This window comes from Leptopilina heterotoma, unplaced genomic scaffold (assembly GCF_015476425.1).
Source record: "Leptopilina heterotoma isolate Lh14 unplaced genomic scaffold, ASM1547642v1 Lhet_163, whole genome shotgun sequence".
NCBI lineage: Eukaryota > Metazoa > Arthropoda > Insecta > Hymenoptera > Figitidae > Leptopilina > Leptopilina heterotoma.
The window spans coordinates 592,051-1,745,483 of NW_025110879.1; the positions used below are offsets into that span (position 1 = coordinate 592,051).

A 1,153,433-nucleotide genomic window follows, 5' to 3' on the forward strand; every position below is an offset into this window, starting at 1 on the left:
AGAAATTCAACAATTAATTAGCTTTATTAATTCAATTAAATAAATAATAATAATAATAATAATAATAATAATAATAATAATAATAATAATAATAATAATAATAATAATAATAATAATAATAATAATAATAATAATAATAATAATAATAATAATAATAATAATAATATTATTATTAACATTAATAAAACATTAGCGAATAATATAATAATAGCAACGTAAGGGCTTGTCCCTTTAATAAATAAATTAATAAATAATAAATAATAGAACAATAAATAGTAAGAATAAAAAAAATAGTAAAATAATAAAAATGAAATAAAAATAATAGATAAATATAATAAAAAATAGTTTATGTATTCTAAAAAGAAGAGGAAAATAAAAAAATTTTAAATACGTACCTATGTAATATATTTTAAAAAAAACCGCCATTTGCAATAATTGAAGCAAAGAAATTTGGTTAACTAAAAAAAAAAGTAAACCTCTTCTTTTTTTGATCGAGTCTAGCTAATCCAGTCTCTATATTCTCTGGAGAAACGTTTTCATGGACTTTTTGATTTGCAGTCGACGCAAAAAAAAGAAAAAAAAAATGAAAAAAAGAGGAGAATGAGAGAAGAGGATAAAAGTGTTGAAAGTGAAAGACGAATGTCGTTGTTAGAGACCTATTGAAGCTTTCCATCAATTACGTATCCTGACCTATTCTAACCGCGAACGAGTGAAATCAACGAATCAAAAGATTTTCACCGTCTCGAATAAATTGTCTCTCTCTCGTTCTGCCCAAAAAAAAAGAAAAGAGAATAAAAAGTGTGCCCCTATAGTGTTAATAGACTGGATACGTTTATTTCCTCTATAAATTTGCCAATTCAAAAAGGTCAAATAATGTCAATTCGAGTTAATTATCGATATTACTCGATTATTCACTAGTTTTTTTTATTAACATTAGTCTATTCGTTAATTAATTCATTATTAATAATTTCATATATCGATTTTTTATTTTACTTAACAATTTTATAAATATTTTATTTTTAGCAACTAATTTGTATCTAGGGGAGACTGGGGCGAAAAGTTAAACTGCCAAAACCGTTAAAATTCATTATCTTTCGAACGAAAATAGTTAGAGCATTGCAATTTTAATTATAGAAGGGTGTTATCACCCTAAATAAATGTCCGGAGTTGTGTGCAATTCTGTTCATTTTTGTGGTGTCTATATTGAAAGTTTTTTTTCAACCTACTTTTGAAAATTTTTCCGAAAAAGAAAATACCAACTTTTAAGTATATTTTTTGCATTTTTTCTCACCGCGATTTTTTTACTTCATTATTTGGGTCCCCTGAAGAGATACCTACATGTATTTTCTAAATATCTTTAGTCAGATTTTTTATATTTGTTGTTAAAGCCAAAAACGCACCCTGGGGCGAAAAGTTAAATAATGGGTGGGGCGAAAAGTTAAATGTATTTTTACATGTTGTTAAAAAATTTTTTTTTATTTTTCGTTTTTTTGGGTTTATTTGTTTAAACATTATTTATTTGACATTTGGCAAGTACTCTGTCAAAAAATAAGCCGGTTCACGTGAAGTAAACCAAAAAATTTTTTTTTTTTTTTGAAATTTCAATTTTTTAACTTTACAACTATTCTAAAGCTTTTGTCAAATAAACAAAGATCTTTTATTTACTAAATTACTTGTTTACGTATACTTTAACTTATCTACTACTTATCACCTGTCAGAAAATAGTTTTAGTAGGCTAAAAATAGAATTTAACTTTTCGCCCCAGCCTGGGGCGAAAAGTTAAAAAAACAAAATTTTCAAAAAAGGACAAAACATGTATTTTATGCTAAAATATCAGAAACTTTTTTATTGAAAGTTGTAGGAGACAAGTGGCCCTACAATATTGATATACAAATATTTGCATCTAAGCGGCTTATATTGCCAAAAAAAAAATCATTTATGCAAAATTTAACTTTTCGCCCCAGTCTCCCCTATCTTTTTATTTTATTCGGTATTATTATTATTATTATTATTATTATAAATATTTCAAAATTATATTTTCCTTTTGTCCCCCATGCAATTAATATCCTGACATAGTTTTAATTCCGTGTTTCTTAGTTCAGTGACGCCACCGCTAGATGGTTCCAAAAATTAACATTTTTTGTTCAGTAAATTAATTTCATCTATTTGCATTTAATTTGTATAAACTAATTTATTTATTTTTACCTACAATTACTATAATTTAATCAGATTTCCTTTATTTAGTAATTTTATTTATTTTTCATAAACTAATTTCCTATTTATTTATATTTACTTTTTATTTACTGTATATTAACTATATTTTTTTATTTTTAAATATTTGACTATTTTTTTACTGGACAATTTATTTCCATCTAATTAAGGGGAGGGACCCGTGAAATTTAAACCCTTTGATAATTACGTTGTTAAAAGAGGCCAATTTTTTTACAGACATTATTGAGGATCTAAATTTATTCTATATAATTAAAATAGAAAAAAAAAATTTTCGGCCATTTTAAAAATTTTATTTTTTAAAAAAATTAAAATTTTTAAAAATCCATACGATTAATTATTCAGAATCGTGAGAAATGCCTACAAATAATTTGGCAACGAAAAATAATTAAAAATGTGGAAGTTGTTGAACTTTTTAAGAACTACACTGGTAACATTTGAGCCAATCAAAAATGATCATTTTTTTTTATTTTTCAAAAAATTTAATTTTTTTAAAAAAGTAAAATTTTTTGAAAAAATCAAAATTTTTAAAAATCTATACCATAGATTATTCAGAATTATGAAATAAGTATATGTTACGGTCATTGTCGATTATTGGGCATTGTCGACATTGCCAGGGTACTTTTAACAAAATTCAGTAAAATGTGCCAGTGCCCGGGCACTAATTAAATTTATTTTAATTTTTCAAAGCATATTATAATTTAAAATACTTAAATTTGTTAGAAGAAACATTAACCACCTATAAGCATAAAAAATTTAGATAAGTTGCAATTTCACCGGTCCCTCCCTTTAATTAAATCCATTAAATGCAAATAGAGAGAATTAATTTACAAAGCAGAAAGTAAATATTAATAAATAAGCTAATGAAAAATAAATACAAATAAATAGCAATAAATGTAATTTATTTAATTAAATTAATTACATGTATAAATGAAAATGAAAAAATTTTATTTATAAAGAAAATTTTATCGAGAACAGAAATAATAAAAAAAAAACCAAAAAAATTGCAACTTTTGGAACCATTTAGTGGTGGCGTCACTGAACTAAAACACGGAATTAAAATTATATTAATTATATTTATATATTTACTTTCAACAATTTTATTTATTTTCAATTTACCAATTTATTTAGTTTTTTAGTTATTAACATTTATTTGTGTGTTTATTTTATTTAACAAATTTATATTTTACTTTTTTGGTTAATATTTTTTCCTAATTTACATATTATTGGAATTTTATTATTAGTTATGTATTATTAGTATTTTATTCATTATTATTATTTTATTGTTAGTATGTTGGTAATATACTTACTAATTTATTTCTATTAACTTTTAATAATTTTGATAATTTTCTTTAATAAATTTAAGAATTTTACGATTATAGCGATTGTTGTGATAATTGGGTCATGGAAATAGTTGGAGGGGTAAATAGTTGGTTTTCATAGTAACTGTTACCATAGCAACCGAGGGCTATTGTCATAGTAACGGTTACTATAGCAACCGTTAGTGAGGGGTCGTTGTCATAGCAACTGTTACCACAGCAACCGCTGGTGGGGGAGCGTTGTCATAGTAATAGTTACCATAGCAACCGTTGCTAGGGCGACTTTTACTACCGTAATAATTTCCATAGATACGCTTAATATGATAATCTATATTTACAAATACGCCGGAAAATAGTTAGATAATATTTACTACATTTAATTATTTTTAATTTTAATAATTATTCATTTTCTTTTTTTAAAATTTATTTTTAATTATCGAGTTATTTTTTAAAATCAGAAGGATTGTCTTTTTTTGTCATTGCTTTTTTTCCATTTTAGCAACTAATGCCAAAATATTCACCGAGATCAAAAATAACTCTCCAAACCATCATTATTAAAAATGTATAATAACAAAAAAATGTTCTCCTTCCACTTTTATTGTCTAATTTCATCACTATTATTCTTCAATCCTGACCTATCTAACCGAAATTCGTCAGTGTTTTTTCTTCTCCCTCCCACTTGTTCTCTCTCACTCCTCGCGGTAAAATTGTGTCATTTTGGTCCATAACGTTTTTGTGTCCCAGTTGTTTTGCGGCACGGACGTCATCCAAGCGTCGAGAGAAAGATTGTGTGCGTCAGTGTGTTTGTAAATAGTTAATTTATATATATTTTAACAAAAAAGAGTGGGATCTCCCCAACCAAAAAAGTTATCTCGGAAAATTTTTTTCTTCTCGAATATTTTTTTACTATTTTTTTTTTGAGGGGAAAAAGTCAGTGGTTGGTTTTTCGAATTGATTCGACCCGGTGTAAAGTCGAACTTGAGTGGGTATTTTTAGCCAAGTGCTATTTTCAGTTTAGTGTGTCGAGCAAGAAGGAGAGTCTCATAGTCAGTAGACTGGAAAGCCTCGGCTTGATTCCTCTTTTCTTCTGATGGGCGCCGTTGTCGACGTTGCCGTCGCCGCCACCGCGTGTACAAACCTTCGACATTCCATTTGTACCCTCGAAAAACTTTTCGCGACTTTTTTAAATCCCAGATTAAAGGCTTTCCCAGCAAGTTACTGCGGTCGAACAACTCGCGGATAGAGACTTTTCGAAACTCACTCTTTCTCTCTCTTTCACTGTTTTTCTTTCTCTTTTTCCTCTCTCTCTCTCTCCCTCTCTCTTTCACTCTCTTTTTCTTTCTTTCTCTCTCCTTCTTCCCCTCATTTTCTTTCCTCCTCTCTTTTTCTCTCACTCACTCTTTCACTCTCTGATTTTACAATTTTCCTCCAACAACAAAAACAAGCCAAACTCGTTCACAATAGTTTTGCCAAGTTAACAGGAAATTTCAGTGTACGATTTTTTTTTTTTTGCAAAAGAGGATCAAAAAAGTTTATTTTCACATTCCTGTATGTATATATCTATATTTTTTGTATAAATAAAAATTTGGAATTAGTTTATTTTTCTGGGGGAGGTAGGAAAAATAAAAGAAAATACATTTCCGCAGGTGCTGTTCTCTCCTACGTGACGTTTTACACATATTAAGTAAACACAACTGCCTCTCCCTTTCTCTCTCTCTCTCACTCCACAACAAATATTCACTTCCTCCGAAAAGTAGCATTTCAATTAAACTGACATCACATGCAGTCGGCAGTGTAGAAACTCACGTCAAAAAGTTTCTTCATATTCAGCGCAAATGTTGGGGAGAATTTTCGTGAAAATTGTATGTGTGTGTGTTAAATTCACCGACCGACGTTGCGCACAGCCACTTATTAAGATAAACGGAGCCATTCATCAAGATTCAAGACAAAAGTAAGCTGTTGAAAAAGAAAATTAAAAGAAAAACAAATTAAAAATTAAAGACTAAAAGAAAAGGTGGGGAGGGGAGGAATTAAAGAAAAAGCGGGAAAATGAAAGAAAATGGGGTGAAATTAAAGAAAATAAGAGGGGAAAATTCAAGAAAATGGGGAAAAGAAATTTAAAAGAAGGAGGGAGATTAAAGGGAAAGGGAAAAATAAAATATAATTAAAGAAAAAGAGGGTGAAATTCAAGAAAAAGGGGAGAGCAAATTTAAATGAAGCAGGAGGGGAAATTAAAGAGTAAGTGGAAAGCAAATTTAAAGAAGGAGGGAGAGTTAAAGAAAACGAGGTAAAAAAATAAACACTAGGAGGGAGATTGAAAAAAGGGAAGATAAAATAAATACAAGAAAGTAATTAAAGAAAAGGGGAATAGATATATTTAAAAAGAAGTGTGACATAAATAAAAATATTAAATAACAAGGGATGAATATGGTTAAAAAGAAATGAAAGCGGAAATTAAAGAAAGAGGGTAAAATAAAATTTATAGCAGTCATGAATAATTAAAGAAAAAGGAATAAATAAAATATCAAAAAAAATAAATTTAATATAAAATATTAATTAATTATATAAGTAACTTCAAGCGGAATCAATCATTAAAAAATTAAATCGCCGATGAAAGTTCTTATAACCACAAAACGAGAACAGAACTTTCGTTTGATTATTTATAATACTTTTTTATCACTCTCGAAACTGTTTTCCAGTAAAACATGAAAGTGGCCTGGACAAAATGAAAAGATAAAAGCTAAATCCCTTTAGAGTAATTTAAAAGTGTAAATTTCCCCTCTGAAGAAAACTTCGTGTTTCGGTACTTAGTGCAATTAAAAAAGTAAAAAAAAACGAGAGAAAAAATATCGATTCTGCATCTCTGAATAGTAGTGACCTAAAGAGAGAATCAAGTTTTAAAGGAGCAGACGAAGGAAAAAAAACAAAACAGGAAGAAGCGAATTATAACAGAAATCTGTAGTTAAAAAAAAATCTCTTCTCCACTCTTTTTCCCTACTTAATCTCTGATTCGAATTAATAATCACTTTTTGCAATTTTTCTTTCTTTTGTTGTATTTTTCCCAATCTGATGTCTTTCTTTTAATTGCGTCATTTATCAACTTGGCTCTATCTACACTTTATCCCCACTCTTTTTTTTGGTTTTTTAATTTTCTTCTTAATTACATTTACCCCTTTCTTTATAATTTTATTTTCTTTTTCTTTCTAATTTTATTGAAAAGAACAGAAAAAACCAAAAAGAAAACTAATTAAATTAATTAATAATATTGATAAAGGAGAAAAAAATACATTCTCATACTTTTAATATTTTCATCTTAAGCATTAAAAATAAAATTAATAAACAGAATATTTCAATAAATAAAATAGAGATTAAAATGCCGCTAAAAACTCCAAAAAGAAATATAGAAAATATTGAAATACAATAATTGAATAGTATAAGTAAGTAAAAAGAGTAAAAAAAAATTCTAATTGGTAACGTCTTTTTGGCAAAAATACTGTTTTCAATTAAAATCGTGAATCGTGCTGAAAAAAAAGAAGTCTGCTTAATCTCAAGTGTAGCTTAATTTTCTCTAATTTCGATCCAGTGGGACTTTTTAAAAACAGGTGGTAATCGAGGGAATAATCACTCTTGTTAATCTCCAGAGCGCCCCATAATTTTATCTCTTGTAAGCACTTAAAACAGTTGTAGTTTTTATTCTCAATTAAAAAAAATTTCATATTCACAAACAAAAAAATTCTTTTGTTTTCCATTTTTAATAATCTATTATTTTATTAATAAACCGCATTTACATAATATTTTTGCCATTTCACAATTTTAACATTTTTTCTCAATTTAAATTTAAACAATAATTATTTTATTGACTTGACAAGAAACTATAACCTTACACCTTTAATTAAATATATTCAGCCACAAGTCGAAACTACAACTACATCTAACTATTATTATAATAATTATTTCATCTCAAATGAACTAAAAATTGTAAAAATTTACTCGTTAAATAGTAAAAATTTATCACATGAATAATAAAAACTGACAAAAATGGACAGAAATAGTAAAATGTAATGCGTAAATAATAAAAAAATTATCAGAAATAATAAAAATAATAACTTTTAAAATAATAAAAATTAATAAAAATGTCAAGAAATATTAAAATTTACTCTGTAAATATTAAAATTTAAAAAAGGGACAAAAATAATCAAATTTATTTTCAAAATAATAAAAATAAATAAATTGTCATAAAAGGTAAAATTTACTCTGTAGATAGTAAAAATTGACAAAAAGGGACAGAAATAGTCTGAATTTAATCCATAAAAAGTAAATATTGACAAAAATAGTACAATTTACTCCACAAATAGTAAATACTTCCTCTATGAGGAAGTAGAATTGATGAAATGTGTAAAATTTTACTTGGGATTAGTAAAAAAGTCGAAAAGAGTAAAATTTACTCAGTAAAATAGTAAAAATTGACAAAAATGGACAAAAATAATAAAATTTACTTTGAATGTAATAAAAATTAATAAAAATTGTTAGAAATAGTACAAATTGATAGAAACAGTCAAATTTAATCGTAAATACTGACAAGAATTGACAAAAAAAAGGAAAATTTAGGTACTTGGATGTAGTATAAAAATTCGAAGGAAATGAGTATGAATTGCAGAAAGTTAATGTTTAATTTTAAAGTGAAATTTATTATATTCGAAAAAAATTTTACTGTAGAACTTAGTAAAATTTACAAAAAAATGGTAGTAAGTAGTAAAATGTAGTAGTCAAATTTGTAAAAATAAATTTAATTTATAGATATTATTGAAATTTACTTACAAAGTATTAAAAATTGATTGAAATGATTAGAAATAGTACAAATTTACTTTCAAAATAATAAAAAATATTGATTAAAATGGCCAGAAGTAGACAAATTTACTTTGAAAATAATAAAAAATTGACAATATTCATTCATTCTTTTTGTCCACATCTGAAGTTTGATTGTTGTGTATGCTTTTGTTTTTTTTCTTTACAAAATATTGTTTGACAAATCGAAAATACGCAGATATTTTTTATGAGTCATAATAAAATAATATTTGAAATTGGAAAATTAGAAAATTTAAAAAAAATTATTATGATTAACAAATGAATTTTGTTTTTTATACGCTTTTTTATAACAAATTTCGTTTGACTGATCTAAATTATGCAAATTCTTTGCTTTTTATTTATAAAAAATATTATAAAATTGTTAAATAGGAAATATATCAAATTTATGCATAATTTTTATTTCTCAATAACAATATTGTCCACAAACTCATTCTTTTCTTTTGGGAAAAAAAACATTACAACATATTCCCGTTTCTTAATATTTTTGTAAAAAATTCTCAATTTTCAGAATGAAATAATTTGCATCATTTCTATTTCCTAATTACCTACAATTGCTTTAATAAAATTCAATGTTTTTTTAAAATAAAGGAAACAAATGTTTATAAATTCTATTTGTCAATTGCAAATTTTAATTGAAAATTAAATTGAAAACTTTAAAATTTTTGGAAAATAAAGAAAAAAATTTTACTCAAAAAAATGTTCTGTTAAATTTATTTATGAATTTCTTTAATTGTAAAATTATTCAAAAAAATAAAAATATTACAAATTTTTTTTAAAGTCCTTTAAGAATTTTTAAAACCATTTGTTCACAATTTAATTCGACAAAATTACGATTATTCGGAAATTTTTCAATTAAATACACTGTAAGAATAATTTTGGAAATTTTCTCAAAAAAATTTAGGAAGCAAATTCCATTAATTATTTAGAAAAATTTACTAACATAGATAAGAGAATTTTTCTAAAAAATTATCGAAAACTTCCAATGAATTTATTTCTCCTGAAATAGAGTAGAAAAAATCCCAAAAGTTTTGAAAAATTCTCTTAAACGTTTAGGTAAATTTTCTTATGAAAATATGTGAAAATTTCTGAGAATTTGGAAAAATTCCCATGTAACTTCAAATTATTAAAAAAAAAAATTAAATTAAACTTTTTTAAAAAAATAATTCTTCAAAATTACTAGTTTAAAGTATAGAAAATTCTTATTTATTATTGAATTCTTTTGACAAATTTTTATCAAATTTTTAAGAATAATTACATTTTTCGAGGAATTTGATTAAAATTGTATTAAAAATAATTAAAATTCTGCGATGAGCTTTATTATTTATGAGAATAATTGAATTTCTAAAACAAATTTATTATTCATAAAAAAATTAAATTCATAAAAAAAATTTATTATTTATGAAATTAATTGAATTGTTGAGAAGAAATTTACAAAAAATTTGTTAATAATATTGAATTCTTGTGAAATTTTTATTATTTATGAAAATAATTTGCAAATGTTTGAGTAGAATTTTATTAAAAAATTGATTTCTTTTAGGAAAATTAAAATAATAGATATTGAAAATTATTAAAAACAGGAAAATTTTTTTAAAATAATTGAATTTTGGAGAAGAATTTTGTTATTTCTAAAGGTAATTGTGATTTTGAGGAATTTTTTTTTTTAATTTTGAACATAATTGAACATTTGTAAGAAGAATTTTATTACTTTTGAAAATAATTGAATTTCTGCAATCATTTGTAACTTCTCCAAAATTCAATTCTTTAAAATTTTTTTAAATAAACTTTTTCTATAAATCCATTGTTTTTAATAATTAATTAAATATATATTGACAAATTTAACTAATTTGAAGAAGAATTTGAATTATTAACATTTTGCAAAAAGTTAATTAATATTGAAATATTTAAGTAAAATTATTCATTAAATAATTTATAAGTAAATAATTATATGATAGTTTTTCAAGAATAAAGTTATTTAAAAAGAAATATTACTGTCAGAAATAGAAAAATTTGAAGGTTTTGTATTAGAATTCGTGGCGATTTCGTAGCAAAAAAGACACCGAAATTAAGAATTTTCTTAGGAATTCTAAGAATCTAACTTTTTTCAGTACTTTTAATCAAAATGTCTGACTTTTCCTTGAATCTCCTGTCTCAGAATATATATGATTATTGTAGTTATAATAGTAATAATTTTTATTCCAATTCATATTTTTCATTTTTATGAAAAAAAAATTTGAATTAAAAATTTTTAAATTCTATTTTTTTTAAATTGCTAATTTTATTTAAAAAGGTATGCCAGAAGTTAGTCAAGCGAATGGTTGTTAGTTAGATATAATAAATATTGCTTTAAAGTTATGCCATTTGGCCCATTCTTTGCATTTACACTCTTGTTTTGTTTAGAGTCAAATTTTTTTCGACAACGTGCTAAGAAAAATTTTTCGCAATTTTTGCAACTTTGCAGAAAATTTAGCAGAATTTTTTTTGCAATTAAAATCACATAGGGTGATTCACAGAGATGCTCTAGTTCAAAGGATTTTTAAAAATATTAATTAAGTAAAAACCCGTGCAGAAATTTTGACCGGGGCCATGGCACTTTGCCCGATCTGGCCGCCCTGTCGGGACCCGGTCGGGGCCATGGGATTTCCCCCGATCTTTTCGCTACCCAGGTAGAATTCCAATACTGACTGCATTTTATTATATTAAAGCTTGTTATTTGATTATTAAAGAATGGGGAGTATTTACTTCAATATTAATAATTATTATTAATATTTTTGTAGTAAATAAACTTTTATGAGTGTCATTAAAAATGTAAATAGTTATTAGAATTGCTTTTATTGGACTAAGTTTTTAAAAAAAATATTTTTCTTATTTTCTTTCATTAATTTAGACAGACTATCTTATTTAAATTAATAATTATTTATAATTATTATTATTGTTAATAATTATTTAAACCTATACTTTATGTAACATTATTAAGAATTATACACAAAACACTTAAAACTAAGACGGAAAAATATCGCACGCACGGGGGACCGAACCCTAGACCTCGAGGACGCAAGTCGAATACACATACCGCATAGCCACGCAAGCTTGGAAGCGACCTCGCTTAAACTTCCTTTTGAATCATGGGACCGTTATATACAGTGTTATCATAATAAATTGACTGTATCATATTTATTTATAGAAAAATTATTAAAAATGTATGTTATATATATATATAAATTAATATGTTTATCATAATAATATGGTAAAAATTATTAATTTAATTATTTATTCTATATTATTTATAATTTAACTATTTTTTAAAATAATAAAAATTTTTTCATTATTAATAATTCACAATAATACTAAAAATTATTAATTAATAATAATTTATTTTTTTTGCCTTAAACATGGAATTTCAATTTAAGTGTGAAAAACAATTAAGAGTTTTTAAGAGTTATAAATGTCAAAAATAATATGTTAATATTATAACCACAAAAAAATTTAACATTTTAGGCAATATTTTTGGTTATCACCATGATAACATCGACAAATGGTTCACCTTCGACAATTGGTGCGTTTGTCCTATTGTTTTAAATTAAAGGAGAATAAATTCTTAAGACATCCCTCGAGGACAATTTTTGAGTTTTTAATTGTTTATAATTTTTATTTTCAAATTTCAATCAAAGTTAACAAATTAACACAATTTTTTAAAAACGGACGTTTATTTTCTTATTCCGTTACTGCACATGCTCTAAATCAGTTCAAATTAATCCAATATTACCAGCAGACAATTAAAAACCCATAAAGTAATATATTTCAATTGTCATAAACAACATTAATTAACAAATAGTTAACTTATGATCCTGTCCAACAGAAAATTTTTGTTGCAAATTTTCTTTTTTACTTAGGTTCTTTTAAAGAATATATGTCTTTTTTGCTTATAATATAACTTATTTAAATATTTAATATTATATATCCGTGGTCTTTTAACATTATCTAAATAAAAAAGTAAACGTGAAAAAAAAATTTTTGGTGGAAAGGAACAAAAATTAACTATTTGTTAATTAATATTATTTGTAACCATTTAAATAAGTTATTTTTTAAACAAAAAGGACACATATTTTTAAAATGAACTTAAATTAAAAAGTAGACGTGAAAAAAAATTTTTTTGGTGGACAGGAGCATAAGTTACATAACTATTTGTTATTTAATATATTGTTTATAACAATTTAAATAAGTTATTTTTTAATCAAAAAGGACAAATATTCTTTAAATAGACTTAAATTAAAAAGAAAATGTGAAAAAAAAATTTTTAGTGGAATAGGAATCAATGTTAACTATTTGTTAATTAATATTGTTTATAACAATTTAAATAAGTTATTTTATAATCAAAAAGGGCAAATATTCTTTAAATGAACTTAAATTAAAAAGAAAAGGTAAAAAAAACATTTTTTAGTGGAAAGAAATCAAAGTTAACTATTTGTTAATTAATATTGTTTATAACAATTGATATAAATTACTTTCTGTTTTATTAATTATATGGTGGTCATATTGTATTAATTTGAACTGATTCAGATCATATGCAGCAACGGAATAAGAAAATAAGCCTCCTTTTTTGAAAAATTGTATTAATTTGTTAACTTTGATTGAAAATAAAAATTATAAACAATTAAGAACTAAAAAATTGACCTTAAGGGATGTCTTAAGAATTTATTCGCCTTTAATTTAAAATAAAGAATACTGAAACCGGTTAAGAATTGTAGGCTGTAGACAGTTTTGAACAGTAAATTGTAAAAAAAATCCCATTGTGCGCTGTTTGTAGATCCTTGGGCAAACCCGGTCTGGTCCTGGTCGGGGCCACGAAGTCGGGGCCAGATCATGAAATCCCGACCGGGGCCAGGGCGGTAATCGGGAACAAAAGTGGCGATTTCTGCACGGGAAGTTATGGATTAATTTAGAAAAATTTTTTTTTCGAAAAAAGATTATTATTGATTAAAATCACAATAAATATTCTAATTATTATAAAATACTTATTATATTATTTTTTACTGTTTTATCATTAAAATAAACGATAAAAGTAAGCACCACCTAGTGGTGGCGTCATTGAACTATAATCACTTTCACCTAAATACAAATAAATACATTAAAATAAACATTTAAATAAACTATAATAATTATTATTGTTAATTATATATTAATATTATATTTACACTACTGTCCATGAGTATCAGGACGCCCCTTTTTTATGAGTCGAAAAATGCTTAAAACGTAGAAAATAAGAATTACAAAAATTTTTCGTATTTTTTTCCTGCAAGCTAATGAAATTATGAAAAGACTGACACCTGATCGAAGAAATTTTGTTGACTATTCTGTCAGATACAGAAAAAATACTGGATATAAATTTTTCCAAAAAAATTTAAAACTGTGAAAGTCGGATAAAAAAATTTTGAAAAACAGATTGACACTTTTTCAACAAAAAAAACGTTTTTTTAAATTAAATAATTAAGTAATTAAAAAGCTACTTTTACGGTTTCAAATTTTTTTGGAAAATTTTATTTCACAATACCATTATTTAATTTAGATTCTACATTGAATAGAGATTGAAACAAGACCAAGAACGCTAAAAAAAGTTAATTAATTTTCGAAAAATTAAAAAATTACGAAAAGCATGCAAAATCTAGTATTTTCTCTGTATCTGACAGAATAGTCAACGAAAATTCTTCGATCAGGTGTCAGTCTTTTCATAATTTCATTAGCTTTCAGGAAAAAAATACGAAAAATTTTTGTCATTCTTATTTTTTACGTTTTAAGCATTTTTCCACTCATGAAAAAAGGGGCGTCCTGATACTCACGGACGGTAGTGTATATTATTTTTAATTGAGAGATAAATTATCTGACAAAATAATAAATAATAATAAAATAAACAATAATAATAGTAGAAATAAATAAAAATAGTTATAGAAAGAAAATGAAAATTCCAAAATACAAAATTGATGAAATTGATATTAATTATTATAAAAATAGTGAATATATAATAAAAGAATAAAAATCATTAAAAATGAAATAAGAAGACAAGAAGAAAGGACAAAAAAAACTGAAAGCGTTTTAAAAATTTTGTAATTTTTTTGTCATTCAAGTAGTGGACCATGTCTCTGGCATACGTGAAGATTGGAGGTAAACATTTGAGAGGATGGTGTATTCTAAAAGACGCTGGCCGTGCCTCTTGCGCTTAATTCTCTAAAGATAGGTGGCTGGGGGTTGGCCAGAGCTTTTATCCTTTAGAACCCTCTGTATAGATCCACACGACTTGAACTCTCAACACACACATACATTCACAAGAATGAGACACACAACTACTACTACACTGAAAGAGAGAGAGAGAGACGAGAAATATATATATCTCTATAACTCTACACTAAAGGGTGTAGAGAGGAGAAGATGCTTTGGTATAGCCTCGAGGGTCAAAAGGAAAAGGGGTGGCGCCGCTCCGACGAGCGACTAATTGCAAATTACTTGCGATTCAGTGTCGGTATGCCACATACAAAATCGCAGAAAAAGAGAGAAAAAAAATCAAAAAAGAAAAGACGAGCCGATAGCAAAACGAAAAAAAAAATTCAAAAAAAGAAGCAGAGAAATTTTTCAACGGAAACCTTTGACGTCGTTACACGCGTAAAAGGTGAAAAAGACCACCTTGAACTTTATGAATCTTATTCAGTTTCCTACTTCCGTCTTTATCGTCAGGGAAAAAGGAAGGTAATTTTAAAAAACGGGGGAGAAACTCTTCTAGACGAAAAAAAAACGACGACGACGACGACGAAAAAAAGAGTGAAATAAAACATGACTGAGAATGAAGATCTTCTCTCGAAATGTCAGGAAAATAACTGTCAAAGTTCACGAGGAAAAAAGCTAAAGAATGTTTTTTAAAATCCTCTTTTCATTGAAAAAGGAGTGAGAGAGTGAGGGGCGGGGGGAGAAAAAAAGTGACGCATCTCTATAATGTCAACTCTTCCTAAAGATCAAAATAATGGGAAAAGGATTACGTAATTTGATATTTAGATTTAATCTTTTCTATATATATAATAAGAGTCCTTTTGCAAATTAGAATTCAGGAAAAACTATAATTTTCATTTTCGCTTTTTAAATTTAAGGAGAAATTTCATTGGTATATCAGCTTTGATCATTTATTAAAAAGGGAAAATTTTTTATATATTTTTCTACATTAAATAGTGAAAACTTTCTCTTGGGAATTTGATAATATTCGAGAAGAAATTTTCTCCCTTTAGAAAAAAAAAATTTAGACCATTTATATTTCTTAATCACAATTTTTTCAAAAAAAAAAAATCTTCCGGGTTTTTCGTAATAAATAAAAAATATTTGCAATAGCTGCCCACAAAAATTACCTCAAATACAGAAATTAAATTTAAACGTCTTTTTCCCCAAATTTTGATTTTCTTCTAACGTCGGATGTGGCTGCCTATGACTTAAAAGTTAAAATAAAATAAAATTTATTTCTTAGCAATATCCCAGCCAGGGCCGGATTTGCTGTAGGGCAAAAAGGGCAAGTGCCCTGGGGCCCCCGGTCGTCAGGGGCCCCCAATTTTTAAGAGGTCTTCTTGTCACAAGAAGTGTATATGTGTAAATGCTCTATCAGGGTGTCTAACGGTCAGGGAAAAGTCATGGAAAAGTCAGGGAATGTCAGAGAATTTCATTGAAAGTCAGGGAAATTTCTAAAAAAATTTTGTGAATAAAAAATTTTTTTAACCTAACAAAACTTAGAAGATTTTTATCACCGTTTTTTTCTATCATTAGATATTAATTTATTGTTAAATATGTCAGTTACTATATTTTTTCTCAAGAAAGCAAAAATAAAATTAGTAAAAGGTCAGGGAAAAAGTCAGGGAAAAGTCAGGGAATTTTTTTCTCAATCCTTGTTAGACACCCTGTCTATAATAGTAAATCAGTTTCTATATGTAATATAAATTGTAATTGATTTGCAGTTCGACAATTTTTGAAAATTGTCCGATTTCAAACAATTACAATTCAAGCTGCATGCGAATAATGACGGTTTGCGCAGCTATCGTTGGCTATTTTATCAATTGAAAGCGAATTATTAAAAACAGTGGATACCAACAAAATAATTGAAGAGTTTCTTTCTAAAAAATCAAGAAAGTGTCGTTAATATGTGAAAAATGTTTGCACAACATTGTTGATAACCATAACAAATTATTTAATTGAATAATTTGTAATAGTCTCAAAATAAATATATCTATTTTTGTTTTTACGTTTTCAAATATATATTGTGTTAAATTTGATTGATTTTGCTCCCGGGTAAGAGGGCCCCAGGGCCCTAGTGCCCTAGGGCCTCTGACACCCTAAATCCGGCCCTGATCCCAGCGATAATGTAGATAAATTTCAATCCATTAAAATTATATTAGGATTGAAAAAATAATTTGACATTAAAAAAATTTCATAAATTAATAACTTTTTAGTAATAAATTAATTGATAATGTATTACTATTAATTATTAACAAACTTTGGTTACTTGAAAAAAAAATTATTCCAAATATACACTGAAAAGAAAAAATAGTTTTTCGAAAATTAAACAAAATTTATCTCTCCAGGTGAAATATTTATAAAAAATTGTAAATAACAGTAGGTAATAATTTTTTTTAAAATCATTTAAATATAATTTAATTATTAATTAATTAATTACTTATAAACAGAAGAAGAATTAACGAAAAAGGAGAAATAAAGAGAATGGGAAGATTAAAAAATTAAAGATACCCAGTGAGAAATTTCTCACCGGTCCAATATCGGTCCAATATTGGGAGCCAAGAGACCGATCATCGGTCCAATAAAGGCTCCCAATATTGGACCAATATGGGCTGATGCTTGGGATGTAACGGCATCGCCAATCATCGGTTGTCAATATTGGTCCAATATTGGCCGAATATTGGCAACCAAGAGAAAAAAATTTTTTTAAATAAATTTTTTTTAATTAAATAATAATAATCAAAAATTAATCTTTATAATTTTTGTTTAATATATTTATTTGTTTAATTACTTATTTTTAATAATTCATGTAAATAATAAATAATTTATTATTTATAAATTATAATTATTTAAAAATGCAGCAGCTATTAGGAAATAGCATTCTGCAAAAAAATTCTATCATTGAAAAATCAATGATAGGCGAGAGAAATCCGCGTCTTTAAATAGATTCGCAGATGATAGACAAGAGATATCCGCGTCATTAAACGGATTCGCAGATATACTCTGGTCTCGCGACGAATCTCTCGATACTTATATACACTGGAGTCGCCGTGTCAGTTGCGAGAACGGTTACAGCGTCCCTCTTGCGGCAGAGATAAGAATTTTCACGTAAACTGCGGGTATAATAATCAATAAGGCGGTCGGTAAAGCGATTTAGCAGTTTACGTGACAATTCTTATCTCTGCCGCAAGAGGGACGCTGTAACCGTTCTCGCAACTGACACGGCGACTCCAGTGTATATAAGTATCGAGAGATTCGTCGCGAGACCAGAGTATATCTGCGAATCCGTTTAATGACGCGGATATCTCTTGTCTATCATCTGCGAATCTATTTAAAGACGCGGATTTCTCTCGCCTATCATTGATTTTTCAATGATAGAATTTTTTTGCAGAATGCTATTTTCTAATAGCTGCTGCATTTTTAAATAATTATAATTTATAAATTATTTATTATTTACATGAATTATTAAAAATAAATAATTAAACAAATAAACATATTAAACAAAAATTATAAACATTAATTTTTTATTATTATTATTTAATTAAAAAAAATTTATTTAAAAAAATTTTTTTCTCTTGGTTGCCAATATTCGGCCAATATTGGACCAATATTGACAACCGATGATTGGCGATGCCGTTACATCCCAAGCATCAGCCCATATTGGTCCAATATTGGGAGTCAATCGGCGCCCAGCACGGCAACCAATATTGGACCGATATTGGACCGATTAAAGTCTATTGGCAATTTCTCACTGGGTATTAAAAAAATATACAAAAATTTAATAAAAATTAAAAGATTAAAGAAAACAGGTGATATTAAATAAAATGGGGAAATAAAAAGAGAAAAACTTTAATTGAAGAAGAAAAAATGGGGAAAACAAAATGAATAAAAAAGGGGATTAAAGAAACAAGAGGAAATAAAATTAAGAAAGAAGAAATGGTTAAATTAAAGAAAAAGAGGAAAATTAAACTGTCAAAGTTAAGAGAAGGATTAACGAAAAAGGGTAAATTAAAAAGGAAGAGCAAAATCAATTTAAATAATAAGTGAGGGGGTTAAAAAAAATAAATTAAATAAAAGGTGAAAATTAATTTCAAAAAGAGAAAGAGAGAAAAGAAGTTGAAGCAAAAGAAAAAAATAAAATTAAATAGTAGGGGGGAATTAAAGAAAAGGGAGAAATAAAATTAAAAAGTATGGGAGTTTTAAAGAAAAAAGGGAAAATTAAATACAAAGTGGAAAATTAAAATAAATAAAAGGAGGTATTAAAGAAAAAGTGAAAAATAAAAAGAAAGAAGTATATTAATGAAAAAGGCGTAAATAAAATTTAAATGTAGAGGAGAATTAATGAAAGAAGGAAATAAAAAAGGAGTAAATAAAATTTAAATGTAGAGGAGGATTAACGAAAAAAAAGAAAATTAAAAAGAAGAAAGAGGAATTAAAAAGGAGAAGAAAAAATTTAAAAGAAGGATAAAAATGAAAGAAAAGGGAGAAATTAAATAAAAGGGGGGATTAAAGAAAAAATGGAAAATTCAATACAAAGGAGGAAATGAAATAAACAAAATACGGGATTAAAGAAAAAGGGGTAAATAAAATTTACAAGAAGAAGAGGATTTTTAAGAAAAGTGGGAAATTTAGTTTAAAAGAAGAAAGAGGAATTAAAAAGGAGGAAATAAAACATAAAAGGGGGATAAAAATTAATGAATAAGGGAAAAATAGAATCAACAATAAAGAGGTAAATTAAAGAAAAAGGGAAAATCAATATTATAAAGAAGAGAAGGAAATTATATATCTCTCAAATGAAAGAGGGGAAATAATAGAAAAAGAGGAAAATTAAATTAAATAGTAGGGGGGCGGGAATTAAAGAAACCGAGGAAATAAAATTAAAAATTAGGGGAATTTTGAAGGAAAAAGTGAAAATTAAATTTCTTTTGAAAAGAAATATTAAAAAAGAGAGAAAATTTTTTCTCCTAAATTTCTGATTCTTTTGTTTGACAGTGAAAAATACAAATCAAAAAAGAATATTTAAATGCAACAGTACAAAGGGTTTTTAATTAATAAAAAAAAGAAAGAAGGAAAGAGAGAAAAGAGAAGAGAGAGAGAGAGAGAGAAAGTGAGAGGAAACGTGTGGATAATTGTGACGATTCGTTTAGCGATGTACAGTGAGAGAAGGGTTGAATTCGTGTGGTGGTGGTGAGCGAAATGGACAGTAACGATAATTCGGCCTATTCGTCAGTGATTAGAGAGTGGCAAGGTGGAAATTTTCGTGGTCGTAGTGGACGAAGAAAGAGAAAACGACGAAAGCCATGGTGTGAAAGAATTGCCGATTGGACACGAGCTTTCATTGCCTTTCTATTTAGTAATGTTGGCATCGTATTTCTCGTGGTCAGTTATACAATTGCCGGCGCATTTCTCTTTCAATTTATTGAGGGCAAAAATAGTCTCGATAGAGCCAGTCACGTTCTTACATTAAGAAATGATACTGCCTTTCGTCTTTGGGAACTCACATGCAAGGTAATTATCATTATTTTTTACAATTATTTCATTCTGCTTTTTTCATTCGCTTTCTTTCATTTATTTTCCTTAATTTTCTTTTCATTTTATTTTAAACTGTAAAATTGTTGAAAAAAATGTAGAAATAAAAAAACAAAAAAAACTGTGTCTCCATAAGAAAATATTATCCCCAGTATTATCAGGGGGATCAGGTGGAAATAGAGAGAGAGAGAGAGAGAGAGAGAGAGAGAGAGAGAGAGAGAGAGAGAGAGAGAGAGAGAGAGAGAGAAGGGAAGTGGGTGTAGAGGGGCTTTTTTTACACCTCCTTCTCTTTGAGGAAATTGTTGGGATAAAAAAAGGAAAAGAGGTGTGTATTTTCAATAGTCGTGAAGAAATCCCTGAGGCGTATAAAAGTGAGAAACAAAAAGTTTCGAGTCTCTTGATTGCTATTAGACTCGTGCTCGAAGAAACAAACCAACAAGAAACTTTCGTTTTACACTTGAAAATCCCAATTGGAAGTAAGGGGCTTTTAGAAACATTCTTATGAGAGATTGCACTTGACAGAGTAATTTACGATCAGATATGGGAAGTTTTAATGTTGAAACTCGTTCTATAATTGTTGTTCAAATAAAAAAAAAAGAAAAAGAGCCAAAAAAGAAAAAATTAAATACTATTATCGTATTCCATCTGAGAAGTTCTCCGTTTGATAAATACGATAACAATTTATACTTTTCTTTATTCTACAATTTATTTTTACCCAAAAAGTTTTCGGCAGAAATCACTTCTTTCTAAAAAAAAGTAAAAAGGAGAACAAATATTTTTTCTAGCAAATTATGAATTTTCTCTCTCTCTCCATCTTTCTCTCAAATTGTGCAACTTGGGAAAATAAAAACTAATCGTCAATGTGTTTGTTGCGAGGAAAAAAATAATCACTTAATTTCGTAAAGATTAACTGCTCGGAGAATGTGTTTGTTAATGGGTCTCTTTTGATTCTTGTTTTCCGTTGTATTTGTTTTTTCAGTTAAACGTATTTTCGGAGAGGACCTGGAAGGCGAGAGTTCGTGCAGAGCTTGCAAATTACCAAAAAGAGATCGTGAGTGCAATAAAAAACGGATACGACGGAGCTGATTCATCGAGTGGTAGCAGCAAGCAATGGAGCTTTGCCGGTGCTTTCCTTTATTCACTTACAGTCATTACCACTATCGGTAAGTTTACCATATATTATAACCGTGATTTTATTTTTTCCTCTTTTTTTATTTTTAAATTTTTCAGTTTTCATATATACACACACATATATACATATATATATATATCCATAGCCAGCAGCAATTAAAGTTATTTACCTGCAATATAGAATGGTCAACCGCAGACCACTCCATCAAATGGGATTAAACCCACTCATTTAACATTACAATTTGATCTTTTGATCTTTTTTTATTTATTCTCTGATGAAAAATTACTTTTTAATGGTATCGCCCTGTTTAGGGAATGTTGAACAAAATCGCAATTGTAAATTATTTTTTAAAATAAAATTTTAAAAATAACAAAATAATAATAAAAAAAAAGAATTTGTAATCATCACAATCGAAATTTGTTGAGTGTGAGAAACAGTATGTTGTCAGCCAACGAGAGATTCAATAATTGTTATTAGAAGCTTATTATTCTCGTTTGGTACTAATTTTTATTTTTTATTTATTTAAAAATATAAAATAATGCTAATATGAGAAGAACAATGAAGAAAAATTATTTGTAATCAGCACAATAGAATTATTAATTAATTAATTAATAAAAATTAATAAGAAATAACTAAAAAATGAAATATTTTTCATGCAAATAAACTTTTCTTAATTATGCGCTTATCATCGTAAAGTTTACCAAATTCCTCATCCAACAAGAGTAATTTTAACTATACTTTATAAATAATTGTTAAATAAATAAGTAATTGATTATTTATTTATTAATTTTTTTGGAAAAAGGACATTTTTTTCTTTTTTTTTAAATAAAGCTTAATATGTATACTTTCAATACCTGAAAATAAAATAAATGCCGTTTTTTTCGAATTATTAATTAATTAATTAATAAAAAATAGTAAGAAATTACTAAAAAATGAAATATACTTTACAAACAAATAAACTTTTTTTTTAACTTTATTTAGTGCTTACCACCATAAAGCTTATCAAATTCCGTATCCAACAAGCATAATTTTAACTTTTTTTTATAAATAATTTGTAAAGTATTTCATTTTTTAGTAATTTCTTACTATTTTTTATTAATTAATTAATTAATAATTCGAAACAAAAAAAAGGCATTTTTCTCTTTTCGGGTATTGAAAATACACATATTAAGCTTTATTTAAAAAAAATTGCCTTTTTCCAAAAAATTAAATAAATATTTAATAAATTAAAAAAAAATTTATAATTATAAAAAAAAATAAAAAATTAAAAAATTAAAAAATTATTAAATTTAAATTTAAAAATTTAAATTTAAATTTATTTTGAATTAAATAAATAAATAATGAATTATTTATTTATTTAACAATTATTTTTAAAATATAGTTAAAATTATACTTGCTGGATGCGGAATTTGGTAACCTTTACGATGGTAACCCCAAAAAAATTAAAAAAAGTTTATTTGCTTGAGAAATATTTCATTTTTTAGTAATTTCTTACTAATTTTTTTTAATTAATTAATTAATAATTCGAAACAAAAAAAAACGGCATTTTTCTCTTTTCGGGTAATGAAAGTACACATAAGTAAGCTTTATTTTAAAGCAAAAAAAAAGTCAAAAATAATTTTGATTTTGAAAAAATTAAGTTAAATTTTAAATTTAAAGAAAATTTTTTGCACCATTTGAAAGAGGAGGAAAAAACCTTTCGAAAACATATAGGTCAAAATTTTGTCCACTCTACTGTATTTTAGCTACAGCAGCTAATAAAATCCATTTTTCACACTTTACCAAAAACTTTATCCCCCTCTACAATTTTTAATAAAATTTCTGAATATTTCATGGGTAAAGTTCTCTCCCATAGTACTTAAAGTTTTTGAAAAAATCAGCACGTTTTGAAAACTTTCGATTTTAAGTTGAGACACTTGAGGAATCTGCCCCATACATAGGGTAATGTCACCTTGAGTGGACCGCCTAAGCTTTTTTTCGAAAAAATTCTTTATGAAAGCAAATTAATGGGAGGTTTCTATTCCATGCTTTAGTTTAGATTCCTAGGTAAGTGTTTACACCATAATAGCTTTGTTTTATTTTTATTTGGGAAAAACAATTGACTTTAAAAAAATAGCTAATTTTTAAGGAATGAAAAAAGTGTAACCTTGAGTGGACCACTCTTAAAAAATTGTAAAAGTTATTCTAAATTCTTTAATGTATTTAATATTTCTGATATATTAAAACAAAATTTATGCTTATGCAGCTTCAGACCATGATTGTGTCGCAATGTTTACAAGTGAAACCACTTTTAATAATTTTGGCACATATCACATCAATATCACAAAAAAATTAATAAAGAACATAAAACATAGTTTCAAACTAATTTATTGTCAATTTATTTTCTTAAAAATGGTAAACTAACATTAAAAATATAAAAAACAGGCAGTCCTCTCATGGTTATAAACAGTGGTCCACTCATAGTGAAATACAACTTTTTATGGCAGCCACCACAATTTTTTTTTAATCAAAATTATCACTTAATTAAACTAAGATAATCAATTTCAATGTCAAAAGTAGTAGGGAAAAAATAAGTTACCTTTTAAAATTAAATTTTACACTACTTTTACACTTCTGAATCACTTCACTCACTGTAAGAGCGACTTCTTTTTTGGTTTGTATTCTTAAAAATGCGTTACATCAAACAATAACGTAGATGTTTATCGCGGAACTTAATTTCTTACGGTTTCTAGGTGCGGTGCTGCTATTCGTTTTATTTATTTCATGTTTCCGCTGTCAGATAACTTAAAAGCTCAGGTGGTCCACTCAAAGTGGCGGTCCACTCAATGTGACATTACCCTATAAATAAATAAAAAAGCAAAATAAATATGTAATGAATTAAAAAAAGTAGGGGAGAGTGGTCCTAAGTTGGCCACCACTTTTTTCGCTTGTGCATAAGGAAGAAATGCATATTCTTTTCAATTACGCAGAAATATTACAAATTTGATACATTTAGGAGAATAAAAACGCATTATTGAACTATTTTTGTTCAGAAAATAAAGCATTATTTTATTTCATTTATTTGCAGTGGTGGATGGCTGTGGAGACAGGCGTTTTTGTACTATGTCTTTTCTAATGTTTTTTAAACCATTTATTTTTTGTTTTTTGTCTTTGTTTAATTCCTAAGTTACACTTTTACGGCCTTTCTCGTGATGAAAAACACAAAAAAGAAGCAAAACATAAATAACAAGTTGTAAATCCAGATGTTCATTACATGAACATTTTGCTTCCTCTTTACGATCAGCAAAAAAATTTGCTTCCTCGTGGAGGAAGAATTATCAATAAGTATATTTCATTTTTAAATCATTTTTAATACTAATTAATATTTATAAAATAAAGTTCATTCGTCTTAATAGAAAAAATAAAATTTTCTTATACAGAAATATAAATCTAAATAAACAAAAAAATTTTTAGTAAAAAAGTGAATTTTTTAACTTTAATTGTAATTAATTCTATAAATTTCAATAGAATATATACTTTATATACATGAATCGATTCGTCTTGATGCAAAGAATAAGATTTTTGATTTATTTTTCAATAAATAACATTTTATTGTTCAGCAACATGATTTTTAAGACAAAAAGAATTTTTTTAAAAGTGAAATTTTTTTGTCTATAATTGGTTTTAATTCTATAAATTTAAATACAATATATTTATTTATTTATTTATTTAACAATTTATACGGGCTTACAAAAGAGAACGCCCTTTTATTAAAACTAACTTAAATCTAAATTGCATGAATTATCTAACTAAGTGTTATCGCTCGCATTCTAATCAACGGTTTTCAAATAAGTGGCCAAACCACGCAGAAACATTAATTTTGAACTCGCGAAAAAGTCGACATCTTTCATGACGTGAGCACTATTTGCCTCACGACAAATTCGTAAGAGAGGCGAATTACCTCCAAGATTTGTGCGTGAATATTGGACCTTGAATGTCAGTCTATTTGATTGACGGTTTCTTAACCAAAGATGAGGAGTCATAAACGAGATCTGAGACAACAACTCTGGACAATCAATTTGACTATTGATAATATTATAAAGAAATTGAAGGTCCAATTTTATAAATCTACTATGGACAGTTGGGATTTTAGTAATTAAGTACAATTCAGTATAATCATGTTTAATAAAATCAAATGGTATATTCAACTGTTTTGCGACAAATCTTAAGAATTTATGTTGTATTTTTTCTAAATTTTCTTGCTGATAAAGATATTGAGGATAATAAATGGTTGATAAGCATTCAATATGGGGTCTAACAAGAGAAAAGAATAATATTTTAAGGACTCGAAGGTTATGAAAAACTGTACCAAATCTTATTATTTGGCCAAGTGCTTTTGATGTTTTTTTAATAACCTGATCAATATGAAAGTTATAATTTAGAGCAGGGTCCATAATTAATCCCAAATCTCGCTGCTGACTCACCCGTTCAAGTACTGTACCAGATATATTATAATAAAATTTGACAATTTTTAATTTCCTATGAAATGACATTATGGTGCACTTGGTAATATTTAAAGGCAGACGATTTTTGGTGGACCACTGGGAAACCCTATCAAGATCCTCCTGTAGTTCAAGGGCACAAAAAATTGAAACTATGACTTTAAATAATTTAAAGTCGTCAGCGTAACTTAAAAATTTACTATTCTGAACACAATTTCTTATATCGTTAATATAAATTATAAAAAGAAGGGGACCAAGATGGGAACCCTGTGGTACACCAGACGAAGAAAAAAATTCGTTAGAAAAGGTACCATTGACTCGACAAATCTGCCTTCTTTTATGAAGATAAGAAGAAAGCCACCTCAAAGTGGGATTCGAGACACCATAAGCCCTAAGTTTATACATTAATATACTGTGATCGACTTTGTCGAATGCTTTTGAAAAATCGGTATAAATTGTATCCACTTGTAGTCCTCTATCCAATGAGGTTGACAAGTACTGAGTAAAAACGCATAAATTCGTTGATGTGGAGCGTTTCCTTCTGAAACCGTGCTGCTCCTCAATCAAAACATTTTTAAATGCCGAGTAAATTTGATCATATATCAAACTTTCAAAGAGCTTAGGTATTGCACTAAGAATTGTTATCGGTCGGTAGTTTTTAATATTAGATCTATCACCACCCTTATAAATGGGTGAAATAATACCCAGTTTCCAACACTCAGGAAAATAACCTGATATAAGAGAAGAATTAAATATAATAAGAAGAGGTTTAATAATTGAGGAACAGCACGATCTCAGAAAAGAATTTGGAATGCCATCGCAACCAGCTCCCTTCGCATTATTCAGAGTTCGAATCTTTGCCTCGATTTCCCTCTTAGTTATTAAATTAAGATTTAAATCAACCTCACAATTGCAATCGAAAGAAAAATCATTCATGTCAATATATACTTTATATATACCAATCGATCCGTCTTGGTGCAAAGAATAAGATTTTAGAAATAAATGAGTAAGATTTTCTTATACGGCAACATAATTTTGCGGAAAGAACTCATTTTTTGATAAAAATGCGAATTTTTCAGCTTTAATTGTGATTAACTCTGTAAATTCTCATACAATTTATACTTTGTATATACCAATCGATTCGTCTTGATGCAAAGAATAAGATTTTATTATATATTCACTTCAATAACCAACTTAAAAAAAGATTTTTAAAAAAAAAATTTTTTTTTTTTAAAAGTAAAAAAAAAAATTTTTTTGAGAATTTTTTAAAGTCTATCAATCCATTTCGAGATATTTTTATGATAAATATACCTGGTAAATTTTAGCCAAATTTGTTAAAACCTCTTCGAGTTATCGTGTTCACAAAAATCGGGATCCACACACACACACACTCATCCATACATACATCCATACATACATCCGGACAATTGTTCACAATGCGTAGAAGAATCTTAGATTATAATTAGGTCCATAAATTATATCATGGTTTATCAATATATCATACCACAAAATTATAGATTCGTCCAGTATACCATATCTGAGAAATGCAGGGTGGCCAACTTAGGACCACTCTCCCCTATTAATAAAAGAACAATAAGAATAACAATAATAGAATTAGGGATAATAAAAAGTAAAGTAAAAACCTTCTGTCCTTCAGGAAAATAAATTGGTTACTACATGCAAACATAGATTAATTTATTTTTAGAAATTAAAAAGACAACAATAAAACAACAATAAAATAATCCTATAAAAACAAAAAAACTAATAAAATAATAATAAATGAAATAATAAAAAAGCACCTTAAATTTAAATTTATTTTCAATACATCGTCAACTCTAATTTTCATCATCGACTGCAGAAACTTTCTCACAGAGTTGAACCTCTATTTTAATACAGTTTTCTCCCTGTATAAAAGAGGAAATAAAATTACGTCTTAAAATTTAAGTTACCGACTCGTTTCAAGTGGATTAAAATTAAAATGCACAGCATCCTGATGCAAAAGATGAAGGTTTTTTTCTCTCTCTCTTTAATAATAATCCATGTTCTTAATAAAAATGGATTATCAAAGAAATATCTAGAGAGAAAGAGAGAGAGAGAGAAAAGAGCGAATCAGTGCTGTGTTGTAATTTAATATTGGCAATCGCAATCTCAGATGCTTTTAGGGGGAGGGAACACTGGGGGTAAAGGGGAGTGAACCATAAAGTCGCGATCGAGCGTTAGCCTCCCAAGTTTATTTGTGGCACTAGTGTACAAAGCTGACAGCCGGCGCTTACGTTTGTTTACTGCAAATTTTATGATGCATTTACTATCGCGCATACGTACGCCATCCGTTTATTATTGTGAAAAGGCGTCTTATATTCTCTACATTAAAGCCTAACTCTCCCTCTCTCTCTCTCTCTCTCTCTCCTATTTTTTTCTTTTTCTCTTATTTTCTCTCTCTTTTTCTCTATATGCCACCGTACTACATGCGCGCACCTCTGCAAGAATCGTTGCCTGGAGGATATATGCCGGAATAATAGACCAAATAAAAAAAAGGAGAAGAAAAAAAAAGAAAAGCTCGAAAAACGCGAATTCGCTTTCCACGCTCTAGTGAATAAGTAATTCAGAGTTAAAAGGGGCTCGGAAAAAGAGTTTGTTGGTTCAGCTTTATTAGATTTCCCGTGTGTAGTGATTCAGACTTTTCGCATATATAGAGAGAGAAGGAGAGATAAGATGTGATAAATAAGGAAAATGGTGTTACTTTTCAGAAAAAGGATTTTTTTCCTTTAATTTCATTTCACTAAAATTTTGCCGGAAATTTTTTTTCTGTTTAAATATTTTCAAAAATTAGTATATTTAATTAAAAAGTACTTTTAAATGAATGTAATAATTAGTATCTTTAATATTTAGTTGAGAATTAAATTTTTTCATAAAGAGAATTATATTCTTTAATATACAGAATATTTAATATTTTAAACATATTTTAATATAGGTACTAAGTAATTAATAATATTATTAATAATATACAAAGTATTTTTTAATTTGCAAAAAGGTAAATAAAATAAAAAAAAGTATTGATAATCATCACAATCGAAATTTAATTTACAAAATATTACTTTCTGCATTTTTGCAATTGTGCATAAGATTATTATATAAGAATTACAATAATTTTTTTCAAATTTATAAGAAAATATAATATATAAATTATATTATTATAATTATATATATAAATAACAAAACAAATATAAATAATGAGAAAATTTAATTTTTCACGGCAGTGGAGTAAAAGAATATTTAAATTTTGGAAACTATTTCTATACCTTACAACTTTTAATTTAAGAAAAATGCATTCTCTCCATTGCGAAGAAAAATATTTTTCCCCAAAAATAATTTAGTTGCAAGTTAAAAATATAATTTAAAAAAAATCCGTTTCTACTTCAAAATTAAAGTCTTCATCTTCAAAAAGCGAACCCAGTGTCGGCTGCATTTAAAATATGTGGTCCCTTTGAAGTTTTGTGAGGAATTTACTTAATATACTGCGAGACTTGCACTATCTTTATAAAGGATAAACAAACTTTCCATTAAAAAATTATAAATAATTATAAAAATGTAAATTAATTAAGTATAGTTATAAATTAGTTAGAAAGTAATAATAATATAATTTAAAATGATAAAAATAATATAAAAATTAATAAAAATAATAGAAATACCGTAATACAATATTAGTAAGAAGAGAAATAATAGAAAACTTTCTAATGAAAAAAATACAATATACGATAATAATGAGAATAGAAATAATATCAATTTTCAAAATAGAAATAAGTGTCATTTTGCAACAAAAGTGCAAACTATATTTAGTTGAATATAATTTAATGGCGCAAAGAATGAAAATTGAGAAACCTGTAGAATAAATCTTGCTGAAACCTCGTGCGCACGTCTCGTAATACCACCACCGTGCGCGCTCCCGGATAATAAAATCCTCTGAAATGGAAAATGCATAGAGCTTCCATTTTCCACTTTTTTAAAAACGTATATCTGTCAAGTTTGTCAAGTGTAATTAACAGCGTGCTAAAATCCACGCGGAAATTTCATTACACAGCCTTTCGACGTCGAAATTGTCCAATTCTGTTACTCTTCAGTGTTGCTATTCACTAATTCTGCTTGAAATAAAAACGCGCGTTAAAATGAGTTACGAAAGGAAGATTACTTTATCACTATTTTTTAATTCGCGTACCAATATATGTATTTGCAGAGAGAGAGAGAGAGAGAGAGAGAAAAGAGGCAAATCGAGATTATTTACAAGCATCAAAAAAGGAAACGACGAAAAAAAATATAAATATATTTCCCACTAAGCGTCCGTTATAAATCGAATAAAATGCAGATTTTTCGACCGCCTCTTTTTTAAACAATAGAATTTTTAGATGCCTCTTATATTAATATCGTGTCCATTATGTTTTCAAGTATTCCACTTTTTCTCTATTTTCTGTCTTTTAGTTCTTTTTTCTTTTCTTTTAGTTCCTTTTATGCTAATAAATTTTTTCATCAACCAAAAATTTTTTTCTTTAAATATTGTGATTACAAATATTATTATTCAAATTGTTCTTTTATGAATACTTTTGTTAATTTATTACATTTTTATTTATTTATATATTTATCTACTGAGATTCATTTTCGCAGTCTACGAATTTCGATTGTGATGATTACAAATCATTCTTTTGTTTTTATTAGTATTAGTTTATATTTTTAAATAAACAGGGTGTCTACAACACTTGGCAAACCGGGAAATTTCAGGGAATTTTTTTCATCATCACTTTGAAATACTCTTCAACAAGATTTTTAATGTCCTCAATTAGTTTTAAAAATTTTTAAGTAAGAAAAAAGAAAAAGATTGACCATTTAAAATTTTAAAAGATAAAAAAAAGAGTGAAATAGAAGAAGCTACCAAAGAATCTGCACGAACTGAAGCAGAAATAATGAGATTGAAAAAATTCGTTTCTTAAAATAAGTCGATTTGTTTTTGAAATACATAATTTTTAAAAAAATTTCATTTTATACCTATTCATAATTTTTATAACGTTGGTGACGTTCAAATACGATTTAGAAGAAAAAATAATTTTCTATTCAAACTTTTGTCTTAATAAGAATTTTACAATGTTTCTTGAACAAAAAGTTAAAAATGAAGATTTTGTAAACGTACCTAAAATATTGTTTTCGTTGGTGATGAACGTTGTGAACTTCACCCACGTAATTTATAAGTGTTATCAAATAAAATTTAAGCAGTGAGTTTTTGTAACCTCTTATTATGTCTATTCTTAAGAACTGGAAAATTTTTTAGAAGGTCTGGAAAACCTGGAAATGTCAGGGAAATTTTTTTCAGTTTAGTTGTAGACACCCTGATAAATAAAAAATGAAAATTAGTTCCAAAGGAGAATAATTAGCTGCTAATAATAATTAGTGAATCTATCGTTAGCTACCAAAATACTGTTTTTTTTTAAACTCAACAAATTTCGATTGTGACGATTACAAATACATTTTTAAATAAATAAAAAAGTTATTCATATTTTTCTATTATTTTTATCTCTATGAGGAAGTAAAGTGTAACAAATACTATTTCACACACTTAAAGAATTTCGATTGTGATGATTACAAATATTATTATTATTCTTACTGTTCTCTTATTAATACTTTTTTTAATTTATTACATTTTTATTTATTTATATATGTCGTAGGCAAATAGAAAAATCCTTTGTTTAGCTTAATTCCTAGGCTTTAAGCTAAACTCGGGCAAATAGGAAAATGTTCAAGTAAATGACAATTATTCTTTTCGTCGCCTGAATTAGTCATTTAGCTTGATGCCTAGGTGTTAAGATAAACGCCCAAAGAGCGCCAGGAGAATAGAGAAATTGATCTCGATTGATGGATAATAAACATTGTAAAAAATTTTTGAGAATCGGTCCAGTAGTTTCCGAGAAAAACATCATGCAGCATGGAAAAATGTGGTTTTGAGAAAAACGCGTTTAAATTTGTGTTGTATACTTACATAGCCGTGTACGCGGCTACGACTCCAAATACACCGATTATTTCCCGTTTTTTCAATTGCCTCTTTACATTTTTTCTCAAACTCATCTCTACACTCAGAGAAAAAGTTTATTTCACTTAACCAAACTGTTTAATTAACCTATTTTATTTGTCACGATAAAACAATTTTGTTGATTTAAATAAAAATTTGGTTCATTTTAATAAATACGTAAAATTTGTTTGGGGACCATCCATAAACCACGTAGCTCCGATTTTTGAACTTTTCGACCCCTCCCCTCCCCCACGTAGCTTAACGTAGCATATTACCGAACCCCCTCCCCCCTACCTAATGGAACGTAGCTTTTTTCTTTTTTTGAATATTAAAATCTCTTTTCTAAAAATAATCAATAAAATCGTATTGAAACATATAGTAAACAATATTAACTGTTTTTAAATCACAGTTTATTTTTATTTTTTTTACAAGTAAGAGTTTGATACAAGACTAATTCTTAATTTTAATCAATATATATATATATATATTTTTTTTTTCATCACTATATATTTTTATCAATATATTTGGATCATGAAAAGGGCCTATATTGTCGGTTCTAGTTTTCGAGATAATCGCAATTTAGTAATTTTGGAGCAAAATCTTAATTTTAAAAAATTTTTTATTACACCCAGAGAAATTGTATATTTGTCTCAGAACCAACTAGACTTTTTATTTGTTTAAAATAAATTTTATTTGGCTCAAATATATGTTTTATTTATGCCGAATAAAATTTTTATATAAAACAAATAAAAAGTCTAGTTGGTTCTGAGACAAATATACATTTATTTAACTCAAATAAAATATATTTGGTTTAAATAATATTTTTCTCTTGGTGTATCAATGTACATGTTTTGACAAGTCGAATCATGCGGTTTTAATTAATTTATCGATAATTTAACTGTTTGATTTCATTGGTTCTTTAGAAAAATGAAAAGGGCCCATTTTGTCGGTCATTTGCAAAAGTAATCCGTATTGTAAAAATGGAGGTGTGAAAGAAATTTAAAACCTCTTGATTTTTCATCTTTAAGGTGTCCTGGACTGTAAACAATTCTTATCTGAATAACTTTCCAGAAGAACCAGAGATATTGATGTTAGAGTCTTTTTTTCGTAATTGTCGAAATGAAAATTTGGATATTACGTTAATTTTCTTATAATAGAAACTGTCAAAAATTTTTAAATAAGTTTAATATCTATTCTTTTTCTTCAAATGACACAATAAAATTGTACCTGATCATTAATCTTGTAAAAAAATGGTTCTTTAATAGAAAAACTGTCCTTTTTAGAAAAAAAAAGTTTTTCGTATTTTCAAAATTAAGAGGGGGGGGGGGGGAATAGTTTTAAAAATTTAAATCCTGTTGGTTTTTTATCTTCAAGGTGCCCTGCACTGGAAACAATTCTTATCTGAATAACTTCCAAGAAGAACCAGAGATACAACGATTAGTTTGTATCGCAATCTTTAATTCCGTTTTTCTCGAAATGAGGTTTGTGGAGTTCTAAACTTTGAAATTTCGTAACTCAGCGAATTTTTAACCAAAAAAGTTCTAAGACCACTCAAAATTTTTCAAATTTTGCCAGGAATACGCCCATATAGATAACCCCAATAGTGCCAAAATGGGCCCTTTTCATGTGGACGTCCACATATATCTCTCGAATTGACTTTCAAGCTGCCCGCGTAATTTAAAAAAAATGTATGTCAAATAAAAATACAAAGCTACGTTGCTCAGACTCAAAACCCTCCCTCCCTCCATGTGGTCTAACGTAGCACATTACCGAACCCCCTCCCCCCCAAAGCAGGCTACGTGGTTTATGGATGGTCTCTTGGTTATTCTAAAATCTAAAGAAATTTTTTATTTGAAGTTGTTTGTTTCATTTAACCAAATTTGTCTTTTGAATAAAGAATATTGTTTAGTTAAATACAATTTGTTCGACATAACACACAAATTTGTTTGATTCAACCAAATTATTTTATTTGAATCAAACAAAAATATTTGCTTGTCTCAAAAAGTACATGTGTGAATTTAAAAATGACGATCTCACTTGTCTACAGTCCGCGTTCGCGTCAAATTCATTAGATAAATTGAAGAAACAAAATTATATAAGTGTCGCTTAAATAAATGCATTGTGTTTACTGTAAGACTTACTGCATATTTAATTTGTAGCAGTGAGAAGAATATTTACAAAAAGGTTTTGTGAAGTTTTTAGTTGGTTGTTTCGAATAAACTTTTTTCTAAGTGCATGTATAAAAATCATATAATATGTTTAATGTAATATTTTAAATGTTTTTTTATAATTAAGTAATTTTGTTTATATGAAGAAATATATGATATTTTACTAAATTGTTATTTATTTTCCTCTAATAATGTTTGAATTTCCTAATTTAATATTTTCTAGTATACATATCATTGGTTAATTTATGATTTATTATATGTATAATTTTAAAATATCAATAATTATATAATAAATTATAAATTAACCAATAATATGTACAAGAAAATATTAAATTAGGAAATTCAAACATTATAACAGGAAAACAAATTACAAATTTAAGTAAACAAAAATATTTATTTAAATGAACCAAATACATTTACTAAAACTATTTATTTGAATCAAACAAATCTTTTCTCTTAAAATGAACAAATTTTTTAGTTAAATATTAAATAAAAATTTTTGGTTAAGTGTAATAACCATTTGGTTAATACAAATAAACGTATTGGAAGAAATTATTTGGTTGAATCAAACAAACGTTTGGTTGACTGTATAGCAATGCATTTATTTGGTTGATTCAACCAAAATTTGGTTGTTTCGAACAAATTAATTTTATATTTTTAAATAAATAATAAATAAAAATTAGTACCAACCCAGAATAATAAGCTTCTAATAGCAATATTAGTGAATCTCTCGTTCGCCGACAACATACTACTGTTTCTCACACTCAACAAATTTCGATTGTGATGATTACAGATTCTTTTTTTTTTATTACTATTTCTATGACAATTTGAGTCTCATAATAAACTTTGTATAATATTTTTATTCTTTGCTGATTAATAATAAAACAAAAGAATTTTTGAATGTTTGGATGCCAGAAAAAACTGATGTCAAAATTCAAGTGAAATAAGAAAAAAATAAATTTATAAATTAATTTAACCCTCCGTCACAAACCTTAGAAAAAATTACACCATTACACACGTTTAGAGGGAATCCCTCACCACATTGTAAAATAAGCGACATTACAACAAAAACAAAGGAATCAACAAAAATTTAGTTTTAACATAAACTTACAAATATGTAGTAAATTATTCTAAATTACAAAATTAATCAAATTAATTTTCGGTCTCAAAAATAAAAATTAATTACACGAATGCACATCTTCGAAGGAATTACACTTTACATGTAAAAATAATGTAACATTAACAAATAAGCAAAAAAATCATTAAATAATTTATTTTAATTATATAATTTATAATATAGTTTTGTCATTAACCAACAGTGGAACAAAAAATGTTTTGAAAACTTGATTTTTTTATTTAACATAACCTCACTTTTTCGAGTTTTTTCTGGCTTTAAAGCTTCATAATTAAATATTAATTATGTTTAAACTAAATGTTTTTTTTAAAAATGTGTTGAGGAGTAAATTGTCGAAAGGTATAGAAACTGATTTTATTTTGCAATGAGGAAAACAAAAGTTATTTAAAAAATAGTGAAACCGTAGAGGGAATCCCTCCCTAGGTGTGTGACGGAGGGTTAAGTAGTTAATTATTAATCATTAATTATATTTATTTAATTAAAACCATTTATTTGGTGCGCCAGAATTGTTTTATTTCTCTGTTCATAACCATTATGAACTGATAAAAAATCAATATTATTTATATATTTTTGATTAAATATATTAATTTTAATTAAATATTATTTGTACAATACTATAAACATATATTTATTATTATTGTGGTTATATGAATTGATAAAATAAGAAATTGTGATGCACTAAATTAATGTTTTTATTTAAATAAATATTGTCGACAGTATTAATTATGAGTGTGTATTGTAAAGAGTGGGGACGAGTTCGGAATCCTTTAAAACTAAAGCATAAGCAGGTGTGGTTAAATTACTTATTTGCTACTTAAAAAATAATATTAGTTGTTTCTTACGGCGACAACAATATAATAAATTATTATAGTATTTAAATAATAATTATAATAATAAATATATGTATATGGTATTGTACAAATAATATTTAATTAAAATTAATATATTTAATCAAAAACATATAAATAATATTGATTTTTTATCAGTTCATAATCATAATGGTTATGATAATAGTACATCATAATGGTTATAACCTCATAAATAATATGTATAATTCTGACGCACTAAATAAATGGTTTTAATTAAATAAATATAATTAATGATTAATAATTATCTACTTACATTAATTTATAAATTTATTTATTTTCTTATTTCACTTGAATTTTGACATCGGTTTTTTTGGCATCCAAACCTTAAAAAATTCTTTTGTTTTATTATTATTAATCAGCAAAGAATAAAAATATTATACAAAGTTTATTATGAGACTCTAATCGTCATAGAAATGTTAAAGTAATATTAAAATTAAAAATTTGCAGAATTTCCATGGAATCTCCATGGAAATTACACGGAATTTCCAGGGGGTACTTCCATAGAATTTTTCGACGAGGGGATGCTCTCGTACGCTAACAACATTTCTGTTTCACACACTAAAAGAATTTCGATTGTGATGATTACAAATTCCTTTTTTTATTATTATTTTTTTATTTTTATATTTATTTTAGTTTCTTAATTAGAATACTACATAATATTACATTTTATTTTTATATTAACTTTCATTTGAATATTATATTATAAATATACATATATTATAGATAGCTTTTTTAATTATTTAGTTTTTCAATTAATTTTAGAAAATTCTTTGACGACCAGAATTTATAGGGAATTAATATTAAACTGTTTTGGTAATTAAGAAAACTATAGTAATAATAAAATAATAATCTATATAGTATAGACGATAAACTATAAAAGTGAAAACTGTTTATATCAGTGAATGAATTTAATATGCTGATGCAGTTTAGGAAAATGGGAGCTATGGCGTTAATTATTCATAACATTTCGTGATGAAATGAAGGAAGTTGCGCGAGAGTCAGGGAGTATAATATGTACGTGAGACCGCAACAAAGATAATGCTTTTAGTGAGTTTTGTGGGCCGTGTTCATTTCATCAGAGGTGGAATTAATCATCTCACATTTACAGTCCTATATATATTTACCATTGCTAAGGTATGAATAAGAAGGGGTAAAGAGAGACAGAGGGGGGGTTAAGGTGAATTTCTGAAATTGCCACCTACTTCTCCTCCTTCTCTCTCACTCTCTCTGTCTCTCTTATGTCACCATCGCGAATCATCTTTCTCCCTCAAACCTTAATACTTGCCTCCCTTCCGATTTCTCCAGGGTGTCGTCTAAAATTACTTTCATTCTCGACTCGTCGTCAAACTGCCTGCTGAACCGTTCTCAAGTCTCGTTAGGTCGGAAATTAATTACTCTATAGGACGACCAACATGTTATTAAATTTTCTCCAATATATGAGAGATGGCTGATTTGACCTATTTTTTCTTTGTTGTTTTTTTCGGGGGGAGGACTTTATTGGATATACTTTTTTTTGTTTTTTTCACTTTCCTTTCGTTGTATTATTCGATACCGCGCACATTTATTGGATCATATTCTTCACGCGCGCTCTACAAAAAGCAACTATGATAATGTCATTTGATCATAAAAATGCAGATATTACACATACACGGATCGTCAAATTTTTTCTCTTTTTTTCAAGAGATCAATAAATATATGGTGTGACTGGAAAATGTTTGCAAGGAAGAAAAATAATGAATACTCATTGATATTAAATTATTGATCAGAAAAAACTCTAAGAAAATATTAGTTAATCTTTAACATTGAGATTTTTTATAAAACAAAGTATAATTAATTTTTTGGAAATAGTAAATTAAAAAAAAAAACAGAGAAATTTAATGAGATTTTAGTAAAATAAAAGAATTGAGGAATTGAAAGCACTCGAAAATAATAAATGAGAGAAACCTAAGGAGGAGGAAATGAAGAAAATCAGAAATAGAGCAATAAAAAAATGTTACGCAGAAAGAAAGTAAAGGAATCAGAAAAAAATTCAGAAATTACTTTTCAATGCAATTAGTTGACGTTGGAACAAAGAAGATTAAAAAGCGTATTTTATCTTCCCACAATTTTAAAATTCGTTTTTGTTAACTGGATCAAATTTTTTTTCATTAAAAAAGTGAATTATTTTATACAGTCAAAATTGAATGTTTTTAAATAAAACTTTTCTTTTTGAATAAAATAATATAGAATTGGCAAAAGAGTATTTTTCAATAGAAAAAAGAAGTGATCTTTCACTAAATTGGAAATTTGGAATTTAACTTTAATATTTTTGAAAATCATTTTCTTTTTTTATATTCATTTGTCAAAGGAACTTTTCTCATCTTGTTATAAGAGAGAGGGCGAGAAAAGGAGAGAGAAATGCAACTTCAAATGTGAAGATAAAAGACGCGACTCTAAAACTCGTCTTAGTTTCATCGGTAATTAATTGCATCGACAAGTAATTGCCAGCTTTGTTTCATTAAGCCGAGCACTGTAATGATCAAAAATTAACATCCCTTCTTGAAAACTCACTGGCAAATGAGAAAAGCAATTTGACTCTTAATTGAATAAATGCTCTCAAAAGATTCAATTTAAAATCTTCAAAAAAATTTTTTCTCTCTACAACAAACATTTTTCGCATAATTTAAACTCCCCCCCCCCAAAAAAAATGCATCTTCTTTTTAATTTCCGTTGAGTCGAAATCTTTTTTAAAAAACATTGCAACACTTGCCGCACTTCTTTTGACATTTAAATGAAATTTAAAAAAAATGTTTTATAAATTAAAATTATATACCTAATTATTAAAAGCTGCTTATTTTTTATATTTTTTACTAATTTTATTGAATTTATTTTTTTTAAGAAATAGAAATAAATAAAATAATAATAGCATTAGTAATCAATTTTATTTTCATCACAAAAAATTGCCAAAGAATATAAAAACAAAAAAGCAAAAGTTTCCAAAGAAGATTTGTAGTTTTTAAATTTATTAAATACTGATGCATTAAAATATACAAGGAAACTATTTTGAAGTGATTTTTCAAACGATAAAAAAACTTTTATTGCACCCGGTACTAGAGGAAAGCTTAAATTTTTATATATGGCTGACCTAACGTGACATTTACTACTGAAATTATTAATGATCTCCCTCCCATTTTTTTTTGCTCTCGACTTTTCTAACGTATGGCATTAAAATCTACTGATTCATGGCTACAAATCAATTGCCGGAGACTGAAATTAGAGAAAACTCGAGTTCGCTCAGGAGTTTTTTTTCGTTTTCCCGGAATCTGACTTAACGTCGACGTTTACTACTTTTTCAAATAAAAAAAAAATTAAAAAAAAAATTTATTAGTGAATAATATGAGAATATTTTTCATATTTTGTATTTTTTTTAATACTTTTATTATTAAATCTATTATTAGCAACAATTCGCGCGCGGCTAACTTTTTAATCACTTTTTAAAATAAAATTAGCAATTTTAAAAATAATAGAACGTAAAAATTTGAAATGTTATAAAATTTAAATTTTATAAATTTATAATTAAAAATTTTAAAGAACTTAAATTTTTGAAAAATTTTAATAATTCAAAATCTTTTAAAATTAGTTAAATTTAGCAATATAAATAAATTAATTATTATCAAAATAAATAAATAATATATTTATAGAAAATTTTAGTTAAAAACAATAAAAAAATTGAATTTTAAAGAAGTTACAAATGTATGCAGAAATTCAATCATGTTCAAAAGTGTAAAAAAAATTTCGTCAAAATTTCAATTATCTTTATAAATAATAAAATTCTTCTCCAAAATTCAATTATTTTCATAAATAATAAAACTCATCGGAGAATTTCAATTTCTTTTAATACAATTTTAATCAAATTCCTTGAAAAATGTAACTATTCTTAAAAATTGTATTAAAATTCTTCAAAAGAATTCAATTATTTAAAAATTTGGTAATAAAATTCTTTATAAGAATTAAATTTTAAAGACAATATTCAATTATTCAATAAATAATTTACATTTGTATTTAAATAATTCAATTTTCTTAGAATTTTCTAATAGAAATTGATTTAAAAATAAATTTTAGCTAATAATTGAATATGAAAATAATTTTGAAGAAGTTACAATAACAATATTTTTATAATATAGGTAAAATAATTATTTTATCTCTCGATCATCTTTAATTATTATAAAAAATGAAGTAATCGATCACTCCAAGTTGAAGACTCGGAGTAATCGTTATCTTTATGTTTTATAACAATATTTTTAAAGTTGATTAATTTCAAATAGGTTTGAATTTAAAATTTTTGAAAATCTTAATTTCTGTTGAAAAATAATAATAATTAAATATTTAAAAAAGAAATTATTGTTTTTGAATAATTTTACAATTAAAAATATTCATAAATAAACTTAACAGAACATTTTTTTTAATAAAAAAAATTTATATTCTAAAAATTCAAAAATTTTTAGTTTCATTTTTAATTAATTTTTCTAATTGACAAATATAATTTAAAAACATTAATTATTGAATTATTGATGCAAATTATTTCCTTATGAAAATTGAGAATTTTCTACAAAAATATTAAGAAACGGGAATATCTAATGTTTTTCTTCCCAAAAGAAAAAAATGAGTTTGTAAACAATATTTTTATTGAGAAATAAAAATTATGCATAAAATGGGTATATCTCCTACTTCTTAATCAAAATTTTTTTACAATTTACAATTTTCTAGTATTTTTTATAAACAAAAAGGAGAATAATTTGCATAATAATTTAGATTAGTCAAACGAAATTTGTTATAGAAAAAACCATATAACAAAGAAAATGGGTATATTTCCTAATTGTTAATCATATTTTTTTTAAATTTTCTAATTTCTAATATTATTTTATTATAAATCATAAAAAATGCCTGCATATTTTCGATTTGTCAAAAAATATTTTTTAAAGAAAAAAATTACTTAATTGACTTTTTTATACAGTGACGCAAAATTATTGTAATAAAAATTTAATTTCAGAGAGCTCAGAAGTTTGGAAGCATTAAAATATCTAAAAATATTAAATAAATATTACTAAAAACTAAATAAATAATTGTCATTAAGAAAAGAGGAAAGTGTTTGAAGCGTGTCTGACTAAACAAGAACATTCTCCACTGAAAGGCCGCGTGACACTGTTAATATTGACAAGTAAACTAACTTTATTTCTTATAAAACTCTACATATACTTTAAAATTTAGTTTTTTAGGTCATCAAAGAGTTGAAAGGGAGAGGAGGGGTAAAACTTTTTAAGAAAGTATGGAAGCGAGACTAAAATATCTAACATTGTCTGACTTAACACGACATTTATCACTGAAATTACACGCGCGAAAGGCATTTTCTAATTGTCTTTGGTTGGGGGAAGTGTACACGCGCTTAAAATCTATTGTATCCACAACATGTAGGATACAATTTCACAGTCAAAATTGAGAAAGTTTCAAGGGAGATTTGAATTCAACGCTGGGAGAAATGTCTGACCTAATTTTACCTTTACTACTTGAAGCACATATACACACACACAGACAAACAAAATAATTATAAACATAAATAGACTATTCCTTACAAAAGTTTAAGCATTTATATTGTAATAATTTGCTTATATTTAATGCAATTTAATTTTTTAATTTTAAGGAAGAAAAATTTTCTTTACTTTTATTTGTTTATTTATATAGATTTAAATAAACAATAATTTTTTAATTTATAACAATTAATAATTCGATTTTTGACTTTGAAATTGAATAGAAATAAAAACTATTTTATTCTATGAAAAAAAAAATTAATTAAATTTATAAATAAATAATAACTTATAAAATAAATATCAATTTTATGTTTTTTATCATTTCCCCTATACTTGTGACGGAAATTTACTACTCAAATATAAAAGCTGATGTTTTTTCATAATATAAAATTGCAGGGAACAGTTTTTTATTTTTGTCATTTTTATTGAAAACATTTTTTAATGCGACATTTTCAAGTCTATTTAGAGCGATAAAACTTTGATCGTGTATATCCAATGGGGAAACTTAAATTTTTATACGTGTCTGATCTAACTTGACGTTTACTACTGGAATAATGAATGACCCATCCTGTCAGTAAAGTCGTTTAATATTCTACAACCAAAATGTATGAAAAGTTTTTTTTTTTTTTTTTTTTTTTTTTTTTTTTTTTTGAAGGGTAATTTTTGTTACAATTACCAATTTTTTTTTGCTTTATTTTGTATTTGTTGAATTTCATATGGTTTTATCGTGAAAAGAAATGATACACATAGTTGATATGCTACATTAAATATTGGCAGGGCTCATTTACATATCGAATATGTTTCAAAGCAAACATGATTATTAGTTTCAATTGGATTTAACTGGCATGGTAAATACTGAAATATTCATAGCGAATGCAAGTTTACCGTAGAGAAGTTATTCAATTATAATCAATATTATAGATTATAACTTATTCTATTCATTCGTGAAAAATTTTTGATTCTTTTTAATTTAGTTTTTAATTTTTTAATTTGACAATTTTTATTCAATTTTTTCTTTAATTTATTTTTTGCTTATTTTTTATTTTTTTTATTTATTCAATTTATAATTCTGTACTGCAATTAATTTTTTGTTATGCAATTTTTATTGGCAGTAAATAAATTCAAGTAAATAAATAAATGAACAAATTCGAATACAGAAATAAATAAATAAACAAATTCAAATAAAGAAGTAAATAATTGGAATGACGGGGAAAAAATTGCCCCTTCATTATTATTATATTTACATTTTTCTGAAAAAATGCGTCGAAAATTCAAATTTTCCTGCAACATTGTACATTTTAAAAGCTAATTAAAAAATTCCCAGTCACTTATTTTTTTTACTAAATTGACAAGCATTTGTCTTTTGCACAAAAAAAACTCTCTTCAAAGTATTTTCCACTAGAAAATTCATTAGGATCCACTTGCTTTTACGAGACACACTCTTTTTTTCTACATATCTAAAAAAATGTAATCACATAAAAAAGGTAATTAGATAAAAAATGCAATCAAAAGCTACCTAGAATTTAGTTGTAATTACAATTTTTTTCTTGTCCCTTCTATTATAATAAAAGTTTTGTCTTCATTTGCACTTCTCCTAAAAAAAAACAACAAAAATGTGCAAACATCAACTTAGAAAATAAATGCAAACAAGGAAAAAAATGTGCAAACATCAGAATACTTAGAAAATGCAAAAAAAAAATGAAAATAAAAAAATTAAAAAACGAGGATATATTTATTAACGTTCTAATAAGCACAATGAGAAAAGGGGACTTTACATATTCAAATTTTGAGTGCTGGAAAAAGATTACAACACGAACGCACACAGTCTGTGTGTATAAAGTTGAACAATAGATAAGGGGGGAAAAAAGAGATGGTGAATGTTGGGAGATAGAATGAGAGAAAGAGAGAAAGAGAGAAAAAGCAGCAAGTTTTAAAAGAGACGAGAATTCCGTGTACCGCAGTGATGCGCGCTTTAAACCGCTTTAATGAAGTAATCAAGCGTAATCAAAGCGTTTCGCGTGCTTGCGCTACTAGTTAGCCTGTGTAATACCCGACGGAGTGTATTCAACTTCACTACTGTGAACGCGCATCAGAGATCACGAGATACGAATCAAGTAAAATCGTAAATTTAGATTTCATTGCAATAATAGAGACCTTACAAAAAAAAGGAAAACAAAAACAAACAAAAAGGAGAGGAAAAATTATAAAAACAATTAGAAATGATTTTTTAAGTAATAAAAAATTTATAACAACTTTTTCTTGAAGTAAATATTTTGTAACAAAAACAATTAGAAATTTTGTTGTTGTTGAAAATTTCTAAATTTATAGCAATTTTTTTCAAAGTGCAAGTTAATACTTTGTTTAAAATTAATATAATGAAAATTTATAAGAATTTTTTTCCAAGTTAATATTTTGTTCAAAATTAATAGTATACAATAGCAACAATTCGCGCGCGGCTGACATCTCACTCACTTTTTTAAAATAAAATTAGCAATTTTAAAAATTATAAAACGTAAAAATGTTTAATTTAAATTTTTTTATAAAAATAGAATATGTGAATTGGAATATATAGTTGTAATATTATTATAATTATAATAATTAATAATCATATATTCTGACTTAGAAAATTCAGGGAAAAGTCAGGAATTCTTATCAAAAGTACTGAAAAAAATTAAATTTTTCGAATTCATAAGAAAATTATGAAGTTTTGTCTTTTTTGTTTGACTCATAAACTATAAAATTACCACGAATTCTAATACAAAACCTTCAATTTTTTCAATTTCTGATAAAAATTTCTTTTTAACTAACTTAAATCTTGAACAACTATCATAATATAAATAAATTATTTAATGAATAATTTTACTTAAATATTTCAAAATTAATTCAATTTTAAAAGAGTTGCGTTTACAATTTTCATAAATAAATCAACTTCAAACGGTTTCAATTTAAAATTTTATAAAATTTCAATGTTGAATGAATTTAATTAGAAATTTTAATGAACTTCGATTTTAAAAAAATTTTAATAATTCAAAATCTTCTAAAATTATTTTCATAAACAATAAAAATTTCACAGGAATTCAAATATTTACAAATTTTTGATAAGTTTCTTCTTAATAATTCAATTATTTTCAGAAATAATAAAACTCATGTCAGAATTTCAATTATTTTTAATGCAATTTTAATCGAATTCCTTAAAAAATGTAACTATTCTAATAAATTTTATTAAAACTCATCCAAAGAATTAAATTATTTAAAAATTTTTTAATAAAATTCGTTATAAGAATTAAATTTTAAGAAACATTCAATTATTCAATAAATAATTTACTTTTGTATTTAAATAAATGAATTCTCGTAGAATTTTCTAATAAAAATTGATTTGAAAATGAATTTTAGTTTAAATTTGAGATAATAATTGAATATGAAAATAATTTTGATGAAGTTACAGTAACAATATTCTTATAATATAAAATAATTATTTTATCTCTCGATCATTTTTAATTATTATAAAAAATGAAGAAATCGATCACTCCGAGCTTTTAAAGTTGATTAATTTCAAAAAGGTTTGAATTTAAAATTTTTGAAAATCTTAATTTCTGTGAAAAAATAATGATAATTAAATATTTAAAATATTTTAAAAAGAAATTGAAAAGAATAAATAATACAAAGCTTTTTGTAAAATGAAGCATTTGGGGAATTGTGGGCCACTTTTTTTAGGGAAGTATTTATTGCTTGTTTTCGGCGATTTAATTGCACAATGCAAGTACATATTATTAAAATCACTCATAGCTATAGTCATTTAACAAAAACAATTCCGTTCATTGCGATTCATACAATAAAGATGTTCACTTAAAAATTTGTAATTAATGGAGCATATTTTACTTGTCCAAATTGTGATTCCGATTAATTTCATTTTCTTACTTTTTCTTTTCTAATTTTGAACTAATAATTAAACATTTATAACATTTTTAATATTTCTAACCATTTAATAAATATATTTCATCGTTAAAAAAAAATTTTGTGTGTAAGATATTGAGCTAAAAAAAGTGTGGCCCACAATTCCCCAATCTCCCTTACATAAAACTTTTGTATTTTTTTATATAAACGAGTATGTTTTCACTTTGTAATTTTGTTTACAGAATTGATTTCGAAATTGTTTTTTACTTACTTAATAAGCAATTTCTTTTCTTTTAATATTAATTTAATTAATTTAATTTAATTAATTAATTAATTAATTTCTTTTAATATTATTTTCCTAAAATATTAAAATTTTTTTTATTTGTTTTTCTACATAAAAGTGAAAAATCTCAATAAAAACTCTATTTCTTTCTTTTTGCAAATCAAAAATTTTTTACTGCTATATTTATAATAATCAACATTAACGTCAAAAAAATCAAAATCCAAAAAATGTAAAACTTTATTTGAGAAAAATTAAAATAAAATAGATAAATTGCAAGAAAAAAGAAAATAAAATTAAAAAAACATGAAATTGAAAGGAAAGAATTACAAAAATTGCATTGAAATAAAAGAATTATTTATAAAAAAATTGAATATTGAAAAATAGAGTTCTAAAACAATTAATTTCTAAAAAATTAAAATGTCAAAAAAGTTGATTTATTGCAAAAAAAGCAGAATTGAAAACCGAAAATTGAATTTTCAAAAAAGTAGAATTGAAAACCAAAAATTGAATTGCAAAAAAATAGAATTGAAAACAAATATTGAATTTGCAACAAAATGTTGAAAAGTAAAGAAAATATAAATTCAGTAACAAAATTAAATAGTTTTCTCATTTACAAAATGGTTTCTTCGCTTATTTTTGTTTTCAACAACTTGGGAGTCGACTTTCTAAAAGATCAAAAACACGTTACTCATTCTGAAAAAAGGAATGAGAAGAAAAAACACAGTAAAAATAGGAGCGCGTGCGAAAATCCCCATAGGATTTGAACCAATTATCGAGGATTGTCGACTAATAGAAATACAAGGATAAAAAAAAGTCGAGAGTTTAATAGAATCGAAAGTTTCACTTTGATTCTATAAACTCTTCGAGACTGTTATAATACGATTTTTCAAATTAATTTCAAACTCGAATATTAAAAAGCAAAAAAAAAAAAATAAAATTCCTTCAAGAAAAAAATTTATAATTTTCTTTTTTTGAAAACTGTTGCTAACTAAAAATAAGATTTTTTTTTTTTTTTTAATTTATTTTCTCGAGAAAAAGTTGCAAAAAACTTGAAAATTTATTAATAATTTGAAATACTGCCAAACTTGAGAAATTTTTCCATCGAAGAAATTTTCCCATTTTCCCCTTCAAAAATATGTATTATAATATTGAGATGGATTATAAATCTAAATTCTATAAAGAATCTAATACGAAAAATAACTGATACACAACAAGTCACTTTTTCCGATACATTAATCTTCAATGTAATTTATTTTTTAACATATTATGTCAATCATAAAATTTTTCATTCATATTTCTTCAGTTTTTTATTTTTTTATTTTTGAAAATTTTAATTAAACTTTTTAAACGTCAAAAACAAAATATTTTATTAAGTATTCACAATTGGTAATTCGAACAATTTTTTTTTGTTTTCTTTTATAATATAAGTTAATAAAAATAAAAAAGAGAAAATAAAAATGGAAAAAACAAATTCCAGCAAATAAATGTTTTATTAATTTAATATGTATTCAATTTTTTGATTGTCAAAAAACCGATTTTATTTCAAGAAAATGTTATAATTTTTTTTTCATTACTTGTACTCACTTTTTTTAAACAAACTCAAGTCTGGCTGTAAATTTACCCGAACTACTTACACTACTAAAACAAAATTTTCAACACAAAACAATGGGATGTCTGATTATAATTTAATTTTACTATATACCCAATGGGAAATTTACAACTGGCGTAGTACTGCGCCAGCACTGGCAGCACTGGCGGCAAGGCTGAGAGCCAGCACTGGCATGGCGCTGGGATGATAACGCCGTCTGGCGCTGCCGAAGTACTGTCTGTCAGTGCTGCCAGACAGCGCTGGCGCAGCACTGGACCAGTGCTGGCTGAGAATATTGCCGCAATAAATGCCGTATTGTTATTAATTAGTCGTAAATTAATAATTATAAATAATTTAACAACAAAATGGTAAATAATATTAATAAATAGTTATTATTCATAAAATATTTCTCTTCTTAAAGAAATTGTATTAAAGATGGAGACTAACAATGAATATAGTAAATGAAGTAGAAAAAAATTGTTTATAACATTTAAAAATTAAATAATAAACAATTACAGTAAGTGTGCATTAGATTTTCATATTTTAGTACCTAACGATTGGAATCTAGAAATATCGCAAACCTATGAAAATAAACAAAATTGCTGACGAGGGGAATCGAACCTACGACCTACGGACTAACAGACTAACGCTCTAACCACTAAGCTAACGACACATGTGTACTGTAAAGTATTAACATCTCAGTATCATTCAGACATACAATTATTGAGTCAAAGATGAGAAAAAAATAGGGATACGTTAGAAATAATAAATTGAAATAAAATAAATTAAACTAAATTTTTAATAATTAAATTAAATTACTTTACTTATTGCATTTAACATTTTACGTAATTCTTAAATTACGTCGTAATTTTTTAATAATTTTTTATTCATAGTAAGAAGTATAATAGTATCTTAATGGGAACCAAATTATTATTGAGATTAAAGTTTAAATTTTGTTTATAATTTTAATTTGTTTAAATAATTTATTATTTACAAAATTAGACAATTGTGTTAAATTGTTATTATTAAATTTAATAAGAATAAAAAATGAACAACTGAAAAGTAAAATATTAATTTTTTTCAATAAATTTATATTTATAAACATTTATAAACTTTTTTTATAATTTTTTTCAAGTTTATGTCAAAAGAGCAATGTCGGCAAAGAGCGTTGTGAACAATTTTTCTATACTCAGCCAGCACTTGCCGCCGTGGCTTGTCCAAGCTTTGGCGAAACAAAAATTCTGTACTGCGCCAGCACTAATTGTCGAGGCTCGGCTAGACTACGCCGAACAATCGTCTGAGTACTAAGCCAGTGGTGAACATCGGCACTACACTGGCATTTCCCATTGGGTACTTGTATTAATTTTTTAAAGACACAAAAGTAATTTTCCTGATTGTAAACTTACTTGTACTACTTACGCTAACCAAACAAACTTTATAAGGCGAAAAAAGTATTTTTTCTGACTACAATTGAGTTTTACTACTTTCATCAAGGTTGTTATGACAAAAAATGTCATGTCTGACTACAATTGACTTTTACTACTTATACCATCCACGTGGAAAGATTCCCTGGAAATATCAATGTTTTTAAGAGAAAAATCATAATTTGTCCACCAATAATTGAGTTCTACTCCTTCTACGAATATTTCCAATTAAGAAAAGTGGTGCGTCTGACTATAATTGACTTTAACTATTTGTGACAATTTTTTAAACAAACGAAATAGAATTTCCTGACTGTAAAAATACCTATACTTCTTGTTATGTATGAATTCGATTATTCTGATTATAATATTATTAAAGAAAATCTATATATTAAGCGAATTCAGACTTAACTAATTAGTTAAGTAATTAGTACTAATTTTTTAAGCTGGAAAAAGTGAAAATCGTCTTACCTACACTACTTACACTATCATAGTCTGTCTGACTACACTTGAGTTTTACTACTTATATTATTATTCTATTAATATGTTCAACAAAAAATTTAAGTATTTCGTCTGACTACAATTTACTTTTACTACTTATTCGAATTTTTTAATCAAATAAAATTGATTGTAAGAAATCGTTTCTCAATGAGATAAGGAAAAAAATGGTAAAAGTTAAAAATACTTTTATAATTTTTTGAAAATATTATACCTTAATAACTTAAGAAAAAACTATGGAGAGTTAAAATTATTATAAAAAATTGAGTTTTTGTATTTAATAATTGAATTCTAGAAGAACTTTTGGAAAATTATTTAAATTAATTGATTCAGAGATGAAATTTAGTTGAAAATTGTAGAAAATAATTGAATTCAAGAAAGGTTATAATTGTAATTTTTAGAAATTATTAAAATTTATAAATTTTACTCATTTTCCGTAAACATTAATATTTTCCTGTCTCTAAATCTGGATGAGTGAAAGACTGCGAAAAACAGTGACTCTGTTCCCGCGATTTGAATTAGTGGAATTTCACTGAAAATCAGTTGAAAATTACTGAAATATCAGTCAAAGAACAAAAATTCAAATTGATAACAAAAGAAAAGATAAAAATCGATAAGAAAAAAAGAATTTTCTTCCTGTCTAGTTTAGATAAAATGGTATGTAATTTTTTTCCCCTCTCTCTCTCTCTCTTTCTCTTTTTTTGATTCTCTTGAATGAATAGAAATCTCTTTCTGTTTTGCGTTTAAGGTTATGGGAACACTTGCCCTAGGACCAAATGGGGTAAAGTGGCAACGATAGTGTACGCCATTGTTGGAATGCCACTTTTTCTCCTCTACCTCAGCAACATTGGCGACATTCTCGCCCGGAGCTTTAAGTGGACTTACGCCCGTTGTTGCCTTTGCAGGTGTGCATAAAAGCTCCTCTCTTTGATACACGACCAGAATAACACAACACTGGATATAAACGGTTAAATCTAAGCTTTTCAACCGTTTAAGTAATGGCAAAGCTTTTAATTATGTTTCTTGATGAAACTTATTCTTCACTCGCAAAACAAATTGCTTCTCTTCATATTTATTTTACAATTTTTTTAATAATGGTGAAAATAAAATACAAAAAAAATAATTTATTTTTATAATATAATATCTTTATTACTACTACTATAATAATAATAATAATTATTATTATTATAATTTTTATTAAAAATACTTATGGAAAATTATTTTTTTAATTTATTTATATTATTTTCATTTTTTAATTAATTCAAATAAATCTTTATTATTCTAAAAAAATTATTAAATGCTTTTATTGATTATTTTATATTTTTGCGTTTCAAAGAATTTTCAGTTTCTTTCGGAAAATTTCTATTTATTAATTAAAATTTCAACGAAATATATTAATTTTTTTTAATAAATGAAAAATTTTATAACGTCTAAATAATAAAATACTTCTTATAATCACAATTATTGTTGTACAAAATTTTCTGTTTTTTTAAATATTACAAATACTTTTCACATGTGACAATCACGTGCACCTTTTTTTATTACATAAGTTTTCGCACTTATTTAATTACTGAACATTTATCTATATGAAAATTTCAAAAATTGAATTTTGGCAATTGTGCTTTATGTTTATTATTTAAAGCAACCTCTTACAAAATTTCTGAACACGATTTTAAAATTTCTAGAGCTCGATTTTAAAATTTACGAAATCATAACTTTTAATTATTTGGATATTTATCGATTTATCTTATTTTGCTAACTAAATCATGAGTTTTTTTAAGAAAAAGAATAAAAAATTTTGCAATATTCCTATCTCTAATCACGATTTCTTAACAAAGTTCTGTTTTTTTAAAAAAGCAAGTAATTTGCATTATTTCTATTCCTCAATTACAATTTTTTAACAAAATTCGAAGTTTTTTTTAGGAATAAAGGAAAATTATTTTTATGAATCACATTTTCTTAGAACATTTTAAATTTCTTTTCGGAAAAAAGGAAGAGTATTTCCAGAATTGTTAATAGGAATTATTGTTAATTGTCTATATTAAAATCAGAATTATTATTATTATTATTATATAATTATAATTATATTATTATATAATTATTATATAATTATTATATAATTATTATTATTATAATTTTTAATAAGTATTTTCCATAAACTAAAAGGAGAACACATTTATTTTCGATTAAAAAAAAAAAGTTTAAAAATAAAAAACAAAGTTTTCAAGAAAAAAAAATAAAACTTTTGTGGAAATAACCTTTTTAATGTTTCAGAAAAAAATAGTAATAAATTAATTTAAGAAAATTGTCGTTCTTAAATAAGAAGTTTTTGTAAATTGTTTTAACTTCGTTAATCATGAATTTTCCCTAATGGTTTCTTAAAAGTTTTTTGTTTGAAAAAAAAGTAACTTCGTTCCTTATAAAAGGAACTGCATAATCAAGATGGTTTTGCCTGTAAAGTGAGTTTAAAAGCTTTCAATGATTCCCCAGAGTTTTTAAATTCAAAACTATATTTATTATTAATTATTATAATTCCCCCATCTGAATTCTTATTTCCCTATTTTTCTCTCCTCATATTCAATTTTTCTTCCCTTTTTCTTCAATTTTTCATTTTTTTCTTCAAAAGAAAAAAAATACAAATAAATTTTGCAAATTTTAACAATATTTTCACAAATACAAAACAATTAATTTAAAAACAAAAATAGAATAAAATATAATTATAATAAAAATATATACCCAGGTGCGAAAAGTTGGTCGGGCCATGGTCGCGCCGACCAAGTGGATAGTCGTGCCGACCTTGGCAACCAAAGGTCGGCCGAACTAGCGAATTGTAACACCCGCCGTCCAGTGGCTGACATGGTCGGGCCGACTATGGCTGCCAAAGTCGGACCGACCAGGGGTGCCAAAGTTTTGCCAACCATGTGAAAGAATGTCGGCTTGACTTTGGCAACCATGGTCGTGCCGACCTTGGCAGCCAAAGGTCGGCCGAACTAGCGAATTGTAACACCCGCCGTCCAGTGGCTGACATGGTCGTGCCGACTATGGTTGCCAAAGTCGGGCCGACCAGGGGTGCCAAAGCTTTGCCGACCATGAGAAAGAAGGTCGGATTCACTTTGGCAACCTTGGTCGTGCCGACCTTGGCAGCCAAAAGTCGGCCGACCGATTGCAAAAAATTATTAATTATTTATTATTATTATTAATTATTATTATTCATTATTTATTTGTTTATTGTATACATCTTAACACTAAACGCAATCTTACACATAAATACAAATTAAAATTTCTAACGCTCGCAGGAATCGAACTCGCAACCTAACGCACCGAAGTCTAACACGCTAACCATTACGCTACGCTTACATGAAAGCCTAAGAACAAAAATGATTTTATAAGCTGCAACTTCAAACTGACCATCGGCCCGACTCTGGCCAAAGTCGGCCCGACCAAGTGAAATTAGGTTTTTTGCACTCTGGCTGCCATAGTTTTACCGACCGTCGGCCCGACTCAGGCCAGAGTCGGCCCGACCAATTGAAATTAGGTTTTTTAAACTCTGGCTGCCATAGTTTTACCGACCGTCGGCCCGACTCAGGCCAGAGTCGGCCCGACCAAGTGAAATTAGGTTTTTTGCACTCTGGCTGCCATAGTTTTACCGACCGTCGGCCCGACTCAGGCCAGAGTCGGCCCGACCAACTAAAATTAGGTTCTCTAAACTCTGGTTGCCATAGTTTTACCGACCATCGGCCCGACTCAGGCCAAAGTCGGCCCGACCAACAGAAATTAACCTTTTTAAACTCTGGCTGCCATACTTTAGCCGACCATCGGCCCGACTCAGGCCAGAGTCGGCCCGACCAACTAAAATTAGGTTCTCTAAACTCTGGCTGCCATAGTTTTACCGACCGTCGGCCCGACTCAGGCCAGAGTCGGCCCGACCAATTGAAATTAGGTTTTTTAAACTCTGGCTGCCATAGTTTAACCCACCATCGGCCCGACCAACAGAAATTAACCTTTTTAAACTCTGGCTGCCATACTTTAGCCGACCATCGGCCCGACTCAGGCCAGAGTCGGCCCGACCAATTGAAATTAGGTTCTCTAAACTCTGGCTGCCATAGTTTTACCGACCGTCGGCCCGACTCAGGCCAGAGTCGGCCCGACCAAGTGAAATTAGGTTTTTTGCACTCTGGCTGCCATAGTTTTACCGACCGTCGGCCCGACTCAGGCCAGAGTCGGCCCGACCAATTGAAATTAGGTTTTTTAAACTCTGGCTGCCATAGTTTAACCCACCATCGGCCCGACTCAGGCCAAAGTCGGCCCGACCAACAGAAATTAACCTTTTTAAACTCTGGCTGCCATACTTTAGCCGACCATCGGCCCGACTCAGGCCAGAGTCGGCCCGACCAACTAAAATTAGGTTCTCTAAACTCTGGCTGCCATAGTTTTACCGACCATCGGCCCGACTGAGGCCAGAGTCGGCCCGACCAACTAAAATTAGGTTCTCTAAACTTCGGCACCCATAGTCGGCCCAAACTTGGGTGGAAACAGTAACCAAAGTCGGCCCGACTTTGGCTGCCGACCTATTGGCAGCCATAGATGGGCCGACCTGCGCCCGACCTTCCAACTCTGGCGGCCGACCAAAATTCGCACCTGGGTAGTAAGAATAGAAACAGAAAAAAACTATTGTTAAATAGTTTTTTTTCTGTTGCTAAATAAATTTTTGGCAAATTTAGTTGGCCAATAGATCTTCAGTTACTTCAACTTGACAGAGAAAATTATTGACAATAAAATTATTAAATTAAAAACTAAAAGTGGAAAATAAATTAGATAATAAAAATTTAAATATTATTTTTAGTTTATCTTGAATGCGAGTATTAAAAACTTTGTCATTTCAATTTCATTTGGAAATATAATACAATTACAATTTGCAAAGAAGAAGAAGAAGTTGAAACTCTATATTTTCCTTTTACAATCTTCAATTTCCTTAATTCTTTAATTTGTAGTTAAAGCAGAACCTGGCATAAGTAAAAAGTTGAATTGAAACTCTCATAAATTTTAATTTCTCTTTTAGATGTCGCAAGAGACCTCGAGGACCTCCGCCTCCTCGAGAACAAATAGCAAAGAAAAACCATTGGCAAGTAAGTATATAAAAATAATTTTCAATTAATCAGCCCCCCCCCCTATTTTTCCTTATAAGTTATTTTACAAAGAACAAATTTCCAATTCATTTACAAAACACATTTTTCATTTTCAATTTTATTATTTTATTTATAAAATTTATTGATTTATATAAATATTAATTTATAAAATTTATTTATTTATAAAATTTATTAAGAACAGAATAGAAATAATAAAAATAAAACAAAAAGTAGTTTTAATAAATAATTTGAAATAAAAATATTTTGCAGATGGTAAATTTGCATGGGAGTGAAATGGACACTTCAAGTCTGGATCAGGAAAATAGTTCCCATACGGGAGAAATTGGAGAAGGGGAGGAGGAAGAAGGCGAAGATGATGATGAAGACGACGATGACGAAAGTGATGGAAAATATGATCCACAAAGGGTCACTGTTCCCCTCACTCTTTGTTTTGCCATTATGGTGGGGTAAGTTTCAAAATTAGACTACATTTTTCCAGCTTTAAAATATTTTTCTAATAAAATTGTTCTCATTGAATTTAAAAACAAAGTTTTTTATAATTCAGAAGAATTTAGACAATATTTTTCATATTTAACAACAATTTTATTTCTCTATTCAATTATTTTTCTATTTATAAAAGAAATATTTCAATAGAAATATATATTAATATACCTAATACTCTTTAAATTTGAATTAGTGACTGACTTTTTGCTTTTGAAACCGTAAATTTTACTAATAAATAAAATTAGTAGAAATTACTATTTACTAGTAAAATTTACTGACTTTTTTCTATTGAAATAGTAAATTTTACTATAAAGCAAAAATTCCGTCACTAAGTCAAATTAGTAAAAATTTTTATTAATTCAAATTTATAGAGTAAAATTTAACTGTTTGTTTACTCAGGGCTCAAACCGGTAAAAGTATTTAAAAGTACGGTCCAAGTTGTTCCATTATCCAAGTCCAATTATTTTTAATAATTTTCGAAAAAATTTTGTTAAGAATTTTCAAATACATTTGTTTACAATATTGAATTTTACGAAATTTCAATTATTCGTAAATTATAGGAAGTTTTTATTTCTTAGTAGATATTTAAATCTATTAAGAAATAAAAACTTCTAATAATATAAAAAAAATTCAATTAAACTTTTTCAAAAAAATTTATTTGAAAATTCAATTATTTCTAAAAATTTACGCTATATTATTCTTAATATTCAATTATTATTTAAAATTTTAATTGCAATTAATTTTTGAATCAATTTTTATTACAAAATTCTACTAGAATTAAATTATTTAAATACAAAAAAAATAATTTATTGAATAATTGCATGTTTCTTAAAATTAAATTCTCATAAACAATTGTGTCAACAAATTTTTAAATAATAATTGAATTCGTTTGACGAATTTCAATAAAATTTTTAAGAATAATTACATTTTTCGAGGAATTTGATTAAAATTGTATTAAAAATAATTGAAAATCTGCAATAAGTTTTATTATTTATGAAAATAATTGAATTCCTAAAAATAATTTTATTGTTTATGAAAATAAATGAATGCTTGTAAAACTTGTATTATTTATGAAAATAATTGAATTTCTGTGAAATTTTTATTATTAAAAAAAAAAAAATCATTAAATTATTGAATTCAGAAAAATTTTTAAAAAGTAATTGAAATTTTTTCAAGAATTTTACTAAAATTTTTAGAAATAATTGAATTTTGCAGAAGAATTTTATTATTTCTAAAGACGATTAAAATTTTGAGGAGAATTTTTAAAAATTTTTTAACATAATTGAATTTTTGCGAAGAATTTTATTACTTTTGAAAATAATAAAATTGAATTTCTGCAATCATTTGTAATTTTTCTGAAATTCTCTAAATTATATCGTATAATTTACGAATTTTTCGTCCTTTTTCAATGAAATTACGGACTTTACGGACCTTTTTTTTAAAAAAATGACTTTTTCGGATTTCAAGCAAAACGGACCTAGGTTGAGCCCTGTTAGTTAATATTTATTAAATAAATATTAAAAAAATATTTATTGAATAAATACAAATGAAAATATTTATCAAATAAATATAAAGAAACATATTTTGTCAAATATAAATACAATTCAAAGTATTTACTAAATAAATATAAACAAAAATATTTTTCAAGTAAATACGAACGAAAATATTTATTAAATAAGAAAATAAAAATAGTTCTCGCAAATGATCCAGCAATTAAAAATTATAATTTTTTCAAATAAAAAATATTTTTATACTTAAATTCTTCAAAGAATAAAATCAATCATAATTTCACTATATATTGGAAAATTAGGTTTTTAAAAATGATTAAAATCTCTAAAATACTGAAAGTTATATACGAAGAAATATTTGAAAATATATTTTTCCTCTTTTGGTATTTATTTTATAATGAAAGTTCCTTACGTATGTATAGGACAGTTTGTTGTAAACTCTGTTGGAAGTTGAAAAAGAGAAATTCAAAATATATTATTAGAGGGAAAATCTGCTTAGCATAAAAGATGAATAAAAAATCTCTCTCTCTCTCTCTCTCTCTCTTTTTCTTTATATATAGGAAAACGATTTTTTTTCTCTTTCTCTCTGTGTACATGATCGTACATATAGGTATGTATGCGGGGGAGCTTTTCTCTTTTCCGAATGGGAGGAATGGGATTTTCTCGACGGCTCCTACTTTTGTTTCATATCCCTATCCACAATAGGCTTCGGTGACATTGTACCTGGTGATAAGATCACAGGGCAGGGCCAGGGCTTCGAATTGTCTTTCGTTTTCTGCTCTATGTACCTGATGCTGGGTAAGCACTTTCGATAAATTCCATTTTCTTTTTAAATCGTATTGTCCTTTCTCTCTCTCTCTCTCTCTCTCTCTCTCTTTCGCATATTTCTCTCAATCAAAAAACAATATCATATGTATATTTATAATAGTATTGTATTATAATTAAAATATTATTTTTTCTTATTTTATTATTTTTCTTTTTATTTATTTTTTTTCTATTTTAATTAATTTTTGCATTTTTATTCAATTTTCCTATTTTTATTCATTTCTTGTTTATTCATTTTTTCTATATTTTTCTATATTTTTGAGTTTTTAATCATTTTTCTATTTTTATTAATTTCTTTTATATTGATTTTTTGCATTTTTATTTATTTTCGCGTTTCTAATCATTTTTTCTACTAACTATAATAATTTGAATGTTCTTTCATTCTTTCATTCATTCACTTTTTCTGCCCCTCACACTCTGAAGTTGTCTTTTGTTTATACTTTTGTTTTTTGTTATAACTTTAGATAGATTTTATTATTATGTTATAATTATTTTTATTTTATAATTAATTCAAAATTGTAATGACAAATAGAAATCATCAGAATTTTTTGCACTTCTTTTCATTAAAAGACTAAAATTTTGTTAAATATTATAAATGTTTTGTCAAATTGAAATTATGCAGATTTTTGTTCTTTACTTCTAAACAAAATTAAAAAATTGTTAAACAATTGTGATCAAGAAATAGAAAATTTATTTATTTTGCATTATTTTTCTTTATGAATCACAATTTTTTTTAACAAAATTATTATTTTGTTTTAGAAAAAGAAGAAAAATATTTGCACAATTCCTATTTTTAATCGTATTTTTGGAACAGGATTTTCCACAGGAATTAAGACATTCAAAAATTTCAAATTCAAACCTCTTTTAAATTAAACAATTTATAAAAGTTGTGTGATCGATTTCTTCATGTTTTCTAAAATAATTAAAGATGACCGAGAAATGAAATCATTATTTTATATCATGAGAATATTGTTACTGTAACTTCATTAAAATTATTTTTATCATTTTAATTCAATTATTATTTTCTAGAATTTTAAATTATTTTTTATGAAAATAATAATTGAATCCCTGTGAAATTTTTATTATTTATAAAAATAATTTAATGTTTGCATACAATTTTATTAAATTTCTTTTTAAATAGGGGAGACTGGGGCGAAAAGTTAAACTGCCAAAACCGTTAAAATTCATTATCTTTCGAACGAAAATAGTTAGAGCATTGCAATTTTAATTATAGAAGGGTGTTATCACCCTAAATAAATGTCCGGAGTTGTGTGCAATTCTGTTTATTTTTGTGGTGTCGATATTGAAAGTTTTTTTTCAACCTATTTTTGAAAATTTTTCCGAAAAAGAAAATACCAACTTTTAAGTATATTTTTTGAATTAATTCTCATCGCGATTTTTTTAGATCCTTATTTGGGTCTCCTGAAGAGATACCTACATGTATTTTCTAAATATCTTTAGTCAGATTTTTAATATTTGTTGTTAAAGCCAAAAACGCACCCTGGGGCGAAAAGTTAAATAATGGGTGGGGCGAAAAGTTAAATGTATTTTTACATGTTGTTAAAATTTTTTTTTATTTTTCGTTTTTTTGGGTTTATTTGTTTAAACATTATTTATTTGACATTTGGCAAGTACTCTGTCAAAAAATAAGCCGGTTAACGTGAAATAAACCAAAAAATTTTTTTTTTCAATTTTTTAACTTTACAACTATTCTAAAGCTTTTGTCAAATAAACAAAGATCTCTTATTTACTAAATTACTTGTTTACGTATACTTTAACTTATCTACTACTTATCATCTGTCAGAAAATAGTTTTAGTAGGCTAAAAATAGAATTTAACTTTTCGCCCCAGCCTGGGGCGAAAAGTTAAAAAAAACAAAATTTTCAAAAAAGGACAAAACATGTATTTTATGCGAAAATATCAGAAACTTTTTTATTGAAAGTTGTAGGGGACAAGTGACCTTACAATATTCATATACAAATATTTGCATCTAAGCGGCTTATATTGCCAAAAAATAATCTTTTATGCAAAATTTAACTTTTCGCCCCAGTCTCTCCTAATAGAATTCTTTTTGGGAAATTTTATTAAAATAGATAGATATTGAAAATCATTGAAATTAGAAATAAATTTTTTTTATATGCTTGTTCATAACAAATTTCGTTTGACTGATGATCGAAATTATGCAAATTTCTTTCCTTTTTATTTCTTAAAAATATTATAAAATTGAAAATATTTACAAAGAAAAATTATTAAAAAAAGTTAAGAAACAAAAAAGCAAACAACTTACTTCAAACTGCGAACAGATAACCGGAATATACAGAAAACATACAACTATTATTAATATAGATTGTTAATTGTTTAAAAATTATGACTAAGAAATAGGAAATATATCCATTTTATGCATAATTTTTATTTCTCAATAACAATATTGTTCACAAACTCATTCTTTTCTTATGAGGAAAAAAAACTTTACATATTCCCGTTTCTTAATATTTTTGTAGAAAATTCTTAATTTTCATAAGAAAATAATTTGCATCATTTCTATTTTTTAATTTATTTAAAAATAAAGGAAAAAAATAAAAAATGTTTATAAATTATATTTCTCAATTGCAAATTTTAATTTAAAATGAAATTGAAAATTTTTTAATTTTTAGAAAATGAAGGAAAAAATTTTACTCAAAAAAATCTTCTGTTACATATTTATTTACAAATTTCTTTAATTTTAAAATTATTCGAAAACATCAATAATTTCTTTTTTAAATAAATATTCATTTTATTTTTATTTTTCCACAGGAATTAAGATTTTCAAAAATTTAAAATTCAAACCCTTTCGAAATTAAACAGCTAATAAAAGTATTAACATTATTTTATATTAAGAATATTGTTACTGTAACTTCTTCAAAATTATTTTCATCATTTCAATTCAATTGTTATCTTCTCTAAATCAACTATTTTGAAAATTGGCAAATACATTCGTTTAAAATTCAATTTTACGAAATTTCGATTATTCGCAAATTCTTTAATTATATACACTGTAGGAAAAATTTTGGAAATTTTCCCAAAAAAATGTAGGAAGCAAATTTCACTAATTATTTAGAAAAATTTACTAACATAGATAAAGGAATTTTTCTAAAAAATTATAGAAAACTTCCTATGAATTTAGAAAGATTACCATGAAATAATGTAGACAAAATTCCAAAAGTTTGGAAAAATTCTCTTCAACGTTTAGGAAAATTTCATTATGAAAATATAGGAAAAATTTTCATGTAACTTCAAATTATTTTTAAAAAAAATTAAATTAAACTTTTTCAAAAAAATTAATTCTTTAAAACTGCAAATTAAAAGTAATAGAAAATTCAAATTTTCAAATATTTTAATTGGAATGTTTTTTTAATTTTAATTCTTATAAAGAATTTTATCAACAAATTTTCAAATAATTGAATTCTTTTGACGAATTTTAATCAAATTTTTAAGAATTACTACTTTTTTCGAGGAATTCGATTAAAATTGGACTGAAAATAATTAAAATTCTGCGTTGAGCCTTATTATTTATGAAAATAATTAAATTCCTAAACCAAATTTATTATTTATAAAATTAATTGAATTCATAAAAAAATTTATTATATATTTATAAAATTAATTGAATTATTGCGAAGAAATTTATACAAAAGTCGAGCAGATTTACAATTTTTTTCATTGTTTGGTTTTCTTGCATGTTTGTTTGCATTTTTATTAATTTTTTCTATTTCCATTAATTTGCTTCTTTATTAAACTTTTGCATTTTTATTCATTTAATCATTTACTTATATTTTTTCTGTTTATTTACTCTATTAATTTTTTTATCTGGGAATTTATGTACTCCCGAAAAATTTTTAATTTTTTATTTAAAAAAAGGAGTTTGGATTTAACCGATACAAGAAAATTCTAATTTTATTTATAGAAAATGGAAAAAACTACTGGAATTTTTTTGAAAAAAGGATTTTTTGTTCTCTTTCGCAGGCATGGCATTGATTGCCATGTGTTTCAATCTGATGCAAGAGGAAGTGATCGCCAAGATGCGTTCCCTCGTTCGCACAGTAAAACACATATTCAGGTGTGACAGGTGACGAAGAAAAAGTGGTTGCTGTGAGAGGCTCTCTCCAATGAAAGATTTTGAACCCTCAACACGTCAAAGGCTATCAGTAAGTTACGTTTCACATTCTCCCTAAAATGTCAGAACCACTTTCATTCCATTCTGTTTATATATATATGTATACCTCGTACTATATTCCTATTCCATTTCACATGGCGCAATAAAACAGTCATGGTGTCATAAATTTTTTTACAACCATGTAGAAAAAATCAAAAGATTTATCTTTTATCTTATTTCGATCATAATATTCAAAATCAGAGTTTTACATATATTTAAATACAAAAATAAAATTATTCTCTTGAAATTATTTTTCATTACATAATTTTTCTTTACTTTTCTTTACATTATTTTTCTTGAAATAATTTTCTTCTGTTAATAAGTAAATAAAATAAAAACACCAATAAGGAATGGGAAAAATTATGTCTGACCTGAAATTGACATTGACTACTTTGTGTCGCGTTAAATTTAACAACAAAATTAGAACTGCTTTGGCTTACTGAAACTGGTTTTAACTACTGATAACAAATTTACAACTACTTAGAAACTTTAACTGTGTAACTGATATTTACTATTTACAACATAAACTAATTGTCTGAATGAAACTTGCTTTTACTACTGATACAAAAACGTAAAATGACATTAGAAACTTTTCTATGACTACATAAAGAAACTTTATATTTTATATGATGATAAATTTACGACACCAAAACTAAAAGTGAAATTCACAAAGAATACTTTATGTCTGACCATATAACTTGTCTTTTACTACTTTAACAGAAAAATTTCCGCGAGAGGATAAAACTATTTTTTTGTCTGACTAAAACTGACGATTACTACTGAGGGATACTTTTTTTTAACGGGATATTCAAAATGTTTTGTCTGAACCAGAATAGGGTCGTTACTACTGAGGGGAAAAATTCTCAAAACAAATTAAATGTTGAATAAATTCAATTTTTTTAAAATAAATTCAAATTTTTTTAAGATAAACTCAAAACAGATTTAAATAAAATAAATTCATATTTAATATTACTTATCTGACTGAAAATCCTTTTTACTACTAGATTTTAAACTCTTTGATTCGCTACTGATAAAATTTTAATTCCACTTCCGAATATTCTTGTCTGACTAATTCTGAATTTTACTACTTAAAGGAAAATAAAAGAGTTAAAATATATGTCTGACAATATTTTGATTATTACCACTGATTTCATTTTTTTCAAATTTTCCAAATTTCATTAAAAAAAACATCAATTTAGGAAAGAAAACGACTCCGTTGTCTGCCAACAATTGACTTTTACTACTTATAATTTTTTAACAAAAACAAAGAAGTCTCACCTTGACTTTAACTATATACTTATATCAATTTTTCAAGTGGTAAACGTGTTTTGTCTGACTATAACTATTTTTCACCACTGACACCAAAGAAAAATATTTTTATTTCCAAACAAAGTAACTTAAATTAATAATATTCTTATCCTAAAAATTAACCCAAATTTAAGAGGGGGGGGGGGATTTTAAAAATACAGTTTAAAATTTTGAACTTAACATAATTTATATATAAGTTCACAATTTTGATGACATTATCCAAAGAGAGAGGAGAGAACCGCGCGAGCGTTTCATCATGTCAATGGAAAATTGGCTGGTTTTCATAAATTAACTGAAACTCGTTTCACGTCGATGAACCTTAAGTACATCTAATTCCAGGAACTAGTTTGAGTTACTTGCCGAGATTTAACTTAAGTTCGTTCTCTCCTTACTCTCTCACGTACAGACACACAGAGAGAGAACTGAATTCCTTCCTTTTACGGTATAATAATAAAACTCATGCAAACGCAAGAGAATTCTAAAGATATAGAGAACTACTATAGAATGTAAATGGATGCTTTATACAAGTTTGACGCCCTAAAGGGTTGCCGGGGATATATTATATTTTCAAACTAAAAATATTATAGCTACACCTTTTTTTCTTATTTTTTTTTTTTTTTTTTTTTGAAAACGGAGAACTTTGAACAATGTGCGAGAAAACATATGAATGTTATAGAATCATAATAATTCACCTAATATATATTTCTTGATATTATTTTCTATTCTTTAGTGTATGTGTACTATACACTATTGTATACTATTTTATTATACATATTTTTCTTCTGAAATTTACTACGACACATATATATTGTAAATGATTTTGCACTTATTTGTTTTATTTTGAATTTTTATTTATTTCCAAATTTATTTCCAAAAATATAATGCCCCTAAAGTTTCGAACTTTCAATACCTTAAATAATTTAAATTAGATTTGAAATTATTTCTAATTCCAATCTATATTAATAATAATCGTTCTATTCCGATAATCTGTTCGCAGCTTGAAGTTAGTTGTTGTTTGCTTTTTTGTTTCATAACTTTTTAAATAAGTTTTCTTTTTAAATATTTTCAATTTGAAAATTAATCAATTTAAAATAAGAATCATCGAATTGTTGCAAAGAATTTTATCAAAAAATTTGATAATAAAGAATTCGTTAGAAGAATTTTTTTTATTTAGGAAAATAATTGAATTCTCGTGAAGAATTATGTTAAAATTTATAAAAATTCTATAATTAAATTTTTTTTGAAGAATTTCTTTGAATTTTTTTTACATAATGGAGTTTCTTTAAAAATTATTAAAATAATTGAAGTTTATGAAAAATTTCTTTTAAGTTTTTCAAATAATCGTGTTTGTTAATAATTGAAATTTAACATTTAATTATTGAATTTTATTAAAATTTTAGAAAATAATAATTGAATTTATTAAAAAAATTTATAACAAATTACACTGAGAAAACATTATACTTAATTCAATTAGAAAAATAATTTTAAGTGATTTTTTTTATAATTGAAATTAGTTTGTAAGCTTAATCCCAATATACAGAAAATTTCTACTGCTTTGGTTCAAAAATATTATTTGTTTGAATAATTATGTTTAATTTAAATATATTTTCTATTTTGATTTAAACATAAATTATGTTTAAAAATTTTATCTTTAATTCAAACTTAAAAGTTGATTATAAATAATTTAAAATCAGCTATAACTTATGTTTGAATTAAATATATTATTTCTTTAAATGAACCACAAAATATGTTTTAATTAAACTTAAATATGTTTGACTGTATATCAAAGATATTTTAAGTTTCCCGTGTAGAAATCACCATGCTATGCCTAAAATGATTATTGGCCCTAGCTTGGACCTAACTTGGCAACCCCTTATTATATATCCTAGGCTGGTCCTAATTTGGTACTAACTAGGAGATCCAGTTATGACTTAGAAAAATTTTTAGGAAAATAAAGTGTCAAAATTGATACATGAAAAACATGTAAAAATTGATAAATATTCTCAATTAATATTTATAAAATTAATTGATAATCATATTTGTTTAAACAATTTATTGTTTGACATAAATCAGAAAATTATACAAATATTATAAAATAAAGTTAATTTATTAATTTATTAATTCAGCAATTGTTTAAACAAATAATTGTTATTTACTAACTTTTCACACAATCAACCTAGAAACTAGCAGTTTTTTCTAATTTTACAATAAGTAAATACTCAGATTAGTTAATTGCAAAATTTTAAAAGACTACAAGTGTCTAGACGCTTTATTGTCTCAAGAGTTAATAAATAACAACAATTTTTTGTTTAAACAAATGCTGAATTGTTAAAATTATAAAATATCTCTATTTCATACTTTTTAAATTAGTTTATTGCAAAATTAGGAAACACTGTAAGTTTCTAGGTACTTTGTATCAAGAGTTAATAAATAACAACATTTATTTGTTTAAACAAATAACTGAATTGTTAAAATGATAAATTATCTTCATATTTTACTACTCAAGTGTAATAATCGCGAAATTAGAAAAAAAACTGCAAATTTCTAAGTAATTTGTCACAAAAGTTAATAAAACAGTAACATTTATTTATTTATTTAAACAGATACAGACTGCAATATAATTATCATTAGTAAAATATATTTTTAATTTCGTTCGCTGATTTTAAGTTTCGTATAAGTTGGTGCTAAACACTAAGAGATATTGCAATTCGAATGTGGGCTGACCCACCCAGGTCCAACCCAGGACCTACCTGGGCTTCCTAGTTTCATTAGCAAAAATTTCTAAGTCCAAATTTAAAAAATTTTTTGCAACAAAAAATTAATGTTTAAACTTTAAAATGATTTAAAACAATGAAAAACGTGTTTTTAACATAAATTTTTGACAATTTTTTAAAAAGTGGATCACCCACTTAATTAATTAGCAAAAATTTCCAAGTTCAAAAGACGAATATTTTTTTAGACCAACAAATTAATGTTAAAAATGATGAAAAACCGGTTTTTAACAAAAAAGTAAAGATATTTTTTTCTTGATATAATATAAAAATATTAATTTTTGAATTTTTATATTTGAATATTATTTTATTATTATTGTTGTTGTTAAACTATTTTTTTATTTATTATGGTGTATTAGTGTCAATAAATACTATACTGAATCATCAAAAGCAAGTCAACAAGTCACTGACAATAAGACGTCGATGTTCAGTTAGGCTCCGCAGCATTGTGGTTAGGGCGTTAGTCTTGTAGCCCGCAGGTCATAGGTTCGATTCCCGCGTGCGTTAGATTTTATTTGCTTCGTATAAGTATGCAATTTAAAGATTATATATAGGTACTGTAAAATAATTTAATTAACAAATTTCTAATTATTATATAATTTTTAATGTAAATATTAGAGGAATATATATTAATCTCTGCATATACTAACATTATTTATGAATTCGCTTTTGGTCATCATTTAATTGAAAAAAATAATAATTAATTAAAACCCGTGTGGAAAAAGCCACGTTCGAGCCCCACAGCTCCGAGGCCCCCGTTGGGGGCCCACGTGGAAGATCCATGAGGAGAAATCCACGAGGGCACCAGCAGGGGCCCCGTTCTTTGCCCTTACGGTTGCCCTGCTCAAAAATTTATCTAAGTTTCAAAAAAAAATTTTTTTTATTAAAAAACTTTAGTTCAGATTGCATTGAATTACATTTAAAAGCACCTGAAATAAACATTAAGTGACATACTTCCAGAAATCCTATCACAAAGTTATGGAAATTTACGAGGGCACCAGCAGGGCCCCTGCTCTTAGCCATTATGAATGCCCTGCTCAACAATTTTTCTAAGTTCAAACAACGAATATTTTTTACAACAAAAAATTATTGTTTACAATCATTTTAAGCAATGAAAAACACGTTTTTAACAAATATTTAATGTAACTTTTTAAAAAATATAAAACTCACATAAGGGCAAACCCTTGAGGGCCCACGCGAGGGGGCCTCATGGATTGACCACATCATTAACTAGAAAAAATTTCTAAGTCCAAAAAAAAAAATTTTTTTTATATAAAAAAATTTATGTTTATAATGATTTTTAACTATAAAAAACGCGTTTTTAACACAAAAGTTTTGACATTTTTTTTTTTTGAAATGATAAAAATATTAATTTATGCTAGGACCAATTTTCATTTTTCACACATTGATTTAAACAAAATATGTTTGAAACAAATAAAACGTTCTCTCAATGTAGGAAAAAAATTGAATTCTTTCGTGAAATTATTTTGAAAATAATTACATTTTTGCAAAGAATTTTACTATTTATATAAATAATTGAATTGTTTCGTAGGATTTATTAAAATTTTAGAAATTAATTTTATTTTTTAAAAGAAGTTTACTATTTATAAATATAATTGAATTTTTTCGAATAATTTATTAAAATTTTAGAAAATAATTGAATTCTTTTGAAGTTGTTTATAACGAATTAAGAAAAAAATTGAATTCTTTCGTGAAATTGTTTTAAATATAATTGAATTTTTGCAAAGAATTTTTTATATTTAAAAAAATAATTGAATTGTTTCGAAGGATTTGATTAGAATTTTAGAAAATAATTGTATTCGTTCCTGAAATGTTATATTAAAATTTTATTATAAATAATTTAATTTTTGCAAAAAATTTTACTATTTATAAAATATAATTTGAATTCTTACGAAGAATGTTATTATTTATGAAAATAAATAATTTGTTAATAATTGAATTTTTTTAAGGTTTGAATATGAAATTATTTAAAAATTCATATTTGAAAATAAAAAATTTTTTAATTGGCAGAAAAATTGAACATCACGTTTTGCGCGTAACTTTTGCTAGTAACTTTATAATTTTCATAAGTTTAAAATTTCAACAACAGAAAAAGAAAAATTGAGTTAATATACCTAAATATAAAATTAAAATCGAAGAAGGTTCAAATTTGAAAAAACAAATTAATAAAACTATAAAACTATATTAAACTATATAATTTAAAATTAATTATATAAAAGAAATAAAAATTCAAAAATATAAACTTGAAACTCCAGTTTTACATAAAATATACAATATCAAAAGTATTGATGTAAACTTATACTGATATTCGAGAAGAAAAAATTTCTCAATTATTTTTTCTCTTCGTCTACTTTGCAAAATCCTCTCAAGTTGAAAATTATAATTTTTCTCTTTCTAAAAATAATTCCCCTCGAACGTAAAAAAATTGAAATTGATTTTAAAAATACAGAAAAAAATTCAATCCAAGAAGAAGAAAAAAGAATCAATTTCAAGTAAATGCCATGAAAAAATAATAAATCTTTTTCACAGTGTTTTCTAACACACTTTCAACGAGAGTTAATCTTTTATAGAATCGTATCAAGTTATCAGCATGACTGTGCTATTTCTTCCACCCCTTTAACCCTCCTCCCCCCTTTCCTTACCCTCTGGATATTGCTACATAAGAAGTAAAAACCTAAAAAGAAATTTTCATTTACACACTCGAAAACATTAAAGTCAAAATGAACTTGAATAAAAAGTAATGTTTTATAAACTTTTGGAAAATAATAAAAAAAAAATTTTACGTTGCTCGTGTGTGTATAGGTACATTTATACATATATTTATATAAAACAAAGGGAAATTTCTCTTGAAAATAAATTATTCCTCTTTTTCCTCCACTGGTATTTAGAGATTTATCCCAACATTTAACTTTTTGCATCTTCCAACGAAAGAAATGTGTACAATTATGCTAAATACGTTGTTATACGGATTTTACGCAGAAATTTACCTTTCAAAATAAGCACGAGTTGAAAAAGGGTTTATTTTTCACTTTTTATTTTTAAATAATGTCATTTTCATCTCTGTTTGAAATAAACATTTTCACCTCTGGAAAACTTTCGAATATTTACTTTTGTATTATTACAAAATAATTCAATTATATAAAAAATTTTTATATATTATATAAAAAAATATTAATAATAATAAGAACAATAACAAAAATAGCAATAATAATGATTATAATAATAATAATTATTATTATTCTAATTTTTAATAATAATAATATTAGGAATAGAAAATATTGAAAATATTGAAAAAACTATTCTATAAAGGATAATTAGCTAAATCAAATTTAACTGAAAAAAAGTAAATTAAAATAAAAAATTTTAGTTTTAAATAAATAAAATAAATTAAAAATTTTGTATAGACGAACATTTCGCTAAACAAAATTGATTTAATTCAACAATTGGCTTAATAAAAATTCTGCAAAATAAAAAATTCTTAGAATTCATGAAAATCATAAAATGAAAATTTTCCAAATTCGTCAAAAATACAAAATGGAAATTAGACAAATTAAAAAATTTTTCCTAATGAAAATTCTCTTAAATAAAAATTTAGAAAGATAAAAATTTGGTCTAATGAAATTAACTTTATTTGAAAAATCGGCTTAATAAACTTTCACCAAATTCATCAAAATGTCAGAATGAAAATTAAAATAATTAAAAAATAGTTTAGAATAAACTTCTGCGTTCTATAGAAATTTATCAAATGAATTTATAATTCCATTTAATAATTCCATAAATAAAAATTCTCCAAACTTAATATCAAAATTCCAAAACGAAAATTAAATCAATTAAAAATGTTTTTCAATCTCAATTTTCAAAAGAATAAAAATTCTCCAAAAATGTAATAAATTCCCAAAACGAAAATTACAAAAATTTGAAAAAGCGTTTCCAACTGAAAATTTGCTTGAATAAAATTCTTCTAATTAAACATTAATTACTAAAACGAAATTATAATATGTAGGCTATGTAAAAATATTTGAAGATTAAAACTAAAAATATTGTTTACAAAATTTGTAATATTTGTAAAATTAAAAAAAAAACGAGAATTTTTTCATTAAATTATCAATTAATCTCCGAAGCCTTTTTTATACTTGACAGGCGTTTTGTTTTGTTTTTAATTTTTTCATTAATGTTTTTGAATATTTAACCTTCAAATTAAATTATTTATTAAATAAAAATAAAACATACAAGTAAGAAGTGTAATAAATTAAAACATAACATATTAATAAATTAATTTTTTCATTTTTGAAAGACGTATAAAAAGGTAAAAGAAAAGAAAAAATTTCTGAAAATTAAAGAAAATAATTTGATTTTTTGGTAATTTTAACAAAAAAGGGTCTCTTCCCAATGGGAAATTTACAACTGGCGTAGTACTGCGCCAGCACTGGCAGCACTGGCGGCAAGGCTGAGAGCCAGCACTGGCATAACTCTGGGATGATAACGCCGTCCGGCACTGCCGAAGTACTGTCTGTCAGTGCTGCCAGGCAGCGCTGGCGCAGCACTGGACCAGTGCTGGCTGAGAATATTGCCGCAATAAATGCCGTATTGTTATTAATTAGTCGTAAATTCATAATTATAAATAATTTAACAACAAAATGGTAAATAATATTAATAAATAGTTATTATTCATAAAATATTTCTCTTTTTAATTAAATTGTATTAAAGATGGAGACTAACAATGGATATAGTAAATGAAGTTGAAAAAATTGTTTATAACATTTAAAAATTAAAAAATAAACAATTACAGTAAGTGTGCATTAGATTTTCATATTTTAGTACCTAACGATTGGAATCTAGAAATATCGCAAACCTATGAAAATAAACAAAATTGCTCACGAGGGGAATCGAACCTACGACCTACGGACTAACAGACTAACGCTCTAACCACTATGCTAACGACACATGTGTATAGTAAAGTATTAATATCTCAGTATCATTCAGGCATGCAATTATTGAGTCAAAGATGAGAAAAAAATAGGGATACGTTAGAAATAATAAATTGAAATAAAATAAATTAAACTAAATTTTTAAAAATTAAATTAAATTACTTTACTTATTGCATTTAACATTTTACGTAATTCTTAAATTACGTGGTAATTTTTTAATAATTTTTTATTCATAGTAAGAAGTATAATAGTATTTTAATAGGAACCAAATTATTATTGAGATTAAAGTTTAAATTTTGTTTATAATTTTAATTTGTTTAAATAGTTTATTATTTACAAAATTAGACAATTGTGTTAAATTGTTATTATTAAATTTGACAAGAATAAAAAATGAACAACTGAAAAGTAAAATATTAATTTTTTTCAATAAATTTATATTTATAAACATTCATAAACTTTTTTTATAATTTTTTTCAAGTTTATGTCAAAAAAGCAATGTTGGCAAAGAGCGTTGTGAACAATTTTTCTATACTCAGCCAGCACTTGCCGCCGTGGCTTGTCCAAGCTTTGGCGAAACAAAAATTCTGTACTGCGCCAGCACTGATTGTCGAGGCTCGGCTAGACTACGCCGAACAATCGTCTGAGTACTAAGCCAGTGGTGAACATCGGCACTACACTGGCATTTCCCATTGGGTTTCAGGAGAATCACCCATATATGACGGGTTCCACGTTAAGTGACCCAGGTCAAAATTTTAAATGTTTGGGATCGGGTTAAAATTTTGCAGAAACAGTAGTCCTATTAGATACAATTAAAAATACCAAATATTATTAATTTATTTAAACAAATATTAAAACTGGAGGGGGTCAAAGTTTAAATTTTTGGTCTAACATGGAATATTTGAAAAATTTGTAGTTTCTTTAAAACAAAACGAAAATACGTTTTCTATTTTGGGTTTTTCTGCTGTTTTTCAACACTCTCTAATGGTGTAAACAAATGTAGAGAAAAAAAATGTTTGACCTTGAAAAATTAAATTAAAAAATAAAATTTCATTTTTTCATCAAATGGACAGTTTTTATTTTTTAAAAAAAATTTTTATCATAAGGGTGAGGTTTTTTCCTAAAAAAAATGTATAGGTCAAAACGTGGGACAAGAACTTTTAACTAGTCAAAATAAACATTTACTTCTGCAGTACACCGCCCCTGCTCGTTGTTGGGCTATATATTGTTTATAACAATTGAAATAAATTATTTTATGCTTTATTAATTATCTGGTGGTCATATTGGATGAATTTAAATTGATTTAGATCATGTGCATCAACGGAATAAGAAAATAAACCTCCTTTTTTTAAAAAAGTGTATTAATTTGTTAACTTTGATTTTAAAAAAATTATAAATAATTAAAATCTCCAAAATCTGCCTCGAAGGATGTCTTAAGAATTTATTCCCCTTTAACTTAAGACAAAGAACACTCAAATCGGTTAAAAATTGTAAGCTATATTTAAAAAAATACAAACTGCCCATTTGATAAAAAAATGAAATTTTATTTTTTAATTTAATTTTTCAAGGTCAAACAATTTTTTTTCTCTACATTTGTTCACACTATTAGAAAGTGTTGAAAAACAGCAGCAAAACCCAAAATAGAAAACGTATTTTCGTTTTGTTTTAAAAAAACTACAAATTTTTCAAATATTCCATGTAAATTTTTGACCTGGGTCACTTGACGTGGAACCCGTCATATAATGTATGAATAATATCAGTAAAATAAAAATGAATAATTGCTTCCTCATAAAGGAAGCCTTATAGTGATGTCGATTTCCGAATTTTTTAGAATCAATTATTTTTACAAATATTCAAGTGTAGTATACATAATTCGTCGAGAGGAACAAATGTCCGGATGTATGTGTGTATGTATGTGTGTATGTGTGCGGACAAATTTTCTCTTACACGTCTTGACGGATTTTGATAAAATTTTGTAGGTGTATTACGGTCACGAATACCAAAAATCAGACAGAAGGATTTTCAAAAATATATAAAAAAAAATTTTTTTCAACAATTTTTTAATTTTTGAAAAAATAATTTTTTGATTTTTTGAAGTAACTTTTTTCTTTATTAAAATTTTTATTAATTCTTGTCAAAATTGCACTCCTGACATGAAAACGAATCGATTGATCTATATAAAGTATATATTTTATCAATATTTATAGAACTAATCAAAATTTTAATTTTTCACAAAAAATTGAAATTTTGTATTTTTTGAAATTTTACCTTAACACTTTAAAATAATTATTCTAAAATAAAAAATTAAACGATTAGTATATATTATATTGAGGAAGCTTAATGATCATGAAATGAACAACTTGTTTTACAGTCATATTAAAATAATTCTCTACTCTCTTAAATTCAATTAAATTCAAGAAATATATTTAAAAAAAAAGTAAAACTTTAATTTTTAACAAATTTCTATAAAAGTTACAGGCTTTGACAGTTAAAGCAATATCAATAAAATTTAAAAAGCAAAATTTGTTTAACCTAATTTTAATTTAATATTTTAAGAGTAACGAAACAAGATGTCTACTGATTCTGAATATCTTAAAAATATCCTGAAATTATAACTTTTTCGCTTATAATAATTATGTCTTTAATGATTTTATTCTAATTCTAGTCACGACTATAGTGACAGTCAAGATAAATTTAGTTTTTATTGTAACTTATTATTTTTAAACGTATTTATTTATAATATGTTATGTTTTATGCTGTATTACTGTCTGAAATATATTTTTTTCAATTATTTTTTGAGGGCAAAATCTTAGGTTCTTACCTTTCGGTTTAAAAAATTCGTACAAGTGTTTTGTCTGACTCGAGAAATACATATATATATATGTGACAGGGACAGTTAAAAGGGACCTACGGTTCGAAAAAACCAATTTTTTATTAATTAGTGATTCTGATAGAGACAATTTTTTTCTATCAGATTCACTAAGTAATTTTGGCCATAACTATTTTTCACCGCACTGATACCAAATTTAGAAAAAAAGAAAAATATTTCTCTGTCAAGTTTTCTTGAATCTCAAATTCACTAAAAAAACAACTCAGTTGAATAAAAAACTGAACCAATTAAAAAATGTCTCCTAATCGAAATTGCCAGCAAAATAAAAACTCTCCAAGAAAATATTTATTCGAGAAAAATTTCCAAATCTCGGAAAATATGAATCAAGTATACTTTCGTGTGTCACTTTCAACTAAATTTCTCAAATGGGTGTTAACAAAAGGACATATATAAAGAGAAAGAGAGAAAAAGAGAGGGAAAAAAGAGTGAAAAATCGAACTCGATCCGAATGAGAAGATTGAAAGGATCGTCTTTTAAATTTCAATACACCCCCCTCGAGTGAAGGTAGAAGTCAACAAATCTTCGCCTCAGTCTTTTTCATTTGCCTCGATCTCTTTTTCTCTTTCATCCCCTCATTCCTTCCTTCCTTCCTTCCTCTCTCTTTCTCTTTTTTTCTCTCTTTCTCCTTCTCCTTTTGCCTCTTTTTGGACCAGGCGTGTCGTGTCCTTCCAAGACGAAATCGAGATGAAACGATGACTCTCTGCAATTTCAACCATATACGGATTTAAGGGAGATAGTGCTCATGCGTCAACCCCCCCAACCTTTTTTGTCACGATTCTGCGCATTTTCATGAAAACGGGGTGCGACCGGTTCGCTCCTCGCATTCAGCACAGTGTGCTTTACCACTAAAGGGGCAGGTTCACTCACAAACCTGTATAAAACGCGCGAAATATATCCCATTTCTCTCACTTTCGTCGCCAAAGAAAAAAAAGGAAACAAAACAAGAAGAAGAAGAGAAAAAAGTTCGTGAATAAAAATTTCCCCTTCATTTTCGCGCGATACATTTTATTCAAAACAAACAAACAAAAAAAAGAAAAAGGTACACAACCACTTTAACCCTTTACTCCTTTGCGTCCCCCCCCCTCTTTTTTCAACTTGAAAGTTCACACCCAAAATTGACTTATCGAGAGTGCCACACTTTTTTTTTTGGTAGATCGCTTCTTTTAATTTCTTATTCACTCCAGTGATCACGATCACATTTCGGAACTCTTTTTTGCTTTGATATCAAAATAATAATAAAATAAAATTATTATTCAATTAAAATGTTATCAAAATTACTAAAATATTACTCAGTTAAAATATTATTAAAATTATTATTAAAATATTATTCAATTAAAATAGAGTATTAACTGAGTATTAAATTCAAATCGCAAACACTCCAAGGAAAGAATTTTTAAAGAACAAGAAAGTTTTTCGCAAGCCATTTTTGCAAGAAGATGAAGAAGAAAAAAACAAAAATTTGTGATTTAGAAAAACTTAATACCGCGAGTAAATAGAATTTCTCGAAAAATAATCGTGAAAACTCAAACTTTTTGGAAAGTAAAAGATAATCTAATTTTCTAGTCTTTTACCAAAATGGAAATTTAATTACAAGAAAAAAATTAAGAACGATAATATAAACAAAACCGACAATTAGCAAAAATGATTTCCGATTGTTAAAAAAAATAATTATAAATAAATATTTCCGGTTAAAAACTCTTAAGCTCTATAAAAATAATAAATATCACCAATTAGAAAATAGCTTTATAAATAAATTTCATAAATTTCATCAATTAAAAAAATAGCTTTTTAAATAAATTTTACTAATTTAAAAACCGAAATAAAAATAATATAAAAATTGTGAAAGGAGAAATTGTGAAATTGAAGACTAACGGACCAGAAAATACAAAACAAATTGAGGATAAAAACCGAAAATTATTTTGGATTTACAAAGAAAAAAAAAGTAGAAAATAAATTAATTATCGATTGAACAACGAACTAAAAATTGTGAAATTAAAAAATAAAACCGAACATTGTGTAATTAAAAATGAATGAAAACATTGTGCGAGTTGAAAATTCAAAGGGAATATTGTGAATTAAAAATGAAAGAAAATATTGTGAATTTAAAAATAAATGAGATAATACTGTGAATCAAAAATAAAAGAGAAAATATTGTTAACTAAAAATAAACGAGACAATATTGTGAATTTAAAAATGGAAAATAATTATAAAAAAAAGAAAATTAAAAAAAGATGAATAAATAAGTATTGTTTGTAATAAAAAAAATTGAAAAGAGGGTGAATAAATACAAAAATGTAAATAAATACAAAAATAGTAAGTAATACAAAAAGGGGTTAAAATATAAAGAAGGTAAATAAATGTAAAAAATAATTAATACCAAAGGGGTAAAGAAATAAAATAGGTAAATAAATACAAAAAATATAAATAATTACAAAAAAATGAAAATAAATTCAAAAAAGTAAAGAAATTCAAAACGGTGAATAAATCCAAAAAAAAGTAAATAAATACAAAAATAAAATGCAAAAAATGGAAATAAATACAAAAAAATAAGTAAATGCAAAAAGTCTATAAATACAAAGAAAGTAAATAAATAAAAAAGAAATTAGTATAAAAAGGAAAATAAGTTGTTAATAAATACAAAAATTCAAATAAATGGAGAACAGGGTAAAATAAATACACAATGTTAATTAAAATAAAAAAGGTAAATAAATAAATAATGGTAAAAAATACCGAAAGAGTAACAAATAAAAATGTAACAAATACAAAAAAGGAAGTACATAAGAAAGGTAAAAAATGCAAAAAAGGAAATAAAAAAAAATTAATAATCCAAAAAGATAAATAAACAAAAATAGGAAATAATTACAAAAGTAAAGAAATACAAAAATTTCAACAAATACAAAAAGAAAAATTTTAAAAAATGAAATAAATTTTTAAAATATGAATAAATCAATTAAAGTCAATTTAAACAATCCAAAATGATCTTAAACCAAAAAATAATTCCAAAACTGAATAAAAAAATATAGTGCAAAAAAATCTAAAAGGAAAAAAAACCACGTGAATCAAAACGACAAAATAAAGTGAATAAAATTTCAAAATGAAAGAAAATCCCCGTGAATCGAAATATGTATATATAACAAAGTGCAGTGAATAAAATTTAAAAAGCAAAAAAAAAATAAATAAATAAATAAAAAAGGACTCACAGTGAATACACAACTCACAGTGAATAATATACTCGCAACTGGAATTAATATCGAAGAGAATATCTATATAAACATAAAAAAGAGTATACGACAAGATAATTAAGAAAAGATGAGAAAAGTATTACGCGCACGAAAAAAAAGAAAAGAAAAACACAAGAGGCGAAAAACAATAGGAAACATATAATCTGAAAAGCAAAAAGACAACGTGAAAACCATTCATTCAAGATTCATTGAAAACGTCATTGAAAGAGGAGTAAAAAAAATCAACACACATTTTTTTTATATACAAATAGAAGAAGAAGAAGAAAAATTTAATGAAGCGTTTAATTATACTATACGATATTATTGATTTTGGGAGATAAATTTTTTCTCCGCAATAATATATATAATATCTAAATGAAATTTGGAATTGGAGCCAAAAAGAGACTTCCAAACACAGAGTGAAAGAGAGAGAGAGAGAGGGAGTCCAGTTTATGAGGAAATAGTGGAATCAGCAACAGAACTGGGGGGTTATCAGCGAGATGGAGATTTGATGGCGTAATCAAAAGTTATAGCTCTAACCAAAGTGCATCAGCATTAGTATAGCACACGGCGCGATTATGAAATCGATTCTTCATATATATATACACAATGTTACTGGGAGTGAACGAATTCAAATAATAATAATAATAATAATGATAATAATAATATTAATAATATTCGCCTTAATTAAATTCACGCCTTAATTAATTTTCCTTTTGTGTATAAATGTATGTGTATGTGGATTCTCGCGCCGCGAATTTATGAGTCGAGTCACATTTTTCATCTGTGTAATTTATTCCTTCGATAAACAATTCTTTTTCCTCTAAATATTCAATTTTTCCTTTTTTCGCAGTTCCTCCATTTAGAGACCAAGTTTTTTCACCAAATTTTCATTCATTTGAATGAATTTTTAATCAATTTTATAATTTTTACTATTTTCTTTAAATTTATCTTTCACTTTTAAATTCGAATTCTAGTTTCGATTTATTTTGAATTTAATCTCCTTTGGGTTTTTTTAATTTACCTAGATTTCAGTTTTAATTATAAATTTTTTTCTTCTATTTTTTTAAATTCCTATTAATTTTAATCGAATTGATTTATTACTTTCTCGTGTTTTCCGAATTTTCAATTCTTATATTTTTTTATTTCTTTAATTTTGGTAAATTTTTTCTTTCTTTTAATTCAAATTCGTTTCGATTTGAAAGATTTTCGAGTTTAAAATTTTTGATTTTAAATATTAACAAGTTTAAGATTTTTAACTTTAAATATTTTCTAATAACAAATTTCTCACTTTAAATATTTTCATGTTTAGAATTTTTGACTTTAAATATTTTTAAATACTAAATTATTGACTGTAAATATTTTTAAATACAAAATTATTGACTTTAAATATTTTTAACTTCGAAATTTTTCATTTTAATTGTTTCGTTATTAACATATTTTTTTATAGTTTGAATTGTTTTTGAATATTTTCAAGTTAGACTCAAGTTTAAAACTTTTGACTTGAAATATTTTCAATTACAAAATTTTTGACTTTGAATATTTTCAAGTTCGAAATATTTCATTTTAAAGATTTCCAAATTCGAAATTTTTTACTTTAAATACTTCAAAATTCAGCATTTTTGACATTGAAATATTTTCAAGTTCAGAATTTTTTATTTAAAATTTTTTCAAGTTCGAAATGTTTTACTTTAAATATATTCAAGTTCGAAATCTTTAGATTTTAAATATTTTCAAGTTCGAAATCTTTTGACTTTAAATATTTTCAAGTTCGAAAACTTTTAACTGATGTAAATATTTTCAAATTCGAAATCTTTTGACTTTAAAATTAAATATTTTCAATTTCGAAGTTTTTCATTTTAAACGTTTCCTTTTTACACTTTTCTCGAGTTTAAATTGTTTTCAAATGTAATCGTCTCGATTATAAAATTTCTCCAATTTGAATTTGTTTACAATATAAATTTCTTTCGATTTTCAATTTCTCTCATTTAGAATTTTTCCCGAATTTCCACTTCTTCAATTTTCGAAGATTTTTCCTCTTTTAATTTAGGTTTTTATTTTATTTCAATTTTGAAATATTTTCTCTAGAGAAATATTTATAAAAGAATTAAAGAGGAGAAAAATTCACTAGATTCCCACGCACCTTTAATTTCTCTTCAATTTTTTTCATTTAAAAAAATTCACTCTATTTTGCTTCTTCATAGAGCAAGAATTTTCTTCTTTTCGAGGAGTAGAAAGAGGAAAAAAAAATCACCACAGTTTTAATTTCTAATTTTAAATTTTGTTTTACGTTTTTTTTGCGTATTTCGGAAAAGTAAAGAAAAAGGAAAAAAATTGTCTATGTAAAATAAAAGAATATTTTTCGTTTGATACATGCATAGAACAAAAAAGACGGGGGAAGAGGACAGCAGAGATTGTTGTGTGCAAAGGAGAAAACGAGTTAATATAAAAAAGAGTATATATGTATATACGTATATATAGCGGAAAACTGATGCATCCTCTGGCACCCTTGTGAGAAGTTTTTGAGGGGTGCAACACAAGAGCGCGAGCATAAGGGAAAGACAAGCGAAAAAGGAAGAGGAGGAAGAAGCGGAGAGCATTCAGTGTCGTCGTCGTCGTCGTGAGTACCAAGTTTTTGAATCTTTCCAACTTCCCTATTGCGAAATACATTGCATGCACGGGTTTTTGCATCTTGTCTAGAACGACAGGTGTCAGCCGTCTATATACTTCCTATCTGAACTTCGTTCCCTTCATCTCTCTTACTCTCTCTTTCCCTCTAATCTCTCTCTTACTCTCTTTTCCTCCATCTCTCTCACTTTTTCCCTCTCTTCCCCTTCATCTCTCTCCCCGTCTGTCTCTCTCACTCCAGAGTATGACAAACTTTTCAGAAAGTACAAGGATACAGTGAGATTTCGGTGGAAAAAAATTCAGATGAAATATTTTCCGAGAAAAATGGTTCTTTACGCGAATCTTGTTTAGCATATTTAAGATTTTTATCTCAATAATCCGTTTTGTTTTCTATCTTAATATCCAATTTTTAAAAACAATATCGTCGTTCATTTGAACGTTATAATAAAATATAAAAATATTTTACTTATAAAGCCAGGTCTCGAACCAGTGAAAGTATACCTACTTAAAAATACAGACTTTATGGACCAAAAACGAAAATTACGGACCAATTACTGGCAAAAATATAACCAGTTCAAGTCAAATAAAAGAAAATTTTACTATAAATTAAATTTCTTATAACTATAAAACATGAAGATATCGATCACTACGAGTCGAAGACTCGGAGTGAACGATTTTTTCATGTTTTATAATAATTAAAGATGACCCAGTGATAAAATCACAGGGTCACTGGGTCACTTTTTCATCTATTATTAGAAAATATTAAAGAAAACACAAAATTTACTATGAAAACGTAAAAAAATTATTAGAATTTAGTTAGAATGACTTAGTTTATTATTATAAATTGATGGAAACAATTAATAATAAGAAAAATTAAATGAAAAATGATTTTAAAGATCACCTGGCAAATAACCTAATTTTGCAAATTTCATTCACTAAATGTGAGAAGGAGAAATCATTAAATTGAATAAAACCTTATGAAATATAAAGTACCTGTGATTAACTTTTACCTTTTCTTATCACTTTCTTCCTTTTTTTCTTCATAAATAAATGTGAAAGAACAAGCAATTAAAATTGACACTTTGCTTATTTTCACGATTTTCATATGTACATAACTTCTTTCCAGAACAATGAAAAATTACGAAAATTGGACAATTAATTGATCACTAAATACACACACTTATTTTCAAGAATTCTTAACTAAACTTCTTCATCAAGAAGACATCAACATTTTTAACATCAACTATTTTTAATAATTTTCGAAAAAGTATTTTTTAACAATTTTCAAATATATCTGTTTACAATATTCAATTTTACGAAATTTTAATTATTCGTAAATTCTTTAATTAAATATATATATTAAAAGATAAAAACTTTTAATAATAGGTATAAAAAAAAAATTCAATTAAAATTTTTCAAAAAAATTTATTTCCAAATTTAATTATTTCTAAAAATTCACGATTTATTGCTTTTAATATTTATTTATATATATTCAATTATTATTTAAAATTTTAAGTAAAATTCATTTTTAAATAAATTTTTATTAAAAATTTCTACTAGAATTAAATTATTTAAATACAAAAATAAATAATTTATTGAATAATTGAATGTTTTTTAAATAATAAAATTCTTTGCACGAATTTTAATAAAATTTTTAAGAATAATTACAGTTTTGGAGAAATTTTATTAAAATTGTACTAAAAATAATTGAAATTCTGAGAAGAGTTTTATTATTTGTGAAAATAATTAAAACCTCAAGAAGAATTTTATTATTTTAGAACATAAATAATTTTATCAACAAATTTTTAAATAATTGAATTTTTTTGAGGAATTTTAATAAAATTTTTATGAATAATTACATTTTTCGAGGAATTCCATTAAAATTGTATTAAAAATAATTGAAATTCTGCAATGAGTTTTATTATTTATGAAAATAATTGAATTCCTAAAAAGAATTTTATTATTTACGAAAATAATTGAATCCTTGTAAAAATTTTATTATGTATGAAAATAATTGAAGCCTTGTAAAAAATTTATTACTTATGAAAATAATTGAATAATATTTCTATGTTTTAAATAATTAAATTATTTTGGAAAATTTTATTAAAATAGTAGATATTGAAAATCATTGAATTCAGGAAATTTTTTAAAATAATTCAAATTTTTGGAAATAATTGAATATCGTAAAAGAATTTTATTATTTCCAAAGACAATTGAAATTTTGACGAGAATTTTTAAAAATTTTTGAACATAATTAATTTTCTGCGAAGAATTTTATTACTTTTAATAATAATTAAATTTCTGCAATCATTTGTGATTTCTCTAAAATTCTCCAAATTATATCGTATAATTTACGAACTTTTCGTCCTTTCTCAATCAAATTACGGACTTTATGTAAATTTTTCAAAAAAAACTGAGTTTTACGGACTTCAAGCAAATTTACGGACCTTACGGTATTTACGGACCTACGACCTAGTTCGAGCCCTGCTTTAAGCAAATAAATCCTAAAAAATAGGAAGTAGAAATTTTTCTATTTCCTATTTTTTATGATTTATTTGCTTCGACTATAATTCAATTTTTTACAAATAGTTTTTGATTTTTTAACTAAAAATTATTTAGAATACACTTTTTAAATATATTTTTAAACATATTTTTAAATATACTTTTTAAATAAATTTTTATCACAATTCGCGTAATTAAGAGAGGGCATATTTATTTATCTATTATTTATACACTTGAAAGTTCCATTACTCGAATAGTGAATGTATGTCTTCGAGTTGGAAGATGTTTGACGTCTCTCGAATTCTGTGACTAATTTCGCCAAAGTTCCCACTTGTGTTCCTCAATTAATAAATAATTACACTGGGAATTGCCACAGGGCTTGGGACTTTGTTAATATATTATAATTGTCAACTGAAATATAATTGACCGCAAGCATCTTATTCTTAATTGAATTTCAAAAAAGTATAATAAAAATATAATATTACAATTGTAATAATTAACAGCAAGAATTTCTTTTTTATAATTAGATTTTTCAAAGAAAGAAAAACAAGAAGAAACAAGAAAATATTTTTATTTTTTATATATTTTTTTTATAATTATTATATAATTTATATTAATTAATATAATTATCATTTATAATTATAATATTACAGTATTTTCAATTATTCACAATAATTACAATTATTAATTAATAATAAATCGTGGAATGAAATTAGAAATTGAAATTTAAAAAAAGTTTATCATCCCGTGTATTGAATCCTATTTACTGTATATTTAATACGAAAATCTCAGTTCTACCTCTGAAAAAAGGGTTTTGCAGGAAGGAAACAAAACGTTTGGGAATTTAATTAATTTTTTTTTTTCGTGAAAAAAAGTCGATGAAAGGATAAAGAACGTGTCTCGAGTGGTGAATTTCTCCCAAGTTTCTCTATTTTTCTACAGGACTTTTTCTCCTTAAAAATTTAACAATTCTTTAAATTTTCACGATTTGGAAATTGATTCAACTCAAAATACAATAATGACACTACAATCTGTATCATTTTTAATTATCCAAAAATCTTGTTTTCTTAAATATAAAAGTTAATTATTAGATATATTTTATATTGATCTTATAGAAATTATTAACTGATATTAACTGTTCATTCTATATGTTTAACATAGTTTTTATACGATAAAACTCATGTATTATTTTATAATTAGTTAAAAATAACTGTTAAATTTAAAATTTTTATTTTTCTTATAACATTATTTTTTTAAAAAATTCAACACATTACATTTTATAACTTTAAAATACATATGTATGGTTCATTTCATTACAGACAAAATAAAAATCATATCACTGAAGAAGGCACACACTCGATGCCGAAACGTATGAAACAGAAAATTTGCTTCTCTTATTTCACGAACCCAAATGCCAAATTTCGTATAAAATTAAACAATCATATAAAAGTTAAATATATAAAAGTTTCACTCAAAATGAAACAGTAAATAAGTAAATAAGAATTTAACAATAGAAATAGAATATAAAGAAAGAAGGAATCAATAAATAAAATAAAAAAATATAATAATAGTAATAATGAAAAATAACAGTAATAATAATAAGGAATAATAATTATTATTAATACTATTATTAATACTATTATTATAAAAAAATGAAATTACTAATAAATAATCAAGAAGCAAATAAAAATCCAGTAAATTTGTAAAGGCAATTTAAATTATATAAAACATTTAATAATACAGAGGAGAAAAGTCTCGAATCTTTAGAATTCTGAAAATCATTTGATCCATTGTTCAGCCCGGAGTAATAGTTGTAAGAATAAAATATTCTTTTGTCAAAGGATTCTGATTGAAATAATTATCCCTCATTTTATGGAAATTTAAATCCAAAGATAATAGCTCACGATATATTTTTAGCTTTCGAGTATTTCTTTCGTTATAAAGTTTCTAAAATAATACTCAGGAGATGATGATGCGATAATAATGAACCTACACTTTCGAAATTAGGTATTTTACTTTTATTTCTTTTTAATTTAAAAAATTTTTTCGTTTCCTCTTAAAATACACTTGAAATATATATTTTTTTGTTTTGGAAACTGCGACGAGAATATTAGACATTTTTTTTATGAGCTTCAACTTTTTTTCTAGTATTCCCTCTCTCTTTCGCGACCTTTTATACTTTTTCAAGTCATTCATCTCTTTCTTCACTAAATTTCTCAACCACTAAGACTACTAACTGTATACCCACTACTACCTACTAATACTATACTACTAGTTCAAGTCTGCTTCTTATTTCCATACTCATATTTTTTCCGATTTTAATGTTTTTTTCGAACGGTTATTTTAAGTTGAAAACTATTTTCCTCTTAAACAATTTTTTTTCTTTTTAAAACTATTTTTCTTCTGAAACGAATTTTTCTTCTAATTTATCAATAAAAATAATTTCCCCCTAAACACTTTTTAAGGAAGAAAAAATTTTTTAGTGAGAAAAAACTTTTTATTTCAAAAAAAATTTTTTATTGCACTGAAAATAAATTGTTCCATCACTTTTGAATATTTGATATTCGTATATATTTAATCACCGCGTGATGGAGAAAAAAAATTTCAAACGTCAGTCATATATATTTCAGGGATACCAAATATACATTTATATAGGCGCATAGAAAATTAAAAAAAAAAATCAAGAAACAATGCTTTTAAAATTGACAAACTATTTCGGAAAAAAATTTTTTTAAATTCATTCAATGTCAATGTTTAAACTTTAAATAGAACAAAATATAAAACTTTTCGTCTCCATTCTTTCTATATTTTTCTGAAAACAAACAATTACAAAATGTAAAAAAAAGTTCCTTTTTTTTTGGTCAATATCACAATTTTCTTTGTTTTTTGAATACTCTACTTTTTTTGTTTTAATCGACATTGTGTTTCATTTAATTTTTCATAAACGACAAACAATCTGGGGGGAAAACCTTTTTTTATATATTATAAAAATATTTTTGCACATATAGAAAAATGTTTTATACTTTTATAAAAGATTTATCCAAGTATTAATTTTTTTTGCACGGAAAAAATTTCATTTTTTCTCCTCTTTTTGAAAAGAATAATTACAACGATCAAATATTTTTCGATAACAATTTATTAGAGAGAAAAAAGAAAAGGAAATTTTAGAGTAGAACGGGGTAAAAAAGCCACATTTTTACTTTTGATGCTGTAAAATCTGTATTTAAAATTTTTTTCTCAAATTTCCAATTGTTATTGAAAGTTTAGTTATTAAGCTTGAAAATTCTTGACGGAAATATTTTTTATCTCATGAAAGGTCTAAGTTATAAGAGTTTTACGAAACCTCAAATGGCTTTCTTGTACCACCTGGTGGGGGGAGAAAGCCACCTCGCGATTTTATCAAAATATGTTATTAATTTTGGTATTTTTATAGTTTTCCTTTATTTACATGACAAATAATCTTATTTTAAAAATATTTTAATAAATTTTAAGGAGCTTTTATCAAGGAAAATTGAATTTTATGTTAAGTTTACCTGTTTTCGATTTACACTGCCAAGTTTTTGTACCTTTTTTTAAAGTTTTCTTTAAATTTCACCATAGATGCCATATTTTGTTGCAACCGTTTTTTCGTTGTTTATTTTCTAACGCACTTTATACTATTTTTTGGTCGTGTTTAATTAATATTATTAAGTAAACACGCGAAAATTTTGTAAAATTAGAAGGTTAGTTTAAGTAGAAAACAAATGAATTTCACATAATATTCAATGGCTTTCGTCCCTGGCTTTTTCACCCCCAAGACCAGTTTTTCTAAAAGCTAAAATAAATTTTAAATTCAGTTCAATTTCCAAAAATTAACATTGTGTACGTTTTGAGTATAGTTTTCTCCTTATGTACAAACATTTACTTTTGAGGCGCATGAAAAGTCTCCAATTTTTATTTTCCGAATCTTTATTTTATCGAAAATCTTTTTATCTAATAAGAATTAATTATAATTTCTTTTAATCGAAAGAATAATTGTCAAAAACATTATTTTTTTGAATGACTAATTAACAGAATGTTTAATACTGCGAAACAAAATTTTTTATAATTTTCAAATAACTGAATTATCATTTCTAAAAATTATTATTTTTTATATTTCTTATTTATACTAATATTTTTATTTTCGAAATGTCAATTTTGATAAATATTATTTTATAGATTTGTTAATAATTATAATAATTATATTCCCGAATTATTACTCAATATAATTCAAATATTACCGAATTACCAATTCTTAAAAAATTTATTGTTCCTAATAATATTTTTTTAATATGTGTAAATGTTCTAAATTCTAAAGTCTCTAAGTTTTATTTTATCGAAATATCATTTGTTACAGGGACCGTCACGGAAATCAAATTTTGATTTCGTTACGATATTCCAAAACAAAACGAAATTATTAATGTATTTTGATTTTGATTCGGTAACGAAACAAAATTCACTTCATATTTTGATTCCGATACTGTAACGAAACAAAATTCACTTCCTATTTTGATTCTGATGCAATTCGGTTTTCTTATAGAAACAGAAGTCGATTCGAATTCTATTTCAGATTTCGTATGTAAAAACGATATTATCTTCTGATATATTTGACATTTGCAACAAAATTTAGGTTCAATGAGACTTATACATGCGCAGTAGTATTTTATGAAAATTAAAACAAAAAAGAATTTTGATTTTGATATTGGAATCAAAACTAAATAGAATGGAATTTTGATTTTGATATTGGAATCAAAACTAAATAGAATGGAATTTTGATTTTGATATTGGAATCAAAACTAAATAGAATGGAATTTTGATTTTGATATTGGAACCAAAACGAAATAGAGTTGAATTTTGACTTTGATATTGGAATCAGAACTAAATAGAGTGGAATTTTGATTCTGATACCCATATCCGAATCAAAACAAAAGTATTTTTTAATTTTGTTTTAATTCCGTGACGGTCCCTGTTTGTTATAAAACTTTTTTCTTATAAATGTTTTTCAAAATAATTTTAACTTTTTCAAATTAACATTACTCATAATTTTCTTTACTCCTAATCATTATTCTATATATAATTACTACATTTTCTAACTTGTATTTCTTCTAACTATAGTTAGTTATATATAACTTTACCGAATTGTCACTTCTCATAATTATTATTATATCGAAATAGTATTTTTCAAAATTTTTGTAATATCTAATTACTTTTTATACAAATTTCTTATTGTATAATAACCAGTTTTAATAATTTTATTTTATTCGAATAATTATTTCGTATAATTTTTTTCTTACCGAAATTACCTATATTTATTATATTTATTATTGTTTTTATGTATCTCAAAATCGAAGCATTTACTTTGTCAAGCATATGCCTAAGTTGCGGCTTAAGGCAATGCTTATTGCACGACTATGAATCTAGGTGGCAGCTTAAGTCGCTGCTTAAGAAATAAGTATCGACTATGAATACCGCCCCTAATTTTATTTTTTCATAAAATGGATGCAACGTAAATATTTGGCGCAATTTTTAAAATTCACCAATCAGAAATCAGAATTTTAAAAACTGCGCAATATTTCTTGCAAATATAAAATCGATCGAATTGACATTCTGCCAAATTATAATTCGGACAATTAAATATTCTACTAAATTAGAATTCAAATTAATAAAATGTAGGTAAAGTGGAAATTCCAAACATAAAAATTAGAATAATTTCAAATTTTTGAGAAAAAGAATTAGTGTAAACTAATATTCTTCATTATGCAGAATATATTAGATGATTATTCTCGACTGTTGAATTTCATTCAATATATAATTTAGTTTATTGAGGATTCGCGTATCTAGTCATTTCTAAATTATGTATTCGGCATAATGAGCATTCGGGACTTATGTTTTTGGTACAGACGGTCGCACCCCATTCTGTAGGTGAAATAACTATTCGGTGCAATTCTTATTATGACACTTATAGGTTAGGAAAATAATAAATTAGAGAATTTAAATCTTAGAAAAAATGTATGTTATGCAAAATACGAATTAGGAAATATACAAAATTATGAAAAAGAATCATTTGGAAAAATGAATATTAGGAAAAATAAAAAATCGATTAAAAATACTATTTCGATATAATAATAATTATGAGAAGTGACAATTTGGTAAAGTTATAGTTAGAAGAAATACAAGTTAGAAAATGTAGTAATTATAAAGAAGAATGATTAGAAGTAAAGAAAATTATGAGTAATGTTAATTCGAAAAAGTTAAAATTATTTTGAAAAACATTTATAAGAAAAAAGTTTTATAACAAATGATATTTCGAAAAAATAAAATTTAGAAACTTTAAAATATAGAACATTTACACATTATAAAAAATATTATTAGGAACAATAACTTTTTTAAGAATTGTTAATTCGGTAATATTTGAATTATATTGAATAATAATTCGGGAATATAATTATTATAATTATTAACAAATCTATAAAATAATATTTATCAAAATTGACATTTCGAAAATAAAAATATTAGTTTAAATAAGAAATATAAAAAATAATAATTTTTATAAATGATAATTCAGTTATTTGAAGATTATAAAAAATTTTCTTTCGCAGTATTAAACATTCTGTTGATTAGTCATTCAAAAAAATAATGTTTTTGACAATTAATCTTTCGATTAAAAGAAATTATAATTAATTCTTATTAGATAAAAAGAATTTCGATAAAATAAAGATTCGGAAAATAAAAATTGGAGACTTTTCATGCGCCTCTTACTTTTATTACCCGTTCACTTAAACAGGTTGTAATATGTTCGAAAAGTTCATCGAAATATTATACGCAGAGCAACTCAAAAATTAAAATTACAATAAAAATTATATTAATATAGGTACAACATCCAAACTAGTATCAAAAGTTGCGTATTAACTGATAGTATTTATATTCTAAATAGCTGATAAATCGGTTTAATAGTTTTCAAATAAAAGTCAAATGGCTTTTTTGCACCATGGCTATTTCACCCCGTTCTACTCTACTGGTGATTGAATTACGCAATTTATTATTTTACTTACAACAAATAAATAAATAATCTAGACCCGTCAATAAATAAATTAATAAAAATTATTTTACTTATTATTTGAATTATTCTATTTATTATTTATTTACTGTTTTATTTGTTATTTCATTTATCAATTAATTTATTATTTTATTTACTATTTTATTTATTAGTCTATTTACTATTTTATTTGTTATTTTATTTATTAATTTATTTACCATTTTATTTATCGATTTCTTTAATTTTGTTTATTATTTTATTTATTACTTCATTTATTATTTCTTCAGGAATTAATTTCGTGAAATAAAGGAAATTATTTTTAATTCCAAAATACATTACTGTGGGAGTAATGTTTTTTTAGAAATATGGAAATAAATGTAGAAAAGAATTCTTTTATTCAGGGCACAACTAATTATAAAAATAATTCAATTTTCTTTCTGGGTCAAAAACACTCTTTGATAATAATTGGATCAAAAATCAATTAACTTCTCTGGTATGTAATAAATGATATATATGTTATTTTTCGTTTCAATTTTTCGTTTTCAATTTCTTGTTTTCAAATAAATATAATAATTAGCAAATAATTATATAACAACTGAAAAATAAAAATTATAAATGAAAATTATTTTCTTTTATTAATTGTAAGAACATTTTCAAGTGAGTAAATAAATAAACAGATAAACAAACTAGTAAACAAATAGTCAAATAGATAATTAAACAAATAAATAAACAAACAAATAAATAAGTAAAAGAATAAATAAACAAGCAAAATAAATAAATAATTAAACAAATAGTTAAACAAATAAATAAACAAATGAATAAATGAATATATAAATAATTAAATAAACAAACAAATAAATAAGTAAACGAATAATTAAACTTGCAAAATAAATAAATAAGTTAACAAATAAATAAGCAAATGAATAAATAAATATACAAATAATTAAATAAGTAAATGAATAAATATATATAAACAAGCAAATAAACAAGTAAACAAATAAGTAAACAGAGAAATAAATAGAAAATTACATGAAATTATTATACAAACACAATTCCTATTTGTACAATAAATATTTACATTTATTAACATACAAATTTATATTTATGTAAATAATTAAAAGTCCATTTATTTTTCTCCCATATTTATTTGTATTTAAATGTACAACATATGCATATGTGTAGTGATGCATTAATCGGACGCTATTGACTTCCTATCGATATAGAGGTAATTTCGTTTGCACACTACTCTCGAAAGCGATTGCCTGGAGTAATCAATTTTATATTAATGAGTAATATATACATATAAGTTAGCTGCTGGTCCATGTCAATCTGGACTTCAATTTTTTTTACCCCTTCCCCTCATCCCAATTTCAAATATCGATGGAAGCAAATTTAATTGCCTCCTACATAATTTACTGTAATAATTTGTTTCATTAAATATTTCATTACCTTATCATGTAACCATATATGTAAATTACATATATTCATTACTCACACATTATATACACTGACATAACATGGACACATTGTTTTCTCCTAAATTATGTGCATACATTCCATTTTATTCGTCTAGTTTACTCTATTTTCTCTATTTATCCCTGCTCTTTTCAACAATTTTAAATATTTTAATTTAAAATTTAATTTAAAAATTTTATTCCATTTTATTCGACTAATTTTCTATATTTTTTCTATTTCTCCCTTTTTTCTCAACAATTTTAAATATTTTAATTTAAAAAATGATTTTAAAAAATTTAATTTAAAAATTATTACAAAAAATTTTTTTTCTATTTTTCCCTTTGGGACAGTTTTAACTTTCAAAAATTAACAAAATTCAATATTTATTAATTTCAAGTCAATCCCTCTAAATAAATAAACCTCTTTAAATAAGTTTAACTCCTTCTAAATAAATATTTAAACAAATAAGCAAATCCCTCCAAACTTCGTTAAATAAAATTACTGAATAAAATAAATATATTGAAGTAAATTTTTTTTTTAAATTCATAAAAATATATAATTAAAAAAGTTCCCGAGGAAAAAAATTTAATTAAATTTCTAAATTTATTTTACATTTTTTTCTCCTCTTAATTTTAACGTTTTAAATATAAATATATTGAAGCAAATTGATTGAAATTCATTATAAAAAATGTAATTATCGTAATTTCCGAGGCAAAAATTGATTTTTAACATCCTCCCCCACCTTCATTCCTTTCATTGCAACATATTAATAAATTTTAAATTACGCATAAAAAGTAATTAAGGGGACATTCCAGTTCAAAACAGGCAAAAAGAAGGCTTTTTTAGTATATATTATTAAAATAACTATGACATTTATTTAAAAAATTTCTTTTACATGTAATAAATAATTTATTTAAGAATTTGTAAAATTTTTTTTTTTTTATTTCAAAATGGCGGCGATATACGCCATTTTCGAAAATGCCCATTTTCGGTGGTAAGATCGATTCCAAACTCTCTAAAATAGATAAAACCAAAAACGAAGTGACATTCTTTTTGTTAGATATTTCTTTAGGTGTGGAACCTCAAAAAAGTGGAATTTTCTTCCCCCCCTTTTTTTAGAGTACTTTTTCCCCATAATATGCAAAAAAAGGTGTTTTTATTCAGAATTTCTCTTATAAAAAGAAGGGGAGTTGGAAATTTTCCAGTTTTTGAGGTTCCACTTATAGGCATGATGACGCTGAATCAAAAGCCGTTTGATTTTTTAAAATCGCTTCAGAAGAACTCGAGATATCACTCTTACCAGATCAAAAAAAGACATTTTGAGAAAAACGCATTTAAAGTTTACATTCATAAGTTTCGAAATTTTTTTTAAAAAATCATCGGATTTGCTTGAAAATCTTTACTCGGGGGTTTTTGAGGTCGCTAATTACGAATATGGAATCAGATTTTTAAAATTCAAAATGGCGGATCCAATATGGCGGACATTTTTTTTCAAATTCATTGAATTTGCTTGAAAATCGTTACGGGGGGGTTTTTGGGGTCGCTGATTACGAATATGACATCATTTTTTTAAAATTAAAAATGTCGGATGCAATATAGTAGACGAAAAAAAAAATTAAACGAAAAAAAATTAAAATAAAAAAATTTTCTTTTCCGCCATATTGGATCCGCCATTTTTAATTTTGAAAATTTGATATCTAATTTGTGGTCAGCAACACCAAATACATTTTTGTTTGTCTTTTTTAAAAAATGCAAATGAGAAAACATTTAAATCATTCGATTGCTTATCCGCATACAAAAACATCTTTGACATGGCGAAGAATAAGGATGTATAACTTTTGTTTTACTTCGAATTTTGCAATAATATTTTAGGAGAGTATTCTTGACACTATAAGAAATCTGAAAATAAAAACAAAAAAAAATCGATTTTTTTTACATTTTGAACTGGAATGTCCCCTTAAATAAAAAAATTAATTGAATTTCCATATTTATTCCAAACATTTTTTCCTTCCGAGTGTTAATAATTTTTGTAAATTTTAAATTCCATGAGAAATTAATTAAAATGGAAAGAAAATATGTGAAAATATATATTCGTTTTGCATAATATTTAGTTTCTTTACAATTTATAATTTTTTTCCAGTGAAAAATAAATATAAAAATGGTAAATGCTAATAATTGTAATAATTATTAATTTATTCATTATTAATTATTAATTTATAACAATAATAATTGTTGTAATTAATGATTATTCAAATCGTATTTATTTCAAGTAATGTCCTCATGTTTTAGTTCAGTGACGCCACCGATAAATGGTGCTTTCGTAAAACTCTTACAATTTAGTCCTTTAGTGGTTTATAAAACATTTCCAACCAGGATTTTCAAGCTTAATGACTAAACTTTCAGGACAATTTGAAAAAAATTTTAATTTCAATTTTATAGGGTAAAAAATAAAAAAGTGTCTTTTTACCATATTTTACTCTAATATAAAGTATTAATATAAAAAATAATATAGAAATAAATAAAAAATAAAAAAATATAAACAGAAAAAATTCACATATAAAGATTAGTTTAACAATAACTCTAATAAACTATAATAGGTCAATATAGGGGGGCCTAGAAAAAATGAATAATCTCCACGTCCATTAATATTATACGTACCAAACATATTTCCTTTCAACGAGAGCGCGAAAAATGTACAGCCATAAATGAAAACCGTGCTTTGGATATACTGGCTGATTAAACCGTAAAATTTTATTTATAAAATTCATTGTTATTCCTCAAAGCGCGTTATTAACGTAACGGGGCAATACAATGAGTCCAGAACACACCTATATACAGGAGAATAATCGGTTGTAAAAAATACCAACTTCGTGCGTTGGGTAATAAATTATTTTGCATTTTAGCATCAGAGTAGTGCGCGCTTATATGCCCCCTCCCCTCACATTATATATAGATATATAAATACACTCTGTGTATGCGCAGCTTATATGCACTTACACCATATACATACATACATACATGATAAAACATTCTTATACATTCTAATTAGTACACTTCTAATTTATTCACTTTCAGTTTAATGGCAATTTTGTCAAACGAGAAAAACGCTAAATAAACAAATAATCAATCACCGAAAACCATAATTGAATATATATAGTACCTAAAATTTATTATGTTTATAGTTAAAAGTCTACATTTTGTAAATGAATAAATAAAATAAGGAGTTTAAGAGAAAATTCACCGAAACTTATTTACTGTAAAAAATAAATTTTCGGATACATTTAAAAAATAGAGTTTATAGAATAATAATAAAATTTATTAGAAAAATTAAATGATTTTTTGTATTTTTTTGTGTTAAATAAAAAACATGACGAAAAGAAAAATATTTCGAGAAAAAGAATAAATAAACTTGCGAATTTAAAAAAAAAAATCCAAAGGACTAATTTAAAGTAAAAAAAAAAAAAAAAATAAACGGGAAAAAAATTAATTTTCAGAAAAAATAAATAAGTGAATAAATTCTTGTCGAAAAGGAAAATTATAAAATACAATAAATTAGATAAAATAGAGAAATAGATAAAATTTTTAGAAAAAAATACAATAAATGAGAAGTAATAAAGAAAATAAGAAAATAATTTTGATTGAAATGACTTTCAGAGAAAAATACACAATAAATTAGAAGAGACAAGAAATTAAAATTAATTTTTCGAATAAAATATACAATAAATTAGAAGAATCAAAGAAACAATAAAATTTGAGAAAATAACTCCAGTGAAGAATAAAATAGACTGTCAAAAGAAAAATAAACAAACACGTAAAATATATTTAAAAAAACATAAAAATACTCAAAATAAATCAATTTCACTTAAATTGACAAATTTTAAAGAATATTTCCCAAAAAAATAAAATAAATTATTAATTACTATAATAATCTTCGTATTTCATTCTTTCATTAATTATGTCCACACTTTGAACTTAGTTTTCGTGTATGCTTTTGTTTTTTTTTCTTTTAAAAAATATTGTTTGACAAATTGAAAATACGCAGGCATTGTTTCATGATTTATAATAAAATAATATTTGAAATTAAAAAATTAAAAAAAAAAATTATTAAGAAATAAAATTTGTTAATCTCTATATGATTTTGTTATAAACAAATTTTTCTGCTTTTTATTTATAAAGAATAGAAAATTGTTAATTTGTTAAAAAATTATGATTTGAAATAGGAAATATTTATACCCATTTTATGCATAATTTTTATTTCTCAATAACAATATTGTTCACAAACTCATTCTTTTATTTAGGGAAAAAAAACATTACGCATAGTCACGTTTCTTAATATTTTTGTAGAAAATTCTCAATTTTCATAAGGAAATAATTTGCTTCATTTCTAATTCTTAATTATAAGTGCTGTAATAAAATTCAAAGTTTTTTAAATATAAAGAAAAAAAATGTTTATAAATTCTATTTGTCAATTACAAATTTTAATTGAAAATAAAATTGAAACTTTTTAAATTTTTAGAAAATAATGGAAAAAATTTTTACTCAAAAAAATGTTCTGTTAAATCTATTTACGAATTTATCTAATTGGAAAATTATTCGAAAACAAAAATAACTTCTTTTTTAAATAAATATTTAATTATTCTTATTTTTTCACAGGAATTAAGACATTAAAAATTTCAAATTCAAACCTTTTTGAAATTTATCAATTTTTAAAAGTATTGTTATAAAACATGAAGATATCGATTGCTCCAAGTCGAAGACTCGGAGTGATCGATTTCTTCATGTTTTATAATAATTAAAAGATGACCGAGTGATAAAATCATTATTTTATATTATAAGTATAACAATAATGTTACTGTAACTTCTTCAAAATTATTTTCTTCCTTTCAATTCAATTATTATTTTCTAGAATTTTTAATTATTTTTTATAAAAATATAATTGAATTATTATGAAGAAATTTATAAAAAAATTTGTAAATAATTGAATTCCTGTGAAATTTTTGTTATTTATGAAAATAATTAAATGTTTGCGTACAATTTTATTTAAAAATTTGTTTAAATACCTAATTAAATTCTTTTTGGGAAATTTTATAAAAATAGTAGATATTAAAAATCATTGAAATAAAAAAAAATTACGTTGGTGAAGTTCACAACGTTTATAATAAACAACTAATTAGAAATAAAATTTTTCTATTCAAATTTTTGGCTAATAACTTTTTGTAACAATATGTGGACGTCCACATGAAAAGGGCCCATATTGTCGGTTCCAGTTTTCGAGATAATCGCAATTTAGTAATTTTGGAGCAAAATCTTAATTTTTTTTTTATTTTTTATTATCAATCTACATGTTTTGACAAGTCGAATCATGCGGTTTTCATTAATTTCTTTAGAAAAATAAAAAGGGCCCATTTTGTCAGTCATTTGCAAAAGTAATCCGAATTTTAAAAATGGAGGTGTAGAAAATTTTAAAACCTCTTGATTTTTCATCTCTAAGGTGTCCTGGACTGTAAACAATTCTTATCTGAATAACTTCCGAGAAGAACCAGAGATATTGAAGTTAGAATCTTTTCTTTGTAATTTTCGAAATGAAAATTTGGATATTGCGTCAATTTTTTCATAATAGAGACTGTCAAAAATGTTTTAATAAGTTTAATATATATTCTTTTTCTTCAAATTACACAATAAAATTGTACCTAATCATTAATCTTGTAAAAAATGGTTTTTTAATAGAAAAATTCTCCTTTTTAGAAAAGGGCCCATATTGTCGATTTTTAGTAGGGGAGAGTCTCCAGTTGTGAGACGGGTTTTATTTTTGACCCGTAAATTGTAAACGGGTAAACGAAATTGTAAATAAAATACACCGTTCGAAAGGTAACAGAAATACGCAACTTTTATTAAAAGAAAGTATAGTGATTCGATGAACTCAAAAAATTTTACGATACATTTTCCGAGCACATCGCTTTTTTCAAAAAAAAAAAAAATGTCTCCAGTTGTGAGACACTCATTAAAAATTGCTAAAATTGAATCAGTTTGACATAAAACGTTATGTTTAGTATAAATAATTAAATATATTAATAATATATAATTATTATTATATACTAAATAATAATATTTATTCGCCAAAATATGACTACCAAATAAACACAATTTAATAGCTTCAACAAGAGCATTAAAATTGATTTCTTCTGAATCAATTGACTTTTTCCCACTTGACATGCCTAAAAATACTAGAAAAAAAAATCAAAACAACATTTAAATAGTATGCCTGCAAAGTCGTATTTTTTATGCTGCCCAGATGGGTGTTGACACCGTCTCACAACCAATCGGCTTTTTAATATTGCATGTTAAAAAAAATTGACTGTCTCACAACTGGAGGTGTCTCACAACTGGAGACTCTCCCCTACTTAAGTACGAAATTTTTGAAAATTAAGAGGGGGGATAGTTTTTAAAATTTAAAACCTGTTGGTTTTTTATCTTCAAGGTGCCCTGAACTGGAAACAATTCTTATCTGAATAACTTCCAAGAAGAACCAGGGATACAACAATTAGTTTGTATCGCAATCTTTAATTCCGTTTTTCTCGAAATGAGGTCTTTGGCGTTCTAAACTTTGAAATTCCGTAACTCAGCGAATTTTTAACTAAAAAAGTTCTAAGACCACTCAAAATTTTCCAAATTTTGCCGCAGGAATACGCCCATATAGATAACTCCAATAGTTCCAAAATGGGCCCTTTTCATGTGGACGTCCACATATTTCTTCATTTACAATTCAAAAGACAATATTTTTTGTTGATAAATTTTTGATCATCAACAAAAAATATTGTTTTTTTAAATGAAAAATATTTTTTTCTTACAATCGTATTGGATCATGAACGTTGTGAACTTCACCGACGTAAGAATTGTTTAAAATAATTGAAATTAGGACAAGAATATTATTGACATTTTTGAAAATAATTGAACTTTGAGGAAGAATTTTGTTATTTATAAAGATAATTGAGATATTGACGAGAATTTTTTTCAAATTTGGAATATAATTGAATTTTATGAGAAAAATTTTATTAGTATTAAAAATAATTGAATTTCTGCAATTATTTGCAATTTCTCTAAAATTGAATTTTTTTTAGTGTTTTCAACAAAAAATTGAAATAAAAAATTTTAAATTCTATTATTTTTAAAATTGCTAATTTTATTTAATAAAGAAAGTAAGAAGTTAGCCGCGCGAATTTTTGCTAGTAGACAAATAAAAAAGATGAGAAAAAGAAAAATAGAAAATCAAGTAAAACATTTCAGTATATGAAAGATCATCGTGCTTTGAGAAACAGCTAAAATGAGGCGTAAAATAAAATATTTTTCGATTTTAGGATATCATCGGACTTAACAGGGCATATGATTGAAAATACAAACTATGGCAGGTACTTTCTTATCGCTTAGAAAGCAGAGGGATTTTATATACCTGGGGAAAGTGTATAAAGATTTTTTTTCTGCATCTTTCTTTTCTCTTTCTCTCTCTCTCTCTCTCTCTCTCTATCTCTCGAAAAAAAGAGAAAAGAAAAAAAATGAGCTTAGGAAAAGAAAATGGCCCTTTTCTTTGCGGCTATATACCTAAAGCTCACATACGAGGAAGATCCGCTGTCTCTCTCCCTCTCTCTCTTTTTGCTCGCAAATGAGGCGCGAGGGGCAAGATAAGGATAAAACCCTTGGGCTACAGATGCCCCCAAAAGGAGGAGAATAAAGGGTGATCAAACACGATAAAACTTCTGAGGAGCGATAAGCTCTAATTGAATGTCACTTCGCTCAAATTCTTTTCGTATACAATGTACAACCGCGCTTACGACGACAAATTCTTCTCTCATTTATTTTCACACACGGTCCGTTGTTATTACTATGTTTTTTTTGGAAAAAGTCTCTATTCTCGTTTATTTTAAAATAGAATTTTTGTTTACAAATTTTTAATGTAAAATAAAATATTGAAATTTGGGTGAATTGTTTCAGAATCGCAAATTTTCTATTCCTATTATTTATTTGTTTATTTATCAATTTACCTTTTTTTATAATTCTTTCTTTATTTACCAATTAATTCATTCACCTATTTATTTCATTATTTATCTCCTTATTTATTCACCTATTTATTTATCTATTAATTTTTTTATTTAAATTTTCTACTCTTTACCTATGTGTATATTTTTTGTTTTACCTATTTATTTAGTTATTTACCAGTTAATTCACCTATTTACCTATCGAAATATTTATCTCTTTAGCTATTTTTTCATTTTTTGTTTACCTGTTTATTGAATAATTTATTTATTTAAATATTTATCTATTTACCTGACTGTTTTATTATTTACCTACATTACCGGTCAAAATTGAGAGACCACCCATTTACAGGTGAATGAAAAACATTTTAAAACATAAAATATATGGAAACTAAAATTTTTTTATTTTTATTTTTTGAAAGATGATATAATTTTGAAAGAACAAGATCTTTCAGAAGTCATTTGGCCAATATTTTATTTAGATATACTAGCTCCTCCGACGGCCGCAAGCGGCCGTCTACGGTGCTAGTTTTTATATGTCCATTGTCCAAGTCCATTATTTCATTAATAATAATATTCAAATTCTTTCAGTTAATAATTTGCTTATTTATATTTGAAATGTTGACGTTTTTTTGACAATGCAAAATAAGATTTATTATGTATACTTTCTCTTAACAAAAATAAAATTTATATATTCGCGCTCTTTTTAAATAACATACGACTGCAGCGCCACCTTCACATGTACAAACAATTTTAAAAACACCCTTCTATTAAGATTTTACATTCTCATTGCCCATTCTTTACTTCGATACTTTTCGATACATTCGACCTTTCCACTCCATGTCTTTTTTAAGAAAGGATTTAAAAAATCGTTATTTTCAATGTTTTACAAAAATTTGAATATAATTATTTGTTAATACAAATACTGTATTTTAATCATGTTTTTATGCTTATTGCATTTGTTTAAACTATTTATTATTGTAAAATCAAATAATTTTTAAAAATCAGAGAGATTAGCAAATTTTTGACAACTTTTTATATTTTTTTAGCTTCATTTAGTATTAAATCAATAAATTAAAGACAATATTTACTGAAACTAGTCAGTCATTAGTCTTATTAAAAAATTATTTAAACAAATGATTGTTGTTATTTACCAACTTTTTACAAAATGTACCTAGAAAGTCGCAGTTTTTTCCTAATTTTGCAATTTATTAAATTATACATGATTACAGATATAAAGAATAAAAATCGAATTATTATTTAAACAATTTTTAAACAAATTTATAATTTGTTTGATAATTGTAATCACATATAAGATTTAGTAAATTGCAAAATTAGGAAAAAACTGCAACTTTCTAGGTGCATTCTGTAAAAAGTTGGTAAATAACAACAATCATTTGTTAAAACTAATAAAATATCCATTGTAACATCAAAATATATTGTATTTATTGACATAAAACAATTTTACTGTAAAACTTTGATGATTTTATTTTTTGGCAGTATACAAAATAAACACCCGTGAAATTTTTAGTAGTCTCGTACATACTTTTATAATTGTTATAAATAAACAAGAAGAAACGTAAAGAAATTTTTATTTTTTTTATTTTTCGAAAGTAGAAAACAATTTTCAATATTATTCATTGCTTGGTCACCCCGGGTGATCGCTCCGAAGCGCGAAGGTTATAATAAGCCTAATATTATTAAAAAGCGTTCATTATTTTAGAAGTTATTTAAATTTTTGTAAAACATTGAGAATCATGATTTTTTAAAAATATCTAAATAAAATATTAGCCAAATGACTTCTGAAAAATCTTGTTCTTTTCAAAATTTTATCATCTTTCAAAAAATAAAAAGAAAAAAATTTTATGTTTTAAAATATTTTTCACTCACTTGAAAATGGGTGGTCTCTCAATATTTTGACCGGTATAGTGTATCTTAATACAGTTTGCGGAAAGTTATCAAATTAAATTAAAATTATACCAAATTAATCAAAAATTACTTTTTTATTACAAAATTTTGATTTTTTAAAGAAAATCTTTTTGAATTTCAGTTCTTTTATTGCATTTTACAATGCGTACAATTAAAAATTCTGATTAATAAGATAACAGCCTAGTAGAAATTTGTCCTAGTTATTATAAAGGAACTGTCCAGTCCCGCTTGAAATTGTCTAGTTACTTTACAAGCCAACTGGCTAATAACTGGAATGGAGTGTCACGCTTTTTTCATCAAGTTATTATCTAGCCCAACTTTATAAATTCTGTTCAACGGTTCTGTACAAAAACTTGACAAATTAATTCTTTTAAAATACTGAAAATTTGTTTAATATTAAGATTTACTGTAGTTAACACATTTATTTCATGCAATTAATATAAAATTTCTATTTAGCATTAAAGAAATTCAATAAAAAATATTTTTGGATAATTTCTGTATCCATTATAATATATACATAATAAATTGAATAGAATAAAAAATTATATAATATTTTATAATTTTTAATTAATTAGTTGAATTATTATATAAAAATAATGTAAATAGTAAATTATTACATGTAATTTTCTACATTACTTTTTGATTTTTAATTCATTTAAAAAAAAATTCTAAATTCGAATATCCTAAATATTTACTGTTTTCAAACAACTTTCATTTTTTTAATGCACTATTATTAACCATAACACTGAAACAAATATTTTTTATTAGTATAAACAATTATAATCTATATAAACCTTAAAACGATAACGCAATTTCACCGAAAAAATCTTGGGGGGTAACGGGGAGCGAACCCGGGTCCCGCTTGACTAGAGTCGCACCGCTTAACGCACTCGGCCGTTTAACGCAATGGATACTGAGAATTAATAAACACTGCACATATGTTTCAGTTTAGTGCCGTAACCAGAGATTTTAAGCAATTGGTATATATACACGGAGAGAAAAATCAAGCGTTTGTAGTATGGACAGTTAAGCTTCCCAAGTAGCACGTAATATTGGGAACATTCCAGCAATATGCCACAACATTGAGGCAATATTGGTAATGTTAAGGCAATGTTCCCAATATCGCTGTAATATTACGTGCTACTGGGGTTATTTCGTAAAAGAATGCACATGCGCAATATGCGTAAAACTTCTGCTGTATTTGTATAAATTTCTACGTTATCAGCATAAAAGTTCTACCTGTAACGCATGGGACGTCAGTATACTACGATTGCAAGAGATCCATGCTTTTTTAGTATATGTTTCATGCAACTGAGGTATAAAAACATGCCTCTTTAGCAGGACGTTCATACAAAATTAGCATAGGAAGTCTCCATACTACAAACGCTTGATTTTTCTCTCCGTGTACTTTTGATATTTTCTATGTAATAAAACATTTCAGATGATTTTTTAATTATTATAACTTTTTAGTAATTTAATTTGCAACGTTAACAATTAATAAATAAATTGATTACTGTAATTAAATTTTTAATTATTTTTATTAATTTATTATAAATTATTATAAATATTTATTAATTAATTTTATTATTTAATATGATTAATTGATTATTAATTAATAATAATAAATTCATTAAATTTTTAATTAATAGAAAATTATAATTAAACTAAAATGGAATTTCAAAAAATTAATTTTTAACTAATTTTATTATTTTTATATTTATTATAAATGATTGTAAATATTTATTAATTAATAAAATAAATTAATATTATTAATTAATTTTATTAATTAATATTATTAATTTATTTTATTAATTAATATTGTAAATTAATTTTTTTGATTAATTTATTTTAATAATTATTAATGTTATTAATTAATATTATTAATTTATAATAATAAATTAATTAAATTTTTAATTAATAACAAATTAAAATGAAAAGTTTTAAAATATTGGAAAGAATAAGAACAAATTTATCTCTAGCAAATAATCAGTCGAGCTGTCTAGTTATTAGACATTATTGCAGTGTCATCGACACGACAAACTTAGAACTATAATTTCTAGGAGTACTTTAAAGTAACATTAAAAAAACTAGACAGAAGTTATGTCTAGCCAATATCAAATTCACCTTGAATCTTTGACGAAGAGCGTTGGTCAGTAGCAGTAACTTCACAGTTATTTACCAGTCCGCCTAGAATCAGCATCCGTGACAAAAACTGTCCAGTAACTTGAACAATCGAGTGGCTCCATGACAAATTTCTACTAGGGCAATAGTAAAAAAAATTCCACAACCTATATAAATAACGAAAATACTTTTTTTCGAACCCAAGAAGGAAGCAATTGCAATATAATAAAAGGAAGAAACTAAATAAAATATATTTCTCTTTCAATTTTTTTTCCATTCTTCAGGGCGAAAAGTGAAAAGTTGGTTGTCACGTAGCAATTTTTGAAATATCTCATTTGGAGATATCCGTTTTGAAATGGTTCTCGAAATATATATATATATATATATATATATAAAAAAGAAAAAGTAAATAACGATGGAATTTCGTCGTGAGAAGAAAATGTCAAGTTTTCTCTCTCAACAGTATGTATATATATATATATATATATATATATATATATATATATACTGTTGCATCGAAAAACGCGAAGGGAAAATTCTTCATCTGCACAATCCGTGCATTCTTGAGAAAAATCGATGGTTACCTAACAGGGTCAAAAGACAAAGATGCCAGCTATCATTAGGAAGGGGTTGTGCATCGCCCAAGAGAGATTTCAAATACGTGTGCATACTTCTACACATAAATCTTGTACGGGCACACCGGATGGAATTTCAAACAGGTCACTATCACCACTTCCCAGGCTATTTTCCTTCTCTCTCACTCTCTTGTGCTTGTAAAATCAAAGAAACGCGCGCTCGACGGAAAAGGAGGAATGCATTTAAGACCCAGGGAGATATCGCTCACACACACTTTATTCTGTACATGTGAATCGCTCTGCACTGGAATAATGTTTTTCTCCAAAGAAGACTTATTAAACAATCAAGCAGAATGCAAATTCACTTAAACTCTTCTTTTGAGGTCTTTAACTCCCGTTTAAAGATTCTATTTAAAGGGAGTGCAGTCGTAAAGAAAAAAAGAAGAAAGAGAGTAAAAAAGGGAGTGAGAGGGGGGAGAGAGAGAAAAAAGTCAGAAAAAGAGAGGAAAAGAGAAAGAGAGAAAAGAGAAGGAGAGAAAAAAATAGAGAGGAGGGAGAGAGGAGACTATAAATAAAAGTAATAAATTTTCAACTCGAGTAGAGTATAAATAACTAGTTACGTACCAGAGAGATATCCAATCAGTACATCGAAATTGAGTGGGAAGGGTAAATCATGGGAGAGGTTATACCTATCTTAGTGATATTACTCTTAAGCTGATCAAATTACATTGACTCAGCGAAATGAAATAAACCGGAAATCTAATCAAACGAAAATCATTTCCAAGGTTTTGGTTCTTCTTCTATTTTTTCTTGCTCGTATTCTTTTTTTTATGTTTTAAAGAGAGGTCATTAACTATAAATATACAGGAAGACTAGCGCTATATTTTTTTGAAATTTATTTTCACATCTCAGGGAATTAACGTTGAATTGTTTTCGCGCTCTAAGCACCGCCAGTTTTTAAATCTGCAAAAGCAAAAAAAATAAAAAGGAAAAAAAAATTTAATTAAGAATTTCTATTTTTACTTTAATTCATCCTTTTAGTATTTTCTTTTTTTTAAATATAAACTTTCTCGTTTTACTTTCTCCTTTCATTTTCATCTAATTAATTTTCCTTCTTAACTGTTTGTATACTCTCTTTGGTTTTGCTAAATTTTTATTTATTCTTATTATCATTTAAACCCAATGGGAAATTTACAACTGGCGTAGTACTGCGCCAGCACTGGCAGCACTGGCGGCAAGGCTGAGAGCCAGCACTGGCATGGCACTGGGATGATAACGCCGTCTGGCGCTGCCGAAGTACTGTCTGTCAGTGCTGCCAGACAGCGCTGGAGCAGCACTGGACCAGTGCTGGCTGAGAATATTGCCGCAATAAATGCCGTATTGTTATTAATTAGTCGTAAATTTATAATTATAAATAATTTAACAACAAAATGGTAAATAATATTAATAAATAGTTATTATTCATAAAATATTTCTCTTCTCAAAGAAATTGTATTAAAGATGGAGACTAACAATGGATATAGTAAATGAAGTAGAAAAAAATTGTTTATAACATTTAAAAATTAAATAATAAACAATTACAGTAATTAGCATTAGATTTTCATATTTTAGTACCTAACGATTGGAATCTAGAAATATCGCAAACCTATGAAAATAAACAAAATTGCTGACGAGGGGAATCGAACCTACGACCTACGGACTAACAGACTAACGCTCTAACCACTATGCTAGCGACAGATGTGTACAGTAAAGTATTAATATCTCAGTATCATTCAGACATACAATTATTGAATCAAAGATGAGAAAAAAATTGGGATACGTTAGAAATAATAAATTGAAATAAAAGAAATTAAACTAAATTTTTAATAATTAAATTAAATTACTTTGCTTATTGCATTTAACATTTTACGTAAATCTTGAATTACGTTGTAATTTTTTAATAATTTTTTATTCATAGTAAGAAGTATAATATCTAGTATTTTAATAGGATCCAAATTATTATTGAGATTAAAGTTTAAATTTTGTTTATAATTTTAGTTTGTTTAAATAATTTATTATTTACAAAATTAGACAATTGTGTTAAATTGTTATTATTAAATTTAATAAGAATAAAAAATGAACAACTGAAAAGTAAAATATTATTTTTTTTCAATAAATTTATATTTATAAACATTTATAAACTTTTTTTATAATTTTTTTTCAAATTTATGTCAAAAAAGCAATGTTGGCAAAGAGCGTTGTGAACAATTTTTCTATACTCAGCCAGCACTTGCCGCCGTGGCTTGTCCAAGCTTTAGCGAAACAAAAATTCTGTACTGCGCCAGCACTAATTGTCGAGGCTCGGCTAGACTACGCCGAACAATCGTCTGAGTACTAAGCCAGTGGTGAACATCGGCACTACACTGGCATTTCCCATTGGGTAAGGGTCTCAATAGTCAAAATCACTTCCCAGGTGCGATTTTTTGGTCGGCCCATAGTTGGGCCAACTTTTACAAAGTCGGTCCAACTTCTCGTGCCAGAGGTTGGGCAAACCATACAGATGATAACGGCGACCGTCTAATGGCGACGATGGTTAGCCCGACAACTCATAAGGAAGTTGGCCCAACTTACAATGCATATGTTGTGCCAACTATACATTTCAATGGTTGGTCCAAAGACTGACGCCAAAGTTGGCACAACTTTAGATGCGTAAGTTGGGCCAACCACAATTTTCAAAGTTTGGCCAACTTCAACAGCCAAAGGTAAAAAATTATTAAAAAACTAAATTATTTAAACAATTAACAGGTTATTATTAGCGGGAACATCAGATATAACCTTTACCTATTATTATTAAACACAATCTCATACATACATTTTCGAAAATATCTATCGCTCGCTGGGATCGAACCCCTAACCTAACGCACCGAAGACTTATACACTGACCACTACGCTATGCTCACATGGGAGTGCATAACGCAAAATGTATATTAAAGCTGCAACAGTCGGGCCAACCGTGGCCCAGAGTTCGGCTAACCAAGAAAGTTTAAGTCAATTAAACTGCATTTGACAAAGTTTTGCCAACCGTTGGGCCAACCGTGGCCCAGAGTTCGGCCGACCAAAAAACTATAAGTCAATTATACTGCTTTTCTTGAGTTTTGCCAACCGTCGGACCAACCGTGGCCCAGAGTTCGACCAACCGAAACTGAAAGTCTTTTAAACAACGTTTTGATGAGTTGTGCCAACCTTTGTCGCCAAAGTTGGCCCGACGGTTGGCTAAACTCTGCATTTAATGGTTGGCTTGCAAAGTCGGGCCAACTGTGGGCACTAGTACTTGCCAAAGTTGGGCAAACTCTGGCAACCAAAACTTCGCTTGCCAAAGTTAGGCCAACCTTGGGCCAACCTACAAACTCTGGCGGCCAACCTAAATTCGCACCTGGGTTACTGATTATTAGGGTGCCCAAAAAAATATCCGACTTTTAATTTTTTTTAATGCTACCTCGAAAAATTGTTCTTCAATGAAAAAAATTGAATACGTATTTTTTCTTTTTTAAATAAAATCATTTTTAAAGGTCGCGCTAGTCCATTTTTCATGAAAAAATTGATTTTTCCAGCTTTAAGTTCTGGAATAGATAAAAACAATGTAAAAATTAGTTACTATGCACATAAAATTATTTACATACTTCTACCTTAAGTTTACAATGTTTCCAGCAAAGGAATAAATTACTTACAAGGCATAAAGGACCTTAGAGTTGGCCATATTTTAGTTTTTCCGTAAAAGTATTTCCAAAATACCTACAAATAAATTTTTTAAATGACAAATATTGGTGGCATTTTGTGGTGGGATAAAAATGCTTTCTCTAAATACTTTGGATAAATAATTAATAAACTTTCAATAGACATAAATCATCAAAAAGTGTAAGAATTCATAGTTTGAAAATGAAATACAAATAACACTGGCCTGCAAATTTTGACTTAATTCTGTTACATAAAAGATCACATCTAGATTAAATTTACGCATTTTCGATGTAGAAGACGAATCTGACCATCAAAATGACCCATCACGTCAGGTTTTCTTGTAATATTGGCCTAAATTTCCAAAAAATGGCTAACTTGCCCATTTCACGAAATTTTTTTTGGTTAACAATTTTTTTTTTCATTTTAAAAAATTGCATCGTATAATACTATGTCTAAGCTTTAAAACCCATTTTTTAAAATAGTTTTACGATTTTTTCAAAAAAAGTTACGTAGACTTGAAATTGTTTTTATTTAAGCAAATTTGAGGTATGGGTCAGAATTCCTCAAATGTTTTTGTCAAAAAATGAATTTTCTCGAAACTTTGCTAAAATGTCACTATTATTAGTAGAACTCCGTACACTGTAAAAAATTTAGAGAGTTAACGGACTCGGGAGTTGGGAGTTAAATTTTTCGAGTTAAAAATCAACTCCAAAAGAGAGTTAATTTCTAACTCCCTTCATTCAACACCCGCGCGAGTTATTTTTTCCATGGGGAGTTAGCATTTGGGTGTTAAATTTTAACTCTCTTTATTTAACTCCCCTGGCATTAACTCTCCAATGGGTGCGACTTTTATAGAATCCCCTGGGGAGTTAAAATTTAACTCCCTTTTTTTACAGTGTAAGTCAAAAATCATTTTATTAAATTCAATAATATTTATATTTACACTTCCACTTATAATAGTAACATTTTGGCAAAGTTTCGAGAAAATTCAACAACATAAATTTTTTTTGACCTGGGCAGTTGAGAAATTTGCCTTAGGTATATAAAACAATGAAGGATGAGGTGAGCATTTTAAATTTTGAAATAATTTTTTTTAATAAAAAAAGGATTACCTGGATTTAAACGTAATGAATGTTTTCCTTGAACAAAAAAATGTATAGAATAATGTAATGAATGATTTAAAAAAATAAAGTTATATTTTCTAATTTGTGTATAAAAACTTGTTTAAACAATTTTTTTTAAATGAATTACCAATATAAAAATTGATTATATATTTTTGTTAAAAATTGTGTTATTTTACCTCTACTCCGTTTCATATACTTACCTTAAACTTCAAAAGTTTGATATACCTACATTTATCTAAATGTAGCCTAAATAAAAACAATTTCAAATCTACGTAACTTTTTTAGAAAAAATCATGTAGCGATTTTTAAAAATGGGTTTTAAAGCTTAGACATAGTATTATGCGATGAAATTTTTCAAAATGAAAAAAAAAATTTGGTTTCAAAAAAAAATTTCGTGAAATGGCTAAATTAGACACTTTTTGGAAATTTATGTCAATATTACAAGAAATCCCGACGTGATGGGTCATTTTCAAACTATCAATTTTTACACTTTTTGATGATTTATGTCCATTGTAAGTTTATTAATTATTTATCCAAAATATTTAGAGAAAGCATTTTTATCCCACCACAAAATGCCACCAATGTTTATCATTTAAAAAATTTATTTGTGGGTATTTTGGAAATACTTTTACGGAAAAACTAAAATATGGCCAACTCTAAGGTCCTTTATGCCTTGTAAGTAATTTATTCCTTTGCTGGAAACATTGTAAACTTAAGGTAGAAGTATGTAAATAATTTTACGTGCATAGTAACTAATTTTTACATTGTTTTTAACTATTCCAGAACTTAAAGCTGGCAAAATACGTATTTAATATTTTTCATTGCAGCACAATATTTCGAGGTAGCATTAAAAAAAATTAAAAGTCGGATATTTTTTGGGCACCCTACTGATTATGTTCCTAAAGTTTTGGACAATATAATTATAATTTGACCCAGAACAAAATTTATAATGTGTTTGAATCTAAAATTATTATATTTAATTCGAAAATAACTTTTGGTTTACTGTATAACAAAAATAATTATGTTTGATTCAAATATATTGTTTTATTATGAAGAAAGACTGATTCTGGACTACACAGTTTTTCTAAAACGTATTTTCTAAACATTTTTTTTCTTATAAAGGTGAATTTCTACAAAACTTTTTTCCAATGAAAGTGATTTTCTAATTTTCTTTCTTCTAATAAAGGTCATTTTATAAAAAATTTTTTTTCTAATAAAGATAATTTTCAAAAAAATATTTTTCTAAAAATATTCAATTTTTGTAATGACGATTAATAAGTATATTATATTATGATTAAAAAATTAAATTAACGAAAATTTTTTAATTCTTTAAAAAAAATACTTGAGATTTCGTTCAAAAATTATAATAAAAAAATAGAAATTATCCAAATTTTATAACAAAATTTTTAAATAATCTAGTTAAAAGTCGTAATATTAACAAATAGAAATTATATGAATATTTCCCTAAAGATAATTAAAATTTTCTAAAAAAAGTGTTTTATAAATAAATTAATCTTTATAAATAAGATCAGACTTTTGTCTGTACATTGCATAGAATTTGAAATTTCATGTTTAGTTTTTCTATTCGAGTAGTAAGAATTCCAAAAATGACAATAAAAAAATTATGTATGTATGTATGTATGTCTGTGTGTATGTATGTATGTAGGGGAGACCGGGGCGTAATGGCTAACTTTTCACTCTTTGTTGTTTTACTCGGACATTTTTGTTCTAATTGAATGTTTATCTTCCAGAAAATTTACTCTGGTATCTCAGCTTTCTTTTAAGACTACAAACGTCCCGATATGACTCTTACTTTTTATTCTACAACAGTTTTTCTGGAGCAATGCAGAGCTCCAAAATACGGCCCGAGTCGGGGCGTAATGGATAACTCCCGGGGCGTAATGAATAATGATTGCTAATTATTATCTACAGTTTCCAATCTTATTGCATATTGTAAATTAAGGTTCCTGGGTATTCCGTGAATGCTATTTTTATTCAGCAATACTTCAACTATCGCTTTTTCAATAATATTCTGTGATATTGGCACTCTCTCAATTTTTTTTGTAATTTCTCATTAAAATCGTAGCTTGAAATCTACTATTTGTAAATTTTAGACCAAAGCTTTAAAATTTTGTTAAAAATACCTAAACATACTTAAACTAAGTGACAAGCAATCGCGAAAACAAACCTACACTTCGCCGATATGGTAGGTTGCTTTTTATACATAGCGTATTGCATTAGCCAACACGCCCCGGGAAAAACTAGCCATTACGCCCCGGGGGTACTCGGCAAATATTTGGCTTTTTTTTAACAATACCGGAAGTGTGAATCAAAAATCTCGAATTGTCCCTTAAAAACAAACGTGTCAAGATCGAAACCTCATTTCAGTTTTTTTTTTAAAGCTATTTTTGAAAAAAATAGAACGAAAAAACGAAAATTTTGAAAAGTTACTTTCGTATGTCAAAAATAGTTTTTCTACTATATTTCTTACAATAATGAATAAATATTAATGAAACTTCCGACAAACTTGCAGTATACCAAGTACAATAACTTGTCTATTGTGCGAAATTATTCCAATTTACGGTTTTTAAACAAATTACAATTATTCATTACGCCCCTTAGCCATTACGCCCCGGTCTCCCCTATGTATGTCTGTACGCAATATTTTGTCCGGGATAAACACAAAGACTACTTGACCGATTAAAACGAAACTTTACAGTCTCTTTGGTCTGAGTCTAACTTAAATTTATAGCCATATCCGATTGAAAAATATTAAGCTGAACGAAAGTTATAGCTTTTTTCACAAAATTCAAAAAATCAAAAAAATGCAAATTTTTTAAATTTTTGTCAAATTGATGTGACACTTTTTGTAGCTACTTTTTAATGTAAATACAACTAATTTTTACTATAAAAATGAAATATAAATAATTAATCCGAATTTTTAAGCCAAAATCATATTTTTGATTTTCGAAAAAATTTTGAATTAATTTTTTTTGTTGAATATTGTTTAATTTTTTATTAAGTTGGTAGTGATATCGATTGATGTTTTTAAATTTTTAATTACATTCATTACATTTATTTTATTAAAAAGTTTAGAGTCATGAATTTGATGCCGATTACAAATTTTCTAAAATCAATTAACGTGAGAGTTTGCAAACAATTTCTATATTGATATTTTCAGGTTTTAAGTTTGAAAATTTCATAGTATATATTATCATATTTAACGTAGAAAATAAAATATTTATGTTCAATATAAAGGGTATACAGTAAAAGTATCAATAATACTGAAATTTGACTTCAGCGGGCACTGGGACACAGAAAGTCCTTAAGATGCCATTAGGGCAAATTGGGATTTATGAATCAAAATTTTTTTTTTGAATTCAAGAAATGTTTTAGAAATGACTTTGAAAATAAATAACAAATTCCTATTTATGAATTAAAATTGTTCTTCTTGAATTTTAGAAAAGTTTGAGGTATGTTGTTGCTTTCTAAAATTCTATCCGGGCATTACGCAAAAACGGGTAAAATGTAAAATCCCATGTGGAAATTTTTAATAGGGATATGGAAAAATTATACCATACGGTTTTACATAGGAATCAATATGGTTTCCGTTATAAAAGTGGATCCCATGTAGATTTCCCATGTGGGAATCAAAAACGTGTTATAATTTCTACGAATACATATAACAGAGTGTCTATTAATCGCAAAGGTATTCCGAGAAATAGCCAGGAATTTAATTCGACTAGAAAAATAGGGAATTTTCTTATCTAATTAAAAAAAGTTTTATTATATTAATTCATTTTTAAAAAATTGTTTTTGCTTTAATTTCTATTGATGTAATATTTTTATTTGTCAAAATTTAAGACCTACTTTCAGATTACAATATAGGTCTTATTTTTGATTTTAGCAGTCGTAACGTGGGGCCTACTTGCGATACAATTAGTTCGAATTAGACTCCTATATAACTCCAAAAGCTAGTGGAAAATTATTATTAATTATTAATGCATTAATTAAAATACTACGAACGCATAAAGTACTACAAATTGACAAATACTGTTCTGTAAATCTGAATTAGTTGAAAATACTATTTGATAGAAAAAGTCATTTACTGATTCAAATGGTAATATTTTGATAATGAAATAGTTAATGGTAACTAATGATTAGTTTTTCCCAGTCAAATTAAATTCCCAATTGGTAGACACCTGTTCAAATATATTAGTAGAAACTAAAACCCGTCGAAGACGGGTACGACAGCTAGTTTTGGTATATAAATGATGCAAATTATTAATTCTTTTTTTAAAAGAGGAACTGAATTTTGTTAACAAATTGTGATAAGAAATAGTAATTTTTAAAAAATTTTCTTCTTTTTCAAAAAGAAACTTATAATTTTGTAAACAGAAATGTATATATAGTGATTGAGAAACAGAAAATATGCAAAATAGTTTCTATTTCTTATATTTTTATAACTTTAGCTTTTTAACAATTTTCTAACTTTTATCAAAATTATGGAATTTTACGAAATTTAGAAAAATAAATATTAGACATCATAAATTTTTATGAAAAACTTTTTTTTAGAAAACATAGAAATCGCTTTTTTTAGACAAAAGGATTAGAAAATATTTTTTAGAAAAAATGAACACCTATTTTCTAAGGATATGAAATTGAGATAAAAAGCGTATCAAAACGTTGCATTAGACATCATAAATTTTTAGAAAAACTTTTTTTTAGAAAACATAGAAATCGCTTTTTTTAGACAAAAAGGATTAGAAAATATTTTTTAGAAAAAATGACCACCTACTTTCTAAGGATCCCATGCAGAAATTGAGATTGGAATTTTATGGGGTCCTAGCCAGAATTCCCTATCTGTAGTGGGGAACTGATTAGAGAAAATCGTTAGAACCCAACTACTTTCATAACGGTCGGCAGATGGGGTATAGACTAGAATATCTAGTCGGGAACTAGTATTAAAACTAGCTGTGTGTTGATAGGGCCCCGACTAGAATTTTCTAGTTGACTTTTAAAAATTATTATTTTTCAACTTAACCTATTTATAATTAAATTCTTCATTCATATTAACGTTATTAATGAATGTTGTACACGAAAAACCTGAAACTTGAGTTGAAAAATCTCGTGCCCATGGGGGATCGAACCTTGGACCTTGGGGACTCCAGTCGGATACACATACCTCCCGGCCGTGATAGCTTGGAAGCACCTCCGCTTAAATAACATCCCGTGCAGCAATTCACCATTTGCCCCTATCTCTAGTAGGGCTCTCGCTAGATTCTAACTAGAATCTCTAGTCTAGAAAAACTAGTCGGGTTCCAATCAAATTCTAGTTAAATAATTTTTACCAGCATTATTTTTTAAAAAATTTTGCATATTATTTAATTATTTCATTTTTTAACATATTTGAAACCCAATTTTTAATATTGTAGAACATTCTTACATAAAATTCCAATAAAACAATTTTATTAAATAAAAATCTTTTATTTAATAAGTAAATTAAAAGAATAAGACACAAATAAATATTAATTATGTGAGTATAATTAATTTTTATTACCTAAATATTGTAATATTATCCGTAAAAATAATTATTTAAAAATATATGTAAGTGCAATTATACTTTAAAATGTTTTTGACAATTCATAAAAATATTTATTTATAGAAAGACAATTTATGTATATTACTTGTACACTAGTTTGTCGCTAGTTGGAAATCAATAAGGTCCTAGTGAGTTTTTCTAGTCTGAATTATCTAATAATTTCAATTAATAATAATTCTTTATAATCTAATAATAATTTAAATTAAAAAATTATAAAGTTATTAAATTATTTAAATTATTAAAATAATAAATAATAATATCAATTAATAATAATTCTTTATAAAACAAAATTAGTAATAATAATTCTTTAACTAGAATTTGATTGGAAACCGATTAGTTTTTGTAGACTAGAGATTCTAGTCAGAATCTAGCGAGGTTCTTGACAGATTTTTCTAGACTAGATTTTCTAGGATGGTTCTAATCAGAATCCAACATTTGGTAGGGACAAGTAGGGAAATTTCTACATGGGATATGAAATTGAGACAAAAAACGTATCAAAATTGTTGCGAAGCAACGTTTTGATACGCTTTTTGTCTCAATTTCAAATCCTAAAAGAAACTGTGATAAGTAAATGTTAAATAATTAATTTAAATTATTTTTCTTTTTTTGTATAGTAATTTTTAAAAATAATTCAAACAGAAAAAAATTTCGTTTAAAATATTAGGAAAATTAATTTAAATAAGTTAAAAACTTAAAATTTTAACTTTATTCCGATTTTTTTTTCTGCATTTCATTTTCAATTTTCGTTTTTCTTTTTTTTTTTCTTTTATTGGTTTAAACTTTCACCTTGATTTCACAATATATAAAATCTCAACTTTGACACATGAATTACTTGCTTTTGTTATTTCGATTCATGCATTTAATTTTTTTATTTTTTTCAATATACGCTTTTATAAATTCCATTTTTTACACATTTATATAAATAACTATTCGCTTTGAATTTTAAATTGTTATATTAAAATTTCATTTTATATTTCTTTAATTGACATTTTATATTGAGTTTTCAATTAACTCCCAATTTTTTTGTCTTCTTTGTTTTTTGATCTCCAATTCACATTTTAATTACTCCCATTAAATTCATTTTTATAACAATAGAAAAATATTCGTTTCATATTTTATAAATCCTCTTTGTCGAGAAGGAGAGAAAGAGGGGAGGGGGGGGTTTCATACTTTTATTAACCGAAGGTATTTAATAACCATTGTTATAACATTTATTAATAACTGTTATTCTACGAAGTATATACACCTACACACATATACTATATACATATTGACATACATATACTATACATGTACTATACATACATAATACATAAAGTTTTCAATGTATAGAAGTTATTTGAAACATAAAATATGAAATGATTGAAAACGTGATATTGCAAGGGTTTTTTGAAATTAAAGAAATATTGAAAGTTTTATATAGATTTTTTTTCCAGCAACAATGAAGTTTAAAAATTGAATGGCCAATTTAACGGCATTCAACATTGGCCACTTTCAACACATAAAGAATTGATGTCAATTTTTTTTTATCTTTTTTTCATATTCAAGTTTTCCAAGTACAATAAAAGTTAAAAAAAATATTCTTTTCATCTTTAAACAAAAATTTTTAATTTAACCATTAAATTCTAATAATTAACATTGTAATTCTACTCTCTAAATCTAAATTAGAACAATGAGGTGAATAAGCCATTTTTTTACTTTTGACGCCACAAAAATTACAAAAAAATAATATTTTTCGTTACATAAACGAATCAGAAATTTCAAATTATAATTTACTTTTAATGTAAAACAAGCAACAATTCTAACTTTTTACTCCCTTTTTTAAAATAAAATAAATTAGCAATTTTTAAAATAATACAACATAAAAATTTTTAATTCAAATTTATTTTAATAAAAATAAAATATGAATTGAAATATAGTTTTAATATTATTATAACTATAATAATTATATATTCTGATACAGGGAATTTAGGGAAAAGTCAGGGATTTTTTATTAAAAGAACTGAAAAAAATTAAATTTTTAGAATTCATAAGACAATTCTGAATTTTTGTGTCTTTTTTGTTTGCCTCATAAACTATGAAATTGACACAAATTATAATACAAAACCTTCAATTTCTGAGAATACTTTCTTTTTAAATAACTTAAATCTTGATCAACTATCATAAAATAATGACTTATCAATAATTAAATGAATAATTTTACTCAAATGTTTCAAAATTAATTCAATTTTAAAAAAGATTCACGTTTACAATTTTCATAAATAAATGAACTTCAAAAGGTTTTAATTTGAAATTTAATAAAATTTCAATTTTTAATGAACTTATAATTAGAATTTTAATAAACTTAAATTTTGAAAAATTTTAATAATTTAAAATCTTCTAAAATTAGTTAAATTTTGAAAAATATATTTAATTAATTATTAAAAATATTGAATTTATAGAAGAATTTTAGCTAAAAACACTAAAAAATTGAATTTTGAAGAAGTTACAAATCATTGCAGAAATTAGATTACTTTCAAAAGTAATAAAATTCTTATCACAAAATTCAATTATGTTCAAAATTGAAAAAAATCTCGTCAAAATCCAAATTATCTTTATAAATAATAAAATTCTTCTTCAAAATTCAATTATTTTCAAAAATTTTACTCATTTCAATAATTTTCAATATCTCTACTATTTTAATAAAATTACCCCAAAGAAATCAATTATTAAAAAAAAATTTAATAAAATTGTACGCAAACATTTAATTACTTTTATAAATAATAAAAATTTCACAGAAATTCAATTATTTACAAAACTTATCGCAGAATTCCAATTATTTTTAATACAATTTTGATCGAATTCTTCGAAAAATGTAAATGTGCTTAGAAATTTTATTAAAATTCGTCAAAAAAATTCAATTATTTAAAAATTTGGTAATACAATTTTTTATAAGAATTAAATTTTAAGAAACATTTAATTATTGAATAAATAATTTACTTTTGTATATTTAAATAATTGAATTCTCGTAGAATTTTCTAATAAAAATTGATTTAAAAATGAATTTTAGTTCAAATTTTAGATAATAATAATTTAATATGAACAAAATTTTGAAGAAGTTACATTAACAATATTCTTATAATATAACATAATTATTTTATCTCTCAAACATCTTTAATTATTATAAAAAATGAAAAAATCTATCACTCTGAGTCTTCGACTCTGAGCAATTGATATCTTCCTGTTTTATAACAATATTTTTAAAATTATTTAATTTCAAAAAGGTCTGAATTGGAAAATTTTTGAAAATCTTTATTCGTATAGAAAAATAATATTAATTAAATATTTACTTAAAAAAGAAGTTATTAATATTTGTGAATAATTTTGCAATTAAAGAATTTTGTAAATAAATGTAACAAAACATTTTTTTGAGTAAAATTTATTGTTTCCTTTATTTTATAAAAATTTTAAAAGTTTTAATTAAATTTTCACTTAAAGTTTGTAATTGACAAATAGATCTATATTGTAAACATTTTTTTCCTCTATTTTAAAAAAAACTTTGAATTTTATTAAAGCAATTATAATTAAGAAAATAGAAATGAAGCAAATTATTTCCTTATGAAAATTAAGAATGTTCTACAAAAAAATTAAGAAACGTGACTATACGTAATGTTTTTTTCCCTAAATAAAAGAATGTGCTTGTGAACAATATTGTTATTAAAAAATAAAAATTATGCATAAATATATTTCCTATTTCTTAAGGGTATGTGGAATCAGCCAACTTCAATTAATACATGTATTAATATTCCCACCGGTTTTCTAAAAAAATATTTAATAAATCTTGACAAAATATAAGAAAAATAATATTTTATTTATTGAGACATGGATCTCTAGTCCAATTAATACAAAAATCCATAGAGAAAATAATAAAATCAATATAACTTGTACCTCATTTAAGAATGTGTTTATGTTTTGGTTCATTGACTTCTCTCACGTGTTTCCTGGTTTGACTTTGTAAGATAATTAAATTTCTTTTCAGTTGACAGTGAATCGCTGTGTGAGAATGTCTTCTCTCTACTTTAAATTTTATTTTTATAAGTGTGGAGTGATTTTTTATTATATTTTGACAGAATTTTAATCTTTGACGTGTTAGCATGTGTTCGATGTTCTAACGAAATTTAGGTATATCATTATTGTTAATTTATTGAAATAGTGCTTTTAGACCTTTCCAAAGAAATACTGATGTGTAACCTATCTATTTAATAAAATTTTAGCCTGATGAGGTTGGCAAACCCTAGCCAACGAAACGTCGCTCTTTTAACGACACACTTTTGAATTTTTTATTCAAATCTTACCTTCCCAAGATCATATACATTATCAACATTATCAAACTATGGAAGGATATATTTCTAATAACTTACTAAGTACGAGTCTTGGATCGGAGATAGACTCAAATTCACTGGCAACATCTTTTTTCACACACATTGGTATAAAATATGGTTCACATCTCAAAGGTCTTCTTAAAAAATGGACATCATTGAATAGACATCTGGCTATGGCACTCTCAAAAAAGGTTTTTCTTCTCAGCTGCAGAAACAATGATGTTGTTCCGCAACATATTGCCAACTTCCAAAAGCGCTTAAACATTGTTTCTTTTCATAGTAAGTTTTGCAAAAAAGCCTTTTTTAAACTTAATGATTTCTATTTAAAAAAATTATTAAATATTGAAATTAATGATATTCATCTTCATGTCACCTTTTTAAATAAATCATTAAATATATGTAAAGAGCGTATCTTAAATTCGAATTTTGATGTTAAGTCTCGTGACAGGTTCTTTGTGCTATCCCGGGAAAAATTTGTTCGTATTCTGAATTCTAACAATGACTCTCATAAGAACAAATTTAGATTACTAACAGATAAACAAACAATGAATTCTCAATGTAATCGAGATAATTGGTTTAAAAACTTGACAGACATTGATGTTCCTCCGGAAGTCGTTGAAATTGCATCGTTAGGTCCTAATTTCAGTTTCTCTAATGACATTTCAAAAAAGGATATTATTAATTCTATAAAAAATTTGGAGTCTTCTTTATCTAATCTTGAAATTGACGATACTTTTAAAAATTCTCTAAGAGGAAAATTTTCCAATATTTTGACTAATAATTTGACTAATAAACATTTACCAAAAAATCAAGATAGATCTTTTTCTAAAAAATCACAGAAAACAAAACTTTTTTTAAAAAATAATCCTGAAGTCTTTTTTACTCCTGCAGACAAAGGGAATGTTACTGTTCTCATAAAAAAGTCTGATTATAAAAATAAAATGTCGAACTTATTTTCCGATGCTTCAACGTACGAACTTATAAAAAAGAACCCTCTTAAAAAACTGATTAGAGAGACATCAGGGATTCTTAAACACCTAAATGAAAGTGAATTTCTTGATAAAATATACCATCCAAACCAATTGACCTTGACTGACTCTGTGTTGGCTAAAGCGTATGGACTTCCAAAAATACATAAGGAAAATGTTCCACTTCGTCCAATCATTTCTCTAATTAATAGCCCTACTCATTTTCTAGCCAAAACATTATATAATTCCTTAAAAAATTGTATTACTTTACCACGATCGCATATCAACAATAGTTTAGAATTAAAAAACAAATTATGTAACCTTGCCATGGACGATGGCTATACTTTTCTTTCACTTGATGTAAGTTCTATGTTTACAAACATCTCCTGTGAACTAGTCATTCAGAGTTTAGATCGACGCATACGCTCTATAAATCAAAAATGTAAAATTCCATTCTGCGACATCATCGACTGCACTAAGTTTGTATTCAATAACACGTATTTCTCACTCGACGGAAAATTTTATAGACAGATTTACGGAACGCCTATGGGCTCACCAATCTCGGCCTTTGTTTCCGACCTTGTTATGGATGATCTGGAAAGTGATTGTCTTGAAATATTAAAAGAAAAATATAATTGTGTTCCACTATTCTACTTCAGATATGTGGATGATACAATTTTGGCTGTAAGAAGAGAACACGTCGATCTTGTAATTGACACTTTCAATTCTTATAACCAAAAGTTACAATTTACTATGGAAATAGAAAAGAACAATTCCATTAACTTTCTTGACTTGACACTCATTAGAGAAAATAATCATATAATCACTGACTGGTATCAAAAACCTACTTCTTCCGACAGACTAATTAATTATTTTTCAGATCATCCAATTCAACAAAAAAAGAATATTGTGTACAACTTAGTTGATAGAGCCATTTCATTATCCAATAAAAAATTCCATTTTGACAACTTGAAGAAAATTAGAAAAATTCTAAAAAACAATAGTTATCCTTTAGATTTTATTGAAAAACATGTTGGTATTAGAATGAACAAATTAAAATATTTGAATGAGAATAATAACGATCAAAATAGAGTTAGTATATATAGTCAAATCCCCAAGGTTGCTTTGCCCTTTAATGAAAAATATTTCTTTAAGTTGTCAAATGTTCTTAGGGAATTTAATTGTACCTCTATTCCCATCGTTAACAAAAACTCTAATTCTATTATAAAATTGGGAAAAGATACAACTAAAAAATGGGATAAAACGAATGTCGTATATAAGTTTGATTGTAAAGACTGCCCAGCAACTTATATAGGAGAGACAAAGCGATCACTACAAACTCGCATCAACGAACATAAAAAAGTAAATGATAATTCTGTGGTCTATCGACATCGTTTAAATTTTAATCATGATTTTGATTGGGAAAATACAAAAATATTGGATAATGAACCTAATTTTAAAAAAAGACGAATATCTGAAATGATCCATATAAAAACAAATCATTCCACTATCAACAGAAAGGAAGATATCTTCACCTTAAACAAAACATTCTTTCCTTTACTTAGACGTATGGACTCGTGTCCATAGAGAAAATAATAAAATCAATATAACTTGTACCTCATTTAAGAATGTGTTTATGTTTTGGTTCATTGACTTCTCTCACGTGTTTCCTGGTTTGACTTTGTAAGATAATTAAATTTCTTTTCAGTTGACAGTGAATCGCTGTGTGAGAATGTCTTCTCTCTACTTTAAATTTTATTTTTATAAGTGTGGAGTGATTTTTTATTATATTTTGACAGAATTTTAATCTTTGACGTGTTAGCATGTGTTCGATGTTCTAACGAAATTTAGGTATATCATTATTGTTAATTTATTGAAATAGTGCTTTTAGACCTTTCCAAAGAAATACTGATGTGTAACCTATCTATTTAATAAAATTTTAGCCTGATGAGGTTGGCAAACCCTAGCCAACGAAACGTCGCTCTTTTAACGACACACTTTTGAATTTTTTATTCAAATCTTACCTTCCCAAGATCATATACATTATCAACAAAATATTATTTTTCATTTAATAAAAAGTTTGATATTTTTTGAGAAAAAAAGACAATCAAATACAAATTAATATTGAAAAAGATGAATAAATTTATATTTTTCTATGTTAACATTCATTTTTTTCAATGGCAATTTGTATTCGATTGTCTTTTTTTCTCGAAAATTGTCAAAAAAATGAAAGTTTGAATAGAAAAATATAAATTTATTCATTTTTTTTTAATATTAATTTGTATTTGATTGTCTTTTTTTCTCAGAAAATATCAAACTTTTTATTAAATGAAAAATAATATTTAAAAGCAAATTTTTGTATTAATTGGATTAGAGATCCATGCCTCAATAAATAAAATATTATTTTTTTTATATTTTGTCAAGATTTATTAAATATTTTTTTAGAAAACTGGTGGGAATATTAATACATGTATTAATTGAAGTTGGCTGATTCCACATACCCTTAATCATAATTTTTTAACAAATTAACAACTTTCTATTTTTTACAAATAAAGAGCAGAAAAATTTGTTTAATTTAGATCAGTCAAACGAAATTTGATATCAAAAAATCATATAGAAAACAAAATTTATTTGTTAATAGTTTTTTTGTAATTTTCTAATTTTTTAATTTCAAATACTATTTTATTATAAATCATGAAACAATACGTGCATATTTTCGATTTGTCGAACAATATTCTTTAAAGAAAAAAAAACAAAAGCATACATAAAAACTAACTTCAAACTGGGGACAGAATGAATGAAAAAATACGAAGATTAATATAGTTAATAATTGTATACATTTCAACATAATACTTATTTACTTACGAATTAAACTCGACAGGAAACAATTGATCGCACCTGAAACAAAAAGAGTAAAAATACTCTTATTACTATCAAAAAAGAATAAAAAGTGAGAACAAATATTAATTTCTATTAAATAATTATAATATATTATATTAAATAATATTATTATTGCTATTAATCCCAATCAGATTATTCGAAAATTAAAATACAAAAGGAACTCTATAAATATTAATCTTCTTTTCTCAATAGAAAAACAAAGAAAAAGGGGTTTTTAACAAAAATTTCAAATCTTATTTGACATAAAAACTTTTTCAATTAAAAAACTTTTCAACGAAACTTTGGTGCAAAAATTATCACACAGTATCTTGTGCGGGTCAAAAAAAAAAGAAGAAAAAAGAACTTGACACCTTGGCGTAAAGAAAGTGATAATGAATTAATCTGTGGGTTTTGTTAAATATTTGAAGTTTGATTTGTGAATAATGGATGTCAATATTATAGACTTCAAGGGGTTTGTGAGAATAGAAAAGAGAAAGAGAAGAAAAAATTTCCATAGTTGATTTAACATTTCGTGTTTTATCGTCTTTCACTTTTCTCCTTCTCGCACACTCTTTTCCTCTCTTTCGCGCGAAATGGCAAACTTCTTATGCGGGTCACTTTTTTTTCAAGCGTCTTATATATATTCTCTCTCCTTCTCTCTTTCTCCGACTCCCCATTCTTTATCCCACCGATAATCCGACTGCCAGGGAGATTACTGCTACCCTCGCTATTTTGAGGTCCTGACTTCTGACTGCGTATATATGGTGTTGAAATATTTGAATATACGACCATCCTTTTCTGGGTTAAGTGACATTATTCAAATGGACTGCTTGCGAAAGTGGAATTATTAAAAAAAAAAAAAACCCCCCACATACACGTATGTGCCTTTCAATATATGTATAAATTACGAAATAACTGAAAATGAGGAAGAAAAATGCCCTCATATTAATCCCCCTAATGGTCAATTTAATAAAAACCTCATTCTCTTATATGACAAAAAGAAATTTGATTAAAAAAAGAAATTTTTTCGCAATTTCGTCGAGGAAAGAAGTAAACTTTTTTTTATTAAAAAAAACTAATATAATTTGGGGGGGAGGTGAAAAATTATTTTCAAATTTATGTTTTATTAGTAAAGACTATAAGAGTACAAAAGAGTATAAAGATTTAGAGAGAACAATAATATTTTAAAAATCATTTTAAAAAAAACTTTACTCAATAATATTTTTTGTTCTTTTACGATATTTTTGTAATCAATTCTTTTATTCTACTTTTTACCGTATCGAAATAAACATAAATAATATTTCTCTCAAATGCACACTGAGTTTTTGATACACATTCACATTTTATGTTTTGACTATAATCAAGAGGAGCGCCGCTTTTTGTTTTCGCATAAAGATAATTTTATACGATCAAGAAAATGGAAGAGAAAGAAGGAGAGAGGGAAAGAGAAGGAGAGAACAAGAGAGCCTTAAAACTGTATCCCCCGACGAGTTAGCGTTTAAGAAACAGAGAAAATATATATCCAGTCTAATGCTTGTTTCAATGGACAACTTTAGCTCGTTATGCGGAAGAGAAATGAGATAAGAACCTTACTGAAAACTTTCCAACCTTTTCAAGCATGTTTCTCTCTTTTTTCCCTCCTCCTCCTCCTCCATCCCCTTTTTCTACTACCACTTCTTCTTCTTTTCTCTTAAATAGAATACTTTTTTAAATTGTGTATCAACTTTCATAAAAATTCAAAGCTCTTTTTTACTTTTTTGCAAAAGTACAAAGAAAACGATACTAATTATATAAATGTTTTACAGATGTTACCTACTCTCTTTATTTATTTATTTGTTTTCTTTTTGAATTTTTTTTCTTTTTTTTCATTAAAAAAAATAGTCCAATTCAAATTGTAATATAATATTCGAAAATAGAAGGATAACAATTATTGCAAATGTTTTGGGAAAATAGACATATATTTGTCATAAATGAATGATGAAGACTTAATAAGCATAATTATCTCAAATTGAATTATTATGTAATTAATATCATTCGGGGTAGTAACTACAAATAAAATACCACAATTACAGCGAATTGATTATATTCGATACAGGAATGAATAAAATAATGCGGAATGTCGTAAAAATGTATTTATAGTTTATACTCATAATATTAATATTTTGAAAATTATAATTATTTATTTATTTATTTACATTCTTTTTTCTAATAACTAATAACTACCAAAATATCATCATAATAAATAAATAAAACTACGCATGTTCTATGACTCTAATAAGAGCACTAACATCGGAGATTAGTTGATGAGCATCGCATTACAAATAATTGAGCTATAAGAGATGAATACAATATGTATATAAATAAGTTTAACCGCAGTATACATCTGGACACAAAGAATTTTGTTTATTCAATTCAGTTCAAGAGGTCCTACAGAATGGAAGACAGCAAATTTATAAATTTTTTAATAATCTTAACATCTTTCGTAGATAAAATTTGCAACCAAAACAAAAGTCGATCCCCTTCGTTACATAATTTCGGAAAAGCATTTTCCCATAAGTGGGCACACGCAGGACAATCAATTAAAACATGAAACAGGCTATCCTCCTCCCGTCTGCATGAAAGGCAAATTTGATTCGGTTTAAAAACGTATTTTTTACGGTCCCAAGAAATTCTACAAATAAAGCCATTAAGCAATCTAATTTGGGCAAAAAATTTTTTATAATATAAAGGTAAATTTGCTGTAAGATAATCTTGAGTTCCCTCTTGGATTGAAAGCTGGGGATATACTAATAAACTTTTTGATAAAACAAATTGATTTCTATCTTGGGAAATAAGAAAATTCGCGTAATTTTTAAGTATGGCCTTCTTGTTTTTACATATAGAATCTAAAGATAATGAATTCCATATATCTTGTTGATCATCCCATGCAAAAAAAGTTTTCATTTGCGATAACCAGTTAGATCTAAGGTCAGGCCTCTTCAATGCCAAATTTACCATTCTACGAGAAGTCAATAATAAATTAATCTTTTCTGCCGATACCTTCACTCCATCAACCAAAATATTTTCTCCTTTCAGCTTAGCGTTATGACCCTTTCCTCTTAGTTTATGGATTTGGTCCAGGCAGCTGCGACGTTGATCTCTCTCTTCCTTGCTCCTATCATTAGCTATGGCATAACCGGCCTTGGAAATTTCAATTACCTTAGTAAATACCCTTCTGACCCATTGAGTTGCGATAAATTTTATTAATACAGGACGGGAGCGGGCTTCCTTATTTTTGCCAATCCTGAAAATGTCATCAACAGCTACATCGGGGATCTTCAGTCCTACTTTATTGAAGATAGATAAGATAACATTCAATAAATTCTTATTTATTTCATCAGAGTCTTTTAATTTAAATAGGATTAAATTTTTGGACCTCATTTGTTTATTTAAAATTGTAACTGTTCTTTCGATCTCAGAGATTCTATCGTCGTGCATAGTCATTCTCAAGTTAACTGATTCAATTGCCTTTGTAGAGGTATGGATTTCTGTGCGAAGTACATCGTGTGAGTTTGTAAGGCTGCTAATAGATGATAGAAGTTCGTTCCATCTTTCCTCATTAATTACGAAACTCATGTTTGTTTATATATTAGGCTTCAATCACAGAAAGTATGTAACACAAAACAATAGGCAGTTATCACTTTTCAAATTAACAATGAAAGACACTCAGCAAAAGAGCAATCTCGAATCAATAATTCTGATTCGAAAGCTCCAAATTATAACAACAAAAAACAAAAAACAAAAAAAAAGTTCAAATATGAGTGCACTTCAAATAAAAATAAATCCTTAGATTGACCAAACTCATAAAGTCACATTGAGCACTTGACTAAAGTCAGGCGTCGACAATGACGGTTGCACAATACGAGACAGAGTAGGCACAAAAATAATATAACAAAAATGTTCACAGTAAAAAAAACCATATAATAGGCACTGCTAACAGTTTCACAAGTCACACCAGTAAACTCCAAATAGGCACAGACTTGAACAAACAGATATTGACAGTCCGAAATAAAATAACTTCTCAAATTTTATATACAAGACAGACAAACAAATATACGTCTGATCGCTACGACAGCTCATCGTCAACTCTGAAAATTATAATTATATTGTAACTAAAATATAACAATATCAATTATAATTATAATATTAATACACTGAAAAAAATATTTTATTTTATTCAAATAACCGAATACTTGTCTATTATCAAATAAATATTTACTTCAATCAACTAGTTTTTATTCAAATTAACTAATTACAGGACAAAAAATCCAATTCAAAAAATACAGACCAAAAAAATCCAAGAAAAACAATCCAAAGTACAAAAAATCCAAAATAAAAATGTCCAGAGTCAAAAAATTCAAAATAAATAATAAAACATGTGAAAAAGCCATGTTTTTACTTTTACGCTATAAAATCGTAATTTAAAATGTTTTTAAAATTCTACACAAAAATTCAATTATTTTCAATAATAAAAAAATTCTTCACAAAAATTCAATTATTTTCATAAATAAAAAAATTTCTAGAAGAATTTAAATTATTCTATAAAATTTTTAAAACAATTATTACAAGAAATACAAATATTTTCAACAATTTTGATCAAATTCTTTAAAAAAGTTTAATTAGTTTTTTCAATACAATTTTGATAAAATTCTTTTAAAAAGTTCAATTAGTTTTTTCAATACAATTTTGATAAAATTCTTTAAAAAATTAAATTAGTTTTTTCAATACAATTTTTGATAAAATTCTTTAAAAAAGTTCAATTAGTTTTTTCAATACAATTCCAATTAAATTTCTCGATTAATTTAATTATTTTCAGAAATATTTATTTGATAATAGACAAGTATTCGGTTATTTGAATAAAATAATTTTTTTTTCCATATATAGGTAGTAATTAAAATATTACATAAATGTAAATATTCGAAAATAAATTTCTTTTCTCCTTAACTTAACAAGTCAGCCAAGTTACAAACAACTAAATGCAAAAAGAAATACGCATTAAAGCAGAAAATTAGAAAGAAAATGAAAGAAAAATGAAGTCATGAATCGTTCAACATCAATTTAATCTTGGCTTGTTATTACTTTTTTCTTTTTTTTCTTCTTTAAATTGTTTTATATCCCCGCTCGCTTGTTCTTCTTTCTCTTTCTACACCTCTTTTTGCCAGATAATGATGAACTATAAAGGCATGAATATTGATTTTTAAAAATCCAGGGGAGTTAGTACAGTAATGTGAAGGTGAGAAACTCATAACTTTATCTAAAACGATATTTTGCTTGAAAAGAAAACAAGAAGTTATTTTCCCTTGCCTTCACTACTTGAAGGAAATGTGGAGGGGGGGGGGGCGAAGGAGAAGTTGACGTCAATCACCTTTTCCTGTAAGAGGAAAATGGTGTTTCATACTTTTTTAAAAAGAAGTTATACTTTTTTATGATCATATGAGAGGGGGAGGGGGAGAAAAAGGCAATCCTTCGCAAAAGTAGATGCCGTTGAAAGATTTCGCGTTATTTTCCAGTTTAACGAACAGACAAGTACCTCGATTTCAATCATGTCAAAAAAGATTCCGACTTACATGTTTGTACTATAAGTATATACAGAATGTATGTACGTTATGTAGGTACGAGAAACAGCATAAAAACATTCTCATGAAACTTGTGTGTAAAAGCTTCTATAAAATAAAATGTCTTGACCTTCTTTCTCTCTTTTATATATTATTTCTCTTTTCTATCCCTTTTGGAATATTCTTGTACTTTTTTATGTTCTTATTATTCTTTAAAAAATTCTTTAACTCTAGTTTAATTAGTTTTCTTTTCCCTTTTATTAATTCTTGCCTTCTTGGGTATTTAGTTAATTGCTAGCTTTATGACATAATTTGATAATTAATATTTGCATTATTTACCACCTATGTTATTTATTTTATTTTTATTTTATTTACTCGAAAAACCATTCTTGAACTCTATTATTTTCCATGTATATTTTTATAGAATACAATAATTCATATTTTCTAAAATAAAATTTCTTTATTGATATGTATAATAATTAAATACTGCTGTAGATAAACTTTTTTAATATTATTAAGTAAGAAATAAACAAGTATAACACTTACGTAAAACTATATTATCAGTCAGGCAAAATGTTTAGATTTCCCATATAATTTTGTTGTAAGTGGCAAAAGTCAATTCCACTCAGAAAGTATAGTTGTTTAACTTTTTTTTTATTTTCCTCTCAAGTTGTTACAAAACAGTTTCACTCAGATAGAACATTTTCAACTTTTTTTTTAGTAGTGAGAGTCGTGTTTAGTCAGACAGTAATTTTCTAAAACTTTTTCTTTTTATTTTAAGTAGTAGAACATAGTTTTAGTCAGGCAGAACGTTTTTAACTTTTGTTAGTCTCTTTCAAGAGCATTCTAGTCAGACATATTTTTGTTAAATAATTCAATTTATTTATTTCTTTGTGAAAATGCTACAAGAAGTAAAAAAACAGTTTTGTTCAGACGGGACGAAAACTTAATTTTTTCTAATTTCCTCTCCAGGAGTAAAGTTTATTTTTAGTCTGAAAACATTTAGCTTTGTTATTTTTATTTATTTTATTGACAAAAATTGCTTGAATTATCAGTAGAAAATATTAGTTTTAGTCAGACATTAACAAACGTTTTTTAGAAAATTATTGTAAATAAATTTGTATCCGTAAATTTTTTAATTCAATACAACAAAATATTTGAAATTTTTGTCAGTTTGCTATATATACTGGTAGAAATATAATAGTAAAGGTCAGTTTCAGTCAGACCAAGTTTTTTTTACCATTTTTATTCCGGTGTCAGTAGTAAATATCAGTTTTAAATTTTAATCATACCGAGTAGTTCTAAGTAGCACAAGAGCGGTTTTGTCAAAAATCATATCTTTATTTATTAATTCAATTTCTTTCTCTCTTTGAAATATTGCTAAAAAAACAGTTTCGGTCAGACGGACATAATGTTAATATCGCGATTGTAATAATTTTATTAAATTCAGTAATAAAGGTCAATTTTAATCAGATCAAGTGTTTGTAACACTTTTTATTTCGATGTCAGTAGTGAAGGTCCGTTTTAATCAGACAAATGTTTTAAATACACTGTAAAAAAAGAGAGTTAAATTTTAACTCTCCATGGGATTCTATAAAAGTCACACCCATTTGGGAGTTAAAGCGAAGGGAGTTGGATGAAGGAAGTTAAAATTTACACAGTAAAAATAAGAATAAACTACAAAAGGGAGTTAATTTAATAATTAACTCCCTTTTGGAGTTGATTTTTAACTCGAAAAATTCCACTCCCAACTCCAGTGACCGTCAACTCCCTAAATTTTTTACACTGTACTTGTTATAATTTGCACTCAGTAGTAGAAGTCAGTTTGTAGTCAGACAGAAACAGTTTTTTTTTAATTTTCTAAATGAATTCTTTTCTATCAAAAAAAAAAAAAAAAAAAAAAATAGAAAATAATAGAAAAATCAGTTAAATTATCTAAAAAGATTACTAAATTAAAGTATGAGTACAATAATTTATTAACGTTAGTAATGACTCTTGGTCAGACGGGACTTAATCATGAATTTTTCAAATTCTTGTAAAAGAATATTATTCTTTTAATATATTATTTGGACATTTATCGTTTTGGAAATTTCAAAAATTGATTTTTGGCAATTGTGCTTGGTTTACTAATTAAAGAACACCCTTCAACAATTTCTGAAACCATTTTGTAATTTTTGACCACTATTTAAAATACGCGTTTTTTAAAAAAACCAAACAATTACCGTAAAACCCCGATAAAAAAACCTTCCAAAATTTTTTGCACATAGAGAAAAACATTTCTACTCAATTTATTCGTATTAAAACAAAATTCCGCGGAATTATACTAAAAAAAAGAACTCTGCACAATTAAAAAATAAAAGAAAATTTAATATTATTTTCAAGAGCGGATATGAAAAAATTTAATTTCACCAAAATTGACAAATAATAATGTTTCTTTTATGAGTTACTCAAAAAAAAAATATATTCTCTACGTTTGAAAATGAAAGAATATTCTACATTTTTGTTTTGTAAAAAAAACAAAAGTACATAATAAAAAAATAGCTTCAGGCACATATTCGAGCGCTTGTTTAATTAAAAATATTTTTATTAATGCATTTCATCCATGAAGCGTAAAATCAATTAATGTAAGAGACGTTACATACACATATATATATATATATATATATATATATATATATATATATATATATATATATATATATATATATATATATATATATATATATATATATATATATATATATATATATATATATATATATATATAGGCAAAAGAAGTAAAATAAAATATTACCTTCTATTTTAATTTTTTCAAATATTTCACAAATAAAAAACCATTATATATACACACGTATCACATTTCGACAATGTACAAAAATAATGTCGAAATCTATCTTTTCACCATTCCACTAATTAGTTTCACTCGTTTTGTACGTACAGTAACTCTAAACATATTCGTTATCATTTCCTTAAAATTAAAATTTTTCCCTTTCAACCAAAAAAAGAAAAAATTTCACCCTATCTGTATAATTAATATTAGAATGTAATACTCATTTGCGAAAAAATTGACTAAAAGAATGTATAATATTCCTAAAAAGAAATTACTATAACAAATGAGGCTTGAGTGGTTTCATATACCCATGCAGAAATTGAGATTGGAATTTTATGGGGTCCTAGCCAGAATTCCCTATCTGTAGTGGGGAACTGATTAGAGAAAATCGTTAGAACCCAACTACTTTCATAACGGTCGGCAGATGGGGTATAGACTAGAATATCTAGTCGGGAACTAGTATTAAAACTAGCTGTGTGTTGATAGGGCCCCGACTAGAATTTTCTAGTTGACTTTTAAAAATTATTATTTTTCAACTTAACCTATTTATAATTAAATTCTTCATTCATATTAACATTATTAATGAATGTTGTACACGAAAAACCTGAAACTTGAGTTGAAAAATCTCGTGCCCATGGGGGATCGAACCTTGGACCTTGGGGACTCCAGTCGGATACACATACCTCCCGGCCGTGATAGCTTGGAAGCACCTCCGCTTAAATAACATCCCGTGCAGCAATTCACCATTTGCCCCTATCTCTAGTAGGGCTCTCGCTAGATTCTAACTAGAATCTCTAGTCTAGAAAAACTAGTCGGGTTCCAATCAAATTCTAGTTAAATAATTTTTACCAGCATTATTTTTTAAAAAATTTTGCATATTATTTAATTATTTCATTTTTTAACATATTTGAAACCCAATTTTTAATATTGTAGAACATTCTTACATAAAATTCCAATAAAACAATTTTATTAAATAAAAATCTTTTATTTAATAAGTAAATTAAAAGAATAAGACACAAATAAATATTAATTATGTGAGTATAATTAATTTTTATTACCTAAATATTGTAATATTATCCGTAAAAATAATTATTTAAAAATATATGTAAGTGCAATTATACTTTAAAATGTTTTTGACAATTCATAAAAATATTTATTTATAGAAAGACAATTTATGTATATTACTTGTACACTAGTTTGTCGCTAGTTGGAAATCAATAAGGTCCTAGTGAGTTTTTCTAGTCTGAATTATCTAATAATTTCAATTAATAATAATTCTTTATAATCTAATAATAATTTAAATTAAAAAATTATAAAGTTATTAAATTATTTAAATTATTAAAATAATAAATAATAATGTCAATTAATAATAATTCTTTATAATACAAAATTAGTAATAATAATTCTTTAACTAGAATTTGATTGGAAACCGATTAGTTTTTGTAGACTAGAGATTCTAGTCAGAATCTAGCGAGGTTCTAGACAGATTTTTCTAGAGTAGATTTTCTAGGATGGTTCTAATCAGAATCCAACATTTGGTAGGGACAAGTAGGGAAATTTCTACATGGGTAATTAAAAATCAGTCCAGAAAAAAAGGAGAATAAATTTGATATCGAGTGAATGTGAAGGTTTTTTCTTTTTTTATTCATGTGCGGCAAGTTGAAAGAAAAGTCCTTGAAAGAAAAAAAAGGGGTCCATACACTTTAGTCTCAACGAAAGTGGCAAGTGTAATGTTATTAATGGCCGCCTGTTGGTGATAAAAATTAATGAAAGAGTAATTAATAAGGGATTAAAGTAAAGAAGCAAAGGGGATGTGCTAAAATAATTATAAAGCTTAACGACTTGCTAGTGTGAAGGAAGTTTTCCAATGTAAAAGAAATAACCGATTATGAGTCCTTCAAAGTGTGCGGAGTAAGGGAATAAATGGGGAGGGTGAGAGGGAACGGATGAACACGTTCTTGATGAAGTCAGATAACGAGTTTCCCTCGAGTGAGAGAGAGCGGGCAAGGAGAGAAGATAAAGAACACAAGATCACGTAACTCTCCTTTCTCACTATTACTTTGACCATCAAAAACCACATCTCTTAATTCTATCAGCGCGCGCGATCTTTCTGACCCGATGTACTTTATACTGGAAATGTTATATCTATGTATTAATAATATAATGAGAGGAAATCTTCAAAAGAAGAACTAAAGAGAAAATTTTTTAATCATTTCATTTTATAATAGAATTTTTTTTTACTTTTTAATTTCAAATTTTGTTTTCTAATTTTTAGGGTGCACGGTAGGAACCCAATTTCATATAAAAACAATTTTTTTTAAAAAGAAAAATTACTAAAAAATATAAAATGTTTCAAAGTCGCAACAATGGTGAAGGTTGTCTGAATAAAATTATCTCCTACTACTGATATAATAATAGAAGTTTTCAACAATTCGTCTCGTTAAACATTTTTTTTACTACCCGCGTTAAAAAGACAACAATACGAAAGGTAGTCTTTGAAAACTGAGTTTTAGTGCTGATGATAAAATTGCAAACATTTGAAACACTTGGTCTGATTACAACCGACTGTTTCTACTGTGTCAATGGAATAAAAAGAGTTTAAAACACTTGTTCTGACTAACACTGTTTCTTATAACCCATGTAGAAATTTCCCTACTTGTCCCTACCAAATGTTGGATTCTGATTAGAACCATCCTAGAAAATCTAGTCTAGAAAAATCTGTCAAGAACCTCGCTAGATTCTGACTAGAATCTCTAGTCTACAAAAACTAATCGGTTTCCAATCAAATTCTAGTTAAAGAATTATTATTACTAATTTTGTTTTATAAAGAATTATTATTAATTGATATTATTATTTATTATTTTAATAATTTAAATAATTTAATAACTTTATAATTTTTTAATTTAAATTATTATTAGATTATAAAGAATTATTATTAATTGAAATTATTAGATAATTCAGACTAGAAAAACTCACTAGGACCTTATTGATTTCCAACTAGCGACAAACTAGTGTACAAGTAATATACATAAATTGTCTTTCTATAAATAAATATTTTTATGAATTGTCAAAAACATTTTAAAGTATAATTGCACTTACATATATTTTTAAATAATTATTTTTACGGATAATATTACAATATTTAGGTAATAAAAATTAATTATACTCACATAATTAATATTTATTTGTGTCTTATTCTTTTAATTTACTTATTAAATAAAAGATTTTTATTTAATAAAATTGTTTTATTGGAATTTTATGTAAGAATGTTCTACAATATTAAAAATTGGGTTTCAAATATGTTAAAAAATGAAATAATTAAATAATATGCAAAATTTTTTAAAAAATAATGCTGGTAAAAATTATTTAACTAGAATTTGATTGGAACCCGACTAGTTTTTCTAGACTAGAGATTCTAGTTAGAATCTAGCGAGAGCCCTACTAGAGATAGGGGCAAATGGTGAATTGCTGCACGGGATGTTATTTAAGCGGAGGTGCTTCCAAGCTATCACGGCCGGGAGGTATGTGTATCCGACTGGAGTCCCCAAGGTCCAAGGTTCGATCCCCCATGGGCACGAGATTTTTCAACTCAAGTTTCAGGTTTTTCGTGTACAACATTCATTAATAACGTTAATATGAATGAAGAATTTAATTATAAATAGGTTAAGTTGAAAAATAATAATTTTTAAAAGTCAACTAGAAAATTCTAGTCGGGGCCCTATCAACACACAGCTAGTTTTAATACTAGTTCCCGACTAGATATTCTAGTCTATACCCCATCTGCCGACCGTTATGAAAGTAGTTGGGTTCTAACGATTTTCTCTAATCAGTTCCCCACTACAGATAGGGAATTCTGGCTAGGACCCCATAAAATTCCAATCTCAATTTCTGCATGGGAACTAACATTGTTAAATTATTATACTCACTTTAACTTTTAGTAATCTTTTAAAATATTTTAAATGATTTTCTATTATTTTCTATTTTTCTATTTATCTACAGGGTTGCCACGCTTTTGCTCATTTCAAATTCCCTGACTTTTCCAGGTTTTCCAGGTTAAAAAACGGAATTTTTGCAGGTTTTTAAAACTACATTTATATTTTACAAAATTTTTAATTATAACCTTTTTGAAATAAAACAACTTATAAAAAATTGTTGGACTGATAAAATCATCATTTTATACCTATTATAAGAATATTGTTACTGTAACTTATTCAAAATTACTTTCATTATTTTAATTCAATTATTGTTTTCCACAATTTTTAACTAAAATTCTTCTTTAAATTAATTATTATTAATAATTTCTAAAAAACACAATACACAATTTTAAGTTAAAAGTACAAAAAATTCAAAAATTCAAAGATTATAATTTGAGACCTGCTTTTCAAAACTCAATTATTATCTAAAGTTTTAACTGAAATTCATATTTCAATCAATTATTATTAGAAAATTCTACGACAATTCAATTATTTAAATACAAAAAAAAATAATTTATTGAAGAATTGAATGTTTTTTTAAAATTCAACTCTCATTTAAAGAATTTTATCAACAAATTTTTAAATAAGTAATTAAAATTCTTTTCACGAATTTCAATAAAATTTTTAAGAATAATTTCATTTTTCGAGAAATTAGATTAAAAATGTATTAAAAATAATTGAATCCCTGTAAAAAAATTTCATTGAATTGAGAAAAGTTTTTGAAAATAATTGAAATTTTGTCAAGAGTTTTATTAATTTTTTTTTAAATAATTGAAATATTGCCAAGAATTTTATTAAAATTTTTGAAAATAATTGAATTTTAGAGAAAAATTTTAATATTTATAAAAATAATTGAAATTTTGACTATAACTTTTTTTAAACTTTTGACCATAATTGAATTTCTGCTAAGAATTTTATTACTTTTGAAAATAATTGAATTCTTGAGACGAATTTTTTAATAATATTTCTTTTTAAATACCTAATTATTTTTAATACAAAAATAAATAATTTATTGAATAATTGAATGTTTCTCAAAATTGAATTCTCATAAAGAATTTTATTAACAAATTTTTAAATAATTGCATTATTTTGACGAATTTTAATAAAATTTTAAGAATAATCACATTTTTCGAGGAATTCGATTAAAATTGTATCAAAAATAATTAAAATACTGCAATGAGTTTTATTATCTATGAAAATAATAATTGAATCCCTGTAAAAAATTGTATTACATATTTATAAAACTAATTGAATCTCTGTAAACATAAATTGAATATTTTTGAAAATAATAGAATTATTGCGAAGAAATTTATAAAAAAATTCATTTCTTTTGGAAATTTTTTTAAAAAATAGTAGATATTGAAAATCATTGACTGGAGAGGAATTTTTGAAAAAAAATTGAATTTGTTAAAAAGAATTTCATTAATATTTTTTGGAAAATAATTGAATTTTGGAGAAAAATTTTAATATTTATAAAAATAATTGAAATTTTGACGATAACTGATTTTAATAAAATTATTATAAGTTTTATATTAAGATTATGTCCCGTCTAACCAAAAACTGTTTTTATTACTTGTAGCAATATTTCAAGGAGAGAAAGAATTTGAATTAATAAATAAAGATATGATGTCTGACAAAACCGTCCTTATACTCCTTAGAAAGAGGACAAAGGAAGTTATAAACTTTTTGTCAGATTAAAAACTTATCTTTACTACTTGATTGACAAAATTACAATTTGAAATACTCGGTATGATTAAAACTGATATTTACTACTGACAGTGGAATAGAAATAGTTAAAAAATTTACGGCTACAAATTTATTTACAGTAATTTTTTAAAAAACGTTTGATAATGTCTGACTAAAACTGATATTTTCTACTGATAATTCAATCAATTTTGTGTCAATAAAACAAATAAAAAACCGCTGCCAAGTTGTATATTTTTTTTATAATTTTGGTGCTCATTTCATGAACACTTTACTTCCTCATGGAGATAAAAATAATAGAAATATATGAATAACTTTTTATAAATATGGTAAAAGTGATTGAATTTTGGGTCAATCGATGTATTTTTAAATACCCTACAAGATAGTTACAATAATTTAATAGTTAAATAAAAATTTTCAAACAAAAAAGTTGAGAAAATGTCATTTTTCACAATTTTTGGTTTTTAAAATACCAATAATTTCGAAATTTATTATTGAATTAGGTTCAAAAATAGGTCAATCGAAGCGTTTTTTAATGCTCTACAAGTTGATAACGATAATTTTAAAGTTACTTCTACGTTTTTTAACAAAATTTGTAAAAAAGTCTTATTTTCAAAAATTTTTGATTTTTAAAAGTTTAATAACTCCGGTTAATATGGACGAAAAATGTTCAATTAGGGCTCAAAAGATGCGTATAAAAAAACTATACAAAATTATGGAAAAATATTTATAGGTGTCCTAACATTTTTTCAAAGTTATGGGCAAAAAACGTTTTCTGAAAAATTAAAAATAAAAAAAAAAATTTAATTAAACTTTATTAATATATCAGAAAGTATTCTCACTTTATGTCCACAAGTGAGATCTACAATTAAAAAAAAAATTCAACCCAAAAGCTCTTCATGATTTCGAGATATTTATGAAAATGTGATGTTTACACACACACACACATACGGAATGACATAATGTCTGACTAAAAATAAATTATACTACTGAAGAGGAAATTAGAAAAAATTAAGATTTCGTCCCGTCTGCGATTAAAACTGTTGTTTACTACTTGTAGCATTCTCACAGAGAAATAAATAAATTGAATTATTAAACAAAAATTTGTCTGACTAAAATGCTCTTTTACTACTTGAAAAGAGGCAAAGCTAAAGGAAAGTTAAAAACGTCCTGTCTGACTAAAACAAGGTTCTACTACTAAAAATAAAAACGTTTAGAAAATTACTGTCTGACTAAACTCGTCTTTCACTACTAAAAAAAATTGAAAATGTTCTTTCTGAGTGAAACTGTTTTGTAACAACTTGAGAGAAAAATAAAAACAAAAGTTAAACAACTACTGTCGGAGTGAAATTGACTTTCGCTACTTACAACATTATTATAGGAAATCTAAACATTTCAGCTGACGTGAGGGACTGTTATACTACTAAACGAGTAAAATCTACCAAAACCATGATGTTGGTAGATTCTTTTTTCCCGCAGAAAAGAGGAAAAATTCGACTAAAAAAATGTCGACTACTACGAAAATTATTGTATCTTCTGTAAAAATCTAGCTTTAAAAATTGTAAAACATAATTGAAAATACATTCGAAACGATAATTTTTACTATATATACAAAGTCATATATATAAACGTGCGCAGATATACAGCTAAGGTAGACTGATTAGATTGACCTGAAGCATAGCAGACGGAAAGTTCTAATTTTCCTCCCTCCTCCCTCCTCACTTGCAGTAAAAGCCAGCAGCCTCGATTCTCGACGAAGAAATAAAATTTCTTCAAGAACCTCCCCGAGAAACGAAGTTAGGCATTCATTGCCCAGCATCAGGAGGTGGAAAGAGATTCTGTGCTCTGAAAAGCGTTCGAACGAAGTTCCGGCTTCACTTCCGAAGGCAGTGGCATAACTGGCTTGAGAACAGCCGATAACTGGGTAGACTTTTATCCTCCAACTTTACCCCGTTTTATATCTGACTTACACTAGCACACCAACTCTCAAAAACACATCCTTCACTCACTCACTTACTCTCCCTCTCTCCCTCTCTTGCTCTCTTTCCCCTTCTCTTCCTCTCTCCTTCACTCTTTAAAAAGATTACTTTACTTATCTCTCAACTACTTAACTACATTATCCCCAGCAATATGTTTCAACACCCAGAAAAAAGGAGATTAATATCGTTAAGAAACTATTTCGATGTGAATTAATTGGACTTTTTTTTACTGTTATACTTCTACTATTATAATAAAATTTATTTGGAAAATTAGTGATTTTTATATGAATCACTGGAAACTGGTAATAAATCAGTGTTCTGAATAAAATATACGACAATTGTCTTATATTTTCATTTGTAATTGTTAATTATTCATTTTCATTCTTTAGAACCATTTATTTCTTTTTAGTTGTTATATTATCACAGTTTTTCTAAGGATATCAAATTAAGACAAAAAAACGAATCAAAAGTGTTGATTATAAAGTAAGAAATAAGTAAATAACAAATAAAAATAAATAAGAAAAATTAAATAAAAATATTATGTCTGACTAAAGTCTACTCGTACTACTTAGAAACAGAACAAAGTTTTTCTAAAGATATCAAATTAAGACAAAAAAACGTATCAAAAGTATTGCGAAGCAACATTTTGATTTGATTTTTGTCTCGATTTGATATCCTTAGAAAAACTGTGAATCAAAATACATACTTTAAAATATTCTCTCCGACCATTAGTAATAATCATGAAACAATTAAATCGGCTATTACTATGTCATAACACAAATTCTATAAAACCATATTACCAGACAGATTAAAATATGATTTAAAAAAATATCTCCAAAAAAACATCTAAAAATATAAACTGATTAAAAAAAAATTTTTTCCTATCCTCCAAATTCGAAACTATAAAGAGTTATTCATTTGATTTAAATACATTTATTTAAATTCTTTTTTTTGGTAATTTTTTTTCTTTTTTTTTAAGCGATATTGTTAACACGCAAAATGGAGATTTTTAATTAATTTTATACGCGAAACGTGATAAAAGGTTCATGTATGAAAAACAAAGTAATTACCTACGATGCAGAGTAAACTGGAAATTTTGAATCTGATACAATTATAGATTTATCAAGTGCAATCTACTGTGAAATTGTTCAAAGAGACAGAATCATTTTTATATTTTTTTATTTATGTGCTATGAAAAAACAATAAAATTTTAATTCCAATTGAAGATTTTAAAATCTATTATAACTTTAAAACAATTAAATAATCTTTAAACAAAAATAATTATTTAATTTACTTTTTATTGCGTCAATTTTAACAAAATGGAAAAAAGTTTTTCACCTTCAGGTCTGACTAAAAATTGTCAATACTTAAACTATTCTTCAAGTAGTAATAGTCAATTTGATAAAATATTATTGAAAAACAATAATTTAAATATTTAAAATGTTTGCGATAATTATGCTTTAATTTTATTTCAATCGCGCACTATTTAGTCATTTTTACTGCGTCAATTTTACTTCAAAATGAAATTGTCCCCGTTTACGTCTGACTTAAAATTGATTGTTGCTACTTAACAAATTTTTTTCTGAATTTCATTTAAAAAAAAGCTTTAATTTTATTGAATTGCACAATATTTAAAAATAATTTGTATTGTGGCAATTTTATTGCAAAAAATTTGTTCATGTTTACGTCTGACTACAAATTGACTATTACTACTTAAACTATTGTTTAAGTAGTAATAGTCGATTTCATATTTTTTATATAACAAAAAATAATAAAAACAATAATTTAAAATGCTTTTGCTGCGTTGTTATAACGACTGACTAATATTTGACTGTTACTACTTAAAAAATATTCATCTGAATTTTAATTTTTAAAATTCGCTTTAATTGTACTTAATCGCGCACAATTTAGGAATAATTTTTATTGAGGCAATTTTATTGCAAAAAGAAATTGTTTGCATTTACGTCTGACTACAAATTGACTGCTACTACTTAAAAACTGTTTTTCTAAATGTATATTAAAAAAAATTAATAAAAGACGAAAATTCAAAACGTTTTTACTGGATCAATATTATTGCAAAAGAAATTTTTCGTCTTTATGTCTGACTAAAAATTGACTATTACTACTTAAGGGGTTACACCACTCTAGAGCCCTAAAAAAGGCCTAACTTTGACAATTTATTTTAGGAGTATGGAAAAAATAATTTAATTTCTCTCTTTTAGGCTTTATTAAACATGTATTTAAGTATATAAAAAAAATTTTATTTTCACATGTTGATAAAAAATAGCGGCTTTTAAGCCAATCTTTGGAATCACCTTCTTCAAGAGGGCCTCTACGGGCGACCGTGATTCCAGGAACTCGTGATATCTGAATCAAAATCAATAACGGGATCTTAATCTACAAAAGATTTGCTAGTAAAGTACGTACGATTTTAGCTTTACATCAATTTTTCGCAAAATGGCGGATTTTTTTAAAAAATGTTCAATTTTTGACCAAAAAAATTAGCATTAAATTGTTTATAAAAAAAAAAGTTACAATGATAACAAAAAAATCGTACGTACTTTACTAGATTCTGTTACTGTGAAGCTACAGTTAAAATTTCAGGTAGATATGTGCTATAGTCTCCGAGTACCATGGTCGCCCGATTTGAAAAATGCAGTTTCGAGAAAAAGTTATTTCAAGTTTTAAGTGTTGAAAATTTTGTTATATGTGATGCCGTTTTTCAGCTGACTGACTCACACATACAGCAGTATTGATGAACAAGCACTTCATAGCGACCTTTTGGAGAACTATTTGAGTATTAGAGCCCTCAGGCCCTGTTGATGCATTAGTGCAGAGGGGAAAGGGGTAGAAAGGGGACACAAACCGCTCCGAACCCTCCGACACTACAGCGGATTAGAAAGGGAAAAAATTATTTTTTCACCATCCTACTAATCGAATTATGTTTTTAGGACCCTAAAGTGTACTTTAAGCAAAAAAAAAATTTTTCGATTTTTTGAAAATCCTAGAGTGGTGTAACCCCTTAAAAAAATATTCAACTGAATTTATTTCAAAAACGCTTTAAATTTTATAGAATCGCACCCTGTTCAGGAATAATTTTTTCTGTCTTAACTGTACTGTAAAAAAATATTCCCACTTACGTCTGGCTAAAAATGGACTGTTACTACTTAAAAAATATTCTTCTAAATTTAATTTTCATTCTTTTCTTCCTGCACAATTTATTTTTAAAATAAATTTTAGTTTAATTTAAGTTTCATTTAATTTTATAAAAGAAATTATATTCGAAAATCTAATTTTTAAATAAATAAATATTGAACTTAAACTATTTTTCTCCCTTGTAGAGTAATTTTAAAAAACCAATTTAAAAAAAAAATTTCCTTTATTTGAACGTTCAAAACTTCAGGCAATGATTTTAGAAAATCAAAATCTATAAATAATTTCCAATATTTCAAGAAAAAAATCCGAAATACTCACTAAAATCAAAGGAAAAATCACACACACACACACACTCACACACGAGATAAAAATTCTGTAATAACTGAAAATTTAGTGTACAATTTCAGTTTCTTTTATATACATATATATATAGTGAATATACGTCATTTCTTGCAAGTTTATTGTTCTAAGGAAAAATCTGATTGGCGGGGATTTAGAAAAGAAGAAATTGGTCCCTTAAGGACCCTTGCAAGAGGTTCGAATCCCTCTTTATGTCGGCAAGTATATCTTTCAGTTACTCCAACACACACTGTCCGTTATAGTCGAAGCTTTTACTCTACATTTTTCTCACACCCTATTTACTCCTCACCACCACCACTAACTCTCACTCTCTTTTCTGGCTCAGGGATTTTGTCAGCAGAAAAATGGTTTTTGCTCAACGCAAGAACGAAAGATTTCAAGTCATCTCAAGTCGAAGATCAAAGGATTTGCACGCCTTTAAATCTCTTCATTTTCCTCCAAACCCCCCCCCCCTCCAACTACTTCCCCCCTTCTATCTACTATAAAAAAAAAAAGAAATTGGGAAAATAAAAAAATTTTTTTTTATGGAAAATCGATTTTTTTCTGCCATTATATTATACCCAATGTCACAGTATTAAAGTAAGAGAAATATTCTATTTTCATCGCAATTCAATAAAAGAGAATATTTTTGGGGTCCATATATTAGATTTTATTGCAAAATTATTTTTATATAAACTATTATATTATATAAATATCGAATTCAATTTTAGATTATCTCTCTATATTGCGAGAGTAATAATTTTCTTTTTGTCATCGCAGTACGATTTATTCTCTGAATTAAAAGAGTCGAATAAAATTTTTTATAAAATTTTTTTTACTACTTTTCTCTCTCAATTTCTAGATATTTTTATTTCGATAACAAAATAATACCTATTATTGTTGTTCATTAAAAAAAATGTAGATTCGATAACAATTTATTAAAAATTTCACTAAAGTTTTGAACGTTTAAATGAACGGAATTTACTTTTGTATTTAAATATTTTCGAAATTTTCTTTCCTAAAATGTAAAAAATAATGTAAATTTAATATTTATGTAGTTAACCATTTATTTTTTTAATTTACACGAAATAATTTTTAAAATCTACAAATTAAAAGAAGTAACAAAAATATCGTCGTTTATTTAAACGTTAGAAACTTTAGAAACATATTTAAAAATATTAATTTGTTTATTAGTTATAATAATAAAACAATGTTATTATCGTTTTATTAATATTATTATTTTTATTATTATTGTTATTAAAATTTAGGGATTTTGTTTTGTCTGACTAAAAACTGATTTTTACTACTAATAACAATAATATCATTATTATCTTATGATTATGATTATAATTTGTATAACAATAAAATATTTAATATATTTTAAACGCCTTTACGACTTTTTTTAACAAATAATTTTATATTTTTAACTTAGAGATTTGTTTTGTCTGACTAAAAACTGATTTTTACTACTCTCTAAATCTGAATCAGTGAAATTCCACTGAAAATCAGTGAAATTTAACTGAGAATTAGTGACTCTATTCTCGCGATTTGAAACAGTAGAATTTCACTGAAAATTAGTTAAAAATAATTGAAATTTCAGTCATTTTTCACTGATTTGCCAATTAAAAAATTACTGAAAACTGTCACTCATATTGAAAATTTCAGTTATTTTTTAATTGGCCAATCCGTGAAAAATGATTGAAATTTCAATCATTTTTAACTGATCTTCAGTGAAATTTCACTGATTCAGTTTTGGAGAGTACTGATAACATATAATAATTAAGTAATTTCAAATTTTCAATAAGTAATTTTTATTCCCAATGCCATTGATTCGTCTGGAGAACAAAAATTGATAAAAAAGGCAAAAAAAAAAATTTTTTATCGCGATCAGAAAGTATGTTTTACATTGAAACAATTTTATAGAACAATTTTTTATTGACCGTAACTTTTTCCGGTGTTCGAAACACCGAGGATTTAAATATTGTTGGATGGAAAAGAGTTAATTACATTCAAAACATACAAACAAATCTAGATATATAAATTTTTTTCCATATATATAAAAACATATTTTTTTATCTCAATGACTGCAGAAATATACAATATTTTAAATGAAACTGGTTTATTATTATACACTACGATAAAGAAAGGGAGAAGAAATTAAAAATTAAAAAAGAGTGAAAAAAATTATCTATATCGGTGATTATATAAATAAAATTTAACTACTTTTTTATGTTAAAAATCTGATTATAAGTAAAGAAAATGTTTAATTATAATAATGCTAAACATTTAATTATAGTCAACTAAAATTTAAAAATTATAAAATAAAATAAAATTATATACTAAAGTAATTAGGGTCAGTTGGGGTAAATGCGGACAGTTAGTTTTATGCGATTAAAGCTTATCTAAATTTTTCTATGCTCCATAAAATTAATCTAGGGAACACATATTGAAAACCCTCAAAAAACACGTTTTTGGACTCTTTATCCTCACTTTCCTCTAAATTCTTAATTTTTTTATTTGGTCTTGCGGATATGGTTCTTAAAGTGCTTATTTCAAGCTTTAATTTAAGTCCTTGTGGAAGTCTCTAGCACGTCTGATTAATGAGAAAAAAAATATTGAAAATCCTCTGAAACACGTTTTTTGGGCTCTAAACCCCCCACTTTTCTCAAAATCCTAACGTGATGGGCAATTTTGGGACTCGGGATCGTGTTCAGCAGACAAAACTACGTAAGAAACAACTTCGATATATCAAAAAAAAACCTTGCAGGCCTGTGTTATAATTAAATTAAATATTACACATAATTATAATTTAATTTAATTATTTTTAACTTTCCATGTAAACATCAAATTATAATTAAATTAGAAAATGAACTAATTGCGTATAGAGTATTATAATTATATTATAATTAAATTATAATTAACTAAATATTTAATTATGACTTCCAATTTGCCACACAGTGAAATGTGACAGATTTGCAATCAATTTCAATTGTTTCAAACAATACGTAACGGTCGACTGGCGAATTAGTCGAAATTGATTGATTACTTATAAGTCATTTTATCTCGCATGTAACACATTTGATCGCTTTGATACAATTAGTAACTCTCACTTATTACATCACATACTTTTGAAAATAATTCCTTTTTTCAAAAAATTATCAAAAAAATTTCCTTTTCGGCAAAAAAGGTCAAATATATTTAATTTTTTCAACATTTGCATTTTCCTCCTCATTTTTTTTGTTAAAAATATGTTTCATCAATTACAATTTAATCAATAATTAAATTATAAAAAATTCTATCAATTGGAAAAAAGTAAAATTTTTCAATGATACTGTTACAAAAAAGAAAAAAAATTATTTTAGTTTTTTCAAACATAAAATTTAATTAAATCAAATTAAATTAAACTCAATGAAATTTTATTAAATAAAGTTAATTAATTCAATTAAATTAAATTAGTTAAATAAATAAATTAATTAATTAGGGTCAGTTGGGATAAATCTAGACAAGAGGTAAATGCGGACAAGAGAAGTTGGATCTTAATTTACAAATTAAAAATTAAGTTCGACGTCAATATTTCAAGCTCAGATCACCTACAACAGATTCTGAGTACTGCCAAGTTTTTATCTTGACAATTGGCAACAGGATAATTAAGGTTATCGCTTAATCCAAAAAAAGTTGACATCAATTTTCAGACTGGTTCAGTATTTCATCTCGCATTTCAAAATTAAGAAATTTAAAAATCATACACAAATTTTTTATTATTCCTTATGACTCCCGAAAGAGAAATTGACTTGGATTTTTGATTTTTGTCAATTCAGTTAATAATGACAAGCTGTCCGAATTTACCCCAAGAATTCGAAAACTTGGGGTAAATCCGGACAGAGCTTCTATTACATTTTAAAAAGTAGAGAGTGTAAGAGAGAGTGAGTGACTTCAAATTTGTAATCAGCGACCCCAAAAAGCCCCAATAAGTAACAATTTTCAAGCAAATCCGATCAAATTCTTAAAATGTCGCCATATTGGATCCGACATTTTGAATTTTCAAAATCTGACTTTAGATTCGTATTCAGCGACCCCAAAATCCCCTCAGTAGCAAGATCCAAGCAAAATTTTCTTAAATTAAATCAATTAAATTAATTTATTTATTAGAAAATTTTTACGTTTATCCGCCATATTGGATCCGTCATTTTGAATTTTCAAAATCTGACTTCGGATTCTTATTCAGCGAACCTAAAAACATTTCCTTAACAAGTTCAATTAAAATGCATTAAAATTTGTTAAAGTTATTTAAGTTTTCCATTACACTGTAAAAAAAGGGAGTTAAATTTCAACTCCCCAGAGGATTCTATAAAAGTCGCACCCATTGGGGAGTTAATGCCAGGGGAGTTAAATAAAAAGAGTTAAAACTTCACACCCAAATGCTAACTCATCAAGGAAAAAATAACTCGCGCGGGTGTTGAATGAAGGGAGTTAGAAATTAACTCTCTTTTGGAGTTGATTTTTAACTCGAAAAATTTCACTCCCAACTCCCGAGTCCGTTAACTCCCTAATTTTTTTACAGTGTACTACTTTTTGAATGGTTGATTCCTTAACTTTTATAATACTATAACACTCAACTGATTTAACTTTTATACATCTACTATGAATTTTTTTCAAGTTGTTCCATCCCTTAATACAGTAGTATAATTAAGGTAACTTTTTTTTAAAACCTTTCTTAGAAACTAAGCTGTCCGGATTTACCTCAAATTTTAGGAAATTTTCAAAATCTTGGAGTAAATCCGGACAGTTAGTTTTATGATCTAAATTTTTGTATGCTCTATAAAATTAATCTAGGGAACACAAGGAAGAAATAAATGCAATATAAAACCGGAAGTATTGCCTTTTATAATAAAAAACTTACGTGATTTGTGAAAAATAGGTATTTTGGCCAGATTTACCCCAACTAACCCTAATATAATGATAATTTTATTTATTAATGATAATAGTAAATTTATTTATTAAGAATAATAATAATTTTATTTATTAAGAATAACAGTACATCTTTTAATTAATAATATTAATAAATAAAATACACATTTTAATTAATTAAAATTCTAATAAAAGATGAGTATCGTATGAAATCGAATTTCACATTAAAAACAATATTTTCATTTGACGAATAATATTTTTTTTCCGTTCACAATCACCAAATAAATCAATACAGTATAGAGATTTATTATTTCTGATAAGGATCGGTTCGAGCATTACGTAAACATCTAAAGTTGGAGATGATAGAGGACTGAGGAGGTGGGGATGGAGGGAGTCGATTCTTGTTTGCTTACTATTTCATGCATACTAGAATGGAGGTTAGAGGGTAAATAAAATTTTTCGTAACATTAATTCTATCATGGCAAAATTTAACAATAAAAGATATTTTACATAACCGTATATAGGAAAAATATATGGTGCACGCGTTTGACTTTAAATTAACTCTCACTACTTATGCAACAAATATTCGCAAGAAACTCAAACGTTCTGTCTGACTAAAACAGTATTTTATTACTTGAAAAAGAGTTGAAAACGTTCTTTCTGACTGAAAACATATTTTACTACTTAGAATACAAAAATTATATGAAATAAAGAATAACGAGGATTGAAAAATTAAAAAATTTACCGTCTGACTAAAACTAGTGATTTACTACAAATAAGGGGAAAAAACTGCCGCCTGACTAAAAGTAGTGTTCTACTACTTAAAATTGACTTAAAAAACTACTCGTCTGATTAAAATTCACTCTCACTACTGAATAGAAAATGTATAGAATAAATACGACAATTGTGTCTGACTAAAACTAGTGTTTTACTACTAAAAAAGTTACCAACTGAAACACAATTGGATTAATATACAAATCAGCTTATTACTCATTATTACTATATACCTTATTTCGAAATTGTGGAAATAAATCACCAGATTTCGAAAATTTACCAATTATCTAAAAATTAATCATATAGTGAATATCAGACTTTTTGCCATTTGTGAAAATAAAAAAAACAGATGTTGATCAAACAAATACTCGATTTATCGAGATTTATATCCACGAATGTACTTTAGTTAATGAGTCAACCAACATAAATTTCCTGAATGGAGCGTCGATCTTTCTCTCTCTCTGTCTCTCTTTGCCTCTGTCCTTCTCCCTAAATATATACATACCCAATGGAAAATGCCAGTGTGGTGCCGATGTTCACCACTGGCTTAGTACTCAGACGATTGTTCGGCGTAGTCTAGCCGAGCCTCGACAATTAGTGCTGGCGCAGTACAGAATTTTTGTTTCGCCAAAGCTTGGACAAGCCACGGCGGCAAGTGCTGGCTGAGTATAGAAAAATTGTTCACAACGCTCTTTGCCAACATTGCTTTTTTGACATAAACTTGAAAAAAATTATAAAAAAAGTTTATGAATGTTTATAAATATAAATTTATTGAAAAAAATTAATATTTTACTTTTCAGTTGTTCATTTTTTATTCTTGTCAAATTTAATAATAACAATTTAACACAATTGTCTAATTTTGTAAATAATAAACTATTTAAACAAATTAAAATTATAAACAAAATTTAAACTTTAATCTCAATAATAATTTGGTTCCTATTAAAATACTATTATACTTCTTACTATGAATAAAAAATTATTAAAAAATTACCACGTAATTTAAGAATTACGTAAAATGTTAAATGCAGTAAGTAAAGTAATTTAATTATTAAAAATTTAGTTTAATTTATTTTATTTCAATTTATTATTTCTAACGTATCCCTATTTTTTTCTCATCTTTGACTCAATAATTGCATGCCTGAATGATACTGAGATATTAATACTTTACTATACACATGTGTCGTTAGCATAGTGGTTAGAGCGTTAGTCTGTTAGTCCGTAGGTCGTAGGTTCGATTCCCCTCGTCAGCAATTTTGTTTATTTTCATAGGTTTGCGATATTTCTAGATTCCAATCGTTAGGTACTAAAATATGAAAATCTAATGCACACTTACTGTAATTGTTTATTATTTAATTTTTAAATGTTATAAACAATTTTTTTCTACTTCATTTACTATATCCATTGTTAGTCTCCATCTTTAATACAATTTCTTTAAGAAGAGAAATATTTCATGAATAATAACTATTTATTAATATTATTTACCATTTTGTTGTTAAATTATTTATAATTATGAATTTACGACTAATTAATAACAATACGGCATTTATTGCGGCAATATTGTCAGCCAGCACTCGTCCAGTGCTGCGCCAGCGCTGTCTGGCAGCACTGACAGACAGTACTTCGGCAGCGCCGGACGGCGTTATCATCCCAGAGTTATGCCAGTGCTGGCTCTCAGCCTTGCCGCCAGTGCTGCCAGTGCTGGCGCAGTACTACGCCAGTTGTAAATTTCCCATTGGGTATATACAATTTTTAAAATAGTTCAAAGTTTACCGTCTGACTAAAATTGCTTTTAACTATGTACTAGCAATAAAAATACAATAAATCTAAATATTCTGTCTGACTTAAATTGGTTTTCACTACTTAAAACAAAATTATGAGAAATTCAAACTTTATATTTGTTTAAAAGTAGAAATTAATTGCAAAAGTCTGACTAAAGCTTGTGTTTTACTACTAAAAAAATTAAAAATCTACCATCTGAATAAAGCTTGTGTTTCACTGCTGAAAAAATTTAGAATCTACAGTCTAACAAAAACGAGTATTACACTACTAAAAAAGTTGAAAAACTACCGTCTGACTAAAACTAGTGTTTTACTACTGATAAATTTAAAGTCTACGTCTGACTAAAAAAAATATTCAATTATTAAGACAAAGACCACCGTTTGACTTAAATTGACTTTCACTACTTAAGACACAATTACAAAGGTTTTCTGCAAAGAAAATTATGAATCCAAACGTCTAACTAAAAGTGATTTTAACTACTGACAACAAAATTACAAGAAAGTGACTTTTTCTACAGAAAAAAAGGATATACTAAGGGATATAAACGTGAGACAATAAACGAATCAAAACTTTGCTTAGCAACTCGATTTACGTCTCACTTTGATATCCTTATGTGTTATTATTGCGAAACCAAAATCAAATGAATTTTCTGACTAAAACTACTTAAAAATTTGAAAATCTAGCGTCTGACTAAAATTGAGTTGAACTATACTGACAACAAAATTACAGGAAAATGACTTTTTCTACTGAAAACAAAAATTACAAGAAATTGAAATAATCCGTCTAACTAAAACTTTGGTTTCTACTACTAAAAAATTTAAAAATACACCGTCTGACTAAAATTGACTTTACGACTGCACTACCAAAATCAAATGAAATTTCTGACTAAAACAACTTGAAAATTTTAAAATCTGGCGTCTGACTATAATTGGCTTGAACTACTGACAACAAAATTACAGGAAAATGACTTTTTCTACTAAAAACAAAAATTATAAGAAATATAAATAATCCGTCTGACTAAAACTATTTTACTACTGATATAAAAATCAGACGATTTCACATATTCTGTCTAATTAAACCTGCATTGAACTACTTACTAACAGAATAAAGGAACTAAATAACTTACAAATATTATAAAATATAAATTATTTAAATTAAAATGAGAAATATAGATAGAGAGAGAAATAAAGAAAGGAAGAGAGAGAGAGTATAAAATTGACTCTTTGCGTAGTATATACAAAAACACGAGTTTAAAAAAAAAAGGAAGTAATTGGATTATTTCAGTTAAAAGAAAGTGAATGGGTGAAATAGAGAGAGGGAGAGGGGAGAAGAAAAAAAGACTCGCAGTTGAGTACACAGAATTGAAGCGGAAATAATCGGAATAAGCGACTATTTGAGTATCAGTTTAAGGAGCTGTTAGTGTATTAACGACATAATAGGTGCTTGAGCGTAACAGTGAAGAGAGAACGCTCGGTCGTCAAAGAGATTGGTGCAGCAACCAGCATCCAGTAACTGCAACGCAATGGAGCTTTCGATCGACAGGAGTTGATGTCAAGAGGTAAAGTCAGTTTGACACTCATTCTCTGAGATTCGGTCATTCGGTCCTTTGTGTTCGTCCCTCTCTCTCTCTCTCTCTCTCTCTCTCTCTCTCTCTCTCTCTCTCTCTCTCTTACTCTCTCTCTCTCTTACTCTCTTCCTCCTTCTCTGTCGCTCTCTCTCTCTCTCGTTCTCTTCCTCTCTCCCGTTTTCTGTCTCTCTCTCTCCCTCGCACTCGATTCCTCTCTCTCCTCTTTTCCTTTCCGCTGTTCACTTCCGCCCTTTAGCTACCCACCAACCGCTGCTTGCTCGCCGACGGTACAGCTATTGATTGCAAGCTGCCAGGGCCACAGGCCCTGGGTTTGGCTTTACTAACCCGTTCCAGTGCGTTACGATGTGTCGCAACGACGTCAACTACCATCACAGATTAAAGATCTTCGAAAATAACCACAAAAGAGAAGCAAAGAGAGCGAGCGAGCGGGAAGGAGACAGATTCTTCTTGCGCTAAATCTCCTTCAAATTCACACAATAGAAAGGAAACTTTCAAAAGCTCTCTTACATATGACATGTCAATATTACTTCCTTCATGGAAATTGAAAATGAGATTTTCATGGAACCAATTCAACTCCTATACTCCCTCTCTCTCTATTTAGCCTCTGCGATTTTTATAGGGTCAACAATATTTTTCTTCATTCAAAAAAAAAAAAAAAACAAGAAGAAATAAAAATAAAATAACATCCCCTATGACGAGATTTATTCTCTCTTTCTCTTTTTTTTCTCTCTCCTCTTTTACTTTCTTTCTCTCTCTCTTTCCTTCTCTCTTTTTCTCTCTCCTTTTTACTTTCTGTCTCTCTTCCTTTTTTCATCCTCTCTTTTTCTCTCTTTCCCCCCCTTTTTTCCCTCTCTTTTTCTATAATAAGAGAGACAATTTTTACAGTCGAAAGTCCCGATAAAAGAAAAATTAAATATCTACGTTCTAAATTGTTAGAATTTAGAAATTTTATACTTTTGAGAACACCTTTTTCCCGACAGGCAGAAAGTTTTGTAAAATTAAAAATAATTAATAATTTACAAAATTAAGAATAATATTTCTTTTTTGTATTAAGTTTTCCTTTCTATATACATATACTTGATTCAAATAATTTTTATTTAAAGGGTAAAAAAATCTACGGTCTGACTAAAGCTAGTGTTATACTACTTAAAAACTTAAAAATCTACCGACTGACTAAAGCTAGTGTTATACTACTAAAAAACTTTAAAATCTACCGTCTGACTAAAAGTAGTGTTATACTTCTGAAAAAACTTAAAATCTATCGTCTGACGGAAATGAGTATTTCACTATAAAAGAGTTGAAAATTCACCTTCTGAATAAAACTAGTGTTATACTACTGAAAAAATTTTAAATCTGGGCCCGTTCAAAAAATACGTAACGCTTTTTGGGGGTCAAGCTGTTTGTTACGGTTAGTAGAAAAAATGGCGCTAAAGTATACAACATTGCGTTACATGGGGGGAGGGGGGGTCCAAATTTCCGAAAAATAGCGTTACGTATTTTTTGAACAGCCCCTCTTAAAAAAGTCTTACTAAAGCTTGTGTTATACTACTAAAAAAATTCAAAATTCAACAGTCTAAATAAAACGAATATTTACTTAAATCAAAAACATCGTTTATTTGAAATCAAGTAATCTTTCTAAGTGTGTAAATTAATATAATCTCTCTTTTCATTTGTAGAAAATGAAATATATAATCCTTTGTAGAAAAATATTTTTTTCTGTTTATATTTTACCTATATTATATGAAAATATTTTAACTGCTATTAAAAAACAAAAAATAAATAATAAAAGATTTGAAAATTTGTTTTTCTCTTCAAATTTTACGAAAATGTTTTTACCAGTATTGTAAATATTAAAAGAATATTCTTCTCTTTAGATTTTATAAAAATATTTTTACGAATATTGATAAACAATTTAAAAAAATATTTTCCTAAAATAAAGGAAAATTATGTATTTGTTTACATTTTGGTTAAAAATATTTTCCTGTCTGAAATATCTCTAAATAAAGAGAATAAATAAAAAAATAAAATTCATCTTTTTTTTACTTTTATTGCAGTCAGTAATTATTAAAAAAAATATTCTACATCGAAAATTTTCAAACAAAAATAAAAATGTCCTTTCCTTTAAATGTTCAGAAAATTTAAATTATATTATTATATAAGAATATAATTATTTCTTACAAGTTAAAAAGAAAAATTCTCCAAAGGAATAAGGTTTGAAATAAAAAAAAACAGCAAAATATTTAATTTGAAATCGATCAGATATTTTAAAAATGAAGTTATTAATAATTTTAATGAAAGAGGAAGAAAAAAATGACGATACAGTCGATGCATAAAAAAAGCAATTTAAATATTTTCCGGATATTATCAACTCCACAGTGGATTACGTAAATAAGTAATTTTTTTTAATTAAATTTCCGTCTGTTTGATTATATATATACACTTTACAAAAATAGAAGTAATATAAACTGAAAAATCATTTTTTTCAAACATTTTATACAATTACTATTATTAAACATTTAAATACAAACATAAAAATTTACAAAAAACTTTCAAAGAAATTTTCCATTCGCTATAATTTTTAATTAACAAAATTGTTTATTCTCAAAAGGAAAGAAATGTTTATTAAAAAAAAAATATTTATTGGAAAAAATGTTTATTTAAAAAGTTTGTATTTAGAAAAATATTTAATGAAAAAATACACTTTGTACACTGTAAATAAAAACAAACCATTTTTTTCCTCCCCGTATAGAAAGTACACCAATTTTTATATTTTTTCCTTTTTGTAAATAGATGAAGGAATTTTTTATTTCGATACTTTCCTTTTCGTGGAAACAAGATGAAACACAAAAAAAAATGTTTAACAGAATGTTTTGAGTAACGAAACGTAAACAGAGAGTGAATATCGACAGAGGAGAATAGAAACAAAACGAAAATAACGAAAGTAGATTGTTTCGTTTCCGACGGATTCCTCGTTTAACGATTTTTATTTAAATGCAACAGAATATCTACTACGTGATTTCGTCAAAAAAACGAAAAAAAACCCTCTTTTTCCCAATGAACAAAATCATAGGCACCTTTTTTGTCAAACGTTGACAAATCGACACACACAAAAAAAAATCATTTTCTCTCACAAAATTGAAAAATTAATTTCAACACTGATAAATGACAATATGGAAATAAATTATTCATATAAATATTTTTTCGTCAAACTTTTATAATACACGAAAAATAAATTCTTCTCAACTTTTCGCCACCAGCGAGAAAATCCATTATCATACACAGAGTGAAAAATGAATTCTAGAAAAAAAAAGGAAAAAAAAAGTTGGAGAGTTTGAAGGGATATCACATATTGTAATATTTTTTTTGATTGAAATTGAATAGTGGGTTGAACAAAAAAACAATAAATTACAGATTTTAGGGTGTAAACTGTCAAAATTGAGATAGATAATATCTTCAATAAGTTTGAAACCACTTTAGAAACCATCAGTAGGATCGACAACCTGCCGGCAGTTACTACGTAACTAAACGCAGCATCAACAGTATAGTTACTATCGATAGTAGTTACGATCGGTTTTAGTGCCGTTACTCCCCCAATGTGCTTTAACCACAATAAACGATGTAGAGACCATTTAAACGTGTCCGAAATGTGATATAACATTTCCGTTAATAAATTTCATTTGGTAAAATAAGAAAAAAAATACAATTCTCTCTCACAATTCTCGTACAATCAAATAAGTACCGAATCTTGTGCCAAAAATATTATTTTATTCCTTTATCTCCGAAATAAATTCTCATTATCAATTTTTAATGATCCACAACTTCTGATCTTTCAATTGAACGAAGTTTTTTCCATTATAAATATTTTATTTGAGCCAAATCGGTTCAGCGGTTTTTGAGATATCGTATACACCGACTTAAAAAATGAAGTTTTGAGAAAAACGAGTTTAATTATGTCTGTAACTTCAAAAATATTTCTCGAATCTTAATAAAAATTGTTTTCACAAGAGTCAAATATAGTACCTATATACTTTAAGAAACTGCAAAAAAAAAATGATTTTTTGAAAATCGTGATTAAGTATAACCCCTTATAAATTTTTATTTATGCCAAACTTCATAACTATAATAATCAACAAATAAGAATTAAAAAAATATTCTTCGGGGTCTCCGTATTCTCAAGATTTAAATTCAATTATTTTCTAAAATATTTAACTAAAACCCTTTTCCAAATCAATTATTTTTAATAATTTTTCTTTCCAGAAATTATTTGCAACATTTTAATTCAAATACTTTCTATAATTATTTATTTATTAATACATAGTTTAATGCATTTCGGTTTTGAACGACCTTCCGGCATTCTCATTTAGGAAATATTTTCTATAATTTGTAACTAAAATTTTTTATAGAATTTTTATCTAAAATTCTTTCCTAAATCAATTATTTTTAATAATTTTACCTCAAAAGTTGTAATCCAGATATAAACTCAATTATTTTCTGGAATATTTAACTAAAATACTTTTCTGAATCAATTATTTTTAATTATTCTTCAAAATTATTCTCAAGATTTAAATTCAATAATTAAATTATTGACAGAAAAAAAGAAAGTTAATTTATAATAATATTGAAAATTTAGTATTGTTGAATATATCACTTGGTAAAATTATATTAGTATAAATAAGAAGTTATCAATCCTCTAAGTCAATCAATAAAAAAGAAAAAAAGAAAAAATCTTTTCTTTAACGTTTCGATAGCACAGCTATCCTCTTCAGAAACTGCAAAGTTTATTTCATATTACAAACAAAATACAAAAATAAAGGTCACAAAAATATTAACACTATTAACACAATTAAAAAAATATATAAAATAATTTTTTAGAATTACCGTAAGAAAAATTATTAAAATTATTTACAAAGACATGGTACGAGCGTTTTCATTCATCGAACTCAACTGATTTGTTCAATTTCTAATTACCTTTTAGTTTGTCAGTTGAGTTCGATGAATGAAAACGCTCGTACCATGTCTTTGTAAATAATTTTAATAATTTTTCTTACGGTAATTCTAAAAAATTATTTTATATATTTTTTTTAATTGTGTTAATAGTGTTAATATTTTTGTGACCTTTATTTTTGTATTTTGTTTGTAATATAAAATAAACTTTGCAGTTTCTGAAGAGGTTAGCTGTGCTATCGAGAAAAGATTTTTTCTTTTTTTCTTTTTTATTGATTGACTTGGAGGATTGATAACTTCTTATTTATACTAATATTGAAAATTGTTTACGAAATCAAGTTTACGAAATTTCGATTATTTGATTATTTTACAATTAAATTATCATTAATTTAAAAAATTTAAATAAAATTTTTTCAAAAACTAACCTTTTTAAAAATTTTTTTAACTAAAATTATTTAAATTTCAAATTTTCTAAAATTTTTTCTAAAATCCAATTATTTTTGGAATTTTTAAATTATTTAAAACAAATATATATGTCAGAAGCAGAAAAAACTAAAAGTTATCGAAATTCGTTTTATAACAATATATATATATATATATATATTTCAATATATATTTACTTACGAAATAAACTCGACAGGAAGCAATTTTAACTCACCTGAAACAAAAAGAAAAGAAAATAATTTATATTAGAATTTTAAAAAAATCAAAACAAACAAAACTAATAATTTATAAATTTGATTTTTTTTTGCCTGCACATTTCTTTTTACAAATTTTTCATGTATTTTTTAAAAAAGAAATATTTTTGTCCAAACTTCATAATGATTTAATTTTTCTCCCTTTCTTCCCTTCTCTTAATTATTCTACTCTTAAATTTAATTTATATTTTCTAATTTTCTTTTCATTTTCTTTTTTGAGGTATTATAAATTATATTCATTCAATAACATTAATTTGAGTTTTAAATTTCTCAATAATTGAAGTGAAAAAACAATTTCTGCTATTACAGAGAGTGAAATATAATATAATTATGTTGCTGTAATTACAAATTTAACAAATTTAAGAGAATGTTGAAATTTCATAATTAAATAGGAAAATTTCCATCCCTGATATCGAAAACATATCAAATTTAATTAAAGAAAATCAACAAAATTAAACAATATTAAAATACTTTATAAATTTAGAAATTTCGAGTAAAAACTACAAATTTAATTTTCATTATATCTACAATGCAAAAAACAATTATTTCATAATTAACAAGTAATGATTGCTAATTAGTTAAAATTAAACTATTTTTTAAAATTCTTCTCGATAATATTTTTTAATAGAATTAATATTAAACGAAATTAATAATATTAAATATATATTTTGAGCCGACACGTCTGTCAAATTATTTAGACATTAAGTTGGGGTAACCCTCTTTAGAATTGATGTCAGGGAAAATGTTAAATTTTACATAAGTAAATCATTATTAACGAGATTAAATTCGTAGAATAAATAACGATAAATAAATAATGAACAAATAAATCATGAATATTAAAATTATGATAAAAAATAAAAATACGACTCTGGAATTCGAAAGTATAATTTAATGTCACTAATTAACTATAATATTATAATTATAATTATATTGTATTAATTTTACTTAAATAATTACATACATCGAAATAAATTGCTTAAATAATTAATTAAATACTTTCACTTTTTTTGCTTCTAAAATTAATTAAATTCTTTAAATTAATATTTTCATTGGAGATTTATTGAATTAATAGAATATTAATTTAAATATATCCCCAAAAAAAATTTTAAGTCAAGAAAAGTAAATATCTGTCAGTTAAAAAAAAATGTTCACAAAATACATAAAAAACAAAAAACAAATAATCATATAAACTAAGTTCCTTAACTTTTCGTGAGATTCAACATTTTCAACATCTATAAATCCATAAAAATCCTCTCGTAAAAATCCAGCAGTTCATTTGTGCTAAAAGGCATGAAATGTTGAACGTGAATAAATCATAAAAAACTACAAACCATAAAATCTAGAGTTTCGAGACCGAAAAATTGTAAAATATTAGAAAACTGTCATTAGTAAATTTTAAAAAGTATCAAATTTTCTTATTAAAAAGAAAATGAACAAAAAGAACAATTTAATTATTTTCTAGATTTTTTACTAAACTATTTTCTAAATAAATTTTGTTTAATAATTTTTCTCCAAAATTATGGTCAAGATTTCAATTCAATTATTTTCTAGAAACTTCATCTATAAAATATTCTTCTTTTAATCAATAATTTTTTAGTAATTTTTCTCTCATATTATCGTCAAGATTTTAATTAAATTATTTTCTAGAAATTTTACCTATAAAATTCTTCTCTTAATGAATTATTTTTTAGTAATTTTTCTCCAAAATTATTCTCAAGATTTCAATTCAATTATTTTCTAGAATATTTAACTAAAATTCTTTTCTAAATCAATTATTTTTGATAATTATCGAAAAAGTTCTTTGAGAATTCAATTATTAAACGAAAAAAAGTTTACGAAAAATAATTCTGAAAATCACTTTTTTACATTTCAATTTCACAAACTTTTAATTACTTGAAAATTTTCCAATTAAATATATTTGAATGAATATTGAATATTGTTTGTTATATTTTTCTAATATTACAAAATTATTATTACAAATTCAACTAATTTACAAAAAACTTTTAATAAAAATTTTTCAAAAACTAACCTTTTCAGCATTTTTAATTAAAATTAGTTAAAAATAAAATTTTCCAAAATTTCAATTTGAAACCTTTTGAAATTCAATTATTTATAAAAATTGCAGGCCTGATAAAAATCATGATTTAAAAAAAAAATCAAAAACAATCCGATTTTTTTGACAAATCATGTTTTATACTATTTTTTAAATATTTATTTTTAAGTAGTTCGTTTTTTTTAATATTAAAAATTATAAAATTAATAATAATAGGGTGGCTGCAAAATTTCATTTTCAGAATTCTCTTACTTTTCCTGACTAATTTTTCGTTTTCCCTGATTAAAAAAATTTTAAATTATTAAATACTCTGCATTGATAATTAAAAATTTAATAATGCTTTTTAGCTAACAATTTTATTTATAAAGAAAACATATGAGATAATTAAAAGTTGTTTGTTAAAAAAATTTATAATGTGTTTAAAACTTGTATTATAAAAAAAGTAAATGCAAATTTACAATTTAAATCGTGCTTAATAAGCTATGTTTATTTATTTATTTATATATAAACGTCCAATGCCCGTTTATCAAATATTATACAAAAGAGTCTAAATACAAAAACTAAATTGACATTTATAAAATTTTTTTAATTTGTGGTTACTTTCGATTAAATTCCCAGACTTTGACTTTTTATTTTTTTGAATTCAAAACTTTAAACAGAATTTACTAATTTTGCAGCCTTTTTGGTTCCTAATGCATTTTGCAGTTTGATTTAAATCATTGCAGCCCTGAAAAATTGTAAACGCTACTCTTCTAAAATGCAATTATTTTTGGAATTTTTGAGTAAAATTATATTCGCTGAATTATTTATAAGTAATAATTTTATATTAATTCTTCAGCTAAGATTTTGGCTATTCTAAAAAAACTTTTCTCTCTGTTATAGGTAAATTTTTTTTACATGCAGAAAAAATAATAATAAAATAAAATACCAAATAAAAATAGTAATAAATAAAATATAATAAATAAAAATAGTAATAAAAAATAAAGTAGGTATAAATCAAATAAAAAAATAATAATTAGGTACTATTTTTATATTATATTATGTTATATTATATCGTATCATATTATCATAATTTTTCAAAATTTATATAAATTCGATAAAATATAATATTTCGAATGAAAAAAATTCAATTTCATTGTCACTCGGAGCATTCGACCAGAAATAAATGAATATAAGTAAGAAAATGGAAAGTATGCGGAGTTTTTCCTCCAAGTTTATAGAGAAAATAGCCAAAGGGGATTTTACTTGAGAGAAGATGCACTCTCTTTCTCTTCTCTTCTCTTCTCTCTCTCTCTCTCTCTCTCTCTCACTCTGTGGTTATTGATATTAGAGGAATATATGATATCACTTATCACTATAGAATTGCTCATATCGTGCCAAGTTTATGAGATTTAGCCTTTTGAGTTGGAAAATGGAAGCAAAGTGCAGAAAAGTGAAGGAAAGAAGGTTTCACGAGGAGGAAATGAGCTCAAGGATATCATCATTTGCATAACATGGGGGGAGGGTATTATATTACTCTTACATGCAAAAATTTTATTTAAACACTTGAGAAATCCTTTTTGGAAAGCTTGGAAATTTTTTCCTTTCTTTTCTCTATTTTTTATACTTTATATTCATAGAACAAAAAAATTATTCATATCACTTTATAATTAAATTGAAAAAAAGGGAGAAAAGGAAAAACTTTAATCTCTGTATATTACTGGAAAAACATACTGTTCCTGCAGATTTTTCGAAAAATTTCGAAATTTACGAAAGGAAAAAAAATATTCTATGCTCGAATTATTTTAATTTTTAATTAAATTCTATATTGAAGAACGAAATTTAGTTTTTAAATTTACAATTTTTTTTTAATGAAAAATTAAAAAGCTTTGATACTTTTTTAATTCATTTTCATTTAATTAATAATAATATGAAAATTAAAATTCTATCTATGTATTAAAATTCAAAAAATCTTATTAAACTAATAATATTAAATTATTAAATAAGCAAATTTGAAAAAAATTTGAAATCAAAAATAATTTTTTGATTAATAATAAAAAGAGTTCACAGTTTACACACTTTAAAAAAAATAGAACCATTTTTTCAAATCAAAAAATTCTGCATTAAATCAAAGAAACACTTTTCCGCGTGCGTCATTAATGAGTTAAAAATAATTATACAAAAAAAGAAGAATTTTTAAATATTGGAGATTTTCTTTCATCCTTTTTATATATTAAAAGTCAAGTGGCGCAAAGATATGTATTAAAAAAAAAGGAAGAAATTATGTCACGACTTTTATATTCACTAATTATGCATGTTTCAAACTACAAGTGTAAATGTAGGTGCTCCTTAAAATGTAAGGTATGGTAATTGCATTTCCTCATTATGAATAGTTCCTTCCAACCATTAAATACTACATCTCCCCGTTTCGTTATGTTAATTAATCGTATTGACACAGTCTACAATGTGGATCAAGTGGATATTCTAATATTCTTCAATTGTCCTGATTTTACATAAAATTATATAAAGAATTCATAAAGATTTCATTTACTTTCATCTTTAAGTAAATTATATTATTAATCTTCATTAATAAAAAATATGATAATAATATTTTACTACTTTTTTTATTATTTTTTTATTTCTTTATTTTTTTACTTATAAATTAAAATTTTTTTATTTATTTTCAAATTTAAATTATTTATTATACTTTCGTTAATACTATTCTTATTATTATTATTTTTTTATAAATATTATTTATTATTATTATTATTTTTATAATTATTATTTTTTATTATTAAAACAATTGCAATTAATTTACTGCTAAATTTTCATCAAATATTCATTGAAAGAAATTCGTTTCCCACAATGAAAAAAAAATTATTTGATTCAAAAAATATTTATTTGATAATTAACAAGACAATTTGAATTAAATACATTTTTTTCAGTGCAAAGGTTCTTGATACTTTTATCAGTAATTAGTTTTCTGAAAAAAAGTAATAAAGAAAAAATAATTACAAAATCAAAATATGTAGAAAAGTAAAAAACCTTTTAATGTTAAAAATGAAGTTTCAAAATCATATTAAATATTCTAGTAAAATTTCATTAAAAGTAGACACAAAGTTCATTCATAAAATATCATTGAGTAAAATTTGTAGTTTTTATTATTTATTTTTCAAAATTTAAAAGTTTTTTCATTTCTTCTTTAAACTCTAAAAATATTTATTTATTTTAATTTGCTCCAATATTTTGAAAAATTATCAGACTAAAATGAAAAATATTCTAATAAGACAATTATTTATGGTAAAAAATTATTTGTTTAATTACAAAAAAAAAATATTTTCTAAATAGAATTCAAATTAAAAGAAGTAATAAAAATATCGTCCTTCATTTGAACGTTCGAAACCTTAGGCACGTAAATTAGAAAAAAAAAATAAAATAAACGGAAGAGTCACAAGAGTCGGATCAACTTTTTAACTAAAGTTATACCAGTTAAAATTTCCTAGAAAAATTTTTTTCCTCTTTTTCTTTTAATTATTCAAGGAAAAATATATTTTTTGCTGTACCAATTTTTATTTTATTCTTTTTTGTTTTTGCCAAAATAGCCTCCAGCATTGAGATCTCGTGTATTGTTATTCTTAGCACTTACAACGTTTGTTTGCGTTCTAAATATTTTTCTTCGTTTACTCAACGACTGGTAAATATTCATGACAAATATCAACCAGCTATCGTAAATATTGCGGGAGTCGGGAACGGCAAACGAAATTGAAATTGAAATTTTCCTGTAAATAAGATAACCATTTAAAATTTTCGCTTCCTTTTTTCTTGGTTACAGGACATTCCTTTTTTACTCTTTTTAAAAAAAATACGACACTTTCACCTTTTCTCATTAAAAAAATAAATTAAATAAAAGTATTTTTTTTATTAATTCTTTTATTAATTAATTAAACTAAGTAATTAATTAATCAAAAGTAATTAAATATTAACTGCAAATAATTATAATCCAAAAATTTTGAAGACTAAAAACGAGAAATTTTTCACTGTTCGCAATGTTTACAAATTTTTCTTTTTGAAGAAAAAAAGATATTTTTTTTCAAAAAAAAAATTGTAAGTTGATGCAATAAATTGTAAAATTTTGTAATACAAAAATTTTAATGGAAAAATACTTCTTTCTCCAAAGTCATTAATTATAAAAGCAGCGGAATTTCAACAAAATTAAAAATTAATTTAAAGAGAAAAATTTCCCAAACTATTTTATCAAAAAAATTAAGAAAACAATTTTTCAAAATCCCCATATACTTTTTTCGCAAGATAAAAATTCCACACTTGTAAAATTCATTACTAATTGGATCAGTAAATATGCATTCTCAGCGTATATTCCATTAATAGATAAAAACCGCTAATTAAGATGTAGAGAGCGAAAAATGCAATCAGGAGAAGAATTTTTGTATTTAAAGAGACGAGAAGGAGAGAAAAAGATGGAAAGAAAAAGAAAAAAACAAAAAAAGAGAGAGAGAGAAAGAAAACTCTCATCATTGCAACTCGTCAGAATATAAAAACCACAATTTTGTTCCCGCGGCCAATATTTGATTTACATGCTCGAAAGACTAACTATTGAAATGTGTGACGAAACGTATAGAGAAAAAAGTCATTATTTAATATTGACGTGGGCAAAAATCGAAGACTATATAGTAATATATTGTTCAAACGATTTCTCTCGTTGAATCTGTACATTTTCGAATAATACGAAATTTTTTTTTTTTTGCCCCAAATATTGTAATCCTCTTATTTCGATAAGGGAAATTTTATTTGGCGCCAAAAGAGAGAAAGAAATTTGGCTCCTGGAATATGTACACTTTCGAAAAATGTTTAATCTTCATGTTCAGTGATTATTTTTTTAATCTCGTTTTTCCTGGATCAAATTTTTCAAAAAAATCGATTTTGGCAATCTTTGTAGAATGTGTTTTAATATAAAATATTTTACGCATGTACGTAAAAATAAAAAATAAGAACGAAAAATATTATTACAAATTTTGCAAAATTATAAGCGAATTTTTCTTTAAAAGCACAAAAAAAACAAATTTCTAAAATTTGAAACCTAAACAATTTTATTAAAATAATTTTCGTCTGAATTTGTGACTCTTAAAAAAATGCACGTTATTTCTTATTATATCAAAAATGTTCTTTATGTCTTTAATTAAAACTTAACGAACCTAATAATTAAACTGAGTCTATTTTAAGATTTTTTTGACAATTTTTTTTTCACTTAATACAAAATTAGGGTGAAAATAAAAGAAAAAGTGATCGTTAATTTTTTGTCGATTACAGTGCAAATGATGGAAAATCTTTCAAAGAATTTTCAAATTACGATTATTGACGAGACTCATTCCTTGAATTTATAGTTAATTAATAATTAAATTTTTGATCAATTGATTTGAGAAATTAATTCACTGAATGGAATCAATTAAATTTATAAATTAATTCAATTAGCAGATTCTGCGATTATTTATTTTATTAATTAATTCAATTAGTAGATTCTGAGATTACTTATTTTATTAATTAATTCAATTACTTTTATAATTAATAATAAACAAGAAATCTGTTTACAGTAACAACAACTTTTAACCTTCGGAGAACACACCTCTTTTTTAGATCATTTTTCAATGCTCAACCAATTTTAAACTGTTCATCTGATTAACCTAAAGATTTTTTAAAAATATAGTTTAAACTCTGTAAAATAAGTCTGTGTACTTTAAAATCCTTATAAAAAATATTAAACAATAGATAAAAAGCTTTTCGCAAAAAATCGTGGGGTCAAAATGACCCCATGTGTTCTCCGAGGGTTAAGAAATATGTTATTTGAATTAAATACAAATTTTTGTTTTAATGTAAAATTATTATAGTGAGAAATTTATTTTTTAACGAGTTCTTTAATATTACTCAGGACATATATAATAATTATCAATTCTCATTGAAAGAAGGAAACGAATAAAAATTAAATTAGTTTCGTCTTTGACTAAAATTTACATACGGTATAATTTTTTCCTTTGTGCGATAATATATTCTCTAAAAAAATGCCGACTTATTATTATCATTATATTATAATTATTATTAGTATATACTAGCTAAAACAAACAATGTCAATAATAATAATACAGGGTTGCCACGCTTTTGCTCATTTCAAATTCCCTGACTTTTCCAGGTTTTCCAAGTTAAAAAACGGAACTTTTCCAGGTTTTTAAAACTACATTTATATTTTACAAAATTTTTAATTCTAACCTTTTTGAAATTAAACAACTTATAAAAAATTGTTATAAAACATGAAAATATCGATCACTCCAAGTCATCGACTCGGAGCAATCGATATCTTCATGTTTTATAATAATTAAAAATGTTGGACTGATAAAATCATCATTTTATACCTATTATAAGAATATTGTTACTGTAACTTATTCAAAATTACTTTCATTATTTTAATTCAATTATTGTTTTCCACAATTTTTAACTAAAATTCTTTTTTATAAAGTGTATATTAATTAGTATAATTAATAATTTCTGAAAAATTGCTTTCAACATTTTCAAATCCTTTTGCTTACAATTCAATTTTACGAAATTTCATCGATTATTCAGGTATTCGGAAATTTTTCAATCAAATATATATTAGAAAATAAAACATTGAAATAACTTAAAAAAAAATTCAATTCAACTTTTACAAAAAAATAAATCTACACAATTTTAAGTTAAAAGTATGAAAAATTCAAATATTCAAAGATTATAATTTGAGACCTGCTTTTCAAAACTCAATTAGTATCTAAAGTTTTAACTGAAATTCATATTTGAATCAATTATTATTAGAAAATTCTACGACAATTAAATTATTTAAATACAAAAAAAAATAATTTATTGAAGAATTGAATGTTTTTTTTAATATTCAACTCTCATTTAAAGAATTTTATCAACAAATTTTTAAATAGGTAATTAAAATTGTTTTGACGAATTTCAATAAAATTTTTAAGAACAATTTCATTTTTCGAGAAATTAGATTAAAAATGTATTAAAAATAATTTAATATCTGTAAAAAAATTTCATTGAATTAAGAAAAGTTTTTGAAAATAATTGAAATTTTGTCAAGAATTGTATTAAAATTTCTGAAAATAATTGAATTCTAGAGAAAAATTTTATTATTTATAAAAATAATTGAAATTTTGACTATAATTTTTATTAAACTTTTGACCATAATTGAATCTCTGCTAAGAATTTTATTATACTTTTGAAAATAATTGAATTCTTGAGAAGAATTTTTTAATAATATTTCCTTTTAAATACTTAATTATTATTAATACAAAAATAAATAATTTATTGAATAATTGAATGTTTCTCAAAGTTGAATTTTCATAAAGAATTTTATTAACAAATTTTTAAATAATTGAATTCTTTTGACGAATTTTAATAAAATTTTAAGTATAATTACATTTTTCGAGGAATTCGATTAAAATTGTATAAAAAATAATTGAAATTCTGCAATGTGTTTTATTATCTATGAAAATAATAATTGACTCTTTGTAAAAAATTGTATTTACATATTTATAAAAATAATTGAATCTCTGTAAACATAAATTGAATACTTTTGAAAATAATAAAATTATTGCGAAGAAATTTATAAAAAAATTTTTTTAATAATTCATTTCTTTTGGAAAATTTTATTAAAATAGTAGATATTGAAAATCATTGACTGGAGGAGAATTTTTGAAAAATAATTGAATTTGTTGAAAAGAATTTCATTAAAATTTTTTGAAAATAATTGGATTTTGGAGAAAAATTTTAATATTTATAAAGATAATTGAAATTTTGACTATAAATTTTTTAAACTTTTGACCATAATTGAATTTTTGCGAAGAATTTTATTACTTTTGAAAATAATTGAATTTCTTTGATGAATTTTACTAAAATTTTTAAGAATAATTATACATTTTTCGAGAAATTCCATTAAAATTTTATTAAAAACAATTGAAATTTTGCGATGAGTTTTATTATTTATGAAAATAATTGTAAATCTATAAATTTTTTTATTATTTAATTATTTATGAAAATAATTGAATTATTGCGAAGAAAAATTGTAAAGGCAACTCTTAAAATTGAATTAAGAAAATTGAATTAAAGAAAAATTATATTTCAAGAATAAGCACAATAACTTTAGAAAACAATAATTTTCCAGGATTCCAATCAAAATTCCCTGACTTTTCCAGGTATTTTCAAGGTTTATAAAAATTCCCTGACATTTCCAGGTTTCCAGGTTATATTATAATAATAATAATAATTCTTGGATTCTGCAGCGGCAAAATTCATCTGCACATATACAAAATAAAACAAAATTTCCTTTAAATCATTATATTTCCTTAACAGAAATAAAACAAGATGGGCGATGTTTATGACATGAACATTTTGCTTCCTCTTCACAATCTCCAAAAAAATTTGCAAAAAAAGAATTTAAAAAATTAAAAAAAAAAAAAAAAAAAAAATTTTTAATTTAAAAAAAATTAGAAATATTACAATTTTTTTAACTTATTAAAAAAAACTTAAGATTTCTTTAAAAAATTGTAATGAATAGAAGTAATGTAAATTTTCTAAATAATTTCGTTAAAAATCGTAATTAACAAATATAGAAATTATTAGAATAAATATTAAAATATTAGAAATAGAACAAAATTTTTTATTCTTTTTCTTAAAAAAAACTCATGATTTAGTTAGCAAAATAAGATTTCAAATTGATAAATTTCCAAATAATTAAAAATTGATTTCGTAAATTTTAGAATAGAGTTCTAGAATTTTAAAATCGTGTTCAGAAATTTTGCAAGAGTGTGCTTTAAATAATAAACATATAGTACAATTGCCAAAAATCAATTTTTGAAATTTCCATATAGATAGGTAAATGTCCAGTAATTAAATAAGTACGAAAACTTAATAAAAAAAGGTGCGCACATGTGAAAAGTATTTGTAATATTTAAAAAAAACAGAAATTTTTGTACAACAATTGTGATTTTAAAATAGACATTATAAAATTTTTCAATTATTAAAAAAAAATTAGAAATGGGCATTTTGCAAAAATTTTCTTTTTTTTAAAGGAAACTCCTAATTTTGTGAAGATAATTGCGATTGAGAAATAGAAAATATGGAAAATATTTTCTATGCCCTAATATTAATTTTTTAATAATTTTCTAATTTTTTTTAAAGATAAGAAAAGAGGAGCTGCTCAAATTCGATTTGCAAAAAAATAAGTTTTTTATATTAAAAAAATGAAATTTTTTTGAATCATTTCTCTTTTTAATGACAATTTATTAACAATATTCCAATAGTTTTCATTAATTTTCTGAATTTTTGTTTTATAAGTTTATAATTTGTAACTCGAACGCAAAAAAATAAATTAATCAATAAAAGCATTTAATAATTTTTTTAGAATAATAAAAATTTTTTTGATTTAATTAAAAAATGAAAATAATATAAATAAATTAAACAAATGAAAGTAGTATAATATTTTCTATCAAAACGTATCAAAAAATAAAAGCATAATTATGACTGACTTCAGGTGTGTACAGAATGAAAGAATGAATAGGATAGGTAATTACTACACAGAGAAAAAATAATTGTTAACATAGAACTATCAAATTTCGTTTGTTGTTATTACAAAATTTTTTCTTACCTCAACAGATTTATTGTTATTAAAAAACGTTTAAATTGTTAGGACAACAAAATAAATTTGTTAGTTCTATATTAACAATCTTTTTGTCAACGTAACAATCCTTTTTCTCCGTGTATTATTACTATTGTTGTTATTAGGTTTATTATTACTGCTAAATTTGGTACAAAAAACTTTGAAACTCACTTTTCCCTTGTAATAAATAAATAAATTTGAGATCCATATAAATATAATATCGCAAGTTTAATGATGCATTTATGGCGAAAGAGGAAATTGTCTCTCTTTTTAGATGATAATACCCCTTTCTCTGTCTCTCTTGCCATCAGAAATTTTATCCGCGGGAAAATTATATATATGTGTGGAAAATTTCGCAATTTGAAATGTTGAAAAGGTTTTTCGTCTGTATGGGTATGTCATTGACAAAATCTGTGTTAACCACTTGTGTGCAAACTCTCTCTCTCTCTCTCTCTCTCTCTCTCTCTTTAAATGTATACATATATAGGTATTGCAGCGTACATATACAGACGTGGCTCGATTATATTCTTTTATGCTATTGTACTGGACATTGGTACTATATACCGCGAGCGGAAACCGGCCAGCTATTTCCCGCAAATCGGAGAAGGATCTTGAAGGCCGATTCATAAACGGGCCATGTCCAGTTGGAACTATCTTTCACCTTTGTGTATGCGTATATATGTGTATGTGTATGAGAACATATATATAAATTTCGTATATATATATACAGAGAGACAGACACAAATATAGACAGACCTATATTTACACGTCTATATATACATTTGTAAGATATATATGTATGCTTACGTGTTCCATTGTATAATAGACTTGGGTATATAGATGTATGTAGGAGAGAGAGAGAGAGAGTGTGTGTGTGTTAGGGGATGCGAGACGCGATGAGGGTAGAACCGTGCCGCGAAGGCGGATTCAGTCACTGCCCTAGTTGAGGTATTGTACCTCGGCTACCGGAGATAAGGCATGAAATTAAATTCGACGGAATGTGGGTCGGCTTGGAATCTGTTTTCCCATTGCCCCTACGTTTATTCAGTGAGTTTTCAATCCAATACAATCTTTCCCTTTCCTACCACAATTTCTCATTCTCTGTTTTCTAGTTTATACGTACATACACCTTCAGGTGCATTATAAGCAATCTTTTATTTTACCTGACAATGTTTTTCCTCCACTCCTTTTCTTTTTTCTAATTTAGTTTTTAATATTATTTATCATTTGTTCATCATTTTTTTAAAATACGATACTCTCTAGGATTAGTAAATATGTTTACTCTCTAAATCCGAATTGATTTTTTCTTAAATTTTGTAAGAAATAATGAACTGTTTCTACACTGAAAAAACCTAGTCTCAAAATGAGTAGCGTACGCTACTCATTTTGAGTTGCAACAAAAATGAGACTCTTAGGTGGTGCCACGTTCTATGACGTTTAACATAGTCTCATTTTGAGATGCAACAGAAATGAGACTAAGTTTTTTGTGTGTATTTACCCCTGTAAATTTGAGCAAATTTGAAAAATTTAGGGGTAAAAAGAAACAGTTAATTATTGCGATTTAATGATACCCGTATTTTCTACTACCCCATAAAATTGTTCCTCGGAAGTGAAATAATAACTCAATATACAGAAAAACCGAAAGTATCCCGATTTAAAAGAAAAAACTTATGTTATTGGTGAAACTTAGCAAATCTGTTTCTATTTACCCCAACTCACCTTACTGACTTTTTTCTTTTGAATTCGTAAAATTTACTAATAAATTAGTATAGAAATTACTATTTATTAGTAAAGTTAACTACTGACTTATGCTTTTGAATTAGTAAATTTAACTACACTGAAAGAATTTTGGGGAGGCTGCAGGCTTTACATGAGTGCCGCTAGAGCTCGCTACCTCAAACTCGCAGTTAACCTCAAAAAGGCGAGAATCTCCTCCCGAAAGGTAAGCAGCAACTCCTCAGGGGCAGCTGCTCACCTTTCGGGAGTAGATGCGAGACCTGCGCAAGGAGCACTAATTTCGGACATGAAAAGCCAGCAGCCTGCCTAAAATTCTTTCAGTGTAATAGATATAATTTATTAGTAAAATTTGTAACAAATTCACTAATTCAAAAGAAAAAATTCAGTCACTAATTCAAATTTAATGTAAAGAGTAAGAGGTGAAAAATTAACAGGGAGTTCTGAACTTATTCTTCATACCCAGAGAACAAGTTTATTTAAACGAAAAATAATTTTTTAGAGAAAAAAGTATTTTTCTTCTTCTTTGGAGTAAATATTTTAATGAATAATTAGAAAGGAAACGTTGTGGTATATTATATGAAATAGGAATATTTGAATCCGGGGGTTTTAAAGTTTCGTATAGACTGTAATTAATCTTGTTATACAACATTAGTTGTTAATCTCTCTGCTTTTCCGATGTTTATATATATATAGAAAACTAATACCAAAAACGCGCTGTGGAATAATTTAACTTTTCTCTTCCTCTCACCCCCCCTTCCCTTCTAATGGCAAGTTTTGAAACTTAAAGATTAATCAGATTATGGAAGATTCGAAAGATAAGTCAGATGTAACTCCATTAAAACTTATCATTTTGGTTATTTAGAAGTCACATAATTATACTCATCGGAAAACGAAATTTCAGATGAAAGACGCTTGTGAAATATATTGGTTTTAACTTTTAACCTGAAAGTGCTTCTTCACGGAGAAAAATGGTGCTGAGTTTCTAGTAAAAGTTCCTATGGAATAGTAATAATTCTACTTTTATATTAAAAATTACTATTCATAGTAAAATGTACTTCGCATGAAGTAAAAATTACTATTTTTGGTAGTAAAAATTACTAATAGTAATTATTACAGTAGTCACGTTTAAAAATTGCTTTAAGAATTTTAATTTTTACATCGTCATTGTAAATTTTATAAAATTTTGTATTACTTTTTACATTCGATATGTTGTAAATATTACTTGTAGAAATTCTAATAATTAATACTGCGGAAAATAAAGATTGCTTCTGCAAGAAGCAACTTTTACTATTGCAGAACAAACTTTTTACTCGTAAAAGTAGTAATCCGTACCACTACTGTTACACACCTATGTGTGTGATCACGTCACTACTGTCATGCGCAGCGACCGTCAAAGTGATCCAACATTTCTAGGTTACAAGAAGCACGTGTAGCACGGTTCAGTTATTTGGACAATTTTGTTTATATCAGTGGTGCGATCATTAATTGCTATATATGGGTGATTCTCCTGAAAGGGACCACTTCACGTGTCTCCAACATGAGGTTCATTATTTAAATTAATTTTTCATTAATATTTTATCAAGTTTAAATTTTAAAAAAAATTTATTTATAATCTACGAAGATTTATCTATCTTTATATAATCTTCTATTGCTTATATTTAAAGTTCTTCCTATTTAAAAAACATATTTAATTTTGTCATCGAATTTTGGTTAAACAGAATGTATATTTTATAAATATATTTTAACGTATATAAATAATTTCAACATATTTATGATATATATCAAATTAAAGTTCAGAACATAACGATTATTTTTTACTTACATTTGTTTAAAATAAGATAAAAAAAGTTATTGAAATTATTAATTAAAATAGTATTATCAATGAGAGTAAAAATTAAATTCATCTCCGAAGCCTCGTTTTCTATATAACAACATCATATTTTTTAACGTTTTAAACATAATATGTAATCTATGTGAAAATATTTGATGTTAAAAACTAAAAATATTGTTAAAAAAATTGTAATATTTTTAAAATTAAAAAAAATGAGAATTTTTTCATTAAATTATGAATTCATCTCCGAAGCCTTTTTTTATATTTGATATGCGTTTTCTTTTGTTTTTGATTTTTAATCATTGTTTTGAAATATTTAACCCTCAAATTAAATTATTAATTTAATAAAAATAAAATATAAAAGCAAAAAGTGCAATAAATTGAAACATAACAATTTATTATTTAAAAAAAAATATTCCTACCGAGTTTTTTTTACAAAATAATTAATTTAAAAGTTATAATTAATTATACTTAACCTCTAGAACACATGATAATAAAATGTTCTTGGAGGTCTTATTTCTGAAAATTAATTTTGCGCAGCTTATATTTTTATCTTTAAATATTTTCTAAATTTAATTATGAAAAAAAAGTAACAAAAAAAGAATAATTTGATTTTTTGGAAATTCAACCAAAAAAGGGTCCCTTTCAGGAGAATCACCCATATGCATTTTGATTATTTATCAATTTCCAAAGTATGCAATTCATGTATAATCACTTAATAATTAGTTAATTAATTTTTAATGAATTACTAATTAATTAATAAAAAATATATAAATAAATAAAATCATTAACATTATAATCTAATAATTTAATAATTAAAATAAGTAATTTTAAATTAATAATACTGTTTATTATTATTATTATAAATGTTTATATTTTAATTCAGTAACTTATCTAAATAAATATAATTTATGATTCACTTTATCGAAAAGAGATATATGCGGGTAACATGAAATTTTCTCCATAGCGATTGCGTAGCCGAGAGGCTTAGTATAAATGCGTGCGATTTTAGGTTGCGTTAGATATAAGTTAGGTAGGGTTCGAAACTGTATAGATGTTTAAGATTTTCCGATATGTTAAGTTGTTAATTGTAAGTAAGAATGTGAAAAAAAAGTAAAACTTATGAATAATGAATAATAATACACATGCAGAGTGTTAATTACTTGAAAAAATATTTTTTTAACGCACTGATTATTTTATTTTAATTTATTAAAATAAAACGAGACAATATAGCTCTCTACACCAGCATTTTTTTTCGTCACGGCGTGGACAGACGCGCAGGCGCGCCGGCATTCGTTTCGCCCGTCGGTGTGAGGCGCGTCATTGTGTGGGTACGGATTACTACTTTTACGAGTAAAAATCTTTACCGAAATAGTAATAATTGCTCTGATTCGTAATAAAAGTTGCTTCGCTCAGAGTATTAATTGCTCGGGACATTTTAAATATTACTCGGCTTTTAATAAAATTTAGATTCCTTGAAGTAAATTATACTTTTTCAAAAAAGTAAAAATCGTTTGAATACGAAGCAAAAGTTACTATTTTTCGAGCAGTTTCAAAATTACTACTTAAAAGTAGTAATTTTTCATCGAAAATAGTATAATTATTACTATTTATTTTTCTCCGTGTTGCTTTCTGAGAGATTTATTTTTCATTCTTTAATTTTAAATAATAATTATTATTTATATTATATTATTGAATATTAATTTATTTTTTCTATTCAGTCCATTTTTTCATACTTTTAATTTTCAAAACTTAATTTAAATTGCAAAAAGTAAAAATTGAAAAAGCTCGATAATAAAATTTATTCATTACACAGGCCTACAAAATTTAGAATTTTGTCAGACCCAGAAACGAGATAAGTCATTTCCGATGTAATTTGTCACCCTGAATCCAAAACTGGCAGCAAAATTGCTCTATCACGTCAGGATTCTGAGATATTCTAACCTAAAAGAGTAAAAAAAGGCCATTTTTGGCAACATTCGACTCTCAATAAAATCTACAAAAATTTTTTTTTTATCATTGGAACAAATTTTAAAAGAAAGTACAATTATTTACCTTTCAAAATATTCTACACCCGATCCGATCCGACTTTTTTCACTAAGGTACAACAATTTAAAGTTTAGGTTACACGACCTAAAAACTGAAAAAAGGAAAAAAAGAATAATTGGAAAGTACTTTAACTTAAGCATCTGATTCTTAATATTTTGGGATCGTTGATTAGAAAACCTATGTCGGATTTTCAAAATTCAAAATGGCGGATCCAATATGGCGCCTGTCAAAATAAAAAATTGATCGGATTCGCTTGAAACTTTTTACTCGGGAGTTTTTGAGGTCGCTAATTACGAATCCGATGTCAGATTTTTGATATTCAAAATGGCGGATGTAATATGATATTGTATGTTAATAAAATCGAAAAACGTAAAATTCGAACATTTAGGGCATAATTTATACACTCTTCTAGTAAAGAAAATTAAAAGTTTTATTTTTCTTTATGAACCTTTACACATTTTTCTTCAAAGGATCTTCGTATAGTTGGTTTCGTTTTTAGAATATAATACAGAATCACTCCTTTGCTTATATCTGGACTTGTAAATACATCTTTTCTCAATTTAGATATCTATAGGTGTGGAAATCTTTTTTTCAAGTACTCAAAAGACTTCGAATTTCACGTTTTTTGATTTTAGTAACATATAATACCATATTAGATCCACAATAATTTTAAATTTCGAAAATGTGACACCAGATTCTTAATAAGCGACCTCAAAAACACCCGAGTGAAGAGTTTCAAGCGAATCCGTTAAATTTTTTAAAAATATGTCGCCATATTACATCCGCCATTTTGAATATCAAAAATCTGACATCGGATTCGTAATTAGCGACCTCAAAAACTCCCGAGTAAAAAGTTTCAAGCGAATCCGATCAATTTTTTATATTAACAGCCGCCATATTGGATCCGCCATTTTGAATTTTGAAAATCCGACATCGGTTTTCTAATCAACGATCCCAAAATATTAAGAATCAGATGCTTAACTTAAAGTACTTTCCAATTATTCTTTTCTTCCTTTTTTCAGTTTTTATGTCGTGTAACCTCTATAAACTTTAAATTGTTGTACCTTAGTGAAAAAAGTCGGATCGGATCGGATGTAGAATATTTTGAAAGGTGAATAATTGTACTTTCTTTTAAAATTTTTTCCAATGATAAAAAAAAATTTTTGTAGATTTTATTGAGAGTCGAATGTTGCCAAAAATGGCCTTTTTTACTCTTTTAGGTTAGAATATCTCAGAATCCTGACGTGATAGAGCAATTTTGCTGCCAGTTTTGGATTCAGGGTGACAAATTACATCGGAAATGACTTATCCCGTTTCTGGATCTGAAATTTGTAGGCCTGTGTTACCTTCTCTCATTCTTTCTCATTATTCGACTGAATAGAAGAGAAAAATGATACAAAACAGATTATTCCAGAGAATAAATAATGAGTTTTATATCCCAAACGAGAATTAACTTTGCAAACCAAAAAAAAGTGAAAAAATTTTTTTTCCTTCCCTCCTGGTAATTATTTATTGGTTCCTGAAGTAATTGTCTGAAAAATAATTATTCAATTATCAGCAAGAATAAACCATATATTTCCAAAATGGAATATATAGTATAATAACGGAATGTTGCAAGTTGCGAATCTTTAAGAGAGAATTTTTATTTGGTCTTGCGGCGGAATTTATTAAAGAATTTAAAAAATTTATTTGGAATCTATGGAATTTTCTTTCATTGAAAAACTTGCACCATTCTTCAAATGATGATGGGTCAATTAAGAATTTATTTAGTGCCTACAAATTCTATCTTTCATTTTTCACTTAATTTAATAATACAATAATAAATTAATAGATAATAAATCAATAAAAAAGAAAAATTGATTTATTGTCGAATGGTAAATAAATAATAATTAAATAGTAATAAATTTAAATCTAAAATAAAAGAAGAAGAAAATTAAAACTAAAACAAAAAATCAAAACAATTTCGAATTTAGTTTATTATTTTGAATATTAAATTATTGTTAATAATTAGTGTAACAATACAATATTAATATTAACTGAATAATTAAGTAATTTTGTGAGACAATTAAAGAAATATTTTTAATCAAATAATAATTTTAAAAAGAAGAATAAAATAAAAAATGTAAACAAAATAAAGAAAAACTAGTCTTATTTATATAAATAAATAATACATAACTTATCAACGAAATATAATTTATAGAACTTTACCAGTATTTCTCAACAGAGAGTAAACGATTTTGGACCAATTCCAATTTACCTAAAGATAGCTAAGATTGATTCGAAACTGTTTTATTGTGGCTATTATATGTATGTATAAATAATATTGAGGAGATATATAAGCGGAAACAGATCACATAATTTAATTTCTTTTTTGAGAGAGAGAGAGAGAGAGAGAGAGAGAGAGAGAGAGAGAGAGAGGAATTAAAATTAAAAAGAGAATTATTGGTACCATTTTCAATTATTTTATTTTTCACTTTGCATACTTTTGTCTAAAATAAGCTCTCTTTCTTTAAAATTACTCTTCTCGTAGATTTTAATATTCATACATGGAAATTATTATACACGCCTTTTTAGAATAATATGCCTCAGTTCTTGAATGGAATTCATAATTTCTCTGGACTCTCTGCGCGCAAAATGGAATTTTCAAATGTCGGACAAACTTTTTAACTTCGTTACATTCTCCTGAGAGTATTTCTATTTGATCCATTTCGACCAAAATAGCAAACTCGTTGACTTTTGAAAGTCTCTCTTTCTCCCTCTCTCTTCTTCTTTCTCTTTCTCTCTCATGTAAAGAAACTCTCCTTTTTAATAAAAAATTATAATTTATTTTCAAAATAATATTCACTCCATGATTTTTTTATACTTCTTTTCAACTTTTGGCAATTACTTTTATGTACAAAAAAACATTTTGGCCTAATTTTTGTACCGAATTTTCAAAAATCGTCCCAAAAAATTGTTTTTAGCTCGGAATTTTCAAAAATACAAAAAAATATTTTTTGTAATCTAATTTTAAAACCAAATTTTATACATTTATCTACACATTTGATGATTATTTTTATATACAACAAAAAATTTTGGTCCAATTACTGCCAAGGAAAATTCTTATTTTTGACCCGAATTTTGAAAAGCATAAATTTATTAATATTAAAATTCTCCTTAACAAACTAATTACGAGACAAAATTTTTTATGATAATTTTCTACTTTTGTCGATTATTTTTAAGCTTAAAAAATGTTTTGGTCCAATTTTGTCCCGGAAAATTGTTTTTTGATCTGAATTTTTAAAAATCGTAAATTTATCATTAAAAAAATTTTCTTTACCAAACTACTTACGAAAAAAAAAATTTTATTCATTTTGTTAAAAACAATTCTTTTCTAAATCGATCATTTTTAAAAATTCTCACCAAAAAAACAATTCTTCCCGACAGCAACCAAACCAAAGTATTTTCTTCTCAATTATTGAAACAAAAGTAATGTAAAAATCCTGAATTTTTTTTAATTCCACAATTAACTCCAGAGTTGAGGGTGATTACTTTTTTTCTCCCTCAAAATATATTACTGCAAATTGAACGAAATTTTGCTGAATGAGTCATTTAAATATATACTGTGTATGATGATACCAAAACCACACGGAATACCTATATCCAGAGTAATAATTGTGGTCGAAGTTGACTACATACATTACACACAGTGCGGTAAAGGGTGTGATTTATAACCGTTTTATCGGTACATATTACATTATAATTTATATTACTGATAATATTCAATGTGTGTTCATTAGATTGCGTAACAATTCATTTTGAAAACCTTCTGTTACCAACTAACGAACTGTAACGAACAAATTGACGCCCCCTTTGTCAAATGAAAAAGAAAAGAACCAATTTTTGAGTAAAATTTATTTTTATTTAAAAAGTAGGTATAATTTATAACTATTAATTTGGAAAATTACTCCAAGACAATCTTAATATTTTTTTGTTTTTGTCTTTTTTGTTTGTAGTCGGAAAAAATTATTACTACACACTAAAAAAAAAGTTTTACTTTCAGCCTCTTTTTGAGGCTGAATTTAAGATGTAAACGGAGTCAGTCCCGTTAAACAAGGACAGACTTATGTGAAATACATGGGCTGAATTTAAGGTGTAAACGGAGTCAGACTTTTTTTTTCCTGTGTACTTTTATTTTTATTATTTTTATTATTATTTTTACTATTTTTATTATTTTTATATTTATTTTTAAATTTATTTCTACTATTTTTACTATTTGAAATTTTTTTTTTAATAAATTCAAAATTTAAATTAAAATTAAGTTAAAATTTTTTTTATTATCAACCAGAATTTTCTCAACAATGTTTTGCTTGATCATTCATTGTCTCCTCAATTTCCTAACGAATTCGAGTTGTTTCTTGGAAAACAGAGTTTAAATTTGAATTCATAACCAAATTTGTAGATTCTCCCTATTCCACTTCTTTATGAACTAATTAAATATCGTGAATTATTCACTACATTTAACAACAAAGACCTTTTTATTACAGTTTTTTAACATTTCTTCATTTTATTTTACTCCACTTTATTTTCTCTAATTTTATCCACACAATTAAAAACAATTTACAATTTATTTACTACTTTAATTTTTCCAAGACGATTTATAATTCATTATCAGACTTCGCACTGGATAATTTATTTTAAAAAAGTATGAAAAAGTAGCTTTCAAACTAAAAAAAAAGTAGTTAAACAGTAGCTATCGAAAAATTAAACTTGACGACCAAAAAAACTCGTTTTAGAAACTTCACAAAACTGCCAAAAATTCCATTCTAAATTTTATTTTACTGAGTTTATCCTAATTTTCATAAAAATATTAACTTATTTCTTTTTCCGCCAATAAATTGAATTCCTGCAACGAATTTTATTATATTCATCAAAGAATGTAAATATTATTTGTAAAAATAATTTAATTCTTGCGAAGAGTTTTATAAAAATGTTTAAATAATTGATTTCTTTCGACTAATTTTATGCAAATTCTAATTTAAATAATTGAATTCCTGAGAAATTTTTATTATTCATAAAAAGAATTGAATTCTTACGAAGATTTTTACAAAAAATGTTTTAAATAATTGAATTCTGTTTGGAAATTTTAATAAAATAGTAGGTATTGAAAATCATTGAATTGCGAAAAGTTTTAAAAAATAATTCAATTTTACAAAGAATTCTATTGAAATTTTTAAAAATAATTGAATGTCTGTGTGGCATTTTATTAGAATTTTTTAAAATAATTGAATTTTTCAATTAGAAATTTATGACTTTAAAAAATAATTGAATTCTTGTGATGAATATTGTTATTTATGAAAATATTTGAATTTTGCAAAGAATTTTAATAAAATGCCTCAAAATAATTGAATTTTCGGGAATAATTTTGTTATTTATCGACATAATTGAATTCTTTCGAAGAATTATTTATGTCAATAATTGAATTCTTGGAAAAAATTTGATTACAATCTAAAAGAATAATTGGATTATATCAAAAAATTTAATTAAAATTATATTTAAAATAATTGATTTCTTTCCACCATTATTAAAATATTTGCAAATAATTGAATTCCTGTGAAAAATTCTAATATTTTTGTAAATAATAGAATTCTTCCAAAGAATTTAAAAAAAAAACACTTTTTTAAATAATTGATTTTCTCCAACACTTGCTCTGAAAGGAGTACTTTTCTTGGTAGAAAAGTGTGGCGAAAGTAGAACTTTTCTCAACTGTTCTGAAGAGCGTGGCCAAAGTAAAATTTGGCGTGGCGAAAGTAAATTTGGCGTGGCGAAAGTGAATCATGAATTTATTCTTTTTTCTTGTTCTTTGACCGAGATTTATTTTGTATCTAACTTCTTCCCCACTCAAAACATTCGTCTTTTATTATATTAAACATAAGAACATTTTAAATTAAAATTATACGAAACTCACGAAGAAACCTTTCCTCGCAAGTCGTTCGAGAAAACGTAGTGCACAACTCGTGGTGAAAGAATGATTTTTCGAGAGTGAAGTTTGCGGCTCGAGCGTAGCGAGAGCAGCAAACTTCACTCTCGAAAAATCACACTTTCGCCACTAGTTGTACAATGTACTATTTTCGAGGAATTGAAATTAAATTTTTAAGAATAATTACATTTTTTGAGCAATTCCTGTAAAATTGTATTAAAAATAATTGAAATCCTAAGAAAAATTTTATTATTTATGAAAATAATTGAATTATTGCGAAAAATTTTATTAAAATGTTTAAAAAGAATTAAATTTATGCAAAAATTTTTTTTATTTTAGAAAATAATTCAATTCTTTATAAGAATTTTATAAACATTGTTTTAATTTTAAATAATTAACTTTTTCAAAATATAATAAATGTTATAAAAATTTTATTTTAAATAATTGAATTCTTGTGGAAAACTTTATTGGTGAAAATAATTGAATTTTTCGATTAATTAATTTAAAATAGTATTAAAAATAATTGAAATTCTTTTATGAGTTTTATTATTTATGAAAATAATTGAATTCTTCTTTAGAATTTTATCAAAAATTTTTTTAAAAAATTGAATTTCCATGAAAAAAGTCATTGAAAGTCATTGAAATATTTTTTTGATTTCTAGTATTAACGAATTCAAAGTAGGTAGTGGAAATTCTAAAAAAAACAGAAATAGTAGTTTTTAGTGGCTGAAATTTAAAAAAAGTACCCAAATAGTAGCATAACGTAAAAAAGTAGTAAATAGTAGGTTTTAGTAGATAAGTGCGAAGCCTGCATTATTGTAATTTATAATTTAACTTTATAACTGAAACGAATTTTGCTTTATTTCGTTTGTGAGCGAATTTTCATGCCATCTAGGCTGCAGTTTAAAGAACTATTTGGCGATAAATTTGGAAAAAAAGGAAAAAATTAATTGTATATTAACATTAATATTAACAATAATATATAAATAATTTCTAGTTAACTATAAAATTTCTAAAATTCTACGGAAATTCGAGTACGGAACTAATTTGAAAACATCAAACGACGATCTTCCCAAACCGAACGCGTTCTCGAACGAATGACACACTAAATATTTATTACTTAACAAATTTTTTAATATTAACCCCTGTCAATGTATCTTAGTTTTTTTTCTCTTCCCTTCTTTTTTTTATTGTATGACTTCCCGTCGCTGCAGCAGAGGAAACCCGAGCTCCGTTCAAAATTGCAAGAGACTCAATAGTAAAAGCCAATTTAGTGCGCCATTAGGGATACGATAAATGCGGATAGCACGTTTCAGGAATGGGTTTCGCGTCTCAATTTACAAAGTTCTCAAGTATCGCTTTGATAAATTCTTTACTGAAAAGCAACCTGTATTTTCCCATCAAACTGAAATAAAGTACTTACAGCGAATGTTTCGGTTACGTTTTTTAACAGCGCGCCTTCCTTCCTTCCACCAACCTTTCCTGTTTTTCATGCTTTCAACATCATTTTTATTTCATTTTATTTAAAATTTTAAGAGATCTTTTTTCTTTTATTTTTTTATTTTTATTATGTTTTTCTATACTCATTTATGCAAATTATACAAAATTGCGTTCGTAAAAAAAGAAAAAAAATTTTTACGGAAAAAATAGAAATAAAAATGTAAGCGAGAAGTATATCAAGTTATAACTAAGATATCAAATGAAGAAAAGAAAATAAATAGTTGTTTGGGAAAAAAATTAAGTGAAAATGCAAATTCTAAACTTAGAAAGTAAAAAATAATTTACAAAATAAAAATATTTTGTAAATTATGTAAATTTTTTTTCTATTTTCTTAGTTTTCTATTTTATTTCTGTTTATTTTTTACTCTCTTTCTTTTCGAAAAATGTGACAGTAAATTAAAAATTTATACTCTTTATACAGATAACGGATTACCAGTTGTAATTAAACGTGTTTTCTTTAAAGAAAAAATTTCTATTCAAAATGCAATTCTTAAGGAGAGTGAAAAACATTAAAAGACCTTTTAGTATGTTAGTGATTTTCTCGTCAAAAGTAGCGTGAAATAAAACATGCTCAACACTTAAATTAAAGATACAGTAATTACGAAAAATAATATATATAAGAAAACAATTTTTTCATTCAAGGAAAAATTTCACTATATTATTTTTAAGAAAATAATCGATTACTTTAAATTTTTACTTGTAGTTTATTTTAAATATTAGCTACGTAAACATGAAAGAACCATATTGTTGGAACACGATTTATTGCATACTTAAGGGCTCATTAAGGGTTAATTCATGGTTCATGGTTTTTCTGTCATCGGCAAATCACATGATTTCTAGTAGAGACTGTGCCTTACAGGATCCTGAAGAATAGAATATTTTATTTCAACTTTTAAGTAGTTTCATCTCCATCCGCCATTCAGCAAACAATCAAAATTTATTGAAAAAGACATTAAAATATATTTCTTCTAATTTTTAATATTTCTCTAATCGGCAAACCACCTTATTTCTAGTAGGGATCGAGCCTTACAGAATCCTGAAGGATAGCAAATTTTATTTCAACTTTTAAGTAGTAGTAGGTCCACCCGTACGCTAAAGTACGCTTAAAAGTTCAAAACATGGCAACCTTGATTCTTGAACGATTTTTTGCAATATGAAAATTTTAAATATATTATTTATTATATTTTCTTTCTTATTTTTTTTACTTCATAATTTTATTATTTTTTTGTCTTTTTTATATTTTACGTTTTTATAATTTTTTTTATTTTGTCATTTCAAATATAATATTTTTTTCTCTATTTAACAAGTAATAAGAAAAGGTCATTTCAATTTCAATCTCTGTCAAGTTTCCACTGGCGGAGAAAGTCTAGAAAATGAAAAGCATGCTTTAAAAATAAAAATATAAATCTGTCGGAACAAGGTAAATGGATATAATTATAATATACTATATAAGAAAACTCGGAATTAAATTGACAAAAAAAAAGAAAATTGCAATTTTCCTTCTCCTTTTTTAATTAAATTTAATTCAATTTATTCTATATAACGAATTTTGAAAGAAAATTTCAACTGAATTATACGTATTTAATTCTACTCTAAATTCAAAATAACCTGTTTGCATTAAATTGGAATCGAATTTAAAATAAAACTATGAATAAAATTTCATGGTTTGTTACAAATAAATCGGAAAAAAAGCATTTCAAAATTACTCTGCTTTTGTATTATTCATTTTATACATTTTAAAACTACTAATTTAAAATATACAAAAAAACAAAAATATTTATTTATATTCAAGACTTTTTTACTTTTAAAAAATAATAAAACTGATGGACCGATGGTATAGCTCGGTTGGTGGAATCCCGTTACTTGCGATCACAGAGGTTAAGCCACTTTGAGTGCGGTTAGTACTTGGTGGGTGACCCTCTGTGAATATCGCTACAGTCTCTCCCCTGGCCAAATGTCCAGGCGAATGCGAGTACTCCTAACTTAAGTCGGCTGCAGCCGCAAAAGTAGGGACATGGAGGAAGAGTTTGTGAGTTAGAAGAGTTTAGTAGTGATGTGGAGGAGATTGTAAAGACCCGAAAGGGTATACAATGAAATCATACTTTACTTTAATAAAACTGATATGGGAAAATAAATAAATAAAGAGCAAAAAAGCTCGTGAAAAATAAACAACCCGATACAAATTTACCAGCTGAAAATTAAAAACCTGAGAGAAATAAAAATCCTGATAAAAATAAAAAACCTATTAAAAATTTAACTGACAAAAATTAAAAAAACCTTCGACAGAAATAAAAATCCTGCTAAAAATAAAAAACCTGATAAAAAAAGTCTCAAATAAAACAATATAAACTTGATCAAATTTTTAAATACAAATTTAATATAATTTCGTACAATTTGCAAAAACAAACGAAAAATTATTAAACAAATAATAAAATAATGTCTTAAATGTTCTAAAATAAACGAATTTCTAACAAAGAATAACAGAGAACATCTTCAGAAAAGAAAGTTAGTCAGAAAATGAAAAAAAACATTAATAACCGAGACTATGAAACGATTTCCGCAGGTGTGTTTCGAGAGAAGGGGAAAAATATGAAATAACAAAAAGAAAAAAAAAAGAAAAATTCGTCAAACAAAAAGAATGCGACGGGAAAATGAAAGAACAAATTGAGAGACGGTGAATATGCTAATTTATACAATCAAATCAACCAATTAGCATTGCGGAACAACGACACGTTTGGTGCTTCAAACGACACGATACCTGGAAAACGAAAATTGCATGTCTGGCAAAGAAATACTTGTTCCACTTTATATACACCAGAGGGTAGGAAAAAAATAATGGCTAAAATAAACTAAGAAAAAAAGAGAGAGAAAGAAGAAGAAAGTTGAAAAGAAATAAAAAATTTCTCGCACTGTCTTGTCCTTATGTTTCGAAAAGCAAATTCCAAATAGTGTGTTGTCTCCCCTTATATGTAATGTACTTTTTTTTCTTCCAACTTTGTCATGACAGATTCTTTTTCTCTAGTAATCGAAGTGAAAAACGTATATTCTGATCAGACACATATTTTACGTTTATAGAATTATGCAAATCATATCAACACCACACATATTGCAGAAATGGATTTCATAAGTTTCCCGCTGGCCACTTTTTTTTACCCGGTATTATTTTTTGCTAAGGGATCTCGGAAAAAAATTTATCAGATCCGACTGACTGTAAATTACATTTTCTACTTGAGTGACGAAATTATTTTTCTAATTTTAAAAGAACATATGGCTAATAATTACAATTCTAATGACGATACATATTATTACAATTATAACATAACAATATTTATTGTTGAATTAAAAATTTTTAACAAGCTTCCAACATTTTTTTTCAAAAAAGAAAATAATTCAACAATAAAAAAATTGTAATTAAAAAAAAAATTTTTTAATTCAACAAAATTAAATAAACAACGGAGGTTAAACTATTTAGACAACAATATATATTATTATAATTATAATAACAATATTAATTTAATAATAAACAACCCTACTCTATAGACTGTGGGGTGAAAGAGCCCCTATTTTAATTTTTACTCCATAAAATTGGAATTTCCAAAGTTTTTTTTTAAATTATACTTAAAGTTTATAAACTTTCAGTAGTTTTGATATAAAACCCAAATGTCTTTTTACCCCATGGTATTTTTACCCCACTCTATTCTATTAATTATGAATTGTAAAAATTAAAATATATTTTTTTTAGTTTAAATTTTTTAATACCTATAATATAATTTTTTGATGCCCTGAAACAAAATTCTCTCAATTTTTCCTATTTATATTATGTAAATATTTTTCTATGTACTTTATGGAGAAGAATATTTTTCACCCCGCTTGTGGTAATTATGTACATAAATTGTTTGCAGCAATTATAATAATAATTATTTTAAAACATTTTTCTTAAAGCAATGAGTGTTTGATTTAAAAAAAAAATTTCCTTTGAAAGTTAAACTTGAACTAATTTTCTTTCCCTACTGCTTTTTTTCTATTTCTCCTGAGAGAGAGAGAGAATACAAAGTCAGCCTTAAATAATCTAAATAAAAGTTTGCTAAAGTCAAATAAAACTTGTTTACTGTACATCAATCGGTTGCTGCTGGTTTAAAGTCCAGGTTTTTTTCTCTCTCTCTCTCTCTCTCTTTTAAAAGAGAGCTAAAAAGTTAGTAACAAAATGTAGGCTACAAAAATTCAACGCAAACTGTATTTAAAAAGAATATGTATTTCAAAAAGAAGAATTAGAAAACTAAAATTCATCAGGGTTAAATTATTCCTAAACGGTTCAATCTTACTTAAGCTTGTTAAATATCAATTTATTATTTGATTTTTAAAGTAAATATTATTATTTATTATTTTTCAAAAATTTCTATAAAATTCTTTGTAAAATTTAATTATTTTCATAATATTAATATCTATATTTTGATAAAATTCATCGAAGTAATTCAATTATTTTCCAAAATTTCAATAATTCAATTTTTTCAATTATTTTTCATAATTTTCATAAATTTTAATAAAATTATTCGCAGAAATTCAATTATTTTCAAAAATTTTAATAAAAATCTTCGAAAAAATTCAATTATTTTCAAAAATTTTAATAAAATTCATCGCAGGAATTCAATAATTTTCAAACATTTTACTAAAATTCTTCCAAGGATTCAATTATTTTAAAAGATAAAAAAATTTTAGTCAGGAATTCAATTATTTTCAAAAATTTCAATAAAATTCTTCGCAAAAAATTCAATTATTTTCATAATTTTCATAAATTTCAATAAAATTGTTCGCAGGGATTCTAATATTTTCAAATATGTTAAGTGTTGAAAAATAAGTAAAAATAAAAAATCCACTAAACTATTTAAAACTTTTATTTTGTACGTAACAACAAATTTACTCTTTTCCTTTTTATCCCTTTTTTCAAGGGATAAAGGATAAAACTTTATATTTTTTTGTATAAAATTCGTCACAGAAAGATTCGGAAAAAATAAAATCCGAAAAGTACTCCCACCGGTGTGTAAATTTCACTCCCTTCGAATTTTACACACTGCGGGAGAGAGAGAGAGAGAGAGAATAAGTGCCAAGTTGAAAATTTCCTCCGCTTAAAGAATAAAAAAAGCGCTCTTTAAATACCAAATGACAAACTTGGGAATACTTGAATTTTCTATTAGAGAGAAAGGAAATAAAGGGTTAAGCGTCCTATATATGAGAAATAAAAACAAGAACAGAGACAATACAATGAGAGTGAGAGATAGAAAGAAGTACAGAGACAGGGCCCGTGTAGAAATTTGTCGTGGCCTTCCTAGAAATAGACTACAGCTAGATAGCATTTGTCGTGGAAAATTATTCTGAAAAAACTGTCCTGGCCCCGAAATGTTAATGTACAGTTTTCCCCTTTATTTTCTTCGCTATGAAGACAGTCTAGAATCTGGCTAAAATTTGTCTAGGATACTGAATTGAAAATTCAGTACAAGTTCGTATAGCAGGTTGTCCAGGAATTAGCTAGGCACTGTCTAGGACGCTGACTTAAGAATTTAGTACAAGTTCGTGGAGAAGGTGGCTCTGAGAGTCTACTAAGCTAGCAGACGAAATCAGTTCTTGACGTAGTGCTTGATGAAAAGAATCCAACAGTCTACAATTGTAACTCATCTTGTTGTGAAGATAAAATCAAATTTATAAATCTAGTGAAAAGTTTTCAGTTTTCCATTTCTGAACAGGGACAGTGTACAAGTTTAAATATATTACAGCGAAAAGAAGATTTATTAGAAAAAGGACATGTGATGTCATCATTCATAGTCTCAGATTGTTTTTCATATTATAATGTTCATAATAAGTAACCCAGTGGGAAATTTGCAACCGGCGCGGATCCTCGCCTGTACCGACGCCGGAGTAGTGGTACTGGCTGGGAACCGCCTGCCTACCGCCCGAGAACTGGTATTCTACCGAAAGATGACTTGGCCAGGAGCTGGCTGGCCATCCGTCTCGGAACTGGCATTCTACCGCCCGGTAACCGGCCGCGAAGAGCCGTTCCGTGTATAATTCAACCGGCTGGGACCCGGCACTGTACCGACTGCGGATCTTTCATTTCCTAGCCAGATGTGCGCTGGCAATGCTGGCATTCTACCGCCTGACAACCGGCTCGGATCAAAATGATAATTTCAACAAATATCAATAAAAAAATAATAATTAATTGCAAAAGATAAATACTGATGACAATTCATTGACAGTTCACTTATCACATTTTTTTATTTCTTTATACACTTAAACGCAATTTTTTATTACATACACATTTGAAAAATCCTAACGCTTGGAGGTACGAACCTACGCCTATGCTACGCTCGCATGGAACTCTCAAATCTTAAATGCTTTCAAGTCTCACTAGCTAAAATGAAAATTGTAAAATTACTACGCGGCAATAAATAATAAAATATTTTAATATTTCGTTTAAAAAGGAACTTGTTAAAATTGTTATTTTATTATTAAATTTTTTAATATTTTATTACTTAATTATTAATAATTGAATGAAATTTGAATGCACAACACATTTTTTTAATTATTTAATTTGCAGAAAAGTGTCAATAAATAATTACTTGATATATTGTTTAAATTAAAAAGAGATTATTAATTAATTAACAATAAATTAATTAATTAATAATCTGTTTTTTATATATTTATTTAATGTGTTATTGTGTTATTTATTGTAGGTATTATTATATATTGAACACATTTTCTTTCAAGTTAATATATTATTTATTAAAAATTATTTATTTAATTGCACATTAATAAAGTTGGATTTTTATAAACATAATGAAAAATTTAAGTTTTTTATATTCTTCCTTTGCATCAATACAATTAATTTATTTATTGGTTAAATAATAATAATAATATTATAATAAATGCAATTAGTTATTGTAATAATTAATTAGTTATGATATATATAATAAAATAAATTTATGATTATACTGATAATGTGAACTATAACAATAAATGACGAGATCTGCAGTCGGATCCGCCCTAGCACCGAGCCAGTACAGACCTAACATCCGTCATTCTTCCGACGCCCGTAGAAGAATGAAATCCGCAGGCGGAACAAATCCAGTACCGCGCCAGTACTGACGAAAGTAGAAAGGCGGATCCGAAAGTCGAAGCCTAATCTGTTCCGACGAAGTTGAAGTCCACAATGTTGATCAACGAAAAAAATTTATTTAATGCAATCAAGTATTATTTTTAATTGAATATTTGATTGTAAAATAATTATTATCAAAAGCGTAAACATCAATCTTTCTTTTCTAAATATTTTTGTGTCAATATTGCTGCGTAATTTTTAATTAATTTACTTAGTGAAAAATTCTTTTTCGTTGATCAACGTTGTGGACTTCAACTTGATTCTGTTCCGCGCCGGTTGAATTTTGGGATCCGAATCGGTACAAAACATCGGTACTGGCGGTCCGCACGGGCGCGGATCCCAGGCGGTTGTAAACTCCGACATTCGTCCGACTTTTCCTCCTGGGAATAAAACTTTGGTAATTTTAAGTGAATTTTTTGTGATTGCAACAATATAATATACAATTAATTTTATTATCGGTATACAAGTACGAATCTTTATAGTGAATGTGTTTGTGTTTTAAAGAAAAAATACAATGTAGCAAAATATGTTACAATTAATTTCAAAAATAATTGTAAGAGAAATTGTGATAATAACAAATACTTTTGTATTACTCTTTTGTTTGTTTAAAAGTTAAACAAACAAAAGAGTAAAGTTGAAAAATATTTTTTTATTATTTATAAACCTAAAAATTATGCCCAGTATGTAGAAACTGCTTATTTTAATATCCAGGAACTGGCTAGGAATGATTTATTTTACTAGACAAGGACTAGACAAAATAACTGTACAAAATCTTGACGTTGCTAGCGTTACATCCCTCGTTCAAGCCTGTCCATTTTTCCCATCTAGTTGCTAGATTGAATCTAGCGCAACTGGACAGTTTCTCATACACTTCCACGCTAAATTTCTACACGGGGGTGGTCACAAGATTCAGTTTATCAATTTCCCAGACATTTCCCTGACAATTTACTGACATTAAAATTATTTTCCCTGACAAAATTCTTTTCACAGGAAAATATGAAAGTTTACGGAAAATGAAGAAAATTTATGAAATTTAATCATTTCTAAAAAATTACAATTATAACCCTTCCCGCATTCAATTATTTTCTATATAATTTTCAACTATAAACTTCATCTTTAAATCAATTATGTATTTTAAATAATTTTCTAAAAGTTCTTCGAGAATTAAATTATTTGAATACGAAAATTCAATTTTTTATAATAATTGTAACTGTCCAAGTTTTTTCTTAAGTTTATTAAGGTATAATATTTTCAAAAATTAAAATAATAAAATTTTTGAAGAATTTTAATTATAAATATGACCATGATTTCTCCAAAATTTTAACAAGTCCAAAAAAGTAAATTCTTTTTTGCTTTATTCGAAGACAGTTAAATTTGAAATAATTACTATATAAAAAAATGCTAAGAATTAAGTAGTTTTTAAAAATATTTTAATGTAATTTTTCCAAAACAATTGAATTTCTTAAAAGAGTTTTTATATTATTAAAAAAAGGTAATTCATTTTTTGATGAATTTTAATGAAATATTTTGAACATGATTTTTTTAACCAAAATGTTAAAAATGATTTTCAACAATTTTAATGTTATTATTTTTATTGTCTGCATTTGAATTTTTGGAAATATATGTAATTAAAAATCTTTAAAATAATTGAATTTTAAAAAATTAAAATTAATTTAATAATTTCAAAAATTTCCAATTAAAATTGTTTAAAAGTTGATTTTCAAGAATAATAAGGGAAAGGCTTGCAAGTTGTCCGGCTAGCAGGTTGTCGCACTTGCGTTATTTTTTATTGTAGAAATGCCATAATTAAAAACGCGACTGATATTGTTGTCAAATGATTAGTTATTACTTTTTATGATCTTTTGGAGCAAAAAGAAGCAATAAAAATGTTATTGTAAAACAAATTCTGAAATTGACTTGTGGAAAGTTGAAGAATTAAAAATGTGACTTTATCATTTGCTTACAAATGAAATATTTTGATGGATAATTTAAGTTACAATTTTTTTCTGAGTTGCTTTTTTAATCAATTTTGATAATCCAAAAGGAATTTTTAAAATATCATGAATTAATATTTTTTTCTTCGATTTAAAAATTGAGTTCAAAATTGCAGGTTGACTCACTTTACGGTTTGCAGGTCCAAAATGCGAATCCGCAATGATAATTTGAAGTAAATTTACACGATTTCCGAAATTTCAGTTTTTTTTTCACATATCTTGCTTTTCATTTAATTTTCAATTGAAAAAAAAATTTTATTTTTCAAAAATATTTTTTATTTAAAAAAAATTTTATTTATTAATAAATTGTTTAAAAAATTTATTTAATGTTCAAAAACATTAAATGTAAGTGAAATTTAATAAATTTATAGGAGTTGTTCCATATTATTATCAATTTTTCAAGGTGGGTCAACCTGCAAGCCTAAATTTCGAAACGTTGATTTTACATCATTTTTAAAATTTGATGTAAACATTTTATTTTTTGACAATTTGAATTATCTGTAGGTCAAATTTGTAGCTTTTTAGGTCCTCTTTCCGATGGTATGTTCGTATAAATTATTAATTATTTTTTTTTTAATGAGTTATGAACAAAAAAGCTTAGGTATAACAACCTGCAAGCCTTTCCCCTAATTAAATTTAAAATAAAATTATTTTCAAATATAAAAAAGTCGAATAATTCATATAGAAAAAAATGAATGAAATATTTATGTTACAGAATCGCACACTGCCAATGGAGGAAGAAAAAAGGTCGACAGCGGAGATCTGTGGTCGCTAGAAAAGCTGCTAGCTGCAGCTGCAGCTGCGGCGACTGCACATGCAGCGGTCCCTGCAACTGCGGCCAGCAATTGCAGCGCCAGCACAAAATCAACACAATCCTAAAAGAAATCGGCGATGCAGAACGTGGCCGGCGATTATTATCAACGTGCGCCGAGATGCTGTCCGCCAAATCGGTCAATTTCATCATCATCAGGAACGGACAGAATCAAACTTTCAAATACAGGAGGTGGTGGTGCTGGTGGTGGAACTCGTGGTGGCGCGGAATTGCTTTGCTGTTGTTGCAGCTGCAGCAACTCAACGTCAACAAAAACACCAGGTTTTCTTGCGAGTCTTGGCGTTTGCATTCTCGTACTTGGTTACACGTTACTCGGAGCTTTCGCCTTCATGGCCCTCGAGGGCGGACTCAAGTCGGTGAGTGAGTCTTCTTTTTCATATCGATCCTTCTTCATCCCTCCCTCGTCCCTTCATCTTGTCTCTGTGCGTTTTTTTCCATCCCTCGTCTTCTTTCACAATACTTTGCTCATTCTTCTTTTTTATTCTCCCTTTTCCCCACCAACGAACTCTATCTCGTGTAATTTTCACGTAGAAAGTAAAAAATAAAAAAGAAACACAAAATGTACGAGATACGTTATAGCAAAGTCAGAGTCCTCTTAAAATGAGAACACTTCAATAATCCACCATTCCTCTCCTCCTCCTCCTCTTCTTCTTATTCGTCTTCCTTTCTCCCACCGCAGTCCTCAATCCACAATTCTCGGCTTAGCAATTCATTTTCCCCGGTAATCGCGTTTTGCAGATGAAAAAACACTGCTCTCAATTCGCCCAAGCTTTCTAGTTTTATATATATATAGAGAAAGTAGTAAAACAAAAATTATAATGGTACAAGGTAAATAAGGTATAAATAGTCAAGTAGGTTTCATTTTCATTTGTGGAAATTTTTCTGTTCAACTTCTTCCCGCCCATTCAATGGTATACGGTTACGAAAAAAATATACAATTTCGCGTAAAATTGAACCAATCTTGGGGGAGCAATTCCACCGCAAGATTGGGCCAATATTAGTCCACGTCTGGGAATTTCAGAAATCAATGAAAAGCCTCGAAATTCAAAAAGTAAGAAACAAGTTAGAGAAAAGAGGAAAAAAATGGAAAAAGAAAGAAAAAAAGAAGAATGAGATATAAAGAAAGAAAAACTAAATAAAATTACTATAATTATTTTGGTCAATGTCTTTATTTAAATTTCAAACAAAAATTCTTAAAAAGCGGACATTCAATTTTTAATAAGCAATAAAAATAATATTCTATTTATTAACTGATGTTAGTAAATACGAGCAATAAATACATATCTTCAAAAATATTTTCAAGAATTTTTAACTAAAATTCTTCTCTAAATCAACTATTTTTAATAATTTTCGATTAAGTTTTTTTAAGAATTTTCAAATACATTTGTTTACTCTCTAAATATGAATTAGTTAAAAATATAAATGATTTAGAAGCAGAAAATCAGTCACTAATTCAAATAGTAATATTTCTACTTTCAATTATTCATAAATTCTTTAATTAAATATATATTAAAAAATAAAAACTTCTAATAATGTAAAAAAAATATTCAATTAAACTTTTTAAAAAAAAATTTATTTCAAAATTCAATTATTTCTAAAAATTCACGCTATATTGCTTTTAATATTCAATTATTATTTAAAATTTTAACTGAAATTCATCTTTAAATTAATTTTTATTACAAAATTCTTCTAAGAATTAAATTATTTAAGTACAAAAATAAATAATTTATTGAATGATTTTTAAAATAATTAAATTCTTTGGACGAATTTTAATACACTGTAAAAAATTTAGGGAGTTAACGGACTCGGGAGTTAGCATTTGGGTGTGAAATTTTAACTCTCTTTATTTAACTCCCCTGGCATTAACTCCCCAATGGGTGCGACTTTTATAGACCCCCCGGGGGAGTTGAAATTTAACTCCCTTTTTTTACAGTGTAAGATTTTTAAGAATAAATACATTTTTCAAGAAATATGATTAAAATTGTATTAAAAATAATTAACATTCTGCGATGAGTTTTATTATTTGTGAAAAAAATTTAATTTCTAAAAAGAATTTTACTATTTTAGAATACCTATAATTAAATTTCTGCGAAGAAATTTATTGCTCTTAAAAATATTTGAATTTCTGCAATAATTTGTAATTTCTCCAAAATTAAATTTAGTTTTTAGTGCTTTTAACAAAAATTCTTTCATAAATCCATTATTTTTAAGAATTCTTGAAAAAGTTCTTTGAGAAGTTAAAAATATGCAAAATTCAGATATTTAAAGATTATATTTTGAAACGCTTTTCAAACTCTTAATTATTTAAAAAATTTACGCTATAATGCTTTTAATATTTAATTATTATTTAAAATTTAAACTAAAATTCATTTTCAAATCAATTTTTATTAGAAAATTCTACTAGAATTCAATTATTTAAATACAAAAAAAATAATTTATTGAATAATTGAATGTTTCTTGAAATTTAAATCTCATATAGTATTTTATCAACAAATTTTTAAATAATTGATTTCTTTTGAGAAACAATAATAAAATTTTTAAGAATAATTACATTTTTCAAGGAATTCGATTAAAATTGTATTTAAATTAATTGAAATTCTGCAATGAGTTTTATTATTTATGAAAATAATTGAATTCCTAAAAAGAATTTTATTATTTACGAAAATAATTGAATCCTTTTAAAAATTTTATTTGAAAATAATTGAATTTCTGTGAAATTTTTATTATTTAGAGGAGAACGGGGCGAGGCAGCCAATTGCTTCTTATCTCCGCATAATTTTTTCAAATCGTGCGCTATTGATAATGTAGACTGCTTATGGTAGTTTACTTTAGTTGCTAACAGATGGGCATTATTGCTGCAGCAGTTTAGCAATGACAGTATCATGTATGAAAACAGACTTTTTGGATGTAACTTTTCTAAGAGTTATTTTGGTGATTTTAGTTAATAGAGTTACACGAATAAAATTCTTGTATAGTGATTTTCAATGCAGAATTTAGTGCCGAAGACGATGGTGTTAATAGAATTGCGATATTTTTAATATTACGGGTTTTGTGAATGTTTTCTTAAAAAAGTACTCGTGGGGTTAGGCAGCCAACGCTAAATTTTTCGTCTTTTTGTGTTGATTTTATTGGTTCTTCTAAATGTTTTCTCTTTTTTCCTACTCCAATACATTTTAAAGTTAACATTGAATTTTATAAACCATTTTTTAAGAATAACAAATTTATATTTCCTTAAAATGTTAAATTGAATTTAATTAATGTTATTATTATAATATTATTCAAATGTAAATTTTTGAAGTTTACTAACAAAATAAAAGTAAGTTAAGTACAACTACCTTGTTATGTTTCATTAATTTTAACTTTAAGTTATGTTTTTTTAACTATTAAAATAGTTGCGGCCGCCTCACCCCACGTTTTTGCAAATATGCCAAAATGTGGTCCTTTGGGAAAAGAGTTGTAGAAATTTTTAAGTGCAACCTACGTCAAAATGTTCTATGGCGATTTTTTAGCCAAAAAGACAAGCTTTCTAACGCGATATTAAAATTGAAAAAACCTATTTAAATAACTGCCTCGCAAACCAAAATGTGACGTCTTGGCTGCCTCGCCCCGTTCTCCTCTACCCAAACAGCACATGATATTTCCTAAATATTTCCTGAATATTTCACTGAAAGATTGAAATATTTCAGTGCAAGGTCCTTGAAATATTTCTGCAAACAGGAAAATGTCCGCCTATGTGGAAACATTGAGGCAAAAGTTGAGAATATATTTCATTGAAATATTTTGGAAATATTCAACTGAAATGATGCGCACTGGTCGAACTCAGTTTCTATGGCCTGTAGATGAGCTGCGCAGTAGTTTTTGGCTTACTATATCCTATGGGTTTTAAAATATTTCAGAAAATTCCTATTGGTTTCAGGTGTTTAACAAATTTTTTAATTTTTTCCACCGAAATATTTTCACAATATTGCAGAATCTTTATGTATAATATTGCAGGAATATTTCAATGAAATATTTTCTCAACTTTCGCGTCAATATTTCCACAGAAGCGGACATTTTCCTGTTTGCAGAAATATTTCAAGAACCTTGCACTGAAATATTTCAATCTTTCAGTGAAATATTCAGGAAATATTTAGGAAATATCATGTGCTGTATGGGTATAAGAAAATAATAATTAAATGTTTGCGTACACTGAAAAAAATATATTTATGGTACTGCCAATAAATATGGTCAATTCTCACACATTAATATTGGAGGATATGGAACAGCCATACAGTATTGCTGTTTCAGCCATACGCAGTGTAGAACAGTTATATGTATGTGAGAGACAGTAATATGTATGTAAAGAACACCAATACTGTATTTGAAGAACAGAAATACGTATAACCATAAGAGTATGACAAAATCGACAATATCATTTTTTTCAGTGTAGAATTATATCAACAATTATTGTTTTAAATAATTGAATTCTTTTGGAAAATTTTATTAAAATATTAGATATTGAAAATCATTGTTTGAATTCACGAAAATTTTTAGAAATAATTGAATTTTGGAGAAGAATTTTATTATTTTTAAAGATAATTGAAATTTTGACCAGAATTTTTTTTAAATTTTTTAACATAATTGAATTTTATTACTTTTGAAAAAAATGAAATTAAATTTCTGCAATCATTTGTAATTTCTCTAAAACTCTCCAAATTATATCGTATAATTTACGAACTTTTCGTCCTTTTTTCAATCAAATTACGGACTTTACGGACCTCACTGCAAAAATAGGTGTCTTTTTTGATATCTGAAAATAAGATGTAAGATGGAAAAATGGTATCTTACATCTTAAAATAAGATATTTTATAAAGCATCTTACTGATATTTAAGATGCTTTATACGTTTTAGCAGTGATGAAGATATTTCTTCCATCTTAGAAAAGTAAGATACTTTTGTATGCTCTTTAAAGTATCTATTAAATTAAGATGTTTCTGTTGCAATAAGATGTTTATAGCGATAAGTTACTTGAGAGTCGTAAGATGCGCCATAAGTGTAAGTTACTAAAAACTAAGATACATATAAAGTGTTTTCCATAAGAGCCCATAGTTAACCTCAAAACTTTTTGCCTAAAAAATACCATAGAAAATGTGTACGAAGATACTTTTAACATCTTAAATTAAGATGTTTCAAGTAACTAAAAAGTATCTACCAAAACATCTTAGAAATGACTACCAGAACATCTTAAATTAAGATACTTCTTTTTGCAGTGCTTTTTTAAAAAAAAACTGACTTTTACGGACTTTAAGCAAATTTACGGACTTTTACGAAATTTATAGACCTATGGAGTATTCGAGCCCTGCAAGTTATCATTTATATTTGCAGTATATCATTTTATAAAAGTAATTTTAAAAAATCAGATTTACGAAAATAGTTTAATTGTAGCGAAGAATTTTATTACTTTTTTATATTTGTATTTCAGAGAACTTGTAATGAATCAACACAATTTTTAATCGAAGACTTTTCTTCAAAAAGTTATATTCGAAACGAAAATCGTTTCTTAAGAGCAATATATTTTTTTTTTGCTGATGAAACAAGTTTTGTTGAATTAAAAAAAATTTTATTGACTTTACAAAGAAGTGTGAGCTTTGATGTTATATACGGTCAGAGAGGGGGTTTGGCTTGAGCCACGGTCATGGACTGACGTGTTTATAAACGCTCTGTAAATTTAATGATTCGTTTTATTCTGTATACATTTTCACGCAGTTTTCGTGGTTTTTGTTTTTTTTTAATTGTGTCTGGTCTTGTTTGTGAGTGTTCCTTTCTGTTTGTGCGGAGTGGCAGAATATCACTTGATCATGGAGTCCAATCTTGCTAGTGTCATCACTCAACTGTCGACCGAGATTAAAGCATTAACGGCTTCACAAGCAAAGTTGATTTTGGACGTGAATGCATCTTGTGCTGCATCGGCTGATGTAGCAAAAAACCTGGGTTCTTTTACGGACAAGATTAATTCTATGGAAAGTGATCTTGAATTTTTCATGCGAAAGGAAAGAGCGAAAAACATTTTAATTTTTAATTTAACCGACAACGATGAAAATAATAGTGATTTGTTCTCAGTCGTTTCCTCGACCTTTAAAAGTGTTGGTTTAACAATACCAGACTTGGCCTTGAATGAGGTCTATAGACTGGGAAAAACAATGAGTAATCGTCCCATTTTAGTTAAATTTATTTCTTCTCGGTGGGTCAAAACTGTATTTACGAAGGTGACTAATTTCCGCAATCTTAATATTTCTATCGCAAATGATCGTTCCCCTCAGGAAAGAAAAAAGAGGAAGGAAATGCTAAGTCGTATCCATACTCTTAAGGAAGCAGGAATCACAGCCACTATGAAAAACTCGAGTATCTTTGTGGATGGAGTTCGTTTGTTGGATGATGACCCCAGATTCAATAAAATTTCGAAAGAAACTGATTTCACAGCAGAGCAGGATAAACCACGAGATGATTTTCCTCCGAAGAAGGCGAATAAACCGGGCCGTCAAAAAAAGTTATCCCTAGCAGATGAGACTCCTAATAGGTCAATGGATTATTTTCTCAGGAACGCAGAAGACACGCCCAAAACCACGAAGACCGTGAGAGAGCTTCGATCTCAGAAGGCTTAACAATTATTTAGTCCATATGCTAATCCCGGGCTCAGTAATACATATCATTCATCTCATTCAATAAATCTCGAAAGGCTAATTTTTTGGAATCTGCATGGTGCTGAGAATCTGGAAGACATCAAGACTACCTTCAAAGAGGGGGATATTCTGTGCCTTTGCGAAACCTGGGCGGAGTCTACCAGCGGTTTTTCGGGGAGATTTTCCAAGGATTTGCTGGTGTTCTGTTCCCCGGCTGTTAGGAGAGAGAAGAGGGGAAGAGCTGGTGGGGGACTTGCGATTGTGTTAAGTGGGAAATTTTATTCAACTAATTTAATAGCAGCGAAGCAAGAGTATATCATTCTACAGGTAACCACAAATCATATGTCTTTCGTCATTTGTACAGTATACATTACTCCCGACAGCGACTTATCGTGTTTCCTCGATGATCTTTTCATTGTAATTAACTCTATTCGTTCGTCCTTTCCACATTTCCCTTTTTTCATCGGAGGCGATTTTAACTGTCGAATTGCCAATCTCAATTCTCTCAATGATAATATTTTTTACCCAAATACTTTTTTCTCTCCCAATCGTTTGTCAACTGATAATTTTATGGACTCAAGAGGAAGAACTTTAACACTATTTATGGAAACCAACGACTTTTTTATATGTAATGGAAGATCTCGCAGTGACTCCCCTGCCCAGTTTACATTTAACTCCATTTTGGGAAAAAGTGTAATAGACCATGTGTGGTGTTCCTTTAGCGGTTTACCCATTATTTGCGATTTTAAAGTTTTGCAAATTGCCACTCGCTCTGACCATCTTCCAATTGTAACTTACTTCGATATCTTTAAATTAGAACCAACATCTTCTAGTTGTAGGGAATCACAAGGTGGCATGTCTAAACTTCGATTTAAAGATTCAGATTTAGTGAACTATAGAAATATTTTAAGATGGAAAGATGAAGTGGCACAAGTTGATGGGGAGATCAGTGATATGAATGATATTTTAATTTCTACAATTAAAAGTGCCGCATTTGAATTAAACATGTATTCTCCTGCTGTTTCCGTTTCAAGAATTGTTTCTCATAACAAACCCTGGTTTGATACTGAATGTCGCAAAATGAAAAAAAATACTCGTCTATTATATCATCTGTATAGAATCTCTAACTTTGACAATGTTGCGGGTGAGACTTACAGAGTGGCAGAAGCGGATTATAAATGTATGATTCTCTCAAAAAAAAGATTGTACGCGAAATCCCAAACCGATGAGCTGGCAGCGGCCAGGTGTTCTTCAAAATTTTGGTCTTTGATTAACAAATTTCGACGCTTTCCGAAAGCTTCAAATAGCATTGACAGCAACGCTTGGCAGGACTACCTCCATGCCGCCTTTTCTCTCTCCTCGGAAACTTTCACTCCCTTACCGGACGAATTTTTGACTCACCCCCTGCTTGATGGTTGTGTAACTTCGAATGAAATTCTTTTAAGTTTAAAAAAATGTAAAGACGCGAAATCAGCAGGGTGTGACGGAGTTGGCTACGATTTTCTTAAAAGACTTCCGGAAAACTGGTTGATATATCTGGAAGAAATGTTCAATAAAATTTTATGTAAAGAAGAGGTACCAAAATCATGGGGAAAGATAAAAATTTTAATGTTGCATAAAAAGGGAGATGAATCCTTGGTCGACAATTACAGGCCTATTGCCTTGATTAACTGCATAGCTAAAGTTTTTACGCAAATTCTTTCTCAAAGACTTTTTCTTTGGTGCGAGGAGTACAATGCATTACCTGAGTTTCAATCGGGATTTCGAAAGGGAAGGGGATGCCTCGACAATTTGTTTACTCTCTCATCCTTATTACAAATCCACCTCAGATTTCCTAGGCAGGCTGTTTACGCGGTCTTCATTGATTTTAAAAGTGCTTTCCCGTCAGTATCTCATCATTTACTTTGGTTAAAATTAAAAAAATTAGGCCTCAGTTCTAAGTTTTTGGAAATAATTAAGAACTTTTATGAAAATGCTTCCGCCTGCATCTTCTGTGCCAATGGACAAACAGATTTTGTTAGAGTTACGAGGGGGGTTTTGCAGGGGGAAGTATTAAGTCCACAACTTTTTTCCCTATTTTTGAGTGATTTGGAAAATTTTCTAATTGAACATGATTGTCGGGGCATATCTATTAACAGTGCTTTGGAGGTCCTCCTGCTAGCATATGCTGACGATTTGGTATTATTATCTGATACACCCGTAGAATTATCGAGAAAACTAAATGCCTTACATTTATACTGTCAACGCAATTTATTAAATGTCAATGTACAAAAAACTAAAATTGTTATATTCCATAGAGGTAACAACTCATCGGTGAAGCGATTTAAATCTTTTAAGTTTGGAGACAGTAGGATTGAGGTCGTCGATCAATATTTGTATCTCGGTGTCATTTTCAAAAATAATTGTACTTTCTGGGAAGCTGCAAAGAAAAATATAGATTCGGCTACCGCAGCAATAGGTGCGACTCTAAGGGTAATTCATGGTTCCGGGGCTGATTCGTGGTCTACTTTTTTAAGGTTGTTCATTAGTCTAATATGCAGTAACCTTTTTTACGGAATGGAAACTTGGGGCTTGGGTCTTGATGACCTCTTGGAGCGGGTGCAGCTATCCTTCTTGAAGGGCTTGCTTCAGTTGCCTAAAAATACTCCTAACTACGCTCTACGTCTGGAAACAGGCAGATTGCCATTGTCGTATTCGGTCCTCAGAGCAGCATTGTATTGGTTAAAAAAAATTTCTCGGATGTCTATTTCTCGGTACCCAATGCAATGCTCTTTGAGGCTGATCGAGATAGCCAGGGTGGATGCAATTGGGGCGGGCTTTAATTGGTTTGAGCAACTGCGGCAATATTTTGTTAAGGGGAACATGGAGAGATACTGGGATCCCGACAATTTACTTACATTAGGTAATAACGCTGAGGAGATTCTTTTGCAATATTCACAAAATTTATTAAGGGAGGATGAGAATTCGCGTGCCCGCTCTACGAGTCTTCAGGTCTGGCCCTACGTGCCGTTACATAACTCGGTTCAGCCTTACTTAAGAGGTCGATTAAACTTAAGATGGATGAGGGCTTACGCGCAAATTCGCATGGTCAATAATTTTTATTCCTATTTTGTTTTTGGTCGGTCTAGTTATAAGCTTCCCTCATCTAACAACTGCACTCACTGTGAAGAAACACGTGAAGACTTTCACCATTTCTTGGTGGAATGTCCATTTTATTTTACAATAAAATGCGAAAGCTTCCCGGAAATTCAGTCCTTGGACAACCATGAGTTATTCTGGGGTGAAATTTTGTCAACCCCTGATACGGCGACTTTAAAGAAATTTGTTAATATGATTCACAAGATGCTAATTGTACGAGTACCAGGAGGTTGATAGATGTGTATGTGTGCTATGTTTACCGTATGATGTGTGAGATCTGAGTTAATTTATAGATGTTGTCCGCTTCTGAGGGACCGAGCATTTCTTCGTTTTTGTTTTTTTTTGTATTTATCATATTGTCAGTATTTTTTTCTCTTCGTCAATTTTTTCTGTCTATCATTAATATTCGTTATTTTATGTATATGGACTGTTAGATCCAATAAAGAACTATAATATACGGTCAGAGATTCGCAAAAAAAAAGTTTCATCATCAAAAAGAAAAAAGAAGTTTCGTTATTTTTCAAATAAAACTTTTAATTAAACTTGTTTGGAATCAAGGAAATACGTCGATAAAGAGATATTTGCAATTCAAGAATATCTTTTTTTGTATATATCTATATAAAACTCTCTCTCTCTTTCTCTATCTCTCTTTCAATATCAAGAAAAACTGCCAGTAAAACTTTTTTCTACTTCCAAGGAAGGAAGAATATATAATAAACATTTAATAACGCTACTAATAATAATGAGAAAAATAATAATTCATATTTAGTATTCGCTCAATAAATTGATGATAGTAGTAGTGTAAATTTTAATATTACCTTATTAAGCTCAAGTATAAAAAATTAAAAAAAATTTTTACGCACTCTTTACGTTTTCTCGTAAACTTTTTGAGCGTTGGGAATTTAAATTATTCAAATTTCATGTACAGAATATAATTATAAATACAGAAATTTTTCAAAAAGAATTTTCCCCAGCTAAATAACTCTAAACATAAGTGTAGCATTAGTGTGCAAGACACGTTGCATATTTTCTACTAAGTTTCAACATAATTAACTTGTATATATATATAAAAGCTCATATTATAACATTTTACATCCAATTTTTTACAAAATAAAAATAAAAATAAAAAAAAAATAACATTATTACAAAATACGTAAATTTTTCTTCTAATGTCTTCTGCACCACACACAGTTTTTCTAAAATATTTTTTAATTTTTTAATTTTAACTTATAAAATAATAAATGTTTATTAAATATTAAAAAAACATTATAATTAAAAAACATTTTTTTAAACATTTTATTAAATATTAAAATTTTGTTTAAAATATTTAATTAAACACCCTTTTAAACATTTAATTGAACCAAATTTTATATTAAAAATTTAAATTTAATTATAAAATTATTTGTACTACGCCAAATTTTAATCTCATTTAAAAAAAAAGAAAGGTTTGTTAAAATACTCAATTAGTTAACATTCTGTATAAATTATAAAAATATTCGTATTACAAATTTTTATCTCCCATTTAAAAGAAAAATATTTACTTAGTTAACATTTTGCATAAATTATAAAAATATTTGTACTACGCTAAATTTTAATCTCATTTTAAAAAAAAGAAAAATTTAATATTTACTTAGTTTACTTTTGGCATAAATTACAAAATTGTTTATATAATTTTTTTCATATCTCCAAACAACAACAAGTACTAATATATTTTATTTTTATAATTTAATAGACGCACACATGTATATAAATATATTCCAACTGTGCACTTATGTCTGACCGCAAAAAGTTTGTTCTACTTGATGTGAAGTGGAATATATATATATATATATATATATATATATATATATATATATATATATATTTATATTTATATTTATATTTATATGAGAGAAAACTATAAATTCAAGTGAAAATAAAAATAAAATATAAACATGTGTGCGAGTGTATGAAATAAGAAATAAATAAAAACAAATGAAAAAAAGAATGATATAAAGTGAAAATAAAATGATAGATAGAGAGGAAATATTGTTGTCATTGTTTATTGTACAACATTATGTGTATGGGGAAAACTCACGATATCGTGTCTGGTTGTGATCTACTTTCTCTACTTTGACTGACAAAACCTCTCATTGTTAGACGAACTGTGAAACGTACACGTTGATAAGACATGATTTCTCTCTCTCATTTTCTCTCTCGCTCTCACTCCCCAGGCCATAAAATTATGTAAATTACCTCTGTTTTCATCAAATCAATTCAATCTATTTACTTTGAAAAAGAGAAAAACTAGAAACTAGAAAGTCTAGATTAAAAAAAGAATGTATATTACAAAAATTTTTTATTACAAAACTTTCTTTATTAAAAAAGTTTTTTACAGCACAAAACTTTTATTAATACACAATATTTTTATTCTTTACTAAAGACACTATTTTTGTTTCGTAATAAAAATAATTCAATTACAAAAACACTGATTTTTATTTATTTTTGTTTTTCCTTGACTTTTCCCTGATTTCCAGAAAAAATTTGGATTTTTTCCCGAAAGAATATTCTGTTTGACTCTAAAAATGATTAGATACTCAGAAAAATGTTCTATTACATTTATTTACAAACATCTTTAATAATTGTAAAATTATTCAAAAACTTTTTTAAAAAAATATTTAATCATTAATATTTTTCCATAGGAATTAAGATATTCAAAAATTTTAAATTCAAACCTTTTGAAATTCAATAACTTATAATAATTAAATACGACCGAGTGATAAAAGCATTATTTTATATTATAGGAATATTCCCAATGGGAAATGCCAGTGTAGTGCCGATGTTCACCACTGGCTTAGTACTCAGACGATTGTTCGGCGTAGTCTAGCCGAGCCTCGACAATTAGTGCTGGCGCAGTACAGAATTTTTGTTTCGCCAAAGCTTGGACAAGCCACGGCGGCAAGTGCTGGCTGAGTATAGAAAAATTGTTCACAACGCTCTTTGCCAACATTGCTTTTTTGACATAAACTTGAAAAAAATTATAAAAAAAGTTTATGAATTAATATTTTACTTTTCAGTTGTTCATTTTTTATTCTTATTAAATTTCATAATAACAATTTAACACAATTGTCTAATTTTGTAAATAATAAATTATTTAAACAAATTAAAATTATAAACAAAATTTAAACTTTAATCTCAATAATAATTTGGTTCCTATTAATAGTATATTACATTATAAGGGCAGAAAGTTCGAAATTCCTGCACTGCGCGAAATGATGCCCGAGGCGAAGCCGAGGGCATTATCGCGTAGTTTAGGGCTTTCGAATTTCTGCCCGTGTAATGTATACTATTTTTCTTTATATACGGTCGAAAGTACGCTGGGTAATTTATTTTTTTAGAAAATTGCAATCGAGTTTCATTTGACAGCCGGCCATCTTTATTTACTTTTGCTCCTCGCTTCAACGCCTCTAGCGGACACTCGTGAAGCTCTGGTTTTTTCTCTGTCTCTCTCTTGCAAACAATATTCGCCTGCCCCGACATTTGATGCACGAGCGAAGCGAGTGCTTCTGGTCGGGGGCAGGCACGAAAAAAAATGTGAAAGATAAATTAATATTATATATTTTCAAAAGAATTTTTCTGGTGGTACAAAATTAATTCTATGTTTCTAAAATTCTAAACATTCTAATGAAAACACTTTCATTATTTCTTAAAATTATTACAATTTTATAATAACATTTTGGCACGTATTAAAAAAGAAATTACAAAATTATTAATTATTTTATTTTTGATTTTAATGTTTATTAAAATAATTTTTGAAAATAATTATATCAGCAAAAGATTTCGTTCATTTCAATATTCAGAGCTTGTGGATAATAAATTTATAAAGTATAAAAAGTTTTCTTGATAATTTTTTTCCTCATTTTATATTGCGATAACAATAATTACTCGTTAAATTGTCATTGAACTCAAAATTTTCTTATTTACCGACAGTGGTGTTTTTACCGACAGAGAATTCTTTTACTCCCGATGTAATAGAGGTTGGGTATGAAAATCAACCAAAGCACAAATGTTTGACTTTCTGCTGCGAAATCGCAGCGGGAAATACGTACTTTCGACCGAGGTATGAAGAAAAATACTATTATACTTCTTACTACGAATAAAAAATTATTAAAAAATTACCACGTAATTTAAGAATGACGTAAAATGTTAAATGCAATAAGTAAAGTAATTTAATTATTAAAAATTTAGTTCAATTTATTTTATTTCAATTTATTATTTCTAACGTATCCCTATTTTTTTCTCATCTTTGACTCAATAATTGTATGTCTGAATGATACTGAGATATTAATACTTTACTGTATACATGTGTCGTTAGCATAGTGGTTAGAGCGTTAGTCTGTTAGTCCGTAGGTCGTAGGTTCGATTCCCCTCGTCAGCAATTTTGTTTATTTTCATAGGTTTGCGATATTTCTAGATTCCAATCGTTAGGTACTAAAATTTGAAAATCTAATGCACACTTACTGTAATTGTTTATTATTTAATTTTTAAATGTTATAAACAATTTTTTTCTACTTCATTTACTATATCCATTGTTAGTCTCCATCTTTAATACAATTTCTTTAAGAAGATAAATATTTTATGAATAATAACTATTTATTAATATTATTTACCATTTTGTTGTTAAATTATTTATAATTATGAATTTACGACTAATTAATAACAATACGGCATTTATTGCGGCAATATTCTCAGCCAGCACTGGTCCAGTGCTGCGCCAGCGCTGTCTGGCAGCACTGACAGACAGTACTTCGGCAGCGCCAGACGGCGTTATCATCCCAGTGCCATGCCAGTGCTGGCGCAGTACTACGCCAGTTGTAAATTTCCCATTGGGTTGTTACTTTAACTTTTTCAAAATTATTTTCATGATTTCAGTTCAATTAATATTTTCCAGAATTTTCAACCAAAAGTTCTTATTTAAATCAATTATTTTTAACACTTTTTAAAAAAGTTGTTTGAGAATTTTCAAATCCATTTGTTTACAATTCAGTTTTGCGAAATATTATTGATTTCTTTTGTAGGTACACAACAAATATATATTATAGAAAATGAAAACTTGAATAATTTCAAAAAAAATTCAGATAAATTTTTTCAAAAAAATTAATTCAACAGAATTGTTAGTTAAAAGTATAAAAAATGCAAATTTTCAAAGATTTTAATTCGAACCCTTTTAAAAATTCAATTATTTCTAAAAATTCACCCTGTATTATGCTTTTAATATTCAATTATTATCTAAAATTTTAACTAAAAATTCATTTTTAAATCAAATTTTATTAGAAAATTCTACGAGAATTCAATTATTTAAATACAAAAAATAATTTATTGAATAATTAAATGTTTCATAAAATAGTACATTGTACAACTAGTGGCGAAAGTGTGATTTTTCGAGAGTGAAGTTTGCTGCTCTCGAAAAATCATTCTTTCACCACGAGTTGTGCACTACGTTTTCTCGAACGACTTGCGAGGAAAGGTTTCTTCGTGAGTTTCGTATAATTTTAATTAAAAATGTTCTTATGTTTAATATAATAAAAGACGAATGTATTGAGTGGGGAAGAAGTTAGATACAAAATAAATCTCGGTCAAAGAACAAGAAAAAAGAATAAATTCATGATTTACTTTCGCCACGCCAAATTTACTTTCGCCACGCTAAAAATTACTTTCGCCACGCTGAATTTACTTTCGCCACGCCAAATTTTACTTTCACTACGCTCTTCAGAGCAGTTGAGAAAAGTTCTACTTTCGCCACACTTTTCTACCAAGAAAAGTACTCCTTTCAGAGCAAGTGTTGGAGAAATTAAATTTTATTATAAAACTAGTTTTGGCAAATGTCGATTTGCCAAATCTAGTTTTGGCAATTTAAAACGGACAATGGCCGAAGTGAAACGTCCAAACCTAGTTTTGTCAAAACTGCACTTGCCAAAACTAGGTTTGGCTGTTCTTTCCGGCCATTGGCCGTTTTCGGCTTTTGAGCCTAACATATACCTATAAGAAAATAAAAACTTCAAATAATTACAAAAATCCAATTATTTCTAAAAATGCATGCTATGCTTTAATATTCAATTATTAACTAAAACTTTAACAGAAATTAATTTTCAAATACATTTTTATTAGTAAATTCTACGAAAATTCAATTATTTAAATTGAAAAATAATTAATTTACTAAATAATTGAATATTTCTTAACATTGAATTCTTTCGACGTATGTTAATAAAATTTTTAAAAATAATTTCGAGGAATTCAATTAAAATTTTATGAAAAATAATTAAAATTCTGCTATAAGTTTTATTATTTATGAATATAATTCAATTTCTAAAACGAATTTTATTATTTTTCCAAATGATTGAATCTCTATTTAAATAATTGTAATATTTATGAAAATAATTGAATTATTATTGCAAAGAAATTCATAAAAAATTTGTAAATAATTCAATTCCTGTGAAATTTTTATTATATATGAAAATAATTAAATGTTTATGTAGAATGTTGAATTTTATCAAAAATTTTTTTTAGTTATTGGTATAATTGAATTCATTTGAAAAATTTTAATAAAATAGTAGATATTGAAAATCATTGTATTGAGTGAAATTTTTGAAAATAATTCAAATTTTGCCAAGAATTTTATTAAAATTTTTGAAAATAATTGAATTTTGGAGAAGAATATTGTTATTTTTATAAAGATAATTGAATTTTTGACGAGATTTTTCTTAAATTTTTTAACATAATAATTGAATTTCTGCGACGAATTTTATTAGATACTTTTAAAAATAATTGAGTTTTTCCAATTATTTCTAACTTCTCCAAAATTAAATTCTTTTAGTGTTTTTAACTAAAATTCTTCTATAAATCCAGTATTTTTAATAATTAATTAAATTCATATAGAGGAATTTAACTAATTTCAAAAGAATTTGAATTGTTAATATTTATTTCAAATATCAAAGTTCTTTATAATTTCTAATAAAATTAACAAAAAAAAAATACCAAAATTTAGAAATTTCTTATGAATTTTAAAAATTAAATTTATTTCAGTACTTTTAATAAAAATTCTTTCCTGGCTTTTCCTTGATATCCCTTACCTGTGGCAACCCTGATAAAAGTTTTAGTGAAAAACTACTAGAAATTAGTAGAAATTTTTAATAATTTCAACTGGTGAACAACTTTTCACGAATTCAGAGAGTTAAACAAAGCAAAAAAAATTATTAACATTTATTTTATTATTATTTTTTCAAAGTTATCACTTGGTCACTATTTAATATAAGTGCGAGGGGTTTCTCACTCGTGAAATAGGGCAATATTCTAATTCAGATCTTGTCATACTCTGATTCAACAAAACTATAATTTATTATATGTTAGATTTCGTGAAAGTCTGTCAAAGTCTGTCACTAAACGCGTGCGCAAGGTACTAGATAAAACGTTCAACATCGCATGAATTTGTAAAAATCTGTCAGGCAATGTTTAAATGAATCTAACGGAATCTTAAGTGAGAAACCCCTTATATATTAGATATCAAGTATTTCCTATTAAATATTAAATATTTCCTATTAAATATCAAATGTTTCCTGTTAAATATAACGTATTTCCTATTAAATATTAATTATTTCCTATTAAATAACAAATATTTACCAACAATCATTATAAAATATTAAATATCAAAAAGAAGAAATAGAATATTTTAACGTCAACTTTTAAAAGTGAATTGTTCAAATGTCTCCGAAACACTTCACTTTCAAAAGTCCGGGGGAGAAAAAAATGGTACATGACGCGACGAGTAGCTTCAGATAAACGAAATTAGAAGAAAAAGCTTTTCGAGAAAAAGCTCTCTTACGTGAAATATCAATGGCATTGAGAGAGAGTGAAGTAGCAGGTCAGGGGGAAGAGAACAGAACCGAGTATAAAGAGAACACAAAAAGATAAAGTAGCAATAGTAGTAGTAGTAGTAGTAGTAGTAGAAGTAGCAGTTAATTGTCTATTTTTGTTAAATAAAACGTCCCCATTGTTATAGTCCGAGTTTTGAAAAGATGAATTGTTCATTGTTGTACAGGATCCACCAACTGAGATAGTGTCATCCTCAAACCAGAAAACCGACGCCTCAGGAAGTGGCGGATTATCTTCGCTGTCGTCGTCTTCGTCTTCTTCAACTTCGTCCGCGTCCTCTTCTTCCTCATCCCAATCATCCTCCTTGTCATCATCATCATCATTATCGTCGTCATCTTCAGCAGCAGCAGCAGCAGCCGCAGCATCTTCATCGTCGTCTTCACCATCTTCGCTAGTTCCAATTATTGAAGAGGATAACACGGCGGTACAACTGAGAGCACAAACGGTCGAGAGGCTTTGGAGTTTGACCGAAGATTTAAACGTCCTCTACAAGGAGAATTGGACTCGATTGGCCGCGCACGAAGTCCTCAAGTTTCAGGAGAGTTTGGCACGTGATTTGAGAAGTCCTCTTTCCCATTCTGTATACGAATCCGTCATACCAACACGGCGTCGTGATCTTAACGAGAAACGATCTCACTTACGGAGATGGACCTTTAGTAGCAGCCTCCTTTACTCTCTCACGCTTATCACAACAATCGGTGAGTAGAGTCGCGCACTATATATATAACTCTCCATTTTCCTCAAAACTTTATACTCAAAAGTAATTCAATCTCCATTAGCTTTATGTATATATGTAGAATATTCTCTCTTTCTCCCTCCCTCTCTAACATCATCAACATCTCAATTTCAATATTGGCTTTATTATCAATTTCCCTATTAGCATATTGTATTACTTACCGCTAATTAAACTTTTATTATTAAACCGAGAATACCTGCTTTTTATTAACGATTTTAATAGAGAAATGAAAATCAGAACAAAGTTGTTTCAACTTTATTTAGTAAAGATGACTTTTTGAAAAGTGTTATTTGGTTCAATTGCTTTTTCTTATTGGGGTACCTTCCTTTTTTCGATTTAAATGAAAAATTATTTAGAGTATGAGGAAAACATTTACTTCATTTCAGTAAATAATTACTTTTCCACTGATAAATTAATATTAAGCTCAATTTTTCTTTTTAAGTTGCAAACAAGATTCATGGTGTCTACTATTTTCGTTCAACAAAATTCCCCGTTTTTTCCCGGCTTTGTCCTATTTTTTCTCAATTTTTTTTTCTTATCTTTAAATTTATTTGATTTCGAACATAAATAAATATATACAAATGGCTTCAAAAATTCTTATTAGAGTTTCTATGAATAATTAAATTCTTTTTACGAGTTTCTTTAAATTTTTTTAAAATAATATTTCTTTAATAATTTTAATTAAAAATTTGGAAAATAATTGAATTAAACAATGAATTTTTTCAATTTTGCTTCCTCATAAAGGAAGCTTTGTATTAGCAAAATTTTGGATTGTCATTTTTTGACATATTTATAAATTTTTTTTTATTATGCCTAATACTTTAGTACTTCATATATGCACAGGAACTCCCCGTATATAAATGTTCCAAATAAATAAAAAAAAATTTCGACATATTTTGACCTCCAAAGTCCAAAAAACGGATTTTAAAAATTTGTCCCGATGTGTGTGTGTGTGTGCTAACATTACATTTGCCTCAATATCTCAGAACGAGAAAAAGCTAAAGACCTCAATTTTTTTTTAAATTGTAGGTCTCCCCGGGGGACATAAAATGAGAGTATTTTCAGCCCGATTCATGAAGTTTAACTTTTTTTTTTGCATTTTTCATTTAGTAAAAAAACGTTTTTTGGACATAACTTAAAAAAATGTTAGGACACTTATAAATCTTTTTCTTTAGTTTTTTAGAGTTTTTTCAGACGCATCTTTTGAGCCCTAATTGAACATTTTTCGTCCATATTAACCGGAGATATTAAACTTTTAAAAATCGAAAATTTTGGAAAATAAGACTTTTTTAAAAATTTTGTTAAAAAATGTAGAAGTTTAGTTTTGTTTTGTATTTAGTTTTGTAGAGTTTTTTCAGACGCATCTTTTGAGCTCTAATTGAACATTTTTCGTCCATATTAACCGGAGATATTAAACTTTTAAAAATCTAAAATTTTGAAAAATAAGACTTTTATAAAAATTTTTTTAAATTATGTAAAAGTAACTTCAAAAAATTATTACCAACTTGAAGAGCATTAAAAAACGCTTCGATTGACCTATTTTTGAACCTGATTCGGGCAGAAATTATGAAATTATTGGTATTTGAAAAATCAAAAATTGTGGAAAATATCATTTTTTCAACATTCTTGTTTATTAATTTATGTGTAATTATTAAACTATTATTACCATCCTATAGAATATATAAAAACACATTTTTTAGACCAAGATTTAAAGATTTTTAACCCTTTAATAAAAAGTAATTCTTATATTTCAATTATTATTATTTCTATGAGGAAACAAAAGTGTTCATGAAATGAACACCAAAATTATAAAAATGTACAACTTGGCAGCGGTTTTAAAATAATCTTATCCGTTCATAATTATAATTGAAAATTTGATTAATTCAATTTTATTAAAATGTATTGATAAGTACTATAATTGAATTTCTGAAAAGAATTTTAATATTTATAAAAGTAATTGAATCCTTCAAAAGAATGTTATTATTTATGAAAATAATTAAATGTTTGCGTAGAATTTTATTAAGATTTTTAAAAATAATTGAATTGTAAAGAACAATTTAATTATTTATAAAGATAATTGAAATTTTGAGAATTTAAAAAAAATTTTAATATTAATTGAATTTCTGCGAAGAATTTTATGGAAATTTATGAAAATAATTGAATTCTTGTGAAGAATTTTTTCTAAAAATAATATTCTAAAGAATTTAGTAAATCAGAAGAATTTTGCTATTTATGGAAATCATTGAATTCTTAAGAAGAATTTTTTTACAGTTTCTAGAAATAATTTAATTCTGTCGACGAATTTTAATAAAATTTTAAAGAATAATTACATTTTTCAAGGAATTTGATTAAAATTGTATTAAAAATAATTGAAATTCTGTAATGAGTTTTAATATTTATGAAAACAATTGAATATATTGCAACGAAATTTTTAAAAATAAAATTTTAATTACGGTGACAAACTTCCCTTGATTTTTTTTCAAAAAATTTAAATATAATTCTTTAAAAGAATTTAATTATTTTTAATAGAATGTAAAGAAATTTCAATTATTTGTTTATAAAAATTCAATTATCTTGAAACGATAGAATTGAAAAATTTCAAAAATCTTATTTTTCACAATTTTCAAAAAAACTTTGCGAAAATTCAATTTTATTAAAAAATTTTAAGTGTGTACCTTTTTTTAAATTAACAAAGAAAAATGTTAATTATTAATTTTCGCACTAAGAAACATGAATATATTAGAATGTGACTCTTTATAAGAACACGGGTCATTTTTTCAAAAATGCCTATATCCAAAATTTAAATCATAAACAAAATTTAAGACCATTTTACTTTTTTAAAATCCAGAGATTTTTGACAATAAAGCTCAAAACCATTTTAATTTTCAAAGATACAATTTCAATACCTATTATATATTATAAAATATAATACTTTGTACGATTGCTAATTAGTTATAAGGCTGGACGAGAAAATATTTATAAACAATGTTAATTATTAATAAGAATTGTCAGCAGTCAAAGTTTAGTGTAAGGAAGGGAACTTTTTAGACAAAACAAGAATTTAAAAAGTCTAAGGGGGAGAAAAATACAAAACTTTTAGGATTGCTTATTAATTATAACTTTGACTGTTGTCAATTTTTATTAACAATTGACATTGTTTATAATATATTTTATTATTATTTATTTTTCCTCACTCAGCGTTAATTAATAAACAATCCTAAAAAGTTTTGTCTTTTTCTCCCCCTCCTCTCTAGATTTTTTTTAATTCTTGCAAAAAAAAATTTCTTTTCTTACGTTAAAACTTTAACCGCTGTCAATTGTTATTAATTTGGCATTTTTTATAATTTTTTTTTCTGAACAAGCTTTAATTACTCTCTACATCTGAGTTAGTAGAATTATACTAACAAATAGTGAAATTTTACTAATTGTTATAGTAGTTTTCATGCGGACGACTTTTCCCTTTTCAATTAGTACAATATTTTTAATTATATTATGTGAAATTTTACGAATTTTTTAGTAAAATTTCACTAATTGCTAGTCATCTATTTCACCAGATGAATTAATAAACCTGTTTTATCTACTATTATGGCAGACTAAAACTTATTATTAAAAATGATCAAATTTGTTTAAATCTTGCCACTTGGGGGTTTTCGGGGTCGCTGAATACGAATCTGAAGTCAGATTTTTAAAATTCAAAATGGCGGATCCAATATGGCGGATGAAAATTAAAAAATTCATTGGATTCGCTCGAAAATCGTTACTCGGGGGTTTTCGGGGTCGCTGATGACGAATTGGGCATCAGAGCTTCATCATTCAGAATGGCGGGTACAATATGATACACAAATTTCATAAAAATTCCTCCAGTTTTAGAAATTTTAATCCGCTTCTTTTGATTTTTAAGTGATTTTTAAATTTTGAGAAACTGACTTCAAATTCGTAATCAGCAACCCTGAAAACCCCCGAGTAACGATTTTCGAGCGAATCCAATGAATTTTTTAATTTTCGTCCGCCATATTGGATCCGCCATTTTGAATTTTAAAAAACTAACTCTAAATTCGTAATCAGCGAACCTGAAATCCCCCGAGTAACAATTTTCGAGCGAATCCAATGAATTTTTTAATTTTCGTCCGCCATATTGGATCCGCCATTTTGAATTTTAAAAAACTAACTCTAAATTCGTAATCAGTGACCCCAAAAACCCTAGAATACTAAATTTTATTAAGATCCTGAAAAACTTTTTTCAACAAACCATTTGGCAAAAAAAGTGGAACACTCCTTCGAGAGAACAGAGATTAAGTTTCTGCTTATTAATTACTAACGAGGATACATATAGAAAGAAAAACTTTTTTCTATGTACTTTTATAATGTTAAAATAATAGTGTAATCAAATAAAAACAATTTTGTGTGGCTCTGATATAAGAAAAAATTATTGAAAATACCGTTCGGATTTACCCCGGTTTTTCAATTTTCCGGGGTAAATACGAACGGTCTGATATTATTAATAAAATTTAACAGAAGGCAAAAATCAAAAATAGTTTTTGTTCTAGTATTCATAACAAACAATTATAAATAATAAAATGAATTTTTAGCTTCTTTTTCTTCAAATACGAGACAAAGTACTGAAAGAGTGTCATCTTTGATTTTCAATCTTTTTTGCAATACTCGTTATCTTTGTTTATGCTGTTGCTAATTAACAAACGAAAAATGGGATAATACTTAGAATCTCTTGAAGAGGATCTCAGGTAAAAATTCTCATGTCTAACTTATTTTTAAAAATTTTAATTAAGCTGAAATAATTAGCGTTCGGATTTACCCCGGCTGACCCTATCTACTATTTTAATAAAATTTTTCGAATGAATTCAATTATACACCTACTAAAAAAAATTTATTATAAAATTCAACATTCTACATAAACATTTAATTATTTTCATAAATAATAAAAATTTCACAGGAATCCATTTATTTACAAATTTTTTTATAAATTTCTTTGCAATAATAATTCAATTATTTTCATAAATAATAAAATTTTTTAAGGGGTTATACTACCTAGTAAGAAGTAAGGAATTAATAAGAATTCGAAATTTTTAATTCTTTTGAATTTCGTTTCTGACCAATTCTTTTTATTTTCATTTGGAGAAGCCGAAAAGAAACTAAGTTTATTCTTTTGAATACCGTTTTAATGTTTTAAGCGGAAAAAAAACTTGTCGGTTCGAAGATTTGAACCCTCAAGTATCATTGTCGGAGACAAACAGCTTGTCCGCTCAGCTATTTAAACTGTACTATGGCTAGCGAATTTTAGAAGCACTTATCTCAAAGTGTTGCAAACTTCAGAGGAATTAAAAAATTACAAAATATTAAAACGGAATAGACAGGAATTGAACTTACCGAGTATCACACAGTATTTCGGAATTCACAAAAATTCAAAAATTAAAGAAATATTAAAACGGAATTGATTGGAATTCACTTTCAAGAAATCTTTGCCTCAAAAAGAAATACATAGGAATTGGACAGAAACGGAATTAAAAAAAATTGATAATTTAACATATTCTGTAAAAAGTTAAAAATGTTCAATTCTTCTCAATTCCTTACTTCTTACTGGGTACCCAGGCGCACTAAAAAGTAAAAAATGAACGCTTTTTGGGGAATTTTTTTCTTGGAAACTATTCTATGGATCAAAAAAAAATTTTGAAGCTTTATTATACACGTTTTGAGGTACAGAAAAAAATTTTCATTTATAGCTTTTGATACAAAATAGGGCCTTAACTGATGATAAACAGAAAATGCGTTTTTTTCGAGAAGCAAATCTGCGTACAACATAATAACATTCTCCGAACAGCACCAAGAGAAAAAAGCAAAATATGTCGTTAATCTACATTACTTTTGCTAGAGAAGTACCCACGATTATTTGTTTTTATAAAAAATTTACAAATTGGCATCAGTTTTAACATTTTTAAAAAATTTTTTTACTAAAAATCGACTTTAAATTGTTTATAACAATGTTAATTATTTATGAATCTTAAAAAGCGTGCGTGTAGATAATTTATCTGAGAAGTTACAGTTAAAATTCCAAATGAATCCGTCAAAAATTAAGCGAGTTACATTGTACGCAGTTTTGAAAAATGTAGTTTTGAGAAAATCGCATTTAAAATTTCAATTTTTCTTTGCTTTCCCAGCACCATATAACTACTGCTTTATATTTATGATTAATATTTTATATTATAATTAAACTGATTTGTACCCATAAAAAATATCAACAAACTATAATACGTTTAAAATTTAAAATTATCATGTTAAAAGTAGTTTATTATGTATTTTCCCCGGCAAAATAGTATTTACATATCATTCTTGGACAGTTTATGCATCATTTAATCGAATAAAAAAAATTGAAAAAACATCTTTTTGCTGATTAGTATAACCCCTTAAGGTCATGTTATTCAGTGGTCACGTGTTCCCATAGTAAAGTATATGGGGCACGTGACCACTGAATAACATGACCTTAAATAGAAATTCCAATTATTTAAAAAAATAATAAAATTCTTTTTAGGAATTCAATTATATTTATAAATAATAAAACTTATAGCAGAATTTCAATTATTTTTCATAAATAATTCAATTCCTCGAAATCATTAGGGTTCCGTACACCATAGGTGTACTGACGGAACCCTTATGAAATCACTCGTGTGTCCGTCCCAGCCACGCAAAATGGGCTGTCCCCCCCCCCTTAACTTTTACAAATCTCAACCTGGTGAGTTGAAATTCGGCAGGGATCTTCAGTTTTAAGTGCAGATTACAGGAAAAATATAGCGAACCCAATTGACGGACATATTTGCGAACTAGGAGGGAAAGAAATTCAATTTTTTGAAAAAAATGCTAAAAATGACCCTGTCCCCCCCCTTAACTTTTACAAATCTCAACCTAGTGAGCTGAAATTCGGTAGGGATCTTCAGTTTCAAGTGCAGATTACAGGAAAAATATAGCGAACCTGATTGGCGGAGTTATTTGCGAAATTGAAGGGCAAGAATTTGAATTTTTCGAAAAAATTACACTGTCCCTACTTTAACTTTTATAAATTTAAACCTGGTGTGTTAAGATTCAGCTTGTATATTCTTTTTCAAGTGCAAATTATAGAAAAAATAAAGAGAATGTGATTGGCGAAGATAAGTACTATAAAAGAAAAAATATAAAGATTTATTAATAAAATAAAATAATAAAAATATTTATTCGAAATTTAAAAAAATATATTACTATTTTTTTAATTATTTTTTTCAAATTTTGTAAGAATTTTTGAAATAATTTTTTTATAAACAATGAGTTTTATTTTGGTGTACGGAACCCTCGATCTTAATGCGAGTGAAACTCGCACTTGTTTTTAAAAATTTTATTAACATTCGTTGAAAGAATTCAATGTTAAGAAATATTCAATTATTCAGTAAATTAATTATTTTTCACTTTAAATAATTCAATTCTCGTAGAATTTACTAGTTAAAATTTATTTAAAAATAAATTTCTGTTAAAGTTTTAGTTAATAATTAAATATTAAAAGCATCGCATGAATTTTTAGAAATAATTGAATTTTCAAAATTATTCCAAGTTTTTATATTCTAATATAGGGTCAGATGGGGTAAATAGAAACAAGGGGTAAATCGAAACAGTAGTTATTTTAGATAAATCAAAAATTTTAAAAATAAATACGGCCTTACATCTTGAAGCTTATATCATCCCCAACAAGTTCTAAGTATTTTCCCATTTTCCGTTTGTCAATTAGCAGCAGTATATATCAAAATATTTCCTATTGCATAACAGATTGAAAATCAAAGAAGACACCCTTTCACTTTTTTGACTCGCATTTGGAAAAAAATAAAGTAAAAATTCATACTAAAATTTATAAATATCTCTTATTAATACTACAACAAAAATCAACTTTGAATTTTTCATTTTGCAAACTTTATTAAAAAATAGGAGACTATTTCTATTTACCCCTAAAAACTGGAAATTCGGGCCTTTCTACTTTCGTCAGTACTGGCGCGGTACTGGATTTGTTCCGCCTGCAGATTTCATTCTTCTACGCGCGTCGGAAGAATGACGGATGTTAGGTCTGTACTGGCTCGGTGCTGGGGCGGATCCGACTGCGGATCTCGTCATTTATTGTTATAGTTCACATTATCAGTATAATCATAAATTTATTTTATTATTATAATTAATTATTACAATAACTAATTGCAATTATTATAATATTATTATTAGTTAACCAATAAATAAATTAATAGTATTCATGCAAAGGAAGAATATAAGAAACTTAATTTTTTCATTATATATATAAAAATCCAACTTTATTAATGTGCAATTAAATAAATAATTTTTAATAAATAATATATTAATTTGAAAGAAGTAAAATATATTTAACTTGAAAGAAAATGTGATCAATATATTATAATGCCTACAATAAATAACATATTAAATACAATATATAAAAAAGAGATTATTATTAATTAATTTATTATTAATTAATTAATAATCTCTTTTTAATTTAAACAATATATTAAGTAATTATTTATTGACACTTTTCTGCAAATTAAATAATTAAAAAAATGTGTTGTGCATTAAAATTTTATTCAATTTAATACTATTACTTATATGTTATAAATTGTTTTGCAGTGAAGTTATGTTCATATTATTCGATATATTATGTAATAAAATATTAAAAAACATAATAATAAAAATAACATTTTTTTTAAACGAAATATTGAAATATTCATAAATACACATTCAGTAAAGTATTGAAAATATACCGGTATTACATCAGTTCGTATTTCCAAATTGCCTATTGCCGCGTAGTATTTTTACAATTTTTATTTTAGCTAGTGAGACTTGAAAGCATTTAAGGTTTGAGAGTTCCATGCGAGCGTAGCATAGTGGTTAGCGTGCGAGATTTCGGTGCGTAAATATTCGGTTAGGCGTAGGTTCGTACCCCCAAGCGTTAGGATTTTTCAAATGTGTATGTAATAAAAAATTGCGTTTAAGTGTATAAAGAAATAAAAAAATGTGTAAAGTGAACTGTCAATGAATTGTCATCCGTATTTATCTTTTGCAATTAATTATTATTTTTTATTGATATTTGTTGAAATTATCATTTGGATCCGACCCGGTTGTCAGTCGGTAGAATGCCAGCATTGCCAGCGCACATCTGGCTAGAAAATGAAAGATCCGCAGTCGGTACAGTGCCGGGTCCCAGCCGGTTGAATTATACACGGAACGGCTCTTCGCGGCCGGTTACCGGGCGGTAGAATGCCAGTTCCGGGACGGATGGCCAGCCAGCTCCTGGCCAAGTCATCTTTTGGTAGAATACCAGTTCTCGAGCGGTAGGCAGGCGGTTCCCAGCCAGTACCACTACTCCGGCGTCGGTACAGGCGAGGATCCGCGCCGGTTGCAAATTTCCCACTGGGTACACAAAAAAACCGAAAGTACCCAGGCGGAAATTTCCAACCGGCGCGGATCCTAGCCCGTACTGACGCCGATGTAACTGTACTGGCTGGGAACCGCCTGCCAACCGAATGTGAACGGGCATTCTACCGAATAGTGACTAGGCCAGGAGCGCGCTGGCAACCGGCTCGGAACTGGCATTCTACCGCCCGCTGACCGGTCGGGAGAAGCCGTTCCGTGTATAATTCAACCGGCTGGGACCTGGCACTCTACCGACCGTGGATTTTTCATTTAATAGCCAGCCGAGCGCTGCCATTCTACCAACTGACAACCGGATCGGATCCAAATGATAATTTCAACAAATATCAATACAAAAAATAATAATTAATTGCAAAAGATAAATACGGATGACAATTCATTGACAGTTCACTTTACACATTTTTTTATTTCTTTATACACTTAAACGCAATTTTTTATTACATACACATTTGAAAAATCCTAACGCTTGGAGGTACGAACCTACGCCTAACCGAATATTTACGCACCGAAATCTCGCACGCTAACCACTATGCTACGCTCGCATGGGACTCTCAAATCTTAAATACTCTCAAGTGTCACAAGCTGAAATAAAACTTGTCGAATAACTACGCGTCAATGCTACAGCTATATTTTTATTATTATATAATATATTAAATAATTGTATCTCAATATAATAATATTGAACATAATAATATTAATAATTTTAATTAATATCACAATAATAATAAATTTATTACTATTGAGATATTATTAAATAACATTAATATTATTGAGAATTAATAATTAATTATTAACATGGATATTAATATTTATTAATATTTATTAATATTAATAATTTATTATTAATTCTCAATAATATTAATTAATAATATCTCAATAATAATAAATTTATATTAATAGTATAAATTTATTTATAATAATTATAAAGTATAAGTGCACAACAAATTTTTTTAATTGTTTAGTTTTGAAAAAAGTCTCAATAAATAATTACTTAATATTTTGATTAAATTCATTTATTAATTAATCATTATTTTCTAAAATAATGCAATTAATTATTGTAATAATTATTTAGTTATGACACATTTATTGAAAATAAATTTATAATGTGATTTATAATGTGACAATAAATGACGACATCCACAGTCGGATCCGGCCCAGCACCGAGCCAGTACAGACTTAACATATCCGTCATTCTTCCGACGCGGCAGAAGAATAAGATCCGCCGGCGGAAGAAATCCAGTACCGAGCCGGTACTGACAATAGTGGGTAGACGGTTCCGACAGTCGGAGCATAATCTGTACCGCGCCGGTTGCTTTTTCAGATCCGATTCGGTACAGACCGTCGGTACTTGCGGTCTGTACGGGAGCGGATCCCAGCCGGTTGTAAATTCCGACATTCGTCCGACTTTTCCGCCTAGGTATTCCGATTTAAAAGAAAAAACTTATGTTATTGGTCAAACTTAGCAAATCTGTTTCTATTTACCCCAACTGACCCTATATTTAATTGAAGCATTTCCGAATTATTACAATTTAAATTATTTTTAATAAAATTTTAATTGAATTCCTTGACAAAATGTCATTATTTCTAAAAATTTTATTAAAATTCGTTGAAAAAATTCAATTATTTTAAAATTTGTTTATAAAATTGTTTGTAATAAAATTCAATTTTAAGAAACATTCAATTATTTAATAAATTTTTTTTTTGTATTTAAATAATTAAATTTTTGAAGAATTTTCTATTAAATTTGATTTAAAAATGAATTTTTAGTTAATATAACAAAAAATGTTTGCTTTTGTTGTATAGATTATGAAATATAATTTTCCATTCCTTATCAAGAATTCCAATTTTTCCAAATTTCCATAAAGAATATTATTTTGTAAAAATAAATTTTCTTTTTTTTGCATTTTTATATATGAATTTTATATTGAAAGCAATATCTTCCGCGCGAATTACACTTTGGAGACAGATACAAAATAAGAGAGAGAGAGAGAAAAATAAATTTAGATAAATATATTACGGTGTGAGAGAGTGGATTTTAAAATATCGACTCACCATTAAATGTGCGTTTTCACTATATATATACACCACTACTAACCACTGCTGTCTCTACTACTACCATGACCACCAACTCTACTATTATACACTTTGAAAAATTCTTTTAAATCGCGTTATTTTCATCTATTTTTAGAAATGGTCCCAGGCTACGTTTTTGACCTAGTTTTTCCTTTGTTCGGAAAATTTCGATTTAACTCTTCAATCGTTATACGCGAAAAAAACGTCATTCAAAGACCAAATAAAATGTCAATTGCAACTCGTTAGATCTTGTTATCTTTAATTGTCTTACAAAAAAAAATTATTTCAACAGAGACAATTCTACGAGCAATTATTCACAATAATAATAAGGATTAATAATAATAATTTTAAGCAAAAGGGAATCGTGAATCAATTTCTTTTCTGGGAATTAAATATTTTGAAAATATTTTTAAGTATTTTTAATTTAAAAAAAATACCTAATTTAAGATTCAAAGAATATCAATTATCTGTAGACATTTACAAATTTTTAGGAAAAATGAATTCAAATAATTTTCTAAAATGTAATTTTGTATAAATTGACTTGCCAGTATAGATGACTCACTTTTTTCAGCAGTAGCATCACTTCTCCTCCTCCTTTGGACTATCCTTCCAATTAAATCTGCAAAATAAAAACAAAAATCATGTACAAATTTTATAAAAATTTTAATTGAAAAATTAATTAACAACTTAATACTTTTCTTAAATAACACAATTACGAATCAATAATTTCTGTGTATTTATAGCAAACATAATATTATATTTAATTGATAAAATAGAAAATAATTGAAATTAAAATTGACATGATTAAAATAAAAATGAATTTTTAAAAATCTGATCAAAATAAAAATTGTCTGAAATTAAAAATGATTCATTAAGGGTCCCATGTAGATTTCGATGTGGGAATCTGAAAAAAAATATTCTTAATTTAAGAATATATACTATAAAAAAGGTGACAAGAATATTCCATACTTAAATTAAGTGGAAATATTCTTATAATGAGGAATCACCATCTCCTGGAGTCAAGAAACGACGCCATCATTAATGGCGATGAATTTTTCCGAACGTAATTTTAATTCACTACCAAACGATCGTGATTTAAAAAAAAATTTTCGAACACTTACGATAGAGAAAAAAATGACATTCTATAAAAGTACTTACTCCAAAAAGAAAATTCCAATCAAAAATTTATAATGCCACGTGTTTAATATTCACGAGAAGAACATACTTTGAAATGAGAATTTATTTTCAAACTGCGTACTATAGAAATTATAAACTTTGGAGAATTAAAATTCATCAATTCATCGACCACGTGGTTTGAAAATTTTCACACTCGCGTCGTTTATTTTAGAGAGTTTCCTCGTTTATTCACGAACACTTTGTCGATAAAATTTAATTTTAAATATATAAACTTGGAATGAATTATTAATTAAGTCCACGTATAGTTGAAAAAGTTAAACAATTTACTTTTCTTAAGACACGAGAGAGAGAGAGAGAGAGAGAGAGAGAGTCCTGACTTGCGGAGCAGACAGGAATGATGACGCGCACACGATTATCAAGTCATGCCCGTCATGGCAATTCTCAAAGTTTTTGAAACACGAAAATGAAAAGAAAATTAGAATATTTCAATCAAAAATGTTTTTTGTACATCGAAAAATGAGTAAAATTTACTTTAGCTGATATACTTGGCGACGACAATGGAAAAGATGCGCGCGTATCAGTGAGAGGAATTTTCTCCCATTTCGACAATTGTTTTTTACTTTGATATTTTCTTTCAATCGGAAAAGTATAGGAAAAAGGCTAGTTCGGTGTGTAAAATACAGTAAATGTTGGAATTTAGTATTCGCCTGTAACACTCGACAAAATGTGACAAAGAAAGTGAGGTTAGGTTTCGCACTTTCGTGTCAAAAATCGAACACCTGAGGAATTTCCCACCAATTTTTTACGAGTGTCTTCTAAACCTATTTGTTACGTTATCAACAATGTTTAAGTCTCACTGTGAACTTTTAGCATTTTACATACGGAATTTGTTGTTGAAAAAATGATAATCGACGCGAACCACGCGAACAGACCGTATCATAAATGCTCCGCGCGCACTGTCGGTAAAGTAGTTTCTATTAATTTCTTCCGGTTCGCATTAAGTCTGATTCACACTTCTGAATTGTCCAAAATTGAAAAGTTGTCCAGCTGGTGCATAGAAAAATTTAATTTACTATCATTAATATGATTAATATTAATTTAATGGTATTTATTTGTATATAATATTGGCAGTAGAGCTGTTCAAGTACCTTTTAATATGTAGCATTTGTGGCAAATGTTTGTTTACAAAATTTACAGAAAAATTTTTTTTTTTTTTTTTATTTTTGTATTCAATGTTTTTAAAAAATTTCCATTTTACACTCTTTGTTTTTGTTATTTTTTAAATCTTTAAATATATAGCCACTATAATAAACAAAATAACTACTAAATAAAAACACAACGTCGGACCGCATTTACCACAGTAAATAGAAATTAGTAAAAAAAACTTTTATGTATATTTTCAATAGTTAATCCAAAAACGATTGGAGTAAAAATAATAATTGGATAAATAGGAAATATTTATTTAAAACGAAGATAATTTCTCAAATGGTAGAAAAAGAAAAACACAGATACGTGTATATACAGAGGTCACTTGCTTACCTTATCCTATGTATCTTCTCTGGGAATATGACCTGCATATTAAATTACTGTACCAAAAGAGGAGAATCAACCATTCCCAAAGCAACGGTCGTGCATTTCATTCTGACAAATATCTTATCTTTCCTCTAAAGCTGCGCGACAGTTATTATTCAAGAGGAACTTTTCCCTATAGAAAAAAAGAATAAAACTTCTTTCTTCACGGAGAAAAAGGAATAGTTGACACATCCAGATACATGGATATCACAGCCATATTATATTGAAAAATACGGGACATCCATAGTTAAGGTTGCTGCATCCATATTCTATGGCTGGCTGTATATTGTTGGAGCAGCAAAAGATCTATGGTTGGGTGATCCATAGTAATGGAAATGGGAAACAAAAAAATTTGAATCACTCAATTAATTAAATTCCATGTCACTTGAGATATTTTATACACATTTTTGTTAATTAATACACACCACTTATTGAATAACCGCATATTTACGAAATAAATTATTAACCGATGGGGGAGACACGAACCCTAGACCTAACGCATACTAAACACTAACGCTATTTACTACACTATACACGCAACTACAATATTTGAGCATATAATATTCCTTATATACTCTACACATATTTCATGAAAATGAATTTACATAAACAGCAATAGACAATAACAATAATAAATAATAAACAATTATAACACTATTTATACACAATAAACTCACAACGTGATTATATAGACGTGACAGGAAACCGACGCGACGGACAAATTGAGACGACCATTTTTAAATGGATGCCATGATAATGAATTGAGCGCAACATGTATCGAAATTTTGAACTAACTATGGATCTCCCAACCAAAGTTTATATGGATGAGGCAGCCATATGTGAAAATCCATAGCATGAATTGTAAGCCCAACCATGCCTATGGATGTCAAATCCATATTTGATTCAACAATATAATATGGCTCCCTCATCCATTGAATATGGAATGTGCTTAAATTCTGAAAGTTGTCTCTTCCATTGAATTGGATAACACAACAATATTCTGCTCAACAATATTTTTATGGATATCTCTTTCAGACCTTTTCTTTACGTGTTCTCTTCATATTGCGAAAATTCTAGTATTTTTTTTTGCCGAAATATTTATAAAAAAGATATTTTGTAAAAAAACGATATTTATAAACCAAAACGCGCGTACGGATTATTTTCCTTTTTTTTTGCCGCCACAACGATTTAGTTAAAACAATGTCATTCTAATTGAGTATTGAAATGGATCTGTCAGAATAAAATTTAATGGAAAAAGAGATATCAGGCATAAAGTTTCGAAAGCATATTTTACATTTCAATACATCAATCTAAATCAAACATGTATTTGTATTGTAAATTTTATCGAACGCGAGGCAAAATATATGACGTCGGAAGATTACTCGGTCATTCAGAGGAGTATTTTTTTTTAACCAATAAACACAAAAAGTTCTTTTTTTTCTGTCGTTACAGAGAACGAAATTACAGACTCTTTTCTAGCAAAGAGCCATTTCTCTCTCTCTCTCTCTCTCTCTCTCTCTCTCTCTCTCTCTCTCTCTCTCTCTCTCTCTCTCTCTCTCCTATATAGAATATTAAATATTTATCCTTTCCTTTTTCTCTCCCGATATTAAAGTGCAATGCTAATATACGAATTCAGGAACTTGTTCCATATCTAGAAATCTGTTTTCTAATATATAAAGTTGATATGTGATATAATATACTTTTTTTCTATATATTTCCTTCATCGTCATTGTTATGGAAAAGCCTTCGAGAAATGTTTGAATCGATGTGTAATTTCTTTCTTTTTTTTGCTCGTCGCTCTTCGCTTCTTGAAGCGAGAGAAACTGAGATCCACTTTTACATGAGTGGATAATACAATGTAGATTAATTAAAAGTTGCTTCGGTGCTTTATAACGTTTACTCTCTACTATATATGTGTATATACGTACGGCTACATTGTGTAATACAATAAAAATCCCCTCGAAATGGTTTGCTTAAAACACCATAAAAAAATCTATTTTTCTTCATACTCAATTTTCTCCTTTATTATTTACTTTTTATATCAATACCCATGAATCGTGAAATTACTTTGACACTCAATATTAATTGCGCTGTAAAAATCTTGAAATTGATATTGAGAAATACTAAAGTTTTAATGTTTTGTTCATTAAAGACAATTGTTTGTATAATCGAATATTAAACGAACAACGAACATAATATAATGTATTTTTAGGTTATGTTGTAAAATGTCAAAATGTGTTTTACAACAACAGTGCTATCAACCATATGCCAATTAATACCAACTTAAATAAAAGCGGTAAATTTAAAAACCAAAATAAGTTATATTAATTAAGTTATATTTGTCATTTACATGACAAAAATCGTTTTAAAATATTTGTTTATTAAATAAATAAACAATTGTTCTTATTTTTTATAACAAAAAATTATATTTTTACTGTTTTCTATACAAAATCGAAAAAAAATTGTCAACAGATTTAAATTTAAAACTTGAATGAAACAAAAATAATAATAAATAAGAATAATAAAATAATAATAAGTAATATAATAATATGTAAAGAATAATAGATAATAATATAGTAATAATTAAAATATCGTCTTAACATTACAAATTTAAATCTAGAATGAAAATATCGAAAAAATATATTTTTATTATTTTTTGTGTACAAAATAAAAAATCGAACTAATAAATATTTGAATAAACAAAAATATAAATAAATATGTAATTATAAACAAAATAAAAAAGAGCCGGGAAAAATTATATTTTATTCTAGATTTTGAGCAGAAAACTGTCCAGTTACTGGTCAGTTACTTGCCAGTCACTGGCCAGATAATCTAACCAGTGACAAGTCATTGTAGAGTTGAAATTTCTACCTGGGTACTTCCTCTATGAGGAAGCAATAATAAATAAAAATAAAGTTGAATTAAAATATTGTCTTAAATTTACAATTTAAAAAATAATTTTGCGGAATAGAAATAGTGAAAAATTATATTTTTACTCTTTTTTATACACAAAATAAAAAAAAATCTGACTAAAAATAAATGTAAAAATTGAATTAATAAAAAAAATACAAAAATAAATAAAATAATAAATAAAATATCGTCTTAATTAAAAATTTTAAATTATTAATAATCTTACTTCTATTTTTACATTTTTCCTAAATTTAATTTTTACTTTCACCACTTTTTATTTAATTTACATCTTTTTTTCAATTTTTTTACATTCCTCTTTATATTTCCCCTTTTTTCTATTATACTTTTATTTGTTTTTTTACTTTATTCATCGTTCATTTCGCTAACATTCTTCTTCGCCTTGTTCCACTTTTACATTTCCTTTATTTTTATTTTCCCTTTTCTACAACCTCTATTTAAACCTAAAAATCGTCGAGAAGAAACCATCATCAACAGACTTAGAATTGGACACACAAACTTTAGTCATCTACACTTAATCACCAAGGAACAACCAAATAAGTGTTCAAGATGCAACTCCCTACTTACAGTTCAACACATCTTAGTAGACTGTAACAACTACAGAAGTGAAAGAAACATTATAAATTTACCAGTGCAATTAAGAAACATACTTAATACACCTGACGGTTGTGAAAAAACAATTAAATTCTTAAAATCCTTAAACTTATTAAAAACAATTTAACCATTTATAGAAAAAGCTAAACTGTTATTGTTATATTTCAATTTTCCTGTATTTTACTATTGTAAAGATTATTGTAACATAATTATATTTAAATGTTAATATGAACAGTCGCTTATGACCCACGTTGTTAAAGCGACTTTAAATAAACATATTAAAAAAAATATGTAATACTCAAGTATAGAAACCTTAAAAGCAATCCATAAAAAAATAAAAAATTTGGAAATTTTCGATTTTTGAATTTTTTGAAAAAAGTGAATATCTCCCGTTCTAATTAATATTTTTTAAATCTGTAAATTTATAAACCTTCCTTGGGTAAATACCTAATACACACTAAAAAAAAAGTTTTACTTTCAGCCTATTTTTGAGGCTGAATTTAAGATGTAAACGGAGTCAGCCCCGTTAAACAAGGACAGACTTATGTGAAATACATGGGCTGAATTTAAGGTGTAAACGGAGTCAGACTTTTTTTTTCCTGTGTACCCTACCGAGTTGAACTTAAATCAATTAACGTTTTTTTGTGTGATTGGAGTATACAAAGTTTTTAGGACATACATACATACATACATTAAATTTTTTACGAATATTTTTGGAATCTCTGATGTCCATAATAACTAATCATGCTAACATTTTGAAGTTTTAAGCAATGTACAGACAGACGTCTGATTTTAATAATAAGGATAAAGAGAGATTCTTTTATAATTAAAAGAATTAATTTAAAAATTAAACAAAAATTTTAATTAAAAAATTTCTTCTTAATTTAAAAATATATATTGTTACGAAATAAAAATAAAATAATTATTTAAATGTAGGTATAGTAATTTTTTATTAATTTATCACGGAAAAAAATTTTTACTGTGGGGAACAGCTAATTTCAAAAATAAATAACATGAAGAATTTATTCAACTAATTCAATGAATGATTTCCAATGCAGTATAGTCAAACTGTTTCTCTGATATAGAGAAAATGAATTTCACTGGTCAGCCATATTGAAAATATTTGACAGTTTACCATTCTCATAGAAATTTCTCTAAAATCACAAATGTCAAATTTACATTTCTTACCTCTAAATACGTATTAATTTACTAATTTTACATTTTATTAGTTATAATATAAAAAATATAATTAATAGAATTTAAATATACGCTTTGAACATTAATTTAAAAATGTTTTCATTCAAGTGTTATTTTGAGGTTATGTTGTTTTCAAAAGGTAACGCAAGAAATATCATTTTCGCTAGATCAGCGAAAATGGATTATCGATGGAGCCAAATCAGTGAAACTTATAGCTATTATAGTGATTGTTATCTCTACTTTAGTAGAACTTTTTTTAGCGTGATGTTATTTATTTTCCATAAAAAAATATTTTTTGAAATATAATTTCTAATCTTTCGAAGTGAATTATTTATTAAAATAAATATTTTTCAATTATATTTCTTATTAAATTCTATAGGGTCAGTTGGGGTAAATAGAAACAGACTTGCTAAGTTTGACCAATAACATAAGTTTTTTCTTTTAAATCGGAATACTTTCGGTTTTTTTGTGTATTGAGTTATTATTTCACTTCCGAGGAACAATTTTATGGCGAAGTAAAAAATATAGGTATCATTAAATCGCAATAATCAACTGTTTCTATTTACCCCTAAATTTTTCAACTTTGCAAAAATTTAGGGGTAAATAGAAACTAGAGCTGTGCAAAATTCGAACCGAACCGAGTTTTGTTCCGTTTTGGGGCGCCGAAATGTCGAATGTCGAATATTCGACATTCGAACTGGGCGACTGAAATGTCGAATTTTAGAATTCGACATTTTAGCTTACTAAAACCGAACACAACTCGGTTCGGTTCGAATTTTGTAGTAACTCGAATGTCGAATATTCGACATCTGAACTGGGCTAGTTCGAAAGTCGAAAAACCGACATTCGAACTAAGCTAACTCGAATGTCGAATTTTCGACATTCGAACTAGGCGAAAAAATTCGAACAGTTCGGTTCGAATTATTTTGCACAGCTCTAATAGAAACAGTTCATTATTTCTTTAAAAAATTTAAGAAAAAATCAATTTTAAGCATGGAAATGTTAAAAGACACAAAGAATTACATAAAAAATTGTGTTATTTATAAAATAATTCAAACTAATAAATAATAATGCATTACATAAGTTTAAAAATAAACCATGGCAAAAATTGAAACACATTACACAAATAAAGGTTTGTTCTCTCTTTTTCTCTTCTATTCTCCCTCATTTTCATATATAATGCTGAAAATAGTGTTGTAGTGTGATAGAAATAATTTTCTCATTTATATTATAAGAAATATTATTGAAATTTCTGCTGTTTCTATTTACCCCGAATTTCCAGTTTTTAGGGGTAAATAGAAATAGTCTCCTATTTTTTAATAAAGTTTGCAAAATGAAAAATTCAAAGTTGATTTTTGTTGTAGTATTAATAAGAGATATTTATAAATTTTAGTATGAATTTTTACTTTATTTTTTTCCAAATGCGAGTCAAAAAAGTGAAAGGGTGTCTTCTTTGATTTTCAATCTGTTATGCAATAGGAAATATTTTGATATATACTGCTGCTAATTGACAAACGGAAAATGGGAAAATACTTAGAACTTGTTGGGGATGATATAAGCTTCAAGATGTAAGGCCGTATTTATTTTTAAAATTTTTGATTTAACTGAAATAACTACTGTTTCGATTTACCCCTTGTTTCTATTTACCCCATCTGACCCTATTTAGTATAAATTTATATTATTTTAAATTCAAAACCTTTACGATATAATAATTTTTTCTTTCTGAACTTGAAAATGAAAAGAAAAAAAATCCTTAACGTGCTTTTAAAGAAAAAAAAAGTTTGTCTTACCACTTTTAAAAGCTCTCTTAAAAATCTACAATCTACACAGGTTAAGTCTTTGATATAATAATAACTCGCGAGACATGAACGAATTTTTCTCTCGCGAAAAAACATACTTGACCGAATTTTTCTTTTAAACTTTTTCTTTTTTTTTAAAGCAAATAAAAAAGACTCTCTTTACACAATATGTAACATTTTTAATTGACTATATTTAATTAATAAAAAATTTCTCCAATAGAAGCTTTTTTTAAAAAATATACTAAAACTATAGCTATAAAAATATATAGAATTAACTTAAAAATCAATCATCAGTTTTAATCAAATCGAGTGGTTTTCAACATTTTTTACCTTATTTTATATGATAGGAAAAAAAGGAGGATTTGAATTTTAAATTTAATCAATATATTGTACTTGAAATTGTTCCTGTTTGGCGTTACTTTACTTGGAATTGTAAATTCCAAGACTCCATTATTATTAATAGGTAAAATTTTTTTTTAATTAATAAATATTATGTACGTAAGGAAAAAAAATTTTATACTATAATAGGAAAAGTTATTGCGGTAAAAAAATTGAATAAAAAGCTACTATTACCCAAAATAATAATAAAAAGTAGAGGGGTGAAAATGCTACTTTCTTTCTTTTAACGACGAAAAATCGAAATTTTTTTTTTTAAATTGTACTGAAAGTTTAGTTCCTACTCTAATTATTAATTGAATTATTAATTATATAATAATTTATATTTATAATTTAGTATCTAAGATATAAATTTTAAATACGCAAAAAAATAATAATTAATACTAAATTAAAATAAATTAAATGTTTCTATACGTTTTATTGAAAAAAAATATTGGTTGAAATTGTTTCATCAACGAGTTATTGTTAATTGCTGCTAATTTTAATTGGATATTGTCCCAAGTGTATGTTATCCTGAAATCACAGTTATTTCCCTCTTCTCTTTTTTTAAATTCGTTAACAATTTTATATAGAAAAAGAGGAATTTTTATGCTCCTCTAAAACTTGATATATCGCGTTAAAAGAAAAAGCTTGGTGTATATCTTAATTCCCTTTGATTAAAAGGAATATGTAATTATATAATTAAATTTTTTTAATCTCTTCTAATTATTTTCATTCCCTGACATTTTTTAATTCTATTATTTTTAGACTTTTAGTATTTAGTATTTATTTTTTTTAGTATTTATTATTATTCTTTTAAACCCCTCAATATATTGTATTTTATTATTTAAAGTTTTATCAACAACAAAAAATTGTTTTCTCGAAAATTCTAATAAAATTTAAACCTATAAATTAATATAAGGAATTAATTGCAACTATTACTTTGTTTATTGCTAAATTAATTTATTTTAAACTCATAAATTGTTAGAAATTTTAATTAAAAATTTGAATTTCAGGAAAATTTTATTTCACCATATTTTTTAAATTACACTGGGAAAATATTGAATCACATAATTATGAAAAATAAAGTTTAGTTTCATAACGATAATGAGTTTAAGGAAAAAGTACGTAATGAGGATAAAAAAGTTGAAAATTAATTAATTCTTTCATTTCAATTTTCGTTGGTAAATTAAACATTAGAATTTTAAATAATTATTTTCCAATAAAGCACAAAAACTATTGTTCAACTTTTTTTTTAACTTTAAATTTACTTTTTTGCATAATATTTATAATTATTTATTTATTTCAAGATATACATTTATTTTCTGTTGAATATTAAAAAAAAGCAATAGAAAAATAGTAAATGATATAAATATAAAGAAACCTTCAATTTTTTCTATTTCTGCCAATGATTTCTTTTTAAATAACTTCATTCTTGATGAACTATAATAATCATAAAATTATTACTTGGAAATTATTTAAGGCATAATTATATTTGAATATTTCAAAATTAATTGAATTTTAAAAGAGTTGTGTTTACAATTTTTATAAATAGATGAACTTCAAAAAGTTTCAATTTGAAATTTTAGAAAATTTCCATTTTCAATTAATTATTAGAAATTTTAAAAAAACTTAGATTTTTGAAAAATAATAATTTGAATTCTTATGAAATTAGCTAATTTTTTTTATACATAATATAATATATAATAGGTATAATATAAATAACTATATTAATCTCCGTATTCTTTCATTCATTCTGTCCGCAGTTTGAAGTTAGATTCTGTGTACGCTTTGTTTTTTTTTCTTTAAAAAATATTGTTTGACAAATCAAAAATATGCAGGTATTTTTTTAAGATTTATAATAAAATAATATTACAAATTAGAAAATTTAAAAAAAATTATGATTAACAAATAAAAAATATACCCATTTTGTTATATGCTTTCTTCTATAACAAATTTCGTTTGACTAATCTAAATTATTATGCAAATTATTCTCCTTTTTGTTTATAAAAAATACTAGAAAATTGTTAATTGTTAAAAAATTTTGATTAAGAAAAGGAAATATACCCATTTTATGCATAATTTTTATTTCTCAATAACAATATTGTTGACAAACTCATTTTTTTCTTTTGGGAAGAAAAACATTAGATATTCCCGTTTCTTAATATTTTTGTAGAAAATTCTCAATTTTCATAAGGAAATAATTTGCATCAATTCTATTTATTAATTTCAATTGTTTTAATAAAATTCAAAGTTTTTTAAAAATAAAGAAAAAAATGTTTAATTATATTTGTCAATTAGAAAATTTAATTGAAAATGAAACTGAAAATTTTTGAATTTTTAGAAAATAAATGGAAAAATTTTTTTGAAAAAAATTTTCTGTTAAATTTATTTACGAATATCTTTAATTGTAAAATTATTCGAAAACAATAATTTATTTTTTAGATATTTTAAATATTTAATTATTATTATTTTTTAATAGAAATTAAGATTTTTCAAAACATTCAAATTCAAACCTTTTTGAAATTAATCAACTTTAAAAATATTGTTATAAAACATAAAGATAACAATTACTCCGAGTCGAAGACTCGGAGTAATCGATTGCTTCATGTTTTATAATAATTAAAGAGGATCGAGTGTTAAAATCATTATTTTATATTATAAGAATAGGTATTGTTACTTTAACTTCTTCAAAATTATTTTTACATGTAAAATTGCATGAAATTGCGTGACAGGGGGGAGGGGGGGGGGTCTAAAACCCCAAAAAATTGCGTGACATCATTTGTGAACGCTCCCTTAGAAAATTCAACGACAATTCAATTATTTAAATAAGAAAGTAAATTATTTATTGAATAATTGAATGTTTCTTAAAAATTAATTCTTATAAAGAATTTTATTACCAAATTTTTAATTAATTAAATTCTTTTGACGAATTTTAATAAAATTTTTAAGAATAGTTACATGTTTCAAGGAATTCGATTAAAATTATATTAAAAATAATTGAAATTCTGCGATGAGTTTTATTATTTATGAAAATAATTGAATTATTGAGAAAAAACTTATAAAAAAATTGGTAAATAATTAATTTCTTGTAAAATTTTTTATTATTTATGAAAATAATTAAATGTTTGTGTACAATTTTATTAAAATTTGTATTTAAATAATTGATTTCTTTTGATTAGTTTTATTAAAATAGAGATATTGAAAATTATCGAAATGAAGAAAATTTTTGAAAATAATTGAAAATTTGACAAAAATTTTATTAAAATTTTTAAAAACAATTGAATTTTGAAGAAGAATTTTATTATTTTTGAAGATAATTGGGATTTTGACAAGATTTATTTTTAATTTTGAACATAATTGAATTTTGTGATATAAGAGTTTTATTACTTTTGAACGTAATTGAATTTCTGCAATCATTTGTAACATTTTCAAAATTCAATTTTTTAGTGTTTTTAACTAAAATTCTTCTATATAAATCCATTATTTTTAATAATTAATTAAATATATATTGACAAATTTAACTAATTTTAGAAGACTTTGAATTATTAAAATTTTTCAAAAATTTAAGTTCTTTAGAATGACAAATTAAATTCATTTAAAATTGAAATTTTATAAAATTTCAAGTTGAAACCGTTTGAAGTTCATTTATTAATGAAAATTGTAAACGCAACTCTTTTAAAATTAAATTAATTTTGAGATATTTAAGTAAAATTTTATTAATTTAATAATTTATATGTCATTATTTTACAATAGTTTTTCAAGATTTAAGTTATTTAAAAAGAAATTATTGTCAGAAATTGAAAAAATTGAATGTTTTATATTATAATTTGTGGTAATTTCATAGTTTATGAGTCAAACAAAAAATACAGAAAAATTCAGAATTTTCTTATGCAACATTTTTAAGGCAGTCAATGCTGAATTTAAGCACTGGATTTTGTATGATTTAACATCAGAGCAGACAGTGCTGAATTTAAAACTGATCTTAAATTAAGATTTACTTTTTACTGTGTAATTTTATTTAAATAAGTGCGAGTAAAAAGTTAGAATTTTTGCTAGTTTAATATAATATAAAAAATTATTTCGATAAAAATTTTTAATATTATTTTAATAAAAATGGAAAATTTCTCTCAAAATGGAAAAAATCTTTTCGCAAAAAAAAAACGAAAATTATCACCTCATTTGAATTAATTTTAATCGCCATGAATTTTCCCTTAATCAACTATACAAAAACGTTCTATTATTCGCAGTAGTGAAATTTCTCTTAAATTCCGCTCGAATTTAGAACCGAAAAAATTGATTCTAAATCTTTAATTAAATTAGAGAGAGAGAAAAAGAGAGAGCGAGAGCAACTTCAGCAATTCGATTGTTAATTTTCTTTTTTTTTGGCTAATGTTTCAGGTTACGGGAGTGTCGCACCGCGTACAGTTTGGGGCAGATTAATCACAATTGTCTACGCCCTCGCCGGTATTCCTTTAATGCTGGTCTATTTGAGTACAGTGGGTGATGTTCTGGCAAGAAGTTTTCGCCGACTTTATGGCCGTTTATGTCGTCGTCCACGAAATTGTGCACGAAAACAACAGCAACAACAGCAGCAACATCACCATCAACAACAACAACATCAACCACCACCTCCACCACCGCCAGTCTCGGGTGTCATGGGTAAAGCATCATATCGCTACGACAATCATATTGAGACAAAGGGAACTGGAAACTTTTATGCAGCAAGTAAAGAGAGTTCTTGTGACGATCTTGGCACTCGCAGTACGGGAAGTGCGATTTTACTCGATTGTGGAAGCGAGGGTCTTCTTCATCCAACGACAAGTTCCACCATGGCCCTCCAGGTACTAGATTACCTACTATTTTATGCTTTTAAAGATAAAAGAGAAACTTTCTTTTTCTTATTTCTGTCTCTTTCCTTCATATTCTCCCTCATTCTTTTTCTTCCATCTTCTTCGTTTTTTTTTATTGCGAGCTGAAATTATCAAAGAATTCTCGAGAAAGTTGATCTGTTGAGAATTTTTCTTTCTCCTTTTTTCTAATAAAAGATCTCTTTTTTATTTTGGTTTACTCAGCAAAGACATTCTTATTGTCCCCGCAGTGACAAAGTATTTTTATTTAACATTTTTTTCCAAGGAAAATATTTCTCCTTGTAGGTAAATATTAAATAAATATTACAATAGTGATGAATTCTTTAATTATTTACTTTATTTTATTTTTTTAATTTTTTATTTTTATTCATTATTTTTCTATTTACATTTATTATTATATATATATATTATTCATTTATTTTAATCTTTATAATAAACTAGCAAATGTTACGCGCGGAACGTGATATTCTATTTATTATTATTATTACGCAACTTCAAAAATTTTTTATGTTCAAATTTAAATTTTGAAATAATTTAATTAAAATTTAAAAAATTCACTTATTAAGTACATAATTAATTATTATTGTTTAAATTTCCAAGAAATTTAATATAATTATTCTTAAGAATTTAATCATTTTCATAAATAATAACATTCTTCGTAAGAATTCAAATTATTTTTTATAAATAGTAAAATTTTTTGCAAAAATTAAATTATTTTCAAAAATATTTCAAGAAAGAACTCAATTTTTAAAAAAATTTCAATATTTTTCAAAAAAATTTTATTATTTTCCAAAATTTTTAAAATCTTTTATAACAATTCAATTGTATTTATAAATAATAAAATTCTTTGCAAAAATTCAATTATATTCAAAACAATTTCACGAAAGAATTCATTTAAAAAAAATTTTTAATATTAAGTATGTCAATTTTTTAATAAAATTCTTAAAAAATTAAATTTCTTTTTATAGAATTTAAAAACTAATTTTTCAGAATTTTAAATACAATTTCTTTAACCCTCCGTCACACACATGCGGGAAAAAATTACGACTTTACACACGTTTAGAGGGAATCCCTCACCACATTGTAAAATAAGCAACATTACAACATAAACAAAGGAATCAACAAAAATTTAGTTTTAACACAAACTTACAAATATGTAGTAAATTATTCTAAATTATAAAATTAATAAAATTAATTTTCGATCTCAAAAATAAAAATTAATTACACGAATGCACATCTTCGAAGGAATTCCACTTGACATGTAAAAATAATGTAACATTAACAAATAAGCAAAAAAATCATTAAACAATTCATTTTAATTATATTTATAATATAATTTTGTCATTAACCAACAGTGGAACAAAAAATGTTTTAAAAACTTGATTTTCTTCACAGAAAAAAGTGAGTGTTATTTTAACACTGAATTCGGTGTTAAAAGTGTCTGCATCAAACTTTAGCTCGGAAGTGTTATTTTAACACTGAAAATAAGGTAAATTTTCTATTATAGAAAATTTATCCTCACTAAAATTACCCTACCAAAATTTACCCGCATCAAAAACAACACTCGCTTTTCTCTGTGTTATTTAACATAACCTCACTTTTTCGAGTTTTTTCTGGCTTTGAAGCTTCATAATTAAATATTAATTATGTTTAAACTAAATATTTTTTTAGAAATGTGTTGAGGAGTAAATTGTCGAAAGGTATATAGAAACTGATTATATTTTGCAATGAGGAAAACAAAAGTTATTTAAAAAATACTGAAACCGTAGAGGGAATCCCTCCCTAGGTGTGAGACGGAGGGTTAAAGAATTAAACTACATATATTTAATTAAATTCTTCACAAAATTTCAATTATTTTCATAAATAATAACATTCTTCGGAAGAATTCAATTATTTTCAATTCAATTTTAATAAAATTTCACGAAATGATTCAATTTTGAGAAAAATGCAAAGAAATTCTTCAAAAGAATTTAATTATTTACAAAAACTCTAATAAAATTGTTTGAAAGAGTTTAATTTTCTATCAAGAATTTTAATAAAGTTTTAATAGTAAAATTATTGATAGAAAATTGAACTCTTTTAAACAATTTTATAAGAGTTTAACAAAATCGATTATATTCAATAAATTAAAGAAACTTTTTGAAAGAATTTAATTATTATCAAAACCTTTAATAGTATCTATTCCTCAGAAGAATTTAATTATTTTCTATATTTTAATAATATTTCCTGAATGAATTAAATTATTTTAGAAATGTGTAATAAAATTTTGAGAACAATTCAATTATTTTCAAAAATTTTTTTTAAATTTTAATAAGTAAGTGTTTAATTTCAATTATTAAGAAACGCGATTATTTTTAAAAATTTGAAAATAATTCTTTATTAAAATTCAATTACCTACTGTCAAAATTATCAATTAAAATTATTAAAGAAATTAGATTATTTAAAAAAATTCAAAGAAATTCATCAAAAGAATTTAATTAGGATTTTTAAAATTTTTAATAAAATTCTTCGCAAGAATTCAACTATTTTCATAAATAATAAAATTCTTTGAAGGAATTAAATTTTTTTCATTAATAATAAAATTCTTCGGAGGAATTTAATTAGGTATTTTTAATTCAATTTTAGTACCTAAAACAAAAAAGCAAACAACAACTAACTTCAAACTGCGAACAGTTTACCGGAATACAATATGATGATATGAATAATAATGATATAATATATTTATTCTGTAATAGTAATAATAAGAATAATAATAGTAGTCATAGTAACAATAATAATTACACAGTTTTTCTAAGAATATCCAATTGAGACAAAAAATTATCAAAAACGTTGCTTCGCAACATTTTTGATGATTTTTTGTCTCAATTTGTTTAAATAAAAAAAATAGTGAGATAATTTAATAGAACCGTAAATATAGTAAAGAGACAAATAGAAAAATACTGTAAAAATAATAATGAAACAAAAATAAAAAAATAATAAGAAAAATTGAAAAATAAAAGGAAATAAAATACTGTAAAAATAAATTATCAATTTACAGAAATAAAAATGCATTTAAATAATGCGAAAAATTATTTTCCTTTTTAAATAAAAGTATATACAGCTTTTAAAGTGAAAAAGAGTGAAAACAGTATATGTCTTGCCACAAAACACATTTTCTACTTGTGTTGACATGAGAGTGGAAAACGAAAATTGCATGTCTGACCATAAACCACTTGTTCCACTTGATATGATACGAAAGTGAAAAATTGTAGCCAAAATAAACAGAAAAAAGTACTAAAGAATGTTTTCAACAAAAAAAAATAAAAAAAAATAAACCTTGTCCTTTGTATATAACAGTAGAAAGGAATTCAATATTATATACTTCATATCATTTTTTTTCCTTTCGATAAAAGAGAATAAAGAAATATTTGTTTTAATCTTCATTTCACATTTTTTTCTCCATTATATAGAGCGGTATATATATATATATATAAAAGAAGTGTGATATGAAAAAAATTGAAATATACACGAATAATTGATCGACTATTTACTGGGAAAAAATCAAAAAGCAAAAATAATTTAATTAACTGTTTTCGAAGTAAAAATTAATTTTCTAATAGAAAATCCTCTTATTTTTCAATTTTATTTATTTTTTCCTATTAAATTTCTATTAAATTTTCTATTTAAAAACTTTTAATTTTTTACTGTATTTCTTTTCAATCCGCTTATTTTTTTCTGTCAAAAAAAGATTTTAATTTTTCCAATTAAAAATCTCCTTTTTTTAATATTATTTATCTTTATAAAATTTTTTTCTATTAAATTTTTATTAAATTTTCTTTAAGAAAAACATAAATCTATACTATAAATTTTTTCACTATTATTATAATTATTATTGTAATGTTTCAGTTAGTCTTTAGGTATGATATTTTTTTCATTAAAAATTTCAAATTATAATTTTTTAAATATTTTATTATTATAAATTTTTAATTTCCTTGAAAATTCTTTTATTATTAATTATTTATTAAATTACAGTATTTTTTATTAATTAATAACTAAAACTATATGTAAAAATATAATGACCAAAAAGAAAAATTAAATAAAACACTGCAAAAAATTAAAAATGAGTAATAAATAAAATAAATAGATAAATATAAAAAGTAAATAATGAATAGAATAATGTAATATCTAATAATATATAATATAATATAAATAATATAAATATAATTAAGAAAATTAATAGAAATATAATAATGTATAATTAATTATTAAATAGATAAATAAAATATCGATGTTTTTTATAATACTTTGAAGGAATTTAAGAAAAAAAGAGAAGAAAAAGAAAATTAATTGTTGGGTGGAGGAAAAAAAAATTAATTTGTAAAATTCATTCCGAGAAGAATGAGAGAATATTTCTTTAATTCTGCACTCTTTTTCCACTGGTTCTGCCAGTGAAGAGAGTCAATTGCACGCCTTACTATAAACTTCTTTTTCTACTGAGCATGGACCGGAAAAAAAACCAGTGAATAGAATAACATGAAAATACCAGCAAAAAAAAAAAAAAGAAAAAACAGGGAAAAAGAAATTGCTCAAGTCGTCTTTTGAATTTTAAAGAAAAATTCCAATGATACGTCTTACTATAGTTTGCTTTTACTACTCATACTGTAAAATAACCATTTTTTTAATAGAGAATATCATTTTCAGCGAAGAACAAATTATTATTGTTGTTATTATTATTATTAGTATTATTGTAACTGTTTTTATAATTATTATTTTTATTGTAATTATTATTTTTTTCTGCTTTGCATTATTATCAGAATATATCAATATTATGAACACTTTTTCAAAATAAAAATACAAAAAAATACTCCAGTGATAAAAAATAAAGAAAAATTTTACCGTTCTGTTTAAAATTTTATTTTAGATTTAAATTAGAAAGTTAAAAAAAATTTTATAATTTTTTCAACAGTTTTTGCAAAATAAAAATACTAAAAAGAATTTCATTGAGAAAAAAATACAGAAAAATTTCAATGCTTTGTTTCAAATTTCTTTTAGATAAAATTAGAAAGTTAAAAAAAAATTTATACTTTTTTGAACAGTTTTGTAAAATAAAAATACAAGAAAATACTTCAGTTATTAAAAAAATTAGGAAAAATTTAAGTATTTTATTCAAAAATTTGCTTTTAGATAAAAATGAGAAAATGAAAAGAAATTTTTTCTCATTTTTATCTAAAAGCAAATTTTTGAATTTAAAAAGAAATTTTCATCCTTCTTTTCTCTGCATGTATATATATATATATAATTATAAATGAGCGCTAAGAGAATCTCTAGAGTGTTATATAGTGTTTTTTTCTCCTTCTTTTTTAATGGGAAAATAGTAAAACCTGTTTATTGCAAAATTACGTTCACATATATGGTTTCAATGAAAGACTCTTCAATAATAAAAAAAACAACTTTTTTCCAGGACATTAAGGGTATGTGGAATCAGCCAACTTCAATTAATACATGTATTAATATTCCCACCGGTTTTCTAAAAAAATATTTAATAAATCTTGACAAAATATAAGAAAAATAATATTCTATTTATTGAGGCATGGATCTCTAGTCCAATTAATACAAAAATTTGCTTTTAAATATTATTTTTCATTTAATAAAAAGTTTGATATTTTTTGAGAAAAAAGACAATCAAATACAAATTAATATTGAAAAAAATGAATAAATTTATATTTTTCTATGTTAACATTCATTTTTTTCAATGGCAATTTGTATTCGATTGTCTTTTTTTCTCGAAAATTGTCAAAAAAAATGAAAGTTTGAATAGAAAAATATAAATTTATTCATTTTTTTCAATATTAATTTGTATTTGATTGTCTTTTTTTCTCAAAAAATATTAAACTTTTTATTAAATGGAAAATAATATTTAAAAGCAAATTTTTGTATTAATTGGACTAGAGATCCATGCCTCAATAAATAAAATATTATTTTTCTTATATTTTGTCAAGATTTATAAAATATTTTTTTAGAAAACCGGTGGGAATATTAATACATGTATTAATTGAAGTTGGCTGATTCCACATACCCTTAAATCAACTAATAAAATTATTATTGACTGTTAAGCCCTTTTAATGGCAGTTAACCTTTTATATGGCTTTATTTAATTAGCTTTGACTTGTTTATTGCGCATAATTTTTGCAAAAAAGAACAAGTGAGAAAAAATTGTAAAAACAAAATACATCCAAATATCTTTATTATTAAACAAAAATTTTTATAATCTTCATAAAAAAACTAATAATAGATCACGCTTTCAATAAAAAAGTGTAATAAATGTAAATGGACAATTAAAAAATAATTTTTTTCAGTGAAAAAGAAGATTAAAAATATTTCGAATCATTTTTTTTTTTTTTGCCGGTGGAAATAATAAAATAAAGATTAAAAAGAATTTAATTTGAAATCATTTTTCATTTTGTTTTTTCATGGAAGAATAAAATAAAGATTGAAAAAAAATTAATTTTTCTAGCAAAGCGATAAATTTTTATTACGAAAAAGAAAAAAAATCCCAATGTTCTTTTCATTTTGATGATTTATAATATTTTTCCTGTTAGCTTCACTAATGGGTGTGAGACGTGTTATAAAAAACCTTTCATAACTTTTTATGCGATGTAAAAATAGCTAATAAAGTCTGCAAGGATTTTAATAAATTTCCGTTCTTCTTTTTTTTTTGTTGCTGGAAAAAAAATTCAATTCACTTTCTATTTTGTTTATAAAATAAATTTTCTCTAAAAAGGAAAAAAATTACTTTTTTGTTTTAAAAAAGTTATATAATACGAAAATTATTATGAATCATGAAGGTTGATGAGAGTTCAAAAGAGAAACTAAAAGAGAGAGAAAAAAAAGTTCAAAAGAGAAAGAAAAAAGTTCAGATAAAGAAAAAAAAATTTAGAAAATAAGAAAAAAGAGTTTAAAAAAGAAAAAAAATGTTTAAAAAAGAAAAAACAGTTTAAAAAAGAGAAAATAGTTTAAAAAAGAAAAATTAGTTTACAAAAGAAAAAAAGTTTAAAACGATAAAGGAAGTTCAATAAATTTAAAAAAAACTATTTTGCTCGAAATTTTTATCCGACAAATTGCAAACGAAAAACCGTGCGCACCACGAATCATGTCTTTTACTTGCAAAGTGACTTTTCAAAAGGAGATAGAGAAGAATGAAATTTAAATTTTAAAAAGAAAGAATATTTTCTACATACGTGGTTTCTGATCGATGAATAAATTCCTCATCTAATTTTTTTTCTCTCTCTTTTTTTTAATATAATTCTCTCGTGAAACGGAATAAATGCGGTTAAATTTAAAAATAAAAACCAGAAATTTTGGAAAAGCAGGGATGAATTTTTTTTTAAATTTAAAGTGAAAATAAAAATGAAAAATCATAATAGTAAAAATTTAGTAAATATTTTAAGAATTTCGAAAAAAAGTATTCTCCGACCAAAATCTTACAGATTTTATTAAATTATAAACTCGAATAGAAACAAAATTTACTATAATTAAACTTTTCAGATTTCAAATTGAATTTATTTGAAATAATTTATGATTTTGAAAAGCTATTGAAAAATTATTATTTATAAATTATTTTGCAAATAATTTTCCTTAAAAATTCAAAAAATAATTGAATAATTGAAAAATTCTTTAACGAAATTCAATTATTTTCATACATACAATAAAATTTTTTTCAGGAATTCAATTGTTTTCAATATTGAATTTTAATAAAATTTCTCGAAAAAATTCAATTATTTTTAAAAATGTTTCTTACATTTTTTATAAGAATTCAATTAATGAAATGACGAAAAGTCTTCCACCAAATGATTTAGTAATAATTTTTCTAACTTAGTAGAATTCTACTAACAATTAGTAGAACTGTTTTATTAATAATCGATAAAACAGTTTCACTAATTCATTTAGTAAAAAGTGACTTTCAATTAGTGAAATTCTACTAAAACATTCGTAAAAAATTACTAAAAATTAGTAATATTCTACTAATTGAAAAGGGAAATAGTCTTCCATGAAAACTACTAAAAATTAGTAAAATTTTACTATTTCTCAGTAGAACTCTACTAATTCAGATTTAGAGAGAATATTGTGGAAAATAAATTAATTTCTAAATTTTTTTTGCAATAATATTATCACAAAACTTATTCTCTAAATTTGAATTAGTAAAAATTCCAACTAATCAGAATAAAAATGATATAAATTTTCTGAAAATTAATTTTTTAATATAGAGCAAGACATGAAAAGAAATAAAATTCTGTTTTTCTTAAAAAAAAAAATTTTTAAAACCGTATATAGTCAAAATTATTATTTTAATTAAACATAGTAATTTTGATTCAACACATAATAGGATTGATTAAATAAAAATTACATTTAATTCAATTATAAAATATGGTTAATTCAAACATATTTTTTTGGTTAAACTTATTTTTGTATTAAAAAAAAGTGTTTTCTCAGTGACGTATATTTACATTTAAATTTTTTTGTGAATCTAATTATTTTTAGAGTTAATTAAAATATTCTTTAAGAATCAGTGAGGAATTCAGAAAGTTATCTGCCTGGATATCAAGGGAAAAAATAAAATAAAATTTTTCGTTTGCAATTATTTTCTCATTTTTCTTCCCTTTTTCTCATTGTCTTTTTTCAGGATGCCTTCAACAATGGAAAGAGACACTATTATCCATGTACACTGTCATTAAATTCATCGTCAATGTGCGGAAATGATCTCACTAATCCAGTTAAAGTGCCAATAACTCTTTGTCTATTAATAATAATAATGTACATATGCGGAGGTGCAGTGATGTTTAATCGTCTCGAAGGTTGGACATTACTGGAGGGTGGTTATTTTTGTTTCACAAGTCTTGGTACAATTGGTTTTGGCGACTTATTGCCAGCTGGTAAAAATGCCCAAAATCCAACACTTGAGGAATTAAGTCTTTGCGCCTGTTGCCTCTACATTCTCGCTGGAATGGGATTAATCGCCATGTGCTTCAATTTGGTACAAGAAGAGGTGGTACGCGCGGTCAGAGTCTTTGGTAAATCTTGTGGAATGTCGAGCGGAACGATGGTCAGCGTCCAGATAGGAGGTTCAGGTATATCTCAAAATGCAGTAAAAAAAACAGAGAACGAAAAAAAAAATTAAAAAAGAAAAGCCGTGCTTTAGAGCTTTTAGTTTTTATCTCTTTCAAATTATATTTTTGCAATTTTTTTGTAATTGTGCTTATTGCTTTACTGGGAAAAATTACTCTTCTTAATTTTGTTACTCTACTGATTTTTTTTTTATTTATTTTCATATAGGAGTTATTAATAAAAAAATAAATATTAATTTGATAAAGAAAATTATTTACATTTATACTTAATTAATTATAATTAATTACTACTTTCTAAATTTGAATTAGTAAATTTTACTAACAAATAGTAATTTCTACTAATTTAATAGTAAAATTTACTACTTATTATTTTACTTATTAGTAATTTCTACTAATTTATTAGTAAATTTACTAATTCAGAAGTAAAAAGTAAAATTAGTAATTTGAATTAATTAGTAGTTTGAACAAATTCAAATTTAAAGAGTATAATAATTTCTTACAATATAATTATATTATACATATTATTTATATTAAGAATATTATTTATTTATTGATACAACTTGTTTGCATTAGAAATATTATTTATTTAAAGGAGTACCTACTATTTATTAATTAATTATTATCATTCAAATTCTTTGAATTTGAATTAAAATCTTTGAATTAAATAAATTAATTATTAATTGTTGCTAATGTAAATAATTATTCTTCATTAAGCCTTATTTATTATTGCAAACGAAATATTTTATTTATTTATTTATTATATTTCATTTATTTATATGTTGCATTTATTATTGAAAATAATATATTGCATTTATTTTTGCAAATAAAATATTGACATTTATTACTGGAAATAAAATATTGCGCTTATTATTGCAGAATAAAATATTGCTTTTATTATTGTAAAGAAAATATTACATTTGTTATCGCAAATATAAATATTTTAATTCATTTTACTAAAAAAAAAAAATTACTTTTAATATCAAATTAAATTGAAATTAATATTCTCTAAAACTAAAAAAATTATATTATTTTATAAATATTAGCAAATCAGTATTTTTTCATTATTAGACTATAAATATTATAAATTTAAAAAATTAAAAATTATTTTAAAATATTATAAATAAGTAAATTTAGTGTTTAGTCCTATAAATAAATCAATTTCAGCTGCGCGGTTTTGTATGTTGTTTTTTTTATCACTTTTGAGTATACCTGTACCTGCACATGAGGATTCCCTCCATTGTGGCGCTTGACATTTAGTTTCTCACTTGGCAGAGCTGGTTTCATATTATAAAATATTTTTCTCGTTTTGCAAAAAAAAAGAAAAAAAATTCAATAAAATATTTCTGTTTTTCTGTGGAAAAATTTGTATTTTATGTTTATTATTATAATTTTCTATATAGAAAATATTTCTCTTTTTCAAAAAGGGCTTTTCAAGACTGTTCAAAGCATATTTTAAACGATTTTCACATTTTTCACTTTTCTTTTTGTTATTTTCTATTCAATAAAGAATAAACATTATGTAAAAATTTTTCTACGCGTAAATGTTCTCGAGTTGTATGAAGAGAAAATTTTTCAAATTTTCTTTTTCAATTTTTGAGATTTCAATGAATTTTTATTTATTCTAAATTTTTTGTATTAATTTAATATTTAATAATAAAAATTTAAATATTTAATCTTTTATTTTCTAATACAAATTCAGTTAAAAGTAATAATTAAAAAACACTGAAATTTTAGAGTTAAAAAGAATTTAAAATTATTTAACGGCTTGTCCTGTTAATATTCAAATAAATAAATAAAATTTCCCAATTTTGGATAACTGTAAAGAAACTCAGAATTTATTTTTCCAAATGAAAAAAGAAATCCAAAGTAATATTTAAAACAATTTTTTTTCTCCAGTCGGCACTTTTTTACAAATATAGGTAACAATTGAATTTTCGTTTCTTCATATATATTTTTTTTATGAAATGTAAGCAATTTTATTTTTTCGGTATGTTTCATCAATAAAAATAATAGATTTTTCCGACTCAAAATCGATAAAGGTTTTTTTTTCGGAGCACTTTTATGTCACTTTTATTCGTTTGAAACTTTTTTACGGCTCATTTTATTTGATATAAAACTGTCCACACTTCAATCATAAATCTTCAAATTGAACGAAACGAAAAAAAAAACGTTTACTTCCCAAAAATTGAGAAAATGAAAGCTTTTTGATTAACTTTCTCGACAACTCGTGAATTTATTGCCTATTATTAACTCGCATTTTTTTCTCTCATCGATACATCGAGAAATTCAGAAAATATATTACACAAAATATATAGCTGTCAATTTCAAAAGCGAAGGAAAGAAATTTTTTTTGTCGGAGAAGAAGAGAAAAATTTTTGGGGAATTTAGGAATTGGAAAAATCTAATAAAAAAAAAATTATTTGTGAAAAAAAGATTTAGGGGAAAAATATTTGAAGTAACAAAATTTGAGGCAAAAATATTCGTGGAAAAGACATTTTTTGGAAAATTAAGTATTTCTGGGGAAAAATATTTGAAAAAAAACAAAAAGTTGGGGGAAAAATATTAGCAGGCAAAAGAATGAAATTTCTTGGTTTCTTTTCGTTGTGGGATAAAAATATCAGTCGAGTTTAAAAAAGAAAGAAATTCGAGCAAAAAATATTCTAGGAAAACAAAATATGTTGGGAAAAAAGATTTTATAGGGCGAAGAAAATTTCATGATCTTGTAATTTTTCTTTGGGATAAAAATATCTGTCACTTTTAAAAAGGGAAAAATATTTTTTCGGAAAAAGGAAAATTTGTGTAAAGAATATTTTTGAGGAAAAGAAAATTTGTTTAAAGAATATTTTTGAGGAAAAAAAAATTTGTGTAAAGAATATTTTTGAGAAAAAGAAAATTTTTGGGGAAAAGAAGTTGTGATTGTCTTGTGAATTTTCATTGGAGTTAAAAATTTCTATTTACTGTAAAGTTAAAAAAAAGGAAAGCAAACAAAAACCAGCCTCTGTCAATGAAAAATCCAAACTCTTAATTTATTTGAAATTTTTTATCAGGCGGTGGAAACGGCATCAAATCCGAGCCAGATGGTGGCCTTGGAGCATCAACAGATTCAAGATTATCGGAGCAGAATGACGAGGCAATCGCAATGTCAGTGGTGTCAACATCCTGACAACAGCCAACCAGGAGTTCAGCCGACTCGTCGAAACTCCTGGCGCAACATCAATTAAATAATACATTAAAAACATCATCCCCAGGACATCATTCGTTACCGAGGAAAAAATCCCCCGATTTTCGTAGTAATTCAACAAAATCACATTTTCAACGTAATCAACCATTGAGACGTAGTGCAATGTCACCGATACAGCATCAACAACAGCAGCAACAACAACAACAAGAAGCCTCATTGCTTTTTGAATATTTTGTGCCACGAAGTGTTAGTGAATTTAATCTCGCGGCGGCAATTAGTGAAATTGCCGTCCCCCCACCACCCCCTCCATCGGTATTAAGGCCCCAAATGACAATAGTGACCCCACCAATAAATTCAAATTCCCTGACAACAAATTCGACTGTTGGTAGTGCGGCGACCGTCACGAGAAATCGGGAGAAAATGGTGACATTCGAGGAGGATGTTAATAATTGTTCTTCAATGACGAGAAAACATTTAAGTGTTGCCAATAATGTCTTTATGTGACGTTGCAGTGCGGGTTAAAAATAGACTATATATATGTATAGAAATTTAGACGATGAAAAAAAGAGTGAAATGAATTTTTGAGCAACTAAAGAAAAAAACAAGTTAACTGAATTTTAAAGAACTAAAGAAAAACAAGAGTGAACTGAATTTAAGGAACTAAAGAAAAAAAAGTGAAATGAATTTTATGGAACTAAAAAAATAGTGAAATGAATTTAAGGAACTAAAGAATCAGAAAAAAAGAGAGTAAACTTATTTATGGTAGTAAAGAATTAAATTCAAAAAAAAGAATATATATAAAGTGACTGGAAAAGATTAATACATAGAGGGACAATAAAGAAGACAGATGTTTAAAAGCAAAAAGGTAAAAAAGAAATGAAAAAAAAGGATAAAAAAGGATCGAAGAAAATAGTAATTGGAAAGGAAGAATAACATCGAGAAGCACGAGTTGGAGGAAAATAAAAAAGAAGTTGGTACATCTCGTATAGACTTTGAAGCGAGGAAAAGCATCGAGAAAAGTGGAGAACTTGTATTGATTGCTGAGAAGCTATACAAAAACAAGTGATACAGGATTGACGAAAAAAAAGAAAAGAGAATACAACAAAGAGAAGGAGAAGAAAATAGAAAATCCGTGAAAAAAGAAAATGGGAAATAAAGACAACAAAAAAAGCAAAAAGAAAAGAAAAATTGGAAAGATCGCGAATGATACCGGAAGAGAAAACTTATCTTGAAAATTAAGATACAGAAAGAAAATTTTAGTAAAAATCAGGGAAAGAAATAAAAGAAACGAGAGTAATTTTTTTCTCAAAAACAAGAAGAAAGAAAAGAAAGGAAAAGAAAAATAGAAGAGAAAAAGACAGGAGAAGAAAAGAGAAACAAGAAAAATAAGAAAGGAAAAACAAGAAGATAGAAAGAAGAAACAAGAGAAGGAAAAAGAAGATAAAATTAACTATTAAACCAAAAAGAGAAAATTAAGTGAAAACGAAAAAAGAAGAAAAAAAGCGAGAAAGAATAAATAAGAAGGGGAAGAATATGAATAGAAAGAAGTGGATAAAAATTAAAAAGAATAGAAAGAATTGGAAAAGAAAAAATAAGAAGAGAAAGAAGTAATTAGAAAAGAAAGAATAAGAAAAAGAAGAATGTAGATAGAAAGCATAAGAAAAGGAAAGATAATGAAAAAAATGAAAACTAAAAATTATGGAAAGATTAAGTAAAAAGAAAAGAAGAAGAAAAAAAAAGAAGAAAGGGAAAAATTTTGAAAGAGAGAAAAAAGAAAATGGGAAAAGAATAAAATTGCATAAAGAAAAAATATAAGGAAAAAACAACTATGAAGCATTAAAAAAGAAACCAAAACGAAGGAATAAGAAGAAAGATAATTAATAAATTCTGAAAAAGACACAAATTTGAAAAGCAAAATTAAAAAATTAATTAAAAATTAACAGAAATAAAGGGAAAATAACAAAAATTGATGAAAAGTGTAAAAAAAGCGAAAAAGAGAACATAAAAGTTAATAAAAGAAATAGAAATAAAAAATAAAAAGACCGTTTGATAAAATAAAAAATATATAAATTTTAAAAAGAGAGAAAAAATTCTCTTTAAAAAAAGAAGAGTATATAAGAATGAATAATACAACAGAAAAAAGAAGAAAAGGAAGAGAGAAAGTATAGAAAAGTAAAAAAGAAGGGAAAAGAAGTAAATAGAAAGAAGACATGAAGATATAGAAAGAGTAAAAAAAAAAAAAAGTAGAAAAAAGAAGAGATAATTAAGAAAGAAAAAAGGAAGGAAAAGAAACAAGAAGCGTAAAAAGGAAGAAGAGAAAACATTTTTAATTAAGAAAAGAAAAAGGGAAAGAAGTAGAAAGAAGAGAAAAATAAAAGAAACAATAAGATTAAAAAGGAAAGAGAAGTAAAAAGAAGCAAGAAAGGAAAAAAAGAGAAAAAAATTAAGACCAAAAAGAAGGACAAGGTAACAAAAGAGAAAGAGAAAGAGAAAATAATAAATAAAATAAGAGAAAAAAGAGAGAAAACTAAAAAAAGAAGAAAAAACAGAAAGAAAATAGAAAAGAAAATGCAGAGGAAGGAAAAGAAAAAAAACAAGAATAAAGAAGAGAAATAAAAAAAAGTAAAGTAAAAAGAAAAGAACAAAGAAGAGGAAGAGGAACGTCAAAAGAATGAAGAAAAAGAAAGAAGAAAGAAGAGTAAGAGGAGCGGAAGAAATGTAGAAAAGAAGGAAGAAAAAATGGCGAAAAATGACTAAAAAAAATATAATCAAAAATTTCACCAAAAAAAAGAATCATAAAACATAAAAGAAACAAACAATACAAAAAGAAAAATAAAATATAATCGCCTATAAAATTTCACATGGCCAATAAAAAAAGAAGAAATACCAAGAAAAAAAAATCTACGATTCCTATAACAGAAAAAAAGAACCAATTTAAAAAAAAATAATTTTATAAGAAAAAAAAAGAATTAAATTTTGTAAATATCATCAAGGTTGTTACATAAAAAAATTTACCACAATTTTTACACGCGATTCTCATTTAAATATTCCAAGTACGATATACATAATATAATAACAGGGACACTTTTTGAGAACAAAAAACAATTCAAAACTCGTTTCACTGCCTTTCTAAAATTACAAAAAAAAGAAAAACAAATTTACTTTCAGCTATAGCAGAATCAAGTTAGTGTGCACTTTTTTACCATCACTCCAAAAAAAAACATTAATAAAAATATCTTCAGTCCCAAATAACGTAAAAAGGAAAAAAAAATTGTGAAAATTCATTACTAGACAAAAATGTAGCATAAAAATCGTTGAATTCATAATGTAAATTGGTTATAAGAAATTTACAAGAAAAAAAATTCTATTATAATTGTAATAAGACATTTGTCCCATAAATCAATTTGTATAAATTGCGCTATATTATAAATAAAGAAAAAATTGTAAGAAAAGACGATTAAGAAAAAAAATCGATTCTTAAAAATAACTAATAGTGGCGAAGACCAGAAATTAATTACTATTATTATAATATAAATAATTATGATGTAATATTTTAATATTCTATCACAATATTGTATTTTAAATTTCTAATATTGTATTCTATTTTACAATATTGTATTCTATTGTATAATATTGTATTCTACACTAAAAGAATTTGGTATTTGCTTCAAATACCATTTAATTGACTAAAGTAAAATTTATTTGGTTCAAGCAAATATTTCTTTGATTACAGTTAATATTTATTTGGTTCAAGTAAATATTTCTTTGATTCTAGCTTATATTCATTTGGTTCAAGTAAATATTTCTTTGATAATAGACAAGTAATTTAAGAACTAAAAAAAATTAAATTCGTTTTTTTCTAATTTTTTTTTATTCAGTGTATTATACAATATTCTACTCGATTCTACAATATTGAAATATAATATTCTATCCTCATATATTGCATTATAATTATATTATATTATACAAAAAATATATTTATATATAATTATAAATATTATAATATATTAGAAAAGTAGAATATATTAATATATATATATATATATCTCACAATTTATTTGTACACCAAAATATATCAATACATTCTACTCGACAATAATATATTATAGTATATAATTCAAATATATAAATTTTATAAATATTAAGTAAAATATCATTTAATGTAGTTAGAGGATATAACTGAAGTTTCGAAATTTGTGAAAAGAAAACTGTTGTCCATAATAAAAATGATTTTCATGGAGACTATAATGACTTGAAACTTCTTTGCCTTTCCATTTTGCAATTTTTATTAATTCTGTACATCATTTTTTCGTTTTTGTTTTTTATTTCTATAATATAATATTAATCATCATTTTATAGAATACATATTAAATATACTACGGAAAAATTCATACAAACGCAGGTAAAACGCAATTTTCTAATAATCACAGCTCTTCAATTATACTCGCAAATAATCATCATTCAAAAAGTGTTGGTGAAAAATAATAATTTTTTCGGAATGTTGTAAAATCATATGTAAATTAGAATTAGTACGTAATTAATTATTCACTATTAAAGACTAATTAGTTATAAACTATTGAGAATTAATTAATTATTAATTAACCTTTACCAAATAATTAAAAATGAATTATTAATTATTAGTAACTAATTAATTATTAATTTACTCTTAACAACTAATTAAATACTAATTATTAACTATGGAAAATTAATTATGAATTAACATTCAACAAGCTAATTAACTACTAATTATTAATTAGTAACTATTAATAACGAATAACTAATTAATTGTTAAAAATGAATAATTAATAACTAATAACTAATAACTAATTAATTATTAATTCTTAACTACTTATAACTAATTAATTATTAATTATTAACTACTGATAACTAAGTAGTTGTTAGTAATTAACTGTCAATAACTAATTAATTATTAATGAATTCTATTCATAATTAAATTATTAAACGTAAATATTAAAAGCAATGATTTTACAATAATCATATGAAAAAACTTAAATATTAAAAATAATATTTTTAAATTAATTAAGTAAAAATAAAAGTTAATATTAAAAAAATAGTTTCACAATAATTAGGTAAGATTTCTAATAAGAAAAAATTGAAAACGCAATTAATTGAATATAATAATATTAATATATAGAATAGTAATACTGTATTATAGTATATACTATTATATACTTATTTATATAATAGATAATAGATAATAATAATAATATTATAAAGAAAGAAAATTAATTGCACTTATTGATATGAAAAGAATTAAAATTTATTTTTTGAAAAGCAGAAAAACAACAATTATTGACACTAATTTTTTTGTTTTATCATCATTGGGAAATTAATTAATCAAAATCAATTAACTTTAATTTCAATAATAAAAATAATAATTAATTATAATAAAAATGGATTTAAATTAAATAAATTGTTGAAATTATAGTAGGACACATCTTTTCTCACTTGTCAAAAAATAATTATTATTATTAAAAATATAAAATTTTTAAAAATCTATTTTTTCAATAGAAAAAAATAGTATCAGTAATTGTGAATTTTTCTCGCAAATATATTTTTTGTTAAAATAATTGTAGTATGTATAATGTATAAATTTCTCTCGAATGGAAGTTTTTAATGAAAAAAAAATTCCATTTTTTCTTATTATACAATAACAATAATAATAATTAGAGCAGTGTGTGTAAATTTTTTTTAAAATACAAAAACAAAGCTAATTAAAAATAGTGTGATTATTAGGGAATTTCTAATATTTGTTTGACTATTTTTTGAAAGTCCTTGCTGATTTGGTTCATCGATGTTGTTACCACCAAAACTTCCTGCCTCTGGGAACCAGGATTCAGTCACTGGAATCTAGGGAAAAAATTATTTTTTTTTGTATTTAATTAACAAAATAACAATAATTAACTAATTAATTATTTGAGTTGAGTTAACAAAATAATAATAATTAACTGATTATTTATTTGTACTGAATTAATAATATAATAATAACTAATTATTTATTTGCCTTGTATTAACAAAATATAATATAATAATAATTAAATAATTATTAATAATATTTATAGTTCAATTTATAGTTTACAATTTATAATTTTTTTCTACTATAAAAACTCGTTTTAGTTTAATAACTTTCTTTCGGGAAATTTTTATAGTCTTTTTTAAACAAAAGTATTTTTTTTCTGAATTAATTTTTACATAATTATTTTTTCCCTACCTGGTTTGAAGCTAACCAAGTGCTCGTTGCCCAAGCGGGAATTTCTGTCGAAGTTTTCGTTGTTTGCGTCGTCCAAGACATTCCACGTCCATAATTTGGTGATCGTTGTGTCACAACAATAGCAACTTTTGGAGAAAAAGAAGAATAATTTACAATTAAAAAAAATAATTTATAATTTAAAAGAAAAATAATTTATTATTTGAAAAAAATATATTCTTTAATTTTTTTAATTAAAAATATCAGAGAGAAATGAAAATTAATTTCTCTTTTAAAGAAGGAAAGTAATGACAAAATTATAAGAAAAATTTCAAATTTTACCTGATTCGTCATTGTTAACATTATTATTATTGACATTATTGTTAACATCAACTATTGTTGTCGTTGCTCTTTCAGTTGATTTTTCAGTCTTTGATTCCTCGACAGATTTTTCTGTACTCAATTGTGATACAACATTCGATTGAGCTGAGGATGGTTTCAAGTCGTTCGCTATTCGCGATTCCGAACCTAAAAAGGTAAGTTTTTTTGTTTAATTTTCCTATTTTTTAATAATTTTATTTTTCTTTCTTGTCACATATATTTTTCTCTATTTTTATTTTAGATAATTTTATTTTGCAAAAGCAATTTTTTTGCACTAGTAATTTTTTGTAATTTAATAATTTTTTTCCCTAGTAGTTTTTCACCATTTAGTAATTTTTTCGAATTAGTCATTTCTTTTTTTTTGCATTTGTAGTTTTTTGAAATTTAGTAATTTTTTGCAATAGTAATTTTTTGTAATCGTAATTTTTTGTAATAGTAACTTTTTGTAATAGTAATTTTTTGTACTAGTAATTTTTTGGACTAGTAATTTTCTTGCATTAGAAATTTTTTACACTAGTACCTAATTTTTCACATTATTAATTTTTCCAAATAGTAATTTTTCACAGGAGTAATTACTTTGAAATCTTAGTAAAAAATTAGCAAATAGTTCAGTTAGTAAAAAATATTAATTGAATTATTAACTGAATATAAAATAATAATATATAGAATATAATTAATATAAATACGATATATTATATTATCATATTATTATGAAACATTGTAATAAAAAATTCTCAAAACAATTAGTTTAAAAAAATTAATATTTAATTATCAAGTAAACAATTAATTAATAATTAGTAAAAAATAGAATTTTTAGAAACTGTTAATTAGAAAAAATGTAATTATTGTTAAAAAAAGAGTAAGATTTATGATAATAGAGAAAATATTTATTCTTTCTCTTATTCGGTTAAAAAGAATTTTCCCATTAAGAGATAATCTTTTATTCATTGTTGTTAATACGATTTTATTTCCTTCAATAAAAATTCTGGATAATTGAACTTTGCTGAGGAGAGTTTTCTTCTATATGTATGTATATATATAAAGCCGGAACTTTTATCTCAAAAAGTTCGAGAATAAATTTAGACTCTTATCTTCCGAAAAGCTAAAACATAGAAGAAAAGAAAATAGATAGAAACCGACCGCATAAATTTTCTACTTTTCTCTTCTCTAGCTTTTTTAAATTCCCATACAACTTTTGCTAAACAATTTTTCGTTGATGTCTAAGTAACAAAAGAAGCTCTATCCAGTTGAGTATTTTTTTTATTTCTTTCTTTTTCATTATATACCTTGTTCCTGTCTAGTTTTATATAGAATATGGTGCTTCTTTTTTTTCTAAATCCATACCACCTGCTCTGGTTTAATCTTGTGTATGAATTTATAATAAATTTGCCTCTTTTTTTCAAAATGAGATATGAAATTTTTATATTATTTTCCATTCCTGTCTATTTTCTTTTTTTGGAAAATTGTTTTCTTATTTTTCTTTTTTTTCTTCTTTTATGTAAAAATATTGACAAAAACATTTGTCTGGCTAACTCAGTCTTTTTCTACTAAAGCAAAAAAAAATCAAATAACTTCTACTACTACTTTTACTACTAATAATAAGAATTATCAAAAGTAAATCATAAATTATAAACAGTATTTTGGCTGACTAAAATGATTTGTACTACACGGAGAAAAATTCTTTTTTAATGATTACAATAGTCTACATTACAGCTCGGATATGTGACCACTTTTTGGAATGATTACGAAGACTATGTAATGTGTTAAGAATTGAGTAGGAACGATTACTATAGCTGTTGTAAGGGATACCTTCATGTTTTAACTCCTTACAACAGCTATAGTAATCATCACAAAAAGTGGTCACATATCCGAACAGTAATATTGACTATTGTAATCATTATGAATAAATTTTTCTCCGTGTACTGAGAGAGAAATTATCAAGTTTTTTTCTGACTAAACTGACTGAAGAATTTTTAGGGAAAAAACTTTTTATCTGATTTAATTGATCTTTACTAATGATTTTAGCTTTCTATTAAAAATAATAAAATTATTAGAGTTGACACGAATTGTCTGATTGAATAGCGACTTTTACTACTAGGCTACTACTTTTTAATTCAAATAGAAAAATTAAGAGTTAAAAAATTATCTGACTAAATTGAATTTTACTACTGATAGAAAAATTATAAAATTAAAAAAATATTTTCTCCAACACTTGCTCTGAAAGGAGTACTTTTCTTGGTAGAAAAGTGTGGCGAAAGTAGAACTTTTCTCAACTGCTCTGAAGAGCGTGGCGAAAGTAAAATTTGGCGTGGCGAAAGTAATTTTTAGCGTGGCGAAAGTAAATTTGGCGTGGCGAAAGTAAACCATGAATTTATTCTTTTTTCTTGTTCTTTGACCGAGATTTATTTTGTATCTAACTACTTCCCCACTCAAAACATTCGTCTTTTATTATATTAAACATAAGAACATTTTAAATTAAAATTATACGAAACTCACGAAGAAACCTTTCCTCGCAAGTCGTTCGAGAAAACGTAGTGCACAACTCGTGGTGAAAGAATGATTTTTCGAGAGTGAAGTTTGCGGCTCGAGCGTAGCGAGAGCAGCAAACTTCACTCTCGAAAAATCACACTTTCGCCACTAGTTGTACAATGTACTATTGTCTGGCTTAACTGACTTTTACTACTGATTTTAATTTGTTAATAGAATAAAAATAGAAAAATGATAAGTTAAAAAAATGTGTCTGACTATAAATTAACTTTCATTACTAGATCTTTCACTGTCGACTGAGAAAAAATTGATTTAGAATATTAAATGTATTTTGTCCTACTAAATTAATTTTTACTACTAATTTTAATCTGTCAAATAGTCTTTAATCGAAAAATCGAAAAACTACCCTTAAATGTACAAATTAAAAGTTTAAAGTAAGCAAAATTGAATAACATATTGTGTTGTATAAGAGAAGAATAAATTTATGCACTTTTCTTACAACAACTCGCAGAAACAATGTCAGAATTGTCCATTACCCTCTGTATTTTTTAAACTTTAGTTAAAAGTAATAAAAAATGTAATAACAGATTGTTTTTTAAAACAGAACAATAAATTTATGTACTTCTCTTTCAACAACTCAGAAACAATGTCAGAATAAAAACATCACCTTCTTTTTTTTAAATCGAAAAAACTACCCTTATAATTGTGAATATCCAAACTTTCAAGTAAAAAGAATGAGATAATAGATTTTTTTAACCAGAACAATAAATTTATATATTTATTTTTCAACAACTCAAAAACAAGGTCAGAATTAGTGGTGAAATTCAGATTTTTCATACAAAAATTTAAAAACATTTTTTTTTTACTTCACCTTGTTTTAAAAGAGTGAAACAAATACAGATCGAAGAAAAAGAAATCCACTACACCGATCGTTTGAAAATAAGATACAGAAATATATAGTTTTTAATGGTTCTTTTAAAAAACTCATTTAAAAATTTTTTTTTCGCTTTAAAGTCTGAGATTATCCATATAAGGGTAGTTTTTTCGATTTAAAAAAAATTAAAGGAGATGATTTAATTCTGTCTCTGCTTTCTAGTTGTGAGAACAAAAATACAGAAACGTATGCTTCTGTTTAAAAAATTAAATTTTTTTCTAGTAAACTCCGGGTTCATCCTTTTAAGGGTACTTTTTTTATATAAAAAAATTGGAGGGCAATTGAAAAAATTAGAAGAAATTCTGATCCTTTTTTGAGCTGTTAAAATAAAAATACAGATTGGTGTGTTTTTGAGATGTTATAAGAGAAGTACATAAATTTATTGTTCTGTTTTAAAAAACAATCTGTTATTACATTTTTTATTACTTTAAATTTTGAATTTGTACATTTAATGGTAGTTTCTTTGTGTGCCTGTGAAATCAAAAAGTAAGTAATATTTCAGAAAACAAAAATTTATTGAAAATCTTTTTTCAATTTTTTTCCGCAAGTGTTATAACATATTGTTTTTCCATTTTCAAAAACCATATATAGATTAAAGAAAAATTTTGCTTTTCTAGTGAAGAAAAATTACTCTTCCAAGACACGTTTATACGATTTCGTAATCTAGCTTATTGTATAGACATTGAGGATCTTTTCTTTCTCATTTTTTTCTCCTTTTCTTTTTAGTTTTATTTTTTTCTCCGCCCTTGAGAGTTTTATTAGCAAAGTATTATCTGAATCGGTGTACTTGAGAATAAAATCCCTTAAAGCTACATTTCGCAGAAATGACTGCGTGTTATAACAAGAATATATAGTGGAAAACGAGTCACGACTCGCAAACACAATGTCGTTTATAACATTTATATATATATATATTTCTTTCCTCAGTGTATATTTTTTCCCTCAGTTTATATATATATATATATATATATATTTTTTTTTAGTGTATATTTTTTTCGCTCAGTGTATATTTTTTTCCTCAATATTTTTTTTTGCTCAGTGTATATTTTTTGTCCTTAGTGTATATGTACATTCACAGAGCGAAAAATGTATATATATGAAATACGTATATAATGTTAAGAAAAACGTACCTGATGGTGAATTCAGTGCACGTCCGGTACTTTTGAATGCCGTGGGGTAAGCTGTATTAGGAAAGGCACTGTAAAAGTCACTGGTTTTACTTGCATAAGTATCAGGTGATGCCGTTCGTTGATATGATCGACTTTGTTGTCCACCACCTGCCCCTCCTCTGCCGCCCCCCAATGATAATGCATTTGAACCCTCGCCAAGTGGACTCACTGACAGTGGCACAGAATTATCCATCATCGATAGAGGACAATTGCCACTATTCGGTCTGCGAACAAATATATTAAAGAAACATGTATAGCTGCCGTATATCGATAGGAAATGGGACACAGTTGCATTATTTATATTAACAAACGATAAATCTTTCATGTGCCTTTCAAGAGATTTTTCTATTTCTTTTATTCTTTATACATTCCTTTTCTTTTTTTTCTTCTTGATATTCTTTACATTAACTATAATAATCTTCGTATTTCATTCTTTCATTAATTCTGTCTGTCCACAGTTTAAAATTAGTTTTTGTGTATGCTTTTGTTTTTTTTAAATATATTGTCTGACAAATCGAAAATATGCAGGTATTGTTTCATAATTATTATTATTATTAACTATAATAATCGTCGTATTCTGTCCAGTCTGTCCACACTTGAAGTTAGACAACAAAAAACGTTTCCTTATATTCTATTAATGAATAAAATAATAATAATAATTTGTTTAAAACATAATAAAATGATAACCTATGAAAAAATCTATAAAAAATATATATTATTAGTAACATAATTTTAAAACGCTTAGAATAAAACGATGCCAATTCGACTGTAAACAAAAAAACAGTTCATTTGTTAACTTAAATTGTTTATATCATAAACAAATTATAACTTTTAAAAAAGTCTATAAAAATATTATTGGTAACATAATTTTAAAACAATTAGAAAAAAATGATGCCATATCGACTATAAACAAGTACAGTACAGTTTATTTGTTAACTTTACTTTGTTGATAACATTAATAAATATTTTTTTAACAATATTTATGTATAGATGTTAATAGTGACTAAATCTAAAGGCTGTTAGAAATATCTTTGCGATTTCTAAACGAGTTGTTCAAATAATTAAATTTTAAGTTAGAAAAATTATGTTTTTTAAAAAATGCAGAATTTTCATTAAATTGCAAAAAGCAAATTTTTTAAACTAACAATGCCAACGAAAATTTCACGCGCACTGGCGCGCGTGTAGTTTTGCTATTACAATTGTATTGATAAATAATTTATAATAAAATAATTTTGAAATTAAAAATTTTCACTGAGAAAACTGGAGAGTCAAATTCAGATGTTCAAAAAGTGTATGTTTCCTTTGCTTATGAAGAGAGTTAAATAGTCCTTCTAAAATAAATTTTGAATTGATAATGGAAATCTACTTGTATATTCTCTCCCATTATATCTGAGGGTTAAAAGTTGCGGAGAAAATGTGTACGATCTGATGCGCGCGAAATTATTTTTCTGACATTTTATGTATTTAATTTAGGGGTTAGGTTGCCATATTTATTCATTTCGCGCCGGATAAGGAAGGGATTTCTCAAGATGGTTAATTTCTCCCTCTGTTAGAGAAATGGCACGAATATCTGTCAATGGTGAATTTGAACATTTAGATTGTTATCCAATAGCTAACTCCCAAATATCAACGATTTGTCCCTCCAGATGTTTAGTCCCCCGTGTAGAAACCCGTGTGGAAAAGTGAGGTGGGCCCACGGTGGGTCCCAGGTGGGCTTCCCAGGTTCTAGGTGGGTCCCAGCAGGGATGGCCCAGGTGGGCGATTCCTTGGCTTGTAACGGTGAATCCAGCCACAGCCCACCTAGGAAAAATCCAGCTGGGGCCCATAGATTTAGTTTTCATTCAAATTAATGAATAAATTGTTTATTAATAACAAATAAGTCGAATTATAAATAAATAACGTTATTATTTAACGATTTTTACTTTTTTTAATGAAATTGTGACCAAAAGCAAATTCATAAATAATGTTAGCATATATATGGGAATTAATATATATCCTTTCATTCATAAATTAAAAATTTATAAAAAAATTAGAAATTTGTTAATTAAATTATTAAACGGTATATATAATCACTAAATTGCATACTTATACGAATACAATGCAGAAAAATCGGAATAAACGCAAACCTAAGAAACAAATAAAATTTAACGCACGCGGGGATTGAACCTACGACCTACGGACTACTAGACTAACGCCCTAACCACTATACTACGGAGACTAACTACTGAACACCGACGTTTTATTGTCAGTGACTTGTTGATCTGCTGTAATGATTCAATAAAGCACTTACTGACACGAATACACCGTAACAAATAAATAATTTAATAATAATTATAACAATATTATTAATGTAATAAGAACGATAAATATTCTTAAAATAATATTTATATTATTATGAAAAAAATATATCAATACATTTTTATTAAAAATGTGTTTTTTATTGTTTACAATCATTATAAACATTAATTTGTTGGTCTAAAAAAAAAAATTTTTTTTAGTTTGGACTTAGAAATTTTTACTAATTAATTATGTGGACATTACATAAAAAAAATATTGTGAATACATTTTTGTTAAAAACACGTTTTTTCTTAATCTAAGTCATTATAAACATTAATTTTTTGTTGAAAAAAAAATTTTTAGGTTTGGACTTAGAAATTTTTACTTATATAATTATTGATGTGGGTCCTCAAAAACTGGGAAGCCCAGGTAGGGCCCAGCTCACGCCCACTTATAATATTATTTCGCCTGACCGGAACCCACCGTGAGTGGGTCAATAGACAAACTCTAAAATGCTTCCGTAAAATGTTAACATGTTTGTCAATTGTCAATTCATGTACGAAGATGACCATAATTACATCAAAGTTTTATTATTAAATGTTAAAGAAAAACTAAACTATTTAATAATTTTCACTGTAAACGATTTTTGTTATTATATATAATAAATTTTACTAATGTTATATTGCAGTCGTTATTGTTTAAATAAATAATTGTTGTTAATTAGTAACTCCTGACACTAGCTTCCAGAAAGATGCAGTTTTTTTCTAATTTTGCAATTAACTAATTCGAACCACATGAAATAAAAATAATTTAAGGTTTTAACAATTCAAAAATTGTTTAAACAAATGATTGTTGTTATTTACTAATTTTTGACACAAAGCACCTAAAAAAATGCAGTTTCTTTTTAATTTTATATTTAACTAATCTGAAAAGTATGAAATAACAGTATTTTATGATTTAAACAGTTCAGAAATTGTTTAAACAAATAATTGTTATTGTTTATTAACTTTTAATACAAACAATCCAGAAACTTGCAGTTTCTTTCTAATTTTACAATTACTACTACTCTGATTAACTAATTGCAAAATAAGAAAAAACTTCATTCTTCTAGATGCTATGTGTCAAGAGTTAGTAAATAACAACAATTATTTGTTTAAACATTTGATAAATTGTTAAAATTAAAATCATAAAACATCCGAATGATTTACTATTTACATTAGTTAATTGCAAAATTAGGAAAAAACTGCAAGTTTCTAAGTTATGTGTATCAAAAGTTAATAAATAACAACAATAATTTGTTTAAACAATTTCTTAATTGTTAAAACCATAAATTATCTTTATTTTATGTTGTTCGTATTACTTAATTGCAAAATTAGGAAAAAAATTGCAAGTTTCTAAGTTATGTGTATCAAAAGTTAATAAATAACAACAATCATTTGTTTAAACAATTTCTGAATTGTTAAAACCATAAATTTTCTTTATTTTATGTCGTTCCTATTAGTTAATTGCAAAATTAGGAAAAAAAATTGCAAGTTTCTAAGTTATGTGTATCAAAAGTTATTAAATAACAACAATTATTTGTTTAAACAATTATTAAAATGTATTAAAAACCGTTATACCTTGATGAGTTAATTATTAAATAAATAAATTCAGCTGGAACAACTTTAAAATTTCAATAAAACTAAATGTCTGTTAGTGTAGTACAATAAAAGTTTATAATTATTGACAATAATAAATTGTTTAAAATAATAATGATTATTATTATTATGAATTAATTGTAGAATGATTTATTGTGAATAGTTATATTTAATTTTCAGACTTTTTCTATTATAATGTTAATATTTTTATGAAAATGGGAAGCCCAGGTGGGGCCCAGCTGGCTCCCAGTTTTTAACTGGGCTAACTTGGGCAGATTTCCACACGGGAATTGAAAATAGGACTTAGTAAGGCCCTGAATAGACGCCCTTTCGTTTAGTGAGGCGCAAACTAGGAAAATTAGCCAGGACCCGTCTAATTTCGTCACGCTTGGAATATCAGGTGATGATGTGGAAAAATAGAGAGGTTCTAACTAGATTGCCTTGTCACTGCCTGAATAGAAAAGCAGAATGTGGGGATTTAACTAGAGGGCCTCTTTAGCGCCTCATTAGTTTTTCTAAATACCAAAGCAAAAATTTACGACAGGCGTAATATTGCGCCAGTAATACTGAACAACCCAAGCAAAAATTTCTGTCAAATGCCAGTATTCACAACAGGCGCAGTATTGCACCAGTACTGACATGCCAGCAGTTGGCTTGCCAGTACTGGTTCAGTACTGGCTTCAATAAAATTTCTGTACTACGCCAGTACTGCCCTTTAAGACTGGTATGCCAGTACTACGCCAGTACTGTGCCAGTATTGCTAACACGGTAAACTGACAATAGTAAGTTAGGAACTAATTAATGGAAATTTATGCAGTAATTTATAGAAATTTTTGCAATAATTTATAAAAATATGTTCCACATAAGTTACAATTAAAAATTTTTGCTGTAATTTATGGAAATTTATAGAAATTTTTGCAATAATTCGTAAATATATGTAAAGCAAAAATTATCATTAAAATTTTGGATTTCTGTCATTTATGGAAAATTTGCGGTAATTTATGGAAATTTATGCGGTAATCTATAAACATTTTGACGATAGTTTATAAAACTATGTAAAACACAAACGAAAACTAAAAAAATTAACATTGGAAATTTTCGCGGTAATTTATGGAAATTTATGAGATAATTTATAAAAATTTTGACGATAGTTTACTAAAATATGTAAAACACAAATTAGACCTAAAAAATTGAATGTCGGTAATTTATGGTAATTTATGGATATTTTAGAGGCAATTTATGGAAATTTATTAGGTAATTTACTAATTTGACTTTTTTGAATTTAGTTCAATTAAATAATAATTTAACTAAATTACACAGTTAAACGCTCTTTATTAATTCTAAGTGTAAAAGGTGTCAAAAATTAAAATTTATTCTCCTGTAGCTTCGATAGGGTAGTGGTTAGAGTGTTAGGCTAGAAGTCCGTAGGTCATGGGTTCGATTCCTCGCAGTGTCAAATTTTATTTCGTTATAGGTTTGCGTTTATTCTGTGTTGTAAACATTAATTTGATTAAAAGTTAAAAGTTGGGAACTATTACATGTTTATAAATATAAATTAATTTTTTTTTATTATATCAACATTGAATTTAAATAAATTTTCCACTAGATTGGAAAATAGACGGTCTGGTCTGATTCAGGCCAGCGCCAGAAGATTTTTCTACACGTGTACTAAACCAGTACTGGCTGCCAGTACTGCGCCAGTAACATCAAGCCAGTACTGAAAAGCGTTATCATTTCGGTCAAATGCCAGTACTGATTCAACCATGGCGGCCAGTACTGGCGCAGTACTGCGCCAGTTGTCAATTTTTGCTTGGGAAGTTACTGAACAAACACACATGTAAACAACACTGTTTCGACCAATCAACCTATTACTAACTTAACACTAACACTAACGCATACCTAACACTAACTCGCACGTTATGAATCTACTTTCTCATCGTCCTTATATACTAAACAAAACATTTCTTTACCGCTTGTGAGAAAAAGTGCAATATTTTTAAATTTAAAAATAGCAAATATTTTTGCTCAAATAGTTTTTAAACTTTAAATAGTACTTTAATATGCGTTTAGAACTATTTTTCTGATAATTTTGTTGCTTATTATTTAGAAATTAGGATTTTTCAATGAAATTGAAAATTAATTTAAATACCTAATAGGGTCATAAATAGATACCAGATAGATTTCTCTGTTTAGACAAAAAGGGTATTCTAGTCAGAGCCTGATTGAAATATTTAATAGGGGCATAAATAGATCTAGTTAGATTTATTCCTATTTGAAAAAAGAAGGCATTCTAGTCAGTGCCCGATTATCACCTATCTAGACATTACTAGTGTGGTTGGCCTCACTAAATCCTCATCAGTGCCCTCTTTTAAATAAGGCGAAGTCGGGCAATTTCCACCCAATACTCCAGTTTTCTCAGTGTTCTTAATTTTTAAAAGTTATTAAAAAATAAATTTTTTTTTATATGATCTTTTTAAAACAAATTTCATTTGACTGATCTAAATTAAACAAATTTTTCTGCTTTTTATTTATAAAGAATAGAAAATTGTTAATTTGTTAAAAATTATGATTTGAAATAGGAAATATTTATACCCATTTTATGCATAATTTTTATTTCTCAATAACAATATTGTTTACAAACTCATTCTTTTATTTAGGAAAAAGAACATTACGCATATTCCCGTTTTTTAATATTTTTGTAGAAAATTTTCAATCTTCATAAGGAAATAATTTTCATCATTTCCAATTTTTTATTACAATTGTTTTGATAAAATACAAAATTTTTTTAAAATAAAGAAAAAAAAGTGTTTATAAATTCTATTTGTCAATCAGAAATTTTAAATGAAAATGAAATTGAAACTTTTTAAATTTTCAGAAAATAAAGAAAAAAATTTTACTCAAAAAAATGTTCTGTTAAATTTATTTACTTTCTTTAATTTATTGTAAAATTATTGAAAAACATCAATAATTACTTTTTTAAATAAATATTTAATTATTCTTATTTATCCACTGGAATTCAGACATTCAAAAATTTCAAATTCAAACCTTTTTGAAATTAAACAACTTTTAAAAGTATTAAGATGATGAAAAAAATCGATCACTCCGAGTCAGGATTCAAAAAACAAAAAAGAAGTAATTTCTTTTAACGTTTCAACAGCACGGCTGTCCTCTTCAGAAACTATAATTTATTAAAAAGAATTTTTTGATGCGAATTATAAACATTTTTACAAAAATTAATTTACAAAAAAATAAAATACAATTATTACCGTAAGAAAAAATTATAAATCATTTAAGTCACACATTGCTTATACAAGACGAACGTCTTCGTCGAAGCAAGAACGATTAGACACTAGTTCAAAATAAGCAACGCAAGTAAAATCGATGAAGATGAGGTGACTGACCCACCAGTAAACAAAAAATAAAAATAATAGAATAGAAGAAATACCAAGGTTAATCAAAGCAGATAAGAGTCACACGTGTTTCTTTTCATTGAGAAAATGGATGTAGTATAGTAGTTATTGAGATTTTGTGTATCATCTTTTTTGTTAACAGAGTTTTTTTTGCAAATTAATGTGGATCATTTCTGATATTAAACGTTTATTATAATTAGACTCTTCGTCGAGTATTAAAAAATTATTCTAATCGAAATTGTGATTTAGCTTGTTATTATGATCAGCAATTACATTAGTCGTAGAGTTTTTATGTTCATTAATAACGTACACCAACATTTCTTTTTGACTGACCAATATAAGAAGCAGAGCAATTACCACAGTTAATTTTATAAACGGTGTTAACATTTTCAGTTTTTTTGCTTTTGTCCTTAGCTTTTTTGACGAGGTTATGACTCATTTTTTTATTATCTATCGATTGCTCCGAGTCGAACACTCGGAGTGATCGATTTCTTAACGATGGCCAAGTGATTAAATCATTTTTTTATATTATAAGAAAATTGTTGCTGTAACTTCTTCAAAATTATTTTCTTCACTTCAATTCAATTGTTGTTTTCTAGAATTTTTAATTATTTTTTATGAAAATATAATCGAATTATTACGAAGAAATTTATAAAAAAATTTTAAATAATTGCATTCCTGTGAAATTTTTATTATTTATGAAAACTTATGAAAGTCAATCGTCTGACCCTGCATTGACTTTTACTATACTAGCTGTTTAATTGTCGAGAAAATAATTATAAATATTTGAAAGTACCTACCTATTTTGTCTGACTAAACATACTTTTACTACTGATTTTTATTTTGTGTAATTCAAATACAAAAATTAAAAGTTAAAAAAAATTGTCTGACTTAATAGACTTTTACTACTGATTCTAATATTTTTAATTCAAATTGAAAAATTAAGAGTTTCTGTTTATAATTTCTGTAATTAAAATAAAATTCTATTTTCTATTTAAAAACCAGAAGAAAAGAAGACCATTGAAGAGAATCATGAATTGTGGCGATAGTTTTTTTTTATTTACAAAGTGTGTAAAAATAAAATTTATCCCCGTTTTCTTTTAATGATAAACTGGAAATCGTAAAAAATGATTATCTCTTATTGATTCTTCTGACATGTATTCGATATCTATGTATGTAGGACAAGCTTTTTTACTCCGAATGTACATATCATTTTCGAAAAATACACACTCTTTTTGCCCGAGACATATTATAGTTTATATGTCGGGTCAGTATATCCGTCAATCTCTTTTGTCAATTTAAAAAAAATAAAAATAACCACAATCACTATATATTTTCTCTCTCTCTCTCTCTCTTTCTCTCCCTCTCTTTTGTTTCTTCAGGGGATTTTATTTTTATTCCATCAAAGATTTTTTTTCTATTTAAAAAAAAATATATATTCAGTAAACTGTGGACTCTATGTTTTTAAATAAATTTAAATACACAAATATTGAAATAAATATTTAACAATCGGGATAATTTTAATCAAAAAGTGAAAAATGTCGAGAGAAAAGAATATTTTTAATCTCTCGTGCTTTATTTAGCAAAATTAATAAACAAATAACAAACTAATAAATATTGTAAACAAACAAATAACGAACTAATAAATATTACCTATAAATAATAGAAAGGAGAATGCATTTTTATAAATAATATGATAATATTTTTTTTATATTAAATAATTTTAATTTTAATTTTAATTAAAATCCCCCCCCCCTTTTTTTTTGAGGAGGAGAAACCGGGAAAAAGAAAAAAATACTTACATGTAATTTGCACATTGGTCTTGTAAGAAACTGAGAGCCTTATCCAAGATTTGCCTTGAGAATTTTGCAGCTGTTCCTTCGGGTTGATTCCCATCACATCTTTTTCTCGTTTCCATTATGACGCACGTTCGAAAGTGATAATGTGCACTGTAGCAATAAATTGTACTCATTAATCCTTTTAAAGGAAGAGGTGAGAATTTTTTTTTTCACCCATCATAGACTCTCTTGTATTGAGGAAATATCGATACAAAAAAAGAGAGGAGAGTTGAAAAAGAAGAAAGAAAAGAAAATTATCACTCGATATTGCAGTGAATCTATATTTTATCTGCGTGTGACGAGAGAATAAAAAATGTGATGCAAGAGAGAACAAAGTGAGCAAAAAAAAAAAGAAATTTAATTACATATTGCAAAAAATGAAAATAATTGATAATAAATAAAAAATACTACTCTGTAAATTTGAATTACTAATTTGAAATAGTGACTGATTTTTTGCTTCTAAGTTGGTAAAAATTACTAATAAATAACTATTTCTACTTATTTATTAGTAAAATTTAGTAATTCGAAAGCAAAAAGTCAGTCACTAATTCAAATTAATAAACATTTTTACTAATTCAAATTCAGAGAGTAAATAAAAAAATAAAAACAATAAATAAAAATTAAATTAATAATAATATCTAATAAAAAAAAATTAAAAATAAATAACAGCCAATAATAATAATAATAATATAATACCTAATAATAATAATAAATAATTAAAATAAAAAAAATTATAGGTAAGAAGAAAAAATTAATTTAAACTCACCAACAGAGATTTGGTTTTACTACTTCTCTTCTCGATACTTCGTTAACAAGTGCTGCATACTGATTACCACAGTGCTCTGAATCAATTACCGTTGACTTTATGCAAGAAGCATGTTGCAAGTACTCTGTTCAAAAAAATTATTTTCCAATTATTTTCACTATAGTATTATTTTTATTTTATATTTCAGAATTGTTCTCCTCTGATCTACTGTTTCTTACCTCATTTTTTTTTACTGTTTAGTAGAAACTTTTAATAGAAAATAATTATAGTGAAAATTCTTCTGCAATTTTCTAATATAGTGTATATTTTTTATTTTTTTGAATATTATTTATTATTTATTTATTTTTCATAAAATATTTATTTACTCCAACGTTTCGAAATCGTTTCGATTTCAGTTTTAAATTTGACTTTGCAGTTTGCAATACGTTTTTACTTAATTTGACAAATTATTTTTATTTTATTTTATTTTATTTTATTTTATTTTATTTTATTTTATTTTATTTTATTTTATTTTATTTTATTTTATTTTATTTTATTGTGAATTATTGTATTGTGAACCGTTATTTATTTAATTATTTATTATCTATGTGTTATTTATTATTTATTTATTGTTTTTATTACCATGACGGATTATTTATTTATTTATGACTCTACTCCATCGTCAGGGCATAAAAAAAATTCAAGTCTTCGTATATTTTAATTATTATTTTTTGACTCCCTGAAGAGGAAATCATTTAGATTTCGAAATATTGGAGTAAATAAATATTTTATTCATTGTCCGAATCTTTTCGTTTAATTTGCCTTAATTTATAAAGGATCTCGGACGTTAAAGATTATTTAACTAATTATTTATTTTTAAAATAAATAGAATTTTTAATTTAGAAATATAATAAAAGAAAAACAATCAGATGATAAATGAAATAAGAAAATAGTTATAAAAGAAAATGTGATAAAAAATTATGAAGAATTCACAATTATTGTCGGATTTAAAATTGGTTTTTACTACTTAGAAAGAAATGTTGAAAAGAAATGTAAAAAAAATTACTTTTGAAATTAATATTTAAAAATAATTTTTGTGAATTAAGAACTCATTTTATTTTCACGCATACGAAAAATGTTGAAGGAGGGGAAATAAACTTTCTGACTAAACATGACCTTTACTACTGATATCGAATTTTTTTTCATTAAAATTGCAAAATTACTATACTGAAACTAAAGTCTTTGAAATTTCGTTTACTATATAACAAAAGGAACGATAAACATTTTTTCTTCAAGTTGTGATAGTAGAAGAAAATAATGTAAAGAAAGAAATAATTTTGTCTGACTTGATACGGTTTTTACTACTGAGGGGGAAAATCAAAAAAGAATCTCTACTCTCCTAAAGCCAAATGGCTAAATCCAACTGGTGTTACTACTGATGAAAATTACAGAGAGTGTATTGTCTGACTATAAATGCCGTTTACTACTTGTATTCAAAATTAACGAGAATTAGAAACGTCTGACTAAAATAAACTTTTATTACTGACTCTTAAAGTTAACCGAAAACGTCTTGTCTGACCTTAAATACCTCTTACTACTAACTCCGAATTTTATTTACTTTATTTTAGTTTGTTCTTTATTATTTATTTATCCAAACCTACGTCATATGTACGTACGTATCTTATAATATGTATCTTACGTATTCGAGACATGCAATTTTATTTATAAAATTAATTTAATTACTTATTCAATTATTAATTTATTAACTTATAAATATTTATTTGTTTAAACATTTCGTCTGACTGAAAATACCTTTTACTAGGTACTGACACAAAATTCAATTTATACTCATGTATTTACTTGATTACTCACTTAATTAGATCTTTATTTGTTTATCTATTTGATTACTTAATTAAATAATTATTTATTTACAAAAAAGAAAATTTAACAACCTTTTTCTATTTTTAGGCAAAAAAAGAATAAAACCAGAAATACTTTTGCTCATTAAAATTATGTAATTATGTAATAATGAATTAATTACCAGTTTGATATGAAGAAACCGAACACATTTGATGGACGGATTCTATTGAAACTTCAACGGCTGAATTAAATTGCTCTCGCCTCTCTTTGGAAAAGCATTTATCAGTGTACCTTCTAATACAGTCCACAAAATTGGACCACGCTCTGTAATTTGAAAACACAAAAAAAAGAACAGAAGAGTAAGTAAAAGAATAATAATGTTTACTATAATTACCAAAAAAAAATTACTCTCAGAGATAGTGTAAATTAAAATTTTTATTTTCTAAAATTTCTCCCCTCTAAATCTCAATATTGACTAATTAAACATTACTAAATATTTTTCCTAATTTTAGAGAATTTCGTGATTTTAAAGTTTATAATAAAGTACAACCACTTCATAAAAAATTTTAACGACAATAGTGTTTTCAACCGAAAGTTTATTATAATAATAGTATAATTTTTTAAAATGATTAATTATTAAAAATTAACAATTTTAACAATAACACTAAACAACAATTTAACAATTTAAACAAATTAAAAAACAAACAAAAACAACAATTTTAACAATTTAACAATTAAAACAATTTAAAAAAAAAACAATTTAACAATTTTCAATAAAACATATATTTAGTCGTAAATAAAGATACATTTTATCTTTACATTGTTATTAAAATATAATTACATGTGATTTTGGACGACAGGGAGGTAAAGTATACTTTTCTCTCCCCGTTATGACGTCATAGGGAGGTAAAGTAACATTCCCTTTCTCTCGTCGGAAAAGACATATTTTCCACCCTCTACACAGGTAAGAAATGATGTACTTTCCGTGCGTGTGTTAGAAAAAATATATTATTTTCTAGAAATATCCTAAATCTATTTAATTTCTTTTTGGAAAAAATTTAAAAATTCTCCATTTATAGAGTACCTAATAAAATAAAATACAATATTTTTTTTCCATGAAGGTTAAAAATTGTTTCACGAATAAAAAAAGAAAATGCAAAAAATAAAAATATAGAGGTCAAAGTGATTGTAAAATTTTTCTCTAGCTCTTGATAAAAAAAAACTAAAAGCAAAAATATGAAAAGAGAAAAAAAAGTATAAAATAAAAAGAATGGAAGAAGTTAACAATCACCTTTTTTAATTTTTGAATATATAGCCGCGAGAAAGTATTATAATGAATAATTAAATAAAAATAAATAAATGAAATAATAAAAATAAATAAAAAATACTAAATTTAATATTAAAAAATATTTTTCAATTATTTTCAAAATATAAAATAAAAATTTGCATGGCTTTTTATTAATTTAGGAATATACGGCTGCGAGGAAGTATTTTAATGAATGTATAGAGTAACTATTTATAATAGAGAAGAAAACTATTTTACAAGATGTAATATATTATAAGGCGCGTGTATTACAAAAGTTTTCCTCTCATTCCCCATAGCGAGAGATATAAAGGTTCTTATAATACACACAACTTGCTCAGTTTAATATTTAGCACGTGAAAGGCAGCTAGTAATTATTCATGCATATTCATATAACGTGCTTGCATTTTTCACATTAAGAGAGAAAGAGATAGTTGGACGTAAACTTTAAAAAAGAAAAGAAGAAAGGAAGAAAAAAGGACGAAGAATTAAAAAAAAAGGAAAAAAAGTAAAAAGAAGAAAAAAGATAGAAAAAAAAGAAAAAAGGAAGAAGAAAGAAAAAAAAAGAAAAAAGGAAATAAGAGAACTTTAAAAAATAACTTCATTTATTCAGGTACTTTTTTTGTTTCAGTCTTTTCTTTTTCGCTTGTCCATTTTCTCTCCATCTTCCTGCTCTTCTTTTTTTATTATTATTATTATTATTATTCTTATTATGTTTGTAAACTGAGTGTGTCATTTCTCGAGAGAATCATATTTCGTCGACTGCATGGAAAATTTGAGAAATGAACTTCTTTTTCCTGGAGTGAACTTATTCTTATCTCTTTTTCTTTTTCTCGAATAAAATTAAAATTCTTCACACCCTGCTAAACTCCATTACTTTGTTGAGAGAGAGAGAGAGAGAGAGAGAGAGAGAGAGAGAGAGAGAGAGAGAGAGAGAGAGAAGAGTGTATATATTACAAAGCAACCAGAAGCATTGTCTTTTGCATTATGATAAATTTTAAAGTAAATTGATATTAATATCCTCATTGTAGACTCTTTTCGTTGGAACAATATTTGCATTTAAGAAAATTTCATTTGAATAATCACGACACAAACTTGTCGGCGAATAAAATGCGAAAATAGTAACGAAAATATTCTTCTCCCGAAATTATTGTGTAAAATATTTTAACTTTTATAAAGTTAATTATTTTTATTCCATAAATAAATTTTAATTATTCGTTTATTCATTTATTTATTCAATTATTTATTTATCTATTTATTTCTTGATTCATTCATTTATTTATTCATTTGTTTATCTATTAATTTATTTGTTTAATTATTTATTTATTTGTTTTGTTTTAATCATTTACTTAAAAATAAATAAACTTTTTGTAATTAATTTATAAATTGACATAATTAATAAAAAAATAATTGTAAATCGGTAAAAATAAATACTACCTACTAATAAATTTTCAAAACAAATAAAATAGTAAAAAAAAATTTTCTCTTCCTCTCTCTCTCTCTCTCTCTCATTCGGTCTACCTTTGAAATGTCAAATTTAAGATAAATGGAATTATGTCGTCGTTCTCTCGTTTTCTGGTCTTGAACTTTATTACTCACATTTATAACCGACTAGGTGAAAAATAGGAGCATCTTGTTCGGAATCGTTAAACCTTGACATAGGACATAAAAAACTATAGTCTATCACCTTCATACATTTTATACATATAAACAAAAGAACCTTCGTGTCTATACGCATAAAAAAAACAAGTTGCAAAATGGAAAAAATTTACAAAATAAAAAAAATTTCCTACGAGATAGAAAAATGTTACACAAAAAAAAGGTATCACAAAATAAAAAGAAGTTTACAAAATAAAGGGTCTATAGTTTCTTATACGACGAATTTAATTAAAATAAATAAAAATAAATGAGTAAAATAAAAAACTGTTCTGAAAATAAAAAAAAGGTTACAAAAATAAAAAACGTTTATACAAAAAAAAAAAGGTTTGCAAAATAAAAAAGTTTACAAAATAAAGAACACAGTTCCATGAAACTACGAATAAATAAATCAAAATAAATATAAGTATATGAATAAGATAAAAAAAAATGTTTAGAAAATAAAAAAATATAAAATAAATGAAAAAAAAAAAAATTCTGAAACAATCAGACAAAAAAAAGGAAAATAACGATTTTTATCTTAGTTACTTTCTCGCAATTGTAATAAACGCAAAAAAAACATAGAAAAAAAATGTTTTAAAAACAAATAATGATCGAAACAAACAGAGCAGGAAAAATTGTCAAATAATAATAATATATGTGTGTGTGTGTTTATTTGAAGTTTCCTAAAAAAACTTTCACGAATAAAAAGTAAAATGGAATTTTTCCAGGTTCTACTTATAGACCTTAGTGAGTTAAAATAAATATATATGTATAATATAGAAATCAATCTTCTTGACGTGGTTTTTTAAATAATAAATAACAAAATCTATTTTGTATATAAAATACTATAGACAATTACCTGCAGACATTATCAATGTCCTTCATATTGTCTGGAAAAATTAATTGTGGATCCTTAAGTAAAGGATCGGCTAAGGCTATGCATTTTTGATGTTCATCTTTCATGCAATTTTCCCCCGTCACCATTATCAATTGATGTGCTGAAAACGAAAAAGAGAAAAAACAATTCCATCAGTTTTGCTTAATTTGGAATTCTTTTTATTTTTCTAATTTTTTTTACTTTCAGTTTCATTCATTTTTTAGTTGGTAATTTTTTTTAATTTTACTCTCTGAATTCGAATTAATGAAAAGTTAATTAAAAATTTCAAAATATTCATTAATTTCTAGAGTAGAATTTTTCACTTATTCTTCCGTAATTAATTTTTAGTTTTTGTTTTAGTGAAAAATTATTAAAAATTTAAAATTAATAGGAAGTTTTACTAAATTCAAATTCATCAATTTAATCAAATTATTTTTATTTTTACGTAAAAAAATTATTTTTTTGTCATTCATTCTTTTATAATTAAATTAATTATTAGTAATATTAATATTATTATGCAATAAAATGTTCTTATTAAGTAAGAAAATAAAAATTTGCGAGGTAAAAAAATAATTCACCCAATTTCATGTTTGAGGTTTAAAAAAATTTTTTTTCCTATATAAATATTCATGACGTTTATCTACTGGGGGTTTAATAAATCCTAAAATAGATTTCGTTTAAGCATGATAAAAGCAAAAAAAAAGGAGCAAAAAAATGGTGGACCATTAAAATAAATTTATTCAAAAAGACAGATCAAAATCTGTCTTTTTGAATATGAGTAAAAAAAAGAAACAAAAATTATTATATCACGCAACTCACCTAGAAACAATGCTCCAAACATTAGAATCCATGACGTCATTTTCCAAAGTGTCTCAAACTCGATAAATTTCGTTTGTGAATATCAAAGTGGAAATTCAATTTTGTAATTTACGATCTTTTATTGGATTATCTTCCAGATTTCGTAATTGAATCGACGGCAACTACAACATAAATTATCAACGAAAGGATATCAATAATAAGGAATTTTTATTTTCCTCTTTTTTTATCCCAAAAAAAGAAAATAAATTTATAAATTTATTTATTCTATAGGAAAAAAATATAAAAGAAAAATGTGTTTTAATCATTTTTTTTATTTATTTTAATATGAATTAATTTTTTAAATAGTAAAATCTTTGTAAAAATTCAATTATATTCAATAAAATTTCACAAAAGAAATCAATTGTTTTCTTATTTCGTTATAAAATTGTTTGAAAGAATTCAATTATTTTTTAAAATTTAAATAAATCCTTCGAAACAATTCAATTATTTTTATAAATAGAAAAATTCTTTGCAAAAATTTAATTATTTTTAATAAAATTTCATGAAAGAATTCATTTTTTTTTAAATTTTTAATCATATATTTATCGAAAAAATTAAATTTTTTAATAAATTTTTCGAAGCAATTCAATTTTTTTTTCTAATTTTTAATAAAAATTTTCGAAAGAATTCAGTTATTTTCTAAAATTTCAATAAATCCTTTGAAACAATTGAATTATTTTTAGAAGTAGAATAATTTATCGCAAGAATAAAATTATTTTTTTAAAATAATAAAATTCTTCTCAGAAGTTCCATTATTTTCAATGCAATTTTAACCCTAGAAGGAGTACGTTAGTTTACTCACCCTCTAAGGAGTAACTGGGGTGTCCCGACACCCCACCCTTATAACTTGTTTTATAAGGTTTATATTTGACGTAAAAAGAATTCATTATAAAGAATTGATTGGTTTTTTAGTAAGGAATACAATAATATTATTTATATTTTGATAAATTAAAAAAATTTTGAAGAAGAACAATAAAAACCCCAAAAAAACACCAAAAAATTGCAAAATTGACTTTTTCACAAAAAACGTTGTAGTTTCTTAAAAATTTGACTAATTTTAAAACTAGTTTAGGTTTTTAAAGTTAAATAGATACACTTTTAGGGGAAAAAATTAGTTTTTGTATTATTTCCAAAAAACATAATTATTTGAACATCTGAAGTGAAAGAAATTAAAGACAATTGACGAATAGTGAAAATCATAAAAATGAATTATAAAATGGACTTTTAAACAATTAATATTTACTAAAAATGGTGTTATAAATTTAAAATTTTACAAACTTAATATATCTGAATATATTAACATTAAAATAATTAACTTATGAAATGATTCTGTAAATTAATATTTAATCAAAGTTTTAATTAACAATTCTTAATAACTCTAATATATGTTAAAATATTATTAACAATATAGAATTTATAATTTAAATTTGACTGTCATATACTACATTTTTCTGTATTAGAATTTAATTTCTGACTGTAGAGAGAGCACAGAAGTTTTTAATAAATCTTAACTCAAATATCATAAGTTGTTACAAATACAGAATGTCTATTTTTCATAAAAATAGAATTTTTGTATAAAAATGTTTCTTTTTTATAAAATACAACTGTTTCATGCATAACCTATCAATTTATACTTTATCAGATGATTTTAACTGATTAAAAACGATTTTTTAAAAAAATTTGAATTTACTTATCTTGACAATTTTTCTAACGTTAGGGAGTAACTGGGGTGTCCAGACACCCCAGACGTATTTTAACAGGAGATAGAGCTCTTCCTAGAGCAAAACTTTGGGCGGCACATACAGGTGTCAAAAGATAGAGGTTCAAACTAAATTATCAACAAGTTTTGAGCGTAAAAAAATTATTGGTTAAGCCATGGGAATACTTTGAATTTTGCTTGGGGTGTCCAGACACCCCAGTTACTCCTTCTAGGGTTAATAAGCTTCAATAATCAAATATTTAATTACAATTATTAGCAGACACAATTATTTTAAAAACTTGAAAGAAATTGTTCATAAAATTCAATTAATTTTCTTTCAAAGTTTTCAATTAAAATTATTAAGGAAATTTTAATAAAATTCTTCTCAAGAAATCAATTAGTTTCATAAATATTAAGTCTTCCAAGGAATTCAAATATTCTCAAATTTTTAGATAAAAATATTACCTAATATAGATGATTATTATTATTATTATTTTAATATATGTAATAATATTAAGCAAATATGAAAAAATATGAAAAAAATAAATAGAAAAAAATTAAAAATAATAATTATTACTGTATATTATTTAATTAATAATTATTAATTTATTATATACCTACAATTAACAATAAATGTCGTCTATTATCGTAAATAATTATTTTTTCTTGATTATTGTAAATAATTCATTATTATTATCAATTACCATAAATTAATAATTATTAAGTTAAAGAAAATTGTTACCGCAGTGTAAATATAAGCGGAAATTAATAATTTAAAAGTTAAAACTTTTTATATAAAAATGTGATGAACTGTACGCCATATATTATAATGAAAGACAAGAACTAAACTGACGGAAATAATAAAAAATATAATAAAAATCATTTCAAAATTCTCAAATATAGGAAATGAAAAGGAACAAAAAAAACAAAAAGGAAGAAAAAAGAAGACAAAAAAATTAATACAATCACAATAAAATTAAATTTCGAAACTTGAAGTCGGAAGAGAAATAAAAAAGCAAACGATTACAATGAAAACAAAAAAAAAATAAATTGAAAAATATTCCAAAAATTCGTTTACTTCCGTTTTATAATAAATATATATGTATATATATTTATAGTAAAATTTCGTCAACCACGATAGAATGAGGATATGACTGTATATATGGGGTCTCCTCTATCTGACAATGCAGAAATGTTCATCCGGGATTTCCATGCTTACATTGTACAATGAGAGTGTTACACCTGAGTGCACCTACGTAATCAGTGAACCGAAATAATGTTGCGTGAATACTCTCCTATCTCATTTCTCCTTTTTTTCGTTAACTCCCTATGCATATATATATAGTATACAACGTGTCAAAAAAAAAAAAAATTGTCCCCTAGTTATAGTATTTCCCCCATTCTTTTTTTTATGTGTGCGTCTACACGCCTCGAATGAATAATAATTACAGTAATTGACACTTCACAGAATTCTCTCACTTTTCAACCTGTTTATTTGCTTTTATTTTATATTTTTTGTCAGAAAAAAAATTAAATAAAAATAATAACATAAGCAACACGTCATCATTTTCACAATTTTTTTTTTTTTTTTTTTAAATAAATAACCGAAATATTATATAAATTAAATGACAATAAATAATAAAACATTATTTCGGTTCACTGATTACCACTAATAATAAATAAAATTCCGGGACGGAAAAAATCCGCAGTCGCAAAGAATCGAACCCTGACCGATGCCGCTTTTGCCACTGAGCAAAAGTGGCTTAAAATCACGTGGCTTAAAATAATAAATTAATAATTAATAAAAATAGTAAAAGTAATAATAATAATAATAATGACACAATGGTAAATTTTTGTATAATTTCGTAGAATTTCGTAATTATAATAATAATAATAATAATAATAATAATAATAAACCTAATTTTTATTAGAATTAAAAAAATAGTTTGTTGCTAATATTATTTTTAATGCTATTTTCTATTTTGGTTTTAGGAAGTTAAAGTTGACTTGAACTTGAACTGACTAAAAAAAGGAAAGAAAAAGGAAAAAAATAACTTGAAGTATTCTTCGATAAACTACTGACTCAGTACGTTTACATGCATGTCGTACTTTTTGCAAGTCTTATGTACGTACATATTTTATGAGAGCACAAAAGCTATAATCAGAATTCAGCCTAAGGCTAACTCTTCGCTTCTCAACACAAAGGAATTTCTTTATGTTCAGAAATCAACTATAGAGGATATAGAAATAAATAAATGAACTGTGGAATGTTTTAATTTTCACAAAATTTCCATACATTTTCTTTCTCTCCTTTTTTCTTGTTTTATTGTATTATTTGCATTTTTGTATAAAATGGCATTTATAAATATTTTGCTATTTTAATTATAATATTAATTATTTTTATATAATATTTATTTATTTAAAGATAAATAAACATAAATGAATAAATATTAATAAATAAATTGTAATAGTACAAATTTATTGATTTATTTTCAATATAATATAAACATGAATTAAAAACAGTTAAAAAAATTTAAGTGAGTAAATAAAGTAAAGTACCTAATAATAAATTATACTAATTTCTCTTTATTTTTGTTAATAAAATTAAACAAATAAAAAATAATTATTAATTATTCACTATTTTTTATTTATTATTTGTCGACCGTATTCATATTAAATAATTATAAATAATTCATTAATAGTAAAAAATAAATTATATAATAATAATAATAATAATAATAATAATAATAATAATAATATCAAAGGTAGTTAGCAAAGGTAGGAAGTTAGCAAAAGAAAAATTAGCAATAATAATTATAAATTAAAAATACCTAGTGAATAATTAATCATTATGTTTTTTTACTTGTTTATATATAGGTATTTATCATTTTTCTCTATTTGTTTAATTTTATTGCTTATATAATAAATAAATAATCAATCATGAATAAATAATAATTAATAAGAAATAATAATATTGAAATAGTAGCAAATAACAAAATAAGAAAAAAAACAAAATCCAACAAAAAAAAAAAAATAAATATCAAATAAATAATAAAATAATTCCTATATTTGTGTGTATATTATTGGCGTAATTACAGGGATCAGTGATGTTTTTACTCATTTACATGCACTTCTACGTGTAGCTTTACAAAGTCCACGGATTATTCGAGATTATATTGTATAAGCTTCAAGTTAACACTAATTGGTATAGTAAAATTCCAGAATATTTAAATTTGTACAAGTTATTATTTTTTTATATAATTTTTTTTTTGGTTTTACAAATATTTTCTTTTTAAAATTTCAATACAATGGCTAAATTTTTAGTTGTTTCAGTTAAAACTTTCGGTATTTTAAAGAAATTTTTCCCCTGAAAAAAAGGTAAACTTTTTTTCCGTATATTTATATAGTAATAATATCGAAATATAATTATGAAAAATAGTAATAAAAATAAAAGAGTAGTAAAATAATGATAATAATAAAAAAAAATTGAATAGAAAATGATATAAATATAAAAATAGAAATAAAAAAACTAATGATTAAAGAAATAATAATAGCACTAATAAAAAGAAGTTGGTAATTTGTTACATGATCGATATAGATAATTTTCTTTCTATATATTTGCGTATATATATATATATATAGAAAAGGATACCTTTATTAATTTTAAGTATTTGTGGAAAATTTAGACATTTTATTACTCAAGAAACTCCAAACACACGTAATATGGCTATTTTTAATAATTAAAAACAAAGTTGTTATAAATCATCTTTTTTTAATTTTTATTCGTTATGTACTATATTAATTAGTCGAATTAATTATATAAAGTAAGCATAATATTTGTTACATATGTACAATACGAATAATTGTAATATATTATGCTACTTTTAAGAAGAGGAAAAATTTTATATATTTATTTATATTTTTTTAATTTTGTTTAATTTTATTTAATTTTTAATATTTATTTTTAATATTTATTGTAAATAATATTCATTAGTCATATTACTATCATCCCAATGGGAAATTTACAACTGGCGTAGTACTGCGCCAGCACTGGCAGCACTGGCGGCAAGGCTGAGAGCCAGCACTGGCATAACTCTGGGATGATAACGCCGTCCGGCACTGCCGAAGTACTGTCTGTCAGTGCTGCCAGACAGCGCTGGCGCAGCACTGGACCAGTGCTGGCTGAGAATATTGCCGCAATAAATGCCGTATTGTTATTAATTAGTCGTAAATTCATAATTATAAATAATTTAACAACAAAATGGTAAATAATATTAATAAATAGTTATTATTCATAAAATATTTCTCTTTTTAATTAAATTGTATTAAAGATGGAGACTAACAATGGATATAGTAAATGAAGTTGAAAAAATTGTTTATAACATTTAAAAATTAAATAATAAACAATTACAGTAAGTGTGCATTAAATTTTCATATTTTAGTACCTAACGATTGGAATCTAGAAATATCGCAAACCTATGAAAATAAACAAAATTGCTGACGAGGGGAATCGAACCTACGACCTACGGACTAACAGACTAACGCTCTAACCACTATGCTAACGACACATGTGTACAGTAAATTATTAATATCTCAGTATCATTCAGACATACAATTATTGAGTCAAAGATGAGAAAAAAATAGGGATACGTTAGAAATAATAAATTGAAATAAAATAAATTGAACTAAATTTTTAATAATTAAATTACTTTACTTACTGCATTTAACATTTTACGTAATTCTTAAATTACGTGGTAATTTTTTAATAATTTTTTATTCATAGTAAGAAGTATAATAGTATTTTAATAGGAACCAAATTATTATTGAGATTAAAGTTTAAATTTTGTTTATAATTTTAATTTGTTTAAATAGTTTATTATTTACAAAATTAGACAATTGTGTTAAATTGTTATTATTAAATTTGACAAGAATAAAAAATGAACAACTGAAAAGTAAAATATTAATTTTTTTCAATAAATTTATATTTATAAACATTCATAAACTTTTTTTATAATTTTTTTCAAGTTTATGTCAAAAAAGCAATGTTGGCAAAGAGCGTTGTGAACAATTTTTCTATACTCAGCCAGCACTTGCCGCCGTGGCTTGTCCAAGCTTTGGCGAAACAAAAATTCTGTACTGCGCCAGCACTGATTGTCGAGGCTCGGCTAGACTACGCCGAACAATCGTCTGAGTACTAAGCCAGTGGTGAACATCGGCACTACACTGGCATTTCCCATTGGGATATTGTAAATATTTATTTATATTATATTACTTTAAAAAAGTTGGTAATATTTTTGAAGATGAACAAAAAAATCTATTTTGCTATAATTTAGATATTAAATTATTAATATTGTTATTAATATTAATATTTTTAGTATAATTATTTTTACAATATTATTGTACTATTTTTACCACTTCTATATTCCTATAAAGTTTCGAACAATTAAAACAAAAGATGATATTTTTTTTCAATAATTTTAATTTGTATTTTTTTACAGAAAAACAATTATTAATTTAATTAAATTTAAATATTTAAATTTAATTACTTAGTTAAAAATTAATTACTTTAAGAAATTAATTTTTAATTATAAGTAATTATATTTAAATTTAATTACTTGTTTCTTCTTTGAATAGTAATTTTTAAATGTATTTAAGGGCATTTGAACCTTGATGACGTTTCAGTTTGTGCAAAGCATGTGTGACGTCATCAAGTTTCAAATGCCCTTAAGAAGACAAAAAATTCCATTCACTTGAACTTCCAAAAATGAATGAAAATTTAGTGTTTTTATTTTTAATTATAATCATTAAAATATTATTATTATTATTAGGCATTTTTATTCGTGATTATTATTAACATTTTTCATTTTTTATATTTTTATTCTGTTATTTTTCTTTTTATTCATTTATTTTTAGATATTCTTCTTGCTATTGTTACTTTATTATATTACAACTTTTTCATTAAAAATTTATCACCTAATTTTATATCAAGCTAAAAAAATATCAAAATGTAATTAATTTTATTTTTATTAAAAATAAGGCAGTTGCTGGAAAGTAAATGAAATTTATTAATTATTATATTTAATAAAAAAATATCAAAGTGTAATTGATTTTATTTTTATTAAAAATAAGGCAGTTGCTCGAAAGTGAATGAAGTTTATTAATTATTATATTTAACTACTTTAAATTCATTAGTTTATATTATTAATTAATAATATATTTATTTACTCTCTATGCAATTTTGCAGGGTTCGAGGATCCTCATACTATATTATTAATTAATATTTATTTTCATGGTAATTTATTATTAATTCAAATGAATAATTATGATAATTTTTTTGGTTTACATATATTATTAGTTTATTAATTATTGTATAAATTATTATTACTTTACTATTATTAAATTATTATAAATTACTATTAATTTATTATCAATATTTATTATTATTATTGTTATTATTATTATTTTTAATTTTTTAACATTCATTATTATCAATTAACATTAAATTTAATTATTAATAATTGATATTAATTGGTAATTTACTAAACAATACTTTCTAAATCTGAATCAGTGAAATTCCACTAAAAACCAGTGAAATTTGACTGAGAATCAGTGACTCTATTCTCGCGATTTGAATCAGTAAAATTTCACTGAAAATCAGTTAAAAATAACTGAAATTTCAGTCATTTTCCACTGATTCGCCAATTAAAAAACTACTGAAAATCTCTGTCACACATATTGAAAATTTCAGTTATTTTTTAATTGGCCAATCAGTGAAAAATGACTGAAATTTCACTGATTCAAATTACGAGAATAGAGTCACTGATTCTCAGTCAAATTTCACTGATTCAGTTTTAGAGAGTAAACTAATAAACAAATTAAAAATTTGTTATAAAAAGACATGAGTATTAGTTTATATTATTATTTATTGTACTAACTAACAATTACTAATTTACTAAATACTGACTAATAATTTTGTATGAAATGACATGAGTATTAGTTTATATTATTAGTATATTTTATTATTTTATTATTATTATTTTATTATTATTTTACTATTAGTAATTTATTGTAAATTTATTATTAATTTTTATTCATATTAATTAATATTAATTGTCATTTTTTTCTAATAAGAGAACAACGAAATTTTTATCAACGTTCATGTGCCATTCATTATTATATATACACATTGTTGCAAACACGTGCACCGGCTTCAGTATATTATTTCCCGTCGCAATATTAAATGTAAAGAAATGAATTTTAATCGCATTTCCATAAATAATTAACAGAATTTAAAAAGAAACACCACCTCTTCATTTTGCCAACTATTTTTGTGAAAATTAATTAAAAAAAACCTCCCTCTTCACTATTTTCACTATATTTATTACTTAGAAGAAAAGAAGAAAGATGGTGTTGAATAAAATAAGAAAAAAAAGGAAAATTTCCACCAAGGTGATATATTTAATGAGTAAAATGGAGTGCAGAACCGTAAAAAATGCAATAACTCTTACCCACAACATAGCATTTTTTTCTTCTACTTTCACTATATATATGTATATATATATATATACGTAGACTAGAAATTCGCTATAGAATTCCTTAACATTTCTTCTTTCATATCAGTCTCAATATACAAAAATAAAGGGCGAAGATTATTAATATTTTTCGACTTTTCCCATCACATGCGTAGTAAACACTTGAAATATTTCATGGCAAGCACTTTGAGTATAAAAAGAGACAACCAAAAATTATAAATTCTAGAACAAAAAAAAAGAGTTGAAAATATTTTTGAATAAAACTTGTTTTTTTTTCAAAAACAAAACAGCGGAAAAAATTTGAACTTTTTGCGCGCGTTACAAGAAATAGACTGAATTGTATTTTGTACTTGTATACTACTATATGTATAAGTGTGTGGGTGTATATATATGTATATTTTCAGTATGTTTTGTTGATTTGAAACCTGAACGACTCGCGTTGCACTGGTCTACTGCTTTACAACCAACGGATCTACACCCTGTGATTCTTTGGTTCTCTGAACCTATTGGCAAAAGTAACGTCCGACACGCGCGCGCACACACATTCACACATGCTGTGCAGGTACAATTTCTACTGACCGCATTAAAACAACTTGGAATTCAATTAATCTAAATGCCGCCTAACAATCAGAATAAAACGAGATGAACAGAAACGCGTGAAAAATCACAACAGTTTTCCATAGGAGAGAGAGGGGGGGGGGGGAGGAAAAAAACACTATTTTCTTTTTTGTTCGTTATTGGTGTAAAATTTGTCGAAACAATTCATTGATGTAAAGTTTACACTTCTTATAATGAAGTTCGAACTTCTTGAAGTCAGATTTTTACTCTTGAATATATTCTTCTGCACTCATAAGAGGAAGTTTAAACTATTTAGAGCAAACTTTACACTCTTAAGTAAAGTTTACGCCTCTCAAGGTAAATTTTACACCCCTCAGAGTGAAGTTTACACTCCTTTGAGTAAAGTTTATACTCTACAGAATGAATTTTCTACACGTATTTAGAAAAATATAAAGTAACTTTTACTACTTTTATAGTACAGTGGAACCTCGATTATCCGAACCTCTGTTATCCGAACCCTCTATTATCCGAACCGAAAATCATTTTATCCGAACTTCTATTATCCGAACTTTTTTTTGGCCTCCCGAATCTTTCAAAGGAAAATAACGAAATTTATGCCAGAAAAATCTTAAAAAATTCTAAATTCTATGTTTTATTAATATATATTTACGTATATAATATACTTATGTATATTTAAAAAATGGATTAAATGAAATATATATAATTCAACTGTCGATTTTTTTACTTTAATTATATAAAAAAATTAAAATCTCTATTATCCGAACTTTCGATTATCCGAACCCGGCCTTGCCTTGGTTAGTTCGGATAATCGAGGTTCCACTGTAAAACATTTCTGTTAACTTCTACTATACTGTCGGAGAAAATTTTGCCACGTTCGAAGTAAATTTATTCCGAAAGTAGTGAAAGTTATCAGAAATGCTTTAGGGTCAAAATTTGTGAAATCTTTACGAGTAATAAAAAGTATTTTTTTTAAATCTAAATGTTTAAAAAACATTTCTGTTTGGCCTTAGGAATGTGTCTACCAAAGAACAACATTACAGTCGTTCAAAAGATGGGTGGTGGGTGGTCGCCTTGGGGCCCCTTACCCTATAAACAATTAATTTTTTTTTAATGTTCTGCGCCTTTTAAAAATTTGGAAAAAAATCTCAACATACAATTAAAACTATAAGGAATCGAAATCCGTTGAGAAAATTTAGGAGCGGCAATTATTTTAAAAGTTTATTATTTTCAACTACGAAATGAACAAAACACTGTCGAATTAACATTAGCATTTAATTATATAACCATAAAAATGATCAAAAACTAAGTATAGCATTTAATTTTCATTATAACTTTTAAAATAATTGTTTATAAAAAATTTATTAAATAATTATTAAAAAATAAACTTTTTCCCTTTATATTCCCACTTGGTTCATTCAAGTCGGTTAATTCATTCAGGAGAAATAAAATTTTGTTTAAAAAGTTTCAAAAAAATTCATTTTTCAATAACTTTTATAAAAAAATTTTTTTTTTGTTTCTTGGTAGACACATTCCTAAGGCCAAATAGAAATGTTATTTCAACATTTCGATTTAAAAAAAATACTTTTTATTTTTTGTGAAAATTTTACGAATTCTGATCCTTTACCATGGTATTTTCTGCAGAAATGTTTTACTGTGAAAGTAATAAAAGTTACTTTATATTTTCCTCCGTGTACTATTGAATAAAGTTAACTTTCCTTAAAGTTAAGTTTGCAATCCTGTACTGAAGTTTTACACTTTTCAGTAAAGTTTACTCTGCTTAGAGTGAATTTTTCACTACTGAATAAAGTTTACTTTTCTTATAGTGATGTCTACAATCCTGAACTGAAGTTTGCACACTTAAGAGTAAATTTCATACTTTCCAGTAGTTTATTCTGCATAGAGTGAAGTTTGTACCAATTAGAATAAGATTTACGCCTATTAGAGTAGATTTTACACTTTTCATTTAAATTTACTATCCTCAAAAGGTTAAACTATTTAGAGCGAATTTTACACTCTTGAATAAAGTTTACTCTATACTTAGAGTGAAGTTTACACTCTATACGGTGAACTTCCTACTATTCAATAAAATTTACTTTTCTCAGAGTTAAGTTTCCAATCCTGTACTGCAATTTAAACACTTTAGAGTAAATTTCACACTATTCATTAAAGTTTACCCTAAAAAGAATGCTACTTAATACTTAGTGCTACACCTATTAGAGTGAATTTGGCATTCTTCGGAGTAAATTTATCACTATTAAATAAATAGTTCAAACTTTGCCTAGAGAGTAAATTTAAATGAAGAGTGTAAACTTTACTCTAATGGGTGTAAACTTCACTCTATGTATAGTAAACTTTACACCCATTAGAGTAAAGTTTACACTCTTCATTTAAATTTATTCTACTCAAGGTAAAGTTTGAACTATTTAGGGCGAATTTTACATACTTGAGCAAAGTAAAAATCCTCTAGGTAAAGTTTACACGCTAAAAATATGAGGTTTAAACTCTTTATTGTAAAGTTCACTCGCCTACGGGTAAAGTTTGCCATACTAAACTGAAGTTTTCACACTTTGGAGTAAATTTCATACTTCTAAGGAAAGTTTACTCTACTTAGAGAGAAGTTTACACTCTTCAGTAAAGTTTACTATCCTCAGGGTAAAGTTTACACTCTTTACAGTACAGTTTATACTGTAAGTGTAAAGTTTTCTCTCTTCAGAGTAAATTTTACACTCTTTAAAGTAAATTGGTTACCATTGAGTGAAGTTTTAAGTATAAAAATGAAGTTTAAGGTCCTAAAATGGAAGTCACACTCTCTGAAGTAAAATATTGAATCTTGAGAAAAGTTTACACTCTTAACAGCATGTGATTGTTACAGAATTCAAAGTTAATTTTTTCGACCACTTTTCTCTTAAAATATTAAATAAATTAAGCTAGTTTTTTGTGAATAACTCTAAAATATAATAAAGAAGAGCAGTGATGTGCAAAAGTTTTAATAATTCTAAAATAAATTATAAAAAAATACTTTGAAATCGGAAAAGACGAGAAATTGATTAAAAGTGATTTTGAGAACTGATAATTTTAAAGTTATTTTTTAATAAATAATTTTAAAAATATTAAAACTTTTTCACATCACTGCCCTTCTTTATGATATTTTAGAGTTATTCACAAAAAACTAGCTTAATTTATTTAATATTTTAAGAGAAAAGTGGTCGAAAAAATTAACTTTGAATTCTGTAACAATCACATGCTGTTAAAATGAAGTTTATGCTCTTTTGAAATGAACTTTACACTTTTCAGTAAAATTTACTCTACTTAAAGTGAAGTCTACACCCATAATGTGAATTTTGCACACTGAGAAAACATTATAATACTAAATTCAAAAAGAAAAATAATTTTAAGTGATTTTGTTTAATTGAAATTAGTTTGTAAGCTTAATCCCAATATATATAGAAAATAACTACTGCACTGTAAAAAAAGGGAGTTAAATTTTAACTCCCCAGGGGATTCTATAAAAGTCGCACCCATTGGCGAGTTAATGCCAGGGGAGTTAAATAAAGAGAGTTAAAATTTCACACCCAAATGCTAACTCCCCAAGGAAAAAATAACTCGCGCGGGTGTTGAATGAAGGGAGTTAGAAATTAACTCTCTTTTGGAGTTGATTTTTAACTCGAAAAATTTCACTCCCAACTCCCTAAATTTTTTACAGTGTATGTTTCAATTAAACTTAAATATGTTTGACTGTATAGAAAAGATATTTTAAGTTTGATTTAAACAAAATATGTTTTAATCAAATAAATCGTTTTCTCAATACACTCTTCAGAGTAAATTTATTTTTTATTGAATAAAGTTTACAATTCTGAACTGAAGTTTAAACATTTTGGAGTAAATTTCACACTTTTCAATAAAGTTTACACTCTTCAGTAAAATTTACTATTCTCGGGGTAAATTTTACAGTCTTTTTAGTGAATTTTATACTCTTCGGTAAAGTTTACACACCTCAGAGTAAAGTTTACACACTTTGGAGTGAATTTTACACAGAGAATGAAATTAAAACTCGTCATTAAATTTTATATTCCAAAAATTAAGTTTATACTTCTTAAAAAAAAGTTTACACTCTTTAGAGTTAATTTTTTCACTTTTATGAAAAGTTTGTTTTTCTTCAAGTGAAGTTTCAACTCCAAAAATGAAGTTTACGCTAATATCATATCAGCGTGCGGAAAAGTAATTGAGTTAAAAAAAAACCTTCTGAATATAACAATAAATTACAAAAATGAAAATTGTTCTTAAAATCGCAAGAAACTTAAACAAATTCAAATCTCAGGTAATTAAGAACTTTTATCGCAAAAATGGACAATATACGTTAATAAATCAGTGATCCATTTAGAGAGAAAATTCGATGATATATTTATATACATAACTCTGCGGCTCGAGTGGAGCGCACAAGTTTTATATAAGTGGCGGTCTAATTTTTTTTTCTTTCTTTTTGCGCACAAGTGGCAGAATTAATTTGATGCTCCTGGCGATGGGATAAATTTAACAGAAGGTGGAACGACCAACCCTTTTGCTTTATACCGTATGTTAAGACGGTCAAGCAGGGTCGATAATCTCTGGGTCGGCCGACTCGTCACGCAATGGCAAAACCTACCCTGTAAGACGACCATACACTCGAATAAGTGACGCTAAAACTTTCAGATTTGCCACACATTATATACGAACATTGATATTGAAAACAACTTCCCTTGAATCGACCATTAGGTCATTTTCTTTTTTCTTTTCCCTTGGATTTTAATATATATTTTCTTTTCTTGTTGCTTGATTTTTATTTATTTAATTAACTTTAATTAATTACTACTTATGATTGTAGAGTTCAAAAAAAGTGTTTTTCTATACTTTAAATAAGGTAAAAATTATTTTCCCCTTTGTGAACCAATAAAACGAATACAAACTATAATAAAATTCTTCTGTAAAATTCAATTATTTCCAAAAATTTTAGTAAAATTCTTCAGAAAATTTCAATTATTCTAAAAAAATTTCCTGAATTCAACGCGATTTTGGACAAAAAAATTCAAAAAATTTGAAATAATATTATTAAAAGAAAAATAATTTTTGAAATTCAAACATATTTTTTTATTAACTTTTCTTTAAAAATCTTCACCATATCATGTTTTATATATGTTCTAGAATAGTTTTTAGTACAAAAAATTTATTTCAAATTTTTCCAATTTTTTTGTCCAACTTTGACGTCATGCTTATTCCAAATTAGAAATTACAGGTTAATGCCTATAAGTAATTCTTATTCCGTAGAAAACGACCTTTAAAATAAGCCTAAGATTATTAAAAAGCGTTCATTATTTTAGAAGTTATTCAAATTTTTGTAAAACATTGAAAATGACGATTTTTAAGAATATCTTCTACAAATTTTGGCCAAATAACTTCTGTGAGGTCTTATTCTTTTCAAAATTTTATCGTCTTTCAAAATATAAACCAAAAAAATTTTGAGTTTTCATAAATTTTATGTTAAAAAATTTTTTTCATTCCTTCGAAAATGGGTGGACTGACAATTTTGGCCGGTACTGTATTCAATTATTTTCATAAATAATAAAATTTTTACAAGGATTCAATTATTTTCGTAAATCATAAAATTCTTTTTAGGAATTCAATTGAGCTGGGGGCCTACTGGAACGGATAACTGCCTGCAACGCATGGTCGAAAGGGACTATACCAGTTAGACATCAGTGAGAGGCCTAGAGGCGCTCACTATTGTCTAACTGGTATTAATTTTGAAAAGATTTCAAATTAAAATCTTTGAAAATCTAAATTTTTCATATTTCTAACTTCTCAAAGAACTTTTTCAAAAATTATTAAAAATAATGGATTTATGGAAAAATTTAAATTAAGAGCACTAAAAACAAAATTCAATTTTGGAGAAATTACAAATTATTGCAGAAATTCAATTATTTTTAAGAGTATAATAAAATGCTTGGCACAAATTTAATTATGTTCTAAAATAATAAAATTCTTCTTAGGGATTCAATTATTTTCACAAATAATAAAACTCATCGCAGAATTTCAATTATTTTTAATACAATATTTTAATCAAATTTCTCGAAAAATGTAATTATTCTTAAAAATTTTATTAAAATTCGTCTTAAGAATTTAATTATTTAGGTAAAAATCATTCATTTTCTTCATATTAAAAGGTTAAACTTTTTCAAAACTGATTCGATTTAAGTCTATGATGGATTTTTTTCTTCAGAAAATTATTCTCTACAATTTGACCGCTCAGATTTATAAACAAATACACCGTTTTGAAAAATGCTTATTTTTGTTTAAAAAAAAGTGATTTAATTTGAAAAATTATTTTTTAAACAAATAAGCATATTTTCAAAACGGTGTATTTGTTTATAAATCTCAACGGCCAAGTTATAGAGAACCATTTTCTGAAGAAAATAAGCCATCAATGACTTAAATCGAATCAGTTTTGAAAAAGTTTAACCTTTTAATATGAAGAAAAGTTTGATCATATGCAAAATGACTAAATAAACAATTTTTGTAAGTTTCAAATTTTTTTTTGAAATTTGATATTTTTTCTTCCAGAAGATACGAATAACAATATATTATTCTTACAATAAGAATAATATTCTTGGCGCATATTTAAGTAGAATTTTCTTAAATTTAGAATTTAATTTTTTTTCATATGGTTTTTTAATTATTTTTAATTAAAAGTCCCAATTACCGGAACTATAGAAAAAATCGTTATAGAACTAAATAACTATTCCTAAAGAACCCAGAACTCATGAGATTTTTTTCATTTTTTGAAAAAGTGGTGCTAACTTTACATGACTAAATTGTTCTCTTATTTGACTTAGGACTGGTTCTATTTTTGACAGTAATTGGTCCACAATTTTTCATTTTTCATCCGTAAAGTCCGTATTTTTAAATACTTTCACTGGTTCGATCCTACAAAAGAAATAAATTTAATTTCTGATTTAACAAAATTGAAACCCTCCTTCAACAAAATACACATTCCCTGGTTGATTCCAATCAGAAACTTACTAATGTGCACTTCAATGTTGAACTTTATTGGAATTTAAGAGGAAAATAGAGAACCACAGAGAGAGAGAGGGGAAGAGGAGAAAAAAAAATAATCTTTAACGTAAAACTTGCTTATCAAAAGCAATTTCGTATGCTCTAATTTAATTTTCCTTAAATTAATTAATTCCATTTCTGAGTTCGAAGTTTAACAAGGTTCCAAACACAATACACATTCCCTAGTGATTATAGTATCATCTCGACGACCTTACCAAATATATTTCTAAAGTGGACAAACCTCCGGCAATAATAATGAGTCGTTGGAGAGAATGGGAGAAGAAGGACATCGCGCGATAGAGACGGGAAACAATAATTTCCACCAAACCAAAGGGAATATCCGCGAATTACCATAACAAGTAGGTTGCCGGAAACAACATAACGTTAGTTTGCCGTACCACACTGCATTCACGTCTATATAATAATAAATATTTCATAAGCATTTCACCAAATGGAGAAAAAAAAATTAATGGAAAACTTTATTTTCAGTATTTTATTGATGGCATTTTTGTAAATTATTTTTATTTCATTTTACAACTAAAAGCGAAAATTTTCTTCGGGAAATAACAATTTTCAGAATTAATTTTTTTTTATTTTGTTATATATTATATATTATCAATATTCTAAATTGTTAAATTATGTAACAATTATTTTTGCCGCTAATATAAATTAATTTATTTTCAATTTTCTCTTTATATTTTACAGCGAGAAATTTTTAAAAACAAATTTATTTTTACTTACTAAATAATTACTACATTTCTGGACTTTTTTTGCTAACAAATTTTGAATAACAAGTTTATTTTTCTTAAAAATTTACTACATTTCTGGTCTTTTTTTACTAACAAGCTTTTAATAACAAATTTATTTTTACTTAAAAATGTACAATTCCAGCCTTTTTTTACTAACAAATTTATTTTTATTTAAAAATTAACTGAATTTCTATTATTTTTTAACTAACAAATTTTTAGTGACAAATCTATTTTTATTCTTAAAAATTTACATTTTCTGCTTTTTTTTATTAAAAAATTTTTAATAAATTTATTTTTACTGTAAAATTTATTGCATTGTTGGTCTTTTTTTTACTAACAAATTTTCAATAACAAATTTATTTTCCTTAAAAATGTACATTTTATGACTTTTTTTATTAAAAAATTTTTAATAACTACATATTTTTACTTTAAAATTTATTACATTTTTGGTCTTTTTTTACTAACAAACTTTTAATAACAAATTTATTTTTACTTAAAAATTTACAATTCCGACCTTTTCTTAGTAACTTATACTAAATTTCTATCCTTTCCAATTTTTTTTAATTCCTCGTAATCTTCTTTACCCTTTTTCATGATTTTTCAATACTTTTTAATCTACTTTTAATTTTTTTAATTATAAACTTTTAAATAAAAATCAATTAATTAATATTTTTTCTAGTTTAATTTTAAAATGCCAAAAAAGGGAAAAATACCTTTTAGAAGACAATATAATGGCCTTTTCTTACTAACAAATTTATTTTTACTTAAAAAATTACATTTCCGGCCATATTGTACTGACAAATTTTTAAAAACAAATTTATTTTTACTTAAAAATTTTAATTTTTGTCCTTTTTTTACTAACAAATTTTTAATAACGAATTTATATTTACTACTTTTTTGGCCCTTTTTGACAAAAAATATATTTTTACTTGCTAAATATTGTTAATCCCTTCCATAATTTCTATCAAGTCCTTTTTAATCCTTTATAATGATTTTTTAATACTTTTTAATCTATTTTTAATTATTATGAATATAATAAAGCTGTAAATCAAATAAAATAGAAATGAAATAAAAATTAATAAAAAGCAACTAATTAATAATTTTTTTATATTTTAACTTAAAAATAAAAAAAAGGATAAAAACTACCTTTCAGAAGACAATTCACTGAAGTTATTTTACTAACAAATTTTTACTAATATAAATTTATTTTTATTTACGGAATTAACTACATTTACTGAAATATCTTGTGCTAATAAATTTTTAATAAACCAATTTATTTTTATTTTCTAAATTTATTATACATTTACTGACATTTCTATTTACTAACAATTTACCAACAAATAAAAATCAAAAATCTATTTATAAACAAATATAATAAAATGTATCTATATAATTTTATGTCAATTGGAATTAGCATTAAAAGTTAATTGGCGTTTAATTTCCAAAATAGAATTTGCATGAAAAACATTTTCGATTTTGAATTAATTCAAGAACATGAAAAAATTCTTTCCACTTTTTCTTTAATTATGTAGTAAGTGTAAAAAAAATGTTTTTCACCGTCAATTTTTGATAAAATATTAATGATAAATAACGATTTTTTTTTCTTTTCTTCCTACCCATTTTTTTCTCTTATTCTTTGTTCGTTTCTTTTCTTCGCTCCACAAAGCGAAGGAAACTTTACCTCCCAACAAGAAAATGGAACGGTAATCAGCAATCGCATTGTATATTTTGTAAGTAGCGATAAGTGCCAAGAAACGTGAACTGACGATCTTACATAAGTTCATAACCCCTTTACCTTTCGTGTGCAATTTGTGCGAGCGCGCAAAAATGGAAGAAAAAAAAACTTGAAAAAAATAAAGAAATTAAGGGTAAAAGAAAAGATTTGTCTGGAAATAGTGTTCTTTATTTTTAATTTCTATTTTCTACAGTAATATACATTTTGCGCTTGATTTTGAGCAAAATATTATTTATAATAATAAGTATGTTAATAATTCGTCAAATAAATTAATCCCCAGAGATAAATTTCAATTCTTTTTTGTAAAATCTTAAAAAGCAAGAGAGAAGACAGATAATTTTTTTTTTATTTTAATCTTCCTCGTACGAAACACCAAGTTGTTTTCGCAATTCATCTTCCAATTCAGCAAGCAACAAAGAGTCTGCGTGAGAGACTCGTGGACTCTCCTTTAATCCTGAAAAAAAAACAAAAAAATACGATTTTTAAAAGGAAATTATTAATTATTATAATAATCGTGGTACTTATAATAATAATAATTTTAATAATAATAATTTATTAAATATAACAACTTTACTCAAAGAAGATAACAATTTATTCAATATAATATAAAACTAGCAACAATTCGCGCGCGGCTAACTTTTTACTCACTTTTTTAAATAAAATTTTAAATAAAATTAGCAATTTTAAAAACAATACAATTTAAAAATTTGTAATTTCAATTTATTTTCATAAAAATAAAATATGAATTGGAATATAGTTTTAATATTATTATAACTATAATAATCATTATATTTTGACACAGGGATTTTTATTAAAATTACTGAAAAAAATTAAATTTTTAGAATTCATAAGAAAATTCTGAATTTTTGTCTTCTTTGTTTGACTCATGAACTATAAAATTACCACGAATTCTAATACAAATTAAACCTTCAATTTTGTCAATTTTTGACAAAAATTTATATAACTTAAATCTTGAACAATTATCATAAAATAAATAAATTATTTAATGAATAATATTTTACTTAAATATTTGAAAATTAATTTAATTTTAAAATAGTTGCGTTTACAATTTTCTTAAATAAATGAACTTCAAAAGGTTTTAATTTGAAATTTTATACAATTTCAATTTTCAATTATGTTCAATTATGTTCAAAATTGAAAAAAAATCTCGTCAAAATCCCAATTATCTTTATAAATAATAAAATTCTTCTTCACAATTCAATTATTAAGGAAAAATATTTTTCTCATTTCAATAATTTTCAATATCTCTACTATTTTAATAATACTACCTAATAGAAATCAATTATTTAAAAAATTTTTTTAAAAAATTGTACGCAAACATAATTTAATTATTTTCATAAATAATAAAACTCTTCGCAGAATTTCAATTATTTTTTAATACAATTTTATCGAATTCCTTGTGGAAAAATCGTCAAAGAATTCAATTATTTAAAAATTTAGTAATAAATTTTTTATAAAAATTAAATTTTAAGAAACATTCAATAAATAATTTACTTTTCTATTTAAATAATTGAATTCTTCTAGAATTTTCTAATAAAAATCGATTTAAAAATAATTTTAGATATGAAAATAATTTTGAAGAAGTTACAGTAACAATATTCTTATAATAAAAATAATAATTTTATGTCTCGAACATCTTCATTTTTTATAACAATATTTTTAAAATTGTTTAAATTTCAAAAATGTTTGAATTTGAAATTTTTTAAAATCTTAATTCCTATAGAAAAATAATAATAATTAAATATTTACTTAAAAAAGAAGTTATTGTTGTTTTCGAATAATTTTAAAGAAATTCGTAAATAAATGTAACAGAACATTTTTTTCCATTATTTTCTAAAAACTCAATAATTTTCAATTTCATTTTCAATTAAAATTTGTAATTTTGGCAAATAGAATTTATAAACATTTTTTTCCTTCATTTTTGAAAAACTGAATTTTATTAAAACAATTGTAAGGGGCCATTCAAGTATTACGTAAGCATATTTTTCAGGTTTTTAGACCCCCCCTCCCCCATATAAGATTTTTTATATGCATTAGCGCCACTTTTTCTAATGGAAATAAGCAATAGCTAGACAGTTTAGCTATCAGTTTATGTGAACAATATTGTTATTGAGAAATAAAAATTATGCATAAAATGGATATATTTCCTATTTCTTAACCATAATTTTTTAACAATTTTCTATTTTTTATAAATAAAAAGGAGACAAATTTGCATAATTTAGATCAGTCAAATAAAATTTGTTATAAAAAAAGCATATAATATACAAAATGGGTATATTTTTCATTTGTTAAACATCATTTTTTTTAAATTTTCTAATTTCTAATATTATTTTGTTATGCATAATAATGCATAATAATTCATGAATCATGAAAAAATACCTGCATATTTTCGATTTCTTAAACAATATTTTTTAAAGAAAAAAAAACAAAAGCATACACAGAAATTAACTTCAAACTACGAAAAGAATGAATGAAAGAATACAGAGATTAATATATAGTTAATGCAGTTTCCTTTATTTTAATCACAGTTTTTCTAGGGACGATATAAAATTGAGACAAAAAAATGTATCAAAACGTTGCAACGTTTTGATACATTTTTTTGTCTCAATAATTTGATATCCTTGGAAAAATGTGAATTTAGTAAACAATAAAAATAAATGGAAATTAACAAAAATAAGTAATTTAAAAATACAAAAAAGCGTAAAATAAACAAAAAGTATACCTTTTAGAAGACAATTACGACATTCATTAGCTTCAAAACTGAGTCCAGCGCTATTTTTGAAATTAAATTTATGACCACCTTTTGGCAATTTTATTTCAATGACACGCTGTGGCAGTTCAATTTTCGTGGGACACCAAAAATTTGGTATTTTAATACTTCCCATGGTGCCAATAATTAATGCCTCATTAGGTAGCATCACTTCGGAATTAGTTAAAATTGTTGCATTTCGATTGCCACTGTATTTGAGTGTTGCCGACATTGTAACATCAACACCATCATTGTTTAAATGACCGACTGCTTTAATAATTTCCGGCTTCTCACCATTAAATACAAAATTCACTAATTGCAGTGTATAAACGCCCAAATCAAGAATCGTACCGCCACCCATTGTTTTGGCGCTGAAAAAAGAAAGGCAAAAATTATTCTATTCACATTTTTTTCTCTTTGTAATTTTTTATATTTATAAACCCACATATTTCTTTAAATAAATAAATAAATATTAGTCGGAAAAGTTCTAAATGAAAATAGAATAGGCTTAAAAAAATTATTAATTAAATTATTATTTATTTTAAAAATTAAAATAGAATGCTTCTACAGAATAAATCTACAAAAATTCTAGTGAACATTCTTTAACATAATTATAATAATTATTAATAATTAATAATAATAATAATAAACTGGAATAATTCTATAACAAAAAGAATAAAAAATATTATTATATTATAATAATCGACATAATCTGTCCTCCACTGAAGTTAGTGTTGTTTTATTCTAATTTTTTGTTTTATAGTTCGAATTGTTATGTCAAAAGTTTGACAGTTAATTTGTAAATAATAAAATATAAGAGGAGTAAGAAAATATAACCCCAATTTCAAAAATTCAAGAAAGAGGTACAGTTGCAATTTTTTTAAATAATTAATTATTCTATGAATTAGGTATTTATTGTTGTATTTAAATAATTAGAAGTGTTAAAGTAGGATTCTTTAGAAATAATTAATTATCAAAAAGTTTTTAAATTTCAATCTTTGAAAAATAATTTCCCTTATGGTTCCTCATTGCGTTAAAATTTTAGAAAATAATTGAGTATATTTAAGAAATATAAGAATTACTTTTTATTAAAGGGTTAAAAATCATTTAATCTTGGACCAAAAATTGTGTTTTTATATATTCTATAAAATGGTTATAATAGTTTAATAATTATACATAAGTTAATAAACAAGAATGTTGAAGAAATGATATTTTCCAAAATTTCTAATTTTTCAAATACTAATAATTTGATAGTTTTTGACCGAATCAGATACAAAAATAGGTCAATCGAAGCGTTTTTTAGTTCTCTACAATTTGGTAATGATACTTTTAAAGTTACTTTTACATTTTTCAACAAAATTTTCAAAGAAGTATTATTTTCGAAAAATTTAGATTTTTAAAACTTTAATATATCTGGCTAATATGGACGAAAAATATTCAAAGGATGCGTCTGAAAAAGCTCTACAAAACTAAAGAAAAACATTTATAGGTGTCCTAACATTTTTTTTAAGTTATGGCCAAAAAACGTTTTTTTACAAAATGAAAAATGCAAAAAACATATAGTTAAACTTTATAAATCGGGCTGAAAATACTCTCATTTTATGTCCCCCGGGGAGACCTACAATTTAAAAAAAAATTGAAGCCTTTAGCTCTTTCTCGTTCTGAGATATTGAGACAAATGTGCCCATTCGCACATAAAGTACTAAAAGATTAGGTATAATGAAAATAAGTTTATAAATGTCGTGGCCACTTAGACGAATCCGACATTAAGCTAAGTGTTCAGACAGTTAGCTAACTGCTGACAGTTAGACGAATACACGTCGATATCGTCTAATTGTCTAAGCAGTAAGCTAAATGTCCGACACACTTAGCATACTGTCCACCGCCATTTGGACATTTAAAGTAAAATAGCTAAATGAATAAATTCATTTCATCTATACCGAAATAATTTATTTAATGCGGCCAATAAAAAAACAAATTTTACATTTATTATTAGTCAGCTTAATATCCACCGCCATTTTGTCATTTACAGTAAAATATTTCTCAATGAAAAAAAAAATTATTTATTGTGATAACAAAAAAAATTAACAAATTATTTATTTTTGCACGGATTGGCATGGTCAAATCAAACGATTGCTTACAATCACGTTTAACTTTTCGGCAATTAAAACTTATAATTAAATAATATTATAGAAGTATTACAAATTAATTTACATTAAATACACTGAAAAAAATTCTTAGTAGATTTGACTACTTTTTAACTACTTTCCTTAGTTCAATAAGTCCCCAAAGATAATTTTGAACTTACATTAATTATCAGATATGTAGTTGAATGAAGTGATAATACAGTTGCATTAACTACTTTTCTTAGTTAAATAGGAACCAATGACAGTTTTGCAGTAGAATCAACTGCTGATATGTAGTTAAAGTTACTAAGATATTTTTTTTACTGAAAATGGTAAAATAAAATTATTTATAATTTATTATAAATATTAACGAGTTGTATTTTTTTATATTTCCCCCTACCCACTTTTGTTTACCTATACCTTATTTATTTAATGTCTATATACCTAACGGAGAAAAATCTCTAAACGTCGGGAGTTGAACGCTCGACCCTAACATTCGTAAACCGATAACCTAACCACCTAACCACGCTCGCCCACTACGATGAGTTGCTTAATACTTAAAGGCATTCCTGACACAGTTTAACTGATATAATTTTACTACTTAAAGTAGTTGCATTTACAACTTTTCACAGTTGATAATCTTCTATAAAAATCTATAACATAAATTACATGGAAAATAATTCAACTCCTAGAAGAAGTAAAAACTACTACAAAATTAGTCTATCGAACTACTTTAAGTAGTAGAATCTACTACTTTCTGTAGTCATTTCTGTAACATACCTGCAGTTACAAAGTTAACTATAAAATTACATTAATTTAATTAATAATTTTTAACTACATAAAACAGTTAAAATAAGTATCAAAAGTAGCCAGACTAACTAAAAAAGTAGTTCGTTTTATTACTTTTCACTCTACTAAGGGGATGTAGTTGAAAATGTCTCATGTATTTTTTTCAGTGTAAAATTCTAAAAAAATAATTGAATTTTGAAAGAATTACAATTGCAATTTTTAGAAATAATTAAATTTCACGAGGTTTTTCATTAAAATTATTTGAAATTTTAATTCCTGTGGAAAAATAAATAAGAATAAGTTTTTAAATTTTTGTTTAACAAAAGGTAATGAAGTTTTGAATAATTTAATTCAGCAATTCCGAAAAATTGTTTCTTGACAAAATGTATTAAACATTTTTTAAAAATAATTGTATTTCCGAAAATAATTTTAAAAAATTGAAACAAATTGAAAATTTTGTCAAATTTCATTGAAATGAATTTTATATTGTAATGAATTTTATTTGTTTACTTTTAAGAAGTATTTTGAAATATAATCTTATTTTTGAAGAATTCTAATTTGAAATTTTGGAAAATAATTGAATTTGAAAAAAATTTAGAAGAAACTTAATACCGGGATAGTTCCAGTGTTACTCGAGTAGGTACCACTGGAAAGTTCAATTATTTAATCAAAAATATCTTACATTCAAGTTGCTGTTAAAAATATCTTGTCGATTTCTATACGAGTTGTTCAAATAATTAAATTTAAAGAAAAACTGTTAGAAAAATTATGTTTTTTAAAAAATGAAGAACTTTCATTAAATTTCAAGAAGCAAATTTTTTTAAGCAAACAATATAATCAGTTAATAAAAATATTAATAATATAGGTACAATTAATTAATAAAGAAAATAATAAATAAAATAATATAAAAAAATTTTTACATTTTTTTATTTTTATATTTATTAGAATACGTGTAAAAATTCTATTGAAATATTAAATCAAACACTTTATTCTATAGTAAAATTTTTTAGAATTTTTTCGACTGGGTTTGTATATATATATAAATTCAATTGATATTTAATTGAAATTCGATAATTACTTAAGCCTCTCTATATTGGTGAGAGGAAAACCGAATGAACAAATTACTTGTTTAACGTTTCCGATACAACCAGAATCCAATTCCTTCTTAACTTCGATGTAAGTTGGAAAACAACGACTCCAAACGGCTTCCATTAAGAAAAGTCCTTTACTTTTTGCGAGACTGATTAATTCTGACGTTTGCTTTAAATTTAGAGTTAAGGGCTTCTCGCACAAGACGTGCTTGCCTGCATTCAACATCATCTTTCCAATTTCCAGATGAGATGGATTTAATGTGCCAATGTAAACGATCTCTGCGACAAATTATTATTTCTTCTTTTTTTCTTCCTCTACTTCTTCTTCTTCTTTAGTAAGCGATTAATAGTTATTTATGTATAGAGATTGTAATTTTTTTCTTCGTTTTTAATTACGTTCAAGAAAGAAAAAACGAAAGAAAACAAACAATTTACTTTAATTCAGTGGCAGATCCAGGGGGGGCACGTGTGCTTGCCCCCCCCCCCCAAGAGTCAAATATTCCTATGAGATAGAAAGAGATAACATTATATTGATTTTTTTAATGGATGCCCCCCGCCTCCAAAAAAACCTTGTCTGGATCCGCCACTGCTTTAATTATTATTATTATTACTTTTACTATACTAATTCATTAAAGTAAAATTTACTAATAAATTAGTAGAAATTATTATATTTATTAGTAAAATTTAGAGAGCTATTTATAAAATTAATAACAATAATTATTATTGTTTAATTAATTTTTCAAATTAATTTAACAATTAAACACAACGGTTCTAAATTACAACAATAATAATTATTGATTAATATATTTAGCTAAAAATATTTTCTAACTAAAAGTATTTTAACTCAAAAATATTCTTAACTAAAAGTATTTTCACTAAAAATATTTTTAAGCAAAAGTATTTTTAACTAAAAATATTTTACGTTCTCTTTAAGGGGTTACGCCACCCTGAAATTTTCAAAAAAATTTATTTTTTTTTTTTTGCTTAATTTCAAAGTTTATATTCTAACGAATATTTTGAGATGTCGCCGAAGACAATGTCTCACTAATTACAAAAGTTATGGTCATTAGAAGTCAGCGCAGTGGGGACGCGCCGAGAGCTGCTGGAAGCAGCGACTTTCTATTTTCGAATGGTCTAGGGGGCCCTTTCATGATTTAGGAAGGGTCCTTTTCATTGTATCCCATCCACTCTTAAATAAAAAAAATTATGGCCCAGGAATTGCTGATTAAATAGTAAATTGAAAAATTTTCAAGTTATAATACACTAAAGTTCATTTTTTTCTTCTTTTGCGTTTTTCTCGAAACCACAATTTTCGAGACGGTGTACACGATAACTCAAAAACTATTCAATCGATTGACTTGAAAATTAATATACATCTTCCTAAATAGATTTTCCACAGAGTGACGTGGGATTTTTTTGATTGAATAATTTGAAAATTTTTTATCCAATTTTTTATACGGTAATTTTAGCCAAAAAAAAAATGTCAATTTTTGAAGTGCTTCCATTTGCGTAAAAAATTTTTTTTTTTTAAATGGCTTCGTCACTCTGTTCAAAATTTATCACTTTTTAAGAAAAATATTGTTTTACTTGTTTCTGACAAAAATTGAACTGCCAATCATGTACACCATCAAGGAGTGCTCCGGAAAAATTGATCCACGCCAATAGTTATATCTCCGCCATTTTTAATTAAAAACCATTTTTTTTTAATATTTAAAAAGCTCAATATATGTACTAAAGCATCAATAAATGTAAAGAAGTCCTACCTGAAACAGTTTTATCAAAAAAATTCCTAAAAAACCATCCGATTTTCATGCGTTCAGGGTGGCGTAACCCCTTAAATTTAAATTAGTAAAAATGTGTACCTACTAATTTGAATTTTAATTAAAATTAGAAAACATTTTTACTAATTTAAATTTAGGGAGAAAATAAAATATATTTTGTTTTAAATTTTATTTTATAAAATAATAATTAAAATAATAATTTTTATTTTTTTTTTTTGTAAATTAAAATTTAATCTCAGAAATCGAATAAGGAGAATTGAAAATTGAAATTTTTTTTGCATATATATACAATACCAATATTTTTGTCTTGTGACAATTCCAGATAACTTCCATAAGCTTTTTCTATTTTGTGAAGATCTGCAAATTTTTTTGCTCTTCCTAAATCTCGTGCAGCAACTCCAATAACACGATGTTCTGAGCTTGATAAAGTTCCCAAAGCAGTGGCAAAATCGTGAGAAATTAATCCAGCGCCAGCAATACCCCAACGAGTCGCCATTTCTTTTACATAGAAAGAAAATAAATAATAAATAAAAATTAATAATAATAAATTGCTAAATTAAATAAAAATAACGAAAAAAGCAAATAAAAAATAAAGATTACAATGATAATAATTATTAGGTATTATTATTATTATTATTATTATTATTATTATTATTATTATTATTAATAAAAAATAATTTTAAAAATTTTCTAGTTTTTTAACTTATTTTTTTAAATTTATAATATAAAAAAAATAAAATTAGCAATAAAGAAAATGTAAAATAATATTAATAACAATTAACAAAAAATTAATTAATAAATAAAAAAATAAATCTAATTATAGAATCGCCAAATATAATAATATTTGTCGATTCTATACTTAGATTTATTTTTTATTGCGTAATTAATTACATAAGTTCTACAATTTTTACAACATTATTGTTACAAAAGGATGTAAAAAATTAAATTTTACATAAGACCGAATTACTTAATATTCATACTGTAAATAATATAATAGTATTAAACAATAAAAAAAGTAATAATTATTACTATTACTTCCTGATAGAGGAAGTATTGTAATACCAAAATTTTTCGAGTTCGATTTTTTGACATATCTTTATGTTATTTGACCTCAGGAGTTCAAAAATGACATTTTTAAAAAATGTCATTCCGTATGTGTGTGTGTGTGTGTATCTAAACATCACATTTTCATAAATATCTCGAAATCATGAACAACTTTTGGGTTGAATTTTTTTTTAAATTGTAGATCTCACCTGCGGACATAAAGTGAGAGTACTTTCTGATATATTTATAAAGTTTAACTAAATTTTTTTTTTATTTTTAATTTTGCAAAAAAACGTTTTTTGGCCATAACTTTAAAAAAATGTTTTTACATAATTTTGTTTTCTTAGAAGCATCTTTTGAGCCCTAATTGAACATTTTTCGTCCATATTAACCGGAGTTATTAAACTTTTAAAAATCAAAAATTTTTGAAAATAAGACTTTTTTAAAAATTTTGTCAAAAAACGTAGAAGTAACTTTAAAATTATCGTTATCAACTTGTAGAGCATTAAAAAACGCTTCGATTGACCTATTTTTGAACCTAATTCGATAATAAATTTCGAAATTATTGGTATTTTAAAAACCAAAAATTGTGGAAAATGACATTTTCTCAACTTTTTTGTTTGAAAATTTTTGTTTAACTATTAAATTATTGTAACTATCTTGTAGGGTATTTAAAAATACAATGATTGACTCAAAATTCAATAACTTTTACCATATTTATAAAAAGTTATTCATAGATTTCTATTATTTTTATCTCCATGAGGAAGTAAAGTGTTCATGAAATGAGCACCAAAATTATTAAAAAAATATACAACTTGGCAGCGGTTTTTTTATTTTTATTTATCATATGGTTATAATGTAATTTATTGTTATTATAATATAAAAGCATTGTTATAATAATATTATTAAAAGTATAAAAATAAATAAAATATTCTATGAAAATGGAGCAATTTTAATTAATTATGTAAATTAAAAATATAAAAATTGTTTAATTTGAACTAAGTAAAAATTAATATTAAATTTTCAAATATTTCCTACATTTTAATTTGTAATTATACTAAAGGATAGGTATTTTAAATTATAAAATAATATCTATACTACTTTGATTTATTATCTAAATAAAAAATGCATAGTATATAATGTAAAAAAAAATTATTTTTAAAAAACTCAAAATCATTTTTAAATAAACTATTATCTTATCTAAATTTCACATTTTTTAAGTTCTTTATTTTTAACCTTCTATTATCTTTAATCGAACGATTAAAAATCCAACTTTTTTTAATTTAATAATATTTAATTAAAAAATATATTTAAAATTATTTATGAAAAGTATATAAAAAAACATGAAAATAAAAAATAATTTTTCAATATTATTGTTTGTCTTTTTTATTAATCAAATTCAGTAGATGCTTTTTATAATTAGTTTAATTTTAATTAAAATGAAAAATTGATTATTTGCTATTAAATTTTCTATTAGTAAATATTTTACATATTTACTATTCAATTTTCAAATTGTAAATATTTTACACTATAGTAATTTTTAATTGTAGTAAATATTTTTGAATATTTATTATTAAACTTTTTAATAGTAAATGTTGTAAAATATTTTTCAGTAAATTTCCTATTAAATGAATAAATTTTTTATTATTTAAAACTTATAAATTTACTTTTATTTAAAAAAAAAGATTAAATTTTTATTATTATTATTATTAATTTATTTAATTTTATAAATTTTTTTGAATATATATTAAATTATTAATTCCATTCATATTTCGTTAAAATAACTACTTCTTAAATAAATATATAATAATATATAATATATAATAATAATAATATAATAATATATAATATATAAATAATTACTTCTTTTAATATAATTTGTCGTTATGATTTTTAAAAGCAGCCACAACACTTGATTGCTCTTACAGCATCGAATATTGTTAACACTACTGACAAGCCTATCTAGTTAACATTCTTAAAGTCATTTTAATTGTCACTGACTTAAGTTACGTAAATAAAACTATATTGATATACAGGGCCGGAGAAATGAATATTTCTGACATTTTTATTCAAAAAAAATTATTTTCATCAAAATGAAAGCAACAAAAAGAAAATTAATATTTTTACTTTTTTATTCAGAAAACAAATTATTTTTCATAAAAAGAAAACAAAAATATGCAATTTACATATTTTTCTAATAATAATTTTATATATATATATATATATAGTTAGTAATTAAATATAGTAATTTAACTTAAATAATAAATAACTTAATTTAAATAGTACAGTAAAATTAATTGTAGAAAAATAATAAATAATTTAATTTAAATAGTACAGTAAAAATAATTCTAGAAAAATAACAGTAAAAAAACAACAATAATTAAAAAAACTAGAAAACAAATATAAAGTATAAGAAAATACTAATCACTGAATTATTAACCATTAATAAAAATCATTTTTCCCCATAAATCCATTTATAGAGTAAATAAATTACCAACTATAATTTTTATCCAAAAAAATAATGTTCAAAATCATTAAATATACAAAAAGAAAATTTAAATATTTATTTTTCCCGCCAAAGTGCCTGTTGATGATCTATTCGCCATACACGGAAGTAAATCAAAATGTCAACATTTTTTAGCGGGAACAACATTTTTGTACAATACACTAAATTGAGCATTATTTAAATATAAATGTAAGTGAAATAAATTAAAATAAATATTTTCCATTTTTATCGATATTAATAAAATTATAAAATTATCGTAATTATAAAAAATTTATGAAAATTCCCTATGAAAAATTGCCATTTCTCTGCCATCTATCGGTACATAACCTTAAATTACAATCGTTTCGCGCTAACCTTTTCTTTCCTTTCTCCCCGCGATATTTGCGCATTCAAAGTGCGCAGATTTTTCGAGAGGAAGAACGTATTCCGTCATCGTCACAGCGTTTATGGTCAAGTGGCAACTAATACCGCATTTTATAATCGATTTCCCCATTTTAATAATTCTTTTTTTCCCCTCTTTGGTACAAAGTATAAAATTTTTCTAATAACCATTTTAAAAAGAAGTTTTTTTGAAAAAAGTAAGTGTGAAATTTTACTGTGTTTTGTTTTTACTATATTTGAATTTAAAGAAGGAAAGATAGATAGAGAGAGAGAGGTTGGCTTTAGAAAAAGAATTTCTTCTATTTCAGAAGCCACGTGTTCGGTCGTTATCATTTTATAACATTTTTTACTGTTAGTGCATGAATTTTACAAAATGTAATAGAATAGAATTATTGTACATTTGTAATTTAATGGGATAGTTAATTTTTTATTTCGTTTTACATGATATTGTCAGTATTTATAGGCTAATTGTATATATGTAACGCAGTATGTCTTGTGACCATTAGGAAGGAATCCCGCGGAAAAAAGAAATGAGATTTCTTTGTGTCGGCAAAAGGAGATGCTGAGTGATGATGACGGAATTTGTCGACGGTTGGCTTCTTGGGCATACCCTGGGCGAAGGTGCCTATGGAGAGTGAGTATTTATATATTTTTTTAATTTATCGAATTATAGAAATTAATTTTCAGATTATTTTTTTTAATTTTTGTATATTTTCAAAAATTATTCTTCTGTTTAAAAAAACAATTTTTTGCTGTCTGGAATTTATAAAAAAAATTTTGAAATTATAAAGAGAGAGAATTTAAATAAATTCATAATTTTTGTATATTTGATTCGTATTCTCTATTTTCAAAATTCAAGGTCACCACTTGTAGATTCAAAGGTAAACAATGATTTGACTTTCTTTGTGTTCTTTTCGTGTATAGAGTTAAACTTGTAATAAATAAAGTAACCAGGGAAGCTGTTGCTATGAAAATGGTAGATTTATCAAAACATCCAGACGCACGACAAGCAGTCAAGAAGGAATCGACAATTCATAGAATGTTGTCAAATCCGAATATAATTCAATATTTCGGACAACGTAGCGAGAAAAATATGGAATACATATTTTTAGAATACGCATCAGGAGGGGAACTATTTGACAAAATAGGTAAGTCCACCAACGCTTTTTTTATAATTATAATCCGTTTTTTTTTTGTTAGAAAATACGAAACAATTTTTTCAGGCCTCGGATATTATGATTTTTTCGACTTTTTTCGACTATTTTCAAATAATGCGACTTTTATCGACTTATATTAAAAAATTGCGACTTTTTCGACTTTTCTTCCAAATTTTGCGACAAAATACCATATTTTTTAGTATAAAATTGTGCCAATATGTAGATAAATCTTTCAAAAATTATTTTTGAAAATTTTTTCTAATTAAATTTGTGAAATATACCTACAATTAAAAAGATTTTGAATAATTGAAATTTAGTAAAATTAATTGAAAATAAATCCTTTTTTTCAAGTATTTTATTATAATTTTTAAAAATTAACTATTACAGAATTTTTATTGAAAATTTTGGAAATAATTGAATTTTTTAAAATTTTAATGAATAATCTTCAAGTGTAAATTCGATAAAAAATGAAAATATTAGAATAGTTTTGAAAAAAGTAATTCTCTGACAAAGTAATTTCAAATTTTTTTAAATTTACTATTTTAGAATTTTTGAGAAATTATTTATAATTAAAATTCATCAAAAATTGATTATTTATTTAATATTTTTTAAAAACTCAATTATTTATTTGCTTAATAAATTTTTTTGCAAAATTTAATTATTTTAGAGCATTTTATTAAAATTTGTTGCAAAATTCAATTATTATCATGAATTTAAATAAAATTTATGTCTAAATTCCATTTTTTAGAAATTTTTAAAAAATTTATTGCAAAATTCAATTATTTTCAGGAATTTTAATAAAAATTTTTATTTAAATTCAATTTTCAGGATTTTTTTTAAAATTTATTGAAAAATTCAATTATTTTCATAAATTTTAATAAAACTCTTTGCAAAATGAAATTTTTTCTGGAGTTTTATTAAAATTCTAATTCATCTATAATACTATAATTTTAATAAAACTCTTTGCAAAATTCAATTATTTTCAGAAATTTAAATAAAATTTTTGTCCAAATTCAATTTTTAGGAATTTTAAAAAAATTTATTGAAAAATTCAATTATTTTCATGAATTTTAATAAAACTCTTTGCAAAATTTAATTATTTTCAGAAATTTTATTAAAACTTTTGCCAAATTTCATTATTTTAAAGAATTTAATTAAAATTCATTGCAAATTTTAATTATTTTTCAAAGATTTTACTAAATTTAAAGTATTTTTTAAAAAATTTTTTAATTGTTATGTAATTGTAAAACTATTGCGTCTTTTAAAAATTATTCAGAAATATTTTTAAAAAGTTAATTTTACGAATTTATTTATTAAAATTTTTTGAATATATTCTACCTTAATATCTTTAAAAAGAAAAATGAACGGTTTCAATTATTATAAAAATTGAATATTTGTATTTAAATAATTGAATTCTTGAAGATCTTTCGGAAAAATATTAAAAAGTAATATAGATAATTGATTTATAGATGAAGTTTAGTTAAAAATTGTAGAAAATAATTGAATTCTTGTAAGGGTTATAAGTTTTAATTTTTATAAATTATTAAATTTCAGAATTTGAAATTTTTTAAATTTTATTTCCTGGTAAAAAAAGAAATAAGAAGTATTTAAATATTTTATTTAGCAAAATTATACAAGTTTTGATTAATCGAATTTATAAATCAGTGAAGAATCAGGGAAATAGAAAATAAAATATTTGTGACAACACTAAATTAAATAATCGACTTTTTTTCTATTTCTAATCGACTAAAGCGACTTTTTTTGTTCGTTAAAGTCGATCCGAGGCCTGTTTTTTTACTACAGAAAAAAATATTTTTTTTCAGAACCTGACGTTGGTATGCCGATATGGGAGGCACAAAAATATTTTCAACATTTAATTTCCGCTGTTGAATATCTTCATAGTCGTGGTGTTGCCCATCGGGATTTGAAACCAGAAAATTTACTATTAGACGATAAGGATAATCTGAAAATTACCGATTTTGGATTGGCGACGATTTATCGTATGCATGGACGTGAAAGAAATTTAGATACAAGATGTGGAACACTGCCTTATGTAGCGCCAGAAGTATTGGAAAGACAGTACAGAGCAGAACCTGCCGATATTTGGTCCTGTGGAATTATTCTCGTTGCTCTGCTGGCCGGAGGTGATTTTCTTTACCTTTAACTTCTTAACATTTTTTCAATTTCTTTTATACGCGTATTCAACACTAGATTCAATGTTTTTTTTCATTTCAAAAATCCATTTGTTAAAATTAATTCCAAATTTCAAAAATTCATTTTTTAAATGAATTTTTGAAATTTGGAATTAATTTTAACGAATGCATTTTTTTTCAAATGAAAAAAAATTGCAATAATTGTAATTATAATTAGATGTTAATGAATTAATTAATTCTTCAGTATTTAACGAGTCCCTGTCTGAAATACAGAACTGCCTTGGGATCAGTCCTCGGCAGATTGTCCAGAATATGAAGCTTGGAAAAATGGGAAATATGTGTCGATGACACCGTGGAAAAAAATCGACACCTTGTCATTGTCGTTGATTCGAAAAATTCTCGTTCACGAACCAATGAAGAGAATTAAAATTAGTGAAATTAAAAAACATCATTGGTTCATCAACAAATTTAGTGAAGGTATTTTTCTATTTTTTTGTTATCACGTCTTAATGTGTTTACAAGTTTCAAAAATATTCTTTCTAAAACTGTATAATTTTGTATAAAAATTTTAATCATTTAGTCTCTACTTGGGGGCGAAAAATTTTTATTTGGAATTTGATGACTTCCTGGACAGGTACTGAGTGACTCTGAGTTTAAAAATAATTTCTCAAAGCGACTCAGTACCCAACTGGGCGCTCACTGACAACATCATTCAGATTCTAATCATAACACGATCAGTTGAAAATATTTTTTGTCTTTTTGCGGATTTTTAAGTTGTATTCATTTTTATATCTATTTATTTATTTATTTACTTATTTTTTCACGAATTTTTAAATTATTTATTAACTTTCTAAAGTTTTGAACGTTCGGATGAACAACAATATTTTTTTTTGTACTTTTAATTTTTATTCTACAAAAAAAAAATTGTTAAGAAAATTATGATAAAGTTAAACGTCCAATTTTTATTATTTACATATTTTAATATTTAGAAAAAAAAACTCGTTCATTTTAACGTTCAAAACTTGAAACTTTTATCTGTATCGACTTTATTTATTTAATTTTTGTTTCGTTTGTTTCGTTGGCACTTTTTGTCAAGTATTTGCAGGCTAACAGGAGAAAGAGAAAAACTCTGGCCTCTACTTTGGTAACACAGCTCTATGATTTTAATGAAAACGATTCATAAAGCTAGATTACCAAAGTACAGACTAGATGTTTGTGCATCTTGGAAAACATTTCTATCATCATCATCATCGTCAAAGTTATAATAAACTGTTGTCCTTTCTTTGGTTATTCAGCTGTATGATTGCTAAACTTTCATAAAGCTGAAACACCGAAGCCAGGAAGGCGGTTAATGCGACACAATTATAATTGCATACGTTGACTAATTATAAGCTGTTTCATTGTAATATGAGCTTTAACAGATAAGGCAAAATCTTTGAAATTATAAACAGTTGGAATTTCATTTGACGATATTGTTCATTGTCACAATCTTTTGTCGCCTTTTCTGTGTTTTGTAATTTTCAAAATTTTAATTTTTTGAAATTTCCACCAATTTTATTTATTTATTTACTTCATTAAAAAATTTTCATTTAAATTTGATTAATTTACATGATTAATTATTATTTTCCTTTGAATTTTTTAACCGAAATCTATGATTTTTAGACGGGAATCACGTGGATCGTGACGTCGTCGATGGATTCAGATCGAAACGGCTTCTCATTGAGGACGAGGATAGTTTGACGAAAATATGTTATTCACAACCAGAAATAATAGAGAATAATATAAATTCAAATACATTTACGTCGACGGAATATCCCAATTTCTCCTTCTCACAACCAGCTCATATGGAAGATCTTTTGCTTTCCACTCAATTGCCCAATACACAGCCTAACACTCAAACTAGTCAGGTAATTAACTATTGTTCAACTGTAAAAAACTGCCAACTATTTTTTTTAATTAGCTAATTTCAACCTTTTTCCTCCAATTCAAAATTTTCAATTTAAAACGAAACTTCAAAAGTTTTTTTTAAATACTTATCAATTTTCGACAAAATATTAATTGTCGGAAATATTACAGAAAAAAATGCCATAATAAAAAAAAAGAATTTTTAAATTTTCATTTTAAAACAAGACTTAAAACTTTTTCTTTGAACTTAATATTTTAATTTAAACTTAACGTTTAAATATCAATTTTCCAAAGACTAAAAATATTAATTGTTGGAATTATTTCGAAAGAAGAAAAATTATTATTAATATTAATTAAAGTGTTGTTAATATTAATATGATTATTATTAATACAAGCGTGATTATTAACATTAATTAACGAAATTCTTTTCCAGAATTCCTTCCAGAGACTTGTTCGTAGAATGACCAGATTCTTCGTTTCGACTGAATGTGATTCGACTGTACAAAAACTAATGAATAGCTTAATGAAGTATAATTATAATCATCGCATGAATGGTGGAATAGTGCGTATAATTTATTAACATTTTTTTAGAAATTTTATCCTTATTTTGGCATTACTAAACAATTTTAAAATTCGTGAATGGTAAAATTGTTTAGGTGCAATAACATTAAAAAACACTATTTTAAAAAAAATATAAAATAATATCTTATAAAATTATAAATTATTATTGATAGTTATTAATAACAATAATAGTAATCACAATTATTAATAATAATATAAATATTTATAGAATTATAATAGAAATAATATTATAATTAATAATTATTATAATTGATGGTAGTAATAATAGTAGTAGTAGTAATTATTATCATTTAATGATAACTACTATCATTAATTTAAAAAAAGGAATAAAAGTACATTTTCGCTAAAAGAGATTTTCTAGGAAATTTCTATAAAAAAAAGGAAGTGATTCTAAATACTCGTTTCTTTTCAGATCACCATTTCGACTGTTGATAGAAGAAAAATGCCTTTAGTATTCAAAGCGAGTATTCACGACATGGACGGAAGAATCTTGGTTGACTTCCGTTTATCAAAAGGCTGTGGTCTTGAATTTAAGAGAAGGTTCTTAAAAATCAAAGCTGACCTTAAAGATATTATTACGAGAGGGCCAGTTCCACTAACTGACATTGCTCTCAGCTCATAAAATGAATTTTTAATTGTATGTAAATTCTCAAACGTGTTTTCATGTCCAATCTTTTGATGTTGTATTTCGAAGTGAGATTTTTTTTGTTTTTTTTAAACATATATTTATTTTACCCAACACGTATAGAATATTGATTCATTTCATCGTAGATCAAATAAACAAGGTATTTTTTAAACATACAAGAATTTATTTTCATCTCATAGAAGCAACATTTTACAATTTTTTTTTTTATTTACATTAGATTTTAAAAAAATTTATTTGTGAAAATCGATTTTTTTTATTGAAAAAATTTGTTTTACATATAGAATTTGTTTTTAAAATCGGCAAATCGTAATATTAAATTTAATTTTATAAATAAAAAATTTGATTTTAAATACATAATTATTGAATTTAATTTTAAATAAAAAATTTGTTTTTAAATATACAAAATCTATACTAAAAATCAAAAAAGTATATTGCTTCTAAAAAGTATTCAATTTAACAAAAAAATTGAAAATTTCGACGATAGAAAAGAAACTCAAGTGAATTGATCACTTTTTTTATTTTAATATCTAATTTTCATTCAAAACGTTTTATTAATAAAATTGTAAATCGATTAAATCTAAAAAAAAAATCCTGGAGGAGTAAAATGCGAATTTTACAAAACCTTTGAATTTCGGAACTAAAAAAAAAGCGTAGGGGGTAGACACTTTCTTCACTTACCTTATATACAATTCGAGAATATTGAATTTTTAGAAGAAAAAAAATTTCCCTCTCAGTAGGAAATTTGCAAAATTCTCGTTTAAAAGTCTTGTGTACTGATAATAGTTTTTTGGAGATAAAAAGAGAGGAGAATTTTGGTTTTATACCAAGAGTGTTGGCAAAGGCTTTTTTCCAGGCCACGCTTCTTTTGCGTACTTCTTCTTTTTTGGTTCCATTGCATGGCCCTCGACTGATCCAGGCATTTCAGTTATGTTGGTTGTTTCTATTTGTATTTGATTCTGTGTCATCTCAACTTCAGGAGCAGGATTTGGAAGAGCAATCCCAAGACGAGATGTTAACGATGTTAATCCAACGGTGAATGGATTATTAGAAATACTAGAAGTATACTGCTCCGGAGGTAGATCATTATATAAATTTGGAGTCGTGGAAGTTGGCTGTAGATGCTTCATTATATTATGATTGTCTTCCGATAATGATATCAAACCCCCCTCCATTCGCATTCTCTGTTTTGGAGTAAAAAAAAAGAAAATTGTATTGAAATAATAAAACAAATAAACAAGTAAAATTTATATGATTTAAATTTTAATGAAAAAAATGAGGACTTACTTTGCTAGGCACAACAGTGGTTTGTATCAAATTACGAAATTTGCCAACAGACGGATCAACGTCTTCGGGATTAATGACTTCCTCGTCGTCATTAAATGAAATTCCCTTTTTCTTTCGTTTTCTCGTCGATTTATGAACCTCGTCATCGGTAATGCCCAACATTGAAATTCGTCGATTATGCGCAGTATTAAATTCCGTAAGATTCTAAAATAGAAAATAATGTTCTTTACTACGTAAATATATTTTTTAGATTAGAATTAAAAATAATTACGTCGAGTTCGGTTTCCGTTTCGGGTAAACCCAACAATCCTCCGGCTTCTGCATCCTCTGACGATTTTTCGAGTTCATCTATTATTGTCCGATTGCCCGTTTGCGGCCGTTCTCTTATTATATAGTAACGAGTGGAAGCTCCAAAATGAAATGTACTATCAATAGGTAATTGAGTTGGTTTATTACTTTCCAATCTCATATTCCCAATATAAGTTCCATGAGCTGAAAGTAATTATTTAAAAAAACATTTTCTTTTTCTTCACACTAAATGCAATTTTCAAAAAATAAAATTGTAAATTAAAACAAAACTGTAAATTAAATACTCACTACTTCCTAAATCAACTAGGAAAGCTCTATTTAAATGTTTATGATAAACAAGAGCCGAATGGACACGGGAACAAGAAGCATGATCTATGCAAAAATCATTCATTTGCTGATTGCGTCCAAACAAGTAACATTTCTTCTCATCCACCATTAATTTCTGCAAAAACGATTTATGTCAATAATTTTAATTCGAATTTAAAAAAATTTCAAACCTTTAACCATAAGTAAAAATAAACTTGATAAAAAATTATTTTAAACAAATTTCCGAATATGTTTTGACAGATTCGACACGACTTCGAAGTCAAAACAAATACAAATAAAAAATCTATTTATTCGAAACAATAAATTCGGTAAATGAACAAAAGTTAAAATATTAACGAAATATGAATAATTACCTGTATTAATTTATCTCCTTTTAATACATCTAAATGTAAACCAACTGGAGGTTTACCAGCCCTAAAATCATAACCTAGGTTACAGTAAACCAACTAATATTCACAATTCTATTTATTAACACCGAAAATTGTGAATAAACTTACCAATTGGGAACTTCGTAATGATTCGCCATATTTTACATCTGAGTTTAAATAAATATTCCTCTTTATTTGTTTTCCAATTGTATAAAAACAACAAAAGGACATTTATGAGTACAAGTGCAAGTGGTACAAGTTCACGTAAGCGGCCATTTTAAATTTCGCAAAGCGCATGCGCGCACAATTCGAAATGGCGCTTATTTCAAAATCAGTTTACAACACAATTTCTATTATCTTCTTTCCCTTCAAACACAATAATTTAAATTTACAAAGACAGTTTTTCTCAAATAATCCTCATAAAATATTTAATTACATTTTTACTACACTTTCAATTTTACTATATTTTCAGCATTACTATATTTTATGATTTCTATAATTTCTATTGAACAAGCAACAATAGAAACACCCCCATCAATTCAAGTGCGCAAAATCAAAACGCGTTTGACAGCGCATTCGGAATTCGACCAGTCGGCGAGTTAGTCATTGAAAAATGACAACGATGTTCAAAATTTCCGATAAATAATTAAGTTTCTAAACAATTGGTTTTTTTGGCAACCATTGTCACTTGTTTACGCAAGCATCAATGCGTTTTTGTGTCAAAAAAAGAAAAATGTGTAATTTTAAATAAAAAGTAAAAATAAAAAAAAAAGAAGCCACATCGTGATTCACAGGACGAATTCCCTCGTCAGCGTGTGTGAGAGAGGACAGTGGTGTAAAATGGCTGCGGGAAACGTCAATAGATTTTCCATTGATAAACGACACGCATTTTGTAAATAAGTCCCAACAAAATATTCAAACATATTTTGTAAATGAATCCAGTGACTTATTAAAAATCTCAATAAAAACATCGTTATTTTCAACTATTGTATGCAACGAGAATGGCAGAATTTGTACGAGGAGGACCCAGCGTATCAAACAGTGTTAAGGTATATATGTTTTATTTTTTTTTCTCCATTTAAAATAATCTCAAGTTTTTAACTTATCAAAGAGGGAAAAAAAACATTTCTCACCAAGATAAATGAAAAACAAAGAAAAGAGACAGATTCTTTAATTCTTTAGCATAACGCGACAAAAAAGAAGAAAAAAAAAACAATATGACGCTCTTCTTTTTCAATTAAAAATATTTATTAAATTCTAATTTTTGTTTGTAAATAAACATGAAAAATACTATCTTTCTTTTTATAAATATTTTTTATATACTATTTATGAATTTTAAAAAGAGAAAGCAGATAATTACAGAAAGAATGTGATTTTCTCATAGGCAAATCTCATAATTGTTTCTTTTATAATTATGGGAAGTAAAAAGAAAAAATGAACCGTAATTAACTATATCAAGAAATTGCTTTCAAAACGTTTAATAAAATGTAGGAATAGAGATAATTGTCATTCGTTTGGTAAACTAGTTAATTTTTAGTCAATAAATTTCTATTCCAAATTTTCAATTTAAAAATATCCAAACGCAAATATTGAGACAATTTTCGCCTAATGTGAAATTAATGTAAATAAATAAATGTAAATTATTTCTAATAGATAATTTTGTGTATTACATACAAATTTATCAATTACATTTCATTTAATTTTTTATTTTTTGAAATTAAAATAATATTAACAATATCAAATAATTTATATTTGTTAATAATCCATGGCAAGTTTAGTAAATAACAATAATAATGTCAATAATAAATAATAATAATAATAATAATAATAATAATAATAATAATGGAAGTAATAATAACAATAATAAAAAAATAATAATAATGGCAATAATAATAACAATAAAAAAATAATAATAATAGTTTAAAAAATGTATTTAAATTTATTTATTGATTTATTCCGATAAAATAAATAAATATTAAATAACATAAAAAGTAGTAGTATTTACTACACTATAAACTAGTTTTTAATTTTTTAAATAATTTTTCTGGTATCAGAATACTAAATAGCTTTGAAATATAAAACAGATTGATCATAACAGCAAGGGAGGATCTCCCAGTACCGGAAGTGAAGATGGAGGTCCTAATGAATCCCTAAATGCGGAAAATGAATTTGATCCATTCTTAGAAAATATACCAGACGATCCTCCGGATACAGAAGAGCCAGACAGTGGAAACAACACACTTTTAACAGCTCCACCAGAAAATCAGTGAGTTAAATTTTTACTTACTCAATAATTAATTAATTAATTAATTATTGAATAAATATTTTTGCAATAGTTTTTTCATATAATATTATATAATATTTACATTTGAATTTATCACTCGGTCGTCTTAGTTAAAATATGAAAATAATTATAATTAAATAAATAAAATAATAAAAATTAATTAACTAAATAATTATAATTACTATATAAATAATTTCGGAAATAAAAATTTTAGTTAAATTTCGACGAGTTGAAATTAATTTTCCTTAATTAGGGAAATTAGTTAATTTTCCTTTTTGGCTTTCTTTGTTTTCTTATATTGTATTTTTGTCTTTCATTATAAGTATTTTTGAAAAAAATCTAATGATTAATTTTTTATAAGAAAAAGAAATAATGTATAATTTTCTCACGCAGATGGTATCATGGACGATTGGATAGGTTCACTGCCGAGGAAAGATTATGGGATGCAAGTAAAATGGGAACATATTTAGTTCGTGAGAGCGATAGAAAGCCTGGCAGTTATGTTCTTTCATACTTGGGACGCACGGGAATTAATCATTTCCGAATTACAGCTGTTTGCGGTGATTATTACATCGGTAAGAAATTTTTTAGTTGAAAATTTTTCCATGAATAAATAAATAAATAACAAGAAATATATAATGAGAAATTGTCGAAAATAAAAACAAAAATAAGAAAGGAATTTTAAATTTGTTTTTTAATTTTCGTTATAAATTCTTTATAAAGAATTTTTTATTTATTAATAAAATAGAAATGTAGTTAATTTATTATTATTTACATTTTTATTAAAAATAAATGTTTCTTATTTTTGTTTGTTTATGTTTATTTGTATTTTTTATTTTCGTTTTGATAATTCTTCTTAACACTGTTTACAATTTATTGCAGGCGGTCGTCAATTTAATAGCCTTTCAGACCTTGTTGCCTATTATACCCATTGTTCGGATCTATTGAAAAGAGAACGCCTTATACATCCAACACCACCACCTGAGCCTGTCAATGATAAAAAACGAATTGTCGCAATATTGCCCTATACAAAAATGCCCGATACCGATGAACTTAGCTTTCAAAAGGGCGATATTTTCTTCGTTCACAACGATATGGGCGATGGATGGCTTTGGGTCACTGCCCACAGAACTGGCGAGCAGGGCCTAATTTTCCGTGAACTTGTCGAGGATCTTGATGATTCGATTGATCCAAATACTGTATTCTCATGGTTTCATCCGAATGTCACGAAAAGTGAGGCTGTCGATATGCTGGTGAAAGCGGGTCCCGGCAGTTTTCTAGTCAGTAATATTTTTCTTTTCACTTGCAGAATTTTCTATTTCTTTTCTTTCCTTCTTTCTTTCTTTCTATTTCTTTTCAGAAAAAATTTTGTGAATATTTTATTAATTCCTCTTTTTGTTAGTCAACTCAAGTATTTTTAACTAGTTTGTCCAAAAATTGGAGTAAGATTGTTTTCCTAAAGTTTCGAAAGTTCAAATAAACTAAATTTGTTTTTTGTTTGTAAATTACTATCTAAAGAAGGAAAATTATTAAAATTTATCGTTTACTCAGTTAGGAATTAACTTTTCTATTGTGAAAAATAACTTTTTCTGCAAAGAATACAAATTAAAAGAAATAAAAATATTGTCGTTCGAAATTTTGGTCTTGCAGTTCAACATTTGTTTATTTAATCGTTTTTTAATAGGTCAGACCTTCAGACAACAGTCCCGGCGATTATTCTCTTTTCTTCCATATCAATAATCAAATTCAAAGATTTAGAATTGAAAAGAAAGGTGTACGTTATTTGATGGGTGGTCGAACTTTCGAGTGTCTAGACGCTGTCATAAATAGGTGAGTAAATTTCCAAGTGTAAAATAATAAATATGTTTATTATTTTATAATAATTGAATAAAAAAATAAATTTAAAAAATAATTTTAGATATCGAAAGGAGCAGATAGTGGAAGGTCACACATTGGTTCAAGCAATGGTGACGGAGCCCGATGGCAGTGTTCGAGTTAATAGAGAAGTGCAACACGCCGAGAAAATATACGCAACTTTGCGAGAGTGTCGAGAGCAATCAGGAGCAAAGAAGAATAAGGGAATTAAAATGCAAGGCTATTTGGAGAAGAAATCGGAGAAGAATAAAAAATGGAAGGCATTGTATTTTGTACTTCTTGTCGATGCCACCGACACTCATTTATATTTGTACGATAATCCTAAACGAACCAAGCCAAAGGGCCTCATCGATTTAAGCTGCGCGTATTTATACCAGGCGAGTTAATACACTTTTTTTCAATTTAAAAAACAGTTCCATATTTTGATATTCAATTTTATTTATTCTAATCATTTAAATTTTAAAATCTCTTCTCTTTAATCATTAGTAGGAACAATTCGCGCGGCTGACTTCTCCCTCAATTTTTTAAATTAAATTATCAATTTTAAAAATAATAATAGAACGTAAAAATTTTTAATTCAAATTTTTTTTTATAAAAATAAAATATGAATTGGAATATATACTTTTATTATTATTATAATTATAATAATCATATATTCTGACATAGGGAATTCAGGGAAAAGTCAGGAATTATTATTAAAAGTACTGAAAAAAATTAAATTTTTAGAATTCATAAGAAAATTCTGAATTTTTTTGTTTGACTCACAAACTATAAAATTACCACAAATTTTATAAAATTTCATTGTTGAATGAATTTAATTAGAAATTTCAATGAACTTAAATTTTTGTTTTAATAATTCAAAATCTTCTAAAATTATTTAAATTTGTCAATATATATATTTATTTAATTATTAAAAATAATGGATTTATAGAAAAATTTTAGTTAAAAACATTTTAAAAAATTGAATTTTGAAGAAGTTACAAATTATTGCAAAAATTTAATTATTTTCAAAAGTAATAAAATTCTTATCACAAAATTCAATTATGATCAAAATTTACAAGAAAATATCGACAAAATTCCAATTATTATCTTTATAAATAAAATAATTCTTCTCAATTCAATTATTTTCAGAAATAATAAAACTTATCGCAAAATTTCAATTATTTTTAATACAATTTTAATCAAATTCCTTGAAAAATGTAACTATTCTAAAAATTTTTATTTAAATTCGTCAAAAGAATTCTTTATAAGAAAATATTTAAAAAAGAAATTATTGTTTTCGAATAATTTTACAATTAAAGATAATTATTCGTAAATAAATTTAACAGAACATTTTTTTCAATAAAATTTTTTTTGTTTTCTAAAAATGCAAAAATTTTCAGTTTCATTTTCAATTAAGTTTTCTAACTGTAATGTTTTTTTTCCAAAAGAAATAAATGAGTTTGTGAAAAATATTGTTATTGATAAATAAAAATTATGCATAAGATGGGTATATTACCCATTTCTTGATCATAATTTTCTAACAATTAACAATTTTCTTATATTTTTTATAAATAAAAAGGAAAAAAATTTGCATAATTTAGATCAGTCAAACGAAATTTGTTATAAAAAAAACATATGGGTCACTCCACTGACTTTCGTCTGGGGGTTGTTGCAGCTATATTTTGAGAAAATCTGGTTTCAAAATATGTAAAACTAGAAGACTTCCTGATTCCATTAACCATAATATTATTCCGAAAATTTTATTTTTTTAAATTTTATTATTAATCAAAAGTTGGACTCTCGGAGTGTTATTTTGTAACCTTAAATTTTGCACTTTTTTAAAATCGTTTTTAGTCAATAAACTATTGTAATTTAAAATAAATAAACTATTGTAATTGTTGTGTATTTTAAACTATTGTATGTCATATATCAGAACTTACCAAAAGCATAAATCATTTGATGGTGAATCAGGAATCGAAGCAATTACTATGAAAATATATTATTTTTAATTAATAAAGCGAGATCGAAAATTTTTTCACAAAAAAATATTCCGATTTTCTGAAGACTATAACTTTTTTCTCAATGCTCCTAAAATTTTAGTCTTCTCCGTATAGTTGAAAAATGACATAATTAACTTAATCTTAAAATTTGAAGTAGGTGTTTTGCTTCATTTTTTAAATATTAATTTTTTTATTTATTTTCTTAAAAATTAACCCTTTTAAGTGAATAATTTTTAAAAATTAATATTTCGAAAACGAAGCAAAACACCTACGTCAAATTTTAATATTGAGTAAATTATATTACTGTTAAGCTACACAAAGAAGATTGAAATTTTAGGAGCATTGAGAAAAAAGTTATAGTCTTCAGAAAATCGGAATATTTTTTTATGAAAAAAATTTTCGATCTCGCTTTATTAATTAAAAATAATATATTTTCATAGTAATTGCTTCGATTCCTGATTCACCATCAAATGATTTATGCTTTTGGTAAGTTCTGATATATGACATAAAATAGTTATTGACTAAAAACAAATTTAAAAAAGTGCAAAATTTAAGGTTATAAAATAACACTCTGAGAGTCCAACTTTTGATTAATAATAAAATTTAAAAAAACAAAATTTTCGGAATAATATTGTGGTTAATGGAATCAGGAAGTCTTCTTGTTTTACATATTTTGAAACCAGATTTTTTCAAAATATAGCCGCGCAACAACCCCCAGACAAAAGTCAGTGGATCATAATTCTTTTTAAATTTTCTAATTTAAAATATTATTTTATTATAAATCATGAAAAATACCTTCATATTTTCGATTTGTCAAACAATATTTTTTAAAGGAAAAAGAAAGCAAACACAAAAACTAACTTCAAAGTGTGGACAGACATAATGAAAGAATGAAATACGAAGATTATTATAGTTAATAATTTTAATTAATTGAATAATTAACTATAATAATCTTCGTATTTCATTCTTTCATTCTGTTTTACGATAAATAATAATGTCCGAGTGATAAAATAATTATTTTAATTATTACTGTCATCTAGTTTTTACTAACAATTATTAAAACAGTTGAAAAATTTTGATTTCAGGTACATGAAAGTGTTTTCGACAGACCTCACTGCTTTCAATTGGTTGAGCGAGCTCTTCCCTGTTTAGCAACGATAACATATTTGGCGGCACCAAATTCTGAAAATGCATCAGATTGGATTAATGCTCTAAAACCACTTTGTGTTTCACAATTAACGCGAGCGCCAAAAGTCGCTCGCTTACGTGAATTACGCTCATTGCATTTGCATATTCTCGACGCACATCGACTTCCATATAAATTGGTGCCGAATCCATTTATAATTGTAGCTTTAAATAATGTTAAAGTCGCACGCACAAAAGTTAAGACTGGGTTGCATCCACTTTGGGACGAGGAATTTATTCTCGAGTGCGTAATTGTAATTTTTATTATTTATTTTATTCTTCTTCTTCTTCTTCTTATTTTTTACGTAATTTTTATTTTATATTACTGGAAAAAATATTATTTTGAAAATTTTAACAACTTCCTGTCGAAATTGTTTTATTATTTTTTTTTTTTGCGTAATTTTTATTTTTTATTAAGAAAAAAATATTCTGAAAATTCTAGCAATTTGCCCTCGAAATTGTTTTCAAATAATTCCAGAGCAAATTGCTCCGAATTTAAATGTTTCTAAAACTTCAAAAAGAGTGAGAAATAAATTATTTTACAGAGATGTACCACCGGATGTGATGTCATTTTCTCTAACATTATACAACAAAGGAAAGCGCAGTAAAGACACGGAAGTGGCTGAATTGACAGTCGATCTATCAAGTCTGACTAATGGAGAAGAAATGGATGAGTGGTATCCATTATCTGGCGTTACACCACTTGGCGAATGGGGGGCATTACGTTTACGTTTAAGGTAATTTAATTCCTCCTTTAATTAATCAATATTAATAATCGTTGTAATCCGGTAATCTGTTCGCAGTTTGAAGTTAGTTGTTGATTGCTTTTTTGTTTCCTAACTTTCTTAAAATTTTTCTTTTTAAATATTTTTAATTTTAAAATTAATGTATTGAAAATCATTGAATTATTGCAAAGAATCTTGTCAAAAAATTAAAATTAAATTCTTTTGAAAAATTTCTTTGAATGTTTTTAAAATAGTGGAGTTTCTTTAATAATTTTAATTGAAAATTTTGAAAGCAATTGAATTTTATGAAGAAGAATTTTATTAAAATTGTATTAAAAATAATTGAATTCCTGAGGAGAATTTTATTATTTATGCACAAAAATAATTTAATTCTTGCGAAGAATTTTACTGTTTATAAAATGAATTGTTCCGAGGAATTTATTAAAATTTATTAAAATTCGAGGAATTCAATTCGGGAAATTCAATTAAAGTTGTTTCGAAAATAATTGGATTTCTGTAAAGAATTTTATTAAAATTAAGTATATTCAAAATTATGGAAATTTTTAAAAATAATTAAATTCTTTCATGTAATTTTATTTAAACTGAATTAAAAGTAATTTAATCCACGCAAAGAATTTTAGTATTTATAAAAATAGCTGAATTGTTTCGAAGAATTTATTAAAATTTGATGAAATAATTGAAATTTGTGGAAATATTTTAAAATATTTGAATTCACCCGAGGAATTGAATTAAAATTGTTTTGAAAATATAAACAATAATAATTAATTTTGTTCTTAATAAGTGAATTTTTTAAATTTTGATTATGAAATTATTGAAAATTTTACATTTGAAAATAAAAAATGTTGTAATTTGCATAATAATAATAAATTGAATACCACATTCCGCGCGTAACATTTTCTAGTCCCTTAATAATTTAATTAATAGTTTAAATTATTCCTTTAATAATTTAATCAAAATTTAGTTACTTAGTTTAGTCAAAATTAAAAAAAAATAATAAAAATACGAAGAATGTCTAATGTACGATTTTTCTTTTCAGATACAGACACGATTTGTCGATGCCACCGGAGGAATACAGTCCTTTACAACAATTGTTATTGGATCCAGAACTACACGTTGTCAGAGCGTTAGCCGATGTTTGTCACTTGGATCGCGTACCATTGGCAAATAGTCTTCTCAGAATATTTAGGTAACTATTATTACTGTTATTATTTTACTTTAATGTTTATTTAATTAAATTAAATAAATAATAAATTTCCTTTTTTTAAAAAAAAGGATGATAAATTTCATACAGTATAGAAAATAAATAAATAAAATATTTTGCAGGCATGACAGAAAAGAAGCCGATCTTCTCAGGTCTTTGAATCAAGCAGAAGTAAGTAATATTTTTTATAATAATTTTAATTCGATTATTAATTACTATATTATTATTATAAATATACTAATTAATTTATTATTGCTATAACTTTTATTATTTCTATTATTTTTTATTTCCTTAAAAAAATGAAAATGAAATGAAATTGAACGTTTAAATGAATGAAATTTTTTATTCATTAAACTAATTTTTCAAAATTTACTAAATGGAAAATAGTGAAAATAAAAACGATTTTTCGGAAACATAATATTTTACATTCTCAATTTGTTTCAGGTTGACAAAGAAGACGAAACACCAACATTATTCAGAGCTGCAAGCCTTACGACTACATTGATGGATCTTTATATGAAATCAGTGTGCACGTCATTCTTAAAAGCTGCTCTACGTGACACAATAGTGAAATTAATCGAAAGTAAACAAAGCTGTGAGTTAAATCCGACAAAAATGGATTCGCCAGAAGACGCTTGCAATAATGCCGAATTTTTACTACAAGTAAGTCGAACATCCTTTTCTTTTTTTTTCTCAAAAATATAAATTTAGTTATGAAAAGTTAAATTTAGTTAAATTGAGTTAAATAAAGTTAAATTAAATTAATGTTTGCAAAATTGAAACGAGATTATCTAATTTGAAAATGTTTTCCCTTTTCTTTGTTTCTAAACAATTTAGGTTTTGGATGAGGTAACTTTGAGCATTTTTACAAGTCCCGATGCATGTCCCAAGACATTGAGGTACATTTGCGGATGTCTACAAAGAGCAGTGGTTTCAAAATGGCCTCACGAAAGATTGGTGAGAACGAGAGTCGTCAGTGGTTTTATATTTTTACGTCTATTGTGCCCAGCAATTTTAAATCCTAGATCTTTTAATCTCATTGCCGAACCACCGCCACCAGCTGCTGCACGGTAATTAAAAAGAACAAAACAAAATATATTCAAATTCAGATTTCTCTAAAGATTTGAACGAAATAATATGTTTTTGTGTTCCAATATTTAAAAAAATTAATGAACTGAATTGAAAAATATTGTATTTAAATTATTTATTTAGTAATCAATATTTTTTTAATTAGAAAAAACAATATTTTTTTAATTTAGGGACATGGAATTCAGTATTAGTTTGCTTTTAATATAAAAATTTGCAAACTAAAAAAAGAAAATTAATTAATTAAATTTCTCTTAAACAGATCTTTAGTGATGGTTGCAAAATGTCTACAAAATTTGGCAAATCTTGTGGAATTTGGTGGTAAAGAGCCCTACATGGAAGTGGTCAATCCATTTATTCTCAAAAACAAAGAAAGAATGGTTGTATTTTTGGATCAATTGTCCGTAAGTGTTATTTTTAATTCTTTAATTAAGTGATAAAAATAGAATTTAAAGAATTAATTTTTTATGTTTTTAAGTTAAAAGTTTTAGTCGTTAAAAAATTAATTCAAAGAAAAGTAAAATTAAAATTGTTTGAAAAACTGTTACAGAATATTACGGAGAAACCAGATTCGGAGAGTACAGATCCAAGAGGAAAATGCGGTTCCGACACAGCAAGAGATTTAGCAACTTTGCATCATATTTGCGTGTCACATTTAAAAGAACTGCAAGCTTTGTCAAAAACTCAGGTATGTTTATCAAAATTTTATATTAAAATTTTCTTTTTAAATTTTATATTAAAATTTGACTTTTTAAATTAAAATTAAAATTTTCTCTTTAATTTTTACAGCCCACAATCAAACAGTTGGTAACTGTAACGGAAATGTTGACTAAACACAAACAGAAATATATGGAAATGATACGGTAGTGCTAAAAACCAGAAAAACCATCGACAATGCCAAAACGCGACAAAATAGTTAAATCAATATCGACAAGTTAAACTATGCGTAGTATTTAATGATAAAAATAATTATGATTAATTGGTTTAACTAAAATTTTTAACAGACTGACGTGCCATATATTATTGTATACACACAAGCCTACATTTACCATTTTACTTATGTAATTAGAGTTTAGTTTATATATTCTATAGCAAAAGTAACATAACAGTGATATAGCAATTATTATACAGGTATATGACAATTTTATATTCACTTAGGTGCTCGAAAATAAATATATATATATAAATCGAAATTATAGTTAATGATCAAATTAAAATGATCCTATTCTTCAAAAAATAATTGCACTAAAATTATCAATTAAAGCATTCCAGGGGGTAAAATGTTAATAAAAATAACGACGTTGTTTTTACTTTTTAATTCACTTTTATCACAATACACCTAATACACTTTAAAAGACATTTTTCACCTTTGATCATTGACTCCAGCATCGCAATCACTTTTTCAAATGATTAAAAGTTTTCCGTTTCACTGCTTTAAACTTCACTTTTGTTTTTGAAACACTTTTCTTTTGAGTTATTTTATTTTTAATTCACGGTTAGCACAATAAACTTTTACAGAGAAAACCGTAGAAGTTTGTATTTGCGCGACTTATGTCATGGCGTTGACGGAACTTCCGGTCTAAAGGTCCTATTGGTTGCAACCCCTTGAACCAATACAGGAAATTGTAGTTTCGTATTTTGCAATTCTCTCCTACTCTAAAATGACAAAAAAATATTCAGCTGATATTTTTTGAAATTACAGAGGAGATTATAATTAAACTTTCTGTTTACTTCCTTAAGAAGCAAATTTTGCAAATAAGTATTAAAGCTAAGTTATAAATGGGACATTTTCAAACTAACTGTGATCTCGCCTTTAGGATCCATTATTTATTTACTTTGTGCACCTAACCTATAAATATATTAAACATTCTATGTCAATTGTCAAACTTTCGTTTTCCATCTCCAGATTTTTGTGTTTAATATTTATTTCAACTAGCCAAACGGATTGAAAAACATTAAAAACAAAAGGACTAAAAGCGTCTTTTGACATCTGAAGTATAAATTTTATTTATTTGCAACGTTTGCAACTAATAACAGAAAAGCATTAAAGTGTATCTTTTTGTCTGTCAATATTGAACGCCATCATAACATTTACAACAAAAATGCCATTCGAGATTCGAAACTTATAAAAATTGATTTAAGGATTTAATAAACTTTTATAAATATCGCAATGAATATTAAAGAAAGGGAAAAATACATTGAAGAATTCAATTTTCCTTTTTGTGATGAATCCAGTAAATATGAGAAAGTTGCAAAAATTGGTCAAGGAACGTTTGGGTAAGTTTGTGTTTTATTATTTATTTTCATACAAATATTCAAAATAAAGAATTCTATTATTCATTATCGTTATATAAAAATTTCCAGAGAAGTTTTTAAAGCCAGGGATAAGAAAACGAGTAAAAAATTTGTTGCTATGAAGAAAGTTTTGATGGACAATGAAAAGGAGGGGGTGAGTGACATGTCGAAAGTAACATAATAATTAAATTCATGTTTAGTTAATATTAATTAAATTGCAAAAATAAATAATTTCTTAGTTATTTAATTTAATTTAAAAATTTTCAAAATCCATTAAAAAATGTTAATTGAGACTCCGGATCTTAAAAGGGCACTTTCCGCATAGACTTTACATGGTGAAAGTGCCCTTTTAAGATCCGGAGCCTCAATTATTAATTCTGTTAATTGTATTAATTGTTAATTGTGTTAGTTGTTAATTATGTTAATTCTTTTTAGTTCCCAATAACTGCCCTGAGGGAAATAAAAATTTTACAAGTTCTCAATCATAATAATATTGTTAATCTGATTGAAATTTGTCGAACGAAAGGTAAATTAATTTTTTTTGTATAACAATTTTGGTTTATGTTTTAAATGCATTTTATTTAAAAAAATATTTTTCAGGCACTCCCGGCAATCGATATCGTTCGACATTTTATTTAATTTTTGATTTTTGCGAGCACGATCTCGCCGGATTACTCTCAAATGTAAACGTGAAATTTAGTTTAGGAGAAATTAAACAAGTAATGGTGCAATTGCTTAATGGACTTCATTACATTCACAGCAATAAGGTATTATTTTTTTAATAATGTAAATAATTTTCTAACAATTGAAATAATTTTTTAACGATTGAAATAATTTTTTAACAATTGAACTTATTTTCTAACAGTTAAAAAAATTTTTAAACCATTAAAATAATTTTCTATCAATTGAAATAATTTTAGAATATAATATAACTAGCTAAGAATTCAATTATTTTCTAAAATTTTAATAAATCCTTTTAAACAATTCAATTATTTTTTTAAATAGTAACAGTGGCGGATCCAGAATTTACTCCAGGGGGGGGTCATTTATAGATTCGGCGAGCAACGACCATAATTAGCTGACCTTTTTTTTTTATGTAAATTTTTCGCCCCAGGGGGGGGGGGTCATGACCCCCCCCCTGGATCCGCCACTGAATAGTAAAATCTTTACAAAAATTCAATTATTTTCAAAACAATTTTAATTGAATTCCTCGGAAGAATTCAATTTTTAACCCTTAAAGCGCACACTTACGAATCCATCCTCAAACCGCACACTGGGTGTGCGACACCCGGGGACTTTAAAGTGTGTTCTCCAAGCTGGAATAGAATTTTATCTTTTAGAAAAATTATCTTATGTAGCTCAGTACATCTATTTTAAAGGAAAATAGGTTTCATAATGATTTATTTAATTTCAATAATTAAAAAAGAGTTTTTTAAAACTACTGAAATTACCTTAAACCAAAAACTGGGTGTCAGACAAGCAGAAATTTTTCGCCGTCAACTTCATAAAGTTATCAAATACACAAAGACACTTGACAGACTAATATCACTCACGAAACATAAAGTTAAGTACAAAATGTACTGTCCAATAGAGAGAAATGTTCAACTTTTACGAATTTAAACGAGATATTAGAGTAAAAAGCTAGAATATGGGTGTCGCACACCCAGGGTGCGATTTAAGGGTTAAAAAATTTTTTTACGCATCTCGAAAAAAATTCAATTTTTTTCTCAAATTTTAATAAATCCTTCGATAAAATTCAATTATTTTTATAAATACAGTATAACCCGGTTAATACGATCCCGCCTAATACGTTTTCCCGCATAAGACGCATTCTTAGCGCGGTCCCTACAGAATCGTATCAACCGGGTTCTACTGTAGTAAAATTCTTCGCAAGAATTCAATTAATTTTATATAAATAGTAAAATTCTTTGCAGGAATTAAATCATTTTTAATCTAATTTAAATAAAATCACACGAAAGAATTTAATTATTTTCAAAAATTTCCATAAAATTCAATTTCGACAAGAATTTAAAATTCTCTAAAAATAATTCAATTATTTTCAAAATATTTTAAAAAAACTCAGTATAAAAATTAAACTACTTTCAATGCATTTTTTAAATATATTCGTCAAAAAAATTGAAAGAATTCAATTATTTTCAAAAAATAATATAATTCTTGTGATGAATTCAATTATTTTAAATATACATACTTAATTTTAATAAAATTCTTTAAAGAAATTCAATTATTTTCGAAACAACTTTAATGAAATTTCTCGAAAAAATTTCATTATTTTTAAATATTTCTATAAAATTCTTCATAACAATTTAATTAATTCTTAAAATTTTAATAAATTCTTCAAAACATTTCAATTATTTTTATAAAAAGTAAATTTCTTCACAATAAAATTATTTTTATAAATAGTAAAATTCTTCGCAAGAATTCAATTATTTTCAATACAATTTTAATAAAATTCTTTTTTATAAAATTCAATTGATTGCAAAATTTTCAATTAAAATTATTAAAGAAACTCGATTAGTTTTAAAAAAATTCAAAGAATTTCTTCAAAAGAATTTAATTAGGATTTTTTAAAATTTTAATAAAATTCTTTGCGAGAATTCAGTTATTTTCCTGAATAATAAAATTCTTTGAAGGAAAAATTATTATCAAATTTTTTGATAAAATTCTTTACAACAATTCAATGATTTTCAATATATTAATTTTAAAACTGAAAATATTTGAAAAGAAAAATTATAAAAAAGCAAACAACAAATAACTTCAAACTGCGAACAAATTATTACCGGAACATGTACTTTATTATTATTAATTATATTTTCATATTTATTTTTTAAAACCATGATGAATTTTAAATTCTATTCAGATTTTGCATCGTGACATGAAGGCTGCGAACGTTCTAATAACAAAGACAGGGATTTTAAAATTGGCAGATTTTGGTTTGGCGCGAGCCTTTAGTCCTAATAAAAATGGACAACCAAATCGCTATACAAACAGAGTAGTGACTCTTTGGTACAGACCGCCAGAATTATTACTTGGCGAAAGAAATTATGGACCACCTGTCGATTTATGGGGCGCTGGCTGTATAATGGCAGAAATGTGGACAAGGTATAAATTTATTTTTAATTGTAAATACCTATTACATTAAAAATTTTAGTTGTATTCTTGTTTAATTATTTTATCTTGATTATTCAATTTTTTATTATTCTCAGGTCACCGATAATGCAAGGAAATACTGAACAACAACAACTTACTCTCATCTCACAGTTGTGTGGTTCTTTCTCACCCGACGTCTGGCCTGGCGTTGAATGTTTAGATCTTTACTTCAAAATAGATCTGATTAAAGGACAAAAGAGAAAAGTAATTTCTATATTTACAATTTTTTGAAATTCCCAAGTTTTACATTTCTCTTTAAATTCTATCTTATTTATTTCTATTTATTTCCTTTTAATTTTATTTTAAAATTAAAACCATAAAAAAATGGGGGACTGTAATTTTATTGTTTTAAATCCTGTTCTTTAAATTCTATTGTTTAAAAATTCTACTTTTTCAGGTGAAGGATAGATTAAAACCATACGTGAAAGACGCTTACGCATGTGACTTGTTGGATAAATTATTGATACTCGATCCAAGTAAGAGAATCGACGCAAATCAAGCAATGGATCACGAATTTTTTTGGAACGATCCAATGCCCTGTGATTTGAGTAAAATGTTGTCACAATACACTCAAAGTATGTTCGAATATTTAGCACCGCCGAGACGCTCTGGTAATTTGAGGCATCCAAATTATCATGTACCAGACGGTGGCAGTAAACCGAGTACAAGTGTCGTCGATGGTGGTTATCAAGATCGAGTTTTTTAGCAAATTGAACAATTTCCGTTCTCTCGAATAATTAAGGCCTTGGGTAAAAATCATGATGATGATGATGAGCATTTAAGGTACGATTCTAAATTCAGAGTCAGGTAGAAATCATTCTTGTCATTACTGAAGGACATTTTTTTCTCAAATCAACTTTTTTAGAAAAAAAGAAATCTCACTAAACTGGAAATTTAGTACAAAAAAATCATTTCATAAAAATATGTAATTATTCTAATTTATTGAAAATTGTAAGACTGATTTTTCAAATTTTCAAATTTTTATTTTTTATTAATTATTAATTACTAATTTTTAATTCTAAATTTTTAATTATTAATTAATAATTACTGAAGTAATAATTGAAGACAAAATTGAATTAACAAAATTTTTTCTTTATAGTAGATTATTTTTATAAATTTTTTCCTAAATGCTCTAGTCGACAATTATTTATATACATATATTATATTTATTATTATATAATTAAAGTAAAAGTGATTTAATATTATATTAAACATTCAAAGTAACAGTAATTTAATATTATTATAAATTGAAAGGAAAAGTGATTTATTATTAAAAACATAAATAAAAGTTATTATTATGATATTAAACATTTAAATTAACAATATTTTTTCTATTAATAGTATAAAATAGAAATAAAAGAAATTAACTCTGTATGTAAAATTTTGATTATTTCATATATAACCACTAATTGTTAAATTAAATTTTAAGAATAATGTACTCGTCATTTTTAATGTTTTTCGAAAACGAAACCTGTCTCATTTTTTAAAAATACATTTTAAGGAAGAAAAATTGTTTATTCTTATTTATAACAGTATATTTAAAATTACCGCGCAATTTATTACGATTCTTACCTTTTATTACGTAAATTATCTAATTTTACCCAATAATCCACCGGAACGTGCGGGAGAGCACTGCGTGAGTATCTAACCTAAAAATGACGCTAAATTTTTAGCAACTTTCAATTATACTTTTCTTGAATGAAACTTTATTGTTTTATAATTTTATAAGTGAATTATTAAAAATTATTTATTTATTTATCTAGACTTGAAAGGTGAAGAACTTGATTATATATCATTTAGTAAAATTTGATAGTATTGAATTATTGATAAAATTGCAGATAGTGTGCAAATAATATTTAGGGTATATTTAATTAATTAATAAAATTATAGTAAAGTTTGTTTATTTCGCAGGTAATCGATAATTTAGAAAAGAAAATGTCAGGTGAGAGGCGTATTTCCTGCGGCTTAGAACTTTGTGTAGTTCCTGAATTACATCAATGTCTTTGTTTTGCTAAAGACTGCAAGTAAGTATAATATCTCTTTTAAGTAATGAATTAAAACATTTATCTTGTAATTTAACACCTCTTTTCATATCCTTTAAAGATATGATTACATTATTGTACCATTGGTGCACCCACGTTATAAAAGAGAATTTCTGTCCGGACCGGCAAAAGACAGGACTGATCCTTTTACAAGACCTGATATGATTCTTTGTAACTCGGGTACGTTTGGAGTAAAAAATATTTATTTAACTGTTTAGTAATTACGTTATAATAATAATAATAATAATAATAATAATAATAATAATAATAATAAATCAAAATTTTCAGATTGGAGTGGCTTAGTTGTGGGAAAAATTTCCTCCTACATCGACGTTGATTCCTCGATTCCTAATATCGCTAAAAATAGTGTTTTGACATTGAATCAAGAATTTGATTTAGCTTCACATTTATCACTTATTGCTATAACAATGAAATTAAAGGGCAATATAGATAGGAATATTAATTTAGCGAGAATTATTGCCGATAAACTTGCCAGTCCCGTGAGCTTTCAGGTATGGCTTCAGGTTCCAATGGAAAATTCCCTGAAACAAGTCAATTATTATAGGGACGAAGAGAATTTATCAGAAATTAAAACCGAGAGTACTTGGGAATGGTGGAATGCTTTTAGAGTAATTTGTGATTTTGACAGGAAACTTGGCGTTGCTTTGATAGTCAGTCACGATTTACCAGAAGAAGAAGAGGTAAAAATTTAAAAAATATATTTCAATTTAATTTAATAAAAATTAAAACTTTATGTTGAAATTAAATCAAACTTATTACTTAATTTCAGATAAACAGATGGCTTGGAGAACCAATAAAATGTTTAATTCTACCAACAACATTATTCATGTCAAATAAAAAGGGTTTTCCAGTTCTAGGAAGAGCTCATCAAATGTTTATTAAAAGATTCTGTTCATTAGAAATGCAATTTGTTATTACTGGTGCTAATCGTTACGAAAATTTCAGTCTTTATTATCATTATCTCAATCACATCTGGAAAGTAAGTACTTTATATTTTCAGTAATATTATATTAAAATTACAAATTACAATTGAAAACAAATTACATTTTATTATTCAGGGTTGCCACAAGTCAGGGAAATCAAGGAAAAGTCAGGGATTTTTATTAAAAGTACTGGAAAAAATTAAATTTTTGAAATTCATAAGAAAATTATGAATTTTTAATGTCTTTCTTGTTTGCCTTATAAATAGAACTTATAAACTATAAAACTACCACGAATTCTAATACAAAACCTTCAAAATTTTTTTCTATTTCTTACCAGAATGAACTTTTTAATATTACTTAATTATTTCAAAAGTTTTAATGCAATTATCTTGATAAATAACAAGATTCTTCACAAAGATTCAATTATTTTTAGGAATTTAAAAAAAATTCTATGCAAAATTTAATTATTTTTATAAATAACAATATTTATCACAAGAATTCAATAATTATTTTCAAAAGTAATAAAATTCTTCGAAGAAATTCAATTATTTTTAAAAATTTTAACGAATATTTCGTCAAGAATTCAATTGTCTTTATAAATAGCAAAATTTTTCGCCAAAAATTCAATTATTTTTAAAAGTTTTTCGCATTTCAATAATTTTCAATATTCACTATTTTCATAAAATTTATCAAAAAATTTAATTATTGAAAAAAATTTTTGATAAAATTCTACGAAAACATTCAATTTTTTAATAAAAAATAAAATTTAATTTATGAATTTAATTATTTTCACGACAGAATTTTAAATATTTTTAATACAATTTAAAATAAATTCCTCGAAAAATTCAGTTATTCTTAAAAATTTTATTAAAACTTGACGAAAGAATTTAAATTTAAGAAACATTCAATTAATTATCAAGAACTTCTGAATAAACTTCTTGTCAAAATTTCAATTATTTAAACAAAATTTAATAAAATTCATAACATGAATTCAATTATTTTCATAAATTGTTATAAAATTCAATTATTAATTTTAGATAATTTTTGTTGCAACCCTGATTATTACTCTTTTTATTGTTATTGTTATTGTTATTGTTATTGTTATTGTTATTGTTATTAATTATAGAGTTGGCAGACTGACGGTCCGATTGAACGTTACGCTCGTGGTTATGAAGATTTTTTGCAATGCCCCTTGCAACCATTAATGGATAATCTTGAATCCGGAACGTACGAAGTTTTTGAGAAAGATCCAGTTAAATATTCTCAGTATCAGCTCGCTATTTATAAAGCTCTTCTTGCCAAAGCTTCAACAAATGACGAAAGTAACAAAAATGTTCCTGTGTAAGTTTTTTTTTCCTTGAAACAATTTCTTTGCGAGATATTTGAGAGATAATTATAATTTTTATTAGTTATTATTTATATTGTATAATTATAATTTTCGAAGATTAGTTCCAATAACTTTTCTTAATTAAATAAGTACAAATCTTTTTTTCATAATCATACAATTAATAAAATAATCAAATTGTAATCAAATTGTAATAAAAAATTATAATTGCAGGATTATCATGGTAGTTGGTGCCGGAAGAGGTCCATTGGTTCGAGCTGCTTTAAATGCATCTCATTCGGCTCATGTTCCAGTGAAAGTATATGCGGTGGAAAAAAATCCAAATGCAGTATTAACGTGAGTTATTTTTCAATTTCTTTTTTCTTTTGTAAATTAAAAACAGTTAATAAAAGTATTTTTTAATTATATATAATTAAGACAACAGATAAAGTCAAAATTATATTTTATTATATTGTTTTTTTATATATTTTGTTGAATTTGAAAAATATTTTTTGCAGTCTACAGGCGCTACAGAAGGAAATGTGGATGGATAAAGTGACAGTGGTGTCGAGTGATATGAGAAATTGGATCGCTCCCGAGAAGGCTGATATTTTAGTTTCCGAATTGTTGGGATCTTTTGGCGATAATGAACTTTCACCCGAGTGCCTCGATGGAGTTCAAAGGCATCTTAAACGTAAAATATTTCCTTCAAATTTCCCTTAATAAGAGAAATAAGAGTTCTTCTTTTTAGGGTTTCGTGGCCAAGGGCCAAAACCCTTATAGCGAGACTTCGGTGTCCGTCCGTAGTTTTTACGTCTTAAGTCTTAAGTCTTATATAACGAGACTTTGGTATTAAGAAAGTCTTAAGTCCTAAGACTTAAGACTAGGACTTAAGACTTAACTTTCAGTATAAGAAGGTCTTAAGTCCTAAGACTTAAGACTTAACTTCGGTATAAGAAGGTCTTAAGTCCTAAGTCCTAAGTCTTAAGTCTTATAAGTCTTAAGACAACATAACAACCGTTGCCATGGTAACCGTTGCTATGTTAATGGTTGACATAACAACCGTTGCCGTTGCAACCGTTGATATAGTAATGGTTGCCATTACAACCGTTACTATGATAATAAAAAAAAATTTCAATCTTAAGTACAAAAAAATTTCTAAATAAATTATTATTTATTTATTTTTTTGTCATTTTAGGCCACGAAACCCTATGATGTAGGCGCATTGCGCCTGCTTTTCTGACTGATTTTTCTTTAATAGAAACATTAATTTTCTATAATAAGAGAAATAAGAGAAAACTCTTGTTTCTTTTATTAAAAACAAAAACTTAGAGTTTAATATTTTCAAGGTTTTTTTTATTTTCCAGCTTCTGGAATCAGTATACCTGAATCGTACACATCTTACATTGCACCTGTCCAGTCTTCGAAACTCTTTAACGAAGTGAGACAATGTAAAGACAAGGACAAACATCCTTTGACACATTTCGAAACACCTTATGTCGTTCATCTTCAAAATAAGTACGATATCGCACCAACGCAGCCGCTTTTTACATTCAAACATCCTAATAACGGTAAGTTAATTATTAATCTAATCAAGACAATTTCAAACTGTTTGCCTACTTTTTAAATTTGTGTTTTCAATTTTATTATTTATTTATTACTATTTCTATTATTTATTATTGGAATTTTTTCTTGGATTAATTGAAATTTTGTAAAATTTAATTGAAAGTAATTAATTTTTTTAAGTATTTTGTTACAATAAAAAAAAAAAAATCAACTTTTGAAGAATTTTTATTGCAAATTCTGAAAATAATTGAATTATCAAAAATTTTAATAAAAAATCTTTATACGTAAATTTAAAAATGAAAATTAGCTTCTAATTTTTTAAAATTAAATATTTTCAGTATTTTCAATTACAATAATAATTCAAATACATACAAAAAATAATAACATTTTAGAATTATATTTAATACTTTGAGAAAAAAATCATGTTCAAAATTTTTAATTAAAATTCATCAAAAAATTAATTAGTTTTTTTAAATTATCCAAAAATTCTTTTAAGAAATTCAATTATTTGCGAAAAATTACATTGAAATATTTTTAAAAACTAATTCTTAGAATTGTTTTATTATAATATTTTTAAGATTCAATTATTTTCAAACATAGTAAATAAAAATTTATAAAATTGTCAGGGAAATGTCAGAAAAATGGATAAACTAAAACTTGTGACCACTCTGGCTTAAAAAATTTACATATTACGTTTTTTAATATTAAAATTTGTTTTAGATTCTACTGTCGACAACTCGAGATACGCGATGAGAAAATTCAGCGTTCAACAAAATACAATTTTACACGGATTTTCGGGATATTTTGACAGTGTTCTGTTTGAAGATGTAATGATAAGTATAGAACCGGAAACTCACAGTCCTGGAATGATCAGTTGGTTTCCAATATTTTTCCCAATAAAGGTAAATCTATAGAGCACTACTATTTTTTCCAGTTATTATAAAATTAATGTATTTCGAACAAATAAAATTAAAATAAATTAATTTAATTCAACAGGAGCCGATTCATTTGAAAGGCGGCGACGAGATTTGCGTACATTTCTGGAGACAATGCAGTTCGAAAAATGTTTGGTACGAATGGAGTGTCAGTAAACCAGTGCCTATTGGAATTCACAATCCAAATGGAAGATCTTACACCATTGGATTATAATTATTCATCTCCAATTGAGAAGGGAAAAAAATAGAAAAGTATGCAGAAACTTTGCATTTAAATACAAATTACAGTATTCATTGAAGATAATATTTTGCTACTGATTTGTGTGATAAAAATTCTCTAAAGGATTTCTATGAAAAAGAAATTCTTTTCCAAATGTGATTTTGCATTTTAACGCGTGTCGCTACAGTGAAATAAATATTTTTATCGTTCTTTAATAAAATAAATATTAAAATGAAAAAGGACGCAGTTTCTTGGTAAACAAAATATGGACCATTTGAAGAAACGAAGAAAAGACAAATTTAGATTAAAATCGGTGATTTTTTTCAAATACTATTAATTTATGGTATAAATTATTTGTGCGTAAATAAATGTTTCGTAAACATTGGATCGTACATAAGGTCGTAGCATGAAGAAAATTTAAAAAAGATCTTGAGAATATCGCGTTATCTGGTGAAAATAATTTCTCAACGAGACAAAGAAAACAGTGTAAAATTAAATTAGGTATGTACTTATTTTTGAATTATTTTTATTTGTTTATTTATAATAATTATTTATCTATATTTTGTTTACTATTTTTTTTACTTGCAGCGTATTTATTTTTAGTTCATAATAAAAAAGATTCATTTGAAAACAAATCGAATGTTTTTGTTAAAATTTGTTTGAAAAAATAGAAAACAAAGACATTGATTTAAATTTTAATGATAAATAATAGTGTAACTATATCTTTTTCCACAATTGAATATTTATATGAATAATTGTTCTGAATTCTAAGGTCGAATACTAAATTTCGATAAGAGAAATTGTGGGTTATCGCCTATGCGGGTATCTCGGACCTTTTGACCTCACGTGATTACGATTATTTCTTATCTGTTAAATATTTTCTCAATTTCTACGGAATCTTTTTAATTATTTTTAATACAACTAGGATTCACTATTATCGTTTTGCAAAATGATTTACATGTCCACTTATTTTGTCAATTATATTCGTGAATTTAAATTATTTTCACCAAATCTGATGTTATACAAGAATGAGGAGTTGAAATTCAAAATTTAATGATTAAATTAACAAATTAAATTAAATATTAAATACTTTTATTAAAATTTAAATTATAAGTTATAAATTTGAAAATAATGGAATATCAGTTTAAATTTAAATAACCGTTAAAAATTGCAAATTTAAAGAAGTTATAGTTGACAGTACATATTTAGTGTTGAAATTAAAACATAAAAATTAGAGACTATTAAAACGAGATAAAAACGATTTTTTGTTTATAGGTCAAAAACTAAATATGATAATCTTTGATTACCAAGGGGGTTTGAATTTTCTTCGCGGGTCATTGCGCATTACGGGCATTACGCGATCGCATGTCGCTTTGAGAAGAGCAATTTTGAGGTTAAGTTTTGATTTCATCACCGTGCAAGAAGAAGCAGTTTAGAATAAGAAAAGTTACAAAAGGATTAAATAGTGAATTAACAAAGAAATGGCTGGATTAGTGACACAGTTTGCAAGATTTACTATTCGAGCAGCAATCGGAACACAAAAAGGAGAAATTCGTCGATTGGTTTCACAAAAAACGTATTCTTTCTCACGTCATGTTCATACATCACAGGCTCTTGAAAAGGCAGGTATGATATCATTTTCAATCTTTTTTATATATTGTTATACGTTAAGAAACACAAAAAAGTCAATATTTATCTATTATGCTTTCATTTACTACAATTTACCGCTTTTTTAAGTGAAAAAATCGAAATATGCATTGATTGAACATAACCTATAATATTTTGAAAACATCTCGTTTCATTAATCAACTATATATTAAATATATTATATTAATAATTAATAAATTATTAAAAAGAAATGGAAAGGAAATAAGTTAAAAGAGACGGGGTGGAATTATAATATTAATCTTATCTAATGACAGTAGATGAGATATTAAATCACTTTTTAATTAATTATTTCCGAAAAAAATCGTTTCATTTATTTAAAAAAAAACTGTTACAAAAAATGCAATTTATAAATCTTTTTGTATTTTTGTTTTTGAAAGCACTGCAAGTATATTGTAAGCTACAACAGTTATTATGCATAAATTAATAATGGAATTATTTTCCAGAAAGGAAATATACAAATAAACATGAATGGGTAGAGCTTGATGGTAAAATAGGTATTGTTGGAATATCTAATTATGCTCAGGATTCTCTTGGCGATGTTGTTTATGCACAACTTCCAGACGTTGGTTCTTTTATTAAAAAAGAAGGTACTTTCAACGCCAAATTTAATTAACTCTCACGGTCTCGAATTAAAAGTTTTCAAACTTAAAAATTAAAAAAGAATTTCATTAAACTTGAAAATTTTTAATTATACACTTTTGAACTTTGTTTTGATAATAAATAAATAAATAATAAAAGTAATAGTAAAAAGTATTATTGCTTTTTAATTTATTTAATTAAAATTAAGTAAAATTCGACTTTAAATATGAATTAAAAATTATACTAAAATTATGAAATCTAACTTTATTTTTTATAAATTTAATTATTTATTTTAATACAAAATTTTTTTAATAATATAAAAAATATTTAATATAAAATGAATTAAGAATACAAAATTTTAATAAAATAAAATTAATTAAAACAAAGAAATTAATTAAAAATATACAATTAATATAATAAATTTGTAATTTCTCCAAAATAAAAGAAATGCTGTGACAAATAATGCGATTTTAAATATTATAGACGAGTGTGGAGCACTAGAATCTGTAAAAGCAGCCTCAGAAATAATAAGTCCTGTTTCTGGGAAAGTTATCGAGAAAAATGAAGCTGTTGAGAATAAGCCTGGCTTGATTAATTCTTCCTGTTACGAGGATGGTTGGCTATTTAAAATTGAACTCGATAATCCTGAGGAATTGCAGTCTCTAATGGATGAAAACTCGTACAATGAATTTCTCAAATCTGATCCACATTAACAAAAACAATAAACTATTTGTTTATCTCTCATTATACACTAAAGAAAAGCAGCAAACTTTTACACCAAATATTAGAATTCATTTCCTACTTATTGTGAAATTAATTAATTTTTAATAAATTATTAAAATATGAAATTTTTGTCTCAGATTGCTTGAGCTGCCGAAAATAATTTTTTTTAAACTAAATTAAATAATTAAACTGAATTGAATTAAACTGAATTAAATTAATTTTTTTTAAATAATTAAATAACAAATAAATACGTAACACGAAATAAAAGTATAACGAAAATAATGAGCAGACTAAAAGAATAATATTTAAAGTGCAATTCAAATTATCTAATTTAAAGTAAAATTATAATTTTTTGTGGTGAAATAAAACTAATTAAAATGAAATACGGTAATTAAAATAGTTTTTTGATTTTTAAAATAAAATATTAGCATATTCAGTAATAATAAAAAAATAATTGGAAGTAAATTTCTAAAAGAATGGGAAGAATAGAGAAGCGTTTGAAAAAAAAGTCAGTATCACTGACGATGAAAAGCAACGATGATCAATCGTATGTTAATAATAAAGATGTATTTACATTCATTGAGGTTTTTGTTTTTCTACATAATTTACAATTGCCAATTTCTAATGGCAGTGTTAACAACAACAACGCATAGGAAGTGTGTCGCTTGTAAACGTAAGATTAATCTTGAAAAACGACGAGAGTCTTGTTGGCAAATAATAATTAGAGAAAGAATGATATTTGACAATTAACTTATTATATAGAGCATTTGCCAATTGTAATTGGTAACTGTACATCGATATTTAACACAATATACATAACATTGTAATTTTTCTTTTTTATATATAATATTTATATATTTATATGTATAGCATACTATACATGTAGTATTTTCTTTTTAGCTTCCTAATTACAATTATGGTTAATAAACATATTTGCATATATAAATATATATATATATATATATATTTATATAAATATTTATATAAATATATGTATTTATATACTTATTTATTTAATTATTTATTTATTTATATCGTATATATGCGTATCATAACGGAATTCATCGGACGATTGAACAGGATGGACGCGTGTACTGTGACAAAAATATTTCCTTTCCATTTTCTTCTTTATTTAATTAACATTATTGCAAAAATATTTTCCCAAAAAGAAGAAAATTCAAATCGCTAGTTTACGGTCTTTTTTTATTTAAATCGTCTATATACGCAAAAAATTTTATAATCATCGAATCCAAAATAATTTTAATCTATTCGAACCAAAATATATTCAACAAAAAAATCAAAAATTAAAAATTGAAATCAAACATTAAAAATTAAAATTAAAGAAAATATTTTAGGTAATTTAAAAAAAAGTTGGATTGATGTGAAATGAACACAAAGGCTCATTAACAGTATAAATAAAAGCGTTCTACGTTTTCTTTTCATTTCCGTTTTTTATACCCAAACAGCAATATAAATATATTCAATGTATTATTAGCTTAAAATAATAATAACTGTATATGTGAAAATTAATTAATTACGGGGAAACATGACAAAAAGAACACTTAACAAATCACAAAAGAATAAGATTTAAGAATCACAAGATATTTAAATAAATCACATTATTAAAGAGAGAAAAAAAATTGTCTATATCGGAAAACGCGCGTCGTCTCATCCCAAATGATTTTTTTTCCTTTTATTATTTTTTTGCGAATTAGAATTGCTATCTGGGTGTCTATACGTCTGAGGTATGTGGTTGCTAATTAATTGTAAAAGTATAAAAACTTAATACAGTTACGAAGAGGTAGTCATTCGCGTCGGAGTCAAATAATAAAAAAAAATTTCTTTCTTTTTCCCAAGACGAGAATTATCATTATAAAAAAGCCGAAAATTTCATAAAAACGCTGCGAAACATTTTTTTTTTATTCATATAATTTGTCGTTTTTCTCATTTTTCTCTATTTTCATTTTTTTGCCATTTTCTCGTTTTTTTTTATTAGATTTTTTTTCCTCAAATTCATAATTTTTTATTAATTTTCAATTTTTATTTTTTTATTATTGTAATAGATTTGATTTGTCAATATAATAGTCAAGTCTTTGCTCGTCGATAATATACGAAGATATATTTAATATATCTATATATTTATTTTCTTTATATTATTTCCATGCTTCGTTCATCGAGAATCGATTAAGATTATTTCTATGGTTTAATTGCAAAAGGTGCTGGTAAAGTGGTAATAGTAAAATAGCGTTCTTTTAACACTAGGACATTCAGGTACTTTTCTCAAGACGAGCGTGGAACGAATATTAATTATTTAATGGAGAAATTCGCACAGCGATTTTTTTTTCTTTAAATTCTACATGGAACGGTAAAAATAATTTTTCCGGAAATTTTATTAAAAAACAAATTACAAACAAAACCCTTAAAATTTAATTATAAAAATAAATTTCAACTTTTTATTTAAATTAATTCAAAACAATATAAACAACTTTGAATTTTAATTTAAATTATTTAAAATTGATATGCGATAAAGTAATTTCTAGAGGGAAAATCATTCTTTTTTTTACCGATCCATATAATTGATCGACGAGCAAAGAATTGAATTCAACGAAATCAATAACTTTTTGAAAAAATGGATTTGATCCAAATTGTTTTTCAATTTTTTTAAATTTGTTTTTATTTCTTATTTTGAAGCATGAGTTTGACTCCCGAATTCTAGCATGTGTATTTTAACCGATGGCTTAGGTACCACAGGCGTCGAAATACGACCTTCACAGCGCTGAAAAACTGTCTGACTAACTCCTAAATAATAATTATTATTATTATGATTTTAATTAATTAATTAATTATATCTGTAAGTGAAAAATAACTACGATAGATATAGCTATGTCTTAACATGTATATATATCGTAAATACTTCGTTATATTTAACAATCGCGATTAGACAATAATTTTAATTCTTCTTTTTTTTCATTTAAAATTCTTATCTTCGTCTATGTATACGATGCTTCGTATACATAGACGCGCAAATATATTATTTATTTTTAACAACTAGACAATTGTTTGAACCACGTGAACCTTGCTCCGATGATTCCTCTATTTTATTTTTTCTTATCCTCCTTAAGAACATTTTGTCGTACAATGTACAATATAATAATAATAATAATAATAATAATAATAATAATAATAATAATAATAATAATAATAGTAATAATAATAATAAAATATCGCGATTTTTAAGAATTAATTTTCCGCCACCTATTTTTTTGTATATTTTTTTTATTTTCGAAGAGAGGGAAAGAGAGAAATAGAGATAGGACACTGAAAGAGATAGAGATAGAGAGAAAGAGGAGAGAGAGAGAGAAAGATAAAAAACAGTGATGAAAAGTGAGAAAAAAAGGCAGTTTTTCTTTTACATTTAATGAAAGAGACCTAAAATTAGTGAAGACATTTAAGTATCTATAATGATTCCTTCATCTTCATTTTTTTTTCAATAAGCAACAGAAATATATTTATTTCATTAAACTCTATACACGAAATATCCATATAATAATTACATATTTAACATGATGTTTTCTTCTTTTTTTTGTATACTATACAACGTAATTGGAATGTGTTAACTAGTATTTACAATACAGAATAGTAGTAGCCCTGTTGCTGTGCAAATGTGACAAAAAAAATGCAGATATATTTTTTTTTCATTCGACAGGAAGTTCTAAGGATGCCTAGGTGGCCGTGTGATAAAACGTTACACGTACAGATACATAGTATTGTTTTTTTTTTTTTTTGCTTTTTGCTACATATATTTATTATATTTATATAAAATATAATTAAAAATATTTTATATAAATATTTTATATATATACATGTAATTTTTTTTTATTTATTTATATCACAATCGATTTTTATTTACTGTCGCTCAAAAAAGTATGCCCGTTGAATCCCTTGCAGAAGCACAAGTGTGGCTGGCGAGTCGGATTTTTCTTTCCCTCCCTCCCTTCCCTCCCCTGCCCTATTTTGAGATCCATAAACTCTGCCTCCTCCGAAATTAGATAAAACTACTAATTCTTATCGCGATTATTCAATTTTTTTTGCCCCCACAAAATATTGTGATAGTAAAGAAAGTAAAAAATATAAAAAAAATAAAATTTCTAAGATCAATAACAATAAAAAAATATATGGTTTTCAATTTATAAAAATAACATTTACAAACTTGAATATTTTTGTTTGCCTTTATAGAAAGTAAGTGGTTAAAATCTGACAATTTTTGAATGATTTGAAAGATAAAATGCGGAACGAGGGAGAGTTTAATGGTTCGGAATACGTATTTATTATAATTAATAATATTGTGAAGAATGATAGATCGTTGGGTATTTGTATTTTTCTTTTTCCATTCTTAATTTGAGAGCAAGGCTTCAGTGGTATGGTACTTAAAAATAAATCGTTCTCTAAGTTATTAGAAAAATAGTTTTTTTTTTAATATATCCTTATTTATGACAAAAGTTGCCTGCCCTTTGACCGATAATTTGTTTTAAACCACCCCTTTGTACTGTTTTTCAAGGCATCTCGCTTACTAATTTTTTTCCCTGCGCTTGTCGCCGTTGTACCCTACCCCCCAACCCCCTCGACACCGATCACGGGAGCCGATTATTATTTTAGTGTTTTTCTTCTTTTTTTTTTACTTTTCTCCACAGATACATCTCTAAAACTTCAACATCAATTATAGAAAATATATGTCGTTATGTTTTTTATAATATATTTTTTTTTAGATTTACACATTATTTATACATAGACTTGTATGCTTTGTAAAGTATTAATGTCTATACTTGATTTTTTGTTTGTGTATTATTTCTTTCTTTCTTTCTTTCTTTCTTTTGCTTTTTTGTTGCTCTTTTGCAAAATTTTACTGTTTTTTTTCTTGCTTAATTTTCTGTTTTCTTTTTTTTCTTTCTTTTTGAAACGATTACCTAAACGGCTCCCAATCGCCGAGATACCGAGGTCCGTCGGTAAGGGGCTTTATCATCGGGACCTTCGCAATAAAACGGAAAGGTTTTCGAACAACCCTCAATTGCCCGACAATAATGCCGGTAGTGAAAGTTGTTTCATTTCCTTTTAGCGTGTAACATTTCCATGAGAAGTGTTTGCGTTGGTGCGCCTCCATTGCAGTGCTTTTGGTACAAATGATCCTCTCCCCTGCTCGCCACCACGTGAATTTCTGGTAATACTGCTAACAATTTGTTAAACTTGTCCTGAAAAATAATCACAAATTTAATTAGAATCATTTTTTACTTTAATTTAATTTTATTCATTATTATTAATAAATAGTGAAAATTAACGATCATTCCGAGTCAAGGAAAATAAAAATAAAAGAAATTTGCAATTCTTTTTACGTTTCGGCAGCACAGCTGTCCTCTTCAGAACGAAAAAAAGAAAATTAGAAAAATTAAAATTATAAATTAAGATAGGCACATCCTTGTCGCTACGATTACAATATGACACTCAAGTCATATGACTCAGTGTCATATTGTAATCGTAGCGACAAAAATGTGCCTATCTTAATTTTATAATCAAGAATCTATAATTAATTATAATTTTTTATATCTTAATTTATAATTTTTCTAATTTTCTTCTTTTCGTTCTGAAGAGGACAGCTGTGCTGCCGAAACGTAAAAAGAATTGAATTTCTTTTATTTTTATTTTCCTTGACTCGGAGTGATCGTTAATTTTCACTATTTATTAAAATACAACTGAGTGATAGAATCATCTCTACTCTCATTATTATTAATATTTATTATTTTGTTTAAGTATTTGTTGATTTCTATTAATTGTTTTTAACGAAGTTATTATTTACTCTAAAAATCTAATTTTTTTGTTTTTGTTATTAATTCTGTTTGTATTTATTAATTTCCATTAATATTTTTCGACAAAGCAATTATTTTCTCCAGAAATCTAATTTTTTTATTTTAGTTTATTAATTATAGTTATCAATGTTTACTACTTTATTTGCATTATTAGTTTCTGTTATTATTTTTTGACAAAGGAATTATTTACTCTAGAAATATAAAAATACCTACTCTAAAAATCTAGTTTTATCTAATTATCTACACGGAAAAAACTGCATGGTTGGGACAACCATATATGTTGAAAAATACGGGATATCCATACTCAAGGTTATCACACCCATTTCTATGGATGTGTCAACTAAAGAAATGGATGTGGTATCTATCAAAATGGATGTGGTATCCATAAAAATGGATGTGATAACCTTAAATATGGATATCCCGTATTTTTCAATATATATGGTTGACCCAACCATGCAGTTTTTTCCGTGTAAATTCTAATTTCTTCTCTAAACAGATTTTAGTAATTTTTATTTGAGATTCTTGTAAAATTAAAAATACAAAAAGAAAACATTTAAACAAGAAGAAAATATTTAAATATATAAAAAATATTGTAATTTTAAAAAATAATAATAATATAATAAAGAGTAAAAAATAATAAAAGGAGTAGAAAAATAATAAAATAATTTGAAAACTAAGAGAATAATAATAATAATATAATTTTGATAAATTAGTTTAGCGATAAAACTGTAATAATTAAGTTATAATGATCCTTGTTGGATAATCGAGTGGATAAAAATTAATTTCGAGGGGAGAGGGAGAAATGTAAATTTTGCGTGACTTACAGGTATGGATGGATAGCAGGTCATCGTGTAATCCAATAATGCCTGTTGAACCTGCTCGTGACCCTCTTGTACATGCTTTTTGTTTACCAATCCACGAACATCTGCGAAATCAAAGCGATAATTAATATTTACATTGTCAAAAAGAATCACCCCTTAAATTAATAATTAGAATTTTCAAAATTTTTCTAAACGCTCTCCGAAGGTTTCATTAAATTTCACTAAATCTACAATAGTTAATAAAGTAATTTTAGTTTTACACAATTTTTTTTATCACCATCGTCATCATTTTTTTACAATTTTACACAAATAGAAACTTTTACTCCTTTTAGTTAAGGTAAAAATGATAAAAATAATGAAGTAACCAAAAATACACAAACATAACTTTAAAAAATTTCATTAATAATGTCACTAAAATATTTTTCTTTTAATTAAACAAAAAAAACCTTAAAATACTTCAGAGCACCGAGCACGTCATAAATAATAATTATTTGTCACGTGACAATAATATTATTTGAATTACATCACTACAAATAATAGTTTTCTTTTTTAATTTTCAGACAAAAAAAAAAGTGGAGGAAAAATATTTACCGTGATTAAGCAGCATCAGGAACTTCATGCAAATATAATCGGACAGGTCGAATTTTAATTCTTGCAATTTTGAGGAAAGATCGTTGAAAAGATCGGCTAATGATGGCACCCCCAATAGGCCGAGGCAAAGGAGATCAAACTTTTGCCCATTGTGAAGTGTTGTCTCGTCTGGCAGATTATTGTGTAACCTCTGATGTAGATGATCAAGCACCAACATATCAGACCAGGAGTGTTGGAGAAGTTTCATTTGGTCGTCAACCTGTAAAAGAATAGATTTCCGTCAATACGTGAGTAAATTACTTACTAATTACTATCATTACTAGACTTTTTACTATTGTTACTAGACTTTTTACTAGTTTTCACTAGTTTTTTTTTACTAGTTGAAAAAAATATCCCCTCTTACGGTTAAAAGTATTTAAAGATAACTAAAAATCGTAATCGGTTTAGTAATTTTAAAAATTTCCCGCCACACGAGTAATTTCCCTTTAGAACATTACCACCCCTGAAATTTTCAACAAACTGGCGCCATCTGCAGCTCTTTGGTCTTTGCTGCAACCCAATTGGTTTAATTCTTAATTTGAAAGTTCATAATGGCGTCCGTTTGTTATACAAAAAAAAAGACTTTTAATTAACAAAAAATTGCGTTCTCGATTAAAAAAAAATGATAAGAATGCAGCGAAAACGAATGCTTGCTCGAAGTTACGTGAAAGCGAGTAATTTAATTAGCAAAACGCCTTTGAAATCATCATTACTCATACGTCCCTGAAAGGCCGGTTGATTGGAAAAGTCTTTCTACCAGACTTTTACTTTCGTTTGTATCGTGTATATTAATATATTTAAAGATTTAAAATGAAGAAGCAAAAAAAATTCAGTAACAGCACAATTTCTTGTTATTTACCATCGAGCGTAACTTATGGAAATTGTAATGAAAAAAAACCGGTTCACGTGATGACAGTGAACAACAGTGAAAGAGAGGACACACGCAGAGGGAGAGAGGAGAATGATTTTAAAAAAAATGTTGTCCGAGTATCAAGAGAGGAATTAAATCCATTATAATGTTAGATCATTATTGAAAGTATACATGGATAATTGTAGTTAAGAATTATTGTGAACCCGCTTTGAGGTAAGTGCCATAACCTAGAAACGTATCTTGTTATGACCTAGATATGAGGCGATGCTTGAAATCATTCAGGGATTGTGCAATGCTGCCGGTTACGGTTACCTCACATCCCCGCCACATATATACACACGTACACAACATTAACAGCCCAACAACGAGTAACTTATCGTTAAGGATTAAATTTTAATTCATCTGCTAAATTACAAATTTTCATCCATTATCTCCTTCGTATATTTATATTTTATTCTTACATCTTTTCTTATTAATCAATACTCTACTTACACTAATATTACTAATATTCACTAAAAAAAAACAAAATTCCCTGAATGATTTCAAATTTTTTCAGCTCTCGGATTATTCGTTTTCTATATATCTTTCGAAAAGAATTTATTGCCTTGATTGGCAGAAATGAAACTTAAAGAAATTGATTATAATGAAAAATTACTTTCACATTTAAAGGGGGAAAAAATGAGGTTATCTGAATTCCGAGTGATTTTTCAATCCAAAGATTGAAAAAAGAAACTTTTGAATTTTTTTCTCATGTCAAAAGAATTGAAAAATACAAAATTGTTTTTTTTAATTGAAGGATACAAATTAAGAATTCAAATGAGATATATTCTTGTTTTTCGATCTCAATATTATTTTGAAGGATTTTCTCTCTTCGAAAAAAAAATGATTTCAAGAACTTGTATAATGAAGATGAATTGTGTAGGAGAGATTTCTCACAATCAGTTAACACTATAAGATTGGAAAAAAAAATAAAAATAGTTCAATTTTTTTTTCTTAATAGTCTAGATTATAATGATGTTTCTATGAAAAAAAATAAATTATACTTTTAAATTTAAAACTGCAATAATTTCCCATTAATGTGGGATGCCGTAATAATTTCCACAGAGGCCTATCTTTGTCAAAGAAGTCGGCAACATTTATTTATAGTGCGAGATAATCTATACCTATTTATAGCGCAATGCCAAACTTTATTCTATTGTCTTATTTAGCTCGTATTTCCAATTTTGTTGAAAAAAAACAATGAATAATTATTTAGAATATAATTAAATGAATTTTTTACTTCATCAAATTGAGTTAAAATCTTTAATGAAATAAAATAAAAAAAAATTAAATTAATTTAATATAATTTATAGGTACATTAATATTTTTTTAAATATTTAATTAAATAATTTAAATAAAAACATCGAAAGAAAAAAATAATTAAAAATAAAAAAAATAGCTACAATAATTCGAATTGGTTCTTAAAATCAATGGTAATTTTTTATACAATTTTAATTAATTTTACATTTTTAATTCAATTTAGTTCCGAATAATTATAGCAAATTTTTACAAACTTTTAAAGTTTAAATGAACGAAATTTCTAAATAATTGAGTAGAGTTAAATCCTTCCATAATTTCACTTCCCATGAAATTTTTAAATATCTTTGGAAAATATTACCAGAAAAAAAGGAAATAATTAAAATTGAATATTTACTTAATTGAGAATTAATTTTTTAATTACTAATAATTATTATTGGTCATTTTTTTAAAAACAAATTTGTAATTATTTAAAATTTTTGTAACAAACTTTGTTGTAAAAAAAGACAAATTAAAAGAAGTAAAAATAAATATCGTCGTTCATTTGAACGTTCAAAACTTTTAGGAACATTATACACTAATGGGAAATTATTTTCAGTTAAAAAAGAAATTTAAAAAAAAAACTTAAACTTTATGTAAATTATACGTTTCGAGTGATATTCCCGGCTTCTTGAAAAAAAATTGAAAAACAAATATTATGGAAATATGCAAATCAATAATACAAGGCAAATATTGCTTGAATGAATTTTTTTTCTCGATAATTTTCTGAATTTCTAAATTGCCCATTAATTTATATTAACGAGAAGAGGAAAATTGAATTTTACTTTTAAAAAAAAGTATATGATCTTAATATTTTTTAATTAGATATTTTTAAATTAAAAAATTAAATTTTACGAATTAATTTAATTTAAAAACAAAAAAAATATTTATTTATAGTTATTTGGATATTATTTATTACCAGGGGATAATAACTCTATGGGAAAAAAACATTTTTTAGTGAAGTTTTTGTTTCAAGGGAACCTGTTATTAAATATTTTTGCTTCAATTTTTCTTTACTAAATGTTTAAAAAAATTTTTTTTTCCTTTTTCTCCGCATTTATTTATAATATATAAATAAATGTGCGCAGAAAAAGGACAGTAAATATATAATATTAATTCTTATGAATTTTCTCGACGAGAACAATATATATAGCAAAATTATAAGTTCAATAGCTACTTAGGCGTGCGTTTAATATTGAAGCATTCATGAAAAAGGAAAGGGAAAATTTTCCTCAGGAACGTTGACTTACTCGCAAAACATGATCCAAATACTTTCCGCGTCTATTATATCAATATATATATTTTTTTCCTTCTATACGTCGCGAACGTATTTCATAATAAAAACCGCAGATAAAACCGAGTCATATCCGCATGGGACGCCATTAAAATGCTTGGCTTTATTATTTTATTTCGATTTTCGGAATAATTCATCAGTTAAATTTTATCAATAATTTCGATCGTGATTTTCATTCGATTGAGGTAAAAAAAAGTACGTTCAAAAATTAATTAAATTATTTTCAATAATTTCGATCATGTTCTTTATTTGCTTTCGGAAAAATACTTTCGAAAAGTAATTAAATTAGTTGCCTTAATTCCGATCGTGTTTTTCATTTTTTTTCAGAAAAAAATAATAAAATTTTTGAATAATTTCGATCGCATGTTTTTCATTTGCTTTCGAAAAAAAAATTCTCTTGAAAAAAATACTATCGAAGAAAATTCAAATTTTTTATATTTAATTTTAATGTTTCCAAATATATTTTTTCCCCTTTTTTCCGATTAATTACTTAATAAAATGTAAAATAATTAAATTGAATTAATTATTCAATTAACTCGAAACTTACATCTTTTTCAAATAAGTAAATATTTCGCTTTTTCTTCAATTCAAGAAATTTGAATTCAGAAAAATTTATAAATTAATAAATATTTAGTCCCATTTATGATGCATTTAGTTATAAGTTCTTGAACATTTGAAATGAACTAAATTTTAATTTGATTTTCTTCCAAAAGAAATTTGGAAATTTTTTTCTCGTCCAGTTTCAAGTTTTTGAAAATTTCAGTGTTTAATTTGTTATTTAACACAAACAAAAAAATATTTGTGGCATACAAAAATTTCGTAGTTAAAGATAAAAATTAGTTAAAAAACAGTTTTAAAAAAAATTTTATGGTGTATACCTAATCAATTTTTAAATATTTGAATCTCAAAATTGTAAAATTATAATTTTACAATTTTGAGATTTTTTATTACATATTCTATCTTTTTTCTCATTTGGAAAATTCGCATTTTTTTTTTTGTGTAAATTGCATTATTTGATTTATTATTTACTTCATGCAAAAAAAAAAATATTTTTGCCCTAAAAAAATTTAATTTTGTTTTGTAAAATTTTTCTTTGAATTTGAATCTCGAAATAGTAAAACTATATTAATTCGATTTTGAATTAAATATTAAATTAAATATTATAATAAATATTACCTAAACACGATTTTAATTAAATATTAAATTAAGTAATAAATTAAGTATTAGTTTAAGTACCTATTAAATTAAATATTACAATAATTTTTGTACTATTCTTTTTTATACAAAAATTAACGTATTTTTTTGTTCGAGTATTAAAAATATTATCATTATTATTATTATTATTATTATTATTATTATTATTTTGAAAATATCAAAAAAAAAAATTGCAGGAATTTCGAATGTTTATACAATATTGAAAGAATATTTATTTTCCGAGTTGCTTGTGTATATGGACTTCTTCAATATCCCTTCACTTTTTTCATATTTTACATTCCTATAAAATATTCAATAGAAATGATTTTACAATATTGTGCAAAAAAAAAAAAATATTTTCACCACAAGAAAATTCGATTATTCCTCAAAAAGAATATATTTTTCGCTGTACGTATATATACAAAAATATATGCACTTCATATATTTTAAATTGAAAATTTTATTTTGCATTTCAACATTTCTCATAAAGTGAAGTTTCTTGTTGAAAAAAAAAAATTTGCCCAGCATTTGAAAATACAGGGGAAAAAATAAAATATTTTAAATATTGCAACATTTAGCATTATTTCGATTCAATTTACTTTTGTATTCTATTTTTCTATTTCTATTTTCATTTTTCAATCTTTTGCCTTCGAATTTTGTTGTAAAATTACAATTTTCAAATTCTCTTTTTCTCATTCCAATTTTGTTGTAAAATTACAATTGTCAATTCCTCCTTTTTGTACATTCGAATTTTGTTGTAAAATTACAATTTTACAACAAAATTCGAATGAGAAAAAAGAGAAATTGAATTGAACTGAAAAAGTTTATTCGAATTGAAAAAGAATCTAAAGAGAATTTTTTCTCATTTAGATAATATTTTTTCCTTCGAGAGAAAAATTTCTCTAAATACAAATTTTGGTAGACAATCGTCAAATTTTCGTTCATTAAAACATTCGGAACTTTTAATCCATAAATTTTTTTGTTTATTTTCTTTAATAGATAATTTGACTAATAGTTATGAAATTTTGCAGAAGAGAAGCCGGAATATTGTTTCTTGGAGAAAAAAGAAAAAAGAGGAGGAAAAAAGTTGACAATAATAACGAACCTTGAGATCTTTGAAGAAAACCGAATTCCTCGCCCAGTCGACTTGCGAGAAGAGATTCTGGTCGAGCACTTTACACATAAGTTCAAATAAGTCCACTTCACACTGATTGTACGTTTGATTTTGCAGCAACCCGAACAATGATGTTTGCCACTCGCGATCGTCAACCGATTGCACAAAGTCTCTGATCATCGGACTAGTTTTGAGTTGTGCCACTGCTGATGGTGTCGACGTGGCTGTATTATTTGTTGCATTGGTACCGTGGGGTTGTTGCGATTGTTCACCAAAATTAAAGGCCTTCGGGCTTGGTGTCGTGGAATTTGCCGCCCATAATTTACTCTCGAGACTTGGATTCGGATTATGTAAATGATTGCCCGCTGAAATATTTGGCTGTGACGATGGCGCTATTAATTGATGTTGACCGGCACCGCCGCCACTCCCGCCACCGCTGCCCGCTTGCGTCGTAACCAAACCAGCGGCCACTGCAGCGGGCGATGGACTCGAATCTGGCGACGACGTCAAACTCGAGACCTGAGGTATCTGAATTTCTTGTTTAATGTGCAAAAACGGCGTCACTGCCGATGGATAATTCGATGGATCACCAAGACTACCGCGAATTGTTTGCAATGCCAATTGCCTTTGTCGCATCATTTGCAATTTTCGCGCTCGATCTCTCTTGTACATTGGCCCAAATTTATTTCTACCGCCTCGCATTCTGTCCGCTCTCACAGCTGAAACCAGAAAAATATATTTCGTTATTAAAGATTCTTCTTTTTATATATCAAAAAATTACTTTATCAAAGTAGATTTTTTTCTAGCGGGTAAAATATGTAAAAATAGGATTTGTACGGTATTTTTTTTAATCTGACAAAAAGATGTTTTTTTACTGTCATTTTTCGTGGAATTAATCCAATTGATTGGAATTTAAATACAACGAAATTAAAATTTGAAAATAGATTTATTTGATAAATAAATTTTAGTAATGAATAAATTTATTTGATAAATAAATTTATCTAGTAAATCAATTTAGTAATGAATAAATTTATTCAATTACAGGCCTCGGATATTATGACTTTTTCGACTTTTTTCAACTATTTTCCAAAAATGCGACTTTTTTTCTAAATATTGCAACAAAATACCACATTTTTTTCAGTATAAATTGCAAATTATTTCGATTTTTCTAGTGTGAAAAATAACTCTAGACAAATCTTCCAAAAATTATTTTTGAATAAAAAAGATTTGGAATAATTGAAATTTTGTAAAATTTAATTTGAAAATAATTGATTTCTTTTTCAAGTATTATTATTACAATTTTTGAAAATCAACTTTTGAAAAAATTTAATTGCAAATTTTGTGAAAATAAATTGAATTCTCAAAACAATTTAATGAAAAATCTTCAAGTGTAAATTTATGAAAATGAAAATTAATAAAAACTAGCTTCTAAAAAATAATATTAAATTTTTAAAAAAAAAGTAATTCTTAGAATTTTTATCATTATAAATTTTTAAAATTCAATTATTTTCAATATTTTCAAGAATATAATTCCGAAAATTCAAATACATAGGTACAAAAAATAATGCAAACATTAAAATTTTTCAGAATTATTTTTAACATTTTGGAGAAAACAATCATTGTGAAAATTTTCAATTAAAATTCTTCAAAAAATTACTTAGTTTTTTTTAAATTATATAAAAAAAACTCATGTTTATATATTTATAATTAAAATTCTTCAAAAATCCAATTATTTTTACAAGATTTTGTCAAATTTCAATTATTATTAAACGATTTTACCAAAATTCAATTGTTTTAAAAAGATTTTATCAAATTTCAATTATTTTTAAAAGATTTTACAAAAATCCAATTGTTTGGAAATTTTTTTGTATCTTAAAGTCGATCCGAGGCCTGCAATTAATAAATTTTTTGGTAATAAAATAAATATATTAAAAATATTCAATAAATAAAATTTGGTAATAAAATAAATTTACTTAAAAAAATGATGTTAAACCAGTATATTTATTTATTAATGAATTTATTTAGGAAATAAATTTTACTAATGAATAAATTTATTCAATTAACAAATTTATTTGATTTATATTTAAATTATTTAATTTAAATTCAAAAAAATATTTTCTTTTTTTGCTTTTACTGAAAAATATTTTGTAGTAATTGCGACAAAAAAATATTTTGTTGTCGCTATTACTATAAAACATTTTCAAGTAAATGCGGCAAAAAATATTTTGTTGAGGTTTTAGTAAAAATATTTTCTAGTAAATGCGGAAAAAAATATTTTTTTGTTGCTTTTACTGAAAAATATTTTGCAGTAATTGCGACAAACAAAATATTTTATTGTCGCATTTACTAAAAAATGTTTTCCATATATATATAGATATATAGATATATATAGATATATATATATATAGAGGCGCAAAGTCGCTAACGCCTTTAGCAACCTTGACGAAGTGAAGTTTCTAAAGGCCGCTACCGATGAAAGCGGAAGTCGGGGCTAATTGCACCAAAGTAGAACAAAGGCCGCTCTCGCTTGAATCATGGTTCTAGTTTTATCACCCATGTTGAATCGTGAATCCCCTACTGTGCCAGTATTATATCTCTCCTTTATAGTTGCAAGAGTCCATTGGAATATTGAGGGAGCACTGAGTGTGGATGCTGCATATTAGCGCAATATGAGCTCTTTTCAAAGAGCAAGCACCACTGTGTGTGTGATTGTCCTTTTTCACTAAATAATTGCCCTCTCTTTCTTAATCAGGAAAAATTCATTTAAAATATAATAAAATATAATATAATATAAATCCCCCCGTCGAGTTAATTGGAAAATTTCTCTAATTCAGCCCCGAATTGGGTTTTTTGTGCTGGCGATTAATTTTATTCTCCAAAAATGTTCTTTCAATTCTTTAATTTTTCAAATGGAGACAAATCTGTCAACTTTTCATTTTTCTTTCATCTCTAACTCTTTACTTGACATTTTAATTTTATCTCTACTTCTTTTTTGAGAAAAAAGAATTTTCGAATAAAGCTATTTTTCCTTTCGAATTTTTTATCGAATCTTCCTTTAGAATAATTTTTCCTTTCTTTCGAGTATTTTTTTCAATATTTTTCCTTACGAATATTTTTTCTTTCGAGTATTCTTTTGAATATTTTTCATTTCGAATACTTTTTCGTCCGAGTATTTTTTTCGAATATTTATCTATTTGAATATTTTCACTTTCGAGTATTTTTTTCGAATTTTTTTCCTTTCTAAAATTGTTTCTTTCGAATATTTTTCCTTTGGAATATTTTTTCTTTAGAGTATTTTTTTGGAATAAGAATATGTTTTCTTTTGATTTTGTCGAATATACAGGGTGGCCACATGTCAGTAAAGTCAGGGAAATGTCAGGAAACAATTTTTTGACAGGGAAATAAAGAAAATTGAGACTTTTTCATATTTTCATATAAAAAGAATTTTGTCAGGAAAAGTAATTTTTATGTCAGTAAATTATCAGGGAAATTGATAAACTGAAACTTGTGACCACCCTGATATAGTTATATTTTTCCTTTCAAACATTTTTTCTTTTAAATATTTTTCCTTTTGAATATTTTTTCCCTCGAGTATGTTTTCGATAATTTTTATTCTTGAATATTTTCTATTCGAATAAAACTATTTTTTCTGTCGAGTATTTTTTTCCTTGAATAAAAGTATTTCTCCTTTCGAAAAAAAGTATTTTTTCTAAATAGACAATTTTTTACGACTCATTCAGGTTTATAAAATGAAAATTTTTTTTCTGCGAAAGTTTCAAAACTTTTCTCAAGTATTTATTTCTTCTCTACTTGTCGTATTTTCTTTCTCTCTTTCGCAATTTTTTATCTCTTGTTTCATTCTATTTTTTTCCTTTTGTTCGCTTTTTCGTTTATTATATTCTAAATTTGTTAATTTAGATTTATTTGGGACAAAAAAAATGAAGGAAATAATCATTTCTCTCGGATTGAATAATAGTTTATCGAGAAGGGACTGCACGAAAATATTTAGTAGTGTTTGTCCATTTTCGAATGAATCTCGCCAAAGTTATTCGTCGTCGAGTTGGAACAGAGCGCAGAGTGCACGTTGAAAGTGAAAGGAGGTCTCTCGTCTCATTCCCTCTCCCTCTCTCACGCTTTTTCTCTCTTTTTTCTTCTTCTGTCTCTATTTTTCCTTCTGTTTCTGTTTCTATTTTTCCCTCTATTTATATCTTTATTTTTGTGTTCTATCTCTATCTTTATTTTTTCTTTTGTTTTTGTCTCTATTTTTCTCCTCATCTCTGTCTCTATCTCTCCCTCCCCACTCGATTACCCGAAATTCTCCCCTTTCTCACCCTCGCCAACCAACAATGACTTTAATATGTGCGATGCCTAACTCTCAACTATCTCTCGGTATGTCTCTTTTACTCCATTCCCTTTTACTCTTAAAATATATATATACACACACAATCAATTTCTATCAACGGGAACACACAACCGTCTATTATTCAGTAACGAGAAATGTTTCGGCAAAAACCACGCCCAGGCCTAATATCGTGTATGATAAAACGAGAAAGGGACAGAAATAGAGAGAGTGAGAGAGGAAAAAAGGGGGGAGGCAGTGCCATAGACACGAGGTTGTTCCATATGACGCGAATCGCGCAAGTAAACTTGACTCTGGAGACTGAAGGGAACCCTGTTTTTAATATCTATATATAGCAATTTCAAGAGATTCGAAAAATTTCACATTTTAACTGCGTGCGATTTTCATTTCTGAGAGAAGAAAAAGGTGGAGAACATTTTTTTGTCTTATGAATTTTGTATATTTTACAATGTTAGGGGAAAATTTTTTCTAATTTAATTTAATTTTCTGACTCTAAAAAAATTTTTTATTACCATTTTTTATTATTATCATAAAAAAACTTTTATTCGGAAAAAAAATTTCGAGCAGGAAATATTTATTTATTTATGAAAAGAAAAAAAATGTTTGATTTAAGTAGAGGTGTGCAAAAAGCTCGAACCGGGCTCGAGTTTTAGTTACTCAAAAATATTTGAGTGCTCGAAAAATTCAAGTGCTCAAAATTATTTTAGGTTTAATACTGCACGTGTCGAATGGAATTTGGTTCAAGTTCGGATTGATTCTGCTCAGCCCTGCTAGAAAAACGAAAAGCTTGAAAATACTCGATCGAGCTTTTTGCACAACTCTAGATTTAAGTTTTCATGATTTCGAAACGAAAAAGGAAAATTGCAAAAAAAATGAACTTTTACTATTTTTGGTGATTATTAAAATAAATTAATGTCTTGAAATTTTTGACAAATTTTACTAAATTTCCAAAAGTGAATTTTACTTATATAATTAATTTAGCTAATTTACTAATAATTTATTTATTTATTTAGAAAATCACGGGACAAGCCCTTTTGTACAAAGTACTCCTAAATCTAGTAATTACGATATGAAAAAAAATAATAAACTTAAAATACTAGGTCGGCTTTATCATTTATCTGTTTGAGTTAAAAATTTGACTAATTTTTGTTAAAATAGTTGAGAAATTAAATTCAACTTAATTAAAATTATAATATATTGTAATTAATTTATTATAATTATAATTCATAATAAATTGAATGTTAATTAAATTAAATTTCAAAAAATTTACTACAAATAAAAATTCTATTAAATTTTCAAAGTGAATGTACAAGTGTAATAACTTTTTACTAATCTAATTTTGCTAATAATTCGAAGTAAATTAGACTAATTTTCCCAATTTTCACTAAAATAGTTGAGAAATATTGTAAGATTTGAAAAATTTTACTAGTTTTCCAAAGTGAATATACTAATATAATGAATTTAACTAATTTACTTTATTTATTTGGATTAAATAATAAATTACTTGTCTATTGTTAAGTAAATATTTAATTGAATTAAATAAATATTCACTTGAAGCAAATAAATATTGACTGGAATCGAAGAAATATTTACTTAAACCAAATAAATGTTGACTGGAATCGAAGAAATATTTACTTGAACCAAATAAATATTGACTAAAATCAAAGCAATATTTACCTGAACCAAATAAATATTGTTTAATTGACAATAACATTTTGATAATTGATAATAATAATTATTATTATAAGTAAATCTTTATACTTGATAATAGACAACAAATCGATTATTTAAATCAAATAAATTTTGTTCTCCATTGAAAATTCCGAAAGAAACGAACTTGAATTTTATTCGCTACAAATTTTTGTACCTGCGACATAAATAAATTTTTAAAGTACATACATACATTGGTTTAACAAAAAAAATCTAAACAAAAAAAAGAAGAAAGAAAATAATTGAATTTCCGCTTTCCCAATGCAATGCCCTTAATTTTGTAAATAGATAAATTTACATTGACACAATTTTCCACCGAGTGAAAATGAAAGGCGCTATGCATTATGCTTACAAATTGCAATTTTCCGTTTCGCTGGTGTTAGCTTGTAATACTTTTTTTTTCTCTGTTTTGTTCCTTTTTGTTTAGATAGGAAAAAAAATCCCTCACACAATTGTGTGGTTCGGAAAATGCGCAGCAGTTTCTGCGTGAAAAACTTAAATCTATGATAAAAAAAACAAACTTTTAAACAAAAGAATATACAATATTCTTGCATAGAAAAAAATAAAGGAGAATTTTGTGTGTATATATAATATCAATTCCGCGAAAATGAAACTTTTTTTTCCGGTAGGCGTGAGCTCGAATTGCATAATATATATGTCATTATTACAACTTCTCTTCAACTCCCCAAAGAGAAAGAGAGAGAGAGAGAGACTAATTTAATAATGCGCGCGTTACTGATGCGGTGTGCGCAAATCTCCAAGACGCTATTGTTCACTAAACAATGCCATCTTGAATTATAATTGATATTCTTCGATTGCAAATCGTGTTAACCTATTGAAGAATTTCTTCCCTTCCTACACGGTAACTTTTGTTATTTTTTTTCGTATTTTATATAATCATTATATTTGACATTTTTTTTATATCTAAATCCCCATAATCAGTATAGTGATTATTATCAATTGTTATTTAAATTCAATTAAATGTTGACTATAGTTGATGACAATAAATTAAATCATGGAAAGAAATTTCTAATCTATAATGGTTCGAAAATATTACCAATAAGTTTTCATTAAATATTGTTGAATATTTTTTAGAATATTTTTATTTATTTTTTTATTTACTTTTTCAAATATTATAATTTTCTTATTTATATTTTTTAATATTTTTATTTTTTATTTACTTATTCAAATTTTTTTATATTTTTATTTATATTTTTTTTCATTTTTACATATTTATTTATTTATTCAAATATTTTTAATTTTTCTATACAAAAACGAATATTACAGTCAAAGAAAATTTTTATTTAACAAAATTTATAGTATTTAGCCAAATTTTTATACAGCAGAATTTTATAAATCGAAATTTATAATTGAAACTTAATATTTGAACTGAAAATTTTTTTTGTTCAATGAAATTTCTATTTAGCCAAATTTTTATAAAATCAAATTCTCATATTTTACTTTTTCCATTGAAAACAGAATTTTTATTTAGCCAAATTTTTATAGAGCGGAATTTTCTTAATGGAAATTTATATTTAACCGAATATTCATATAAAACTTTTATATTTAACATAATTTCTATTTAGCCAAATGTTTATTCTGCCGAATTTTCCTTTATACCTATCCAAACGAAATATTTGCACTAAAAATTTTAAAATATTTATAATTTAAGTAAATTTTTATATTATATTTTTCTTCCAAAAAATAGAATTTAAAGATAATTTACTAGCCAAATTATTATACAGCTAAATTTTCTTAATTTCGGGATTTATATTTCACCGAATATTTATATCAACTATAACTGTTTTTTAATATTAAATTCACTATTTTAAATTTTGAAATAAAAAATAAATTACTTAACTAAAAAATAATCTAACTACAAAATAAAAAATTAAGAAACAAAATTATACAATTATAAAATATTATATTTAAAATTTTAACTATTAATAAATATTAAATTAAATATTAATATACAAAACTCTAAATATTAATAAAAAATCATGAAAAAATTGTATTTATCATTCACTTTTACAAATATACGATTCGTTATATCGATTTTCTCCAATCATAAACAATTCTGATTTGCGTAAAATAAAAACTTGTTTGCCAATAAAATTGCAAATAAGTGCAATATTTAACACATTAATTTATATATATGTATAGTTGAGAGAATACATAAAAAAGTCATCTCTCTTTCGAATATAAACGAAAACAAAAATATCCAAGATATGTTATTTTAATTTTCTCATACTTTAAATACTGTTATATTATAGAATTATATAATTTGTAATGTTTGTCGAGTACACTTCTATTATATAGATCTAACTTTATGGTTATGCTTATCGTTTTTTTTCTCTCTTCTCTTTTTTCCAAAGCCAAATTCTCATATATATATATACATAGAAACAGTGAATGTGGTATTTCTAACGTGGGTTGTATATATTCGAGTGTAGGACTCGTTTAGCGAGGTTTAATAGTGCACACAAAAGTTTTTTTTGCATTTTCAATATGAGCCATTTGGTGATAATAATGTATCTCATTCGCGCGCGATATTAAAAGAAATTGCAGAAAAAGTGATGAATTTTTTTCCTTCTTTTCGTAAACTGCGATTTAAATCAGAAAACGATATGTTAACATTAAAATTGTGGAAAAAAGAGAGATAAGATAAATTTGTCACATTCAATATAATAATGAATTTAATTAATAAATTTTTCATTAAAAATTCATATATACATATATATATATATATATATTACAAGTGTTTTTAATTTTATCATGCAAGACAAATTTCATAATTTTATTGCTTTTTTATTATTAATATATAGACGGTTAAATAATTTTTATCTCTACCCTCGAATTTCTTTTTTGGCCCAAAAATTTAGTTTTTATTATTTCTGTATTTCATCTTTTGTTTTTAAACTTAAAAAGTTAATTTTTAGAAATAGTTTTTCTACAATTTTTTTTGCATAAAAGTTTAATAGAGGGAATGCAGTATTCACGCAGTTTTGGATTTGGAACAGGAATAAATTACGATGTCATAGGAACGCATTTCAGAATTAAAATTGCATGCAACTTTAATGGGGTAAACACTTAAAGCTGTATTACCATTTTATACATATGTTTCGCATGCCTGAATCTACCTATAACATATATAATGTCTCCATTGACATATTTTTCCAATTGCTCTGAAAGCAATTTAGTGATTAATATTTTTCTCTTTTTATATAAATGTAATAAAAAATAAATCCGATTTTTGTATAATTAAATTATATAATAAAGAAATATTAAATATTTGACGAAAAAGAAGTCAAATATTTGCCAAAGAAAAGTACCCAAAAAGCAAATCATACTTTAAGGTTATGCTTGTCAGGGTGGCCACAAGTTTCAGTTTATCAATTTCCCTGACAATTTACTGACATTAATATTACTTTCCCTCACTAAATTCTATTTACAGGAAAATATGAATGTTTACGGAAAATATGGGTAAAATTTATGAATTTTAATAATTTCAAAAAATTACAATTACCTATAACCCTTCCTGAATTCAATTATTTTTTACAATTTTCAATTAAACTTCATCTCTAAATCAATTAATTGATTCTTCTAGAATTTAATTATTATTTAAATACAAAAACTCAATTTTTTATAATAATTGTAATTATATAAATATAACAGTTTTTCAATTTTGCAAAATTTTCAAACAATTAAAATTTGGTAAAATCTTTTAAAAATAATTGAATTTTTGAAAAATATAAATAAAAGACTTTTAATTATAAACAGGACCATGATTTCTCAAAAATTTTAATAAGTCTAAAAAAGTAAATTTTCATAAATTTTTATTTACATTGTTCGAAGATAATTGAATCTTAAAAAATTATTATAAAACAATAAATTCTAATAATTAGTTTTTAAAAATATTTTAATGTAATTTTTCGAAAATAATTGAATTTCTTTAAAAAAATTAATTAATTTTTTTTTTATTTTAATTTAAAATTTTTAAATTGATTGTTTTCTTCAAAATGTTGAAAAGAATTCTAAAATGTTATTATTTTTGTATGTATTTGAATTTTTGGAAATATGTAATTGAAAATACTGAAAATTTTGAATTTTAAAAAATTAGAAACTAATTTTCATTAATTTTCATTTTTAATTTCAATTATTTTCAAAATTTGCAATTAAAATTCTTCAAAAATTGATTTTTAAAAGTTGTAAATAAATACTTGAAAGAAATTAATTATTTTCAACTCCAATTTTACAAAATTTCAACTATGTACTCAAAAATGTTTTTATTATAGAAATATTTGAAAAATTTAATTTTATTAAAAAATGATTCACGAACAATTTTTGAAAGATTTGTTTATAGTTATTTTTCGCATTATAAAAATTAAAATAAGTTGCTTTTTTAAGTACTAAAAATTGTTGTATTTTATTGCAATGTTTGGAAGAAAAGTCGAAAAAGTCACATTTTTTTTAAATAAGTCGAAAAAATTCCCAATTTTCTTAATTTCCCTGACTTTACTGACATGTGGCCACCCTGCTTGTCTTATTTTTACCTTAATTAAAACTTTTCTGTGTTTAATTTTAAAATAAAATCACTTTTTCTTAATTATTTCAGCTGTACTGAAGATGAATTTCAGTGTTTTATAAATTTCGACTTCTTCCCATTTGTGTATTTTCAGTTTAAAAATTACAAACATAACCTCAAATTAAATCTATATTCTGCCCTTTCTTCGTCACACAACAATTTTCATTATTTAAAAAAATAAAAAACCAAATTTTATTTAATTAAATCCTTTTTGCAAAACAAATAGAAATTTTTTCCAGAATTTCTTTTTTGAAATCCGCAAAAAAAGAATTATTTTCTCGAGGAAATTTCCGATTGTTGTTTGTTTATTGTTATACGAGAACAGTTTTTCAATGTTGAGACTTGCATATATATATATTCAATTATTATCATTCAACGCATTGAAATCTATGTGTATATGAATATCAAAGTTAACCGTAAGACAATAACGTGAACGGAATATTGTCTATAATTAATTTGCATAACGCAAAATATGTGGGTTTTGAAACGCACTGCAAAAACATATATTGTATAGGCCTCGTTGCTGTTTCGTGTATATTTTTTTGTATTTATTTATAAAGATTCGAGAAATATTTCTGGTAAATCTTTGACAAATCGAAACAAAATTGAACATATACGAACCGAGAAAAAAAAAGAAATATATTATATAAAAGCGATAACAAAAGTATAAAACACAATTCGATGTCGAGAAATGTCCACCTTGATTTATTATCCAACCTCAAGTTTATCGGAAAAATTGGAAAAAAAATTAAAAGCGGTTTACAAATTTCTATTTCTATGTGTATTTATAAACAGAAATAGATCTTTTAAAATAAATATCTTGATAAACAAATTTATTTTAATGCGTTAGAATTATTTCTTGGATTTTAGCTCTATTTTTGTGAATGTTTATTTTATTTTCATATTTATGGCACTTTTTTTTAATAGTTATTATTTTATTTTACGACCCAGAATTCGAATTTTGTTTCATTTTGTCAAAAAGCTTTTTTAATTTCATATTTTATTCTTGATAAACTTTGTTTTAAGAAACAGAAAAAAGAAATGTTTACTCCGTGGTAGCGGCGACTAAAGTGCGTTTCGAGCGAAAAACGAGTTCCGGGTTCAATTCCTACCGCCTCTCAGATAAAATTTTTTTTCGGATAAAATATTAACATCCATATTATTTCCCCCTCCGCACTATTCTCTCAATTGAGAACTGAAAAATAATTATTACCTAACTAAATCTATATAAAATACATATTTCTCCTCTACGAAAAATTTCCATTCATTTTGAAATGTTGATCGTCACAATAATTCATAATAGTGTGTGCCTTTCCTTTTTGAAAATGGGTGTGCGAATGATTAATGGGACTATTCTCATGTACACATTGAAAAACTAAAGAGCGAATCGAATTTAATTTTCCATTCTTTCTGCTTCTTTTTTTCTCTGTCCATTAAAATTGAATTAAATCAGCTTCTGAATTTTTAATAACCTGTTTTTAATAAAATAAAATTTTTTTGACATTTTTGTGAGACAAATATACAAAAAATGTTATGCTGCCAAATGCATTTTTTCCATCACGCATCGAGTGCATCGATTCTTCGGCATATAGCGCGACACGAGAAAAACCAGTTTTTGCTATTCATTAGCATAATCACTGGATTACATGAATGAGCTACTGATACTAAAATATCGATGGATAAAAAAACTGGACTGAGAAAAAGCATTCATGAAAATTTAACAAATTAAATTCCATGAGACATAAATGAAGAAACATGAATTAATAGAGATAAAAAAAAAGGGAAAGTGGAAAAAAGTTGAGTTGAGAATTTTAAAGATAAAATTATAATGAAATTATAATGAAATTTTAAAGAAGTTTTGAAGAAGAGAGAGAGAGAGAGAGAGTGTGTGAGAGTGGGAAAGTTAATAACGGTTTCATTGATCTAATGTGGAAAAATTAAAAGTTAAATATTAGAATTTATTGTATAACCTGTTAACTTTCAATTTCTTTCTTTAATAAAATTAAAGCGAACGCAGAGAAATGATATCACGTGGAATCAAATTATATTGCTTTGGTTGAGACGCGACTTTATGATGTCGATTAGGTATGCTCAAGACTGGGTACTTTATGAATGCAATCGAGAGCACTAATAGTCTATTTATAGTAAGAAGTGAGTAAACCGGCCTATTCTTTATTTGGCGCTGCTGCTTAGAAATCGTTCTAAACACGCGTGTAAGTCTCTCACTCTTAAACTGTTCAGAAGAAGTCCTAACTTATTAATCTTATTTTACATTTCGAAAAAAACAAGATTAACCCGAAACAAACATTTAATGACTTAATTGATTAGTAATTATTTAATATTTATTCTTATTTATTAATTTATTTATTCCGTTTTAAGTAGAATACCAAAAAATCGGCTTATAATCCTTAAATCCCAATTCAGTTTAAATTTGTTAATCGTCATTAACATCTCTTAACATCAGAAGAAAATTCCATAAGCATTTTTCAAAATTCTAATTTCTTATTCATTTTGTAATTTTTGCAGTTGATGATTTTATCAGAAATGATAGTAATTAAAAATGTTCTTCATATGTTACAGAAGAAGCGGTTGAATTACTTTCGATTGGAAGACTCTAAAAGCTAGAGTTCATATGCAGAGGTCTTTATTTCTTCAGTACATGTTCAATTTGTATCTGGACGGTATGTGAGAGAATTTTTAATTTTGAAGACTTTGAAATACTTCATAAAAATTACAGTTCAGATTTATTATTACGCTCAGAAAAAAAAAGGTTTGAAACAATAAAATTATTAAATTTTGTTTTGAAAGAATCAAATTTTGTTTGAATCGTTTGTTTGTCAAACATTTGAATCAACTATAAAATTTGCTTCACGTGACTAAATTCTTTCTTCGAACGCTGATTTTTTAAAATGGAACCCAATATTTATTTCAAACCAAGTAAATATTTGTTTGGGTTAAACAAACTTTACGTAGATTAGCTTAAAATTATAAATATAAATTAAATTTTTCATAACTTACTATAAAACATGAAGATATCGATAACTCCGAGTCGAAGACTCGGAGTTATCGTTTTCTTCAGGTTTTATAATAATTAATGATAACCGAGTGATAAAATCATTATATCAATTCAATTATTATTTTCAAGAATTTTTAACTAAAATAAATTCTTCTTTAAATATTGTATTTAATATTCAATTATAATCTAAAATTTTAACAAAAATTCATTTTTAAATCAATTTTTATTAGAAAATTACACCAGAATTCCATTATTTAAATACAAAAGTAAATAATTTATTGAATAATTGAATGTTTCTCAAAATTGAATTCTCATAAAGAATTTTATCAACAAATTTTAAAAAAATTTAAATTCTTTTGTCGAATTTTATTAAAACTTGCATGAAAATAATTACTTTTTTCAAGGAATTCAATTAAAATTGTATGAAAAATAATTGATATTCTGCGATGAGTTTTATTATTAGTAAAAATAATTAAATCTTTAAGAAGAATTTTATTACTCTTGAAAATAATTGAATCTCTGCAATAATTTGTAACTTCTCCAAAATTAAATTTTTTTCTAGTGTTTTTAACTAAAATTCTTTTATAAATCCATTATTTTTAATAATTTTTGAAAAAGTTCTTTGTGAATTTTCAAATTCATTTGTTTACAATTCAATTTTACAAAATTTCAATTATTGGGAAATTATTCAATTAAATATACATTAGAAAATAAAAACTTGAAATAATTTTTAAACAAATTCAATTAAACTTTTTCAAAAGAATTAATTCTACAGAATTGTTTGTTAAAAATATGAAAAATTCAGAATTTCAATGATTTTAATTTGAAACCTTTTTTTTAAATCAATTAATTGAATTTTTCTGCAATCATTTGTAATTTCTCTAAAATTCTTCAAATTATATCGAACAATTTACGAACTTTTCTGATACATTCGTACGATTAAATAACCTGAAAACATCGTTTTCCCCTGTTTGAAATGAATCATATTACATTTTGAAACAAAAAGTCTTTCAGTGTATTATGCAAAAAGAAATTTTTGATTAACGTGTCTCTAAATCGAAACAAAAAAATTGCCTCTTATTTTCACTGTAAAGAAAAACACTGGAACTTTAAAAGAGAAAGAAAATATGGATAATTTAGAGAAGACTTTTTGGTTTAGATTTCATGTAACTTATCTCGGTAGGATGTTTAGGGAGATGATACAATATATCCGGAGGGGTCTATACACATGTGACTTTTATTTGGGTCACACTATGGCGGATGTCATGTCGTGTGTCTTATTTTGAAGAGATTCTTGAGACAAACTTTCGGTTTGGAGGGATTTTTTTTGCTTCTTTTTTGCGACGGGATGCGAGGGAATTGATGAGGAATAAAAAGAGGCAGGCAGGCAGGCAGCAGGCACATCGGGCGATAAAGAAGACGGGTAAAGGCTCTCCCAACTTGAATCCAAGTAAAGGATTACACAATTCCCCGCCTCAACCTAACCTTTCTCCCTTCCCCCGGTGCCAGATCGCACGACGACGACGACGACGACGACTACGTCGAAGGCGCAGGTAGGCTTACAGGCCAAGCGGGCGGGCAGCATGTATAGACACGATCTTGCAACATAATACAATAATTATGAAATTCGTGAGTTTCTAAACAGACGTGTAACGACGCAGCAATTTCTGTTGTGTCCTGTATTATCATTTCACAAAGCCCCTTTCGAACGCGCTTTTTTTGGTTCAAGACATTTTTTTCAGAGAATTTGAAACTAAAGTTTACCGAAACTTTTTGTTTATTTATTTCGGGGTACGAATCGGCTCTTTTTTCAAAACGAAAATTTACTGAAACGTTTTAATTTTTTTTAAATTTATATCCATTTGTATTTATATATTTAAATAATTAAATATAAAAATAAATATTTATTACATTCTCATCAAAAATGAGAAAGTCTTGGATTTGTGCGATTTTGAGCAATGTCTAATTTTGGAAAATCTTTACGTTTCATGACCCTCTGATTCTAAAAAAGTAGTTTTTAGAGAAGTGTCTGTCCGTCTGTCTGTCTGTAGTCTGTCTGTGGAAAAATTTGTCTCCATGATAACTCGAATAAACTTTTATGAATCGATTTGCAATTTGGGGCACTTTTATATTCCATAAAAATGAAGCCTGAGTTCATTGGGCAGCCCATTTCGTCAAAAAACAACAAAAATACAAAATTTTCAAATTTTCAAAAATTTTTTTTTTTTACAATTTTCAAAAAAATATATTTTTTTATTTTTTTCCTCAAATTTTGAGCAAAAACAACCAACTTTTCGTTTAGACACTTTTCAGTACAACAAAAGACTAAGAAGTTATGTTTTTTTTTTTTTTTTTTTTTTTTATAAGTTTTTGGGTCCGACGCAGCCAAACGGGTCACGAACTTCTAAAAAATTCTCTAGCTAGAAAATCTTCACAGTATCAAATGAAGGCTTAAGCACAATAGAATCTTTAACCGGAACCGTAATCGTGAGCATAAGAATGTGTTAGGGAAGGATAGTTATATTGTTTATCCTTCTCTAACTCATACTTACGCTTACAGTTATGATTGCGGTTCCGATTAAAGATTCTAGTCTGCTTAGGCCTCAAGAACCTGTAGGCACAGAAACTGCTCAGTTAAGGGTGCGTTATACGACTGTCGATAGAAAAAAAAATATACCCAAAAATGTCAGAATCGCCTTCACACCAAGCTAGAAAGGAGTTTCTGCAATAGCTTAAAGATGCATTTTTTTGTCTGATTCAAGCTGCAGTCCCATGGCAGCATTGTAATTGATTTATTTCTCTCCTCCTGCAGTAATTGGTAATTTCTTATATGAAATTTTTCTCTATCCACAAAATTGAAATTAATATATCATTTTAGCTGCAAATCAACACATATTTGATGAGAATGTAAACCTTAAAGTCGTAGTAACTTTAAGACAAATAAATATTTTAGCGGCTCAAAAAATATATTTCGTGTCTGATACGTAGTCTCAGTTGACTGAGTTCGTACCACAGCGAAATATTTTTTGGCGAGGAATCAGTATATTTGAGCTTATTTGCTTTAAAAGATATTATTAATGGAATTTTTTTATATATAATTAGAAACAGGAACCAGAATGAAAATAATGTACAACAATTGTAGACGACAGCGAGCCATTTGCGCGCGAAGTGCGACGACCGACATATTTGCGCGCCCCGAGGCGCGCTGAAACTAGCGAGCGAAGCGAGCCTCCGCGCGAAGCGCGGATGAGAATGTGTCCGCCCGAAGGGCGGGCAGATTTTTTTTGGATACGAAACGGTTCTTTTCTTATGTAAAGATTTCTTACACTGTAAAAAATTTAGGGAGTTAACGGACTCGGGAGTTGGGAGTTAAATTTTTCGAGTTAAAAATCAACTCCAAAAGAGAGTTAATTTCTAACTCCCTTCATTCAACACCCGCGCGAGTTATTTTTTCCTTGGGGAGTTAGCATTTGGGTGTGAAATTTTAACTCTCTTTATTTAACTCCCCTGGCATTAACTCTCCAATGGGTGCGACTTTTATAGAATCCCCTGGGGAGTTAAAATTTAACTCCCTTTTTTTACAGTGTATTATAAAGAATATAAATACAAATGCGATAAATAAATATAATTAAAATACTTCATAAATAATAATACTAAATGTATTATTAATATAAATTACCTCCACTATTGAAGTGAAGGAAATATTTTTTTAAAGGAGAACGTCTAAAAAATTTATTTTCTCCTTTGTGTAAAGCTCGTACTTTCTTTAAGACACTTTCCTGTTTTTTTTATAATTTTCCCTTTTGTTTGATAAATAATCTCATAAAGCGAAAGGCAAAGAAGCCTTAACTTATTTATTTATAATAATAAATAGATCAACAAAGTTTTCTATATATATATTCACAGATGTAGTAAGACTAAAAAAAATTAGGTCAGGGAAATAGATTTTTAAAGAGAGAGAGAGAGAGACAATTCTTCTGAAATTTTTTTTTGTTCACATATTCAGTAGGCTATTTGTATTTGTCGTGTTATATTACTTTTCACATAAAGGAAAGTGTTACATAAATTATCTGCTAAAATGTCATTTAACGGAAGTTGGAAGCGATAATGATGTCGATTAACAAACCCGAGACTTGATGATATTTCACTTTATATACAAATTACATTTATATTTTGATACTGGATTATTAATAGAAAAAAGACTACTGTAAAAATTATTAATATTTTAGAAAAAAACAGTAAATTTGTAATTTTGAATCAATTCAATTCAATATTCAATAATTTATTAATAATTAATAATAATAATAATAAATACTAATCTCGATAGTCGTAAAAATTTCACATTTTTAATCAGATTAAAATGAGTTTATGATACAAAAACAAATAATAATTGTCATGCCCTCATTTGTTTGAAAGTAGAAAAATGTTTACCGCAAATAATTTCGTCTATGAATAAATTATTATTTACGTTTATATTTATATAGAGAAAAATTTCCCTGGAAAGTATTTTAGTTTTATAAGGAGAGGGAAATATCCTCTGTGCATGCAAACTGACTTATTCATATCTATATAAATGTATACATATAATAGAAACAAATTTCCCATGTGACAAATCTTTTGAATTAACAATGAAAATTGTTGTTGAATTACAAAAATTATATATTCAAATTTATGCTAAAATTCCTTTTTTTAAATTCTCTAGGCGATAAAAATAATTTAAAAGAAAAAAGTACTCGGGCTGTAATAATCTCGATATCAAGAATGTCTTCTTGAGAAAAAAAAAATTTCTATTAATATGTAGAACAAGAAATTTACATTTTCGAGAAATTATAAAACTGAGAATAATTCGTTGCATAATGAATTTGATAACTATTAACGAAAATGAAAAAAGTTTTGCTTTAAAAAGAAAAATAAATACGTTTATATTTATAGTTACTATTTATTATATATATATATATATATATATATATATATATATATATATATATATATATATATATATTTGTATTTATTTATATTTATTTATATTTATTTATATTTATTTTTCACCACATTATTTCTCCAATTTACTATACAATAATAATTAACAACAATATTAGTAAAATGTTTAACGATAATTTATGAAAGTAACATTTAATTTCGACTGCAATTAACTCGCGGGAGAAATTACATTTGGAGATAATGTCAGCAATAAAGAGAAAAATTGATCAGTATATGGTTTAAAATCGCAAATGGATAAAATCAATTCCACAATAAGTAAACCTCATGAAATATTAATCAATTCAAATATAAATGTATTTACTTTTTTTTTGTTTTAGAGAACCAGCTTCAACGACTTATGTAGCGTGCATTAATGTTCCTTTATCTGTAATGGCAATCGGAAACTTTTATTCTTCTAAATGCCAGAACTGTGCCTGACATTCACATTATTTTCATGGGTCGAGGATTCTTTGGGTCACAAAACAAGGCATATTTCTCCACCAAGCGATATTTAGTCTCTGTTTTCCGTCTCGCCTCTCTCAAAAAAAAAAAAAAAACCAAGTACATTTATATGTTGAGATTCTCAATTTTACAATATGGGAAAAATAAAAAAAAATAAAAAATATTCAAAAAAATACGGAAAAAATATTTTCCCCCAAAAAAATGTATTGAGAAAGAGGAAGATAATTTAAATTTTGCATTTTAAGAAAAGAAAATAATTTTTCCTAAGAAGAAGAATATATTTGGGAACTGTAATGATTTAAGAGCCTAGGACCACGTGGCAGAAATTTCGGCAATTATGTGCCAGACACGTGTTTCTCAAAAGTTTAGCTGTTCGTCATTAGGATAATCCCCTCTTTCTACACTTCATTGTCCTGCCTAGTCGGGTGCAGTAAACATCTTCAAGCGAAGAAAAAAAACGGTCAAACATTTCTCGAAGCATAAAATTTCATTGTCATTTCATTTTCATTTTATTGCGACTTACTAGTTCAGGTATAAAGTTAAAATTTGGAAATTTTTAACTTTCAGTAAAATCAAAAGCAAAGGGTGACATTTTACAGGGATTAAAAAACTGTTTCTTTTTTCTGCTTGGTTTATGAGTGTGGCAAAAGTTATTTTTCGAAATTTTGATTTGTGAGATATTATAAAAGGAGAGAAATATTTTTCCCTCCAGATTTGAGAAAATCTTGCTTGGACAAGACCCAAAAATTGATTTTGGGGAAAAGGTCCTTGTGGGAGAAAAGAAAAAATGGAGGGGAAAGAAGGTTTGAGAAAGAAGGATAGAGAAAGAAAGTAGTTACGTAATTAATTAAAGGGCACTCGAGGAAATCACATTACGATTTAAATCTTTTTCATGATGAACATAATTCTTTTTAAAAACACACTTACGTCACACGTGTTACCAAAAGGAAAAGTGAACATTCTTTCATTCGTAACACATTTGGCCCGGTCCTGTATACTATTTAACGATTCGAGTATTTCGATATGACATAACCATGTCATTACCGAATTATAACTTTCTTCTTTTGAGAAAAATCGTTTATTTTTAATTTCTTTTTTTAAAAATATATTTCAACATTTGGAAAAAGAATTTACTCAATTTTTAATACATGAAAAATATTTCAAAACACTGTAGAGTGTAGAAGGAGTGTGGCGAGAAAATATTTTCTAAAGAAGTAGAAAATTGTTTTTGATTCACAAGAATGCGATTTATTCTCTAATTTGTATTGCGAGGGGGGGTTAGAGAAAAAGGAGATATTCTGTTGGAACTTGAAAGACTAAAAGTAGAGCAAAGCCAAGGGGTTAAGTAAGTTTGATGCGGTTTCAGTGCGTCTCGACCGCAAAAGTTGATCCATTCGAGCACAAGGAATTTATTGATCAAAGTTTCCACTGTAACGAGAGGAGATTAAAGTAAAAGTATTCCGGTTAAAATTATAACGATCGATTACAGGGAGTGTCTTTGTAGAAAAGTGTTCGGGTATAAGGCACACCCTTTAATTTAATTGAGGATTACGGTAAATTGGAAGCCGTGCGGAAACGCTGATTGGATTTTATTTTGATGGTCAAGTGTTGGATATGTATATATATATGTATAATTGCCAACGGACTTTTGGATCTTTATTTTATTCACTTTCCACGTTCATAGTTAGAAATGTCCGTTTGCAGAAACGTTGAAACACTTTTATTTATTTATTTTTTGAAAATATTTAGACTAACAGAAAGTTACTGCAAATGATTCACAAAAATTGATGAAGGATTATATCAAATGTCTATTTTTTCTTCCTGTATGATGTCTAATACTAAATTTGTGCAAAATTATGCACAATTTTGAACCATCTTTGCCGAAATTTGCAGATTTTGTAACAATTTTTTTGAAGATGTGTCAAAGTTTACGGATAATTGAAATGAATTTTTAAGTAGTTCTTCTTTCTGTGCAATATCTACTTAATTTGTGCAAATTATTCAAAATTTTTAATCAACTTTACCGAAATTTGCAGATGTTGCAACAATTTTTTTGTTGCTCTCAAAAGTTGCAAATGTTACAACCACTTTTTTGATGCTCTCAAAAGTTACAGATGTTGCAACAATTTTTTTGATGCTCTCAAAAGTTGCAGATGTTGCAACAATTTTTTTTATGGTCTCTCATAATTTACGGATAATTGAAACAAATTTTTACACATTTCAGTAAATATTAGTGATGCGGGTAATAAAAGCAGTACATCAAGACGAGGTAATTTTAATAATGCTCAAGACAAAATTTTCAATAATAAATATGCATCAAGAGAGCATCAAATTCTTTTCCGCTGTAAATAGTGAACACAATTTTTCTGTTTTTTCATTTTTTCTCCTTTTTCTTTTGCAAACATTTAGTAAATGTAAATTTTGACAAATTCGACAAAGAAACAAGGGAAGAAAATAAAAATTGCATTACATATGCATGTTATAAAGATGATGCAAAGAAAATGTCTGTTCAATCATAACAAGGCAGCAGTTTAGATATGGATGATTAAATATGTAGGAAGTTGTTTACTCCTTGAAAACCAAGGTTCTCCAATGATTTTAGCACAGTTTTACTGCAGTAAAGCAAGCAGAATTTACACATTGTATTATTATTCCCAATTGAAATCAAGAATTTATGCAAAACTAACAATTCTCTTTTCTCATTGTACGAAAATTTCTAAAAGCATCTTTAAATCTTTAGGAATTTTCAGAAAACTGACCAAAATCTTAAAAAAAGCAAAAAAAGAAAATAGAAGAGGGATGGTCTTAGAATTCAGCAGTAATGTACATTTTTCTTCCGACAAACATTAAAACAGTTGATGTAATTTTAAAACAGTAATTGGCTTTAAGAGTTCTTTCTTAATTTCATACACGTTTCTCAACTCATTTCCCGGCATTAAAATAAACTAGGAATATATATATATATATATATAGTCTCCTAAGAAAGCAATTAGCTCGACTTGAATTGAATTTACAAAAGGAAAAAAATACAAATCAAAAGTTTATACCTGTAAAATTATTATTATAAAATCATAGATTCATTCTCTATTAGTTATTGCTTTATAACTGTGTTGGTTAATTGGTCTGTGTGTGTGTGTAAAGTGTATAGTTACTTCACGCCTTTATCGTTGAGTCTGATCAGGTATTAAGTCGTGCGACGTTTAAAAGTAAGAGTAAAGTTATTTATTATCAGAAACGAGCCGCCCGCTTTTGTATCGTTTGCGTAAACGCGCAGCGCGCATTGCAGAATCAACTGTGTCACTGTGTTGCGACCGTGTAAAAGGCAATAAAGAAAAACGAAGCCATCGAAATCCTGAATTTCAGAACACAAGACGAGAGATCGAAGAGTTCGAAAGATATCTAAAGAAGTCCAACTATTTTTAAGTTTGTGGTTGCTTGCACTCTTATATACATACTCTTGTGTATATATATATAAACAACTTTAAAAGAGAATATATTTGCTATAGGTGTAATTCAAGTAGGTCTAGGCCCCAAGGCCCAACGATTAAAAGAGAATCTCGAAACGCTTTCTGTCGCAATTCTCTTGCTGTTGGTTAGTTCGTTCGTTTCTGTATTTTTACTATACGTGTTTGTGTGTTTGTCTCTGTATTTTCTCTGTATTTCTTCTATATGTATTTGTTTCTGTACGTATCTGACTCTGAATGTGCCTTTTACTTAGTGTGTATTTCTCTCTCTGTGTGTGTTTATAACTTCCATTCGTTTTCTATATACTCTGTTCCTTCAGCGTGTCGACGATTGCATAAACGCGACAAAACCGTGCTCATTTCTTTGCTTTTAAAATACACACATACAGGGACTATTCATTTTAAAGTTAAACTTTAAAATTCGACTCGAAATTTTACAATTTTTATTTGTAGGACATTTTTCTTGAGGTGTAAAAACTAGGGAAAGGTTTTCTTCCTTTTTTCGGTGAATAGTGTGTATTAAATTTTACTACTATGACAAAATTTCTTCTCAAATTTCTTTCAGTAGAAATTGGGAAATTGTTGAATCAAAAAAAAAAAAGAAAAATTTTAATGGATGAAATGATTCAGAAATAATTTTTTCGGTTAAAATAGGATCGAAGAAGTGTTTCACAAATACGACAGTATAATTAGGAGAACAAGTTTAGGGAGTGGGAACATTAGTCTTATCTGTAGTGTTTGTTGTTCAAAGGACTTAAAAAAATCCAAAAATCATTTACATCTACTGCTGTAAAACAACTTAATTTTCATCTGATCTGTATATCGAATTTGAAACTAAAAATCTAACCAAAGTTTCTGTTTCAAAGTCCAACCATTAGTTAGACATTTTGGCAGCATTAGCATTATCATTAGCATAATGTTATTAATCTGCTGATTATGCATAATTTGACAGAACTTAATCAAAAATTATGTGACGACCAAAGTCTTATTACTCAAAATTTAGTTGAACACATTTCCTCTTATCCGAATAATTTTATTCCTCACAGTAAAAAGAAAATCTTATTTTAAGGCACGAAAGCTGCCTTAAATTAAGATGCAACATTTTTAAGACAGTCAATGTTGAATTTACGCACGTTTTTCGTATCCTTTAACATTATAGCAGACAGTGTTGAATTTAAGGCAGCTCTTAAATTAAGATTTACTTTTTACTGTGCTCCTATAATTTTTACATCTATGAATTTTTCAATTCAGCTTTTAAAAGCTGAAGCTGATTACTTTAATTTTTAATACTTTAATTAATAACTTTAATACTTTAATTTTTTTGCTTCCTCATAGAGGAAGTATTTTGTTATTCCTGTCGGTTTGGCCACAAAATTTTGTCCAGAGCATGTAAAATTAGAAATTTTACAGTGAAAATTGCATTAAAAATTGTGGTTACTATTCTTCAGCATCATGTTGATGTGTTTTTCTCTTTAGTCTAAAGTATCGAAATTTCGTTTTTTAACCGTAAATGTAACCATTCTCAAAAATTAAGACGAGGGTTGAATATTCTTACAGCATCAAAATTTTATTGTAAAAACCGAATGCAAAATTTTGGTCCACCATCATTTTGACTTCTTTTTTATAATTCATTTTGTTTTGGTTGCAAAATTTTATCGAAAGCTTCAAAATTTCGTTTTTATTATCCAAAAAGCAGACATCATTAAGCATTAAGACGATGATTAAAAATTCCTACAATTAGGAAATTTTACATTAAAACTGGATTCAAAAGCGTCATCATCATCATCATCATCATCATCATTTTAATCTGTTCCTTTCTCTTCACCCCAAAATCTACTTTTCTTTGGTCATTCGTGAATTTAACAAAGAAAACATGATTAAAAATTGTGCCAACATCACAAACAAAACAAATATACTTGGGTATAAGTAATACAAAGAATACTTTCCCCAATTATGATGAGAACGTAATTATTGTAATAGTTACAGCATGCTTTTACAAGAAAACGAACTACAGGCGCCACTGACTTGAAAATCGAGAGTGATCACGGCGAGTGGGAGAAATAGAGAAGGATGAGAGTGACTCAGAGTTTATTACTATCAAGATTCTAGAAGACTATGAGGCCTAAAGGCTGGTTTCTCTGACATGAAAGAGCATGTAGGTAGCACCTACTGTATCATACAATTGACGCTTTGAATAGATATCTCTGAATCAGCAAAAATTTTCGGCCAACTTTAAAACGAAATCAACCCGAATCTCTTGAATTTAACTTCGAAAAGTAATAATTTCCTGTTCTCTGTTAGAAAAAACCCTCTCCCAAAGAAAAAGAACAAAACAAAATTTAGCGACCGATTGATCACTCAAGATGACTTGCTCTTCTTAAAAAGAATTTTTTTTTGCATACTGTAGAGACAGAAAAAAAAATCTTTTTTTCTCCGGCTATTTTTAAATATCTACTGAGAAAAAAAACACTTTCGAAAAATTTGCCAGACTGATAAAATTTAATTGAATGATTTCTTTTTTATTGGAATGATGGATAAAAAAAAGTAAACCAAGTGTGTGCGAGGAGCGTTGAGTCGACAAACGAGGTATGTTGTGTGTTACGTATTCCGACATCCATACAATCTGGGTTAAATGTGCCTCATATGAAGTAAAGAGTAATATAGCGTGATATCATCGGTAATTTAGCAAACATGCAAATTTGACTGAATTTTTATTCCAGCAAAAGCGACCATTTAATCTCAACTACAATAAATAATTCCAAAAGATATTTAAATATTATAATTTACAAAAAAAACTCTACACAAAAAAATTTACATTCGTATTGCAACATCAAAAATATCTATAATTCTCATAATTTTAATATTATTGTTTTTAAGATATTGTGAGAATTATAATAAAATAAATGAAACTATTAATGTTACACTGAAAAAAAGTTTATTTTATTCAAATAATTAATTTCATTTAAATAACTGATTATTTGTGTATTATCAAATAAATATTTTTTGATACAAATAAATATTTATTTGATAACAGAAAATTAATCGTATATTTGAATTAAAAAAAATTTTTAAAGTGTATTATTGCATTGACATAATTACAAACGAAACAATATTTTGCATTCTATTTTTACACTTTTTTTCTCTCTCTCTCTCTCTCTGTCTCTTGAAAAATAATTTTCACCTCTTTATCATCATTAGATAATAAAAACGATTTTTTTATGTACTTGGAAGTAAAAAAGAAAAAAAAAATGATAGATAAACTTTTGCAAAAGACAATTTAAGATAGTAGATGTACGGCATATGGCATTGTGAAATTGGATCAAAGTCACGAAATCTAGAGCAGAGTATAGTCACTAGTTTTTTTTTCATTCTTTTTATTTATCAAAAGCATATTTTTTTTAAAGATATTTTTTATTGTTTGTTTTGACCAATGTCCTGAGCATTTAATTGATCCGAGTGTGCTTCAGTGTCAGTAGATTTAATTGTGTCTGTCAGAGGCATCATTTAATTCCACCCAGTTACTATTTCCCGCACTTGACCTCCATTGCGACAACCCACCACCCACGTGTATACAGAAGTAGCACATTGATAAGAGAACTGACAGTGTCGAAATAATCCGTCAAGAAGGGATGTTGACACTTTTTGTTTTTTGAAAAATCAACAGAAAATTAATTTCAATAATATAATTAATTAAATGAGAAAAATAATTGAAAGGAGAAAGAATTTAACGTTAAAATAATTTTAGGAAAAAAGAACTTCAAGAAAAAATAATTGAAAGGAAAAAGAATTGAAGGAAACAAGAATTAAAAGAAAAAAATAGAGGAAAAAATAATTTTAAAAAATAATAATTTATTCTAATAATAACTTTGTTTGAAAGAAATGATCATTAAATTATAAAATTTCGATTCCGATTATGTAATTTCACTTTTTTTCTTTTTACTTTCACTTTTTATAATCGAAAGTGTTTCTTTCTTTCTTCATTTCATTTGAAAGATTAAAAATTTAATATATACTTATGAAATTGAATTTTTTTTCTCCGTAATTTTGAAACATTTGAAGGAGTTCAAATTTCTTTAATTACAAAATGAGTCTAAAAATTCTGTATTTTTTCTTCTTAAAAAACAATTTCAAAATTTGACATTTGAAGAGTGAATAATAAAAAGTGAGAGTTATTTCCACTTTTATTTTTTTTAGAAAATTACATAATTGAGAATTTCAATGTATTTGGGTCAAGTAATAATTTGTGTGCTTTTGATAATGAAAATTGTAATTTTATAATAAAAAATCTGTTTTTTTTTATTGAAGCTAACATTCCAAAAGAAGCAAAAAATTAGAAATAATAGTATATTTTTATTTTTTAGACAAAGTTGCGCAATTGAGAATAATTTTAATTGGGTCAAGTAATAATTTTTGTATTTTTGCTAATGAAAAATTTATTTTTTTTTATTAAAACAATTATTAAATTTTAAAAGTGACGGAAAAAAATTAAAAGTAATAGATTTTTTATTTTTTTTTTTTTTTACGAAATTACATAATCGAGAATAATTTCAAAATATTTAGGTCACACAATAAATTGTGTATTTCGATGAAAACACTCTTTCTTTGTAATAAAAACATTTTTTTTATTAAAACTAAAAAAAATTTTATTTAATTCTTTTTTTATTAAAGATAAAAAAATTTTTTATTTACCTAATCCTTTTTTCTAGCTGAAAAATAATTTCATTTAACTCTTTTTTATTAAATTCTAAAAGTGTTGAAGAATTAAAAATAATAGTTCAATTCTAAAAATATTGTGTATAAATATATATTGCTTATTGTGCAAACTTGTATTTTTATTTTTCTTTAAAAAATCAAATATAATTCGAAATGATGGAAAATTAAAATTCTATCTTTATTCCTTTCTTTAAAACTGAAAATTATCTTACGGAATGTAAATATTCCAAAAGATTAGTAATTGGGGCATAAATTCTTTTTTTTCGAAATTTTCTTTACGAAATATTTTTCGATTTAAAAATATGTAGATTTTATTTACAAAATTTTTAATTTCTCAATTTTCACTTCTTCTGTATTTTAATTTTTTTTAATTATTTTTATTTTCTTTATTTCTTTCTTCAATCTTTTATTTTTCAAATATTTTCTCCTTTCTTTATTTTTTCATTTTTATTTCACTTTATTTATTTATTTCCTTTTTCTGATATTTACAATTAATATTTAATATTTATAATATTTCTATTGTTTCTTTTTATTTTTTAAAGTATTTGAAATAGTTTTATTATTGTTGGTTATGTTTAAAAATATTTTGAATATTGATAAATTTTAGAATTCAATTTTTGAGGAAACAAAAGGACTAAAAAGGCTAATTTTCATTTTATTTTAAAATTGACTTCTCTTTCGATTTCTTCATAAAAGAAAAGAGAAGATTACTATTAAATTTCATAAGTTGAGAGGGATCGAATCTCTCAAAGAATTATAGATATATTTTTAAACCAATGTTAGTGTGTGCCGAAAAGGGCGTAGGTGGATGTGGTTTCTCGTAATAGAAATCGATTTCGACAATTACATTCTCAATGCCATGCCAAGCGCAGTCAAAAGATATTTTATATGCTTTCCAATGGAGATTATGAAAAGTTTTTAATATATTTTGCAATAACTGTCGCCATTTAAGTCGATGTCAATATAGGGACATTTCATATATATATTCATTATATTTCTATTCAAGAGATATCGCGTGATATTGAGACATATTATTACCCCAAAAAATTATTTTCCTTTTTTTGTTAACTTTTCTTTTTTTTATTTCAAAGTTTAAAACAATATTTACGAAATAAGATGAAAAAAAAGTTGTTTTTTTGTTTAAAAAGTTCGTGAGAATCATCTCGTTTCTTTAACACCCGTTTCTATATAATTATAATGTGAAGAAATATTTTTTAAATGTTTATACTTGTAACACTTGTCAGTCATGTCAATTCAAACAAGATCAATCTATCATTAAACAGTGTACATCCAAATTTTATGAAACTACATTTCTTTCTTCTTTTTTTTGGTGCGTGTATGTGTATTGACGTAACTTTATGTTGACTTAAATTATCAGTGAAAATTATTTAATGTTGTTTTTAGAAAGCGATCTACTTTTTAAACATTAATTTTTAACAATTAATTTTTTACGTTGCATTTCAAATATTTGAAATAATCTATTTTTTAGAACAGTTTACATTCATTTTTACCAAATTTTTAACAAGATTCAAACAGTTTATAACAATTTTTAACATGTTTTAAATAATTTAGAATAATTTTTAACAAGTTTTAAAAAGTTTTCAATAATTTTTCTGTTTTTAAAAAGTTTAAAACAGTTTAAAACAATTTCTAACGTGTTGTAAACAGTTTCTAACATATTTTAACAGTTTTAAACGGTTTTTAACAGTTTTAAACCGTTTATAACATGTTTTAAACAATTTAGAATAATTTCTACCCTATTTTAAATAATTTAAAACAGTTTAAAATATTTTAAATAATTTAAAACAGTTTAAAATATTTTGAAACAATTTCTAAAAGAGGTTTCAAATACTGTGAAACAGTTTCTAACGTGTTTTTAAATATTTAGAAAAGTTAAACTGTTTTTAATAATTAGGAAAGTTTTACCTATAAACATTTAGAAAAGTTTCTAAACAATTTGAAAGATTGGAAACATTGGAAACAATAATTCTAAACAATATATTTCATATTAAAAATTATTTCAATTTTTTCAAATCGTTTAAATTCTGTTTTAAATATTTCAAATAACGTTTCAATTAAAAATTATTTTTAAGACAATTTCGAACAATTAAAATCAATTTTAAAATGAAAATCGAAATTTTAAACTAAATCTAAATGTTTTGAATATATATTCAAAACATTGAGAAATTCAAAGTTTCAAACTTTTTTTCTAAATCCATTCATGAAGGGCTGTTCGCAACAATTTTGAGAATATTTTGAGAATGTTTCAAATAATTTTCAATTAGCTTTCGAAATATTGCACAGTGGAAAATTGTCAAATAGTTAATTTTTAAAAAAACTTTTAAATGTTCAACGATACCAATTAAGTTTGTTACAATTTGGCTTATAATTTCTACGACCTACTTTGACATCTTGACCTTTTGGCATGTAACGTACACAGCTTTTATTGACTATTCCACTGTTGTACTATACTGTATTTGCTTTATTATTGGAACTCGTTTCTCACTCAACCTTTTTTTGCGCTTGTAAAAATAACAAATAGAGAAAAAACACACCAATTATTCACAAAATAGAAAAAAAATTTGTTATAAAATATCTAAAATCAACAAAAGAATCATCAGTTTGGCAAATTCCGCACTTTTTCTCCTTTTGCAAAAATTTCTATACTGTCTAAAAAAATTTTTAATTTTCTAAATTTTTGACTCTTAACTCTAATTTTTAATAACTAATAACTATAGTAGTTCTATAGTGACTAGTAACTCGTAGCTATACATAATTAAATTAAATTAGAAAAGTTTTTCCATTTAATTTTTTTAATTGCTGTCAAATTACTGCAAAGGGCCAGAAAAAAATGTTAATGTTAACAAAAATTACTTTATTTGTAAAAAATTACTTGTGTCAATTAGTGGACTTTTTACGTCATTAATTTTTAAAAGCGGCATTTTCAGGAGTTTAAAATTTACCGAGTGAGTTTTAGCGTATACATATAGTCACCTGTCACTTTTCCGAATCGAAAAAGAAACTCATAAATTCTTTCCATTATATGGGTTATGTTTATGAACACGTATTGTGCAACATATGTAAAACAGACGTTCACGAACCTATCTAGAAAGGAATATATCCACGAGTTTCATTTAACATTTAGAAAAGTGATAGATGTCTACTCCAATAATGACATTTTCTTTTGATTCTAACCAATGAATTTTTCAATTGATTCATTTATTATTGTATCTAAATGGATCTTAATTTCGATTTAGAAAAATGGCGCAAGCTTTCCTAATGTCTGTTTATAGAGGAATTTCTAGTGACTGTGAATTTCTATTAAATAGTTTTCTATTAAATAGCTTTCTACTCTTTTTTTTTTTGGTTTTTTTTTAAGAGTATTTTTATTGGAGGCTTTTTATTTAAAGAGTTTAGTAGTTTTCTATTTTGCTCACCTATTCCCCTTTCGTAGTTTTCTTTTAAAAATGTGTTTTATTAAAATTTTGCTAGTAAATAAGTATTTTCTATTTGTTGCTGTTCAATTTCGCTATTCAAACTATTGCTTAGGGACTTTTTTGAAAAGTTACGCATTTTATTGTTGCAGTTAGAGAAAAAATTAGTTTGAAACAATTGAAACTTGTTTGAGGCGACCAAAATTTGTTGTAACAATAAAGATTTGTTTTGAGACAACTAAAAATTGTTTAAAACAACCGAATTTTGATTGAATCGACAAAATGCATTGCTAAACAGATAACAAAACAGTTCTTTGGAAATATTTACACTGTCGAAAAAATTTCGTTCATTTAAAACTTCAAAACTTATGGATCGTATTAAACTGTGTCAAATATTTGTTTACTAGAAATAAATACTTTTAGGTTAAATAAACTGTTTAAAATAACTCTAAACTTAGGTTTATGCATAAAAATAGAACACTTATCTATATACAATTATTAAACACTAACTATTAATTTATCAAATTATTATCAAATGTACTAAAAATTAGGATCAATTCATGATTTGATCCGCATTTTTGGCTACAGTTCAAATATACTCTCAAGTTTAATTTGTTTGAATTACTTTACAACAAACTACTTGCAAGTCTAATTATTAACTTTGGAAATATTTTATTCAAACATAATTTTTCTCTGAGGGTGTGAAAGTTTTATGTACAGATATAATAAATTTTGATCTGGATGTTTTTACTTTTTAAGCATTATAGTTATTCTGCAGATATGAAATTGAGACAAAAAACGAATCAAAACGTGTTTTTGTCTAAATTTGATATCCTTAGAGAAACTGTGACAGGGGAATTTTTATTTATGAACAGACATGAGAAATTCCGGATATTTTTCCACTTTTGCAGTATTATAACCGTCTTTGAATATTTATTTGTTTCGTGAAAATATTTCTATGGAAAAATGAAAGATTCCTAAAAAGTGACTCACTGATTCTGTTTCTCATGGCTATTTTGATCTTTTGGTTCGCCGAGAATTGATAGTGGGGAGAATATTAGTGATTCGAGAAAATATTAGAGGAATTAATAGAGAGAAAAGAAAAAATGGACTCACCTTCGAGTTTCATGCCAACTTCAAGGCACTTTTGAAACCGGCAGAACGGACATCGTTTCCTCTGTGTCTTATCAATGTGACAGGACCTCTCAGCAACGCAGGTGTAGACTTTTTTATTTTGGACCGTCCTCTTGAAGAATCCTTTGCAGGACTCGCAAGTGAGTAATCCATAGTGATAACCTGACACCTTGTCGCCGCACACAGGACACAATTCCTCGATGACGTCCTTGGTATCAGGAAAGTCCGATGGTCCAGGAATGGAACCGGTCACGACACCCACACCCGCCTGTGCTAGACTCGGATGACAAAGTGCACCAGGAATGGCAACGTTCCCGCTGGCGCCGGCACCAGTTGGTCCAGCATTATTGCCACCTCCTGCACCATTACCGGCATTATTGTTGTTATTATTGTTGTTGCCGCCGCCGGTATTGCCACCACCGGCATAAGTGCCACCCTCCAAGGCCGACGATGTACCACAGCTGCCTCCGCCTGTTGGCGAAAATAGACATGTGTAGACCTTTTTACTGCTACATGGCGAACTATTGCGCTTAAAAAAACCCTTGCAAGATTCACACGTTAAGAGACCATACTGATAGCCGGACATTTTATCACCGCACATTGGACAACGTTCCTCGAGGCTCGTGGCGTCAAAGAATGCCGCCTCAAAACCTGACATACCGCCACCTCCGCTTTGCTGCGATTGGTTGTGACTCGACATTTGGGATTGTTGCTGATTTTGTTGGGGATGACACATATTTGATGGCGAACTTTGCGCACAATTACCATAGGGGGAGGATCCATACTGACTCGCGTGTTGGGGTTGTTGTTGCTGCTGTTGTTGTTGCTGTTGCTGACCAGTGCCAGCACCTTGGGGACTGCCCTGAGGGCTCAACTGGAATGGCGACATGTTCAGGGATATCAGGCCCGAATGTTGCTCCATCTCCAATAACATATCACCCCTGAAAGAGTGACACACCACAATTTTTATTTCGGGTCATAAATGTGCACTAACTTTCTGCACACAACCACTCTCACTATTAAAAAAACAAAAAGAAACAAAAAGAAACACCACTATTTTGTTCCTAAAACTTCCTCCTGGTACTCCTTGTAACAAAACTTAAGAAATCACCCTAATTCTTTGTTCCTAAAATAAAATTTTCTCTAGCACATATTTTTTCTTGTTGTTTCGATTTAAAAATCAAGTTTCTGACAAACAAATCTCATGGAAGGTGAAACCAAGGCACTGTTTCAGCTTCGTATCCAATCCAGGATCTACAACACGTTCGGGTCATTATCGTGAGTGTTAAATGCGAATGAGAAAATCACGTCTGTCACTTATTAGTCACGAGAAAAAACTTTTCTTTCCAGATCAACGACACCTATTTTAACTCCTTTTTTTCCAACACTGCAATCCAATAATGATGATAGAAAATCACACGCGAAAGAGAGATGCACCATAGAAAAGACACACACCTGTGATACCGAAAATGGGATAAAATAAATATTTTGTTGCTTGAATAAATAAAGAAGGAACTAGGCCGAAAGTAAGAATGAGTCGTCGAGAGTCGTGTTGTGAAAAAAAACTATGGTTTTTGAGACTGAGAGAGCACTATACAATATTTAAGAAATGTGGCTGGTTTCCCCTTTGAAAAATACGGCGGCCTAACAACACGGCGATCTGCGTGCGACTGTTGTCTCTCGCCTCGCTGCTTTTCCTGAAGGGCCCACCCCCACCCTGTTCCTGTCACCCTAGACCCGCCGTATCCGTGCCTGTACAACACAACGTCACTCTCCAAATTGGAAGGCGGCTCCCACGCGCTTTTTGCGGTCAACACCGGCACCCAATTTTAACTTTCCACCCCCAAAAACTGAACAATTTTTGGATAAAAGAAACACTATTTTTCGAAAAATATTTACACTGTGTTGCTGAAAAATTATCTCCCGAAAAAGCCCCTTACCGACGGAGAACAGCAGTACCAACACAGTGCACAGCATAAGTGAAAGTGATTCAGCAGCGTAAGCCACTGCGCGCGGCCAGGTGCCCGCCGAAGAGGCGGGGGTCAGTGTGCAGAGAGGAGAGGGGACACACGATGATCATTCGGGCTTGTGGGGGCAAAGGGGCTTGGTGGTGGTGATGGTGGAGGTGGCGGCGCGAAACGAGCCGAGCGGCAAAGAGCCGGGCTTCGAGGGGCGAAGGGAATGACGAGTGAGGAACGCGACAACGAAGGTGGGGTTGACCTACTTACGGAACCAGGTCTATGTCGGCTGCAGAAATATTGTCCGAGACTCGCGCGCGCTCTCAACAGCGGCAGCATTATCGCGCCCAAGTGCCGAGCAACGTAAGCACGTGTACCTTCCTATAGGCGAGCGGGGGTGGGTGGTGTCTCTCTCTTTCTCTCTCTCTCTCTCTTCTACTCCCTCATTGCAAGTCAAAGATAGATGAGCATATATCCTCGCGAAGGCTAATTCAATTATTAATCAACGGCACAACAATTTATATATCTGTTGTGTATTTGGAAAATATCGCCAGCTCCTTTTTGCCATTTTTGGCAACTTCTGCAATTTTGAACCAAACTTAATCTTTTTTCAGGACATTAAGAACCTCTTTTCTGTCAATTTCTGTTGATTTTTACAGAAAGATGAATTTCTTTTCACAAAAAGACGCATTGTTAGGTAACTTCGAGAAGAATCAACAAAAATTCATTCTTGCTTTGAACCAGTGCAGTAATGACAAATTTCTTCGATTTTTAATGATAATTGAATTTTCTTTTCACTCTCTAAATCTGAATTAGTTAAAAATAACTAATTATTAGTAAAATCGTGGCTGACTTTTTGCCTCAGCAATTAATAAAAAATAACTAATTCTTAGTAGAGGATCACTAATTAATAGTATAATAAATAAATAACTAAAAAATAGTCAAATTTCACTAATTGAATTAGTTACTACAAATTAGTAAAATATTACCTACTATGTTATGTTAAACTAGTGACTGACTTTTTGCTATCAAATTAGTTATTTTTAACTAATTCAAATTTACAGAGCACTAGATGTGCGGTGTAGATATTTAGGTAATTTAAAGAAGAATCTTTTTGCAGAAGTTCAGGAACTAAAAGATGTGCCTATATAGTCGATTTTTAGACAACTTTGAGAAGAATTAATAAAAATTCACTCCTTTCTCAGAACCAATAATGGACCATTTTCTTAGATTTTTGCTTGAAATTGAATTTTCTTTTCTCTAAAAGATGTACAGAGTAGACTATTAGGCTACTTCGAGAAGAATCAATCAAAATTTATTCTTTCTTTGAACCAGTAATGACAACCTTCTTCGATTTTTGATGAGAATTGAATTTACTTTTCACTATAGATATGCGGAGTAGATATTTAGGTAACTTCAAGAAGAATCAAAATTCAACCGTTTACAGAAGTTCAGGAACCTACTGTCTTAGAAATAATGCCAATTTCCTTCGATTTTTTTACAGAAATTTGAATTTTCTTTTCTCTAAAAAATGTATAGAGTTGATTTTTAGACAACTTCGAGAAGAATCAATCAAAATTAATTCTTGCTTTGAACCAGTAATGCCAAATTTCTTCGATTTTTAATGAAAATTGATTATTCTTTTCAGTAAAAGATGTGCCGAGTAGATATTTAGTGAAAATAAAGATTCAAAATTCATTATTGTACAGAAGTTCAGAACCTCTGTCTTAGAAATAATACCAATTTAATTCGATTTTTTTCAGAAACTTGAATTTTCTTTTCACTAAAAGATGTACCGAGTTGTGTGTATATATGTGATTGTGGCGAACCCATCAGGATTAAAAAAGTAAAATTTACATGGGAGAGAAAAGAATAGAAGTATCTTTTGTCTGTTTCAGGAAAAGAATAATATAGTACATTATGTACCAAGTGCGAAAAGAAAATGTTTTCCCACGAGTTTGAAAACATTTTCTTTTTTTTGCAATTGGTCCAAAATTGGTGTTTTCTGTAACTTCAGCTTAACAAAAACAGTATTTTTATGCTTTTTCAGTAAATAAATGTAATTTTATGGTGATTGCAGTGCATATTTTATATTATATTGTAAAATTGAATTTTTTCACTAAAAGATGTATCGAGTAGAGTTATAGAAAAGAGTGTAGAGAAAACTACACTTTTCTGTTTACACTGCAAAAATAAGTGTCTTATTTGATATCTTAAAATAAGATGTTTTCTAAAGTATCTTACTGATTTTTAAGATGTTTTATACGTCTTAGATATTTCTTCTATCTTAAAAAAGTAAGATTCTTCTGTAAGTTTTTTAAAGTATCTTAAATTAAGATGTTTCTGTCTCAATAAGATGTTTAGCAATAAGATACTTGTGAATTGTAAGATGCGAAAAAAATTTAAGTTACTAAAAACTATGCATAAAATATGTCTTACATATAAGCCCATAGTTAACCTCAAAACTTTTTGCCCCAAAAATACACAGAAAATGTGGACGAAGATACTTTTAACATCTTAAATTAAGATATTTTAAATGACTAAAAAATGACTACCATAACATCTTAGAAATGACTACCAAAACATCTTAAATAAGATACTTCTTTTTGCAGTGTAGTATACAGCAAAGTAATGAAAAGTGTGCCTGAAACTATACTTTTATGCATAGTATACGCAGTAAAATAATGAAAAGAGTGCAAAAATACACTTTTTGTGTATAAAAAGTGCACTTTCTTTTTTCCTCCATGTGAATTTTATATCCATAATTTTAAGTTTTTTCCGCTTAGAACTTATACAAGGCATATATTATCCTATATCCAAAGTGCCTCAAAAAATGAAATAATTCTCTATAAATAATACTCGTTTATTCTCAAATATTTAATTCAGTAATAATCGCAATTTAGAATGTCAATTATTTAAATTTAATTACAAAAAAATTAGTAATTCACTTTAAATTAAATTTCTTTTTTTTCAATTAATGTCGCTCATAACAAATTAAATGGAGAAAATTCTCATAAATTTTTCAAAAGAACATTCTCTCCATATATTTCCGAGAATAAGATTTTAAATTATCGGGAATTTTTCACTGATGCCTAGCATCAAAATGTGATTATTTTTCAAACCAATTTTCCTTCCAGCTATTTATAGCTCCGCTTTGCGTAACTTGCGGAGAATTGTGACAAATTTGATGAAATTCCATATTCAGAATACAAAAGAGCAATAATTTATTTTCTGCCCCTTAGTTAAAATTTACATTTTTCTTTATCTATCCTCTATAAATTGTTTGTTACTCAATAATCTTTTTTGAAAAACAGCAGATGAAAGAGAAAAAGAAGAGGAAGAAGAAGAAGAAACAAAAATGCAGATAAGTTGCGCCTAAAACTGTATATATGGGTGATTCTCCGCGTAGCGCAAAATTTAATGTCCCTCGTGTTTTTTAAGAAATCAGTTTCATATATTGTAATGAATTCAACGTGGAAAATTAATTTCCATGATGACAAATAAAAGTCTATTGTCGTTTTTATTTAAAAGTTTATAATTTTGCTTAAAAATCTGTTTTAAGGTGCTAAAACGTCATGGTGAATCAGTCCCTACTAACATTTCATATATAAAATGTTATTTTTTTAGTAAAATATAATAATAAATATAATGAATATTGACATTTTTTTGTTGTCTAAGTTAGTAGAATTGAGAAAAACAAAACACTTGTGGAAAACAAAATTTATTTTTTAATATTTTTGTAGTTATTTCTTGTCCCTCTTTGTAAAATTGCATAATTTACATAAAAAATCAAATCGAAAAATTGCTCAACATTCATAAAAAGCAGCAATAAACTCTCCTAAATAAATTATTAAAAGAGAAATTAATTTAAAAAATTTTTTTTTCTGTTTTATATGTGTTACAAGCATGAAAGTTGCATAGGGAGTCACAGAATCGTCATGGTCGAATCATAATATATTTGCAATAAAATGAATAATTATTTATATTTTACGTCAAAACAAGTTTAGTAGTCTAAGGTTAGTGAAAACAAAAGACTCGGAAAAAAAGAATTTTTGAAATCGATAATAATTTGCTTAAAAAATTAGTTTTTCTTGTGCGTCATGGTCGAATCAGACCGTCATGGTGTAATCGCAACTTTACATGGGTGTTTATTGTAAAAAAGAAAATTACAATTATTTTATCTGGCTCACCACGAATATTTCGTTCTTGAATGTTAAACTTTAAAATTCTATATCGACTTTTACTTAATTTAAAAAAAAATTTATTAATAATAGTAAAATCCAAATTGTGCGCTACGCGGAGAATCACCCATATCAATGTTAAAAATCGGATTCCATCTTTAAACCATCAAACATTTTTCTTTATATTCGCTATAAATTGTTTGTTACTCAAAAGTTTTTTTTGAGAATTTATCAGTTCGCTATAAATTATTTGTTACTCGACAATCTTTTTTGAGAAAGAGCAGATAAATGAGGAAACGAAGTGTAAGAAGAGGAAACAAAAATGCAGAAGTTGCATAAAACGGTATCACTGTTAAAAATCGAACTCCATCATTACACTAAACAGAAAGAAATGATTTTCTTTCAATCTCGAAAAGTGTGAATACTTTTATTTTATTGTCTCGATTGAAAACTTTAATCCAATGGAATATGCAAGCATTCACACTTTGCGAGATTGAAACAACATCAATTCAATTTTTTGGTGTGAAGTTGCAGTTCAATTTTTAACAGTATATTATCACGAAATGGAAATTAAGAACAAAGAATTAACAATAAGGGAATAGAAATAAAATTAAAATTAGTCGTAAATAGGTGTAGGGGAGACTGGAGTAAACCCGCTTACTAGCGATTTGACGCTATGAACTCAACTTAAGATGGAGATATTGGTACTGTGAATAGTACTTAACATTCAACTTATGTTAACGAATTTTCTTTTAGTTTCATGAATTCGACATAGAATCATAGGCGGTCAAGTGTTTTTAGAGGTGTCAGAAAAAAACGTTCTTTGGATTTTTAAGTTTTTCGATCATTATTTTTGAGTCTTAATTTATTTGGCAAAGTTTTTTTGATGCTATTGGATGTCCTTTTCGAAGTACATATATGAGGCATTTTACGTGAAATATGCCTCATATATAGTTTTGTTTGATTTCAAAAAGATTTAATTAAATTTATTCTGAAATGTAAGGAATACATTCGGAGTAAAGTCGGTCACGTGAAGTCGGGGTAAAGCCGATCACTTCGTTTTTAATTTGAAATTTGGAATAAAATAATTTCACGTATTATATTTTAACAATAATAAAATTTATAACTTCTTAAAACCAAAATTGTAACCACATTTCACTTTCTCTTAATAAAATATAACATTATTTAAAGAGAATAATTTCCTAGATTTTTACAGATCTGACAAAAAGTGAGCGGGTTTACCCCAGTCTCCCCTACTATAGTAGTAGTACGCAGTATCACAGTTTTCTTCAAAGTATCAAATGAATATTAAAGTGAAGGACTTTGGAACCAAAAATTTGGATAAATTTTTTATTTGATCCAAATTTTTGGTAATAATTTTGTATCAATACTAAAGTGAAACAAATTGATACTTTTAAGTTATCAGTGATAGAAGTAAATAATAGAGCAGTATAGTATAGTAGTAGTAGCAAATAGTTGTGTAGTAAATCAGAACAAAACTAATGCAATTAGAAAACAGAACAAAACCTACAGAATAAAGAACGAAAGATAAATAATTCTCATAAAGGAAGATTTGCGGCGCCTAAGAGACCAATATTCACATGGCATCTGTGGTTTGATTATATACACACGAAGATCCAAATTTAACTCGTCAGAAGGAAAGAATCGGGTTGGTATTAGTGTCAAGAAGTGGGTCAATCTACATAATATACTATATCCATAATTTATGCTCTTCAATTTTGTAAGCATCACTTCTTCCTTCCTTCTTCTGCTTCTTCTTCTTCTTCAACTTTTTTTTTCTCTTTGCTTCTCAAAAAGGATATGATTCTCGTTACTATCGAAAGGAAGCAATTGTGAACGGATGACACAACAATAAGAGTTGTATATGTATAAAATTGAAAGACACACCATTTTGGTGCAGATGTTTCGTCGCGGGAAACATCTATTACGTATATATATATATATATATATAGTGTCTGGAGCATTATAGCACCATTGATATCAAAAGGAAGTGAACCTGTATCAAAAGGATATGAAAAGAGCTCAAGCAACGAGAATCAATTCTAAATATTCTAAAGAGGATTACCTTATAGTTCAATCTGAAATCTTTCCTTTCAATACCTTCTTTCATACGGACATTTTTTCTCGGGTATTTTCATTTAAATGGGCGCAAAGGGGAAAGAAGCGACGATGCTTCCTAATTTTTCAGTGTCGATCTAATGATGTTGTAATGATGGTTAATGAACATTTCCAACAATTTTATTTCAAACGATTTGGCTTCTGCCTTCTTGACTTTTGTCAACGCTTTTTGTCTCAATTTGATATCCTTAGTAAAACTGTGGTTCGATAAAATTACAAACAACTAAAAATTTTTATTATTTGGATAAAAGTGATAAATTAATTTTTGTAGCAACAAAAATTAATTTTAAAAATTCGTTTGCTACTTCAAAAACAAAAAAGAGTTTAAATTTGGCTTGAGTATTAATTTCTTCATTAAACTATTTACTTTGCTACTTTCTTGTTCCAAAAAATTCTAAATTTTTGAATTTATTTACCCTGAGTGAAATAAATCTCTCTCTAAAATAAATAAAGAAAAAACACCTGATCAAGAAAATTTTTTCAAAGTCAAGAATAAAATATGTCAGATATGCTTCTTTGCATTCAAAATATCGTCGCTGTCTTCATTTTTATTTCTCTCCTCTCTCTAGACTTTATATGAAGATTATGATAACTTTCGCGAAACAGAAAAATTTACAGTCTTTGTTATTTGCGGTAACTTTTTACAAACTAAAAAGAGACGTTTTCTTTTTCCGGAAGTTTGGCAATTTCTGAATGTGACGAAAGTGCGAGACATAGAGGGCTAAACAACGTTACTCGCATATGAAATGAATCTATTGAAATTCTTCAAAGACTTTCGAGCGTTCGCTCCTCTATAACTTATAATGAATAAATATACAATTTAACATTTCCTTTATTATATAGCTCTCCTTTTCAAATGACACAAATCTAAAATTGTCCTTTGTCATGCGAATACAAAAGAAGAAAGAAATTTCACCTCATTTCTTTTAATTATTTATCAAAAAAAAAATTTCCAATTAGAAATATTATCGATTCTGCAAGTTGAATATTTGGAATTTTTTGTAAAAGAAAGAAGAATAATTCTACAAAAATTTTTAATGGAAAATTAAATATTAGGTGTGTTAATATTATAGGAGCGACAAATAGCGACTAATAGAAAATAAAATTCTGATATTTATTGAAAATATTTTCTCTTCGTTTATAATAATAATCTTCGTGTCTAATAAATTATATTTATAGACATTGAAATATTAGAAGTTTGCATGACCAACGACCCAAATGAATTTAATGCGCACTAAATTTTAATCCAACAACTTCCTCTCTCTTCCAATTTAGTCCCTTATTAAATGTTCTTATCACATTTCTCACATAATTTAAAGAAAAAATGTATACATCACGATAGTTGCTGTGAAATTGTTTTCTTTTTAGTTTTTTTTCCATATCAGAAAACTTTAAACTTTTAAAAGTGCTTTTGTTTTGGTTATAAATAACGGAATGTTATTCCTTATTCATAATTTTTAGTATAAAGGAAAAAAAATTTCACGAAACCAAAGTTCCCAAAAATTTCTGTATTGAACAAAAAGAGTTTCTATATAGAAAACGGAAGAAAAAATAGAATTAATAGACAAAGCAAAAAAAGGAAAATTATACTTAAATATTTACTAAGTTCCAATCGATTAGATTCAATACTTAAAAAATAAAAAGTATATTTTCAACAAGTTTTCCGAACACTTTTTCTCTTGAATTAAAAAATTTACCTTATTGCAAATAATGAACATAATATGTTATGTTCATTATTTGCAATAAGGGAAATTTTTTAAATAATAATAAACTTAAATAATAAACTTTTTAAAGAAATATTCTTTAAGAAATAGTTTTAAAGAAATATTTTTAAAGAAATAGCTTTAAAGAAATATTTTCAAAAAAATATAATTTTTAAAATGCCTATTAATCTTAAAATACAGTAGGTATATACAATTATATTTGCATTTTGAGTCACAGGAGTGACTAAAAACAAAAAAAAATATTTTTCTATTTTAAGATTTCAAGAAACAGAAATTTTGAAAATTCATGGAGGACTTCTCGAACAGGATTGTTAGCTAATGACCCCAATCCTCCAAATTGAATTAGAACCTTAATGAAGCACCTCGTTTACGTTTTTCACTCTATATCTGGACCAGAAGATGAAAAAAATCTCTATATATGTACAGAGACTAACTGACCGGTAAGTTTTTCATTAAAATACTACTGTGAAAATTCACCTATTTTTCAGGGAATTTTTTTATTCGTTAAATTTTACTTTTATATGACTGAAAAATTTATTATAATAAACTTTCATTTTATAATTATTTATTTTAATATTTCAAATTTTCCCTTAATAAAATAATTTTTCATACCAGAATGGAAAAAAATTTATTTGATTCGAGTAAAACGATTACTTGTCTATTATCATAAATAAATTTCTACTTGTATCAAAATATTTTTTTATTTTGGTCAATTTAAATTTTATTTGCTTCAAATACTGAAATTATTGGTTCAAATTTATTGAATTAAAGAAAAATTATTTGAATCAAGTAAATATTTATTTGATAATAGACAAATAATCGGTATTTAATCAAATAAATTTTATTTCCAATGTAATTTAATTTATGCAATGAAAAAAAAATTTATTTGATTCAAATAATCAATTTATTATCAAATAGAACTTTTTTCAGCGTAATATAATGTATTTAAAAAACAAATAATTTGCAAATTTTATTATTATTATTATTATTATTATTATTATTATTATTATTTAATTATCATATAATTATTATTATTTTATTCTTAATATTGTTTAAATTAAAAGGACTAAAATGAGTCGAGAATAATTTCTCAATTGTCTCAATTTAGTTTAGTCAATTTTGTCGTTATCTAAATTTAGCACTAAAGTTTGTCATTGTCTAAATTTAGTTCAGTGAAGTTTGCCATTATCTAAATTTAGTACACTGAAGTTTAACTCGATCAAAACTTGATTCGGTGAAATTTACTATTGTCAAAATTCAGTTAGATAAAAATTACCATCCTTTCTATTTAACCATATAAATTGCAACTATTTTTTTTAAATAGTTGAATAAAATTTAGTATTATTATAATATAAATAGTGTTAATTAGGTAAAATTATTAGTGAATTTTGCGTCGAAAAAGAATTTTTGACCACTGAATCTAAAAAGAGAAATGAAGAAGAAACAAAAGAAAAAATTAGTCTGAAAATTGAGGCTTCAACTTAATTTTTTTTTTGACAAATTTTTTCTTCTTATAGCTGTTTTGCTAAATCTGAAAAAACTACTGAAGGGGAAATAGTGTAAAAAGTCAGGAACTTTATGAAACAGTTATGATTTTTTGTTTTGTTAAATCTAAAACAAAAAAAAGACGCTAATTTCAAGAATTTTATGATAAAGAATTCGCTATGATTTAAAATCGACTCGATTTAATTTTATCATAATCGAAATAGAGATTATCCTTTACTTTTGAGACATTTCTCGTTTTGATCTTTTTGGCTTCCACTCTTTTTTGAGTTTCTTCTTGAATCGGTTTTGAGCATCGCTTTCATTTAAGTACCCGAAATCGGCTCTAATTTTGCCCCTTCTTTCTACAGTACAACAAAGAAACAAAAAAAGCTCCATTAAACCGAGAACCAACTTTCCCTTTTGTTTTTTCAATTTGCAACCGAGATTTCTGTAAAGTAAATTTGATTTTCAATAAACGAGGGCCTTGATGGAGTCAGAGAGACAAAAAGAGAGGGGGGAGAGAGAAAGAAAGGTGTGGGTGATGAGATGTATAAAGTGATAGTAAAATGATATAGAGGTGTAACGTAGGAATAATAAGAGTCTGTGATCCAGAGGGGAAATTATGTTGTGAAGGGAGTAGAGTAAAGTGAGTGAGGGAGAGAGTGCAAGTTACAGAGAGAGAATTACAGAAAACTCTTGCTTTCATAGAGCGCATGCATGCATTCAGGCAGGCAGGCAGGCAGGCACAAGAGATCGGCTCTTGTAAAGTTGTTCAGACTGTGGCTGGGTCAACAGTAACGCCGTTGGCACTCCCCACTGACAGTATAACACCGGTTCCTCTCACTGTATGTACTCATTATGGTACAGTCTGCCAGTGTGGTGTGTGCGCGATCAAAACTCGAAGAGTGGGGAGACCCACTGACCTACTTCGATGAGAACATGACGCAGCCGCGACTCACTCACTCCCTCTTATTATGTCTCTCCTTTTCTCTCACAATTTTCTTCTCTCTTTTTCTACCAGGCTTACTCACTCACACACACACACAAAACCGTGCCTCCTTCTCTTAACTATATATCTCTTCTCTTTAACGATGACTGCCTCTTCTTTCTTTGTTTCTTTATCTTTATCCTTCTCTTTCGACTCTCCCTTTTTTCTTCTCCTTTTCTTGCCCTCCTTCTCTTTTTCTTTTACATTTTCTTTTTTTTCTTTCTCTTTCACTTTTTCTTCTTTCTTTAAAGTTTTTCTCCTGTTTTCTTTCTCTCTTTTTCTTGTTTTATATTCTCTCCTTTCTCTCTCTCTCTCTCTCTCTCTCTCTTTTTTCTCTTTCTCTTCTTCATTTATATTTTCTCCTTTATTACTTTCTCTTTTTCTTCTTTCTCCCTAACTTCTCAGGGTGTCTACTAACAGGGTAATCCGAGAAAACCGGGAAATTATTTTAATTTGTTTTTAAAAAATCGCTTTTTATTTCATTTTTTATAGATATTTTACTGTTCTCTAAATTTGAATTAGTTAGAAATAATTAAATTTGTTAAAGAATTTCATTAAAAACTTTTTAATAAATCGAATATTCAAAGTATTTTAATTTAATAATTGATAAATAATTGAATTTTATAAAGAGTCACATTTTAATGTATTCATGTTTCTTATAGTGCTAAGATAATTAACATTTTTATTAGTTAATTAAAAAAAAAATACGCACTTAAAATTTTTTAATAAAATTGAATTTTCGCAAAATTTTTTTGAAAATTCTGAAAAATAAGATTTTTGAAATTTTTCAATTCTATTGTATCAAGATAATTGAATTTTTATAAATACCCAGGTAGAAAAATTTAATGGAAGCCTAGATATATGCTAGCGCCACCACTGGAATTTGCATGGCAGTTTATCTCGCCGACGTCTTCTAGCGCCTTGAATGGCGCGAGCACTTTTTGCTAGAATGCAACATAACCTCAAATTTCTGTTGCATAAACTGTCAAAGGTGTTTGCTTTTATTTTCAAAGTAAAAGTAAATGTTTGCTTGTAGAATATTGTGGCATTTAAAAACAATAATAGAAAAGGATTCTAAGTATTTATATATTTGTAATTGTATTAAATTTAAATATAAATTATTATTGCATTATAAATTTCTTGTTCATTCGTTAATTTATACACTTATTTATAAAAGAATTTTTAGTATATGAATGTCTTATTCAACCTCCAAGAAAATTTTTAAATATATTTTAAGTAATTAATCTAACGATTTATCACCAAGAATAACAATAAATACTTTTTTATGGATCAAATATATTATTAATATCTCTCCATTCGAATTAGAAAACATAACCTCAAACTAGATTTATTTTTTTTTTATTTTTAATTGACCTGACAGAAAAGATTTACTGATTTTAAATAGGAACTTAATTTTTTCAATTATTATTATTATTATTATTATTATTATTATTATTATTATTATTATTATTATTATTATTATTATTATTATTATTATTATTATTATTATTATAAAAGAATTTGTTAATATCAAAAATTTTAATTTCAATGTTTAACATGTGTAACTATTTTTGACACTGTTACTGTGAAGAAATAAATAATTTTTTATGGAAATTTAATAATAATTTATTCTTAAAATTTCCATATTTAAAAACAATTTTATACAGCAAATAATGATCAAAATTTTGATTAGGCTTGGGATTAAGAATAGGTTACCGTTTTCTGAATTAAAATCTATTACCATAACTTTAAACGAAATGTGTATTTATCTTCAAATACGTTTAAATTTCATTGCAGGCAGATAATTAGTAAATGTTTTTTATGTGTACACAATTTTTTTAATTATATTCGTCAAAAGAAATGACATAAGAATCATCTTTTAAATCGCGAAATAAAGTTTTGGCAGGTGAGGTTATGTTCATTCTAGCACTGCGAGCAGAATGCGAGAAAGGCGCTAGACTAAAAAAGTGTTTCAAATGCTCTCAGCGCCACTACAGCGCAATGGAACGCGAGAGTGGCACCATGCTAGCGCCACCAAATTTTTCTACTAGGGTATAAATAATTGAAATTTCTTAACATTCTATTAAAAATAATTTAATTCTTTAGTTTAAGAATTTTATTTAAATTTTTCGGAAATAATCAAGGGAAGTTAGTCATTGTAATTATAATTTAATTTTACAAAATTTCTTCTCAATACATTGAATTGAGGAGCAATTTTTCAAAAGTTGATAAATTGATTTTTCAAAAAATTGAGATAAACACACATTTAAAATATTGAAATCCTTAGAATTCGATTTATCACTGTTCAATTTAAGAAAAAAAAATTATTACCAAAGAATTTTCAATTTCAAAAATATTTTGGCCTAGCCTTGATGATTTTTGATTTAAATTTTTTTATTAGAAAAAATTACCAAAGCCTTTAAATTCCCTTATTACAATAGATTTTAATTACAATCGGAGCGTTTTAAATAGAAAAAATATTCAAAAATGAATAATTTATTATACAATTTTTCTACATTAAAGTTAATTTTAATGGTTATGTGAAAATTGGCATTTGTTTAAATTTCTCGAAATGACAAAATTTGGATTTATCAGGTTTTGAAAACTTACTCCTCAATTATTTTCATAAATAGTACAACTCATTGCAGAATTTCAATTATTTTTAATACAATTTAAATCAAATTCCTCGAAAAATTTAATTATTCTTAAAAATTTTATTAAAATTCGTCGAAAGAATTGAATTATTTCTAAAAACTGTAAAAAAATTCTTCTCACGAATTCAATTACTTCCATAAATATTGTAAAATTCTCCAGATTTACTATATTCTTTAGAATATTATTTTAAAAAAAAATTCTTCACAAGAATTCAATTATTTTCATAAATTTCCATAATTGTTCTCCACAATTGAATTATTTTCAAAAATTTTAATGAAATTCTACGCAAACATTTAATTATTTTCATAAGTAATAACATTTTTGGAAGGATTCAATTGAGGCCTTGGATCCAATAACTGGCCCGACGCTCGGAGGAACGCGCAACTGCCAGTCAGTGAGCAGTGAGCGCCTCTGGGCCACTCACTGCTACCCGACTGGTATTAGCGCGTGCCTTCGAGCGTCGGGCGAGTTATTGGATCCAAGGCCTCAATTATTACTTTTATAAATAGTAAAATTCTTTCCAGAAATTCAATTAATACCATCATTACATTTTAATAAAATAAAATTAATCAAATTTTCCATTATAATTATGAACACACAAGATTATTTTAAAAAATTCTTTGTTTAATTCCATTATTTTCCAAATTTTTAATCAAAATTATTAAAAAAACATTTTCAAAAAATTTAAAGAAACTCGTCAAAAGATTTTAGTTATTCATAAAAAGTCTAATAAAAATTTTGGAAGCCATTTGTAGATATATTTGTGTTCGAAATCAAATAAATTTAAATTTGATGAAAAAAAACCGAGAAAAATTAGGACAAAGCCGGAAAAAACCGTGAATTTTGTTGAACGAAAATAGTAGACACCCTGAACTTCTTCTCCCTCTTCTTATTAAGTTTCTCTCCTTTTTCCTTTCTCTTCTTTTCTTTTTTACTTTTCTTCTACTTTTTCTCCTTCTATTTGGTTTTTTCTTTCTCTTTTTCCGTTTCTTCTTTTTCATTTCCCTTACTTTTTAACTTCTCTTCTTCTTCTTCTTTAAGTTTTTCTGCTTTTCTCATTCTCTTTTTCTTCTACTTTTGTTCTTTCTTTTTTTGTCTTAATTTTCTTTTTTTTCTCTTCTACTTACTATTTCCTCTTCTTTCCCTTTTACTTTTTTTCTCTTTTTCATTTCCTCACTCTTTTTCTCCCACATTTTTTTTTGTTTCAAAAAAATTTTTGTTTTGCTCAAATAATTGATTACTTGGTATATTAAAAAAACAATAATAACAATAAATTATTTTATACAAATAAATATTTATTTGATAGGATAAAAAAAGAAATCGTTTATATTATTCGAATTAAATAAATGTTTCTTTCAGTGTAAAATGTTAAACGTTTAAATGAACTAAAATTTTTTACTTCTTTTAATTTTTTTTAATTAATGAATTAATAGGTGTAGAAAAAAAATTAAATATTATATAAATAAATGAGTATTAAATAAATACGAATTTGAAAAAAAGTAAAATAAGTATGTAAACTAATTCGTATAGTAAATAAATATTTAATTTAAATTATTTTCTCCGTTTTTTAATAGTAATTTTGGTAATTGTGTAAATAAACGACTTCTGTAATTTTTTCTTTTTTCAAAAAAATATTGAAGAAGAAAAAAATTATGTTCGCAAAATGAAGAAAATACCGATTTACGATATATATGTATACGCTCCTTCCTCCCACAACTTGATCCGTTTTCTCCCAATAAATTCAATGTGTATTTCTTTCTCGCCTTTTTTTTCTTGCTACTTTACTTTTTATACTTAAAATGTTTCTTCCCCCCTTTTCACCGCGCGACTCGTGTTTTCTCTCCAATTTTGTCTTCTCTCTGAGTTTCTCAAAAGTTTCATCAGACACCATAGGAATTCTTAATGGTGCGCGCATATTGAACGAAATATTTCGTGTCTTTTAAATAACACACACACACACACGATGAAAAAATTACTCTTTTGAAATTGTCTTTTAATTTTTTTTTTCTTTATTGAGTGTAAGATTTATTTATTATTTGGCGGGGGGAGGGGGGTATTTATTAAGTAAACTTGACGATTATCAATTTTTTTGTTATTTTCAAAGAGAATTTTAATTAATAAATAAAATATAAATGAAACAAAAAAAAAATAAATAAAAATAAATAAAAAAGATGCCTAAATAAAAATACTTACTTATTAAATGGAAAAAATAATGTAATGTGATTTCGAATTTATTTTTGATTAGGAAAAAAAAATTCTTGTGATGTAAGAATCAGAATTTGGGTTTTATAAGAGTTAAATTTTTTCTTTCTTTAATTATGTGAATTTTATTTGTACGGTTAACACTTAAGATAATCAGAGTATTGATTTAAAACTTTGCCGAGTTTATTAACTATAGGTTCGAAGATTATAGCTTATATTAGAATATTAATTTTCTTACTCGATACATTTTTTTTATTGATATGCAATTCGCACGGTTAGAGAGACAAGGTATTTGTTTTAAACTCTATATCGAAATAATTCATAAGCGAAATTCCTTTTTTTCAACTTCAAAGAAGCTAAATCTGTTAATTATTTGTCAATTTTTTCTCCATTTTTACCATTTTCGTATTTTTTATTTTAATTTTTTTTAAATTTATTTTTATTTTATTTTTTATATCTGTATTTTTTATTTATTTCTGTATTCATGTTTATTAATTTTTGTATTTTGAAAATTGATTTTTCTATTTTTGTCTTCATTTTTATCCATTTTAGTATTTTAAAAATTTATTTTTTTATTTTTATATTCTTTTTTATCTATTTTGGTATTTTGAAAATTTATTTTTATGCTTTTATTTCAATTTTATATCCATTTTTGTATTTTGAAAATTTATTTTTGTATTTTTTTTAATTTACTTTTTTAGTATTTTTGTATTTTTTTCATAATATTCTTATTTTATTTCTTCTTTTGTACTATTTACTTCTGTACTTTTGCATTTACTTTTGTCTTTTTATTTATTTACTTTTCTACTTTTCTATATTTATTTTTGTTTTTTTTTGTATTTTTATTTTTGCATTTGCTTTTTTTGTATTTATTTTCCAGTTTGCTTTTTTAATTTATTTCTCTATTTGTCTTTTTAATTTACTTCAATTGATTAGGTAAACAGTAAACTCTTGTATTTAAATTCTTAATTGCTTTCAATAAAAAAAAAAAGAAAAAAAAATATTAAAATTAAAAATCCATCGAAAAAAGGACTGAATATGTTTTCATCCTTCGACTATATTTTATATATATCGTAGAGAGATGCAATTTTTATGTATACATATATCCGAAGGAGAAGAAAAAACAAGTCTATATACGGTTACCGAATGGAAATTTGCTCAGCATTTTCCTTATATCTAATTCTTTATGCGCATATTGATTTAAAAATTACCTTGCGAGAAAAAAATTCATTACGCATTATATAGAAAATTCTGTTTCAAATTTGAAATATTTTATATATATATTTTATAATATATTTTATATTTGTCTTGTAAAAAGTTTTCAATGAATATCTAATTTTTTTGTTTGCAACATAATGGACGCAGAAATTAAAAACATCGTTTTTTATAAATACTTGTTTATAAGTAACAAATCAAATTTATTTTTTACAATAATTTTTTATAATATTAGTTTATACTTTATGGAAAACGAGTTTTTCAATTTTTTAAATCAAACTCTAAAAATAAAATTATTATTTCTTAACTATTATTTAGTTATTTATTATTAAATCAAATTATTATTTTTCTTCTCTAAGTTAATACTGTTTTTTATTTTGTATTGTTTCTTCCCCTTATGGTTATGTATTATTTTAATTATGCGGGGTAATATAATACCAAGCCGGGGTACAGTGGCAATTATGCTCCAAATTTATTAGAAAACAAGTCTTTTTTCATTTCAAGTGAATTTCAAATGAAAAATATTTTATGTAAATATTTTAATATTATATTTTATTAAATTATTATAAGATTAAATACCTAAATTTAATTAAAAATTCGAATTTTTGAATTGTAGTTTGTAACAAATAATAGTTATAGGAATTAATAAACAATAATTTTTGATTAAATAATGCTTGAATAATAAAACTTAGAATTATTAATTGTAAAAAAATATTTAGAGTTTTCGAAGGGACAAAAAAAATATTTTTCTTGTAATTTTTGTATAAGGATATTTTGTCTTCAGCCGCACTTGCGTATGGCATATCAATAAAGAAAAATATATCGAGCAATAAAAGAATGTTCTAATGAGAATATAATCTTCGGACCTATAGGTAATGCACTTGGTGAAGTTTAATCGATATTTTGATTATCGTAAGTGCTCTTAACCTAAATAAGATTCTAAGCGAAATGAATTATGTATTTATTTATCTGACGTGATAGATTTTTCCGACTTGAACTATACACAATAAGCAATATATAGAACAATAAAAAAAGAAGAGAGAGAGAGAGAGAGAGAGAGAGAGAGAGAGAGAGAGAAAATTACACAAGAATTCCCTCTTAGAAACAATTTTTTTTTCAAAAAAATTTCTAACTTTTCAAATCCTAATTTATATTTTTTGGAATATTATTATTATATATTATTAAATTTTTTATCGAAAATCTTTTTTTAGAATAAATGGCCGAAGAATTGAGTGAAGAATAAATTGCGAATGAAGCATAAATTATGAAAATCAACCCTCGCGTGAATTCCTTTTTAGACACCTGTGGAATTATTTTACACACAAGGATGATGATGATGATTTTCGAATATGTTTCGAGGCAGGAAAGGGCAAAGGGGAAAGCTAAAGAGTTCCGTGAATCGATCGGAGAACTATTTCTCTCTCGTCTTATGTTACACAAACGACTATTTTTTTCTTCTTTATTATTATTATTATTATTATTATTATTATATGTGGGCGCAAAATTTTTCATACCTGCTTGATAGCAGCAGGTACTCGGGGTTCTGATCTTGATTCAATTTTTTTTTATTCACCTGCGTGAAAAGGCTTCTCTTCGCGAAAGTTTTTGGGTTTTAGAATTTAGGGGGAGAGAGGCCCTCTCATATAACCATACACGGAGAGAAGGTTGAACGTAAAATCACGGTGTGATCAGAGTCTTAGGCGATGAATGGAAACTCATCATAATTTTCTACAAGATGTAGCGCTCTCTGACGGTTACTGTCACTGCCACTTGCGATTCGTGAATGGAAAAACTCGGTGAAATCACTCAGATTTACCGTGAACTTTCCCCCTCTTTTAACCTTCTGAATTAGACACTGTCTTTTACGGTTCAAATTTCTCTCCGTGTATATACAAAATATAAAAGAATTGAGGAGTGGATCGTAATCGAATTCGTGTACTTTAAACGAAATTTCTCTGTGTGTGTGTGTGTATCGTCTCTTAAAAAAAGGGTCAATCGAAAGCGAAAGAGTGAGTACGGGCGGATGTTGAAAAAAGAATACGCCGAACGAAAGTGAAAGCCCTGACCTACAAAAACGAAAAGTCCCTAAAGCAGACGCAGGGGAACTAAAGAGAGAATGAGAGAGAGAGAGAGAGAGAGAGAGGGACGGGGAGGGGGGAGATATATATTTTAAAAAAAGTTAAAACATGCGATTCACCACTCGCCATAAGCCTACTTCTTTACTTCTCTTCATTTTTTTTCACAACGAGCGTGTACGTAACCGGAAATCATAACAGAAAAAAGAAGAAACTATATATATATATATATATATATATATATATATATATATATATATATATATATATATATATATATATATATATATATATAAAGTTTTGCGGTTACGAGAGTATAATATCAACTTCTTTTCGGATTGCACAAAAAAAATCCTTTGTCTTTGTAAAATTGGGGGAAATTAACTTTTTTTCTTCTTTAATTCATCGCGTTTTGCACTTTTTTTTCTTTATTGTAGGCAGCAAACAGTTTTGAAGGTGTTTCAAAAGAAAGTGAAAACTGTTTTTTCTTTTTAGTAAATCTCTAATTTGTGTGAAGTTTTTAGCTAGGAAAATAAAAAAATAAAAACTAAAAAAGAAGAAATAAATTAAAACTAAATACAATACTTCCAGAAAGTTCAATTCTCTAAAAATATATAAAAAAGAATTTCTTAAATGCTAAATTTTTAAGAAAATATTTTTGTTTAAAGAAAATTCATTTTTTACAAGTGAATATTATTGTTCAAAAAATTTTAGCCTTTAAAATTAAAGTAAAAAATTTTAATTTAATTTTTTAAAAGTAATTAAAAAAATAAGTAGATACAGAATTAAGGCTCCGGATCTTAAAAGGGTAGAGTAGAAGGGGGTAATGTAGTGCACTGGCTTTACTGACTAAACGAATGAATGGAATTACTTGTCGTTGGTATGGTAGGTTTAAAGTATCAAAGTATATTAATGTATATCATTTTGGCTTTATTGTGCTTCTTCTAAAAGAAGTTGTGGCGTCACTTTAAAAACACTAGATTTCGAAACCATATTTCCGTTTTTTAGTGACTTGAAGAAAATGTAAGGCTCGTTAAAAAATTATCAGGAAAGTGCTTTTTCCATGTAAAATTGACTTCTGAACACAAATTTAGTATTGTTTTGATGTTTAATTTTGTTTTTATTGAGATATTGAAGTCAACGTGAAGAAAGTGCTTGGGGGCATTGTAGTGCACGGGGTTGGGGGCAATGTAGTGAAATTATACAGAGGACCATAAATATGTGTTATTTAACTATGTTTGCTTTTTGCAAATTTTTGCAGTTTTCTTTCAGTTTCAACTAACACAGAAGCAAAGAAATCTCTAGTTTATAGTGCTGTCCAAGGGACGAGATGATACCTTGCAAAGTCTCGATCTTGTCTCGGTTTTTACATGAAAAGTCTCGTCTCGTGGGCATCACTACTAGTTTATAGTTTTTTTTAAGTTTCTTATGTTGCTACTATCATATCTAATAAAATAAAATCGTTTATAATATATAAAATAAAAAATTTAAGGGAAAATTTCCTAATGAAAAAATTATCTAAAAAATATTTGGAAAAAAAGTAAAAAATAAGCATATAGTAGAATAAAAATACAAACTTTAGGGGCAAATTTCTAAAAAATTCAGTTACCTAAAAGTATTTAAAAAAAATTGTTTTTAAACACTAAAAACTTAGTATATAGAGAAGTTAAAAAATGAAAAAGAGCACGTAAAATTACAAAGCAGAATACATATTTTTTCAAAACTATTTTTTTCGAAAAAATTTCAGTAACATTTTTCTCTCAACATTTGCCTAAAACCACCATTAAGATGAGTTAGATAAGAGGCGAAACTCTTTTTTTCGGGGAAAAAGAGAAATCTACGATCAATATATATTTTTTTCAGAAAAGGAATTTTTTTTCTCCTTTTTTTGGAGTCAAAAAATCATAATAATATGAAGATTAGAAAAAAAAGAGAGAGAGAGAGAGACACGGTCGAAATAAAGAATTAAGAAATGAAAAAGGATGTAAATTAATCACAGGTACGTATCGTACCTGCAATTCTCGTAATATTTGTCGCAAGTATAAGCACGTGCGAGTCTCTCTCTCTCTCTCCCTCCACTATCTTTCTTTTGCTCAAGCGTCGTTCTCTCCCTCTATCTCATTCTATCTTTGTCTGTTAGTAGCGTGTCTCGGTGTGTAAAGTGTGCCAAGGCCTGCCCCACTCCGTAATCCCATTTTCGAAACTAAAAGTAAAATCTAACTCTTTGTGTCGTTACCAGGAGCGTTACCGTAATATATATTTTTGTCGCGCTATATACATATGCCGCCGCGTTATGAATACGATTAGATCAATCGTTTTTTTAAGACTATCAAGAGCATATTATTATTATTATATAGTCTATACTTATTGTATTGATGGAGAAAAAAACACCCTCACGCCGAGCGCTTATAAACTATGCCGTGAAATTTTCCTCCCTCAAAAATAAATACATATAAAACCGCTCGCGCGCCTTTCTTTTCGATCAATCAAGATGATAAATTTCCAAGGATCTTATTTAGTCAAATGAGAAAAAATAAGATTTTCACGAAAATAAAATTTATCTGTAATTTATGCATTACATTTTTCAACTAGAGTATAATTTTGGGTTTCTTTTAAATTTATTTTTTTCAAATTAACAAGAAAATTTTTTATTTTTTTGGGGGGAGGGGGGGAATTTTTATTTTAATGTTATAATTATAAATAAAAATAAACATTTTGGTATTTAATTATTTTTTAAGTAACTCGACAATTATTTAACTGATTTTTTAAAGCCGAAAGTCATCAACTATGTGTGATAAATAATAGTAACATTAAATTAAGTAAATGGATTTTGAAAATGAATTTAAAAAATTGTTATTATCCACAATAATTTTGTGACAACAAAAATATTAATTGTAAATTTGATAAAAGTTAAATTTCATTTCTTAATTTTAGGTTCAAAATTCATTTTTAATTATAAAAAAAAATATTTTGTAATAAAATTAAAGAAGGTAATAATATTAATATATATATATATAATTAAATAATAATGAATAATTAAAAAATATTAAAAATTATTTAACAAGAACACGAAACTAACAATTAGTGAAAACTCATAGAAACTAATTTCAAAGTGTTTTAGATTTTTTTCAATTGAAATAAATGTTTGAAAAATGTAGAAAAAGTTTGAAATGAAAACAATTATAGTGAAAAATGACTAAAAACTAAATTCAAAATCTTTTAGATTTCCTTCAATTGAAATAAATTTTAAAAGAATAGAAAATTTTAAAATGAAAAAAATTGAACGATCATTTATGGTATAATATATATATATAGCATACATCGTAAGTGCCATTTGTCCGTGAGCGATTGCAATATGACGGAGAGTTACGATTGCCGTAACGATTTCCCATAGGCATTATCTAGATAAAAGTCTATTCGAGATTAATACTCCGGATGAGGCAATTTTATGCGCAAACAAAATAATTTACCTATATAAGAGTTTCTCGCCTACTACCGAATTATTCAATCCCTTCGGGGAAAGAAAAAAAATGTATTTATATATATATATATATATCACATAATTGTCAATTAGTTTTTGCTCTTTTATATATGAAGGCGAAAACTAATTGACAGCGCGCTCCCGCTAAAAGTATATATATAACCATTAACTCAGAATGGGGACAATATTCATTTTACAAAAATTCTCTATTCTTTAAATATAAAAAAATACAACTGGAAATTCCCCCTTTATAAATAAAAATTATTTAAACTAAAATAAATTAATATAACTATGAATTTATCACTCGATCGAAATAAATTTTAAACAAATTTTATTTGACTCGAAAAGAATGACCTTTCTTCCCATATAAAATAAATTAACTTAAATAAAATTACTCAATACAAATAAACATTTCTTTGCGATAATAAACTCGTTTATTTAAATTAAACAAATACTTTCACTGGATAATAAAATTCCCTCCCCCCCAAAAAAAACAAGAAGAATAAAAGAATAAAAAAAAATAAAAAGTAATCGTTTATTTGAATTAAATAAATATTTTCTCTTAATAATAAAATTTCCCCCCAAAAAAATAAAAAAAATAAAATAAAAAAATAAAATTGACTAGGGGAGAGTGGGGCAAACTGGCCCGGTGGGTAAACCGGCCAGGTGTCAAAGTCAATATATCCGAAATGGCGAAATTGTCAAAAGTGCTATTTAGAAATTTGAAACAACCGCATGTGTAGTATAACATTATTTTTTCAATTTGACATTTTTTACTTTTGTTTGTGCAACCCTGGGAGCAAAAGTGTAATATTTCCAAATATTAGGTCTTAGATTTTGAAGGTACACACCTCAGGAATAATTACCACCAAAAACTTTGATGAATTTGCAATGCGTTTTTTTTAAACAAATATTTATTCTCAAAATGAGCCTGTGGGGCAAACCGGCCATAGGATATTTTCATTGTATCAGAGTTTCAAGAAAATTATTATTAATTAGAATGTTTTTTTCATTAAAATATTTACTTTCAATCAAAAATAATTGTCTTCCAATGAGAATTAGACCCTTTAATATTGTTTCCCTGATAATTTCAAACATTTTTGTTTTGTTATTAAAAAAAAAATATTTATTTAATTAAAATTCAATCCTGTATTATCATTTACATTATTACAACCACTGATGTTCACATGATTCTTTATGTTTGTTGTTATTGTAGATTATACAAATGCAATATTATAGATAAAAAAACCTAGGTGGCCGGTTTACCCCAGGGGGTGGGGCAAACCGGTCAGTTTCCAAATTTTTTTAAAGTTAACACAGCAACTAAACAATAAAAGATAAAGCCTAGGTGTCTCTAGGAAAAAGTTGCGCAATTAAATATGATCCACAAGTTTTGAACGTTCAAATGAACGAAACACTTTTTATTCGAAATGTTTTTATAATTTATTGTTTGCAATAAAAATTAAAAACTTAAATTTTACACTTAGAAACTTTATAATTAATTTATTTTATATCGATAAAAAATTATTGTAATAAATATTTAAATTAAAGAAGAAAATAAATAAATTTCGTTAATTTGAACGTTCAGAACTTTAGGATCGCATAATTAAATGATCTTTTAAACAAGCCATCGAAAAATGAAATCGATTGATTCGTTTAGTCACAAGAGTAAAAAAACCGTTAGTATGGCTGGTTTGCCCCACTCTCCCCTATAAATATAAAATAAAATTTATAATAAAAAAACTAATAATAAATATATTATAAATAATAAAACGCCCAGTTTTCTCGAACGATGGGCGAGTATAGAGCAAAATACACACATACACATGTAAAGAAACGACGTTGAAGTCAATAATTTTGTTTGAATATGTAAATTTAAAAACTTGTTCCACTTGATTTCAAGAAAGACTCGCACCAGCTGTCTCTTTAACTAATTACAACTCACGATTTCTGCAAGTTTTATCTTAAAAAAAGAAGGTATATTCAATTTACGTTCAGTTTAATTTTAAACTCAGAATTTTAATTGGAATATTATCTTTGCGGCTAATAATAGTTTTATTAAAAATAGATTTCTATATGTGCTGAAATTTATATTCTTTTTAACGTATTATGTATGAATTGGCATCAATTTTATTTGTAAATAATTACAAATTTTAAATTAGTAAATTTATTATGTAATTCCTCCCCTTCTATTTGGGGGGAGGGGGATTAATTTTAACTCATTTTCGTCATTGTTTTCTAATATATTTATGTTCCTAAAAGTTCCTAAATTATTATTCAAATGAACAGTAATTTTTATTATTTACTTTTTATTTAATTTTTTTTATTTTTATTCTTATTTTTTACCTATTTATTATTTTTATTATTTATCAATATAATTATTATTTTTTTATTTCCTCAATATAATAATTAAATTTATTTAAATTTTAAGCAAGAAAAAAATTTCGATCATTCAGTTCAAAACTTTAAGAAAATATATAATTTTCTAAATCTGCTTAAAATCTTCAAATATAATTAGAATAAAATAAAAATATTGAATTTTTTAATATAAGTTTCATAATCTAATTACAATTTTTATTATATTTTTTCCTAATCTAATGGTTTTTAATAAATTTTCCTAATCAATTAAATAAATTAAATGAATTTTCCAAATTTTCGACTATAGGAAAGGAAAAAAAAGTTTATTTCAAACTAATAAAATACTACAAAGATTTATCTAAAGCTACACACTCCTCACCTTGAGCTTATTTTATGCAGAAAAAAATTCGCTAACTATCGTGTTTACCATTTTCCCCAGCAAAATATTGTCTTCTGCATACATAAAATGAAAACAAAACAAAAAAGAAAAATTGCTGATGAAAATTTACTGATCCTGCATTTTTTAAAATAATTTTTCAAACAAGAAAAAAAGGAGAGAAAGAAAATTGTAAATATTTTTCATCGTCGAATATGTGCACCATGACATTTTTTTTTTTTGAATAAACGCGAAAGCTGATTACATATATTCGTTGGTTGCCAGAGGAAAAGGAGAGAGAAAAAAAGAAACTGACAAAAAGAAAAAGAAAAAGAGAGAAAAAAAGAAAGAGACAAATAGAGAAAAAGAGAATGAGAGAAAAAATGAAGCTTATCAACTGTAGGAAATGGTCTCTGGGTAGAAATTTTTTTTCCCCCCGGGGGCACACGAGATAAATAATTGTCAAGTGTCGCGGAAAATTTGTTTTGCCTATTACAAATATTTGTTATTTATTTATTTTTTCATCGTCATCATCATGATCATGACAAGATGAACGCATTTTCATCGGCAATACGTAAACCGCCGTTTTGCAGCCCAGTTCGCACGTCCTTGACACACTTACCCAGATGGGGTACCACGAGACTCGTATAGTGACTTTTCTTTGTGTATGTGAGTCTATAACGCCTCATACACAAAAGCATTACTACACTCAACTGATGATCGCATAGACACGCGCACCGCTCCTGGTATTATAAAAGTATGTTAACAAAATTGTACTATGCGCCTGCGTTTCTTTTCTAATATCCATCAACATAATGCATAATCTTGAAGCGATCTGCAACAATGTTTCAAACGCTAATGCGTGTTTTTTTATTTTCATTTTCATAATTTTATTTCAGTTTGCAGTTAATAATCCCCCCTCCCTCCCTCTTGCTAATTCATTTCTGAATTTCTTGAAAATTTATTCTCGACTTTTTTCATTTTTTAATTTCTCATAAATTCATTCTCGATTTTTTATTCTAATAAAGAGAAAATTCTATTCATTTGATACGTTCGACCAAAACTAGAAAAGTTAATTAAATTTCTCTTTTTTCAAATTTCGCGCCAATAAAGTTCCTTAAATTGCCGCCTAGATGTCATGGAAATTCTCTCATAAACGTTATGAAGCGAATACGGGGTTTCTACAAATTTCTCCTTATAGAATTCCATGATATTTTTCCATGATTTCCAGGTGATAAATGATAAAATTTCCAAGACACATTAAAACAAAATTTTTGTCAGTTAAGTCAGGTAAATGTCATGAAAAAAAATTTTTTTTTAGGGAAATTAAGAACAAATAATAATAAATAATATAGAAAATTAATAAAGTAAATAATAATAAAAAATCTAATAAAATAAATAATAATAAATAAAATAAAAACCCAATAAACTATAAATATTAATAAATATAGAATAAAAAACCGGGCAAGTGCGAGTTGCACTTATTATTGCACCACTTATTAGTGTACTCCGTACATTAATATTTAGATCATTTGATACCAAAAAAAGTTAGTACGGAACCCTAAAAAGTAAAAAAATAGAGAATAAATAAAATAATAAAATTTAAATAAAGAAAAAAATAGAAAAAATCATACATATATATGCCAGTGGACTGCATTGTGCAAGATGATAATTATCTCAAAGCGAAACGTTATCTGCGATCGCTTGGAGATAACGCGAAACGCTTTATCAGACTTGGCGGAACTTATGGACAAAAACCCCAGATTCAACTAATCCAGGGTTAAAGAATTAGAAAAAAAGTCCTTTCCACTGAATTCTCTACTTGTTTATTACATTTATTCTATATAATAACCTTCGTCGAGAAAAGTTCTATTTTTTTAACCAAAAGAAATCAAAAACAGAGATTTCTTGATATTTTCAAGTATAATACTGTTTAGACATTTTAGTGAAATTGAATCATAACAAATAAATAAATTAATTAATTTAAATTCAAATAATTAATTAAATTAAATAAAAATAAATAAAAATAATTGTTTATTTTAACTTAAGAATTCTTTTATTTATTTATATCTTATTTATAGATAGGACGAGGCCGTCTTTTTAAATAAAATAAATTATTAATAGTAAATTAATTAAATTCAATAAATAATTAAAAATTATTATTATTAATAATTATTAAAAATTAAAAATAATTAAAAAATAATTAACTAGCTATAATTTAAAAGAAACAAAACAAATGAATAAATAAATAATTTATAATAAATAAATTGTTCACTTCAGTGAAAAATGTTTAATGTTAAAATTAATAAACAAAACTAAGTTTAAAAAGTTGAACCCCTATTGTCTCAATTTGATATCCTTAGAAAATTTTTTTTTCTTTTTTTTAAACAATTTTTGAACAATAGTTTACTTGTTAGCTTCTAAATATTTATTTGATTTTCTACTTCTATATATATATTTTTGAGAGTACCAAAAGGATTTTGAGATTGATTATTTCTTGGATCTTTATCTATTCACAACTTCCATTTGTGTAATTTAGAAAGTGACTTTAGAAATCTAATTTCTACTGGGTCAAAAAAAAAAAAAACAGAAGGAAAGAAATAGAAAATGTAAATGCTGAAATTGCGCTATCATAATTATCTTCATAACAATACGAATTGTATTTTTTATTGATTCAATTTCCATGAACTTATTAACATTGTATACATTATTTCCGCACTTTTCTCGGTTTTAAATACAATAACTTATTAATTTGTTTTACTACTTTCGATAAATATTAACCACAAATAATTAATATTATTGCTATAGGACTATATTGTTTTTACACACAAAAAATAATAAAATTCGTAAATATATTTCTTTGTAAATTAATTCTTTTAATTCATTTTTTTATCTTATTTATTTACACGACATTTACTATATCTACCGTAAACTGGGGCTATTAGGAACAGATTTCAACTTTAAAGTCTTGCAACTTTTTTGTGTATTGAAATATTGCCTTAATTTTTTGTTTCTTTTCTTGATCTTGGCGAGCACATTAAAGGGTTAAATAATTGTCTTGATCAAAGCTGAAATTTTAAGCAAAAAAAAAAAAAAAACGAAAAAGACGCATTTTTTTCAAAATTACAAAATTGGGCTATTAGGAACAAGGCGGAAAAAACCATTGAAAAGCGTATTTAAAGTTAAAGAAGTTATTTTCTATTGCTCGAAAGTACACACAAAATTAAAAACAAATGTAAAAACAAAACAAAAAGAGCGAATGTGTGTTTTAAACGTTGCTGGTATCATCAGTTGAGGTCGATGATGAAATCACTGGTTGTTTTTTGCGACTTGTCGGTCCCAACACTCTTTTACAATTTCGAACCATCTTTGAACTCTAAAAACTAAATTAGGTGATAAAAAAACAAGAGAAATTACGAAAAACTTACGTTTTGACAACACACTTTAACAATTCGGAAGAAAAAATTGTTTTTCTTATATACCCGCCGTTTGTGAATTTTGGTTTTTGTTTCTAAAATCTTACTGTAAATGCAAAATAAACGTATTTAAAACTTAGTAAACTCAATAAAGTTTCCCGTAAGAAATCCCATTAATAAAAAACAATCACTTTGAGAAGTTAAAAATGAAACAATTTACCTCAGCAATCAAATGTTTTCCACGTTTGAAATTTCACTAAAACACATTAAGTCACTCACAAACTACTATTGTTCACAAAATAATTAATAATCACAATTATTGTATTGAAAAGTGTTGCCAGTTACCGCAGCAACAATTTTTCAAAAGCAGGTAACACAATTTATCGATAAACGGCGCCGATAGCATCAACTCCACCCGAAAACAGAATTTTGTTCCTAATAGCCCCAGTTTACGGTACTGATAAACAATTATTGAAAAGAATTTACTTTAAATACATGTTAATAAATAAATTTCAAATAGAATTAATTTTTAATACATATTAATAGATAAATACTAAATAGAATCAATTTTTAGTAAACTTATTTATTCCAAATATTGCGAGTGAATAAATATAAATATTTTTAATATATATTAATAGATAAAAATATCTTTATTTATTTAAATTACGCAAAAAAGTTAAGCTTGATGTAATAGTAAAAGTAATTTTTGAATTTTATTATTATCATTGCGACATATTTTTCTATTATTATTATTTTTTATAATAAATAATAATAATAAATATAATAGTATTAATAGTTAATAATATTAATAATAATTTTAATAATAATTAAATTAATTTTTTTATTACTAAAGTAATTAATTTAATAGTCAATTTCAAAATTTATCAATTGAAACAATAAAAAAAGATTTCTTAATTAATTCACAAAATTACTATTTATTTTTTGTTTTTTGATACTTTTTACTTGATACTATTTATACTTTGAAAATAATTGGAGATAGCAACTAATTTTAAATTAATTTATTTTTTTATCCTCTTTTTACTTCATACAATTTATACTCTGAAAATAATTGGAGATATCAACTGATTTTAATTTTCTCTTTCTAGAAGAAGAGAAAAAAAACAGGAGGCGAGAAACTATTTTTCAATATAATTTTCCGAAAATCCTATGGATTAGGGAAGTAGAATATAGAAGGTAATAAAATTCCTTTTTCTTTAGGAGCTTTAGCTACTCTTTTATTTTCTATTCAATGTTATATTAGAATTCTTTTAGAGGGAGGCGAAATTTTCTCTCTCTCTCTCTCTCTCTCTCTCTCTCTCGTCTCGCACGAAAAGTTGTTAAAATCGATCGGATTGAAATTTTTCGGGGGAGAGATGCGAAAAACCTCACAGCAGGAGGCATTCTCAATAATACACTTGGGCATTGTAAATTAGAATGTAGGTGCGTAAATATTTTGAGAGGCATATCTCTTGCACATTGAATGAGCGCATCCAAAATATGGAAGATTAGCTTTGGGCTTTAGGTGCGACTTATTGCATGCAATTTGTAACGGGAGTTTCCCTTCCTCTACTGACCCAGTGATCCACAGTTGCATACCAAAATATTTCGGAAGGGCCCTTTTATAAATTTTCGACAATAGGTTTCCACGGTCCCGGCAGTTCTCTCTCTTTCTCTCTCTCTCTTTCCCTTTTTCTCCCTCTTTCACTCGCTCTTGTAACAAAAACTTTCTTCTTTTACTGTCCCTAAACTTAAATTACTTCTCAGCTTTTATGCTTTAAAATTCTTCTATTCTTCAGCAAAATTCCCTTTTATAGACGGCACATGGCAAAATTTAGGTACGAAAATATAAATTTTTAGTGAAAAATCTCGGGAATTCTCCAGGAATTTTTTTCTCTGTTAAAATTATTAATTTCAATTAATAGTAGTTTCTTAAGTATTTGTCTATTGATTGTTCGTTAATTATTTTTTTCTTTTATTATACTTTCACGAACAATAATAACAACAATAACGAACAAAAACAAAAAAAATATGAATGAATTGATCATTAAATTTTTTGAAAGAAGTCAATTATTTTTCAGAAATAACAAAATTTAATTAATTAATTGAACAAATTGTAATAAAGTTATATAGAAGTAATTTTAAAAAATGAATATTTTTTAGCAAATATTTTTATTTAATATTATTCAAGAAAATTTATTGAAAAACATTTTTCTAGCAAATTTTTTGAAAATAATGTTTAAAAACAAATTTATTTAAAAACATTTTTTTTCTAGCAAATTTTTTATAAATATTTTTCTAGAAAATTTATTTAAACACATTTTTTTCTATCAAATTGTTAAAAAACACTTTTTAAGAAAATTTATTAAAAAGCATTTTTGTAGCAAATTTTTAAAAAAAATTTTAAACAAATTTATTTAAAATCAATTTTCTAGCAAATTCTTTAAAAATATTTTTCAAGAAAATTTAGTTTAAAAATACTTTTCTAGCAAACTTTTAAAATTAATATATAAGTAAATTTACTTATTTAAAAATATTTTTTAGCAACTTTTTTAAAACCTTTTCCTTGAAAATTATTCCTTTAATTTTTTTTTTTTAATAATAAGAGTTCTCAATAATAATAATTATTCATTTTCTCATTATTATACACGAGTAACAATTTTTACTATAAGAGAAAAACATTATTAAAAAAATATTATTAATTATAATTATTGTTATAATAATAATAATAAATAATAATTATATATTTATATGAATTGATCACTTGGTAAAAATTACATAGTATTCCAAAAAATTAATTAAATAATAATAATTTTTATTATAATTATTATTAATAAATAATTTCAGTGGTAATACCTATGAAAACAACATTTTTTATTGTTTTCCACGTGAATAATATGTTTCTTCTCTAAATGTTGATAACAATAATTTGCAAAAATTGCAGACGTCACTTAACCCGTTGCCTGTTTCCGACCCACGGGTGGGTCGTGAAAAAGTATGGCCATAACTGTTTCCGACCCACCCGTGGGTCGTGTTCACTATCACTCAAAATAAATATAATTTGTATATAAATTGATAGACATTTTTCTTTATATCAATATTATAAGAAATTATGAGGGTCATTAATGATATTTTAGAAAATAATTGAATAACTAGTTATAATTTAAATATATTATACTATTTGAAAAAGTATCAGATTCCGCTGGGTATTTTGTTTTTGGGACAATCATGTTGTATCTTCCTCAAACAGTTAAGGGGTTAATTATATATACTACTTATTTGTTTATTTTAATGATATTTATTTATTTATTATTATTGTACACGCGGACTTTTTACCAGAAAAAGGATAGAAAAAAATAATTACTTATTATAAATTAATTAGGTATATAATTATAATATAACAAATATTAATTATTTTTTAATATGAAAAAGTTATATAATTAATTTACAAACGTAAATAAATAAATTTATAGAATGAACATTTTTGGTGGTTGAGATTTTTAGTTTTTCTAATAATTAAATTTTTAATAAATAAAAAAATAAAATAGAAAAATAAATACCTAAAATAATAATTTAGTTTAATTAATATATACCTATATTTATATTTAATTAATATTTCAATTATTTGACTAAAAAAATGTTTTTCGGGACAGAGAACAAAATTCACGGAGGCCCAAATCGAATTCAGAGTGAAATGCTTTCTCTTTTATTTCATTGTGTGTATTATGTATATAAATTATTCCTCAATATAAATCTCCTTTGTCTTTGTTTGTCCGTCTCAGTTGGTTATTTTAGAGTGAAACTCTCATCGTCCTTTCTCTTTCTGGCACTTGCTCTTTTCACATCTATATAGGAGAGAAGCACTTTCGCTGATTCGCTTTTGCCTCTCCTCGACTCTCGCCCCCGCTATATTACCTTTTCACTCTCACGCGGAGAGAGAAGCGAGTTAAATCGTCTCTCACGCGAAAAGTAGTTCGTCCGCTTTTACTTTCCTTGGCTGGCCGCTTTCGTTGGCAATGGTACTAGTTACGTCTGTTACGTTAACCGGTTACGAGGAGTAGAGTAACACCTCTCTCGTAAGCGAGGTGAAGTAAGCCAATGCTCTTTCCTTCTTCAGATAACTTTCTCTCCCTCTCTCTTTCTCTCCTGCATCCAATTTTTTTTACTCTTCGTCTCTCACGAGCGTAGTTTCAATTTATATTTGAATCTTCTCGGGAATTTATTTATTTCTTTATTATTTATTTATTCCTTTTTTCTTTATTATTAAATTACTGTATTATTTCTTCCTTACAGTTATTGTTATTAAATTATTTTTTTTATTTATTTATTTACAAAAATAAAAAAATTCACTGAAAGAAAAGACAGAAAAAAACAGTTATCATTTTTTTTCGTTCTTTCCTTTTTGGTAATTTTGAATAGAAAATATTTTTAACTCGAAAATAAGTAATTTAAATTGAACGAAGAAATGAAACGTTTCAAGAGTTGAAATGTAAAAATAAAAAGAAAAAAAAGAAGAGTGATTGGTTTCGCTCTAGAAACAGTAATTTACCGTCGAGATAAAGATGTTTCTTATCACGTAAAAAAAAGTATGAACAGCTCGGAAAAATAATGCCTCAAGAAAAACTTCGAATGTAATAAAAAAAAAAAAAATGTTCGATCAATAATGGAAAAAATAAACTTCAAGACATATGTAACAATTTACGCGCAGCATTAGACGAATTTACAGAAATTGAAAACAAGGTTTAAAAAAATGCTAAAGAATTTAAAAAATAAAAATTACCTATACTAAATATTAATTTTGAAAAAAGGAAAATAAGAGAAAAATTATTCATTTACGAAACAAAAATTTCAAAGTATAAAATAAAAAATAAATAGAAAATATGGAAAGTAAATAAACATTACAAAATACGGATTAAAAAATAAATATATAAAGTAAGATGTACGATATTAAAAAAAATGTTCCAGATGTTATTCTCAATTGCACACAAAGCTTCATTTTCTCATTTCATTTTTCCCCCCTGCAACTATATATATATATATATATATGATTCTTTTGCCTATATAGATATAAAATAATATAATTACAAGTATGTCTCCTGCGAAAGAAAATAATAATTTTTTTTCCAAAGAAATATAAGTATTCAGCAATTAAATTAATTATGACGTCACACAAACAAGCAACAAAAGTATGTCAATGTCGTAATAATAAGTATATACCCTGGATTTAAGATAAAATATCACGCATCTCTCAGAGTCATTCATAAAATAATCAAGAATGATTACTACAATTTATGACCTCTTATCATTTTGCCATTACATCATTTAATATTCAATCATTCTGGATCCAAATAAAGAAAAGAAGAAAAAAACATTTTTCCAATATATATATATATATATATATTATTGTATATATGTAAACACACAGATTTGCAAAATGCATTAAGTTGAATCGAGCGCGAAGAGTGTACCCTCACACGGAGTGAAATCTCCCTTTGGCCAATTTTCCGCGCTGATGGAGCAAGAAAAAATTGTCATGAATCGAATCGTGTTTTTTTTTGTTTCATCTCCTTTATTTTCCTGTATGTATTATTCGGAGAAATTATGAAAAATTGAAAAGAGAGTTTTAAATTGTTTATGTATATGTATATGAAAAAAAGAAGAAAGAAAGAGAGAGAGAAAAAAAACGAGAAGTCTGGACGGTCAGGGAAATTGCGAAATATCTTGCAAAACAGGATTCAGGTCAAGTTGAAGAGTTCGTGTAGTCGAGTAAGGACGACCGTCAGGGCGAGGTCGAAACTTTATAACACATATATATATATACACCTATGCACGTGTATATATAAATCGTTTGTTATTTTTAGCGTGGCAGGTGAAGTTGCTTTAAAACGTTTACGATATATATTAATGTTGTGCTAAAAAAAATCCCGACACCCACATGCAAGAATTGCACTCTTCTTCTGAAACGTGTGTCTTTCAAATATTTCTAAACATTCTGTATATATATACGTACAATGCACGTTATATCCATCCACGCGGTCAATTTGCTAATTTCAATATTTTTAAATACATCAAATTGTATGCACTTATTTTATTAATAATAAATAAATAAAATCAGGGTGTCTACTAACCGGGAATAAGCCAGGAATTAGTTAAAAATAATTAATTTGATAGTAAAAAATCAGTCACTGATTCAAATGTAGTATGTAAATAAATTTTAAAAAAATTATCGAATTAATAGAAATTTTGTGAAATTCAACTGAAAATAATTAAATTTGTTAAAGAATTTCATTAAAAACTTTTTAACCCCTTAACAGTCCATGGCCCATATATGGCCACGAAAAGTCGTGCCACCTTCGCGTCTGTGGCCATATATGGCCATCTCAAAAAAAAAATACTAAACATGATTTGATTTTAGTAGCGAAGTACATACTACTGTTTTTGGGGTCGCTGAATCCGAATCTGAAGTCAGATTTAAAAAATTCAAAATGGCGGACTCAAAATGTCGACTTCAAAAAATAAAAAAATTTCAAATTCGCTTTAAACTCGTTACTTGGGGGGTTTTCGGGGTCTCTGATTACAAATATCAGGTCAGATTTTCAAAATTCAAAATGGCGGATCCAATATGGCGGATAATTTCAAGATTGATGCGATTGGATTAAAATTCGTTTCTCAGGGGTTTTTGGGGTCGCTGAATTTGAATTTGATGTTCGTTTTACAAAATTCAAAATGTTAGATCCAATATGGCGGATAGTTTCAAAATTTATGCGTTTCGATCGAAATTCGGTTCCCGGGGTTTTTTGGGGTCACTGTATTCGAATTTGATGTTCGTTTTTCTAAATGCTAAATTGTGGATTCAATATGTCGATCAAATTTTTTGAATGTTGACAAATTTGTCTAAAATGTTTACTCAGGGGTTTTTGAGGTAACTTCATATTTTTTTCGCATCAATCTTGAAATCATCCGCCATATTGGATCCGCCATTTTGAATTTTGAAAATATGACATCATATTTGTAATCAGAGACCCCGAAAACCCCCGAGTAACGAGTTTTAAGAACATCTGAAAAAAAATTTTTTTTTGAAATCGCCATTTTGGGTCCGCCATTTTGAATTTTTTAAATCTGACTTCAGATTTGGATTCAGCGACCTCGAAAACCCCCGAGAAATGAATTTCCCTTAAAACTCTTTAATTTTAAAATTATCCACCATATTTGGTCGCCATATTGGATCCGCCATTTTGAATTTTCAAAAACTAACCTCAAATTCGAATTCAGCGACCCCAAAAACCTTATATATGATGAAATCATATTTTTTTGTAAACTTTTTTTTCGGACCGTTTTTGGACCACAAGCGATTTTCAACTAGACTGCGAAGGGGTTAACAAATCGAATTTTCAAAGTATTTTAGTTTAATAATTGTTAAATAATAAATAATTGAATTTTGTAAAGAGTCACGTTCAAATGTATTCATGTTTCTTAGTGCGAACATTAATAATTAAAATTTTTATTAGTTAATTTAAGGGGACATTCCAGTTCAAAACAGGCAAAAAGAAGGCTTTTTTAGTATATATTATTAAAATAACTATAACATTTATTTAAAAAATTTCTTTTACATGTAATAAATAATTTATTTAAGAATTTGTAAAAATTTTTTTTTTCATTTTTATTTCAAAATGGCGGCGATATACGCCATTTTCGAAAATGCCCATTTTCGGTGGTAAGATCGATTCCAAACTTTCTAAAATAGATAAAACCAAAAACGAAGTGACATTCTCTTCGTTAGATATTTCTTTAGGTGTGGAACCTCAAAAAAGTGGAATTTTCTTCCCCCCCCCCTTTTTTTATAGTACTTTTTCCCCATAATATGCAAAAAAAAGGTGTTTCTATTCAGAATTTCTCTTATAAAAAAAAGAGGAGTTGGAAATTTTCCAGTTTTTGAGGTTCCACTTATAGGCATGATGACGCTGAATCAAAAGCCGTTTGATTTTTTAAAATCGCTTCAGAAGAACTCGAGATATCACTCTTACCAGATCAAAAAAAGACATTTTGAGAAAAACGCATTTAAAGATTTGTTCATAAGTTTCGAAATTTTTTTTAAAAAATCATCGGATTTGCTTGAAAATCTTTACTCGGGGGTTTTTGAGGTCGCTAATTACGAATATGGAATGAGATTTTTAAAATTCAAAATGGCGGATCCAATATGGCGGACATTTTTTTTCAAAATCATTGAATTTGCTTGAAAATCGTTACGGAGGGGTTTTTGGGGTCGCTGATTACGAATATGACATCATTTTTTTTAAATTAAAAATGTCGGATGCAATATAGTAGACGAAAAAAAAATTAAAATTAAAAAATTGTCTTTTCCGCCATTTTGGATCCGCCATTTTGAATTTTGAAAATTTGATATCTAATTTGTGATCAGCAACACCAAATACATTTTTGTTTGTCTTTTTTAAAAAATGCAAATGAGAAAACATTTAAATCATTCGATTGCTTATCCGCATACAAAAACATCTTTGACATGGCGAAGAATAAGGATGTATAACTTTTGTTTTACTTTGAATTTTGCAATAATATTTTAGGAGAGTATTCTTGACACTATAAGAAATCCGAAAATAAAAACAAAAAAAAATCGATATTTTTTTGACATTTTGAACTGGAATCTCCCCTTAAAAAAAGATACACACGTAAAATTTTTTAATAAAATTGAATTTTTGCAAAGTTTTTTTTGAAAATTCTTTTAAATATTATTTTTTAAAATAATTCTTTACAAGAATTCAATTAATTTCAAAAGTAATAAAATTCTTCGCAGAAATTCAATTATGTTTAAATTTTTTTTTTAAATTCTCCTCAAAATTTCAATTATATTCTTTTGAAGGATTCAATTACTTTTATAAATAGTGGGATTCTTTGCAGAAATTCAATTACTATCAATACATTTTAATAAAATTGAATTTATCAAATTTTTAATAAATTATAATTATGAACAGACAAGATTACTTTAAAAATTGAAAAAATTCTTTGCTTCATTCAATTATTTTCCAAATTTTTAATTAAAATTATTAAAAAAAACATTATTTTCGAAAAATTCACAGAAAATTTTTGAAGCAATTTGGAGATGTATTTATGTTTGAAATCAAATAAATTTAAATTTGATGAGAAAAAAAACCGGGAAAAATTAGGACAAAGCCGGAAATTTTGTTGAATGAAAATAGTAGACACCCTGTAAATGGATAATTTTCTTTTATGAAAAATAAAGTAAAGCTCTCCATGAATTATAGTAAATTTTACTAATAAATTAGTAGAAATAACTATTTATTAGTAAAATTTACTAATTCAAAAGCAAAAAGTCAGTCACTAATTCAAAATAATAAACATTTTTACTGATTCAAATTTAGAGAGAGGAGTTAATATACCTATATATTTAATTTTGAATTACTTTTTACAATTTTTCTTAGCATTTTATTTTTCAAATCGCAATTATTTTTTCTAAGGATATCAAATTGACCAAAAAGAAATAATAATAACAATTATATAATAAAAAATACTTCATTATAATTAAAATTAACTAATTTAGATTAATTAATTACTCTCAAAGCTCCTAAATCCCTGCCCCCCCAAAAAAAATAACAAAAATTATATAATAAAAATTAATTAATTTAAGTTAATTAATATAACTTTTTATAAATTAGTTAAATAACAATTTAATAATTATTTAATTATTAATAAAAAATTAATTAATTAATTAATAAATAAAAAAAAATAATATTATTAATAAATAAATTAATTAATTATTTTAATTATTATTATTTAATTTCATAATCATTCATTAACATTAATGAAATTATTAATTCATTAATTACTTTATTTGTCACACAGAAAAAAATAAATAGTAACTTTCACTACACTTATAAAATATATAAATATATAAATATATAAATATATAAATACATAAATATATAAATTTCAGCTGTAAAAAAAGAGTTTTTCATAAAAAAATAAATCCTTCGATTAAAGACTAGATTATCTTCTACTTTAACTAAATTCGTTTGAATTTTGTGTTTCAGATGAACCAGCTCCTTATTATAATCGTAGTCACCGAAAACCCTTTTTTTATGCAGACCTCGACAAGATCGTGCACCACGCCTCCATTTTTAAATGTTTTTAAAATTTTTTTATCGGAATTTGTTGCTTAAGTTGTGTACTTTTAGACAATAAATTGTTTTATTTAAAAATATTAGTGAATTTTTTTTTATTTAATTTATGAAAATGGTTAATTTTTGCGCGCTACGCAACTAGGGTACCCTAAATGAAAATAATAAATAAATTAATTATTAATAATAATAATAATAATTATAATAATAATAATAATAATAATAATAATAATAATAATAATAATAATCCTGTTATAAGACCTATTAAAATGAACATAAAAATAAAAATTACAACAAAACAAAAACAATGCAAAATGTATAAATAAGTTTTTTTAAAAAAGGCATTCGCGTTTTTTTCAAGTTTTTATTTATAAATAATATTAAACTCTGTCACCTTGATAAATATTAATGACTTTGAAAAATAGTTGAATATTAATTTGAAATATCGGCATAACATGAAAATAACGATAGAGATCTGGTTTGAAAATGACTAAAAGTCAGAGTTGAAAATTAGAGGATAGTTGAAATATACATACGTATATATATATATATATATATATATATATTTATATATATGTGTGTATATAGATTTAAGGATCAGTCAAGATCTTTTCTTTCCATGTCGTGGCACGGATTATGGAATGCTTCTAATAACAGGTTCACGAAGAATAATTTTTCACGCAGATGAAACATGCAGGTACTTTATTATAGTTAGTTTTCAGGTCACTATCATTTTTTATACTCAAACAGAAAAATTTTAATCCTGAAAATTGTGACATATTTTCCGAAAATTTATTTTTAACACCAACTCATAATTTTATTGTTTATTTTCCAAAATTCATAGATTTATTTGTGAACAAAATAAAATTTCAATTAATTTCCTTCAGGGAAAAAAATTTTCACCTGAATCCAGTCCCTCAATTATATTAAAATATAATAATAATTAAATTAATTATAATAATTATTATATTATTATAATTAATAATTATAATTTATTTATTTAAGAAAATCAAGTTCCTAGAGCTTAAAGCCCTTCAAGGAACAAATACATATATATAAATAATTTTATTTCAGTAGATAACAATAAGTATATTATATTTTAAATGGTATTTAATATAGTTGCGAAAAAAGTTATAAAATTGTATACACTGTAAAAAGAAAGGTACTAATTTAGTACTAAAATTGGTACTAAATCGTAATTTGGTTCTATTTTAGTACCGAAATCAGCTCTAATTTAGAACCTTTTTTTTATAGTGTATTGAAAAACATTTAACAAAGATAACAAATCTTTTAAAAAGTATATCAAAAAATAACAAAACTTTACCAATATGTTACTTTAATAATAATTAATATTATTTAATGAATGAATGAATGAATTATTATTAATTAATTATAATAATAACACACACTCGAAAATAATAATAATAATTAATTCGACTTGATTTTGTCATTCAAGTTTAATTATTTTTGATGTAAATTTTATGAAAACTTTTCATGTTAATTTTTATCATATTTACTATTATGGAATTTTGACGATTATTAAATAAAAATTTATCTTCGATTGTTGTAATACATGACAATTGTCACTATATAAGTTTTGTGTCAAAATGATAGCGACCCATATATGTATGTATACGCGCAAGCACGGTAACGCGGTGCCAGCCGGGAATCAGGTCACTCGTATCAAACTGACCTACATACCGCTTATCGCGCCCGTTATCTCTTTTGATAAAGCCTTTATTAACCATATGATTATATACCTAAAGTCTCAGAAAAATTTTTAAACGCCCCCGTAAAATTAATATCCCCCAAAAAGGCCAAAAAAAGTTTCCTCTAATTTGGCAAATTTTTTATTGTCGGTTAATTTGCGTCATTTTTTCTGCTGACCGTATAATAAATAGCTTGACTCCCTCCCCTTCCCCTCTGAAATAATAGTAATTATAATAATTAATTAAATATTAGTAGAATTATAATGACGCGAATTAATTTAAAATAAAAGAAGAGTTATGAAATTCAATTTGAATTTCGCGCCTTTAAAATTTGGTAACATCCGATAGATGGAAAGACAACTTGTTACTCATAAACAGAATGAAATAGTATGGAAAGAGTATGGAATAATTTGAGATTCGCTAGTTTTTTTTACAATTTATTTTCGGACTCTAACAATGTTAATAATTAAAAATAAAATACTTACAGCCCTTTACAAATAAATAAATAAAGTTGAAAATAAAGTAAATAATATCTAATAAAAAAAAATACAAATAGTATTTAATAAAAAGTAATGCAAATAGTACATGATAAAAAATAATAAAAAACAAAAATATTGTAATAAAATTAATTCTAATAATAAACAAAAAAAATATAGAGAATAGAAAAACATAATAAAGTTTTTTAATAGAATTTTGTTTTTTGAATTTCTCTGACTCCATTTGTATACATATATATGAAACAATTGCATAGGATAGATTCAACAGTAATGGTATTGTTGAATATTGAATATTCATGATTATAATTTTATACATTGTCTAACTCACCTAGATATAAGTTTTCTGTAAGTTGTAGAAATAATTTATTCTTGAAATTGTTGTACATTAAGGTCGCTTCTACATTTTTCTATATTTTCCTTTCAATTAAGGTAACTTTATCAAGAAAAAAAATTCAGTTTCGATATCTTGCATTTTTATTTCAAAAATGTTAGTAGTTCATCTTTATCGAATATAATTTATATGAAAATATTGATTTTTTATTATATGCTTATCACTTTCATTAATTATTTACTATAATTATTATTATTAGTATTTTATTAATTAATTAATTTATTATTTTCATTTAACTCAATTTAAAGTATAAACAATTATTTTAAATTAGTTGAAAATATTTGCTTTTTGTTAAATTTGTTAAAATTAATTTGATATTCGATCAATTTTAATAATTTTGAAAAAATTTGTTAAAAATTGAATAAATATATAAAGTTTAAAATAAAATAAGATAAATCATACCTAATAAAAAAAATAATTTTTGATTGCATACATTGTTTTTCAATATTTCATAATAGGGATTTTTTTCAATTATTAGTGATTAACAAATTAATTAAATACAAATAAATTAATTAATTATATGAATTAATTAATTAATTATAATTTAGTTATTTTTAATTATTTTTGCACACGGAAAAAACGAATAAATTCACGTTTACTATACTTTCATAACAAAACCTAAATTTTCTGGAGTTTCTGCGCATTTCTGTCAATTTTTACTAAATTTTTGGAGTAAAATTTATTATACGTTCGAAGTGAATTTACACTATGGTTCAAAAATGAATTTTTAAAAATTTATGGTTAAAAATCTGATTCGTCCCAATGACTTCAATGCATTGTTTGTCCTCCGGTAAATCAGCTGATATCAGCCATATTGGATTTCCCCCACCCAACTTGAACTATACCTAATTTTGTAAGTATAGTAAAAGTTACTGTATATTTTTTTAAGTGTGATAAATAAAGTAATTAATGAATTAATAATTACATTAATTTTAATGAATGATTATTAAATTAAATAATTATTAAATTGTGTTTTAACTAATTCATAAAAAGTTACTAATTAATTTAAATTAATTAAAATTAATTAATTAATTTTTATTATATAATTTTTGTAATTTTTTTTTGGGGGGCAGAGATTTAGAAGCTTTGAGAGTAATTAATTAACCAAAATTACTTAACTTAAATTAATAAATTACAAACGGAAAAAACTGCATGGTTGGGACAACCATATATATTGAAAAATACGGGATATCCATACTTAAGGTTATCACACCTATTTCTATGGATGTGTCAACTAAAGAAATGGATGTGGTATCCATAAAAATGGATGTGATAACCTTAAATATGGATATCCCGTATTTTTCAATATATATGGTTGTCCCAATTATGCAGTTTTTTCCGTGCATGTTGTATATTTTTTGTTATTTTTTGATAGGGGGAGCAAGGGGGATTTAGGAGATTTGAGAGTAATTAATTAATCAGAATTAGTTAATTTCAATTAATGAATTACTTTTTATTATATAATTTTTGTTATTATTTTTTTTGAGGGGGGGGGGGCAGATGGAGATTTAGGACTTTTAAGAGAGATTCAGAAGAAAAATAGGGAAGTTACTATGAGAAAAGTTTTTCTAAAAAGAAAAACACTATTTCTATAAATAAATAAGCAGCGTTTGCAATTGTTTAACACAAATGACGCTGGAATATTTCAATTTCCGGCGAAGAAAATGCATTAACGTCATAAATCTTGTTCACGCAACATGTACAAAACATTTTTGTTTGAGAAGATCGATAGTCCAGAGAGAAACATTGCAACAGTTAGTGTAAAATTGTAAACTCGTCCACGATTTGGTCTCCTTTTTTTTTTTTTTTAAACCAAAGTGGGTCAAACGCGATTGGTAAGGAATGTTTAAACTACATATTTTCCATTTACTTTACGTTATGCACTTTATCATTGAATAATATATACGTTTGGACTTTAATATTTTGAAAACGAGTATAATGGAAACCCATCGCTATTTTTTTTGGAATATGTAATAAAATAATAACTGAACTCTTAAGGGACTATAAACAAATTATTTGTCATATTTAGAAATGATTTATTATTGTTTTTCCATTAAATATCTATTTTTTGAATAATACTAAAATATTAATAATAATAGATATTAATAATAGTAAAAGAATTAAAGAAGAGTAAAACAATTATTTTCAAATTTTTCACAAAACAAAATAGCATGGGAAATTAAATTAAAAATAAGCAATTAAATTATTTTTCTATTTTTAGGACCTTAATTTTTATATATAAACTTTTTGTAAATTTTCTGGCCTTTGGTCCGTAAAAGTAAGGTGTTAGTTTTTTTAATTAACAAATAATTTGATTGAAAATATTTTCTCTAATGCATTTTCGTTGTCTAAGCAATTAAAGAAATCTCTGAAGTTAGCTTTTGTGACGCTAAGCGTCAAATAAAAGTTTCTTTCTACAAAAACAAAAAAAAATTAAACAATTTTTTCAAAGATTCCGAGTCCAAGTTCAAACAGTGAAATGAATAATTCTAATAATTGAACGAAAGCTCTACAGCTTTCATTCAAATAAAATTCATTTCACTAACAATATAATTAGTGTCATTTTCAACATTAAAAAACTCCTAAAACTGTAGTTTTCGATGTTGAGCGTCGACGCTAACTTCAGGGACCTACAAAAAAAAAATTAAAAAGAAAAGTAAATAGTACATTTCGTAACGAGTGCGATCAGTTGTCAATTTTTGAATGAGCACATTTCATTTTATTTGAATGAGCGAAGCGAAGCTTTGCCTACAGTTTGTTCCAAAAAATGTGCTCGTTCAAAAATTGGCAACTGCTCACACTAGTTACGAACGATATTTTTCATAACAAGGTGCAAAAAAGTGCCCTTTTTTGCACCGCGTTATGAAAAAAATATATATTAAAGAAAGTATATTTAAGGAAAGATTCAAACATCTTTTGAGATTTTCTTTCCGATTTAAAATTACCGAGAAGTGCATCATAACACGTGTGGATTAATTATAATTAAATGCGCTCTATAAAATCCCATGAAACCGATTAGAACACGCGTTTCTTCTTATACATTATATATTGAAGAAAAACAGGGATCTCTTTTTATGTTTATCGATCTCATTTTAAAAATCGCTTATCGCAATGAGAGTGTATGTGTGTGTGAGTCTATAATATATAAAGGATAAAGAGTCAGGGAGAATGGAGAGAGAAAATATATATAAGCAAACTATTTAAATAAACTTACTTACGCTCTCTTTGTTATGCCCCCTCCATTTTTATTTAAGTGATTCAATCAAATCGGAACGCAGAATATGTATTGCGTAAGAAAATAAAGTAGCTGATAACGCGCGAGAGGTTCACGAAACTCTGTTATTGTTTGTATCTAATAATATCTCTCTCTCTCTCTCTCTCTCTCTCTCTCTCTCTCTCTCTCTCTCTCTCTCTCTCTCTCTCTCTCTCTCTCTCTCTCTACCTCTCTATACTATTGATTGTAAATTTTATTGTTCGAAACTACCATTAAATTTTTCCAACCATTTAGATTTTTACTACCATCAGATATATAAATAAGCATACCGACAAAATGTAACCACCTTTTATTATTATAATTATTATTATATTTATTATAATATCTATACTTTCTAAATTTGAATTAGTAAAGATGTTTACTAATAAATTAGTAAAACTAGTAAATTCGTAAATTAGTAAAATTTACTGATTCGAAAGCAAAAAGGCAGTCACTATTTCTAATTAGTAAACATTTTTTATAATTAAAATTTAGAGAGAACAAAAATAATTTATGAATATTATTTTTACTAGCAAATGCGAAACTCGGTATTCCACTTATTATTATTTTGCAAATTATAAAATTTTTTATTTTCAAATATCAACACAAATTTTTGAATAGTTTTAGATTTAAAATTTTAAAAATTCACATTAAGTACCTACATAACTAATTATTTTTGCTTATTATTTACAAAAATCTTAATAATTTTTTTTTTTTGAAAAATTCAACTATTTTCAGAAATAATATGATTCTTCTCAAAAATTCGATTATATTGAAAAAAATTATTAATACAACTTCACAAAAGGATTGAATTATTTTTTCATAACGTTACGAAATATACTATTAAATGATTTAAATAAAATTTTTTGAAAGATTTCAATTATTTCCTAAAGTTTTCATAAAATTTTTCAAAACAATTTTAATTAAATTTAACAAAAGGATACAATTTTTATTCCTAAAATTTTGATAAAATATTCTTCAAAACAATTCAATTATTTTTTTTAATAAATTTCAAAATTCTTCTCAGGAATTCAATTATTTTCGTTATTAATATAATTTTACAATTTTAATAAAATTTCTCAAACAGGTTCAATTAATTTTAAAAATTTGTAATAAAATTTTTCTAAAACATTCAATTAGAAAAAACTTAAAAATAACTCAAAAGTTATTGTAAAATTCTTGCACGGAGAAAAATGGAGTATTCAACTAACTATCTGGAGGGACAAACAAACTATATTTGAGGTTAAGTTTTTCGTAATCATCTCGGAGGGATAAATAGACACTCCGATGATTAATTTGACTAACTCGGAGGGAAAAGTTAACTATCCAGAGAGTCAGGCTTAACACTCAAAACCTAACCCTCTAAGTTTGACTATCCAGTTTTCTCAGTGTGGTAAATTTCAATTATTTTCAAAATTTTCAATAAAAATTAGTAAAAAAAAATAATTCAATTCTTTTTGAAGAATTTATGAAAAATCTAATTGGGAAAATTAGAATATTTTCAAAAATAATAAAATTCTTTGTGAGAATTCAATTATTATTTTTAATACAATTTTAATAAAATTTATCTAAATAATTAAGTTTACTTATTCAAAAGCAAAAATTCATTCACCACAATGTTAAAAAAATCTGTATTATAAATTTAATAAATTGATATGAAGCAAATATGCAATACCAGCATTGAAAGTTATAATGTACATTTTTATTAAGAGTAATATATACATTTATATTAAATGTATTACAAATTATATTAAATTTAATGTAAATGTATATTAATTTTAATAAATATGTATATTAAATTTCAATGCTGGTGTTGCATATTTGCTTCATATATACAATTTATTATAGATTTTTTTAACTTAATTCAAATTTCAAGAGTATTATTTTTTATTATTATTTATTTTATTACTCTTCTTATAAATGATAAAAATTGTATTCTTTTTTGAAAAATTAAAATAATATTTCTATTATTGTAATTCTTGTGTAAATGATAAACATTTCTTCCATTTCGATAAAAATAAAAATTATGATATAATACATTATATTGTAATTCTCACAAATTGAAAAATTCGCAGAAAAAGTGAGAATAGTTGTGCAGAAAAAAAAGAAAATAAAAAATCTCCTTCTCTCGATTTTGAAATTGAATAAAACACATTTCCGAGAACTCCCATATGAGTAACTTTGTGACAGTCATTGTTACCATAATAATGGCATGAGCAAATCGTGTTATATATGATAAGCGATAGCATCATTATAATAATAATTGGTCTTGCATTCGTTATTCTTTACGTACATAAAAGCTAGTTATAAAATAAGTAAATTTGTATCATTGTCAATATAAATAACGTTAAAACGTGTATACGTTTCGGTGGTTTTTTTGCATTTTTTTTTGTTTTGTTTCAGGTGATTCGTGGTCCGGGATATCTCAGTGGTCTCGACTTGGAGCGCGCGGCAAGCAGCCAGGCGTGCTGCGGGTTCTTTCGTGCGTGGAATAGGCTCAAGGCTGCAACGGTGCAACGCTAAGTAACTGCACACAACCGCACAACTTTGCTCCTTACACCACTTACTTGTTGTGTGTCTCTTGCATTTTCAAATTTCTTTTCTCTCTCTCTCTCTCTCTCTCTCTCCGAAAACGAAAATTTAAACACCTTTTAGAGGCATCTTTCCCATCGTCGCAACTCACAGATCTCACGAGCAGGTATATTCATTACTTTATCCATATTTCACAATTAACATTAATATAAATTTCTTGAATTATATTTTCAAATTCAATTTTATTGAAATTTTTCGTAAAATGAAATTCAAATGTTTAGACATCATTTCAAAATGGATTCAAATTCGTTTAAATATCGGTTTTCAATGATTTTTGAATAAATGTTTTAGTCAGGAGATATCATTTAAAAGTTTGTATACATAAACTTTTAAATATACAACAAAAATATTGTTTTATTAAAAAAATCCAATATTTTTTCCTACTTTAAGTAAGAGAATTTTTCTAACTATTTAATGGGATTTTTCCAAATTTTTGAAAATCTTTTTATAATGTATAATAAGGGAATTTTTCTACACGTAAAAGAGAATATTTACAAATTTTTGGGAATTCTAATTAAAGATTATCTTTTGAAGAATTTCTTGCAATTTTTTTTTAAAATAATGGAGTTTCTTTAATAATTTTAATTGATAATTTTGAAAATAATTTAACTTTATGATAAAAATTTCTTTTAATTTTTTTTAATAATCGTGCTTCTAAATAATTAAAATTAAACATTTAATTATTGAATTTTATTAAATTCTTTAGGAGAATAGGTACTATTAAAGATTTTTTTTAAATCTTCACAGTTTTTCTAAGGATACTTTTTTATTAATTTTTCTTTTTAAATATTTTCAATTTTACAATTAATGTATTGAACGTATAGCAAAGTTTACTCCGAAAGTAGTAAAAGTTACCAAAAATCGATTTTGTTAATAATTGTAATTAATAATTTTACTATTAAAGTTTTATTCAAATTGCTGATTAGAAAATTAAACTCTTGTAAACAATTTTATTATAGAGTTTTTGTAAATAATTAAAATCTTTTAAAGAATTTATTTAGGTTTTTTTTAAATAATGTAGTTTTTTAAATAATTTGAATCGAAAATTTTAAAATAATTAAAAAAATAATTTAATTCTTGCTAATAATTTTACTACTCTTAAAAATAATTGAATTGTTTCAGAAGGATTTATTTAGAAAAAAATTGAATTATTTTGAAAAACTTTTACAATGAATTAAGAAAAAAAAAGAATTCTTTCATGAAATTTTATATAAAAATAATTGAATTTTTTCAAAGAATTTTACTATGTATTTATAAAAGTAATTGAATTGTTTCGAAGGATTTATTAAAATTTTTGTAGAAAATAATTGAATTCTTTTGAAAAATTTTATAATGAATTAAAAAAAAATAGAATTCTTTCGTGGAATTTTATATATAAAAATAATTGAATTTTTGCAAAGATTTTACTATATTTATTAAAAATTTTATAGAAAATAATTTAATTTTTGCAAAAAAATTTTACTATTAATAAAACTAATAGAATTATTTCGAAAAATGTTATAATATTTATGACAATAATTGAATTCTTGCGAGAATTATATATATTAAAATTTTTGAAAAGCAAGAAAAATTTTGAATCCATATAGATAAAGAAATGATAATTGACTGCGAATTATTCATTGAAAATAGCTGTCGAAATTGTTTATTGTGCAAAAGTGCTAATAAAAAAAATGGAGAAATATTTTCTCATATCCTCGAGGCGTGGACGCCCATGAAACGGTTGATCGGTCCATATGTAAATAGACCAATAAGGAGAGTTGTAATTACGTAAGTATTAAAGCCAGTAAAGACCATAATATGCGGAAAAGCGGGGGAAAAATAATGCGATTGGATCAAGTCATGTCAAAACAAATTTACAATTACTTTTAATTTCAAGTGGGCCATTTTTTTGGTTTTCAAATCGGAAGTTCGGTTTTGTTTCCTTTTTTATTATTTGCTTATTTATTATTTATTTCATACTTTGTAATTTATACTTGTCTAAAGGCTCTTTTGCAAAAGAAATATAAATAATTTAGTTAGAAAAAATTAATTATTCATTTTTACATTTCTTTTTGTTTTTTTTTAATTTGAATTTCGCGTCAATATTTATAATAATAATAATAATTTTTATTTTAATAATAATTGAGGGCCTAGAGGCGCTCACTATTGTCTGACTGGTATAGTCCCTTTTCGACCATGCGTTACAGGCAGTTATCCGTTCCACGCCCTCAATTATTTTTTTTATTTCTCTAATTGTAATAATAAGAAAATAACTATCAATAAAACAATTTGGTACAAGTTTTCCTTTTGTAAAAATTTGAGAATAAAATAAAAAGTAAAGTAAAAGTAAATTAAAAGTGAATTACAAATAGAATAAAAGTAAAATAAAACTAAATTAAAAATAAAATGTAAACAAAAATAAAATGAAAGTAAAATGAAAGTAAATTAAAAATCAAGTAAAATAGAAATTAATTGAAAATAGTTAAATAAAGTAAAAGTAAAATAAACTTAAAAATCGCAGGTAGACTGATTTACAAATGTATATACAATATATATTATATGCAGCTCTGCTTTTTGCAATGGCCTTTAGCTGAATGACTCATCGCCAGGATCATTTCTTTCCATCAGGGTAGGCAGAGAATATTCTGCAATACACGGCTCGTTTCCGGCTCGTATGTTTAAAACGCATCGCGATCGACGTTATCAAAAAAATACAAAAAGGAAGAACAAAAAATACGAGGGGAAAAAAATAAAGACGACGAGGAGATTTCATTATCGTTTGGGAATATCGGTGGCGATGAATATTTCAAAAAGGAAATTTATCTTTTTAATTTTTTTTTTTTAATTCCAAGTGCAATATATTCTTTATATATGATAAATTAAAATGATAATTTTATACCTTAACGATCATTGTCTGCTGTGCCAAGTGAAACACTTTAGAAACAAGATTCTCTTTCATGATGCCACACATTATAAAAAATCAGATAGAGAAATCAGCATTTTTTTTACTTTTAAAATTATAATCTTTTTTTTATTTTGGAAAATTTTCTTTCTATATTAAGAAATTTGAAAAAAATATTTTTATAAAAATATAATTAATAATAAATTCGTTATAAATAAATATAATAAATATTATTATATACATAAACACTGAAAAACATTTATTTGATTCGAATAATATCGATTACTTGTCTAATAATTATTAGGATTATTTTCTTATATTATTGTTATGATTATTTTTATTATTATCAGGATTATTATTATTTATTTATTTAGTATTATAACATGTAACATTTCCTACAATAAAACAATTATCATAACAAATATTAATCCAATTTTTCCTTCAGTATGTGATACAACCAAAAATAGTTTTATGGCAAGGAATTAAACCGAAACCAAAATAAATTTCTGATCAGAAAATAAATGCCGACCTCAATATTTTTTACTCTTTTTCAAATATAATTTTTACCACACCGGAAAATCAAAAGTCTATTTTCCCCCTAATATATATTGTTTTTGACCGCAGTTTCTTTTTTATTTTGAAATTTGTAATATTGAATTAAATTGAATTGAATATTGCGTTTTAAAAATTAAAGGGCAAAATTTTGTTTGTTTATGTTTATTCTATAGAAAAAGTTTCATTATTATTTAAATTCGAATAAAAAAAATGTAATTCCTACATTATATCTGACGTTTAATTTTATGTCGTGTTGAATATATGAATATATTTTAGAATATTTCGTAAACTGAAATTTCATAACGTGAGAAAGAGTAGTGTTGTATATATATAAATGCAAGTGAAAAAAATTTTTTTTTTCGAATTTACAAGAAAATGCAGTTTTATTTTTAGCGCGTGTTCACCTGTTACCCTAAAAGCACAAGGCGTGTAATGTGTTTCTTACAATTCTGCGTGCATTAATTGGATGGTTCGCAGTACACTCACTCGAATGAACGGAATTCCAGTCTAGTAAACCGCGTACGTACTTGCAGCTTTATATATATGTATATATAATAAGCTTAATATACACACGTTTACATATATTTATACATATATATTTTTTTTTGTATACATATATTTATATATTTTAGTATGTATTTATTTTTTTCTGTATGTATATGTATATATAAAACACATATGTAAAATACAATATCATATTGCATATATTAATTTTAAGGGTTACGTTGCGTATGTGTCGCATCAAAGGCTTATTTTGCAACAGTGCATTCTCTCTCTCTCTTTCTCGCGTGTAATATATGAAAATAGCTTCTAGGTCATATTGTTAAAAAAAGTGCATCAATTACACGAGTTAAAGCCATCAATTTACTCGACATTTTTCTTTTCTTTTTTTTTTTGATGATTTTTTTTTTTTTTTAAATGAAAAATAAATAATTAATTGCGAATAATTAATTATTTCCTAAAATTGAATTTTTATGAAGTATTTTATCAAAATTTTTAAAAATAATTGAATTCTTTCGAAGAGTTAAAAATTTTTTTTTTTTAATACAGGCAAACCTCGCTACGGCGGAAAGCAATTAGACGGTTCCGCCGTAGAGAGGTTCGTTAAAATGCTATTAGTGAGTGAACGTTCAGGGATGTGTCAACCATTTTAAATCATATGATCTTCAAATATGAAATAGAAGTTATTATAATTTATTAATAACCTTATTTAAAAATATATATTAAAAATCATTGAATTCTTGCAAAGAATTTTGTCATAAAATTTGAGAATAATTGAATTCCTTCGCAGAATTTTATTATTTATGAAAATAATCAAATTCTCGCGAAAAATTTAATTAAAATTTATAAAAATCTTAATTAAATTCTTTTGAAGAATATCTTTAAACTTTTTTAAAATAATGGAGTTTCTTTAATAGTTATAATTAAAAATTTTGAAAGTAATTGAATTATACAAAGAATTTTTTCAACTTTTTAAAATAATCGTGTCTGTTAATAGGTAATTTTAAATATTTGATTTTTAAAGTTTATTAAAATTGTATTGAAAATAATTGAATTCCTCAGGAGAATTTTATTATTTATCAAAAATAATTTAATTTTTGCGATGAATTTTAAGTATATCTAATTATTTTTTTTAAATTACTTTGATTCGTTATTCTATTTATTTTATTATTTTTCATGTTTATTTTTTATAATGTATAAAATATATCACAAAATAAACAAAAATTATAAATCAAATATAAATTAAATAATTTAAATAACAAAACATCCATATAAAAATTACAATTCGAAACTTTTCGGCCCTGAATTTCATGGCACTCACACAGTCACAACTCTCACTGATATAATCCCTTCTACTTCTCCCTGGCGAGTTTCCGCCGTAGCGAGGTTTGCCTGTAATTGCATTTTTCGAGAAATTAAAATTATATTAAAACTAATTTAAATCTTGAGAAGAATTTTATTATTTAGAAAAATAATTGAACTCTTGTAACGAATTGTATTAGAATTTTTTTAAATAATTGAATTCTTATGGAAAATTTTATTATTTATGAAAATATTTGAATGCTTGCAAAGAATTTTATTGATATTTTTTTATAATTGAATTTTTTTTTAAAATATTTTATTAACAATTTTGAAAATAATTAAATTATTTGGAGGAAAACTATTGAAAATATCCTTATTTGGGAAAATAATTAAATTCTTGCAAAAAAAAATGTTCTTTAATTAATTGAATTCTATTGTGAAATTTTATTAAAATAGTAGATATTGAAAATATTTGAATTTCAACGAAGAATTTCATTATTTGTGAGAAAAGAATTGAATTCTTGTGAAATATTTGCCAAAAATTGTGGAAAATTGTTTGCAAACAATCTAAAATTATTTTTTGAATTATTATAATTTTTAAGAATAGGTAATATTTTATTTCTGCTGTTAGTGGATTTAAAGTAGTGCAAATTTTCAAAAAATTAAAGAAAACGTATCTTTTAGTGTCTTGTTTTTTTTTCTTCAAAAAATATTGTTTGACAAATCGAAAATATGCAGGTATTTGTTCAAGATTTATACACACAGAGAAAATTGATATTAAATTTTGTAAAATTATTTTAGAAATTAGGGAAAAAGTGCAACAATGAGAAATTTTAATATAAAAAATACTAAAATTTAGGAAAACTTATGAGAAATTTAGTAAAGTCATATTAGAATTTAATCAATATTTTTGATATAAATATATATATATATATATATATATATATATATATATATATATATATATATAACTCTGCGTGTAATAAAATAATATTGCAAATTAGAAAATTTAAAAAAAATTATGATTAACAATTAAAAGATATATCCAATTTGTTTGTTATATACTTTTTTCTATAACAAATTTCGTTTGACTGATCTGAATTATTATGCAAATTATTCTCCTTTCTATTTATTAAAAATACTAGAAAATTGTTAATTGTTAAAAAATTTTGATTTAGAAATAGGAAATATACCCATTTTATGCATAATTTTTATTTCTCAATAACAATATTGTTTACAAACTCATTTTTTTCTTTTGGGAAGAAAAACATTAGATATTCCCGTTTCTTAATATTTTTGTGGAAAATTCTCAATTTTCATAAGGAAATAATTTGCATCAATTCTATTTCTTAATATATCGAGTGTTCAAATAATTATTTTATATTATAAGAATATTGTTACTGTAACTTCTTAAAAATTATTTTTATATTCTATTAGATATTATCTAAAATTTAAATTAAAATTAATTTCCAAATCAATTTTTATTAGAAAATTCTACGAGAATTCAATTATTAAAATACAAAAGTACATTATTATTTATTGAATAATGGAATGTTTCTTAAAATCTCATTCTTATAAAGAATTTTATTACCAAATTTTTAAATAATTGGTTTCTTTTAACGAATTTTAATAACATTTTTTAGAATAGGTAGTTACATTTTTCAAGGAATTCGATTAAAAATAATTGAAATTCTGCGATGAGTTTTATTGTTTCTGAAAATAATTGAATTATTAAGAAGAATAAACTTACAAAAAATTTATAAATATTTGAATTCCTGTGAAATTTGTATTATTTATACAAATAATTAAATGTTAAAAATTAATTAATTTTAATTAATAAAAAAATTTATTTTATTATTATTTTTTTTATTTTATTTATTTATTTATTTTTTTATTAATTAATTAATTTTAATTTTTTTAAATTAATTTTATTTAATTAATTAAATGTACAATTTTATAAAATTTTTTTTTAAATAATTGAATTCTTTTTGGTAATTTTATTAAAATTATTTTTAATAAAATATTTGCCACTCAACTTTTCTCAGTACTCTTGTACGAAAGGTATGATGCCTGTGTATGTAACGAAATAAATAAATAAAATAGGTAGCAGATATTGAAGATCATTGAAATGAGGAAAATTTTTGAAAACAATTAAAATATTGACAAGAATTTTATTAAAATGTTTGTAAATAATTGGATTTTCAATATTTTTTTTATTTATGAAGATAATAATTGGGATTTTGTCGAAAATTTTTTGGAAAATATTTGAATTTCTGCAAATTATTTGTAACTTCTTCAAAATTTAATTTTTTAGTGTTTTTAACTAAAATTCTTTTATAAATCCATTATTTTTAATAATTAAATAAATATGTTAAAAAGTTTAACTAATTTCAGAAAAATTTAAATTATTAAAAGTTTACAAAAATCTAAGATTCTTTAGGATTTCTAATTAAATTCAATCTACATTGAAATTTTATAAAATTTCAAATTGAAACCGTTTGAAGTTCATTTATTTATGAAAATAATTGTAAACGCAACTCTTTTAAAATTGAATTAATTTTGAGATATTTAAGTAAAATTGTTAATTTAATAATTTATATGTCATTATTTTATGATAGTTGTTCAAGATTTAGGTTATTTAAAAAGAAATTTTTGTCATAAATTGAAAAAATTGAAGGTTTTGTATTAAAATTCGTGGTAATTTTATAGTATAATGCGAGTCAAACAAAAAAGACACAAAAATTCAGAATTTTCTTATGAATTCTAAAAATTATTTAATTTTTTCCTGACAATTCCCTGAAATTCCTATGTCAGAATATATGATTATTCTAATTGAGGGCCTGCATACAATAACAACCGCTGCACTTGGTTGTAGGGGATAATACCAGCCAGACAGCAGTGAGAGCCTCTGGGCCGTTCACTGCTACCTGACTGGTACTATCCCCTACAACCAAGTGCAGCGGTTGTTATTGTATGCAGGCCCTCAATTATAATAATATTATTAAAACCATATATTCCAATTAATAGGTATTTTATTTTTATAAAAAAATTTGAATTAAATAATAAATTTTCGCTAATACTTTTTTAAGATTAATTGTCGACTACGAAGCCTGTGAATCCTGCGAAGGTCTTGCAACGAAGAAAAATGCGACCCCGAGAAGAATAGGCGTGCAAAAAATATGCGGATGCTTGTTACGCGCATTTTCGTTGGTGCGCCAAGAAATTCTAGAGAATATATAGACGTGCATCGCATAGAGTAAGTCAGTACGGCTCTCGACGTACGTTTAAAAATTGTTCAGTGATGATGTTGTTGATGATCAAGATTGATAATAATAGACTACTCGGGATGGCACGCACAAATGTTGAGTTGCAGATATATATGCATAGAAGAAGAGCACCCGGCAAGGTAGTGTTGTTATATGCGCTTGGGCTTGCGCGTCGCTCGTTTCTCATTGACCCAGTTACCCAGTACACTTGACCGCGCTCTATTCCCCCCGTTTTAAACCCCTCGACCACCCTGACACTACCCCTTCCACCCGCGTTGATTACGCTTCGAGTTTTGCGCCATCCGACGCCACCACCTCTCCTCCCCTGTCCCTCAGTCGCCGCCATATCAACCCCTTTGTAAAGTGTCTGCCACCGTCGCCGCCATCGAAGTAGCTCACCACTCAAAAACCGGAAACTTCATCCTCTCTCTCTCCCTCTCTTTCTCTCTCTTTCTCTCGCCTGCTGTTATCAACAGCCGTCTTTTTCGCGATAAGTATCGAGGAGTCTAGTCTGCGAACCCCTTCTGCGCGTCGGCGTCGCGACGCCTTTTGCGTTAATGACGCGAGACACAAGCTCTTTGACTTTGTATGCCCGATTTAGGCGCAAGGAAAAGTTATTTTTGCAAGTGAAAAATTTTTATTTTTCGAGAGAGAATTATACTCTCTGTAGGAACTTTCTCTATACTACAAACTTCGCACTCGATAATTAATTTTAAAAAAGTAGCAAATAGTATGTAGCTATCGAAAAATTAAACGTTTTAGACACTTCACAAAACTGACAAAAATTCCATTCTATATTTTATTTTCCTCACTTTTTCCTGATTTTCATCAAAAATACACCGAAAAAAATAAAATCTCAAAGTGAGAAGAAATTATTCCTATCAAATTGAAACAAATTTATACTAGAAAGAAGATTTTTAATTTTTTTTTTCTTTTTCTGAACGCAGCTTTAAACTTTTTAAAAAGTTATAGAAAATATAGAAAATATAAAAGAGGAAAATCCTCTCAATTAAAAAAGAAAAATTTAGTGCACATTTATATGTAAAAGCAGGGTTGTCACGCAACCTGGAAATGTCAGGGAATTTTTATAAACCTTGAAGAAACCTGGAAAAGTCAGGGAATTTTGATTGGAATCCTGGAAAATTATTGTTTTCTAAAAGTTATTGTGCTTATTCTTGAAATTTAATTTTTCTTTATTTTATATTTCAATTTTCTTAATTCAATTTTAAAAGAGTTTCCTTTACAATTTTTCTTCGCAATAATTTAATTATTTTCATAAATAATAAAACTCATCGCAAAATTTCAATTATTTTTAATACAATTTTAATGGAATTTCTCGAAAAATGTTTATAATTATTCTTAAAAATTTTATTAAAATTCATCAAAGAAATTCAATTATTTTCAAAAGTAATAAAATTCTTCGCAAAGATTCAATTATTTTGTCAAAAGTTTAAAAATCTTTAATGTCAGCAGCTTTTCAATGTTATGCGCAAAAGTTAACTGAACATTGCATGAAGTAAATTTTTTTTTAATTTAAATAAATTTTTTCTTTAAAGGAGGAAGTTTAAAGAAAATTTTTAAAAGTTTTGAAAAACTTAAAAAATTAAAGAAAATTGTAAACATTCATGCAATGTTTAGTCAACTTATGCGCCAAACATTAAAAAACTGAAGACATTTAAAGATTTATTTTAACTTTCATAAGCTTCGGAACTAAGGATATGCTGTAAATATGCTGGTAGCCAAGGAAAAACCAACATAACCTTTAAATTCAACTGATAAATTAGTAAACTTGACTATGTCATATTTTTATACAACAGATTTAATCAGTAACTTATATTTTACTAATCGAATCAGTAACTTTTTACTAATTATCAGTAACTGATAATAGCAATTAGTAGAATTCTACTGATAATCTGTCAAATTTTACAAATGAAAAGTTAAAAGTAAACATTTTAGTTCAATATTGTCTCAATCTTGCTATGAGATGTTTAAATATTACTTTAAATTACACATAAACAATTACTGATACATATTTTTAAATATATTTATAACTTATAATCTAACAAGAAGCTCTAGCTATTACCAAGCTAGGGCCAGGTTAAGGTACATTCCAAGCTAGGACCATTATTGACCCAATAATCAATATTGGCAAACCTTGGCAATTTCCACACGGGAATTTTAATTGAATTCCTCGAAAAATGTAATTATACTTAAAATTTTATTAAAATTCGTCAAAAGAATTCAATTATTTAAAAATTTGTTAATAAAATTCTTTATGAGAATTCAATTTTGAGAAACATTCAATTGTTAAATAAATTATTTATTTTTGAATTAAAAATAATTAGGTATTCAAAAAGAAATATTATTCAAAAATTCTTCTCAAGAATTCAATTATTTTCAAAAGTAATAAAATTCTTAGCAGAAATTCAATTATGGTCAAAAGTTTAATAAAAGTTGTAGTCAAAATTTCAATTATTTTTATAAATATTAAAATTTTTCTCTAAAATTCAATTATTTTCAAAAATTTTAATAAAATTCTTGACAAAATTTCAATTATTTTCAAAAACTTTTCTCAATTCAATGAAATTTTTTTACAGAGATTCAATTACTTTTAATACATTTTTAATCTAATTTCTCGAAAAATGAAATTGTTCTTAAAAATTTTATTGAAAATCGTGAAAAGAATTTTAATTACCTATTTAAAAATTTGTTGATAAAATTCTTTAAATGAGAGTTGAATTTTAAAAAACATTCAATTCTTCAATAAATTATTTTTTTTTGTATTTAAATAATTGAATTGTCGTAGAATTTTCTAATAATAATTGATTCAAATATGAATTTCAGTTAAAACTTTAGACAATAATTGAGTTTAGAAAAGCAGGTTTCAAATTATAATCTTTGAATGTTTGAATTTTTCATACTTTTAACTTAAAATTGTGTAGATTTAATTTTTTTGTAAAAGTTGAATTGAATTTTTTTAAGTTATTTCAAGTTTTTATTTTCTAATATATATTTGATTGAAGAATTTCCGAATACCTGAATAATCGATGAATTTTCGTAAAATTGAATTGTAAACAAAAAGCTTTGAAAATGTTGAAAGAAATTTTTCAGAAATTATTAGTAATAATTAATTTACACTTTATAAAGAAGAATTTTAGTTAAAAATTGTGGAAAACAATAATTGAATTAAAATAATGAAAGTAATTTTGAATAAGTTACAGTAACAATATTCTTATAATAGGTATAAAATGATGATTTTATCAGTCCAACATTTTTAATTATTATAAAACATGAAGATATCACGATATCATGAAGATATCCGATCGATATTTTCATGTTTTGTAACAATTTTTTATAAGTTGTTTAATTTCAAAAAGGTTAGAATTAAAAATTTTGTAAAATATAAATGTAGTTTTAAAAACCTGGAAAAATTCCGTTTTTAACCTGGAAAACCTGGAAAAGTCAGGGAATTTGAAATGAGTAAAAGCGTGGCAACCCTGAAGAGGAAAAAAATGCTGCAAAAGAAGAGGAATCGTCTAAAATTGAAAACATTTTATTTTTATTTCAGTGTATTTACTTCTATCCCTTCTATCTTATCCTGCTAATAAATTGAATTCCTGCAACGAATTTTATTATTCATGAAAGAATTTAAATATTTATAAAAATAATTGAATTCTTACGAAGATTTCTGTAAAAAATTTATTAAATAATTGAATTCTGTTTGGAAATTTTCTGAAAATAGAAGATATTGAAAATCATTGAATTGCGAAAATTTTTTTAAAATAATTTAATTTTGTGAAGATAATTCTATTAAAATTTTTGACAATAATTAAATGTCTGTTAATTATTGTTAATAATTGTTATTAATAGTAGAAGCTAGAAATAGTAGAATACAATACTAGCAAACGAGTTAAAAAATTCATCAGAAAATAGAAACATAAATTAAACACTAGCCAGAAATAATGAGAGCTAATTAAAATAGTGTTTTGTTATATATCGTCTTAGCCGCGACTCTGCTGGCACAACTTTAATAATTCCGCCAGATGTCTGCCCGAATTAACCGTTTACTACTTAAATCCTGTTTCGTGTCGTCTCTCTTCTCGCTTAGGAGGGTTGATTTTCATGTTTTAAATTTTTTAAACCGCAAGCGAAGAAAAGCATATGCTTTAATTAGCGTACCTATTTCCGTCTCAAAAACCGCACGATCGTAAAAATTTATCTTCACTAATTTTTTTTTCTCCTTTGCTTCTTTCTTTTTTTTGTCTTGAATTACATCTGCGAGGAGAGTTGTTTCGCGCAAGACCGTCAGTTTATGAAGTAGTGCGCTCGCAAGAGGCTTAAAATAAATTAAAGTGCGTGTTCGCACAAGCACGTGTCCCAGTGTACCAGAACGCGTCCTATGTCTGGGACGTTGAGAATGCATCGTCCAAGTGCACCGGGCAAATGGGTCACACAAATTTCTGTCTGTGGCACACTATTCCTTATTTCGCTTCGAATTCGCCGAAAACTCGACAAAATTGTCATTTTTATCATTTACTACTAATTAAAATATTTATTTTCATTTTTATTAAATATTAATTTTATACGCCCAGAGAAAAATTTTTTTTAACCAAATTTTAAATTTAATTATTATTTCTTCAATTCTTATTCAAATTAATTATTTAATTATTATTAGTTATACTTGAATCATAAAACCGAAATTTAACACAAATATAATCTGTGTTTTAATAAAACAGGCTTCGCACTTATCTATACTAAAACCTATTATTTTCTACTTTTTTTACAATTACCTACTATTTGGATACTTTTTTTTAAATTTGTGCCACTAAAAGATAATTTTTCCACTAATCTTTTGAAAATTTGCGCTCCACTAATTGCAAAAATAAAAATATCATTCTTAAAAATTTTAATAAAACTCTTCTTAGAAGAAATTCAAGAAATAATTTTTGAAATTAAAAATATTTTCAAATATCTACTATTTTAATAAAAATTCACAAAAGAATTCAATTATTAAAAAAAGAAAATTATAATTAAATTCAATGCGAAAGTTCAATTAATATCATGAATAACAAAATTTTCACAAGAATTCAATTATTTGAATAATATAATTTTCAAGAAAATCTTTCAAAAGAAATTAATTATTTCAAATATTTTCAAAAAATTCTTTGAAAGAACTGAATTATTTTCTAAAATTTTGATAACATTGTTTATAAGATATAAATTATTTTCATAAATAATAAAATTCATCGCAAGAATTCAATTATTTTCTTAATATAATTTTAATTAAATTATTCGATTAAATTTTTATAAAATAATTCAAAATGAGAATGTAACATTTAATTATTTACAAAAATTTTAATAAAATTCTTTTGTAAAATTTCAATTATTTTTAATAAATAATAAAATTTTTCACAGCAAAAATTCGATTATTTTTTAAATTTTAATAAAAATTTTTTACGAAACTGAACTATTTTAAAATATTTTGATAAAATTTTTTCCTTAAAAATATTTTTTGTTGCAAAATTAACTTTTAATGTAAATAAATTTACTTGAAAAAAAAAATCACTTTTAATAAATAACAAGTTTAGTAGACCCAGAGTAGAGCAGAAAAAAATTTATTTAATAGTTTTACAAAAATCTAAAAATTAATTAAAGAAAAAAATTTATTTTATAATTTTATAAGAATATAGAACACAATAAATGAAATTAATTTCTGTATAAATTCACACATCAGTGTTATTTGTAATACATAATAGTAACAATAAATAATAATAAAGATAAAAAATAATTCTAATAGAGAAGCAAAATGTCGATATATGTAATTATTTTCATTACAATGAAAAGAAAAAAAAATTCCATAATTTTCGTGTGTTTATATATATATATATATATATATATATATATATATATATATATATATATACAAATCGAATATTAGACTTATGACATAAATTAGACGTAGAAATTATTTTTTATTTATACTGACAACTTCATCCAATGAAAGAAAAAATTAAAACTTCTTTCCGAAAACAAATGTAAATAAAAAAATAAAAAAACACCTCCTTTACAATTAGAGAACTAATTATTTTTGTATAAACTCTAAAACATTTCTTTGAAAAGAGGGAAATTTTTTGAATTTCATTGAAAAGAAAGTCTCAAAGTTCTCGCACATTGTAGTTTAAATGTGTGGCTTTTCTACAATTGAGCCTTATTTTTGAACTTCAAAAATTTAAGCCGAAGTCTTAAAAATCAATTAAACGTAATTTTTATTGAACCAAACTTATTATGCATTGAATCAAAATTATTATGTTTAATTCAAAAATAATTTTTGGTAGACTATATAAAAAAAAATAATTAAGTTTGATTCAAATATATTGTTTACTCAGTAGGTCAATTTGAAAGTAGTATAATAAAATTATTTTTTATTGAATATTAATAAAGTAATAATAATAATAATAATAATAATAATAAAAAATTAATAATAATAAACTAATCCTTTCTTAAAAAAGACATGGAATGGAAAGGTCGAATGTATCGAAAAGTATCGAAGTAAAGAATGGGCAATGAGAATGTAAAATCTTAATAGAAGGGTGTTTTTAAAATTGTTTGTACATGTGAAGGTGGCGCTGCAGTCGTATGTTATTTAAAAAGAGCGCGAATATATAAATTTTATTTTTGTTAAGAGAAAGTACTCATAATAAATCTTATTTTGCATTGTCAAAAAAAACGTCAACATTTCAAATATAAATAAGCAAATTATTAACTGAAAAAATTTGAATATTATTATTAATGAAATAATGGACTTGGACAATGGACATATAAAAAATTAAAAACTAGCACCGTAGACGGCCGCTTGCGGCCGTCGGAGGAGCTAGTAATAATATAAAGAAGAATTTTCAGAATTATTCCTAAAAGAAAATTGTTATCTGCTCTTAAAATTTGAATTAGTAAAATGTACTAAACACCAGTTTTCTCGAAATTATCAAATCGATACTAAATTGGATCAAATTGATACCAAAAATGTAGCTCAATTTTTTATTTGATCCAATATACGTTGTAATTTGATACTTTAAAGTTATAACAGGTGAATTCAAAAGCAAAAAGTCAGTAACTAATTTTAGTAAATATTTTTATTAATTTAAATTTTTTAAATTTTCCTAAACAGCTAAAATCCACTCTTTTAATAAAAATGTGTTTAAAAATACAAAATCGAATTGGAAAAATTCTCGCCCTAATTAAATTTTTCCCGATTTTAATCAACTCAATTTTTAGAATTCGTTTATAAATTTGTGTTATAAATTGTATTTATTTTATGCATTAACAATTTTTTTGTTGCTTCGATTCTAAACAACAATTAAGCCACGATTGAAAAATAAATAAATCATGGGAAGGGGGGGGGGTAAATAAGTGGACTTTTATCATCAGTCACGCACGTGTTGCAAATAAAATATACAAATGTGTCTTGTTCGGCTTGTAATTTGATTTCGCAAAAATCTAATCCTTTCAATAAATTAGATCGCCAGTAATAATTTAGATCGTGAGAATAGCGGTAGTCTTTTTATGATTGTTTTTCTATGTATATATATATATATATATATATATATATATATATATATATATATATATATATAAAATAGTATTCAAGTGTGTATATGTCATATATAAGTGCGCGCACACGCGCATAAAAGAACAGCACAGCAGCACATGGTGTATAAACGCGGAATCTAGGCCGATATAAATAGGCCTTGTCGCCGCGGAATAACAGGTAGCTTTAAAAGCTGGACAGGCATTAATTCTAAGCGACGTGTGCACAGCGCCCGTGTGTATCGCACCGCACAAAGTTATGCCGTCACGATTATTGAAAAGAGAGAAAAAGAAAAAAACGAGAGAGAGAGAGAGAGAGTAAATTTCTATTAATTTTTAATTATCATATTTGTTTGTTTGTTCGTGCGGTATTAGAGTAAGAATCGAGGGGTGGGGGGAATTTCTCTATTTATACATTTTATCTCACGTATACTGAAAAAAAGTTTTGGTTATGTATATTTAACACGATATTCTAGTTAAAACAACCACACTGAAAAAAATGATATTGTCGATTTTGTCATACGAGTATGGTTAGGACATATAGGCTGAAACAGCAATACTGTATTTCTGTTCTTCAAATTCAGTATGTATTGGTGTTCTTCACGTACCTATTACTGTCTCTCACATACATATGGCTGTTCTACACTGCGTATGGCTGTTCCATATCTACCAATATAATATGTGAGAATTGGCCATATTTATGGCAGTACCATAAATATATTTTTTTCAGTGCAGAATTCTGGTTAAATTAATTAGAATTCTGCTTAATCTAACCAGAAAAATCTAATAGTGTAGATCATTGAAAATTATTTTACTAGAGTTTCCTTTATATTTACATAAATATCCTTTATCTAATTATTCAGGGTTGCCACAACAGGGTTTCTACAAATTTCTCCATATCAAATTCCATGATTTTTCCATGATTTCCAGGTGATAAATGATAAATTTCCATGACACATTAAAACAAAATTTTTGTCAGTTAAGTCAGGTAACTGTAATGAAAAAAATTTGTTGTCAGGGAAGTTAAGAAAATTGAGACTTTTTCGATTTTTTTTTCCAAACACATTGCAACAAAATACCACAATTTTTAGTAAAAAAGTACAACGTATAATTTGATTTTTATGAAGCGAAAAATACTCTCTTAATCTGAATTAGTTAAAAATAACTAATTATTATAATAAAATCATGAATGACTTTTTGCTTCAGCAATTAGTAAAAAATAACTAATTATTAGTAGAGAATCACTAATTAATAGTAAATAGATAACTAAAAAAATAGTCAAATTTCACTAATTGAATTAGTTACTACAAATTTCAGTCATTTTTACATAACTTAAAAGTGAATTTAACTAATAATTACCTATTCATTATTCACTATTTCATTAGTAAAATATTACTATTTGAATCAGTGACTGACTTTTTGCTATCAAATAGGGAGTTTTCATCAAAAATTTTTTTATTTAAATCGATAGATTAGGTCTGATTTATATAACAAATTTTTTTTCTAATAATTTTTTAATGAAAAATAAGCGTATAAATAAATAAAAACAGTTTGCATAATTTGAAAATAACGAAAACGGTCCGGAAATAACCGAGTTCTACCGAAGGGACTGTAACGTCAGAGGTGCTTATAGTTGTCTATTAGCGAATTCGGTTATCTGCTCCGAGAGCGATCTTGCTCGGTGTAGGAGTATAGTTTACTCTGCTCTCAAAAAGCTGTGCTCTACTCTGAGTAGGGTGTCCCAAAAAAATAAAAAGTTTTTTTTTATTGGGTCTCATCCCCTAAAATTCTTTCAAATTGGGTAAAAATAAGAACACAATATTTGTAAATAAAATTTTTTAATATTAACCCGTGGTTTAGAGCCTTTGAACCATAAAAACGCTAAAAATGTAGTGTTTTTTCATCCCGTGTGGAAAAATTTTAGGGCGCTGACCAAGCGCTTAATAGACTGTCTAACGTCTTTCTAGACCCAGGGCAGACGGTCTTGTCGAGCGGCTGTTCAGAATTGAAACGAAACTTCCACGCTATCGTCTAGAATAGACCAGCGTTTCTGGTCTGATCAGCAGTGCTAGTAAATTCTAATCTACGTCTATTCAAAATTTCTCATTATATGTTATGACAACTATTCTTAGAATAATAAAACTTAATTATATTTGAAATAATTTTAATGACTTTTTTTTATATAAAAAGTATTAAAAAATATTTTAACTTTCTGTATTTTTCACTTCAACTTTCTTTAAGCGTAAGGCTTTGTGTCCCTCCCAATCTTTGGCATTGGAGATAGTAGTCTTTTTGTAAAATAAAATTTACTGCAAATCAAAACAGCCGGATGAAACTATCAGTCGTACTCAGCACCAATCTTTAGGCGTCAACCACTAATTAATGAAATTAATAAATAAAAACTTACTAAATTTGCTATTTAGTGTACAATTTATTCTCAAATAACAATATTCGATGGTTTTTTAAATCATTAAGTATTACTAAATTTGAAGGAGAGGCATATTGGTAGATGACGCCTAAACATTGATGCTGAGTACGACTGCTAGCTTCAGCCGACTAATCAAAACACATAGATACACATCAAAATCTATTTTTTTCAGTGCACATTTAAAATTAAATTATACAGAAAACAGCAACAACATAGCACATTATTATTCACGTAAAACAGAAACCACAACAAATACTATAATTCACAAACAAAATGCATCACACACTGACTGATCTGACGACGCCAAACGACGCGACGCCATTAGGCGCCATGTTACTTAACAGCTGGGCATTCATCGACGCATGCGCATATAACATCCTAGACCAAATCTAGACGGTCTTAATAACACCGTACTAGACGGACATATTTGACTTAGATTTTTTCTAATAAGCCAATCTGTTAAGTCACTGATTCGGGACTTGATGGACCGTCTAGAATTAGACGGACTTGATGATTGCTAATCGGGAAATCATTGGACTCTAGACTGCCACAATATTTTTCCACACGGGATTTTTAACATAAATATAAATGTCAAAATATAATTAATAGGGTGTCATTGCAAAGATAATTAAATTACCTTTTGATCCACATGTCATAGTTTAAGATTCAATGAAAATTAAGAGTGTTACAGTCGATTAAAGATCAAATTGCCGGAGCAGTGCTGCTAAAGCGAATACTCCAAACGATCTGCACTAGAGCACATTTGTCAAACCGAACATGCTACTCCTGCTCTGGAGCACTCCGAGAGTGCTCCGGTGCAGATAACCGAATTCGCTATATTTTGCCATGAATTCTTCATGTAAAACATTAATTTTTTCTCAATATTTTTATACTATGAAGAAAAACAAAAGATATAAGACGTGTTTTATGCCAGAACTTATCAGCCAACAATCAAGACGCCAGAAAAATTATTTTGTTCTGTACTACAAAAAAATATCAAGAGACAATGCTTCTATTGCCAAATGAAATGACAATGTGCTGTCGTTGTAAACCAAATTTTTCTGCTGTCAAGATCATTTTAATTTATATAATTACATTGCAAGAATTTTAAATTATACTAGTTATAAATTATATTTTGAGATATGCAAGAGTAAATAAAAATTTCTAATATTATTGTATATAATGTAAAATTGAGTAGTCAACATAACCTAAAAATAAAATAAGAAATCGATATTTTAGGCAAATTCGATGGATCTGCTTTTTCAAATCCCGGGTCTAATGTACAAGGCATTTTTTGATAAAAAAATAAATCGATACCTCAGTGTGATACAGTCCTATCTTCTGGTAATACCATGGAGTAGTATAAGGAGACCGAACGCCCGTGATGAATCCGCGTCAAACGTGGCCGCATTTTTCATAACAGTGATTCCTCTAGGCTCACTTACATCGATAGAAGAGCCTCTCGCGGAGGAGAAGATCATTATATTTAAAAACAAAATAAGACATGACATAACCTCTAATTTTGTTTATAAAAGTGATTGTTAGTTCAATGAAGCATGTAAAAAATAAATTGTGAGTGAAAATGCCTGCTGCTGTCTGTGTAGCGAAAAATTGCAATTCTTCTCTCTTAATTATAGAGGGAATTTTAGTAACAATTAAGTTATGTATATAAACAATATTAATCGCAACAATTCTCACATATACTTACTTATTTATCTCTTTTCACTTCCAACCGAGCACTTTCAAAATTAATATTGAATAAATAATAATATATTATAATTATAAGATAATTATTAATGATAATTGTCAACTATTTCCAAACAACACTAACCTATAAAAATACCAACTGCACTGTACAATAACAATTAGCAGACGATTATTAGTGACATTTTTCCCCGTTGGGGGCGCTTCTATCGATGTAAGTGAGCCCAGAGGAAACACGGTAATGAAAAGTGCGGCCACTTTGCGTGAGTGGCGTTCGGTCTCCTTATACTACTCCATGGGTAATACTTAAAACTGTCCCATCTCGAGGTGACGTTTTCTACCGTGCTATCTCGAAATTTGACAGATTGTGGTGTCAATAAAAAAAATAAATTACGGTACTAAAAATAATTATTACATTCAAAACAATTATTTTTTCATATTTTAAGAGAGACTTTTTATTATAATATATAAAAATTTAGTGTGAATTAATAAAATTTAACCACTTAAATGCATTTATAGAAAACAGCTAATACATTAACCCTACTTTTTGACAGTACGATACAAAGCATCACCTGAAGATAGGATTGTTCTAAATATTACCAGAAGATAGGACTGTATCATACTGAAGTATCGAAATCATTTATTTTCACTTTAAATAAAATAAAATAATTTTAAAACAATCGTAAACAAAGATCATGCATGGATCATGCAGCAGAAGACGCGAGAATAAGCACCCGTGACGTCACGTTTCAGTAACCAATAAAAATTGTTTTCTTTCAGCATGGATATTTTCAAAAATTTTACAATTTCAATTTAATTTTTTAATGTGTAAACTTAAAAAAAATTAAAAACTTTCAACGCTAATATATTTTAAAATATCTATATTTACTATTTCTTAAAAAAAAACTTGAAATTTTTTTGATGCAAACTCCCTATTAGTTATTTTTAACTAATTCAAATTTAGAGAGTAACTATAATTACATTTTAAAATTATTTTTAACTTTTTGGAGAAAACAATAACGTTCAAAATTTTTAATTAAAATTCATCAAAAAATTCATTAGAAAAATTACATTAATAAAATATTTTTAAAAACTAATTTTTAGAATTGCTTTATAATAATTTTTTAAGATTCAAAATTTACTTTTTGGACTTATTATTATTATTATTTTCTTTATTATAATTTTTTGAAAATATTATAGCTTATAATAACTTAAGAAAAAACTATGGAGAGTCACAATTATTATAAAAAATTGAGTTTATTTATTTAAATAATTGAATTTTAGAAGAACTTTTGGAAAATTATTTAAATTAATTAATTTTGTAAAAAGAATTTTGTTAGGGAAAGTAATTTTAATGTCAGTAAATTGTCAAGGAAAGTGATAAATTGAAATTTGTGACCACCCTGAGTAATAAAGGAGCGCGAATTTCAATCACACGGATTTACAACAAAAACTAAAAAAATTCCATGATCCGATTAGAAATTTAGAAATTCCATGAGATTTCCATGATTCCATCAATCAAAACGAAATCTTATGACAATTCCATGATTTACAGGTTTTCCATGACTTGTAGAAATACTGCACAAAAAATTAATTTCGTTTTTTTCTGACTTTTTCCTGATTTCCAGACAAAATTTTGACTTTTTCCCTGACCTTGAGTATATATTCTAATTCACTCAAAAAATTATTAGATACTCAAAACAACATTTATTTTTAAATAATTGAATTTTTTCGACGAATTTTAATAAATTTTTCCAAAATAATTATATTTTTCCATGAATTCGATTAAAATTGTATTAAAAATAATTGAAATTCTATATGGTGAGTTTTATTATTCCTGAAAATAATTAAATATATGTTGCAGATTTTATTATTTATGCAAATAATTGAATTATTGCGAAGAAATTTATAAAAAAATTTGTAAATAGGTTGTTGAATTCCTGTGAAATTTGTATTATTTACGAAAATAATTTATAGTTTGCTTAGAATTTTATCAACACTTTTATTTAAAAAATTGAATTGTTTTGAAAAATTTTCTTAAAATAGTAGATTTTTAAAGTCATTGAATTGAGGAACATTTTTGGCATTAATTAAAATTTTGCCAAGAATTTTATTCAAATTTTTGAGAAAATAATTGAATTTTGCAGAAGAATTTTATTATTTTTAAAGATAATTGAAATTTTGATGTGTCATTCTTTTAAAATGTTTGAACATAATTGAAATTCTGCAAAGAATTTTATTACTTTTGAAAATAATTGAATTTCTGCAATCATTTGTAAAACTTCTCCAAAATTCAATTTTTTCCAGTATACTGAAAAAATTAATTAATAAAAATCCCTGACCGCTTCTACTTTATTTATTTATTTACAACTAATAATCCGCCTATATATAGGGCCGAAAAATTGTAAAAAAAATTATAAATTAAATTATAGGTATATCAACCTCCTGATGATGGGAGTACAGTTCATGCAGAGCTTTACTTTACTTTCCATGTAACCACTAATGCACAATGCTAGTCTGTCGATTGAAATTAGCTTCATTTCTATAAAAGCTTCTATGTATGCATATTATGCATAAAGTTGAAATTTCTGTCAATTTAAAACAACCATATATTGAAATTACTGCTGTCAATTTGAAACAACCGTAAATGGAAATTATTGACGAATTTTAATTATAACGGTGAGTGCAAATACTACTTACAAGTCCACTGCATTTGTCGAAATATTATGCAATTTCGAGTAACGAGTGACAAATTTTCTAGCCATCTGTCGGAAATTATATTGGCGCGAAATTCAAATCTAATGAAACTGGAGAGTAAAGTGAAGAAGGATAATTAGCAATTAGTGGAGGGAAATTGATTTATTATTCAAATTTTGAAACTTAATTTCTATTCGCCAGCTGCATGGAACAATATATGTGGACGTCCACATGAAAAGGGCCCATATTGTCGGTTCCAGTTTTCGAGATAATCGCAATTTAGTAATTTTGGAGCAAAATCTTAATTTTTTTTTATTTTTTATTATCAATCTACATGTTTTGACAAGTCGAATCATGCGGTTTTGATTAATTTATCGATAATTTAACTGTTATTGATTTCATTAGTTCTTTAGAAAAATGAAAAGGGAACATTTTGTCAGTCATTTGCAAAAGTAATCCGTATTTTAAAAATAAATATTTTATCTGAATAACTTCCCAGAAGAACCAGAGATATTAATGTTAGAGTCTTTTTTTCGTAATTGTCGGAATGAAAATTTGGATAGTTCGTCAATTTTTTCATAATAGAGACTGTTAAAAAATTTTAAATAAGTATAATATCTATTCTTTTTCTTCAAATGACACAATAAAATTGTACCCAATCATTAATCTTATAAAAACATGGTTTTTTAATAGAAAAACTGTCCTTTTTAGAATAAAAGGGCCCATATTGTCGGTTTTTCGTATTTTCAAAATTAAGAGGGGGGGATGTTTTTAAAAATTTAAAACCTGTTGGTTTGTTATCTTCAAGGTGCCCTGAACTGGAAACAATTCTTATCTGAATAACTTCTAAGAAGAACCAGAGATACATTAATTAGGGTAACTGCTCCAGTCGTTGGCACTGCGCTAGTGGTTGGCACCCCTCTTAGGTTTTCTTTAAATAACAAGATATAGCAAAAATCTAGCATGTTTTGCATATGATTATTAGAATTTCCAACATTTTTTACAAAAATCTAATATATAACTTATTAGAAGTAATTACTTAATTGCATTAAAAAGAATAAAATTAATATCATTCTCAAAGTGTTAAGAAATTTTCGGTTTTTCTAAAGAAAATCTTAAGAAAACTGAAATTTTTGAACTTAATTTATTATTAGAAGTGGGTAAATTTGCTTTTTTCTTTGCAAATATTTTAGTAGAATATATAAATATTGATTAGTTTAACACGTCTTGTCTTAAAAATTATTAATTTATTTATTTATTTCAATGGGGTGCCAATGAAAATATTAAAAAAAGCAACTGTTCCAGTCGTTGGCACACACATGTCAACGACTGGACAAGCCGTATTTTTAACCAAGCTCCAGTCGTTGACACCCCTCATTTCGCAATGAAAAGTGAGGTTATGTAACAATGTTTACGTCTAGTCAATAATTTCAGTCTCTTTGAAAAATGATATATACATTTATTATTGAATTATATATAAGTACATTTTCTTGTATTTGTTTATTACTTAAAATTATAATGAATTATTCTTGATTAATCAGAAAATAAAAAAAATTTTAATTTGCTTGTTTAAAACATAAGAAATTTAAAGGTTATGTATGGGTGCCAACCACTGGAAACTGGTGGGTGCCAACGACTAGTGCTTGCAGTGCCAACGACTGGAAATTGGTGTCATTATATCATTATTAATTAATTTAAAAGTTTCAGTTTATTTTTATTCAAAATTGATCATTTTATCGTATTCTGCATTAAATTCTGAATACATATATTACTATAAGTATTATATAATATTAGTTTTTATCTATTAAAATAATTCTTAAAGTCAAAATTTGGCCTTAAGGGTGCCAACGACTGGAGCAGTTACCCTAGTTGGTATCGCAATCTTAAATTCCGTTTTTCTCGAAATGAGGTCTTTGGCGTTCTAAACTTTGAAATTCCGTAACTCAGCGAATTTTTAACCAAAAAAGTTCTAAGACCAATCAAAATTTTCCAAATTTTGCCAGGAATACGCCGATATAGATAACTTTAATAGTGCCAAAATAGGCCCTGTTAATGTGGACGTCCACATATAGTTATCGAACATTATATAATAATATTTTTATCATAATATGATTTATTGCGAACTTTATTGTCGATTCAAACTCTTTCATCAAACTGAATCAGTTAAAATTATACTATAACTGTTACTATTGTTTTCCTTTTTACTATTTTTATTTCTTGACATTTTTATTTTTACTATTTTAATGAGAAATGGCTAGAAAATATTCAAAATTCTTACTGAGATGAATCAGTAAAACAAAACATCTTAGTAAGAATTTTTACTATTTTTTTAGTCATTTTTTACTAAAAAAGTACCAAATAAAACTGTCAAAAAATAATAAAAATTAAAAATATTGAAAAAAATAAAAATAGTAACAAGCAAAGATAAAATAAAGGAAAAATAGTAAAAGAATAAAAGCAGTAAAAAATAAAATTACCAAACAATAACAGATGGTAATAAATAAAATTAGTAAACAATAACAAATGGTAATAAATAAAAATAGTAACAGAGACCATTTTCACTAAAAATAAGCAAACTTTTTCTTAATTTTGCAACCAGTTTTTTCCAACGAAACTTTTTGAACGAAACAAAAAGAAAACGATAAAGAGAAAGAGTGAAATCAAGTACGCATCAGACCCTTTCTTCCTTTTATATATATATGTATATATATATATATATATATATATATATATATATATATATATATATATATATATATATACCCACCCCCATCCGACGAGTAGCACAAAGAGTTTCGCTCGGTTGCACAAACTCAGGACATCCATATATCTATATATATTTCGGGAGAACAAAAAAAGGGCCATCCACATACAAAGACCACCCACGAATCGCTGTACAGAACTACTGTCCTAATTTTTAACTGGTATTAAAAGTATTGTCACTATATATACACACACACACAGCTACATAGTCTGTGTGCCACGATTTCAATTTCCTTCAGCAGTTCAACAGCGCGCGGCATTGTAAATTACATAAGCAAATCCCAATGTATTCACAGGTATTCTGTACATGGAGAAAGTTGTTAAATTCTTTAGGAGTGAAGCTTTTTCGAATATTCTATAGGCTGCCGCCGCGAACTATATATATATATAAGCATAGCATTATAATCTGATTTCTGTTTCGTTTAAATAGTATAGAAATCATTTTTAATTAATAAAGCCTTTTTTTGCAAATTAATTATATCAAATAAAAATCTGATAAAGAATGAATATCTGTTCGAATGTTTTTTTCATTTTGAACAGGTATTTTCTATAGTTATAGTCAGATAAGAGAATATTTTACTTAAAACTATAAATTAAATTTTTTCATAACAATAAAACATGAAAATATCGATCATCGTTTTCTTCATGTTTTATAATAATTAAAGATGGCCCCAAGATGAAATCATTATTTTATATTTGAATATTATTATAGTAACTTTTTCAAAATTATTTTCAAGAATTTCTAACTAAAATTCTTCTCTAAATCAACTATTTTTAATAATTTTTGAAAAAGTTTTTTTTAAGAATTTTCAAATACATTTCTTTACAATATTCAATTTTACAAAATTTCAATTATTCGTAAATTCTTCAATTAAATATATATTAAAAAATAAAAACTTCTAATAATATAAAAAAAACTTGAAATAAACTTTTTCATCAAAATTTATTTCAAAATTCAATTATTACTAAAAATTCACACTATATTGCTTTTAATACCTATTCAATTATTATCTAAAATTTTAACTAACAATTAAATTAAATTAAATATTTTTTAGCTCTAAAATTCTACTAGAATTAAATTATTTAAATACAAAAATAAATAATTTATTGAATAATTGAATGATTTTTAAATAATTCAATTCTTTGGACAAATTTTAATAAAATTTTTAAGAATAATTTCATTTTTCGAGAAATTCGATTAAAACTGTTGGTACCTATATAAAAATAATTGAATCCCTGAGAAGAATTTTATTATTTTAGAACATTATTAAATTTCTGGGAAGAATATTATTACTATTAAAAATAATTAAATTTCTGCAATAATTTGTTATTTCTCTAAAATTTAATTTTGTTTTTAGTGCTTTTCACTAAAATTCTTCCACAAATCCATTATTTTTAATAATTTTTGAAAAAGTTAATTGAGAAGTTAAAAATATGAAAAAATTCAGATTTTCAATCATTTTAATTTGAAACATTTTTAAAATAATTAAATGTTTCTTAAAATTGAATTCTCATAAAGAATTTTATTAACAAATTTTTAAGAATAATTACAGTTTTCGAGGAATTTGATTAAAATTGTATTAAAAATAATTAAAATTCTGCAAAAAATATGTTTTATTATTTATGAAAATAATTGAATTCCATAAAAGCAATTTTATTAGTTACAAAAATAATTGAATCCTTGTAAAAATTTTACCATTTGAGTGCTTGGATACAACAAGGGGACGTACGCTCGGCGAGCCGCTTTAAAGTCAGTCAAAGGTACCGTAAAGTGTAAAAAATGAAAATTCAAAATTTTGAATTTTGAAAACTGCCATCTCATAGGAAATAGAAATGCGCATCTTTTTTTCCTTTGAAATTTCTTTGAATAATTAATATTTTTATATGATAATGGAAAAAATGTGATTAATTTTCATTGTCAAATTTCATTGAATTTTAAAATATAAATCGTCGTATCTCCGACAAAAATGAATGAATTCTTTTGATTTTTGGTATACAAATGCATTTGGACCTATAGAAGACGACAATATCACGAAAATGTTAAAAGCAATTAATTGTTTATTGATTTTTAATTGTTAATACTGACCGGTCAAAAATAATTTTTTCTTATCTTTGGCTGCAAAAAGTATGCGGGGAACTTTAAAATTCAAACAACTTCCAGTGAGACATTTGTTTATTACGATGTAAAGAAGTTTTCTGTAAAATTGCAGAAAGATTAGTTTTATATTTACATAAATACAATAGTTTTAAGAAAAATGCTCGCGCCGCCAACGATCCCTACCGCACAGATTTTAAGGTTAGTTGCACGGTAAAGTTTTATTTATGTATAAATATATGTGTGTAATATTTGCATTGAATTATTTATTAACTATTACATACTATACAACATAGGTATAAACTTTTTTAATAATTTTGTAAAACATTATGTGTATGAATATAAATATTACAAATAATTCTAGCAGTATTTAATTAAATTTAGATTAATATCTGTGTTAAAAGAAATGTTTTTATTTTAAACATTATAAAATTTTTAAAACGTTTTTAGATGTCAATGTTATTGTTTAAAAACTGGAAAATATTTTTATTTTAAACAATTTTTGACAATTGTGATATTTTGAACTATTATATTTTAATAGATATTATTAGATTATACTAGATTCAACGTAATATGTAATTAAAAAGGACATTAAGTGTTGTTACAGCATATTAAATAATAGTTTTAATACATTATAGAGTCAATAAAAATTGAGTTGTAAATAAACGATATACTAACAAAAATAAATATCAGAAATAATCTTAATTTAATTAAATACTGCTAGAATTATTTGTAATATTTATATTCATACACATAATGTTTTACAAAATTATTAAAAAAGTTTATAGCTATGTTGTTTATATAGTATGTAATAGTTAATAAATAATTCAATGCAAATATTACACACCTATATTTATACATAAATAAAACTTTACCGTGCAACTAACCTTAAAATCTGTGCGGTAGGGATCGTTGGCGGCGCGAGCATTTTTCTTAAAACTATTGTATTTATGTAAATATAAAACTAATCTTTCTGCAATTTTACAGAAAACTTCTTTACATCGTAAAAAACAAATGTCTCACTGGAAGTTGTTTGAATTTTAAAGTTCCCCGCATACTTTTTGCAGCCAAAGATAAGAAAAAATTATTTTTGACCGGTCAGTATTAACAATTAAAAATCAATAAACAATTAATTGCTTTTAACATTTTCGTGATATTGTCGTCTTCTATAGGTCCAAATGCATTTGTATACCAAAAATCAAAAGAATTCATTCATTTTTGTCGGAGATACGACGATTTATATTTTAAAATTCAATGAAATTTGACAATGAAAATTAATCACATTTTTTCCATTATCATATAAAAATATTAATTATTCAAAGAAATTTCAAAGGAAAAAAAGATGCGCATTTCTATTTCCTATGAGATGGCAGTTTTCAAAATTCAAAATTTTGAATTTTCATTTTTTACACTTTACGGTACCTTTGACTGACTTTAAAGCGGCTCGCCGAGCGTACGTCCCCTTGTTGTATCCAAGCACTCATTTATGAAAATAATTGAATTTCTGTGAAATTTTTATTATTTAAGAAAATAATTATAAGTTATCACCAATTGTTTTAAGGGGGGGGGGGGGGTAAGGTTTGTTTCGTCTAAAAAAGACCTTTTTTCATGAATTTTTTCAGAAGAAATTATTGCTGTCGATTTGTTTTACATATTATTATATGATAGTGTAACATTTGAAGAATATTAAAAAAAAATTTTGTTAAAAAATAGATAGAAATAACGAAGTTATTGCAGATCTCCGCAGGTGCCTAGAAAAAAAAGTGTTTGTGCGGTGACCAGCCTACAGCATCACTGGCCTGGATCAAGTAAAACCAAAAAGTGAAAATGTTTTGTTTAGTTTATTACTTTATCTCTCAAGTGACGAAGAGTTTTTTTTGGAGCCAAAATGACGATTTTTGAAAAAAAAATCGACCTATTTGTTACTGTAAAATTGTTAATAATTTAAAAAAGTTTTAAAACTCGACGTCACTTTGAGAGATAAAGTAATAAACTAAACAAAGCATTTTCACTTTTTGGTTTTAGTTGATCCAGTGATTCTGTAGGCTGGTCACCGCACAAACACTTTTTTTTCTAGGCACCTGCGGAGATCTGCAATAACTTCGTTATTTCTATCTATTTTTTAACAAAAATTTTTTTTAATATTCTTCAAATGTTACACTATCATATAATAATATGTAAAATAAATCGACAGCAATAATTTCTTCTAAAAAAATTCATGAAAAAAGGTCTTTTTTTAAACGAAACAAACCTTACCCCCCCTTAAATAATTGAATTCTTTTGGAAAATTTTATTAAAATAGTAGGTAGATAGGGTAAACCAGACAGTAGTCGTCCACTTAAGAAAATCTTTTTAATGAATACTGCTGAAAAATTACAATTAAAATTGGTTTAAAATTTCTTTCATGTGTAATAATTGTTCCTGATGTTCCTACAAAACTAGTATACCAATCATGTTTACAAAAAAAATTTCTTATTCGTTAAAAAAATTTTCAAAAAAAAAAGTCAGAATCCGACAGTAGTCGGCCACCTGAAAGCAATCTTTTTAATTAACACTGTTTTAAAAGTGCAATTCATATTTTTTTCGAATTCTTTTATGTGATATTGTTCCTTACGATCACACAAAACTATTAAACCAATCATGGTTATAAAAAAAAATTTTTTATTCGTTAAAAAAATTAGTAAATAAATAAGTAAAAATCCGACAGTAATCGGCCACTTAAAAAGGCTTTCAAAAACCGTACAAAAAATTTTTTTTTTCTATTACAAAAGTTTAGATTTGTTTATGATCACCTTAGAAATGATTAGCAACTTTTAAAATATTTTTATCTCATACGGTTTTATAGCTATTCAAAGTTGAAAAGTGTCCGACTGGTCAACCCTGTCTGGTCTACCCTATTAAAAATCATTGAATTCAGGAAACTTTTTTAAAATAATTTAAATTTTTTCAAGAATTTTACTAAAATTTTTGGAAATAATTGAATTTTCCAGAAGAATTTAATTATTTCTAAAGATAATTGAAATTTTTATGAGAATTTTTTTTAATTTTTGAACATAATTGAATTTCTGCGAAGAATTTTATTACTTTTGAAAATAATAAAATTGAATTTATGCAATCATTTGTAATTTCTCTAAAATTATCCAAATTATATCGTATAATTTACGAAATTTTAGTCCTTTTTCAATCAAAATTACAGACTTTACGGACCTTTTTTTAAATAAACTGACTTTTACGGACTTCAAGCAAATTTACGGACCTAGTTCGAGCATTCTGAATCAGTTAAAAGTAACTAATTGTCAGTGAAAAAATTACTGATAATTAGTAAAAAATAACAGAAGTAAAATAACAGAAATATTAGTTAAACTTGACTAATTGAATTAGTTAGAAAAAAAATCTACAGATGAAACATCAGTTATTTTTAACTAAATGATTAGTAGAAATATTACTATTTGTATTAGTGTCTGACTTTTTGCTTCTATATCAGTTATTTTTAACTGATTTAAATTTAGAGAAATTTAGAAAATTTAGAGCTAATGAACCTTTAGGGCAAGGATCTTTCTAACTGGATCGTATCATAAATATACATAAAGAAAATACAATGTTTCTAATTTCTATAAACAACATGACAATGTATATAAAGAAAACTAATGAATAAAATAGTAATAGAGAAAGAAATGGAATAGCTGTGACACAGTTTATGAACTAAATAGTTGAAGCAAGCATTGTTTCAGTTTGTGACGTCAGCAAACCGCTTGTTTACATTCACTTGAATAACAAATGAAATCTAACCCAAACCAGGTGTAATTTGTGTTGTTCAATGTCGTCAATTTACTTAATGACAAAACACCCTCTCTCTTGAGAAACATTTAATACTTGCGAGAAAATTACAAATTGCAGGGAAAACACACACACACATACAAACACAGAAACTTCTCTCTTGAATTGTTTTTTTTTCTTTCTCCCCGCGAAAAATAATTAGAATTTTTTTCTTTCATTTTAGTCATAATATAAGTTAAAAAGAAGAAATTGTTTTTGGAATTAATTATTTTTTTCTCGAAAATTATTTCTATTATTTTGTGTATATGACTATGATTTATTTTTATTCTCTTTCCGTTTAATTTTATGATTGCCGGGCGATTATATAATTATTACTGATCACGTACAATATTGCGAATGCGACAACAAATTATTATTTCTTTATTTTCTTTTGGTTTTCGACTTATATTTTCTTTTATCTTCGGTTTCTTCTACTGTACTATTCTATCATTAACTATTAACTATTATTAATTATTGACAGGGTTTCTACAAATTTCTCCATATAAAATTCCATGATTTTTCCATGATTTCCAGGTGATAAATGATAAATTTCCATGACACATTAAAACAAAATTTTTGTCAGTTAAGTCAGGTAACTGTAATGAAAAAAATTTGTTGTCAGGGAAATTAAGAAAATTGAGACTTTTTCGATTTTTTTTCCAAACACATTGCAACAAAATACCACAATTTTTATAGTAAAAAAGTAGGTACAACTTATTTTGATTTTTATAATGCAAAAAATAACTATATAAACAAATCTTTCAAAAATTGTTTTTGAATAATTAAAATTTTGTAAAATTTAATTGACAATAATTAATTTTTTTCAAGTATTTTGTTACAATTTTTGAAGAATTTTAATTGCAAATTTTGAAAATAATTGAATTAACAAAAATTTTAATGAAAAATCTTTAAAGGTAAATTTAAAAATGAAAATAAGCTTCTAATTTTTTAAAATGCAATATTTTTAATATTTTCAATTATATATTTCCAAGAATAATAACATTTTAGAATTATTTTTAACATTTTGGAGAAGACAATAATGTTCAAAATTTTTAAATAAAATTCATGAAAAAATTCATTCGTTTTTTTAAATTATCAAAAATTATATAAATATTATAAATAAAATAAAAAAATATTAATATTAAAAAAAAAATAAAAAAAATAAAAAAATTAAATTAAAATTAAATTAATTTAATTAATTAATTAATAATATAAATTAATAATAATAATTATAATTAATTATAATTAATTATTAATTATTAATAATTAATTAATTAATTAATTAAATTAAATAAAAATAAATTAAAAAATAAATAAATAAATAAATAATATTAAATATTATTAATTATTATTAATATTATTATTATTATTATTATTATTATTATTATTATTATTATTATTATATTATTAATAATATTAAAATAAATAAATAAATAAATAAAATAAATTAAATTTACAAGAAGGCCAGTGCCTGAGAGGTGTGACTTGTCATCAGGGCGAAATAATAAAATGCTGCTATGGATTCACCATCGATCTATTGGCGCAAATGTCCAAAGAATTGGAATTAATTAATTAATTAATTATTATTAATTTATTTATAATTTCTTTTAATAATTTTTAATTAATTTAATTAAATTAAAATATTAATATTAAATATTATACAAAAATTCTTTTATGAAATGCAATTATTTTCAAAAAATTACATTAATAAAATATTTTTAAAAACTAATTATTAGAATTGTATTGTAATAATTTTTTACGATTCAAAATTTACTTTTTGGACTTATTCAAAATTTTGGGAAATCATGGTCCTGTCTATAATTAAAATTCTTCAAAATTTTGATCATTTTTATTTATACTTTTCAAAAATTCAATTATTTTTAAAAGATTTTACAAAATTTCAATTATTTGGAAATTTTTCAAAATTGAAAAACTATTATCGTTCAAAAATTATTTTAAAATAATTTAAAAAAAATTAATTGTAAGAATTTGTTTATTATAATTTTTTGAAAATATTATACCTTAATAACTTATAAGAAAAAACTATGGAGCCACAATTATTATAAAAAATTGAGTTTATGTATTTAAATAATTAAATTCTAGAAGTACTTTTGGAAAATTATTTAAATTAATTGATTCAGAGATGAAGTTTAGTTGAAAATTGTAAAAAATAATTAAATTCAGAAAGGGTTATAATTGTAACCCTGAGTAATAAAGGAGCGCGAATTTCAATTACACGGATTTACAACAAAAACTAAAAGAATTCCATGATCCGATTAGAAATTTAGAAATTCCAGGAGATTTCCATGATTCCATAATAAAAATGAAATCCTATGACAATTCCATGATTTCCAGGTTTTCCATGACTTGTAGAAACCCTGATTGACTATTAATAACTATTAACTATTTTATTATCAACTATTGACTAATAATAATTATCATTAATTAAAACTACGATAAGTTTTAAATTTGGTAAATTTGAAATCTTTTTTTATTTGTTATTTTTTTCAAGTTATACTAATGAAACTGTATATTATAATTTTGAATTAATATACACTGAAAAAAAATTCGGCAGAATGTGTTTTTTACTCAGGCAATTTTTGCCTAAGAACAAAAGCAATACACGTAAAGCAATTGTTTCTTTTAAAAAAAGTCAATTTTTGCTTTTAAAAAAGGCAAAAATTTTAACTAAGGCAATTTTTACCTTTTTTAAAGGCAAAAATTGCCTTTTTTTAAAAGAAACAATTGTTTTACGTGTATTGCTTTTGTTCTTAGGCAAAAATTGCCTGAGTAAAAAGCACATTCTGCCGAATTTTTTTTTCAGTGTAATGCTAATTAAAATTATAAACTTGTAGCTAATTTTACTCAAATATCATGTAATTTTTATTCATGCAGCAAAAAAAAAAGAATTAACCGCGAAAAAGTTTAGTTTTTTTGAGTCACTTTGTGCCTTTTTCACACTCACACGAATTGATTTACAAACATGTGCATTAATGGCCTCGTGTAGTTGAGAAGAAAAATCTATTATAGACTAATCTCCGGCTGGCTCACCTATATCAACTGACCCATAACCGATATGTAATATGTATAACACTTTCATACTGTATAATTATAGTGACGTAGTGTTGTTTTTATTTTACTGTTTCTCACAGGCATTCAGATATTTTGATACATATTATTATTATTTTCATCACCATTTTGTTGTTAATTTTCATTACTTTTTTTATTTTTTTTACTTTTATAATAGTAATAAAAATTAAAAACAAAATGTCAATAAAAATAAAATAATAATAATAATAATAATAATAATAATAATAATAACAATTGTATTAAAAATAATTTTTAAAAAATAATAATTATTATCAATATTTTTACCATTATTGTTATATTAAAATCGATGTAGTTCGGAACAGAATCGAGTTACAGCAAAATAATACATGGCAAAATTGTAGCTAAGATGTCAAGTTTTCAAACGGTCCTAAGCATTTTTTTATTTTTTTTTTAATACATTTTTTAGACTCAAAAATCCAAACAGGAATAGTAATGCTTCACCCTACCCTACATTAAAAAAAATAATAAGTAATAAACTTTTTGGTGAAAGTACAAAAAGAAAAATTTTTCTTTTAAATATACACGGAGAGACTTTTAGTTACAAAAATTACTTTATTGTATTTCGATATTTCTAATAAAACGTAAGAATTTAAGGATAATCGAGGTACGATGATGATAGTTCTTATTATAATAATAAGTAGTGTTATTTTTTTTTTACTACTATTGTAATTTTTAGGGAACAGAAGTTAGTATAAAAGTTTAGAAAGAATATCATTTGATGTTAAGACAATTGCAAATACGAGAATATGGAACTTATTTATAATACATTCTGATATTTTTATTTGTAAACCCACTATTTTGAATACTATTAAATGTAAAAAAATTTTAGATACTGTATTATTTTCAATACTAACACGCTCTGAAATGGTAAGCAGTTTGAATTTTTACAAAATTTTATTAGAATATTTTCACGAAGGTTTTCGTACAGTTCCGTCCACAACCGAAGACCAGTTAATGTTAGGCGAACACTCAGCAAACAACCGAGCGTCATCATCGTCTTGAAAGTATTTTGTTAAAAACGTTTCAAAAGTTATTAGTGATTAAACAATTGAATTGTGTAATAATATTATAATAAATCATGGATATATTTATATACATATGTATTATATACGTATACACGTGCCTAGTAACGCATTTTGTATACCCCTACCCTATATATGCTATATATATGTGGCGTCACCTAATCTTCACTTTTAGTATAAAGATTTAGATGAGATTCAAAAAACATTGAGACTTATTACCAAAAGTGACGTTGACTATGTCTTTTCATAATCTTTATTAGAATTCTTCTAACTATACCTCGATTATCCCTAAATTCTTACGTTTTATTAGAAATATCGAAATACGATAAAATAATTTTTCTAACTAAAAGTCTCTCCGTGTATATACACGTGGTAAATAAAGGGACTGATTATATTTGAAATTGAAAGAGTTAAGAAAGAATATAATATATTTATAAAGCAATAAGAGACACTGCGAGGATGAAAGTGTTTCCCGGATGAAAGTGAAAGTAATAATATGCCTTTAATGAAGAAGTAGATAAAAGTTATGACAAGCATATAAACCTAAGTAGTATTAAAGTTTCAAATATGATGTAATAATTCGGGTTAACAAAGAAGCCACTAATCTTGTTTTATACACGATATTACCAAATTTGACATTTTTTTTCTTTCTTTCTTATTTTATATATTATATTATGCTGTATATTTCATCAAGATGAAAAATATTACTAAATCATATAGTTATGCTATATCTTTCATATAATTTAATAGTCAAACTGTAATCTTTCACTCTACTCTGTTCTGTATGATTACAAATTTTTTATTTTAATTATCTATCAATTTTTTTTTCATTCAATTCTTTATTTTATTATTTTATTCTTATATTTAATTATTTAATTCCTTTATTATTTAATTTTTTAAATATTATTTAATATTTTTTTATTTCATGTATCGCATAATTTATTATTCAAATTTTTTTTAAACTATAACTTCTTCCACCTTTGATATTATTGAATTCTTTACTGTAATAAAAATTGTAAATTTTTGCTACTTTTAGTGTTCATTATTATTAATTTTTATCATTATTATTATTATTATTATTATTATTATTATTATTATTAATTTTTATTATTATTATTATTAATTTTTTTTATTATTATTTACTATTATTATCATTATTATTAGTACTTTTCACTAATCAAATAATTAATAGGTTTTTAATTTTTTTAGGTTATGTCAAAATATCCAAAATTTTTAGTAACTAATTTAATCAGTGGAATTTGTCTATTTTCATAATTATTTATTTATTAATTATACATTATCTTCTACAATAATGAAATTAGTTTTTTTCTATAATTGCTGAAGTCAGCTAATATTTTACTGACGATTAGTTATTGTTAACAAATTCAAATTGAGAGCATACAAATGAATTTTGTTCATTTGAACCCTCAAAACTTTAGGGACATAAATTCCTTGGAAAAAAAATTGCTTTACAAAATTTTTTCTTCTTCTTCTTTACTAATATAATAGTATTAGTGAAGAAAGAGAAGAGAAGATATTATAACAGTGAAGAAAGAGTACAAAAAAAATATTATTATACTAGTGAAGAAAAAGAATGAAAAAATATTATTATAATAGTGAAGAAAGAGAATGAAAAAAATATTATCATAATAGTGAAGAAAGAGAATGAAAAAATATTATTATAATAGTGAAGAAAGAGAAGAAACATAAAACACTTGTTTGTACAGTGGAAGAAATGGGTTTTCTCGGAAGAACCTGAGACATTTTGAAAGTTCTCTGCCACTAAAGAGTCGTTAAATGTGAAATTTAAAGTTTTAAAGCAATATTATACATACAAATATATTTCAAAGTTAAAGCCAAACGCGTACTTCCGTGTGTGAGAGGGGTCACAACTTTTACCGCTGTTATGCCCGTTAATTGTCGGCTTAGGTTTTGTGTATATATTGTGCGTATACACAAATGAAAAAAAGTGAAAAAAAATTGGTGAGATTGAATCAAGTCAACCTCCAACCCCTGCGCTTGGAATTTGGATCAAGGAGGGCTCTGTCTGCCTTCTACCAAGCGTGACCATTTTATGGAGTTTACACACGGAATGACCTATAGGTTCAAGCCACTGACTCTCGAGATACCCGCGTTAGATTAAAGTGTGATTTAAAAATATACATATACATTGCATATTATATATATATATATATATATATGTGTGTGTGAGTAAGAATTTCTCCTGCCGACACTCTTGTCATATTTCTCGCAATTGTCTTTTTTTCCTTCTCTTCTGTTTTCTTTGGCGGACCAAACAATACACTCGTGTGTTATACTTTTTCGAAATTACACTTTCTTTCAGGAAGTCACATCGCTTCTTTTGCATTTTATTTATTTTCTTTCGAACGTAATAAATAATTTTGTTACTATATGTAAATTTAATTTATTACTTTTTACAATCTACTATATTTTTTCATCCTCGCCTTCAATAAAAAAAAGAAAAAGAAAATTTTCTTATTATTTATCACTCTCGATAGTCTTAATTACAAATAAAACTTTGAGGATTTTTAGTATACTTTCTATTATTGTTATTAATATGATTTTACATTTCTTTTCCAAAAATTGGAATTCTACTCACGGAGAGGGCTCAAACCAGTGAGTAAAAAAAAGTCCGTTAAAAATACGGACTTTACGGAACAAAAATGAAAACTTAAAAACCAATTACTAACAAAAATATAACCAGTCTGAGTCAAATAAAAGAATATTTTATTTAAAACTATAAATTAAATTTTTTATGACTATAAAACATGAAGATATCGATAACTCCGAGTCGAAGACTCAGAGTGATCGTTTTCTTTATGTTTTATATTAATAATTAAAGATGGCCTAGTGATAAAATCATTATTTTATATTATAAGAATATTGTACATCTTCAAAATTATTTTCATATTCAACAATTTTCGAAAAAGATTTTTTTAAGAATTTTCAAATCCATTGGTTTACAATATTCAATTTTACGAACTTTCAATTAATCTAAAATTCTTCAGTTAAATAAATATTAAAATATAATTTTAATTTTTCATTATTAAAAAATTCAATTATTTTTAAAAATTCACTCTATATTGCAATATATGTGGACGTCGGTTCCAGTTTTCGAGATAATCGCAATTTAGTAATTTTGGAGCAAAATCTTAATTTTTTTTTATATTTTATTATCAATCTACATGTTTTGACAAGTCGAATCATGCGGTTTTCATTAATTTATCGATAATTTAACTGTTTGATTTCATTGGTTCTTTAGAAAAATGAAAAGGGCCCATTTTGTCGGTCATTTGCAAAAGTAATCCGAATTTTAAAAATGGAGGTGTGGAAAAATTTAAAACCTCTTGATTTTTCATCTCTAAGGTGTCCTGGACTGTAAACAATTATTATCTGAATAACTTTCGAGAAGAACAAGAGATATTGATGTTAGAATCTTTTTTTTGTAATTTTCGAAATGAAAATTTGGATATTGCGTCAATTTTTTCATAATAGAGACTGTCAAAAAATTTTAAATAAGTGTAATATCTATTCTTTTTCTTCAAATGACACAATAAAATTGTACCTAATCATGAATCTTGTAAAAAAAGGTTTTTTAATAGAAAAATTATCCTTTTTAGAAAAGGGCCCATATTGTCGGTTTTTCGTATTTTCAAAATTAAGAGGGGGGGGGGGGTGGTTTTAAAAATTTAAAACATATTGGTTTTTAATCTTTTAGGTACCCTTGACTGTAAAAAATTCTTATCTGAATAAATTCCCAAAAGAACTAGAGATATTGATGTTAGAGTCTTTTTTTCGTAATTGTCGAAATGAAAATTTAGATATTGCGTCATTTTTTTCATAATAGAGACTGTCAAAAATTTTTTAATAAGTTTAATATATATTCTTTTTCTTCAAATTACAATCCAAGAAGAACCAGAGATACAACAATTAGTTGATATCGCAATCTTAAATTCCGTCCCGAGTCGAAATTTAGACCCTACTTAGCCTCTGAAAATGTAGGGCTTATTCAGGTTTAGCAGTCGTAAAGTAGGGTCTGATTTCAATACAATTTTTAAAAACTAGACCCTCCTTTGACTCCCAAAATAGGCTGAAATTTGCCAATCTTCCATTTGGAGAAGCAAAGGAGGGTCTACTTCTAAGAAACCTATACCGTACTTTTAAACCTCGTAGACCCTACTTTCATACTCCTAGACCCTACAATTAGAAAAAGAAAAATTTGAAGATTTGCTCAGATTCAATTGAAGCACTAGGGATGAGTAAAAGTGGAATTTTATGTGTTTTATAGCGTCTATATACACGAAGTGTATATAGACGCTATAAAACACATCAGTATTTATGAATTTGGAGTACTTTTTGCATTTGCAGTGTTTCAAGTAATGCATTAAAAAATAATTCAAAATTTTCTTTTAGAATGTAGGGTCTAGGAGTATGAAAGTAGGGTCTACGAGGTTTAAAAGTACGGTATAGGTTTCTTAGAAGTAGACCCTCCTTTGCTTCTCCAAATGGAAGATTGGCAAATTTCCGCCTGTTTTGGGAGTCAAAGTAGGGTCTAATTGTATTAAAATTAGACCCTACTTTACTACTCCTAACACTCAATAGACCCTGAAAATTCAGGGTGAAAGTAGGGCTTAAATTTTGACTCGGGGTTTTTCTCGAAATGAGGTTTGTGGCGTTCTAAACTTTGAAATTTCGTAACTCAGCGAATTCTCAACCAAAAAAGTTCTAAGAGCATTCAAAATTTTCCAAATTTTGCCAGGAATACGCCCATATAGATAACTCCAATAGTGCCAAAATGGGCCCTTTTCATGTGGACGTCCACTTATATTGTATCTATATTGTATCTGTCAAATATTATCTAAAATTTTAACTTAAATTCATTTTTAAATCAATTTTTATTAGAAAATTCAACTAAAATTCAATTATTTAAATACAAAAAGACAATTTATTGAATAATTGCATGTTTCTTAAAATTGAATTCTCACAAAGAATTTTAGCAATAAATTTTTAAATAACTAATTTCTTTTGACGAATTTTAATAAAATTTTTAAGAATAATTTAATTTTTCGAGGAATTTGATTAAAATTGTATTTAAAATAATTGAAATTCTGGAATGAGTTTTATTATTTATGAAAATAATTGAATTCCTAAAAAGAATTTTAGATTACAGGACAAAAAATCCAATATAAAATTTTCAGACCGAAAAATCCGCAAGAAAAAAAGTCCATAGTATAAAAAATCTAAAATAAAAATGTCCAAAGTCAAAAACTACAAAATAAATAAAAACGTCCAAAAAAAAAATTGTAACCTAATATAATTGTTCCTCGGTAGGCTGATTAGCCTTAGGAACAACGATTTTTTGAATAAATAAAATAAATAAATAAAATAAAATTCTACACAAAAATTCAATTATTTTCATGAATAAAAAAATTCTTCACAAAAATTCAATTATTTTCATAAAAAAAAAATTTTCTAGAAAAATCTTAATCATTCTATAAAATTTTTAAAACAATTATTCCAAGAAATACAATTATTTTCAACAATTTTGATCAAATTCTTTACAAAAATTCAATTATTTTGTTCCATATAATTCCATTTGGATGTTTATATCTCAATTTTTTCCATTGGACTTTAGACCAGGACAAAAAATCCAAAAAATAAGTCCGAAATGGAACTTTTTTTTTACTTTTTTGGATTTCATTTACTTTGGATTTTTTGGTTTGGACTTTTTGTCCAAACAGAATTTTATTATTTACGAAGATAATTGAATCCCCGTAAAAATGTTATTATATTTATGAAAATAATTGAATTATGCGAAGAAATTTATAAAAAATTTGTAAATAATTGCATTTCTGTGAAATTTTTATTATTTTATGAAAATAATTATAGCTTTGCGTAGAATTTTATTAATTTTTTTTTAAATAATTGAATTCTTTTAGAAAATTTTATTAAAATAGTAGATATTAAAAATCATTGAATTGAGGAAAATTTTTGGAAAAAACGAAAATTTACGATCAGTAATCAATATGGTAGTTTCCACTTCTTTTTAGTTTGCAATTGATATTCCCGCAAGTAATTTAAAAATAGTTACGCTTGAAATTGCAGGATTTAATTGAAAAATACCATCTTCGAAAATAGATCTTGAGAACGTTGTAACATTCAGTAGATTCATCAATGTTTAGTCAGACTCTTTAAGGGAAAAACTTCTCCTTCTTCTTTCACTTTTACTTCTACATACTCGAACTCAATTATTCAATATCAAGTTTTAATAAAAAAAACTTTCCATAAATAGAAAACGACTTTAATAAAAATTGAAATCCTCCTCTTTTTAAAATTAATGATCCTAAAGTTCTGAACGTTCAAATGAACGAAATTTATTTATTTTCTTCTTTAATTTAAAAATTTGTTACAATAATTTTTTATCGATATAAAATAAATGAATTATAAAGTTTCTAAGTGTAAAATTTAAGTTTTTAATTTTTATTGCAAACAATAAATTATAAAAACATTTTTAATAAAAAGTGTTTCGTTCATTTGAACGTTCAAAACTTGTGGATCATTAAAATTATAGTTTATTTTTCGCCGAGAAAAACATTACTCCTTTCGTTTTTTAAATATCTAAAATTGAACTCGCCGAAAAAAAATCAAGATCCCACGCGCCTTAAGAAAAAGTTATTGATTCCACCCAACTCATAATTTGCCGGTTCACACATATTTATGTCCGTATTCTGTACTCTTTAAAATATATTTAACCAATAAATATTTGTAAAATAATTTTTCCCAAATGTGTGTATATAAAGGTGTGAGTGTAGTGGCGTAAATAATAAAAATTTCTGAGCGCATGTGGTTCAGAAAAATTACATCGGTGACCTTTACTGCTGAAATCTTGCACCATGGTTGCAAATGTTTTACACATGAAATACGCTCAAGTGCAATAAGGCATTAAATCCAATGTACAAATATCCGAGAGTACGTGCGCGATGACGTTGAGAAAGTAGTAACGTCATTGAAATATATCGTCTCAATTCTTATTGCTTGATAATATGTTTGTATTTTTCTCTCACTCCTATCATTTACTGTTATAATATCGCGAGACACAATAATATTTCTTATAATTTTTTTGAGAAAATGTTTTCCGTGTTTAGGTTTCGTTCATATTTTATATTTAATCTGAAAATTATAGTTTATTTTTCATATTATGGTATTATGTACTTTTCTCTATATTTACTGTATGTTGTGTACTTTTAGCAAAAATTGCACCGTTAAATATGTTTAGAACCATTCAATTTGTTTTTTTTATAGTATATTTCAAGCTTGGTTCTCGAAAATTAATTTTAAAAAAGTATCAAAAAGAAACTTTACACTGAAAAAACAATATATTTGAATTAAACATAATTATCTTTATTACAGTTAACCAAAAATTATTTTTGAATTAAACATAATAATTTTGATTCAACACCTGAAAAGCTTGATTCAATAAAAATTACGTATATAATAATTCAATTTTTATTTAATTATAATATTTTTTCGGTTGGCTACTTATTTTTGGAATACAAAAAAAATAATTGAATATTTCGTAAAATTGAATTCTTGTAAAGAGCTTTATCAAAATTTTTAAAAATAATTGAATTTTTAGTTTTCACCAAGAATGTCATTACAATTTTTGAAAATAATTGAATTCCTTCAAAGAATTTTAATGCAATTTTTAAGAATAAGGTAAATGTTCCAATTTGTGGACTATTTAAATTTCTACTACGCACTTAATAGTGAAAAAATGCCTTTTATGTTTCTTTTTATAAAAATCTTTTTCTTTTAATAAGAAGACATATCAATTTTTAAAGTAAATATGACTTTAATTTTTCAGTAATAAGCCAAAATACACTCATCATCTTTATATGCACCAGTTGTTGAAAAAGGTAAATTAATATCAAATCTCATAAATACTCACCTTGCACGGAGAAAAATTTTCTGTTAATGATTACAATAGTCGAAAATCTTATTATTTATGAATATAATTGAATGAAATCGTAAAAAAAATAGTAAATATGTAGTAGGTATTAGTATAATTAAATAGGAAGTCTGATGTTTTTTTTAGTTTTTTTTTTACTATTTTTGTTAATTTTAATTAATTTTGATTTAAAAAATTTTGCATTTTTTAAAAATATAATTTAGTTAAAAATTTTAATAATAAAAATTTAGATTTATCGATAGTACTTTATAATCAATTATTAATTATGATAAAAATTTACTTGAATTAAATAATTTTTATTTAAATGAAATTAAATGGTTCAATTTATATTTGCCTTAAATACTGATAATTATAGGTTCAAAAAAAATTTATTTTGAAATAAAATTAGATTCAAATAAAAATTATTTACAATAAAATTTGGTTTACATAAAAATTATTTCCAGTAAAATTTGATTAAAATAAAAATTATTTAATTCAAGTAAATATTTATTTGAATCAAATAAAATTTTTTTCCACTGTATTGTTAGTGCACGATTTTTGGGGACACATTTATTAATAAATATTTAACAGTGTAAATGTCACAGTTTATGTACATTTTCTTTTTCTTTCTTTTTATAATCTGCTCTGAAAAGGCGAACTAAAGCTTGGTCAGGTCAATTTAATTTATTATTTATTATATTATCTGTGAAATTTACTTATAAAGTTTAAAGTTGGTCAGGATATATATATTGACGCGCGCGCATTTTAAAAGATTAATCGTATAAAAGCGCGCATACAGTATATAACTCTCCCTATAGATGCTTGTGTATTTTATCCATCAGAACGGATATGGGTGTAGAATTGATTACTAGTTTTATTTTATCGATTACTGTACTTAGGACACAAAGTGTATTTCATTTAACCACTGGAATTCAATTTAAAAACTTTGAACAATTGTTTATTTTGAGTATATATATATATAGGTACATAATACAAAATAGAACGTGTATTCTTTTTTTTCATTTTATCCGTCATCGTAGTTTAAATTTTGCTCCAAATATCGATTGTATTTTAGAAACAAAAATTGACGATAATAAACAACAAAAATATGGATATAATATAAAATTAGTAATAATAACAATTATACAGTACTCTTTAAATATGAATTACACTGAAAAAAATGGAGTTTGAAAAACTGGGAGTAAATATTGAAAAAATAGGACTCAGTCCAGTAAAAGTACATTAATTCATTTCCATCAAGCATCTTAGGGTGATGCGTATAGTGTATAGAGGGCCTTAAAATAGTTCCAAATTTCACTTTAAAGAGCCTTAAAAAACAGGCGAAGTCGCGAAGATTATAAGACGCGCTGCAGTGTACTGTTTAGTAGAGTAAAGGGACTCAGTACCGTACTTCGAAACTTTCACAATAAAGGAAATAATAACGTTACGCAGGCGCGTAACCTGTCAAAATAAATGACCGACGCGAAGCGAGTGTTTCCTTTTATTCACTTCGTCAATTTTATATAAAAAAGCAATAACCAATCATTAAAAAAAGGAAAATATGTTAAATGCACTCTTTATAAATTCATATTCATTAATTCACAAGTTTTATTCTTCCTACATTTTCATACTTATAATTAACAACTAAACGCATCGGAAATCTTACAAATAATACTAATAATTAGTTATTTTTAACTAATTAATTGATTTAGTGAGAGAGAAAGAGAGAAAATGCTGTAAAAAAGAAATTTTTTTTTTGTTTTTGTAAATTTTCACCAAGCTCGTGAGCAGGAAACACTATACTTTGATGTCGAATATTAGGTTTTTCACCCGATTTGCTATAACATTATTATATACTATAATACAGAGTGCATGTGGAAAGATTACGTGTATGTAACTAACATGTAAAATATATACCAATTTTCGTGTCTCTATAATTTAGAAATTACGATAGTGAAAAAATCACTTCTTCTTTTGCGTGAGAAATCGTTATTAGAAAGGGTTTCAATTCTTCTGAATATTCTCTCGTTTCTATCGGCAATCTCTTTTTAATCTCGAATTAGAACAATTTTTTGATACCAATTTTGAATTATTTATTTATTTAAAAAATAAATAAAAAAAGAGAAATACTCGCTATAATTGAATTAGTAAGTGACTTTTTGCTTTTTGAATTAGTAAATTTTACTAATTTACTAATGAATAGTATTTTTTTTTACTAATTCAAAAGCAAAAAGTTAAATTTTACTAATAAATAGTCATTTCTACTAATTAATTAGTAAATTTTACTAATTTATTATTAAAATTCAGTCGCTGATTCAAATTAGTAAACAGCTTTACTAATTTAAATTTAGACAATAAAAAAATTTGACTACGCATTAGTTTCAAACTTTTTAAAAATAATTTTGAGATTTTTAAATAAAAATTTCAGCAAATAAAATTTAAAAAAAAAATTTAATTTAGTTTTAACTACATACGAAAAAATACACAAATTCATTATTTATAATAATGAATCAATATAATTGATTCAAATAAATATTTATTTGCATCAAATACTTTTTATTTAAGTAAATTAAAAATTTTAGTTAAGTAAATGTTAAACATTACTGAAAATTCAATCAAATACTGAAATAATTATTGACTATCAATTATTATTTATTGTGAATAAATATAAATTATTTGAATCAAGTGAATATATTCACTGAGAAAACTGGAGAGTCAAATTCAGAGGTTCAAAAAGTGTATGTTTCCTTTGCTTATGAAGAGAGTTAAATAGTCCTTCTAAAATGAATTTTGAATTGGTAATGGAAATCTACTTGTATATTCTCTCCCATTATATCTGAGGGTTAAAAGTTGCGCAGAAAATGTGTACGATCTGATGCGCGCGAAATTATTTTTCTGACATTTTATGTATTTAATTTAGGGGTTAGGTTGCCATATTTATTCATTTCGCGCCGGATAAGGAAGGGATTTCTTAAGATGGTTAATTTGTCCCTCTGTTAGAGAAATGGCACGAATATCTGTCAATGGTGAATTTGAACATTTAGATTGTTATCCAATAGCTAACTCCCAAATATCAACGATTTGTCCCTCCAGATGTTTAGTCCAATACTCCAGTTTTCTCAGTGTTGAATGATGAATATCAAAGAAATTTTTTTTCGATTCTACTAATGTGAATTATAATTTCAAAAAATATATAGATTTTCTTTCAGTTAACTCTTAATAGAATTATAATAAAAAATTCCTTTTTTTCCTCATTCCTTGTTCTTTATACGCAGTGTTCAAGAATGTGCAGAATATTTATTATTTTCCCTTGACCCAGAAAAAAAATACTAGATTGAAAATAAAATCAAATTTTCCAATTTTGAAAACAACATACGCGCAGTATTTATATGGAAATCGCAATTTCGAGGTAGCAACAAGTTTTTTTTGTTTCTTTTTTGAAAAAGTGGGGAGAGACCCAGATTGCGTAACGTGATTAGTGACTCGAACTGATTCGTTGCGTTATGATTAATTTCTCTTTTCTCCCCCTTTCTCTCTTTTCTCTTTGTCTCTTTCATTTTTTTTTGCTTTTCTCTCTTTCTTCGTTCTTCTTTTCTTCCATTTTCTCTCTGTTTCTCTTTGTTTTTTCGTTCTTTTTCTCTTCTCTCTGTTTGACTCTTTTCTCTTTTTTTTCTTTTCTCCCCTTTTTCTCTCTTCTGTCTTAATATATTTTCTTCTTTTCTCTCTCTTCTATAATTGTTTTTCTCTTTTCTCTATTTTTCTCTCTTTTTCTTTTCTCCCATTTTTTCCCTTTTCTCCATATTTCTCTCTTTTTTCCCTTTTTTCTCCCATTTTTCTCTTTTCTCTTATCACTATTTTTCTCTCCTCTTTTCCTTCTTTCCTTTTTTCTCCCGCTTCTCTTTTTCTCTTTGTTCTTTTTCACTCTTTTTTCTTTTTTTCTCTTTTTCTTGTTTCTTTTCTCTCTTTTTCTCTTTATTCTTTCTCTTCCTTTTTTTTCCTTCTGTTCTATCCTCTCAGTACAGCTAAAGTACTTTGCCGGTACTTTCATCGTTGTTTCGTTTTCTACTCGTCACGGACCGGTGCCCTGTTGGTTTTGCCCTTGACATAGTTTCTTATACGAGAGCGAGAGAGAGAGAGAGAGAGAGAGAGAGAAGTGCGATTGCCGTACGTGTGCATGCCACCATCCAAGTATTTTTCATGCCTATGTAAAACTCTCCCTTTCTTTGTGTCCGTGTGGTTTTCTCTATATTTATACGATGGTTACGCAGTTGCGTGCTAATTTCTACACGTGTGTGTGTCTCAATTTTTTTTCTTCGTTTTTTTGATGTCAAGACATAAAATTTCCTGTGGCGAGAGAGCATATTTCCCACTCTTCCCTTCTTCTTTTTTGTTACCATCATTTGTATATGAGTATATTTATATTCATTATTTTCCAAATGTATTTGTGTTTGTCTATCTGTGTGACGAGGGCATTATTATTTTTTTTATTTCCTACGTGTAATAAAGTGTAATTCACCGTGTGAGAAATGAACATCGATTTTTTTCGGGGAAATAAATATTTAATATGTAAATTTTTCAGTTGAAAAATTTTAATCCGACTTTGAAGAATTTTCTCGAAATTATGTTTATCTATTTCTATCTAAAAAGTTCGCTATCTTCAAGGTAGAACTTTCTATTTTTTAGTTATTTTTCGTATTTCCTTCAGTAAAAAAAGCAACTAAAAATAAATTAGAGCGAAATTTGGTTTGAAAAAAAAATTTCCCCCAAGTTTTGAACATTGGATTGAACGAATTATTTTTCTATTTAAATATGTTGTCGACAATTTATATATACAAAAAAAATTCTAATTAACGGACATTTATTTTTCAGTTTAGAAAAACAAAATTCCGACTAAAATTATAATTAGCTTAATTTAATTACATACTTTTCATTGGAACAAAATTCAAAAAACAAAAAAAACTTAACTTTTTTTCACTCTCACTTTTCGTCGAAATATATTACAATACGAAGTTTAATTTCATAATTTATTTATATTATAATGACAAGAAAAAAAGACAGAGAGAGAGAAAGAGATCGCGTGAGAAAAAATCATGTAACTAGTACAGAATAAATTATTCTCAGTTGGTTTAACAAAAAGAAGAGAGAAGAAGCAATTGACTCTCGTTAATCTCTGTGGCGGTGGCTGTTGCCTAATCGCTATTGTAATTATCGCACGGTTTATCCGTATTGTCGAAAAAGAAACTTCAAGGCGAAACCGGAAAGAACGCGAATAGACACACACACAGGGGGCTAGCGACTAATGCTTGTCGAGTGGCGAACGGAACAGAAACAAAATCTAATAGAAAAAGAAAAGTAAAAAAAGAGGCGAAAGCTACGTGTCTATTGTTTCATAGATATCAAGGACGTTATTTAATATTTATATAAAAGGAATTTTCGAAGCGGACCTTTTTAAATTTTTTAAATTTTACGATAAACATTTAAAAACAATTTTTTCGTTCTTTATTTCTCTCTTTATTTCCATCTTTTTTTACTCCATTTATTTTTATTAAATTTAGGGAGTTAACGGACTCGGGAGTTGGAAGTGAAATTTTTCGAGTCAAAAATCAACTCCAAAAGAAAGTTAATTTCTAACTCCCTTCATTCAACACCCGCGCGAGTTATTTTTTCCTTGGGGAGTTAGCATTTGGGTGTGAAATTTTAACTCTCTTTATTTAACTCCCCAATGGGTGCGACTTTTATAGACCCCCCCGGGGGAGTTAAAATTTAACTCCCTTTTTTACAGTGTATAATGCTTTTATTATTAAATTATTATATCTAAAATTATAAACGAAATTCAATTTCAAATCAATTTTAATGGAAAATTCTACGGAAATTCAATTATATAAATACAAAAATAAATAAATTATTGAATAATTGAATGTTTCTTAAAATTCAATTCTCATAAATAAATTTTATCAACAAATTTTCAAATTATTTTAATAAAACGAATTTTAATAAAATTTTTAAGAATAATTTACATTTTTCGAGGAATTCGATTAAAATATTGTATTAAGAATATTATTAAAATTCTGCAAGAATTCAATTATAAAATTAGGTAATTATTAAAATAATTTACTATTTGTTAAAATTGAATACCAATAAAGAATTGTATGAAAATTTTTGAAAATAATTAATTTCTTTTCAAGAACTTTAATAAAATTATTAAAAATAATTGAATTTCTGACAAAAATGTTAAAAAATAATTTTATTTTTGCGAAGAATTTGATAAAAAATCTTTTCTGTATCCCTTTGCCGAAAGTACTGTCTTCCCGGTCTGATTTGGCTCCGGGAATAGCGACTTTTGTGGCCGGCTCGACAGACCCAACGAGCGCTCTGATTGGTTACAAGAATTTCAACACACGTACATGTTAGCATAGCAACCACACAAACACGTTACTTACAGAGCTCACGTTTTGAAAACAACTGACAGTCATCAAAATAATGCATGAAATTTCTTATTTTCTTTTATTTATTATTATTATATTTTGTATATTATTAAATATTTATTTGTAAAAGAAAATTTCTTGTTTACTATTTTTTAAATTTTACTTACAATTATTTTTTACTTATAATTTTTTTTCATGCCCGCCCCGAGCAGCTAAGTCTCGGCTTCGCCTCGACTTTGCAAAAGTCGGGCGGGCAACTTATTGAGCTATTTTATTATTCAAACAATAATTATTTAACGTACTTTCGGCTGGGGATACAGAAAAATTGTATACGACACACGGCCAGAAATTTGGATACCCTAGCGAGCGTGATATATAAAGCCTCGGCTTCGCCTTGGCCTTATATATCACGCCGGCCAGGAAATCCAACTTTCTGGCCTAGTATCGTAATATACTATTTGAATCGAAAATTGAAAAATAGAAATTCGAATTACAAATAGAAAAATAACTCTTAAAAAAATTTGAAAATAGAAATTGGAATTGCAAATTCGAAAATTGAAAACTAGTAAGAAGTTCGAATCTAAAAATGAAAAAATTGTTAATTCTGGCGGGTTGGCAAAAAGGAAAAAAATAGTTCTCTTTAAAGTGATAGTTTATTCCGCCACTAAATGGCAGCACTGATCGGTATTCATAGGCTTTCTTTGAGTCGTGACTGGAGGAAGGTGAGCTAGTTAAGTTAGTTAGATGGATGATGGATATAGATAAATAGATAGGAAGGAAGGAAGGAAGGAAGGAAAAACGGTAAGAATGAGGTCAAGTTGAAACTGGGCCAGGTTTACTCGGTAAGCGTGTCACTATTATTGATCTTCCATTTACTCGTAGCCACCCCCCTGTGGTAGCATTTATCGTTTCCAAGCTGCCCCTATACACGAGGCAAACTGTTGCTATATTTTTCCATTTTCATCCCCCACGAGTCTCTCTGCATCCTTATCCATTTTCTAGGAGCCGCATTATATCGTCCAACCTCTCTCTCTATCTTACTTCTTTTCTTTTCTTTTTTTCTCTTTCTCTCTTTATTCATACACCCGGCGAGGCAACATTTCTATTCGATTTATTTATTACACGAGTTTCTCACTTAGAAAATAACTTGAAAAAGCTTCTATATATCAAATCCATATTGCAAACTGTGAGTGTACATATTTCGTGATGGCTTTTTAAAGGGGAAAAATATTTCATTCTCTCATAAAATTCATATCCAAGAGACTTATCTCCATCCAGCATCACTCAATCGTTTCTTAAATTTGATCACAGAAACAAATATACTGGAACTTTTACTATACTTACACTATGTACATAAAAACTTAATTAATAACAAAATTAAAAATAATACCTAAAAAAAAATTTTAAAAAACAAAACGAAAATTAAAAATTAATTAAGAATAAATAAAAGTTTATAAACTTAAAACATTAATATAAAATTATTTTCTCCCTAGCAGAAAAAAGTAGAATTTAAAATAGAGAAATTTTGTAAAAATTTTAATATTAAAATATATGTACAGATTTAAGATAAAAATTAATGATACGTAAATAATAAAAAAAATAGTAGGTACTAAAATATAAAGAACAAATAAATGAAAAATAATGAATAAAAAATAACAGAATAAATAAATAATAAAGAATAATAATTAAATAAAATATGAACCCAGTTTTTCTAAGGATATTAAATTGAGACAAAAAACGTATTAAAATAGTTGCGAAGCAACGTTTTGATTCTTTTTTTGTCTCAATTTAATATCGTTAGAATAATAATTGTGTAAATAAAATATACTTTAAAATTAATATTCAATATTTATTATTGTAAATAATTTTTTAAAAAATATTTAATATTTTATTTAAAATTGATATTTAAAATTTTATTTCAAATTGTTATTTAAAAAGTATTTAAAATTTCATTCAAAATTTAAAGTCATTAGAATTTTTTTACCAACTTCAAATAGTGGACGACTGTTACTAATTGAGATTGAGAGAGTTTTTTTTTAAAAATATTTAAGTAAAATATTCTTTCTTTCTTTTTTTCTCTATATATACATATTGATCTAAGGTAAAAGTTTCTTTTTTCCATTGCGACAAATTTCAGAAAGGCCTCGCACCGAAAAAAAAGAAAGAAATTATCTCAAAGTAAATGTTAAATTATGTATAGACATAATTGCAAAAGATTTTGACACTTTCTAATGGCAATAAAGCAAAAGAAGGAACCGGAGGTATCCCAATCTTATTTCAATAGAAACTTAACTCTGAAAGTGAAACTCAAACTAATTTCGTTTCACAATACGAGAAAAAGTTTGGCATTTGATTAAATAATAGAACCGAAAAAAAAGTGAGAGAGAAAAATAGTGACATTGACAATAAATTTTATATGGAACGATAGTATTTAATTTTGAAATTATTTCAATTGAAATTAAAATTATTTCAGTGAATTAAAATGATTACAATTTAAAATTATTTTCATTGGATTAAAATTACTTTAATTCTGTAAAAATTGCTTTAATTGAATTAAAATTTCTTCAATTGAAATAGAACTATACTTTTTAATTGGATTAAAATAGTTTCAATTAAAATTCAAATTGTTTCGGTAAATTAAAATTATTTCAACTGGATTAAAATTATTTCAACTAAATTAAGATTGCTTCAATTGGATTAAAAATGTTTGAATTGGATTAAAATTGCTTCAGTTGGGTTAAAATTATTTCAATTGGACTAAAATTATTTCACTTGAAATAAAATTATTTCTATTCCATTATAAGATCATTACAATTGAATTGTACTATTTTCTATAATTTTTATAAGAAATTTGTGTCATTAGTCATATTCTGACATTTGACACTCCACAAGTATATATTGTGTTGACAATTTGCATAATCTATTTTCTCCAATATATGCAATGTAGCAAACAGAGCGTTAATTTCATTCACAAAGAATCGTTTTAATCTTTTTTTTCTCATTCATAAAAAAAGACAAGAGTTAAATATTATTTCCTTTTTTTTGAAAAAATCATTATTTGGACACAGAAAAAAAACTGAATTAAGAATGTTTCTTTCTTTCCTTTTTTCCCTTTGTCCTATTTTCTAAGATTTTTCTACTGAATTTTATTAATTTTATTAAATTTTTTTCAATCATTTTATGAAAATTTAAAAGAATAATTCAATTATATCGAATAATTAAATTAAAATTGTATTAAAAATAGTTGAATTCTTGCAATGAATTTTATTAATGAAAAAAATAATTGAATTCTCATAAATAATTGTTATCAAAATTTTAAAAAAAATTACATTTTTCAAGAAATTTGAAAATAATTAATTGCTTTCTAAGAACTTTAATAAAATTATTGAAAACAATTTTTATTTTTAATTTAATGTCATTTTAATTAAAATTTTCTTGAAAATTGTGTTTTAAATAATTGAATTCCTGTAAAATAATTTTTGGAGGAAGTAATTTAAAAATAATTAAAATCCTGCGATGAGTTTTATTATTTATGAAAATAATTGAATTCTTGTAACGAATTTTATTAAATTTTTTTAAATAATTAAATTCCTGTGAAAAATTTTGTTATTTCGTGAAAATAATTGAATTCAAGCTAAGGATTTTATTAAAATTTTTATAAATAATTGAATTTTTTTGAAACAATTTCATGAAAATCTAAAAGTAGGGTAAGCCTAGAAAGTAGTCGGCCACTTAAGAAAATCTTTTTAATGAATACTGTTCAAAAATTCCAAATAAAATTTTTTTTAAATTTCTTTAAAATTTCTTCCACGTGTGATTGTTCCTGATGGTCCTACAAAACTGTTATACCAATTATGTTTACAAAAAAATTTCTTATTCGTTAAAAAAATTTGCAAAAAACAAGTAAGAATACAACAGTAGTCGGCCACCTGAAGCAATCTTTTTAATTAACCAAAATTAAAAAGTGCAATTCATATTTTTTTCCAAATTCTTTCAGGTGATGTTGTTTCTTACGATCACAGAAAACTATTAAACCAATCATGTTTATGAAACAAAATTTTTATTAATTAAAAAAATTGGTAAATAAACAAGTAATCGGCCTCTCAATTTTTTGAGCATTCAAAAACCGTACAAAAATTTTTTTTCAATTACAAAAGCTTAGATTTGTTTATGATGACCTTAGAAATGAATAGTAGCAAACACATTATTTTTATCTCATACGGTTTTGTAGCTATTCAAAATTGAAAAGTGTCCGACTACTGTAGGGTGGCCGACTACTGTCTAGTTTATTCGCATAATTCAATTATTTCGAATAATTTAATTAAAATTGTATTAAAAAAATAATTAAATTGTTGCGGTGAATTTAATTATTTATGAGAATTAATTAAATTCCTATAAACAAATAATGTTATCAAAATTTTAGAAAATAATTAATTTTATTAAAATATTTCAAATACATAATTGAATTTCTGTAAAAATGTTTTTAAAATTTTTATTGGATTTTTGAGAATTACTGAAACAATTAGGGTTTAATTATTTACGAAAATAATTGAATTCTTGCATCGAATTTTATTAAATTTTTTTAAATAATTAAATTCTTGTGAAAAATTTTATTATTTGTAAAAATAATTGAATTCTTGCGAAGGATTTTATTAAAATTTTTGTAAATAATTGAATACTTTTTAAGAATTTGATGAAAATTTAAAAGATTAGAATAGAACTTATTATAATCTTCACACGGAAAAAAAGAAATTAGCTGCAGCAGTAAACAGATGTTTGCTGTGAAATCTCTTAAAATTAGCTACCACAGCTAAGAAGTTTGTAGTGGCAGCGAACATGTTAGCTGTGACAGCAAACATTAGTAAAAATTTATGCGAGTTTGCTGTCATAGCGAACTTGTTTGATTTCACAGCGAACTTTTTCGCTGTCCCTATTTCAACGAACAAGGTTTGCTGTGGCAGCAAAATGTTCGCTGCCACAGCAAACCCTTTCTATGCGTGCATGCTACATAGGGAGCGTTCACAAATGATGTCACGCAATTTTGGGAGATTTTCACCCCCCCCCCTCACCCCTGTCACGCAATTTTTGCAATTTCACATGAGAAAAATACATTGTGTCACGTTTAGTAAGGACCCCCCCCCCCTACCCCCAAAAGCGTGACATCATTTGTGAACGCTCCCATATCTGTTTTACATGATGAAAATTTAAAAGAATAATTAAATTATTTCAAATAATTTAATTAAAATTGTATTAAAAATAATTGAATTCCTTTGAAAATTTTATTATTTATGATAATAATTGAATCTTGAGAGATTTTATAAAAATAGCACATATTGCAAATATTTTAATTCACAATTTTTTCTAAGGATATCAAATTGTAATATGATATATATATGATGATAATAAAAAATTGCCACAGCAGCAGTACGGCAAACCTAAAAAACCTTTTTTTTCTTCTCACTTCTTTTTCTTTTCTCTATTCTTTTCTCTTCATTTATATATCGATTTTGCATAAATTTTGAAACAGTTTCTTAAATTGCATTATAAGAGCTAAAAATAGTGTGCAACGATGATTGAATTGATACCCAGCGGCGACCTTGCTTTATACACATAGCTATACGTGTTTATATGTATCTGAAGGAAGCGCAGAGAGCTTGTTATCGAGTTGTATTGAAGGTAATACGCGTCGCGATTATACGACATAAACTTCCATTGACGTTGCCGACCTGCCTCAAATACGCAAGTATACAAGCATTTAGCGCGCGTGAGCTCTCTTATATATAAAGGTCGAGACATGCGAAAAAAAATTGTGTAGTCGCGACGTATTATATTCACAATGCAATCGAGCACGAAAAAAAGGATCCCCCCTCTCTTTTACTCCTTTTTTCCCTGAGGGCAAATTTCAGTATCTTCAGAGTAAAATTTACTTTGTACTTTTCAAGTAAATTTTCATAAAAATAAGAGAAAAGTACTACGAACGTAAAGCAGGCTTTAAACTCGATAATTAATTTTAAAAAAGTAGAAAAAGTATCTTTAAGATCGAAAAAAATTCGTAGAAAAATTGCTATTGAAAAATTAAATTTGAACACTAAAAAACTCCAGGGTTGCTACAAAAATTTAATTTTGCTTTTTTCTGATTTTCAGACAACATTTTTTCTTTCTCCCTGACCCTAAAGAATATTCTGATTCACTCTAAAAATGATTAGATACTCAAAGAAATGTTGTATTATATTTATTTACGAATTTCTCTAATTGTTTTGTGGTAATTTCATAGTTTATGAGGCAAACAAAAAAAACACCAAAATTCATAATTCTCTTATGAATTCTAAAAATTTAATTTTTTCCAGTACTTTTAATAAAAATCCGTGACTTTTCCCTGAATTCCCTGACCTGTGAAAACCCTGAACTCGTTTTAGACGATTCAAAAAAACCACAAAAATTAACCAAACCTATTTCAAATTGAAACTACTCTTAACCAAAAATTAATTTTACTATATTATTATTCTACTATTTTTTTTATTGAACCAGAAGTTTAGAAAGTAAACGGAGAATTGACTATTAAATTATTTTCTATATACATTGAATGATGGAAATTTATCCCAAAGAAATTTGTAAGTACAGTCCTGCAGCAGTGATTCGGATAAAGTTTAAAAAAACCTTTTTTTTAAATTCTTTTTTCTTCTTTTTTCTTTAAAGCCGACTGACCGACGGCGAGACTAGGGCAAGGCGAGCAAGATGTTAGCCTTGGATTCATCGCGAACAAAAGTAAATAAATAAAAAGTATTAACGAGTTCGAAATTTTGTGCAAAATTTTAAGATATAATAAATTGTTTCGTAAATCATAAAAATGTCTCGTGTGTCTATATAACATTTTTCATGCCGGTTTATCAAAGAATGGTCTTCATTTTTCTTCATAAAGAAATTATTCAACTTTATATTAATTTCGCGAATCTTATATTAAAAAAAAAGAAATAATAAGATTTTAATGAATTTTTTGTAAAACTAAAATTATCACTTCAGTGGAAAAAAAAAATTTATGATTCAAATAACCGATTACTTTTTTACGGTCAAATTAAAATTTTATTTCATGACAGACAAGTAATCGTTTATTTAAATCAAATAAATTTTTGTTTTCGATGTGGTATAAAAAAATTAAATAAAAATAAATAAATGAAATACATAAATAAATAAAAACATGTAATAAATAATATGAGAAAATCGAAATTGAAAATTTAAAGAAAATTCAGTGCAGATGATTAAAAGAAAAATCCAGTACATAGTTTTAAAATTATCTGAAGGTTTATACAGAATAAATAAATTCGCTCTTTTTATAATGAGAGTTTATAAAATCTAAATATAGTCAGAAGAGTATATATGTGTATGCGTGTATATACGTGTATATATACTATGTATATATATATACACTGTAAAAAATTTGGGGATTTTTCCCTGAGGTTCCTTGTGGAATATTCCACAAATTCACGGGGAAAAGTATTTTCACTACGATTTTGGGGAATTTTCCACAAATTAGTGAAATTTTGAACAAACTTGGGGAAAAGTGATAAAATATTAGGGAATTTTCTACAAAGCGAAGTAGAAAAAATTTTTCACTACAATTTTGTGCAATTTTCCACATAATAGTGAAAATTTCAACAATATTATAGGGAAATTTGTATATAATTTTAGGGAATTTTCCACATATTAGTAAGAAAATGTCATTTTATGAAAGCTTTGTGGAATTTTCCCAAATTTAATAAAAATTTCCACAAAGTTGAAAAAACTTTTTTAAATTTTATAAAATGGGTTAATTTTTACTAAATTGCATGTACAAAATTATTAACATTTTTACAAAATGTATGATTTAGGGGCTAAAAAATTAATATTTATATTACAGTGAAATGTTTTTTTATAATACTTCATTAAATTAATGTTTTAAACAAATGAGCTTTGTCTAATTTATAATTTAAATAACAATTTTTACTAGAAAAAGCATTTAGAAGAAATGAAATTAATAAAACTTTACAATTATTATAATTTTAATAATTTAATAATTATATAATAAAAAATACTTTCACTATGAACTACATAAATTTTTTGTTCTACTTATAGTAAAAATTTTATCTTAAAAATACAATTAATACTTTGGTAAAAAATTTTTTAATAAAGCATGTTTAACAAACAATTATAAACTATTTTTCACTTAAAAAAGCATTGCCATAAATAGTTAGGTTTATTAAAAGATATATACTATGGGGGGCCTTAAAATTTTTTTGCTCTTAGTCAAAAGTATAAAATGCTTTGAAGCATTTTCTCATTTTGAAAGATTTGGCACATCTGGTTTGTCTTTGGATGACCAACAATACCTAAGGGTTTCTCGTTGCAAGGGGACGTATTTTATGAGTTTCTCGCAGGACCCGTTTTTTTCTTATAAATTTATTTAGCTAGAATGTTTGAGAAATTCTCAAGAAGTCTTCTTCGAAAAGTCTTTCAAGATGATTTTACATGTTAGTTGCTTTTCAGCCTTCGTAAGAGTAAAACCTTGAGTGAAAAAAATATTCAAAGTTATTAAATATATAGTGATGGTTATATGTATAATAGTGAAGTGGACAATTCGACAATATTTAATAATATTCTAGAACGATATTTAAGGATTATTTAAAAATTATTAAAAAGGTAAATAATATTTAAAGATATATTATAATTATATTGTAAGTGTAACATATTGTATTGTAAAGTTTTTTAAAACTATTTTTGGTTTTATCAAAAAATTTAGTTAGTTATTCATATTTTGCCATATAATGTTAATTTAACAATTGACTTATAGAATTCAATTAATTTTTAATATTTTAAAAATAAAGTAGTTTAGGTATTTTTTATATTTTAATCAAAATAAAAATTTTTTAATTTATTTTAAAAATATATAAATAAAAATATGAAATATAATATTGAATTAGAAAAGTCATAACCCTATTACTACTATATATTCATAGTTTTTGGTAAATATATTATTGTTCAATCTAATTTTTTTGTCAATTGTAAAAGGTAAATAATAATTTATTTTTACAGTATGTTGTTGGACACTCAACCCCCTAAAGGCAATATAAACGGAGAACTTTCGCATTACACAAAGACTATTTGCGATCCGAAAGCAAAAAATTAATTATTAATGTTGTAAAGTTCAGATGTAGTACTTTTAATTGAAGTACTTATCGTTCACTGACAGTACCTAATATAATAAACAGTATTTAAAAAATTTGTTCAAGATTTATTCAACCTTACAAACCAATCTTCCCAAATATGAAAGGATAAAATTTACTGAAAAATTCTGTACTATTTTACAGTAAAAATATCCCAACGTTCGAAGAGAAAAATTCCATAATAAGTAATTTAAAAGAGAAATTTTCTAAGAATTTACAAGAAAAATTTTCCAAGGTTGCAAAGGGAAGATTCCCCAAGATTTCAAAGGGAACAGTTCCCAAGGATGCAAAGGGAAAATTCCACAAGATTTTAAAGGGAAATTTCCTCGAGTTTCTTGGGGAAAATTCCCCAAGATTTCAAAGGGAAAATTCCTAAAGTTTTTTGGGGAAAATTCCCCAAGATTATAAAGGGAAAATTCCCCAAGGTTTTAAAGGGAAAATTCCACAAGATTTTAAAGGGAAAATTCCCCAAGTTTTCTTGGTGGAAATTTACCTTTTTTGGTTAAAATTGCGTCACCAAGATTTTGGGGAATTTTCCCCAAAAATTTTTTACAGTGGTAAAAAATTTTTGGGGAAAATTCCCCAAAATCTTGGTGACGCAATTTTAACCAAAAAAGGTAAATTTCCACCAAGAAAACTTGGGGAATTTTCCCCAAGAATACTAGAGGAATTTTCCCTTTAAAATCTTGTGGAATTTTCCCTTTAAAACCTTGGGGAATTTTCCCTTTATAATCTTGGGGAATTTTCCCTTTGAAATCTTGGGGAATTTTCCCTAAGAAACTCGAGGAAATTTCCCTTTTAAATCTTGTGGAATTTTCCCTTTGCATCCTTGGGAACTGTTCCCTTTGAAATCTTGGGGAATCTTCCCTTTGCAACCTTGGAAAATTTTTCTTGTAAATTCTTAGAAAATTTCTCTTTTAAATTACTTATTATGGAATTTTTCTCTTCGAACGTTGGGATATTTTTATTGTAAAATAGTACAGAATTTTTCAGTAAATTTTATCCTTTTATATTTGGGAAGATTGGTTTGTAAGGTTGAATAAATCTTGAACAAATTTTTTAAATACTGTTTATTATATTAGGTACTGTCAGTGAACGATAAGTACTTCAATTAAAAGTACTACATCTGAACTTTACAACATTAATAATTAATTTTTTGCTTTCGGATCGCAAATAGTCTTTCTGTAATGCGAAAGTTCTCCGTTTATATTGCCTTTAGGGGGTTGATTGTCCAACAACATACTGTAAAAATAAATTATTATTTACCTTTTACAATTGACAAAAAAATACATAAAAATTAAATTGAACAATAATATATTTACCAAAAACTATGAATATATAGTAGTAATGGGGTTATGACTTTTCTAATTCAATATTATATTTCATATTTTTATTTATATATTTGTAAAATAAATTAAAAAATTTTTATTTTGATTAAAATATAAAAAATACCTAAACTACGTTATCGAACTAAAATATTAAAAATTAATTGAATTCTATAAGTCAATTGATAAATTAACATTATATGGCAAAATATGAATAACTAACTAAATTTTTTGATAAAACCAAAAATAGTTTTAAAAAACTTTACAATACAATATGTTACACTTACAATATAATTATAATATATCTTTAAATATTATTTACCTTTTTAATAATTTTTAAATAATCCTTAAATATCGTTCTAGAATATTATTAAATATTGTCGAATTGTCCACTTCACTATTATACATATAACCATCACTATATATTTAATAACTTTGAATATTTTTTTCACTCAAGGTTTTACTCTTACGAAGGCTGAAAAGCAACTAACATGTCCCTCACAGCACCGGGATATTCAGGATATCCCAGAGACGTCCTGGGGATATCGATTTGTTTTCGGAAGTTTGGATATCTCTGGGATATCCTAGGGACGTCCATGGATATCCAGAGGATAATCCAGGGATATCCAAACTTCCGAAAACAAATCGATATCCCCAGGACGTCTCTGGGATATCCTGAATATCCCGGTGCTGTGAGGGGTAAAATCATCTTGAAAGACTTTTCGAAGAAGACTTCTTGAGATTTTCTCAAACATTCTAGCTAAATAAATTTATAAGAAAAAAACGGGTCCTGCGAGAAACTCATAAAATACGTCCCCTTGCAACGAGAAACCCTTAGGTATTGTTGGTCATCCAAAGACAAACCAGATGTGCCAAATCTTTCAAAATGAGAAAATGCTTCAAAACATTTTATACTTTTGACTAAGAGCAAAAAAATTTTAAGGCCCCCCATAGTATATATCTTTTAATAAACCTAACTATTTATGGCAATGCTTTTTATAAGTGAAAAATAGTTTATAATTGTTTGTTAAACATGCTTTATTAAAAAAATTTTTACCAAAGTATTAATTGTATTTTTAAGATAAAATTTTTACTATAAGTAAAACAAAAAATTTATGTAGTTCATAGTGAAAGTATTTTTTATTATATAATTATTAAATTATTAAAATTATAATAATTGTAAAGTTTAATTAATTTCATTTCTTCTAAATGCTTTTTCTAGTAAAAATTGTTATTTAAATTATAAATTAGACAAAGCTCATTTGTTTAAAACATTAATTTAATAAAGTATTAAAAAAAAACATTTCACTGTAATATAAATATTAATTTTTTAGCCCCTAAATCATACATTTTGTAAAAATGTTAATAATTTTGTACATGCAATTTAGTAAAAATTAACCCATTTTATAAAATTTAAAAAAGTTTTTTCAACTTTGTGGAAATTTTCATTAAATTTGGGAAAATTCCACAAAGCTTTCATAAAATGACATTTTCTTACTAATATGTGGAAAATTCCCTAAAATTATATACAAATTTCCCTATAATATTGTTGAAATTTTCACTATTATGTGGAAAATTGCACAAAATTGTAGTGAAAAATTTTTTCCCCTTCGCTTTGTAGAAAATTCCCTAATATTTTATCACTTTTCCCCAAGTTTGTTCAAAATTTCACTAATTTGTGGAAAATTCCCCAAAATCGTAGTGAAAATACTTTTCCCCGTGAATTTGTGGAATATTCCACAAGGAACCTCAGGGAAAAATCCCTAAATTTTTTACAGTGGTCTATATAACATTTTTCATGCCGGTTTATCAAAGAATGGTCTTCATTTTTCTTCATAAAGAAATTATTCAACTTTATATTAATTTCGCGAATCTTATATTAAAAAAAAAGAAATAATAAGATTTTAATGAATTTTTTGTAAAACTAAAATTATCACTTCAGTGGAAAAAAAAAATTTATGATTCAAATAACCGATTACTTTTTTACGGTCAAATTAAAATTTTATTTCATGACAGACAAGTAATCGTTTATTTAAATCAAATAAATTTTTGTTTTCGATGTGGTATAAAAAAATTAAATAAAAATAAATAAATGAAATACATAAATAAATAAAAACATGTAATAAATAATATGAGAAAATCGAAATTGAAAATTTAAAGAAAATTCAGTGCAGATGATTAAAAGAAAAATCCAGTACATAGTTTTAAAATTATCTGAAGGTTTATACAGAATAAATAAATTCGCTCTTTTTATAATGAGAGTTTATAAAATCTAAATATAGTCAGAAGAGTATATATGTGTATGCGTGTATATACGTGTATATATACTATGTATATATATATATATATATATAAATTGTGTACAACCGTAATTTGTAATTTGAAACTTTCAAAGACTATTGGACTGAAAGTTTTCAAGATTGTTCCTTACGAGTTTTTTTTCAACAATCGTTTCCTCCTTAATATTTATAGATTTTCATCAATGAAAATTCGAAGAGAATTATTATTTCTCTTAATTGCCAAACACAAATAAAGAGCAATATAATTAAAAATATACATTATTTTTATCAATAAAACACAAAATGCAAAAATATTTAATGCTATGTAATTTTTTTTTTAAATATTAACCAAACTATTTCTCTCTAAATCTCAATTAATAGGGAGTTGTCCACTAATTAAAATTTGAAAAAAATCACTAATTTAACTAGACTTTAAAAATTTAAATAAATACACTTGTTAAAATTTTGACAAATTTAACTAACTTTTAATTTTATTTAACTAAATTTGGAAAAAATTTTCACCGATTCAATTATTTTAAAGTATTTTAAAAAAATATTAAAGTATTTTAAAAAGTATTTTAAAAAAACTATTTAAAAAATTAAATTTTATTTAATTAATTTTTGTGAAAAATTTTCAAACATTTAACAACTTCAAATTAAATTCAACTAAATTTAAATTAATTCTTTTAAAATGTAAATTAAAAACTTTAAAACTGGAAAATAGTTCAATTAAGTGTTAAATTCAAAAAATTTTAAATTGAAAATATACCAAAAAAAAATTTTATTGGATTCAAATAAACTGTTACTTGTTTATTTGCAAATAAATATTTGTTTGTATCAAATAATATTTATTTAAGTCAATTGAATGGTAATTTTTTATTTTTCATTTATTACTTCCTCATAGAGGAAGTATTGTAATAACAAAATTTTTCGAGTTCGATTTTTTGACATATCTTTATGTTATTTGACCTCAGGAGTTCAAAATTGATATTTTTAAAAAATGTCATTCCGTGTGTGTGTGTGTAAACATTACATTTTTAAAAATATCTCGAATCGTTTTTTGCCCATAACTTAAAAAATTTTTAGGACGACTATAAATGTTTTTCTCTAATTTTGTAGAGTTTTTTTAAACGCATCTTTTGAGCGCTTATTGAACATTTTTTATCCATATTAACCGGAGATATTAAAGTTTTAAAAATCAAAAATTTTGGAAAATAAGACTTTTTTTTAAAATTTTGTTGAAAAATGTAGAAGTAATCTTAAAATTATCGTTACCGACTTGTAGAGCTTCAAAAAACGCTTCGATTGACCTATTTTTGAACCTACTTCGATAATAAATTTCGAAATTATTGGTACATTTTTTTAAAACCAAAAATTGTGGAAAATGACATTTTCTCAACTTTTTTGTTTGAAAATTTTTGTTTAACTATTAAACTATTATAACTATATTGTAGAGTATTTAAAAATACATTGATTGACCTAAGATGCAATCACTTTTACCATATTTATAAAAAGTTATTCATATATACTATATATACTATATATAGTATATATAGTATATATATAGTATATATGTTACCGGTAAAACCCGAAGTCCAGGCATTTTGCGAAATGCCTAGGCAAATCGGGAAATACCTAAAAGTGGCCAGGAAATTCGAGTTTTACCTAGAAATTTTAGGCATTTCTCAAATTGCCTAGGTATTTCGCGAAATACCTAGTCATTTCGCGAAATGCCCAAGTCGATTTAGGCAAAATGAAAAGTTGATCATTTGTAAGCTGCGCATACTAATGTAAACAGATTGTTTACAAAATTATTAGTCTATTACACTGTTCGACAAAATATTGCTACAAGAATACGTCTCAATTTTGAGAAAAACGGGGTCAAAGTATCAAAATATGCCATTTTTAGCACTTTTTGAAGCACTATAAAAAAGAACGCGATGTGATAGAAAGCTCAAATATGTCTTAAATAAGAGCTCGAACCCTCAACTTTAACATCCAAAAGCAAAAAGCCAAGTAGAAATAACTTAAAATTGTGGGGAACAACTTTTTATTAATTTACCCTATATGATCGCTAACTAAAATAATAGCTGATGGGCGCGCACGCGGTAAAAAGTTGTTCACCACAATTTTGAGTTATTTCTACATAGTTTTTTGTTTTTAGATTTTAAAGTTGAGGGTTCGAGCTCTCATTTAAGACATATTTGAGCTTTCTATCACGTCGCGTTCTTTTTTTTATAGTGCTTCAAAAAGTGCTAAAAATGGGATATTTTGACACTTGGACCCCGTTTTTCTCAAAATTGAGACGTGATGGGACAATTTAACTTACAGATTCGTAATCTACGGCGAAAATCCCGTAAGTTTGACATGCTGCAACAAATAACCAGCAAAAAATATATGTTCACAATTAAGGTTTCAATAAATTTTTCAATTTGCCTAAATCGACTTCGGCATTTCGCGAAATGCCTAGGAAATTTACGAAAATGCCTAGGCAATTCGGAAAATACCTAAAAATGTCTAGGAAATTTGAGTAATACCTAAGATTTTAGGTATTTCCCGATTTGTCTAGGCATTTCGCAAAATGCCTGGACTTCGGGTTTTACCGGTAACATATATATATATACTATATATATACTATAAAATTTTTGTTTAAAGTGACAGCATCTTCTCAATTTTTTTATTTTTGTTGTTTGTATAAACGAAGATTTTTATGCATATTTGAAAAATAAAACCAGTTTTTTTTCTACTGCGCATATCACACTGAAAAAAATTCTTAGTAGATTTGACTACTTTTTAACTACTTTCCTTAGTTCAATAAGTCCCCAAAGATAATTTTGAACTTACATTAATTATCAGATATGTAGTTGAATGAAGTGATAATACAGTTGCATTAACTACTTTTCTTAGTTAAATAGGAACCAATGACAGTTTTGCAGTAGAATCAACTGCTGATATGTAGTTAAAGTTACTAAGATAACTCAGTAATAAAGTAACTACTGAAAATGGTAAAATAAAATTATTTATAATTTATTATAAATATTATCGAGTTGTATTTTTTTATATTTCCCCCTACCTACTTTTGTTTACCTATACCTTATTTATTTAATGTCTATATACCTAACGGAGAAAAATCTCTAAACGTCGGGAGTTGAACGCTCGACCCTAACATTCGTAAACCGATAACCTAACCACGCTCGCCCGCTACGATGAGTTGCTTAATACTTAAAGGCATTCCTGACACAGTTCAACTGATAACTGTAGTTAATTTTACTACTTAAAGTAGTTGCATTTACAACTTTTCACAGTTAATAATCTTCTATAAAAATCTATAACATAAATTACATGGAAAATAATTCAACTCCTAGAAGAAGTAAAAACTACTACAAAATTAGTCTATCGAACTACTTTAAGTAGTAGAATCTACTACTTTCTGTAGTCATTTCTATAACATACCTGCAGTTACAAAGTTAACTGTAAAATTACATTAATTTAATTAATAATTTTTAACTACATAAAACAGTTAAAATAAGTATCAAAAGTAGCCAGACTAACTAAAAAAGTAGTTCGTTTTATTACTTTTCACTCTACTAAGGGGATGTAGTTGAAAATGTCTCATGTATTTTTTTCAGTGCACCTGAATTTTTTGTCAAAAAAAGTTTTATTTCCGATTTTTCTCAAGTCGATAAAGTTATTTAAATTTTTGATTTTAGATAGGTATTTATCGTTATAATATTATTTATTTATCATATAATAATATTCTAAAATGATTTTATTAATATTTTGTTTGTATACAATTTTTTTCTGGGTTTCAAAAAATGGTGTCATTTACCCTAAGATGGACACTTTCGAGACCCTAAGATGGACACCACATTTCAATGTATTTATTTTCATGCTTTCGATTACACATTTTTTTAATAATTTTGTAAGCCTCGTAATTGAGATTTTTTATTTTTACCGCCATGGAATGTAGAGCTATCGATAGAGAATTCGATATATCGATATATCTTAACTTGTCAAATTAAAGTTAAATATGTTATTTTTTTTTATTCTCAAGTTATATAAAATTAAGATTTTTAATAATGTTATTCCTAGTAAATAGAATAAAATGATTAAACATTAGTTTAAAAATTAATACAGGATGTTTATCTTTAATTTACCACACTTTAAAGTGATTTTTAAGAAGGTGTCCATCTTGGGGACACTTTTTTTTTGGTCAAAAATTTTAACAATTAGAAAAAATGCTATAAAAAATGTTTAAGTTCAAAATAAAATTTTATCTCAGTGGCCATAAGTTACCTAATAAATTGTACTTTCATTTAGTATAAAACATTTTAACATATCTTATTCGGTTTGGATTTTAGAGCCATCAATCGAAGAGGTGTCCACCTTGGGGCCCTCTCCCCTACGTATTTAGAGGTAAGAAATGTAAATTTGACATTTGTGATTTTAGAGAAATTTCTATGAGAATGGTAAACTGTCAAATATTTCAAATATGGTTGACCAGTGAAATTCATTTTCTCTATATCAGAGAAACAGTTTGACTATACTGCATTGGAAATCATTCATTGAATTAGTTGAATAAATTCTTTATGTTATTTATTTTTGAAATTAGCTGTTCCCCACAATAAAAATTTTTTTCCGTGCACTATCCCTTTAAAGACTTAGTTAATTTGTCAATGACTTTTTACATTAATTGAATATTTTTTGAAAAATTTACTTTTATTTTTTACAATTGGTTATAAATACTTTAGGAGGTGTTTTCTAAAGTCATAAGGAGTTAAAAAATACAATAAAAAAAAATTTTTTTTAATTCTAAAGTGTAGTAGTACCTTAAAGTAAATTTCATTTGGTTCACATGAAAATTTTACTTGGTTCAAATAAATTTTATTTTGCTCAAATAAAAATGTTATTTGGCTCAACCAAAATTGTTACTGAAAATAAATAATTTTGTAGGCCCTGAGGTAAATATACTTTTCATTAGAACTTAAAAATTATATTTAGTTTGAATCTTTAAATAAAGTTTTTTTCTGGTTGCGTGTAGTAAAAGTTACTTTACTTCTTTTTTCTCCGTATATAATTAACAAAACTAATTAATTTCTCCAATTTAAAATTCCTCCCGGCCTTCATTTAAACATATAATATATATTTATACGAAGAAATTTTATTCTCTAATTTTTTACTTAATGATGAATATATGTGTACGTCCACATGAAAAGGGCCCATATTGTCGGTTCTAGTTTTCGAGATAATCGCAATTTAGTAATTTTGGAGCAAAATCTTATTTTTTTTTTATTTTTTGTTATCAATCTACATGTTTTGACAAGTCGAATCATGCGATTTTCATTAATTTATCGATTATTTAACTGTTTGATTTCATTTGTTCTTTAGAAAAAAGAAAAGGGCCCATTTTGTCTGTCATTTGCAAAAGTAAATCGTATTTTAAAAATGGAGGTGTGAAAAAATTTTAAACCCTTGATTTTTCATCTCTAAGGTGCCCTGGACTGGAAACAATTCTTATCTGAATAACTTCCCAGAAGAACCAGAGATATCACCATCAATTGGTATCACAATCTTTAATTCCGTTTTTCTCAAAATGAGGTTTTGGCGTTCTAAACTTTGAAATTCTGTAACTCACCGAATTTTTCACCAAAAAAGTTGTATGGCCACTCAAAATTTTCCAAATTTCACAAGGAATTCGCCCATGTAGATAAGTCCAATAGTGCCAAAATGGGCCCTTTTCATGTGGACGTCCACATAAGTAAATAGTAATTTTTTCCTGAAAACTGAAAGCTAAAGTTCAGACTCACTGCGTGTAAGAATACACATGTATTTTACAATTATACACATGTGGGTACAGATATGGTGATATATTATAAGATGTAAGGTGTCTTGAACAAAGCATACACACACATAAAACGAGCTCCATAGCTTTCGTTTTCACTCAGCCTACTTGTTAATCCGGTGAGTCAATACTTGTATAACTCTGGAATTGCATTGCGTAATCAACTGTCGGTTTCCCTCGCGACCTATTTACCCACTAAACTAGACATACATTCTTATCCCACGATATAACAATTCGTCTCTCCTGGGTATATTGGTGAGTTTAAAGCGCAAAATTATACGCCGCGTGCAATAATACCGTCTCTCTCTTATATTTATGCGCCGCTTTCAACCAATCAGGCGTCGATTTCACTTTCGACCTGGCAAGAGAGAACGATATCGAAAACGATGTCATGAGGGACCAAAAATGAAACTCCGGTTGTGTCAGATCAGTTACTTGAGAGAGCAAAATGAAGAAAAAAAAAGAAGGCTCACACGCCTCATTTAATTTTAATTCGGTATCACGTAAGAAGAGCCAGAACTCTGCATGGCTAAATAAACATTTTTTTTGGAATAATAAATTTGAGAAAACAAAATTTTTTAATTCAGTAAATTTATTAAAAACAGTTTTTTTTAATTTATTGTATTTACTGTACAATTTACAGAAATATTTTCCTAATGGAAAATTATAATTTTATATAGGTACACTGGAAAAAAATTTGATTCAAATAGCTAATTACTTGTTCAAATAATTTATATTCGATAAAAATAAATTTTACTAGATGCAAATAAATTTTATTTTGTTCAAATAAATTTTATTTCGTTCAAATAAATTTTATTTGGTTCAAATAATTTTTATTTGTCAGAATTTCAGAAATAAATTTTACTATAGGTTCAAATAATTTATTTTTTTTTTAAGTAAATTACATTTGGTTAGAATAATTATTTTTATTTGGTTAAAATAAATCTCACTTGGTTCAAGTATATTTTACTTGGTTTAAATAAATTATATTAGTTTCTAATAAATGTCATTTGTTTCAAATAATTTTTAAAAGTAAAAACATAATTTTTCTTTAAATATAAAATTTATTTCTATTAAATTCGACAAAATTTAATATAAATTTAAATTGGAAATTTAAATAAATATTTTCAATTTTTACATCAATTTTTTGTATACAAAAAATGTTAACTAAAATTTTTCAAAAGACTAATTTTTCTTCATAATTTCTATAAATTAAATTATTCGTACTTAAATAAGTATTGTTCAATAAATATATAAATACTAATTTATTTTGCCACAAGTAAGAAAGTTTTTAATAATTGAGGGGCTGGATGCTATAAGGTGTTACGCGTCATGTTAAGTGAATGGCGCGTAACACATTATAGCACCCAGCCCCTCAATTTTAGTATATAAAAGCTTTTTGAAATTTAACTATTACCAAAAATTCATACTATAATAATGCATTTAATATTCAATTATAATAAAAAATTTTAACTAAAATTAATTTTTTAATCAATTCTAATTAGAAAGTTCTACAATAATTCAATTATTTAATTATAAAACTAATTAATAAAATAATTCACTATTTCTTAAAAATAAATACCAATAAAGAATTCTATGAAAATTTTTGAAAATAATTGATTTCTTTCCAAGAACTTTAATGAAATAATTATTATTGAAAATAATTTTCAATTTTAATTTAATTTAAATTTTCTTGAAAATTGTATTTCAAATAATTGAATTCCTGTGAAAATTTTTATTATTTGTAAAAATAATTGAATTTTTGCGACGGATTTTAATACAATTTTTTAAATAATAAATAATTTTTTTTAAGAATTTCGAATAATTTAATTAAAATTGTATTAAAAAATAATTGAATTGTTGGGATGAATTTAATTATTTATGGGAATAATTAAATTCCTATAAACAAATAATATTATCAAAATTTTAGAACATAATTAATTTCTTTCAAACTATTTTAATGAAATATTTTAAATAATTGATTTCTTTCGAAAAGTTTTCTTGAAAATTGTATTATTTCAAATAATTGAATTCCTGTAAAGATGTTTATAAAATTCTAATTGGATTTTTGAGAAGAATTTTAGTAAATTTTTTGAAAAAATAATTTAATTCTTTACAGAAATTTTATTAAAACAGATTTTAAAAATATTTGAATTTCATTATTTATGAAAATATAATTGAATTCGCGCAAAAACTTTTTGAAAGTAATTGAATTTGTTTCAAAGAATTTTATAAAGAAATGTTTAATTGTTTCTAAGAGGAATTTAATTAAAATTTTTAAAAAAAATTTTTTTTATTTCAACTATTAGAGGATTTATAGTCCAAGTTTTCAGAAAAAAAGAAAAAGGTATAGTTTCTAGTGTCACAAATTTTTAAAAAGTATACCCAAATAGTAACTAATCGTAAATCAAAAAGAATCCTACAATTTTTTTAAAGATATCAAATTAAAAAAGTACTTTAAAAAATCTTTTAACTCCCTAGGGGAATAAAAGAAATGAAATTAGTAAAAAAGAACAAAATAATAATGTTTGACACTTAGCATCGACGTTAACTTGAGGAACATAAAATCTTTAAGATTAAGATTTATAAAACATTAAAAAAAATTAAATTTAAAAAGAATTTTTTTTTTAAAACTCTATAATGAGTGTCAAGTGATTTTCTCGTGCAGGTCTAATATATATGCAGATATATATTTACACAGCACAGTAAGAAAATAATAAAAAGGAGCATTGTCTCGGCAGAATGTCGAGAGAGCGCCGTATATATATTTCTTTTAAAGCGCACAAATAGTGGTATCTACTGTTTTGTAACATTGTCGTTAAGTTTTGCGCGATTATTCGTGAATGCGCAATATCTCCGAAACGGATCGAAGAATTGAGCTCAAGGTTATTCTACTGAAGCCAAAAGATTTGCAATACGTGTACCTATAATCGCTGGTCGTTACTTTGGGTGTAATTTTTTTTCAATTTTTTTTTTTAAACCAATCCTTTAAAAAATTATTTTGGCGTAACATCATTCTGCAATGTGTACATACATCGCGATGTTGCTATTGCGGCAGCGTGTACGTTCGTTATGATAAAAAATCGCAGAGAAGAAAAAGAAATCGAATCGCAAAATAATTCGAGATAAATTTCGAATAAATTTTCAAAAAATTTTATTTGGTAGAAATAAATTTTTCCTGGTTCAAATAATTTTTATTTGGTAGAAATAAGGTTTCCCTGGTTCAAATAAATTCTGTTTGGTTTAAACTATTACTTCTGATGAATAAAATTTTTATTTAGAATATGCAAATAATTTAGTGGATTTGGTGTAAAATATTCTTTTATTTAACTCAAGCATATATTATATTTTTTGTTTCAAATGTAACGATTTTTCTCTGGGTGTAATAAATAGTCATGAATGCCAATAAATTCTTTTTAAATTGAAAATAAAAAAAAATAGTAGAAAAATAATAAAACGAATAAAGAAAAAAATTAATAGAAACGATAAATACGCCAAAAGCTTAAAAAGAATATGGTGAAAAAAGTGTCAATTTTCAATCTGTGAAATAAAAAAAAAAAAAAAAAAAATTCTCACATCTCCTTGAGACGTTTATTATTATAATAACATTTTCTCCGTAACGTGAATAAAAAATAAGAATACTGATTGTTTTTTTTCCTTCTTGCCGACAACGACGACGCGCGAGTCTGGGATTGCGACTCATCGCGGTGTTTATTAATGCCGGTATTGAGTTTAAGTTTATTCAATAGCGGGTATGCCATGACATACTAACCAAGTGCTCGAGACCCACTTTGGCTACCGGGTGACCTCCATAGAAATGGAATGGATAGGATAGGGTGATAGTGCATGGTGTTGTAGGTATATTTTAAGCGACGCACGCAACGTGTTCGAAACCGTTTCGATCTCGAGGCCGTTTTTGCCGCGCGCGCGAGATATCGTCCTTCGATTTTTCACCGCGGGAGGACCTTTAAAGGTGCTTTCTCATTATCTCTTTGTCTCTCTCTTTCTCTCTCCCTCTCTCAATTCTATAACCTATGTGCGAAACTTTACTTACATCTCTGTTTCTTTCTCTCTCTTATTTTCTCATCTTTGTATTTTTTTATATTCATATTTTTCAATTTTTGGTCCTTTAATTAATTACTCTCTTAATTTGAATAAGTTAAAAATCATGGTTTTAACTGACAATCAGTGACTGACTTTTTGCTTCTAAATAAGTTAAAAATAATTTATATTCAGTGAAGAAATATCTGATTTTCAGTAAGGGAACGTTCATAAACTACGTAGACCAATTTTTTGGGAAATTTTAACCCATCCCCCCTCCCCACGTAGACGCAATTACATGTATTAGCGCCATTTTTTCCTCTTATCGCAAGTATATATTGCGGGAAAGTATATTGGTGTATTCCACGTCAGTTCAACACAAAAAACTTTATTAGGTTTTGGGATTCGGTTGAAATTGGGTAGATTATATCCTCTGGTTGTAATAAATAAAATCCCCAAGCGATTTTAAAAAATTTCAAAAATTGGCGGACATATTGGATTTTTAATTTTTTTGTACTTTTTTTTGAAAAATATATATCTCTGCTTCTTCTTAACAGATTTAAGTTTATGACCTCTTAAATTGTTCGTATTAAAATATACTTTTATTTAAAAAATTAAAATTAAAAAAATTATTTAAATTTTTTGTTTAAAAAATTAATTTAATTTTTTGAAAAGCCATAGAAAAAATATGCTACCTTCAATTTTGATCATTTTTTTACCATTTGTAGCCATAAATCTGTTGAACTTGTCCTGAAATTTTCATCGTGGGACAGCCAGTAGTTTTTGAGAAAAAAAATAAAACGTAAATCCTCGCATAGCGCTGTAGCGGTCAGTTTTAATGCCGCACGATTGTAAATGGAATTTTAATAAAAGTACGAGTTTATATTAACCCTAGAACTAAAATATGATTTTTTTATAGACTAACGAAAAACTGGGGTGGTTTGGTACCCCAGATTTGAAACAATTGTAAAAGGTTACCTTTTTTGTAATTTTTTTAATTTGTCAACAATGTGGCTAATTTGAAAAAATTAAACGGATTTTAAAAGGTAAATAAAGAAAAACTGTAAGACTTTGGAAACTCCCCCGTAAAAAATAGAAACCTTCTTTGTATTAAATGATTTTTATTCTATTTTAAAATCATTTAACATTTGTATATATTGTAAATAATATTTAAATTTTCAAGTTGCCTTAATCAAAATGAAATTGTCTCTATTTACCTTTTAAAATCCGTTTAATTTTTTCAAATTGGCCACATTGTTGACAAATTAAAAAAATTACAAAAAAGGTAACCTTTTACAATTGTTTCAAATCTGGGGTACCAAACCACCCCAGTTTTTCGTTAGTCTATAAAAATATCATATTTTAGTTCTAGGGTTAATAAAAACTCGTACTTTCATTAAAATTCCATTTACAATCGTGCGGCATTAAAACTGAGCGCTACAGCGCTATGCGAGGATTTACGTTTTATTTTTTTCTCAAAAACTACTGGCTGTCCCACGATGAAAATTTCAGGACAAGTTCAACAGATTTATGGCTACAAATGGTAAAAAAATGATCAAAATTGAAGGTAGCATATTTTTTCTATGGCTTTTCAAAAAATTAAATTAATTTTTTAAACAAAAAATTTAAATAATTTTTTTAATTTTAATTTTTTAAATAAAAGTATATTTCAATACGAACAATTTAAGAGGTCATAAACTTAAATCCGTTAAGAAGAAGCAGAGATATACATTTTTCAAAAAAAAGTACAAAAAAATTAAAAATTCAATATGTCTGACAATTTTTGAAATTTTTTAAAATCGCTTGGGGATTTGATTTATTACCACTAGAGGATATAATCTACCCAATTTCAACCGAATCCCAAAACCTAATAAAATTTTTTGTGTTGAACTGACGTGGAATACACCTATTGTAAAACATCTGTAAAGTGTACAATGCACTGAGAAAACTGGAGAGTCAAATTCAGAGGTTCAAAAAGTGTATGTTTCCTTTGCTTATGAAGAGAGTTAAATAGTCCTTCTAAAATAAATTTTGAATTGGTAATGGAAATCTACTTGTATATTCTCTCTCATTATATCTGAGGGTTAAAAGTTGCGCAGAAAATGTGTACGATCTGATGCGCGCGAAATTATTTTTCTGACATTTTATGTATTTAATTTAGGGGTTAGGTTGCCATATTTATTCATTTCGCGCCGGATAAGGAAGGGATTTCTCAAGATGGTTAATTTGTCCCTCTGTTAGAGAAATGGCACGAATATCTGTCAATGGTGAATTTGAACATTTAGATTGTTATCCAATAGCTAACTCTCAAATATCAACGATTTGCCCCTCCAGATGTTTAGTCCAATACTCCAGTTTTCTCAGTGTAAAGTATTACTTTCAGTTTTATCAAAAATTTTTTAAATAATGAATTCTTATGACGAATTTCAATAGAATTCTTAAATATAATTATACACTTTTCGAAAAATTCGATTAAAATTGTATTAAAAATAATTAAGAAATTCTGAGATTAACTAAGAAATTTTGAATAATAAAAAAATTCTGAGAATTTTATTATTTATAAAAATAATTGAATTATTGAGAAGAAACTTATAAAAAATTTGTAAATACTTATTGAATTTTTGTGAAAGGTTTTTTATGTATGAAAGTAATTAAATTTTTGCTTGCATTTTATTTTGCCAAGAATCTTGTTAAAAATTTGGAAAATAATTGAATTTCAGAGAACGATTTTATTATTTATAAAGATAATTGAAATTTTGATGAGAATTTAAAAAAAATTTTGAACATAATTGAATTTCTGTGTAGAATTTTGTTACTTTTAAAAATAATTAAATTTCTACAATAATCTGTAACTTCTCCAACACTCATTTGTTATTAGTGTTTTTAACTAAAATTCTTCTACAGATAAATTATTTTTAATAATTAATCAAATACAATATGTTAAAAAATTTATCTAATTTCAGGAGAATTTGAATTATTAGCCATTTTTCAAAAATCTAAGTTCTTTAGAATTTTTAATTAAATTCATTGAAAATTTTATTTATAATAATTCATATAAACCTACAATATTTATTTTTGAACGATTCTTTAGATACTAAATTATTCCATTGAATTCTGAAGTGACAATCTATGTATAAATTCAAAGAAGACCGACAAATCGGGCACTAAAGTCTTGATTGTACTTTGATTTGTACTTTAAAAATTTTGAATTCTAGTGATGCCAATGAAGTCCCATATAGCATACAGTTAGACACTCTAAATTAGACCGTCCAGAAAAATACCATATACACGGAAAAAATAAATTTAGCAGATTTTACGAAATTGTTACGGAGTAGCGGATACAGCTTTTTACGAAACTGAGTTTTGTAAAATGTAAGGAATATTTCAGGATAAACTTCAAAAATATTCAGTATAAACTACGAAAGTTCTGTACTTTATCCTGAAATATTCCTTACATTTTATAAAACTCAGTTTCGTAAAAAGCTGTATCCGCTACCTCCGTAACAGTTTTGTAAAATCTGCTAAATTTATTTTTTCCGTGTAGCATACAGTTAGACCGTCCAGATTAGACCGTCCAGATGCGTCTAGTTGGGGCAATCACTGGACTCCAGACTGCCCCGAAATTTTTCTACACGGGAAATTCTTCTTTAAATCGATTATTTTTAATAATTTTCAAAAAAGTTCTTTGACAATTTTCAAATCCATTTGTTTATAATATTCAATTTTACGAAATTTCAATTATTCGTAAATTCTTCAATTAAATATATATTAGAAAATAAAAACTTAAAATAATATAAAAAAAAATCCAATTAAACTTCTTTAAAAAATTAATTTCAACATTCAATTATTTTTAAAAATTCACGCTATATTGATTTCAATATTCAATTATTATCTAAAATTTTAACTTAAATTAATTTTTAAATCAATTTTTATTAAAAAATTCTACTATAATTCAATTCTTTAAATACAAAAATAAATAATTTATTGAATAATTGAATGTTTCTTAAAATTCAATTCCCATAAAGAATCGTTATCAACAAATTTTTAAATAATTGAATTTATTCTATCAACGAATTTTAATAACATTTTTAAGAATAATTACTACATTTTTCGAGAAATTTGATTAAAATTGTAGGGGAGTATCGTCGAGGTTAGACCACTGTCTAGGTAGGCCGCTCGCGTTTTTTTGTCAAGTTCATTAGCGCCACCTACGCGCATACTTGTCGAAGCTTGTCTTAGTGAAACCTAACTTTTTGTTTCATTACATTTTCGGAGAATCGAAAATTGTGTTTTCTGTGACGCCGGTACAAAAAAAGCTCAAAAAAAGTTTTGTGCATCATGTGAAAAATCATTAATAAAAGATAAAAAAAAATTGAATCGTCAAGGCAAACATGCAGAAATTTTGTGGGAGTCATGCACTGAAAAACTGTTGGTAGAGCAGTTCTGCTATTGACTGTTGTGCAGCGCTACTTAACTTTAAACTCACAGCTCTATCAAAATTAGGCGAGTTGCTCTCCTAAACTTGACTACCAATGGCGTTGGCGAGCGGCTGCTTGACAAAAAGGGCAGCAGCTCTATCAAAAAGGAGAGTTGCTCGCCCAAAAAGGAGAGTAACTCGCCCAAAAATAAAGTGAGCTGTGCGTTTCTTTTTAACGCAGCAGTTCACCGCATTGGGCGAACAGCTCTCCTAACAGTTTTTCAGTGTGGTTGAAAGAAAATCAAAGTGAAAAATCGAATCCCGAAACGTATTTCCTTATGGTTACAACAATTCGGTACCCAATGGGAAAAAAACCACTGGCGCATTAATGACCCAATAATGGAAGCCACCATTCCATTATTGTCCCATTATTGGCACCCAATAATGGACCACCAATGGTAAAATCGTGGGATGTCCACGCCGATGCCAATAATTGGCAAACCATTATTGGCACATTATTGGCTGCCATTAAAAAACCAATAATAAAAAAAAAAATTTTTATTAAATTTTATTAAATAATAAATTTATTTATTTAATAATTATTTCATTTATTATTATTATTATTATTATTATTATTATTATTATTATTATTTATTATTATTAAAAATATTAATTTTTTAATAATTAATTAATTAATTAATTAATTATTAATTATAATTAATTAATTAATTAATTAATTAATTAATTATTATTATTATTATTATTATTATTATTATTATTTATTATTATTAAAAATATTAATTTTTTTAATTAATTATTTTATAGAAATGGTTATTATTTTCTATCACATCGAAATGTGAATAACCCTTTCGTTCAGAGTCTAAAAATTATTTACCTCACATCCATCAGTGCAAAAATAGGAGAGGACGGGCAGAATAAAATTCCACAAATATTCGTGAGAATGCTGCCTTCTTATATACTTTTCAAGTTTCATGTTAGTTGCGAGAGAGTTTCACGCAACGCCCCATAGGAGGTGTTGCGCGAAATCATGTACATGATAATTTCTGCAGCGTCGGTAAGTAATTGTATGTAGTTCGCTCAACGCTCCGCAGGAGGTGTTGTTTCAAACTCTCTCGCAACTAACATGAAACTTGAAAAGTATATAAAGAGGCAGCATTCTCACGAATATTTGTGGAATTTTATTCTGCCCGTCCTCTCCTATTTTTGCACTGATGGATGTGAGGTAAATAATTTTTAGACTCTGAACGAAAGGGTTATTCACATTTCGATGTGATAGAAAATAATAACCATTTCTATAAAATAATTAATTAAAAAAATTAATATTTTTAATAATAATAATAAATAATAATAATAAATAAAATAATTATTAAATAAATAAATTTATTATTTAATAAAATTTAATAAAAAATTTTTTTTTTCTAACACACGCACCGAAAGTACACCATTTCCTACGTGTCAAGCGGGAGAAAAGTGTATGATTCCCTGCGAGCGGGAGGGAATGTACATTCCCTCCCGGCTAGTGACGTCACCGGGAGGGAATGTAACATTCCCTCCTTATGAGGGAGGAAAAGTAACTTACTTTCTCGATAATGTTAATATTAGGAACGAAGTATAAATCGCTACGCCTCGAACTGCAAACTATACTCGTTGGAAATCATCAATTTCCCTCCCTTGATGCACAATCTACTATTTTATTATTGGTTTTTTAATGGCAGCCAATAATGTGCCAATAATGGTTGCCAATTATTGGCATCGGCGTGGACATCCCACGATTTTACCATTAGTGGTCCATTATTGGGTGCCAATAATAAACCTAAAGAAAACCAATGGCTTCCAATATTGGGCCATTAATGCACCAATGGTAGACTAATGGCTATTTCCCATTGGGTAATGTTACTTTCTGTCAAGGTCGGCCACTTTGTGTTTAAAATGCGCAAAGATGAGGTCGAGCTACTTCATTTGCAAAAACTGCAATTCTGAAAAACTCATAATATAATTGATAATCTTATTAATATTTTTATTTAATTTTATTAATATTTCAGTGCAAAATTTTTTATTTATATTTATTTTTTTATATTGTTTATTGTTATTATTTTGTTATTTCATTAAGTTACAAGCTGTAAATAATAAAGAATCAATTTAACGTAACTCCAAACATGTTATTTTATTTTTTAACGATTAATGCCCTTTGAATTTTAAACATGGCCGACCTTGACTAGACTGTAAGGACCAACCTGGACTACAAATTTTTTTTTTCAAATCTTTATAACTTTTTCATTTTAAAACCAATCAATTTACTTTGTACAGAAAAGATGTTCCTATTAAACAGGACTTTCCAACCATATACTTCAATTGTCCAAATTCATTTTTAAAAAAAAGTTATAAACAAAAGTCAAAAAGTGGGCCGACCTCGACTATGTTCCCCTATTAAAAATAATTTTAATTTTTTGTTGCTTTTTTGAAAACATTTTGGTGAACTTTTCAAACATATTACAATCTGATTAAGTGAACGAATAATAAAAGTAAAATACCGAAAACGTATACAATGTTAATTTTTGGAAATTGAACTAAATTAAAAATTTATTTTTGCTTTTTTAATAACTGGTCTTGGGTGTAAAAAAGCCAGGGCAAAAAATCCATTGAATATTTTGTGAAATTCACTTGTTTTCTATTTAAACTAACCTTCTTATCTTACAAAATTTCTCGTGTTTATTTAATAAAATTAATTAAACACGACGAAAAAGTAGTTCAAAGTGCATTAAAAAAATAAACAATGAATAAACGATTGCAACAAAATATGTTATCCGTGGTGAAACTTAAAGAGAACTTCTAAAAAGGTACGAAAAATTGGCAGTGCAAATCGAAAACAGGTAAACTTAATATAATTTTCAATTTTGCTTGCTAAAAAACTCTTTCATAATTATTAAAATATTTTTCAAATAAGACTATTTGTCATATAAATAAAGGAAAACTATAAAAATACCTAAATTGATAACATGTTTTGCTAAAATCGTAGGGTGGCTTTTTCACCCCACCAGGTGGTGCAAAAAAGCCACTTACAGTGCTTTCGTAAAACTCTTATAACTTAGTCCTTTCATGAGATAAAAAATATTTCCGTCAAGAATTTTCAAGCTTAATAACTAAACTTTCAATAACAATTGGAAATTTGAGAAAAAAATTTTAAATACAGATTTTACAACATCAAAAGTAAAAATGTGGCTTTTTTACCCCACTCTACCCTATTTTTAATAATTTTTGAAAAAGTTCTTTAAGAATTTTCAAATTCATTTGTTTACAATTTAATTTTACAAAATTTCAATTTTTCGTAAATTCTTCAATTAAATATATTTTGAAAATAAAAACTTGAAATAATTTCAATTAAACTTTTTCAAAAAAAATTAATTCTTCAGAATTGTTAGTTAAAAGTATGAAAAATTCTATTTTTCAAAGATTTTAATTTTTAACCTTTTCAAAATTCAATTATTTTTAAAAATTCCCGGCTATAATGCTTTTAATATTTATTTATTCATTCATTTACGGGCATTGAGTCCCATTCGTATACATAAAGTACTAAAAGTATTTAACAGTTGTAAAAATATTGTAAACATTAGGCTGCGTTATTATTATTAGTGTCTCTCACATACATATGGCTGTTCTACACTGCGTATGGCTGTTCCATATCCACCAATATAATATGTGAGAATTGGCCATATTTATGGCAGTACCATAAATATATTTTTTTCAGTGTAAATATTTAAATAACTGAACTCTTTTGACGAATTTTAATAAAATTTTTAAGAATCTTTTCGAGGAATTCGATTAAAATTGTATTAAAAATACTTGAAATTTTGCAATGAGTTTTATTATTTATGAAAATAATTAAATTCCTAAAAAGAATTTTATTATTTTAAAAATAATTTAATCCCCATAAAAATTATATTATATATGAAAATAAATTAATGATTGCGAAGAAATTTATAAAAAAAATTTGTACATAAATAATGAAATTCCTGTGAAATTGTTATTATTTTTTGAAAATAATTAAAAGTTTGTGTAGAATTTTATCAAAATTTTTTTTAAATAATTGAATTCTTTTCGAAAGTTTTATGAAAATAATAGATATTATAAAAATCATTGAATTGAGGAAATTTTCTAAAAATAATTGAAATTTTGCCAAAAATTTTATTAAAATTTTTGAAAATAATTGAATTTCTGCGAAGAATTTTATTACTTTTGAAAATAATTGACTTTCTGCAATCATTTGTAATTTCTCTAAAATTATCCAAATTATATCGTATAATTTACGAAATTTTCATCCTTTTTGAATCAAATTACGGACTTTACGGACCTTTTTTCAAAAAAACTGACTTTTACGGGATTCACGGACCTAGTTCGAGCCCTAATAAAAAATAACTAAAAAATTAATTAAACTTAAGTAATTGAATCAGTCAAAAAAAATATACTGAAACATCAGTCATTTTTAACTTATTCAAATTTAGAGAGTAATAATAAGAATAATAATATTTTTCATTTTTTTTCACAACAGTAATTTGCTTACAATTTTGTAATTAACCAAAAATAATCCTATTACTTCCTCATAGAGGAAGTATTGTAATACCAAAATTTTTCGAGTTCGATTTGTGACATATCTTTATGTTATTTGACCTCAGGAGTTCAAAAATGACATTTTTAAAAAATGTCATTCCGTATGTGTGTGTGTGTGTGTGTGTGTGTGTAAACATCACATTTTCATAAATATCTCGAAATCATCAAGAGCTTTTGGGTTGAATTTTTTTTTAAATTGTAGATCTCACCTGCAGGCATAAAATGAGAGTACTTTCTGATATATTTATAAAGTTTAACTAAATTTTTTTTTTATTTTTAATTTTGCAAAAAAACGTTTTTTGCCCACAACTTTAAAAAAATGTTAAGACACCTATAAATGTTTTTCCATAATTTAGAGTTTGTTTAGACGCATCTTTTGAGCCCTAATTGAACATTTTTCGTCCATATTAACAGGAGTTATTAAACGCTTTTAAAAATCAAAAATTTTGGAAAATAAGACTTTTTTGAAAATTTTGTTAAAAAACGTAGAAGTAATCTTAAAATTATCGTTATCGACTTGTAGAGCTTCAAAAAACGCTTCGATTGACCTATTTTTGAACCTAATTCGATAAAAAATTTCGAAATTATTGGTATTTTAAAAACCAAAAATTGTGAAAAATGACATTTTCTCAACTTTTTTGTTTGAAAATTTTGATTTAACTATTAAATTATTGTAACTATCTTGTATGGTATTTAAAAATACATTGATTGACTCAAAATTCAATTACTTTTACCATATTTATAAAAAGTTATTCATATATTTATATTATTTTTATCTCCATGAGGAAGTAAAGTGTTCATGAAATGAGCACCAAAATTATTAAAAAAATATACAACTTGGCAGCGGTTTTTTTTTAAATAATAGAAATTAATGAAAAATAATAGAAAATATGTTTTCTATTTTCAAAAAATAAAAAAATATATAGAAATACTTAGAAAAAAACCAGTTAATTGAAGGAAAAAAACAATTTTTCCAAAGTATCCTGTTACTTAACGATCACCTTGTATATATCAGAAAATATATAATGCGAATCATTATGAGGGCATCCGAATCAGAATTGTGTACTGACACCTCTCACGGACGACAATCGAGAACTTTTTCATAAATAATTATCTGATTTATAAGAAAGAAATAAAATTTGCCAAGAAAATTTTTATCGGCGATAAAATGCTGAAAAAATTTTATGCACAAGTATAATAAAAACTTTTCATGGCTTTTGAGAGTTCAATAATCATTTTTAGAATTATTATTATTATTTTTGTTAATAAAATCATAATTTTAAAAAATTTAAATCATTAAAATAATTATTTTAGTATTATTATTCTTATTTTTGTTATTACACTGAAAAAACAATATATGTGGACGTCCACATGAAAAGGGCCCATTTTGGCACTATTGGACTTATCTACATGGGCGAATTCCTTGTGAAATTTGGAAAATTTTGAGTGGCCATACAACTTTTTTGGTGAAAAATTCGGTGAGTTACAGAATTTCAAAGTTTAGAACGCCAAAACCTCATTTCGAGAAAAACGGAATTAAAGATTGCGATATCAACTAATTGTTGTATCTCTGGTTCTTCTTGGAAGTTATTCAGATAAGAATTGTTTCCAGTCCAAGGCATTTTAAAGATGAAAAACCAATAGGTTTTAAATTTTTAAAACCAACCCCCCCCCCTTCATTTTGAAAAATACGAAAATTCGACCATTTCTAAATTCAACCTTTTCTAAAAAGGAGGTTTTTTTTAAATTATAAGCCATTTTTTACAAGGTTAACGTTTTTATTGCGTCATTTGAAGAAAAAGAATAGAAATTAAACTTATTTAAAATTTTTTAACAGTCTCTATTACGATAAATTTCACGAAATATCGAATTTTTCATTTCTATGAGTACAAAAACAAAGACTCTAACACCAAAATCTCTGGTTCTTCTAGTAAGTTATTCAAATAAGAATTGTTTACAGTCCAGGGCACCTTAGAGATGAAAAATCAAAAGGTTTTAAATTTTTCCACACCTCCATTTTTAAAATACGATTTACTTTTGCAAATGACAGACAAAATGGGCCCTTTTCTTTTTTCTAAAGAACAAATGAAATCAAACAGTTAAATAATCGATAAATTAATGAAAACCGCATGATTCGACTTGTCAAAACATGTAGATTGATAATAAAAAATAAAAAAAAATTAAGATTTTGCTCCAAAATTACTAAATTGCGATTATCTCGAAAATTAGAACCGACAATATATTGTCCATATATGGGCCCTTTTTATGTGGACGTACACATATATTTGAATTAAACATAATTTTGACTCAATGCTTAATAAATTTAATTGAATAAAAATTACGTTTAATTCAATTATAAAATATGTTTAATTCAAACATATTTTTTTGGTGGGCTGTTTATTTTTGAATTAAAAACAAAATTTTTTGAGTGTATTATTATTATGATTATTATCATCATCATCATTATCTATTATAATTATTATTTGTGTTACTATTACTTTTTTCTCTTTTTTTGTTTAACCTCCCTACGGTTTAACCCGAGTATACTCGGGGCGTATCTTTCGTTTATTTCTTTAAAAAAATTTAATTCAAGAGTCACATAAATAAAACTCTCAGTGTAATTATTATTTTTATTATCATCATTTTAATTGTAAATATAATAAGTACAGAGACAATAGAACACCAAAATTTCGAATATATGGAACGATCACACGAAAAACTATGTTAGAAACATCGCATCGCATCCATGAATAATTTTTAATTATCGACCTTTTCAAATAATAAAAGCCGCCTATGGGACCTTTTCAGAAATGGAAATGTCAGAGACAAGAAAGTTTCGTCACACTTCTCTCCATTTTTTTCCATTCGAGAAATATATATATAAGAATTACATTATTACAGAGAGAATCCGATTTTTTTACGACACACAATATAATGCTCGCCTCTTCGAGAAATAAATGAAATCTGTCTTTGCGGTTTTCCCCACCCTTTTTTTTGCAGCACAAAATAAATAAAATGTAATTGTAGTTTTTTTAAAATTCGCGGAGAAAAATTAAAATGCGATGAAGAAAAGAAATCGTAATATACGGATTGGTGTAAATAATATAATTTTTTTTCTTTTTAAGCGAAAAAAGAAACTTTCGTTTGGCCACTTGTTGTTGGCGGCTATATAGAGGTACAAACACTTGGTTTGGCGAACCCTGGGGACACACGGAGAGCAAAAGTAGACGAAGATTGTGACATCCTGAGAGAGCAAAGTGTATAAATAAGAGAGAAAAGGAGAGGAGTCTCTCTCTCTCTCTCTCTCTCTCTCTCTCTCTCTCTCTCTCTCTCTCTTTTGAAACCAACACCAGTCGTTGGAGTTTCGATATCGATCTCTGGGGTGCTCACCTATCATAAATTATTTAAGGAACAAACTTTTTCAACTACAGAAATATACACGTTTTTGTATAAATAAATAGCATTTCTTTTTCTCGTGTAAAAAGAGAATTATTTATTTATTTTTCAAAACTGAATAAAAAATGTAAAACAGAACAAAAGAGGTGAAAAGAAAAAACAAAAAGATGAATAAATAAATATGAAATAATTGAAAAACTATTTAAAAAATTAAAATATAAATTTGGAATTTTCTCTAGAAAATTATTAACTACAATAATCGTTGTATTTCATTCTTTCATTAATTCAGGGTGTCTACTATTTTCGTTCAATAAAATTCCCGGCTTTGTCCTAATTGTTCCCTGTTTTTTTCTCATCAAATTTAAATTTATTTTATTTCAAACATAAATAAATCTACAAATTGCTTCAAAAATTTTTATTAGAGTTTTTATGAATAATTAAATTCTTTTCACGAGTTTCTTTAAATTTTTTGAAAATACTGTTTTTTTAATAATTTTAATTAAAAATTTGGATTTTTGCTCCAGAAATAAATATAAATATTATTTATTTGAACATTCAGAAATTTAAAATTATAAAAATTTAAGAGAAGTTCAATAATTAAAATTATTGAATAATAATATAACTTTTAGAAGCAAAAAATTGATTTAAAACTTTAAGAGTGAATTTATATTTTAAAAATTAAATTATAATTACGGTGACTAACTTTCCTTAATTGTTTTCGAAAAATTTAAATAAAATTATTCAAAAGAATTTAATTATTTTTAATATAATGTAAAGAAATTTCAATTATTTCAAAAATTTTTAATTATTGGTTTATAAAAATTCAATTATCTTGAAACAATAGAATTGAAAAATTTCAAAAATCTTATTTTTCAGAATTTTAAAAAAAACTTTGCGAAAATTCAATTTCATTAAAAAAATTTAAATGTGTACCTTTTTTTAAATTAAGTAATAAAATTTTAAATATTAATCTTCTCACTAAGAAACATGAATATATTAGAATGTGACTCTTTATAAAATTCAATTATTTATCAATTATTACATTAAAATACTTTGAAAATTCGATTTGTTAAAAAGTTTTTAATGAAATTCTTTAACAAATTTAATTATTTTCTGTTGAATTTCACAAAATTTCTATTAATTCGATAATTTTTATAAAATTTATTTACATATACTATATTTGAATCAGTGACTGTTTTTTTAACTGTTTTTCACTATCAAATTAATTATTTTTAACTAATTCAAATTTAGAGAACAGTATAAATATCTATAAAAATTGAAATAGAAAGCAATTTTATAAAAACAAATTAAAATAAAAGTTTTTTTAATTTGGTGAAAAAATCCCCGTTTCTTAATATTTTTGTCGAAAATATTCAATTTTCACATAAGGAAATAATTTGCATCATTTCTATTTCTTAATCTCAATTGCTTTAATAAAATTCAAAGTTTTTTAAAAATAAAGGAAAAAAATGTTTATAAATTCTATTTGTCAATTAAAAATTTTAATTAAAAATGAAATTGAAACTTTTTAAATTTTTAGAAAATAAAGGAAAAACTTTACTCAGAAAAATGTTCTGTTACATTTATTTACGAATTTCTTTAATTGCAGAATTATTCGAAAACATCAATAACTTCTTTTTTAAATAAAACCTTTTTGAAATTAAACAACTTTTAAAAGTATTGTTATAAAACATGAAGATATCGATTGCTCCGAGTCGAAGACTCGGAGTGATCGATTTCTTTATGTTTCATAATCCCAGATAGCCAAGCGTACTAATCATTATTTTTTAGTACAGCGTATTGGTATCGTACTCATATTGCACTAGCACGAAATAATAAAGTATGTACACACCAGTACGATACTAGTATAATAACGGTATGTCATACGGATAGAATTATGAAATTGCCAAAGTACTCCGTACGAGTATAACACTAAGTACAATACCAGTACGCCGAACTAATTGGGATTTTAGGTTATGAGTTTACAATGCTTCTCCGCCATTATCTGTACGATATACCAGTACAGTACCTGGTACAGTGCGAAGGTACATGGCTGGTACAGTAATAGTACGCTGGTTACCTGGAATAATTAAAGATGACCAAGTCGTGATAAAATCATTATTTTATATTATATGAATATTGTTACTGTAACTTCTTTAAAATTATTTTCTTCATTTCAATTCAATTATTATTTTTTAGAATTTAAAATTATTTTTTATGAACATATAATTGAATTATACCTATAAGAAGAAATTTATAAAAAATTTGTAAATAATTGAATTCTTGTGAAATTTTTATTATTTATGAAAATAATTAAATGTTTGCGTACAATTTTATTAAACATTCTTTTTAATATAATTAAATTCTTTTTGAGAAATTTTATTAAAATATAGTAGATATTGAAAATCATATTTGAAATGAGAAATTTTTTTGAAAATAATGGAAATTAGGACAAGAATTTTATTGACATTTTTGAAAATAATTGAACTTTGAAGAAGAATTTTGTTATTTATAAAGATAATTGGAATTCTCAATTGAATTCTGACGAGAATTTTTTTTAAATTTTGAATATAATTGAATTTTATGAGAAGAATTTTATCACTTTCGAAAGTAATTGAATTTCTGCAATTATTTGTAATTTTTCCAAAATTGAATTTTTTTAGTGTTTTCAACAAAAATTTGAAATATACAAATTTTTAAATTCTATTATTTTTAAAATTTCTAATTTTATTTAAAAAAAAAAGTAAGTAAGAAGTTAGCACGCAAATTGTTGCTAGTACAATAATAATAATTATTATTATTTAAATAAAAATACTCCCCTGAAATATCGCGCGCACACACGAGTGATATAATTCAATAAAATAAACAAGCAATTAAAATTTGAAATATCGAAATTACCCGACATGAAAAATTTTCATAGACTTTAATAAATGTACGTAATTAATTATGGAGAAACGAGTCCAATTCGTCAAAGCGTAGACTTTCGCTTTTATATTCGCATTAACTGAATCGATATATAAATATAAAATTGCGCACTGGTATAAAATATACCTACAAGTAAACAAAACGGTCCAATAAAAGAACTGCACTATATTAGATAAATTATAGACGTAATATAATTTTTCATTTTTTCACTTACAAAAAAAAGAGAGAGAGAAATATAGACAAAGGAAATTTAGAGAACAAAAGATACAGAGGAAATTTAATTCAATTTCAACTAAATTACAATTATATATTATACAAGGAAAATAGAAATAAATGTCTATGTAAGGAAAAGCCGTAAAGAAAATTATTTCATGTTGTAATATATAATTATGATAAAACATATATATATATATATACCAAGAAGGATGGTGATAGAAAAAACAAAGCAATCTTCATTGTGGATCGTTTTCTTTATACGAACATCTTTGATTCTTGAAATTTTCAGGAGAAGAGATCGTTTAACTCTCGCTAATTCGAAATGAAATGAACGTAAAAATTTGTACTTAATTTAAAAAAATGCTTAATTTAAAACGAAATATAATACACTGTAAAAAAAGGGAGTTAAATTTTAACCCGGGGGGTCTATAAAAGTCGCACCCATTGGGGAGTTAATGCCAGGGGAGTTAAATAAAGAGAGTTAAAATTTAACACCCAAATGCTAACTCCCCATGGAAAAAATAACTCGCGCGGGTGTTGAATGAAGGGAGTTGGAAATTAACTCTCTTTTGGAGTTGATTTTTAACTCCAAAAATTTAACTCCCAACTCCCGAGTCCGTTAACTCCCTAAATTTTTTACAGTGTATAATAAATAGTTATTATATTTATTATTTTTTTATAATTTTTACTCTCTAAATTTGAATTAGTAAAAATTTTGATTAAAAATTTTAGTGACTGACTTCTTTTTGCTTTCGAATTATATTATCTTAATAAAATTTATTTAAAATCCCAACTAATTTTAAATTAATTGAAAGAAGAAAAAGAAATTGTCGAGTGAAATTATATATGATCCACAAGTTTTGAACGTTCAAATGAACGAAACACACTTTTTATTAAAAATGTATTTATAATTTATTGTTTGCAATAAGAATTAAAAACTTAAATTTTACACTTAGAAACTTTATAATTTGTTTATTTTATATCGACAAAAAATTATTGTAATAAATATTTAAATTAACGAAGAAAATAAATAAATTTCGTTCATTTGAACGTTCAGAACTTTAGGATCATGAAATTATAGAAATTTTCAAAGTGTTTAAGAGCATTTCTAGTTATCAGAAGTGAATACGGGAGAATTAGCTAACCGGGAATACGTGTGGTATATATTCTTACGCAAAACAAGCGAAAGTAGGCGGTTGGCGGCGTCGGTAATGTGGCTGCTTCGGCTATTATATATCTATATATGTAGGATGAAATAATACGTGAGTCTGTTGCGTCTGTGTATTAGTTCGCTCGCTCACTTGCTTGGCTCGCTCGTTCCTTTGGGTCGCTCGGTTGGGAAAATATTGCGAAATCGTCCCGTTCCCTTATACCAAAAGCGAGAGTGAGTCTGGCCAGGATTTTTTTTCTTTTTTAAAGAAGAAAGAAATACACCAGTGGAAAGTATATGGCATACAATACATCTGGGCCAGTGTTAGGACAGGGTTGATTATGTTTCAAAGTTTGTCGTGGCGTTAGCGCTACCGCCAGTTTCAGTAACTAAACAGTTGTGTATTGACATTTTCTAAATATTTTCTACAAAATAAATCTTTTGGTTTTACAGTTTAAGGTTTTTTATCTATGTGACGGCCGAAATTTCAGGCTTTTTTCAGGAATTTTTTTTTCACTTAAAATAAAATATAATTCTATAACTTATTTTACATGTTATAATTGGTGTCTAAAAGTATACAAAAAAAATTTTTTTAGTGATTTTTCAAATCATTTAATAATTATTTTTGTGAGTCAAAGGTGACTCCTTTGAAAATGCACGGGTGAACGGTGACAACGATAACTTTTTTCAGTATTGTCTGAAATAAAAAAATCAATAGTAGTTTTACTCAGTAGGATTACTCACAAAAATAATTATTAAATGATTTGAAAAATCACTAAAAAAAATTTTTTTGTATACTTTTAGACACCAATTATAACATGTAAAATAAGTTATAGAATTATATTTTATTTTAAGTGAAAAAAAAAAAATTCCAGAAAAAAGCCTGAAATTTCGGCCGTCACATAGGAAAAGTGCCTTAAAGTTTTTATATTTTTAATTTTGTTCTTTTATTTTACTGTTGACAACTATAAATAATAAAGTTTTAAAATTATTTAATATTAAAATTTTGATTTAATAATAAAACTTTCTTTTAAATAAAAATTTGTTTTAACTGACTGCTTTTACGTAACTTGCGTAACTTACGTAACATAACTAACGTAAGTAACTAATTTACTTACCAATGGTCATATTGTAAAAAAAAATTTTTTGCAATATAAATGTTAAAAAAATAGACTTTACAATATTAAAGACTAAAAATGAACAATAATTATATCAATTATTGAGAGCAAAGTGATTTTTTTATATTTAGAATGTATAATAGTCTTTCTCGAAAGCGGTGAATTTTCATATAAGAAGGCTTCAGTCATGTATAAATATGTGTAAATATCGATCGTTAATAGGTTATGCGTTTCAATATTTAAGTTAGATTTATGTACCTACTTAGGGTTTAATAAAATTGTTTAGTTTAATAATATAATTATAATCTTGAAGTTGAGAGTCTTGGAAGAGTGAAATTAATGTGCAGTATATGATTAAAAGTCACTATACACAGAAAAAAACTACACTGAGAAAACTGGAGTATTGGACTAAACATCTGGAGGGGCAAATCGTTGATATTTGAGAGTTAGCTATTGGATAACAATCTAAATGTTCAAATTCACCATTGACAGATATTCGTGCCATTTCTCTAACAGAGGGACAAATTAACCATCTTGAGAAATCCCTTCCTTATCCGGCGCAAAATGAATAAATATGGCAACCTAACCCCTAAATTAAATACATAAAATGTCAGAAAAATAATTTCGCGAGCATCATATCGTACACATTTTCTGCGCAACTTTTAACCCTCAGATATAATGAGAGAGAATATACAAGTAGATTTCCATTATCAATTCAAAATTTATTTTAGAAGGACTATTTAACTCTCTTCATAAGCAAAGGAAACATACACTTTTTGAACCTCTGAATTTGACTCTCCAGTTTTCTCAGTGTATACTCAAAATGAGTATCATATGATACTCATTTTGAAGTGCAACAAAAAGTCGAAGGGGTATCCCTTCGACTGATTCTGCGAGTTTTTGGGGAAAAGACTCAAAATGAGTAATAAGCGGTATCATTTTGGGTTTATGATAAAATTACAATAACATTGGAATAACTGTGAATAATTCATAAAAATATGAATTAAAATAATTGTTTTTAATGAATAAACACTTTGCACTTGTCAAAACAGGCAACCATATGTCATTTTACTCATTTTGAGTCACTTGAAGTTGCCGATTACTCATTTCGAGTCACTTGAAGTTGTCGATTACTCATTTCGAGACCGACTTCCAAATGCATTGCAACAAAAGTGAGTCGAGTTTTTTTCTGTGTAATTAAAAAAAGTTTTATTTTAATTAAAAATTTTCTTTTTTTACTTTACTACAGTCATTTGTAATCAGAAATGTAGCAATATTAGTCTTTGCAAAGGACAATAGTAAAATAAGAAGGCAAGCTTAGCTTCTGGAATCGTCCACCGATTAGAACGGCCGTGATAGTTTCGTATAAAATTTTAATTTATTTAATTTGTTGACAAAAAGTTTGACGTTATATTTTCAAATTTGTACGTGTTTAATACGAAACGTTAATATAAAGAAAGTTTTGACATTTACAAATGCATTATTTTGTATAGTTTTTCTAAAGGACTGATGATCAAAAACTAAAATTTGACTGGACAATAACTTGAAGAAATTTGCGTGACATCACTTTATAGTTTTTAGCCAGTTTAACTGTAAAGTGCCTCGAAATTTTCCAGTGGAACTGTCCAGTGCCATTAAAGATACTATGACAAATTTCTACTATAGGGATATATCCGATTATTATATAATTACACGGAGAGAGATTTTGTATTAATATTTGTTAAAATTGGCAATAGAATTTAATATATTCTTTTTCAATTTAGGGAAATCGTGTTTTATATTAAAAATTAATATTGTGCATATTAGTAGGCAGCCCTTAATATATTTTACAAAAATTAATAAAATTGTAATACCATTTAATAAAAGAATTATAATTTTTAAAAATGACTATATTAAAATCGCAGTCCGTGAAAGTATCGAAAGAATAAGAAAAATTGAAATAATTCTTTTAAATTTTAGAATAAAATACATATTTCAATCTTTAATATAGTCAATACTAAAAATTATGAGTGAGTCGAAAAGGACAGAAAATAAAAAGACGTAAGAAGGAGGAGGATAGAATTATCGTTTCGAAAGTATTTCGCACACACACAAATGAGCTAACGCAAGCATCATACTATACATCATACTATACAAACACAAACTATATACAATTTCGGAGATCTATGTTAAAACCTATAAACGCATACATATAAACTTAACTTAAATACAAATAAACGCAATAACGCACGCACGCTGTACATTGGGAGATACAGTTCTCAACTTCCTTATAATTATACTAAACTCGAGAAATTTTCTGAACTTGTGAGAAAGTGATATTTTCTCCATATTTTGTTTAAAAAAGTTCTTAATTTATTTTACATTATAAATACATACTTTTGTATGTTGGGTCAAAATTTTATTCAGAAATGTTTATCATAATACTGTTTTTAAAATTGTTTGTTTCTGGAAAATGATTTCTATTGAAATTATATCCAATTTTTCGTTATATAAAAAAACCCATCATTTAATTTATTGGCATAAGAAAATGCAGCATTTCTTAAATCAGTTTTTTTAAATACCTTCCAATGTCGTAATTCATCTTCGTACACAGAAAAAAATTAATATCTAAACTTGAAATAATATTAATCTGAAATCCAATGAAGTGTAAGTATGTCTAAAATAGACATTATAGTCACCATTACTGTGATAAGTTGTGTTTGATTCTGTCAAACTTTATACCAGAAAACGCCATAAATTCACATCTCTGATTTAGAGATATGTTAATTTCACAACTTTTCTGATGTGAATTATATTGCGTTTTAAGTTCATCAGTGTCAACGAATATTTAAACCATTTTAATTAATTAAGTATTAATTTTATATTTTAAATGCAGTTTCATTCCCGCAGTTTCCACTTTCCATATTTTACGAATGTTTTTCGCGTTATCACGTGGGACATATTTTTATTTATTAGTATTTTCAGGTTAAACTTTCTTTTTACACTTGAAAACCTAACCTATATTGAAAGCTGTACTAAAACATGTTTTTTTATTAAGAAATAGAAAAAGAATGTTTATATTGTGTGATGTTGAGATAATTTGATTCAAATAAAGAAATGAAATAATAAAAAATTCATATTATGTTCAAAAAATGTCCAATTTTTTATGATTGTCAATGGATTTGTTTATAAGTTCATACTAAGAGAAAAATATACATTCTTTGAATAATTCTCAGTCTAAATTGTGATAAATTAATTTTGTATTACATCGAGTTATTACAAAAAATACGAATTATATAAATATGCAACTAAAATTTTTAATAGTTTATTCTAATAATATATTAGATTGCAATTTATTGAAATAAGTTGATATTTTAGAACTATATGTTCTATGTCATAAAATTTGAGATTTATATCATTTTAAGGCATAAAAATACGAATTCTTCACACTGCTAATATGCGGATTAGATATAACTCTAAATTTCAGTTTTACAGATCTGTTCAAATCACACATCCGATTCCAGTGATAGTTTATGCCTAAATCTCATATATTAAATCTCTACTTTAGAGATTAATTTTTTTCCGTGTAAATTTTGAAAGCTCTCAAATGCTCATCTAAAAGACAATGGACTATGCCTTTTACTACAATTAGGAAATCTTCATTGTCGATTAAAATTATTAAATGAACAAAATAAAATTGTTCACCCAATTCCGACACATTTTGACACATCAAATTAAAATGTTTTGGGGTAAACACAACGTGCACATGTTGCCACGAGATTTGACTCGGATAATTTCGGTACTGCTCGACTGAAATATTCGGCTAATCTCGGACAGCTTCGTAACCGCTCTACGTCAGCCTGACGTCAGCCCATAGCCTTTTACTAAATACTAATATAATAATACGAAATATTAAAACAGAATCTCTCTCCGTGTATATAAAATATAATACAATTATATATGTGAGAAAAAATCATTCTTTCCGAGTCAAATTTTCTCACATACTCTCTAAATCTGAATCAGTGAAATTCCACTGAAAATCAGTGACATTTGACTGAGAATCAGTGACTCTATTCTCGCGATTTGAATCAGTGGAATTTCACTGAAAATCAGTTAAAAATAACTGAAATTTCAGTTATTTTCCACTGATTCGCCAATTAAAAAACTACCCGTGTAGAAATATCCCTACTATGGCCACCCGTGTAGAAATTGACCTACTAGGGCCATAGTAAGGAATGAAACGCCGCGCCCGATCAGGGCCAGATCGGGGCGACGATCAAATGTGGATTTCTTGATCAGGGCCATATCGGGCCGTGTGTTTCATTCCCTAATATGGAAGGCCCGATCAGTCCCTGATCCGGGCCATAGCGAAATTTCTACACGGGTACTGAAAATTTCTGTCATACATATTTGAAAATTTCAGTTATTTTTTAATTGGCCAATCGGTGAAAAATGACTGAAATTTCAATCATTTTTAACTGATCTTCAGTGAAATTTCACTGATTCAAATCGCGAGAATAGAGTCACTGATTCTGAGTCAAATTTCACTGATTTAGTTTTAGAGAGTATATAATTTTCGACCGAGTGATAAATTCTACTTCATATATAATGCAATTAGTTATTAATTAAATATAAAAACGAAATTACAGAATTATTTTTTCTCTAATTATGTAATTAGTATTAGTAATAATATAATAACTCTACTATCATGGAATATTCCATTCAAATTCCTGGACTATTTAAAATATTCCTCTAATGTACCCTTGCAATATTGGGAATATTCAATTCATATTTTCGGAATATTAAAATGCTGACTTTTGGAATTTTTGTTTGGAGTTTTATTGCGAAAATTCCATCACAATTTCGATTATTGGAATATTCCTTTCGAATAATGTGGGAATAATATGAAGGAATATTCTAGAGCTGTGCAAATTTCAAAAATTCGATTCTCTCCATAAGAATTAACATGGGTTCGGTTCGGTTCGAATTTCGAACCCATGTAAAATTCGAGTTTCTGCACACCTCTAGAATATTCCATCAAAATATTTTAGAAATACTCTATATTCGAATATTATAAAAATAATTTTTTCTATTAGCCCCCCAATAGCAAGGAATATTCTATTCACATTTCTGGTATATATCCTTGGAATATTGAAAGTATTCCTCTGGAATATGCCACTCACATTTTACAAATATTAAGATTACGACCTTTAAAATTTTCCTTCGGAATAATGTAGGAAAATTATTCATTGTAATATTTAGAGAATATTGTTGAAATATTCCATTGTAATATTCAGAGAATATTGTAGGAATATTCCAGTGGAATATTTAGAGAATATTGTCTGGAAATTCCTGTGGAATATTTAAAGAATATTTTCAGAATATTCTGGGACTATTTCAGTGGAATTTAGAAAAAATTATTTCAAAGGAACATTCCAAAGGTCGGACATTATATGATATTCCTAAAATACTAATAGAGGAACGCGAGGCAATAATAAATTGAAAATATTCCTTCGGAATATTTCCAATTTATTATTGCCTCGCATATATTTTTAATTTCTTCTCTATTTTATATTTGCAGTGCGTATAAAAAATGGAAATTTAATAATTTCTATATGTATGTGTAATAAGATTTTTTGAAAAGAGGAATTGAAATTCGATCAATTTTGCACTCAATCCTCGATTGAATTGGAATAAAATGAATTTCGAGGTCCGCGTTAAAATTACACTTTTATTGCATTGGAAAAATCAGGTTAGACAAGGCAAGTAGTACTAGACGACATTAGTCAGACAGATAATATCACTGACTAACAGAGTAGTCTAATTGGAAGACAAAAAAAAACACAATCAACTTCTACCCGTGTAGAAATTTCCCCATTTGTCCCTATCTCTAGTAGGGACCTCGCTAGATTCTGACTAGAATCTCTAGTCTAGAAAAACTAGTCGGGCTTCAATCAAATTCTAGTTAGATAATTCAGACTGGAAAAAACTCACTAGGACCTTATCGATTTCAAACTAGACAAACTAGTGTACAAGTATGACATACATAAATTATCTTTCTATAGATATAAATAATTCAGATTAATAGATAGAAAAACTTACTAGCATTATTTATTAAAAAATTTTGCATATTATTTAATTATTTAATTTTTTAACATTTTTTAAACAAAATTTTAAATATTGTAGAATATTTTTACAAAAAATTCCAATAAAGCAATTTTATTAAATAAAAATCTTTTATTTAATATGTAAATTAAAAGAATAAAACATAAATAAATATTAATTATGTGGGTATAACTAATTTTTATTACCTAAATATTGTAATATTATTCGTAAAAATAATTTTTTTTTAAAAAGATATGTATGTGCAATTATACTTTAAAATGTTTTTCACAATTAATGCAAGTATTTAATAATAATTAAAAAGATGCTATAATATTATAATTACAATAAATAGTAAATATAAAAAGCACTGCAATTAGTAATGTTTAATTTTTCAATAATGTCATAATTAATTATTATTAACTATCATTAGGAATGCAGAGTTAAATAAGAGTGATGAATAATAACTCCCTAAAATTCAAAATATTATGAATTAATTATATCTATAACGTTATTGAAAAATTAAACATAACTAATTTATTACATTACTTTTTATATTTTTATATTTACTATAATTGTTTTAATAAATAATAATAATAATAAATAATATATTACAATATTTAGTTAATAAAAATTAATTATATCCACATAATTAATATTTATTTATGGTTTATTCTTTTTTAATTTACTTAATAAATAAAAGATTTTGTTTAAATAATTAAAAAATTAAGTAATCAAATAATATGCAAACTTTTTTAATAAATAATGCTTGTAAGAATCATCTAACTAGAATTAGATTGGAACCCGACTAGTTTTTCTCGACTAGAGATTCTAGTCAGAATCTAGCGAGAGCCCTACTACAGATAGGGACAAATGGCGGAATTTCCAAACGGGATGTACTTTAAGCGGAAGTCCATCCAACCTATCATGGCCGAGAGGTATGTGTATCCGTCTGGTGTCCCCAAGGTCCAAGGTTCGAACCCTCATAGGCACGAGATTTTTCGTGTGCAACAATCATTAATAATGTTAATATGAATGGAGAATTCAATTATAAATAAGTTAAGTTGAAAAATAATAATTTTTAAAACCGGTAGAAGTGAACTAGAACTTCTAGTCGGGGCCCTATCAACTAGAGCGTGACAAAATCGACTAGAACCCCACCAGTTTCTCTAGTTGGAGCCCTTTTTCAAATGGGGTAAACTGGTGAGGTCCCCACTAGAACCCGACCACCATTTCTACACGGGTATAGGTGTGCAATTAAATTACTAATTGCGAGCAATTAATTAATTATTCTAAATTACATATTAAAATGTAAAATAAAGCTAATTTTTGAATTAAAAAAAATAATTAATACACTTGCACAAAAAAAATTGTTTATTAAAATAATAATAAAAAACCGCTGCCAAGTTGTATATTTTTTTTATAATTTTGGTGCTCATTTCATGAACACTTTACTTCCACATAGAGATAATAATAATAATAGGAAAATATATGAATAACTTTTTATAAATATGGTAAAAGTGATTGAATCTTGGGTCAATCAATGTATTTTTAAATACTCTACAATATAGTTATAATAGTTTAATAGTTAAATAAAAATTTTCAAACAAAAAAGTTGAGAAAATGTCATTTTCCACAATTTTTGGTTTTTAAAATACAAATAATTTCGAAATTTATTATCGAATTAGGTTCAAAAATAGATCAATCGAAGCGTTTTTTGAAGCTCTACAACCCGTGCAGAAAATGCCCCACTTTGCCCTATTTAAAACAGGGTTCTGGTCGGGGCCTCGACAGTTTTCCTTGTTTAAATAAAGTGTAAAAAAATTAAATCTCTAAAATTACTTTTAATAAAAAATAATGAACAATTGAAGAATACAATTAAAGAGAGTAATTATACTATCGTTTTAATAATTTTTTTATTTTGTGGGTTTGACCAGAATTTCTGACCAAAACCCCAAGTGAGGTGTTCACTAGATATTAAATAGGGCTCTGATCAGGGCCTCGACAGTTTTCCTCGTTTGAATAAAGTGTAAATGAATTAAGTTTTTTAAATTAGTTCCCATAATAAAATTATAAACAATTGAAGAAATTAATTAAACGGAGTAATTATACTACATTTTAAAGAATTTTTTTATCTTATGGGTTTGACCAGAAATTCTGGCCAAAACCCTAAGTGGGGTGTTCACTAGATATGAAATATGGCTCTGATCAGGGCCTCGACAATTTTCCTCGTTTTAAAAGCATGTAAATAAATTTAATTTTTTAAAATTAACTTTTTTAATACAGTTATTTAAGTTAAAAAAGCGTGTTCTTTTAAAACACTTTATAAAATAATTATAGTAATATATTTAAAAAACGAAAATACATATAATTTTTTTTCCTTAAAGTACAATATTATAATAAAGTTTATTTATTCATAATAACAACTAAATTATAAATAACGAATAATAATAGTTATTAAATCATTAATCATTATACATTTATTTAAAAATAAAAATTATGAATTTAAAAAATAATAATTAATAAACAATTATTAATTAATTATACTTATATATACTTATATATATATATTAATAATAATAATTATTTTATATTACAGTAGAGACTCCATTATCCGGACTAATGGATGCAGTCACTTGTCCGGATAATCGAAAATCCGGATAATCGAGTAAAGTACGAATTAAACAAATTTTTTATTCATAATTTTTGTATTTATTTGCATATGTATTAAAATAAGACTGAAACAAACTAAAACTTTTAAAGTCAACATTAATAAATATTTAGTTAGAAATATTTACGTAAACATTTTCTTAAAATAATTAAAACACTTTAAAATGCAACATTTCGTGTTTGTTGGCGGGGAGAAATTTAAAATAGAAGTTAACGACTTGAGACCTTATAAACTTTATATTAAAAAAAAAATTTTTTTAATTTTAAATTTGTCCGGATAATCGAATATCCGGATAATAGGGGTCCGGATAATGGAGTCTCTACTGTATATTAGCTTAAAGTGAGAAAATGATTCGGAGAGATTGTTAAATTTAACACCTTCAATATTTAATAACTATATTTTTCCAACATAATTAATAAATTTGAATAAAATATTTATTAAATAAATATTAATTATTACTTATACATTTGAAAACAAAAATTATAACCTTTATTAATATTATAAAATTAAGGAGGCAGAAAGGAGCGACAACCTCCAAAAGAAAAATGAATTAATCATAAAACCAAAAAATATATTTTTCAAAAATTTTTAAGTTTTTCTATTCTTGAAATTATATTATTTTTATCACTTTCACTTTTAAATTAGTCAAAATGACTATAATACCTCATTATGTTATGTATAAATATGTTGTATATATAATGAATATGTTCATTATGTTTCTAATATAATAATATTTTTAATTACAGTAATTTTATTGTAATTTCTTTTGAATAAAATTAACCTCACAAAATAGGGCAATTTTAAGAAAAACTGACGAGGCCCTGACCAGTTTTTCCCTAAGTAGGGCATTGATCGGGAACAGCGTCACACACTAGTCGGGCACTGGTCAGTTTCTCTACCCAGAGCCACACCAGAGATCGGGAAAACTGTCCAGTACCCTATCAGGCCCACATTTTAATTTCTGCACGGGAAGTCGGTAACGATAATTTTAAGATTACTTCTACATTTTTCAACAAAATTTTCAAAAAGTCTTATTTTCTAAAATTTTGAATTTTTAAAAGTTCCGGTTAATATGGACGAAAAATGTTCAATTAGGGCTCAAAAGATGCGTCTAAACAAACTCTACAAAATTATGGAAAAACATTTATAGGTGTATTAACATTTTTTTAAAGTTATGGGCAAAAAACGTCAAAAAATCGAACTCGAAAAATTTCGGTATTACAATACTTCCTCTATGAGGAAGTAAGAAAATAATAATTGTTTGTTAATTAAAATATTGTAAAAAGTATAAAGATTTAAAAACCGGTTTTGATATAATATATAAAGTAATAAGGGGTTTAAGGAGGTGCTCTGTAGAGTTTGTGAGAAAGAGGAGGAACATATTTAGTTCATATTGAGGCATTTCACGTCAGAAATATCACGATTTTCTAAGGGTCTGCTGATTTTTGCAAAACTTCGTAGGATTATAGTTCTATATATAAGAGACTTCTTTCCCCCAAATTTAAAAAAAAAATTCAAAATTGTTGAAGATACGCCATTTTGAATTTTAATATTAATTTTATAAAATTTTGAATATCTCAGAATATTGTTTATGGATTTTTATGAAATTTACACATTTTTCAGGTAAAAGTATGTACTTTAAAATGCAAATAAAGTTATTAAAAAAAATTAATTTTTAAATAAGAAAATTAAAAAAAAAATTTTTAAACAATTTTTTGTTTATTTACTCCTCTCTGAGAAAAATTTTATTAATATATTTGGATTTCTTATAAATTCACCTTTAATTTCATAAAAAAAAATTAATGAAGACTCAACTGGGTCCGGAGATATTGAAGCTTTTGTAAAAAATAGGCCTAGAATAAGTGTGGGTATTCCTGCGAGTGACACAATTATTGCGATTTTTAAAAAATTATTATTTTCATTTTGAAATATACGCCTAATTTTTTCAAAATAATTACAAAAATTATTTTGAATCTTACTTGATAGAATAGCTCATAAAATGTACATTCCGGCAATTATTAATTTATTTATTTAAATTTGAAATATATTAGGACAGAATTCTGTGAAATTATCAAATATGGCAGTCATGAATACATATTAAAAACCGTTGATATTTCCAATATTCACTATAGTATACACGTTTCAGTGTTACTAATCAAAGAAGTACACTTTATTATTTGAAAAATATATTAATTTACCCATATATTATTGATTTTTAATTAATAATACTTAAAACTATATTAGTAGCAGAATTTTTACTGCATGTTAGTATTATTGCGATTTTTAAATACGTTTACTGCGCAACGCATACTGAACATAACCTCTTTTTTGACAACCATCGCGTTGTGCGACACCTGATTTTCTGCAATAATGCTCGCACAATAATTGGTGTTTCCTTCATAAATGTCACACAATATTACTCGCGAGTCAACAATAATACATGTGTTGACAATTAGTTTTTAATTTACTTTTTTAAATACAAATAAGTAACGAAATTTGATTGAGTTTAATGATTTGGAAAATATAATAATTGAACTTTAATTTGTAATTGAAAAAACTGCATTTTATTTTTTCGTAAACTTAGACGAGCTTCGCAAAGTTAACCTACACTAAAAATTCGCAGAAATACCCACACTTACCCTAGTTGCAGCAGCAAAGTACGACTGCGGTGACTGAAATTTCAGTTATTTTTAACTGATTTTCAGTGAAATTCCACTTTGCAAATCGTGATATTTCTAACGTAAAATGCCTCTATTCTGACTTGCACAGAAATTAGAAAATGTATATCAGTGCTGATATGTAGTTACGGACTTAAAAAATTGGATTAATAATGATGAAGTGAATTAAGAATATAAATTATACAACGCATTAAGTAAAGAACCGAGCTTGGTACTTTGTCGCTTCTTCAGAGAGTTCGAAAATAAATGTAAAAAATGTAATTAAAGTGTATTAGTGTATAGATACTAGTTATTAATTTTGTTTTTATGTAATTTCTTCGTTGTAATGGAAAGGGACCTTTTCATATGTAAAAACTATATGTACACTGTAAAAAATTTAGGGAGTTAACGGACTCGGGAGTTGGGAGTGAAATTTTTCGAGTTAAAAATCAACTCCAAAAGAGAGTTAATTTACTAACTCTCTTCATCAACACCCGCGCGAGTTATTTATTCCTTGCATTTGAGTGTAAAGTTTTAACTCTCTTTTCCCAACTCCCTTGGCATTAACTCCCCAACGGGTGCGACTTTTATAGAATCCCCTGGGGAGTTAAAATTTAACTCCCTTTTTTACAGTGTATAGTATTATACATTGAATAAATCTATCTATATCTATCTACAAAAAAATTGTTTATTAAAATAATAAAAAAATAAAATATTAATTGTTTGTTAATACACAAAAAAATTGTTTATTAAAATGACAAAAAATAAAATAAAAAATAAAAATTATCTTTAAATTTTTTGTTAAAAAAGTAAAATTTATTGTAATTTTCCCAAAAAATATTATAAAGTTTGTAAATATTTATTTTAACACACTTAGGATTTAATTTTAATATTCTAACGAGCAGAGATTTAGAAGAGGAGAATAAAAAACTTGAAAGTGATATTTTTCTATACCTTGACAAAGCAAGGTCGTGTATATATATATACAAGAGGAGAGAGTTTTGAAAAACGTGTTGTAGAGACGATAAAAAGCAATTATATGATATATAGTATATATTATTATGAAATATATTCTTGCCAAAGGAATTATCAAATAGTTTTTGTCTGTCTAACATCGTAATCGGCAATAGAGAAATGATTGTACGATTTTAATCAAATTAGAAACATCGACAGACTGATCAGTGGCCTTCGAAAAATTAAATGTTAAAACTCGACACAGACAAAAAAACAACTAAATTCTTTTTTTTAATTGATATAAAATATTTGTATCTAGAAATCTATGATTTATGATACTTATCGAATTGAAAAATAATTTATCAATGAATTAGGTTTTAGATAATTTTCAATCTAATTAGTAATTAGTCAGGTAATTTGTCAATTAAGCGAATTATTATCTAACAAGTTAGTTAATTAATCAAATTATTTGCATATTAATTAATTAATCAACCAACTTATTAGCTAATTGATTAGTTAACTAATCAATTATTAGCTAATCAATTAGTTAATTAATCTATTTATTAGCTAAACGATTAATTGCGTCAATGAATTAAATAATTAATCAGTTGGTTAAATCAATTAATTACATTAATAAATCAATCGAATATTTAATTACGAATGTAATTGTTTGACTAATAAGATAGTTCAATAATTAGCAGTTATAAATCAACTGATTAATTAAAAGTCAAATAATTAGTTACTAGATTACATAATTAGTTGACTATTTGAAGTGTAATCTAATTAGTTAACTAATAATTGGCTTAATTAATCGATTAATTAAGCAATTACTTAATGCTCTAATTATGTATTTAATAAACAGTCACTCTAATATGACCTATATTGTTGACTAATTATTTACTTAACAAACGACCTAATTAATTTTATGCAAAAAAACAATATATACAATATTGCAAGAAAAACAAGATAACAAAATTTAAAAAACTACAACTTTTTGAAAATTAGTTTCCTCAATAAACAATAACATATTAAAATATTTAAGTGGCAAAGTAAACAATATGTAAAAAAAATGTAAAAGAATAAAAAAAATCTAAATTAAAGATTTTTTAATGAATTTATAAATTAAGTAGTAATTAATTAATTACTTAATTAATTACTTAATTACTAATTTATTTATTCAAGACTTTATTTAAAACACAATTTTTTTTCTAAGCCAAAAAAATTTCGATAAATTGCAAAAGTAAAAAATAATTTCAAAACTGGATATTAAATTTTAACAGTAAGAAAATTTTATAAATTTAGTCTGTATAAAAAAAACAAAAATGCTCTCGAAAATAAAATGAAATTGAGATTAAATATTATATAATCAAAAAGTGGATCAATTATAAAATAATAAAATATAGGAAATATCAATAAAATCGAGTTTTGCCGCAAGTAAAGCTTTCTTTTCGCCGAGAGGCGGAGCCTTAAGTGTAACATAATAATTATTGTTGTTGGCCTTTGTTCAGTAAAAAATCAAAATTTCCGAACGAAGGTCTCGATTATTACTTTTGCGCATATAACGTTATAAATTATTGTCTTGCCGCAAAATCATTTTCGGCAGCAATTTTCAAAACTTATTATTGTATAAATATAATAACAATATATAAGAAAAATAATTTGAAAACAAAAATGATAAAAATATAAAAACATTTTGGAAATAAATTAATTTTATAACACTGAATAATATTTTATTCATTTAGAATTTTAATATTAATAATAATGTTAAAAATGAAAAAGCTGAATAATAATAATATAACGTTAATTCGTGTATTGTTACCATGTTATTATTCTCATTACATTATAGTCCTCAGTATTATTCTTAATTTTTATTACTACCATTATAATATTAATTTTTTTATTCATTTACTTTGATTAATATCAAATAGAGTTTAATATCTATACATATTTGTTTTTTCGACAAAGATTGATATTTGCTAAGAGAAAATTTATAAAGTAAAAAAAAAACAGAAAAAAAGTGCATTGTGATTTATCAGTTTTAAATTATCGAAGTCATTGTTTTATTAAATGTCAATCGATTAAAATAAATTGTAATGTATAGAAACTGAATTACTAGATTAGTTTTAATAGATAAGAATTGACATATTGTTTTTATGAATTCATTTTGCACCTTTTGATTACTCTATTATAATATATATAAATATTATAACTATCCGGTTATTTATTGTTTCCTAGTGTGTTCAAAAATAGTACATTTTTTCTTTTATTTTTTCTTATTATATACTTTTGTCTTTAAAAAGCAATAAGTCAGAGCGAAAAAAAATGTTGAAAATGGGTTAATTACCAATCCCACGCATTGTATAACTTTCAATATCCATTATGTATATTTATGTTAAAAGAAAAAGTAAATTTCAAATTCACTGTATTTTTTTTGTTTAAAAATTCCAAAATGTAATAAAAAAAATTGACAATTCGGAATAAAATTTAAGAACTTTTATGCTATTTTAATTAATATTTTAATGAATTTAAAATTTTTTTTTTAAATATTTATAATACAAAAATATTTCTTCTTCGAATTAAATTTTTATTTCAATTATTTTGCCTACTGTAAAAAAAACTAAAGTTTCCAAATGTAAAATTAAATTTAAAAAAAAAATTTTTATTCCAATCAGTAATTTATGAAAATATTAATAAAAAATATTTCCTTTATTTGAACATTCAAAACTTTTGCATCTTAATTTTTCTTTAAATTATGTACTTTTATTCAATTCTAAATTTTATGTAGGTCAAAAATTAAATTTTATTGGAAATTTAAATCATCAAAATTTAATTAATTCTAATTTTTTTTATTAATCCATAATTTTTTTATCACAAATTAATTAAATTTGATTGTAATCAATTTAATTAATTCCTACATTTTAAAAATTTATTAAATTAATTCCTATATCTTCAGAATTAATTAAATTGAAATGTTTAATAGAACTAATCTAATTCACATGTTCTCTTAGATCAAATTAGAACAAATTTAATCAATTATATTATACTTTAAATTAATTATTAATTTTAATTAATTCCTGCATTTCTATAATTATAATTAAATTCATATATTTTTAGCAGTAATTAAATTCAAATGTTTGATTAGAACTAATTCGAATGTTTTTTGAGAACAATTTCGAACAAATTGAATTAATTAATTCAAATAATTTGAAAGTTCAATTTTCGAAAGAAGGAAAGAAAAAAAATGATTCAATCGAGTGAAAATTTGAAATACATATTTAACTTTCCCTTTTTCAAACATTTATACGATAATAAGATTTCTATTTAAACAGTGTGTTATGTCACACATTCTTTTTTCTTCCAATATATTCAAATATAATAGCGGTTACATATATATGTCACACTGCGAAACAAGTAACCAAAATTACGTTACATATTTATAAGATAATATCTCAATATTTATTCATGATCATACGGTTTCTATTCATCATTTAACCGAAACGCAATCTCGAGTCATATCTGCCCTTGACATCATTTACTTTTCAGTCTACTTTTTTTATCGCAAAACCTCGTTGTCTTGTACCTTACACGTACATATAATCTTCTATATACTCAATTCAATATATATATATATACAATAAACAATTATAATATGACATAAATAAATTATATGTGTATATTTTAATAACCGAGTTATTTAAATACAATTTTTTTTAAACACAATTCGGGAGATTTTTTTTCTATGGTGGTTCGTCTATATATTTTTATACGTATAGAAAATATTTCAAAAGATTGCGAAACAATATTTAAGGGGATGAGTTACAAAAGAAAATTTCGAAAGATATTCGATGAGAGAGAAGATTTCAAAATATTTTAAATTTATATTATTTAATTACTTATATTAAGAATTAATTTATTTATAATAATTCCTTACATTATCATATTTTATAATAATAATTATAATTACTGAACAAATTACTTGCTTTCAATTTCTACATTTACCAACTAACGTTGGTCAATGTGTACAATCACCAATTTAGGGGAGCGTGGGGTAATGGGAGCTTTTAAATTTCACGTACTTAAAAGCCTTCAAATTCGCTGCAATGTCTAGAAAATCTTCTACAACCTTTGTTTATATCTGATGCGCGCGAAATTATTTTTCTGACATTTTATGTATTTAATTTAGGGGTTAGGTTGCCATATTTATTCATTTTGCGCCGGATAAGGAAGGGATTTCTCAAGATGGTTAATTTGTCCCTCTGTTAGAGAAATGGCACGAATATCTGTCAATGGTGTATTTGAACATTTAGATTGTTATCCAATAGCTAACTCTCAAATATGAACGATTTGTCCCTCCAGATGTTTAGTCCAATACTCCAATTTTCTCAGTGTAGATAAAATAATTATTTATTAATAGTAAATAAAATTCTGTTCGTTATTTATTTTAACTAAAAAATATTTTAATATATTTCTTCAAGAATTTTTTGTTTATTTACAATAATATTATTATAATTAATAATATTAATATCAATTCATACTAATAATAATAATAATAATAATAATAATAATAATAATAATAATAAATAATAAATAAGTAGAATCCAAATTTGAAATAGTGACTGTCTTTTTGCTTTTGAATTTGTAAAAATTATTAATAAATTAGTAGAAATTACTATGTATTTATTAGTAAAATTTAACTAAGCCAAAAGCAGAAAGTCAGTCACTAATTCGAAATTCAAATTAGTAAATATTTTTACTAATTCAAATTTAGAGTGGTAATAAATAAATAATAATAAAAACATTTATACCTATTATTATTTATAAATTATTTATCAAAATATTCAAATGTTGACAAAAATAAATTAAAATTACGCTAATTTTTTACTTATTTATAGAAAAAAATTTCTCTGATTTTTTTTTCGTAAAACAAATAATTTTTTTTAAGTAAAAGAAAAAAATCCTCGACGGTAAAATACCGGAAGTGTAAATCTCGAGACTACAAGTTTGCACACTAGACGGTCTAGGTTAAGGTTCACCATAACTGTATAGCCTTTTTTTACTCAACTATGTGCCCTTCGATTCAACTAGACACTAGAATTCTAGACATTGCCATAAACGGATCCATAAGCGACATCAAACAACCATGAAATACTTCATCTATGATACCTCATTAATTCCAAGGCTTATTATAACAATAAAAAAAAATATATTCATATCCTACTTTTTTTAAGTATTAATGAATATATATGTTTTATCGAATTTTTTTTAATTTAATAATAATAATTTAATAAAATATATTTTTAATATAAATTTTTTTATTTGTATTTTATTATTCTGGTATTTAAGTTTGTTTCTTAATAAACGAATAAATTTTGTATCATTTTGTAAAGGGTGAAAATTTATTCTTTAATAACAAAATTTGTTTTTAATTTTTACTCTAAAATTATACATTTTGAAAATGTATTTCAAGGATATCGTATAACGTTATATGTATGTATGTGTTATCTAAATTCAAATTAGTTACAACTTTGATAAACTTGAATAACTCAGGAACTTGCGACTAATTTGAATTTAGAGAGTAAATAAAGCTCCTATATGTATACAGGAGAAGCTTCAGTCTCAGTAAAATTTCGAAAAAAGTTAAAAAAAATTGAACGAACTTTTTAATTGTTAGCAAAATTATATTGAACTAAATTTATTTATTTGATTTAAATAAATATTTGGTTTATTTGTTTTTTCGTTATTTATAACGAAATTCTGCTCTCGAAGAAAAAATTAAGTCACTTGAATAAGTAAATTTTTAGTTGAACTAAAAAAATGTTTGATAGTAAGGCATTTATTTGGTTGATTCAACGAAAATTTTGTTGATTCAAACATAATTTTTTGTTTCAAACAAATTTATTTTTGATTACATATCCGGAAAACCAAATGTTTTATTGGTTCAACTAAAGATTTCCTTCTAATAACCAAATTCTTTTTTCGCAATGCAATATTTATCCAACTTAACCAAATTTTTAATTAAATCAAATAAACATTTATTTAGGTTAAACAAACTTTGTTCAAAATAACCTAAAAGTTAGGTTTATATAAAAGAATAGAATGATTCAAACATAAATTTTCCCTGCGTGAAAAGAGAGAGGAAGAGAGAGAGAAAGAGCAATAAAAGACTATATATATATTACGTAAATCCCCAATATAATCCAAAATTTAAAAAGTTGGAAAAAAGTTAGTTTCAACATTGATTGAAACAACACCAATATTTCCAAACTTTAGAGCATGTATAGGATTAATTTCTCCCAGAAATATATATTATTAACTTTCAAAATATTTGACTCTTATTTATACGAAATTATAATTCTCACGATATACGATAAATATATTTTTATCGTGTCGTAATAAACAATTATATTAAACATGTGATTAAAATAAATTTATTTAATCGAATAGAAAATAATATTTTCGTAAAATATTTCTCAAATATTCTATACTCAAATCTTTAAAGAAAAAATTCTCATGTATAAATATTTAAGAAGCATTTTAAAAATATTTAGGGGAGAGTTTCTAGTTGTGAGACACCTCCAGTTGTGAGACAGTCAATTTTTTTTAACATGCAATATTAAAAAGCCAATTGGTTTATATAAAAACATTTCTTTTTATATGAGCCAACTTTTTCGTGTACGCCGAAGCGGATATATAAACTGTTTTTGTTAAATAAATTTTGTAATTTTTGTAATAAAATATGTGGAATATTTTAAACAGAATACTTCTCCATTATTAGGTAATATTGCATAAAATATTTTTTCTAAATATAAGAAGAAATATTCCGCCGTATTTCTTAAACACTCCACAATAACATTTTTGAAATATTCCAGTAATATATTACGAAATATTCCACTAATATTTATTTAAAATATTGCGTAAATATTTTTGAAACATTCCAATTATATTATTTGATGATTCCACAAAAAATTCTACAAAAATACGCTTTTTAAACTTTCCAATAATTATTTCTTGAAAGATTCTTTTGATATTTTTTTAAACATTCCAATAACATTTCAGAAATATTACACAATTTTTCTTAAAAATTCCATAATATTTTTTTTCAAAAATTCCAATATTTCTTGGAATTGTTCTTTAATAAATTTTTAAAACATTATTCCATTAATATTTTTTGAATCATTCTACTGATATATTTTGAAACATTTTAATAATATTTTTCACATTATTCAATTAATATTTTTTGAATCATTCTACTGATATATTTCAAAACATTTCACTGATATATTTTGAAACATTTTAATAATATTTTTCGAAACACTCCACTAATTTATTTGAAAAACATTCCACAATATTTCATAAAAATTCCAATTTTTTTTAAATATTCCAAGAATGTTTTTCAAAAAATTTTAAAAAAACGTTTTCGAAAATTCCAAATAATATATCTTGCAATTTTCTCTTAATATTTCTGGAAATATTCCTTTGATATTTTTCGAAACATTCCACTAAAAATATTTTAAAACTTTCCAGTAATATTTTTTGAAACATTCAACTAATATTTATTGATAAACTACATTAATATTACTTTAAATATTCAACGAATATTCCTGAAAAATCACCATAAAATTTTCCTAAATATTTCTGAAACATTCCCCTCGACTATTAATATTACTCCTCGACATTACATAACAAAAAATAATATTCCTAAAATATTCCACCAAAAAATTGAGAATTCTACATATAAGAAATCCAAAAACAAAAAAAAGTCGTATCCAAATTGCCGAATATTCCAACAATATATTTTCTCCCCCTAAAATAGAAATTCCAAAAATATCCACGCATCAAAAAACAAAATGCATTCTACAGATCCGGTATTATCATCGTGTTTGTGTGTGTGTGTCGTCTTACTCTTCCTAGAGGAATAGTTAACGGTGAGGTGGTCGCGAGGGGGAGGAGGTATATAGAAGGCTAAGTGAGACTCGCGGGCGTCGCGTAGATCGACCACATGAGGCGCGTCAAGGGGGGTGGCAGGAGGAGAAGAAGGGGAAGAGTGCGGGAGGAATTGGTGTCATTGTCAGTGGGTAATCAGGTCACTAGGCCAGTGGGACAACCACTTTCGATTTCAGTCCTTCTGTTGGCCGTGTAACTCCGCGTGGCGCGTCTCGCGCGTTATCTTAACACGATTTCAGGGGGGGAGAGCCGAGCATCGATGAAAATTATCCGTATAGTGGGGAGAAGCAGAAAGATTTCCTCATTTCAAAATATATGTTAGAATCCCCCCCCCCTCACCTCCACTCTACAAAATAAATAGTAAGTAGAGGAAAACTATAGATTTCCCCTACTGTTTTTCAATTTCTTTTTTTTCCCACACCAGCACCACTCTATAAAATTGAAATCAATTCTATAAATTTGAATTTTGTTCTACGAAATTTAAAATCTTTTAACTAATTTTGGAATCTTTCCTTTTAAATTAGAAACTTCTTTACTAAATTAGAATCCCCCCTCTCTTTACTAAAAAAAACTACTGCTGAGAAACTTTTTTACTAATTTAGAATCCCCCCTACCAAATTGAAACTAAAAATCCCCTTTCTTTTTATTTGAATTTTCTCCTGTTTTTTAATTCTTTTCCTACTAACTAAAAATTCTCTTTTTACTAATTCGGATTTTCCCTCTGCTTAGAATTCATCTGCTAATAACTAAAAATTTTCCTGATATTATAATTTAATAGTGACTATTACCCGAGATGAAATTTTCAACTTACATTGGCCCATAAAAACCTATACTCTGTTCAAAGAGAGAATAACCTCGCTCGCGCAGATTTTTTTCTTTGAAGGCGGAGAAAAATTTGAAAATGGCGTTTTACTACTTTTTTTCTTAAGTGCATATCCAGTAAAAATTTCGTATTTCACTCTTCTACTTCGGGAAGATGTGACCACACCTTTCCCATATGGGATTGATGCTAACAAAAGCGTGTTTTATAACCCTAGACCCAAAACGGACCATTCAAATGCTAATAAATTTATGAAAAATTAAATATTTAAAAAAATGAATTTTACAAAATTTGAATGCTAAATTTGAAATCCTGATATCAAGACGATTTAAACAGTATATCGTTTGTCTCTGAAATATGAAAATTAATATAATTAAAGGACAGTTAAATTGAATACTTTATAAGTATTTTTATTTTGACATTTTAAATGGTATATGTAAAACTTAACATTTATATCAATGTTTAAATTTCATATTTTCGAAAAAAATAACATATCATTGAAATCGTTAGACGTTGTAGATTCTGAATATAATGTTTAAAATTTTCAAAATATGTTATAAAAATTTTTCTAATTTTTTATGACCCTTTAAACTCACTTTTATGGAAACCCTCATAAATGTGAAACCGAAGAAAAAAATTTTACCTAAAGTCAGATGTTTAAGGGGAGCTAAGACCACGACTCAAACTCATTTTTTCTATCGAAAAAGGCGTTTCTATATTAAAAACCACACCAACTTTTTCATTTTTACAACATTCTGCGCGAACTAGACGAAAAATCGTCCTTTGCCGAGGTCATTCTCTCATTGAACAGAGTATAGTTTAAAACTGATTCAAACCTTTTAACGATTGTTTGACCCTTATGGCATTATTTTAACCTTTAATCAACCTTCGATTGTACATTTCCAACCCTAAATAAAAGGAACCTTATGAACCTCAAAAGAATTTCTTAATTTTATGATTCTGAAATAGTCAACCTTACTAACCTTCCTTTAACCCTAACATACACTACTTTCTTCCTCACCAACTTCGTTTGAACCTAAAAAATTGATTTTCGAATCTCCTTTGTCCCAAAAATACCCTTTTTCGTTTCCGGAAACAGACCATAAAAATGTAGGCAATCATAAAAATGGGACAAAAAATTATGTACTAGCAATCCTAAAGTAAGTGTTTAAAGATGTTTAGCTTAGTGGAGCTTAGTGGATCTTAGTGGATATGAAGAGGTATATATGAATAAATATACACAAAATATAGTTTTGGGATTTCCAAATTTCCCACCCAAAAATTTACTATAGTAAAAACACAACCATCACATGGCCTAAAACTCATATTGCAGTTAGTTTTTCGTCAACTACGACAAAGTTTGCACTCATTTTTTGAAAGTGTCGAATAAAATTTGATTTAAACAAAATTTATGTAATAAAAATATAAAAAAAAACAATTTTGTGCTTGTGTGGTGGGTGACAAGTAAGATAAAAACTATCAAGGAGTAGGTGGACCCTAATGAGCCGAAATCAAAAGGTTAATTAGCAAGGATTGTAATGTTTGGAGGTAAGTGATATTTATTTTGTGTAATAATATTAAATAACTTCAAATATCACGGGTATTAGGCGTAAAAACACAATATCCATTGTTAACCCTATATTAAAAAAATTATTTGAATCAAATGTTATATAACTGAGGCAATAATGAAACGATATTATATACCAAGCATTTTCGCATAGTATTAAATATTTTGTATTTAGAACAAATATTATAAATTATTTCAACGTTGTCTCCAGATCATCACAATAAAAATTACCGCTGTATTGAATGACAATATTACCTGAATATTTTCGAGCATCGACACTACAATGTCGCCATGCTTTATTGCTTTAAGTCGAATATAACATTTGCAAAAATATTGGCAATATTTCTATGCAATATTAATCTATTTCATTTATTGTTTAGAATGGACAAGAAGATTGTTAACTGGATGATGTAAAGCTGACAAGGGCCGATTATATCAATATTATGAATAAAAAAGATTCCAACAAAATATATATAAAATACAAAAAGAAAAAAGAGCAATAATATAAAAAAATTCGAATTAAGTGAGAAACTTAATAATAATGTTTGTTGTAACTTTTAAAGTTTAATTTAATTTAAAATGTAAAAACTAGAATTGTAAAAGTAACAAATAAAAAATTCATAGTAAATCTGAAAAACGTCATTTTCTTTTATTTAATCCTGCTTGGCAATAAAATAGGCCATAAATATGGAAACACTCCAGACGCTAACTTAAGGAATCTTAACCCTACATGTACGTGCTTCATTAGCAGGTATAAATCGTACTGTCGAACCTTCTATCAAACTTTTAAGGCTGCAAAATAAACCTTACAACACTATAATCAACCAGAAAATAGGAAAAACTGGACGAAAGTGACAAAATTTAGCCTGATTGTAGCTTCGTTAGGAGCAAATATCTATTATAAGTCGTTTCAAATGAATATTATAAGATTTTTAAGGGGTAAAGAATTGTAGATTCAAAGCATGTTGAAAGTAGGCTGAAAGTTTTGTCTCCGATTAACTTACAATCTCCCTCTACCTATAAAATTCTCCTCCTACTAATTTATTAAAACATCCATAATTCAATTGGTAAACGAATCCGCACTATTTCATTATAGTAGAGAACTTCTAACTCAGATTAAGAGAATACTAATTATTAGTAATTACTTCCTAATAATTGGTAATTATCTACTAATAATTAGTTTTTTCTATCTGATGAAGCAAAAAGTCAGTCACGGTTTTACTAATAATTAGTTATTTTTTACTAATTCAGATTTAGAGTAAAAGGCCCCCTCTGCCTATAAAATTCTCCTCCTACTTACTTAAAACTACCCTAATACTAATTTAGTAGTGACCACTGACTTAAAATCATCCTCTGCCAATAAAATTGTATTCATACTAACTAAAAACATCGCGAATACTAATTTAGGAATAAAAAAAACTTAAAATAGTAACTTAAAATTCTCCTCTGTCTACACTGAGAAAACTGTTTGGTTCCGGCTACAAAATTTTGGTTGTACCAACAAAATCTTTTATTTGAAATATAATGTGCAACAAAACCGTTTGGTTGGGCGAACCAAATTCTTTTGTCAAACAAATCTACTTTTTTCAAAACAAATTTTAACACTAGTATTTTGGTATAAAGATGTAAATTTATAAATAAAGACTATAAATATCATTAATTGAATTCAATTAAATATTGTTGATCTTACTGTTTTTGTTAAATTATGAAAAGAAAGAAAAAAAAAACAACGTCAACTGTCAAAGTGTGTATATGGTTTCACGAGCAGTCATATTTATTAGAACAGCGCATGCGCAGCAGACCATTTAATCGCATTCTGTATAGATTATTTAGTACGGACAACCAAATTTTAGTAATCTCAACAAAAAGTGCTCTACAAAACGATTTTGTTAACATTACAATATTATTTTTCTCAGTGTATAAAATTCTTTTACTACACGGAGAAAAAAATCAGGGCTTTTTAGCATGGAGTGGTCTGTACCTTTAGCGCATGGGCGCTTCCTTACGGCGAAAGAACGAATTTGTACGATTGCAGCAAGAGCTCGCCCTATTTTAGTAAGGAGCCTTGCTGCAATCGTACGAGTTCGTTCTTTCGCCGCAAGGAAGCGCCCATGCGCTAAAGGTACAGACCACTCCATGCTACAAAGCCCTGATTTTTTTCTCCGTGTACTAACTAAAAACTTCGTAAATACACTGCAAAAACTGGTATCTCACTCGTGTCTTAAAATGAGTTGCTTTAAGTGTTTAAACCATTGAGATACAAAATCTGTTTTATATTGAGACATTTAATTTCATCTCGTGTCTCATTTTAAGACATTAAAGGTGACTCAATACGTATAAGACACATAAAACGTCTTCTTACTGTGAGACGGATACTCGAAACACATATCGTGTCTCGAAATGAAGTGCTAAATGTGTGAGACACTTTGTAACGTCTTAAAATGAGACACATATCTGTTTCAAATATGCGTGGACACAAGACATCTCATGTGTTTCAAATGTGTAGTGTAGTTTTGAAAAAAAAGTCATTGGGTAAGGAAAACTCCTTAATGAGGAATTAAAGCACCGGATTCCCCCTGGTGCTATCTTCGCTCCGAAACTCAAACGAAGGCCTCTGACCGCTTGATGGGAGAATGTTACTTCCCCTCACGGGACGCAATTGTTGACTGCCCATATATTCACCTTCTCTTTCTCTTTTACTCGCGCGAGTTGATTACTCAATCGAATTCATCATAATAAGCGGCACATATAATCTCCGATTAGAGTCATTGTTATTTCACACGCAGGGAATTCACATAGGCCGCATCTTTATTTTATATATCTATATATGCTTTTGTATTATACGTATATAGATATTCTGCATATAAACGAGATGATTTAAATGTGAACCACTTGCGACAAGTGCTGCCAAGCATTGACTCAATTCCCTTCACTCTCGATTTTAATGCTAATTATTCGACACTTTTACCTTATACTCTTAATATAATTGGGATTCGTAATTAGACAATATTTACAGCATTGGGACACTGTTCTTTCGATATTCTACTATTATTTAGAAAGTTTCTCATAAAAAATTTTATTTATTTTTATTTACTTTATTTTTTAATAAAATACTCTCTTTTAAATTAGTAAAAGTATTTACTAACTTGCATTAGTAACTAACGTCTTTTAGCTTTTAAATTAGTAATCTTTACTCATAATTTAGTGAAATTAATATAATTTGAATTAGTTACTAACTTTTTGCTTTCAAATTAGTAAATTTGATTAATAAATATTATTAATAACAAAAATAGTAATGATAGTGGCGTCAATAATAAATTGTTACAGTAATTGTATAATAATGGATTTATAGAACAATTAATGAAATATCTGCCAAATTTTTTCAGAGAATTTCTAGCGACTAAAAATTATTAATTTAAGTAGAAGGAGTGATTAAGAAAATTAATTGACTTCAAAAACTTTTATATATGAACTAGTATTCCAGATTTTTGGGCAGGACATGAAAATGACATTTTAAATTTAATCACCCATATAAGCAAAAGTGGGACTACACGGAGAAAAAGGAATAGTTGACACATCCAGATACATGGATATCACAGCCATATTATATTGAAAAATACGGGATATCCATAGTTAAGGTTGCTGCATCCATATTCTATGGCTGGCTGTATATTGTTGGAGCAGCAAAAGATCCACAGTAAAAAGAAAATCTTATTTTAACCCCTTAACTGTTTGAGGAAAATACAACATGATTGTCCCAAACTGCCCAGCGGAATCTGATACTTTCTCAAATAGTATAATATATTTAAATTATAATTAATTATTCAATTATTTTCTAAAATATCATTAATGACCCTTATAATTTCTTATAATATTGATATGAAGAAAAATATCTATCAATTTATATACAAATTATATTTATTTTAGTGATAGTGAACACGACCCACGGGTGGGTCGGAAACAGTTATGGCCATACTTTTTCACGACCCACCCGTGGGTCGGAAACAGGCAACGGGTTAAGGCACGAAAGCTGCCTTAAATTAAGATGCAACATTTTTAAGACAGTCAATGTTGAATTTACGCACGTTTTTCGTATCCTTTAACATTATAGCAGACAGTGTTGAATTTAAGGCAGCTCTTAAATTAAGAGTTACTTTTTACTGTGTCTATGGTTGGGTGATCCATAGTAATGGAAATGGGAAACAAAAAAATTAGAATCACTCAATTAATTAAATTCTATGTCACTTGAGATATTTTATACACATTTTTGTTAATTAATACACACCACTTATTGAATAACCGCATATTTACGAAATAAATTATTAACCGATGGGGGAGATACGAACCCTAGACCTAACGCATACTAAACACTAACGCTATCCACTACACTATACACGCAACTACAATATTTGAGCATATAATATTCCTTATGTACTATACACATATTTCATGAAAATGAATTTACATAAACACTAATAGACAAGAACGAACACAACAATATTCTGCTCAACAATATTTTTATGGATATCTCTTCCAGACCTTTTCTTTCCGTGTAGAATGTTTAAACACTGAAAAAAGAGATTTCTACCAAATGGAGCCAAAAACCGGGTTTGGAGCACTCCGATCAGCAGAAATCTCTTTTTTTCAATGTTTAAACATTCTAGTCCCACTTTTGCATATATATATATTCTTTTAGGAAAAAACCTCAGCTTTCGTTTAAAAAAAAATCGTATCCTTCCCCCCCAAAAATTAAAATTTATTTTTAATTTTGATTTTTTTAGGTCACAAATTTTTTTTTTTTGAAAATGCTTATTTCTAATCGAAAGAGCATGAAAAAACTTTTCGAAACTGTACTCGGACAAATTTTCATGTTTAATTGTTTAAGAGTAAAAAATTATCAAAATAAACATTGCACCGTAAGACCCCTTGATCACTTGATGTGGAATCGCTCATATATAGTTTCAAGACGAAAGCTTTTTCTCAGTTCGATTGTCAACTCCATAATTAATTAGACAATTTTGACTAATGAATTGTCAACATTATTAATGAATTGTTGGTGATAAATTACAGATATTAGCAAAAATTATTATCATTAATTTACAGAAAAATAATTGTATAATTAAATTATAATTACTTTCTATTGGAAAATTTTCTTCTTAAATAATTAATTAAAAATATTTATTAATAATTACTTATTAAAAAAAGAAACAAAAAAATTACAAGAAAAAGCGTCCATTTAAAAGAAATTGTTAGAAACTCTCTAAATTTGAATTAGTAAAAATTTTTAATAATGCGAATTACACAGTGGAACAATTTTGGAAAAATTTTTTTGGGTTAAGACTTGACTATAATGGGATGAAAGTACTACCCCAGCAGAGTAAAATCCCTAAAGGGTTTTGAAAAATTATTAGCCGTTTGATTTTTATTGTAATTTTAAGTTTTGATAATTCAGTAATTTATTAAATAATAATCGCTCTAATCAGCTTTTGGTCAGTAAATCGTGCATTTTTGATAACTTTTATTTTTTAGTTAAGGTGCGCGCATATTTTAAATATCTTTTGTAATAAATATTAACAAATAAATGCAGTATGTTTAAAATAATTTTAATCCACAAAAAAATAATTTAAAAAGTGATACTTAAAGTGATACGTAATCGAATCAGCTTCGAAATAATGTCACTTAATTTATAATACATTAAAATAAAAAGTTGACATTTTCATTTCAGTGATGAAGTAAATTTTAATAATAAATATTATTTTTACTAATTTTGGTTAGTATGAATTTTACAAAGCAATATCAGTCACTAATTCAAATTAGTAAACATTTTTACTACTTCAAATTTAGAGAGAAAATAATTGCGCTAATAAAAAATATTTTATTACAAAAAATTAGAGAAAAATTAAAAAAGAACTTGAGTAAATATTTGGAAAAAAATAAAAAAGAAATTAGAATAGAATAGAATATATTTATTATGTCCTAGGTAAATACCACGAAGACAACCATTAAAAATACAGTAATTAATAACATATATATCATATAAAGTTAAATAAAGCTATATATACATCTCATTCAGACAATAAAATACTTTGATTTACAAATTATCACAGCAACTCACATACAGATGACATACCAATCAAGATACACTCTATATACTCTATACATCCAACGAAAATAAATATTTATATAATTGTAGTTTAAATGTTTTTGGACTTTCAATATTTGTCATAAAACGAGGAAGAGAGAAAATGGAAACTGAAAAATTGAATAAAAAATTAGAAACAAATTGAAAATGTAAAAACTTAAATTGGAAAATACTTTTAAGAAAAATTTATTCAAGAAAAGAAATAAATTTAAAAAAATTATTTATCACTTTTCAATTATAAATTGAAGACCAACAATAATACTTGTCATGAAGTTTGAATCGATAAAAACATTATTCACGAGAGAAAATAAGAAACAAGGTGTTACAGAGAGAAACATTATAATAACGAAAAAAATGTATATAAACGTAAAAAATGTAAAGCACGTATATATAAAAATTAGTCCCGGTCATGCGTGAAATTGAAAAAAACGTGTAATCAAAGCAAATAAGACAGGTGGAGCCATCTATTGTACAAATTTTGTATCATTGATCGTTAGCGAGACATTGCTCGTGAAAAAAGAAGGAAAAAAATAATGTGCATATGTAAGTCTCTCTCTCTCTCTCTCTCTCTCTCTCTCTCTCTCTCCTTAATACGAAGTAACCCCGATTTATATGAAACGAATGGGACTGGAATTTAATCGGTTTCGCTAATTGGCTTTGGGTTTTATGGTTGTTTTTTTTGCTACTCTTTTCTTCTTTTTTTGACTGAGAGAGAGGGGAGGAGGACTTATAAATAAATTTTTTTACAACGCTTATCCGTCACGAAACACGCACGAGCTTCGTTTACGCGACCCACTTTGGTGCTATCGGAGCTCCTAACCATTTAGAGTATTTATTAAACACGAAGAAAGACTCCTTTGGAGTAGTGTACTGCCATGCTCCCGCGCTTATTGTAATCACAGAAACATAAAAATCTAGAACAACGTTCTCTCTCAACAGACATCATATCATTTTCCTTTTTTTATATAAATATATATTTAGTTTTTTTTTATATCAGTTACGTTGATAAAATGTACAAAAAGAAGAATATTTTTCGATATAGAAAAAAAAAATTTTTCGATATAGAAATACCATTCTGAAAAAAGAAAAAAGTGGCATACGGAATTTTTTTCTAATTGTACTAATTATAGGTGTAAGTAATATTTAATAGGTTTACACCCAGAAAAAAGGATAGGAAGCTAAACCTTTTATTTGTTTCAAATAAAATGTGTGAAAATAAGTAACAATAGTTTTCCATTTTTCAAAAGCTACACGGAGAAAAAGGAATAGTTGACACATCCAGATACATGGATATCACAACCATATTATATTGACACACTAAAAAAAAAGTTTTACTTTTAGCCTGTTTTCGAGGCTGAATTTAAGGTGTAAACGGAGTCAGCCCCATTAAACAAGGACAGACTTATGTGAAATACATGGGCTGAATTTAAGGTGTAAACGGAGTCAGACTTTTTTTTTCCTGTGGAAAAATACGGGATATCCATAGTTAAGGTTGCTGCATCCATATTCTATGGCTGGCTGTATATTGTTGGGGCAGCAAAAGATCTATGGTTGGGTGATCCATAGTAATGGAAATGGGAAACAAAGAAATTAGAATCACTCAATTAATTAAATTCTATGTCACTTGAGATATTTTATACACATTTTTGTTAATTAATACACACCACTTATTGAATAACCGCATATTTACGAAAAAAATTATTAACCGATGGGGGAGACACGAACCCTACACGGAAAGAAAAGGTCTGGAAGAGATATCCATAAAAATATTGTTGAGCAGAATATTGTTGTGTTATCCAATTCAATGGAAGAGACAACTTTCAGAATGGAAGCACATTCCATATTCAATGGATGAGGAAGCCATATTATATTGTTGAATCAAATATGGATGTGACATCCATAGGCATGGTTGGGCTTACAATTCATGCTATGGATTTTCACATATGGCTGCCTCATCCATATAAACTTTAGTTGGGAGATCCATATAGTTAGTTCAAAATTTCGATACATGTTGCGCGCAATTCATTATCATGGCATCCATTTAAAAATGGTCGTCTCAATTTGTCCGTCGCGTCGGTTTTCTGTCACGTCTATATAATCGCGTTGTGAGTTTATTGTGTATAAATAGTGTTACAATTGTTTATTATTTATTATCGTTATTGTCTATTTGTGTTTATGTAAATTCATTTTCATGAAATATGTGTAGAGTATATAAGGAATATTATATGCTCAGATATTGTAGTTGTGTGTATAGTGTAGTGGATAGCGTTAGTGTTTAGTATGCGTTAGGTCTACACGGAGAAAAAGGAATAGTTGACACATCCAGATACATTTAATTAATTAAGTGATTCAAATTTTTTTGTTTCCCATTTCCATTACAATGGATCACCCAACCATAGATCTTTTGCTGCTCCAACAATATACAGCCAGCCGTAGAATATGGAAGCAGCAACCTTAACTATGGATATCCCGTATTTTTCAATATAATATGGTCGTGATATCCATGTATCTGGATGTGTCAACTATTCCTTTTTCTCCGTGTAGACCTAACGCATACTAAACACTAACGCTATCCACTACACTATACACGCAACTACAATATTTGAGCATATAATATTCCTTATATACTCTACACATATTTCATGAAAATGAATTTACATAAACACAAATAGACAATAACGATAATAAATAATAAACAATTATAATACTATTTATACACAATAAACTCACAACGCGATTATATAGACGTGACAGGAAACCGACGCGACGGACAAATTGAGAGGACCATTTTTAAATGGATGCCATGATAATGAATTGCGCGCAACATGTATCGAAATTTTGAACTAACTATGCACTATGAGAGAAGTCCAGGGCGTAATAGTTCCCGCTAGACGTCGCTATAAGCTACTGTTCTTGTTGCGTTTGAAATGTTTCGAATCTAGGGCTCAGACGCCCCGAGTCTGTCAAACATTGTTCCCACATGTGAGAGAACAACTAGTGACCGAAACTAAAAGTTGTAGGTAATCCCGCTTCGGGACGTTCCACGCTTTTTATCGGGGCTTAAGACGTCCCGATCGAGGGTTCACATAAGAACATTCAAAATTATCACTCAAGCCTCGCACGGGACGTATTAGTTCCCGGACTTCTCTCAGTGTGGATCTCCCAACCAAAGTTTATATGGATGAGGCAGCCATATGTGAAAATCCATAGCATGAATTGTAAGCCCAACCATGCCTATGGATGTCACATCCATATTTGATTCAACAACCCAGGCGGAAAAGTCGGACGAATACCGGATCGTCCAACCGTCTAGCGCCCGCGCCGGTTGAATTGGAGAGTCAATGCCAGTGCAGGCAGTCTGTACCGATTCGGATGAAATGTCTGCTGGCGCGGTACAAAGTCGGATCCGACTTTCGGTACAGTCTTTCTACTGTCGGCAGTACAGGCGCGGTACAAGATTTGATCCGACCGCCGGATCAAAATTTATACCACCTCGCAACCGGCGTTGTACTGGCATTCGCCCGTCTAACGACCCGAGAGGTACAGGCATTCTACCGACTGAGAACTATATAATTTATCTTATTATTAATATATTAATTAATTTAATTTACTTACTTATTTATTGATTTATTATAAATAAATTATAAGTAATATTAAATAAATTTGATTGGATTTATTTAATATTACTTATTTGTTTATTTATTGATAATAAATCAATAAATAAGTGAATTAGAAATTATTAATTAATTTATTTATTAATAAGAATATGCTTAGAATATAGTAATTGTTACTAGTTTTCAAATTATAGTTTTATTTTTATATTGGATAATTTTTTTTATAAATGCGCTTTTAAAAATCTTACCACAAATATCTTTTAAAATCTGACAAGTTCTGCTATTTTTTATAATAAAAATTAATAATAATAAATTTAATCCATCATGCTTTAAACATTTTTTGTATTAATAATTTTTAAAGAGTCGAATAAGTACATTCGCACTGTCATTCTATTGCAAAATGCGTCCGGCTCGGTGCAGGTTTCAACCCGCCAAACACCCGGCGTTGTACTGCGGCATTCGTCCGTCTAGCAACCAGCGCGGGCCAAATTATATTCTTTATTAAAAATTCAAATAAAAGAAATGTTTAATTAACTATGCAAGGTGAATGTTAATTAATATTTAATTTTTCTTTCAAATTAATTACATTCATCTTTTTCTCTTTTTTAAAACATTTATAAAGTATAAATGAAACGCACTAAGTTACAAATGTTTATTTTAGTTAATTTTGTATTGATTTCGAATAGTTATAAAGTGAAGTGTTCAACTAATTATTCCTAAATAATAAAATAAAAATAAATATTAAAAACATTGAAGATTAAATAAAAATATAATGAAACTTTAAATTTATTTGCATAATATAAATAAAATGCTAAAATATTGAAAAATATCTGAGTAAAAATTATTATTCACTTTATATATAAGTTGTTGTTTAGCGGTATTGTATATTGGCGTTGTTATGCTCACATCCGCAAGCGAGCGAATAGCGTAGTGGTTAGCGTATTAGACTTCGGTGCGTAGATTAGGATAGGCTTGGGCTTCGTATCCCACTGCGAGCGTTTAGAATTTTAATGTGTAAAAAAATGTTAAATGTGTAAAAAAATGCTTCAAATGATCTATAAATAAATGTTAATTAACATGCACCATGCATAGTTAATTAAATTTTTTTTTTTATTTTATTTTTCAATAGAGAATATAATTTGGCCCGCGTGGCTTGCTAGGCGGACGAATGCCAGTAGAAAGTCATCTTTTGGAACAAAATTTGGCCCGTCCTGGTTGCCAGACGGACGAATGCCTGTACAACGCCGGTTGTTCGGCGGCATCAAATCTATACCGAGCCAGGCACGCAGCCACTACAACACATTGTCAGGTTCCAGTACAATGTCTGCACCGCTCCGGTCGTCAGGCGGACCCATGCCAGTACACTCTTACCGACGTCTGTACAGGCGCGGTACCCTGCCAGTGGGAAATTTCCGCCTGGGAATATAATATGGCTCCCTCATCCATTGAATATGGAATGTGCTTCCATTCTAAAATTTGATCTTCCATTGAATTGGATAACACAACAATATTCTGCTCAACAATATTTATATGGATATCTCTTCCAGACCTTTTCTTTCCGTGTATACGAATAAAATCATTTGTTTTAAAATTTTAGAAAATAAAGGAGATTCCATGACTTTTCCATACAAAATTATTTGCCTCTATAGGTGTATGAATGAAAAAGTTACTTTAATTTAAACTATTGTAGTTTAAATTACAGAGCTTTGCTTTGAATTAAAAATTCTCTTTTTCTTTAAAAGAAAAATTTATTTTGAATGAAACAAACCAAATCTACACATAGAGAAAAAATGTATTTAAATCAAATATAATTTATTTATATTAAATAAAAATTTTATTCGTCACCAATAAAATGTTTGTTTAAACCAAATAAAATTGATTTAAAACAAACAAAAAATGTTATTGTTTGAAACAAGCAAAATTTACATGTGAGAAACAAATTTTACTTGTTTGAAACAATTTTTTCAGCGAGCGTAGAGGATGAATTGATTTTTTTTTCGAAAATACATATAGTTTCAAGAGAGTGAATCTTTAGGAAAATGTTTATTTTCTCGAACACTATATGTATATAGGAAAAATAAATTTTATATAATAGACAAAACTAATAATATTCTCAAACAACACGTGTTGTTACTTTAATAATGTTTTCGCAATATATTTTTAGATATTATCGCTGCGGGTAATATTGTCAAATTCATGAATTCCGAACGATTCCAAAAGAGCAGTGTATATTATTAACACGTGCGAAAAGAAATAAGATAAACGAAACAAACACAACAATTTCACTTGTCGTATATACTTTTAAATAATAAAATGACTAATTTATAATAAAAAAAAACTCTTTACGGAATTATCCACAAACAATTTCTTCCTGTGCTTGCAATTTCAATCTTGAAATATTGAAACGGAAAACGAATGCAAACATGAGATTGATTATTATAGTTTATAAGAATGTGGAAGCATCCCTGATGAATTGAACATTTTCCGTAAAACAAATGATTTCAAGGAAAACTGATTACGCTAATGCGACACAGTATGCAAATGAAATACGTTAAAAAGTTCACGTGTCACGCTTTTAGTTCAGTTCAAAGTCCGTTAGTTACTGGCTATTATACATTATATATTACAAATGTGCCATTGTTAAAACCCTGACTGATGATAAAAATATACCTGTAATTTCACTACTTATTCTTTGCTACTTCAGATTTAATTAATTTTTTTCTTTTCACGGTTAATGAATGTATATTTATTTTTTAATTCATTGGTTATCAGTTAATATAATATATTTTTTATTAAACTATTTTTTAATTTTTATTAAATTATTATTAAATTTAGTTATTAGGTGATGACAGATAAAAATTATTTTTCTACTCAAATACCAAAAATAATTTTAATAATTATTAATTTATTCAAAATTAATTCCAACTAAAAAATAAATTATTTTTTATTCAAATACAACAATTAATTTCAACTTAAAAAATAAATTACTTTTGGATTCAAATACCAAAATTAATTTTTAATTAATTAATTCATCGTGAATTTTGATTAATTTAAACATGAATTTCAATTAATTAATTCAAAAATTAACTGCAATCAAAAACTCAAAAAAGAAATTGGAATTTTAATCTCGTTCCCCTTTTCAAGAAATTTGACATGTTGGAAGTTATATACATACAAAGACCGGAAATAATTCGTTGAGGAGAGTTATTTTTGTTATATTTTAATTTAGTCATCAATGAAGAATTTTAGAAGAAAGAAGAAAAAAAAGAAAAGGAAAAAATGAGAAATTGTAATGAAAACTGAGAAACTTAAAATGATTATATAAACAAGAAACGTTGTGTAATTTATACAGAAGTGTATACTAAAATAACCATCTTTAGTTATTTTGAATGAGAAGCAGAAGAAAACTCTCTTTTGAGAAAACCTATAGTAATTGTTCTCCTCCTAATAAAATAAAAATTTTTTTTAAATATTCATTCAATTCAATTAAAAAAATTTAATAAATTATTTTTAAATGAAAAGTGAATTAAGTTTTCTCTCTGATGAAGTATATTTACTAATTCAAATTAGTAAAGCACTAATTAAGCAGTGCACTACTAGTGAAGAAGTGAACTACTAATTAAGTAAATTACCATTTAAGTAGTAATCTTTTTAGTTGAAATATTTTTAGCTAAACATGTCAAATAATAATAGTTATTAAGATTATAAATAACTCTCTAAATTTTACTAATAAATAGCAATTTCTACTAATTTATTAGTATAATTTACTAATTCGAAAACAAAAATTAAGTCACTAATTAAAATTAGTATGAACATTTTTACTCATTCAAATTTAGAGCGAGCGGTATAATTGAAATTATTTTATCACCCAAATTTTAGTACAGAAAGTGATCAAAAGTAGTAGAAATTCTTATTACTAAATTACCAAACTAATTAGCAAAAATTAAAATATAATTACATTCTCTATATCAATGTCCAAAAACCTAAATAATGCAAATATTTCCAAAAATAAAATTTGACTTGCAATTATGATAAGTTCAATTTTTGCAAAAATTTCAGCTAAATCAATTTTCTGAAAAGAAAAATAAATTTTTCACCAGGTTTTATTGAATTACTTCTCGCAATTATTATAAAATTCTGTTAATTCTTTCTCTTTGTGAATTGTGAATAATATTATATGTCAGATAAGCAAATGACAGTTTTGGAGAAAGAGGGACTTGCGCATTTAAAGAGGGGTGAGAGAGAGAGAGAATCATGTCTCTCACAGTTCATCATATTATAAAATTAGTGCTGCTCATCATTATGAAAAATAGGTTGCCTGAATATTTTTTAACGCAGTTAAAGTCGGGTAAGAAAACGTTGAATAATAATTATTGCTAGCTCGGTGTGTTATTGAGTTATTCCAATGCGAGTTTATCAAAGTGGGTCAAGCGATTCAATAGGCGGCTGGCTGCTGCAGAGGAGAGTAAATGCAACCGTTTTAACTCGTGGGAGTATACGGACAGTTTTATATATATACATATTTACTATATATAATAATATCGGAGTGATCTAAAAGTACACATTAAAAGAGCAATCGAGAGTTAAGGGCAGCAAAATTTTATACCCTATAATATTATCCTTTCTAAACAGTCATTATTATTATTATTATTATTATTATTATTATTATTATTATTATTATTATTATTATTATTATTATTATTATTATTATTATTATTATTATTATTATTCCATTGAAAAAAATATATTTGACTTAACCATAATATATAAATAACAGGGTGGCTACTTTTTTCATAAAAAAGTTCACTGTCATTTCCCGGTCCATTCCCGTGAAATTATTTTCAAGATTTCAATTCAATTATTTTCTAGAAATTTTAACTAAAATATTTCAAAAAACTAACTTATTCAGAATTTTTAATTAAAATTTTTTACAATTTTCAACTTTTCTAAAACTTTAATTTAAAACTTTTTGAAATTCAATTTATATTAATATTAGTAATAATAATTAAAAATTCTAAAATATAGAAATATAGTCACTTATAAATTATTGTAGAAAAACGAATTGATATTAATGCAAAATACGATTTTTTTAGTAATTTATTTTCTACGGAAAAATATATTAGAGGCATTTCATTTCAAATCATTCCATAGACAAAAAACAATCGCAAGGAGAGCGATTTTCTAATAAATTTAATTATTTAAAAATTTAATTATTTGTAACATATTATACACTAAATCGAAAGAGATTTTCATGAACTTTCTAGTGCTATTTTTATTTTTTAAAATTTCACTCAATTTCGTAGAGAAATTCCTGTTTGAAAGTTTAAACTCTTAATATCTCAAAACACCCCCCCGTCGATTTTTATCAAAATTATATGAAAATAAAGCTTAACTTTTCTATTCCATTTCCGTATAATACACGCATAGAAAGGGTTTGCTGTGGCAGCGAACATTTTGCTGCCACAGCAAACCTTGTTCGTTGAAATAGGGACAGCGAAAAAGTTCGCTGTGAGATCAAACATGTTCGCTATGACAGCAAACTCGCATTAATGTTTACTAATGTTTGCTGTCACAGCTAACATGTTCGCTGCCACTGCAAACTTCTTAGCTGTGGTAGCTAATTTTCAGAGATTTTACAGCAAACATCTGTTTACTGCTGCAGCTAATTTCTTTTTTTCCGTGTATATTATGGACATTTAATAAAATTAATAGAAAAAAATTGTTTAAAAATGTGTTTTTGAAAAATTTGACAAATTGTATGAAGTTGAAGGTTAGTTAGTGTGTTTTTGAAAAATTTGACAAATGGTACGAAGTTGAAGGTTAGTTAGGATCGCACGCATCTACACTAAGCCGCTCGGCTACGCAATGGCTATATGAAAAAAAATTTCGGTTACTTGCATATATCCCTTTTCCATGTAGCACGTAACATTACAGTAATATCACCCGGTAAAATTACTGTATTATTATTGTCATATTAAAATGTCTGCCTGATGGTAATATTACCGAACAATATTACAGTAATATTATGCGGTAATATTACACACTTATGAATAATTGCAAAAAAGTTTATTTTCTAATGATAAAATAAGAAAAAATTTTCTTGTTTATTCATTAGATATGCATTTTACAGACATTTTCATTTACTTTACATGCTCGTGTAATATTACTGTAATTTTAAATTAATTTTGCTCTGACTAATTTACTTTAACATTATTGTAATTTTACTATAATATTACAATAATATTACTGTAATATTGACGGGTAATATTACTATAATATTACGTGCTATATGGGTTTTGAAAAAGTGAATCATACATTTTATTTATTTAGATAAGTTACTGAATAATATAAATATTAATAATAATAATAATATTAATAATAAACGACAGTATTATTAATTTAAAATTACTTAATTTAATTATTAAATTATTAGATTATTATTCATATATTTCTTATTCTGATTTTGTACAAAATAAAAAAGAATTATTTCAATAAATGTTACAAATAATTTTATACAAAGCTAGAATTGCACATTTTAATATATGAAACTTTAGAGTATAGTATTATAATCTTAATGACTTTGACGTCAGGCTACGATCGGTATGCGCAAGACGGTAGTGACGTCATCACACACACAGGTCTATAGTAGTAGTGGAACGGATTACTACTTTTTCGAGTAAAAAGTTCGCTCTGCAATAGTAAAAGTTGTTTCTTGCAGAAGTAATCTTTATTTCTCGAGTACTACCCGTGTGGAAAAATTTTAGGGCGCTGACCAAGCGCTTAATAGACTGTCTAACGTCTTTCTAGACCCAGGGCAGACGGTCTTGTCGAGCGGCTGTTCAGAATTGAAACGAAACTTCCACGCTATAGTCTAGAATAGACCAGCGTTTCTGGTCTGATCAGCAGTGCTAGTAAATTCTAATCTACGTCTATTCAAAATTTCTCATTATATGTTATGACAACTATTCTTAGAATGATAAAACTTAATTATATTTGAAATAATTTTGATGACTTTTTTTTACATAAAAAGTATAAAAAAATATTTTAATTTTCTGTATTTTTCACTTCAACTTTCTTTAAGCGAAAGGCTTTGTGTCCCTCCCAATCTTTGGCATTGGAGATATAGTAGTCTTTTTGTAAAATAAAATTTACTGCAAATCAAAACAGCCGGATGAAACTAGCAGTCGTACTCAGCACCAGTCTTTAGGCGTCAACCACTAATTAATGAAATTAATAAATAAAAACTTACTAAATTTGCTATTTAGTGTACAATTTATTCTCAAATAACAATATTCAATGGTTTTTTAAATCATTAAGTATTACTAAATTTGAAGGAGAGGCATATTTGTACACGGAAAGAAAAAGTCCGTCAACCATTAATGGATTAGTATATTACTTTGAGACGGGACACTTTTTCCGTTGATGGTTACTTAACTTTACTTAACGATTGAAAACGAGTCATGGATTGATTAGAAGGCCAGTATGTGACCAATTGTTTTAGATTTAATGCTGAATTGTTATCAATGGCTGTTTGAATGTTTACGAATCATTAGTGAAAGTTTGTGAAACGTTAGTTGACTCGCATTCTAAATCGGCGCTCTTCACTAGCGCATTGTTGCGCAGTGTACCGATGCGCATTTCTTCCGGTTTCTCTATAGTCCATGTGTTTTTGCTGTCTGCTATACATATCCCTATATACTATTATGTGTAATGTGAATATTTAACTTAACTAATAATTTGCAGTTAAATTGCGTCTAGAAATTGACCTCGATATCGAATGTAAAAAGTAATACAAAATTTAATAAAATTTACAATGGCGAAGTAAAAATTAAAATTCTTAAAGCAATTTTTAAAAGTGACTAATGTAATAATTACTATTAGTAATTTTTACTACCAGAAATAGTAATATTTACTTCATGCAAAGTACATTTTACAATGAATAGTACACTGAGAAAACTGGAGAGTCAAATTCAGAGGTTCAAAAAGTGTATGTTTCCTTTGCTTATGAAGAGAGTTAAATAGTCCTTCTAAAATAAATTTTGAATTGATAATGGAAATCTACTTGTATATTCTCTCCCATTATATCTGAGGGTTAAAAGTTGCGCAGAAAATGTGTACGATCTGATGCGCGCGAAATTATTTTTCTGACATTTTATGTATTTAATTTAGGGGTTAGGTTGCCATATTTATTCATTTCGCGCCGGATAAGGAAGGGATTTCTCAAGATGGTTAATTTCTCCCTCTGTTAGAGAAATGGCACGAATATCTGTCAATGGTGAATTTGAACATTTAGATTGTTATCCAATAATAGCTAACTCTCAAATATGAACGATTTGTCCCTCCAGATGTTTATTAGTCCAATACTCCAGTTTTCTCAGTGTATAGGGGAGGATGGGGCAAGGATAGTTAGGCAAGACCTTTTCGGATCTAGCGGCCAAACTTGAATATGTATCTGCAAACGAAAAGTATTTTTGGAAAGCCTGGTTATTTGGCTATAATTTTGCTATACATTATTTTACTGTAGACTCAAATCCCTACGAGATACGAATAGCAAGGATAGTTAGAAGAATACAAATGCTAAAAATGTCAGAAAATCAGTAAATTTTCGTTTTCTTTATTTTATTGGATTTAGACTATACAATATTGATATCTCAAGTATTAGAAATATGTATTGAACATTTTCTGAATTTCAATTATTGTATTAAAATTTATCTCAACTAGAATCAGAGGTTTAACTAATTTTCTTCAGACGACCACCAATTTCTTGGTCAATAAACTTTGTTTGCCGTATATAATTACGCACTTTTATGTATATCAGCCTAAAAAGAACAATTAAACACTTTTTTAAAATTTGCAATGTCATTAACAGGATTTACCGTGCCATATATTATATTTCTAACTATCCTTGCCCCGTTAGTCCATATTTCCAATTTTTTATTTTATTAAAAAAATACTATAAATATAAATAAAAACCAATATTATTATTATTATTAAAAATGAAGCTAAGACTAAAGTAATTCAACAAGCATCTAGGGCAAAGGTGGGTAACTTCAGTAACACTCTCTGGGGTGTCATTCATCTTAATTTATCTTCTCTTTCCAATTTTACAGGGAAGATATTTTCTTTTTTTTTAAATTAAATTACTTTCAACTCTAGAGATGGAAAAAATCCCCTTTTACCATTTATAATTTGTATTTCGTTATTTAAATTCGCTGGTAACAATTTTCGTCGTGAAATTCCTTTTACTTAAATAGGGGAAAGGCTTGCAAGTTGTCCAGCTTGCAGGTTGTCCCACTTGCGTTATTTTTTTATTGTAGAAATGCCGTAATTACACTGAGAAAACTGGAGTATTGGACTAAACATCTGGAGGGACAAATCGTTCATATTTGAGAGTTAGCTATTGGATAACAATCTAAATGTTCAAATTCACCATTGGCAGATATTCGTGCCATTTCTCTAACAGAGGGACAAATTAACCATCTTGAGAAATCCCTTCCTTATCCGGCGCGAAATGAATAAATATGTCAACCTAACCCCTAAATTAAATACATAAAATGTCAGAAAAATAATTTCGCGCGCATCAGATCGTACACATTTTCTGCGCAACTTTTAACCCTCAGATATAATGGGAGAGAATATACAAGTAGATTTCCATTATCAATTCAAAATTTATTTTAGAAGGACTATTTAACTCTCTTCATAAGCAAAGGAAACATACACTTTTTGAACCTCTGAATTTGACTCTCCAGTTTTCTCAGTGTAAAAAGGCGACTGATATTGTTGTCAAATGATTAGTAATAACTTCTTATGATCTTTAGGAGCAAAAAAAAGCAATAAAAATGTTCTTGTTAAACAAATTCGGAAATTCACTTGTGGAAAAATTGAAAAATTAAAAATGTGACTTTTTGATGTGCTTACAAATGAAATATTTTTATAGATAATTTAAGTTACAATTTTTTTCTGAGTTGCTTTTTTAATCAATTTTGATAATATAAAAGGAATTTTTAAAATACACGGAGAAAAAGGAATAGTTGACACATCCAGATACATGGATATCACAGCCATATTATATTGAAAAATACGGGATATCCATAGTTAAGGTTGCTGCATCCATATTCTATGGCTGGCTGTATATTGTTGGGGCAGCAAAAGATCTATGGTTGGGTGATCCATAGTAATGGAAATGGGAAACAAAGAAATTAGAATCACTCAATTAATTAAATTCTATGTCACTTGAGATATTTTATACACATTTTTGTTAATTAATACACACCACTTATTGAATAACCGCATATTTACGAAAAAAATTATTAACCGATGGGGGAGACACGAACCCTAGACCTAACGCATACTAAACACTAACGCTATCCACTACACTATACACGCAACTACAATATTTGAGCATATAATATTCCTTATATACTCTACACATATTTCATGAAAATGAATTTACATAAACACTAATAGACAATAACGATAATAAATAATAAACAATTATAACACTATTTATACACAATAAACTCACAACGCGATTATATAGACGTGACAGAAAACCGACGCGACGGACAAATTGAGACGACCATTTTTAAATGGATGCCATGATAATGAATTGAACGCAACATGTATCGAAATTTTGAACTAACTATGGATCTCCCAACCAAAGTTTATATGGATGAAGCAGTCATATGTGAAAATCCATAGCATGAATTGTAAGCCCAACCATGCCTATGGATGTCACATCCATATTTGATTCAACAATATAATATGGCTCCCTCTTCCATTGAATTGGATAACACAACAATATTCTGCTTAACAATATTTTTATGGATATCTCTTCCAGACCTTTTCTTTCCGTGTATCATGAATTAATATTTTTTTTTCATCGATTTAAAAATAGAGTTCAAAATTGCAGGTTGACTCACTTTACGGTTTGCAGGTCCGAAATGCGAATCCGCAAGGATAATTTGGAGTAAATGTACACGATTTCCAAAATTTCATTTTTTTTCACATATCTTGCTTTTCGATTAATTTATTACAATTGAAAAAAAAATTTTATTTATAAAAAATATTTTTTATTTAAAGAAATTTTATTTATTAACAAATTGTTTAAAAAACTTAAATTTAAATTATTATGTTCAGAAACATTAAATGTAAGGAAAATTTAATAAATGTATTGAAGTTGTTCCATATTATTATCAATTTTTCAAGGTGGGTCAACCTGCAAGCCTAAATTTCGAAACGTTAATTTTACATCATTTTTAAAAATTGATGTAAAAATTTTATTTTTTTTACAATTTAAATTATCTATGGGTCAAATTTGTAGCTTTTTAGGTCCTTTTTCCGATGGTATGTTCAGAAAAATTCTGTAAAAAATTCTTTTTGTAAAAAGCAAAACTTTCATTCGGCTAAAAGAAAATAATTTCCCCGGGTTAATAAAATAAAACTGTAAAGTAGAAAATTAATTTATCACACTAATTTTATGATTTAAACACAAAATTTGCATTTACAGAAAATGAATAAATTGCAAATAAGAGTAAAAATTATTTTTTTGCCGTTTTGTGTATTCTAACAAAAGTTTTCTCCAGCGGCACACAAAAGATGTTTAAATTCCAACTCCAAACAGAACAATATGCAACTTTAGAGAAAGGATTATACATGTATATACATATACATTTGAAAAAAACTTTCCCCAAAAATAATCAACTCTTACTCAATATACAGAGAAGGTAAGTAGGTTCCATTTGTTTAAGTGTTGCACGTGATGAGCGTTAATTCCCCGATTCTTTTAAGTACACGACAAAAAAGACACATACGCACATTTATTTATATGTATATGCATATTTATAACAAAGGAAGTGGCATTACAAAGAAAATAATTTTATATATATATATATATATATATATATATGTATATATATATATATATATATATATATATATATATATATATATATATATATATATATATATATATATATATATATATATATATATATCGAGAGTGATTTCATTTACGACATTGTGAAGAGTTGGGATCTTTATTGTGAAAACGACAGTAAACTGTATGCATCTATTTCTCTCTCGCTCTCTCGCATGCAGAGTCATAAATATCAATCTTTATGACCTGAGGAGAGGACGAGAGGAGAGCGCTCTTCTTCGTCTTCTCTCTGCAGTGGAGAGAGTCAATAACTGCCAAAGCAATACGAACGAAAGAGCCAAAGGGAGAGGTATACGTGCGTATAATTTAACTTACATGCCGTCGGTTCTGAAATGAGGTAATAAACAAGCCATGAACTGTAAACGGAGACGTTTTTCCATTGTAATGGCCATACGCCAACTTGCAAAAGGCGCGTCCCAAAGCGAATCACTAAAACTAGCAAAGAGAAAGTGATTCGAGAAACTGAGAGGATCCCTCTAAAAGCCAATAAAGAGAGAAGGTACCTCGCAAAAATAAAAAATTGGGAAGAATTCTTGAAAAATTTTTATTTCTCCTTCTGGATTTTTTCCAATATTGAGGTTACGTAATTATAATGTAATTGTACTTTTTACTCTCTATTAAATAACCCGTGTAGAAATTTGTCGTGGCCTTCCTAGAAATAGACTACAGCTAGATAGCATTTGTCGTGGAAAATTATTCTGAATAAACTGTCCTGGCCCCGAAATGTTAATGTACAGTTTTCCCCTTTATTTTCTTCGCTATGAAGACAGTCTAGAATCTGGCTAAAATTTGTCTAGGATACTGAATTGAAAATTCAGTACAAGTTCGTATAGCAGGTTGTCCAAGAATTAGCTGAGCACTGTCTAGGACGCTGACTTAAGAATTTATTAGTACAAGTTCGTGGAGAAGGTGGCTCTGAGAGTCTACTAAGCTAGCAGACGAAATCAGTTCTTGACGTAGTGCTTGATGAAAAGAATCCAACAGTCTACAATTGTAACTCATCTTGTTGTGAAGATAAAATCAAATTTATAAATCTAGTGAAAAGTTTTCAGTTTTCCATTTCTGAACAGGGACAGTGTACAAGTTTAAATATATTACAGCGAAAAGAAGATTTATTAGAAAAAGGACATGTGATGTCATCATTCATAGTCTCAGATTGTTTTTCATATTATAATGTTCATAATAAATAATAAAACTTTGGTAATTTTATAAGTGAATTTTTTGTGATTGCAACAATATAATATACAATTAATTTTATTATCGGTATACAAGTACGAATCTTTATAGTGAATGTGTTTGTGTTTTAAAGAAAAAATCCAATGTAGCAAAATATGTTACAATTAATTTCAAAAATAATTGTAAGAGAAATTGTGATAATAACAAATACTTTTGTATTACTCTTTTGTTTGTTTAAAAGTTAAACAAACAAAAGAGTAAAGTTGAAAAATATTCTTTTATTATTTATAAACCTAACAATTATTCCCAGTATCCCGTGCAGAAAATGCCCCACTTTGCTCTATTTAAAACATGGTTCTGGTCGGGGCCTCGACAGTTTTCCTCGTTTAAATAAAGTGTAAATGAATTAAGTTTTTTAAATTAGTTCCCATAATAAAATTATAAACAATTGAAGAAATTAATTAAACGAAGTAATTATACTACATATTTAAAAAATTTTTTATCTTATGGGTTTGACCAGAAATTCTGGCCAAAACCCTAAGTGGGGTGTTCACTAGATATGAAATAGGGCTCTGATCAGGGCCTCGACAGTTTTCCTCGTTTTAAAAGCATGTAAATAAATTTAATTTTTTAAAATAGTTATTTAAGTTAAAAAAAGCGTGTTCTTTTAAAACACTTTATAAAATAATTATGGTAATATATTTAAAAAACGAAAATACATATAATTTTTTTTTCTTTAAGTACAATATTATAATAAAGTTTATTTATTAATAATAACAACTAAATTATAAATAACGAATAATAATAGTTATTAAATAATTAATTATTATACATTTATTTAAAAATAAAAATTATGAATTTAAAAAATAATAATTAATAAACAATTGTTAATAAATTATACTTAATGAATTTTAATAATTATTAATTTATAGTATGAATTTATCATTTGGTTTGTATATATATATATATATATATATATATATTATTTTAATAATAATAATTATTTTATATTATATTAGCTTAAAGTGAGAAAATGATTCGGAGAGATTGTTAAATTTAACACCTTCAATATTAAATAACTATTTTTTAAACATAATTAATAAATTTGAATAAAATATTTATTAAATAAATATTAATTATTACTTATACATTTGAAAACAAAAATTATAACCTTTATTAATATTATAAAATTAAGGAGGCAGAAAGGAGCGACAACCTCCAAAAAAAATGAATTAATCATAAAACCAAAAATTAAATTTTTCAAAATTTTTTAAGTTTTTCTATTCTTGAAATTATAGGTATTATTTTTATCATTTTCACTTTTAAATTAGTCAAAATGACTATAATACCTCATTATGTTATGTATAAATATGTTGCATATATAATGAATATGTTCATTATGTTTCTAATATAATACTTTTAATTACAGTAATTTTATTGTAATTTCTTTTAAATAAAATTAACCTCACAAAATAGGGCAATTTTAAGAAAAACTGACGAGGCCCTGATCAGTTTTTCCCTAAGTAGGGCATTGATCGGGAACTGCGTCACACACTAGTCGGGCACTGGTCAGTTTCTCTACCCAGAGCCACACCAGAGATCGGGAAAACTGTCCAGTACCCTATCAGGCCCACATTTTAATTTCTGCACGGGATGTAGAAACTGCTTATTTTAATATCCAGGAACTGGCTAGGAATGATTTATTTTACTAGACAAGGACTAGACAAAATAACTGTACAAAATCTTGACGTTGCTAGCGTTACATCCCTCGTTCAAGCCTGTCCATTTTTCCCATCTAGTTGCTAGATTGACCTCATACTTGCTAGCGCAACTGGACAGTTTCTCATACACTTCCACGCTAAATTTCTACACGGGAAACGAAAAAGCAGAATAAGCAAAGGACAAATTTTTGCTAAACTCTCTAAATTTTAATTTCTAAACCTGAACATGTTTACCAGTTGGAATTAATAACTGACTCATTTCTTTTGAATTAGTAAATTTTACTAATAAATAGTAATCACAATTAAAAATTTATGTAAAACCTGTTGGAATGCAACTTAATTTAAAAAATTTTGTAATATTTTTATAATCTTTGGAACAAAGTCAGGGCTCGAACCAGTGAAAGTATTTAAAAATACGGACTTTACGGACCAAAAATGAAAAATTACGGACCAATTACTGACAAAAATATAACCAGTCCGAGTTAAATAAGAGAACATTTTCAAGAATTTTTAACTAAAATTGTTCTTAAAATCGATTATTTTTAATAATTTTCGAAAAAGTTCTTTGATGATTTTCAAATTCATTTCTTTACAATATTCAATTTCACGAAATTTCAATTATTCGTAAATTCTTCAATTAAATATATATTAGAAAATAAATACCCGTGTGAAAAAAGCCCCCATCAAGCCCACACGACGTGAGGGCCCCCGGCGGGGGCCGACGAGGGCTGATCCATGTGGGCAAATCCATGAGGGCCACGCCGAGGGCCCGCATGGATCGCCCACATCATTCACTAGCAAAAATTTCTAAGTCCAAACAAAAAATATTTTTTACAACAAAAAATTGATGTTTATAATGATTTTAAACAATGAAAAACACGTTTTTAACAAATATTTAATGTTACTTTTAAAAAAATATAAAACTCACATGAGGGCAAATCCTTGAGGGCCCACGCGAGGGGCCCACATGGATCGCCCACATCATTGACTTGCAAAAATTTCTAAGTCCAAACAAAAAATATTTTTTTACATAACAAAAATTAATGATTATAATGATTTTAAACAATGAAAAACACGTTTTTTGTTATTGTGTATTAGTGTCAACAATGCTTTATTGAATCATCAAAAGCAAGTCAGCAAGTCACCTACAATAAGGCAATAATTTTCAAGTAAGTCCCTTAGCACAGTGGTAAAGCGTTTGTCTGATAGTCCGTAGGTCGTAGGTTCTATTCCCGAGTGCGTCAGATTTTTTTTTTTTTGGTCACGATTTAATTAAAGAAAGTGAAAATCGTTAAATAACAGTGTTATTTATTAATAGTTGAACTTGTTTATTATTAATAAATAATCAATTTATTAACTTAATTTTGAAAAATAAAGTCGAGGGCAAAGATAAGGGCAAACGCGAGGGCCACGCAGGGGGCCGACGAGGGCGCCCTCATCGATCAGCATGTCGTTTCCATGAGGGGCCTTGCCTGGATCACCCACGTGGGCCCCTCATAGATGTGGGCGATCCATGCGGGCCCCCGACGTGGGCCAACACCACTTTTCCACACGGGTACTTCAAATAATATAAAAAAAATCACCAATTAAACTTTTTCAAAAAAAATTAATTCCACAGAATTGTCAGTTAAAAATATGAAAAATTCATATTTATTTTAAAAAATTTTAATTCTAACCTTTTCAAAATTCTATTCTAAAAATTTACGCTCTAATGCTTTTAATATTCAATTATAATCTAAAATTTTAACTCTAATCTTTTTTTAAATCAATTTTTATAAGAAAATTTTATAAGAATTCAATTATTTAAATCCAAAAATAACAATTTACTGAATAATTGCATGTTTCTTAAAAATTGAATTCTCATAAAGAATTTTATCAATAAATTTTTAAGTAATTGAATTCTTTTGACGAATTTTAATAAAATTTTTAAGAATAATTACATTATTTCGAGAAATTCGCTTAAAATTGTATTAAAAATAATTGAAATTTTGCATAATGAGTTTTATTATTTATCAAAATAATTTAATTTCTAATAAGAATTTTATTATTTACTAAAATAATTGAATTCCTGTAAAAATTTTATTATTTATGAAAATAATTGAATGATTGCGAAGAAATTTATAAAAAAATTTTTGTAAAGAATGAAATTCCTGTGAAAATTTTATTATTTTTTGAAAATAATTAAATGTTTGTGTAGAATTTTATTAAATTGTTTTTTAAATAATTGAATTTCTTTTGGAAAATTTTATTACAATAGTAAATGCCTATTAAAAATCATTGAATTATGGAAGGTTTTTGAAAATAATTCAAATTTTGCCAAGACAGTATATGAAAAATACAGATTTTCAAAATTCAAGTTTTTATAAAAATCCATGCTCCAATGCTTTTAATATTTAATTATTATCTAAAATTTCATAAAAATTAATTTTCAAATCAGTTTTAATTAGAAAATTCTACGAGAATAAAAATATTTAAATACAAAAATAAATAATTTATTGAATAATTGATTACTTCTTAAAAATAAATTCTCATAAAGAATTTTATCAACAAATTTTTTAATAATTGAATTCTGTTGATGAATTTTTTATAAAATTTTTATGAATAAAATTGTATTAAAAATAATTTAAATTCTGCCATAAATTTTATTATTTATGAAAATAATTGAATTATGGCTAAGAAATTTATATAAAATTTGTAAATAATTAAATTTCTGTGAAATTTTTATTATTTTCTGGAAATAATTAAAGGTTTGTGTAGAATTGTATTAAATTTTTTTTTAAATAATTGAATTCTTTTGAAAAATTTTATTAGAATAGTAGATACCTACACGAATATCTAATGTCAATGGTGAATTTGAACATTTTGATTGTTATCCAATAGCTAACTCTCAAATATGAACGATTTGTTCCTCCAGATGTTTAGTCCAATACTCCAGTTTTCTCAGTGTAAAGTTTTTAGTTAAATCATAAAGAAAAATTAAAAAGTAATTATCAAATTACTGAAATATTAAATAAATATGATGTTATAAAACTCCACTCCGTACCTCCATCCGTTACAATATAAATTTCATCAAATATTTTAGTTTTATAACCTTCTTTCGAATTTTTCTTTAGTGATATGATTAAAAATTATTAAATGCTGGCTGTCATAAATTTTAATAGTTTAAATTAATATAATTAGTTTTTAACAAAATACTATAAAAGGCATGATTTGTCCTTCTTGTGAGAATCACCCGTAAACATTTTTACTAATTTAAATTTAGAGAGAATGCACAAATTTAAAAATAGAATTAATTAACAAATCAATCAATAAAATATTAGTATTATTAGTTTTACATTGGAAGTATTAAAAATGTTATTGAAATGTTTTAAAATAGTTTTTTTTAAATATTATTAACATTTTTAAAATTATAATTGAATTTTTTAACAATTCTGTTGAAGTTTTAGAAAAAAATCGTTTTAAAAATTTTATTGAAATGTTTGAAAATAATTGTTTTTTTTTAAATTTTATTAACATTTTTTTAATTAATTGAATTTTTTTAATAATTATGTTGAAGTTTTTTAAAAGAATTGAATTTTTAAATATTTTTATTGAAATTTTTAAAAATAATTGTATTTTATAAATTTTATGAAAATTTTTAAGAACATAAAAATTTTTATATATAATTCAATTATTTATACTTTTAAAAAGGTTAAAAATAATTCTTTAAAAATTAAATTTTGAAAATATTTGAATAATATTCTATTATAAAATTCAATTTTTTTACAATATCAAAAAAATTCTTTAAGAATTCAATTATTTATAATGGTTTCAATTTGATTTAAAAAAAATGAGTAAAATTATTGTTTAGGTACTAATTATTTATTGAAATTTTTAAAAATAATTTAATTTTATTAGAATTTTATAGTAATTTTTGAAAATTTTTAAATAATTCAATTATTTATTGTCAAAAATATCAAAAACATTGTTTATGAATTCAATTATTTGTATAAGTTTGAATTTAATTTCTAAAAAAATGACTAAAAATGTTTACTAATTCGAATTTAGTGATTGACTTTTTGCTTTTGAATTAGTAAATTTGACTAATAAATAGTAATTTCTACTAATTTATTAGTAAAATTTACTACTTTAAAAGCAAAAAGTCCTGTATTCGAACTGCACTAAAAAAATAAAAAATGCAAGAAAGTAGAAAAAAGAAAGAAATAATGGAAAATATGAAAAGAATACAAACTGAAATGGAAAAACGAAAGAAAAAATAACAGTAACGCCATCAATGATCAAAAAGAAAGAAGAAAACATTAAAAGCAATAAAGTAAAAATAGCAGAAAAATGCAAAACTTATTCACAACTACACTGAGAAAAATGGAGTTTGAAAAACTGGACTCAGTCCAGTAAAAGTAAATTAATTCATTTCCATCAAGCATCTTAGGGTATTGCGTATAGTGTATAGAGGGCCTTAGTTCCAAATGTCACTGTAAAGAGCATTGAAACACAGGCGAAGATTATAAGGCGCGCTGCAGTGTGCATAGTAGAGAAACTGGACTCAGTCCCCTACTTCGAAATTTTCACAATAAGGGAACGCAGGCGCGGAACCTGTCAAAATAAATGGCCGACGCGACGCGAAACGAGTGTTTCCTTGTATTCACTTCGTCAATTTTATATAAAAAAAACAGTAACCAATCATTAAAAAAAAAGAAAAATATGTTAAATGCACTCTTTACACTGCAAAAAATGGCGTCTCAAAATAAGACGCTTAGACGTTTGCATTTTAGAAGGCAAATAAGACGCTTATAAACGTCTTAGAAGTGACCACGTAAACGTCTTAAACCAAGACGCTCTTTTTTTACAGTGTATATATTCATATTCATTAATTCACAAGTTTTATTCTTCCCACATCTTCATACTATTTAAGAAACATCCCTTACCAATGAAATAAATTAGATCATGCGTGAATTTTACTTTGTAATTAATGTAAGTATGGATGTCAACAATATTCATAATATTGAATAAATAATATTGTCAACTAGTTTCAATTTGATACGCGGTTATTAGAATTTAATAATAAATAAATAAAAAACATTAATTTTTTCCTAACCTTTTTCAAGTTTGACACTCCTCATCGTAAATTTGATTATTTTTTTCCGTGTAAAAAATAGTGAATTGACCTTGAATGAAATGTATAATTAATTATTCTCACAGCAATATTTAATAATTTAATTAACTTAACTGCACTGCATAATAGTTGAGAGTAGTAAGAGTAAGTGAAACGGTAAGATAAGTGAACGACCATTAGTGTGAGAGAGAGAGAATAACTTGTGGTTTTCGAGTAGGTATCTACTTTATGTACACGGCATTCATTTTTCGAAAGAACTGGACTGAGTACTATTTGTTCAATATTCGCTTCTATTATTGACTTGTGTTTTGTACACTGCCGCGTTCTTTTAACAATTACTATATAAACAGTCTTGTTTAAGCTGATGAATGGGATAACTTGTGTTGAGTCCCAAACTGTTCAGCTATGAAACTTCTAATACTATAGTGTCCCGAGTAAAAAAGTAGCGTGGGCTATGTATAGCCTACATACAATTTAGATAGGTTTAAAGTCGTCCTCCTATGTAGACCATTTAATATACATACGAGGTACATACTATGTAGGCCTTTCCTACATAAGCGTTTTAGATGTAGGATGTATGTAGATCTCAAATAGGCCAGCCTATGTAGGTCTGCTTATATAATACCTATATACCATCTACATAAACTATCCTATATATACAAAGGACATAGGTCATCCAATGTAGAATCTACATAGAATTTTAAAAGACCAGCCCATGTAGGCCTGCTTATGGAAAATCTATGTAGAATCTACATTGACATTCTTATATCAAAGTGATATAGGCCGCCTAACGTAGACTGTACATGGACTTTTAATAGACCAGCCTATGTAGACTTGTTTATACATAGTTCCTATTACAATTGGTCTACATAGAGTGGACTTAAAGTTCCTATATAGAAACTATAATATCAAGTCTGCATAGGAATTATGTATAACCGTAATGTAGATCATACATCATTTAACCCATGTATAAATATAACGTACGAATTCTATGTAGATTCTACATAGACTGAACGACGTAGTGAGTATGTACACCTTCTACGTAGGACCAACATCTTTTACCATACATAGAACAGATGTAGATGAGCGTTACATTCTTATGTACACTGTTAAAAAAGATTGTAAATTTACAATACTTTCATACAAAAAGTGATTGAAAATTTACAAATATTGTATATGAAATAATTTCAAAAACGCGTGTTTGAAAGATTTGTAAATTTACAATATTTTCAAACAAAAGTGTTTGAAATTTTCAAAAATTTTTGTATGGATTAACTTCAAATACATATGTTTGAAAGGTTTGTAAATTTACAATATTTTCAAACAAAAGTGTTTGAAATTTTCAAAAATTTTTGTATCGATTAACTTCAAATACATATGTTTGAAAGATTTGTAAATTTACAATATTTTCAAACAAAAGTGTTTGAAATTTTCAAAAATTTTTGTATGGATTAACTTCAAATACATAAGTTTGAAAAATATGTAAATTTACAACCTTTTCATAAAAAAGTGTTTGAAAAATTTATGTGTAAAATAATTCAATACACATATATGTTTTAAAATATTGTAGGTAAATTTACAACTTTTTCATTGAAAAGTACTTAATTGAAATTTTTTTGAGTTTTTATACAAAATTGCTTCAAACATATGTGTTTAATAATTCTCTAAATTAGTTTAAAACATTATTTATAAGTAAATACATTTTCAAATGTTGAAATAACTAAAATTTTTTTAATCAGTTTAATTAGTTAAATTTGACAAAACTTGTTAAGAGAATAAAACATTTTGGATGATATAATATAATTAATTAATATAGTTAGTTATTTTGTACAGATTAAAATTTAAAAACTGCTGAATTAAATAGAAAAATATTTTTCCATAAAAAATCTTCTGTGTATAAAGTATTGTTTAAAAATTTCTTAAACATCTTAATACATATCATAAATTTAACAGAAACGTAAAGAGAAAAAAATTAAAGAATACTATGAATCGGTTGGTGAAGAATTTTAAAGATATTGAATCTTTAGAAATATAGAAGAAGTAAAAAAAAGGGAATGGTCCACATGTTTCTCACTACTGATACTTTGCAAGAGATTTTCATAGCCTCCCTTGGTCGAGCGCGTCTAGGCGCAGCTCCCAAGGTTGATGGCTCCATACAAGACACACTATACACAGACAACATTATATACGACTAAGGGTTCAAATCGTAGTGTCGCATTTCCGTAAAAATGCTAATGAAACTTTTTTTTTAATTAATTTACATTTATTGTAACATATCAAAACACAATATAAACAGTTTAGATTTTTTATTTTAATATTTAAATCGTTTTCCAAAAGTCCAAAAGTTTTTTGTATAAAATTTGGAACAAAAATTTTTAACAGTGTAGGTAATACATCGTTTGGCCTATGTATAATCTACAGTATGAATCCTATGTAGATTCTACAAAATCGAGCCTATGTAGAATAGATGTCGAACAGCGTTACATTCTTACGTAGGCAGAATGTAGGATTTGAGTCGCAGGCCTATGTCGCCAGGTAGGCTGGCTGACATAGGCCCTATATAGAAACGACTTTAAATTTTATTCGGGGTGTACCTGCATAAACCATTTTTCCATTTTTCTCCGTGTATATATATTATAAAGAATGATGTATAAATCAGTGAAACGGTATATATAAAAATAACAAATGAAAAAAACACGAACAAAAAGCAAAAATAAAAAAGAGGAAATGAGAAGGAATCCACTGAAATTCGCTGCTTTGAGAAAAACAATAACTATAGGAAACATTTTGTACAGAAGCGATATAGGTATATATATACGCATACACTGAGAAAACTGGAGTATTGGACTAAACATCTGGAGGGACAAATCGTTTATATTTGAGAGTTAGCTATTGGATAACAATCTAAATGTTCAAATACACCATTGACAGATATTCGTGCCATTTCTCTTGGAGGGAAAATGAGTTTATAACAGAGGGACAAATTAACCATCTTGAGAAATCCCTTCCTTATCCGGCGCGAAATGAATAAATATGGCAACCTAACCCCTAAATTAAATACATAAAATGTCAGAAAAATAATTTCGCGCGCATCAGATCGTACACATTTTCTGCGCAACTTTTAACCCTCAGATATAATGGGAGAGAATATACAAGTAGATTTCCATTACCAATTCAAAATTTACTTTAGAAGGACTATTTAACTCTCTTCATAAGCAAAGGAAACATACACTTTTTGAACCTCTGAATTTGACTCTCCAGTTTTCTCAGTGTATGTATATAAATTTCGATGATGATTAATCACAGAGAGTATATATTTTAAATATCGGGAAATATTTTTTTTCTACAACTTTACGTCACACAAAAAATATATAATACAAGGAAACTTTTTAAAAGAGAATCTATTCAAGAAAATCATATGTGCATCACGCAATCTAAAAACCCAATTGCCAAGTCATGTGTGGCTAACCGTAATAGAAGTATATATATAGATAACGAAAACCGTGATTTCTTCTTCTTTTTTTATTAACAGCAGATGTAAAAAATTTTCTTCCTGAAATCCGAATTATCTTTATATATGTCTTAACTTGTATTTTACTCTTTTCATGTTTGCTTATGAAAATTGTCTAAATAAAAATTCAATTAATTCGTCGAAATACAAATTCGTTATAAAGTTTATCTTTACATCAGTTTGACCTAAAATAAAAAATATCCCAACGAAATATATATTTCTTCTGTCACATAAAAAAGTCTATCAAAAGTTTTCTCGTTTCCCTTCTCAAAAAAGAAGGAAAAAAATGCCAGTTGGAGAAAATTAACTTTATTCTTTTCTTGATTCATCGGGAAAATTTAAGAAAAAAAAATTGGTAACAATTTGTTCTCAAGAATTATGTACCTTTTGGAATTAAAATTGTTTCTTCTTTTTATTTATCTTTCTTTCTTTTTATTCAAGAAAAAAAACAGAAAATACGATCGTAAATTCAGGTGAGACAAAATTAGTGGAGTCATTTTGAAAAATAAAATTTATGTCATCCCTTATTTTGTGACAACGTGTCGAGTGTTATTTCATAGGCTTGTAAATTTCAATTTCCTGTGAGGGAAAGTTTAGCCATTTTTAAAGGAGAGAGAGAGTGAGAGAGAGAAGAAGGGGACCTGATGCCTGATGTAATGTCTATTTTACAACTAAATATAATATAGAGTTTTGTAAGCGTGGCAGCGCGTGCCGGGCATGATGTCGTTCCTGATTCGTGACTTCCTCAAGGGACGAAAAATGAATGTTTTTCCTTTTTTCCCCGGGGTGGAGGGAGAAGAATAATTGAGTGAGAGAGGTCCATTTTTCTCCAATGTTTGCCGCCCCTGCTGCGCTTGTTGCACGACAAAAGGTTTAGAATATTGTTTGGGAGGGGAAAAATATCCTACCTGTTGCTCTAACTCATTGTGAACATTATCAACGCATTAGGCGCGCACCATCTCTACGAGTCCTGTATTTATATATCTATATATATAAACACACAGCAATAAATCAGGATTATCGGCATTGAACGATTTTCCAGAATTTATTTACGCGTAAAAACAGGTCCAGAATCCTTAGGGAAAACTATAGAAATTTTTGCTTCTGTTCTCAATTTACGTTTTAGAGAAAATATTGCGATTTTCTTTCTTTCTTTCTCTCTCTCTCTCTCTCTCTCTCTCTTTCCCGAAAAGAGGTTCTTGTGTTTACAAAATATTTCTTGAAAACTGGAAATTAGGATCATTAGTTCCGCACTATCTTTTTGGAAACATTTTTCTAAAAGGTTTATTCTTTTTGAAATAATATATTTACTACATTTCTATTGTAATTTATACTTTAACGTTGATTTTATTTTTCGTTTGCTATTATATTCTTGTAGGGAGAGGAAATAGTTGTTGAGAATTTTAAATTACTATTTATTGAGTTATAATTTAAAGTTATTGAAAAGACTTTTGGTCTTTAAATGAAGGAATAAGATTTTTGGTATTTTATTTTTAATTTCTTCTTTTTCTATTGTCATTGTCATAGACATTATTATTATTATTATTATTATTATTATTATTATTATTATTATTATTATTATACTTAATTAATATTACATACTTTATATAAATTATAATGTTTATTTATTCTTGTATTTTTTATTTCTAGTAAAATTAATTTCTTTTGAAGAATTGCATTGAAAATTTTAAAAATAATTGAATTTTTTAAGAATTGTGTTAAAGTTTTTGAAAATAATTGTCTTTTTTAAAGAATTGTATTACAATGTTTTAAAATGATTTAATTTTTTAAGAATTGTGTTAAAGTTATTGAAAAAAGAATGAATTTTTAAAGAAATTTATTGCAATTTTTAAAAATAATTCAATTTTATAAGAATTTTAATGAAATTTTTTAAAATAATTCACTATTTTGAAAATGTTATTGAAATATATTTGAATATACACTGGGGTCAAAAAGTTTCAGTATACATTTGTACTGATTACTTTTAAATGCTCGCTTCACTTCAAATTTAAATATTTCTGTAAAAATAGATGTTAGAGCTATCAAACTAGGATCATTTTAAAGTTCAATAAATTTAGAGACAAATAGGCTAAGATATAACCAATTTAATAGTGTAAATATTGAAAATATAATTCTTTAAAATTAGAGATTTTTCGTGAAAAATGCGATTTTGAAATCTAGAATTCAAGCGCACGCCAATTGAAGAAAAATTTTTTTTTAAGATTTGTTAGTTGCACAATATCAAGTACAAATTCCATTCTTTAATTCTAGACCAAAATAATTCACATACATTAAGTATTTTCTTCAAATTCTATAAAAATAACTTCCCTTGCTCTCGAAATTTTTCAAAGAATATTAATTGCAAATTCGTCGTTTTCGTTCACTTGTTTTCTCAATTAACCACACTTTTGAAAAATATGCACCTTTTTTTTATTGAAAAATAAAAAAATAGACACCTAGAATGAAAATATGGAATAATGATAGAGTTAAAATTTGTATAATTATAAGAAGAGGGATAAATTTCATGTAAATAACTTAAATTTCCTAAGATGAAGAGGTTCTATATTTTTCAAAAGTGTGGTTATTTGATAGAACAAGTGAATGGAAACGACGAATTTGCAATTTATATTCTTCGAAAAATTTAGAGCAAGAGATATTATTTTTATAGAATTTGAAGAAAATACTTAATATATATGTGAATGATTTTGGTCTAGAATTAAAGAATGAAATTTGTACTTTTTATTGTGCAGCTATCAAAACTTAAAAAAAAATTTTCTTCAATTGGCGTACTCTCTAAATCTGAATCAGCGAAAAAAGCGCTGTTTTAACCAGTGAACGAAGTTTTCACTGAAAAATAGTGGAATTTACTGAAGACCAGTGGATGTCACTGAAGCAATCAGTAAACTCTGCGTGTGCGCAGAAGTGTAAAATACTCGTAGCGTCATTTCTATGCAAATGTGTCACGTTACGCGGAATGTTTTTTTTTACATTAGTGACAAATTAATTTAAATTGGATGAAATTAGTGATTAGTGAGTAGTGATTAAAGTAAACATTAAAGTGAGCATATTTTCTGTGGTTTCGGTGGTGAATTTAATAAATTTTAAAGTGGTTTTCCTTGAATTGGAAAAATAAATTTATAATGAAAATCTAACTCTAAATTCACAAAAATATTAGTATTTTAAGTATAATAAAAAATAATAAATCATATACCCGTAAACATTTTAGACACATATTATTGCAAAATTTTATAATTGTTGGTTATAAATTGATTGAAAAGAAAATTAATACAGCTGCCATATTCGATAATACGTAACCGCTGATTGGACCAGCGACTATTCGCTGATTCTCAGTGGCATACTTATAGCTATTTGAATTAGCGACTATCCGCTGAGAATCAGTGAGTTTTCGCTGATTCTGATTTAGAGAGTACGCTTGAATTCCAGATTGGGGCCGTCCATAAACCACGTAGCCCCATTTTTTGGGAATTTTGACCCCCCCCCCTCCCCCCATGTAGTACGCTATTACATGTATTAGCGCCATTTTTTCCTCTTGTCGTAGTCAATTGCGTGACCCCCCCCCCTCCCCCTCAAGAGGCTACGTGGTTTATGGATGGCCCCATTTCAAAATCGCAATTTTCACAAAAAATCTCTAACTTTAAAGAATTATATTTTTAATATTTACACTATTAAATTGGTTATATCTTAGTCTATTTGACTCTAAATTTATTGAACTTTAAAATGATCCTACTTTGATAGCTCTTATATACCTACATCCATTTTTACAGAAATATTTGAATCTTAAGGGGACACCTAAGTGGAAAAATGACAAAAAAATCGATTTTTTTTATTTGAGTTTTTAAAAGTAGACTCAATTAGGAATAGAACAAGACTTTTTAAAACCTTTTCTGAAGAGTAGAAAAAATCTGATTACATGATTCTGAATACCATGAGTTTTTAGTATTTTTTCTTTTTTCGTGTCTCCTGTAAAAATTGTTTTTTTCCAATTTTCTAACTTTCGGTACACTTTTCTCCGAATCTATACTAAACCGATTTGTAATTTTTTTTTTACTTTGTTCAGTAAGGTTCCAAGAATACGAATAAGAAGTTTAACATCATTTTGAGTTGTACAAACGGAGATATGAGTCAATTAATCAGAGAAAATGGGATTTTTATTTTGCTTTGGGTATAAATATTCATAAAAAAGTTTCTATTGAAGATAACATCGTATTACTTCTTATTCATATAATTAATTATATTTGTAATCGAATGAAAAAAAGGCGAACGCAATTGGAATAATAGTTTTCAAAAAAAGTGTACCGAAAGTTGACTCTTCTTGCATTGTTTTTAGGTGACTTGGGTGTCCCCTTAAGTGAAGCGAGCACTTAACAGTAATCAGTACAAATGTACTGAAACTTTTTGACCCCAGTGTAATTGTTTTATTAAAGAATTTTATTAAAATTTTTAAAAATAATTGAATTTTTTAAGAATTGTGTTGAAGTTTTTAAAAATTATTGTTTTTTTTAAATTGTATTAAAATGTTTTAAAATAATTGAATCTTTTAAAAATTGTGTTAAAGTTATTGAGAAGAAATTAATTTTTAAAGAATTTTATTCAAATTTTTAAAATCTAATTTTATAAGAATTTCTTGGTATTTTTTTAATAAAACAAAATTTTTATATATTTCAAGATTATTTATTTTCAAAAATATCAATAAAATTCTTATAAAATTCAATTATTTTTAACAATTTCAATAAAATTATTTAAAAATTCAATTATTTTTCAAAAATTCCAATATAATGCTAAATATAAAAAGCGTAATTATTTTTAATACAATTTTAAGAATTTTTTTTTACATTAAAAAAAAATTGATACTTTAAAAACCTAATTTTTCAGAATTTTTAAATAAAACTTTTCGAGTCTTCAACTTCTTTTTTAAATTTTATATTCTAATTAATAAAAACTGTAATTGTAACTCTTTAATTACGCAAAAATTCTATTAATTTGAGAATTCTTCAATACAATTTCTATTATGTAATTTAATAAAAAAATTTAAAAATTAAACCAGAATTTTGTAGCAATTTTATAAATTTTTTATTTTTCCAGTATTTTTGATAAAATTTCCTGATTTCTTTGACCAATTTTATTTTCCCTGACATTTCCCCGATTTTTTTTTTACTTGTGCTTATTTTGATAATCTTCCAATTACAAAAATTGAAGGGCTACATAAAATAAGGGAAGGAACGCGTGGTTGAAAGAGATAATATTAGTGAGGCAGCAGCGAGCGGCTCAAGGCTTGTCTCTGCTTCCCGACTGGTACTATCCCTTCCAAGCCTCGCGTTCGTCCCGTTATTGTATGTAGCCCTTTAAGGATTGTCACTGCGGTGGTGAGGGGCAAGGGGATAGTTCCCATTGCTCCCATGTAAAATCTTGCATGTTTGCAACCTCAAAAAAAATCTCAGTTTCATAATTTTAATCAAAAAACCTATATTTTTATTTTATTGAAAGAAAAAAAACATTCAAAAAATATGTAAAAATTAATGATAAAATTTTTTCAAGACTTAAATATTAAAAAATGTAATTAATTAATTTTCTGAAAAAGTATTAAAAATCATTACACAACATACTCGACATATGGTTGGTACGACTGGAATATTAGTATATTGTCAGAGATTAACCTCAAATTTTTCAGTGTTGAAAACACGAAAATCACGATAAACAAATGTGAAATATAATTATCATACAAAAGAAATATAAAATTATTGACCTATAAGTTTAAGGAATATTGTTAATTTCAAGTGTACAAATCAAATTTTTTTTTTTTTTGGTTATGTGTTGTTGCGATGTTGCCACATTTTCATGTGTTTTTGTGTTTGATACTTATACAATTATTATTACTGTTCTGAAAACAAAAACTTAAATAATTATTTATTCACTAAATCTGTGGTAAACTTTTTCTAAACTCTTCCAGTTTAAACTTTTTGACATTGTCTATCTATATACAAAACCACAGATTTTTCTCTCATTTCCTTTACACTCTTTTTCTAAGATTTATCTGAGCTCCCATAAGAGCCTATGTTAAATTGCAAATTTATTTTATTTTTTTAAGAAAAAACTACGTGGTAAAAAATTCTGAAAAAAATCATATGTTTCTAAAACAATATAAAGAACAAACTGTCAAATTTTTATACGTTTCTCTCATTTCGTTATATTGCCGGTGACAATCCTTAATTGCCCCTAAACGAAAATTGGTTAAAAATAGAATAAATTTCGCCATTTTGATTATTAAAAGAAAATAAAATAAAACTTATATCAAGAGTGTAATTGAATAAAAAAATACAAATTCAAGAAACACGTAAAATTCAATATTTTCAAGATCGAAATAAAATTTCTTCAATATAAATTTCCCAAAGAAATTGTTAAACATAAAATGGAAAATAAATGTCTAAGCCAACTGTATATGTATATGTTTTCCCGACGTTCAAGCTGCTCGTAAAAAGTGATAAATTTGCGATACATAAAGATATTCCTATAAAGAAAAGTGTCGAAAAGAATAAACGAGTATTTCATCCGCAGAAAAAAGAGGAGAAAAAAGAAGAAAAACGTCTGAAATAAGAATAAGGGGGAATGGATTATGCTTTATTGGATTTTAACGTATCCGGCACTTCCTTGTCCCTTATTTTCCAAGTTCGTGTTTTCGATATTATATTACAAAATCTGTAACTGGATATCAGCAAAACAACAACCTGACTTTACGAAGAAAAAAATAGACATATGGCAGACCTGAAACGACGCCGTGCAACTTTCCCGGTTTTAAAATGATTATATTCGCGCGCATTCACATCGGTAGGGCCCACACTGACGGATATAATATTGTTGATGGAAAGTATATATATATATGTGTGTGTGTGTGTGTGTGTATCACTTTATAGATGTTGCTAACTCTCTCATATACAGAGTGAAAAATAAAGATCAAGTGTTATATTCCCATCGAGTTCTATAATAAAATCAACTTGTAATCTTTTGATCAAAATCACGATTTTTGCGCTGATATAATACTGTCGAATTATAAACTGACACTAATCAAATTAACACTTTTTATTCTCCATTTTGAATGCAAGAAACAAACTTGATTCCTCCAGCGGATAATGTCGAGGTATACAATACACGGAAAAAAATTTCATGACGCGAAGGAGCAATTTTGGGAATATAATTAAAATAAAGAACGACATAACCAACGTTGTGAATTCTTCTTCTTCGTTTTTTATGGCTTCGAGTTAATCAGGCCAATTCTTGATAAGTAAAATACTAAAGTAGTTGTATATTAAAAATTTTTAATTGAAATATTGTGTTGGTTGATGCACTTTGAGTAGACTGAATTTCTCAACCCGTTTGCATTATTGTTTCAACAGTTTCAGCTCATGTATATAGTCGGAAAGAGGAAATTAGGTTTAGGTGTGAATAGTTCGGGTTAGGTTAGGGCTGCTTTGCCACTTTGTCGCGTGACTCTGTTCTGAAATTTAAATTTGAAAATATACTTATAATTTCAATTTACTCTAACCAATTCTTATAGCAGTTCTTAAAGCTAAATAAATAAATAAAGCTTTGCGTTTTTAGCGTAATAAGATCTAATGACCGGAATCTACTATATCCCATCATTTATTTATTTACCTCCTCCCAACCTCGCTTTGGCACCCCAATTGCACAGTTAATTAATTAGTTAAACAGTTAATTAATTATTTTATTTTAAATATATTTTAATTTTATATTTGTCTATATATTTTATTTGTGTATATATCTTTTATCATTCAATGTAACATTAATAATATTATAAACGACTAGAAAGCTTCACTACATTAGCCGAATGTTTAGCCAATTCAGTAAAAGTGAGCTTGAGTTAAGTGCAATTTATCAGCCATATTGGAAATATATGGAAACTTACCGCTCTTACCAAGAAATATTTCTGACAGCATAAATATCAACTTTTGTGTTTTTTCAGTGTTAAAATTTTACTTTTCACACAATTTTAGTTGTATCTGTCATTTTAGAGTTAGGTTGTCTTTTAAGTAAAATTGAATATCGCGATTCTGGCAATAATGCCAATATCGCTGGCTCGTTTTTGACGAAATGTTTAGCTAATATAGCGAAAAATTTCTCAAATTCAGTTGTACTTTTTTTCCGTGTAGTAAATATCAATTGGCGGATAAACATTCTATCAAAATATTGAGGGAAGAAAGAAAAATGTTTTATATATAATTATAAAACACTTTAAATTTAATATTTTAATTTGGATTTTTTAACATTTTTAAAAATATTGGAGCACTAAAAAATATTTCGTTTATTTGCGAACATTCAAAAAAAGAAGGAATATAATTGATTTGATTAGTGACTGATCTTTTGCTTTTGAATTATAGTTAAAATTTGCTGCTTTATTTGTTTTCACTGATATAAATAAGTTAAAATTTTAATTGATTTGAAAACAAAAAGTCAGTCATCACTGATTCAAATCAGTTAAAATTTTAACAAATTCAGATTTAGAGAAGAAAATTTATATTTTAAATTAAAATAATAAATTAATTAATAATTTTAATTACCTAATTTAGTATTAAATTAATGATTTAAATTATTGAATAAATAAATTAATTTAATTTTTAATTTTATAATAAGTTAATAGGGTCAGTTGAGGTAAATGCGGACAAGAGGGATTGGAGCTTAATTTACGAATTCAAAATTAAGTTTGACGTCAATATTTCCAGCTCAGATCACCTACAAGAGATTCTGAGTATTGCCAAGTTTTTATCTTGACAATTGGCAACAGGATAATTAAAGTTGTCGCTTAATGCAAAAAAAGTTGACAATCATTTTCAGACTGCTTCAGTATTTCATCTCGCATTTGAAAAGTAACAAACTTAAAAATCATACAAAAATTTTTTATTATTCCTTATGACTGCCGAAAGAGAAATTGACTTGGATTTTTTATTTTTGTCAATTCAGTTAATAATGACAAGTTGTCCGAATTTACCCCAAAACTTTGAAAACTTGGGGTAAATCCGGGCAAAGTTTCTATTATACATTTTAAAAAGTAGAGAGTGTAAGAGAGAGAGAGAGGATAAGAGGGAGAGAGTGAGTGACATCAAATTTGTAATTAGCAACCCCAAAAACCCCCGAGTAACATGTTTCAAGCAAATCCGACCAATTTTTAAAAATGTCCGCCATATTGGATTCGACAATTTGAATTTTCAAAATCTGACTCTGGATTCGTATTCAGCGCGACCCCAAAAACCCCTCAGTAGCGAGATCCAAACAAATTTGCTTAAATTAATCAATTTATTAGAAAATTGTTATACGTTTATCCGCCATATTGGATACGCCATTTTGAATTTTCAAAATCTGACTTCTGATTCTTATTCAGCGACCCCAAAAACGACTTGCGGATAGATTGATAATACTTCATCTCTAATTTATACAATTTTTAACGAAGTGATAAATTCAACATCATCATAATTTCTTTACCATAAGTTTAATTAAAATGCATTAAAATTTGTTAAAGTTATTTAAGTTATTCATTACTTAATTGATTTAGCTTTTATACATCTATACTATGAATTTTTTCAAGGTGTTCCATCCCTTAATACAGAAGTATATACTTAAGGTAACTTTTTTTTAAAACCTTTCTTAGAAACTATAAGCTGTCCGGATTTACCCCAAATTTTAGGAAATTTTCTAAATCTTGGGGTAAATCCGGACAGTTAGTTTTATGCGATTAAAGCTTATCTAAATTTTTTTATGCTCCATAAAATTAATCTAGGGATAGAGACCTACACTTTGTGCGAAGCACATAATCGCATAATTTTCAAAAATTGAAAGCAAGTTTAAAGTTTTATGTTTTATCATGTTTATGAATAAAATAAAATAAATTTAACGTCGCATCAAAACGCATAATTTTTTTTCATCGCACAATTTTTCAACTCTCGCATAATTGCGCATAATTTTATTTTTTGTGCAAGAAATATAAAAATATTCCACAGTCTAAATCTGAATTAACGAAATATTTATGTATAAATACATTTTATCATAAATTTGTAAATAAAATTAATCATTCATAATTAAAAGGACAACCCTAATTGTAATTTTCAAAAAATGGGTTTTTTTTCTTGTATTTTTTCTAAGTTTACCCACACAACACCGAAAATTTCCTAAATATTTACTAAAAATTTACTTGCAAACTTGGAATTATTTAGGGGAGAGTGGGGCAAACCGGACCCCCTAACGGTTTTTTGACTCTTGTGACTAAACGAATCAACCGATTTCATTTTTCGATGGCTTCTTTGAAAGATCATTTAATTGCGCAACTTTTTCCCAGAGACACCTATACTTTATCTTTTATTGTTTAGTTGCTGTGTTAACTTAAAAAAATTTTGCAAACGGTCAGGTTTGCCCCACCTCCTGGGGTAAACCGGACCGTTTGGTTTTTTATTTATAATATTGCATTTACATAATCTACAATAATAAACAAGTTGTTCATTTCATGACCATTTAGCTTCCTCAATATATAAAAATTGCGGTTTTGCAAACTTTTGAAAAACTATGTACAAAAGGGATCGTCCAGAAGATTTGTTAAAAATAAAATTATATAAATCATTTATAAGTTGTTGTATAAATATTTGGTGAAATTTACACTTTCATTTGCCAATTGCTTCTGTTTTATGATAGAATAATCATTTCAAAATATTAATATTAAATTAATTATGAAAAAAATACAAAATTTGAATTTTTTGTGAAAAAGAAAAATATTTATTAATTTTATAAATTTTGATAAAATACACTGTTAGAAAAGAATTGAAAATTCAACAACTTTTCAATTACATAAGTTATTGAATTTGAATTCAATTCAGCTTGAATTGAAAATTAAACAACTTGAAGTGAATATTCATTGGTTTGTAATTGAAAATACAAACGCAGTTATTGAAAATTCATTACTGTTATTGAAAACATGAAAATCCATTGTTTTGTAATTGAAAAATACAGACGCAGTTATTGAAAATTCATTACTGTTATTGAAAATTTGATACTGTTATTGAAAATTCAATACTGTTATTAAAAATTCATTACTGTTATTGAAAATTCAATACATTTGTCACATCTGGTGTGGAAAATTTCCACAATTTCTTATTGTTAGAAGTTTTTGACAAAAGGTCGTTTTAGCGTCAGTTGCTTTACAGCATTTGCCATATGAACTACATCCGCGCGTGAAACTCTTCTTGTTTTTACAGTGTTTTAAATAAAAAATGAGTGTTTAAAATTTATTTCAAAATAAATATATTATAATATTATATTTTATAATTATTTATTGAACAATAGTGAACAGCAATAGTGAATTTTTAATCTACTTGTGTGTATTATCAGTTAATTTCGACGAATTTCAATTTCTAGGGATAAGTAATTTTATTGTTAGTGTGGGTTATGATTAATATAATATTGATACTATTTTATGACTGTTCTTCATAATTGTTTATTATGGTTTGTGAAAAATATTTTGTAAAATAGTTTTGTAATCAAACATATTTTGTGAAATAAAACGAATCTCTATAAACTACAATTATTTTCTTCAATCTTTGTAAATATTCATCATTAATTGTAAAATTCACAGAAAAGAAGAAATTTTTATGAATTTTTCCCAAAAAAATTTTTACAGTGTATGTACCTATACACAATGCTGGTCAAACTTACTTAATTCTCATATTAATGTTATTGAATTTTCATAATAATGTTATTGAATTTTCAATTTTATGTTATTGAATTTCCAATTCTATATTATTGAACTTTCAATTCCATGTTATTCAACTTTCAGTTCCATGTTATTGAATTTTCAATTCCATGTTATTGAATTTTCAGTTACATGTTATTGAATTTTCAATCACAGTTGCTGTTGAATATTCAACTTAATGTTATTGAAAATTTAATCACCCGTATTGATATGGACTTCACTTACATGTTATTGAAAATTCATATACATACACTGTAAAAAATATTGGTAAATTTTCCTAACATTTCTTAGGTAATTTCTCTTATAATTTTGGGTAAAGTCGTTTTACCCAAAACTTTTGGTAATTCTACCAAAATTGTGAAATATTACCTAAATAAATTGGAAAATTTTCCTAAAACTTGGGTAAACTCTTGGGAAAATTTCCAAATTTTGTGGGTAAAGTCATTTCACCCAAAGATGTTGGGAATTCTACAAAAATTGTGAAATATTACCTAATTAAATTGGAGAATTTTCCTAAAGCTTGGGTAAACTCTTGTGAAAATTTTCAAGGTTTTGTCACATCTGGTTCATCTTAAGATGGCCAGCTAAGGCCTTTTTGGCGTCCTTTTTGGCGTCAGTTGCTCTGCAGCATTTACTAGAGAAGCTACATCCGCGCGTGAAGGTTTTCTTGTTTTTACAGTGTTTTTAATAAAAAATGTGGTTTTTAATTGAAAGTAAATGTATGTGTGATGTTATATTTTATAAATAGTGAATAATAGTGAATTTTTTAATTAATTAATCTGCTTCTTTGTATTATCTGTTATTTCGACGATTGTTAATTTCTTGTTATAAGTAGATTAATAATAAGTGTTGATAATGATTAATCTAATATAATATTCATACTATTTTATTATTGTTTTTCATAACTATTTATTATTGTATGTGAAAACATATTTTGTAAAATAGTTTTGTATTAAAACATATTTTATATGAAATAAAAAGAATCACTATAATCTGCAATTATTGTTTAAAATTATATTAGCAAATTTTTTTAAATTGCGGATGAAAAATTAACTATTCCATTTCATCACTTATGTATTTTCTCAAAATGTTTAGATAAAAAATTATCACAAGTCTTGAATTTCTCCAAAAATTTCATGGGTATTTCTACACATAACTTTGGACAAAAGTACAAAAATTTGTGTAATTTTACCTAAAAATTTTTGGGTATTTTTTCCAAAACTTTTATAAAAGATACCAAAATGTTTTTATTTTTACCCAAAACCTTTTAGGTATTTCTTCCAAAATCTTTGGGTAAAATCACTAAAACTCTTGTGCATTTTTACCTAAAACTTAATAGGAATTTTTTCAAGAAATTTTGGGTAAAACTTCCAAAAATCTTGTGTATTTTTACCCACAAATTCTTGGTGAAAATTACTTCCAAAACATTTTTGGTAAAATTACCCCAAAAATTTTTTACAGTGTATTTCTAACAGTGTATATACTTTGTATACATCAATCGATTCGTTTTCTTGTCAGGAATGTAATTTTGAGAATAATTAATGAAAATATTAACAAATAAAAAAATTACTTCAAAAAATACAAAAAAAATTTTTTTCTGAATTTTAAAAAAATTGTATAAAAAAAAATTTTGTAGATATTTTTGAAAATACTTGTGTCAGATTTTAGGTATATTAATGACTGCAATAAACCTGCAAATTTTCAGGACAATCCATCAAAATTTGTATGAGATAATTTGTACACAATTTTTGTGACATACACACACACATACACATATACACACATACATACACACACATACATCTGGACATTTGCTCATAATTGAATATACATATGATCTAGATGAAAATCAGTTTATATAACCTTCTTTTGAAAAATTGAAAATCGTCACCAATGCAAAGCTTCCTCATGAGGAAGCAAAAACATAAAGAATCATGTAAACAATGGTTGTAGTAATGAAAATAATAATACGGGATTGAATTTTAATTAAATAAATATTTTTTTTAATAAAAAAATAAAAATGTTTGTCATTATCAGAGAAACAATATTAAAGGGTCCAATTCTCATTGGAAGACAATTATTTTTCATTGTAAGTAAATATTTTAATGAAAGAAACATTTTACTTAAAAATAATTTTTATGAAACTTTAATTCAATGGAAATATCCTATGGCCGGTTTGCCCCACCGAAAACAGTCCTGTTTGCCCCACAGGCCCATTTTGAGAATAAATGTTTGTCAAAAAGAAACGCTTTGCAAATTCATCAAAGTTTTTGGTGGTAAATATTCTTGTGGTGTGTACCTTCAAAACCTAAGACCTAATATTTGGAAACATTACACGATTTCCTCAGAATTTACTAAAAAAAAAACTTTTGCTCCCTTCGTTGCACAAACGCAAGCTAAAACTGTCAAATTGAAAAAATAAGGTATACTAAACATGGTTGTTTTAAATTTGTAAACAACACTTTTTCCCATTTCGCCATTTCGGAAATATTGAGAGGGGTCCGGTTTACCCATGCACCGGTCCGGTTTGCCCCACTCTCCCCTACTTGCAAAGTTTAGTGAAAATTCTACAAAAATATCTTTTTACAGCTAAGATAACCCAGTTTTTTTTAGAAAAAATCGGTACGTTAAATTTCAGTGGTTGTCATTTTGTCAAAAAAAAATTTTTTTATTACTTTTATGAATACCCAATGGGAAGTAAACGATTGGTTCAATAATGGGCCATGCTTGGCGAACTCCGTTCCATTATTGGAACATTAATGGCAACCATCATTGGACCACCAATGGTTTAAACTTGGGATGATCACGCTACTGCCAATGATCGGTAGCCAAGCATCGGGCCAATATTAGTTGACAAGGAATTGCCAAGGAAACAAAATCGATTTTCAAAAGCTTGATTTTTTATTGGCAGCCAACAAAAAACCAAGGTTTTGAAAATTGATTTTTCTTAATTATTAATTAAAATTTATTTTTAAAAAATATATTTTTCAAAAAATTATTTTAAAAAAATATATTTTTTAAAAATATATATTTTTTTAAATTAATAGAACATATTAATTTAATTTGTCACCTCTGGTAAAACAAAGATGAAAGACTGATAAATTCCCTCACTTTATATTTTACAGTGGAGGGATGACTGTGAATGTCTTTGCGAGAGAGGAGCAGGTACTTATATAGAGCCAGTGAAACAGGTCACAAGCGAGAAGAAATCACTAGCATGCACTCTGGCGGCGCTTGTCGGAACTGTTTTCTGGCGCGCATGCATATCCTGACGTTATCGACACAGCGCTTGGCAACCAACGTTGCGCCACTTCCGACAAGCGCCGCCAGAGTGCATGCTAGTGATTTCTTCTCGCTTGTGACCTGTTTCACTGGCTCTATATAAGTACCTGCTCCTCTCTCGCAAAGACATTCACAGTTATCCCTCCACTGTAAGATATAAAGTGAGGGAATTTATCAGTCTTTCATCTTTGTTTTACCAGAGGTGTCAAATTAAATTAATATGTTCTATTAATTTAAAAAAATATATATTTTTAAAAAATATATTTTTTTAAAATAAATTTTTGAAAAATATATTTTTTAAAAATAAATTTTAATTAATAATTAAAAAAAATCAATTTTCAAAACCTTGGTTTTTTGTTGGCTGCCAATAAAAAATCAAGCTTTTGAAAATCGATTTTGTCTCCTTGGCAATTCCTTGGCAAATAATATTGGCCCGATGCTTGGCTACCGATCATTGGCAGTAGCGTGATCATCCCAAGTTTAAACCATTGGTGGTCCAATGATGGTTGCCAATTGTTTTGCCAAGAAAAAACCATTGGGTACCAAGCATGGCCCATTATTGAACCAATCGTTAACATTGGCAACTTCCCGTTGGGTATAGAGAATAAGTTGCTTTATTTAAAAATGTTGGTGGTTTTTCTTAAAAAAATTCATGCAAATGATCAATTTTTGTACCCTACAACTTATTTTATTATTATTATTTATATTTAATTTAATATATATTATATTATTCTAGCAATATATTAGTTTAAAATGCAATTTTTAATTAACCTAATGTTAAAAGCTTTATTTTGGTCCTTAATAACGTTTTTTTTCAAAAGCATCAATTCGCACTTTTTAATTTTTCAACGCATAATTTCGCATACCCAGTGAGAAATTTCTCACCGGTCCAATATTGGGAGCCAAGAGACCGATCATCGGTCCAATAAAGGCTCCCAATATTGGACCAATATGGGCTGATGCTTGGGATGTAACGGCATCGCCAATCATCGGTTGTCAATATTGGTCCAATATTGGCCGAATATTGGCAACCAAGAAAAAAAAATTTTTTTAAATAAATTTTTTTTAATTAAATAATAATAATAAAAAATTAATGTTTATAATTTTTGTTTAATATATTTATTTGTTTAATTATTTATTTTTAATAATTCATGTAAATGGGTGATTCTTCAATCAGTGGTCACTTTTGCTTCCCCACTGTTCCCTATTTTATATCTTGAAAAATTGTTATCAAATCTACTTCAACCTTTTGCATAATTAATCTTCAATATGTTTTTTAGTAATATCATAATCGAAAATAAATTTTATTTTAAAACAAAAGTTGTAATTCAATTGCAAATGTTCAAAAAACGCACATTTGTCGTTTCTCCACACATGAATCATGAAGTTTAATATGTTTTATTTTGCACAAACTTTATTTTAAACGTTTTTTTATTTATTCTATTCGAAAGTTCATCTCAAAAACTAAGTTTTTGTGTGTCGTTTTCTAATTTCCATTAACAAATCTGTGTCAAAATAATTTTTTAATATTTTCTCCACTTTTTTTTATTTGGAACTGGAGTTTACAATTTCATTGATTTTCATTAATTTTATTCCCTTTTTTAGTGCGATTTTATTTGCCATTAATATTATTAAGTTAATAAGTTGTATTTATGTTAAATTTGCAAAAAGAAATATAATTTTTAGATTTAAAACTACAAAAGTTACTATTATTTTATAGCGTATTTTAATGGTATGTAAACTCCAGTTCCGCCAAAATTACCGAATTTTAAATGTATAAAAAAAAATAAAAATAATAGTGATTTAGAGTAAGCAAATCTCTTTAATAATCTGCAAAAATTGTTTATTTTTATGAATTTTTACGGTTTTAATGAATTTTTTTCTTTGATTTGTAAACTCCAGTTACTGTAAACTCCAGTTCCTAATTTCGTTTCGCGTAATGAAAGTGTTTTGTTTTTTTTTGAATGAATATTATTAACCTCGATTAACCTGTATCAAAACATGTAATTTCAATAACAGGTATGAGTAAAAATATTATTTATTTATTAATTGAAGCAGTTTAAAGTAATTATTTGCTTATTTACACTATTTATAATTATTAACAGTCGAAAATTAACTTTTTCAAATAAATTATTTAACCTTTAAATTACAAATTTTTAAATTGTTTGTATATAAAACTAAAGAAAGAATTAAGCTCAAATATCTATAAAATAATCATTCTCAAGCTTTATTAAAAAGATCTAAATAAAAAATTTCCAAAAAATTTAATTAAAAAAAAATTTTTTAACATATTCAAAAGTTACCACTTTGTGGAGAATCACCCAAATAATAAATAATTTATTATTTATAAATTATAATTATTTAAAAATGCAGCAGCTATTAGAAAATAGCATTCTGCAAAAAAATTCTATCATTGAAAAATCAATGATAGGCGAGAGAAATCCGCGTCTTTAAATAGATTCGCAGATGATAGACAAGAGATATCCGCGTCATTAAACGGATTCGCAGATATACTCTGGTCTCGCGACGAATCTCTCGATACTTATATATACACTGGAGTCGCCGTGTCAGTTGCGAGAACGGTTACAGCGTCCCTCTTTCGGCAGAGATAAGAATTGTCACGTAAACTGCTAAATCGCTTTACCGACCGCCTTATTATACCCGCAGTTTACGTGACAATTCTTATCTCCGCCGAAAGAGGGACGCTGTAACCGTTCTCGCAACTGACACGGCGACTCCAGTGTATATAAGTATCGAGAGATTCGTCGCGAGACCAGAGTATATCTGCGAATCCGTTTAATGACGCGGATATCTCTTGTCTATCATCTGCGAATCTATTTAAAGACGCGGATTTCTCTCGCCTATCATTGATTTTTCAATGATAGAATTTTTTTGCAGAATGCTATTTTCTAATAGCTGCTGCATTTTTAAATAATTATAATTTATAAATAATAAATTATTTATTATTTACATGAATTATTAAAAATAAATAATTAAACAAATAAATATATTAAACAAAAATTATAAACATTAATTTTTTATTATTATTATTTAATTAAAAAAAATTTATTTAAAAAATTTTTTTTCTCTTGGTTGCCAATATTCGGCCAATATTGGACCAATATTGACAACCGATGATTGGCGATGCCGTTACATCCCAAGCATCAGCCCATATTGGTCCAATATTGGGAGTCAATCGGCGCCCAGCACGGCAACCAATATTGGACCGATTAAAGTCTATTGGCAATTTCTCACTGGGTAATAATCAGTTTTTTAGAGCATAATCCAGTAATTTTCAGCGTCATAAAATACTGTCCTTATCTAGAGAACTCAAGGAAGAAATCAATGCAATATAAAACCGGAAGTATTGCCTTTTATAATAAAAAACTTACGTCATTTGTGAAAAATAGGTATTTTGTCCAGATTTATACCCCAACTGACCCTAATTTGATAAAATTATTTTATAATTTATAATTCAAATTTAGGGAGTAGTTATTGAAACCAAAAATACCACCTCTAATCGAAATTATAAATAAATTATAAAATAAAACATAAAATAAAATAAAATCGAAATAGACAATTCTCATAAATTGATTTAGACAAACAGCCATCAGACATAAAAATTTAAGAAGAAAAAAACCTGGAACGATTTAAATAAACTTATATGATTAATTATTGTTACATAATTACAATTCTCTTTTGGAGATTAAAAAGCAATCTGCATACGAATTAATATATGAGTGAATTAAAGTTATTCACTTTTTAGCTTCTATCGTTATCGGCACGGCATATGTATGATAATTTTACGTATAGTAATGTGCACTTTATCTCTCAACGACTATTATAATTATAATCGCACGTATTATAAACGAATACATACCTACATACAATATATATATATACAAAAAGAGCTGCAAAGCTGAGAAAGTCTCTAATATAAATTCCAAGTATATAATTTTTATATACTTCACCAAAATCAATAATAATTATTATTTATCATTTTGTCTATTCCTAAATATAATATCTTTAATACTGAGTGCGCCTTAACATATACAATATTTCATTTTATTTAAATATTATATCATAACATTTCAAAATTTCCCATTAGATTTAAAATATAACAAAATTTTACTTCGCATTTCCTCATATATATAATTCCATCCAATAATAATTTACATTTATTAATCATTTTAATAATAAATTTATTAACTTATTTTGTAAATTTATTTACTTATTTAATCTATATAGATATAAATACATATGAAAAATATAATTTATTTTACTTATTTTAATTATAAGATTTGAATTTTATAATATTATAATTATGAAGCGCCTAATTAGCAGGGTCAGATTAGTGGAATTTTAATTACCAATTATATAGTAATTATAATGAGTATAATGAAAGCAGGACACTTGTAGAAATAATAGTAAAATAATGATAATATTAATTATAATGAAAAAACCGCTGCCAAGTTGTATATTTTTTTAATATAATTTTGGTGCTCATTTCATGAACACTTTACTTCCTCATGGAGATAAAAATAATAGAAATATATAAATAACTTTTTATAAATATGGTAAAAGTGATTGAGTTTTGAGTCAATGAATGTATTTTTAAATACCCTACACTGCAAAAACTGGTATCTCACTCGTGTCTTAAAATGAGTTGCTTTAAGTGTTTAAACCATTGAGATACAAAATCTGTCTTATATTGAGACATTTAATTACATCTCGTGTCTCATTTTAAGACATTAAAGGTAACTCAATGCGTATAAGACACGTAAAATGACTTCTTAGGGTGAGACGGATACTCGAAACACATTTCGTGTCTCAAAATGCATTGCTAAATGTGTAAGACACTTTGAAACGTCTTAAAATGAGACACATATCTGTTTCAAATATGTGGACTGAGACATCTTATGTGTTTCAAATATGGGACAAAACGTCTCAAAATGAGACACTTGTTTTTGCAGTGTACAAGATAGTTACAATAATTTAATAGTTAAATAAAAATTTCCAAACAAAAAAGTTGAGAAAATGTCATTTTTCACAATTTTTGGTTTTTAAAATACCAATAATTTCGAAATTTATTATCGAATTAGGTTCAAAAATCCCGTGTGGAAATTTTCTAATGGCCCTTTATTGGTTCTACCTAGATTTCCCCTTTATTAACTTGGTCCTAGCTTGTTTATCCTTGTAGGCCCTAGGTTGAAACGTCACGCTCTTCTAGCCTGGTTCTACCTAGAGAATCTAGTTAGGCCCAATAAAAGGAACAGTTTAATTAACTATTTAAAAAAAATTATTTATTCTTATTTATTATTATTGAGATTCATTATTTCATCTTTTTTTACCTACTTTTGTTATCATGTAATTTATAATACTTAATTCCTACACTGGAAAAAAAGTTCATTGAATCAAGTAAATGCATTTTCTTGACCTGATTTATTTGAAACAAACCCATATTTTCTTATTGGAAGAAATTTATTTTCTTGTGTCAAGTAATTTTGACCATTGATCAAAGTTATTGAAATAAGAAAATATGGGTTTGACATAAGTAAATATCTTACTGTTTCAAACGAACTGTTTTACATGCGCCAAGTCTCGAAAAAGTATTGAATCAAGAATATCATGTTCTCACGTCAAGTAATTTACCTTGAGTCATTTGGTATCTTGAGTCAAATAATTTTTTTATTTCCTTTAAAGCAACTATTTATTTCATCCAACACCCATAGTCTTGAGCCAAGAAAATGGGAAGATTAATACAAGTTAATAATTGTTTCAACTCAATTAAAAATTATTTTGTTTCAAAGAAATATTAATTAATCTAAGCATTTCTTTTACTTGAAGCATTTCTATATTCTCATGTTTCAAAATCATTAATTTCTTGCGAGAATATTATATTTTCTGGAATGAAATATTTTATTTATTCAATTCAATTAAGTGTAAGATCTTGAATTAAATCATTCTTTTGTTTCCTTTAAAAAAGTTTTTACTTAATTCAACGCTCATATAATCCTGATTCAAGAAAATACGAAGGTTAATATAAGTAAATATTTGTTTCAAGTTGATTAAAAATTATATTCAATTAATCCCATATTTATTTGAAGAAAGAAATTCATTTTCTTGTGTCAAGTAATTATTAGCATTGAACAGAATTCTTGAATTAACAATTTAGTATTTGTCAGAACTCAATATGTAATTATTTCAACCAAATATTTTACTTTTCCGAAGTACCAAAAAGTATTGAATCTAGAATATCATGTTCTTAAGCGAAATAATAAAGTATTGTGTGGAGAATTCATGTTTCTTGAATCGAATCATTTTATTTATTTGCTTTGAAACTTTTTTTTATTTAACACAATGCCGGTGTTCTTGATCCAAGAAAATATTTTTCTTCAAATGTATATGCAACTTAAATATCAGTTTTTGAAAACTGTCCATTGAGGCTAGGATGGCATCCCAGGCGCGAAAGACCAATGCTGACGATAGATTAAAGGTTGATTGAGTCTTGAACGCTCAGTGTGGGTAACTCACAGTAGAAGCAGTCTTTACATCACTGTCAATCAATATTAGTTCAATATTGGTTCAACATTGGGCCCAATGCTCGTCCCATGCTCGATTCAAGACTCGGTCAATCTTTATGAGTGAAGCTCGAACATCTAATCTTGATTCAAGCTTGAATCAATCTTTACTCAATATTCAGTTTATCTTTATTTATTACCGTGTTCACTTAATTAAATAATATTATAATAATTATAATTATAATAATTGTTTCAAATAATAATAATAATTAACATTAAGTTATCAATTGATTAATAAATATTTATATTTATTTAGTATAAATATATTATTATTTGTAACATTCATATTTAAAGAAAGTTAAATGGAAAATTTTTTTTATAAATGTTTTCAAAATTATTATAGATAATTAATAAATAATAATTAAAATGTGCAATAAATATTCCTGACACTGCATCATATTTAATAATTTTATTAATTATGTTAACTTTTAATATTAATTTAATTAATTATTATTTATTTATTAATTAATTATTATAGTTATTAATAATTATTATTGAATTAATAAATATTATTATAATTAATAATAATTATAATATTTAACATTATAATTCATTATTATTCCAAATTATATTTATTTAAATAATATATTATTAATATATCTAATAATAAATGTTAAGAATTTGTTACTGAATAATAAAAAATATCAATTATTTATCGATATTTATTAAATTATCTATTAAATATTTTTAATTGTAAAATGTTTTAAAAGTTGAATTTTGTAATGATTACAATTTTATTATGAATTATTTAATATTCATTTTTAATAATTAAAATAATTCAGGATTAGTATGTGTAAAATTTTAGTCATAGTTTTGACTTTGCCCTTATAAGTAACAAAGTATACGGCACTGGCATTAATATATTACATTAGCCCGAGGTCTCATCGAGACTCAGTGGCCGTGCGGTTTAAGTGGTTGCGTCTAGGACTTCCGGAATGCGTCTGGGGCGGGGGGACGTGAGTTCGATCCCACATGCGAGCGGATTTTTTCATTATAAGCGTTACATAAAATAATAAAATTACTATTTAATCTGTATAATTAATAAGTGTTGTGAATAAAAACTTGTGAACTTGTTTGTAAATAATATTAAAAGTCTGTTAAAAATGAAGTTAAAAAATGTACAAATTATCACAAATTGTCTTTTTTTGCTAAAATTATATTTCAATATTATTATGTTAAATGACATTAATTGTTAGTAATATAATATTTATATGAAAATAATATAATTATTATAATAATAACTTATTGTCATTAAATATGTAAACACATATATATTAATAACAATACTGTTTATTATTAATAATAATAATTAATATATTCACGTTATATTGAATGAACGCGTGAGAAGCGTGTAAATTGGGAACAGTGGAAGCAGTCTTGTTCAGTCCTGCTTTCGGCTTCCGCAGCATTGATTGAAGACTGAACGCCAGTCTTCAACAAAGACTGAGCGTCAGGTTTACATCGATGTTACTATTCCGGACTCAAGCAGCCTTGCTTTCGCTGTCCCACCAAGCTTTGACCAATACTGACCAACCCTCAATCAAGCTTCGTAAAGCCTGAACTCACTGTCAGCTCGCGCCTGGGATAGTGGTAGCGTGACGGCTTCTGGTGCGTGCAACCCGAGTTCAATTCCTCCGACCGTGGAAAATTTTCTTTCAAGGTATATTTGTTGTATTTGTGTTAAGTAATAATTAAATGTAAGTATATATGTAAAATAACAATTATTTAATTATTTAAATAAAAAATATAAATGTTAATTAATTAAATAATAAAAATGTTTGACCTAAGTATTAGAAAAGATGTGATGGGGGTAAGGGGGGGGGGAATTTAAGTAAATAATTTACTTGTATTGAGAAAGTATTTTTTTGATTGAAATCTATAAATTTTCTCAAATCAAGAAAATATTTTCTTGGACAGAGAACATACTTTCTTGATTTGATACATAAATGATTTTGAATTAATATATTCTGCATTTCTTACATGCTACTTAACTTCTTGATCGAATTCCATATTTTCTTGGATCAAGAATATCTGCGTTCTCTCACAAAATAAATGTTTTCTTCATTTAAATCTTGAATTACTTGAACGAATGTTACAAAAAATTGAATGAATCAAATAAAATAATTCAATTATCTATATATATTCTTAGAACAAGAAAATATTTTATTCATTTAATACATTTTATATTTCGTACAAGTCGATTAACTTCTTGGTCGAATTCCATATTTTCTTGGATCAAGAATATCTGTTCTTCTCACAAAATAAATTTTTTCTTCATTTAAATCTTGAATTACTTGAACGAACGTTACAAAAAATTGAATGAATCAAATGAAATAATTCAATTAACTATATATATTCTTAGAACAAGAAAATATTTTATTCATTTAATACATTTCATACTTCGTATAAGAAGACTAACTTCTTGGTCGAATTCCATATTTTCTTGGATCAAGAATATATGTTCTTCTCCCAAATATCCTATGTCAAGAAAATCGTTTTCTTGAATCAATACTTTAATAGTCTTGGCCGTATTCAATCCCACGATTTGCTTCAACCAAGAAAAATTTTCTTGGTTCAATACTTTTTTTTTTCAGTGTATATACTAACAGAGAAAAAATCCCCACACGTTGGGAGTTGAACTTAATTGAGCCTCCCAATTCAAGAACTCGCCCGACGCTCGGATGAACACTCTAACGCCAGTCAAACGTTAAGAAAAGTTACAAAAATTAAAATTTTGATTTTTCAGAAGCACTACCTTGTAGGAAATTGAATAGCGCATCTTTTTTTCCTTTGAATTTTTTTCGTAGGATGAATATTGTCGGAAATAATGACGAAAAATGGTAAAATTTTGTTTTTCAAATTTCATTGCTTTTTAAAACATAAATCATCGTATCTTCGACAATTATTGTCGAATTGACTTCAAATTTGGTATGCAAGTCTATTTGGGTTCTGGGAAAACGATAAAATGTTCAGAATGTAAAAATTTCCTAATTGTTCACTAATTTGTTAATGTAAATAAAGGCTTGTCAATTTTAGGTTAACTTACCTTCGTCGACAAAAAGTCTGCGGTGAACTTTCGAATTGAAAAAACTTCCAGTGAGACATTTGTTTATTAGTATATAAGGAAGTTTTTTGGAAAATATTAGATTGATTTAGTAAAAAATGTGGAAAATATTAAGGTTTAAAGACAGCGCGGAGAGCGCGACATCGAGTCGCGGCGTGCAAATATCACTAAACACCAACTTTATAGGACGTCAGTTGTTGAATTTGTTCTTATTACCTCGGTTATTACTCAGTACTTTAAAAAAAGCATTAAATAAATTATTGGGATATAATTATAACGCTATGTTTAACATTATAACAAACATAAAAATTCTATAAATAATAAAGAACTAGCAACAATTCGCGCGGCTAACTTTTTACTACATTTTATAAATAAAATTAGCAATTTTAAAAATAATAGAATTTGAAAACTTTCTAATTTAAATTTTTGTTGAAAACACTAAAAAAATTCAATTTTGGAGAAATTACAAATAATTGCAGAAATTCAACTATTTTCAAAAAAAAAAAAAATAATAAAATTCTTCTTATAAAATTCAACTATGTACAAAATTTGAAAAAAAAATTTTGTAAAAATCCCGATTACCTTTATAAATAACAAAATTCTTTTCCAAAGTTTAATTATTTTCCTAAATTTCAAAGAAATTCTTGTCCTAATTTCAATTATTTTTAAAAATTTCTCTAATTTCAATTATTTTCAATATCTACTATTTTTTATAAAATTTCCCAAAAAATTCAATTATTTAAAAAAATTTTTAATAAAATTGCATATAAACATTTGATTATTTTTAGAAATAATACAAATTTCACAGGAATTCAATTATTATTGTTATAAATAATAAATTTTTTTTAAGCAATTCAATTATTTTCATAAAAAACAATTTAAAATTCTAGAAAATAATAAGAATACCTTCAAAGAATTTTTTTATTTAGGAAAATAACGGAATTCTCGCAAAGAATTTTATAAAAATTTTAAAAAATCCTAATTAAATTCTTTTGAAGAATTTCTTTGAATTTTTTTTTAAACTAATGGAGTTTCTTTAATAATTATTATTAATAATTAATTATAATAATTAATATTAATAATTAATTATAATAATTAATATTAATAATTAATTAATAATAATAATTAATAATAATAATAATAATAATAATCTATTATTTTTAAAAATTGCTAATTTTATTTATAAAATGTAGTAAAAAGTTAGCCGCGCGAATTGTTGCTAGTTCTTTATTATTTATAGAATTTTTATGTTTGTTATAATGTTAAACATAGCGTTATAATTATATCCCAATAATTTATTTAATGCTTTTTTTAAAGTACTGAGTAATAACCGAGGTAATAAGAACAAATTCAACAACTGACGTCCTATAAAGTTGGTGTTTAGTGATATTTGCACGCCGCGACTCGATGTCGCGCTCTCCGCGCTGTCTTTAAACCTTAATATTTTCCACATTTTTTACTAAATCAATCTAATATTTTCCAAAAAACTTCCTTATATACTAATAAACAAATGTCTCACTGGAAGTTTTTTCAATTCGAAAGTTCACCGCAGACTTTTTGTCGACGAAGGTAAGTTAACCTAAAATTGACAAGCCTTTATTTACATTAACAAATTAGTGAACAATTAGGAAATTTTTACATTCTGAACATTTTATCGTTTTCCCAGAACCCAAATAGACTTGCATACCAAATTTGAAGTCAATTCGACAATAATTGTCGAAGATACGATGATTTATGTTTTAAAAAGCAATGAAATTTGAAAAACAAAATTTTACCATTTTTCGTCATTATTTCCGACAATATTCATCCTACGAAAAAAATTCAAAGGAAAAAAAGATGCGCTATTCAATTTCCTACAAGGTAGTGCTTCTGAAAAATCAAAATTTCAAATTTTAATTTTTGTAACTTTTCTTAACGTTTGACTGGCGTTAGAGTGTTCATCCGAGCGTCGGGCGAGTTCTTGAATTGGGCGGCTCAATTGTTCTTTTCATTACATCCTGCATAGATTTTTAATCCAATCGGGGAGGGAAAGTCAATTGTTATTTAAAAATTGAAGTTTTTATCTCATTTCGTCGACGTAAACGTTGGAAACTTCAGTTTCATTCAACAAAATATGATTTTAACAGAAGTTAACAAATCCGTGAACGGTTTTAAAAATTTAACTTGAAAAATATATATTGTAACGAAAATTTTAATTGAGTTAATTAACTGAAGCTTAAATCAAAGCTCATGAAACTGATCGAATCAGTAAGTTTCTACTAATTATCAGTAACTCAATTCTGATAATAGCAATTAGTAGAATTCTACTGATAATCTGTCAAATTTTACAAATGAAAAGTTAAAAGTAAACATTTCAGTTGAATATTGTCTCAATCTTGCTATGAGATGTTTAAATATTACTTCAAATTACACATAAACAATTACTGATACATATTTTTAAATATATTTATAACTTATAATCTAACAAGAAGCTCTAGCTATTACCAAGCTAGGGCCAGGTTAAGGTACATTCCAAGCTAGGACAATTACAGACCCAATAATCAATATTGGCAAACCTTGGCAATTTCTACACGGGTATAGGTCAATCGAAGCGTTTTTAATGCTCTACAAGTTTATAATGATAATTTTAAAGTTACTTCTACGTTTTTCAACAAAATTTTCAAAAAAGTCTTATTTTCCAAAATTATTGATTTTTAAAAGTTTAATAACTCCGGTTAATATGGACGAAAAATGTTCAATTAGGGCTCAAAAGATGCGTCTAAACAAACTCTAAATTATGGGAAAACATTTATAGGTGTCTTAACATTTTTAAAGTTATGGGCAAAAAACGTTTTTTTGCAAAATTAAAAATCAAAAAAAAATTTAGTTAAACTTTATTAATATATCAGAAATAAGTACTCTCACTTTATGACCGCAGGTGACATCTACAATTTAAAAAAAAATTCAACCCAAAAGCTCTTGATGATTTCGAGATATTTATGAAAATGTAATGTTTACACACACACACACATACGGAATGACATTTTTAAAAAATGTCATTTTTGAACTCCTGAGGTCAAATAACATAAAGATATGTCACAAATCGAACTCGAAAAATTTTGGTATTACAATACCAATAATTTATATAGATATTTTTAAAAAATCGTAATTTTCAATGTTTTACAAAAATTTGAATAACTTCTAAAATAATGAACGCTTTTTAATGATCTTAGGCTTGTAGCGACTCTACAATATATTTTTTATAAAATTTTAATATTTCTGGTTAAAATTATTTTCTTAAATTTTCTATATTAGATCTAGTTTTTCATAAACTTAGTTTTTCGCATCTGGAATTCATCAGTCAATTCTCAACCGACATCCGCCACATCTCTGGAGAGGACAACGTTGTAGCAGATGCCCTGTCTCGCATCTCTACAATTGAAACCGCCCTGGACTACAATGCCCTTGCAGCCGCTCAACGTGATGACGTGGAGTTGAAATCAATCCTGGAAGATGCAGAATCTTCCCTTCAACTGAAGCTGATCCGGATTCCTGATGCAGATGTCTCGATTTTCTGTGACGTATCCACTAGGTCAGCACGACCTTACATCACAGAAAAATTCCGGAAAGCAGCCCTCAACACCATCCACATCCTCTCTCATCCTGGAGTTAAATCTACGGTCAAGCTCGTAACACAGCGTTACGTATGGCCGTCGATTAAATCTGATTGCAGGAATTGGGCTCGCAGCTGTATCAACTGTCAGAAATCAAATGTCTCACGCCATGTCCTATCTCCAATAGGCAACTTCTCACCACCGTCATCACGATTCGAGCATGTCCACCTGGACATCGTCATCATGCCATCATCTGAGGGACATCGTTACTGCCTCACCATGGTTGACCGATTTACTAGGTGGCCCGAAGCAGTACCGATGGAGAATCAGGAAGCTGAAACTGTTGCTCGAGCATGTTACAACACCTGGATTGCTCGATTTGGAACCCCGCTGAGAATCACCACCGACCAAGGACGTCAGTTTTAGTCGTACTTATTTAAACAACTAAATCGTTTATTAGGTACAACTCATCTTCGCACAACAGCCTACCACCCATCTGCCAATGGAATGGTAGAACGACTCCACCGTCAGCTGAAAGCAGCAATCATGTGCCATCAAACCAACCGATGGACGGAAGTGCTACCAACTGTGCTGCTTGAAATTAGAGCAGCTTGGAAGGACGACATCGAAGCAACATCAGCTGACTTAGTATATGGTCAGTCTCTTCGCCTCCCTGGTGAATTCCTGGGGGACAACAACAGCAGCAGCTTCGACAACTCTCCCGTTACAGCTGATTTTGTTGTGGGTCTTCAACAACAGCTACGGAACAATCAAGCCTACTGGAGGATCTCGCCATGGAGTTAGGAGAACTTTTGTCTTCAAGGACCTTGCGACAACTGAGCAAGTCCTGGTAAGACACGATTCTCCTAAGCAACCACTTCAGCAGCCCTACGACGGTCCCTACAAGGTCATCAGAAGGTTCGAGAAAACCTTCCTCGTCAACATCAATGGTCGTGACGTTAATGTCTCGATAGACCGTCTGAAACCAGCTTATATTTTGGCTGGTGATCCTGAGGCTAACATCCAGTCATCTCCAGACACCAGCAGCCAGAAGGCTGCACCCACGAAGCAGTTACCACCACCAGAACGAGAGGAAGTTTTTGTTCCACACTCTACAAGATCTGGCAGACGCGTACGCTTCCCTGACCGCCTGCAGGGTGGTTTTTCATAATCGTTAACCACTAGCAGGGGGTACTGTAGCGACTCTACAATATATTTTTTATAAAATTTTAATATTTCTGGTTAAAATTATTTTTTTAAATTTTCTATATTAGATCCAGTTTTTCATAAATTTAGTTTTTCGCTCAGGTACTGTCTTGCCCTTTTCTTTGTACCTAATTGCTTTTTAACGCGTCCGACTTACTGTCTCCAATTTCGCTTTTGAATTACGTTTTCAACTCGTCTTTTACGTCATATTTGTCTAGACTTAGAAATTACTTTTTAATGGATTTTAATACATTTTTAATGAGTTTTTCTAGTATAAGTGTAACCGATATTCTGTGTTCAGTTCAGTTCAATTTTCCGAGTCTTCCGTTAAACAGTCACACTACACGCGCGCAAATTCTGTCCATTTTTACTAAACCTTCTAAGTTTTATTTTACGTAATAAATTCTCTTTATACTTTTGCTATTAATAAAATATTGTTGTTAACATTAAATATCAAACCCGTGTCACACAATCCTAACAATCCCACAGGCTTATTTCAAAGGTCATTTGCTACACTATATATAAGAATTACTTATATATGCATTAACGTGTAATTTTTTTCTTAGAAAATGCAGGCCGTCTAACTTGGATCAAACAAAATTCAAAAAATTTGGAACAATTTTTCTGTACTAAAAACTATTCTAGAAAATATATAAAACATTATATGGTGTAGATTTTTCAAGAAAATTTAATAAAAAAATACGTTTGAATTTTAAAAATTATTGTTCTGATAATAAGATTGTTTCAAATTTTTTGAATTTGTTTGGTCCAAGTTTGACGGCCTGCATTTTCTAAGAAAAAAATTACACGTTAATGCTTATAAGTAATTCTTATAGTGTATAGCAAATGACCTTTAAAATAAGCATAAGATCATTAAAAAGCGTTCATTATTTTAGAAGTTATTCAAATTTTTGTAAAACATTGAAAATTACGATTTTTTAAAAATATTTAAATAAATTATTGGCCAAACGACTTCTGAAATATCTTGTTCTTTTCAAAATTTTATCATCTTTCAAAAAATAAACAGAAAAAAATTTTAGTTTCAATAAATTTTATGTTTTAAAACGTTTTTTATTTGCCAGAAAATGGGTGGTCTCTCAATTTTGACCGGTAGTGTGTAATAGTAAAATAATGATAATAAAAATAATAATAATACACGGAGAAAAAGGAATAGTTGACACATCCAGATACATGGATATCACGACCATATTATATTGAAAAATACGGGATATCCATAGTTAAGGTTGCTGCATCCATATTCTATGGCTGGCTGTATATTGTTGGAGCAGCAAAAGATCTATGGTTGGGTGATCCATTGTAATGGAAATGGGAAACAAAAAAATTTGAATCACTAAATTAATTAAATTCTATGTCACTTGAGATATTTTATACACATTTTTGTTAATTAATACCCACCACTTATTGAATAACCGCATATTAACAAAATAAATTATTAACCGATGGGGGGAGATACGAACCCTAGACCTAACGCATACTAAACACTAACGCTATCCACTACACTATACACACAACTACAATATCTGAGCATATAATATTCCTTATATACTCTACACATATTTCATGAAAATGAATTTACATAAACACAAATAGACAATAACGATAATAAATAATAAACAATTATAACACTATTTATACACAATAAACTCACAACGCGATTATATAGACGTGACAGAAAACCGACGCGACGGACAAATTGAGACGACCATTTTTAAATGGATGCCATGATAATGAATTGAACGCAACATGTATCGAAATTTTGAACTAACTATGGATCTCCCAACCAAAGTTTATATGGATGAAGCAGTCATATGTGAAAATCCATAGCATGAATTGTAAGCCCAACCATGCCTATGGATGTCACATCCATATTTGATTCAACAATATAATATGGCTCCCTCATCCATTGAATATGGAATGTGCTTCCATTCTGAAAGTTGTCTCTTCCATTGAATTGGATAACACAACAATATTCTGCTCAACAATATTTTTATGGATATCTCTTCCAGACCTTTTCTTTCCGTGTAGTATTGTCTAATTAAAAATAATTAATTATTAGTTAAATGCACTTTTAGATAATGCCAAAATAATTAAAATTTTTTGTAACTAATAATTAAATTATAAAGCTTAAATTGACTATTTTATTAATTAATTATTAACTAGGTAATAATTAGTTATTTTTTACTAATTATTATTGCCAAAAGTCAATATTTTACTAACAATTAGCTATTTTTAAATAATTGAAATTTATAGAGTAAATAATAAGAACAATAATAATATTAATAACATTTAAAATAATAATAATAATAATTTTTAAATTTCTTTAATAAAAAATATAAATACCATAGAGGAGGTAATAAAAAAAATCATATTTTTAAAATCCTGCTCGATAATAATCGTTCAGAATTTTTTAGTTTATTGTAGTAGTGAAACTACAATAATCTTATATAAAAATATAGGAAAATAGTAAACGGTACACGGAAAGAAAAGGTCTGGAAGAGATATCCATAAAAATATTGTTGAGCAGAATATTGTTGTGTTATCCAATTCAATGGAAGAGACAACTTTCAGAATGGAAGCACATTCCATATTCAATGGATGAGGGAGCCATATTATATTGTTGAATCAAATATGGATGTGACATCCATAGGCATGGTTGGGCTTACAATTCATGCTATGGATTTTCACATATGGCTGCCTCATCCATATAAACTTTGGTTGGGAGATCCATAGTTAGTTCAAAATTTCGATACATGTTGCGCGCAATTCATTATCATGGCATCCATTTAAAAATGGTCGTCTCAATTTGTCCGTCGCGTTGGTTTCCTGTCACGTCTATATAATCGCGTTGGGAGTTTATTGTGTATAAATAGTGTTATAATTGTTTATTATTTATTATCGTTATTGTCTATTTGTGTTTATGTAAATTCATTTTCATGAAATATGTGTAGAGTATATAAGGAATATTATATGCTCAGATATTGTAGTTGTGTGTATAGTGTAGTGGATAGCGTTAGTGTTTAGTATGCGTTAGGTCTAGAGTTCGTGTCTCCCCCCATCGGTTAATAATTTATTTCGTAAATATGCTGTTATTCAATAAGTGGTGTGTATTAATTAACAAAAATGTGTATAAAATATCTCAAGTGACATAGAATTTAATTAATTAAGTGATTCAAATTTTTTTGTTTCCCATTTCCATTACAATGGATCACCCAACCATAGATCTTTTGTTGCTCCAACAATATACAGCCAGCCGTAGAATATGGAAGCAGCAACCTTAACTATGGATATCCCGTATTTTTCAATATAATATGGTTGTGATATCCATGTATCTGGATGTGTCAACTATTCCTTTTTCTCCGTGTATACACTGAAATATGTGGTTTACGTAACCGCAATTATCAAATTAATATTTATTTTGTATTATATAATTTCTAATTGTCTTAATTAAATGGTATTTGCTTCAAAGTGCAAAATTTATTACAGTTTATTTGATTTGATTAAAAATTATTTGGTGTAAACATTTATTTGATAATATATTCACGTAACCCAATTATTAAATAATTTAGAATTAATCAACTAATTTAACAGTTATAACAATTAATCAACTATAATTAAATAGTTTATAATCAATTAACTAAATTAATGGTTAATAATCAACTAACTAATTTAATAACTAATAATTAATTACTCTCCAAATTTGAATTAGTAAAAATGTTTAGTAGTTTGAATTAGTAACTGACTTTAGGCTTTTGAATTAGTAAATTTTACTAATAAATTATTAGAAATTACTATTTATTAGTAAAATTTATTAATTTAAGAACAAAAAGTCGTTGTTATTAATTCAAATTGGCAAACATTATTAGTAATTAAATTTTAGAGTAACTAATATTACTAGTTAAGAAATTGTTAATTAATTAGTTAAATAATTGATTTCATTATTTTAGTTATTAATTAGTTACTTATTCAATTAAATGTTTAACTAATTAATTAGTTAATTATTCAATTAGATGTTTAAGTAACTAAATAGTTAAATAATTTACTAATTAACTCAATTAGTTAAGAAATTAATTATTATGTTTTTAATCAAAAACATGTCATTCAGAGTTCTTTTTCGTCAAAATTACTCATGTAGAAGAATTTAAAACTCTCTCTTTTTTATACATATTCTCATTACGAAAAAAGTGTGTATCGACCAACAATTAATAGATTCATTACATTTGTAATTCTAGATGGGAGAATATCATCATTGTGATTATAAATGCTGAATCATCGATTCACAGTGCGGATATATAAAAATGTGATTAATAATAATTTAAATAATTTACTTAAAAATTTTTCATAATAAATCAATTTATTCCCAAGTACGAAATGCCAAGACTGCAAAAACGGCCCATCATTGGTCCAGTAATGTCTGCCGAGAATTGGCAGTAGTTACTGGGCCATTACTGGTGTTCAAAACGTCACATTGATGGGCCAATGATATGGCGCCGATGGTCAGATTTTCAAATTTTTTAAGACTGGGCCAGCTCTCGGCCCAATAATGGCACAGTATCGGCCAGTGTAGGGTAGCTTATAAGAACCCTTTTGCTTCCTTGACTTCACGTCAGAGTAGCAAAGTGGTCAGAGTGTTAGGCTGTGGTGCATCAGGTTCAGGTATCGATCCCCGCGAGTGGTAAGAATTTTTCAAATATTTGTAAGTTTGCGTTTAATTTAGGGAAATAAACTGTATAAATATTATGAATTAATTAGTTAATTAAATAAAAAATATACATTTTTTTAATTTTGTCAACACTGGGGAGTAATGACAGCCAATAATATGCCATTAATGTTTACCGAGAATCGGCCGATAATTGGCTGCCGACGGCCTACCGCGGTTAACCTCCCGACAGTCGGGCCACTATTATTGTCTGCCAAGAGTAGGCACTGACTATGCCGTCACTGGGCCAGTTCTGAGCCGTTTTTAATTTCGCACTTGGGTTATTTCCCATTCAACAAGTAATTATCTCGCATTATTTTTCGATTTTGATACATACTATGTAATACATGTAAATCATTCAAATTATATAATTATTATTCCATCAGCAAAAGAGATTGAGGTCAGACAAAAAAAAAGAAAACATGAAGAATTAGAATTAATAGCAAAGGTAAAGTTTCGTAAAAACATACGAAAATTAGTTTTAAATGAAGAGTAATAATAATGTGAAAATTCCGGGAAATAAAAATTGAATCAGAAAGAAGAGGAAATTATTTTTATTTTGTATAAACAATTTTCCATTTAAACTTGCGAACTAGGGAAAATTTCTTTTTTTTTTCTATTCTAACTCTGTAAATTTGAATTAGTAAAAATGTTTACTAATTTGAATTATAGACTGACTTTTTGTTTTTGAATAACAGGGTGGCCGCAAGATTGACTTTATCAATTTCCCTGACATTTCCCTGACATTTTACTGACATAACAACGAATTTCCCTGACAAAAATTTTTTTGTTTAGAGCAAAAAATGTATTCCATGACCGTCTTAATTTCTTTAATTGCCCTGACAAAAAAATTTTTCCTGACATTTCCCTGACTTTACTGACAAAAATTTTTTTTACTGACATTTCCCTTCTTCTTTAATTGCCCTGACAAAAAAATTTTTCCTGACATTTCCCTGACTTTACTGACAAAAAATTTTTTTCCTGACATTTCCCTGACTTTACTGACAAAAAATTTTTTTCCTGACATTTCCCTGACTTTACTGACAAAATATTTTTTTCCCTGACATTTCCCTGACTTTACTGACTTTACTGACATGTGGCCACCCTGAATAAGTAAATTTTATACTATTAAATAGTTATTTCTACTAATTAATTAGTAAAATTTACTAATTCAAAAACAAAAAGTCAGTCACTAATTCAGTAAACATTTCAAATTTAAAAAGTATAAACTTTCATTTTAATTACTAAATAAACATGATCCTAAAGTTCTGAACGTTCAAATGAACGAAATTTATTTATTTTCTTCTTTAATTTAAATATTTATTACAATAATTTTTTGTCGATATAAAATAAATTAATTATAAAGTTTCTAAGTGTAAAATTTAAGTTTTTAATTTTTATTGCAAACAATAAATTATAAAAACATTTCTAATAAAAAGTGTTTCGTTCATTTGAACGTTCAAAACTTGTGGATCATAAATAAACCATTTTCTCCGCATCTGCGAAATAGTTACTAAACATTTATAGTAATTGTTAACAAAAAAATAAAAATTCAGTGAAGGAAAATTACAACTATATACATGAAAGAATTAAAAGAAAAGAAAACTTCTTCCCAACAATAAAATTCAAACACAAAAAATAAAAAGAAAAGAATAAGCGAATTACAGAAAAGAAATTTGTTTCATTCAAATTGTTCAACGCATAATTGAATAAGAATTAAGAACAGAAGAAAGTAATTTCGTTTTCCATTAAAGTACATACATAACATCAATTTGCCAGAGAGTATATGTTGATACAGATCAACAATTGTCCCAGCAAAATTGACACTATGAAGGAAAGATGCCATAAAAGACAGGTGTCTCAATAAGGGGTTAAAATAACAACGATGTCTGTTTTTTATATTAATGGTCCACACACAATACATTTTTAAATATATATAGAACAAGTTACGTAATGTTTGCGACAGATGTCACTTGAGTATCCGGTGAAATAAAAGAGAAAATAAAAAAAGAAGAAAAAAAAGGGAGAAACTTCTGATACGAATCGCACAAATTATTATTAATCTGCAGTGTCGTGCATTTGAAACTATACAAATGATAATTAACGAATAAAGATGACTACAATGCCAGATGCCTGGGTCATCAACATGCGTGCGTATGTCCGCTTATAGCGAGTGTACACGGAAAAAATAAGTTCAGCAGATTTTACGAAACTAATTTCGCACTAGCGGATATTTAAGATTCCTTGACGAAGTTTTTCAAAAACCCAGAAACTTTCACTACTTTAAGCAGAACAATTGTCGAGAAACTGCAACCAGTGTTGTAATTTATAAAACAAGCTTGAATGTAGAAATGTTTCGTATTTTCTGGTGAACATTTTATCAGAAAATGGTAAAAATGTTTCGTGCAATCTAAAAACGCGTGGTTTGAGTTTCCACTTCGCTGTCTATCGTGAATTCTCGAACACAAAGTTTCGTAAAATTCTATACGGGGTGTACCAAAAGTCGCGTTATAAATAGATATGTTGAAGCTTGTCTCGTCGCGTCGGTATTAACTTGTCTGCTGTATATAGAGATAATATGTCCTTTCTTAAAAAAGACATGGAGTGGAAAGGTCGAATGTATCGAAAAGTATCGAAGTAAAGAATGGGCAATGAGAATGTAAAATCTTAATAGAAGGGTGTTTTTAAAATTGTTTGTACATGTGAAGGTGGCGCTGCAGTCGTATGTTATTTAAAAAGAGCGCGAATATATAAATTTTATTTTTGTTAAGAGAAAGTACTCATAATAAATCTTATTTTGCATTGTCAAAAGAAACGTCAACATTTCAAATATAAATAAGCAAATTATTAACTGAAAAAATTTGAATATTATTATTAATGAAATAATAATGGACTTGGACAATGGACATATAAAAACTAGCACCGTAGACGGCCGCTTGCGGCCGTCGGAGGAGCTAGTGGAAGGAAAAAGAGAACTGCTTTACCTGCCGGTAACATTTGGATAATTGTTTTCTTTTACGTTTTCACATTTCATTGTTCCAAATTCGTAACATTTTTTATGTGCTTTTGTAATCCAAACTTTTAATTATTATTAATTTCTTTTAATTTACATTCCAATAAATTTTATAGTTTATCATAATATTTACCGATGACAATATATATATTAATTTCTCAAGTTTTAACTGTTATTACTTCAAATTTTAGACAATTTAATATAAACATTTTTTGAGTTTGAATTTAATTTTGAAAATTTTTTGTCAATTTATTAATAATTTAAAATTAAGAATAAAATTATTTTCTAAAAATTGAAAAATTTTATAGAGATTTTATAACTAATTATAATCAAAAAATGTTATTTTAAAAACCATAAAATATTTTGTATAACTTTTAAAAAAATGATTTTTTTAAAAATTAATATTCAGTATATTGACATTTCTCACAAGCGCAGTTTTAATCTCCTCAGTTAGTATATAAAGAAACTCAATTCTTTCATCTACAAGTGCGAGTTATATTGTATGTGCGTTGCGTCAGAATTCGTTTATATGTATGCGTATTTCCGTTAAGTTAGTGTCAGAATAAAATAAGCCAATCCAAGCGAACCATTGCGTTGTAGAGTGCAGTCACATGTGTCGAACCAATCATCTATCTCCTATAGAAGACGAGAAAAAATGGTCTTGAGAGCTCATTGGTACATTAAGAAATTCTTTTTTCTGCTTTATTCGTTTTTTTCTCCGTGAATATTTTTTTCCGTGGCGCATGCGCTTCAGGCTAAACATTTTACAAAACTCTTGAATTAGAACGTCCAACCGATCATTTGTGAATTCCATAGAATTTTTTTTGAGTTTTCGAGAAACGCAGTCATCATATATTACTATTGATTCTGTTTTATCTTATACTAAACTCCTCTCCGTATCCGCTATTCCAAAATTAGTTTCGTAAAATGTACTAAATTAATTTTTTCCGTGTATAAAAAAAGAAAAATAAAGGAAAAAAGAGTACACTGAGAAACCGAGGGAAAAAATTTAAAAAATTGCAGACTCCAAATTAGAGCAAGTGCCGCCAATATATGTCATGAAAAAATTATTTCGAATTAACACAATTAGTTAATTAGTTTAAACTAAAATTAAAACTGTTTATGAAATAAATTTTGGCAAAAACTATATTATTATTGTTTTATTATAATTTCGTTATTTTTCTCACTACAATGGGGAATAACTAAATTTTGCAGAAAATTATATTATTATTATATTATTACTATTATTGTAGGTATTGGTATTATTAACTATAGTATAATAATTATATTTTATTTTTCTAAAATTTTGAACGTTCAAAAGAACGAATATTTTTTTCTGCTTAAATATTTTCAAAAATTGGTAGAATAAAATTTTTAAAAAAATTATTTTTACATCCCGTGTGGAAATTGCCAAGGTTTGCCAATATTGATTATTGGGTCAATAATGGTCCTAGCTTGGAATGTACCTTAACCTGGCCCTAGCTTGGTAATAGCTAGAGCTTCTTGTTAGATTATAAGTTATAAATATATTTAAAAATATGTATCAGTAATTGTTTATGTGTAATTTGAAGTAATATTTAAACATCTCATAGCAAGATTGAGACAATATTCAACTGAAATGTTTACTTTTAACTTTTCATTTGTAAAATTTGACAGATTATCAGTAGAATTCTACTAATTGCTATTATCAGTTACTGATAATTAGTAGAAAGTTACTGATTCGATCAGTAAAATATAAGTTACTGATTCAATCTGTTGTATAAAAATATGACATATAGTCAAATTTACTAATTTATCAGTTGAATTTAAAGGTTATGTTGATTTCTCTTTGGCCACCAGTATATTTACAGCATATCCTTAGTTCCGAAGCTTATGAAAGTTAAAATAAATCTTTAAATGTCTTCAGTTTTTCAATGTTGGGCTCATAAGTTGACTAAACATTGCATGAATGTTTACAATTTTCTTTAATTTTTTAAGTTTTTCAAAACTTTTTAAAATTTTCTTTAAACTTCCTCCTTTAAAGAAAAAATTCATTTAAATTAAAAAAAAATTTTACTTCATGCAATGTTCAGTTAACTTTTGCGCCCAACATTGAAAAACTGCTGACATTAAAGATTTATTTAAAGTTTCATGAGCTTTGATTTAAGCTTCAGTTAATTAACTCAATTAAAATTTTCGTTACAATATATATTTTTCAAGTTAAATTTTTAAAACCGTTCACGGATTTGTTAACTTCTGTTAAAATCATATTTTGTTGAATGAAACTGAAGTTTCCAACGTTTACGTCGACGAAATGAGATAAAAACTTCAATTTTTAAATAACAATTGACTTTCCCTCCCCGATTAGATTAAAAATCTATGCAGGATGTAATGAAAAGAACAATTAAGTTTTTTTTATCAGAAATTATTTGCATCTTGATCTTTAAAAAAATTCTTTTCTCATTTTGCGTCAACGAAAATGTTACTGACTTCAGTTTTATTATTTTGAGGCATTTATAATGGAATAGTTCAGATGACTTATGATGACAAGAATAACCTGAAAGGTTATCGGTTTACGAATGTTAGGGTCGTGCGTTCAACTCCCAACGTGTGGGGATTTTTTCTCTGTTAGTATATAGGAATTAAGTATTATAAATTACATGATAACAAAAGTAGGTAAAAAAAGATGAAATAATGAATCTCAATAATAATAAATAAGAATAAATAATTTTTTTTAAATAGTTAATTAAACTGTTCCTTTTATTGGGCCTAACTAGATTCTCTAGGTAGAACCAGGCTAGAAGAGCGTGACGTTTCAACCTAGGGCCTACAAGGATAAACAAGCTAGGACCAAGTTAATAAAGGGGAAATCTAGGTAGAACCAATAAAGGGCCATTAGAAAATTTCCACGCGGGATTTATAGAAAGGAATTAAATTTCTACATTTATAAAAAAAAATATTCTTGAACAAAATTCAAATTTTAACGAAATAGAAAAAAAATCGCCGTCCGTTCATTTATTTTTAATTATCTACTATTGACTATTAATTATCAATTATTAATTAAAACTTGGTAACAAAAAACTAATAAATAAAATTTATAATTTTAATATTGAATAATTTCAATTCGAATTTTTACACCCAGAGAAAAATTTTATTTAAATCAAATAAAATTAATTTGAGTTAAATAAAAGTATATTTGTCTCAGAGCTAACTAAATTATTTATTTGGTTTAAATAAAAATTTAATTCTAATAAAACAAATAAATAAATAATATTAAAAAAACAAATAAAACTTTTATTTAAACAAAATAAAATTTATTTGAAACCAAAAAAAATGTATTTATAATTAGCTCCGAGTCTATTAAATATTTTTTCTGGGTGTAATGCCTTTTAATTAATTTTTCAATACTAATATACTGAAAATAAAATTTATTTGATTCAAATATCCGATTAATTGACTATTATCAATTAAATATTTAATTGAATCAAATAATATTTATTGGTGTCAATTAAATGATATTTGCTTCAAATACTGGAATTATTGGTTCAAATACCCAGGTGCGAAAAGTTGGTCGGGCCATGGTCGCGCCGACCAAGTGGATAGTCGTGCCGACCTTGGCAACCAAAGGTCGGCCGAACTAGCGAATTGTAACACCCGCCGTCCAGTGGCTGACATGGTCGGGCCGACTATGGCTGCCAAAGTCGGACCGACCAGGGGTGCCAAAGTTTTGCCAACCATGTGAAAGAATGTCGGCTTGACTTTGGCAACCATGGTCGTGCCGACCTTGGCAGCCAAAGGTCGGCCGAACTAGCGAATTGTAACACCCGCCGTCCAGTGGCTGACATGGTCGTGCCGACTATGGTTGCCAAAGTCGGGCCGACCAGGGGTGCCAAAGCTTTGCCGACCATGAGAAAGAAGGTCGGATTCACTTTGGCAACCTTGGTCGTGCCGACCTTGGCAGCCAAAAGTCGGCCGACCGATTGCAAAAAATTATTAATTATTTATTATTATTATTAATTATTAATATTCATTATTTATTTGTTTATTGTATACATCTTAACACTAAACGCAATCTTACACATAAATACAAATTAAAATTTCTAACGCTCGCAGGAATCGAACTCGCAACCTAACGCACCGAAGTCTAACACGCTAACCATTACGCTACGCTTACATGAAAGCCTAAGAACAAAAATGATTTTATAAGCTGCAACTTCAAACTGACCATCGGCCCGACTCTGGCCAAAGTCGGCCCGACCAAGTGAAATTAGGTTTTTTGCACTCTGGCTGCCATAGTTTTACCGACCGTCGGCCCGACTCAGGCCAGAGTCGGCCCGACCAATTGAAATTAGGTTTTTTAAACTCTGGTTGCCATAGTTTTACCGACCATCGGCCCGACTCAGGCCAGAGTCGGCCCGACCAACTAAAATTAGGTTCTCTAAACTCTGGCTGCCATAGTTTTACCGACCGTCGGCCCGACTCAGGCCAGAGTCGGCCCGACCAATTGAAATTAGGTTTTTTAAACTCTGGTTGCCATAGTTTTACCGACCATCGGCCCGACTCAGGCCAGAGTCGGCCCGACCAACTAAAATTAGGTTCTCTAAACTCTGGCTGCCATAGTTTTACCGACCGTCGGCCCGACTCAGGCCAGAGTCGGCCCGACCAATTGAAATTAGGTTTTTTAAACTCTGGTTGCCATAGTTTTACCGACCATCGGCCCGACTCAGGCCAGAGTCGGCCCGACCAACAGAAATTAGGTTTTTTAAACTCTGGCTGCCATAGTTTTACCAACCATCGGCCCGACTCAGGCCAGAGTCGGCCCGACCAACAGAAATTAGGTTTTTTGCACTCTGGCTGCCATAGTTTTACCGACCGTCGGCCCGACTCAGGCCAGAGTCGGCCCGACCAATTGAAATTAGGTTTTTTAAACTCTGGCTGCCATAGTTTAACCCACCATCGGCCCGACTCAGGCCAAAGTCGGCCCGACCAACAGAAATTAACCTTTTTAAACTCTGGCTGCCATAGTTTTACCGACCATCGGCCCGACTCAGGCCAGAGTCGGCCCGACCAACTAAAATTAGGTTCTCTAAACTCTGGCTGCCATAGTTTTACCGACCGTCGGCCCGACTCAGGCCAGAGTCGGCCCGACCAATTGAAATTAGGTTTTTTAAACTCTGGTTGCCATAGTTTTACCGACCATCGGCCCGACTCAGGCCAGAGTCGGCCCGACCAACTAAAATTAGGTTCTCTAAACTCTGGCTGCCATACTTTAGCCGACCATCGGCCCGACTCAGGCCAGAGTCGGCCCGACCAACTAAAATTAGGTTCTCTAAACTCTGGTTGCCATAGTTTTACCGACCATCGGCCCGACTCAGGCCAAAGTCGGCCCGACCAACAGAAATTAACCTTTTTAAACTCTGGCTGCCATACTTTAGCCGACCATCGGCCCGACTCAGGCCAGAGTCGGCCCGACCAACTAAAATTAGGTTCTCTAAACTCTGGCTGCCATAGTTTTACCGACCATCGGCCCGACTGAGGCCAGAGTCGGCCCGACCAAGTGAAATTAGGTTTTTTGCACTCTGGCTGCCATAGTTTTACCGACCGTCGGCCCGACTCAGGCCAGAGTCGGCCCGACCAAGTGAAATTAGGTTTTTTGCACTCTGGCTGCCATAGTTTTACCGACCGTCGGCCCGACTCAGGCCAGAGTCGGCCCGACCAATTGAAATTAGGTTCTCTAAACTCTGGCTGCCATAGTTTTACCGACCGTCGGCCCGACTCAGGCCAGAGTCGGCCCGACCAAGTGAAATTAGGTTTTTTGCACTCTGGCTGCCATAGTTTTACCGACCGTCGGCCCGACTCAGGCCAGAGTCGGCCCGACCAAGTGAAATTAGGTTTTTTGCACTCTGGCTGCCATAGTTTTACCGACCGTCGGCCCGACTCAGGCCAGAGTCGGCCCGACCAACTAAAATTAGGTTCTCTAAACTCTGGCTGCCATACTTTAGCCGACCATCGGCCCGACTCAGGCCAGAGTCGGCCCGACCAAGTGAAATTAGGTTTTTTGCACTCTGGCTGCCATAGTTTTACCGACCGTCGGCCCGACTCAGGCCAGAGTCGGCCCGACCAATTGAAATTAGGTTCTCTAAACTCTGGCTGCCATAGTTTTACCGACCGTCGGCCCGACTCAGGCCAGAGTCGGCCCGACCAAGTGAAATTAGGTTTTTTGCACTCTGGCTGCCATAGTTTTACCGACCGTCGGCCCGACTCAGGCCAGAGTCGGCCCGACCAAGTGAAATTAGGTTTTTTGCACTCTGGCTGCCATAGTTTTACCGACCGTCGGCCCGACTCAGGCCAGAGTCGGCCCGACCAACTAAAATTAGGTTCTCTAAACTCTGGCTGCCATACTTTAGCCGACCATCGGCCCGACTCAGGCCAGAGTCGGCCCGACCAACTAAAATTAGGTTCTCTAAACTCTGGCTGCCATAGTTTTACCGACCATCGGCCCGACTGAGGCCAGAGTCGGCCCGACCAACTAAAATTAGGTTCTCTAAACTTTGGCACCCATAGTCGGCCCAAACTTGGGTGGAAACAGTAACCAAAGTCGGCCCGACTTTGGCTGCCGACCTATTGGCAGCCATAGATGGGCCGACCTGCGCCCGACCTTCCAACTCTGGCGGCCGACCAAAATTCGCACCTGGGTACCATATTTAATTGACTCCAATAAATATTATTTGATTCAAGTAAATATTTAATTGATAATAGTCAATTAATTGATTAATTTAATCAAATAAATCTTTTTTTCAGTGTAATAATATTACAAATAATTTTTTTTTAGTAGTAAATAAATTACTACTGTAATAAAATTATTACTAAATTAAATTTAATTTAAATATACATGTAAAAAAACTTTTTGTAATATTATTTTATATTCATGACAAAGAATTAACAATAAAAATGTAATTATTCTATTTAATAATAAAATTATTATTAATACAGCAATTAATTATTGTATTCATGAGTATAATTATTACAAATTAAAAATTCATATGCCCTCGCATAAATTAAAAATTAAAGCCCAAATATCACCAAACCATCTGAGGGCTTAATTATTTTAATTTTCATTAATACAATATTCAGAAATGAAAAATAAAAATAAAACAAACCACAATGAAAAATCTTAGAAAGGAATAAAAGTATATATATTTTGTGTACACGGAGTAAAATAGTTAGCTATTTAAGCTAATTATTAGCTAACCTGAAAAAAAAATTTAATTGATTCAAATATCCGATTAATTGACTATTATCCATTAAATATTTAATTGAATCAAATAATATTTATTGAAGTCAATTAAATGGTATTTGATGCAAATACTGAAATTATTGGTTCAAATACCATTTAATTGACTCCAATAAATATTATTTGATTCAAGTAAATATTTAATTGATAATAGTCAATTAAATGGATATTTGAATCGCAATTAAATTTTTTTTCAGTGTACCTTAGCTAACCTTAATTGCTATTATATGGATAGCAATTATTGTTAGCTAATGCAGCTAATAATTAGCTAAAATAGCTAACTTGTTTTGCTAAAACAGCTATTTATTAGCTATGTAATAGCTAAAAATTAGCTATCCATATAATAGCAAACTCATTTTTCTCCGTGTATATATTTCAATTTTATTCCATTCATTTGTTGCTTCACTTTGGTTATATACCTTTTCAATCGCCTAATAAATTGAAATGTTCCAATTTCTTAATACACCCTATATGCTCATAACCTATTAATTTAACTTGCATAATTAAGTATAGTTGCGAAAATAAGTAGATATAGACCTTCGCAGCCTCCTCGCGATTCATTATGTTAATTCTCTCGAGATACATAAATAAAAAAAAATGTGAGGAAAAATTCGCATTTCAGTATTTTTTTTTTTAATTACTAATGACTATTGCTTGTAGTACTAATGAACATATCGATAATTAGTTCGTGTGTGTATTAATAATACTATTTAATTAAATAGCAAAAAAAAAAGAATGTTTTGGTTCTAAGATCCAGAGATCACGTGTGTAAAAATATATAAATATAACTATATGCCTGAATATGTCTGTATAGCCAATATATTATATATATATATATATATATATATATATATATATATATATATATATATATATATATATGCCTAATACATCTCTATGTATATACAATCGAGCGAAAGATATTTTTAACGATGAATCAATATAAAGAAGTGGTCGTTTCGATGAACCTAAATCATGTTGAGAAAGAAGTGCAAGAACCTCGACATATTTCGGTACTTGAGAAGGAAATATTCAGTGCCGTTTGAAAATAGCAAAGAATCAGCAACAGTAAATTAATCACGCTAATAATTTCTCCTCAAAATTTTTCCCAAGGTTTTACATTTCAAGGCAAAAAAGAGAGATATCAACAATAAATATTATGACGTGCGAATTTTCTTGCAAGAGTTTTTTTTCAACAATTTTTCCCCCCAAAAAAAACCGACAGTATCTTACCTGATACACTGAAAATAATTTTTACAAATAAAAAATGGAAATGACAACCGTATTTTTTAATTAAATAAAATGTTTTAAATTCGCATTTGTAGCATAAAAAGAATTATTTGAAATGTATCTACGTTGTGAATTTCCATTTTTTTTTCTTATATTGAATTTAATAATTATCGAGGAAAACAGAAGGAAAACAAGATGTTAACACTGCAGCAGCTCTTTTAGCGTTAGTGAAGCAAAATTAAATTCAGAAAAAAGCGGAAAAATTGAAAAGAAATGACGTGAGACAAAATAAAAATTTTAAAATAATACAATGGAGAATAATTTGTTTTTGAGATTATTTTCTCGAAGCAAACATCCGCTTGTACCTGTTGGGAAAAATAGAAAAATAAAGGTCCAACCTCTATCTAGAATGAATCACTCTTTTGTATTTAATTTTTAAATTTAATTTTCTGAAGCCAAATAGTATTAGAAATCATGGCTTCACACACTGAGTAAAACAAAAAAGTGCCAATTGTTTCATTAAACAAAAAAAAATGACTATTAAAAAAACAGTGAATTAAAAAAAGGTTAAGATTCAACAATCAATCATTATTACAAGACGCTTAGAAATTTTACGATTTTTTATGCTAATAAAGAAAATATTGCAGAAAACTATCCATGACTTTTTAATTTCAGAAAAATCTATTTTTTTCAATAGGAGCTTTAATAATTTTTTATCCGAAGAGTAGAAAAAATTGAGGTTAAATAATTGCAAAAAAAAAGTGTATCAAAAAGTTTGAACAAGAAAAACAAGCCGGCAATTCAGTGAGTGTTCGGAGCCGACTCACTCACACTCGGTTGTTATCAAGAGAGAAGGAACAAGAGTGAGAGTAAACGAAATGAAAACGAGTGTGAGTAAGCCAGACGAGGCACCGGGGCGGGGCAGGGGGAAAGGAAAAGAAACCGAGAGGGCAAGAGTGACGGACGGCAAAGCAAACGTGAGAGCAAGAAGGAGGGAATAAAAAAGAGACTTTGCGAAAGCGAGACAGCAACATTAACATTTGAGAGGGAAGGAGTCGGGAGGTAAATCGGGTAAAGGGGCAAGCACAACGCGACAACAAAGAGTACCGAGTTGACTGTAGAGAATTATAGACCGTATTCGTCTCCTCTCAAAACCACGAGGTGCAACACACCTTTTTTTCTACCCAATTCAAAATAAAGCAAAGCAAAAAGATAAACAAAAAAAACTCACCAGAATTTTCGGCACCGTTTATATCCACCACCAGATCAAGTCGTTGTGTCTGTTGCACTCGTAAATGATTCTGCAACTCAATATTTCCGGTACCATTGTTCGTCAAAATTGTGGATGTCGAATCGCTCGCAGTTTCCAGGGTAGGAAGTCCAGCTTCCCCGGTCGCTGCCATTCGGTCCTCAAGCATTCCACCAGATTAAATCGAAACACAACTGCCAAGGTGTTGTCGTATTTTACCACACGCGCGCACTTGGCAAAAAAAACACCTACGCGAATTTTCGTAGTTAGGAACACCCCTGTTCGCGCTAATTTTTTTTTTTTTTTGAAAAATCCCTTTCTCCTGTTTACTTTCTCTCTCTCCTTATCCCACGCACCAACAATCTCCTTCTCTCTCTCTCCTGTCTTTCACTCCTTTCTGTTCTTTCAATCCTTTCTCTGTCCTCCACACTCACTCTGTCCCTCTCTTGCTCGCGCGCCCCGTCCTCTCGCGAGGGTCACGAAACTGTCACCTCGACGTCAGACGGATATCCGTCCCGTGATACATGTATATGACATCGCACAATCACCACGCGACCCCCGTGTCGATTGTCGTTGGGCCAGCAGAAAAAAAAATCGAACGTTAGACAAATGTAGGTCTGTAGGCCATCTTACACAGGACGGACACTCCCTTAGTTCCTCATTGTACCGTCGCAGCGCATTAAACACCAGGGGCGTCTCACCCGTTCATTGTGCCACCATTCCTTTTTCTAAACACTTTTCCTTTCCAAACAGGCTCTTTCTATCTATCAAACCTAAAATATCAAAGATAAAACATTTATTTCTCCATCGGAACTAATTTATCATCATATTAAACAAATTTTCTAGAAAAAAAATATTCTACATGTAAATTAATGCTAATTGGCAGAAAAATTTTTGCACTTGCATTTCCCCCCCATCCCGAGATATTTATATTCACTTTTTTTTCCCAACTTATAAATAAATGCAAAAATCAAAAAAGTTCCTGAGCTAAATGCATTTTTTTCAAACTATTTTAATTATCCGATGATTCATAAACTGGTTCCCAAAAGGTCAATTATTTACAAAGTCTGGAGAAATTTTTTTTAACGAAGAAACAATCGAAAAGAATTCCAATTAAGAGAGTAAATTTGGCAAGTGTCCCTAGATAATAAATCTCTGAAAGCTATTTAAAAACTTTCACTTTTTCGTTGCCGGTTTTTCCAAGTAAATCCAAAACTCCTTTAAAAGAGAAAATATCCCCCTTGAGAAATAAAGGAAAATATACCAAAAATATAGTTTAGTCGAAAAAAGTACTTTTTAACAAGCAGCGGCTTTAATCAAGTTTAATGAAATAATAAGATGAAAAGAAAGAGAAAGGAAGAGAGAGTGATGGCGCGGGCCCCCCTTCCCTTTTTAAACAATGAAATAATAAACAGCGGGTTCCGCGAATTTGAGGTTACGTTACTGATTAACCTGTATGCCACGAAATGTCACAAAAAGACGCAATTCATTTGGATTTTTCCACTTATTTTCCATATACCTGAGAAAATATTAAAATTAGACTATAATTCATTCATTGGAGAGATGTGAAATTTTTTAGAATAAAGTTTGTGGGATGTTAAAAAAAACTTACCTTTCTCCACATCCCATGCTATACCGGCGACACAAAAGAAATTGATATTCTTAAGTAGGTCACGTGCCTCAACGTCTGCCAGACTGTTTATCAAGCTTTTTTTCTATCGCACGTTGCATAATTCGTTGTAAATGACTTCAATAGACATAACTAAAATGAAAAAAACACCTTCATTTTAACGTAATAACGATGCAAACAACAATCGGCAAAACTAGCCATAACTGCGCTATAGTTATCTATAGCTAACGTCACACAGTTTGCACTTTTATTCAAAATGGCGCCAAATTCAAATAAGTTAATAAAGTGCTTTTTTTGCAAAATAAACATAAAATTTGGTTAATTATAGTAAAATAACAAAATATACAAAGAGTAATAAATATTTAAAGAAAAGCAAATATATATTTTTAAATTCAATTTGCAAAAAAATTAATTCGAGTAAGGGCGCCAATTTAAATATTGATTTAAATTCAAAATAAACAAAATGGAAATAAACGATTTTTTTATTGTAAAAATATTTATTTTATATAATTAAGAATTCTATTGTTTCTTTATAAAAATTGAGAAATAGGTTATTGCGGTTTTTTTAAAGATTAAAAATAAAAAATAACTTATACATTATTCGTACGGGCCGATAAAAAAAGGATTTTGTTTAAATAAACAATTTCGACGTTAAATATTTCATAATTTTAAAGCTGTATATGTTAAATTAATCCATAATTACAAAATTGATAAAATAAATACTTAGAAAATTAGAAAGGGGCAAAATGTACAAATTCAGAGAAAAAATAAAGAAAAATACGAAAAAGAAAAAAATAAATTAATTTCAGAAAAGAATAATAGAAAGTTTGTTATTTTTTCAGTTTACGTGGCCAAAGGGGATTAGGATATTTTTCTACCTGAGCGACATCAAAGGAACACTTGTTCGTAATTTCACGTGCAGAAAATATTTTGCAATACCAACCAGAATATTATGACAAGTCTTGATGTTTCAACTTCAATAGATATATCAGCCATTATAAACGCAACGCAGCATAGAAATCTATTATCGGTGAATCAAAAGCTCAAACTTTTTGTCACCTTTCTCAAAGCCAAACTTATTCGCAGACAAATTCCCTCTCACTGTTTTCATCCTGTCACCTAAAAAGGTAATATTTTACAAGAAATTATTTATTTTACCTTGTATTTATTTTATACGATAATATTTATTATTCTCTTTTTTATCTGTTCTTCATTATTATTTTTTATTTGTTTTTTATTTCTCCAGAAAAAAAATTCTGTGTAATATTAATGTATTAATATTAATATCACTATATTTATTACTAAAGTTATTATAAAGAATTTGTTTCATTAACATTATTAAAAGCAGATAATTCATTGTTGAAAAAATTTTGTTCTAAATTTGCTGGAAATCTATATATACCTTTCTTCCTGGTGTGAGACCAGCAAATGAACAATAAGTCATTATGAATGTTTCCCTTTTTAAGTTGACATTTTGGGATCATGGATCCAGCACCCCAGGATTCTTTCTTGCCAGGACGAGGTACCTGCAGGCCAATTATACTTTATTACAGTGATCATTATAGTTTTTGTGATGCTTTTCAATGATTTTCAGAATCGTAAATAAACCAGTAAGTTTATAATAATAACAATATTTATAGTATAATAATAATAAATATATTAATTTTAAACTAGCGTCATATTCCTCGCTCGCTCGGAAGACATTTTACTTATTTATTTCCACTTACATAAATAGTTTTAGAGGTAAAAATTTTGTTTAAAAAATTTTTAACGTCAAAAACTCTCCTGATTAAGCTAATTTTGTTTAAAAAAATCTTTAACTTCAAAAACGATCCTTATACCTCATACAGTATGAATGCAGGCTAATTGTTTATAACATTTTTACACCAATAGGTCTTTTTTAAAAAATTATGTAATATATGTTTTCGTAGTGGTTTTTAGCGTAGAATCAAATAGCGCTATAAGTTTCTTAAAAAAATCGACTTCTCTTCATTTGTTTATAAAAAAAAAATTGTTAAAAAAAATATTTTTTTAACATTCAACGACAAAAATTATCATTAGCCCAGGTAGAAATTGACGACCGGGATGGTACCGGACCGATACTAACGGCGGATTATAAGTGCCGGGGCGGTACCGGCATAAGACCGTAATTTTTACCGTCTCGGTACCGGCAAATTGCCGGATGATAACTGCGGCAGGTATCCGGCATACGTACCGGGCCGGTACCGAATTGTCCACCGGGGCGGTACTGGCCCGGTTATTGTTGGAAGGCATTTAGTGCTGGTTTATTACCGGCTGCACAACCGGCTAGGTACTGGTCCAGTACCGGCATAAATCTGTTCATTCCACCGGCGCAGTACCGGTAAATTGCCGGATGATAACTTCGGTAGGTATCCGGCAACCGTACCGGGCCGGCACTGATGAATATCTGACACAGTACCGGGCCGGCACTAAAAAACAACCGGTGTGGTACCGGGCCGGTTAAAAAAATTACATTTCAGTCTGATTAATTGTTTAATTATTATTATTATTATCAATGTTATTATTAATTTTAAATTGGAAACAGTAAATATATTAAATGCTGAAACAGAGAAACATAAACAATTATAGAAAAATCTGAAGACTCGAGGAATTGAACTCAGGACCCTGAGGCTGCAAAGTCGACACCACATCCGCTAACCTAAACCTGCATATGGAAAGTAAATGCAAAGTGAGCTTATAAAGTCCAACCGACATTCCACCTGGCAGCAGTACCGGGCCGGCACTAATATTCAACCGGTGCGGTACCGGGCCAGCATTTGTATTTTCTAATTTATTTTAATTCAATTTAAATCATTAAAAATAAATAAATAAAAATAGTAATTATAAATAATAATAACCGCCCTATTCACCGGCTAAATACCGGGCCGGCACCAATAAGCAACCTACTCGGTATTAATATAATTGCCAGCATAACTTACTAATTAATTTATTATTAATAATTAAATTAATTAATAAATTAAGTTTCAAATTTTTTTTCTCTTCTTTAATTCTTTTTCTGCTAGTTTAACATTAGCAAACAACCGGGACGATACTGGGCCAGTAATAATATTTTTGTCGGCAAAACTTCTCTGCCAGTAGAAAGTATTAAGTAAATTTTTGTGCTGGGCGGGTGCTGGGCCGGCTCAAATATTATCACCGGCAAATCTCATTCGTCCGTATAAAAACAAAACCAAATAGTAGTACCGGGCCGGTGCTGGGCCGGTACAAATATTATCACCGGCAAATCTTCTTTGGCGGTATAAAAACAGAACTAAATTATAGTATCGGGCCGGTGCTGGTCCGGTAAAAATATTATCACCGACAAATCTCCTCCGGCGGTATAAAACAGAGCGAAATGACAGTACCGGGCTGGTAAATATATTATCACCGGCAAATCTCCTTCGGCGGTATAAAACAGAGCGAAATGACAGTACCGGGCCGGTGCTACGCCGGTGCTGGGCCGGTAAAAAAATTATCACCGGCAAATCTTCTTCGGCGGTATAAAAACAGAAGTAAATTATAGTACCGGGCCGTTGCTGGGTCAGATATTTTTTATCAACCGGCCCGGTACACACTACCAGTACCGGTACAAATCCACATTTACCACCGGGCCGGTACTGGGCTGGTATTTATTTCATATCCGGCCCGGTACCTTTTTGCCGGTACCGGCATAAGTCCAACTTTACAACCGGTTCGGTACCATGCCGGTCGTTAGTGCTGGCACATCTCCAACTTTTCTGCCTGGGAGATCCCATGCCAGGATTCCAATAGTTACTTTTATTATATCTGCATTCCTTTGCCTATATATACACTACCGTCGGGAATTATCGGTATACGGCTGCAGACGCACGGCCTAAAACATGCCAATCTTTAAATCTCGATTTCTTTGTAAATGCAAATTTCAGAAAATTAACAAAGATACCATTCGAAAGATTATTACATTCTGCGATTAATGATAGATAACTGAAAATTTTAATAATTTATACAAAAATTGCAGCAATCGACAAATTTGACAAAAAAAATTTTAAAAATAAAATTTTTTTGGAAATTTTTTCAACCCCTGCACATTTTTCAAAAATTGTAGAAAAAAATTGAAACTTATATAGGTGTAATCATTCAAGTTGCATTTTTAATTTCAGACCAAAAGAGTTTAAAAATCTTATTCGGTTCGTGAGATATCATTATAAACGTCGGAGCATGTTTTTTGACAAATGCATTGAGTTAGTCGATTTTGAACGGTTTTTGGCTGAAAATGCTCGGCTGTTTATAATGATATCTCGATAACCGATTAAGATTTTTTAACTTTTTTGGTCTTAAATTAAAGATGAGACTTGAATGATTACACCTATATAAGTTTCAAATTTTTTCTACAATTTTTAAAAAATTTGCAGGGGTTCAAAAAATTTCCGAAAAAATTTTATTTTTTAATTTTTTTTGTCAAATTTGCCGATTGCTGCTAATTTTGTATAAATTATTAAAATTTTCAGTTATGTATCATTAATCGCAGAATTTAATAATCTTTCGAATGGTATATTTGTTAATTTTCTGACATTTGTATTTACAAAAAAATCGTGATTTAAAGATTGGTATGTTTTTGGGCCGTGCGCGTGCAGCCGTACCGATAATTCCCGACGGTAGTGTAGGCATCAATGGGTTAATGTAAAAAATCTTTTCCTTAAAGCATTTTTTCAGTTAGTAGAAAATAAATTTGACACAATAACGTTTGACTTTTGTTACACTGAAGACCATAACAATACAAAATTAGAAATATAAGCCTGGATAAAGTGTGGAGGAAAAGATTTTTTACAATAAAAAAGGAAAATAATGTTTATAAAAAAGTTAAAAATATATAGTTAAACTGTTTATAATAATAATATATACGTATATAATTAATAAATGTATTACGGGTGAGCAGTAAAGGTCATATCATCTTTTAAAATACACTGATATAGGCGCTACTTAGTTAGCCGCAACGCACAAAAACTCGTAGCGCAAACTTCAAAAATTTTTTTCTCAAAAACATCAAAAATCACTTCTTTAAAAATTTAACCACTTATTAAGGAAGGTTTAAATTTTGAGAAAATAATTTTTTTAGGAAACTGCATGATGTCCTTAGCATATTTTTTTAACAATAAAAAATTATTGTTTTAACAAATTATTGAAAATTTAATTTTTTTTAACTTTTTTTAATAATATTATAAAAAATTGACATTTATTTATTTATTTTCAGTTTCCGATTTTTCAAATCTTGACACAGTTATTAAGTACCCCAAATACTACAAAATTACAAACTTTAAGAAAAATCGGTGATCCACCATTTACTTTTCGTATGGAACTGCCCTTGATATAAAAATTTTAATTTGTAGTATCCCAGTAAGAAACGAAAAATTGAAAAGTATTAAAAAGATTCTATTCTTTTGAATGCCATTTCTGTCCAATACTTTTCTATCCAGTGAGAGCAATATAAATAGTAACGATATCAATCCTCTTGAATACCCAGTAAGAAAGCAAAGATTAAGAAGCATTAAAAAAATTCTATCCTTTTGAATGACATTTCTGCCCTATGCTTCTGAATTCCGCGACAGTAGTATAATAATATAATACTAATATTGTTGACATATAGAATGTTCAATTACTTTCAAATAACTGCACTCATGAATTTATTTGCTATTTTAAAAAGGAATAATTATTAAATTATCAGTTAAAAGGGTTAAAAGTGTTTAAAGGTCTCTGAAATTTTTAGGTTATGATTTATTGTCTAACAGAATAACGGCCCTGACTAGTTTAAATGACGTTGAATTGGTAAACAATCAATTTTTCAGCAAGTTTTTCTTTGAACACAAACACTTTTTACAAAATCTGCCACGTATGTATCTTATAAATTACAAAAATCCAGAAGATTGCTTGAATGCATGCAGAAACGCGGTTCCAATGAAAAATTGAAAAGTGATATAATGACAGGCTGTAATAATTTCGGATGGGATTGGAAAGCATTCAGAAAAAAATTTTGTCTTTGTTAAAAATTACAAAAAGAATTGAATAGCATTCATTTTTAGACGAAACGTGGTCCTATCATGGTATAGAAAAGTATTGGACAGAAATGGCGTTCAAAAGTATTGGATAATTTCTACTACACCATACAGAGTTTGAATTATTTCAATCCTTTTCAATTTTTCGTTTCTTACTGGGATATCAAATAAATAGTTATTTGTAGTAGTGATGCCGCGAGAGTTCTCTCGTCCATGCAAAAAGTCAATACGAGACGAGAATTTACGTGTTACCGTCTCGTCTCGCGGCATCACTAATTTGTAGCAAATTCGAATTATTTAAGTCAAATGAATGGAATAATTGGATTTAATAAATATTGCTTTAAATCAATTAGGAAAATTACTTGATTCATAGATAGATTTAAACGTTCTAGGGCTTAAAAGATTTCTACATTCATGTACTTTAACATGGCGATGGGCGTTTTTCGCAAATTTTCATTTCCGATGCCAATAGAGCTGTCAAAAGTCAAATGGTCCAAAAAATTCAAAATACTTTTATGAATTAAAAGCAAAAAACGAGGTAAATTATTCTGTAACTCATTCTTTAACAGTTTTTTAAGGTCCCCGAATATAAATCTAAAGTTTTTTTTTAAATTCAAAATGGCGGATCCAATATGGCGGACAAAATACAAATTTTATCAGATTTGATTAAAACTTGTTACTCGGTGGTTTTTAGGGTTGCTGATTACGAATCTACACTACCGCGGTCAAAATTGAGAGACCATCCATTTTCAGGTGATTGAAAAACATTTTAAAACACAAAATGTATGGAAACTAAAATATTTTGCTTTTTATTTTTTGAAAGATGATAAAATTTTGAAAAGAACAAGATCTTTTGGCGCGACTTCTTATCCCATATAGATGATTTACTAGAATATTTGCGAGATATTATTTTATTTCTCAAAACATCACTTTAGTATAATTTTAGCTCTAAAAAATAATTGTAAGACAGAATGCTTATAGGTAAATAATGTCTTATTAAGTAATGAATCATTAATCAAATTTTAAGTAAAAATACTTTTTAAACAACATAAGTCTTAATTGAAAGAATTTTTTAGAATAAGAATAATAATTAAACAAAAATATCTTTAAAACTAAAATAGATTTGAACGATATTTTATAGAAAAAGATTACAATTTGTAAAAAAATTTGTTAAGCAAATATTTAAAGTCTCAAATTCTTTGTTTAATAGAATATTTATGTGCCAATCTTTCAATTTTCAAAAAATCTTATTTATTGGAATATATGTTTAAATAAACTTTTATTAATACAATGTATTATTTAGAAAAAATGATATATGAAAAAATGTATAATTTAATTAACTCTTGTATGACAAAAATTTTTCTTAGGCAAATGGTAATTTTATAGAATGTTAATTAAAAAGAATATTAATTTACAAGAAATGAAAGTGAAACGAATTCTAATTTAATAGAATACTTAAATGTCTGAATTATAATTTGGCAGCATGTCAATTCGATCGATTTTATATTTGTAAGAAATTCAATTTGACATAACATCAATTTATAAGAAACACTTTTTCGTAGAATTTTAATTTATCAGAATTGTAATTTTGTAGAATATTAATATTGCCAAATCTAATTTTAGTAGAAATCTGCTTTATCAGAATGATCAAATGTTCGAATCTTCAAAATTTCTAATTTCATTTTTACCTACAATCAATGTGACATAAATATTTGGCGCAAATTTAAAAATTGACCAATCAGAAATTAAATTTTTAAAATTTGCGCCAAATATTTATGTCACATTGATTGTAGGTAAAAATGAAATTAGAAATTTTGAAGATTCGAACATTTGATCATTCTGATAAAGCAGATTTCTACTAAAATTAGATTTGGCAATATTAATATTCTACAAAATTACAATTCTGATAAATTAAAATTCTACGAAAAAGTGTTTCTTATAAATTGATGTTATGTCAAATTGAATTTCTTACAAATATAAAATCGATCGAATTGACATGCTGCCAAATTATAATTCAGACATTTAAGTATTCTATTAAATTAGAATTCGTTTCACTTTCATTTCTTGTAAATTAATATTCTTTTTAATTAACATTCTATAAAATTACCATTTGCCTAAGAAAAATTTTTGTCATACAAGAGTTAATTAAATTATACATTTTTTCATATATCATTTTTTCTAAATAATACATTGTATTAATAAAAGTTTATTTAAACATATATTCCAATAAATAAGATTTTTTGAAAATTGAAAGATTGGCACATAAATATTCTATTAAACAAAGAATTTGAGACTTTAAATATTTGCTTAACAAATTTTTTTACAAATTGTAATCTTTTTCTATAAAATATCGTTCAAATCTATTTTAGTTTTAAAGATATTTTTGTTTAATTATTATTCTTATTCTAAAAAATTCTTTCAATTAAGACTTATGTTGTTTAAAAAGTATTTTTACTTAAAATTTGATTAATGATTCATTACTTAATAAGACATTATTTACCTATAAGCATTCTGTCTTACAATTATTTTTTAGAGCTAAAATTATACTAAAGTGATGTTTTGAGAAATAAAATAATATCTCGCAAATATTCTAGTAAATCATCTATATGGGATAAGAAGTCGCGCCGATCTTTTAGAAGTCATTTGGCCAATATTTTATTTAGATATTTTTAAAAAATTGTCTTTTTCAATGTCTTGCAAAAATTTAAATAACTTTTAAAATAATGAACGCTTTTTAATGATCTTAAGCTTATTTTAAAGGTCATTTCCTACACTATAAGAATTACTTACAGGCATTAACGTGTAATTTTTTTCTTAGAAAATGCAGGCCGTCAAACTTGGACCAAAAAAATTCAAAAAATTTGGAACAATTTTTCTGTATACTAAAAACTATTTTAGAAAATATATAAAACATTATATAGTGTAGATTTTTCAAGAAAATTTAATAAAAAAAATACGTTTGAATTTTAAAAATTATTTTTCTGTAAATAAGAATGTTTCAAATTTTTTATATTTCTTTGGGTCAAGTTTGACCGCCTGTATTTTTTAAGAAAAAAATTACACGTTAATGCCTATAAGTAATTCTTAAAGTGTAGCAAATGACCTTTAAAATAAACCTAAGATCATTAAAAAGCGTTCATTATTTTAGAAGTTATTCAAATTTTTGTAAAACATTGAAAATGGCGATTTTTTAAAAATATCTAAATGAATTATTGGCCAAACGACTTCTGAAATATCTTGTTCTGTTCAAAATTTTATCATCTTTAAAAAAATGGGATCAAAAAGATTTGATCCTATTCCCTTCAAACGTGTTACTCGGGGGCTTTTGGGGTCGCAGATTATGAATATAAAGTTACTTTGTAGAAATTGAAAATGATGAATCCAATATGGTGGGCAAATTTTAAAATTTGATCATATATTTAATTAAAAAGTGTTACTCGCGGGGGTTTTTAGCGCATCTGATAACGAATTTGAAGTCACTTTTAAGAAATTCTAGTTCCATACTGTTCTATAATGTAAACAATTTGTTATTATTACAAATTTAAAAATTTTTTCCACCATTTTGAATTTTGAATTTTTAAAAAGAGACTTCAGATTCGTAATCAGCGACCCTAAAAACCTCCGAGTAACAAGTTTTAATCGAATCTGTTCCAATTTGAATTTTGTCCTCCATATTGGATCCGCCATTTTGAATTTAAAGAAAACTTTAGATTTATATTCGGGGACCCTAAAAACTGTTAAAGAATGAGTTACAAAATAATTTACCCCGTTTTTTGCTTTTAATTCATTAAAGTATTTTGAGATTTTTGGACCTTTTGACTTTTGACAGCTCTATTGGCATTCGAAATGAAAATTTGCAAAAAACGCCCATCGGCATCTTAAAGTACATGAATGTAGAAATCTTTTAAGCCCTAGAACGTTTAATTCCATCAATCAATTTTTGTTTACAGCTCTGTCCGTGTTGACGTGGAATTTCCCTTATTTATATCAAATATGCAATTATTTTTCATAATTAATTATTTTAATTTAGACCAATATCTCTTTAATTGCGTCAAATAATTATTTATGTAGTCATTTAAATAATTTTTTATCTATATATTTATTTGATTCAAATAACTTGAATTATGCGAATATACGAAACTTTTTTCTTAGAAAATGCAGGTTGGCAATAAACTTAAACCAAAAGAATTTAAAAAATTTGAAACAATCTTATAAACCCCTTCGCTGTTTGGAAAAATAATCATATGATTGGCCCAAAATGTTCAGCAAAATCTGGTAGATGAATTTTTATGAAACTTAGTATACAAGGGTTTTTGGGGTCGCTGAATATAAATATGACGTCAAAAAAAATTCAAAATGGTGGATCCAATATGTCGGACAAAATTTTTAAATTTTAAACAGATATTATAAACAAAAAAAACAAAGAACAGAAAGTGTAATGTAAAACCTTTGCAGCCTCCACGCGGGACATTCTGGTGTCATGATTCGTTTTATCAGCTAATGCAAAGGATATAGAATAGAGTACAAAATTTGATAAAAATCGGGATGAATTAAAAAAATTACGTCCCTCATTTTGAATTCATAATTTTTTATTTTGAAAGACAAATTTAAATTCAGCGACCCAAAATATCCCTAGATACTAAAATTGATAAAAATCCAAATGAATTAAAAAAATTTTCAAAAAGTATGTCCGCCGATTTGAATCCTGCATTTTGAAGTTTTACAAATGATGGTCAAACTTTGCGTTCGCGAACGACTTTCGCGAACCTATTGTGCTTAGGCCTTAATGATGTGCACCGTCGAAATTGTCCGGTACACACCATTAGAACTCGACTGTCGATAAACCGGTTGTACTCAGGAGAGGTTTTCTACAGTTTCCCTCTCCACTGGCAAGAAAACCCATTAGACGGGTGGTCCAGGCGGAATGCGAGTACTCCTAATAAAGTCGGCTGTAGACGCAAATTAGGTTAATATATAGAAAATTTCTAAGTAGAATGGTTATGCTTAATCCAAAAAGTATTTCTCGGGGACTCTTGTCGAAGTGCGTAAGGCCAATACTGCCGTCCAGAGGAAAAAGATACATAAGCGACATTTTTGAAAAAATTGAATTTTTGGTATCATTGGATTCATAAAAAAAGCTGCATTTACTGTGTAAAAAAGAATTAAAAAATTTAATTATTTATTGTAAAAAAAGATTGTTTAAAAATGACAAAAATGGAAAAAGTGACGAAATACAGAGTTAAAAGATACATAAAACACTTTGTGGGTTCATATTTCGGTAAACGACGCTGCATACGTCACCAACTTACAGGACAAAATGATACACAAAGTCGCTTATGTATCTTCTTACTCGGTAAAGGAGCCTGAGAGTGAGCTGACTTTACAGACTAAAAGAAGCGACTGTTTTTCGACTGTCTTTATGTATCTTTTTCCTCTGTAAAATGGTCTGACAGTGAGTCGAGTTTACAGAAGAAGAAAAGCGATAATGTTACTACACAGGCTTAGTTCTTTTACATTATGTCGCTTATGTATCTTTTTCCTTTGGACGGCACCGCTCAGCTCGAGTAAGTTTACCGAGAAATAAACATAAGCGACTTTGTGCTTTTATTCGTCTGTATTTATCACTACTAGAAACCCGTATATCCATTTTACAATAGAAATTGTTTAAAAAATTAATTTTTTTTACATAATGAGAAGCAGAATATTTTTTTATTAAATATTGATCAAAAATTTTTTTAAAAAAGTTAATTTGAATTATAGTTCCGGAGGCAAAAAGTTTTCTTTGATTTTCTCGGATTGATGGTAATGTCGCTTATGTATCTTTTTCTTTTGGACGGCAGAGTTCCGCAGTTAAAATTGTGGTTACCTTTTTTGAAAGATTGTCAAAATTCGTAGTATTTTATAAATTGAAATTTTTATTAAATATGAACAAAGCTGATTTAATTAAATCTAGAAAAGGAAATTTTTTGCATATAAACGGGTCAACGTATAAGAAAAGGAATTGATCGGAAAAGAAGAAATTATGAGAAACAACTTATAACTGTTGTACAAAAGTATAGAGATTACGATGATGATAATGATATATACGATCTTACTTACAGACTGTTGGATATCACATAAAATTTTAGCTGTCATAAATAAGTAATTAAATTATTCAAACTTTTTGGGAAAATTGTCTTTAGGAAAAGTTTTTTTGGGAAAAAAGATTTTTGAGAAAAGAAATCGTTGGGAAACTTGTTTTGGAAAAAGTGTCCTACAATCAATATTTTTATTTCCGGTTGCAGAATTATTTCTGAAAAATAGAAAAATTAGTAAAAATTCGAGTTCAATATTTAAAGTTTGAGTTTCAGTGAATAAGTTTTTTTTAAATAAAATTGTTGTATAATAATTGTTGCAGAATTATTTTTGTGAAATAAAAAAGTTAGTAAACAATATTCGAGTTTAGATTTAAAATTTGAGTTCCAGTGAATAATAATTATTCACTGGAACTCAAATTTTTAAACAATTATTGTTTAAATTTAAAAAAAAAGGTTCGTTTATTCATTACATAAATATGCAAATTGTTTAGAATTTATAATGACAATAAAGCTAATAAAAGTATATATGTGACTGTCCACGAGAAAACAAGGCTTAGCTCCCAAACGTGAATTTCACAGGGCGAGCGATTGAAGTACTACGATTGAAGTTAACTACGCTTGACATACCCATCTTTAAAACGATATATTGTCGAAAGTAATTGATATTTTTAACTTCTGACTTTTGCATTTGAAAAAGCAACATAAAATCTGTCGATTACCATAAAAAAATCAAAATTGATTTTTTGGACCTAAGCCTTGTTTTCTCGTGGACAGTCACATATGGGGCATTCCAGGCCAAATCGGAAATCATTTTGCTTTTGCATCTCAAATCTTTTTTAAACATTTTTTTTCTTTTATTACTCTTTCAAATGAGGTACCTTGATTTTTTTCAAATTTTTTCATAAAGCTGTTCAGGAGATACAGATTTTTGAAACATGACGTTTTTTACGAAAATTTTTTCTTTAAATGCTTATAACTCGGTCAAAAATTGATCAAATTGGACGTTTTTATAATGAAAAGTTTTGTTTTCCCGCGTAGTTTTTAATAAAAATATTAAAAAAAATTTTTTTTAAATTTACTATAAGATTTTAAAATTTTTTAAATAAAATTTCATTTTTAACAATGTATGTATCGATCAATTTTTTTCAAAATTTTTTGTAAGAAACTAGCACTAAATTAACGATTTTTAAGCCTTGTCCGATCGTGGCCAATAATGGGATCTATTTATTTAAAAAATTTTAATTTTTATATTGGCAATAAAAATTACCACCGCGGGCTCGGTGTCGCTAGTGTTTTACACCAAAAATGGACGAAATGGGTGTACAAATTTAAAAAAATATAAACTTATATTGTTACTTTTCTGTTTTAATTTTAAGTAGTTTTTCAATAAAAAGATAAATAATGACCAACAATCTTAACAAATATTTCTTAAACATTAGAATACTTTAAATATTAACATTTTTTGCAACCTTGTACACCCACAGTAGCCATTTTTTTTAGTTCACGTTATGGTCACTATGTGTCGCATTGCAATTTTAAATCCCCAATACACAGTGCAAAACGGTAGGCCTAACTTGCCATTTGACCAAATCACAATTTTACACAGAAAGAAGGTTAAGTTTGGAGAGACTCAGTCTGAAAACACATTTGCTGTCAAAAATTTGTGTGATTTTGTCAAATGGCATAAGTTAGGCATTTGGCCACCACTGCGTATATAAAAATTAAAAATTTCAAAATAAATAGATCCCATCTTTTTTGCCCACGATCGGACAAGGCTTAAAAATTGTTAATTTAGTGCTAGTTTCTTACGAAAAATTTTGAAAAAAATTGATCGATACATACATTAATGTATGTATCGACAATTGAGGAGTCGGGAAGAAGAATTTTCAATTTTCAATGTTCAGCGTTGGCACTTATACTTGCGTTACGCTGTGTATATACGGCCATGACCTGGTGACTTCGGGAAGAAGAACTCGCCGAGAGCTCCAACGCATGCGTTAATATCAGCCGAGTAGCAGTGACAGGCCCAGAGGCGCTCACTGCTTCCCGACTATGATATTAGAGAATACGTTTCCGCGCTCGGCGAGTTCTTCTTCCCGGCTCCTCAATTAATGAAATTTTATTTAAAAAATTTTAAAATCTTATCGTAAATTATTTAAAAATTTTTTTAAAATATTTTTATTAAAAACTACGCGTGAAAACAAAACTTTTCATTATAAAAACGTCCAATTTGATTCATTTTTGACCGAGTTATAAGCATTTAAAGAAAAAATTTACGTAAAAAACGTCATTTTTCAAAAATCTGTATCTTCTGAACCGCTTTATGAAAAAATTTGAAAAAATTAAGGTAGCTCATTTCAAAGAGGACTAAAAGAAAAAAAATGTTTAAAAAAAATTTGAGATGCAAAAGCAAAATGATTTCCGATTTGGCCTGGAATGCCCCATATGCAACTTCTATTTATCTTATATCACTTTCTTATCTGTTTATTTTTGCTATTATATATACCTACATTAAGCTTATCAATATTTTTGTTTACTTTATTAGGTCTATTTAAAATTTCTGCTATATTTCGATAAAGTTTTTGTGCAAATAAAATTTAAATTATTTTAGCAAATCTGATAAAATTATAATTATAGAAGAAAGAAACGAACTGACAGAAGGTTAACGGACTTTGTTTTGAACAAAATTTTATTTTTCTATGTTTTCATTGTTTATTTTTTTATATCCTTTGGAAATAAGTTGATAACAAATTAAAGACTGTATATAATTACAATATGATAATTTCATTTTCACAGAATAAAAAAGAGATTAAAAATATTTGTTTTACTGTCAATATTAACAATTTGAATAATGTAAACAAAGCATGGTTTACCAATTTATAGTTTCCTGCACATTAGGTTTGATAACTTTTTGTTTCGGAAAGTTTGCTTTACAAATTGCAGTGGAATTTCCTCAATATTTACAATTGTTGTAGGTAAATGTAACGATGGTAGTAATAAACAATTAATTGTTAAAAAGTATCATCTGCTTTCGAACAACTTTCAGGAACACATGCTGACATGCAACACAGAATGAAAACAAATATAGCAGACGACATTTTTCTTAGTTCGAAACTTTCACATTGTGGCGCTGCAATCTTAAGCCTAGATTAAGAATTAAGAAATGCCTGTGGACTGCACCTTATACTACTTTATGTATTCAATGCTAGCAGCTGTCGTCACTTTTGTGCCTTTTTGTGGTTTTTGTAAATAAATAGTGGTTGTGATCAACATTAAAAATGCAAAACTTGTACGTGTATTGCAAAATACGTCCTACATTATGCGATTGATAATTTAATGTTTAATATGCAGAGAATATTTTTAGATTAAAGTATACCATCTGTAAGATTGAGGTTAGTTTTTATTTTCTTTATTTGTTCGATATTCTTTTGTTTATAATTTTGTACACTTGCTATTATTATCACTTTCATTGTTTTTCTTCTATTATCAGATAATATATTACCCTCTACATGCATATTTCCAAGTATGTATTGAATTACTCGGGTTTCTTCGATTTTTCATTATTTTAAATCCAATCAATTTTACGCTTATATACAATGCAAAATGCAGTATAATAATATATATTTTTTAATAATGATAAAGAATTTGTTTAAAATTTAATTATTCGTTGCAGCAGAAAAATGTCTAACTCAGAATCCGGTGTTGGTTGTGTTAGTGAGGTAACACTTGCTATTAGTAAAGCAAAAAATTTACAAGGTGGATCACTTCGAGCTTTAGATAGTCCTGATTCTGATTTATCGGGACATTCAAATTCGTTTACAGTACAAAGCTTTAATTATCCGGAAGAAGCGAATTTAAATGGTAATCCAGAATCATTTCAAGGACCAGTTTTGACTGAAGACTTAAGAATACCAATTGTTGGATACGAAGTTATGGAAGAGAGGGCCAGATTTACAGTAAGTTGATACATTTATTTACAGTAAAATAAATTAATAATTTTTAATAGTTAAAATTTTATGTTTTCATCAGGTTTACAAATTAAGAGTAGAATTAAAAGGTGGAGATTGTTGGTTCGTTTTTCGTCGTTACACTGATTTTGTTCGATTGATGACACAATTACGAAGACAAAAAATTCCAATAGCTCATTTAACATTACCTCGTAAAAAATGGTTGGGTGATAATTTTGCTCCGAGTTTTCTTGAAGAACGAATACGTGGTCTTCAGACTTTTGTTAATGGATTATTAAGTTCATCGGAACTTTTATTGGCTCCATGTGTTCGAGAATTTTTTTGCCTTGATGAGCCTCCAACATTGTCCGACACTGTCGAAGAATCGAGAGTGAGTTCAAAAGAATTATTATTATTGCTCATCAAATTTATTTTCATTTCTCAATTTAAAATTAAGTGAAACTAAATTTACAATTATATGAAACAAAATTTACATTCACATGGAACAAAATTTACACTTAGATGAAACAAACTTACAATTAAATGAAACGAAATTTACAATTAACGAAACAATATTTATATTTAAAATTAAAAAAGAAAGATTTTCAATTCACTAATTAGAAAAAATATTTTTTAAGGCTATTTTTGAAGCTCTAGAGGATACAATATATCAATTGAGACAACAGTTGAGAGAAAAAGAGGCTGCCCTTGCTTTAGAGACGAATCTCAATAACGAACTTCGAAATAATTTTCAAAAATTGTTACAGTAAGTAAAAGTCCACTTTTAAATGAGTTGAAAAAATAGATATAATATAAGTTTCATTTTTCAGAGAAGCAAAATTATGTTCAAAATGCAATGAACCAATTTAAAAAAAATCACAAGACGTCTTCTTATTTGATTATCAAGAAAGCGATAACTAAAGGTCATTAGACGAAAATTTCAACCTTGAGCAACAAAGCCAACAAGCGTGAGACAACAGAATGAATGTGAGTGTGACTATTTTATTAATATATTTAAATATAAAGAACAATCACTAAAAAATTAATATTTTTCTTGCAAAAAAAAAGAAGAAAAAAAAAATAGAACGATGTAAATATTATATTTTTTATGATAAAAATTCTCATCGTATTATAAGAATCCAAATGATATTGATTACGATCTGTAAATATATTTCTGAAAATTGTTTTTAGAATTTATGACAATTCTAAAAACGAAGAGAAAAGAAAGTGAGAAAGAACAATAATTTCTTTGTAAATCAAGAGAAAAAAAATTTTCAAAAGATTTTCTTTACGATTTCATTTTAGATGATACTTAAAGGTAATTGCTACAGTTTGTAGATAAGCCGTGGCCTTTAATAATATTACTAAGCAATTAAAAAAAAAATTGCGTTTAAATTGTTTCAATATACAATTTTTCTAAAAACTATTTTTTAAACAAACGATTTTGTAAACAATTAATAACTTATATTTTAAAATGCAAAAGTTATGTAAACGTTTTTAAAAAATTTAAATTAGAAGACTGATAATTGAAAACTTGTAAAATGGGATCTTCGTTAGACTAATAAGACTTTTGAAATTAAATTTTATTTTTATTTTTTTTTCAACTAAAAATTTTAAAATTGCTGTAGAAGAAAAGGGAAAAATGGAAATTTTTTTTTTTTAAATTAGTACAATTTTTTTATTTTTATTTATTTATATTTATCTTTAGAAATATTCTATTGAATTAAAAACATTAAAAACTATATTTACACGATTAGCAAAAAATTAGATTTATAAAAACTTTATAATTTAGACTTATAAAAAAAAGCCTTCTCATGTGATGAAAATGTGAAAATTTACAAACTGAATAATTTGATTTTGAATCTCGATCGAGTGAAAAATGTGAAAAACGAATAAAGAGTAAATATCGAAAATACAAAAAAATCACAAAAAATTAAATAGTGATATTATGTAAAATTTTCTAATTTATAATTTTATAAAAATATATAGTGACAAAAAAAATTATATTTATATTTTGTCGCCTGTTATATTTAAAGAAAAATGAGCACTTTATTTATTTGTTAACTAATGATATAAGTGTAATTCGGTTTTGATCAAAACCGTGCCAATAATGATCTGATATGAATTTTTACGAAGCTACGATTGTCATTTTTATTAATAAGAAAACCGTTTCACTTAATATTTTTTTAAATGGTGAAACTTATTTACTATTGTAGTTTAAAACTATATTTTTCAGGGTTAAAGTTATTAAATAAACTCTTTATAAAAAAAAGATGCCGAGAAGTGTTTTTAATTCTTCTTTGTGTTTTTTTTGTTCCAAGTTTTTTGGATTTTAATATTGCGAAATAATTCGTAAAAAAAATATGTACATTTCAAGGTTTTGTAAAAAAACCTTAATCATCATAACTGGAGTAAAAGTCATCACTTCACAATAATGTTTTTCCTATTCGATTAAAATTTTTTAATTATTTTAATTTTTTATTTCACTGTTTGGCAGATTTGATTTTTCCGGGCTAGGTAGAATCTCTTTTTTTTTATTCTGCGTGTCACTTTCCTCCTCAGACGGGACCACTAAGCACAAGATTTGCACCAGATAGGTGAGTTTTTCTAAAAGAAAATATTTATCTTAATAATTATTTTTGAAATTTGATTTTGAATTTAAAATTTGAAATTTGAAAACTGATAATTAATAATTAATAATTTAATAATGTAATTTATAGATTAAAGAATACCTGAAAAGTTATTTTTGACTTTCTTGAATACGAAGAAATGGTAGATTCCAACGCCGATGAGAATGAAGATAACAGCGAAAAAATATTTAGGCGATGGCTCTTTGATAATTGGAGCAATGACTAAAAATATTGCAATAAATAGAACAAGCCAGGGAATGGCAATTGGCACAGCGTAAGGTCTTTGAGCGTCAGGTTTTGTTTTCCTCATGATAATAAGTGCGATCATTGCCAAACCATAAAAGACCCAGGTGAGGAAACTCGCGAATTCGATTAATTCTATGATATTTCCCACTAGAATGCAAAAGAATGCCAGAATGCCCTGAAGAGCAACAGCAGCGGCCGGTGTCATTTTACTGTAATGCACAAAACTGAAAAATCTCGGAACATGTCCCTCGCGTCCGGCGACATAACACAATCGTGAAACGCCAAATTGAAGGCTCAAGCAACATCCAAAAGTGGAGAAAGCAACACCCAGGGGAATAGCAATCGCAAGCCAAGGAGGCAGTACTTTATTAGCCCAGGAAACTGCAACGGCATTCGATGAAATCATTTCCGATATCGGCAACACCGACATGTACATCAAATTCATCGTCACATAGAGTAATGTAATCGCAGGCACGGCAATTAAAATACTCCTAAGAATATTAATTTCAGGTTTCTTCACTTCCTCGGTGACTATTGTTGCCGATGTCCAGCCATCGTACGCCCAAAGACCACTGTAGAACGCCAGGGCAATATTTCCCGGCGACGATGTTGTTCCCCTAAATGGATTGTTTAATAATTCAGTGTTTCCTTTCGCCAACCAATAAATACCGCCGGCGATTATTAAAAGGCACGCCGCTACTTTGAGAATAGTGCAGGTATTCTGAATCTTCACGTAAAGTTTCACGCTACTTAAATTTACGTATGTCACTATTGCGAGACCCATAATTGCAATTAATTTTTTTAGCATTTGCATCGACTCGGGAGAAATGTCGGGCATCAGGGTGATGAAGGGCTGAATGGCGTAGTCGGCGAATGTGAGAATAACAACGGCCACTTCTGCTGGACGTAGAATTGTCACGTACACCCAGGAGCAAATGAATGATGGCAATTGTCCAAAATAAGCGTGTAGCGGCCCAAAGGCATCGATGAAGTATGCGTATTCGGCGCCGGAACGTGGAACCACTGCACTCAATTCGGCGAAAGCTAGAGCACCGAGAAGTGACAGGAAACCGCACACCATCCAAATTATTAGACAAAAGCCTATGGATCCTGATCGTTCAAGGGCACTTGTCGGTGATACGAAAATACCCGAACCTGTAAGTTTCAAAATGCAAAATTTTACTAAAGACGAGTATTTCAAAAAAAGAAATTAAAAACAAGCCAGGCAATTTTCGAAACTATTTCTAATTATTGTTGCTCAATTTTGTAAAAATTCTCTATTACACTAAACAAAATTTTTCACTTTCAATAATTTAATTTTTTAGAAATTAATTTTTTAAGGGAATAAATTCCTATAGAATTTATTATAATGGAATAAATTCCTTTAGAAAATTAATCTCTTAAAAATTATAGCTAAAAAAACTGAAAAACTGAATTAAAACAAATTACCTATTGAATTTTAATTTTAAATTTATTAATTAAAATACAATTAAAATTAAAATATTGAAATTAGAATATTCAAATTAGACTACTAAAATTAGACTATTAAAATTAAAACATTAAAATTAAAAATATTAAAATTAAAAGATTAAAATTGGGGGACAAAAGTTCCAAAACAAAAGTTTCAAAGACTGAAAGGTCCAAAACTTCATTTTTCCAAAGACAAAAAGTTCCAAAACTTCATTTTTCCAAAGACAAAAAGTTCCAAAAGTTCTTTTTTCTAAAGACCAAAAGTTCCGTTTTTTAAAACCGTCATTGAATTAACACTTGAAGTGGGACATTTAAATTTTTACTCAATTTTCACTAAACTTTACAAGTAAATTTTTCCAAGTTTGCAAGTAAATCTTTAATAAACTTTTAGAAAAGTTTCGGTGCTGTGTGGGCATATACAATATATGAAATCATATTGGTACTTTGGTATTTTAACACTTTTTTATTTTTGAACTTTTGTCTTTTGGTACATTTTTATTTTGAACCTTTTGTATTTTGGAACTTTTTCATTTTTGAACTTTCCGATTGGAACATTTGGTTTGGAACTTTTTATTTGGAACTTTTGACCTACAATCAATTAAAATATTAGAATTAAAACATTAAAATTATTAAAGTATTAAAATTCAAACATTAAAATTAAAAATATTAAAATTAAAACTTGAGAAATATGAATAGAATATTTAATTTTTCCATAATATTATTATCAGTTTAGTAATTGTAAATAATTAAAATTTTTCAAATACAATTATTATTCAAATTTACAATAATTTTCATCATTCATTTACTGATTTACGTCACTTCTGTTTTGTGGATATAATATAATGTAAATATACGTATATAAAAAGCAAAAAAATAAAAAAAATTTATAGTAGCCAAATTGAAAAGAGATTAAAATGATTAAAAAAGTGTAAATAAAAATGACGACATAGAAAAAATTCGTCATTGTTTAGGGAAAGCATTGGAATTATTTAATATAATTGAATTTTAAGGTCGTTAATGAATGGTGAAACTTTGTTACAATTAGTTTTGCATAATTATTTCATTTGAAATTAAATGTTGCCTTGGTCTTATTTTCAATCACTTTTTTTCATAAATTGCATGTATTATTTTAAATTAAGTTAACAATTATTTACAAATTTTTATTATTATTGTTATTAGTATTATTAACATTATCATTACTTTTCTCATTAATAATAAATTATTATTATTATTATTATTATTATTATTATTATTATTATTATTATTATTATTATTATTATTATTATTATTATTATTATTATTATTATTATTATTATTATGTTTATTATGTTTATTTTTGTTTTATTTTTATAATAAGAAAAAATAAAAAATTGAAAATTTGTTATTCATTAAGAAAAGAATATTTACAAAAGTTCCAAAACAGAAGTTCTAATCGAAAAGTTCTAAGAAAAAGTTTCCAAAAAGAAAAGATCCAAAATTTATTTTTTCACAGTACAAAAGTTCCAAAGCCCAAAATGTCCAAAATATAAATTTACCAAAGTATGAAACCAAAATAAAAAGTGTTGAGTTGTTAAATAAGTGAAAAGTATTGGAGTTGTTTGAAAAAATAAGGCATTTTCAATATTTCACATTATTTTTTCCATCTGAATGATTGTAGTACAGAAATCCTTCGATACGTACATAATTTTCTTCCGACTTGTATTAATTCTGCCATAATTAAAATTTACAATATTTAATATAATTTCACTGTTCACTATTTTATAATTTAAATAAAATTTTTACTTTCACTAATAATTTACAATTTAATATAATTTCACTGTTTACTATTTTTTAATTTGAATACATTTTTTAATTTTACAACATAATTTTGGAATAAGCACACGTCGAATGACAATTTATAAAAATAACAACGATAATAACTGAAAGTTTCCTGACTTGAAATTGCACTTTGAAATTTGAAAAATAAAAAAAACAATGTTTGGAAATACGACTACCTATTGGAAAAATAATACTTTGGAAAAAATGTCATTAAGGAAAATAATAATTTGGGTCCTTCGGAATCGGAACTTTTGTTTTGGAACTTTTGACTTCATACCATCTCTGTTAGTACACGGTAGCAGTTATTTAATCCACGTGGGAAAAATTTACGAACATAATTTGTTATAGCATGATTGTCACTCATGAGTGAAGCTTATTAAATATTTCGTCAAGCTTTGTATGAATCGTGCCCCAGAGAAATGATTTAAGTTCCTCCTTATCCTTTTATTTGAACTAATCTGAGCTAATCTGTTGTGAATCACTTCCTATGCATTAATTGTTGTATCAAAAAATTATTATATATTTTATTTTTATTAACAATTTTTTCTATTTTGTCAATTTTATTAATTTTATTAATTTTATCATTTTTTGTTTATTTATTAATTTTCTAAATATTCGAATTACTAATTGAAATTACATTTTATGGGGAAAATTTAATTTGTCAGAAATTCTGATTTCTTAAAATTAATAAGAATTATTTTGCTCCAAGTGTTTATTCATTATTTCATAAGTAAATTATATATTAATTAATTTATTATTTGTTTATTTGAAAGTGTTTATTATTTATTGAAGTATAAGAAAATATTTATGTAATAAAAATAAATGATTTGACTAAAAGGTTATAGAGTCGAATGAATAATATTCCGTGCAGTTAATAAATTAATTTAAATTATGACTAAAAGGTTATAGAGTTTAATGAATAATATTCCGTGCAGTTAATAAATTAATTTAATTAATAAGCATGTCATAAAGATGAAAAATTATTAAATATACATTAAAATTTTTTAGATATAATAATAATGATAATAATAATAATAATAATAATAATAAAATTAGTAATAATAATAAAAAAATAATAATACAGAAATTTTCTTTTCCTTAAAAATGTGAGATAAAGTGTAAAAATTAAATTTTATTCTCATTAATTTCATTTATATATCAAACTTAAGGAATGTAATTTTAAAACAATCGGTGTGACGATTGCACGTGTAGTTATGCTTATAAAAAATCTCACCTATCATTACAGCAACAATTAAACTCACTGCACTGAACAAGCCTAATTCCCTTTTAAGGCCCACTGTTTCCTTTTTTTCATTATTAACCGCTGTCATGATTAATTTTTTTTTAATTGATATTCTATTTTACAAATAAATTAATTAAATTTATTAAAATTTGTTTTTTTAGAAATTCAGTATTTCAAATAATTGTATTTAATTAACGAAATTATCATTTTAAATTTATTTTCCTAGTTGAATTAAAATTAAACACGATGTTTAAACTTTTATATTCGAAAATAAATGTTTTAACATTCAAAAATAAATATTTTTACATTCGAAAATAAATATTTTTACATTCAATAATAACTATTTTGATATTTAAAAATAAATATGTATATTTACATTTATTAAAATTTTTATTTACTAAAACAATATTTTATTAAAAAATTTTTTTTAAGTTGATTAAAATTTCCTATTAAAAATATATTCTTTTTAAATATTATTATTAGAATAATATATTTTGTAATTCTGTAGTTTAATGCTGATTTAACATTTTAAATGATTTTATGTTATCATTATCCGATAGTAATTAAAAATAATTATCATTGTATCATGTTGAAATTAATGGTATTTTTTAAAATTGATTTCCAGTGAGCCGAGAAAATTCGATAGATAAAAAAAACGAAATAAAAAGAAATGACGACGAACTTGTTCATTCAACATGCAAGAAGAAACTAAGCGTCTTGTAGAATTGACACCGCAACTGTAAGTAAAATATCCCACTGCTTTACGTATATACATATGATCTTCATTAGTGTTAAGTGATAACTCAAGTTCTTATATTTATTCTCAAATTAGATTATTAGTTTTGACTTTAACGCTTAATATTATCTAAATGGGCCAGTTCGAAATTTAGAAAAAAAATTTCATTCATGTCTTATATACTATTTAATTTTTTTCCATTTTTTATTTTACTCTATTTTTATTTTTAAAATTTCTTCATTAATTTAATTATAAAATAATAATAATGATTATTATTATTATTATTAGAATAAAATAGTAATAATAAATATTATTATAATAATAAAACAGTAATAATAATTAGGGGCCGTACACATAATACGTCACGCGATTTTTAACCATTTTAGACCCCCCATGTCACACACTGTTCCATACATTAGCGCCATTTTTTCTATAGGTCGTCACAAATGTCTTGACCCCCCCCCCTCCCCCTGTTCGCGTGACGTATTATGTGTACGGCCCCTTATTATAATTATAACTATTAATGATAATACCTAATAATTATATAAATAAGAATAAAATCTTATTTGGGGCCATCCATAAACCACGTAGCCTCTTGAGGGGGAGGGGGGGTCAAGCAATTGACTACAAGAGGAAAAAATGGCGCTAATACATGTAATAGTGTACTACATGGGGGGAGGGGGGGTCAAAATTACCCAAAAATGGGGCTACGTGGTTTATGGACGGCCCCTTTGACATAATAGTCAATTTACATAAAACCATTTACCATAAATTTCATTTGACAAAAAATCTATTTATTACATTTCATTAAACATACAATTTATATTGCACACTGAAAAAAAAGTATTGAACCAAGAAAATTTTTCTTGGTTGAAGCAAATCGTGGGATTGAATACGGCCAAGACTATTAAAGTATTGATTCAAGAAAACGATTTTCTTGACATAGGATATTTGGGAGAAGAACATATATTCTTGATCCAAGAAAATATGGAATTCGACCAAGAAGTTAGTCTTCTTATACGAAGTATGAAATGTATTAAATGAATAAAATATTTTCTTGTTTTTGTTTCTTGTCTATTCAAGAATTCTGTTCAATGCTAATAATTACTTGACACAAGAAAATGAATTTCTTTCTTCAAATAAATATGGGATTAATTGAATATAATTTTTAATCAACTTGAAACAAATATTTACTTATATTAACCTTCGTATTTTCTTGAATCAGGATTATATGAGCGTTGAATTAAGTAAAAACTTTTTTAAAGGAAACAAAAGAATGATTTAATTCAAGATCTTACACTTAATTGAATTGAATAAATAAAATATTTCATTCCAGAAAATATAACATTCTCGCAAGAAATTAATGATTTTGAAACATGAGAATATAGAAATGCTTCAAGTAAAAGAAATGCTTAGATTAATTAATATTTCTTTGAAACAAAATAATTTTTAATTGAGTTGAAACAATTATTAACTTGTATTAATCTTCCCATTTTCTTGGCTCAAGACTATGGGTGTTGGATGAAATAAATAGTTGCTTTAAAGGAAATAAAAAAATTATTTGACTCAAGATACCAAATGACTCAAGGTAAATTACTTGACGTGAGAACATGATATTCTTGATTCAATACTTTTTCGAGACTTGACGCATGTAAAACAGTTCGTTTGAAACAGTAAGATACTTACTTATGTCAAACCCATATTTTCTTATTTCAATAACTTTGATCAATGCTCAAAATTACTTGACACAAGAAAATAAATTTCTTCCAATAAGAAAATATGGGTTTGTTTCAAATAAATCAGGTCAAGAAAATGCATTTACTTGATTCAATGAACTTTTTTTTCAGTGCATAAATGGCATTTAATATGATATCCTTTTGATATATATATTTCATTAGACATAAAATTTATATTTAACATATATGTCATTTGACATAGAATTAATTCAACATATATTTTATTTGATATAAAAATTATTTAGCTTTTAGCATAATTTCCATGTAACATAAAAATACAATTGACTTGAATTTTATTTCACATAAAAATCACTTGACATATATTTTAATTGATATAAGTTTTATTTGACAGAAAATTAATTTGAGGTAAATTTTGTTTAACATATACGTCATTTGACATAATATACATTTAATAAATTTTATTTTGTCCTAAAATTCATTTGTCATAAATTTCATTTGACATAAATTTCACTCGACATAAATTTCATTTGATATAAATGTCATTTAATATAATTCTCATTATTTAACATAAATTTCATTTTACATAAAGTTCATTTGACATAAAAGACATTTAATATAATTCTCATTTGTCATAAAAGTCATTCAACAAAATTCTCATTTGACATAAAAATCATTTTACACAAATTACATTTTACATAACAATATCGGCGTGAATTTTAAAAGTAACCAATTAGATATTATCAACAACATTGTGATTCGCCAATTTTGAATTTCGCGACTATATTTTCATGTCAAATGATCTTTATGTAAAATGAAATCTATGACAACTGAATTTTATGTCAAATGAGAATTATGTGTAATGACTTATCCGTCAAATGAAATTTATATCAAGTGAACTTTATGTCAAATAAGAATTATGTTAAATGGGATTTAAAACAAATAAAATTTATGTCAAATGATATTTATGTCAAATGGATTTTGTGTCAAATGAGAATTACATTAAATGACATTTATGCCAAATGAAATTTATTTATTTATTTATTTATTTAATAACATAACGGGACATGCCCTTTCGACAGAATATAAGTTTAAAATTTAACGGGAATTTCGTTGAAAATTTTGTTAACCTTTTTTTATTTTCACTTAAGACTGTTAACAATGGTTTGTTGGCATAACCTACATTTGAAACTATATTGTTAAAGGACTTTAAAAATGTCTACCGAAACATTAAAAAAAAACGGACTGAAATTGTACTGGAGGTCAGTACAATTTCAGTACTTTTTCAGTCCATAATTCTTCCTGCAGGGAGTTTCTTCATTTTTAATCGAATTTAACATACCTATAAAATTAGTCTTTAACTATACACTGTAAAAAAAATTTTCTGTAGATTTACAGTTTTGTTTAGAATTTTATAGAAACTTGTAAAATAACTTCTTTAAAAGTAGTGAATTTAAAATCCCTTCTGTAAAATTAATACTTTTAATGTGTCAATTTTACAATTTTCTGTAAATTTACTACTCTGAATGTAGGTAATAAAAAGACAAAAATATTACCTACATTCAGAGTAGTAAATTTACAGAAAATTGTAAAATTGACACATTAAAAGTATTAATTTTACAGAAGGGATTTTAAATTCACTACTTTTAAAGAAGTTATTTTACAAGTTTCTATAAAATTCTAAACAAAACTGTAAATCTACAGAAAATTTTTTTTACAGTGTATAGTTTTTTTTTACACATTCAGTAGTGAATCTGGACATGAAATATCGTTGGAACTGAGGTAAAATATTTGATAAAACTTTACATATTTCGGTGGTGTGAGTAAAATGTATTGTCACTCCGCATTATAGTGTTATAGATATAAAACAAAGAAAAATTATTTGTTTTATATTATTTTTGGATAATATGCAATATTTTTGATTCGAAAATAAGTAAATTATTCTTTTTTTTGTTTTTCTTTGGCAAAAATTAGAAGTAAAATGTATATCTATATACATATGCACGCTTCGCGCATGCGCAGAGCACATGACGCTAGGGATGTTCGATTCTCATAGAATATCGATTTTTGAATCGAATCGGAATCGATTCAAAAGAATCGATTCTTAAAAAGAATCGAAAGCAAAGAATCGATTTTTCTAAGAATCGATGTAAAAATTTTTATATAATAAAAAAAAATTAATTAATTAATGAAAATCATTATTTACATTGTTATTTCATTATCATTCTATTTTATTTAAAAATATATTTACATTTTTATTTATTACTTTTTAGGTACATATTTAAATTCGAAAATTTAAATTATAAATTAAAATCCGTATATCAAGAAAAAAAGAATTTAAGATTGACTACATTTTAGTAACTTTTTATTTTAGTTGCCAATCTTTGATAGATAATGAATTTAGAAATAAAAGTTGTTGTAAATGTTCTGGGGACAATCGACTCCTACAATCTGTCAATATATTTCCTGCCCTAGAGAATAAGCGTTCAGATGGAACCGAAGTAGCAAGAACAACCAAATATTTTTTAGCAATTGTACTAAGAATCGGATAAACTAATGAGTATTCTTTCATCCAGAATGATACTGGATTTGCTGCGCGTTCTAATAAAGGTTGGTCGAGGTAGTGTTTTAGTTCGGTTGCCATTTCCTCTCGATTCATGTCTTGGCTAATTGTGGATCTACTTTGTCGTAAATGGTCGTGGAAAGACCATAAATTATCGTTGTTTTCTCGATTATTATTGTTTTCAAGGTCTATTCATGTGTAATATTTTTACTTTTAAAAACTTAAAAAAGGCGCAAAGAATCGAATCACCGATTCTTACATCTAAAATCGATTCTCAAGAAAATCGAACAGTGCTGAATCGATTCAAAAAATCGAGAATCGACGTCAAAAGAATCGATCTTTTGGAGAATCGAATCGGAATCGAACATCCCTACATGACGCTCCGAAAAGTATTCAAAATGGCGTCACCGCGTGCAAGAAGCACATCGCAGTCGCAGTTTTTTCACTTTTAATTACATTTTATATACATTTTAAATAAAGTTTTTTTTTTACAATTTTCCGTTACTTTTACATATTTAATGGTGAATTTCAATGAGCTGGACTTAAAATATCATCGGATGTAAGGTAATTCTTTATGGTAAACTTTTACATATTTTGGTGGTGAATAAAATGCATTGTCAATATATTGCGCATTGTAGTGTTTTCAAAAAACAAAAAAGCATCATGTGTTTTACATCATTATTACGCGTATTTTTATTATTTTTACGGTAAATATTTTGTTTTATTTGAGGAGTTTAATCCTTCTGCGCGTGCGCGAAAGAAAACAAGATGGTCGCCCAGTGAAAGATTTCAGCTTTCAGTCAGTTGCTTTTGTTATCGAGTTTTATTGTATTGTTTCATTGTAATCGCATTGTTAAAACGGTTAAAAGTACTACAAGAAATAATAATCAATTAGAGGTTAATTGCGGAAAGTCGCGTAAATATTCGTCACTAGAATTGATAAAATCGTAAATTTCGTTGAAAAGTTTCGATAAAAAAATCTAAGTGTAGATCTTTTTTCACTTCTTCTGATTAATAAATTTAAGTCTCTGTTGTTAAATTCCAGGTGACTATGGATAACACAAGACAAATGTATCCAGAAGAGGACGATACTAATTTTTACTTTGAATCCGATCATTTGGCGTTGAAGGGGAACAAGGACTACACGTCTTTTCTCAAAACAATTGTGATACTTGAAGCTCAAAGATCACAGGCGATTGAAGATCTTGACAAATTAGCAATATGTCGTTCCGAGGCAATTAAAGATCCAATTTCGTTTGTTGCAAAATTACAAAATGGCAATGTCGATGAATTTCCGGGCCCACAAACAATTGCTGAAATTCCCTTTGTCGATTGGTCACAGTACAATGTAGCCACACCGGATATGAAATTACGACCACAGACGAGACAAGGAAATATCACTACTAGATCTAATGTTAAAGTCGAATTCGAAGACTCTAAGGTAATTTATTTATTTACCTACTTATTTGAAATTACAAAGCCCGACAATTAAAATATTTGTAGTTTATAAATAAAAATTAACTTAATATTTTATTAGATAAATAATTATATATTAAAAAGTAATAAAAATAATAATAAATAATTATATTGTATGAATATATATTTATATAGATAAATAATATTTTTTATACTGTAAACTAAGATTTTGAATAATATATATGACAATAGGTAATAGATATTTATTAAAATGTTCAGAATCATGTTTATTTTCAGATATTAGTCAGGGGTCGTGCATTTGATGAAAGTAAACCCGAGACTTTCAATCAACTATGGACATTCGAGGAACAAAAACGATTGGAGGAACTTTTAGTAGAATATCCTCCTGAAGAAGTCGAAATGCGACGCTGGACCAAAATTGCCAATGCTTTAGGTAAAAAATATCAATTGGAAACATTTAAAAAAGAAAGTACTTTAAGAATTATAAATAGGAAATTAAAGTACATAACTTTTAATGAAATTGATTGAAATTATAAAACACATAAGTAAAGAAATTTTACTTAATTTGCACGAAATATCAAAAAATAGATTTGTTAAATTTCTTCTTCTTTTGTGCAGGTAATAGAACGCCAAAGCAAGTGTCAAGTCGTGTTCAAAAGTATTTTATAAAACTTTTACGAGCTGGTTTACCGATTCCTGGTCGTGGGCCGAAAGTAAAATTGGACACAAGGAGAAATTTGGCATTTCGAAATCAAAGACAGAGTCAGCAATTTTACAAAAAGTCGACATTCTTTCCACATCAGGAAATTTCCTGTGGTATTGACGATCCGAAAGATCAGGCAGTTCGCGACGAAATTGTACGTAAACATGTTTTTCTTATAATTTTTGTTGTTGTTGAATTTGAATTATTAAAAAATTATTTTTCAGGGCGAAGGCACAGGAAATGGAAGTGAAGATGACAATCCGGAAATAAGACAAATAGAACTTTTACGGCAAGTGAAAGACGAAAAAGAGACAGTCAGTTCCGTCCCATTCGAGCATGTTGGTTACAAGGTAAATGATTATTAAATAAATTAAATTTATATCAATCAAATTAATCAAACTTACGATTTATTATAAATTAATATAAATATTTATACATAATTAAAATGTTTAATTTGATAAATATTTAATTTAATTTATTTATTATTTAGTGTTTACTTTTTTCGCAAATATATTATCGACTTTCATTCATGAATTAAAATTCAATCATTACACAGATAGAAAATAAATATTAAATTTTAAGTATTTTACAATTTGGGGAAAAAATACGAAACAGCGAAATTTTGATATAAAAAAGACTAAACTTCAAAAAGAATTATATGAAATTTAGATATTATTTTATTATTATTAATAATTAGTTATATTAAAATTTAATTAATATTCTTGATATTTGATAAAACTATTTTAAATTTCACATAAGTTCTTCTAAAATTTAGTATTTTTTATATAAAAATTTTGCATTGTCGTATTGCAAAATACTTTTACAAAATTTAATATTTATTTTTTCTTTCCGCGTAATTAAATAAATTTTGTTTTGAGTTTTGAATAATTTAAATTTAATTCTCTGGTTTTGTTTACTATTCTTTTAATTTTCTCACTTGATGTGTGATTAAATAAATATTTTAAAAACAACGTATTTTATTTTGCAGTGCTTTGTGTGTGAGGAGGAACCTTTGAAGGGAACGCGATGGCATTGTACAAAATGTCCAGATGAAGTGGACATGTGCGCCGATTGCGCTGTCGCTCAATTGGAAGCAGAAAATCCCGTTCATGATCCAATGCACGCATTGACTCCAATTCGACCACCAAACTATATCAGAAGCTACGATTTTGATTATCTTCCGCAAGTTTTCAACAGCAATTCCTACAATTATTTGGATCCAAATTTCTGTCCGGAGTAATTTAGGATTTTTTTTTGCCTCCGATTTTCTTTACAGATCGACACAAGTAAGCAATTTTTAAAAAAATTTTAATTCAGAATATATCGCAGGGCTCGAACCAGTGAGAGTATTTAAAGATACGGACTTTACGGACCAAAAATGAAAAATTACGGACCAATTACTGACAAAAATATATAAGAGAACATTTTACTTAAAACTATAAATTAGATTTTTTCATAACTAAAAAACATGAAGATATCGATAACTCCGAGTCTTCGACTCGGAGCGATCGATTACTTCATGTTTTATAATAATTAAAGATAGAGTGATAAAATCATTATCAATTCAATTATTATTTTCAAGAATTTTTAACTAAAATTCTTCTTAAAATCGATTATTTTTTAATAATTTTCGAAAAAGTTCTTTGACAATTTTCAAATCCATTTCTTTACAATATTCAATTTTACGAAATTTCAATTATTTGTAAATTCTTCAATTAAATATAGGTATATTAGAAAATAAGAACTTTAAATAATTACAAAAAACATCCTCAATTAAACTTTCTCAAAAAAAATTTATTCCACAGAATTGTTAGTTAAAAATATGAAAAATTCAAATTTTGAAAGATTTTAATCTGAAGCCTTTTCAAAATTGAATTATTTCTAAAAATTTACACTCCTAATGCTTTTAATATTCAATTGAGGCCTTGGATCCAATAACTCGCCCGACGCTCGGAGGAACGAGCAACTGCCAGTCAGTGAGCAGTGAGCGCCTCTGGGCCACTCACTGCTACCCGACTGGCATTAGCGCGAGTCTCCGAGCGTCGGGCGAGTTATTGGATCCAAGGCCTCAATTATAATCTAAAATTTTAACTGAAATCCATTTTTAAATCAATGTTTATAAGAAAATTCTACTAGAATTTAATTATTTAAATACAAAAATAAATAATTTATTGAATAATTACATGTTTCTTAAAATTGAATTCTTTTAAAGAATTGTATCAATCAATTTTCAAATAATTTGAATTCTTTTGCAAAATTTTATTAAAATAGTAGATATTAAAAATAATTAAATTAGGGAAAATTTTTGAAAATAATTGAAATTTTGCCAAGAAATTTATTAAATTTTTTGAAAATAATTCAATTTTAGAGAAAAATTTTATTATTTATAAAGATAATTGATAATTTACGCAAAGAATTGCATTCAAAATTTTGAATGCAATAATTTTATTCTTTAAAGAAATTTAACTAAAAATTTATTAAAAATAATATTTAAATTCTAATAAATAAATTGTAGCAAAGGTTATTAAAATAATTAAATTTCTTTGATAAATTTTAATAAAATTTTTAAGAATAATTACATTTTTCGAGGAATTCGATTAAAATTGAATTAAAAATAATTGAAATTCTGCAATTAGCTTTATTATTTATCAAAATAATTGAATTCCTAATAAGAATTTTATTATTTGCCAAAAAAATTAAATACCTGTAAAAATTTTATTATTTATGAAAATAATTGAATATTGCGAAGAAATTTATACAAAAATTTGTAAATAATTTTTATTTTTTGAAAATAATTAAAGGTTTGTGTAGAATTTTAGTAGACTTTTTTTTAAATAATTGAATTCTTTCAGAAAATTTTATTAGAATAGTATAGATACCTATTAAAAATCATTGAATTGAGGAAAAATTTTGAAAATAATTGAAATTTTTGCAAGAATTTTATTAAAATTTTTGAAAATAATTGATATTTCGGAGAAGAATTTAATTATTTCTAAAAATAATTGAAATTTTGACGAGAATTTTTAAAAATTTTTGAACATAATTAAATTTTTGCGAAGAATTTTATTACTTTTGAAAATAATTGAATTCCTTCAATCATTTGTAATTTCCCTAAAATTATCCAAATTATATCGTACCTATAATTTACGTACTTTACGGACCTTTTTTCAAAAAAACGGACTTTTACGGGATTTACGGACCTAGTTCGAGCCCTGATATCGTTTATTATTTTTATTTTTATTATTATTATTTTCTTAACTATCTTAATGAGAATAATAATTTTAATTATTAATAGTAATGATTGAAAATATAGGGAAATTATTTTTAAAAAACCTCTTTATTACGAAAAATATGTCATCACGAAGTTATTTGTGATTCAAATTGGATTTGAATAGTTTTGCGAAATTCGGGGAATGTTCCATTCGTCAAATTGGTTCGAATCGCTTCGAAAAACTGAATGTAGTGATGAGTGTTGTGTCTGGAAAAAAAATAGTTTTCGGTTAGTCGATAGGTGAATAGATGTTTGAATAGATGATTGGGTAGATGATCAAATTTTTAGATGTTTGAATAGATGATTGGTTATTGATGAAAAAAAAATTGAATACGTACATCATTAGGAGTACTTGTGCGAGTAATTCTTTCGCTTGGCATAAATGGTGAATGTAGGCTTTCGTGTGATTTTTGCAGGTTAGACAAATGCAATTTGGAGAAATCGGTGAAAAATCCTCGGCGTACCTTACATGAAAAAAATTTATGGTTGAAAACAATAATTTGTATAGGATAAATTAAGTTAATTGAAATAGATCATTTTTTGCTTGCAAATATGAAAGTTGTTTCATTTTCTCAATACCTGGTATTAGAAATAAAAAAAAATGTTAGTACTTTCTTTTTACCTTTTATCGTTTAGTGATATTTCAGGTAGCGTTTCATCAATTTGGTGTAAGTTATTACTCTCATACTGAAAGGTAAAGGCTTTTAATTGTTCTGTTATTAAGAAAGCGTACGAGGAATCGAATACATCCACTCCTAGTCCTATTAAATCCAAAACAACAATTGGATTCCAACATCCCATTGTTACTCGCAGTTTTTCTTTTGGTAGCATATTCTGAAAATAAAATGAAATGTAATATCGCTTTTTTATACTTTTTATTTTTGGAATTTCTTTGAAAATTAGAAAATTGAGCATTCTAATAAAATGGTAAATAAATGATTTATTTGCAGTTTGGAAATTTTCGTTTGCACTAGGAAAAATATTCTTACTATAGTGTGTTGCATTATTTTGTTTATTTCTTCGTATTTTATTGCGGCAGTCTCGGGTCCATTTCGATGTAGTCCGTCTATAACGTAACCGAGTAAATCTTTATTTTTTAAATACTTTATACATTTTTCCCTCTCAATGATTTCATAGCCACCTTCCACTGCTCCTAGAATTCCGCTAAATTTTAATGTTTCCGAATTATTGTGTTTTTCTAAGCATTTTTCTAATAAATATTGACTACGCCTCACTGATTTTTGTGCACGTTTTCCAGTGCTATCGCGATCCGTGTCTCCATCACATAATGCAAGGTAGATATCTGGTTTTATTATATCAACAATTTCCATATATTCCTCAGCAGTTAGAGAATGTCTTCCGTGTCGCGACCAAACTGCAATTGATTCTGTTTGTTGAAAACCCTTGTTTGTTAATTCGCTCGGATCTTGAATTGATAGAAATGTCAAATGTTCCTGTAAATTTCGACTTTATTTCAAGAAATATTTTTTAAAAAATATTTAATAATTAAAAAATAGTAAGGTTTAAAAAATATTAAAGTAGCTTTTTCGAATATTGAAAAAATATAAAATTAGCTTTTATTTAAATAATATGAAATTAACTTTTCCAAAAAGAAAAAATTCAAGATTTTATATTCTGCAAATATTTACAAATTTACAAAAGTTACAAACCTGCATATTTACAAATTCTAGGAAGGAATTGTATTGTTTTAGAATCTCCTTCATGGATATAATTGTCGGCAATGAAATTGATAGAATTTGTTGCTTAATGTTTACCCCTGTCATTCGTTGAACTTCTTTAGTTAAATGTGGTATACTGCCTTTCTAAAAGAATGGAAAAATTGAGAAAGAATTTTTTGTTTTATAAACAGTGTATTTAGAAGTAAATTTTTTTTCTTTTTACCTTTGTGTACATTAGTAAAAGGGGGGTTGCAAATTTCATTCCTGGGAATCTTTTGAATCCAGACAGTGTTCCAATTCGTGGAGAACATTGTTCAATGCAATCGGTTGTAAAATTCATAATTATTTCTTTAGAATGAGAGTCGTTATTGTCGTTATTGTGTTTTTAAAAATTTTTAATTTTTGAGGTTGTATTGCAAATTTATACTTAAAATAGATTGTAAAAAAAAATTTGCACTTAAACCACTATTTTTGAGTTTATTATTTACTCTCCTAGAATTTTTTTAGTACAGTTTTTAGTTTATTTGGTTAATTCATTCAATTTATGCAATTTATATATAAATTTGAAAATTTTTTAGGTTAGAATGTAGTTATGATTATTTTTCAGTTTTTCAATTTTGAATTAAGATAAAATCGGTGTTTATCTAGATTCGAAGGGTTTACTTGGAAAAGAAAAACACAAACAACTTAAGATATTGTCAACTTTAACTTAATATTCCACAAGTAAATTGATTGTTTTTATTTATCATTTTTAACTTTCCACGTGTTTGTTTTTTGCAATGTGCTTGGTAGGTAAAACTGTATCGACCGATAAATGGTGAAGAAGAAAATTCCTTAAAATTTGTAATAAAAATTTGAAAACTATCAAAAGTTCGTTCCCTTTGTTTAATGAGAAGAATTCAAAAAAATATTTAAGAATACAAAAGATTACTTTATTTGACTTCTTTTTTACTATTTTCAAAATTTGCATTTGTTTATATCCACGAATATAAATTAAATAAATCTACACGAATGTAAATTCTCGGGTGTTAGACTGTAAGGTATTTTGTAGGGGCGCGTGAACAGCCCCTGCGTAACATCTTCTATGGATACTCCAAAGTTATTATGTATTTTATTTTCATTTTTTCATACGTCTTTTATAATTATTTTATTCCAATTATATTTTTTATTTTCCACCTTCCTTTTAATTATTTTTCCGGTAATGTTTAATTTGCCCTTTTTTTACATGATTATTGTCCTAAGTTAAAACGCCCCTAAAGATTTGAACGTTCAAATGAACGAAAAAAATGTTCTATTTAAATGTTTTCAAGAATTATCAGAATTAAATTGAAAATAAAATTAATTCAACAATCATAGAAAAGAATTAAATTTCTAGAATAGCAAAAAAATATAGGGTAAATGCACTAGTAGTCGGATACTTAAGGATACGATCTTATATTATGCTTCTTTCTTGAAATAACAAATATCTACTGTGTTTATAAGCACATTATCAATTAAAGGAGTTCTTCAGGATTAAAAATCATATAAGTTATTAATATAATATTTAAATCCTATAAGTTTTAATATTTATGATTATATAATTATCAACAAAACTTTGTGCTACTCATTGCGCTACTCGAAAATGGTTGTATCTATAGTCAGACACCATGATTTTTAAAATATTAAATAAAATATTTCTTGTTTAATTATTTTGTAAAATAACACTTATTTCATAAAATATAAACTTTACACATTCGTCCAGTATATTTCTTTAAGTAATTATCACAATGCATTATTATATTTATTTGACAAAAAACACGAAAGTGTCCGACTACTAGTACTGTCCGACTATACCCACACTTATACCCTATATTTTGCAATAAGTTTCAAATTTTAACGAAATTTAAAAAAAAATTTGTTCATTTGAACATTTGAGACTTTAGGAACATAAGTTAGATTGAAATTTCTTTTAAGTAATTATTTCGTTCTAGGTAGTTTATTATATTAGCAAAAATATGGACAGAAGAAATAGATATTATCAACATAATTATTGATTTTTCTTTTATTTTATCAAATATATTTGAGACATTCCACGCCAAATCAACATCTCGTAAAAATTCACATTTTTTATTTGTATCAAACATTTTTTATCTTTTAGTACTACATAGTTGAAAAAAAGCTTCATGATTTTTTTCAAATTTTTTTACCCAGCCGTTTACAAGATACGAATTTTTAAAAATTGTACGTTTTAAAGAAATTTTTTTTTGAATGCTTATAACTTCTACAAATTTGGATCAATTTTAAACTTTCTTATATAAAAATTGTTTGTTTTTTCATAAACTTTTCAAAAATTTTATGAAAAAAAATTTTCAAAAATTTTTTACTGCATTTTTAAAAATTTTAAGATTAAAATTTAATTTTTAAAACTGTTTGTATCCTTCGATTTTTTTTAAATTCCAAAACAACTACTTCCCTTTACGCAAATTTTAAGCCTTGTCCCGTCGTGAGTAAATAATTTTTACTATTTTTTCAGAATTTTTCTAAATTATTGAAATTCACACGGAAAAAAAAAGTTCGAGGATTATTCGGGAACTTCGTTCTTAACTCTTGGATACGGCGGGTAGTACACAGATAACTAAAGGTTGCCTCGTTTAAATATGTAATTTACTATTTCTCTACAAATTATAACTATTTCACCACTTCTCGGCAAACTGTTCTTGAAAAAGTCGGGAACTGTTCAAGAAAATCGAAAAGTTAGGCGAATGCAAGAAAAAATGGATTCTGCTTCCCCCCTCCCACTTCCCCTCCTTGACACGTCCGCACACATCCTTGAAGGTCACATACAATTTTTATTTTTTATTAAGTTTCTGAAATAGAAAAAACCATATTAGAGAAAAATCGACGGCGGCTGGAACAGAACTCGCGTACCCGAGAATAGAAGTCCGGCGTCTTATCCAGCTAAGCTAAACAGGCGAGTTAAATACCTCAGCATAAAATAAATATATAAGGCACGCAAGTCTTACTGACGGTGAGACTTGTTGAGACTGGTGCGCACAGTTTCTGCGCACCAAGATTCCTTGACGAGTTCCCGAAAATTTCAGAAACAGTTGCGGCCAGTGCCATGAACTTTACATGAGAAAGTAATGAAAAAGAGACTAATGGACTATTTATAGCTTTTTCTAATACAGTTCCCGAATTTCTTTCAAACATTCATTGATTACCATTGAATGTTCGTCGTTAGTTCAGAGCTGTTACCACGTATCCAAGAGTTAGGAAATAATTCCTGAAACATCTGGGAACTTTTTTTTTCCGTGCAGTATTTACTCATTCAGCCGTTGCATGCATTGTGCAACAAACTGATTTTACAGGATTCAGTTTTGCCTAATATCAATTGAAATACAATTCCTTCAAAAGTCTAGTGATACAAAAGAATAAATTTTTTAAAATGTTATTTTATTGTCTTATGAAATTAAATTTTTAGTACCTATTGGTACCTAATCATAAATATAAGAATCGTTTTAAATCATTTTTTTGACACTTTCTTTAAATTTCTGCTGAAAATTATGAGAAAACCAGTTTTCTATTGTAGGGGAGGATGGGGCAAGGATAGTTACACGGAGAAAAAGGAATAGTTGACACATCCAGATACATGGATATCACAACCATATTGTTGGAGCAACAAAAGATCTATGGTTGGGTGATCCATTGTAATGGAAATGGGAAACAAAAAAATTTGAATCACTTAATTAATTAAATTCTATGTCACTTGAGATATTTTATACACATTTTTGTTAATTAATACACACTACTTATTGAATAACAGCATATTTACGAAATAAATTATTAACCGATGGGGGAGACACGAACCCTAGACCTAACGCATACTAAACACTAACGCTATCCACTACACTATACACACAACTACAATATCTGAGCATATAATATTCCTTATATACTCTACACATATTTCATGAAAATGAATTTACATAAACACAAATAGACAATAACGATAATAAATAATAAACAATTGTAACACTATTTATACACAATAAACTCACAACGCGATTATATAGACGTGACAGGAAACCGACGCGACGGACAAATTGAGACGACCATTTTTAAATGGATGCCATGATAATGAATTGCGCGCAACATGTATCGAAATTTTGAACTAACTATATGGATCTCCCAACTAAAGTTTATATGGATGAGGCAGCCATATGTGAAAATCCATAGCATGAATTGTAAGCCCAACCATGCCTATGGATGTCACATCCATATTTGATTCAACAATATAATATGGCTCCCTCATCCATTGAATATGGAATGTGCTTCCATTCTGAAAGTTGTCTCTTCCATTGAATTGGATGACACAACAATATTCTGCTCAACAATATTTTTATGGATATCTCTTCCAGACCTTTTCTTTCCGTGTAGGTAAGACCTTTTCGGATCTTGCAGCCAAACTTGAATATGTATTTGCAAACGAAAAGTATTTTGGGAAAGCCTGGTTATTTGGCTATAATTTTGCTATATATTATTTTACTGTAAACTCAAATCTCTACGAGATACGAATGAAAAAGTAAAAAAAAAATTTTAACTAATCCTTGTCCCAGCACCGGGGCAAGGATAGTTAAAAGAATCCGAATGCTAAAAATGTTATAGAAAATCAGTAAATTTTCGTTTTCTTTATTTGATTGGATTTAGACTATTCAATATTGATAGGGTAACTGTTTTAGTTCCTGCGGCATTTCAGCCAAGATATCTGTTGCACACTGAAAAAAAATATATTTATGGTACTGACATAAATATAGCCAATTCTCACATATTATATTGGTGGATATGGAACTGACATACAGTATTGCTGTTTCAGCCATACGGAGTGTAGAACAGCCATATGTATGTGCACCCTAAAAAAAGGAATCTTGATTTGATGCGGATTCCTCTAAACTGAATGCATATTTTCCTCTTATATATGGTATCAAAAGTAATATACTTCACTTTAGAGGATTTTCCTCTTTAATATTATTTGCTTATTATGGTTATGAGATAATAAATAAAAGCTTTTTTGATGCACTGAATTAAGCGTTTTTAATTAAATAAATATATTTAATTATTAATAGTTAATTACTTACATTAATTAATATATTTATTTGTTTATTTACTTCATTTGAATTCAATGTATTTGACATTTAAACCTCAAAAAATTATTTTGTTTTATTATTAACCACCAAAGAATAAAAATAATATACATTCAAGTTGAATACTTTTGTTTTGAGAGGAAAACTTGAGAGGATATTAGAAGAGGATTTTTCCTCTAACTATGAGATTACTTTTTTTAGGGTGTGGAGAACACCAATACTGTATTTTAAGAACAGCAATACAGTATTGCTGTTTCAGCTATACAGTAGGATCTTTGAATAGTGCAGTTCTGAACAGTGCAGTCATTAGTGAGTTGAGTAGACAAGGGGTTTCGGGGGCAAAGAGAAAGGGAATCTGTGACGTCAAATACAGTGCCGTCGCTCATTTGATTACTTAGTATCATTTAGTGGTGCCCGGTATTTAGTAGTGGGGGACCCTTAATTTTCTTGACACAGACCTGAATGTTTTAGTTTTTGCTTGCTTTGAACCAAGTTCGACCATATGAAAATGGCGTCCATTTTCTCCCATGTGCAAACATAACCGCTGATCCCATGCGTTATTTTTGCCCAAGGGAGAAAACGGCCGCCATTTTCATATAAGTCGAACAAGTGAGTGACTTTTATTCCCTGTCGTCTGCTATCTGAAATCGCCACTTTTGTGCATTAGGAATAAAAAATATCGTAAGTAACATGGGAATAAAGGCAGCCAATTTGTTTACGATGATTTTTGTGACACGAGTGGAGGTCGAGGGCGCCCTCGACCTCCACTCGTGTCACAAAAATCACCGTAAACAAATGGCTGCCTTTATGCCCTTGTTGCTTAATATACTATTTTACCCAAGAAATATTTAATTCTGTCCAGAATTATTTATTTCAGTTAAGAAATGTTTATTTGACTCAAGCAATATTTATTTTAGAGTCGAAAATTATTTATATGAGACAAGAAATATTATTATCATTATTATTGTTTTTAATTAATTTTTTATAGGACGTTTGTGCACTGCAAATGGATTCTAATGTGGTTCGTCTAATTGCCGAATCTTCATTGGGCAATAAGCTTACAGCCTATAGGCAAATAGACAAATCTGAACGATTTCGACGTGTATTCGTCTAATTGCCGGCAGTAGGCTTATTGCCTAGGAATTAAGCTTAATGCCGGATTCTTCTAGTTGCCTACGGCACATATAAAAATCTGTGCTAATAAAAAAATATTCGAATTTTCTTTTTATTACATATTCAAAAAAAAATTTGCGTCTGTACAGAGTCTTGTAAGAACAAATGAATAAGATATACTTAAGGACGAGTTAAGATAATTTGTGCCAAGAGCCAGGTGGCGATTTCACCCAAGGCATGGAAAAAGAGTGGAAAAAAGACTTATACGTTAGTTTCAATCCCTCATGAGTTACAGGTACTTTTGTGCCTTCTCGTATATGTATATGTATAAAAGTGGCGCAGCCGAGAACATTTTTCGCGTCTTATTCCAAGATTTATAAGATCAGATTGCACTGTTATAAATTAGTCAGAAACTAGTGTATTCTTTCTTGAACATCTGCGCGCTTTTTTAATTTATTATTACACAAGAGGAGAACTGGACTCAATATATCACACAAATTCGTATTAAGGCAATTTTTCAAATTTATTTCGTTTAATTATATGTTTGTTGTCCTGGTGGCAAGTAAACTAAGTAAAAAATTCTATTGGTGAGAAAAAGATGGACATATCTCTTTCCTTGTCTTACTAACGAAGTTTTCTAGTTTGTCCATTTGCCACCAGGACTAAGGTTGGGTTCACAATAAAGATTTTTAAGTTAAGACGACGCGTTACTAATGTCAATAATCTATTGAAGCGTCGATTTAACCTAAAAATCTTTATTGTGCAGCCAACCTAAAAGACGTGATGCACTCGCGAAAAGGTATTTAAAACCGCTTTAAAAATTTCTTGGCGGATTTTTAAAGACTCTTGAAAATGTCAAGCATGTTTTCGAGGTGTCCAAATATTTGGAGGCGCTACTTTTTCTTTCCCCGAAATATTCTCATACAGAAGGTCTTTGTCTTTTTTCTCGTGTCCCTCTCTCAACGAATCTTTCGTATTTGGAAAAAAGGCGCTGAATTTCACCTTTAAATTTCAAGGGAATTCGAAAACTATGCGAAAGTAGTTGTATAAAGGGAGTTGAGTGAATGCAACGAATGATACGGCAAGGAGAGGCGAAACTGAGAAGGAAAAATAGGGGACGCATGACGATTCCCGACAAAAATCCTGTATAATATTCGATAGACCTTATTTCATTTGTCAAAATTTCTTTTTCATGTAATTTTCTTTTATAAGAATAAGAATGTGTTCAAAATTGTTTATAAACACAATGTTTTTTTAATTAATGCTAATGAATGAAAATAATAATTAATATGAAGATGGAAATAAGAGAATGTTTAAAAACTTGATTTCATAATATATAAATTTTTATTGAACCGAAATAATTTTGAAAAGAAACTTTTGTTTTGATAAATTTTTGTTAAATAGAATTATAGTTTAGCAAATATTTTAGGTAATAAATAGTTTATAATGGAAAGTTTACATTTATTAAAACTTGCATATTTCAAAACTTAAATTGCAACAAAATGTCATTTTTCAGAATTTATGTTTAAGCAGCTTTCATTGAATGCAAATTATTAAACAGAAAAATTTATAATTGACTAAATGTTTAGTAAAATGAATTATTAAATGTTAATATTTTATTACAACAAAATTTTCTTTCATGTTATAGTTATTAAACAGATATTAAATTCAGTTGATTGTTTATTTAGACAAATTCTATAATTTTTCAATTAATATATGGGTGATTCTACAAACGAAGGACGAAAATCAAGAAAATTTGGACACAACATTTTTTTCTCATTTAAGTTCTGAAAAGTATTTTAACTTCAAGTTAATGGTACTAATAAAGACTTCCATAAGTGGCCAGACAAAATATTAAAAATTACAAAAGTTATGGTTATTTATAAACAATTTATCCAGAGAATTAAAATCGTGTCAAGAAAATTCACATTAACATAAAAATTAATGAATGGATTTTTATAAAATTGGTTACTCGGGGGTTTACGGGGTTGCTGATTAAGAATCCAATGTCAGTTTTTCAAAATTCAAAATGGCGGATACAATATGGCGCACGACTTTTGAAAAAACTTATCGTATTCGTCTAAAAATCGTTACCCGGGGGTTTTTGAAGTCGCTGATTAAAAATCTAATTAAATGAATTTTAAAAAAATTGTTCGATTTTTATTAAATTTGATTTTGTAAAATATGTTTAAACGTTAAATAAGTTATTAATCTAGAGAAAAAGTTAGAACTAACAATTTACAATTTACCACCATTTTCGCAACTTTTGAATCAGATAGTTCAAGATTATTTAAAATACGGAATACTTGATGCATACGGAAATTTCCGAGGACTGAAAAGAAATCGAGTACCCGAAAAAATCGAATACTAAATACTTTGAATACACCTCTAGTTTTTAACGTTGAGTTTAATTTTGAATTTACTTTTTAATAATTTATTAATTTATTTTTATTTAATTTATTTAACTAATTAATAATTAATAATAATAATAATAAATTGTAATTAATTAATTAATTAATTAATTATGATTATTAAAAACTATTTAAAATTTATTTATTAATTGTTATACATCTATGAACTATAAATATAGTAGTAGAACTAAAAAACATAATTAAATTGTTTAAACAAATTGTAAAAGCAATGGTTAATTTGAAAAAAGTTGACCTCGGATTGGTAATAAGCGAAACAGAAAATCACCGAGTAACGATTTTCAGACGAATATGTTAAGTTTCTCCAAAATCGTCGGCCATATTGGATCCGCCATTTTGAATTTGAAAAATTTAAAAAACTGACATTAGGTTCTTAATCAGCCACCCCGAAAACCCCCAAGTAACGATTTTTACGAGGATCAATAAAAGTCATCGGTTTAATTAATTTTTGTTGTAATTTAATTAATAATTGTTTTTAACAAATTACGGATGGTGTATTTGTTTCTATAAGCACAATTTCACAAATCATAGAATTGTAAAAGTAAGTTCAAGTGTCTAATAATAAAGAACTACTTTGATTTTTGTGGGCTAAACTTTATTCATATAAAAAAATACTTATTCCATTTGTTTGTTTATGTCAATATAATTATGCGAAATGAAAATTGAAAATTCAGTTATAGCAATTTCTTGTAAATTTAATTAGTATTATTTTAAGACCAGAAAATCGAACAATAGTTGAAAATTGTTAGTTTTACGCTATTTTTAGTGATATAGTATACATCCTATCTCAAAAGTGCCAGACGAATGAGAACCATACGAATGAGAATTTGGCATTTTTTGTTTAAAAAATAGAAAAATAACATTAAATGAAAAAATCCTTCAGTACTATCTTATAGAGAATAATAATCTACAAAACATAAGTCTATAGAATAACCGAAAAATAAAATATTTTTTTAAAAAATGTATGCCAGACGAATGAGAATTTGTCTGGTCACAACACAATCTCCGTTACAAATTGAGAAATCTTGATTAATAGATTAGAAGATTCAATAAAACCCGATTGGTATCACATTTAGTGTAGTTTGATTAACAACTACAACGAACAGTCACTTCATCAGAATGTTGATTTTTAATAATTTTTACATTTTTTGCACTGCCAGACGAATGATAACAAATTCAGGGGACAAACTTCGCGAAGATATTTTATAAATAAGATATAGAGAAACATCATAATTAATTCCATATTAGTAATCTACAACTATTAAAAATTACTAATTCAGTATGAATTTTCCGCAAAACATTTGAAAAGTGATATTTATTCTCAATATGAACTGTCATTCTCCCAAAGGGACATGCCAGACGAATGAGAATTTAGCACTATAATGTGTATTTTTTGCAAAATCATATTTTTTTTCATCGGTTTTTTTTCTGTGCCATAATAGAAACCATTAAGATTTACAATTTCCATTAAAAGTAAAATTATTCTTTCCAAAATTAATATACAAAACATGCTTCAAACATCAAAATTCCCTCTTTTGTAGAATCACCCATATGTATAAACGAATCTTCATATTACAAATTTTTTAAATAATTTAAATGTTATGTGACGGAGTTTACATTAGATCGAATTTTAATAATTTATCGACATTTTTATTTGCTGGAATATCTATTAAACGAAATGTTCATTTCAACGAATTTTCAATAAACAAAAAATTCTATAATGAATTCCTTCTTAACGTACTTATTATTTCATTCAAATATTATTTCACGGAAAGTTAATTTAATCGATTTTTTATGTTTCAGATTCGTTGTCTAATAGAAATTCAATGAACGGAATCTTTGTTTAGTGGAATTTTCATTTTTCTGAATGTTCAAATGCTATGAATTTCATTTGTAGAATTTTATGTGACCGAATTGTCATAAATATTAATTTCTACATTACCGACATTTAAACACACGAAACTTAATATCGCCGAAACTCAATTTGTCCTACCTTTTTCTATTGTTGTCCTTGTCTTACTAATGGACAAGACAAGGACAACAATAGAAAAAGGTAGGACAAATTGAGTTTCGGCGATATTAAGTTTCGTGTGTTTAAATGTCGGTAATGTAGAAATTAATATTTATGACAATTCGGTCACATAAAATTCTACAAATGAAATTCATATAGCATTTGAGCATTCAGAAAAATGAAAATTCCACTAAACAAAGATTCCGTTCATTGAATTTCTATTAGACAACGAATCTGAAACATAAAAAATCGATTAAATTAACTTTCCGTGAAATAATATTTGAATGAAATAATAAGTACGTTAAGAAGGAATTCATTATAGAATTTTTTGTTTATTGAAAATTCGTTGAAATGAACATTTCGTTTAATAGATATTCCAGCAAATAAAAATGTCGATAAATTATTAAAATTCGATCTAATGTAAACTCCGTCACATAACATTTAAATTATTTAAAAAATTTGTAATATGAAGATTCGTTTATACATATATTAATTGAAAAATTATAGAATTTGTCTAAATAAACAATCAACTGAATTTAATATCTATTTAATAACTATAACATCATGAAAGAAAATTTTGTTGTAATAAAATATTAACATTTAATAATTCATTTTACTAAACATTTAGTCAATTATAAATTTTTCTGTTTAATAATTTGCATTCAATGAAAGCTGCTTAAACATAAATTCTGAAAAATGACATTTTGTTGCAATTTAAGTTTTGAAATATGCAAGTTTTAATAAATGTAAACTTTCCATTATAAACTATTTATTACCTAAAATATTTGCTAAACTATAATTCTATTTAACAAAAATTTATCAAAACAAAAGTTTCTTTTCAAAATTATTTCGGTTCAATAAAAATTTATATATTATGAAATCAAGTTTTTAAACATTCTCTTATTTCCATCTTCATATTAATTATTATTTTCATTCATTAGCATTAATTAAAAAAACATTGTGTTTATAAACAATTTTGAACACATTCTTATTCTTATAAAAGAAAATTACATGAAAAAGAAATTTTGACAAATGAAATAAGGTCTATCGAATATTATACAGGATTTTTGTCGGGAATCGTCAAGCGTCTCAAAAATACGTTATGTATTTTTAATAATACTTTAAAATAGTATACTACTTCAACTATAATATAGTACTGTACATAGATATACAAATAAATAAATGCCTGTAAATATAGAAAGTTTATGCTATATATATGTATATACAGCAAAAGGGAATCTTGGTGAGATGAGATTGCAAAGACGCGCGCGGAGGGGTGGGTCGCCAACACATATCTTGATATCTCGAAGTTCGATCTCTTGTGCCCTGGCCGCTCGTATATTTACATGTATAATTTATATAACCCGCCACGTATAGGTACAAGGCGATCTTGGTCCACTATGTTTCCACCCTCCGCGCTGGAGAGCGCAACCATCTTCTCGCAGTGGGCCCCCATTATCGAATGGTTCACCACGAAACTTCGAATCTATATATATATATTTATTCGCAAGTTCGAATACTGTTTGAAATTCCCACGATCAAAAGATCCGAGACTGCAAAAGCGTCTGAACTTTAGCGGTTTCTCGCCGCTGATGGCAAATTTTTTTGTAAATGTTTCATCTCGTTCAGGGGAAAAAAGAGGGCGTCAAATATTAGCCGTAGGCACTAATTCCTGAATATCGAGATTATTATAAATATTCTCTATCACTACTGAAGAGTTGTTGATATCTTCTTTTTTTTGGGTGGGGGATTTTAGATATAAATTCCTAGAAATTAGATGTAATCTTGTTGATTCTGATCTAAGAGTCATGTTTGTAAATCAATTTCTTTTTGTTGCAGATTAAACTACCTTGCATGTTTAAAATTGGACTGGAAGTGGTATTGGCGAGAAGAAAATTTACTCAAGGAGTGGAAATGGAGGAAAAATGAAGACGAAAAGTGTGATCTGAGTAAAGGGGTCGATATATATTAAAGAGAAAATGGAAGAAAATGAAAAAAGAGGAGGAAATAGAAAATGAAAACAGTGAAAAAAATATGACGCAAGTAGTAGAAAAAGTTGCGGTACTTTTGAAGTAACTTCAAGAAAACGCCTCAATAAGTTGTCGAAGTCTGGGAACAAGTGAAGAAAGACGAATAGTAGAGCGACTTTGTTAAAAGGATTCAGTAAGTTGACGAACGCTGGACATAGCTGAAAAAAGACAAATAGTAGACTCATTTTGTCAAACGAACTCAGTAAGTATTAGTCGAACTCTACAAACAAGTGAAGAAAAAAAAATAGTAAAGAAATGTGAACAAAATGCGTAGGTATCATTTTGACACAATTTTTTTTTAAGATTGTTATATTGTACAACTGGAGATATTGTTATTTTGTACAACTTGAGAAATGAAAATTGTTATTTTGAACAAATTTGAATAACGATATTGTTATATTGTACAACTCAGAAATTTTTTAATTTCTTTGTTATTTTTTACAACAAATATGACTGACTTTAAAATTATTAAAAAAACGTTTTTAACCAGGCTAACTTTTTTTCATGGCGTATAAACGTCCATATTAAACAAAAAACAGTAAACCTTATTCATAAGAGTACTCTCTAAATTTGAATTAGTATAGAATTCTACTAAGAAATAGTAAAATTTTTAGTATTTTTCAGGGACGATTTTTCCTCTTTTTAATTAGTAGAGTATGTATTACTATTTGTACTAAATTTTACTAATGTTTTAGTAGAATTCCAGTATTTAAAGTTACTGATTTTACTTAATGAATTAGTGAAACTGTTTTATCGACTATTAATAAAACGGTTTTACTGATTGTTAGTAGAATTTTAATAAACAATTATGAAATTGTACTAACAATCAGAAAAATTTCACTGTTTATTAGTAAAATTATTACTAAATCATTTGGTGGACGACTTTTCGTTATTTCATTATTAACTTTCTACTAATTAAGATGTAAAGAGTAAGTACTCTAAAAATAAGTAAGTAAGTACTCTAAAGTACTCTAAAGATTTCTGTATTTCCCAAGCGACGTTTTTTCTTGAATGCATCACTATGTGTCAACATTGCAAAATCTTCATTAGTTCCAAGTAAGTAATTTATATTGGTACATAATTTTGCATAGCGTTTTTAATCAATTTGAGATATTTCTTGTCAAAACTGCATTGAAAGTGAACATTAGATAACCTTAAATGCTAAAAATTGGCATACTAGTGTATTTTTACTTAATAAATAAGGAAAATACAATCAATAAAATTAAAATTAAACTTATTTTCGTAATTTTTTTTTAAACTTTACATTATTTAATTTGCAGTACTAAAATTTAGTGTATTCCTTAATACATTCAAATAACAAATATATATAAAATTGTTCCTCTCTTTTGTTTACATTATTAAACATACAATGCTTATATTTGTTCTAAATTCAGGTTTATATATCAAATGAATTTAATATTGGTGCACAGAATTAGTAAAATTCCAAGAAAACATTACAATTGTTTTATGTGAATTCCTGAATGCTACTTTTAATTTAAATATTTACATTTTTGAATAAAACATACATACATAAAGATAATACATAAATAATAATAATAATACATAAATAATAAAAATAATAATAATAAATAATAATACATAAAGATTTTTTTGAATAGTTAAGTTCAAATATTTTGAATCTATTTCCTAAATTACAGTTAAGAGAATGTCCAGCTATTTCTTACTAACAGAGGAAAAAATGGCGCTACTGTAGGTAAAATTTTTTACATAGCATGGCTCTTTCCACCTCAAAATTGTATTAAGCAGTAAGAGGCCAAAATCTAACTATTGTTTAAGTAGGCGTTTACAACATGAGTGTTAGTACATAAAACGTAGACATTGGATCAATATTTCTATGCTATAATTAGATACTAATTAAAGTATCCAATGTACCTTTTTTAAAATGCATATTACTAGAATAAAAAAAATTTAAATTTAAATATAGGGACAAATTTTATGCGCATTAAATGATTAACATATGTATCGAAAAATTTCGTCAGTCATATATTTGTCATACAAAAATTCGACATTCGTAAAATACATAAATGACGATATTATTTTCTGAGAAGTCTCAAGACCTGTTGAGAACTGCACAACCTAAAGAGTACATTGTACAGTCATGTCTCGTCATTACAAGATTAGTAAAAAATTTCCCTCCCTTCAACTTTCGTAAACACAAGACAGTTATATCACGCCTACTTTCTAGCACTGGCAGGTTGATGACGTAAGCTGACGTCATCTTACAATGATGAGAGGGTACCGCCCTACAAGCGCTTGCAATATTGAGTCTTCGAATTTCGAATGTTGCAATTACGAGACACGACTGTATTTGATTTTTATCGAGATATTCTTCTCTAGATCCGTAGTTTTTTGCGTAAACAGGGGTACCTCGTGTAGGATCTACTACGGTCTTAGTTGATTGGAAGCTATATTTTATATTTTAAGCTGTGAATTTTTTCGAATCAAACGAACATTTGATTACTAATTTAAAACTGTTAGAAAACAACAAAGTGCTACATTACCCACGTGAAAAAGTTTTCCTGAATGAGATCAAGAAATTTCCAGGAGTCACTCATGAAAAATTCTCAGTTTCATATCTGAGAAATTCCAGGGAATGATTTCAAAGCATTCATTACTTTACTCCCGGGTGATTCTCGGGAGTGTCTCTCGCGAATTTCTCTGTCATATTCCCGGAAACCTTTTTACATGGGTAGGAATAGTTTTATTGAAATGCATTTAAAATGACAAAATCTGATAAATATTCATTGCTTTAAAATGTACTATTAATGAATCCAGTTATACACACAAATAAAAAAATGCACAGCTCTAAATTTACGCTATAATCAACTCAGGGTGCAAGCAATAATACATTTATTGATTGACCCTCACCCCCATAAAAAAAAAAATCCTGAAAGCGCGAAAATCATCAGATCCGACAAAACGCGTACAATGTTTTTGTATCAAACGGTACTTTGAGCGTAAATTGATTTTTCGAATCTAACGGTATTTTCTATTAATAAACCAAAAAACGCGAAAAAAATAGAAACAAGAAATATTACAGTGTTTGCAGAGTATTTGCAGCATTCGACTACTGTAGTTCGTTTGCAAGCTACCTCCCCTGCAGCAGTAAGAGTGTGCAATGAAGGTGGTTTTCTCACGAAGAGAGTAATTGCAGCATTCGACTACCGATCACTTCATTTTGCGATACACGCGTACTTTTTGGGCGACAGAACTTAATGATAAGAAAATAAATTGAACTGTAGTTCGTTTGCAAGCTACTAAAGCTAAATGTTCTGAATATTCCGATAAAATTCAGACACAAATTTAACAAAATTTTCCAAATGATGGTACTGAAAGCATTTATAAGTTACATTTGCTTGAAATTTACTACACGTTTCTTACGATTTCTAAATGTTACTTAAAATTCAAAATTTTTAGTAAAAATCCTTAATGAGTAACGGAATTCGGACTTGAGTCAAACTAAAATCAGTAACTTTTAAGGAAATTACGAAACTGTAACAAAATTTTCAGTTACAACAGCCGCTTGGGTCTGTTGCAGGAAATACATAACTGAAAATGCCCTTCGAAAATAAATTGGTTGTGCGTAAACAATGTTTTATTGTATAAAGTATTTAAATAAGTAAAGAAGAGTTGTAAATTATTTTTAAAGTGTCATAAGTGATCATTCTTGGGATTAAAAAGTAGAAGCATATTTCTACAAATAAAAAGTATGTACAAAATCTATTTTTATTCATACTCCATTACACGTATTAAATATTTCTGAAGAAAAATCGTCCTGCAGAAAGGAATGTCCATGCTAGGAACCAGTACCGTAACTATGATGAGCGTGATATTCAGAGGAATCAATCCCAGTGTGCAAAGTTACAGAATAATTCTATAACTATTCCAGAACAAAAAGAACAAGTTCTGTATCTGGTGAGGAACAGGCAGGTCAAAATGTCGTCCCCCTAGAGGCACAAAATAGGAACCAAAGTCTGTAACAATTCTAGAACAAAATTAGAACATTGTTTTAGAACAAATATACATATAACAATTGTATAACAAAAACGATTTATCATAAATAATACCCAAGCAGAAATTTAATAGTTGCATAGAACAAATAAATGTTTATGAGAATGAATAAAAATATGAATAATTAATAGAATATCTTTTTTAGTAATAAGTTTTTAAATATATTTTTCGTATTTTCTTTAATAATTTAAACAGATTATCTTATTTATTTAAATTAATGACTAAATTATTATTATCATTGTTAATAATTATTTAAACTTATACTTTATGTAACAATATTCAGAATTATACACAGAACACTTAAAACTAAGAATGGAAAATTTCGCACGCACGGAGGATCGAAACCTAGACCTAGAGGACACAAGTCAAATACGCATACCGCATAGCCACGCAAGCTTGGAAGTGATTTTACTTCAACTTCCTTTTGAATTGTGGGACCGTTATGTGCAGTGCTAAAATTATAAATTGAAATGTAACATACTTAATAAAAAATAACTATATATAAGGCATTCCAGGCCAAATCGGAAATAATTTTGCTTTTGCATCTCAAATTTTTTTTAAACATTTTTTTTCTTTTAGTACTCTTTGACATGAGCTACCTTGAATTTTTTCAAATTTTTTCATAAAGCAGTTCAGGAGATACAGGTTTATGAAAAATGACGTTTTTTACGTAAATTTTTTTTAAATGCTTATAACTCGGTCAAAAATTGATCAAATTGGACGTTTTTATAATGAAAAGTTTTGTTTTCACACGTAACAACGTGTAACTACGTTTTAATAAAAATATTTTTGAGATGCAAAAGCAAAATAATTTCCGATTACAAATAATAATATATAATTATGCTACAAATAATAACAAATTTTAATTAATTAGTTAATAATAATAATTTATTATTGTATTTTTATGATATATATATACCTATTAATTAATAATTGATAATAAATTAATGAAATATTTGATGTTATTGTTGGTGAATAATGTTTTTAAAAATCTTGAAAATTTATGCAAGCTGACAGTGAAAAATTATTTAATTTTTCACGAATCATCGATACGAGTCTTTCTAAGTATCTAAATTCAAAAGATTTTTTGTAATTCATGCAAAAACGCGGCTGCACTCTACACGGAAAGACAGTTATTATATTAGTTATTATATTAGAAGTATTAAACTTTAATAAAAATTATACTATATTTAGTAAAGTTATATCAAATATCGAAAACTTTTAACAAATTTTAATATAACTTTACTAAATTTTATATAGGTACGTTTTGTTAAAGTTTCACAGTAAAAAGAAAGTCTTATTTTAAAGCAGGAAAGCAGCCTTAAATTAAGATACAACATTTTTGAATCCTTTAACATTATAGCAGACAGTGCTGAATTTAAGACCGATCTTAAATTAAGATTTACTGTGTTTAATTTAATTTATTTGTTTATACACCCGTCTTCAGCTTATCTAGCTATACAAGTGTGTTTACATTTCTCTTACAATATTTCTTATAAATACATTTCTTAATACTAAATTTTGCGCCTACAGAGCGACTTGAAAATTAGGAGTACTCGCATTTGCCTGGACCACCCGTCTAATGGGTTTTCTCGCCAGTGGAGAGGGAAACTGTAGAAAACCTCTCCGAGTTCAACCGGTTTATCGACAGTCGAATTCTAATGGTGTGTACCGGACAATAATCGACGGTGCACATCATTATACTTCGACGTCAAACCTCCCGCTCAGATTATCTCACGTGCCGGAAAAATCCCAGGCTAATGGGCGCGAACCAAGTACCCTTGGTCCGCCCACCGAGCCAGGCATCTATCCGACTGAGCTAATCTGTCGGTTGATTTACTGTGTTAGTTTTGTTGATAGCAAAATTTTCCTTTGTCGCATTTTGTCGTACACTTGTCAAATACTTTTATAAAGTTTAATAATATCTTTCCGTGTAGTGAAAATAAATACGAGTTTATAGTGAAAGAACAGTTATATTAAATTTTTGTAACAGTGTTCTAGAACACTGTAGGAACAATGTTACTTCAAAATTCTATAACTATAATTTAGAACAAATGTTACATGTCTGTTATAGAACAGATACAGAACAACTGTTCCAGAACAAATTTAGAACAAAGCTCTAGAACTGTTCTATAATAAAATTGTAACACTTATTCTAGAACACTGTTCTTTTTTGGGTCTAGAACAGTTATAGTACGTGCACACTGGGAAAGGAACGATACATTTTGTCAAAGAAAACTTTTGTTTCAAATTATTAATTGAATTATATTTATGAAATTTAATTACTAATAAATGAATGATTAATATTATTTTATTGAATAAATAGTTTTGTGTATAAAAAGTAAGAAATAAATATTATTAATATTATTTACCAGTTATTTTTCGACCAAATTTATTTATAAACCGTAAATGAATCATTTTTAAACATTAGCATTATTATTAAATATTTTTAAGTTTAAATAATTTTTATACTGAAAATTTAGTGGAATAGAAAAAATTTTAAGACAAATTTAGAAATAATGAAGTTGTACATTTTAAATTATACTTTGTATTTTAATGTAAATTATATGTTCTATTTAGCTATCACTGATGAGTGTCTTTGAAAATATTTTTTGAGTTTTGTTCAGTTCTGATTATTAAACAATATGTAACATTTTAGTTACATATAGTTAATTCATCAAAACTGAACAAAACTGTATCAAAATTTTCAGGAAGGAGCAACGGCAAATTCAAGCTGTGACGTGTTACAAAAAATTACGAAACTGTAACAAAATTTTCAGAAAACAGCAACGGAAGTTTTATGCTGTTACGCATTACTGAAAATTACGAAACGGTCACAAAATTTTTGTTGAATTGGACTGAATATTTGTTCAGTCCTATGTATCTGAAAATAATTAAACGTTTCTAAATTTTACGTAACATGTAACTGCATAAAACTTCCGTTGCTTGTTTCTGAAAAATCCTACAAAATTTTTTTTTTTTTTTTTTTTTATTATAAGTAAAAATCAATTATGACTATTGCTAAATAAATATAATATCTTATTTGGTCTAAACAAGATGTTAAATTGTTCTGAACCCATAGTTCTTATCTGCAATCCCTAATGAAATTCCTAAAAGTCCTAAATTAACAATAGATTGAAAATTAAATTAATCGAGATATAAAGAGAAGAAGAATACACGATCCCATAAATAAAAACATTTAAATTCATTTTAAGTGGTTGTTGTGAACCGAAGATTAAGCTACAACTTTTGTTTTATTAATTAAATAACGAAGGACCTTATTGAATAACCTATATATTATAAACATTTTTTCACAACACAATGAAGGTGGTTTTCTCACGAAGAGAGTAATTGCAGCATTATCGACTACCGATCACTTCATTTAGCAATACACGCGTAGTTTTTGGGTGACAGTACTGAATACTAAGAAAATGAATTGAACTGTAGTTCGTTTGCAAGCTACCTCCTCTGCAGCAGTAAAAGCGTGCAATGAAGGTGGTTTTCTCACGAAGAGAGTAATTGCAGCAGTCGACTACCGATCACTTCATTTTGAGATACAGGCGCAGTTTTCGGGCGACCCTCACCCCCATAAAAAAAATTCCTAAAAGCTCGAAAATCATCAGGTTCGACAAAACGCGTACAATGTTTTTTTTATCGAACGGTACATTGAGCGTAAATTGATTTTTCGAATCTAACGGTATTTTCTAAGATAAAAACGCGAAAAAATTAGAAACAATAAATATTACAGTGTTTGCAGAGTATTTGCAGCATTCGACTACTGATCAGTTCATTTTGCGATACACGCCACGGTGGTCTTGAAGCAAAATAAAGTTTTTCTACGTTTCCAAAAAAAATCTTTTGTACAATCTCTTAAAGCGTCATCTCAAGATTCAAAATCAATAAATATTGAAATCCCAGCTGCTCGTCCTAGCGTTTCTTCGAAAAAATAAGATTTTCATTAAAAAAAATTTTTTAATTTCTAAAATTATTTTCTTTCCGTTTTAGTAAATTTATATATTAATTTAATTCGAGTTAGATTTTATAATTTGAACATTTTTTTAATAATTTGTTATATAAAAAAATAAAAATAAAAAAATTATCAATGGTGAGTGCACATAAAAATTAATAAAGAACAACTGGTCGCAAATAAGAGTGGTATTTTTTTAATAAAATAGTTACAAATTTATATGATTAAACAATTTATACTTTTTAATACGATAAAACTACTTGTACAATAATACACAATATACATACATATTTAATGTATATTTACAAAACTGTAATTCAAATATTCAGAGAAGAAAATTGTGTAACAGCACTTTTCAATTTCTTTAGGTATGCAGGATGATTTAAATCAGGGACCGTCACAGAAATCAAATTTTGATTTCGTTACGATATTCCAAAACAAAACGAAATTATTAATGTATTTTGATTTTGATTCGGTAACGAAGCAAAATTTACTTCCTATTTTGATTCTGATACTGTAACGAAACAAAATTTACTTTCTATTTTGATTCTGATACTGTAACGAAATAAAATTCACTTCCTATTTTGATTCTGATACTGTAACGAAACAAAATTTACTTCCTATTTTGATTCTAATACTGTAATACTGGAATTCGGTTTTCTTATAGAAACAGAAGTCGATTCGAATTCTACTTCAGATTTCTTATGTAAAAACGATATTATCTTCTGATATATTTGACATTTGCAACAAAATTTAGGTTTAATGAGACTTATACATGCGCAGTAGTATTTTATCAAAATTAAAACAAGAAAGAATTTTGATTTTGATATTGGAATCAAAACTAAATAGAATGGAATTTTGATTTTGATATTGAAACCAAAACGAAATAGAGTGGAATTTTGATATTGGAACCAAAACTAAATAGAGTGGAATTTTGATATTGGAATCAGAACTAAATAGAGTGGAATTTTGATTCTGATACCCATATCCGAATCAAAACAAAAGTATTTTTTAATTTTGTTTTGATTCCGTGACGGTCCCTGATTTAAATCGTTAACTTTATAACTTTTCCAAGTTTCCAAAAAATGTCGATGAATAGATTCACCTGCTTGCTCCGAAAAAAGTCCTAATTATATTTAAAAGATAATAAAAGATAATAAAAACTTTATTTGCACCTTAAAATACAATATTAAAACTACAAAAAGAAACAATTGTTTCGTTTTTCAACTATTATTTACGATTTGTGGAGGGCACCAAAGTATGGCAATCTCTAATTTGTAAGAGTTAGCGGTGCTCCCGATACAGCAGTTCCTGACAGTCTAAAGTCAAAAAACAAAATTTAATTCTTAGTACACATAAATACCTAGTAGACGTATGTGATGGAATTAAAAAAAGTAAAAAAAACGAAAATGGCGACCTTTTAAAGTCAATTTTTAAGAAACGATGATTTTGATCTTTTAAATTTTTTACTTTAAAAGGGCGCCATTTTCGTTTTTTTACTTTTTTTTAATTCCATCACATACGTCCACTAGGTATTTATGTATACTAAGAAAAAAATTTTGTTTTTTTGATTTCAGACTGTCAGGAGTGGCTATATCGGGGGCACCGCAAAATCTTACGAATTAGAGATCGCCATACTTTGGCGCCCTCTACAAATCGTAAATAATAGTTGAAAAAAGAAACAATTATTTCTTTTTGTAGTTTTAATATTATATTTTAAGGTGCAAAAACAGTTTTTAATCTTTTAAATATTATGACTGCGAAAAAGACAGTAAAGTGGGGCCAATATTTTGCCTTCGCAAACGCAAGTACACCTCAATGAAAACAGTATTTGTTGAAAAAACGCAAGGACGAGCAGCTGGGATTTCAATATTTATTGATTTTGAATCTTGAGATGACGCTCTAAAAGATTGTACAAATGATTTTTTTTGGCGACGTAGAAAAACTTTATTTTGCTTCAAGACAACCGTGACGCGTAGTTTTTGGGCGACAGAACTTAATGATAAGAAAATGAATTGAACTGTATAGTTCGTTTGCAAGCTACCTCCTCTGCAGCAGTGTGGCAGCCTATTTAAGATTTTAATATTGTTAAATTAATAAGACGTGGGTAGGACTTAAACGGGGTGACACAATCAATCAGCCGAATAACTATACACTTACAAGAATATTTCCTTCCTCCTTTTCATTGTCGAGCCAAGTATGTAGAGAGATTTAACAAACTTACTTGTATTTCCTTCTTGATCTGCACTGCAATCTGCACTGCAATCTGCGCTGAGTTTTGTAGATGATAATGGAAACAGTAACAAATAATAGCGCAATTTAGAAACACACTTACAATATTTATTAAACTTTGATTTTTCAATTACAAATTGTATAAGCGCAGAGGCTATGTATCAAAACGTGGTTCACACCAATCTGAGGTGCTTCAACCGGCAAAAGCAACATGTGCTTTTGTCGTCTGCTAATTCCGGCGCGTGCGGCGCCTGGTGACAAAATTTGGCGCTAGGGCGCGAATTCAAATAAGCTCTTACTAACTAATATCAAATTAACAATGATAATATGAGCGATTGTAACGATTGATAATACAGGAATGATTATGATCGTTACAATTCCCCCTTTCTAAATCGTTACTAGCGCTCTGAATTAGTCTAGTTTGCTAAATTTCTCCATTCTATGAAATCTTGGCTAGTAAGAAAAACAATTTAGAAGTTTAAAGTTAAAAGAAACATAAAAGAAAGTAATCAATAATTATTAATAATAATATCATTATAAACTTCAAATAAACTATAGAAAAGAAGGAAAAAGGATTTAGAATTATTTTATCACTGATGTCTCACTGCTCATCCTAATAATCAATCGTAAAATAATAGCTGGTATGATTAACTAGATAGTATTAATTTAGACTGAATTTATTATTCACTTAGTTTATTAGAGTATACTTATTTTCAATAAGTCTTAGCGATGAGGTAGACAATTATAAAGGCACTTTGACCTTCCTTTGGTAGGTTAACCTAAAATTATTCTTTGGAATTTTTCCGCGCGATACAATGTAATGTTGTTCGCTGAATACTGTTGGCGTAATAATACCTTGAATTTTAGTTAACAAAAAGAATTTAAGAAAATAGAATATAATTCTAATGCGCAACGGCGCTTGAAATCATAAATGAAATAGTCGTTGAGAAACGAAAGAAAATTTTTTTTTGTAACTTAGATATTAAATTTAATAAGTAATAAAATAATAAAGGTTTATGCAACGGCATAAAATAATCAAAAATAAAAATAGTTTATGAGGATGGACACGCACTAAAGAGGATCACTTCTTCTCATCTTCTTCGTCTTCTTCTTGAAGAGTGTCGTCCTTATCAACGACGAGGCTATAGGCTTGAGCTAAGCTTTGCCAAAGGGTAGCGTTGGCGACGTCTGAAGCGTGTGGGGACAATTTTTGTAACGCTTCGGCACCGAGGAGCAGGGCTTCTTGAGCACAAGTATTCTGCGTCAGTCCTTCTTCTTCTTGTGGTGAGGGATTGTCATCGTTTTTGCTTGGTTCCCTAGGTAATGCCGGAGGAAGTGAGTGTTTAATCTCCAATTCGATGGCAAGTTGGTTGCGCAGCGCGATGTTTTCTTGTATCATACGTTTGCGACAGTCGTAGCAGTTCGGGTCCGGCATGTTGCGCGGACGTCAGCAGCACTTGCACCGCTTGTGGTCAGGTAGTTGTTTAGGCAATTCTGAATAGTGCGGCCATGGACAGTCATCTGTCGAGAAGTCTGGGTGAGAACAAATTTGGCAGAAGAGACCCGTATATTCCTTTGCGCACGAGCGGTAGCTGTGGCCAGAGACTCCACAGTTGAGGCATCCATCTGGAGCTTTCGGGCGTAGTCTAGGTTCGCGCAGCTCGGTCATGGCGCGGAAAACCTCTTTAATGCTGGATTTTAAGAGATTGTGCAGACGGTAATACTGGTCTTCGATATGATAATAATCTGCTATTAATTCGTTGTAATCCTTCCTGTAGGATTGGGCTTCGGCCTTGAATTTGGCCTCTTGTTCGGCTGAAGATTTAGATTCCGTCTCTGCTGCAGTAAGACGATCGGACATTTTACGACGCTCTTGATTCAGTCGAATGATTTCGCGGTTTTGTTCAGCAATATCCGCATTGATGCTAGGGACTGGGGTGTTGACCTCTTTGCGCAGTTTGGCGATTGTTTTGTCGGCCTTTTTTAGTTGAGCCAAAAAGTTATCGCGCTCGGCGACAATTTTGTTGAAAGCGGACTTGGAAAGCGCGACCAAACCCGTCGGTGATTCCTCGAATTTTAACTTGGCGTCATCTATTTGCTGACCCTCTGGCGGAGAAGCAAAGTATACAGCCATAACCTCGGATACATCGATGGTTGTTGGTGCTTTCGCGCTGGTTGTAGACTCCATATTGTAGAATTGATATCTGAAAAGGAGGTTTACAAAATAGTACGCGATCTAAGGTTTTTTCTTGCCGGTTTTAAATCGTTTATGTGATATTTCCCTAACTTTTTGCCATGCATATTGCCGATGGAAACTATCATGGGTGACAATTTTTCTAGAACTTTTGCTGGACCTTTATAACGTGGCGCTAGTTTGGAACTATAACCACGTGCAGCGTTAGACAAGACGTTATTAGGGTAGAATACGAAATCTCCAGGTTGAAAGTCAATATTATTTTTCCGATATTTATTATATATCTTGCCTTGCTTTTTACTGGCCTTAGTCATAAGTTGTTCAACTTTTGCGCGAAGCGCATCTATTTGTTTTACGCGATCTAACCAAGTGTTAAGCGTCTCGTCTGTGTTTGTGTCAGTGTTTACCTCGCGCGGTGGTTCGCCTGTTCGTCTTGGTTCACGGGCAAAGTTTAGAAAAGCTGGTGTGACTCCAAGGGAAGTGTGAACGGTAGTGTTGTATGCAAACTGGATATCTTCGAGTAGAGTATCCCATTCGCGCTGGTTTTCACCGAGAAGGCTCGCTAGCATAGTTTTTAAATTACGATTCACGCGCTCAACAGGGTTAGCCTGAGGGTGATATACGGGTGTTGTACGTTGTACTGAACCGATTTTTTGTAAAAACGATGTAATGTTGCGGTTTACAAACTCTGTACCGTTGTCAGTAATAACGATTCTAGGCGCTCCCCAGCGGTTAACAAGAGTGTTTAAACATTTTACAATCTTTGGACCGTCTGCTTTGGATAGCGCGAAGCAGTCTATGTAACGAGTATATGTGTCTTCGCAAACTAATATGTAGCTTTTACCAGATTTCGACCGAGGTAGGGGACCTACTATATCGAGTGACACTGTTTCCCAAGGTTCCGTAATTTTGCGCGGATAGATTAAGCCTTGTGGGGGTGTATTTTTTGGTTTACACTTGAGGCAAGTCTCGCATTCATTAACGTAACGCTTGATGTCTTCGCGCATACCGGGCCAATAAAAATGGTTAATTATCGAAAGATAAGTTTTATTGATGCCTTGGTGCGCGGATTGAGTAGTGCAATGATGCTAGGTAATAATCGGTAAAATTTCGTTTTCTTTAAGGATCTTTTTCCAGGCGTTATTATCGCCGATGGTTTCTTTAACCATATTTGGTTTATAGTAGTATAGTTGATTGTTCGAATCAACTTTGTATCTTTCGTAGCGCGAGGGATCTTTACGAACTTTTTCTAGCATCTGGTCGTACCAACTTTGACTTTTAACAGAATTTAGTTCGGTGACGTGCGTATCGCTAGTATCGTCTTCGTAAAGTCGCGAAAGCGTATCCGGCGCTTCATTAGTTGTACCTTTTCTGTGCTCGATCTTGACACTGTTTGCGGAAAGCTCGAGAGCCCATCGCGCAAGTCTACCTTTTGGGTCTTTGAGACCTTGCAACCAAATTAAACTGGAATGATCTGTTATCACAGTAAATTCAGCGCATTCGAGGTAACAGCGGAGCTTTTTAATAGCAAAGATAACGGCCAAACATTCCTTTTCGGTGGTGGTGTAATTTAATTCCGCACCCCTTAAAGGTCTGCTTAAGCACGTGATCAAGTACTCTTTTTCTCCATCTTGCTGTGTCAAGATAGCACCAATACCGGTGTCGCTTGCATCGGTATACAAGTAAAAAGGTAAGCCAGGCTTAGGCGCGACTAAAGTTAAAGCGCTTTTTAAAGATTCTTTAACTTCGTTGAACGCGGCCTCGTGTTCTTCGGTCCAGTTCCAAGGTACCTTGGGACTCGCTAATTTATTTAGTGGTCCTTGCACTTTTGCAATATTGCGCAAGTGACGGTGATACCAGTTCACTGAGCCGTTAAACCGGCGCAACTCTTTTCGGTTACGAGGAGTTGCTCGTTCGAGGATTGGTTCGACACGCTTCGCGTTTGGTTTTAAACCATCTTTGTCTAGGATGAAACCTAAATATTCTACTGACGATTTCGCGAAATAGGATTTATCGCGATTGATAGACAATCCTGCTTCCTGTAGAATGGTAAGGACTACATCGAGAAGCAGAATATGTTCTTCGAATGTTTTGGATATTATTATCCAATCGTCGAGATACGCGTGAACTTGTTCGCAGTAATGTTCGGGCAGATTTTTAGCGCGAATGTGTTCTACGAACTTTTCTTTCAGTCTATCGGTTAGAGCTTGGAAAGTTGCCGGCGCATTTGTGAGTCCGAAGGGCATTCTGACCCATTCAAACTGTCCACGACCAGGGACAACGAAGGCGGTGTATTCTCGCGATTTCGGGTCAATTGGTATGTGGTGAAACGCGTCGGTTAAATCAATGGTGCTAATAATGTTAGCCTCAGATAGCGCATCAAGTATGGTTTTCATACGTGGCAAAGGGTATGCTGATTTCTTTGTGTTCTTATTCAACTTTCGGAAGTCCATGCATACTCTAGGCCTACCATCCTTACGATAAGTGAGCACCACTGGGCTAGCAAAACGTCCATTGCTCCTAACAATAAACTTTTTGTCTAGGTAAATGTCAATTTGATCGTTAATTATTTTGTTCGCTTCTAAGCTGCGGCGATAAGGTTTCAATTTAAATGGCGTTGGATCGGTGAGCTCTATAACGTGTGTCGTTAAATTAGTAACACCGGTTCCAGAGGTAAATTTCGATAATTTATCATCTAAAAACGCATTCAATTTATTCCTTTGTTCCGGAGATAATTTGATTAATTGAGCCGAATTTAGGAAGCTACGTGCATTGGAAATGGAGCCTAAAGGGTGACGAACCGAGGACCCTTTCATGGACCAATAACCTTGGCTTGCGTCAATAATAACTTGCCAACTAGTTATAAAGTCCATGCCTAAAATGACTGGTGTAGTTAGACCGTCGAGAACGGCAAACCATATTTCACCGTGGCAATTATCTATTTCGATATCGAATTTTACGGAATGGCGAGGTGCGGCTACGTGATCGCGTTGCGCGAGTTGTACGCCGGCGCGCGTTATCGCGTCCTTAATCGGATCGCCGTTAGCTAAACTTTCGAGTTTGTCAAAAAGTTCTCCTGACATGAAAGTTCGATCACTACCTGTGTCAAGAAGCGCTGTTATTCTTTCGTTACCGATTTTGATTACCGTGGAAATTGTACATCTTTCCTGAGGCGGTGAGGGCGATGCGTGCCCTTTGTGTACTCTGCGCTTAGTTTTATCAGTCAATACAAATAAATTGTTCGACTGATTAATCAGTGGCAACGATCTGAGTGAAGATATGCACGCGCCTATTGTGGGAGAGCAATCTTCCTCAGATTCAGAGTACTCAGTCTCAGATTCAGAATATAAGCAATCATCATAATCGCTCTCAGAATCACTAGTATCAATCCTACCTGCATGCGCTTTGTTTAGTGTTGATGCTATTTGAGGATTGTACGTTGATTCATTAGCGATAGGGATGCTTTCTGAATTTGAAGAAGTATCAATTTCGTTTAAGTAGTTTATCGGTCGATTTTCGTTTTGTTTAGATGGGGTTTTGCCAGGGAGATCTAGTCTCTCCTGGCATCTCTGTCGTTTTTTGATTGATTATCCTGCGCGTTGTGACCGTAGTTTTGTGAGTAATCGCGGTTGTAATTACCGTGCCATGGTGGCTGCGTTGGTTGCGGTGGAGGCGCGTGCGGGGGACAAGGAGGTCTTACGTTTTGCGCGCTGCACTGGCAATCTAGCTGGTAGTATTGCGGAGAGTGGGGGGAGTTATGGTAGTAGCCTTGGTTTTGATTGTAACCACGGCCACTGCCATTCCAACCATTGTTATAACCGCGTCCGCGATTATTTTGATTGTTTCCGCCTCGTTGGCCATTTCCACGACCGTTTTGGCCACGAGGATTTTCGCTTTTCTTGTGCGCAGACGATCTACGCTTTTCCCCCCCTTTCTGCGACGAAGCAGAGCTTGAGGAGTGAGAAGAAGTAGAAGTGGAACGTTTGCGCGATCTGTGAGAAGACGAAGGTTTGTTCGGACTGATCAAAGCGCTCTTAGATTTATTCGCTTTGGAATTTTCTGCATCGCTTATATTTAATTTTTATTTAAGAGACTTGAACTGTTTTTGATAGATGTCTATTTTATTTAAGTTTTGTTCGGGCTCTGGTTTCGCTTTTTGTTTACTTTTATTCGCTTGTTTTTGTTTATTTTCTGCTTTTTTATCATTTTCGGTAGATTCGACGGAAGGGGTTTTGGATTGAGATACCTGCGAATCGATTGCATTCAATTGGTTTCTATTGCGCGGGTTACGAGACCGTTTCGCGTCTTGTTCGTGCAATTTATTTGATTGCTGCATAAATTCGATTTTTTCTTGGTATTTGCGTATCTTATCTAAAAGTTCTTCATAAGAGTTGAAGCTGTCGCGATCGAAAAGAGAAATTAATTCCGAATGCAGACTTAGATAAATTTTATCGAGCTGAATATTTTCTGGAATTTTATTTCTCAGTTTGTTGTAGAGCGCGCCGATTTTTATGACGTAGTCTATCCCTGTTTCGTTTTCTAATTGAACCGCGCGATGTATTTTATTGAGGATTTGGTTATCGTCGTTTACATCGCTAAATGTTTTTCGGAATGATTTAGAAAATTCGGTCCATGTTGTCCATTTATGGCGAAACATGTTGAACCATGAAAACGCGGTATCTGTGAGCGTTTGGGAAAAAATCGGAAGCGCGTCGTTGGGATCGATTGCTGAAGCGGTCATTTTTCTTTCAAATTCGTCGAGAAATTCATTTGCATCTTGTTTTCCGGGAAATTTGAGGTCCCACGATTTAATGATTTTATGCAAATTTGGAACGTGAGTTCGTTGCGCGATAGATGCGTTAAGAGCCGGGTTCGAATGCATATCAATTAAATCATGATTATTTGTGTTTGAATTTAAGGGTGTTTGAAACAAATAATCTGGTTGTTCGGCGAAATGTAATGTACGGTTTGTAGAAGAGCGTTGTCGCGAAGGTGTAGCATAAGAAAGTGGTGGGCATGTTGGTGGTGCAACTGCAGTTGTACTTTGACTTACAGTCGAAGTGTTACCCGTGAATGTGACCGTTGTGGTTGTTGTAGTGGGGGGTAAACTAGTCTGTTGTGCATGTGGAATATGTTCACCACTATTATCATATGCCCAACGAGAGTCGTGCCATGGGGATGGCGCATGTCCCGTTTGCATTTGCGACATTTTATTCGTAAGGTCTTGAATTTGGGATTTCATTTCAGCGCGAAGTTTTTCTATTGAATTAGAAGTTTCTTTTCTAAGCGCGGTTATTTCGAAGTGGTTTTCTTTGTGTGCTATGCGTATTTCTTGGCTAGAATTTTCAAGATGGTTCCGTAACATGTTTTTCATTTCGTCTTTAAATTTTCTGTTCTCTTCTGCTTGGTTGTAAGCAAAAGATTCAACCTGTGTAAAAAATGATTTTAAGTGTGAAGTTGTGATTGGAGCTACCGGGTGTTTGGTTTTACGGCCGCGGCGAGAAAATAATGTTTTCGAGATTGCTCCTAATGAAGTCTGTAATTGGTCGTTTGTGTTAGTATCTTTGAAAATGTCAGTTGTGTTATCTAACAAAGTTTCATTTTCTCCTGGAATATTAGCGCGAGCGGTTTCGTTTTCCTCGATATCGCTGTGAATTGGGCTAAAATTTTCTGTTGGTGTAGGAGGTCTTTGATTTTGTGGAAAAATAGTTTCTAAATTTTCTCTAGTTGCGCTCCATATTTCTTCTTGTGGAATGTGTTCGGTAATGTTGTTATTTTTTTTTGTGGATTGTGTGGGGCTGCGAGTCATTTTGTCACTTCTTTTAAATGCATTCGTGTCAGAACGAGTTTGCATTTTTTGTGTGTTTGATTTTGGGCTTCTTCTTCCCATAGTTAAAAAAGAGAAAGATAAAAAAAAATTTTAAATAAAAAAAAATTTTTGTTTATAAGTTAATTTAGTTAATTGGCTAAATCAACTTTATTTAATTCTGAGAAAGGAAGAAAAAATTCAATAATTAAAAAATTGGAATTTATTGATTGATTACTATTAAGTAATTAGGTCGTTTTACACATAAAAAAAAAGATTTTGTTGGCGATTTAATTCAATTTAATTATTGCGCTGGAAAAAAAATTTTTTAAAAATTCAGTAGTTTGTTTAAATTCAAGGCAATTTATTGCGCTTGAATTTTGGGAATTACTGTATTCAAATTAAGTTATTTTCTTTTATTATTTTTTTTTTGATTTATCCAATTATTAGTGAGAAAAAAGAATTTCTTTTCTCAATTTAATCATTGAAGAAATTTTGATTTAACAATTCAAAATTTTTTTTTTAACACATTTTTATTTTACCAATTTAATTGTTAATAATTTCTATTTTGTTAATTTAATTATTAATAGAATTTTTGTCAATTTTATTATTGGTAATTTTTATTCTCCTGCTTCAATTGTTAATTAATTTTATTTATTAATTCAGAGGAAAATAAAAGTTACATTTCGTTTTAATTTCGATAATCAAACTTTTATTAATAAAATTATTTTTTTTTAAATTGATTAGATTTTTCCCTTTCTCAAAATAGTTTCTCTCTTTAATAGAAAGATTATACAGAAGTCATTGAAATAAAATTAAAATTTCATTATTTCTGTAATTTCGAAGACCTGAAAGAAGCAAGGTATTTGTGCTGTGATAGTAAACACAGCTGTGTTTTCGTCGCGCTAATCAAGCTGGAAACTCGCAATTCCGTATTTTGTTGTAGCAATTTTAGCTACCGTATTGACAAAAATTTATTTAATCATTTTTTGTCACGCATGATAGTCGAGAAAATTGGCGAGAATCAATTCAAAGATATTTTATGATAAAATGCGATTATTTATATTAGCGTAGAAAAAAAATTGGCAGAAATGTAAAAGCAGTAAGCAGTTTTACAAAGCGAAGTACAAAAATAATTTAAATAATAATTATTCTATTTTGAGCGAATTACAAAAACAATTTAAATAATTATCAGATATTATTTTTATTTTTTTTTTAAAAGCGAAGTATAGTGAGATTGGTGTGATTATAAGCAAAAAATTTATAATTTTGTATTGTTCGTAGTGCAGTGCGAGATTGGTGCAGGCGAAAGCAGTGAGAGATCAGGAAAAATTGAGCATGCTTGATTTCATAGTATTTATTATAATAAATAAAATTTTATAAAGCAAAATAACTGGCAATAAATAGCAGTAAGGTACGGAAATTCGGCTGGTTATAATTTAATATGACTTTTAGCGCGAGAGAATAATTCGAAAAAGAAACTATTTTGTTTTCGAAAATGGCAGTGAACTGCTGTTCAGGCGCGGTAAAGGTAATTTTTTTTTAAAATGCAAGTTTTTCACACAAAAAAATCACGTTGGGCGCCAAAAATGTGGCAGCCTATTTAAGATTTTAATATTGTTAAATTAATAAGACGTGGGTAGGACTTAAACGGGGTGACACAATCAATCAGCCGAATAACTATACACTTACAAGAATATTTCCTTCCTCCTTTTCATTGTCGAGCCAAGTATGTAGAGAGATTTAACAAACATTGAAAAGAAGATAAGTGATTGTAGATTTTTAAGCAATTTTTCTCAACTTTAAATCTAATTATCGGAAAAATTTTAAACGAAATATTTTTTTCTGATAATTATATTTAAAGTGTATTTCATTATGCGTCGAATGAGATTATTTTGATAGGGTTATTTAAATAAAATTATTATAAAATAATTTTATTAAATTCTTTAAGAATTCAATTGTTTAAAGGAAAAAAGGAAAGTTCTTATCTATAGAAAAATGAAAAGAAAGACAAAGAAAACGTCAGTAGTAGATCAAAATTTTTTAATTTCATGTGCAAAACTTGATATTTTACCATCGCACAGTTCTTCTTGCACAATAGTTGTGGAAGGTTCCATTTCTTTTGGACTTATTGAAGCACTTTTTTTAGATGAAATAATATCTTCAGTTTTTCCGATTTCTGAAATAGAAATTTAGTAATATTTTAATTGCTGCTGATAATTAATAACTTAAATAATTATAACTCTTCCAAATATTATTACTCAGATACAAGAAAAATATATTTTTTATAATTGCTGAGAAAAATAAGTATCAAGTATTTCTATTTAAAACGAGTACATTTTTTTGAAGTTATTTTGAAAATAGAAATTTCGTAATATTTTAATCGCTGCTAATTTAAAGATTTTCACTTTTTAAATAATTAAAACATTTAAAAATATTATTATTCCGATAAATAAATAAAGATACAATTTTTTCATTTACATTGTTTGTTTTGAAAAACTATTTTTTTAAATTATTGTTTTTAAATTTCATGCTTAAAACTTGATATTTTACCATCGCATTATTCTTCTTGCACAATACATGTGGAATGCTCCTTTTCTTTTGGACTTATTGAAGCACTTTTTTCAGATGAAATAATATCTTTAGTTTTTCCGATTTCTGAAATAGAAATTTAGTAATATTTTAATTGCTGCTGATAATTAATAACTTAAATAATTATAACTCTTCCAAATATTATTACTCATGTTACGATCCTAATTATTATAATTTCCCTAATGTTTCCCGATTTTATTTTAAAATTAATTAAAATAGGGACGGGGTAGTAAATAACAAGAAATTACTTTAGTTGAACAAATATATGTGTATTTTATGAAATAAGATAAAATTGATGAAAATAAGAGATAGAAATAGGCTTTCTAATGTGAGTCTTAGAGTGCTTTGATTGTTTACCTTGGGACAAAGGGTGATGCTAGTCGCTAAGGTATAATGGCTCTAGTCCGTTAATGCTTGACTAAGTGGATGCAGTATTGTGTCTCGAGAAACAGGAACACTCTTTTCAAATGGCAAATTTGACTTCCAGATTTACTTTCCAAAATGCACTTTTGAAATATACGTAGAGTAAAGGACAACTACTGAAACTGGGTTTAGAGCACTGCGTCGTGAAGAACCACTTGTTATAGATAAAATTTTAAGACTGACTTGTGCAGAGCACCACTTCTCAATTTGAGACTTATAATATTGACGACTACATTTTCTTGACTGCTTTTCTAGACTGCTTTCTTAGACTGACTTCTTAGACTGAACTGCTGTTGATGGTCTGGCTCTTCTTATACCCAAATTTGCCTGTGTATTTTAGAAATTGTACGTGTTTCCATGTATTTCACGAATCGTCCACGTTTTCATGTATTTTACGAATTGTACGAGTTTCCATGCATTTTAGAAACCCCTTTGTTACTGGAACACTTGTGGTGACTCACTATTAGATCGCACGTGTACATTCCCTTATTACTCATGTTATTTTATAATTTTGTTATTAATTGTTACAATTTGTTAATTATAATTGTTTAACTTTGTTGTTAATTATAATTGTTTAAATTTGTTATTATTTATTATTACAATTTATTATTGTTTATGTTTATTATTACAATTTATTATTGATTATTATTAATATTTATAGTTATTATTTATAATAATATGTAAATAATAATTTTGTTATTAACTTTTATCATAATTATTACTATTATTATTAATATTATTAATTTATATGATTATTATTATTATTAATTATTAAGATTAATTATTATTTTACATATTATTATTGAAAATAGGTTACGGTGACGTAACACTCACATACAAGAAAAATATGATTTTTAATAATTGCTGAGAAAAATAAGTATCAAGTATTTTTATTTAAAACGAGTACATTTTTTTGAAATTATTTTGAAAATAGAAATTTAGTAATATTTTAATCACTGCTAATTTAAAGATTTTCACTTTTTAAATAATTATAACATTTAGAAATATTATTCCGATAGATAAATAAAGATACAATTTTTACATTTACATTGTTTCTTTTGAAAAACTATTTTTTAAAATTATTATTTTTTCATATAATTTACAATTTTAAAAAATTGTAAATCTGAATCTTTTTGAAATTCTATAATTTTACAAAAAATTATTTAAGAATACAAATGATTAAAGAAAAAATATTTCCTATCTATAGGAAAACGAGAAGAAAAACAAATAAAGTTGTACGTCACTAGAAGATTAAAAATTTTTAATTTCATGCGTAAAACTTGATATTTTACCATCGCACTGTTCTTCTTGCACAATACATGTGAAAAGCTCCTTTTCTTTTGGACTTATTGAAGCACTTTTTTCAGATGAAATAATATCTTTAGTTTTTCCGATTTCTGAAATAGAAATTTAGTAATATGGGGTATTTCTTAGAGCTGTGCAAAATTTTAACCGAACCGAGTTTTGTTCGGTTTTGGGGCGCCGAAATGTCGAATGTCGAAAATTCGACATTCGAACTAGGCTAAATCTAATGTCGGTTTTTCGACATTCGAACTGGACTGACTCGAATGTCGAAAATTCATCGTTTGAACGACGCCAAACAAAAAAAAACTCGGTTCGGTTCGAATTTCGTAGTAGGGGAGAGTGGGGCAAAATGGGGTAGGCGGGTCAAATGGGGTACCTCTGTTTTTCCATGATAGATACTTTTAATTTTTTTATCCTCGACATATATCATTCATGTTGATAAGAAACTGTTATTAATTATAAAGACACTCGAAAGAAAATTTTATTTTGAAAGTTATACAACTTTTAAGTTTTAAGCAAAAAAAATATGAATTTTTTTCAAAATTAAAGTGCTTACAAAACTTTATGGGATAGTGCATTTAATTTGGCAAGTGTGGGATCTTTTTCAGTACTTATTCTAGAGTAATTTCCAATAGAATAGATTGTTTAATTGTTTACAATAACTTGTGAACATTGCATTTTGTTTTAATATGCAGTGTGGGGCAGAATGGGGTACCTAAGTGTGGGACATGCCGGAAGCTACGCCGTTTCATTAAAACTATTTAAAAACATTATATTATGCATATTTAAAGGTTTCCTGCAAAAGAATCGATAGTTTTGTTTCGAAGCATTTATACTATCGATGTTTAATAATCGATATATCGATATTTTGCAATATCCATGTTTTTTTGTTAAATTCTAATAAATATTACTTGTTTTTTTATAGTAATAAAGAATCCTACTTTCTGTTCTTATTTATAATCTCATACAACAAGAATTTAATGAATTTTGAAAAAATATTCAATGTTTTGTATAGTTATTTGATGCCACCCCATTTTGCCCCACGGGTGGGGCAAAATGGGATTTTAGCACTTTCTCAGAAAATACGATATAAGTTCTATCAAAAATTTTTTTCTCCGCTATTATCATAATTTCCTCAAAGCTAAGTGTACTAAGAAGAATTCTGAAGTTTAGCTGAATCGATTTATTCGTTTGGTTCTCTGTAAACAGCCAATTTCAAAAAGGTACCCCATTTTGCCCCACTCTCCCCTAACTCGAACTTTAATGTCATCAAACCATTTTTTTAAATTATTATTTTTCCATATGAATTACATTTTCAAAAAAATTTTAAATCTTAATTTTCATATTTCCTTTATTTGTTTCCGCATGTTTCAATGACCACGTTTCCTTATATGTTCTTTCAAATGTGCAATTGTCGATAAAACTTTGAAATGCTTGCCTTAGCATAATTTGAAATTCAGGATTATCTGTGAAAATATATTTTTCTAATTATGATAAGCGCAATTTTGTTCAAAAAATATATTTAACTATACATTAACAATATATTACCAAAAAGGGCCTTCACATCATATTGCAACCTTGAATTTATATTTCCAACGAAGGTTGATGGAGATGTCGATTCATTTAGCTGCTTTTCCCCTGTAATTTGAAAACTTTATATTATATATCGCAAATAAAACCTAGTCTACGTATTTTATTTATGTATTTAAAAAATATATTACACTTATTTTCTTCATATTTTACTAATTTCTTTTCTTGAGATAAGTTTTCTATGGATTTTATGAGCACTTCCGTATTTTTTTTAACCTCAATATTTTGGACAATCTTTTCTTTTTCTCTAGTATTATCTGAAATTTTAATAAAGACATCTGTAGTATTTTAAATAAAATTTTAATATCATAAGAAAATTTAACAAATTACTAAAAGAACTGTGTGCAAAATACCGAAATCACAACGTTTAAATTTATTCCCTTTCGTGGAAATTTTTAGTGCATAAGAGTAGGCCTGTCTTCTTTTATCATTGATTTTTTTTCATCTAATAAAATATAAAAAATAAGATTAATCTTATCATAATAGAATACAATTAAATTATTATTAATTTATTTTAATATACAATAAGCAATTCCTAATTAATTATTAATTACCGAAATTGTTATTGTTGAAATTATCATCACTTTCCTTTGAATTCTGGATTTCTTTATCCTTTTCCGAAATTTCATTATCGCTTTCGTCAGCATCGTTTAACAAAAATAAAAAACATTTAAGTAAAATTTATAAAATTCTAATTTTATATTTTTATATGACTTCCTCAAAAAATCGATTTTGTTTTTCTCTAACTTTGAACAGATTTTCAGCCAAAATTTTAATATTCTTCTGATTCATATGGAAAAAAATTCAAAAGAAGTTCAATCATTAAAAAAGTCAAATTGTACGAAATTTTTATTTTTTTTGAATGATCAATTACTTATATGTAAACATTTAATAATAATATTTAAAAAATAAAATTGAAATATTTTAAAAACCTAATTTCTAAGAATTTTATATAATATTTTAAAACTTTAATTTTGTATATGGATATATATATATATATATATATATATATATTTATATAGAATAAATTTTTAAAGTAAATATTACTTTATTTTTGTCTTAACAACAATTAAAGTTTACAAAAACTGTTTAAAAATTTTTTTATATCAATTATTTCTTAAAATTGACATAGTTTTTAACAAAATTCTTTTCTAAGGAATTATTAATGAATTATTATTAAATATTTGATGAAATTCTCTGACTAATTTCATTTTTCCTGACTTTTTGAAGACCTGTGTCAATCCTATTCTAATTATTTTATTTTATACTTACGAGCTTTAAGAAGTTTTGTCATATCTTCCAGCTTTTCTAAAAAAAATATAAAAAACTTTCAGCACAATTGCAATACATACATAATAATACATTTATCCCAATTTGTTATAATACAAATTGCAAATATATTTAAAAGTTGATTAGTTATTCTGCATAAATATTATGAAACTCATTAATTTAATTATAATTTAGTTAATATTCTCAAGTCGGTCTTTGTTTTCATCTCTGGTTTCACATTGTTGTCCTTAGCTGAATAATTACTAAAATCAGATGAATTTCAGTCTGTATCACATTTTGTACCACTGTCATCGGTGTCACTTTCTTCTATTTCTGTTAAATAATATTATATTCAAGAATTAATATAATTAATTATTTCAAAAGCGATTAATAAAAAGAGAACGTATATTAATTTTTTGTTGTACTAAAAATATCGTTCGGAAACTAGTGCGAGCAGTTGCCAATTTTTGAACTAGCACTTTTTTGGAACAAATTGTAGGCGAAGCGAAGCGAATTAATTAACAAACCTTTATTTCCTTTTTTTGCACTTAGACAATAGAAATTTAAATATAGTAATTTCTACTTACACTTTATGCTTTTCATAAATTTAGTGCACTCAGTTGTCAGATGTAACATAGACTGCTTTGTTTCTAATCTAAATATTTATTATTAGAATAATTATATATCATATAATTGGTTGCCCGATGATTCCAATTATACTATGTGGGAAAAGGTGGGAAAGGGAAGAATAGACAAGATAAGCAATTCACTTAATACAATAATTTATTTATCCAACTTACTGGTGATGTATTATGAGGAGAAATCACCGCAAACGGAGGTGAGGAAACTGGCGTTCGGCGACACAAAAAGATAACACAAACACGATGTTCTAGCGAGAGAGTAATTACAACGAGTGTCGCGTCTGTCCGCGAATTTGGCGATTGACACCCTCGAAGCCCTTCGGCCGTTTCCGGGTTCAATCGCCCGATTCGCAGCAGACGCGGGAGAATTTGTAACGCCATGTTACACCCCCTTCCCCTAAACGGGACGAAGTGTAACCCCTTACAACAACAAAAATTTTCAGCTAATTTTCTAATAATTCTTCGTAATCAGTATCGAGAACTATAAATTCTAAATTTTCGTTTTTAATATTTTCTGCTAATTTCCCTGAATCTTCTGCTAAGCTATTCTCCAAAAATTCCTTTAGTTCCTCTCGACGTTTGTCCCAATTGGTTCTTATGTATTTTTTCCCGTTGGCTGATGGCTCACAGTAACCTGCTTTTGCTTTTAGGTTCCTTTTATTGCAGAATTCATCGTGGATTATATAATGTGTCTTCCACACCTTCTTGTTGCAGAATCTGCATCGCCAAGTCTCCTTTGTCTCCATTATTTCCTGTAACATTCTTAAAAAAAAAGAATTTTTCTACACTAGTTTCTAAAAAAAATTAAAAATAATCGTCTATATTGTTTAATCTTTGTCTTATTGTTTTATTTGTTTGCTTGTTCTTTCTTATTTTGTTTTGCTTGTTATATTTATTGTTATTTTATTTATTGTTATTGTTTTATTAATTCGTTTTATTTTATTTTAGGGTAGAAAAGAAAAAATTCTATAAAAGAAATTTTGTTATTTTGTTATCTTTTATTTTGTTATTTCGCATCAATTTTTATTATCGTTTATTACAAAATTAAATTTTGATCTTAGTTTTATTTTGTAATTGTTGTACGTACGTTTTAATTACAAAAGATTCACACCGAGAGAAAAAAAAATTTTAACTAAAAGTGTTTGTTTGATTATACGTAAAAGGAAAAAAGAAAGAAAAATTTTGTGTGAAGGAGAAAACATAAAGTAAGTCACACTTTGTGTATAATAAGGTAAATGTAATAGGTTAATTTCGTGTTGAGTTTGGAATCTGAAAGTGACAAAAAGAAAAAATAATTATGTGTGTGGATTTTGTTCATAATCTTCTTTGATTTCTTATGAATTCTTCGATTTCCATTTCATTGTTTGATCTAAGTTCGTTCCATTCCCTGTCTTGCAGATTCCTCTCCTCGGTGTTGTTTTCCAAGATTTCTCTACGGTCACACCTCCAACGAAGCATGCCCAAAAACACTCGTTTTTCCTTAGTATATGAATATGTGTGTTTTTCGAAATTGATATTTTCTGGGTTTGTTTCCTCTCGCTCGTTTACTTCTTCCAGTTCTCCTCTGTGTTATAATATTTCCATTTCTTCTTCCTCCTCTATCTAGTTTCGTTCTTCTCTCTCTTCTATTATCACTTCTTCTTCTATCTCTTCTATTATTTCGTCTTCTTCTTCCTTCTCTTCTATCACTTCTAGATTTTTCATCTCTTCTATTTCGTCTTCTCCTTCTTTCTCTTCTATCACTTCTAGATTTTTCATCTCTTCTATTTCGTCTTCTTCTTCTTTCTCGTCTATTCTTTCTAGGTTTTTCCTCTCTTCTATTTCGTCTTCTTTTTCCTTCTCTTCTATCACTTCTAGATTTTTCATCTCTTCTATTTCGTCTTCTTCTTTCTCGTCTATTCTTTCTAGGTTTTTCCTCTCTTCTATTTCGTCTTCTTCTTCCATTTCGTCTGACGAGTTGGTGCTATCTTCATCGGAGAATTGCATCATCTTGACGCTGTTTTCCCAATGGTCTAATCTAAGAAGTGTTCCTTCTATTTGTCCTTTTGTTTTTTCTAGTGATTTTAGTTTACTTTGTAATTCTGTTATTGTTTTGTGTAGTCTTTCGAGTTGATTTTTTAATTTTATTTTTTCTGTTTCGATTCCTTTAATTGTTATTTCTCTTACTTCTCCTCCATTGAGACGAATCGGTTTCATTTTCTGTGAAAAGAAAATTTTGTTTTTAGTTTACATTCGTTAATATAATAAAAAAAATAAAAATAATTGTCTTGTCTTATTTTGTCTTATTTTATTTTCCTACTATTTGTACTTAATTTTCTTGAGAATTTTCTCTAATTTTCCTATGATTTTCATTTAATTCTATTTTATTTTCCTGAAGATTTTCTTTAATTTTCCTACAATTTTCATTTAATTCTATTGAATTTTTCTGAAAATTTTCGCTAATTTTCGTTTTCCACGAATTTTCGCAAATCATTTATATTTGACGATCCTATTGATTTTCCTCGAATTTTTCCTAATTCGTACATTGTGGGGGAAATTTTTCGAATTATTTTGAACGGACCTTCGAAATCTTTTTTCAATTTACGCGCGATTCCTAAATCTTTGTTAGACAGGACTTGTCTTTTTTCCATACAAGATCTCCTACTTCAAATTCTACTTTTCTCCTACGCAAATTGTAATATTTCGCTTGTTTTTCGTTTGCCTTATCTAAATTTCGTTGAACTTCGTCCTTAATAATTTGTAAGCGTCTCAGTCTTTCTGTCCACTTGTCAACTTCCTGAAATTCAATTTCGTCCGGATTTTCGAAATCTTTTTTCAGTGTTTGAAAAGGTTGAAGTTCACGACCTAAATTGAGGAAAGCTGGGGTAAAATTAGTTGAGGAATGTTTAGAGGTATTTAAAGCAAATTGTAGATCGTCGATTTCTTTATCCCAAAGATTCTGTTCCTTATCTAAATAAGCTTTAATTGCCGTTTTAATCGATCTATTAGACCTTTCGGTCGGGTTTGCTTGCGGGTAGTACTTTGGCGTAAAAGAGTGTCTTATTCCGAATTTTTCCAACATTTCCCGTATTACTTTATTGGCATATTCCGTGCCATTGTCGGAAACTAAAATTCTGGGTGTTCCCCATCTGGAAATTACTCTTTTATGAAACTCTGCTTCGATAGTTTTTCCGTCTGCCTTCTTAATTGGAATTGTTTCCACCCATTTTGTGAAAATGTCCAGAAATACTAAAATATATTTGTTCCTATTTTTCGATAAGGGTAATAGGCCTATTATATCTGAAGCAACCATCGTCCATGGTTCCTCCACGATTCGTTTACCCATTGGTCCTATTTTCGGTTTGTTATTTGCTTTTGTCTGTTGGTAAATTTTACATATTCGAATATATTTTACTATTTCCGTCTACATTCCAGGCCAGAAAAAATTTTCGGAAATTCTATGGAAAGTTTTTTCCACACCAAGGTGTCCTGCTTGCACGTTATCATGATTTTCGACTAATACCTGTTTTCTCAAATTTTCCGGAATAACTAATTTCCACGGATTTTCATCTTTAAGGAGGGGAGATTTTAACGGATCGGGTCTATGAAAATATAATTGTTTGTCTCGAATTCGCCAATTTTCGTGTTCGTGAGGTTTTGATTCTACTAATCTCATTTTTGTTTTATACCAACTGTTTTCTGTTTGATTTTCGCTACTTTTGATTTTTATTTCTTCAGAAATTTCTTGTTTTTCCTCGAAAATTCTTGACAACGCGTCTGGAACTACGTTCGCTGAACCTTTTCGATATATTATTTTGAAATCATGTTCCGATAGTTCCAACGCCCATCTCGCCAAGCGTCCTGTAGGATTTTTTAAATTGTGTAACCATTTTAAAGCAATGTGATCAGTTATTACTTTAAAATGACTACCTTCCAAATATTGTCGAAATTTTCCTATGAACGTTTTACCGCGAGACACTCCTTTTCCGTTGTCGAATATTTTCTCTCCGTTTCGCTCAAATTTTTACTTCCATACGCAACTACTACGTTTTTTCCGTCAATGTCTTGTGTCAAAACTGCGCCTAGACCCGTGTCACTTGCGTCAGTTTCTAGTATGAAAGTGTGTTGAAAATCAGGAGGGTTTAAGATCGGAGCTGTCGTCAACAACTCGATCAGTTTTAATTTTGCTATTTACTGATTTTCGTTAACTACGAAACCTAGGTATTTTACCTCCGCACAACTGAATTCACTTTTTTCGAAATTAACTGTTAACCCTGCTTCTTTTAATTTTCCTAATACTATTTCCAGATATTTCATGTGTTCGTCAAACGTTTGAGAAACTATAATTATGTCGTCGACATAACAGAAAACTTTCGGTTTAAGGTCAGGCGTAATAATTTTGTCCATTAACCGCTGGAACGTTGCGGGAGCATTACAAAGTCCAAACGGCATTCGCTTGTATTGGAACATTCCAAAACCAGGAACTACGAAAGCCGTTTTTTCCTTGGACTTTTCACTCAATGGGATTTGATTATACGCCCACCTTAAATCGATCTTAGATATATATTTTGCGGCTCTGAGCATATCTAAAATTTCTGCCATCAATGGAACCGGATACAGATCTTTTTTCGTGACTGCGTTGACTTTCCGAAAGTCTAGGCACAATCTGTATGTTCCGTTGGCTTTCTTAATCATAACAATTGGATTGGACCAATTGCTATTACTTGGCTCGATAATACCTTCGCGTAACATTCTCTTAATTTCCTTAATTATTCCCTCCTTAATTTTCGGCGAAACATAATAATATCTTTGTTTTATCGGCGCTGTACCCTGCGTGTCAATTACGTGTTCTGTCAACTGAGTAGCTTTCAAAATTTCCTCGGGGGGTGGTAATCTAATTTTTAAAAATTTATTTAAAAATTCTTGTTCTTCTTCGGACAATTCGACTAGTCCTGAACAAAATTCCGTTTCATCTAAACAACTCGATTCTCGCAATATTTTTTCCTGAATATTGTTGTTCATTATCGCGTTGTTTTTGAAATTGACCCATTTCGTATTTAACGGTATACGAAATTTATTTCCAATCGCCATAGAATTTTTCGATTCTAATTTTTCCGATTTTTGCGAATTTTCTTGTTTTCGCCAAATTTTCGAACTTATTTCGCGTTCTCTAATTTTCTTGTTCTTTCTCCAATTTTTGTTACGGGGATTGTCGATTGGGAACAAAAATGGTTCGTCAGTCTCGTCAAGACCTGAGTCCATTTCTAAATTATCAAATCTGTTTGATAATGGGATTTCCATTAATTTTGGAAGAATTTTTCGGGGTTTTGGAGTTGGAATTTGGGTAGGTGTTTTCGACTGTTGTAAGGATTGTCTTGGTATAATTTTTGGAATTTTTCTTTCATTTCTCGGGTCGATCCTTGGAAAATTTTTCGTAATTTTCCAACAATTTTCTGTATTAAACTGATTTTCCTAATTCGAATTTTTTCTCGAATTTTCCTGAATTCTCTTTTTTATTCTCGAGTTTCGGTTCAAAATTTTTTCTCGATTTTGACCTATTTTCCTGGGATTTTTGCGCGAAATTTTTTCGATTTTCTCGTTGTGAACTGGACCAACCTGTTTGTGATCTCACTTCTCGTTTTGTCAAAACAGCTTTGACCATTTTTTCGACTATTTTATTTTCCCTATCTCCGATTTTATAACGTACGTTAGGCAAATCTTTCAATGACCAAGTGTCAGATTTGAAATCTAATTTCATTCCTACTTCGCGCAGCATATCTATTCCTAAAATTGCATATTGTCTTAAACCTGGGACAATTCTGAAAGTCAAATTTTTTGTTATATTTCCGATTTCTACCGGAATCGTAACTTTTCCTATAATTTGTAAACTTTCACCGTTGGCTGCTGTCACGAGTTTATTTTTCACTGGTTCTAATTTCACACCGTATAATTGTAAATATACCCAATTTTTGTGACCACAAAATAAACTCGTAGCGCCTGTGTCGATTAACGTTTCGAAAATTGTATCCTGATATTTTATGTTAGTGAAAAATCGTAAATCTTTCACTAACGTTTCGCAACTTTCTGGTAACTTGATGTTTTTTGGGGATACTGAATTTTTCAGTACTCCCTCTACTCGTTTCCCTGATTTTCTGACCTACAATCTCTACGAATGTGCCCTACTTTTCCGCAACCGTAGCATTTTTTCGGATGACTTTTCTCGTTTTGGTTTGTCTTGGAAGTATTACCATTCCCTGCAGAAGAACGGTTTGGTACTGCCACTTGAAGACTATTTTTCGAATTATTATTGTCACCGGAAGGACCTTCTAACATTTTCTGACCATTACTACCGTTTGTAGTTGCGTCCGGTGGAAAAGTAATTTTCGGCTGATTTCTTTGGGGATAATTTGCAGAAGAATTTGATTGGAATCTCGAGTTTCCACCAAACTTTCTAGAATTTCCGTTATTTCCCTGATTCGTAGTTTGCTTCGATTTATCATTAGACGAGTTTTTATCCGTTGTTATTTTCAAATATTGTCCGCGAATTTTAGACTTATTTCTTTCAATTTCGAATTCTTTACCTAAACTTTCTAGTTCCTCAAACGTTTTAAAATCGTTTCTTTGAATGTACATCTTGTACTCGAGACGCAAATTTTCATATGCACGGCGTAATTCCCAGTGTAAACCTTTTCGCGGGTTTAATTTTCCGAATAGTTTTCTTATTCCAATCAAAAAGGTTTGAATTTCTTCGCCCTCTTTCTGATTGCAATATTTGATTTTCGTGTTAATTTTCTCGTAGAACTTTTCGTCTAAAAATGTTCTTTCGAATTCTTCACGAAAATCTTGTAGAGAAAACCAATTGTTTCTAACCGTCCTACATCATTCAAGGGCTTCGTCTGCTAATACTGCGTCTATGTTTTCTAACACACGAAATTGCACTGGGTTGTCCGTTTTGTTATTATGAAATTTAACTGGCCAATTTGACATGATTTGAAAAGGTGTTTGTAACATGCCAAAAGGAAAATGATTATTGAAATTTCCAAAATGTCGATTGTTGTCGACTTGGGCATTTGGATTTTCCATTTTCGTGCTTTCCGTGAAATTTTCTTCGTCATTCGAATTTTTATTTTTCATTACATTTTCCATCGCAATTTTCTTTCGGTCTAATTCTAATCTAAGTTGATCTAATTCTTTATCGCGTATCGATATTTCATTTCTGAATTGATCTAACTCGGTTGATTTTTTGTTTAATTCCCGATGAAACTCAATATTTTTTTCTTTTGGAATAGTTCCTAACTTTTTGGGTTCGTACTCGATTTCTATTTCACTATCGTTCGGCCATTAATCTGCAGAAATAAATTTCATAAATTATTAAAATTCTAATTTAATATTTAACATAATCGTACATAAAATTTAAATATTATTAATTTTCACCTGTCTATAATGCCACCACGTACAGGAATATTTGACATCAGGAAATACTTCAATAATTGTGGCCATAATTTCTGAATCATAGGGTCCAAAGCATTTATCCAAATTTTCCAAATGTACTTCTTCACGTAGTGCATCAATAGTCTTTTCTTTCATTTTTTTGTTGAAATTTTATGAGAAAACAAGGTAAGCAAGATACGCCTTAGAAAATAAATATTATTATTGTTAAGGATGAATTTTGAATACTTTAATTTATTAATCAAAATTCTTATTTTTACAAAAACTAGTTTTAACAATTTGCTAACAAATTAATTAAACACAAAAATTTAAATAAAAATGTCTCAAGGTAAAACGTTATTTGCCCTTCGAAAATAATTTATTTATTTAAAGGTAGTGGATCCTTTCTTAGATTATTATTGTTCAATAATCCCGGATAGACGGTATTTATATTTAAATAAAAGGAATAAAGTAAAAAAGACAGGTGTGAAAAAGTTAATCGTAATAAAACACTACAATATGTGTGTAATGTGATTCTCACAGTTTATTCAACTTTAAATTCTCCAACATTAGAAACAATAATGTGTATCTTATATTTTTACATATATTGACAATTATAGTTATTCCAAATAATTAGCTGTAACTCTTTAGCAATAGTTATTGCACATTTTATATTTAGTTAATATAAACAGAAAAAGGTTTTTATAGAATTTATTAAATTCTTGTAAAATAGTATTGTGTATGACTCTCAATGTGTGTGTGAATAATAGTAGTTATTTGACAATTTTACTCACCAATAAAAATAACATATTTTATATATTGTTATTACCCTTAGACTTCTGTGTTTTTCCTCAAATAACCCAAGTTATGTCACTTGAAAAATGACACTATTGTCATCAAAATTGCTTATCGCTTATTCTCTCTAATTTCTTTATTAAGAATCTTCTTTGATTTGTTCCAACAATAATAAATTAATAATTTCAAATCAACTTACAACATTCAAACTACAGGGTCACTGCATTTAAATATTTGGTTGATGATATTATTTAATCAATCGATTTTAAGTGCATTAGACGGAGGTTGATATTTCTAATATCAATGAGACTTTAATTATTTTAATTTATTTTTGTTCAATTCAAATTATTTCTTTACTACTTTATTACTACTCAAATCACTTTCTTTCACAGAACTTCAATTCAATATTTAAATCAACTTTTTTTTATTATAAATATTTCACTTCACAATTTATGTCGTATAAATTCACTATAATTATTAAATTCACAAATCAACCCTTCTTTTGGGGATAAAATATAAACCTCCGACTTTGCGGGAAATGCAAAATATAAACTCTACCAATTTTCGGTAGAAACAATATATTACGCAGCCTTACTGCGGGAGGAACAAATTCAGACTCAATCGTTAAATCGATCGAAGTTATGGATCACACCCTGAAATTGCATTAAAATGTTAATAGTGGGGAGACTGTTACACACAGTTCATTAAACTTCTTTGTTGCCAGGCAAGCTTTTCGCAAGCTTGCAAATTCCTAAAGTTGGCTAACACGAGTTCAATGCTCTAAATCCACTATACTTTTAATGTGTATGTTGCTTTTCTTGATATTTAAAACAATACATTTAGAGTCTTCCACTGGAAAATAACTCTTTCGAAATATGGGTGTTGTCCATACTTCTTAGCGATTCTTAATTTTAATAAATTAAAATGTCATTTAATATTGTTAGTGCAAAAGAAAATATATCCAAATTACTATTTAGGTAAAATTAAGGATAACAAATAGTAAATTTGTTACTTTTAAATGATAGATAGTTTGAATTGTCTTTGTGTGAATGATTTGTTTGCTATAGTGTACTTAAATCTAATTACAAAATTCCCAATTTTTTAAATGAAGTTATATAATATAAGAATTTTTAATTTATTAAAAAAATAAAAATAGTTACGAAGTCATACGTAACAATTATTATTACATTAATAAATCATTTTTCAAAATTTCTATAAATACTAGTACTCACTTTTTTTCCATCCATGAACAAAATATTTATGAGTGCAACGCTAAATTTTTTAAATGACATCTGAAACACCAATTTAACATTTATTAATAACATTTATTTTGACAATCAAGTATTGTTTATTAAGTTTCAATTTGCAAAATAATAAACCTGCAACGATGCATCTATGTACATGTTTTGAATTTGTCCATTAATTTTTGCCACCTTTTCAGAATCACGGTCCCTTTGTCTATTTCTTTCCAAAAAGTATCGCTGTTTTTTAATTCTTTGAAAAAACTCACTCCCGTTTCAATTTCAGTGTATGACTGCATCTTTGCTTTCTGCATGCGAGGTCTTAATCCTTGATAGGAAAGATTTACGTTGAATCTAGAAAAATAGGTTAAAGTAGAATACATACAAATAAAAGATCTAGATTTCTTAATACAAATTAGAAATAAAATACCGTTTGCAAACATCTTTAAAAATTGTAGAGTGATTAGCGTTATAATTTTCTCTACACAATCTTAGTATTTCATTTTCTGCTTTTTTTCTTTTTTAAAATTGCGTTTCTGTTTTAAGCAATTAATTTTATGTGCTCCAAACTTCTTCCACTTCCCAGTACTTAATTTTTCAATCTTGGCTGCACATTTAAAGCGCCTAAACGCACAATATGCGATATTCGAATTTTTTGAACACCCCGTGCAGAAAATGCCCCACTTTGCCCTATTTAAAACAGGGTTCTGGTCGGGGCCTTGACAGTTTTCCCTATTAAAATTTTTTTTTTTAATAAAGTTTTTAAAATTCCTTTTTGTTGTAGAAGCTATTAACAATGGAAGGCAATTATTATTTTAGTTATTTAATAATTTTTTTATTTTAGGGGTTTGACTAGAATTCCTAGCCAGAACCCCAGGTAGGGTGTTCATTAGATTTTAGATAGGGTACTGATCAGGGCCTCGACAGTTTTCCTTGTTTAAATAAAGTGTAAAAAATTAAATCTCTAAAATTACTTTTAATAAAAAATAATGAACAATTGAAGAATACAATTAAAGGGAGTAATTATACTATCGTTTTGAATAATTTTTTTATTTTGTGGGTTTGACCAGAATTTCTGGCCAAAACCCCAAGTGAGGTGTTCACTAGATATTAAATAGGGCTCTGATCAGGGCCTCGACAGTTTTCCTCGTTTTAAAAGCATGTAAATAAATTTAATTTTTTAAAATTAACTTTTTTAAAACAGTTATTTAAGTTAAAAAAGCGTGTTCTTTTAAAACACTTTATAAAATAATTATGGTAATATATTTAAAAAACGAAAATACATATAATTTTTTTTCTCTAAGTACAACATTATAATAAAGTTTATTTATTAATAATAAAAACTAAATTATAAATAACGAATAATAATAGTTATTAAATAATTAATTATTATACATTTATTTAAAAATAAAAATTATGAATTTAAAAAATAATAATAAATAAACAATTATTAATAAATTATACTTAATGAATTTTAATAATTGTTAATTTATAGGATATATATATACAGTAGAATCCGTTTATAACGACTCCGCTTATAACGACCTATTCGAACCTTTTAGTTTGGTTTACATTGAAATTACTATGGAGACGCGTCTGCTTATAACGACGAGCGACGTCCGGTTATAACGACCTTCCGTATATAGCGACGTGTTTTTCAGATTTATTTGGTCCGAGGTCCGGTTATAACGACTAATTACCGATTTCCTATGTCCATAGCTCCATCTATTTGACAATCTTTTCAATAAAGCATATGTACCCTCACAGCACCGGGATATTCAGGATATCCCAGAGACGTCCTGGGGATATCGATTTGTTTTCGGAAGTTTGGATATCCCTGGATTATCCTCTGGATATCCATGGACGTCCCTAGGATATCCCAGAGATATCCAAACTTCCGAAAACAAATCGATATCCCCAGGACGTCTCTGGGATATCCTGAATATCCCGGTGCTGTGAGGGTATTATTTTATTATATTGTTAATATTATTATAGTATTAATATTGTTAAATTATTAATATTATTATATTATTGTATTATTTAAAAAAAAATATATATATGTATTTTTCTTCTTGACGCTTATAACGACGTCCGGTTATAACGACGGAAATCCTCGGTCCCTTGAATGTCGTTATAACCGGACTCCACTGTATATATATTATATTATTTTAATAATAATTATTTTATATTACTAGCAGAGCTACGCGCGCTAAAGCGCGCGCAATATTTCTGTTTTTGTCTTATGATACTCAAGACCTTATTTTATTGTGTGTATATAAAAATGTGACTAAGACTTTCTGATCCGTTTTTTTCTTCTTCTGAAATATTAGAAAAAGATTACAAATTTGTTTAAAGCATTTAAAAAAAACATAAAACACGAAAACCAAAAATTAAATTTAACACACTGAACAGTTTTACGACATAAATATAATAATATTTTTTTATTTTTATAATTATTTCTTTAAATTGTCAGTTTTCTGGAAAAATGTATTATTTCAAGAATTCGTTATCAGCAAAAAAGATTTGAAAGTCACCCAAGTGCGAAATTAAAAACGGCCCAAAACTGGCCAGTGACGGCATAGTCAGTGCCTACTCTTGGCAGACAATAGTGGCCCGACTGTCGGGAGGTTAACCGCGGTAGGCCGTCGGCAGCCAATCATCGGCCGATTCTCGGTAAACATTAATGGCCCATTATTGGCTGCCATTACTCCCCAGTGTTGACAAAATTAAAAAAAATATATTTTTTATTTAATTAACTAATTAATTTATAATATTTATACAGCTTATTTCCCTAAATTAAACGCAAACTTACAAATATTTGAAAAATTCTTACCGCTCGCGGGGATCGATACCTGAACCTGACGCACCACAGCCTAGCACTCTGACCACTCTGCTACTCTGACTTGAAGTCGAGAAAGCAAAAGGGTTCTTATAAGCTACACTACACTGGCCGATACTGTGCCATTATTGGGCCGAGCTACGTCCCAATATTGGCAATTATAATTTGCCATCATAGATACAAAATGATAGAAATTAATGTGCTATTCCTGGGCCAAGCTACGTCCCAATTCTGGCAATTATAATTTGCCATCAAAGACACAAAATTTTTGCCACTAATGTGCCATTAATGGGCCGATGGTCGGCACATCACTGGCAATTGATTTTTGCCATTAAAGATTGATCAACTTTGCTATGAATGTGCCATTATTGGGCCGAGAGCTGACCCAGTCTTAAAAATTTGAAAATCTGACCATCGGCGCCATCATTGGCCCATCAATGGGACATTTGAACACCAGTAATGGCCCAGTAACTACTGCCAATTCTCGGCAGACATTACTAGACCAATGATGGGCCATTTTTGCAGTCTTGGCATTTCGCACTTGGGCAGTTACAAAACATGCCTTTTTTAAACTCGTATAAACTATTCTATATTGTACAATGTTTATAAAACGTTAATGCAATTACAGATCTTCTTCAAGATGATAAGGAGGTTCTTTCGCAAATAGAATTAACATTACCAATTTGTTGAAATTTGTACCACTGTTAGATAAAGGTTTTAAAAAAATGTAGTTAAATTTTTGACCTGTTGGTACTTGTGAAAAAAATTATAAGCGTCTTTGTTTTTAACTTTTAACATTGAGTTTTGTGAGAATTTGAGTACATTTTCAAACATATTTACTCACCACAAAGTACTTAACATTAAGAAATTAATGAAACATTTTTTAATACGAGACAGATATATTGATTAAGTATCTGTTAAAAAAAGTGCCATTAGGTACCTGTGAGAGTTGCAATAAATTAATTTGTAAAAATATTTTATGTTTTATACAGTACTAGCTGTCGTACCCGTCTTCGACGGGTTGTAGTTTCTGATAATGCACTTAACAGTGTATCTACCAACCTAGAAAACCGGAAAATAGCCGGGAATTTGATTTGACAGGGAAAAAATAATAATTAGTTACTATTGTCTATTTCATTAGGAAAATAATACCATTTGAAACAGTGACCGACTTTTTATTATCAAATTAGTTATTTTTAACTAATTCAAATGCAGAAAACAATATTTCTCAATTTGTAGTACTTCAATCAATATAATGTATTAAAATCAATCTAAAATTTCCTCCAGTTTTTTGAGTTATAGTACAGTCTAATTCGAACTAATTGTATAGCAAGTAGATCCAGTTTTTCTCGGTTACATTAAATTCCCTGATATTTTACGTCTTTTCTGGTTGGTAGACACCCTGTTAAATGTATTATTAAAAAACACCCGTCGAATAAACCAGGAAAAATTTGGACAAAGCCGGAAAATGTTTTAAACCAAAATAAACACCGTGTTTAACTTTTGTCTTTACATTGATCAAGATATCTCTAAAAGTTAAATCAGAGAGCCCACAAATACTATTGAATTAAGCTTCATAGCAATTGGTATCAAGATAATTTTTTCAATTTTTTGATATTCAAAACATTTTTATACTTACATCTTCGTTATAAGAAAGTATTTTTGAAAAATTATGCTAAAATGTGACTAAATAATATGTAATATTCAATTATATAAAGTTTAAAAGCTATCCATTGAAAAATGTAAAATTTAGAAATTTTCGATTTTTTAAAAATATTTTTATATTTCCATTTTAGTTACAAAGTATTATTTTTTGCAAAATTATGCTAAAATGTTAATAAATAACATGTAATACTCAACTATAGAAAGTTTAGAAGCAATCCATAAAAAAATATAAAATTTAGAAATTATTTGTGTTAAATAAATTCATTTATTAGAGTCAAGTATTTATTTAATTAATCCAATTAAGATTTATTTGATTTAACTAAATAAAATTATTTAAACGAAATAAATTTTTATTAGATCGAAATAAAAACTTTTAAATAAGATATTATATTACTATTAGGTATTAACGTAACTTACAATCATAGCCTTATCCGATTAAAAAATATTAACTTGAACGAAAGTTATGACATTTTTCCAAAAAATTCGAAAAATCAAAAAAATGCAAATTTTTTATCTTTTGTAAAATAAATGCAAAAATATCATTAGCTAACTTTTTCAGATAAATAAAACCCATTTCTACAATAAAATTTTTAAAAAAGACGTATTTTGAAATTTTTTTTCGTTTTTTTAGATCAACTTTTTTCTAAGAAAATAGTGATTTTTAATCTTTAAGCAAGCTTTTCAGGAAAAGTTATTAAAGTTTTTTATTTAAAGATCAGTATGTAAAGTAAGAAATTTGCTACATTAAACCAAAATAATTAAGCTAAATGCCATAAAAAAGAAGAAAAAATGTTAAATTTTAAGAAATTCGGTTTTTTGAATTTTTGCTAATTTTCCATAATTTTAGATTTTTTACCGAAGGGTGGAGACTATTGAATAAGTAAAGTATTTTTTAAGAGCACAAAAATAATAAAGCTAAATGCCATAAAAAGAAGGAAAAATGTTGAATTTTAAGAAATTCATTTTTTTGCATTTTTGCTATTTTTCCATAATTTTAGATTTTTTACCAAAGGGTGGAGATAACAAATTAGGTAAAGTATTTTTGAAGAGCCCAAAAATAATGAAGCCAAAAGCCATAAAAGAGAAGAAAAAATGTTGAATTTTAAGAAATTCCGTTTTTTGAATTTTTGCTAATTTTCCATAATTTTAGATTTTTTACCAAAGGGTGGAGACTATTAAATATAAGTAAAGTATTTTTGAAGAGTACAAAAATAATGAAGCTTAATGATATAAAAGAGAAGAAAAAAATGTTAAATTTTAAGAAATTCGGTTTCTCGAATTTTTGATAATTTTTGATTTTTTGCTAAAGGGTGGAGACTATTCAAATAGTATAATCATACTACCGAAATAGCTAATGGTAACTAATTATTAATTTTCTGGTGAAATTAAATTCCCGGGTATTTTTGATTTTCCAGATTGGTAGAAACATTGTTAAATGTATTGGTAGAAACTAAAACCCTTTGAAGACGGATACGACAGCTAGTGCTATATATTATCAAAATTTTTAAAATTCAAAATTAATCTTTTGAAATAATTATCGTCATCAATTTTACTTAAATTTGATACAGGGTTAATTTTAGTATTTTTTATTACAATTTAGTCATCAGAATGAAATTTGAGTTTTTCATTTTTTGATCATTAATTAATATAATATAATAGCAATTTTGAATTCTGTGCAATATACTGACAAAAGTCTCATATTAATTATATGGATATTGTTAATATTCTGACCTAATAAAATTTTTTTAAGAAAGTAAACTTATGATTTCAACAACAAATTTTTATTGTTGACCTAAGAAATACAACCGTATAAAAATTAATTACAAAAAAATTTCAATTTTTAAACTTTTAATTTTTTAATTTTTCAATATTTAAATCTAACACTTTTTATTTGTTATTCAAAATTTTATTATTCTGACGATTAAATCTTAATAAGAAACACTAAAATTAACCCTGTACCAAGTTTAAGTACAATTCACTAAAGTATATGAAAAAACTAAAAATTTCGAATTTTCGAATTTTTGAAAAAATGGCATAACTTTCGTTCATATTAATATTTTTTAATCTACTATCGCTAGGATTTTAAGTTAGGCTAATGCCTAAAAGACTGCCAAGTTTCACTTCAAACGATCGAACCGTTTTTCCGTGATACGCGGTCGAAAATTTGCGGACATACATACACACATACACACATACACACATACACACATATACACATACACACATAATTCTCTTAATAGTATTTTCGCATTCCTTAGAGTGTAAAAATAAGGAATATAATAGAAATTTTGAATTCTATGCAATGTACAGACAAAAGTCTGATTTTATTAATAAGGATATTGATCAGTTATTTAAACGTCTGGCAACATTGCACACAATTTTCGACTCAAAACTAAATGTAAACAAGTCATACCAAACATTTGCAACACGACTAAAGAAATACAGTGTTGCCAGACTTTCAAAGTACCAAGCAAGTCAAATTACAAAATAATGGTTTTTGTTTCGATTAGTTCAGTCAAGCGATAGAAAAACTTTATATAAATTCATTATACATTAGAAGAATTATTTTATTGAAGTATTCTTCCTTCTTTGGCAAATCATTGACACCGAGATTTATTGATAGTCATGATATAAGCCGAGTATAAGCTTAGGGGCCGTCCATAAACCACGAGGACAATTTTTTATTAATTTTCGATCCCCCAATCTGATATGGAACAAAAATTTTTACTTTATGCAATTGACCTTAATTTTGTCACTCGGTGGTTTTTAGGGACTCTGCTTACGAATTTAATGTAAGTTTTCATAAATTTAAAATGGTGGATCCAATATGGCAGAATTTTCTTTTAAATTTATGCAATTCACCTTAATTTTGTTACTCTGGAGTTCTAATACCAGTCACGTAGCTATTAATGTCCTAGGAGCGCTCACTGAAAATTGACTTCTGTTTTAGCACTTGCGTCGACGCACGACAGGCGAGCGTGTATAGAAAAAAAATTTTTAATTTCTCTTTCCCATATTATATTTCCCACTTTGAAATTTTGAAAACAAACATCGTATTTGTAATCAGCGACCCTAAAAACCACCGAGTGACAAAATTTAGATCAATTGCATAAAGTACAAATTTTGTTCCATACTAAATCCGCCATTTTTAATTATGGGAATCTAAAATCGAATTCGTAATCAGCGACCACGAAAACCCCTGAGTGACAAAATTAAGGTCAATTGCGTAAATTTTAAAAAATTTGTCCGACATATTGGATCCGCCAATTTGAATTTCTTAAAAATAACATTGAATTCGTAATCAGCGACCCCAAAAGCCTTCGAGTAAGAAAACTTAGGTGAATTTAATTACATTTTGGTATTTTGAAAAATAGTGACCAACCCTTTCAAAATTTCCTTCATATTTGACGTCATATTTGGTCCGCCATATTTAAATTTTAAATTCTAATTTACGTTTCTTAAAAGTATACAATTTTTGTGCTTCTATGGATAAGAATTGAATATTATTCACGCACGTTCAATTGGTAAAAAATTATCAAACTTGAAAAAATGAAATTTCTTTTGTGTTATTGAAATTAAAACAGCCATATTTAATTTTTGGGTTGAACAAAATTCTTTTTTTCACACCGGAATCGAAAAGAACACACTAAATACCTATAAAAAATATACTTGCGGTATAAAATATGATCCGTTTTATTCATAAAAGTATAGGTTGAAATTGCGCAAAGAATTTTCTTATTTTAGGCGTTAATGGGTTAATCAATATCACCGAAATGGCGAAATTGTCAAAAGTGTTGTGTGTAGTATATATACCTTATTTTTAAACAAATATCTATTCTCAAAATGAGCCTAAGGGGCAAACCGGACATAGGATATTTTCATTGTATCAGAGTTTCATGAAAATTATTATAAATTAGAATGTTTTTTTCATTAAAATATTTACTTTTAACGATAAATAATTGTCTTCCAATGGAAGCGTTCATAAATGATGTCACGCAATTTTTCGGGATTTTAGACCACCCCTCCCCCCTGTCACGCAATTTCACATGTAAAAATACATTGTGTCACGTTTAGTAGAGACCCCCCTACTCCCAAAAACGTGACATCATTAGTGAACGCTTCCAATGAGAATTAGACCCTTTAATATTGTTTCCCTGATAATTTTAAACATTTTTGTTTGGTATTAAAAAAATTATTTATTTAATTAAAGTCCAATCCTGTATTATTATTAACATTATAACAACCATTGTTCACATGATTCTTTATGTTTGTTGTTATAGTAGATTATACAAATGCAATATTATAGATAAAAATCCTAACTGGTCGGTTTACCCCAGGGGGTGGGTCAAGCCGGTCAGTTGGCAAAATTTTTTAAAGTTAACGCATCAACTAAACGATGAAAGATAAAGTATAGGTGTCTGGGGAAAAATGTTGCACAATTAAATGATCTTTCAAACAACACATCGAAAAATGAAATCGGTTGATTTATTTAGTCACATGAGTAAAAAACCGTTAGTATGGCTTTTATGCCCCACTGTATATTAACACCATAGACAGGGAAATGTCATAAAAAAAAATTTTCAGAAAAATTAAGAAAATTGAGACTTTTCTCGACTTACTTTAAAAAATTGCCACTTTTCGTCTTTTTATTCAAACTTCAAACATCAAAATACCACAATTTTTAGTAAAAAAGTGCAAGTTATTTTAATTTTGATAATGCGAAAAGTAACTATAAACAAATTATTAAAGAATTGTTTTTGAATCATTTTTAAGACATAATTTAATTTTTAAAATGTAGGGGAGACTGGGGCGAAAAGTTAAACTGCCAAAACTGTTAAAATTCATTATCTTTCGAACGGGAATAGTTAGAGCATTGCAATTTTAATTATAGAAGGGTGTTATCACCCTAAATACATGGCCGGAGTTGTGTGCAATTCTGTTAATTTTTGTGGTGCCTATATTAAAAGTTTTATTCAACCTACTTTTGAAAATTTTTTCGAAAAAGAAAATATCAACTTTTAAGTATATTTTTTGCATTTATCCTCACCGCAATTTTTTTACTTTATTATTTGGGTCCCCCGAAGAGATACCTGAAGGTATTTGCTAAATATCTTTAGTCAGATTTTTTATATTTGTTTTTAAAGCCAAAAACGCATCCTGGGGCGAAAAGTTAAATGTATTTTTACATGTTATTACAATTTTTTTTTTATTTTTCGTTTTTTTGGGTTTATTTGTTTAAAAATATTTATTTAACATTGGGCAAGTACTCTGTCAAAAAACAAAACACATTTCCAAAAATCTAAATACATACAAAAATTTAGAATTATTTTTAACATTTTGGAAAAAACATTTATATTCAAAATTTTAATTGACATTCATCAAAAAATTAATTTTTTTAATATTACAAAAACTCTTTTAAAGAAAACAATTAAAATTTGGTAAAATCTTTTAAAAATTATAGAATTTTTATTAAAAAATATTAATAAAAATGATCAAATTTTTGGAGAATTTTAATTATAAACAGGACCATAATTTCTTTAAAAATTCAGTAAGTCCAAAAAGTAAATATTCATAAATTTTTAATTACATTGTTCAAAGATAATTGAATCTTAAATAATTATAAGAATTAGTTTTTAAAAATATTTGCGATTGTTCACAACCGGAGGCGGCGTGGGGGTCAAAAATTGGTGAAAAATTGCCTATTTGGTTTATGGAACAACGACAAAATTTATACCTCTCACTCGTACCTCGTTCTCGATCTCCCTCTCTTTCACTCCTTAATCTATCTGTGAGTGAAGAAAGAAAAATAATTAGCCAATAAGGAAATAAGACGCCCATTTCGTATTTTGGCTTGAAAGTAAAATTCCCCACTTTTCCTTCCCCTATCAAATTCTGTTCCTCTCTTTCTACCTGACACGGAAAATGGAGAAAACATGATACCCCCTTCTAAACCCAAAAAGTGGGCATTACTTTCTTAACTATTCGTCTCTTTTTCCTTCCTACACTAAACTAAAAGGAGAGACAATACCTCCCTCCCTCTCTTTCTCTCTCACTGTGAACAGAATATATAAGGAAAGACTAACTTAATATATATAGATATAATAATAATATTCGCCTCTCTTTCGCTCCTACTCTAAACTAAAAGGGCAGGCGATACTTCCCTCTCTTTCTCTCTATCAATCTTTCTCTCTCACTGCGGACGGAATGTACACGCTCTGGACAGACTGAATGAATTCGAAGATTATTATAGTTAATATTAGCTTAAAGTGAGAAAATGATTCGGAGAGATTGTTAAATTTAACACCTTCAATATTTAATAACTATTTTTCAAACATAATTAATAAATTTGAATAAAATATTTATTAAATAAATATTAATTATTACTTATACATTTGAAAACAAAAATTATAACCTTTATTAATATTATAAAATTAAGGAGGCAGAAAGGAGCGACAACCTCCAAAAGAAAAATGAATTAATCATAAAACCAAAAATTATATTTTTCAAAAATTTTTAAGTTTTACTATTCTTGAAATTATATTATTTTTATCATTTTCACTTTTAAATTAGTCAAAATGACTATAATACCTTATTATGTTATGTATAAATATGTTGTATATATACACCCAGAGAAATGGTATATTTGTCTCAGAACCAACTAAACTTTTTATTTGTTTGAAATAAATTTTATTTGGTTTAAATATAATTTTATTTATCTCAAATAGATGTTTTATTTGTGTCGAATAAAATTTTTATTTAAAAGAAATAAAAAGTCTAGTTGGTTCTGAGACAAATATACGTTTATTTAACTCAAATAAAATATATTTGGTTTAAATAATATTTTTCTCTGGGTGTAATGAATATGTTCATTATGTTTCTAATATAATAATATTTTTAATTACAGTAATTTTATTGTAATTTCTTTTGAATAAAATTAGCCTCACAAAATAGGGCAATTTTAAGAAAAACTGACGAGGCCCTGACCAGTTTTTCCCTAAGTAGGGCATTGGTCGGGAACAGCGTCACACACTAGTCGGGCACTGGTCAGTTTCTCTACCCAGAGCCACACCAGAGATCGGGAAAACTGTCCAGTACCCTATCAGGCCCACATTTTAATTTCTGCACGGGTACTTATAATATTTCAATCCATTAAGGACAAAAAAATTCGATTTCTCGAATTTCTCTGGGACTATTTTCATTTTACATTAGGTACTAAAAATGTTATAATTGCAGAAACATTAAATTAAGAAAAGAATTTTTTATGTAACGAAAATTTTACATAATTAAACATTTTTTTAATGTAACTTCTGACATTTTATATCATTTAAATGAACTATATTTTACTATGCATGATATTTAGAAACGAATAAATCTTTTTCAGTTTAAACTTTACATAACTATAAACTTGATTAAATTTATTTTGTTTTGTATCATTAAGAAAAAAATCAAGTATGATATATTTCATAATATATTTTTAGAATGTGCGTATTTCATGGACGTAAATGAATATTTTGAGGATTTAGGGATAACCTAATTTGCAACTAGGACGTTTGTTGGATATCCTGCAATATCCATTACTGTTAGGAATATGAAACTGAAGTTACCAACTTTGATTCAACGAATAAATTAAAAAAACAATTTTGGCTAAAAAGTTCATTATACAAATTTTTCTTGTTTACTTTTAACCCTAGTAAACCCTCCAAACCCTAAAATAAAATAGTGGAGAAACAGAAGTTGTTATTTTTTCCCACGGATTTTCTAAAAATCACGAAATTTCAAGTAAATTAATAATTTCTCGCCTTAATAGCAATTTTTTTCTTTTGATAATTACTTATTCTAAAGTCAGAAGCGCTTTAAAAAAATTTCAAAAGGTTCTATAACAGAGACAACAGTGATTTTGTTATTTTTGTCACGGATTTTTCGAAAAAATTTCACTAAAAAATTGAAATTCACTGTTTTTCCGCTTGGGTACTCCTAGTATCTTTTTAAATACCGTTAGATATTAAAATAAACAATTATCAAAAGAAAAAAATTGTTACTGAGACGAAAAAATATTAATTTACTTGAAATTCTCGTCTTTTCGCAAAATCCGTGGCAAAAAACCAAAACCACTGTTTCCATCAATTTGAATCCTCTTGGAATCTCAGGGCTTAAACCAGTAAAAGTATTTAAAAATACGGACTTTACGGACCAAAAATGAAAAATTGCGGACTATTTACATAATTAAATTTCTGCAATAATTTGTAAAGCAAGAAGCAAGAAGACTAGAGACAGGAGGTAAAACTTCGGTAGTGGGGGTATGGCAATGCTGAGTCGCTCAGCTGATGTATGGTCAGGCGTTTACTTTCAAAAAAAGTTTTCGCCGCAATAGACCACACGGACTTCTGCGCAGCTACACACGTAAACACAGGAAAATATATTCTATACAAATACAATATGAAATATAAGTGTTTATATATTTTCAAACATCTTTTAGTTATTAAAAAAAAAGTTTTTAAATAAAAAAATGTGGAAACTATAGCATGAAGTGTATTAAAAGTTAACAAAAAGTAATAGTCATAGTGCTGTGTTTACACAGGAAAAAAAAAGTCTGACTCCGTTTACACCTTAAATTCAGCCCATGTATTTCACATAAGTCTGTCCTTGTTTAATGGGGCTGACTCCGTTTACACCTTAAATTCAGCCTCGAAAACAGGCTAAAAGTAAAACTTTTTTTTTAGTGTGTATCTTTCTTCTTGTTACAACTTTTCACACAGCACGTTTTCGGAATTTTTAATTATTTGAATAACACTTAATTTAATAATCACTCACATTATTTCTATATATATCCGTTATGACACACATTGTGTCTCGATTGCACTTTAAAGTTAACCTCAAATTAAAATCATATCATACACACTGTAAAAAAAATTCTCTGTAGATTTACAGTTTTTAACAGGAATTTGTAAAATAACATCTTTAAAAGTAGCGAATTTACAATCCCTTTAGTAAAATTACTACTTTCAGCGCGTCAATTTTACAATTTTCTGTAAATTTACTACTATGAAAGTAGGTAATAAAAGGACAAAATTATTACTGATTATTACCTACTTTCATAGTAGTAAATTTACAGAAAATTGTAAAATTGACACGCTGAAAGTAGTAATTTTATTAAAGGGATTGTAAATTCGCTACTTTCAAAGGTGGTACTCTCTAAATCTGAATATGTGAAAAATCACATATTTGTACGTTATAAGTTAAAAAGAACAAAAATACATTTGGCGATTACGCGTCTCATTCACATTCAATTTGATCATATTCACACAAATTTACACACAACATACACCAATAAAAAAAAATAGACAAGAAAATTATTTACACAATAATAATGCGTCAATTACAACTTTGATCAATATATATGTAGATAAAAGACAAATGAAACAATAAAATATATGAATATAAAGAATTCACAAATCTATTTTTTAGCGATACGTAAAATAAACTCAATTTTGAAGTCAAACTTTATCAAATTGAATTAAATAGAAATCAATTAAACAATATAGACAAATATACAAAAAAAAACAAATAAAATAAAAACTTATCCGCTGGCGTCCTTTTTTGGAAGCGAGATTGCAGCGTGGGTCTGAAATTGGCGCGAGGAGAGATTGCGAGTGCTGGCACTGGCTCGTTCCAAGCTCGTGCAACCCTTTTGTGATCGTCAGTTCGCCCAAGATTAATTATTTTAGAAAAACAAGTACACTCCCTTCGTCATGGCCAATATTCCGGGAATATGTAATTTTGTCCTTGGATTATTGATCCTTTTTGACATTAAAATCCCCCAACGCTGACTTCCTCACTTCATATAGCCTCTATAACGTCGCCACTCTATTCAAATTGACCAGAATTTACAAAACTTATTCAAAAATTTAAGAAATAAAAAAAATAACAATACAATTTCCGAAATTCATTAACAAAAATTCCTACCTCTGGGCTGTCGGCGACACACAGAGAAGCGGCTATATTTTTCATCGACGCCACAACGGAAAGTGAGGAAAATCAGCGCAGAGGGCCCACATAATTATTTTCGTGGATAATACCCCCACACCTAGCAATAAACCCCACCGCCCAGCACTCCCGATCTCCGCACCGCATTCCCCTCAAAACCCAGGAGCAAATTCAAGATAACGGTCTAAAGAAAATTCTGACCATATTATTAATGAGAATTTTTACCTTTCAAAGTCGTCTTCTCGATCAATAAGTGCATATACACTTATAATAAGTGAAATTTCACTCAGAATAAGTAAAAAATTCACTTATTTATAAGTGTATATGCACTTATTGATCGAGAGGACGACTTATAACGTACAATAAGTGAAATTTCACATATTCAGATTTAGAGAGTATTTTACAAATTCCTGTAAAAAACTGTAAATCTACAGAAAAATTTTTTTACAGTGCACATGTGAAACACGGTATACAAGAATTTGAATGTGTGAGTGATGTGCAGAAGCACCGCGCCGGCGACTTTTCGAAACGAAAAACGCCTGGTTAAAGGAAGACTCTTGACTCATCCCCACTACCGAAGTTTCACCTCCTGTCTCTAGCCTTCTTGCTACTAAGTAACCCTAAAAGCACCCTAGTAACCAATTTCAAGCGAATCTATAAAGTAGAAATAATATTTTAGTCACATGACACTCAAAAAAATACTAAACATCTCTAATGCTAAATGCCAAGACTGAAAAACGGCCAATTATTGGTCCAGTAATGTCTGTAGAGAAATGGCAATAGTTACTGGTCCATTTCTAGTATTCAAAACGTCCCATTGCTGGGCCAATGATGGGACCGATTATCAGATACAGTGAGTTCTCGCGAGTCGTTCAATTCTCGAAAATTTTCAAGATCATAAAACTCACGAGTCGTTCAACGCATAAGCCACGCCTCCAAGGCGATTTCAGGAATGTGTGAAACATATTTATCGCCCCGAAAGACACAATATTCAATGACTTTGGTCCGTTTAAATTACACAGTACTGAGCACCGGCGCGCGCATGCTAGAAATTAAACGACTCGTGAATCGGACACTGATCAGCTGTTGAACGACTGGCGAGTTTGAACGACTCGTGAGTTAAACGACTGAGGTTTTTCCTATCGGCATGTAAATTTCCAGAATGCCTTTTTTTTGTTTTTGAGTTATTAAATTTAAAAGAATAAATTTCGGCGCGCAACGTCGCGGTTGCACTGAGCCGCGTGGCAACCGCACCGGCGTGAGATGAGGCGCCCGGGACGCAATTTATTCTTTGCAATTTAATAACTGAAAAATAAAAAAAGGGCATTCTGAAAATTTACATGCTGATAGGAAAAAACTTCAGCTTTCGTTTGCAATAATATATTTTCAAAAAAAACGGACCGATTTTTGGGAAATTGAAAATTAAATATTAATTATCAAAAATTAGGATAAATTTTTAAAATATTAAAAAATAAAATACACCATTGGAAAGAGGACGAAAAAACCTTTCAGAAACATATTTTAAAAAATCTTTCCCATTACAAGAATGTTTAGAAAAAATTCACAAAGTAGCCGGTGTTAGCAAAATTGGTTAAATTGACCCCCTCTACCCCCTCCAAATTTTCGAAAAAATCAAAAATATTTTTTGGGGCACATTTCTACTTGATAGAACAACAAATTCCCTGAGTTTTAATTTTTTTTTCAAGAAGTTGAAATTTCAACTTAGGACATTTCACGTAAAATGCCTCATATACGCCATGAAAAAAAGTTTGCCTGGTTAAAAACGTTTTTTTAATAATTTTAAAGTCAGTCATATTTGTTGTAAAAAATAACAAAGAAATTGAAAAATTTCTGAGTTGTACAATATAACAATATCGTTATTCAAATTTGTTCAAAATAACAATTTTCATTTCTCAAGTTGTACACGGAGAAACTTTTAATACCACTAATTCTTAAAACTGGTGAGACATTTTAGTATGTTAGGTTAGATTCAAGGGAAAAACGACATAGGTTATAGAAATTGCTATTGAGACTATCAAAAACACTCATTCAGTATATATTTTACAGTTCTTCATAAGGAAACTAACGAAAATTAGTATGTTGTTTTAGAAAGAAAATAATAATTTTTGCAAAGTTGGGAAAGCCATGAATTAAAAAGAAACACAACAAATTAATTGTCTATAGATACTCATAGAGACGATAGTGATACTTGGATCTGATGGTAGATGGCATTAGTGTATGTCACTGTGTGGGATTTTGAATATATAATTAATTGTTGATAAATTAAATAATAATCAGAAGGCATCCCATCTGATTTGGCGTGTCACTTAATAAAATCTCAACTAAAAATGACGATTTTTAGGTTTATAAAAATGAATTTATTAGAGACGTGTAAAGTGCGTACTCTCAAGTAGTGGTCCCGTACATAACTGACAATTAGGCGCGAACACTCATTCTTTCCGCGCATATTCTCTCTCGCTTTACAAAAGAGCGAGAAGCCATCAGAAACGTATGTCATTCCTTCTTACTTGCTACGATCCCCACAATACTCCCCCCTAAGTGTAAACGGTATCAGAATTCTGAAATTCAACACTCAGTTTGGTAATTTCAATTTGTGCGGTCGTAGATAAATTCATAAAAAGAAAAATTAAGAAAATAAAAAATGAATGATGTATAATGATATATAATGCGCATTATTTAAGATCGAGAATATTCACGTCGATCAATTAATCTACAAAGATAAGTATAAATTATCAAAATTAAAAAATTAGCATGTACATGTGTTAATAAATAAAACTTCGCAAAAACTACGTAAATACTTTAAAAGAGATATCGTAAAGGTATAATTACAGTCATATCAGTCTTTCTAATTATTTATTTTAAATGAGACCTTCTTTTTATTAACATAGGTTCGTAGAACTGGTCTCACATTTAAATTTGTATCACAATGCGAAGTCGATGGTGCAACAGTATTCTGCATCATCGAATTGTCCTTAGGTAAAATATTTAGTTGATTACTAGAATTATTTACTCGTTTAACGTTAGTTTGTACGTTAGTCGTATTTGTAACATCAAATTGTGCATCGCTCGAATTAAAATTATTATTAATAGTATCGTTAATTGTGAAAAAAGCTGGTTTTAAATTTTCTACAGAGATTTGTCTATTGTTACCATTAATCTCTATTTCAAAAACTCTGTCAGAAGTACGTTTAATCACTTTATGAGGGCCTGAATAAGGGCATTCAAGCGCCTTCTTAATAGTTCCAATTTTCACGAAAACATGCGAGCAACTAAACAAATCCTTATGGAAAAATATTTTCTTTTTATGCTTGTGCTCAACTGGCACTGGTTTAATCATCCGCATATGTTCCCTGAATTCCTCGAGAAAAATTTGTCGATCAGCCGAGAAATCCTCCGGCAGTACAAATTCACCAGGTATTCTAATGGTGGTTCCGAACAGATACTCGGCCGGCGATGCCCCCGAATCTAAGACATTGTTACGCAATCCCAACATTACCGTCGACAGCGAGTAAATCCATTTATTATTATTGTGGCACATAATAGCCGCCTTAAGCGTGCGGTGCCAACGTTCGATAAGCCCATTTGCCGCTGGGTGATAAGGAGTTGTCCTTATCCGATTACAACCGGTCAGATTCAGTAACGCTTTAAAAAGTCGCGATTCGAATTGACTGCCCTGATCCGTAGAAAGTGTTTCCGGACACCCAAATCGCGAAATCCAACCATCGAAAAATGCGCGACACACGGTAGAGGCTTCAATATCTTTTAATGGTATTGCCTCGGGCCAACGAGAAAACCTGTCTATCAACGTCAGACAGTATTTAAAACCATCGCAAACTGGCAGGGGACCTATCAAGTCCATATGGACGTGTCGGAACCGACTGTCAGGAGCGACAAAATGTAAGGGTAGCAACGCGGTGTGTCTCGTGACTTTTGCTCGCTGGCATCGAATACAAGACCTACACCAATTTTTAATATCGCGATTCATAAACGGCCAGACGTATTTCCTGCGAATAATCCTATCCGTTAATTTACCCCCAGGGTGTGCAGCATTGTGCGTCAATTCAAAAACTCGCCTACGATAAGAACTGGGAATATAGGGACGAAGGTTATTCCCCGAAATATCACACGTGATAGGTAAGTTATCCCAAACGAATTTCTTTAAATTTAACGACGAATTTGCATCATGCAGTATCGACTTCAGTTCCTCGTCCACAGTTTGAGCTTGAGAGAGCTCTGCTAAATTGATTTCCGATGGGAAGGTTATCGCGTCTACTCGCGATAACGCGTCGGCAACGATGTTATCTATCCCGGGTAGATACTCAATTTCCGATGTAAACTGTGAGAGGTAAGAGATCTGCCTCTGTTGTCTGGGCGATGCCTTTTCACTACTTTTTTGAAATACATATATTAGCGGCTTATGATCTGTAACAATCTTAAATGAATGACCTTCGAGAAAATACCGGAAGTATTTGACTGCTTCGTACATAGCCGTTAATTCGCGATCGTAAGTACTATATTTCGACTGGGCTGAATTAAATTTCTTCGAATAAAAGGCGAGCGGTTTCCATGACTTATTTAAAAATTGTTCTAATGTCGCGCCCATTCCCCAAATCGGACGCGTCCGTCACGATTCGTGTAGGTGCGCTTTGAGACGGAAAAGCGAGCAAGGTAGCATTGGCCAACGCTTCTTTCACTGCGATAAAAGCTCGCTCGGCCTCTGCTGTCCAAACGATCTCGCGCTTATCGTTTTTTCGCGTATCGTGCAAATACTCGTTAAGCGGTTTCTGCAGTTGGGCAGCGTGTGGGACGTTTCGACGGTAAAAGTTCACGATTCCCAGGAAACGACGCAATTCCTGGATAGTGCGAGGCTTTCCAAATTCTGTAATGGCGCGAACCTTCTCCCGTGTTGGTCGAAAACCATTTTGGTCCAATAAATGACCCAAAAATTCGATTTCCTTTTTCCCTAAGATGCATTTTTTTACATTTAATTTTAACCCATAATCGTTCAATCTTTTAAAAACAATATTGAGGTGTCCCTCATGCTCCTTTCTGTCCTTGGATGCAATGAGGATATCATCCAGATAAACAAATGTAAAGTCCAGATCGCCTAAAGCCTGAAACATGTACCTCTGGAATGTCTGACCAGCATTTCTAAGTCCAAATGGCATGAATAGAAATTCAAACAGTCCAAAGGGAGTAGTCACGGCTGTCTTCGGCACATCGTCTGGAAATATCGGTATTTGATTATATGCCGCGTGCAAATCGAGTTTAGAAAAAAATTTTTTCCCGTATAAATTAATTGAGAAATCGTGGAGAAAAGGTATAGGAAATTTATCCGGAATTGTTGTTGTATTTACGAGCCTATAATCACCACAAACTCTCCACTGACCATCGCTTTTTAGGACCATGTGGATCGGAGAAGCATAACAGGAGTCAGACGGACGACATTTTCCTGCGTCGACAAGAGCTTTAAAGTGAGTTTTTGCTACTGCTAGTTTCTCTGGCGGAAGTCGACGAGGTCGTTGTGATACTGGCGGGCCTTTAGTAATGATATGATGAAAGACGCCATGTTTGACTTTAGATTCTTGTTTACTTAGGTCAACGATATCCGGATATTTTAAAATAATATCATAAAATGGTACTGAATAATCGATTACACTGATGTCCGTGACCTTGGCTTTTTTTAAAAAACATTTTGCGTATTCGCCCGTATTTAAATCTATTAATTTCCGGTTTTCCATATCCACCGATAAACCAAAATGTGTTAGGAAATCCGCACCGATAATTGGGTACGGCAACGAGGCTATGCAAAAATTCCATTGTAACTTGCGACCAAATCCACAATCAAGGCTCATTTTACTGTAACCATATGTATTTATCTGCGAGCTATTCGCAGCATAAATAACATCATGGGGAGCCTGTGATTCTGGATGGGAACTTACAGGAATAATTGATAGATCCGAACCGGTATCGATTAAAAATGATAAACCTGAATGTCGGTCACGAATGTGTAAACGTTTGGAAATTGGAAAACTCGTTAGGCAATTGATTTGACGCGGCTTTATCAGTTTCCCGAAGCGGTACCGTTTTGCCAACTGCACGGTGGCACACATTTCGCTGCTTTTACTCCAAATCTCGCGTGATAAAAACAAAAATCGCGATTATTTTCAGCGTCGCCATTCGAGTTACGCTTATGATAATTTGTATTTCTGTTCGAATTATTGTTATTATTACCATTATATTTTCTCCTATTTGCAGATTTACTTCTGTATTGTTTTTTGTAGTTCCCGGAACGTTGCGGTGAACGGAACCTATCCGACGTAGAAATCGCGTCAACCTTGGCGGTCAATTGCTCGATTAATTTTAACATTTTTTCCTGAGAATTTTCCGACGATACGGCGGCCACTTGCTGTGAATTATTTGAGCCGGATGCTTCTACAAAACGATCGGCCATTTCGGCCAATTTGTCGATCTCAGTAGTTTCACTTAATGCGAGTGCTGCGCGACAATTTGCAGGTAAGTGATCTACAAAAACGGTTTTTAAAATTTCGTCGCTGCATTTACCCTGACTCAAGACTCTAATGCGATTCAAAATTAAGGAAGGTTTTCCTTCTTCGGACATTTCCCCTTTTAACATTTGCCGTAAACGCGTTTCCGGAGATACTGAAAAAGTTGATATTAAACGACGCTTGATTTGACTATAGATATCCTCTGGCTGGTTTTCCAACGTAATTATGTCACTCAACGTCATCACCGTGTCAAAATCCAACGCGGCCAACACTGCCCCAGCCTTGGCTTTTTCCCTTTTGACTCTCGAATAATCGAAAAGGAGTTCTACTTCCGCGAACCACACGCCTGGTTCTTTGTTGTAAAAACCGGGCAATTTTAATAAAGGTCGGAATCGATTGCGTGATCTGCGGGCATTGGCAACACCGGCCTCGTCCCGCTCGGACTCGTCATCAGTCACGAAATTGTCGCTCAGTGGACTCGACATTTCGACCGATTTCTCTCGATATTTAATTCAAAAAAATATTTATTTTGACCCCCCAGAATTTAACGTCACGCAAAAAAAAAAGGAAAAAAAAATAAAGGTATGCACCAAAATTCTAAACTATTTTGTGGTTGTAAAATTTGATAATTATGTGGACCAGTCAGTGTCCAAAGATATACTAAATACTTCTGACAGAAATTATTGTAATCATTTAATGTAAAATTTAAGTGAAACTATTAATTCTGAAAAAGAGCAATGCACATTTCATTTAACCCTGGTTCACTCTACTAAAACGTTCGCTGAATGTCAAATTAAATTAAAATTTCGCAACCTGCGATTTGACGCTGTCGTAAACAAAATAAAATAAACAGTTCCTATTTAAATAAAAATGACATGGGTAGCCGAAAAAAAAATATATAAAAATCCTTTCCTTTTTTAATTAAAAAGAAGAAAAAAAAAATAAAATAAAATAAAAAAATGTATATAAAAAAAAAGAAATATAGAGAGAGTACAAAATTTGAATATTACAGTTAATATATATATAATGAAAATACTATCTGAAATTTTGAAAAAGAAAAATAAATAAAATCAAATATTATTTTCACAAGTCACTCTATCTTTCTCACGGTCGTTCCGAATACGGCCGGGACCACTGTTGTTACTTACAACTTTTCCCGACACAAAACAAATAGCGACGCTGTGTTTACCCTCTGCTCTCAGTGTTGATGAATAAAAATGGCTTCCATAAAACTGTAATTTTCATCCTTCCTTTCGAATTATAAAATTCAGCCTTCCTTTTGACCTAATAACTGCTTGACGTTGGCCTTGAATATAGCCTCTTCTTGGCAGTTGTCGTCAACGACTCAGGAGGCATGAAAAAAAGGTTGAAATCAAACGGAGGAAAACTGTTACTGCAAGGTAATGTAAAAAAAAAACGAAACACACCTGTTGCATGGGCAGGAATGTTTTGCCCATGCGCCGTTTTCCAGAGCCTTTGTGTTTAAAGATTGCTGCTACCCTGATGTCAATTTGTTAAAAACCAAAGTCAGGAACTTCCTCTCGTCATCCGCCGGTTCTGGTAGCTTTGATGAAATATGACGAGGAAAAATAATATAAAAAAAATAATCCTTTGAGGTTTGCTGGGGCGTCTTATGGCCTCCCCAGTGTGTCCTCGTAGGCCGGGACCACTGTTAAATTAATGTTCATGAATATACGCCCTAAATTGGCGATAAAATAATAAAGGAAGTGCGAAAAAAAATTTTGCAAAAAAAAATCAATAGCAAGAGGAATAATGATTATAATTATTTTCTCTTATCATGAAGCAAAAGCGAAGAGTGATGCCGTCTCCACTGTACAGCAATGGCGTGCCTTTCCCACGTGCTCGCACTGCTCCAAAAGTGATAAGTAAATTTCACAGTTCAATTGCACTTTTTTGCACGAAATATTTGCGGCACAATGTCCCGCGATTTTTTCGATTTTTAATAGTCACTTCCTTCATCTAAATAATTCGTGATCACTGAGATAAAACGCGATGATTAACCCCGCGTGCTTGACATCACGTCGGGGTCACCAATGTGGGATTTTGAATATATAATTAATTGTTGATAAATTAAATAATAATCAGAAGGCATCCCATCTGATTTGGCGTGTCACTTAATAAAATCTCAACTAAAAATGACGATTTTTAGGTTTATAAAAATGAATTTATTAGAGACGTGTAAAGTGCGTACTCTCAAGTAGTGGTCCCGTACATAACTGACAATTAGGCGCGAACACTCATTCTTTCCGCGCATATTCTCTCTCGCTTTACAAAAGAGCGAGAAGCCATCAGAAACGTATGTCATTCCTTCTTACTTGCTACGATCCCCACAACTGTAACTGTAGGTAAATATATTTAACACGACGTAAGAACCTAACCTATATTATTAACGCACACACGCACACGCAAGTAAAGACACGACGATTGGTCACGGAAACCGAAAGATCGCACGATTCGTTAGAAGTACACAGCTGAATCGTCCTTATATATTAAACGAGTGGAAAAATATGTGCCTTCGAGAGAGAGCATTTTTTAAAATAACTTACTAATCAAATTATGTAAATAAGTAAAAGTCGTGAAAAAAATTATGTTATATTGAGGAACAGTTCTTGAATTTAATTTGGCATGAAGAGACATTCACGTTTATTAATAAAAGGTTTTTTTCTTTCATACAAGTGTGAATTTCAACTTCGAAAACATTAGGGTTAGTTCGCGACGTCAGGTGATGGACTCGGTGATGCTCGGGCGAAATCGGTTAAGTCCGCCCGCAGTCCTTCCAAAATTGGTATGTTACGTTAGAATGTCTGTTATATATTCTATCTATATGTGGAAAAAAGGTTAGAATGGTAATTCTATTATTCATATTATTATCCGTATTATTTCACAAACAAAAACTAGCATTTTATTCTTTTCTAAAGAAAAATAAGACTATTTCTAATGCAGATAGTAATTTTTGTACACCGAAGGTTGCTTAATATATAACGAACTTATCATATTTTAGTATTAATGTTGAAATTATTAGCACAACGCACGAAAAATCCTCACATTCTAACGTACTTTTAGAATAAAGATAACCAAATATATTTAATATTAGAAGAAAAAGTTTCTCCGTGTACAAAATAACAATATCTCCAGTTGTACAATATAACAATCTTAAAAAAAAAATTGTGTCAAAATGATACCTACCCAACAAAATGACTCAGTAAGTTGACGAAATCTGCAAACAAGTGAAGAAAGATGAAAAGTGAAGAAATGTGAACAAAATAACTCAGAAAGTTAACAATCTCTGGACACAGTGAAGAAAAGTGAACAAGTGAAGAAAGACAAACAATAAAGCAATTTAGCCCAAAGGACTCAGTAATTTGACGAACTCTACAAACACAGGAAAAAAAAGTCTGACTCCGTTTACACCTTAAATTCAGCCTGCTCAAAAACAGGCTGAAAGTAAAACTTTTTTTTTAGTGTGAACAAGTAAAGAAAGGTGAATAGTGAAGCAATTTAGCCCAAAGAACTCAGTAAGTTGACGAACACTGAAGACAAATGAAGAAAAGTAAATGGTGAAGAAATGGGAACAAAATGACTCAGTAAGTTGACGGAATCTACAAACATGTGAAGAAAGATGAATAGTAAACTAATTTTGACAAAAGGACTCAGTAATAAGTTGATGAACTCTGGAACAAGTGAAGAAATTGAAATAGTAAATTTTAACAAAAGGACTAAGTTGATGAACTCTGGACTCAAGTGAAAAAAAGTGAAATAGTGAACAAAGTGTAGTGAATAGAAGACAAAGAAGAAGAAAAAGTGAAGTGCCATCAAAAGGAATTAAGGACCAAAAGGTTACTGTTGCAGTTGCAGAGAACTTCATTTCCGAGCCCGCACTATAGAAAGCAGACAAGGTAAGATTATTATTACTCGCATGCTCTAGATTTATTTATTTATTGATTAAAAAACGGCAATTTTTAACCCTAAACACCCAATGGTGCGTATACTTCATAAATTCTACGCTACTACAATAAACAAAGAGAAATGAAGTATAATTATTAAAAAAATTCAAAAGAGAAAACTATTCTCAAATGATGTTCCATTATGAGAAACCTTTCTCTTCATCTGATTTATTCTTCCCTTCCCCACCCCCTCAATTATATATTTTCTATCGGGGAAATCAATTCAACTATAAATTAGCCGCATATGCCACGAATAACATATAACGGGTCTTGTATAAACGACAATGTAACAAAAGAACATTAACATTAATATAATGAAAAGGTCGCTCGCGCCCAATAATGTTCGGAGAATTAAGAAAACAGCTACTCGTTAAAAATGTCTGATCCGTAAGAGATTCATTTTGTTTTTTTATTTTTTTTTATTTCTTTGGTTAAAATATGCACAAGGAGGTAGAATGAGTATGGGTAGAAGGGAATAATAAGGAAGCTGTAAAACAAACGGTTTTGTAATGGTGAATTTGGTGACGATATGAGTTTGGGCCAAAAAAAGATATATAAGGAATGCATTGTAAAACGAGAGTTTAATTAAGTGCCGGAGTTTTTCAAATGAATTCCAAATTTATACAAGAGGTATTTAATTTCCGTATGTTTTTTGTTATATTCACATTATTGCGGTGTGCAAAAAATACTTTAGACATTATTTTGCGTTCCGTGGGATTTTTTTCGGGGAAAAATAATTCAGCTTCTTCTTCTTCTTCTTCTTTTGGTTTAGTGTGTAGTGTTGTGTATAGAAGAAAGAAGAGTAGGTCCCTCCCGCCATTGTGGTTGCATACAGGGGCGCAATTAATTATTGCGTGCCCGCGAGGGAGTATAGGTACGCATTGTTGCATCTGTTGCACGATCATTTCTATTTATATAACGTGAATTCCATTCTGTTTCTTCTAGTTAATGCCTACGTATTTTACTTTTTATAAAAATTAGTTCACGGATCTCTCGTGAACTAGTACATCACTTTTGGATGGGACACAAAATTTCAAAATTTTCATTCACTTTTGATTAGAAATGACATCACGTTGAAGTCCACAACGTTTATCAACGAAAAAAATTGTTCTCTTAGTAAATTATTAGTTAAAGATAACAGAGGAATATTGTCACAAAAATATTTAGAAAAAATAGACTGATGTTTATAATTTGATAATAATTGTTATACAATTAAATATTAAATTAAAAATAATATTGGAATAGATTAAACAAATTTTTTTCGTTGATCAACGTTGTGAACTTCAACTTCGTAATGACGAACTTTAACGAAAAAATGCAACCAAGTTAATGAATTATTGACGAACTGTGTAAAGCAAAAGTAGTTGGTCAAAAGTTAACGTACAAGTTCACAAAAAAATCGTGAACTGTTGCATCGCGACTTTCAGTAGTATGCGCAGTTCGTAATGCGCATCAAATATGTCTGATCAAGCATTCATTATTCAGTCGGTGTTTACATTCGGAAAAAGAGCAGTCTTGGATTTAAAAGTTATTATTTAGAATCAGTGTATGACATTTGTTCGTAAGTGTATTGTTTTGTGTATTTAGTAAATGTTTTTGTGGGCTAATTTCCTTTGTGAACAAATAACTCATAAACTGAATTAAATGTTACGAGTAAGGGTCTTTTTCTACTTTGCACGGTCCTGCGAGCTCCACAGCTGACTAAAGCTAATCATGTCGTTTGTCGAAGGACAGTGTATCTAGATTTAGCCGTGGCGGTTAGTTGTCAGAACAATAATGTTGTAGGGTATAGGTACTAGGTTCGAATCCCGTGAAGCGAATTGCGAATTTTATTGGCGATAAAATTGTGTATTCTGTGTGGTTGGCGCATATAGGTTTGTGTGTGTGTTTGAAATAGTGTGTAGTTATCAAATTAAACAAAATACTATTAAAAAAATGATGTCTGAAAATTATTTTTTATAACTCAGTCATAAAAACGGCGTTTTTTGGTACTCCGGAGATAAGTAGAAAACTGCCTTTTCTTGAACAGAGCGTCATAAGAGCTCTTATTCGTACGGAGTGCAAATAAGACTACCCCAGAGTACGAAAAAGAAAAATAATGTAACGACTGCGATGAACCAAGTGAGAAGGACAGCATGAGTAGACGTTTTTATTGAGAATAGTAGCACACAGACTACTGCAAAAACGCGTCACGATAAACTCATTTGCGCAGGCGTAGATATATATAGCAATAGTTATGGACAGCACTACCAACCTAAGATTCGCTAGAAATCTAAAAATCTCTATGATTTCGCTATCATTGTCAAAACATTTCCTCAACATAACCTCACTTTTTTTTATCAACTGTCAGAATAATTAATATTTGGAGCCTATGATTTGGAGATGGTTATTTGAGAACGGGGTGCTTCGCCCCCCGAAGTACCCTTCTCCTTGTAGGCCACACCAAAGGTTGTTCAACATTAATACTGAAATGAATTGTTTACCTTTAAATTGTCAATGAAAATTAATATTTTATGTCGGTTTTTTGTGGTCGGGGGAGACCCCCCCGAACCCCCCCGCGCGACAAAACGTTTTAGTACGTTTGAATGTATATCGGTAAACTAGTTTTGTGACAAATCTGGGAGTCTCGTTTTTAACGCCTTTTTTATGACTTTATTATAAAAAGTATCGTTCGTAACTTGCGTGAACTGCTTTTTGAATCTCGCGCAAGTTTTTGAAACTCGTTTCCGGCTCGGCGCCTCGCCTACAACTCGTTTCAAAAACATTGCGCTCGTTTCAAAAACGCGAGACGCATGCATATCCCCTAATCGCCAAATCGTCGAATGCCAAGTAATGGAATGGACAAAACGTCGAATGCTAAAAACATCGAATCGGCATTTAGTCGAATGCTAAAAACATCCAATTGTCAATACGTCGAATGTTCAAAACGTCGAATTATCAATTCGTCGAATGTTAAAAACATCGAATCGTCAATACGACGAATGTTCAAAACGTCGAATGATAAAAACGTCGAATGCTAAAAATCATCGAATGGCCAATACATCGAATCCTCATTTAATCGAATGCTAAAAACATCGAATTCTCAATTCGTCGAATGTTCAAAACGTCGAATGATAAAAACGTCGAATGTTCAAAACGTCGAATCGTCATTAAGTCGAATGGTAAAACCATCGAATAGTTCATTCGTCGAATGCTCAAATAGTCAAAACGCCATCTGTTCGAAATGTCAAGTAGGTCAAAACACCATCTGTTTGAATTGCCAAGTAGTAGAATGGTAAAGTAGTCGAATGTTCAAAACGTCGAATGATAAAAACGCCGAATGCTCAGAACATCGAACTGTTAATTCGTCGAATGCTTAAAACGTCGAATGCTAAAAACATCGAATCGTCAAAAGTTCGAAAAAGATCTTTGTTTTAAGTTAATGTCTACTGAAAACAAAGAACTTTTTTGAACTTTTGACGATTCGATGTTTTTAACATTCGACGAATTGATAATTCGACATTTTGAACATTCGACGTATTGACCATTCGATGTTTTTAGCATTCGACGTTTTGTCCATTCGATGTTTTTAGCATTCGACGTTTTGTCCATTCGATTACTTGGCATTCGACTATTTGATCATTCGACGACTTGGCGATTATTGGATATGCATGCGTCTCAAAAACGCCATCAGTTCACACTTGTTACGAAATGTACTATTTTATAGTTTTTAAAATTTTTTCAAAGTTCACGAATGCTTCGTTAACTGTCACGAACAATTCGATAACTGTACTATGTTTCTAGTGAAGGAGTTCATGAAATTTTGACGAACAGTGTTTGTTGATTTTGAAGAACTTTGTGTCCCATATCCAAAAGTGATGTATACTAGTTCACGAGAGATCCGTAAACTTTTTCTTTCCGTGTAGAAACTCTTGGCGATTACCTTTATGTACAAAAAAAAGTTTTAGTCCAATTGCTGTCTCAGAAAACTACTTTTGGGAGCAAAGAAAATTTTGGTCCAATTATCACCTCAAACATTATGTTTTTGCCACTTTTTTCAAAAATTTTTAATTTATTATATAGAGAAGAAATTATCGCTCACACCGGAGCATAAGAATTTTAATTCTTATCTCGCTCTTAAGAGAGCTCTTCCTCTTTCTTAAAAGAGAAGGAAACGAAATTTAAATTCGTACCTCTTCGTTGAGAGTGAGTATTCCTTGGGGTATTTGGTTACTGTACTCTTAATAAATTAAGTTCCCTCTGTGCTGCTCAGGAGTTGCAAGTGATATAGAGTGTAACGTTTGGTAGTTGTACAGGCACTTGTAACTGGGTATTTTGCCGTCAGAGTCTCGCAATTCAATGTATGTTTGTATTTGTGTGTTTGAGATATATATACGCGTGTGTAAAAAGGTAAAAAGAAAAATAAAACAAGAGGCAAGGAGAGTGAGAATGAGTACGAAAATGTCTTTCCTCTGTCTTGTAAGGAGCGCGAGCGCGCGCGCGACAATTCGAAGCGGCGGTAATTAAGAGAACGCTGAACATGAGTCGGGTAAGCGATCTCGCCAGATCAAATTAATTCCAGGCGGTCGAATTAATCCCACTTTACGAATCGTCGCTGTTCTTTTATATAATATACCCCACTTATTTCTCTCTGTACCCTCACAGCACCGGGATATTCAGGATATCCCAGAGACGTCCTGGGGATATCGATTTGTTTTCGGAAGTTTGGATATCCCTGGATTATCCTCTGGATATCCATGGACGTCCCTAGGATATCCCAGAGATATCCAAACTTCCGAAAACAAATCGATATCCCCAGGACGTCTCTGGGATATCCTGAATATCCCGGTGCTGTGAGGGTACCCTCTCCTGCGCATTTAATGCCTATTCGCGTGAAAAGAAACCTCAATTACGTGCGATTTTAACCTCGAAACATCCACTTCCGACCACCCGCGCGTCTTTCAATTGATAATTAATCCATATCTTTGGGACAATTTTATCAGTTAAATTTATATTGCATTAAAGGATATTAGTCAGTTTTTCTGTACTTCTTTCATTTATTTGTATTTTTTGCATTCCTTTTTGTTATTTTTCTGCGGTATTCTTTTTTAAATTCTTACTGTATTTTTTGAATTTTTTCGTATTTTTATCTTTTTTCTAAAAACTGGTCAAAACTGAGAATTTGGCTACTTTTGTTAAATTTCAAAGCCGAAAAACTTTATGAAGACCACGCTAAATCATGTATTAATGAATTGTTTACTTAGTGAGACAGAATAGGAAAAAAATAGTTAGGATCTTCGGAAACGCCTATAAGTTTCATCAATTTCCAAAAAACTGTCAAAAAATGTAAAATAGGTTTTTTGCCAAACTTTAAAGCTAAAGTACTACATTAACGTCCACTATTTTCATCTTTTATCAAAAAACCATGGACATAAGAAATATAGGGACAGGCCTCAAAGTCAAAATATGGGCGAGGGGGGTTAATTTTAATGTGCAGGCGTCAATTGCCATATAATACGTACATGTTCTTAACCAATTAGCGATTCGCTAACGCCTCCCTTTACGGACTGCAAAGTATCCCCCCGCATCTATATGCCATGTCCCTATATTTCTTAATACGTCCATGCAAAAAACTTATCAAAACAGTGATATAGTCTTATTGTTAAACTTCAAAGCCAAAATACTTCATTAAGACGACGCTAAATTTCAAAATAATGTATTAGTGAATTGTTTATTTAGTAATATAGAGAATAGGAAACAATTAGTTAGGCCGCACTACGGAAACTCCCATAACATTAATCTTTTTTCAAAAAACTGTCCACAATTGTGAAATAGGCTTTTTTGTCAAATTTCAAAGTCAAAAAACTTTATGAAGACCACGCTAAATTTCAAAATAATCTATCAATGAATTGTTTATTTAGTAATAGAAAATAGGAAAAAAATTGTTTGGTTCGTCGGAAACGCCTACAATTTTCAACTTTTTCGAAAAAACATGGCCAAAAGTCTGATAAAAGCTATTTGTGTTAGACTTTAAAGCCAAAAAACTATGAAGACCACTCTAAATTTCGAAAAAATTTATTAATGAATTGTTAATTTTGTGATAGAGAATAGAAAAAAAATAATATGAGTTTTCGGAAACGCTGACAATTTTCATCTTTTTTCAAAAAACTTACTAAAACAGTAAAATGCGGGTTAGTTTTGTCAAACTTCAAAGCCAAGAAACTATTTATGAAGACCACGTTAAATTTCAAATTCTTAAATTACTATTAAATATGATATTTAATAAATATCATAAACTTTCTTCGAAAATTATAATTTTTGAGAAATTTATTGGATATATTTTTTGCAATTTTTGTCTTTATTTTTCGAAATATATAGTAGTATCGTTATAGCAGATCGTGTTAAACGATCTGCCTCCTCTAAATCACTGGTTTCATTTCGTAATGAGCAGTGTTAAAAATTTTTGTTCCTATAACATGATGAAGTTAATTTAGATCTCGACGCGAATACTAATTTCTTTGAGGATATGTTGTTGCGTGTAACTGAAAATGAGATGGATAAATTTGCGTGCGTGTCAGAGGGGTGCATTTTACGACTGACGAATGTTACCTTTGATGTATATATATATATATATATATGTATGTAGAGAAAAGAAAAGAGAGAGAGAGAGAGAGAGAGAGAGAGACCTTAGAACGGAAGTAAGTCAAACGGCAACGTTGCAAAGATGTAACTTCAAATTACAAGACACCTGTTCCACGAAATAACTTCATTCGCACATTTTGCGAATTTACTCTTTATTTTTATTCGAAACATACACTCAAAGAGTATGGCGAATTATTAGCCGAGAAGTAGAAATTTCGTTTTTTATTTAAAAGAATATTTTTATTCTGTGATTATTCTATGAATGATTCACGAAGTTACACGGAAAAAAAGAAATTAGCTGCAGCAGTAAACAGATGTTTGCTGTAAAATCTCTGAAAATTAACTACCACAGCGAAGAAGTTTGCAGTGTCAGCGAACATGTTAGCTGTGACAGCAAACATTAGTAAAAATTTAGTCGAGTTTGCTGTCATAGCGAACTTGTTTGATCTCACAGCGAACTTGTTCGCTGTCCCTATTTCAACGAACAAGGTTTGCTGTGGCAGCAAAATGTTCGCTGCCACAGCAAACCCTTTCTATGCGTGTAGTTCACTACTTTATGAATTTAAATATAAAATTTATACGAAATTCAATGTTCTTGAAGTTGGCGTCGATGATCAGGATCAAAAACTGTTTTTTTGGGTTTTTAGAGTTGAAAATGGCACTAATTTTACTTCTTTCATTCACCACGGGAGTTATAAGTAAGTCCAGAACACTATTTTAAACTAAAAACTCAGAAAATTGTATTATTCTTTTCATTTTGGCGAAAGAAAAATTGTCGACGCTCAGCGTCAGAACTTCCTACAGCAGGCGATCAATCAAATAAAAATGAAACATAACTGGGAAAACTGATAAATTTATTTCGTAAACTTGCACTTTCTGATATACTATTATTCTTTTTTGTTTACAAAACAAAATGTTAGATTGATGCGCGAATTATATCTATCTATTTAGGGACAGGTTCTCTCGTTTTGCAATTTCTTTTTTCTTTTCTCTCTCTCTTTCTCTTTTCTTTTGCAAAGTTGTTTCCATAATGAGCAGGTTTCAGTCACTATATTTAGAGCATAAAGAGGAGAAGCTGTGTCGTATAGCATCTTCATTAAGGTGTTGATTCTTTTACAAGTCTGAAGAAAATTGGTTGCATGTCTTAACATGCAAGACGTGCATATTAGTTGCTTCGATTATCAGTTGTTGGGGAAAAACATTCCCATTATCAAGTAGTCTTTTTCTTTTTTTTTAAATGAATTTATTTTATATATACTTGAAACGATTCTGCATTCCTAGCGCGTTAAAATAAGTATAGAACAGTTCATTTAGAAAATAAAAATTATTTTGCTCCTTCAATTTTGTTGCTAAAATGTTTATAAGTTTATTTGTAGTCATTATATTTGTAGGTTTTTTATTTGCTGGTTTTTTATTTGTCGATCTTACATTTGTAGGTTTTTTATTTGTAGTTTTTTTATTTGTTTTACATCTGTAGGTTTTATATTTGTCATTTTTACTCTTTGTTTTTTTTCTCTAATTTTTTCCTTGGGTCAAGTATTTTAGTCTAAAAATAAATAATAAAAGAATCGGGTGATAATGGTGTAATTAGTGATGGTATAATTGCGCTTCAGAGTTGAATGATTCGAAACGGTTTTTTGACTACACGATTGTTTTTGTCAACTTGTAATTATAACGGTCGCGGAATGCAAAACTTATTTTACGGGTGATAAAGTGTGTATTAAAAAACAAGTAAATATCAAGTGATTTATCGATTTATTCATAATGAGAAAATTATATATATAGCTTGAAAAGTCAATTTGTTTTTAACAGAAAAATAATTTTCGTTTGTATAATTTTTGTAATTTTTGGATTTTCTGAAAATCATTCTTAAAAATCTTCAGTGCCTCATTTTGTTTATAAATTAAGAAATAGAATACTATACCAACAGTCTGGTAAAAGCTACAAACACAAGTTAACACACAATAGTTTCACAAATACTCACATGCACACATTATTATAACGAATAATTTAAATTTTTTTTACATTCATATTTTCGAGAATATAATCTCTTTTTTTATACACAATACAAACTTTGTTTGATAGTTTAGAATATTTTTTTTATTTACAATTTCTTCTATATATGTTAATTGTATAATATATATATATTTATTTTTTTTATAATATAGAAAAATACGAACAAGCTTGATCCTAGAAATGATCTTTGGGTGCCGTGTTCGAGTCCGTGACTTAGTTCCTTGATCTCTAAGTGGTGACATTAGATGTAGAACCTGATCCTTGATCGGGATCACACATTCTCGCGCGTCCAACTAGCGTCTTTTATGTGAACGACATTTATTTCAAAGTGAAAATTGTTCGCTTACTTTCTTTCTTTGAGACAGAAAGAAGGAAGTGATTATTCGTTTGGATAAGATTGAATTCTGCTTTTCTATAGACTATTTTGTGTTATATAGAGTAGAGAGTTTTTCATTCTTCTTCTTTTTCGGTTTTAAATATAATCCGATGGCACTGTGGTCTCGTTAATTGCAGCTAACCTGAAATGTGGTGTTTCTAGTGTCTGTGGATTTAGAGTGAGTGTTGTCGTTGTTGTTGTCGACGTTGTTGTCGACGTCGTTATTGGCGGTGATATTTGTTGATTCGTTGAATTTGAACTAAGATCACTGTAATAGGCACTGCTCGGTGCACTACTTAACGTTGGTCCATCGGGCTCAGCATCACTTCCCGTGTAGGCCGTGTTTTGATAGGATGGATGTTCGCCAGGTACGCCTTCGATTCGCAATGGCGAATGATGATGGTGATGGTGATGATGGAGATGGTGGTGGTGATGATTCGGAGATGTTGGTGAACTTGGTCCATTTTCGTACATCTCGTAATCTGGCTCTTGTATCCTGAAAATTGAATATTTTTAGGAATTAGAATTGTTTTGTTCATTGAATTTTTGGTTTGTTTCGCAAATGGGTGTGGATTAATTAGGATCAATTTGCTTCTGATCTTTTGGGTGCAAAACAATTAGAATCAATTTGGTTCTAATCTTTTGGGTACAGAATAGTTAGGATCAATTTGCTTCTGATATTTTGGGTTTTAAATATGTAATTAGCATCAATTTGGTTCTAATCTTTTATAGGTATAGAATATAATTACGATCAATTTGGTTCAGACCTTTGAGGTTTAGAATAATTAGGATTAGTTTTATTCTGTCTTTTTGGGTTTAGAATAATTAGAATCAGTTTAGTTCTAATCTTTCGAGTATAGAGTATAATTAGGACCAACTTGGTTCTAATATTAAATTAAGTAATGCAGTAGTAAATAGTAAAAGCAAAAATAGTGTCGTTTTGGAGTTTTGCTCACCTTTGACTGTGTCGAGTGCGAAGGCCATCTCGGGGAAGAGTGCTGTCATTATTTCCGGCTCCATAATGCCGATGCAGTCTTGCAGCATCCAATTCATGGTACTCATCATCTTGACCAGCGGAAGTTGTCCCGTATGTGGAACTTCCTCGTAATTGTAATTGTAGATCGCTGGCATAACTTGCAGCTTGGGAATCAAGTTCGGCATAGAGAGCTTCATCCGTCTGCATATGGGTGTAATGATTTTCAACCGGTAGATTAATTGCTCTTCGATGCTGCGGGAGAGAGAGAGGTGCCGCGACAACTCCTGGTGCTCCGCCACCGCGTCTCGATCCCAACCACGACCACACATTATGACCTGGACCAAAAATAGATTTTGCATTTTAGTAAATGTATAAGAAAAACAAACATCATTTCTATTATTTCGTCCCATTTTTAAGACTACTACACATTTTTAGTCGTTATATATATGTATAGTTATTTTGAATAAAAAAGGAGAAGTTTGGATTATAGAGATTGTTTTTGTTGTTTTTTTGCTAAATCGATAGATCGAGAGTTGCCGGGAGTATTTAACGGCTTTTTTTGCTTGGTAACCACGAAAGTGTACTTCCTCTTTGCTCGCGTATTTAAATACACTAGTTTGAGTACCTGGCATTATTTATACATGTATTTACCAACCTATAGGCACTTGCGGTTAGAGCATAAAGTTACCTGTTGTTCCACACATTTTTAAGGACTTATTTTAGGTTTCCCTCAAGAGCCCTTACAGTTTACTCTTGCGCAATCTTTCCGTTCTACAACTTAATTATTGTGAGCATGTTTTAGACATTTCTTTACAGAACTCCTGGGAAAATAGCTTTGGCGTGTTTTAATCGTGAGATTTTATTATATAGACAAACATTCAAATAGTATTTACTTATCACTGATTCAGATTAACAGAGTGAATAAAATGACTATATAGTAAATGATATGTTATTTGGAAAAAACTAATCTTTTGAAAAATTTCTTATATTTGAAAACTAATTTGAACTAATTGGAACTAATAGGAACTAATTTGAAAACTATGGATTAATATCTTATGTAATTAGAAACTGTTGTCGATTCAATAATTGCTAATGACTGTATGTACACATTCGTAATATATGAATGGTGTGTGTGCGCGCGGATCGTTAGGGATTGTATAATGAATAATGTTTTGATAGAGTCTTTAGTGTATACGTGAAGGTTTGACTAAGATCAATGATGTTCTTCCCGTGGTTGGAAAATCGATGAATGCAAAACTTTCTCTGTCTGTACAATAAGGATCAACTTCTCTTGAATAAGATATATTGGGACAGAAGAATCGATATACTCACCAGGACTTGGCGCGACATCATGATAAGGTGGTAATTTATCTAGCTCAAGTGGCGGTCTATCAGGTATCACGGAAACGCCACCACCACCTGCGCCTCCGCCACCTGGATTCCCGGATTCTTGGTTCGTTGCATCTTCAACTCCAATGCCACAGCAACTCGCTGGAAAAAAATAATAATTGGAAAATTACACCAACGTAAATTTATTAGACTTCAATTTTTAATTAAATTTATTATTTGCTATCTTTGATATCTGAATTCTTTCGTGTTTTAATCGGAAGTTAATAAGCCTAGAAGATCGATTTTCAAGGTTCGGAAAGTATTATAGATGATCTTAATTTTGATTTGGTTGGCTATCAGGGAAAGAATTTGGTTCTACCTTTTAATTAAAAATTAAGATGTCAGGTTGGTGCACTCCCTTTGTTGGCAATGTTATTTGGAAAGTATTTTTGGTTTCGCTTGCTATCGACTTTCCTAGAGGGCAAATGCCCCCTTAGTGTACTATATATTACATTGGGTACATGTCACCATCAAATTGTTGCTTTTAAACTTTTGGCCAATTTTTTGCCGCATCTATCCCCACTTGATCCACTTCCGGATAATTAACACAGATATAAAAAAATGATTGTATAGTTTACTGTCACTCTTGGTCTGTATCCAAAGGGACTATCAAATGTTGCTAATTTCTACAGAAGTAGAACATTTCTGTTTATGTAACATTTTTATTTTTGGTAGACAATATTTTTGAAAAAATTTTGATAGAATCGCTGCAAGAGGAGCAAATTTGAGTTTAATTATGAAGGTCTGAGTTGATATCGTTCGTGATAGAAATGATAAAGGTTAATTCTTACTTGCCCTCATATTTTTTGATATATAATATATATAAGGCTACTCGAATTTCGTAATATTATTGTGAAAAGGGGTTCACATGTACATTTTTGGGGCTTCGACGTATAACCGACCAAAGAAGCTTGTCAAGTGCCCAGGTGAGGTTATAGAGAGCGAAGGTATCCTGATACGATTATGGAACGCATAAATGTACGTTGGATCCCTGCACATTATGACATGAGCGCGCATGTATGAAAAGCCTGTTTTCTGTATGGCCTCATTGTGCTCCTGTCATAGCCTGTCATGGACATCACGATGGAATATGGGAAGGATCGAAATAAGAGAGAGAGAAAGAGAGTGTTGGGAGGGACCAAACTTGGCATTTCATAGATCAGAGATGCCGACAACGGGAATGTCAAGAAAAAAAAATAATATGAAAACCGAGATTATATGGGAATCACAGGCACGTGATTCAGGTTGTGTTGACATACGAAAATACAAAATCTGCAAATTTTTTACAGAATACTATCGTATTCTGTAAAAAGTTTGTATATTTTGTATTTTTGTATGGCATAACAAGTATTTTATTTTTGCTTTTGATATTTTATTCCGTATTCTTTAATCTTGAGAATAATTTTCTTCTGGGTGAAATTGCTATTTCATCCTAATGCAAGAGAGATGAACTTTTGAACTGTGGATTTTTTTGTTGAGTCTGAATTTTCTTTTAGCATTTAAAAGCTTTTCTACTTTTGCTTTGTTGCAAAATTAATGGAAAGAATTTCAAAGACGGATAAAGTAGATGTATATGTATATTAATGTCAAATAAAATTGCGTGGATAAGATTATCCGTATCTGATGATAGGTGTTATTTCAGACTTACGAGAAAGTGTAGAATATTAATGTAAAGTTGAATGCAACTCAGTGTTTAAAAAAGTACTGCCTTCAAAAATTTAGTTTCAAAAAATTAAAAAAACGAATAACGAAAATAGTTATTAAATTTTAAAATAAAGTAGGACAGAATAAGTAACATAGTCAAAGTAGGAGTCTCTCTCTATTTTATAGATACAATTTAGGAAAATCGAATCATGTAATGAAGAGTGCAAAAGTCAATTTATTTGCAATTGTATAAAAAAACATGTTATAATAGTGCAAGAGTCAATTTGAAAATAGGTTTCTAGTGAGGAGAGTGCAAAAGTCAATTTGAAGTTTTGCAGCATTACAAGAATGCGCGATGGTAAAAAAGTTTATATTCACGGGATAATTGAAAATCATTAATGGATCGTAGTAGAAAGAGTGTGTATATGTTCAATTTTTGTAGTTTGTGATTTCTGATCGTAAAGTTGCGCGCTATAGGGAATATATATAAGTGTGTATAGGAATTGATACGCCTCAGGGGGAATCGGATTAGTCACGTGGCGCACAACGGTATACGTGGGTTAAGTGTTCTTACCTAAGGAGCGGACAATCTTCAATCTTAAACATAAGCATTCTGTCATAAATGCGTGGGAGAAAACTTGTTCATGTCAACTACCATTTCCGATGAAATTGAACTATTATAAATGTCCCTCGTATGCTAATTTTTCATTTTCTCGTATATATAATATTCTATCTTACCTGGGAAGATAATTTTCCGTATTTTCGTTTTAAAGTTATTCTTTACGCTAGGAGGAATTTTCTGTTATTCTTGTATTAAATTTTTCGTTTTTTTATCAAGCTTTTCTTGAAACTTTTCAAAAATTCGGTTTGTTAATTTCAACTTTTGCAGTTTGTAACTGTTTTATGTAAAGCTTTTATCCTTTTATTTGGAATTAATAGAATTAATTCGAATTAAATTCAAATTCAATTGATTAAAGTTATGTTTAGAAAATTGATTAAAGTTAAGTTTAAGGAATTGATTTGAAGTAAATTGAAATGAAATTGAAATTCTTTAGTAGTGTGTAATATTTTTCGTTTTGCAAGAGACACAATGTGGTCTCATCATCAGTTGAGATCACTTTAGATGATCTCTTAAAGAATAACAATGAGTCAAGATTTCCAAGAGTTGTTGACTTTATAATAAACTTTTTTTTGAATAATATGAGAGAATTTTTAGCTTTCTTTTATTCTGTCATTAAGATCACATAACGCCAATCATGATTTTCTAACCTCAATGCAGTGAAACTTTAAGGAACAAGGAGCTATTATATATGAAAGGTGGGAATATATTTTTTTTATTTGTGACGAGATGATTTATTCTTTTGGCACGTCAAAGTTCGATGACATCGCGCCAACCTTTTTTTTTGTTTGATTGCGGTACTAATTTATCTTTAAAAGTAATCGGATCTCTTTCCGGGTTGTCGCTTCCACTATAGCGGTGTGTGTTTTTTAATCTATATACCTGTGAACTATTGCTGAAAATTTGCATATTTACTACTAAAATCTATTTACTACCAAAATGTAAATTGCGATTTAAAATGGTATTTTTGGAAATAATTTCTGTGTGTTTTTTGAGAATGGGAGCAAAGGTTTTTTTTATTTCAAAACCTCACTTGTCAAAGGTTTAGGTGACATGATTTTGTATTATAAAGCAGTTTCCCGTGGGTATATTCTCTCTCTATCTCTCCTCAATAACAGCTGAAATTCCAAGGTGTTAAGGAAAGGGTCCGCGATAAGCCGATTATTCACTTTTTTGTCCCCTCTTCAAACTAGCTTTCTTCCCCTCATTTCACCGCCTTTTTATTTGATTTGATTCTAGAATCTCTAGTTTTTTATATGTTATAATATATGTGAATGAGTATAGAACTCGATATGTGCCTTTCTTTTATTTAACATATAATCTCCTCTCGGATTATATTCTCAACACTTGAAAAATATTCATGAATGATTTTAAATAGACATTAAAATAAGAACAACATGTAGCTATAAAGATTATATTATTTGAAAAGGAAAAGAATTTTATTCAGAGATTGAATGGATTTTGATTTATTGAAATTATTTTTCCGGTAGCTAATAAAGTCATTGTTGACACTGAGGAAATTTAATTGATACATCATCATTATTTTTATACCCTTTTTTGAATATCGAATTTGAATTTTAGTGTCAATTATATAATATGATTGAAGTATAACTATAAAATAACTGTAAAGTGTTATTATTACCGGAAATAATAAATTGAGAATTTTGTACAAAATTCATGGCGTTAATTATAGGTTTTCTGAATAGATGTGCGATAATTAGTTGTAAAAGGTGTTTAAATATTACATCAGTATATATGCGCACTGATATGGTTAGAGAGAGGAAACGAGCGCTTCAGGGGGTGTATAACTAAAAGTGACAAGATACAAGAAAAAGATTGGTTCATTACGTTAACACACATGACATAAAATTAAAGTTTTATATTCATAACTTAAATTTAGATTCTACTATCGCATCATTTCCCTGTTGGGGATAACTTTGAGTTTATAATATAGTTTTGAGGAAAAATTAATCTCGCTCTACCGGTTTTCTTATATGGTCTATCTACATATATGATTATAGACATGAAACAAAACTTTACGTCACTTTGTGCTGTAATTTAGTGTATAATAATTCGCAGTGATATGCCTCTTTATATAGTAATTTGCAGTACGTCATAATATGCAAATATTTTTCTTATCTAATATACCCCTGTGTGTCGTCATTTTACTATTCATGATCTGATATCATTTTTGCGGGAAAACGGGTTGTACGTTGAATATTAATTTTCGTTTTGACACTAATTTGAGGGAATCAAGAAAGTTGGAAGTTGATTCAATTATTTTGATGTTTTGTGGAATTTTTATTTTTGCTATTTGTTTTTGTGATTGGAGGCTTCGCACTCATCTACTAAAACCTACTATTAACTAATTTTTTACGTTATGCTACTATTTCGGTATTTTCTTTTAGATTTCAGCCACTAAGAGCTACTATTTTGTTGCTTTTTACATTAAATAAATATAAATAATTATTTACATTTAAAATAATATAATTATTTGACATTTAAAATAATAATAATTGAGCCTCCCAATTCTATAACTCGATCTGTTACAGTGCGCAAGTCCCTTGTGCAGCTGTGAGCTGGCTCAACTAGGAGACTGTGAATGGTGCATAGATCGAGTTATAGAATTGGGAGGTTTAATTATTATTATATTTTAAAAAATTAATTAATAATAATTATTATTACATTTCTAATTTAAAATTAAAATAATATATAGGGTGTTGTGGGGTGATATGCAAAGTTTTTTTTCGTTGGACGAAAAACATGTCAAATAATTAAATTTTTAAATATTTCAAAATAGAATGACTTAGAGGCATTATAATAGAATATATCTGCAAATTATTAGATTTTCAGAATTTTAAATTTTTCCTACAAATTTATCGCTTTTCCAGAAACGTCTGTTTTTGCATTTTCAAAAAAAATTGGGGTGATGTGCAACATCAGTAAAATTCAGGTATGTAATGCATAAATATCGATAAAAATGTCTTAAGTTATTAATTTTAGGCTTTTTCAATGCAAACTAATCAAAATCTGCCCAAAAAAATTTACTAAGGTATAGTTAACCTCTAAAAAGTGAAGATTTCACCAAAGAAAAAAAATTTTTTTTTGTTTAACCCTAGTAGAAATTTGTCATGGAGCCACTGAATTGTTCAAGTTACTGGACAGTTTTTGTCACGGACGCTGATTCTAGGCGGACTGGTAAATAACTCTAAAGTCTGACCAACGCTCTTCGTCAAAGATTCAAGTTGAATTTGATATTGGCTAGACATAACTTCTGTCTAGTTTTTTTAATGTTACTTTAAAGTACTCCTAGAAATTATAGTTCTAAAGTTTGTCGTGTCGATGACACTGCAATAATGTCTAATAACTAGACAGCTCGACTGATTATATTATTTGCTAGAGATAAATTTGTTCTTATTCTTGTCAATATTTTAAAACTTTTCATTTTAATTTGTTATTAATAAAAAATTTAATTAATTTATTATTATAAATTAATAAAATTAATTAATAATAAAAAATGTTAATAATTATTAATAAAATTAATTAACAATATTAATTAATAATATTAATAATTAATAAAATAAATTAATAACATTAATTAATAAAATTAATTAATAAATATTTACAAACATTTATAATAAATATAAAAATAATAAAATTAGTTAAAAATCAATTTTTTAAATTCCATTTTAGTTTAATTATAATTTTCTATTAATAAAAAATTTAATGGATTTATTATTATTAATTAATAATCAATTAATCATATTAAATAATAAAATTAATTAATAAATGTTTACAATAATTTATAATAAATTAATAAAAATAATTAAGAATTTAATTACAGTATTCAATTTATTTATTAATTGTTAACGTTGCAAATTAAATTACTAAAAAGTTATAATAATTAAAAAATCATCTAAAATGTTTTATTACATAGAAAATATTAAAAGTATATACCAATGCTTAAAATCTCTAGTTACGGCACTGAACTGAAACATATGTGCAGTGGTTATTAATTCTCAGTATCCATTGCGTTGAACGGCCGAGTGCGTTAAGCGGTGCGACTCTAGTCAAGCGGGACCCGGGTTCGCTCCCTGTTACCCCCCAAGATTTTTTCGGTGAAATTGCGTTATCGTTTTAAGGTTTATATATAGATTATAATTGTTTATACTAATAAAAAATATTTGTTTCAGTGTTATTGTTAATAATAGTGCATTAAAAAAATGAAAGTTGTTTGAAAACAGAAAATATTTAGGATATTCGAATTTAGAATTTTGTTTAATTGAATTAAGAATCAAAAAGTAATGTAGAAAATTACATGTAATAATTTACTATTTACATTATTTTTATATAATAATTCAAATAATTAATTAGAAATTATAAAATATTATATAATTTTTTATACTATTCCATTTATTATGTATATATTATAATGGATACAGAAATTTTCCAAAAATATTTTTTATTGAATTTCTTTGAAGCTAAATAGAAATTTTATATTAATTGCATGAAATAAATGTGTTAACTACAGTAAATCTTAATATTAAACAAATTTTCAGTATTTTAAAAGAATTAATTTGTCTAGTTTTTCTACAGATCCGTTGACCAGAATTTATAAAGTTGAGCTAAATAATAACTTGATGAAAAAAGGGTGACACTCCATTCCAGTTATTAGCCAGTTGGCTTGTAAAGTAACTAGACAATATCAAGCGCGACTGGACAGTTCCTTTATAATAACTAGGACAAATTTCTACTAGGGAATTTTTTATTTATTCATAACTGAATAAGGAATATAATTAAAGGAAAATAACTCAGAATTTTTTATTCATCATGTGAATCGCAGTTATGGCACGTAAAGCATAAAAAAGAAAAAAGTGTTGCACATCACCCCAAATATGATATTTTGCAAAAAATAATTTGTACGCAATACAATGCAATGGAAACACAAAATATAAACAGATATTTAGAAACACCTAAAAAACCAACAATAATAAACACCGAGGGGGTATTTACTTGTGTATTAGCGTGTACGCTCCTCCCGTAATAGTCACGTAATAGAGTGTAATAGAGCATTATTACGTCAGTGTAATACCACATAATATAGAGTTAATATTCTGTAATAATCAGTAATACCCCGTAATAGTTCTGTAATACCCTATGAATCTAGATAATACGCGTAATAGCAGGAAAATTTAGTGTATTAGAGTGTACACCATTTTAACCAGTAATTACCCCCTCGCAACGTCCTAATACACTGTGAAAAAAGGGAGTTAAATTTTAACTCCCCCGGGGGGTCTATAAAAGTCGCACCCATTGGGGAGTTAATGCCAGGGGAGTTAAATAAAGAGAGTTAAAATTTAACACCCAAATGCTAACTCCCCATGGAAAAAATAACTCGCGCGGGTGTTGAATGAAGGGAGTTAGAAATTAACTCTCTTTTGGAGTTGATTTTTAACTCGAAAAATTTAACTCCCAACTCCCGAGTCCGTTAACTCCCTAAATTTTTTACAGTGTACTAATAATAATTATTATTATTTAATTTTTAAAATTAAATTTCATACTTAAATTCAAATAATAATTAATATAATAATTTAAATAATAATAATAATAATAATAATACTAATAATAATAATAATAATAATAATAATAATAATAATAATAATAATAATAATATCTAATAATAATAATAATAATTTAAAAGTAAATAAATAAAATTAAAAAAATAATAATAATAACCTTTCTCAAAAATCTGCCCGCGCAAGCGCGGACACATTCCCAATGGGAAATAGCCATTAGTCTACCATTGGTGCATTAATGACCCAATATTGGAAGCCATTGGTTTTCTTTAGGTTTATTATTTTTCACCCAATAATGGACCACTAATGGTAAAATCGTGGGATGTCCACGCCGATGCCAATAATTGGCAACCATTATTGGCACATTATTGGCTGCCATTAAAAAACCAATAATAAAAAAAAAAATTTTTTATTAAATTTTATTAAATAATAAATTCATTTATTTAGTAATTATTATTATTATTATTATTTATTATTATTAAAAATATTAATTTTTTTAATTAATTATTTTATAGAAATGGTTATTATTTTCTATCACATCGAAATGTGAATAACCCTTTCGTTCAGAGTCTAAAAATTATTTACCTCACATCCATCAGTGCAAAAATAGGAGAGGACGGGCAGAATAAAATTCCACAAATATTCGTGAGAATGCTGCCTCCTTATATACTTTTCAAGTTTCATGTTAGTTGCGAGAGAGTTTGATGCAACACCTCCTACGGAGCGTTGAGCGAACTACATACAATTAGTTACCGACGCTGCAGAAATTATCATGTAGTAAGTATGTAGTTCGCTCAACGCCCCATAGGAGGTGTTGCGCGAAACTCTCTCGGAACTAACATGAAACTTGAAAAGTATATAAGGAGGCAGCATTCTCACGAATATTTGTAGAATTTTATTCTGCCCGTCCTCTCCTATTTTTGCACTGATGGATGTGAGGTAAATAATTTTTAGACTCTGAACGAAAGGGTTATTCACATTTCGATGTGATAGAAAATAATAACCATTTCTATAAAATAATTAATTAAAAAAATTAATATTTTTAATAATAATAAATAATAATAATAATAATAATAATAATAATAATAATAATAATAATAAATAAAATAATTATTAAATAAATAAATTTATTATTTAATAAAAAATTTTTTTTATTATTATTGGTTTTTTAATGGCAGCCAATAATGTGCCAATAATGGTTGCCAATTATTGGCATCGGCGTAGACATCCCACGATTTTACCATTAGTGGTCCATTATTGGGTGCCAATAATGGGACAATAATGGAATGGTGGCTCCCATTATTGGGCCATTAATGCGCCAATGGTTTTTTTCCCAGTGGGTTCTCATCCGCGCTTCGCGCGGGGGCTCGCTTCGCTCGCAAGTTTCAGCGCGCCTCAGGGCGCGCGAATATTAATCGTCGCGCTTCGCACGCAAATGGCTCGCTACGCTCGCGGTGGTCTGCAATTTTTGTGCATTATTTGCGTTCCTGTTCTTGTTTCCTATTATATGTTTCATAAAATATTTTTTTTTCTTAAAGTTACTACGACTTTAAGGATTACATTCTCATCACATGTTTTTGTTTGCTGATGATTGCGAGATTAAGTGGATTTAAATGTATATTTTTGGTCTTGATGATTAAAATTGTGAAGTTATTTTTAATTATACTAACTCTCTTAGCAGAAACATGATTTGCAGAAGCAGCTAAAATATTCTTAAAGTATTACTATCAAGTTTTTTGTGTAGTGAAGACCGGAGCGTAATGGCTAACTTTTCACTCTTTGTTGATTTACTTGGACATTTTTGTTTTAATTAAGTGTTTATCTCTTAGAAAAGTTACTCTGGTATCTCAGCTTTCTTTTAAAAAAACGAACATCCGTATATTACTCTTACTTTTTTTGTCTACAATGAACAGACACTTCGTCGGTATCGTAGGTTGCTCTTTATGCATAGCGTGTTGCATTAGCCAACACGCCCTAGGGGTACTTGGGAAATATTTTGTAATTTTTATCAATACAGTAAGTGTGGATCAAAAATCTCAAATTGAGCCTCAAAAAATGTTTCAAGCTTAAAACGCGATTTTAGTTTCTTTTTTAACCACTTCACTGGCAGGGCGTTCCAAATTTAAGAGTGTACACTACACTGAGAAAACTGGAGTATTGGACTAAACATCTGGAGGGACAAATCGTTGATATTTGAGAGTTAGCTATTGGATAACAATCTAAATGTTCAAATACACCATTGACAGATATTCGTGCCATTTCTCTAACAGAGGGACAAATTAACCATCTTGAGAAATCCATTCCTTATCCGGCGCGAAATGAATAAATATGGCAACCTAACCCCTAAATTAAATACATAAAATGTCAGAAAAATAATTTCGCGCACATCAGATCGTACACATTTTCTGCGCAACTTTTAACCCTCAGATATAATGAGAGAGAATATACAAGTAGATTTCCATTATCAATTCAAAATTTATTTTAGAAGGACTATTTAACTCTCTTCATAAGCAAAGGAAACATACACTTTTTGAACCTCTGAAATTTGACTCTCCAGTTTTCTCAGTGTACTTTTAACTTCTACAAAACAATATTTCTATAGTTTAGACATCAGGGAACAAGATTATCACAATAAAAATTTCAGTTTTTGAGATTTTCAATGTTTCTTCGAACGTTGAAATACTTAATTTTTACCACTTTTCAACAAATGGCGTTCCACTTTCTTTCAATTTTTACGCAGTAAAACTCATATTTTTTATTTAAAAAAATGTATTTATATACAATAATATAATAATATAATGCAATAATTATAATAATAATTATTACAATAATAGTAATTGTTATTATTAATAATAATTATTATATTTTATTTATCAATTATTTATATTTATTTTTTATTTATTACATTATTATTATTATAATATAATATTGTATATAAATACATTTTTTGAAATAAAAAATATGAGTTTTACTGCGTAAAAATTGAAAAAAAGTATAACGCCATTTGTCGAAAAGTGGTAAAAATTGAGTATTTCAACGTTCGAAGAAACATTGAAAATCTCAAAAACTGAAACTTTTATTGTGATAATCTTGTTCCCTGATGTCTAAACTATAGAAATATTGTTTTGTAGAAGTTAAAAGTAGTGTACACTCTTAAAAAATAAAGTTTTATTAGGGACGCCATTTCGGTGTTCTTGCCAGTCTGGGCCTCGGCGCGTGGAACGCTATTTGGAACGCCCTGCCAGTGAAGTGGTTAAAGATATTAAAAAAAAATTAGAACGAACAAATGAAAATTTTGAAAAGTTACTTTCATATATGAAATACAGTTTTTCTACTATATTTCTTACAATAGTGATTGAATAATAAATAATCAAACTTTGTAGAAACTTGCAGTACATCAAGTTGTTTTTGGAGAGAAATCATTTCGATTTACGATTTTTAAATAAATTATAATTATTCATTACGCCCCTTAGCCATTATGTCCCATTCCTCCTATATACGTGATTTGTAAATGTAATATCAAATGTATAATTAAAAACATGTAAATCCGGATACAGTGGATGTGATAGTTTAATTCTTATAAGAAAAACTTTAAATTTACTGAAGATTTAAAAATGAACAATTAGATAAATTTTCTGCATGATTTTTTTAAAAGAACGTCCAAGCGCCTAAACTTTCGAAAGGGCTTTCCGGCAGGACGCGCCTCTGTACATTACAGCGTCTTGTTGGCAGTACGGCAACCGTCCTTCAGAAAGGACGAAATTTATTTTTGTAAAAAAATATATAAATTTTATAGAATATTATAATATATTATTTTATACATAATTTATTAAATATATTAACAAATATTGTTATTATATGTTATTTTGAGTTTAAACAAGAAATTCAATTAAAGATTTTAAAAAAATCGCCATTTTTAATGCTATACAAATATTTGAATAAGTTATAAAATAATAAACGTTTTCTAAAGGCGCTCGCACAGCTCTACTGCCTGCCTGCCTGCAGTTCGTCATGGTAACACATAAGAACCCGTGTATAAATTGAAAATAGGACTTAGTAAGGCCCTGAATAGACGCCCTTTCGTTTAGTGAAGCGCAAACTAGGAAAATTAGCCAGGACCCGTCTAATTTCGTCACGCTTGAAATATCAGGTGATGATGTGGAAAGATAGAGAGGTTCTAACTAGATTGCCTTGTCACTGCCTGAATAGAAAAGCAGAATGTGGGGATTTAACTAGAGGGCCTCTTTAGCGCCTCATTAGTTTTTCTAAATGCCAAAGGAAAAATTTACGACAGGCGTAATATTGCGCCAGTAATACTGAACAAGTCACTGAACAAACACACATGTAAACAACAATACTGTTTCGACCAATCAACCTATGACTAACTTAACACTAACACTAACGTATACCTAACACTAACTCGCACGCTATGAATCTACTTTCTCATCGTCCTTATATACCAAACAGAACATTTCTTTAGCGCTTGTAATAAAAAGTGCAATATTTTGAAATTTAAAAATCGTAAATATTTTTGCTCAAATAGTTTTTAAACTTTGAATAGTATTTTAATATGCGTTTAGAACTATTTTTCTGATAATTTCGTTGCTTATTATTTAGAAATTGGGATTTGTCAATGAAATTGAAAATTAATTAAAATACCTAATAGGGGCATAAATAGATACCAGATAGATTTCCCTGTTCAGACAAAAAGGGCATTCTATAGTCAGAGCCTGATTGAAATATTTAATAGGGGCATAAATAGATCCAGCTAGATTTTCCTATTTGGAAAAAGAAGGCATTCTAGTCAGTGCCCGATTATCACCTATCTAGACATTACTAGTGTGGTTGGCCTCACTAAATCCTCATCAGTGCCCTCTTTCAAATAAGGCGAAGTCGGGCAATTTCCACACGGGAGTAAGTGAGTCAGAAAATTCAAATTTAAGGTTTTTTCTCCCTTACTCTCATTGCGCCTGCCTGCGCAGGCAGGCACAGCATTTCAAAAACAATTTTGAATTAAGAAAATAAAAACAATCCTCCATTTACCCGTCGTTTCAAGAAGCAAAAATAAATCACCTCCACTGAGATGAGACAAAAAGTCAAAAATTCGAAAAAACTTGAAAAAAACTAAATTTTTCAAAAGTTATCGTGGGAAGAAAGTTTTTGTCTTACGGACAGACAAACGTAATCGCCGGACCATGTTTTTTGGATTCAGGGCACATCAAAAGGCAAAGATTTCATAAAATTAGCAAAAGTCAATTTTCCACCAAATCCAATACCTTTTCATGTGATGAGAATGTAAAAAACCATTTCCAACAAGATAGGACCAAAAATTAAAATGTAAAAAAGGGTCAGACAAAACCAACTGTGTTAAAAAAATTTCATTGATTTTCTAAAATGTTACAACTTTTATGAATATATTTTAGTTATAACATTTTAGAAAATCGATAAAAAATTTTTAACCCAGTTGAGCTAGCCTGACCCAAAAACTTAAAAAAAAAAAAAAAAGATTCGATCAAAAAATGTTGTAGAGAAAAGTTGTTTGTATTTTCCTAACCTAAAATAATTTAAAGTTAAAAATTTGAAAAAATTGAGTTTTCAAAATTTTGAAACTACTGTAGTTTTTGTATTTTTCAACGAAAATGGCTGGTTAACGAACTTAGCCTTCATTTTTTCACTAACTTTAAGAGAGTTAAATTTAAAAACGATCCGATAAGTTTTTCAAACGTTATCATGGGAACAACATTTTGTGTCTACAGACAGACAGACAGACACCATCGCCAAACCATGTTTTTTGGGTTCAGGGGACCCCAAAACGTGAAGATTTCATAAAATTAGCAAAAGTCAAAATTTGCATAAAACTAATACCTTCCCATATGATGAGAATGTAAAAAATATTAGGGGAGAGTGGGGCAAAGGCGCTATGCGGGGCAAAGACGTTTTTTAAAATATCTTCTTTATTGTCTGTCTATTCCAATTGGTATTACAAATTAAGTTGCAATGCAATCAGACCAATTGATTAAAAAAAGAAAAACCTAAAAATATTAAATATTCTAAGAAATATAACAAAAAAATTGTTTTGCAAAAATAAAATGATAATTTTACTGAACAAACTTTTATTTTTTAAAACATAAGTTTAAGTATTTAATTTTTAAAAACGTAACATGTAAATAAATTAAATACTTCTCTACACAACTGGCGTGGTGTTTTAGTTTAATTTTGTATCTAAATATTTTTAATTTAAAGTAAAAAAAAAGTTTGTTATGTGGGGCAAAGGCAATATTGAACATAATTTGGTTAAAAACAATTGAATATTCGAATTTTCTTTTTATTAATTTACAATATAAGTTTAAAATCACTAAAAGTTTTTATTTTCTATTTAAATAGTTTAATTCTTTTAATAATATGTTGTTAACCTTATGTTTCGTAAATATTATACTAATAAATATCACTTGTTAATTTTTTTAAGGCTTATAAATGCTTTCTTTTAGAAATATAAGCGAAAACGTCGCTGCCCCAGCGTGTGGGGCAAAGGCATTATTTTGTATTGTTTTTAAATTTAATTAAATAATGTATTTATAATTATAATATACTAAATAACAACTATTAAAATTTCTTGTTGATTAGTTTTAGAATAATGAAAAACAAAGACTGCATAAATTAATTGCTTAATTTAAAAAATATACATCGATAAATGTAAACCTAGCGCCTTTGCCCCACTCTCCCTTACTTTATTTTATTTACTCACAAAACAAACAAAAATTTCATTTCTTTATTAAAAAAAAACTTTGAAACTTATTTCTGATTTTTCATCAAAAACAAAAAAAAATAGTTATATTATTAAAAATTTATTTTCATTATTTACTACACGGAAAAAATTTTGGGTGACGAGCCGTTCCAAGTAGACCGAAAATTTACGAATGCGATACGACTTTAGTTTGGAGGAGCTGCATTTCTAACTCGGGCGTGCTGAGCGCCCAAGATGCGGCTATTGCAGTCTCAAGGTTTTGAGTCTCAAATCTTGGGTGTTCAGCGACACCGACATAGGAACGTAGATTTTCCGAATTGAGATCGTAGCACATCCAAACTATAGTTCCTCCACTTTCCGACGATTGGGATTGCACGGTACTCAACATTTTTTCAGTGGTTTTTTGTTGGCTGCCAATAAAAAATCAAGCTTTTGAAAATCGATTTTGTTTGCTTGGCAATTCCTTGGCAACTAATATTGGCCCGATGCTTGGCTACCGATCATTGGCAGTAGCGTGATCATCCCAAGTTTAAACCATTGGTGGTCCAATGATGGTTGCCATTAATGTTCCAATAATGGAACGGAGTTCGCCAAGCATGGCCCATTATTGAACCAATCGTTTACTTCCCATTGGGTTACTATTATTATCAGCGAGTGATAGATATAGATTAATTCACGGTTGCCACAGGTCAGAGAAAAGCAAAATTAAATTTTTGTGGCAAACTTGATTATTAGAGTGATAGCATAGATTAGAGTGATAATTGATATCTCAAGATTTTTGATTTTTTTATCGGATGTTTGAATGAAAATGGAGGTTAAGTCGAACCCGCACACGTTGTGCGATGATCGTTTCGCGGCCTGGCCGGTCGGATTACGTACGTGCTAATAAAAGCGTCGAAACAGCAAGAGCGCAAGTCAAGCTCAATCGCGGAGAGAAACCTGCAACAGAGACCACCGTGGAGGATCATCTCCCTCAACCACCCTCCCATCAGGGTCGACTAGACTGCAAAATTCCCCAGATAACTTTCATCTTTCTCTCTCTTCTCGTGACCTCAACGTCAAATAAATTGCGAATCTAAAAACATTTTTCCAATGTACACTATGAATGTGTTATTTATTTTTAGAATTTATTATTTTGCTATATATAGTTGAGTTGCTATAGCTTAATTTACGTACAGAGTAAAATGAACGTCTTATTTCAACGGCGAAGGGAAGTCTTAAATTAAGATGCAATTTTTGTTTCTTTTTATTGCCATACGTCAGATTTGATCTTTGATTTTTGAATCGCACTAGGGAGATAAATGATATCTTCACCGTTTTTCTAAGGATTTTTTATCCCACTGAATTGATTCGAAAAGTAGAAGTAGAAGTAGCATTTTTTTTGCTTGTATATCTATGGAACAAAATTGCGGCAGGTGAAAGTGATAGAGAAGATGAAATAAATATACACAGCGGGCATGAGATTTGGATGCGGGATATATGAGATGGGTGTGTTGAATAATTAATTTGAATGACCCCCAAAGCATTCAGGAATCGAAGTATATATTATATATAGATATAGGTATATATGTGTGTAAAGCGTTGCGGTTGTCGCGCCGTTGATCGTATCGTGCCGCGGGTGATTTTAAATCAGAAAGTTAATTAGACGCGTTTCACTGTCTTTTATGTCGCACGTCCATCCGCACGATCTTTTAAACCGTGTGTGCCTGCCTTGAGGCATATATCGTATAAGCCATGCCAACACCGATCGCCATTATCATGCGGACTAATTAAACTCCAATCGACGCTGACACTCGAAAGAACGCGACGAGACATCGCACTTTTGTGTCGGCTACCGTTTATATTATATTATACGGTGCAGTGTCTCGTCACTTTTTGCACACACGAGAGGAGTCATACTTTTTTTTGGCGAGGAAAATTGTGCCAATTTTCGTTTATTAGTGCGGCATTTTTTTGGTTTGTTTTGAAGTAACTTGCTATTTGTTGTACTTGATGGTGTTAAATTGATGGCAAATTGGAGATAATCGAATTGAATTGGTACCAAGTTGGATCATGCTGATTACAAACTGAGTGGAGTTGATACCAAATTGCAACGAACTGATGCTAAATTCGAACAAATTGATACCGAATTGGGTCAAAATGACAATAAACTAGGTAAAATTGGTATCAAATAAAATTGGATCAAATTGATACCGAAATGCCTCAAAATGATACGTGTATTGAAACCCGTGTAGAAATTTCCCTACTTCGCCTTATTTGAAAAGGGGCGCTGATGAGGAATTAGTAAGGCCAACCACACTAGAAATTTCTAGATAGGTGATAATCGGGCACTCACTAGAATGCCCTATTTTTCAGATAGGGAAATCTAACTGGATCTATTTATGTCCCTATTAAATATTTCAATCAGGCCCTGACTAGAATGCCTCTAGTTGAATTCACACATTCTACTCAGGCACTGACAAGGCGATCTAGTTAGAACCTCTCTATTTTTCCACATCATCACCTGATAATCCAAGCGTGACGAAATTAGACAGGTCCTGACGAATTTTCCTAGTTTGCGCCTCACTTTCGAAAGGGCATCTATTCAGGGCCTTATTAAAGCCCTATTTTCAATTTCTACACGGGAATCAATATGGGGTTTCTAAATTTTAGTTTCTTTTGATCAATACCAAGGTGCGATTTTTTGGTCGGCCCATAGTTGGGCCAACTTTTACAAAGTCGGTCCAACTTCTCGTGCCAGAGGTTGGGCCAACCATACAGATGATAACGGTTCGCCGTCTAATGGCGACGATGGTTGGCCCAACTTAAAATGCATATGTTGTGCCAACTATACACTTCAATGGTTGGTCCAAAGACTGACGCCAAAGTTGGCACAACTTTAGATGCGTAAGTTGGGCCAACCACAATTTTCAAAGTTTGGCCAACTTCAACAGCCAAAGGTAAAAAATTATTAAAAAGCTAAATTATTTAAACAATTAACAGGTTATTATTAGCGGGAACATCAGATATAACCTTTACCTATTATAATTAAACACAATCTCATACATACATTTTCGAAAATATCTAACGCTCGCTGGGATCGAACCCCTAACCTAACGCACCGAAGACTTATACACTGACCACTACGCTACGCTCACATGGGAGTGCATAACGCAAAAGGTATATTAAAGCTGCAACAGTCGGGCCAACCGTGGCCCAGAGTTCGGCCGACCAAGAAAGTTTAAGTCATTTAAACTGCATTTGACAAAGTTTTGCCAACCGTGGCCCAGAGTTCGGCCAACCAAAATAATGTAAGTCAATTAAACTGCGTTTCACAAAGTTTTGCCAACCGTCGGGCCAACCGTGGGCACTAGTACTTGCCAAAGTTGGGCAAACTCTGGCAACCAAAACTTCGCTTGCCAAAGTTAGGCCAACCTTGGGCCAACCTTCAAACTCTGGCGGACAACCTAAATTCGCACCTGGGGATCTTCCTTTGCATAATTTTAAAATTAATACATTTAAATGCATTTTAGAAACCCAAAAATGTTATTAAACTGAAATTACCAACTTTTATTCAATGAAATTTTTTTTTTTGATAATTGTTTTTTAATGTTAAAAGCCCTTTAAAAAATTGCAAGAGTATCCATGTCGGGGTATTAAGAAATAAACAATTAGCAAAAGAAAAAAAGTGCTTCCAAAGCAAGGAAATAATAATTTATAGTTGAAATTTCGGGATATTTGGAAAATGCACGACAAAAAAATAAAAAATCACTGATTTTTTCGCCTTGGATCCTCTTACAATTTTTTAAATGACTTTTAATATTAAAATAAATAATAAATTGTAAAATATTCTGAACAAAACTAAATTTTTAAATTCCTATAATTTTTCTCTATATTTTTTCCTTTACATTAAAGTAAGTGTAATGCGCTCCGAAGCAAAAAATTATAGTTTATGTTTGTATTTTTTGGAATGAAATTACACAAAGGGGATTAACTCTCGATATAAACTAGGAGAGACCGGGGCGTAATTGATCACTTTTTACTTTTTGTTGCTTAACTTTGTCATTCTTGCTTTAATAAAAATTTCATGATATGAAAAACTTAGCCTAACATCACAGCTTTCAATTAAAAAAAAGTACGCCCTAAAAAGTGCTCATACTTTTTTTTCTAAAACAATGTTTTTGGAAAAATGCAAGGTGATCCATTACGCCTCGGGCCGGGGTGTAATGGATCACTCCCCGGGGCGTATTGAATCAGGAATGAAATTATAATGTAGATCATGAAATGTTATTACAGTATTGACAATTTTGGTTTCTATTGTAAGTTTATAACAAAGAATATTGAAAATGGAACATACTTAATTTAAACTTTAAACATTTTCATGAAATTTTCCAATTTTAAAAAGTTGTAGCGAAATGCAAAATCTATTTACTTAAAAAATCTATTCTCCAGTTATTTTTTTAATAAAGGGTTATCATTGGTACTTATTAATATATAAATTGAGGTCGTGGAACGCATAACTGCCTGTAACGCATGGTCGAAAGGGACTATACCAGTCAGACATCAGTGAGAGGCCTAGAGGCGTTCACTATTGTCTGACTATGGTATAGTCCCTTTCGACCATGCGTTACAGGAAGTTATCCGTTCCACGCCCTCAATTACAAGAAATTAAACTTGACAGGATTATTTTATTAATATTTTAAATATAATAGGTTTTTCTTAATAGAATAAGCGAGCCAATACGCCCCGGATGTGTTTGTTGAAAATTTTGTTATTTTTTATCAATACCGTAAGTATTAAACAAAAATTGTTAATTGTTCTTTAAGAACAAATGTTTAAAGCTCAAAACCTGATATACAAAAATGTTTTACAAGTAATTTTGAAAAAGATATAACAAAAAAACAAAGCCTTTAAAAATTTACTTTCAAGCGTCAAAATCACTTTTTCTACCATATTTTCAACAATAATGAATGAATAACAATGAAACTTGGTACAAACTTACAGTATACCAAGTACATTATTTTGATCGGAAACCGAAATTACTCTGACTTATAACTTTTGAATAAATTGAAGTGATTCATTACGTCCCGGTCTCCCCTACTAATATTATAATCTTCATTACAACTAAAGTAATTAATAAAAATTAAGTTTGGATTCAAAAATTAAACAAAATCCTTTAATTGAAGTAAGAATAACACAAACATAACTTTAAAGAGATTTGCTCCTAAGGTAGGTGCGCCTTTCTTTGGAGCGTATCACAAATAATCTTGCAAATTTTAATTAAAATTTTTGTTATTAATTTTATTAACAATTTACTTGAAGGATTTTATATTTTTTGTCGTAATTAGTTAAAAACATATCAAAACAATTTTATTTTTGGGTCTGGAATTTTTTAAAAAATGGTCTGGAAAACCTGGAAAAATCATGGAATTTTAAAATCGATGTTTTGTGGCAACCCTATTATAGTTGACTGTTTTTGACAAAGGTTGCTAAAAATTTGTTGTTTGATAAAGATTGTTAGAATCAATTGTTTTGAACAAAACGGTTTCTTTCTCATCATTTTTGTTTATTCTTCTTCCTCCTTGATGATAAGTTTCGTATTTTTGTGACGAGTTCTTATTTATTTGTTTTGTTTGTGGTTTTTTTTCTTTTTATTTTGGTTGTTAGCGAAAGGTCGTGATTGTAACATCCGGATCGAATACTAAGGAACGTGTATTGACTTTATGGTGAAGCATCTCTTGTTAAAACGTGTTGCTCGAATCGAAACGTGTGTGTCACGTTTGAGGTAAGGGATAGAGAAGAGAGAGAGAGAGAGAGTGTGTGATTTGCTTTATCAAATGAAGTCTTGTCTATCGTGCAGTCAGAAATCGAACAAAATATCATCTAATTTATCTTTTTGATAATTACATTAATCTTTATTAGGTTGCAAATGTGAAATTGAACTTTCTATTTGCTTGAAACATGTTCTAACTGACAACTATAGTAGCATGTACGTCATTTATTTTCGATGTTGGCCTTTTCTCTCTCTCTCTCTCTCTCTCTCTCTCTCTCTCGAAATAAATTAAAACCACAATGGATTCTTTTTTATCAGGGAAAATTTAGTATTTTTTTCTGCTTTTTTTGAAAATTATTAATATGGGAAAGTTTGAGATGAATCGTTAAGTTCGGAGGAAATTATGATGATAGTAAAGTTTAGGTATTAGAATCGTTATGTTCAGTAGAAATTGAAATAATAGCACAGATTTTCTAAGGATATAAAATTGAGACAAAAAACGAATCAAATTTGGAAGAAATTGTAATAGGAAAGTTTAAGTAGAAATTTTCTTGTCGAAGAATGTTTATTGCGAAAGTAGAAAAAAATAATTAAAATGAATTATGGAAATGGAAAAAAACTGCGACAGGAAAGAAGTGAGTGATGGAAAAGAATGAAAAAAGGGAAATATAACTTTATTTATACATCAGAATTGCTCCTTCAGTAGAAATTACTCTTGGTATTAAGGTATATCGCTATTGGCAGAAACATTTCAGAGGAACTCTGTCGTGAATTCTCATGCTTATTGGCTTCCTTCGTTTTATTACCATCAGCCATTTTATTTCCAAAGGTATCGAGTAGCTCCACTTTAAAGGAAGCAAACTTCCGTGTGATTGGACAATTTCTGATAATAACTCGTCAACTTTTTTTCTTCTCTTTCTTTTTCGTCTTTGAATGTCGCTATTTTGCGTGAAAGTGATTTCGCTTGAGAAACAAAAGGAATAAGTTTTAAAACAAATCTTCTTTTTAAACCTCCATAATGTCCGATTGTGTTTTAATTTTCACGCTCCTATTTTTTTTAATGTAGTAAAAGTGTTAGTAGTAAAAAAAATAAATAGTATAAATAAATGTTACTTAATATGAGAGAGACAGATATAGTATAAATTAGTAGTACAAAAATTAATATTATACTGAAAAGTATAAAAAAGTATTTATCAAATTTTGACAAAGCAGTGATGGGGTAAAATAGTGCGAAAAAATTAGAAGAGAATGAGTGAATAGAGGAATATTTGAATTGCTGGCAACTCGGTAGGGAACTCGAGATAATTGGGCATCATTTCGATAGCAGTGCACACTCGCGCTGCTTTTTTGTTGAGAAGGCCCAGTGGGGCAGCGCTCTCGCTTCAGAAATGTTAATTCGACGTGAGAGATTGGAGGGGCCAACTATAATATACTTATTGCCCAACCAATGTCAGTCCACAGCCCTCTGGTCAATTTCTGATCTATATTATATATTTTGCAGCAGCTGTAGTTTTGTGAATTTTAATTTTTTGGCGGTTGAATAAATCATCTGCGGAATAGATGAAAGGGCGAACGTCATTTTTTTTCTTTTTGGCTAAGACTTGGATATGATTGTTTTCCAATAGATTTCTTTTTCAATTATTATAATTTTTATAAACTTCTAATTTGTATTAATTTACATTAATGTTATAGTGTATGTTTAGGTTAATTTTTCTTAGGTTGCAATTATTATATTTAGTTTATACTGTAATTAGATTATGTTCTCACCTCTGCTGCCGGCACTCTTCAGTCTGGAACAAACAGTATTATTAATTAGGTTTTGTAATAGAAAAAAGAATAATTACATTTAATTATATTAATAACAGTAATGGTACAAAACTTGAAGAAAATACTGCATTTCTCTCTAAATTTGAATTAGTAAAAATGTTTACTAATTCGAATTAGTGACTGACTTTTTGCTTTTGAATTAGTAAATTTTACTAATAAATAGTATTTTCTACTAATTTATTAGTAAAATTTACTAATTCAAAAGCAAAAAGTCAGTCACTAATTCGAATTAGTAAACATTTTTACTAATTCAAATTTAGAGAGTTAATTAAATACTATATATTTATTTAATTAAGAAAACATTATTTGATTCAATTAAATATTTATTACTTTTTGGTATTTTTATTTACACACACGGGACAAAAATTTTTCTCGTCAATTAATAATAATACTCCTCGGCGGACGATCATCGATTCCTTCCCGTGAGGGGAATTGAAATCCCCCTCCGACACCAGGAATGGATTCACGCCCGTATCCCGAGCCGAACTCAGGACTGGCAGTGCGATCGAGTTGTCGCATAAAACTGCCTATAACTTTCATTGTTTAAAATAAGATGAAAAGTCAAGAAAGCATTGGAGAAAATGAATGTTTTGTTGTAACTGAGGCAATTAGTACGGTCATCACCCCTCAGGTGCATGATACTTGGTCAGTTCATACTCCCGTGGTATATCATTAATATGAAATTAATGACATAGGCACATCGCAGTTAAACTGCAGAAGGCAAATGAATCTGTACATAACAGCCTCTTTCTGATTATTAATAAAATGGTAACTCTACGTCAGAAATAGCACGATATGCAAATGATTTTTAAATTTTGACGAAACTTGGGAAAATAATAGTTTAATATAAGAGCTAAATAATTGTAAAAGAAATTTTCAAAATATCTAAAATTGTAGGACTTTAACCACTTTTAATTTTGCATTGAATTCATTTTATTCTTTTATAACTCGGTCAATTTTTGACCGATTTTGATGAATGCGACATGTATTTTTTCAGAAAATTACGTATTTTTAAAAAATTATATAGAATAAAAAGTTCTTTAATGTTTAAATAAAAAAAAATTGGACAAGTGCGAGTTGTACTCGCACTGCAATGGCGGGTTCCGCACACAAATATTAAAACAATACTTGCAACATTGATCGGTAATTAGTAGAATTAAAACAGAAAACACAGAAAACTGTGTGTAAAGTACTTCATTTTATAGCGGTGTGTAAAGTGTTACTTTACACACCGCTAGCAGTGTGTAAAATGAATTCCAGTGTGTAAAGTGATTTTCAGTGCGTAAAATGATTACTTTACGCATTCTTGTGACTGTTTGATGAGAAACCATTAATTAAAGCTTTTAAACAACAATTTACAATCACATTTTAATTTTAGCTTCTAGAAAACTTCATTTAACAGTTCCCCCACTACACCTAAACTTTCAGTAATATTGGCAATATTGCTGCAAGTTTAGTTGTTTTAGTGTTGCAAAAAATTTTGTATGACACTCGTGCGTAAATCAGATTATACTTGTGTGACTTGCAGCACTCGCCTTCGGCTCGAGCTGCAAACGTCACACTCGTATAATCAACGATTTTACGCACTTGTATCATAAATAACTATTTTTATATATATGTGACTGTCCACGAGAAAACAAGGCTTAGGTCCAAAAAATCAATTTTGATTTTTTTATGGTAATCGACAGATTTTATGTTGCTTTTTCAAATGCAAAAGTCAGAAGTTAAAAATATCAATTACTTTCGACAATATATCGTTTTAAAGATGGGTATGTCAAGCGTAGTTAACTTCAATCGTAGTACTTCAATCGCTCGCCCTGTGAAATTCACGTTTGGGAGCTAAGCCTTGTTTTCTCGTGGACAGTTACATATTGAGAATTCCATGAGTTCAAACGAGAGTTCTGTAATGCCCAATTAGAGTTCTTTTAAAAGTGTTAACAAATTATTTTTCTAAACTTACGAGCTAATGAACTTCAAGCCTTCGAATTTTTTAAAAAAGATTAAATGAATATAATTGAAAGAATTTGGTTCTATTATGTTTTATCAGTTTCTTATTTACAACTGTATACTTCTTATATAAAGTTTTTTTTACTACTTTTTCAAAAAATCAACATTTTTACAAGAGTTTTGGACACTTGAAATAGTTCTAGAGTTCTATAACGATTATTTAAACAGTTCTGATAATTAACAACAAAAAAAGCGACATTGATAAAACAGAGTGTTAACTTTGCATAGCACTATGATTTTTGCAGAAAAGAGTTCTAATCCAATATTCTGAAAGAGAATAAAGATTTCTAAAATTTTCTACCAATAAAAACAAGATGCCAGGGCTCTAATCAGAACTCTTAGAACTGAATTTTTAAATTTTCACATTTTTTGCACTCTCTAAATCTGAATTAGTAGTTTTCTACTAATGAAACAGTGCGGATTCGTTTACCAATTGAATTATTAACTGTTTTGACTAATTTTTAGAAAATTTACTAATTTGAAATAGTAAAAAATACGTTCTACTAATTAAATTAGTAATTTTCTACTAGCAATTAGTGAAAAACTACTAAAAATTAGTAAAAAATGTTACTAATTCAAATTGGTAAACGAATCCGCACTAATTCAGATTTAGAGAGCATATTTCAAAATTCTGTAACTTTTGTGGTTTTACGTTTAGAACAAAATGCGATTTGAATTACTTCTAGAACTCTTTGCAACGGTGCAAGAACTCTAATCAGATCTTCCAGAACTCTTCATTATTATTGATTGATAATTTAAAAAATTTCGAAGGTCTGTAAGTTTTTGGATTTTGATTTAAGAGCAAGATATCATTTGAACTACTTGTAGAACTGATAGCAACGATACAAGAAATCTATTCAGAATTTATACAGAATTCCGATTATGACTCCTAAAACTCTTAATATAACAATAGAAATTTTTTTTTGAAATTTCAAAGTGTTATACTTTAGTTGCTTTTACCCAGGTGCGAATTTTGGTCGGCCGCCAGAGTTGGAAGGTCGGGCGCAGGTCGGCCCATCTATGGCTGCCAATAGGTCGGCAGCCAAAGTCGGGCCGACTTTGGTTACTGTTTCCACCCAAGTTTGGGCCGACTATGGGTGCCAAAGTTTAGAGAACCTAATTTTAGTTGGTCGGGCCGACTTTGGCCTGAGTCGGGCCGATGGTCGGTAAAACTATGGCAGCCAGAGTTTAGAGAACCTAATTTTAGTTGGTCGGGCCGACTCTGGCCTCAGTCGGGCCGATGGTCGGCTAAAGTATGGCAGCCAGAGTTTAAAAAGGTTAATTTCTGTTGGTCGGGCCGACTTTGGCCTGAGTCGGGCCGACGGTCGGTAAAACTATGGCAGCCAGAGTTTAGAGAACCTAATTTTAGTTGGTCGGGCCGACTTTGGCCTGAGTCGGGCCGATGGTCGGTAAAACTATGGCAGCCAGAGTTTAAAAAGGTTAATTTCTGTTGGTCGGGCCGACTTTGGCCTGAGTCGGGCCGATGGTGGGTTAAACTATGGCAGCCAGAGTTTAAAAAACCTAATTTCAATTGGTCGGGCCGACTCTGGCCTGAGTCGGGCCGACGGTCGGTAAAACTATGGCAGCCAGAGTGCAAAAAACCTAATTTCACTTGGTCGGGCCGACTCTGGCCTGAGTCGGGCCGACGGTCGGTAAAACTATGGCAGCCAGAGTGCAAAAAACCTAATTTCACTTGGTCGGGCCGACTTTGGCCAGAGTCGGGCCGATGGTCAGTTTGAAGTTGCAGCTTATAAAATCATTTTTGTTCTTAGGCTTTCATGTAAGCGTAGCGTAATGGTTAGCGTGTTAGACTTCGGTGCGTTAGGTTGCGAGTTCGATTCCTGCGAGCGTTAGAAATTTTAATTTGTATTTATGTGTAAGATTGCGTTTAGTGTTAAGATGTATACAATAAACAAATAAATAATGAATAATAATAATTAATAATAATAATAAATAATTAATAATTTTTTGCAATCGGTCGGCCGACTTTTGGCTGCCAAGGTCGGCACGACCAAGGTTGCCAAAGTGAATCCGACCTTCTTTCTCATGGTCGGCAAAGCTTTGGCACCCCTGGTCGGCCCGACTTTGGCAACCATAGTCGGCACGACCATGTCAGCCACTGGACGGCGGGTGTTACAATTCGCTAGTTCGGCCGACCTTTGGTTGCCAAGGTCGGCACGACTATCCACTTGGTCGGCGCGACCATGGCCCGACCAACTTTTCGCACCTGGGTGGTAACGTAACATATTTTAATTTTCGAAAAATTATCGTGTTTAAAATTTTTATTTTAGATTATCAGAACTATTTAAATAAACTATAAGGAAACTCTAGAACCCTCTTTAAACTACTCAGAACTCTAATTATTCATTTTTTAAATAGTGGGGGGCTGCGTGAGGTTAATCCTCCATTATAAAAAACTGTTTTTACCGCATTTAATCGCCGGAACTATTTCTAAAAACTATCAGGAACTCTATAGAAATATTGTGGAGGAAGTCAGAACTCTAAAAAAAAGTTATTTTTTTTAAAGTGGGGGGCCAGTTTCACATACAAAATCTCCCCTAATAAAATAAAATATTGTTCATTTGTTTCATTTTATTTTTAAAATATTTGTTCATTTTACAATTTTGGCCGTTTTTCGCAAAACATAGGCATGTACCTCCCCCCTAGCGCTCACAGTTTTTTACCTAAAGAGCTGTAAATTGGCATACTTGTGTATTTTTTCGTGTAGATAACAGGAAAAATATAGCGGAAGTGATTAGAATTGATCTTCGTCATGGTGTTTCCATCGAAAAACTAAAATCTCTTTTTGCAAGCTCGAAAATACTTTAACCCTTGCTAGTTCTCACAATTCTTAATCTAGTGGACTGGCGTTATACATTTTTATTTATTTTTACGTGTAGATTTCAACCAACATACAGAAAAAATTATTGGAGTTCATCTTCAAATTTTTTTTGCGAAAAACTAAAAATTTTTTTCGTTTTCGAAAAAAAGGTGTGTACCCCCCTTTGGTTTTCACAATTCTTGGCCTAATGGACTGCAGTTTTGCTTATTTTATATATATTTTCGTGTGTAGATCTCAGAAAAAATATAGCGAACATGATTGGATTTGAGCTTCATATTTTTTTTCAGCGAAAAACTCAGTTTTTAAAAACGTCAACAAAGCGTGTTTTTACCCTATAGCGCCCAGTTTTTTATCTAGAGAGCTCAAAATTGGTACACTTTTTGTATTCTCAAGTGTAGATTTCAGGAAAAATACACTGAACATGATTGGATTTTATCATCATATTTTTTCCAGCGAAAAACTCAGTTTTTAATAATTTCGTCAAAAAAGCGTGTTTTTTACCCAAGCGCCCACAGTTTTTTATCTGAAGAGATGGAAATTGGTTATTTATTTATTTTCACCTGTATATTACAGAAAAAATACAGCGAAAAATATTAGAGTTGATCTTTATATTTTTTTTTAGCAAAAAAGTAGAAGTTTTAAACTAGGGTACGGAACCCTTCTACTCGCACTTGTCTGGTTTTTAACATTATTTGTATTTATTTATTTATTTTGTTTTAGAGCTTACATTTCTGTGTTCAATGTGTAATAAATATTATGCGACAGAAAGTATATTGAAGGATCATATGAAAAATCATATACATTCAATTAAATGTAATTTTTGCGGAATATCATGTACATCGTCATCAACATTGGCAACTCACATAAGATATAGACATTTAAATGAAAAACCTTTTAGATGCCAATCATGTGATTATAGTTGCAAAACAAAGCAGGACCTAAAGAGTCACATGTCGACTCACAGTAATGAATTAATGTTTCGTTGTAAAATTGAAGAATGTGATTTCGAATGTAAAAGTGATAACGTTTTAAATAGGTAAGATGAATAATATTTTAAAAATTTAAATCATATTAAGGGCATTCAGAAAAAATTCCCTCCAAAAAGTGTCTTTCCGCTTGTCATAATACTGCAGTATTATGACAAGCGGAAAAACTTATCAGAAAAACTAGAGGAAAGCACAATGATGAAGAATCATCTTCATATTTGCAAGTAATTTTTGAAATAAATATTGAAAAACAAGTGCCTCATCCGCCAGATGATTACATTCTTTCACTGTAGAGTTGAATATACTCTCTTAATTTGAGTCAGTTAAAAATCGTGGTTTTAACAGACAATCAGTGACTGACTTTTTGCTTCTGAATCAGTTAAAAATAACTGATTTTCAGTAAAAAATAACTGAAAAATTAATTAAACTTGACTTCATTGAATCAGTCAAAAAAAGAAATTTACTGAAACATCAGTTATTTTTAACTATTAATTGTCAGTAGAAATATTACTATTTGAAGTAGTGACTGACTTTATGCTTCTAAATCAGTTATTTTTAAATTATTCAAAATAATTTATCCTTTAAAGATGAGAAGAAATTTGCGAACCGACTATTTTCTCCCGAATGACCTTAAAAGTAATGTAATTAATTTTTTGTTTAACTAAAATTTTTTTTTCTTTTACAGACATGTTGCAGAAGAAAAAACGAAAAAAATGGTATTCTTGTCAGGAATGTGAAGCAAAGTTTTTAAATAAAAGTAAGCTTCTATCTCAGCATTTAATACAAGAACGTAAAATTTCTATGATAATTGGACACAAAAGTTTCCAATTTAAAAAAGATGAGGATGGCTGCTATCGCCTTAATAATGATGAAGAAGTATAGCGTGAACTTCTGATGAAGTTATTCATTTAAATAATACTTCAAAAAAAAATACACTTTAAAAGTTGGAGGAAATTCTAAAACTTCTTTTGAGGTAAAATAAATTATTTTTTAAATTAATTAAAGATATTAATTTACATTTTTTAATTTTATTTAATTTATTGTTTAAACATTGTTTAGATCCAGGAAGAGGAAGAGGATCAACATTTTGGAGAAAATTCCAATCAAGTATTAAAATCAATGCCACTCATTTGAATATTAAAATATTCAAAAATCTTAATTTTTCATATTGTTAATTAACAATTCTGTAGAATTAATTTTTTCGAAAAAAATTAATTGAATTCTTTTTTAAATTATTTAAAGTTCTCATTTTCTAATAACAATGTATTTATAATTGAAAAATTCAAAATAATCGATAATAGAATAATACTAAAATAATAAATCAATTAATTTAATAATTAATAAGAAAGTTTTTTGAGAATTTACCTACTTATATAAAGATAAAAAATGATAGTATACATCTAAAATAGTCCTAAAATCTATTTCTGTATAATTAAATGTTACGAAATTTCTATAATTCACAAATTTTTCTATTTAAAATATATTAAAAAATACAACTAATTTCTAAAACTATTAATTATTAAATTTAATTAATTTAAAGTAGGGTCTTGCAGACTGAATAAATAAATATAGGCTGAGCAGATTAAAAGTAAGTTAGGAAGTTAAAAACTTGCAATTTTTTTCTAATTTTACAACTAACTAAAGTGCACTTACCCTATGCCTGAAATTGTAATAAAATAATAAATCCGTATTTAATATAAAGAAGATTGAAAATGTTGATATTTGGGGTGTACTTCCGAATAAGGGGGACCTCCGATTTCAATAAAAATTGGTATACCAACGTATTTTGATGCGCTGATTACGAAACTGATAATGAAATTTGGCGCAAATTTCATCTTTATGGTGAAAACCATAAATTGTGGTTTTTTGCGTACAATTCGTACAAAACGAAAAATTTTAAAAACCTTTTTAAACAAAAGTTATAGAACTCACCAAAATACACATTTTATGTTCTTATCATTATTTGCTAAAATCCATTATTTTCCGAGAAAAATGTAAAAAACCATAAAATACCATAAAAAGGGGTCAAAAAATACTTTTGCTCAAAATAACAGCCAATTTTAACAAAATACAGTTTCTTTACGTATTTTGATACTCTGATCACGAAAATCATATTGAAAATTGGTGCAAATTTAATGATTATGGTAAAAACCATGAAAAACCCATAAAATTATGGTTTTTTGCCTCAATTCGTGTACCGTTGGTCTATGCATAAAGAAAGGGAGTCAAATTTACTTCCTAGTTGGTGCTAGAAGGTACACAACCCAGACCCGAGCCCCCTACAACGTGTCCCCCCCAAACAACCTTTTTTAAGGGTCCAAGGGGGATCAGCTTAGGTCGTGTACCCTTGCTCTGTGCACACAGAAAGAGAGTCAAATTTACTTCCTAGCTGGTACTAGAAGGTACACAACCCAGACCCGAGCCCCCTACAACGTGTCCCCCCCAAACAACCTTTTTTAAGGGCCCAAGGGGGGAACAGCTGGGAGGCGGGCGAAGCCCGCCTCAGGTCGTGTGCCCTTGCTCTGTGCATACAGAAAGGGAGTTAAATTTACTTCCTAGTTGGTACTAGAAGGTACACAACCCAGATCGAGCCACGAACTGAGGCAAGAACCATAATTTTATGGGTTTTTCATGGTTTTTACCATAATCATTAAATTTGCACCAATTTTCAATATGATTTTCGTGATCAGAGTATCAAAATACGTAAAGGAACTGTATTTTGTTAAAATTGGCTGTTATTTTGAGCAAAAGTACACGGAAAAAAATTTCCTGTGAAAATTACAAGATTTCCTGTGCCATCTATGAACGGCGGTTGTAGTATCCACAAACGGCTGAGTTTGGGAAATACACAAACCAGAATGAGTCTTGTCACAAACTTCAGTTTATGATTCAACAGCTTAAACAGTCACGCAGCAGACGACAAGCAGACGTTCACTTGAATTTTCTTGCGCATGCGTGGATTTCTTGGTGTTATAACAGATTGGTTTGTGGTACACACAAACCAGCTTGTTGGAAACACAAAACTCGCCTGCATAAAGCACAACTTAACCTATTTGTATATTTTACGAAAAAGTTTGTGTTTTCTATAAGAAATTTTTTCCGTGTATTTTTTGACCCCTTTTTATCGTATTTTATGGTTTTTTACATTTTTCTCGGAAAATAATGGATTTTAGCAAATAATGATAAGAACATAAAATGTGTATTTTGGTGAGTTCTATAACTTTTGTTTAAAAAGTTTTTCGATGACTGCCCTTGCTCGCAATTCTCTTAGAGGCATATATTATATCAATTTTGCTCGCAATTCTCTTAGACCTCCATAAGAGTTTATAGAGTGGGAATTTAAGAGGATTGGTGAGATATCTTCTTAAATGCTATAAGTTGTAAATGAGAGTTAGCCAAGGGCAATGCTCACGATGCAGATCCGCTTAAAATATATCGGTTCGTCGGTTTCAATTTCATAATTCTCGGGGGGTCGATGCTTTTTGTTCCGACATCAAAGAGATTTTGTCAGTTTCAATTTGTCCTCGAGGCGTGCTAATAATCATTTTTTTTCTTTATTATTCATTTTGTCGCGATTCCGATGTTAGAGATGATGGAACGATCGAGAATGTGTCGTATATGTAACTTAATTATATCTTCATCGGGGAATGTTGGATTAGAAGTTTTTTCTGATTGGTTTCTTTTTGAATAATTTTTAAAATCTTTTTTTGAATCATTGTTAAATCTTTTTTTGAATCATTTGTAAATCTTTTTTTAAATCATTTTTCAAATCTTTTTTTGAATATTTTTTTTGTGCAATTTATAAATGAGCTACCTACCCTCGTGATAAATCTCAATTCAGATGTATATTATATACAGGAGAAGAATTCTACATGTGTGCAATGATACGTTTGTCTTGAAACGTCGATCTCTTCGACGCCTGAGAAAGATTTTTTCTTAAAAATCTTATCTTATATCTACATATACTCTCGTGTCGCGCCATTCCTTACGGGTTTGCAATGATAAGTTGATTTGATTCCGTGATTGATAGAGTGTCGGCTATTCATTTTTATTACAATGAATTCTTCGTTTAGTATGTATTATATATAGTGTTTTAATGATAGAAGACAGTTTGAGTATTTTTTGTTTTTTCTTCTCGTAAACGAAAAAGATTATTTTATTAAGCATCCCAGTGGGAAATTTGCAACCGGCGCGGATCCTCGCCTGTACCGACGCCGGAGTAGTGGTACTGGCTGGGAACCGCCTGCCTACCGCCCGAGAACTGGTATTCTACCAAAAGATGACTTGGCCAGGAGCTGGCTGGCCATCCGGCTCGGAACTGGCATTCTACCGCCCGCTGACCGGCCGGGAGAAGCCGTTCCGTGTATAATTCAACCGGCTGGGACCCGGCACTGTACCGACTGCGGATCTTTCATTTCCTAGCCAGATGTGCGCTGGCAATGCTGGCATTCTACCGCCTGACAACCGGCTCGGATCAAAATAATAATTTCAACAAATATCAATAAAAAAATAATAATTAATTGCAAAAGATAAATACTGATAATAATTCATTGATAGTTCACTTTACACATTTTTTTATACACTTAACGGTATTTTTTTATATTCACATTTGAAAAATCCTAACGCTTGGGGGTACGAACCTACGCCTAACCGAATATTTACGCACCGAAATCTCGCACGCTAACCACTATGCTACGCTCGCATGGAACTCTCAAACCTTAAATGCTTTCAAGTCTCACTAGCTGAAATAAAAATTGTAAAATTACTACGCGGCAATAGGCAATTTGGAAATACGAACTGATGTAATACCGGTATATTTTCAATACTTTACTGAATGTGTATTTATGAATATTTCAATATTTCGTTTAAAAAAAAATGTTATATTTTTATTATTATGTTTTTTAATATTTTATTACATAATATATCGAATAATATCAACATAACTTCACTGCAAAACAATTTATAACATATAAGTAATAGTATTAAATTGAATAAAATTTTAATGCACAACACATTTTTTTAATTATTTAATTTGCAGAAAAGTGTCAATAAATAATTACTTAATATATTGTTTAAATTAAAAAGAGATTATTAATTAATTAATAATAAATTAATTAATAATAATCTCTTTTTTATATATTGTATTTAATATGTTATTTATTGTAGGCATTATAATATATTGATCACATTTTCTTTCAAGTTAAATATATTTTACTTCTTTCAAATTAATATATTATTTATTAAAAATTATTTATTTAATTGCACATTAATAAAGTTGGATTTTTATATATATAATGAAAAAATTAAGTTTCTTATATTCTTCCTTTGCATGAATACTATTAATTTATTTATTGGTTAACTAATAATAATATTATAATAAATGCAATTAGTTATTGTAATAATTAATTATAATAATAAAATAAATTTATGATTATACTGATAATGTAAACTATAACAATAAATGACGAGATCCGCAGTCGGATCCGCCCCAGCACCGAGCCAGTACAGACCTAACATCCGTCATTCTTCCGACGCGCGCAGAAGAATGAAATCTGCAGGCGGAACAAATCCAGTACCGCGCCAGTACTGACGAAAGTAGAAAGGCGGATCCAAAAGTCGGAGCCTAATCTGTTCCGCGCCGGTTGCATTTTAGGATCCGAATCGGTACAGACCATCGGTGCTGGCGGTCCGTACAGGCGCGGATCCCAGGCGGTTGTATAATCCGACATTCGTCCGACTTTTCCTCCTGGGATAAAGAATAGTTTCTAGGTGTACTTAAAAAAAGATATGAATTAGACGGAAGAATTTTTTTCTCTTTCGTAATTTATTTATATTTACATATATTTAATTTTAATATATTTTCAAGATTCATTCAAGTGGAATTGGAAATTATTTAATATATTCATCTTCACTTTTCGAATGCATCAAATTTCAGGTGTTTTGTAATTTTGCTGAAGGGGATTACTGTTGGTGATGGAATTAAAATTTTCTTTTATAGAGAAAACGCGTTGACATGTGTGAAGAGTGATGAAAATTTTCGAAATTAATTTGAAATGAGAACGAATTGTTATTAAATGTCAGGGATCACAGTTAGTCCACTTTTTTTACCTAATCTCCTATTTTAAAAAGTAACGTTTACAAAAGAGAATTTCAATTTTTTTTGTTAATAATTTTAGTATTTTTAATAATTAGATAATTAATAATTCTAAGTATTTTCTCTTTCTTTTTGATTCAGGTGAGTCAAACAACATATATTTTCTGTCGCGTGTTTATTTCGTAAGTAAAGATATAAAATAATGCATTATAAGTAAAACATAATTATCAAAGAAATAATTAAAAATTCTGATTCGTTTATAGAGCGAAAAATTCATTTTATGGAATCTGAAAAATCCGTTTTTTAAAATTATAAATTATTTAAGTATTATTCTTTTCGAATACTTGAATCTGGTTTTTACTTTCTTTTTTTGTCTAGTCGATTCACTCGTCCACTTTCATTGCTGATCTTATTCACGATTTCATCTTGTCTCTATCAATGACAAAATCTATATCTGTAAATATATTCTAATCGTTGTCACGGATTATCGTGGAATTTTCAAGTATTCTCCATGTCTTCGTTTTCTTTCGGCTTTAAGCAAAAGAATTCTTTTGCGATTTTTCAAAAGGATGATGTTGTCTCAAGGACAGAGTGTTTTATCTTTTCCGCGTTCATCTCTTTTTTTCTGCGCCAAAAAGAATAAGTCAATCCTTGAGAATTTTGAGAAAAACTTTTTTTTCAAAAGCTAAAAGAAGAGCGCGGTAAAAAAAGTGAAGGGAAGGCCTCTGTGTGCCTGCTATTATTAAATTATGTCTCTTCTTAATTACCAATGATGCGCGCCTATAAGTGTCACGATGCGTTGAACAGAGTCGTAAACTCATGAAATGAATTTCCCATTACGAGCGCGAGACGATCGTACTTCATACTGTGAAACTAAACTCACAAATGATGACGACTATCAAAAAGGAGGGTTAAATTTTTATTATAAAGGCTTTTAAGAGTTTCATTTCGTTTTTATTTTCTGGAATTAAAATTGTTATTTACATAGTTGGATGATTGTTGGTAGGAAGGAAGTTCATAGACTTGTACTAAAGTTGCGAATTATTTCTCTCCAGTTCCGTTTTATAGAACGTTTGTCTCAATTTGATATCCTTGGAAAAACTGTGCTTTGAAAATTCAATAATTTGCAATTTTTTATTTATTAAATTTATATTCGAAATGTTTTGAAATCTCTAATAAATTGTTAGTTGGAGAAATTTTTTATTTTTGTCGTTTTGTTGATAAATTATTGTAATTCCTACTTTTATTATTATTGCAGGGCTCGAACCATTGAAAGTATTTAAAAATACGGACTTTACGGACCATTTACGGACCAATTACTGACAAAAATATAATTAGTCCGAGTCAAATAAGAGAACACTTTACTTAAAACTACACCGAAAAAAATCTCGATGGTATTATTAACTATGACTCTATAGTTAATCTTAATCTAGTAAAAGTAATAAGGATTCCTAATCATTATGGTTAGGATCGCTAGGTTGATTCAACAAATTCAAGCCTGGCAAAAACAATCCTGCAAATCCTAAAATCCTAGTCAAATTGACTAGGATTTTAGTAATTTTGCCTATTTCCATAATGCGCACGCGTCTGCTTCTGTTCTGACAGTGTTTACCTCTATATCTTTCGCGTCATTTATCGTGATTTCCTAAAACGATTTTTTATCATTACTCGCGTCTATTTTTTGTACATAAAATGGAGTTCTTACATACATCAAAATTGCTGGTTTCTCGGAACCTCTGGAAATATAGATAGTCCATGTTTTAGAAAGTAAACTATTTAATTATATTAGTCAATTCTTTCAGACTTTTTTGGTTAGGTTTCAATATAAATCGTCGAAATTTTTACGCACGTGGTGACAACAGTTTTACTATTTTAATCGCGCAGTGTGTTTGAAAATTTACCTTTGCAATAATTTGTGTATTTAAATTTATTTTCATTTAAATGGCATAAATAATTAAAAATAAATAGTTTTTGACAAGTGTATAGAATTGTGTACTTGAAATGTATAAAACATCATCTGATTAAGTATTGTATTTTGACTCGAAAATCTAGTGTCTATTAAAAAATTAAAATACTAAGTCGTGTTTAGTGTAGTGGTTATCGTTCTGGGTTTCAAAGTGCGTATTCGTTAGGTTCAGGTGTTCGCGTCCCCCCTGCGTCAAATATTTATTTCATAAGTTTAAATTAATTCTAAGGTATATAAATACAAAGTCAAATATAAATATGTTCAAATACGATAATTAATTTTTTTCTTTTTTCTTTTAATTAGTTTTTCTCTTTTATTTGATAATAAGAATTTGATTAGCAATTTCAAATAATTATGATACACAGTGTAAATCTAATATTATTCTCCTAGTCAATTTGACTATTTTTTCGTGATTACATCGACTAATTTTCCTGGTCACTTTAACTATGCTTGAATTTTATTACTTTGACTAGGATTCTATAGTGGGTTCCTCTTGTAACTAGGAAACCTAGTCAATTCCTGGTATACGGGTTCTAGGCATTTTTTTCGGTGTATAAATTAAATTTTTCATAACTACAAAACATGAAGATATCAATAACTATGATCCTAAAGTTCTGAACGTTCAAATGAACGAAATTTATTTATTTTCTTCTTTAATTTAAATATTTATTACAATAATTTTTTGTCGATATAAAATAAATTAATTATAAAGTTTCTAAGTGTAAAATTTAAGTTTTTAATTTTTATTGCAAACAATAAATTATAAAAACATTTCTAATAAAAAGTGTTTCGTTCATTTGAACGTTCAAAACTTGTGGATCATCAATAACTTCGAGTGATCGATTTCTTCATGTTTTATAATAATTAAAGATGACCGAGTGATAAAATCATTTCCAATTCAATTATTATTTACAAGAATTTTATATATAATTCTTCTTTAAATCAATTATTTTTAATAATTTTCGAAAAAGTTCTTTAACAATTTTCAAATCCATTTGTTTACAATCCCAAGTGCGAAATGCCAAGACTGCAAAAACGGCCCATCATTGGTGCAGTAATGTCTGCCGAGAATTGGCAGTAGTTACTGGGCCATTATTGGTAACCAAAACGTCCCATTACTGGGCCAATGATGGTGCCGATGGTCAGAATTTCAAATTTTTTAAGACTGGGCCAGCTCTCGGCCCAATAACGGCACATTCATGGCAAAGTTTATCAATGTTTAATGTCAAAAGACAATTGCCAGTGATGTGCCGACCATCGGCCCAGTAATGGCTCATTATTGGCACTTTAATGGCAAAAAATTTGTATCGTTCATGGCAAATTATAATTACCAGTATTGGGGAGTAGCTTGGCTCAGTAACGGTATAATATTGGCAAAGTTGATCAATCTTTAATGGCAAAATTCAATTGCCAGTGATGTCACGAAGATCGGCCCATTAATGGCACATTAGTGGCACTTTAATGGCAAACATTTTGTATCTTTGATGGCAAATTATAATTGCCAGTATTGGGGCGTAGCTTGGCCCAATAACGGCACGTTATTGTCAAAGTTGATCAATCTTTAATAGGAAAATTCAATTGCCAGTGATGTGACGAAGATCGGCCCATTAAAGGCACATTAATGCCATTTTAATTTGGTATAATTTTTTATAAGAATTGAAATTTAAGAAACATTCAGGTATTCAATAAATTATTTATTTTGTATTTAAATAATTGAATAAGCTTGAAAAGGATTCAAATTAAAATATTTGAAACTTTGAATTTTCTATATTTTTAACTGTCAATTTTAAAGAATTAATTTTTTTGAAAAAGTTTAATTAAGTATTAATTTAAAAAAGAAGTTATTAATGTTTTCATATAATTTTACAATTAAAGAAATTCGTAAATAAATGTTACAGAAACCTTTTTTTGAGTAAAATTTTTCCTTTATTATCTAAAAATTAAGAAATTTTCAATTTCACTTTCAATTAATATTTGCAATTGACAAATAGAATTTATAAACATTTTTTTCCTTCATTTTTTAAAAATCTTTGAATTTTTCTTAAAGCAATTGTAATTAAGAAATAGAAATGATGCAAATTATTTCCTTAAGAAAATTTATTGAATAAATGAATGTTTTTTAAAATTTAATTCTCATAATTCAATTTTAAGAAACATTTAGTTATTCAATAAATTATTTATTTTTGCATTTAAATAATTAAATTCTCGTAGAATTTTGTAGTAAAAATTGATTTCAAAATGGATTCTAGTCATATTTTCAGATAATAATTAAATATTAAAAATATACCATGAATTATGATATTAAAATTTTTTTAAATTCAATCGCCAATGATGTGACAAAGATTGGCCCATTAAAGGCACATTAATGGCACTTTAATGGCAAAATATAATTGCCAGAATTGGGGCGTTGCTTGGCCCAATAATGGCACATTCACGACAAAGTTGATCAATCTTTAATGGTAAAAGACAACTGCCAGTGTTGTGACGAAGATCGGCTCATTATTGGCACTTTAATGGCAAAAAATTTGTATCTTTCATGGCAAATTATAATTGCCAGAATTGGGGCGTTGCTTGGCCCAATAATGACACATTCACGACAAAGTTGATCAATCTTTAATGGTAAAAGACAACTGCCAGTGTTGTGACGAAGATCGGCTCATTATTGGCACTTTAATGGCAAAAAATTTGTATCTTTCATGGCAAATTATAATTGACAGTATTAGGGCGTAGCTTGTCCCAATAACGGCACATTCACGGCAAAGTTGATCAATCTTTAATGGCAAAATTCAATTGCCAGTGATGTGACGAAGATCGGTCCATTAATGGCTCATTGTTGGCACTTTAATGGCAAACATTTTGTATCTTTGATGGCAAAATATAATTGCCAGAATTGGGATGTAGCTTGGCCCAAGAATGGCACATTAATGTCTATCATTTTGTATCTATGATGGCAAATTATAATTGCCAATATTGGGACGTAGCTCGGCCGAATAATGGCACAGTATTGGCCAGTGTAGTGTAGCTTATAAGAACCCTTTTGCTTCCTCGACTTCAAGTCAGAGTAGCAGAGTGGTCAGAGTGTTAGGCTGTGGAGCGTCAGGTTCAGGTATCGATCCCCGCGAGAGGTAAGAATTTTTCAAATATTTGTAAGTTTGCGTTTAAATTAGGGAAATAAGCCGTATAAATGTTATAAATTAATTAGTTAATTGAATAAAAAAAAATTATTTTTATTTTTTTCTAATTTTGTCAACACTGGGGGAGTAATGGCAGCCAATATTGGGCCATTAATGTCTGCTGAGATCTGGCTGCCAATAATGGGCCATTAATGTCTGCCGAGATTTGGTGCCAATATTGGGACAGTAATGTCTGCCGAGATCTGGCTGCCGACGTCCAACCGCGGTTAACACCACAAGAGTCGGCGCAAAGTCGGGCCAATATTGTCTGCCAAGTCTCGATGCCAGCTTTGCCAATACTGGGCCAGTGTTGGGCCGCGTTGGTTTTCGCACTTGGGAATATTCAATTTTACGAAATTTCAATTATTCGTAAATTCTTCAATTAAATAAATTTTTTAAATAATTGGATTCTTTTGAAGAGTTTTAATAAAATTTTTAAGAATAATATATTACTTTTCCAAAATTAATTTTTTTTTTCGTGTTTTAAACTAAACTTCTTTTATAATTCCATTATTTTTAATAACTTTTGATAAAGTTCTTTGAGAGTTTTCAAATTCATTTGTTTACAATTCAATTTTACAAAATTTCAATTATTCGTAAATTCTTCAATTAAATATAGGTATACTAGAAAATAAAAACTTTAAATAATTACAAAAAACATCCTCAATTAAACTTTCTCAAAAAAATTTATTCCACAGAATTGTTAGTTAAAAATATGAAAAATTCAAATTTTGAAAGATATTAATTTGAAACCTTTTTAAAATTCAATTATTTCTAAAAATTTACGCTCTAATGCTTTTAATATTCAATTATAATCTAAAATTTTAACTGAAATCCATTTTTAAATCAATGTTTATAAGAAAATTCTACTAGAATTCAATTATTTAAATACAAAAATAAATAATTTATTGAATGTTTCTTAAAATTGAATTCTTATAAAGAATTTTATCTATAAATTTTTAAATAACTGAATTCTTTTTATGAATTTTTAAAAAAATTTTAAGAATAATTAGTTTTTGAGGAATTCGATTAAAATTGTATTAACCCCTTAACTGTTTGAGGAAGATACAACATGATTGTTCCAAAAACAAAATACCCAGCGGAATCTGATACTTTTTCAAATTGTATAATATATTTAAATTATAACTAGTTATTCAATTATTGTAAAAAATATCATTAATGACCCTTATAATGTCTTATAATATTGATATAAAGAAAAATGTCTATCAATTTATATACAAATTATATTTATTTTGAGTGAAAATGAACACGACCCACGGGTGGGTCGGAAACAGTTATGGCCAAATTTTTTCACGACCCACCCGTGGGTCGGAAACAGGCAACGGGTTAAAAATAATTAAAATTTTGCAATCTGTTTTATTATTTATGAAAATAATTTAATTCCTAAAAAGAATTTTATTATTTACGAAAATAATTGAATCCTTGTAAAAATTTTATTAATTATGGAAATAATTGAAGATTGCGAAGAAATTTATAAAAAAAATTGTATATAATGAAATTCCTGTGAAATTTCTATTATTTTTTGAAAATAATTAAAAGTTTGTGTAGAATTTTATTAATTTTTTTTTAAATAATCTAATTCTTTTGAAAAATTTTATTAAAATAGTAGATACCTATATTAGATACCTATTCAAAATCGTTGAATTGAGGAAAATTTTTGCAAATAATTGAATTTTGGAGAAGAATTTAACCCTTTCGCGCTTCCGGTACATATATTTAATAAAACTCTTATAATTTTAAACCTATTAACAGTATTAACAATTAATATATCATTTTTAATCACCAACGTAACTACACTGAGAAAATATTTTGTTTAAAATTTTGTCAGTTGGTTAAAATGGCTACACATGGGCATTTTGAAAATGTTTAATATTTTCTTATGTGGTTATTGAAATACATTTTTGAAAGAGTGTTTAATGAGTAATGTAAAGATTATTAGATCATTGATCATAAATTGATTTATTTTTTGTAACACTTTATGCTGTACTTGCGGTTATATAGTTGCCTGCGTGTGTTACAGTTTTGCCCAAAAGTTGGGTAAAATGAAGATCCTGACCTCTTGACAGTATAGTTACCTGGTGGAACCATCAGTTTACCCAACTTTTGGGCAAACTGTGACACACGCAGGAAACTATGTAACCAAGTACAGCATAAAGTGTTACAAAAATTAAATCAATTTATGATCATTGATCTAATGATCTTTACATTACTTATTGAACACTCTTTTAAAAATGTATTTCAATAACCACATAAGAAAATATTAAACATTTTCAGAATGCCCATATGTAGCCATTTTAACCAACTTTGACAAAATTTTAAACAAAACATTTTCTCAGTGTACTATATATAAAAAATAGGAATTTACATAGTACTATTATAATTATTATAATTATAAACAATAGGTAGAATATTGTTAAAAAAATATGAAAATTTAATTTTTCAAAATTTGCTCAAATTCGTTTAAGGGGGGGGGGGGTAAGGTCTAAACGGTGAAAAAAAGCATATAAGAATTTTTTTTGTCGATACGCAGAAATTTAATTTATTTTATCGATTTGCATATAATAGTGCAACATTTGAATAATATTTCTCTAAATTTTAATTAAAAAATATTAAGAATTGAGCGAGATAATAAGATTTTCCTCAGGCGCCTTAAAAAAAAATTAAAAGAGATGTTTTTTGAGGTAATTTTTTTTTATTTTTCGATTTTTTGTAGTATATTTGAAAGCCAAAAAGTCGATTTTCGCTATAAAAAAATCGATTAATTTGTTATTGTAAAATTAGTAATTTTTTTTAAAAAAAAGCTCCCAGCGTTACGTCAAAAAACATCTCCTTTGACAAATGCACTTTGATTTTTTTATTTGGATGATTCTGTTGCGAGTTAGAGCGTACACCGCAAATTAATTTTTTTTTGGAGTCGCCTGAGGATAATCTTATTATCTCTCTCAATTCTTAATATTTTTTAATTAAAATTTAGAGAAATATTGTTCAAATGTTGCAATATTATATGCAAAACGATAAAATAAATTAACTTTTTGCGTGTCGCCAAAAAAAAGATTCTTAAAAACATGCTTTTTTCACCGTTAAAACCTTACCCCCCTTAAAACTTCTTACTCAGGGGTTTTCGAGGTCGCTGATTACGAATCTACCCAAGTAGAAATGTCCGGAGTTAGGACGGAGTTAAACACCGACATGGTACTGACTCAGTACTGACCGTCGGTACTGACTTTCGGAACCCGATCAGTACTGGGAGTATACTGACTCCAAAACCGAATCAGTACTATGTCGGAGTTAGAAAAGTTCTAAAATCAGTACTGGCAGAAAACTGGCTTAACACTAAATCAGTACTGCGAAGGAGTTAAAAAAACAATCAAAATTTGTTATAATGTAATTAAACATTAAACATCGTTTGATTTATTAACAATTAAAATATTTGCAAAGATTTGTAAAAACATTATTCATCAACAATAATATCAAACATTTTATTAATTTATTATTAACTAATAGATATATTTTAATAATATAATAATAAATTATTATTAATTAATTATTTTTAGAATTATTACGTATTATTAATAATAATAAAAAATTTTATTTTTTAAAGCTGTATATATATTTTTATTTATTTATTTAACAAAAATTTTTCTTAAATAAATTTTTTTTTATTATTATTTTAATAAATAATTAGATTATAAATAATAAATAAATAATTATATTAATAATTTTTACCATATTATTATGATGTATCTATTAATTACTACATAATGACTTAATAAAATGTATATAAAGATATATGTATAATAATTTTTCTTGAAATAAATATAATATGCAGTGGATTTATTATTAAAGCACTGTATATATCGGTCCCACAATTCAAAAGGAAGTTTATGCGAGATAACTCCCGAGCTTGCGTGGCTATGCGGTATGTGTATTCGACTTGCGTCCTCGAGGTCTAGGGTTCGGTCCCCCGTGCGTGCGATATTTTTCCGTCTTAGTTTTAAGTGTTTTGTGTATAATTCTTAACAGTGTTACATAAAGTATAAGTTTAAATAATTAATAACCAGTAATAATAATAATTTAGTCATTAATTTAAATAAATAAGATTTAAATAAATAATGAAAAAATAAGAAAAATATTTTTTTAAAACTTATTTTAATAAAAGGAATTCTAATAATTAATTAATAATAATTAATACTAATAATAATTATTAGTATTCAATAAATTACTCCCCATGCTTTAATAATTAAATAAGGAGCTTATACTGACCGCCGGTAAAAATCAGTACTGGACAGCGTTACCAGCCAGGGTTTTCCCAGTACTGACTTAGTACTGGAGTCAGTACTGCAATACTGGCAGTCAGTACAAGATCAGTACTATGCCAGTATTACATTTCTACTTGGGTAAAGTCAGATTTTCAAAATTTTCAAAATTCGAGTTGATGGACATTGTTTTTTAAAATTGCTCATATTAGCTTAAAATTTGTTACTCGGGGTTTTCAGGGTTGCCATTTGAATTTCGAAAATCTGACTTCAGATTCGTAATCAGCGACCCCAAAAAATCCCCGAGTAACAAGTTTCAATAAAATCCACTGTCTGTGTTTCCCGGGGGCACGAAAGGGTTAATTATTTCTAAAGATTTTTGAAATTTTGACGAGAATTTAAAAAAAATGGTGAACATAATTATAAATTTGTGCGATAAGAATTTTATTACTTTTGAAAATAATTGAATTTCTGCAATCATTTGTAATTTCTCTAAGATTGTCCAAATTATATTGAATAATTTACGAACTTTTCATCCTTTTTGAATCAAATTACGGACCTTTTTAAAAAAAACGGACTTTTATGGACTTGAAGCAAAGTTACGGACTTTTACGGGATTTACGGACCTAGTTTGAGCCCTGTTATTGCTGTTAATTAATAAATAATACATTTTTATGATTAAATAATTAATAAATAATTTAACAAAGAAAAAATAAATATGGAACTTTGGAGAAATATCAGTGCAGAGTGTTTGATAAAGAGACTGCGTTAGTGATGGAGTTTGTATGAATAAAAGTTGGAGTCTATTTATTTATATCTGAGGAGAATGACATTTTGCTGATAGAAAAGAAGCTCGATATGGACTTCTTCAGTGACTAATGCGTATATAAGAGTGTGTACGTGAATTGTACCAACCTTCGACAGTGAAGAAGCGTGACCATGACGACAGCGCCGATACCCGCTGACACTAGAGATACGATCACCAAGGTCAGGACCCATCCAAGTTCGCCAGGTGCCTCTGCAAAAAGGAAAAACATTACACTGCTTGAATGAGGAATCACATTGCAGTGGAGATGTTCTAATTCTCCTCGTTTCTCTTTTGTGCACCACCTTCTTCTCCGATTCGTTTTAACATTAAAACGTTAAGAATGCTCACACGCTACCATTCCTTGGAATTATATTCTCCTCCCTGGCAATTATTATCATTTATTATTTTTATTTTTTTATATGACAAGTCAAAATACAATCACAGGGAGAAAATAATTTCATTTACGTGAATATTAATTTTATATTTTCGCGCAAAAATTCTCTAAAAAAATAATATAAACATGCCAAAAAAGCAAGTTGTTTGCTCTCTCTCTTAATTACGAGAAAAGAAGCGCGAGATCTCACGTGGCTCGTTAAATACACATGAGAATCGGACAGAACTACATGAGAGAAGAGTATTGGATATTTAAAAGGAATTCTTGCACCTCCAATGGGCGAAAGAATATATATACAAGAAGAGAGGAAAATATAGTGTGGACGAGTTATAAAGCCAAGGGGATGCCCCGCTGAGAGAGCGCGAGGAGAGTTTCTTATCGTTAAGCCGCACGACCACGAGCCAATTACACGACGATTTTCTTTCTCGAATCAAAGTAGCAACATCTTGATCTTCCACGATACGCGCACTCAAAATTGCGAGACTTGAAACAGCAATTCCGTATATATACATATATACAATAATAATGGTGACTACATAACCATTTCATGCGTACCGTTAAATTCACAAATTATATCAAATATATATCTTTTCCCCTAAAAATTCCACTGGTAATTTTTTAAAATACGCAATTAAAATAAAATTTGCACCTACTACTACTATACCCCCGCATATTATATGTTCATTCATAATATCCCAAGAGAGATTATACAATATATGCAGATAAGATATAAATATTTCCAAAGGGGCATCGACAAAATTTTCTCATGTCGAATGATAAATGCAACCATGCATGAAGAACGTGTATTAATAGATAAAATTGTTTTGATCCATTTAAATCTATTTCAATCATATATATATATATATATATATATATATATATATATATATATATATATATATATTCAAAACTATTAATGGTGACAATATGCAATCAATCTTTATCAAAAAGTTGATTTAAAAATGGTGAAAGGAGCTGCGTGAAAAATCTTGTCAGATGACTATTAGTCGTATTTAATTAGATCAGCATTTCATTATACATAAATATATGTAATGTGAATATTTTTATATATTCTGACTGCGAATAAATCCTAGCAAATAAATTCTTACAAAATATATCGACAAAACTATATCTACCCTAGTAGAAATTTGTCGTGGCATGACTAGATTTATTCAAGTTACTGTACAGTTTTAGTCATGGAAGTTTAATCTAGCTTAACTGGCGAATTACTAGACAGCTACTGCATAACACTGTTAAAGAAAATATAAAGTTGAACTTGATTATTACTGCATAGAAGTCCTGTACAGTTATTTTCATGGCACTGTCGAGGCGTTCCGAGAAATGATGTTCCAAAGTTTGTCGTGGCGTTAGCGCTACCGCCAGTTTCAGTAACTAAACAGTTGTGTATTGACATTTTCGAAATATTTTCTATAAAATAAATCTTTTGGTTTTACAGTTTATAGTTTTTATAATTTTAATTTTGTTCTTTTATTTTACTGTTGACAACTAAATAACAAATTTTTTAAATTATTTAATATTAAAATTTTGATTTAATAATAAAAATTTCTTTTCAATCAAAATTTATTTTTAATGAAAATTCCTTTAGAAAAAAAAAATTTTTTTAAAATTCGTTTCAATTAATTGAGTTAATTAAAATAACTAATTTTTTAAATTCAGAAGACAATTTCTTTTCAAGATTATATACTCTTATTATATGTATAAATATTAATTTAACAAACCTGTTACATACAAAAAGTTAGAATTGGTCCAATAAAGTGAGGTTATGTTTTACATTGATGAATTGACGTTGACATATGTATAGCTCTCCGATCTGAATAACAGAACTGTCTATAATTAATGACAGTAGACAGTAACAATTTATTACTAATTCCTTACGGAAAAAATAGACATAATTCTAGTTACACCCGCGAATTATTTCTTTCAGTGTATACTCTGATGTATTTATGGAAAATGTCTACACAACACTGTTCAGTTGCTGGACTGACGGTAGCGCTAACGCCACGACAAACTTTGAAACATAATTTCACGGAACGCCTAGACAGTACCATGAGAATAACTGGACAGACAGAACTTCTATACAGTAATAATCAATAAGTTCAACTTTAGAGTGTTATGCAGTAGCTGTCCAGTAATTCGCCAGTTGAGCTAGAAAAGATGAAAAAGGGAACTGCTTTACCTGCCGGTAGAGTATGGTTCTTATTTTTCCGGAATCGTCCATCGACTAGAACGGCCGTGATGCGTAAAGCGTGCGTTTAGGTATTTCGTCCCAGTGTGACCCGAGTTCGCTCCCCGAAACCGCTAGATATTTTTCGTTTGAACTGAATTAATTCTTCATATTAGGGTTTACTTATAAGTTTGTAGTGTGATAAAATAATAATATTTATTTCAGTGTTGTGCTTAATTAAAGGAAAAAGTGAATGTTGTTTAATGTAAAAAAATGACATGTGTTCAAGAATCAGTAATTTTTATATTTTTTTTTAATTATGTAGTTATTTAAAAATAATTTTACAGATAATTTATTATAAATCATTTATTATACGGAACAATAGATACACCAACAGTAAAAATATAGTTTCGTAAAATTTTAATTTATTTAATTTGTTGACAAAAAAATTTAACGTTATATTTTCAAATTTGTACGTGTTTAATACGTAACGTCAATATAAAGAAAGTTTTGACATTTCCAAGTGAATTATTTTGTATAGTTTTTCTACAGGACTGATGATCAGAAACTGTAAAATTTGACTGGACAATAACTTGAAGAAATTAGCGTGACATCACTTTATAGTTTTTAGCCAGTTTAACTGTAAAGTGCCTCGAAATTTTCCAGTGGAACTGTCCAGTGCCCTTAAAGATACTATGACAAATTTCTACTAGGGTATAAGTATAGAAACTTGTTAGAAAGCAAGTCTCATTTTTTCCCTCTCAATGGCGTCGTTTTGAAATATTAAAAGTTTACTTTGGAACAATGAAAATTTGGAAAATATTTGAATTTTAGAAAAATTTCGAATTGAATAAGTTATTACCAGGAGAAGAAAGAAAGTGAATATTTTTTTATGTAAATCAAGGAATTACTTAATCACATTTTTGATGAAACTAAAACGAGTTGAAATTTAATTTTTGGATATAGGATACTTTTTTACTACTTTTTTCAGTCTCAAAGATACTTTTTGCTTCTTTTTTTAAAATAATTATCCAGAACGAAGCCTGTAATATTAATAATAATAAAAATAATAATGATAATAATAATAATAACAGGATAGCCACAGGTCAGAGAAATCAGGGAAAAGTCAGGAATTTTTATTAATCATGGATTTATAGAAGAATTTTAGTTAAGAATACTAGAAAATAGTATCTAATAGATGTATCTAATACTATTCTAATAATATTTTCCAAAAGAATTTTAATTATTTAAAAAAAATTAATAAAATTCTACACAAACTTTTAACTATTTTCAAAAAACAATCAACATTTCACAGGAATTTATTATTTACAATTTTCTTTATAAATTTCTTCGCAATCTTCAATTATTTTTATAATTAATAAAATTTTTATAAGGATTCAATTATTTTCGTAAATAATAAAATTCTTTTTAGGAATTCAATTATTTTCATAAATAATAAAACAGATTGCAAAGTTTCAATTATTTTTAATACAATTTTAATCAAATTCCTCAAAGACTAATTATTCTTAAAAGTTTTATTAAAATTCACAAAAAGAATTCAGTTATTTAAAAATTTATAGATAAAATTCTTTATGAGAATTCAATTTAGGAAACATGTAATTATTCAATAAATTATTTATTTTTGTATTTAAATAATTTAATTCTAATAGAATTTTCTTATAAACATTGATTTAAAAATGGATTTCAGTTAAAATTTTAGATTATTTTGTAGTCCTGATGAGCCATGTTCTATGGTAAAAATGCATTTTAAAATAAATATTGAATTTATATACTAAAGAAACTACATCTTCTTGGACCAAAGGCCACAAAATTATCCACTTTATTATTTATAAAATTAAGGTCCTTTCAAAAACTTCAATTATTTAGATTATAATTGAATATTAAAAGCATTAGAGCGTACATTTTTAGAAATTGTAATTGTGTTTTGAAAAAGTTTACTTAAATTTTTTTTGAAATTATTTTAAGTTTTTATTTTCTAAATAGTTATATAATTATAATTTTGTAAAATTGAATTGTAAACAAATAGATTTGAAAATTATCTAGAAACTTTTGCAAAAAATTATTAAAAATAATTGACAATTGTTCATTTATTTCTTTCGAAGAATTTTAATAAAATTTTTTTAATTAATGACATTTTTCGAAGAATTTACTAAATATTATATTAAAAATAATTGAAATCCTGAGAATAATTTTATTATTTAAGAGAATAATTGAATTTTTACAACTAATTTTTATTACATTTTTTTAAATAATTGAATTTTTTTGAAAAATTTTATTCAAATAGTAGGTAGATTTTAAAAATATTTGAATTTCAGCGAAGAATTTCATTGTTTGTGAAATTTAATTGAATTCTTGCAAAAAATGTTAGAAAATAATTACATTTTTTGAGGAATTAATTTAAAATTGTATTAAAAATAATTTAAAACCTACCAAAAGATCCCGAAAAATTGCGTGACATCATTTGTGAACGCTCCCTAATTGAATCAATGTAAAATAATTTATTTTTTTTAAAAACATTTTATGGAAATTTAAATTATTATAAAACATGAAGACAGCGATCACTCCGAGTCGAAGACACAATTAGAGAAATATGTAAATAAATGTAGGGTAAATGTGGGTATTATCGTGGTTTGAAATCTAATGCAGACTTAGTCTAAAGCTTGTGAACAAACCTCACAAGATATTTGTATAATTTTTTTTAAATTGATCTTTGACTTTATTTGATATAATAAAAAAATTGAGAATGTCGTAGAGCGTATATTTTATTAAATAATAAATATTTTTGAAAGTAATGCAAATGCAGGTATTACCGTGGTGCTCAAAGCTTCATGATCGGAATACCGTGTGCCAAATACCGTGGATGATCTAGTTACCGTGTGCCTTATACCGCGAAAATTTCAACTTGTAGAATTCGCAAACGGTTAAATGACATTAAGCAAATTTGAAAGAATAGTTTATTAATTTAACAATAAATATTCTTATATTTTTAATGATAATAACGACCCACGGTATTTGGCGCACAAGTTTAAAACGTTATCCAATTACCGTGTTGATAAAATAAAAATAAAAATACAATAAATCATAATTTATCACGACGTTTTGACTTTAAAAATACATTAATTAATCGAATATACAAAAATTAACAAGTTTAAAAGTATTAATAATAAAAAAACGCGATTTATATAAAACTGTATTTTTGCATTACAATGAGCAATTTATCAAACTTTCCGCACCTACGAGATTTAGAATTTTTTAAAACGAGAAATGTAAGTTAAATAACAATAATTTTTTATTTATTAAACACGTACAATATTAAAGTAACTATCTGAATTAAAATAGCGCATTAAATTAAAAAAAAATCATTAAAATCACGCACCCACGGTAATACCCATATTTACCCTAATGGAACATTTTTTTTTTTTGAATTTTTAATCATTTTGGGAGTGAATCAGAATATTATTCAGGGTCAGGGAAAAAGTCAAAATCTTGTCTGGAAATCTGGGAAAAGTTAGGAACAAAGAAAATTAATTTTTTGAGGCAACCCTGAATAATAATAATAATGATAGTAATAATAATAACAATATTTACCAATAAGAGGATAAAAATACATTTTGATACCATTGGAAAGGGTACAAGAATGCATTTTGTTCTTAAATAGAAAAAAAAATTGTTCGCGAGATAAAAATTTTATCCTTCATTTTCAATTAAATCATATCAGTATAATATCATCTCTATAGTAAAAAAAAATGATCCCCTTAATTACTGGAATCGGATGAGTAAAATGTCAAACAGGTCTACCACACAGTTATCTTTAGAGATAAATGAAGCGCAATTAAGAACCTCAAAAGCAAAAAAAAAAAAAAATGCGAGTACATTTTATTGATATATTCATTATACATTCATGTACAATAAGTATTTCAGAAAAACATCCTTATTGCAATAATGTATTCTGGAAAAAAGAAAGGCAAGCATGCGAGCAAGCATTCACAGACATTAACGATGAGTAAAAAGTGCGTGTGCAATAACTAGCACAGAGAGAAACGGAGAGAGAGAAAGAAAGAAAGAGAGGAAAAAGCAGAAATTAAAAAAAGCGCCGTTTAATAAATTCGAATGTAACACCTAATTTTTTTTGCACTCGCATCTCGACTTGCATCCACGCTCGGTAATAGTTGAGCAAAACTCGGTATATGGCTACTAGCAAACACACAAGACTATCTTATTATGCGATTGAATCGCAAATATTCGTCCAATCACCTTATATGCGCTCACACGTACGGTACGAGTCTTTAATGACCACAATATTCTAACTCTTGTATCACCTTATACTGTACTGATCATTAATAACGCCTTACAATATATATATATATATACCCGTGCAGAAATTTTGACCGGGGCCAGGTCGGGGCCAGATCGGGACAAACCGGGCCCCGATCTGGCAACCCGACCTGGCCCCGGCCTGGTTGAAACACTAAAACCGACCGGGGCCATGGCACTTTGCCCGATCTGGCCGCCCTGTCGGGACCCGGTCGGGGCCATGGGATTTCCCCCGATCTTTTCGCTACCCAGGTAGAATTCCAATACTGACTGCATTTTATTATATTAAAGCTTGTTATTTGATTATTAAAGAATGGGGAGTATTTACTTCAATATTAATGATTATTATTAATATTTTTGTAGTAAATAAACTTTTATGAGTGTCATTAAAAATGTAAATAGTTATTAGAATTGCTTTTATTGGACTAAGTTTTTAAAAAAAATATTTTTCTTATTTTCTTTCATTAATTTAGACAGACTATCTTATTTAAATTAATAATTATTTATAATTATTATTATTGTTAATAATTATTTAAACCTATACTTTATGTAACATTATTAAGAATTATACACAAAACACTTAAAACTAAGACGGAAAAATATCGCACGCACGGGGGACCGAACCCTAGACCTCGAGGACGCAAGTCGAATACACATACCGCATAGCCACGCAAGCTTGGAAGCGACCTCGCTTAAACTTCCTTTTGAATCATGGGACCGTTATATACAGTGTTATCATAATAAATTGACTGTATCATATTTATTTATAGAAAAATTATTAAAAATGTATGTTATATATATATATATATATATATATATATATATATATATATATATATATAAATTAATATGTTTATCATAATAATATGGTAAAAATTGTTAATTTAATTATTTATTCTATATTATTTATAATTTAACTATTTTTTAAAATAATAAAAATTTTTTCATTATTAATAATTCACAATAATACTAAAAATTATTAATTAATAATAATTTATTTTTTTGCCTTAAACATGGAATTTCAATTTAAGTGTGAAAAACAATTAAGAGTTTTTAAGAGTTATAAATGTCAAAAATAATATGTTAATATTATAACCACAAAAAAATTTAACATTTTAGGCAATATTTTTGGTTATCACCATGATAACATCGACAAATGGTTCACCTTCGACAATTGGTGCGTTTGTCCTATTGTTTTAAATTAAAGGAGAATAAATTCTTAAGACATCCCTCGAGGACAATTTTTGAGTTTTTAATTGTTTATAATTTTTATTTTCAAATTTCAATCAAAGTTAACAAATTAACACAATTTTTTAAAAACGGACGTTTATTTTCTTATTCCGTTACTGCACATGCTCTAAATCAGTTCAAATTAATCCAATATTACCAGCAGACAATTAAAAACCCATAAAGTAATATATTTCAATTGTCATAAACAACATTAATTAACAAATAGTTAACTTATGATCCTGTCCAACAGAAAATTTTTGTTGCAAATTTTCTTTTTTACTTAGGTTCTTTTAAAGAATATATGTCTTTTTTGCTTATAATATAACTTATTTAAATATTTAATATTATATATCCGTGGTCTTTTAACATTATCTAAATAAAAAAGTAAACGTGAAAAAAAAATTTTTGGTGGAAAGGAACAAAAATTAACTATTTGTTAATTAATATTATTTGTAACCATTTAAATAAGTTATTTTTTAAACAAAAAGGACACATATTTTTAAAATGAACTTAAATTAAAAAGTAGACGTGAAAAAAAATTTTTTTGGTGGACAGGAGCATAAGTTACATAACTATTTGTTATTTAATATATTGTTTATAACAATTTAAATAAGTTATTTTTTAATCAAAAAGGACAAATATTCTTTAAATAGACTTAAATTAAAAAGAAAATGTGAAAAAAAAATTTTTAGTGGAATAGGAATCAATGTTAACTATTTGTTAATTAATATTGTTTATAACAATTTAAATAAGTTATTTTATAATCAAAAAGGGCAAATATTCTTTAAATGAACTTAAATTAAAAAGAAAAGGTAAAAAAAACATTTTTTAGTGGAAAGAAATCAAAGTTAACTATTTGTTAATTAATATTGTTTATAACAATTGATATAAATTACTTTCTGTTTTATTAATTATATGGTGGTCATATTGTATTAATTTGAACTGATTCAGATCATATGCAGCAACGGAATAAGAAAATAAGCCTCCTTTTTTGAAAAATTGTATTAATTTGTTAACTTTGATTGAAAATAAAAATTATAAACAATTAAGAACTAAAAAATTGACCTTAAGGGATGTCTTAAGAATTTATTCGCCTTTAATTTAAAATAAAGAATACTGAAACCGGTTAAGAATTGTAGGCTGTAGACAGTTTTGAACAGTAAATTGTAAAAAAAATCCCATTGTGCGCTGTTTGTAGATCCTTGGGCAAACCCGGTCTGGTCCTGGTCGGGGCCACGAAGTCGGGGCCAGATCATGAAATCCCGACCGGGGCCAGGGCGGTAATCGGGAACAAAAGTGGCGATTTCTGCACGGGTATATATATAAATAAATATAAATGCAGTTTCCTCCTTTTCATCAACTATGCTTAATCACCTACTTATTTCAATTTTAAAAAATAGGAAAAATTTTTAATACTCCGTTTCGATTTAAAGTGATTAGATTTTTTTTAATTTCTCTTCTCCTTTCAGCAACTTGAAACTAAGACATTATAATACTGAAGCATAATAGATAATACAGTTGTTTTTTGATAACAGTTGAGAGTTGTATCAATCATATATCCCCCGTCGAGTTAAGGGCATCCGTGTCGTTGATCTTTTACGAAAAGAACAGTTGATGTGAGTGATTCTTGATTTGATCTGCTCACATATCGACAGCCAATATAAACCTCTTTTTCTTTGATATTTTTTCGATTAATTTTTATTTTAACTTTTAACACGAGCGTTGTATAAAAGACGGCGTCCAAGACGACTGATGTTGAATGATTAATAATGTTTTAACACTATAATGAAATTTATATTCGAAAAGGTCAAAATATTAACAGTATGATCTAGTGTATATTGTAACTGTATTCGATTCTGATTTTTTAGTTATGGTTAAAGGTTGGAATATTTTGGGTGGGGGAAAAATTGAACTGATGGGTATTGAAACTAAACCACAAGCAGTGATCTATTAGTAATGATGATTTTAGCTCACTTATCTTTTGAGAGGAGGAAAAGGATAAATGTGTTGAATCTTTTTCTTCTCTTCCTCTTCTCCTTTTTCTTCTTCTACTTCTTCTCCTCCTTCACACTAAAAAAAAAGTTTTACTTTCAGCCTATTTTTGAGGCTGAATTTAAGATGTAAACGGAGTCAGCCCCGTTAAACAAGGACAGACTTATGTGAAATACATGGGCTGAATTTAAGGTGTAAACGGAGTCAGACTTTTTTTTTACTGTGTTGTTCCCTTCCTTTATCTTCTTCTTTTTCTTATACTTTTACTCCTTTTTCTTTTTCTCCTCTTTCTTCTGCTTTTTCGTTTTGTAACAATGTCATTAAAGTTTGTTCCACTTTAACCATGTTGAAAACCTAGTTTCAACGTGATCATCATTCTGGAAATCTTGTAGACGCCGCTTCTCACAAGTAAATTCAATCATTTGACCAGGTCCTAATCTGGTAATCGAGTTAACCACCATAACCACAGGTTCACGCTTCCACCTCAATGATACCCGTTTCGTTTCATCGGAATTTCACTTAAGCTTTCGGTCGCACCAAAGACCTTCAAAAATTGGCTCCGATTATGCTCCCAAACTCTTCAATATATGTATAGCACTTGTTATTTTTTCCAAATTATCCCCACACGTTTTCTACCGTCTTCTTTAGTCTTTGTCATTTCTTTGTTCCTTTTGTGCCTTTTGCTTTATTGTCCTCTGGTTTTTCTATTTTTTTGGTTCCTTTTTTGTTTATTTTTAGTTTTTGCTTTCTCATAGAGGAAGGATTGTATTAGCAAAATTTTCGATTGTGATTTTTTGACATATTTATAAACTTATTTTCATTATACCTAATCTTTTAGTACTTTATGTACGAATGGGCACTGCCCGTATAAATGTTATATAAATAAATAAATAAAAATTTTGATGTAATTTGATCTCAGAAGTCCAAAAAACGTATTTTAAAAAATTGTATCGATATGTGTGTGTGTGTGTGTGTGTGTACTAACATTACATTTGCCTGAATATCGCAGAACGAGAAAGAGCTAAAGGCTTCAATTTTTTTTAAATTGTAGGTCTCCCCGGGGGACATAAAATGAGAGTATTTTCAGCCCGATTCACAAAGTTTAACTATATTTTTTTTGCATTTTTCATATTGTAAAAAAACGTTTTTATCCCACATGCACAAAAATGGCGCTTTTAGATAGCTGACGACAGGGAGTAAAGTCACTCATTTGTTCGACCATATGAAAATGGCGTCCATTTTCATATAAGTCGAACAAGTGACTGACTTTTATTCCCTGTCGTCTGAAATCGCCACTTTTGTGCATTAGGAATAAAAAAATATCGTAAGTAACATGGGAATAAAGGCAGCCAATTTGTTTACGATGATTTTTGTGACACGAGTGGAGGTCGAGGGCGCCCCGAGACCTCCACTCGTGTCACAAAAATCACCGTAAACAAATGGCTGCTTTTATACCCTTGTTGCTTAATATGCTATTTTTGGCAATAACTTAAAAAAAATGTTAGGACACCTATAAATGTTTTTCTTTAATTTTGTAGAGTTTTTTTAGACGCATCTTTTGAGCCTTCATTGAATATTTTACGTCCATATTAGCCAGAGATATTGAAGTTTTAAAAATATAAATTTTTCAAAAATAATACTTTTTTGAAAATTTTGTTGAATAATGTAAAAGTAACTTTAAAAGTATCATTACCAACTTGTAGAGCATTAAAAAACGCTTCGATTGACCTATTTTTGAACCTGATTCGGGCAGTTATTATGAAATTATTGGTATTTGAAAAATCAAAAATTGTGGAAAATATCATTTTTTCAACATTCTTGTTTATTAACTTATATGTGTAATTATTAAACTATTATAACCATCTTATAGAATTTATGAAAACACATTTTTTTGTACCAAGATTTAATGATTTTTAACCCTTTTATAAAAAGTAATTATTATATTTCAATTATTATTATTTCTATGAGGAAGCAAAGTGTTCATGAAATGAACACCAAAATTATAAAAATGTACAACTTGGCAGCGGTTTTGGTTTCGTTTTTGCAATTTGGTATCCTGGTATTTGGTTTCTGTTTCGTTTTTTATTAATATTCCTCTGTTAATTAATCCTTGCACTAAATTTTGCTCACTTATTTGGTTAATTATCGCCTTACTTATCTTTTTTCTTCGCTTAATATCTGTCACTGTGATTATTCCTCGGGAGATAACAATCACTAGCCAAGTTCTCCATTGTATGCATAAAAGATAATAAAAGCTGCGGGAATAGTAATGCGAGTTAAAGATTTTATTACAAGCGCGATTCTCTTTTCGAAATGTATAAATTAGCTTGTTACTGCCCACGCGTGGCGATCAGGTGAAACTCTCTCTCAACTTGGAACCCGAGGGCACCTCTACTGTTTCCCTGTAATTAAAGAATCAGTGTACAAATGGCAAAACGATAGAGTTCTCTTGGGCGAAAAGATAAAGTAAGACGAAAAGGAATGAAACGAAAAGACAAAAAAGGAAAAGAAGAAACAAGAGGAGAAGAAAAATGAAAAGAAAAAAGGATGATAAAGAAACGAGCAGTTTAAACAAAGAGGAAACACAAGGAAGAAAGTGATGCAATTTGTATCTTGAGACAATGTCTCCCGAGGCATTACACACAACACATAATAAAGATCCATTTCCTTATGATTCTCTTCTCTATTCTTATTTTTAAACCTCAAGGGCACTCTTACAAAATAGAGAAATGAATTTTACTCTTTAAGGCCTGTTATTATCATATTATAATCGTTATACAAAGTAGGAAAAATAATACAATGAATGTAATTTCTACATATGGAAAAATGAGATCAAAGAAAGAATGCATTTGCGTGTCAAGCTAGACCTAAATTCTGTCCTGATCTCTGTATAATTATCCTCTCTACAAAGAAACGTGGGAAATTATACATTCAATGAAAATTATCCATATCCTCTCATGCATATAATTTAATATCCATTTATTAGAAATCTATATGCAGACCAAAAACAACTTTTTTTATTCATGAAAAAATTTGTTCTTTTCTCATTCGTCAATATACCGAAAAAACTTTGTTCTTTTCTTATTCGTCAATATCGAAAAAACTTTTTTCTTTTCTTATTAGCTAATACTGAAAAAACTTTGTTCTTTTCTGATTCGTCAATACCGAAAACAATTTATTCATTTTTATTCATTAAGAACAAAAATTTGTCTTTTTGTTTATCAAAACTTTCTTTCAAAAAGAAAAAAATTTTGTCGGAGTGGAAATTTTTGTGAAATGTCTTAAACTCGCTTGACAACAACTTTGGGTCTAACTTCACGGAAACAATGAGAGACTCAGAGATTTAGGCGGTTCGAGGACCATATGATAACCATATGGTCTATGCTAGACAAGGACAGCGAGGGAGAGGAATTTGGCGACTCCCAAGGAAAGCGCGGTTTTCCAAGGGATGACTTGGGCAGTTGCCGTTTTGGGTCCGAAGTGTCAAGATGCACTTTTATCTGGTTGAGAACGCGGCATCTCAGAATATTATATTTAATTGTTGGCGATTCATGTATCCTGATTCCAGCTTCGAGGAATAAATTCTTTGTTATTTAAAAGCTGTGTTTTATTGATTTATATATTTAAATCGGAATTATTATTATTATTTATTTATTGTGGTAAAAAGACGTTACCACAATTTTTTCTTTTCTTTTGATACAAATTATAGTACAACCAATATATCTGTCTATCTTATAAAAAGATATCGCCGCCGCTGTTTCAAGATTCTGTGAGGGCGCCCTATCCCAAAGGGGCCGTCAAAACTTATGCCAAATTGACCTATTTTTTGAACTATAGGTCAAAAAGAGGATAAATAACGGCCTCACATTACGTCAAAATCTATGTCTAATTTGACCTATTTTTTGACCTGTAGGTCAAAAAAGAGGATAAATAACAGCCTCACATTACGTTAATATAGGTCAATTTTGAGGGCAGTTTTGACCCAGACGTCAAAATTTGACAAAGAATTCCCGCTACCCTCAAAATTTAGGTCAATTTTGAGGGCAGTTTGGACCTAGACGTGAAAGTTTGACAAACAATTTCCGCTACCCTCAAAATTTAGGTCAATTTTGAGGGCAGTTTTGACCTACACATCAAAATTTGACAAAGAATTCCCGCTACCCTAAAAATTTAGGTCAATTTTGAGTGCAGTTTTGACCTAGACGTCAAAATTTGACAAACAATTTCCGCTACCCTCAAAATTTAGGTTAATTTTAAGGGCAATTTTGACCTACCCATCAAAAATTGACAAACAATTTCCACTACCCTCAAAATTTAGGTCAATTTTGAGGGCAGTTGTGACCTACGCATCAAAATTTGTCGAAGAATTCCCGCTACCCTCAAAATTTACGTCAAGTTTGAGGGCAGCTTTGACATAGACGTCAAAATTTGTCAAACAATTTCCGCGCCCAGACTTAATGATGAGGTGAAGTTTGGCATCTGACCTAACAATGTAAGGTAATTTTAAAATTGTGTTTGCTCTTACACCTATCATTTTGACCTAATTTTGACGTTTTATTTTTACTCCCTTATTTAGTTACGTCATAATCTATGTGTAATTTGACTTTTATTTAACTACAACTTAAAAAGGGACAATAAAGGACAATAAACGTATCTATGATACGTCAAAATCTATTTAAAATTTAACGTCTTTTTAACCTATAGGTTAAAATGGGTCAAAATATATGTCAAAGTTTAATCTAATTTTTGACATATAGATAAAAAAGGTCCATAACGATTGTTACATTACGTCAAAATCTATGTGTATTTTGTCATGTATTGTATGCAATTTATTAAGATGCATTGATATTAAGAAAAAATTACTTTAAATTTATAAAAATTAAAATATATTCTCTGAAAAAAAGCCACTTAAAAAAAAAGTGCTTAGCTTTTTTTGGCAATAATATGTCTTTTAGTACATCTAAAAACTAAGAGAAAAAACATGATTTTAGGTCCGTGCAATGCGGGGTTGCCATACTGTCAGGGGTCAAACTTTTAACCAAAATAATTTTCGAACCGCTATAACTTTAAAACGAATGAATGGATTTTAAAACGCCTAGAGAGTTTTTTCTGCAGAATTACCTAAACTTTAAAACCATGTATCACAAAATTTTTTTAAATTTATATTTCATAGAAAAAATTTAAAAAAAATTTTTTTTCAATTTTTTATTTTCTATTAATTGTCTTAGCTTTCTGAGAAATGCCTTTTGTTAAGTGTTTTATTCCATTTTAATTTAAAGACCATAAAAATGAAAATGTACGAAAAATCAATAACTGAAAAATTATTGGAGTACAATTAATAGTAAAGAAAAAATAAAATTATAAATGTACTTACTACGAAAAAAGTTACCATTCATTAATAGTAGAAAATGTTACAGGTACAAAAAGTCGCGATACTTATAATATGCGTAAATAAACTCAGTTGTAAGAAAGCATTCATCAGTGCCACCTAGTGGCATTTTTGGATACTCGAATTCTATACGCGAGAGCATTTTCTCGAATTGACAGCGTGCGCTGAGCTAGTTTTTAATTTGTAACTCATACAAATATTGCTGTCCAAAAATTTCTTTTGGTGGGATAAAAAGGTAATAAAAAAGGAATATTTTGAGGTAAATTTGAAAAAAATCAAAGGGGGCATAAAGGGTTAAAAATTGAAAAAAAATTTTTTTAAAAATTTTTTCTATGAAATATAAATTAAAAAAATTTTTGTGATACATAGTTTTAAAGTTTAGGTAATTCTGCAGAAAAAACTCTCTGGGCGTTTTAAAATCCATTCATTTGTTTTAAAGTTATAGAGGTTCGAAAATTATTTTGGTTAAAAGTTTGACCCTTGACAGTGTAGCAACCCCGCATTGCACGGACCTAAAATCATGTTTTTTCTCTTAGTTTTTAAATGTACTAAAAGATATATTATTGCCAAAAAAAACTGAGCACTTTTTTTTAAGTGCCGCTCAATAACTTTTGCCCACCCTACAGCGATTGAAGGCTTTACAAAAAGTTTTGTATTTTGTTTATTATTAAAGATAAAAAGCTCAAAAAGGTATCTTTTTAAAGCTTTTTTCCTGAGCTTTAACACTGTATAAAACAAAAATTAAAAAAATTAATTTGTTAATGTTTAAAAAATGTTATTGCAACATAAAATTTTTCGTTTTTTTCGTTTTTTTTAAAATGATACAGTTTCATAGGAAATGGTCGCATTTTAATTAAACACATATTTTCTGAAAGGTAGTTTTATCACCTTTAAAATTCATTTTTTAAAATTTTGATACGATAATTTTTAAGAAAAATATGATTTTTTGTTTAAAAAATTAGCCATTTTTTTCAATTGTTGATAACTCAAAAACGGTTACTTTAGGAAAAATTTTTAAGAACATAAATTGTTTCTTTTTGTGTGCAGAATTAGAAAATAGTATATTGTGCAACAAGTACAGAAAGAAGCTGTTTTCCGACGAGTGCAAAGTTTGCTGTCCCGAGCGAAGCGAGGGCAGCAATTTGCACGAAGTCGGAAAATCTTCTTTCGTACGTGTTGCACACAGTACTTTGTGCAACACCTTTTGGTTTTGATAAAAAAAGCTGTTTAAAAAAAGCTAGTTAACGCCAACATACGTACTGTTTAGCAGGGTTTGAAACGTATGTTACCGCACGTAATATACGTGGTTTTCTACGCGTATATTACTGTAAAAAACAGGTATTCTACAAGTAGAAAACAAATACCTATGTATATCACCAAAAAAACCCAAAAGTTTAAGAACTTTGCCGCACTAGTGCAGCAAAGTGAGCACTTTGCCACACTAGTGCAGCAAAACAAGCACTTTGCCGCACTAGTGCAGCAAAGTACTGTGTTGCGCCTACTTTACAGGCATGCAAAGTATTACTTTCCTTACAGGTGTTGCACAAAATATATTAAAAATTTTTTTTGACTTTTTTTGAAAAAAATTTTGACGATTGTCATCATAATGTCAGTCTTGTGACAATTGTCACAAGTGAGTGTAAAAAGCGAGTTTCTACAATTAAAACATAAAAATATAAAAAATGAAAAAAAAAAATTTTTTCAAAAAAAGTCAAAAAAATTTTTTTTTTTTAAATTTTTAATATTTTTTTCTAATTCTGCACACAAAAAGGATCGTATAAAAATTTTAAAACATGCATTTTAAATGTGATAAAACTAGCTTTTAGAAAATATGTGTTTTAATTAATATGCGACAATTTCCTATGAAACTGTATCACTTTAAAAAAACGAAAAAAAACGAAAAATTTTATGTTGCAATAACATTTTTTAAACATTAACAAATTAATTTTTTTAATTTTCGTTTTATAAAGTGTTAAAGCTCAGGAAAAAAGCTTTAAAAAGAGACCTTTTTGAGTTTTTTATCTTTAATAATAAACAAAATACAAAACTTTTTGTAAAGCCTTCAATCGCTGTAGGGTGGGCAAAAGTTATTGAGCGGCACTGTATATATATACAATATAAACAGCATTATTCCTTAGAATACCGATTAGTAATCAGTCTTGAAGATAACTCTTTCATCAGTTAGGAGAACCATTAAAAAATTTATTATGCATCTGAGAATGATAAAGTTGGTTTTAATTAAAGAATGCAGAGGCGTTAAACTCTTGGGGCAATGATAAGAAAATATCGAATAACCAATTCGTGGAAATGTTTCGAATGTTTCGAGGGACATCTTTGATTATATAGGACTTTATTAAAGAAGTTTGTGTTGCGCGAAATGAAAGTCTTGGAGAAAGAGTATGTCGTTTGGAAAAATAGAAATAAAAAAAGAAGGAGAGGAGAAAAAAAACCGTGGTCCATTAAAAGTGCGCATTGCCAGAGACAAGATGGCTCAATTATCACACAGGCATACCGCAAACTCGAGTTGAAACAGCTGTCGTTCGGGGATAAATTATTGTTGTTAATGACATATTTATCGGCAGGACGAACCAAGATACCAGGAAGGTGCGTATTGACCAGTAATTTGCTGATTCGAGGTAACCGATCGTTCGATCTGAAACATCTTTTTCTTCTGTTTCTTTCTTTCTTTCTTTCTCTTTGCTCTCTTCCTCTTTCTTCTTCTTAGATGACTCTATTTTTGGGAGCCAAAACCCCCATTGTGATTAATGGCCATAGAGAACAAAAATCCTTGTAAAAATCCTCGCTTCTTAGTGTCGCGGATGTGTGGTAACACAGAGTCTGCATATAATTATTATCGTCGCCGTTTAATGGTCTCTCTCACCAAATGGATGCGAGGTTCGCGCGCTCACCATTTCTCTCGACTTCATTCAGTTCCGCTAAAATAGTTTATGAGGAGGTTGTGTTCAACCGTTTCAGAAACACGTATATATACATATTTTGGAGAACCTTGTTAGCGCCTTGAATTCCAATTCTTGCCGGAAGATTGATTTAGGTTTTGGGAAAGATTTATTTTAATGGCTTCATAATCAAATATCGATATCTACTGCGGTGAAACTTCTACTGAAACCTTTTTCAGAGGACAGTATTATAATCGTTTTTTTTCGTGTCTTCGACACCTTAGGAATAAAAGTTGGTTTCTGTATTTGAAACTATCGGTCGTTTCGAAAAAAGATGTGTACAATCTAAAGCAGTTTCTTTCTTTATTTAAAACTATATCGGTCTCGTTAGGAACTTGAGGAATGGAACGATTGTACCATAAAGTAAAGATGTATAATCGAAAGCAATTTCTTTTTGCTCTTTGTCGTTAGTTTAGGGTATAGAGATTGTACCTAGAGGAAATGGCACCAAAGCACAAGAAAAAAATGTATGAACTTTAACCTGATTTGGGGTAAAAATTCCCTGCAACAGATTTTATCCTAAGTGAGGGCGCTACTGTCTATGTGAATTAGAATTGGTTAAAATTCCCCGCAACAAAATTTATACCACTTTTTTCTGTGAGAGCAAATTGAACCTAAATTAAAAGAAACCGAATGCCGAACGACAAATAAATGAAAAGAAAACTGTGTAATGAAAATGAAACGTATACGGAAGAATGTTGCCAAAAGCAATCGTACGGATGATCTTGAAGAATATATTATTGAACTTGGCATTAAATTTTTTCTGAATTAATTGTTATTGGGCGGGGAATTTTATCACTGCCATTGCCCTTTACCGGTTATGATTGAAAATTGATAATAACCACTTGCGGAAAGATCAGATAAGACGCTTAGAATTTTACACTCTTGTTATATGCATATCGTTAAAGTAAAGAGAATTAAAATTGTCTGACATGTGTTGCACATCTGCTCACAATGGTTGTTCTCAATGTTTCCTGGAATACCATCAACGCTCTACGACCCCTCTGCAATTTCACATACCATTATTGCAATCCCTGATATTTTTATTTTCCTCAATATGTACATATAGCTTATATAAGTGAATACGAGTATATACTTATCAACATCTGTATGAGTACATATATGTACACAGAATATACAAGGAACTACAAGTATATATTATACAAATATACCACTACTACTACAACTATATTAATACTACTATATAGTGTACTATACATATAATATACACATGCATGTTTATTCAAACAACTAGTGTCAGAGTTCTCATGAAATTTTACAATCTTGAATTCCAACTAGCGACAGTTTTAGTGCTGACACGTACGATTAGATTCATGTAACGACAACGGACGGGTGGCTTTCATCGTTACCGGTTCATAGTGACCACAAAATTAAAGAGTTCAGAACCCGTAGATCCTGTGTGTTACGATGAGACGTGACCATTTCCATTTAACAGTAACACCGACGTAAACCGCAACGATAACCGGTTTCCCTTCATGGTTAAAAGACAATTTTGCAAACACATACACACCAAACTCGACACGCTACAGTTTTGATGGATTTAGAATAATATCCAGAATTGAGAGATCAAATTACAAGCAGCATTTTCAGGAAATTTTTGGTGCTTTGGGGTAAAGAACCGAACCGAGGGAAAAAAGGCAAAAGAAAGGAAAGAAACGTAAAACCAGAAAATAGAACACAAATAGAAAGATAAAAGAAAAATTAAAAGTCGAAAAGAACAAAAGAACAAGGGAATTAAAAAATGAAAAAATAATTGCTAATCGAATGTTACATAATTTACAAAAAAGGAGCAACGCGCATGTGTCGTTAAAAATAAATCTCGCTCTCCCTCTCTTTCTCGATACAGGTATACTTTAAAGCTCAATTAAGGTATTCGTTTTAAATATTAGCATATGTCTGTGGAGTTAATTCGTATATAACGAATTATACGACTCGACCTCGTACAATTTCGAAGACATATATATTTTATGCGTTATATACATATATACACTCCTCTCTCTTATAGTTCATATACTGCGGCGGTGAAATTCCACCACGCACTTCGCGTGGCTTGCGAACCTTTAAATACCGGTTATCCCAATGAACCTGGAATAATCCATTTCGGCAGGTGGTCCCGAGCTCGTTCATCAGCGTTGTGGTCGCCAATTATGCGTAACGATTATCTGCGCCCGCGATGAGAAATAAATAAAAACTCCAATATTCGCGACTTGCACAGGTTTAGAACACATCACTGATGTATATAGATTATTTTTTTCGCAAGAGAAACCCGATTTTTTCTTTTTTGCTTTTTCAAAAATTAATTATACCCATACACACCGCGCATATCACTTTTAGAAATATCAAATTGGAAAAAAATTTTTTGATACCAAATGATAAGAAAATTTCTACTATTCTATAATACATGGTATAAATAACTGACGCAAAGAATTTGTAATGTTGTGACTCGAAAACATCAAAATGCTGTTGAGACATTTTTCATTCAAGATATATGTGTGTGATCATAGATAATGAATTAACACCATTGAGAAATAAATCACCAAATATCCTATTTTTTAAGTGTCGGGAATTTTAACTAAATTCTCCTTTTTCTGCATAAGTTGGCATTTTATTTTGAATTTCAAACCATTTCGTTTGAGACTTTCTTTTAATTTTATTATTATTATTATCGTTATCATTATCATTATTTTTTTATTTTTAATAATATTATTTTCATTAGTATTATTATCATCATTTTTAAAATTATTACTATCATTGCTATTTCTGACTACTATTTTAATAAAGTTTTACAGAGAGTTTTTCAAAAGAACTAAATTATTTAGATGAATTTTGTTAAAATTCTTCGCAAACATTCAATTATATTTTCAAAAATAATAAAACTTTTACAGGAATTAAATTATTTAAAACCACAATAATCATAAAATAAATGTCGAATAAACTTAATTTAAAAAATTTTTTTTTACAAAATTCTTTACAAGAATTTAATTATTTTCATAAATAATAAAAATTATTCGCAGAATTTAAATATTATTAATAAATATTAATTAATAATAAATATTAATTTAAATTTAAATTCAATTATTTAAAAAAAATTTAATAAAACTCTTTAGAAGAATTCAATTTTAATACATATTCAATTATTCAATAAATTATTTATTTTAAAATTTAAATAATTGACTTCTCATAGAATTTTCTAGTTAAAATTGATTTAAAAATAAATTTCAATTAATATTTTAGATAATAATTGAATATTAAAAGCAGTATAGCGTGAATTTTTAGAAATAATTAAATTTCAAAAGATTTAGAAATTGAAGTCTTTATTATTTTCTAAAAAAACGATTAAACTTTTGGTTTTTAAATAATTTTAATTTAAAATTTAAAAAAAAAATTATTGAATGTTGGAAGAATTACAGTTGTAATTGCTATAGAAATTGTTAAATTTCAAAAAAATTTGACACAATAATCATTTAAAATATTGTAGTATGAGAAAAAACGTAAATTTGATGATGGAAAAATTTAGAAAAATAAAATTCAGAATCCAATTTTTGTGATTTTTCTGAATTATTTAAAATGAGTGTTTTTTAGTTGTCAAATTTAATTTTTCAATAGCTACTTTTTTGGTCTTAAAGCTACTTTTTTAAAATTAATTATCGAGTGCGAAGCCTGTTATTATTATTATTATTATTATTATTATTATTATTATTATTATTATTATTATTATTATTATCATTTTTGTATTTCAACCAAAAAAAAGAGTTCGTTTTAATTCGAAAAAAGGGAGGGCAAAATTACTAGCTATTATTTTATTTTGAGCCAAAAAAAAACAGTTCGTTTTAATTCGAAAAAAGGAGGGTAAAATTATTATTTTTATTTGGAGCCAAAAAAAAACAGTTGGATTTAATTCGAAAAAATAATGTAAGGAGAAAAAATGGTGATAAAGAATAAAATTGAAGAATGAAAAAGTCTTAAATAATGTTTGAAATAAAATGGAAAGTGACAATTATAACGAAAAAATAATTAAATGAACATGGTTTGTGACTCTCATAGCGAGATGACCATATCAGGAGTCAAAGACAAATGTTACTTGGTAACGATCGATCCTTCTGATAATTAGAGATTTACTGTAATTACTTGCTGTCAATACGTTTCAACCAATACTTTCTCTCCAAATGCGCACACTACGCGTGTTGCATATATATATATATATATATATATATATATATATATATATATATATATATCCCGCATCATCATATAACAGCAATGGGGAGTGTTTTTTCAAAGTGGTTCTCCCTGCCCCCTCTCTTACTATACTACATTCACCACTGTATTTTTATCACTATTTTTACCATTATTTTTACCACTATATATTTACCATCATTGTGTAGTTTAGTCGAGAGTGTACTTACTCTTGATGAAGCTACACAATGATGGTTACAGACACGTACCACTATTTTTATGCTTCAAAGATTCAAGAAAGTGTGTTGTGTGGTGAATTTTTGTGATTTACTGCTGTTGGCCTCTTCCCTGGTGAATATAGAAAGAAGGGTGGGAGAGTAGAGGGAGAAGAAAGGGGAGAGCAAGGAAATAATTTTGGGCGTACAAGTGCACGCCGAATGGATTAAAATGCCCACCAGTGGCGAACTTATAATTTTGCCGCCCTTTTTTTGTTTGTGCGTGAGAGAAGGTTCATCTCTCTCCTTTTGGCCCACCATGTATCATATTATACGCGCGCAGAGTTTATCCAAATAAGCAGGTGTGAGGTCAAGCGGTGTGTGATAGCGGGTTAAATACGATACAGCAGATATTATCATTCCATAAAGGGATTCTGCAAACAACATGTATATAGATATACAGAAGGATATGAGATGTCAGGTGGAGAAGAGCCTACATCATGTACGCTGTGTGTATATATATATATACTTAAATAATAGCGGATTCTGTAAAAAATTAGAGTTGTTCTAACTAAAGTGTTCTAACTTTGTGCAACTTTGTTCTACTTTGTCTTATTCATAATATCTTATATTTATATTTTTTATGATTATAATTCGAAAAAGTAGAGGTGGTTCTTTATGCAAATGATAAGTATTTATTTAATGGCGAACTAACAAACTTTCTAATAAAAGGGAATTAAATAATGGCTATTAGTGTTTGGAGTGTAATTTATCGTTTAATTATAATTGTAATATATTAACTGCAACAGACATATATTGTATCATTTTCGTGTTTCTTTTCGCGTATGGATATAAAAGTTGATGCACAAGTAATATTAGATAATAGCACACTATTTGTTATTGGTATTGTATAGTAGTGAATAGTAGTGGTGTATTCATCAGTGTACATTATATCTAAAATGTACAAAAGCTCTTTAACCTTTAAATTTTTGTTTCCGAGGTGCAAATGCAAAAACACTTTCATCGTCTCGAATAGCAACTCGACTTTTGATTATCCTCTCTAATCGGTTTGCCATAAGTTTCGATATTTTTATTCCTTTTTATCTAAACTCTCATATGAGTAAATTATATCTCAACTAGTTTTTGATAAAATTTTGCATGACTTATTCTTATTCTGTTTGGTATAAATATTCATTTGAAAATATAAAGCAATGAATCAATTTTAGACAGAGCTCGAACTGGGTCCGTAAATCCCGTAAAGGTCCGTAAAGTTTGATTGAAGTCCGTAAAAGTCAGTTTTTTTTAAAAAAGTCCGTAATTTGATTAAGAAAAGACGCAAATGTCGTAAACGACTTATTTTTATACAAAACTGTCAAGCAACGAGTAAATTTTATAGATGATGATACTATCAAGCAAGGACTGAATTTCAGAAATGCGAGATGGCATAGTCGATGCGAATGAAAACGATGGAAAATTATACATATACAGAGAATATTCGCCGGAGCGTAATATACGGTCACCGTTCTTGCGCAACAAAATTATTGCGTGCACGCGACTCACTGACATGGAAAGTGCATGAAATAAGAGCAATAATCAAAACAGAATAAAACAATTATATCGATCGAGTTTTACGATATATGACATTATGTTTCATCAACATGTAGGTATATATATATATATACGGAAGACGTCATGAATAATTCCAATTTATCAATTAACCACCTCTTGGGAGCGTGTCATAACAGGAAAGACAAATTAATCCTCAGCGAATTTTTGAAAACACACGCGCGCACTTTGATTTCAAACTGGAGCAATTAATCCTAATGCAAAGTTGGAAATAAATGAAATAATTAACTGTCAGATAATTTTTATCTGATGAGCAGTCACGCGAGAGTGTACTTTCAGTATATTGAAGCGCTTGCGAAGGAAAACTTGAAACGAAAACTTGTAACGAAAGGAAAAAATTCGGAATTGGATTAAAAATGAAAATGTAAAAACTTATCTAACTCGTATGAATTGAATTAGTTTTCGAGTATACTTCCGGTGATAAGAGAATGTAACTTATAAGTATAAGTGAAGTTTGAGACTTGGGATGGAAGGGAAACGAGACGAGAAACTTGCAACAGATCCATCACGAGAAGGGACTCACAAGGGTGAACGATCGAGCCGCTGTAGTTATCCGTCATCCCATCTTGGTTCACTAGCTGCGCAACAAGTTCGAAGTTGCCGAGTCCGCGTCTGTTTGCATGCCAAGGTGTGTCGAGATCGACAGAAGAACTGACAGTCAGACGGACATCTTGCACACGTCTATTATAGACATTCGGAAAAAGGAAAAAAATTCTAAAACTCTCTCTCTCTCTCTCTCTCTGTCTTGCCTATTTGCTGGTGACGAAAGGGTTGCCAATTTCAATGTTTGAGATGTACAAGTTCAGATTAAACTTCCTTGACTTTCCGGAAATCATTATCGTGAAAAATTTGAAAGCTCTTGGGTAAATAATTGAAACTAGGGAGACTTTAAGGAGGTTCAATTGGTTTCGATAAATTTTAATTGGGTTAGGTAAATTTTATTTGGATTAAATGAAACTTATTTTGATCAAATAAGTATTTGGTACAAATAAGTATTTGATTTAAATTAATAATTGGTTCAAATAAATATTTGGTTCAAATGACTATTTGGTGGAATTAAATATTTGGTTCAAATGACTAATTGGTCCAATTAAATATTTGGTTTAAAAAAAATTTAGTTCAACTGACTATTTGGTTCAAATAAATATTTGGTTGAAATAAATTTTATTTTTTGTAAATAAATAAATTAATTTGTAATTGCAATAATAAAAGAAATCAATTAAACAGTTTGAACGAATTATAATTTATTTAAAATTTTCTTTGCTGTAAAAATAAATTATAATTCGCTCAAATAGTTTTCACAGAAATATTTATTTTGTGTAAATAAATTATATAATTCATCCAAATTATTTAATTGAGGGTCTGGAGCGGATAACTGCCTGCTACGCATGGTTGAAAAGGACTATACCAGTCAGACAGCAGTGAGAGACCTAGAGGCGTTCACTGTTGTCTGACTGGTATGGTCCCTTTCAACCATGCGTAGCAGGCAGTTATATCCGTTCCAGGCTCTCAATTGATTTCTTTTATTATTACAATTACAAATTGATTTATTTATTCACAAATATTTGTAATTTTGTTAATTTTAACCAAATAGATTTTATTTAAACTAAATTTTAATTTGCTTTAGAAAAATTGTATTTGGTTCAAATAAATTTCACTTGGTTTAAATAAATTTTATTTTTTGAAAACTTTTTGGTTTGACATTACACATATGAGTGAATTGAACACCCTTAATTTAAATTACTTGAAATCGAATCAACTTAATTGCAAAAAATCTCCAAAAGCTGATGAACTTTTTTCCTTTTTACGAAAGACAGTTTCCTTATTTAAAAAACATGAATGGAAAAGATGCGAAATATTTTTTTATTAACTAAAGTATTCTTTATTTATGAATTTCGCGAGTAAAATGTAAACACACGAAAGAAAAGAAAGGGAAACAAAAAAAGTTGAGGAAGAAATTGAAGGAATCAGGCGGACTGTGAAATAATCGAGTTGAAAATAAATTTACTTGGCGATTCGAGGGATCGTTCTCTCTTCACTCTATTGGAAATCGTCCGAGTTAATTAAATCGGTGACGCTAAAAAGACTCGAATGAGCTGCTACTAAATGAGCTGAATTGATCAGATGCGAGTGGATCGAAATGAGAATGAGAATGAGGATGATGATAATGATGATGATGCTGATGCTGATGATCAGCATCATCAACATCGATGATCGGTTTTATACCTCGTATTAATGGCTTTCACGCAATCTTTTGCTACCTAGAAATTTGTTTTCTTAATTTGTACTTTAGCTTATCGGTCACTTTCTATCGGGCAATGCTAATTAGTATACCAGCAATATATATATCTAGGAAATTCCTAGATTCTTTTAACTTCTCACATTTTTTCTTCTTTCTTTCTTTCTCAATTTTTTCGTATTTGTCTTTTTGTATTTTTCGTCTTTTCTGTATTTTTTTCTCTTTTTCGTTTCTTTTTCTCTTTTTACCATTTCTTTTTTTTCTCTTTTCTCTTCTTCGTTTCTGTTTCTCCTTATTTCTTTCTTTCTTTCGTTTTTTTCTAATTTTTTCTTATCTTTTTTTCTCCTTTTTTTCCATTCTTTTTTAAGATTCTTTTTTTAGGATTCTTTTTTTAAAGAAGAGGTTATACATTATATGATATATGCTTTCACGTGGGTTTCTTAAGTGACATTAGGCAATTAGTGTGCTTAAGCAATTACATAGGTGTTCACCGGTAATTATGTCCATTTTCACATGTCTACTCATTCCGTTTATATAATATATCTATATAAATCTATATATATATATATATGGGTATAATCGTACTGTCATTATAGAGATGATCATTCATTCCAACAGTCGATCGTTGATCCATTATATAGACAAGTATAATAGTCATTATATAGATGATCGTTCCTTTCGTAATACAGATGGTTATTTGGTTATTATGGTAATAAATCGTTGTATCGTAAAATAGATGAATGCTTACTCTAAAAATGGATATCATGTACCGAAGATGAATATTTGGTTACTCTAAAAATGTGGCCATCATCTTTCATTTAGATGATCATTGTCTTTCGATTTTTATGATTATTTAAAGCAGATACTCTAAACTTTAAAATCGGTAAACAAAAATCAATGAAGAAAAGCAAAAGAAAATCAGTAGAGCAAAATTCGAACCGAACCGAGTTTTGTTCGGTTTTGGGGCGCCGAAATGTCGAATATTCGAACTAGGCTAACTCGAATGTCGGTTTTTCGACATTCGAACTGGGCGACTGAAATGTCGAATTTTAGAATTCGACATTTTAGCGTACTAAAACCGAACACAACTCGGTTCGGTTCGAATTTTGTAGTAACTCGAATGTCGAATATTCGACATCCGAACTGGGCTAGTTCGAATGTCGGTTTTTCGACATTCGAACTGGGCTAGTTCGAATGTCGAATATCCGACATTCGAACTGGGCTAGTTCGAATGTCGAATTTTCGACATTCGAACTAAGCTAACTCGAATGTCGAATTTTCGACATTCGAACTAGGCGAAATAATTCGAACAGTTCAGTTCGAATTATTTTGCACAGCTCTAAAAGTCAGTGGAAAAAAGTAAATAATCAGTAAAGAAAAGTGAAAAAAAAATCATTAAAGAAGAGTAATAGGAGCATCATTATAAAGAAAAGTGAACAAAATTTGGAAATAAAAGTAAAACAAATCAGTACATGAAAGTAAAAAACATCATTAAAGAAAAGTAACAAAAATTAGGAAAGAAAAGGAAAAGAAATCAGTAAAGAAAGTGAAAAAATACTAAAGAAAACACTGACTTTTATAGAATACATAATATTAAGAGTAAAATTCCATAGGGTAAGTGCATCAATTGTGACGGGTGCTCCAATTATGGCGACTTTGTGAAAAATACAATTATTTACTATTTTAGAATAATTTAGTTATTTGAAAATGTTTGAAAAAGTTATTTTCGACCTAACTCGATATCATTGTACGAAAAGAAACACATATAAACTATTATTAATTTAATTATTTAATAACAAAAATTGCGCCCCGCCATAATTGGCACATTTTTATTGAATGCACGTGCTTCAGTTATGGCGCGCAACACAACCTCTAAATACACGTTATTTTTCTCGCCGCAATTGGCGCGCCAAGATTGACTCAATCGCGCCATAATTGACGTTTTTGATTTTATTTTTTATTGCTTTAATTTGTTTAAACAATTAATTTTTATAAAGTTTTTACTAATGTTTTATTATCTGAATGACACTAGCTTTTTGTTTAATAAGCCATAAATTTACTTCTCTCATTATAATTTTTGAATTTTCTATTTCAAAGACGGCTAAACCAGAACCGCGCCATAATTGGCACACTTACCCTATACTGAAAGTTAGTAAATTTTTTTAGCAATTTGATTCAGTGGTTACAATTCTGTATAACACGCACCTATAGTATGACATAATTATTGGTTTTAGAGAGCAGATGATTATTTGATTGTTGTACAAAAGATAATTCAATCATTTTGGCACTTATGTCTCCTTTGTTATTTGGCGGCTACTTTACATATTATATATGTCACTTGATTAAAGATCTAATGTGATCGGTTTTAAATTTCTTTTTTTATATATAAACGAAATTGAAATTTGTCGATTTGCGGTTGAGATTAAAGAACAATGATTGAAGAACACGTCAAATAATTTATGCCAGGTGCGAAACGTTCTTTTTTTTCGAATGGAATTTAAGGGGGGGTTTTATGTTTTTTCATCGAAGCGAGCATTAAAAGTTGATGTGAATGATTTTAGATGAAATCTGCTCGTTGAGAAAAGAGCGGGCGCCGTTGATTGGCGGGACCATTGGGAGTGTCGGCAATGTGCGCCGACGACGACGAGAGCTTCTTTAAAAAGTTGAACGATTTCAAAATGGCCGTCATCTGGCGCTCTCTCTCTCCTTCTTCTTTTCCTTTTTTCTCTTTCTTTCTCTTCTTCTTTTTTCTCTCTCTTTCTTGTCCTTTCCTCTTCCTCTTTCTTTACTTCTTATTCTTATTTCTCTCTCTCTCTTTTTTTTTCTTTTTTTTCCCTTTTTCTTTCTCTCTCTTATTATTTCTCTCGTTTAACAGATCTCGTGCGTTGTTTTGAGCGCACACGCGTTTGAAAAGTGACGAGAGCTGCTCGTGATCCACACACTGATCAGAAAAATTCGCTTTATGTCTTACCTCTCGAGAGTGTTGGGGACTTGGAAACCCTTTATCAAGACTCCTTCAACTCTTTCAAGGTTTAATTGTTCCCCCACCCACGCACCAGTCAACCCACTTTTTCATCTGATGGCGAACTTTAAGGAGAAGGAGGACTCTTGTAATTTAACTTTCGCATTTAGAATGACCTTAAAACGAAGTTACTAATTAGAGATGCTTTTTGTTAATGAGCAATCGCGGAGATAAAAACCTGTTGCATTTTCGATTTAATCCCTAATGATAATGTTAATGATGATGATGATGATGATCATCATGATGGTGATGGCGATGGCAATTTTGGCACATAAAATCAACCCGCAGAATTTATCCAGATAAATTTTGGAGTTTTGACTCAAATTGTCTTCGGTATAGTCAATTTAGATAAACTCAATACGGATTAATACTTGACAGTGGGAAAAAATACTGATTGTAAAGTTTTGAGTTGATTAATTTTCAAATGCTTGGGAGTGAATAATTTTGACTGTAAAGTCGTTGGTAAAATTGTTTTGCATTGACTGTAAAATTCCTGATAAAATTATTTTACATTGACTGTAAAATCGCTGGAAAAATTGTTTTACATTGACTGTAAAATTGAAGAATTAAATTTGAGGTGTTGCGGTTAGATATTGTATATATAAGTGCTTCTGTTGGGCGCGTGCTCCAGAAGAGAGCGGAAATCCCATAACAAATCCATTGAAAACCAGGTTTAGATTATACGAGCACAGTTCATACGTTGGGAGATTTATATCCATCTTGCGTTATTGAGTTAGAGTTTGTTTCGAATAGACACTCTTAGGGAAGCTATCTCTTCTTTTCTTCACGCTTCAAGAGAGAACCACTTTTCTCCTCCTCAAGTCAATGCTGGTATATATAATAGAATGCAAACATGTGTCGTTAAATCATAATATATGATTGATTTGTCAGCCGTAAAAAATCTCGACTGATCAATTTCCTGTTTCTTGGCTGTGTGCATATAATTTTACTGCTATCATATACAAAATTTATATCGTAGTGTACACTTTTCTGTTAAAGTGTTGTGTATTTAATTTCCCTGGGCGTTAAGATTTTACTTTTTGCTGTTATAAAGGGGAGCGTGGGGGAATTGGAGCCCCCCGTGTAAAAATTGAAAATAGGGCTTTAATAAGGCCCTGAATAGATGCCCTTTCGAAAGTGAGGCGCAAACTAGGAAAATTCGTCAGGACCTGTCTAATTTCGTCACGCTTGGATTATCATAGGTGATGATGTGGATAAATAGAGAGGTTCTAACTAGATCGCCTTGTCAGTATGCCTGAGTAGAATATCAGAATGTGTGAATTCAACTAGAGGAATTCTAGTCAGGGCCTGATTGAAATATTTAATAGGGACATAAATAGATCCAGTTAGATTTCCCTATCTGAAAAATAGGGCATTCTAGTGAGTGCCCGATTATCACCTATCTAGAAATTTCTAGTGTGGTTGGCCTAACTAATTCCTCATCAGCGCCTCAATAAGGCGAAGTAGGGAAATTTCTACACGGGCCCTTAAGGAAAATTATTAAAATAACCAACTTATCTTTATAATAATACATTGTTTTCATCATTTTCTACTCATTTCGTTATTTATCTTTAATTATGTTTAATTAGAAACTTAAAAAGAGAAAATAAAATGGAAAAAAAAAATTTTCAAAAAAAAAATACATTTTTTGCCATCACCCAATTTGTGGGGTATTGGGAGCTTTCACTTGAAATTTAAAAATTTTTTATTTTTTAGGAATATTTTTTGTTTTCTAATAGAAAAAAGTGTTAATACTTACAATGAAGCCAAAACTTTAGGACTTAGAATAATTTTTTTCCTAAATTATAATTTAATATACAAAATTTTTGAAAAAAAATTAAATTTTCCATTTTTTCCACAAAAAATTATTTTTTAATTAAAAGTTTGTTCATAAGGTGATATCTTTTACAATTTTCAAAGAAATAACGAAAGCCGTAACATAGTAACGAAAATTCTTTGGGATGACACTAATTCTCCCATTACCCCACAGAATTTTTACAGGACAAAATTTGAATAAAAAAATAAAAACATAAACAAATTTTATTATTATCTAGCGATTTTTATACAAGTATACATATCCACACATATTCACCTATAATATAATGAAAAAACAGAACTAAATAATACGATTTTAACTACTTATGGTGATGTTTAGAAATATTTTGCATTTTACAATGAAAACTCAAAAAATACATTTTCCCTTGTCTTTACTAAAAATTTGTCAAGAATGTGATCGTTTGTTTTGGAATGATATAAACAAAGGTTGTAGAAGATTTTCTAGACAGTACAGCGAATTTGAAGGCTTTTAAGTACGTGAAATTTAAAAGCTCCCATTACCCCACGCTCCCGTATACTTAATTAAAATTTTGTTGTTTCAAAGAAATTTTGATTGAAACAACCAATGCTGCTATAGATGCATTGCTATCAAATATTTGTTTGGTTCAAATGAAAGTAATAAATAAAATAAATGAAAAGTGAATAAGGAAAATAGAGCAGAAGTAAATAAATAAAATAGACGGAAAGTACATAAAGGAAGGAAATGGAAAATAAACAATATCAATCGAAATATCGCGCAACGAGGGGAATAAACGAAAAAGAGTTTAGCCATCAGAGAAAATAGTATTTTGTTGTAAAATTAGAGGCAAATGTTTCCTTGAAGGGTACATAATAGTAGAGTATTGAGGATAATAACTGAATAGGAAGCGCTGGCGATTATTATAGATAGGCGTATAAATTCGCTTCTGTATAGAGAGAAAAGAGTGTATTATAATGAGTTCGCGTATTGTGTGGTGCTTCGCGGTGAATATTGCAATGTAGAATGGAGCAATCGTGCAATTGATCCTGATCTATTGGCAACTCTGTTATATTCTCCTTCTAGGAACTTGGCAGGTGCGTGATATCTATTAAATGATATCGTGAAAAAATATCTTTTCTGTAGAATGTAGCGGAACATTGGACAGATCCGTTACCACCAAGCAAGGATTCTTGTTTGTTATGTCTTTTCTCTCTCTCTCTCCTCTCTTACTCTCTGTCTCTTTTTCTCTATCTTCTCTCTAACCTTCTCTTTTTCTCTCTCTTCTTCTCTCATTGCAATTTTTAAAGGCTCATCTCTCGCTCCCTTCTTTGTCGAAATGGCAATATAAATGCAATAAGATATCCGAGAGGAACAAGCTATTATAGAAGTGAGGGGGAGGGGGATATTTGTTTTTATGCGGAAAAGTACATTCTTGCTACTGCAAGTTCCCATAATGGAAAGACAAACAACAATTCGCGATGAAATTTCCCTCAAGCATAAAATTCTCGCACTTTTTAGATTTCTCATCATCGGTAGTGATTGTTTCAGTAAATAGATTATTTATGCCGGCACTTATGAGATCACTTCTTTCTCGAAATTATATTATACAGGTATTTTTATTCTTTAAATTACGATTCGAAGGTTACAAAATTTTTTTTTTATTCAGTTAAAATCAGTTTCTCTCTGTAAACGGATTTTTTTATTGTCCTCGATACTTGTTTCTAAATATTTTTACACAAAGAGAAAAATTTTATTTAAACTCTCTGATAAATTCGCGCATTAATTAAATTACTCTTTAACTTTTATTCGCAAAAAGGAAAAATTTGAATTAAGAGAAATGAAATTAAAAAAGTTAAAAATGAGTTTTTATCGAAGAGGAAGATGAAAAAACACTGACGGTTGATAAAATATAATCTTAAAGAAGAAATCGCGGCAAATTCCAGAATGTCGTCTAGTACTCTACTTATTTTGAAAACTAAAAGAGTCTGTACACGTTTTTTCCGGTTCAGTTCTCTATCAGTTCTGTTACAATGTCTAGAAGCGAATTTCACTTTGTCGCTAAAGCACCTCTATACGGTTTCTTCGTTTGGTATTTCGGGCAATTAAGATTACCAGCAGTCTGATTTCGAAATATCGCGTATACGAGTTGATTTTGTATCCTCTCTCTCGTTCTCTCTTAGTTAAGGTATTAAACCAGCCTTATCCACACTGCGCACTTAACCAAACTATGCCGAACTTCCTTCTTATCGCAAAAAACACGAACAACTCGGTTCCGGAAATGTTCTTCTTTCTTAATTTATCGGACTTTTTCTCGATCTGAAACCCCTTCTCTCTCTCTCTCTCTCTCTCTCGTTGGATTACACTTTAGATGACGCCTTCCTTTAAACTCGTTAAATTCTTCCTCTTTTACTTTTGCCTGCTCACGGTATATAAGGTCTCTCATATACTCATTTAGGAATGCTTGTAAGAACGACGATTGCTGATATGTCCTCCTATATATACGTTTTGCGTTGAATTCCAGCTCAACGCAAATCTAGATTCTCAGCTATCTCGCTCTTCTTTTATTTACTTCATTTTGTATAAAGTTGTTACATTTTTCTATTTTTGCTTCTCGTTAACTCGCGGTTCTGTCTTTTTCGTTTGACATTGATTAGCTATTTTTTTCTCAATTTCAAGGACGCAATATAAGCACTGAAACATTTTTAATTCCTTAAATTTCTAAATCGAACTATAAAGCAGGGTTGCCACAGGTCAGAGAATTCAGGGAAATTAGAATTGGTCAGGGTGATAATGTAAAAGTCAGGGATTTTTATTAAAAGTACTGGAAAAAATTTAATTTTTAGAATTTATAAGAAAATTCTGAATTTTGGTGTTTTTTTTTGTTTGCCTCATAAACTATGAAATTGCCAAGAATTCTAATATAAAACCTTCAATTTTTTCTATTTCTGACAATAATTTCTTTTTAAATAACTTAATTCTTGAAGAACTATCTACTATTTTGACAAAATTCTTCACAAGATTTAGTTAATAAAATTGCAATTTTAATAAAATTTTCCTATACAATTCAATTATTTTTAATACAATTCTTCTTAAAAATTCAATTATTTTGACAAATTATATATTTTTTTAAGGAAATTCAATTATTTGAAAAAATTTGAATAAAATTCTTGGCAAAAAATTAATTATTTTCATAAATAATAAAATCTTTCTCGCGAATTTAACTATTTGAAAAAATTTTGATAAAATGCTTTATTAATTTGAAAAATTTCTTTTCAAAAATAAACATTTTCACATGAATTCAATTATTTAAAAAAAATTTGACAAAATTCTTCGTCAGATTGCAATTATTTTCAATTTTTTAATGAAATGTCTCGATCGAATTTAATTTTTTTGACAAAATTTTTAAAAATCATGAAAAATTCAATTATTTAAAACAATTTGAATAAAACTCTTCACAAGAAATTAATTATTTTCATAAATAATAATATTTTTCTCCGTAATTCAACTATTTTTTATAGAATTTTAAATAAAATGATAGAAATTGAATTTATTCTTATAATTTTTTTTTAAATTCGCTGAAAGAATTCAATTATTTTTAAAAATTTTGATAAAATTCTTCATAAAATTTCAATTTTAAGAAATATTCAATTATTTAATAAATTATTTATTTTTGTATTTAAATAATTGAATTCAAATAAAACTTGATTTGGAAATGAATTTCACTTAAATTTTTAAATTATAATTGAATATTAAAAGCATTATAGCGTGAATTTTTAGAAATAATTGAATTTTGAAAAGGGTTCAAATTAAAATATTTGAAAATTTGAATTTATACAGTTACAATATTCTTATGATATAAAATAATAATTTTATTACTCTGTCATCTTTAATTTCTTTATGTTTTATAATAGGCCTAATATTCTCATAAGTTGTTGAATTTCAAAAGGTTTGAATTTGAAAAACTTAAATCCTATAGAAAAATTTTAATGATTAAATTTTTATTTAAAAAAGAAGTTATTGATGATATCTATAATAATTTTTAGAGTGAATCAGAATATTCTTTAGGGTCAGGGAAAAAGTCAAAATTTTGTCTGGAAATCAAGGAAAAGTCAGGGAAAAACAGAATTAAATTTTTGTGGCAACCCTGTAAAGACTAAAATTACTACTAAAGGATAACTTTTATTATGGTAACCATTACCATAGCAAGCTCTAAAAAGGAGGAAATGAGAAAAAGTGGAGAAAGAATGAAATGGGCAAAAAAGGAGGGAAAGAGAAAAGATGGAGAAAGAGTATGAAATGGACAAAAAAGTAGGAGAAGAGAATGAAATGGCCAAAAAAGAATAGAAAGAAGAAGTTGAAAAAAATTCCTACTTTTCCCTCTTCTATTCTCGTTTACGCGCGGCAAGTATAGGTGCGAGGATAGTGTATATAATGTATCCCTTGGTTTTCGTGGATTAAAAAAAGAATGGTGGCAAAAGGGACACAAAGGAAAAAAAAGAAGTCTTCCAACCTCGTTAGGTTTCCACTGCGGATTTCAGGGAGTTTGTACACTCCTATCCACCGCGAGAGAGAAAGAGTCGCTTCTCAAGATAAAATCGGACCAATAGGGGAATATGCGCAGGCAGGCGCGTCTGTCTTCTGCGGGTAAAGTTCTCGGGGATAATAGGCATGTGCGACCGAACACGTTCTCTCGATATACTTTGTAAAAAATTTATATATCCACACAAACACGCATTCTATATATGGACACCAGTGTCGAGGACATTGGTGGACACATCAAAACGAGATATAGAGATGTAATGATCTATATCCTCTTTTTTTACAAAACTCCAATAATAACGAAATTATTCGACGTTCTTGAATACTCTGCTTTTTGTAAAAAGTATTTTTTTGTGAAAATACGCGTACGCTAATTGTGCAAAATAAATCTTACTTTTAGTAATTCGCTAAAGTTGCAGTTTTTATGAAATTATTCCTGATGGAAAATTATTCGGAGTTTCTCGAGTTTTTTTCTTTACTTCTTCTCTATTTTTTTCTCTCCTTCTACTCTTTTCTTTGGGTCTCCCACTCTGTTTCCTTCTCGTGCGACCAATATTTTGTGGCTTGTCCTTATCCTTTCTTTTTCGGTTCTCCTTGAGATTAATCTTAGAGCGGATCTCTCTTTCTCTCTCTCCTCTCTCGGGAGTAGATTTATTCGCGTACCACCATTGTGTATCCCCACGGGCTTTAGGACTCTGATTGCATGCTCCCGATGCTACCGCCCTGGTTAACGCAATTTCAAATAAGAATACTCAATCAATTATAAGCGTCGTTGTCCCCATGACCGAATTACTCGCCTCGAATAAATAACAACATTTTGAATTTCGAAAGTATTTCACATGTAATGTCCCTTCGCGCTCAAGAAAGAACGAAAAATTCAATTCATTTTTGTTGATTCGAAAATTTGATTCAGTATAATTTAAAAGCAAAAAGGCAGTCACTAATTCCAATAAGTAAACACTTATTAATTCAGGCTTCGCACTCATCTACTAAAACCTTTTATTTACTTCATTTTTTACGTTATACTACTATTTGGGTACTTTTTAAGATTTTAACCACTAAAAGCTACTATTTCTGATTTTTTTTAGAATGTCCACTACTTTAAATTCGCTAATACTAGAAATCAAAAAATTATTCTCAAAAATTATAATCAAATTCTTTAATACGATTCAATTATTTTCAATGTCTAGTATTTTCATAAAATTTCGCAAAAAATTCAATTATTAAAAAGAAATTAATAGGGAAGGGTGGTCCCATACCGACCCCCTAAAGTGCAAAGGCTAAAAATGTGCCAAAAATGTGTTTCTTTGTCTTCGTCAAAATTTTTTTGAGTAAAGGAACTATTTTTCAATGTTTTCTGACGGTTGACGAGGTTTCTGATTGTCATTAATAAAAGATCTAAAGAAAAAGCGAAAATTTACGTTTTTAACTTTCTCAAAATGGGTGGTCCGAAACCGACCCCCCATTTTTTGGGGAAAATCTCAAGAATTAAAATAAAATTCAAGTCTGTAATGAACTGTTAAATTATTTTGACTTCATTTAAATACATTTTTGGACTTTTTTCTGAACAAAAAGGTAAATAAATGAATCATTAGTAACTTTACGCTGAGATTATTTATGTCTTTAAGTTATGTTGACATAGTTAAACTTGAATTAATATTATTACTTTATTTAAATAAATTTTAAGGCCTTTTTTAAAATGATAATAAATATAAATTGTTAAACAGTGTCTAAATTTCCAATATAATAGCAGCAATGGTTTTGCCTGTTTTAATTTTCGCCCTATTTCTAGTAAAATATATACGAATTTTGTTATTAATTCTTTTTCGTTTTCGTACTTAACTGCTTCCAAAGATGTCGAAAAGTACAACTTTTCTTAATTCATATCGCCTTGTCGAGAACATTTCACAACTGACAATGAATAAAATATTTAACCAAAAGAGAATTAAATTTAAGTAATAAGTGCTGTGATTGTTAGTAAAATATTTTATAAATTCCTAAAAAATAAAAGTAAATATGCAAAACCTATCCTCACTTTATGTGAACAATAAGGAAGAAGAGAATAAACAATTACAATGTAAAAATATGGGGGTCGTTTTCGGACTGATGGTACTGGCGATTTTTTTAGTGGTACCATCTTCAAGAAACATAAGGGGGTCGGTATGAGACCACCCTCCCCTAAAATTATTCCCAAGAATTCAATTATTTACATAAATAATAATTCTTCGAAAGAATTCATTTATGTCGATAAATAAAAACAAAATTATTCCCGAACATTTAATTTTTTTGAGGCATTTTAATAAAATTCTTTGCAAAATTCAATTATTTTTATAAATAATAAAATTCATCGCAGGATTTCAATTATTTTTAATACAATTTTACAGAAATTGCTAAAAAAATGGAATTATTCTTAAAAATTGAATTTGAATTTAATTTGAATTGAATTTGAATTGAATTAAAAATTGAATAACAAAATTATTCCCGAAAATTTAATTATTTTGAGGCATTTCAATAAAATTCTTTGAAAAATTCGTAAATACCAATATTCATCACAAAAATTCAATTATTTTTTAAAGTAATAAGTTTCTTCTTGGAAATTAAATTATTTTTAAAAATTCTAATAAAATCGTTCGCAAGAATTCAATTATTTTCATAAATAATAAAATGCTTTTCAGAAATTCAATTATTTTCAAAAAAAATTTAATAAATTGCCACACAGATATTCAATTATTCTCAAAAATTTTAATAGAATTCTTTGTAAAATTTATTATTTTAAAAAATTTTTCGCAATTCAATGATTTTTTATATCTTCTATTTTCAGAAAATTTCCTAACATTTCAATTATTTAAAAGACTTTTTGTAAGAAATTTTCGTAAGAATTCAATTCTTTTCATGAATAATAAAAATTTCTCAAGAATAATTATTTAAATTAAAATTTGCATAAAATTAGTCAAAAGAAATCAATTATTTAAACACGGAGAAAAATATAAAGTAACTTTTACTACTTTTATAGTAAAAAATTTCCGGTAAAGCATTTCTGGTAATTTTTACTACTTTTGGAGTAAATTTTGCTACGTTCGAAGTAAATTTTACTAATTTTTACAAATATTTACTTCGAACGTAGCAAAATTTACTCGAAAAGTAGTAAAAATTACCAGAAATGCTTTACTGGAAACTTTTACTATAAAAGTAGTAAAAGTTGCTTTATATTTTTCTCCGTGAATATTTTTATAAAATTCTTGGCAAGAATTAAATTATTTTGATAAATATCTAAATTCTTTTATGAATTATAAAATTCGTTGCAGGATTTCAATTTATTTGCAGAATAAAGAAGAAATTTATTAGAAAGAAGTAAATATTTTTGATGAAAATTAGGAAAAAGTCAGGAAAATAAAATATAGAATGGAATTTTTGTCAGTTTTGTGAAGTGTCTAAAACGAGTGTTTTTGGTCAAGTTTAATTTTTCGATACCTGCATTATTTTTACTACTTTTTTTAGTTTCAACACGGAGAAAAATGGTGCTGAGTTTCTAGTAAAAGTTCCTATGGAATAGTAATAATTCTACTTTTATATTAAAAATTACTATTCATAGTAAAATGTACTTCGCATGAAGTATAAATTACTATTTCTGGTAGTAAAAATTACTAATAGTAATTATTACAGTAGTCACGTTTAAAAATTGCTTTAAGAATTTTAATTTTTACATCGTCATTGTAAGTTTTATTAAATTTTGTATTACTTTTTACATTCGATATGTTGTAAATATTACTTGTAGAAATTCTAATAATTAATACTGCGGAAAATAAAGATTGCTTCTGCAAGAAGCAACTTTTACTATTGCAGAACAAACTTTTTACTCGTAAAAGTAGTAATCCGTACCACTACTGTTACACACCTATGTGTGTGATCACGTCACTACTGTCATGCGCAGCGACCGTAACCTGCCCTATTTGTCCTATTTGGACAATTTTGTTTATATCAGTGGTGCGATCATTAATTCCTATATGCATTTTAATTATTTATCAATTTCCAAAGTATGCAATTCATGTATAATCACTTAATAACTAGTTAATTAATTTTTAATGAATTACTAATTAATTAATAAAAAATATATAAACAAATAAAATCATTAACATTATAATCTAATAATTTAATAATTAAAATAAGTAATTTTAAATTAATAATACTGTTTATTATTATTATTATTATTATTATAAATGTTTATATTTTAATTCAGTAACTTATCTAAATAAATATAATTTATGATTCACTTTATCGAAAAGAGATATATGCGGGTAACATGAAATTTTCTCCATAGCGATTGCGTAGCCGAGAGGCTTAGTATAAATGCGTGCGATTTTAGGTTGCGTTAGATATAAGTTAGGTAGGGTTCGAAACTGTATAGATGTTAAGATTTTCCGATATGTTAAGTTGTTAATTGTAAGTAAGAATGTGAAAAAAAAGTAAAACTTATGAATAATGAATAATAATACACATGCAGAGTGTTAATTACTTGAAAAAATATTTTTTGAACGCACTGATTATTTTATTTTAATTTATTAAAATAAAACGAGACAACATAGCTCTCTACACCAGCATTTTTTTCGTCACGGCGTGGACAGACGCGCAAGCGCGCCGGCATTCGTTTCGACCGTAGGTGTGAGGCGCGTCATTGTGTGGGTACGGATTACTACTTTTACGAGTAAAAATCTTTACTGAAATAGTAATAATTGCTCTGATTCGTAATAAAAGTTGCTTCGCTCAGAGTATTAATTGCTCGGGACATTTTAAATATTACTCGGCTTTTAATAAAATTTAGATTCCTTGAAGTAAATTATACTTTTTCAAAAAAGTAAAAATCGTTTGAATACGAAGCAAAAGTTACTATTTTTCGAGCAGTTTCAAAATTACTACTTAAAAGTAGTAATTTTTCATCGAAAATAGTATAATTATTATTACTATTTATTTTTCTCCGTGAAAGCTCCTTTTTGAAAATTAATTATCGAGTGCAAAGTCTGCTAATTAAAATTTAGAGAGAATAATTATTTTCTACTTATAATTAGTTACATTTCTTATACTAATTGCCGAAGCAAAAAGTAAGTCAATATTTTACTCAAAGATTACTTATAATATTTTTAACTAAATTCAGATTCAGAAAGTCCTAACTACTTTTAATTGTTATTAATTCTTGTTTGCAGTTTTCTCCTCCTTTTTGATGTTCATTCTTTATCTTTTGTGAAGAGAAGTCTATTCGTATAGAACGTATATAGCACTCGCAAGAGTCAAAGGTGTAATCTTGTAATTACAATGTTGAGTTGGTTGTGAAGTGACGTGATGATTACTGCATTACCGCCCTTCCTGAATTTTATAAATTTTACACTCTTGCATCGCATCGTCTATTTTCCTTTGTTTATTATCACATATCCTTCATGAATAAAATGCGATTATCCTCTTTTTTATACAACCAAAGTTATATACACTCTTCAATTTACACGCGTTAATATACTTTTGATGCAGTTCCCTCTCGTTAAACAACTCAATTGTCTTAATGATTCACTTTCGTTTACGCGCATATTATAGTCTTATTTTTATGCAGCAGGCAATTTTGAGGCAAAAATATGAATCATTTTTTGAAAATATTTAAGACAAACTAACAAAGGAACAAAATTCTAATATAGTTTATTCCATTCCTTGTAACAACTGTCCAGGCAATTATGTTGGACAAACAAAAAGATTTCTAAAAAACCGTTTCTATATGAACACAAAAGAGACTATTTAAAGCCACAGGATAAGCAAACAGCACTAACAAAACATGTTGGTAAATATAACCACACTTTTGACTTTTTTAATGTCTTAATAAATTCCATTCGTTCCATATTCGTTTATATACAAATAATTCATAACTATTTTATAATAAAACCAAAAAAATATGTATTTTGAAGAATATTGATAAAACTACTGAAGAGGATCCAAACTAGGATCGAAACGTCTAAAAAAAACTTAAAAATTTAGTTTTTCATTTCAAATTATTGATCCTACAAACCACAAAAAACTCTACACTATTACAATACTTCCCGTGTAGAAATTTCGCTGGGGCCCTTATCAGGGCCGGATAGGGCCGACCTATTAGGGAATGAAACGCCGCGCCCGATGTGGCCCTGATCAGGAAATCCACATTTTCTTGTCGCCCCGATCTGGCCCTGATCGGGCGCGGCGTTTCATTCCTTACTATGGCCCTAGTAGGGCAATTTCTACACGGGTTGGATCACAAAAGAGTCCTACACTTTTTGCAAAACAATTAAAATTTTAAATCTTACTTAATTAAAATTAACTTTAAATTAAAACTAACTTAAATTAAATATAATTAGAAATAAAATAAGTTAAATGGAAAATCCTCCCGGGAGAATCGAACTCTAGTCCTCTATACGCACTATGAATACAGTACGACCAACGTCGATTACTATATATAGTATTCATGAAATTGAAAATTAAAAATTACTAACAATTAGTAAAATTTTACTAGCCTTTAGCATAATTTTCCTAATTTAGATTTAAAGAGTATGAGAAAGAAGACAGAATGAATTTAATTTAGAAAAGAACAAAAAAAAAACAGGATGTGTAAAACTATATGAGACTAAATTGGCATTGAGGCTTTGATGGCAATTTGATGTTTAAGACGGCGCCAGTTCCGGTGTTTTGAAACAAGCAAAGGGGACCATTTAGAAATTAGTAAAACAAAGTTAACTTTATAAGAATATTGGTGTTTAGCAGCTGAATGTCAGTTTCGTGGTTTAGACCCTGATAAATAGTGAGGATCTTAAAACATGTAAAGGAGCATTTATAGGGGAGGAAGGAGGGTTAAAGGTGGAACCGAAAAATAAAAGAAATGTGCTTAATTCATATTCTACTCATGGAGTTGCAAAGTGTGCTCGGATTGGTCGCCTCACCGGAAATGACCGACCCTCTCACTTTTCTATTGTTTGTGGGCGAGTCGAATATTATTATTCCTTAATTTGTGCATCATGTGCGAATTACTAGGGGGACGAAGGTGTGTACAACGCCCTTTTTTCCTTATATTACGCCCTATGTATATATAACACACATCGGCGGCACACGAACCTTTAGCAAACATTCAAGATGGCCGCGGTAATTATTTATCCCTCACTTTGTTGCCTTCTCTCTCTCCCTTTTATGAAACCTTGATGCGTATAACGACATGTCATTAAACTTAATGGACGTAAGGATCACTGCGTGCCTTATTTTCCCCTCCGCGCCCTGCACGTTTTGCGCGGCTCCTTCGATGTTTATCTTTCGCGGTCTTTATTTTCTACACCGTGAGACGCTTGCAAAACCGATCATTTAGAGCATTAAACAATATCACTAAATCTCAATCTTACACTAAGCGATTTTATAATTTTCGTTGCATTTTTTTTCTATCAGAATTCTCACTACATTATGCAAAATTTAGGGAGTAAAGTTTTTCGAGTTAAAAATCTACTTTAAAAGTGAGTTAAATAGAAGAAAACCAAAAGAAGTAAAATTTAGAGAGTGACAAGATTTAGGGAGAAGTAAAATTATTAAAATTTACTAGAACAGGGTTGCCACAGATCAGGGAAAAGTCAGGGAAAGTAGAATTGGTCAGGGAAACCAGGGAAAAGTCAGGGATTTTTATTAAAGTACTGGAAAAAATTGAATTTTTGATAATATTTTTGAAAATAATTTCATTTTTCGAAGAATTTATTTAAAATTGTATTAAAAATAATTGAAATACTGTGAAGAATTTTATTATTTAGGAGAATAATTGAATTCTTGCAACGAATTTTTATTATATTTTTTTAAAATAATTGAAATTCTGTGAAGAATTTTATTATTTATGAAAATAATTGAATTCTTGCAACGAATTGTATTAAATTTTTTTTAAACAATTGAAATCCTATAAAGTATTGTAGTATTTATGAAAATAATTTAATTCTTGCAACCAATTTTATTACATTTTTTTAAAATACCTAATTGAATTCTTTTGAGAAATTTGATTGAAATAGTAGATTTTGAAAATATTTGAATTTCAGCGAAGAATCTCATTATGAAATGTAATTGAATTCTTGCAGAAAATTTTTGAAAATAATTACATTTTTCGAGGAATTTATTTAAAATTGTATTAAAAATAATTGAAATCCTATTGAAGAATTTTATTATTTTTGAAAATAATTGAATTCTTACAACGAATTTTGTTACATTTTTTTAAATAATTGAATTCATGTGAAAAATTATATTACTTGTTAAAATAATTTAATTCTTGTGAAGGATTTTATTAAAATTGTTGTAAATAATTTAATGTTATTTTGAAAAATTTTATGGAAATTTAAATTATTATAAGTTGTTGAATTTCATAAGGTTTGAATTTAAAATTTTTTGAAAATCTTAATTCCTTCTCTCTAAATTTGAATCAGCGAAAAGTCGCTGATTCACCAGCCCAGAGTATGCAACTGATGAAATAGCGTATATACACTGATAAAACAGCGTATATGCACTGATTTTCCAGCGTATATACCCTGTTTCATCAGCTGCATACTCTGGGCTGGTGAATCAGCGACTTTTCGCTGATTCAAATTTAGAGAGTATGGAATAATAATAATGATTAAATATTTATTTGAAAAAGAATTTATTGATGTTTTCGAATAATTTTATAATTAAAGTGATTCGTAAATAAATGTAATACAACAGTTTTTTGAGTGCGTCTAATAATTTTTAGAGTGAATCAGAATATTCTTTAGGGTCAGGGAAAAATTCAAAATTTTGTCTCTAAATCAAGGAAAAGTCAGGGAAAAACAATTGTTTTGTATGATTTAACATTAGAGCAGACAGTGCTGAATTTAAGACTGATCTTATAATTAAGATTTACTTTTTACTGTGAAGCACTAGGAGTAAAATCTACTTTGTAAAAAATTTAAGAAATAAAAAGCACTAGGACCCTCAGTTTTTCTAAGGATGTCAAATTGAGATAAAAACAAATCAAAAGTGTTGCAAAGCAATTCGTTTTGTGTCTCTATTTGGTATCCTTAGAAAAACTGGGAGTAAAATCTATACTCTGTAAAAAATTTAGGCAGTAAATAACACTACGGGAGTAATTTAGCAAAATCGGATAAATTGTCCGGCTTTAGTTTTGAAACAATGTTACATATATTTATCCCGTAACGAATTCACCGCGAGTAAATTGTGTTGTTGCCATCAATATAATTTCGCGATTTGTGCAACATTGTGAATATGTTGAAAGTAATATTACATGTGTGGAAATATGGGCAATTTGCTTTTGATAAACCTTCGAGTTTACAGCTGCGCGCTCGATAAATGTATATTAGGGATTTTGCAATATAAGCGCGCAAATAAGATGCGATGCCAATGTTATTTGTGTATAATAGGAATTTGAAATTACTCGTACATTCCTTAATATACGTTTCGTAGTGTTTTGTTTATAATGTGTACTCTAGAAATTATTGCAATTTTCAGAACATGCGGCTAATAAATCAATCTTGTTTTCTCATTCCCGACTAATTTGATTAATTCTAATTGTTGTAATTAGAGGCTGGGTGGAAAATTACATGTATATCTGCAATAAAGTTAATGAATCCAATTGCAATGATTAAGGGAATTCTTGATATAGTCATTATCGAAAATTACAACTGCTCTCCAATGCGCTTCTGCAGTTACTGAATAAGATTTAAGAAAGTTGAGGATTTTTTCGTCTAAAATTAGCTCAGAAAGTTTATTTTAAGATTTCTTCTTTTATTTCTTTAAGTATTTATCTATTTATCTGTCTAAATTTGAATTAGTAAAAATTTTGCGCCACTGATTCACATTAGTAAATCTATTCACTATAATTTGTACTATATAATAATAATAATAATAATAATAATAATAATAATAATAATAATAATAATAATAATAGACACACGAGGAGAAAAAAGACAGGATGTTCCTGGTCGCAAAACCTCCTCGTGGAATATGAAGAGACTCAAGGAAAAGTTCGGCCGGTCCTTAAGAGAAGCCCTTTTAATTGAGGACTTGGGCTGGGTGAAGAGGCCGAGCAGTCTGGTTAGGGAGGTGCGAGCGGTGAGGAACATGATAGTCACCGCTTGCAATGCGTCAATGCCACGCAAAGGCGCCATTCCCGTAAGAAAATCCTTGCACTGGTGGTCAGAGGAGCTAGCTTCCTTGAGGAAGGAATGCCTCAAAGCAAGAAGGACATATACCCGATCTAAGAGAGATCCCTTGCTGAAAGAGGCTTTCAAGGAGGCGAAAAAGAACCTCAAGAAAGAGATCCGCAAGTCGCGACGCTGTAGCTGGAAGGACCTAATCGAGAAAGTCGATAAGGACCCATGGGGTCTGGCTTTTAAAATCGTGACTAAGAAATTAGTGACGAGGCAAAAGACCCCCGGCCTGGACAATCCCGATTGGGTCAGACAGGTAATAAGTTCTTTGTTTCCTCCCGCAGAACCATACCTTAGAAGGGACTGGAGTTATTGCAAAGTCGAAGAGGAAGAACTTTTCACACTTAGTGAACTGCAAAAAGCAGCCAAAAGATTGAAAACAGGCAAGGCGCCTGGAATCGATGGGATAAGTAACGAGATCCTAAAGTTGGTAATCGACACTTCACCCCAGATTTTGCTTTGATGCTTCAATCTTTGCCTTGAGAGAGGAGAGTTCTTCCGCGACTGGAAGCGGCAGAGGTTAGTCCTCCTGAGGAAAGGTGAAAAACCTCTAGATAAGGTTTCATCGTACAGGCCTATATGCCTGCTATATACGATGGGTAAACTTCTAGAGGATATGGTTCTGCAGAGAATGCAAAGCCACTTGACCGAAGAAAATCGCCTGTTCGATCACCAATTTGGTTTCCGTAAAGGCAAGTCCACAGTTGATGCCATCCAGGCAGTTGTGAACATAGCCAAAGCAGGAAAAAACAAATTGGGACCTGGAAAAAAGAAGAGCTTCTGCGCGTTGGTAGCAATTGACATACGCAACGCGTTTAATTCCGCAAGATGGAAAGATCTCATCGAGTCGATGAAAAAGAAAAGCATGCCGCCCTACTTGTTGCGGATAATGGATAATTATCTTAGAGACAGGTGGGTTATATATGAAGGAGACACCTGCACTCACAGGGAAGAGATGCAGCGTGGGGCTCCTCAAGGCTCGAGGCTGGGTCCATTTGTATGGAATATATCTTATGATGATTTTCTGCGAATGGATCTGCCCGAAGGTGCGGTGATCGTCGGCTTTGCGGACGACGCGTTGTTCGTGTGCACTGCCGAAAGTGAGGAGGCTTTTGGGACATTGGTGAACGAATGTCTGCGACTAGCAAAAAGCTGGCTGGATACCAGAGGTCTTGAAATGGCCCTGGAAAAGACCGAGGCACTGCTGGTCACAGACAGACGTGGTTATGAGCTCCTACGAATCGTGATAGACGGATTCGAGGTCAAGTGGAGTAAGCAAATTAAATATCTTGGTGCGGAGTTAGATGGAAGATTAAACTTCCACTACCACATGGCTACGGCGTCAAATAAGGCGATCGAATGTGCGGCTAATCTTTCACGGTTAATGCCAAATGTAGGCGGACCCCGTAAGCAAAAAAGAAGACTGGTGGCGAGTGTCGCCTATGCTAAAATGCTCTATGCAGCACCAGCTTGGGCCCCATCCCTGAGGAGTAAAAGATGTGTTACCATCTGTGAAAAGATACTGTCGGCGCAGAGATCGATAACAACGCGTATCATCTCTGCATATAAGACGGTATCTACGAGTGCTGTGCAGGTCCTTGCAAGTGTCCCGCCAGCAGATCTTTTGGCGAGAGAAAGGGAAGAAATGTTTCTCTTTTCTAAAGAAAGCAGTTCCTTGGATGAGGAATTAAGACCAAGCAAGGGCCTGATCCGCAAAGAAGCGAGGCACAGACTCATAGAAAGATGGCAAGAAAGATGGGATGGTGAGGAAAAAGGTCGATGGACTTATCGCCTTATCCCGGCACTCGCCACCTGGATAAATAGGAAACACTGTCAGGTTTCCTATTATTTGACTCAGGCGCTCACAGGTCACAGGTGTTTTAACTCGTACCTGTGTCGCTTTAAATTACGCGAGGACGAGGTGTGTGCATATTGCCAGTTCCCTGAGGACAACGCGGAGCACACCCTCTTCTCATGCAGAAAATGGGACTTGGAGAGGCGGGCCATGTTCGAAGGTGTAAACAGTCAAGTTACACCGGAGAACATGGTATCGCTGATGACCCAGTCAGAAGAGAATTGGCGGCAAGTCGAGAACTTCATAATCTCGGTTATGTCGAGGAAGGATCTCGACGGCCGCCAAAAAAGCGTAATTTAAACAGCTTTCAAATTTGTTTGTTCGTTTCTTATTAATTTATTTTGTGATTTATTTGTCCTTCTACATTTTTTAATTTGTTTTGTTTTGTTTTTATTTATTTTTGTACAGTTTTGTCTTTTCAACGTTATATACCTGTTTACTTTTTTTTTATTTTCTTTTCTTTTTTATATCCGTTTGCGATTTTATCTTTTGACTTTTAACACTTCTTAAATAATTTTGTTTTTTTTTTATTATTGTTGTGCTGTAGATTCCGCTTAGACTATGAAATAGTTTTAATCATCTTTTTAACTAGGAACGCAGGAAAATCGCAGTGAGAAGAAGAAAGTCGCATTAGCGACAGAGTTGGAGCGCCACCCTCGAAGGCTAAAGTCTTACGACAGTTCCGAGGGAGGGTAAAGGGCTCCAGAAGAAGGGTTACGGGTTTTAGTGGGTCTGGCTGGTAGTAGGTCGCCAGTTTATTAAATTTATTATAACATTTATTTATTTATCTTTTTTTTTAATATTTTCTTTTGTTTCATTTGACCAACCCCACATAACCTTGGAGTGCGGAATCCGAGGTATCTGTAGGCAGATTTCGCAAAAGTCCCTAAGCAAAAAAAAACAAAAAAAAAATAATAATAATAATAATAATAATAATAGCCTTTTTGTTCAGTGTTATAATTTTTTATACATCATTTTAGTGAAATATGCGACTAAAAATATTCTTACAAAAGTGAATAGGATTAATTTTCTTGACTTTGGATTTAGAGAGATAGTTTTATTTCAATTTCGTCTCCATTGTCTAATATTGACAAATAATTTAATTGGTGAAATGGTTTTGTAACGGATTTCAATAAATTAATGCCGTTAAAAATTTGATTCTGAATATTGTGTGTGACATTTTTATGACTTTGGTATATTAGATGATTAACGTTCTGATATGGGGTGAATTGAAAGGTTGGGATATATATTGGGAATCATAAATATTTTTTACGATCCCATAAAAATTTATTTTTCTTCTCTACTACCAAACTATTGGAGTTTAATTTAATTGTTTCATTATAAATAAAGATAAACGGTCCTGTATCATGTGGATGGCAGGTGCACGAAGACGGTAACTATATTATAGTATTCTAGTGATTATTATATATTTCTTCCGTTCTATATACGTCATAATCATACTAAATAAGGGAATTCGTAAAATTATTGGAGAAGCTACGTTGAAAATATATTAGGTTAATTTTATGAATGGACCAGAAAAAAGAACACCTGATGCTGTAGCACTTGGAGCATCACGTAATAATAAACAAACCAAATTGTTTAATGAATAAACACGCAGTTAAAGTTTGGATGTTTGCTTCGACCTTTTCTGGTATTATTATACTTTGGCGGCGAAAAAAAAGTGCAGATACTTGTAATATTTGAGATGATCTTCAATATATCTGTAAAGGTTCTCAATTTCCATAAGCAAACACATGTGGGGTATAAGAGTAGGCACGAGTAAATTTGAAATATTTTATTGGCTCCGAGTATATACTTTACAGGTGTAAAGTGTAGACAGAGTAAAAAAAATGATGATGATGAAAAATACTTTAGTCATAGGAAGAAAGTTAAAATGTGAATTTACTACTGTGCGCGGATATACAAGAAAGTGATATTTAAAAAGTTTAAAGGATGAGAAGTTATAAAATTTGATACTTAGGAGAGATATTATCCGCTTTTTGGTTTGTACATGCGGCATACAGAAGAAAAAGAATATTTATTGTTGAAACTGGTGCTTTTAAGAGGGGAAATAAAATAAAGAGGAAGTAAACAAGGTTGTAGTGTATAATAATTGTCGTTGGCGGTTATTGATCCCAAAGCGAGAATCAACATAATGATGACCCTAAAAAACGGTAAAGCAATTATTGAGGAATTCTGTTCGATATACATATTGAAAAGAATCTATTTTGCTTTTAATGATTCGAGAATTAAAAATTCTTTGCTTTTTTGTTATAAAAAAAATACATAATACATAATTAATACATAATACATAATACATAATTTTTTGTTATGACAAAAAGCAAAAAGTTACATTCTTTTTCTTGAAATGAAAAACAAAATTCATCAAATATGGTTGTGATTAATTTTTGGGAGCTTGAAAAATCCATTATGCTCGATTATTCCGTCGCGATGAAAGCGAATGTCTTTTTAAATTGACAATAAAAATATGTGTGAGATTACGCTGAATTGCTGTTTGACGTAGGTGTCAAAAATTTATCTTGTTTTATGAGTTCGGAACTTGATTGTGCGAGAGAGAAGAGAGTAAGAGGAAAAAAGAGTAAAACGCGAGAGAGAAGAGAGATAAGAGCTACAAGGATGAGCGAGAGACAAGAACCAAGAGAGTGGAAGTCGTGTTATAAATGTCGGCTGTCTAAAGTGGTTGGGGTGTCATCGAGATACATCATGTTTGGTAGATGAGTTCGTATGTTCTACATACATATTCTCTCTCTCTCTCTCTCGTCTCTATATCGCACGTTTTGCATCTCGCCATCGCCTTATATTGTCAAGGAATAATACTTGAATGACGTTATATTGCCCTCGGCCAATGAATTCCCTTATTTTCTTCCTATCCATCGTGAAAGTCAATTCTTCGCAGTGGAGGAGCCAAAGTATCGCCATCGGATACGCAGTCAACATAAACGCGCAGATGATTATTCACTTTATCCTAGAAGAGAGCTCTCGAGAGCTTAGTCATTCCTTGTCTTCTTCTTCTTCTTCTTCTTCTTTTTCCTCCTCTCTGTATATATGCGTGCATGTTTATGTGAAAACTTATTTCTTGAATTAATGTTTGCGTGTACTGCAACACTGTTGCAAACTCAAATTCACGTCGTAAACTTGATAAGAAATTGATCAGATTTATAGCTTCCTCGTAAATAAGATATCGATAATCGAAAGTTGTAAATTAAGAATTCTTTTACTTTTTGCTTTCTTACATTTTTTATTTGAATAACAGTTTTTCTAAGGATGGCAAATTAAGTCAAAAAACGAATTAAAATTGTTGCAGATGCAACAATTTTGATCCGTTTTTTGCCTCACTCTCTAAATTTGAATCAGTTAAAATTTAAAAATAACTGATTCACACTGCAAGAAAAATATTGAAGGTACAGGCATTATACTTACATTATAGAATAATACTATATTTTTCTTGTAATCTTGGTGTGAGATTATGTACATGAATTTCATCTCAATAGGTTTATATAAGTAGTATTTAAAAAAAAGGGGGGGGGGGTATTGTTATTTAATCGATTTCTTTCTTTCCTAATTTGTATTTATTTCTTTTAATCAATCATATTTCTTCCCCATATATTTTTTTCTAAAAAAGGAGTTTAATTTTGGTGTACGGAACCCTAGATTTTAGTGTGAGTGTAACTCGCATTTGTTTTTTCAGTTTGAAAGCTACTTTTTGCTGCTTTGTTAAAATTAATTATCGAGTCCGAAGTCTCAGCGTGTGAAATTAAATGGACAGAAATTATTTGAATGTAACTTGATAATGGGGAAATTATCAAGAAGAAGTAACTCACCTAGTGTACCGTCTAGAGAAAATGAATGCCTGTCGTTTCTTAATGCCCAGGAACAAAGGTCACAGGTGGTTAGTCCGTCGGTTGCGATTCCCTCTTCCGGTAGATAAGGCGGTCTGGGTGGAGGTGGAACGAAACTTCCTATCACAGCCCATAAGGAATCTACGTCATTACTACTCCCTGTATAATACAACAACTCCTCCTCTGCAACACCGGCGAACCAGTCCATGTCGTTTACACTCGGATTTACACTATTTGTACTTGTTGCACTTGCACCGCTCACTGTCACCTGTAACACAAATTTAGATATTGTTAGTCATTTATCTTCTCGTTTCATGATATTCGTTAATTGATATTTTTTGCTAACATTTGGATTCAGAGGCAATTTAACCAACACAGTTTTTTTGCAGATATCAATTTGAGACAAATAAACGAATCGAAAGTGTGAAAAGGATGAAGAAAGCATTGAATATTTATTAAACAAAAAACGGTTTAAGAAGTAAAATATAGTATATTAAGCAACAAGGGAGTAAAAGTCATTCAACTATCTAAAAGTGTCATTTTGTCCATGTGGGATAATAACGATTTTTCTGATCTTGTCCGTAAGAATGGAAAAGCCACAAAGTTCTCGAATTGTTTTACCGGAATTAACATTTATTTCATTTAAATGTTTTTTTTGTTAAACTAGAATTGTTTGAAAATATCATTAGAGTCGTGAATTCTTTCCCAATTAACACCTGGGTTATAAAATGTCAATTAGGCTTTGACTGTGCGCGGTTAAAAGAACCCTTCGGTCCTAATATAATATTTTGAGATATAAACCGTTTGAAACCTAAACAAATATACTCGAGAGGTTATATACGTTTAGTGCTGGAGAGAAGAGTCAGGATGAGTCAAAGTTGCTGTAGTCGAAAGTTTTTTTTTTAAACTTCTCAGTTTTCGGGAAATATTAACAGAGTAATGTGTGATTCTGTCATTGTTTGATTTCTGTTTTTCGTCTCTTTTATTATTGGATACTCGAAAATACCACCCAAGTTTTGAGTGCTTCTAAAAGATTTTGATGCTTGTTTTTCTAGCTCGTAGGTTAAACATATGCTGGAGAGTTTTTATTTTTGCGACACTGCAAACAAAGGAGTTGTTCTACTTTTTCTCTTTTCCTGGGAGAAATGAGTTGTTCCTTTCTGGGACAACTCGGAATTCCTACGGAAATTATGAATATTTTCCTAGAAAATTCGGAGGTTCTACGTAAAAATTCTTTTCTTCTTTCTGTGAGAAAAGAGTTGTTCCTCTCTGGGACAACTTCCGATTTTTAAGGAAATAATGAAACGCTTCGTAGAAAATTCGTAACTTCTACGATAATAATTAATATTTTAGTAGAAATTCCAATGATTCTCTGCTATACTAGTGATTTTTTTTGTTTTTCCTCCTAAATGGAGTGACCCCGATTTTTTAATCATTGATAAACAGTGACATGGGATTTCAATTCTCGTTCTATTTTACAAATGTGAATCACTCAGTGAGGGGGGCTTTTCTTTTGAATACTGAGAGGTGCTGACTAGATGATTAGTTTTCTCTTTAGATATATCAAAATTTGTAATGATGTGGCAGTTTTTTTTCTTTTTTGAAGGGAAAAATTGCCTCTCATCAAATTATTGTTGCTCGTCATGATTTGAAAACATGACTTTTTAATGGGCAGGGAATTCCAATTTTACTGAAGTTGGTTGTATTCATAACAATGTTTCAGCAAATTTTTTCTAATATAGCCACTTGATCTCTAAATCAAGTATACATATAGACATCAAGAGAATTTCCTGACCTGATCATCCGAAGGGTGAAGAAAAAAACATCTTTTTATAATACTAGATTTTTTACGTATAATGAAATTTCTTTTGGAATGAACAGAAATCTTTTTTTGAATTGAAAAAGAAATCGTTTTGAGCTAAAAGTGAGGCCAAGAGCGAGGCCAAGAGTTAGAGTAGAGGCGTTTTATTTATAAGGAGTTGGCACGAATTGAGGCGATGATTTAAGGTAGCTCCGGTAACTTATCGTTTATAATTCAACGTTTATACGTCCAGGAAATTCTTAGAAGTGGAAAAAAGCGCACACTCAAAGGAAGATCGTTCGTCATGTTTAACGTAAGACAGGAAAATCACTGATGCTGCAGTGTTTGTATATCGAAAGTATTATCTCGAAGTGCGTTTGAGGGAAAATGAAAGAGGGAGAGAGAAGAATATAAAGAAAAAGAATAAAATAGAGAAAGAGGATAAGAGAGAGACAGAGTAAAATGTAGAGAGATTGTCTAGGTGCACCCTGTTTAAACCCAAAGTGGTCCAGACAAGATGTTATATTACCCGAAGACTTGAACGGACGACCTGCTTAAAGATTCGTTACCATCTACTTAAGACAGTTATCGGCGTGAAACGCATTATTTATAACACCACCTTGTCCGTTCTGCCATTAGAGACTATAAAGTATATCAAATACACCTGTGCTGTCACGTGTGAAGAAGTATTGGGTCATACCATCAGTTGTGGATATTCGATTGCCCTGAAGCAACAGTAATGCATTTAATGATTCAAGGAGAGGGAATTTACTCCCCGACACCGATATATTCCCAAGATATTAGTCATTTTTTCATTCCTTGTATAAAATCAGGTTTTGTACACAAGTATAAGAGTAGAGTTAGTATGAGCTACGAGAAGCGTTGCCCCACCTTGCAGCCGTTTCCCCCTCCACTTTCGCTCTGCCGAACTCGAAGTGGGGGATCGCTTCTCTCAATGTGATTCCCTTTTCCTTTTTCGGAGTTTTAATAATTAAATAAAAAAATTAAAAATTGTTAATATTACAATTAAATATTAATACTTCATACTAAATTAAATAACAATGATCAATATTGAAAGGAAATATTACTTTTAAAATTAAACAATAATGTTCAAAATTAAATTATGATATGAATATTAGTTTAATTTTGAAATTTCATTGAAATTGGAATTGAATATTAATATTTAGTATTAAAAGTAAATAATATTTTTTACTATAGACTTTTTCGTTTTTTATTTATATATATATATTTTTTTTTGTTTGGTAAATCGAAGTTGAATTAAAGCAAGAGAGTGTACGAGAAATTTGTCGATATATTTCTGTTTAAAAGGAATGCCGATTGTCTCATGGAATGTTTCTTCGATCTCTCCCTGAAAGTCAATTTGTAGCGAGCACTATAATTTAGCGAGGAAATCGAGAGAACCTGGACGCGAGGTCTGGTTGAAACAACTTCGTAATTTGAAGCAGAAGTACTTTTCTCCCCCCCTCCCTCCCCTCCTCTTTGTGCGAATACCAAAATAAAAAGTTTTTACGGGTATTTTATTGAAATTTCCGGACATCCGTTTGGAATTTCCGTATTTTTTTTGGTGTGAAAGAGAAAAAATAAGTTTTCTGAAATGTTAAGAAAAAAAGTAACTTTCCACAAAAGAAGTGATATTTTATTTTTTTAAAAATTATTTTATTGTTTAATTGTTTTATTTAATTATTTTGTTTAATTAATTTATTTAAGTATATCGTTTATTATTTTATAAAATTATAATTATTATGTAGATTGCATTTCTATGGAATTTATATTTTATTAATAAATTTTTTTCATTATTAGAAAGAAAAAAGAATGTGTTTAACTTGGTTTTTATGGTTTAAATTATATTTGATTTGAACCAAATATAATTTATTTGAACAAAAAAAATTTATTCGAACTAAATTTATATTTCATTTGAACCAAATATATTTTATTTGAAACAAATACAATAAGTTTTCCAATATAAATAGTAGAAAAAAAATACAAAGTAAGAAAATAAAAATTAATTAATTAACCGAAGCAATAGTTCGTAAAGAGAACAAATAAATTTTCTAAAATGAAGAAAAAAAGAAAAATAAGTTTTCACGAAAAAAAAGAATTAAAAATTGCGTGAGGCCGCATAAAGATGGGTTGATACTTGTCGAATGGACCGCGTGACGATGACTATAATGAAACGCATTGATCGCTTTAATTACCGTGATATCAGCGCAATTAAAGACCCGTTGTATTCAAGATTTTCTTTGACGTGAACGCGTGACACGAATTCTTGACTGGATCACCATCATCTTCCTTAGGGAGGTGGAGGAGGAGGGACATTGCCTGTCATTCCCTTTCAGGGTTACTGTAATGCAATCCATGCCGCACTTGCATACACTTCCTTGATATATACATATATTGTGTCCCGATTATTTTTTCTCACCTATTATGAAGGTAATGAAAAATTTTCAGTTACAATGGGTGTGTATATGCGATGATAAAGAGGGGCAATGTCCGACAAGAATGGAAAATATCTTTATTCTTCGTCCTTTTTTTACTTCATCATCCGACGTCTTCAGTTTTATTGAACTTTTCCTGACAAATAAAAATTGATGGAATTTATTAATAAATTCGTATTTGAACGAGATGAATGAATATTTAAATTTAATTAATTTTTTTCCAGAGTCATCGTTGGGGATTTTCTTTTTTTTTGAAAGAGGAGCTTTTTGTTTTGGAAGATACATTGTGTTTTGGTTCTATTATTTCGGTAATTAATTAGATTGTTTGTGGTAATTAGTATATTTTCTTAATTGATTGTTTCTACTGGAAATTTGTTAATTGGATTTTTATCAATTGAAAATTATCTATAATTGGATTTTTATTGACTGGAATTGAATTTTTATTGACTAAAAATTTATTAATTAAATTATTATTATAATTGAAACGTCATTTGTTGAATTTTTATTGACAGGAAATTTATTAATTGTAAATTTATTTATTTGGCCTGGAAATAATAATTGCAGTGATTTTTGATATTGATAATTGAAGTTGGCTCTGAGTGACTAGCAAATTTGTCATTTAACCAAATTTTGTTTAGTGTCAAAAATTATTTGGACTTTAAATGGAATTCAAGAAAATTATATCAAGTGAAACAGTTATGAAAATTAAATTTCGTTCTAAATAAAGAACAGCTTTATGAAGTTGACCGTATATTCAAAAAATTAAAAACATTATTTACTTGAATAATTTGTTAAAACATGACAAGTAAGAAATTAATTGGATGAATAAAGAAATTAAATGGGGCTAATTAAACAATTAAATAGGACTAATTAAGAATTAAGGAATATATTAAAATATAGCAAATTAAAAGTCAGTTAAAATATAACAAAATAACAAAAATAAGAAATTTTAGAGAAAATTGAGGTAAATTATATTATGTAATTTAAAAATTTTGTTAAATGTAATTTTTTTATTAGGTACTATTTTATTTTTCCAAACATAATTTTTGTATTATTATTTAATTTTTCGAAATTTAATTTTTTAATATTAGTTTATTTTTTCAAATGCATTTTTTGATAAATTTATTTATTTATTGAATAGTGAACAGGATTTTAAATTTTATTTATTTAGTGTTTTTAGTTCATTGATATTTTAAGGTATAAATATAATAACCAGAACCATGAAAAATAATAACGATAAAAAAAAGAATCATCAGAATCAATACAGTAATAGAAGGGTGAACAAGAAAAAATATTGAACGCTTTTTATTTGAATGAAAAGCTTTCACTTTTATGTACTCCTAAAAAATAGTCGGCGCTATATATTTGATTTGCAGCATCTGGTCAGCGACTATAATATATAAGCGGCTCACCCTTGTTTTCTCACGTTTATTTTTTCTCTCATTTTTCTTGTTTTTTTTTTTGCTTTCAATTTGGACACATACATGGCATTCGATACCTATTATATTCGACGATATCTTCCAGGAACCTCTCGTTATAATTATTATACGTTTTGGCATTTACGAGCACACCGCACTATTTGAGTGCCCAGTCTCGTTTTATATTTTGAAAAACGCCGTTGCAGTTAGCCATATATATTTATTTATAAATGTTAGTAATATTCCAAGAGAGTATCTATCAAACATGCCAGCGGGCGAACCTATTAACTGTCTTGACTTTCAGAACGTCAGCAATTTTGGCTACAAATTATTATTATTGATAAATGGACAATTTTTTCTTTTCGAGTGAATTCCAAAATTGAGTTTTGTAAAATTTTGGATAATAAAATAATAACAACCAAAAATGTATTAATAATAATAATTAACAATATATTATCCAACTGTAATATGAATATTAATAATTAATATTTTTTTGTTATAAAACACTAAAAGGAAAATCCACTTTAGAAAACTATTTTTTAATTAAAAGAAAACAAGAAAAATCTTTTCGAATAAAGTTTTTTTAATTTTTAGGCTTTTTCTTCGGTTTGTTTAGAGAACGAAAGTTGTTAGTTGATGAAAGAGAGTCAAATAATTTTTCTTGAAAGAAATAAAAGTTGAGGGGTGTAAAAAACTTTTGTCAGCGACGCTCTCGAATAGAGGAGAATGATTTGTGAGATACCTTCTAAAGGTTAAGTCAATATAGTCTCTCTGGGTTATTTTGCGAGGGGTTTATTTATTTATTTTTATTTTTAATGATTGTCAAAATTCAAAAAGCAGTTGATTAATGGTTTTTATTGTATGCAGTCAGCAACAAAACGATAAATTTAGAATTATTGATAAAAATGATGACTTTATTAATAAATTCAGTTATAATTTCCATTTTATGATGATTACCCCCCCCCCTATTACAAAAAATTCCCTAGCTAATTATATTTTGAAATGAAATTTTCTATGTGGTTATGACTATTATGATGGTAATTTTCTATTCGATGCATATTCTATTCTATTCAAAAGTTAAGATAAATAATTATTGTTATAATTACAATATAATTAAATGTTTACATTTTTTAATATAATATTAATTTATATTAACAAAATAGAATAAATATAATAGGAAAAAAAATATTTAATTATGTCACGTAAATAACTATAATAATTGTTTTTTTCTGTTACAGGTGAGACCTTTAAAAATTATCTACAATTTCTGCAATAATCGTGAGTTCTGTTTCTATTTACTTATAATTATTAAATGCTACTTATAATAATGAAATATTTATATTATATTTTATAAATATATTTATAAATGTGATATTTAATAAAAAATATTTCGTTCATTTGAACGTTCAAAACTACACAGGAAAAAAAAGTCTGACTCCGTTTACACCTTAAATTCAGCCTATGTATTTCACATAAGTCTGTCCTTGTTTAACGGGGCTGACTCCGTTTACATCTTAAATTCAGCCTCAAAAATAGGCTGGAAGTAAAACTTTTTTTTTTAGTGTGTAATGATTCGCTAAATGTAAATTTTCCGAAGTGTAATTAATTGAAATTTACCATTCCGATAATCAATTAAAATTTTGCTAAATTTAATTTGCAAAAATAGTTGTAAAATAGGTGTAAATTTGAAAAATAGTGGTAGCATGTAGAACACTTGTAATATGTAAATTAATTGCATTTATCTCTCGTTGCATTTGACTTAAAAATGTGTTGAATAGAGTGGTTTTTCCTCACACAATCTTTCTTCTTCTTCGTCTTCTTTTTTTTTAACACGCTTTTGCTCACTAAAAACCTGCGGAGAGAGATCATGATACGGGAGTGAGAACTCGATTCTCTCATTTCTCCTTTTTTTCCCTCCCCCCTCTCCAAGCCCTTCTTTTTTTTCGCACTCAAGTGCTTTTGTCTGAAAATCACACGCGGTTTCGTTCTCACGATAATACATTTTTAGAGACGACGGTCACTTTAATGTTGTAAGTCCTTCGACGACGAATTCCACAGTGATTTCAGTTAGTTTGTGCGCGCTCTCTCTTTCTCTCTCTTATGGTTTGACTAAAAAAAATTCCTTTTCCCCCCTTCCTATATATAGGGAAGGGAGTTTTGTTTCTCATCGTATATATATAGAAAATTGGGTCTGCGGCTCCTTCGCGTCTCGAGAATTCGCGCCTGTTGCTCATCGCGCGTTGTTCAGAATCTCCGCCCTCAGAAGAAGGGAGAATGTGTGGAGGAACAGAAAACAACCTGGTGGCGTGGCGTTTTGTTGAAAGTTTTATTTTGTAAGTCGCAATCATCCCTGGAGGCATTTGCGATTTTGAGGCAATTAAATAATAAGTTCCGTATAAGGGATAAAAATGAAATAACGCGAATTTTGTCTCGTTATAGGAAACGTTTTCTATTTGTTTGCAATTCTCACTAGAAATCGATCAAGAAATTATATTGGAAAAGATTTTTTTTTAATTTGAAATTATCTTTTCATTTGTTTGCTTAATTATTTTCAAAAGTAATAAAATTCTTCTATAAAATTCAATTATATTCCAAAATTTAAAAAAAATTCTCGTTAAAATCCCAATTATCTTTATAAATAACAAAAATTTTCCTCAAAGTTCAATTATTTTCAAAAATGTCAATAAAATTCTTGTCCTAATTTCAATTGTTCTCAAAAATTTTTTTCATTACAATGATTTTCAATATCTACTATTTTAATAAAATTTCCCAAATAGAATTTAATTATTTAAAAAAAATTTTAATAAAATTGTACGCAAACATTTAATTATTTTCATAAATATTTAATTAATTATAAAAATAATTATTTACAATTATTTATAAATTTTTTATAAATTTCTTCGTAATAATTCAATTGAAACGTTTTGTGCAGAAACAGCATAAGTCCATAATTCGAAATTGTTCAGGAATCAATAAAAACTGTTTTTATCGTAAATGTTAAGATTTTTTTTAATTCGGCTTTTTGCATTATATTCTACTAACCTATAAGTTAAAAAATCCAATATGATTAATTAATTATCTACTTAATATAAAAAATTAAAAAATAAATTAACATTTGGACTTATGCTGTTTCTGCACAAAATGAAATGAAAAACACAGAAAATTTATTAAATCCAGTGAAACATCAAAGTTTTATGAAATATTTAATAACATTTATTTAAAATATTAAATTTGGATAATTTTTAGTAACATTTTATAAATAATAAAATTGTTTTAAGAATAAATCTAACCAATTTTCAATATTTTCTAATTTTAAAATAATTCAGTCACCACTGTCACTTTTTGCTTCCCATGAGTGTTTTTATTTATAATACAAAATGTTTAATATAAATTATTAAAATACGTCAAGAATATTACAAATAAATATAAAGCTTATCATGGACTTGTGCTGTTTCTGCACAAAATGATATTTTAATTATTTTTTTAAGGGTTTAGAGTTTAGTCACTTATGTAATATTTTACCAGATTGAAAAGCTTCATTTAAAGATAAATTTTCAATAAAGAAGTGATTTTCGAAAAATATGGACTTATGCGGTTTCTGCACAAAACGCTTCAATTATATTTTCATAAAAAATAATTTAAAATTCTAGAAAATAATAATTGAAAAATGTATAAATTTTGTCATATAAAAGTGCGATGGATGAGGAAACAGACGATTTGGAGAGAGTCCGAATATTTTCGTGAAATTTCGGAGTAATTCGTCTATGTAAGAAAGTGTGAGCAGTCGAGAGATGGGAGGCCATGCCTAATTGCGTGATAGTATCGGGGTACGAGGGGAGGATTTTTAATAACGCTATCTATGCAACGTGAAAACGTGATTTCTTGAATCTTTATGCCTATCGCTCTGTGTTCTTTGAAAAGAACGGTTCACGCCATACCTCATGTTTATCGCCGATGACGCATAGGTGTGGCGATTTTTAATAATATATATTTGTTGGTGGCGAAAGGATTCAGAGACGCTCTAATTATTGTCAGAAAGATTCAAAGGTCTAATTCCTCTTAATAAAAAACCAAAGGAAGCTGGAGAGGTAATCACATTCGATTTTATACAACACTGTAAAAACAGTGTCACAATGTAAGACGTTTTTGTCCCCACTTTTGAAACATTTGAGGTGTATTACCTCAATAATTTTGAGGTAAAACACCTCAAATGTTTCAAAAGTGGGGACAAAACGTCTTACATTGAGACACTTGTTTTTACAGTGAACACTCCATGATCTTGCAAATTCTAAGGGAAAAAAAGAATCATACCTGCTAATGTACATGGTCTCCAATCAACACCTGACTCATCGCGACTCTGATTGAGCGATAAGTTTTTTTTATTATTTTTATTATATAATTAATATTTGTTATCTCTAATATTTTCCTGACACGATTGAAAGATCGATATTGATTCTATTTATTATATAAATGCTGAATTTTTGTAATATGTATGTATGTCAATATGTGTGTGTGTGATATGAGACGTCTTAAAAATAATAGTAATAATTTAAATTGTACAAATTCATCACAGTAAAAAGTAAATCTTAATTTAAGAGCTGCCTTAAATTCAACACTGTCTGCTATAATGTTAAAGGATACGAAAAACGTGCGTAAATTCAACATTGACTGTCTTAAAAATGTTGCATCTTAATTTAAGGCAGCTTTCGTGCCTTAAAATAAGATTTTCTTTTTACTGTGATTTGAAGGGCTACATAAAACAAGGGGACGAACGCGAGGCCTGGAAGGGATACTACCAGTCGGGTAGCAGTGACAAGCCTTGAGCCGCTCGCTGCTACCTGACTGATATTATCCCTTTCAACCATGCGTTCGTCCCCTTATTTTATGTAGCCCTTCATTTATTGTAAAATATAAAGTCCATGGCCCGTGCAGAAATTAAAATGTGGGCCTGATAGGGTACTGGACAGTTTTCTCGATCTCTGGTGTGGCTCTGGGTAGAGAAACTGACCAGTGCCCGACTAGTGTGTGACGCTGTTCCCGACCAATGCCCTACTTAGGGAAAAACTGGTCAGGGCCTCGTTAGTTTTTCTTAAAATTGACCTATTTTGTGAGGTTAATTTTATTCAATAGAAATTACAATAAAATTACTGTAATTAAAAATATTATTATATTAGAAACATAATGAACATATTCATTATATATACAACATATTTATACATAACATAATGAGGTATTATAGTCATTTTGACTAATTTAAAAGTGAAAATGATGAAAATAATATAATTTCATGAATAGAAAAACTTAAAAATTTTTGAAAAATATAATTTTTGGTTTTATGATTAATTCATTTTTCTTTTGAAGGTTGTCGCACCTTTCTGCCTTCTTAATTTCACTCAGAGAAAAAGTTTATTTCACTTAACCAAACTGTTTAATTAACCTATTTTATTTGTCACGATAAAACAATTTTGTTGATTTAAATAAAAATTTGGTTCATTTTAATAAATACGTAAAATTTGTTTGGTTATTGGAAAGAAATTTTTTATTTGAAGTTGTTTGTTTCATTTAACCAAATTTGTGTTTTGAATAGAGAATATTGTTTAGTTAAATACAATTTGTTCGACACAACACACAAATTTGTTTGATTCAACCAAATCATTTTATTTGAGTCAAACAAAAATATTTGCTTGTCTCAAAGAGTACATGTGTGAATTTAAAAATGGCGATCTCACTTGTCTACAGTCCGCGTTCGCATCAAATTTATTAGTTAAATCGGTACATGAAAGAAACAAAATTATAAGTGTCGGTTAAATAAATGCATTGTGTTCATTGTAAAACTTACTGCATATTTAATTTGTACCAGTGAGAAGAATATTTACAAAAAGATTTTGTGAAGTTTTCAGTTGGTTGTTTCGAATAAACTTTTTTCTGAGTGCATGTATAAAAATCATATAATATGTTTAATGTAATATTTTTAATGTTTTTTTATAATTAAGTTATTTTGTTTATATGAAGAAATATATAATATTTTACTTAATTGTTATTTATTTTCCTCTAATAATGTTTGAGTTTCCTAATTTAATATTTTCTAGTATACATATTATTGGTTAATTTATGATTTATTATATGTATAATTTTAAAATATCAATAATTATATAATAAATTATAAATTAACCAATAAATAATATGTACTAGAAAATATTAAATTAGGAAATTCAAATATTATTAGAGGAAAATAAATAACAAAATTAAGTAAACAAAAATATTTATTTAAATGAACCAAATACGTTTACTAAAACTATTTATTTGAATGAAACAAATCTTTTCTCTTAAAAAAAACAAATTTTTTAGTTATATTAAATAAAATTTTTTGGTTAAGTGTAATAACCATTTGGTTAATACAAATAAACGTATTGAAAGAAATTTTTTGGTTGAATCAAACAAACCTTTGGTTGACTGTATAGCAATGCATTTATTTGGTTGAATTATTAAAATTCATTAAGTATATTATTAATAATTGTTTATTAATTATTATTTTTTAAATTCATAATTTTTATTTTTAAATAAATGTATAATAATTAATTATTTAATAACTATTATTATTCGTTATTTATAATTTAGTTGTTATTATTAATAAATAAACTTTATTATAATATTGTACTTAAAGAAAAAAAAATTTTATGTATTTTCGTTTTTTAAATATATTACCATAATTATTTTATAAAGTGTTTTAAAAGAACACACTTTTTTAACTTAAATAACTGTTTTAAAAAAGTTAATTTTAAAAAATTAAATTTATTTACATGCTTTTAAAACGAGGAGAACTGTTGAGGCCCTGATCAGAGCCCTATTTCATATCTAGTGAACACCTCACTTGGGGTTTTGGACAGAATTTCTGGTCAAACCCATAAGATAAAAAAATTCTTAAAAATGTAGTAAAATTACTCCGCTTAATTAATTTCTTCAATTGTTTATAATTTTATTATGGGAACTAATTTAAACAACTTAATTCATTTACACTTTATTCAAACGAGGAAAACTGTCGAGGCCCTGATCAGAGCCCTATTTAATATCTAGTGAACACCTCACTTAGGGTTTTGGCCAGGAATTCTAGTCAAACCCCTAAAATAAAAAAATTATTAAATAACTAAAATAATGATTGCCTTTCATTGTTAATAGCTTCTACAACAAAAAGGAATTCTAAAAACTTTATTAAAAAAAAAAATTTTAATAGGGAAAACTGTCGAGGCCCCGACCAGAACCCTGTTTTAAATTGGGCAAAGTGGGGCATTTTCTGCACGGGCGGTTAATTGAATTGAATTGAACTACGAAACAGTGTATTTTTTGTGTGCTTGTTTTTAGGTTAGAATGGTAAGTAATTGGAAGAGAAAAACTCATCCAATTAACAAATTAATTTTTATATTTTTTTTAGTATTATATCATTAATAGCTGCAAGAATAGTTTCGTCCCCCTAAAAAAAAGGGTTTCGTAAAATCGCTGTAGTTTGGAACAGAATCGAGTTACAGAAAAATAATACATAGCAAAATTGTAGCTAAGAAGTCAAGTTTTCAAATGGTCCTACTCATTTTTTTATTTTTTTAAATACATTTTTTAGACTCAAAAATCCAAACAAGAATAGTAATGCCCCACCCTACCCTATTATTAATAAGTATTAATTCAAATCTATCACTCGGTGGTATTTAATAATTTTTTTTTATTATTTTTTTATACTTATTGCATTCACTCGGAGTGATCCATTAAATCATCAGCATTATTTTTTATTATTATTTGTTATTATTGTAATATATATATTTATTATTACAATTATAATATTTATTTATAATTTTTTCAGTTCTTTTCTCCAAAATTATTTCCCGTTTGTCTATAATACAGTGTACTCTAAAAATTACTTGAGCGAAATAATAATTTCGAATTATATAAAGAGATGGATGGGAATGACGATTCAATTTTTGTTTCTGAATATAATAAAAAGAGCTGACAGGCTTCATGTGTATATAGTAAAAAAGGAGACGGGCAGATGTTTCGACAATCCTCATTTGAATTTCATTTGTCTTGTCATTTGATAGAAGACTTCATTTGTCTTTGGCTATATATAACAGAACGCATTCTCATTATTGAGTAATTTATTATTAAAACTATTTGTTCTTTTATTTATTTTTTACTCCTTGTCTCCCAAGAGACTGTTGAATATATATATAGCAGTCTCTCAAATTGCAATCTGAATTCAATTTTTTTGCTTAACTAATTATTTATTCGCTTAATTCTTTATTTCTTCACTTACTCTCTAAATCTGAAACAGCGATAAGTATACAACTGATTCCAATTAGCGTATATACGCTGCGAATTAGTGAAATTTAGCTAAAAAATCAGTGAAATTTCACTAATTAATTATCGTATATACGCTTTTTGGAATCAGTTGTATACACTGAAAAAAAAAAGTATTGAACCAAGAAAATTTTTCTTGGTTGAAGAAAATCGTGGGATTGAATACGGCCAAGACTATTAAAGTATTGATTCAAGAAAACGATTTTCTTGACATAGGATATTTGGGAGAAGAACATATATTCTTGATCCAAGAAAATATGGAATTCGACCAAGAAGTTAATCTTCTTATACGAAATATAAAATGTATTAAATAAATAAAATATTTTCTTGTTCTAAGAATATATATAGATGATTGAATTATTTTATTCGATTCATTCAATGTTTTGTAACGTTCGTTCAAGTAATTCAAGATTAAATGAAGAAAACATTTATTTTGTGAGAAGAACAGATATTCTTGATCCAAGAAAATATGGAATTCTACCAAGAAATTAAGTAGCATGTAAGAAATGCAGAATATATTAATTCAAAATCATTTATGTATCAAATCAAGAAAGTATGTTCTCTGTCCGAGAAAATATTTTCTTGATTTGAGAAAATTTATAGTTTTCAATCAAAAAAATACTTTCTCAATACAAGTAAATTATTTACTTAAATTACCCCCCCCCCTTACCTCCATCCCATCTTTTCTAATACTTAGGTCAAACATTTTATTATTTAATTAATTAACATTTATATTTTTTATTTAAATAATTAAATAATTATTATTTTACATATATATTTACATTTAATTAATACTTAACACAAATACAACAAATATACCTTGAAAGAAAATTTTCCACGGTCGGAGGAATTGAACTCGGGTTGCACGCACCAGAAGCCGTCACGCTACCACTATGCCATCCTAGCCTCAATGGACAGTTTTCAAAAACTGATATTTAAGTTGCATATACATTTGAAGAAAAATATTTTCTTGGATCAAGAACACCGGCATTGTGTTAAGTAAAAAAAAGTTTCAAAGCAAATAAATAAAATGATTCGATTCAAGAAACATGAATTCTCCAGACAATACTTTATTATTTCGCTTACATATATTCTAGATTCAATACTTTTTGGTACTTCGGAAAAGTAAAATATTTGGTTGAAATAATTACATATTGAGTTCTGCCAAATACTAAATTGTTAATTCAAGAATTCTGTTCAATGCTAATAATTACTTGACACAAGAAAATGAATTTCTTTCTTCAAATAAATATGGGATTAATTGAATATAATTTTTAATCGACTTGAAACAAATATTTACTTATATTAAGATCTTACACTTAATTGAATTGAATAAATAAAATATTTCATTCCAGAAAATATAACATTCTCGCAAGAAATTAATGATTTTGAAACATGAGAATATAGAAATGCTTCAAGTAAAAGAAATGCTTAGATTAATTAATATTTCTTTGAAACAAAATAATTTTTAATTGAGTTGAAACAATTATTAACTTGTATTAATCTTCCCATTTTCTTGGCTCAAGACTATGGGTGTTGGATGAAATAAATAGTTGCTTTAAAGGAAATAAAAAAATTATTTGACTCAAGATACCAAATGACTCAAGGTAAATTACTTGACGTGAGAACATGATATTCTTGATTCAATACTTTTTCGAGACTTGGCGCATGTAAAACAGTTCGTTTGAAACAGTAAGATATTTACTTATGTCAAACCCATATTTTCTTATTTCAATAACTTTGATCAATGCTCAAAATTACTTGACACAAGAAAATAAATTTCTTCCAATAAGAAAATATGGGTTTGTTTCAAATAAATCAGGTCAAGAAAATGCATTTACTTGATTCAATGAACTTTTTTTTTCAGTGTACTTATCGCTGTGAAACAGTGAAATTTCGCTTATTCAAATTTAGAGAGTAATTATTTAATTATTCTTTTAATTATTTATTTACTCGTTAATTATGTTAACTAAATAATAATTAAAGCTCTTAATACTACTAGGTATTTTGTTTTTTCATTATTTTTACAGTCAAAAATTAGTGAAAATTGGTAAAAATTTAATTTAAATTAGGCGCCTTTTTAGTATTTTGGTTCAGGGAGCGGTCTCAACTTGACAGGTTTTACTGTACTGTGAAATACGCATTTTTTCACCGTTAGTTTGTTTACTGTCCGAGGAGCCAAAAATAGTATTTTGATTAAAATGAATACAGAAATTGGCTCGAATGTTTGTATACAGAGAAAGGTAGAAAAGAAAAGAGAAGAGAGAGAAAGAGGGTTTATTTGATTAAGGTAAAAATTAATATTAATCGAAAGGAGGGGGGAAATATTTTGAAACGAAATTAAATTGGCTTGTGGGCCTTTATCCAGAAAAGTGACATTTGAGATGAAGTGGTAATGTTAATTTTCAGAAGCTGGAAGCGCTTTGCTCTCTTTGCGCTTCCTTAAAGTGTATATACGTATATATATATATATATATATATATATATATATATATACACGAGATGGACTCTTGAGAGTTTGAAAAGAGAGGTGATTGCCACTGAATAATTCAGATTGTGGTATTTTCAAGACCGGAGGGGCCTTTTCGTAATTTCTTCATTTCTACATACTCGGCTTATCGCCCGTAGGAGAAAGAGGATTCCATTTCTTGCTCCCGATGTTATTTTAGAGAGACCCCCGCGGGAGATGCACGCAAATTCGTTCTTTTGAGAATAAACAGTTTCCTATCTTCTTTTATCCAGAGATATTTGTGGGTAAAAGCTCTCTCTCTCTCTCTCTCTCTCTTTGTGTATATAATACGTCTCTTGATGTCAATGTCCAAAGAGAGAGAAAAAGAGTATTCGTTTTCGGAAAGGTTACGTTACAACGTTTCGTTTTTGGGGTTTGAGGGGATCGTTAAAAGATGGGTTTGAGGGCCCGGGCCGTATATAACGGATAATTGACAGCCATTCGGGCCGCCGTTTGCTTTGCATGGACATTGAATTCACCGTCATGGAGAATGGGTGTGGGATGGACGAGTATAGAGAGAGCGAATGTGAATATAAACGGATGGACGGACAACGGCTCTCTGAAATTCGTATATACATGAACTCTCGCGGCAAAGTCTCTCTCTCTCTCTCTCTCTTGTTTGGCACGAAGTCGTCGTCGTTGTTAAGATGACCGAGTCTCAGAGGCAAATGCGGCAAAGTTGGCTCGTAAATTCTTCAATTTCGTTGTTTTAAAAAGAAAAGAAGAGAGTGAGGTTTTGAGAATACAATGCCCGGGGGTGTAAAAAGAAACAAAAATGTGCATCGAGAAATTCGAATTCAATTTGAGATTTGACCCCATCGCGGTTTGACGCATCATATGATGTGAATATACTTGAAAGTGTTTCTTTCTCACGGAATTAGATATATCTAAACGCAACTATACAAGGAACTTTTGTACCGTTTTATCCTTTTTATTATTTTAATACACGTCGTTCAAATTGATAGGCATAATGTGAAGTTTTTGATAGTCTCGACAACTTTCACGGATGACCCTCTCTTTAGTTTCTCTAAAGAAGTTTTGAAATTTATTTTAGTGTTAGTTCGCTCTCGTCAGTATATTTACTAGTGTGAGAGCGAGGCTCGTAAATTCTTCAATTCCGCTGTAAAAAAAACAGAGGAGGAGGAAAAGAAGAGAAAAAAGGGGCGACCGGACGCCTGAGGGAAGAAGCGAGAACTTGCAGCTCGTTAGAACCTAATTGCGTGATGGAAAAGCACTCGACCTTCGTGACTGAAACGTGTACCAGGGAATCGTTTACATGATCATCATATCTGGAGTCGTATTCGTAGATTGCAATTGCCATAGCGACTATATAACTATATGTGCATACTTTCATAAATGGTAGGTTTCGACTATATATATGTTGTTGGGCGTTTGCACTCTGTAAGAATCTATAATCCTCGGGCGGAAGGTAAATGTATTTTGAGGGGGAGGGGAAAATATCTTCTGCTGGTATGACATTGCGATTGTGTACCAACAAAAATCTGATGGGCACCGAAATTATTTATTAAGATTTGTGAGATGCTTGTTGTTCCATCTGGGAAATTCTGATATTTTATGGTGTTTATTAATTGAGAAGATATATTTCTAGGAGGATAATTTTATATAGAAAAACATCTGAGAAATTGCTTTTAGTAGGTTTACTCTATTTAGTTACCCTCACAGCACCGGGATATTCAAGATATCCCAGAGACGTCCTGGGGATATCGATTTGTTTTCGGAAGTTTGAATATCTCTGGGATATCCTAGGGACGTCCATGGATATCCAGAGGATATTCCAGGGATATCCAAACTTCCGAAAACAAATCGATATCCCCAGGACGTCTCTGGAATATCCTGAATATCCCGATGCTGTGAGGGTATTTACTGAATTGGATTTTTCGATAATTATACTGTTCTTGTTGTGCTGTGCGGAATTGGAAGAACATGAAAATAGTTTTGGAGTCCTTAAACCGATTGAAGAAGATGAAAATAGCATGAAGATTAAAGAAAGATTGTTAATGTGTATAACATTAGTACCAAATTGGGTTTCCAATTGTCAGTTACGGAATCAAACGGTTTAAAATTGTATATCAAGTTGTAAAATGTAGGCTCTGTAGCAATTTTCGTAAATTAACGGACATGAAATACTCTTTTTAGAGATTTCAGAAAAGAGTACTTTGCAAAATTGATTTTTCAATATATGCTAACATGTGCAGTATACATTTCTATATGCTTTCAATTTCGCAAAATAAATGAGAGAAAAAAGAAAAATGTTTTGATAAAATGAGTCCGAGTAATACAAGGAATGGTGTGACTTAATTTTGTTGAAGATAAAGCAACCCCCATTTGTATTTGCACCTTGTGGGAGAGCGCACATTTGCATTCGTGTTCGCAAGAGTACAGTTATGCGAATGGTAAGTGGACCACTCGCCACGCAGTTGGGAGTAAAAGAAATTCTCGGAATTGCTTTTGCCAAGTGCCGCCATTGATAACCACCAATGTCCACCTAATGTACGCATTAATGTTGCATATTTCGCATATGTACATCGTGTTTACAGCAATGATTTTAATTCTAAATTTTCTCCTCTCTTTAGTAGAGAATATTTCTCTCTCTTAATCCTCCGCTTTTATAAAATTACTCTTTAAGGGAGGTCCCTTAATTCTTGACAGTTTGGGATTTTACAGATGATGTAGTATTTTAATTACAGATTATGTCGATTATTGTTCGCCAGTAGGAAAATGAGTTTAATTTTAGCGCGGTGTTGATAAAGGGAAGTTGTACATACGCAAAAGGGAATCTGTGCACTGATCGAGAGATTGTTATCGAGAAAATGGGGCGTGGTGAATCTTATGAAGAAGATAATCGTTGTGCCCTCGGGTTTTTCTTTGCTGAACATCATGAAAGATGATAAAAATTGATAAAATTTTCAGCGACACACATTTGGCTTATCCATGAATGTTCATGAGTGCGCATTTGTTTAATATACAGGAAGGGGTGGCTCTCTCTCTCTCTTTCTCAACTGGCGCCGCTATCATCCAACCTTGATCGAGCAGTCATCATAAATATCTCTATCTTTGCAAGACAAGTGAGCGATAGAGAGAAGTTATATATTCGTATATATGTACAAGAAGTTCTTTTTCCTGACGATGATCGACGACATTTTTGATGTGTTACTTGTGAAAAAAAAAGAATTCTTGAGTACACTTTTAGGAGCAAGGTAATAGATCGTGATTTAAGACAACTGAAAGAAACCGAAGGACCCCTGCGTCCTTAGTTGTATCTATATTAAAAGGGAGATTCTCTTTTTTCTTTCGGTTTAATTTTTGTTGAATCATACAAGTATTCCGACGGGCTATGAATTTTTAGTATTTATGCATTTTCATTGTTGCATTTTTAGATTTTTATTTGTTGTGGGAGAGAATTTAGGATCTATTCTGAATTTTTAGTGGTTTGTTATGACTTTTGATATTCGGAAACATCGTTCCAAGTGGAGTTTTTTTTCCCCGAATAGGATCAAATTGATAACAAATTGGGTTAAGGTATTTGTCGCGTAAATTCGTTTTCGTCAGATTTTTTTTAAATTTCACATAATTATTCTTTGGATATTTATCTACAAAATAAGGCCTATTAAAATAAAATTGACCGTCTGTAAGTCTCAAAAAATGAAATCAAAGTTTCGATTTTTAACATGTAAGGTATAGGAAAACAATATGAAAACCACAGATTTTTAATTTTTATACTAATCGTCAGATTTTTTAGAAAAACTAAAGTTTTATCGCTATTGAACCAAAATGAACTTTTATGAAAAAAAATGAAAATTTTTCACCGTCTTGTTTAAAAGATATTTAACATCAAACTTGAAAACTTATTTTAACATTTATTGTAAATGACAGGTGAATTCGTAAACGTGGCAATAGCGCTTGTTAAATACTACAGCTTGTCTGCTACCCGTGTAGAAAAATTGTTGGGTTCTAGTGTGGTGCCAGAAAGACAGTCTATTCTCTAACTGGGCGCTGAAAAGACTGTCTGACCATGGGCTAATCAGACCAGTGACGATCGAACCACGCGTTGGTCCAGACTGGACGAGCTAATCAGGGCTAATGAGCAGTGCTAATATTTAAAATTTTAGGTTCGATTTCAATATTTCAGTTTTTTAATTTTAAATAATTTACCCAAATTTACTCGGTCCTCACGTTTATTCAATGTAATGTGAAAATATAAATTATTAATAATAATAAATATTATTGTTATTCATATATATGTGTATATGTATTTAATGACAATAACTTATTATTATAATAATTATATTATTTTCAAATAAATAATATACTGCACTAGCAGTAAATATTATTTAAAAGAGTAATATTGAAAGATAATTTTAATAAAAAAACAATTTGCGTTAATTGGTACATTTTTTAAATTCATTCTTTAACAGGCCTTTAACATTATTTACAAACATGTTTACAATTTTAATTTATAACACTTATACAGATTAAATATAGTAATTTTATTATTTTATATAACACTTACAATGAAAAATATCCGCTCGCATGTGGGATCGAACTCACGCCCCCCACCCTTGACGACCCGACGCGAAGCATTTAAACCGCACGGCCACTGAAGTCTGGGTGTGAACTCTCCTAATTTACTATATCAATGCCAGTGTCATATATTCTGTTGCTTATAAGGACGAAGTGAAAACTATGACTAAAATTATTACACATAATAATCCCGAATTATTTTAATTATTATATATATGAATATTTAAATAAATAATTCTTACTACAATTATAATCATTAACCATTTTATAATGAATTACTTTCAGTTTTATCAAAAATTTTTTAAATAATTGAATTCTTATGGCGAATTTCAATAGAATTCATAAGTATAATTATACACTTTTCGAAGAATTCGATTAAAATTGTATTAAAAATAATTAAGAAATTCTGAGATTAACTAAGAAATTTTGAATAATAAAAAAATTCTGAGAATTTTATTATTTATAAAAATAATTGAATTATTGAGAAGAAACTTATAAAAAATTTGTAAATCCTTATTGAATTTTTGTGAAAGGTTTTTTATTTATGAAAGTAATTAAATTTTTGCTTACATTATATTTTGCCAAGAATCTTGTTAAAAATTTGGAAAATAATTGAATTTCAGAGAACGATTTTATTATTTATAAAGATAATTGAAATTTTGATGAGAATTTAAAAAAATTTTGAACATAATTGAATTTCTGTGTAGAATTTTGTTACTTTTGAAAATATAATTAAATTTCTACAATAATCTGTAACTTCTCCAACACTCAATTGTTTATAGTGTTTTTAACTAAAATTCTTCTACAGATAAATTATTTTTAATAATTAATCAAATACAATATGTTAAAAAATTTATCTAATTTCAGGAGAATTTGAATTATTAGAATTTGAATTATTAAAAATCTAAGATCTTTAGAATTTTTAATTAAACTCATTGAAAATTTTATTTATAATAATTCATATAAACCTATACTCTCTAAATCTGAATAAGTGAAATTTCACTTATTTTAAGTGAATATTCACTTATTCCATGTTTCAAAACTCTTCCACGTAGAATAAGTGAATATTCACACATGAAATAAGTGAATTATATTCACTTATGAATAAGTGAATTACATTCACTTATGAATAAGTGAATATTCAATTATGAGATAAGTGAATACTCAGACATTAAGAAGTGAATGTAAATAAATAATCAGGATCAATATTATATAAAAAAAATATTTATTTACTATCAACTATTTAACACTCTCTTCTCTTCTCATTATCAGTCTGAAACTTATAAACATATCAATTTTCCAACTTTTTTAAGCTAAATTCCCAAACGGTCACCCATCCTAATATTAACTGTAAGCAATGTCGCTTAACTTTTATGATCAACGAGAAACACTACAATGCCACTTAATAAGTTGCCTTATACTCATAGAAAATTATTGGGTGATACTTATAAAGAGTTAGTTTATTGTGTTCTACTTTAACGTTTTGTTTAAGATTTCTCTTATTATATATGTATATAAATACTTAGTAAATAAAAAGTTAGTTATTAGATTACTGTTAATATAATATTTAACTGAATATTTTTAAAAAATTTTATTAAATTTTAAATGACAATTTTTATAATGCGCAGATGAATTTCTTTTTAACTAAATATTTCACTTATACATAAGTGCGGATTTCACTTATTGATAAGTGAAAACAAGTTCACACATAAAAAAGTGAATATTTCACTTATGTATAAGTAGATTCTACTTATTAATAAGTGAGAAAAAGGTTGACACATGAAAAAAGTGAAAATTTCACTTATTCAGATTTAGAGAGTACAATATTTATTTTTGAACGATTCTTTAGATACTAAATTATTCCATTGAATTTTGAAGTGACAATCCATGTATAAATTCAAAGAAGACCGACAAATCGGGCACTAAAGTCTTGATTGTACTTTGATTTGTACTTTAAAAATTTTGAATTCTAGTGATGCCAATGAAGTCCCATATAGCATACAGTTAGACAGTCTAAATTAGACCGTCCAGAAAAATCCCATATAGCACACAGTTAGACCGTCCAGATGCGTCTAGTTGGGGCAATCTCTGGACTCCAGACTGCCCCGAAATTTTTCTACACGGGTACTTTTGGCGCGAAATTTTAAAGACGGCTATACGCCAAACTTGCGACGTTGCCACGATCGTTTTTCATGCGAGAGGTTATGAATATACATTGAGAACATCTGTGTGTCAAACTCAAGAAGACTAGAGACAGGAGGTAAAACTTCGGTAGTGGGGGTATGGCAATGCTGAGTCGCTCAGCTGATGTATGGTCAGGCGTTTACTTTCAAAAAAAGTTTTCGCCGCAATAGTTAAGTTAACCTCAAATTAAAATCATATCATACACACTGTAAAAAAAATTCTCTGTAGATTTACAGTTTTTAACAGGAATTTGTAAAATAACATCTTTAAAAGTAGCGAATTTACAATCCCTTTAGTAAAATTACTACTTTTAGCGCGTCAATTTTACAATTTTCTGTAAATTTACTACTATGAAAGTAGGTAATAAAAGGACAAAATTATTACTGATTATTACCTACTTTCATAGTAGTAAATTTACAGAAAATTGTAAAATTGACACGCTGAAAGTAGTAATTTTATTAAAGGGATTGTAAATTCGCTACTTTCAAAGGTGGTATTTTACAAATTCCTGTAAAAAACTGTAAATCTACAGAAAAATTTTTTTACAGTGCACATGTGAAACACGGTATACAAGAATTTGAATGTGTGAGTGATGTGCAGAAGCACCGCGCCGGCGACTTTTCGAAACGAAAAACGCCTGGTTAAAGGAAGACTCTTGACTCATCCCCACTACCGAAGTTTCACCTCCTGTCTCTAGCCTTCTTGGTCAAACTGTACGTCCGCAAAAGTTTTTCGGAAACTCGCATTCATAATCGTTTCATAAGTACAGTCAACGGATACAAACTTTTGAGAGTGACCAGTCGCGCGACAAATACCTTAAACCAAAACTTTTGCTAAAATAATGATTTGTTCATCGAAATAAATTCACTGCGGAATTTGATATTTTCAATTTAAGCAATGGGAAAAAAACAGAAATCCGAGAAGATGATTGAAATACCGTTTTGTATCGAGTTAATAAAAATGAGATTTGCTTTGAGGGAGAGAAAAAACAACTATCTGCCAAAGTTGATAGTGTCGCTTGACAAAGTATGTGCGCTTTAATGATTCAGTGAAGAAAAAGTTTCGCAGAGACGGCAAAATCTGTTGACATTGCGAAGCGGTCGAGCGCATAAAACCGGCTTTTTGCTTATTGACGGAGTCGCGCAAAATGATGATATAAAACACAAACAGGAAGGAAATTTTACTTGTATATTCTCCAAAGAGGAAACAATCCACGAAGATGAATTCTCGATATTGAAAATAATTTTTGTTATGTCTTTATCAAAAAATAATGAAGCTGCAACTGATGGCAACTAGTTAGCAGCACTAGTTGAATGGAAATGGTTGAGAGGGGAATAGTGAAAAGGGCAATAGTTAAAGGGGCAACAGCTAAACGAGAAATAGTTAAAGGGGAAGTAGTAATAAGAAGGAAAATGGAATGAAGGAAAGTAGATTGCAAACTACTTTGTCTGCCTGTACATTGGTTTCCTTTCACGATGCCGATGGCAGCCGTTCCCCGCGCATCAAGGCCTGTGGTCTTCTCCGAGCAAGTATAATGACTCAATCCGCGATCCACCTTGTGCCCCTACCTTCCGTCTTCCTCTTCTTCTTATTCTTCGTGGCCTCCCTTCCCCCCGTGAGCGAAAGAAAGAGACGTACTTCTTCTTCTTCTTTCTCCTCTCAATCTGCGCTCTATGTCTCTTTTCTTTTCATCCTCTGGCTCTTTTCTGAACTGACAATACTTCTCTTTCAAAAGATTATACACCGGGCCCGCGACCCCCAAGACATTCGCGGTTTCTCTCGTGACCGAACTTGCCTTTAGAGCCGTATTTTACATCTCTCTCTTTCTCTCTCTCCTTATAACCATTGTGTGAATATAAATCGGACCCTCTCACTTTGACCATGGGGATTGGCGCTAACTTGTTCGCGTGACGCGGTGTTGTTTGTAATGTTGGACGACCTCGTCCAGTGATTATATGTCTTATGATGTCCGACCGACAGGCACAAACAGTTGATGATGATGACGACGACGAAGACGAGTCGTTGATAGTTGTGTATATAGGACACGTTCAGGATTTTGCCACTACTTTTACGCGTAGTAAAAAAAGTAAAATAAAAATCATCAGTATAGATGATGCGCGTAAAAGTAGTGGTAAAAGGGGCCAATTCATCTTTGATGTATGTATAGTGAAAAGTAGTTTATATTTCTTGATGAACGTCCCGAGAGACCAGCCGACAATATATACATAATTCCAAAAGCCTATTATGTGATGGTTATAATAGGTCTTCTTCTCGTCGAGTGTATATTGTCTGCTACCGAAACATCTTAATGCAACTCGCGTACACACATCACTATTATCTTCGCAGTAATCATAGGGTTGCTGAATATGAAATTTAATCATGATTACAGAAACCGCGGGGAATTAGTCGGACAATTGATTTTTTAACTTTGTGAGAAGCGAGCTCTTTTTTGTTGTTTTTTATTCTTTCTTCATCAATTCAGAAAGTTTTTTTTCATCCTTTCTTTCTTCTTAATCTCTTGATTATTTTCTCTTTCTATTTAATCCGTTAATTTGTTTTCTTTGATTTCTTATGTCTACTTTTGTCTTATTATTACAACCTTTTTTCCTTTACTTTTCCGTACTTTTTCTTCCTTTATTTCGAATTTTTATATTTTTACAGTTTATACCTTCGTTACTAAACTTTTTCACAAAGATTACTTTTTGAAAAACTAAGTTCAATGCTGCCTTTTGTGTATTAGAAAGACAGCGAGCAAAACCTCCAGCGTGGAAAAAAATTATTTTTGGTATAAAAATTGCATTCGAAAGCATTTACCTCCTCAACCGGTTTCATTCTATATGTATATATATATAAAGATTGTTGCGTGCAAAGGTCGATATCGTTGGTACGTCCCCCTATAAGTAAATCCATTCGTAGGTGGAAGAAAACCGGCCCTTAACGAGGTTAATATTTTTTTAGCCGCATACAACGCATGGTGGTTGGTTGTTTCAGAGAAAGAGAGGGTTTGGCGACTTCACTAAGAAATAGATATTTACTCTTATCACTCGGAGCCATAGTATCGAACAATAATAATCTTTCGCGTGTGACCAAACTCGCTTGTTTTCAATGCACTTGATTAACTGATGCCCTCGAGGCGAACTTTGTTCAACTGCGGGTCTTGTGCATAACAGAAACTTCTTCCTGTAAAGATGCCTCTTTCTCTCTCTCTCTCTATCTCTTCATTTTTTTCTCTCTCTGTTTCTATATTCCATAGTGACTGCGTAAATTTAACGGTACACGAGACGAGCCTATAAATTGATATAATGTTCTCGCCGAGCTTCACTTGTATATCGATACTAACATTAACTATCAGGAGCACGCGGTTTTACCATCGCGATTTAGATTATATACACGAAACAGGCGGAAGTTCTCAACACACACACACACACTTGATATTTAGTATATAGCCTTTAAAGAATATGAGACATTAATTAAGTAATAGGCTATTTTATATACATCTGTGTGTGTAAGACGAGTGTTTATAGAAAATTATTTTCCGCCTTTATATAGTTATTATATGGGTGTGTTGATTAACTGTTAAACTTCCAAGGCATTCAGTAATCTACTATTTTCGAATTAGATTCCATATCGAATTATAAAAGATGAATTATCTCGCGAACATTCACTGAGAGAAGTCCAGGGCGTAATAGTTACCGCTAGACGTCGCTATAAGCTACTGTTCTTGTTGCGTTTGAGATGTTTCGAATCTAGGGCTCAGACGCCCCGAGTCTGTCAAACATTGTTCCCGCATGTGAGAGAACAACTCGTGACCGAAACTAAAAGTTGTAAGTAATCTCGCTTCGGGACGTTCCACGTTTTTTATCGGGGCTTGAGACGTCCCGATCGAGGGTTCACATAAGAACATTCAAAATTATCACTCAAGCCTCGCACGGGACGTATTAGTTCCCGGACTTCTCTCAGTGTTGGAAATTGATTTATTGCTTTTTATAATTTATCCTCACACATTGTATTAGTTTATCGAAATAAGAAACTGTGGATAAAGTTTGAAAAAAAAATTAATTCTTTTAGGGGAAATTTTAATTAAATTCTTGCCCATAATTTTTATTGTGGGGTTTTTTCCCACAATACAAATTTTATGGGCAAAAATTTAATTAAAATTGAAGCCATCCATTTATGGATTGAGTAATAAAAATTCTAAAAATATGTTAAAGTATGCGGGCAATGGACAGACACTCAATTTTTCCGAAATATGTTACTTTTCTATTAAATTTTTTTAATTTTCAAAAATATGGGAAGAGTCTGTCAAAAAATGGGCAACGGCTAGAATTAATTTTTTTTAGCATTTACGAACAATTTTGATTCGTTTTTTGTCGCAATTTGATATCCTTAGAAAAACTATGAGGCTAAAAGCTAAAATTCAATCAAAAATTGTCCCATAAGTAAACGGATTTAGTCAAAATTGGGATACATGAAAAGTAGGAAATAGTAAAAAAAGAAAAATAGTGAGAGAATAATATAATAAGCAATGTGGGGAATAAATAAATAAATAAAATGGAAAATGTGTGTGTGCGCGAGAGAAGGACAATGTCGCGGCGACCGGTTCATAACCGCATTCTGAAGAGGGCAGAAGATTGCGCCGAGTCACCTTGAAAGGGTCCTCTCCACACAAGCATCGCACTGTCAACGTCAACCGAGGATGATGATGGAACTGTCGACATACGCTGATGCCTCCAGGTTATATTGAACACTTAATTAAATGACCATTGTCATCCCGAAAAAGGTTTAATTCTTCATATATTCATATTATATTCAAAAGACTCATATATTCGTTAAATAGCTATAGATTAGATATTTATAACTCGGAAATATAGGATGATCGTCCAATTTTTGGTCGCACAAGTTGATTTATAAATTTCTCTCTCTACTCTATACTCTATACCATTTCTCTCTATATTCTTTACCATCGCTCTTTAAAATGTGGTTCAATATTGCCCGCGAGGTTTCTGATCTTGTTTTCAAGGGAAGAGGGGGAATCGATCGAGTTGTTACGCGAGCCTGTATTGAAACAATAGAGACCATAGTGTATAGGGGAGAGTGGGGCAAAGGCGCTATGCGGGGCAAAGACGTTTTTTAAAATATCTCCTTTATTTTCTGTCTATTTCAATTGGTATTAAAAATTAAGTTGCAATGCAATCAGACCAATTGATTAAAAAAAGAAAAACCTAAAAATATTAAATATTCTAAGAAATATAACAAAAAAATTGTTTTGCAAAAATAAAATGATAATTTTACTGAACAAACTTTTATTTTTTAAAACATAAGTTTAAGTATTTAATTTTTAAAAACGTAACATGTAAATGAATTAAATATTTCTCTACACAACTGGCGTGGTGTTTTAGTTTAATTTTGTATCTACATTTTTTTAATTTAAAAGTAAAAAAAAAGTTTGTTATGTGGGGCAAAGGCAATATTGAACATAATTTGGTTAAAACCAATTGAATATTCGAATTTTTTTTATGTATTTATCGTATTTATTCACAATATAAGGTTAAAATCACTAAAAGTTTTTATTTTCTATTTAAATAGTTTAATTCTTTTAATAATATGTTGTTAACCTTATGTTTCGTAAATATTATACTAATAAATATCACTTGTTAATTTTTTTAAGGCTTATAAATGCTTTCTTTTAGAAATATAAGCGAAAACGTCGCTGCCCCAGCGTGTGGGGCAAAGGCATTATTTTGTATTGTTTTTAAATTTAATTAAATAATGTATTTATAATTATAATATGTGACGCTCCACGAGAAAAGGGACCTTATTTACTCTTGTCATAAGGTCCCTTTTCTCGTGGAGCGTCACATATACTAAATAACACTCTCTAAATCTGAATATGTGAAATTTCACTTATTGTACGTTATAAGTCGTCCTCTCGATCAATAAGTGCATATACACTTATAAATAAGTGAATTTTTCACTTATTCTGAGTGAAATTTCACTTATTATAAGTGTATATGCACTTATTGATCGAGAAGACGACTTATAACGTACAAATATGTGAATTTTCACATATTCAGATTTAGAGAGCAACTATTAAAATTTCTTGTTGATTAGTTTTAGAATAATGAAAAACAAAGACCGCATAAATTAATTGCTTAATTTAAAAAATATACATCGATAAATGTAAACCTAGCGCCTTTGCCCCACTCACCCCTATGCTTGTATGTGATCAAGGACGTTTTACGAGACACGCTGAGATAAACGTTGGGTACTCTGGTTTAAACGTGTATCGGTTTCGCTTTTTTGTCTCTTTTTCTAAATCCAATTTTTTATTGTTTAATTTTTAGCATCATTTGATTTACCTCACTTTCAAAAATTGAATTAGGAAACATTGTTTTCTTTTATTTTAAATACAAAATTTATTTGGACAATTTTCAGGGTGTCTACACTGAAAAAATATATTTATGATACAGACATAAATACCCAATGGGAAATGCCAGTGTAGTGCCGATGTTCACCACTGGCTTAGTACTCAGACGATTGTTCGGCGTAGTCTAGCCGAGCCTCGACAATTAGTGCTGGCGCAGTACAGAATTTTTGTTTCGCCAAAGCTTGGACAAGCCACGGCGGCAAGTGCTGGCTGAGTATAGAAAAATTGTTCACAACGCTCTTTGCCAACGTTGCTTTTTTGACATAAACTTGAAAAGAATTATAAAAAAAGTTTATCAATGTTTATAAATATAAATTTATTAAAAAAAATTAATATTTTACTTTTCAGTTGTTCATTTTTTATTCTTATTAAATTTAATAATAACAATTTAACACAATTGTCTAATTTTGTAAATAATAAATTATTTAAACAAATTAAAATTATAAACAAAATTTAAACTTTAATCTCAATAATAATCTGGTTCCTATTCAAATACTATTATACTTCTTACTATGAATAAAAAATTATTAAAAAATTACCACGTAATTTAAGAATTACGTAAAATGTTAAATGCAATAAGTAAAGTAATTTCATTATTAAAAATTTAGTTTAATTTATTTTATTTCAATTTATTATTTCTAACGTATCCCTATTTTTTTCTCATCTTTGACTCAATAATTATATGTCTGAATGATACTGAGATATTAATACTTTACTGTACACATGTGTCGTTAGCATAGTGGTTAGAGCGTTAGTCTGTTAGTCCGTAGGTCGTAGGTTCGATTCCCCTCGTCAGCAATTTTGTTTATTTTCATAGGTTTGCGATATTTCTAGATTCCATTCGTTAGGTACTAAAATATGAAAATCTAATGCACACTTACTGTAATTGTTTATTATTTAATTTTTAGATGTTATAAACAATTTTTTTCTACTTTATTTACTATATCCATTGTTAGTCTCCATCTTTAATACAATTTCTTTGAGAAGAGAAATATTTTATGAATAATAAATATTTATTAATATTATTTACCATTTAGTTGTTAAATTATTTATAATTATTAATTTACGACTAATTAATAACAATACAGCATTTATTGCGGCAATATTCTCAGCCAGCACTGATCCAGTGCTGCGCCAGCGCTGCCTGGCAGCACTGACAGACAGTACTTCGGCAGCGCCAGACGGCGTTATCATCCCAGTGCCATGCCAGTGCTGGCTCTCAGCCTTGCCGCCAGTGCTGCCAGTGCTGGCGCAGTACTACGCCAGTTGTAAATTTCCCATTGGGTATGGCCAATACTCACATATTATATTGGTGAATATGGGACAGCCATACAGTATTGCTGTTTCAGCTAATCGCAGTGTAGAACAGCCATATGAGGCATTTTACGTGAAATGTCCTAAGTTGAAATTTCAACTTCTTGAACAAAATTGAAACTCAGGGAATTTATTGTGCTATCAAGAAGAAATATGCCCCAAAAAACATTTTCAATTTTTTCGAAAATTTGGAGGGGGTAGAGGGGGGTCAATTTGACCAATTTTGCTAACACCGGCTACTTTGTGAATTTTTTCTGAACATGTTTAACATAAATAAAATTATTAAAAAGAACCTCTTTGTCAAAGAACCATAAATAAGTTAATTAAAATCCTTAAAACTTCAACCGGTGAGCAACATAACGACAAAAAATTAACTTTAATTGATATTTATAAGTTTTTCAAATTAGTTTTAAAACTATTTCTCTCGTTTCTCTAATAACTTGAAAAGTGTATTAGATATTATATTGTTATTCATTTAACCTTAAAATATTAATTTCAAGTTTTTGAAAAATATCATATTCAACACGTTTAAAAAAGCTCCTATTGAAATGATGATTCAAAGTTATTTACATGTGTTTAAATGATAGTTTTATAATTATCATAATGTATTATTGTAAAATGTTTTTTTTTTAAAAAAGTGTACAAAGTAGCCCCATCCCGGGGTCTATTTTGTGCACAACTTTTAATGACTACAACTCCGACAAAAAAATTTATTTCATTGACTAACTCATAGGAAACCTTCAGAAGGAAGTATAACATATGCAAAAGTTGATTTTCTTTTAATTCTGAATTTAAATAAATCACTGAGTTAAAAAAAGCATTTTGATGCACAAAATAGCCCCAGCAAAAATATTTACTATTTACTATCAGCTTGACATAACCAGAGAATTTCATTTTCATAACATTATGAAATTAGCGCATAAGACTAATTGTAGAAAAGTATTCACAAATAAGAGCGTTACGATCAACAGTAATTATACTGTGCTTCTGCTTGGTTGTTGTAAAGGCGTGTTTTTTCGAATATTAAGGTGTTTTTTAATAAGTCAAAGGTTGCCGAAGCATTGAAATATAAAAGGACACAACTATGTCTGTCATCTTCTATAATATGTGTTGTTGTAGCAACTGTTGATCCATGAATTTGCACCTCCCGTGCAGAAAATGCCCCACTTTGCCCTATTTAAAACAGGGTTCTGGTCGGGGCCTCGACAGTTTTCCCTATTAAAATTTTTTTTTTAATAAAGTTTTTAGAATTCCTTTTTGTTGTAGAAGCTATTAACAATGAAAGGCAATCATTATTTTAGTTATTTAATAATTTTTTTATTTTAGGGGTTTGACTAGAATTCCTGGCCAAAACCCTAAGTGAGGTGTTCACTAGATATTAAATAGGGCTCTGATCAGGGCCTCGACAGTTTTCCTCGTTTGAATAAAGTGTAAATGAATTAAGTTTTTTAAATTAGTTCCCATAATAAAATTATAAACAATTGAAGAAATTAATTAAGCGGAGTAATTTTACTACATTTTTAAGAATTTTTTTATCTTATGGGTTTGACCAGAAATTCTGTCCAAAACCCTAAGTGTGGTGTTCACTAGATATGAAATAGGGCTCTGATCAGGGCCTCGACAGTTTTCCTCGTTTTAAAAGCATGTAAATAAATTTAATTTTTTAAAATTAACTTTTTTAAAACAGTTATTTAAGTAAAAAAAGCGTGTTCCTTTAAAACACTTTACAAAATAATTATGGTAATATATTTAAAAAACGAAAATACATATAATTTTTTTTCTTTAAGTACAATATTATAATAAATTTTATTTATTAATAATAACAACTAAATTATAAATAACGAATAATAATAGTTATTAAATAATTAATTATTATACATTTATTTAAAAATAAAAATTATGAATTTAAAAAATAATAATTAATAAACAATTATTAATAAATTATACTTAATGAATTTTAATAATTATTAATTTATAGGATGAATTTATCATTTGGTTTGTATATATATATATATATATATATATATATATATATATATATATATATATATATATTATATTATTTTAATAATAATAATTATTTATATTATATTAGCTTAAAGTGAGGAAATGATTCGGAGAGATTGTTAAATTTAACACCTTCAATATTAAATAACTATTTTTTAAACATAATTAATAAATTTGAATAAAATATTTATTAAATAAATATTAATTATTACTTATACATTTGAAATCAAAAATTATAACCTTTATTAATATTATAAAATTAAGGAGGCAGAAAGGAGCGACAACCTCCAAAAGAAAAATGAATTAATCATAAAACCAAAAAATATATTTTTCAAAAATTTTTAAGTTTTTCTATTCTTGAAATTATATTATTTTTATCACTTTCACTTTTAAATTAGTCAAAATGACTATAATACCTTATTATGTTATGTATAAATATGTTGTATATATAATGAATATGTTCATTATGTTTCTAATATAATAATATTTTTAATTACAGTAATTTTATTGTAATTTCTTTTGAATAAAATTAACCTCACAAATTAGGGCAATTTTAAGAAAAACTGACGAGGCCCTGACCAGTTTGTCCCTAAGTAGGGCATTGGTCAGGAACAGCGTCACACACTAGTCGGGCACTGGTCAGTTTCTCTACCCAGAGCCACACCAGAGATCGGGAAAACTGTCCAGTACCCTATCAGGCCCACATTTTAATTTCTGCACGGGCTTCACACTGTACGCTACAGGCGCCACGGAACTGACATTTGTTGCTAATGGATCTTATTTTAGATTGTAATTCTCAGATAACATTAAAATGTGCCATAAAAAGTTAAATTATAGGGAAAAAAATCTTATTACAAAATTGAAAAAATTTGTGGACAAAACTATTTTACATTTTATAATTTTATAAGAAGTATTAGAAGATGCATTATATGTACAAATTGTTTACCTATATATACATAATTCATATTACAAAAATTCTCGTTTCCAGTTTCGGCGTGTTCAATAAAATTTCTGAATTTTAACTTAAAATTTTAAAAAACGGACACGCCACGGAGCTGAAATTTTGGAGGGAAATCCGCAATTTATCAAAAAATATAATATCTATTTATACATATTTGTGGTTACGAATAGGTTTTATATATACCTGTGAAATGTATCCATACCCAAGCAAAAATTTTTTATTTTTAATGTGTTTTCTGTACGTGCAAATCTCCCATTTGTAATGGGAAAAATTTTGTAGAGTATGTTTCTGAAAGGTTTTTCGTCCTCTTTCCAATGATGAATTTTATTTTTTTATATTTTAAAAATTGACCCAAATTTTTGATAATTAATATTTAATTTTCAATTTCCCAAACATCGGTCCGTTTTATTTGAAAATAAATTATTGCAAACGAAAGCTGAGGTTTTTTCCTATCGGCATGTAAATTTGCAGAATGCCCTTTTATTGTTTTTGAGTTATTAAATTTCAAAGAATAAATTGTGGCGCGCTGCGTCACGGTCTCCTCACGGCGGGTGCCACTCGGCTCAGTGCAACCGCGACGCAGCGCGCCGCAATTTATTCTTTAAAATTTAATAACTCAAAAACAAAAAAAGGGCATTCTGCAAATTTACATGCCGATAGGAAAAAACCTCAGCTTTCGTTTGCAATAATTTATTTTCAAATAAAACGGACCGATGTTTGGGAAATTGAAAATTAAATATTAATTATCAAAAATTTGGGTCAATTTTTAAAATATAAAAAAATAAAATTCATCATTGGAAAGAGGACGAAAAACCTTTCAGAAACATACTCTACAAAATTTTTCCCATTACAAATATGTTCAGAAAAAATTCACAAAGTAGCCGGTGTTAGCAAAATTGGTCAAATTGACCCCCCTCTACCCCCTCCAAATTTTCGAAAAAATTAAAAATGTTTTTTGGGGCACATTTCTACTTGATAGAACAACAAATTCCCTGAGTTTCAAATTTTTTCAAAAAGGTGAAATTTCAACTTTGGACATTTCACTTAAAATGCCTCATATGTATGTGAGAAACGGTAATATGTATGTGAAGAACACCTATACTGTATTTGAAGAACAGAAATACAGTATTGCTGTTTTAGCTATACATTCTAACCATACTTGTATGTCAAAATTGACATTATCATTTTTTTCAGTGTGGGGGTGAATTCCCAAAAATCATGTTTTTCGCAGTTTTTGAACATTTTTACCGGGTAAATCCGACGCGATACAGACTTGTCACAGGAATCTTATTAAAGCCTGAACCCTGTACTTCAAGAAGATATAGCAATATTGTTTATAACAAACTAAATTAGCCGTCAAAAATGAATTTCTTAACAGTTGGCAAGCATAAAAATTGACTCTGAATGTCCGTAAATACAACTATTTTAAAAAATGATTGGATTTGCTTAGAATTTTTTACTCTGGGGTTTTCAGGGTCGCTGATTACAAATATGATGTAAAAAAAAACTGTTGTCAGATTCGTAATCAGCGACCCCAAAAACCCTCGAATAACGAGTTTCAGGCAAATTAAATCGATTTTTAACCAGTCGTCCACCATTTTGGATCCGAAATTTTTAATATGTAAAATCTGACATCATATTTGCAATCAGCGACGCCGAAAATCTCAGAGTATAAAATTGTAAGCGAATCCAATCATTTTTTAAAAAAAAAGTTATGTATTTATGGACAGTGTGAGTCAATTTTTATACTTGACAACTGTAAAAAATCATTTTTCTCGGCTAATTTAGTTTGTTTTCGTTGTCATATTCGGATTCAGCGCACCAAATACTGCGGAAAATGAGTTCTTGATCTTAGACAACGGAAATTTTTATTTTTTTGCAGGCTTGTGTTGTCAATATACAATTTATTTTAATAAAATTAAATAATTAAATTTTCGATTAATATAATTATGAACAGACAAGATTATATTAAAAAATTCGTTGTTTAATTCAATTATTTTCCAAATTTTCAATAAAAATTATTAAAAAAACATTATTTTCAATAAATTTAAAGCTACTCGTCAAAAGAATTTAATTTTACATACAAACTCTAATAAAAATTTTTGAAGTTATTTGTAGATTTATTTGTGTTGGAACTAAAATAAATTTAAATTTGATGAGAAAAAAACCGTGGAAAATTAAGAATTTTGTTGAACGAAAATAATAGACACCCTGATTTTCAAATGATAATAATTTTCTGTATTGGCGGTTAGAAAATAGGTTGTAAAATTCGCCGATGTCTTAAAAAAAGCAGTTCATGAAAGTGCTAATGGCGTTAAAGAAAGATTTGAATAATGAGAAATTTTCCACTGACTGAAGATTGAAGATGATTTCAAGGCTAATTGCGGGTGGTACATCGCAAAATCAGGAAGCAAAACAAAGTGTAGCGTAAAAGAAACTAATAAATATATACGTATATATATATATTATACAGACAGGCTTCGCACTCATCTACTAAAACCTATACTATTTACTACTTTTTTTACGTTATGCTACTATTTGGGTATTTTTTTTAGATTTCAGCCACTAAAAGATACTATTACTGTTTTTTTTAGAATTTCCACTACTTTAAATTCGCTAATACTAGAAATAAAAAAAACTATTCTCAAAAATTATATCAAATTCTTTAAAACGATTCAATTATTTTCAAAAAACATTCGAAATTCAATTATTTTTAATACCTAGTATTTTCATAAAATTTCGCAAAAGAATTCAATTATTTACAAACAAAATTGATAATATTCATCCAAAATTCAATTATTTTCATAAGTAATAAAATTTCCACAGAAATTCAATTAATTTAGAATAAAATTTTCAAAATAATCAGTAATAAATTGCGTGAGGAAAACTATAAACGCAACTGGAGGGCCAAGACAAAACGGCCTGGCTTTCCGGTTGTAACTACTTGACTTCATAAGATTAGCATGACGACTCAAAAGAAAGCAGTTACAACCTTTTTTCTCGCCGTGTAAGCGATGCATGACAATTGCAATCTCTGCCGCAAGAGGGACGCTCTAACTTTTCTCGCAATTAACACGGCGACTCAAGTGTATAAGTATCGAGAGATTCGTCGCGAGACCAGAGTATATCTGTGAATCTATTTAATCACACAAAAAACCTGGACTCATTTTTGTTGCAACTCAAAAATGAGCCCATGTTAAACGCCATATAACGTGGCGCCACCTACGAGGTTCATTTTTGTTGCGTTTCAAATTGAGTAACGTAGGCTACTCAATTTGAACCTAGGTTTTTTCAGTGATGACGCGGATATCTCTGGCCTATCATTGATTTTTAAATGATAGAATTTTTTGCACAATGCTATTTCCTATAATAGCTGCTGCATTTTAAAAGGAATTATAATTTATAAATAATTTATTATTTATATAAATTATTAAAAATAAATAATTAGACAAATAAATAGGTATATTAAACAAAAATTATAAACATTAATTTATTATTATTATTTAATTAAAACAATTTATTTAAAAAAACAAAATTTTTTTCTCTTGGTTGCCAATATTTGGCCAATATTGGACCGATGCTTGGCGAACTCGTTACATCCCAAGCACCAGCCCATATTGGTCCAATATTGGGAGCCTTTATTGGACCGGTGAGAAATTTCTCACTGGGTACTATTATTTTTTACTACTACTACTACTACTACTTCTGCTGCTGCTACTACTACCACTAGTACTGCTACTTCTACACGGAAGACATATTATTTATACAAAATAATAATAATACTAATAGACATATAAAGAGAGAGAGAGGATAATGCAGCTCGAAGGCATATTATTATAAATTCAAAGAGACTAAGTGCGATTGGCGCAAAAGCTGATCGAGCATTTCATTCGATATCGCAAGTTCTAATCAGTTGGTTGATTGATTCCTCGAGTATCCATTCGGTTCGCTTACTGCTCTCGCAAGCGATATCATCGTTAAATCGTGTGTCATAGACAGACGCGCGTCGGCGAATCATTTCAGATCCGCTAATCAAACTTCCGCCGAATCGATTCGCTGAATCGCTATATATATAGTGACTCCTTGACTCCCGTCGCTCATCGAATTGACTCGAAGAAAAATAGCTTGTGGATTGTAAAGATAAAAGGGGATTCGGTGGCAGGTAACGATGCCGGGATTTTATACACCAGTGAGTGTGGGAAAGATGCTCGCACCAAGATCAAGATATCTTGTAATGATCTCCAATAAACTATCTTGCAAAACTTGCCTTTATATTATATAGATTTCAACTTGTAGATTGTAAAGACTGTTTTCTATCATTTTATATTGTAGAGAAGATGGAGAGATTTTTCTCAAATGAGTGCAATGCCAATTGCGCGGGGGGAAATCATTCCTCAATGAACAAATCTCACTAATCAGTTTTTATACAACTGTATTAAAGATTGTTTTAAATAGAAATTTTATTTGTCAGTAATAACATTTTTATTTTAATCGTAGAGATAAAATATTTTGCTTCTAGTTTTTGATATTTTTTTTTCTTTACTTGAAACTCTCGGAGTTGAAATCCTCTGACTCAGATTTGAAATTCCACGACATTCCCGCGCGCTGCAACTCTAAAATTACATGCCGAGTATATAAGATCGCGCGCTCTCGTCCTGAAGTTCAAACACGCCCTAGGGGTCACTTCCTCTGCAATTGATCCTTTCTGCAGAAGTAGTTTCTATACCATTAAATTTTGTACATGAAATCGTCATGCACATTTAATCGCTTACTTATCTGTGCGCAAGAGCAGACTATGTTGTGATGTATTTTTACTTTTACAAGACAGAGAGAGAGAGAGAGAGAGAGAGAGAGAGAGAGAGAGAGAGAGAGAGAGAGAGAGAGAGAGAGAGAGAGAGAGAGAGAGAGAGAGAGAGAGAGAGAGAGAGAGAGAGAGAGAGAGAAAGGGCAAATTTTCAAAAATAACATTTCAAATGTTCGTGCGCCGAGTTCAAGAAATGTATGTAAGCGTTTTGTTCCTGAACCAAGGAAAGCGAACCTGTTATTTTACTCTTGAGTTTCTGAGATTACACGCTGTCACACACTGCTTTTAAAGAATGTGAAGAGAGAAAAAATATTGCGAGTGAGAAGTTTTGAACTCATAACAACTCATGCGGGTATATTTCGCCCCGCAGCTAATTGAGGATTTATTTACCCCTCTCTCTCTCTCGCTTTCGAATTGTGACGATCCCTTGTTTTGGTTTTCGAAATATTGTGATTGCAGGCACAGTTATTTTCTGCGAATATCAAATTGAGGCAAAAAACACATATCAAAATTGCAATTAAGAACCAGTTGGATAAAATAAGAACATCCGCACCATCAGTAGTTGTCAATTTTCGATAAGATTTGAAAGGTAACAAGATTTTTTTAAAAACTAATGAGTCATCATTGACGGTGGTACTTGAGATTGAAGAGACATCACTCGAACATTCCGACGTCTTATTCTTACGATTATCATCTGTTTCACGTGGACGTATATATGTATGTCGAGAGGAAAAAAGGACGAACTCTTTTTCCTCTCTCTCTCTCTCACACACTTTTACGAGAGAGAGCGTCCTCTGATACAGTACGAACATGACCTCGCAGTCAGCGAGGTTGAGAATGAATCTCAGTGCTGATCAAGTCGAACGATCTCGCTTGATCTTGACGACCTTATTTCCATTAGACCTACAAACGATTAGCTCGAATAAATAATGGTGTGTTTTAACGAATCTGTCAATCGTCTTTCACGATAGTATATATATATATATCGAGTATATAGCACTTGAATTATTTAAATCTCATTCTCTCCCTCTCCCTGCTTGATTCAAACAAATTCTAATTGAATATTCCACGAACGAAAGATTCGAACAAAATGAAATTTCGAATGTGTTTCTTATGAAATTTAGACAATAATGAACTTTACTAGCAACAACTTCTTATTTACTTTTTTAAATAAAATTAGCAATTGAAGGGCTACATAAAATAAGGGGACGAACGCATGGTTGAAAGGGATAATATCAGTCAGGTAGCAGCGAGCGACTCAAGGCTTGTCACTGTTACCCGACTGGTACTATCCCTTCCAAGCCTCGCGTTCGTCCCGTTATTTTATGTAGCCCTTCAATTAGACATCGAAAAAAAATGTTTTTAATTTTAGAGAATCCTTCTTCTTTTGCTGCATTTTTTCCTCTTATATATAGGCACTAAAGTTTTCCTTTCTAATTGAGAAGATTTTCCTTTTTTTATATTTCTATTAAATGTCACTTTTTAAACAGATTGAAGCTACCTTAACAGAAAAAACAACTTAAAAATCTTCTTTCTAGAAAGAAGTTTCAATTTTAGAGAAATAATTTCAATTAAAGAAGAAAAATTAAAATTAATCTTTTGGTTACAAAACTTTCGAAAATAGTCCAAAACTCCTGTTCTTTGCACTGAGAAAACTGGAGTATTGGACTAAACATCTGGAGGGACAAATCGTTCATATTTGAGAGTTAGCTATTGGATAACAATCTAAATGTTCAAATTCACCATTGACATATATTCGTGCCATTTCTCTAACAGAGGGAGAAATTAACCATCTTGAGAAATCCCTTCCTTATCCGGCGCGAAATGAATAAATATGGCAACCTAACCCCTAAATTAAATACATAAAATGTCAGAAAAATAATTTCGCGCGCATCAGATCGTACACATTTTCTGCGCAACTTTTAACCCTCAGATATAATGGGAGAGAATATACAAGTAGATTTCCATTACCAATTCAAAATTCATTTTAGAAGGACTATTTAACTCTCTTCATAAGCAAAGGAAACATACACTTTTTGAACCTCTGAATTTGACTCTCCAGTTTTCTCAGTGTGTAGATGAATATTCGTATATTATTGAAAATAAAATGTAAAAATAATTGTTGAACGGAATTTTCTTCTCATATTGAGATTTCATTTTTTCGGTATAATAATAATAAAATTTATAAATTTGTATTTCAAATTTTTGTTGAAAACATTAAAAAAAATTAAATTTTGAAGAAATTACAAATAATTGCAAAAATTCAATTATTTTCAAAAGTAATAAAATTCAATTATATTCAAAATTTTAAAAAAATTCTCGTCAAAATCCCAATTATTTTTATAAATAACAAAATTCTTCCTCAAAGTTCAATTACTTTCAAAAATGTCAATAAAATTCTTGTCTTAATTAAAATTATTTTCAAACAAATTTCTCATTTCAATGATTTTCAATATCTATTTTTAATAAAATTTCCCAAAAAGAATTTAATTATTAAAAAAAAAATTGTACGCAAACATTTAATTATTTTCGTAAATAATAAAAATTTTCCAGGAATTTAATTATTTACAAATGTTTTATAAATTCCTTCGCAATAATTCAATTATTTTCATAAAAAATAATTAAAAATTCTAGAAAATACTAATTGAATTGGAATGTTGAAAATAATTTTAAAGAAGTTACAGCAACAATATTCTTCTAATATAAAATAATGATTTAATCACTCGGTCATTTTTAATTATCATAAAACATGAAGAAATTGATCACTCTGAGTCTTCGACTCGGAGCAATCGATATCTTCATATTTTATAACAAAATACTTTTAAAAGTTGTTTAATTTTAAACAGGTTTCAATTAAAATTTTTTGAATGTCTGAATTCTTGTGGAAAAATAAGAATAATTAAATATTTATTTAAAAGTGATGTTATTGATGTTTTTGAATAATTTTACAATTAGAGGAATTCGTAAATAAATTTAACAGAACACTTTTTTGAATAAAATTTTCCCCCTTATTTTATAAAAATTTAAAAAGTTTTAATTTCATTTTCAATTAAAATTTGTAATTGACAAATAGAATTTATAAACATTTTTTTCCTTTATTTTTAAAAAACTTTGAATTTTATTAAAGCAATTGTAATTAAGAAATAGAAATGATGCAAATTATTTCCTTATAAAAATTTTCTACAAAAATGTTTAGAAACGGGAATATGTAATGTTTTTTTCCCTAAGAAAACAATCAGTTTGTGAACAGTATTGTTGTTGAGAAATAAAATAACAAATTAACAGTTTTCTATTTTTTATAAATAAAAAGCAGAAAAATTTGTTTAATTTAGATCAGTCAAACGAAATTTGTTATAAAAAAATCATATAAAAAACAAAATTTATTTGTTAATAATTTTAAAAAAAAATTTTAATTTAAATATTATTTTATTACAAATTATGAAACAATACCTGCATAATATGTTTTATTTGTTAAACAATATTTTTTATAGAAAAAAGAAAACAAAAGCATACACAAGAAGTAACTTCAAATTGCGGACACTAAAATTTAAAATTACTCTAATTTAGTTTACTTTTAAATTAGTGAAAATTTCCAATAAGAAAAATTGGAAATTTAGAATTTTTTTTTCATTTAGTAGTTTTATATTTTATTCCTAAAATTTTAGTGAAGAGTTAAGAAAAATTAGTAAAAATTTGTACTAATTTAAATTGGACTATTCACTTATTCGAATGTAGAGAGTAAATAGAAAATAGAGAAATATGCTGTAAGTTTTTTTACAACACTGAGCGTCGACGTCAGCTTTATAGCGACATGGTTACAAGCAAAAGGTCAAGAGGCCTAAATAGCTTTAAAATTCAGGTAAAAAATATTGTCGATCGAAGCACACAGGTCAATCAAAACCCAAGTGCGAAAACCAACGCGGCCCAACACTGGCCCAGTATTGGCAAAGCTGGCATCGAGACTTGGCAGACAATATTGGCCCGACTTTGCGCCGACTCTTGTGGTGTTAACCGCGGTTGGACGTCGGCAGCCAGATCTCGGCAGACATTACTGTCCCAATATTGGCACCAAATCTCGGCAGACATTAATGGCCCATTATTGGCAGCCAGATCTCAGCAGACATTAATGGCCCAATATTGGCTGCCATTACTCCCCCAGTGTTGACAAAATTAGAAAAAAATAAAAATAATTTTTTTTTATTCAATTAACTAATTAATTTATAACATTTATACGGCTTATTTCCCTAATTTAAACGCAAACTTACAAATATTTGAAAAATTCTTACCTCTCGCGGGGATCGATACCTGAACCTGACGCTCCACAGCCTAACACTCTGACCACTCTGCTACTCTGACTTGAAGTCGAGGAAGCAAAAGGGTTCTTATAAGCTACACTACACTGGCAAATACTGTGCCATTATTCGGCCGAGCTACGTCCCAATATTGGCAATTATAATTTGCCATCATAGATACAAAATGATAGACATTAATGTGCCATTCTTGGGCCAAGCTACATCCCAATTCTGGCAATTATATTTTGCCATCAAAGATACAAAATGTTTGCCATTAAAGTGCCAACAATGAGCCATTAATGGACCGATCTTCGTCACATCACTGGCAATTGAATTTTGCCATTAAAGATTGATCAACTTTGCCGTGAATGTGCCGTTATTGGGACAAGCTACGCCCCAATACTGTCAATTATAATTTGCCATGAAAGATACAAATTTTTTGCCATTAAAGTGCCAATAATGAGCCGATCTTCGTCACAACACTGGCAGTTGTCTTTTACCATTAAAGATTGATCAACTTTGTCGTGAATGTGTCATTATTGGGCCAAGCAACGCCCCAATTCTGGCAATTATAATTTGCCATGAAAGATACAAATTTTTTGCCATTAAAGTGCCAATAATGGGCCGATCTTCGTCACATCACTGTCAATTGTCTTTTTCCATTAAAGATTGATCAACTTTGCCGTGAATGTGCCGTTATTGGGCCAAGCTACGCCCCAATACTGGCAATTATAATTTGCCATCAAAGATACAAAATGTTTGCCATTAAAGTGCCACTAATGTGCCATTAATGGGCCGATCTTCGTGACATCACTGGCAATTGAATTTTGCCATTAAAGATTGATCAACTTTGCCAATATTATGCCGTTACTGAGCCAAGCTACTCCCCAATACTGGTAATTATAATTTGCCATGAACGATACAAATTTTTTGCCATTAAAGTGCCAATAATGAGCCATTACTGGGCCGATGGTCGGCACATCACTGGCAATTGTCTTTTGACATTAAACATTGATAAACTTTGCCATGAATGTGCCGTTATTGGGCCGAGAGCTGGCCCAGTCTTAAAAAATTTGAAATTCTGACCATCGGCACCATCATTGGCCCAGTAATGGGACGTTTTGGTTACCAATAATGGCCCAGTAACTACTGCCAATTCTCGGCAGACATTACTGCACCAATGATGGGCCGTTTTTGCAGTCTTGGCATTTCGCACTTGGGAAGGTGAAGTTTTTAGGTCAAAGGAAACGGGTCAATTTGGAAAAAGTTGAAAAAACTCTAATTTCAAAACAGAGGAATAATTGGGCAAATTTAGTCTATTGTATTGAATAAAGAAGTAAAGCAAGAAAAAGGAGGGGGGAAATAGTATAAAAAGAATTGAATTTCTATATCTCCCTCTCGTTTGAAATGTAATCGAGAACATGTGTTGTCATGAACAGGTTTCAAAGCACTTCACTATCTACAGTACATTTGCAGATTTTATCTCCCGCATCATGGTGGAATTTCGCGTAGGCGTTAGAGGTCCAGAAGTTGAAGAAGGGGTCTTTATCGAGAGTTTGGAATCTTTTATATTATCCAGTGAGCAAGACAGGTGTCATCGTATACACTTAGAAGTTAAGAGACTTCTCAGTATTGCAATTCTGCAATTTATTGCAATGACTTGATTGTTAGATATATATATATAGGGACATATAGTGCCGGCTTTGCACATGATGAGCAACATATGTTTTTATATATATGTACTTGATATTTTCATTGCAATTTTGTTCATCTTCTGCAATTTTTTTTCCTTTCTATTTTTCTCTACTTATTCTTTTTTCGTTTCTATTTATATTACTTTTTTCTTATTTTTTATTCTTTTTGCATTTCTAATTTAATTTCTTTTTCCTTCTCTTTCGTTAATATGTACGTTCACAATTTTTCTAAGGATGTCAAATTGAAACAGAGAAACGTATAAAAATTGTTGCATTACAAAACAATTTTGTTATACGTTGATGTTTCCCTAAGTGTAGAAACACCGGGGAAACATCTTTGCAATGTCTTTCACACGTAATCAGAGACATTTTCCAGTTGCGATATTGTCATTGTTATAGAGTTATAGATTGCGTCGAATGTTCCCTGCTCTATCCATATAGGATCTGCAAATAAGAGATAAAATCTAAAACGCCATTGTGTTTGTATATCTTTTTTTCAAATACATATATATATATATATGCTATTGATGTCTTCTAGTCGGTCTAGTATTTCACTTGGTAAGCATGTTTCAAATAACTTCTCCAGCGCACTCATCTCTTTTAAATAAACCTTGGAAATCAAATGACATCACTTTGAAATTAAACCCTCATTCTTACTCTTTTCTATTAATAATAAAAAAATAAGTTTCACTTTTCCTTTGCAATAATTTTTATATGAATTATTTCCCTTATATCAATTAATTATACTTGCGAAATATTCCTCGCTTGTTCATTTCTTAATTATTTTATCTTTCGTAATATATTTATTATTAAGACAGCTGTTTTATTTTTACTAATTACTTTGTCCTATTATTTATCAAACGCTTTTATACCTACTCTTTAAATTTGAATTAGTAAAAATGTTTACTACTTTGAATTAGTAAATTTTACTAATAATACTAATTTTAAGTTTCATGAATAATTTTCTGTTTCAGGTAGGTCCGATTTGGCTATCATTAACTGGTGAGTTACTCTTAATTTACATATTTATAACTATTTTTATTTAACATTTACTCCATTTACGTCAAAGTTATCAAAAAAATTATGAAAGTAATTTTTCAAAATATGTATTTCTATCAGGTAAAAAGTTATTCTTGAATCAAAATTATGTGTTACAAATTTGAAATCTATATATGTGGACGTCCACATGAAAAGGGCCCATATTGTCGGTTCTAGTTTTCAAGATAATCGCAATTTAGTAATTTTGGAGCAAAATCTTAATTTTTTTTTTATTTTTTATTATCAATCTACATGTTTTGTCAAGTCGAATAATGCGGTTTTCATTAATTTATCGATAATTTAACTGTTTGATTTCATTGGTTCTTTAGAAAAATGAGAAGGTCCCTTTTTGTCGGTCATTTGCAAAAGTAATCCGTATTTTAAAAATGGAGGTGTGGAAAAATTTAAAACCTCTTGATTTTTTATCTTGAAGGTGTCCTGGACTGTAAACAATTCTTATCTGAATAACTTCCTATAGAAGAACCAGAGATATTGATGTTAGAGTCTTTTTTTTCGTAATTGTCGAAATGAAAATTTGGATATTGCGTCAATTTTTTCATATTAGAGACTGTCAAAAATTTTTAAATAAGATTAATATCTATTCTTTTCCTTCAAATGACACAATAAAATTATACCCAATCATTAATCTTGTAAAAAATGGTTTTTTAATAGAAAAACTGTCCTTTTTAGAAAAGGGCCCATATTGTCGGTTTTTCGTTATTTTCAAAATTAAGAGGGGGGGATGGTTTTAAAAATTTAAAACCTGTTGGTTTTTGTCTTCATGGTGCCCTGAACTGGAAACAATTCTTATCTGAATAACTTCCGAGAAGAACCAGAGATACAACAATTAGTTGATATCGCAATCTTTAATTCCGTTTTTCTCGAAATGAGGTCTTTGGCGTTCTAAACTTTGAAATTCCGTAACTCAGCGAATTTTTAACCAAAAAAGTTCTAAGACCATTCAAAATTTTCCAAATTTTACAAGGAATTCGCCTATGTAAATAACTCCAATAGTGCCCGTGTGGAAAAATTTTAGGGCGCTGACCAAGCGCTTAATAGACTGTCTAACGTCTTTCTAGACCCAGGGCAGACGGTCTTGTCGAGCGGCTGTTCAGAATTGAAACGAAACTTCCACGCTATCGTCTAGAATAGACCAGCGTTTCTGGTCTGATCAGCAGTGCTAGTAAATTCTAATCTACGTCTATTCAAAATTTCTCATTATATGTTATGACAACTATTCTTAGAATAATAAAACTTAATTATATTTGAAATAATTTTAATGACTTTTTTTTATATAAAAAGTATTAAAAAATATTTTAACTTTCTGTATTTTTCACTTCAACTTTCTTTAAGCGTAAGGCTTTGTGTCCCTCCCAATCTTTGGCATTGGAGATAGTAGTCTTTTTGTAAAATAAAATTTACTGCAAATCAAAACAGCCGGATGAAACTAGCAGTCGTACTCAGCACCAATCTTTAGGCGTCAACCACTAATTAATGAAATTAATAAATAAAAACTTACTAAATTTGCTATTTAGTGTACAATTTATTCTCAAATAACAATATTCGATGGTTTTTTAAATCATTAAGTATTACTAAATTTGAAGGAGAGGCATATTGGTAGATGACGCCTAAACATTGATGCTGAGTACGACTGCTAGCTTCAGCCGACTAATCAAAACACATAGATACACATCAAAATCTATTTTTTTCAGTGCACATTTAAAATTAAATTATACAGAAAACAGCAACAACATAGCACATTATTATTCACGTAAAACAGAAACCACAACAAATACTATAATTCACAAACAAAATGCATCACACACTGACTGATCTGACGACGCCAAACGACGCGACGCCATTAGGCGCCATGTTACTTAACAGCTGGGCATTCATCGACGCATGCGCATATAACATCCTAGACCAAATCTAGACGGTCTTAATAACACCGTACTAGACGGACATATTTGACTTAGATTTTTTCTAATAAGCCAATCTGTTAAGTCACTGATTCGGGACTTGATGGACCGTCTAGAATTAGACGGACTTGATGATTGCTAATCGGGAAATCATTGGACTCTAGACTGCCACAATATTTTTCCACACGGGTGCTAAAATGGGCCCTTTTCATGTGGACGTCCACATATATATAAATTCAAGAGAAGTTATTGGTTTTTTCTCATTTTTGATAAAAACCGTTAGGCACATAAAACACCGGGAGTAAATTCGCAAAAGAAAAAAAAATTTGGCAAACTTTGCAAAGAACGTGGATCATTGAAAATTTCGTGGAATTCACGTGCATCGAAATCATATAAGTATGTGGCTATAAACCTTCGGGGTAGCATCAATCACTCCACAGGTATATATATAGAGGTTAACGAACGAAAATAAGTCAGACAATGTGTTTGGGTATAAATTATCGAATATGTGGGAGAGAAAAGGGAAAAGAAAGGGTCGTTCATAAACCACGTAGCGTTGGAGGGGGGTTTCAAAAAAATGTCGCTAATGTGCTACATGGGGGAGGGGGGTGAGAAATTCCCCAAAAAAGGGACTTTTAGTTTATGAATGACCCGAAAAAAAGATAAGAAAAGAAAAGAAGAAAAGAGAAAGAAATTTAAGTTAAAAACACGAAAAAGAATTGAATTTTGGAGAAGTTAAAAATAATTTCCAAATTATTTCAATTTCAATTATTTTGTAATTGTAAGGCACTTATTTAAATTCGTCGAAAGAATTCAATTTTAGGAAACATTCAATTATTCAAGAAATTATTTATTTTTGTATATTTATAAAACACAGGATTATGCTGGATTATTAATGATTTATTTTTTTATTAGATAATAAATAAACCAGATGTTTCGACACCAACGTTGGCGTCCTCTTCAGTGATACATTAATAACCGTTGAAACAAAAAAAATTGTTATTATTTATTTTTGTATTAAAATAATTCAATTCTCGTAGAATTTTATAATAAAAACTGATTTAAAAATGAATTTCAGTAAAAATTTCTGATAATTAAATATTTTTGAATATTAAAATTGATAATTGAATATTAAAAGCATTATAGTGAGAATTTTTAGAAATTATTGGATTTTGAAAAGGTTTCAAATTAAAATCTTTAAAAATCAGAATTTTTCATTCACTTTTAAGTTTTATCTAATAATTTTGTAGAATTAATTTGTTTTCAAAAAGTTTAATTCAATTTTGTTTTTTTGAAGTTATTTGAAGTTTTTATTTTCAAAAATTATTAAAAATAATTGGTTTAAAGTAGAATTTTTAGTTAAAAATTCTAGAAAATAATAATTGAATTGAAATGATGAAATTTTGAAGAAGTTACAGTAACATAATAATAGTAATATAAAATAATGATTTTTTTAATCCGTCATCTTTAATTATTATAAAACATAAAGAAATCGAACACTCCAAGTCGTAATACAATTTTTTAAAGAAATTCAATTATTTTAAATAGAACTTTAAAATTTTAATAAATTTTCTCAAAAGAATTCAATTATTTTCAAAAATTGTTATGAAGTTCAATTTAAAATTTGAAATTTACTTATTACTTCCATAAATATTAAAATTCTTATAATAATATTCTTATGAATTGTTCAATTTCAAAAAGGTTATTGAATTTGAAATTTTTGAAAATCTTTAAAAATATTTTTTAGGGTCAGAGAAAAAGTCTAAATTTTGCCTGAAAATCAGGGAAAAAGAAAACTAAATTTTTGTGGCAACCCTGAAAAAGCAAAGGGTAAAAAAAACAGCAAAGAGTTAAAAAACTACAAAGAGTAAAAAAATAGAAAAGAGTAAAAAAACAGCGAAGAATAAAAAAACAGTAAAGGAAAAAAACAGGAAAGAGTAAAAAAACAGTAAAGGGTAAAAAAGAGAAAAGAGTTGAAAAAACAGAAAAGAGTAAAAAACAGCAAAGAGTAAAAAAACAGAAAAGAGAAATGAAAAGGAGAGAGAAACTAAACACAGTCGCGAAATAAATGCTTAACAATTTTTTACTCTTTTTTTTGCGGTAATTTTTTCTGCGCTGTAATTTTTTTGTTGTTAAATACAATAGCAGAAGAATCGGCAGGGGTAGCAGTTATAAACTCCACTCGGAGTGTGCGCTTATACGCAGTGTTTCCTGGCAGGGGGTGAATGTGTGCGCCTTGAAAAGAAATGCCATATAAATAGATAAGCTGTCCGGAGCGCCGGGATTACATATGACGAGACATGAGAACGCGGAGGCGAGATGATATCTGGTTCGAAAGAGGTACAGTGATAAATCTGTGGGCCACTGTCAGGTGGAGAGAAGTCGCGTTGTCCTCGATGTAGGTATATATATATATATATATATATATATATATAAAGCTTTGTGTGACTCCTCTTGTCTTTATGGAGGAGGAGAGTAGAGTGACTGTAAGGGCCGGTTTCGTTGAGTTGCTGCGCCCTTTGTCTTGTCTTTGTCTTTGGTTCGCGACCGGATCGAGTGAATCGATCAAATTCTTGCTGCTACAACGTTGTTGTAGGTAGAAGGGAAGTTCCCTTCTATTTTTCTTGTTGCATTACCGAGCCATCAACAGCGGAACGCATTGCTATTTCTATTGATCTTTCACTTGGAAGAACTTTTGCTCCACGCGTTTAAGGAAATTTACGAGCGTTTTCATAAATCAAGTGGTGGTAGTTTTTTTACCTTGGATTTCTTTTTTTGTTTGTGTTTATATAGTTTGCACTGTTCGTTGGTGCGTGTATCACGGTGCAATTCAAGTGAGACTTGTATCTTAACTGATTCGGAAATTTTGCTCTCTCTTGAAATGTTGGATTGCGATTAGGACAATAGATTGGAGTGGATGTGAATTTCCTGCGGAGCAAATTTTTTTTTTCTTCGTTTTTTCTGTTGTTTTATATGGGAAAGCCAATCAGATGCGTTGGAACTCTCTATAAATCTGAATATCAGTGAAATTTGACTGATTTCTCTATTCTTACGATTTCAATCAGTGAAGTTTTAGTGAAAATCAGTTAAAAATTACTGAAATACTAATGCGATTATACAGTGGTTTTCAGTAAAATTTCACGGATTGAAATCGTGAGAATAGAGTCACGGATTTTACGTCAAATATCACTTATTCAATTTTAAAGACGATCTGTTTTCAAAATTGAGTTTCTTACTGAAAAAAATTCATTTGACTCAAATTACTGTTTACTTTTTAATTATTTTGAATCCAATTTTAATAAACTTCCCCAAAAGAATTGAATTATGTAAAAAAAATATAAGATACAAACTCCAATTTCAAATTTGAAATTCAAATTTAATTATTTTCATATATTATAAGTAAACAAATTCTTCAAATAAATTCAATTATTTACAAAAATTTTTATAAAATTAAAATTTAAAATTCAAAAGAATTCAATTGTTTTCAAAATTTTTTATAAAATTTAAATTCCAATTTCGGGGCGGTATCATAATTGCCCAAAATTCAACTGTATACAGGAAAACTGCACACGTTCAAGTGCACACGGGAAAACTGTATACAAGCAAATTTGAAAAATAAAATCATTAAATTAAATTTAAAAACTGTACAAATTTAAACTGCATACCGGTAAACTGACCTCAGGAAAACTGCACAATATTAAAAATTGCAAATTTTAATAAAAAAAAATGAAATTAATTTAAACTGTATACAGTTAAACTGACCTCAGGAAAACTGCACAAAAGCTTATTTTCTATTAAATTTATTAAAAATAAGCTTTCGTGCAGTTTTCCTAAGGTCAGTTGAGGGGCTGATAGTAAAAGTGGTTTAAAAAAAACATTGGGAGCAAAAATGAGATAAGTGACTTGGGAGCAAAAACGGGATAAAATAATTTATGTATTTATCGATAAGTTTATTATAATATTGCTTTGAAAAATATTAATTATTATAAAATAAGTTTTTCTTAACTATTTTAAATATTTTTTTACCATGAATTACAATTAATTTATCCATAAATTACAAAATCATTTTAACTCGTTTTTGCTCCCAACTCACTTATCCCACTTTTACTCCCAATGTTTTTTTAAACCATTTTTACTATCAGCCCCTTAGTTTAACTGTATACAGTTTAAATTAATTTCATTTTTTTTATTAAAATTTGTAATATTTAATATTGTACAGTTTTCCTGAGGTCAGTTTTCCGGTATGCAGTTTAAATTTGTACAGTTTTTAAATTTAATTTAATGATTCTATTTTTCAAATTTGCTTGTATACAGTTTTCCCGTGTGCACTTTAACTTGTGCAGTTTTCCTGTATACAGTTGAATTTTGGGCAATTGATACCGCCCCCCAATTTCAAATTTGAAATTCAATTCTTTTCATATACATATAAGAAGTAAAATTCTCCGAAGTCATTCAATTACTTTAAATACAATTTTATGAAACTTTCTCGAAAAAATTTAATTGTTTTATAAAATTTTTATAAAATTCAAATTCAATTATATTTCCAAAAATACTAACATTCTTTAAAAAACTTTAATTATTAAATAGCAAATAAGATAAATACAATTTTAATAAACTTTATCGAAAGAATTCAATTATTTACAAAAAATTTTATATAATTCAAATTTCAAATTTGAATTTTAAATTGAATTGTTTTCATGAATAATTATATATTCAACGAAAGAATTCAATTATTTTTTAATGTAATAAAATTTTTTGCAGAAATTCAATTATTTAAAACAGAATATTAAAATTTTAATAAATTTTCTAAAAAGAATTCAATTATTTTCAAAAATTTTTTAAAAGTTTAATTTAAAACTCAAATTTAATTATTTCCATAAATAATAAAATTCTTCGAAACAATTCAATTATTTAATAATAGCTACAATTTTAATAAAGTTTCTCGAAAGAATTTAAGGCGCTAGCAAATAAAAAATTTCGAATGGGTATAAATTTTAGTCGAACTTAGAAAAAATATCTTTCGAACACAGGAAAATTTTGACTCATCCGGAAGTAGTAAAAATCTTTTCAATCTATACAGAATTTTATTCTTTTGTGTTATTTTTTGCTTATTGTCTGTTTTTGTCTATTATCTGCTTTATCCAACTTCTTGATTATTTTATATTCAAAGTACATTTTCCTTCTTCCTATTTACAAGTTTGATTTTCAATTTTCGTTTTCTTGTCTATTACACTGTAAAAAAAGGGAGTTAAATTTTAACTCCCCCGGGGGGTCTATAAAAGTCGCACCCATTGGGGAGTTAATGCCAGGGGAGTTAAATAAAGAGAGTTAAAACTTCACACCCAAATGCTAACTCCTCAAGGAAAAAATAACTCGCACGGGTGTTGAATGAAGGGAGTTAGAAATTAACTCTCTTTTGGAGTTGATTTTTAACTCGAAAAATTTCACTCCCAACTCCCGAGTCCGTTAACTCCCTAAATTTTTTACAGTGTATTTGATTTTTATTATGAGTAGTTTTTTTTATTCTTTTCGTCTCTATTCGTCAATTTTTTGTTCGTTAAATATTTAGATATTTTTATACTTTATAGTGTTTGTTATTTAACAAAATAATGCTGTTTTTTCTTTTCTCTTTTCTTTTTCCCCGATTTTAAAATAAAAGATAAAAATGTTTAAAAAAAATTCTTCGTAGAAACATAAAAGTTGGATTACAATCAAGACACAGATGGTTCTTAATGAAGTTATTATTTTTTTTCAACGCTCTTAATAACCGCTCATTAAAAGAATTGTAGCCAAGGGGGCAAAAAAATACTACGCGCTCTACACACAGTTCTCTTCTTACACTACTTTATCTAACTAATTGTAATCAGTTCTTGATATCCGATACCTGCCATCGTGCATACAAATGCCAGTGATTCACTTCCGCCAAACGAGTCTATTATAATTGTTTTCAATTTCGAAAAAATCGACATTCCCCATTCTCTTTAGTTACGGATTTTATTATTTTCAACTGTTGTTATAAATACATTAGTCCCTAAAATCAGGTGGAAGGGAAATATTTTGAAACTTATTCTTTTTTCTTCCTTTTTTCTCTTTCTTTCTTTTTTTCCCTTGTTTAATTTTTTCTCTTTCTCTATTTTTTCCCTCTTTTTTCTAATTTTTTCTCCTTCTCCTTCCTTTTATTCTTCTACCTGAGTTGAAATATGTTTGACACGTATTTCTTAAATGAATTTAAATCCTTATATAACTGAAACGGTAAATATTTGGAAGACTCAATTATTCGGAAGACCTTCGATTTGCCGGAGAGCCTCCACAAATTTAATTATTTGGAAGATCTCGAATAGTTTTCTTAAAACCTTTCGATTTAGTTTTTCTAAACTAAACTTGTTGCGTCTTCGAAAATTCCTTAATTTTTCTAGAAAGCGTAACAATATCTGTGACAATTAAATTTTCTATGGTTTACCGTTTTTTTTTCTATTTTTGAAGGCACTTATGGTTTCATTCAGGTGGAAATTAGATTTTTCTGGTTTTTTTTTGGTTTGTTTGTTTGTTTCTTCAAATATTGTGTTACTTTATTGCTGTTTTCGGAGTTTTTTCGGAAGGAGGTTTTTTTCTATTTACTAACCATTGTTTAGAAAAGAGTACCAGTGAGGGTATTTAGAGGTAAAAGGTGTCGTAAATTAAAAGACGAGCTTCGGAGGGAAAATCGCTTCTTGGCAAAATTCCAGTAGCGCCCCCTCTCTCTTTTCTTCTTCTCTTTTTTTCTCAAATGCATTTTTTTCTTCAGAATACATATTCGAACGTGTACAAAAATTGGAAATTCGGTACGGTAGACCGCGACGTGACCAAAAATTACATTTTTTCAGTGGATGAAGTTTGAAACTTTTGTGTAATGGTATATCGGTTGTAATTTTGATGTTTTGCAATTCTTTTTTTACTTTTCTTATAACCTTCTTGACTCGCAAAAGATTATGTGTGGTGTTTCCAGAGAAAGACACATACCGACTGATCTGAAAAGATCGGACGTTTGTCAGAGAGACGGACAATATAAGAATCTGTGTGCGAGCACATCGAAACGCTTCATAATCCGACAAAAGAAAGGCCGCTTCTCCGGTGGGACACGATGTTTTAATCCGTAAACACGTCGTTGAACCTGTACAATTTTTAACCGCTCGTAATCTCCTTCGTTCCTCCTCACTGCGCACACATATCTAATTATGCTATTACGAAAAAGAAAGAGAAGAGAAAATATAAATTCCCCCCTGCTGGAAATTAACGACAAACTTTAGTTTTCGTTTTTTATTTAATATTTATTGTTTCTTTCTTTTTTCTTTGTTTATTTACTGTTTCTTTAGTTTTCATTCGTTTGTTTATTTTTATTTTTTGTCTATTTATTGTTTATTTGTTTATTTATTGTTTCTTTATTTTTTATTTGTTTTTTATTTTTTCTTTATTTTTTGTTTTTTAATGTTTCTTTATTTCATTTTTGTTTCTTAACTGTTTCTATATTTTTAAAATATTTGTTTCTTTATTGTCTTTTATTGTTTCTTTGTTTTCTTCGTTTATTTACCTGTTTGTTTATTTCTTATTCTTGTTTGTTTTGTTCTCTTATTTTTTATTCATTTTTGTTAATAGTCCCTATCTATCAAATTTCCGATTATTTAGCCTCCTTACGATCGCAATTTATATCCCATAAAAGTATTTTGCAATCTTATCTATATTTTAGAAGTTGTCATTTCGATTTGTGCGGAATTCGACATTTTTTTAAAGTGCGAGAAAAGTGAAGAATTAAGTTTCTATAAATGCTGCGAATAAAAGTGATTAGCCCATTAAGAACCTGATTCTCTATGCACTTTAGTTAATGTTCCTCTCCTAATGGATTATAGTTATCAACAACTTAAAATTCCTTCCCACATTTCTAATTATAATCCGCACTCAGAGAAAAATTAGAGACTTGAAACTTTGAACCAAATATTCCATTTTGTTATATATATAGACAAATTTACGGTTTCGGATTGTTTTCGGTTACTCGAGATGAAGTTTGTTCAAACTAAATAAATATATATTTAATTTAAATACTTTACGCAAATATTTGGTTCAGTTTGATAAATTTTGCTTGCGAAGAAAGAATTCGGTCACTCTGGAAACAAATTTTTAGTTGAATTGAACCAAACAAATGTTTGATTTATTACTAAAAAATTTACTAATATTTACTCTTTAAATCTAAAATGATTTTGCATTTATTTTGTTGATATTCAACCATTTTTATTTATATCTCAAATAGATGAATTTTTCCCTGCGTATTTTGATAATTACTAAATGATGACTTCTTGATATTTTTATGTTTTTGAACAGCACACAGTATTAAGAATATAAGGATCAATTTTCGAGTAAATTATCGCAGGTGTGGTGTGTTTCTCATTATCACATAAATGATCCCTGACAATTTGAAGCATCAGTTCCCTTATTTCTTAATCCAAAAGAAAAGAAAAAAAAACATTTCGCACACAAAAGAATATTTTATTAGTGCGTTGAAATGAGACTGATTCCGTGAACCGGAAAAATTCCAGTCACACCTGAAACACAGGAATATAAGCAACTTTCCAGATGTTTATAAGGGGAAGGAAGTTGAAGTCACTGTCGAGACTTGTGCACCGATCGACTATAAATGGCCGCCACATCCGCTCTAGATGAAACGAGATATTATGCAAACGAAATTGCAGACATTGAGTGACTTGTTGGCTAGTATCATAGTAGCCTCTCTTCACTCTTTCTTTCTTTCTCTCCTCTCTCTTCTCTCGTTCTTTTGCCTCCCTCGCTTTTCTATTCTCTTTTTCTTTTCAGTTCGCTTTTTGTTTCTCCCCCCTCTCTATTTTCTCTTCTCTCTTATTCTCTTTCCCCCCTCCCTCTCTTTTTTTACGCTTTTTGTTTTTCGAGAAAATTCCAATATGATAACCATAATCATAGCAACTGTTACTTTGGGAGCGGTTACTATAGTAACCATTGCTATGGCGTAACGTAACGGCCCCTATGGGGACCGTTAGGAACTAAGGACAAACGTAGGATTTCGGCCCTTGACCACAAAACTCTAAAAAAGACAGAAAGGGGGGGGGGAAGAAAGAAAAAGAGGAGAGGATGGTGAAAAAAAAGAAAATAAAAAGGGAGGAGAAAGAGAAAAGATAGGGGAGGAAGGGAAAAGATAATACATGCGTCTCGATACTTGAATCGATTTGTTCTCTTATAGATGAAGTCATTTGCCTCATCCTCGTATAAATATATATCTAAAGGCGATGATGAGCCTGAAGGTAAATAAAAAAGAGGAGTAGGGGGAGGGGGCAAGAAATGCGATCTCACGATACACAAAGATGATCATCGATCGAGTGATTCAACATGTATGTATGTATATGAATAAATAGGGGAATGTTGCCGCATTGCACGTATATTTCTTCGGCTTCGTTTTGATTTTCTTATTCTTCCAGCAACAGGTTAGGTTAATGGTAAAGCAAATATCGTGCAGCATGCATCGTATGTAACATGAGGAAAGGAGGGAAGATTGACCGGTACTGGAGGGTATAAAAGGTTAATGAGCGCGCAGGCGCAACCTATTATTTCAGTCTGCAGGACTTATTTTCCCCTTAATCCCCCCTCCCTCTCTCTCTGTCTCCCTTATACTTCTTTATATTGTACACAATATAAGAAAGTTCTTTTCCTTCACTTGACTTCTTATTGCCGAAATAAGTGTTTCGTGTTTTGTTCGATAGTAATTTTAATCTCATTCTTTCTTTTCAGCACATTCCCTCTCTTTTTCACTTTTTTTCTCTTTCTTTCTCGAAAGGAGAGAGAGAAAGAGAGAAATTTTTCTCTTTTTTCCTTCTTTCTTACGAGGAAAAAGAGAGACATTTCTCTCTCACTCTACTGAATAAGGAGAGTGAGAGAGAAGTTCCTTGGTCAAAAGAATGAGAGAGAAGGAGAGACTGTGAGAAAGAAAGAAAGAGAAAAAGAGAGATAAATGTCAGTTAGAGGGGATGTGGTGGAGCAGGGACCGCAGAGGTTGAGGGTCTGGGAGAAAGGGAACTGGGAGACCTTGAGCTGCCACCAAGCTCTAGACGTCTTCATCCTGCCTCAAGCTAAACTCGAAGTGAGGTCCGAAACCTCCTTTTGGTTGCTCACCTACTGTCTCGATTTTCTAATTCTAATCTCCAAATTTCGTTCTTCCATCATTATTATTTTTTTCAAATTTTTTTTCCAAAAATTGGTGGTTTAATTTGAATCAATGCAAAGAAAAAAGCAATTAGAAATTTTCTAATTTTTGTTCGTAGGTTACAAGCATTAGTGCCCGGGCAATGTCGACATTGCTGACTTATGTTTGGGCAATGTTGTCCAATAATGAAAATTTTTTTGTTCTGGATTTAATATTAACTAGCGACATATACCTCACTCTCTGACGCTCGTTCGGTTGTATTGAAACTTATTTGTTTTTATATTTATTTGATTTAAGTAAATATTTACTGGACATAAATATTTTTATTTATAGTATGAAATAAATAGTTATTTGTAGCAAATTCAAATTACTGGAGTCAAATGAATGGAATAATTGGATCTAATAAATATTGCTTTAAATGAATTATGAAAATTACTTGATTCAATAATGCATGGATTTTAATTGAAATAAATGTTTATTATAACAATAAAATAATCTTTTTGACATAACAAAATACTAATTTGTATCAAATATGCAATTATTCTTCACAATTCATTATTTTATGAAGTCCATTAATATATTATTAAAACTGTCTTTATCAATTAAATTTTCCATGTCGAGTAAAATATTGAACGCGTCGTTAACTTATGATAGTTGATTGCAAACTAATAAATATTATTTTCTTTTATATTATAAAGTCATTAAGTGTTGAAAGTTGAATGCGAAGGATATAATATTAACTTTGTTTATATCATGACTACTTTAGTAACAGTATTTTCGACATTGCCCGGAAAAGCTGAATATCTTAAAAATTTTCAAACATTGGCCGAAATTGGCGGGCAATGTCGACAATGCCCAATAATCGACATTGACCGTAACATATTGATCATAAAATTTAGATTCAATTTTTGAATTTAGCACGTTTTATTTTTGATTCAGATTATTGACACCACAATAAAATATAATTTTTATTTACTGATTGCGACTTAAATAATACACTCGGATACCAAAGTGTTAGTACATTTGGACTATTTGTTTTTAAATGCTTGCTTCACTTTAAATTCAAATATTTATATAAAAATTGCGTAAAATTAAGCTATATCGAACTAGGATCATTTTGAGGTTTATTAAATTCAGAATCATTTAAAAAAACTCTATAGAAGCGATATCATAAAAAATTTGAATTATATGTGCAAATTGTATAAGCAAATAAATTTTTGTAGGTTTTAAATGTTATAAATGGTTATTTTTTTAAAGACTGCATTACTTTCGATGAACTTTCTTAAATGGCTATAACATTCCGATAATAAGTTTATAAAAAAGATATATCGAAAACACTTAAATATAATTATTCTATTTTCCTATTGTTTATGTGATGTAAATATTTAAAAAATTTCTTAATATTAAAGTTATTTTCTAGCGAAGAATCCAAAACTGTAAGAAATTTGAGTATTAATACATTGTTAACCACTTGAGCGGCAGTGCGTCAGAATTGGCGTCAGCGTGCAAGTGACAGAAGCGGCAAAAATGCGTAAAAGGCGTCAAAATTTGACTACTATTTTCTCATTCTGTAAGGAGATTTATAATATCACAACAAAGTATTTTTCTTTTTTAAAGTAAATGAGCAGATCTTTAAACGAAAAAATGCTTTTTTAAATATTTCGATTTCGTGAAGAAAAATTGGACTTTTTGTGGTAGAAATTGAAACGCCACTAATATCAAACTATTAAATATTGTTAGCTTTGATCCTTGAAAACTTATTTAAATATTTTAAAAAACATTTTTTTTGCTTACAGGTCTGTTCTTTCACTTTAAGAAAGAAAAATACTTTGTTGTGATATTATAAATCTCCTTACAGAATGTTTAATCACTATATATGTGATAATTCATTAAAATAATTATTGTATTTTTTATATAATATTTAATGATGATTATTAATTATATTCTATTATTTGTTAACTTTTTCATTTAATTAAATTAATCTTTAACCATAATGTATTAAGTCTAATTTTATAAGACAGTTATTCTATATTATACTCAATACGATATATTTATAAGTTTCATTTTTCTAAACAAGATAAGTAACTTCGGCGAATGCACGTGTTCCAAAATTTGTTTAGTTTATCCCTACTCTCGCTATACTTGAGACAAAGGGTATCTTGAAAGAAGGTTGATGAAGTCGTCAGTACCAATTTGGGAATTGTAATGAAAAGTTCATATAAAATTACACATTAAAATAATTCTCATTGTTCTTATTTATTCTTTCCCTCTTGTATACGAAATAATCTTTCCTTCATGTAAAAATGACGGAAAGGTACTAAAAACATTAGTACATTTAAACACAGAATGAGAAAATAGTAGTCAAATTTTGACGCCTTTTTCGCATTTTTGCCGCTTCTGTCACTTGCACGCTGACGCCAATTCTGACGCCCTGCCGCTCAAGTGGTTAATATATATTTTAACTCATTTTAATTTGTTGTTTGGTATATTTTTTGTCCCCTTTTGGAGGGAAAAAATTCTCCTTTTCCCCTTCTTTGAGGATAAAAGGTAGTTACCATCACAGATTTTGTAAGGATATTAAATTGAGACAAAAATTCGTTTTTTGTTTCAATTTGATATCCTTAGAAAAACTGTGATAGGTATATATTATAATTCTGATGCACTTCGATTCCCTAATATTATAATGAATCTCTGTAGTATATTGAATACCGTGTAATATAGTACTGGAAAGTAATATGAGTTTCTTTTTTTTTCTAGAGGGGGTGATTTAAAAAAAAGTGGATTTTATATAGTTCAGCGAATAAAAGTTTGTGCAATGAAGAGAAAAGAGTGGTTTGTAGATAATATAATTCAATTCTTCGATCAATCATAGTAAACCTCTCTTCCCCCTCCCCCATGCACTACCCCAGGTGGCAGAATAGCATCGAACCACTTTCGAATTTTCTATATTCACCCCTGCTGATTTTGAAACCCTTGTTATATTCATGTGCATCGAAAAGTGACACAGAGCCTCCCCCTTTTTTTCACTGTTTGTCATAGAGAACATGTACACAGTTGCCTAACGTGTCACTTGGCAACAATCCTAAAGAGGCGTGTGTTCAACATATTCTCTATATGTATAGTGTATTTAAAATGTACATACGTGTGTCACGATACTTTGACATAGGTTAGACATTAGGTTTAATATAATAACGTCTATATCAAAAAAGCGAAATGCGTGTGTGACTTTTTCTTTTGAGGTGACAGTATTGTGGGCATTGTTTTCTTTTGATGCTTGACAGAATTATTTGGATTTATTTATTATTTCAAAAAATTAAACAGTAAAAATTCCAATTTCAGGTAAACAAAAAAATAATTATATAAAATAAATAACAAAAATAGTACAAATTTCAGAACAGTTCAACTTTTACTTTTCGTGAACACTAGAAGTTACTCAAAATTTCAATTATTTTGAAAAATTTTCCTTTATTAAATGATTTTCAATATTTTTTACAATCCTTTCTTAAAAAGACATGAGTGAGAAATCTCGAATTTAAATCGAAAATAATCGAATGTACACGGAAAAAAATTTCTTATAGAAAACACAAACTTTTTCGTAAAATATACAAATAGGTTAAGTTGTGCTTTATGCAGGCGAGTTTTGTGTTTCCAACAAGCTGGTTTGTGTGTACCACAAACCAATCTGTTATAACACCAAGAAATCCACGCATGCGCAAGAAAATTCAAGTGAACGTCTGCTTGTCGTCTGCTGCGTGACTGTTTAAGGCCAACGCAGAATAGATCTGTAACCGGAACCGCAATCGTAACCGTAAGCGTAAGAATGAGTTAGAGAAGGATAAACAATATACCTATCCTTCTTTAACTCATTCTTACGGTTACGCTTACGATTGCGGTTCCGGTTACAGATCTATTCTGCGTTGGCCTTTAAGCTGTTGAATCATAAACTGAAGTTTGTGACAAGACTCATTCTGGTTTGTGTATTTCCCAAACTCAGCCGTTTGTGGATACTACAACCGCCGTTCATAGATGGCACAGGAAATCTTGTAATTTTCAGAGGAAATTTTTTTCCGTGTACTCTCGCAGTTATAGCAATGAAAATGAAACATAGAAGGGCACACTCACATTTACAAATCCAAATGAAATATAGTACCTTAAAAACTCACACATAGTTAGAAGATGGAGCTACAGTCGCTCTTTCATTATGAAGTGGCAATTTTTATTTTAATTAACTTAACTTTAGAGAAATTAAATAAAAATTTAGGTAATTTTAAATGAGTTACAATAAACAATTTAAAATTAAATAAAAGGAACATTTGGCATAGAAAAAAGAAGGAAGCAAAAAAGTCGACCGCGAAGCGGTCGACGAAGCGCTAGTTTTAATAAAATTTTCCAAAAAATTCAATTATTTAAAAAAAAATTTTGATAAAATCTTACGCAAACATTTAATTATTTTTATAAAACAATAAAAATTTCACAGAAATTCAATTATTTACAAATTTTTTTATTTTCATCGCAATAATTCAATTATTTTCATAAATAATAAAATTTTTACAGAGATTCAATTATTTTCGTAAATACTAAAATTCTTTTTATAGGAACTCAATTATTTTCATAAATAATAAAACTCATTGCAAAATTTCAATTATTTTTAATGCAATTTTAATCGAATTGCATGAAAAATGTAATTATTCTTAAAAATTTTATTAAAATTGTCCAAAGAATGTAAATATTTAAAAATTTGTTGATAAAATTCTTGATATGAGAATTGAATTTGAAGAAACATTCAATTATTCAATAAATTATTTATTTTTGTATTTAAATAATTGAATTCTAGTAGAATTTTTAATAAAAATGGATTTAAAAATGAATTGCAATTAAAATTTTAGATAGTAATTGAATATTAAAAGCAATATATGGGTGATTCTTCAATCAGTGGTCACTTTTGCTTCCCCACTGTTCCCTATTTTATATCTTGAAAAATTGTTATCAAATCTACTTCAACCTTTTGCATAATTAATCTTCAATATGTTTTTTAGTAATATCATAATCGAAAAAAAATTTTATTTTAAAACAAAAGTTGTAATTCAATTGCAAATGTTCAAAAAACGCACATTTGTCGTTTCTCCACACATGAATCATGAAGTTTAATATGTTTTATTTTGCACAAACTTTATTTTAAACGTTTTTTTATTTATTCTATTCGAAAGTTCATCTCAAAAACTAAGTTTTTGTGTGTCGTTTTCTAATTTCCATTAACAAATCTGTGTAAAAATAATTTTTTAATATTTTCTCCACTTTTTTTTATTTGGAACTGGAGTTTACAATTTCATTGATTTTCATTAATTTTATTCCCTTTTTTAGTGCGATTTTATTTGCCATTAATATTATTAAGTTAATAAGTTGTATTTATGTTAAATTTGCAAAAAGAAATATAATTTTTAGATTTAAAACTACAAAAGTTACTATTATTTTATAGCGTATTTTAATGGTATGTAAACTCCAGTTCCGCCAAAATTACCGAATTCTAAATGTATAACAAAAAATAAAAATAATAGTGATTTAGAGTAAGCAAATCTCTTTAATAATCTGCAAAAATTGTTTATTTTTATGAATTTTTACGGTTTTAATTAATTTTTTTCTGTGATTTGTAAACTCCAGTTCCTGTAAACTCCAGTTCCTAATTTCGTTTCGCGTAATGTAAGTGTTTTGTTTTTTTGAATGAATACAATTAACCTCGATTAACCTGTATCAAAACATGTAATTTCAATAACAGGTATGAGTAAAAATATTATTTATTGATTAATTAAAGCAGTTTAAAGTAATTATTTGCTTATTTACACTATTTATAATTATTAACAGTCGAAAATTAACTTTTTCAAATAAATTATTTAACCTTTAAATTACAAATTTTTAAATTGTTTGTATATAAAACTAAAGAAAGAATTAAGCTCAAATATCTATAAAATAATCATTCTCAAGCTTTATTAAAAAGATCTAAATAAAAAATTTCCAAAAAATTTAATTAAAAAAAAAAATTTTAACATATTCAAAAGTTACCACTTTGTGGAGAATCACCCATATATAGTGTAAATTTTAAGAAATAATTGAATTTTAAATTTAAATTTTTTTAAAAGTTTAATTGCGAATTTTTTTTTTTGAAATTATTTAAAGTTATATATTATTTTCTAATATATATTTAATTGAAGAATTTACGAATAATTAAAATTTCGTAAAATTTAATATTGTAAAGAAAAGGATTTGAAAATTGTCTAAGAGCTTTTTCGAAAATTATTAAAAATAATTGATTTAGAGAAGAATTTTAGTTAATTTTTTTTTTAATTTTAGTTTTTCTTTTAATTTAAAAAAAATTCGCAATTAAACTTTTTAAATAATTAAATTAAAAAGATGAACATAATTTTGAAAAAGTATACAATATTCTTATAATATAAAATAATGATTTTATCACTGGCCATCTTTAATTATTATAAAACGAAAAAATCGATCACTCCGAGTCTTCGACTCGGAGCAATTGATATCTTCATATATATAGATCTCTTATTTCACTTGGACTATGGTTATATTTTTGTCAGTAGTAATTGGTCCGTAGGGTCCGTATTTTTAAATACTTTCACTGGTTCGAGCGCTGAAATATAAAAATGATGAAATTTAGATTTAAAAAAAATGTGTCATAGTAAAAAATTCTTTGACACAGAATCAGAAGGGAAGTGTAAATTTCATTCCCCTTGAATGGAATTAATTCAATTCCTCGCGGCGTGGATTTTAATCTTATGACACACAGAAGTTCGTAGAACGGATTTGTTCCTATCAGAGAGAAGTTCGGTCAACCACATATAAGCCTGATTTTCCCCTTGACGATTTTTTTTAAACCCTCGCATCTATTTTTATCTTTTACGGTGTCTTTTTCTATCTTGAGGTCGCAAATTGAGGGGAAGCGGAAAAAAAGAGGAGAGAGAGAGAGAGAGTACGCGCGTCTTTTGTTGTAATACATGAACTCGGGTGCAACGTCGCGTCATCGTCATACCGTGTCGAATAAACTGTGTCCAATTCGAGGGTGAGATTTAATGCAGTTTGAACCCCCTCTCTTTTCTCTCTCTCACTCGCTCTTGCTTTCTTTTTTTATTTTTTCTAAGCAGACACACTTTCACGGTACCTACGAAATAGAGAGAGAAAGAGAGTAAAAAAAGAGCGAGAGAGAGGGAGAGAGATTTACAAGAGGACACACACCTACGGTCGTGGTTCGCGATAAATTTTTTGTACCGTGTCCGTTAAATTGGCTCTTCGATCCGAGAGAATGCATCAGCTGCTTTTGAAAATGCATCGAGTGTGTATCATCATCATAATCATTTTCATCACCTATAGGGAGCTGGTGAATCCATTCAAAGTGATACTTATTACGCCTGGTTTCCTCTCAGCGGTAAAACATCAATGACGAACAAGGTGTTGAGAAAAGTATTTTAGAATAATCTTGAGACCGCCCGTGAAGTGTTGCTTGTAACCGCGATAGTTCTCTCCATCCACCCTTGGAGGTCTTTGACAATTCATTCTGTCCACCGAGTGTACACATTTAATAATTATGAGACCATCTCGGAATTCAACTGCAATGTCCTTCGAATAGAGCGATAATTTTCTTTTGAGAAGCATTTTTTCGAGTTTCATTCTCTTTCCCTTTCTTTTTTTTTTCCTTTTCTCTCTCTCTCTCTCTCTCTCTCTCTCTCTCTCTCTCTCTATGTTTTTTTTCTTTCTGTATTTCTTTTGTAAAAAAAGGAAATGCACACGGAGAAAATTTCTTTCGTAATGATTACAATAGTCTATATTACAGCTCGGATATGTGACCACTTTTTGTAATGATTACGAAAACTATGTCATTTATTAAGAATTTAGTAGGAGCGATTACTATAGTTACTTTAATGAATCCAAACACTGTATTAATCGTGTTGAAATTTATTTTTTGGAATCATTAATAGTTTAGATGTACAGGTTCAGAAAGGGTACTGTAGGCATTCACGCAGAGTATCCCTGTGGTCAATTGTAACTTTCGGACTGTTGATTTTTAATAATGTCCTCAAGATTTATATCTTCTTTAACTAGGTGTGAATTAGAAGGTCTGATTCATTTTTCCCGTTGAAAAAATAGTATATTAAGCAACAAGGGTATAAAAGCAGCCATTTGTTTACGGTGATTTTTGTGACACGAGTGGAGGTCTCGGGGCGCCCTCGACCTCCACTCGTGTCACAAAAATCATCGTAAACAAATTGGCTGCCTTTATTCCCATGTTACTTACGATATTTTTTATTCCTAATGCACAAAATGTCGATTTCAGATAGCAGACGACAGCACGGAAAAAAAGAAATTAGCTGCAGCAGTAAACAAATGTTTGCTGTAAAATCTCTGAAAATTAGCTACCACAGCTAAGAAGTTTGCAGTGGCAGCGAACATGTTAGCTGTGACAGCAAACATTAGTAAAAATTTAGTCGAGTATGCTGTCATAGCGAACTTGTTTGATCTCACAGCGAACTTGTTCGCTGTCCCTATTTCAACGTACAAGGTTTGCCGTGGCAGCAAAATGTTCGCTGCCACAGCAAACCCTTTCTATGCGTGAGGGAATAAAAGTCAGTCACTTGTTCGACTTATATGAAAATGGACGCCATTTTCATATGGTCGAACAAATGAGTGACTTTACTCCCTGTCGTCAGCTATCTAAAAGCGCCATTTTTGTGCATGTGGGATAAAAAAATCTTTTCCTTCTTATAGAAAAAAAAAATTTCTTTCCTAATAGAGCAATTTTAAAGGAATTATTCTTTCATTAATAATTTCCGGATTAATGTAGTGGAAAATTTTGGTTTATTGTAGTCCACTAAATTTTTTAGATCAATTTTATTCAGTTTGGGATACAATATTGACCCTGGGTGTATGAGAATAAATTTTATACCCAGAGCCTAATAAACTTTTTATTTGTTTTAAATAAATTTAATTTGATTCAATTTTATTTGAATCAAGTTTATTTGGTTCAATTTTATTTGATTCAAGTTTATTTGGTTCAATTTTTGTTTCATTCAAGTTTATTTGATTTAATTTTATATTTGGTTATTTTCATTTTACGAATAAAATTTTTATTTGAAACAAACAGAAAGTTTATTAGACTTTGAGTCTTTGCTTCGGGTACAATAGCATTTGTTCTTATACTCAAGGTCAATATTTTCCAAAATTTTTTTTCTATGCTTTATTTCTGCAAAATTTCAAAAATCTGTGATTTTGTTCCCCGAACAATTTGTATTACACATGTATTTCGAGAAATGTGTGTATTTTTGTACCAGAAGGGAAACAGAATAGGATATATATTTCATTGATACAATTTTCTCTCTCACTCTCTCTTGATACAACTATTGTGTTTCGAAAAAAATTGTGTTAGGTTGCTCGAAATATATAACAAACAAATAAATAAATGATATAAAGCAGATGTCGTTAATAGAATTGATGGAAATCAGAGTCGGACCGTGTACATTTAGGGTCCAGGAACTAATCCCGGGAATGAAAACATCAGCACATTTATATATACCTATATATATAGAAGCAGAAAATCTTGATCTTATTTGCCCTTCATCTATGCCATTGAATTTTCGGAGGAAAAAGGAGACGACACGACCGGCAACAGCCAGTCGAGACTAGTCAAATATTAGTCAAAAGGGATATATATAGAGGACGGAAATTATATTCAAAAATGGCCGTGAAAATTTATACATGACGGGTGAAATGTATATAATATAGATGTATCAAGTAAAATCGAGATCTTTTGTTGAATTCTTGACGCAACGGATTAGAGAGAATTTCGTTTATAATAGTGTGCGAGATTCATACCTTTTAGCGACAATATAAATTTGTATCCAGAATAGAAAAACCTGCCGTATAATATATAGATATGAAAATTCCAAATGATTTTATTTTTGGAAAAAATCAATTTACTTGTGCAGAATAATATGAAGCTGAAACTAACATTGAGTTATCACTGAATTATAATAATAATTGTAGAAATTCAATTATTTCAAAAAGTTATAAAATAAATAACAACATTCTTCCCCAAAGTTCAATTATTTTTAAAAATGTCAATAAAATTCTTGTCCTAATTTCAATTATTTTCAAAAAGTTTTATTATTTAAATGATTTTCAATATCTACTAGGGGCCGTACACATAATACGTCACGCGATTTTTGACCATTTTTAACCCCTCCCTCCCCCTATGTCACACTTCGTCACAAACCTTGAACCCCCCCTCCCCCTATAACGTCACGTCACACACGTAAATTTTAATGTGAATTTTATACATTTGACATTATATATTATATCCTACACTCAAAATTATTGAATCAGTTAAAAATATTTTTTTCTGACAATTAGTTAAAAATAACTGATGTTTCAATACAATTTTTTTTGATTAATTCATTTAGTCACGTTTAACTACCTACATCCCACATAGCACAATAATTTTCTGCAAATTTGCGGCAAGTTTTCAAAGCCAAATTTGAAAACTTGCCTGGCAAATTTGCAGCAAACTTGCGGTAAATACCAAAATGTCCGTTTGGTGGCAAGTTTGCAGAGCAAATTTGCAGAAAACTTGCGTGGCAAACTTGCAGATAATTTTGTAGTAAACTTGAGGAAAATTTGCAGAAAACTTTCAAAAAACCTAAAAATTTCAAAGAAAATCTTTTTGTATTCAAAATGTAAGTATTTTGATAAACGTTGCCTTCCCTAACAGGGAAGGTGACATAAATGTAGTGCGCAGCTCTAGATGTCATAGAAAACTACTGCGCATGCATTTAACATTTACTTTGCCATGCAAATTTTCTGCAAATTTGCTCTGCAAACTTGCCACCAAACGGACATTTTGGTATTTACCGCAAATTTGCCAGGCAAGTTTTCGAATTTGGCTTTGAAAACTTGCCACAAATTTGCAGAAAATGATTGTGCTATGTGGGATATCACCGAAACTTTCCTAAAAATTTATTAAAGATTTACTCGCAAGCTTAGAAATATTTAAATGCAAAGTTTAGTGAAAATTGTGTAAAGATTTAAATATCCCACTTCAATAAATGTTTAACGCGAAACTTTCTTGAAAATATTCACGAAATTATAGTCGAAAATGTAATTAAAATGTTCAGGAATGTTTCAAGCTATATTTTTAAGAAAATTTGACGATAAACATTTATTGTATAGTGAGAAATTTAAATCTTTACACAATTTTAACTAAACTTTGCAAGTAAATTTTTCGAAGTATGCAAGCAAATCTTTAATATATACATATTTAGAAAAGTTTCGGTGTTTTGTGGATAATTTTTCAGTTATTTTTTTTAACTGATTCAGAAGCAAAAAGTCAGTCACTGCTGATTGTCAGTTAAAACCAAGATTTTTAACTGATTCAAATTAAGAGAATATATTATTTATCATATTATATTATAAATAATAAACCAATAGATGTTAAATAGGTACATAATAGATATTAAATAGTTTAAAGCATTTTTAACTTGTTTTATTTAGAAAAAGTGACATTGTCACATATAATTTCTTATAATCTTTGAATTTAAAAGATTGTGACTTAACACATGAGTTTACCCCCCCCTCCCCCATGTCACACTTAGTCACAATTCTCAGACCCCCTCCCTCCCCCTAGCCGCGTGACGTATTATGTGTACGGCCCCCTATTATAATAAAATTTCCCAAAAATAATTTAATTATTTAAAAAAAAAATTAATAAAATTGTACGCATACATTTAATTATTTACATAAATAATAAAAATTTCATAGGAATTTAATTATTTACAATTTTATCACTTGGTCATCTTTAATTATTATTTATATAAAACATGATAGTCTTCGACTCGAAGCAATCGATATATCTTCCTTTTTTTATAACAATTCTTTAAAAAATTCTTTAAATTTGATTCAGAAAAATTGTTGTTAGGAATTGGGAGGAGGGAAAAATGGTGTTAAAAGTGCTGTGGATCAAAGAGTATACTCTAATAAAAAGAAAGCATCACTACATTGAACAATCTTCAATACATTAATCTGTCGGGTATTTTACTTATACGACCACTCTTTGTTTTTACTTGTGTATCTTTATCTAAACAAATTTTCTCTCTCACACATTTTAGTGTTCGTCGTTTGGCATTCTCTCTTATTAGTATTTACAATATTTTCTGACAAATTTCTATTTTTATTCTTGATTTTTTCGTTCAAATTTTTCGCATTTTCCTCATTGTCTTGATGGATCTCAAGCGGGTACAATCTCTGTATGGGTCTCTTAATTATTCCCGATTTTGTTTTTAAGATACATGTTCTTATTTGTCCATCTCGTCCTTTGATGAAATCGACAATACGTGCAAGAGGCCAAAATCATTTCCTATCAAAACAATATCATTTATTTTTACATTTCGATTTTCTTTTTTACGATTCTTTAATAATAACTGACAAAGATATTCTTGTCGAAACCTGGTTCTCAAATCGTCAAAAATCTTTTTTCTATAAGTCAATTTTTTGTTTAATTTTTCTGCATAAAGCGCATGTCTAAATCTGGCGTTACCGATTCTTTAATTTCTTGGAGAAACAACATAGGAATCAACATCGCTATTTTCTGAAACGTATGTCAATGGTCTCGAATTTATTATACTTTCTGCATCGCAGAGAGAATTCATTAAATTTTCGTATGATAAGCAAGCTTTTCCCAAAACTTTCCTTAAAATTGTTTTCAAAATGCCGATAAGTCTCTCCCACCAACCCCCCACCATGGAGCAGCAGGCGGATTAAGTTGCCATTTTATTTGAAAAATTTCAGTTTTCTTTATAATTCTTGGACAATCCAATCCCTCCAAAGCGTTCGCAGTGCCCACAAAATTCGTCCCATTATCGCTATAGATATACTGCGGTCGACCCCGCCTTGCGATGAACCTTCTAAGACACTTTACAAATCCCTCTACCGACAATGATGACGTCAACTCGAAATGTATCGCTCTGTATATCGCGCAAGTGAATACACAAATCCAACATTTCCCTCCCCCTTTTATAAAAACTGGCTCGGCAAAATCAATTCCGGTAACTTCAAAAATCGCTGCATCTCGTACACGATTTTCGGGGAGAGGAGGTGAATCACACTCCATGTGTTTCACTTTCTGCTTTTTACATATCACGCACTTCGCTATCACGGATCTAATTATTTGCCTCAAAGAAATAATCCAAAATTTTTCTCTTAATACGTTCATAACAATTTGTGTTCCGGAATGACCGATACGTTCATGAGTTTCTCTTACTAATAAAGTGATAATTTCATGTTTGTCTAATAAAATAGGACTCAAAAACAAAGCACTATCCTTTCTATTTAAAATTTTCGTTTTCACAACGTATAATCCGTCTTTGTTTACAAAAGTTTTAAAAGAAGATAATTTATTTTTATTTGTATCTCGAAACATAATTTTTTGTAAATGTCTTAACAAATTATTCTCAGCTTCTCTTAATTCTGATAACGTTAAATATAAATTTTTTCGATCTTTCTCCGACGAATAATTTTTTACTTTAATATTTCGCTCACTGAACGCATCGTTTTGTTTTGTTTTTTGCTCTTGTAAAATTAATTTTCGGATCATCAAAAATCTTCGTACCCACGCGATAAAACGTATAAGTTTAGTATACGATGAAAAAATACTATTTATATTGATTTCGTTTGACTCGTGATTAACCATATTAACGGTAGCGCTTTTCTTAACTTCCCTTTCTACTTCGTCCTCATTTATTTTCTCCCTTGCTGACGGCCAATATAATTCTCTGGTTTTTTCAACCACTCCGGTTCCAACCACCATTTACTTGCAACCAACTGTAGAGGATTACACCCACGCGATGGTAAATCAGCAGGGTTATTCTCGCCTGGCACATACTTCCAATTTTCTATATTTGTCAATTTTCGAATTTCTTTTACCCTGTTGTGTACAAAAGTACCCCAATTTCCATCCCTATTTAACTACGCTAATACGGTTTGTAGGGTATGTAGGGTATTATTTTCTTATGAAAATTGAAAATTTTCTACAAATTTATTAAGAAACGGGAATATGTAATGTTTTTTTCCCCAAAGAAAATAAACAGTTCGAGAAAAATATTGTTATCGATGAATAAAAATTATGCATAAAATGAATTTCCTTTTTCTTAATCATAATTTTTTTAACAAATTAAAAATGTCCTATTTTTTATAAGTTCAATAATGCAGAAGATAAAAGGAATCAAATAAAGAACGAAAAATAGAATCGAAAAAACACTTTTTTAGAAAAAGAAGTTAAGTGATTCCTGCAGTAAAGAGAGGATTCATTTAGTTGAAATGCGTAGTTTTGGTTTTTTTTCCGCAATGACCAGGAATCTGTGGAAAATCTTGTTTATCAATCTCACGTGTGTCGGTATACACCTGTCCAAGTGGCATACACGCGGAGATAAGAATCTGCTCTTTTATTAGCTCATATATTTATCTAGATATGTCGGAGCAAGTATCTAGCGATATAGTATATAATATATATAGTATATAGAATATAATATATATTTATATATACTAGAGGTGAATATCTTCTCATTCTCGCATTCGATTTTAAAGGAAAGAAATGTAGTCGCTCAGTGAGCACACCGCTCAGGAGAGAATAAGAGTAATTAAGGTCTACGCGGCGGTCTAGCTTTAATTACAGAGACGGTTCAAACACAAATCGACGTACAGAAATCTACATCTTTTAAACACCTTTAGAAAAGCCTTCTTCTTCCTCCTCCTCCTCTTCCACTATACATGTATATACCGCGCTCACTTTCAGAGATATTAAAATTTTAGTGTCAATTTTACGTTTGCGCATTATTATCCTCTCCTCTGCTATTAGAATATGTAATTTAAATAATAATTGATCCTTTTTTACCCTCTCTTTTTTGTTCAGAAGTATATGCGCAAAAATGGACCTTTTACTTTTAACTAGCTCCTCCGACGGCCGCAAGCGGCCGTCTACGGTGCTAGTTTTTATATGTCCATTGTCCAAGTCCATTATTTCATTAATAATAATATTAATTATAATACAGGCATTATAATATTCAAATTTTTTCAGTTAAAAATTTGCTTATATTTATATTTAAAATGTTGACGTTTTTTTGACAATGCAAAATAAGATTTATTATGAGTCCTAACAAAAATAAAATTCATATATTCGCGCTCTTTTTAAATAACATACGACTGCAGCGCCACCTTCACATGTCCAAATAATTTTAAGAACACCCTTCTATTAAGATTTTACATTCTCATTGCCCATTCTTTACTTCGATACTTTTCGATACATTCGACCTTTCCACTCCATGTCTTTTTTAAGAAAGGATTGCCACGAGGGACTTTTAAAAATATTTCAATGTGTTTTGGTGCTGATCTTTTTAAATTCAATTCTTTTATATGGAATTTGTTTTAAAAAAAAATGATGATAAAAATGATGAGACAAAAAATGTATGAAATGGTATGAAAATTGTTGCGATTAAGAAGATATCAAAATAATACGAGAATGATTCATGAAATGTCGAGAAATAGAGAAATAATCCGAACGTTAATTAGCGTCAAGTGCTCCAATGATCCGTAAGGTATAATGTTTTCTATTTTTCATGAGAAATATTTTTCCCACACGGTCTTATTTTATTCGGATTTTTGTTTCTTCGCGCGCTGAAAGTGAATATTGCGAGTTGAGTTTATTAAGTTGTCGAAGGACAGGTATACGATCGACAGAGTTGCGGAACCTACACACCATTTGTGTGTGTATATATACATAAGGTGCATGTCTGCCTTGTCTAGAAAACCCCCCGGGGTCGTGGTCTTTTCCTTAACAAGACTCGAGGTCAATTCCCGATTATTCACTTTGTCATCGTCCACACGAAAATATTTCCAATCATTACACGACTAAATCTCTTCATAGTGGGTCATTCGCTAACTTCGCTAATTGACCACTGTAGCCTACTTAGATGGCCTAATAAATAATTATAATAATATTTAACTAATTTGAATTATAATTAATTATAACTAATTTTTATTGAAAAAAAATGTTTAGAGCATATTGAAAAATTATGTCCTGTATGTTCTAACATGCGACGTGTGCAAATTACAATTTCATTTGGCCAATAAGTTGGAGCGTTTACATTCGAATAAGCTTGTCAAATGACACCACAATGACCTCGTGCACTGGGAGCATTAACACGCACGGAGCATATACATATATATGTAGTACCTGTTTTCGCCTCAGTTTAACCAACCCGAATTAGGACTCCGATAGATTTATATCCGCCTTGCGAGTCGAGTTTAATAACGAAAATATAGATATCTCGTTATGCTTCGTTAAGAAAGTGTTTAATTACGACAACAATTATTATTGTCACGATTAGAACAACTTTTTTTTGATATTTTATCGTAAAGCGTTTCCTCATACTCGAAAAGTGAAACATTTCGCATTTACTATATAGATAGATAAACAATATATCATACAGATATGTAGCAAATTTTATTGTATATAGATATTAGCAAATATTTCACTTTTTCCTTTTTTGATACACTATATATAGTACAAATATATTAATATAAGAAAGAAAAAAGTGAAATATTTATTTATACCTACATATAAATAAAAATAAATAATGTATAAAATTTCCGGTTATCTTTTCGATGTAATGCACAGCTAAAAGCAATAACTGGATTAGAAACTGAAAAGATATTATACACTTCTGGTGCTATAAATTAGAGAACGAAAAAAAAGAATTCGATATTGTATATAAATTTTCTGGATCTATAAAGACATTTCAAGTTTCCATACTTGGTGCAAGATTTCAAAACAAAGAGTTTTAACGAGATACGCGCACGCACGCGTGTATATAAATGCTTCATCGACTTTCAAAAGACTGTCGAGAGCCAATTGTCAGTGTATAATTATATAAAAAAAGGAAAAATACTTCTTTTCCGTGTGTTGAGAATATAAATAAAATCATTTTCCATTCATTTCACAATTGAAAAAAAGTTTAGTTGAAATAACTATAGAATTCTGGTTATTTTCATTTTCCATTCATTCTACACTAAAAAAAACTTAAAAAATCGATTCGATTTTGATTTTGACATTAAATTTCTGACTTTGACTTTAATTTTTTACTTTAACTTTGACTTTCGATTCGATTTTGACTTTCCCAGGAGGAAAAGTCGGACGAATGTCGGATTATACAACCGCCTGGGATCCGCGCCTGTACGGACCGCCAGCACCGATGGTCTGTACCGATTCGGATCCTAAAATGCAACCGGCGCGGAACAGATTAGGCTCCGACTTTTGGATCCGCCTTTCTACTTTCGTCAGTACTGGCGCGGTACTGGATTTGTTCCGCCTGCAGATTTCATTCTTCTGCGCGCGTCGGAAGAATGACGGATGTTAGGTCTGTACTGGCTCGGTGCTGGGGCGGATCCGACTGCGGATCTCGTCATTTATTGTTATAGTTTACATTATCAGTATAATCATAAATTTATTTTATTATTATAATTAATTATTACAATAACTAATTGCATTTATTATAATATTATTATTAGTTAACCAATAAATAAATTAATAGTATTCATGCAAAGGAAGAATATAAGAAACTTAATTTTTTCATTATATATATAAAAATCCAACTTTATTAATGTGCAATTAAATAAATAATTTTTAATAAATAATATATTAATTTGAAAGAAGTAAAATATATTTAACTTGAAAGAAAATGTGATCAATATATTATAATGCCTACAATAAATAACATATTAAATACAATATATAAAAAAGAGATTATTATTAATTAATTTATTATTAATTAATTAATAAATGAGGTTTTTTCCTAAAAAAAATGTGTAGGTCAAAACGTGGGACAAGAACTTTTAACTGGTCAAAATAAGCATTTACTTCTGCAGTGCACCGGCCCACAGTGGAATTTTTTTTACAATTTACTGTTAAAAAATGTCTACAGCTTACAATTTTTAACCGATTTGAATGTTCTCTGTTTTAAATTAAAGGGGAATAAATTCTTAATACATCCCTCGAAGCCGATTTTTGAGATTTTAATTGTTTATAATTTTTTTTTAATTAAAGTTAACAAATTAATACACTTTTTTAAAAAAGGACATTTATTTTCTTATCCCGTTGCTGCACATGATCTAAATCAATTTAAATTTATCCAATATGACCACCAGATAATTCATAAATCATAAAATAATTTATTTCAGTTGTTATAAACAATATACAGCCTAACAACGCGCAGCGGAGGTGTACTGCAGAAGTAAATGTTTATTTTGACCAGTTAAAAGTTCTTGTCCCACGTTTTGACCTACATATTTTTTTTAGGAAAAAACCTCACCTTTATGAAAAAAAAAATTTTTTTTAATAAAAAATGTCCATTTCATAAAAAAATGAAATTTTATTTTTTAATTTAATTTTTCAAGGTCAAAAAATTTATTTTTTTTAAATTTGTTTACACCATTAGAAAGTGTTGGAAAACAGCAAAAAATCCCAAAATAGAAAACATCTTTTCGTTTTCTTTTAAAGAAACTACGAATTTTTCAAATATTCCATGTAAGATCAAAAATTTAAACTTTGACCCCCTCCAGTTTTTACATTTGTTTAAATAAATTAATAATATTTTGTATTTTTAATTGTATCTAATAGGACTTCTGTTTATACAAACTTTTAACCTGATCCCAAACATTCCAAATTATGCCCGGATCTATACATATTTCGAGGAAAAAAAATATCACGCATATTTGGTGATTGCACAACAACTTTCCACTTTCTACATATATGTAGTGCAACTAGTTTTCAATAAGTGCATAAAGTTATAACAGTGTATCGCAATCAAATAGATCGGCCCACGTGTGTGTCACAGATAGTTTTGCAAGTTTAGACTCGTTAAGGCCGCGTCAATAGTTATTAATGCTGACATTAAGTGATAACGTCTCTCTGAAAACTTGATGTCAAATCACTTTGAAGGATTTTTTTCTCTAATCTCTTTCTTTCTCTTATGCTATGTGTTGTATATTTATTTTCTCCATTCGCAATAGATTTATTATATCAGAAAAGAAATGCCGGTAACTCTATATAGATGTGGTGCATGAATATATATGTTCTGAATGCTTCACGTTTAATGATGCGACATTCTGCAGCGTAATGACGCGGTTTGCTTTTATAGAAAGTGTTTTTATTGACTGACTTTTAGATTCTAATGAGGCTATATTTAAGTCCTGAAGATTTTGAGATTTGTCTTCTTCTTCTTCTTTTGGAGTTAATAGTAATTTTTTGAAGTTTTTAGATTTTTTAAATTGATAATTTTATCATCTTTTTTAACTAACTTTTTTTTTATTTCTGCCACTAAAAGCAACTATTTCTGTTTTTTTTGAGAATTTACACTACTTCAAATTCGTTAATACTAGAAATCAAAAAACTATTCTCAAAAATTATAATCAAATTCTTTAAACAGATTCAATTATTTTCAAAAAATATTCAAAATTCAATTATTTTCATTATCTAGTATTTTCATAAAATTTTGCAAAAGAAATCAATTATTTAAAAAAAAAATTGATAAAATTCAATTATTTTTATAATTAATTTTCGGAAAAATCAATTGTTTAACAAAATTTTTATACAATTCTTCACAATAATTCAAATACTTTCACTAATAATAACATTTAACAAGAATTCAATTATTTCAATTCAATTCTTTTTAAAAATTTTAATAAAATTGTTCAAAAGAAGTCAATTATTTTAAGCACAATTTTAATTAAATTTTTTTAAAATAATTTTTCTAAACTTCTTCCCAAGAATTCAATTATTTACGTAAATAATTCTTTGAATGTATTCAATTATGTCGATAAATAACAATATTCATCGCAAGGATTCAATTATTTTTAAAAGTAATAAATTTCTTCTTGGAAATTCAATTATTTTAAAAAATTCTAATCAAATCGTTTGCAAGAATTCAATTATTTTCCTAAATTAAATAATAAAATGCTTTTTAGGAATTGAATTATTTTCAAAAAAAAAATTTAATAAAATGCCGCACAGACATTCAATTATTTCTCAAAATTTGAATAGAATTCTTTGTAAAATTTAATTATTTTTAAAAACTTTTCGCAATTCAATGATAAAAATTTCTCAGGAATTCAATTATTTGAATTAAAATTAAACGAGTTTTTTGGTTGTCAAGTTTAATTTTTCGACAGTTACTTTTTTACTCCTTTTTTTAGTTTGAAAGCTACTTTTTTAAAATTAATTATCGAGTGCGAAGTCTGTGAAAGAGAAAAATTTACTTTCGCCACGCTATTCAGAGAAGCTGAGAGAAGTTCTACTTTCGCCACGCTAAAATTTAGTTTCGCCACAAAGCAGTTGAGAAAAGTTCTACTTTCGCCACGCCTTTATAACAAGAAAAGAACTCCTTTTAGAGCAGGCGTTGGAGAAAAAATATTTTCCCCTTTTTTTGGCCATTTGGTAAGAACATTGCAAAACAAAGTCATTAAGGATAAAATTCTCCTCGTATGGAATGATTATTTGCCGCAGAGGTGGTATTGTGTGACATTGAGGTCGTTCGCAAGATCGAATGTGCGATCGAGTGTGTAAGTGCGAGGAGGCCACCAGCAAAGCTTTGGGAGACCACCAGAGTCCGTACCGGGACCCAGTTCACTGGGCGACCAAGACAAAAAAAACAAGAGAGAGAGAGAGAGAGAGAGAGAAGGAGGAGAAGAAGACCCAAGATCCCAACGCGGAAAGAATGCGTGGGTCGGACATAATGATTCGGACTTTGTCGGTACAGTGGCGCGATGATAGTCTCTCCTTAAGGGCAAAAGATGCGCTAAATTTTTACCTTTTTCTCCCCCTTTTGCATCTTTACATTCACACGTATATACACACACGCATTCAGTTAACTATATCCTCTTTGCGAATTCGTTTTAGTTACTTTTTCTCTGTTCTTTTTTTCCCGTTCCCTTTTTGGTGTGTGTGTTTGTGTGTGTGTCACCAAATTTGACAGTAACAAACCACTTCCTTTTCTTCTAATTAATACCCGAAAAATGGAACTTCTGTTTTTTTCGCCGTACGCCAATTAGTAATTCGTAATTAGCCTTCTCGCTTGTAATTTATATTCGAAAATTAAAAATTTCAATGGTGTGGTTTAATTAATTGGTTTTCTATTGAAATCCACAGCGATCAATGATTAAATTATTTAATTTTTTAATTATTAGATTGTTTCGATTACAGAAAAAAATTTAATTTTTCAATTAGTTTTTATTATTTTTTTTAAATTTTCACAATTTTCTAGAAATGTTTTTCATGGCGAAAAAGTTTATTGTTTAAACTGGACGTAACAATTATCCTTTGTACTGCGTTTGATTATTAAACTATTATTTAAATATTAGATCATTTTCGATACAGAAAACGATTTAATAATATACACCGAAAAAAATGCCTAGGACCCGTATACCAGGAATTGACTAGGTTTCCTAGTTACGAGAGGAGCCAACTATAGAATCCTGGTCAAAGTAATAAGATTCAAGCATAGTTAAAGTGACCAGGAAAATTAGTCGATGTAATCAGGAAAAAATAGTCAAATTGACTAGGAGAATAATATTAGATTTACACTGTGTATCATAATTATTTGAAATTGCTAATCAAATTCTTATTATCAAATAAAAGAGAAAAACTAATTAAAAGAAAAAAATTAATTATCGTATTTGAACATATTTATATTTGACTTTGTATTTATATACCTTAGAATTAATTTAAACTTATGAAATAAATATTTGACGCAGGGGGGGACGCGAACACCTGAACCTAACGAATACGCACTTTGAAACCCGGAACGATAACCACTACACTAAACACGACTTGGTATTTTAATTTTTTAATAGACACTAGATTTTCGAGTCAAAATACAATACTTAATCAGATGATGTTTTATACATTTCGAGTACACAATTTTATACACTTGTCAAAAACTATTTATTTTTAATTATTTATGCCATTTAAATGAAAATAAATTTAAATACACAAATTATTGCAAAGGTAAATTTTCAAACACACTGCGCGATTAAAATAGTAAAAATGTTGTCACCACGTGCGTAAAAATTTCGACGATTTATATTGAAATCTAACCAAAAAAGTCTGAAAGAATTGACTAATATAATTAAATAGTTTACTTTCCAAAACATGGACTATCTATATTTCCAGAGGTTCCGAGAAACCAGCAATTTTGATGTATGTAAGAACTCCATTTTATGTACAAAAAATAGACGCGAGTAATGATAAAAAATCGTTTTAGGAAATCACGATAAATGACGCGAAAGATATAGAGGTAAACACTGTCAGAACAGAAGCAGACGCGTGCGCATTATGGAAATAGGCAAAATTACTAAAATCCTAGTCAATTTGACTAGGATTTTAGGATTTGCAGGGTTGTTTTTGCCAGGCTTGAATTTGTTGAATCAACCTAGCGATCCTAACCATAATGATTAGGAATCCTTATTACTTTTACTAGATTAAGATTAACTATAGAGTCATCCCAAGTAGAAATGTAATACTGGCATAGTACTGATCTTGTACTGACTGCCAGTATTGCAGTACTGACTCCAGTACTAAAGTCAGTACTGGGAAAACCCTGGCTGGTAACGCTGTCCAGTACTGATTTTTACCGGCGGTCAGTATAAGCTCCTTATTTAATTATTAAAGCATGGGGAGTAATTTATTGAATACTAATAATTATTATTAGTATTAATTACTATTAATTAATTATTAGAATTCCTTTTATTAAAATAAGTTTTAAAAAAATATTTTTCTTATTTTTTCATTATTTATTTAATTCTTATTTATTTAAATTAATGACTAAATTATTATTATTACTGGTTATTAATTATTTAAACTTATACTTTATGCAACACTGTTAAGAATTATACACAAAACACTTAAAACTAAGACGGAAAAATATCGCACGCACGGGGGACCGAACCCTAGACCTCGAGGACGCAAGTCGAATACACATACCGCATAGCCACGCAAGCTCGGGAGTTATCTCGCATAAACTTCCTTTTGAATTGTGGGACCGATATATACAGTGCTTTAATAATAAATCCACTGCATATTATATTTATTTCAAGAAAAATTATTATACATATATCTTTATATACATTTTATCAAGTCATTATGTAGTAATTAATAGATACATCATAATAATATGGTAAAAATTATTATTAATATAATTATTTATTTATTATTTATAATCTAATTATTTATTAAAATAATAATAAAAAAAAATTTATTTAAGAAAAAGTTTTGTTAAATAAATAAATAAAAATATATATACAGCTTTAAAAAATAAAATTTTTTTTATTATTAATAATACGTAATAATTCTAAAAATAATTAATTAATAATAATTTATTATTATATTATTAAAATATATCTATTAGTTAATAATAAATTAATAAAATGTTTGATATTATTGTTGATGAATAATGTTTTTACAAATCTTTGCAAATATTTTAATTGTTAATAAATCAAACGATGTTTAATGTTTAATTACATTATAACAAATTTTGATTGCTTTTTTAACTCCTTCGCAGTACTGATTTAGTGTTAAGCCAGTTTTCTGCCAGTACTGATTTTAGAACTTTTCTAACTCCGACATAGTACTGATTCGGTTTTGGAGTCAGTATACTCCCAGTACTGATCGGGTTCCGAAAGTCAGTACCGACGGTCAGTACTGAGTCAGTACCATGTCGGTGTTTAACTCCGTCCTAACTCCGGACATTTCTGCTTGGGATAGTTAATAATACCATCGAGATTTTTTTCGGTGTAATATTATTTTATTATATTTATTTCGAATTCTTAATTCTAAATTACATTTATTGTAAATGAATGCGAGTGATAATTAAAAACAGCGCCAATCGTAAAATTAATCGATACACATATTCAATTTCGATTTTGAAAAGAAGAGAAAGGAATGACTCGAGAAAAAATTGTGCGGTTGGTTTTCATTCAATGTAATATATAATAGAGTTGAATTAATTTAATTTAATTTCTTCGTTCTTTTTTTTCGTTAATAATAAAGTCCGATGTGAGAGTTCCACCCCATTCTTGATTGCATCACGACGGTGCATTTGGTGGTTATAATCTGGGTTGCCTACCGGCGGAATGCTTTTTAAGATAAGAAAAATGTTCGCCTTGTAATGCGTGACGTCAATGTTAGCCGACCACCTTTGCCTCGATTAACTTCTTATCTATTTCTTGTTTGGGAGAAATGGCAATTTTTTCTCTCTCTCTTTCTCAAAAGCGACCCCTATTACTATCACTTTTGTTTCTGATTGCCACTATTTTTCTCTTATTAATTAATTATTAATTAATTACATAATAAATAAATATTAATTAAATAATTATAATAATTAACAATGTAAATATACTCTTATTATTATTACTTTTTTTATTTTGTTTTATTTTGTTTATTTTATTTTGTATTACTTCCTCATAGAGGAAGTATTGTAATACCAAAATTTCTCGAGTTCGATTTTTTGACATATCTTTATGTTATCAATGAAGAGCTTTTGGGTTGAATTTTTTTTTAAATTGATAGATCTCACCTGCGAACATAAAATGAGAGTAGGGGAGACCAGGGCGTAATGGCTAACTTTTCACTCTTTGTTCTAATTGAATATGTTTATCTCTCAGAAAAGTTACTCTGGTATCTCAGCGCCCCGAATGATTAATTAATTAATTTTTTGTATTTTTATACAAATAATGATTATTTAATTAATTAAATTTTTTGTATTTTTATACAAATAATTAAATTAATTAATTAATAATTCGGGGTGTTTAAAAAATACGTGGCGCTATTTGTTTTTATGTTGCAGTATTTTGAATTTCTATAAAATACTATAAAATCATGTGTTCGCAGGTATCAAGAAATTCTTCTATCCCTCTTTTTTACAATCTTGTTGATTTTAAATTTCTTTTCTTAACATGTGTTTAGTGTTTGGATGTTACACAAAAAAAAGAAAAAAGAACGGAAATAATAATAATCAAAGGGGTTGAGTTTCACAGGGAACGTGTTAATGTTAAATATATTTTTACGTTGACGAATAAATTTGCGATATAATGACTTGTATAAATATGGATATATATATATATATATATATATATGTTTATGATGTTTAGCGTGCTGACACTAAAACTAGTGGGTGGTCTATCGTCTTCATATTATAACCTCCCGTATGAATGAATGTTTAAAATCTTCCGACGAAAGTTGTTTATATTCTTGATTTAGATTTTTTTTTTTCAAAAATGTTTCTCACTTCCTCTTTTCATATTTAAATAATAATCGCTGATTTCTTTTTCGAAAGAAAATATATTTTCATCACTTGTGTTGTATAACTTTTGATTGTTTTCCCTAAATTTTTTAATAATACAAAATTTAAATTATATTCGAGGATAATAAATGAATTTTTATTCGAGGGATAATAAAAATAATAATTTATTTTCCGAATTTTTCTTGAATATTCGAGGAAGAAAATAATGACGAGTTTGATTTTAAAAAATGAGAAAATGAGAGAGAGAAAGCGAAAGAAAATATGAATAAAAAATGAAAAACAGGATGTTGAGAGACGACATAATTGAGATGATAAATGTCTGAAAAATGGGTAATGTATGTATTACAAGTATGAAAAGAAAAAGAAGACGAAGAGGAATAAATGAGTATATTATGAGAAAAGAGATGATGAGTGATCCAACCAACGCAAATTTCGAACCATATGAGACTGTTATAATAGAAGTATCTTTATTATCGTGGAGCCGAGTTGCATATAGACAGGAAGAGACTTGAAAAAAAGAAACAAGAGAGACAGGTTGAAGAAGAGTGCTTGTACACTCGGCAATTAACATAATATTACCCATAACCCGCGCAAACTGCGAAAAAAATATTTTTCGAGTCCACGCGAATATTTTTTTTTTGCAACAGGAATTTATTTACTTTTTTACAACTTTTTTTTGTTATCACACTGAGAAAACTGGAGTATTGGACTAAACATCTGGAGGGGCAAATCGTTGATATTTGAGAGTTAGCTATTGGATAACAATCTAAATGTTCAAATTCACCATTGACAGATATTCGTGCCATTTCTCTAACAGAGGGACAAATTAACCATCTTGAGAAATCCCTTCCTTATCCGGCGCGAAATGAATAAATATGTCAACCTAACCCCTAAATTAAATACATAAAATGTCAGAAAAATAATTTCGCGCGCATCAGATCGTACACATTTTCTGCGCAACTTTTAACCCTCAGATATAATGGGAGAGAATATACAAGTAGATTTCCATTATCAATTCAAAATTTATTTTAGAAGGACTATTTAACTCTCTTCATAAGCAAAGGAAACATACAATTTTTGAACCTCTGAATTTGACTCCCCAGTTTTCTCAGTGCACTTTTCTAATATTTTGAGTATTTAAATTTGAATTTAATACAATCGCATCATTAATATTTTCGACCTTGTGAACATTTATAATAATTTGATCGTTTAATAATTTACAAAAAAATTACTATTATAGAATATAACGGGCACATTTATTAACAGTTGGCCAACAATCGCTTTGGCACTATCAAGAAAGAGCGAGAGAAAGAAAGTTGTTAACTTTTTACGGTAATTGGCCGTTTTAAAACCGAGGAAATAAGATGTTTTATTCATTGACCTGAAAAATGTATATAGTTTAAACACCGCAAAACGACCCGCGGATACTTTATTTGTTGACATAATCTTTTTTCGCTTAACAATATTTAAGTATTTTAATTTTTCTCTCTCGACTCTCATTGTCATTTCTTCCAAGATTATGTCATTAACTTATTATTATTACTCTTATTTTATTATTATTATTATTATTATTAGGTCTTTATTTAGCAATTTTAAAAATAATAGAATTTAAAAATTTTTTATTTCAAATTTTTGTTAAAAACACTAAAAAAAATTCAATTTTGGAAAAATTACAAATAATTGCAGAAATTCAATTATTTTTGAAGTAATAAAATTCTTCTCATAAAATTCAATTATATTCAAAATTTAAAAAAAATTCTGTCAAAATCCCAATTATCTTTGTAAGTAACAAAATTCTTCCCCAAAGTTTAATTATTTTCAAAAATGTCAATAAAATTTCTGTCCTATTTCAAATATTTTCAAAAATTTTACTCATTTCAATGATTTTCAATATCTACTATCTTAATAAAATTTCCCAAAAGGAATTTAATTATTTAAAACAAACTTTAATAAAATTGTACGCAAACATTTAATTATTTTCATAAATAATAAAAATTTCACAGGAATTCAATTATTTACAAATTTTTTTTTATAAATTTCTTCGCAATAATTCAATTATTTTCATAAAAAATAATTAAAAATTCTAGAAAATAATAATTGAATTGAAATAAAGAAAATAATTTTGATGAAGTTAGAGTAGAACGGGGTGAGGCAGCCAATTGCTTCTTATTTCTGCATGATTTTTTCAAATCGTGCGCTATTGATAATGTAGATTGCTTATGGTAGTTTACTTTAGTCGCTAACAGATGGGCATTACTGCTGCAGCAGTTTAGCAATGATAGTAGCATTTATGAAAACAGACTTTTTGGATGTAACTTTTCTAAGAGTTATTTTTGTGATTTTAGTTAATTGAGTTACACGAAAGAAATTCTTGTAAAGTGATTTTCAATGCAGAATTTAGTGCTGAAGACGATGGTGTTAATGGAATTGGCGATATTTTTAATATTACGCGTTTTGTGAATGTTTTCTTAAAAAAGTACTCGTGGGGTTAGGCAGCCATCAACGATAAATTTTTCGTCTTTTTGTGTTGATTCTATTGGTTCTTCTAAATGTTTTTATTTTTTTTCTACTCCAATACATTTTAAACTTAACATTGAATTTTATAAACCATTTTTTAAGAATAACAAATTTATATTTCCTTAAAATGTTAAATTTGATACCGGTCACTGGGTGTGAGTAAGAGCGACTGGTTCAAAGGCGGAGAAAATAGAGGGGAGTGCGTGAAACAAATATTCGCCCTAACGTGAATGTGGTCTTTGGCGTTGGTCTTTGGCCATCCACAGGGTAGGTTTCGTTGGAGGACTAGTTCGGTTCAGAAGGTCGCCTTACGGGCCTTAAGTCACTTCACTAGTCCCCTGAAGAGTCGATCCTTGGGACGACGTTGAGTGACGTCACCTGGTCGTCCGGAGGGTGGCGGCGGCGTGCACTCACCTGAGGGAAACTGGGTCGGACTCGAAAGGTCCCGGTTATGGGCCTTAGGTCGCCCTTGCCAGCACCTTCTGCAGGAGTCAGTGCACGCGAGCCGGTGAGCTGAGCGTTGTCCAGGTAGCGGTTGTAGCCGCGTTCTGCTTTAATCCGGGCGACTCCGGCGTGGCGACAGGAACGTCTTGATTTATGTTTTGAACCAAAATATTCTTTCCGTTAAAAGATTGACAATTTATCCTGAAAAGGACTAATTGTCAATGTGAAATTTGTTTGCGTTATTTGTCCTGAAAAGGACAGGTTGGTAAATATGGTGAGGTTCCGCAGCCAGCGGAATAGAGAAGAGACGGCGTTTCCAAATTCCAAAATAAAATATTTATTCAAATATTTTTCCCTGAAGAGGACGGCAGGCAGTTGACGGTATGTAGGCGGCGAGGTGTCAGGCGAGGCGTCGTTGTTGAAATGGCGGCGTGGCAGCGGCTGAGAGCGTCACTCGGCAGAGTGACAGTTGGCTGGCGAGAGCGCGGCGTCAGCGACGCCAGCGCAGGTGTCCGTGTCTCTCGTGTGAGAGACGTGTTGCTCCGTCGAAGTCTGGCGAGGTAAGAGAGCGAGTCAGGGAAAACGCGATGTATTTATGCTCCTCTGCTGAGTCGCATCCGCGACATCCCTTCCACCTTGGCAAGAGCCAATCAGCGCGTGAGTTGCCCCCACCCGTTCCGTGCAAGCGCGGTACGGTTGAGGTTTCGAGAGCGAGAGTTGGTCGAGCGGGAGACACAGGGCGAGTCAGACGTGTCTCCAGATTCTCTCCTAAAGTCGGTTCCACAATGGGCACGTCGGACGTGGACGTCTGACGTACCGTGCTGACGTCACCCATTTGAATAGCATGGGTGACGTCAGCACGGCACGTCAGACGACCACGTCCGACGTGCCCATTGTAGAACCGACTTAAAGGCGTTGCACCGTGCCACTTTGCCTTTTACCGTCAACGTTGTACCGTACCTCCGGTACAAAAAAAATCTAACTTCAGGCTAAACAAAATTTAATGAATTTACTTTTATAATATTCTTTAATGTTATATTCGGTATTCTATCTAATATATTGTAAAAATATATTAGACAGAATTATAATATACATTAAACGATATTATGTGGAATAAGAAACAAAATTAGTTATTTCCTCACGCACAAGAAGTGAGTAAAAAAATTACACTTTAAAGGAATTTCAAAGTTTATTAATATTTGATTAATTTTGCAATGAATTGCAAAATTGTCTCAAATATTAAAACTTGAAAATTAACCAACTATAACAAATTGAATTTAATTAATGTTATTATTATAATATTATTGAAATGTAAATTTTTGAAGTTTACTAACAAAATAAAAGTAAGATAAGGACAACTTACTACATTGTTATGTTTCACTAATTTTAACTTTAAGTTATGTTTTTTTAACAATTAAAATAGTCGGCCGCCTCACCCCACGTACGTTTTTGCAATTATGACAAAGACGTGGTCCTTTGGGAAAAGGGTTGTAGAAATTTTTAAGTTCAACCTACGTCAAAATGTTCTATGGCGATTTTTTATCCAAACAGACAAGCTTTCCAACGCGTTATTAAAATTTAAAAAACCTAATCAAATAACTGCCTCGCAAATCAAAATGTGCCGTCTTGGCTGCCTCGACCCGTTCTACTCTACAGTAACAATATTGTTATAATATGAAATAATGATTTTATCACTCGGTCATCTTTAATTACACAGGCACACAAAAAGAAAAAAATTTCGTTTTACTTGCCAAGACAATCTGGCCAGTCCTGAATGAGTGACTGGCCAGTTTCACTGGATAAAAACAATTCCCAGACACTGACCAGTCACTGATTTCAAGAATTATTTAAGATTCCACCTTGAAAAACTGGTCCACCACTGATCAGAAAAACTTGCCGAATCCTATTAAAAGAATTATTTTAGATTTTTCCAAATCTCTAGCCAGAAAATCTTGACACGATTTGATTTTTAAATAAAAATCAAGAGTCGATAAACCGCAAAAGTAATATATATGTGCAAAATAACCGGAAACTGGTTTCCTGGAAAAATATTCCATTGATATATAGTAGTTGGGAATCGTGAATTGCGCCACTTATGTGATTAATGCAGTGGCGATTCAAGTTTTTGCGCGCGAGTTAAAGAAGAAGAAGAAGAAGAAGAGGAAGAAAAATAACAAAAAAAAGAAGGAAAAAGAGTCAAAAGTACGGCCAACCATCTGCCGGTTTTTGGTCGAAAAAAGATTTCTTACGATTGTAGCGACCTCCAAAACCACCTGGAAATACAGATGCTTGTTGCTCTATGGGGTTAACAAGCAAGAACATGCCAACGCTTATGTTTCCATAGTTTTGGGAATTCATCGCCGTCGCGACATTTGCCGCCACTGTGCGCACCCTCATTCTCTCTTTTTCTCTCTCTTATAACTACCAGTCATAAAATGGTTGTAAAAAGTTATACTTCGTATATAGCCTCCGCTTTCTTATATATATGAACAACACTCTACCTCGTAAACACTTGAAATTATTATCCTATCCCGAGAGAAGCTCCACATTTTTTTTGCCTTTGCACCATAAAAATCAAGATTGAATGATAGACCCACAAAAATGGTCTAAGTTGACTTTAATTTAGCTACTCGCCCTAGACGGAAAGATATGCGGCGAGGTAATAATAGTTTTTTATTTCCTCGCATGGAGAAGACAGAAAGTTCCCTGCAGTTCTTTTCAATTTTTTTTAAAGTCCGTTTAGACATTTAGGTGACAAAAAAATTCTCAACTCTCCTAAATCCTAGTTAGTACTGAGCAGTTCTGCCAAGTTCTACTAAATAGCAATTAGTACTGTTAAGTACTGCAAGTCAGTCACTAATTAAAATCAGTAATTAGTTTTTACTAATTCAAATTGATAAATAAAAAAATAGTTAATTACAATTGAATTCGATAAGACAAAAAATTTGTCTACAAAAATAAAAAGTTTGTGAAGTTTTTGAATATAAATAATTGTTTCGTCGAACAGATATCAACTAAAAATGTACGACTATGTTTAAATTTTTGGAATAATAGCCTCGTAAGTATATAATTTCTATCCGTAAAAAAATGATGGGAAATAGAAAGAAAGAAGTAAAACGACTATTAGAATATGACAAAGTAATGAAGATACAAAAGTGTTAAATATGACACATCCAATTAAGAGGTTGGTATATGATTGCTAAGACATTGGTTGTTTTTTTCATCTTCTTCTCTATGTATATAAGCGTGACAGCCTCTGGCTTTCGTAATTTATTGGATTCGATTATACCGAGCAGTACCTAATCATTTTTTACATAAAAAATGGAGAGTTTCCGGTGGCACGTCACAAATTATACATATACACCATCGAATTACTGGATTCATCTCACTTCTCTCCTCTTCTTCTTACGCTCTAGCGCGCGCGTATATAACCCCCTCTTCTCCATATATTCTTTGCCGCGGTATCTTTCTTTCATCCTCGAATCCATTCCGCCTGGAAAAACGGGCACTATTCCCTTTTATATATGGGCCTATCTCTATATGTGTGTTTGTATGTGTATAAGGTCCTCTCTTATTCGTTTCATGAGAAACGTCTCTATTAAACGGTGCGGCTCGTCTTCACGCTCTGCTAATTTGCCTACCGATCGACTAGATTCCGTTTCATGGAATTTTAGAATTTAATCCAGCTCGACGATTAATGCGAGATTTTGCGGTGAATGAGGGGGACAAAAAAAGAGACTTTTGAAGGGGAGAGAAAAAAAGTCGATCGTTTATTTTTGTTTGCTTTTTTGAGACTTTTTCGAGCGAAATATGTATATAATCAACGCCATATAGCGACGAATATTTAAATTGTCAATCAATATTATATTATGTAATTATAAATCCTCCTTAGGAAAAATAAGTAGAATTTCAGAGTGTCTACTAGCCGGGAGTTTAATTTGGCCCGGAATAACCGGGAAGAAGCCAGGAATTTTATGCCAAACCAGGAATTTTTTCACCAAATTGGAAATAAATTTTTATTATTTTAATTTGTTTTTAAAAAATCGCTTTTTATTTCAATTTTGCTTCCTCATAAAGGAAGCCTTATAGTGATGTCGATTTCCGAATTTTTTAGAATCAATTATTTTTACAAATTTTCAAGTGTAGTATATATAATTCGTCGAGAGGAACAAATGTCCGGATGTATGTGTGTATGTATGTGTGTGTGTGTGTGTGTATGTGTGTGTGTGTGTGTGTGTGTGTATGTCACCGATTCTTGCGGACAAATTTTCTCTTACACGTCTTGACGGATTTTGATAAAATTTTGTAGGTGTATTACGGTCACGAATACCAAAAATCAGACAGAAGGATTTTCAAAAATATCTAAAAAAAAATTTTTTTGAACAATTTTTTAATTTTTGAAAAAATGAATTTTTGGATTTTTTGAAATAACTTTTTTCTATATTAAAATTTTTATTAATTCTTGGCAAAATTGCATTCCTGACATAAAAACGAATTGATTCATGTATATAAAGTATATATTTTATTCAAATTTATAGAATTAATAAATATTTTAATTTTTCACAAAAAATTGAAATTTTGTATTTTTTGAAATTTTATCTTAACACTTTAAAATAATTATTCTAAAATAAAAAATTAAACGATTGGTATATATTATATTGAGGAAGCTTAATGATCATGAAATGATCAACTTGTTTTAGATATATTTATACTGTTCTCTAAATTTGAACTAGTTAAAAATAATTAATTTGATAGTAAAAAATCAGTTACTGATTCAAATATAGTTAGTAAATGACTTTTAAAAAAATTATCGAATTAATATAGAAATTTAGGGAAATTCAACTGAAAATAATTAAATTTGTTAAAGAATTTCATTAAAAACTTTTTAACAAATCGAAACTTCAGAGTATTTTAATTTAATAATTGAATTTTATAAAGAGTCACATTATCTAATATGTAATATTCATGTTTATTATTAGTGCGAAGATTAATAATTAAATTTTTTATTAGTTAATTTAAAAAAAGATACACACTTAACATTTTTTTACAAAATTGAATTTTTGCAAAGTTTTTTTGAAAATTTTGAAAAATAAGATTTTTGAAATTTTTTAATTCTATATTGTTTCAAGATAATTGAATTTTTATAATCAAATAATTAAAATATTTTCAAATAATTGAAATTTCTTTACATTCTATTAAAAATAGTTGAATTCTTTTAAATAATTTTATTTAAATTTTTTGAAAACAATCAAAGAAAGTTAATCACCATAATTATAATTTTATTTTTAAGGGGTTACACCACTTTGAAATTTTCAAAAAATTGAAAAAATTTTTTTTTGCTTAAAATACTTTTTGTGGACACCAAAATGATATGTCATTAGTTATATATCGATATCTTAAGTAAAAAGACAATTTTCGAACTGTTCAAGCAGGGTCGCGCGCTAACGTTTACATTGTAATGAAAACTTTAAACTCGTTTTTCTCAAAACTGTATTTTAAAAATCGGTGGACACTCTAGCTGCCACAATTTTCAATCGATTCTCTTAATTCTTTTTTTATTTTGTTTGTGATATAATTATCTAGCGAAATACGTACGGATTTTTCGAAATATTAATATTTAAATTTTCTAGACAACTTTAAATTATGAAATTTAGGCAAAAATACGGACTTTTTCCTTCAAATCGATGCCATTTTGCGAAAAATAAATTTTTTTAAAACGGATACGTATTTCGCTAGATTTTGAGCTACAGAAAATAAAGCATTTTTACTTTTTGGTCTAGCTTAATTCTGGACCGAGTTATAGTGTCCACCGTGTGGGGATACATTTTTAAAGCACTTTAACATATCATCTGTCAAACCGACAATTAAAAAAAAAAGAAATTTATATATATTTTTTTGTAGTTCAAGAGTAGTACAATACCCTACTGTAATTTAATTTTCCTAAAAAAATTTCTATTCTTCAATAAAAATTGTTGAAAAAGCTTATGTTTTGAACGGGTCAAAGTGGTGTAACCCCTTAATATATAAAGTCCCTCTTAAAGTTTTAAATCAATTTTTTGCTTTTAAAAATTATATTATTTTATTACTATTATTCAATAATTATAATTATTGAACTTCTCTTTAATGTTTATAATTTTATATATTTCTGAATGTTCAAATAAATGTTATTTATTTATTTCTGGATCAAATTAAATTTTTACTACTTATTAAGTACATAATTAATTAATATTGCTTATATTATATTTTAAAATTTTTTTAAAAAATTCCTCTGAAGAATTCAATTATTATTTTCATAAATAATAACATTCTTTGGAAGGCTTCTTCAACACAGAAAAAACAAAGTCTGAAACCGTTTACTTTTTAAAATCAAAATGTTTGAAAAATAGCCTATTTTTAAGCTTAAAACTGGATTAAGTATTTAACTGGATTATTATTTTAAGTTAGGACTTAAAATAATACTCTCATGGCTAAAATTCAATCAAAAATGTTTCTAATGTAAACGGTTTTAGTCAAAAGTGGACTGAAAGTAAGATTTATTTTTTACAGTGAATAATAATTGAATCCTTATTATTATTGAAGTATAATTATTATACTTTTATAATTAGTAAAATTCTTTGCAGAAATTCAATTATTTATCAATACCCTGAATTTTTATTACAATTTAGTAGAAATTAAATATTTTATTTGATTAATAAATATTTTATTTACATATTTTATTCTGAATTAACGAAATTTATTTCTTTTCCATATTAAAATTCTAAGTTTTGCCAAATTCTAAATTAAACTTTTACAATTAGAAAGTAGCGGTCGAGAAGAAAGTTAAAAAGAAAAGTGAAATAAAAATATCGCTGCAAAAGAAAAAAAAATCCCAAAAAATAACGATGAGAGTTAAAGAAAGAAAGATCGTATCACGATATCGAGAAGAGATTTGATTTGACCCGTTTTGAAATCAGTAATTGAGCGATTACGATTTACGGTAATGTTGATGGTAGTTTAATAAAGTCACGTGATGCTGTGGAAATGAAAAAGAGTATATATAATCTGTCGTTCGTGCCCTAGCGGTCGCTCGAGGATGGTTATGGGTATAGCGGCGTTCAATCCTTTCGTTGCATGTATATATAGAGTGCGGCGTGTAGCCGATTAGTATTACCCACTTCCTTGTGCCTTCTTCTTCTTCTTCTTGGTAAAAGAACATAATACGGAATATATGTATAGAATACCTGTAGTACAAGTTACAACCGCTTAAGGGTCGCCCTGTGTGCCAGCGCAACTTGTGTGTGCAGATAGTTTTGCGGCTTTCAGTTATGAGTACTTCTCCTCGAGTACTGCTCCTCCAGAGAGAGAAAAAGAGTGAGAGAGTACTCGCACCCGCCTTCAAATGCGAAGAATGTTACTAGACATGCCTGCTTACCTTTCAACGCGATTAATGCCGCCGGGTGTTCATCGTGCATTTATAACATGCGCCACTTATAATAATTTTTACGCAAAAAAAAAGACATTTCTCTAGAATCGAGGAGTGAAATATAACGATCAACTTTTGCCCATTTCTAATCAAGATTCAAATATACTTTCCTATTAGAAAATAAATTTCGTTTCCGCTCGTCGTAAATTGACTGTATGTTCATCAAGTGTGAAAGTTCAGAAAAGAAATTTTCTGGTTATTAATTACTGGTGTTGCATTTCTTTTGGAATTTATTTCTGTGCTGAGCTTGAGAAAGGAGAGAAAATTTTCTTTTAGTTGAAAAGTATTGATTTCGAGTACCGTGGGATTCGAGACTGGAGACAAAATTTATTTGATTCAAATAAACAATTAGAAGTCTATTACCAAATTACAGGGTGTCTACTAACCGGGAAAACCAGTAATTTCATTTCACTATTTTAATTTGTAAATTAAAAAATTTCAATTATCTATTTATAAATAATTAAATTGTTCTCCACAATTTATTTTTTTCGAAAATTTTGATAAAATTCTACACGGAAAAAAATTAATCTCTAAATATTAGAGATTAAATCTGAGATTTAGGCATAAACTATCACTGGAATCGGACGTAAGATGTAAGCAGATCACTAAAACTGAAATTTGGTATTATATCTAATCCGAATATTAGTATTGTGAAGAACACGTATTTCTTATGCCTAAAAATGATATTAGGAATCTCAAATTTTATGACATATGGAACATATGTTCTAAACTATCAACTTACTTGAATAAATTCAAATCTAATATATTATTTGAATAAACAATATTAAAAATTTTAGTCGTATATTTATATAATTCTTATTTTTGTAATAACTCGATGTAATAAGAATTTATAATTTATCACAATTTAGAGTGAGAATTATTCACAAAATATTTATATTGTTTTCCCTGTATGAACTATACATTGACAAGTATAAAAAAGTAGTTGGATACTTTTAAAACACAATACGAATTTTATATTTTTATTTCATTTTTTTGTTTTAACGGCGTTGAAGGTCTGTAAAATTTGTAGGTTACAATTATCGCCCGACACGTGAAATAGGTAAATAAACATTTTTCAACCACTTTTTCTCTAAACACAGACACTTTTTACAAAATAGGCCAACATACAACGAGTAGGAATCTTCTTAATTACCTAAATTCAAAAGATGGTTTAAATTCATGCAGAAACGCGATTTTACAACCGTAAAATGTAAAATTGGAAAGTGATGTAATGCTAAGAATATAACAGCTGGACCATTGTGCTCTCTGCATGCTTCTGCCCTCTTCTGGCGACTGGCAGTAATCCGCTTCTTGTTGTCTGTCATTACATTACTTTCCAATCATTTCCAATTTTACATTTTACAACCGCTTGACAACCGCGTTTCTGCATGAATTTAAACAATCTTTTGAATTTAGGTTATTAAGAAGATTCTTACCCATTGTATGTTGGCCTATTTTGTAAAAAGTGTCTGTGTTTAGAGAAAAATTGGTTGAAAAATGTTTATTTACCTATTTCACGTCATTTAAATCAGTCAGTGCCGTATTTTGTCGGGCGACAATTGTAACCTTAAAATTTCACAGACCTTCCTTCACAGACCTTCGCTTTTATTTGGATATTTGAAAATAAAATTAATACTTAATTAATTAAAATGGTTTAAATCTTTTTTGTCACTGATTAACTTAAAACACAATGTACCTAATTCATATAAAAAAAGTTGTGAAATTAACAAATCTCTAAATCAGAGATGTGAATTTATGGCGTTTTCTGGTATAAAGTTTGACAGAATCAAACACAACTTATCACAGTAATTGTGACTATAATGTTTAATTTATATACACTTATATTTCATTGGACTTCAAATTAATATTATTTCAAGTTTAGAGATTAATTTTTTTCCTTGTAATTAAAATTATTAAAAAAAAGATTATTTTTAAACAATTTAAAGAAACTCTTCAAAAGTATTTAATTATTCATAAAAACTCTAATAAAATTTTTGGAAGCCATTTGTTGATTTATTTATGTTCGAAATCAAATAAATTTAAATTTGATGAGAAAAAAACCGGGAAAAATTAGAACAAAGCCGGGAATTTTGTTGAACAAAAATAGTAGACACCCTGAATTAATATGCATTCGTAAATATGAATAATTTTAAGTCAAAGTGTATTTGCTTCAAATACTGCACGGTAAAAAAAAATTTCACCTGAAACAGCGATAAGTTTCTCTAAAATAGCAAAAGTGTTAATTGAAGCACTAAAATATTTTCCTAATATTGTTAAATTTGTAACAAAGCAGGCGCGGATTCAGAAGCAAATTTTTTTTGAGGGGGGGGGCGATTCGTAAATTAAAACCTTATAGTAATGAAGGCATAGATATATTAATACCTATAACATTACACTGTGAGTAAGTGTGTTTGGGGGGGGGGGGCGATCGCTCCTTTCGCCCCACCGTGGATCCGCGCCTGAACAAAAGATTTCTTCATACTATATAGTATGTAGATTTGATTTAAGTAAATAATTATTTAATAATTGCCACTTAGTAATTGACAGAATTTGTGTTTATGTATGCAATAACTGCGATCAGGTTCGACAAAAAATACTAAATACTGATAAGTATAATTTTTACTATTTCCGGAGAGTAAATTTTACTACGTTCAATGTAAATTTAACTAATTTTTATACTTATTTCGGAAATAGAAAACTAAAATTATTTACGAAGACAAAAACGTTTGAAGTGAAAAATTTGAAACCATAGCTTTTTTGAAATTAAAATTAATTTTTTTAATAAATGTAGGCCCTCATACATTTATTAAGTACTGCCAAGTGAGGGAAAAATGCAATTGCTAAGAATACATGAATCGAAAAAATTGCTCTGCTTCATTAAATTTCGAAAGAGGAAATTGGCATCATGCGGGGGAAGATTACAAATATTCCCTTCAATGTCACACTGTTTGCGCAACTGGAGCATGTAACTCAACTTTCAAACATGGAAATCAAAACCACACAAAGCAGGGTGTGCAGCTTGCGCGTTTCCTTTCCGATTCCGTCAATTTCACCACAAATATCCATATAATAATGCGTTGTAAAAAAACAAAATACATATTAAATATTTTTACTAATTTTTACTATTTTCAATAAAAATCAAATCCAATAAAATCTGCCATTATTATTAATTTAAAAAATTACTGCGACTATTATAACAAGTTGTAAATCCAGATGTTCATTACATGAACATTTTGCTTCCTCTTTACGATCAGCAAAAAAATTTGCTTCCTCGTTGAGGAAGCATTAACGATATATTTCATTTTTAAATCTTTTTTTATACAATTTAACATTTATAAAATAAAGTTCATTCGTCTTAATACACGAATTATACAGTAATATGAATCTAAATAAACAAAAAAAATGTTAGTAAAAAAGTGGATTTTCCACCTTTAATTGTAATTAATTCTATAATTTTCAATAGAATATATACTTTATATACATCAATCGATTCGTCTTGATGCAAAGAATAAGATTTTTGATTTATTTTTCAATAAATAATAACATTCTATTGTACAGCAACATGATTTTTAAGAAAAAAAGAATTTTTTAGAAGAGCAAATTGTTTTGTCTATAATTGGTTTTAATTCTATAAATTTAAATACAATATGTACTTCATATATACCAATCGATTCGTCTTGATGCAAAGAATAATATTTTATTATATATTAACTTCAATAACCAACTTATAAAATTTTTTTTATAAAAAAGTCAAAAAAAAAATTTTTTCTGAGAATTTTTTAAAGTCTATCAATCCATTTCGAGATATTTTTATGATAAATATACCTGGTAAATTTTAGCCAAATTCGTTAAAACCTCTTCGAGTTATCGTGTTCACAAAAATCGGGATCCACACACACACACATCCATACATGTCAAGTGATCCGGGTGGAGAAAAATTTTTCTCCAATCGTAGCAAAACTTGGGGCTTTTGTAGTACTAATAGATAGTAATTTTTCGTGAAAATATTTTTTTACCTAGTCCAATATTTTCCGAGGGGGAGGGGGTTAAATTTTTGGGTTTTTCAGTACAATGCTTATTTCGATAATTTTTTACTCTTAAACTATTAAACATACAAATTTGGCAAGGTACATTTTGGAAAGGTTTTTTCATGCTCTTTCGATTGAAAATAAGCATTTAAAAAAAAAAATTTTTTTTGACCCAAAAAAATCAAAATTAAAAATAAATTTTAATTTTTTGGAAAAAAGGTCCCATTTTTTTTTTTTTTTTTTTTTTTTAAACGAAAGCTGAGGTTTTTTCCTAAAAGGACATATAAATGAAAAAGTGGGACAAGAATGTTTAAACATTGAAAAAATGAATTTTCTCGTAAACAGAGCTAAAAACCGGGTTTAGAGAGTAGAAACCTCTGTTTTTCAATGTTTAAACATTCTTGTCCCACTTTTTCATTTATATGTCCTTTTAGGAAAAAACCTTAGCTTTCGTTTAAAAAAAAAAAAAAAAAAAATGGGACCTTTTTTCCAAAAAATTAAAATTTATTTTTAATTTTGATTTTTTTGGGTCAAAAATTTTTTTTTTTTTTAAATGCTTATTTTCAATCGAAAGAGCATGAAAAAACCTTTCCAAAATGTACCTTGCCAAATTTTTATGTTTAATAGTTTAAGAGTAAAAAATTATCGAAATAAGCATTACACCGTAAGACACCTGGATCACTTGACATGGAATGCCTCACATACATCCGGACAATTGTTCAGGGTCTTATATAGAAGAAAATTTGTTAAAAGGATTTTAAAAAATTTCATAAATTAAACGACTACAAAGCTTCCTCACGAGGAAGCAAAAGCAAAAATAAAATTAAACATTTAGAAACTTTATAATTACTTCCTCATAGAGGAAGTATTGTAATACCAAAATTTTTCGAGTTCGATTTTTTGACATATCTTTATTTTATTTGACCTCAGGAGTTCAAAAATGACATTTTCAAGAAATGTCATTCCGTATATATATGTGTGTGTGTGTGTGTGTGTAAACATCACATTTTCATAAATATCTCGAAATCATCAATGAAAATCATTTTGTTGAAAAACGTAGGAGTAACTTTAAAATTATCGTTATCAACTTGTAGAGCATTAAAAAACGCTTCGATTGACCTATTTTTGAACCTAATTCGATTATAAATTTCGAAACTATTGGTATTTTAAAAACCAAAAATTGTGAAAAATGACATTTTCTCAACTTTTTTGTTTGAAAATTTTTATTTAACTATTAAATTATTGTTACTATCTTGTAGGGTATTTAAAAATACATTGATTGACTCAAAATTCAATCACTTTTACCATATTTATAAAAAGTTATTCATATATTTCTATTATTATTATCTCTATGAGGAAGTAAAGTGTTCATGAAATGAGCACCAAAATTATACAAAAAAATATACAACTTGGTAGCGGTTTTTAATTTTTTTTAATACTTGACGTATTATTATTGCAAAAAATGTTAATTTAATTTTAATTCATTAATTAAATTACAAACTACTCTCTAAGTTTTATTTAGTTAAAAATGACTAATTTGTTAGCAAAAAGTCAGTCTGATTCAAATATTAATATTCTACTAATGAAAATAGTTAATAAGGGCTGATTATTAGTTAAATTTATTTAATTGTCAAAATAACTGAAATTTTTTGTAACTAACTCAATTGAAATTTGACGATTTTTTAGTTATTTATTTACTGTTAATTAGTATTTTTTTACTAATAATTAGTTATTTTTATCTAATTCCGATTTAGAGAGTAGTTAATATTAATAATAGCAACAGTAGTAGTTAGTATCAATTGATATTAATAATTTAATATTAATAATAATAATAATAATATGAATGTTAAAATTATAATAATACATTAATCATAGTATTTGACTTTATATCGAAGCTCTCTCCTGATAACTATATCTCAATCGACAAAGCAAAATATACTATATTTATAATAATAATAATTTCGTATCGTACCCTGCGGCTTGGTCAATTAACGTTTAACCTTGACGCATATCGTGTTCTCTGCTTAATCGACTTTTTGATCCTTTGAGTTTTCGAGAGGCAGCAAAAAAAATGAATTTTTTCATTAGCTCATTATACATTTTACGAGCTTTCAACAAAATACGTAACGTACATTTACCCATAAGCATTTCTTTAAGTGTTAATTTTCAACATTTGACTGTAAAATAATAAAAATATATGAATTTTTAATTTTTTATACTTTAAATATTTTTATTTTCTTAATAATTTATTTATTTATTATTATTATTATTATTATTATTATTATTATTATTATTATTATTATTATTATTATTATTATTATTAATTATTTATTTATATTTTATTACAATTTTATCAAATTATATTTATTTGGCAAAATATCGGGAATAATACTACACTGAGGAAACGATTTATTTGATTCAAATAAATTTTGTTTAAATCAAACTTTAAATATCTTTGCTATTATGCTTGATTTTAAATTATCTGTTATCAACTTTTAAGTTTGATTCAAACATAAAATTCTTAAACCTGTTTTTTGTTTAAACCGAAACTGAAAATATGTTTGAATTAAATATAATTATTCAAACAAATAATATTTTTAAATCAACGCAGTAGATATTTTCTATATATTGAGATTAAGCTTACAAACTAATTTCAATTAAACAAAATCATTTAAAATTATTTTTGCATTTCCATTTAAGTATAATGTTTTCTCAGTGTAGCTCTATAAATTCAAATTCACATTCAAATTCACTCTTTTTGTTTTTTTGTAACAAAAAAACGTATCAAAAAAGTTGCTTCGTAAAAATTATTGAAACAAAAGACCTATCAAAATTGTAGCAAAGCAACGTTTTTGATACATTTTTCGTTTTTTGGCAAAAAATTTATCAATTTGATATCCTCAGAAAAAATTGCAAAATAAAAAAATCAAGTGTATGATTGTAAAAGAAAAAATTGCAAAATAAAAAAAATTGTTTTTTATTATTCTTTGCTATACCTTGACGCTAAATGGAAACAGTGTTTTAATCATTTTGGAAAATAAATATGCGATAATAATAATTTATTATCTGAAAATGTATATGTAACTAGACGGTAGTAAAGCTCACACACGAGGTTTATATATACACGTACGCGCCTTTGGTTCGCCAAAGGATTTTATAACGTTAAGCGAGATTGCATTTCTGTAGCTTTTAATCCAATTGCACGATATACACTCGAAACGGAGATTAATAATTAATTCAGGCTCGATTACTACACTGACGCTTGATTCAAAGGGAGGTCGTATTTAATTTTTTATGTACTTTTTATTTTATTTACTATTGCTTCGAATAACCGATTACTTGTCTATTATCAAGTACCTAAATTGAATCGAATCGAGTAATTTTTTTTATTTCGAAATTTATTTTATTTCTTTCTTTTTTTTATCTCTAAATTTAGTCCGAGGCGAAGGCCTCGGAGTAAATTTAGAAATAAAAAAAAGGAACAAAATAGTCACAAAGATATTGGTAATAGTTACAAATAGTCGCAGATTATTTATTTGCAAATAAAGAGTATTTTTTGTATTTGAGAATAAAAAGCGTTATGTGCACTAAAAAGACCATTAAAAGTATTTTCAAAATAACATTTTCTGAATTCTAAAAAAGTTGTTTTTCTAAGAATTTCTCAACTGCCATCTAGCGGTGACCTTGGCGTTCGCAGGTGGAGAATAGCATCTCCATTATTGAATCACAAGAAATTCGAATAAATAATGAGGCAAAAGAAACAAAATTTAAAAGTGATTGTTGAGAGGAATTTTCTAGGTACTCACTGAAATTAAATTTCTTTTCGGTGCGTATATTTGATACGGGCAAATATAATCGTTTACTTGAATCGAATAAATTTTTGTCTTCAGTGCGCGCATATATATGAAACTATATCCCCTTTCTGACTGGCTTATAATATTTACGTACACGCATTTGAAAATGCCACGATGTCTAGGCTTTTCTGAGGACGTTGCGAATCTATATGCATTTATATATGGCTATACATTATGCATGAACAACGCGCGCGTATTGCTTTTCGAAGAGCGTATATTCACTCTCTTATAACTTGCGCGGAGAAAGAGTGCGTGTATCTTTCTGATCTTTCCTTGCTGCTCACACACAGCGATAGTGTTTATGTATACATATATATTTATATATATATAGTCTCCTCTTCAGGAACTAGGGTTCATTAGAACTGTCGAAATGCAGGTGCATATTATTAAAATTGCTCATATAGTTTATGCGAACACGCTACATACTTCTCGGTTTACGGAAATGTCCTACCAACGTATTTCAAGTTATTTATCTTGCTTCTGCAGAAAACTTGTTACAACTTTTGAGAATTTAAATTATTCCCTCTCTCTTATTCGATTTTCGCACGCGAAACTTTTGTATTATTATTTTTATACCTTCTCAACAATTTTATTACGCTTTTTGTCTCAATTTGATATATCTTTAGAAACACTGCGAGAGTAAAAATAAAAATTTTAGTAAAACAGGGTTGCAACAAATATTAAATTTTGTTTCTCCCTGACTTTTCCCTGATTTCCAGACAATATTTTGTCTTTTTCTCTGACCCTAAAGAATATTCTGATTCACTCTAAAAATTATTAGATACTCAAAGAAATGTTGTATTACATTTATTTACGTATGTCTCTAATTGTAAAATTATTCGAAAACAACAATAACTACTTTTTTAAATAAATATTTAAACATTATTATTTTTCCATAGGAAATAAAATTAATAATTTCAAATTTAAACCTTTTAAAATTCAATAACTTTTAATAATATTATTTTAAAACATGAAGATATCGATTGATCCGAGTCTTCGACTCGGAGTGATCGATTTCTTCGAATTTTATAATAATTAAACATGACCGAGTGATGAATTCATTATTTTATATTATAAGAATATTGTTACTGTAAATTCTTTAAAATTAATTAATGATTATTTAGAATTTTTAACTAAAATTTTTCTTCAAATCAAACCAAGTTGAAGTCCACAATGTTGATCAACGAAAAAAAATTGTTCACTTAGTAAATTAATTAAAAATGACGCAGCAATATTGACACAAAAATATTTAGAAAAAAGATTGATGTTCATATTTTGCTAATAATTATTTTACAATTAAATATTAAATTAAAAATAATACTTGAATGTATTAAATAAATTTCTTTCGTTGATAAACGTTGTGGACTTCAACTTTGTTAAATCAATTATTTTTAATAATTTTTGAAAAAGTTTTTTAATAATTATCAAACCCTTTTGTTTACGGAAAAATGTTTGGGACAGTATCTGTACCTTTTGGTGCATCGGTTATCCTTGTCTAAAAATTTTACTATTCAATTCACTTCACACTTATTATTTCCTATTGTTTTTATATGAAGTGAAGTTAAATGTTGGATACATTTTTTGAAAGGTATAGCATGTGCACCTTACATTTTTTCGTGTACAATTCAATTTGACACGGAATTTCGTTTATTCGGAAATTCTTCAATTAATAATATAGGTAAGAAAATAAAAACATAAAATTATTTTTAAAAAAATTCAGATAAACTTTTTAAAAAAAATTAATTTTGCAGAATTGTTATAGTTAAAAGTATGAAAAATTTAAATATTCAATTATTGTCCTCCCAATGAGCAGAAGAATCTTAGATTATAATTAGATCCATAAATTATATCATGCGGTTTATCAATATATCACACAACGAAATTATAGATTCGTCCAGTATATACCATCTCTGAGAAACGCAGTGTGGCCAACTTAGGACCGCTCTCCCCTATATATATTAAAAAATTTAACTACATAATTTCAGAAGAATTTGAAATATTACAATTTTTAAAAAATCTAAGTTCTTTAAAATTTCTAATTAAATTCATTCAAAATTGAAGTTTTATAAAATTTCAAATTATTACCTTTTGAAGTTCATCTATTTATAAATGAAGCTATTTAATTAGAAATTATTGTCAGAAATAGAAAAAATTAAAGGTTTCGTGGTAATTTCATAGTTTATGAGGCAAACAAAAAAAACACAAAAATTCAGAATTTTCTTATGAATTCTAAAAATTTAATTTTTTCCAGTACTTTTAATAAAAATCCTTGACTTTTCCCTGACTTCCCTGACCTGTGGCAATCCTGTAAGAGTAGTATAAAAAAGAGAGAACAAAATTTCAAAAGCGAAAAAAATTCCCAATTGTTGCAATTTCCCACACAATAAGTATATCTTTGAAAAGGAAAAAAAGTGAACTCATTCATGTGAGGAGGTGACTTTTTTATCTATCTCTCCCTCTCTCTCACCGCGAGTCTCTCATCCCATGCTTGTATAAAAGGAGAACACAAATGTATCCTTAATTAAATTAAGCGAGGCACGCATCTCTAAATTGAGTTACTCGAAAAAAATATAAAATGCGTCCGCCGATGGCTGAAGAAGAACGAAGAGGATGAAGAAGGAGAGGAATAATAATAAGAAGAAGAGGAGCATCTCAAGCTCATCGAAATGCAGCACTGATGAATTTCGAGCAAGCTTCGCTAAATACGGGATTGAAGGTATATAGAAGAAGGTTGTTATACCTTTCCTGAGATGCAACTAACTCTCCCAGTGAGGGAAGTCTGGAAAAAGGTGTGTGGGGTATAGGGCAACACGACAGTCAAGAAGAAACTGTAAGGGTCCAACATTTATACATATTCATGATTCAATGTTGTGTATAATATTTAGAGCTGTGCAAAATAATTCGAACCGAACTGTTCGAATTCTTTCGCCTAGTTCGAATGTCGAAAATTCGACATTCGAGTTAGCTCTCTAAATCTGAATTAGTAGAAAGTTACTAATGAAATGGCGAAAAGTCGTCCACCAAATGATTTAGTAATATATTACTAACAAATAGTGAATTTTACTAATTGATTAGTAGATTTCTACTAACAATTAGTAGAACTGTTTTATTAATAGTCGATAAAACAGTTTTACTAATTCATTTAGTGAAATGAGTGACTTTTAATTAGTGAATTTCTACTAAAACATTAGTAAAATTTTACTAAGAATTAGTAATATTCTACTAATTGAAAAGGGGAAAAGTCGTCCATGAAAACTACTAAAAATTAGTCAAATTTTACTATTCCTTAGTAGAATTCTACTAATTCAGATTTAGAGAGAGCTTAGTTCGAATGTCGGTTTTTCGACATTCGAACTAGTCCAGTTAGAATGTCGAAAAACCGACATTCGAGTTAGCCTAGTTCGAATGTCGAATATTCGACATTTCGGCGCCCCAAAACCGAACAAAACTCGGTTCGGTTCGAATTTTGCACAGCTCTAATAATATTTTTATTTTAGTGCCAGCGGTGTATTCGTGAAAACAATTGAACCAAATTCTTCTAATTTTTCCTTGTCCAAAAATACAGTCACTATCGTGGATTTTTCGACGACCTTCTAGTTACTTTTAGTTTTTTATTGTTATATAGATAAAACTATTAACGATCTATTTTTGATAATTTATTGCATTCCTGCGACGTATCACGAATCGGAGAAACTAATACAATTTTTTGCTTTAAATATACTTTGCAATTGTTTATTTTTGCACAATGGAAATATTTTATTGCAGCGATAAATTAATTTCATTGATTTATTTAGTTCTGTTTCCTTATGACAGTTTCGCTGCGTCAACTGGCAACTTTTTTCGAAATTCGCAAAGTTCACGGAACGCTAATAAAAATAATATACGACTTGAGGAGAAATACAACAGTGCAAATGGGTTAATTACCTTTATATATATATATATATATATATATATATATAAATCTATTTATATTTTCTTTTTTTGTATTTTTTGTATTTTTATCTTTAAATTTATTTTAATTTTACTCTTTAACTCTTTAAATTTATAGTTATAATTTATATTTTTTATACTGTTTTTCTCGATTGTTTTTTCTCAGTTCGTTGCAATACTCGAAATAAAAATCAAGAGGCCGTGTTTTAATCAAATACTAACGAGCCATTTCTAACAGCAACAATTACTTCTAATTAAGAGTAACGCGAGATCTGCCCTCTCCTTGGAATTTACTCACGACATTAAGATACATTTAAACTCCGATCTAATTCGTGACAATTACCATAAGTAAATAAATTGTATTTTATAAGAACTGAAAAGACTTTATATATAACCTTTTATTATTTAGAAAAAAAGAAAACGGAGAATGCATTAATTATTTTTAAAAAATAGTCTGTCTCTTGTGAAACGATTAAAATCTCGAGACAAATCTATAGATAAGATAAAATGTAAAATATGTAAATCTTCCGGAACATGGAGGAAAAGGTCACAAAATAGTTTCCACACAAGAGAGAGAAAGAGAGACATTATATGACTCTCTCGTGATCTTTCACGCCCCCAAAAAGGTATTGTTCTCACCTCTTTTAACGCGCAAATGAAAGGACGTCGTGGAAAAGGAAAATTTGCCTATCTCTGATATGTAATTATAGGTTTTCAAAAAGCAGAGGGCGAACTAGAGGCGTAATATGTGTCAGTTGAATTGCATTAGCATATTTATGTTATAATGTAGAGTATCTGTGACCGCATTTCATCCCTGCGATAATATAATTACTGATGGCATTTACATTTTATTTCCTGTATCATTTCCATTGTTAATCAACTGTCTAGATTTGATTTAGTTAACAATAATTAATTTCATTATTGATGCCGCAGATTGAAAATGTAATATCGGTTCTAACAATGGCGGATCTAGTATAAGAACTAGTCATGTTTTGAAGTCATTATTGATGTCGTAGATTAGAAATGTAATATCGATTTTGAAAATGACGAATCCAATATAAGAACAAACAAAAAAAATATTACAAAACAAAAAAAATAAATGAGTGTAAAATCCGACCGCATTCCTCCCCGTGGTACACTCTGGGGTCGTAAGTAACGTAGTATATACCAGCTGACTGCGGGGGGAAAATTTGATATTTTTTATCGTTTAAAAAGTTTTTCGTAATCAGCGAAAACCCTCTAGTAAGAAGTTTTAAGTAAATCCGATGAATTGTAGAAAATTTCGTCCGCCATATTGGATCCTTCATTTTGAATTTTCAAAATCTGATATCGTATTCGTAATCAGAGACCCCGAAAACCCACACTGTTAGAAAATTCTGTTGTGATTTTACAGCAAAAGTACAAGAAACAATTATCCATCAAAATAATAATGTAATTTTACTTTACTAAAGTGCTGTAAATTTACAGTATACCATGTATTTCGGAAATATTCCCTACTATTAATTCGGAAATTCTACCATTTGAATATTTACGTAAAAAATCAAAACTGTTTATATTGTTTTCTGATATGTTATAATAAAAGTAAATTAACTAAAAAAAATTTTTATTAGCATTTTATTATCATTATTACAGAAATGCGACGCCACGATTTGAACCCTTAGTTGTATAGTGTTGTCTATGTCTTGTATGGAGCCATCAACCTTGGGAGCTGCGCCTAGACGCGCTCGACCAAGAGAGGCTATGAAAGTCTCTTGCAGAGTATTATGTATATTGGCCCGACGCGAAATAGTCATTATAATAATCAAATTATTTATTATATGAATGTTGAATGACTTTTCTTCGATCGACAGTTAAAAATGAATTAATTTAATGTAATAATCGCAAATTAATAAGGAATAAAATATTATCTTTTTGTCAAATTATAAAAATTAATGTTATATTTATTAAAATCATACATCTCCAAACTAAAGAAAAGTTTAATTAAAATTTTGCATAAGACAAAAAATAAAAAAAAACTAAATCTGTTACAGTATCAAATATAAGAAACATGTGTACCATACTCTATTTTTCTTTTCAGTCTGAAATTATTCACAACTAAAATGCTGTATATAATTAAAAAATAGTTTTTATTGAAACTATTTTTAAGCTTAAAAATAATTCAGCTATACTTTTAGGACTTAAAATCATATTCTCAAGGTTAAAATTCAGTCAATGCTAGTTATAATGTAAAAAACCTCAGCTGAAATCACAAAATGAATATCTGTAAAATTCTTTGAGTTTTATACTGTGATTTCGCAAACAATTTACTGTAAATAAAAAGTACAATTTTTTTTTGCTGTGAATTATTCAAATACAATGAAATTTTGCTGTATTTGTAAGGTTTTACTGTAAAAATTACAACATTTTTGTGAATTTATTACATGTATGTGTTATTACAGCAAAAACTGTAAATTCACAGTACGTTTGTACTGTAAAGTTGATGTAAAATTACAGAAATTTCTAACAGTGCACGAGTAAAAAGTTTCAAGTGAATCCAATGAATTTTTTCAAATTTCCGCCATATTGGATCCGCCATTTTGAATTTTTAAAATCTGATATCGGATTCGCAATCAGCAAGTTCAAATACAATAGTATGCTCGTTTGCGCAAATTTTAATTTTCTAAAAAGTTGTCGACATTTTGAGCCCACTTATGAGATTTTGCTTGGTCTTGACTGCGAAGGGGTTAATAATTATTTTCTAAATTTCAGAAAATAATTGAATTATTTTGAAGAATTTTATTGAAATTTTTTAAAATAATTGAATTTTTCAGGGAATTTTATTAAAACTAGCAACAATGCGCACGCTAAAGCGCGCGGCTAACTTCTTACTTACTTTTTAAAATGAAATTAGCAATTTTAAAAATAATAGAATTTAATTCAAATTTTTGTTAAAAACATAAAAAAAATCAATTTTGAAGAAATTACAAATAATGCAGAAATTCAATTATTTTCAAAACTAATAAAATTCTTATTATAAAATTAAATTATGTTCAAAATTTAAAAAAAATTCTCATCAAAATCCCAATTATCTTTATAAATAACAAACTTCTTCCCCAAAGTTCAATCATACTTTGAAAAATGTCAATAAAATTCTTGTCCTAATTTTAATGATTTTCAAACATTTTTCTAATTGCAATGATTTTCAATATCTACTATTTTAAAAAAGTTTCCAAAAAGAATTTAATTATTTAAAGAAAATTTTAATAAAATTGTATGCAAACATTTAATTATTTTCATAAAATAATAAAAATTCCACAGAAATTCAATTTTTCACAAATTTTTTATCAATTTCTTCGTAATAATTCAATTATATTTTCATAAAAAATAATTAAAAATTCTAGAAAATAATAATTGAATTGAAATGAAGAAAATAATTTTGAAGAAGTTACAGTAACAATATTCTTATAATATATAAAATAATGATTTCATCACTCGGTCATCTTTAATTATTATAAAACATGAAGAAATCGATCACTACGAGTCTTCGACTAGGAGCAATCGATATCTTCAAGTTTTATAACAAATACTTTTAAAACTTGTTTAATTTCAAGAAAGTTTGAATTTGAAATTTTTGAATGTCTAAATTCCTGTGGAAAAATAAGAATAATTTATTAAATATTTATTTAAAAAAGAAGTTATTGATGTCATTGAATAATTTTAGGTACAATTAAAGAAATTCGTTAATATATTTAACAGAACATTTTTTGAGTAAAAAATTTGTCCCTTTATTTTCTAAAAATTTAAAAAGTTTCAATTTCATTTTTAATTAAAATTTGTAACTGACAAACAGAATTTATAAACATTTTTGTCCTTTATTTTTAAGAAAGCAATTTGTAATTAATTAAGAAATAGAAATGATGCAAAAATAATTTTCTTATGAAAATTGAAAATTTTTTACATATTTATTAAGAAATGGGAAATATGTCATGTTTTTTTCCCCAAAGAAAAGAATTAGTTTGTGAACAATATTGTTATTGAGAAATAAAAATTATACATAAAATGGGTATATTTCCTATTTCTTAATCATAATTTTTTAACAATTAACAATTTTCTATTTTTTATAAATAAAAAGTACACGGAGAGAAATTTCTGCTAATATTTACCGTGCTACCACCTGAAACTGTGTTCAAAGTACATTCTGGCAGTTTTTACTGTGTTGCCTCCACAATCTGTAATGCAAAATTATAGACAGAGCACAGTAAAAACTGCAAGAATGCACTTTGCACACAGTTTTAGGTAGCAGCACGGTAAATATTAGCAGAAATTTCTCTCCGTGTAGAAAAATTTGTTTAATTTATATCTGTCAACCGAATTTATAACAGATTTGTAACAATAATTTATGTATAATATATATTAGTATATAAGCAGGAGGGATGAAGTGAACACGTAAAAATTGAAAAAAATAATTAATTACATAATTATTTATATATTATTTGAAAGAAATAAAATGCACTTAATTATTAAATTACCATTCTCTTCAACTTGTATGCGCTAATTGGTCAATCAAGAATCAAATGACAGGTATATCTTATCCTCCCATAACGGGGAACTAATTAGAAAGATTCGTCTCGAGTTCCACAACAAATTCGCGCGCGAAACAAAAAAAAAGAAAGAAAGAAAATAAGAAATGAAAAAAAGAGCAGCACCCAAGACTCCGAAAATGACTAACGAAAAGGGCACATGCGAATTTTAGTCTGCGGTTGATCTTGACGCGGATTCCTAAATTTCAACTGGATAGCGGCGGCGACACAAATGTTCCTCGAGTTCTGATCCGAATCGCTTTTCGGGTCTGAATTCTTCGCTCTCCATTTTTTCTTGTTTTTGGCCTTTTTTTCTATAAACTCTCGTATTTCCCCTCCCCCTCCTTTCATTCTCTCTCTCCCTCTTCTTCTTCATCGCGTCTTTCTCTCTCTTTCTTTATGTTCTTCTTTATCGCGCCTTTCTCTCTCTTTCTTTCTGTTCTTCTTTATCGCGCATTTCTCTCTCTCTCTCTTTTTCTCTCTCCCTCTTTCCATTTTCTTTTTCTCTTCCTTTTTTTCCCTCTTTCTTCTTTCTTCGTTTTTAACGCGCCTTTCTCTCTCTCTCTCTCTCTCTCTCTCTCTCTCTCTCTCTCTCTCTCTCTCTCTCTCTCTCTCTCTCTCTCTCTCTCTCTCTCTCTCTCTCTCTCTCTCTCTCTCTCTCTCTCTCTCTCTCTCTCTCTCTCTCTCTCTCTCTCTCTCTCTCTCTCTCTCTCTCTCTCTCTCTCTCTCTCTCTCTCTCTCTCTCTCTCTCTCTCTCTGTTGTTTATTGCGCCTTTTCCTCTTTCTCTTCTATGGATTCTTTTCTCGTTTAACATTTGGAATTCAGAGAGCCGGCTGCAACCGAAAGAATCGCGCACAGAAACAGCGTCAGGGGTCCTCGCGCCAAATAAATCCACGTCGGCGATCTACGTCAAGCGAGTATAGAGAAGATGCGCGCGAGTTGCACCTGCATACTGGGTGTCCCTCTGAATTCCGCTCCCCTCTCCCCCGCACTCGAGGGAGAGAAAAAAGAATTCTTTATCAACTCTCGTTTCGTGGATATTCATTAATCATTTTTTCACCATCAATTTGTACTTATAGTCATTTTTTTACTCTGTTCCCATCTCACTAGCACTATTAATTCTATCACTATCACTATTATACTATCACTATCACTACCATAACTATCACTTACTGTTACTAGAACTATCATTATTACTAACACTATCATTGTCACTGCAGTGATAATGATAGTGATAATTATAACGGTAATGATAGTGATAGTAATAGTGCCAGTGATATTGTTATTAATAGCGACAGTGACACTATTAATATATAATAACAATAATAGTGTCAGTGATAATGATATTGATAGTAATATTGATAATGATAGTGATCCTATTAGTATTAATATAATATAGTGATAGTAATAATAATAGTAGGGGAGTATAGTCGAGGATGGACCACTGTCTACACTGAAAAACTGTTGGTAGAGCTGTTCGCCCAATGCGGTGAACTGCTGCGTTAAAAAGAAACGCACAGCTCACTTTATTTTTGGGCGAGTTACTCTCCTTTTTGATAGAGCAACTCTCCTTTTTGATAGAGCTGCTGACCTTTTTGTCAAGCAGCCGCTCGCCAACGGCATTGGTAGTCAAGTTTAGGAGAGCAACTCGCCTAATTTTGATAGAGCTGTGAGTTTAAAGTTAAGTAGCGCTGCACAACAGTCAATAGCGGAACTGCTCTACCAACAGTTTTTCAGTGTAGGTAGGCCATTCGCGTTTTTTTGGCAAGTTCACTAGCGCCACCTACGCGCATGCTTGTCGAAGCTTGTCTTAGTAAAACCTAACTTTTTGTTCAATTACATTTTTGGAGGATCGAAAATTGTGTTTCTGTGACGTCGGTACAAAAAAAGCTCATATAAAGTTTTGTGCATAATGTGAAAAACCATTAATAAAAGATAAAAAACAAATTGAATCGTCAAGGCAAGTATGCAGAAAATTTGTGGGACTCATGGTTGAAAGAAAAACAAAGTAAAAAATCGAATCCCGAAACGTATTTCTTTTTGTTTACAACAATTCGGTAATGTTACTTACTGTCAAGGTCGGCCACTATGTGTTTAAAATGCGCAAAGATGAGGACGAGCTACTTCATTCGCAAAAACTGCAATTCTGTATAACTCTTAATATAATTGATCATCTTATTAATATTTTTATTTAATTTTATTAATATTTTAGTACAAAATTTTTTTTATTTATATTTATTTTTTTATATTGTTTATTGTTATTATTTTGTTATTTCATTAAGTTACAAACTTTTGTGTCTGTAGACACAAAATGTTGTTCCCATGATAACTTTTAAAAATCTTATCGGATCGTTTTTAAATTTAACTCACTTAAAGTTGGTGTAAAAATGAAGGCTAAGTTCGTTAGCCAGACATTTTCGTCAAAAATTACAAAAACTACAGTAATTTCAAAATTTTGAAAATTCAATTTTTTCAAATTTTCAAATTTTTAACTTTATATTATTTTAGATTAGAAAAATACAAACAACTTTTCTCTACAACTTTTTTTGTCAAAAAGTCAAATTTCAGAGTTATAAGCTTTAAAATGGTCAAAAAAACTCAAAAATCCCAAAACAACGCAAAAAAACATTTTTTCAAAGAAATAAAAGTAAGTTCAACGATTTTCACATAATCTCACCCAAATACACCCAAGAAACATATTTATAGACATAAAACTGTCAATTTCTCGAAAAACCACTCTATATTATATATATATCTATATCGTCTCATCCTTAGCTGCAACTTTGCTGTAGACATAATTTCGCCAAACCCTATACTTTTCGAGTTATTTTCAAAAAAAGTAATTTTTATTACATTCTCATCATATGAGAAAGTATTAGTTTTGGTCGAAAATTGACTTTCGCTAATTTCATGAAATCTCGACGTTTTGGGGTCCCCTGAACCCAAAAAACATGGTTCGGCGATGGTGTCCGTCTGTTCGTCTGTCTGTCTGTCTTTTCGAGCTTTTCATTTTTCGAGCCGAGCAGAGCCTAATCAGTTCGAGCCGAGCCGAGCTGTGTAAAAAGCTCGAATAGTTTCGAGTACTCGAATTCACTCTAGTGCTCAAATTTAATCGAGTCCTCGAATTTACCCGAGAACTCGAATTTTTCGTGTTCTTGAAGTCACTCAAGTACCCGTGTAGAAATTTCGCTGGGGCCCTGATCAGGGCCGGATAGGGCCGACCTATTAGGGAATGAAACACCGCGCCCGATATGGCCCTGATCTGGAAATCCACATTTTCTTGTCGCCCCGATCTGGGCCTGATCGGGCGCGGCGTTTCATTCCTTACTATGGCCCTAGTAGGGTTATTTCTACACGGGTACTCGAAAATGTCGAGTATACTTGATACATCGAGCCGGCTTGGGCTTGGCTCGGATCGACATTTCGAGCTTTTTGCACATCTCTACCAAAAATATACATTTTAATCCACTTAATCTTGCAATCATCAGCAAACAAAAACATGTGATGAGAATGTAATCCTTAAAGTCGTAGTAACTTTAAGAAAAAAAAATGTACTATTAAACATATAATAGGAAATAATAACAAGAACACAAATAATGCACAACAACTGCAGACCACCGCGAGCGAAGCGAGCCATTTGCGCTGAAACTTGCGAGCGATGCGAGCCCCCGCGCGAAGCGTGGATGAGAATGTGTCCGCGCTTGCGCGGACAGATTTTTTTTTAAATCTTTATAACTTTTTCATTTTAAAACCAATCAATTTACTTTGTACAGAAAAGATGTTCCTATTAAACAGGACTTTCCAACCATATGCTTCAATTGTCCAAATTCATTTTTAAAAAAAAAGTTATAAACAAAAGTCAAAAAGGTGGCCGACCTCGACTATGTTCCCCTACTATAGTATCAGTGTTAGTATTAACATTACTATCAATCTGATAGTAATGTAATGTTAGTATATTACTAACACTGATAGTGCTAATAATAGTGAAAATTGTAGCAATAGTGACAGTGTTTCTGATATACTGATAATTATAAGAATATTAATAAATATTACTGATACTAAAAAATATTGTTATTATTATTTTTAAATGAGAGAGAAGAGGGGAGTGGAATACTAGAAAATATTATTAAATGAAAAGGGGGAATACTAAAAAATACTGTTATTTTAAATGAGAGGGGGAGGGTAATAGTAAAAACTATTATTATTATTAATAATAAATGAGAGGGAGAGCGCATTATTATTAGTAGAAAAAAATCCTTTTTCTTTTCTAACCGCATCATTGAATATAAATAATTCATAGACAATCCTCTGCTAATGATCATACTGATACATCATTGTTTAATTACCAATCTCATTATCAATTAGTGCGTATATATATATATATATATATATATATATATATATATATATATATATATATATATATATATATGTAAAGTGTGAGTTGTGAGGCTAATTACTGTTTAATAATAATAAATGATTGATTTCCATTTCGATGTAATGTTAAACAATTAAAATTGAGAATTGCGCATTAATGAGCGACAAATAAATAATCATAAATCATTATACAATATTCTATATAGATTCCGTTGTGCAAAAATTAGTTAATTTAATTTTCTCATATATCTTCATTTTCGAGAATATATATATAGTAAAATTATAGAAGATGACGAAGAGAGTTAGTTTTGCAATATATGTGCATTGCAAATGATTAATGATTTTCCTCCATGTCTGTGCGTATATTTAATTAGTTGGCTATTTTTTTCTGTTGAGAGAAAACTGAATCGATTGTAATCAATGTGGACATTGTTTTCTGCTTATTTCTTATCTACTCGACATCTTGAGAGTATAAGAAAGTTTTTTTTATTCTCTATCTCTCTCTTTTTCTTTCTTTCTCTCTTAGTTTTTTGTCTTAATTTGATATCCTTAGAAAAATTGTTCTCGTTAAGTAAAAAATCTTTTTCAAGCACGCTTTAAATTTGAATTAGTAAAAATGTTTACTAAATTAGTGACTGGTTGTTTTCTTTTGAACTAGTAAATTAGTGGAAATTACTATTTATTAGTAAAATTTACTAATTCAATAGCAAAAAGTCTTAGTTCAAATTAGTAAATATTTTTACTAATTTGAATTTAGAGAGCAAGAATCAATAAGGGGAGAGAAAGTGCAAATCGTGTACAACGGAGCATTAGGAATATATTCGATGATTCTAATCTGTAACCGTATAGGAGAAGTGATCATGCCACTTTTGATCTCCAAGAGTTCGAGATTTAATTCAATGATTATGGAAGTCTTATGAGACAAATTTAGGTCACACTGTTCAGTGCACGATTAACTATATATGTTCTATTTACAGATGATTTTAACCATTTGGTGTGATTGAAAACTTTCTTTTAGAATCTTATTGAATTTATGTTGAGGCAACTGCAACTATTATTTATTCAGTTAATAGTGGAGAAAAAAAATTAAATATTTTGGCTAATGGCTAAATACAATTACTACTATATATGGATATCAATTTGTATCAAAAATAGAAAAATTAGCCATCGCTATATAATACCAAACTGATTTTTCTAACAATAGAGAAAAAAAACTATACTGAATTGAATTTGGAAGTAGGCGCATTCAGACACTGTTGAAGATATAAATCTTAAACAAAATTTAAGTTCTCGGCCACATTCGGAAGCTGCGCGTATATAAAAGTCTGGACCACAGGGAGCAGCTGGGCGAGTTCACCCACGCCATTTCCCCTATCTCTAAAAACAGTAAAAGAATATCACGCGATACACACATAAGGAGAGCAATCCCACGTCGAATTGAAAGTAATCGAAAGCACGTACTAAATTTTGGTGATTCTTCGTGTACGGGGTTCTCTCTCTCTCTCTCTTTCAGAGAGAGGATAAGCGTGCAGCTGCAAGACGCACTTTCAGTTTGCAGTTGGTGAGCACATGTTTTCTCTCTCTTTCTCTTCTTCTTTACTCTCATTGTCTCTTTTTCTCCTTTACTGTTTTCTCTGTTTCTTCTTTACTCTCTAAAGGAGAAGAAGAGAGGAAAGGAGAAAGAGAGAGAAAAGAGTGTTTCTTGTTCATGGGGGTAACGATCCTTGGATCTCATTTACAGTACAAATTAGTTGTAGGCCGGACCCGCGTTCTTAATGGGCGCACAACACGCAAAGAGAGAGGTTAGGTTTAATGAAGATCGCGCGTTATCCGTGACGAACTGTAGTGGAGAGCAAGAGAGAAAAGAGAGAGACATTCTCTCTTTTCCTTCTTTTTCTCTCTGTCTCGTTTCTCTTTTGCTATTCTCCAAAGAGAGAGTAAGAAGCAAAAGCGAGAAAAAATAGAGGAAAAGAGAAAATAGAAAGAAATAATCAAAAGAGAGAGAGAGAGAGAGAAACAAAAGAAAAAAATAGTGAAAGGTTAACAGAAGAAAGTAGAAAAGAAAAAAAGAGAGAGAAGGAGTAACGCGCCACAAGTACGAACAGGTACCAAACAATATCCCACTCTGAATGCGAGTTAAACGAAGATTTATGCCGCGCCGCGTAAATATAAACAACAATATGCAATCTCGCTTCATTGTCCAGCCGGTTTTCGCGCGAACCAATGCGAACTAATAAGCTGTGGACCGAACACGATGATTGCCTTGCTCTTTTTTCCATTCTCCCCCACTTGGATTGTTTGGCGAGTAGCATAGAAGCAAAAATTGAACGACTTTGCCACTCGAGTCGAGAGCTGGCGATTCGATTCTTTCTTTTGGCTATCACATTCCTATGCAGTAGATATTTACCGTTTTTCTTGCAATTACAAATGTCACCCGTCGAATCACTCAACTTGAGAAGATCTCCATAGTTTATGTAAATATGTTGCAAAGGAAAAACAATGTTGCAAATGTTGCAAAAAAGAAAACTGTTGTAAAAGTTGTAAGAAATAAAGAGTGGAGAACATTTCGCGGTTGTAGTGATGATGCTTGTATAAAGATAATTAAATAAATACTTTCGACTCCTAGGAAAAACGAATACAGCAACAAGCATAGGATCCAAAAGAATTGAATTTTAATGTAAATATACCCAATGGGAAGTAAACGATTGGTTCAATAATGGGCCATGCTTGGCGAACTCCGTTCCATTATTGGAACATTAATGGCAACCATCATTGGACCACCAATGGTTTAAACTTGGGATGATCACGCTAGTGCCAATGATCGGTAGCCAAGCATTGGGCCAATATTATAGTTCCTAAGGAATTGCCAAGGAAACAAAATCGATTTTCAAAAGCTTGATTTTTTATTGGTAGCCAACAAAAAACCAAGGTTTTGAAAATTGATTTTTTTTAATTATTAATTAAAATTTATTTTAAAAAAATATATTTTTCAAAAATTTATTTTAAAAATATATATTTTTTTAAATTAATAGAACATATTAATTTAATTTTTCACCTCTGGTAAAACAAAGGTGAAAGACTGATAAAAATTCCCTCACCGTATCTCACAGTGGAGGGATAACTGTGAATGTCTTTGCGAGAGAGGAGCAGGTACTTATAGAGCCAGTGAAACAGGTCACAAGCGAGAAAAAATCACTGGCATGCACTCTGGCGGCGCCTGTCGGAACTGTTTTCTGGCGCGCATGCATATCCTGACATTATCGACACAGCGCTTGGCAACCAACGTTGCGCCACTTCCGACAAGCGCCGCCAGAGTGCATGCTAGTGATTTCTTCTCGCTTGTGACCTGTTACACTGGCTCTATAAGTACCTGCTCCTCTCTCGCAAAGACATTCACAGTTATCCCTCCACTGTGAGATACAGTGAGGGAATTTTTATCAGTCTTTCACCTTTGCTTTACCAGAGGTGAAAAATTAAATTAATACGTTCTATTAATTTAAAAAAATATATTTTTTTAGAATAAATTTTTGAAAAATAAATTTTAATTAATAATTAAAAAAAATCAATTTTCAAAACCTTGGTTTTTTGTTGGCTGCCAATAAAAAATCAAGCTTTTGAAAATCGATTTTGTTTCCTTGGCAATTCCTTGGCAACTAATATTGGCCCGATGCTTAGTTACCGATCATTGGCAGTAGCGTGATCATCCCAAGTTTAAACCATTGGTGGTCCAATGATGGTTGCCAATTGTTTTGCCCAGAAAAAACCATTGGGCACCAAGCATGGCCCATTATTGAACCAATCGTTACCATTGGCAACTTCCCGTTGGGTACTTTCGACTCTCAAGAAAAAAGAATACAGCATCAAGCAAAGGATCCAAAAAATAAAATCTTAAATAAATACTTTCGACTCCCAAGAAAAACGAATACAGCATCAAGCAAAGGACCCAAAAATTTAATTCGGCCCAAGAGTTATAGTCACTTAACAAAAGAAATTAGTTACTCGACTCTTCCAAAACCATCAAAACAAACTTATGATCCTCATAAAATCGGGAAAATTTTCATCCTCCCCCTTGATTTGAATTGAATAACCAAAAAAATTCAATAATAAAAAGAACAGCAGATGATAGTTTTTGACACAACATTCCATAAGAGAAATATATGAATAAAGATTATACATTACAGATAATGAGGAAATACATCTCGACAGATAACGTTATACACACGCGCCTCGATCTAGCCACAAAATTTTTTTTCAAAAAAAATATATTCGAATTCAAATAGACCTCCCTTGTTTAGAAGACTCCCCTCTGGGATTTTATTACTTCTCTCTTGTTGAATGGCCCTCGTGTCTTCAAGAGAGAGAGAAATAACAAATCGTATAAGAAGAGGCGCGCTGTTGAGGATGTACCCAACTTGAGGTAAAACAGCGATTATAATCATCGAGCACACACTAAATCAAACGGTTTTTTTTTCATTTTGGAGTTTCTTCTTCTTTCTATGTATATATTGAAAATCAATTATTTATGGTTGAAATGCCAATCACTGGGGGGATAATTTTTTTCCTTTCTTTCCAAATGATACAAGTCTTTGAAAATTTCTTTTGGGTGTATTATGTATTGGTGAATTTTATACATAAGTCGTCTTGACTTCTATTGGAGAAGTAATTCTTTTTTTTGAGAGGGAACTTGAGGGCAAACTTCAGGCAAAAAAAATTTTTACTCTCTAGCAATTAATTCAGAGTAGTAAAGTTTTCTTCAAATTTGAATTTGCGCTTTTTTCTCAAATTTTTAAGATTCAGATTCATTTGTCACAAGTTTCCTTTTTGATAAATTTTTGAATTTCAATATTACTTATTCTTATTAACCAAAGAGTTAATTTTTGATAAATTTTGAATTTAGAAAATTAAACTTGATAAATTTTAAATATTTGAATTCTAAAATTTACCAAAAAACAAAATTTTGTTAAATTTTATATTTGAACTTTGTTGTCTGCATATTTTTTTAATTAGATCCAGATTAAAAATTTGGCAAAACATTCCTATTTTTTGCTAAATTTTTGAATTTAAATCTCATTTATAATTTATAGTAAAGAGTAAAGTTTTGATAAATTTTGAATTAGAATTTAATTTTAAATCAAAGCAGTTTTCCTAAATTTTGAACTTAACTACTTGACTGCCGATGTCAAAGATCTTTGCCATTTCGGACTTTGCTCTGAGTGCCGGAAAAGTGACAATCTTTGCCATGATAAAAATTAAAGTCAAAAATGTCTGAAAATTAAAAATAAAATGGTTTCAAAATAGCGAATCCAATATGGCGGTCGATTTTTTAAAACTCGATCAGTATAACTTAAAAATAGTTATTATTTTTATAAGATGATATGATATTGAAGAGTAATATGATATTATATGATATTATATGATATTTGAAATATACAAATGTATATTTGGTGATTTATAAGTTTCTTAGTTTATCTTTTTTATGAACTTCTTATAACCTTTGTCCGATTGAGTTCGAGAAGGTTGACAATAAGATTTAGCATTCCACTTTTTTTCTTTTTTGTATTTTTTTCTATTTTCTATTTTTTAAATTCGTTTAGTTTTTTCGGTTTTATGTAAATTTTTTTTATGTTATTTAATTTGCGTAATTAATATTAACAAGCATATACACATGTACTAAAACAATTTATAAAAGTTAAAAAGTGCACAAAGTCAATGAATAAAGGATAACTATAAAATTAGGATTTATGATATAAAATTCAAAACAATCATTGTCAATGTCCTCGAACCCAATTTGACATAAGTTTAGGGGGTGCATACTGAAGACTTTTGTTATTTATAAATATAGTAGTTGATGATAAAGGTTAAAAGATGTTCATGAAAAAGTTAAACTCAGAAACTTAAAAATCACCTATATAGCTGACATCACTGACATCACTGACATCAGATTCTTAATCAACGACCCCGAAAACCCCTGAGTAACAAGTTTCAAACAAATTGGATGATTTTTTATTTTTGGCATTCTGGGCACATTTATTGTTTTTCAGCCGGCAGTTACGGGGTTAAAGACTTAGCAAAAAGTAAATGTTCGCTAAATTTTATATTTGACCTTTGCTTTTTGCTAAATTTTTTATAGATTCAACATCGAAATTAATAAAAAAAATTTTGCTTCTTGCTAAATTTTAATTAAGATTCGAATTCAAAGTTTTAGCGAAAAAGAGTTTTGACAAATTTTAAACTATATATAGAATTTGATTTGATATATAAAATTTAGCAGAAAGCAAAGTTTTGCTAAACTTTGAATTTGAACTTTGCTTTTTGCTAAATTTTTATTCATTTATCAATATAGTTTAACGGTCAATTTGAATATAGCAAAACTATACCATAAATTAATAATTACCATTTATTAATTAATGAAAAATTTACGATTAATTTTGATTCTTTCTACATTTTCATGCGGACTGCCAATCAAATTGAACGTGTTGTTAATTTTGTGTATGACAGTAATGCTATATTTCTATTACCTCAAAGTGTAAAACTGATCCGCATAGAAGGAAGGCTGCAGTAAATTGCATAGTTTGTAGCTATTTGTATTATAACCACCGGGAAATAATATATAATTGATTTTCACATTAGTTAAGAACCTTCCATCATATAATTCCATTGTGGCAACCAAACCCTATACTCTCCGCGTGATGTTGGAAGAGTTTCGCGCGAGAAAAAAAATAATCGCGACGTGCTTTAGCTTTTATGATCGCAAAATTCTTTCCTTCCTTGGTTAATACATATAATTGTTTTCCTTCTGTATATGAATTTTACTATCTTGCGCCTTTTCTATTTCTGCGCGTATAAAATTTCACTCTTACTCTTTCTATTACTATATAATTAATGACTAATATTTAATAATACTGAAATAAATGTTGATTTACAATATTTGTCATTTGAGTCAGTAATTTCGGAAAATGTTATTGTAGAACAGAAAAATATTTCTTATTCGCATTTGAATGCATTGAAAAATTTAGGAATATTATAAATTTCCCCCGATTTGCTCTCATATTTTTATCCCTTTGGTTTGAAGTGTAAAAATTAATCAAATTTTTCGAGAAATAAAATAAAATTTCGACTTACACTCATGTCTTATTCGGTTCGGCAAACTGCATTTGACAATAATCCAGGAATTTTTGTTTTCCTTTAATATAAAATCGCACTTTGTTTCCGTTCAAATCACTTGTTCACGTATATAAAGCACTTGAAAATTCTCGAATTTAAAAATTTCCAAACGAAAAAGTATATATTTAGAATTTATGTTATAGAAATATAATATTAGAACGATACGCACTAAAACGTGAAACTGTTAGAATACACTTTTGGAGCGAATAGCGTGAAGAAAACACACACGTGCGGTGATTATTTCCTCCTGCGGTAAAAAATCCTCAAATAAACTTTCGTCATCGTTTATTTGAAGAAGAGGAAAATTTCGGGAGTGACATCCTCCCAAAAATTGATTTTCTTTACGAATAACTATTCGTAAAATAGAAAACTATTCATTATTGATTTGTTTACGAAGAGTTCATTATTGTTTTGTTCACGAAGAGTTCATTATTTCTTTTAACGAAGAGTTCTTTTCTTATTTCTTTTTCCTTTTGTTTTCCTGTTTATCAAGAGTTCATTTTTTTCTTGTTTATGAAGAGTTCATTATTATGTTTTTTTTCTGTCGCGAAAAAGGGACTTTCTCTCATGTGGTTTGAAAAAGGCTCTTTAGAACTCGCTTCACTCCATTTCCCTCTTTCTTGTCCTCTTACTTTTTCTTCTTCTTCTTCTTCGTCTACTTCTTCTGGCTTCGCCTTGTGTATCCTCGATCTCTCAACCTCGAGAACGAAATAACCAACTACGTACGCCCAAGGTCTCTCGATCGAGAGGAGATCCACCGGACTCGCGGGTTCCGCAGCAGCAAGAAGGACCACACACAGGCGTTGAAGTCTCCGGGTTGAGCTGCCGGTTTCCTATCCTCTCTGTATATTGCGCTTCGAAAATATACACAGAGAATTGCGAAATTTTTGCCCCAAGGGAGAAGAAAATTTTTTGATTGGATAGGCGAAGAATTTAATTGATCACTTTTCGGTGAGTTGTTTTTGATTTGTTTTTTGGAATTGAAAGAATTGAAGAATTCACTTAAGACGAATTAGATCACTGATTTTTGTAAGTAACTCCTGATTATTAATTAATTTTCCGTATGTGCTCGACAATAATCACTGAACAACTTTTTAACCGACTATGATTATAGATATTCACTAATTGTTCGCTAATTGTTGACTGCTTGCAAACTGATTGTTAACTGATTGCTAATTGCTTGCAAGCTGATTGCTAAATGATTGCAAACTGATTCTTAACTGACTGCAAACTGATTGCTTGCAAGCTGATTGTTAGCTAATTGCAAACCGATTGTCAAGTGATTGATAACTAATAGCAAACTGAAGGCAACTGATTGCTAACTAAATAGCAAACTGATGGCTAAACGATAACAAATTGATGGCTACCTGCCAGCAAAGTGATTGCTAACTGATAGCAAACTGATGGCGATCTGATAGCAAACTGATATCAACTATCTGATATCAACTTTTTTCAAACCAACAGTTAACCGACTGCAAACTGAAGGCTAAGCGATCATCACCCAAAAACACTGAAGATGCAAAAAATCCGAAATATCCAAAAATATTGTATAATCCACTGGGAAGAATCACTCACTTTATTTACACTTCCTTGCTTTTTTTAATCCTTTGAGATGTGTTTTGTAGTTTTTGTTTTGAATAATCCTTGGCGAGTGGAATTGTTTTTTTTTTTTTTTTTGAGGGAAGTTTTCAAATTTTTTCGGGATGGAAAATTGACATGGGAAACGAAACGTCAAAATGAGAATTGGTTGTGATGGGGAAAGACATGCACAACCGCTCGCCGGCTCGAGCTGAAACTCACTGATTCGAGTTCAAGTTGTGCTGCCTGAGAATAGTGAAGAGTCCCGTGCACGAGTCAGACGTTGAGAGAGAGTGAACGAGTGGGGGCTTTAGGTGGAGGGATTATAAAAGGACGAGAAGGTTTTCAATAGCGGGGGTGTGAGGAATCGAGTGTGGCTATTTCTCCTAAACATCTGTGTGTATATATGGTGGTAAATATACATATGTAGTAGTAAATGTATATATATAGTAGTAAATGTATATCTGTGGTGGTGTATGCATAAATATACACCAATTTCTATGTAACACTATTTGCTACGCGAGCAGCATTCGCGAACCTTAGGACTGCGATCATCATCTCCCGCCGCGCAAAGAGCGGGAGGCTTTATTATATTTACGAGGCGTTATCGAACCAATCCGCCAATATTGATTCCTTGCCCCGTATACACCATGAGATTGCACTATAATAATTTCTTTTATAAATGCACTCTGTTTTGCATACTTCTTTTTCACGATGGAATCTATTTTTCGCTCTTCCTTTTTTTATTTGCAATTTAATTACAAGCCACCGAGGTGGTTTTGATATTTTTTCAATAATTTATATTTTCAATTTCAAAAGAATTGTTTACTAAATTAATTTAGTGAGTGACTCAATTCGTAAATTAAATTAGTAAATAAATTAGCAAAAAAATATTAACTATAATAACCATCGTATTCATTCTGTCCAGTCTGTCCACACCTGAAGTTAATCATGATTATGCTTTTGTTTTTTAATACATTTTTATAGAAAATATTATAGGGTCATTTGGGGTAAATGTAAACGGAATATCTATTTTTCAACAAAAACATTAGTTTTTTTCTGCTAAAAGGTAAAACGGACGGATTTCTTTTACATGAACTTGTTACATTACTTCCCTAGAACAATTTTATGAGGTACAAAAAATATTGATGCACCTGAATCGCCTAAATATGACTGTTTACATTTATCCCGAGATTTTGAAATTTTCCTAAAATTCGGGGCAAATGTTAACACCACTGTAGTTAAGCGAGGTTTAAGAAACAAGTTATTTCAAGTATACTACTGTTTTAAGGGATGGAAAAACTAAAAAAAAAATTCTTCGTAGATGTATAGTAAAACAACCAGTTGACTGATAATGTATCATATAAAATAAACAATCAACCATTACAAAATTAGTAATGCAAAAACTTGAATAACTTAAACAAATTTTAATAGATTTTCATTCAACTTGGTAAAAAGAAGTTTTTAAGGTTGCTGAATAAGAATCTAAAATCGAATTTTTGAATTTCAAAATGGTGGATCCAATATGGCGGTCAAACATAAATTATGACTAACTGACTAACACGAACGAGATATGACAGAAGACCTAATTTCCTTTTCTATGTAATTTTACATTGCCAAAGTAATGAAATTGTGAAATAGAAGCAAATTTATTCAATTATTTTCTTTTAAAATGTAGTTCAAGTTCTGTTTACATTCACCCCGAGTTTTCGAATTCTCGGGGTAAATGTAAACACTTAATTATTTATTAACTAAATTGACGAAAATCAAAAATCAAAGTCAATTTTTGTTAAGGCATATTAATAGGGAAGAATTACAAATTTTAGTTTGATTTTTTAATTTATTTTTGTGCAAATGCGAGAAAAAATACTGAAACAGTAAACTTTGATTTTCAATCTTTTTTGCATTAAAAGATAACTTACACTATGGCATTGCCAATTGACAAAATAAAATATTGTCAATACTCAGAACATGTTGTAGGTGAGCTGAGGTAAAAATATTGACGTCGTACTTATTTTTAAATTTGTAAATTTAGCTGAAACATCTACTGCGTTTACATTTACCCCTTGTTTACATTTACCCCAAATGACCCTACTACTTTCATTTTTGAAATTTATTTATATTATTTTTATTTTTTAATTAATTAAAAAAATCTTTATTATTCTAAAAAAATTATTAAATGTTTTTATTGATTATTTTATTTTTTTGCGTTGGAGTTACAAATTATATAGGGGAGACTGGGGTAAACCCGCTCACTTGTTTTCAGATCGGTAAAAATCTAGGAAATTATTCTCTAAATCCAAGTTAATTTATATCATTTAAAAGCTTATGATTTCTACTAAAAAAATAAAAAAGAGTTTTTGATTTATCTTTTTTAGTTTTACTTAGAGAAACTTTTTAATATACACATGTACCAAATTTCGAAATTACAATTTTCCAGGGTAAACCCGCTCACTTTATCTTTTCAAGACGGAACAGTTTTATTTTTTAAATATTAAAATTCGTCTTATTCCCGTCGTGACTTATTTTTGATAAACTATAAGTTCTATAAACAATTCTATAAACAACAAATTGGTTTAATAAATAATGAATATAGGTTTCATGAATTACAACTATGGATTTAAATAATGTTATATTTTATTAAGAGAAAATGAAATGTAGTTACAATTTTGGTTTTAACAAGTCATAAATAATGTTATTGTTAAAATATAATACGTGAAATTATTTTACTCTAAATTTTAAATTGAAAACTAAGTGAGCGGCTTTACCCCGACTTCACGTGAGCGACTTTACCCCGAGTGTATTCCTCACATTTCAGAATTTTAATTAAATCTTTTTGAAATAAGATAAAACTATACATGTACTTCGAAGAAGGACATCCAATAGCAACAAAAAAAAATTTGCCAAATAAATTAAGACTCAAAAATAATTATCGAAAAACTTAAAAATCCAAAAAACGTTTTTTTTCTGATACCTCTAAAAACATTTGATTGCCTCTGATTCTATGTTGAATTCATGAAACTAAACGAAAGTTCGTTAATATAAGTTGAATGTTAAGTACTATTCACAGTATCAATATATCCATCTTAAGTTGAGTTCATCGCGTTAAATCGCTAGTGAGCGGGTTTACCCCAGTCTCCCCTACTTATAAAACAGAAATTCAGAAAATTAATTAAACCTTGGAATATTGTTAATAAATGTCATTAAAAAGAGAATTCATTCAAAAAATTTTCATTTTTTTAATATAAAAAACTTATTTGTTTTGCAAATCAGAATCGAGCAGCTCTCTTTTCTTATCTTTAAAAAAAATTATAAAATTGTTAAAAAATTAAGATTAGGGCATAGAAAACATTTTCCATATTTTCTGTTTCTCAATCGCAAATATCTTCACAAAATTAGGAGTTTCCTTTTGAAAAAAAAGAAAATTTTTACAAAATGCCCATTTCTACACGGAAAAAATAAGTCGCGGAAATTTTCCTCGACTTTGTTGAAGACTCTCGGATTTAGTGGAAAGTGTTTTAAAAATCATATTCACAGTTTTTGAAGAAATAGACTACATTTGAAGAAACTTTCCGCGACTGTCGAAGAAAATGAAGACTCCACGCGCATGTAACCGATTCCGCCACAGTCGCGGAAAATTACAAACCTGAATTTACTCTACAGCGTTCTAATTTTTAATTGACAGTCGCGGAAATTATTTAGAATTTTTTAATGTATATATTAATATCGACACATTGAATAATAAAAATAATAATAATCTTGACAATCAATTGTCATAAATTGTTAAAAAAAATGTTAAAAAAACAGTGTTTATTGGTTTTAACGCGCGCAACTTTTGTGCGCACCATTTTCCGCGACTCGTCGACGAAACCTTCTATGAAGTGTTAGAATAATTCCGAGACTGTTTTCCGCTACTAGGTTTCTAGAAAGTCCTCGACTTTTTTTGGAGAATTTCTGCTAAAATCGTAGAACATTTCTAAAAGTCTATAAAAGATTCGATCATATCCAAGAGTCTTCGATTAGTCGCTGAAAATTTCTGCGACTATTTTTTTCCGTGTAATCACAATTTTTTAACAAAATCTGTTTTTCTTTGAAAAATGGAAATAATTTGCATCATTTCAGAGAATTTTCAGTTTCTTTTGGAAAAATTTCTATTTGTTAATTACAATTTTAACTAAATATATTAATTTTTTTAAATAAGTATGAAAAATTTTATAATGTTTATTTTATAATCACAATTGTTGTACAAAATTTTCTGTTTTTTTAAATATTATAAATACTTTTCACATGTGCACCTTTTTTTATTTAGTTTTCGTACTTATTTAATTACTGGATATTTATCTATAATATATGAAAATTTCAAAAATTGATTTTTGGCAATTGTGCTATATGTTTATTATTTAAAGCATTCTATTGCAAAAGTTCTGAACACGATTTTAGAATTCTAGAACTCCATTTTAAAATTTACAAAATCAATTTTTAATTATTTGGACATTTATCGATTTGGAATCTTATTTTGCTAACTAAATCATCAGTTTTTTTAAGAAAAAAATTAAAAATTTTGCAATATTCCTATTTTTAATCACGATTTCTCAACAAAGTTCTGTTTTTTAAAAAAGCAAGTAATTTGCACTATTTCTATATTCCTCAATTGCATTTTTTTAAACAAAATTCGAAGTTTTTTTAGAAATAAAGGAAGAAGATTTTTATAAATCACATTTTTTTAGAACGTTTTAAATTTTTTTTCGAAAAAAAGGATGAGCATTTTCATAATTTCTATTTGTTAATTACGATTTTTAACGAAATTATTTAGAAAATTTACATAACTTCTATTCACCACAATTTTTTAACGAAATCTCAATTTTTTTAATAAGTCAAAAAAATTTGCATAAGTAAAAGCACCAGTACCTGGACATTGCAAAAAATGGAACCAATAGATGGACAGTAACAAAAAGAATTAGAACTGCTTTCAATGTAAATGAAAAAATAATATATGTCGTTTTTTAATATTAGCTTTTGGATCTCTGTTGGTTATAATTCAATTTTTTAATTTCTAAGCTAAAAATTTATCAAAAAACAAGACTTTCTCATTTTTTATGAGAATGTAAAAATTATAAGTCTCAAACTAATCAAAATGAGTGTCCAAGTTTACCTTCTGCTTCATAACCTCAAAAACCAGCAGCACCAGTAGTTGGACAAAAACTTAACAGGCTTTAATTAAAGCCTGTTAAGTTTTTGTCTAATTATTTAATTAGATTCATCTAATTAAATAATGAATTAATTAACATAAAATGACTAACTAATAAATTTAATAGCTGACAATATTAACTAATATACAAATGCAAAAATTGTATGTAAATAAATATCATGCGTATTTTCTTATAATGTCCAACTATTAGTCCTTATCGTGTCCAACTACTGGACCAACTGGACCCTCTAAAAAGGCATGTCCAACTATTACGGTAAAGAAGCAATTAGTTATTTTCTAGATTTATATTTAACTAAAGTAAAAATTTAGACTAATTTTTTTAATTTGAATTCTTTAATCATAATACAAACGAAATATAAAAAGTTTGGCAAGTAAAACTATACTATTTTTTAAAAAATCGTTGCTAAATTTGCTTCTATCTTAAAAGTGTCCAAGTACTGGTGCTTTTACCTTATTCCAATTTTTTAATCACGATTTTAAAAAAATTCTTTTTTTGCAAATTTTTTTTTGCAGATTGTAAAGAGGAAGCAAAATGTTCATGTTATAAACATCGCCCATCTTGTTTTATTTCTGTTAAGGAAATAATAATTTAAAGGAAATCAAATTTATATTATTTTGACATGCAGGATGAATTTTGCCGCTTTAGAATCCAAGAATTATTATTATTGACATAGTTCAATAATAATATTTACATCAACAAATCATTTGTTTTATTTTATAAGAAATTGGGAATTGTTAATACGCATTATTGTTAATTATCTATATTGAAATCAGAATCAGAAACTACTCGCGCGTTTTAGCGCGTGTATTTTTAGCTATATCATAGTCAAGTGTAATAACAAGATTATTATATTATTCATTCTTTCAGTAATTCTGTCTATCCACATAGTTTTTGTGTATGCTTTTCTTATTTTTTTCCTTTAAAAAATATTGTGTGACAAAACTGAAATATGCAGGTATTGTTTCATGATTTATACTAAAATAGTATTTGAAATTAAAAAAATTATTAACAAATAAATTTTGTGAACAATATTGTTCACAAACTGATATGATTTTTTTCTTTGAGAAAAAAAACATTACACATTCCCGTTTCTTAATATTTTTCTAGAAAATTCTCAATTTTCATAAGGAAATAATTTGCATCATTTCTATTTCTTAATAATTACCGTAAAAGAGGCTAATTTCGCTCAATTTTTCAATTCTTCTTTAATTAACTTCGGGAAACCATGAAAATAAACATTGGCACTGAAAATATATAATCTTTAACCCTTTCTCTTTCCTATTACTGCATAAAGAAATTAAAATATGTTACAGAAAACTATATTTATAAGCCGTTTTGTTGTCAGCGACTTTACCTTTAAATGAGGGTAAATTCGCTCACCATTATTATTCTGGCAAAATATATTATAATCTGCAAAAATAAAACTAAATATTCTTTAGAATCAATAAAGAAAGAAATTAAGAACAATGTTCAAAGTTATTGGAATAAGTATTTAATATTGTTTTATCAATAAGTAATTAGATTCAATCATTCAATTAAACGTACTCATAACCATAAAAAATAAGGTAAAGTTTGACAGTTTAATGCTTAAACCGTTTTAAATCGTTCAATTTTCAGTTATAAGAGTACTATTATTAAAACAAGTTGTTCATTTCATGATCATTAAGCTTCCTCAATATAATATATACCAATCGTTTAATTTTTTATTTTAGAATAATTATTTTAAAGTGTTAAGATAAAATTTCAAAAAATACAAAATTTCAATTTTTTGTGAAAAATTAAAATATTTATTAATTCTATAAATTTGAATAAAATATATACTTTATATACATGAATCAATTCGTTTTTATGTCAGGAATGCAATTTTGCCAAGAATTAATAAAAATTTTAATATAGAAAAAAGTTATTTCAAAAAATCCAAAAATTAATTTTTTCAAAAATTAAAAAATTGTTGAAAATTTTTTTTTTTAGATATTTTCGAAAATCCTTCTGTCTGATTTTTGGTATTCGTGACCGTAATACACCTACAAAATTTTATCAAAATCCGTCAAGACGTGTAAGAGAAAATTTGTCCACAAGAATCGGTGACATACACACACACACACACACATACATACACACATACATCCAGACATTTGTTCCTCTCGACGAATTATATATACTACACTTGAAAATTTGTAAAAATAATTGATTCTAAAAAATTCGGAAATCGACATCACTATAAGGCTTCCTTTATGAGGAAGCAAAAATCGAATTATAAATTAAAATAATTAACATACTTAAAATATCCAGACCCGCACATCTTTTTTGTATAGACTTATTTCCTGAGCAAATTTACACTACAAATTTGAATTATTTTGTTAAATTGATTTTTTCCAGAATCTATTTATTGCTTTCAGTTTTGTGCTTTATGAAAATCATGTTGGAGATGCAGGAAATGTAATGTTCGAAGGATTCAACTTAAAAATTTTAAAGTAAAGCATTATTCACTATTTTTTCATATTTCTTGTTCAATATGAAAATTATTCACTTATGGTTTAAATATAATTTTTATTGAAAGTTACCAATGAATTTGCCTTAAAAGTGTTTTAACACGACACGAATTACAAATTTCATATGTGTCGTGCTTTATGGCATGACACGAATTACTAGGCGAACTTTGTGTCGTACCTTGACACGACACAAATTACCAATCGAACTTTGTGTCGTGTCAGGACACGACACGAATTACCAGGCGTACTTTGTGTCGTTTTAAGGCACGACACGGACACGAATTTTCGTGTCCGTGTCGGTCCCTGAATAAAATATGAAGATTTTTTAAAATATAAAGAAAGAAAATGTTTATAAATTCTAATTGTCAATTTTACAAATTTTAATTCAAAATTAAATTGAAACTTTTAAAATTTTTAGAAAATAAAGGAAAAAATTGTACTCAAAAAATGTTCTGTTAAATTTATTTACGAATTTCTTTAATTGTAAAATTATTCGAAACCATCAATAACTTCTTTTTTAAATAAATACTAGTCACTATTTTTGCGCGCTACGCAGGCCCCTTTTCTTTATGCTATTAAAAATGGAAATGTTTTTACACAAATGAAAAAGTTTCTAATATTACTCTAAAGATACACACATAGTTATTAAAAACATTTTATCTTTAAAGGATTAAATTTTATTTTAAATTTTGTGTACCTATTCCCTTTTTGAATAATATGTTCTGGTAATATAACATTATCATCTGCATCATTTAATTCACCATTGACAACTTTAAGTAAAAAATCTACAAATTCCGTTTCTTGTGGTAAAGCTCTCATATTATCTGTTAATATGTATTTTTTGAAATATTTCTATAGTTTACTATTTTTTATTGATAAATTTACTATTTCTGATTTAGAACCCCGTTTTTTAATTGGTAAAGTTTCTCGAAAATCTCCGCCTAGAATTACAATTTTACCACCAAAAGGTTCGTTGAAATAGATAATCCATAATTCCTAAAGCATATTTTGGAGCCATTGGTGCTTCATCCCAAATAAAAACATCTATATTTTTTAAAAAGAGGCCTTCTAAAGATTGAACTTTAATGTTTGAAGATGAATCACTGTATAATGGAACGGGTAAGCCTAAAACTTTATGAACAGTTTTTCCGTTAGGAAGCAGAGTCGCAGCTATACCTGTAAATGCCATGTTGCAAACATTTATTCCTTTACTTCTTAACAATTGCTATAGAACCATCAAAAGAAAAATCCTTTAGGGCATCAAGTACATAATCAACTACAAGTTTTTGTTTTACATTTAATTTAGCATAATTCTGTTCTTCTATGTTAATATGTTCTGCAATATTTATATCATTAACTTGTTTAGCAAAAATTTCATCTTGTACATCTAATAACCCCTGAAAGTCAGTTAAATTATATCCTTCGTTAAATAACATTGTTTTAATATTTCTACGAGCCCTTTTTTTCAGCTTCAATGTCGTTTATTTTTTAATAATCTTCTGACATTTGACCCTTAAATTGTTCCCATTTATAGTTTATCCGGATGTACAGGATGACATTGAATTAAAATTCTTGTGAATAATTGGCGAAGTGAATGAGGCATCATCCATAATGCAGCTTCTTCGATTGTCCTAATCCACTCACTATCATCTTCTACAAGTCCAAATGCCAAACAAGCAGTTGTAAAAGATTCATGAACAACTCCATTAACTGTTCTCAAACTTTCATAAGAAGTTGCTCCTTTTACTGTAAGCAACAATAATCTAAGATGAAATACCTCCAATTGATGTGGATTGACTGAATACATTCTTCCCTATACTTTTACTTTACGAATTTTTTGTTTCCATTCAAGAGATTTTGTTACCCATGTATATCTCCGGTATATCTGAATAATAATACTTTTGAGCATTACTATCTTGTTGGTTAAGTTTAAAATAATCGAAAAGTTTTGTATTTAAATCGAAAGAAATGCCGTTACTATCTTTTTCTTCTCGAATAATAACTTTCTGTTCATTGGCAAATGTATGGGTAAGCGATTAACGCTATGACTCCTTTTCTCTAAAGGTTTACTTAGAATTCTCCAAACTGCCTCAACTGGACCAATATATCTGTTTTCTTCATAATGATGTATTTCATTATGATTAACAGTTACTTCACCATTCGCATTTGTTATAACAATAGATGCATCATCATGCCCTTTGAGAATATATTTATATAAATATTTCAGACTTGATACTCGAAACTATTTGTACATTAATATGTCAATTAAATATTTCTGAAAGTTTAGGGCAATACCGAACAACATTAGAATTATCAACAATAAATCCATTTGGTCGTTCATACGCTTTATTATTATTTCTTCCACGACAATGAACATAGCAAATTTTTTTAATTGTAGTTTCTTCTTGGAAACTTTTTGGAAATTTTTTTGAATATTTCCCATCAATTAAACACCAATCTCTACAAGGTCCGTGAATATTATTTTGCATTATTATTTTATGTAAAATAGGATTGATATTTTTATCAGGAATTTCTGCAGAAATATAACGATCCACACTTTCAACTGTTAATATTTTTGAATTTTCTTTCAATATAACTAACAAATGAATGTGTAGCAATCCTCGCTTTTGAAATTCAATAACATAAACATAAGATTTGACTTCTCCAAATAATTTATTATCAACAATAGGTTTAAGTAGATGTTTAACTTTTAATGCGAAAACCCTAGTTACTATATCCGGTCTATCAGCAACAGTTTGATAGGGGAATAAATTTTCCTGAATAAATTTTCCTGCATCATATTGCGAGGTGATCTTATAAGAGTAGAAGGCAATATAAGCGTTTTTCACACGTGTACATCATTTTCCAAAACATGATTGTGTAAATAATCCATCAGTCCTTTATATCTTTTACTTCTCACTTGAGCTTTATTATTTGCACAAAATCTTAATCTATCTTTTTCTATTTTTACATCATTTTTAACCACCTATTGTTGAAACAATCTACCTCCATATAAAAATTGATTAAATTCTTTATCTCTTACAGTAATTTTGTATTTTATGTAGGCAGACCTAGAAATAGTATGATTTCTAATTCTGTAATCACTATTACTCCGAATCATATTAATATTATAACCCTTATTTCCAAGTGGATAAAATATAGGATAAATCCATGGTTCAACATTAGGATCTAAGTTACTAACCAATTTTAATTCCTTTGTAGATTTATTATAAACCGTTACATAAGATTCTGGTATTTCTCCTTCAGAGTTTGTATTAAAAATTGCAGCAACTTCATTAAAACTTTGGGAATTGTATCTATTTTTATCAAAGCTTTTTTTCAACGTGAACAATAATTGTAACTCAGGAATTTCTTCATTATTTGTCTTGCTAATTCAGCTTCTATTTAAATTACCTCTGACATCATCATGTGAAATTTTGTGTATGCATTAGAATTTCTCATAATATTTTCTATAGATTTTAAACCGTCTTCATTAAAATTTTCGATACTTTTTAATCTGTATCTGATTGATTCCTCAGGGTCATAAATAAATAATTGACCAAAACATGGATCCTCACCTTTATCCGGATATAAAGCACTATTAAGTTTATAGTAAATTCGACCTTGAATTTTGTAACAGAATGGTCCTCTTCTTCTGCCATTAAAATTAATTACATTAGCATTTAAAGATGCAAAAAAAATAATTATTATGCAGCCTTATATTCTTTTAAAAATGACCTGATTTTTTATGAAACCCTTCTAACAAAAGCCTTAATTCATCTGGATATTGTAATAAAGTTAACACAACACCTCCATGACTACAGCAGTCATTAAAACTAACTTTTTTACCAGTAACTTTTTCATCTTTAAAATGTTTAGCTTGACAATGTGTGCAGTAATTATTTATGGGACCTAGATAATTTTCAACATTTAACTCATTTTGAATTTGATGCTTTAATACTCCTTCACAATAATTTCTTTGACATCGAGTATTCTTTGTTTTTGACAAAGAACTCGTATCACTATTTATATTTTTTAATTTAAGGTTCTCAGCATATTCTATTTTGGATTCGACTTAAAGTTTTTTTTTAATTGAAGTGTGGTTTTCACTTAATAATTTACGTTATCAATTGTACGTTTTAATTTTTGCCTCTCACGATATTTTTTTAAATTTTAGCCTTACTTTCTTTAAGTGTTTTTGATGCAATATTTCTTTCTTTATTTTATTTATAATTCTCGGGAAAGAAATGGATGTGTATGCTTCCTCTAAATAATTTTCATTATCAATTTTACGTTTTAATTTTTATCTCTTACGATAACTTTTTTGAATTTCAGCCCTACTTTGTTTAAGTGTTGTTGATGCAATATTTCCTTCATTTATTTCATTTATTATTCTCGAGAAAGAAATTTTTTTCTTAATAGAGTTTATAGAAAAGTTTGATTCTCCATACTGAAGTTGAATATCTTTTTCATTTAATAGGCAATTTCAGTCATACACAACTATGCAAGATCTACTATTAGAAAGTTGTACAGATGGAAATTTACATAAACTATTGTTTTCGAACATTAACATTAAATGATTTCTAATATTACAATAATAGTAATTGACAGAGTGGGGCAGAATATTAAAAAACAACGATGTTGCAAATGCTATTGCATATACTTCATGAGAAAGACTATTCTGGTTGTTGATCAACAGTTGTGAAAACTACTGGTGGTTCAAAAGGATATAATCTAATTAAATAATCTCTTTGATCATGATTTAAATATTTTTTATTAAGACCATCAAAAATATAAAGGCTTATTCCATCATAATAAGTACAAATCCAATGACCAGATTTATAAGATCCACTAAAAAGTATTTGAATGTGCTGCTTATTTTTCTCGATTGGAACTATCAAATCAATTTTTTGTAAACACAAAGTATTTTGCATATTATAAAAAAAATTTGATTGTCTTCCCAATAGCTTTTGAAATTCATACATATGATCATTATTTAGCATTGCTCCTTCAGTGACAACAATACTTAAATCATGAGTAGTCGAATTAACAGTCAGTCTAATATATAACCAACTAGCAGAGCTACGCGCGCGCGATATTTCTGTTTCTGTCTTATAATACTCAAGACCTTATTTTATTGTGTGTATATAAAAATGTGACTAAGACCTTATGATCCGTTTTTTTCTTCTTCTGAAATATTGGAAAAAGATTACAATTTTTTTTGAAGAATAAAAAAAACATAAAACACGAAAACCAAAAATTAAATTTAACACAATGAGCTATATTGTAAAATGTTTATAAAACGTTAAGGCAATTACAGATTTTCTGAAGATAATAGAAAGGTTTTTTTCGCAAATAGAATTAACATTACCAATTTGTTGAAATTTGTACCACTGTTAGATAAAAGTTTTTAAAAAATGTAGTTTAATTTTTTAGACCTGTGGGTACTTGTGAAAAAAGTTATAAGCGTCTTTGTTTTTAACTTTTAACATTGAGTTTTGTGGGAATTGAGTACATTTTCAAACATATTTACTCACCACAAAGTACTTAACATTAAGAAATTAATAAAACATTTTTTAATACGAGACAGATATATAATGGTTAAATATCTGTTAAAAAAGTGTCATTAGGTACCTGTGAGAGTTGCAATAAATTAATTTGTAAAAAAAATTTCATGTTTTATACAGTATATTTAACAGCTGTTTAAACATCTGGAAACATTGCACACAATTTTCTAATCAAAACTAAATGTAAACAAGTCATACCAAGCATTTGCAACACGACTAAAGAAATACTGTATTGCCAGACGTTTCAAAGTACCAAGCAAGTCAAATTACAAAAGAATGGTTTTTGTTTTGATTAGTTCAGTCAAGCGATAGAAAAACTTTATATATTAATTATACATCAGAAGAATTATTTTATTGACGTATTCTTCCTTCTTTGTCAAACATTAATTTTTGACCCTCCCCCATCCAATATGGAACACAAATTTTTACTTTATGCAGTTGACCTTAATTTTGTCACTCGGTAGTTTTTAGGGACGCTGATTAGGAATTTGATGTAAGTTTTCATAAATTTAAAATGGTGTATTCAATATGGCAGAGTTTTCTTTTAAATTTATGCAATTGACCTTAATTTTGTTACTCGAGAGTTCTAATACCAGACAGTTAGCTGTAAATGTCATAGGAGCGCTCACTGACAATTATTTTAGCACTTGCGTCGATTCACGACCAGCGAGCGTGTATAGAAATTTTTTTTTAATTTTTCTTGCCCATATTATATTAGTCATTTGAAATTTTGAAAACAAACATCGTATTCGTAATCAGCGACCCTAAAAACCACCGAGTGACAAAATTAGGATTAATTGCATAAAGTAAACATTCTGTTCCATATTAGATCCGCCATTTTGATTTATGGGAAACTAAAATCGAATTCGTAATCAGCAACCACAAAAATTCCCGAGTGACAAAATTAAGGTCAATTGCATAAATTTAAAAACAAAATTTCTATATATTAGATCCGCTATCTTCAATTTCTTAAAAATAACATTAAATTAGTAATCAGCGATCCCAAAAGCCTTCGAGTAGGAAAACTTAGACGAATTTAATAACATTTTAGTATTTTGAAAAATAGTGACCACCCCTTTCGAAGTTTCCTTCATATGTTAGGCCATATTTGGTCCGCCATCTTTAAATTTTACATTCTAATTTACTTTTTTTTAAAGTATACAATTTTTGTGCCTCTATGGATGAGAATTGAATATTATTCACGCACGTTTAACTCCTTAAACGAAATTCTTTTTTTTCACACCGGAATCGAAAAAAGCACACTAAATACCTATAAGAAACATACTTGCGGTATAAAATATAATCCGTTTTATTCATAAAAGTATAGGTTGAATTTGCGCAAAAAAATTTCTTATTTCAGGCGTTAATGGGTTAATCATTAAAATAATATTATAATATTTGGGGAGAGTGGGACAAACCGTCCAGATGTCAATATCTCTGAAATGGCGAGATTGTCAAAACTGTTGTTTAGAATTTCAAAACAACCATGTGTAGTATACGTTTTTTTTAAACTAACATTTATTCTCAAAATGAGCGTATGGGGCAAACAGCAATAATTTCAATAAGTTAAAATTTGACTGGTTCCCTTCTTAAATTAATCTCTTCATGTAAATAGTAATTTTTTCTATAATTATTGAAATACCAGATTTTCGAGGAACCATGGCTACTTTTTTCGTAATTCGATAAAGTTGTCGCAAAAGGTTCAATTGGTGCACTAGTATCTTCATATAAAAGAAGTTTGCAATCTTATAATCGAGTCAGTCGAAATATAAAATAAATGAACTAAAAAGAGTTTTAAAAATGAAAAGGTTTTTTTATTTTAAGTAAATTAAAATTTTCTTTACTTATATTAAATTCTTATTTCCCTAAAAATTCATGTCGGGAAACATGTTTTTTTATAATTTTCTCATTACCAGGAATTTGTGATTTTCATTAATTCATCAATAATTTAACTGTTAGATTTCATTGGTTCTTTAGAAAAATGAAAAGGGCCTATTTTGTCGGTCATTTGCAAAAAAAAATCCTTTATTTTAATAATGGAGGTGTAATTGTGTAATTGTCGAAATGAAAATTTGAATATTGCATCAATTTTTTCATAATGAAGATTGTCAAAAAATTTTAAATATGATTAATATCTATTCTTTTTCTTCAAATGACACAATAAAATTGTACCTAATCCTTAATCTTGTAAAAATCCTTTATAATATTAACATATTCGTCGTCGTTTTGTCGTCCGTCGTTCGTGTATTTCCGTACTTCATCGTTCAGTCGTTCGACTTTTATCATTTATTCATCGTATAATATACATATATAATAATACACATTGTATACATATATACGCATGCGCAGTAGTGTTCTGTCAATCAATGTCAGCCATGCGCAGTAGTGTTAGGACAATGTTACGCATGCGCAGTAGTGTTCTATCAGTATCAAGCATGTGCAGTAGTGTTCTATCACTATAACGCATGCGCAGTAGTGTTCTATCAGTATCAAGCATGCGCAGTAGTGTTCTATTAGTATCAAGCATGTGCAGTAGTGTTCTATCACTATAACGCATGCGCAGTAGTGTTCTATTAGTATCAAGCATGTTCTGTCAATGTCAGGCATGCGCAGTAGTGTTCTGTCAATGTCAGGCATGCGCAGTAGTGTTCTGTCAATGTCAGGCATACGCAGTAGTGTTCTGTCAATGTCAGACATGCGCAGTAGTGTTCTGTCAATGTCAGGCATGCGCAGTAGTGTTCTGTTAATGTCAGGCATGCGCAGTAGTGTTCTATTAGTATCAAGCATGTTCTGTCAATGTCAGACATGCGCAGTAGTGTTCTGTCAATGTCAGACATGTGCAGTAGTGTTCTGTTAATGTCAGGCATGTGCAGTAGTGTTCTGTCAATGTCAGGCATGCGCAGTAGTGTTCTATCAGTATCAAGCATGTGCAGTAGTGTTCTATCACTATAACGCATGCGCAGTAGTATTCTATTAGTATCAAACATGCGCAGTAGTGTTCTATTAGTATCAAACATGCGCAGTAGTGTTCTGTCAATGTCAGGCATGCGTAGTAGTGTTCTATCACTATAACGCATGCGCAGTAGTGGTCTATCACTATACCGCATGCGCAGTAGTGTTCTATCACTATAACGCATACGCAGTAGTGTTCTATCATTATAACGCATGCGCAGTTGTGATGCGAAGAACATTCAGAACTTCAAAATTGAATTTTTTAATCCATACACAATCTAAAAATTATTTTTCTTCATGATACAAAATTTCCAAAGCCCAAAATGTTCAAAATATGAAATTTCCAAAATAAGAAGTGTTGAATTGTAATGTAAGTGAAAAGAATTAGATTATTGAGTATTGAGATTTAACAATTCTATTTCTGTGTAAGATATTTTTAAAAAATGATTATTGTTAATGTTTTACAAAAATTTAAATAACTTCTAAAAACATGATAATTATAAGCTTATAAGCTTAAGATCATTAAAAGTGTTTATGTTTTTAGAAGTTATTTAAATTTTTGTAAAACATTGACAATAATGATTTTTTAAAAATATCTTACACAGAAATAGAATTGTTAAATCTCAATACTCATTAATCTTTTCTACAGAATGGGAATTACTTGTAGACATTAACGTGTAATTTTTTCTTAGAAATTGCAGGTCGGCAAAGTTATACACAAAAATTTCAATTTGAAATAATTTTTTTGTACAAAAAACTATCCTTCAAAAAATATAAAACATGATATGATGTAGATTTTTCAAGAAAATTTAGTAAAAAAAAATGTTTGAATTTTAAAAATTATTTTTCTGTTAACCCGTTGCCTGTTAACAACCGTTGGGTAGTAAACTTCTTAGCGCAAAATAAATGCAATTTTTTATGTAAATTATAAAATAAATTGTTTTATATCATTATTAACACACTATTAATTGCAATGCTCCTAAATTAAGTAATAAATAAATGATTATTTATTATTTTTAAATAATATAACAATTTAAAAACAAGTAAAATTTATAAAAATTTATTTTTAATTTAAGTGACATAGTGTATAAGGGTTTTTGGAGTCGGTGAATTTAATTAATTGTAAAAAATTCAAAATGGCGGACATCATTTTTGAAATTCATTTGGTTTTTTATCAATTTCAGTACCTAATGGTTTTTCAGGTCGCTGAATTTGAGTTTGACCATCATTTGTAAAACTTCAAAATGCAGGATCCAAATCGGCAGACATACTTTTTGAAAATTTTTTAAATTCATTTGGATTTTTATCAATTTTAGTATCTAGGGATATTTTGGGTCGCTGAATTTAAATTTGTCTTTCAAAATAAAAAATTATGAATTCAAAATGAGGGACGTAATTTTTTTAATTCATCCCGATTTTTATCAAATTTTGTACTCTATTCTATATCCTTTGCATTAGCTGATAAAACAAATCATGACACCAGAATGTCCCGCGTGGAGGCTGCAAAGGTTTTACATTACACTTTCTGTTCTTTGTTTTTTTTGTTTATAATATCTATTTAAAATTTAAAAATTTTGTCCGACATATTGGATCTGCCATTTTGAATTTTTTTTTGACGTCATATTTATGTCGTAGGCAGATAGCATAATCCGGTAGTATGCAAACTGCCTAGGCAGTTTGTAAACCGCGGGCAGTTAGTAAAATGCCTAAATTTGAATGTATAAAAACAGGTAATAAGCAAAATACCTAGGCAGTTTACATACTGCCAAAGACGTTTCAGGTAATTAGAAAAATGTATTGAAAGTCACAAAATTTTTTCTGTGGCATAACTTTTATACAACTATACTATCTTGTAAATTTTTTTTTTTAATCTGAAACATATTTGAGTTTAATTGAAACAGATTTTTGGGTTAATTTAAGAATTATTTATAATCAACTTTGAAGTTTAAATCAAACATAAAATATTTAAGCATAATTTTTGTTGAAATCAAAACTTAGAATATGTTTGAATTAAACATAATTATTTAAACAAATTATATTTTTGAATCAAAGCTTAAAAAAATTTGAATGAATACTTTTAAACAAATAAAATTTTTATTTATTGTACACTTATAAATATTGTTTATCTGGAACTCTTGTTTCAATTAAAGTAGCATAGATTAATAGAAATACATTTTAATAAAAAATATACTCCCATAAAATTTTTTTTTCTCTTTTGTTGAAATATATGATTAAATAAAAATATTTGTAAACAGTTTTCAAAATTCTACCTCTACAGATCGCTGAACAATTGAGGCCTTGGATCGAATAACTCGCCCGACGCTCGAAGACACGCGCTAATACCAGTCGGGTAGCAGTGAGTGGCCCAGACAAACAAGGGGGTTTATAAGATTGTTCCAAATTTTTTAAATTCTTTTGGTTTAAGTTTATTGCCAACCTGCATTTTCTAAGAAAAAAGTTTCGTATATTCGCATAATTCAAGTTATTTGAATCAAATAAATATATAGATAAAAAAATTATTTGAATGACTACATAAATAATTATTTGACGCAATTAAAGAGATATTGGTCTAAATTAAAATAATTAATTATGAAAAATAATTGCATATTTGATATAAATAATGGAAATTCCACGTCAACACGGACAGAGCTCTAAACAAAAATTGCTTGATGGATTTAAACGTTCTAGGGCTTAAAAGATTTCTACATTCATGTACTTTAAGATGCCGATGGGCGTTTTTTGCAAATTTTCATTTCCAATGCCAATAGAGCTGTCAAAAGTCAAAAGGTCCAAAAATCTCAAAATACTTTAATGAATTAAAAGCAAAAAACGGGGTAAATTATTTTGTAACTCATTCTTTAACAGTTTTTAGGGTCCCCGAATATAAATTTAAAGTTTTTTTTAAATTCAAAATGGCGGATCCAATATGGCGGACAAAATTCAAATTGGAACAGATTCAATTAAAACTTGTTACTCGGGGGTTTTTAGGGTCGCTGATTACGAATCTGAAGTCACTTTTTAAAAATTCAAAATTCAAAATGGCGATAAAAATTTTCAAATTTGTAATAATAACAAATTGTTTACATTATAGAACAGTATAAACTAGAATTTCATAAAAGTGACTTCAAATTCGTAATCAGATACGTTAAAAACCCCCTCATCATTTTCAACTTCTACAAAGTAACTTTATATTCATAATCTGCGACCCCAAAAGCCCCCGAGTAACACGTTTAAAGGGAATAGGATCAAATTTAAAAAATTTTTTCGCCATATTGGATCCGCCATTTTGAATTTTTAAAAAGTGACTTAACACTACTGGTCATGAGAGACCACCCATTTTCAGGCGAATGAAAATCATTTTAAAACATAAAATTTATTGAAACTAAAATTTTTTTCTGCTCATTTTTTTAAAGATGATAAAATTTTGAACAGAACAAGATATTTCAGAAGTCGTTTGGCCAATAATTCATTTAAATATTTTTAAAAAATCGCCATTTTCAATGTTTTACAAAAATTTGAATAACTTCTAAAATAATGAACGCTTTTTAATGATCTTAGGTTTATTTTAAAGGTCATTTGCTACACTTTAAGAATTACTTATAGGCATTAACGTGTAATTTTTTTCTTAAAAAATACAGGCGGTCAAACTTGAACCAAAAAAATATAAAAAATTTGAAACATTCTTATTTACAGAAAAATAATTTTTAAAATTCAAACGTATTTTTTTTATTAAATTTTCTTGAAAAATCTACACTATATAATGTTTTATATATTTTCTAAAATAGTTTTTAGTATACAGAAAAATTGTTCCAAATTTTTTGAATTTTTTTGGTCCAAGTTTGACGGCCTGCATTTTCTAAGAAAAAAATTACACGTTAATGCCTGTAAGTAATTCTTATAGTGTAGCAAATGACCTTTAAAATAAGCTTAAGATCATTAAAAAGCGTTCATTATTTTAAAAGTTATTTAAATTTTTGCAAGACATTGAAAAAGACAATTTTTTAAAAATATCTAAATAAAATATTGGCCAAATGACTTCTAAAAGATCTTGTTCTTTTCAAAATTTTATCATCTTTCAAAAAATAAAAAGCAAAATATTTTAGTTTCCATACATTTTGTGTTTTAAAATGTTTTTCAATCACCTGAAAATGGATGGTCTCTCAATATTGACCGCGGTAGTGTAGATTCGTAATCAGCGACCCTAAAAACCACCGAGTAACAAGTTTTAATCAAATCTGATAAAATTTGAATTTTGTCCGCCATATTGGATCCGCCATTTTGAATTTTAAAAAAAACTTTAGATTTATATTCGGGGACCTTAAAAAACTGTTAAAGAATGAGTTAAGAATAATTTACCTCGTTTTTTGCTTTTAATTCATAAAAGTATTTTGAATTTTTTGGACCATTTGACTTTTGACAGCTCTATTGGCATCGGAAATGAAAATTTGCGAAAAACGCCCATCGCCATCTTAAAGTACATGAATGTAGAAATCTTTTAAGCCCTAGAACGTTTAAATCTATCAAAGCAATTTTTGTTTAGAGCTCTGTCCGTGTTGACGTGCGGAATGTCCCATAAATATTTAGTTATTTTTAAAAAATTATTTTATTGATGCAAATAAATATTTATTTGAATTAAAATCCATGCATTACTGAATCAAGTAATTTTCCGAATTGATTTAAAGCAATATTTATTAAATCCAATTATTCCATTCATTTGACTTACATAATTCGAATTTGCTACAAATTAGTGATGCCGCGAGACGAGATGAGATCACGTAAATTCTCGTCTCGTCTCGACTTTTTGCATGGACGAGAGAACTCTCGCGGCATCACTACTACAAATAACTATTTATTTGATATACTACAAATTAAAATTTTTATATCAAGGGCAGTTCCATACGAAAAGTAAATGGTGGATCACCGATTTTTCTTAAAGTTTGTAATTTGTTTAAACAATAATTATAAATAAGAAAACTGGTTTCATTTGTGGCCTTTGGTCCATGAGGTGAAAATTATTATAGATTATTTATTCTTGAGGATTTTTTTATTAAGATTAAAACACCACTCAAATGCATTTTCGCCATGTACATGGCTCATCAGGAACTACAATAACAAAAAAAAGACATCGGTCATAAAGGGAAACAATAATACAATGGTCATATTTCAAAAAAATGAGAATAAAGATCAGGTAACATACCGCATATTTAAAGGGTTGGAGTTTTTACATTAGAAAAAATATACACATTGAAATTGGAGGCATTTTGATACATAACCTCAAAAAAATATGAAAATGCTATTTGTTAGAAAGAAAATGTCTCATAAGACAAAAGCTCCATCATGGAACTGACACAGATCAACCATCAAATATACATAAAAAACGTTCCTTTTAAAAAAACTTTTTTAAAAACATTGTAAAATTGAAATTTCAGTTACAGAGGCATGGATGTGCTCACTGTTGTGAAAAGTGGTACGCACACACTGTTAATTCAGGTTACGTTATATAGTGTGTGAACGAATGGAAATAAATAAAGGTTGATTCGTAGTGTACATGTAGTCTAAAGGTAGACACACATGTATGTATATATTATAATTGCATTTAAATTTAAACAAAAAAGTAAAGTTAATACTTAGAAATTAATCTTTAAAAAAATTGTTAAAGGATCAATTATGTCGAAGTACATAATCGACAAATTTTCCGTGTCTGTTCTAAAGTTGATAGACCTTTTGTCTTTCACAATGTGGTACATTTCCAAAAATTTGAGATCGTAGGCATGATACACGGATTCAAGTATCCTTACTTCTGATTGGTCGAAATTGAAAGTGTGGTGTAAATTGGTGGCGTGCTTACATAGGGCAGTATTTTCTTTTTTATGAGCTTCTGAATATGTATGCTCGCAAATTCGTCTTTTTAAGGATCGTATAGTTTGTCCGATATAAACACCTTTACAATTGTTACATGAAATTCTATAAATGACGTTAGTCTTCTCGTAGATGGTAATAAGGTGTTTTGGATCTTATTTGTGGTAGAAAAAATGATAGAAATCCTAAGTTTTTTGCACAAAATAACAATAGGTTGTAAGATATCTTTTAAACAATAATTTTTTATTGTTAAAAAAATATGTTAAGGACATCATGGAGTTTCCTAAAAAAATTATTTACTCAAAATTTAAACCTGCCTTAATAAGTGGTTAAATTTTTAAAGAAGTGCTTTTTGATGTTTTTGAGAAAAAAATTTTTGAAGTTTGCGCTACGAGTTTTTGTGCGTTGCGCTAACTAAGCAGCGCCTATATAAGTGTATTTTAAAAGATGATATGACCTTTACTGCTCGGTTCTAATACATTTATTAATTATATACGTATATATTATTATTATAAACAGTTTAACTATTTATTTATAACTTTTTTATAAACATTATTTTCCTTTTTTATTGTAAAAAATCTTTTCCTCCACACTTTATCCAGGCTTATATTTATAATTTTGTATTGTTCGAGGTATTGTTATGGTCTTCAGTGGAACAAAAGTCAAACGTTATTGTGTCAAATTTATTTTCTACTAACTGAAAAAATGCTTTAAGGAAAAGATTTTTTACATTAACCCATTGATGCCTATAGGCAAAGGAATGCAGATATAATTAAAGTAACTATTGGAATCCTGGCATGGGATCTAATGATAATTTTTGTCGTTGAATGTTAAAAAAATATTTTTTTAACAATTTTTTTTTATAAATAAATGAAGAGAAGTCGATTTTTATAAGAAACTTGTAGCGCTATTTGATTCTACGCTAAAAACCACTACGAAAACATATATTACATAATTTTTTAAAAAAGACCTATTGGTGTAAAAATGTTATAAACAATTAGCCTGCATTCATACTGTATGAGGTATAAGGATCGTTTTTGAAGTTAAAGATTTTTTTAAACAAAATTAGCTTAATCAGGAGAGTTTTTGACGTTAAAAATTTTTAAACAAAATTTTTACCTCAAAAACTATTTATGTAAGTGGAAATAAATAAGTAAAATGTCTTCCGAGCGAGGAATATGACGCTAGTATTATATTATAAGCAACAAGGGTATAAAGGCAGCCATTTGTTTACGGTGATTTTTGTGACACGAGTCGAGGCCGAGGGCGCCCCGAGACCTCCATTCGTGTCACAAAAATCATCGTGAACAAATTGGCTGCCTTTATACCCGTATTACTTACGATATTTTCTATTCCTAATGCACAAAAGTGTCGATTTCAGATAGCAGACGACAGGGAGTAAAAGTCATTCACTTGTTCGACTTGTATGAAAATGGCGGCCTTTTTTACCTTGAGCAAAAAAAGCATGGGACCAGCTGTTTTTTTGCCCTTGGAAAAAAAATTGCCATTTTCATACGGTCAAACAAATAAATGACTTTACTCCCTGCTGTCGTCAGCTATCTAAAAGCGCTATTTTTGTGCATGTGGAATAAAAAAAGTTTTCAGAGAAATTAAGAAAAACTTAAAAGTTAGTTCGACTAACTTTAAAAAATTGCCACTTTTTCGTCTTTTCCTTTGAACTCCAAACATAAAAATACCACAATTTTTAGCAAAAAAATGCAAGTTATTTTGATTTTGATAATGCAAAAAGTAACTATAAACAAATTTAAAAAAAAATTTTTTAATCATTTTTTAAGACATAATTAAATTTTTGAAATATATGTACAATAAAAATCTTTCTGAATAGTTGATATTTTGTAAAATTGAATTGAAAAATAATTAATTTTTTATAGTATTTTGTTATAATTGAGCGGCTGGATCGTAGAAGGGCACGTAAATTTTTCTCGAGCGAAATCTAAGTCCCCTGAACACTCAAAATTCAACTTCTGAATTTAAGGTATTTGTCGCGTAAATTCGTTTTCGACAGAATTTTTTTAAATTTCACATAATTATTCTTTGGATATTTATCTACAAAATAAGGGCTATTAAAATAAAATTGACCGTCTGTAAGTCTCAAAAAATGAAATCAAAGTTTCGATTTTTAACATGTACGGTATAGGAAAACCATATGAAAACCACAGATTTTTAATTTCTGCACTTATACTAATCGACAGATTTTTTAGAAAAACTAAAGTTTTATTTATTGAACCAAAATGAACTTTTATAAAAAAAATGAAAATTTTTCACCGTCTTGTTTAAAAGATATTTAACATCAAACTTGAAAAATTATTTTAACATTTACTGTAAATGACAGGTGAATTTGTAAACGTGGCAATAGCGCTTGTTAAATACTACAGCTTGTCTGCTACTTTTGGCGCGAAATTTTAAAGACGGCCATACGCCAAACTTGCGACGTTGCCACGATCGTTTTTGCATGCGAGAGGTTATGAATATACTTTGAGAACATCTGTGTGTCAAACTGTACGTCGGCAAAAGTTTTTCGGACACTCGCATTCATAATCGTTTCATAAGTACAGTCAACGGATACAAACTTTTGACAGTGACCAGTCGCGCGACAAATACCTTAAATATTTTAAATACACATCCTTATAGAAAATTTCATTCCGCATCTTTTTTTTTATGAAATTTTTTTCTATCTATTACCGTTTTCGAAATATTTTGGAAAAACTGTTTTTTTGAAAACTGTAAATTTAATGACACTAGCTACATATACCTCACTCGCTAACGCTCGTTCGGTTGTAATTAAACTTATTTGTTTTTACTTATTTCTTTGTTTTTATTTATTTGTGCTAAGTAAATATTTACTGAATATAAATATTTTAATTTATAGTATCAAATATATAGTTATTTGTAGCAAATTCGAGTTATTTGAGTCAAATAATTGGATCTAATAAATATTACTTTAAATCAGTTATAGGAAAATTACTTGATTCAATAATGCATGGTTTTTAATTCAAATAAATATTTATTTGCATCAATAAAATATTGTTTTTAAAATAACTAAATACTTATTTGTATCAAATATGCAATTATTCTTCATAATTTATTATGTTAATTCAGACTAATATACTTTTAATTGCTTTAAATATAGTCCAAATACTCAATTTATTTGCATCAAAACAAAGCAGTGTTAGATTCAAATAAATCTCAATTTGTATTAACCCTTTAACGCCCAAATGTGCTGATTTTTAACTTCAGTTTCAAGCTCATAATATTGAAAGAACAAAATTACAAAAATTACGAATCTGAAATCAGATTTTAAAAATTCAAAATGACGGATTCAATATAGCTGGATGTAAAATTAAAACTTTATCCTATTGGCTACAAAGACGTTATCGTATGTTAGAATATTTAACAGGGCATGAGCAGTTAATATGATGCATTTTTAATTTTGTGCTCCGCCATATTGAATCTGCCAATTTGAATTTTTTAAATCTGACTTCAAATTCGTAATCAGCGACTCCGAAAACCTCCGAGTAACAAATTTGAAGCCAATACATGAAGTTTTAATATTGTCGTCCGCCATATTGGATCCGACATTTTGAATTTTTTTAATCTGACTTCAGATTCTTAATCAGCGACCCCGAAAACCCCCAAGTTACAAATTTTAAACGAAGGCGATGCATTTTTAATTTTTTAGTCTGCCATATTGGATCCGCCATTTTAACTTTTTTAAATCTAATTTCAGGTTCGTAATCAGCGACCCCGAAAACACCCGAGTATCAAATTTCAAGCGAATACTATGCATTTTTAATTTTATTGTCCGCCATATTGGATTCGCCATTTTGAATTTTTAAAATCTGACTTCAAATTCGTAATCAGCGACCTCGAAAATCCTCAAGTAACAGATTTCAAGCGATTTCAAGAACTTTGGAAAATTGTATCGGTATCACAACTAAAATTGGATTAAAAAAAATACTTCCCAAAATTTTATATTTTTTGAGTATTTTTGAAAATAATAAGGGTTAAACGTCACTTTTTGGAAATTTTGACCATGCCATTCGAAAGAGCGACCCCAAAAACATATGGACATGTCCTTGTAGAATTTTTAATAATTTTTTTCTTTTAATATTATAAGCTTGAAACCGAAGTTAAAAATCAGCACATTTGGGCGTTAAAGGGTTGAAAAAATGAATTTTTTTCCATTTCCATACGTAAAAGAATTTTAAAAATAGGGGAGAGTCTCCAGTTGTGAGACGGGTTTTATTTTTGACCCGTAAATTGTAAACGGGTAAACGAAATTGTAAATAAAATACACCGTTCGAAAGGTAACAGAAATACTCAACTTTTATTAAAAGAAAGTGTAGTGTTTCGATGAACTCAAAAAATGTTACGATACATTTTCCGAGCACATCGCTTTTGTCAAAAAAAAAAAATGTCTCCAGTTGTGAGACACTCATTAAAAATTGCTAAAATTTAATAAGTTTGACATAAAACGTTATGTTTAGTGGAAATAATTAAATATATTAATAATATATATTATTATATACTAAATAATAATATTTATTCGCCAAAATATGACTATCAAATAATCACAATTTAATAGCTTCAACAAGAGCATTAAAATTGATTTCTTCTGAATCAATTAACTTTCTTCCACTTGACATGCTTGCAAAGTCGTATTTTTTATGCTGCCCAGATGGGTGTTGACACCGTCTCACAACTGGTGATATGCTGTGTCTCACACCCAGAAATTGGCGCTATTTTGAAAAAGGAAAATTAAATTATTTTCAACCGTAGATTGGAACAATGCAATATTGCATCACAAAATATAAGGAAAACACTAAAAGAAAATGCATTACATTTACCTTTTCTAATTGATTAACTTGGAAAAAAAGTACTTTGCATTTATTGAAAAAACGCTTTTTAGTCGATTATCACACACAGTGTTGGTATTTAACAAAAACAGTTTATATATCCGCTTCGGCGTACACGAAAAAGTTGGCTCATATAAAAAGAAATGTTTTTATATAAACCAATCGGCTTTTTAATATTGCATGTTAAAAAAATTGACTGTCTCACAACTGGAGACTCTCCCCTAATAAAAAACTATTTAGAAAATTATATCAAGATTCGTGGTAGAGAATTGCCGCTAAGTAAAAATTAAAAACCGTGTATAGGGTAAACCAGACAGTAGTCGGCCACTTTTCAATTTTGAATAGCTATAAAACCGTATGAGATAAAAATATTTTGTTTGTTGATAATCATTTCTAAGGTGATTATAAACAAATCTAAGCTTTTGTAATTGAAAAAAAAATTTTGTACGGTTTTTGAAAGCTTTTTTAAGTGGCCGATCACTGTCAGATTCTTACTTGTTTATTTACTAATTTTGTTAACGAATAAAAATTTATTTTTTATAAACATGATTGTTTTAATAGTTTTGTGTGATCGTAAGGAACAACATTACATAAAAGAATTCGAAAAAAATATGAAAAGGCACTTTTAAAACATTGTTAATTAAAAAGATTGCTTTAAGTGGCCGACTACTGTCGGTTTCTTACTTTTTTTTGTAAATTTTTTTAACGAATTAGAAATTTATTTTTGTAAATATCAACTGTTTATCGATAAAATCGAATAACTCGAGTAAATCTTCACTGATTTTGCTCAATTTTTTTGTTGGATAAAGAATGATAAAAGAAAGAATTATGATAAGGTTATTCAATATTTTGGATACTTTTATAGAACTGAAGCAAAGAAAACTAAACTTCTAAACGGATTTGTAAATATTTTGGAATATTATTAATTGGTTTAAAATCTCGATATATATTTCAGGCAATTTTAAAACATTTCGTATTTTTTGAAATATTTAGATTTTTCCGAAAACAATCCGATTTTTTTAAAATTTTGACAAATGTAGAGCCTACACTGAAAAAAATATTTTTGTCTTAAGAAGATTTCTCTTATTTCAATTCATATTTTCCTCTTGTATATGGCTCAAAAACGCCCTCTTACTATTAAATTAACAAACTGAGTTTAGTTTCGTGTTGAATCGAAACTAAATTCAGTTTGTTGGTTTAGTTTCGTGTCGACCCGAAACTAAATTAACAAATTACATTTAGTTTCATGTCGACTGCAAACTAAACTAAAAAAAAATAAATTAGATTTTTAAACACTTGAATTTATTTTAGTACAGATCAAAAAAAATATCTAAGAAACTCAATTACCTAGTTCTAATTAAAAAATCACAGCTAACAATAAAATATTTAAAGAAATAATAGAATTATAACTTTAATAATAGATATACAGTAGTATGAGGAGACTTCAATAGAATTATAATTTATTTTTAGTTGACATGAAACTAAATTAAACGTAAATTTTTAATTTAGTTTCGTTTTAGAATCGGTCCCTGAGATTTACATGACGTACAAACATGAGAAAAATATGTTTTTAAATTATCATACATTTAAAAAAATTGTTTATTGGTAATTGCATTTAAACAATAATGAAAAATATGTTTTTTTCAAATTTATTATTTTGATATTATGAAAGTAGAAAATATTAGCTTTGAAATAAGATCTTAACTAACTTTCTATCCTTACTAGAACTTAAAATAAATAACTGTAATAATGTGTAATGTCGGTCGGTCGTTCTTCAACTGAATATCATAGAGTGGAAGAATGGATTGATAGAACACTACTGCGCATGCGTAACATTGACAGAACACTACTGCGCATGCGTAACATTGACACAACACTACTGAGCATACGTGATTTGTGAATATGTATACATTTGTTAATATTGTTTTTAAAAGATATATACATATATATACGGCTAGGGTTGGTCGGTCGGTCGGTCGTTCTTCAGCTTAATATAATAGAGGATTTTTCACTTCAACTCGCGATATTTCAGACAATTTAAAAATTTTTTCAATGAAACAAAAATGAAAATACGTCTTAAGGTATTCTACGAATGATAAAAAAAGAAAAAAGTGGTTTTCTTTATAAACAAAATTGTTATTAATTTTTTTCTTTATTAATGTAAAAATCACGAACTACAATCTTCACGGCTCTCGTTTAACGGGCGAATTTTGAGTAACAGAGAACTTTCAGTGAGAAAGTTGTTCATTATGATCCAAAAAAGTTTTCTGGAAAATAATAAGGTTAATAATTAATTAGTGTTGAAATGGTAAATGTTTAAAGTTGCTAGCGACCAAACGCATAGCACGCGTCACTCGCCATAGTTGCTTGGGAGTGTTGTTTCATAGGTTATGGCTAGTGGCGCGTGCTATGCATTTGGTCGTTAGCAACTTTAAACATTTACCATTTCGACACTAATTAATTATTAACCTTATTATTTTCCAGAAAACTTTTTTGGATCATAATGAATAACTTTCTCACTGAAAGTTCTCTGTTACTCAAAATTCGCCCGTTAAACGAGAGCCGTGAAGATTGTAGTTCGTGATTTTTACATTAATAAAGAAAAAAATTAATAACAATTTTGTTTATAAAGAAAACCACTTTTTTCTTTTTTTATCATTCGTAGAATACCTTAAGACGTATTTTCATTTTTGTTTCATTGAAAAATTTTTAAAATTGTCTGAAATATCGCGAGTTGAAGTGAAAAATGTCATTAAATTTACAGTTTTCAAAAAAACAGTTTTTCCAAAATATTTCGAAAACGGTAATACATAGAAAAAAATTTCATAAGAAAAAAAGATGCGGAATGAAATTTTCTATAAGGATGTGTATTTAAAATATTTAAATTCAGAAGTTGAATTTTGAGTGTTCAGGGGACTTAGATTTCGCTCGAGAAAAATTTACGTGCCCTTCTACGATCCGGCCGCTCAATTTAAAAAAATTAATTTTTAAGGGGACATTCTAGTTCAAAACAAGCAAAAAGAAGGCTTTTTTAGTATATATTATGAAAATAACTATGACATTTATTTAAAAAATTTCTTTTACATGTAATAAATAATTTATTTAAGAATTTGTAAAAAAAAAAATTTTTTCATTTTTATTTCAAAATGGCGGCGATATACGCCATTTTCGAAAATGCCGATTTTCGGTGGTAAGATCGATTCCAAACTTTCTATAACAGATAAAACCAAAAACGAAGTGACATTCTCTACGTTAGATATTTCTTTAGGTGTGGAACTTCAAAAAAGTTGAATTTTCTTCCTCCCCCTTTTTTTAGAGTACTTTTTTCCCAAAATATGCAAAAAAAAGGTGTTTTTATTAAGAATTTCTCTTATAAAATAAAAAGAGTTGGAAATTTTCTAGTTTTTGAGGTTCAACTTATAGGCATGATGAAGCTGAATCAAAAGCCGTTTGATTTTTTAAAATCGCTTTAGAAGAACTCGAGATATCACTCTTACTAGATCAAAAAAAGACATTTTGAGAAAAACGCATTTTATTTTTTTGTTCATAAGTTTCGAAATTTTTCAAAAAAAATCATCGGATTTGCTTGAAAATCGTTACTCGGGGGTTTTCGAGGTCGTTAATTACGAATATTGAATCAGATTTTTAAAATTCAAAATGGCGAATCCAATATGGCGGACATTCTTTTTTTAAAATCATTGGAATTGCTTAAAAATCGTTACGGGGGGGTTTTGGGGTCGCTGATTACGAATATGACATAATTTTTTTAAAATTAAAAATGGCGGATGCAATATGGTGGACGAAAAAAAAATTAAAATAAAAAAATTTTCTTTTCCGCCATGTTGGATCCGCCATTTTGAATTTTGAAAATTTGATATCTAATTTGTGATCAGCAACACTAAATACATTTTTGTTTGTCTTTTTTAAAAAATGCAAATGAGAAAATATTTAAATCATTCGATTGCTTTATATCCGCATACAAAAACATCTTTGACATGGCGAAGAATAAGGATGTATAACTTTTGTTTTAGGGGAGAGTGGGGCAAAGGCGCTAGGTTTACATTTATCGATGTATATTTTTTAAATTAAGCAATTCATTTATGCGGCATTTGTTTTTCATTATTCTAAGACTAATCAACAAGAAATTTTAATAGTTGTTATTAAGTATATTAAAATTATAAATACATTATTTAATGAAATTTAAAAACAATGCAAAAAATTCCTTTGCCCCACACGCTGGGGCAGCGACGTTTTCGCTTATATTTCTTAAAGAAAACATTTATAAGCCTTAAAAAAATTAACAAGTGTAGTATAATATTTACGAAACATAAGGTTAACAACATATTATTAAAAGAATTAAACTATTTAAAAAAAAAACTTTTAGTGATTTTAACCTTATATTGTGAATTAATACATAGAAAATTCGAATATTCAATTGTTTTTAACCAAATTATGTTCAATATTGCCTTTGCCCCACATAATAAACTTTTTTTTACTTTAAATTAAAAATATGTAGATACAAAATTAAACTAATAATAATAATAACTAACACCACGCCAGTTGTGTTGAGAAATATTTAATTTATTTGCATGTTACGTTTTAAAAAATTAAATACTTAAACTTATGTTTTAAAAAATAAAAGTTTGTTCAGTAAAATTATCATTTTATTTTTGCAAAACAATTTTTTTGTTATATTTCTTAAAATATTTGATATTTTTAGGTTTTTATTTTTTTAATCAATTGGTCTGATTGCATTGCAACTTAATTTTTAATACCAATTGGAATAGACAGAAAATAAAGGAGATATTTTAAAAAACGTCTTTGCCCCGCATAGCGCCTTTGCCCCACTCTCCCCTACTTCGAATTTTGCAATAACATTTTAGGAGAGTATTCTTGACACTATAAGTAATCCAAAAATAAAAACAAAAAATCGATTTTTTTGACATTTTGAACTGGAATGTCCCCTTAAAGAATAAAAAGTCTTTAAAGGCCAATTTAAACATAAAAATTAGCTTCTAATTTTTAAAAATTCAATATTTTCAGTATTTTTAATTTATATTTCCAAAATTGGGGTAAGGCTTTCTGAAGTGTACTCATGATTTGCGAAGGGTATTTTAATTTCATTGAAACACTAAATTTTAAAAGTAAATGAGATAATTAATTAAATTTTCTTTACAGCATTTTATTCTACGTAAAATGTGGAACTATTACCAAAAAAAAATTTCTGGGCCCGCATTTTATTTACAAAATAAAGCTATATTTTTGTTAAGCGCCATATTATTCGCCATATTGGATCCGCCATTTTTAATTTAATTTTTATTAAAATTTTCGAAATGATGTATCAAATGCTTAATAAATAAAGCATTAACTAACAAATTGAAACCAATTCAACGCATGTAACGCGGCAGTGCAACCGCCCGCGAAACTGCACGCTCCATACGGAAAATGGAGAAAACATGATACCCCCTTCTAAACCCAAAAAGTGGGCATTACTTTCTTAACTATTCGTCTCTCTTTCGCTCCTACTCTAAACTAATAGGAGAGACAATACCTCCCTCCCTCTCTTTCACTCTCACTGTGAACAGAATGCATTCATATATAAGGAAAGACTAACTTAATATATATATATATATATACATATATATATATATATATATATATATATATATATATATATATATATATATATATATATATATCCCTATATTACAAAAATATATCGCTGTTGCCGCTGTCACCGCTGTTTCAAGATTCTGTAAGGGCGCCCTATCCCAAAGGGGCCGTCAAAACTTATGTCAAAATTGACCTATTTTTTTACCTATAGGTCAAAAAGAGGATAAATAACGACCTCGCATTACGTCAAAATCTATGTCTAATTTGACCTATTTTTTGACCTGTAGGTCAAAAAGAGGATAAATAACGGCCTCACATTACGTTAATATAGGTCAATCTTGCGGGCAGTTTTGACCTAGGCGTAAAAATTTGACAAAGAATTCCCGCTACCCTCAAAATTTAGGTCAATTTTAAGGGCAGTTTTGACCTACGCATCAAAAATTGACAAACAATTTCCGCTACCCTCAAAATTTAGGTCAATTTTGAGGGCAGTTTTGACCTACACATCAAAATTTGACAAAGAATTCCCGCTACCCAGGCGGAAAAGTCGGACGAACGTCGGAGTTTACAACCGGCTGGGATCCGCGCCCGTACAGACCGCAAGTACCGACGGTCTGTACCGATTCGGATCTAAAAAAGCAACCGGCGCGGTACAGATTATGCTCCGACTGTCGGAACCGTCTTCCCACTATTGTCAGTACTGGCTCGGTACTGGATTTCTTCCGCCGGCGGATCTTATTCTTCTGCGGCGTCGGAAGAATGACGGATATGTTGAGTCTGTACTGGCTCGGTACTGGGGAGGATCCGACTGCGGATCTCGTCATTTATTGTCACATTATAAATTAAATAATTATTACAAGTAATTGCATTATTTTAGAAAATAATTATTATTAAATAAATCTAATCAATATATTAAGTAATTATTTATTGAGACTTTTTTAAAAATTAAATAATTAAAAAATTCGTTATTAATTAATATTATATATTATTAATTAACATTAATATTATTGAGAATTAATAATAAATTATTAATATTAATAATAATATTAATTAATAATATCTCAATAATAATTGAATAATTGTTTCTCAATATAATAATATTGAAGGTAATGATATTAATAATTTTAATTAATATCTTAATAATAATAAATTTATTGTTATTGATATATTATTAATTAATATTAATATTGATAATTTATTATTAATTCTTAACAATATTAATGTTAATTAATAATATCTTAATAATACTAAATTTATTATTATTGACATGTTAATTAAAATTATTAATATTATTACGTTCAATATTATTATATTGAAAAACAATTATATTCAATATAATATGTATTATATAATAATAAAAATATAACAAGTTTCTTTTTTAACGAAATATTGAAATAGTCCTAAATATACATTCAATAAAGTATTCACACTAAAAAAAAAGTTTTACTTTCAGCCTATTTTTGAGGCTGAATTTAAGGTGTAAACGGAGTCAGCCCCGTTAAACAAGGACAGACTTATGTGAAATACATGGGCTGAATTTAAGGTGTAAACGGAGTCAGACTTTTTTTTTCCTGTGTTGAAAATATAGCGGTATCATTGACGCGTAGTAATTCTGCAAGTTTTATTTGAGCTAGTGACACTTGAGAGTATTTAAGATTTGAGAGTCCCATGCGAGCGTAGCATAGTGGTTAGCGTGCGAGATTTCAGTGCGTAAATATTCGGTTAGGCGTAGGTTCCGTACCCCCAAGCGTTAGGATTTTTCAAATGTCTATGTAATAAAAAATTGCGTTTAAGTGTATAAAAAAATAAAAAAAATGTGTAAAGTGAACTGTCAATGAATTGTCATCAGTATTTATCTTTTGCAATTAATTATTATTTTTTTTATTGATACACCCAGAGAAAAAAGGTATTTATTTTAAATAAAAGTGTATATTTAAAAAAAATTATTTGTTGCAAATAAATATTTTATTTAAAATAAATACACTAATATTTATTTGAAATACATGTACTTATTAATCTAAAATAAAAAAATATATTTGCAATTTAGAATATAATATATTTGTAGCAAATAAAAAATATATTTGATTCAAATAAATGTTTGTGTGACTTATAAGTAGACGCCTGCGCATATTGCATTTTTATAGTAAAACAATAAGATGTTTTGCTTTCAACAATTTAAAGCATATAAAAGATTTATTCATAGTGAATAGTTATCAATAAATTTAATTAATTTAAGTACAAAATTTTTCTTTTTAAATGAAAATTTTAATTAGTGAAAAATAACAGATTTATAAGTGATTAAATTTATATTTTAGTGTCTTATTTGAGATTTTGTGAGAAAAATGTGACAGTGGACTTTTACATATGAAGTGAAAAAGTAAAGTAAAATGACTAAGAAGATGTGAGTGTATTTTAATTCTTATAAAAAGAAACATTTTTTATAATAAATATTAAAAGGTTCATTAATGATTGTGATAGTTAAAATTATTTGAAGGTTATAAGTGAATTGAAGGGCTACATAAAATAAGGGGACGAACGCGAGGCTTGGAAGGGATACTACCAGTCGGGTAGCAGTGACAAGCCTTGAGCCGCTCGCTGCTACCTGACTGATATTATCCCTTTCAACCAAGCGTTCGTCCCCTTATTTTATGTAGCCCTTCAATTTTAATATTTCAGAATTGATACAGAATTTATTAAAATGAAAAATCCTTTTTATTTGCTGTAAATATAAAATATATTTAAACGAAATATAAAATTTTTTTCATTCAAATATAAATTAATATTTAAATGAAATATATTAATTCAAATAAAAAATATTATTTGTGCTAAATAAAAGTTTAGTTGGTTCTGAGACAAATATCCTTTTTTATTTGTTTTAAATAAATTTTATTTAATTCAAATAAATCATTTCTCTGGGTGTATTTGTTGAAATTATCATTTGGATCCGACCCGGTTGTCAGTCGGTAGAATGCCAGCGCTCGGCTGGCTATTAAATGAAAAATCCACGGTCGGTAGAGTGCCAGGTCCCAGCCGGTTGAATTATACACGGAACGGCTTCTCCCGGCTGGTCAGCGGGCTGTAGAATGCCAGTTCCGAGCCGGTTGCCAGCGCGCTCCTGGCCTAGTCACTATTCGGTAGAATGCCCGTTCACATTCGGTTGGCAGGCGGTTCCGAGCCAGTACAGTTACACCGGCGTCAGTACGGGCTAGGATCCGCGCCGGTTGGAAATTTCCGCCTGGGTACCCTCAAAATTTAGGTCAAGTTTGAGGGCAGCTTTGACATAGAGACGTCAAAATTTGTCAAACAATTTCCGCGCGCAGACTTAATGATGAGGTGAAGTTTGGCATCTGACCTAACAATGTAAGGTAATTTTAAAATTGTGTTTGCTCTTACACCTATAATTTTGACCTAATTTTGACGTTTTATTTTTACTCCCTCATTTAGTTACGTCATAATCTATGTGTAATTTGACTTTTATTTAACTACAACTTAAAAAGGGACAATAAAGGACAATAAACGTATCTATGATACCATAACGATTGTTACATTACGTCAAAATCTATGTGTATTTTGTCATGTATTGTATGCAATTTATTGAGATGCATTGATATTAAGAAAAAATTACTTTAAATTTATAAAAATTAAAATAAATATAAAAATAGAGATAGGGGGTTGGCGCGCGAAGCCCCCCTAGTATATCCTTATTAATAAAATCAGACTTTTGTCTGTACATTGCATAGAATTCAAAATTTCTATTATATTCCTTCTTTTTACACTCTAAGGAATGCGAAAATACTATTAAGAAAATTATGTGTGTATGTGTATATGTGTGTATGTGTGTATGTGTGTATGTGTGTATGTATGTCCGCAAATTTTCGACCGCGTATCACGGAAAAACGGTTCGATCGTTTGAAGTGAAACTTGGCAGTCTTTTAGGCATTAGCCTAACTTAAAATCCTAGCGATAGTAGATTAAAAAATATTAATATGGACGAAAGTTATGCCATTTTTTCAAAAATTCGAAAATTCGAAATTTTTAGTTTTTTCATATACTTTAGTGAATTGTACTTAAACTTGGTACAGGGTTAATTTTAGTGTTTCTTATGAAGATTTAATCGTCAGAATAATAAAATTTTGAATAACAAATAAAAAGTGTTAGATTTAAATATTGAAAAATTAAAAAGTTTAAAAATTGAAATTTTTTTGTAATTAATTTTTATACGGTTGTATTTCTTAGGTCAACAATAAAAATTTGTTGTTGAAATCATAAGTTTACTTTCTTAAAAGAATTCTATTAGGTCAGAATATTAACAATATCCATATAATTAATATGAGACTTTTGTCAGTATGTTGCACAGAATTCAAAATTGTTATTATATTTTATTAATTAATGATCAAAAAATGAAAAACTCAAATTTCATTCTGATGACTAAATTGTAATAAAAAATACTAAAATTAACCCTGTATAAAATTTAAGTAAAATTAATGACAATAATTATTTCAAAAGATAAATTTTGAATTTTAAAAATTTTGAAAATATATAGCACTAGCTGTCATGTCGTACCCGTCTTCGACGGGTTTTAGTTTCTACCAATACATTTAACAATGTTTCTACCAATCTGGAAAATCAAAAATACCCGGGATAAATTAATTATTAATTAATAATTAATAATTAATAATTAATAATTAATAATTAATAATTAATAATTAATAATTAATAATTAATAATTAATAATTAATAATTAATAATTAATAATTAATAATTAATAATTAATAATTAATAATTAATAATTAGTTAATTATTAATTAGTTAATAATTAATTAATTAATAATTAGTTACCATTAGCTATTTCGGTAGTATAATTATACTATTTGAATAGTCTCCACCCTTTAGCAAAAAATCAAAAATTATCAAAAATTCGAGAAACCGAATTTCTTAAAATTTAACATTTTTTTCTTCTCTTTTATATCATTAAGCTTCATTATTTTTGTACTCTTAAAAAATACTTTACTTATATTTAATAGTCTCCACCCTTTGGTAAAAAATCTAAAATTATGGAAAATTATCAAAAATTCGAGAAACCGAATTTCTTAAAATTTAACATTTTTTTCTTCTCTTTTATATCATTAAGCTTCATTATTTTTGTACTCTTAAAAAATACTTTACTTATATTTAATAGTCTCCACCCTTTGGTAAAAAATCTAAAATTATGGAAAATTATCAAAAATTCGAGAAACCGAATTTCTTAAAATTTAACATTTTTTTCTTCTCTTTTATATCATTAAGCTTCATTATTTTTGTACTCTTAAAAAATACTTTACTTATATTTAATAGTCTCCACCCTTTGGTAAAAAATCTAAAATTATGGAAAATTATCAAAAATTCGAGAAACCGAATTTCTTAAAATTAAACATTTTTCCTTCTTTTTATGGCATTTAGCTTTATTATTTTTGTGCTCTTAAAAAATACTTTACTTATTCAATAGTCTCCACCCTTCGGTAAAAAATCTAAAATTATGGAAAATTATCAAAAATTCAAAAAACCGAATTTCTTAAAATTCAACATTTTTCCTTCTTTTTTATGGCATTTAGCTAATTATTTTTGTTTAATGTAGCAAATTTTTTACTTTACATACTGATCTTTAAATAAAAAACTTTAATAACTTTTCCTGAAAAGCTTGCTTAAAGATTAAAAATCACTATTTTCTTCGAAAAAAGTTGATCTAAAAAAACGAAAAAAAATTTCAAAATACATCTTTTTTAAAAATTTTATCGTAGAAATGGGTTGTATTTATCTGAAAAAGTTAGCTAAGGATAGTTTTTTCATTCATTTTACAAAAGATAAAAAATTTGCATTTTTTTGTTTTTTTGAATTTTTTGGAAAAATGTCATAACTTTTGTTCAAGTTAATATTTTTTAATCGGATAAGGCTATGATTGTAAGTTACTTTAATACCTAATAGACTGCCAAATTTCACTTTAATTGGTTGAACCGTTTTCAATTGATGCGCGAACAAAGTTTTGCATACAGACAGAGACAGACAGACAGAAATTTTTTTTACATTTTTAGAATTCTAATGTCTCAAAACGAAAAAATATATAAAAATTTTCAAGTTTGGAGCAATGTACAGATAGTAATCTGATTTTATTAATATAGATAATGTTCGTTCACATTAATAACTTTTAGTTTACTATAGCTACACTAAAAAAAGTTATATGATTCAAGTAATTATAATTATTTGAAAAATAATATCTTATTTAAAAAGTTTTTATTTCGATCTAATAAGAATTTATTTCGTTTAAATAATTTTATTTAGTTGAATCAAATAAATCTTAATTGGATTAATTAAATAAATACTTGACTCTAATAAATGAATTTATTTAACACAAATAATTTCTAAATTTTATATTTTTTCATGGATTGCTTCTAAACTTTCTATAGTTGAGTATTACATGTTGTTTAGTCACATTTTAGCATAATTTTTCAAAAATACTTTCTTATAACGAAGATGTAAGTATAAAAATGTTTTGAATATCAAAAAATTGAAAAAATTATAATTGATACCAATTACTATGAAGCTTAATTCAGTAGTATTTGTGGGCTCTCTGATTTAACTTTTAGAGATATCTTGATCAATGTAAAGACAAAAGTTAAACACGGTGTTTATTTTGGTTTAAAACAATTTCCGGCTTTGTCCAAATTTTTCCTGGTTTACTCGACGGGTTTTTTTTAATAATACATTTAACAGGGTGCTTACCAACCAGAAAAGACGTAAAATATCAGGGAATTTAATGTAACCGAGAAAAACTGGATCTACTTGCTATACAATTAGTTCGAATTAGACTGTACTATAACTCAAAAAACTGGAGGAAATTTTAGATTGATTTTAATACATTATATTGATTGAAGTACTACAAATTGAGAAATATTGTTTTCTGCATTTGAATTAGTTAAAAATAACTAATTTGATAATAAAAAGTCGGTCACTGTTTCAAATGGTATTATTTTCCTAATGAAATAGACAATAGTAACTAATTATTATTTTTTCCCTGTCAAATCAAATTCCCGGCTATTTTCCGGTTTTCTAGGTTGGTAGATACACTGTTAAGTGCATTATCAGAAACTACAACCCGTCGAAGACGGGTACGACAGCTAGTATATATATAATAATATTCGCCTCTCTTTCGCTCCTACTCTAAACTAATAGGAGAGACAATACCTCCCTCCCTCTCTTTCACTCTCACTGTGAACAGAATACATTCATATATAAGGAAAGACTAACTTAATACATATATATATATAATAATAATAATATTCGCCTCTCTTTCGCTCCTGCTCTAAACTAAAAGGACAGGCGATACTTCCCTCTCTTTCTCTCTCACTGCGGACAGAATGTACACGCTGGACAGAATATACAACAGCTGATCAGTGTCCGATTCACGAGTCGTTCAATTTCTAGCATGCGCGCGCCGGTGCTCAGTGCTGTGTAATTTAAACGGACCAAAGTCATTGAATATTGTGTCTTTCGAGGCGATAAATATGTTTCACACATCCCTGAAATCGCCTTGGAGGCGTGGCTTATGCGTTGAACGACTCGTGAGTTTTATGATCTTGAAAATTTTCGAGAATTGAACGACTCGCGAGAACTCACTGTAGTTAATTTACCATATTAAGTTGAGTCTCCAATAAGGTAGTTCAAGTTGGGTGGGGGAAATCCAATATGGCTGACATCAGCTGATTTACCGGAGGACAAACAATGCATTGAATTCAATGGGACAAATCAGTTTTTTAACCATAACTTTTTAAATATTTATTTTTGAACCATAGTGTAATGGAAAATTATTCTTTATTTATCGAAATCTATTTTTTAAAACAATAAAATTTAATTTTTTGGTTTTATTGTTTTAAAAAAATAGATTTCGATAAATAAAGAATAATTTTCCATTACACTATGGTTCAAAAATAAATATTTAAAAAGTTATGGTTAAAAAACTGATTTGTCCCATTGAATTCAATGCATTGTTTGTCCTCCGGTAAATCAGCTGATGTCAGCCATATTGGATTTCCCCCACCCAACTTGAACTACCTTATGTGAGAGAGGTGCGCATCGATGTTCATAGCTATAGATATACCACAGCATACTTTAGTATACCTATAGCTATGAACATCGATGCGCACCTCTCTCACATTGGAGACTCAACTTTAAGGATTTATGGAGAGTCCACAATAGGTGCAAAAGGCAAGAAGTGCAAGTGCGAACCAATGCTAAATGTATAGGAATCGCACTTGCACTTGGACTTGCTACCTACATATTTGCACATATTGTGGACTCTCCATTAGGGTAGAGGGCCCCAAGCTAGCCAGGGCCCTAAGGTAGCCACCCTAGGGAAATTCTTGTGCATTATTTGGCAACACTGAATGCTTCAGGTTCTTTTCATTATTTTGAATTTGATTATAATTTATTATTATAATATTATTTAAATGTAAATTTTTGAAGTTTACCAACAAAATAAAAGTAAGTTAAGGACAACTATACTCACCCCACGTTTTTGCAAATATGTCAAAAACGTGGTCCTTTGGGAAAACGGTTGTAGAAATTTTCAAGTGCAACCTATGTCAAAATGTTCTATATGGCGATTTTTTAGCCAAGAAGACAAGCTTTCTAACGCGACATTAAAATTTAATAAACTTATTCAAATAACTGCCTCGCAAACCCAAATGTTCCATCTTGGCTGCCTTACCCCGTTCTACTCTACATATAATACAATATTATTATAAATGAATGTCGATAAAATTGCGTGTTATACAATTTTTTTTAAAGTTTTAAAACATGTCCTGGCCCTAAGGAGGCTACTATCCGTTTTTATGTAAAATCACTTTTGAAGTTTTTTACGATGTAATATTTATCAAAATATATTATGGAAAATGTAAATTTTATCGATTTGAAAAATTTTATGATGAATAATAAAATAATTTAGTTTTTAATGTATGAAATAGGATAAATAATTAACAATATTTTAGAATGGCTTCTTATAAGCAAAAAACAGAGTTTGCAACTATTGATTCTGTGATTATAAGCCAAAAGCAATACATTTCAAATAAAATTACCTTAAATAATTGATTTTTGTAACTATTTTTTTAATTTTTCAGTAAATTTTTGAATGGTGGCCACCTTGAGGCCACTTTTAATATTAATAAATAAAATTATAATTTAATTTTTTACGATCTTGAGAATTGAATCAAATGAACTTAATTGGAACTTGGTTCTTCTATGTTTAAGTTTTTTTCATTCTCGACAAAGTATTATTAATAAAGTTTCATTAAAAAGTTAATACTTGTGTTCAATGCTTCATTAAATATTTTTACTTTCGGTGTACGTGTGTTAGAAAAAATAGTATGTGCAACTCGGGAGGAAAAACGATTTCCCTTCCTTGATGCACAATATAATTTTTTTTGCTAAAAAGTTAGCTAAGGAGATACAGTTTCAGAGTATATATTAGTAATTATGTTATATAATACCGTTTAGGAATTACAGTCGTTCAAAAGATATGTGTGGCCACCTTGAGGCCCCTTACCCTAATTATTATTATTTTTCCACAGGAATTTAGACATTCAAGAATTTCAAATTCAAACCTTTTTGAAATTAAACAAGATTTAAAAGTATTGTTATACTTCATTTCTTTTCTTCATTTCTTTCATTTCTTCATATTCTTCACACTCAGAGAAAAAGTTTATTTCACTTAACCAAACTGTTTAATTAACCTATTTTATTTGTCACGATAAAACAATTTTATTGATTTAAATAAAAATTTGGTTCATTTTAATAAATACGTAAAATTTGTTTGGTTATTCTAAAGAAATTTTTTATTTGAATTTGTTTGTTTCATTTAACCAAATTTGTCTTTTGAATAGAGAATATTGTTTAGTTAAATACAATTTGTTCGACACAACACACAAATTTGTTTCATTCAACCAAATCATTTTATTTGAGTCAAACAAAAATATTTGCTTGTCTCAAAAAGTACATGTGTGAATTTAAAAATGGCGATCTCACTTGTCTACAGTCCGCGTTCGCGTCAAATTCATTAGATAAATTGAAGAAATAAAATTATATAAGTGTCGGTTAAATAAATGCATTGTGTTTACTGTGAGACTTACTGCATATTTAATTTGTACCAGTGAGAAGAATATATTATTTACAAAAAGGTTTTGTGAAGTTTTTAGTTCGTTGTTTCGAATAAACTTTTTTCTAAGTGCATGTATAAAAATCATATAATATGTTTAATGTAATATTTTGAATGTTTTTTTTATAATTAAGTAATTTTTTTATATGAAGAAATATATAATATTTTACTTGATTGTTATTTATTTTCCTCTAATAATGTTTGAATTTCCTAATTTAATATTTTCCAGTATACATATTATTGGTTAATTTATGATTTATTATATGTATAATTTTAAAATATCAATAATTATATAATAAATTATAAATTAACCAATAATGTACTAGAAAATATTAAATTAGGAAATTCAAACATTATTCCAGGAAAATAAATAACAAAATTAAGTAAACAAAAATATTTATTTAAATGAACCAAATACATTTACTAAAACTATTTATTTTAATCAAACAAATATTTTCTCTTAATATAAACAAATTTTTTAGTTATATTAAATAAAAATTTTTGGTTAAGTGTAATAACCATTTGGTTAATACAAATAAACGTATTGGAAGAAATTATTTGGTTGAATCAAACAAACGTTTGGTTGACTATATAGCAATGCATTTATTTGGTTAATTCAACCAAAATTTAGTTGTTTTGAACAAATTTTTTTCTGAGTGCATTCATTAGTAAATAATTGAGTCAATAAATAAAATTGATTCGAAATTAAATTACTATATGTGTAATTAAATTAGTAACTAAAATTAGTAAGTTAATTAATCAGTAAATAAAATTGATAATTAATTAAATTACTATAAGTAATAAAATAAGTAAATAAAAATAGGAAGTAAAAACAGTAAATAATATTTATGAGTATACTTATCCATTTCCTAAGTAAATTTAAGTTTAATGAAAATTAGTATAAAGTACTTTCTACAATTTAATAGTAAAATTCTGAAAATAGTTATAGTTGTTACTCTATATTTTTAGTGTACAAATTACTAAAAAGTAATTACAAATTTTCAAAAATTTTAATTTAAAAAAAATTAATTAATTAGAAATTAAAAACCCAGAATTTTAATAAGAAAAAAGTAAAAATTTTGGAGTTAAAAAATTTCATTTTTGATAAAAATGATTAATAATAATTTTTAGTGAGAGGGGGCAAGAGGCAAAGAGAGAAATAAAGAAAGTGGAAGAAAGAGAGAAAAGAAGAGAAATAATAAAAAAAATCTGTCCGCGCAAGCGCGAACACATTCTCATCCGCGCTTCTCGCTCCGGCGATTATTTCGCACGTCGCGCTCCGTTTGATGTTGCGTGCTTCGCGCGCAAATGGCTCGCTTCGCTCGCGGTGGTCTGCAATTGTTGTGCATTATTTGTGTTCTTGTTATTATTTCCTATTATATGTTTAATAAAACATTTTTTTCCTAAAGTTACTACGACTTTAAGGATTACATTCTCATCACATGTTTTTGTTTGCTGATGATTGCGAGATTAAGTGTATTAAAATGTATATTTTTGGTAGAGATGTGCAAAAAGCTCGAAATGTCGATCCGAGCCAAGTCGAAATTTTTTCGAGCCGAGCTAAGCCCAAGCCGGCTCAATGTATCAAGTACTCGACATTTTCGAGTACTTGAGTGACTTCGCAAGTACTCGAAAAATTCGAGTACTCGATTGAATTTGAGCACTAGAGTGAATTTGAGTACTCGAAACTATTCGAGCTTTTTACACAGCTCGGCTCGAAAAATGAAAAGCTCGAAAAAGCTCGATCAAGCTTCGAGCTTCAAGCTTTTTGCACAACTCTAATTTTTGGTCTTGATGATTAAAAGTGTGAAGTTATTTTTAATTATACTAACTCTCTTAGCAGAAACATGATTTGCAGAAGCAGCTGAAATATTTTTAAAGTATTATTATCAAGTTGTTGATAAAAATGGATTTTTATAAAAGTTATAACATTTTACAAAATCAATAACAAATTTTTTAATACAGTTAAGGGAGCGTTCACAAATGATGTTACGCAATTTTTCGGGATTTTAGACCCCCCCTCCCTGTCACGCAATTTCATGCAATTTCACATGCAAAAATACATTGTGTCACGTTTAGTAGAGACCCCCCCCTACCCCCAAAAACGTGACATCATTTGTAAACGCTCCCTAAGCTGACTGACCCAAAAACTTTTTAAAAAAAAGTAGTTTCTTACGAAAATGGCTGGTTAACGAACTTGGCCTTCATTTTTGCACCAACTTTAAGTGTGTTAAATTTAAAAACGATCGGATAAGTTTTTCAAGAGTTATCGTGAGAAAAAAATTTTTGGTCTACAGACAGACAGACAGACACCATCGCCGGACCATGTTTTTTGGGTTCAAGGGACCCCAAAACGTCGAGATTTCATGAAATTAGCGAAAGTCAATTTTCGACCAAAACTAATACTTTCTCATGTGATGAGAATGTAAAAAGAAAGGAGTAACATTACAATGGAAAAAAGTGGTGGAAAGGAAATTATGGCGACATACATATATTACAAGGTGCTTATCGAAATTCAAAATCAGTTATAATTAGATGAGATTAATATTGTTCGGGGGAAAAAAATGTAGAAGTTGAGTAATTTGTCTCATTTGGGTCTGTGTATTTGATGTGCGTGTAACGAAGAAAAAAACAAGAAGGGTCCTATACATATATATATATATATATATATATATATATATATATATATATATATATATATATATATATGTATACCTATATGACTTTTTTAGATTTAGATAAAAACGATTAAGTGCGTATTATTAATGGTTCGGTTGACATAATTTTTTAACTGTAACAGAGAACAGAAAAAAACAGATGTGACGAAATTTAATTCCTTTCTTTCTTATTCCTTCAAATTTTAGTTTTTTTCTCTATACTTCGTATTTATCATTATCTTCTTTTTTTAATCCTCTTTATTCCTTTATCTTCTTTCCGCATCTCTTGGTTTTTTGACATTTTTAATTTTAACATCTTATTTTTTCATTAAAAGGATTTTCTTTTAAATATTTTTCTTTCTTTTTTTCCTGTTGTTATTAATGTAATAATCGCTTGGCTGTTAATTATGGGATTGAATAACAATTATTAATTCATTATTAATTATTTCTTTTTGCACGGATCCTAAAGCCAATTAATTGAATATTGAATATTATTAATTATAATTATAATAATTATAGTAATTGTTTTATTTAATTTAGATTTTTTGTTTTATAACAGATTTATCAAATATTTGAAATTAAATGAACAAATAACCAAGCAAAAATTTCTGTCAAATGCCAGTATTCACAACTGGCGCAGTATTGCACTAGTACTGGCATGCCAGCAGTTGGCTTGCCAGTACTGGTTCAGTACTGGCTTCACTAAAATTTCTGTACTACGCCAGTACTGCCCTTTAAGACTGGTATGCCAGTATTATGCCAGTTCTATGCCAGTACTGTGCCAGTATTGCGAAAACAACACTGGCAAACCAGTACTACGCCAGTACTGTGCCAGTATTGCTAACACGGTAAACTGACAATAGTCAGTTAGGAACTAATTAATGGAAATTTATGCGGTAATTTATAGAAATTTTCGCAATAATTCGTAAAGATATGTTCCACATAAGTTACAATTAAAAACTTTTATTTTATCAGTTTATGGAAATTTTTGCGGTAATTTATAGAAATTTTCGCAATAATTAATATGTAAATATGTAAAGCAAAAATTATCATTAAAATTTTGGATTTCAGTCATTTATGGAAATTTATGTGGTAATCTATCAAGATTTTGACGATAGTTTATAAAACTATGTAAATCACAAACGAGAACTAAAAAAATTAATATCGGTAATTTATGGTAATTTATGGAAATTTTTGCGGTAATTTATAGAAATTTATACGATAAATAATTTATTAAAATATGTAAAACACAAATTAGACTTAAAATATTTAATGTCGGTAATTTATGGATATTTTAGAGGTAATTTATGGAAATTTATTGGGTAATTTACTTATTTGGTTTTTTTGAATTTAGTTCAATTAAATAATAATTTAACTTAATTACGCAGTTAAACACTCTTTATTAATTGTAAGTGTAAAAGGTGTCGAAAATTAAAATTTATTATCCTGTAGCTTCGGTAGGGTAGTGGTTAGAGTGTTAGGCTAGAAGTCCGTAGGTCGTAGGTTCGATTCCCCACAGTGGCAAATTTTGTTTCGTTATAGGTTTGCGTTTATTCTGCGTTGTAAACATTAATTTGATTAAAAGTTAAAAGTTGGGAATTATTACATGTTTGCAAATATAAATTAATTTTTTTTATTATATTAATATTGAATTGAAATAAATTTTCCACTAGATTGGAAAATAGACGGTCTGGTCTGATTCAGGCCAGCGCCAGAAGATTTTTCTACACGGGTACTTAACCAGTACTGCGCCAGTACTAAACCAGTACTGGCTGCCAGTAACATCCAACCAGTACTGAAAAGCGTTATCATTTCGGTCAAATTCCAGTACTGGTTCAACCATGGCGGCCAGTACTCCGCCAGTACTGGGCAGTACTGGCGCAGTACTGCGCCAGTTGTCAATTTTTGCTTGGGTATAATAAATAAAATAAATTCCAATTGTTGTAAAAAATATTTTCTCTATATCCGTAGGTGAAAGTATTTGTATACGTGAATATTATATATTGAAGCAGCAATTTTCATTATTATATTAAGCGAAAGTCAGTAATTTGAAATTGACAGAAAGCTGTTTCGATAAAATCTGAAAAGTTTACCCTGTAATCCAATCCAACCATCGGACATTGCAAGTTGAAATTTGAGTTGCGTGAGTGGTAGAAACTCTTAAAAACAACACAAACGAGTAGAAATTCCATGACATATTTTTAAACGGAACGATTTTTTAAAGGAAAAAAAACTTGCGTGAATAAGAAAAATTGATCAAATATTTTTTAATATTCAAAATAGTTTTATACGAAACGAATATTTTATTATTAATAGGTATTGAAATTTTTTCGCCAAAAGACTCGTTTAAAATATGTGTTTAAAATTGCTGTCCATTTTTTGTTAAATGTCTTTTTTTTTCTTTTCATTCTTTTTCTTTGTTTCTTTTTTTGTTTTCAAAAAACACATTCGTTGAGTAATTGATCGGTTCTCTATATTATAGATACATTCTCGATCAAGTTTTTTTTGTCTTTCTCTTTTCATTTTTTTCGAAATAGAAAATTGGAGACAGCTGCGGGCGTTAATAAATACCGAGGTATTAAATTTCCAATCGAAAAATTGTCTAGTAAAATATTAACCTTTAAAAAGTGTTTTGCCTTCCGTTTACCGTTAAAGTCCTGAAATTCAAAAATCACTGAAGCATCTATGATCGCTTGACCTCCGGTTCATTATTAAAATCCACTGTGATTTTAAATGAGAATCACTTGTGTTTGAATATTTCGATCCTATATTATTTATTATTTATTACTCCTTGGTGTTAAAATTTCCCTAAAATTAAAATAGTATATTAAGCAACAAGAGGAGAAAGGCAGCCATTTCTTTACGGTGATTTTTGTTACACGAGTGGAGGTCGAGGGCGCCGTAGGCGCCCCGAGACCGGAACGAGTGTCACAAAAATCATCGTATAGAAATTGGCTGCCTTTATTCTCGTGTTACTTACGATATTTTTTATTCCTAATGCACAAAAGCGGCGATTTCAGATAGCAGACGACAGGGAGTAAAAGTCATTCACTTGTTCGATTTGTATGAAAATGGCGGCCGATTTCTCCCTTGGGCAAGAAAAATGCATGTGAACAGCTAATTTTCTTGCCCTTGGGAGAACACGGCCGCCATTTTCATACGGTCGAAGAAATGAATGACTTTCCTCCCTGTCGGCTGCTATCAGAAAGCGCCGTTTTTGTGCATGTGGGATAAAAAAACTGTTTATTTTAATTTTAGGGAAAATTTTTATTTAAATTGAGTAAAATTAATTTAAAAAGTTATTTTTAAATTTATTTATTTTATTTATTATTTTTTATTCCCTGGTGTTAAATTTCCCCCAAAATGAAAAAATACTGTTTAATTTTTATTTTTAAATGAAGTAAAATTATTTGAAAAGTTATTTTATTATTTGTACATGCAAAGGGCCCATTTTGGCACTATTGGACTTATTTACATGGGCGAATTCCTTGCAAAATTTGGAAAATTTTGAGTGGTCATAGAACTTTTTTGGTAAAAAACTCGATGAGTTACAGAACTTCAAAGTTTAGAACGCCAAAACCTCATTTCGAGAAAAACGAAATTAAAGATTGTGTTACCAATTGATGGTGATATCTCTGGTTCTTCTGGTAAGTTATTCAGATACGAAAATTCGACAAAATGTGCCCTTTTCTAAAAAAGACGGTTTTTTATTAATAAAAATTTTATTGTGTCATTTGAAGAAGAAGAATAGAAATTAAACTTATTTAAAATTTTTAACAGTCTCTATTATTCAATTTGACGAAATATTGAAATTTTCACTTCTACTACAAAAACAAAGACTCTAACATCAATATCTCTGGTTCTTCTAGGAAGTTATTCAGATAAGAATTGTTTACGGTCTAGGTACCTTAAACATGAAAAATCATGAGGTGTTAATTTTTTCCACTCTTCCATTTTTAAAATACGGATTACTTTTGCAAATGACTGATAAAATGTTCCCTTTTCATTTTTCTAAAGAACTAATGAAATCAAACAGTTAAATTATCGATAAATTAATCAAAACCGCATGATTCGACTTGTCAAAACATGTAGATTGATAATAAAAAATAAAAAAAAATTAAGACTTTGCTTAAAAATTACTAAATTGCGATTATCTCGAAAACTAGAACCGACAAAATGGGCCCTTTTCATGTGGACGTACACATTTATTTATTATTTTTTACTCCCTGGTGCTAAATTTTTCTTAAAATTAAAAAAAACTGTTTAATTTTTATTTAAATAATTAAGTTAAATTAATTCAAATGTTATTTTATTATTTATTTATTATATATTTATTACTTTTTATTCCCTGATTAGTACTATATCTCTAGTAATAAATTTTCTCCAAAATTCCCATAAATGAATATTTCAAAAAGGTATTTTAGAGCGCAATTTTTGAAAATTTAAATTCTTGTCGAAAAATAATAAGAATAAAATATTTATTTTAAAAAAAATATGAATGTTTCGAATAGAAGAGAGAGATTTGCCTACATAAACTATTTCCATTCCCGTCTCTCTCGCGAGATTCCAGATTTTTCGCCGATAATTTCAAAACTTGCCGGGAATGAGAAAGATCTGCAAATGCGCGCGACACGATATCTATTGTCGGGATTCTTTTTCTCCTTATGGGAGATGCTGCGCTCTCATAGAAAGTCGAAAAATCTTTCCTTTTTATAAACCAAGGACAACAACTTACATTCGCGAGAGATATATGTCTCGAGACAAGGCGCGATTCGTTTGAAAGATGTCACCAACTTTAGAGGAGAAGAATATAAAAGAAGATGAATTACGTGCGATAATATTTTTTTTATTTACATACACATTGTATGCATACATATACATATAATTGTATATAATGTATATGTATAGATAATAAATATAAATAAAAATAAATAATATTAGTAATAATAATATATTAATATATATAATATTATTTATTATACATTAGTTGTCATGCCTTTCGGTTTTGAAAGAACTGTCGCCGTTCTCCTTTACTTTATAATTTAGATTAATGATTTAATTATTTAATGAAAACAATTAAAACTATATATTGAAATAAGAAATATATTAATATAATATGGAAATAATATATAATAATAAAATAATTTATTTTATTTATTTAATAAAATATAAATAAATAATATCCAAAAAAATTAAAATATATGTAGTATAATGATGTGTATGTATGAGTGTATGTGTACATATAAATATCGTTGTCTCGAAAACAATTGATTCTCATTAACGTTTACAATCTTTCGTTCGTAATCAATTTTCTCATGTTTAATCATTGTTTTAATCCTGATTTTAACACTCCATGTATTTATCACTATCGACACTTTTTTCATGTTAATTAGCCGCGTATTATGTCATTTTAAAATTTATTTATTTCTTACCATATGACATTTCTCACGATCGATAAAATAATAATATTTATTCAAATATATAGGGAAAAAATATTGTTTGTCACACATTTTATAGAATATGTCCCTTACTTATTTACGTATATGTTTTCAAAGAGTATTATCAAATATATATGGAAATATGAGTGTATAAAAAACACGTCTTGATTTTTTTTCTTTTTTTATTACAGAGGTTATTAATACAGGGAGACGTGAATATGATTGAGGTGAATGTTACTTATCAGTTAGATGCAATCTTTATAGTCTAGAATTAAAGGCGTTCGAGTGTATAGGTGAATTTGAATATTAATATTTCTTTTTTTCCTTAACATTTTGATGTAGTCATGTGTAACTATAATAATTTACGTTTGACTTTCTGCAATGTGTAAACTTTGTGTTATAATGTTGCAATTGTTGTTGACAGATCTATGGATCTATCTTCTTGAGTGTTGTATATATATATGACCTTTGGAATTTATTGAGGAGAAATTGGAACGGAAAATCGTGTTAAAAATTAAATTGCGAATTTAATATTGTAGGTGGCAAATTTAATTATAGTCTTGTATTTTTTTTTAATTAAAGGGCAATTTATTTTTGTTATTATTAACAATTATTAACAATTATTGCCAATTATTAACAACTATTGACAAATATTAACAATTATTAACAATTGTTCATAACTATTAATAATTATTGACAATTCGTAACAATGTTTAACAATTATTATATTTTTATATTTTATTATTATTATTTTATACAATTATTAACAAATTATTCACAATTATTAATATTATTAATTTTTAATAGTTATTGACAATTATTAACAATTTTTAACAATTATTGATAATTATTAACAATTTTAAACAGTTATTGACAATTATTAACAGTTATTGACAATTATTAACAATTTTTGACAGTTATTAACAACTATTAACAAGTTTTAATAGTTATTGACAATTATTAAAAATTGTTGACAATAATTAACAACAATTATTAACAATTTTTAAAAATTATTATTATTATATAATAATGTTGACAATTATTAACTCTTATTAACTGTTTATTAAATGTGATTATAATTATCAATTAATTGTAATTCTGTTTGTTAATTAACTTCGATGGTAATTATTAATTAATTGTAATAATTGTATTTGTTAATTAATTGTCATTGTAATTATTGATTAATTGTAATGATTAATCTTAATCGTAATTATTGTCAATTACGAATATTTACATCTCGTTCCAAAAATTTGATTAATATTTCTGCTAATTACACTTGACGGGAAATATTTTTAAAAATCCTTAAAAATTGCCTCCAATTATACTAATATCTTCATTAGGTTATAAAGAAATACATTTTCGAAAATTTAATATTAATGTTCCCAAAAATTATTTTTGCTAATTAATCCTACACCTTTTTTTGATTTTAATAAATTGATTCTAATTAATAAGTAGTCTCCGCTTTCCATAAACGACCAAGTAACTCTATATATCTGAACAGGAGAATTGTATAATAAATCAAAATGCCAGATTTATATCGCGACTATACGCAGTGAGGGGAATAAAATTACATCGATTTGTCGATGTAAAAGAAAAAAAATTTTTTCAAAAATGTCTCTAGGATCAATTTTAAATAATTGGTATCATCTATTTTTTTCCTTTATTTGTGTGTGTAGTTTGTATATTATATTTATGTGGGCGAGATGATTCCGTGTGGGCCAATGGTTCATCATTGTCAATCGGTGACACAGGAAGGGTTTTGGAATTCCACCTGTGTTAGATAACATCGGGAGAAAATATCTTCTGATGTTCTTATTTTTCGGTATATAAATTTTTTTTGGTTATTGAGACAATTTTTTTTCTCAATATAATTTTTTTTTATTTCCTGATAGCTAGGAATTAAAATAATTAGGTACTATTATTTATACGAATATCTTGAGATTCAATATGGATATGCTATTCTCCACCTGCGAATACCAAGGTCACCGCTAGATGTCAGTTGAGTTTTTCTTGGAATTTCTCTTGCCATCTGGTGGTGACCATGGCGTTCTCAAGTGGAGAAATTCAGTTTTTACCCAAATTTCATGATTCCTTTGATATTTTTACACATTTTTACATATATTTTTTTATTTCTAAATTGAATTAGAGACGAAGGCCTCAGACTTAAATTTAGAAAAAAAGGAAACGTAGGAATGAAGAAAGAAAGAAAAGAAAAAATGGAAAAAAAGCTAAAAAGAAAAACAAAAAAAAGAGAAGTATAAAGGAGAGAGAGAGAGAGAGAGGGTCGCCAACTTGCGTTTTCTAATTCCAATGAAAGCTCGCGAAGGATCATCATCCTTCCTTTCGACTGAGGCACACAAGACGACTTGATGAACTTGCCTCGTGAATCACTTGTTCTATAAAAATTGGCGCCGATGCGTGAGTAAGATAATGGCGAGGAGGAGCAGTAACAACAGGTTTTGTGCTTATATATATACTCTTTCTCGAGTTGCATGTAAAAACATATTCGCACACACACTCACACGCTCACATTTATATTCACGATGCACGTGCACTCTTTACCCCTTCCTCGGGATGAAGAGGTTGAAGACGATTCCAAGAGGGATGAAATCATTCTAATCCGAGAATTCTCTCATCATCAAACATGAAAACTCTCAACAATTCAACTTTACACTGCAAAAATAGGTGTCTTTTTTGATATCTTAAAATAAGATGTAAGATAGAAAAATGGTATCTTACATCTTAAAATAAGATGTTTTCTAAAGCATCTTACTGATATTTAAGATGCTTTATACGTTTTATCAGTGATGAAGATATTTCTTCTATCTTAGAAAAGTAAGATACTTTTGTAAGTTCTTTAAAGAATCTTAAATTAAGATGTTTCTGTTGCAATAAGATGTTTAGCGATAAGTTACTTGAGAATCGTAAGATGCGCCATAAGTGTATAAGTTACTAAAAACTAAGATACATAAAGTGTTTTCCATAAGAGCCCATAGTTAACCTCAAAACTTTTTGCCCCAAAAATACACAGAAAATGTGTACGAAGATACTTTTAACATCTTAAATTAAGATACTTCTTTTTGCAGTGTAATATTTCAACTCGGTTCAATTATTTTCATTTGACCTCTCTTTTATATATGTATACCTTATTTCTCATCGGTTATTGTGAGAGAAGATCAAGAAGATATGGATATAGATAAACTGCGATTTTATAATATACAATATTTACATTTCTATTTCTAGTCTACTTTAGCGTATTAATATTTATTTATTTTTTTCTTGAAAAGTTCAGAGCCAAAATTATAATAAATAATATAAATTGAGATAAAAATGGTTATGCGTTTTTTTTCTCAATTTTCGATAAAGAATCAGAAAGAAAAGAGAAAAGAAGAAAAAATTGAAATAAAGCAAGAAAGAAAAAAGTCTCTGTTTGATATTTTTAGAAAAACTGTGTAATTTATTATTGAAAGAAAAATTTGTTTGGTGCTAAAAAAATTGAAGGGAAATATTTATATAATATCTATGGTGAGAGAGAAAAAGAGATTTAAAGTTTATATTGTTTGAATACAATTTCTTCTTGTTGGAAAGGTTGGTGAGCCTTTTGACCTCCTCTGTTATATTTTATTCATCAGATCGTAAAAGGGGATAAGTTGATAACAGGTAGAAATTACATGCTTGAATTTCAGTTCACCATTAACATAATATTAGAATTTGTCTTTTTCCCTCGCATAAGGAGAAAAAAATCAACACGGAGAATATCTCTATGCGAGGCAGTTCTCGTTGCATAATTTATTCATCAAAATTTTTGTTTCTCAAATTTTTTAATTTTTATAGATTTATGGTTTCGGTGAATTGTTATTTTCTGTCGAAATATTCATTTATCTGAACAATATACGCGGACTAATATTAAAAATATTTTTTCAACTTTTCTACTTGTTTAACTAAATTATTAAACTTCTTTTTTTCTTTTCTTTTTCTTCTTTAACTTTACAATTAAATAATTTTCCTCTCGCTTGTTCTAAAAATTATCAAATTAAAAAAAAAAGAAAAGTTGGAGTTAAAAAATGAAAAAAATAAAATAAAAATTAAAAAGTTAAAGAAGAAGGGGGGGGGAAATTAATGTTGCAACCAGAATAAGTGAGAACGAAGAGAGAGTCAAATTTTGAAGAAGTGTGAAAATCCTTCACGGGATGAGAAATTTATTGCACTCCACGCGATAAATTGTATAATTATATCTCTTTTGATGGTGAAATTATCTTTCGCTGAAACTTGGAGCGCACTATAATTCATACAACTATGAAATGATGACTATCACAATTCTAGTGGCATATATGTACCGTAAAGTGGCACACGTATCGGTGAAAAATTCACCTCACATCTCGTTTATTACACCTGCGCGCGATGCAATAATAGTTCCGCTGATAATCTTCATCAAATTGTTAGATCTATCAGTGAAGTAGGTAATCTTTTAATATTGACATTTATTATTATTTGGCGTTGGATTTATTCATTATTTACTATTATTATGCGCTGTTGTATTTATCATTTATTATTATCTGGTGTTGTATTCATTTATTTATTATTTACAATTATTTCATTTTTTACACGGAGAAAAATTTTCTGTTAATGATTACAATAGTCGAACAGTACTGCTCGGATATGTGACCACTTTTCGTAATGCCTAAAGTAGCTTCGTTGTAACAATTCTGTAAGTCGAACGTACACATTAAAAATTTATTTGAAATAAATACAAACTAAATATGAGTTAGCACAAAGTCTATGTGACTGATTACAATAGTCTACGTTAAAAGGAAATCTTGGATTCTATCCACATTTGCAGCAATCTAAGGGAATCAGTGATACAGTCTGTAGTAGTCTTTACAACAGGACTATTGTAAAATCAGGTGACCGCGGCTGCCTTGCCTTCTTATTTTACTATAGTTCTTCGTAAAGACTACTATTGCCATATTTCTAATTACAAATGACTGTTGTAAAGTTAAAAAAGAAAATTTTCAACTAAAATAAAATTTTTTTGTAATTCATGACTTCTAATCATGTATTGCACATTAATTTCACTCTTCCAAGACTACCCACTTCAAGATTAATTATATTATTAAACTAAACAATTTCACTAAACCCTAAGTACATAAATCTAACTTAAATACTAAACGCATAACATAATAACGATCGCTATTTACACATATTTATACATGACTTAAACTTCCTTATATATTAACTGCTATGAAAGTTCACCGCTTGCGAGAAAGACTTATATACTTTAAATGTAAAAAAATCACTTCGTTCTCAATAATTAATACAATTATTGTTCATTGTTAGTCTTTAATATTGTAAGGTCTATTTTTTATTACATTTCTATAGTGAAATTTTTTTTTTCTAACACACGCACCGAAGGTACAAGATTTCTTGCCTGTATAAATTGTTATATAAGTTACACAACTTACGTAAGTTACATAACTTACGCAAGTTACGTAAATAAGAAAAGTAAGGTACACAAATAAGTAAGTTAACTTACGTAAATTACGTACGATACGTAAAAATATAAGTTACGTAAAAATATAAGTTACACAAATAAGTAAGTTAACTTACGTAAATAACGTAAGTTGCACTTACGTAAATAACTTAAGTTACGTAATGGACGAATTATTGTAAATTGCACTAATTAGGTAACTCACGTACTTTACGCAAGTCATAAATTACAAAAAAATTTTATTTTAGTTGAAAATTTTCTTTTTTAACTTTACAACAGTCATTTGTAATCAGAAATATAGCAATAGTAGTCTTTATGAAGAACTATAGTAAAATAAGAAGGCAAGCCAGCTGCGGTCACCTTATTTTACAATAGTCCTGTTGTAAAGACTACTACAGTCTGTATCACTGATTTCTTTAGATCGCTACAAATGTGAACAGTATCCAAGATTTGCTTTTAACGTAGACTATTGTAACTACAACAAGTCTCTGCGTGAATGCCTACAGTACCCTTTCTGAACCTGTACATCTAAACTATTAATGATTCCAAAAAATTAAAAAATTTTTAAATTTTAAATTAAATTAAAATAAAACACGATTAATACAGTGTTTGGATTCATTAAAGTAACTATAGTAATCGCTCCCACTAAATTCTTAATAAATTACATAGTTTTCGTAATCATTACAAAAAGTGGTCACATATCCGAGCTGTAATATAGACTATTGTAATCATTACGAAAGAAATTTTCTCCGTGTACTATTTACTATTACTCGGTTTTTGTATTTATTTATTTATTATTTGCTATTATTGCGTATTATATTTCATTTTTTATTATTATTCGGTTTTGTATTTATTACAATTATTATTATTATTATTATTATTATTATTATTATTTGCTGTTGCATTTTTATCTATTAGATACTATTATTCGGTGTTGCATTTACTCACAAATTTTTACTATTTGATTTTTCTTCATAAAAAAACTTGAGAAAGAAAAATTCTCACCGAACCGGGAATCGAACCCGGACGCGTCTGGTTTGAAACTACACGCCTTTAATCCCACAGCCATTCAACATAAACAAAAATTTTCCATCAATAACGAAGTTATTCGTCATTGAAAGGAGTATTTAGCAAACTTAGTTTGTAAATTTAATGAATTTCGTTCGATTTATCCGAAACAGTTTTACCTCATCATTTTTGAAAAAATTGGCTAAAATTTTTGATTTGAAGTTACTTCACTTATTTATACTTTAGAAGTTATTTTACTTATTTCCTCTAGAGTGTAACTTTATATAGAGACATAGTAGTTAAAAATAACCTGTTTTAACAGTTAAAAATAAACCAACGTGTTTATTTCGAATAAAAGAGAGATAATAATAAAAAAAAATCCGTTCAGCTTCTGAGGTGTTTGTATAAGTATGTATGTCGTGTGATATTGGTTCTGTTTTGCTTTGGTGGTCTGAGCGCGCGATTATCAATGGCAAATCGCGTTCCAGTGATAAGAGGACAAAACACTTGATCGTTGATGCGGTGTGCGGCCGTATACCGCGCGAGATAACCTGATAGTTTTGCACGATATGTATATGTATGACCAGTCCAGTAGACTGTTGGGTTGTTTAACAAACAGGCAACTCTGATATGCCACGATATACACTTCGTCACACGTTTATACATGTATATATATATGCCTATATATACACGAATTGTACAAATTTTCTTCAGTTGCTTTGTATATCTATTACAGTAGTTAATACATGTAGAGCGTAGGCGACAATGTCGTTACACCTTATGGCGACACTGATATTTATATCAACTTTTACACTTCGCCTTATTTATCAGTTTTGCAAATGGAAAAAAAAGGAAAAGTTTTTTTTTCTAACCAAGTGGGTATATGTTTCGCGAGTTTCTCAGCGGGAGAGAATTTGCATATTAATAGATCGAATTCGATAATTAGAATTTGGAATGTTTGCCTAGTTTATCATTCCAATGGTTTATTAATAAAAATATAGGCCTGTAATGATGTAACTCACCCGACGTTTTTCCCACCACATACAAACTACTTAATTAATATTTTTCTAAATAAGTTACACTAATGGCACTTTTTCTGCTAAAAAAGCCACTATAATGGTAAAAATTAGCCACCAATGGTTTTCTATAATCGATCTCTTGAATATCAGTTTTTTTATTAAAAAAATCAAATTCAAGACTCAAAAAATAGGAGAATAAAAAAATATCGAAAATTGAATTATTTATGTTAATAGTTAAACTCTCTGTATTCGATTATAAAAAAATAGAACTAGGCTTAGTTCTCACTCACTTTGTTGCGTTGCGTTTGAATTTTCATAAATAAATTAACTTAAACGGTTTCAATTTGAAATTTTATATAATTTCAATGTTGAATGAATTTATTAGTTAGAAATTTTAATGAACTTAGATTTTTGAAAAATTTTAATAATTCAAAATCTTCTAAATTTAAAAATAAAAAAGAGAAAAAAAGGAAAATTTAATTTTTATTCCAAAATTTAATCCGAGGCATTCGCCTCGGAGTAAATTTAGAAATAAAAATTACATTATTATTGTCGGATTATAATTTTTGTCTTGAGTATTGTATACGAATAAATGATAAATTTTCGAGAATAATTGTTTTCTCGATTTTTTGAAAATTGGCGAGAGGGAATTTCTGCGTGCGAGCTGGTGAGAGAAACTTTTTGTCGTGACGCCCACTTCTTTTCGCATTTTCTTTATCATCGTAAAGAGGATCGAAGCCAGTTATATACGAAGGATGAGATGTACTGGAAGATAAACGTTTCGATCAGACTGGCAAAATAAAAGATTCCAAAGAAGCCAGCACGGGGGCTGCGCGTGGGTAAACTGGCAAGTATATGGGACTGGATCAGAACTTGTCGTCGGCCTGTCTTCTTAATGCTATAAATGACTAGAGCACAAGGATATTGCTGCATTTGGAATTTTTTTTTAATTCCTCTTTTTTTCTGTGTGTGTTGTCTTGGGAGTGGGAAAAGAGACGAAGAAAAAAAGGAGAAGAGAGAGAGAGAGATAGAGAAAGGGGAATGAAAGAATTAAGAAAAGAGAGGAAAAGAGAAGAGTGGATGAAGGGAGAAGAAGAATGAAAAAAGTGAAATAGCGAGAAAGAAAAAACAAAGAGAGAAAAAGTGATATAGAAAGAAAGAAGGAAAAATAAAAAAAGGAAAAAGGGAGAAAGAAATATGAAAAAAAGAAAGAAAGAAAACGAAGAAAAAAGAAAGAGAGAAGGAATAAAAAAGAGTATGAAAGAAAGAAAGGAGAAAAATAAGAAAGTGAGAAGAAATAAAAATGAAAAAATGTAAGAAAGAGTGAAAAAAGAAGGAGAGTGAAAGAAGGAACAGAGAAAGAAAAAAGAAAGAGTTAAAAAAGGAAAAGAGTGAAGGAAAGAAAGGAGAAAGAAAATAAGATGGAGAGTGAAAGAAGGAGAAGAGAAGAAAAGAAAGAGGGTGAAGGAAATAAAGGAGAAAGAAAGAACAAAGAGAGTGAAAGAAGGAAAAGAGAAATTTAGAAAGAAAGGAGAAAAGAAAAAAGAAAATGTGAAATAAGGAAAGAAGGAAAAAAGAAAGGAAGGAGAAAGATAAAAGAAAGAGAGTAAAAGAAAGAAAAGAAAAATAAGAGAGAGAAAGAGAGAGAGAGAATCTTGACTAAAAGAGTCATAGGCACACCCGCCATAGACCACATAACCATTATCATTATCATTACCATAATCATTACCATTAACCACACGCGCTGTCGTGCTTCACAGCTGTGGATCGTACATTCATGTAGAGTGTCGATTGCTGAATACACTTTCAATCACGCTATTAAATAATCAATGTCACACCCAGAAGAGTAATTCCATTTAATGGATTAGGAATTCATTACTAGATTAACTACCGAAATTTTCAGTTAATTCTTAACCGTTACGCTACAAAAAAAAGATATCAAGTGAAATCTCTTAAACGACTTGGAATTTTTGCTGATTTTATGGTTATTTTATTCTGCTATTTTTTATTAATGGCGTTAGCAATAATCATTATAAAAAAATGTATAGAATTCAATTTCATCGAAAAACGGGTAATTAAATTTCATCTAAAAAAATAGGATAAATTGTCTTTTAAATAAATATTTACTTGAATCAAATTAATTTTATTTAGGTAAATTCTATTCTTTTTGAATTTTGAACCAATAATTATTTTAATTTTCAATATTTCACTTAATTTGCTGCATATTGTCAATTAATTTGAATAAAAATCAAGAAAATATTTATTTGACAATATTTTATTAAATCGCATTATCAAATATTTCTATAATAAAGAGCATTGTTAATGCCTTGAAAATTGAATATTGGAAGCAGCTGAAAGCAGCAGTATTATAATGCAGCTAATATTAAACTTTTAATTATTATAATTAGTGGGAATTTAATTGCATTTTTCAATTGAAGTTAAATCAACGTTATAATTTGATCGGGGGATTAATAAATGTTCTAATTAGGAGTCCTATAAGGTTCGCACGTTAGTTATATATAAACGCACACATTTATATACACACCTTTTATCTTTGCTGAAACATTATAACGGGGAATTCTCTCCTATATATAATAGAACAAGTTTTCTATATAGACTTTTGCGTTCAAGTATTCCGGTTATCTTTAACTCGCGGGTATTGTAATTAAAAAGCATCGAAGAAATTTACTGCCATTGGTATAATAAACCCCGAGAGAGAAAGAGAGAGAGAAACAGTATAAAAAGACTCGCACAGATTCGCTTAAATTTTTCTTTTTTTCCAAGGGGAGGAAGATATTTTTATGATTTTCTTCACCCCCCCCCCTTCTCTTTCTACTAAAAGAAAAAAGAATTGGCAAATTCTTCATAGAAATATTTAGAGAAATAATAATTGATAAAAAGAAATTCTTCGACTCGCCATTTCCAGAGAGTAAGACGGGAGAATTGTAAAAACATTGTTTCGAGAAAAAAGAATTGCTGTGAATTGAAAAGAAAAACCAATGGAAACGTATTATTGAAAATAATAATTTGGTAGTAGAAGATTGGGTAGAGATATTTTTGTATAAAATTATTCTCTTGCAAAGGATTTTAATTATATTAATTTAGTTTGTTTGGGGTTTCTCTTTCGTTTTTTTTTTTTTGTTCGCCTTTGTGTTTTAGGATTATTATTTTTTATAACTAGCAACAATTCACGCGCGGCTAACTTCTTACTTAATTTTTAAAATAAAATTAGCATTTTTAAAAATAATACCTAGAATTTAAAAACTTTTATTTCAAATTTTTGTCGAAAACACTAAAAAATTCAATTTTGGAGAAATTACAAATAATTGCAGAAATTCAATGATTTTCAAAAGTAATAAAATTCTTCTCATAAAATTCAATTATGTTCAAAATTTAAAAAAATTCTCGTTAATATCCCAATTATCTTTATAAATGGCTCAAAATTTCTGAAGCGTGCCACTAATTTTTCGATGCAGATATTTTTACGTTTCAAATAAATAATTTTATAGTATTTTCGTACAAAAAAATGACCCTAAAGTTGTTTTTGCAAAATTTTAATTTTTTTAAGAGTTATTGTTTAAACAATTTTTAAGATTAAAATTATTAAAACATTATTTTCTACCATTCTATTTGATGGATTTTAATAAATTTTGAAATGAGTAATATACAATAGCCCTACTATTACTACTATATACTACTATACACAGTGTGATTTTTTTATAATTTACTGTTCGAAAATGTCTACAGCCTACAATTTTTGAACGATTTGAGTGTTCTTTGTTTCAAATTAAAGGGGAATAAATTCTTAAGACATCCCTGGAGGCCGATTTTTGAGATTTTAGTTATTTATAATTTTTTAGTTTAATCAAAATAACAATTTAATACAATTTTTTAAAAAAGGACTTTTTTGGTGAAAAGGAATAAAAGTTAATTATTTGTTAATTAATAATGTTTATAACAATTTAAGTAAGTTATCCTTTAAACAAGGAGAGGGCATATATTCTTTAAATATACCTAAATAAAAAAGTAAACGTGAAAAAAAACATTTTATAGTGGAGAGGAATTAAAGTTATCTATTTGTTAATTAATATTGTTTATAACAATTTAAATAAGTTATTTTTTAAACAAGGGGAATATATATTGTTTAAATGAACCTAAATAAAAAAGTAAACGCGAAAAAAATCCGTTTTTATTGAAGAGGAATCAAAGTTATCTATTTGTTAATTAACATTGTTTACAACAATTTAAATAAATTATTTTATGTTTTATTAATTGTCTGGTGGTCATATTGGATTAATTTGAACTGATTTAGATCATGCGCAGTAACGGAATAATAAAAAAGTTCTTTTTTAAAAAATTGTATTAAATTGTTATTTTGATTAAACTAAAAAATTATAAATAATTAAAATCTCAAAAATCGGCCTCCAGGGATGTCTTAAGAATTTATTCCCCTTTAATTTAAAACACAGAACACTTAAATCGTTCAAAAATTGTAGGCTGTAGACATTTTTGAACAGTAAATTATAAAAAAATCACACTGTGTGGCGCGTCAATAGTGTCGCGTGCGCGGTCATAAAAATATTAATAACTTTTGACCTAATGCAATATACTGACTTCTTTGTTTTAGAAATACTATAAAATTATTTATGTAAAACATAAAAATATCTCCATCGAAAAATTAGTAGCACGCTTAAGAAATTTTGAACCAAATAACAAAATTCTTCCCCAAAGTTCAATTATTTTTAAAAATGTCAATAAAATTCTGGTCCTAATTTCAATTATTTTCAAAAATTTTTTCATTTCAATGATTTTCAAGATCTACTATTTAAATAAAATTCCCCAAAAAGAATTTAATTATTTAAAAAATATTTTAATAAAATTGCACGCAATCATTTAATTATTTTCATAAATAATAAAAATTTCACAGGAATTCAATTATCTACAAATTTTTTACAAATTTCTTCGTAATAATTCAATTACATTTTCATAAAAAATAATTAAAAATTCTAGAAAATAATAATTCAATTGAAATGAAGAAAATAATTTTGAAGATGTTACAGTAACAATATTCTTGTAATATAAAATAATGAATTCATCACTCGGTCATCTTTAATTATTATAAAACATGAAGAAATCGATCACTCCGAGTCTTTGACTAGGAGCAATCGATGTCTTCATGTTTTATAACAATACTTTTATAAGTTGTTTAATTTCAAAAAGGTTTAAATTTGAAATTTTTGAATCACTTGATTTTTGTGGAAAAATAATAAAAATAAGTTTAAGAAAAAATAATAAATATTTTTTTAAAAAAGAAGTTATTGATGTTTTTGATTAATTTTTCAATTAAAAAAATTCGTAAATAAATGTAACAGAACATTTTTTTCAGTAAAATTGTTTCCTTTACTTTCTAAAAATTTAAAAAGTTTCACTTTCATTTTCAATTAAAATTTGCAATTTTTTTACAATGTTCAGCAAAAACATTGCATTTGAGTAGATCTTTCTAACAATACAGTACACCCTAAAAAAAGTAATCTCATAGTTAGAGGAAAAATCCTCTTCTAATATCCTCTCAGTATTTCTTCTCAAAACATAAGAATATTCAACTTTAATGTAGAATATTTTTATTTTTTGTTTTAATAAAATAGTGACAAAAGGATTTCTTTAATATATTCCTCTTTAGATAAGATTTTCCGTTTTTAATTTAGAATATTTGAAGAAAGGAAAAGGAACAATATTGATAATACTATTGTTCAACATTTTTCCTGTTTAACAGTTGCGCTGTTGTTTTTTTTAACCTGTTAATTTCAATATTTGTGATAAGTGCTGATTTAAGTGTAAAATATATAATTCAATAAACAAAAATATGGAAAAAAACTCGAAGATTTATTGAATGAATTAAAATTTAATGAATATGTTGAATCGTTTAAAAGTAAGTAAAGATAATATTTAAATCGTCATATGTACGATGAAATTGTGATTTCATATCCTTTAAAATTAACTGTTGTGCTAAAAAGTGGTTTGAAGATGATTTCGCAACAGGATTTAAATTATAAGTAATTTAGTTGTAGTTTATAGTTTACTGTTTAAATATTGAAAATAAATTACTTTTCTGACTATGTGAAGTTTTAATTTTCCACCTAATTTTTATTTACTACCACTCACAGATGTGACAATATTTATTATTATTTTTTAATAATTATTTTCTATTACATTAACATTGATAATAATTTTTTCAATTTTATATCTTAAAAAAAAAAAAATTTTTTTTTTTATTTATTTAATTAACCTGTAAAATCTTTACAAATAATTATTATAAATAAATAATTATAATTATCTTTAATAGTCAAGTAATTGCCGTGTGTAATGTGTAGGTTAATACAACAAATTCAACCTTTGGCTCAATCCTTACTACAAACTATACTACAATTTCTAAAATTATGATGTTTAAATTTCGTTAAATTTAAAGGAAATATTGAATTTTATATTCAAGTAAACTGTTTTAATTTAACTTATCTGTAATTCCATTATTTATCTACTGTAAAATAATTATTATTTGATTGCAAAGAAAAACTTTTTATTGTTGTTCATAATATTAAGGACATTAGGGAATTTTTTTTTTAGACTTTCGTGTTAATAATTAATTCAGTGTGTCAGAACTATGATTTTTATCAATACATAACTGACATAACCATGCTTATTAATAATATTATAATAAAAATTTGAATTTCTGTTATTTTTTATATGTAGAAATGTGAGAGTATTATTCTCTCTGGAAGAATATAACTTTTGATACCAAATATAAGAGGAAAATATGCATTCAGTTTAGAGGAATCCGCATCAAATCAAGATTACTTTTTTTAGGGTGTAAAATCGCGAAATTCGTCCTACAGGGAAAGTTATAAAGGAAAGTTAAAACTATGTCCAACCCTGACAACTCTCCCCTAAGGCAATTTTTGCTTTAATTTAAGTCAGAAATTGCCTTTTTTAAAGAAACAATTGCTTTGCCTGTTTTGCTTTTGTTCTTAGGCAAAAATTGCCTGAGTGAAAAGCACATTCTAACCAATTATTTTCAGGTTACTACAATCGAAATTTTGTTATAAAAAATCATATATAAAACAAAATTTATTTGTTAATAGGCTGATTCTATTTCAATTCATGTAGGGCGAATAGGTTAAAAATTCTAAATCAAGTTAAAGGTAATTTTTCTTGTTCTTTAGGACAAATAAAGAGACACGTATTTTTTTATTTAGCGAAAGAAATTTTTTTATCTGAGTTATGAGTGTTAATATACCTAGGTTAATATACCTAGTAAAGAAGATTGGATAAATGGACTGACAAGTATTCCAGCTGACTGTGAAGTCTGGTACACAGATGGATCAAAAGGCGGGAATGGAGTTGGTGCAGGAATCTATCATGTAACCTCCCAAGTGGGACACTCCTTTAAGTTAGGGACCACTGTTACTGTGTTACAAGCCGAAATTGTGGCAATATTTTATGGTGCTGTTGAAGCCTTGAAAAATTGTCACAACAAAGATATTTTTATCCTTTCGGATAGCAAGGCGGCCATTTTCTCCTTGAAACGATACGTATCAACATCACGGCTGGTCGGTGATTGTCATGAAGCACTTAACAAACTAGCTGAAACGAACCGCGTTACCCTCCTGTGGATCCCTGGTCACAGTGGATTCGCGGGAAACGATAGGGCGGATGAGCTAGCCAAAGAAGGGGCTAGAAAACAACTTATTGGACCTGAACCTCCCATTGGTGTTTCCAACAATTGCCTGACACTGGAAATTAAACAGTTGATAGCTGCGGAACACCAAAGGGAATTGCAGGTAACTAAGGGCTGTAGACAAGCCAAGGTACTCATGGGAAGTAGTATTAACCCTATGAGGAAAGCGGAATTCCGCAAATTAAATAGAAAAGAGGCAAAGATCATAACAGGGCTATTAACTGGCCATGGTGATCTGCGCTATCATAGGCACAAAATGGGGATCCTAGACGACCCGAAGTGCCGTAGGTGTGGAGAGGAATATGAAACCCCGATACACATCTTGTGTCACTGCCCTGCACTTGTGAAGGAGCGGGAACACATTACGGGCTACTTCTTTCTGGGGGAGACCGTTATTGCTACCAGAAACCTGGCCGAAGTCCTCCTGTTGTGGAAAGGACTTCGGATATAGGGGTGGTTATGGGGAACGTAAAGGGATTACCCAAGCGTTAGTGGCGTTGACCTGCAAGGTCCTAAGTCCACAACCCTCTTCTTAATAATAATAATAGATGAAAAAAGGAATTAATTTTAAAAGGTTTCATGTCCGCAAAAACTGTTTGGAAGTCGCAATAATTTTTTTCAGAATATAACAAATCTCATTATTTTCTCTCTAAATCTGAATCAGTGAAATTCCACTGAAAAGCAGTGAAATTTGACTGAGAATCAGTGACTCTATTCTCGCGATTTGAATCAGTGGAATTTCACTGAAAATCAGTTAAAAATAACTGAAATTTCAGTTATTTTCCACTGATTCGCCAATTAAAAAACTACTGAAAATTTCTGTCACACATATTGAAAATTTCAGTTATTCTTTAATTGTCCAATCAGTAAAAAATGACAGAAATTTCACTCATTTTTAACTGATCTTCAGTGAAATTTCACTGATTCAAATCGCGAGAATAGACAATAGAGTCAGTGACTCTCAGTCAAATTTCACTGATTCAGTTTTAGAGAGTTGATACGAGTATAAATGTATCGGCATGTATATATATATATTTGTAATTTGTATCAAATTCTTGCAATTCATTATATTTGTGACGCTCTACGGTGAAAGGGGCCTTTGCTACAAAAAATTAATTTTAAATTATTTATATCATACTATAGTTTTTGAGTTGCTCTTTCATATACAAAAGTCAAAAATAATTTCTACTTATAGGTTTTTTTGTTATTAATGTTTAAAAACAAGCTTGTTGTGTGTTTACACGTGGTTGTTCAGAAAATAAGCCCCTCTACTTTTCAATACTACTACACTGATCATGTACGTACAATTCGTGCGCTTCGTGTAACACGGACAACTATCAATGTGTAGTGAGTTAGTGGGGCTGAATTTCAATGGAACGTCTCCACCAATCAGAGACGCTCTACTTCAATCGCCTTTCCTGCAAAATTCACTGTTGGGAGCTAAGGTCCCTTTCACCGTGGAGCCTCATATTTATTGCATGTTTATATGTTTTTCGATGATTAGTAGTGTTTTTGGTACTTTTTATTTGCAAACTTAAAAATTTTTAAAATTAACAAAATGGCGACCGTTAAACTTTTTTGGTCACCATTTTGAATTATAAAATTTTAACCAAATATTCTAACTCAGCGACTCCAAAAACCTCCAAATGAATATTTTTATTCAATTATTTTTAGTATTTTTAGTTTTCGATTTTTTGAAAAATGGCCGCCATTTTGTTAATTTTCAAAATTTTCAAGTTTGCAAAGAAAAAGTATCAAAAACACTACTAAAATCAAGAGAAAAAATTAAAAAATATTTATTTTTGCAAAAATTAGAAAGATTTGAAAATAATTTGTCAGCTGTTTAGCTCTAAAATCACGATATGTTCTAAAATTTTCAAACACTCATAACTCAGCTAAAAAAATTTTTTTCGCTACATAAAAAAATACGTGTCGCTTTATTTGTCCTAAAGAACAAGAAAAATTACACTGGTCGACACTAAAAATGATTCAAAGATCGGACAAGGATATTCTTATAGGATTTTCATCGCTGAACACGAATCTGACCTTCAAAAGTGCCCATCACGTCGAGATTTTGAGAAAAATGGACTCAAAGTCTCAAAAAACCCTGTTTTTGACCTTTTTTTATCACGTGGAGAGAATGATGCCGAGGTGCTAGAAATCTCTAATTAGTCTTAAATTAAAGCTTGAACTGTCAACTATAAGAATCAAATCAAAAAAGCTCTGAATCAATCAAAAATTCTCATATAGCACAACTTTTTCATGTGCACGCGCACTCTACTTGCACTCATAGAGCGGTACACAATGGCACACTTATACTTATTCATTTTATTTGCGCTATTTATTGTTATTTATCATTTTTGGTGTCGCTGAACGTTGCTGATTGAATGTAAGGTCGTTATTAAAAAATTATTATTAAGTTATTATTATTAAATTTTATGTCCGCCATTTTGAAACCGCCATTTTGAATTTTTTAATAACGACCTTACATTCAATCAGCAATGTTCAGCGACCCCAAAAATGATAAATAACAATAAATAGCGTAAATAAAATGAATAAGTAAGTGTGCCATTGTGTACCGCTCTATGAGTGCAAGTAGAGTGCGCGCGCACATGAAAAAGTTGTGCTATATGAAAATTTTTGATTGATTCAGAGCTTTTTTGATTTGATTCTTATAGTTGACAGTTCAAGCTTTAATTTAAGACTAATTAGAGATTTCTAGCACCTCGGCATCATTCTCTACACGTGATAAAAAAAGGCCAAAAACAGGGTTTTTTGAGACTTTGAGTCCATTTTTCTCAAAATCTCGACGTGATGGGCACTTTTGGAGGTCAGATTCGCGTTCAGCGATGAAAATCCTATAAGAATATCCTTGTCCGATCTTTGAATCAGAAAAAAAGTTATTTTTTGTCGACCAGTGTTACCTTTAACTTGATTTAGAATTTTTAACCTATTCACCCTGCATGAATTGAGATAGAATCAGCCAATAATTTTTAAAAAATTTTTTAATTTCATATATTATTTTATATTAAATTAGGAAACAATACCTGCGCATATTTTCGATTTATCAAACAATATTTTTTAAAGAAAAAAAAGGATAGGTACACAAAAACTAACTTCAAACTGCGGACAGACAATTAATGAAAGAATGAAATATGAAGATTATTTTAGTTAATTAATATTTTTTAAAATTTATTCTTATTATTGTGTATTGTTATTATTATCAATTTTTTCTGTTTCCCTTTCTTTATTCGCCTCTAAATTTTTGGAGTTTTTATTTATTATGAAATAGAAAAAAATGTACTATTTCCTACTGAAAAATAAATGTCATCTTTTTACTGTATACATATAGTAAAATGGATAATAAAATGTTTCCCCTGAGAAGTAATAATAATACATTTAAAACTAGCAGAGAATAAAGTTTCTTTTTTGGGTATGTTAAAATTTACACATTAAGACTTAAGATGTACATATGCACGACATTGGGAGTGTTTATGGTAATTTTCGCGCCGAGAGCAAGAATGGCCTATCTCTTTTTCCCTTTCTTGCAACTGTATATATGGATCTTGTATAAACCTCTTGTTCTCTCGACTTCTCTTTTCTCCTTTCTCTCCAATGTCTGTTATCTCTCCATTTTCACAGTTCGACCCTTTTACAATTTCTACAAAGGGTTACCTGTATGGTAAATTCGCCAATATTGAATGAACATGCCAATGAATATGAAACGAGAGAGGAGGACTTTCCCGCAGTTTGTTTCTTGCCTTGTTCTCTCTCGTGTTTACAATTTTGCACTCGCAAGTTCACAACAGAACGCGAAAGCAATATGCAGTAATGCCTTATTTTTTTGGCGAGTGAAATGTACATTTTTGTTGATGCCAATTTTTGAAAAGACAATTTTATACTGAAATTCAAATTCTAGATTTGGAAATAAAAATTTTAAAATAGGAATTAAAAATATTTAAATTATTATTATGTAACAAATTATTATTTATTAACAAATCTTTACAGATTATTATTATATAACAAAAATATGTATAATAGAAATATTTTAAAAGTAAATATATTTGTTAATTATAGAGAAGAAAAGCAAATTTGGTCAAAGAAAATTAATTTGGACATTTCTCTCTTAATTTGTGAAAAACTTTTTTTTCTTTTTTGCTTCAAATAAAAAAATCGAACCTTGTATTTCCACTGGTTTTTTTTTGACGTTTGTAATTAACTTAAACCGCGCGAACTGAATTAAAATTCCTCTACATAACAAAACCGTCTTTTATTTGCGGATCCCGTAAGGATCGTCTTTCCCACTTTTATACCAAGTTTGAACTGATTAGCCCTCTTCTTGGCTCGACGAGAGTTGTTGATTGTGTAAATGATATCTCCTTTTTGAAACTTGACTCTAACTTCCCATACGAGAAAAAAGGAGGGGAAATTAACAAGATCAATTCTCGTTAATTGTTACCTTATGACTCTTGGGAATTTAAAGCGCACTATTCTTTTAAGCAGGACAATTTTTTGTTTAGTAAATTTTTTCTAATGTCGATTTTTAACGGGAGAAATTTTTTTTAAAGGGGTTACACGGGTCAAAACGTCCAGACAATGTACCTATGTTTGTTTAATTATTTCTTTTTCATAAAATAAATATATTTTTTTTTATTTGAGCACTTTCAAATCTTAAAGTACACTATTAAATGAGTAACTTGTAAAATTTTCATTAAAAAATATTTAAAATAAGTCAAATGATATCTTGACCACCACAAAAGCAATTTTTTGGAAAGGGGCCCGAAAAACTGTTGCTACGGGCCTGATTTTTAATATTTTTTATCAAAAATTTTATATCTTACTTATTTAATAGTGTAATTTCAGATACCAAAGTGTTCAAATAAAAAAAATATATCTATTTTATGAAAAAAATATTATTAAAAAATCATACGTTTTCTGGTCCTTTTGACCCATGTTACGTATTTTTTGGGTAAAGCAAATTTCTCTTTTAGCTGAATCAAATTTTTTCTGGACTCAATTTTGGACTCAATTCCTCAAAATTTTTGCTTTGGGTTCGAGTTCTATTAAAAGTATTTTTTTTCATTACATTTTTTTCTGTACTTATATAAAATTTTTCTTTTCTTTCTATTTTTTTCTTTGCAAAACATTTTTCTTTTGGCTAAATCAAATTTTTCTGGAATTAACCATTTCGGCTTGGTGCTAAGACTCTCGTCCTCACATTCTTTGCTTCAGGTTCGAGTCCTATCAAAAGTATATTCTTTTCGTTTTCTACTTTTTTCTCAATAAATAATTTTTCTTTATACTTTTTTTCCGTATAAACAATTCTTTTTTGGCTAAATCAAATTTTTTTGGTTTTAACAATTTGGCCTAGGGATTTGTTACAAGTCATAAATTGTCTAATAGTTTATTATTGCAAATGTTAAGAAGATTCTATCCACAATTATAATTATTATTTTTCAACATTAAATTACGTTTCGATTTTTATTGACAAATGATAACTAATCAAAATACTTCAATTCTGATATGAATATAACATTTATTAACTTTCAAATCATCTAGCATAAATTTATATATATAAGTGTCCGTCGCGAAATATTACATAAAATTAATCTCTAAAAACCATTCATACTTATTTTTACATACACTACATACAAATGCCCACAATACAATTATTTTAATTTTAACTAAAGTTGACTTTTATTTATAATTTTGTCAATTTAATTTCTCCAAATAAATCTCCAATATATTTTTTGCATAAACTCACTTATTTCAGCCTGATTGGTTTACTAACTGGCAATATGGATGACACAATAATCCAACGTGGAGTCGTTCACCCACATTTCATCTGGTGGAATTAAGTATCCAATTGCTCGTAACCAACTCGATAGCATAAGAAAACGATTTGAGGGGATTGGGAAATCGTGTTCTCGCAACTTTTGATACGCAAAGAAAACCACACAATTTATGGTGTGGCTTTCTAAATTTATTTCGGTACCTCCGCTTTCAAAGCGTTGTCCTTATTATTTAAATTCGAATTTTATATTTAATTAATAGCAATTTTCAATTTAAGTCAACTGTAGTACGTCAAGATATTAAGTGATTGCCAGTGCCGATTACATTCAAATTTACTCTCTATGACAATCCCCACCTTTGACTTGTTTGTGGATCCACACATATAATTATCAACTCTCATTCGTCCATATCCCTCACTCTTATTTATTTTCTTATTTACTATCATATTGATATCGTTACAGGTTAAAGCCATCGTCCTCACAATTCTTCTGTCTAGATTCGAGTCTTATTGAAACTATTCTTTTTTTCTTCGTTTTCTTTTATTTTCTATCTACTTCTTCTGAGTAAAACATTTGTCTTGTGCTGCCGTCCTTTTTAAAAAAGACACTATCTACATTTTAGCTCAATCGGAGATATTGAAGGAAACGCGTTTGCATCTGGATCTCTTAATTAAATTAAAAATTATGTAAACAAACTTATGTTCTTGACTAATTCGGACACGCTCTTTTCATTGGTGCAAAAAATTTATTAATTTTAATTATTTATTAATAAAACTGTAGATAGTGCACATTTTTTATCCAAAAATTATGGAGAATACATGAAAAGTGCACTGTGTGGTAGATAGTACGTTTAAAATTGCTTTGTCTGTCCACTTTCCTGTTTAAAGCGTCACTATCTACATTGTTTTCTAACACAATCTTTTATTTCTGTTATATTTTTATCATTATTTTATATTTTATTTTATTTATAATTATATTATATTTTTAATTTTGAAAATACCGAACGAAAAATGACGAACAATAGAGGGGCTGATAGTAAAAATGGTTTATAATAATAATAATGGAAGCAAAAGTAGAATAAGTGACTTGAGAGCAAAAACGGGTGAAAATGATTATTATGTAATTTCTTGATAAATTAATTATATTAATGCTTAAAAAATATTGTCAATAATAAAAAACTTATTTTATTTGAATTAATATTTTGTAATTATTATAATTAATTTATCAAGAAATTACACAATCATTTTAATCTGTTTTTGCTTCTAAGTCACTTATTCTACTTTTTTTCCCGTTATTATTTTAAACCATTTTTACTATCAGCCCCTCAATACATAAATTTTATTTACCATTATAACTTTATTTTATTTGACTATTATGTTCTGCATGAAATTTTTATTAAATTAAATGTTAATTTTAAAAAAAGAATAATTAAAATTGTTTTTTAATTTGCATTAAATATATGTGTTAATACAAAATAAAAGCTTTATTGGCGAATTATTGTATTATTTTTATTTTATTTGGATAATTAAACTTGTAGAGAGTGCTGTCTCTCGCGGAAAGTTAACCAAAGTTCGAGAAAAATATGTACGAAAAACGTCACTATGTACATAGTTCTCTACTTTTGTGACTTTTGAGACCAGTTTACTGACTAACCTATGTACATAGTGCTCGTGAATCAGGACTTCAGGGGTCAAGTGGGTTGAAAATCCTGAAAATTTTGTAGATAGGTCGTCTCCTTCTGCAGATAGTGACACTTTAAAAAATATTTCTCGAAAATCTCTGTAGATAGTTTAACTGACCGCTAATTATCTTCTAATCTAATTAAAATTTTCAATTACGAATACGACTATTAGATTCGTATTTTCATTACGAATCCAACGGTATAAAAAACTCATTTTTCATAAAATATGTAGATAGTGCCTTTTTTAAACTGGACGGCAGTGTGGCTAAAAGAAATTTTTTTGGAATTAACAATTTGGTCAGGGCATTAGAACCCTCGTCCTCACGATTCTTCGCTTTGGGTTCGAGTCTCCACGAAAGTATTTTTTTTCTCTTTCGTTTCCTTTTCTCTTTTTTTCTTCGTCGAAAGAATTTCTTTCTTCGCCCATTTTTACTTAAGAAACACAATTTCTTTATCCAAGAATAATTCTTATTTACTCGGTTTATTAATTTGTTTAATTTTTCTTCGATTATTGCAAGAAAAAAATCTCTGCTTCAGTTGTATTATCGTCATGAATGGAATTGACCGTGAAAAGTATTTCATGATTCCTTCGACGATGGTACAATTATCTCTCAGCTTCGCCTCAATCTCGTTTCTTGTGATTCTTGGCGAGAGCGTGATTGTTGTTATTGTCGTGCGTGGAAACTTGTCCATCGCGTAATGACTTTATCCTGATCTTGTTCGTTTCTAGCATTCCCCGCTTTTATAAAGAAAACAACGAGACGACCTTATACCTTGAAATGGTCGCGACTCTTTTCTGATTGTGAATAAAAGGATAAACGATGGCACCAAGGGTTGTCTTGTTATTGCAGAAAATTGAAGCCACGTGCACATTCTGCAATTCCTAGTATAGCACCCCCCCCCTCTCTCTCTCTCTCTAATTCCTTCCCTCTCTCGCTCTCTCCGTGTTCGCAAACTCTTCTTTGAGGGGCATATAATCATCACGTAGGTGATCGTCTCACTGAGAAAATCGGGTGAAATTGCTGTAATTAGGAAATTCTTTCCAATTGCCAACAACTGCTCAATTATAATTTATATATATTTCTCTTGAATTCTTTCCTCAATTTCCCATTGTTAAGTTTGTTTTTATTCACACATTCTGAACGATATTATTTTCACTTAATTTTCCTTTTCTGGGCCTTTGAAGGTAAAATTTTTACCCTTTTGTAAATTGTAATTGACATTCGTAATAATTGCAATTCACTTCCCACAGTTCTTCAGAAAAACAAAATTATTCTATACAAATAGTCTATTACTTTTCTATTATTTATTATTGTTTCTATTCTCTGGATTCGATTATAAATAATAGAATTACGATTATTTGAGAATATTTTGACAGACAATATGGAGAAACTATTCTTCACCTGCGAATGCCAAGGTCATCGCTAGATGGCAGTTGAGTTATTTCTTGGAATTCCTCCTGCCACCTGGTGGAGACCTTGGCGTTCTCAAGTGGAGAACTTCTGTTTTTACCAAAATTTCATGATTCTTTTGATATACTTTTTTATTTCTAAATTGAGTCCGAGGCGAAGGCCTCGGGTTACATTTAGAAATAAAAAAACAAATAATATAGAAAAAAATGGTCAGAAAAGAGAAAAGAAAAAAATTGATGGTTAACGCCATGAGAAGGATCTCGCGCTAAGGGTTGTTATTTTTGCAGAGTCAACAATGATACTGCGCCTGTTAACCGGGTTACCTAGAAGAGTTTCTCTCTCTCTCTTTTTGTCTCCTTCTTTTCCCTCTATCTCTTGGGCTGCGTGTCAAGGCAATTAGCGGCAGTGACGGGTTAATTGGTTTGGGGCCTCGTTTTCGTCGCGTGATGTGAGTCTCTCTTTGCGCGCAAGATGAAGAGATTCTTCCCTCTTTCTTCGACTCTTGCCTCTTCGAATGTACCAATCAAGAGAAAAAGGAAGAAGAGGAGGAGAATTAAAAAAAAAGAAACCACAATGAACAAACTTCTTCCTATCGTACTTCTTTATTTCACCCTTCCTTGCGCGCAATTCATGCAATTTTACGAGTCTCGAAAACATTTTTAACGGTTCGAAATTAACCGAAGCAGTAGGCAGAGCGAGAGAGAGAGAGAGAAAGAAAAAGATATGCGAAAGAAAGATTGAGAGAGAGAGGGAAGGAAAAAGAGAGAAAAATAGAGAAAGAAGGGGAAAGGAGATAAAGAAAAATATAAAGAGGAAAATAGAGACAGAGGGATAAAAGAGAGAGAGAAAAAATAAAAAGAGGAAAATAGAAACAGAGGGAAAAAGAGAGAGAGAGAAGGGAAGAAAAAATGGACAGAAAGTGGGAAAGAAAGAAAGAGAGAGAAAAAAATAGAAAGAGAAGAAAAGATAGAAGAAAAGAAAAAAACAGAAAAATAGAAAGTGAGGGAAAGAAAGAGAGAGCGAGAAAAAAACACAAAAAGAAAAAAACAGAGAGGGGGAAAGGGGATTCACAAAAAGGACCATCTTCAGATGGTGAAAAATTAACGATGTACGATTTCTCTTCGATGATCACTTAACGCCTACCGAATTAAAGTGCGCACTGAATAATTGACCATCGCATCGGGCTTTGCGATATATACGAAAAATAACGGATGTTTTAATTATACAAAGTAAACGTTGCGATTTTGATTCCAAGCATCGAATTCCATTTAAATTTATAATATATAAATATATAGATATATCTCCCTCTCTTCCAAAAGATACTGCGTGTGAGGTTTAATTAATTGATGATTTATGTTCCAGTTTAGCGAGTTTTCGAGGGCAGGATATTGCTAATATATATATATATATATATATATATATATATATATATATATATACTAGGGGGGCTTCGCCACCCTGCGCGCCAACCCCCCAACTATTTTATATATTTATTTTAATTTTTCAAATCATGTTCTCTTAATATGAATGCATAGTAATAGGTTAGAGTAAATTATAACAGGAGTTAATAAAAAAGAGCACTAAAAGAGAATTCTACTTTACGGACATGATTACAGTCTCAACTTTTTCAAGTTTGACACTCCTCATAGTAAATTTGATCATTCTTTTTTCTCAATGTCAAAGGTATTATTGGGCCCCTTTTTACCTGCAGTTTTAAAACAAATTTGACCAATTTTTTTACCTGTAGGTATAAAGAAGGACCTATAAGGGCACCATAAAACCATAATCATGTTTGCAAAGTAGAATTCTCTTTTATAATTGATCTAAATTTTTAGGGCAGAGGGATTAGTTTGTCAATTTTTGCCCTGTAGGTTCAAACTGGCCTTAAAATTGACCTAAATTTTGAGAGCAGAGGGGATAGTTTGTCAATTTTTACCTGTAGGTTAAAACTGACCTTAAAATTGACCTAAATTTTGAGAGCAGAGGGATCAGTTTGTCAATTTTTGACCTATAGGTTAAAATTGCCCTTGAAATTGACCTAGATTTTGAGGGCAGAGAGAATTGTTTGTGAATTTTTGACGTTTAGGTCGAACTGCCCTTAAAATTGACCTACATTTTGAAGGTAGAGCTATAAGTTTAGCAATTTTTACCTGTAGGTTAAAACTGCCCTTAAAATTGACCTATATTTTAAGGGCAGAGGGGTTAGATTGTCAATTTTTTATCTGTTGGTAATTAAAATTAGGACAATTTAAAGGGCAGTTTTATGCCCTTAAAATTGTCCTAATTTTTAAGAGCAGAGGGATTAGTTTGTCAATTTTTGACCTAGAGGTTAAAACTGCCCTTAAAATTAACCTAAATTTTGAGAGTAGCGGGAATTGTTTGTCAATTTTTGACGGGTAGGTCAAAACTGCCCTTAAAATTTAATTTTTGACAGTCTCTACACGGAGAAAAATTATTTTTAATGATTACAATAGTCTACATTACAGCGCGGATATGTGACCACTTTTTGGAATGATTACGAAGACTATGTAATGTGTTAAGAATTTAGTAGGAACGATTACTATAGCTGTTGTAAGGGATACCTTCATGTTTGTACTCCTTACAACAGCTATAGTAATCATAACAAAAAGTGGTCACATATCCGAGCAGTAATATAGACTATTGTAATCAGTACGAATAAATTTTTCTCCGTGTATTATGAAAAAATTGACGCAATATCCAAATTTTCATTTTGACAATTACGAAAAAAAGACTCTAACATCAATATCTCTGGTTCTTCTGGGAAGTTATTCAGATAAGAATTGTTTACAGTCCAGGACACCCTAAAGATGAAAATTAAAGAGGTTTTAAATTTTTCCACATCTCCATTTTTAAAATACGGATTAGAGGAGAACGGGGCGAAGCAGCCAACGGGGTGAGGCAGCCAATTGCTTCTTATTTCTGCATAATTTTTTCAAATCGTGCGCTATTGATAATGTAGACTGCTTATGGTAGTTTACTTTAGTTGCTAATAGATGGGCATTATTGCTGCAGCAGTTTAGCAATGACAGTATCCCAGGCGGAAATTTCCAACCGGCGCGGATCCTCGCCCGTACTGACGCCGGTGTAACTGTACTGGCTCGGAACCGCCTGCCAACCGAATGTGAACGGGCATTCTACCGAATAGTGACTAGGCCAGGAGCGCGCTGGCAACCGGCTCGGAACTGGCATTCTACCGCCCGCTGACCGGCCGGGAGAAGCCGTTCCGTGTATAATTCAACCGGCTGGGACCTGGCACTCTACCGACCGTGGATTTTTCATTCAATAGCCAGCCGAGCGCTGGCATTCTACCGACTGACAACCGGATCGGATCCAAATGATAATTTCAACAAATATCAATAAAAAAAATAATAATTAATTGCAAAAGATAAATACTGATGACAATTCATTGACAGTTCACTTTACACATTTTTTTATACACTTAAACGCAATTTTTTATTACATAGAAATTTGAAAAATCCTAACGCTTGGGGGTACGAACCTACGCCTAACCGAATATTTACGCACCGAAATCTCGCACGCTAACCACTATGCTACGCTCGCATGGGACTCTCAAATCTTAAATACTCTCAAGTGTCACAAGCTGAAATAAAACTTGTAGAATTACTACGCGTCAATGATACCGCTATATTTTCAATACTTTATTGAATGTATATTTAGGACTATTTCAATATTTCGTTAAAAAAGAAACTTGTTATATTTTTATTATTATATAATACATATATTGAATAATTGTTTTTCAATATAATAATATTGAACGTAATAATATTAATAATTTTAATTAATATCTCAATAATAATAAATTTATTATTATTAAGATATTATTAATTAATTTTATATATTATTAATTAACATTAATATTATTGAGAATTAATAATAAATTATCAATATTAATATTAATTAATAATATATCAATAACCATAAATTTATTATTATAGAGATATTAATTAAAATTATTAATATCATTACCTTCATTATTATTATATTGAGAAACAATTATTCAATTATTATTGAGATATTATTAATTAATAATATATAATATTAATTAATAACGAATTTTTCTAATTATTTAATTTTTAAAAAAGTCTCAATAAATGATTACTTAATATATTGATTAGATTCATTTATTAATAATTATTTTCTAAAATAATGCAATTACTTGTAATAATTATTTAATTTATAATGTGACAATAAATGACGAGATCCGCAGTCGGATCCGCCCCAGTACCGAGCCAGTACAGACTCAACATATCCGTCATTCTTCCGACGCCGCAGAAGAATAAGATCCGCCGGCGGAAGAAATCCAGTACCGAGCCAGTACTGACAATAGTGGGAAGACGGTTCCGACAGTCGGAGCATAATCTGTACCGCGCCGGTTGCTTTTTCAGATCCGAATCGGTACAGACCGTCGGTACTTGCGATCTGTACGGGCGCGGATCCCAGCCGGTTGTAAACTCCGACGTTCGTCCGACTTTTCCGCCTGGGATCATTTATGAAAACAGACTTTTTGGATGTAACTTTTCTAAGAGTTATTTTGGTGATTTTAGTTAATAGAGTTACACGAATAAAATTCTTGTATAGTGATTTCAATGCAGAATTTAGTGCCGAAGACGATGGTGTTAATAGAATTGCGATATTTTTAATATTACGGGTTTTGTGAATGTTTTCTTAAAAAAGTACTCGTGGGGTTAGGCAACCAACGCTAAATTTTTCATCTTTTTGTGTTGATTTTATTGGTTCTTCTAAATGTTTTCTCTTTTTTCCTACTCCAATACATTTTAAAGTTAACATTGAATTTTATAAACCATTTTTTAAGAATAACAAATTTATATTTCCTTAAAATGTTAAATTGAATTTAATTAATGTTATTATTATAATATTATTCAAATGTAAATTTTTGAAGTTTACTAACAAAATAAAAGTAAGTTAAGTACAAATACCTTGTTATGTTTCATTAATTTTAACTTTAAGTTATGTTTTTTTAACTATTAAAATAGTTGGCCGCCTCACCCCACGTTTTTGCAAATATGCCAAAATGTGGTCCTTTGGGAAAAGGGTTGTAGAAATTTTTAAGTGCAACCTACGTCAAAATGTTCTATGGCGATTTTTTAGCCAAAAAGATTGAAAAAACCTATTTAAATAACTGCCTCGCAAACCAAAATGTGTCGTCTTGGCTGCCTCGCCCCGTTCAAAAATTTGGAAAAATTGGAAGTTTTACCTCTTATCATGTACTAAAAGAACCCAAAATTAGAGAATTGTAAATAAATTTGTATAAGCTAGAAAAAACTTTTTGTGATTTCCACGAAAAATTACATGTATTTTCCATTTAAAATTTTAGTCGACTAGAGGCACGTGTTAATATTGTTCGATTTGCTTCAAACTTTCAGGAAATTTTTTTTTTATACCTTGATTAATTTTTTGGGGTGAGACCGAAGATTTGAAAACATCGCCCAAATAAGAACCACCCTAATTATATATATATATATATATACCCAGGTGCGAATTTAGGTTGGCCGCCAGAGTTTAAAGGTTGGCCCAAGGTTGGCCTAACTTTGGCAAGCGAAGTTTTGGTTGCCAGAGTTTGCCCAACTTTGGCAAGTACTAGTGCCCACAGTTGGCCCGACTTTGCAAGCCAACCATTAAATGCAGAGTTTAACCAACCGTCGGGCCAACTTTGGCGACAAATGTTGGCACAACTCATCCAAACGTAGTTTAAAAGACTTTCAGTTTCGGTTGGTCGAACTCTGGGCCACGGTTGGCCCGACGGTTGCAGCTTTAATATACATTTTGATTTTGCGTTATGCACTCCCATGCGAGCGTAGCGTAGTGGTCAGTGTATAAGTCTTCGGTGCGTTAGGTTAGGTGTTCGATCCCAGCGAGCGTTAGATATTTTCGAAAATGTATGTATGAGATTGTGTTTAATAATAATAGGTAAAGGTTATATCTAATGTTCCCGCTAATAATAACCTGTTAATTGTTTAAATAATTTAGTTTTTTAATAATTCTTTACCTTTGCCTGTTGAAGTTGGCCAAACTTTGAAAATTGTGGTTGGCCCAACTTACGCATCTAAAGTTGTGCATACTTTGGCGTCAGTCTTTGGACCAACCATTGAAATGTATATAGTTGGCACAACATATGCAACATATGTAAGTTGGGCCAACTTCCTTATGAGTTGTCGGGCCAACCATCGTCGCCATTAGACGGCGAACCGTTATCATCTGTATGGTTGGCCCAACCTCTGGCACGAGAGTTTTTTGGTCGGCCCATAGTTGGGTCTGTACCGATTCGGATCCTAAAATGCAACCGGCGCGGAACAGATTAGGCTCCGACTTTTGGATCCGCCTTTCTACTTTCGTCAGTACTGGCGCGGTACTGGATTTGTTCCGCCTGCAGATTTCATTCTTCTGCGCGCGTCGGAAGAATGACGGATGTTAGGTCTGTACTGGCTCGGTGCTGGGGCGGATCCGACTGCGGATCTCGTCATTTATTGTTATAGTTTACATTATCAGTATAATCATAAATTTATTTTATTATTATAATTAATTATTACAATAACTAATTGCATTTATTATAATATTATTATTAGTTAACCAATAAATAAATTAATAGTATTCATGCAAAGGAAGAATATAAGAAACTTAATTTTTTCATTATATATATAAAAATCCAACTTTATTAATGTGCAATTAAATAAATAATTTTTAATAAATAATATATTAATTTGAAAGAAGTAAAATATATTTAACTTGAAAGAAAATGTGATCAATATATTATAATGCCTACAATAAATAACATATTAAATACAATATATAAAAAGAGATTATTATTAATTAATTTATTATTAATTAATTAATAATCTCTTTTTAATTTAAACAATATATTAAGTAATTATTTATTGACACTTTTCTGCAAATTAAATAATTAAAAAAATGTGTTGTGCATTAAAATTTAATTCAATTTAATACTATTACTTATATGTTATAAATTGTTTTGCAGTGAAGTTATGTTCATATTATTCGATATATTATGTAATAAAATATTAAAAAACATAATAATAAAAATATAACATTTTTTTTAAACGAAATATTGAAATATTCATAAATACACATTCAGTAAAGTATTGAAAGTATACCGGTATTACATCAGTTCGTATTTCCAAATTGCCTATTGCCGCGTAGTAATTTTACAATTTTTATTTCAGCTAGTGAGACTTGAAAGCATTTAAGGTTTGAGAGTTCCATGCGAGCGTAGCATAGTGGTTAGCGTGCGAGATTTCGGTGCGTAAATATTCGGTTAGGCGTAGGTTCGTACCCCCAAGCGTTAGGATTTTTCAAATGTGTATGTAATAAAAAATTGCGTTTAAGTGTATAAAGAAATAAAAAAATGTGTAAAGTGAACTGTCAATGAATTGTCATCCGTATTTATCTTTTGCAATTAATTATTATTTTTTTATTGATATTTGTTGAAATTATCATTTTGATCCGAGCCGGTTGTCAGGCGGTAGAATGCCAGCATTGCCAGCGCACATCTGGCTAGGAAATGAAAGATCCGCAGTCGGTACAGTGCCGGGTCCCAGCCGGTTGAATTATACACGGAACGGCTCTTCGCGGCCGGTTACCGGGAGGTAGAATGCCAGTTCCGGGACGGATGGCCAGCCAGCTCCTGGCCAAGTCATCTTTTGGTAGAATACCAGTTCTCGGGCGGTAGGCAGGCGGTTCCCAGCCAGTACCACTACTCCGGCGTCGGTACAGGCGAGGATCCGCGCCGGTTGGAAATTTCCCACTGGGTATATATATATATATATATATTAATTTATATAAGAGGGACAATTTTTTCTCTCTTTTACAATCTGAGACTCATTTGTTAACTGAGAGAATTATTTTTTTAGAGAATTTAAAAAAGAATTTATAACGGTAAACTATAAATTAACAATAAAAAGTTACATTTAGCCGAATGGCATTTAGTCAAAATGGCATTTAATCGAAATGGCTTCTATTCAAAATGTCATTTAGCTGAATGGCACATAGTTAAAATGGCATTTAATGGAAATGGCTTTTATTCAAAATGACATTTAGCCTAAGTGACAAGGTGTAAAAAATAAATTTTCATCCAAATAAAAAAGGCCAAATGTACTATTTACCATACTATGCAATTGTGTATAGCCAATTTATTCTTCACCACAGTGCCATTTTGCAAAAAAAAAAAAATAATTTACCAAAATGACACTGAAATTGAAAAGAAAAAATAAAAAATTCCATTTAAATTAAATTGAAAAATTGCCATTTAAATAAAATAGCATAATAGCAAAAAACTTAAAGACAAGAATTTTCCTTTTTTCTTTCCTCCTCATTTTTTTTGTTTCGTGTGCGAATAACGATGAAATCTAATGCCAATCATAAATAACCCGTTAGAATCGCTAACAGGCGTTGCTTTTTTTCTCTCCTTCTCTTTTTCTCTCTCTCACACTCCTTTCCTCTTGTCGTTTTTTTCCTTTGTCGTATTTTCTTCTCGGTTACTTAATTTCACCATATCTTTGTGGGGAATTCTGTTGAAGTAAACCATAGAATAAAGGATAGTCACGTTCAAGAATCGCGATAAGATGTTACGGTAACTTCCCTGGGTCTTTGCTGGCGCAAGGTCACCATGACCCAAGCAATGGCAATCGCGATAGAGTCATTACAACGATGGATAGACTTTTAACCATTTGCACGTCAAGATAGTTATTTGCTCAATCTTGTCACACAAATAACGCAACAGTCAATGTTCCTGTAATAGCATTTAGCGTGTTTACTTCACAAAATGCTTTAATTGTCCCAATTTTTTTTTCAATTAATTATCGGGGAAAAATAGAGGGAAAATATTTGCCCTTTTCTTGATATAATTTTTCACGAATTAAATAAGTTGCGGAAGTAAAAATTATGCATATTTTATCTCTCTAAGGGAAAAAGAGGTAATTTATTCGGTGTTTAGAATAAAATTTCTTTTTTGTCCTGTTATTATCTGCTCGATCGTTTAATATATCATTAGATTACTTCATTATGTTGCATTCCTGTCGTTTATAATTATTTTAGCAATTTTATCGATGTTTTTTATCTCTCATAATCGATCTTATTGCTTTCGTATAATTTTAACCTGACAATAAATCTCTTCTTTTGCTAACACAAATCAAGGTGTATTAAAAAAAAATATATATATATATATACTTTTACTACAAATTTATTTATTTTTCACTAAAAAATCAATAAATATAACTATAAAACAAATAAATATAAATAAAATAAATAATAATTTCTATTGAATTGAGAGATTTCCAATTTGAGAAATTGAAGCAAAAATTGGTATAATTTTTTTGAGAAGTATATTTAAACCGTGAGAGTAATCTTGTCCCCCTTCTCTCTCTCTCTCTTTCTCTGTCTTTAAACACGTCTTTCTTTTTAGCACTTTTCGTGCTTTTTTCGTCATCGAACCGATAATTCGATCGTAATTAATCTTTTATCTGAAAAAGAGAGAGAGAGGAGAACCGATTGCTTTCGTATTTTTCTGAGAAGTACTAAGTTGTCTTAATCGAAGTAGAATTGAAACCGGTATTTACCAGGCATTACTAAAATTATGGTTTCAAGTCTTGGTTTCGTTGATTCTTCTTTTCCTTTTCCCTTCTTCCATTCTCGTATACATTTTTCTGTTTCTTCTCATTTTTTTACCCTCTTTTTTTATTTTTCCTGTTTTTTTCTATTTTTCCTCTCTCTTTCTCTCTCTCATTTTTGCCCTTTCTGCTTGTTCCTCAAGCGTTCCCATAACCCGGATACTTTCACGCCTTGGCGGTGATTTCAATGCCTCTTCGCGGAATCTCCAAAGAGAGTTGTGTACATGCGCTGCTTTGCTTGGCCTCGCTTCATCGAGCCATGACTAAGTTTACACCATGATGAACTTTAATTTCTTGACGGATGCCAACGTTTAGCAAAACTTTTAAACATGTCCAAATAAAATCTCCTCCTTCTCTCTAATTAAGTCGAAAAAATAGGCGATGTTTTAATTTTTCTCATTTGGGCTGAATAAATATTTAAACCAGCTATTTTAATGAAAGATAAATAGAAGTTATTTTTAATATTTTTGTAATTTGGTTATTTTTGTAGAAATTGAATATTTAGCAAGAATTTTTATTTAAAAAAATTTGTATGGGAAGTGTTCCGGTTGTGGGCACCCTTTTGTTTTTGCCTCATAACATTTGTCCATGTGCATATTATACAAATATATATGTGTACGAATCTAAAACTAGAGGTCTAAGGTGACTGTCAGTGAAGGAATTAAATTGATTCCTTTAAATAAAAAAGTTTTATTAGAAATTTAGTAAAATGGAAATTTTTTGACAAAAAAATTTTTGTACCCGGTTGTGGGCACCCTTGAAAAATCCGCAAAAATGGAAAAATATTAAAGGAAACCAACACAAATAAAGAAGAAATGAAAGTTTCTTTATTTTAAGGCTATGTCCAAGTTGTGAAATGTAAACAAACCAAAAGGTTACTATAGCAGCACTAAAATCGCAATTTTTCGACAGCCAATTCTCCCACAAAAAATAACAATTTTACACTTTCTCTACAAAAATGGAAAATTAGAGTTTCAAAATGTCCAAAAATATCATGTTTGGCTATGAGCAATAAAAAGCAATTAGTAAAATAACTAATTATAATGACCTGTAAAATGGCATTTTTGACGCGTCGCGAAAAATAAACTGTTTGAGTATATCAACCGCACTGACGATGAAGAAGTTCCATGTCAGCGATTGGACCTTCAACATGTGGAAAGGGAAATTTTTCCCTTTCCTCCTTAAAATTACAAGAGAAAGGGTAAAAACTTCTTCATCGTCCGTGCGGTTGATATAGTCAAACAGTTTAATTTTTCGCGACGTGAACTCTGTTGCTCGCTGCGCGTGCGCAGACCGTACCAAGGTCGCAATGACATTACCATGCAAAAAGGCACATTTTTTTTTTTGACTGAATCTCAGTGGTTTTCTCATTTTTTCAGTTATTCAAAGTTTAGTAACCAAATTCGTTACTTTAGTTCACCATTTCAATAAAGAAAATATGAATTTATATTTATTTACGGAAATGGGAACAGCGAAAAAATGCCCCATTATCGACCGAATAGTAAAGCATTTTTTCGCGGTTTCCATTTGCGTAAATAAATATAAATTCACATTTTCTTTATGGAAATGGCGAACTAAAGTATCGAATTTGGTAACTACACCTTGCATAGCTGAAAAAAATGAGAAAATAACTAAGTTTCAGTAGAAAACAAAATGTGCCTTTTTTCATGGTGATGTCATTGCGACCTTGGTACGGTCTGCGCACGCGCAGCGAGCAACAGAGTTCACGTCGCGAAAAATTAAAGTGTTTGACTATATCAACCGCACGGACGATGAAGAAGTTTTTACCCTTTCTCTTGTAATTTCAAGGAGGAAAGGGAAAAATTTCCCTTTCCACATGTTGAAGGTCCAATCGCTGACATAAGACTTCTTCATCATCCGTGCGGTTGATATACTCAAACAGTTTATTTTTCGCGACGCGTCAAAAATGCTGTTTTACAGGTCATTTTAATTAGTTATTTTACTAATTGCTTTTTTTTGCTCATAGTCAAAAATGATTTTTTTGGAAACTTTGATACTCTAATTTTCCATTTTCGTAAAGAAAGTGTAAAAATGTTATTTTTTGTGGGAGAATTGGCTGTCGCAAAATTGCGTTTTTAGTGCTGGTGTAGTAACCTTTTGGTTTGTTTACATTTCACAACTTGGACATAGCCTTAAGAGACTTTGCCGGGATAAAGAACAAAAATGATGACACGTTTTCACACTATGCTCATCGCTAACCAAAGCATAATGCTTGCATGTGAAGTAGCTAGTACGCAAACCATAACGCACTTCTAATGCACTGAACGACTATATTCATCGCATTTAATGGAGTTTGCGGCTGTCACTTTCCTTGGCAGAAAGTTTAGATAGATGAGACAGTAGTCCTCATCATTGTCAGATGGTAGAGCCTCCTTAACATAAAGGTGCCCACAACCGGGAATGACAGTCATTTTTTAAAAAGACCAACACATTTTGTGATGCAGGATTTTGGTTAAACACGAAAATAAATCACAAAATATAATGACAACACTGCAAAAAAAAAATTAAACCCTTTTTTTCTGAACTAATCTACACCCATATGTTGCTCTTCGAAAACAATACAAAATTACTTTTTTATTTATTTAATGCAAATTTTCTTTATTATGCTCACAGCTATTACACAAATGCATATATTTGTTTTGTTATCAATACGAAAAGTCCGTATTGTCAACGAACACGACTTGCAATACTTATATCAGTAAAGTCTGCTTGCCGTCGAAGTTTACGTAGGGGTGCCCACAACCGGCGCACTTCCCCTATATATTATTTTTACTAAATTCTTCTTTAAAAACAATTTTTTTACTTATACTTTATGAGAATTTATTGAATTTATTGAATTTTTCTCTTTAAACAAATTAATTATTTACTTTATTTCTTAAATTATTTATTTATTCATTTTACAAAATTTTTACTGAAACAAATTTGTTTCTATTAATTTTTATTAAAATTTAATTTATGTATTAACTGTAGTGAATTTCTTTCTTTAGACAAATTTTGATGTATTGATTTTACGAAATTAGAAAAACTTTGAAAAAAAATACTAAATTTTTCCAAAATATATAAGAAAATAATAATTTCTTATGTATCAGAAAATAATATTTAAGATTAGGTAGGTACGTAAATTATGAATTATTGCGTTTCTTGATTTATTTCCGTGTCACATATGTTGTGTGTAGCGCGCTAAAAAAAAGTGAGCACGTGACAAAGAATTTCCGCAGTTCATATACATATACCTAGGAAATGTGTTTAATATTCAGATCAAAGCGAGCCGCATGAATTTTATGAATGTCTTAAAAAATGCTCTTTATACGTTGGAATTGAGTTGTTTCACACTCGTAACAGGTTTATTCGAGCTAAATGTTATAGTTTGATATGGTAAAATAAAGCAAAAAAAAAGAAATGAAGAAATAAAGAATTAAAAAACAAAAAGAACAGCATTTTATGAATACAATTATATAACGTGTGCTCGAGTTATAAATTTAATTAACACGTTACCCTTTCTGCATTTTTTTCAAATCCACCTTTTTGCAAGATTATGTCCAGTAAATTTATCTCGCACTCTAAAATACTATTTTGAATTAAAAAATTTATTTTAAACTTGAAAATTTATTTTTAATTCAAAAACTTATATATAATTCTTATTTACATTTTATTATTATTTATTTTTTTTTGTAGTCGGAAGTGGAAAATCTGTAAATTCAGTTACCTGGTTAAATAAACCCAGGTTATGTGGGGATGACCGCTCAATCAATATTAAAACTTTAGTTTTAATAATCGAAATTAGTTTGAAATTATAGTTTCAATAATTGTTTGGAAAATTACAAAAAATTTTGCTTGGCGGAACTTTTTGCATCAAAGATGTTATTGTTGAGATTTAAAGAATCTAGAAATTAATATTTTGAGCTACTATTAAATGAGTGCCATTTAAAAATAAAACTTTGCAAAAAAGAAGAAAATGAAGTAGAAGAAGAAGAAGGAAAGTAAGAGAGCAAAAAATGTGGAAGTTAAAACTTCGCCTCTCGGTTATATTGTTCTTTGCGGCACTGAATTGGATTGCAATGATTTAAACATTGTACTGAGAAATGCGAGAACTTGTGAAGTATAAAAGCAGGGGATCCGGTTTGGTATTCGTCGTCCGCACTTTAGGGAAACGAGAAGAGGAGAAATAACCGCATTGTGGAGACAAAAGAAATGAGAGTATATATATATATATATATATATATAGTACGACTTGACCACGAGAGAGGTTCGGAATATAACGTCTCTATTCTCGCTTTGAGCCATCAACCCCTCTACTCTTCTTTAGCCGACATTCTCGAGCTCATTCCGAACGATAATTACACGTTACCGTCAATCCACTGGGGCACCCCTTCAATTAAGCTAGAGGAGAATCACCTGCTTCGACACTACGAACAGGAAAAACACGTTGATCTTTTCTTTATATTTATATATTTTATAATATAATGTACACCCGTCACGTCATTTCAGTCGTATTCTAATTTTCGTGCTTTATTATTCTTTCTAATAGGAGAGACTAGGTGCAGTTGTTACAATTTTGATAAAAACAGTTACTGTGATTAGAGTTTAACTCCAATTGGTTTGGTCAAACGATTAAATCAAAGGTATATTATCTAGTTTTAAAAGGTCATAATTGATTTAGCTCTATATTATCTATTATTTAATTAACTAGAATCATTTGAGTGACAGCGTGTAAATTGTAACAACTGCACAAAGTGAATATCGGTTGTTACAATACCAAGAATCATCTATAACATTTCTAAATTGAAGACAAATAATTTTTTATAACCATTTTTACTAATTATTTATAATTTTTGGCTCAACGTAATAGTACGTGACAGTTGCATAGAGATGGCAGCATTAATATTGTTTCGAAATGAACGAAACTTAAAAAAGTTTTTTTTTCATTTATTTTGAAGACGAATTTAGAAAAACCATGAGATTTTTCATAAAAAATGAGTGTGATTACATTTTTGACAAATATTTTACATTTCAGACGAATCTGATGAATTTTAGAAAAAATATCCGTTCTCATTATCACTTGTAACAACTGCACAACAGATACATTTTTTACAATAAAACACTTTATTAAAAAAGTATACACTAAATGTGGACAACCAAGGCAGTTTTTTAAAGCTTAATCCTCATAGAATTAATATTAAAAAAATTTACTTTGTTAAGTATAAAGGTTTATTAATTATTTAAAAAATATCAGGCAGAGAAATATTTACTTTTAGCCTCTAAAAACCAAGGTGCCTATTTTTTTACTTGTAAAGCTTGCATTTAATTTTTAAACATATTGCAGTAAGTTCGTACATAAAGACTAAACATTTTTCTCTTTGAAACCCCATCTCTATATCTATAACTGTTTCTAAGATATTCCATTTGTAACAACTGCACAGCGTAACAACCGCACCTAGTCTCCCCTATTAACACTAGAGTTGTACTCTCTTGCTATTTCTGACGGTGATAATAAGAAGTAAAAAATCTAATTTCTTTATTTAGTACAAATATAGACACTTTCTTTTATTTCTACAAATTTACTCCGACGCTTTCGCCTCGGACTGAATTTAGAAATAAAAAAAGTATCAAAAGAGTCATAAAGGGCATAGGGGGTTAGGTATGCAAAAATTGCCCCCGCACGTATTAATCTCATATTGATACCATATAAAGCAGTATATGACAATATACCAATATGAGTATAAAATCGGTTGGGGTACAGTTTTTCTAAAATGTATTTTCTAATTTTTTATTTTCGAAAATTTTTGTTTCTAATCTTGTTACTTAATATACTATTATAATGAAGGTGATTTTCTAATTTTCTTTCTTCTAATAAGGGTCATTTTCTAAAAATTTCTTTTTCTACGAAAAGTAATTTTCAAATTTTTTTTCTAACAATATTTCGTAATTAACAAATAGAAATTATAGCAATTTTTTTCTAAAGATATTTAAAATTTTCTAAAAAAAAATTTTATAAATTTATATTAATATTGTAAATTTTGGTAGAGGAGAGTGGGGAAAACCGGCCAGGTGTCAATATCTCCAAAATGGCGAAATTGTCAAAAGTGTTGTTTAGAAATTTGAAACAACCATGAGTAGTATGATTTCCTCAGAATTTATGTAAGAACAAGTTCGTAAAAGTGTATAACGGAATTAAAAAAATAAACTTTTGCTCATAGCGTTGCATAAACAAAAGTAAAAAATGTCAAATTGAAAAAATAAGGTATAAAATAAGGTATACCTTATTTTTTCAATTTGACATTTTTTACTTTTGTTTATGCAACGCTATGAGCAAAAGTTTATTTTTTTAATTCCGTTATACACTTTTACGAACTTGTTCTTACATAAATTCTGAGGAAATCGTGTAATATTTCCAAATATTAGGTCTTAGGTTTTGAAGGTACCAGGGACCGACACGGACACGAAAAAAAACGAAAATTCGTGTCGTGCCCGTGCCGTGCCTTGGCACGACACGAAAAACGTTTTGTAATTCGTGCCATGCCTTGGCACGACACAAAGTACGTTTGGTAATTCGTGCCGTGCCAAGGCACGACACAAATAAAATTTTTGAAATGTGTTGTGCCAAGGCACGTTTTAAAGGCACGCATGGAATATTGTGTAGAATCTCAAAAGCAATATTTAAGGCACGACACGATTTAGTAAGTGTAATTCGTGCCGTGCCAAGGCACGGCACGGGCACGACACGAATTTTTCGTGAAAGTCCCTGGAAGGTACACAACTCAGAAATATTTACCACCAAAAACTTTGATGAATTTGCAATGCGTTTTTTTTATAAACAAATATTTATTCTCAAAATGAGCCTGTGGGGCAAACCGGCCATAGGATATTTTCATTGTATCAGAGTTTCACGGAAATTATTATTAATTAGAATGTTTTTTTCATTAAAATATTTACTTTCAATGAAAAATAATTATCTTCCAATGAGAATTAGACCCTTTAATATTGTTTCCTCGATAATATTTTAAACATTTTTGTGTTGTTATTAAAAAAAATTATTTATTTCATTAAAATTCAATCCTGTATTATTATTTACATTATTACAACCATTGTTCACATGAACAATGGTTCATGATTCTTTATGTTTGTTGTTATTGCAGATCGTACAAATGCAATATTATAGATAAAAAACCCAACTGGCCGGTTTACCCCCCAGGAGATGGGGCAAACCGGACAGCTTGAAAATTTTTTTAAAGTTAATACAGCAACTAATATAAACAATAAAAGATAAAGTATAGGTGTCTCTGGGAAAAAGTTGCGCAATTAAATGATCTTTCAAAGAAGCCATCGAAAAATGAAATCAGTTGATTCCTTTAGTCACAAGAGTAAAAAAAAACCCGTTAGTATGGCCGGTTTCCCCCACTCTCCCCTATAAAAATGGTGCAAATTATTATTTCTTTTCTTCAAAGAAGAACAGAATTTTGTTAAAAAATTGTGATAAGAAATAGGAATTTTATAAAGTTTTTCTTCTTTTTCAAGAATAAACTCATAATTTTATGAACAACATTGTGATTGAGAAGCAGAAAATATGCAAAATAGTTTTTATTTCCTAATCTTAATTTTTTAACAATTTTCTAACTTTTATCAAAATTATGTACCTAATTTCACAAATTTTAGGAAAATAAATATTAGAAATCATAACTTTTTAAAAAAACTTTTTTTAGAAAACAGATTTCATTAGAAATCGCTCTTTTAGACAAAAAGAATTAGGAAATATTTTTTAGAAAAAGTGACCACCTACCTATAAAATCTTCAAAATTTCAAATCTGCCTTTCTTTAGGAGTTAATAAGTAGGGGAAAAGAAAGAAAAAAAACTCATTTTTTTCGAAAACTACTCAACCGATTTGAATGAAATTTAAATATTTTATAAAGATAAATAAGACAGTTAAAAAAATATTTCAAAATTTCTTTTATAAAAATTCTAAAGTAATTCATTTTAAAATTTAAAAAAAATTGTTTTTTAAGTACCTAGTAGTTTACGAAAAAATGGGTTTTTTTGGATTTTTTTCAAAATAGTATATGGCATCTATGCCCTTAATGTTCGTAGTAGTTGCAAATTGTGGCATTTTATTTATTTACAAATAAAGAGTATGTTTTGTGTTTGAGAATAAAAAGCCTTTTGTGCAACTAAAATGATAATTTAAATTTAAAAATAAAACATTTTTGCAATTCTAAAAAAATTTTTAACTGACATTTAGGCGTTTGCAGGTGGAGAATAGCAAATTTCTTTCTCAATATAATTTTTTTGGCTTCCTGAAAGTTAGAAATCCAAAAAAATAGTAGTTAAATAATTAGTTATTAATACACTGAGAGACCTTTGGGCCAGCAGCAGACTTTCGATAGGCTGCTACTGACCATTTTGGAGGAACGCTACAGGACTATACTTTTGGGTTGCTGCGGTAAAATCTTGGGCGCGTGACAGTCTCAAAGTTGTTCAGCTGCAAACCAAAGGCGTCATTCCCACTACTTCGGTGAGCTGCTCACCAACATTTGGGACTGTCACGCGCCCAAGATTTTACCGCAGCGCACCAAAACCATAGTGGAGCTGCTGTCACATACGTTGTTCCGCTACAGTCCCAAAGGTCTCTCAGTGTAGAATAGAAAAAAGTAGGAAATAGAAAAAAGAGTGCGGAAAAGTATCAATAGATTTATAATTTTTAGATTTAGAATATAATTTGTCATATATTCTAGTCGTCTTGCAATTAATCTTGAATTTTTTTGTTACCTCCGTACCTTTATTATTATTATTAATTTTTTTTGACAACTCTCCTTGAAAGGCTTCATCTTGGTTATAATGGGCAACTTCTTGCGCGCCGAAGGAGTTGCGTGTGCGCGCATCTCTTCTTTGGAATGACCATCATATCTCAATTATAGGATTAATATACGACCCATAAAGCAATATGTGCATGTTCCTTCTTTTTTGGTCCCCTTGTTGCTTCATTACCGTGTCTTATATGCATTCCTCTTAATAAGTGTAGTGTGTAATCCAATTAGGCTACTACCACTTCGATTATAACTAGGAAGCCACTTGATTTCTTTCGCATTTATATAATAATAATAATAATAATAATAATTCTGATAATAAACTGTAAAAAATTATTTGATTTAAATAACCATTCACTTGTCTATTATCGAGTAAAAATTTACTTGAATCAAATAATTTTTATTTAAATCAATTAAATGCACGGAGAGAAAAGAACAGTTGACACATCCAGATACATGGATATCACAGCCATATTATATTAAAAAATACAGGATATCTATAAGTTAAGATTGCTGCATCCATATTCTATGGCTGGCTGTATATTGTTGGAGCAGCAAAAGATCTATGGTTGGGTGATCCATAGTAATGGAAATGGGAAACAAAAAAATTTGATTCACTCAATTAATTAAATTCAATGTCACTTGAGATATTTTATACACATTTTTTGTTAATTAATACACACCACTTATTGAATAACCACATATTTACGAAATAAATTATTAACCGATGGTTGGGTGATCCATAGTAATGGAAATGGGAAACAAAAAAATTTGATTCACTCAATTAATTAAATTCAATGTCACTTGAGATATTTTATACACATTTTTGTTAATTAATACACACCACTTATTGAATAACCACATATTTACGAAATAAATTATTAACCGATGGGGGAGACACGAACCCTAGACCTAACGCATACTAAACACTAACGCTATCCACTACACTATACACGCAACTAAAATATTTGAGCATATAATATTCCTTATATACTCTACACATATTTCATGAAAATGAATTTATACATAAACACTAATAGACAATAAGAATAATAAACAATTATACACGGAGAGAAATCTGTTGCGAATAATGCATAGAGTAGAGGTTATGAATATAGCATAAGCACTTACTAGTGAAAAGTATAAGAGGTCCGCCTGAATATCAGTCGACTCCGCCTAATATTCAGGCGGACTCGAGCAATAAATAGGCTCTCTGTTAGGATTTTAGCATCAAAGAATCTATGGAAAAAGTATATAAAAAGTTTCGAGTATTAATCCTAACAGATTTCTCTCCATGTAACACTATTTACACACAATAAACTAACAACGCGACAGGAGACAGACGCGATAGACAGATTGAGACGACCATTTTTAAAAGGATGCCATGATAATGAATTGCGCGCAACATGTATAGAAATTTTGAACTAACTATAGATCTCCCAACTAAAGTTTATATGGATGAGGCAGCCATATGTGAAAATCCATAGCATGAATTGTAAGCCCAACCATGCCTATGGATGTCACATCCATATTTGATTCAACAATATAATACGGCTCCCTCATCCACTGAATATTGAAAGTGCTTCCATCCTGAATGTTGTCTCTTCCATTGAATTGGATCTATTATTAAAATTTTGCCGAGTGATAGTTTCAATCATTACTTAATAATAATAATTGTTAGTGGTAATAATATAATGATAAAAAACAATAATAATAATTTTCATTGGTAATAATATTAACCTTTATGGGACTGACGAGGTACCCGGGTACCTTTTGCATTTTAAAATTGATTTTTTTCATATTTTTTAAAATCGTAGCGACCCAGGGTTTTTGACATCTCAAATTTATCCATATAAAGTGTTTTTACATTATTTATAATGTACTTTGTTTATTTATTTATTCTGAAATATTAAACAAAGTTTCTTCACCCATAAAAGGCGGACGAGGTACCCGGGTACCTTCTGCACTTTCATATTGGTTTTATTCATAATTTCGAAAATCGTATCAACCTAAGGTTTTTTGGCATCTAACATCTATCCATACAAAGTGTTTTGATATTGTTTATAATGTAACTTATTTATTTATTTATTTGGAAAAAATAAACAAAATTTCTTCACCCATAAAAGGCGGATAAGGTACCCGGGTACCTCTGTACATTTCAGGCTAATAGATGTTGAAATTTCTATTAAAAAATTATGAAAAATTTCAAAAAAAAATTTTTTATAGTACTACACATAATTTGTTTATAAAATATGTAATTCAGTTGCTATAATTAATAATAATATCCATAAGAAATCGTCAAATTAAACATAGGTACCCGGGTACCTCGTCCGTCCATAGAAGGTGTTTTTTTTCTCAGTCCCATAAAGGTTAATGATAATAATAATAATAATTAGATAAATAATCTTTAACATCCGAGATCCTTTATAAATTAAGGCTAGTAAAATGAAAACATTCGGACAATGAATAAAATATTTATTTACTCCAACGTTTCGAAATCTAAATGATTTCCTCTTCAGGAAGTCTATATAAAAAACTATTTACAAAATTAAAATAATAATAAAAAATAATTTAACAATCAAAATTTAATGGATAATTATCTTACCAAAAAATAATAATTAAAATAGACGAAGACTTAAACTTTATGCCCTGACGATGGAGTAGAGTCTGGAGTCAGAAAATTATAAAGGAACTTAATATTCATAAAATAAATTTTAAAAAAATAAAAATAATTAAAAAATTTTTAAAAATAATAATCAATAATAAAAAATTAAATTTATGAAAAAGTAATGAAAAATAATAATACAATTATGAAAAATTAATATAAAATAATAATAAATAAAAATAATCAATAAACATACATACCATAAATAAATAATCCGTCTTGGTATAAAAACAATAAATAAATAACACCCCAGGTAGATATCTGCCAAGTATTACTTGTTTTCTTCCAGTATACTCGCTCTCGACTCTACAGCTATAGCTGTAGAGTCGAGAGCGAGTTTTACTTGCCAAGACAATCTGGCCAGGCCTTTTCACTGGATGAAAACAATTCCTCTTTATGAACAGTACTTTTGTCAAGTCACTGGCCAGAAATTCTGGTCACAATCGAAATAGAACTTCAGTTCTTAAACTTGTAGTTATGATAAGTTACTATCTAGTCACCGTGGCTGCGTGGTAACGCACATGCGTTGTGTCTCCAGGGTCTAGGGTTCGATCCCCCATGCGTGCGAATTTTTCATTTTTAGATTTAAGTGTTATTGGTAGAGAAATTGTTCATTAGTCTTAACTATTTGAATAAACACAAAAATATAAATAAATATGTAATTATAAACAAAATAAAAGGAACCAGGAAAAATTATATTTTATTCTAGATTTTGAGCAGAAAACTGTCCAGTTACTTGTCAGTTACTTGCCAGTCACTGGCCAGATAATCTAACCAGTGACTTCTAAAGCAACGCGTTACATTTCTAAACAATCACTTTCCAGATTTTCTAGTTAATCACTGGTCAAAATCTAGAAAAACTTCCCAGTGACTGGTCATTATAGACTTGAAATTTCTACCTGGGACATGGATAATAAATAATTAAATAAATAACAGTTCACAATACAATAATTCACAATAAAATAAAATAAAACTAATTTTTTAAATTAAGTAAAAATAATAATTTAATAATAATAATTTTTAGTGGTAATAATAACAATAATAAAATTATAATAAATGAGAAGTAATAATAATAATAGATTATTATTTTTTTAATAACTGCATTTCACTCTATATTAGCTTCGTCTTTTGCCGCAGCATATAACATTAAAGGAAATCATTCATGAAAAATTTCTTAATCCGCATTTCATTTGATATTTCTTTTCAATAAAATTATTGTGCGCTGTCCGCAACGACAGTCGGGTTATAAAATTTATTGGCATGAGAAAATTAATCGTCATGGTACTGATGACTTGAAACGACGTGTGACTTTTTTTTTATTTTATTTTTTTTGTACTACACTGCAATGAATTAAATTGTAAATCAGCGATTTTAATAAGCATGAGATTGAATTAATTGAATGCTTTTGATATTTAGGAGAAAGTAAAATAATTGAATATTTAACAAATTTGACGACTTAACTATTTTGAGAAAGAAAAAGAAGATTTTTTTATTTGTTTGATGAACTAGGAGTTGGGTAAAAGTAGGGATTTTTATCTATATAGCGACTGTAGTGCCACTTGAATGAAGTTAAACAGCACCGCGAAAATTTGAAAAAACATTTTGAACTTGTGTATATTTCCTGAAGAAATTAATAAAAAATAATGTTCGAAAAACGGCTTAAGTTGATTTAAGCCGTTTTTCAAAAGACGCTTACCATCGTATTAATAAACATTTAAAGTATAATATTTAATAAACATTGAATTTGACGATCACACCTGACTTGGAATGATCGTTAAATTCAATGTTTATTAAATATTTATAACAACCGAGTGATAATATCATATAATAATTTTATTTAAAGTATAATGTTTGATTGAAATTGGGTCAAATTTTCTCAAAGAAATAAAAGTTGGTCATGGGTCTTTCAATTTTTGTGAAACTTGGTATAAATGTAGTGTTTTGTGATAAAAGATTTTAGGAAAAAAATAATTAAAAAAATTTTGAAAATTGTGGATTTTACCGGGCATCAAACAATAAAGTACATTTTTTTGAAAAACGAATAACTGTTATTCGTTTAGTTAGATTTTGTTTATATTTTTGGGTAATAATAATTGATTTCCTGACAATTTAAAGTGCAATATTAAAAGAAAAAAAATCCAAAATTTGTCTAAAAAAAAGTCAAAAAAAATTTTGATTTCATTTTTTCGGGCATAAGCACCCTTTCGACTTTTTTGTAGTTATGATATTTGGATTCGTTATCTTCTCCAGAATTTTTTGCAAAAAAAAATTAGTGGAAACTTTAAAACTAACAGAAATATCGAATTTTTTGTCCTTGTTAAAGGCAAAAATGCACCCTGGGGCGAAATGTTAAATAATGGGTGGGGCGAAATGTGAAATGTATTTTTACATGTTATTAAAAATGTTTTTTAAATTTTTCGTTTTTTTGGGTTTATTTGTTTAAAAAGTATTTATATAATACATGCATAAAAAGTCCCACTTCTGGTGCAAGGAAAATGTGCGAGAAAGGGCGTTTTATAGCGAACGATCATATAAATATTTCCGCGCATGCGTATATTGTTCCTAGTCTCTTTGTTTCACACTTTTTACTTTATTTCACACTTTTATTTCACAGTTTTGATTTAACAGCCAATCAGAAACGTTGTAGTGACTTGCTATTTAAAGCGGCGGAAGCACAACTAAAAATGCGCCATCTGTGAGAAGAAAATCAAATTAGAATGCATGTCGGTAAAAAAGTCTACACGACTCGCGTCATTTTCTGCGAGTTTCTAACCTTCTTGATGAAATCGCTCGCGTGAAAAATTCTGTTTTTATTCTTTTATCATACTTTTTATTGATACGTCTAAGTACGCAACTAGGTTTCGGGGGGCTTTTCCCCCCGACGCGTCCGGTCTCTTGATGTATTAGAAAATGCCGTTCTTTGAAATGTCATAAATTATTATTATTTTAAGTTGGTTTTTTTTGTAGTCGGGGGGCAACCCCCCCGCGCGACCAGACGTTTATGAGGATTTGATAGTATAACAGTGCAATTGTTTGTGTCCTTCATTGTATATACGTGCAGTTTCTTTGACCTTTTATGCATTTATTATATATAAAGTAGTATATGACACTCGTTCTCGAAAGCGGAGTTTATACAAGGGCGACGTTAGCGCCACGAATCGGAAGCGAGTGCAACAGGCATCACGAGTTGGAGCCGAGGGCGAAACGAGTGGTGACTGTTGCACGAGCTGACGATGAGGAGCGCAATAACGTCACCCTTCTATAAACTCCGCTTTCGAGAACGAGTGTCATAAAGTACTATTATTAGACATTAGGCAAGTACTCTATCAATAAACAAGACCACTCACGTGAAATGAACCAAACCATTTTTTTTTTTTTGAAATTTTAATTTATTAATTCTATAACTGTTCTAAAGCTTTTGTTAAATATAAACAGATCTTTTATTAACTAAATTACTTGTTTACGTATAATTGAACGTATATGTACTACTTAACACCTATCAGAAAATAGTTTTAGTAGGCTAGAAATAGAATCTAACATTTAGCCCCAACCTGGGACGAAAAGTTAAAAAAACAAAATTTTTAAAAAGGACAAAACATGTATTTTATGCGAAAATATCAGAAACTTTTTTATTGAAAGTTGTAGAGGACAAGTTGCCCTACAATATTAATATATAAATATTTTCATCTAAGCAGATTATATTGTCTAAAAAAATCATTTACACTGTAAAATAAGGGAGTTAAATTTTAACTCCCCAGGGGATTCTATAAAAGTCGCACCCGTTGGGGAGTTTATGCCAGGAGAGTTGGATAAAGAGAGTTAAAACTTTACACCCAAATGCTAACTCCCCAAGGAATAAATAACTCGCGCGGGTGTTGATGAAGGGAGTTAGTAAATTAACTCTCTTTTGGAGTTGATTTTTAACTCGAAAAATTCCACTCCCGAGTCCGTTAACTACCTAAATTTTTTACAGAATATGCAAAATTTAACCTTTCGCCCCAGTCTCCCTATATTTATTAATAATTAGAAATTTTTGATAATATTTATATTAATTGTATAGCAACACAATAAATATATTATTTTTGAAGTAATTTCTTTGGAAAACATACGCAGGTGGAAATTTTTTTTTGAATTTTCGCGGTACTGTTTTACTTCACTCGAGTGGAGCTGCTGTGGCTGTTTATCAAACTTTTGCCCACTTATAGATCATAAATAAGTAGGAAAAATAATATGTTATGGTTTTAAATAATGTTCTCTCTGTAAAGAAGTGTTTTTAATTAATTTAAAAAAATTTTTTAAATTAATTTTTAAATTTCTTTTAGTTAATAGAAAAAAATAGTAAAATTAATGATAGAAGAAGTAATTAAAAATTTCATGCTAATTTACTTTTTTGTCTATACAAGACAGTCAGTGGAGTAATTATCTTTTTCGTCTTCAAATTATCTCATCTCCCAAGTAAAGTAATACAAAAAATGACATTTCGTGTGCAATATAAAATGATAGATATATACATAAAACAAAACAAAATCTAAGGATAAGAAGAGATTGCATTTTCATTTCGTCGCGAGTGATTCGTTGCGTTCGCGATGTAATTAATCATTTCTGCGTGATCATCATTCGCTCATTAGACATAACATCATAAATATATTGCTTGTTGATGATGAACATATATATATATATATATATATAATATAGATTATTGTAGTAATAAAGAGAACCTGAGATTTATAATAATTTTTTTTCTTTCACTATAACAGATTTTTGTGTGACAAAATGGAAGCGAGAAATAATTTACCAAAACGAAGAAATGCGGGTGCAACATTTACAAATATTGTCAAGTACGTGATGGATCATACTCGTATTACAGAAGATAAGGCAAGATTTCTAGTGACTGAGGTATTGAAAACTGGAATGGTTATGGGAAAAATTAAGAAAACATGTCTTGACGTTTATTATTTGACGGCTGAAAAACCAATGCAGCTTGTGAGAAAAATTCGCGAACCACGATTTTCTGACGATAGTGACGATACTCTCTCGGATTTGAGTGATTAGAAATATAACAAATTTTTTTTATTTAAATAAATATTGATTATTAAATTCATAGTAAATAATTATATTTTAGAATTTTTTAGTAAATTTTTCATAATTTTCCAGTTGTGTGGCAATTTTATTTCATTAATAAACAATAATTAATTAAAACTTTTTTGTATATTTGCAAAAATTAAAAAATTATTTACTTATTTACAAACACAAAATTAAAAAGAAAAATTGAAACAGAATATATTTTTGTCATAAATTATATAATATACATATTTAATTATTATAAATATTTACTTACATTTACGAATGCATAAAAATAAAATTCAGACAGAATGAAAAATTTATAGCGATGAGAATTTCTCGCCAAGGAGCAAGCCAAGTGTTATATAGGTTAAGCACGTGTATTGGTAGCTAACACGATAATTGGTTTCTTTTATCTGTGAGTTCAAAGGATTATGAATTTATATTCTGGCGCGCGTTAAGAAATATAATTGGTACTTCCATTAATAATTGAAAATGGAATACGCGATTTCTTGATATATGTTACACTTGGATTCTCATATATACATATACATATAAAGATGTGTGTTGGCTGGTGCGCATTAACAGCGGGTGTCCTGAAATACCGGGGGCTCATTGAAAAAAAATGATGCGACCAAGGAGCCAATTGCCCACTAGCAGAATAATTGATTTTCTCCCGTTAGTTTACCAATCGCCTTGGCGAAACTCTCGATAACCTTATGGGGTGTTCTTTAATCGACAAGTGTCCTTTTCTCAAACACGCATTTTTTTTAATTTTGGTTTTTAATATATAGTTTTTATCCCACATGCACAAAAATGGCGCTTTTAGATAGCTGACGACAGGAAGTAAAGTCACTCATTTGTTCGACCATATGAAAATGGCGTCCATTTTCTCCCATGTGCAAACATAACCGCTGATCCCATGCGTTATTTTTGCCCAAGGGAGAAAACGGCCGCCATTTTCATATAAGTCGAACAAGTGACTGACTTTTATTCCCTGTCGTCTGCTATCTGAAATCGACACTTTTGTGCATTAGGAATAAAAAATATCGTAAGTAACATGGGAATAAAGGCAGCCAATTTGTTTACGGTGATTTTTGTGACACGAGTGGAGGACGTAGGCGCTCCGAGACCTCCACTCGTGTCACAAAAATCATCGTAAACAAATGGCTGCCTTTATACCCTTGTTGCTTAATATACTATTAATTGTCCTTCATTCTTTATTTTTGGTTATACTATTTATATTCGATTGTAATTACCCGTGTGGAAAATGAAAATTGGTCCTAGCCAGGTCCTACCTATTTTGCCCTGTTAATAGCTTGGTCCTAGGTTGGCAGTGTAGGTTGGACCAACAATGGGTGGTGATGCGATTCTAGCCTGGTCCTAACTTGGGAGCCTAGTTAGGACCAGTTTACGGGTCCATTTTAGGACCTAGAAAGGACCATCTCAGACAGTATTTTCTATTTCATTATAATTTTAATTAGTTAATAATATTTGTTAAAGAAATAACCTAAATTATTAATAATAAGTATTAGTTTTAATTAATTATTATTTTTTTCAATTAAGTGATGACCAAAAGCGAATTCATAAATAATGTTAGTATATGTAGAGATTAATATATATTTCTCTAATATATACATTAAAAATTATAAAAAAATTAGAAATTTGTTAATTAAATTATTTTACAGTATATATAATCATTAAATTGCATACTTATACGAATACAATGCAGAAAAATCGGAATAAACGCAAACCTAAGAAGTAAATAAAATCTAACGCACGCGAGAATCGAACCTACGACCTACGGACTACGAGACTAACGCCCTAACCACTATTTTTTTTTTTTTTTTTTTTTTTTAGTTTATTGATCAACAAAAATATAGAGAAATATACAAAATAACGCAATAAACAACAACGTTGTGATACATTTGCAGATATAACAATAATTTATTGTCGAAACGGTCATCGAGGACTACTCGTCGACGCACACTCTCATCTCATAAATAGAAAATAATTATAACAAAAATGATTTTTTACTGTGAGTTTAAAACAATTATATTACAACAAATTCATTAGAAAACGCCGAAGCTAAAAACTAATAAAACCATTAATATTTTTAAAAATAAGTGAGAAAAAAAAAGAATGTACATGTTCAATTTAATAACATGTCAATGACAATAAGATTTTAATTTTTCAAATAAGATATTAACTTTAACAACATTCACAAATATCAACGCTTCAATAGAAAAAAACAACCCTAAATGCTAATCTACCGTAACCACTCGTACTTATGATAAAAAGTTCTATAGTTTTTGAGACTGTCCTTGTCAGGCATGCCCACTGAGAATCTCGACAAGGAAGGAATATTCTTTAAATCATCTGAATTATACTTTACACGTCTGTCACTCGCATGTCTGTATATATGGTAGAGGATGGGGATATTATCGCCATTCTGAACAAAACCGTATTTATCAAGGTAAATGAATGTCTCGGGAGGCAAGTACCCGTTATTGACCAGATCTTTCAGGACACATTCATCCTTTGTGAATGGTAACGATATGAGGGGATTTGAGCGATTTTTGAGGGCCTTTGCAATATGATTGCGAATAAGGCCCACAATAAATACGTCTACTCTGGGGATTCTTGACATATTGTAAACCTTCACATTGGAGATGTGCCTCTGATAGTCGGTATCCGGATCCCTGTACTTCCCGAGACAAGCCCTCAAACATTTCCTTTCGAACACCCGAATTCTTTCCATCGTGGACGGTGACACCCCATACCACACCAGGCAACCATACGTAAGTATTGGACGTACCAATAGTAAGTAACAGATTATTTTTACTCTTGAATTTAACTTTGAGGAGTAAAACAGCTCCTTGTGACTAAAAAAGGTTTTGCTAGCCTTTTCCAGCACCGCATCTGCATGAATGCCATATTTGAGTCTATCATCTAAGTAGACACCAAGATATTTCACATTGATGCTGTGCGAGATAGAGCTGTTTTCCTCCTCATCGTACTTTATTTTAAAGTCTCTCCATACCTTACAGTATTTTATGTTGTTGATATCACTGATTTTTGGTCTGAAAAGGACAGTCTCACACTTGCTGTAATTACAATTTAATCGCCACGCTGCAAAAAATTTACATACCCATCTAAACAAGTTCTGCAATTCATCTTGTGCCTTAAACATACATTTATGGATAACGTAGATTATTATGTCGTCGGCAAATCCGATCGCTTTTTTATGCTCAATAGTATTGAGTCCAAACGATTTTAACAATCCACAAATATAAATGTTGAAAAGAAGGGGAGAATTTACTGCCCCTTGCTGAAGGCCGTTAACCAATATATACTGTCTGCTATTATCTTTATCGGATAAAGAAATAAACATTTTCCTACCTGTTATCATACTCCAAACAATTCTGATCAGATGATTAGGATAACCTTTTTTTATTAATCTAAAGAGAAGACCTTCCAGCCAAACGGAGTCAAACGCCTTCTCCAGATCGATAAGGGCTGCAGCCGCGAATTTTTTTTTGCTTAAGGCCTCACTAACATCGGATACAAGTTTGGTTATTGCATGAGTCGTGGATGTTTTATGCTTAAAGCCAAATTGTTCATGAGGTATTATTTGATTTTCATATGTAAATTTAGCTACTGATCTATTAATTACAACTTCAAATAGTTTACCCAAATTCGGTAGTAAACTAATTGGTCTGTAACTTTCCACCAATCGTGAGTCTTTATTTTTTTTAAGAAGCGGTATGACTTTCGCCACTTTCCAATTGCTTGGAAAACAACCATTATTAAGCATATTATTAAATAATATAACTAATTGTATAACAATGTTCATTGGTAATCTTTTTAAAGCTATATTTGGTATCCTATCGTTTCCCGATGATTTTTTATTATTTAATTTATTTAAAAGAGGTTTGAGTGAAATATAAGAACAAAAAAAATTCGGGTCCTCAAAGACCGGATCGGTAGCTTTGTTTGCTGCATTAAATGTTATCAATGAATTCGTATGTGGTGAATTTGGGTTATTATCGATTAAGAATTCTCTCACTGTCCTTTCAACAATTCTCTCCAAACCTGCGCTGTTTGATTTTCTTTCAGTGTTGTTTACATCTGATAAATATTTTGCAAATATATTGGCTTTATCTGTAGGATCTGATATTATCGTATTATTTTCAAATACTTGGCATTTATTAGTGTTAAGAATATTATTATTAATTAATTTTTCATTATTTGTGGGTACTAATAAATTTGGAATATTATTATTTTTATTTTTTCTAAAAATTGAATTTATTTGAGGGAACATGTGTTCACTATCATTAGCTTTTATTTTTGCAAACCTATCAATCCAGTAATTATTAACTGACACATTAAATTTTATACTTAATTTTTCCTTTATTATATTTAATAGTGTTTTGTATGGAAGTAAGGTCGCTTCATTTGCATGCTTCCTGTATTTTAATCTATGAAGTTTGGATAATAGTCTGTTTTTTAATACCTGTAACTTTTTTATATCAGAAGTAATATATCGTTTTACTGAATCATGAATTTTGACAGTGGGGGTCACTCGATACAATTCCTCCGCGATAGAAGCACTGAGATCATTTATATATTTATCAATTTCGTGATTACTTAGATTTCTGTTATTTGGTATGTTTATATTTTTATTTTGTAAACCATCCTGGTATTTTTTCCAATTTGTTTTAGCAAAATCATAATGCGTACTTTCACAAGTCTGGGTAAATAAAAAATCATCCATATTTTCAATTTTAAATATTATAAAGATTGCATTATGATCGCTATCATATGGAAGTACCTGTAGTTTATTGTCAAAAGTATTTGTGATCCCTATGCGTGTATCGCAGATGGCTAGATCGAGATAAGAATTATTTAGTGGATAAGTGGGGGTTATTGGTCCTATTAAATTAGCACGGTATTGAATTTGGTTGTCCTTTATCCAATTGCATAAATATCTACCTCTAGAATTATTGTTACTGTCTCCCCAGGCTGTATTTTTTGAATTCAGATCACCTGCCAAAATGTAATAATTATCTAATGAATCTAAATTTAATTCTTTAAAGATATCAGTTAAATCATATTTAGCAGTTGAATGGCCTGGAGCATAAGCGCTAATTATAAATAATTTTTTATTGTTTTGTAATGGAATTTTAATAATGGTTGTTTCTAGTGTTTCTTTATTCACTTGATAATTAAGGTAAACTCGAACAAAATTAATTTTATTTTTAACAATTATGGCCGTACCTCCCCCCCCATTATTATCAACTCTATCATCTCTGATTATTGTGTAATTGTTAAAGTGTATTTTGTACTTTTCTTTCAGTTTGGTTTCGTTTAGTAATGCTATGTCTATATTATTCTTTGTTAAAAAATGAATTAAATTGTATCTACGTTTATTCGATATAATAGAATTTACATTAATCGATATAAGTCTAAGATTTTTAAATTTGAAATGCTTTGAATTATTTTGTTTCGACAGATTTACGTTATCCATTTTTATTTTCAAATAATGTGTATAATTGATCGATTCTGTGTGCATTGGTTTGAATGGCCTCTTTGACCCAGCTTAGCTGTTCTGTCATAAAACCCTTCATTTGCAGCATAAAATTTGACAATATTAAATCAAGATTCATATCGGATTTGACGTTCGACATCGATGATTCATTTGCATTCTTATAATTACTTGTGTTTGTCTCGGGATTTGTATTCATGTTCATGCTCTCAATTGTGTGTGTAGTCCTCGTTTCGCTTTTGCTATCATTCTTCGTTCGTTCACTAGTATTTGTGTGTGTATTAGATTCTATATTTTCTTTAGCGTACAATACATCTGTATTTACATTTGAACTTTTTTCTGATTCAATTAATTTGTCGATACCTTTTATAACCGAAGAAAAAGTGACATCTGGTTTAACTAAATTTTCCAAATATTTATTTTTTTTTTCTCTAATTGTTTTAATATTTTTTAATCTATCGCTATATTTTTCTTGTTGTTCTATTAATTTTGGACATCCTCTATAAGAGGCAGGATGACCTGTTTGATTGCAGTTTATACAATAAATATTTGTTTTGAGAGTTTCATTTTCAAAAGTCACATGACAATTTCCCGGACCGTGATCCTTATCGCATTTTACGCAGCGGTATTTTCTGTTGCAATACCTAGCTATATGACCTAAGCGCTGACAATTAAAACACTGAGTAGGGTTTTTGTGGTTTATTTTTTCCCACCATACAATTTGGTGAAATAGTCTAGAAATCTTTGTTAGTTGAGAACAATCGCTATTGCTGGAGACCCCGACAAGGAATGCATCCCTACCTCTTTTTGCTTTGAAGAAATCTTTTAAATTTACTTTTTTAATACTTTTTATGACTACGTTTTTTAATTTCAATAATTCTAATTCTGCAAGGATGTCATCCCCCTCGTAGTCTCCCGATATGCCTTTAAGGATCCACGTCATAACCCTTTCTTCTTTAGGGGTTTTCGAATGAAATTCTACGTTATTATCTTTGAGAATTTTAGATACTATTTTAAAATCATTATAGGAATTTACATAAAGGGCTAACTTATTTTCAGCTAGACTCTTGAATATAAAACTCTGTATGTTTATTGCTTTTAATAATAAATTAGTAATAAATATTACCTTAACGTTTTGCATGATAAATGGTGGAAGATTAGATCTAAATTTACATTTTGTCATTGTTGTTTTCTCCGGTGATTGACCGTTTTTCCTCTTCTTGTTGATTTCCAGTGTTTCCTCAGTAATCGAGTCGGATCTCCTTTTGTTGTTCTTCGGTGTTCCGTCCTGGGTCAGTGGAATCGTTTCATCTCTCTCATTTTCCGTGTCCATCTCATTTTCCTCACTCTCTGTTCTATCTCTATCAATTTGATGATACTCGTTCTCTTTGCTTGAAGATATGTTTTTGTTTTCTGGGAGGTTACTCACTTCTCTCTTCGAGTGTATTTTAATTAATTTTGAGTTTTCGTGCGCCTCTTCAGTGTTGGTTACGGTTTCGTTGTTTACTTTTTCCAAGGTGATGGTTTGTTTTTCGGTTTGATAAATCTCAGCATTGTCGTCAGGTGTGGAATTTTTCATCGGGATTGATATGTCTTCTTCGTGACGAATAGTCTCGGAGTCATTATATAATTGAATTTTATTTGATAATTCATTTACGGCTGGTAAATGTGCATTCTTACCATTGTCGAATGTTGGAACATCAATTTCCATGTTGCTGTCATTTATACTTTGAGGTATTTGCAAGTTTTTTGGTGGTGCTTGGCGTTTGGCTTTTTGTAATGCTGCTGCAGAAACATGCTGGAGAGTCTTCGGTGCAAGGTTACTCAGGATTTTGTCCAGTGTTTTCCGATTATTTGCAGTTAAAGATAATTCTTTAATGTTTCTTGAAATATTGGCTTTTTCCTTTCTTGATATTGTTTTATTAGCTTTTGTAGAAAACGTAATTTTTCTTGATGTTGCCGATTTCACAGACATTTTAATTATATTGTTTTTGTAATTATTCACACTAATAGCCGAATTTATCGACGTTGCACTTTTTATTTTCAATATTATCTGTTCGTTTGGAACTAATCTTTGCACTTGTGTGTCATACACTTTATATAATATAATCACTAGAATTAGCCATAACAGTCGATGTATAAATTTCATTTGCACAGAAAAACAGGAAGCACTACACTAACGACGCCATTTATCGTTGGTAAACGGCGCGAGCGAATATTCCTCGTTATTTTGTTTATCAAACTATGAGATATTATATTGAAAAAACAATGTAGCGGGGGTGGAAATAATACACTCCGGCTATGATACACTGAGACCGGGGGGCTGCACTATGACTATACTACAAATATAGAGAAGTGAGCAACGGTAGTCTCGTACTTCCGTACTCAGCGACGAATTAGCCGAGACTGCCCTAACCACTATGCTAATGAAACTAGTTGAGATCAAAATTTTTATTGTCAGTGACTTGTGGACTTGCTTTTGATGATTCAATATAGTAATTATTGACACTAATACACAATAATAAATAAAAAAAATAGTTTAACAACAACAATAATAATAAAATAATATCCAAATATAAAAATTCAAAAATTAATATTTTTATATTATATCAAGAAAAAAAATATCTATACATTTTCGTTAAAAACAGGTTTTTCATTGTTCTCAATCATTTTTAACATTAATTTCTTGGTCTAAAAAAAATATTCGTCTTTTGGACTTGGAAATTTTTCCTAATTAATTAAGCGGGTAATCCACTTTTTAAAAAAATGTCAAAAAAATTTATGTTAAAAACAAGTTTTTCATTATTCTAAATCATTTTAAGCATTAATTTTTTGTTGCAAAAATTTTTTTAGACTTGGACTTAGAAATTTTTGCTAATGAAAGTAGGAAGCCCAGGTAGGTCCTGGGTTGGACCTGGGTGGGTCAGCCCACATTCGAATTGCAATATCTCTTAGTGTTTAGCACCAACTTAAACGAAACTTAAAATTAGCGAACGAAATTAGAAATATATTTTACTAATGATAATTATATTGCAGTCTGTATCTGTTTAAATAAATAAATAAATTTTGCTGTTTTATTAACTTTTGTAACAAATTACTTAAAAATTTGCAGTTTTTTATCTAACTTCGCGATTATTACACTTGAGTAGTGAAATATGAAGATAATTTATAATTTTAACAATTCAGCATTTGTTTAAACAAAAAATTGTTGTTATTTATTAATTCTTAAGACAATAAAGCATCTAGACACTTGTAGTCTTTTAAAGTTTTGCAATTAACTAATCTGAGTATTTACTTATTGCAAAATTAGAAAAAACTGCTAGTTTCTAGGTTGATTGTGTAAAAAGTTAGTAAATAACAATTATTTGTTTAAACAATTGCTGAATTAATAAATTAATAAATTAACTTTATTTTATAGTATTTGTATAATTTTCTGATTTATGTCAAACAATAAATTGTTTAAACAAATATGATTATCAATTAATTTTATAAATATTAATTGAGAATATTTATCAATTTTTACATGTTTTTCATGTATCAATTTTAACACTTTATTTTCCTAAAAATTTTTCTAAGTCATAACTGGATCTCCTAGCTAGTACCAAGTTAGGACCAGCCTAGGATATATAAAAAGGGGTTGCCAAGTTAGGTCCAAGCTAGGGCCAATAATCATTTTAGGCATAGCATGGTGATTTCTACACGGGTAATAGACTTAAGATTATGTTTGCCATATTGGATCTGCCATTTTGAATTTTTAAAAACTGACATCAAATTCGTAATCAGCGACCCCTAAAACCCCTGAGTGACGAGTTTTGAGCAAATCCGATGAATTTTTCAAAAAGTGTCTGCCATATTGGATCCGCCATTTTGAAATTTAAATTTTGGCGCCTTACTCGTAATTGGCAACCATAAAAACCACTGAGAAACCAGTTTTGAGCAATTTCCATCAATTTTTAACTTATTTTAGCTGCGAAATTTTTCACATAACCTTTTTGAATAAAAACATTAATTTTTAATAATAATGTTAATAATAAAGATTGTAACAACGTATTTTATAGGTTTATTAAGATGCCCCTTTCGCCACAGGACTAGTAATAAAAGTAATTTTTTAACTTCTTTTTAAATGAAATTAAAATTCTAAATTTGTTCTTTCTTAGAGAATGACCCAAATAAAAAAAGTGTCTATATTTGTACTAAAAAAATAAGGAATATTTCACCGTTAGAAATAGCAAGAGAGTAAAATTCCCACTTCATTCGAGTACAACTCGGGTGTTAATACCATATAAAACGAGATGATAGGGAGTAAAACAAATGGACCTATATCTTTCTCGTTGCCTGTCGTTTTTCCTCTGCTTTTCCCCCTTTTTTCCTTTTTCCTAAAGGTGCCGCAGGTGTCGTGCATTGTCCGCCGTCGCGGTCTCTAAATCTCGTGTCTGACATGTTTCTCCATCGTAGTTTTACGTCGGCTTGAGAACTTCCAAGATCCGTTCTAGATTCCAGGTTCAGATATTGTTCTTATCTTTACCTATCTATCTACTGTTCTCCTCCTGTCTCACCTTCTCTCTCTCTCTCTCCTTCTCCTCTCTTCGTAATCGCCATTTTTAATCACATCGCGCGCCGCGCTTTCATAAACTCACTAACCAGTCTTCCTTCATTAGTCAGAAAATATTTATATCCTTTCCAGGTGATAAATTGTATCGGAAAATTTTATTCCGTTATGGTAAAATACAATTTGGAATTAATTGAAAATTTCTTCAGGTGCTTTCTTCATTTTTTCACATTTCTTTCTTCCTTTCCTCTTTTCTTCCTCCTTTCTTCTTTTCCATTTTTTCTTTTACTTCCTCTTTTTTTAATTGGGTACTTTTTTTAGATTTCAGCTACTAAAATTTAAATTCACTAATACTAGAAATGAAAAAACTATTCTCAAAAATTATAATCAAATTCTTTAAAACGATTCAATTATTTTCAATATCTAGTATTTACATAAAATTTCGCAAAAGAATTCAATTACTTAAAAAGAATTGATAAAATTCATCTAAAATTCAATTATTATCATTGATAAAATTTCCACAGGAATTCAATTACTTAATTTTGAATATAGCATTTTCAAAAAAAATTTCGAAAAATCAATTGTTTAACAAAATTTTTATACAATTCTATACAATAATTTAATTACTTTCACTAATAATATTTTTCATGGAAATTCAATTTATAAAAATTTTTTTTGATAAAATTCTAACCAAGAATTCAATTATTTTCATATATAATAAAATTCATCGAAGAATTTCATTAATTTTTAATACTATTTTAAATTAATTAATCGAAAAATTTAACTGTTTCCACAAATAAAATTTTTCACAAGAATTCAATTATTTAAAATAAAATTTTCATAATCCTACACGGAGAGAAATCTGTTGCGAATAATGCATAGAGTAGAGGTTATGAATATAGCATAAGCACTTACTAGTGAAAAGTATAAGTCCGCCTGAATATCAGTCGACTCCGCCTAATATTCAGGCGGACTCGAGCAATAAATAGGCTCTCTGTTAGGATTTTAGCATCAAAGAATCTATGGAAAAAGTATATAAAAAGTTTCGAGTATTAATCCTAACAGATTTCTCTCCGTGTATTTATTATATCCCGTGTAGAAATCACCATGCTATGCCTAAAATGATTATTGGCCCTAGCTTGGACCCAAGAAGGCTAGAGACAGGAGGTGAAACTTCGGTAGTGGGGATGAGTCAAGAGTCTTCCTTTAACCAGGCGTTTTTCGTTTCGAAAAGTCGCCGGCGCGGTGCTTCTGCACATCACTCACACATTCAAATTCTTGTATACCGTGTTTCACATGTGCACTGTAAAAAAATTTTTCTGTAGATTTACAGTTTTTTACAGGAATTTGTAAAATACCACCTTTGAAAGTAGCGAATTTACAATCCCTTTAATAAAATTACTACTTTCAGCGTGTCAATTTTACAATTTTCTGTAAATTTACTACTATGAAAGTAGGTAATAATCAGTAATAACCCAAGTGTGAAATGCCAAGACTGCAAAAACGGCCCATCATTGGTGCAGTAATGTCTGCAGAGAATTGGCAGTAGTTACTGGGCCATTATTGGTGTTCAAAACGTCCCATTACTGGGCCAATGATGGCGCCGATGGTCAGAATTTCAAATTTTTAAGACTGGGCCAGCTCTCGGCCCAATAATGGCACATTCATGGCAAAGTTGATCAATCTTTAATGGCACAAAACAATTGCCAGTGATGTCACGAAAATCGGCCCATTAATGGCACATTAGTGGCACTTTAATGGCAAACATTTTGTATCTTTGATGGCAAATTATAATTGCCAGTATTGGGGCGTAGCTTGGCCCAATAACGGCACATTCACGGCAAAGTTGATCAATCTTTAATGGAAAAAGACAATTGACAGTGATGTGACGAAGATCGGCCCATTAAAGGTACATTAATGGCATTTTAATTTGGTAAAATTTTTTATAAGAATTTAATTTTAAGAAACATTCAGTTATTCAATAATTTATTTATTTTGTATTTAAATAATTGAATAAGCTTGAAAAGGATTCAAATTAAAATATTCGAAACTTTGAATTTTCTATATTTTTAACTGTCAATTTTAAAGAATTAATTTTTTTGAAAAAGTTTAATTAAGTATTAATTTAAAAAAGAAGTTATTAATGTTTTCAAATAATTTTACAATTAAAGAAATTCGTAAATAAATGTAGCAGAATCCTTTTTTTGAGTAAAATTTTTCCTTTATTATCTAAAAATTAAGAAATTTTCAATTTATTCAATAAATTATTTATTTTTGCATTCAAATAATTAAATTCTCGTAGAATTTTCTAGTAAAAATTGATTTCAAAATGGATTCTAGGCAAATTTTTAGATAATAATTAAATATTAAAAACATAGCATGAATTTTGATATTAAAATTTTTTTAAATTCAATTGCCAATGATGTGACGAAGATTGGCCCATTAAAGGCACATTAATGGCACTTTAATGGCAAAAATTTTGTATCTTTGATGGCAAAATATAATTGCCAGAATTGGGGCGTTGCTTGGCCCAATAATGGCACATTCACGGCAAAGTTGATCAATCTTTAATGGTAAAAGACAATTGCCAGTGATGTGATGAAGATCGGCTCATTAATGGCTCATTATTGTCACTTTAATGGCAAAAAATTTGTGTCTTTCATGGCAAATTATAATTGCCTGTATTGGGACGTAGCTTGGCTCATTAACGGCACAATATTGGTAAAGTTGATCAATCTTTAATGGCAAAATTCAATTGCCAGTGATGTGACGAAGATCGGCCCATTAATGGCTCATTAGTGGCACTTTAATAGCAAAAATTTTGTATCTTTGATGGCAAAATATAATTGCCAGAATTGGGGTGTAGCTTGGCCCAGTAATGACACATTAATGTCTATCATTTTGTATCTATGATGGCAAATTATAATTGCCAATATTGGGACGTAGCTCGGCCCAACAATGGCACAGTATCGGCCAGTGTAGTGTAGCTTATAAGAACCCTTTTGCTTCCTCGACTTCAAGTCAGAGTAGCAGAGTGGTCAGAGTGTTAGGCTGTGGTGCGTCAGGTTAAGGTATCAATCCCCGCGCGAGGTAAGAATTTTTCAAATATTTGTAAGTTTGCGTTTAACTTAGGGAAATAAGCCGTATAAATGTTATAAATTAATTAGTTAATTGAATAAAAAAAAATTTATTTTTATTTTTTTCTAATTTTGTCAACACTGGGGGAGTAATGGCAGCCAATATTGGGCCATTAATGTCTGCTGAGATCTGGCTGCCAATAATGGGCCATTAATGTCTGCCGAGATCTGGTGCCAATATTGGGCCATTAATGTCTGCCGAGATCTGGCTGCCGACGTCCAACCGCTGTTAACACCACAAGAGTCGGCGCAAAGTCGGGCCAATATTGTCTGCCAAGTCTCGATGCCAGCTTTGCCAATACTGGGCCAGTGTTGGGCCGCGTTGGTTTTCGCACTTGGGAATTTTGTCCTTTTATTACCTACTTTCATAGTAGTAAATTTACAGAAAATTGTAAAATTGACGCGCTGAAAGTAGTAATTTTACTAAAGGGATTGTAAATTCGCTACTTTTAAAGATGTTATTTTACAAATTCCTGTTAAAAACTGTAAATCTACAGAGAATTTTTTTTACAGTGTGTATGATATGATTTTAATTTGAGGTTAACTTTAAAGTGCAATCGAGACACAATGTGTGTCATAACGGATATATATAGAAATAATGTGAGTGATTATTAAATTAAGTGTTATTCAAATAATTAAAAATTCCGAAAACGTGCTGTGTGAAAAGTTGTAACAAGAAGAAAGATAAACACAGCACTATGACTATTACTTTTTGTTAACTTTTAATACACTTCATGCTATAGTTTCCACATTTTTTTTATTTAAAAACTTTTTTTTTAATAACTAAAAGATGTTTGAAAATATATAAACACTTATATTTCATATTGTATTTGTATAGAATATATTTTCCTGTGTTTACGTGTGTAGCTGCGCAGAAGTCCGTGTGGTCTATTGCGGCGAAAACTTTTTTTGAAAGTAAACGCCTGACCATACATCAGCTGAGCGACTCAGCATTGCCATACCCCCACTACAGAAGTTTTACCTCCTGTCTCTAGTCTTCTTGCTTGGACCTAACTTGGCAACCCCTTTTTATATATCCTACACGGAAAAAATTAATCTCTAAACTAGAGATTAAATCTGAGATTTAGGCATAAACTATCACTGGAATCGGACGTAAGATGTAAGCAGATCACTAAAACTGAAATTTGGTATTATATCTAATCCGAATATTAGTATTGTGAAGAACACGTATTTCTTATGCCTAAAAATGATATTAGGAATCTCAAATTTTATGACATATGGAACATATGTTCTAAACTATCAACTTACTTGAATAAATTCAAATCTAATATATTATTTGAATAAACAATATTAAAAATTTTAGTCGTATATTTATATAATTCTTATTTTTGTAATAACTCGATGTAATAAGAATTTATAATTTATCACAATTTAGAGTGAGAATTATTCACAAAATATTTATATTGTTTTCCCTGTATGAACTATACATTGACAAGTATAAAAAAGTAGTTGGATACTTTTAAAACAAAATACGAATTTTATATTTTTATTTCATTTTTTTGTTTTAACGGCGTTGAAGGTCTGTAAAATTTGTAGGTTACAATTATCGCCCGACACGTGAAATAGGTAAATAAACATTTTTCAACCACTTTTTCTCTAAACACAGACACTTTTTACAAAATAGGCCAACATACAACGAGTAGGAATCTTCTTAATTACCTAAATTCAAAAGATGGTTTAAATTCATGCAGAAACGCGGTTGTAAAATGTAAAATTGGAAAGTGATGTAATGCTAAGAATATTACAGCTGGACCATTGTGCTCTCTGCATGCTTCTGCCCTCGCTTCTGGCGACTGGCAGTAATCCGCTTCTTGTTGTCTGTCATTACATTACTTTCCAATCATTTCCAATTTTACATTTTACAACCGCTTGACAACCGCGTTTCTGCATGAATTTAAACAATCTTTTGAATTTAGGTTATTAAGAAGATTCTTACCCATTGTATGTTGGCCTATTTTGTAAAAAGTGTCTGTGTTTAGAGAAAAAGTGGTTGAAAAATGTTTATTTACCTATTTCACGTCATTTAAATCAGTCAGTGCCGTATTTTGTCGGGCGACAACTGTAACCTTAAAATTTCACAGACCTTCCTTCACAGACCTTCGCTTTTATTTGGATATTTGAAAATAAAATTAATACTTAATTAATTAAAATGGTTTAAATCTTTTTTGTCACTGATTAACTTAAAACACAATGTACCTAATTCATATAAAAAAAGTTGTGAAATTAACAAATCTCTAAATCAGAGATGTGAATTTATGGCGTTTTCTGGTATAAAGTTTGACAGAATCAAACACAACTTATCACAGTAATTGTGACTATAATGTTTAATTTAGATACACTTATATTTCATTGGACTTCAAATTAATATTATTTCAAGTTTAGAGATTAATTTTTTTCCGTGTAGGCTGGTCCTAACTTGGTACTAACTAGGAGATCCAGTTATGACTTAGAAAAATTTTTAGGAAAATAAAGTGCCAAAATTGATACATGAAAAACATGTAAAAATTGATAAATATTCTCAATTAATATTTATAAAATTAATTGATAATCATATTTGTTTAAACAATTTATTGCTTGACATAAATCAGAAAATTATGCAAATATTATAAAATAAAGTTAATTTATTAATTTATTAATTCAGCAATTGTTTAAACAAATAATTGTTATTTACTAACTTTTTACACAATTAACCTAGAAACTAGCAGTTTTTTCTAATTTTGCAATAAGTAAATACTCAGATTAGTTAATTGCAAAATTTTAAAAGACTACAAGTGTCTAGACGCTTTATTGTCTCAAGAGTTAATAAATAACAACAATTTTTTGTTTAAACAAATGCTGAATTGTTAAAATTATAAAATATCTCTATTTCATACTTTTTAAATTAGTTTATTGCAAAATTAGGAAAAACTGCAAGTTTCTAGGTACTTTGTATCAAGAGTTAATAAATAACAACATTTAATTGTTTAAATAAATAACTGAATTGTTAAAATTATAAATTATCTTCATATTTTACTACTCAAGTGTAATAATCGCGAAATTAGAAAAAAAACTGCAAATTTCTAAGTAATTTGTCACAAAAGTTAATAAAACAGTAACATTTATTTATTTAAACGCAGATACAGACTGCAATATAATTATTATTAGTAAAATATATTTTTAATTTCGTTTGCTGATTTTAAGTTTCGTTTAAGTTGGTGCTAAGCACTAGAAGATATTGCAATTTGAATGTGGGCTGACCCACCCAGGTCAAACCCAGGCCCTACCTGGGCTTCCTAGTTTCATTAGCAAAAATTTCTAAGTCCAAATTAAAAAAATTTTTTGCAACAAAAAATTAATGTTTAAAATGATTTAGAACAATGAAAAACGTGTTTTTAACATAAATTTTTTGACATTTTTTTAAAAAGTGGATCACCCACTTAATTAATTAGCAAAAATTTCTGTAAGAATTAGCTTTGTCGATATTCCGTAGCGTTGCATTCGTGGGACCGATTCCCCCTCTATGTTTACTTTATATTCTCAGCGCGCGAACGGAAGAGAGTGCAACTAGTTTAGTTCGTTTCTGTATTCAGAGAGAGAAGTATCGTTGTTGAATAAATATTCAGAGTTTTAAGATTAACTGATGTCTACAATTTATTATAATAAAAACCATTAATCCTACATGGTAGCAGAGGTCCTTGGTTGCGATTTGCGAAATATAAAAGTGATTTAGTACAATAAACTGAGTCGGAATAAGTGTATACTGAAACGAATGACGGAGAATACCAATCTTCAAGCAGTGTGACTTACTGAGGTTCTTGTGTACGCATTTAGGAGAGTGATTCACGTGGATACTTGAAAAGTAAGTTATCAAATTTTCTTATAAAATGTGATATTCCCGATGGTGTAAAATTCAGAGGTATATAGAGAGTGGGAAGTCACAAGAACAAAGGAGCTGTGTAAAACATGTCGGTGCGTGCACGGCGTGGCCGACATGGTTTTCAGGCTAGCGGTGCTTTGTAAAACGACGGATCAAATGTCAGTTCAATTAGAATCTATCAAAGTTTGTGAACCTTTTTCAAAGTTACAAAGTAAAAATTAGGGATATTTTGGGTTTAAGAGTTTATCTGCTTTATTTGATAATTCATAGAGGTGTTGGTGATGGCGGATTTCATACCAAGATCGAGCACCTTGTGTTCGGAAGTGGAGAAATCTAAAGCACTTGCGCGTTAATTCCTTGAATTGACGCATGGGGCAGCACTTGATTGATGTTTTGCATTCAAATAATTCGTCGGAAATTTTCAAAATGTTTAAGTGAATATTACAAGCAGATAAATAATATATAACACATATAAATAAAAATAATTGATTTTAAAAGCGAGTTGTTACAATTAACTAAATTATGTAAATTCAGAGGATGAAAAGTGTTTAGATTAAAATAAAAATTAAATATAAATAATATATAAATAAAAGTTACTCAATCAAACTGAATGTAAACAATCGCTCTTAAATAAATTAAATTAAAAATTTATTTATTATTTATTTATTTAATTATTTTTAAAATAATTTTATTAAATATAAAGAACAAATGAAAAATATTCTTTTGGTTTGGTGTCATTTTCTGACCTGCCTTGCGGGCGGATTCTGATCACTGGCTATTTGAGTGTTTTCTAAAAATTATAAAGGTTTAAACTGTTATAAATAATAAAATAATTTTTTTTGAGCATGTTTACAAAGTTCTGGGGTCAATGGTTAGATAAACACTTGTGTTCAGTAAATAATCTAATTATTGACTAGAGAAATCGGTAGTATCATATCCGTGACCCATGCATGTGCTTGCGCAACCCAAAACCGATTGACTTTCGTGGTAACACTCGGAGTTAAATATCGGCGAGTGGTGTACATGTATGTTTTGTGCGGTGCAAAAACTCGATTTTTCGTTTCGGATTAAAGCAATTGCCGTGCAATTGTTTTGGTTCAGAAGCATAAAACATATCTCTATTTAGTAAAATTCAAGAGGTACCTGGTATTATTTAGAGAAAGAAAATTAAGAAGAGAAAATTTAGAGAAAATTAAAATATTGTTGAATTAAAAGTTTAGAATAAAATTCAGAGTTGATTTTAAAATAAATTCAGAATAATAATAACAAAAAATTTAATATCTTTATTCCATACTAATAGAGAGTGTTTCTTTAGTCCTGGAACAGATGTCAAATGTAAATACATGGAATTCAGAGGATCAAAATGATGAAGATCAAGCTGAGGCATATGCTGAGTATTTAAGAACCAGATGTCAAACAAACGAGTCTGATCCTGAAGATAACAATGAACGTAAGAATAAATCATTTTATTGATCTATGTTTGATTGAGAATTCAGAGTGCTGTGAGTAAAAGTAAGAGAAAAATTGAAAGTTAAAGAGAATTCAGAGAAATTTTTCATAATTTTAAAGTGAATGGTCAGATCTGACAATTTTTATGATAAAATCCAGGTAATAAGACTGTATTATTATTCACAGCGATTGTCGTACAACAAAGAGGTTGAAATAATACAACTCGCAATACATTTCAAAATTCAGAGATGAACAAAGTAGTGAATGATTCGCAGGACAAAATATTGTCTCCATTAAATTCATAGTCACTGAGCACTTCGCAGCAGACTGTTAGTGCATCGAAAACTGAAGAGAATGCAGAGGAACTAAAAAGTGTCATTTCAAAAGCTCAAGCTTTAGCTAAGAAACTGGCATCCAATGTATCAACAAATCAAATCAATCGAGATTTATTAAAAAAAGCTTTAGGCAAACTAGTTTTGGTTCAAAATAACATTCTCGAATTAGAAAAATCGAAGTTAAAATCGATGCAAGTAACAGATCAACGAATTAATAACCATCAAAGTGCGCAAGAATTTCCGAGTACCAGTAACAACAAAAATATGAGTCAAAACAGCCAAGCCATACTTGAAAATCAGAGTTCAACGAGTATCACTAACATGAGACCAAAAATTCAGAGGAGTTACAAATTAACTACAAAATCGAGTCTTGAAGTTTGGTTAGATTGCCTTAAAACAGAGTTGACCAGCTGGATGTTGCTGTATCTAGTTGATCCAAAAATACCTGCACCAACTGGAGTTTCGGAAAACGAAACAATATTAAGAAAAAATTCTATCAAGGACATCATCATTAGTCATATTGATGAAGAATATCATAAGAAGATTTTAAGGAATGACAGAGCCAATTGAAATTCTCCAAAAATTAAGAGAAAGCAGAAAAGGTGAAGTCGTATCTACTCCAACTTCAATTAGAACCAAACTTTACAATCTTCGAATGAGCAAAGGAGAGAAAGTTCACAAGTTTTGTGAACGGTTCGATCAGATAATCAGAGAACACGAATTAAGTGATGATCCTCAGAAACTGACCGATCAAGAGAAGCGTTCCACATTTTATCAAGCAATCATCGGAGTCATGCCTGAAGTACGACGCACCGATTCAGCTGTAATCACAACTACAGGCAAAGAGATGAGTATGGAAGCTTTAAGAAAAGCTATGATCCGTATTCAAGAAGATAACGATACCGATGAAAGAGATTTAGAAGTTCGAGAACCATCAGCGTCCAGAGTAAACTCGTTCAAAACCAAGCCCAATAAATCCAAGTGTTACAGATGCAATAAATTCGGACATTGGCAACAAGAGTGTCCTTTGACAGTTTCAAATCGTTGGTTCTGTTACATCTGTAATTGTAAAACTGATCATAAAGGCGAAGATTGTCCGAGAAATTATAAACGTCCATTTGAAGGACATAACAAGAGACCTTTCAACAAAACCCTTGATTCATCTGGCCCTCCTTCCAAAAGAAGTAAGTTCACTCCAAATCAACATACCCACAACAGAGGAACAGCAAATTTCAGAGGCGATCGAGGTCGTGGAAGAGGTCACATCAGAGGCAGAGGATTTCATCGAGGTTCGAGAAACGGCTCAAATGTCAGAAGAGCAGAATATAACGTCAAAAATGAAAACTCAACTTCAAACGGTGAAGGGTATGATGATGATTTTGAGGATGACCAAAATCAAGGTAAAAGTGAACAAACTTATAATCATTCTAATACTGAAAATCACGTAGAGTTTATTGCAGATTCAGGAGCAACTGAACACGTTGTAAATAAAAGTTTTATACTAAGTGATTTTAAAGTTTCTAAGTAAGGCGTTATTAAAAGCGCGAACAAAAATGATTTTGCTGACATAGTAATTGATGGTAGAGGTAATTTGTTGATTGAAAATGATTCAAACGTCAACATTATCAAGTTAACGAATGTAATTGCAGCAAAAGACATTTCATAAAATTTATTGTCATTACGTAAATTAGTAGATGCAGGTCTTAGTATACATTTGGATGATAAAATTTTCAGAGTTTATAACAAAGAAAATAAGAAAACAATATTTGAAGGGATTTACGAAAAACCTAATTGGGTAGTAAGATTTAAAGTAAAAAGGTCACAAAATGAAGCTCAGTATGATAAGTATGATTACGATGATTATAGTTGCATTGCATGTATGGAAACAGACAATGAGTTTTCAGAACAATTACAGACTAATATTGATAACAAGCAACCCTTAGTTTCGGAGGGAGCTGATTCAGAGTTTACCGAAGAGTCTGTGATTGAGAGGGAGAATTTGGAAGAACTCATTGTGTCAAACACTGAAAATTTAAATTCAGAGATTATATTTAAAGAGTGCAATTCCAATCTGACATCCCTTAAAAAAATCAATGTAGATAATTTAAATTGTATTGTTAATGACTAAAAATCAAACGGAAGTTTCAAAATCAGAATCAAAATTAAGTGAAGGGATGTTGTGGCATGTCAAATTGGGTCATGCATCTTTAAAATATTTAAAAATGTTGCAAAAGCACGACAAAGTTTTACAAAATGTAAAATTTGATGAAACAATTCCAGATTGTGAAACTTGTATATTGTCTAAAATGGAAAAACTTCCATTTAAACAAAATAGAAGTCCAGCATAGAGGCCATTACAAATGATTCATTCAGATTTAATGGGACCAATCAAACCCACTTCATGGCCTAGTCAAAAGTGGTATATTATGACATTCGTAGACGATTATTCTCGCTATGCCAGAATATACTGTCTAAAATCAAAACATGAAGCGGGTCAGGCTTTTGAGAATTATTTGGTATCAGCTCGAAATCTTCTAGGTACAGATGCTAAAGTATGTTATATTCTATCCGATAGAGGAACAGGATATACAGGTGGAAAATTTGCAGAGGTAATGAAAAAGGAAAACATTGAATCAGACTGTGGACCAGCGTATACTCCACAACTTAATGGAACTGCAGAGAGATTCAATAAAACTATTCAGAGGACAATTAGAGCTCTTATGTGTGACTCTGGTTTACTATCAAGCTTGTGGGAGTTGGCGGCAGAAACAGCTGTACACACGTATAACATTACTCCACATAAATCGATTAACTACGAAGTTCCGTTATTAAAATTTTCACCGAATACCAGATGTCATTTGGAACAAATTAAGAGATTTGGATGTATTGCCTATGTTAAACTTCCTAAAACTGAAACTAAATTTAGTAATGTTTCACTGAAAACCGTTCTAGTCGGACATACAGGCACTGGATATATTTTGTGGCATTCAAACTCAAGAAAATTCTTAGAATCAAGACATGTAAGGTTTTTAGAAAAATTAGTATACAAAGATGTATACAAGAAAGGTCAAAATGAAATCAACATGGAAATAAAAGAAACAGAAATCACGCAGGATGTACAAATCGAATTTCTTATAAATGAACCAGCAAAAGAAAAAGAAAATTTGATTGAAAAAAGTCAAGTGTCTAATTCAGAGAATTCAGAGTTAAGTAAAAATGAACATAAAAAAAGAGGTAGACCAAGGAAAACAGATTTGAAAGAGAATAAACAAAATTCAAAGCAAAATAAAGAGCAGTCAATTGAGCAAAGTAATCAAAATGTTGGACCAGTTACGAGAAGTAAAGCTAAAAAAATTGAAGATATTAGTTTCGTTCGTTATTCAAAGTTTTCAGAGGCCGATAAGATGAATGAAGATGAGTTAGGACATATTCTCTTTGCAACAATTCAGAAGGATCCCATTACATTAACAGAGGCGATAAATTCCGAGGATAAAATATTTTGGGAACAAGCTATAAATGAAGAATTAAATTCAATGAAAGAGAACGATGTATGGGAAATAATTGATAGACCGAAACAGAAACCAAATGGTAAAAAACCCAATATTATTGATTCGAAGTGGATATTTAAGAAAAAGACCGACACAGATGGCACAACTAAATATAAAGCTCGACTGGTAATCAGAGGGTTTAAAGACAAAAACGTTTATGATCTAAAAGAAACATATGCTCCTGTGTCAAGGCTGCCACTTATAAGAGCAACTATCTCTACAATAAATAAAGAAAACTTAGAAATGTGTCAAATGGATGTCAAGACAGCATTCTTGAATGGAGAACTCGAAGAAGTATTTATGGAAATACCTGAAGGAGTTGAAAACGAAGAGAATATAAAGACAATTAAAGTTTGTAAACTTAAAAAATCTATTTACGGTTTAAAAATCAGCGCAAAGAAATGGAGTAAAAAATTTGCAGAGGAATTATGTAAACTGGGTCTTGAAAATGATCTGCATGATCCATGTTTATTTACTTGGAGGAAAGATGGAAAAATAGCATTTATCATTTTATATGTTGATGATATGTTAATTGCAAGCAATGATCCAGAGAAACTGAAACAAATTAAAGATTATCTTTGTAGAGTTTTTAAAATGAAAGATTTAGGAGAGCCCAAAGACTTTTTAGGAATGACAATTCAGAGGAATAAAGAGGAAAGAAGCATCAATTACATCAAGCTGCTTACACTGAGAAAATCTTGCAAAAATTCAACATGGGAGAATGTAAGGCACAGAAAACTCCAATGATAACCCGGCAAGTAAAGAACAGAAATAAGAAATCGAAAAATGTACTAGAGAATCCAGAAATAGGCGAAAAAATGAAAAAGGTACCTTACAGAGAAGCAATTGGAAGTCTGATGTATCTGGCTAATGCAACACGACCAGATATTGCTTTCGCTGTTAATTATCTAGCGAGGAAACAAGTTGAACCTACCGAAGATGATTGGAATGATGTGAAAAGAGTATTTAGGTACTTAAGAGGAACCACGAATCTAGGTATAAAATTCACATCTGATTCAGAGAAGTTAGAGGCACTTACTGATTTAAGCTTTAAAGATCATGAGAATTCGAGTACTACTGGTGGCTATGTCATAAAACTGTTTGGTGATGTAATTGCTTGGCGAAGTCACAAACAATCTAGTATTTCATTGTCAACGTGCCATGCAGAATACTTAGCCATGAGTGATGCATGTCAAGAGTTAATATCGCTGGATAAATCAATTAGATACATAATAGGACAAACCATGTTTCCGGTAATCATATGGTGCGACAATAGATCTGCAAGAGATTGTACCGAAATGGATGGGAGTCACAAACTCAAGACATTTGATCAGAGTTTAGAAGTAATTCAAAGAGACTTAGCATTTAGAAAAGAAACGGGAACTAGAAAACCAATGGCAGAATCTCATGGAGATATTATAAAACAATGTGTGGATGAGAAAAAGGTTAAAGTCCTATGGGTACCTAGTAAAGAAAATCTTGCCGATATAAGGACGAAACCGTTAGCAGAGAAAGAATTTACTTATTTAAGAGATAAAATTATTAATATGAAATCAAATGATACGAGTTAAAATTATTTCAGAGGTTTATTCAAAATTTACATATTCAACAAACTAATATTATGATTTTGTTTTCAGAATAGCGAAAATAAGTTTCTTTAATAACGGAAAGCAGTTCGATCCAGGAGTTCAATAAAAATTCAAAATTAACAAAATGGATTCCTCATTTTATTGGATCTTCATTTTTACGATATAAATAAAATTATTCTTAAAGTGTTTCTCAGAATTAAGACTATTTTATAGTATTTAAGTTTTTATAAGTTGATTTAAAATTAAGATTGAAATTTAAAGTTTTTGAAAATCGGCAAAGGGAGGGAGTGTAAGAATTAGCTTTGTCGATATTCCGTAGCGTTGCATTCGTGGGACCGATTCCCCCTCTATGTTTACTTTATATTCTCAGCGCGCGAACGGAAGAGAGTGCAACTAGTTTAGTTCGTTTCTGTATTCAGAGAGAGAAGTATCGTTGTTGAATAAATATTCAGAGTTTTGAGATTAACTGATGTCTACAATTTATTATAATAAAAACCATTAATCCTACAATTTCCAAGTCCAAAAGACGAATATTTTGTTAGACCAACAAATTAATGTTAAAAATGATTAAGAACAAAGAAAAACCTGTTTTTAACGAAAATGTATAAATATTTCTTTCTTGATATAATATAAAAATATTAATTTTTGAATTCTTATATTTGAATATTATTTTATTATTATTGTTGTTGTTAAACTATTTTTTTATTTATTATGGTGTATTAGTGTCAATAAATACTATATTGAATCATCAAAAGCAAGTCAACACTGACAATAAGACGTCGATGTACAGTTAGGCACCGTAGCATAGTGGTTAGGGCGTTAGTCTCGTAGTCCGCAGGTCATAGGTTCGATTCCCGCGTGCGTTAGATTTTATTTGCTTCTTAGGTTTGCGTTTATTCCGATTTTTCTGCATTGTGTTCGTATCAGTATGCAATTTAAAGATTATATATACTGTAAAATAATTTAATTTACAAATTTCTAATTTTTTTATAATTTTTAATGTATATATTAGAGAAATATATAATTATCTCTGCATATATACTAACATTATTTATGAATTCGCTTTTGGTCATCATTTAATTGAAAAAAATAATAATTAATTAAAACTAATACTTATTATTAATAATTTAGGTTATTTCTTTAACAAATATTATAAACTAATTAAAATTATAATGATATAGAAAATACTGTCTGAAATGGTCCTTTCTAGGTCCAAAAATGGACCCATAAACTGGTTCTAACTAGGCTCCCAAGTTAGGACCAGGCTAAAATCGCATCACCAGCCATTGTTGGTCCAAACTACACTGCCTACTTCGGTCCAAGCTATTAACAGGGCAAAATAGGTAGGACCAGGCTAGGACCAATTTTCATTTTCCACACGGGATGTATTTCGAAAAAATTAATTATTTAAAAAAATGTTTATAAAGTTCTTATGAAAAATTCAAATTATCTTGATAAATAACAAAATTATTCCCGAAACTTTAATTATTTTGAGTCATTTTAATAAAATTCTTTGCAAAATTCAATTATTTTCAAAAAATAACAATATTCATCAGAAAAATTCAATTATTCTTATAAATAATAAAATGCTTTTTAGGAATTCAATTATTTTTAAAAAAATTGAATAAAATACCACACAAATATTTATTTATTGTCAAAAATTTTAATGGAATTTTTTGTGAAATTTAATTATTTTTAAAAACTTTTCGCAATTTAATGATTTTCAATATTTATTATTTTCATATTATTTCCAAACAAATCTTCGTAAGAACTCAATTCTTTTCATAAATAATAAAAAAATTTCAGGAATTCAATTATTTAAATTAGAATTTGCATAAAATTAGTTGAAAGAAATCAATTATTTAAAAACTTTTATAAAATTCTTCGCAAGAATTAAATTATTTTTATAAAGATTTAAATTCTTTCATAAATAATAAAATTCGTTACAGGAATTCAATTTTTTAGCAGGATAAGAAAGAAGTAAATATTTTTGATGAAAATTAGGAAAAAGTCAGGAAAATAAAATATACCCAGTAAAAAAAATTCGATACACGGACCGCGGAGTTCGTATACGAGCTCGGTAGCTCGTATGAGAAATATGAGAAAACTCTCATACGAGCCTTTTCCGTAATGAGAAGTGTATAGATGCTTGTATACGAGGTGACTTTTAAAGCATTTTTCTTAATATAACACTATTTTAAAGTAAATGTAGATAATAGAAATGAATTTTCAAAGTAAAACGAAGCTAAATTTATAAGGGAAATGAAGTTTTAAGAAAAAAAGGATAATTTTGTTCAAAAAATTTATTCACACTAAAAAAAGGTTAGAATTTGATAATTCCTTGTTACTCTAACTAACCGACATTAGATATTTCTCGTATACGGTAAGCAGATTTTGTATTAAATTTAATTATTTTATATAAGAACATTTATATAATAAATAAATAATAATATATTATTAATTAGTAATGAAAAAAACTTATTTATTCTACCGCCAATACAAAATCGTGCTTACCGCATCCGAGAAATATCTAATGTCGGTTAGTTAGAGTAACAAGGAATTATCAAATTCTAACCTTTTTTTAGTGTGAATAAATTTTTTGAACAAAATTATCCTTTTTTTCTTGAAACTTCATTTCCCTTATAAATTTAGCTTCGTTTTACTTTGAAAATTCATTTCTATTATCTACATTTACTTTAAAATAGTGTTATATTAAGAAAAATGCTTTAAAAGTCACCTCGTATACAAGCATCTATACACTTCTCATTACGGAAAAGGCTCGTATGAGAGTTTTCTCATATTTCTCATACGAGCTACCGAGCTCGTATACGAACTCCGCGGTCCGTGTATCGAATTTTTTTTACTGGGTAGAATGGGATTTTTGTCAGTTTTGTGAAGTGTCTAAAACGAATTTATACTAAAAAAATTGAGTATTTAATTGATTATTATAAATCGTATTTAGTTGATTAAAATCCAATATACGAACCAAATATTGTGCATTATGCATTTTTTCCCCATCAAACTGTAAATATTATTTTCAATAGATTTCATATTCATCGCATACCACATTCGCTGGCTTAAGTATTTATTGAGCGAATATACGGTTGAAATTATAAAATTTCAATTTGTAATGAGCAACTGTGATGAAAATACTTTTTTTTATTACAAAAAGAGTGCGGGAAAAGAAGTCAGACTTTGAGAAGTATGGGAATTTTTATTAAAAATAATATTTATGTCCATAAAGCTTATTGGCATACCTTGAAAAAGATGAAAAAGAAGCGAAAGTTGAAATGTTCCGTACGGGTCATCAGCGTGATTATCGATGATGCTTTGAATACTCATACTTATGCCCAAGGGCGTAATTAATTCTTCATTACCTTGCTCTCTTGAGAGGGGACTACGCCTTTTTCGCACCCGTCGCTCTCTTCCCCGTTATATTTAAAACTCCGTTATACGATCTCTTATTACATTATTTTTTTATGCATATCAAGAGTCGGCTATTGTTTGAATTGATATGCCGCGCACATGATCCTATACCCTACTTGTTGTGTTCTCTTGTCTTTACACCTTGCAAATTTTTTCCTCTTTGATATCAAAAAGATTTTTTTCTTGAAACCTATGCTGATGCTACTTTCTTAATTTGAATCAGTTAAAAATCATGGTTTTAACTTACAATCAGTGACTGACTTTTTGCTTCTGAATCAGTTAAAAATAACTGAAAAATTAGTTAAACTTAGCTAATTGAATCAGTCAAAAAAAAAAATTTACTGAAACATCAGTTATTTTTAACTAATTGTCAGTAGAAATACTACTATTTGAATTAGTAACTGACTTTTTGCTTCTAAATCAGTTATTTTTAACTGTTTCAAATTTAGAGAGTAAGTTAGCCCTTTTCTTTTTTTGGATTTAAGGCGAAAACAAAATCTGTTTAAATATTTTCATCCGGAGAGCAAACAGCACTAAAAAATATTGTCTGCAGAAGAAATAAATAAAAATAGTAATCAGATAGTGTTTCTATGTAGTCAATATACAATAGAGAATTGTTGAATAAGATCGATATCGGCAGGAGTGAAGTTGATGAAGGTTTCAAGTCCATTGGATAAATTGTGCTCGAAGTTAGGGAAAGTAGAATTTTTGGAAAATGAATGTGACTATAAATTGAAAATGGCGATTGTTTATTGACGGCTACTGTTAAAAGTTATTTATATATAAATGTTTTCTGTATATATGCGTGTCTATATATTGAAAAGTGTATATATATTGAAAGTGTTGGAGCAGCACGTCGTTTAAAAAGACGTCGATGAATAAGTGTAGATATCGCTCGTGCATTCTCCTCTCACGACATCCGCGCCTTGTTGTATAAACTGCATTGAGCTGCCAGTGATGAAAATGCCTCTTTTGCACAAGTTGGAACACAGCGCTCAATACAGGGCAACACAAGAAGTCTTCTCTCGCAACAAGCACACTTCAGCATCCCGTGTGTATCACACATTCTAAAGTTGTAAATTGTACGTTTTAAACACACTTTATAGAAGAGCAGAAATCTAACGCTGTTTTACTAAGTTGGCAGGCATTTACCGACAATTATTATGTATTAACTTTCAATGCTAATTTTCAAATTTTAAGTATTTTTTCCGATTTTTAATCTTTGGTACCTACTTCGAAATTGGGTAGTAATTGGAGTATATATGGAAACATTTCATATATTAAGTTATTTCAAAGCCTTTCTATAAGTATTCTTATGTATTGTTGTCAGATATGGGGTTTGAACTTCTTGAACTTAATTGAAAGCGTTCAGCTTTCTTTCTTTAAGAGGCTGTTGAATCTCCCTATCTGTACTCCTAATTACGCCGTTAGATTGGAGACGGAGTCTGTTCACCTTGCTCATTTAGTTCTAAAAAAACATTCTTTCTTAGTTGAATAAAATTATTTCAATGGAAAATTCTCGGTACCCAAGAAGGTGTTTGTTTAGCCTAATGAGTTTAGCAAAAAGTAATCCGGAAAACAGATTTAACTGGATGACCCAGATTAAATCCACCTTTTTCGATCCTTGTGACATTACAGAACTTTAGAATGAAATAGGTTTAAACCCTTGGATAGTGAAATTGTTCTCGGGAAATATCTTCTTTTCATTAAAGATCGAGACATGAAATGTCTGAGACTTTCTAAGAGTCTTGTGATTTTTCCATCTCTTTCTTTGCAGTCTGGTACTTTAAATATTATTTATTATTACGTATACCAATTTTTTACAAAAAAATTCTATTCTATTCTATTCGATCGGAAGAAGTTCACTTTCCACCCGAATGCAACTTGCACTTTTTGTTACTTAGAGGAGGATTTATTGTTTCACATATTAGTTTCATGCCCGGCCTGCGATCATTTATTTGCTTCCATCATAAAGAATATGAGTGTAATAACCTCTCTTCACTGGAAAAATTTTGGTTAAATGTTTTATCATCGAATAACCAACTTGTAATTAAGAAATTTGTTAATTGTTTTGTTAAAGTCTTAAATTCTCGTATACCCTATAATAATGCTTGACTGTTCTCTGGACGCGACTTCTTTTTCTTATTTTTAGGGTTCCGTACACCATAGGTGTACTGACGGAACCCTTATGAAATCACTCGTGTGTCCGTCCCAGCCACTGCAAAATGGGCTGCCCCCCCCTAACTTCTACAAATCTCAACCTGGTGAGTTGAAATTCGGCAGGGATCTTCAGTTTTAAGTGCAGATTACAGGAAAAATATAGCGAACCCGATTGACAAACATATTTGCGAACTAGGAGGGAAAGAAATTCAATTTTTTCGAAAAAATTGCAAAAAATGACCCTGTCCCCCTCTTTAACTTTTACAAATCTTAACTTGATGAGCTGAAATTCGGTAGGGATCTTCAGTTTTAAGTGCAGATTACAGGAAAAATATAACGAACCTGATTGGTGAAGATATTTGGAAACTAGGAGGGAAAGAAAATCAATTTTTACGAAAAAATTAAAAAAATTACCCTGTTCCCCCTTTAACTTTTACAAATCTTAACTTGATGAGCTGAAATTCGGTAGGGATCTTCAGTTTTAAGTGCAGATTACAGGAAAAATATAACGAACCTGATTGGTGAAGATATTTGGAAACTAGGAGGGAAAGAAATTGAATTTTTTTGAAAAAATTGCAAAAAATGACCCTGTCCCCCCCCTTAACTTTTACAAATCTCAACCTGGTGAGTTGAAATTCGGCAGGGATCTTCAGTTTTAAGTGCAGATTACAGGAAAAATATAGCGAACCCGATTGACGGACATATTTGCGAACTAGGAGGGAAAGAAATTCAATTTTTTCGAAAAAAATGCTAAAAATGACCCTGTCCCCCCTTTACTTTTGCAAATCTCAACCTGGTGAGTTGAAATTCGGCAGGGATCTTCAGTTTTAAGTGCAGATTACAGGAAAAATATAGCGAACCCGATTGACGGACATATTTGCGAACTAGGAGGGAAAGAAATTCAATTTTTTCGAAAAAATTGCAAAAAAATGACCCTGTCCCCCTCTTTAACTTTTACAAATCTTATCCTGTTGAGCTTAAATTCGGTAGGGATCTTCAGTTTTAAGTAATGATTAGAGGAAAAATATAGCGAACCTGATTGGCGGAGTTATTTGCGAAATTGAAGGGCAAGAATTTGAATTTTTCGAAAAAATTACACTGTCCCTACTTTAACTTTTATAAATTTAAACCTGGTGAGTTAAGATTCAGCTTGTATATTCTTTTTCAAGTGCAAATTATAGAAAAAATAAAGAGATGGTGATTGGCGAAGATAAGTACTATAAAAGAAAAAATATAAAGATTTATTAATAAAATAAAATAATAAAAATATTTATTCGAAATTTAAAAAAATATATTACTATTTTTTTAATTATTTTTTTCAAATTTTGTAAGAATTTTTGAAATAATTTTTTTATAAACAATGAGTTTTATTTTGGTGTACGGAACCCTCGATCTTAATGCGAGTGAAACTCGCACTTGTCCGATTTTTTATACTGCGCAACTCCCTTGTAATCACATTTAAATATATGTTGTAAACAAGTGAAATAAATAAAAAAATAAATATATGGGCAATTCCACGCAAGATTTACCTATGACCTTGAAAATTTGGTTAAACATATTTTTTTCTCAATATATATGGAAAAAAAAGAAATACGTGTTTTTTTATTTTTGTTTAATCGCCCAAATTTTCGAGTTATAAATTTTCGAAATTTTGGATTTGTAACTGTAGACCAAGAAGACTAGAGACAGGAGGTAAAACTTCGGTAGTGGGGGTATGGCAATGCTGAGTCGCTCAGCTGATGTATGGTCAGGCGTTTACTTTCAAAAAAAGTTTTCGCCGCAATAGTTAAGTTAACCTCAAATTAAAATCATATCATACACACTGTAAAAAAAATTCTCTGTAGATTTACAGTTTTTAACAGGAATTTGTAAAATAACATCTTTAAAAGTAGCGAATTTACAATCCCTTTAGTAAAATTACTACTTTCAGCGCGTCAATTTTACAATTTTCTGTAAATTTACTACTATGAAAGTAGGTAATAAAAGGACAAAATTATTACTGATTATTACCTACTTTCATAGTAGTAAATTTACAGAAAATTGTAAAATTGACACGCTGAAAGTAGTAATTTTATTAAAGGGATTGTAAATTCGCTACTTTCAAAGGTGGTATTTTACAAATTCCTGTAAAAAACTGTAAATCTACAGAAAAATTTTTTTACAGTGCACATGTGAAACACGGTATACAAGAATTTGAATGTGTGAGTGATGTGCAGAAGCACCGCGCCGGCGACTTTTCGAAACGAAAAACGCCTGGTTAAAGGAAGACTCTTGACTCATCCCCACTACCGAAGTTTCACCTCCTGTCTCTAGCCTTCTTGCTGTAGACATATTTTCAGTAGCTTATAAGTCTGAAAATATTGAGTATAGAAAAAACTTGTCAAGAAATGAAAGTTTTAGTTTTCTTTCAACTTTTAAGAAATGTAAAAAAAAATTTTTTTTTTAAATTTTTTATTAAAAAAAATTTTTTTTTTATAAACAAATTAATTTTTTTTAACTTTGGACCCTTTTCTTTTTTATTTTTTTTAAATTTATTTATACCTTATAATATACAGAAGATTTTCCAAAAAGTTTTGGAGTGGGCCGACGCGTTTAATAAGTTGTACAAAATTTTCAAAAATCACGTGCAAGGTGCTCGTGTTCTACGAAACGCCTCACAATGGAATTTTTTTACAATTTACTTCTCAAAAATGTCTACAGACTAAAATTTTTAATCGATTCGAGTGTTTTTTGTTTTAAATAAAAGGAGAACAATTTCTGAACATATCCCTCCATGCAAACCTAAGAATCTTCAATTGTTTATAATTTTTTTTTAAATACAAAAAGTTAACAAATTAGTTGTGTAGTTTCCTTTAAAAATGAATGATTATTTTCTTATTTTGCTACTACACATGTCCTAAATCAGATTCAATTAATATAATATACGACCACCAAATAAATAGTAAAACATAAAATAATTTATCTAAACACTTATAAACAATATTAGTTAACAAATAGTTAACTTTGGTTCTTCTCCATAAAAAAACTTTGTTCTTTCATATTCATTTAGTGCTTTAGGTTCATTTAATGAATACATCTTCCTTTCGTTAAAAAACTCTTTTTAATTGTTATAAACAATAATAGTTAACAAATAATGAACTTTGGTTCCTCTGCACCAAAAAGAATTTTTTCCATAGTTTTCATTGAAGTTTATTACAAAGAATATATGTTAAAAAATAGTGAACGTATGAAATAGTGTGTTCAATAACTATAAACAATTTAATATATAAATTTGTATTAAATGTTTTTTTTCTTTCCTTGTGTTTTTTAAAATTAAAATAAAAAAATTAATTAAAATAAAATAAATGCAATTAATATATATTCTGAACATTAAAATGTTTATTGCTTTATTTTGAGACAAACATTCTTTGCAATAAACTTCAATGAAGACTATGAAAAAAATTCTTTTTGGTGCAGAGGAACCAAAGTTCATTATTTGTTAACTATTATTGTTTATAACAATTAAAAATAGTTTTTTAACGAAAGGGAGATGTATTCATTAAATGAACCTAAAGTACAATATGAATATGAAAGAACAAAGTTTTTTTATGGAGAGGAACCAAAGTTAACTATTTGTTAACTAATATTGTTTATAAGTGTTTAGATAAATTATTTTATGTTTTACTATTTATCTGGTGGTCATATATTATATTAATTGAATCTGATTTAGGACATGTGTAGTAGCAAAATAAGAAAATAATCATTCATTTTTAGAGGAAACTACACAACTAATTTGTTAACTTTTTGTATTTAAAAAAAAATTATAAACAATTGAAGATTCTTAGGTTTGCATGGAGGGATATGTTCAGAAATTCTTCTCCTTTTATTTAAAACAAAAAACACTCGAATCGATTAAAAATTTTAGTCTGTAGATATTTTTTGAGAAGTAAATTGTAAAAAAATTCCATTGTGAGGCGTTTCGTAGAACACGAGCACCTTGCACGTGATTTTTGATAATTTTGTACAACTCATTAAACGCGTCGGCCCACTCCAAAACTTTTTGGAAAATCTTCTGTATATTATAAGGTATAAATAAATTTAAAAAAAATAAAAAAGAAAAGGGTCCAAAGTTAAAAAAAATTAATTTGTTTGTAAAAAAAAAATTTTTTTTTAATAAAAAATTAAAAAAAAATTTTTTTTTTACATTTTTTAAAAGTTAAAAGAAAACTAAAACTTTCATTTCTTGACAAGTTTTTTCTATACTCAATATTTTCAGACTTATAAGCTACTGAAAATATGTCTACAGTTACAAATCCAAAATTTCGAAAATTCATAACTCGAAAATTTGGGCGATTAAACAAAAATAAAAAAACACGTATTTCCTTTTTTCCATATAGATTGAGAAAAAAATATGTTTAACCGAATTTTCAAGGTCATAGGTAAATCTTGCGTGGAATTGCCCATATGGAAACATTTAGCCCCCTTTGCTGTTGAGTTAGTATTTTTTAAGGGTCCTCTCTTTAAGGAGACGTTACACTCCCCCCCGAAAGCTGTTAAATAATTAAATTAATAACTAAATAATAATTAATTAATAATACCTAATAAATAATTTTATGTGTTTACTTACTCTCCCTGCAATAGGCAGGGTTCGAGACTCCCAAATACATTCACAAGTCAGCTTATTCTATATATACAAAATTTCTTAACCTTACTCTCTAAATCTGAATATGTGAAATTTCACTTATTGTACGTTATAAGTCGTCCTCTCGATCAATAAGTGCATATACACTTATAAATAAGTGAATTTTTCACTTATTCTGAGTGAAATTTCACTTATTATAAGTGTATATGCACTTATTGATCGAGAAGACGACTTATAACGTACAACTATGTGAATTTTCACATATTCAGATTTAGAGAGTACACGGAAAAAAAAGTTCGAGGATTATTCGGGAACTTCGTTCTTAACTCTTGGATACGGCGGGTAGTACACAGATAACTAAAGGTTGCCTCGTTTAAATATGTCATTTACTATTTCTTTACAAATTATAACTATTTCACCACTTCTCGGCAAACTGTTCTTGAAAAAGTCGGGAACTGTTCAAGAAAATCGAAAAGTTAGGCGAATGCCAGAAAAAATGGATTCTGCCCCCCCCCTCACACTTCCCCTTCTTGACACGTGCGCGCACACACACACATTTATCCTTGAAGGTCACATACAATTTTTTTTTTTTATTAAGTTTCTGAAACAGAAAAAACCATATTGTAGAAAAATCGACGGCGGCTGGAACAGAACTCGCGTACCCGAGAATAGAAGTCCGGCGTCTTATCCAGCTGAGCTAAACAGGCGAGTTAAATACCTCAGCATAAAATAAATATATAAGGCACGCAAGTCTTACTGACGGTGAGACTTGTTGAGCCTGTTGTGCACAGTTTCTGCGCACCAAAATTCCTTGACGAGTTCCCAAAAATTTCAGAAACAGTTGCGGCTAGTGCCATGAACTTTACATGAGAAAATAATGAAAAAGAGACTAATGGACTATTTATAGCTTTTTCTAATACAGTTCCCGAATTTCTTTCAAACATTCATTGATTACCATTGAATGTTCGTCGCTAGTTCAGAGCTGTTACCACGTATCCAAGAGTTAGGAAATAATTCCTGAAATATCTGGGAACTTTTTTTTTCCGTGAAATTTTCTTAATTTCTTATAACGCCGCTCATGACCCACATCAACAAACTTAACCTACACGCAACTTAACCAATTCTCATCACACTCATCCACTCAAAATTCGCCAGTGCCAGGGCTTCCGTTTCCAGTTCCCTTTGTCCATACTGACTGATTCTCCTAATAAATAATTAAATTGCGACAAAAGAAATAAAATAAAAAACCGAATGATCCCACGTGAAACGATTCTACAGAAATTTCGTAAAGAATTTCCGTATGGAATTTCTAAAAATATACCAAGTTGTATATTTTTGTAGAGTTTTTTATCAGCTAAATATTTTTTCCGTGCGTAAAATTATTAAACAAAACTTTTTAATTAAAAAATATAATAATAAGGAAATATTAAAAAGTATAAAAAACTGTTACCAACTCTAATTGGAGTTGGTAATAGTTTAGCAGTTTTTTATTAACTAAGGATTTTTTCCGTGTAAAATTACACAGGCACACAAAAAAAAGTCAAAACCCAGAGGTCACACCCCCCTATCCCCATGTTTTTGGGGTCGCTAAAACCGAATATGACCATAAAATTTTTTTTTCATCGGACATTTTCTCGCTACCACCCCCTTACACCTGCTCCCGGGGGTTGGAATTTCAGTTTAAAAAGAAGTGGAGTAGGGTGTCTATTCCTATATTTTTTGGGTCGCTAAAACGAAAAAAGGCTACAAAAACAAATTCTTCTCTCCCTTAACCCCCTACACGGAAAAAAATAGTCGCAGAAATTTTCAGCGACTAATCGAAGACTCTCGGATATGAACGAATCTTTTATAGACTTTTAGAAATGTTCTACGATTTTAGCAGAAATTCTCCAAAAAAAGTCGAGGACTTTCTAGAAACCTAGTAGCGGAAAACAGTCTCGGAATTATTCTAACACTTCATAGAAGGTTTCGTCGACGAGTCGCGGAAAATGGTGCGCACAAAAGTTGCGCGCGTTAAAACCAATAAACACTGTTTTTTTAACATTTTTTTTAACAATTTATGACAATTGATTGTCAAGATTATTATTATTTTTATTATTCAATGTGTCGATATTAATATATACATTAAAAAATTCTAAATAATTTCCGCGACTGTCAATTAAAAATTAGAACGCTGTAGAGTAAATTCAGGTTTGTAATTTTCCGCGACTGTGGCGGAATCGGTTACATGCGCGTGGAGTCTTCATTTTCTTCGACAGTCGCGGAAAGTTTCTTCAAATGTAGTCTATTTCTTCAAAAACTGTGAATATGATTTTTAAAACACTTTCCACTAAATCCGAGAGTCTTCAACAAAGTCGAGGAAAATTTCCGCGACTTATTTTTTCCGTGTACAACCCCCTTACGAAATTCGAATTTTCACGAAAAGTCGATTACGGTGTCTAAACCTACGTTTTTTGGGTCGCTGAAACCAAAAAAGACTACCAAAATCAAATCCTTTCAACCCTCAACCCCCTACAACCCTCTGCAATTATATTTTTGGGAAATTGAAAATTAAATATTAATTATCAAAAATCATTGCAGAGGGTTGTAGGTGGTTAAGGGTGGAAAGGATTTGATTTTTGTAGTCTTTTTTGGTTTCAGTGACCCAAAAAACGTAGGTTTAGACACCGTAATCGACTTTTCGTGAAAATTCGAATTTCGACCCCTCACCCCGGGGTTGTAGGGGGTTAAGGGAGGGAAGAATTTGTTTTTGTAGCCTTTTTTGGTTTTAGCGACCCAAAAAACATAGGAATAGACACCCTATTCCACTTCTTTTTAAACTGAAATTCCAACCCCCGGGAGCAGGTGTAAGGGGGTGGTAGCGAGAAAATGGCCGATGAAAAAAAAATTTCCATGGTCATATTCGGTTTCAGCGACCCCAAAAGCATGGGAATAGGGGGGTGTGACCTCTGGGTTTTGACTTTTTTTTGTGTGCCTGTGTTATTAAAAGAAAATTAAAAAATATAATAATAAGGAAATAATATTAAAAAGTATATAAACAACAGTTACATATACACATACATCCGGACATTTGTTCCTCTCGACGAATTATATATACTACACTTGAAAATTTGTAAAAATAATTGTTCTAAAAAATTCGGAAATCAACATCACTATAAGGCTTTCTTTAAGTATTTTTTTAAAAATAAAGGGAAAAAAATTGGACAAGTGCGAGTTGAACTCGCACTGCAATGGCGGGTTCCGCACACAAATATTAAAACAATACTTGCAACATTTATCGATAATTGGTAGAATTAACATAAACTATTAAAGAAATATATTAACCCTAGAAGGAGTACGTTAGTTTACTCACCCTCTACTCTCTAAATTTGAATCAGCGAAAAGTCGCTGATTCACCAGCCCAGAGTATGCAGCTGATGAAACAGCGTATATACGCTGGAAAATCAGTGCATATACGCTGTTTCATCAGTGTATATACGCTATTTCATCAGCTGCATACTCTGGGCTGGTGAATCAGCGACTTTTCGCTGATTCAAATTTAGAGAGTAAGGAGTAACTGGGGTGTCCCGACACCCCACCCTTATAACTTGTTTTATAAGGTTTATATTTGACGTAAAAAAATTCATTATAATGAATTGATTGGTTTTTTAGTAAGGAATACAATAATATTATTTATATTTTGATAAATTAAAAAAATTTTGAAGAAGAACCATAAAAACCCAAAAAAACACCAAAAAATTGCAAAATTGACTTTTTCACAAAAAACGTTGTAGTTTCTTAAAAATTTGACTAATTTTAAAACTAGTTTAGGTTTTTAAAGTTAAATAGATACACTTTTAGGGGAAAAAATTAGTTTTTGTATTACTTCCAAAAAACATAATTATTTGAACATCTGAAGTGAAAGAAATTAAAGACAATTGACGAATAGTGAAAATCATAAAAATGAACTATAAAATGGACTTTTAACCAATTAATATTTACTAAAAATGGTGTTATAAATTTAAAATTTTACAAACTTAATATATCTGAATATATTAACATTAAAATAATTAACTTATGAAATGATTCTGTAAATTAATATTTAATCAAAGTTTTAATTAACAATTCTTAATACCTCTAATATATGTTAAAATATTATTAACAATATAGAATTTATAATTTAAATTTGACTGTCATATATACTACATTTTTCTGTATTAGAATTTAATTTCTGACTGTAGAGAGAGCACATAAATTTTTAATAAATCCTAACTCAAATTTCATAAGTTGTTACAAATACAGAATGTCTATTTTTCATAAAAATAAAATTTTTGTATAAAAATGTTTCTTTTTTATAAAATACAACTTTTTCATGCATAACCTATCAATTTATACTTTATCAGATGATTTTAACTGATTAAAAACGATTTTTTAAAAAAATTTGAATTTACTTATCTTGACAATTTTTCTAACGTTAGGGAGTAACTGGGGTGTCCAGACACCCCAGACATATTTTAACAGGAGATAGAGCTCTTCCTAGAGCAAAACTTTTGGTGGCATATACAGGTGTCAAAAGATAGAGGTTCAAACTAAATTATCAACAAGTTTTGAGCGTAAAAAAATTATTGGTTAAGCCATGGGAATACTTTGAATTTTGCTTGGGGTGTCCAGACACCCCAGTTACTCCTTCTAGGGTTAAAATCATTTGATAAAAAAAAATAACTAAAAGAAACTAAAGTATTGTATATCTAATATTGTAAACAATAATAAGTAGAGGAACAAAATTTTCAAAATTAGTTCCTCTACTTATTATTGTTTACAATATTAGTTATACAATACTTTAGTTTCTTTTAGTTATTTTTTTTATCAAATGATTTTAATATATTTTTTTAATTGTTTATGTTAATTCTACCAATTGAGTACCTGCATGCAACAACTCGCCGAGCGCTCTTACGCAAGCGCTAGTAACAGTCGGGGATCAGTGAGCGCCTCTGCGCCACTCACTGCCACCCGACTGGTATTAGAGAGTGCGTCCGAGCGCTCGGCGAGTTGTTGCATGCAGGTACTCAGTTATCGATAAATGTTGCAAGTATTGTTTTAATATTTGTGTACGGAACCCGCCATTGCAGTGCGAGTTCAACTCGCACTTGTCCAATTTTTTTTTAATTTTATTTTTAAATTTTTGTAAAAAATTTTTAAAAAATCTAAAAAAAAAAAAATTTTTTTTTTTTAATATATTTTTTGTGATCAGACTGTAAAAATATACTAATAAACCCATTTTTAGTTAATTAGATCAAATAATGTGGAAATTAGATAAAAAAAAATTTTTTCAAAAAATTTTTCGTTAAAATACACCAGTATGACAAATTTTAGCCCTCCATGTTGAATAGTTTAGAAGTTAAGGGGGGGAATGGTCAATTATTACGCATTTTTGGCCAAAAATCTTGTTATTTCCTTAACAACGCTATGGCCATCACCTCCAATCACATTCTCTATATTTTTCCTGTAATCTACGTGTGAAAATACGTATCTGTACCGCTAGGGGCGCGACACGATTTGGCTAGGGACACAAGAGTCTCACCAATAGGGTTCCGCCGTTACACCGCAGGTGTACGGAACCCTAAAAATGTTTATAAATTCTACTTCTCAATTACAAATTTTAATTGAAAATGAAATTGAAATTTTTTAACTTTTTAGAAAATAAAGAAAAATTTTACTCAAAAAAATGTTCTGTTAACTTTATTTAAGAATTTCTTTAGTTATAAAATTATTCGAAAACATCAATAACTTCTTTTTTAGATAAATATTTAATTATTCATACTTTTCCACAGGAATTAAGATATTCAAAAATTTCAAATTCAAACCTTTCTGAAATTAAACAACTTATAAAAGTATTGTTATAGAACATGAAGATATCGATTGCTCCGAGTCGAAGACTCGAAGTGATCGATTTCTCCATGTTTTAAAATAATTAAAGATGATCGAGTGATAAAATCATTATTTTATATTACAAGAATATAACTTCTTCAAAATTATTTTCTTCATTTCAATTTAATTATTATTTTCTAGAATTTTAAATTATTTTTTATAAAAATATAATTGAATTATTTCGAAGAAATTCATAAAAAATTTGTAAATAATGAATTCCTGTGAAATTTTTATTATTTATGAAAATAATTAAATGTCTGCGTACAATTTTATTAAAATATTTTTTAAATAATTAAATTCTTTTTGAGGAATTTTATTAAAATACAGTCAGGTCTGCAAATTGTAACAAGGCCTGAAATTAACCCTACTGCTGGACTTAAAACTGTAACACACCCCACTACCTACCTTCTCAGGTACGTCCACGCACAAATTTTGTGTGGACGTATATATATATTTTTGGTATGAATAAGTACAAGTTACTTAAAAGTACGACACTGACAGTTGACTACGTCCTGTGACGTCATGTCACAGTTTCAAGTCAAGTGGGCGTAACTAATTGTTACAGTTCCAAGTTTGTCGCAGTTTCAAATGATACAGTTTGGAGACCTGACTGTAGTAGATCTTGAAAATCATTGAAATGAGAAAATTTTTTGAAGATAATTGAAATTAGGACAAGAATTTTATTGACATTTTTGAAAATAATTGAACTTTGGGGAAGAATTTTGTTATTTATAAAAATAATTGGGATTTTGACAAGAACTTTTTTTAAATTTTGAGCATAATTGGATTTTATAAGAAGAATTTTATTACTTTTGAAAATAATTGAATTTCTGCAATTATTTGTAATTTTTCCAAAATTGAATTTTTTTAGTGTTTTCAACAAAAATTTGAAATAAAAATTTTTAAATTCTATTATTTTTAAAATTGCTAATTTTATGCTAATTTAAAAAAATATGTAAGAAGTAAGCCATGCGAATTGTTGCCAGTCATTGAATAAAGGTAAATATATTTACCTAAGTGAATAAAATAAATAAAAAAATAATGGAGTATAGTCAAGGTCGGACCACCTTTTGACTTTTGTTTGTACCTAATTTTTGTTTAAAAATGGATTTGGTCAATTGAAGTATATTATTGGAAAGTTCTGTTTAATAGGAATATTTTTCTGTACAAAGTAAATTGATTGGTTTCAAAATTAAAAAGTTATAAAGATTTTAAAAAAAAAATTTGTAGTCCAGGTTGGCCCTTAAAGTCAAGGTCGGACCATGTTTGAAATTCAAAGGGCATTACCGTTAAAAAGTAAAATAATATTTTTAGCGTTACGAAAAAAATATCCTTTACTGTTTCCAACTTGTAAAGAGTTATAAATACAAAAAAGTAAAACGTTATTGTTACAAAAAAGTAACGCGTAACAGTTCAAATTAACTTAATGAAATAATTAACAAAATTTACAGGATTTAATATTATTTTTCTAATATCTTTGGCAAAATGTGTGAGTATGTGTGTGTACCAATGTTTTTTTTATATTTATTAAAAAAGTATCTGTCAAATTCATGTATTATAAATGGTGATCCGACCTTGACAAAATGTACCATTCCCAGGTAGAAATTTCAACTCTATAACGACCAGTCACTGGGAAGCTTTTCTAGATTCTGGCCAGTTAATGACCAGAAAATCTGGCGAGCGATTGATTAGCAATGTAACGCGCTGCTTTAGCAGTCACTGGTTAGATTATCTGTCCAGTGACTGGCAAGTAACTGACCAGTAACTGGACAGTTTTCTGCTCAAAATCTAGAATAAAATATAATTTTTCCTGGTTCCTTTTATTTTGTTTATAATTACATATTTATTTACATTTTTGTGTTTATTCAAATAGTTAAGACTAATGAACAATTTCTCTACCAATAACACTTAAATCTAAGAATGAAAAATTCGTACGCATGGGGGATCGAACCCTAGACCCTGGAGACACAACGCATGTGCGTTACCACGCAGCCACGGTGACTAAATAGTAACTTATCATAATTCGTCAAGTATTACTTGTTTCCTTCCAGTAGCTGTAGAGTCGAGAGCGAGTTTTACTTGCCAAAACAATCTGGCCAGTCCTGAATAAGCGACTGGCCAGTTTTACTGGATAAAAACAATTACCCTTTGTGAACAGTACTTTTGTCAAGTCACTGACCAGAAATTCTGGTCACAATCGAAATAAAACTTCAGTTCTTAAACTAGTAGTTATGATAAGTTACTATCTAGTCACCGTGGCTGCGTGGTAACGCACATGCGTTGTGTCTCCAGGGTCTAGGGTTCGATCCCCCATGCGTACGAATTTTTCATTCTTAGATTTAAGTGTTATTGGTAGAGAAATTGTTCATTAGTCTTAACTATTTGAATAAACACAAAAATGTAAATAAATATGTAATTATAAACAAAATAAAAGGAACCAGGAAAAATTATATTTTATTCTAGATTTTGAGCAGAAAACTGTCCATTTACTGGCCAGTTACTTGCCAGTCATTGGCCAGATAATCTAACCAGTGACTGCTAAAGCAGCGCGTTACATTTCCAATCAATCACTTGCCAGATTTTCTGGTCAATCACTGACCAGAATCTAGAAAACTTCCCAGTGACTGGTCATTATAGAGTTGAAATTTCTACCTGGGAACACTACATTAAATTCTCCAAAAATGAAATATAACAAAAAGTTAGGTGTCACTAAGACAAGCTTCGACAAGCATGCGCGTAGGTGGCGCTGGTGAACTTGTCCAAAAAATCGCGAATGGCCTACCTAGACAGTGGTCCAACCTAGACTATACTCCCCTATATTTTTTTTATTTATATAATAATAATTATTTTTCTTTTTTTTTAAATTTCTTCGAAAAATAAATAAAATTAAACATACGCATAAGTGAAAAAATATAGATAAGCGTTACGCTAGAAAAATAAAGAAGCGAATTGTGGTTCCGGTGGTCGAATCAATCAGTATTGGTGCAGATCCGTATCAAAACTCTCAATATTCGCGTGCATATTGCAAACTCATCCCGATTGTCGATCTCGATTCGCCGATTTCATCAGCTCCCTGTTTATCAGCCGTCCGAGACAATCATAATATATATAAAGACTGATATATACATTTCACTCATATCGCAAACATTCATGTCTTTTTCTTAACATCAGCTTTATTTTTGAGAAATTTTGCACGTACACGTTTGCTTTCATTTACAGCGGCAATTTTTTTTTTTTTTTAAAAATACCTGTGCTTCAGGTCGCAGATCTATCTCAAATACATTGCTGTTGATATCTTGATCATTAGTTTGCTTGTCACAGCACTAACAAACGACTCTTGTAACATGGCCTGAATTATACTGTTAGTTTTGGTCACTCTTGTGCTTCTTTATACCAGAAAAAATATTATTACACTGAGAGACCTTTGGGTCAGCAGCAGACTTTTGATAGGCTGCTACTGACCATTTTGGAGGAACGCTACAGGACTATACTTTTGGGTTGCTGCGGTAAAATCTTGTGCGCGTGACAGTCCTAAAGTTGTTGAGCTGCAAACCAAAGGCGTCATTTCCACTACTTAGGTGAGCTGCTCACCAACATTTGGGACTGTCACGCGCCCAAAATTTTACCGCAGCGCACCAAAACCATAGTGGAGCTGCTGTCACATACGTTGTTCCGCTACAGTCCCAAAGGTCTCTCAATGTAGGGAAGAATAAAGTCGTGTGAATTTTTTTTTAATTTAATAGTGGGGCTGGATTTAATTATGTTCGAATTATTCGTTTCGAATATTTTTAGTCCATGACGAGAAATTGTCGAGTATTGAAAAGTAATTGAGATGAAAAAATATGAGGAAAATGGTGGTTGAATTTCTCCGCTTGAAAACGCCAAGGTCACCACCAGGTGGCAAGAGAAATTCCAAGAAAACTCAACTGCCATCTAGCGGTGACCTTGGCGTTCGCAGGTGGAGAATAGCATCTCCATGTCATGTTCGTGTATATTTGTAATTCTATTATTATTTATAATTATGAAATTTATTTTTTTGCTGCAAGGAAAAAAATAGAAATAATCAAAACGATTTAACTGTTTCTACTATCGTTGGCTGAAAAAGGCATACTTGTGTAATATTTATGTGCAAGCCAAGAAGACTCTCACGATAAATAACACCTTAGAGGTGTTAGTAGGTGACCAGAATAGTGTGTTTAGAATGGATGTGCGCACCCATACTTGGATTTTTTTGATTTCTTGTGTAACTCTATATTAGTGCTGATGGTGTTTGGCTGCTCAGGTGTTCGACGACGATCTATCTCGAAACTCGTGCTAAAGTTTTCGTCGTTCCTTCGCAATAAGACCTTAATTGGCCAGCTTCCTCGTGGACCAGCTGTGCGCGATCTAGGAGAAGGCCATCATACCGTCAGCGATGTGAGAGAGTCCTGCTATTCGTTAGGACTTTTCTGATCGATTCACTTTGATTATACTTATATATATATATATATATATATATATATATATAACGATCCGTCGATCCAATAGCGATTTAAAGATCGCGGGGGCATTGACCTTTGTTTATTAGAAGGGAAAGATTTTATTTTCGCTCGTTTTATTTTCCTTTTTTTATATAATAAGCAATAATAAAAACTAATTTGAATAAATAATATAAAATCACAGGGTTGACAAAGGTTTTTGGTTCTTATTATACATAATAAATAAATTTGAATAAAATTCTTGGCAAAATTCCAATTATTTTCAAAAATTTTCCTCAATTTAATGATTTTCAATAAAAATTTTCCAAAAGAATTCAATTATTTAAACAAAATTTTTATAAACTTCTACGCAAAACAATTAATTATTTTATAAATAATAAAATTTTTACAAGGATTCAGTTATTATTTTCATAAATAATGAAATTCTTCGCAAACATGTAATTATTCTGAATACAATTTTAATAAAACTTTTCTCTAAAAATTTCAATTACTTATAAAAATTTAAACAAAATTAATAAAAACGATGAGATAGTCGATCACTCCGAGTCAGGATAACATTATTACTACATATATATTTAAACAAAATTCTTTATAATAATCCAATTATTATACAATTTTAATACAATTTTAATAAAACTTTTCTCTAAAGATTTCAATTACATTCAAAAGTTTAAACAAAATTCTTTATAATAATCCAATTATATTGAATGCAATTTTAATTATATTCCTCAAAAGACTTCGATTGTTATCGTAAATTATGTAAAATTTTAAGCAATATAAATTTTTTAGCAAAAATTCAATTATTTTGATTAATTTTTTTTTTTTTTTATTTAAAGCATAAAAAAAACCTCTCAAAAGGTTTATAAGCTTACATGTGTTTAAATAGTTAATTTACATTCTTTAAAAAAGTGAACAATATAATTACACGCAACAATGTTCGGACTAACAAGAAACATTTCCACTCATAAAGGCATACACATATTTATTTTTAGTAGTTTTTTTAGTAACTTTGTTCTCTGGGGTACATAAAGTGGGCATTGCCACACCACATGGTTTAAATCTTCACATAAACAATTACATTTACACATAGGACTATCCACGATACCAATACGTGCCAGAGAGGCTGCTAAATTATAATGGTCTGCCCTACAACGGTTGATCGTAACAATATGTCTCCGTGTCAATGATCTACCATAAAACCAAGCTTTTCTGGTATCAGAATAAAAGTTTTCAAAGTATTTTTTACCCTTATGTAAACCAAGCTCAAGCAAAACATCTCTAGTCTGTACATAAGACTTTTTCCCAAAAGATTCATACATGTCAGTAAACGGTATCTTCTAATCACCCATACAGTCCTCTATGGTTGCAGACTTGGCCAACAAGTCCGCTTCCTCATTTCCTCGAACTCCAATGTGTGAAATTGGGTTCTGAGATATATGTGCCACAAAAAGCTTCCATATTGCTAACCCAAATTTTTATACATTTGCTAATACTATATCGCGACTATGAGATATAAAAAAAATTCTTGTTAGTAAAAATTAAAGAATTATGCACCTGATTTATTCATTAAAATTGTAGACATTGAGAAATTCTTGACGTAACTCGCATAAAATCGAATTATCATTAAGCGATAACTTTTTGAGCAATTTTTTTTAATGTTTGGGATATTTTGTCATTTATCTATAGGTTGTGAAGGGTAGAAAAAGGTAAATTAGACAAGTGTGCCAATTATAATATTCGAGATAATAAGCTGTTTATAACTGTAATTGCATTTTCACCTTTTTTTGAAAATCATTAATTTTCTTATAATACTTGTTGAGCGATCATTATTTAAAATTCGCCCATATATTATTTATATTTTTAGGTATTTAGGAAAAGAATTATGGGTGGCAGAACATTGTGCCACTTAAAACATTTACGAAATCGTTCTGCGAAAACACGCAACGAGTGCGTAACTCGTTGTCAAAAAATGGTTTTTTGACGAGCACAAGAAATCACATTTAAAAAAATGTATTCACCTTCGTGTAATATCTTGGCTTAGTGTTAATAAATATGTGTGCAAAATGCTCACCCCTAAAAATAATATTTGTGGTTGATATTAAATAATTTTTGTACGAGATAATGTTACTTAGTCAATTATAGTGCCATTTTAGGAAAAAATATATTTGAACTATATCGCGTGTAGATTTTTGATAAATGTAAGTTTAGGTAGATAAAGGAAAATGTTTTTTGAAGGGTTGTAAAATATAATAAATTCTTGAAGATAAATACGTTTTACCTGCACTCATAACCATAAATATGAAAAAAATAGTTTAAATAAAGTAGCAATTAATAAATATGAATTACGCCGGTTAAAATATACTTCTATTTAGTCGAAGCAAGAAGGCTAGAGACAGGAGGTGAAACTTCGGTAGTGGGGATGAGTCAAGAGTCTTCCTTTAACCAGGCGTTTTTCGTTTCGAAAAGTCGCCGGCGCGGTGCTTCTGCACATCACTCACACATTCAAATTCTTGTATACCGTGTTTCACATGTGCACTGTAAAAAAATTTTTCTGTAGATTTACAGTTTTTTACAGGAATTTGTAAAATACCACCTTTGAAAGTAGCGAATTTACAATCCCTTTAATAAAATTACTACTTTCAGCGTGTCAATTTTACAATTTTCTGTAAATTTACTACTATGAAAGTAGGTAATAATCAGTAATAATTTTGTCCTTTTATTACCTACTTTCATAGTAGTAAATTTACAGAAAATTGTAAAATTGACGCGCTGAAAGTAGTAATTTTACTAAAGGGATTGTAAATTCGCTACTTTTAAAGATGTTATTTTACAAATTCCTGTTAAAAACTGTAAATCTACAGAGAATTTTTTTTACAGTGTGTATGATATGATTTTAATTTGAGGTTAACTTTAAAGTGCAATCGAGACACAATGTGTGTCATAACGGATATATATAGAAATAATGTGAGTGATTATTAAATTAAGTGTTATTCAAATAATTAAAAATTCCGAAAACGTGCTGTGTGAAAAGTTGTAACAAGAAGAAAGATAAACACAGCACTATGACTATTACTTTTTGTTAACTTTTAATACACTTCATGCTATAGTTTCCACATTTTTTTATTTAAAAACTTTTTTTTTAATAACGAAAAGATGTTTGAAAATATATAAACACTTATATTTCATATTGTATTTGTATAGAATATATTTTCCTGTGTTTACGTGTGTAGCTGCGCAGAAGTCCGTGTGGTCTATTGCGGCGAAAACTTTTTTTGAAAGTAAACGCCTGACCATACATCAGCTGAGCGACTCAGCATTGCCATACCCCCACTACCGAAGTTTTACCTCCTGTCTCTAGTCTTCTTGAGTCGAAGAATAATAATTTATGGTAAAAAAAATGTGCCACTAATTTGAAAAATAAATTTTTTTACAACAAAAAGTCCCCATTTCGTAAGATTTCCCCATATATATGGAATTCAATTAATATTGTATTAAAATTTATTTAATTCTTATATAAAGAATTCTATCAAAATTCTTAAGAATAATTGAATTCTTTCGAAAGTAGTATAGCTAGGGGGGTTCTGGGGCAGGTTCTGATCTCGGCTAAGTACCTACGGTCGGTAATGTAGATTTCTACTTTATCATCAGTCGGTAAGGTAGGGACCTGACAGAAATCTTGACTCAACCGATAAGGTAGGAATCTGTTTTACCGACCGAGTGTAGTTCCTGCTGCCACTGCTAGATGGCGCCACTAGCGAATTCAAACTTGCTTGGCGGGAAATTTAAAAATTTAATTTCAAACTTTCGAGTGGCTTACAAGGGGTTCTCTGTTTTACCGACCGAGTTAATTTAAACTTAAACCGCTAGATGGCGCCACCAGCAAATTCAAATGTGCTTGGCGGGAAATTTAAATTTTTATTTTCATAGCTTTAAGTGGGTTAAAAGGGGTGCTCTGTTTTACCGACAGGGTTCAAGGTTAAACCGCTAGATGGCGCCACTAAATTTTTATTAATGAAGGTAAGTTTAATTGTTATTTATAAAATATTATTTGTAAATATTTGTTTATTATATATACAAAATAACTAATTGTTTATAATTAATATTTATGTATTGTATATAAAAAATAATCAAATGTTTATAATTAATATTTATTTATTCTTAAAACTATTTATTTATTTAAGTAAGGTAAGTTTAATTAACTTCTTATTTATTAATATTATTATTATTACTATTATTATTTTATTAATTATAAACAATTTATAATTAAGGTAAGTGAAATTATTACTTAAAACTACAATAGGCGTTTTAAATTCAAATTGAATTTCGCGCGTTACCGGCGGTGAGCTCGTTGCCGGCGGTGAGCTCACAGTAGTTCAAGTCAACCGCCACACGTAGCAGAGTGGTGAGCGCGCGTAGTGGGGGAACCACTTGGTGGGGAGAGAGCCCTACGAGGGTAGCTGGTCTAGGGTAGAGAGCTCATTCAGCTCATAGCAGTGGAGTTAGCAGTCCACCATGGAAACAAGCTGCTGTTGCTACCACGGCCGGAGTATAACGTAAGTAATATAATATAATTAATAAAATATAGTAAAATATAATATAATTAATAAAATAGAGTAAAATATAATATGTTTAATACAATATAGTAAAATATAATATAATTAATATAATATAAATTCATTAGTTGCAGAATGAAGGTAACGAGGTGCTATTTCCGATGACTTCACCAAGGCCACTTCCATCACCAGAGCCCAGGGTGAAGATGACCAAGGCCAGGACGCATTCTCTTGAGCCCAGGGTGGAGACGACACTACCGCTATCCCGGGCGTATTATAGTTAATATTCATAATAATATTAATTAATAAATTATGTATTTATTCTGCGCATGCGCGAATTGGTGGGGAAAATTTAAGAGTGGGATGCGTGATAGGTTGGAGTGGGGTAAATGGTTTAGTGCGCATGCGTGAAAGGTTGGAGTGGGGGTAAATGGTCTAGTGCGCATGCGTGAAAGGTAGGAGTGGGGATTTCGGGGTATATATTCAGGGATTTTGGTGAGTTTAGTCAGTAGCTGTTCTGTTCACAGGTTCAGCGGTTCCAACAGCAGCAGCAGCAGATTCCCATTGCCACTACTAACTGTCTTTTTTGTTATATTTACTGTCTTTTTTGTTACATTTATTGTTATATTTACCGTCTTTTTTTGTTATTTATATTTACTGTGTTCTGTGTTTATTGCATTTACTTTGTATTGATTTTTAGGTTAAGTTCTTTAGTTTGTAAGTTCGTTTTGTTTAGTATAAGTATTTTAGTTTGTAAGTGTGTTCTTTTGTTAGTTTGTAAGTTCGTTCTTTTGTTAGCTTGTAAGTGTGTTCTGTTTAGTTTGTAAGTGTGTTAGCTTGTAAGTGTGTTTCTTTTGATTTCAGGTGCAGAGATGAAGCGGAAGGCGACGACCACCGATGGACCACCACGTAAGTATCCGAATTACGGTACTATTCTCGACGAGAGTGACATCACTGTCACCCTCATTAAAGAAGCCCTTGAGTTGATACCTTATTTAAGTAACGTAAATGAGAGACGCTCTTTTATCGAACGATGGGTTGTAGAATGCTCACAACATGAAAACGTGTTATCAAGCATTCTTAAATCGATGTACTTTACACATCAAAAGCAAAGATGTGTAAGCATTCTACAATCCATCATAAGGTTTCGCGCATTGTTTGAATCCCACGTAATAGATGGCGTTGGAATCGGTGACCCAGACATTAAGAAACGTGTTCGCTGGGCAGAGTGTGAGAGTGCTTTCGCGTGTAGACTGTACACTAATATGGTCTTGAACCTAGTACACGTCGATGTAAGCTCGTTTTTAAACGATGCGTCCATACTGTTTCAGGACCACATTAGAGGTGCCTTAAATAAAAATGGACCTATTGTAGTGTATGGTGTTCTCATCGCCAATTTTAAGAGGGTTGAGAATGATGTGGAGGTTGTTAAGCCTATTCCTTTTGGAACCAAGGCCAACAGCATCTTTCCCACAACCCTTTTAGACGATTGGTTTGATGAGAACATCAAACATCCGATTTTGCACAGCGTCGAAGAGTTCTATGCAAAGGGTTCAAATTGGAACCTTCAATCAATCATAAGATTATAAATAAATGTAAATAAATATAATCCAATGCGTGCAAGCTCTTACATTGATTTACCGATAAAAATAAAAAATAAACATGCATGTATTAACGTGCAAAATAATGACAATGAATGTTTTAAGTGGGCGGTATTGTCAGCCTTACACCCAAATGTCTCCGATCCTAAACATGTGTCTAGTTTTAAAGAATTTAAAGATGAATTGAACTTTGAGGGAATTGAATTCCCAGTGACGCTTAAAAATATCCCGAAATTTGAAAAGCTTAATGATGTTTCGATTAATGTGTACGGTCTATCAAAGAGCTATGGTAACTTTACGGTACACCCTCTCCATCTCACTGCGGAAAAAAGAGATAAGCATGTAAATCTCTTGTATGTTGCCGACATGTATGCGGATGAAAATAATGATGATAATACTGTATTGTATGACAACGATGATTTTATGAACTTCCATTATGTATGGATTAAAGATCTGTCACGCCTTGTGTCTACACAGTTGTCTAAAAAGAAATGTAAAAAACATATCTGTGACCGCTGTTTACACTACTTTTCATCTGTAGATAGATTGAATGCACACATCGAAAATTGTAAAAAAATGAATGAGTGTAAAATTAAATTACCGACGCCTGACAAGAGTCTGATCACATTTAAAAATTATAAGAATAAAGAGAAAGTACCGTATGTAATTTACGCCGACTGCGAAAGTCTACTTCTTCCCGCCGATGAAGATGTAGACAATTTAAGTAAAACTGAAGTATTCCAGCGCCACAAATTGTTAAGCATCGGCTATTATATAAAATGTAGTTATGACGAAACATTATGTAAATATGTACCATGTCCGAAAAATGAATCTGATCCTGCTAAATGGTTTACTGAGGAATTAAGGCAATTATCTGAAAAAATTGATAATGTATTTAAAAATCCGATACCAATGAATGCCTTAACTCCTCAAGAAATCAGTGACTTTAAGCGAGCGACAATATGTCACATTTGTCATCAGAAAATACCGGCAAGCGAAAAGAAAGTCCGCGATCACTGTCACCTTACTGGCAAATATAGGGGTGCTGCCCATGAATCGTGCAATCTAAACTACCAAGACTGTCAAACAATTCCCGTGGTGTTCCACAACTTAAGTGGTTACGACGCCCATTTTATAATTCATGCGATTTCTACGAGCTTTGAAGGAAAAATTGACCTCCTCCCCATTAACAAAGAGAAGTACATCTCTTTTACTAAACATGTCAAGGGGAGTGAGGTCAAATTTCGATTCATTGACTCATTGCGATTCATGGCAGCATCCCTAGAAAAACTCGCATCGTACCTAGACGAGTACAAAATCGTCAACTCCGTTTTTGCCAGTACGGTGACAGATCCGGATAAAATAAAATTACTAACGCGTAAAGGTGTATTCCCCTATGAGTACTTTGACTCGAAAAGTAAGTTAGACGAAACCGAATTGCCCCCGATCGAGAAATTTTATAGTACGCTTTATGATGCCGGTATTTCTGATGACGAGTATGCGCATGCGCAGAAAGTATGGACCGAGTTTGACTGTCAGAATCTCTACGACTATGTACATTTGTATATGAAAACAGATGTATTGTTACTTGCGGATGTCTTTGAAAATTTTCGAAAAGAATGTGTTAAAGCGTACGGGTTAGATCCTGCTCACTATTATACGACCCCCGGTTTAACTTGGGATGCTATGCTCAAGTACACGAGCATAGGATTGCAACTAATAACCGATATCGATATGATTATGTTTGTTGAGTCTGGTATTAGAGGTGGCATAAGTCAATGCTGCAACCGATATACTATAGCGAATAATAGATATATGGAAAATTTCGATGATAGCAAAGATACAAGCTACATCATGTACTTTGACGCCAACAATTTATATGGCTGGGCAATGGCTCAAGCGCTCCCTTATGGCGGCTTCAAATGGGTTGATAATGTCGACAACTCCTTCGATTTTAATGTGCCTGACGATTCACCTGTTGGGTACATACTCGAAGTTGACTTGGAGTATCCTGAAAATCTCCACGATACTCACAAAGATATGCCATTTTGCGCAGAAAATGCGAAACCACCCCTCTCGAAACAGGAAAAATTATTAACAACTCTCCAACCAAAAGAAAAATATGTGATCCACTACCGCACTTTAAAACAAGTTGTCGCCAACGGCATTAAGCTTGTTAAAATTCATCGAGTCTTACAGTTTAAGCAATCAACATGGCTTAAACCATATATAGACTATAATACGATGATGCGAACCAACGCCAAGAATGAGTTCGAGAAAAATTTGTTCAAGCTCATGAACAATGCGGTATACGGTAAAACAATGGAAAATGTCCGTAAACATGTCGACATTAAGCTTGTCACCCAATGGTTTGGCCGCTATGGAGCTGAAGCCCTTATTTCTCGCCCCGATTTCCATAGTCGAGCAATATTCGACGAAAATCTGGTTGCCATTGAACTGCGTAAAACCGAGGTACTACTCAACAAACCAATCTATGTGGGGTTAAGTGTGCTCGATGTTTCCAAAACGCTAATCTACGATTTTCACTACGGGTATATGTTAAAAAAATACGGCGACAATTGTAAACTGATGTATACCGATACAGACAGTCTAATCTATGAAATTAAATGTAAAGATGTCTACAATGACATGAAAAATGACATCCAAAAGTTCGATACGTCAGACTATCCCGCAAACAACGTGTACGGCATTCCGCAAGCCAACAAAAAGATTCTCGGTCTAATGAAAGACGAATGTAACGGCAAGATCGTTACCGAATTTGTTGGCTTGCGGAGTAAGATGTACAGCGTACGGGTTGAAGGTGAAGACATTATTAAAAAAGCTAAAGGCATTAAATCCGGCGTTGTTAAAAAGAGTATTCACTTTGATGATTATGTAAAATGTCTGAGAGATTTTGACATTCAAACTCGAACGCAATATAACATTAGATCGCGGTTACACAATGTCGAAACTGTAAAACAGATAAAAGTAGCCTTAAGTCCGCAAGACGACAAACGATATTTGTTACCGGGGAGTACTGACACTCTACCGTGGGGACATTATGCGATCCCGAAAATCGACGAATGATTTTGTAAAACATGATTGTAAAAAAATAAAAGGTTTGTTAATAAATAATGCAATTATATACAATTTCCATGTGTTTTTATTAAAAAAATCCTTCCATATATACATAATAACATATGATTAAAACTTGTATTAATTTAAATGTGCAAATCGCCCCTAGTAACTTAACGCAAATGCCAATCAGCCAGCAAAGCAATCAAAGATTAATGTTAGCGTAGAATCTCTTTATAAATCAAAACTACTTCCAACAACAGACCTTTACAATGCCAGTGCCAACTGATTTAATATTGATTCATTACTGATTCATTGTTGATTCATTATTGACTCATAGTTGATTCATTATTGATTCATTGTTGATTCATTGTTGATTCATTATTGATTCATTGTTGATTCATTATTGATTCATTGTTGATTCATTATTGATTCATTAATGATTCATAGTTGATTCATTATTGATTCATTGTTGATTCATTATTGATTCATTGTTGATTCATTATTGATTCATTATTGATTCATTGTTGATTCATTATTGATTCATTGTTGATTCATTGTTGATTCATTATTGATTCATTATTGATTCATTATTGATTCATTGTTGATTCATTGTTGATTCATTAATGATTCATTGTTGATTCATTATTGATTCATTGTTGATTCATTATTGATTCATTATTGATTCATAGTTGATTCATTGTTGATTCATTATTGATTCATTGTTGATTCATTATTGATTCATTATTGATTCATTGTTGATTCATTATTGATTCATTGTTGATTCATTATTGATTCATTATTGATTTAATGTTAATTAAATTTGGCACTGGCAGTGTAAAGGTCTGTTGTTGGAAGTAGTTTTGATTTATAGAGAGGTTCTACGCTAACATTAATCTTTGATTGATTTGCTGGTTGATTGACATTTGCGTTAAGTTACTAGGGACGATTTGCGAATAATAGATTATACATTTGCTTTATCTTCCCACGTATTGTGAGAATTATCAAAGCCAAGCCATTTGACAAGAACTTTGTTTCCACGTGTCTTGAGAATTTTTTCCACAAGATAAATATCTGAATATTTTACTTTAAGAAGTTCCTCTTCATAAAATCCTCCGCTGATGGGTTGATCCTGGTAATCCTTGAGCTTGTAAGTCACTGGTTGAGTTGATACAACTTGATCCACGGTGAATATTTCTGTTGTCCAATTGGGTGTATATCCTTTCTCAAAAACGTTTTTATATTTGCTTACTCGAACTTTGTCACCAATTTTATACTTTGGTCGTCTTAAAGGAATTTTTCTCAGTTTAGAGATCCTTTCTTTTAAAATTTCAACGTCTTCTGAAGTAACATCTTTAGGCTTCATTCCAATTGTTCTATGTTTTGTATCATTATAGTTGGAAATAAGAGTAGGCAATATATCATACCACTTGTAATTTCCTCGTAAACTAAATTGCATCCACATTTTTCTTTTTAGTGTTCGATTAAACCGTTCAACAATAGAAGCCTTCATATTACTGTATGTTGAGTAAAAATTTATTTTATACTTTTTCATTAATGCTTCAAATTGTGAGTTATAGAACTCTTTTCCTTTGTCACTATGCAAGTTTTTTGGTATGCGTTTTTTAGCAAATATAGATTGCATTGCATGAGAAACATCTTTTCCACTTTTACTTTTTACTGGAACAGCCCAAGAATATTTCGAAAATATGTCTATAACTGTTAGTAAATACTTGAAACCTTTATTTATTCTTGAATAAGGTATCATTTCTACTAAATCTGCTTGCCAGGTCTCATCAATATCACGCATTTCAACTCGCCGTCGAGGATAATTTTTTCTAGCCTGAGTATGAAGTTCATTCACTACTGTTAATTTTTTGTTGTTCATTCTCAAGAGCACTTAAGCGAGTATCCAGTTCACTAATAATTTCAGCTGTTCGATAAGATAAGTCTTGATTTATATCTTTTTCAAAATTTTTTATCTTTTCTGTAATAGAGTCTTCAAGAACTTTTAGAAATAAGTTGTTATTGTCCACCTCTGATCTAAGTGAGGCACTAGCTTCATACAATAAACGCACTTCGTGTTTTATCATATGTCGTACAAGTTTTAAATTGACAGCGTCGTTTTCTTCTTCAGCGTTAGCAAGATTACAGAGTTTTCTTCCTTCAACGTCAAAGTTACCTTGAGAATTAAGTTTAAAACCAACTCCAGGAGGCCCTCGTCTTGCTGATCCTCTTTGATTGAGAGGATGTCCGAACACGTCAATGCTCATTGTTGAAATGAATGATATTTGCTAAAACATATCTTAATATATAATTTTAGCTTCACGTAGTTCCTCAATGATAGACATGATTTCATTATTGTGACTAGGATTTCCAGCAGCTTCAGAAGCCATTAATAGTCTAAGACGGTCAACCAACTCATTCGGATCATCCCAATAGATATATTCTCGTTGAAAATTTCTGTTTGTAATCATAAATTTAGGTAATGAACTACCGCTTACAGATGGCTGTTTGGTAGGTGTTCGAGGGAAGAATTGAGATATAAAATTCAAATACTTGTAACTCTTATCTGTACGTATAGATTCAGAGGAACTGTACTTCTTTTTGTGTGCATTAGTAGCAATCAGAATCTCTTTATAGTTTCTTTCATCAGCTTCACTTATAAACGATCTGGTAGGTTTACTTTTGAATAAAAGTTCAAGTAATCCAGGTGTTTGAAGATATCGTTTATCACCAATTTTAACAAACTGATCTTCAAGAGTTATTGGTGAATCACCAATCATAAGTGATCCATCACTTAGCTTACGTATGCCGTATGTTGAATCTAAACATTGCTTTCTATTATGATTTAATAAGTATAGAAATTTATTACTTATTTTATCATCATCTGGAGATTTTTCAGTTTCACTTTCATAGTTTATGCTATCATCCTCTTTCTGCTCTTTCTTTTCAACCTTAACATTTTCAATCTTGACATTTTCATGTTCACTGTCTGTCAAGTTGATAATTTTTTGTAAGGGTTGAATTATCGGTTTGAAAGTTTCATTCAACACATTTTCAGCTTCTTCTTTTCCTAATTTTAACATACGATGTTTTCGCCTAATTGCCTCACTAGCTTTAGCAATTTGATGAAGATATTCTTTTTCTTTATGAAACATGTTATTATTACAAGGTTTCATATTGAACTAACAATATTTTAGAAATGATCTTATATTTATAGTGTTACAAAGCTATCAAATCCTTTTCTATATCTTCCATCATTTAAATCAGAATCCTTATCAATTACTACAAATCCATATTTGTCTGAATTCCAACATGTTGAACATAATTCTCGAAATTGATTAAATGTCATGTCAGTATTAACATGATCATCATAAACATGTCTTAAATTTTTCTCATCTTGACGAAAAAGAACTAGTAAATTAACATTATCACGTACTAAATGTTTAGGAACGCGGGCATATGTTTGACAAAGATAAAAAGAATCAACATCAACATGTCTACCCATGCAAAAGAATGCCCTTACATTATCTTGCTTCTCGCAAGCAATATCATCAAATATAAATATTGAATTCCGTTTTGCATCTTTAGGAGTAATGACTTCTTCATGCTCACTAAATGGTAAATACTCTACTCCTTCAACATTACTTACAACTTGTTCCAAGAATTTATACTTGGGTTGATGTAGAGACTTTGAGTACAAGTAAATATTATCAAATCTAAGACCATTAGGATGTAAAATTAAAGAAAGCAGTACATTTGTCTTTCCACAATTTGATGGTCCACAAAAAATAGCTCGAATACTACCTGATAACAAGCTACCATGACGCTTCACTTTCTTGTCTTGTTGTTCAACAATCGAGTCTAGATTGACGACTGGCAGCTTGTGAAGTTGTTCCTTGAACCGCATCCTGATTTAGACTGCCGCTAAAGGTATAAATACAGCGCTTATATAGCTCACAAGTCATTCTAATTTTAACTTTCACAGAGTAAGGTATGATTATATATCATCACTCTCGAGGAAAAGGTTTAATTAATAAACTTATAAACAAGTTGCCATTTGAATTACATTTGCCAGGTTATCAATATTGTGGACCTGGTACAAAGTTAGCAAAACGTCTAGACCGAGGTGATCCAGGTGTTAATCCATTAGACGCCGCTTGTAAAGAGCACGATATTGCTTACTCGAAAAATCGAGAAAACGTTGAAAAAAGAAACGCTGCTGATAGAGTATTAGCTGACAAAGCGTGGCAACGTGTATTTGCACCAGACGCACGATATAGTGAAAGAGCTGCAGCTTACGCAATAACAAACGCTATGAAAGCAAAATCAAAATTTGGAATGGGAGTAAAGAAGAAGAAGATAAAATCAAAGAAGCGAGTAAATCTTAGGAAAATTGTGGATGCTGCAAGAAAATCAATAATTCCTGGTAATGATGCTCGATCAACAATAAAGTCAGCTATTGAAACAGCTCGAAAAGCTGTAAGGAATGCAGGTGGTAGAGAAAAAGTTTTAACACCTCGTATTCTACCTGTGCCATCAAAAGTTGGTGGTCTGTTACCATTAATTCCAATTTTTGCTGGGCTAAGTGCACTTGGAGCACTTACTGGGGGAGCTGCTGGTGTAGCAAAAGCTGTTAATGATGCAAGTGCAGCAAAAGAGCAGTTGAAGGAAGCTCAGCGTCACAATAGAGAGTTGGAAGCAGTTGCACTTGGTAAAGGTCTACATTTAAAACCATACCGACAAGGGTTGGGACTTCATTTAAAACCATACGTTAAAGGACAAGGTATTAAGAGACAATGTACGAAAAAAAAAGTTTAAAGCTACCTCAACGAGCACTTACTGATCTAGATTTACTTAAATATGCTAAAGAAATGAAAATTCCTCATTTTCGAGGAGTTTTTATGCGAAATGAACTACCTATAAGAGGTCCTCGAAAAAATGAATCCGCCATTATTAATTTAGATGATAAAGATGGTTCTGGAACTCATTGGGTTGCATATAAAAAAGTTAATAATAAAGCAGTATACTTTGATAGTTTTGGTAATCTTCAACCACCCTATGAACTTGTCAATTACTTAGGTTATAATACTTTAATACAGTATAATCATCAAAATTATCAAGTTTATAATAGCTTTAATTGTGGTCATTTATGTCTGCAATTCTTATGTGGACAGCTTGAATTAACTCAAAAATATATTCTATATAAGTGATTGTAAGTCATTCCACCTAATCAGTTTATAAAAAGTCATCAACATGGAAGAATCTTTTACTCTGACTATCTCAGGCAATTCATCTGTCCTGGAGGCAGAATATTTTCCTCCTATAGAATTATTATCTAATAAAAATTATGTACTTGGCTTAGTTGAATTACTAACTTTCAATTCAATTCCTAATATCGATCAAGGTAAAAATAAATTTTATATTGGTGATAAAGTGATTACTATACCTCCTGGAAGTTATGAAATTGAAGATATTGAAAAATATATTCAAAACTCTATTGAAAATGGATCTGAAATTGTAAGAATCAAACCTAACAATAATACTTTACGTAGTGAAATAACAAGCAGCCTTGAAGTGAGTTTTGAACAAAACGATTCAATTGGTAAATTATTAGGATTTACTCCACGAATATTGACAGCTAATAAGGCTCATACGTCAGATGTACCAGTAGCCATTCTTAAGGTAAATGCTATCAGAATTGAATGTAACATTACTACTGGTGCATACATAAATAATAAAAAGGTACACACAATTCACGAATTTTTTCCAATTGTACCAGCTGGATATAAGATTGTGGAAGTTCCATCTCACGTCATTTACCTTCCAATCGCCGTGAAGACAATACATAATATTCAAGTAAGAATCGTTGATCAAGACGGAGATTTAATAAATTTTAGAGGTGAAACTATAACAATTCGATTACACGTTAAATCAACGTAATGGGAATTGTATTTCATAGAAAAACTGGTGGAAGCTATATAAAAGAGTTGCCATGTCAGAAGTCATTCATTCCTCAATCAGTTCGCAAGAGACTAACATCTCAGAACATACTATTTCTGAAGCAGCTCGGCCTAAGAGTTTATCAAGAAAACAAGGGAAAAAATTGATTTTTCACATACTTTTTATTTGTTGTTGTAACAAAAATGGAAGAAATTTTAAACATTCTAAGTCCAGTTAAATTTGATAATTCTGTGGCACACTATGAGATTCATGCACATCAACCATACGTGTCATCAGCATTTAATAACAGTGATGAGATTCGAATTGCAGTTCAACATCAAGACTTGTACATTCTTCCCTCTAAAAGTACTTTACACGTCACTGGTAGAATTGTTAAGCCAAACAATACGCTTGTAACTAATACAAAGTTAATTAGCAATGGTATTTCCTACCTGTTTAATGAGATTCGTTATGAATTAAATGGTGTTGAAATTGATCGCTCTAAAAATGTTGGTATTACAACCACAATGAAAAATATAATTTCTCAAACACCTAATCAAATGATTTACTCTGAAAATGCTGGCTATCTACCTTATGATGATGATACTAGAGTAACAAATGATGCTGGATATTTTAATGTAAATATTCCACTAAGTATGATTATTGGTTTTGCTGAAGACTATCGAAAGATTGTTGTAAATGCAAAACATGAACTTATTTTAACAAGATCTCGTACTGATCTCAATGCTGTAGTAAACATTGGAGTAGCTGAGCGTGAAGAATTTAAAATTATAATTAATAAAGTTGAATGGTTGATTCCATATTTAATGGTAAATGATCGCCAAAAAATTGAGTTATTAAAATTTATTGAAAAAGACTCACTTATAACAATGAGTTTTAGATCATGGGATTTGTATGAGTATCCTATGATTCCTGCCACTCAAAAGCACGTGTGGACTGTAAAAACTTCAACGCAAGTTGAAAAACCTCGATATGTTATTCTTGGTTTTCAAACAAATCGAAAAGAAGATCAAGGAAGGTATGCAAATTTATTTGATACCTGTAATCTTCTCAATGTTAAACTTTTCTTAAACTCACAGTACTATCCTTATGGAAATTTAAATTTAAATTTTACTGAAAACAAATTTTCCATACTATATGAAATGTATTGTAATTTTCAACCATCCTACTATGGAAAAGAATCTGAACCTTTATTAACTAGAAATAACTTTAAAGATTATGCACCATTGGCTGTTATTGATTGCTCAAAACAAAACGAATTTCTAAAACAAGCATCTGTAGATGTGCGATTGGAATTTGAAGCAAATGAAAATTTTCCAGCCAATACAGCTGCATATTGCCTTATAATTCACGACCGCATTATACAGTATACACCAATCAGCGGCGTTGTTAAAAAAGTAACGTGATTGGTGGAAATATTGACCAATCATAGACGACATCGGTAGTGGGGGTATTTGGAGTGGTGGGGGAAAGGCTATAAAGAGAGCGTCTCTCTAAGGCTTGAGCCATTATTCTATTTCAGATACCATGGCGTACGTCGTAGATATTCAGTGCTTCAAGAGACCATACAATGAGTTTGTCATCAAAGAGTTGGCGATTCTACCACTTCAACAAGATGCTCATCCATTGGTCTACCTCTTCGAGCCGCCATATGCCTGGAGTCGATTGCCTGCAAGATACAAATGTGAGAATCGATGGCTTACAAATAATTATCATGGTATCGATTGGGCTGCTGGTGACGTATATTATGAAGAATTACAACCTATAATAAAAGAAGTATTAATAGGTACACCTACTGTTTATGTAAAAGGTTTAGAAAAACAAAAATGGTTAGAAAAATATACATTGAATGTGTTTAATTTAGATGATTTTAAATGTCCGTCGCTAAAAAGTTTAAGTGTAGATAGTTCATCTACATGCACAAATCACACACGTAGCTTTAGTAATTGTGCTGTGAAAAATGTATGTAATCTACGAAATTGGTTGATACAACCATCGAATGTACTACGAAATAATATAGAAAATAATGATGAAGTTGACAATGATTGTACATTGAAAGATTTTTATAATGATTGTGAAAATTTCCTATATAATGAATAAATGTATTAAATGTCTATTAATGTTTACTTTAATTAACCTTTCCCTATCCTATTATCTTTATTACACATGTGTAAAACTATTAAACACGTTAAAACTAGTCTAGACTTGTCTTATGACGTCACAAAGTGGGCGTGGCTCAATAATAAAAAGTGGGGGTATTTTGCAAACATAAAAAGCTATTGCGCATGCGTAAAAATAGTGGTATGGGTACTGCGCATGCGTAAAAGTAATGGTGGGGATAATGTGTGATATTTGGGTATAAATAGAGGCACCTTGAGCTGTAAAGCTCATTCTGTTTTGTAACTTCACAAACTATTATCTCTAAGAAAAGATGGATCTAACCAAAATCAACGCCATTGGTCGCATGGATGCTTTCCTACCTACGAAGCCGCTTTCCGAGCTGACTCCTGGACATAAGTATCCTATAACGAAGATCCAGGTTGTCAACACCAGGTATGGAGTCAAGGTCGTCGTTGAGGTGGATAAAAAGTTCAATACATTCCTGCCTTCAAGATTTGTACCAATGTTCACTGATGACTCTATATGCTTGGATCAGATGCAAGAAGCTATTAGTTCTGGACAATTACGGCTGAAGTATATTGGTGGTCCATACAACCATATTGAATTTAAAATAAAACAAGTGTAAATATTGTATATTGAATGTAAAACAAGTGTAAATATTGTATATTGAATATAATAAATGTATGAAATGTTATTAATACTGTATTTAATTAAATACCTTCATTAGTATTACGTTAGATAATAAGGTTTACATTTTAAGGTTATGTTTAATAAAATAGATTTTAAGGTTATGTTTAATACAATATATTTTAAGGTTATGTTTAATATAATAGATTTTAAGGTTATGTTTAATATAATAGATTTCAACAACTTTTACAAGCGCCATCTATTAAAATTTTAATAATCTTATTAGTGTAAACAATATGGCGCCATCTTTGCCCGCGAAATACAAACGATTCAGTTGTGGCGCCATCTCTCGGCACCGCACTCTGTCGGTAAAACAAAATGGCGGCTCACTGTTTAAGCAGTTTGAATTTATTAAATAAAATTTTTAAATTTCCCGACAGGCAGGTTTGAATTCGCTAGTGGCGCCATCTGTCGGCGGTAGTCAGAACTAAAAAAATCGGTCGGTAAAACGGAGAACCCCTTGTAAGCCACTTGGAAGTTTAAAAATAAAATTTTAAATTTCCCGCCAAGCAAGTTTGGAATTCGCAAGTAGCGCCATCCAGCGGTGGCAGCAGGAACTACACTCGGTCGGTAAGGTAGAACACCCCTTTAAACCCACTTGAAAGTTAAAAAATAAAATTTTAAATTTCCCCTCAAGCAGGTTTAAATTCGCTAGTGGCGCCATCTATCGGTGGCAGCCGGAACTAACTCGGTCGGTAAAACAGAGCACCCCTTTTAACCCACTTAAAGCTATGAAAGTAAAAATTTAAATTTCCCGCCAAGCACATTTGAATTTGCTAGTGGCGCCATCTAGCGGTTTAAGTTTAAATTAACTCGGTCGGTAAAACAGAGAACCCCTTGTAAGCCACTCGAAAGTTTGAAATTAAATTTTTAAATTTCCCGCCAAGCAAGTTTGAATTCGCTAGTGGCGCCATCTAGCAGTGGCAGCAGGAACTACACTCGGTCGGTAAAACAGATTCCTACCTTATCGGTTGAGTCAAGATTTCTGTCAGGTCCCTACCTTACCGACTGATGATAAAGTAGAAATCTACATTACCGACCGTAGGTACTTAGCCGAGATCAGAACCTGCCCCAGAACCCCCCTAGCTATACTACTTTCGAAGAATTTCATTAAAATTTTAAAGATAATTGAATTATATCGAGAAATTTTTTAAAATTTTTATTAAAAATAATTGAATTCCTCCGAAAAAGTTTTATCAAAACTTTTAAAAATATTTGTATTTCTGCGAAAATTTTGATATTTGTAAAAATAATTAAATGCTTGCCAAGAATTTTATTAAGATTTTTCAAAATAATTGAATTTCTGCAAAGATTTTTATTTTTTAATTTCTGAAAGTAATTGAAGATCTGCAAAGAATTTTGTTATTTTTCATTTATGCCAAGAATGTTATTACCATTTTTGAAAATAATTGAATATCTGCGAATTTTTTAAAGAAATTGAATCATTTTTGAAAATTTTAATAAAATTCTTCGCAAGAATTTCATTATTTTCATAAATAATAAAACTCATATAGCAGGATTTCAATTATTTTTAATACAATTTGTAAAAAAGAATGTAATTATTCTTAAAATTTTTATTAAAATTCGTCGAAAGAATTCAATTATTTAAAAATTTGTTAATAAAATTCTTGATGAGAATTCAATTTTAATAAACATTCAACTATTCTCTCTAAAACTGAATCAGTGAAATTTGACTGAGAATCAGTGTCTTGATTCTCGCGATTTGAATCAGTGAAATTTCACTAAAGATCAATTAAAAATGATTGAAATTTCAGTCATTTTTCACTGATTGGACAATTAAAAAATAACTGAAATTTTCAATATGTATGACAGAAATTTTGAGTAGTTTTTTAATTGTCGAATTAGTGGAAAATGACTGAAATTTTAATCATTTTTAACTTATTTTCAGTGAAATTCCACTGATTCAAATCGCGAGAATAGAATCACTGATTCTCAGTCACTGATTTTCAGTGGCATTCCACTGATTCAGATTTAGAGAGTTCAATAAATTATTTATTTTTGTATTTAAATAATTGTATATTAAAAGCATTATGGCGTGAATTTTTAGAAATAATTGAATTTTGAAAAGGTGTTAATTTAAAATTTTTGAAACTCTGAATTTTTCATGCTTTTAATTAAGAATTTTGCAGAAATAATTTTTTTGAAAAAGTTTAATTGAATTCTTTTTGAAATCTACTTGAAGTTTTTATTTTTTAATCTCAAAGAATTGAGACAAAATTTTTTACATTTGCAAATATAAGAGAAACTGTTTCTTTTTTGGAGGTGAGATGAAAATAAAAAAAATAAAACTGTACATGTATTTAAAAAAAAAACTTGTACTCGAGTGTATTTTATCAAGAATTGCATAAGAGCCGAAGAACACAAGTTGTAAATAAAGGATCCAATAAAAGTTGCGAGTAGTTGTAAGTCATGATTTGCATTTGCATTGTATCATAAATTTGTACTCGGAACAATAAGTATCTTACAAGTTAAGAATTTTTTTTTCTTTTTCAAAAACAATTTTCTCATGATAAGTGCTACTAAAATTCTGATTCTTATCACCTGTCGTAAACAATCTTTTCATTGGGTCGCGCGTAGAGAAGTTTTTGGTACACAAGTATTATTATTATCCTCGGAAATATTCAGGTCCCTAGAAGTAAAACACATAACTATACATTAGTATTTTTAAATAATAATAATAATAATAATAATAATAATAATAATAATAATAATAATAATAATAATAATAATAATAATAATAATAATAATAATTTTTATTCAGTATTTATTTATTATAATGACAATGATAATACTCTCTAAATTTGAATTAGTAAAAATGTTCGCTAATTTAAATAAGGGACTGATTTTTTGGTTTTCAATTCGTAAATTTAACTCAGAAATAGTAATTTTTACTGATTCAAATTTAGGGAGTAAAATTAATTAATTATAATTATTTTTACTGATTGTTATAAACATTGAAAAACTAAATTTAAAATTTAGAAATTAATGAACTAATTTAATTATAATTTAATTAATTATAATTCTATTTTTACTGATTGTAATAAAAATTAAAAAACTAAATTCAACATTTAGAAATAAATTAACTAATTAACTGCAATTAATTTTTTTATCAGTGGCGCAAAATTATTATTGTAATAAATATTCAATTTGAAGAAAAAATAAATTTCATTCATTTGAACTTTTAGGAACTTTAAGGAACATTGTTTTATTGCTGATTGTTAATATAAATCATGTGGGTTGAAAATTTCTCGAATCTGGGAAAATAACTCCTCCTGATAGTGTATATAATAATTCGTTCAGTAACTACCGTTGAAGGAACGATAGATATATAACTTTATATCTCAATTTGATGTGTATTTTTTTTGCACCCGGCACAATCTAGGAATAAATCATTTTGACATTTTTCCGTTGTAAGAACGCCTTTCTCTCTTTCTTTCTTCACTATGCTATATATATATATATATACTATATGTTGCATTATTATATAGCTAAATGCTCATATAGATGAGCACCTGCATATACGTATATATATGTTCCTCTGTTGATTTTATTGCTTCCCGTAAAACATTCGACGACTTTTCTGTCAAACATCCTCTCTAAATCTTTTGAATACGTGTATATTTAAAATTTAGTTAAGTAGATGTAAAGGAAGAAACACTCATATACACTTATGAGGAGGAAAAAAACAAATTTGACACTTTAAGAGATTATAATAAAATTGTCGAATAATTTAATTATCATTGTTTTATTTCCTAGAAGAATAAAAATTATATGACATGGAATTTCTTGTAGAATGAAAATTATTCGATGTAATTATATTTATTTGTACATTTGTTATACTCTTTTTTTTGAAAATTTATTATTTTATTCATATGAGAGGAATTTTTTTTATATTCATGGAAAACCATTAACTATATTAATCTCCACATTCTTTCATTCATTCTGTCCGCAGTTTGAAGTTAGTTTCTGTGTATACTTTTGTTTTTTTTTCTTAAAAAGATATTAAAGGATGAAATATCGGACTCGGAAAGATTAATAAAATCTCATCCTCTATTCATTTACCGAGTGATAAATTCTTAAATTTATATATTTAAAAGATATTGTTTGATATTCTATAACAAATTTCGTTTGACTGATATTTTTTTTATAATTTTGGTGCTCATTTCATGAACACTTTGCTTCCTCATAGAGATAATAATAATAAAAATATATGAATAACTTTTTATAAATGTGGTAAAAGTGAATGAGTCTTATGTCAATCAATGTAGTTTTAAATACCCTACAAGATAGTTATAATTAAAGGGGGAACAACTCGTGAATTGTGGTGTACACTTGTATTGAATTACTGATGTGAATTACCACGAATTACCATGAATTACTCAATTATTATTGTAGTAGGTGTACACCCAATTCTTTAGTTGTTTGCCCCTCGGTTATAATAGTTTAATAGTTAAAAAAAATTTCAAACAAAAAAGTTGAAAAAATGTCATTTTCTACAATTTTTGGTTTTTAAAATACCAATAATTTCGAAATTTATTATCGAATTAGGTTCAAAAATAGGTCAATCGAAGCGTTTTTTAATGCTCTACAAGTTGGTAATGGTCATTTTAAAGTTACTTCTACATTTTTCAACATTTTCAAAAAAGTCTTATTTTCCAAAATTTTTGATTTTTAAAAGTTTAATATCTCCGGTCAATATGGACGAAAAATGTTCAATTAGGGCTCAAAAGATGCTTCTAAGAAAACAAAATTATGTAAAAACATTTTTTAAAAGGTATGGGTAAAAAACGTTTTTTTGCAAAATTAAAAATCCAAACAAAATTTAGTTAAACTTTATTAATCTGTCTCAAAGTACTCTCATTTTATGTCCACAGGTGAGATCTACAATTTAAAAAAAAATTCAACCCAAAAGCTCTTCATGATTTCGAGATATTTATGAAAATGTAATGTTTACACACACTCACATACGGAATGACATTTTTTAAAAATGTCATTTTTGAACTCCTGAGGTCAAATAACATAAAGATATGTCAAAAAATCGAACTAGAAAAATTTTGGTATTACAATACTTCCTCTATGAGGAAGTAATTCATTGTAACATCAAAATATATTGTATTTATTGACATAAACAATTTTTTTACAAAACTTTGATGATTTTATTTCTACTTTTTTTGCAATATACAAAATAAACACGCAGGCAATTTTCGGTAGTCTCGAACATACTTTTTTAATTGTTATAAATAAACAAGAAGAAATGAAAAAAAAATTTTATTTTTTTATTTTTCGAAAGTAGATAAAATTTTGTTTAGTGATTTAAAATCGCTATTCGATTGATGAAAAAGTTGAGAAGATTTACAACTTTTTTCATTATTTGGTTACCCCTGGTGACCGTTAACTATAATTCAACTTTTATACATCTACTATGAATTTTTTTCAAGTTGTTCCATCCCTTAATACAGTGGTATACGCAAAATAATTTTTTTAAAAAACATTTCTTAAGAAACTAAGCTAACCGGATTCACCCCAAATTTTAGGAAATTTTCTAAATCGTGGGGTAAATCCAGACAGTTAGTTTCATTCGATTAAAACTTATCTACATTTTTTTATGCTCCATAAAATTAATCTAGGGAACACAAGGAAGAAATTAATGCAATATAAAACTGGAAGTAGGGGAGAGCGGGGTTGAAAGTGCCGATTTTGACAAAATGAAATAAAAGAATAGTAAAATAACAACTATTTGTTTTTATTTATGAACCATTTGGTGTAGAATTTTATGTAGTTTTCGAATTTATTTATACTTTTTAATAATTTTTCATAGTTTTCAATAAAAATGTGATTTTTTGCAGCGCGGCGATGTGTCCCAACGACTCTCACTGCGGGGCCGGTTGTGCCGACGCTGGGGCAGATTGTGCCGCATAGAGTTTTACCTTCTTTATATTACAGCAAATGATATTATTTATTATAAACATTCAAATACACAGTAAATCAACACCAGAATAGATTAAAATAATCTGCAACGTTTAAATCCAAATTTTTGATTTACAAATTTTCAAAATTACTCGTTTTTAAATGTTTTTTTTACCTACTTTTAATATCAGATAACTCGAAAAATATTGTTTCTTTATAATTTTTGACAAGAGAAGAATAGTTTTGATTTCTTCTCTACTATTGAATAATATGTTAACAAAAAAATTTTCCCATTTTATACTAAAAAAATAACAATTTTTTATAAACAAATTAAGATTTTTTTTAACTTAAGATATTCGATAAAAAAATTTTTTTGTTTAAAATGTACCTAAAAATACTAAGAAGTTTTTGCAAAAAATTTTAGAGCTAATCTGATAAGTTTCATAGATTATAAAAAATAATTAATCTCCGCGTGCAGGTCGCTCGCACGCGGCATATTGTGCACCTAGGTCAAAAAGCAGATTATTAAATGCCATTTTTTACTTTTTTTAATTTATTACATTTGATACAACTAATAACTATGTTTTACGTGGAATTTACCATACATGTTGTATGTTCTCATTCTAAAAAATTGCCACTGACTGCGGCACAATTAGCCCCGAGCGAAAGGCACAATCAGTCCCATTGCGTAGTTTTTCACTTTTTATCGAATATGAAAAAACCAGTTGATTCAACTGTAAAGTATAATATACTATTTGATTCCTAATTAAATATGAATCATTTTAGTGAAAGAAGCGCATTGATAGCTTCAACCATTTAAAAAATAGACCAAAAGTTGCACACCTGAAAATTTATACTTACATAGCGTCAAAGCATCAAGATACTAAAAACTGTTTATTTCGCGTAGTAAATAAAATTAAAATGGTTGCCAAAGGTGCGCAGGCGTAAAATAATACATCTCTCATTTCAATTTTTTATATCTTTTTTCGTTTTCGAGATATAAGCAACGGCACAACCTACCCCCGGCACTTTCAACCTCGCTCTCCCCTATTACCTTTTATAATAAGAAACTTACGTCATTTGTGAAAAATAGGTATTTTGTCCGGATTTACCCTTGGATTTACCCCAACTGACCCTATTCCAATTGACATTTTATTTTTATAAAAAATTTTGAATTAAAAATTTTTACGTTCTATTATTTTTAAAATTGCTAATTTTATTTTAAAAAAGTGAGGGAGAAGTGAAAGAATTGTTTCTGGTACAAGATTAGAATGAAACCTCTCTCCTGCGGGTTTCGATCCTTAGCAGAGTAAGTCTCCCATTTTTTGTGTTCGTGAAATAAGAGAAGAAAATTTTCTATTTCATACGTTTCGGCATCGAATGTGTGCCTTCTTCAGTGATATAAAACAATTAGAGTTGTGCAAAAAGCTCGATCGAGTATTTTCAAGCTTTTTGTTTTGCTAGCAGAGCTGAGCAGAATCAATCCGAACTTGAACCAAATTCCATCCGACACGTGCAGTATAAAAGCTATAAAATAATTTTGAGCACTTGAATTTTTCGAGCACTCAAATATTTTTGAGTAACTAAAAAATTTATAATGCTCGAGTATCGAGCCCGGCTCGAGCTCGACCATGCTATTCGATCTTTTTGCACACCTCTAAAAACAATCATATTATTTAAGGGTTCTAATAAAACATTTAAATATGTCATTAAATTTATTTTTTACTTTTTTTATTATTAAATTTATTATTTCCTTTTTTTATTAGTACGTTTACTTGGAAAAAAAATAATTTTATTTCTTTTTTCTCTCAATAGAGAGATGAACGAAATTAATTTATCAAAAATTGAAGTGCGTGAGAGAGAAGGGAAGAATTTTTCGAAATAGAGAAATAGATTTCCTGCTTTAGATTAAATCAATGAGACATAAATATTTTTTAGAACCGGAATTCGTAAAGGTCTTAGAAAAACGAGAGCCCCCTCTGATGAACTAAAGGATAGAAGTTGAAAAAAAGAGCGAGATCATTTTAATCTTCTAATAATATTAACATATAAATGGATTCTTCAGAAAGAGGACATTTTTGTGAAAAGATTTTATACATTCACTTTATTTTTCGTGTCACTTGTTTTGAAATTAATTTTTCTCCTTCTAATTCGAATCACACATCTTTCCTTTTTACTATCAAATTTGTCTTGTTCATGGAAATAAAAATTACAAAGAAAAAATAGGTCCTCTGCATTTTAATTAACAGAATAAAAAATTCTTTGTGTTTGAAAAAACAGTAACTAAATTCTTAGCTAAATAAATAAATAAAAACTACTAAATTCTATTAAATATAAATTAATTAATTAATAGAATAATATAAAAATATAAAAAATAAATAAAAATAATAAGTAAAGAAAAAAATAAATTATTTTTATTATTTATTTCTTTCTTTAATGAGATTAAGTTCTTAGGGCTTGGAGCTCACTAAGGAACTACATACAAGAATAAGCTTATTAATAATTTAATTTTTAATTATTTTATCCCTAGTAGAAATTTGTCATGGAGCCACTCGATTGTTTAAGTTACTGGACAGTTTTTGTCACGGACGCTGATTCTAGGCGGACTGGTAAAGTTACTGACCAACGCTCTTCGTCAAAGATTCAAGTTGAATTTGATATTGGCTAGACATAACTTCTGTCTAGTTTTTTTAATGTTACTTTAATGTACTCCTAGAAATTATAGTTCTAAGTTTGTTGTGTCGATGACACTGCAATAATGTCTAATAACTATAGAATGTAGAAAAAAAATTAGCGTGTATTAAAAATGAGCAGTATCCCTGAGAAAAATAATCCACGAAGAAAAAAAATTGATGCACAAAAAAAATGTTTGTTTTGGGAATTGCAAAAGCGATGCTCGTTGCAAGTCTTATTTGACTGAAAATTATTACTTTATTTCTTTCCCAAAACCGTTTAACATTTAGAAAATGAAATATTAGGAATGAAAATATTCGAAGTAATTGCAAAACTTGTCAAGTATATCGAAAATGAGACCTTTGGGTAAGGTTATGTTCATAACATAACATAACCTTATTTACATGTAAACAATATAGACTTTTTTACCCTTTAAACACTGACTTCGGCTTTATAACCATATTTTTAATTGACAGACAGTATTTTTCTCTACCTGTTCAAACATTAATTTTGCTTCTGGAATATCATTTTCATCGAGTTTTTTATTTGAATTGTTATTAGCACCATATACATTCTGACACAAAGTTGCTCGAAACTTTTGAAATCGCGCCGTCTGTCATGGCGTAGCTTCAACTTCCGGTCTTAAATGAAGAGGTCTATTGCGTTGAACGGCCGAGTGCGTTAAGCGGTGCGACTTTAGTCAAGCGGGACCCGGGTTCGCTCCCCGTTACCCCCCACGATTTTTTCGGTGAAATTGCGTTTTCGTTTTAAGGTTTATATAGATTATAATTGTTTATACTAATAAAAAATATTTGTTTCAGTGTTATTGTTAATAATAGTGCATTACAAAAATTAAAGTTGTTTGAAAACAGTAAATATTTAGGATATTCGAATTTAGAATTTTGTTTAATTGAATTAAAAATCAAAAAGTAATGTAGAAAATTACATGTAATAATTTACTATTTACATTATTTTTATATAATAATTCAAATAATTAATTAAAAATTATAAAATATTATATAATTTTTTATACTATTCCATTTATTATGTATATATTATAATGGATACAGAAATTTTCCAAAAATATTTTTTATTGAATTTCTTTGGTGCTAAATAGAAATTTTATATTAATTGCATGAAATAAATGTGTTAACTACAGTAAATCTTAATATTAAACAAATTTTCAGTATTTTAAAAGAATTAATTTGTCTAGTTTTTCTACAGATCCGTTGACCAGAATTTATAAAGTTGGGCTAGATAATAACTTGATGAAAAAAGGGTGACACTCCATTCCAGTTATTAGCCAGTTGGCTTGTAAAGTAACTAGACAATTTCAAGCGCGACTGGACAGTTCCTTTATAATAACTAGGACAAATTTCTACTAGGGATATTATTAATTTAATTTATAATTATATTTATTATTTTATTCTTTATTATTATGTCAATTATTATTTTGTTATTAATTATTATTATATTATTAATTAAATTTATAATTATTTATTATTTTATTATTATTCATACGAGTCGAATTTAATTTAATTTAAATCCACAAAGGAATTAAGAAATAATAAACGCCAGAAAAAAATAGTTTGGATCACCTTGTCCCTGGGGAGTGAATTTCTCTTTTTTTTCTTTCGTTTTTAATTTTGAAGTCACATTTTACTTTATTAGGCTTCCTCAGTTTCAGACACGATATAATTTTACTTATTACGTGTATACTTTTTGGTCATTTAAACATGATAAGAGTTGTCATCCTTACAATAATCACACTAAGACCCCTCTATCGTATTCTTTTTTCTTTTCTTTTTAAATGTAACTCCCGAGTCTCTCTCTCCAGTAAAATTTAATCGTTTCCGGCATGTCAACTGCATAAAAAAATCCTTTACTCTTTACCGCTCGATCCGACTTCCGACATCGAGCGGGGATTATGAAATTTGATACTCATAACTCGAAGAGCAAAATAGCCATTGCTGAGGATTGGCTGAATTTTGAACTTAAATTGACAATATTGCCCCGGTACATACATATAGCCTCGATTTATTAATTTTCTATTTTTTTTACTATTTTTAGTATTTTATTATTTTTACCAATTTTTTTACTATTTCTATTTCTTTACTATTTTTATTTTTTACTGTTTTAAGCATTGTACTATTTTTAATATTTTACTATTTGTTTACTTCTTTTAGTTTTTTACTATTAATATTTTTTTATTTTTTCTATTTTTCACTATTATTATTTTTACTATGTTTACTTTTTTTCATTTCTGAATAATTTTATTTCTTTACAATTTTTATTATAATTACGATTATTGGCATTACTTAACTTTTAATAACTATATTAATATTTAATCTATATTAATAAAATCAGACTTTTGTCTGTACATTGCACGAAATTAATTTTTTCTAGCATAATTTATTTATTTGAACAATGGAGAATCCAAAAATGGTAATAGAAAATTTCCTGTCTGTATGTATGTATGTGTGTATGTATGTATGTATGTATGTATGTATGTATGTATGTATGTATGTATGTATGTATGTATGTATGTATGTATGTATGTATGTATGTATGTCCGCAAAATTTTGTTCGCGTATAACTTGAAAACGTCTTGACCGATTAAAGTAAAATTTGGCAATCTTTCAGGTATTGGTCTAACTTAAAATATTAGCTATATTTAATGAAAAAATATTGAGCTAAACAAAAGTTATGAATTTTTCAAAAAATTCAAAAAAAAAATTTTTTTCAATTTTTGCAGATTGGCATAAATTTTTTAATTTATTAATAATATAAATGATTTTAAAGATATATAAAAATAAATTAAATAAAAAATAATATTAATATGAAAAAAAATTATGAATTTTCCAAAAAATTCAAATTTTTTTTTAAATTTTGACAGATTGCTGTAAATTAATCAGTTATGACTTTTGTAAGATATATATAAGCAATAAATTTGCAGATTTTAAATATATTAATTAGAACGGGAGGTATTCAATTTTTTCAAAAAATTAAAAAATGGAAAATTTCCAAATTTTATATTTTTTAATGTATATTTTTTAAACTTTCTGTAATTAAATATTTTTATTGTTTATACTCCTGCCCTATTGGCCTTACGCACTTCGACAAGAGTCCCCGAGAAATACTTTTTTGAATTAAGCATAACCATTCTACTTTAGAAATTTTCTATATATTAACCTAATTTGCGTCTACAGCCGACTTTATTAGGAGTACTCAATTGCAAAAATTTCGAAAATATTAAAAATGGAGATTCTTATGATAAAATTGATACTGCAGGAATTCAAGAATATGTGATACGATACTTGCATTATGCTACTGGGAAAAAACTTAGATAGTAAAAAGTTTGGTTATTTTAATTCTAGATTTAACTTTTAGGGATGTTTTGAGCATTGTAAAGGCAAAAGTTAAACAGGGTGTCTATTATTATTTTTGTTTAACAAACTATCCGGTTTTTCCCAGCTTTGTCCAAATTTTTCCAGGTGTATCTTTTCTCATCAAATATAAATTTTCTTGATAAGAATTAACAATAAATAAAACTACAAATGGCTATAAAAATTCACTTATTTTATGAAAATACTCTTCGACGGGTTTTTGTTTTTACTAATACTTTTAACATGGGTTCTACGAACTGGAAAAAACGGGAAATATGCAGGAATTTAATTTAATCGGGAAAAACTGTGAATTCAGCCTGCAATATAGGTCTTATTTTAGATTTTAGCAATTATGATACAATTAGTTCGAATTTTACTTTACTCTAAAAACTGGTGGAAATTTTGGATTAACTTATAATACAATAATTAAATTTCTACAAATAATTGACAAAACATTGTTCTCTGCATTTTAATTAATTAAAAATAAATTATTTGATGGTAAAAAGTCAATCACTGATTTAAAATAGTAATATTTTTCTAATGAAATAGTTAATGGTAGCTAAATATTATTTTTTCCGGTCAAATTAAATTCCCCGCTATTTCCCATTTTTCGAGACTGGTCGACACACTATTGAATGTATTTGTAGAAACTAAAACCCGTCGAAGACGGGTACGACAGCTAGTAATAAATAAGTAAATAAACATTATATTCACAACCCGTACAAGATTAAAATTAATAAACTGAAATAAAAATTAATTCTTCTTTTAATGAACAAATATTAAAATAACGAACAACAACTTTTCATTAACTTTAAAAGAAATTCATAATTGGCCACATGAAAAAGATTTCATTAAAATTTTTTAATGTCAATTTCCCCCACCGCCACGGTGTTTAAATCGTTTCCGGCATATGAACAACAGCGCAACAAAATGATCGGCAACGACTTGTAACCGAGATTGGACACCAAGGGAGGACACGGTGCATGATTTAGTTAGCTCGTTATATGGGTCTATATATGACGAACACAATTAAAAAAACCGGGCATTGAAGGGTTTAAGGGGGACAAAAAATGCGTATAATACGAAGGCAACGATCTGCCGTGACGATGTCGACACTCGCGGCAAATTACCGCCGCAAAGAATTTCACCGTGTTAAGGGTAATTTTCTGTTTTGCAAGACGGAAAGGAGGAATGTGTGTATACATATATATGTATAAGTATTCATATGAGTTATAAAATATATATATATATATGTGTGGAAAAGAAAATAAACGAAGGGAGATAGAGCGGTATAGTGAGGTCGCATTTCCATGACAAATACTGGCAGGACCACGCGCGGACGCTGATCCTATCTCAGCCCTACCCTTGCAGATAAATGGATCCACGTATTCTACCACGTGATATATATATTAATATATATACACATACCTACTCTCGGGTTCTTCTGGCAAGTTATTCAGATAAGAATTGTTTACAGTCCAGGACACCTTAAAGATGAAAAATCAAGAGGTTTTAAATTTTCCCACATCTCTATTTTTAAAATACGGATTACTTTTGCAAATGACCGACAAAATAGGCCCTTTTCATTTTTCTAAAGAACCAATGAAATCAATCTTATTTATTTACTCAATTTTTATTAACTTATCTAACTACTTATTCGTTTTCTTATTTATTTTCTCAATTTCTTATTTTCTTATTTTTAACTACTTATTTATTTTTTATTTATTAAAATAAAAAATGCTTATTGGTTTTTTATTTATTTTATGCCTACCTATTTATTTACTTTTTTACTTTCTTATTCAATTATCTATTTACTTAATCACGTGCTAATTTCTGTCAATATATGGAATATACACTCATGAGAGACTTGAACCTCACTTATGTTTTTGAATATTAAAATTTAACGAACGAGAAAGACCCACCTCGATTCGTCATACCGATTGGTCCAATTGACATTTGTCAGTGAAGGATTCATTTTTCTTCATCAGACGCACTGAATTTTTTTTCTTCTCTTCTTTTCTCCTTGAGCACAATATTTCGTTTCAGATTAATTATTATTATCAATATGCTGTATCGGTTATTCCAATAATTGCCATACTCATGTATTGACATCGAATTTTTTCCAAATGGCCACAAGGTAGTTTTTTTGCGATTTTAAAAATGGCAGAACTGTCATGGCGTCCGATGACAGAATCAGTTAAATAATTCATTTTCTTCCTATTAATTTAATTAATTAACAAAAACGACGATGATTTCATTTATAAAAAGGAACCTTAACTTTTTGAAATTGGAGCGTACTTTTTGATTTATATATATAGAAAGAGTTTACACCGAGTGACATATATTTATACTCGTGCGCGCATAAACGGACATTCCTCCAGGAGAATAGATTCGCGCCTGCGCATAATGTTTGCCTGCAGTTGTGTAGTGAAAGAATTTGTCTTGACCACGTGTTTGCGCAGGCGCGAGTCTATTCTTCTGGAGGTACACTGCAAAAACAAGTGTCTCATTTTGAGACGTTTTGTCCCATATTTGAAACACATAAGATGTCTTAGTTCACATATTTGAAACAGATATGTGTCTCATTTTAAGACGTTTCAAAGTGTCTTACACATTTAGCAATGCATTTTGAGACACGAAATGTGTTTCGAGTATCCGTCTCACACTAAGAAGACGTTTTACGTGTCTTATACGCATTGAGTTACCTTTAACGTCTTAAAATGAGACACGAGATGAAATTAAATGTCTCAATATAAAACAGATTTTGTACCTCAATGGTTTAAACACTTAAAGCAACTCATTTTAAGACACGAGTGAGATACCAGTTTTTGCAGTGTATATCCGTTTATGCGAGCACGAGTAGAAATATATGCCACTCGGTGTAAACTCCTTCATAATAAGGTAAGGTTTTTCACAATAATTAGAATATACTTTTGAAAAGGGGGGAGGAAACAAAAGGACTGGTAGCCACATTTCTTTATCTGATTTCTGTTAAGTCATCAACCGTATCTTCAATAGTCTATGATTAATTTCTTTCCGTCAAATTTATAAAAAATTTTCTTTTTAATTGCGTCCCAGGGATTTCAGGTATAAGTGCAATTGCGTCCCAGGCAAAATGAAAAATTACCCACCCCCCTACATTTTCCTTCGCACTCTATCCAGTTTTCTCGAAGTCTACAAACAAGTAGTTGGTGAAAATATTAATTTAAGTTTGGAAATTGGAACATTTAATTATCAAAATATCAAACGCTTTTTGATATGAACAATAAAAAGTTCCTTAAACATTTTTTGGCAACTATAAAATGTTCCGTCAACAAAAATTGTACTTAAATTACTTAAAAAAAGTTAAATTTTGTTCAGTTAAAAATAAAACAATGTTATGAATCTTGTCATTACAAAATAAAAAACTTTCAAAATTATTTGTCTTAATATCATCGCGTTAATTGTCAACTGATTTGGAAACGAATAATTTCTTTTGATGCTTATATTTCGGAAAAAGAAAAATATGGGGGGACAGTTTGCAAGTGGTTCTCATCTCTTAGGCCAAAATCGACTAGCACGCAATTCGATCGCCCCCCATAGCCACTGGGACGCAATTCGATCAAAAAGGAATCATACCTGGATTTCCTCACGCAATTCGGGCACACCGGTATTCTGAGTAATAATAATAATAATTGTAATTAATTACAATATAGTATATTGTGCATCAAGGGAGGAAAATGGTTGATTTCCACGAGTGTACACGGAGAAAAATAGATTATACAAATAGGATTCCCGTGTAGAAATCACCATTTGAAGAAAGGAAAAGGAACAATATTGATAATACTATTGTTCAACATTTTTCCCGTTTAACAGTTGCGCTGTTGTTTTTTTTAACCTGTTAATTTCAATATTTGTGATAAGTGCTGATTTAAGTGGAAAATATATAATTCAATAAATAAAAATATGGAAAAAAACTCGAAGATTTATTGAATGAATTAAAATTTAATGAATATGTTGAATCGTTTAAAAGTAAGTAAAGATAATATTTAAATCGTCATATGTACGATGAAATTGTGATTTCATATCCTTTAAAATTAACTGTTGTGCCAAAAAGTGGTTTGAAGATGATTTTGCAACAGGATTTAAATTATAAGTAATTTAGTTGTAGTTTATAGTTTACTGTTTAAATATTGAAAATAAATTACTTTTCTGACTATGTGAAGTTTTAATTTTCCACCTAATTTTTATTTACTACCACTCACAGATGTGACAATATTTATTATTATTTATTAATAATTATTTTCTATTACATTAACATTGATAATAATTTTTTCAATTTTATATCTTAAAAAAAAAAAAAAAATTTTTAAAAATTTAAAAAAAAAAATTTTTTTTTTTATTTATTTAATTAACCTGTAAAATCTTTACAAATAATTATTATAAATAAATAATTATAATTATCTTTAATAGTCAAGTAATTGCCGTGTGTAATGTGTAGGTTAATACAACAAATTCAACCTTTGGCTCAATCCTTACTACAAACTATACTACAATTTCTAAAATTATGATGTTTAAATTTCGTTAAATTTAAAGGAAATATTGAATTTTATATTCAAGTAAACTGTTTTAATTTAACTTATCTGTAATTCCATTATTTATCTACTGTAAAATAATTATTATTTGATTGCAAAGAAAAACTTTTTATTGTTGTTCATAATATTAAGGACATTAGGGAATTTTTTTTTTAGACTTTCGTGTTAATAATTAATTCAGTGTGTCAGAACTATGATTTTTATCAATACATAACTGACATAACCATGATTCAAGAAGACTAGAGACAGGAGGTAAAACTTCGGTAGTGGGGGTATGGCAATGCTGAGTCGCTCAGCTGATGTATGGTCAGGCGTTTACTTTCAAAAAAAGTTTTCGCCGCAATAGACCACACGGACTTCTGCGCAGCTACACACGTAATTAAAATCATATCATACACATATGTAAAACATATGGTATACAAGAATTTGAATGTGTGAGTGATGGGCAGAAGCACCGCGCCGGCGACTTTTCGAAACGAAAAACGCCTGGTTAATGAAAGGCTTTTGACTCATCCCCACTACCGAAGTTTCACCTCCTGTCTCTAGCCTTCTTGCCATGATTATTAATAATATTATAATAAAAATTTGAATTTCTGTTATTTTTTATATGTAGAAATGTGAGAGTATTATTCTCTCTGTAAGAGGATTTTCGAAAGAGGAAAATCCTCTCAAATGAAGAATATAACTTTTGGTACCAAATATAAGAGGAAAATATGCGCATTCAGTTTAGAGGAATCCGCATCAAATCAAGATTACTTTTTTTAGGGTGTAGGACAAAATAGTATATTGTGCAACAAGTACAGAAAGAAGCTGTTTTCCGACGAGTGCAAAGTTTGCTGCTTCGAGCGAAGCGAGGGCAGCAATTTGCATGAAGTCGGAAAATCTTCTTTCGTACGTGTTGCACACAGTACTTTGTGTAACACCTGTTTACCGAAAAAGTACTTTTCCTCCCGCTGCATTAGCGAATCTTTTTGGTTATTTTAATTAACATTTTTGCTATTCTAGAGAAACTTATTGATGTTCATTGGGAAATTTTTTTTCCGTGAATCATAATCAATTATTTCCAATTTTTTTTTATTATTCTATTTATATTACTTCCTAATAAAGGAAGTATTGTAATACCAACATTTTTCGAGTTCGATTTTTTGACATATCTTTATGTTATTTGACCTCAGGAGTTCAAATATGATATTTTCAAAAATGTCATTCCATATGTGTGTGTGTGTATAAACATCACATTTTCATAAATATCTCGAGATCATGAAGAGCTTTAGGAATGAATTGTTTTAAAAACTGTAGGTCTCACGTGCGGACAAAATATAAGAGTATTTTCAGCCCGATTCATAAAGTTTAACTATATTTTTTTGGATTTTTAAAGTTTCAAAAAATCGAATTTTGCCCATAACTTAAAAAAAATGTTAAGATACCTATAAATGTTTTTCTCTAATTTTGTAGAGATTTTTTAGACGCATCTTTTGAGCCCTTATTGAACATTTTTTGTCAATATTAACCGAAGATACTAAACTTTTAAATATCTAATTTTGCTAAAATCTTTGAAAAATCGATTTTAAAAATTTTAACGTCTGCCTTTTCATCAATCGTGACCTCCACTCAACATGGATGTATCTCTAAGCGATCAACTGCAACAAATCTTTTAACTATAACGCAATATATTAACAAAGCTTTACAATCATCCACTCAAGTTGACGTGATCTATACAGATTTTTCAAAAGCTTTCGATAAGGTTGATCACACACTACTCTTTACTTAATTAATGAATTTACAACTACCTCCAAACCTTGTAAAAACCCTAATTTCTTATCTAACTAAACGTCAAAGTTACGTTCAATACTCGGGTTATTCTTCCCCTTCTTTTATACGAACCTCAGGTGTTCCACAGGGTTCCGTACTTGTATCGATTCTATTTTCAATATATATATTAATGACGTCGTGGATGAACTTAATATAGATAATTTATTCTTTGTTGATGACTTTAAAATTTTTACTAGAATCACATCTGAAGATGACTGCATAAATTTACAAAATAATATAAATAAATTATTGACTTGGTATAAACACAATAAATTAGATTTAAATTCAAGTAAATGTTTCGTCATAACCTTTTCCAGGACTGGAGAAACTATATTTTTTGATTATAAAATCAGCAATACAGTAATAACAAGGGCGAATACTGTTTGTGATCTTGGAATAACCTTTTCTTCTACGTTGAATTTTACAAGTCATTTAAACGACTTGTCGAAAGCTGCATCCCAAACTTTAGGAGCACTTATCCGAAATTCTAAATTTATTAAATCTACTGACGTTTTATTAACACTGTTTAACACCATCTTTCGGTCTAAAGTAGAATACCTCGCCTTACTTTGGGATCCAGTCTTTGATGTTGAGATTAATTTACTCGAGAAATTACAGAAGCGTTTTTTGAAATATTGTAGTTTTCGCAAGTACGGAGTTTATCCGCCAAGAGGTTCAGACTACATTGACCTTTGTACTAATTTTGACGTTCTAACTTTGAATGAAAGACGCATTCTTTCTAAATGTAAATTTATTTACAATTTATTAAATTCTCAAATTGATTGCCCTTTCTTACTTAGTAATATAAACTTTATAATCCCACGTCTTACCTCTAGGTCATGGTATCCTTTTTATTCGCGAAAGCCTACAAGACCAATTGGTTATATGTCTCCGATGTATAGAATGTGTAAAACCATTAACGATATATTAGAGTGTAGCGATACAAATTTCGACATTTTTAGTTTAAATGCTTTAGCTTTCAAACGTAATATTATTTCACGCATCATAGCCCTGCGACCATAATTAAATTTTATTTTGATTTTTCTCTAATTCCTTTATCATTTTTGTTTTCTTTTGTTCCTCATCTCTTCGCCTGCTTTTGTTTATTTGAATTACACACATTTTTCATTTATTTTATACATACTTCTTTCTTTTTTTAGTATTATTATACATAAATATGTATTACTTTAATTTGTAGTGCCTATAATGGTT

The 1,153,433-nt window shown here is 28.0% G+C and overlaps 21 protein-coding genes and 3 long non-coding RNA genes across 42 annotated transcripts; 11 read left to right on the plus strand and 13 right to left on the minus strand.

Annotated features, from left to right (window-relative positions):
- Positions 1–19,865: 19,865 nt before the first annotated feature.
- LOC122499009 (TWiK family of potassium channels protein 7-like) lies at positions 19,866–61,342 on the plus strand. Its single transcript, XM_043607040.1, has 6 exons — positions 19,866–20,177; positions 21,178–21,361; positions 50,029–50,185; positions 54,340–54,406; positions 54,677–54,873; positions 61,243–61,342. Exons 1-6 carry the CDS (start codon positions 19,866–19,868, stop codon positions 61,340–61,342), a joined length of 1,017 nt encoding a protein of 338 aa, XP_043462975.1.
- Positions 61,343–74,188: 12,846 nt separating this feature from the next.
- On the plus strand, positions 74,189–248,646 carry LOC122499052. 9 transcript variants are annotated; one of them, XM_043607111.1, is made up of 7 exons: positions 74,189–74,386; positions 78,884–79,188; positions 190,446–190,918; positions 208,434–208,965; positions 234,539–234,981; positions 243,668–244,112; positions 247,157–248,646. In XM_043607111.1, the coding sequence occupies exons 3-7, from the start codon at positions 190,622–190,624 to the stop codon at positions 247,270–247,272; spliced, it is 1,833 nt and encodes a 610-aa protein (XP_043463046.1). In that variant the 5' UTR covers positions 74,189–74,386; positions 78,884–79,188; positions 190,446–190,621; the 3' UTR covers positions 247,273–248,646. The 9 variants fall into 9 exon arrangements, 8 of the variants coding, with proteins under 8 accessions (XP_043463046.1, XP_043463044.1, XP_043463051.1 ...); XM_043607109.1 differs by having other exon boundaries at positions 78,950–79,188; XM_043607116.1 differs by having other exon boundaries at positions 78,950–79,188; positions 243,668–244,055.
- On the minus strand, positions 121,492–221,837 carry LOC122499053. Its single transcript, XR_006301295.1, has 3 exons — positions 221,694–221,837; positions 221,098–221,154; positions 121,492–121,526 (listed from the first exon to the last, which is right to left on the minus strand). It is a non-coding gene; the product is annotated as an uncharacterized LOC122499053 (long non-coding RNA).
- Positions 248,647–252,804: 4,158 nt separating the features above from the next.
- On the minus strand, positions 252,805–284,612 carry LOC122498993. Its single transcript, XM_043607022.1, has 10 exons — positions 284,120–284,612; positions 274,874–275,034; positions 274,037–274,175; positions 270,418–270,560; positions 268,398–268,521; positions 267,596–267,742; positions 258,431–258,693; positions 253,841–254,026; positions 253,523–253,647; positions 252,805–253,161 (listed from the first exon to the last, which is right to left on the minus strand). Exons 2-10 carry the CDS (start codon positions 274,911–274,913, stop codon positions 253,003–253,005), a joined length of 1,326 nt encoding a protein of 441 aa, XP_043462957.1. The 5' UTR covers positions 274,914–275,034; positions 284,120–284,612; the 3' UTR covers positions 252,805–253,002.
- A 9,832-nt stretch (positions 284,613–294,444) lies between these two features.
- On the minus strand, positions 294,445–305,894 carry LOC122499025 (trans-1,2-dihydrobenzene-1,2-diol dehydrogenase-like). Its single transcript, XM_043607056.1, has 5 exons — positions 305,757–305,894; positions 303,144–303,347; positions 301,056–301,347; positions 297,036–297,433; positions 294,445–294,746 (listed from the first exon to the last, which is right to left on the minus strand). The coding sequence occupies exons 2-5, from the start codon at positions 303,343–303,345 to the stop codon at positions 294,643–294,645; spliced, it is 996 nt and encodes a 331-aa protein (XP_043462991.1). The 5' UTR covers positions 303,346–303,347; positions 305,757–305,894; the 3' UTR covers positions 294,445–294,642.
- Positions 305,895–306,789: 895 nt separating this feature from the next.
- LOC122499005 (serine/threonine-protein kinase grp) lies at positions 306,790–313,378 on the plus strand. Of its 2 annotated transcripts, none has more exons than XM_043607035.1 (8): positions 306,790–306,977; positions 307,268–307,414; positions 307,705–307,928; positions 309,761–310,081; positions 310,364–310,567; positions 311,753–311,997; positions 312,429–312,557; positions 312,990–313,378. In XM_043607035.1, the coding sequence occupies exons 2-8, from the start codon at positions 307,350–307,352 to the stop codon at positions 313,197–313,199; spliced, it is 1,398 nt and encodes a 465-aa protein (XP_043462970.1). In that variant the 5' UTR covers positions 306,790–306,977; positions 307,268–307,349; the 3' UTR covers positions 313,200–313,378. The 2 variants fall into 2 exon arrangements, with proteins under 2 accessions (XP_043462970.1, XP_043462969.1); XM_043607034.1 differs by having other exon boundaries at positions 307,287–307,414.
- A 508-nt stretch (positions 313,379–313,886) lies between these two features.
- Positions 313,887–315,784, minus strand: LOC122499006 (nuclear inhibitor of protein phosphatase 1). The gene is made up of 6 exons (XM_043607036.1): positions 315,641–315,784; positions 315,497–315,557; positions 315,105–315,258; positions 314,779–314,999; positions 314,508–314,711; positions 313,887–314,404 (listed from the first exon to the last, which is right to left on the minus strand). The coding sequence occupies exons 1-6, from the start codon at positions 315,667–315,669 to the stop codon at positions 314,042–314,044; spliced, it is 1,032 nt and encodes a 343-aa protein (XP_043462971.1). The 5' UTR covers positions 315,670–315,784; the 3' UTR covers positions 313,887–314,041.
- Positions 315,785–316,085: 301 nt separating this feature from the next.
- Positions 316,086–327,063, plus strand: LOC122499007 (ras GTPase-activating protein 1). Its single transcript, XM_043607038.1, has 15 exons — positions 316,086–316,560; positions 317,596–317,777; positions 318,189–318,370; positions 318,678–319,075; positions 319,480–319,625; positions 319,714–320,047; positions 322,738–323,081; positions 323,383–323,574; positions 324,620–324,769; positions 324,907–324,955; positions 325,229–325,447; positions 325,622–325,854; positions 326,133–326,274; positions 326,421–326,558; positions 326,660–327,063. Exons 1-15 carry the CDS (start codon positions 316,513–316,515, stop codon positions 326,735–326,737), a joined length of 2,835 nt encoding a protein of 944 aa, XP_043462973.1. The 5' UTR covers positions 316,086–316,512; the 3' UTR covers positions 326,738–327,063.
- Positions 327,064–327,711: 648 nt separating this feature from the next.
- Positions 327,712–332,290, plus strand: LOC122498981 (cyclin-dependent kinase 9-like). Its single transcript, XM_043606999.1, has 7 exons — positions 327,712–328,147; positions 328,235–328,319; positions 328,601–328,691; positions 328,766–328,932; positions 331,044–331,285; positions 331,390–331,537; positions 331,731–332,290. Exons 1-7 carry the CDS (start codon positions 328,041–328,043, stop codon positions 332,037–332,039), a joined length of 1,149 nt encoding a protein of 382 aa, XP_043462934.1. The 5' UTR covers positions 327,712–328,040; the 3' UTR covers positions 332,040–332,290.
- A 649-nt stretch (positions 332,291–332,939) lies between these two features.
- LOC122498985 (protein arginine N-methyltransferase 5) lies at positions 332,940–338,603 on the plus strand. 2 transcript variants are annotated; one of them, XM_043607006.1, is made up of 11 exons: positions 332,940–332,969; positions 333,245–333,357; positions 333,437–333,555; positions 333,664–334,076; positions 334,166–334,375; positions 335,446–335,660; positions 335,878–336,000; positions 336,162–336,337; positions 337,011–337,214; positions 337,930–338,111; positions 338,206–338,603. In XM_043607006.1, exons 2-11 carry the CDS (start codon positions 333,269–333,271, stop codon positions 338,356–338,358), a joined length of 1,884 nt encoding a protein of 627 aa, XP_043462941.1. In that variant the 5' UTR covers positions 332,940–332,969; positions 333,245–333,268; the 3' UTR covers positions 338,359–338,603. The 2 variants fall into 2 exon arrangements, with proteins under 2 accessions (XP_043462941.1, XP_043462942.1); XM_043607007.1 differs by having other exon boundaries at positions 332,964–333,105.
- Positions 338,604–339,645: 1,042 nt separating this feature from the next.
- Positions 339,646–341,459, plus strand: LOC122498990 (glycine cleavage system H protein, mitochondrial). The gene is made up of 3 exons (XM_043607021.1): positions 339,646–339,990; positions 340,476–340,619; positions 341,095–341,459. Exons 1-3 carry the CDS (start codon positions 339,846–339,848, stop codon positions 341,322–341,324), a joined length of 519 nt encoding a protein of 172 aa, XP_043462956.1. The 5' UTR covers positions 339,646–339,845; the 3' UTR covers positions 341,325–341,459.
- Positions 341,460–344,813: 3,354 nt separating this feature from the next.
- LOC122498984 (nuclear hormone receptor FTZ-F1) lies at positions 344,814–630,529 on the minus strand. Of its 2 annotated transcripts, XM_043607005.1 has the most exons (7): positions 630,297–630,529; positions 628,667–629,457; positions 386,292–386,780; positions 354,443–355,170; positions 348,605–348,863; positions 348,017–348,117; positions 344,814–346,580 (listed from the first exon to the last, which is right to left on the minus strand). In XM_043607005.1, the coding sequence occupies exons 2-7, from the start codon at positions 628,851–628,853 to the stop codon at positions 346,434–346,436; spliced, it is 1,911 nt and encodes a 636-aa protein (XP_043462940.1). In that variant the 5' UTR covers positions 628,854–629,457; positions 630,297–630,529; the 3' UTR covers positions 344,814–346,433. The 2 variants fall into 2 exon arrangements, with proteins under 2 accessions (XP_043462940.1, XP_043462939.1); XM_043607004.1 differs by lacking the exons at positions 628,667–629,457; positions 630,297–630,529 and having other exon boundaries at positions 386,292–388,282.
- On the plus strand, positions 348,760–373,807 carry LOC122498992. Its single transcript, XR_006301291.1, has 3 exons — positions 348,760–348,891; positions 367,687–367,787; positions 373,441–373,807. It is a non-coding gene; the product is annotated as an uncharacterized LOC122498992 (long non-coding RNA).
- Positions 630,530–631,123: 594 nt separating the features above from the next.
- LOC122498991 lies at positions 631,124–645,509 on the minus strand. The gene is made up of 3 exons (XR_006301290.1): positions 645,315–645,509; positions 631,717–631,840; positions 631,124–631,433 (listed from the first exon to the last, which is right to left on the minus strand). It is a non-coding gene; the product is annotated as an uncharacterized LOC122498991 (long non-coding RNA).
- A 132-nt stretch (positions 645,510–645,641) lies between these two features.
- Positions 645,642–648,044, plus strand: LOC122498989 (sorting nexin-16). Of its 2 annotated transcripts, none has more exons than XM_043607018.1 (5): positions 645,642–645,833; positions 646,118–646,397; positions 646,471–646,779; positions 647,027–647,154; positions 647,219–648,044. In XM_043607018.1, exons 2-5 carry the CDS (start codon positions 646,122–646,124, stop codon positions 647,256–647,258), a joined length of 753 nt encoding a protein of 250 aa, XP_043462953.1. In that variant the 5' UTR covers positions 645,642–645,833; positions 646,118–646,121; the 3' UTR covers positions 647,259–648,044. The 2 variants fall into 2 exon arrangements, with proteins under 2 accessions (XP_043462953.1, XP_043462952.1); XM_043607017.1 differs by having other exon boundaries at positions 645,643–645,833; positions 646,115–646,397.
- A 618-nt stretch (positions 648,045–648,662) lies between these two features.
- LOC122498986 (b(0,+)-type amino acid transporter 1-like) lies at positions 648,663–653,972 on the minus strand. Of its 3 annotated transcripts, none has more exons than XM_043607008.1 (3): positions 653,787–653,972; positions 649,121–650,419; positions 648,663–648,995 (listed from the first exon to the last, which is right to left on the minus strand). In XM_043607008.1, exons 1-3 carry the CDS (start codon positions 653,881–653,883, stop codon positions 648,859–648,861), a joined length of 1,533 nt encoding a protein of 510 aa, XP_043462943.1. In that variant the 5' UTR covers positions 653,884–653,972; the 3' UTR covers positions 648,663–648,858. The 3 variants fall into 3 exon arrangements, with proteins under 3 accessions (XP_043462943.1, XP_043462946.1, XP_043462945.1); XM_043607011.1 differs by lacking the exon at positions 653,787–653,972 and adding an exon at positions 652,830–653,003; XM_043607010.1 differs by lacking the exon at positions 653,787–653,972 and adding an exon at positions 652,415–652,533.
- Positions 653,973–659,194: 5,222 nt separating this feature from the next.
- LOC122498988 (ZZ-type zinc finger-containing protein 3) lies at positions 659,195–678,804 on the plus strand. 3 transcript variants are annotated; one of them, XM_043607015.1, is made up of 7 exons: positions 659,195–659,352; positions 659,834–660,229; positions 660,502–660,658; positions 660,844–661,082; positions 661,153–661,278; positions 661,917–662,214; positions 678,391–678,804. In XM_043607015.1, exons 2-6 carry the CDS (start codon positions 659,840–659,842, stop codon positions 662,166–662,168), a joined length of 1,164 nt encoding a protein of 387 aa, XP_043462950.1. In that variant the 5' UTR covers positions 659,195–659,352; positions 659,834–659,839; the 3' UTR covers positions 662,169–662,214; positions 678,391–678,804. The 3 variants fall into 3 exon arrangements, with proteins under 3 accessions (XP_043462950.1, XP_043462949.1, XP_043462951.1); XM_043607014.1 differs by lacking the exon at positions 678,391–678,804 and adding an exon at positions 664,616–664,750; XM_043607016.1 differs by lacking the exons at positions 659,195–659,352; positions 678,391–678,804 and adding exons at positions 659,620–659,735; positions 664,616–664,750.
- Positions 664,247–666,678, minus strand: LOC122498987 (queuine tRNA-ribosyltransferase accessory subunit 2). Of its 2 annotated transcripts, none has more exons than XM_043607013.1 (6): positions 666,102–666,678; positions 665,870–666,018; positions 665,189–665,653; positions 664,822–665,033; positions 664,538–664,663; positions 664,247–664,406 (listed from the first exon to the last, which is right to left on the minus strand). In XM_043607013.1, the coding sequence occupies exons 1-6, from the start codon at positions 666,187–666,189 to the stop codon at positions 664,286–664,288; spliced, it is 1,161 nt and encodes a 386-aa protein (XP_043462948.1). In that variant the 5' UTR covers positions 666,190–666,678; the 3' UTR covers positions 664,247–664,285. The 2 variants fall into 2 exon arrangements, with proteins under 2 accessions (XP_043462948.1, XP_043462947.1); XM_043607012.1 differs by having other exon boundaries at positions 665,870–666,022.
- Positions 678,805–690,250: 11,446 nt separating the features above from the next.
- On the minus strand, positions 690,251–700,275 carry LOC122499026. Its single transcript, XM_043607057.1, has 4 exons — positions 699,762–700,275; positions 699,366–699,470; positions 698,887–698,991; positions 690,251–691,016 (listed from the first exon to the last, which is right to left on the minus strand). Exon 4 carries the CDS (start codon positions 690,998–691,000, stop codon positions 690,260–690,262), a length of 741 nt encoding a protein of 246 aa, XP_043462992.1. The 5' UTR covers positions 691,001–691,016; positions 698,887–698,991; positions 699,366–699,470; positions 699,762–700,275; the 3' UTR covers positions 690,251–690,259.
- Positions 700,276–706,234: 5,959 nt separating this feature from the next.
- On the minus strand, positions 706,235–714,095 carry LOC122499010 (glutamic acid-rich protein-like). Its single transcript, XM_043607041.1, has 3 exons — positions 714,067–714,095; positions 712,046–712,243; positions 706,235–706,831 (listed from the first exon to the last, which is right to left on the minus strand). The coding sequence occupies exons 2-3, from the start codon at positions 712,196–712,198 to the stop codon at positions 706,235–706,237; spliced, it is 750 nt and encodes a 249-aa protein (XP_043462976.1). The 5' UTR covers positions 712,199–712,243; positions 714,067–714,095.
- A 20,553-nt stretch (positions 714,096–734,648) lies between these two features.
- LOC122499012 lies at positions 734,649–735,578 on the minus strand. Its single transcript, XM_043607042.1, has one exon. The coding sequence runs from the start codon at positions 735,576–735,578 to the stop codon at positions 734,649–734,651; it is 930 nt and encodes a 309-aa protein (XP_043462977.1).
- An 11,583-nt stretch (positions 735,579–747,161) lies between these two features.
- Positions 747,162–970,443, minus strand: LOC122498983. Of its 2 annotated transcripts, none has more exons than XM_043607002.1 (7): positions 968,392–970,443; positions 846,773–847,058; positions 794,860–794,962; positions 772,540–772,562; positions 750,380–750,538; positions 749,028–749,388; positions 747,162–748,567 (listed from the first exon to the last, which is right to left on the minus strand). In XM_043607002.1, exons 1-7 carry the CDS (start codon positions 968,395–968,397, stop codon positions 748,168–748,170), a joined length of 1,338 nt encoding a protein of 445 aa, XP_043462937.1. In that variant the 5' UTR covers positions 968,398–970,443; the 3' UTR covers positions 747,162–748,167. The 2 variants fall into 2 exon arrangements, with proteins under 2 accessions (XP_043462937.1, XP_043462938.1); XM_043607003.1 differs by having other exon boundaries at positions 749,028–749,382; positions 968,392–970,428.
- Positions 970,444–1,122,574: 152,131 nt separating this feature from the next.
- On the plus strand, positions 1,122,575–1,125,085 carry LOC122499013. Its single transcript, XM_043607044.1, has one exon. It carries the CDS (start codon positions 1,122,575–1,122,577, stop codon positions 1,125,083–1,125,085), a length of 2,511 nt encoding a protein of 836 aa, XP_043462979.1.
- A 2,294-nt stretch (positions 1,125,086–1,127,379) lies between these two features.
- Positions 1,127,380–1,128,255, minus strand: LOC122499014. Its single transcript, XM_043607045.1, has one exon. The coding sequence runs from the start codon at positions 1,128,253–1,128,255 to the stop codon at positions 1,127,380–1,127,382; it is 876 nt and encodes a 291-aa protein (XP_043462980.1).
- Positions 1,128,256–1,153,433: the final 25,178 nt, after the last annotated feature.

Excerpts from the sequence above, each read along its gene's own strand:
- LOC122499009 (XM_043607040.1), top strand. The coding sequence starts at position 19,866 with ATGGACAGTAACGATAATTCGGCCTATTCGTCAGTGATTAGAGAGTGG. Across the intron at positions 21,362-50,028 it reads TACAGTCATTACCACTATCG|GTTATGGGAACACTTGCCCT; the intron begins GTAAGTTTACCA and ends TTTGCGTTTAAG. Across the intron at positions 54,874-61,242 it reads TGTTTTGCCATTATGGTGGG|GCATGGCATTGATTGCCATG; the intron begins GTAAGTTTCAAA and ends TCTCTTTCGCAG.
- LOC122499052 (XM_043607108.1), top strand. The coding sequence starts at position 117,672 with ATGGAAGGATATATTTCTAATAACTTACTAAGTACGAGTCTTGGATCG.
- LOC122498993 (XM_043607022.1), bottom strand. The coding sequence starts at position 274,913 with ATGACGTCATGGATTCTAATGTTTGGAGCATTGTTTCTAG. Across the intron at positions 270,561-274,036 it reads GACATTGATAATGTCTGCAG|AGCGTGGTCCAATTTTGTGG; the intron begins GTAATTGTCTAT and ends TTCAAATTACAG. Across the intron at positions 258,694-267,595 it reads GACCAATGTGCAAATTACAT|ACCGAATAGTGGCAATTGTC; the intron begins GTAAGTATTTTT and ends ATTTGTTCGCAG.
- LOC122499025 (XM_043607056.1), bottom strand. The coding sequence starts at position 303,345 with ATGGCGACTCGTTGGGGTATTGCTGGCGCTGGATTAATTTCTCACGAT. Across the intron at positions 297,434-301,055 it reads ACCAATATAGAGAGGCTTAA|CGCCAAAACAATGGGTGGCG; the intron begins GTAATTATCGAA and ends TTCTTTTTTCAG. Across the intron at positions 294,747-297,035 it reads TCGTAATTGTCTTCTAAAAG|GATTAAAGGAGAGTCCACGA; the intron begins GTATACTTTTTG and ends TTTTTTTTTCAG.
- LOC122499005 (XM_043607035.1), top strand. The coding sequence starts at position 307,350 with ATGATGACGGAATTTGTCGACGGTTGGCTTCTTGGGCATACCCTGGGC. Across the intron at positions 307,929-309,760 it reads GGAACTATTTGACAAAATAG|AACCTGACGTTGGTATGCCG; the intron begins GTAAGTCCACCA and ends ATTTTTTTTCAG. Across the intron at positions 312,558-312,989 it reads ATCGCATGAATGGTGGAATA|ATCACCATTTCGACTGTTGA; the intron begins GTGCGTATAATT and ends GTTTCTTTTCAG.
- LOC122499006 (XM_043607036.1), bottom strand. The coding sequence starts at position 315,669 with ATGGCGAATCATTACGAAGTTCCCAATTG. Across the intron at positions 315,000-315,104 it reads CCTAGTTGATTTAGGAAGTA|CTCATGGAACTTATATTGGG; the intron begins GTGAGTATTTAA and ends AATTACTTTCAG. Across the intron at positions 314,712-314,778 it reads AAACGGAAACCGAACTCGAC|AATCTTACGGAATTTAATAC; the intron begins GTAATTATTTTT and ends TTTCTATTTTAG.
- LOC122499007 (XM_043607038.1), top strand. The coding sequence starts at position 316,513 with ATGGCAGAATTTGTACGAGGAGGACCCAGCGTATCAAACAGTGTTAAG. Across the intron at positions 324,956-325,228 it reads GGTCTTTGAATCAAGCAGAA|GTTGACAAAGAAGACGAAAC; the intron begins GTAAGTAATATT and ends AATTTGTTTCAG. Across the intron at positions 325,448-325,621 it reads ATGCCGAATTTTTACTACAA|GTTTTGGATGAGGTAACTTT; the intron begins GTAAGTCGAACA and ends TAAACAATTTAG.
- LOC122498981 (XM_043606999.1), top strand. The coding sequence starts at position 328,041 with ATGAATATTAAAGAAAGGGAAAAATACATTGAAGAATTCAATTTTCCT. Across the intron at positions 328,148-328,234 it reads ATTGGTCAAGGAACGTTTGG|AGAAGTTTTTAAAGCCAGGG; the intron begins GTAAGTTTGTGT and ends AAAAATTTCCAG. Across the intron at positions 328,933-331,043 it reads ATTACATTCACAGCAATAAG|ATTTTGCATCGTGACATGAA; the intron begins GTATTATTTTTT and ends AATTCTATTCAG.
- LOC122498985 (XM_043607006.1), top strand. The coding sequence starts at position 333,269 with ATGTCAGGTGAGAGGCGTATTTCCTGCGGCTTAGAACTTTGTGTAGTT. Across the intron at positions 334,077-334,165 it reads ATTTACCAGAAGAAGAAGAG|ATAAACAGATGGCTTGGAGA; the intron begins GTAAAAATTTAA and ends ACTTAATTTCAG. Across the intron at positions 337,215-337,929 it reads ATTCAAACATCCTAATAACG|ATTCTACTGTCGACAACTCG; the intron begins GTAAGTTAATTA and ends AATTTGTTTTAG.
- LOC122498990 (XM_043607021.1), top strand. The coding sequence starts at position 339,846 with ATGGCTGGATTAGTGACACAGTTTGCAAGATTTACTATTCGAGCAGCA. Across the intron at positions 339,991-340,475 it reads ACAGGCTCTTGAAAAGGCAG|AAAGGAAATATACAAATAAA; the intron begins GTATGATATCAT and ends ATTATTTTCCAG. Across the intron at positions 340,620-341,094 it reads TTCTTTTATTAAAAAAGAAG|ACGAGTGTGGAGCACTAGAA; the intron begins GTACTTTCAACG and ends TAAATATTATAG.
- LOC122498984 (XM_043607004.1), bottom strand. The coding sequence starts at position 387,243 with ATGTTATTGGAGATGGAGCAACATTCGGGCCTGATATCCCTGAACATG. Across the intron at positions 348,864-354,442 it reads TTTTCTTCAAAGATCTCAAG|GTTGACGACCAAATGAAACT; the intron begins GTTCGTTATTAT and ends ATTCTTTTACAG. Across the intron at positions 348,118-348,604 it reads CCTGATGCTGCTTAATCACG|ATGTTCGTGGATTGGTAAAC; the intron begins GTAAATATTTTT and ends TTGATTTCGCAG.
- LOC122498989 (XM_043607018.1), top strand. The coding sequence starts at position 646,122 with ATGTCTAACTCAGAATCCGGTGTTGGTTGTGTTAGTGAGGTAACACTT. Across the intron at positions 646,398-646,470 it reads AAGAGAGGGCCAGATTTACA|GTTTACAAATTAAGAGTAGA; the intron begins GTAAGTTGATAC and ends TGTTTTCATCAG. Across the intron at positions 646,780-647,026 it reads ACACTGTCGAAGAATCGAGA|GCTATTTTTGAAGCTCTAGA; the intron begins GTGAGTTCAAAA and ends ATATTTTTTAAG.
- LOC122498986 (XM_043607008.1), bottom strand. The coding sequence starts at position 653,883 with ATGACAGCGGTTAATAATGAAAAAAAGGAAACAGTGGGCCTTAAAAGG. Across the intron at positions 650,420-653,786 it reads AATTGTTGCTGTAATGATAG|GTTCGGGTATTTTCGTATCA; the intron begins GTGAGATTTTTT and ends TGAAACTTACAG. Across the intron at positions 648,996-649,120 it reads AGTCAAAAATAACTTTTCAG|AAAAACTCACCTATCTGGTG; the intron begins GTATTCTTTAAT and ends ATTTTCTTTTAG.
- LOC122498988 (XM_043607015.1), top strand. The coding sequence starts at position 659,840 with ATGGATAACACAAGACAAATGTATCCAGAAGAGGACGATACTAATTTT. Across the intron at positions 660,659-660,843 it reads CAAAATTGCCAATGCTTTAG|GTAATAGAACGCCAAAGCAA; the intron begins GTAAAAAATATC and ends TCTTTTGTGCAG. Across the intron at positions 661,083-661,152 it reads AGGCAGTTCGCGACGAAATT|GGCGAAGGCACAGGAAATGG; the intron begins GTACGTAAACAT and ends ATTATTTTTCAG.
- LOC122498987 (XM_043607012.1), bottom strand. The coding sequence starts at position 666,218 with ATGAATTTTACAACCGATTGCATTGAACAATGTTCTCCACGAATTGGA. Across the intron at positions 666,023-666,101 it reads TTTTACTAATGTACACAAAG|AAAGGCAGTATACCACATTT; the intron begins GTAAAAAGAAAA and ends CCATTCTTTTAG. Across the intron at positions 665,654-665,869 it reads TAGAATTTGTAAATATGCAG|GAACATTTGACATTTCTATC; the intron begins GTTTGTAACTTT and ends CGAAATTTACAG.
- LOC122499026 (XM_043607057.1), bottom strand. The coding sequence starts at position 691,000 with ATGGAGTCTACAACCAGCGCGAAAGCACCAACAACCATCGATGTATCC.
- LOC122499010 (XM_043607041.1), bottom strand. The coding sequence starts at position 712,198 with ATGAAAGAAAAGACTATTGATGCACTACGTGAAGAAGTACATTTGGAA. Across the intron at positions 706,832-712,045 it reads CGTGGTGGCATTATAGACAG|AAAATGAAACCGATTCGTCT; the intron begins GTGAAAATTAAT and ends TTCTTTTCACAG.
- LOC122499012 (XM_043607042.1), bottom strand. The coding sequence starts at position 735,578 with ATGTCGAGTCCACTGAGCGACAATTTCGTGACTGATGACGAGTCCGAG.
- LOC122498983 (XM_043607002.1), bottom strand. Across the intron at positions 749,389-750,379 it reads TGATGTCGCGCCAAGTCCTG|GTCCAGGTCATAATGTGTGG; the intron begins GTGAGTATATCG and ends AATCTATTTTTG. Across the intron at positions 748,568-749,027 it reads CGCACTCGACACAGTCAAAG|GATACAAGAGCCAGATTACG; the intron begins GTGAGCAAAACT and ends TTCAATTTTCAG.
- LOC122499013 (XM_043607044.1), top strand. The coding sequence starts at position 1,122,575 with ATGAATGAGTGTAAAATTAAATTACCGACGCCTGACAAGAGTCTGATC.
- LOC122499014 (XM_043607045.1), bottom strand. The coding sequence starts at position 1,128,255 with ATGAAACCTTGTAATAATAACATGTTTCATAAAGAAAAAGAATATCTT.